Genomic DNA, 1,153,433 nt, shown 5'->3' on the forward strand with positions numbered 1-1,153,433 from the left:
CGCATTTCGGTACTTAAGTACAGTACTTAAGTAGTTCTACTTCGTTACTATACATCTCTGGGGGGGGGCAGTGTGATCCACCTGTGTAACCACCGTTCGTCCCACACTCAAAACACCAAAGATCGCCAAAAAGCAGCCTGAGAAAAGAATAATAGGGGCTCCATAATGTAAAAAAGCTTTAAGAAGTTTAATAAAGAATTAAAAATACACTTACAATCTGTAAATGAACTTGCGCTAAAATGGATATAAGCCGGCTGGCTTGCCGCTCTGCCCATCCTTTCCAGGTAGCTCAGGTGATGTCAGCGCGCCGTGACCCGATGCGTTTCGTCATATATGACGTCTTCTTATCTATGCACTTAAAGGAGCCTTTTTTTTATAATCAAACTTTATTACGATTTTGAACAAAAGAAAAGAAAAACGGAAGTACAAAATAACAATTACAAAGAACAGGTGTTGTACAAAATACCACCTAAGTTCAAAAGTGTACGAAGTCCAAGTGTAGATGAACAAGGAATAGGCTGGACCCAGCATGTACATTAAAGCATATGTCAAACAGAACAATGCAAAGGTTCAGTAAAGCAAGCAAAATTGTGAATGGATCAATTGGACAACCATTGTATAGAGAAAATCAAGGTAGGTCATTTACACTACAATTCACAATCCTATGAAAAATTTAAAGAGAAGAAAAAGGGAAAAAAACTTGCGTCTGGGGAGACAGGTTCATGAGCATATCAGAAATGCCAATCCAGGTAAGTGCAACAAATAGGGCTGCTACTTGTTATATAGATCATCAAGTATCTCAGTGGAATAATACATCCAACCCCTCCACACATCCCTAAATTTATCCTGTTGATTTTTAACCGTATGTACCCAGCGTTCCACCTCCATTATGGCATTTACCTCCCTTTTCCAACCAGCTAGTGAAGGGCAATCTGTTTCAAAATCCTGGGAGTTAAGGATTTTGCTGCATTCAGCAAATTGGGGTAACACCTATAAGATTTGAGAGAAGAGGGGGCACCATGAAACAGAAATTGTAGGGAAGTGCATTCCATGGGTCTAGGAGTCATTTTCTTAATCCATGGGGTAATTGCTTCCTAAAAGGCTTTAATCTTAGGGCAGAACCACCAAAGATGAAGGAACATGCCTCGCTGGTCACAGCCCCTCCACCATCGGCATCGACATTTGGAAACATCTGGGCCAGACGGAAGGGGGTTTTATACTACCGAGTAAGAAATTTATTTGACGACTCTTGAATATGAGTACAGATAGAGTATTGTAAGGGATTAGCTCGGTGGCGGGTGTGGATGACCCCTTTGGGGGTGCGTTTTCACAGAGAGATAGCCGAGCAGAGGTTGAAAACAAGACTGATTTATTCATGCAATTTACTTCACACAATTGCAAGCGTCAAAACAGCCAAAATAAAATAAAAGACAAAATAAATCCTTGCCTCTGTGGGCGGCTACCTTCTCACGCTGGAACCTACCTAAGAAGTCTTTCCAACCTACTGTTGGGCCGACACTGCTGATCCTACAGCAGACACTCAAATGTCCATTTGTTTGCTTTTCACACAGCACAAACATTGTCCATTGAACATGTCCCTTTGTTTCTTTCACATCAACACATGTTCATTTATAACAGGATCCTTTACTCTTCAGATTCTTCATATTGAACACAGTTCATTTAACAGGTCCCTTTACTCTTCACACTCTTCACATGGAACACTTTGTCTTCTCACCTTTTAGACGTCTTCACTCGTGGTTACCCTCCTTAGCTTCACATCGCTTTAGGGGGTCTTCTCCCATGCTCACCAGCTTGTCGGGAGGCACACATCCGACTGTCCCCCTCTCCCAGCCCACACGGCGACAGGCGGCAGCAGTCCTTCTCCCATGCCCACACGGCGTCGGGAGGTACACATATGTCTGTCCTCCTCTTCCCAGCTCACACAGCGACAGGAGGCAGCACTCAATAGATTTTCTCTGGACAAATTATAGAGTCCTTGATCTCCTCATTCTGAACAGCTGAATGGTTTTCAACTTCCTGCTGGCTCTCTCTGCAGCCAACACCCTATAGTATCAGTGAACTTTCAAAGCAGGTGGGAATGTGTCTCCTCTCAGTGACTACATTCCCAGATTTACCTGACTTCCTGTCACATACCCCCCCCTCTTGTTTCAACCCTAGGGTTGGGACACATATTTCCAGGCACGCATGTGTCAGGCACTGCTGACTCACTGATAAGCCTCCTATTATCCTCAAGCTTCCGGATGAAACTGTTTTGTCATCTTCATTGACAGATTTCTCATAAATGCCACACAGTTTGTCTCTAATCTCATATACACATTCTTCAACTGCATTTTTGGCATCATTTTGCTCCTTCTCGTTTCTGTCATCTTCATTGACAGCTTTCTCATAAATGTCAGACAGCTTGTCCCTCATAACCGTCTGTCCAATCCACCACGGAGGACCGTGATCCATAGGCAACTCAATTGGGCTAGTCTTGATGTTTTCAACATTCTTAAGACGCCTCTCTCTGCAATCCATAAATGTTTTCCACAAAACTTTGAGAACCTTTGCTTCACTAAGCTTTGTTCCAAGTAGGGACTCTTGACATCCCTCTGTGACTTGAGTTGCCTCTCCATACATCTGTACACAATCATTGACTTTTTGTTGTAAAAGGGAATGATCTTCCTTCTTGAGCTTTGCTTGCTCTAAGATGCTGTGCAGAGGATTTTCCAATTGAGACAACAGGCTGTCACACATTTCTTCAAAGTGACCCCTGTTCCTTTTCCCAGAGATATCAATATCATTCAAACATTTCATATTCATAGGCAGATCTGAAGCATTTGCACTCATCAACTTCTTAAACTTTTCGCCCTCCTGAGCGAGTCGCAGTAAAGGCCTACTATTTGATTTGATATTCAGTTTATATTTCTTGCCAAACTCTTCACAGAAGTAGCCAACCAGAACATCATCAACTTTCCTTACACCAACATAGGGGTCAAAGGCAACAACACAGTTGAACCCAGCGATCTGGGTGGTATCCATTATAGACCTCCTCTCTGCATCAGTGAAGAAGCATGGAACTGCAACACATTCTTTTACAGGTTTCTTCAATGCACTTTCTGCTGAACTATTTTACCGCTCAAGGTCACCTAGTTCTTTTTCTCTATCTGAATTCCACATGGAATGCATCTCAAGATCACGATCAAACTTCTGCCACCCGTCTTTCACCAGTTCCATTTTGGAAACACTCCCTGAAAGGCACTTATTCATTTGCTTCACGTTTTCACCAACAGCCTTAGTTTTCTCCACTAGGTTTTCAGCCTGAACTGAGAAATCACCACATTTCTTACTCAGCTCCTTTGTTTGCTGAAGCTCTAATGATACATTTTCCAATGCTTGAAGTTTTTGAAGGAACGGTTTATTCCAAAGGGGTGATTCAAGCCACATGTCGTCACATTTCTGAGGCTCACTCAGGACAGACCCCAAAACACTGATCCTTTTAAAAACTGCATCAGGCACACTATCCCCTCTTTGGGACAGATCCTCTGTTGCCTGGAATTCCTCTTCCAGTTCCTGCAACGGAATCTTCATCTCTTCTAGTTGCTGTTCTAAGGCTCGCTTAGACTTTTCTAGCTCCTGAACGCTTTTCACAACATCATCCTTGGAGCTGACCAATTCTTCCATTTCTGTACGCAGCTGTTTAACACTTTCTAGTTCAGCCTTACACTCTAGAGCTTCCTCCAAAGAGCGAGCCAAGAACAGGGCTTTGCTCTCGTTATCACGCACCTCCGTTTCTGCACGTGCGCGTTCTTCTGCATAATTTGCAGACACATTCTTCTCTTCACCAAGCATCTGATCAAACTTCTTTTTCACATCTTCAACACACTGTAATGAACCAACGCTTTCTTCCATGCGTTTTTTCATAACCGCTATCTGAGCTTGCAATGTTGCGACTTGCTCTGATAGGTTTTTCTTTGCTTCCGCCTCCTCTTTTAATTGTTCCAGGAAGCCATTTTTCTCATCTTCCATTTGTTTGAGCTTTGTGCTAAAACTCAGCCTTTGACACCTCTCTTCCTGTAAGAGTTCCTGCGTGTCTTGCAGCTGCGATTCCAAGATAGAAAAATCTTCCGCAATTTCTCTAGATTTGCTGTCTGCTTGAGAAAGCTGATTTGTAACATTGTCCAACTCAACCTGCAGTCGGTTTGCCTTCTCTGACAGCTTAGCACACAATCGGTCACCTTCTGACACCTTGACTTGCGATTCCAGAAGCTGTGCCTCTACTTTTTCCCTCTTATGTTCACAATCTCCTTTTCCCTGCATAAGAGCCTTCACCTCATTGGCTAGCATCTGGGAATAAGAATGTAATTCTGCCACACAGGCTTCTTTCTCCTTTAACTGCTGCTGGACACGTTGGGCTTCCCCTTTCCAACTTTCACAGTCCGCACGCCATTCATTTACCACATTGCTCAAAGTAGTGAGCTCATACACAGTACTCAGTAATTTAGCCTCTCTTTCACTTTTCTCGTTGTCGCTGAGAGACAATGTCGTTTTCAGAGCGACATTCTGTTCCTGCGACTCCTGCAGGTCTATTTTTGTAGCTCCCAAAGACTGAAGACTTTTTTCCAGCTGATTACGCAACTCCAACATATCAGCCATACTTTGCTTCTGCAAAGTCTGAATTTCACTTTCCTTTTCCATGAGGATGGTATCTTTCTCCATTATAGTCTCTCTGCGTTTTTGCAACTCGACCAAAAGAAGAGCAGTGGATTCTTCCCACTGTAACACATGAGACTTGAGTAGTTCATTCATTTCCTGCAAGTTTCTATGCTCCATTTTAAGCAATTCCAAGGCTTGTTCCTTTTCTTCCATTTTCCGTTGCAAGGCATCCAACTCAGCCCTGCACACATACTCGGTTTCCTCCAAACCGATGGCCTCCATTGGCTGCTGGCGTCTCTGTTTCCAGCCTGCCATGCTCTCTTGATGAGCCTTTTGTTGAGCTGCAAAGCTCTGCTGAAAATCCGCATTTGCCTGCTGTTGAGCTGCATTTGCTTGCTGTTGAGCTGCATTTGATATAATCAGATGTTTCAACATCTCCTCCATTTTGAGTTTACTTTTCATCTGAGCACACTGCGTCTCCATAGCAGTTTCATCAGTGTTGCTAGGGACAACAACCTTCCTCTTTAGTAGACTCTCTTTAGGCATGGATGGGGCTGGTTCAGACGGCAACATCCCCTCCATCCATAGAATCCGGTCTCTCATTTCATCTATCTTTGCATTCTTCAGGCGTTTTGAACGCCCCATCTTCAATAACTCCACAAACAAATTTTTCACAGTCCAGCAAAAATTTTTCAGACCACTGTCTCTTTAACACATGTAGTTTTTCTCTCTCTCTTGCAAGATCTCTTTTCCTGCACACACAGTTTGTGCAGTCACTTTGCACCAGACACAACAAGGTTCATCAAATAATTTTGAGACCGCTGTCTCTTTAAAACACTTTTTTTTTTTTTTTTTGTCAGGATCTTCTCTCCTGCACACATAGATTGTGCAATCTCATGCACCAGATAAAGTTCATCAAACATTTGCACTTCCTTGCAGGGATCTCTGCTTATGCCCACTGCATACCTCCACCATATGTGAGGGATTAGCTCGGTGGCGGGTGTGGATGACCCCTTTGGGGGTGCGTTTTCACAGAGAGATAGCCGAGCAGAGGTTGAAAACAAGACTGATTTATTCATGCAATTTACTTCACACAATTGCAAGCGTCAAAACAGCCAAAATAAAATAAAAGACAAAATAAATCCTTGCCTCTGTGGGCGGCTACCTTCTCACGCTGGAACCTACCTAAGAAGTCTTTCCAACCTACTGTTGGGCCGACACTGCTGATCCTACAGCAGACACTCAAATGTCCATTTGTTTGCTTTTCACACAGCACAAACATTGTCCATTGAACATGTCCCTTTGTTTCTTTCACATCAACACATGTTCATTTATAACAGGATCCTTTACTCTTCAGATTCTTCATATTGAACACAGTTCATTTAACAGGTCCCTTTACTCTTCACACTCTTCACATGGAACACTTTGTCTTCTCACCTTTTAGACGTCTTCACTCGTGGTTACCCTCCTTAGCTTCACATCGCTTTAGGGGGTCTTCTCCCATGCTCACCAGCTTGTCGGGAGGCACACATCCGACTGTCCCCCTCTCCCAGCCCACACGGCGACAGGCGGCAGCAGTCCTTCTCCCATGCCCACACGGCGTCGGGAGGTACACATATGTCTGTCCTCCTCTTCCCAGCTCACACAGCGACAGGAGGCAGCACTCAATAGATTTTCTCTGGACAAATTATAGAGTCCTTGATCTCCTCATTCTGAACAGCTGAATGGTTTTCAACTTCCTGCTGGCTCTCTCTGCAGCCAACACCCTATAGTATCAGTGAACTTTCAAAGCAGGTGGGAATGTGTCTCCTCTCAGTGACTACATTCCCAGATTTACCTGACTTCCTGTCACAGTATGTATGAGTCAATTTAATGATTCTCTGAATCTGAAAGGGGAGTAAATTCCAATCCAAGTTCCTTCTCCCGTTCTCTAATAATATGGAATGAACACACGGCGAGTACTAAGAACAAGTGTCTGTGTGAGAAAGCAGGTGTCTAGAGTCAGGAAGTTTTATACACATGGACTCAAACGGGGAGAGGGCATCCCATGGTCTCAACTTGGGTGCCAACATGCCTATAAAATCTAAAAGCTTTCGATATCTCCATTCCGCTAGCAGGAAATTCCCACATGAGGCTTGCAGTGCAGAAAATGGTAAAAGTTTACGCCAAGGACCAATTTTGCACAAGACGTGTCACTATCCACTCCCCAGGAGTGGACAAACCCAATATCCTCTCCCAGTGGGAACCAGCCAGGAAAATCCCCCTAGGGGTGATAATCGGGATGTCTTGGCCTATTGTCACATTCAGTCTACCCCAAACCAACAGCGTGTTCCAAGTCAAGGGGGACGTCCAGTCTGAGAGTCCTCTAGAAGTAGTCGGGCTCCACAGAGCCCCATCAATTTCTTTAATGGTACCCAAATTCTAGTCGAAGCATTGTTACACCAGTTCAGAATGCATACCAAAACCATAGCCTTGTAATAAAATTCTATATCCGGAAGGCCGACCCCGCTGTCCAGTTTGTCTACGCAGTATGTTGTACACCAGTCTTAGCTGCTTCCCATGCCAAACAAAAGTCAGAAAATCATGATGCAGTTGTTTGAAAAAAATCTATTCTTGGTAGGAATCATTATTTTTAGCACATTTATCCTCCCAAACCAGGACAAAGGGTTAGCTTTCCAAAGTTTTGTCAAAGTTATTTTGGCTATGTTTCTCCTATGGATCACAGGACTACAGTTTGTTCTGCACTCCTGTGACCCATTTTCAGCTGACAGCGGGCTCCACCCGGATGCCTAGGCTGGCAGCTGGCTCAGTCTGTCAGAGAACCACTAAGAGCCTGAGCCAGTCATTCCCATTCACTCCACAGCCCAGCTCTCCGATGAGCACTGGAGGGGTGTCAGGGTGCCAGGAAACCAGACGACATGGGAATACAGGTAAAATAAAGCAGTTTATTAAAGCAAACAACAATAAATGCACAGCAAGAGTGAGGAAGCGATATCGGGAACAAACCAAGGTCAAGTCCAGAAGTGGGTAGTCATCCAAGCCGGGGTCGAGTCCAGAGGCGGGTAGTCTGCCGATGTAGGGACAAGAGCCAGGAGAGTCGTCAGCTAATCCAGGTAATACACGGAGGAATGTGGAGAGCAGAAGACTACTAGCAGTGATGCACCTTGGAGCACAAACACAAGGGCAAGGACTGCAACTCATCAAGTGATAATTATAGTCCGGTGTGCAGCATCATCACTGTGCGACACCCAGGCAGCAGGCAAGTGATGATGCAATCAGAGTTTTTAAGAGGCAGTACATGTCCAAGATGGCTGCCAACAGGAGGGCAAGGTAAGACCTTGACAAGGGGCAGAGCAGAGAGCCGGTGACTGACAGTTACCAGCTCTCTGCAGGCTGAAAACCGAGAACTGAGCAATCAGCAGTCTTTCATCGCTCACTTCTTGGTCTCAATGGCAGTGGGGAATAGCTGCAGCTGCTGAGCAAATACCAGGTGACATAAAAGTTGCAACAATCGCCATTTTATTTCCTAGGGTCTTTGCTTAAAAAATGTATAGATAATGTTTGGGGGCTGTAAGTATTTTTCTAGTAAGAAATACTGATTTAAATTTGTAAACAAAAAGTGCCATAAAAAGCCTGGTTAAGTGGTTAATATGCAAATACTATACGCCTGGCTGTCATGGCTACTTCTCCTAAGCAGCTGATATCTCTGTTCATCAGACCAAATATCATTGCAAAAGTGGCTTTAACCAAACACTGATGTCCCGAAGCAGAGGTCACATGACAGATATGATCATGTAATCTGCACTGCATTAGATTGTGCTTGAATCTGTAGTATGAAAGGTAGGAAGGTGGGGGGGGGGTTGTTTTAGTAATTAGAGAAATGTTATGCATACCTTCTGTCTTTACTAAAGACATTTCAGTGTAGTTTTCTAACTTAGTTGTTCTTTCTAACTATTGATTGTTGCCCTCCTGAGGCCCATCCAAATAGCTAGGCTACAGTTAACAGATTATATTTGCCGGTTTAGAATTGATGACTTTTTTTTTTGCAAAAATTAAAAAACTGCAGGGAAAAACTCTAGATTGAAGTTAAGTATTGCTGACTGAGTGGCATTATTGCTAAAAACAAATTGCCCAGAGTTGGATTTAGGAAAATGTAATCAGCTTTAATGTGTGTTAGCCTCAGATCTAATATGGTCAATATATCCCTTAAGGCTGGGTTCACACTAATGTGAATTGGACGAGGGTTTCCCTGCATTCAATTTGCATGATAGGAGAGTGTGACTGGCTCTCAATGGAGATGGTTCACACACCTCTGGGGTGGCCGCGGCCTGCATTGGAAGAGTCCTGTACATCTTCTGGTCTATTTAAAGTTCGAATTTAGGCAAAAATTCTGACCTGATTCGCACTTGAATCAGAGAACAGGGACGCACCAGACACTCTGCTGCGAGCCGCGGCGGCAGCTAGTACGAACCCGGCCTGAGAGCTGTAGTGGAAGTTTTTCATACCGCTGGATAGGGGTTCTAAGCCTCTTCTGAAGCAGTTGAGTGCAGACAGTCAAAAGAGCATGATAGAGGTAACCCCCCAATTCCACATCTGCCCATTTGAGCCTTTCTGTAGTGAGCCCAGACCCCAATATGGATGCCTACTATTTCAAGAGGTGTGGCAATGCAGTTGGCCCATTGACAATGGTCATGACACAAGAAGTGATGGGCTCATCTAGAATAAATAGAGTAGTGTAGCGTTAGCCCCGTTCACACTGGTGTAACAGTTCCAAATTGCATGACAAGTTGCACCCCATTGCTGGCAATGGGAACTGTTCTTAGTATTGTGACTCATGTCGCAGTGATTGTGAAAAAGGATCCTGCTCTACTTTTTACCTATTTCGTTGTGACTTGCATAGACTTGTGTTGTATGAAGTCGCAAGCCGCAATGAAATTGTCAGTGTAAATCGCAGTGATGTGTGGCTTTGAAATCGCACTGAAGTAGCTTGATTTCAAAGCTGCACCACTGTGATTGGGGACAAAATGGACAGTTCTGTGAGTTCCCTATGAAACTTTCCATAAAGCAGTATGCCAAAAAAAATCAGTCTTTCCCTAGCTGTGTAAAGAGCATTTATTACTGCTAACCTGAAAATACTTTCTTTCAAGACATCAATTAAGTATATGGCTTTTTTGCACAATAACACAGAAAGAGAAGAATGACTACTATTGACCAAGACACATGAACTTTAATTATATGTTGAAAAGAAAACTCTTACATTTATGTGAAGGCAAAGTGATACCAAGCTAGTTTTTCACCCTGGAGAAGGAAACCGTAGTATTACGTAAACAAATCTTCTGTTTAATAGCTGCATATATTTCTTTTTCTGAAAATGGAAAATGAATTAACAAGACTGTGATAAGGAATATTCTGGTGCCTAGATGTCTGGGATGACCCACCAGGTCTATTGACTCCCTTTAACAAATTACTACCTCTATTTCCTCTAAATTCAAACAGTTTGAGATCTCATGGACAGCCCTATAAGATGGTATGTGTGAGGCAGAGCTTACAATAGAAAGTACCATAAAGCCTGTAAAGGATGCCTTTATATGTCACAGTAAAAATATGTTTTATTAAAGGAAACGACAAATGGTTCACTGAAGATGATACTTTTTATAGCTGTGCAATGTTTTTAGCTGAAAGCTTTCCAGACAATTTAGGCCTTTCCTCGGGCCTTGTCATATTTTGCATTCCTCCGATAGGAACAGACTGTATTTCTTTCTAAAGTATTTATTGCTTTGCTTCACAGGAATTTTACAAGACTGCTCGTCTCTATGGATATTGTTCTGCACAAGTCATTTTAGTATCTGTTCACCTGTCCTACTAGAGTTCAAGATTGTTTCTTTAATAATCCAAGACAATCGCTGCCAGGAGCCACTAGAGCAGACAGCTGATTCCGCTGACAAATGATGTAAGCGCAGGGTCACGGGTGGCATAGGTTTTATGAGCCTGTGAAGACATTTTGCTTTGTTCATGTTCCTACCGGAACTGAGCTTCACACCAACTTCGATATGTCTTTCCTACATAATAGCAAATTTGACTTGTGCATTGAACGGTGAATAACGACAGATGAATTGCTAAGTATTGTCAGACATATTACACAGGCTCCACTGCTTTGATACAAACTAAGCATTTCATAGTACATAGTTTGTTTTCTGTGTAAAATGTAAAATAATCCTCCTCCGCTACTTCCACACCCTCTCACCATCTGTATGACCCTGTGGTGTCTGCATACTTTCCTATCTTATATGTGTTGCAAGCATTAACACCTGTCATTGGATTCCTGCTTACAAAGGGTAGCACTACTGCTGCAGCTTACCCATTTTAGAGTACAGTTTGGCTGTAGGATGAACTTTCTCCTGTGCAGTTTTTCTGGCTTCTTCATTGCTAACCTTTCCTTAAATGACTCTGAGCGAACATTGCTTGCTCTTACCTTTGCTTCAATCCTCAATTTTGATTCCTGCCCTCAGTTTCTACTTTACTATTCAGTTTTTGGACTAACACTGATCACTAAAGCTGGATACACACTATCCAACTTTTGTGGTTAGATTTCCTTCAGATTTACCTTTTCTATGTAGTGCAAGGGCCTGCCAGATTGCATACAAATTGAAAGTGTTTAGGTTTGACCTCATATTATATGGTTTTGGTAAGTCTAAAGGAAAAAAGTCTTCAGAAAATCTTATAGTATGTATGGCCCATAAGGCTTGGCTATACATGGTGCAAATTTCTTTTCTGCAACCACGGTTTGCAGAACAGAAATTTGCAGGATTTCCCCATTAACACTGACAGTGTTTACAGGGGATCAGCAATTGTCTTCTCCCGGCAGGGAGACCAATGCAGAGTTATCGTATTCATTTTATTGTTATATCTACAGCTCATTGATCCCAGGAATGTATCATGAGTTGTACATTAGAAAAGTATTCCCAAAGGGTTTCTCAAGAAGAGAAACTGCTCTACGCAATTTCAATCCCTGTTAGTGATATAAATGAGAGGACTGTGGAGATTTTCTGAGTATGTATTGGAGCCATGTATTTAACTGTTTGCCTGAGATCTGCTAACCATTGAACCCTGCGAAGGAAATGTTGGCAGTTCACACAAATCCTTATGACTTTGTGTATAGAGTAGTTTTACAAAGCTTGATCTTTTTAACCACTTTACAACCGGAGGATTTTGCTGTCTTCCGTCCAGGCCACTTTTTGCGATTCGGCGCTGTGCGACTTCAACTGACAATTGCGCGGTCGTGCGACGCCGTACCCAAACGAAATTTACGTCCTTTTTTTCCCACAAACAGAGCTTTCTTTTGGTGGTATTTGATCACCTGTGCGATTTTTACTTTTTGCGCTATAAACAAAAAAAGAGCGTTTATTTTGAAAAAATAACAATATTTTTCACATTTTTTTATATGAAATTCCCCCCAAAAAAGATGTAAAAAACAATTTTTTTAAAAGTTTTTGGCCAATTTGTTTTATGCTACATATGTTTGGTAAAAAAAATCGCAATAAGCGTATTTTGATTGGTTTGCGCAAAAGTTATTGCGTTTACTAACAAAGGGAAAGATTTCTGTCATTTTTGGTGTTTTTTTTTTAACGCGTAATGGCGGCGATCTGCGATTTTTTTTTTGCGGGAGTGCGACATTGCGGCGGACAGACCGGACCCCTGACTGACATTTTTGACACTTTTGGGGGTACCAGTGACATTACTGCAGTAATCAGTGCTATATATATGCACTGTTACTGTAAAAATGACACTGGCAGGGAAGGGGTTAATTTTATTGGAGAGGGAGGGGTTAATGTATGCCTGGTGCTTACTGACGTGTAGGGGGGGAGGTGACTATGTGATTCATGGACAGATCGGATGTCCAGCTATGCTGAACAGTCCGATCTGTCACTCCCTGTCACTATGGAGATCCGTCCGCTGTGTTTACACACAGCGGGCGGATCTCCAGACTCGATCCCCGACGATCGGGTAAGAGCAGCGGCGATCGCCGCTGCTCCTCCCCTGGCCCGACTCCCGCTGTGAATGAAAACAGCGGGAGCGAGCCTCCGGCGGCGCGCAAGCGCCGCCCAGAAGGGGAGGAGTCCAGTCACGTTAATACTACGTGGCTGGACGGGAACGAGCCACTCTGCCGCAGTAGTATTACTGTGAGCGGTTGCAGAGTGGTTAAGGGCTCGCCTTAAAGCGGAGTTCCACCCTAAGAAAAAAAAAAAAAAGTTTCACCGTCCGCTAGCTTACACAAACCTGAAAAAGAATTGGATAATTCAATTTTTTTTTTCACTTACCTTGTTTTTAATGAAAATATACTTACCTTACTTCCTCTTCCTCCCTCTGCGTCCGTGGCTCACGCCATTACTTCCTCCTTGCATTGACTCCTGGGAGATGAGCGTCATCGATCCCAGGAGTCAATGCGCCTGCATCGGCCCTGCTCGTCACTTCCGATTCAGGTGCGTCATTCCCTGCTGAACAGATTCTGGGCATGCCCAGAAGCTGTGCAGGGATAACGCGCCTGCACAGGAAGTGGCGGGCAGGGAATTCTGGGACTCCGACGTCACAGAAGAGGACGCTCCGGCTTCAGCTGCCCACACCTGAGATGGCAAGACATTTTCAAGGTAAGTATTTCTTCTAAAAGGTAAGTGAAACAGGGGACAGTTCAGAGGCTATCGTTGCTTAAATGCACTAGCCCTGACTGTCCCGGGGGTATTTTTAGGTAAAATGTTTTTTTTTGCCCGGAACTCCGCTTTAAAGTGCTTTTCAACTTTTGCAGTCAAACTTGAAAAAAACCCCACCATATGCTTGGTATACTGTATGCAGGAATTCTCTGGCACTAGTGTAGAGTGTCTAATCAATGTGATTACTGGATCTCCACATTGCCCGTTGTTACTTTTGTAAGTATTAATACTTGCAGTCGCACCGGGGCAATTACAAAAAACTGACACTATGAGATTAGAGAAAGTGGAGAGGAAGTGTGGCTTGTGGTCTCTCCTCCACTAGCACCTTCTTCTGATCACTGAAAGAACACAAGAGGACAGGAGGAGGAGTCTATATCCTGGAGGTGGAATACCTGAACTAACTTTTTAAAGTGGGTAAGGGGAGGCTGACTGCACTATAAAGATTGCCGTTGCATTTTATTGCCTATGTATTTCCACCATTGTCTGTTTGTTGCCAAGTATTGTCACGATTGCTCATTAATTGCCCATTGTCACAATTGTTTATTTTTTGGCCACATATTTCAACCGCTGCCAGTTTGTTACCCACATATTGTCACAATTGGCAGTACTGTAATTGATGTTCAGTGTGTTTTGTTTTGGAGACCATATAGCTATAATTTAACACCCCCCTATAAATACTACTATTTGATGTGAACTTCATTGGCCCTGAATCTCAGGCTCATAGGGTTCTACAAATTCCCAGGTATAGGGATAAATCTCCCACCACGTCTTTGTTGTAATTAGCAGAGTTGTAGGTGTCAATAGAACATTGGGGTTGATTTACTACAAGCAAATAGGCTGTTCATTTTGCAAGATAATTTTCCATTAACTTATTGAATGTGGTGAAAATAAACTTTGCAAAATATATCCAATCTAGTGCATGTAAAAAAACTTACAAAAAAACTTTTTCTTGCCTATGATTGGATATTGGAAGTCAGCAGAGCTTCATCGCATTCACCAAACTCTGGGGAAAATTCTCTTGCAAAGTGCAACTTCCCTTAGGCTGGCCATACATTATATAATTTTCTTCTACAACTTTCCTTTAGATTTACCAAAACCATATAATTTGAGGTCACACCTAAATGCTTTCAATGTTGTAAGCAATCAGGCAGGCCCTTGTATTACATAGTTGAATGTAAATCTAAAGGAAATTGAACAAGAAAATTATATAATGTATGGCCAGATTAACAAAGTGAAAGGTCCACATTCCTTTAGTACATCAACCCCATTGGCCAATGCTGCGATCAGTGAAGTAGTCTGTCTAAAATTATATTGCCTAAAAATCCCAGCTGTCCACAATTTAATTGTACAAGTAAAGCACCTACTGGCATTTTTAATCAGTTGCATAAAACATTATGTGGAACTTCCAGCAGGGAACAGACTGACTTCCAGGAAATTGTGGCAAGTGAATTATGAAAAGCACAGTCACATTGTAACGTAATACTTCAGCACCTATATTTAAATTTTTTTTAGTCTCCCTGAAAGTCCATTTTAAAAGTGAATGAAACAAATTTAGGCAACAGTCATTAATCTTTTATTTCTTTGATGGCTTCCTCCATCCAGACATGCTTTATGCCCCGTACACACGCACCGATTGTAGGCCGTAAATATTCGGCCGATTGTAGGCTTGTTAGTATGATGCTTCCGACAGCCGACAGCGCATTTTCGGCCGAACAGAATCTGTCGTGCAAGCATTAAAATTTTTGTTGGCCAACACCAGAACAGCCGATTGTTCGCCAGTCAGTACAGATTTCGGCCGACAGACAGCAGATTTGCAAGACTGGGCTCAGAAAAGAAAAAAGACAAGGAAAGTTAACCATCACATGACATCACTTCTGCAGTCGGCTGTTGTTGGCCGACAAAATTCGTGTGCAGTCTTTTGCAGTTTTCAACAGACACGACAGCCCTGGACAAAAGACGGCCGATCGTTCGGCCGACGATCGGTACGTGTGTACGAGGCATTAGTCATGAGTGTGTTTGTGGTGGGGTGGGGTTAGTAATTTCAAAAGTTTTCACTGTTAATTGTTCATAGTTGTATAAAGTCCTGCATTCCTTCTATTGGAAAACCTTTCATTATCATAAAACTTCTGGAGAAAAGTGGCATTAGAGCATCTAAAAAAGTTGCAAATTATTAACACTAATTTTATGGTTGCAATTTAGCAATGTACCTGGCTGTGCAAAGTTTTTGTGGAGAATAAACACAGTCCTTTGGTGTGTAATGCCAGTAAGGTTCTAAGGCGTCTCTATTTGTGAAATTAAAGGAAATAATAAAAAAATGTTTTATAATAAAAATTTGACACAAACATATGTCCAAAAAAGAAAAGCAACTAAAATGATCTTTCATTAATAAATTGAAATCTAAATGATTGCTGGCTGCCTGGTTTATTGCCTGTAAAGTACACTTCAGCTTTGTATTCTGCAAACCCGGAAAGAGTGTAATTGACCAAAACCTAACTTATGTGCAGTCCGGTGCGATTCACAAACCATTCAAATGAACGGTCTGCAAAATCGCACCACCCAGGAACACGCAGGAAAAGGGACTTCGTTCCTTTGTGATTCAGATGTGAACCAGCCCTCAATTTTTCAGAACATTTGTTACCAAGACAGGAAAAGAGGGACAATGTAGCAATACAACGCTGATAGACACCTACTCTTGTCTCTGGGTCACTGTTAAAGCTAAACTCTGGGGACAAAAAAAAAAACTTTACTCTTACAGTAGCTGCTTGTTTTGCCTTGGGAGTGATAAACAAGGTAATACATGATGAAATAAGGTGTCATTGGCAGCTGCCTGTCAGAACCTGAAAGAGGCAGCCAGCTGGAGAGAACCTGGATGGTGGCGCAGAACCTGGGCTATGTCACCTGGACAGCAGATCAGAGTGGGACAACGATGGACTCACTGTGTACTGCAGGTAAATGGGTGTTATAAAGATGACCCAGTGATGGGGAAATTTCATATTTCCTTATTAACCACTTCCTGACCAGTCGCCGTAGTTATACAGCGGCAGGTCGGCTCTGTTACGCGAAACGACGTACATGTACGTCGCTTCGTGTAGCAGTTAGTGTGGGCACTGATTTGCTAGAGGGGAAGCCATTCAGAGGTCTGGTGGCCGCGATGTCCACCGGGCACCCGCGATCACTCCCTGTGGAGACAGAACAGCGGTCTGCCGTTGTAAACACCGCTGTTCTGTCAGTGATTAACACAGGTATCCAGTGTTCCTACTATTTAAGAACACAGGTCTCTGTGTTCATCCAGTGAGCCGATCCCCCACACAGAAAGCACCCCCTGGGCACACATTTAATCCTTTGATCACCCTTGGTGTTAACCCCTTCCCTGCCAGTGTCAGTACAGTAACAGTGCATATTTTTAGCACTGATTACTGTAGTAATGTCACTGCTCCCCCCAAAAGTGTCAAAAATGTCAGTGAGGGGTCCGATCTGTCCGACGCAATGTCGCAGTCCCGCAGAAAATCGCAAATCGCCACCATTACTAGTAAAAAAAAATAACCTAAATAAAAATGACATAAATCTATCCCCTAGTTTGTAGACGCAATAACTTTTTCGCAAACCAATCCATATACACTTATTGGGATTTTTTTTTTACCAAAAATATGTGGCATATTGCATATTGACCTAAAATGATGAAAAAATTTGACTTTTTAATTTGTTTTATTGGGAATGTTTTATAGCAGAAAGTAAAAAAAATATTGTTTTTTGTTTTTTTTTCAGAATTGTCAGTCTTTTTTATTTATAGTGCAAACAATAAAAATCGCAGAGGTGCTCAAATACCACCAAAAGAAAGTTCTATTTGTGGGGGAAAAGGGATATCAATTTTATTTGGGTACAGCGCCACACAACCGCGCAATTGTCAGTTAAAATAATGCAGTGCCATACCGCAAAATATGGTCTGGTCGTTAAGGGGTAAAACCTTCCGGTCCTTAAGTGGTAAAAGTTGGCTCGTTACCTTAGCTGACTTCATACCAAAGGAACATGACAAACTGACTAGGTCCTTAACCACTTGCAGACCGTCTGCTCCCAATGTACTGCGGGCGAGTGGCGGCTGTAGGTAAAGCGATGTACATGTGCCCCCCACCCAGCTTCCGCTGCGAGCTTGTCAGCAACTCTCAGCCAATGATTCATGGCTGGGACCTGCTGATCAGCTGCAATCACAGTCCAGAGCTCTGTGTTGGTAAACACCGGAGTGACCTGTCAGTTGGATGAGAAACTGAGAGATCTTTAGTAAAAAGCAGCACTTTACACACATTACATATAGTTAGGCAAACTTTTAACACCTTGATCACCCTACATGTTAACCCCTTCCCAGCCAGTACAGTGACCGTGTATTGTATTATCATTGATCACTATAATAATGTCAGTGGTGATGTCAGTGGCAGTTAGTTCCCCCCAGCGTCAGTTGGTGTCAGGTTGACGGCTGCACTATCAGAGCCCATTCACACTAGCGCGACTTGTGAGGCGACTTGTGTTGCCCCAGGTCGCTTGACATAACAAAAGCAATGTTAATCAATCAGTGCCGTCTTAATTGGCACTACTGAAGTCGCTCCGACTTCAGAAAAGGGTCCTGTACTACTTTGAGGCGACCTGTGATCCGACTTGTCCCATATACTTCAATGGGAGTCGCCTCCTTATCTTAATTGAAGCGACTTGTTATCAGACTTTCCTGGAAGAAGAAAGAGATTAGCCAGGTATTCCCCACATTGCAGCCATGCCTATTTGGTGTATATATATATATATATATATATATATATATATATATATATATATATATATATATATATATAAAATATATGTAATGGTATATGTATATATTCCATTATCTCTGCTTGGTCTGTGTGAGTGGCACTGGTGGACACAGATAAGTGGCACTGGTGGACACTGATTCATGGCACTGATACATGGCACTGGTGGACACTGATTCGTGGCACTGATACGTGGCACTGGTGGACACTGATTCGTGGCACTGATACGTGGCACTGGTGGACACTGATTCGTGGCACTGATACGTGGCACTGGTGGACACTGATTTGTGGCACTGATATGTGGCACTGATACGTGGCACTGGTGGACACTGATTTGTGGCACTGGTGGACACTGATTCGTGGTACTGATACGTTACACTTGTGGACACTGATTCGTGGCACTGATACGTGGCACTGATACGTGGCACTGGTGGACACTGATTCGTGGCACTGGTGGACACTGATACGTGGCACTGATACGTGGCACTGGTGGACACTGATTCGTGGCACTGACACGTGGCACTGGTGGACACTGATTCGTGGCACTGATACGTGGCACTGGTGGACACTGATTCGTGGCACTGGTGGGCAGTGGCACTGGTGGACACATAGGTGGCACTGGTGGGCAGTGGCACTGGTGGACACTGATACGTGGCACTGGTGGGCAATGAGGAAATAAGTAAAAAAAAACAGAAAAGGGGAATTAGGTCACAACACATCATATTCTGATCGGCCAAACACAAAGTCATCTGTCATATAAGCCGCAAGTCGCGCTGAAGTCGCGGTAAAGTCGCGGTAAAATCGCGGCAAAATCACGGTAAAGTCGCGGTAAAAATGGGGCGACTTATGGTTGCGGCAGTGTGAACCGGCTCTCACAGTCCCATTATTAATCACTATTTGTCCCCCATTTGTTGGATAAAAAAAAAAAAAATTCCAGTACATATACCATAGTTTGTAGGTGCTAGAACTTTTACCCAAACCGATCAATATACACATATTGTTTTTTTTTTTTTGTTTTTTATTATCAAAAATGTAGCAGAATTCATTTTGGCCAAAATTTTTTTTTTTAAATTGGATATGATTTATAGCAGAAAGTAAAAATATATATATTTTTTCTGTTTAAAATTTTCAGTCTTTTTAATTTTAAATCGCAAAAAAAAAAAAAAAACATATTCATGAAATACCACCAAAAGTAAGCTCTCTTTATATAAATTTCATTTGGATACAGTGTTACATGACTGCGCAATTACCAGTTAAATCCCAACCATGACGCTACCTGCATGAAGTTTGCATGTTCTCCCTGTGCCTGCGTGAGTTTCCTCCTACGCTCAAATGACATGCTGGTAGGTTAGTTGGCTCTTGTCTAAATTGGCCCTACTATGTGTATGTAATAATGTAAGTTAGGGACCTTAAATTGTAAGCTCCTTGAGTGCATATATAAGTACCTGTAACAGATAAAAATAAATAAAGTAGCACAGTGCCGAATAGCAAAAAAGGCCTGGTCATGAAGGGGGTAAAAGCTTCTGGAACTCAAGTGATCATGTTGACCGCAAGGGGGGAGCATTGGTCATTTCCTTACATACAAGTCCTGTATTTTGGAATAAAATATATAGTCTCAGAGCTGCTTTAATGCATGCGTCTGATTGCGATTATCTATGCCACGCCATATAAGATGGAGGAACCTGTGGTAGAAAAGGCATCTTTGGTTAAAAAAGTGTTAATAAACCCAGGACCGTGCATTCACTAAATCTGGTCTCCCACAGTACACAGAACATGGAAATGCAATTGTTTTAGTAAATATGAACTGCTAAATGCCCTTTCTCATCAGCAGTATATAGCAGTGTTGTGACTTCTATCAGTTCCTAGTAAAGCTTGTAGGAGGAGTTTTCATACTGCACTGAGCTATCCTATCAGGATCCAGGGCCCCTGTCCCTCTGTCTGTGCAGTGCTGATTAGCCCTGTGCTGATCACATGCACCCTCCCAAGAAGAAAAAAAAAACTATCTAGCAACACACCAAACTGAGCATGTCTTCTCCAGGAATGTTCTGGAGTCAGTGGAAGAAGAGGAGGATACGTGCATACAGGATCAAACAGCCTTTTTAACACAATGCGGAGGATTAACCCCTTAGGTTCCACAGTGAGTATCACAAGCATGATTTACTGCATATACAGACTGATTTTACTGTTGTGGGCTTAGTAACACTAGTACTTTAGTATTCCTGTTACAATTTCTAACATTATTACAGTTGTTCTCTGTATCTGTCATGACTTAATTTAATGTTATACCTAATATAAATAAATATATATTCGAACGAATATATTCCTCGCGCCTAGGAGTGCTTAATTAAACAAGTGGGACACACTAAATGTTATTGACGAATTAATAAATAAATAGAATGAATGTAAAAGCAGCTGCTATAGATAGAAAATGGTTGAGTAAAAAACCCCAAATAGGATGGGATAATATAGCACTTGCTAGCATGAACAGGAGCAGTAGGAATAAAAATACAATTAAAAAGACTAATATCATAAATATCTGAAATCTATACCCTTATAAATGATGCACGGTGGGAAAATAAATATGGATAAGTAACATTATAGGTAGTAAAGTTGTGAAATTGTGCCAAGTAAATACCCTTATAAATTATGCACAGTGAAAAAATAAATATGGATAAGTAACAATATAGGTAGTAAAGTTGTGAAATTGTGCCAAATGAAGTCCAAAATAGTTCATAGGTGACTCAGTGATATATAGTCCAAAAAGTGCCAGGGAAAAGTGCAAGTGCTTGGTGCTGGATCCTCCAATGGTCCAGGAAATCCAAATATAAAGGTGACTTCAAGGAAAGATAGATATGGTGGGTCTCAACTGCCTTATGACAAAGAGACCAATAACGCTTTGTGACCCTCCAGGTCAGGATAATGGTGACTGCTGGGCTCAGATCCCCCCTAGACCGGAATCCCCCACGCTATATGAATAGGGTCCTCAAGGTCCTCCAGATCGGATTAGGGAAGAAGAAAAGAAGGCTCCGGATGGTGCAGTACCAATAAAAATGCTTTATTTTAGTTAAAAGGCAAACAAGGATAGGACACGCTATCTCCCGCCCGCTTGTAAAGTGTCTGTAGTGTGGAGAGCGGTTTGCGTTCCAGGCTGACTTCTGGGCTGACGGCGTGCGCATGTTATACCTACATGTGTTTGTGTGACCTCTCTTTGCACATCTCAAATACAACCCCAAAAATATAAACTATCACGTAACGGTGATAAAATACCCAGTAATACCAGTGAGGGTGTAAAAAATACACAGGGGGTAATCTAAAGTGCACTTTAACATAACATAACTTTTTTTATCATTTAATTTGAATTTTTTTTTTATTTGAATAAAATGTATTACTTTAATAACTTACTGCTATCATTTTGTAAAATCTACAGTTTGGAATTTTTGAAAAGCACGAAAACGTAATAACATATAACGCATTGCTATAAGGGGTTACTTGCAACTGCTCTGCATTCCTCTCTTTGTTTTTTGTTTTTTTAGATGTTTATCTATAGGCGGGCATTATAATTGCTTACACTGACATTGTGACTGGCTCACTGGCTTACCAGGACATAAATATAGTACAGTAAAACATATTTGGCATGTCATCACTTTTTGCACACTGAGCAAAAAGCTGTTAAAAATTTACCCATTCTCACACACACTCAAATAGGTAATTTTTTGCTATTTTGTGTCGATTTGTATCATTTCTTTTTCCCTTTGCCTGCTCCTTCATAGGACAATTTTAAAAGTTATTATATTTGTCAAACTCATTCAGAGACCTTAAAATATTTGAGATTTTTTCTTTAACATTATACTGTTGCTTGAGCCCCCTGTGTTTTGGACAGCTGCCCCTGCTATTCTCCTCTAGTTACACCCCTGGGTAAAGTGATAAATTTAAAATATTACATGGTGGAGCATTAGAATTTGGAGCAAGTCAAGACTTCTACCCCTTAAAAGCATACAATGTGAAATAACTGCAATGTGTGCTTAAAATCAGCAGATGGTGTAAGATATGATGGTAAATAATGCATCCATTTTATTTGTATTTCAGCAAAAGCTCATACTCTTAGATTGTAAGCTCTAATGAGCAGGGCCCTCTGATTCCTACTGTATTAAAGTGTATTGTATTTGTACTGTCTACCCTCAAGTTGTAAAGAGCTGCGTAAACTGTTTGCACTATATAAATCCTATAAAATAATATAATAATATTATTCTAGGAAAGTAAAAGCATTCTCTTTGGCTGCTTGGACTTTACTGTACATTACTATTTACAAGTATTGCAGTCTCTAAACAGGAGAGAAAAAAGAAAAGTTTTGCAAACTGTTAGGCCCCGTTCACACAGGGGCGATCCAACTTGGGGGGGTGACCTCCGAGGTCGCGGTGCGAGCAGCACGCCGCGACCTCGGAGCAGCCGGCACGGACTTCATAACATTGAAGTCTATGACGGTCGCTCCAGGTCGCCCCAAAGAAGCTCCGGACCCTCTTTCTTAGTCGGAGCGACTTGTGTCGCTCCTATTAGAACGGGTCCGCAGCTTACCTATGGAAGGCGACCTACGGCGACCTGTGAGGTGAGCAGGTCGCCTCACAGGTCGCCTTAGTGTGAAAGGGGACTTAGCAATAAATCAGTGGTAAAGTTCTTAAAACTTATCTAAACTCAAGAACAAAATGTTTTGTTTTTTTTTTTTACCTTATTTTAACCTGGTAATCCTGCCATTAACAAATTTCCTGTTTTAGGAAATGTGTTAAGACTACATAACACTTTGCTAGGACCGCATAACACCTACAGTACCTCTCTTCTCCATATCGGGGGATATGTTTTGTAGTCCACTGAAATTTCAGGGAACATTGCTAACTGTCCAGGGCAGAAAGCACAGGAAGTCTCACAAAATTTATGTCTGGATAAACAGCTTTTTTTTTGCACTTGTCAAACAGGTATAATAAAATGCTTTCAATTGCATATTTAACAGATAAAAAGGGAGCAAATAGAGTCAGAGTTTACATACACTTTAACAACCTAGTAAATTTTATCTAATGCAAGCACATATAAGCTCCTATGGGCAATACTTATATGCTTTAGAAAATAGTAACATAGTTGATTTGGTTGACAACATCCCAGAATTCCCAGTTTTTTCACCTAAACAGGCTGTCTATCAGATGTCTGTGCGGGGATGTGTTTATGCTGGTGCTTCTCACAAAGAGATGTGGGGGGAGAGATGCTTTGCACTCCTTTCAAATATTTTTATTCCTTTGAGCAAGTGTGAGCGAATCATTTACAATCGCTTTGAAGATTCATTTGGCTCCGCATCAAGAACGTATGGACAACTTCTCCCAGACTATATATTTTATAGGCAGCAGGAAACCTACCTGCATTGTAGCACAAGAAGTCCAAATATTTTTATGGATTCAAGGTTCATTGTAGGGTTTTATCATGTTTATACCTTCTTGTCAGATATGTGGTTACACTTTGCTATAAAAGAAAATATTTTACTTGGGGGTTTTTTGTTAATGGATCCTATATACTTGTAAAAGAATGTTTTTAATTTATTTATTTTTTTTAAGTATGAATGAATAGTATTCATTTCATAGAAGTGTCACAAATATTTGTTCTTTTGCCTACCTTTGCCTGTATCTTGAATGGGTTTTTTCCCTGCACTTATGGCGCTTTTCCACTGCATGGAACCGAACGGTTCGACTCGCTTTTGTGCTTTTCCACTGCTGGTACCGCATGGTACAGTGTAGGAACGGTTGGTACGGTAGCGGTACGGCCGCGCTTTTCCACTGCATGGAACCGAACGGTTCGACTCGCTTTTGTGCTTTTCCACTGCTGGTACCGCATGGTACAGTGTAGGAACGGTTGGTACGGTAGCGGTACAGGGGCGCTTTTCCACTGCATGGAACCGAACGGTAGGGCTCTCTAAAACAGTACCACCTCGATTGTGGTTCCAAGAGGTACCATATCCCATAATCCTTTGCATGCAGTCACTAGTAGCCACTGACTGGTCAGAGAATCGTTGTTATCCCACCCACTTAACTTTAGTACTACTTTAGTGGAAAAGCAAACCATACCAACCTGTACCGAACCGTTCCAACACCGTACCATGCGGTACCAGCAGTGGAAAAGCAAACCAGGCCAAGCAGGGCCGAGTAGAGCCGAGCCGGTACTTGCAGTGGAAAAGTGCCATTAGTGAGTAATAGCTCTGTACAATAGCTCTGTTACTTGGCGTTCTACCCTGCAACCATTCACATTTTTGTAGCAATAAATAGGCAGATCTAGTAGTATTCTTGACAAATTGCTGAGCCCCAGAATATTCATTTCTGATTGTTCAAATCTTTTTTTTTTTTTTAATGTTGTGCACAGAAAAACATGTGGCAGAGATTATCCACAATGTTAGAAATGATCTGTGACTAGGATTACTCTAGGTATCTGGTTTTGTACACCATCCAAATGCTACTAGAAATGCTGCAATAATTCACAGGAATAAAGAAAGAATGATGTGAGTGGTCAACCTTAGTCCCCTATGGGGTAACTACTGCAATGGCGCTTGCAATATAATTTTTCTTATACAGCGACAAAGAAATAAACAATTTTTTTCTAAATTGCCCATAACTGGAAATTTTTACCTCTCCTTTGATATTCAAAATATACACTATATTACCAAAAGTATTGAGACGCCTGCATTTACACGCACATGCTTCAACTCTTCTGGGAAGGCTGTCCACAAGGTTTAGGAGTGTGTCTATGGGAATGTTTGACCATTCTTCCAGAAACGCATTTGGCACTGATGTTGGAAAGAAGGCCTGGCTCACAGTCTCTGCTCTAATTCATCCCAGATATGTTTTAATGGGTTGTGCAGGCCAGTCAAGTTCCTCTACCCCAGTGGCCGGCCTGGGAGGTGTGTGTCCCCTGCAGGCAATGCTTCTTGCGTGTCACTGGAGCCATCTCTTCTGCCTTCTGTCTGCACCTGGTGCTGGCTTTGGGCATGGCCGCATAGTGGGAGGTGTGGTCTGGGTTAGCCTTGTCCGGACCACAGTTGCCCCTTACATCCTGCTGTGTGGCCCAGTCATCAACAGGCCACTCTTGTTAGGACATGTGACCCCGGCCCACAGGCAAATGCCCAGTGTGCTCTATGGCCACTCCGGGCATGGAAGTACCAGATATTTTTTTTATTCCAGTGGCTGAACAGAATTTTAAGGGAACAAAGAAAAGGTAATTATATGTACTGTAAACTGATAACCAACATGCCCACATTAACCTCTTGCCGATCAGCCGCCGTACTGGTCGGCTCTGACCACTGATGGGCGCGTGCGTGCACCGCTTGGCCACAGGGGGAGCCAATCAGCGGGTCCAGCGGCCGCGATTTCTGTCGGGCACCTGCAATCGCTCTCCGTGCAGACAGAATGGCAGTCTGTAAACACGGCAGACCGCTGTTCTGTCAGTAATGAACACAGGGATCCTGCGTTCCTCTTATTTAGGAACACACGTCTCTGTGTTCATTCACCACCTAGGGACACATTTAACCCTTTGATCGCCCCTGGTGTTAATCCCTTCCCTGTCAGTGTCATTAGTACAGTGATAGTGCATATTTTTAGCACTGATTACTGTAGTAATGTCACTGGTCCCCCCTAAAGTGTCACTGATCGCCGCCATTACTGGTAATAAAAATTAAATAAACAAAATTGACATAAATCTTTCACCTAGTGTGTAGACGCAATAACTTTTGCGCAAATCAATAAATATACACCTATTGGGATAATATGCCAGTTCATCGTGGGGGAGAATGGGCAAAGCAGTCCCTGGTGCAATGAAACTTGGGACACTTTATTGCGAGTGGTCCAAGTATTTGTGCAGGAGTGGGGGAGGCAAAAAAGAAAATGAGGCCATCAACATGAATTACAAGGGCTTCAGCAAATTTAAATGTAACTTACTACTTGTTTCTCTTCTGGAGATATTAGAAATACCCATTTCCTATGTAAAATCAGAGGTTTTGCACTCTACAGGAAGGCTAAAGTCAATGCTCAGCTTGTGAACCAGTGCAAAAAAAACACTAACTACTAACAGGGTCTGTAATACATAAGCTGAAATAACTTTTTGATGTACAAATCTTTGTGGGTTTTTTACTGGCCATCACCGTATACAATATATTGGAGATGCATGATGTAAACATTTAAGAATATTTCATTTTGTTTATCACTGAAAATGTGCTAAATAGTGTTGAACAGACAGTGAAGGGCATTTTGTCAGTCTGTCTTTATTAATGACCATTCCTCCCCGTATATATATTGTAGAAGACTCCCTTTTTCTTATCAGAATATGAAAACAAATGTGAAATTCTAAAGCAGTAGGGAAATTTATTTTATTTTACAGAACCCAATCTAACATTCAGGTGTGTATAGAGCACTGACTGAATTTACTTCTACAGATTGAATGAGCAATATGTCATGCCCCAGAAATAGGAATTATAATGCGCAGGAATAAAATATTTAAACATCAGAGTTCTGAATAACATGAAACAGTTTTTTATGGTAGTGTTATAATTTTCCCAACCATATATAGCATATTGCAGAAGGGGGTGGATTAGAAATAAGACTAAACAGACAAAGCTAGCCATAGACAAACATCACTCCTCATGTTAGCTAGGTCCCGGTGTTAGATTAACAACAATGGGCAATGTAATAGAGCCTGTTTGGTTTATGTACTGTCCCTTCATCACCCCGTCAGAATCCTGTTGTGCCAGGGACTACATAAGGCCTCCTGCACCATACCAACCATCAACATTGTGCTGCATAGCTGCCTACATCCTGGCAACTGTCCTTGTCCTAGAAACCAAGAACACTGTATGCTATAAGTATCCTAGCAAACAAGGACCTTGTGCACTTGCAGTGTCCTACCAAATATGGATTCTGTCCACCCCATTTAATATTAGACCAAGGTGAGCTACCAGCCTGGTGCCATAATCCAAATATATATAGAAAAGGAGAAATGTTTGCTGGAAACCAACCAAACATAAAAAACGCTGGACTTTCAGAGGCACATCATAAGATAGACTCAGTATGCATAATTGTTAAAAGAAAATATTTTTTATTACAAACATTTTATACAGCCTCCACACTTAGTAGAAAGAGTTTTTATATCATATCATAAAAAAGAACAAAGCGAGAAAAAGCCACATATCATAATATTGTAGGAATATGGAGGTATGTAGTTGTTCAGAAATTGATCTGATTGATAGTCAACCAATACTTGACTTTGTGAAGTCTGTTTGATTAACGGTCAACGCGTTTCGTGGCAAGCTTCATCAGGACCGACAACAATCAAGACAATTCTTAGGGTAAAAAGACAACAGGAATTAGTGACTAGCCAACTGGAGGGATGATGCACGCGCACCGGTGCAGGCGCATTCTGGGAGAAGAGGGCACGGAAGAGGACGCAGAAGAGGACGTGCTGGCTTCAGCTGCCCACAACCGAGATGGCAGTGCTGGAGAAGAAATTTTCAAGGTAAGTATTTCTTCTAAAAGGTAAGTGCGAACTGGGACAGATCAGAGGCTATCCATTGTGGAATGTACTAGCCCTGACTGTACCGGGGGTATTTGCATTGAAAATTTTTTTTTGTGGCCGGAACTCCGCTTTAATATCAAGGGCCAATATAATATTAATATCAGGGACCAAAAAATGAGAAGAAATGTCTTCTGCCTTTAGCACAGCATACAGTATGCTCTCCCTGGAATACTGTTATACCAGTCCCAAATTATTGTAGTAGTATTTTGCATCATTTATAAGAAGAAAAGCTTCAGGGTTTTGATGGATGATGGAGGTAGAAATGTACATTATACTCAGGGCCCCAGATCTTACCATAAATCTTCAACTTATCCATAGCCTAGATTTTATAGTATTTTTCACTAAGTTATGTGTCTTTGCAATGGCTTTGGATACTGTATAAGTAGTCCTTAAATACCAGCTCTTCCAATTCCCCCATACCTTTTGTTGACAGTGGGTCACTGAGATGCTGATTAAAGTTAAGTTAAGAACTAGTGTTCCACTGGAAAATGTTCCCTCTATTCATGCTCTGGGGACAACCCAAAATTCGGTATTTTCACTATATTCACTTTTGGTGATAACGGTAAACAGGACAAATTGAGAGAGTGAATCTCCCTAATGGGGGGCACAGACAGCAAAAAAACCTGAAAAATACCAACAAAAATTTCCACACTCCAACAAATATAATGATGCTTCTTTATTAAACCAACGGACAGTAAATACAGGATACAAAAAGGTAGACTCGTTTCACACATAAAGTCTTTACGTGTAAAACACGTCTACCTTTTTGTATCCTGTATTGACTGTCTGTTGATTTAATAAAGAAGCATCATCATATCTGTTGGAGTGTGGCCATTTTCGTTGGTATTTTCAAGTTTGGCAGTGGTGAGCCGAGGTGAGCACCCATAGTTATTTGGAGCCTTCCTCGTCGGCATGAGCGGTGTGTGCACCTGTAGCAAAAAACACCTGACAGTTGATCTAATCTTTCACTGCTCTATCCAAAACAAACAAAACAAAAAAAGTTATACTTTAACTGGTACACTTCTTTTATAAGTGACAAATGATACATTTTTTAGGCAACCTAATATGACATGATATACTGTAATTTTCCTTTTGTATAATTGCAATTTAGGTATGTTAAATTTATACTTATTTGTCATATGGTGTTCCATTATGTTGCCTGCTCTCTACATTGTTCAAACAATGAGAGTAAAATGGCTTTCAGAATTGGATCGTCTAGTAATAAAAGCTGAAATTGACCTACCTTGTCCTTGGTTATAACATAGGACCACAGTAGGAGCTTCTCATTTATTGTCCCATATTTTTGGGGAATTCTTGAAACCTGAGTGTGATCATGTTTTTAAACCCATTGAAATGCCTGAATTAAATAAATATTTCTGTTTCTAATCTCGACATTAAAATTTTTTTAAACATTTTATTTCCTACTCTTCTAATTTAGCTTGCTCAACACAACTTTGTCTCATTCTAAAATATTGTCCTATATGAAAATATAGTAATATACCTGGGTACTATTGTGTCAAAATAATTACATCATTATATAGTTGTAGTGAAAAAATACCTATAATATACAGTGGTAAAGTATAAAACTTCCTCTTTAATTTAGTTTTAAAATAATTAGTTATTTAATATTTGAGCTACAAGCAGATATAAAAGGCATAAATTACTAAAAATCTGCTTTCATTATATTATCATTCAATACATTATTATGGGTATTCTTTAAAGCGGTTGTATACTGCCGGAAAAAAAAAAAAAACAAACCCTACAAGACAAAGGGGCATAATGAGCTAGTATGCATCGCATACTAGCTCATTATGAAATACTTACCTTAAAACGAAGCCCTGACACGGACGCCCAGGCACCACTGTGGGAGCTATCATGCTCCCTCTGCGTCTCTTCCGGGTTCGGCGGCTTCGGCGCTGTGAGTGGCCGGAGCCGCGTTGACATCACTCCTGCGCATATGCGCGGGAGTCACTTTCTGGCAAGTAGCCAGCAAGGAACTCTAAAGGTCTGCCGGACCTTCAGAGCGCATGCGCCGCTAGCGTCAGCAGCTGCATGCAGGGCAAATATCTCCTAAACCGTGCAGGTTTAGGAGATATTAATTGTACCTACAGTTAAGCCTTATTATAGGCTTACCTGTAGGTAAAATTAAAAAAATTTAGTATACTACCGCTTTAATAGATTTTTTTAATTCAAACAGTGTATATACCTTATAACGAAAGTCAAAACTTAGTGGGGAGGATTAGAACACTTGTTAGATGTTTATTGCTCCCTGTGCCTATTTGTTCTGTTTACCATTATCACCAAAACTAAAAGTGAGAGACAATCCCAAATTTCAGGTTGTCACCAGAACAATAGATGGGAAATCCTCTAATGGGGACTAGTTCTGGTGGCCCTAGTGACAACCAGGAAGTCCTTCAATTCAGAGAGATTTCCTCTCACTTCCTATTTGTCTTATGGGACAGAAAGTTAAGGGAAATCTTCCCAATGGGATATAGAAAACCAATATGGTATAGGTATTTTGTCTGTGTATTTAGCTGTTTGCCTGGGGATCAGGTTTGAATTGAGAAACCTTGTTGGTTCTCTCATACTGTGTTAGTTTTAGAAGAGCAGGAATGCGAGACTGAACTGGTAAGGGTTCAGTGAGGACTTTACCAGTTTTTATGAATGCCAATCACCTAGATCTATGTCAAATTTCAGTTTGGGCACATCGATTTGTTCTTTTGAGAGAAAAATGAATAAAGGTAACATGCAGTTAGGCCTGCCTTTTAGATGTGTAGTGCACATAGTCACCTGAAAGCAGTGAGCATTGTAGTTTGTCAGTGTTACTTATATTCAAAAGTAAAGTACTACCCACAATCCACTGGATCTGCTATGTATTCGCCAGTAAACAGCAGTCTGCTCATTTATAAACCCTGAGGTTCATTTATTAAACAGGTTATTAATGTGTGCGCCAGACAACAGCTGCTTTTATGTGACAGCGGCATCTCCTAACATTAATGCATCTAATTTTATGAGTATTATAAAGTTTACTTGTTTTAAAGAATAGAGGGGTAAAAAAGTGCATTTACACTGTCTGGACTTGTATATATTACTGAAATAAGTCAAGATAATAATTAAAATAAACCTGTCATTGGAGAAGTACTGTACCTGCACTGCCATTACAGACAAACTTAAAACATGCTAGATGACTGGTTTTTATGCTTAACAAATGTCTGCAATAATTTCTGATTTACTAGCCAAAAACAAGAAAGTAGGCCTGGAAAGTCAGGAATCCTAATCTATATCATTGCTTTGGGCCAGTGACTTAAAGCAGAAATAAACTCAGAACCAAAAATGCATTATATTGCAGGTAAGCTGCAATATATTGTTTGCTTTTTGGTTTAATGCTGTTTTAATAAAAGAAAGTCAGCATGAAAGGAGTTTATTCAAAACAGAGACCAGTCGCTCGTGGTGTACCAGTGTCACAAGAGCCAGTGCAGCAATCAACAATGTCGCTGATTGCCAGCACACCAGTACAGTGTCACTGGAGTCACTGCAGCCTGCAACAATGTTCCTGATCACAGCCACACTAGTGCAGTGTTGCCTCTGCCTGCTGCCTGTACTGTCTCTGTACTGTTTATTTACCATGTTTCTGCCCACTGCCTGGACCGATCATTTGCCTCTTTGCTGACCATGTCTCTTCCTGCCGCTTGAACTGACCCACCTGCATGTCCCACTGATTACATTCATGTCAGACATTGGTCCCAGCCATCCTCTGTGGACAACTGCACTGTTAGAACCACAGAAACTCATTTGTTTGCCCTTTGTACAGCCTCCTGTACTTCCTCGCCAGGGAACATGGCACTCCTGGGGGTAGCCACATCTCAGTAGGCTAATCTTTCTTGGCCTTTAAGCTGCTACAGGTTATGCCTCGCTAAACTATAATCTCTGACCACTCAAATCGAGCCTAGCATTGCTGTTTTTGATATAATGTTGGTTGATTTTTGAGATACATAAGATGCAATGTCCAGTAGATAATTAGTCCAAACACTGAAAAAGTCTCACATATGTGGTATTCCCATACTATGGGCCTAATTCATTATAGCACCTAGTTAGCAAATGGGTGAACGAATGGTCACTCACAAGCAACTAAAATCCATAGAAAACGACTAAATCTAGTCAGAAAAGGTATTCACTATAGGTGAATATATAGTCACAAAATCAAATTTACTATAGGTCACATAAATCAGTGTCTGTTTAAATCAGTAGTAGTGTTAAAAGCTAGTGAATTGCACATGAAAAAAATGTTTAGAGTTTAATCTTATAGATTTAATGGTTCCTAAGATGATCTGCTTTAAACTTTCTTGAAATATTGCTGTGAAAGCAGAGATATGCTTCAAAGTCTGAGAAGAGATAAGTTCACCCTGTTTTTAAAACTCTGACACAGCTGAGCATGCCCAGACTAGAAAACTAGTCACAAACCTACTCTCATTTAGTTTAAGTCCTGTGCTATAGTGAATTCCGAAATGTGTGAATGCCAAACAAGTGTGAATTTGTGAGAGCTAGCAAACTATATACTATTTATATATACATGCAAGTGTCAACCATTAATTCTCATTGTATAACTGTTATTTCCACAAAAACATACATTTTAATTTAGGGATGAGCTTTTTAATTCCTAAAATAAATTGTCTTTCCTGGGTTTTTATGTTTCTTCTTATTCCTTTTTTTTTTTTTTTTTTAAACAAGTAATGTGTTCTCTCTCTCTCTCCCTCTCTCTCCCTCTCTCTCCCTCTCTCTCTCCTTTTCGGAAAGGGTCAGGACCTTTTTTTAAATGCAAAATGGTGCTTTTTTTGGTTCAATAAACTTCAATGGAGAAGCATTTTCCTTGGAGAATATAGTAATATGGCACCTTCTCAAACTCTATCTGCTAATCTTTGTGATATGGCTACAGCACCTTCTGTTTCTTCCTTTCAGACACCTACCTTATCTAAGGTAAGGCAATTTAGCACTATCACTATAAGTGGAGATATATGAATTACACCCATTTTTTACCACCGGCAACATTGGACCCCAAAAAGGTTTCCAATATGGAGACACTGGAGTCAAAAATACCTCTAAGTCAGATACACTCAAAGTATGTGACTATCTTTCTTCACATATCTTGACAAAAGAGCAAATACAGGTACTGTCTTTGGGATTGACCTTCTGCATTTTTTTTGCTCGTAAAGGTCATATACATTAACGATCAAGAATTGCAAAAATGATGTCCTTCAAATGAGCTATGGCAGGATTTCACACTGGAGAATATGAAATCCCTTAATGACTTGATGGAACTGTGGGAAGAGGGCAACTCTCCAGATTGACCGCTCCAACGAGGGGAGGATGACGAGCCTTCGTTCCCCTTGTTGTGTGGTTCATCCGGTGATTTGTTTTCCCCTCCCCCACAGCTCTATAAACCAAAATCACGTGCGTTTCACCTCCTTCAAGCTAACCCATACATTTGGGCCATCATACAACAAGTAATTAAGGAGATTAAAAATATGAAATGGAATGACTTATCAAAGTCCAACCTAAGTTCCGCTCAAAAATTGGCAATTGCAAGTTTGACAGATAAACTGCAATTAGTCATCAAGCCTTCCAATAAGGGCGGAAATATAGTAGTCATGGATTCTGCTCAGTATCAACGAATGGTTTTGGACATACTGAGCAACCATTAATGGTATAGAAAGATTTTATAAATATTCCTTGAAAGGATGATAAACAAATATAGACATCTCATCACTGAAGCACATTTGAAAGGAATTATTGGTAGGAAAACCCTCGAGTTTCTTAATGTCAAAACTCCAAGAACTCCTACTATGTACGCATTGCCAAAAATACACAAAAGTCTGGTACAACCACTAGGGAGACCCATAGTGTCTGGGAAAGGCTGCTTGACTGAATCCGCTAGTCAGTTAATTGACGATTATCACGTTAAGGCCCTAACTTCATATACCCAGGACACTAGAGATTTGATTCAAGCCCTGGATGGTATCAACATCCCTGAGGGAGCTTGGCGGGTGGCAATTGATGTGGAGGCCCTCTACAACTCCATGTGCAGGGCTTCATATCAGAATATAGTATTACAACCTGTTCATTTTAAACTTGTTACGGTTTATTCTGACTAACAATGTATTCATGTGTAAACGCTCCCACTACCTCCAGGTGCAGGGAGTTGCAATGGGAACTCGTTGTACCCCATTGTATGCAAGAATGAGGAATATTTGGCGCAGGCAAAATGCCAGTGTTACTGGAGCAGTCTATGCTGGGCTGGGAAGTGGAGGGGGAGGGGGGTTTTAACAGTTCCAGTATGAGTCCACAAACGTTCTGGTCCACTTAGATGGCTGCTGGCAGTTGAAGAGAGAAGCAACTCTGTGTGAAATACAAGGGGAGAGAGAAATCCAAAGCGCCGCTCCCCTGCACCAGGACTAGCTCCGCAAGGACTTAAAGGGACCCCATGGATGTGAGACGCCCAGGACCTCCACATCTAGCTTGATGCCCGTTACCACTTTACTCTTGTGAGTAATATTGTTTTTATCGCACATTAAAGGCTTTTTACTGCTACACTCAGATCGGCGCTTTGGATTTCTCTCTCCCCACTGTATGCAAACCTGTACCTGGGCGGGTGGGAGCCGGATCTCTTTTCTAGGAATGATCTGTGGGATCATCTACGTAAAAATTCCAATATGGAAAAGATTCATTGATGATATTTTCCTAATTTGGATGGGCTCCCTGGATGAAATGACAGTCTTCCTGGAGGCATTAAAAATGAACAATTACAATCTAAAATTTACAATGACATATCATCAACAAGTCATCAATTTCTTAGACAGTCAGATTTATATAAACGATGATGAAAGCCTGGGATCCATTCTTTACAGAAAACCATCATCGGGTAATACTATTCTTACTGCCAATAGCTCACATCCAGCACCTCCTGTGTCAAGTATACCATATATGTAAAAAAGAATGTCCTAAAATTACTGGCACTGCTCCGTGTAGAAATTGTAACTTCTGCCAATATATATGGAAAGCACAGAAAATCATGTTGTCCAACGGTAGAACGTATAGATCGAATTTCTTTGAGAATTGTCAGTCTATTGGGATTGTATATTACATGGAGTGTGAGTGTGGCGTGTTCTATGTAGGCAAAACAACAAGCCCATTTTTTCACAGAATTAGGGACAAGGTAAAACCGGTCTCTAAAAAGAAATTTGAAAGTCCAATAAGTTGTCGTATGGGTTTATACAATCAATTTGATGCCACCAAGATTAAATTATTTTCCTTGGAGTACGTCCCCAAAAATGAAAGGGGGTGTGATGTAGGTAAGTTACTCTTACAAAGAAAAATCAAATGGATATGTAATCTGTCAGCTACAAAGTACCCAGGATTGAATAAAGCTCTCAGCTTCAAAAAATTTCTCTAAAATTCCCCATATAACAATATTGATCAATATACTGTAACTTCTTATAGAGTTACCCAGAAGCTAGCTTAACCACTTTACGTCCGCTCACTGTGCCTCTACTGCGGCACAGTGGCTCGTTATCCTCCCCCTGTAGGCGGCGCTCACGCACCGCCGGGGGCACGCTCCCGCTGTTTTCATTCACAGCGGGAGTCGGGCCAGGGGAGGAGCGGCGGCGATCGTCGGGGAATCTAGTTTGGAGATCCGCCCGCCTGTGTAAACAGAGCGGGCAGATCTCCTAAGTGACAGGGACAGGGAGTGACAGGGAGTGACAGATCGGAGTGTTCAGCATAGCTGAACATCCGATCTGTCCCTGACTCACTCAGTGACCTCCCCCCCCCCCCCCCACACGTCAGTAAGCACCAGGCATACATTAACCCCTCCCTCTCCAATAAAATTAACCCCTTCCCTGCCAGTGTCATTTTTACAGTAACAGTGCATATATATAGCACTGATTACTGCAGTAATGTCACTGGTACCCCCAAAGTGTCAAAAATGTCATTCAAGGGTCCGATCTGTCCGCCGCAATGTCGCAGTCCCGCAAAAAAAATCGCAGATCGCCGCCATTACTCGTTAAAAAAAAAACACCAAAAATGACAGAAATCTTTCCCTTAGTTAGTAAACGCAATAACTTTTGCGCAAACCAATCAAAATACGCTTATTGTGATTTTTTTTACCAAACATAGGTAGCAGAAAACAAATTGGCCAAACATTTTAAAAAAATTAGATTTTTACATATTTTTTGGGAGGAATTTCATATAAAAATTTTTTAAAAATATTGTTATTTTTTCAAAATAAACGCTCTTTTTTTGTTTATAGCGCAAAAAGTAAAAATCGTACAGGTGATCAAATACCACCAAAAGAAAGCTCTGTTTGTGGGAAAAGAAGGACGTAAATTTAATTTGGGTACGGCGTTGCACGACCGCGCAATTGTCAGTTAAAGTCGCACAGTGCCGAATCGCAAAAAGTGGCCTGGACGTAAGACAGCAAAATCCTCTGGTGGTAAAGTGGTTAATCCAAGGTTTGGGAATAGTGGTATTTTCTGTCCCATTGAAAGTGCGATAATTAAATTTTTAACAACACAGAATTGTAATGCTCAAATACATTACTTGCAATCTTTTTTTAAAAACGTTTTCTGATTGTAAAGGTCGTCTGATGATTTGGTTCCACTGGAGGTGTTTTGATGAGGTTGCAAAAGGGCTGTTGTGTATTTTGACATGGGTGGATTTGATTTCTTGTGGGGTGGGTGGACTGGTCATATAAATTCCTGGGGCGTCACACTGATCCAGAAATTTGAGAAATATGGTTTTTGCTCACTCTGGGCTAGAGGACGCCAATTATCCCTGGGCCCTCCCGCAGTTGGTCTCCTGTAGTGCCAATATGTAGCCTTGGTTCGGGGTTATTAGTAGTAGATAAGGATGGAGTAGTTTTGCTGTGCGTGACTTATGCACTTTATTGCTGGTCAGGACTGTGGGGATAACTTGCTCTTTTGAGTACTGGCTATCCGTTTTCTGCTGACCACTAGGTGTTTTGATATGCACAGAATGTTGTTTCTATAGAGAAATGGGCAACTCATTGTATTGGTACCGAACAGGGACTTTTAAAAATGGGCGTGGCTGTTTCCACACATGTGTGTGTCACTACTGACGTCACATACTAGGTCACATGTGCGTGGCAACCAATTGCGCTGCTGGTTAAAATCAGTTGAAGTGGTGATGGCAGGGAATGGACATCTGCATCTCAGCAGTGATGTCAGACGCTGCCGGGATGGAGGGAGTATTTAGGGACCCTCAGTGCGGCGGTCTGTTTGCTACAGCCGCTCGCCCTGGTGGATACTTGCAACAAATGAGATGTGAGATCTGAACAGGTAACTTATACAACCGCTCTTTCAATGGCTGCAAGTGGAGACTTACCCAGATGCATTTCATTATATGGTGGCATGGCTGCAAGTGGGGATACAATTTAGTTGCATTCCAACATATTGCGGTATTTTCTTTTACCTAGGGGATGGCTTTAATTTAAAAGCATCGCAGACACATGGGGCTTGATTTACCTGCCTGAATGATATAGGTCATTCCAAATGTGGATTGGCAATTTTTTTTTTTTTTTTTTTAACTTTGGCTGTTGGGGGACATTCTTATTGAGGTAAGAGGGTTATGTAAAGTGCTTGAATGGATTCATGTTGTGCACTTTTGTTGGTTTGGCTGAGTTCCCATGGTGATTGTTGGTTGTATATCTCCACATAGGCTACTTCTATTAATGAAATCACTGCCTTTGAAACCTTGATGTACAAAACAGTAGAAAGTTGATTATAGGATCTTACCTTCGGGACCAACCCCTTGGATACGGTGGGTAATAAGCTTCTGTATTTTAAAAGAAAAATTTGGGGAGTTTATAATACAATATATAATTAAGTAAATCTAATCAACCTTAGACCCCTAGTTAGGATTGATCTCACATCTTTGCAGGTTCCACCAGGGGGCATAATCCCTTTATGGCACACTGATAGTCTGCGGATTTGTTCACTCATGGTTTTACTCTCAAACTTTTGAAACCTTACATACATCTGGGGTGAGAACCATTTATTAGATATCTTGTAGATATAAGAATGTCATAAGTGTTTGTACTATATTGCAATTTATGTATAATTGTGTCTTACATGGATCTTTGTGGACCTTTAGGGTCTTTACTTGTGTAATAAACTTACAATGTTTCTTATTTATTTGTAGTGTTATCATGTACAAGGCTCTATAAGTCTCCGGAGAAAGCCACAGTCATTGTGAAACATGCTGAGCGGAAACCTCTGTACAAAGACTGTATGAATTTGTCATGTTGGTTTTTTAATACCTGCTTTTTAACTTTGAATACTTGGAATAAAAAGCATTGTATAGCTATAATGTCTAATTCTTTGTTGATGAGCACCTAAAAATTGCCATCATGTATTCTCCGAGGAAAATGTTTTTTTAAACTTGGGATGTGGTGTATCTAAGGTCAACCTCATATCTCTAGCAAAATGATCTAAAAATTCAATAGAGAAGCTGCAGAAAAGCATGTAGTGTTTTTGTACCGCGACTTTGACGCAATTTAAGTTTTGCATTTATAAATCTGCCCAACAGCAAATTTTCCCCCAAAAAAGCATAAAAAAATGCAAAACGCTTATGCTATATTTTGGATGTTAAGGCTGTAGGATGTCGGTAGGGGGTGGACTGGGTCCTCTGGGGGAATGGGGAAGGAAATTGCCTTTTTTTTTCTTGCTTTGTTGTATTTGTTGTTGGTTTTGTGTCTTTATGTAATTGTTTAAAATTAATAAAGAGAACCTTAAAAAAATAATAAAATCTGCCCAACAGAAAATATTCCCCCAAAAAAAGCTTAAAAAACACAAAACACAAATTGCGGTAAAATCACGGGAAAAAAAGTGAAAAGCAGTAAAAAGCACTACAGAGATGCTCAAAAGCATATGCATAGGTGTGAATCGAGCCTTAGGCTGGCCATACACTATACAATTTTCTTATTCAATTTTCTTTAGATTTACCTTAAACTATGTAGTGCAAGGGCCTGTCTGATTGCATACAAATTGAAAGTGTTTAGGTTTGACCCTATATTACATGGTTTTGGTAAATCTAAAGGAAAGTTGAAGAAGAAAATTGTATAGTGTATGGCCAGCCTTAGGCTTGGTTTACACTAGTGTGTCATGCGACTCGCAACACATAAAGTTGCATGACAAGTCAAAACCCATTTATTTCAATGGCACCCCTTCCAATCTATGTGACAAAACTTGCAGTGTCTTTAAAAAGGTGACTGCAGTACTTTGATGCAACTTTCTTGCGACTTGAGTGCCATAGAGTGTTTTAAGTCACATGAAAGTCACACTGAAAATTGCATGACTTTGGAGTCGCACTAGTGTGAACTGAGCCTTACTTTGAAAAATCATTACTTCGTTATGTAAAAAGTTGTTGGAAAAATAAGCAGATATACAGATGCTGATTATACATTTCCTATACGTTTAGAAATGTATTGTTTGCTTCTGTATTTATTTAAAGAAGGCGCCTAAACTTCTTTAGGCAATCTTAATCGTGTACAATTCAGCACATATGTTCTCAGTACACAGCCCTCCTTACCAGTAAAAAAAGACCCACCCTAATCTGTGTATAATTATAGACAGAGGTCTTTAGTTGCATACAATTAAAAGAAAAAACATGTGAAATTTGCTCACCATGTCAAGGCTCTACTAAGCATTCCTAACAGGGGGGACATCTGAAAGTTCAACCAAGGTGGATTTTATTTATTTTAAATTAATACAAATTCACACAAAAAAAAATAATATGGAAAAAAATATAACACTACGATTTTAAATTAATTAATTTTGGTTTTAAGTTTAGGAATCTTTGCACTGAATGAAAAAAAAAAAGCCTACATCTGTGATAGCTTATTTCTAGCACCAATTAAATCAGTGATAATTTTTGCCAGTATTTCTGCCAAACATGTCAGATGTTCATGGTATGGGTTACCAGATGGACACATGGACTCATTTTAAATAGAGGCAAGCAGATATGCGGATAGACATATATAGAACCGGAGAATCCTGCTGCCAAGTGAACTTAAAATACATAGTACAAAAATAAGTAAGAACATCTAAGCAACTTAGTGCAGTAAGCTACGCGAGTAACTTCTGCTGTCTCTATTCACAAGCACTTTGCTATCCTAAGTGATGGACTGAGGAAGTATCAAGTCTTATAATATTATTATTATCATTGTTATTAATATTTCATCATTAACATTGTGGGAAAATACTTCAAGAGGCTATCTAGTTTGAATAGAAATGTCCTAACTGCTTTTGGTCCTTCCCTTAAAGCGATACTAAACCCACAACAGTAAAATCAGTCTGTATATGCAATATAGCATGCTTGGTATACTCACTGTGGAACCTAAGGGGTTACTCCTCTGCATTGTGTAAAAAGGCTGTTTGATCCTGTCTTCTCTGATCCTCTTCTTTTTCCAGAGAAAGGTGAAAAACTCCAACAAAGCATGATCCAATTTTCTACAGCAGGGGAAAAAATTCCCTCCTGATCCCCCGAGACGCAATGGGATATTCCCTGGATCAACTTTACCTATAAATATTAGTACCCAGTTATATTATGTACACCTAGGAAAGAATCCGGCCCTTTTTTAAAGCAATCTAGTGAGCTGGCCAGAAACCCCTCTGGAGGGAGTCTGTTCCACATTCTCACAGCTCTTACGGTGAAGAAACCTTTCCGTATTTGGAGACGAAATCTCTTTTCCTCTAGAAATAAAGAGTGCCCCCTTGTCCTTTGTGATGACCTTGAAGTGAATAACTCAACACCAAGTTCACTATATGAACCCCTTATGTATTTATACATGTTGATCATATCCCCCCTTAATCTCCTCTTCTCAAGAGAGAATAAATTCAGTTCCTCTAATCTTTCCTCATAGCTGAGTCTCTTATCGGTTTGGTTGCCCTTCTCTTCACTTTCTCCCGTTCCCTGATATCCTTTTGAGACCTGGTGCCCAAAACAACTGCATATTCCAGATTAAGTCTTACTAATGATTTGTACAGGGGAAAAACGATATCTCTCTCTCTCTGGAGTGCATGCCTCTCTTAATACAAGAAAGGACTTTGCTTGCTTTAGAAACTGCAGCTTGGCATTGCATGCTATTATTAAGCTTAGGATCTACCAGAACAACCAGATCCTTCTCCGCTATGGATTCCCCCAGTTCTACTCCCCCTAGTATGTATGATGCATGCATATTCTTGGCCCCTGTCCCCAATCCATATCTGATAGAACAGAGCCTTGAAGGCACTCTGCACATGTTCTGTTTGTTGTATATTGCTAGAGAGGTTTTCTTTTTATTTGGGAGAGTGCATGTGATCAGCACAGGGCCAATCAGCAGTGTCCAGACAGAAAGTCAGCCTCATACGACAGTCAGAGGAGAATGAAAACTCCTCCTACAAGCTTTAACCAGTGCTTGGCCAAGCACTGACAGGAGTCACAAGACTGCTATATACTGCTGATGAGAAAAGGTATTTAGCTGTTTATATTTACTAAAATAATTGCATTTTCATGTTCTGTGTACTGTAGGAGACCAGATACAGTGACTGTAGGCTTCTGGGTTTAGTAACACTATAAGTGAGACTTTCATGTGATTGTTTGTTTAGATTGGTTAGTAGAGAGACATTTGGGAATTTAGATGCATTGGTCTAGTTTTGAACAATTATACCTGAGTAGTGGGTCTGGAAAACCAGATTTCTTTAAGCAGGGGGCACAAGTTAATTGTAATAATTTGTCTCTTATTCCCATTAAAACGGGGAGCTTTAAGAAGCACAAATCTCTGTGTTGCTACTCCAAGCAGCCAGAAGAAGTCGAGAGGTATTCATTCGATGCTCTTTTTTTCCCAAAACAACACAAGTTGCTGGAGCAACTGCCGAACCAGCTTTTTGTACCACCATTCCCATGTCTTATAGAAATTCCCTCCTACCAATTCTCCATGTTGCTCTGATTTTCTTCCACTATCCCTTACATGAAAAGCAGTAAAAAAAAAAAAAAAAAGGCAAAAACAAACATTTAGTATATTGCAGTTTACCAATTCTTAGATGTTATGCATCCATTGGTTTTCATTTTTACACTTTCTTCTATTTTTACCTGATGATCCAGCCAGTAAGTCTGTTGCTTTTCAAAAGAACAAGCTGTCTTGCAGATGTTTACAGGGATGAGACAAACCGTATAACACTGGCAAGGGTGCTTACAATGATCAGGTTTTATTTATTCATGTAAAGCCTTCATCCCAAAAGGAAAAAACTGTAACCTTTTATAAACTGATTATAACGTGTGAGCTGGAGGTTGGCTTCAATATGTTGGTGTATTTAAACCTGCTAGTCCATCTAACACTCCCCTCCTCCCTGACTGACAATGCTGCTGTCCAAAGGTGCCCGCTTGTGGGTGGGGCCTACTTCTCCCTGCACACGGGTGTACCTCTCGCAGAGAACAAGCTCATAAATGCCCGGGACCAGGTGGAGAATGTGAAGAATCCAACATTAGGACAGTTCCCTGACGAGCCCCCCGATGAGCCTTCGCTGTGTGCAGTAAAATGCAGAGTTCCTCTGAAAAGTGTCTTGTCCTATATCACTACACACTGTACTTGTATGTTGCATTAGGAGGGACGAGCTGACCCTGTGCCCACTCCCCCAGACCATAGATCTCCGTAATGTGACTTCAGATCCGGTTGCTATTGGATACCGACCGCTAAGGAGGAAGTCAGATTATGACCCCCCTCGCTAAATGTCACCTTACTAGGTACCACGCCTAATGACTTAGGGTTCTGTCTTGAATTGTACTTGGTTACTCTTAGCAATAGCACTCCTACTCTGTTTTCCTTGTCTTGCCCAGTTAACCTTCTGTACTGGTGTTACTTCAGACCCCTTTTGTTCTTTACAGACCCTGGTTCTTTAGATACGCCAGAACCCATATTCACAGCTTTGAATAATTTCAGACCAGGCTCAGAACGATTAATGTAACTTTACTGAACAAGTTGCAGTATAACAGTTCAATATGAACTAAGTCCTTTTCATAATCCTATCTAGTGTGGTGTGGCTACCCAGGCCTTCCCTTCATGAGATGAGAGTCCATCTTGGTATACTCCACAGCTTGGCTGTCTCTGAAATTCCTGGTGTCCTCAATAACAGCAACCCTGATACCACAAGCAGAACAGAACCAACCAATTTGGCTAAGAAGGCGGCTCTGCACCTCAGCATTCCCGGTTTTTATAGCAGTTGGGCTGGTTGGAATCAAAAGCCCAGGAACTGAGCTTAAAACAATTAACTCTTTCCCAGGCCTGAGCCAGCTACTAACTCGCTATATTCAAATACGTTTCAACCGGCCTACAGGCTATGCTCATTCATCCAGAGTGGGGGCACTCTAATACAGGAAGTGTGTAGCTGGCCAGATTACCAGGTAAAAACAGAGGGGAAAAAAGCCTAAAAAAAAGAGAAAAAATGCAATTACCACTACCAATGACTTGTAGGCTGCAATATATTACATTTTTTGTTTTGGGTTTAATACTGTTCAAATCCTTTGAAAGCCCAGCAAGACGTTAAAGTAAATCTATCTAGAAAAAAATAAGGGCTTTCATAGAAAACCTTTGGAAAATGCTAATTGCTTAACTGTTTCTGGCTTCAATGCTTTCTGAGTCGCTACCTATAACAAATATGGAGATTAGGGCTATTGACTTTTATAATCCATTCTCAATCCACATACTTTTTTTAGGGTCGCTAACTATTAGCAAAGCTTGTGGGTCAACATAACAGCCAGTCAACTTTTTTTTCTTCTGAAAGACGTGAGCAAGGAAGCTCTTTTATTTCTCTGAGCACAAGTTTACTTCAACCATCTAACAGCCTCAGTAATATTGGCAGGCATCTAACTAGCAATCTTCTTTTTCTCAGTTTTCTGGAAAGGAAACCTGGGAAACTGGAGTCAATGGGGTTTATTTGGCAAATAGGCTGTTCACTGTGCAAGGGAAGTTGCACTTTGCATGGTAATTTTCTGAAGTGTAAATTCTGTGAACATTCACATTGCAAAGAATACCCAATCATGTGCAAGGGGGAAAAACAGCATTTTGCTTGCACATGATTAATGGAAAACAATGCAGGAGGACTTTGGAGGTGAAGCTCTGCTGACTTCCATGATCCAATTATGTGCAAGGAAAAAAAACAGCATTTTGCTTGCACATTATTAATGGAAAAAAAATGCAGGAGGATTTTAAAGGTGAAGCTCTGCTGACTTTCATGATCCAATTATGTGCAAGGAAAAAAAACAGCATTTTGCTTGCACATGATTGGATCATGGAAGTCAGCAGAGCATCACCTCCAATGTCCTCCTGCATTGTTTTCCATTATTGTTCCTGTATTGTTTGGTAAACACATCTTCAGCTGCCAAGGGAAGTCTCATGTGTCGCTTGTACCTTTTGGGGTACTTAGAATGTGTGACCCAGTCAACAAGAAATGTTTTATATGAGGCGGGGTTAATCAAGTCTCTGTATAAATGCACCTGCCCTGTGATAGTCTCAGAGGTCCGTTTAAAGCGCAGAAAGCATCATGAAGAACAAGGAACACACCAGGCAGGTCCGAGGTACTGTTGTGGAGAAGTTTAAAGCCGGATTTAGATACAAAAAGATTTCCCAAGCTTTAAACATCCCAAGGCGCACTGTGCAAGCAATAATATTGAAATGGAAGGAGTATCAGACCACTGCAAATCTACGAAGACCTGGCCGTCCCTCTAAACTTTCAGCTCATACAAGGAGAAGACTGATCAGCGATGCAGCTAAGAGGCCCATGATCACTCTGGATGAACTGCAGAGATCTACAGCTGAGGTGGGAGACTCTGTCCATAGGACAACAATCAGTCGTATACTGCACAAATCTGGCCTTTATGGAAGAGTGGCAAGAAGAAAGCCATTTCTTAAAGATATCCATAAAAAGTGTCGTTTAAAGTTTGCCACAAGCCACCTGGGAGACACACCAAACATGTGGAAGAAGGTGCTCTGGTCAGATGAAACCAAAATCAAACTTTTTGGCAACAATGCAAAACACAGCTCATCAGCCTGAACACGCCATCCCCATGTCAACATGGTGGTGGCAGCATCATGGTTTGGGCCTGCTTTTCTTCAGCAGGGACAGGGAAGATGGTTAAAATTGATGGGAAGATGGATGGAGCCAAATACAGGACCATTCTGGAAGAAAACCTGATGGAGTCTGCAAAAGACCTGAGACTGGGACGGAGATTTGTCTTCCAACAAGACCTGATCCAAAACATAAAGCAAAATCTACAATGGAATGGTTCACAAATAAACATATCCAGGTGTTAGAATGGCCAAGTCAAAGTCCAGACCTGAATCCAATCGAGAATCTGTGGAAAGAACTGAAAACTGCTGTGCACAAACGCTCTCCATCCAACCTCACTGAGCTCAACCTGTTTTGCAAGGAGGAATGGGCAAAAATTTCAGTCTCTAGATGTGCAAAACTGATAGAGACATACCCCAAGCGACTTACAGCTGTAATCGCAGCAAAAGGTGGCGCTAGAAAGTATTAACTTAAGGGAGCTGAATAATTTTGCACGCCCAATTTTTCAGTTTTTTATTTGTTAAAAAAGTATGAAATATCCAATAAATTTCGTTCCACTCCATGATTGTGTCCCACTTGTTGATTCTTCAAAAAAATTACAGTTTTATATCTCTATGTTTGAAGCCTGAAATGTGGCAAAAGGTCGAAAAGCTCAAGGGGGCCGAATCCTTTCGCAATGCACTATATATATATATATATATATATATATATATATATATATTGTACAGGACGCCAAGGTTGGGTCCTGGACAATCGCTATATATCTCCTGTGTTTGGGTTGTGGTCTCTTTAAGGGAAGTTGGGAAATGTTCAGGGGGTCACCCAAGACGGGTGAGAAATTCCTGGAAATAGCTAAAATCAGGAGGACTGAATCGCAGTGCTCTCTGTGTTGAATAGAGCGATATTTGGGACCCGGAATTTGGGGGGCTCTGTAGTGATATTCGGGTGGGAAAGAGCCCCCACCCCTGACCATAAGGGATTCCAGCACATACAGGGTTAAGACCCATGAGAAGCAGTCCTTAAGAGACAGGAAGCAGCAATAGGTGAGTGTGGGGGAGGAGTAGTTTGGTGGTTGCACCTGTCTGAAGGAGCTGCAAGTTTGCTGGAAGCTGCTGAGAGGTCTATTAAGGACTGTTTCAAACCTTGGGGTGAAGACCCATCCACAAAACCGTATGTGCCTTTTTTCTTGCTTTATTCCTTTGTGCTGAAGAAAAGCGGACTTTATTTTGTGTTTGATTTATGCACTGCTGGAAGCCTGTTTAAGTTTGCTGAAATAAAGCCTTTTTGTTTATGTTTTAAACGGTTGTGCACTCAATCCGGTGGAGCTAGAACCCCCAAACTTTACAACTGGTGTCTCGGATGCGGGCAGAGTGCATTTTGCAGCCGCAAAAGCCGTTTAAAACCAAAAACTGACATTTAAAGAGACAGTATACCTATGGCATGTCTTGGGTGAAAACAGCTCAGACACTACAAACAGCAGGCATGGAGGAAGTTATTAAAGCACTGGTGCAAGCCACTGTGACCCAGCAGCAAGCCTCAGTAGAGGCAAACCGTCGCCATGAGGAAGCAATGGCTCAGCAGCAGCAAGCCCTGGCACAGGCTGTAAAGGCACAACAGGAAAGCACACGGTTGCTAGCTGCTCAGTTTACTGCCCAGCAGGAGTCCACTCAAGCACAGGTGGCTGCCTTGCAGGAGGCAGTACAGCGTTTGGCTCAGGGACGAGAGCAAGCAGTCATTGCCGATGGCAGCCCAGTATCTGTGAGAGCCAGTCATTACTTGCAAAAACTGACCCCCAGTGATGATGTGGAGGCTTTTCTCACAACTTTTGAGAGGATAGCGGAGAGAGAGGGGTGGCCCCGTGACCAATGGGCTGGCATTATCTCCCCTTTCCTTACTGGTGACCCGCAAAAAGCCTACTTTGACCTTCCAACTGAGCACATCAGCGACTATGAGCGTCTGAAGGCAGAGATCTTGGCCCGCCTGGGGGTGACCACAGCTGTCCGGGCTCAGAGGGTGCACCGCTGGAGGTACAAACCTAATCGGCCACCCAGGTCCCAGATGCACGAACTGGTACAGCTGGTGAAAAAATGGCTGCAACCAGAGAAGCTGACAGGCCCGCAAATGGTGGAACGGGTAGTGATGGACTGGTACCTGCGGTCCCTACCAGATGACCTACAGCGCTGGGTAAGCCATGGTGACCCTGCAACCGCTGACCAGCTGGTAGAGTTGGTCGAAAGATACACTGTGGTGGAAGACCTGCTCGGGCCTGCCAAGCATCGGGAACCCACACATAGGGCAACCAGGCCAGCCACAGCACCTAGGAGAGAAGCTCCGCCAGACGTTGTCACCCACAAACCGGTATCTTCTTCAGCAGAACCACGGAGGTTGGTTCCTGTCCCAAGGATGGGAGACATACAGTGCTGGCGATGTCGGTCCTGGGGGCATACCCGGGCACAATGCCCACTTCAGGAGGAGCCTATGGAGTGTGGGACTGTTCGGAGAAGCTCTTTTTATGTGCAAAGAGCATGTGTCACCCATCTTGATATAGCGACCGGACAGTTTGAATGTGAACTATGGGTGAACCACCTTCCTGCCAAGGCTCTGCTGGACTCTGGTAGCATGGTAACGCTGGTACATACCAGGGTGATCGGAAGACTCGGCCCAGTAAGTAAGACTCTACGGGTAGTATGTATCCATGGGGACACCAGAGAGTACCCCCTGGTGCCAGTGACTGTTGCCTATGGTGGTACCTCTGTGACACAAGAAGTCGGGGTGGTAAGAAATTTGATACATGATGTCATAGTGGGGCGGGACTGCCCACTGTTTTTTGAACTATGGAACCAGGTACAGTGTGAACAGCCTGGACAACCAAGGGGACTGGGGACCCTCGGCCTCGAAGGAACAGAGTCTGAGGGGTCCGGGCCTGAAATCCCCACAACACAACCCCCTGATGGGGAGGTACCTGTCACTAACAATGACATTGCAGAAAATGTTAAAGTGGACGATATTGTTTCTGTTTCAGGTCGCAAGACCGAGCAGACCTCTGAGGGGGGGGAAGTCTCCCCGTTACAGGTTATGCTGGGAGAGGATGATGAGGAACTCTCCCCACCACAGTCCCAGGTTGAGGAGAGTGAAGGGGAAACCTCCTCAAGGCCAGTGCATCCAGACCTGGACGTATCCAGGGGTGCGTTTGGCACCGCTCAATTGCAGGATCTTACCTTGGTCAATGCTAGAGAGCAGGTTTCTGTTATTGATGGGATCCCACAAATACCAGGTGCAGACCAGAGGTTTCCTCATTTTGCATTGAAAGATAACTTGGTTTATCGAGTGGCTGAAAGCCGAGGGGAAACTGTCGAGCAGTTGCTGGTTCCCCAGCCTTATAGGCGGATGCTTCTCGATCTAGCCCACAATGATGCACTGGGAGGACACCTGGGGGCAGAAAAAACAGAGGCCAGGGTAACTGACCGGTTTTACTGGCCAGGGGTAAAGGCCGAGGTTAAAAGGTATTGTGCGTCCTGTCCGACTTGCCAGTTAACTGCCCCGGTGTCCCATTACAGAAACCCCCTGGTACCCTTGCCAATTATCGAGGTACCATTTGAACGAATTGCAATGGATCTCGTAGGACCCCTGGTGAAGTCAGCAAGGGGGTACCAATATATACTAGTCATCCTAGACTATGCCACTAGATATCCAGAAGCAGTCCCTTTAAGGAAAACTTCCTCTAAGGCCATTGCCAGGGAACTGTTTCAAATGTTTTCCCGAACGGGGTTCCCCAAAGAAATATTGACGGACCAGGGCACCCCTTTTATGTCCAAAGTGATGGCGGACTTGTGCAAACTGTTCCAGATTAAACAGTTGCGGACGTCCGTCTATCACCTGCAGACTGATGGCCTAGTCGAGAGGTTCAATAAAACTTTAAAATGCATGTTAAAAAGAGTGGTCCAGAAAGATGGGAAGGATTGGGATATGTTACTCCCTGCCCTGTTGTTTGCCATCCGGGAGGTTCCACAAGCATCAACGGGTTTCTCACCGTTTGAGTTAGTGTATGGGCGAAGGCCCCGGGGGTTGCTAGATCTAGTAAAGGAGACATGGGAAAGTGAGTCTTCCCCACACAAAACTGTGGTAGAGCATATCTCCCAAATGCGAGAGAGAGTGGCTAAGGTAATGCCGTTGGTGAGGGAGCATCTGCAGAAGGCTCAAGATGCCCAAAGAAGGGTGTACAACCGGTCGGCTAAAATCAGACAATTTCAAATAGGAGACCGGGTGGCCGTCCTAATACCAACGGTGGAGAGCAAGTTCTTGGCCAAGTGGCAAGGTCCGTTTGAGATAGTGGAAAAAATGGGGGAAGTGAACTACAAGGTACACCAGCCTGGGAGAAGAAAGCCATACCAGATCTACCACATAAATTTGTTGAAACCCTGGAGAGATAGAGAACAGGTGTCTGCAGTGATAGGTGTCCAGTCAGGGGACCCTGCAGGGATTGACCTAGTGCAGGTTGCTGCTACCCTGTCTAGGCCCCAGACCCAACAGGCAAAAGAATTTCTGCAAAGAAATAGGGACATGTTTTCAGGGTTACCTGGTCTCACCAATGTCATCGAGCATGACATTGTAACCGAGCCCAATGAAAAAATCCGGTTAAAGCCGTATCGTATCCCAGAAGCTCATAGGGTGGCAGTGTCTGAGGAGGTAAAAAGAATGCTTGAGCTTGATGTCATTGAAGAGTCGCAGAGCGAGTGGTCGAGTCCAATTGTGTTGGTGCCTAAACCCAACGGCACTCTTCGCTTCTGCAATGACTTCAGAAAGCTTAATGAAATCTCCAAGTTCGATGCATATCCTATGCCCCGGATAGACGAGTTAATTGAGAGGTTGGGTCCAGCCAGGTTTATCACCACGCTTGACCTCACAAAAGGGTACTGGCAGATTCCCCTAACCAAGGAGGCCAGGGAGAAAACAGCCTTCTCCACCCCGGAAGGCCACTTCCAGTACAAAAGGATGCCATTTGGTCTGCACTCTGCCCCTGCCACATTCCAACGGGCCATGGATAAAACTTTACGTCCACATCAAAGATATGCTTCCGTCTACCTGGATGACATAGTCGTCTTCAGCACTGATTGGGAGTCCCATCTTCCCCGGGTTCAGGCAGTCGTAGACTCCTTGAGAAGAGCAGGGTTCACCATCAATCCAGAGAAATGTGCAATCGGGATGGAGGAAGCCAAGTACCTAGGGTACATTGTGGGTAGAGGGCTGGTTAAACCCCAAATGAATAAGGTAGAAGCCATACAGGGCTGGCCCCGTCCCCTAACCAAAAAGCAGGTCAGAGCATTTTTGGGCATAGTTGGCTACTACCGGAGGTTTGTCCCCAACTTTGCCACCATTGCTGCACCATTGACTGACTTGACCAAAGGTAGAAAGTCAGTGATGATAAAGTGGAGCGCGAATGCCGAAGAAGCTTTTCAGAAGCTTAAGGCGGCATTATGCCAACATCCGGTGCTCGTAGCTCCCGATTTCTCCAAGGATTTTGTAGTGCAGACAGATGCTTCAAGTGAAGGATTAGGAGCGGTCCTCTCTCAAGTGGTCAATGGGGAAGAACACCCCGTGGTTTTTCTGAGTAGGAAGCTAACGACAGCAGAGAGAAACTACGCTGTGGTGGAGCTGGAGTGTCTTGCCATCAAGTGGGCTTTGGACTCCCTACGGTATTTTCTCCTAGGTAGGAGGTTTCGCCTGGTGTCAGACCATGCCCCATTGACCTGGATGAGACAGAACAAGTACACCAATGCCAGGGTGACAAGGTGGTTCCTTTCTCTCCAGGAGTTCAATTTTGTGGTAGAACACAGACCCGGGAGACAGCATCAGAATGCCGATGCCCTCTCCCGAGTCCACTGTATGCTGTCGTGTGGTGCCTCCAACACCTCCGCGTTGAGGCAGAGGGGGGGGATATGTACAGGACGCCATGGTTGGGTCCTGGACAATCGCTATATATCTCCTGTGTTTGGGTTGTGGTCTCTTTAAGGGAAGTTGGGAAATGTTCAGGGGGTCACCCAAGACGGGTGAGAAATTCCTGGAAATAGCTAAAATCAGGAGGACTGAATCGCAGTGCTCTCTGTGTTGAATAGAGCGATATTTGGGACCCGGAATTTGGGGGGCTCTGTAGTGATATTCGGGTGGGAAAGAGCCCCCACCCCTGACCATAAGGGATTCCAGCACATACAGGGTTAAGACCCATGAGAAGCAGTCCTTAAGAGACAGGAAGCAGCAATAGGTGAGTGTGGGGGAGGAGTAGTTTGGTGGTTGCACCTGTCTGAAGGAGCTGCAAGTTTGCTGGAAGCTGCTGAGAGGTCTATTAAGGACTGTTTCAAACCTTGGGGTGAAGACCCATCCACAAAACCGTATGTGCCTTTTTTCTTGCTTTATTCCTTTGTGCTGAAGAAAAGCGGACTTTATTTTGTGTTTGATTTATGCACTGCTGGAAGCCTGTTTAAGTTTGCTGAAATAAAGCCTTTTTGTTTATGTTTTAAACGGTTGTGCACTCAATCCGGTGGAGCTAGAACCCCCAAACTTTACAATATATATATATATATATATTACATTGTGCCAATTATTGGGACACCTGGCTTTCAACGCATCCACGCATCAACACACATTAACTTATGAACTTTAATGGCATCCCAGTCTTATCTTAGTCCGTAGGTATAGTCCGTATATTGAGTTGACCCAACCTTTGCAGCTATACCAGCTTCAACTCTTCTGGGAAGGCTGTACACAAGGTTCAACTCAATATTGAACCCTATGGAATAAGACTGGGATGCCATTAAAGTTCATGTGCGTGTAAAGGCAGGAGTCCCAATACATTTGGTAATACAGTGTATATCTGATGCTGGGCACAGCTTTTTTTTGTTGCTTTCCACTCCAATATAATGTGTGTGCGTGTGTGCATATATATATATATATATATATATATATATATATATATATATATATATATATATATATATATATATATATCCTGTGTATATATATATATATATATATATATATATATATATATATATATATATATATATATATATATATATATATATATATATATATATATATATATATATATATATAAATAAACCCACCAAGAAAATACATTTGCTACTGATATTAGGTGAGCATATCCTAAATACAGCCTATATCGTTTTACTGGCAGTTTTTCTTTGGAGATAAGTTTTCCTTTAATACTCTTCACTATCTCATACAGTGTAGATTAATTAAACTTTAATTATTTCAGTGGTACTCATCTTATGCTGCTTATTTTACCAAGAGTTATTCAATTTCTGAATGATACTCCTAAATGATAATGATCCTTAAAATGATCTTGACATTATAACATTAAACTGCTGATGCTGTTTTTGTAACAATTAGCAACTTAAACATCTGCATGTTGGAGGAACCAGAAAAAAAGGAGAACAAATGTCATCCAGCTTCCATCACAAGCACCTCACACTCTTGTGTCATTGCTCTGTGGTGTAGAGTAAATGGCAATCTGGTTATCTCTTTATTCTGTAGCTTATGCCTGAGCATTTAGGTAATCTGTTACCACAATGATAAAATGTTATACAAGAGCAATTTTAAAAAGAACAATAATTATCAGAGGTGTAACTAGAGAATTTGGCCAAGATATATGATATTGTGCTCATTTTAACTGCACATTTTTTTTAAATCACAACGGGCACCTGTAAAAAAGTGTCTTTTCATTCAGGAGTGGCAGCATGGTATCCCCCTATCATCTTGTCTGTCCTAGTGACAATTGTCTGCGGAAAAGGAAAGAGATGAGTGGAATTTCCCAACTTGGGATACAAATTAGGGATTTCCCCAAATTTTGGGAAAACTTTCTCTTACTTTTTGTTTGGTCTTTGAGGCACAAACAGCAATACACCCCTAACAGAGGTATCTCTGCTGACGCCTGATCTGCTAAAAAGAAATTACTTGTACAGCCCATTCAGTAACCCACAGCATCCATATCAGAACTTTACCTTTACTGATTTAATTTCAGTAATTTTAAATTACTAGTTGCTCTGGGATACTTAGGTATGGAATGGCTAAAGTGGTTCTAAAGGCTGAAGGTTTTTCCACTCCAATGCATTCTCTGCATTATGGTAACAAAATCCTTTTGAGTGCAGCTCCCCCTAGGCTCCTATTATATTTACCTGAGCCTGATCTCGATCCAATGATGCGCATGAGAGCAGCAGTTTCCTCCTTGCTCTTTCACCCAGTTTGGAGTGATGTCCTGATCCAGGGAGGGTCTGTGTTGTACTAAGTACTGTACTGCACTTCTTAATAATAGATTTCACTGTGCTTCTAGGCATGGATAAAGCCTTTGAAATGTTTTTGTATTTATCTTCTGACTTCTGCCCGTCCACAATTTATCCCGGAGTTCTTTTGACAGTGCCTTGCCACCAATAGTTGATTGTTTGTTTCAGTTGCACTATCAGGGACTGACATGCTCCAGGAAAGCTATTTTCATGCTGAGTTAATCAAAATGGCCATAGCTGATCACAGTTGAAACGTAAATGGTTTTGTGTGCCACTGAGAAGGTGATTAGCTACACCCGATTGAGTTTACAAGTCATTTTTAGGAGGGGAGTGATCCTTTTTCCAAATTAGTGATTCTGTTTTTTATTTTTTATTTTTTTTTCTGACATGTTGGTTATATTATTTACTTGGATTTTATAAGTAAATACAGCTTGATAAAACAAAAAAAATATCTGGCTTCATTCCAGGCTGGAAAGCAACAAAATGTGATTATTTTAAAGGGGGTGATTCTTTTCTATTCCCACTGTAAGTATAACATGTTTGTTATTTAAAACAAAATCAAGGGTTTATACACATTTGTGTAAATTTGAAAATATTTATCTTTGCTTCCTGTTGAGAAACAACAGGATATAACTGAAAAATATCCGAAAAACTAGGGCAAACCCCACTTAGTTACCATAAGATCAGGTGCCCCCATTCAAGATTTCTTCTCCCATCCCATTCATGTGATATATCTAAAGTTTTGGATTTCCCTCACTTTCCATCCCAGAAACAAAAGGCATGCCCAGAGCTTGAAGGAAATGATAAGCAAAGGACATACAAGACAGGGTGGAAGGAAAACCAGGCAGAAGGGGGTTAAATTAGTTGTTGATAAGAGAGGTCAGGACTCTTACCTTATTGGCAGAGCAGACAAGGTCATGGGGAGGAGCAGGAGAGAGTAGTTGGAGGGGAGGAGTGAAGGAGCTTCACTTGCAGACTGGAGATCATAGGAGAAACGTGGGACCCATCTCAGGTATGGGGTCCTATGGTTGGTCTGGTTCAGTCTAGACCTACCGGGTAGTGTAAGGTGGTAAGGGTCTGTGGTCAGTTAGGATAGTCCTCTAGGCGGTGTTTTGACGGCTGGGGACAGAACCTATCAATAAACCAGTTTTAGCAATATTACGCTATGTATATCCCCCTTCTTTTTTGATCCACCATCCATCAGTTGAGAGTGGAGATTCTGAGTGATAACATCCTTCAAAGACCCACCCATCATCTTCCATGGTCGGTGAATTCTGCTGGGATACATCTTTACCCGCTTTAAGCCTGTTTGACCCCCTTGCTGTACAGTATTGGGGTCCCATCCATCTGGTGAGCGCAATTCACATATATCTTCACTGGTGTTGGGAATAGCTGCACAACCTGTTTATACCCTTATTTGGAGCACCTATATTATCATATTTTTTCTATGTTACTTTTACATGGGACTTTTTTGCAATATTAGTTGGACTCTGATTTAATTATAGCGCTGCACATTTGTTTCTTTCAGGACTCTTACCTTATTGGCAGAGCAGACAAGGTCATGGGGAGGAGCAGGAGAGAGTAGTTGGAGGGGAGGAGTGAAGGAGCTTCACTTGCAGACTGGAGATCATAGGAGAAACGTGGGATCCATCTCAGGTATGGGGTTCTATGGTTGGTCTGGTTCAGTCTAGACCTACCGGGTAGTGTAAGGTGGTAAGGGTCTGTGGTCAGTTAGGAAAGTCCTCTAGGCGGTGTTTTGGCGGCTGGGGACAGAATCTAACTTAATGGTACCCCAGACTCCAAAGTTGTGGGAGATGGTATCGTCAAGGATCTGCAACCATTCTTTGATCTGGATTGGTGTGACTAATTTATGTTTTCTGTTATTTATTGTTTAAATAAAAGGCCGAACCGGTCATTTAATCCCAATGCTGAGTTAGTGTTGTCATTTAAAGGTAAAGGGGGTGGTGTTGGGTACTGATCCAGGTAATATGGTTAAACAGGTGGGCTCTGAACTACCCTAGTCAAGTCACAGGCACAAACAGTGAGGGTAAGCAAGAAAAGCCTAACAGCAGTTTTAACACTTCTCAATCTTTCAAACCCATAAAGAAAGTTCCAGCTTTACTTTCACTTTTAATCATTTTGATATCTGAAAGGATTAAAACCTAAAAACTGTGTGCCAGCCAAATCTCTTTTGAAATATTGGCCATTTAAATTCCAGCAGATTTTTAGTGTGAAGAAAAAAGTCCTAAGTATTCCACTTGTAATACATTTGTTCTGTGAAGAGGAGTCTGGTTTACTGAAAAAGATATGATTACACTCTTCTCACTGCTTAGAATTAAAAAAATATCTATGCAATGTCAGTTGACAATGATAATAATTATCCTGTTTATGGGCACACGACTGTGACTAATTACTTCCCAGCTTCCTAAAAAAAATGGTATGAGACGGCTCACGGCATTTTTTAAGTTCAATCACTTAACACCAGTTTTGCTTCTGTTTGCCGTACAATATTTGCAAAACACACACTTGCAGCTGTTTGGAGTCAATCCACATTCTTTGCATTGTTGGATTGCAAAAATATATAAAAGACTTTCTTGATACTTTTCAGATCATTACCAGCATGATTACATGAAGAGCAGCCTAAGACAAGGTCTTCACACAGGAGAACATTAGGAAGTTAGCATTCTTTTTTTTAAAAAGAAAGATGATATCCTTTTCATGCCACACACACACATTTTATTTCTTAGCAAGTTGATTAATGCAAGGGTTTTAATGGTATTTAAAGGATTTTAAAAAATTGTGAAAATGCCTCAAAATATGCAGTAGTTGATGGTACCACTCAAACCCACAAGCAACAATATTTATTCTATACCCTCCCACCCATCTGGAATAGAAATATTCAAAAAGCTGAACCTAGTCAAACAGATACCCATAATATTTTGAAAACCAGCCAGGTAATATATATATTTGGATTCTTTTAATACTATTTGGGTATGTGTGTGCTTATAGAAGTTCACATTTGTGAAAAAGTTATGACATTGGCTTTTGGTAAGTTTCCATTTTAAGAAGAGAGCATCCAATGGAGCAGTGGCTTGCAGAAGCAGTATTTGGCTCCAGTTAGTTTCAGGGTGTATACATTTGCAACTGCTACAACCTTAGTGGCTATTCTTTTGCAAATTAGTAGTAAGGGAGTGGAAATGCAAATCTTTAAGATTTAAAGAAAATAAAGTCTTTAACCCTTTGGACCCTAAGCCTTTTTCTGACATATGTTGGTTACAAGTTATAATCAGTATTTTCTGCTAGAAAATTACTTGGATCCTCCAAACATTATATTTATTTATTTAGCAGAGACCCTAGAGAATAAAATGGCAATCATTGCAATATAAACGTTTTTTGTGCAGCGGTCTTTCAAATGCAATTTTTTGGGAAGAAATGCATTTTCACGAATTAGAAAAATAAAAAAAACAGCCCAATTTTTTGTATAATGTGAAAGATGTTGTTAGGCCAAGTAAATAGATACCTAACATGTCATGCTTTAAAATTGTGCACACTTGTGGAATGGCAACAAACTTACAAATCTCCATAGGCGACGCTTTAAAAAAAGCCAGCTTTGTTCAGGTCTTTGGCTAGCTGGCTAGTTACTTGGGTCTCCCAGTGGGACGGGAGACCCGGGTGAGCTGCAGATGGCGGCGGAATGGGGGGGATGTCCCCTCCCGCTCCTTGTAATGGCAGCCAAGCGGCTGCTGAGCTACATCGGTTGTCATTACAAGAAAGCCCCAGGCAGGCATCACCCTAGTACAACTCCCTAAAGCTGAGGTCGCATATTTGCGGCGGCGTGAAGGGGTTAACTATTCACCGACCGCCACATAGCAGGTTTACTGCTACAGAGCAGCCGCGCTGCGCAGGATCTTGTGTATATATACGTGATATACAGTATATATACACTGGTTGCTCGCTCCCGCTGTGATTTTACACAGCGGGAGCTGATCAGCGGGTGCCGTGGACCCGATGTCCGCAGGCACCCACTGATCATTCGGTACACTGACAGAAAGGCAGTCTGTCTATGTAAACAGATTGCTCTTCTGTAAGTACAGAAGGCATGGGTCCTCTGTAAAGCAGAAACACTGATCCATGCCTTCCACTAGTAAAAGCACTTCCCCACTACACTGAAACATTAGCTAGGCACACAGTTAAACCTTTGATTGCCCCTGATGTTAACCCCTTCCCTGCCAGTGTCATTGGTACAGTGACAGTGCAGATTTTTAGTGCTGATCACTGTAATAATGTCCCTGGTCCCCAAAAAAGTGTCAAAAGTGTCAGTTAGGTGTCTGATTTGTCCGCCGCAATATCGTAGTCCCGCTATGAGTGGCTGATCGCCGCCTTTACTAGAAAATAAATAAATAATTATATCCCACGGTTTGTAGAAGTTATAACTTTTGTACAAACTAATCAATATACATTTATTAGGATTTTGTTTACCAAAAATACATAGCAGAATACATATTGGCCTAAATTGATGAAGAAATTAGATGTTTTACATTTTTTTATTAATTGTGTTTTAGAGCAGAAAATAAAAAATATTGTTTTTTTTTTCTTTTTTCAAAATTGTAGGTAGTTTCTTGTTTATAGCACAAAAAATAAAAAACGCAGAGGTGATCAAATACCACCAAAAGAAAGCTCTATTTATGAGGAAAAAAAGACATACATTTTATTTGGGTACATTGTCACACGACCGCGCAATTGTCAATTAAAATAACGCAGTGCTGTATCGCAAAAAATGGCCTGGTCAGGAAGAGGGGTAAACCTTCTGGAGGTAAAGTAGTTAAGAAAAATCACACCTGCACTGAAACATTTATATGGTGACAAAAATGCTGTAGTACAAATATCTTGTGGTGACTATGAGTACCTAGGTTAGTCAAACCTTGCATCTTTATTGAGCCTATTGGAAGCTAGACCCAGGCTTTACCTGGGACCTTAAAGCTGATGTCCTGATTTAGTATCCCTTTAAATAGTTTGTTTGGGCAAAGCTGTCCAAAATGATCTATTAACTGCGCTAACAGGTGTACTTGCTGGATGCGCTGTATTAACTGTGTAAAGCATCAGCTACTTACAGCAGAAAACGCTGTGTTCTGGCAGTGAAACTGATATTTCCCATTTTACTCCCCAGAATGAATACAAAGCTTCCTCTGATTGGCAGAGGCAGAGATCATGATGGGATCTGCCTGTCTTTTCGCTTCAGACTATCAGAGGAAATGTTGTATTCATTCATAGAACAAAAAACGTCTTGTGAATGAATGAAAAACTTTTTTTTCTGGGAGTGAGACAGGAAGTTTCATTCCGCTACCAGAACACAGTGCTGTATACTATTGTAGCTGAGGCTACATACAGTTAATACAGTACAGCACGCCCAGCAGGCCCAGTAGGCACACCTCTTAGTACAGTAAATAGTTTGTTAGGTCCAGGTTTTCCCAAACAATCTACTTATAAAAACATTAAACATGAGGTTCAGCTTTAAAGAGGTTGTAAACCTCCATTTTTTTTTTTATAAAACGAACACCTGAAAGAAAAACACATAATGAGCTAGCATGCATCGCATACTAGCTCATTATGAAATACTTACCTAAGAACGAAGCCCCGCAGTGCCGACCGCTTATCTGTCTATGGGCGACATGTTCTGTCGCCCTTCTTCCGGGTTTGCGGCATCCGGCCATCTGATTGGCTGGAGCCGCAATTACGTCCCTCCTGCGCATGCGCGCGGGAGCCGACAGTAATGGCACAGGGCTCTGAAGGAACGGCACGAGCGGCCGTTCCTTCAGAGCGCATGCACCAGTGATGTCACTGGCTGCATTAAAGGTAAATATCTCCTAAACGGTGCATGTTTACAGTACCTATAGGTAAGCCTTAATATAGGCTTACCTATAGGTACAAGTTGTAGAAGAGGGTTTACTTCCTCTTTAAGTTCTACCCAAGTTGAGATCAAGCCCAGACCACAATTGGTGCTAAGAACTATCCCTGTGATTCAGACTTTAAATGCGAAAAACTTTGGTAAGCACTAGAAGCCCTGGCATATGACAGTTGGATGACCGGAGCAGGAATTAGGACAAGGGAGCTTAATCTACAGATAAAGACCTCAAGTACAGTTTGGGCCTTGGATCGAAGGGGATCCACAGGGACAAGGAAATCTATTTAAAAACTAACACTGGTACTGGAACTTTAGTGTTGTTGTTTCACTAGAAACATTTTAGCTTCACCATATGCAGTCCAGGATATATAGTATATGGCTTCAAGTGCACTAGGCCAACTGGGTTGGATCATGTGGCTTTCAGCACTGGAAACCCTAAAGTAATGAAAGCTACACCGTCATCACAATGCTGAAGAAAGCAAGTGGACACATACCTTTCCTGCTGCCCACACCACCAAAACTTGTTGTATTCCCTTTGCACTTCAGCCGTGAATTTCTTGAAAATATAGTGGTTGTGTACCATTGGGAACCAGTGATGTGAGCTCCCCCAGGGTAAGGGCCAGTCGGTGGTCAGAAAGGTTTGGATTTAGCTACGTAGTGACTCCAGTTTGGAACCTGTTCTAATAAATGGAGAATAACATGCAATACCAGTAGCAAATAATAGCAGGGGTATTCTAATGGCAGTAATGGAGACAGGAACCATGCTGTGAAGAGGAACTGGAGACTGTGCAGCACGCTGGGGCAGATTGAGACATGCACAACCGCTGTTTTTTTTCTGTGTGCAAAGGAGCACACAGAAATGAACAACGGTTATCACCTGGCCGCAAGACGGCAGACCCTAGTACAGGAGCATTAAAATTCAACAGAACACCGGATTAAACTGCAGGATGCAGACCTCACTGGAACAAACTGAATGCAAAGGTGACAAAGAAGAACTAGAATATAGAATTGGGATGGGGAAGGCAACAGACAAGTGAAATCAAGAGAGAGCTAAGATTGGTGAATAAAAGTTTGTCAGGTACTGCACAGGATCTGTGTCAGGGGCTGTGCATGTGTCCCTGTGTACATGCCAGATTTTTCTGTGCAGGTGAGCCTGTACAGCCGATAAGCATCAGTTCACTTACATAGGCTGTCTGCACACACCTCAGTGCTAATACAAAAAGATAAATAAACAGCTCTTCACACTGTATGGAGCTCTGCAACCATGTAAATGAGCCCAGACATTATGACTGTGGTACAAAGCATTGAAAGGTTCTTTAATAAAAAAAAAATAAAAGTGTGTTTTATTTAAATTTAATGTATTTGTTTATAATACAACACAAAACATTTTTAACATACAAAATTATTAAGTCCCGGTTCACACTGGGGCAACTTGTCAGGCGACTTAGCCACCTGACAAGTCGCGCTCCATTCAGTGCAATTGAAACATTCTAATTGGAGCAACTCAAGTCGCTCTGACTTAGACAAAGGTCGTTTGTCTAAGTCAGAGCGAGAAGTCGTTTGCAAGCCCCGCTGAAGTCGCGCTGCACAGGGCGGCTTCAGAGTCGGGCGACTTTGAAGCCGCCCCAGTGTGAACCCAGCGTAACAAAAAAGAATAAATATCACTCGTTTAGAGACAAATACAAATTTAAAAAAACACCTAAAAAATATTTAAAATGGGGGAAAAAAGGGAGAATAAGTTAATCATGGTTGATTACATTTTACTGAGGTGAAATTTTTGTTTACTTATATGATTGTTCTAACTGTCATTATATGCAGATTGCTACTTTGTATTTATCAATTCAGGTTCAGTGGCAGACTGCTGTGCCATGTTAGCCATCAACAAGAGTAGAAGTTTGTATTAACCATTTTCCCATGTACCATTTATTTTCCAATTAAATGGATTGTAGTGCAAGCTTTGGAAGCACACAGGTCTCCTCTTCAGGCAACGTTAAACATGCATTAAAAAACATACATTTTATACATTAGGCAACAAAGAGATGCCAATGTTATTAACCTGGCATATATGAGTGACAAATTGATAACATCTGCATCTCTTACATAGTTGGTAAGGTTAAGAACAGACATAGGTCCACCCCTTTCAACCTATATTTTCAAGTAACTGAACTTTCCAGTTGATACCTGTGACTATAGAAGGGAGTTCAACACATTACACCTGACTGTAAGGAACCCCTTACACAGTTCAAAATTAAATAGCTTTTTGTCCAACTTCATGTAGTGGGCACATGTCTTCTTTAGAGTCCATCGTTTGACCATTTTTTCCCAAAACTGCAGTCACCATTGATAAGATTGTATAATTGCATATTTTCTTTTAAGAGTCTCTTTTCCAAGAAGATTAAGTTTAATTTCTGTAAACTTTCCTCATAATTTTGGTCCTACATCCCCCTAACTAATTTTGTTGCCCTCTTCTAAACTCTTCCTAATTCCAGGACATGTTTTCTAAGTACTGGTGCCAAAAACTGAATGGCATACTCAAGGTGAGGCCAAACCAGTGATTTGAAAAATGCATCCTGGCATTGAATGCTATTGTTTAGTCTAGGTCTACAAGGACCCAAGATGGTTTTCCATCACTGATTCGCCCAAATTGGCACCATCTAAATAATAGCTTGCATACATATTTTTATCTCCCAAGTGCATAAATGTATTTAATATTGAACCTCATCCAAAGTGTAGCCACCCACCCCTCACTTCATCAAGGTATTCTTGTAGAGATTCTATATCCTATTGTGAAGTATTGCCCTTATAACTTGGTGCCATCAAACACTGAGATTGATATATTTATTCCCACCTCTATTTAATTGATAAACAAGATAAACAAAACTAGTCCCAGGACTGAACCCTAGGGTACTTGTCTCATGAACCATTTATCACAACCCTCTAGACACATACTGTAACCAATTTCTTAACCATGTACATACAATTTCTTCAATGCAAAATTACCTTAATTTGTAAATGAACTATTTGTAGGGAACTATATCAAATGATTTAGCAAAATCCAGAGAAACATCTCTGGCCTCCCTCTATCCAAATTACTACTCACTTTCTCATGAGAATTTTTCTGACACAGATGGTTCTTCATAAATCCATGCTGGTTGTTACTTATGATACCATTTTTGCAGGCAAATTCTTGAACATAGTCTCTTACCATTTCTTCCCATACCTAGCATTCTATTGACGTAAGGCTTACTGGTCTGTAGTTTTGTAGATCCTGTTTTGAATATTGGTACCACATTTGGTTTTTGCCAATCAGTAATATTCCAGTCAGTATGTAAATTAGGAACAATGGCCTAGCTAATACTTTGAGGACAAGTGTAAGCCTTCTGGTCATAAGGATTTCTTTACATTAAGTTTTTTAAGTCTTTTTTGAACCTTGATTTCTGTCAACCACAGAGGTACCTTAGGTCCCCTGCAGTTAATGTTACTGTTTGTTGCTAAAAGAGGAGCTCCAAGCTCCCCCAAAACAATTAAAAGTCAGCAGCTACAAATACTGTAGACCAAAACAGTAGCACTTTTGGCTCTGAAGAAGAGGGTTCCCCCACGAAAGGTATCAGCCAGGCCATTGCGGATGCCAGCACATCATCCAGCAGCATAGGAGTATCCTGGAGGTGATTGGTCCCCATTTCTTACATGTGTGTATATATCTTACGTTTGTGAGTACAATGTATGCTACCTTTTTGGGTTTTGATAAGTTTTTTTTAATGCTAATGCTTGAGATTGGTGCGCCCTTCTCTTGTTGTTGTTTTTCACAAATACTGTAGCTGCTGACTTTTAGTACAGGAACACTAGTGATGTCCTCACCCAAGCCAATTCTTCAATCAGCTTCAGATGCAGGCGTTGGCATCCGAAGTAAGGGAAAAAGGAAGTGAAGCCTTGTGGCTTTACAGCTGGTATCCTACTGTGCATGCGTGAGTTGCGCTGCACATTGTGAATAGTTCTATAGTCTTCTGGGACCTGTAATGTGTGCTAGAAGACTGCGCGGGAAGGAGGGGGGGGGGGGGGACAACCCCTATGAAACTGTGGGGAATTTTGTACTGGGGGAAGGGGGAGGGGGGGCAGGGGTTGAGCCTGATGGGTATTCACAGACCAGAGTTCTCCATCAAGTCCACTCCCCCTGTGATTGACTGCAGGCAGTGAGCAGATTCTCAGTCAATAGACAGCCTGCAATTGCCTAAAGAATCTTCCCACTGCCTGTTGTCAATTACAACGTGAGAGTGGACAAACTAGTGTCCCAGGTTCATTATCAGGTTCCGCCCACTGCATCACCATTGGTTGCTGGTAGGCTGTGAAGATAACAGCATATTTACCAACCAGTAATGGGGAGAGAGGGTAGTAGTGCAAATATGTCACTCTGCTACACTACTACAGGATCAAGCACCCTGCCTATCTCTGTACGCCAAGTTGTTATCTAAGAACTGGTAGTAATTATTTTTAAATTTGGTGCAAAAGTGGGGCTATTAGGAACTACCTGAATCTGCTGCATGTGTCGGTACAGTTACCAAAATGAGCAGTAGGGATTTTTTTAATCTGGCATAGGCCGTTTTATAGGCCATAGTGCCAGAAAACTGTTGCTAGTGTGTTATTGAATTTGCCCGACTGACTTTTCAGTTTAAGGGAATTAGCCTTTCCAATAAATAAATACAACATTGTGAAAAGGAATACTATTTTATGAGATATGTATTAAAGGAGAAGTATAGCCAAAGCTATTTTGGCTGCACTTCTCCTGTAGGTCACAGGAATACACTTAGTTCTGCACTCCTGTGACCTGTTTTCAGCTGACAGCCGGCTTTAGCAGGCTCTACAAAGATCCTGACCATGTGGTTGAGATCCACCCAGATGCTGGAAATAGCAGCTGGCTCAGCCTCTCAGAGATCCGCCTGAGCCAGCAGCTCCTGCTCCTCCACAGCCCAGTGTTTCAGTGAACACTGGAGGGGCAGAGCAGAGAGCTGTTGACTGACAGTCTCAGCTCTCTGCTATGAGTGGAGGGGAGAATTGAGCGTTTAGTGGTGTTTGATCGCTCAGTTCTCACTGCAGAGCCAGCAAGGGACAGATGCTGCATCGGATCAATGTTACATCCACCTAGGTTAAGTATAAATGTTATAAAAGTATAGTATAAATGTTATAAAAAAAAATGTATAAGTATAAAAGTCCATACTTCTCTTTTAAAGAGAAATGCATTTAAATCCCTTCTAGATAATTATAGATAAGATATCATTGCAGAATGCATGCAAAAAAAGGAAACAGGCTGAATTAAAAAAAAAAAAATGAAATGATAAAACCATAAATACTGACCACGCAGATTATAATAATATAGATGACACCATGAATCAATGTAGGAACTAAGGCAGATTTATTACTACTAACTGCAGCTCTCTCTTGTTATCATCTATAAGGTAACAATCGGCAGAACGTTGCGTGACTGTCTGATGGGAGTTTTGCATGGTTACCTCCTTCGTATACGTTATATCAAAGGAATAGTTCTTTATTTCTATTTTAGTGTACATTTTGGAATCTTGAATAATATTACAAATGTGTCATATATGGACAGTAAGTTAAAAGTATGCAATGTATCCATGTGAAAATGTTCTGCCCCAAGCTCAGTAATGAAAATAAATTGTAACATTTCACTAGAGAACATTGTTCTATAAATGAAGGCACACTAAAACTAGGTTCACATTATTGCGAGTGCAGAAATGCATGCAAATTACTTGCATTCCCACACTCAAAGGCAAAATGCGCTGCTCTTTAGCAGACACAGGAGTGGAATTAATTCTTAATGGCCTGACTCCACACATCTGAAAAGGCAGCATGTTTTCAAGTGTGTGAAGCCGCATGGTGTCCCAGCACAATGCAGTTCTGTGTGTGCATTTTGGAAAAAGGTTCAGGGACCTTTGCCTTGCATTTCCCACAGGTACAGCAGCCTATTCAAACGAATAGACTGTTCCATTCGCGCAAACATGGCTAGCAGGACCCGCATAGGTGTGAACCTAGACTAATTTCAAAATATTTCTGTGTGGCTTCATTAACAGAGCAATCTTCCTTTGGTGCAGTGTTATTCTGTGAAAAAAAAAATTGCAATAAAACATTATATAAATAACACTAGATTTAAGGCCCCATGCACACGGGACGTTTTTAACGCCGCTGTAAGCAGCGTCAGGCGTTTTCTTTTTGCAGCCTAAAAACGCCCCTCCATGTTATTCTATGGCCTCATGCACACTCAGACGTTTTTGAGCTGTAAGTGGCTTAGACGTTTTTAGGCTGCAACAAGAACCCACCACCTGCGCGTTCTGAGGACCAGCGTTACAGCGTTAAAAACGCCTGACGCTGCTAAAAGCTGAATAACTTTGCTATAACGTTGCTTAACGTGCGTTAAGCCACGTTATACGTTTTTTTTTCTTCCATTCAAAATCAATGGTTCCCTATGGGATCCTATTGATTTGAATGGAGGTCGCACCGCAACACCGCAAGTCGGATCCGACTTGCGGGGTGACTTGCGCTGTGGGAATCTTGAGGGGGAACGCCACGCCAAAATGGGAAAAAAACGGCGTGGGGTCCCCCCCAGGGTTCCAAACCAGGCCCTTCGGGTCTGTTATGGAATTTGAGGGTAGCCCCATGCCGAAAAAACGGCATGGGGTCCCCCCCAAAATCCATACCAAACCCTTATCCGAGCATGCAGCCCGGCAGGCCAGGAAAGGGGAGGGGACGAGCGAGCGGCCCCACCCCCCCTGGACCACACCAGGCCACATGCCCTCAACATGGGGGGGTGTTGGTGCTTTGGGGCAGGGGGAGCTCTGCACCCCCCACCTCAAAGCACCTTGCCCCCATGTTGATGAGGACAAGGGCCTCATCCCCACAACCCTGGCCGGTGGTTGTGGGGGTCTGCGGGCAGGGGGCTCATCGGAATCTGGAAGCCCCCTTTAACAAGGGGGCACCCCAGATCCCGGACCCCCTCCCTATGTGAATGGGTATGGGGTACACTGTACCCCTACCCATTCACCCCATAAAAGGCAGTGTATGGAAATAACGACAAGAGACGTTTTGGAAAGTTTATTAAAAATCTTCATCCGACTCTTCTTGTCTTCTCCTCTCCGGGGTCTTCTCTGGGGTCTTCTGCTCTTTTGCTGTCCGCCCTTCTTGTCTTCTCCTCTCCGGGGTCTTCTGCTCTTTTGCTGTCCCCCTCTTCTTGTGTTCTTCTCTCCGGGGTCTTCTGCTGTCTTCTCTTCTGCTGTCCTCTCTTCTTTTCTTCTCCTCTCCGGTCAGTTCTGCTCTTTTGCTGTCGGCTGTCGGCTGTCTTCTTCCTCCGGTCCTCCTCCGACGACGTCTCCGCTGATTATGCCTATCTCCGGTCTCTTCAGCTTATTATATAGCCATTAGGGACGTGGCCCCGATGACGTCATCTGGAGGCCCCGCCCCCTTGTGTCACATATGACGGCATCTGTGACATGAGGGGGCGGGGTCTCCAGATGACGTCATCGGGGCCACGCCCCTAATGGCTATATAATAAGCTGAAGAGACCGGAGATAGGCATAATCAGCGGAGACGTCGTCGGAGGAGGACCGGAGGAAGAAGACAGCCGACAGCCGACAGCAGAAGAGCAGAAGACCGGAGAGGAGAAGAAAAGAAGAGAAGACAGCAGAAGACCCCGGAGAGAAGAACACAAGAAGAGGGGGACAGCAAAAGAGCAGAAGACCCCGGAGAGGAGAAGACAAGAAGGGCGGACAGCAAAAGAGCAGAAGACCCCAGAGAAGACCCCGGAGAGGAGAAGACAAGAAGAGTCGGATGAAGATTTTTAATAAACTTTCCAAAACGTCTCTTGTCGTTATTTCCATACACTGCCTTTTATGGGGTGAATGGGTAGGGGTACAGTGTACCCCATACCCATTCACATAGGGAGGGGGTCCGGGATCTGGGGTGCCCCCTTGTTAAAGGGGGCTTCCAGATTCCGATGAGCCCCCTGCCCGCAGACCCCCACAACCACCGGCCAGGGTTGTGGGGATGAGGCCCTTGTCCTCATCAACATGGGGGCAAGGTGCTTTGAGGTGGGGGGTGCAGAGCTCCCCCTGCCCCAAAGCACCAACACCCCCCCATGTTGAGGGCATGTGGCCTGGTGTGGTCCAGGGGGGGTGGGGCCGCTCGCTCGTCCCCTCCCCTTTCCTGGCCTGCCGGGCTGCATGCTCGGATAAGGGTTTGGTATGGATTTTGGGGGGGACCCCATGCCGTTTTTTCGGCATGGGGCTACCCTCAAATTCCATAACAGACCCGAAGGGCCTGGTTTGGAACCCTGGGGGGGACCCCCACGCCGTTTTTTTCCCATTTTGGCGTGGAGTTCCCCCTCAAGATTCTCACAGCGCAAGTCGCCCCGCAAGTCGGATCCGACTTGCGGTGTTGCGGTGCGACCTCCATTCAAATCAATAGGATCCCATAGGGAACCATTGATTTTGAATGGAAGAAAAAAAAACGCTGCTAAAAGCAACGTGGCAAAACGTGCAATAACGCCAATGGAAAAAGCTACTGAAAGCACGTTTTTACAGCTGCTTTTTCCGGCGTCAGAACTAACTTTGACGTACGTTTTTTCTAACGCCCCGTGTGCATGGGGCCTAAGTGCTAAATATATACAAAACATAAATATTTTTTGCATTTGTTTTTTTTTTTTCCAATAATTTAACATATGTGAAATAATGCATGTTTTTAGTGAATTGACTACTTTTGAGATAAATACTAAGTATTTTTTTTCAAAGCAAAAATTCATGTGGTATTTATTTTGTAGTGAATTGGCCCCAGTGGGTAAGAGGGACAAGAAGTGATTGGCAATCATTCTAATGGAAACAGACTCCAATAATATGTTTTCTAGTACAGTGGGTAAAAATGTAAAAACATTTTAAGGGCTACATTGCTTCTTGTGTCTTCCTGTCCCAAGAAAAAAAATGACTCCAGATCTCCTCATTTTCCACCATGGCATTACCCAGGATAAAAAAAAAACAAGAGGAAATCTTCCCTGTGCCCCTAATGATGTCAATTGTGACTAAAGGTACGTATGAGGGGCTGGAGACCGTGATGTCACCATGCATGCGCGGACGCCATCAGGATTCTGGAAATTGTAGTAGTATCATGGAGTTTTTCCCCCTAGGAGATTGTAAGTGTTTTTACCATTTTTAATAAACATAACAGATTCACACTGTGAAAGCTTGTTGCTCCCTTTTTAATGTTTTCCTGAGCAATTAGTTAACTGTGAAGATACCTGGGGAGCGCTGAGTATCCATTCATCTAAAGTCTAAGATCAAACAGTTTGCTAACAGAGCATGTTTTGACTTCTGAAGGCATTGAGATTCATATACATTCTGGTAAGCACATAGATGTGCTTTGGTGGATAGAGCACTGACTATCTCACATATGAGATTTGAAGAGCCCTATCCTTTGTTAATGAGGACCTCACACTGGTGGATATGGATCTCTTACCTTTGCAAAGATATTTATTTAATGTTGGAATTATTTATTTAGCACTACTTACTCTATGCTTATTTTGCACCTGTTTATATTAACGCAGCATATGTTTATAATTTTTGGTGGAATTATAGACAACAATGAAAACCTGATTGAGGTTCTAACCCTTCCCCACTCTATCGAAAAGGAATAAAACCACTTTGCTTGTGGTTGGACTTAAAGATCCTACTGTTTGCTGCTTATTTGCTTAAAGGAAAACTATGAAGGTTTTGGGTCAGATTTATTTATTTATTTTCAGACTTTTTAAAATAAGGTAGCTAAGTAGAGAAAGACACATGAAAAGAAGTTTAAATTCCACCTGTAGCACTGAAGAGAAGACTATGTAGTACACTGCTCAAAAAATTGAAGGAACACTTTTTAATCAGAGAATAGCATCAAGTCAATTAAACTCCTGGGATATTGATCTGGTCAGTTAAGTAGCAGAGCGGGTTGTTAATCAGTTTCAGCTGCTTTGGTGTTAATGAAATTAGCAACAGGTGCATTAGATGGGCAACAATGAGACTACCTCCAAAACAGGAATGGTTTTACAGGTTGAGGCCACTGACATTGTTTTCCCTACTCATATTTTCACTAGTTTTGCATTTGGCTAGGGTCAGTGTCACTACTGGTAACATGAGGGGATACCTGGACCCTATAGATGTTGCACAGGCAGTCCAACTCCTCCAGGATGGCACATCAATACATGCCATTGCCAGAAGGTTTGCTGTGTCTCCCAGCACAGTCTCAAAAACATGGAGGAGATTCCAGGAGACAGGCAATTACTCTGGGAGAGCTGTGTCCTGCATTCCTCCTGGTGCACGACAATGCCTGGCCCCATGTGGTGAGAGTATGCAGGCAGTTCCTGGAGGATGACCCCCGTGCTTGCCTGACCTAAATCCAATAGAACACGTTTGGGACATTTTTTTTCGGTCCATCCGACGCTGCCAGGTTGCACCTCAGCCTGTTCAGGAGCTCAGTGATGCCCTGGTCGAGATTTGGGAGGAAATACCCCCGGACACCATCCGTCATCTCATTAGAAGCATTCCCCGACGTTTTCAGGCATGCATACAGCACTAGGGGGTCATACAAACTACTGAGTACCATTTTGAGTTGCTGCAATGAAATTTCAGCAAAATGGTCTAGCCTGTTGCATTGTTTTTCACTTTAATTTAGGAGCTGTCTTTGAGTTCAGCCCTCTGTAGGTTGATCATTTTCATTTCTGTGATGTTTGTGCGGGATCACTGTGACCCCTTGCCCTTTTTCTCCTGATGCATGATGGGGAGAAGGGGCTGTACAAGAAAGTCAGACACAGTGTGTGTCAGACTGGAAGCAGCCACATGAGACTGAGAAGGGATTACATCTGGTAGTACCAGAAGCCTGTTGTATTAAGACTCCTCCATGTAAGAATGCCATCATGTTTCTGAGTGAGTAATAAACCTTTCCCTGGTTAAGAAGTACATCCGGCCTGTGTGTAACTTGTTGAGCGGATACTGGCAGCATTGCTAGCAACACCCCGAGAGACCTTGCATCGAAAGGACATAACAGTGGCGACGAGGATTGTGGATTTTAGCACACATGGACTTCATAGGGTTTATTCAACCATTCGATCCTGCTGCTGAGTCATGGAGCTCCTGGGTGGAAAGGCTGGAGCAGTGTGGCTGTAGAAAAGAGGTTTTCCTCACAGCTGCATACAACAGGTCAAGCTGCATATGGTACTCTCAGAGACCTCATTTCTCCAGACAAGCCGGCCTCTAAGCCCTTGCCTGAGTTAATTCAGAAGCTACTTGCGCACTACATCCCAAAGCCACTAGAAATTGCAGAGCGGTTTAAATGCTACAGTAGGAGGCAGGAGGCTGGGGAGGACATAAAGACATATCATTGCTTTACGTAAACTAGCTGCCACATGTCAGTTTGGAGACTACCTGCAGACGGCTCTCCGCGACATGTTTGTCATGGGACTCTGCGACCCAGCCATACAGAAACGTTTACTCACAGAACCCGACTTGACTCTGCTCCCGCTGCACCAAACACTACCACAAAAGGTAGACGTAAACAGACATTTTGTGCGGATACGGATAATAATGGCTTCAGCTCTGATGAGGAGACCTGTGTCCAGCATGTTGGACTGTTTCGAGAAGCTGGGAGTACTCCTGCGATAAAAGTGCATGTCACACTCAATGGCTGTCCTGTCTCCATGGATGTTGATACAGGGGTGGCTGTGTCTGTCATTTCATGGACTGATTTAAAGGCATCAGGTCTGTCCCTACCGCTCCAACCTACAAATCTCACACTACAAATATACAGTAAGGAACTACTACAGCCCTTGGGTTATGTGAAACCCCTTGTTACATTAAGCAACTGCAGTCATACTCTACGCCTTTATGTTGTAAGTAACGGAGGTCCTCCGTTGTACAGTAGGGACTGGATAAAAGCCCTGGGCATGCCTCCTTTTGCCATTGCCCAATGTACATTGCTTTCTGAAGTAGACCATTGGGTGGAATCCCTGAAGTCACTCTTTAAGGAGGTTTGTGAGGGCTCTTTGGGCACCGTAAAAGGAAAGATGGCCCACCCCCTCTTGAAGCCTGGTGCTACACCTTGTTTTTGTAATGAAAAGATCAGTACCTTTTGCCTTGCAGAAGAAAGTGGTAGCAGAGCTGGACCACCTATTAGTTCGTCCACAGGACAGTCACCAACACCTTCTCCACCAGGCCGTCCTGGATTCTGTGCCAGTGATCTTGTATGGTTTCGGAATTGCAGAGTTTTGCCTCCTTGGCTTCCTGGCATTATTGTTGGACCTCTTGGAAGAAGAATGTATCTTTTTCGCCTGGAGAATGGTGTTCATGTTCGACAACACCTTTCGCAACTGAGAAAGTGCATTTGCCAGCCACTAGAGACAAACCCGACCCCTCTTTCTAACTAATCATCAGAGTCTACTCTGAGCTCTGCTGGTGACATATGGCATGGTATCTGGCATGATCCCACAAGTTTACAACCAACCCCTGAAACGGTTGGTGACCATATTCCTGAGGAGCCCAGACATGTGCCTGGAGTTACAGAGACGGATTTGTACATGGGACGTTGTTAAAAGTCCCTTTGAATGCTGGAATTTTTAGGACGTTTGAAACGTCCATTCGGTCACGTTTGTACCCGCGTTTAGCGGGCGTTTGCGTTTAGAACCGTTCCTAGAGGTCAAAAAAATTATTCCCTTTTAAAATGGAAAAACATGAACGCTAAACGCGGGTCGTCGCGTTCGGTCACGTTCGGTCGCGTTTTTGCGTTTGAAACGCCGGGAAACACACGTTCAAACGCAAATAATTGCGTTCTAAAAAAAGTCCCTGAACGCAACTGCCTGCAAATGACTGTAAACGACCAGGTGTACATGGACAGATAAGATAAAATGTAGATGGGTTCAGGGGCTTCTGAAAAAAACGCCCAAGTGCTCCTAAACGGCCATTTCCAGCGTCCCGTTTACATGGAGCCTTAGACACCCACTGACATCTCCAGAACCTTTAACCGACTCTATCCCTCCCAGTGCTGTGCCACTTCGTAAGTGTACCCACCAAAGACATCAAACTCCTCATTGGTAAAGTGCTGAAATCTTACGGGACACATTGGAGGTCAAGAAACAGAGACAAAGGGCTCATGAAGTGCTGCGGAAATCACAGAACTGAGTTGGAGATACTACTTGCTGAACTGATCCTGCTTGCCTTGTTATGCTATGTGTTGAACATTTTGTTCTCTTGTTATGTTTTTTTGGGGGTTTTTTGGGGAAAGAGAGGAGGTTTGATGTTTGTGCGGGATCACTTTGACCCTTGCCCTTTTTCTCCTGATGCATGATGGAGGGGGAGGGGCTGTACCAGGAAGTCAGAAGTGTGTGTGTGTGTGTGTGTGTGTGTGTGACTGCAAGCAGCCACATGAGACTGAGAAGGGATTACATCTGGTAGTACCAGAAGCCTGTTGCATTAGTACTCCTCCATGTAATAATGCCATCATGTTTCTGAGTGAGTAATAAACCTTTCCCTGGTTAAGAAGTACATCCGGCCTGTGTGTAACTTGTTGAGCGGATACTGGCAGCATTGCTAGCAACACCCCGAGAGACCTCGCGTCAAAGGGACATAACAATTTCCATCAAACGATGTGGCACCCGTTCCATACTAATGCCCCGTACACACGTGCAGATTATCTGCAGACTTTTGTCTGCAGACTTACCTTTTTTACAGTGGGTACGGAAAGTATTCAGACCCCCTTAAATTTTTCACTCTTTGTTATATTTCAGCCATTTGCTAAAATCATTTAGGTTCATTCTTCTTCCTCATGAATGTACACATAGCACCCCATACTGACAGAAAAACACAGAATTGTTGACATTGTTGCAGATTTATTAATAAAGAAAAACTGAAATATCACATGGTCCTAAGTATTCAGACCCTTTGCTGTGACACTCATATATTTAACTCAGGTGCTTTCCATTTCTTCTGATCATCCTTGAGATGGTTCTACACCTTCATTTGAGTCCAGCTGTGTTTGATTATACTGATTGGACTTGATTAGGAAAGCCACACACCTGTCTATATAAGACCTTCCAGATCACAATGCATATCAGAGCAAATGAGAATCATGAGGTCAAAGGAACTGCCTGAAGAGCTCAGAGACAGAATTGTGGCAAGGCACAGATCTGGCCAAGGTTACAAAAAGATTTCTGCTGCACTTAAGGTTCCTAAGAGCACAGTGGCCTCCATAATCCTCAAATGGAAGACGTTTGGGACGACCAGAACCCTTCCTAGAGCTGGCCGTCCGGCAAAACTGAGCTATCGGGGGAGAAGAGTCTTGGTGAGAGAGGTAAAGAAGAACCCAAAGATCACTGTGGCTGAGCTCCAGAGATGCAGTCAGGAGATGGGAGAAAGTTGTAGAAAGTCAACCATCACTGCAGCCCTCCACCAGTCGGGGCTTTATGGCAGAGTGGCCCGATGGAAGCCTCTCCTCAGTGTAAGACACATGAAAGCCCGCATGGAGTTTGCTAAAAAACACCTGAAGGACTCCAAGATGGTGAGAAATAAGATTCTCTGGTCTGATGAGACCAAAATAGAACTTTTTGGCCTTAATTCTAAGCGGTATGTGTGGAGAAAACCAGGCACTGCTCATCACCTGTCCAATACAGTCCCAACAGTGAAGCGTGGTGGTGGCAGCATCATGCTGTGGGGGTGTTTTTCAGCTGCAGGGACAGGACGACTGGTTGCAATCGAGGGAAAGATGAATGCGGCAAAGTACAGGGATATCCTGGACAAAAACCTTCTCCAGAGTGCTCTGGACCTCAGATTGGGCCAAAGGTTTACCTTCCAACAAGACAATGACCCTAAGCACACAGCTAAAATAACGAAGGAGTGGCTTCACAACAACTCCGTGACTGTTCTTTAATGGCCCAGCCAGAGCCCTGACTTAAACCCAATTGAGCATCTCTGCAGAGACCTAAAAATGGCTGTCCACCAACATTTACCATCCAACCTGACAGAACTGGAGAGGATCTGCAAGGAGGAATGGCAGAGGATCCCCAAATCCAGGTGTGAAAGACTTGTTGCATCTTTCACAAAAAGACTCCTGGCTGTATTAGATCAAAAGGGGGCTTCTACTTAATACTGAGCAAAGGGTCTGAATACTTAGGACCATGTGATATTTCAGTTTTTCTTTTTCAATAAATCTGCAACAATGTCAACAATTCTGTGTTTTTCTGTCAGTATGGGGTGCTATGTGTACATTCATGAGGAAGAAGAATGAACCTAAATGATTTTAGCAAATGGCTGCAATATAACAAAGAGTGAAAAATTTAAGGGGGTCTGAATACTTTCCGTACCCACTGTATGTAGTGCAAGGGCCTGCCGGATTGCATACAAATTGAAAGTGTTTAGGTTTGACCTCATATTATATGGTTTTGGTAAGTCTGCAGACAAAAGTCTGCAGATAATCTGCACGTGTGTATGGGGCATTACACATTACCCAGTCCATATCAGTATAGGTATCCAGCATGATATTTTCCCCATTGAGATCTGATGTGTTTTAAAAGCATTCCTTTTAATTTTTTGAACAGTGTATTTATATACAATATTTCATATTTACCCAACCTATAGGGGAGATTTATTAAAACTGGTGCATACAGAATCTGGTGCAATTGTGCAATTGTGCATAGTAACCAATCAGATCCAAGGTTTTATTGTCAAAGCTTAATTGAACAAGCTGAAAATAGAAGCTGATTGGTTATTATGCACAGTTGCACCAGATTGCAATTTCTCGGCTTGCGGTTGCGGCACGATTGTTGGCAAAAATTTGATAGAAACAGAAAGTGGGGAGACATCGCTTCCTTATAGCCTTTGGAGAAGGATCGAATGCACATTGCATATACAGTATAAATATTTCTACATTCAATTTTTTTACAAAGTGCAAATGTGTGCTGTGTGTAGCCCCAATCTACCCCCCCCCCCCCCCCATAGACATGAATGGATGAAGATAACTGTATGCAGCTATGCACCACTTCTTGCATAAAGTGGTGCATGTGCACAGATGTCCTGTACGTACACCGCCTGCGCTTTGTGCACATGTGCCAACGCACATGTACAGCTGCCTTCACTCATTCATGTTTATATGCAGCTGTAAGAAGCACCAGGAATTCCCAGGCACCAAAATATACCAGTGCATTTGTGCTGAAGGAGTGAATGAGCCCATGTGCATGAACTCTAATCACAGTAGCCAACCTAAAGTCAGATTTCCTCAGTTTACCTGCACTAAAATGCTGCAAGCTAATGTCTTACTGATTGCCTTAGTTTACGGCACAGAACTGCTGTTTGCTCTTATTTAAGAAGCCTGTTTTAAGCATAATTGGTTTGGCTCTGTATTTTATTGCCACATGCAATCCATTCATAGAACTTTATCCTCCCTAGAACAAAAATGACACATGTTGTGGCTGTGTAAATTAATATCTGGTGTTTCTGCATAACATTCAATGGCTACCACATTATTCCCATGTGCTGCTGATGTACAAGGTTCAATGAACAGAACACATCAAAGATTTTTTTTAATTTTGGCATCTCTTAATTTCCTTTAGAAAATAATTGCAAACAATAGTATGTTATAAATTACCAGTATTAAAACAATAAGATCTCCATCTTTTCTTTTTACAGAATTATAGCAGCTGGATAACCTCTGTTCTGAGCATCTTTAAAAAACAAAAAAAAACATTGTGTTACTGTCAATGGTAGAATTCCTTAGTTAAACTGTACTTACTTTCAATTATCCTTTAAGTGACTATATCCTTCTCCAAGGTCCACGATCCTGACAGATCAATTCTGTGTGGCACATGGGGAAACTGCACAGTCGCTTTAGGAGACACTTTGAAGTCTTCTGCTCATGTGCAGGCAGTCCTTGGCCCTCTGCCTGTCTTTTTTTGGGCACAGCTTCCTGAGTTCAGTTCCACTTTAAGTTTCCTCTGCAAACAGATGGGAATCAATTATTATTAGCAAACTGCATAAAGACATCTTGCACATGATAGGTATCCTTACCACCAATGTCAACCTAAATAGTTTTCTTCAATGTCTGAATGTATGTTTCATTTCAAGTAAACCTGACTGTAGAGTCTATTTTTACATTTCAGTTAAACAGTTCCTTTTGATTTGAATTGAGAACACTTTTCCCAATTTTGCAACAATAACCTTGTCCACGTTGCTGCCTGGAAGTTCCAATTCACTGTCCATCGGTGGGCTTCTCATAGGGTCCTTCAGGGTCCTTCAGAGGCAGTATGATGATTTCAAGACAAGACAAGACCAGTTGGCAGGAGGTCTGAACCGCATTGGTGGATCACCATTCTTCATTCCTGGAACAGACTAGGTAGGGAAGAATGTTAAAATGGGCTTTGGAAGGTTTTTTAAATTTTTTTTATTGTGTTGGGTTATAACAATATCCCCGGAGATGGGTATGACAATATTGGTGTTGGGTATCTTTGCTTGGTCACATTTGCTTCAGTTCAAGGCTATCAACCATTGAGAAAGACAAATCATAGGCAGCCAATCATGGGCCGATTAAAGTGACTGTAAACCCATGATTTAAATGTTTTTCTAAAAATCAAATATGTCATAATTACCTGCTCTGTGCTATGGTTTTTCAAAAAGCAGCCCTAATCCTCGTAATCCAGGGTCCACTGCTGGCGCACCTGGTCCCTCTTCCTCACTGAGTGCCCACCAAAGCAAGCCACTTGCTATGAGGGCACTTGTGCGGGGTCGCTCCTGAGCCGTATCTGTGTGTCCATAGACACACAGAGCACGGCTTGCCCTACCCCCCGGTTCCCTCCTCACTAGCTGTGATTGCCAATGGCTCCTGCTGCTGTCTCTGAGCCTATGAGGAGGGAGAGAGCTGAGAGAGATACTGCTCTTGTGCACTTTGCTGGATCGAGATCACTCTTGGGTAAGTATAAGGGTGAGCTTCACTCAGTAGGTTCTTTTATCTTAATGCAGAGAATGCATTAAAGTGGTTCTAGAGGTTCAAGGTTTTTTTTACAGTCATGCATTCTACGCATAAAGGTAAAAAAACCTTCTGTGTGCAGCAGCTCCCTCTAAAACTTACCTGAGCCCCATTTTGATACAGTAATGTGCATGAGAGCCTCGGTTCTCCAGAGACTCTCGCTCCTTATTGGCTGACGCAGCAGCAGGAGCCATTGGCTCCCATTGCTGTCAATCACAGGCAATGAGTCAAATAGGAGAGGGAGGGATCGGAGCCAAACGGTGGCTTGTAAAAACCTTTCAGCCTTTAGAACTACTTTAATGAAAGTCTGTCATGAAAGAAATATGGCAACAGCCATTCCCGGCTTAACACTTTGCTGGCTGTTATATCGACCCCCTGGCTTTAGTACTTTCGGACTTAGTGACATGAAACAGGTGTGCAGACTCCTATCTGCATATTTGCTCAAGTATATATTGAAGTTTTGAAGCATGGCAGCCAAGCAACTGGCATTTCCAACTTCAGCCATCAAAAATTGCAGCCTTCCTGTTTCTCTTGAAAAGTTTACTTTAATTCACTGCAATAGTTGAGAGGTTCCTGCCCCTAAATCTTATCACATCAACATAGATGCAACTGTGAGGTTTCCATTTGTTGCCAATATTACAATTGCATCTATGGAAATTAGAAAGGTTAAAGCACATCTGGGCACAGAAATGCTCTCATCAGTAACACAGGAATCTGGTTGATTGTTAAAATCTGACAAAAACAAAGGCTATAAATACTTTTGTCCAATTATTTAGACCTGCCTCAAATATCACCAAAACACTGCATGGGTGTGTGGAGGCTCTAATTATTTATTTTTTTTGCTACAAAAAGACTGATTCAAATTCATTGCTTGTTCACCAAGCTTTGCAGTGGAATACCTTCTGTACAGGAGGTCTCCAACTTACAAGCTGACCTCAATGAACTGTTTCATTGGGCAACTATGTGGCAAATGAGGTTTAATGTTGATAAATGTAAAGTTATGCACTTGGGGGCTCAGAATATGCATGCATCATACATACTAGAGGGAGTAGAACTGGGGGAATCCATAGCGGAGAAGGATCTGGGTGTTCTGATAGATCATAAGCTTAACAATAGCATGCGATGCCAAGCTGCGGTTTCCAAAGCAAGCAAAGTCCTTTCTTGTATTAACAGAAGCATGGACTCCAGAAAAAGAGAGATATAATTTTGCACATTTTCAAATCATTAGTAAGACCTCACCTGGAATATGCAGTTCAGTTTGGGTACCAGTTCTCAAAAAGGATATCAGGGAACTGGAGAAAGTGCAGAGAAGAGCAACCAAACTGATAAGAGACATGGGGGAGCTCAGCTATGAGAGAAGATTAGAGGAATTTAGTTTATTTTCTCTTGAGAAGAGGAGATTAAGGGGGGATATGATCAACATGTATAAATACATAAGTGGTCCATAAAGTGAATTTGTATTTTCTAAATGGATGTATCAAAGTTCTGACACAGAGAGAGCTTAACCCCTTCATGCATACCGCCTCCTGGCCCTTTAAGTGTTCTAGGCAGATGCGGGCAGTCAGGTCATGTGACCACTGTAATTGGCTGTCTCATGATCAGAAAACTCCCGATCGCAAGTATGCATCCGGAGCTTACTGATCCCCACCAATCCCCCGCCGACTACTACAGGCAGTGCATTCTCAGCATGGTAAATGGTTTACACGGGGGTTGAATATATGTGGCCGCTCGGCAATAAGGCACACCTCCCCAGAGGCCACATATATGTGTACGGCCAGCTTGAAGAGGTTAACCAGGCAGAACCAGAGTGAATGATAGAGAGAGAGAGAAAAATAAGGAGAGAAAGAGAGTAAAGGAAAGTGATAACACAGTTGAATAAGGCCCCATTCACACCTGAGCAATTTGTAGCTTGAGCCTCGGTTCACATTTATACGATGCGGGAAGGCTGCGAATCCACAGCCTGTTCCCGCATCGCACACGCACCCCCGGCAGTTCACACTGCCATATGCGATACGCTGGGGGTGTCAATGTAATCTTAACGACACCCCCAGTTTGATCGCATATCGCAGTGCGATCGTGCAGTTCGCACAGGATCGGATCGCACAAGTGTGAACCGCTGTGCGATCCGATCCTGATGCGGCTTCCAAAAAGGGTCCCTGTGCGTGTTTGGTGCGGCTACGGTGCGAATTTAGCCATACAAACTGTATGGCTAAACTCGCACCGCACAGCCGATCGCATGTAATGTCGGAGCAGTGCGCTCCGACATTACATGCGAACCCCGCACACGCACAAGTGTGAACCGGGGCTTAAGGTCCAAGATAATCAATTAGCAAAATCCCATTCATTTCAATTGCCCCTATTCACATCTCAAGGTTTTGTAGCCTGTAGCAAAACACCTGTCACTCAAAAGTACATGAGATTCTTTTCAGGCAGATTGGGGTGTTTTTGGCCCCATAGACTTCAATAGGAACGCTTGAAAACATGCGACATGAGTGTTTTACAAGATCTGTGTTGTGCGTTTTCTGGCTAAACAACAGTTCTCCCTAATCTCCTCTCTCTACTGCTTTCTATTAGATAAAACAAAAACACCTGAAGCCTAACCTCTTCCCATTGGCTGCACGCATACATGTGGCCTCTCAGGGTAAGGGCTTTAACACAGAGAGGCTACATATATAAACCACTTACCATGCTAAGAGCGTGCTCCCTACACGCTCCCAGTACAGTCAGCGGCAGGGACTGGAAAGCTCCCAATGCATACTTGCGATCTGGAGCTATCAGATCATGTGACTGCTGTGACAGCCAATCACAGCAGTCACATGACCTAAATGCCTGCCTCCGCTTCCTGGCATCTAGTTCTTAAAGAGCTGGAAGGTGGCAGCGGGAAGGGGTTAAAAAAACGTTTAAAATGCTTGTAATACACTTCTAAGGCCCATTCACATCTAGCGATATCTGCCCATGATACCAAAGTGCACTGCAATGCTGGCAAAATGAGGCACGCTTGTTCGAGTGCCATTCATGTGTAATGGCACCTAAACGTGGTGAGGTTTTGCTGCAATTGTTGCACGATAAATTACACTGCAATTGCGGCAAACTGCATCGCTTGAAGCCCTAGAAGCAGGAGCTTCTTTTGGGTGACAAGCTTCACGTGATGCAATTTGGTGCTATGGCAACGTGTCTTATTGCGTGACAATTGTGGCAAAACTGTACTGCATTTAGATGGCATTAAAAATACTATAGTCCAGGGATTCCCAAACTACGGCCCTGCAGCTGTTGCAGAACTACACATCAACTGCAGGGCCGTAGTTTGGGAATCTCTGCTATAGTCTATGATTATGATGTTTGGTAGGTAAAGGCCCATACACAGGGTGAGAATATTAGAGGGGGAAAAAAAAATGCATTCAGAGCGAATGCAAAAATATCCAAAGGGACAAACATGAAAAGTTTCTCGTACAGTAACAGAACCAACGATTTTCGTTTAATTTGTATAGTATTTATAAAAAAGATTGTGTGACCACAACCATGCATGCTCAAAATGAAAGAATACATTACATTACAATACAATATATTACATCACTTCCGAAGTTGTATTCTGTCTTACAAGGATTTTTGTAACATTAGTAACCTCTTAATTTTCGATATGAGACTAGCATGCAAAAAAAAATGGACGACCACTTGTCCTATATTTCCATCGCGTGTACCAGACTTTAGAAGTGATTTTTGGGGGATACTGGTCAGACTCATGCTACAGCATTATATTTGTGCTTGCTGTTCCAAATTGCTCTCCTTCATTCATTTGTAGGCAAGGCATAGAGGTGAATGCAGAGTAATTGCCGGTGGTGAGCTGGGTCCTGACATGAAACATTGCACAAACTCAATTGCTTAGTGACTTGGCTACAAATTTCTGTAAAATGAACAAGTAAATGAATACATAGAATGTAAGCATGATTTCCTAAGTGAGAAATCATATGGGGAAGGAAAACGTGCTACTATCAAAGGAAGGAAGGAAGGAAGGAAAGAAAGAAAGAAAGAAAGAAAGAAAGAAAGAAAGAAAGAAAGAAAGAAAGAAAGAAAGAAAGAAAGAAAGAAAGAAAGAAAGAAAGAAAGGGAAGGTGAATAAAAGAATAAGAAAGAGAGAAAGAGAGAGAAAGAAAGAGAGAGAGAAAGAGAAAGAAAGAAAGAAAGAAAGAAAGAAAGAAAGAAAGAAAGAAAGAAAGAAAGAAAGAAAGAATAGGGAAACGAGTAAAAGAATATGTGAGAGAAAGAAACAGAGAAAGAAAAAGAAAGAAAGAGAGAGAGAGAGAAAGAAAAAGAAAGAGAGAGAAAGAAAGAAAGAAAAAAAAAGAAATAAAGAAAGAAAAAGAGGGAAAAAGAGGGAAAAAGAAAGAAAGAAAGAAAGAGAGAAAGAAAGAAAGAAAGAAAGAAAGAAAGAAAGAAAGAATCAAGTAAAATAATATGTGAGAGAAAGAAACAGAGAAAGAAAAAGATGGAAAAAAAAGAGGGAAAGAGAGAGAAGGAAGGAAAGAAAGAAAGAAAGAAAGAAAGAAAGAAAGAAAGAAAGAAAGAAAGAAAGAAAGAATAGGGAAACGAGTAAAATAATATGTGAGAGAAAGAAACAGAGAAAGAAAAAGATGGAAAAAAAAGAGGGAAAGAGATAGAAAGAAAGAAAGAAAGAAAGAAAGAAAGAAAGAAAGAAAGAATAAATTGGGGAAATTAGTAAAAGAATAAGTGAGAGAAAAAAACAGAGGAAGAAAAAGATGGAAAAAAAGAGGGAAAGTGAATAAAAGAATATAAGAAAGAAAGAATAAATAGGGAAACTAGTAAAAGAATATGTGAGAGAAAGAAGCAGAGAAAGAAAAAGATGGAAAAAAAGAGGGAAGGTGAGAGAAAGAGAGAGAGAGAAAGAAAGAAAGAAATAAAGAAAGAAAGAAAAAGAGGGAAAGTGAATAAAAGAATAAGAAAGAAAGAAAGAAAGGAAAGAAAGAAAAGAAAGAAAGAAAGAAAAGAAAGAAAGAAAAGAAAGAAAAGAAAGAAAGAAAAGAAAGAAAGAAAAGAAAGAAAAGAAAGAAAGAAAGAAAGAAAGAAAGAAAGAAAGAAAGAAAGAAAGAAAGAAAGAAAGAAAGAAAGAAAGAAAAAGAGGGAAAAAGAGGGAAAGTGAATAAAAGAATAAGAAAGAAAGAAAGAAAGAAAGAAAGAATACATTGGGAAAATTAGTAAAAGAATAAGTGAGAGAAAAAAACAGAGGAAGAAAAAGATGGAAAAAAAGAGGGAAAGTGAATAAAAGAATATAAGAAAGAAATAAAGAAAAAATATGTGAGAGAAAGAATGAGAAGGAAAGACAGAATGAGTGAAAAATCAGAGATAGAGAATGAGAAGGAAAGACCGAATTAGAGATAGAGAATGAGAGTTGATAAGTAAAAGATGATATATGTGTGTGTGTGTGAGAGGGAGAGGAAGAATGAGAGAGAGTAAATGAGAAACAAATAGAAAAGTGAGGAGAGAGAGAATGAGAGAAAAGAGAAGTGACAGTAATAAGAGATAGAATGAGGGAATGTGTTTGTAGTGGAGGAGAAGGCGTCCCATGTGGTAAAGCCCATACATAGACGGTGTGAGGTGAGTGTGAGGCAGAGAGGGGTCGGTGTGTGAGGTGAGGAGCTCCAGGTAGAGAGGTGGGGAGAGTGAAGGTGGTGAGGGGTGTGTTCAGTATACAGACTCCTCCCCTCCTCCTTACTCTGTATCAGGGTTGGGAGAGAGGGAGAGAGGGAGGGAGGGAAGGAGCGGAGTGGCAGAGCGCTCCCAGCAGGGAGAAGGACACACGCACACTCACACACATAGACGTGCCTCTGCTGTCCGGGGACTCCGGGACTCGTCACCTGTTGGCGGTGTTGTGAGGAGCTCCTCTCACCTCACCCTTATCGGAGACTTGCTGTGACTAAGTGTTCCTGGCTCACCATGGATTTAGTGTTCAGGTTAATGTTCGCCTGTGCTCTCTACATGAAGGCTGCTGGGGACTATGACGGGAGGTAAGCCCAGCACTTGTCATCTTTATTCTGTATGTCACCTGCTGTGGAGGTGTGGGACTTGTCCCCTGTCCTTGGTGGGACGTGTACTTCTCCTGTGTGTGCCTTCCAGAAAGTTTCTAGCAGTGCAGCCCAGGAGTTTACCATGACAGGCATTGCTCCCATCTCTGAGGAGAGGTTAGGGGTGACATCTCTTCTATGGAAGTCCCAGGGAAAGAAGCCAGGACCTCTGAGCCTGGGACATTGGGCTTTCTATTCCATAGAAGTCATTCTCAGCCAGCCTTCCATGAAAGCCCAGGGTTCCTGCAGAGGCTGATTGGGCTTCCTTACTGGCTGACTGACCTCCAATCTGGTGCTATCTGAATAATTCCAGGACCAGCACTGCTTGGCAGAACCAGCACAATTACATCAATGATCTTTTTGGCTGTTTGTAAGTCTTCCCACTGACTCCAATGTAAGGGGCATTCTTCCTACTGACCACCAATGTAAGGGGCATTCTTCCTACTGACCACCAATGTAAGGGGCATTCTTCCTACTGACCGCCAATGTAAGGAGCATTCCTCCCAATGATCACTAATGTAAGGAGCATTCTTCATACTGACCACCAATGTAAGGGTTCTATTCTTCATACTGACCACCAATGTAAGGGTTCTATTCTTCATACTGACCACCAATGTAAGGGTTCTATTCTTCATACTGACCACCAATGTAAGGGTTCTATTCTTCATACTGACCACCAATGTAAGGGGCATTCTTCATACTGACCACTAATGTAAGGGTTCCATTCTTCATACTGACCGCCAATGTAAGGGTTCCATTCTTCCTACTGACCGCCAATGTAAGGCTTCTATTATTCCTACTGACCACCAATGTAAGGGTTCCATTCTTCCCACTGACCACCAATGTAAGGGTTCCATTCTTCCCACTGACTCAAGTGTAAGGGCTCTATTCTTCCCACTGACCACCAATGTAGGGGGTTCCATTCTTCTCAATGATTACCGATGTAAGGGTTCCTATCTTTCCACTGACCACCAATATAAGGGTTCCATTCTTCCCACTGACTACCAATGTAAGGGTTCCATTCTTCTCACTGACCACCATTGTAGGGGTTCCATTCTTTCCATTGACTCCCAATGTAAGGATTCCATTCCTCCCACTTTTTTACCAGTGTAAGGGTTCCATTCTTCCCACTGACCCCCAATGTAAGGGGCATTATTCTTACTGATCATCAATGTAATGGTTCCATTCTTCCCACTGACCATCAATTTAAGGGGCATTATTCCTACTGATCTTCAATGTAAGGGGCATTCTTCCCACTGACCATCAATGTAAGGAGCAATCTTCCCACTGACCCACTAAATAATTTTAGTAGGAGGACCTCTAAAACCTGAAAATAATTTCAAGCGTTTCACTGTGGTAAAGAGTTTGAGAATGGTTGATCTACAGCATGTGTATATGCCTGGTATCTTGTAAACCATTCAGAATGTTCATTTTACTGTTTAAACTGAACTACAGGTAGATAGAAAAGACTGAAATAATGCATTTCTGTATTCATTAATACATCATTATGGGCATGTTTATATCAGTCAGTGTGCTAGAATGGGTTCATGCTGGTGTACAATGTGCTCTCTACTTTTTAACACAAAATCACACTTTTTGCAACTCAATGTGGTGACTAGCTGCATTCCTATGGCGTGCACCACAACACACCTGTTTGGTGTGGACAGGGCACATAGAAATAAAGTTGTCTGTTTATGTGCCCCTGTGTTAAGGCTGCATTGATCTATGCATTGATCCATGTAGTTCAGCGCAGCTAAATGAACATGTGTGCACGAGCCCTAAATGTTTCTTTTTATATCACATAGAGGAAGTATCTGAACAAGACCAGGAATCAAACTCTTGCAGTCTCTGTACAGCAGAGCACATACAGGGGGAGGGGAAACAGCAAAAAGAACAATTCGTTGTAATGAAGTGCAAAGAACCTGCTAAAAGGAGGAGAAATCAGAGTGACAGAGAGATGAGTTTATCAGTCTGCTGCTTCATCTATTCTTTATGTAGTACAGCCATTTTTAACCAGTGGTCCACTGAACCCTACGATCCCTCCAGTGGTTTCCAGGCGTTGTGGCTGATTGACCTCCCATCTGATGGTGCCTGCATACTTCCAAGCCAGTGTCATGTGGCAGAGCCAGCAGCATGACACAGGTGATCTCTTTAACTGCCTGTAAGATTAGAATTCTGACCACCAATGATGTAAGAGTTGCATTGTTCATACTGACCCCCAATGTAAAAGTTGCATTGTTCATACTGACCACCAATGTAAGAGTTGCATTCTTTACACTGACCACCAATGTAAGAGTTGCATTCTTTATACTGACCTGTGGACTACACTGTAGTCCCCCTAGTTGTTGTATAACAGGCCCTGGTAAGGAGGAATGCTGGGCTCTGTAGTGCCCCTAGTTGTAGTACAGTAGGCCCTGGTAAGGAGGAATGCTGGGCTCTGTAGTCCCCCTAGTTGTAGTATAGCAGGCTCTGGTAAGGAGGAATGCTGGGCTCTGTATTCCCCCTAGTAGTATAACAGGCCCTGGTAAGGAGGAATGCTGGGCTCTGTAGCTCTGTACAGAGCCCAGCATTCCTCCTTACCAGAGCCTGTTATACTACAACTAGGGGGACTACAGAGCCCAGCATTCCTCCTTACCAGAGCCTACTATACTACAACCAGGGGGACTACAGAGCCCAGCATTCCTCCTTACCAGGGCCTACGGTACTACAACTAGCATCAGGTAACTCTTCTAACCTGATGTGGCCTGCTCTAAAGGGGATCTATGAGGGGACCTGCTCTACTAAAGGGGGATCTATGGGGGGACCTGCTCTGCTAAAGGGGGATCTCTGGGGATGCTGGCCTGCTCTAAAGGGGATCTATGGCGACTCTGCACTAAAGGGTATCTATTCCATAGATCCCCCTTTAGAGCAGGGTCCCCATAGATCCCCCTTTAGAGCTCAGTTCCCCTGGATCCCCTTTAGGGCAGGCCCAGGCTACCCAAAGATCTCCTTTAGAGCAGGGTCCCCATAGATCCCCCTTTAGAGAAGGGTCCCCATAGATCCGCCTTTAAAGCAGGGTCACCATAGATCCCCCTTTAGAGAAGGGTCCCCATAGATCCGCCTTTAGAGCAGGGTCACCATAGATCCCCCTTTAGAAAAGGGTCCCCATAGTAATCGTGATGCATCGTATTGAATCGCGACCCTAATAATCGTAATCGCATCGAATCGTGAGGTAAGTGAAGATGCGCAGCCCTAGTAACTATCATAGAAAAATAAGGTCCCCAGCCTGGCCAGATGGAGCTGTGTAAATCTCAGGACTAGATGGACAGAAATACAGATCATTTAGGAGGTAAACCAGCTCCATTATACAATGTGTATTTAGCTATGATGGAACTCAGCTATAAACCATGGACGGTGATTTGAATTTTCAGAATGCTGGTGCAGTTACACTCCGCTGCACAGGAGTATCTGATCCTCCCTGGGTTAGTTTAGAGAAGTTGCATCTTGCCAAGAGTCAGAAAGGTAATGCCTAGCAATCAGGAGTCAAGACAATGGCAGCCATTTGTATCATTCATCCCCCTAGGGGCACAGCACCATCCTTATCACCTGCCAATGACAGATGACTCTGTAGCAGCAGCAGCTCTCATTAGAAGACACTGGCAAGCTGCAGCTTGGCAGCGGCTGACTTTGAATTGTTACTGTGGAAAAGATCACACCTCTCCCAGCTGCCCGGCATGTAGTGGAGGATAGATAAGGCTGCGGAGTGAAAGGTGTCTGAGTCATTGAGCCTGGCAGATGTGCGTGTGGAATGAGGCATACACATGTGCTGACAGATAGGAGGTTGTAGGGATTGCTGCCACAAGGGAGCAACATACTACTTAACAAGGATTCACTATATATTTCTTGTTCTATTCAGATTTGGGCATATATGAAGAATGCATACATGTACAGTATTTATCTGTCCCTCAGCAATACTATAGGCCAGCTCCCCGGGCATCTTGTTTGATATGCTTAAATGTCATTTTTCATAGAATTTTCTTAGTCATTTTTTTTTTATAACAAGGTAGGTTGCCAGGTCTTTCTTTTTCATCCCACCCCCAAAATTTCTGGGGATAGGGACTGACATGTACAATGTGATAGCACATGTGCATAGGGACATTGTACACACATACTAGGGCAAATTTAAAGATGAGTCGACTAAGGCTGGCCATACATTGTTCAATCTTAATTTAGATTTACCAAAACCGTATACAGGCGGTCCCTGGGTTACAAACATCCGACTTACAAATGACTCCTACTTACAAACAGAGGGAGACAACAGGAAGTGAGGAGAAATCTACCTCTATGAAAGGAAATTCCCTCCTGTAAGAGTTCTCATGGGAATAAGGTGTCTCCTCCACTGAAGCTTTATCACTAATCCTGGTTTCCACAACAACCCAAAATTTTCAAAATCCAGTTGTCATAGGGACAGAAAGTGGAGTGACATCTTCTGAACAGGGGTACAGACAGCAAAACAAATGGTGCAGGAGTGTTAACCCTTCCCTATGCTATCCAAAAAACCTAAATATTATTTTGGTTGGAGCTACACTTAAAAAATGTACCTGTCCTGACTTACAAACAAATTTGACTTAAGAACAAACCTGCAGTCCCTATCTTGTTTGTAACCCAGGAACCACCTATAATATGAGGTCAAACCTAAACACTTTCATTTTATATGCAATCAGTCAGGCCTTTGCATTACATAGTTGAAGGTAAATCTAAAGGAAATTGAATAAGGAAATTGTATAATGTATGGCCAGCTAAGGCCCCTTTCACACAGAGCAGATTCAGTTCTAATTAGCAGGGAATCAGCCCATAGATCCTCTGTTGATCAGAGTAGAGAGGAGGGGGATAACCCATCCGTGCCTACTCAGTTTCTGCAGATTGGACACAGAGCAAACCCTGCTCTATAGGCAGCTAGGAGTAAACTGACTCTGGTATCTGTTTACTCAGGACTACCTCCGATCCATTCCACCTATGGCACTTTTCCACTGCAAGTACCGGCTCAGCTCCACTCGGCCCTGCTTGGATCGGTTTGGTTTTCCCCTGCATGGTACCGCATGGTACGGGGTTGGAACGGTTTGGTACAGTTTGCTTTTCCACTAATAGTAAGTGGGTGGGATAACAACGATTCTCTGACCAATCAGTGGCTACTAGTGACAAACAGTCAAGGCTGCATGCAAAGGATTGTGGGATATGGTACCGGTACGGCCCTCTTGGAACCACAACTGAGGTGGTACTGTTTAAGCGAGCCATACCGTTCGGTTCCATGCAGTGGAAAAGCGTACCGTACCGTACCGAACCGTAAAAAACACCGTACCATGCGGTACCATGCAGTGGAAAAGCGCAAAAGCGAGCCGAACCGTTCGGTTCCATGCAGTGGAAAAGCTCCACTAGTGAACCCAATCAGACCCGGAGATAGGTGGATGTAAACGAACACATGTCCATTTACACCCCCCTGTCCATAGGGATAAATGGACCATCCAATCCAGTCTGCCTAAAAAACGGACAGGCAGATCTGATCAGAAACCCTTATGTGAAAGGGCCTAATCTATCAGCATCTGGGAGGAAACCCGCACAAACACATGGAGAACATGCACATGCAGATAGTGTTCCAGCTGAAATTTGAACCAAGGACCCCAGGGCTTCAAGGTCTAAATGCTAACCGCTAACCACTGCCAATATGAAGAAAACAGATTTGCTAACCTAATACAGATGCAAGTGGACCAATAAAGTAATGGATTTGTTTTGTAGTCCCCATATACTGTATAGATATACAAAGTACTTGCATAGTTGTTGGTACGTCTTAATTGAAATCACTGTTTGTTTTTCCCAAGCATTAATGATGATATTATTCTGTTTTCAATAATTTGCTCATTAAAATGTTCAAGAGGCATTTCTAGCTTGAAGGGACAGAGTAATAAAGTGTTATTTAGGATGTAATTGCTTGTATTGCTAAGGGCAGCCTCAAAGCAAGAAACAGTCCTTAATTATTTGAGCTAATGTAGATCTTCACTTTCTGTGTAATTTCTATTCCACTGAGCTAAAAGTGTAAGCGGAGTTCAGATAGAGCACTCTTTGGGGGTAATGGATCCCTTGAGGTGGTACAACTAGTTGGCTTGACATTCTTGAATAAAAGATAACACAACTGAGATAGTCATTTAAAGCAATATTTTTTTTTTTTTTACAAGTGTAGATCTTATGTTTATTTGAACTGGAAACAGCAGATACTGCTACAAAATAACTGTATAAGGTGTTGATCGGGTCTTGGCAAGTAACCCACAGGATGCCCAGCTTCCATGGACACCGCTTTTTACAGGCCAAGCTTGGTCCTTCTCCAGTGTCTTCTCTTGGAGTTATACCTGATCTTATTGCCAGTTTTCATTCTGATCCACTGTGGGATTGGTCTATTCTGTTTCTGCTTCTTGGCGAGAAACCTCTTAATTCTAAAGGTCTTGTGGGACGACATACTGAGCCAGGTAAACCCTGTCACCACAATGGCGGATGAGAAAGAGCATTTAAAGCAATATTTAGATGTTTTAAGCCTTGGCTATATTTACCAAATAGATGATTTTTACTACTGAGCTGACTAACAGATTCCTCCATCCACACAAACATGGTGGGTAGAGGAATCTCCCCTTGTCGAGACATTGTATTCTGACAGCAGCACCCGCCGCTCTCTGAAAACACTGATCAGCAGCTGCAGCTTCTGATTGATGGAGAGTTTTTTAATATGGCCCTTCACCAAAATTTGAATAAAGAAATGTCTGCTGAGACCAAACTCCTGCTGGACCAGAGAGATTTTGATCAGTGTATGGCAAACTTTTGGCTCAGTTCACACTGATGTGGTGCTGGAACCGCAGCGATTTCTGTGCAGTTCCCCCCACCAGTGTCACCCATTAGAATTGCAGACAGTTCAGCCTCTGCTCTGCAAATCGCTGCGGGTGTCAATATAAATTAATGACATCCCCAAATTGGTTAGCAGAATGCAGAATCCTATGGAGTCGGATCGCATGGGTCTGAACACCCGTGCCATTTGATTCCAGTGCAGACAAAAAAAAAAAAAAAGGGTCCAGCACGTTTTTGGTGTGGATCCAGTGCAAATTGAGCCATACAAAATTTATGGCTGGGTATGCCAGCATGACAAACATGGCCATGCCAACAAAGGAGTGGCTCAAGAAGAAGCAGATTAAGGTCCTGGAGTGGCCTAGCCAGTGCATTTTAACTGTGGGCAGCTGAAGCTGCTGCCTGTTCTTTTCTTCTTTTCCTGGATTTACACAGACACACACATATATATATATATATATATATATATATATATATATATATATATATACATATACAGTATCTCAGAAAAGTGAGTACACCCCTTACATTTTTGTAAATATTTTATTCTATCTTTTCATATGACAACACTGAAGAAATGACACTTTGCTACAATGTAAATAGTGAGTGTATAGCTTGAATAACAGTGTAAATTTGCTGTCCCCTCAAAATAACTCAACACACAGGCATTAATGTCTAAACTGATGGCAAAAAAAGTGAGTACACCCCTAAATGACAATGTCCAAATTGGGCCCAATTAGCCATTTTCCCACCCGGTGTCATGTGTCCCATTAGTGTTACAAGGTCTCAGGTGTGAATGGGGAGCAGGAGAGTTAAATTTGCCGTTATCACTCTCACTCTCTCATACTGGTCACTGGAAGATCAGTATGGCAAATCATGGCAAAGAACTCTCTGAGGATCCCAAAAAAGAATTGTTGCTCTACATAAAGATGGCCTAGGCTATAAGAAGATTGCCAAGACCCTGAAACTGAGCTGCAGCACGGTGGCCAAGACCATACAGCGGTTTAACAGGACAGGTTCCACTCAGAATAGGCCTTGCCATGGTCGACCAAAGAAGTTGAGTGCACGTACTTAGTGTCATATCCAGAAGTTGTCTTTTTGAAATAGACCTATGAGTGCTGCCAGCATTGTTGCAGAGGTTGAAGGGGTGGGGGGTCAGCCTGTCAGTGCTCAGACCATACTCCGCTCACTGCATCCAATTGGTCTGCATGGCTGTCATCCCAGAAGGAAGATTCTTCTAAAGATGATGCACAAGAAAGCCCGCAAACAGTTTGCTGAAGACAAGCAGACTAAGGACATGGATTACTGTAACCATGTCCTGTGGTCTTATGAGACTAAGATAAACTTATTTGGTTCAGATGGTGTCAAGCGTGTGTGGCAGCAACCAGGTAAGGAGTACACAGACAAGTGTTTCTTGCCTACAGTCAAGCATGGTGGTGGGAGTGTCATGGTCTGAGGCTGCATGAGTGCTGCCGCCACTGGGGTGCTACAGTTCATTGAGGGAACCATGAATGCCAACATGTACTGTGACATACTAAAGCAGAGCATGATCCCCTCCCTTTGGAGACTGGGCCGCAGGGCAATATTAAAACATGACAACAACCCCAAACACACCTCCAAGATGACCACTGCCTTGCTAAAGAAGCTGAGGGTAAAGGTGATGGACTGGCCAAGCATGTCTCCAGACCTAAACCCTTTTGAGCATCTGTTGGGTGCCCTTAAATGGAAGGTGGAGGAGTGCAAGGTCTCTAACATCCACCAGCTTCGTGATGTCATCATAGAGGAGTGGAAGAGGACTCCAGTGGCAACCTGTGAAGCTCTGGTGAACTCCATGCCCAAGAGGATTAAGGCAGTGCTGGAAAATAATGGTGGCCACACAAAATATTTACACTTTGAGCCAATTTGGACATTTTCACTTACGGGTGTACTCACTTTTCTTGCCAGCAGTTTAGACTGTTGAGTTAGGTGTTGAGTTATTTTGAGGGGACAGCAAATTTACACTGTTATACAAGCTGTACACTCACTACTTTACATTGTAGCAGTGTCATTTATTCAGTGTTGTCACATGAAAATATATAATAAAATATTTACAAAAATGTGAGGGGTGTACTCACGTTTGTGAAATACTGTGTATATAATATATGTTATGTCACATGTGTTAAGCTTCTCAGGTATCTGGAATGAATCCTCCTGAAGAGCAAATCACACTAGCAGCGCTGATTAGCATCCTTCTATTCCCCAGAGAGAATTCTCAGTCTCTTGAAAACCAAACTTAATATTATTAAAGTGCACAGTCTCTAAAATAGCAAAGATTCTTATTTCTTTCCACGGATGTGTTTAGTATATCCAAAGCATGCGCCTTCACCACACCTCATGTGCCGCTCCCTAGGAAATGCTCACTCACCGACTAGACTTGTATAATGCACCTTTATAATATTCCAATCGCTGGTTCCATTGTGTCCCACACTTCCAGGAATCAGAATGTCACCACTCCCACTTACTCAGTGTGTCCAACGAGTGAGATACAGTACTCGAGCATTGATATATAACCTATTGATCCTGCCAGAGTTAAAAGGAAGGAATCAACAATTGATTTTGACCTTACACAGAGCGAGAGCAGGAGGCGGGACAATCCTGAACCGAAGGCAGAGGAACAGTAGCACTGCATGGAGAGAGGCAGCGCTGCTAGAGTGATTTGCTCTTCAGGAGGATTCATTCCAGATACCTGAGAAGCTTAACACATGTGACATATCAGTTAGTTATCTATTTATAGCAGCAGCTGTACCTGGGACAAGGTTTTATTGATTGTATTGTTTCATTTGAGCTATATATAAAACAGTTAAGAGCGCTGGGTGAGTGAGTAACAGTAGTGACAGATCTTATTGTACTACACTCTTGGTTTAGAATATATATATATATATATATATATATATATATACACACCCACATATAGAGACATACATGCTTACACACCTGCTTTCCTGCACATTTCTCCTCTTTTGATGAATAGACAAGGATCTCTGCAGTCTCCTGTTATCTCCGCCCTCATCCAGGCCCCTCCAGCTCTGCAGCTCTCATTGGCTTTCCTATGACTCATCCCTTCAAGATGAGACAAGAAAGAGGAAGTGGGCTATATAAGGTATTTACTGGCAGAAAAAAAAAATAAAAAAATGCTTTACTATCCAAAGTTAAAACAACAAGGGCAGAAGATTTATTCGATGGAAAGATGAAAAAATGACTGAAGAACCGCTTGTAATTACACAGGTTCTGTGGCTGATTGAGGTGGTAATTAAACTCGCTTGTTTTTTTATCTGCAATTAAATTAGCCTCAAAACCTGTGTAATTAATATGTGTTCAGTTTTGAAGAGATGAGGTGGCAATCCTAAGGGTGAGGCTGGGAGTGCCATGACCGCATTCAGGTGGCAGCGGTGGGATCTGAGACTACGCCATTACACCATGTATAAAATATAGTAATCAACATGTGGTCCCCTGCAGTGAGTAGAAAAAAATATGCAAGTTGGTTCATGTGAGGAGGATGTCTGTATCATTTGTAAAAAAAAAATTGTTACTGTTTAATTTTGCGAGTTTGTGGTTGCCATGTGTATGCTAGATTATTGACTGCTAGTGATCTGTGCCAAGTGTTCTGTACTGTGCTCCTTTTTATTGTGTGATCTCTTGTGTTTGAACTTTCTAAAGTTGGCTCATACATTTTTCAGAAGAAATCAGCTTTAAGCAGGTGACACTGATAAGCTGCAAAGTCAAGGAATTAAATGCAGGAATAAACCATTCGTTAAGAAGCCTTAGGCCCCTTTCACACATACAGTCCGTTCAGTTCATCAGTTCAGTCACGTCAAATGTATCAGTTTTTCATCAGTTTTTCATCAGTTTTTCGTCAGTTGTCATCAGTTTTTCATCCGTTTTTCGTCAGTTGTTATCCGTTTTTCATCCGTTTTTCATCAGTTGTTATCCGTTTTTCATCCGTTTTTCATCCGTTGTCGTCCGTTTTTCATCCGTTGTCATCAGTTGACATCAGTTTTTCATCCGTTGTCATCCGTTGACATCCGTTTTTCATCTGTTGTCATCCGTTTTTCGTCCGATCCGTTTTTTTGACGGATGAAAAATAGGGCATTCATCCGTTCAAAAAAACGGACATTGACGGAAGTGGATGAAAACGGATGTTAACTGATGATCATCAGTTGTCATCCGTTTTTACATAGAGATGCATTGATGTCCGTTTTTCATCTGTCAACGGATGGATGAAAAACGGACAAACGGACAGCATGTGTGAAAGGGGCCTTAGAGCAGTTTCTGTCTGGAAGAGTAGCACTGTCTGTGCCATAAGCTTCTCAGCTTGCTTCAGCTCAGTATATAGTTACAGTTTTCATCTGTAACAAGGATGGTATATTGTCTGCTGTCAGTGAGGTGGAAACTCCCCAAAAATCGGAAATTAGTAAAATATAAAGGAACAGCAAAGAAGATGAAATAGTAAATAATGTTTGCCTCTGTGGCAGAATTTGTTGCACGAAGAGTGAGTGATTCCTGGTTAACCTAATGTTCTTTTTTTTTTTTTTTTGGAATCAGATAATTTTTATTGAAAAAGAAAAAAATTTCCCGACATAAAAAACAAACAGTCACTAAGACACAAAGATGTCAGTGGGTGTATCAAGAAGGCATTATGACAATTGCAATTTTACAGCATGTAATAAAGTAACACATATGGAACAAAATAAAATGTTGTAAAACAATCTTGACAAGCCGTCCTGAGCAAATTTACAACATACATTGTGTCCTACGCTTAGCCCTTACTTTATCTCTGTTCCTCAAAACCAGAGAGGTTAAGGGAGGCTTCCACCCCTGGAAATGGGGTGCGATTCACAATAGACAAACATGTACCTGAACCAGGTGAATAAGAATACAAAAAATAAAAACAAGAACAGAACAATTGACCTCTGCAAGTCAATTTACCTCTATGCTATATGCAGTGCTTTTAGTGCAGTTGGAAAGAGAACACCAGTATTTACCTACCCATGCTACCTACAGTCCATTCTCAGTGAAAAGTACCACAATTAGGCAGATGAGGTCTTACTACCAAGAATTGTATTGTGGACTAATTGTAATGGAGCTAGCCCTGGGACATCTAGCCAGGCATTCCAGATATGTTTGAATTTTTGTCGGGCTGCCCCTATGTTTGTAAGTTAGTTCCTCCCTTAGGAGAGCCTTGTTATGCAGAGAGCCACTTTCGTGATATGAGTTTTCTAGCAATAAACAGAACTCTGAGAATGGTGACATATGTTTGTGAGGTATATAGTTCTTCGTCTAACCAGCCCAATAAGCAGAGTTTAGGGTCTAATTTAAGAGTGAGATTCCAAATTCTATTAATAGAACCTATCACTTTAGTCCAATATTTTATCAACTTTGGGCACTTCCATAGCATGTGGATGAGCGTACCATTGTCTATTTCATACGTAGGACATAATGGGCAGTCTCTTTTATGTCATGTTGACATATGGAGTACGGAGTACGATATGTGCCATGTATGATAAAAAGTTGAGTTTCGTTTAATTTCATTTCTGGGCTGATGAGAGGCACACTTTGAGTATGTTATTCAGTATACTGTACCATTCCTTGTCAGAAATAGGACCTATGTCCTCCAACCACCCGACCTGCAATTGTACCTAATGCTTAATCAGTAGATAAACCTGACCCACACAACTCCCAGTTGTCCTATTTAAGGAAGACAGACCCTATTTTAGAAACAAATTCCCCTTCCTTCCCTTTTTTTTTTTTTACACAACCACCTCTCTTTCCACTTTGGTGTAGAGGTGTACTAAATACATGTACTATTTTGTACCAAGAAGCATTTTTCTTGCATATCTAAATCAGGGATAGGCAATGTAAGGCATGATTGCCAGGGCAGGCGTGCAATAACATTTTCAGTGGAAGCCAGAATAACATCATGGGGCATGTGTGCAGGCTTGAATTGGCCCATCAAACCACCAGAGGATCCTCTGCGGCAGTAGATTACCTTCTGTAAAGAAGCCCACTAGCCTTCTCTTAGTGTAGCCAACAGCTGTAGCAGATATGAATGTAACACCCTTGTGTCTTGGAAGATGTATGAATTGGTGCTGATCTGAGGTGTGAAGGTGCAGAAATTGGGGCTGACCTGAGGAACGAGGTGCAGGAATTGGGGTTGATCTGAGGTGTGAAGGTACATGAGTTGTGACTGATGTGAGTTGTGAAGGTGCAGGAATTGGGGCTGACCTGAGGTGTGAAGGTACATGAATTGGCACTGATTTGAGGTGTGAAGGTGTAGGGATTAGGGCTAATTTGAGGTGTGAAGTTGCAGGGATTTGGGCAGATCTGAGGTGTGAAGGTGCAAGGATTTGGGCAGATCTGAGGTGTGAAGGTGCAAGGATTTGGGCTGACCTGAGGTGTGAAGGTACATGAATTGGCACTGATTTGAGGTGTGAAGTTGCAGGGATTTGGGCAGATCTGAGGTATGAAGGTGCAGGGATAGGGGCTGATCTGAGGTGTGAAGGTGCAGGGATTGGGGCCGATCTGAAGTCTGATGTTGAACAAACTGGGCTAATCTGAGGTCTGAAGGTGCAGAAACTGGCCTGATCTGAGGCCTGAAGGTGCTAAAATTTGAGTTGATATGAGGTGTGAAGGTGAAGGGATTGGGGCTGAGCTGAGGTCTGAAGCTTACATAGATAGATGAGGCTACAAAAAGGACGCAGGTTCATCTAGTTCAATATGTGTGTGTGTTTGTGAGTGTGAATTAGCTGAGTATTGAAGTTATTACAATTTCCCATATTTCCCTGTATATTATTTTCACTAAGGAAGGCATCTAAGATTTCTTTTCTTGTTTTTAAATTTGTCCACATTCTCGCTTAGCTGATACAGCTACCTGGGGAAGGGAGTTCAACACTTTCAATGCTCTTCTAATGAAGTTTTTTTTTATTAATCTTGGGACCGCTGTCAGGTTTCTATTGCTATATTTGTGTTTCCTGGGCAGAATTTCCCTTATTTTACTTTGACACCCAATGTTCAACTATGTGAGCAAGGGGTGCTGACCCCAGGTTTCCCTTTTTTCTAGTTTTATTGGTTATCCTCACATAAACGGATAAAAGGTTAAGAAAAGGTTTGCTGTGGTAACTTGTTAAAGGTAAACAGAACAAATGGGGGGGGGGGGTAAGTCTCCCTAACGGGGGCACAGACAGCAATAAAAACTGACTGGGGGTCTAATCCCTCTCCACTCCATCCAAAACTAAAAAAAAAATTGACTTTAGTTATACTTTACGTTTTAAAGTAGAACGATCATCAAATAAGGACCAGCCCAATAAGTCCTTGATAACAATCCTTTATTCTTCTGAAACTTTGTTCTACATCTATGTGAGCAAGAAGTGCTGACCCTAGGTTTCTCTTTATTCTAGTTTTATGGGTTATCCTCACATAAATGGATAAAAGGTTAAGGCTACATTCACACCTGAGCGTAGCATTTTTGTTCCTTTTTTACCGCGATTTTTACTGCGATTTACAGGCGTTTTTAGATTGAATAGAGACCAATGGAAATGCCTGTAATCTGCCCAAAAAGTACTTTTTGAGCGTTGGGCGTTTTGCTCACAGCGTCAAAACGCTCAGATGTGAACAGGGGCCATTTAAATGAATAGGATTTGTCTTGTTGGTCGTTTTGAGAGCTGATCCTAGAGCAGAAAAACTCCCCAAAAACTCCCCAAAATGCCTACATGTGAACGGAGCCTAAGAAAAGGTTGGTTTTGGTAACTTGTTAAAGTTGTACTCAACCAAAACTCAAAATAATTGCTCATGCACACAAGTGCCAAAATGGAGTACTGTGTGTGTTCCTAATCCATTATGCTGGCACCCGTTCTACAAAAAGTATTTTGAACTAAGTTCTCTTTGTGTCTTGGTAGATGCACTACATTGAATATTTGGTTCATATTGGATGCACTGTTTCTCCTGAGCTGATCAACTGCTTGAAGGAAAATGCACACCAGGACAGTAGATATTGACACATCAAACCCATGGCCCATTGTGCACTTGACTAGTACATAGAGCAAGATAATTAAATAAGGATAAACAATTGTAAGTTGAGCAAATCTGTATTTATTATAGTGACTATAATATGGCTCTATCTGTTCATTGTCAGTTTGGGGCACACATTTTCAAATTTTATTTCAGATATTCTGTTCACTGTCTGTTGCCTTGGTGAAACTTATTGAAAACTACTGAATATTAATAGGGCATGTTAGGTGAAAAAGATCTTCCAAGATGGGAAGACCTCATATGAGTTAGACAGTAGACCAGTCCTACTAACCTTTTTACTACAGGGAACTCTTGAAAAAAAAAATAAAAAATTCTCAGGAAACCTTTGCTAAAAGCACTTTATTGGGGGATCAGGAGCAAAAATGACCCTTACCTTCGTGGTCAGAATGCCACTGTTACAGACAGCTAAAAAAACATTGATGTCAAGCAGCTGGCTCTGCCAAGTGGCATTGGAACTACTCAGCCACCATCAAGTCAATCAGCTGCAGCTCAAGGAACCCCAAGCTCTGAAGAAATCCTAGGGTTTCACAGAAGTCTGGTTTGAGAATAGCTGCAGGGGACGGTGGCAGGAATTATCATTTACTTTGATAAACAATACTGGGCATCTACACATGTGAAATTACAGGAGATCGATAATGCTTTTCGGATAAAATACATTACTTCTGATGATGGAGATAGTGATCTAAGCCATGGCGCTTTGTAATGTTCTAACATGTGCAGTTACGTATTGCTGACACCTTACTTTAATATTAATGAATACTGTGAATCATAAAAGTTCAATCTGAGGACACCAAGTTCAGAAGCCATATGACAGGACCCGGCATACACCAAACTGCACACCCATTAGGCTTCCTTCCTGCCCCTGATGTACATTTTCCTCATTGTGTCAACCTATGGCTCTGGTTGAATGAATTCATTGGCTTTATAGGCAGGTACAATTTTGTCAAAGTTCACAGGTTATTTTTACACATCACATGGACTGCTTCCCTCCGCCAGTTGTTTGAATTGGCTGATTAATTTTGGGTTAAGCCAAAAAAAAGAGGAAATTTAGTGGGAAAAGTCTGGCAGCACAACAAAAAGTACTGGTTACAATAGAAGAAAAATATTACTGATATAACAATAAACAGAGATAACGGTAAATATAACTAACTAGGTATGAAACTGCTGTGGTGTGATTGTACAGAAGAGTAATGAGAGAGGGTCTTTGTGCTACACCTTCAACTCTACTGTTGGCTTGTAAAGAAATTTATAATTCGCCATTGTTGAAGTCTGTATGACAATTCTAGTTGTCTGGTTTTCAGGTGGATCCAATGACTGTTATATTTTCCAAGCAACTGCTCTGGAATTAGCATTAAGCACATATTCAGAACTCAGATCTGTGTATTTGTCCCTAGTAAAAAGCATTGTTCAGAGAAAGTGGTTGTTGGGCGCTTCTGACCAGGCAAGAGGGAAGGAGTCCACCGCTGTAGAAGGGGCGCAGGGGATGCTCCAAATTCTTGTTGGGGACTGTCCTGAATGGCAAAGTACGAGGCAGCACTGACTAGGAAACTCCGAGGAATCCGCTGGCACAAGTAGAAAAAAGAAAACAGGCGCCACTGTAGTTAGCCAGAAAGTTTATTGCACAAAATACATACTGACTTACATAAAAGTAAGCTCCAATCCGTATCGCAGCGTCTCCAGCGCACGATCCGGCCGTCCACCGGTCCGGAGGTGATGTCACAGGAAGCTGGTCGGAGTCACCTGTACCCTGCATGCAGTGATCCATATGATTCTCTGGCTTCTAAGTTCTGGATGGTGAGTTGAAAAATCAGTCTCATGTTCACTTATCTCCTTGTGGCAGCAAAGGTCTTGAATATTCTTACATTCATTCTTATTGTGTAGCTGGATGCTCCTGGAGAAGGGGATCAAGGACTCCCCCAGCACCAAGGGGAACCCACCATCGAGGGAGATTTACAGCCCATAAGAGGGGGTCTTCTTACCCTAGGAGAGAGGCTGAACCTGGGAAGGCCACAAGGAAGGATAACATATTTTTTTTTTCAAGGTGTCCGGAGCGAGGACGAAAAAAAGACTCTTTTTTTCGTCCTCGCTCCGGACACCTTGAAAAAAAAATATGTTATCCTTCCTTGTGGCCTTCCCAGGTTCAGCCTCTCTCCTAGGGTAAGAAGACCCCCTCTTATGGGCTGTAAATCTCCCTCGATGGTGGGTTCCCCTTGGTGCTGGGGGAGTCCTTGATCCCCTTCTCCAGGAGCATCCAGCTACACAATAAGAATGAATGTAAGAATATTCAAGACCTTTGCTGCCACAAGGAGATAAGTGAACATGAGACTGATTTTTCAACTCACCATCCAGAACTTAGAAGCCAGAGAATCATATGGATCACTGCATGCAGGGTACAGGTGACTCCGACCAGCTTCCTGTGACATCACCTCCGGACCGGTGGACGGCCGGATCGTGCGCTGGAGACGCTGCGATACGGATTGGAGCTTACTTTTATGTAAGTCAGTATGTATTTTGTGCAATAAACTTTCTGGCTAACTACAGTGGCGCCTGTTTTCTTTTTTCTACTAGTAAAAAGCATTGGTTGAGCTCAATAGCTTTTTTTTTTTTTCATTTTGGTTAGAGTAAGGGAGGAATATAACCCCTGTAAGTTTTATTTTTGCCCTCTTTGTGCCAATAGGGATATATATGCCTTCACTTCCTGTCCCATAGCCAAACAGGAAGTGAGAGGTAATCCCTGCAAATTAAGGGAATATCTTGGGGACCCCCAGGTCACAAGAACTATAGTATCCCCATTGGAAGATTTCCCTTCTATTACTTTTCTGGGGAGAACCCAAAATGTGGGATTTTCTTTTACTGTCAATGATAACAGTAAATAGAACAAATAGGGAGGGTGAGTCTCCCTAACTGGGGCACAGATAGCAATAAAAACTGACAAGGGGGTCTAATCTCTCTCCACTCCATCCAAAACTAAAATACTTTCAGTTTTAAAGTAGAACAATCATCAAATAAGGACCAGCCCAATAAGGCCCCGTTCACACAGGGGCGATCCGACTTCCAGGGGCGACCTCCGAGATCGCGGTGCGAGCAGCACGCCGCGACCTCGGAGCGGCCGGCACGGACTTCATAACATTGAAGTCTATGACGGTCGCTCCGGGTCGCCCCAAAGAAGCTCCGGACCCTTTTTCTAAGTCGGAGCGACTTGTGTCGCTCCTATTAGAAAGGGTCCGCAGCTTCCCTATGGAAGGCGACCTACGGCGACCTGTGAGGCGACCAGGTCGCCTCACAGGTCGCCCCAGTGTGAACGGGGACTAAGTCCTTGATAACAATTCCTTCATTTTTATGAAACTTTGTTCTGCATCTTTGATATGACATTTATAGCGTATTCTATTTGTACAATTTGCTGTAAGAACATAATCGTGTATCCTGGTGTACTGTTGAAGCGAGATATTTTATGTGATATTTGCATTGTTACCTCAAAACTGTTTAATTAAAAGGATATCAGAATTTGTGCAAGAGTTCATGATAGAAATTGATGCTTTTGGATCCCTATGCTGCTGGCTAGTTTAAAAAATAAAAAAACTTCTGCCTTTACAATCCCTTAAACTCCAAAGCTTCTCTTGCAGAAAATATCATTAAACCAAATGCCTAGACTTGTATGAAAGTAGGGTGGACAAGTCATGGGGGTTCTGATTTGTCTATAGTTTTGCTTTGGGAAACATGTAGACTATCTTCCATGATCTCTCCTGAAAACTCTGGTTGTGTTGTATACCACTAGAGAGAGCTGAAGTGTAGAGTTATGATGTTGTGCTGTTCAGCATTCATTTTTTGGGTTTAAAGCAAAAGGTACAGTTCTAACCTTAAAGTGATACTAAACACACACTGTTTAATTGCCATTGCCCCTTCTTTTTCTGTATATAGATGATGACACTGTAATTATTATAATAAAAAAAAACGAATAAAACCCATCCCAAGTACCTTTTTTTCTAATCGATTTACAGCTGTCACTTGACCCAAGTGTTTCCCAGCCTGTATGTAGGGAAACAGTGGTAGAAGGGTCTTCATGTCCTCTGCTGCTTGTCACATGGGATACAGACTAAGAATATATAAAATCAATAAACTGTATTCAATTGTCATAAAATATATAAAAGTCAGCAGCTACAAAAACTGACTTTTAAAAAACAGCCACTCGCCTGTCCCATGGTCCAGCCATCTTTTTCCTCCGTCCTCCCTTGGCGGCGCCGGCATCTTCACTATGGGCACCCGGCTGTGACAGCTTGCGGCTTCGCAGCCGGGCATCCACTGCGCATACGCGAGTCGCGGGGTGCATCCTGTATTTGTGGATGCAGTCTTCTGGTACCTGCGCCCCCCCCCCCACTCCTCAAAAGTGCCAATTTTGCAAGAGAGGAGCGGGTAACGAGTTCTTAAAGCGGAACCTCCCCTTTTGGGTGGAGTTCCCCTTTAAATGTTTTTTGCCAATAACATGGTGTGGGTGGATTTCTGCCTATCACAGCCTGTGTCTTAGAATAAGAGGGAGGGGAAGCCTCCATCAATCAATCTACATGTAATATCCGGCCCCCATAGTGTTTAGCTGGTTAGTGGGCATGGAGGAGGAGGGAGGGAATGGGCTGTCATGTACCACTGTGTCTACACCCACATGTGTGACTCTGTAGTCACATGGGTTGCTCAGATGTGACACACTGATATCTGAGCATGTGCACTAGCTGCCAATGACTGCTCTGCAAAATCCCCAACTGCAGTGGGGACATGGACAGAAGGGAGGGATAGAGAACAGCAGGATCAACCATGTTTTATGCAGAATACAGAAAACAAATCTCATAGTGATAGAGTGAGTATAAAAAGCATGTAATACAGCATTTATTCATAGTTTTCAACAATGAGGGTTTATTGTCAATTTAAAAATATAGGTGTCATTGTAGGGTTACGTTTTAAAAACACAGCTAGGCCCTTTTTTGCACTCAACTCATTTGCAAAGGCCTGATAAAATCTGTCAAGAACTTGGTTAATAGGTGCCATTCTTACAACATGGAGACCTTCTATACAGATTTCTAGTGGTGAGAACCAGTAGAGGGAACTCTAGTGGTACACACCAAGTTGCAAGGCTGCCTTGATGATGCTTTATTGTCAAAAGATCACCAATTCCAACTTTCGTTTGACTTCCATTTTTTGAATGCTTGTCCTTGGTCTGTAAAGTAGTGAAATTGGACACAGCTGGAGAACTAGCATTTTCAGGAGGCAATGTGCATGTTTTCCTCATTACTGGTGCACTTTATGTCAATTAAGCAGGGATGCCCAGAGACCTAGTCAGTTTTGGTTTGCATCAGAATAAAGGTTTTTTGAGTGGTTGTTATGGTCTATCCACATTTTTCACACTGGTCTTTGTTTTCAATAAAATGGACAGTAGATGACTTGGAGTAGGTCTAACATACCCTACTTAGTAGCAGCCAGTAGAATGAGTCCTATACAATGTGTAATCCACATAGGCCTAACATGATACAAAAACAGTGCTATGTATTCACACTTGGCTAGCAATCAATAAATCACCCTCCTTTCAACTAACTGCAGGAAGCTGCTAAATGATCTTGGATTGATTTGTGTTGGTTACATTACATTAGAACTCCATTATATCCATACTCTTGAAGCTTTAGCACTCCTTCTCTGTTTGCACATTACTAAAACCCTTTATTATTGAAACACACCTGACAGTGTTTTTTGGCACCTACTGTATATTTAAATGATTGGTATTATTAAGTTAATTGATGTATTCAACCCAGCATGAACTTTGTTACCAAGTTTACAATGTACCACTAATATTTACCAAGGCTGCAATGACAGCAGAAATAATTCTTCTGTATAAAGGGCAATTGTTCGAATAAACTAAACATATCATGTGAACAGGTACAAAACCTAATGATGATTTCATTATTCAAAGAGGAATTCCAGGCAAGCAGGTAAATACACAGATTAAATATTTATATGGGAGCTGTTTTACCTGCCAAATATTTTATAGTGTGTCTATCCAGTCCTGACATTTACACAGCTCAGCTCTGTCTGCGAAGGCAGGGTATCCATTTTTTTTCTCTACTGCAGTTAAAGTGATTGTAAAGACTCATTTAAAAAAAAACAAACAAAACAAATATGTTATACTTACCTGCTCTGTGTAGTGGTTTTGTACAGGTCAGCCTGTATCCTCCTCTTCTTGGGTAATTTTTCGCTTCTCCTAGCCCCTCCCTCCTGTCCAGTGCCCCCACAGCAAGTAGCTTGCTATGGGGGCACCCGAGCAGAGCTGCAGTTCCCTGTGTCCATTCAGACAGGGAGCTGCATTTCAGGCCCCACCCCCTCCTCCTGATTGGCTAACTGACTTTGATTGACAGCCACAGGAGCCAATGGGGCTGCGGCTGTGTCTCAGCCAACCAGGAGGCAGAGTCCTGGACTGCTGAGGGACTCGTGGACATCGCTGGACAGAGACAGGCTCAGGTAAGTATTACTGGGGCTGAGGGGGGCTGTTACACACAGAGGGCTTTTTGTCTTAACGCATAGAATGCATTAAGATTAAAAAAAACTTCTGCCTTTACAACTCCTTTAAAGTTTAAGTCCACCCTAACACTAAAATCCCTGCATCTACAGACATCCACGATCTAACACTAATCTATCTAACCCTGTAAAGAGGAAATCAGTATACTTACCTTTTTTGAAGCCGATCCGGTCTGCAGCGGCGGAAGCTCTGCAATTTACAAATTTCACAACAGCTGTGAAATGAATGGGGAGCGACGTCACCCATAGAGTTACTTTGGGGCTTCCACTGTTGGTTGTGTCCTCTGCACCCGACCCCACAGCTGAGTCTCGGCTGACAGCTCAGTTTGGCATTGGGTCGGATCGGCTTCAAAAAAGGTATGTATACTATCTAGTTTGAAGATTGTGTTAGATAATGCGTTTAAATGTGATACCTACATCCCAAATTGATTAGAAATCATTGTGAAACCAACTACCCAAAAGGGAGATTGGTGGTTGAGGGCTAGATGGGGACTTTATTGGTATCGTACTCTCAATATATACCATATTTTTGTTTAAAATTATTACAAATTCTTTATTCATTGTTTACATATAAAGATTGTAAAAAATATTTTTTACACACATATAACATACATATTTTAAAAGAAAAAAATGGCAATGACAAAAATGACAACAGTTAGAACTTCTTATAAGTACATTGTACTAGGTGGGCCATTTGGGGCGAACACCTAGATCCATGCCCGACATGTTTCGCTAAATGCTTCTTCAGGGGCAGATTATAGTAGAGAAAGTCCTTTATCATCAAAATATTGCCATTAATGGCCTATGTAATGAGTTGAGTGGGGGACCGGACCATAAGAGGCATTGGTCATATAATTGTAATAGTGGTCTCTCAGATGGTTCACATAGTATGCTTGCACTCTAGATGCCCATAGTAAGGTCCTGGTGGTGTATGTATATATATATATATATATATATATATATATATATATATATATATATATGTATATCTATATCTATATATCTATATATATATATATATATATATATATATATATATGTATCGTATTTATATTGTGTCCCACTGAGGGCAGCTGCTCATACTCCTGAATATAGGGAGGATCTTCTATTGCATCCAACTATATAAAGATGTCCCGAGAGTCATAGTGTGACTCTTATCGTCCTGCCGCCTCTTGTGTCCCCGCTGTTCGCAGCTGCTGGAAATAGGTAAAATAGCATATATGCATTTGTTGAGCGGCTTCAGGGACAAGTACAAATGTATGGCTTATAGAGTAAATGTTGTTTAACTAAAGACCAAACTTTCCTTTAGTTTTGGATAAAGCGGGGAAAGGTTAGAACCTCTGTCAGTTTTTATTGCTTTCTGGGATTTGTTAGAGAGATTTCCCCTCGCTTTCTATTTTGCGGACAAAGTTTTATGGCACATTTAGACTTCTGCGCTGTGGTAACTCACCTGTGATGCACATTACATTGTTACTTCAAGGACAGTTTTGTTTTTTTGCAAAGGTACCATAACGCACTGCATTGCCATTTTGAACATTTAAAATACTTCCTTTAAAAAAATAATTTAGCAGAGAGCATTAGGAGCTTAGTTGTTGTGTGACGCTCATAAGAAAATGCATTGAGTACAGTACAAGTAATGAATGTATGTGAAGACAAGAGTCATTGAGATCTAAGTGACTGTGTAAGATAAGAACTGCAGGTCATGTTAAGACAAGTAGCACAAAAAGTACTAGAAGTGGCGGAAGGATGGAATGCAGGTCCGGCTGTGAAATATTTTGCTGCATGACTCATAAGGGCAGCACTGAAGATTGCTGGGTGCTGATAAAATTCTGAACCTGAAAAAACTAGATGCAGTAACAATTATAAGACATGTGGGATTGTTTAATGAAGCAAAATCAATGTGTTTAGAATGATACATTTTAACAAGCAATTGCCAATAATCCTTCATTGTTCTGCTTAAAGCCCCTTTCACACAGACGGACCCGATGAGACCATCTATTGCACTCTATTGAGTGGCGGTTGTTAACAGACTATCCGCTAAAAACAAACGGTTGGGGGATCAATTCCCCATCTGTCTGGCAGATTGGATGACAGATGTAAACGAACAGGCAGTCTGTGTAAATCCAACTGCCCATAGTGGAAAGGGGGCTGTGTCTGTGTCCGCTCTGCATAAGTGAAATGGACACGGACCTGTCATCCGCCTGCTCAGTGGACAGATTCCCTACTGAGCAGGCGGATCAACTGGCAGAGTCCACCCATATGAAGGAGCCCTAAGAAGCTGCTAAAAAAGGAACTGCTGTGAGTTACTGCCTCTTTTACCAACATTATTTTCCCAATAGTGTTAGTGCCGGTTTGCATATGGCGCAATCAATTTTTAGTCTAATTATTTGATTGGGCCGAAGTCACACTGGATACCACCAAACATAGCAAATGCACTACTTTTAAAAATGCACTGCAACTGATCACTTGGTACTGCGGTGCAGGCAAACACACTGCATTTAAAATCTATGTTTGGGGTGTTGTTAGGAATCCGTTAACATCCGCAGCAAAACGCATGTTCCTTAAGTCCGTTTAGCGATAGCTACATTATTTTTCTGTTTTGGATGGAGTGGTGGAAAGGCAGATGTTAGTGTTATCTGAGGCTTATGTAGAGGGATTTCCCCTTCACAATCTGGGAACAAACCTTTAGGCCATATGCACACTGAACGTTTAGCCCCGGTGCATAAGGTTCTGGCATTTATGTGCAGCTGGAAGGTACAGGCACACCAACCAGCCCTGCTGCTGGCAGCCACTAAATGTCTAAGAGAGGATGTCAACTGCAGCGCCTGCACAAGGAGCCAATCAGGACTATATATTGCAGTGTGCACCCAGGGATGAAGGCCCAGAACACAGACTGCTTGCATACCAGGCCTTATCAGACAGGAAAATAGGGCTACTGTATGGTACTATTCCCTTGAAGAATGGCTAGTCCTTTTATCTTTACTGGAGTCTTCTACTTTGGCCAACTTGTCAAAGATACTGACAGATATGCTGCCACTGTTGAAGGTATCAGTTCCAGAGAAGGCATTAGACAACTTTGGAAAGAGATAAAGGAAACATTATTGTACCATAGTTAAAAACCAGGCCAGGGAAGTGTTTTATTTTTTGAATTGTATTCTTCCATAAACATTCACCAGAAGATGAAAAAAATAGTTTTGAACGAAGTTCTCTGGTAAATGTTAAGGATTATGGTAATATTAATACTAAACACTGCAATGTGAACTATTATCGCTTATTAGAGCAGATATAAATATTCAGAGGTCAGTTTGTCTCTCATTGATGTTTGTGAATACTGGGACAGCTTAGGCTTTAGTTTGTTTAGCTAGAAGTGCATAGTTTCTTAATAGATTTCCAATATTAGCCTTCAACTTGGATCTCAGCCTAATTGGTTTCCAGAGAAACCTATGAAATGCTAAATAAAGTCTGTGGGATTAAGGCCGCCAAGTTTAGATGTCTCTGCCGACTTTTGCTGAGTTTCATTTTTAATGGACTTTAATTTTTATTTTTTTTGTGAAAACCTTACTTCGTAGAGTACATACTTTACATTTTCCAAATTTTGCATGGCTTGCTATTTTGGCAGTCAATGTTGTGCAATAGACTTTTCCGGGTAAATCCCATGCCAAATTTCACATAAGGCTAAGTTCTCTACTACCGTCAAGCAAACAATCTGTAGGAATGACAGCTAGATGCTGATAAGTAACAAAAAACTTTTTATGTAGCACCGCGTTCATACATCAGCAAGGGCTATAGGAACAGGGGTGACAGCTGAGGTCCAACACACTGAAGATGAAGCCAGGATATTGACTTGTCCCCATTAGAAGCAATGTTTCGAAGCCAGCAAGGACCTCTTCCTCAGGCAACAGTGACAAGAAAGGGGTCCTTAGTGGCCTCAAACATCAATTTTTTATGGGAGATAAATAAATGTGTTTTCTTTTTTGGTTATGGTGTATTGGTAATATCAAATTATTTGGACTTTTGATATCACAGCTCCATCCATCATTTCACTTTAGCATCTGCTGATTATACGGTTTATTGCTTTATGGAGTACACTGGATTCTTTGTATTAATGCCCTACCCTAGAGAAGCCCAAGCTTCCAGTTGTCACCCTTAGATTTAGTACAGAGTGCCCTGAACAGAGAAGGAAAACAAATAGGGAATGTTGCTTCGCTCTGTGCCTGCCCAGTGTAGCGTCTCTGTGCAGCTCTTCTCTGGAGTATAGTACGAGTACCTCTCACCATGCTCTATGTTAAAAGCAGGTGTAGCAGAGCATGAGTTAGAAGGGTGGGGGCAGCAAGGCGGCTTTGAGGCGCAAAATTCTAATGGGCCCTAGGCATCATTAGCTACACCAGTAAATATCCTTCACCATATATTTTAAGAGCAACACTTGCCCCAGTTGTAAATTGATGAAGCAGAGATTAAAGCCTATTAAATCATATCACATACATCTGTGGATCAGACTTATGCAAAAAAATGGGATTATTCTTAGGGCACCCAGATGTGTTTAGATCCTTTGCATACAGAAGAAAATGGAATTATGCTAAGATGCCAGATTCAGTTTTCTTGGTAAAACCTTACACATATCAAAATATTCCAACTATATGCTTTATTTCATATGTTTAGGTAGCTTAGAAGTTAACACTTTACAGAGGTCCTAAGCACTAGTATTTGTCTTGATGTCAACCTCCTATAACACCATCACAGTGGGACAGTGCTAGGAGTTGGTCAGACTTCACTACAGTTTATATTTTCTGACAGAGATCACGCTGATAGGAGGAGACAGTGTGGACAGTATTCAACTGCTTGCCTGGATATTAGTTTTTTATATGCCAGTATGTTTTTGTTGGGATAAAATCACAGGTTGCAGAAAACAAATTTGCACAATTTCCCCAGGAACACAGACAGTGCAGACAGGAGAATCCCTCCTGTGGAGCAATTGTCTTCTTCCAACGTGGTAGAAGCCATCCACACTGGGAGAACACAGGGATTATTGCTACTGGCTATAGAAGCTGCTAGCAATGATCGCAAGAGAATTTAGCAGGCTGGTTGTACCCAAAATCAACTTGGTACATTCAGCCTGCCCAATAACGGTTCGAATCTCAGCTGGTTCCTGCTGAACCGGCTGAGATTCGAAAAGTGTATGGCTGGCCTTAGCCACCTTTTAGAATGTACTTTAACCTCCCTGGCGGTCTGATTATGTCAGATTATGTCTGATTATGAATTTTTGATCTAAAAGTGGTACATTGTTTTGCATTGAAATCTGTTGTTTTACATATATGGGGCCTGTAATTCTTAGGAATAACTCACAAAGCTATCCAAACAAGAGTCTAGTAGACATCCCGGGTATGATAAAGTTTGAAACACGAAATAAAAAATTATAATATAATAAAAATGCATTTTATTCAATAATCCAATCAAACCAAAAACACTGAAATGTGTACAAACAAGGGATGCGATATTACTAGTCACTGTAATATTGGTTCAGTAAACATCTTGGGTATGAAAGATTTTGAAACATGGGACTGCACAAAGTCCGACGTCACAATCAGGACAATAGAATCTGGTTTCCTTTCTTATTTTCCTTCCAGTGTCATCTCTCTTCGAGCAACAAACCACACACATCCTTGTAGGTGCTGACTTTTTTTCAGTTGGTGGGATGTAGTTCATGAAGTGACGACCAGTCAGGCGTTCTGGGTTGACAACGGCAACAGCACAACATCCAGATCTATTCCCAGCCATTGATGGTGTTTGGTGATTCAGAAAGATACGTTCGGCAACTTTCCAAATGAAGTCCGAATTAATCACAGGCTTGTCACTCTTTTTTTGGAGCAGAATGTAGGCATTCCACAAGCATTGCTCAAGAAGATGTCTGAAGATTTTTTAATAGTACTTCTTCTGCTGTTTCCTCATTGCTGGGTAGAATGTCATTGCTTGGTCGGCTCTGTCAACACCTCCAATGGTGTTATTGTAGTCTATCACTACTTGTGGCTTCATGAATTCTTTCCCACTTTATGTGCATACCATAACATTGGAGGTATTATGAACTCTACTATTAGGCAGACATCTTTCTTGTCCCGCCATCGCAGTGCCATCATTTTGCAACCATTTCTCCTGTCTTGAGCTTATTTTTGCCAAACATTGGTGGCATGTCTCTCTGGTTAGCCCTTACGGTACCAAAGGCATCAGTTTTGTTTTGCAGTAGAACCTCATAAAGTTCAGGAGATGTATAAAAGTTGTCAGTTGTTACACAATAGCCCTGATTTAGCAATGGCTCAATTAGTGAAAGAACAGAAGATGTTGCCATTCCATAATTGCTGTATTTTTGATCGAATTTTGTTCCTTTTCCAGTGTATATCACTGAATTCCAAATGTAGCCATTTGACGATTCGCATAGCATGTAGGATTCTACGCCAAATCGTGCCCTCTTTGATGAAATGTATTGAACCCAGCTGAGCCTTCCCTTGTAGGCCATTAGACTTTCATATATGGTGATGTCTCTTTCTGGCACATAGCTCCGTTGGAAATTCTGAAGAATCATTTGATATACTTCCCAAATTTTCTTCAGTTTTGGTGCAGGATGAGTAGTTTCGTCAAATTCTTCATTGTTTTTGAAGTGGAGATATTTAATTATGAGGGAGAATATGTACTCTGACATGACCGTGCCAAAGAATGGAGTGGCAAGTAATGTATTGGTTGTCCAATACCACTTCTGCATGGGGTTTCCCCACCATTCCCTGAAGAATTATTAGGCCCAGAAATTTCCAAATGTCATCTTTGGTCACTGGCTCCCACTTTCTGCATCTTGAAAACTTCTGATGCGTAGCTAATTGTTGCTCTTTGTACCAGGATGTCTCTGTAACTATTTTTTCAATAACCTCATCGGTCAGAAATAATTGTAGGTATGCCAAGGGGTTGTCATGGTCAACATCAACTTTCACACCAGGTGCTCCAGTAAATGGGAATCTTGGGGGCGCTGCCTGATCCCTACTGCAGTCAATAGAGCACCATTGAGTCACATTGCTAAGCTCAGTCGCAGTCGTCATTTTCAGTACCTAATGATGAATTGTCCCACTAATCACTATCGCTCAGTTCTTCAAACAATTCTGATTCATTGTCGCTGTTTTCCAGTTCGTCTAAAAGTGCTTTTGCGCTAAAAGAATGCTTTTTGGACGCCATGGGCATTCTCAATTTTCCAGGCACAAAGTACAGGCAGGGTGCTGGAAAAGACACTAGGTGAAAACCTGTGGTAAAATGGCATGATTCAAAGTTGTAATCCTAACATTACACTGTATCATGTAATTTGTTTCTATTAATTTTTTTAATTTCCCGCCAGTTCCACCCCCCTGCGTCGCGGCGCTCGCAGGGAAGGGAACGGAAGAAGGTGCCCGCGTCGGCCGGATCACACAGCGGGAGGAAATCGGGACGAAGGCTGGGGGACGGCGGGGGATCGCAGTGGAAGGCATGTTTGATTGTGGGATAATCCCAAGTGTGGCTTGGGGTTACCGCTTTTGTCACTGTGTATTAACCCTGAGCCACACTCAGAAATACTGCAAGGAAGGTTAATCACTTAGGGACCAAGCCTATTTCTGACACATGTTGTTTACAAGTTAAAATCAATATTTTTTGCTAGAAAATTACTTAGAACCCCCAAACATTATATATATTTTTTAGCGAAGACTCTGGAGAAAAAAATGGTGGTCGTTGAAGTATTTTTTGTCATGCAGTATTTGCGCAGCAGTCTTTCGAACACAATTTTTTTTGAAAAAATACACTTCACTGAATTAAAAAAAAAACTAAACAGTAAAATTAGCCCAATTTTTTGTATATTGCGAAAGATGATGTCACGCCTAGTAAATAGATACCTATCATGTTACGGTTTAAAATTGCAAAAAAAACAACTGTACTTAAAAATCTCCATAGGTGACACTCTAAAATGTTTGAAAAGTTACCGGTGGGGATCTACAGAGGGGGTCTTTTGCTAGAATTATTGCTCTTGCTTTGACAATCGTGGCGATACATCACATGTTTAATTTGAACACCGTTTACATTTGTGGGCACGACTTACGTATGCGTTTATTTTGGTACGTGAGCTCATGGGGGATGGGAACGCTTTAAAATGTATTTATTTTTCTATTTTTTTTAATTTTTAACACTGTTCCTTAAAAAAAATTCACAGATATGACGAAGGCATGAAGGGAATTGTAGTTCCTGAACAACTGGAGGGCCATAGTTTGGAGACCCTTGTATAAGATGATTAGAGGAACTGAATTTTTTGTCTCTTGAGAAGAAGACATAAAGGGGGGGGGGGGAGGATATGATCAACATGTATAAAAATATAAATGGTCCATATAGTGAACTTGGTGATGAGTTATTCATTTTAAGGTCATCAACGAGGACAAGGGGGCACTCTTTACATCTGGAGGAAAGGAGATTTCATCTTCAAATACGGAAAGGTTTCTTCACAGTAAGAGCTGTGGAAATATGGAATAGACTCCCTCCAAATTTGGTTCTGGTCAGCACAGTAGATTGCTTTAAAAAAGACCTGGATTCTTTCCTAAATGTACATACTAAAACTGGGTACTAATATTTATAGGTAAATATTGGGGGATCAGGAATGATTTTTTTCCTCTGCTGGAGTAAATTGGATCATGCTTTGCTGTTGTTTTTTTTTTTTTTTTTTTTTTTTTTGCCCTCCTCTGGATCAATTGTGGGTATAGGATTGTGTGATTGTGTATATAGGATTGTATAGATTTTTGCTCCTTTTATTTGTTGAACAGGATATATTTGTGTCTTTTTTCAACCAAACTAGCTACGTAACTATTACAAAATGAGTAACTTTTGGCTGTTTTAAAGAAAAAGTGTTGACTTGTAGCAACAGTAATGATTTTTGACTTTGTTTTGCAATTGCTGATAAGCCATACACTGCCAAGTGACACAAGTAACCCTCAAACCTTCCAATTACTCCCCTACTTAGTGTCAGCAGGAGTTCAAGAAAAGTTGAATGCTTGCCAGGCAATCATGATTTAAGGCACAGAACTTGCTCCGATGGGTGCCAGTAGATTCGTAATTATCCCTCATGAGTGTAGAATTTTTGCCACTTAAAGTGGAATTTCACTTCATCTAAGCACCTCAAACCATAAATGCTATTTATTATTCTTTAGTATTCAAAGCAAACTCACCCATCCATCCATATCTCCATGCTTTATTTTGTGGAGAAAACATTTGAAAAACACCCCTCTAGCATTTCTAGCCATAGCCATCTTAAGTAAGGGCAGATGATTAATGTAGAAATCACTTCCTGGAATTAATCTGCCTTTAGCTCAGGCATGCAAGCAGGAGAGAGGCAGAAGAGGGTGTGCTTAGTGGAGAAAGCCCTTCTCCTACTACTGAAGTCTCCTGGGATGTATGACATCATTTGCCTCGCCTTGGAATCCAAAAAGAAACTGAAGAAATGTGAAAAAAAAAATGAAAACAAACAAATATGATATACCTTCCCATTCATGTTACTAATGCTAGCAACTATTAATGAACCAAAATTTTGCCTACTGAAAATAATCGGCTGAAAATAGGGTTATCAGCACCGAACGTGCACATGATTTTTTTCGTGATTGTACCGTGCTTATGATGTATTTTTTATAGGTCACGTCACTCAAAAATCACATAAAAAAAAAAACACAACTGGGCTGTGTTATTGATGCGTTGTTGATGCGTTTTAATGCATTTTAAGGGGGAGGTGCATTTTTGGTGGCAGCTTTTTTAACTGACCAAAAATGCAGCAAGCAGGATTTTTAACAACACAATGGAAGCACAATGGACCAGTGTGAGGACATACATAGAATTTAAAGGGATGCATTTTTCTTGAGCTTTTCTTGGCCAACAATAAATTCATATTATTTAAATTTATGATAATAATTAAAAAGTTCAATATAATACAATTATATATAAAAATAAATATACTTTTTTAAAACTCGGCCAAGTGCATCCTGAATTTTCAGTTTCGGCACCAACATTTTATTTTAGGTGCACTACTACTAGCAGCATAAGGATTAAAAATAGTCAATGTTGATTGAGAGAGTTTTGATTTAACAGTTGTACAATGAACATCTATGTATGATTCTGTGTGATAATTACAAGCATTACTTATACATATAGGGATTTTGTTCAGCACTGATTCAGAATACGTACAGGACCAGAAAGTGGAGGAGGCTTTTATTTAAATAATACAGGTTATAATATAGCACTAAGTGTGGCTGAGCCACATTTTTACTGCCCCCAAACTGCTCCCTCTTATGGAAAGGCAGTGAAGGGGGTAGTACACATGCAGCTTTGCATGGCAGTGTGGTAAAAAAATGATCCTCACTGTCACATTCAGTGGGCAGTACTGCCTGTTTGGAGCAATCCAAATTGGTGTATGCTCTTTAGAGAGCAATTCTAGTGTAAACTATCCCTAAGTTGTTACAGAGCAGGCATTTCAAAGTTTCCCTTCACCTCCTGTTCCAGAGGTAATTGTAACATTTTTATTTTTCTGTCAATATGACTAGTCACCAGAACAACTAGAGAGCAAGAGTCCTAGAGAACACATAATAATAAAAGCCTGAGAGAGGTTGTAACCCTTCATTGCTTATCCAAACAAACATTTCAGGCTATAGATGCTCATTAAGCCAACAATCAAGTAATTTCTGATATAAATCAATATAAGTGCCTCAGGGAATCCCCCTGAGGAAGACACATGACCCTGCATTGACAGGCATTGGGGAGGGGCGAGGATAGTGACTGACCCTAGGAGGAGGTGGTAGCCCGTGGTGATACCGTGTTTCCCCGAAAATAAGCAAGGGTCTTATATTAATTTTGGCACCAAAAGACAGAGTAGGGCTTATTTTCGGGTAGGTCTTATCGTGTAATGTGCTGTCTTCTCTCTCTCCCTGCCTGTCAGGGATCCCGTGTGTGAACCTAGTAAAAGTGTTTGTAAAATCCACTCTATTACTGTGTTTATAATGTCCAGTGTGTTTCTGTATTATATTTGTGTGAAATACCTTTGTTACAGCGCCGCTGATCTCCCGCTGCTATCCTTCTCTTCTCCCCCGCTGACAGCTGGGGGTCACGGAAGCGCCGAGCGGCGCTGTAACAAATGTATTTCACACAATTATAATATAATACTCGGCGCTTTCGTGACCCGCTCTGAACACTGCAGAGGGGAGGAGCTGAGATCCCCCGCTGACAGCTGGGAGAAGAGAAGGAAAGCAGCGGGAGATCAGCTGAGCTCCGAGCGGTGCTGTACCGAAGGTATTTCACACAATTATAATATAATACTCGGCGCTTCCGTGACCCGCCCTGAACACTGCAGAGGGGAGGGGCTGAGATTCCCCGCTGACAGCTGGGAGAAGAGAAGGAGAGCAGGGGGAGATCAGCTGAGCTCCGAGCAGCACTGTAACGAATGTATTTGACACACTTATAATATAATACTCGGCGCTTTCGTGACCCGCTCTGAACACTGCAGAGGGTAGGGGCTGAGATCACCCGCTAACAGCTGGGAGAAGAGAAGGAGAGCAGAGTGGGAGATCAGCTGAGCGCCGAGCGGCGCTGTACCGGAGGTATTTCACACAATTATAATATAATACTTGGCGCTTCCATGACCCGCTTTGAACACTGCAGAGGGGAGGGGCTGAGATCACCCGCTGACAGCTGGGAGAAGAGAAGGAAAGCAGAGTGGGAGATCAGCTGAGCGGTGCTGTTCCAAAGGTATTTCACACAATTATATTACAGAAACACACACTGGACATTATATAATACAGTAATAAAGTGGATTCTAGGATTTTACAAAAACTAAACTAGTGCTTATTTTCGGGGTAGGGTTTATATTGCAGCCATCCCCGAAAATAACAGTAGGACTTATTTTCAGGGTAGGTCTTATTTTCAGGGAAACACGGTAGTACGGCTTATGTGACCTGGGGGAACACCAGATTTTTACTTTTCCTATCATAGCCTCGTGCGCTGGAAGCACCAGAAAAGTGTGAGTATTGACTCTGCATATGTTTTTAATAAAGTCAGTGGTTTTAAAGGTATAAGCACTATTGGAGTCTTTTTCCAACTATTTGCATCCTGAAGATAATATTGGGGGAAGAGGAGATCAGTCCATGGAAGAGACGGGAGATCTAGATTTGCACACACTAGCCCAGGAGGGGCGTATATATGCTGTTTGACCAAACTTTATTGAGAGGTCACATATACTGAGGTGAGAGCACACCCGAAGGGGGGGGGGGGGCACAAGTGTGGTGGCACATCGCAGTTTGATTTTGAAGCACCTTAAGGAAATAAAGTTTATATGTGGCTGGTGATTGGCTGGTGGGGTCACACCACACAAGAATCACTTGTACTGTATATAGGAGGACTTCATACAAGCTCTATTCATTGCAGGTTCATATATTTATTTTAATTTATATTATTTTTGATTTTTAGTACTGAGGACTGTTTGAACATTGCACTAGTTAGTACATATTGCACATAATAGGTATTTTTATTGATAAGCTTAGCTCAGCGCGGCTCTTATATTGATTTATATTGTTTTATGCACACCTATATGGGATTATGAATGGTGCCAGCAGCATTTTTTAGCCCACTGTGAACATACATAGTAGCTGGCAAGGCTCTCTTTTATCAAGTAACTGCTGATCTTTCATACACTGCAATAAAAGCTGGACAGTGAGGAACGGAGAAGGTAGCGGATGGGAACAGCAGAAAGTGAAGTCTTTTTTTCCCCCTATTGCTTTTACTGACCCTGTATGGACCCTCTCTGTCCCTGTGTCCTCCTACAGCTACCATGTGGGTTGCTAGGGTAGTAGTGCAGTCCTTGCCTGTTCGCTAATTGTTTAATTTTAAATAAATTCTAATGGTAGCATTCCGAGTGCTTGACTTTAATGTTTTTATAGATTTTTTTTACTTTTTTATATGTAAATATGTGTCAATTCTTATTGAGTTGTCCCAGTGCTGTGGTGTACATCATAATGTCATGATGTTATCTGAACACGTTCCTTGTGCCGTCTGCATGCAGACAAGCTAAAAATCCCCAGGCTGTGCCGGAGAAACCCACAATTAAGTATTAGAATTCCTTTTGGTGAAGTTAACTGTATCCTTTGAGTATCCGTCACGTTGCTAAAGGTTAAATACTCTCTGCCATTGTTCAACTGGCAGTGCGTAGACTCGATTAGACTTCCAAAGTACAATGCCTAACACAACATAATCTCTATCTCTGTATCTATTTTCATTTAAAACCACTATTTGGCAAAGAAATAGGTAAATTCCAGCCATTAAGATTATTACATATTTCAAGTATAAAAAAATACTAATACCACAATGCCAAGTGCAATTATGTCTTTCTTCAAACAGCTTAATGGTCCTTCTAAAGAAATCTGATTCCCTTTACTTTGCTGACATTCCTAAACATATTTGTATGACAGCAACGGAATCAACTCAACGGATGAACGTAAAGAGTAATATATACTTTGTAGTAGTATAGTAAAGCCATGGACTTTGCTTGTAGTAACCAGCTAGTTGTTTAGTTGTAGTAAACAGTAAATAAAGCTCATTGCTTTCCATCACATTCCTTCTGAGTGGCGATGAACCTGTAGAGACATTGAGCCAGGGCAATGAGTTGACCTGCTGTTATTTTATCAGGGATGGCCTTGGGGATATTTCCATTAAGATTTTACAAATGGAGCAATATATTTATAGATGGAATGGCAGCATAGATATGTGATCTAGTAATTGGCAACACTGAAACACAAAAAGTTAGAAGCTAAGTAAACAAAAGCGCAATTCCTAGGCATTTCAATTATCTAAAATTGCAATTAGAAATATGATCACATTTTTGGGATGTTCACTTTAAACATTAGCGAGAATGATGCCATGATCACTAAATATAAACATATTGGAAAATGTGTATTAATTGGGCACAGAAAAATGCCAATGTTGTTAAGACACTAAAAATTCACTTAACTTAATGCATATAAACAATATAAAAATTGATTATACATTTAGAAAGTGCTAGCAGAAGCTCATGATTAATGTCTCAAACTTTTCTGTAAGACGAATAAGAACACTTGATATTGATTAGCTTCAAAACAATATATATCACTTCTTAAAACATGTATTTTTTATTTTGGTATTTATGGTTATTTTTTAGGCCTCATGTACGCTGGACGTTTGGAAACCTCTTTTGTACGCTGTAACTTGACAGCTAGTGAATGAGCTTAAAAAATTTCCGTTTGACCACTTTTACATTCCACGTTTACCAGAGTTTTCGTTTTGAAATGTTTTGGCAGATAACAGTTTTTACTGATCCCCACCTCTCTCCCGCTCTCTCTCTCTCTCTCTCTCTCCCTCCCTCTCTCTCCTTCTCTCTTTCCCTATTACAAATGGTCAGCAATGTTTTCCTATTACAATTGCCTATAAACCAAAATGCCTATTAATATTTTCTGCGTTTAGACACGTTTGCAAGCTGTTAGAAGCATTTGGCATTTCAAATGCCTATAAACTTCCGTCCTAAACACATCTTATTGCTTTCAGGATAATGCCTCTAAACCACCTGCCTCTAAACGACTATAAAAAACTCAGTGTACATAGACAGATAAGCAAAAAACACCCAACTGCTCTTAAACGTCCGTTTATCAGCAGCAGTGTACATGAGGCCTTAAGAACTGGAGCAAATGAAGTATGTAGTGAATGGGTTTATGTTAGGCATTGGAAGACATATCAGAATGGATAGGCCAGCCCATGAACCAAGCTCAGAATGGGGTCACTGGAAGTGTCTGGACTCGAAGAACTAATACTGTATACATATTAGTGCTGTTTTACTAAGAAGTCATAAATCCAAGGTTGATCCATAACTTCTACTGACAGTCACCTCAAAAACACACCTGACATTCCCATTTAGATAGGGTTGAGCCTAGTACACACCATGAGTCCTTTTTTTCATTCAGCTGACAGCTTTGGTCAGAACTGCTGCACTAACAATCTGATGTTAGTACAGCAATCTCTCCTGCTTATCTGTTGTGTTCTGGGTGCCCACCTGCCAGAGCGCTCCGGTCAGCGCTCTCAGCCATTGGCTGGCTTCTGTCAGACTGGCCGCCATACACAGGAGCCGAACGTCACCCAACATTCGGCCTGTATGTACTGGGCTTTAATGAACAAATAAGATATCCACTACTGATAATGTTAGTAGTAAGTTTGGGTGGTGGTAGAGCTTTTGTTTACTGCATTGTTTTTGCTAGTCACTCTTCTACATCATGTCTGTCTTTCTATCTAGAAGCTCTGTAGTTCAGTTCTTTTTTTTTTTTTTTGCACATCATCCTGCACATATTTATATCTGTTATCTTGTGTACAACCATGTATTTGATGCATTTTGTATTTAGCAAATCCTTCTAGAACATAGGTATAACAGATTAAATATCTGTGAGTAAGGGAATTTCAGCTTACACCTAACTAGCCTTAAAAAAGAAAAGCATTGGTTTAACAAAAAAAAGTGTATCTTTCCCCTGCCAGCTCTAAGACCAAGAACTGAGCAATCAGACACCTCTGATCGCTCAGCCTTCGGTCTTCTGGCTGCAGAGGTCTAGTGACTGTCAGTGCTGCAGCGCTAGGCTGTGAAGGAGTGGGAGTGGGTGGCACAGGCTCTCAGCAGCTCGCTGAGAAGCTGAGCCGGCTGCCAGTTCAGGCATCGGGGGATCCCGGGCATATGGTTGGGATCTTTCCTGAGCCTAGACTGGTTCTGTGACATCAGCCGACAGGCAGTCACACAAATGCAAAAGAGAGTGCACTCCTGTGACCCATAGGAAAAGTACAGCAAAAAAAGCTTTGGCATTACTTCTCTTTTTAAAATATTCCTTCCCCCCTACCTATACTGACTAACTTGTGTAAGAAAGATATATACACATCCAGTAAGTAAATAGGAAAAACTATTGTATTTACTAGTTTTAAACTTTTTTTTTTTTTTTTTTTTTTTTTTTTTTTACATTTCTTAATGCATTCACTTTATCTGGTCTCCCACCATACACAGAACATAGAAATGCAATTATTTTAGTAAATATAAACTGCTAAATATCTTTTCATATCAGCAGTATATAACAGTCTTGTGACTTCTATCAGACTTCTATCATTCGAGCACCGGTTAAAGCTTGTAGGTCTTCATTCTCCTCTAACTGTCCTATGAGGTTGCAGGACCCCTGACCCTCTGTCTGGACAGTGCTGATTGGCATTGTGCTGATCACATGCACCCTCCCAAAAAAAAAAAAAAAACTTTATAGCAATACACACCAAACTAAGCATTTGCAGAGTGCCACCAAGGCTCTGTACTATCAACAGATGGATTGGGAACAGTAAAAGAAGGGGAAGATTAGAAAAGATAGGATCAAACAGCCTTTTTACACAATGCACAGGATTACCCCCTTAGGTTCCACAGTGAGTATAACAAGCTGGCTTTACTGCATATACAGAATGATTTTACTGTTGTGGGTTTAGTAATACTTTAAGTTCTGCTTTAGGGTAGGAAAAGTTTGGAGAGAACTTTTTAAATGACATTACCTGTTAATGATTGATTGGGTTTATAACAAAATAATAATACTTTTGACGCAGAGCTAGAAAATGGAAGAGATGTGTTACAAATACTCTATGTGATACCTAATATATCTGAACGTTTAGTTGCCTGAACATGGTTTCGGAGAGGTAAGCTATATGGTTATTCTTTGAACGCCTTTCACATGGCCATTCTGTCAATCTGTTTTTGACCTTGGATTGGGTGGATCAACAGACTGCTATGTATTCACATAGGCAGGGCGAAATAAATACATGTGCATATATTTACATCACGGTCTGTTCAGGTATGTGAGACGGATACACATACAACTACATCCAGCCATCCAGTTACGTGGGTTTGTTTTTCCTCCATTACAAGTTGGAGGGAACACAAATGGCAAGGAATTGGAATAGATGCGTTTTGCATCTGACTCAGCAGGGTATCTGTCAATGCATAGAAGCTCCCTTGTGAAAGGGGCCTTGGGATGGTAATATATAAAGTATAAATTACCCTAGCTTGTGGGTATAATGTTTTGCCTCCATAGAAGACAACTAGTAACCATGTCCTATCTGTTGCACAGGTGGCCCACGCAGGTTGCATCTTCTACAGGACTTTGCCGGTACGGTAACAGGATTGACTGCTGTTGGGGGTGGGCTCGGCAATCTTGGGGACATTGTACACGTAAGTATTATCGCTTGGGCTTTATGCCATATAAGAGGGGCTTTTTCAAATATCTAATAAAAGCTTCCATACATTATAGCAAGGCTTATTTAACTTGGGCTTTTGCACGTGCAGATGTTTTAAGATGACTCTCATCGACCAATATTGGTTTTGGAAAGATGCTTTAGCAGTCCAGCTCTGAAGTATAATGGTTGTGCAGCCATAAATACTGAGAAGGTTTATTTTACAAGACAATTCCCAACACAGAAGCTTCCCATAATAATATAGCTTCATGTGTATGGAAATGCTTTATGAAGTAGCCTTGCTAAGTACTTATGCGCAAGTTTTTGTGATGGAACTTTGAGGGAACCATGCCCATTCTAAAGGATCACTAAACCTGTAATATAAGGTGCCTGGCATACAAAGGTGCAGGCAGCATTCACAATTGTACATTTAAATTTGCATTCCTCAACAACTATTTCAAGTATTTGACATTGTGTTTACATGTATTATCCAGCTTAGTGAGGGTTATTGTTTGATGGGACCTTTTTTTGGAGAGAAAAACTGAGCTGTCAGGAAGTCTTTAGTATGTACAAAAGAGTATACCCTGAAACACTCAAAGTATTTTATCCATATAACCTTTACACATACATGTATGAATGCTGTCTGCAGCTTGTTTATATTGTGGCATCTTACATTCTAGGTTTAATGGTCCTTTAACACCTCTGTTGCTGAAGGGTATGTGGAGTCAGCCATTTAATCCTTTGTGACATCCAGATTGCTCTACAGTTCAGTGAATTGTGGTTAAAAGGCATTTACTTATCCCTTTTGTTGAATTTAAGGTTGAGGGATATAGACAGGTTAGCATTTGACAGGTTCTAATATTTTAAGATAATACAATCCTAATATGAGGTATTTGACAGATTTGACAATGTTTTTTTTATTACTTTTTTATATGTATGATGTTCTCTGTAGTGCTGACATATTAGCCAATTATTGCACAGGGTTTTCTGGTATGTTGGTTTTTATTGCCGCATTCTCAGCACAATGCATTAAATGCCATAAGTAAAAAAGTTCCCCCCTAAACTACTTAACTGCTTGTGGAAACCAGACTCCTGGATACTCCTCACCCCTAAAGGCTGAAAAAATCATTGCCTAACACATGCCTAGCCCTGAACCTAACGCAAAATCCTAATCCTTAACCCGTCTGTAACACCCATCCTAATCCTAACCCTTAAAGTTAGCCTTTATCACAGACTGAACCCTAAGTGCCAGTTCACTCTGGTGCAATGTGGAAACCCTGCCAATCCACTACGGATTCCCGCATCGCACCTGACTCACACTTCCATATGCAAACTGCTGGGAGTGTCAATACAAAGTTAATGACACCCCCAGATTAGTTTGCGTATCGCAGTGAAAACTGTCAATTCAGACAGGAATCAAATCACATAGCCGTGAACACCCATGTGATCCGATTGTGGTGCGGACCAAAAAAGGGTCCTGTGCGACTTTGGTCCGAATGCGATGCAAATTCAGCCATACAATCTGTATGGCTGAATTTGCATCACACAGACATCGCATGTAATTAGCAGAGCAGTGTGGTGCGAATCACATGCGATGTCTGACATCGCTATAGTGTGAACCGGCACTAAAACGTATACTCTTAACCTAACCTTCAAACCTAGCCTACACATAATGCTTGACACTAAATTAACCCCTTCAAAATCATACTTACCTTGGTTTTAGTTGAAATATTGAGCCACCATTTGCAAGATTGGTGCTCAAAATTCCCAGTCTCTGCACCAAAAACATACAGAGCTAAGGTGCTAGCGGCAAAACCAACTGATTCAGATTTTCCTGGTGTATGATGTAGCATAGACTTTATGAACTAAATATCATGCTATATTGTTTTAATTTCTTTCCATATATAAATAAAACAGTGTTATAAATCCATACCACTTCACAGTTATACTAACCATTATGCACTTCGATCACTGTGAAATGCTTGTTTTAATGCACAGCATGTGAAAAGCTATATTTTATAATACCAATTAGTTGGATATGTTTTGTTATGCAGCTTTGTGTTAGATTTCCAGTGTTGCTCTCACTAATGTTCATACCTTATCTTGAAAGTTAAATGACTACCAATGCAATAAAGTAAAGCATACCAATGCCCATGTTGTAAAAAAAAGCACAATATTTTAAATAAAAAAAAAAAATGATCAAGGTTTTAAAAGTTATGAAACTTGCTAAATATTACATTTGGTTAAAACAGACCATAAGCACACACAAGAGATTTTTAAAAAGCTAAAGATCCATCAAAATGCTTAAAATATCTTTGGAAACAGCTCAATTCTATTTAGAAGCAACTTAAAGTATTTTTAAAGGCAGAAGATTTTTTTTTTATCTATCCTAATTCATTCTATGCTTTAAGTTATAAACCTTCTGTGTGCGACAGCCCCCCTAATACTTACCTGAGCCCCATTTTGATCCAACAATGTTGCACATGAGAGCCTCGGCTGCCGCTGTTGTCAATCAAAGTCAGTGAGCCAATGAGGAGAGAGAGTGTGCGTGGCTGAGCCTGTTCTGTATCTGAATAAACACACAGAGCAGCAGCTCGGCTTGGGTGCCCCCATAGCAAGCTGCATGGCGTGGGGCAATTTGGCAGGAGGGGGGTGCCAGAGCACCAGCGGGGGACCTGAGAAGAGGAGGATCTGGGCTGCTCTATGCAAAACCACTTCACAGAGCAGGTAAGTATGACATGTTTGTTATTTTTAAACAAAAAAAAAAAACGAGACTTTAATATCACTTTAAATTGAAGCCCAACTCCACGCTTCCTCTTCCTCAACCACTTCACCAGCTGATGGCCCTCACTGGCTATATCTTTTTTTTTTCCTATAATAAGTTTTTATTCAAAGAAAATAAAATTGCCCTATTTTTGGCCAATAATTTTTGGCGGCTAATATATGTGAGCATCCATAGATACAATACCATGCAGAACCGTACACAGATTAGTGTTAATGTATGATCACAAGAATGTCTGTGGTGTCAAAACCCCAAGGAGTGTAAGAAGCTACGACCATTTGCAGAATTTGTAGACATAAATTAAATGAACTGCTTGCCGACCATATACTGTATATATACGGCGGCAAGGCGCCTCTCCTGAGCAGGATCACGTACCTGTATGTGATCCTGCACCTCTGGGTCTGGGGCGCTCACGCATGCTGCCGCCCACTGACTCCCGCTGTGATTGGACACAGTGGGAGTCAATCAGCAGGTCTGGCGGACGCGATGTCCACTGGGACCCGCTGATTGTTTGGTACACAGACAGGACGGCAGTCTGCCAATGTAAACCAGGCAGATTGCCGTTCTTTGAGAAGGGAAGGTTGTGATCCTGTGTTCCCACAAAGCAGGAACACATATCTCTGCCTTACCATAGTACAAGCACCTCACACAGTGTACACAAGAACACAGTTACATCAAATCAATATATGTGTCACACTGTCTACCTATCCAAAAATATAAAATAAATACGCGCTAACAAATCGAATGTCAACTCCTAAAACAACAATGTAATATCACAGTGATAAACAAAAGAATATGCAGTGCATAGTGCTTAAATAAAGTACTCTAATGTGCAGTTCATACAGTATATTTCCCATGTGGTGTGAACAATACAACAAATCACATGCCATGAAAGACTCCTTGATCCGATTCCTCCTTTTAAAGGTGCTCCATAGATAAAGCGATGTGCCACCTTACGAGTGCACCCCCCTTTATAAATGTATCCTCGCCTCAGGGTGTGTGATTCCACACTTATGTTAGGGCAATTAGCGCTTGTGAGCCTCTCCAAGGCTCTAACAGATAGTTCTAAATGTCCTGGCTTTTATGCTCTTCCATATAGCGATCTCCCCTTTAAGGTAAAATGGATAAAATAAGCTCCAATAGTGCTTATACCATTTAAATATGAACTTTATTAAAACATAATCAAAATTGAGTACTCACATACTCCCTGTGCTTCCAGCGCACCAGGCTACATCAGGCAATTGCGCATTAAAATTCCCCCAAAGCCACATAACCACTGTCTTCCCGTTGACTACTTTTTCCTCATAAGGTTTTGGGTGCCTCCACTGTCCTTGCCCCTCCACTACACGTGTCGACACAGGGTCACATGTCTTCCTCAGGGGGATATCTTTTGGACTGAAAGGCTTGCATCTATTTATATGTGATCAGCTCCTCGCAATTTTCTTGTAGTCCGGATCGGCGCCATTTTATTGTAGTCCTAATGTGTTAGCACATATTTATTTTTTAATTTTGGATAGGTAGACACAGCACAGCACATATATTGATTTGATGCGTTTTTTGCACATACATATGGGTATGTGATTAGTGTCAGCAGATAGCTTCTAATTAAATTTATAATTTTTTATTTTTCATGAACATACACAGTAGCTCACAAGGCTCCTTTTCAAAGCACACAGTTACCCCATGATCGACCCTGATGTTAACCCCTTCCCAGCCAATGTCATTAGTACAGTGACAGTTCATATTTTTTATTTATTTATTTATTTTTTTATTGTATTAGTGTCACTGGTCCCCAAAAAGAGTCACTGATCGCCGGCATTACTAGTAAAAAAAATAAATAAAATCTATCCCATAGTTTGTAGATGTGATAACTTTTGTTCAAACCAATCAACACATGCTCATTGAGTTTTTTTTAATCAAAAATATGTAGCAGAATACATATTGGTCTAAATTAATGAAGATACTTGATTTTTTCCATTTTTTTTTTTTTGGATGTGTTTTATAGCAGAAAGTTTTTTTCAAAATTGTGGGTCTTTTTTTGTTTTTAGCACAAAAAATAAAAACTGCAATGGGGATCAAATACCACCAAAAGAAACATTTATTTGTGGGGGAAAAAAAAGACATTTTATTTGGGTACAGTGGTGCACAGTTGTCAGTTAAATGAACGCAGCGCAGTATCGCAAAAAATTACCTGGTCATGAGGGGGGGGGGGTAAACCTTCCGAAGCTGAAGTGGTTAAAGACAAAATAAAATAAACACCAAGCAGGGGCCCAGGAAAGTACACCATACATCAATGGTAGGGCAGTTAGGGTTAGCTGTCAAACGTACCAAGCCCGAACCTGCCAAGTAACCCCAACTAACTGTTAATAGTCTACATAGGAAGATGCCAGGCCAACCCTTCCCTGCCTCAAACACCCAGCTGCTGACAGTTTCTCACCGGCTATATCTTATGCTATTTTTTATTTTTACACTTTTTGCACTTTCTGAAATATTCAGACTGGTAATGTTGAGCCTCAGGGTTCTTTTCATCTTTGCCTCTTCCCCGGTTGGAAGGAAACTCCTGTTGCAGAAAGTCATGTGATGAAGTCAGCGGTATTCTCTGCTTCTGTAGAGGGTATGGCCAAGACAACCTGCATTCACAGTCTTCATGATTGAGGGATGCTGAGCATTATTCAACCTAGAAGACTAAGGACATCTTGTAGCCAAGAGAGCTGAGGACATCTTATGGCCAATAAAAGGTATGTGGGGGGACAGCCCTGGATTAAAGATGAGTCTTACACTCACAGCTCTTTTTTGGTTTCAGCACCTGGGGGAATTTTTTAACCACTTCCCGACCACTCGCCGCCTTTTTACTGCGCCAGGGTGGCTCTCCTGCGCGAACCGACGTAGACCTAAGTCAGTCGCGTGGGAGCCGATGCATGGGTCAGGTGGCTCCGATTGCCGACTTACACCCTCGATCGCTCCCCGCTGAGAGAGAAGGATGGGCAGCTGTTGTAAAAACAGCTGCCCGTTCTACTCCCTGAAATGATCATAGAGCCCATGTGATCCTTCTATATAGGATCACATATCTCTATGGTCATTTCAGAAGCCACGCCCCCCACAGTTAGAATAACTCCCCTAGGATCACATTTAACCCCTTGACCCCTTGCATGTTATATGCAGCAAAAGGTGTAAGGTTTAATATGTAGAGCACCAGACAGTGCATATGGTGAGATCCTTGCTTTCTGTGTGCTTGGGTAGTAAAGAGGGGAATTACTGTCAGAAGTAGTGGAGCAATTCAAAATTCTTATTAGCAATCGCAAATTCATACACAAAGAAAAATGAATGACCTCCTAATATAGAGCTATATTCACAAATCAATCACACCAAGGTAAAACCTGAACTGTACATTCCTAAACGTTGATGAATCTCTTTTCACTATAAAAGTCATATCGCAATTCATTGACTTCTATTTATGCCCAACAAAGTTCAGAATTAGATTAGCTCTCTCTAAATGAATGGTGTGAAATCCTTCTCAGCAAGAGGCATTACATTTAGAGGTCAGCTCTCTGTAAACTTATAAACAAACCCGTATAAAATAACCATTTTGACGCAATAAAGCTTAAAATTTCACTTGCAGATTTATTTAAAACTGAAATGTAATGCTGGAAAACATGCAGGTATTAAAGTCAAAGCAGGAAATAAATTCCCCTAAATATACATACGAATAAACTGGAAGATTTAACTGCTTAACCTAAGCATTAACCACACATAAGATAGGGGAAAGAGATGCATTTGAAGTTATCCAGTTTAACTTCAGGCAAACGGCTAAATAAACAATTGAAATACATACAGTATATTGAATATTGGTTTACCTGTCAAAGAATTTTTATCTCGGTACATCCAGTGCTGTTTGGCAGGGCAGAAGACATGATTTTTCTCTGCTGCAGTTAAGTACTATTTAGGCCTCTTCCACACATCGCTTAGTGGGAATGCGGGTTCCTGATAGTGAATTAAAAAGTGCGATTCGCATGTGGAATCATGTGTCACGTATAGGGCAGCCTATTCACTTGAATGCTCCCCAGTGCTCGTTTTGTTGCGCCAAAGAAGCTTAGGGACCACATTTTGGACCCTGGTTCAGGTTCAATTTTACACACACATTTTCCAGTGATTCGAATAGCAAGCACAATCCCGGATTCTGGCCACGATTCCAATTCGCCTATATTTGAATGGAGCCCTACGGGTTTTGTCCCTTCCCAAACCTGTGATTGGACAGAAATGAGAAACCGCACACTGGTGTGCTCATCTCTCTGTCTCTGCTCTCTTCTATTATCAGCCATGAGCACTGCACTACAACTCATAGGCTCCCTTTATTACTTCTAAATTTTAAAATGTTACATAATTTATGTAAAAAAAAATATCTGTTCCCTCCCTAATCCTCAGGTTCTACCACATATGTTGGATGCTCTAGATTAGGTTTACTTTCAGAGAAAGGTTAAATAAAAATAATACTTATGAGATAATAACCTGTTAGTTACTAACCTAGAATAAGTATGCAGATCTAGAAAGTTTCCGAAAGGACGGAAGTCTTCATCCTTGTTCAGGGTCAGTAACTGACCAGAGGGTCTTCATGACAGCCAGACAACTAGCATTTTAGGCTCCATGTACACGGGACGCTGGAAATGGCCGTTTAGGAGAAGTTGGGCGTTTTTTTCAGAAGCCCCTGAACCCATCTACATTTTATCTTATCTGTCCATGTACACCAGGTCGTTTACAGTCATTTGCAGGCAGTTGCGTTCAGGGACTGTTTTTAGAACGCAATTATTTGCGTTCGAACGCGTGTTTCCCGGCGTTACAAACGCGTCCAAACGCGTCTGAACGCGATGACCCGCGTATAGCGTTCGCGTTTTTCCATTTTAAAGGGGAATCATTTTTTTGACCTCTAGGAAGGGTTCTAAACGCAAACGCCGCTAAACGCCCGCTAAACGCGGGTACAAACGCGACCGAACGGACATTTCAAACGTCCTAAAAATTCCAGCATTCAAAGGGACTTTTAACAACGTCCCGTGTACATGGAGCCTAAAAAGGAGTCAGCAAAGGAAGCCTCCATACTACTCTTTTAAAAGGTTTCCTTAAAACAGCTTACACACCTGGAGCCATTGTTGGCATTGTGCTTACTTCATGTCTTGACATGCGTGTTACACTTGTAAGCTGTAAATTTACTTTGCATCACATTTAATAAAATACATATTTACCTAGCAACCCAATTTGATAAGACTGCCTGCCTGGTGCTTCAGGAGTTCGAAACTTTTCCTACATGTGCAGGAAAATATTATTCTAACTTGTTACCTTTAGCACACCCCTGGAATACGTACCTTCATACGATACAGTTTCATTGCACAAAGATGAACTGAAGATTAAATACATTATTTGAAATTTTTTTTGGCCCAAAATAGCTTGTTGAAGTGGAAGCCAGCTGACACGATACATGACACAGCACGCATAACAGAGGAGAGCCGTGTGCTGTAGACCGCTCTTGGCTGTGTATAATCTGCAGATAACTAACCTTTTATTGCTAATCATAAATAATAGACATTTGAGAACACTTCTTAAGCCAAACTTTGTAGAACTTACCTTACCAATTGCGTTTTACGATCTACCGATCTCAGACAAGAGAAATGGGAACAGTTGAATATTAAAACTCCTAATGGGAGCATGCTCCAATAACTATGTATGGTAAACAAACACGTGTAATTGGGTTAATTGTGCATGAATTATTTTTGCACACTCACGTTATCCTTTGCAGTACTGATGACATTGACTGCTGCTCTGATGTGTATATTTTAGGCATGTACAGCACTGAATATGTACAGTATATGTCAGACACAAAGGAGGCTTTCAGGAAAAGAAAGGGTGGGGACAAGGACATGATGTCCTAGGTCCCCTACTTTTCTTGGAAAGCTTGAACCAAAAAAGCCTTTACTGCAGATGCCAAAATCATATTTCCCTACCGGGCCACTGAACCAAAAGTCCAATTTTGGATTGCCTTGTGTGATAGTTTAGTGTTCTGATTTATTCAAGCGTCAGTTTGGTTTAATTAAATGTATTGGTCATTGTAATCACATATAAGACAAGTACATGTGGCTGTGATATCTAACCATGCTCTGTGCTTATCAAGGGCACAGCTATGTCTGGGACATGTCACACAGTTTGAGCCAGAGCATTATAATAACCCCTAAGCACAGAAGGTGTGTGGGCACTGCTAGAGGGGCTTTGCTTGCTGCATGTGGCTGCTGGCTTATCACAATTGCTTTTGTTGCATACTTTTATTAAAATGCTTGTGCTGCTTTAAAGTGCAAATGAGTTACTGTGCACATTTCATTCTGTCGCCTTTCACTTTAAATTCTACATTATTAAAATGAATGGCATAGCACTGCTTGCACTGAGTTGTATTACAGAATAAATATTTGTGAAAATTCGATTGTTTTAAAGGTATGTGCGATATTGTGATATAAATGTTAACAACTCTGTACAATACAGGTGGTAAGTGTGTGAAAAATTTTTAATGCACAATGGTTTTGTAATATGTCAGATTCTTACTAAAGTTGAGCTGCCAATGTCTTCTCCAAAACTGAATCCACCATATATTGTCTTCGTGAAGAATCCACTAAAGGGCGAGTAATGTGGAAATACTGTGTCACTTGTCTACTACCAGATTCCCTATTGGAGGATCAAAACATTCAGGGGTATGGGAGATGATTACAGCCGCACACACCTACACAGGTTGAACTGGATGGACTATTGTCTTTATTCGACCTCACCTACTATGTAAATTATATGGAGAATTTTGTTTAGAATGTGATAGTGAACACTGAGTCCCGGTTCACACTGATGCTGTGTGGGATTCGCAGCGATTCCTGTGCATTTCCCACACCGCATCACAGTCGCACTCCATTCATGAGAACCGTTGTGAGTGTCAGTGTTAAGTTAACGACATCCCAAAAACGGTTCGCAAAACGCAGTGCAATTGGCTGAATCGGATTGCATGGGCATGTTCTTCCAATGTGGCCCAAGAAGGTCAAAAGGATGGGCACCCCAGCAATACATGAAATACTGTATACTAGATGGACTGGAGTTTTTATTCAACCTTACTAACTATGAAACTATACTTTGGAGCTCAAAGTATCAACTGGCAATTGTCATGCAAAACAACAGACCTTGAATGTCATATTCAAAAATGATTTGATCTGAAGGACATTATTGGGGGACTGTTGATCGTTTGGTGTCAGTTTGGTATGTTATCATTTGGTGTTATCAGAATATGCTCTGTCATAAAAAAGTACATTTTTATTAAAAGTTTTTCCTCCCAACAGTATATGTTACTTGCATTCAGCTAGTCTGTTTGTTCGATATTCAGCATCTCCTCCCTTGACTGCCTTTCAAGTGAAGAAAATGCAGTTGTGTTTATCTGCTTGTTGGCCTCTCACGTCAGATTTTTTGACCCAAGATTCATACAACTTTCACTAATGTTTCACACATTTATTTATAGAGGATTCAACAAGAAAAATATGTGGATCTTGGATAAATTGACCCATAACAATCCTTTGTAAAAATAGCCTGGAATATAATATAATATTGACATATTTAGGAAGTTTTCAGTCTTTAAAGCATATCTAAACCTAAGAACAAACATGTGATATATTGCAGGTTACCAGTCCTTAGATGTAGTAACTGCATTTGCTTTCTTTTCCAATGCTTTATATATATTTTTTTTTCTTCTTGGGATTCTACCTGTAACATTGTTCCAGTCCTGGGGTCACAATGCTTACTCAGCGCCATGTAACTACTTGGGAGAAGTGTTGTTACTAGAGATCGACTGATTATCAGCAAAGCCGATATATCGAGTGCCGATATGGACTTTCCCCCATATATCGGAATCGGCTTTTTATTTACCGATATTGCCGATATTTCAGGGAAAGTGCTTGTACCGGGGTGATGCCTGCAGCTAGAGGCATCACCCCAGTACCGGTGTCTTGTAATGACAACCGATGCGGCTGAGAAGGCGCTCGGCTGTCATTACCCTCCTGTGGCTCGCCCAGGTCTCCTGTCCCACCGGGAGACCCGGACATCCTACCTTCACCACCGCCGTCTGACCCGGCGCTGCTGCGTACCCGGAAGTGATGTAATGACATGACACCACTTCCGGGTACTGGCGGCGCCGAATTAAAAAAACTTACAGCATTCAAAACATCCAAAATTGGCGTTTTGAATGCTTAAGTGCAGAGGAGGGGTTTGGGGTCTTTTAGACCCCCAGATCCCTCCACCACAGTTCCTGTAGACATTAAAAAAAAAAAAAAAAATCCGAAAGTCCGAAAATATCGGCTGATACCGATACCCGATGACCAAAATATCGGTATCGGTGGTAAAAAAACGATTTCGGTCAATCACTAGTTGTTACCCTGGGCTGCTCTTCTGATTTGCACTACAAAAACCCCTGAAGAGGGGAGGTGTTTTGTAGTTCGCACATGGTAGGTTGGAAATAAATGCAGCTACTACATCAAAGCGCCAGTAAGCTGCAATATATTACATTTTTGTGAAAAAATTTAGATACACGATAACAGCGCTTTGTCATTTCAGCAAGGAAATCTAATATTTTCAATGTTAGTACTGTAGATTAGATTCATAGATGAAATTAACCGATAATGTTACTGATGGTGAACCCAAACTATATATAGATTACGTCTACCTACATTTTATAACTATATCTTTATGGAAAAGTCTGTCTGAGGTGATGAATGCAATAAATTATGGAGCCGTTAAAATATTTTGTGTCTGTACATGAGGAATTGTAATTTACATATGTTATCACTGATGGCTTTAGTCATCTCTAAGAGCTGAACAACTGCCCCAATAAAAACATAGCAGCAATATCTAGATTTATTTACAGTCATGATCTAATGCCACTATCCTCCAAAGAGTGTATATATAAAATTAGTTGGGGATTTTGTTGATTGATTGATGAACTGTCTTTTTATGCTGCTGTCTAAAGTTTACTGATAGGATGCTATTGTTCATTTTTCTATTACAACTGTTATTGGCATACCTGCATACACTCAGAAATATTTGAACATAATGGTGAACATGACCTTTTCAGTGCCCTAATAAACACATACAATTCTATATAATCATATACCCTTTCTTGGTGGTATGCAAAGGAAATACCTGTGGCTTCACATATGGATTTAATGGTAGAATAGAGTACTGTGTATATGTGCTAGTCATGCCTTATCCCGAGGGCCTAAATGTGAACCAGTTATTTATCTCTGAACAGTTTGGAATCCAACTGCTATAATGTTCTCAGAAGCGGAACAGTGCAAACATAGGAGCAACAATTCAGGAGTTTTCATTTAAATAACACAATTTTAACTGAATGTCACATACCAGCACAAAGGTAAGGTGAGTTTTTTTTTAAGGTGGAAATGTTTTTAGTTAAAGAATATTTATTTTCTGGATTTCACTATCTGTTACATGTATAGTTACATAGTTGGTAAAGGTTGAATAAAGACTCTAGTCCATCCAGTTCAACCTGTGTGGGTGTGTTCATGTCAATAATCATTTCCCATATCATTGTATATTGTGTTCACTAAGATCCACGTCCAATATTCCTTTAAAACTATCAATACTTCCCACTGACACCACCAATTGTGGAAGAACTTTCCACATCCTTGCTGCCCTGACAGTGAAAAACCCCCTACATAGCTCAATGTTAAACCGCTTTTCCTCCAATTTCATTGAGTGACCCTGTGTCTTTCTACACTCCCTGAGACTGAATAGATTTCTACCTATGCTGGGATCACCATTGAGGTATTTGTTTATCACTGTTTTATCTCCTCTAAAAAGTCTCTTCTCTGGGGAGAATAGGTTTAGTGCTTGTAGTCGTTCCTTATAACTAAGGTCCTCTAGTTCCCTTATTCATTTTGTTGCCCATCTCTGGACTCTCTCTAGTTCCAGCACAACCTTTCTGAGGATTGGTGACCAGAACTGGACAGAATACCCCAGATGTAGCTGAGTTTTAAGAGTTTTAGTCTGTGTCCCTGCATTGGAAATTCAAAATATCTCCATGATAGAGGCATTCTCTCTATCTGTTATGGTAACGATTGCCTCTGGAACTGAAAGCTATGGAAGATCCAAAAATGTAGAGTTGTCACTGGATCAGGAAAAAAGACAGCCATAGAGAGATTGAAATTTGGGCGGTTCAGCAGGAACCGGTCTAATTTTAAACACTCTATTAATTAACTTCAGTACAACCAGCCTGTCAATTTTTTTCATTTGACCACTGCCAGCGGCTATAGCTGGTGACAGCAATTGTTGTATTCTGACTGCTAGGAAACCTCCCGCTGTCAGAATACAATAGGGCAGTGGAAGGGATTTCCCCATCAACACTAGCTGTGTTGATGGAGGAATGGAGCGATTTTCTTTGAAGGACAGAAAATTGCATAATATATGGCCTGCCTAAGGCTCCTTTCATATGGGCTTTCCAATCAGGTCCACCTGTAAGTTTTTTCAGGCGGACCTGATCGGATGCTCCATGCACCTTTAGGGAGCTACGGATGTCAGCGGTGACATCTCGGCTGACACCCACTGCTTTCCGATTCGATGTGGTCCTTGAAATCCAGACGGATGGAAACCCTATTTTCCATCCGTCTGGAGGATCGGATATGATCGGATGAAAACTGACCGCCTGATCTCCAGTAGAGGAGAGCGGGGATGTGACAGCTCAGTCTCTGCAAAGTAAGTGGAGACGGACCTGTCATCATCCGCCTGCTCAGTGGGGATCGGCGGATTGATCCCTATTGAGCAATACGGAGTCCACCGAGTGGAAAGCCCGTGTGAAAGGACCCTAAGGGAAATTGATCCAATGCAGACACCTGTTCCAGTGATATCTGTCTAACCAGGGATTATCTTCACTTCCTGTTGTATCTCCAGGATAGAAAATAAAGGGAGATAACAGACAGGGATTAATGCACACAGGTTTTAACCAATCCCTACTACGGTATATACAAAATGAAAAAGTTAAATTGTTTTAGCCTATTATATTATTAAATTCTGGCCAGAAAAGCTATACATTTGTATGCCTACCCAGATATTACCCTGTTAAAGTAGCAGTGACATCATCACTGTGTTGCACATAATCTGTGTAGAGAGATGAGCCGTAAGAGAGACCTACCAAGTCCACCTACTGCAGACTGCCTGCAGAATAATACAGGAGGGGCAGAGACCAGAACAGTCACCCAGCACCAGAAGAGAGAGCAACAGTGATTGGTCTTTATTAAGCCCCGTACACACGTACCGATCGTCGGCGAACGATCGGCCGTCTTTTGTCCCCGGGCTGTCGGTGTCTGTTGAAAAGTGCAAAGACAGCACAAGAATTTTGTCCGCCGACTACAGCCGACTGCAGAAGTGATGTCATGTAATGGTTAACTTTCCCTGTGTTTTTTCTTTTCTGAGCATGCCCAGTCTTGCAAATCTGCGGTCTGTCAGCCGAATTCTGTACTGACTGGCGAACAATCGGCCGCTCTGGTGTCGGCATACAAAAATTTTAATGCTTGCATGACAGATTCTTGTCGGCAGAATGTGCGCTGACGGCTGTCGGAGGCATCATACTAAAAAGCCTACAATCGGCAGATCGGTCGTCGGCCGAAGCTTTTCGGCCGACGATCGGTATGTGTGTACGGGCCTTTACAGGAAGCTGCTGCACAGAGGCAAAGTTCCACACTAGTTTCCTGCACAGATCTGGAAGAAATACATAAAACACACCAATATTCAAGTAAGATATGTTTGCTTATACCAGAGTTTAGCTTTAAAGTCATAAGTTCTTTTGTGAATAATGGAAAGTCTGTAAATGGACCTAAATGGCTATGGTGCGGAAGCTCTCCATAAAACAGGGGTCTTCCTAATGGTAGAGGTCACCAGATTTGATTAATCTATGCGCATTCGAATCGGATCTCACATTAGTCCAAGTTTGTATTTTTTAAATCCACAAATGGCAAACATTTACAGAGCACTTTGCCAGAGACTGCAAGGCTAGAGTTAAGTGTTCAGAATGTGAAAGCAAGAAGGGCCACCAGCCTCACATTAGTCAAGGGAGCGGCAAGAAGCCAACGCATTTTGAGGGCCATACAATCTGCGGTTTTTAACGGGCAATGGCTGGCGTTAGTACTTTAATCATCACGGCACCATGGTTGATATGTGTGAAGCGCATTATTTCTATTACTGTATTGTAATATAAATTAAATTGTTCAACTCACCATAATGCAAAATCAGTGGGAGCCCTGATTGTGTTACTTGCCACGTCGCCTGCATTCAGATGCAGCTTGTCACTTGCCACCAGATGCAGCTTGTCACTTGCCACGTCACCTTCCTTCAGAAGCAGTATGTCACTTACCATGTGGCCTGCCCCCAGATGCAGCTTGCCACTTGCCACATTGCCTGTCACCAGATGCAGCTTGTCACTTGCCACGTCACCTGCCTTTAGATGCAGTATGTCACTTGCCATGTCGCCTGCCACCAGATGCAGCTTGTCACTTGCCACATCACCTGCCTTCAGATGCATTATGTCACTTGCCATGTTGCCTACCACCAGATGCAGCTTGTCACTTGCCATGTCACCTGCCTTCAGATGCAGTATGTCACTTGCCATGTCGCCAGCCAACAGATGCAGCTTGTCACTTGCCACGTCACCTGCCTTCAGATGCAGTATGTCACTTGCCATGTTACCTGCCACCAGATGCAGCCTTGTCACGTCCCCTGCCTTCAGATGCGGATTGTCACTTGCCATGTCACCTGCCTTCAGATGCAGCTTGTCACTTGCCACGCTGCCTGCCACCAGATGGGGATTGTCACTGCATTGGTGGCAGCACTGGTCTATTGAGCACAGAGGCAGGCAGGTGGTGGGTTCAGAGTGAGGGTGGAACAGCGGTGATGCAGGGTAGGGCGGTGAGAGATGATGTCATCTCTCTGCTCGCCCACCACACCTCCGACATTGTAGCGGCCTGGCTGTAAGGGTGGAACAGCGGTGATGCGGGGCAGGTGCTGAGAGATAATGTCATCTCTTTGCTCACCCACCGCACCTCCGACATTGTAGCAGCCCGGCTGTAAGGGGGGGAACATCGGTGATGACAGATAATGTCATCTCTCTGCTCATCCGCCACATAATCGACAATGTAGCGGCTCGGCTGTAAGGGAGGAAAAATGGAGATGCGGGGCGAGCGGTGAGCAATGTCATCTCTCTGCTTGCACATGACTGCCTCACCTCTGACAATGCAGCCTTCGGGGTTTGTGGCCTGGGGGTTCAGGACTCCCATTTTAGAGGCAACAGTAGTAGAGGTTTGATACTTTTTTTCTATATGTGGACCCTCCTTATTTCTCAGGATATATATTTGCTGTGTTTTAGCAGGCTTTAAGACAAATGTGGCCCCTTACTGTCCATGCTAAAACTGACAGTTTTATCCCTGAAATGTTTCCATTTTCTCAGAGGGGGCTTTTGCTGGGTCTAACTGACTGCTGCTTCACTATCACTTACAGGCACTGGTTGATTAGGTAACAAATCATTGCCTCTGCTACACACAAAACCCGACTGAAGGGCGATCTACCACTTTTGACATTTTGACCATTTAGGCCAAAATGAAAATTTATTTTAAAAGGCCAACCTCCACGTAATGATATTTGCCTTCTCTGTGCTTTTCTGCCACCCTGCTAACGTGATGGAGTTTATTCCCTGGGTTAGCTCTGCCAATCAATAAAGAAGCATGAAGAGGTTAATCAACGTATGAAAATTCTCTTACGACAGAATACAACTTTGGAAGTGATGTAATGTTTTGAATTTGTTTGTAATGTATTCTCTTACTCTTCACTTACAAAAAAACTTTCATAGCACCTTCAGGTTTTGTTATCCGAAAAGTCAGAATTGGCCGTCGAAAGCACTATACTAACGATCAGATACTCGGACTAAATTTTACTTTATTTTCGTATCGTGTGTACGGGCTTTTAACAGGTTTAATGAACTATTCCCCTCCTTCATGTGGCAGTGTTTGGACCTGGTCACTAATGGCCCGTACACACGATCCGAAAATCGGACGAAAATTAACGCTTGTGAAAGGATCGGACGATAATCGGATCGTTAGTACACAGCTTACGAGAGGCGATCACGACAGTTCACCCGATATTATCCTGTCGTGCAAGCATAAAAATTTTGATCGTATTATAACACATCGTACGATAATCGTATTATCAGTATGTTGTTCGTCCGAAAAAAATGGTGAGCAGTAGACAGCGCATGAGCAGTAGACATCATTTTCCCCTCACACGCTACAGCGTGGTTACGCATACCGGAAGCTAAGAATTATCGTCCGAGAAAATTCGTATCGTGAGTAACCTCTCCCGTTAAGCGAATATTATTGAGAGCTGCTAGAATACGAAAAATAACGGATGGAACGTTGCCCGATTTTCGGATCGTGTGTACTGGGCATTAGGCTTAAGCCCCATACACACGATCAGAAAATTATACAAAAAATACTGCGTTTGAAGCGATTGTATGATAATCTGATCGTTAGTACAGAGCTTTCATCCAAAATTATTTGAAGAGATAAACACGAAAATGTTTCTCGTACAATACCAGATTGTACAATTTTAGTTTAGGCAGTACAGTTTTCATCCGAAAATACTATACAAATACAATACAATACATTAGAACACTTCCAAATTTTTATTCTGTTGTATGAACATTTTCGTACTTTAGTAACCTCTTCGTTTTTGATATGAAGACTAGCATGCAAAAAAACAAAACGGACGATCATTTGTCCGATAATCTCATTGTGTGTACTAGGCTTTACACACCCCAGAGAAGGCCAGGTGCTCCCTGCTACCCAGACATACCAGGTATTTCTGAGGAATCCCACAAAGAGACCAACTAGGGAGTGTTGTGAAGGTGAATATAAGGGTCCTTTCACACGGCCGCTCCGTGTGAAAGGTCCGCTGCGGGACTTTTTTTTTTTTCCACGGAGCGAATGACATTTCTGTCATCCGCTCCGTGTGCCCGCATATCATCCTATCCGTTTGCGGATAATATGCGGACATAATGTAAGTATATGGCACTGCGGATGTCAGCGGATGACACCGCTGACATCCGATTTTCCTTCCTTTCCGTTTTTTACACGGAAGAAAAAATGGGGTTCTGTTCCATTCGTAAAAACGGAACAGAACTGAAAGGAGGAAAATCGGATGTCAGCGGATGGTATTCCGCTGACATCCGCAGTGCCATTCACTTACATTATGTCTGCAAATCATCCGCAAACGGATGGGATGATTTGCGGACACACGGAGTGGCCGTGTGTTGGTGGGGGTGGGGGTCAAGTCAAATCAAGTTTTACTTTTACTTTAGATCCACTTCAAACTGGAGCTATTTATAAAGAGTGGAGTGGTTTTTATGGCTCTGTTTTTTATGTATCTTAGGTAAAACGAGCTGGAGTTTTGCTTTTGTAGTATACTTAGACAAACTTTTATTTTCTTTATGTGAGTCTCATTTTGTACTGTCATTTTTTTGCTTTCAAAAATGTGAAAATTATATTTATATTGTGTAAATTTAAATAATAGGTCACAGCACAGAGCCATTTCTATAAACACTGAAGAAGACTGGATTGAAGTCTTGCAATTAGGAACCAATCAGATTTTGTCAGTCTTTTTTTTTTTTTTTTTACTGTGGGTTAAAAAATTAAGATTAAACATCTGACTTGTTGCTGTAGGTCTCATCTCAGGTACAGCACCATACCTGTTCCCCAGTGTGGTGTTAAAATGTATTTAACCTTGAGCTCAATCTTACCACCTTGGTCTTCATTATATTTTATTAGCTTTTTCGGAAAAACCTTTCCACTTCAGTGCCCTTGTGACTTTTAAAGCTTGCAATACAAAACACCATGTGAGATGATTATGTTTGCAACAAATGTATTTAAGGGCATTGATTTTTTATGAGAAATTTGTGCATGCATGTATAATGTCTAGAAATAAATGGTCTGAAACATAACATGTGAAGTAGGGGGCCATTTGAAATCTCTCTGAATAGAACTACATTTTAAGTAAACATACACTTAACCCAGTTTTAAGTTAACATTTAACAGTCTTGCCGGGATGGATAAGTAAAGAATAGCAGAGGGCTGAAATACTTACCTTTCCCAGAATGAAGAAACCGTTGCTTTGAGTTGAGTTACATTCAGCATTAATCATGTGATTTATGTTTAAAGAAGGATCCAGGATCAGAGTTCAGCTTGGCAGAATATATAGGCCGCTGTTTACATATATAGCTATCACAGAGTGGCATTTTCTCCAAGAATACTTTACCTTTTGTTTTTACAATTTTAGTGCTGGTTCACATTTCTGCGATGCGGGAACGCTGCGAATATACAGCGTGTTCCCGCATCGCATCCGCACCCCTGGCAGTTCATGCCATATGCGATACGCTGGGGGTGTCAATTAAAAGTTAACGACACCCCCAGATCAGATCGCATATCGCAGTGCGATTTGAAAGTTGGCACAGAATTGGATCGCACTAGTGTGAACCACCATGCGATCCGATTCTGCTGCGGACCAAAAAAAAGGGTCCTGTGCGAGTTAGGTGCGATTGCGGTGCGAATTCAGCCATACAAATTGTATGGCTGATTTTGCACCGCACAGAGATCGCATGTAATTTTAGGAGCAGTGCGCTCCGAATTACATGCGATCTCTTTGATCGCAGAAATGTGAACCGGCACTTAACATTTGGGTGTAGGTCCAGTTTAAAATGAGTGTTTGAAGATTATCAGATAACTTGATCTCCTTATTAGTTTGTGGGCATATACCCCATGCTTTGCCTACAGTTGAATTTATGCTATGCAGCATTGATTTTTTAATCCATATTTTTTTATTTCCTCAATATGCTATTGTATGATTTTGATTTTACTGTTCATTTACACATTTTGTATAAACCTATTTTAAATGCTTGCAGCTAGTAAACAGATAATCAAACAGTTTACTGTCTGATTAGTGTCACTTGTCAGAAAACAATGTTCTGTTTCTCTTGTAAACAAGTAGTCATCATGTATTATGTGTTGGATAAGAGCATGGATCAGTGCCAGCAAGTACCAGACACCACATTCATGTGTTTAGTATGTCCTACATTCCAGTGTAGAATTCTTAAACATTTTCGTTCACTTCTTTTTGCAGGCTTTTTCTGTATAGCTGAGTCTGCAGTTCAATTCACTTGGGAGTGGGGCAAGTTACAGATTTGTGTTAGACCAAAAAGGATGATAGATAGACAGATAGATAGATAGATAGATAGATAGATAGATAGATAGATAGATAGATAGATAGATAGATAGATAGATAGATAGATAGATAGATAGATAGATAGATAGATAGATAGATAGATAGATAGATAGATAGATAGATAGATAGATAGATAGATAGATAGATAGATAGATAGATACAGTATGTCACAAAAGTGAGTACACCCCTCACATTTTTGTAAATATTTTATTATATCTTTTCATGTGACAACACTGAAGAAATTACACTTTGCTACAATGTAAAGTAGTGGGTGTACAGCTTGTATAACAGTGTAAATTTGCTGTCCCCTTAAAATAACTCAACACAAAGCCATTAATGTCTAAACCGCTGGCAACAAAAGTGAGTTCACCCCTAAGTGAAAGTGTCCAAATTGGGCCCAGAGTGTCAATATTTTGTGTAGCCACCATTATTTTCCAGCACTGCCTTAACCCTCTTGGGCATGAAGTTCACCAGAACTTCACAGGTTGCCACTTGAGTCCTCTTCCACTCCTCCATGATGACATCACAGAGCTTTCGTGCGCATCATCTTTAGAGGAGGCTTTCTTCTGGGATGACAGCCATGCAGACCAATTTGATGCAGTGTGCGGTGTATGGTCTGAGCACTAACAGGCTGACCCCCCACCCCTTCAACCTCTGCAGCAATGCTGGCAGCCTCATACATCTATTTCCCAAAGACAACATCTGTATATGACACTGAGCACATGCATTCAACATCTTTTGTCAACCATGGCGAGGCCTGTTCTAAGTTGGACCTGTCCTGTAAACTGCTGTATGGTCTTGGCCACCGTGCTGCAGCTCAGTTTCAGGGTCTTGGCAATATTCTTATAGCATAGGCCATCTTTATGTAGAGCTCTTTGAAGGGTCTTTTTTTTTCAGATCCTCAGAGAATTCTTTGCCATGAGGTGCCATGTTGCACTTCCAGTGACCAGTATGAGAGAGTGAGAGTGATAACACCAAATTTAGCACACCTTTTCCCCATTCACACCTTAAGCCGTGTAACACTAACGAGTCACATGACACCGGGGAGGCAAAATTGCTAATTGGGCCCAAATTGGACATTTTCACTTAGGGGTGTACTCACTTTTGTTGCCAGCGGTTTAGACATTAATGACTGTGTGTTGAGTTATTTGTGTGTTGAGTTATTTTGAGGGGACAGCAAATTTACAAGCTGTACACTCACTACTTTACATTGTAGCAAAGTGTCATTTCTTCAGTGTTGTCTCATGAAAAGATATAATAAAACATTTACAAAAATGTGAGGGGTGTACTCACTTTTGTGAGATACGATAGATAGATAGATAGATAGATAGATAGATAGATAGATAGATAGATAGATAGATAGATAGATAGATAGATAGATAGATAGATAGATAGATATACATAGTATCAGCACACCATTCCAAATGCCTTTCTGCTACACACAAGAGGGTATTAAGCTAGGTACACACTATCAGTTTTTCTTTTTTGTTCAACCCAGCAGCTGAATAAAAAAAAACTGAGGAGCTGCTGTTGTAACAATCGGATGTTACAACAGTGATCTCCCAGATGAGCTATTGTGTTCTGACAGGGGACTGCCCCCCTGCCAGAACACACCGGTCAGCACTTGCAGTCATTGGCTGAACGCACTGATAGGGTGCCGATCAGCAGATGTTTTGCAGGCATGCCCCTTCGACAGAAGCCGGACGTTCGGCCAGCTTCTATTGGGTAGGCTGCCATACACACGGGCCTAATGTCGGGCGGTTTCTGTTGAAGCCCAATACACATGGGTGGAATATCAGCCGGTTCGACAGAAACCAGCTGAACGCCCGGCCTCTGTCGAAGAGGCATGCCAGAAAAGCATCTGCCGATCGGTATCCAATCAGCGTTCTCAGCCAATGGCTCAAAGCGCTGACCAGTGTGTTCTGACGGGGGGGGGGGTGTAGTCCTCCGCAGTGACCTTGTCAGAACAAAATAGCTCAGGGGGGAGATAGCTGTACTAAGATCGAATAGTCAGTACAGCGAGCGCCTCCTTTTTTTCACTGGGTTGAACAAAAAAAACTGATAGCATGTACCTAGCTATAGAGTTAGTAGACATTCAAAGGACTCCTATAGATGAATGAAGAGGACAATATAGTTGCTTTGCTAAACCAACATGAAAGCGAGTCACAGCCTGGCAAGGAAAGTGGCCATACCCAAATGGCAAATACACACAATGGATTTTACTGCTGCGATGCAAACACAGATTCATTGGTAAGTACTGTATGCTGAAGAACAGTTTCAGCCAACCGTAGACTTCATCAGGTTCATGGAGACTTCTGAAACTGTTGTTTAGTGTCCCTTGTGAACCTCATGAAGTGGGGGGGATACCTGAAATGGCAGAAGAAAATAAATGAATTGTATAGATTTGCCATATGGTTGTGCAGCATCCTTTCTTTGGATGCTGTTTATTTATTTTTGGACACTGGTCAGGTATTACTTTCCCAGCTAAGTTTGCCTCCTATTGTGAATTAGAAACTTTTTTTTTGTAGTATCCCAAGAAGTATTAGGATTTCTGTTTTGTAGCATGTGCCACCACAGATTTATTAAGGCTGCAATAAAAGCATTGTTTATTTTGGTCTTCTGACTTCCAGTATATACATTTAAAATGGGCAGAAAAATAATTTATTCTCACTATTGAAATTTACCGCTGAAGCGACGCACCTAGCTACTGCTTCTGGATGCGCTGGCCGTGGGGGGGGGGGGTTCTGCCTCTTCTCCGCTAGACACCCCTAACAGCGTTGAAAACGTCCAGTGTTCATGACGCTAATGCCATAATCTATAAATAACATTTAGAAAACTATGTTAATCTGTTAGGCCATAGAATAATCACCTCAGTCTACAGTAATAGCAGACCATGTAATTGCGATAAAAACGAATCATCAGAAACTCACTGGTAAGGTTAATAGTGTACCAGCACATTAGGAGTACTGACTCACCTAATATGAGGGGTGGGGCTCCTCCCCATTTTACATGAACATGTCATCAGCAGCAGGAGTAAATGTATAGGGAAAGCCTAGAAGTAGTTCAAAATTGTAAAAAGGGAATAGGGCAACCAGCAGTCTCTCCTTGAAAAACTTTATTAATAAGAAAATTTAGAAAAGTATACACAGTTGTTAGGCAATAGATAATAGTTAAAAGACTGACAACCTTGTCATACATAGAACGCATGCCCGGGTATATATAACCACATCTAGGTCAACACACTGTAATACCACATAAATCAAAGGCCACGATTTTACCAGCTCAATGGTAAAGGACAGAGTATATGGGGTCTGAAGGAGTCCCAAGTAACCGTTGTGGTATCAGCACTTAGCGGCTGTACAGCTCAAAGTGGAAGCCTTGGCTTCTTATTTCCCCAAGTGGACCAAATGAGCTGAACAAATAATAGTAGGTCAACTCATGAACTAAGGTTACTACAGATGTCAGATGGCATGCTTGGAATGCGTGAACCGCAGTTGGGAGGGACCGGATATGTAGGTTCTTCACTTAGATGAGTAATCTGATCACGTTCACATTGGAGATCAATGTAACCGTCAGTTCACGTTAATCTGACGCGTGGACAGGTAGCGCTGTTCCCTGCTGGGGATAACTCATGGATCCTGGATCAGCCGCAGAGGGATACTGGTACACAGTCCACACTGTCCACTCTGTACAAAATCATCCTTCCTTTATTGCTGCCTCGGGTCAGGGTAGTAGCCTCAGGAGTGGGAGCTCTGAGTCAGGGTGGTAGCCTCAGTAATGAGAGTCTCGAGTCCATGTGGTGGCCTTGATATCCAGATCACAGGGTGGTGGTGCTGAGCGGCAGGATGTCATCAGCCGCAGAGTGTGGTCATGTCCATGGCCTTGTGGGGATGTTGAGACCTAGGAGTTTAACCCAGTGGTGACCTGTGGGGTTGATCAGACCTACGCGTTTTACCCAGTAGTCATCTGAAGAAGCCCAGGTGACCACTGGGTGAAATGACCTAACTCTGTGGCTGATGACATCCTGCCACTCAGCAGCACCATTTTGTGATCTGGATCTTAAGGCTACCACATCGACTCGAGGCTCCCATTGCCGAACCTACCACCCAGACTTGAGGCTTCCACTCCCAAGAGGCTACTACCTTTACACGAGGCTCCCACTTCCGCATCTCCTGATGCTGGGAAACATCAACGCAGGAAGGACAGAGTAGAGAGTGCGGCCTGTGTACACGTGTCCCTCTGCAGCTGATCCAGGAACCGTGAGTTATTGCCAGCGGGGAACAAGGCCTGTCCACATGTCAGATTAACATGAACTGACGGTTACATACATCGCCAGTGTGAACTTGATCAGATTACTCAACGCACCTGACACTGCACAGATTTCTCTTATTCAACCAGGAATTGCATGTATCTATATACACAACACAGACTGTCATAAGTTTAACTGAAACCATCACATGCAACAGAATTGCAGATACTTGCACTAGTGAATTGCTCTAAGTAAAGAACCTACAGATCTGGTCCATCCTAGCTGCAGCTCACGCATTCCAAGCATGCCATCTGACATCTGTAGGAACCTTAGTTCATGTGCTGACCTACCATTTTGTGTTCAGCTCATTTGGTCCACTTGGGGAAATAAGAAGATCAGGTGTCCACTGTGAGCTGTACAGCCGCTAAGTGCTGACACCACGATGGTTACCTGGGACTCCTTCAGACTCCATATACTCTGCCCTTTACCATTGAGCTATTATAATCGTGACTTTTGATTTATGTGGTATTACAGTGTGTTGACCGAGATGTGGTTAAATATACCCAGGCATGCGTTTTATGTATGACAACTTTGTCAGTCTTTTAGCTATTGTCTAATGCCTATCAACTGTGTATAGTTTTCTAATTTTTCTGATTATTAAAGTTTTTCAAGGAGAGCGCTGGTTGCCCTATTAATACCCTTTTCACAATTTTGAACAACTTTTAGGCTTTTCCTATACATTTTCTCCTACTAGCAGACCATGTCTGGCTATTTATTACTGCAGGAAAAGCTTTGTTCTTGGCACTTGCTTTCCCTATCTAGGACTGCCCCAATGAAGATGTCCTTTTGACCAGTATGACTTCCTATTTCATGGCTAAGTGCTAGAACTTGGGTCTGTTCTGCCATCTTATGACTATGGCTGGGTTCACACTGGATTGCAAGGCGGCTGTGAGCAGGAGGTCCGGTGCATCCCATTCACCGTTCCGAATTTGGTCTGAATTTTCAGCTGAATTCAGACCTGAAATGGATCAGAAGACGCACACGAATTTCCTGGAAACCGCTCCGCAGTTGTCCTGGAGCTGTGTAAACTGGCTCCATTGAGATTCGGGCATAGTCTCCTGACATGGGAATTGGATGCGGGGAAACCTGAATCAGGCCCTAATATCAGCACTGCAAACACAGCTTGACCAGCATTTGTAACTTTCTTGTTTCATTAGTTCTTAAAAAGTACACAGCTAATTGATTTTTTTTTTTTTTACTAGCACTGTATTGACCATGTGTAGACAAAATTCAACGTTTCTTCATCCAATTGAATGATGTAGCAAAGAGTATATGTTTTATATCAGACAAGCAATTATGTGTTGATTTTAAAGTCACAGCCAAGAGAAATGGAACCTAAAAAACAAAACCAGGCATTTGCCTCTCCGAAGTTTAATGATTGACGGAAACAGTGGTTTAATATGGTTGAATATACAGGAAAATGTATCCATAACTCACCTTGCTGAACATGTATAATTTTTTTGGGATTATCAGAAGTGTACGTGTGAAGTCATTCGGCATCAGTAAATGTGGAACAATTTAATGTTATATCAATTCCAGCCAAGAGAGTTTGGAAATGACCTCTGCTAATGTTTGTTTTACCATTCTCGTGTGTTTAGATGACATAGAGAAGCAGTGCTATGCCATATATAACTAACCTGTTTTCTTTTGCAGCATGCTTTCTGCATTTCAGTAACAACTTTATGCTGTGCTTGTTTTGTGCTTTTTATTTTCAATTAAATCCTGTCCAAGATTTGTTTTCTTGTTGCAGACTTTCTGTGAAAGTTGAATGTCTTTAAGGCTGTCGGAATGTAGCATGTTGATTAAAACCCAAGTCCAGCCTTTCCAAAAGGAACTAAAAAAAAAAAATAATAAAGATCTTCAATTCCTTTTTTGGACATTTGTTTTGCAGCTTTCTACTACGTCTTAAGGCAGAGAATAGCCAGCGTAAGGTGCCTTACACAAGGTTAGCTAAACATATTTCTTACAAATCATTTTGGCAGAGTAAAAATGTGTCTGGGGAGAGCAGTCTTCAGTCACAAATGATAAAAAAGAAACTATATTAAAGTACCAATAAATCAAAAACTAGCTTTAATTACTTCAAATGTTTTTATACAAGTCATATGTTCTAACACACAGTATGTTTTCTTTCAAATATTTCCTCTTAAAGGGCCCTTTCACACCTATCAGTTGTGATGCACAGTGGTCATGCACCATGCATACATTTTGGTGCAGTTAATTTTCAATATAACGCTCTTGAAACGCATACACATAACAGCACACTGCAAAGCACAGTAGCACACTACCATGCATTGTGGTGCATTGTATCAGAAAAAAAAAAGATGTGTGTCTTATTTTTGGCCCCTTTTGGTCCATTGAAAGCCCATTCAAATCCACACTGCAAGGGCCCAGAGCAGTGTGAATGAGCCAAGTAACTGCAGTTTCCCTTTACTAGAAAAAAATTATATACATACACAAATGCTAAATGTGAAGCATGCAAATATATGTCAATATATATAAACCTGGAATGATATTAAAGGGATGCTCATTGCTTATACTTGCCTGAAAAGCAGATCCACTAATGGCGGCTACCATTTTGTGACTCCCTGGAGTTAGAGTGGTTACTGTCAATGGAGGTTTCATTGGCTTCTCACACTGGTATCTGCAGTCATGAGAAATTTCATTTAATATCATATTTGTGTAAGCCTGCTTATATTTAGTCATATTGAACCTTTGATTTGCTCTGTTTTCATGGACTTAAATTAAAGTAAACCTGAGTAAATGGTTCAGGTTTCTCATTGCTGGACTCCATCTTAATGTAGTTTCTTAGCAGTTTTTGGCATTAACCATTACCGAGTTTTTGACCTGAAACAAGCATTGAAATACAAGTCCGGGTCTGTGCCTCACAAAGTATTGAAGCCACTGGATCAGCATGACAGCATCTCAGCAGTGGCAATCTACATATTTATAATGGGTTTCTTTGAATTATATCATTGCACAATGATGACTAGACCATCAGCACTTTTAATATTAAACAGAAAATGTATAGACCATACAATTTCAGGCTTATACAATAAAAAATTGCTTGAAATACTTTGCTTGAAAAATGTGTTACTGCATGTTCAGTGTTTTGTATGACTTAATCCTTGCCCCATCCCTGTTTTAAGGTAAATTAGCATGTTTTACCTGTGCACGTATACAGGTGTTGTTTCAATTTCCTATACCTCGCAGCATGTATATTTTACTGTGCCCCAAGGACGTTGTAATTTACTATGCTACAGAATAGCTGACATTCCTCAGTGTGTCAGCTGGAGCCTCACGTCATGTTTCAGTCAGCCTGATGAATGCAAGTGAGAGTTCCATTCTAAAGGTCACTTGTGTAGGTTTAGGTGTAAACTTTACTTTTTAACAATCACGTTTACTAGAAAGTTTCATTTTCATACACAAAGGTCATGTAAACTGTAGTTTATACTGGAGGTGCTACGATTGTTTCACTGAAGGACCAAGCTCAATAGAAGCGAAGATGTGCTGGCCATAGAAACCAGTCCAAGTCTAATTTTCAAAAGAAAACAAAGGATTCTGACATACTTGACGGACGTACTTGCTTTAAATTATCAATAGACTATTGAGAAAGTTGAGGAAAGTTGAGGAAGGAAAGTAGAGTTTTGGTTGTAGCAGTTGATCATTTTATTTTTGACCTTTGCTAGAAATCTAATAGGTGAAACTAATTTTCTTTTCCTTTGCCTTCACTTTTACAAACCATAATCATTTTACTTGCTAATTTAATCACATCAGTTTCCACGAAGACAGATATTAGAATAAACAACTGTCCATCTATGGATAACGTGCTAACGTTTGTCTTTTGTTTGTAATTTTCTATTTTCAGCATTATTAGTCCTAGTTATTCATTGTAATATGCTGTAAGATACATCGGTAATCATCCTAGAGATTTTCTTTAGTCTTGGGTGAGGTCTAGGGGTTTGAATTAACCAGAAGCATACACTTCAAGAGTCTCGCATACAAGAGTCTCACTCTTTCCATTCTCAAATCAAATAGGGAAAATAGGATCTTGTTGGCATAAGGAAAGGCTCTAAACTCAACTGCAGATCTTTTGCCAGCAGAGGCCCTAAAAATATACATAAACATCAAGCTAACCAACCAAATAGCGTCATTCCAAAACATTATCAGTTATGTTCAGGACTACACCCTTAAAAAGTACCAGGTAATGATGCCACACCTGTAAAAATATTTGTGTTTGTTGAGGACTGATGTCACACCCATAATATGTAAATATCTAGAAAATAGTAAGGTTAGATGACTTAGGTCTCATACACAAGTGTGCCAGATAAGGGTGTCAAGTGCAGCTTACCTATTCTGATGAGGATCCCCTAAAGGCTAGGTCTAAAAGTGTCTATTAGCTGATTGGTCAATGCAAATGTAAATTATGTACAATATTTGCATCGATTTTCTCTTTAAACACAGCAACCTTTGCTTCAAGCCCATTTATTTCCCTTTGTGTTTGTAGTAGTTCCCCACCAAGAGAGAATTTGACAATTGTTGGCTGGACCGTTTTTGGAGAGTGTTTTCTAAAACATTTCATAAAAGTAAAAAAAGTAAATGAAATAAATGGTTACAGAAAGGTATGCACAGAGGCAACTTAAATTGTCATTATACAATATATGTACATGCACAGAAGAAGGTGCCTGGCCCAGGGGACTTTGAGGTAGCTGGCAAGAGCAAAGATAGGTGAGTATAATCCTTTAGGTGGGTTTTGGGGAGGAGGAAGATCACTAAAGGATAATTGTACAAAAATGTCAGTTATCCTTTGCCTAGTACACACGGGTCGAAGGTCGGCCTGTTCAATAGAAACCGACTGACATTCGGCCTGTGTGTATGACAGCCAGTCCGACAGAAGCTGGCCATTCGGCCAGCTTCTGTCAAAGGCCCATGACCGAAAAAGGTCACTGGCTGAGAGCGCTGACCAGAGTGTTCTGGCAGGGGGCCGCCTCCCTGTCAGAACATGGTAGCTCAGCAAGGGAGATCACTGTACTAACATCAGATTGTTAGTACAGCGGCTTGTTAGCTAGTGGTGTGTTTGAGGCTTTAAGGGATAGGCTTAAATAAATAGTTAGTGGTTATGTTCAGCATAATGATATGTTAGTTGTTATTTTGTGTGTAATACTTTGTATTTTTGGATGTGATCAAATCATTTTTTTAGGTTATTACCACTTGATTTTTCAGGTGTGGCATTTTTTGGGGATTTCTTTTCTAAAACAAACAGAGGAAGCAGATACTTTTTTATGTTTCTATATAATCATTCCACAGTACACATTTGAACAAACTGTCTACTGCAAAGGACTGTTATTTTTACCCTTAGGGGATGCACAGGGAAAGATGTAACTTATTTGGACTAATAAAGCGCAGTTGTTTTATTCATGTCCATCAACCACTTTTATGATATTCATAATCCACTTTATCAAGTCACATTTACATCAGTGAGAAAACATCTGTTCCTATATAAAAATAGTCTTCTAAATTCCTCTTTGTTTTGTGTTCTTTGTAGTATTGCCAGCACAAAAGGCCTGTGAACAGCTGACTGTAACTTTTTTTTGCAATGTATCACAATTGGCCATTGAGTGACATGGTGCTTTCTGTCCCAAGTTACCTAAAAACTCATACTATATACTACAAATTGTTTGATACCTGTCATTATTATCAAAGGAAGCTTTGCCTTATTACTGTTTTCTTTCATTCTTTTTAAATATAAAAATAAACTTTAAATTTAAAAAGGCTGCTTTCCTTCAACATACAGTGCATTGATAAAGTATTCAGTCCCCCTTTACTTTTTTCAATTTTGTTATGTTGCACCCTATACTACAGTTGTTTAAATTCATTTTTCTCTCATTAATCTAAACTCAGTACCCCATAATGACAAAGTGAAAACAGAATTTCTCTTTCGTTCATTGACGGACACCGCTTCATATCTTCTTTGACAGATGGGTTATGCTGCTCTTCCTAGGAGTAGGACACTAGGCAGAAAAAGGTAAACAAAGCTTGACTACGTCTAGGCAGGCCCAGGTGGTATACTCCCACTTCCTGCTGTAGGATCTCAGTTTTTTTTTCTGCCTAGTCAGGAGTAAGGACCTAGCTCCTTGCTGGGATCTCTGGTCCTGGTATTTTTTCCTTTTTAAACGTAACTTTTTTCCTTTTGTTGTTTTTTCTTCTACAATCGAGTCTGTTCCTGTGAGAACTACAATCAACTTCCAGACTGGGTGACACACTGGATATTCTAGATCCTTCCAGTCTCCCCAGTCTGGCCAGCAAGAGCGTGCAGACCAAAGCTCTGCACTAGGTTGGCTGTGACATAGCCCCACTGGACAGGGGCTGGGCCACGAGTAAAACACCTTGCGAGGACGCACGCGACCTGGTCAGGGCCTCAGTCGCAGCGTACCTCTGGCCCAAAGCACCCCCCTTCCAAGGTTGGGAGGTGATCTGTCCAGAGTGGTGCCCGCCCGGTCCCAAAGGTGTGGTAAGTAATGCCCCCCTCTTCCTCTGGAAATTTGGGGTGGACGCGGGTCCCTCCCAGGGTTGGTAGGCCCCCTATAGGTCCTTCCTACCCAGTTGCACCCCCCCCCCCCACTAGCAGGTTACACCTTCCCTAGCACCCCCACCCCCCTGTGATCCCGTCTAGGGATAGAGAGAGAAATGTTATTTTTTATACTATTGAAATTGAAATATTTTAATGGGGTCTATTTACTCTCTGTATTATATGTAACAAACAAAAGTTTCCAAACTGCACCGCCACTAAATTAATTTTTTTTGAAACTTTTAAAGAATGTTTAACCACTTGCCGACCAGCCGCCGTAGTTTTACTGCGGCAGGTCGGCTCTGTTACTCAAAACGACGTACATGTACGTCACTTTGTGTAGCAGTTAAGTGTGGGTGCGCATACACGCCGATTGGCTAGAGCGGGAGCTAATCAGCAGTGTCCGGCGATCACTCCCCATGGAGACAGAACGACAGTCTGCCGCGTTTTACGGTCTGCCGATGTAAACATGGTAGACCGCTGTTCTGTCAGTGATGAACACTGAGAGATCCTGTGTTCCTCCTATTTAGGAACACAGGTCTCTGTGTTCATCCAGGGAGTCCACCCCCCCCCCCCATAGTTAGAAAGCTGCCCGTGTCAGTATAGTAACAGTGCATACTTTTAGCACTGATTACTGTATTAATGTATAAAAGCATAGCCGTGCTCTTGAGCGCCTATGGCGTAAGACTAGGTCTCAGAAGGATTTCAACCAATATAAATCTGCCCTCCAAAAATACAATTCCAGTCTCCACACTGCCAAACAGACCTATTTTATCACTCTCATTAACAGCCTGTCATCGCGCCCCCGGCAACTCTTCGCTACCTTTAATTCTCTACTCCGTCCTCCACTACCCCCTCCCACCGACTCACTCACTGCCCAGGAGATTGCCTACCACTTCAAACAGAAGATTGATACAATTCGTAAGGAGATCATTGCTGTTCAGATACCTTCCATGCCTTATGCTTCATGCCCACAGGTGCGATCATTACTTCCCTCATTCAACCCCGCCACTATAGATGAGGTTGCTAAACTACTTGCTAGCGTCCACTTAACGACCTGCCCTCTGGATCCTGTTCCCTCACAAATGCTACGTTCACCTTCTGGCCCTATTCTACGCTCTCTAACCCACATCTTTAATCTCTCTCTCTCTTATGGCATCTTCCCCAACTCTCTAAAACATGCACTAGTCAGCCCCATACTTAAAAAGCCCTTACTGGACCCAACCAATCTGAACAAACTACACCCTATTTCCTTGCTCCCCTTTTCATCCAAACTCCTGGAACGTCTAGTCTACAACCGTGCAAAATAAAGGGTGTGCTGATAAATTTCGTAAAGCCGCTACCAAGAAATGTGCTTAAGTGTATTGTGAAAAATATTTGGTGCGCTAAACTTGTGTCCTAAATCAATAAACATATGACAATATACCACAATAGTGCAAATTGTAAATAAATCTTATGTGAAAAAAGTCCAAAAGTATAGTCCATCACTATGCAAATAACAACGTGCAAAGATGTTCTGTTAAACTTCTGTGATGATGTATGGTGCTGCAACTCAATTCAATAAATGTGACATCCACGTGAGACGATCCCCACCACCAACCGGCTAATCTTCTTACCAGATAAATATATATAAGAAGCATGAGTGGTCCACATGAAACAAAACCAACTTGTATTCCCATGCACCTTCACCCGGCATGTGAGCACACTTAAAAGCCGCTTACCAGATGTAAGATATATTAGGCGTTGGGAATAAAGCTCTTCTCACTCCAGAATGTAGCCTATAGCTAGCTAGCGATCATATGGTCCACGGATAGGTGGTGTTCTTTCTCCATCTCATATCTCTCTTTGTATAGACATTTTTTTTGTAAATAGACAGCAATTTAGAATCTGGAGATCCAGCCAGTAACAGCACTTTGACAACGCTAAGCCACTGTCTAACAATTAGCAGCATTAGTCTAAGTCTACAACCGACTGTGCGACCACCTTGCCAAGAATAGCCTCCTTGATCCCCTTCAGTCTGGATTTCGGCCTCAACACTCCACTGAAACTGCTCTCCTAAAACTGACAAACGATCTACTAACAGCCAAACCAATGGACGCTATTCTGTACTCCTACTTCTGGACCTTTCTGCTGCATTTGATTCGGTTGACCATCCCCTCCTCCTCAAAAAACTCCATGCCTTTGGTCTCCGTGACTGTACTCTTCACTGGTTATCTTCCTACTTATCCAACCGCACCTTTAGCGTTATGTACAATTCTATTTCCTCCTCTCCTCTTCCCTTCTCTGTTAGGGTCCCCTAAGGCTCTGTTCTTGGACCCCTCCTATTTTCAATCTACCCTCCTCTCTGGGTCAGTTGATAGCCTCCCACGGCTTCCAATACCATCTCTACGCTGACGATACCCAAATCTATTTATCCACCCCTCAGCTCTCTCCTTCAGTCTCCTCACGTATAACACTAATTTACTATCAGATATATCGGTCTGGATGTCTCACCACTTCCTCAAACTCAATCCATCCAAAACCGAGCTTATAATTTTTCCTCCACCACGTGCCCCTTTCCCTGATTTCTCTATCAATATCAATGGCATTACTATCAGCCCATCCCCGCATGCCAAGGTCTTAGGTGTTGTCCTGGACTCTGAACTCTCCTTCAAACCCCACATCCAATCGGTGTCCAAATCTTGCCGCCTCAGCCTCCGCAACATCTCCAAAATACGCCCCTTTCTAACCAAAGACACAACAAAGCTCTTAGTTCACTCCCTGGTCATTTCGCTCCTCGACTACTGCAATTTCCTTCTCATTGACATACCTCTACACAGGCTATCCCCCCTTCAATCCATCATGAATGCTGCCGCCAGACTCATCCACCTTACCAATCGCTCAGTATCTGCTGCTCCTCTCTGTCAAGCCCTCCACTGGCTTCCGCTCACCCAACGAATTAAATTCAAAATACTTACAACATCTTACAAAGCAATCCACAGCTTAGCCCCTAGCTACATCACTAGCCTAGTCTCAAAATACCAACCTAATCGCTCTCTTCGTTCCTCTCAAAACCTCCTGCTCTCTAGCTCCCTCGTCACCTCCTCCCATGCTCGCCTCCAGGACTTTTCCAGAGCCTCTCCAATCCTATGGAACTCCTTGGCCTTATCTGTCCGATTATCTCCTACTCTATTAGCTTTTAGGCGATCTCTGAAAACCCTCCTTTTCAGAGAAGCCTATCCTACCCACACTTAACAAATATACCTCCATTTTCTCCATCAGCCCATCCCCCACGGTTATTGTCTTTTGTTTCACTTGACCCTCCCTTCTAGATTGTAAGCTCTAACGAACAGGGCCCTCTAGTTCCTCCTGTTTTGAATTGTATTGTAGCTGTATTGTCTTCCCTCACATTGTAAAGCGCTGCGCAAACTGTTGGCGCTATATAAATCCTGTATAATAGTAATAAAAAAATAATGTCACTGGTCCCCCCAAAAGTGTCAAAAATGTCAGTTAGGTGTCCAATCTGTCCGCCGCAATGTCGCAGTCACGCTAAAAATCGCTGATCGCTGCCATTACTAATAAAAATAAATAAATAAATAAAAATACCGCAAAAATTGGCCTGGTCATAAAGGGGGTAAAAACTTCCAGTCCTTAAGTGGATAAGCATTACACAGACCCCCAAGCCAAGCTCCTTCTTTGATGTTTTTCATCCCACCAGGGGCTTAGTAAAGTTAAGTGATTTAAGGCCCTGATAGGGAGAAATTCATAGAGGGGACCTGGCTCCTGTAATGTTCTGCGAACAATAAAGTTCTTTAGAAATCATGAAAAAAATGTTTCAGCAGAAGTACCGTATGGATTTTTGTTTAATACAAATCTTTGCAATAAATGCATATTTTTTCCATGTTTTATCTGCTTCAATACTGGGCACTTTCACCCCCTTCCTGCCCAGGCCAATTTTCAGCTTTCATCGCTGTCACACTTTGAATGACAATTGTGCGGTCATGCAATGCTGTACCCAAATTACATTTGTTTATCATTTTTTTCACACAATAAGAGCTTTCTTTTAGTGGTATTTAATTACAGCTGGGTTTTTAATTTTTTTGTTAAAACAACTAAAAAAGACCAAAAATTAATTTTAAAAAAAGTTTTTCTTAGTTTCTGTCAAATTTTTTTCTAAATAAGTAATTTTTCTCCTTCATTGATGTGCGCTGATGAAGCAGCACTGATGGGCACTGATGAGGTGGCACTTATGGGCACTGATGAGACAGTACTGAAGGGCACTGAAGAGGTGGCACTGATGAGGAAGCAGTAATATTCCGCTCTGATGGGAATTGATAGGCCGCACTTATGGGCAATGATAGGCAGCACTGATGGGCACCACTAATGATCAGGCACTGATGGACACTGAAAGGCAGCACTGATGGGCACAGATTGGCATCACACATACTCACTGCTGGGCACTGCTAGGACTGCACTAATAATCAGGGCACTGATGATCAGTGCCCTGATTACCTGTACAGGTTTTCCCTGTGAGGAGATGCCGCTAATCGGCTCTCCTCTCCTCACACTCTGTCAGTGCTAGGCAAGGAAAGCTGGTAAATGGCACTTCCATGTTTATATCACCTGTGATCGCCACGCTACACGCCCCCCCGGGTGCGTAAGAGTGGTGACACTGGGGCAACATCATATGATGTGGTCCCAGAACAAGAGAGGATCCCGCCCGCCGTCATTTTACTATAGGGTGGGCGGGAGGTGGTTAAAGAGCTTGCAACTGCAGGAAAATGCTCAATGATCTGACAAAAATGCATTAGCTCCTAAGTTCTGCTTGTGGAATAGCACAAGATGGCTTTTGAGAACTGAAATTGTAAGACTTTTTATTAGCCCTGCCCAGTTGTCTGTTGTGAAACTCAGGGCTGGGACAAGGGGTGAGCTTGAGGAGCAGCTGCCCTGGGCACAATAGTTTATTGCAGGGATGGGGACACCCTGACTCTAACGCTAATGGAAGGGGGGTGCAGTTTGGCAAGCACCCCTGTCAGTGATAAATGGTTTGTCCCATCCCTGTAACTGCTACATCTGCAGCAGGATAGCTTGTTCATTTGAAAACTACAGACTTACTGGCCAGATCACCAGGTGACAATAAAGGATAGAAAGTATAAAAAAAAAAGAAAACAAATGCACCCATTACATCTAAGAATGGGTGAGCTGCAATATAATAAATGTTTGCTTTTGGGCTCAATACGTCTTTAAGATAACACAGGTAGTATGCACAGGACATGATCTTTAGGTATTTTGTTTGCACTTAATAGACAAATATAACAAAATTCTTTCAGTTGTATATTTATCAGGCTATAATAGGTCAAAAAGAAAAATTCATTATTCGTGCTTACATATATTTTGAGCCCTTCCCGATGTAAAGGGAACTTGCTTCCAAGCAAAGACAATATCTTTCGCAATACATTTTACACTGAAAAGCTGCATTATAGCACAAACATCAGGCTGAAACAAAATGTTTCTTACTTATTACATGTTAGTTTGATTAAAATAAAAGTAATAATAAGATACCATATCTTAAAAAATAAACTGATGAAAAACTTCTTGTAGCCTTCTGTGCCCGGAGATGTTCATTTTGGCTCCAAATCAAGGAGACATTCAGTGATTTATATATAGCACCACACAAAGTTGCATAATGCTGAAATCATTATATGAGCCTTTGTATCCCACATCATTGCTTCAGTTCTACCTCCTATCTTTTCTCTTTTTGGTCTAGGTTTACCATCACAGAAGCACTCTGTTCTCCAAACCAGACCAGCTTCCTGTATGCACCAGTTTTAGTAAATCTCCCCCACTGTGTTTTGTACATAAGTATTAAAAATGTTGCTCTGCGTTTTTTTTAGCCCTGCGCAATTGATTTCTGCTTTTCCAAAGGGGCCATTTTAATGCCATCAAACATGGAAACTACTCTGCAATAGAATGCATAAAAACATGTGTAGCACTGCCCCCTAGAGAGCTGCTGAGAATTACACTTTCTTGGGTCCCCTGGTTTACCATATGCAACTGGCAGTAGATAATCAGCAGTAACAGTTCTTGGCTCAGACAATAATCAGTCCAGGGGATTTGGTTTTTGTGTTTTTTTAGAACTGGGATGGGAGAAGGAATGAGTGGGATACTCCAACTATGAACTATGCACAAACTTGAGGACAACGATCTGTAGTGTGCAGCAAGGCCGCTGCTTCACCTTGCCACAGAAGTGAAGATAAATAGACTGTTCCTGTTTGTATATTCTCTTCAGGGTTAACAACTTGGCACCCCCTTTACTATCACTGCCTGTGTGCTGACACCTGTTCGCTGACTCTAGCCACTGGAGTGGTCCCCTTCCTGGGCAGACCCTTTGGCAAGCTTCCCTGTACTCTGAGACACTGTTTTTTCAGAGTTGCTCTGCCTTCACCTCCACGGTCAGTTTCACTGGACCTCCGGGTTCAGCCACACCACTGGTTCACTAGGCCGACTGCCTGTGACCACCTTCCTTAGCAAACAGGAGGAGAGACAGCTGTCACCCTCCTCCTGGGACCTGGCTTCCCGCCCAAAGACCCCTGTCACATGTGCCCGTGGCTTTTATAACATATCCCAGAATGCACCACTCTTTGTGCCAACCCACTGGGACAGTTACAAAGCCTATGTGTCACTAGCTGGGTTTCCTCCACTGTCCAACAGGCTCCCCTATTGGACACAGTGGGGACACTTCCTCAGATCAGATGAATCACATATAGACACATGCAACAGGCCTGACTAGAAATCCTGCTCCCCTGTTAGGCAGATAGAGCAACTAGGTTTTACCTACCTGATAAGCAGGCAGAGCAAACTATACTCCCTATCTAGCACCTATCTAGGAGGGTGCTACACATGTCACTGAAGTCATGTTTAAAATGATGTATGTGTGGCAGTTCATCATCTTCTGAAAGTAAATGTTCTACTTAAACTTTAAAAGAGAAGTTGGGGAATTTGAAAAACAAAATAATTATGCTCGCCTATACCAATCATACCCACCCTGCCACCTCTAAGACCGAGAACTGAGCGATCAAACACTGCTGATCACTCAGCTCTGGGTCCTCAGAAGGTAGAGAGCTGGTGCTCTGCTCTACCTCGCCAGTGCTCACTGGATCACCGGGCTGTGAAGTGGACAGGAGTGGCTGGCTCAGGCTCTCAGTGCCTCACTGAGAGCCTGAGCCAGCTGTCAGTCCATTCTTCTGGGCGGATCCTGACCATTTGGTCGGGATCTTTTCGGAACCTGGAACAGCACTGTGACATCAGCCAACAGCAGTCTTTAGCCCACTGTTGGCTGAAAATGGGTCACAGGAGTGCAGAACTAACTGCACTCCTGTAACCCACAGGAGAAGCGTGGCTAAAAAATCTTTGGCCATACTTTTCCTTTAACAATTTTCCATCCAGGGCAATTTGACATTTTCACAAACATGATAAGATTAGCATTTTTTTTTGCTGGAAGATTGCTTAGAACCCCCTAATTATAAAGTTTCTGAAAGTAGACATCCTGGAGGATAAAATAGTGGTTGTTCAATTTCTTTTATGTCACACGATATTTGCACAGCAGTTGATCAAAACAGCCCAACTTTCATTAAAAAACACACTTGAATGCATTTTAGTGCACTCAACCACAATATAATACCCCCTTTTGGGAAAAGTATAAAAAATGTTGTTGCATAGAGTAAATAGATGCCAAATATGTCAAGATTTAACATTTTGCGTACCTGTGAAATGGCTATGGTACCTAAATTTGTCCATATGTGATGCATTAGAAGCATTTTACTAGTTACCATATTAGAGCTCTGGCACTAGAATTATTGCTCTCACTCCGACCTTCGCGGTGATACCTCACATGTGTGGTGAAATTACCGTTTACATATGCATGCAGGGTTGCTTTAATTTTTTTATTTATTAGATTTTTTATTTTTTTACACTTTTTTATTCAACTTTATTGCTATCACAAGGGATGTCCAACTCGTATTCTATATCAGCTTGATCAGCAGCTTCTCCAGTACTGTCCAGGGAAACACAGCTCTGAAACCGAAGTGACAAAATACTTTTTTGCTTCTGGCTTCAATCTTCACAAAGAGGAGGAAGGAATAGATGTCTCTCTTCCTTTCCCTCTGTGGCAATAATGGATAATAATGGATATATTGAATGCTGGAAACTAAAGCCGGCCATAGATGGATTAAATCATGATGCATCCCTGGGCAGGCTGATTGTACCCAAGTTGATCCAACCTGTCAGATTTTTTAGCATGCGATTACTGCCTGTGGCTATAGCCGCTAGCAGTAATCATAGTGTTCAGCTAGCCAGGAATGACCCCCCCCCCCCCCTGCCAGTTGAACACAATAGTAGTGAGTACGGGAGGACACAACTGACTGTGTTGATGGTGGAATCAATTTTCTTTCCTTAGACTCATGTCTACTACACTACAAAACAGTACAACCTTACATTGAGACCTTTGTTATATTTATAAACCTGTGTTTTCTACTCATGGTCTATACCTTGTCTTGTATATTGTTTTTTGGTTTTCATAATAAATATATATGATATAAAAAAAAAAAACATTGTGTTTCATTGCCATTCTGTAAAGCTATCAGACTTGATACTGGTGCCCTCTGTATACAGTATATACTGCTGCTACTAAGCTTATGCAGTTAAAATGCACTACTTAATCTTTGTTAAATGTTAAAATGATCAAAAAAACCCTACAATAATGAAATATATTTGCACACACCTTCCTTGTTAATTGGAATTGTGTCGGTGTAAAACCTTTTCCCAATACTCCCAAAGTACAAAAAACTGTCAGGAGGCAACATCAAAAGCTGGCATATCAGGCTCAGCAGACTTCATGTCTGTTATATTACTGCATTTTCACTAGTTTATATTTTCATCATTGTGGATGCTTATCTCCCAGTATTACATTATGAACTGCAGAGTGTTTTTTCAAGCTGAATTATTATTCAGTTATCTACCAAAGATATATTACACAAAGATGTGAAAGGAATTGCTAGTGTTAAAGTTGAACTTCAGCCAGGTGTATACATATAAAAAAAAAAGACACATTGACCCTAATGTACTAAAGGAGATTAGAGCTTGTTCACTTTCAAAGTCACTTGTCCTAGTCAATGAGGTCAAAATGAGTGATGTGCAAAGAAAATCTTAAAAAAAATAGATTTTTGCTTGCACATATTTGGAAGATGCTTGAAAAGAGAAAATTAAATTAAGCTGGCCATAGATGGATCAAAATGTGGCTGCTTCAGTGGGGACCTGCCACATTTCGATCCTCAACCTACTTCTGTCAAACAAGCTGGTTGGAAATATTTTCCGTATCAGTGGCTGCAGCCACTGGTCAGTATTTTCTGACAGTGGAGAGCCCCACAGTCAGAATACAATGGGGTTGATTTACTAAAACTAGAGAGTGCAATATCTGGTGTAGCTATACATGGTAGCCAATCAACTTCTAACTTCAGCTTGTTCAGTTAAGCTTTGACAAAAACAACAATTGGAATCTGATTGGTTTCTATGCAGAGCTACAGCAGATTTTGCATTTTCCAGGTTTAGTAAACCATCCCTAATGTCTCAGCAGGTAGATTGTTGTGTGAATGGAGGAATTTGCCCTTTTTGTCGGCCCACTGGCCCTCTGTGGCCAGCTTTAGTTTAGTAAATGAGGTGAAATCCAATCATGTGGCAGCACAAATGTGTTTTATTTGCTTCTAAATATAAGGAACATAAAAAAAGAAAGAAAAAATTAAACTTATATATACAAACTCGTGCTGTTTGCACTTTTTCACACTAAAATATAATCCTTTAGGGTGCATTAGCTCCGCAGCATGTATGTGCTATTCTGGAAGATTACTTTCTGTATAGCATATGCACCAGTATAGAAGCAGAATACTCTTCTGCAAAGTCAGGAGAGTTGAAATTGAGTTCTGTTAATAGAACAAATAATGTTTACTTTGAGCTATAATAATAGCTTACATGGGAATACAGTAGAGAACCACCCTAGTCTTGCATGTTGATGTGGACATGGTTTTAAAAGAAAATATATCCTTCAAAAAGTTTTTTAAAACAGTTTTGATTAGGAAACAATACTTTAAAAACACCTTATAGAAAATCCAGAGTTGTTTGGGTAATTCCCGAAGATTTTTGAGACATTTTTCAGAAGGATTTTCATTAATTTCATGTGATTTTGACACATTTATACATAAATATATGTATTTGGCACAAACAATTTCATAAGTCATAATAGACTGTTACAACACATTCATGGCAGAATCAGTCTTGTACTGGAAGAGAGTGTAGATCACCAGCACTTCATGTGTTTCTTTTTTTTAAAAAAATGTATCGTCACATAAATACTGCAGCATTTTAACTCCTTCCTTTAGACAACAGTGACAATGGCAACCTTACTGTTGCTTGATAAAGTGGCTACAATAATGCGTTTGTTACCCTAAAAAAATGATTCTGCTCCTTCAAAGCATGTTATACAGCACAGTGCTTGTGCTGTGTAATTTGGTCCCCTGTATCACCTACAAAACCTGGCTGATTGTGCCAGTTTCTGCCCTCCCCTCTGTACACTGACTACGGTGAATCACTGCTGCTGAGCCCCGACACCGTGGTCAGTGTAGGTGCCTCCGCAGCCTTGCTCTCTGCTTTCCACTGTCTTCCTCCCCTCCCTGCCTGTCAGCTCTTACCAATCCCGCCCCCCCCCCTCCTACTGCTGAAATACCTTTAGACCTCACACACAATTTCCTCTGTTATAAAGCCTCCTATGCTGCAGTGTATGTCCTTTGTAAAAAAAAGATGCCTACCTGATTTCACAGCGCAAATCAGCGGCCACGTGACTCCTTGAGGCTCCCTTTCTCCCCGGCTGATGTCTGCGCTCTCTCCTCCCCTCCTCCCAAATGACGTGAGCGGGGGAATCTTGGCCCCTCCAGCTCTTGCTGTTAGATCGGGAGAGGGAGCATTGAGGGGTCTCGTGACCGCCAATCTGCGCTTTGAAGTCAGGTAGAAATAGGCATCTTTTTTACTAAGGACATACACTGCAGCATAGGAGGCTTTATAATAGAGGAGAGTGTGTGTAGTTTATAAAGTGGCTTAACAACCACTTTATAAACTCTGAAATGTTGCTGCAGTAATTATGACTAATAAAGAAGCTTAAAGGGGTGCATGATGTTCTAGCTATCTACACTCTCCTCCATTACCTTGCAGTGATGCCATCAAGGCCTAGACTGGCCATAGGTCACACTGGGCCGCATGTCCTAACAAGAGCTGGCTAATGCAGGGGTCCTTTTTTGTCCCAGTCCAGGCCTGGCGCCATCCATCACAGATCACTCCAGTACTCAAAAATTCAGGTTCTTATACCATTGGAATGCACAACCTTCTATTCATGTTGATCTGTACTGGTATGATTTAGGTGAGAATCAGATTGGTGAAAATGGCCACATTTAAGAATAATATCTTAATAAATTACATGAGCCAAGTGAGGAAGCAATTACCAAGGTAGACATCTCCCCATTTATCATTCTTAAGGCGATATCTGCGATGACCAATTTTATGTGATAAAATCTTTCTACTGTATTTCCATTAAAATGTTAAGTTTATCTCAAAGTACTGTGTTCTAATAGGCCATGTTACATAATGCAGTCATTATTTCCATGGTATTTAAGGTAAACATTGCTTCTGCTTAATTTTGCATGGTAGATCCTGTAGGAAAGCACATACGGGTAGCTGAATGATCAAATAAGGTACAATAAACATACCCATGCCCTAGTTATTACTGTGGAAATATCCAGGGGATATCTTCTGTATTATCGCTGAAAACGACGAGAAAGAACTTATTTTAGGTTTTTAACATCTAAGGCAGTAGTATGGATTTAACAATACTTTATGTCTGGCTTGAAGTATAGCTTCTGCATAGTAAAGAAGTTAAAAAGAACACAAAGTAGGAATAATTTTTGATACAACAGCAACACTAACTTTTTACGATCTACTTGTTTAAGCATGAATAATAAAGGAAGTCCTGGCAAAAGGGAAATGTAGGTATAAATGCTCTCTTATTTAAAATAATATTCAGAACTAAAATTCAAATCATCCAAAAGAAAAATAAATTGTACACATAACCCTTTAACAAATATCAATGAGATGAAAAATATTTATTTTTAATTTTTCACAGCATACTGCAAAAATATGCACACAACCCTTATCTCGTGTTGCGGTGCAATGAGGGGCAAAAGCAATTGTTTGGTATGGGAATGTATATTGAGGTGCCAATGGAAATTAATGTCAGTGCACTGCAACATATGCTGCACATTGTATCATTAACATACCATTAACATACGTGAAATAGTGTGAAAACGGCCATTACTATCACTCCAATTTTTTAGCAGTTTCGATTTTATTTGTGTTATGTGTTCCAGGCATTTTGGAGAGCAATTTGTGTCTAATTTTTGTCAACCTTAAAATTTAAGCTATGAGATTATTAACAAGTAACACCTAAATATTTCAAGAAAATCAAAACATTTCACTTATTATATCCTTAACAATTAAAAAGTAGTTTTACATTAATGGGCTTTGGTTATTGCTGAAAAGCTCTGAAGAAAACAAATCCAGTGCTAGGCAAAAGCAAGTCTGGATTCTAAAATCATTTTTATCTTTGTATTGTTTTAGCTAACAATGTAGAATATATTTTTTGTCAAGTATTTTTCTCTGATTTAATTTGTATATATCTTCTTTCTGTAGCGGTTTGTCAGCCACCATGTAAACATGGAGACTGTGTAGGTCCCAATAAATGCAAATGTCACCCTGGTTACACGGGAAAGACCTGCAATCAAGGTACTGTATGCATTTTGATTGACTCTTTGCATTGTGATTTTAAAAAGATATAAATGTGCCTTTTACATTTTGATGTGTTCTTAAAGGAACATAGTTGATGCAGTAACTGATTGTGAGCCAAACATTCTGAAATCAAAGCAATAAACAGAATTTTTATAAATATATAAAATTATAAAGCTGATACTTAAAGAAAAAGCATCATTCTTATGTGGAAGGATGATAGTACTTACTCACAACTGTGTAAGGTCCAATAGATGGGATAGAAAGGAATAAACAGAACATTTTTAAAATTTACAATTGTAAAGATGATACCTAAAGAAAAAGAATAATTCTTATCTGGAATGGCAATCGTACAAACTCACAACTGTTTAAAGTCCAGTAGATGGGACAGACAGCTTTTCTGTTCATAAATAGGTATACCCATAGTTAGTGATACAACCCAAACAATTTCTTTTACAGTTTGACAGTGCATGTATAGAGAATGATGGTATCAGATAGGGCTGGAAAATTTTGGAAATTACCTGTTTTAGACTGATTATACAGAGATAAGCCAGAATTGCATATTTAGCTTAAGGGCAGCCTTTCATAACCAGGGTTGCGTGGAACCCTAGAGTCCCCTCAGAGGTTTATAGGGGTTCCCTGATGAGAGCAGTGCCAGACTGATCTCCTTCTTACACTGGCCACCAGTGTAAGGGTCACTTATACCCTGATCCCCACTGTAAAGGTCACTTCTACACTGACTTCCAATGTAAGTAGTCACTGTCTATGTTTCTTTTCTGGCCATTATCATTTGAACTGTGAACTTTTATTTAAAACTGGAAACTATCTTAAGAGTAGATGTGGTAGATATATATGTGGAATGACTTGAAAAAGCCATCACCTGATGATCTGGGTATTTGTGATGGAACAATTTAAAATACTGGTATAAACTGGCTACCGTAATTGCAGACAAAAACAAGGGAATCAGACAGTGTTGTGTAAATGTTCCTTTATCTTAAATTCTGAACAATTAACACACTTCATTAATAAGTTAAGCCAGGTACATCGATCTGTTTTTCAGAATACTTGTGATCACAAGAATCATCTAGTCATTTCCAGGTCACTGTATAAAGTACAAATTAATAAACTTAAATTGATCGTGAATGATCAAAGATCATACTCAGATAGTAAGTGAAACTGGCCAAAAATCGTTCAATTAGATTATGAAATTAACCTCAACGTGCACAGGTATTATATAACTGTTGGCACTATATAAATGCTGTATAATAATAGTAGTGGTATTTTTAACGAAGACGCCTAAAAACAATTTACACACATCTAGAACCATGTGCCTTTTGGTGCATTAGCTTTTTGCAGATCACCACTGAAAACCAGATAGAATGTGTTCAGAAAGGAGTGCAAACATGTACAGTATCTCACAAAAGTGAGTACACCCCTCACATTTTTGTAAATATTTTATTATATCTTTTCATGTGACAACACCGAAGACATGACACTTTGCTACAGTAGTGAGTGTACAGCTGGTATAACTGTAAATTTGCTGTCCCCTCAAAATAAATCAACACACAGCCAATAATGTCTGAGTCCCTGGCAACAAAAGTAAGTACACCCCTAAGTGAAAATGTCCAAATTGGGCCTAAATAGCCATCCCCCCCCCCCGGTGTCATATGACTCATTTGTGTTATAAGATCTCAGGTGTGAATGGGGAGCAGGTGTGTTAAATTTGGTGTTATCACTCTTACTCTCTCATACTGGTCACTGGAGGTTCGACATGGCACCTCATGGCAAAGAACTCTCTGAGAATCTGAAAAAAAGAAATGTTGCTCTACATGAAGATGGCCTAGGCTATAAGAAGACCGCCAAGACCTTTAAACTGAGATGCAGCACGGTGGCCAAGACCATACAGCGGTTTAACAGGACAGGTTTCACTCAGAACATGCCTCGCCATGGTAGACCGAAGAAGCTGAGTGCACATGCTCAGTGTCATATCCAGAGGTTGCCTTTGGGAAATAGACTTATGAGTGCTGCCAGCATTGCTGCAGAGGTTGAAGGGGCAGGGGGTTAGCCTGTTAGTGCTCAGACAATACACTGCACACTGCATCAAATTGGTCTACATGGCTGTCGTCCCAGAAGGAAGCCTCTTCTAGGGATGATCCACAAAAAAGACCACAAACTGTTTGCTGAAGACAAGCAGACTAAGGACATGGATTGCTGGAACCATCTTCTGTGGTCTGATGAGACCAAGATAAACTTTTTTGGTTCAGATGGTGTCAAGTGTGTTTGGTGGCAACCAGGTGAGGAGTATAAAGACAAGTGTGTCTTGCCTACAGTCAAGCATGGTGGTGGGAGTGTCATGGTCTGGGGCTGCATGAGTGCTGCACTGGGGAGGTACAGTTCATTTAGGGAACCATGAATGCCGACATGTACTGTGACATACTGAAGCAGAGCATGATCCCCTCCATTTCGGAGACTGGGCCCCAGGGCAGTATTCCGACTTGATAACACACCTCCAAGACAACCACTGCCTTGCTAAATAAGCTGAGGGTAAAGGTGATGGACGGGCCAAGCATGTCTCTAGACCTAAACTCTATTGAGCATCTGTGGGGCATCCTCAAACGGAAGGTGGAGGAGTGCAAGGTCTCTAACATCCACCAGCTCCTTGATGTCGTCATGGAGGAGTAGAAGAGGACTCCAGTGGCAACCTGTTAAGCTCTGGTGAACTCCATGCCCAAGAGGGTTAAGGCAGTGCTGGAAAATAATGGCGGCCACAAAAAAATTTGGACACTTTGGGCCCAATTTGGCCATTTTTAATTACAAGTGTACTCACTTTGGTTGCCAGCGTTTTAGACATTAATGGCTGTGTGTTGAATTCTTTTGAGGGTACAGCTAATTTACACTGTTATACAAGCTGTACATTCACTACTTTAAATTGCAGCAAAATTTAATTTCTTTAGCGTTTTCACATGAAAAGGTATGACAAAAATGTAAGGGGTGTACTCACTTTTGTGAGATATTGTATATGCTGTGACATTCACATGATACTTATTTAGTATGTAGGGGCCTAACTTATTCCCAAAAAAACACTGAAATGTACCTGTGCCTTCTGGTTTAAATAGCAAATAGGATTCAATGTTTGGATATTTGCATAAACAAATTTGTTTAAGTGGCCATTTAATGTATATATGTAGCTAAGAGCATTCATATAGGTGTTGATGGAAAGCAATGTACTGCAGAGCTTCTTTTTCAACTTACAGTTAATAATTGCTTTGCATTAGCATATAAAGTTGAACTCTAGGCTAGTAGCTAAGTACATTGCCTACAAATCATATGTGTGAGCTGTTTTGCTTGATAACCTTTTGTGATTTTGTTCAGACAATCTTATGAATCTTGTACACCTGCTGCATTGTATAACCAGAAAGACTGCAGTATTAACTCAATCAGCGTTTCTTTTTTCTGTGCCACACGCCAATTTATTGGACAATTAATCATTTATGTGATAGAACTGATTTGTTGTCCAAGGAGTAGACCGTAGGTGGTCAGTTGACATTGAAGCTTCAAACCAAAAAAAAAGGTTGTCCCCTGCCTGGCTGTGATTGTGAATCATAAGACAGGCTGAACAAAATGACAAATAATTTGCCAAATAAACTACTACCATTAACGTGTAAAATATTTAGACATACTACATGGAGCACTTTGTAATATACAGTGCCTTGCGAAAGTATTCGGCCCCCTTGAACTTTGCGACCTTTTGCCACATTTCAGGCTTCAAACATAAAGATATAAAACTGTAATTTTTTGTGAAGAATCAACAACAAGTGGGACACAATCATGAAGTGGAACAAAATTTATTGGATATTTTAAACGTTAACAAATAAAAAAACTGAAAAATTGGGCGTGCAAAATTATTCAGCCCCCTTAAGTTAATACTTTGTAGCGCCACCTTTTGCTGCGATTACAGCTGTAAGTCGCTTGGGGTATGTCTCTATCAGTTTTGTACATCGAGAGACTGAAACTTTTGCCCATTCCTCCTTGCAAAACAGCTCAAGCTCAGTGAGGTTGGATGGAGAGCATTTGGGAACAGCAGTTTTCAGTTCTTTCCACAGATTCTCAAATGGATTCAGGTCTGGACTTTGACTTGGCCATTCTAACACCTGGATATGTTTATTTGTGAACCATTCCATTGCTTTTCCATTTCCATTCCATTTGATTTTGCTTTATGTTTTGGATCATTGTCTTGTTGGAAGACAAATCTCCGTCCCAGTCTCAGGTCTTTTGCAGACTCCATCAGGTTTTCTTCCAGAATGGTCCTGTATTTGGCTCCATCCATCTTCCCATCAATTTTAACCATCTTCCCTGTCCCTGCTGAAGAAAAGCAGGCCCAAACCATGATGCTGCCACCACCACATAACGTTTTGCATTGTTGCCAAAAAGTTTGATTTTGACATCTGACCAGAGCACCTTCTTCCACATGTTTGGTGTGTATCCTAGGTGGCTTGTGGCAAACTTTAAAGGACACTTTTTATGGATTTCTTTAACCGGTTGCCGACTGCGCACAGTATATTTACTGTGGCAGTCAGCCCCGGCCAGGCAGAGTGACGTAGATCTACGTCGCTCGCCTGTCACTGGGATTAGAGCCAATAGCGGGCGAGCGCGCGCCTGCCTCAGCTCGTTCAGGGAGGAGTGCGGGCGTGTGACCGCCGGTCACTCGCCGATCGTCGGTACAGCGGTAGAAAGGCAGAGCGGCTTATGTAAACAAGCCGCCTGTCATTCTCCCCTGTGTAAAAATGGAGATCAGACGGTTCTACTATGTAGAACCGCTGATCTTTGTTTTTACACCAATAGCCATGTCCCACTACAGTTAGAATCACGCCCCTAGGACACACTTAACCCCTCCCTGTCCAATACAGTTAACCCCTTCCGTGCCAGTGTCATTTTTGCAGTAACAGTGCATATATATAGCACTGATTACTGCAGTAATGTCACTGGTACCCCCAAAAGTGTCAAAAATGTCATTAAAGGGTCCGATCTGTCCGCCGCAATGTCGCAGTACCGCAAAAATAATCGCAGATCGCCGCCATTACTCGTTAAAAAAAAACACCAAAAATGACAAAAATCTTTCCCTATGTTAGTAAACGCGATAACTTTTGCGCAAACCAATCAAAATACGCTTTTTGCTATTTTTTTTACCAAACATATGTAGCATAAAACAATTTGGCCGAAAATGTTAAAAAAGTTTGATTTTTACATTTTTTTTGGGGGGGAATTTCATATAAAAAAAAGTGAAAAATATTGTTATTTTTGCAAAAATTACGCTCTTTTTTTGTTTATAGCACATGATCAAAAAATCGCACAGGTGATCAAATATATAAATCAAGTAGTGCAGCGCTATGAACAACAAAATAAATTGTGCTTAAAAAGGGATAAACAAATGCAATATGGTGACATAATATGCATCAAAAACGTGAGTCCATTCAGCACATGGAGATATAAAGAGTCCACTTAAAGAATAAATATCCCAAGATGTGGAAAACAGGATGGAAAACAGGCACCCGTGCAGATACACAAGGTGGCAGCTTACCACAATGCGTGGGCCTCCAAATTAATGGAAAGGCCACTGAGAGCATAAGATGTTAGCTCTTATGGGCTGGACTCTCTCCTCTGCACGAACAGACCAGGTTTGCACTTCAATAATCCTCCGCCTATTCATAGGTCCAGGAATGACTCCGGAGTATATGGCAATATGTGGAGGAATGAAGATAACATAGTGTACTCCCGTATGGTAAAAAACACAGCTTTATTTTAGATTCTACTTACAAGAGGATGGATATGTACAAGCGACTAAGTAAAAAGCGGTGTCCCGCTGTAGTAAGCATGCAGCCGGCGTCCTGGGGGCGTGACAAACGCGATGTCCGGAACCTCCCGACCGGTTTCGTCAGAGTGACGTCATCAGGGGCGTGGTTACCGGACATCGCGGGCACGCCTCACATATACCCCATACAGTAATTACATCCGGGACCTCGTCCAATCACGGACGAGGAAGGGCGGAAGTGACGCACCCGATGTCTGGCCATTGAGGGCGGAAGTGTCCGGGGACACAACAGCGATCAAAGAGGACACGAAACTCAGATCAAAAGAGTAATCCGCCGTCCTCAATATACTAAAAATATAAAAACAAAGGCTACTACCACTTGCGCGGTAATCGGAATTATAAGGAAATAAAGATATACAAATAAAAAACGGGGACTTAATAAAAATACCACCGATATAAGGAAAACGCCATCTGGTGGCCAAACAAAATATTGTCACAGGTGATCAAATACCACCAAAAGAAAGCTCTGTTTGTGGGAAAAAAAGGACGTGAAATTCGTTAAGGTACAGTGTCGCACGACCGCGCAATTGTCCGTTAAAGTCACGCAGTAAATAATCGCAAAAAAACCCCTAGTCAGGAAGGGGGTAAAATCTTCCGGGGCTTAAGTGGTTAAGAAATGGCTTTCTTCTTGCCACTCTTCCATAAAGGTCAGATTTGTGCACTATACGACTGATTGTTGTCCTAAGGACAGAGTCTCCCACCTCAGCTGTAGATCTCTGCAGTTCATCCAGAGTGATCATGGGCCTCTTGGCTGCATCTCTGATCAGTCTTCTCCTTGTATGAGCTGAAAGTTTAGAGGGACGGCCAGGTCTTCGTAGATTTGCAGTGGTCTGATACTCCTTCCATTTCAATATTATCGCTTGCACAGTGCTCCTTGGGATGTTTAAAGCTTGGGAAATCTTTTTGTATCCAAATCCGGCTTTAAACTTCTCCACAACAGTATCTCGGACCTGCCTAGTGTGTTCCTTGTTCTTCATGATGCTCTCTGCGCTTTAAACGGACCTCTGAGACTATCACAGTGCAGGTGCATTTATACGGAGACTTGATTACACACGGGTGGATTCTATTTATCATCATTAGTCATTTAGGTCAACATTGGATCATTCAGAGATCCTCACTGAACTTCTGGAGAGAGTTTGCTGCACTGAAAGTAAAGGGGCTGAATAATTTTGCACGCCCAATTTTTCAGTTTTTTATTTGTTAACAAAGTTTGAAATATCCAATAAATTTCGTTCCACTTCATGATTGCATCCCACTTGTTGTTGATTCTTCACAAAAAATTACAGTTTTATATCTTTATGTTTGTTTGAAGCCTGAAATGTGGCAAAAGGTCGCAAAGTTCAAGGGGGCCGAATACTTTCGCAAGGTACTGTATGTATCTAAGATGGAGGAATCAGTGATTAAACCACGCTGTTCTTTCTGTATCAGCCATTCTGTTAGTAGCTATCCAGTTTGTAATACATTTCTTGTATTTTGCAAATGTTTTCAAAGATCTTTTCAATGATATTTTGTTGATGAGTTGATAAATTGAAAACTTTGTTCTTGGCAAGATAGGAAGTCAATTCTCAAATATAAAAGAACAGATGTTGTGTTTGGTAGTTTTTCTATGTTTGGTGTTTTTTTATTTCTAAAGCAAAATTTCAAGTTACAAAGTATAGTTTTCCTGCTGTTATTTTAATCCAATGTGCCACTTACTCTCATTCTTCCAGAGCAGCTGTGATGTAAAGGGGCTGTTGCCCTTTAATTGATTTGTAATTTATATGTAAGTGATTTCTTTGGCTGGGGTATCTAATGGCATTATCCACATTGTCAAGTGTTACATTTGCAGAAGGCGTTTTTATTCCATAAACCAGTAAACAGCAACTAAGTATAACCCAACTTGGTTTATGTCCACCCAGGGCATGTTGACAGGATAAAATAACATCCCTTGAGGGTCTAATGCTTACCCACCCTATCCAAAACTATTTTTACTTATATTTTAAGTGGTATGATTCAGTGGTTCCCTAATCGATAATGCTTTCCAGTTCTCTGCTCACAATTAGAGGTGTAATAATCAATGTGTTTCTTTGAAAATGTTAGTAATTAAGATGGTCAGTATGTGGTCAGTACAAAAAGTTAAAAAGTTTTTAGTCCCTTAATACTGTGCAAGAGGCAAATAGATAGGCAAAGAGCCTATCTTGAAGGACAAGCAATTATGTCACCAGTGTTGAAAGAAAAGTTTCACCGTAATGATAGTCATTGTTTTGAATGTTGATAGTTGACATGAACCTGTCATGTTCAACAAAGCATATGAACAAATATTACTGATATATGCACAGTGAATCCAAAAGATGTATACAGCAAGCAGTGTAAACATCACACAGTTCGCCTCAATTCTACCAAATGTGTATTACATTGTAGAAATAACGTGTACATGCACTTGCATTTAGATTAGTTACTTTTTGCCTTGAGAGGACCCTGGATTCTTGGCTTTGACTCTTCTTTGACACACACCCCTCCTGCTGTTTTGTCCTACCTCTGTGTTTCTTATATCACATATGAGAATCTCTACTGGCACCAAAAGCTTTTTTTTTTAAATTTTGACAGTTGAATGACAGGAGGTTTTAGGCTGCCCTTATACTAGTATAATTTGATTACACTTTGATTTGAACTTTTTATTTTAAGAATGTTTGTTTGATTTTCTAATTAGTAGCGGGGTCAAATTGACGTTCGTTTTGGACTGCAGTGCTGAAAATTTAAAAGAGCAAGATGGAAATGTTTAATTGTACATAAAGATTTTTAACAGTGAATGTGGTTTTTGTTTGGGAAATTACATTCCTTCCAATGTTATAAACATTTTTGAAGTACTTTTGAATGGCATTCGTTAAGTCATAAAATGTACTGAACATATTTCATATAAATGTTTGTAACAATATTCATTCAAAAACCTCCTAGTGTATGGCCAGCTTTAGACAAGAAATGATGCTGCTTTCTCTTGACTAGAAGAAAAATGCAGGTATTGGCAGGGAAAAAAAAGTTCCTGCACTTTGTTTAAGGTTAAACACCTTAAAGTAGGGTTGCACCAATACTAAGCATTAGCACGAGTATCGGTACTTTTGCAAATGCTCTGATACCTAAAACTGATACTTGCAGGCTCAAGGCTTTCGGCTCTTTGCGGGATTCCCTCACTGATAGCTAAAACGTAAAAAAAAAATCAGGGAATTATCGGTTGTCATGTCCTTAACATCCGATGAATCATTCAGCTGTCAGTGGGGTTCCCCTCTTGACAGCTGAAGTGTAAATGAAGTCCCTGAAATTGGAGCTGTCAAAAATGCAGCTGGACCTAAAACAGAAAGATAAAAAGAAACTTTGTTTCTTTTTGTTTCTTTCTGTATATTAATCTACAGATCAAAGGGATGAACTTCGATCTGCAGATGAAGTCAATTTAAAGTCAGGTTTGTTTTTTTATTAAATGTTCCTGTTTAATCCCTTATTATCCCCTAATTTACGCTAATCAGCCCTAATTAACTTCTTATTCTCCTTCTCCATTTAATTATTATTTTCCTGCTGATTTTTTTTTGTTCACTTATATTTTATAAACTATTATTATTAAAACCTTTTTTTTTTTTGCTTTTTTCGTTAATATTTTTACACTTTTAACATCTATTTACATGAAAAAACATTTTTAGAAAATACATTTATTTCATTTGTAAAAACCTTTCCAATGCTTTTCAATCGCTGACAGCTGAAGTGTAAACAAAACAATTGCAGTAAGTATCAGTATTTGGTATTGGCGAGTACTAAAAAAAAAAATTATCAGTGCTCTTACTTGTGAAAAAAATGGTATCGGTGCATCCCTACTTTAAAGGATAAGTTCAGCTTTCATAATATGAAACCTCTCCCCCTGATCCCCTGTTGGGACAGGAGGTTGGGGATCTTCACTTGCTATCATTCGGTAACAGGGAGAACTCCAACTACCATCAAAGATTGAGGCTGACGACTGGTAGTTCTCAGTGAACTTCCAGGGCGCCGATAAGTGCTCTAGGTAATTAATTGATGCTTCCTGTCATTCAGTAACTGCCTGCCCTATACGAGGTATGGGCAGGCAGCTATACTGACAGTCTTCAGGGGCCTTAAATTGCACTTGTGATCTGTTGATTGTGGGATGTAATGCTTTACAGGCTCCTAATAAAAAAAAATAATAATAAATGCACATTTTTTTTTTTTACCTTAAAAAGACGTGCATTTATTATTTTTATTTAAAAATGGTGAACTTATCCTTTAAATAACAATTTTACAATAATTAAAGAAGAATAGGGTAAAACACCATATGGTAAAGGAGAATAAGCCAATTTAATTGGATGCCTTTCTGGATTTAGATTATACTTTGGAATGATGGTGTTGCTTTTTGTTTTTTTGGTGCAAGGACCAGGTGGATTTGGTCACTAATCCTAGTGTGGGATGACATTATACTACATTGATGAAAAGGTAAGTATGGATTTGAATTGGTTAGGGTTAGAGGTTAGGTGAACGTTAGGGCAAGGTTCTTTTACTTCCTGTAGTGGACAGGATGTAAAGGGAAATCTACCCAACAAACACAGGCAACAACAGGGATTTAAACTTTTTTCTTCTCTATCCAAAACTTAAAAAAAAAGTATTTTCGCTTTACATACAAATGTATCAAAAGTCAAAATATTTGTATTTTTGGATAGAATGATGAGTGGTTAGAAGCTCTGTCAGCTCTCTCTTGTTTTCTGATTCACATTTAATGTTATATTTAATAAAGCACAAATTAGTGAAAATTCATGCTCACGTGCTTCACAGTAGCTTGTTTTTCATTTGTTAGGTCAACTGTATTGGTATACATTGGAACTTTGGTATTTCATTTGTGTCCCTACCTGAAAGTCTGGTAAAAGCTGGTACCTAACCTGTTAGTAGTTATCAAATAACCCTATGGGCGATTCCATCTTTGTTCTCTGTGCCAATTCTCATAATAATGTCCAAAGGATGTAGTGTATTGGTATTCTCTGCACACTCAAAAGTCTGTATGTAATAATGACTGACCATGTCTTCTTCTTGTACATGAAGATGAGCGTCTACTGACCATCCAGCCTGAATGGTACCATGATGTGCCTGTTTTCTACCCTGTGGATGTTCCTGTGACAGGGTATCCTCCTGAGGGTGAGATTGTCTCCTTTCTCCTACGCCAGTGCTCTTCTTGTCAGCGCATGGCTGTAGAAGACTGAAAAACCTTTTCCATACTGTGCTGCTCCCTGATAGGGGTGATCTATTGGCTTTGATATGAAAACCATGCTCTTTAAGCCTAAGGCATGCAAATGAAAATGCAATGGCAGGAACTATCTTTTTCTGAGAATGACATATTTTACTTTACTTCTCTTCTTTATGAGCACACTTTCTTTTTCACATTTTCTGGGACAAGGTTTTTGTATAGAGATGAAGAAATTAAAAAACAAGTTTTAGTTTTTTTTACAACAATAATATCTAAGGTATCTACTGTAGACATAAGACACGCTTCCTTTGCAATTTACCTATTGAAGCTGAGGCATAGATATTTAGTAGTGAGCAACGGATAAGATCAATAACATAAATGTGTCTGCTCATACTTGACATTTATATTAACTTAGTTTGGAATAATATTCAAAGAGTCATCATTAGGTCTCAATGCTCCTAATACCTATATTTGACTATATGGCCACCTTCCAAAACCATGGTCAATAATATGGAGTTGGTACACCCTTTGTGGTTATACCAACCTGCACTCTTCAAGGTAGGTTTTCCACAAGCCTGTGGGAATTCTTCCAATTAATGCTAAAGAGCATCTATGAGGCCAGGTATTAATGTTAGTTGGGAAGACCACAATTGGCATTCAAATCCATCCTAAAGATGTTCAGTTGGGTGTAAGGCAGTTTCTTTGCAGATGACTCAAGCTCCTTCACCACAAATTTAATAAACCAAATCTTTTTCAACCTGGCTTTGTGAACAGGTGTGCAGTCATACTGGAAAAAAGAAATAAGATTCCCCAGAATGTTTCCACAAGGTTTGGAGTTCATACTTGTCTATATTTGTTATTGTATGTAGTAGAATTAAGGTCTAAGTGCAGCCAAAAACACAAACAGAAAAATCTGCCCAAGGGACATAACTTACAGTCACTGGGATGTGTCCCTTGTGATGATCCTCTTCCATACTGCCTGCCTGCCACCATAATCTTCTGGTGTGGGGGTTAATGCAACTAAGAGGCTGCCACAAGCTCTCATCAAGAGAGCCTGACTATGGCCACCCTTTCCGCTTAGCTGCTCCATTCATAGAAGCTGTACCGCATCTTCTATGAATGGAACACTATCTAAAAGGGGAGGGAGTTAACCTTTTAATCATCCACCCATCTTCCATTCTCAGATCTTGTTCTATTCAAGATTTTCACTAACAGAAAAGATATTAGCACAGGGGTTACACCCTATTTACCACTTGCCGACTGCTGTCAGTAGATTTACTGCGGCAGTCAGCCCCTCACAGGCAAAGTGACGTAAATCAACGTCACTAGCCTGTGAGGCTCTCGGGAGCGAGCGCGCACCGCTGGCGGTGTGCTCCCGCGCGATCATGGACCCCCCCGCGCGTGTGACCGGCGGACCCGATGTCCGCTTGTCACTCGGCGATCGGCGGGGGGGAGAAAGGCAGGCAGCTTGTGTAAACAAGCTGCCTGTCAGTTCTCCCTGTGTAGAAACACTGATCATACGGTTCTACTATGTAGAACCGTTGATCAGTGTAACTACAGCTCAACAGACAGCCAATCACAGTTAGAATCACGCCCCTAGGGACACACACCACCCCTCCCTCTCATATAAAGTTAACCCCTTCACTACCAGTGTATTTTTACAGTAACAGTGCATATATATATATAGCACTGATTACTGTAGAAATGTCACTGGTAACCCCAAAAGTGTCAAAAATGTCAGTCAAGGGTCTGATCTGTCCGCCCCAATGTCGCAGTACCGCAAAAAAAATCGCAGATCGCCGCCATTACGCGTTAAAATAAAAAACAACAAAAATGACAAAAATCTTTCCCTTTGTTAGTAAACGCAATAACTTTTGCGCAAACCAATCAAAATGCGCTTTTTGCGATTTTTTTTACCAAACATATGTAGCAGAAAACAAATTGGCTGAAAATGTTAAAAAATTTTGATTTTTACTTTTTTTTTTGGGGAATTTCATATAAAAAAATGTGAAAAATATTGTTATTTTTGCAAAATTGTCGCTCTTTTTTTGTTTATAGCGCGTGATCAAAAAATCGCACAGGTGATCAAATACCACCAAAAGAAAGCTCTGTTTGTGGGAAAAAAAGGACGTCAAATTCGTTTAGGTACAGTGTCGCAAGACCGCGCAATTGTCCGTTAAATTCACGCAGTGCCGAATCGCAAAATACCCCCTGGTCTTTTAGCAGCCAAATCCTCCGGGGCTTAAGTGGTTAACTGTAACTTATGACCCTTGTACTGAATTTTCTGTTTGTGATTTTGACTGCACTTAGGCTTTAACAGTTCTTCTTACTAGAAACTTTGGTACTCAATAATTTGGAGTGGTGTCCATATACTTTTGACCATATAGGTAGATGTGATGGCCATATAGTGTATATGGTTTTTATAAAATAGATTTAAATACAATTAATTAATAAGTGTGTAAAGGTTCTGAAGATTATTTAAGTAGAAACTATTTAAAATCAAGAGACATTTTTCCCCATTAAAGAAAACCACCAACTGCACTTTTTTTGCTTCACCCCGCCCCTAAGTGGCAATTTTAATGTAATAGGAAATCATGCAGTTTAGAAAATTATTCCAAATAAAAATAAAATATTCTACTTTCTAGAGAGGTGCAAGTACCGGTACTTTTCTATGCATTATTATAAATGACCTAAGAAGCTCAAAATTCTTGAAATTTAAAAACTAGTGGTTGACAATATTAATCCTGTGTTTAAGCTGCACAGGAAGTCTTTTTCCTTTAGAGAGTATCACACCCTGTGACCCCCTACTCAATCAATTTTAAATATACGAAATTCCTGTGTGGTGCTTAAACATTTTTTGATTTTTTTCTCATAAATGCTTTTATAGAAAATAATCTTTATTCTTTCTTTCTTTTTTTAAATATTGACTGGATGATTATTAGCCTATTTACATCACAAACCTGGTCAATACAAAATGAGCATATTATAAAAAATGATAAAAAAAACTATGCAAAAAGAGGTTATCTTTCCTCAGAAACTATATTCTAAAAAGTTCATATATCCAGAAATATGGACAGGTGAATTTATACATGTAAAGCTTGACTTTTCCTATAAAAAATCAGCTTGGCCCACCTGTTCCTACCTCCAAAGCCTCCCTAGTGGTCATTTGCTGGGTGATATCATTAAACAAAAGGGGGCAATAATGGACAGAACTAAATGTGACTTTGCAGTGTGCAGGAAAAGTTGAGATTTACAAATAACTTCTGCTGCCTGTATTATTTCAATTGAATATAGCTTCAGCATGTTTTTCCATATGCCCGGTTTGTGACTTAACTAAGATGCCATGTCCAGTTTTGGAAATATTCCCAGTAATATCTTTTCTCTAAGATGAAACGCACACTTTAATTAAGAATATTGAATGCAGACTCTACATTACATACAAGGTCAAACCTATAATTCTCTTAGAAAATGTAGGATACCTAACCATTGTCCCTTCATATTCTCTTCTGCTGCTCCTCATTATGAACAATGTTCTTATTGTATGTGCCTGTGCTTTTTATCTACCTTCACTTAAAGCACCCTGCTCAGACATCCAGGCTGCACTTTGAATTTTGGAAGCAATACATTTCTCAGCACGAATTTCTGTGTGCCTAATGAACAGCATGTTAACCTGTCCAAATGGAAAATGCTAAATATTTCAACATAACTGACATTTCCTAATCATTGGTTCTGGGTGGATCTTTGTGTTATTGAATTAGACAGTTTATCAAATGTCAGAATTTCTGCTACCTGGCTTATAAAGACACGCTCTTGGGAAATCAAAAAGGCAAGCCTTAGCAGGGTCAAAAAAGTTCACTGGAATATACTGTTGTATTCTCTTCCTGTTATAGACTATTATCATTATGGAAAAATTCAATTCAATATACTTTTTTGAAACCTACCTATCACATAGGTCAAGTTAGAATAAATTACATTAATATAAGAACAAAAAAAAACAGTTATTTTTGTAATAGCAGCTGTGTTGAAAGTGATGTTACATTCCCACTGGGTAAACTCAATTGTCTGAGATTGGCTAAGCAGTTAACAACCAGGATAATGTCCATTTTGACAAATAATGTGTTCTTGAGTTGACAATCGCTGTTATTTTAAGGGGATCCTGAGCTGTTTTACACAAGCTTACAAAAACCCAAATATTACAAAGGGGTGTATTTATAAAAACTTTCCAAAGCTAATCTAACTGTAAACTGCACATTAATTCAATTATTTTTCTACAGATCGGATGTTATTTCTTCATAGGAATAGCATAAATCAGGAAAATACCTCATTATGACCACTGGATAGAGTTGATGGTCATAGTAATTAAGTATGTATTGCCTATGATAATCTTAGTGCTTATTGACAGCTGCAGGCTTGTGAATCAGCAGTAACAATTCTGATAGCAATGCCCTCTGCAGCATTTTGTCATCCAACTGTAGTGCAAGCAGGCACAGGGGGATTTAAAAAATGTGCAGATCAACAGGTATTTGCAGGGGGATTTAAAAAATGTGCAGATGTATAAACTTGTTGGAAAAAAAAAAATGTGCAGATGTACTTAGAATTTTTCTAATGGGTGCCATGGTTCTGCATTAACATATGACGGTTTTTTAAAGAGCCGTTGGTTATCTAAAGAGACATCACAGTAGTAGCAGCCTTGATTTGGCTTTGTCTGATTGAATCTTTGGACTGAGCTGCCATAAGGAATATCACTACTGAAGAATCATCCTTTTTTGTGTGTATATTTGAGCTTGTACTATTGTGATCAGTAAACGGAGGCTTTTCACAAAAAAAAAGAGCTTAAAAACCTGAAAAAAAGCCTAAAGCTCAATCTTCTGGCTCAAAAAGAAAATACAACATATTAATTTGCAACATTTCACATTTTACCTGCAATTTTCCTTACTTTACTTACAAAAAATGTTTATTTGTTTTAGTCCTTATTATCATACCTAATAAATACATAAGAAAATATACAAATAAATGCACAAATCATTTTCAGCTCCCTTTATGATAATAGTTTGTGGCCATATTTTCTTTAACATTTTATTTTATTTTACCATATTTACTGCTTTAATCAAACAAGGTTTATGAGTCTTAATCTGATTTGTAAAGCTGGCAGGCGTGTATTTTTAAGGCCTCATGCACACGGGGCGTTTTTACAGCCGCTGTAAGTAGCGTCAGGCGTTTTTTTTTTTTTTGCAGCTTAAAAACGCCCCTCCATGTTATTCTATGGCCTCATGCACACACAGACGTTTTTGAGCTGTAAGTGGCCTAGGTGTTTTTAAGCTGCAAGAAGAACCCACGGCCTGCGCATTCTGAGGACCAGCGTTACAGCTGTAAAAATGTCTGACGCTGCTAAAGGCTGAATAATGTTGCTATAACGTGGCTTAACGTGCGTTAAGCCACGTTATACGTTTTTTCTTCCATTCAAATTCAATGGTTCCCTATGGGAGCCTATTGATTTGAATGAAAGGCGCACCGCAGGTCGAATCAGGTGCGCCTTCCCAAAATGGGAAAAAACGGCGTGGGGGTCCCCCCCAGGTTCCAAACCAGGCCCTTCGGGTCGGGTATGGAATTTGAGTGTAGCCCCACACCGAAAAAACGGCATGGGGTCCCCCCAAAATCCATACCAGACCCTTATCCGAGCATGCAGCCCAGCAAGCCAGGAAAGGGGAGGGGGCGAGCGAGCGGCCCCACCCCCCCTGGACCACACCAGGCCACATGCCCTCAACATGGAGGGGTGTTAGTGTTTTGGGGCAGGGGGGCTCTGCACCCCCCCCACCCCAAAGCACCTTGCCCCCATGTTGATGAGGACAAGGGCCTCATCCCCACAACCCTGGCCAGTGGTTGTGGGGGTCTGCGTGCAGGGGGCTTCTCAGTATCTGGAAGCCCCCTTTAACAAGGGGCCCCCCAGATCCCGGACCCCCTCCCTATGTGAATGGGTATAGGGTACACTGTACCCCTACCCATTCACCCCATAAAAGGCAGTGTATGCAAATAATGACAGGAGACGTTTTGGAAAGTTTATTAAAAATCTTCATCCGGTCTTCTCCCCCCTCCGCTCTTCTCCCCCTACGCTCTTCTGCTCTTTTGCTGTCCGCTCTTCTGCTCTTTTGCCCTTAGCTCTTCTTCTTTCTCCGGTCCTCCTCAGACAATGTCTCTGGTGATTATGCCAGTCTCCGGTCTCTGCATCTTGTTATATAGCCATTAGGGGCGTGGCCGCCCGATGACGTCCTCGATAGACCCCGTCCCCTTATGTCACAGTGACATAAGGGGGCAGGGTGGGGCCGCTCGCTCGTCCCCTCCCCTTTCCTGGCCTGCCGGGCTGCATGCTCGGATAAGGGTCTGGTATGGATTTTGGGGGGAACCCTCAAATTCCATACCAGACCCGAAGGGCCTGTTTGGAACCTGGGGGGGGGACCCCCACGCCGTTTTTTCCCATTTTGGTGTGGAGTTCCCCCTCAAGATTCTCACAGCCCAAGTCGCGCCCCAAGTCGGATCATCCTGATCCGACTTGCGGTGCGCCTTCCATTCAAATCAATAGGCTCCCGTAGGGAACCATTGATTTTGAATGGAGGCAGAAAAATCGCAGCTGAAAGCGACGTGGCAAAACGTGCAATAACGCAAATGGAAAAAGCTACTAAAAGCACGTTTTTACAGCTGCTTTTTCCCGGCGTCAGAACTAGCTTTGCAGCATGTTTTTTTCTAACGCCCCGTGTGCATGAGGCCTTATGGTCTTCTAAGGTAGTTTGGTTTAACTGCAATTGTTTTTCCTACAGTTACCTTTATATATGAATGTAATAATGAAGGGTAACATCTACATAATTATTTTGACAACATATTGTTAATAATATTTAATTGTATTTGTGCATATTGTAACGCAACCAGATTTTAATTTTTTTTATTGGCTAACTCACAGGCTTTGTAGTAGGCACCGATAATAATAATAGCGACCAGGACACTATCTGCATGGAGTTTTTATTTTCTCCCTTTGCTTGTTTGGGTTTCTTTTAAGTACCTACACACCCTGTAGTTCTTCCTACACACCCTGACATTCTGGTAGGTTAACTCAACTGAGAGATGTCCTTCCTTCTAAGCACTATGAGGGAGAAAATTACTATAGGAACACAAAACTAAATTTTTGTAAACTAAACTAAACTAAACTTTTACTAAAGTAAACTAAACTAAAAAATAAAGTGAGCTACCTGAGTTTAAGGTTAATTTTACTGCACAACTAAGATCAGCCTTAAAATCCAATGCAAATATAGACTCACTAAAGGTTGCTAAAGGTCAGTACTTGCAAAGGTCATAAGCATTTGAGAGAACTAAGGCCTGATGATAGGCCAGGCGCATTTGTGGAGCAGATTGAAGTGTCATATGTAGAGACAGCTTACCAATTCACTTTTGCAGTTGCCCCACACAAAAACAAAAAGTCATGGTTCCTGCTTTTAAGGCTGCTGGGGTTTATCTAGTGTAAATCCCTACTCCTTCATTAAAAAGAAGTACCTTGGTATATTGATTCCCCTCTGATACAGCCCTGTCCTAATAAGGAAATATTCTACTGTATATTTAAGTTTCTAATGTCATAAGGGGCAGAGATTCTTCCCAACATCGGAACTCCAGTAAAAATAAAGCCCCCTTGTAGTTGGGCTGTGCTTGCACTGCAATGATTAAATACTTGCTTCTGTCTAAGGGACTTGGAAAAGTACTTTTACTTAACCTATCCCCTGCTTCAGTCGGCGCTTTTGTGCTGGTAGACCAGTCCTGGCAGCTTCTTCTCTCCACTCCAGTGGTCTAAGGTCCTCTGACTTCATCAAGACTGATGCAAGGCCCATAGCTTGGATGTGAGGAGGCTGAGAAACAGTCCACCACTGGAGCATGGGGGAGCATCATCTGCGAGGGGAGTGGAGGATTGGGTAAGCAAAAGTACTTTTCTGTCTCCAAGAGCACAGCCCCTCTGCAAGGAAGAACTATTTTCCAGAGTTGGGCTTTAAATTTGAGATTCCTTTTGGAACTACTGAGTAACTGTTGAGATGAGCCCATTGCTACTCTACTCTATAGGTAACTGCTACAGAGCAGATAGAAGGGAGATTTGGCATATTTTCCACTATTCGCTTATTTCTAAGCACTTAATCAAACCACAGATGATGCAATTTTCTGTAATGCAACCACAGGTTTCAGGAAAGAAAATAGCTTAATTTCCCTATTAACACAGACAGTGTTGATGGGGGAATCCCTCCTGCAGTGTTATTGTGTTCTGCCAGCGGGGAAACTTCCCTATGGATGGTTTTACACATGTTTATTATGCCTATCCTTTGCATGAGATAACAGAGCAGCTTTGAGCAAGCTTAGTTTCAAACATATGAGGAATAATCTTTTGTCTATTATTTTTCTACAGACAAATGTTTCTTCCAACTTAAATAGCTTTTCATTGGTATTTAACTCCTCCTGTATTACCCAAGAATATGTTCCTGTGATCAGAACCAAGACTTTTGGTATGAGGTGACTCTCTACCCATTTTAAAGCTCCAATAATATTTAAATGTGGTTTAGAGGCTGGAACACTAAGACTTAATTACTTCAGAATTCTCCACAATAGGGATGTGCCCCTGGCCCCTAAAATGTATGTTTTGTGTTTATTTTAAAACACCTAATATGTTAGCAACAATATTTTACAGTTTCATTGTGCTTGCCATTCTCAAAATTACGGTTTGTAATTAAGTTATGGGGGACTCTCAAAAACAAAGATCAGTGAGTATTTTTTTACAACTTAGGAAATATACATTGATGAATGTTTTTATTACACCTGAAATCTGTGAATGCTAACAGTTACTTTGAGGGACATGAACACAATGTATATACTGTATTTTCCTGTAGGTTTTTCATGCAGCAGCCTCAAATTCCTGCATACTGGAGGTCATTGTAAATGCCTAAACCTTTAATCATTCACAAAAACATAATAAATCATTAAGATAATTACAAATAGACGTTTGCATACTCATCTCTTTTTTCATCCCAATGCTTCTTAGATCTAAATGAATGTGGACTGAAGCCTCGACCCTGCAAATACCGCTGCATGAATACTTATGGAAGCTACAAGTGTTATTGTCTGAATGGATACATGCTCATGCCTGATGGATCATGTTCAAGTATGTCCACTCTGTCCAGCATTACTGTCTTGCATTATTATTTCATCATTACTGGCTGATGATAGAAAAGAAACACATGACTGCCTGCACAGACCTAACCATGTCTTGTTTCTATTTTCTAAATAGAACAAGTCTGTTCTAATTTGTGTACTGGTCATATTAAGTACCATAAAATACCATGATTTATAATAATAGATTAGGATTATTAAAGAGAAATAAAAAAGATTGGTATAATGATATTCAGTTAACATAGCACTATAGATATCTGAAAGTAGGGGTGCTTGACCAGTTGAGTAACTGAGAACTCTCCAGTGCTTTTAAATACAGAGCACAGATGTACGTTTCAGAGAATCTATTTTAATTATGAGCATAGGCGCATAGCATGTACGTGTCTCTCATTACTGAATGCATTTTTGAATTGCATACAAGAAGCATTCATCCACAATATGCTTTTGGTAGCCTTGAACAAACGACAGACACTCCAGCATGTGAAACTCACAAAGCACTTGTGAACTGTTCTTAATTACTGAAAGAGTAATGCTGGCCATACACGCACAGAATTTCGGCCGTTTGCAGACTGAGCGATTATTCATCGGTCGAAAGAGAGTTGGCCACTAACTTATAGAATAAACTCTTTTACATAATCGTTTTCATGATCATAATGATCATTCAATAACATGCACAATATGTGTCAGAATATTATTTTCGTTTCAATTTTACCATACACATAAAAACTTTTGTAGAAACGATAAAAGTTTTTGCTATGGATCCATCGACATTAGCCAGGCACATGATCAAAATCGTCGGTAAACTTGTGTTCACTAACGGCCCGATTTTCAAACGATCTTTCCTAAAACAACCATTTATGGCCGAAATTCTGTGCATGTATGGCCAGCATAAGTCCACATTTGTTGAGGAAAAAGCAATCCCTGCAAATTTTGTTTCAGAGTTCTACCTTCTATTCTTAGCTAAAAGCTGTATTTTCAACTATGTCCTTGGAAGGCTAATTCCTGAATGGGAGTGTCTGAGTTTAATTAGAAGTAATATTAGAAGTTTTTAGATGTAATTTTATTTTAGTGAGTAACTCAGCAAATTATAATCCATATTGCAGTGGATGCATACAATTTTATCAGTATCTTAGTGCCGACATCTGGGAAAATCAGTAAGCCAATCACACAAGCAGGAAATTACAATTCTGGGGAAGTTCTGTACACCAACTGTGTACACGAACACCCCCAGATTGCGACATTGCATTGAATTTTACAGAAAATTACAAAGACTGCAGATAGGAAAGGAAAGTTCATTTCAAGGGATACAGCACTCCATAAATCATAATCACTAGGTTATATTGCTTCCTCCAGGAGTAGGACTAGGCAGAACAAAAAACACCTGGCTACGCTAATGGGCCGTCCTCAGCTTGGTATATAACCCCCCTCTCTGCTCTAGGTAATCAGTTTTAATCTGTCTAGTCTGGAGTAAGGACCTACGCTCCCAGCTGGGATCTCTGGTCCTAGCAATTTTTTCTCCTTCCTTACATACTTTTTGTTTTTTCTCTCGGGAGATCAACAATCAACTGCCGGGCTGGGCGACGGGTTGGATAAACTAGATCCAGTGGTCCCCCCAGGCCAGCCAGCTAACACGTGCAGACCACAGCTAGGCGCTAGGTCGGACGCGACATAGCCTCACGGACAGAGGCTGGCCCGCAGGTTAAACATCTCACAGGGTCGCACACAACCGGCTTGGGTCATACCTGCAGTGCTCCCTTAACCAACAGCTCCCTAACTTCAGTGGTGAGGATTCTGTCTGGAGCGTTACCCACACCATGGTAAGTACAGGCCTCCCTTTTCCAATTTGGCATTTTTTTTGGGGGTGGACACGGGTAACCTCCAGGGACGGACAGACCTGCCTGCAGGTTCCATCCTCCCATCCTTAAATCCCTCAGTGAGCTGGGCTTCCCCCACTCCCTTTCACCCCTGTCTGAACCTGGAGTCTGGTGGGGGTCCCAGGGCAGAGCATGCAGTGGAGACCCCTGGGGTCTCCCCCATTATTCCAACTTTGTAAGGGTCCTGGGATATTGTGTGTCCTGCCCTGGTAGTCTGGAGCGGTCCCAATGTAAGAGACCCCTAGGTGCATGCCCTACTGTTTGCAGTGTAGGCATAGTGGGGGGGGTCCCAGTGCAGAGACTGGTGCAGAGTGCGCAGTAGAGTCTCCCCTAACGTGTGTCCTACCTTTGGGGGGGTCACCTTGCAGAGGATGCATCATTGCAGAGGACGCAGGGAAGATCCTGGCAGCATGCTTTAGCGTTTGTAGCTGATGGTGGTCATTTTCCCTGGTCTCTGGTTTGCGGCCATGTTTGTGTAGCCCGATGATGCCACGAGGGCCATTTTCCCTTAGTCCAGGAGATGCTGGAGCTAACCGAAGCCTCTTGGGGATGCTGAAGCTCCTCCTCTTTCTTTTCCCCTTCAGTTTCCTCTTCCTGTACCTGGGACGTATAAACAGGGATGGCGTCCATAATGATGCTGGGTTCGAATTCTTGGCACTCCTCCTTTGGGCTTCCTGTTATCTCTCTCTTTGCTGATAGGTACCCTGAGCCTTGAAGAGAACCTTTAGTGGTGCCAAAAGATTGTTTTGTACTGCAAGGTCTTCCTTTCCTTATGGGGCCTCAGGGTCACATCTTCCCCACTGACCCCCTCATGGAGGTGGCAGGTCCCTCGGAATCCCAGCTTCCCATGGTTGCACTGACGGCAGTCCAGCAGTCCTTAGCGTCCCGGCTGGAAGTGGCGTGTGGGCAAAGACTCAGGAGGAAGCGTCCCCCATCTTCCCCCTGCTCAGTCTGTCTTATCTGATTCTGAGCCTGATGATGCCGTGAATGTGGCCCGTCCAGGGGGACTTAATATCAAACCCCCTCATCCGTCCGATAGTGAGGATGATTCCTCCATGGTCGCAGCAGCAAAAAAAAAAACGCTGGTAGACGCACTTATCATTGCAGTACGTGAAACTTTAAAAATAGAGGATGCGGCTGATGTAGCCATGGATGTGGCTGTGTCGTTTGGTACACATAAGTCACATAGTACTCCAAAGGTGTTTCCTTATGTGCCTTATTTTGACAGGTTTTCCTGTAAGGAATGGGAACAACAAAAATTACCCTTTGTGGTCCGCATATGTTTTGCTGTACGTTACCCTTTTGAGGAGTCACTTTTAAAAAAGTGGACTAGTTCACCAGTGGTGGACCTTCCTGTTTTCAGGTTGAATAAAGCAACCATGATTCTATTAGAGGAATCCCTGTCTTTTAATGACCCGGCTGACAGAAAAGCGGGGGCTGTAACACGCAGCATGTTTACTATGGCTGGTTCGGCATTGCGGCCAGTCTTTGCCTCAGCCCCGATGTCTCAGACCCTAACTGAATGGGCCAAACTTTTGCGCCAGGGCCTGGGGGGCGAGAAGGTCCCCGCTTCGTATATGTTGCTTTAGTGGACCAGTTGGTCCATGGGCTGCAGTTTATTTGTTATGCAACTTTGGATACAGATCCTGTGCTGTCCAAAATTTCTGTTTCAGCGGTGGTGATTAGGCGTGTGCTGTGGCTTAAGAATTGGTCCGCAGACCAAGCCTCCAAGAAATCTCTCATTGATCTGCCCTTTTAAGGCACTCGCCTGTTTGGGGCTACCCTGGATGACATCATTAAGGGTATCACGGGGGGGGAGAGTACCTTCCTGCCACAATCCAGAAAAGGGAAAGAGCCTTGTCTCAGATTCAGCCCATAGAAAATTATTTTGTGCTTCTGGGACTGAGAATAAGGGAAATAGATCTTTCAAATCTTCCCTGGGAGGTTCCAAGCATCCTTGGTCTGGTAACCCTAGAGCTAGCTTCTCCGGGCCCCTTCAGCATGAAGGTCTGCTGTCACCCATTATTGGGGTGAGGAGACATCTTCGCTGGTTTCTGGCCCAGACTTCTTTTGTCAAGTAAACCTGCAAAATGTTTCTTTTGCGGGTATCCAGAAAGGGGAGCAAAATCTGTCCTTTTCAGGTTTTTTAAGTCCTGAGTCTACTTGTACGGAATTAATTCCTGCAAAGGTTCAGGTAATGTCCGAATTACCTAAGGTCCCCCTATCCCTGTCTAGGGAATTTATTTACCTAGGTCTGATTTTAATTCTGACCAGGGTGGTCCTTCCTCTGGACAAATTTCAGGAACCACAGGCCGTGATTCACCGGCTGCTGTCACACAGATAGTTCTCTCTCCCGATTTGCATACAGGTTCTGAGTCTTGTGGTATCTGTTCTCACAATCCTACATGCAGCTCCTTTAGCAGGTTCGGCTCCACAGGAGGATACCGAAGTTCGTGGCGAGATAACGGGTTCCTCTGGCAGATGCCGCAGATGTCCAAGGGCCACGGTAAGGCCAGTATCATTCTCACCCCAGGCTTCTTCCGCAGTTCCTGTGAGGAATCAAGAGCGAGGATCTGCCTATCCTGGTGGCCATAAACATCCCTTGGGGGCTTCCTCTCAGAGAAGACCAGTTGCACCAAGGGTTAATCTACCATCCTGCTTTACAGTCGCTGAGTTTAATGGCTTAGCTATTGAAAGCCAGGTACTGAGGTATAAAGGTTTGTCTGGATCAGTGATCCCTACTATGGTGAAGGCGAGGAAGTCGTCTTCCAGCAAGTTATACCATTGTATGTGGAAAGCGTACATTTCTTGGTGTGAGTGGGTTGGCGCTCATCCTCGATCCTTTTCTGTGGCTCAGATCTTAACCTTTCTTCAACGGGGCATTGTTTAGAGGGTGGCCTTGAGTATCATCAAGGGCCAGGTGTCTGCCTTGGCAATCTTCTTTCAGCGAGCCCAAGCCACGCACTCTTTAGTTCGTGCCTTCATTCAGGGGGTTCAAAATGTGGTTCCACCTGTACGGTCTCTTTTGCCACCATGGGATTTAGATTTAGTGTTTTTGGTTCTCCAGAAACCTCCATTTGAGAATATTCAGGAGATTCCCTTGTCTACGTTATCCCAAAAGGTGACATTCTTGGTGGCTATAACCTCGGCCTGCAGGGTATCGGAAGTGGTGGCATTATCCTGCTGCAGTCCCTATTTGGTGGTCCATAGGGATAAAGTGTTTTTTCGTTCCTGTCCGTCAATTCTGCCCAAAGTTGTCACTGACTTCTATTTGAATGAGGACATTGTGTTGCCTTCCTTTGGTCCCAAGTCGGCTCATCCTAAGGAATTTGCTTTGCATACCTTGGATGTGGTTCATGCGATTTGGGTGTATCTGCCAGCTTCTGAGTCCTTTCAGAGGTTAGTTTCACTTTTTGTGGTCACGGACAGACCAAGAAAAGGGCTGGCCGCTTCTTCAGCTACCATCTCAAGATGGATCAGACAGATGGTGTCTCAGGCCTGTTCCCTTAAAGGTTAGGTTCCACCTTTCCCTGTCACAGCGCATTCTACTCGGGTACTGAGTGCTTCTTGGGCCTTCCGTCATCAGGCATTAAATTTAACAAGTTTGCAAGCGGCCATTAGGTCTTCGGTGTATACCTTCACAAAATTCCATAAGGTAGATACTTTGGCAATTGTGGATGCTTCTTTTGGCTGCAAAGGTTTGCATGTTGCTGTTTAAGAGGGGCTGTTCCCTCTTGAGGGGTGTTTTTCTTTAAACTTTTATTTTTTCAGACGGCGCACCTGTGACCCGGTTAAGGCTCCTGTGTCCTGGGTAAGGGCATTTATGTTTAGCCTTGGGTTATTTTCCTCACCCCTCATTTTCTTTTGGCACTGCTTTTGGATGTCCCACTAGTTATGATTTATGGAGCGCTGTGTCCGTCAATGAATGAAAGAGAAAATGGGATTTATGTACTTACTGTAAAATAAATTTTTCTGAGTTCATCGATGGACACAGCACCCACCCCTCTATGGAGTTCTGATACTTCTAATACTGCTTGCTACTAAACTGATTACCTAGAGCAGAGAGGGGGGTTATATACCAAGTTGAGGACAGCCCATGGGTGTAGCCAGGTGTTTTTTGTTCTGCTAGTCCTATTCCTGGAGGAGGCTTTATTTATGGAGCGCTTATGGAGCGCTGTGTACGTCGATGAACTCAATAAATTACAGTATGGTTGGGGTAGTAATTGTATATGCTATAGATTTTATTTTTATCTGCTATATTTTCTTTTAGAGCTACCCTCTTAAGCTCTCACACCTTTACATCCGTAGAGGACAAGAGCAATTTTTACATTTCTGTTATGGTCCTATTGATTTGGAAATATCTATGTTATTACTCTAGTTAGCAATGTAGTTCATATACCTTTTAAGGACAAACAAGGCTTTCTTTCTGTAATATACGTTTGTACTTTTTTACAACAAAACTTAAAATAAAAAAATATACTTTTTAAATTGATCAGTGTAAGTTCAAAAAATAAAAGTGTCAATGTATATAAAAAGTATACATTTTGTTCTATCCTTTGCCCCATTTCCAATTTTATGCTTTTTTTAAAAAAACGTGCCACAAAAAAATTAACATACAAAACAACTAAAACTGAAAAAGTTTAAATATTAATGGTTTGTAAAATAGACATACCAATATCATATGCATGTCGAAGCTCACCCCTTTGAGAAAAATGAAACAGATTAGATGCAAAAGCAACAGTGTTACTTTGTATCGCTCTCATGTCTGAACATTGTTTAGTGTCCTATGGTCTGTTTTTTTACATTGTTTTGTTGACATTTTATATTTACACGACAACTCTATCCTATCTTTCTAAAGTTGGAAATTGCTCGCAAGTGTCGGGGTGAGCAGAAGCAGAAGGACAGGGTGTATTACATGTGCTCATTAATTATGTTTTGTTGTGTGGTATTCCAATGTCCACAACTAGGTAAAGAACTTTTGCAAAGTTTAACTGTTAGTTGAGAAGACCATGAGCAAAGCAGTCTAGTCTAGTCTAGTTATGTAGTGGGTCATGCTGAAAGGCATATTAAAAGCTGCTCAGATGACCTCACATCCTGGTAGAAAAAAGTATGTAATAATGAGTCTCTAGAAAAGGTGACTTCTGCGTGGTGAATAGTTGCTACCAGCAAAGCCACCGCTTTTCAGACACTTTGGATACATGATGCCAAGTACAGTATGTTGTAGCTACTGCCGAAATTTTTCAGAAGGGTTAAGTTAAACTTTGCTTTGTACTTCCAATAGTGTGGATATAAAGTATGAAAGGAATTATAAAGGCCATTGAGTGTAGAGCCTACGAAGTGTTTAGGATGCTGTCAAATAGTGTATATGCCAGGCCTGAGCTCCTGCGTTCATCTGAGAATGAGAGACGAATAACCAAGCAGAATTCTCTAGGTTGATTCAAGAACAAGTGTTTTTTTATTGCGGGGAGACCTTGAAAAGTGCCCACGCCTTCTCTTATGGATATGTGTACAACTTACAACTTCGAAAAAAGGGTTGCTCATGTTAAACTATATGCAGGTTACTCTACCCATCAGATGCCTGGCTAACATTCAATGATTTTATACTGTAGTCCATTTTTCACCCATGACTTATGAAGCAGATCTATTCGTGTTTATCAGGTATAGGTTTCAGAAACTCGCAACTTTATTTTTAAGTGTCCTAATTTTTAATTGCTATATGTTGACTGGATAAAAAAAAAGACATTTTATTTACTGAATGATATGTATATTGTAATAATAAATAAAAATTGCAAACTTGCTTGCTTCTCTTCACCTCAGATGCACATACTTGCGCTATGGCAAATTGCCAGTATGGTTGTGATGTAGTAAAAGGAGAGGTTCGCTGTCGCTGTCCATCTCCAGGATTGCAGCTAGGAACAGATGGGAGAACATGTGTAGGTAAGTGATGTACAAATACATAAAATATATGGAAATAGGAAAAAAGCACACATAACCTAAAGCAAAATTCCAGGTAGGGCTATTTTTGCATAGTTACATGGGTCCAGCTTGGGTCATTGGTCACATTGGTCCAGTTTGGGTCATGTGCCAAGCAGTTGCCCTGCTTCTTAGTGAACACATGAAGTTGCTTGGCACAGGTCCCATGCAAAGAACACTACTTTTTCTCAATAATGCAAACCGTTCTCTGATTGGAGAAGGAGCAGTGATCGGACAGGTATGGCACAGAATGTTACATGGATCCAAGCTCGACCAATGTAGCTATGAAAACATAGCCATAACTTGAATTCAGCTTTAACAACTAAATAAACCAGATTCATAACTCAGTGGTAGGATCCTTACTGTTGGGCTGCTTTTTATCATGGTCTACAATGGGTAGACCATTTATCTATACCAGGGAATGATCAGAACAAATGATGATCCACATTGCCCTCAATCTGCTTGTCAGGTTCAAACATCTTTATTAAAGCATATACCACTTGCTCGTTTAGGAACTATTTCTATACAATTGTACTAACATAGTAAAATTACTCAAAATGCTGGATTTTTTCCAACCCAGGCACTAACCAGCTAACAAATTCGATGCTTAAATCCCTGTACTCTCAGTGTATGAGTACCTTTACTTAATGGTTTTCTTTGCTTCATGTTGCATTACATCATAAATGTGGCAAATAATCTGCTTGCGCAGCACATTTACTATGTACACTGTTAATGATAGTATTGGACTGGTTGGCTAAACGTATATTTTCAGACTTTCCATCTAGCACAAAACAGAGTTGTTTGATGGCTCAAAGGGACCAGGGAAGCACATTTTTTGTATTCTGCAAGGAATCAGTATCTTAATAGACATGGTAAAAAAAAATGTTTCATACCTTTGTGAATGCAGTCAATTCCAGACTAAATATTCATGTCTGTTTCTTAGATGTTGATGAGTGTGCAACAGGGAAAGCCGTGTGTCCTCGGTTTAGAAAATGTGTCAATACGTTTGGCAGCTATATCTGCAAGTGTTATCCTGGATATGACTTAATCCATGCCCATGGGAAATACCAGTGCTTCGGTAAGAAAAATGAAGGATTAGGCACTTTATTTAGCAAATTTTTGATTTTCGTTTAACATTGTTTATCAGTGTAATTGTTTATAGGGAACATGCATGGTCAAATATCTTTTGACCCTCTGTACAGAAAATAATAACATATTTCATGTATCCTTATCTGTAATGATATTGTACTTTGCTGTTTGGCTTATTATTTGGTGTTATCTGCCATATAGGCTAACAGAGGTTTACAAGCTGCTACTATTCATCCACTGAATACCTAAACAGGAAGTCTGTCATACTCTACTAACTTTATCTCAAATATGATAGCTTCTGATAAGCCTGTGAAGCTTTCAGATCTTTATTTTTAATTTACTAACTTGTAATGTTTGTTTTCTTGCATTTCCATTGTATAAACTTTTATAATTTAAATAGTCATTAAGATGATTTTGTGGTAGTTATTTAAATTATGTTTCACTTTATTTTGACAGATATTGATGAATGCTATACCGGGCAGTATCAGTGCAATAACTATGCAAGATGCTACAACACACCAGGATCATATAAGTGCAAATGTAATGAAGGCTACCGTGGCAATGGAGCAGACTGTACACGTAGGTGTCATGTGTGTGCTAAACATTTTATATACAAACAGCATAGGGACTGTACCAGGTTAATTCCAAGTCACATTTTGCTACTTACTTTGTATTTAAATAAAAAAATATATACTTTTAATGATAATATTATTGAATATACAGCTGCGTTAATGTGTGTCTTTTATATCTGCAGTTCAGATTTAACGCGTATTACTCTCATTCAGTCAGGTTGGCTAAAATGTAAGCTATTTTTTTTATTTTTATAATGTATTATTTTTGTAGCTCTGTATCAAGCAGCCCTTTGACAGCAGCACAGCAGAACCCTGGAGATTGGAACCACTGCTTTCACACAGAACTCAGGAGTTCCGATCTCCAGTACTCTGAGACTCCTCCTGCACAGTGTTCCAATGAACAATACTCATTATCCCTGAGCAGCATTTTTGACAAAAGCATGGTGCTGGAGGCATGTCAGAACTCTATAGATGAAGACTGCTTTGCTCTGTGTGAGAGTTGCGGCCCCAATTTCCAGGGTGATGTTTCATATAGGGCTGCAACGATAGCACATCATAATAAAAATAATAAGACAAATAATTGAAATTAATATACATTCAATGAACACTGTGTGTGTGTATATATATATATATATATATATATATATACACATACACACAGTATCTCACAAAAGTGAGTACACCCCTCACATTTAAATATTTTTTAACATTTGAAAATATTTTATTATATTTTTTCATTTGACAGCACTGAAGAAATTACACTTTGCTACAATGTAAAGTAGTGAGTGTACAGCTTGTATAACAGTGTAAATTTGCTGTCCCCGCAAAATAACTAAACAGACAGCCATTAATGTCTAAAAGTGAGTACACTCCTAAGTAAAAATGTGCAAATTGGGCTCAATTAGCCATTTTCCCTCCCCAGTGTTATGTGACTCGTTAGTGTACAAGGTCTCGGATGTAAATGGGGGGCAGGTGTGTTAAATTTGGTGTTATCGCTCTCACTCTCTCATACTGGTCACTGGAAGTTCAACATGGCACCTCATGGCAAAGAACTCTCTGGGGATCTGAAAAAAAGAATTGTTGCTCTACATAAAGATGGCCTAGGCTATAAGATTCCCAAGACCCTGAAACTGAGCTGGAGCACGGTGGTTAAGGCCATACAGCAGTTTGATAGGACAGGTTCATCTCAGAACAGGGTTCACCATGGTCGACTAAAGAAGTCATATCCAGAGGTTGTCTTTGGGAAACAGATGTATGAGTGCTGCCAGCATTGCTGCAGAGGTTGAAGGGGTGGGGGGTCAGCCCGTCATAGCTCAGACCATATGACGCACACTGCATCAAATTGGTCTGCATGGCTGTCATCCCAGATGGAATCCTCTTCTAAAGACGATGCACAAGAAAGCCCACAAACAGTTTGCTGAAGACAAGCAGACTAAGGACATAGATTACTGGAACCATGTCCTGTGGTCTGATGAGACCAAGATAAACATATTTGGTTCAGATGGTATCAAGCATGCGTGGTGGCAACCGGGTGAGGAGTACAAAGACAAGTGTTTCTTGCCTACAGTCAAGCATGGTGGTGGGAGTGTCATGGTCTGGGGCTGCATGAGTGCTGCTGGCATTGGGGAGCTACATTTCATTGAGGGAACCATGAATGCCAATATGTATTGTGACATACTGAAGCAGAGCATGATCCCCTCACCGTAGACTGGGCCGCATGACAGTATTCCATTATAACGACCCCAAACACACCTCCAAGATGACCACTGCCTTGCTAAAGAAGCTGAGGATAAAGGTGATTGACTGGCCAAGCATGTCTCCAGACCTAAAACCTATTGAGCATCTGTGGGGCATCCTCAAACAGAAGGTGGAGGAGTGCAAGGTCTCTAACATCCACCAGCCAATGGCAACCTGTGAATCTCAGGTGAACTCCATGCCCAAGAGGGTTAAGGCAGTGCTGGAAAATAAAGGTGTCCACACAAAATATTGACACTATGGGCCCAATTTGGACATTTTGACTTAGTGGTGTACTCACTTTTGTTGGCAGCAGTTTAGACATTAATGGCTGTCTGCTGAGTTATTTTGAGGGGACAGCAAATTTACACTGTTATACAAGCTGTGCACTGTCTACTTTACATTGTAGCAAAGTGTAATTTCTTTAGTCTTGTCACATGAAAAGATATAATAAAATATTTACAAAAATGTGAGGGGGTGTACTCACTTTTATGAGGTACTATAAATACAGTATATACTATATTACCAAAATTATTGGAATGCCTGCCTTTACACGCACATGAACTTTAATGGCATCCCAGTCTTAGTCAATAGGGTTAAATATTGAGTTGGCCCACCTTTTGCAGCTATAACAGCTTCAACTCTCCTGGGAAGGCTGTCCACAAGGTTTAGGAGTGTGTCTATGGGAATGTTTGACCATTCTTTCAGAAGCGCAATTGTGAGGTCAGACACTGATGTGTACAAGAAGGCCTGGCTTGCAGTCTCCGCTCTAATTCATCCCCAAGGTGTTCTATCGAGTTTAGGTCAGGACTTTGTGTTGGCCAATCAAGTTCCTCCACCCCTATGGACTAAGACTGGGATGCTGTTAAAAATGGTATAGTAGCATATGGCAAAAATAGCACAAGATTAAATACGCAGCTTAAAAATCAGTGTTAAAAACATTAATATGCTATAAGTGTTTTTTCTTTTTTTTTTAAGTAAGTAAACTGACACAATGCCATTCACAATATAAAAAAAACCTACAGATGTCTATTTGTATTAGTGGTGAGTTGGGTGCATTCTCTGTGATTTAGCACCCTGAGCGGTCACTAAACCATGCATTTTGAATACCGGCTTTTAGTTGTCTCATCTTGAATTGTTAAGAAAATGAACTCACACAATACCTAATTTTCAAATATCTTTTCAATTCCAGCTATCCCCAGAGTTGTGATCGATCCACTGGGGCCTCATAATTTCCTACCAGGTAAAGATAATGTCGGAAACATTTTTAGAGGTAATGGAAGCTCACTGAGTGGTAGTGAAGGAAGCAGTAACAGGATTCCAGACTATGGTGGCAGACATCCTAAGTGGCCTCCTTCACCCTCTATTACAGCCAAGCCTCATTCAAAGACAACAGCTAAAACTACAACCAGATCACCACCAGTGACTAGGCCAGTGCCTAATACAAGACAGCCTCAAAAGCCAGTGACAAGGCCTCCACAGCCAGCGACAAGGCCTCCACAGCCAGCCACGAGGCCTCCACAGCCAGCGACGAGGCCTCCGCAGCCAGTGACAAGGCCTCCGCAGCCAGTGACAAGGCCTCCGCAGCCACCTACAAGGCCTCCACAGCCGCCAACAAGGCCTCCCCAGGTTGTGACAAGACCACCTCAGCCAGTGACCAGACCACCACAACCAGTAACAAGACCTCCACCTAAACCAACAACCACTACAGTCATCTATACAACAACAACTACAAAACCCTCAACTAGACCACCAGATGATAACCGAATCGAGGACCAAGGCAAACAACGGGGTGATGTGTTTAGTAAGTATTCTCAGTGACACATTGTGAGTGTCTCAATTTACTGAAGCATTTATTAGTCCTAATGACTAAACATATGATAATATCATACTTCATATGTGAAGAGCTGGAGATATTGTTTTGTTTAAAATAAATCTTTCAGTCAGATGGGATAGAGCAGATGTTTAGTGAGTTGAGTCGTTTTTTAAATAACCCATTAATAAACATTTCTCTGGTGTATTGCCAGTTTCCTTTGGTACATACCCGGCATGCCATTCTCATTCAGCCTTGAGCTAGTTTGATTCACTAGCTATTCTACTCGTTTTACCAATTAGCACTGCTGGCAGCAGTAAAGAGAGTCCTATTGAAAAGCATAACATTGAGGAGTAAAATCTTCATGGATGATAAACAGCAGTTAATAAATATAACATTCCAGGTTAACATAATACATAAACTTCAGTATATATTGGCCAACTGTTGTTATTTTAAAGGGTTGTGGAACTCACCATAGGTCATCCACTGGGTTTTTATATCTTGCAGAGATTTTGGTGGAGGAGCAGGAGTGAGATTTAATGGAAAGAGGCAATGCCAGAAGTCCGAGCAATAAAGTGATGTTAAATGCATTTTATTAAAATGAGAAGCATACAGCTGGACTTACTTGCACTTACTATTCTTTTAAAAAAACATTCCCTTTTCTTCTTGCTATGCTATCTGTGCTATCTGAGCCAATTTCAGGTATGTGGGTGCCCCTCTGTGCCCTATGACCTATAGAATCCTGCCGGAATCTCCAGTTTGTGCATGCTCCGATTATTCAGGATGGGGTGATGCCATCTTTGAGAGTTTTTCAGACAGGCTTTAGGAGGTACACAAATAGCCTACACCTACATCAGGGCATTATTCAGCTTCAATCAAAGGTGCACACTTGGTTTTAATTCACAGGTGCCAATTAGAGCTGGCCATAGACTGATTCAATTTGGTCAGTTCATCAGGGAGTGGCCACATTTTGATCAGTGTGTGGCTGTCCTCTTGGGAGAAGTCAAGTGTTATCTACACCAAGTTATCTACACCAAGAACAAAATTCTAGGTAGCACATTCATTTTGACAATATTGTTTCAACCCATCCATTTGAACAAAACTTTGTTCCAGTTTTCCAGATTTTTTAATAAACAGAAAGAAAGCAGCGCCAGCTTAGTGAAGCATAAGGTTTATTGATACAAAAAACACGTAGTGACTTACTGTAGGTGATTGGGATCATCCATCTTCTTGTCCTGGATACCGTTGCAGAAAGGAGGGGTGCGGGGTGCCGGTGGTGCGTGGAGGCTGTTGTCTGGCAGCCTGTCTGATGGTGCTGTGGTGGTGGAGGACTCTCAGTGGGGCTCCACTTCCTACTTCTGGTCAGGCCGACATCACTTCCTGTGAGGTGGAGGGAAAGATGGGCGTTGCTAGCTTTCGGAGCATCCGTGCTCCTTCATTAGGCGGTGGGATGCCACCCACCAACATCAGAAAGCGCCATGTAATCATTGACTTCAGATTTTTTAATAGTCTACAACAGGTGAACATGGTTCATAGAATAAAGCAGATGATTAGAGTTTGCAAGCTGGATACCTAGATATTTCAGAGATTGCTGTTGGCACATAAAAGTATAGGATTGAAGGGAATCAGCTTATTCATGTGGTAGCTTCATAGGAAGTATTATGGTAAATTTAAAAATTTGATAGAGCCCCCAAAATGTTGTAGCTCTAACACAAGGCTAGGCAGGGAGGTGATCAGTTCAGTGATATAAAATAAAATATGATTTTATTAGCAGAAAGTTTGTGTTCCCTAGAACCTTTACAGACTCCTTTAGTACTCTGGTTAAGCTTATTTTTTTGTAGCAGGGCTTCTGTTGCAAGGGAGAACAATAGGGGTGATATCGAACAACCCTGCCTGGAGAAAGGACTCCATTGACTTTGATCCGGCCAAGCGGTCTTTATAAAATTCCTGTTATCCAACTCAGGATGTTAGGGCCTACTCCTAAGTTTTTAAAGGGTAAGTTCACCTTTCGTAACATGTTATATGTTACACCCTTATTCAGGGAGTAACATGTTAGGAACGGACCAGCCCCCGCACCTCCCCGATCCCCGCTGTGACAGCTATCAGGGTTCTTCTCCCTCCCTGCTAGCTGTCACAAATTTAAAAGAACATGGCTGAGTGGGGCTCTGCCCACCCAGCCGTGTCACTGATTGACAGGGCTTTGTGCATGGAAAACTACAAGGTCCAAGAGCCTTTGCAGCTGCCTGCTTGTAGTTTTCAATGAACTACAATGTAGTTATGGAGCACTGAGGTAGTCCATTCATGCTTCCTGTCAAATTGTATCTGCTTACCCATATGGGATATTTGAGAAAGCCAATACACTGGCAGATCTGCTGGAGACCTGCATGGCACCTGCCAGTACAATGCTTTACAATGCCTTAAAAAAAAAAAAAAAGCAAGTTTTTTTCTTTCAGAGTTTCCTCCTTGAACAACCAATCCACTCTATCAAAGGCCCTTTCTACATCAGAGGAGGGAGACAAGAACTGGAATGTAGCTGAGATTTTACCCATTGGGCTATAAGTACAGCACTGAGGAAGTTATTTCTAGCTTATCTACCTTCAAATCCAGAGTGGTCAGGGTAGATTATGTCTTAAGAATTTCCTAAGGCCAGCCACAGACAGTTCATATCTCTCGTGTGTGGGCAGGCTGAATGTACTAAGTTGATTGATCGATAAACTTAGGTACAACTAGCCTGCCAGATTTACTTGCTTTTATCACTATCGGCTGCTATAGCCGCTAGCAATAATCACGGTCTTCTCCCAGTGGAGAAGACTTCCCCCACCCACCGGAGGCAGACAATTGCTCAGCAAAAGGGATTCCCCTGTCATCACTGTCTGTGCTGCTGGGGGAAACATGCAAATTTCTTTGGTTGCAGGAAAGAAATTTGCATCCTCTGTGGCCTGCCTAAGTTGGATCGCCAGGACCTTAGAGAGGATACCTGTACTTAACAGGGAAACCAAATGGTAATTTGTGCACTGAGCCTGATATTTTTCTTTTTTGAGGGTATTACGGGTATGTGTACTAGGGAGGCTTTAGTTGGGTCTCATTATACCACACTTTTTTCCCTGTTCAAAAAATTTGTGGGACAAGTACAATGTCTACTGTATACATTTACTGAGCATGGCTATCTAAGATGTTGGTAGTTTAAAGAAGAAGGCATTCTTATTTTGTTTGTTTTCCAGAATAAGCTGAAATATGTGTGCTCTCCTCACTTTTGAGGACATCCTGGGAGATAAGCTGCCCACATGTTACTCCCTTATATACTTCTCACATGGAACTCACAGACACTCCCACTTAGATGATGTTGTTAGACTAGTTTTTTTATGGCAGTTCCTATAGAGGCGCTAACTGAGATGTCATCTAAAAGATCGACTTAAGCTTGCTATTTGAAATGCCTGCTAAAACATTTTTTCAGGTAATATTAAACCTAATGTCTAGATATCTCTGCGCAGTATAACAGTTTTATTTTATTTACAAATGTGCTGTTTTTTTCTGTTATTTTTAATTAATGGCAATGTGCATTGTCGAATTGTAATTTATTCCAATTGTTTTCTATTTAAAAAGAAAAAAAGATTTCTTTATTTCTGGGAGACAGATAGGAAATACAAACGAAATAGTAGTATTTTGACTGCAGGTGGGTACTGGTGAACATAAGTTGAGCAGAAAAGTAATTATTAGACAGCGTTTTGGAATCTCTCTCTAAATGTTGTTATGGCTATGTGTATGTATTTGTGCACTAAAACATCTTAGCCCTCTTAGTAGTGTAGTCAATACCAGTGTGGTTCACCTGTATAATATACTTCAAGTATAAATATATAAAGTGTGAAGAGGGTAAGGTAGCAGATTCTAGGTAAGCATTGTGTTTGATGAATGGTGTGACAGATTGCAGTTTGGTCATTATGTTTCTACTAAAATAAGTTACCGTTTTGAGGTCATTGTATGAGTGACATTTTCTGTTTCCAGTGTGCTGAATTTATGCTGACTTTTTCTATCGTTTATTATAGTCTTTTAGACCATTCTGATGTGACACACCTGGAAATGGGCTTGTTAAGGAATGCAAAACAAACTAGAATGCTATTCTAGCATAAGGTTTCTCAGGCTCCAGGCAGAGGAGTGTTGATGTGGGGATCAGCTGTTGTCCATGGTGGCTTAAAGTAAACAGGCAGTTAAAAAAATGATCAGTGATCATTCTGGAGGTATTACAGGTACATTAACTTCAAATATGTTCCTTGTTTTACTGTGCCTAAAGCAGAGTAATGTGCAAAAGGCAACAGATAACACTGCATCTATGCAGTTAAATGTGGTGTTTGAGACTCTGTCCCCTCCTAGCTGTTTTTGGCCAGGCTTGCAAATGCATTTTGCCATACATCCAGAGATATCACATACATAGCAAGACTCTAATACATTTATCTATACGTAGACACTTCCATAGACTAATAATATCAGTCAAGTTTTCCCATCTTCCTGTGTAAGTGCTACTGGACCTACTCTGCATTCAGCTATTGTTTCTTCTTGATTCCTGCATTACTCAGTTACTGCCAATATTACTTGAATTTGTTCTATCACTAGTGAAAATATAGATTATAACCATCCAGAGCCTTTATAGAAAACAGGCAAAGCCCTAGAGCACAAGGCATTTTCATATTAGGACACCATAAAATAAAATTTCCAACAGTTTATAGCAATGCAGAATACTGGCCTGCCCCTTCCCACCTTTCGCACCTTTCTTTTGGCCTGTCACTGTCATGGGTGGCCTCACTAGCCAACAAGAATGTAGGAAGTGGAAAGAGGGCAAGCTCTTAAAATTGCCAGGAAGGGGTAGAATTTGCATTTTAGTGCACCCCAGCTTTCAGCTAAGATTTTAATCTTATTGGCAGTTTAGCAGCTAATACCAAATGACAGATGTACTTTCATTTAGCGCTGATTTTACCGCATTTCAGGAAGGATCAGTAAACTGTGTCCGTTAAATATTTTCTTAATTATCTTGGGATAATCCTCTTTGAATAAGATTTCTTCTAAAACGATAAATTGGACACCTCCAACGGCAGTACAGATAAGTTTCCTCTTCCTGGCTGGGCTATGATATTATTACATTTCACCTGTAGGACATTCAGTTTTAGCTCTTCGTACTTATTTTGAAGTACTACTTTGAAATTTATTTGCAAAAAGGCAAATGTCTCTGACTTTGACTCTACTGCACTACAGAGAAAACTCTGAACTTTGTGTTTAGAAGACAGATCCAGCTCTAAAATTAGAATGCGTTAAGAATACAAATGAAATCATTTTTGGAAGCAGATTTTGCCCACACATGGTTAGCACTTTGTCTTCCCAAGTCTCTCAGCCAGCTTTTCAAGCAGCCATAACAAGTCTTGGGATTTTTGTCTGTATTCCACTGGCACATTATAATCTATCTGTGTCATGAAAGTTTACATAAAGAACACTCTACGGACACTAGTATTTTAAATAATAATTCTAAAAAGTGATGGTGCTTTATTTCAATGAAACAAAGCAGAGCAGAGAAATTAGTCGTATTGTTTTGTTTGGGTCTACATACCTTTATAGAAGTAGTAATAATAAACTGGTAAAAAAAAATCCTCAGTCACCCTTGCACCCCCATTGTATCAATCACCCCATAGCACCACTTTGTAAAAAAAACAACCAGCTTCTATACACAACCTGTAGGTTTTAAACTAAAACATGTGGACAATTTGTTGGAATAAAAATAGATAAATACCTTTCTTACAGGACTTTCTATTGGTTCACTAGCTCACCCCATTTTACCTATAGTCCCATCATGATAACAGACTGCCTCAATGAGCAAAAGAAATGTGCAGGAGGAAGGAAGGATTGGACAGCCTTTCAAACAATGAGAAAGAGCTGAGGCTTTTCCTGTCAGAAGGGCCTTTTTGAAGCTGCTGCAGGTATGTGCAGGTGCCTCTAGGTTATACCCACCCCCAAAACGTAATCATGTTGTTTACGTTACAATATCATTCAGATATATTAGAGGCTTAAAGTCTTATTAAACCCCCTTGAAAAAAATAAATGAAGCTGCATACCTTTAGTAACCATTGCCTACTGTCCCCAATTTTGTGATATCTTTACAGCGATTCCAGCCGAAGAAAGTTTTCTCTGTGGACTTTCTGCTTATAAGGTGCTTCCTTTATCTCTAGGGTCTCCCTAGTGCCACCCTGATGCGCACAATTCCACCACCTGGTGCCTTGTTCATGGGATGCATGCACAGTAGGCGCTACTTATTTTGTGAAGGGCTGGCCCATACCCAGTAGTTGGGGGCTCTAGTGCTATGCTCATCTGGCACGTGCGCAGCCTATTGGGGCGATGTTCGTTCAACATATGCGCAGCACTGCCAGGGGCCCTACTGCTTTGCACAGAGTGGGCTTGCAAAGAAAAAAAAAAAAACATAATAAAGTATGGGGCATAATAAAAATCACAATATTTGGGTGGAGCCTAATGTAAAGGGCAGATTACCTTTTAGGATTAATACCTCTTTAACTTTAGAAATATCAGCACTAAAGATTACAAATCTTTCTAAGTCCAGAAAGCATCCCAGGAAGATGTGATTGCAATACAGAAATACAGAGGCCTGTATTCACATGGAACATTTTTTTTTTCTGCCAAATGGCATATGCAGAAAAGGAAACACATACAAACAGGTAGATAATTATGTATGAAACAAGACATGAATAGATATCAGTATAATCACAGAAAAAAAAAAGGTTTTACTAATTCTTACAGCTTTTGCAGCATAAAGTACAGTGAACCATCTGACAATCCACATTTACATTCAAGGCCATAGTTACTCTCTTAGTTAAACTGTTGTAGATTCAAGGCTGATTTAAATCAATTTGTTTGGAATCTGGATGCCAGTATGGGAAAATTGATTTATTTGTTAGCAAGGCAATTTTTTATGTCAGCAGATTAGCGAAAGTAAAATCTTTCTTTGTTCACATGTCCCAAAACATCATGTCATTTCCACACCATTGATACATTGATAGTGTGAAACAGGGTAATGAGAAAATAAACTCTGTAAATAAGTCTTCATTATTTATCTTGTTCTGTGTTTATAGGCTGATGGGCAGTGTTCACATATTGCTGGTTGCCTTTCTGTCTGTATGCATCAGTCTTTGCCTATTTAAAGTTGGCAATTAAATGTACCTATGCCCTTTTCTCTAATGCCCATAGTGGACCACTGCAGACATGGAACTTGATAAACTCTGAAGATTTTCTATAGGCAATATTGATGGAGAAAGTAAAAAGAAAATGTAAGCAAACAGAACAAAATTTTAAAAACCTGATTCACTTAGTTGTATAAGGAATTTAGAGTAAGGAACATTAAGAGCCGGGTTCACACTAATCCGACTCTCATAATAGAAGTCAATGCAAGTCACTCTGACTTCGCCAAAAAATAGTGCAGGAACCTTTTTCTAAGTCGGAACGGCTTGAGTCGCTCTGATTAGAAGGGTTCCATTGCACAGCATTGGGAGCTACTTGTCAGGCGACCAAGTCGCCTGACAAGTCGGAGTAGTGTGAACCGGCTCTTAAAGTAAATGCATAATGGGACATGAGTTGTATCAAAACCTAATTTTAGGAAGAAAATTGGGGAAAAAAAATCAGCACAAAGGACATTTCCTACATTTAATCCGAAGTGTCCCTTGTTAGAGTGGCTGAAATATTGGAAATTTGCAGCTGTATTCTTCAGTTGCTGCGGGGGTTAATATAAAACATTTGAATACAACCTCAAAATCCCATATATACATAACAACATTTTGGAAATACACAGTATGGAGGAGTCACTGGTGTTGAACCCCCAAATACAAAAAATATGCATAAAAGAACCTTGCTTAAATTCAAAATGACACCTCTGATGCAGCTGATTTTAGAGGCAAACCAGTCAGGCATTTACTCTCCATGCTGAACATCCTCTCCATGTCTGCATTGTGAAGTAGACTGCATATGGATTAATAAATATATTTTCACATTTTGAATTTATATGATCTGGTCATGCTTTTTTTGCTTGCCCTAATTGATTGACTACAGATTGCGCACCATCTATTATTATCCTCAATTCTGCCAATTGATTGTCTGAAGGATCAATTTATGCCACCAAAGTGATGGTCAATGTGTCAGTGTACAAGCTACACGTTTTGCTATGGTGCTTGGTTGTGCACCAAAGTGAAATATGAGGCTTCTTGCTGCTGGCTGTTGAGATGAAAGATGTGATCAAGCCACAATATCTGTCCACCTCCAGTGTGCCACAAATCCATAGCGTGTATATCTTGGCACCCTGCTAGCCTTGAAAAAGGCCTAATGTCAGCCAGGTGCAGCAGCATGGCTCAGTGAAGACCTAATGCCAGCCAGGTGCAGCAACACTACATACAGTGGGGACTTTGTGCTATGTAGTATCATGGCCCTTTGGGAAGCTCAGTGAAGGCCCAATGAAAGCAAGGTGCAGTTTGTGGCCCTTTAGGGGCTCAGTGAAGGCCCTAAGAATAATTCATATTGGAAATTAATGTAGCAAGTTTTTCTGCAGGGGTTTTGTGATTTACATACAAAGAACTATATATATATTCAATGCAAGATAAAACATTTATTATACCACTGCTACTAACGGGAAGTATTGCATATATTTTGGTCCAATTTTTGGTACTATCATCCATTTATTACAATATATTGTGAACATAACTTTTAAAAAGGCCCCGCAAGAACTTTGTTTGTAAGCCTAAGGCCCCTTTCACACTGTCCATCCGTCGGACGGACTCCGTTTATCTCAGCGGGGAATCGATCAGCCGATCCCCGGCTGAGCAGGAGGATGACAGCTGTTCTCCGCGCTGTGTGCAGAGACACTGCTGTTAGTTTACCATACACCTCTATGGGGGCATTGGATGGGAACGGACCGTCGGTCCGTTGTCATCCGATCCGCTGGACGGATGGAAAATAGGGTTTCCATCCATCCAGATTTGATGGATCGGATCAGATGTCAGCGGACATGTCTCCGCTGACATCCGATGCCCCATAGGGATGTATGGGGGGACCGTTCAGATCTGCCAAAATCTGAAAGGTCTGCCTGTGTGAAAGAGCCCTAAGGCTAATATTTATTGCTTCTCGAAGTATGGACATAGATAATTGATGGATGAGGGTCTCGGTCTGCATTGTGTTTTTAATATGTTATTGGCCAATTATCTTATTTGAATCCAGTTTTTGTTTATATGATATATATGTCAATAAAGTGTTTGGATATCATTCTCTTAGTGGGTTTACACTTGGCAGGTAGAACATTTTTTTTAAAGAAAAGTTTTTTGACCTTTTGATTTTTGGATTTATTGATGGTAGTGTTTCTCCTTTTTTACTTTATAATTGGATGTAAGGGGGATTTTGAGTCTAAGCCAGGTTCTTTTATGCATTTATTTCTTTACATTTCGGGGTTAATACCAACACTGCACCTGCAACAGGCACTCATTAAGAGTGTCGACAATGCCCACCCTTTTCACTCTACTCCTCCATTCATAGAAGCTGTGCTATAGCTTCCATCAATGCAAAATCCCCCTACGAATGGACGATGGGCAGATGATGAAAGATCCACCTCCTCCATTCATAGATTACTTTTTATTTATGGTACAGCTTCTTTGAATGGATGGGAAGGCTGGGCATTGCCTGCACTTCTGATAAGTGCCTGTCACAGGTCCAGCACTTGCAAAAACTGCCTTAAAAAAAATTCTAAAACTGTGGGTTTAATGTGACTCCATCATGAGGGAAGTACAGGGGTCAGAATTCCTTCTCTCTATACCTTTTTCCAACATCGTTGTAGCTAAAGCATTAATATGATGACCAGTGAACTAGAATTCTCAAAAGGAGAGTTAAACAATGGTAGTTTCCAGTATTCCCTAAAGACAGAAACCCCTAAAACTCCCTAATGCAATAAAATGTTAAAGTGGTAGTAAACTCTATTTTTATTTTTACCTATAGGTAAGCTTTTGTTAAAGCTTACCTGTGGGTTAAATTAATATCTGCTAAACATGCACCTTTTAGGAGATATTCTATTGAGCAGCAGCCGGTGACATAAGTGGCGCATGCGCTTCCGAAGCAATGCCATTGCTTCAGAGCACTGTGCCATGGTTGTGACTCCTGCACACATCCGTCTGAGTGACATCATCGCAGCTCGGCTATTAAAGGGGCTGAAGCCCACAAAACCGGAGAGAAGACCGAGTAAAGATGGAAGCCTCTGCAATGGTGACAGGGCGCCACTGGAGGTCTTCATTTCAAGGTACAGTAAGTCTTTTATAATGTGGTAGTATGCAGTGCATATTAGCACATTATGTCTTTGCCTTGCAGGGAGATTTTATTTTTCTTTTCAACATTTACTACCGCTTTAAGAGAAATATGTATTTTATATACTGTACATATTTATTAGTCATTCTTGCTAGGTCTCTTACCACATAATGCATACCTGAGCAGAGTTCGTGTGTCTGCTTCTGAACTCTGCACTCTGACACTTAGTCCCAAGGGTGACAAACCTTGCAGCCAATGGAAAGGAGAAGGCAGGCAGGTGATGACTGCAATGTTCAAGCTGTATTGGAGCTGTATTGGAGGCTCCCATTGCAGTGTGACATTTATGTGTCATGTGAAAACTATATGCTACAGTGAAAACTGTTCAAACGTGTTTGAAAATAATTCTCACATCGGAGATGGTGGCAACAGCACAGATTTTTGGAGGATGTGGGGGAAGTACTAAACCAAATATATTTATAAATAAAATAATATGTGAGGTCACATACTCATCCATACCCAGAAACAACAGGTAATTAGCAGTTGCTTCTACAGAGAACAGAATGGTTAGATAGCACAGGAGAAGTGAGTTAGAGTGTGGGAAATGTTGTCACCTTTCCCTGAATAGGCAGTGGCAGAGGCTCTTTTAGGCTGGCTTCACACTAATGCGGCCACAGGTTACAGCAGGGGGTCCAGTCCGTCCCTGATTCAGGTGCGAATCTAGTCCAAATTTTTTCCTGAATTTGCACCTGAAAAAGAGCCAAAGACACACAGGATTCTTTTCCATTGTGGACCGTGGCTGCCCCCGAAGCTGTGTGAACCGGTTCCATTGAGAGCCAGTCGAACTCTCCAGTCATGTGAATTGGATGCTGGGAAACCCAATTTACATCAGTGGAAACCCAGTCTAAAGGTGGCTAAAAACTAGTTAGACCTTTTTTGGAGTAATTAATAAAAATGTAAGGTCCTGCTCAAAGACTCCATTCAGTTTATATCCATTAAGGCAGGCTCTCTTACTACATTTTTAATGGTAAAGTTTGCTGATGTAACAGATTAGATCTAAGGAGAATCTACCTAGTGTTTGGCCTGGTTTAGACTGCAGCAACAGAAACCTGGATGTTACACACATCCTTTTGTCAAAGGCGCCATCAATGATCCTTTGATTCTACTGTGGGAATTCTCTTAGATTTGTTTAAGAAAACCTATCACCTTATCACCTGCAGGTACGCACAGGAGGTGCAAAGTACCATGACATTCTTAAATGCATTATGTAACAGGCTACATTCCCTTGGTAAGATTAATTGCAGCTTTTCCATAGAAAACTATGTGATAGGGATTTGTGTGAAGACTTATTGTGGGAATCCCGCATGTTTAAGTCTTGAAAGTTTGTCAGTTGGTGCACCTGCAAGCTGAAATATACAGTATGGTGTTCACCCACAGACCTCCCAGATTAAATGGAGCACGTCTAGAATGTCCGACTTTGACATTCTTTCTTAAGCACCCAGTGTCAGTGGAATGAAGAGTCTTCTCATGCTGGATTAGTTCTATGGAAGGAGGAGAAAGAGGGCCTAGATTAGGTAGCATGGATTTATTGTCACAGACCACAGTAGAAATTGTTTAGATAGTTTACCGACTTATAGGACTGTGGCAACAACTGTAAATAACTATCTCAGGTTCCATGCTGTTGTTTCATAACTATTGTCATCCAAACTTCTCTACAGTGAGAAAATCTCTGCTATTACTTAAAGTATATTATTGATACTACGGAGCATGACTGCTTTCCTGACCTGTCTTGGAAAACTCCCTGTTTTTATTCGAATTCAAAAGAAGTAGTGTAGAGCAAGTAAATGAGATCTGGTGGAAGCAGTTTAGTTTACAGCTGCATAAAGAGAACACATTTTCTGAATAGGGGTTATCTTTTCATTTTTATCGTTCAGCATGTTATACATTTCTTTTAGAGTGCATTTACATAACTGTCCATGTCTCTATACCCAAATGCTGCTCATAGCATCATATATTTGTGGTCTTTGCCAAGCATTATCACAGAAAATAAATAACAATTATTATAAATAATAATTAATATCCAAATACATTAGACATTAAACATAGTGGATACTTAATACCTGGACCTTAAGGTACCTTTGAACATTCAGGAACATTGACCCCCTCCAGCCAATGCAGGGAACTTTTGTGTATCTGTAGGATCTACTTAACACATGATGGATAAGCCTGTTAAGAGGAAGGATTGATTAGCCAGGATACCTTTTCCTGGTCATGTTTACCTGTCACAGACAAGCTTTTGCAGTGCTCCTTTGTACTTGCCATAAACAGAAACGTACAATACGGGTGGTTCCACCTAGCAGCTCTAGGGTCATGGGTACGAAGCCTAACCATGGCACTACTTGCATGGAGTTTGCATGTTCTCCCTGTGCCTGCGTGGGTTTCCTGTTTTTCTTCCACACTCCAAAAGCATGCTGGGAGGTTAATTGGTTCCTGTCTAAATTTGGCCTGGTATTTGTATGTATGAATGAGAGTTAGGGACCCTATGATTATAAGTTGCTTAAGGACAGGGACTGCGGTAAATGTACAATATATACAGTATATGTAAATTGACGGTGCTGTGTAAGTGTATGTAATAATAATAATAACTTGCATGTTTGTATGACAACCTCATCATATATCCCTTCTAGTGTTCATAGGCAAACATAATGAATGGCCTAAACTCTACAAGTTATAAAAATAATAGTTTAACTAGGGTAACATACTGAACAAAGAGTAACATTTCTTTTTTCATTTAAATATGAACTGATATTTTGGCTTTATATTAATTAATTTTTTAATTAATTAAATTATTAATTTTATATTTCAACTTTTGCTGTCTACAATCTTACAAAATGTCAGTACTATAATTTACATAGTCACTTAGGTTGAAAAATGACACAAGTTCAACCAACAGAAAAAAAAATTGAATAAATAGAAGAGCCTCCAGACTGAAGGTTTTTTACCTTAATGCAGAGAATGCATACAACTACTTTAAATTGAACATTCTAATGCAATGGTATTCAAAGCTATAAATATTGGTGTCCTATAGCAACTTTTTTACTCCCCATAAATAAGGTTTTAATCCAGAACAAGAATCTGGGAGACCCACAAAAGCTTTACTCTGTCTAACTGTACTATGTAAAATAAAAATTAAAAATAAATTGCGGATGTGTGGAATATAATCACATTTCACTGAAAGCCATATCCTTTTTACTCTGCATGTTTACAGTTCCACATCATGAAAACAACATATTCTACAGTTTTGATGTTGAAAGAGGGCTGAGCGCAGATGAGAATGAAGAAAACGATGATCCAGGTAAAAATGTTTTTATATAAAAATTGTGTAACCGCGCTAGGAACTAAGAAAGAGCAGCAGCTATAAGTGAGACTACAACAAACAACAATAAATAGATAAGAAAGCTGCGCTAATATGAACCAGTAGGTAATGTGCAAAAAACATACTAAATAGGTTATAGTGATTGACAAAAATATTGTACCTATATAACAAATAGCATCAAACACTCAGTGAGACACCAAAATTAACTAATGTATAACATAAATAATCTAAGTGAGCAATAGAAATCACAAAGAAATATATAAACAGTATTGTGAAAATAGTCCATAAATAATTATGGCATAAATAATAATATCATATAAAGTCCCAAAGTTGAATCCAAAAGGAAAAGTAAAGTGATAAAGATGTGAAGCTTAATCTGCAGTCACCCCAGTGATCCAACGACAGTGACACACTTATCTCCTTACCAGAACACTGGTAAAAAACAGCCTGTATGAACCTCCTCACAGCGCCACTTAGATAAGGAATCCTTCCTCCAGCAAGTAACCATGGATATGGCCAGGAGGGAGTGAACTAATCCTGATGTTAATTGAAGTGAACTCCAATGGTGCCATACAAAAAAAAGGGGCTCGATAGTGTAATAACGTCAAGTATTTATTAAAATAAATATATAAAATAAAACTCACATATATACACAGGAAATTCGCTCTGGATAAAAAAAGCCGGCCGGCTCTCATGTAGCCCTTCCTCTGGGCAGCGCGGTGACGTCAGCACGCCGTGCCCTATGCGCTCGTCTCAACAGACTTCTGAAGTCTGTTGAGACGAGCACGTAGGGCACGGCGTGCTGACGTCACCGCCCTGCCCAGAGGACGGGCTACATGAGAGCCGGCCGGCTTTTTTTATCCAGAGCGAATTTCCTGTGTATATATGTGAGTTTTATTTTATATATTTTATATATAAATATATATATTTTTTAATATATATACTTATATATTTATTTTAGTAAATGCTTGACGTTATTACACTATCGAGCCCCTTTTTCCTGTATGGCACCATTGGAGTTCACTTCGATTAACATCAGGATTAGTTCACTCTCTTCTGGCCATATCCATGGTTACTTGCTGGAGGAAGGATTCCTTATCTAAATGGTGCTGTGAGGAGGTTCATACAGGCTGTTTTTTACCAGTGTTCTGGTAAGGAGATAAGTGTGTCACTGTCGTTGGATCACTGGGGTGACTGCAGATTAAGCTTCACATCTTTATCACTTCACTTTTCCTTTTGGATTCAACTTTGGGACTTTATATGATATGATTATTTATGCCATGATTATTTATGGACTATTTTTACAATACTGTATATATATTTCTTTGTGATTTCTAGTGGTCACTTAGATTATTTATGTTATACATTAGTTAATTTTGGTGTCTCACTGAGTGTTTGATGCTATTTGTTATATAGGTACAATATTTTTGTCAATCACTATAACCTATTTAGTATGGTTTTTGCACATTACCTACTGGTTCATATTAGCGCAGCTTTCTTATCTATGAAATAAGAAGAAATTAACTAAGAAATTAACTAAGAAGAAATTAACTTAGAAATTATATTCATGGAAATTGTTTTACTAATAACGATGAGTGCAACTCACTACACCTATAATTTTGCTGCTTTAGATTGCAGCCTGTATGGTTCTAAGATGATACTCTTTACAGTACTAAATTTTCTTGCATTTACAGAAAAACTGAATAATACTTACTAATCTAATACCTTTAGTATCTAATAGCTCAAAAAGCCAGGTTAGCCCTATTGGCCAATTAACACCTCCTCCTAGAACAGAGAATTGGCATTGCATACTTGTCACTGAATGATTGGCTACACACAAGGCAATGGAGGCAACTTTTTAAATGACCCCTACTCTCCATTCTATTTTCTATTATACTATGTTTAGTTTCAGTTTTTACCCAATTTATTTTTAATCAGTAATATTTTTATTAGAAGCTATCTGGCAAATGTTAGCTAGGAGCCTGGCTTATTGCTTCACATGCAAGACAAATTTCCACATGTAATGTTGTGATGTTATGCAAGCCATTTAAGTAATTATGATGTGCTAGCTAGAACCTATTGCAAAAGTTACTTCTAACATGATATAGCCCTGCATATGTCATACTAAACAAAGCCTTTCCTATTACAATTTAAGTGGAACTCACTTTGTTTAATACATACAGTATATGTTTACTATTTGTATTGATAAATTATTTTTGATTTGTAATTTACATGCCTCAGATTTCTCACCTTTGTCCAGTTAGCAGGGAGATGATAAAGGAAGCAGTAGTGCTGCACCTGGAAGTAGTACAGTGATGTTACTAGCTGTGCAATATGGCAAATCTTTGTAAATCACAAGAGTGATGCTATGAACTACTGCACTTTCACTGTCAAAGTTTCTCTTTAGCCCCTGTTCTCATTTGTACGATTTGACAGGTCAAATCACAGCCTATTGCCGGCAATAGCACCGTCCCAATTGGTGTAAAACCAACTTTGCGGAGCCACACCGATTTCCAAAAGTAGTTCCTGCACTACTTTTGGGGACTTTGGGGGCGACTTCAATAGACATCTGTGTATGAACTTGCATAGATGTCTTTCAAGCCGCCCCTGAAGTCGTACCTAATTGCAGCTTTGAAATCGTGCGAGTTCTGATGAAGTGTGAATGAGGGGTTACACTGCTTTAATTAACACCCCTTAGGAGTTTTGGTATCCTAAAGAGCCATTTAGGCAATGTTGCCTTTTAGCTTTAGCCATATACAGGCGGTCTCCGGGTTACAAACATCCGACTTACAAACGACTCCTACTTACAAACGGAGGGAGACAACAGGAAGTGAGGAGAAATCTACCTCTAGGAAGGAAAATTCATTCCTGTAAGAATTCTCATGGAAAAAGGTGTCTCCACTGAAACTTTATCACCAATCCTTGTTTCCACAACAACCCAAAATGTTTAAAATCCAGGTGTCATAGGGACAGAAAGCGGGGTGACATCTTCTGAACAGGGGCACAGACAAAACAAATGTTACAGGGGTGTTAACCCTTCCCTATGCTATCCATAAAATGTAAAAATTATTTTTCTGGCTGGAGCTACGCTTAAAAAATGTACCTGTTCCGACTTACAAACAAATTCAACTTAAGAACAAACCTACAGACCCTATCTTGTTTGTAACCCAGGAACTGCCCGTACATGGGATGGTGTTTTTAGATCTGATTGCCATGCAGTGTTTGTTTGCATGGGTCATGGTATAAACATTCATGCTCATGTACTATGCAGATAGCTGTGATGCCAACCTTATATCAGGGGAACAGTATGCATTCTACCTTCAAAAACTGATTGCCCAAAGATACACTGTATTGTCAAAAGTATTGGGACACCTGCCTTCACAAGCACATGAACTTTAATGGCATCCCAGTCCTAGTCCATAGGGTTCAATATTAAGTTGGCCCACCCTTTGCAGCCTTTAATAGCTTCAAGTCTTCTGGGAAGTCTGTCCACAAGGTTTAAGAGTGTGTCTATGGGAATGTTTGACAATTCTTCCAGAAACGCATTTGTGAGGTCAGGCACTGATGTTGGACGAGAAGGCCTGGCTTGCAGTCTCTGCTCTAATTCATCTCAAAGGTGTTCTGTCGGGTTACATCCTGGGTGTGCATCTGGCTGATGAGGCATAAAGGAATGATTTGCCTGTCTTCGCCAACTGTCCTGAAATGAGCAATAATCCTCTCATTTTTGTAATATGTGTTGGAACAAGACATGTGAATACTTTCTGTTTTAAGAAGGCTGTACTGTGCTATACCTGTTTCAAAACAGAAGGGATAGGATATTGTTTGCTTATCTTTTTAATATTTTCACTGATCAATAAATCTTTAGCAAGCCCCAAGCTTCTCATTGCTAGACTTTGTCTAAATTATTTTTGTGACAAAAACTCAATTACTATTTTACTGGGTTTCCTATTACATATTATGCTTACTTAGCAGCATTCTTTGTGTGCGTGCCTTGCATTTGTCTTCTGTAGGAATATTGATCCACAGCTGCAATTTTGACAACGGACTGTGTGGCTGGATTAGAGATAAAGAAAATGAATTACACTGGGAACTGGTCAAAGATACTTCAGGTAAGGCCCCAACCTTGTTCTGCAAAGTGCAAGCATGTAATTAATTTCCAGGGTTTCACATTTCCTAAACAGCTATGCCATAAATCATTCACATTAAGGCCTCATGCACACTGGACCTTACAAATACGGCAGTAGCTTTAGCTGTACAATGCTGCGTTAAAAACGCAAGCTTTGCCGCTTTTGTGCATTAGCGGTTTATAGCATTTTTGTAGCAAAACTAAATTCCTGCAAAAGTTTGTGGCTCAGAAACGCTCATAAACGCCAAATAGCATGTTCTTCTGAGCGTTTTTACAGCTAAAGAAATCTTCTTCAAACCCATTAGTTCTGGGGTTTTTTCTAGCAAGAAAATGCCCCTTCCAAAAAAACATAATAAAAGCCTACGTGTGCATGAACACATAGGATAATATCCTGGGGAGTTTACTTACTGCAGAGAAAAACGCCTGAAGCCAAAAACAGCATCTGTAAAAATGTCCAGTATGCATGAGGACTAAAAAGGAAATTATTTAGATCAGAGGTGTCCAACCTGAGGCCCTCCAGATGTTGCAGGACTACATCTCCCATACTACTCTGTCAGCTAAGAGGCTGGCAAGGGAGTATGGGAGATGTAGTCCTCCAACATCTGGAGGGCCTGCAGGTTGGACAACCCTGATTTAGATCATAAATATTCATACGTATGCTGAAATTGGAAGAGAGGTTACCCAAAATAACATTGTTGACAGTTACATTTGATAGATTAATGTGTACATATACACAGTCAACATTGTACAGAAAAAGCAGCAGTAAAAACTTTTGGAAAAATTGTGGAAGAGTCACCTCTCTACTTTAATAGATAAGAGTATGGATCAGAAGACCAGTTTGTGAGTAATAAAGTGGAAACCTATCAAATCAAGTTATGCAGAGAAATATAGTAAAATGATTTAGATCAGCAAGATGGACATAAAAGCTGCAAAGTTAAAGATATGTTAAATTAAAAAAGAAAAGGGGAGAAGAGGAGGAGGGGTGGCTCAAGTCTTGAACTAGATTACATTGATGCTGGTGGCCATTAGGAGACTGGTGCTAGCTTAAACCCATACTAGGTGACATTGGTGCTGGTGTGTGAGGACCAGGATCCTCCTTCTGATCTCCAAAACTCTTACTTGCAGAGAGCATATGAAGTTATCAACTCATAAAATTTCTGGCAAAATCAACAAGCATTTTTTGCACTTATCAAACAGATATAACAAACACTTTCAATGGTATATTTAGCACACAAGCAGGGAGCAAAAAAGAGTGGTTCGTTGTTAGACTGTACATACATTTTAAAACATGTTTTATAAAATCATGGTACAAAAGCCGCTATAGTTTTGATTACTGTAAATCATGTGATTTCTAAGAAATGAAAGTGTATTATCAGCTAGTTTCATGTGTGCAAACTGTCAACCTGTAATTGGCTACTGCCTAAAGCCACCGCCTATGCTTCCTATGCTTAGTGTATACAAATACCTAACGCAGCAAATAAACTTTTGATATTGAGTTGATTCATCACACTGTGGTGTCTGTTGATTCTCATTATCCGGAGCTCATGGGGGATCTGATCCAGCAGAAGCGAAACACAAGTCAGCGGCAGAATTAACCCCTGGGGTGTTATCAGAGTAACCCAACAATGTTTCTCCTTTCATATTCTGTTTTGAAATACTCATGTTTAATGACTGCTTAATAAAAAATATTGGTGCATAATTGCTTTGATTTACTAAAATGATGATAAAACTCACCCTTCTGATTACCTAAAATTCAATCTTATTCTCAAATATGTTTTAGGAGGACAGTATCTAACTATCATGCAACCAAAGGGGAAATCTGGAAAAGTAGCTCGCTTAGTTCTTCCTCTTGGACATCAATCACACCCTGAAGATCTTTGCCTGTCATTTAGACATTTTATGTCAGGTGAAAATTCTGGTAAACTACAAGTCTTTATAAGAAGGTCTAGGGCACATGGGCCTCCTGTATGGGGCAGGAATGGAAGTCATGGTTGGGGAGAAACGCATATAACCCTGCCTGGGTCTGGAATCAAAAGTGTAAGTACAATAGATCATTTTCAGGGATTGTTTTGGAACTGTAATTTTATAAAGCACACACTTGTCCTTCCTTGTCATCATCACCACTTATATCTCTCTAATGTTAACCTTGACTTGCTTGTCTTCACTATCTTGATAGATCCTTTTTTTTTTTTCTAAATAAATAGTCCATTACAACTGTCTGTACTAAAAGAAATGCTTAACCTTTCCTTGATTTTTTTTTTCTGCTATTAATGTTTTCTGCTTAAGTATGTTTTTAGAGAGGAGCCGTGACACCAGTTCAGGGCCTTAGATGTCCCTGAACACCACCATTTACTTCATTTAAGTCTCATTGCCCTCAATTGTATATTTTGATTTACGCACAGTTTCATAACTCCTACTGTATAAATGTTGAAGTGTTAACTATAGCGTGATATTGGTTCCATTTACATATATACTGTGTGTCTGGAATATGTTATTGTTGTTCAGTGAAAACCTAAACTTCTCTATGTCATCCTTATGTGTCGTCTTTTTAATATTCTTAAAATGTAAAAAGTTTATTTCTAAAGTCACAGTAAAAAAAAATGTAAAAATTAAGCACAAGAAGTTGGAGATTGGTATCCTGATAAAAGCATATGGTTACACAGAATTACAGTGTGTATATATAAATATTTTTATATAAATTTATGGGCAATTTTATTTTAGCACAAACTCACTGTTATACACAAGCCAGTGAATGTGTACCTCTCACAGGAGAGTTGTTCAGGTGCTTCTGTGCACATGCTGGTATGGCAACATATAGATGTGAAGTTAAATGAAATACCTTTGAAATGTAGATTTGATCTACTGTAGTTTTCTTTCAACCATATTTACTTTGTTTTGCAGATAATTTTCAAAGCAGAAAGAGGCAGAGATCGAAAGGGACAACTTGGCCTTGACGATGTCAGCTTAAAAAGAGGCCCATGCACTAAAGCATAACAGTCAACACATCTGCAGCTAGTTTGAATGACATCCCAGTGCAGAGAGGGGCAGGAAAATGGACATCAATCACCAAAGCCGTTGTGAAACAAGAGACAAAAATGTCACAACAAACGAGGTCTAAAAACCCAGCAATTGCTCCTCTGACAACGGGCACAAGAACTTGAAGATGGTTTGTTTCCAGAGAATATTTCAATGTGCTATGGTTCTTAATACTGTACACACCCTACAAGAGACAATTTCCCGAGGAAGAGAACCCAGTCAGGAGGAACTTGTCTGATCTGGCGTGAAGATGATGCTTGAAATATATGTGCTCGAGCTTCTGAAAGTACAAACACCACTGATATGACGATGATTTTTCCACTTCTAGTGGAGGGAAAAGCTTTGTAAATGCATAATGTATACCTAAGTATTTATCAACAGGGATGAACTTGACTTTTTTATGGGAATAGCATGTTAATAAATTATGGTGAATAACTGTCAAGGTCAAACATCCTCTCAGTCCTAATGGTGCTTTACAGTATTTTTTGTTGGCTACAATGTTGTATATTCATTCTGTATAAAAGCTAAATCCATATTGGTGGCCTATTTAGTCTGGAACATGCCTACAGGAAAGGATTTCAAATTTGAATTTTCTTCCCCTATGTAAATCGTAATGATGACACATCAGGCCTTTCTCAAATGGTTGCTGGCTGTCCTTTTCCTTTTTCTTTCAGCCTACAATATATACTTATACATACGTATATGTATAGCCACACAACAATACACAGTGTAATGCTCCTGGTATATAACAGGCAACTAAGAACTCTAAGAACTCTAAAAATTGGCAACAACAGTGGTTTGGAAATGTTATTAAAACACAAATAAAGGTTTATGGACATTGGTTGGGGAGACATTTTACAGTGGATGCAGAAAAGGTAAAAATGGGAACTTCAGTAGACCTCACTAAACCTGGTCTGTGTGGGAAACCTAGTCAGTGCAAAAAAACTGAACAGATAAAGCAAGAAAGAAGGCTTCAAACTAGACAGATACTATACCAAGCAGAATAGTTGGATTTAATTGCTACATTACAAATTAGTATGCTTTCCATCTTTTGGAAACCTAGCCTGGACAAAAAAACTATCATCCCAGAGACAACCCCGATCATGGATCTGTGTTTTTAGCTGTACATTTAGGAAAGGAAGATATACGTATCACCTTAAACAAAACTTCTATGACATAACTATATGAAAAGTTGGCAACAACTGAACTGAAAATGTATTCCAGCAATAGAGAAACTGTTAGTTTTAGGTTTCAGTCTCTTTAATAGATATATTCCTAAATTAATAAATGCATTTAATGTAAGTTATAATTACCATATGGATACATGTTAGAGTCAGGTCATTACTGTTTTAAACCTAAACTGAAGATAGTAAAAGAGAAAAAGAATAATTTGAGATTGTCAGAAACTTCACAGCAGAGTATTTTGCCTAAGCAAAATTCTGGGTGTACAGATAGAAAGAGAGGAGCAATTTTAAAGGGGGCAGGGCTATACCTGCAGACTAATAACAGATTTGCTCAAGCCTTTTGCCAAATTGGTTTATATACATCTACAGTAGGTCATTTTCAACACAATCTAAGATGTATATTACAGTAGTGCTGTTTTAGGAGGAACATGTTTGGTTAAAGTACCTATAAACTTAAAGACTTTGTCACCAAATTTAACTTAAGTGTAGGCAGTGTGATACTTAAAGATTTTACCATGGTTGATAAAATATATAGCTGAGATATGATACGATATATGTGCTCCGAGCTATTTGTCTTGGCACAATTTTTATACCTGATGTTTGGAGGCAACTCGGGAAGTGCCCCTTTCAATATCTATATACTGTAGGCCTTTAAAATAGCAGAGAGCAGTGCAGGAACACTGACATATATGCAATTATACTTACACATCTGCAGTGCATATGGAAGCGTGAGCTATATGACCTAAATCAGCTAACTCACACAGAATGTGCTGCATTAGCCAGGACACCATATGGGTGACCTAAGGATCCAAAGTCCGTTGCACCTCTATGATCATGATCAGTAAAAAAATGTTATAGAGTTTCCATTTGTATGTTATAGAGTTTGTTATAGAGTTACCAACTGACAGCAGGGCAATCCCATCTGTTGTCACACCACACAGATAGATCATTGAGGGAACTAATGTTTTCATATAAAGTATGTGGAACACCACTGCAGGTTATAACTTTCTCAACTTTCTCCAAAACAATGTGATTCATTTATTAAAGAAGTAAAGGCTGTGCACTTAGCAAAGTGACTTTTCACTTTGCAGAGGAATTTTCACATTCGTTTAGTAAATGAGGCAAGTTTGTGCTGACTTCAATCATCCAATCATGTGCAAGCTAAAATACTGTTGTTTTGTTTTTTAACAACTTGTCGACTCCCGCACGACTATATACTGCGGCAGTCAGCCCCCTACAGGCAAAGTGATGTAGGGGGATCGTTCCCTGCCATCCCCGTGCGTGTGACCAGCGGCTCCGATGTCCGCCGGCCACTCGCAATCTCCCTCAGGAGAGGGAGAAAGACAGACGGCTGATGTAAACACAGCCGTCTGTCATTCTCCCTTAGATCATCACAGAGGCTATGCGATCCTGCTATGTAGGATCGTATGTCTCTGTGATGATCTAACATGCCACGCCCCCTGACAGAATCACGCCCCTAGGGACACACTTAACCCCTTGATCACCAATAAAGTTAACCCCTTCCCTGCCAGTGTCATTTTGACAGTAACAGTGCATATTTATAGCACTGATTACTGTAGTGTCACTGGTACTCCCAAAAGTGTCAAAAATGTCAGTCAGGGGTCCGATCTGTCCGCTGCAATGTGGCAGTCCTGCAAAAAAATCGCAGATCGCCTCCATTACTAGTTAAAAAAAAAAAAACAATAAAAATGACATAAATCTTTCCTGTAGTTAGTAAACGCAATAACTTTTGCGCAAACCAATCAAAATACGCTTGTTGCGATTTTTTTTACCAAAAATATGTATCAGAAAACAAATTGGCCTAAAATGTTAAAAAATTTAGATTTTTACATTTTTTTTTCAGAATTTCATATAAAAAAATTTGAAAAATATTGTTATTTTTTCAAAATTGTCGCTCTTTTTTTGTTTATAGCGCAAAAAATAAAAATTGCACAGGTGATCAAATACCACCAAAAGAAAGCTCTGTTTGTGAGAAAAAAAGGACGTCAATTTCATTGTGGTACAGCAGCGCACGACCGCGCAATTGTCCGTTAAAGTCACGCAGTGCCGAATCGCAAAATAGGGCCTGGTCTTTGAGCAGCCAAATCCTCAAGGGCTTAAGTGGTTAAATTTCCTTAAAAAGTATATTATCACTAAGCTAAGTGCTAATTCCATTACAAAGTGAAAATTGTCTTTGTAAAGTGAACATGCTATATTTGTTTATTAAATCAACCCAGTGTGTAACTATATCCTTAACAAAATTTACTAAAATTATATTATGTAAAAAAATTGTAAAAAATAAATGCTTTTCATTCATCTGTATATAGCTTCAGATATACAATTATATTAAATCCCTTAAGCATCTAATAAGTCTCCAAGCAAACAATGCAAAATTGTGTGCTATTATCTTTAAAAAATAAATGCGTTGGAGCTTATTCAATAAGGCAAAGAGCAGTTTGCTAGCTATAGGAATCTTTGACAACCAGTCAGCATTCATCCTTCACAGGCATTGCTACAGTGAACTGAAAGAATAGTCTGGCTGGCAGCATATTGCACATAACTGCTTTGACTTATTAAATATTCCTGAGACCTGTTGCATAAAGAAATTGAGGTGTTGATAATATGGTTTGGTTAGATTACAGCTCACAAGAAGATCTGCACATTCTTTGAAGAACAGGAATCTCTGCTTATTCCTACCTACCAATAGCTGTGCAGAAACAGTGAATGAAAGAAAAATACAATGGGGGATGCAATTTTTTTTCAGGATTGAGAAATTATAAACCAATCTGATATTTGATTCAATGTTCTATATGGAAACAGTTGTATTTGCATATTATTTATTATCATTATGAAAGGCAGTAGACAACAGTCACTCCCAGCTTTACTTTTATCTACAGATACTGTATATTACTATCCTAAAGTCATCTGACATTCCAGCTCACAGGTATAGTGTTCACCACAGGGATTTATCAATATTATAAACAAATATAATATTTGTGTAGCTCGATTTTATGTATTTAATAAATGGAATTGTTTTCACAACAGCGGGTGTATTGATCATAATATTTTGCATGTATGTTTTTATTCACAGTCTTCATCAATACTGGAACATTTGTGAGAAGAGCCCAAAACAGTAAATGTACAGTAATACTGGAAAAAGCCTGATTTGGTAACAGCATAATTTTTTATGATAATAATTGGCTCTTTCATAGTCCAAGTCTTTTTCTGCTTAGAGTAACATTTTCGCCTCTGTAACAGTTTATAAAGGCTAAGATCATCCAAAACTCATATGGGGTGAGGAGTGAATCACACTAAGTGTGTTCTTATATCTTTAGGAAACTGTGGCAGAATCTCTCCTGTATGGTTAAGATTAAGCCATGTGGCCTCTTGTTGTATCATAATTTTCTCTTAAAAAAAAATCAACACAGCTAGCCCATTGTACACCACAGTTTCGATTTATTTAAGTGAAAAGCTTGTATGGAAATGCTAATGGGCCTTTCTTTTAAAGGAACTAAGACTGAGTTATGTATTCTTGGTGGTGTTTGGAGATGGTGCGGACATTTGGACACTTCCTTTTTTGTCTTCCTTGAATGTTAAAATGAGTGGGCCAAGGTACATCAACCAGACATGGGCTTCTACCTTCCCTTCCTCAAGGAGGGCAATGTTAGCATCTGGAAGCAACATCTGTCAGCCCTGTGTGTTAACACTTTAAAGCTTGGGAACCCATAACTTAGCCACACTCTTGACTAGGAAAGCATCCAATATTATTTGTTGTCAGAAACATTCTCCAGCAATGAATATTCATTTTTTGGCAGATTGAGATTTTATAGCTAGCCTGAGGGATGTAGCAGTTAGCAGAAATGTTTTCTTTATCCTATTCATTTTTGTAGCTACTGCCAAATTAAAGGACTGGCATAATTTGTCACATTTTTATCAAATCATGTGATTCTTTCCTATCACATAATCATGTAAAATGCTTTATGTCTGTGCTGTACAAGTAAACCATAAGTAATGTATAATCAAGAAAACAACATCGAATTCAGTTGAAGCACTGGCACACTGGACAGACCTACAAAGAGGACTTTTTATTATTATAAATAATGCAACTGCTTTGAACATTGCTTATAATAATGAAGCATAATACATGGCTTATAATAACAAGCACTCAAAAGATCAGAAGTGCTTGTTATCACTCATATTTTCATCTGTGTTCAATGAATGATGGTTCCCCTTCCAATCTGGAAAATTGCTATTAAATACAAATATACCTAATTAAAATGTCTCCTGAGCTAAAGGAAATATGAAGAGTTGAGGATGAAACAATTGTGGAAAAAATAGACCTGAAAATGAGCAATAAAAAATACTACTACTATGCAAACTAATAGGTGTGGGTCTTGCATCTAGACACAAACACTCAAATTCAGTGAGATGTCTGGAACAATTTGTTTTATATAGATTTGTATATGGAAAATGTACACATTCAAAATAGATCTAAAGGATTTCATTTCAGGACTTTGCAATGATTTGATGTTAACACACTTGTCTGCTGGTTGCTGGCTGGAAGGGACGTACAAACAGATTTTGAACCACCTTAAGATTGGCTTAAACCATATTGGATGAAAATCTGTAAGGCACTACCCCTGGCTTCCTACTCATAGGACTTCAGATGGTCATATATCTGTGGGCAAACACCTGACCTTGCCCTTAGTGGTTCCATAAATCTGATTAGATCATAACCAAATCGTCATATACATCGCCAGGTAGATCCAGACCAACCAGATGTTTTTACCCTTTTACAAGCATGTAAAGTCCAGATATGATTAAAGCGGTTGTAAACCCTATTTAAAAAAAAAAAAAAAACCTGCAAGACAAAGGCATAATGAGCTAGTATGCATCGCATACTAGCCCATTATGTTTAACTTACCTTAAAACGAAGCCCCGACACGGACCCCCGGACATCGATACGGGCGCTGCCATGATCCCTCGTCGTCTCTTCCGGGTTCGGCGGCTCCGGCGCGCTGATTGGCCGAAAGAGACGGCTCCAGCGCGCTGATTGGCCGGAGCCGCGATGACGTCACTCCCGCGCATGCACGCGGGATTGATTTTTCCGGCAAGCTCGCGGCAAGTTAATTGAAGGTCCCCCCGGACCTTCAGAGCGCATGCGCCGCTCGCGCGAGCGGCTGCATGCACTGTAAATATCTCCTAAACCGTGTCGGTTTAGGAGATATTATTTGTACCTACAGGTAAGCCTTATTATAGGCTTACCTGTAGGTAAAAGTGTCAAAAAGCGGGATACAACCGCTTTAACTCTAGTACCGCTATGAACTACCCCTGAAGAAGGAGAAAGTATATATCTTCGAACCATGTCGGGTTGCTAGGTTCTAGCGTTTGAGTTCTTCTCCTATCTGTCCTATGCTTGCATATTGCTTTTATCTCTATTTGTTCTCAATTTTTGTACTAAATAAAGTTATTGTTGATTACACACCAGTTTTCAAATCGATATGTGCCTGAAAAGTCCCAATTAGGGGAACCTCCTCTTTTTGTGATTTGATGTTAAGAACAGTTTTCCTGTGAGCAAAAGATTAAGGCTGGCATTGAGATTGATGTGTATTTGTGTATTTCCACCACTTTTTGCAGTCAAATTTGATAAAAGCCCGCTATACTTCTATTATGTTTTTTATATCACACAGCATACCTAAACATATATGTATATATATATATATATATATATATATATATATATATATATATACACACACAGTGCCTTGCGGAAGTATTCGCCCCCCTTGAACTTTGCGAACTTTTGCCACATTGCAGGCTTCAAATATAAAGATATAAAACTGTAATTTTTTGTGAAGAATCAACAACAAGTGGGACACAATCATGAAGTGCAACGAAATTTATTGGATATTTCAAACTTTGTTAACAAATAAAAAACTGAAAAATTGGGCGTGCAAAATTATTTAGCCCCTTTACTTTCAGTGCAGCAAACTCTCTCCAGAAGTTCAGTGAGGATCTCTGAGACCCTGTTAACACTGGGGCGACGCTACTTGCCGGGGCGACCTCACAGGTCACGGTGCGCAGCTCGCACCGCGACCTTGGAGCGGCCGGCACGGAATTCATATCATTGAAGTCAATGCAGGTAGCTCCGGGCCGCCCCAAAGAAGCTCCGGACCCTTTTTCTAAGTCGGAGCTACTTGTGTCGCTCCTATTAGAACGGGTCTACAGCTTCTCTATGGCAGGCGACCTACGGCGACCTGTCAGGCGACCAGGTCGCCTGACAGGTCGCCCCAGTGTGAACGGGGTCTCAATGATCCAATGTTGACCTAAATGACTAATGATTATAAATAGAACCCACCTGTGTGTAATCAAGTCTCCGTATAAATGCACCTGCACTGTGATAGTCTTAGAGGTCCGTTTAAAGCGCAGAGAGCATCATGAAGAACAAGGAACACATCAGGCAGGTCCGAGATACTGTTATGGAGAAGTTTAAAGCCGGATTTGGATACAAAAAGATTTTCCAAGCTTTAAACATCCCAAGGAGCACTGTGCAAGCGATAATATTGAATTGGAAGGAGTATCAGACCACTGCAAATCTACGAAGACCTGGCCGTCCCTCTAAACTTTCAGCTCATACAAGGAGAAGACTGATCAGAGATGCAGCCAAGAGGCCCATGATCACTCTGGATGAACTGCAGAGATCTACAGCTGAGGTTGGAGCTCTCTCCATAGGACAACAATCAGTCGTATACTGTACAAATCTGGCCTTTATGGAAGAGTGGCAAGAAGAAAGCCATTTCTTAAAGATATCCATAAAAAGTGTTGTTTAAAGTTTGCCACAAGCCACCTGGGAGACACACCAAACATCCCCTCTTCAGTCCATCATGAATGCTGCTGCCAGGCTTATCCACCTTACCAACCGCTCAGTGTCTGCCTCCCCTCTCTGCCAATCCCTACACTGGCTCCCGATTGCCCAGCGAATTAAATTCAAAATACTAACCATAACATACAAAGCCATTCACAACTCTGCCCCGAGCTATATCACCAATCTTGTCTCCAAATATCACCCAAACCGTCCTCTCCAGACCTCCTACTCTCAAGCTCCCTTGTCTCCTCCTCTCATGCTTGTCTCCAGGACTTCTCCAGGGCCTCTCCCATCCTCTGGAACGCTCTACCTTAACCTGTACGGCTATCTCCTATTTTAGCTGCTTTCAGGCGATCCCTGAAAACTCATCTCTTCAGGGAAGCCTATCACACCTCCAACTAATCTTCCATCAGCTCATTCCCTACTGTTACAACCTCTTGTACCACCTACCCCACCCTTTTAGATTGTAAGCTTTTCTGAGCAGGGCCCTCTTAATCCTCTTGTATTTTATTGTATTGTAACTGTATTGTCTCCCTCTAACATTGTAAAGCGCTGCGTAAACTGCTGGTGCTATCGAAATCCTGAATAATAATAATGTGGAAGAAGGTGCTCTGGTCAGATGAAACCAAAATCAAACTTTTTGGCAACAATGTAAAACGTTATGTTTGGCGTAAAAGCAACACAGCTCATCACCCTGAACACACCATCCCCACTGTCAAACATGGTGGTGGCAGCATCGTGGTTTGGGCCTGCTTTTCTTCAGCAGGGACAGGGAACATGGTTAAAATTGATGGGAAGATGGATGGAGCCAAATACAGGTCCATTCTAGAAGAAAACCTGATGGAGTCTGCAAAAGACCTGAGACTGGGATGGAGATTTGTCTTCCAACAAGACAATGATCCAAAACATAAAGCAAAATCTACAATGGAATGGTTCACAAATAAACATATCCAGGTGTTAGAATGGCCAAGTCAAAGTCCAGACCTGAATCCAATCGAGAATCTGTGGAAAGAACTGAAAACTGCTGCTCATAAACGCTCTCCATCCAACCTGACTGAGCTCGAGCTGTTTTGCAAGGAGGAATGGGCAAAAATTTCAGTCTCTCGATGTGCAAAACTGATAGAGACATACCCCAAGCGACTTACAGCTGTAATCGCAGCAAAAGGTGGGGCTACAAAGTATTAATTTAAGGGGGCTGAATAATTTTGCACGCCCAATTTTTCAGTTTTTTATTTGTTTAAAAAAGTTTGAAATATCCAATAAATTTCATTCCACTTCATGATTGTGTCCCACTTGTTGTTGATTCTTCACAAAAAATTACAGTTTTATATCTTTATGTTTGAAGCCTGAAATGTGGCAAAAGGTCGCAAAGTTCAAGGGGGCCGAATACTTTCGCAATGCAATGTATATATAGATATATATTTATATACAGTAGATATATATCTATCTATATATATATATATATATAGTATCTCACAAAAGTGAGTACACCCCTCACATTTTTGTAAACATTTTAATATATCTTTTCATGTGACAACACTGAAGAGATTACACTTTGCTACAGTGTAAAGTAGTGTATAGCTTGTATAACAGTGTACATTTGCTGTCTCCTCAAAATAACTCAACACACAGCCATTAATGTCTAAACCGCTGGCAACAAAAGTGAGTACACCCCTAAGTAAAAATTTTAAAATTGGGCCCAAAGTGTCAACATTTTGTATGGCCACCATTATTTTCCAGTACTGCCTTAATCCGCTTGGAGTCTACCAGAGCTTCACTGGTTGCCACTGGAGTCCTCTTCCATTCCTCCAAGACGACATCATAGAGTTGGTGGATGTTAGAGATCTTGCGCTCCTCCACCTTCTGCTTGAGGATGCCCTACAGATGGTCAATAGGGTTTAGATCTGGGGACATGTTTGGTTAGTCCATCACCCTTACCCTTAGCTTCTTTAGCAAGGCAGTGGTCGTCTTGGAGGTGTGTTTGGGGTCGTTATGATGTTGGAATATTGCCCTGCGGCCCAGTCTTCGAAGTGAAGGGATCATGCTATGCTTCAGTATGTCACAGTACATGTTGGCATTCATGGTTCCCTCAAGGAACTGTAGCTCCCCAGTACCGGCAGCACTCATGCAGCCCCAGACCATGACACTCCCGCCACTATGCTCGACTGTAGGCAAGACACACTTGTCTTTGTACTCCTTACCTGGTTGCCGCCACACATGCTTGACACCATCTGAACCAAATTAGTTTATCTTGGTCTCATCAGACACCAGGACATAGTTCCAGTAATCCATGTCCTCAGTCTGCTTGTCTTCAGCAAACTGCTTGCAGGCTTTCTGGTGCATCATCTTTAGGAGAGCCTTCCTTCTGGGACGACAGCCATGCAGACCAATTTGATGCAGTGTGCGGTGTATGGTCTGAGCACTGACAGGCTGATCCCCTACCCCTTCAACCTCTACAGCAATGCTGGCAGCACTCATACGTCTATTTCCCAAAGACAACCTCTGGATACGACCCTGAGCACATGCACTTAACTTCTTTGGTCGACCATGGCAAGGCCTGTTCTGAGTGGAACCTGTCCTGTTAAACTCCTGTATGGTCTTGGCCACCATGCTGCAGATCAGTTTTAGGGTCTTGGCAATCTTCTTATAGCCTAGGCCATCGTTATGTAGAGCAACAATTCTTTTTTCAGATCCTAAGAGAATTCTTTGCCATGAGGTGCCATGTTGAACTTCCAGTGACCAGTATGAGAGAGTGAGAGTGATAACACCAAATTTACCACACCTGCTCTCCATTCACACCTGAGACCTTGTAACACTAACGAGTCACATGACACCGGAGAGGGAAAATGGTTAATTGGGCCCAATTTGGACATTTTAAATTAGGGGTGTATTCACTTTTGTTGCCATCAGTTTAGACATTAATGGCTGTGTGTTGAGTTATTTTGAGGGAACAACAAATTTACACTGTTATACAAGCTGTACAATTGCTACTTTACATTGTAGCAAAGTGTCATTTCTTCTGTGTTGTCATATGAAAAGATATAATAAAATATTTACAAAAATTTGAGGGGTGTACTCACTTTTGTGTAAATATATATATATATATATATATATATATATATATGTATACCATATTTCCTGGAACATGTTCACATGCAGGAAGCCTAATGTGCCTAGAAATCGGAAGTGACGTGTGTGTGTGTGTGTGTGTGCACAACCAGGAAGTGAATGTGTGGTGAGGATCAATAAAATACATTCTCCCCCCCCCCCCATCAGCTAACACCCCCCCCAGCCCACATTACAACAAGACCCCTCCCACACTGACTTTGCATATCATCACCAGCTCTTCACGTAAAAAGAGGGAGCAAGCCATTGTTCTCCAAATCGCACCGAGCAGCAGTATAAGTCCGGGAGCGTGTGCACCCAATTTCGTGGCAATTTCTGGTTCCGGGTGGCGAATGCATATGTGCTATTTCTTGAGTACGCAAGTACGCCATTGTGAACCTTTGATCTCTATTCTTTTTTAAAAATGGTGTTCAGATACAAAAAAGATTTAGTTGATATCTTTCATGTTTTACCTAGGCCAGTGATGGCGAACCTTGGCACCATAGATGTTTTGGCACTACATTTCCCAAGATGCTCATGCACTCTGCAGTGTAGTTGAGCATCAGGGGAAATGTCATTCAAAAACATCTGTGTTTGTTAAGGTTCATCATCACTGGCTTAGGCCAACTAAAAAGGTGAGTGAGCCACGCATGAATACAGCACTGTAGCAGTGGTTTTTTTTTTTTTTGGAAAATGTTTTTGAAAATCTTTGCAATTATTCCCCACCCCCATATTACATTGTGGCTACTTGATTAGAATTACTTGCACATGTGACAAAGAAAATTAGTAGGTATACAATTAGATTGGAGAACACTTTGAAGAGGTGCATATAGTTTCCACTTATCAAACATTTATTTCTAGTCAGCAGCAACAGTAAAACATAATGCAATAAAACAACAATTTATTAGAATAGTAATGAACATTTGGTACATTAATGTGCTTGGCCTAAAAAAAACAAACAAAAAGGCAATTATGAAACAGCATTTTACAAATAAAAACCCAATCCCTAACAAATGCAAGCAAAAATTATGGCCTCTTCCTCACAGGCAAACCAGCCCACACTAGTACATGTCTTTTTATGACATAGTAACAACAAACAAACACAAGGGCGCACCGGCCTAGTGCATTATCATTTTGATGGTTTATTTAAAAAATAGGATTAAAAATACTCACAAACGAGTTCTTGTTAAAAGCATGTCACAGAAGGAACGCAGTCCTCAGTAAAGGTATCCGAGGATGAGTAGTTCCTTAGATTCTTGAAGGCTAACGCGTTTTGAGGCCTAGCCTCTTCCTCAGAGCCTAAAAGCGCATGTCCAGGCCCTTACTTACATACTAGACAATGATAGTTGTAACGAGACACAGATTGGGGCAAGGCCCTCCTCCTGGGGGCGTATACATGGGGTGCCCTCCCACAGCATCAGTGGACAGTAGTAAAGTCAAATACATTGTGAAGGGTGCCTCCCCCTAAGAATATTCAGGTCAGAGGGTACAACACAGTACAATGAAACCGTGTAATGATGTTTTGAGTGATGGTATAACAACGTGCAGTAGTATAACATATATATGCAACACAAATATATATGGAGAAAATTGTGGGATGCATGGCCATAAACTGTAAGCTATAGATGCAAATGAATGCAATCATCAAACCTATGCATCCATGTAAAGAATTGTGAAGAGTATGGCCATAAACTGTAAACTGTAAATGCAAATTAATGCAATCATCAGATCATTAAACATATGTATCCATGTAGGTATATAGTCATAGATTTTGGATGTATATATATGCAGTCAGACGGTGTGTGGCAAGAGAAAAATTCCAATCCGGGATGATGCTGTGTAATGCAGAATGTGTACCTGAGAGGAAAGACAGAAGGTTTTTCTGTCATACAGCTAATGTGAAGGGGAATGTACAATGAGTGCCATGTAGGGGGAGAGGGAGGGGGGGGGTTTTCAAGGTCCATAGATCAGAGTTGCCAAACATGGACATCAGACCTGGGTGGCTGTCTAGTGCATAGTGCCCCTTGCAGAGCCTGATCTCAGATCATGGGGGCTGTGTGTGGGGAGACTATCCAGTGTTTGTTAAAGAAGACAGTTCATTACCTTGTCCCATGTCCCAGGCCGTCTACAAAAACCTTCTGTCTTTCCTCTCAGGTACACATTCTGCATTGCACAGCATCATCCCGGATTGGAATTTTTCTCTTGCCACACACCGTCTGACTGCATATATATACATCCAAAATCTATGACTATATACCTACATGGATACATATGTTTAATGATCTGATGATTGCATTAATTTGCATTTACAGTTTACAGTTTATGGCCATACTCTTCACAATTCTTTACATGGATGCATAGGTTTGATGATTGCATCAATTTGCATCTATAGCTTACAGTTTATGGCCATGCATCCCACAATTTTCTCTATATATATTTGTGTTGCATATATATGTTATACTACTGCACGTTGTTATACCATCACTCAAAACATCATTACACGGTTTCATTGTACTGTGTTGTACCCTCTGACCTGAATATTCTTAGGGGGAGGCACCCTTCACAATGTATTTGACTTTACTACTGCCCACTGATGCTGTGGGAGGGCACCCCATGTATACGCCCCCAGGAGGAGGGCCTTGCCCCAATCTGTGTCTCGTTACAACTATCATTGTCTAGTATGTAAGTAAGGGCCTGGACATGCGCTTTTAGGCTCTGAGGAAGAGGCTAGGCCTCGAAACGCGTTAGCCTTCAAGAATCTAAGGAACTACTCATCCTCGGATACCTTTACTGAGGACTGCGTTCCTTTTGTGACATGCTTTTAACAAGAACTTGTTTGTGAGTATTTTTAATCCTATTTTTTAAATAAACCATCTAAATGATAATGCACTAGGCCGGTGCGCCCTTGTGTTTGTTTGCTGTTACAGTGTTTCTAGACTTCCCTGGTCGTGTAAGGGGCAGCAAGGCCGTAGCATTTTTCCTGGGTTGACGTGACCACAGCTACAGAAGTACTCTTAATACCTTAATAAGGTGGACTAAAGTTCACACCACTCCGAGCGCAGGTCACGGGTGCTTTGCACCAAAAAACTGTATGTACTCTTTTTATGACATAGGGTTGGATTGCCAGCACCACACCCAGTAAAGGAAACGCCCACTAGTGTAATTCATTTGGTCTCTTCATGGCTTAAGAACTCACACCTGTGGATCAGAAACACACACTCTTGGCAAATGAAAGAATGCATCAGCATATGTATTTGTGCAGTGTAAACAGAAAAAAAGACACATTTCCTAAGCTTGAAGAATATAGAAAATCCCCTATGGGTGGGACTTTATTGGCCATTAAAGTCCCACCCACAGGGGATTTTCTATATTCTTCATATTTTAGGGACACAGCACTATTTTGGGGTTTCACGCTGACTACATTCCATTTATTCCTATTCTGGTAGCAAATACCACTCCCTGCATGGTCAGTGCAACCTCTGTCATAATTACCAACAATACTCTTTACTAAATTCACAATATTCATTCGTTATTTTGCTTGTCTTGTGTCTTTCCCTCTCCCCCCCTCTTTTTTTCTCTCTTCCTCTCTAATATGCCTACCTATACAGGCCAAAATTGGGATCTTATGTCTGGATTCTTCAAAGATTTTGGAAAGAATGAAGTAGTCAAATCCGAATTGTCTTCCTTATTCTTTAGATTATCAAAAACTCTAGAAAATAAATCACAATTTTTCTGGCACATTAAGTCTTTTGAGGATTGCATTAAGGCAGATATGAACCCCCTGGGACTACGAGTCCAAATTCCCCACTTAAGAAGGATTGGACGATAATTTCAAAAGGGAATGGGAACAGGTTCTACATACCTGCACCCTTAACATGATGCAGTTGTTGACCAAAGAATATCAAGATGCTCAGAATCTCTTGATGGAGAGATTAATACTATCTGTGAAAAAAATGGTATCATACAAAACACATAAAATGTTCAAGGAAAAAGAAAATAAGTTAAAAGAACATCTTAAGCGCTTTAATAAAGATATTCTTGACAACAAAGAAAATAAATTCATGCGAGATAAAACCACTTTTATTGATAAGAAGGCGTACAGATAGTACAGGAATCAATCTTTTGATAATAAGTTTTCTAATAAAAAACATTATTCTATGCTCTCCAATTCTTCCTCAAGTCTTTCTTCTGTTACTTCTCAGCCATCATACAAATGGAAAGGTATGCAACGCACAAAATGCCAGCATCATGGTGATGCCACAAATCAACAGACGGCCAACAAAAACCTAGTCTGGATGCATCCTCCTGCTCATCCACTGCACCTGGGTGTTCTTCCTCCTTACCTCGGGTACAAGGTAATGTACCACTTTCAATGATGGGTACCTCTAACACACATCTAGCCCCTAATTCAGGGAGCTCAACTACTGAACAATGCTCTGTCAGCACACCATCCACTAATGTCACCAATTCTGACACTTCTTTTTTAGAGACTCTGCTCTCTCACCCCATGTCACTATAGGGCAATCATCATTTGAATCCTTCAATTGTACATCAACTGTTGACTTTGGTAATACACATACTCACACTGATTTCAATATTATCAATCTTTATTCACACACACTGAAGATGAAATTTGTATCCTTGGAAAAGGTTTGAGTTTCTGTCCCAACAGGAACCTCAAAAAGTTGAACAAAGGACTTGCAGCTATTCGCGAGGAAACTAACTCTCAAGGCTATGTACCAGAAACAGGGTAATAATACTGAGGGAAGCTCTTGACCATTTGATCTCTTTATTAGAGAAGAATGATCCGATCTCATTGATTGTGTGGATCTCTCACAACTTTTAGCTCTTGCGGACAACTTTTATGATTCAGCAATCCAAAGTAGCTCTAAACTTACGAATAAATCGGACAAATTTCCCGCCCTCAGTATTAATCCCAATGTAGTTTCTTTCCTTAAACTAGTAGACAAGGAGGTTGAGGCATTGAAAACACACCCTCTTATGAACTCCAACACTAGTGAGGCCGAATTGGCGGCTTTGCAACATTTTTCAGATAATCACTCTATCACAATTAAACCTGCTGACAAGGGAGGCAATATTGTTTTGTTAGAGAATACCAAATACATCTCCATGTGTAATAAAATACTTAAAAATCATGCATGGTATAGACGCATAACATCTGACATAGTGGCTAAATTCAATAAAGTTTTTTTATGAGCTGGTAGACCTTGCTTACCTCAATGGGATTATTCCCAAAAAGACTTGGGACTATATCAGAACCAAATTCCCTATTGTACCACCCTTCTATGCATTACCCAAAATCCATAAACATCCCTCCAATCCCCCAGGTATGCCCAATATTTCCTGTAGAGGGGCGCTAACGGAAAACCCTGTGGGTTTGTGTGATACTCTTTCTAGCCTTGGTTTTATTAGTAAGTATTGTGTGCCAACATACCTTGTTTATAATTTCAAACTTTTTTTGGTTCCTCAAACCAGGCAAAAAAAATTGACTTTTTAGGCAATTTTATACATTTTATAAATGCGATTTTATACATAAAATGTATAAAATTGCCTTAAAAAGTCAAATTTTTTTGCCTGGTTTGAGGAACCAAAAAATTGAGGAACCAAAAAAGTTTGAAACTAACGGAAAACCCTAGCAGACTTGTTGATGAACGTCTAAAACCACATGTCATGTCTCTATCTTCTTACGTACGTGACACAATACATTTCTTACAGATCATTGACCAGTTATCCATCCCAGAAGGGGCCCTCTTGGTCACTGTAAATGTTGAAACACTATACAGCTCCATCCCTCACAACAAAGGTCTTGCAGCCATCAGGCATATTATATTACAATGCAAGGGACAAGATTGGACTTAAAACGAGATCATTCTGTCTCTCCTTGAATTCTTCCTCTCCCACAATGTTTTTACTTTCAACGGATCCCACTACCCCCAGGTGCAGGGGGTTGCGATGAGGACTTGAGCCCCATCGTAGGCCAACTTGTACCTGGGGGAGTGGGAGCACATGTTCCTGTTGGATGAGGCCTTGTCGCTGTTCACGGACCAGATCCTTTCCTGGTGCAGATACATTGATGATATCTTCATCATCTGGAACAGATCCTTGGATCTACTGTTGCAGTGTGTGGAGAGCATGAAGAGGAATGACTTTAATCTATCTTTTACTATGTCTTAAAGCTCCACTAAAGTGACCTTTCTGGATGTGGGGTGTGGACAACACCCTCTGCAGTAGTCTCTACAGGAAAGACACGGCAGGTAATAATATACTACATGCCACCAGCTTTCATCCAAAACCACTAATCAATTCAATTCCATACAGTCAATATCTTAGAATCAGACGCAATTGCTCTGATGAATCCTTTAAGCTAGAAGCTAACAAACTTAAAACTAGACTACTGCAGAGGGAATACCCACTAGGGATGAGCTTATGTTCAACTCGAACATCGGGTTTTCGTGTATTCGCTAAACACACAAACAAATTGGGCTGCACCCGAAAAATAGAAAAGAAAAAAAAATGCTCCCGCCACTTCAGACGCTTCAGGCGTAATGAGCTGCTGGAACTGACACAGCTCTTTTATAGGGAAGGGACACCTCCCGGTGGCACTGCCCCTTCTAACGTGACATCAGTAATTTATTCACTGCACCTGAGCAGTGCATTATGGGGCGCTCGTGATGTCAGATTCCTATAAAAGAGCTGTCACAGCTCAAACAGCTCATTACGTGGAAAGCGTCTGAAGAGGCAAGAGCTTCTTTTTTTTTTTCTATTTTTTGGGTGCGGCGGCAGGCAACGTGATTGACGATTGATTTACATCGGGGGACACTATTGTTTTTATTTTTTTAATAAAGTACTTGTCAAAAACTGGCTTTCTGGGTGTGGTTTAAGCATGGCCGCGTGAAGACGTTTCCTGTTGGAGCTACCGGTCAGCGGCTTCCTCTCAGCCTACTAAAATAACATTTCCAGTCCTACCTGCCGCCGACACCGGCCCCAGGATTTCCCCGACATTCCGAGTCACACAGCGGGGGGTGTTTCATGCCATGGATCGCTTCCTGTGACCACTTCAGCCGGCGGCCTCCACTCCAGACGCGGCCAAGATGGCGCCGGCGCCCTGCTTCCTCATCACAGCCACAGCGCGATGCAGCGGCGGACCGGCGGGACATGCAGGAGGACGACCATCAATTGCCCCCCTTTTCTCCACCGAGTGACCTGTCTCCCTGGGCTTGGATGAGGAAGAGAACTTGAGGGGGGTGGATCTTTCAGGCTCACCAGCTGCCTTCTCCTCTGCAGGGCACACACAGGCCTCTCTCCCTGCCTGCATGATCCAGATGCCTGCTTCACACTACGCAGTGAGTACACTTGTGACTGCCTGTCAGCCCAGCGTGCCCCTCTCAACCCCACAGTCAGACCAAGCCATATGGATGTTTCTGCAGCAACTCCCCACAAGAGCAGACTTTGAATCCCTGGCTAATAGGGTCGAGACAGCTTTGAGGGGGGAGGTGATGAGCCTCAAACAAGAGGTCACAGATCTGGATGCCAAGGTCACTGCTGTGACACAGGAATGTGGGACCACATTCCAAGCTGTCCAGGCTTTACAATCCTCCCATACCGATCTGACTGACCAGGTTACCAATTTACAGCTGCTTCTGGATGACTTGGAGAATCGCAGACAGCGACAGAACATCAGACTTAGTGGGATCCCGGAGACGTTTGACCAGGGTGCGCTTCGCTCCAAGTTGACTTCCATCTTTAACACGTACCTGGATCGACCCCCTGAGATGGACATTGTCATTGACAGAGTTCACAGGACCCTGGGTGCTCAATTCGCAGCTTCTGATAGACCCAGAGATGTGCAATGCTGTCTACATTCCTATAACCTTAAGGAGGAAGTCCTCCAGCGGGCATCGCAGGTGGGCATTTTGGAGTTTGATGGGGCCGCGGTCAACCTGCTGCTGGATGTCTCCCGCAAAATGCTGCAAATGCGCAGAACCCTTAAACCCTTGCTTGAGCAGCTTGGGGAACAGGGACTCACTTACAAATGGGGTCACCCCTGTCATAGAGAAAAATGGCAATAGATCCTTCTACCTACGTCACCCTTCTGGCCTTCCTGACCTATTCCAGTTTGCTGAAATGGAACCCATGCAGGTGCCTAATTGGCTTACAGCGGCGGGCGCCATAGAGCCTTGTCCCAGTACATCCAGAGGCGGCCCTCGTGAGGACTGATACAACCGCCATGGAGGGGCAGACGCCGGGACTCCAGAAGGCCCACACCATACAAAGATTGTCTTTGGCTGCTCATGTTGGGGCTACACGTCCTGGATCGCTCTGTTTTTTTTTTTTGAGTGAATCTCCTGGGGCCTTTGGAAGGGGGATGTTCATACCCACCACTGCTGGATGTTAAACTTGACTGGTTTCTCCACCCGCTATAAAAGGGGGCCCCCCCCTTTTTTTGGGCCATTTTTACCATACGCCGGCTCTTTGCTCGGGTGCGGCTCCTCTTATATGATGTACTATGTCCATTGCTTTGGAAGATTTATTTATTTATTTTTTTCTCAGTATTATTAATGGGTGGAGATATGGTTCGGCTCGGCCGGTTCTGGGGATGAGCCCTTCCGTGGATCACGTTCCATACATTGGCACCGTTATTCCCCCATGAGACGGAGGCTCTGCTTTAGGGTGGAACACAGGAGGGTCCCCTGTCACCGCCGTTGGTGTGGGTGATCGGAGGTTGGTGGGTCCCTGGCACTGGCCGAGCTGCTCTGGTTGGGATTATGATGTGGGTTGGGTGCTTAGTTCCCTTCTTCAAGACTGCAGATTTATGTTGGTCTTATGGTTCTCTTGCTCACTTGTTGCCTTATTGATTTGCCTTTTTTCTACTCTTTTGCACATGATCTGGTATTTCCCGTGTATGTTGGGTGCCACGTCATTTGGTCACAACTCCCTTTTTTATTTTTGTTCATTTATTTTCTTTTTGTGGCCCCTGGGCTAAGCATTTTCTCCCGGGGAAGCCGAATGGCCGGGGCTTTGAGCCTAACTGTGCTTTGCCACTTCCTCCATTAGGCCGTCTTTGCCCTGGTGGCAGACGAATATCTCTATAGAGATTTCTTGGTAGTCTAAATCTCTCCATTTCTATTTCGTATCTTCTTTTTTTTTTTTCTTCTCTTTTTCTTTTCTCGCTCTCTTGCACTCTTTCTTCGTCTATCTTCTCCTCCTGACTTTTCCTCTCCTCCCCTCCCCTCCTCTTTGGGTTTTTTTATCTTCCCTTTCCTATCTCCCCCCCCCCCCCGCGCCATTTTGGACTGGTTCTTGTCCTCGGTTGTGTTGGGGATCATGGACTTGAAGGTTCTTTCTTGGAACGTAAAGGGCTTGAACTCAACAGGTGATCAAATACCACCAAAAGAAAGCTCTGTTTGTAGGGAAAAAAGGACGTCAATTTAATTTGGGTAAAGCTCTGCACGACCGCGCAATTGTCTGTTAAAGTCACGCAGTGCCGAATCGCAAAAAAGGCCCTGGTCTTTGAGCAGGAAAATCCTCCGGGGCTTAAGTGGTTAAGGGGACTCCCCAGTCATGAGATTTAATTTTTCCTTTTTATTGTTTCACTTTAAGCATCATTAAAATCACTGCTGCTGTAAAAACTATTGTTTTTTAAAAAAAGTTTTTGCATTGGTACATGTCCCCCAGGGCAGTACCCAGACCCCCATACACTTTTTTTTGGGCAATAAGTTGCCTTTAAGCCTTTACAATGAGGACTTTTGATTTTATATGTTCGAGTCCCATAGACTTTATTGTTCTAACAAACTTTTCTCCTGTTCGTGGTGTTCTGGTGCGAACCGAACAACGGGGGTTGTTCGGCTCATCACTAATACTCACACACCTATTTAAAAAAAGCTTTCAACCGAGCTAAGATTATTATATTTCCCCAAACCAAAAAATTATGAAACATCTCTGAGGATCATCACTAGATTTTCCAATCAGCATCTGCAAGTCAAAAAAATCATTAACAAATATTGGCCTGTTCTAACCATGGACCCAAATGTTGGACATCTAGTCCCCCAGGCACCACAATTCACATTTAGGAAATCCATTTCCTTAGGCGACAAACTTGTCAAAAGTGAGTATAAAGGGGAAACACAGGGTCAACGTGGCAAATACAAAGAACTTTCATCTGTGAATCCTGTAACTATTGCATTAATACATGCTCATAGATAAAAGACCTACTCTGCGAAATGATTACAGATTTACACCCAAGCTTTTTTCCTATTGTAGAACCCCAGGAGTCCTATATATGTTTGCCATTAAGGTCCCACCCATAGGGGATTTTCTATATTCTTCATATTTTAGGGACACGGCACTATTTTGTGGTTTCACACTGACTACATTCCAATCATTTCCTAGGCTCTGGCCATGATCATTGATAACAAAAACAAAACTATTCAGCCTCATGCACACTGGACATTATCAAAATGTCAGTAGAAAGCTGTAGATGTAGAAGGCGTTTTTCAGCTTTTTTGCAGCAGCAGTTTTCAGCGTTTTTTTTTTCAGCTGTAGCATTTTTTTTAGAACTATACTCCCACAAAAGCTTATGGCTCAAAAACGTTGATACACACCGAATAGCTGTATTTTTCAGCGTTTTTCAGCTTTTACCAGAGTTAGAGCATTTTTACAGCTGAAAAACGCCTCCTAAAACCCACTAGTTCTAGGATTTTTTTTACAGCCAGAAAATGCCCCTGCCAAAAACTGCTGATATCACCCTGTGTGTGCATGGACACATAGGATAACATGCTTGGGAGTTTACTGGTTGCAAAAAAAAAAAAAAACAGCAGCTTTAAAAACATCCAGTGTGCATGAGGCCTTCAAGTTGCAAGTTGTTAGGCATGCGGAGGGTACAAAGCAGAAAATGACAAGTCTGTGAGGGCTGCTTACCTCAAATTGTTGACCAAACACATTTTTCATTCATCATCAGCATACAACATTCAAATAGGAGTGCAGGATCACACATATCTGCCCACAAACACAGAGTTGTAGATTGGATGCAAAAGCACAGCGGCTTTCTTTAGAATGTCATTTCTTGGTTTTCCATTATATGAAACCCGTCAGAAATATAATACCTTGTGAAAATGAAACAACAAATAAACTTCTAGCTAGGTAGTGGAAGGTTTGGTAATTCGAACCAATGACCCCAGTGCTGCAAGGCAGGATCGCTAACCATTTAGCCACTGTGCTACCACAAACATGGAGTCTCCATCTCTGTGGTGTTAAACAGCCCTAAGTCCCTGGGGTGCCTAAAGTTAATCAATGCAGATGTACCCCGGAAGTCCTGAGTGCCATTGAGCAACCTGTTTCTGTGATATGCCATCTGGGTCCAAGGCTGGGCATGTCTTTTTTATTGGTAAGAGGATGCAATTGGTGCTGGTGTGGAAATCACAAGCCTGCTTCTTGTCCTTGCCCGTGGAACACATATGGCAAAACTTGCAATGGTGGTGGAACCCTCCTACAAGCAAAAATTTAATTTCTTGGGGCATTTACCTATAGGTGGTGTAATTCCATCAGTCAGGAATTCTGTTTCTTGATTTACTCTGTGATGTTTTTTGAATATTGTTTTGTGAGCGTAGAATAGTGATGTTACCCGCTGAATGTTGGTAATTACATTTTGAATTGTATGAATGATGTTGGTACACATATTTCATTTTTATGGTGAAAAAGCTTATCATTTGTAAATACTAAACAACACACCAAATTGTTATTGATTTTAAATTTGCATGAGCAATGGTATTGTGTGGTTTGCGAAGACAGCTGTGAGAGTTTGGGGTTAAGATGTATGTGAGATGGAGAGCAAGGAGTGCATTATCTATCATTTAATTTCAGATGTCAAATAGCAAAGTATTTGAGCATGCTCAGTGTAACAAGACGTATATTCCAAATGACAAAAGTCCCTGGGCATACAAAATGTACCTAGCAGAGAGAGAGAATGAGAATAACATCTGTTGCAAAAACACATGAAATCATTCCAGCTTCCTAACATTGTTTAACATAAAAAGGAATAAGAAACAAAATAAAAAGCCAGCAAACACAATTGTCTTTTATAATTAAACAATTTATACCACAATTAAAATATATGCTTTTGTGTAAATAACATAGTTGCACAATTTGAATCAATGAATGACACTTGCTTTTCTATACACCTACGCCTATTTTTTGCGGCCGCGTACTGGTAATCGCATAGGCGAATTTGCTGCAAGCAAGTACCTGTTCCACAGAGGGTTTAGTGTACATGCTTGAATGTCTCTGTGGAAAACAAAATTTTTGTTGCACCTCTAGGCAACTTTCAGTAAGAATTAGAGAGCATGTAGCCAATAATAAAAGAGGGGAAAAAAATCACAATGTGTCTAAACACTTCAGATTGTGTCATAACAGAGATCCCAGCAAACGTACAGTGCCTTGCGAAAGTATTTGGCCCCCTTGAACTTTTCGACCTTTTGTCCCATTTCAGGCTTCAAACAAAGATATAAAACTGTAATTTGTTGTGAAGAATCAACAACAAGTGGGACACAATCATGAAATGGAACAAAATTTATTGGATATTTCAAACCTTTTTAACAAATAAAAAACTGAAAAATTGGGCGTGCAAAATTATTCAGTCCCCTTAAGTTAATACTTTGTAGCGCCACCTTTTGCTGCGATTACAGCTGTAAGTCACTTGGGGTATGTCTCTATCAGTTTTGCACATTGAGAGACTGAAATTTTTGCCCATTCCTCCTTGCAAAACAGCTCAAGCTCAGTGAGGTTGGATGGAGAGCGTTTGTGAACAGCAGTTTTCAGCTCTTTCCACAGATTCTCAATTGGGTTCAGGTCTGGACTTTGACTTGGCCATTCTAACACCTGGATATGTTTATTTGTGAACCATTCCATTGTAGATTTTGCTTTATGTTTTGGATCATTGTCTTGTTGGAAGACAAATCTCCGTCCCAGTCTCAGGTCTTTTGCAGACTCCATTAGGTTTTCTTCCAGAACGGTCCTGTATTTGGCTCCATCCATCTTCCCATCAATTTTAACCATCTTCCCTGTCCCTGCTGGAGAAAAGCAGGCCCAAACCATGATGCTGCCACCACCATGTTTGACAGTGGGGATGGTGTGTTCAGGGTGATGAGCTGTGTTGCTTTTACGCCAAACATAACGTTTTGCATTGTTGCCAAAAAGTCTGACCAGAGCACCTTCTTCCACATGTTTGGTGTGTCTCCCAGGTGGCTTGTGGCAAACTTTAAACAACACTTTTTATGGATATCTTTAAGAAATGGCTTTCTTCTTGCCACTCTTCCGTAAAGGCCAGATTTGTGCAGTATACGACTGACTGTTGTCCTATGGACAGAGTCTCCCATCTCAGCTGTAGATCTCTGCAGTTCATCCAGAGTGATCATGGGCCTCTTGGCTGCATCTCTGATCAGTCTTCTCCTTGTATGAGCTGAAAGTTTAGAGGGACGACCAGGTCTTCGTAGATTTGCAGTGGTCTGATACTCCTTCCATTTCAATATTATTGCTTGCACAGTGCTCCTTGGGATGTTTAAAGTTTGGGAAATCTTTTTGTATCCAAATCCGGCTTTAAACTTCTCCACAACAGTATCTCGGACCTGTTCCTTGTTCTTCATGATGCTCTCTGCGCTTTAAACGGACCTCTGAGACTATCACAGTGCAGGTGCATTTATACGGAGACTTGATTACACACAGATGGATTCTATTTATCATCATTAGTCATTTAGGTCAACATTGGATCATTCTGGAGAGAGTTTACTGCACTGAAAGTAAAGGGACTGAATAACTTTGCACGCCCAATTTTTCAGTTTTTTATTTGTTAACAAAGTTTAAAATATCCAATAAATTTCGTTCCACTTCATGATTGTATCCCACTTGTTGATTCTTCACAAAAAATTACAGTTTTATATCTTTACTTCTCCTTGTATGAGCTGAAAGTTTAGAGGGACGACCAGGTCTTCGTAGATTTGCAGTGGTCTGATACTCCTTCCATTTCAATATTATTGCTTGCACAGTGCTCCTTGGGATGTTTAAAGTTTGGGAAATCTTTTTGTATCCAAATCCGGCTTTAAACTTCTCCACAACAGTATCTCGGACCTGTTCCTTGTTCTTCATGATGCTCTCTGCGCTTTAAACGGACCTCTGAGACTATCACAGTGCAGGTGCATTTATACGGAGACTTGATTACACACAGATGGATTCTATTTATCATCATTAGTCATTTAGGTCAACATTGGATCATTCTGGAGAGAGTTTACTGCACTGAAAGTAAAGGGACTGAATAACTTTGCACGCCCAATTTTTCAGTTTTTTATTTGTTAACAAAGTTTAAAATATCCAATAAATTTCGTTCCACTTCATGATTGTATCCCACTTGTTGATTCTTCACAAAAAATTACAGTTTTATATCTTTATGTTTGAAGCCTGAAATGTGGCAAAGGTCGCAAAGTTCAAGGGGGCCGAATACTTTTGCAAGGCACTGTAACCACTTCTGGACCGGAAGATTTTACCCCTTAATGACCAGGCCATTTTTTGCAATTTGGCACTGCGATATTTTAACTGACAATTGTGCGGTCATGGGACACTGTACCCAAACAAAATGAATGCCTTTTTTTTCAAAAATAGAGCTTTCTTTTGGTGGTATTTGATCACCTCTGCGATTTCTATTTTTTGCGCTATAAACAAAAAAAGAGCAAAAATTCTGAAAAAAAAAAACCCCAGTATTTTTCACTTTCTGCTATATAACATTCCCAATAGAAAAAAATAAAAATCGAATTTTTCATAATTTTAGGCCAATTTGTATTCTGCTACATATTTTTGGTAAAAAAAATTCCCAATAAGCATATTTTGATTGGTTTGCGCAACAGTTATCGCGTCTACAAACTAGGGGAAAGATTTATGTCATTTTAATTGTTTTACTAGTAATGGCGGCGATCAGACACCTAACTGACCCTTTTGGGGGTACCAGTGACATTACTACAGTAATCAGTGCCGAAAATATGCACTGTTACTGTGCTAATGACACTGGCAGGGAAGGGGCCAACCCAGGGGCGATCAAAGGGTTAAATATGAGCCTAGGGGGTGTTTTCCAACTGTGGGGGATGGGCTTATGGAATCAACACAGAGACCTGTGTTCCTAAATAGGAGGAACACAGGAGCTCTGTGTTGATTGCTGAGAGAACAATGGTCTGCTGTTTTTACAAAAGCAGACCACCATTCTCTCTCCACTGGAGCGATCAAGGGTGCCCAGGAGCAATCGCGGCCACCGGCCCTGCGGGTAAGCTTTTCCGTTGGGGAATGTACACGCACACCCCTAGGATCATTCCCGCAAACCGCCGTACAGGTACGGCGATTCGCGGGAACCTGCCGAAATGCCACTGTATATCTGCGGTGGCTGGTGGGCAAGTGGTTAAAAGAGAAGTATGGGATTTGTTTTTTTTTTTTTTTTAATTCTTTAATACTTACCTAGCTGGATGCAGCATCGATCCAATGCTGCATCTGTCCCCCGCCGACGCTAACACTTAAAACTGATCGATCAAACACCGTAGATCGCTCAGTTCTCACAGCTCCATGAGCAGAGAGCTGGTGACTTTCAGTCACTGACTCTCTGCTCTGCAGCCCCATGATCATTGGAGCGCTGGGCTGTGGAGGGGGCAGGAGCAGCCAGTTAAGCTCTTAGCAGCTAGATGAGAAGCTCTGTGACATCAGCTAACAGCGGGCTTCAGCCTGCTGTCTGCTGAAAACGGGTCACAGGAGTGCAGAACAAAGATCAACAGGAGAAGTACAGCCAAACGAGCTTTGACTTTGCTTCTCCTTTAAGTTTTTGGGGCTTAGAGAAGGTGTTCAAAGATTGAAGGTGTGGGAATTGTATCCAGCAGTCGGAGGGAATCCTACTGGATAAATAAAACAAAAACATTAGCACCATTAGCTCTTAATATAGACTTTGACATTGTTATATCAGTGATTTGTAAATCCATCTATTTTTTTTTAGGTTTTAAGGCATCTCATGAAAATGATATGGGAGTTAGGATGTCCATCTTTGTACATGTCCTCCAGGGTTTTATAATTTTTCCAATGAAACGTATTTATATGGGTTTCATTTTATTTGATTTTATTTTGTAATTTTAGTATTTTAAATATAGTTTATTACTAATTGTTCACTGTGTGCCAAAATCCAGTGTGCAATAAAAGTGAGATCATCTTGCTGAGCATCACCAAAGCATGCAAACACCACGTGCAAAAATGGCCACTGACTAATAGGTCATTTCATATATATAGCGTATGTGGAAGGTTCCATGTATGGGTTTTGAATAATGGCTGTACATTTGCTTGATATTGCAAGGCTGTATGCTGGAGCCTGGCGGTGTCTCTAGAGCAGGATGTATGTGTTTGTTCTCATCCTATCCCGGGGGATTGTCAGCCACCTTATTTAAGGCGTCACTTCCGGTCCTGGCAGAGCATTAGTATGGGGTTTCCAGGGAATGGGTGGAACTAGAGTCAGTTACTATGGTGATGAATGTGTCACTTCTGGTCCAAGCTTCATACCATCTCTTAAAATTGCCATAATAGTAGAGACTTAATTTCTGGTTTTGACAGAATATGATTGTATTCATACAAAAAGGAAGGAATAATGGTCATGGGACTTTATATGAGGTAGATCTCTTGCTTAAATGATCAGATAAGGTGAAGTCCCAAAATGTTGATTTATTACATGATTCATAATGGATACAAACCTATAACAAATGAGAAATCACATGATCAAGATAAAAATACAGACTTATATAAAAGGAGAATTGACAAAAAAAAAGGTCATCTTGCCATGCATATATACAATTCATATTAAAATAATAAATCTTATATAATAAATATCATAAAAAACTGATATATATATATATATATATATATATATATATATATATATATATATATATATCCTGAATCATACATGGCCAATATCCAGATAAATATGTCATTCACGTCTCTATGCGTTTCGTGGAACTTTTATCCACTCATCAGGAGCTTGATTAAAATATCTGTAAATATAAACTAATTTTAGAATAGAAACATCTCATATAGATGAAAAGGATACGCCAAATTACTCCCTTGAAAAAATCTTATACATAATATCCTACTACTTACATGTACAAACTGAAGTAGACCCAGGGACCATAGGGGAATGAGAGCACAGTGAAGGAAAAGGTCTACCCCGGGGCTGAGGCGGGTATAAGCCAACCAGGCCTAAAAATTTGGGGACCCTGCAGAAGAGGCAGACACAGACACCCATAGTTCCAACGGGTGTAAACACACATGGTGACCAATTTTTCGAAGAAAAAAGTAAGTATAAAAATGAATTGGGTGTATAGGTATATAAATGTATAATAAAATATTTTTGAAAATAATATATTGGTAATGTGTGCTACAAAACAGAGGTGCATAAGGTATGATGAAAGAAAAGAATATAAAAATGATTATGATAAAAAAAAAAGTAAAAACAAGAATCACCAAGGTGCAAAAGTGGACATGAAGTGAACAAAAAAAAAACAATAAAACAAGAGAAAAATAAAAAAGAAGGCACCCAGTGGAAAAAGGAAGTGAACGGTGAAACCAAATACCTGAATAAAAAATTGAAGAGTGAATAAGATGTAAGAAGTTAGCCAAATTGCAATCTTACCGATGTTAGAGTGATATAAGAGAAGTGGTAAGAGGATAAACTAAATAAGAGTCAGATGGTGAGCAAGGTGAATCCGTACTCTGCCTCAGCTAAATACCATCTCGTGTCGCTGGGGGTGGTTTAATGTGACTGACACCTGGCACAACTACCGGATGCGGAGGTCATCTTCCTTCGCCCTCTCCATTGGTGTTCTCATGGCGCTGGTGGGGTTCTGCCCCGGCCTGTGGGGGTATTTAGCTGAAGCAGAGTATGGATTCATCTATCTATACCTAGGCGTAACACGTATAGGAATAGAGAGCTGCGCGCATTATGTCAGCCCTTTTGGGGTGGTAAGGTTTCCAAACCTATGGTTTTCATGCACTGTTTACATTTTATTTATGTGAGTGTTTTTATGCTCCTTTTTTTCATTAATATTGAAAATATACAGAGAGAACTATTTATCCTTCATTTTATGCTTTACATATACCATCAATGGGTTATGAGGAAAGAGCCAAGCGATACCTGAGGATAGCAGTTTATGTACCATGGGCCATTGGAGGTTCTTAACTTCAGCATGAAATATTTCAAAGTGCTATTAGACCTCAGTCTAGCAGTGAGGTAATATAAGGAGTCGAGTGGCCATTTTTGCACATGGTGTTTGCATGCTTTGGTGTTACTCAAGAAGATGATCTCACTTTTATTGCACACTGGATTTTGGAGCACAGTGAATAGGACATGTATATGGACATTCATTGAACTTTTATATGTTGCGCTGCACTATTGTTAATATCAATGTAAAGACACCAGAACTGCAGTTACTGATGAGAAATTGTAGATCACTGACGATCTAAAGTTGATTTTACTCAGTATTAGACAGCAACATAGGTTGCCTTGTGTGTAATCCAGCCCTGAATGTAGGGGCTGCTTATATAATTTTTGGGGAAGGAAGGGGTTGTGGTTTTATGATTGGTATTATTAAGGTAATTCTGCAGAGGCAGTTGTTCTTTTATCATCTTTCTTTGTATGCTTGAGACACCCAGGCCTACAATGCAGTTCAAACCTCCCAACAGTGGCTCAGCAGCTTTAAACCATTTAATCTCTACTTTAAACATAGAGCAGGTGATGTGGGAGAGGGAGCAGAGACGGAAAGACATCAATGCCTGTGCTGTAAAATTTGAGAATGAATTGCTCCACAGTGCCCGCAGCTACAGGGGTAAGTAAGGGCTTGTTTCTAAAAGCATTTATTGCTTGTTAAACACATATTTGAATGTCTTGGGCACAGATGTGCTTTAAACCCAAATTGAATTACCCCTTTTTTAATGTTTTATTCTATTTTTGTGGAATAGGCGCTATTATAAATGTGTTCTAGGCCATTAGCATTCAACTAGCGATACATATAAAATGGGGGATCGTTTCTAATAAGTACTTTTTAAAATGTATTGGTTTAGCAAATAACAAATCATATAGAACATAGAGATAAGTAATGTTTTTTATTTATTTTTGAATTATTCAGAAAACATTTGCCCGGTACTTTTAATAATTGCAACCACACAATGGGGTAATTGAGATAAGGTGACTCTTACACAAACCCATGTGAAAGAAATGATCTAACCTTGTTGTGGCTGATTAGTCAAATGATATTTATCTTTGTTTCTGAATTTGCTTGTAAGGATCATTTTCAGTTACTTTGACTAAATTAGAGCAGTTTCCCAAATTCTCTCTGGTATCTACAATCAAAGTAGGTATTCTGTACAGAAATCTGGCAAATGGAATATACTTTGTTGCCATGACTTCATGTTTCTGCCTGTTAAGATAGCCTCAAAATGAAGAGTGACCCTGTTCTGCTTTTTAGCTTCCATGTGATTACACATGGCACTTAGTCGTAACGGAAACCCATGTTATTAAATAATACGCTTGGCCATTGGGTACATACTGCTTGGCTCTTACAAATCCCTCTTGTGTCTTAGCATAGCAGAAAAATTAATTAATTTATATTCACACTTTACCGCTGAAATTATATAATTAGTCCCTATGAAAGCAACAGTGCAACATTCTCGTTAACCCTTGTCTAGCCGGTAGGTGGTTGCATGATACTGTGATCTTCATGTCAGTTAGATAGTGCAGTGTCCTGGGGTCTCATAAGTAACATTCCCAGTTTGATTTGCTGCCTTTAATTAAACGCAAAATAAGTCAGTTGACATTTGCTTAACTTTGACGTGAGCGCTGAATGTTTAGAGGAGCGGTAAGATGCGAGGCCGCCAAGCCAGCACAGGCTCACACAGGCAAATGACACAGCTAAATAGCTCAATTACATGCAAAGCCACAGCTCTTGTTTAAATGCAAATTTCTCTACTCCCAGACATCGTTATGGTCTAATTAAAAGCCTCATTAAACAGCTCGAGATTCATTCACACACGTTCATCAGCGGTGAATTATAGGAAATTGGATGTGGCTTAGCACCAAAACAGATGACCATTTGGAAAATTAAAAATGTAATGTTCTAATCACACATGGTGTGCATGAAAAATGTAGCAATGCTTGGATAGTGTGGAGAGATTAATCATTATTAAAAGGAGTTAAGTACTGCGGTAATGAGAATCGCGTAAGCTGATTGGATGATTATATGGGGCATTATTCTTCCCCAAATAGGCATTATTGCTCACATGCTCCACATTAGAGCACAGAGAGTGAGAGAAGAACGAAAGGACATTACAACTGGGTGCCTTTCACTCTGCATACAGGGACCCAATATGGAAGGATAAAATGTTCCTTATAAGACTACAGGATATTTATTTGCCAATTAAAATTCACTGTTGGAGCCAGGAGATCCTTGTAAAGGTCATCTCAAGTCCCCAAGTTATGATGCAAGGCTTTTGTTTCATAATTTGGGAGAAAATTCATAAATCATAAACATTTAAATGAGAAACTGTACAGTACTATAGGCTGAGCACACTGGCCACATTGTCTAGCAATTATGTAGGCAAATGTTCACTGTTTAGCTGGCCGGCCGGCTTCATTCCACTGCAGCACTGTTGTCTTCTGACCGGGTATCAGGTCCATAAACTAGATAGGGCATTAAAGCCAACATGAATTTTTAGCCAGCATGTTTTCATGTATATTTTTAATGTTTAACCAAAAAGCTTTTTTGTTAAAATGTAACTCTCACATGCACAATGTTTTAATTACTGTATTACCTGTACAAATTTAGATTCATCCTGCAGTGGCTGTCTTTATTCTAATACAATGGCTCCCTATAACCTCAGCCACACAACAAGTGCATTTATTTCAGCAGTTAGGCAGGTGCAGGCATTCCTCCAACCTGTAGGTGACACTGTGCCATTGTTACAGATAGAGAGGAGTTTGTTAAAGTCATATTAAATCGAAAACCAAAAATCTAATATATTGCAGTTTACCAATCATTAGATATGATGACAACATTCATTTTTAAGACTTTTTTTCCCCCTCTGTTTTCACCTGGTGATCTAGCCAGTAACATCCCTTTAGTAATTTTGGGGCCCCTTACGCAGCTTTAGGACTGCCCCCCCCCCCAGGCCTGACCACCAAAATTTCCAAGGTTTCTCCCACTTGCCGTCCCACTGAATTTCCCTACTGGCCAGGGTTGTACAGAACATTTGCAGTTTGGGGAGGTCCAACCCATAGTTGATCCCTGTTTTTACCACACCCCCAACCACACCCCCTTTAACTGCAGTGCCAGGGGTGTATGCATGTCGCAGCCGCAGCAGGTATTATACACCCTGTCACACTTAATAGGTGTAGCGCCTACCAAGTGTGACCTATTCAAGTGAATGGGTCTGCTTTGCAAACTCCCTGCAACTGTGTGCAATGCATGCAGATGCGGCATGCTAGAGTGGGATCCAAGGGGTTAAAGCAGGTGGCAATGAGGTGATAAAAAGCCTCTTCAATGCCTGCTTTAACCCATTGATTGCTGTACTGCACAAGGTTGCAGGGCGCTTGCAGAGCAGTCCCATTCACTTGAATGGGTCACTCTTGGCAGGCACTACACCTGTTAAGTGTGACAGGGTGTATAATTCCTGCTGTGGCTGCAACATGTGTACACCCCTGGCCACTGCAGGTAAAGGAGATGTGGTTCGGGTGGTAAAAACAGGGCTAGACTATGGGGTTTTACCACCCCCAAACTGGTAATATAAGAAAGTCCTTGCTGTCCTGAGCCCCTTATCATAGTTGCTTTTTAGGGGACCCCTGGGATGAGGACAGTAGGGGACCCCTGGGATAAGGACAGAGAGGGACCCCCGGGATAAGGACAGAGAGGGATCCCCGGGATAAGGGCAGAGAGGGATGCAGTTGGAGGAGAACAGAGAGGGACGCCGTGGGAGGAGGACAGAGATGGACGCAGTGGGAGGAGGACAGAGAGGGACACCATGGGAGGAGGACAGAGATGGACGCCGTGGGAGAAGGACAGAGATGGACACCATGGGAGTAGGACAGGGAGGGACACCATGGGAGGAGGAAAGAGATGGACACCGTGGGAACAGGACAGAGATGGGCACCGTGGGAGGAGGACAGAGAGGGATGCCATGGGAGGAGGACAGAGAGAGACGTCGTGGGAAGAAGACAGAGAGGAAAGCCGTGGGAGGAGGACAGAGATGGACGCAGTGGGAGGAGGAAAGAGAGGGACACCATGGGAGGAGGACAGAGAGGGATGCCGTGAGAGGAGGACAGAGAAGGACGCCATGGGAGGAGGACAGAGAGGGACACCATGGGAGGAGGACAGAGATGGACGCGTGGGAGGAGGACAGAGATGGACGCGTGGGAGGAGGACAGAGATGGACACCGTGGGAGGAGGACAGGGAGGGACACCATGGGAGGAGGAAAGAGATGGACACCGTGGGAACAGGACAGAGCTGGACGCCTTAGGAGAAGGACAGAGAGGGATACCGTGGGAGGAGGACAGGAAGGGACGCCGTGGGAGGTGGACAGAGATGGATGCTAAGCTGAAACACAGATCTCTCTTTTCCTCTAGTGTACCCACTCCCCCCACAGTTAGAAAGCACTCCCTAGGAGCACACTTAATCCCTTGATCGCCCCTAGTGTTAACCCCTTCCCTGAAATGTCAATTATACAGTAACAGCGCATTTTGTTTTAGCACTGGTCACTGTATTGGTGTCACTGGCCCCCAAAAAGTGTCACTTCGTGTCCAGTTTGCCTGCCGCAATGTCGCAGTCCCACTATAGATCGCTGATCACCGCCATTACAAGTAAAAACAATAAAAAACAATAAAAAGTCCATAAATGTATCCCATAGTTTGTAGACGCTATAACTTTTGTGCTACCCAATCAATATACACCTAATAAGATTTTTAATTTTTACCAAAAATATGTAGCAGAATACATATTGGCCTAAATTGATGAAAAAATTAGATTGTTTACATGTTTTTATTGGATTTGTTTTATACTAGAAAGTAAAAAATATTTTTTTTTCGAAATTGTGGTTCTTTTTTTGTTTATAGCGCAAAAAACAAAAACAGCAGAGGTGATCAAATACCACCAAAGAAAGCTCTATTTGTGGGAAAAAAATACATCAATTTTATTTGGGTACAGCGTTGCACGATTGCACAATTGTCAGTTAAAGCAACGCAGTGCTGTATCGCAAAAAAATGGCCTGGTCAGGAAAGGGGTAAAACCTTTCCGGAGCTGAAATGGTTAAAGTACTACTAAATTCTTTTCTTTTTTTTTTTTTTTTACAAAAAAACCCCATAATCCCTCTCCCCAACATCATCTAACCTAGAACTTATGTCCTTGGTAGATAATTATCTCTCATGATGGTTGTGTTTATACCATTCCAAGGGCAGAAATATCTTTCAGCATGGGTCATGTCTGCACATTTATTCCCCATAGATGTGAATGAAGCTGTACTCCTAGTGTTTCTGCTGCACAAGTATTGCTCCATTTAGGTCTATAGGGAAACAAGGCCTGGCTCACACTGGTGCGCAATGTCTTTCGACTTTGAGAGCATAAGTTGCAAGACAAGTCACGGCCAATTAAGTGCAATGGAACTGTTGTCATAGGAGTCACTTGAGTCACTCCTACTTAGAAAAAGGTTCCTGCGCTACTTTTGGTGCGACTTGCATTGACTTCTGTTAAGGAAGTTGTATGCAAGTCGTGCTGAAGTTGAGCTAGGATGTCGACTTTAAGGCTGAGTTCGCACTTGATTCACATGTGGCTCACAGCAGGGGTCCGGTTGGTCCCTGTTCTTTCAGGGACAAACCAAGCCCAAATTTTTGCCTGAATGTGGACCTTTAACTGAGCCAAAGGCGCACAGGACCCCTGTGCAATCTGATTTGGAGCCGCCACAGAGATGTGTGAACCGGCTCCATTGAGAGCCTGTCCTAATCTCCTGTCATGCAAACTGGATGTGGGGAAAACCGCATCTAATTCGCATAAGTATGAATCCAGCCTAAAGTCGTTGCAGTGTGAACTGGGCCTTACTGTGCAGGTGTGCCTAGCACCAGTGGAGATTTCTGCAACCGTGTTGTAAACAACACAGGAGGCAGAGGTAAGTTTGCACCCAACAAAATATGCTTTAATTCTTTTAGTGGACTGCATCCTAGTATTGACCGAATGAATGAGTTCCTGTTTCTGAGTACAGAAATGGGCAGCAAGATTTAAGTGTGGCACAGCAAGTTTATCCTGGGGTCGACAGGAGTCCAGAATTTACCTCAAAAGGATTTATTTAATGTTCATCTTAGTATCACACAGGCCACAAAAGAAGATCCCACAGACCACTAGTACGACAGCCTTGCTCTTAAAAAAATAAAACTTAGCTTTGCCCCACTTTCATGGGGAAAAAAATAGCAAGTAAAGAAAAAACAACATAGCGTATACAATTGCAACATAATTTTCTCAAAATGCAATGCTATATGGCTAATTGGAGCTGTTCTGTATACAGAATGTGTTCTGACCACACCCCAGAAGCATAATTTCCTGTTTGTGTGATTGGCTCACTGATTTTCCCAGAAGTCTGCCTAAGATACAAGTCAGATTTCTGGCATCCCCTGCAACAAAAATGTCATTTTTGGTGAGATGCTCCCAATAGGAACACATCTAAAGGGATACAGGCCCAGCAGATTTCCTCATTAGAGCCCTGCAGCTGCCACAGCTGATAGATAATTATGAAACCACTCCCATTAGTCCCACTCAGCACAGGAGAACAGAGGAACAAACAATGGATTTCTTCAGAATAACAAAAGGTAGGAATCTGCAACAAAGTTTGTTAAAATCATTGTAATGTACATAGATCACCCAGAGGGGGATGTTTTTTTCTCAACAAGTGGAGCTACGCTTTAAGTATTCTCTCTATCAGAGGTATACTTTTCGCTGTGCATTTATATACTTGTTGAGATGTGGAATCACTGTTTATGGTGTACAAGGTGGCTGATCATATGTATGTGTGCACAAGCTGAATATACAGTATTGTCTAGCCCTGTACTCTTTCTATTGATACTTTGTTTTTGTTTTTTTTTGGCTTGCTGGTTCACACTGTTCCGACTTGTCAGGCGACTTGGTCGCCTGACTAGTCGTGCTCCATTCTGTGCAATTGGAACCGTTCTAATAGGAGCGACTCAAGTCGCTCCGACTTAGAAAAAGGTTCCTGCACTACTTTTGGGCGAAGTCGGAGCGACTTGCATTGACTTCCATTATGTGAAGTCGGTGCAAGCCGTGCCGAAGTCGCGGTGCACGGTGACTTCATTAAGTTGCCCCGAAGTCGTGTCGCCATAGTGTGAACCGACACTAAGGCCTGCTTGTATTGAACAGTCATAATTTAAATCAATAAAAAATATCTGATTAAAAAACAGTGCCCAACTATGCCACTCTTTCTGCCCAGCTCCTCCATCCATATTTTAGGAAAAGCAGGAGCCAGTGGCACAAGGGATATATTAGTGCAATAGTAACTAACGTCCCATGTACTGATTTTTTTTTTTTTTTTTTTACTAAATGTGGGCTTTACAGCTTTTATTTTAGATTGTGGGGATAACAGAAGGGGTATTAAATGTTTGCTAGTGTCTAATTCTATACATACCTCCCAACCTTTTATGATGGGAACAAGGAACACTTATTACCAAAAGTATGTAGGCATATGACACACCACCTGATACACCACCTTAAAGAAGAATAAAAAAAAAATAAAAAATGAATATTTAAACCCACAAGTACTTTTTTTTTTTATTACCACAATATTTCCTTTATACTGGCTTTTAAAATGTACAAATATAGCAATTTAGAAACTGGATGAAAGGTTTAGCACTAGGAAACACTTTTTGAAAGATAAAAAGTGCATTTTATATACCACTATATAGATCTGACCAAAATTAGGGACAAATGAGAAGGAAAGAGGGACTTTGTTTCAAATCAGGGACAAAATAAAGGGACAGTTGAGACAAGTGATCCATATCGTTCTATATTCAATACTTTCTCATATGTCAAGGCATGTACATTTTTTTATTTTCTGTGGAAAGATATTTTTGATATTCTTTCCTACCAGCCTGAATATATGTAATCTTTTTACATCTCATCAAGAAAGCTAAAAAAAACTATAAATGATTTGCCATGTAACCAATGATTTTTCTTACCTATTTATCACATTCACATGCAGATCTTTAAAAGTCAGCCTTTTAACCACTTGGACACTTAAACCCCCTTCCTAACTATACGAATTTTCAGCTTTCAGTGCTCTCACATTTTGAATGACAATTACACAGTCATGCAATGCTGTACCCAAATGAAATGTCCTTTTTTCACACAAATAGAGCTTTCTTTTAATGGTATTTAATCATCACTGGGTTTTATATTGTTTGCGCTATATCAGAAAAAATACCGAAAATTTTGTAAAAAAAATGAATTTTTCTTCAATTGGGTTTTAAAATTTTGCAAATTTAGTGATTTTTCTTCATAAATTTTGGCCAAAAGTTGTACTGCTACATATCTTTGGTAAAAATAACCCAAATAAGTATATATTATTTGGTCTTTGTGAAGGTTATAGAGTCTACAAGCTATGGTGCCAATCATTGAAAATGTATCACACCTGATGTACTGATGCCCTATCTCATTTCTTGAGACACTAACAAGCCAGGAAAGTACAAATACCCCCCAAATGACCCCTTTTTGAAAAGTAGACATGCCAAGGTATTTAGTAGGAGTCATAGTGAGTTTTTTGAAGTTGTAATTTTTTCCCACAATTCTTTTCAAAATGAAGATTTTTTTTCACAAAATTATCATATTACCAAGGTATTTCTTACACACTGTATAGGCATGCTTGCAACTACACCCTAAAATACATTCTGCTACTCCTTCTGAGTATGGCGATTCCACATGTGTGATACTTTTACACAGCCTGGCCACATAGAGAGTCCCAACATCCAAGTAGCACCTCCGGGCATTCTAGGAGCATAAACTATACACCTAATTTCCTGATAACCTATCACACTTTTGAAGGCCTTGAAACACCAGGACAATGGGCCCCATTTTGGAAAGAAAAAACCTCAACACATAATCTAGGAGGCATTATGAGTCCTTTAAACATGTCTTTTTTTTTCCACAAGTTTTTGGAAAGTGTGGAAAGAAAATGAAAACGCATTTTTTTATTTTTACAAAAAGTTTTCAATTTATAAGATATTTCTAACACATAGCATGCACATAGCAAAATTAAGCCGCAAAATAAATTCTGCTACTCCTCCTGAGTATGGCAATACCACATGTGTGAGACTTTTACACAGCCTGGCCACATACAGAGGCCCAACATTTAAGGAGCACCTGACTACCCATTACACTTTTGTAAAGGCACTGTAGGGCACTAATAAGCACTGTAGTGGCACTGATGAGCACTGATGTGGTATGGATGTGGCACAGATGAGCACTGATGTGGCACAGATGAGCACTGATATGGCATGGATGTGGCACAGATAAGCACGGATGTGGTGTGGATGTGGCACGGATGAGTACGGATTTGGCACAGATGAGCACTGATGTGGCTTGGATGAGCTACGGATGAGAACTAATGTGGCAAAGATGAGCACTAACGTGGCATGGATGTGGCACAGATGATCACTGTCATGACATGGATGTGGCACGAATGAGCACTGATGTAGAATGGATGTGGCATGGATGAGCCACTGATGAGCACTAATGTGGCACGGATGGGCATTAATGTGGCATAGATGTGGCATGGATGAGCAATGATGTGGCATGGATGTGGCACAGATGAGCACTGATGTGGCACAGATGAGCACTGATGTGGCATGGATGAGCACTGATGTGGCATGGATGTGGCACAGATGAGCACTGATGTGGTATGGATGAGCCACAGATGAGCACTGATGTGGCATGGATGTAGCATGGATGAGCACTGATGTGGCTTGGATGTGCCATGGATGAGCACTAACATGGCATGGATATGGCATGGATAAGCATGGATGTGGCACAGATGAGCACAGATGAGGCATGGATGTGGCACAGATGGGCATGATTGAGGCAAAGATTGGCATGACTGAGGCACGGATGGGCATGACTGAGGTATGATTGAGGCATGGTTGAGGCATGGATGGGCATGATTGAGGTATGATCGAGGCATGAATGAGGCATAAAGGAGGCAGGGGTGAGCGGTGCTGCAGTCTCCCTCCTCTCCTCACACAATGTACCGATTGTTGTGTACAACATGCGAGGAGAGAACTGAGCCGTACATGCACCGGTTTGTTGACAAGTGATTGCTCCGTAATTGGATGGAGCGATCACATGGTAAGGGGCCACTGTCATTGGCCCTTTACCATGATCCGCGATACATCGGGTCCTCTGGACCCGGCGAGCATGGTTGGCAAGTGGTAAAATAGCATTTGAGATTATTTTCATAATATCTTAATTACAAGTTCATGACCCTTTTTATTGAACACAGGAATAAACTTTGGATTCATCTTTACATTCTTTCAGTGAGGGAATGCTGCCGACAGCTTGGCAGGGAAATTATAACCTAATTACTACTGACACTCTTCACTAAGCAGGTAAGTGGTGTAAATCTGAAGAATAACTCGAGCCAGCATGCCTTCATGTAGGTCGGGCATCACTAAATGGCGGCCCGCGGGCCGTCTCCGGCCCGCGCTGCTGCTCCATCAGGACCGCCGCCATCAGCTGCTGGACTTCTTCCCTGTCTCTGCTGCTGTCATTAGCAGAGCAGGGCGGATGGCCGGAGGTGGGACTGAGACTGGGGGCAGGACCGGCATTGAATGGAGGGAAGCAGCTGCCTGAATTAGCATTTCAGGCTAGAGGTGATTGGCTGCTGGGAGGCGGAAGGTGATTGGCTGCTGGGAGGCGGGAGGTGATTGGCTGCTGGGAGGCGGGAGGTGATTGGCTGCTGGGAGGCGGAAGGTGATTGGCTGCTGGGAGGCGGGAGGTGATTGGCTGGTAGGCACACAGTCGGCTGCCTCTATGCATGCAGCGCTGCTGTTCCTCTGTCTTCTTCGAGATTGTCCCGCCTCCTGCTCTTCACTCTGTGTAAGGTAAGGAGAGTGAAGGGAGGGCAGGGCTGTGAAGTTGTGAAGGATGATTGGGGAGCAGAGATCATGTAGAGGGGGGGTAGTGTGGGGATTCATGTAAAGGGGAGCAATGCTGTGGGGGTGATATGTTAAGAGGGTAGTGGTGTGTGTTGATGTAAAGGGGGGCAGTGCTATGGGGGTGTGTGTTAACAGGGCAGTGCTGTGTATGTGTGTGAGGGTGATGCAAAGGGGCAGTTCTCTGGGGGTGATATAAGGGGGCAGTGGTGTGTGTGTGTGTGTGTGTGTGTGTGTGTGTGTGTGTGGGGGGGGCTATGTAAAGAGAGACAGTGCTGTGAGGGGGATGTGAAAGGGACAGTGCTGATGGGGGGATATATGAAGGGGGCAGTGCTGTGGGGGGGATATGTGAGGGGGGCAGTGCTGTGTGGGGAGGTGAAGGGGGCAGTGCTGTGGGGGGGGGGGTAATAGGGGGGGAGGTAAAGGGGGCAGTGCTGTGGGGGGGATATGAATGGGGCAGTGCTGCAGGAGTGATATGTGAAGGGAGGCAGTGCTGTGGGTTGGGAGTTATGAAAGGGGCAGCGCTTTGGGGGGTGATATGTGAAGGGGACAGTGGTGTGTGTGGGCGGTGGTGATATGAAGGGGACAGTGGTGTGTGTGTGTGTGTGGGGGGACGGTGGTGATGTGAAGGGGGACAGTGCTGTGAGTGGTGATGTGAAGGGGTATAAGCAGCTGCACAGAAAACGTGCAGGGGTACAATTGACTCTTAAATGCAATGAAATACAAGGTGCGGTTTCTCACACATGGAAATTGCATGGTACATATGCACCATGCAGTTTCCATGCCACAGCATTCTTAAAAAGGTGCCAGGGCGTTTTCCCAGCAGAAAACGCAGACACAACAGCCCATTCAAATGAATGGGCTGTCGTGCCTGTACACCAGGGCTGTGATGTAAAGAATCCGAGTCATCATGCAAAAATGCAATCTGGACCTCTGCTGGAAGAAAATTTTACTAATCGGACCTCCATGAATTTTAATTCAATACCCCTGATGTAGGTATTACGATGTTCATTTATCAATCTCTTATTCAAAAAATACTTTGTGGTATTATTTTGTACAGTGCAGACACCTCCCATGCACTGCTGAAAGACTGAAAGCGTTTCTGAACCCTAAAATAAAATTTTAATATATTGCAGCTTTTATTTTTTTAATAGGTGATTAAGCCAGTAACACACTTTCCTTCTCCCATGCTCACGTGTATGTGGTGTGTGAGGAGCTGTGCTCAGCCTGCTGGAGATATTGCACCTTGGAGTGGGTTAAAAAAAAAAAAAATGTAATTATGGCACACAGCTTAAATCCTGGAATAGGTGCAAGTTGTTTCCCTTCTCTATATGTGATACATCTTGTGAGGAGTGGACGTGATTAGTGAGGGAGCGGGTGCAGGATTTGCCAGTGGAGTCTGATTTATGCTGATCTTGATCTCTGTTATGGGGATCAAACAATTGTGGTAAGAGGCTAATCTTTACCTTTGGTGGTGGTTCTTCATACACGGGAACATCGGTGTTTGGAGTGTCTTTGGGAGCACCTACTATTATCTTTCCAGGAAGATTTATATATATATATATATATATATATATATATATATATATATATATATATATATATATATATATATACCAATTGTCTATATATATGGACTGGTTTTATCAAAGGACTGTGTAGTTCTTTTTTATAATCTATTTTAAGCGCTACACCTATATTGTTTTAAAAGGTAACAAATGTTGCACAGAATGTGCGTGCAGAGAGTGCTGATGAACATACATACGCAAAAATAGACTATAAGTGAATGATGGTGAACAGATAGTCAATATGAGCAACCACCAGTATAAAAAGAGGTGAAAAATAAGAAGCCAAGACTGGTAAGAAAGAAAATTAGTAATAGAGAGGAGTGAAAAGGATGTAATATAGGAGGACTGCATAGTTAGGCAGGCCACTGACATGAAAAAGTGAAATGGAGAAGAAATAAGAAAGGTGCATAAAGGGGAGTAAAGTAACCAAGAGCCATGGAATGATTACCCAGTTTGAGTCAAAGACTCTGAGTGCCAGATCTAAACACCAGTAATACCCAAGAGAGGAAGAAATAGCAATTACCTCACTCAGGAGGCAAGCGAGTGTCACCTCAAGCGCGCACAAGGAGAGCTCCCAGCATCATATCCAGGATGGACGGGACGGGCGTGGCGCCGATGCGCCACGGCCAGACCCACCCCCACCTCCACATCACATGGATGAAGGAGGAAGGGGAGGGCGGCAGGAGCACATGGCAGCTCCTGGGGTGGGAGAGGAGGAAGGAAACCAACCAAAAGGACAGGTTACAAAGGGGTAACATGAATAACAATAAATATTGCTCGCAACAACAATTCTGGCATGGCATGGAAACGTGAATGAAAAATTAAATATAAAGAGTAATGCAGACCCAAAAAGTAATAGGGACAGCCCCCTGGATGTCAAAAGACATCAAAACATTTAAACAGGGTATGGTCATAGATGGTCGCACGCCTCCATCCCTATATCTGTTTAGAGAAAAAGAAAGGTCGGGACTTTGAGTGAGGTTACAAGAAATTTTGTACCTCCATCCCTAATATAATGGGAACAAGGAGAGGGTTGGGACTTTAAATAAGGCGTGTGGTCCCCCAGACCATAAACTAAAATGTGCATTTTATTAAAACAATAGACATGAGATGTCCTCAAAATGTAGATTGATTTAATTATATGCAAAAATTGTAACATAATACAAGCAATAAATATCATACATGTAATCCCGATAACCAGAGCATGTTGGGAGCTATACAAACGAGTATAACAAAAGTATTAAAATGGTTGTAGAGACAAAAACATTGTGTAACATAATAAATACATAATCCATAGAGATTGCATCATATATGCTCTACGCGTTTCGTGTTAATACACTTCTTCAGGAGCTGGTGCAATCGATTATCTATAAAAAAGATGCAAATAGAAGAACAACAATGTATGAAAAAGTATAAATGCCCATGTTGAGCAAAGTCTACCACAATGCATTAAAAGCTTACAAATTGGTTCAAGCTGTTGCCTTATGAGACCTTTAATGGAGGGTCCTCCCAAACCGTCCAACTCGGGAGCTGTACCAGGTACGCATAGCTGTACCAGGGGCAAATGGCAGAAATGCAGCAAGGGAATCCTAATAACCTGAGTGATAACCACCTCCTTAATTGCCCATCCACTGAGGTTTCTACAAAAAGGATTGGATTCGTAAGTAGTAACAAAGTATAAAAAAAAAAGTGAAAATACTAATATAGTAGCTCAGTAACAGGTTAGAGAGGCTGATAGAATCCCAAAGCCAAAAGAGAAACAAAGGTAACAAATGTCGCACAGAATGTGCGTGCAAACACCACGATCTTAGGAGGTACAGGAAGTGGATTAGGCTCATTTCCTCCCCTGGGTGAAATAGCCAGCCGATACCCATCATATTTGTATTCATTCAAATGGTAATTTCATGCTGGAAAAAATGGATTTTTGTAAAATCTTACCGTAAAATCCTTTTCTCTTAGCTCATTGACAGACGTAGTCCTCGGTGATACAGCACCTTCGGGTTATGTTGCCTCCACAGGAGTAGGACTAGACAGGAAATGAAAAATGCTCTGGCCACACCCCAGGGGCAGTCCCCGAGGGTATATCCTCTCTCTCTCCGCCACAGCAAATCAGTTATGTCACAAAAGCAGTGCTTAGAGAATTTAACCCAACCCAACTCAAAAAACAGAGGGGCGGGTACTACGTCTGTCAATGAGCTAAGAGAAAAGGATTTTACGGTAAGATTTTACAAAAATCCATTTTTCTCTATCGCTCATTGACAGACGTAGTCCTCGGTGATACAGCACCTTCGGGAAGTCCCAGAGCAGTATCACAAATGAGGGGTGGGAAAATGGAAATCAAATCCAAATCTAGAAGGCCCAACCGGTGCCAACTAGAAGTTTACAATGCTCATCCTGAATGATGAGACTCAACAAAAAAAATTTCAAACAGAAAAAAAACCCTCGAGGTAGACCACCGGTCTCCTCAAATTGCGGCCTGCAAAACCTTGCGGCCAAATGAGGCATCTGCCGATGCCATCACATCAATTTTATAAAATTTTGTAAAGGTATGTACCGACGACCCGGTGGCCGCTTTACATACCTGGACCACTGACGCCTGATGGCGAAAGGCCCAGGAAGTACTGAGCGCTCGAGTGAAGTGCGCCCTAACAGGGAACGGAGGATTCCGACCCTTAATAGAATAAGCCTGTACCACCGTCTGACTGATCCATGTAGATATGGTCGTGGCAGACACAGGCAACCCCCTTCAAGGGCTATCCGTGATCACAAAAAGTGAGTCCGTCTTACGAAAACCACTTTAGGAAGGAAGGATGGATTCGGAAGAAGAACCACCTTATCCCTATGAACCACCAGATCTGGGGAACGACAGGATAATGCGGCCAGTTCTGACACCCTGCGTAGAGAAGTAATGGCCACCAAGAAGGCCACCTTCTGGGAATGTAAGCAAGGGAATCTCCCTAATATCTTCAAAGAGAAGTTTCTGAAGAACCGACCACACTAAATTAAGATACCAGGCGGTAAGGGTGCGCGCACTGGCGGAGCCAGATGTCGCACCCCCTGGATGAAATTCCGCACCAAGGAATGATTAGCCAAAGGTTTCTTGAAAGAAGATTGCTAACGCTGAAAACCTGACCCTTGATCGTGCTCAAGGATAGTTTCTGCTCAACCCCTTGTTGCAGACAGACCAAAATTCGGGTCACCGAATAGGTCTGTGGGGGAAATCCAATAGATTCACACCATGCAATATAAGACTTCCATGAGCTGGAAGTCGCTTTCCTTGCTTTAACTGGAGGTAGGAATAACTGAAGCTGACACTCCCTTGTCCTTCAGTACCTGGGTCTCAATGGCCAGGCCATTAAGCCAGCGACTGTAAAGCAAGATGGAAGATCGGTCCCTGAGACCGCAAATCCTCCCTGAGAGGAAGTCTCCAAGGAGCGTCCGCGACTAGCCTCGCCAAGTCGGCGTACCAGGCTTGACGAGGTCAATCCGGAATTTCCAGAATAACTGGAATTCCCTCCCTAAGTTCCCGCAGCAACTTGAGAGGATGGAAGGCATGCCGTAGCTGATACTGCCCCCACGGGGCGATCAGCGTTTCTGCTGCGTCCGCTAGAGGATCGTGGCGCGAGCTACAAACCTCCGCACCTTCCTGTTAGGCCAAGGTGCCAACAGATCCACATCCGGGATGTCCCAATGAAGGGACAGCTAGGGAAAAACCTCTGGATGAAGAGGCCATATGCGATTGGATCCGAATCGGGCTGCTCTAGAGCTGCTCGATCCAGTAAATCAGACAAAATCTGATCGCTCTCAGTTCCGATACCCTTATTGGTAATCTGGATACTATCGGAAGAAATGACTTCCCCTGGTTGAGCATCGGAGACTTCCTGGTCCGCTCGCTCAACCGGATCCGATTGTCCAGGGAATCAGAATTCTGATTCCATTAAAAAAGAATCTCCTTCAGGAGAATTCGGGTATGAGACTGGGTATACGGTACTGCCTCTAAGAAGGCCACCATCAGTCCCAGCCAATTGACGGACAGCAACATCCGAATCGTTGACTGAACCTTCTGGAGTTTCCCAGCAAGGAGAAACTCTCTTGCCCAGGATGTATCCAACCTTAGGCCCAGATAGTTCAGTCTCCTGGTGGGAACCAGGGATGATCTTTGGGAAAGCGAAAAAACGCTGATGTCCTGCGATGATGGGGATATAAAGATAGGCATCCTATATGTCTATGGACGCCAGGAAATCTCTTTGATGCAGGGAGGCCACCACTGTACGGATGGACTCTATTTCTTCCCAAGTCCAGATTTGGACGCACCTTGCCCTCTTTCCTGGGCATTGTGAATAGGTTCGAATAGAACCCCTGAAACCGTTCAATGTTAGAAGGGCAGAATCGCACCGGTGGAAGTGATCGAAACTCGATCCTGTGTCCTCCAGAAACCGGTGAAGACATCCCCCCCCCACCCCAGAGATGGGTAGGGGCGCATCAGGCTATATTCTTCAGGCTTGGCTGAGCCGGACTCTTTGTTTACCCGACCAGCGCCCTTTGAAACCCCTCTAAAGGGGCTTTGGAGGGTTTCGCCTTATCGCCCGCCCTCGCGGAACGAACAACTGTATATGAGCAGAAAAGGAAGGTCCTCGTTAGTTACGAGGTCTTTTTATCCTAACAGTCTGTGGCAAGACAGCAGGTGGTACCGTCTATTCTATAAAGAGGAATTCCTCAAACGGATAGCACCTAGCCATGCGTTAGGAAATAACAGGGGTTCGTTTCAAAACGACCCCATTTGGGTAAAGAAAAATCCTTCGCCCTTTTGGTAGGCTAACAAGTACCAAAAAGGAATCTCAGTCTCAGCTACCTCTGCCGGTGTAACCTCAAGACTAAAGGTTTCCCGGACGGACACAACTAGTGCATCCACCACTCTTGTGCTATGGCGGAGGCAGAAACGTTCTCCTCACTGCTGAGGAGATATTACCTGAGACAACAGCCCCCTAAGAGGGACCTGCAACTGCATTGACCAGTTCCGAATCCGTATCTGAAGTATCTGATAAACAATAGGGGTAGGCGGGGGTCGCTACTTGACCCCCGTCCCTGACAGGCCACCTCCACCCGGGATACCAAAGACTCCAAAACTGCCGATAATGCATTAAAAAACAAGTGGGGTACTGGAGGGTCCTGCGGCCACCTTGAGGGGATCAGGTGGGGATACCTATGCGGCAGGGTCAATGATTATACAAGATACTTGCCAGTGACAAAAAATGACAAAGTAAAAAGAAAAAACTTTTTTTTTTTTTGTGTCCCCCAGTCGCAACAGCGCCCCTCAGAGTTACCTGCCTTTTTGGACCCCACAGAGAGAGAGACAGACCCCAAGGCTCATCCCTGATGCACAGAAGTTTTCATCAGCTTGCTCAGTGCTTGTCTTGTTACAGACAGGAAGTCTTTGGCCCTATTTCCTGGGTAAAAGAGGCGGCTCCGCCCCTTAACACGCCTGCCGGCTCCTCCCCCTGGCTCCATGAGGTGTTTGAGTCACCTCAAACATGGCCGCCCCCATGCTGGAGACACGAGGCTACACCAAAATGGCGGCCTCGTGCGATCTACCAGACAATGGCGGCGGCCTGCACAGAATAGCGGCATGTCTGCAGAAGGATCTCGGCCACACAACCCTTCACCCTCATGGTGGTCAGCGTGGTCGGAGGTACCGGACCCTAGCGGGCCGTATGCGGTCCGCTGCTTAGCTGGAGGAATGATCTCGAATGCAGTATACATGTATAGACATCGCCCTGTGGCTACTGACAGGTAGGATACCTTATACTATCACAGTAAAGTTCTAGTACTGCCACTGACTACAATCATTTACACATTTTTACAATTAGATTGTCAGCTCCCAAACCAAGCCTCCTGGCTTCTTGTACACAAAAATCACACTCAATTAGGGGGATCTGTGACATGTTGTAGGATAGAGGGAACTCATCCTTACCATTACAGAGAGGGGCCCGCGTTCACCACAAGACCCGTCAGGGGGAAAGGGGGAACATACTACTCACCATACCGGAACCAGGCGGGTGCCAACTCCTGACAGTACCCCTCTCCACCGAGGTAGGAGGGCTGTCGACCAATACAGGCGCCGTGACTCATGGTCTTTGGCGTTTCAGCGAGACGTTTAACTCGCAGGGTCAGTCCCCGTCCAGTGGGACTATGTCGCGGCCGACCCAGCGCGGAGCTATGGCCTGCACGCGCTCGTAGGCTGAACTGGGGTGACCACTGGATCTCAACATCCAGCCCGTCGCCCAGTTCAGCTTTCTTGCTTGAAGATCTCACAGGAACACTGGAGAAAAAAAGCTGTCTTAAAAAATTATTTTCTAAGAAAAAAATCCTGCCAGGACCGAAGATCCCAGCAAGGTATCTAGGTCCTTACTCCTGACTAGACAGAAAAAAACTGATTTGCTGTGGCGGAGAGAGAGAGGATATACCCTCGGGGACTGCCCCTGGGGTGTGGCCAGAGCATTTTTCATTTCCTGTCTAGTCCTACTCCTGTGGAGGCAACATAACCCGAAGGTGCTGTATCACCGAGGACTACGTCTGTCAATGAGCGATAGAGAAAGGTATATACACGGTACCGGACGGTAACCTATTTGTATTTAAAGGATAAGTTCATCTTTGAGAACATGTTACATGTTCCACCCCATTTTAGGGTGGAATATGTAACATGTTCCTAGTGCTTCAGCCACCGCCTGCTGCCCCCTCCCCGTGTGGCAACAGTAAGTGGTTAAGTATGTTTTATTAAATCATAAAATAACCTTTTATTGCTCTCAGCCTCCTCCAATAATCCAAAATTCCTTTCTTTTTTTTGCTGATGTGATCTGACTTTCTGTTACAGGGTTCGTTCTCCATGGACCTGTATGTAGGATTGTAACCACCCTCTCTTGCTCACTCCTGAAATGGATTTTGCATAGATCCACTCTAATTCATCCCATGGGTGTTCTGTCAGGTTGAGATCAGGACTCTGTGCAGGTCAGTCAAGTTCCTCCACCCCAACTCGCTCATCCATGTCTTTATGGACCTTGCTTTGTGCGCTGGTCCAAATCATTTGGTGGAGGGGGGATTATGGTGTGGGGTTGTTTTTCAGGTGTTGGGCTCCTTAGTTCCAGTGAAGGGAACTCTTAAGGCGTCAAAATTCCAAGACATTTTGGACAATTTCATGTTCCTAACATTGTGTGAACAGTTTGGGGAGGGCCCCTTTCTGTTCCAACATGACCGAGAAACAGTGCACAAAGCAACGTCCAGAAAGACATTGATGAGTGAGTTTGGGGTGGAGGAACTTGACTGGCATGCACAGAGCCTTGACCTCAACCTGATAGAACACCTTTGGGATGAATTAGAGTGGAGAATGCGAGCCAGGCCTTCTAGTCCACATCAGTGCCTGATCTCACAAATGCGCTTCTGGAAGAATGGTCAAACATTGCCATATACACACTCCTTAACCTTGTGGACAGCCTTCCAAGAAGAGTTAAAGCTGTTATAGTTGCAAAGGGTGGGCCAACTCAATATTGAACCCTACGGACTAAAACTGGGATGCCATTAAAGTTCATGTGCGTGTAAAGGCAGGCGTCCCAATACTTTTGACAATATAGTGTATGTAGAGATCAGTGACACATGACACAGGAAGGGTTGAAGTGCCTGGCCCTGGTCTCACCTTCTCTATGCGACAGTAGGGGTAAGACGGCAAAACTCAATGGTGGAATACCTGGATACTAATCATGCACTGCTGAGCTGTTTATAAGCTTAATAGTTTTATTTGGCAGCGGTTTCTGTAAACATTGGCAATGTAAGGGGTTACTTTAAGGAAATAGCCGATCGCATGTACATTTCTTGAAACAACATTGTGAGATAATCTTGTGTAGCCACAGGAACCTACTAATGATAAGAGTGCTTAGCGGCAGACAGACAAAAGGTAGTCTGTATGACTTAAAAAAATAATCTGCCTTTAGTACTAGAGTTGTACAGTGATGATTATGCTGAAACATGACAAATGAATCAGTACATTGTATGTCTCGATAACATTTCCTAGATACTACAATAACAGGACTTAAGCCTTTCCTTGCTGTAGGACTTCAGCTACTCTTAGATTTCTTCACTGGCTTAAGGTATAAATCAGAACCCAGTGCAATAGTTAAATATGAAATATAATTGTCAGGTTTTGGGAACTGTTACCGCACTGTAATTGCATAAATTAAAGAAACAACAACAAAGCGTAGAATGGAAAGTTGCTATAAAGCAGTGGAGGAAGATTTAAGGAATAATACTAGCTTTGTTCTATGGCGCCTGAAATCTGACCAATCCCCAGTAGTCAGCAGTAAGATAAAACACTCAGTAGGATGTATCCCTCCCGGTTCCTGAGATTCGGAGGGTTCTTTGATAAGCCACACACAAAGAAAGACTTGCTTCACTTTTCTACATTTTAGATTATAGAGAGAATATGAAAGGAGTATTCCCTGTACAGGACAATGAACTTCCCATCCATCACTGAGCAGTCATAGATGAGCAGGGTTCTCCACTACACTGCATGGAAAGAAAACTAGATCATACTTTGTTCATAAACTGCTTTTTTAACTAGATCATTGAAAAGACTGGCATTTTTGGGTTTTAACCATTAGGAATTTTAATTTAGATTTTACAATGCAAATAATTAAAATGAATTTGCATAGCCTTGCTTTAATAATTAAGTCAAACAACTAAATTATTCCTATTACAAACCCTGCATTTGTTTTGTTTTAGAAATTGAAAACTACCCATTGCAAACCTTGTTACTTGCTACTTTAAGCAAAGTCTAAATGACATTTCTCCACCTAAGGCTGGCCATACATTCAGCAATTTTCTTTCCTTCAACCATTCAGTGTTGATGGAGGGATTCCTCCTGCAGCGCTATTGTATTCTGATAGCAGGAGGTTTCCCTGCCATTAGAATAAAATGATTACTGCTGCCAGCTATAGCCGGCGGCAGTAGTCGCACGAAGCGGCCAAATTTCAATCCCTCTATTGCTGGCTTAAAGTGGTAGTAAACTGAGTTTTACCACTTTTACCTACAGGTAATTATCTCCTAAACTTACATTGTTGACGGTGATGTCACGGGCGCATGCGCTCTGAAGGTCCAGCTTTCTGTGCCAGGCCTTCAAAGCCCTTGCCGTAAACTCATGTAGCCAGGTAGCCAAAAGGATGACCGTGTGAAGATGGAAGACCTCTCAGCAATGACAGCGTGGTGCTGCAGAGCTTTATTTGAATGTAGGTTTCTCATAATGTGCTAGTATGCAATGCATACTAGCACATTATGACATTGCCTTGCAGGGGAATTTTTTTTTTTTACTGCAGTTTACTACTGCTTTAGGAAACCATCATGAACATATAAGCTATCAAATGTTTTAAAGGCGATGATGTAATGACCCTTTCTTTAAACCCCCCATTTATGGTAGATGGAAAAAGTCAAATACCTGTGTTCACTTTCACCGGGTCTCAAGGAAAAAGTGAACCTGTTCCAAAATTATGCACACTAATAGATTTACATATTCTGAACAATTAGCAAAAGCACTTTTAAACAAGCCTTCAATCCTCTCTGTATCTATAAGCATTGTGAAGAAATGTGTTTTTTCATTTCTCAATGCAGGCACAGATTTATTATATATATATTTTTTAAATGAAAATAGATCATGGCAGGATGCCAAGCCTCTACATTTAAACAAACAGCAGGTGTTATTGAACGGTTAACCAACTGAAATCTCACTCAAAAATCTTTGTTGTGATCTCTGAAGACCCTTAAAAGGATTAACTGCACGCACACATATACAGTGGTGATCGAAAGTTTGGGAACCCCAGGTAAAAATTTGTATTAATGTGCATAAAGAAGCCAAGAAAAGATAGAAAAATCTCCAAAAGGCATCAAATTACAGATTAGACATTCTTATATGTCAACAAAAGTTAGATTTTTTTCCATCATTGACACTTTCAAAATTACAGAAAACAAAAAAATTGTGTCTGCAAAAGTTTGGGCACCCTGCAGAATTTATAGCATGCACTGCCCCCTTTGCAAGGCTGAGACCTGCCAGTGTCATGGATTGTTCTCAATCATCGTCTGGGAAGACCAGGTGATGTCAATCTCAAAAGTTTTAAATGCCCAGACTCATCTGACCTTGCCCCAACAATCAGCACCATGGGATCTTCTAAGCAGTTGTCTAGAAAACTGAGACTGAAAATAGTTGACGCTCACAAAGCTGGAGAAGGCTATAAGAAGATAGCAAAGCATTTTCAGATGTCAATATCCTCTGTTCGGAATGTAATTAGGAAATGGCAGTCATCAGGAATAGTGGAAGTTAAAGCAAGATCTGGAAGACCAAGAAAAATATCAGACAGAATAGCTCGCAGGATTGTGAGAAAAACAATTCAAAACCCACGTTTGACTGCACGATCCCTCCAGAAAGATCTGGCAGACACTGGAGTTGTGGTACACTATTCCACTATATACTTGTACAAATATGGTCTTCATGGAAGAGTCATCAGAAGATCTGTGATTAGCTGAGTTTAATGGACTGATCACAGAGTGGGCGCACGTGCTCCGCAGGGAGCGCGCAGAGCTCATGCATGGGAGAACGTACATGGACTCCCTCCCAGCAATTAAGTTCCATGCTGTAGCTGTCTTTCGGCTACAGCGCGGACGGGAAGAAGTTAATTGAGTTCACGGCTTGGGTCCAAACTTTTACATGTTTGGGAGTTCTTGAATCTATTTTACCGCAATTTAGCCCCAATTTGCGTTTTTTAATCTACCCAATAACAAATTGGGCAAAAAAAAAGCATAAAAAACTCAAAACTCAAATTGCTGTAAAATCGCGTGTTCAAAATGCACAGCAAAATGCGCTATAACATGCACCAATCACAATCTGCATAGATGTGAACCAAGCCTAACAGAGAGGAAAGGTTAGAACGATTATTAGTCAGGTATCTATCAGTCAGGTTTAAAGAAAAACTTGACAGAGACTCTGATCCTTCACCATTCTACGTTTAGGCTGGGTTCACATTTTTGCAAATTTAAATGCGGGTTTCCCCGCATCCAATTCGCGTGACAGGAGAGTGTGACTGGCTCTCAATGGAGCCGGTCCAAACATCTCCGGGGCGGCCGCAGAGCGCAATGCAGAAGGGTCCTGTATGTCTTTGGCTCAGTTTCAGGTCCGAATTTAGGGTAAAATGTCAGACCTGATTCGTCCAGAAACAGTAAACAGGGATGCCCCGGACCCCATGCTGCGAGTCGCTCCGTAAATAGTGTGAACCCAGCATTAGTCTGGGTCCTTGTGTAGAGATGTTACTGGCTTCTTGTCCCTGTGATCACACAGAAAGAGAGAATATTCCTTGCCCAGCTCTCTAAACTCTTAAAAAAATGTTTTGCCTACGTTAGTCTTTATTTAAGCATTTAAATAGTGGATTTTACCCAAAAGGTCATTTATAGATAATTACATAAAGTATATTATTATTAGTAGTACCTAAAAATGTATAGTAAACAATATATACTATTTACAAGTTGCAGCTAGCAGGTGGAGCCCTAAGCAAGCCTTACACGCTACACGCTACTGTGCGCACACGCTACTATGCGTATGCTACTATGCTATGCGTACACGCTACTATGCGTATGCTACTATGCTATGCGTACACGCTACTGTGGGCATGGTGTGGCAAAGTTAATACAACAGGTTGCGTTTGGTAATCAGTTCTGCTGTGCTGTGCCACAACCGTGTGTAAGGCACATCATACTGCACGCATTCAATGGGTAACACAGGCAGTGAGAAGGCAACACATCATCTTCAAGCTGCCTCTCCAATGTCTCTAAAAAAAGAGATTCACTGTTGGCCACTTTTCAGGGGTGGCAAACGTGATCATGCATGTAAATGAATGCTTGGACTGTCGAAGAAAGGAAGAAGAGGCAGCATCATGCATGTTCTTTTTTAGTAACCAGCTTCTGTTACAGGTCCCAATCTGTACCCGCCAGTGCTGTTAATCAGTGCCACCTATCAGTGCCCACTAGTGCCATCGTTCAGTGCAACCATTCGGTGGCCATCAGTGCCTCATCGGTGTCACCTATCAGTGCCACCTATCAGTGCAGCCTAACTAGTCTCCAGACCTTAATCCTATTAAAAAATATATAGAGGGAGCTGAAACTTTGAGTGACAGCCAAGAAACCTTGAGGATTTAGAGAAGACCTGTAAAGAAGATTGGACCAAAATCCCTCCTGAGATGTGTGCAAACCTGATTACCAACTACAATAAACGTCTTACCTCTGTGCTTGCCAACAAGGGTTTCTCCACCAAGTACTAAGTCATGTTTTGCTTGGGGATCAAATACTTATTTTCATCACTGAACTGCCACTTCATTTATACCATTTGTTTTATGCGTTTGTTGTTTTAAATACACATTTATGTTTTTGGTTGTAACATGACAAAATGTGGAAAATTTCAAGGAGTATGAATACTTTTAAAGGCACTGTATTCTTCTGTAATGTGTAGTTTTCTGTACTTTGACAAACATTAACAGAACTTACCTTCAAAAAAAATGTTCCAGGCTCTTGGCAACAGGTTACCTCCAACTCTCTCCACAGAAACTAAATACCTACTTATTTCAGGAGATCTTGTGCATGCCTGCATTACTGTAACTTATCTAATGAGAGGATGTATTATGCTTTGTATCAACATAAGACCGTTTTATCCTTGGAAATAATGCACACAGAAAAACACTTCTACTGACATATATAGCATATTTATTAAAGAATATCATATTTCAGTAATCTCTGTAGACAATCACATTATTTTATAAGAGGTTGTTCATTCTGATTATGAACATGCTTGCTGTACAATATGCTGATGTGCTCTGAGCAAACTGACCATCGAACAGAAAGTTGAAAAAATGATTGGGTTTAAAGCTGATATTAAAAACACAATCCAATATAGCTGTTTATGTATTGTAAGTGGACCTGAGCTCAAAAAGTGAAGAGTGCCTAAGCAGTACCCTACAGCCTCAGTAGATCTACTGTTTGACACCCTGCTGCTCTGACTGCTCTTCTCATTAAATTTGGAGTGGGATTTGGTGAGGTCACTACTGTTCTGCTCACTATTCTCCTTCCCAAAGGCTCTGACATGAAGAGGAAAACCCTGGCTCTGTCAAGATGTGTACGTCCACACAGTGCATAACAAGGCATGATAAGACCGTAATGGAGGTACGATTGGCAGCAGAGGTACCAAAGTCGATGATGACTAGTCTTTTGCTCTCTGCCTGACATACAATAATTTGGCCACAGCTTCCAAATTTCCAGTTAAATACTGTTTTCTATAACTGAAATAAATACATAAATCTGTGGCAGGGGCAGTATATATCCAACAATAAATGTGCTGACAGGAGGAAAAACCAGAATGATAAAATATCAGTGTTTGGCTGCCCCCTCACGGTTCAATCAGCAGTACTCCTAGCCAGGCCATACATGGTGCACATTTTTATCCTGCAACCTGATTCTCCCCATCAACACAGTGCTGACAGGGGAATCCCTCCTGCAGAGCCATTGTCCTATCCCAGCAACGGGGTCGGGGATGGCATCCCCGCCAAGAGAAAACAGTGATTATTGCTAGCAGCTATACCAACTGCTAGCGATAACTGCAAGTAAAATCTGGCTGGTTGTACCCAAGTTGATCGAACTTGGTACATTCAGACTGCCCATATATGGTTCAAATCTCAGCCGATTCCTGCTGAACTGGCAAAGATTCAAACTGTCTATGGCCTGCATGACTCCAGCTCTACTTTCAATTTGAATAGCTTGTTTTAGGCCAAAATTGACTATTACCTTTACTATTTGATGTTGTTGCAGTCAGTGCTGTATAAACTGTAGGTAGTACCAGCTGCATACAGTATGCAGCACTGTGTTCCGGTTGCAGTACAGGAACTTCCCTTGGCTGGTTTGTGTTATAGTGCAGATACATAACTGGGTCCCATATAGCAGCTTTTAGTGAATGAAATGAGAGAAAAAAGGTAAACATTGGATCCATTATTTTATAATGTTTCTGTATGCGGCTCTCATCCCCACAGCATCAGAAGTATAGCACTGCCTGTACACTCCTACATAAGTGAGACTAGGAATATAAAGCAAAACATAACTTGGATTACCACAATTAGAGGTAACTTGTTTATTTACAGCACCAAACAAATTTCCCTGGAGTTCCACTTTAAATAAACCCTATAGCAGAGAATTTAAAATTAGGGTTGCTAATGGTTTTATAAAATACAGGCTTCAAGTGTGACATATTGATCCTGGCTGCACTAGCTACTAAGCATGCTTGTTCCAGGTCAATTATTTAGCAGGAGGGAAAGCAAAGACCAGGACAACACCTAAATAGCAGATCAGAAGTGGTAACTTCCATATTTCCATCCTAACAGGTTCGCTTCAAATGCCACATGTAGCATTAAATATCATTTTAATGATTTAAATTTAATATAGCAACTCATAAAATGCTCACAGCAGTGTAAATGTACATATATGGTTTTATCCTAAAGAGAGAATAAGAGCCATTCTTCAAGATACACACTCTGCAACATTACAAATACATTTCCAAAGTAATGACTGCTAACTATATATTTATAATGTCTGTAACACAGCACTGTACATGGAATGGTAAATCTGTACAAACATGATTAGTTTACTTTAAACATATAAAAAAACTAAAGCGATAGTAAAGGTTATTTACCTGCTCTGTTAAAAAATATTGCACAGAGCAATCCCTTATCTCCTCTTCTGCAGTCCTCCGCCAGGTGAGGTCTGCTCCTCTTCTCTCGTGGTGCCCCCAGCAAAATTGGGTGCTACAGGGGCACTGGGGCAGGCATGCTCCTGAGCTGGGCTGTGTGCATTCACAAACAGTAAGCCATGTCCACACCCCTCCTCATAAAAGCCTTTGGCCCCCGCTGATCTTAGTGTCTGCTGTGAGACCAGGAAGAGAGGAAAGCAGTGTTGCAGCCAGGACAGAGCTGGAAATGTGACTTAGTCAGGAAAGTATTTATGGATGGGGGGTAAGATTAGGCTGTGGGTCATTTTCTACCTTAATGCAGAAACGCAATTGTTTCATGGTTACCTGCCTGCCTTTCGTATGCCATAGAGCAAAGCAAAGAAAGTGTGAAAAAGATAAATTATTGGCAGTTTTACAAATAGATTTCTAAAATATCCTCGACAAATATGTTGGTACTCCTTGAAAACATTACAAATAATTTGATCATAATGATATTTTAAACTAACAGTTTTTTGTAATTTAGTATTAGTCGTCTTCAATCTAGTAATCATTCAGTATATTTAAACTAGGGAAATAAAGCTTTTAGAGGGAACAACAGCATACTGAAACATACTGTATAGTGTGTCAAAAAGCTCTGTCTCAGGTCATGGGTCCTCCAACATCAGAAAAAAAACACAGCCAAAAGCACCCATGAACAGCGAAGAACAAATACTGGACTATTTTCAAGTGGCCTTCTATGAGCCATGATCTGAATCCTATCAAACACCTCCTTAGAGAGCTGAAATGGCAGTCTGGGAAAGGCATTTTTTCAAATGTGAGACAGCTGGAGCAGTTTGCTAGAAGAGTGGGCCAAACTACCTGTTGGCAGGTACCGAAAACTGACTAAGAGCTACAGAAATCTCTTGTTTGTAGTGCCTCTGAAGGTTGTACAACAAAATATTAGATTAAAGCTGAGTTCCAAAGATAGGGAAAATGCTCCTTTGCTGATCCCACCCTGCAAGGGGTAAATGCTTGTTTAAGTCTATGGGCCAGAAAAACAATTTTTACTTACCTGATCCTCTTCTTCTGCAGCCTTCATCAAGGCTGTAAAGTCAGGTTCTCGAAGCCTCCTCTCCCCTTTGCTCTGCTGGTCACAGGTCCCCTGACGTCATCAAGCCCAATACAGTGCCCATAGCTCAGCATTGGGGGTTAAAATGCCATGGGACAGTCCACTGCCGTAGTAAAGAAGAGGGCCAGCTATTGGGGGAGCAGAGGACTAAGTGAAAATGCTTTGTGTAGACCCCTAGACTTAAACGAGCATCTAACTTTTGCAGCGTGGAGGCAGTCCCACTGCAAGGAAAAGAAAATTCCTTTCCCTGGATTTTGTCCATGCAATTTTCAAATGCAAAGTCTGATTTTTATGTTTTATTATTAAATATGGAATAAACAATAAGGAATGCCAATTACTTTTGTAATTTTCAGGCTTTTTCTAAAAAAAAAATTGTGGGTTATTCTTTTTTTGTGGAAGGATACCAACCGGATATCGCCGTATGTTCACCTTTCAAGCCTCGTGAGTGCCACCTTATCTTTTGGATTGCATATACTTCATGATTTGCTGAGCACCAGGGCCAATTTTCTCTCAGATATGTGTGCAGTGGCAACTACTGGAAATATATATATATATATATATATATATATATATATATATATATATATATATATATACACACATACACACACACAGTATACATTGTATTACTTGCACCTATGCATTAAAATATGCTATGATGATTTTTTACCATTACAAGGTGGGACAAGCAGCTAAATCTCTATTAATGTGTTTTATGAAGAAGAGGCTTTTTTTTTTTATGTAAATCTTTTTTAGCATTTAGAAACCTTTTTTTCAGCTCCCCACAAAGACCCATAATATACCAATTAATCATCATTAAAAATCCACCAATTTATACAAAAACTGCAAAAATATCCCTGAAAAGAGTTTCCTTTACATGATATTTCCCTTTTAGGGTACTAAGTGTAACTAAACAAATTCATCACAAAGCAGTTAAACAGGAGGATACTATAAAAGTGTAGCATAATATTTGGAATAATGCAGACCTTCAATCCATGAACAAATATGAAAAGGAAGCCATGCTGTTGGGACAATGAAATGATAAAATAATTGTGCTGCCCCTTTCGTGCAGCTTATTGCCAAACTGAAGGGAGTTAGCCATTGTTCACTTTGAAGCCAGGCAATGAATCCCTTTTATGTTTGTCTCCATCTTGCTTGGATATCAGCCCCTTCAATTTGATTTAATTCACTATTAGACAGTATGAAAGTAAGCATATCGTGCTTCATATGTTACTTGCATACCATTATGGCTACACAATGCATGTGGCAGAAATGGTCACACCTAAAATATGATGTTTATGAAGATTCTGTCCATAATTTTCTACTAAACAATTACCATCTATATTGAACTGATGACTTTTGTTCTTAAACCAGCAGCACCAATTAACACAATCTCATATCAGGTTATTTGCAACATACAAAGTGTATCTCCATTGTTTAAATACAAAGAAAACATTGCAAGTCAGTGCTTTTAGATTGACTTTGGAAAAAGTCTATTTCCTATCTTTATCCTCCATTCCTAAACAATGAATTGGCTAATGGTGCTTGTTTGACAATCATGTTGTGATTGAACAGTGTAGACATAGCTGTCTACAGATATATACAGTTTTTTTAAAAAGGCCCACATAACCACAATATTCCATGATTCAATGATCCAACTATAACATTTTCCCTGGGTCTCTATAGGCACAGAGAGTTACGGTATTGCATGAGAAATGCAATTTTATTTCTACCATCTTGTGGTTTGTAGATCATTTCACCTTGGTATAGAGACACTTTAACAGTACTTCTGAATAGATTTTCCAAAGCCATGAAATATAGGCGGGCAGAGCTCCATATACATCCTTTGTGGGTATGCATTAATGTACAGAAGTATTGGCTTGTGTTTCTTAGATCTGTGGAGAGGGGACAGTCAGCAGGCCAGTTGGCTTCATCTTGTTAATTCCACCATCCAGAATACAAACTCGAGGATATCCCAATTTCACAAGATGTGCTGCAAACTGGAAGAAAAACAATATGAAAAAGCAGTTATAATTGTGAAATGTACAACCTGCATTACAATGGGAATATTGGAATATATTTCAGCGTTTACCTTCCACTGTTAAAACACAATATACCATTTCAGCTTAGACCCCAAATGACTAGGTAATTAAGATTTGGTGCCAAGTACAAATTCCAAGTCATCTTGCTTATAATATAAAAGAAGCTTTCAGGCTAACTTTGTTCAGCTAGAGAGCTCTGTAGAATGTCAGTGGCAGCAAACTAACAGACTGCCGTAACAACCTGTTCAGCTGTCAAGTAACTAAATATGAGGAGCACTACAACAGGCATCAGTTAACAAATTACGTACATCAATAATTTAATAGTGTAATGGTGAATTCAGAATTGTCTGTCCCTGTGATATCAGTCACAGCAATAAAAGGTTCTAACCTCACTCCAAAGTGTTCAAAACTAAACAAAATGGATGGAGTTTAATTTTAATAGGCTAAAACAATGACAATGGAATCAACTGATGTCATTTAAAAGTGACTGATGCCGCAACGGTAGTGTACTGAAAAAGACCATCTTGTAATGCTAAAATGTTTTAGACAGTAAGCTGAAAAGTAGAAATGGAAAGTTAAATGAATGGCGGAGAAACGTGTTTTTTTTAACTAGCTCATACAATTCTAAAAGAACATACTGCACAAAGTATAGGCATTAAGCTTGAAGGGATAGAAAATGAAGGCAATCACTAACAGGTCAAAAGTACGCAGTGGAATGTAAACGCAAGTAACTGCTTTATAAGTGCCAATATAGAAACTGGCTACAGTTTAGCTCATAAATATCTACTGAAGGTGCAAACAGTTTTGCCATGTAGAACAGTGACATAGGATCTAAGTGAATGGAGCTTAAGCAGCTGTTGGGCTTCTAGCCTTTTGCCCTTTGTTAAGTAACAAAATAATCACACCCTATGAGTATGTTATGTTTTTATAATCTGTTCTTTACTGTAATGCATTAGGGTGAAATTTAATCTTCCACCAACTTTGCTAAACCAATTTTGTGAGATGTCAAAAATGTCTGTATGGTCATAGTAAAATAACTGCAGTTCTCTTTCTTTTAAAGCTGTAAAATGACCAATTATAGGCTTCAGAAAATAGAGTACAAAATAGAAAGCAGGAAAACAGTGACTTGAGCCAAGTCAGTAATAAACCCTGGCAGACTTTGGGAAGAAGGAAGAAACATAGAAATATATGAGTTAACACAACTTACAACCCTCCTAACACTGGACTTGGTCAGAACAAACATTAAAGGATACAATTGCCTTTAAGAGAATGTTACATTTTACACCCATATCTAGGGTGTAAAAAGCTCCTATTTACCCACTTTCAGTCACCAGAGTGCCTCTCGCTGTGGCAGCAGGCGGAGATTCCTCTCCCCACACCCGTTGTGACATCTTGAAAATGTCTGAGCTACAGTAATCATTCACAGCAGTCTGTGAATGAATAAACTACAGGTCCCGCCTGCAAATCACAACATGTCGGCAACAAGGTGAATATAAAAGCTTCTTCTTTCTTAATTTGCGAAGAGTAAAGTGTTCCATAGAGCAACCAACACGAATTTTCCGTCAAAAGATGACCTTACTCATAGCTGGTTACCAGCTATGAGTAAGGTCATCTTTTAAAAGAAGTGCATTAGTATTGGTTACTCCAAGAAACATTTTACTCCTTGGATTTAATAATGAAGAAGCTTTGATACACTTTGTTGCCGACATGTTGTGATTTGGATGTCTATACACAAGCAGATAGAGACTGCTGGTCTGGTACAAATAAGTTTAAGCCTTAGCATGAGAATTGTTTATCAGGTTGCAGTACCTTAATCCTCCTTTAAACAAGTACCACCTGTCGTGTGTGCTGGTGAGAACCTTCGTAGTCTATTCACACTGCTTATAGCTGTGAAACTGAAAACTCATACAGAGGTACGGGCAACAGAGCAGTGGGCCGTTTGTGCAGGGCCTGACATTGCACCTGCAATCCACTGAATGCAGGTGCAATGCTCTGCAGGCTCCTGTGAAAAAAAAATACACATTTTTTTTCCTACAAAAATATGTGCATTTATTATTTTTTTTTCACAGAGGTAAACCTAATTTTTAATCAAACTGGACAGAGATAGCAGTATGCCCTAAAATGATATTTAAATTTTATGGACAGGTAATAGTTCCAAACAAGCATTGTACTAGATGAAGAATGCCTCAGATTTGTCTGATGTCATTTTTAACCGTAAAAATAAAGCTTAAATATGGCAAAAAGGCTCTCTTGCTGAGCTAATCCTTTCCCTTTACATAGTTAGTCAGGTTGAAAAAAGACACAAGTCCACCCGGTTCAACCAAAAAAAAAAAACAGTATTGAAAACCCAACCATACAATCCAATATACACAATCCTATACCCGCTGTTGATCCAGAGGAATTAAAAAAAAACCCCCAGCAAAGCATAATCCAATTTGCTACAGCAGGGGAAAAAAATCCTTCCTGATCCCCCAAGAGGCAATCGGATATTCCCTTAATCAACTTTACCGAAAAAAAATGTTAGTACCCATTTATATTATGTACACCTAGGAAAGAATCCAGGCCTTTTTTTAAAGCAATTTAGTGAGCTGGCCATAAGCACCTCTGGAGGGAGTCTATTCCACATTTTCACAGCTCTTACGGTGAAGAAACCTTTCCGTATTTGGAGACAAAATCTGTTTTCCTCTACATGTAAAGAGTGCCCCCTTGTCCTCTGTGTTGACCTTAAAGTGAACAACTCAACACCAAGTTCACTATATGGATACATGTTGATCATATTCCCCCTTAATCCCCTCTTCTCAAGAGAGAATAAATTCAGTTCCTCTAATCTTTTCTCATAGCTGAGCTCCTCCATGCCTCTTATCAGTTTGGTTGCCCTTCTCTGCACTTTCTCCAGTTCCCGATATCATTTTTAAGAACTGGTGCCCAAAACTGAACTGGATATTCCAGGTGAGGTCTTACTAATGATTTGTACATGGGCAAAATGATATCATTTTTTTTTTTGGAGTCCATGCCTCTGTTAATACAAGAAAGGACTTTGCTTGCTTTGGAAACCGCAGCTTGGCATTGCATGCTATTATTAAGCTTATGATCTACCAGAACACCCAGATCCTTCTCCGCTATGGATTCTCCCAGTTCTACTCCACCTAGTATGTATGATGCATGCATATTCTTAGCCCCCAAGTGCAAAACTTTACATTTATCAACATTAAACCTCATTTGTCACATAGTTGCCTAATGAAACAGTGCATTGAGGTCAGCTTGTAAGTTGGAGACATCCTGTAAAGAAGTTATTCCACTGCAAAGCTTGGTGTCATCTGAAAAGACTGAAATGCTACATTTAATCCCAGACCCTATATAATTTATAAAGATATTAAAAAGTACGGGTCCCAACACTGAACCTTGGGGTACACCACTGATAACTTTAGACCATTCAGAGTAAGAATCATTAACCACTACTCTCTGAATTCTATCTTTTAGCCAATTTTCTAGCCAATTACAAACCGATCTTTCCAAGCCTGTAGACTTTACCTTACACATTAGCCGTGTGTGGGGAACTGTGTCAAACGCTTTTGCAAAATCCAAGTATACTACGTCCACAGCCACCCCTCTGTCCAAGGTTTTACCTACCTCCTCATAAAAAGAAAACAGGTTTGTTTGACAACTTCTGTCTTTATGAATCCATGCTGTCCGTTGCTTAAAATCTTTTTTTCAGCAAGAACTCATCTATGTGGTCTTTTATTAAACTCTCCAATATCTTCCCGACTATAGAAGTTAAACTAACAGGTCTATAGTTACTTGGCAAAGACTTTGATCCCTTTTTAAATATAGGCACCACATTGGCCCTACGCAAATCAAGTGGTACTATTCCAGTCCTTAACGAGTCCCTAAAAATTAGAAACAAAGGCTTAGAAATTACAGCGCTCAATTATTTTAGGATGCGTGGGTGGATGCCATCTGGTCCAGGCACTTTATCCACCCTTATTCTGTCTAAATATTTATGGACCATATCACTTTTGAGACATTGTGGATCATTTGGGGCTGTGTCAATACCGTCCTCATTATGGTCATGAGCTCCCACATGCTCCTTTGTATATACAGAGCTGAAAAAAGTATTTCATAAATTTGCCTTTTCTTTGTCCCCAGTCACCCTCTCCTGATTATTTTGTAAAGGGCCTACATGCTCAGACCTAACCTTTTTACTGTTAATATATTTGAAGAATTTTTTGGGGTTTGTCCTACTATCTTTTGCAATCTGTCGTTCATTTTTAATTTCTGCATCCCTGATTTCCTTTTTACATATTCTGTTATATTCCTTGTAACAATTAAACAATGATAGTGTTCCCTCATTTTCATATTTTTTAAAAACTATTTTCTTTTTATCCATAGCTTTTTTAACTTTTGTTGTCTGAGCCACATAGGTTTTGTTTTTAGCCTTTTAAACTTATTACTCATGGGAATATACTTTACAGTGAGTTTGCATAAAGTCTTTTTGAAAAATTCCCATTTCTGTTCTGTGCTCATCTATGCCAATATTCCCTCCCAGTCTAAATCCTGGAGAGCAGCCCTCATTCTTGGAAAATTTGCTCTCTTAAAGTTAAGTGTTTTTGTATTTCCTGTATGCATGTTTTTGCTTACAGCTAACATTAAATGAAATCATGTTATGGTCACTGCTACCCAGATGTTCTTTTATATGAACATTGCTAATAAGCTCTGCATGGTTTGAGATTACCAGGTCCAACAGAGCATCATTTCTAGTGGGGGCCTCAATAAACTGCACCATAAAATTGTCTTGTAATAGGTTTATAAATTTTTGCCCTTTAATTGTTCCAGCAGTGCCATTACTCCAGTCAATGTCTAGGTAGTTAAAATCCTCCATTATTAACACTGTCCCAGCCCTTGCAGCCCTTTCTATCTGTGCCAGGAGCTGAGTCTCCACATCCTCATTAATACTGGGATGTCTATAACAAACTCCAATGATAATCTTTGTTTTACGCACACCCATTTACATTTCAACCCATACTGCTTCAGACTCAGCACACTCTCCATCAACTAGAGACAAACACCACCACCCCTCCGTTTTACCCTGTCTTTCCGAAAGAGAGCATACCCAGCAAATTTTATAGCCCAGTCATGTGAAGAATGAAGCCAAGATTCAGCAATACCAATTAAGTCATAGTTCTCCTCGTGCACCAGAGTTTCCAACTAACTTATTTTGCTTGGCAGACTTCTGGCATTGGTGAACAAACACTTTAAATCATTGTCCCATTTTGCACACTTATTTAAAAATGAAGGTAGTAGATAAGATTGTGTTCAAATGGCCCATATGGCTTTGAGAAAGGTGGAAGTTTTAAAAAAACGGGATTTTTTACTTACCCTAAAATCCTTTTCTCTAAAGTTCATTGAGAGACACAGCTTCATATCTTCTTGACCATTGGGTTATGCTCCTCCCTTCAGGAATAGGACACTAGGCAGGAAAAAGCTTTCACCACACCTATGCGGCTGTCCCTGCAGGCATAACCCCCACACTCCGCTACAGCCCTCAGTTTAGTTGCAAGCAGTATTTAGAAGACAACACCCCCATTCCACTCATAATTAGAGGGGCGGGTGCTGCATCTGTCAATGAACTTCAGAGAAAAGGATTTAACGGTAAATTAAAAATCCAGTTTTCTCTATCGTTCATTGACAGACGCAGCTTCATATGTTCTTGACCATTGGGACATCCCAAAGCAGTATTAGCATGAGGGGTAGGGAGAACAACGCAAAAAAAGAACATCATTTCCCAAGGCTAAACATAGCCAACCAGGTAACATCAAGCTCAACCAGAAACAACTGGAGCTCACCCAGAAAAAAAACATACACCCTCAAAGAGAAACAAGATCTCTTTTAAAACAGCAGCCTGCAAAACCTTGCGGCCAAAAGAGGCATCCGAAGATGCCAACTCATCTACCTTGTAGAATTTTGTGAACGTGTGCACAGACGACCAAGTTGCCACCTTGCAAACTTACATTAATATATTTGAAGTGTACAGATTTTTTAATGCTCTTAGTGCCGTAGAATGCACCTTCACAGGGAAAGGAGGAACCAGACCCTTCAGTGAATAAGCCTGAACCCCCATCTGCCTGATCCATCTGGATATGGTTGCAGCAGACGCAGCCAATCCTTTTCAAGGTCCTTTGGTAAGGACAAAGAAAGAGTCTGATTTCCTGAAAGATTCAATAGCCGCCAGGTAAACTCTAATTGCCCGAACCACATCCAAGGAATGCAAAGCAATTTCCTTGGGATGCTTGGGCTTAGGACAGAGGGAAGGCAACACAATGTCTTCATTCAAATGGAAATCAGAAACCCCCTTAGGAAAAAACGACTGATTAGGTTGAAGTACCACTTTATCTCTGTGGACCACCAGATAAGGTGAACGGCAAGACCATGCCGCCAATTCAGACCCCCTGCGGGCAGAAGTGATAGCCACCAAAAAGGCAACCTTCTGAGATAATGTAAGCAGGGGAATCTCCCTAATGTACTCAAAATGAGGTTTTTGAAGAACCAATAACACCAAATTCAAATCCCACAGAGGTAACGGGGATCGCCTCGTTGGCGCCATATGACGCACCCCCTGAATAAAAGAACCCCCTGAATAAAAGTGCGAATAAGGGCATGCGTAGCTAAAGGACATTGGAAAAACACAGCCAAAGCTGACACTTGGCCTTTAATAGTGCCCAAAGCCAAACGATGTTCAACCCCTTTTTGAAGAAAAGTCAAAACCCTAGCTAACGAAAACAAGCGAGGGTGCATTTTCAACGATTCACACCATGAAATGTACGATTTCCACGTACGATGATAGATCTTCCTGGAAGTAGACTTCCGGGCCTTCAATAGTGTAGGAATCACAGAGTCAGAATGAACTCTATCCTTCAATACCTGACTTTCAACAGCCACGCCGTTAAAGCCAGTGACTGTAAAGCAGGATGGAAGAGAAGCCCTTGAGACAGCAGATCTTCCCTGAGCGGAATTCTCTAAGGAGCATCGGGGACCAACCTTACCAGGTCTGCGTACCATGAACAGCGAGACCAGTCTGGGGCCACCAGAATCCCTTCCACCTCTATTCTGCGCGGTAGCTTCGGCAGATGTTTCAGCGGAGGGAACACATAGATCAGCCAACACTGACCCCAAGGAGCCACCAGTGCGTCTGTGGCGTCGGCCAGAGGATCCCTTGACCTGGCCACAAAACTCTGAACCTTCTTGTTAAGTCGAGAAGCGAACAGGTCAACATTGGGTGTCCCCACCTGGACCACTACCGCGCGAATAAACTCAATTCAAAACCTCTGAGGTCCACGATTGGACGCACTTTGCCTTCCTTCCTGGGTACAGTAAACAGGTTTGAATAAAACCCTTGAAAACGTTCCTAAGAGGGAACCGGGACAATCACCTTTTGCGACAACAGATTTTGTACCGCCTCTCAGAGATCCCTTAAACGGTCTGGAGATAGGCGTAGGTTGGACGAGAAGAACCTGTTCGACAGTCAAGACCAGAATTCGATCTTGTACCTTGATCGGATCAGTTTGTGAACCCATTTGTCCTGAAACAAGGAAGTCCATGGTTCCGGAAAGAAGCAAAGATGTCCCCCCACCCCAGAATCGGTTGGGGACGCCCCTTCATGCAGACAAGGACTTGTCTGCATATCCGGATTGGCCTGCCTTCGGTTTAATTGAACCATGTCTTCTTGGAACAGCCAGAAACCGGAATGGCTTTCCTTTTTCTTGCTACCCTGAGGTACGAAAAAGCAGCCTATGAGCAGTAAAAGAAGGCCGCTGTCTAGCACATGGTGCCCTGCCCTTAGAGGATTGAGGGAGAAGAGTACTCTTTCTACCTGTAAGGCCTTTGATCAACTCATCCAGGGAGGATCCAAACAACCTGTCAGAAAGAGCCTTTTTGGATGCCTGGTCCATAGACCAGCTTTTTAGCCACACCATGCGTCTAATAGCAATCCCTACTGCGGACACCCTGGCTACCAGTGGAGCTCAATCAGCCCCGGGGAGAGCTGTTCTGTTTCCAAGACACCTTTTAGTAACTTCACCCATTTAGTGACGGTCTGTGACACCAGGGTGGTCACAAAAATTGGTTTCAATATTGAGCCAGCTAATACATGTATATGGCGGGACAGAGACTCAATCCGTCCATCAACGGGGTACATAAAGGCTGGGGATTCCTCCACTGGGACCACAGAAGACTTATTTAGTCTGGAAACTAGATGATCCACCTTTGGTGGCACGGTCCACCGAGTGGAAACCTTATCTGCGAAGGGATAATGGCATTTAAAGTGCTTGGACACCACTAATGTGCTTGATGCACCCCCACTGTTCCATGACAATATTGTCAACAAGTTCCGGACACGGGAACACTTTGCCCGATTTCTGGGATTTGCGGGTGCCAAAAGACACCTGTGTTCCTGACACTAGAGACTCATCCGCCATTTTTAAAGTTTCTTGTACTGAAACTATAAGTGCTTCCACCGCGCGCTTTCCCGCACAGCGGCTGACGAGGATATGTCCTCTTCACCATCAGAATGCGATGACACAGAGCCACCAGGGTGGGGTGCATCTGCGGTGGCCTCATCTAACTCTGAAGCTACAACAGTGGGAGGTGAAGGCAAAGGGCGCTTACGGCTAGTATTACTTTTTAACACTAAATCCACTTTTGACACCAGGCATCCAAAACTGCTGTAAAAGTTGACAGGGGCTGTGACCCAGAAGGTTCCACAGTCGCACTGAGGGGGTCTGTAGGGGTAATTTTGTCCGGGGACTCCATTTACATAAAATTTAAAAAGATGTAATGTCACTTTAAAAAAGTTGCAATAATGCGATCGCACTGCTGCACTGGCGGTACAGCAAGTTCAAAGGCCTCGGATGGTCCCCAAGAGGGGACCCCACCAGAAGATGCCCCCCCCCTGCAGAACCGCCGCAGGGGCCGCAATATATCCACCCCCCAAAGGTAGGAACCTGTTATGGGAGGGGAGGGAACAGCTGAGGGGGGGCCTGGTATACCCGAGAGGCAAGGAGAACCGAGGGATACCCGAGGGTCCAACTATTCCATAGAAGGGGCCCACGTCTCCCCCGAGACCGCCAGAGAACTGGGGGGACACTTACTCACCATACCACGGAATCAGGTGGGTGCCACTCCGAACAGACTACCTCCCACCCGGGATGGGGATGCTGCCAGCCAAGGGGTACGCTGCGATTTAGGATGTTCCAAGTGGTTCACGTCCCAGCGAGACGGTCCACTCGCGGACTCGTCCCCGTCCAGTGGGGCTCTGTCGTGCTGGACTATAACCTGCTCAAGCTCGCTGGCCAGACTGGGAGACCTTAAGGATCTAGAATATCCAGTCCGAAACCAAGCCGGCTGTTGCTTGTAGCTCTCCAGGAACTCTACTGAAAGAATAATTACAAAAAAAGGTTCCCAAAAAAATAACAGCTAAGACCGAAGTCCCAGCTGGGAACTAGGGCCTACTCCAAAACTAGAGAAGTCAATTGTTATGTCCAACAATTTCAACATCTAAATGAATGTATTGCAACACTGAAATTTGGCAGCCCACATATGAGTTGCTTGGTGGCAGATGAGGTCTAATTAATCTCTGTCTACAGATAATTTGCAAATGTAACCATAGCTTTTTCCCCTTATTTATCCTGCTTTAACACACTGTCACACAAATGGGAGCGCAAAGCAAAAGGGAATATGTAACAGAATTCCACCAGTAGCATAAGTTAAGAATGTCTGCATTGGGATTTCCTCTGTTTTACTATTGCACAGTTCAATTAACAATTTGACGCCTACCATACAGATTTGGCTATTCTTCTCAGGATAAAATGCACTTGGTATTCCTGTGTGTATATCTGCTCCAGGCCTAGGCATTTGTCAGGATGAGCACCTAGAAATTACTCTGCCTAATGTCTTAATTGTTTCCAGACAAGAAAATTGATTGATCAAAGAAGCACTGACTATTATAGGTGACAGCTCATAAGAAGACCATTTCATGACAAAAGCAGGCAAAGGTGTGATGAGTGATTCCTTGTTGCCGTCTATTTGTGAAGGTTGAGTTTAATTTGAAGCCTTGGCCATGACAGCACAACACTGACAATATAAAGCAAAGGAAGGAGTACTGTATCTTCATCATCAGACTAATTTCAATTTTACAAAATGTATTTTATATTTAACTTTTATTCTTTCTGTTCTATTTTTCTTTGTCACTGTTAGACTGTAATTTCTGCCGGTAGCAGTACAAGAAAAGGCATAAATAAAACAAATAACCTGTAAATAGAAAGCTGGCTACTTGTGGCCTGTAGAAGAACATGAATTTTTAAAGACTTATCAAGGCAGTCAAAGGTGCACACACAAACCAGTCACCCTCAAAACCCAGGTATTGGCAGTACCATCCTAACTACAAATATTTGGCTCGACTAAGCATCTATGTTTATTTTTTTAATCCGATTTTATTTTTAAAAGATTTTTTATAGACACATAAAACATACACAAAAAGACAAAAAAGAAAATCATATCTCAAACAATCATCACAAGTCAAAAAAACAACCACCAGATAAAAAAACAAAAACCCGCTGTACAAATCCACAAACATGAAACAATAAAGATGGGACCTATTTTTGACAATACAACTAAGTCTACAAAGGCCTATAACCTAGCTCGAGACTTCGCTCATACCGGCTAGCCACAGTGACCAAATTGAGTCAAAACTCTTAGATTGACTTCTAAGAAAAACAAATATGTCTCTCATAGTAAATGCACTTATTAAGATCAAATATCCAGTCGGATATGGTAGGGGGATGTGGGGGAAGTCCACTTAAGGGCAATTTGTCCGCGAGTCACAAACAGCACATTTGTGACAGTAGTCCGCCTTGGTGGCTTCAGCAATGAACTATCAACATAGCCCAACAAACATATAAGAAGATCCACTGGAAGATTCACATCTAAGATCCCATTAGGTATGCTGTCGGCAGCACCCTACGAGGTGTATAAGAGACCCCAAATTGCCGCATCTGGAGCAAGCTGAATCAGCTCTTAAGCCAATCTTCTAGATTGTAAGCTCTAACGAGCAGGGACCTCTAATTCCTCCTGTATTGAACTATATTGTAACTGTATTGTCTTCCCTCACATTGTAAAGCGATCCGCAAACTGTTGGTGCTATATACAGTGGGTACGGAAAGTATTCAGACCCCCTTAAATTTTTCACTCTTTGTTATATTGCAGCCATTTGCTAAAATCATTTAGGTTCATTCTTCTTCCTCATGAATGTACACATAGCACCCCATACTGACAGAAAAACACAGAATTGTTGACATTGTTGCAGATTTATTAAAAAAGAAAAACTGAAATATCACATGGTCCTAAGTATTCAGACCCTTTGCTGTGACACTCATATATTTAACTCAGGTGCTTTCCATTTCTTCTGATCATCCTTGAGATGGTTCTACACCTTCATTTGAGTCCAGCTGTGTTTGATTATACTGATTGGACTTGATTAGGAAAGCCACACACCTGTCTATATAAGATCTTCCAGATCACAATGCATGTCAGAGCAAATGAGAATCATGAGGTCAAAGGAACTGCCTGAAGAACTCAGAGACAGAATTGTGGCAAGCCACAGATCTGGCCAAGGTTACAAAAAGATTTCTGCTGCACTTAAGGTTCCTAAGAGCACAGTGGCCTCCATAATCCTCAAATGGAAGACGTTTGGGACGACCAGAACCCTTCCTAGAGCTGGCCGTCCGGCCAAACTAAGCTATCGGGGGAGAAGAGCCTTGGTGAGAGAGGTAAAGAAGAACCCAAAGATCACTGTGGCTGAGCTCCAGAGATGCAGTCAGGAGATGGGAGAAAGTTGTAGAAAGTCAACCATCACTGCAGCCCTCTACCAGTCGGGGCTTTATGGCAGAGTGGCCCGACGGAAGCCTCTCCTCAGTGTAAGACACATGTAGTTTGCTAAGAAAACACCTGAAGGACTCCAAGATGGTGAGAAATAAGATTCTCTGGTCTGATGAGACCAAAATAGAACTTTTTGGCCTTAATTCTAAGCGGTATGTGTGGAGAAAACCAGGCACTGCTCATCACCTGTCCAATACAGTCCCAACAGTGAAGCATGGTGGTGGCAGCATCATGCTGTGGGGGTGTTTTTCAGCTGCAGGGACAGGACTGGTTGCAATCGACGAGGGAAAGATGAATGCGGCCAAGTACAGGGATATCCTGGACAAAAACCTTCTCCAGAGTGCTCTGGACCTCAGACTGGGCCGAAGGTTTACCTTCCAACAAGACAATGACCCTAAGCACACAGCTAAAATAACGAAGGAGTGGCTTCACAACAACTCCGTGACTGTTCTTGAATGGCCCAGCCAGAGCCCTGACTTTAACCCAATTGAGCATCTCTGGAGAGACCTAAAAATGGCTGTCCACCAACGTTTACCATCCAACCTGACAGAACTGGAGAGGATCTGCAAGGAGGAATGGCAGAGGATCCCCAAATCCAGGTGTGAAAGACTTGTTGCATCTTTCCCAAAAAGACTCCTGGCTGTATTAGATCAAAAGGGGGCTTCTACTAAATACTGAGCAAAGGGTCTGAATACTTAGGACCATGTGATATTTCAGTTTTTCTTTTTTAATAAATCTGCAACAATGTCAACAATTCTGTGTTTTTCTGTCAGTATGGGGTGCTATGTGTACATTCATGAGGAAGAAGAAAGAACCTAAATGATTTTAGCAAATGGCTGCAATATAACAAAGAGTGAAAAATTTAAGGGGGTCTGAATACTTTCTGTACCCACTGTAAATCCTGTATAATAATAATAATAATAATAATAATAGCAGCGACAGAAATTCTGGGGTCCTATACACCCTATGCAATATGAAAATTTGGGTTAACCTATGCAAGAGTGGATGAGACACAAAGGGAAGGACTTGAAGAATCTCTTCCCAGGCATCATTAGAAATGGGCCTGACATCCTCTTCCTACTTTACTTCAGAGAGCAGATAGAATTTACGGAATGTGCTCTCTAATAGAGACAAGTGGGTATCACAAATAAGGCCTTTGGTAGGGGTTGCTTGAGATATTCTATCCAACACTGGAACTGAAGGAAACAATACAGGGGTAGAAGAAAATTTGGCTTGTAAAGCATGGTGTAGATGCAAAAATTTATAAAACCACCTCTGGTTCAGGGGGAATTCCCTTACCAGCTGCTCAAAGGATTTAAGTGAACCCTTCTCATATAGCTGTGAAAGAGTAAGAACCCCTGTCCGTTTATGTTTATTCAATAGAGAGGGAAGAGATGATGAGGGGAGAAGAGCAGTGCTACTGTGCCTTGTCAAAGAGAAACAATAACACTTGGGACAGGTTTCCCAAAGCATAGTCGAACAGCAGTTACCCAGGAGCTCATTGACATAAGATTAACCGGTATGACTGAAAATGACCTATTCTCACCTGTTGGTGCCTGAGTAGTGTGGGTAATGAAGATGTGTAGACATGATTCACAAATATTGCACACTGTGGGGAAGATTTACTAAAACTGGTGTACACAGAATCTGGTGCAGCTGTGCATAATAAACAATCAGCTTCCAAAGTTTTAGGCCCCTTTCACACACGCTGTCCGTTTGTCCGTTTTTCATCCATCCGTTGACGGATGAAAAACGGACATCAATGCATCTCTATGTAAAAACGGATGGCAACGGATCAAAGACGGATAACAACTGACGAAAAACGGATAACAACTGACGAAAAACGGATAACAACTGACGTTGTGTGAAAGGGGCCTTAATGTCAAAACTTAATTGAAGAAACTGAAGTTAGAAGCTTCAGAAGCTTGGTTATTATGCACAGCTTCACCAGATTCTGTGTGCACCAGTTTTAGTCTCCTCTTATGTTGCACCTTTTTATTCAATACTCTGTAAAAATCATTGATACTACAGTTACAGGTCAAACATGCAGGCAACTTGGTGTTGCGGAGTCTGTTTGAAAATAGTTAGAAAGCCAGGCATTTTTCTAAGACTTTTGTCCTAATAGAACGATTATGTAACCATTTTTATATATGTAATTAAGTAGATAGGGTGTTAATGCTGTGTGCAGTACAAGCCAATGTGCAGTCTTTATGAGTGGCAGCACATTATTGTTCTCCTTCCCTAGCCTCTTTGCCTATTTAGCCATTTCACAGACGTATGTGCTCTGACAGGTCTGTAACACATATATATAATATAAACATAGTTATGATACCCTGGCTCTAATAATTTGTTACTAGCTCGCATTAAACCTACAACGTTGCAGATGTGCCCATACATATATAGTATAATATTTTTTTTATCATACAGGCTTCTTTAACAATGAGATGGAATAATGAACTGCACTCAAATGAAGACATTTAAAGAAGCCTTGAGAATTATATTAAAGGATAATTCCAGGCATGGCTCTAATATTCATACTGTAGTTACATTGGTCCAGCTTGAACCAATGTAACTATATATACCAACCCTGTCTGATGCCCTGGAAGCTGGAAAACACTAAAGAAAACACCACTGCTTCAGTGATCTTCACTTGCTTCTGCGTCCAGTGCTGAGTGGCTGTCCTAATGAATTGTGAACACAGGAGGTTGGCCGCTTGGCATGAATACCATTTAGAGAATGCATGGCATTTTCTGAAGTCCTGTAAGGATCTGCTACTAATGGCTTGGTGCCAGATACCACAGCATGCCTTCAGAGGTCTAGTGGCATCCATGCTTCCACAGGCCTGGTCTGTTTTGGCAGCAAAAAGGAATCTACTCAATAATAGGTGCATAGTCATAGTTACGGCTGATCAGTATATACATACTATACTATGCATAATATAGCCATGCCTGGAATTTTTCTTTAACTGGACCTGGATCCCAGGCTTGTAGTTGCCTCCCCAAAGACCACTTGACCTTGTAGGATAAACATCTTTGCCACCTTTCATTTTCTTTTGCATCCATACAGAAATTAAAGTATACGCATTTTGTTTATCTTACATTGAAGGCTGTAAACTTTTAACAAGCTCTTTCCAAATAATTATCTTTCTGGCTTTGTCTAACTTCATACCTGGTGATCCTGCAACTAATATAAGCAACTTTCTGCCGATAGATAACAATGCTACAGGATAACTATAAAATAATCAATAATCTACATCAATGTCACACAACACCTTTGTTATGCTTGCAAACTACTCTATATAGTGGAACAGCCTCTTCCTTCAGTGGCTCAGCATTGTCACTGAGGAAAAGGCTGGCCATTTCCATACCCAGCAGTGACATTGATACCCTTGCGCTACGGTCTGCTAAATATCACTGTATACAGGAGAGGATGGTGTGTGTAGGAGATACTGGAAACAGATCTGCTTATCCTCACCCTCAGCCATGAGCACAAATGGGTACAGTGATGCAGTAACCATTTGTAAACCCTGTGTTAAGGGCCTGTGGTAATAGATTTTTGTTTGTGTCAAACAGGTTTGGAATTCACATATACATGCAACTGTATTTGAATGAAGCATCTCATGTTGATATTAAACTCAAACCCAAATTCCTTCCACACAAGCCTTTTATATGTACGTTTGGGTCAGTTTCTAAAGAAATAATTGCTAATATGGAAGGTGCTGCTCCTGTCCTACCTACACACTTTTATGTACAGTGGCAATAATGGTGCTCTAAGAGCAACGTTTATCGTAGAATTGGCGGCCACTTTCTAACACTTTCCAATACCTCCGAGAAAATGGTGATCATCATACCATTAGCCCTTGGTCCTAGAAAAGAGTCTAGATATAATATAGGTTTGCATTCCAATAGTTTAAACTTACAGATTATGGCAATAACATTATAGACAAGAATTTCTTGTTATTCTAGAAAACAGAGATGCTTGAATAATTGGTGGGACCAATGAATGTATCTTATTATTAGAAAACAGGTCAAGTTTTATCAGGATAACAGAACATTTGTTGATGGAATCTAGGTCATGGTGCTGAAGTAGTGTAAATATTAGAATGTGTTTTTTTTTGTTAATTCATAATACAGGTTATCTTATCTAGAACAAATGGTATTTTCTATTCATAAAGCATTACAGACATTTATACAGCCCTGTGGTAAAGATCCAGTTTCATGGAATAATGGTGGCCCAGAGCAAATGCCCTTTTGTTTTGTTATTAAAATTGCTATTCTAGTAAATACAAAGGCAGTGATTTAAAATAAATTCTGAATCAAAGCATAAAGTGAAATAAGAGAGAAATACAACACCACCTTTAAAACCTCTGTGTCCATAGTGTGAAGCTGCAATAGAAGCTGTGAGTGCAATTCAAAAAGAAAGAACAAATGGAGCTTTAACTTGTATTTCTGTGGCTTTAGTATGCTCTTTGAAATGGAAAATTCAAGCTAATTGGAATGGGGTTGTGGTTTTAATCACACATTATTTACATTCTCCTAGCAGCTTTTAACTTTTCTTATACCAGTCTGCTAACGCATGTTTGGCACAGTGGTGGCAAAGCCATAACAAAGACTTTCATCAATGCCAGCACAGAAATAGAGCAGCAGCGGAACTATTTTTTTGATGTACACATTCCCTACTCCTTACTAATTCCCTCAGCATCTCACTTCAAATAAACTCTGGGGTGTCACTATTAGTGTTAGGACTGACTACAGTCAAGGTTGAACTTTGAAAACTGCTCCAAATTCTTACCTAGTGGGGAACTCTGAGCAAGCAAACTGTGTGATGGCTTTAAAAAGATTTAACGCTCTAAATGTACACAGCAGTCTTTTAAAGTCATTGCACTGCAATAATCCAGGCCACATGAATCTGACATTCTGGAAGTGGTTCAAAATCTTTTCTGCTTTATTACTCTTTAAATGCCCTTTAAATCGTTATCAGTTTAAGTAAAGCCAAAATGTTTAGTGTTAATTTAGAGGAGGTGGCCTAAAGGTGATTTTCTTTGTCTTGCTATAGGTTTCTGTGAGTTTCTAGCTCTGCTTTTTAAGTTAGAGTAGAAAGATAACATCTGCAATCAAAGAATACCAATGCATGTTATATACCCATCATCTGATAACCAAAACTTCAAAAACTGGACCCGGTAAAGATTACCAGGGAGTTGTACAAAAAGAAAAAGCATTACAGGTGCAGATGCAATACAGTAAGAAAAGCTTCATTACTGGGAGTAACTAAGACAGATAGAAGAAATCTCTTTTGGAACAATATAAGTCAAATCATATGGCAAGTTGTGCAAGAGTTGGTTTAACATCATAATGTAATAATAAAATCCCTGTAGATACTGGCAGATTTACCAACTCTCAGCAGCATTCAGGCACCTAGGGGTTCAAAGGTCTGACGTCATGCAGCTTACATCAGCTTATAGGCTGCATGTCCTACTAACAAGTAAATCAAACCTAAAGTTCAACCGCAGCCTAACACATGAGAAAAGCATTTAAAAGCTGCAATGAATGATTTCCATGAACATTTGTTTTTTCAGGGATTGGAAGTGTAAATACAGTAATGTGGAGGCTTAGAGGTCTATAACAATGGCTGATAGCTATGGTTACAATGGCTGATGGACCTATACATACCCAATGTTCTGATTTTAATGACTCTGTCACTGAATTCCTATAGAGGGCAAACAGGGAGATGCAGTAAGCAGGAAATCTTTGTAGCCAACAGAGGCCATGCCTAGATATTCTTGCAACATTATCTGCAATTTACATTGCATTGTATTGTATTTTTCCATCTGTGCAAGTACAGTTGACTCTGACTCCAACTCAGAAATCTTGCTACAAGCTTTAATACTGAACTGCTAGGACAAAAATCTGATGTTGTAGCGCTTCCATCAATCTAAGGGGCAATAACGCCAAGAGCAACTATAGCAACCCATAATTATTTAACACCTTTAATCCTTCTACAAAAATCTAAAAAAAAGCTCTTACAGGTGCAGAAGACAATGATTGCAGCTGTCCATTCTACAAAGGAACACAATGATTTTCAGGAGGACTCATTTATCAAGTGTATGGTCATACTAAAAATGCTTTACCCCTCCATTTTTGCTCCTCTCTAATTAACAATGGTTATAATGTAGCAGAAAAAGCTGGTTAATAGGACTGTAGATAAATTGAATCATCCTAAGACATGACATATCTAGACAGTCTTAAGATCTGCAAGGTCATAATAAATAATGGTTCTTTCATTTCTCCTACCTTGCATACCTCTGCTTGTGGCCGTTAACTTTATACTTGAAGCTGACCTTTATAGATATCATCAATATATCATCACATGCTGCATTGATCTATATCCAGGATCAAATAATTTAACAACCCTTCTTTTACTGATAAAGCTACTTTGATCTCTTATGGTACAGGTACTTTATACCTGCAATGTATTTGTGATGCTTTCTCAAATCAAGTAAACTTATTGCATAGGTTAGTGTTTTTTATGAACAATATTTTGAAAGCATATAGATTTGATACATCGAAAAATGCAAGACTAATCAAAGTATGTAAATTCAATTTGTTTTGTATATCACTGGAACTTACAATTATTATGTAGGATGTAATAGATTATTACTAAATTACCATCCAACGCACACAGATTCTAATATTGGCAACTCACTTGTTTTCATCCAATAAACATTTGGGTCTTCTAGAACTGTGCCAAAATAGCAAAACTGATGCCAAGCTGAAAAGGGAGAGGATGTGCACAGATGAGGCAATCTGCCTGGAGTCCTATAAGTTAAGTTATACCACTGAGCTGCAGTGATGTAGAGTAAACAAAGCAGGAAATGCTGCATTTTTGCACAGCGCAGCTAGCTGTGAAGCACTATACTGCATCACATTGTGCTGCTATGCATAAAAGTTAATGGAATGTCATTTAGTGACATTTCAATAAAGTTGGAGAAAAAAGAAACAAAACACTATGAGGCTTCATTATATTGCAACTATACTGCTCCCTTCACATTGCACACTATTAGCTGAGGTATGAACAAGCCCTTCCAGCTGTCTTGAAATTTTAAATGCTTCCAAACATGCTGCCCATTGTTTTGGAGAGGCTCCAAACGTTTGTAATGGTGTAAATCGAAAACCAATATAAAAAAAGGATTACATTCAGAAATTGTTATATTCAATAACCTATCCCAACGGAAACTGTGGACCTGCAAAGTAGAATAAATAATCTATTTACCTTTTATGTAAATAACAACTGATTCTAGACAGGATGTTGTGATTTTTTTTTTTTGCAAATAAAACAGAAAAACTCATCAAAAAATGGCCCAGTCACTCTTGATACTGTACATGTTTCTAAGTCTATAGGGCCTATTTATCATATTTTTTGCAGGAAATAATAGCAAATGAAAAAAAAAAGTTTAGTATGCTAGCGCACATGCACTCACCACACCGCAATTTTGCACCAAACGCTAAACAGCATGCCCACAGCCATGTTATGTTTTATATATAGGACTGGAATAGTTTACGTTTCCTTTGGACGAACTATGACAGTTTGCTTACTGAAAGTTGCTATTATTTACTTCACAATACTTGAAAAGTGATTTTAAACCCATTTTTTTGTTAGTTCAGGAAGTCTAGACATACGTATAATGTATAGTCTGATTCTAAAAAAAAATAAAAAATAAAATAAAAATAACAATTGTTTCTGGCTGCCAGCTGGTACCTGAACCACTATCCACTGCCATCTTGTTTACTGGTGTCTCCTTGGCCCAGCCAACTGCAAGGGAGACACCCACATTTATGCACTCCCCACCGGGGCTGTGTGCGCCCCAATTGAAACACACAGCTCTCGGCAAGCCCTGCTCCAGCTTTCTCCTTTCAGCTCCTGACAGACATCTACAGGGTCTAATTGCTCTCCTAGCTTTACCTCCTCTCTGCAATCAGGAAGTTTGAAGGAACAGTGTAGATAATGGAGGATCCAGCGGCAGGTGTGAGGACAGCAGACAAGTGTTTGGGGACTAGGGCAATAATACAAGCATTGGGTCATTTTTTCTCCAAATGCTGTAAATACATTAAGGATAAAAATTGCTGAGCCTTTATTACTAGTTTACATGTTAGCTGAATACTTCTAGTTCCTATAACTCTAGACTTTGTATGCACTTTTTCAATAAAAATATTTTTTTGTGGATTGTGTTTACATTTTACTGGATAAAAATATTTTGACTGCTGCATGTCTTAAACTGAACTATTTCTTTGGAAAATTTGTCATATTTCGCAATCAGAAAGCTTGCATATGTTTTTGTTAGATTTTTGAAGGTATGTTTCTTTGTTGGAGATTGGGGGTGGGTCTTTGTGAATAGACACATATTTTTGCTGCAAGAATTTAGGTTCATCTACCCTGTCTTGCAATTTCTTATTGAAAAATATAATCTGATTCTACAAATTGGTAGACTTTCATGTATGGATGTTGTATTGTACTTCCAGAGCACTGTTTAATGTTAAAATGTAAATCCAGGCAAAACTTTTTTCATTTTGGACAGAGTAAGGGAGGATCTGTGTCCCATAGGAGAAATTTCTCTTCAATTCCTGTGCCATAGCCAAAACAGGAAGTGAGAGGAAATCCCGACAAAGTTGGGGAATCCTGGAATGTCACCAGGATCCCCACGATTGTCATGCCCATTGGAAGGTTTCTCCTATATTACTTTTCTGATGTCAACCCAAATTTGGGGATTTTCTTTCACTTTCAATGAAAATAAAAGAACGTGACTGGTCTACAACCGACTGTGCGACCATCTGACTATGAACAAACTTCTTGATCCCCTTCAGTCTGGATTTCGCCCTCAACACTCCAAATAAACAGCTCTCCTTAAACTCAAAAACGAACTACTGACAGCTAAAATCAACGGACACAATTCTGTACTACTTCTTCTGGACCTCTCTGCTGCCTTTGACACAGTGAACCACCTCCTCTTCATCAAAAAACTCCACTCCTTTGGTCTCTGTGACTGTACTCATCCTACCTATCCCACCGCACCTTCAGTGTCACTTATAACTCTACTTCCTCCTCTCCTCTTCCTTTCCCTGTCATGGTCACCCAAGGTTCTGTTCTTTAAACCTCTCCTTTTCTCAATCTACACCTCCTCCCTAGGTCAGTTGATTGCCTCCCATGCCTTTTTAATATCATCTCTACACTGACGACACCCAAATCTATCTCTCCACCCACCAGCTTACTCCATCTGTTTCGCAATACTAACTTACTAACAGACATATCTGTCTGGATGTCACATCACTTCTTCAAATTCAACCCTTTCCAAAACCGAGCTCATGATATTTAATCCCCGACGTGCATCTTCCCCTGATTTCTCTGTCAAAATCAACGGCTCAACTATTAACCTGTTCCTACACATCAAGGTTCTAGGTGTAATCCTGGACTCTGAACTATTCTTTAAAGCCCACATCCAATTGCCGCCTCAACCTCTGCAACATCTCTAAGATATGCCCCTTCCTAACTACTGTCCCCACAAATCTTCTAATCCACTTCACGGTCATCTCGACTGGCCTCAACTACTACAACTCCCCCCTCATTGGCTTACCTTTAAATAGGCTTTCCCCCCTTCAGTCCTGCCAGGCTCATCCACCTTACAAACCGCTCGGCATCTGCTACCCCTCTTTGTCAATCTCTTCATTGATTGCTACTCAACTAACTAATTAAATTCAAGATACTAGCAATAATTTACAAAGCCATCCACAACCTTGCTCCCAGCTACATCACTAACCTAATCTCAAAATACAAACCAAATCTTTCTCTTTACTCCTCCCAAGACCTCCTGCTCTCTAGCTCCCTTGTGACTTCTCCCGAGCCTCTCCCATCCTCTGGAATGCTATATCCCAATCTGTCTGACTATCTCCTACTTTTTCAGCTTTCAGACGATCCCTGAAAACTCATCTCTTCAGAGAAGCCTATCTGACCCTCACCTAACAACTGTACATTTATTTCTCCATCAGCACACCCCCACAGTTATTACCTCTTGTATTTATTGACCTTCCCTCTTAGATTGTAAGCTCTAAAGAGCGGGGCACTCTAAATCCCACTGTATTAAAGTGTATTGTATTTTTACTGTCTACCCTCAAGTTGTAAAGCGCTGCGTAAACTGTTGGTGCAATATAAATCCTGTATAATAATAATATAATAATAATAATGATAACAGTATACAGAACAAATAGAGAGGATGAATCTTTCCAATGGGAGCACAGACCACAATAAAAACTGACAGGTGCCCTAATCCCTCTCCACTCTGTCCGAAGTAAAAAAAAAAAAAAAAAAAAAATATATATATATATATATATATATATATATATATATATATATATATACTTTTAAGAGGAACTACAGTCTGCTCACATAATTTGTAATAAAAATATCTTTGCCATTCTGAAATTTCACTTTGCATATTATTTTATATGTACTGTGATTCTGTACTTGCCAAATATGCTGCAGGAATCTCTCTCCACTAAGTCTGGCTGCAGAAATTTTAACTGTGGGCAGCTGAAGCTGATGACTGCTCACTTCCTGGAATTACACAGACACTGACACACAGAGGCACAGAGACACATATATATATATATATATAGATATATATATATAGATATATATATATATAGATATATACAGACACACTCACACCACTGCTTGCCTTTATATTTCTCCTCTCTTGATGAATACTCATGGATCTCTGCAGTCTCCTGTTATCTCCACCCTCATCCAGCACCCTCCAGCTCTGAATGGCTTTCCTATGACTCATCCCTCCCTCCCTAGCATACTCTCACAAGAGTGAGAGAGTTGTCCATTATGTCATTAGCCTAGGCTAAAGAGGAAGTGGGCTGTATAAGGTATTTATTGGCAGAAAAAAATATTTTACTATCCAAAGTTTAAACAACAAGGGCAGATGATTTAAGAGATGGAAAGATGAAAAAATGACTCAAGAGTGGCTTTAAATAACATACAGGAATTGTATTTGTCCCATTTTTTTTTTTTTCATATTTTTGTGCAAGTAAGTTACATGTGTTGTACAGTGAGCATTTGTATTTCTTTTTTTTTTTTTAGGTTTAAAACACTGGAAAGGCTAGGTACACTATTCTGCTCCCAGTGGTTTTCTAGCAATTTGTTTGGGACAACTTTCTTCTTAACTTCTCACTGTTTTCATAAACAAAATTCTTACACAATGTTTGTAAGCATGCAATTCAGTTTTTGGTACCAGTTCTCAAAAAGGAAGCTGGAAACTGAATAAAGTAAGGCAACAAAATTAATAAGAGGCCTGGAGAAAAAGATTACCTGAACTGAATTTAGTTTTTCTTAAGAACAGGCATTTATTCACTTCAGCTCCTGAAGATGTTACCCCCTTCATGACCAGGCCATTTTTTTGCGTTTTATCACTGAGCTACTTTGAATGGAAATTGCTCAGTCATGTAACACTGTACCCAAATAAAATTTATATATTTTCACACAAATAGAGCTTTTTTTGGTGTTTTTGATGCAATATAAATGAAAGAAGACCGAATATTTTGAAAAAAAAAAAAAAATCCCAGTAAGTATATATTGATTGGCTTGTGTGAAAGTTATAGCATCTACAAACTTTGGTATATATATATATATATTGGAATTTTTTTGTATACTATGAATGGCGGTGATCAGCGACTTATAATGGGATTGCAGCGGGCAATGTGACACTTACGCTGGGGGTAACTGACTAACTGCCACTGACATCACGAGTGATACAAATACTGTAATTAGTGATAATACTATACACTGTCACCATACTAATGACACTGGCTGGAAAGGGATTAACATCTATGGCGATTAAGGGGTTAAATGTGTGCCTAACAATGTGTAATGTGTGTAGTGTATGCTATTTTTACTAAACAATGTGGCAGTTTATACTTTCTGCTTTGTAAAACGACACAGGGCTCCCTTTTGTCATTCACTCAGCCGATCGGCAGGTTCTGGCCATAAATCATTGGCTGGGACCCGCTGATCAACTTGTGCTGTAGCGAACGGCAGCACAAGTGGGGCGGCAGGCATGCGTCCCCTACCCAGAAATACAAAATCAAATACATGTACATAATTGAGCACAATGGGGCTGAAGTGGTTAAGGGATTGTGATTATCTTGTAAACATACATAAATGGTCCCTACAGTAAACTTGGTACAAAGTTGTTCCCGATATGGTCACTGCAAGGGTATTTTTTGTGTATGGAGGAAAGAAGGTTTAACCTCCTTGTACAGAAAAACGCATTTACAGTAAGAGCTGTACAATGTGAAATAAACTTCTAAAGGGGCTAGTTGTAGACCGTTTGTTAAAAAAAAGAAAAGCTGGATATGCTTTTAAATACATAGAATACAACCGGCTATTAAAACTAGGGATCGACCGATTATCGGCAAAGCCGATATATCGAGGGCCGATCTGCACTTTCCCCGATATATCGGAAACGGCCCCTGAGGTTACCAATATTGCCGATATTTCGGGAAAGTGCTTGTACTGGAGTGATGCCTGCAGCTAGAGGCATCACCCTGGTATCGGAGTGTATAGCCGACCGTCTGAGAAGCCGCTCGGCTGTCATTACAAGGAGCGGAATGGGACGTCCCCCCCTCCCGCGGCTCGCCCGGGTCTCCCTTCCCACCAGGAGACCCAGGCATCCTACCTGCACGGCCACCGAAGACCCGATCAAAGCCACATTTGGCTCTCATCATGTCTCCGTGTAAAAACCCGGAAGTGATGTCATGACATCATTTCCAGGTACTCGGTGCTAAATTAAAAAAAAATTTACAGCATTCAAAACACCAAAATTGGCATTTTGAATGCTTTTAAGTGCAGAGGAGGGGTCTGGAGGTCTTTTAAACCCCCAGTTCCCTCCACAAGAGTACCTGGAAAGAAAAATGAAAATTAAATACATTTTAAAATGAAATACATTTTCAAACTGAGGGTAGAACAGTGGCTAAGTGGTTAGCACTTCCCCCTAGCAGCACTTCCTCCTAGCAGCACGTCCTCCTAGCAGCACTTCCTCCTAGCAGCACTAGGGTCACTGATTTGAATCCCAACCACGACACTACCTGCACAGCGTTTGTATGTTCTCCTTTTGCCTGCGTGGGCATCCTCCCACACTCCAAACACATGCTGGTAGGTTAATTGGCTCCTGTCTAAATTGTCCTAGTATTTGTATGTATGACTGAGTTAGGGACCCTAGATTGCAAGCTCCTTGAGGGCAGAGCCTAACATGAATGTATAATATATCAATTTCAACAATCAACTATCAATTGATGGTGCTGTATAAGTACCTGTAATAAATAAATAAACATAATTAACTAGAACTATGTGTAGCCAAAGGGACACGTATTGCATGTGTCATTTGATTTTATTAAGCCTTTCATTTGGTAGTTGAGGTTGTGCAAAACTTCACTTAAAAAGTAAGAAGAGTTTTCCACTTTTTTTTTTTTTTTTTTAGAAGCTTGGCCCTTCGGAGGAGTCAGGGTAGACCTGCTAGAAATTTTGAGGGCAACATTCAAATTCTGAGCCAAAAGAAGAGTCCATTTTTCACCCCATCATCATGAATTCACACAGGACAAAGCCCTGCCTCTGTAAACAAGGCAGAGACCTGTCCTGTTAGCAGGGAAGTAAAAGATTTAACCCTGACATATTTAACCCTTTGATTGCCCTAGATGTTTAACCCGTTCCCAGCCAGTGTCATTAGTACAGTGACAGTGCATATGTTTAGCACTGATCACTGTATTAGTATCACAGGATCCCAAAAAGTGTCAAAAGTGTCCAAATGTCTGTCGCAATATTGCAGTCCCACTAGAAGTCGCTGATCCCCTCCATTACTGGTAAAAAGTTTGTAGACGCTTTAAGTTTTGCGCAAACCAATTAATATATGCTTAATGGGATTTATTTTTACCAAAAACAAGTAGCAGAATATAAATTGACCTAAATTTAGGAAGAAATTTGATTTTGTACATTTTTTATTGGATATGTTTTACAGCAGAAAGTAAAAAATATTGTTTTTTTTTTCAACATTGTCGGTATTTTTTTGTGGTGCAGTGGTGATCAAATGCCACTAAAAAAGCTCTATTTGTGGGAAAAAAAGACATCAATTTTGTTTGGATACATTGTCACGCGACTGTGCAATTGTCAGTTAAAATACCGCAGTGCCGTATCTATAAAAATGACCTGGTCATGAAGGGGGTAAATATTCCAGAGGTCAAAGTGATTAAACCAAAAATTCTAAAAAAAACTAAATGTCATATTACAAACAGTGAGGTAAGACTAAGAACAAGAACCTTTTAGAACAGTGAAACATTTCTAAAGGATAATCGGTGGTTTATGTGCATTCATTGTGCAACATTAACTTTCAGATTGCAATCATTAATTAGCGGAGCTATAAAACTGACCAAAGAAGCATGTAACACACAAAGTTAAATATCCATACTGAGTACAAGAGTTATCTTTGCAAATGCTTGCCCACAACTAATCAGAATATAATTAGATTTTTCAATAAATGCATTTTACAATAATCGCAAAGACCAACAACCAATATATTTAATGCCAAAGCTCGGTGCTGCAGCTGTGACACACATCTGAAGCGGCGTCACTGAAACGATACGTATTTTCCATGAAAACATGCACATTGCATAGCCTTTTAGGAAGAAGTCAGCCAGTCATTGACCGAGAAGTCACTGCTGCATGGAATAAGCACAGCTAGGCTTTCTCTTGGCAAACTTTATATATACGTTTTTACAGACATGGTCTCAGCATTATTCTTATTAGGCACTCATTTTCCAGCCACAGAACGTTCATATAACCTGACAGTAAAAGAAACTTTACCATTTGATAAAGAAGAGTTTAAATATAGCATTAATTCCCTCCCAGGAACTTGCTTAGTTCAAATCAACATGTTCCCGAAGACTAATCAGAAATTTGAGTGCCTTTTGTCCAGATTTTGCAACAGTACTCCTAAATGCAAAAAATAAATACATCAGAAATTCAGGCCACGTTCCATTTTGTATTCAATTTCCTATTTCCACACATATTCTTCAATGCAAGCTTTTCTTAGGAAGTGCAAATGTCAAAGGCACTTTAAAATACTTTTACAAGTTCCCCAATGTCCTGCTGCGCCCCCTGCGATCTCTGTGCGCTACACAGCTGTCCTTGGGTATTTGTAAATGAGTGATGCCTTTATTAAATACCTATGAAACTAACTACATCATCCTATCAAACTAACTCTAAGCTCTATTCACTGAAAAATACAAGAGCAGGTATCTCAAAATATCACAACATGTTTCAAGAAGAGATGGCCAGGCTTGTTCATTTTGCATCATTCTGTAATAGAAAGATAACACATCAATAAAGTAGGACATATACTTTTTCAAGACACTGTACTTTTCCAGTAAGAATGAACTGTATAAAAATGATTTAAAGTGGTTCTAAAGGCAGAAGGTTTTTACCCTTACAAAAATCTTCCAAGTGCTGTCATGTCCCCATGTCAATCCTGTGCTGTGTATGAGCGCAGCGGCTCTCCCGCTCCCCCAGGTGTCTCTTTCCTCACTGGTTCACACAGCAGCAGTAGCCATTGGCTCCTGTTGCTGTCAATCAGAAAGCAAAAAAAAAAAACAGGACCAGCTAGTGGGTAAAGTAGGCAACGGATAAGACCAACATCCCTTGACAGGAAACACAAAAGGAGAGAACCCCCCCTATGGGACTTTAGCGGTCTTTATCCTATTAGTGGATAATAACCGGAGTACGGGTTAAATGCAAACCATACAAAAATATAAAATCAATATTGTATTTATTAATTAAAGAAAAAACACAGTAAAAAAGTGCAACATGCGTGTAGACATACATATACGGGTGGCTAGCCCTAAAAAGACATCATCATCATCTACTGTAACTTTCAATATGATCGATTTGCATGGAAGCAGATTTTTGACCATGAAGAGATATAGCTTTACATTATTATTATTATTATTATACAGGATTTATATAGCGCCAACAGTTTGCGCAGCGCTTAACAAAATGAAGGCAGACATTACAGTTACACTACAATTTGGAACAAAAGGAATCAGAGGGCCCTGCTCGTTAGAGCTTACAATCTAAAACGTGTTTCTGGATACTGTTTCCAACGTGTTTCTGGATACTGAGTCCTTCTTCAGGGGTGTCTGAATAATGTTATAAACAGAAAGAAACTATATAAATCAGAGAGCAGGGGGCGGGGCTGAGCGACGCTGTGTGTGTGTGAATGGACCATTCACAAGAGCACAGCTCAGGAGTGAGTCTGCTCAAGTGTCCTTACAGCAAGAGGCTTGCTATTGGGGGCACTTGGCAGGGAGAAGGAGCGAGAGGGGAGGGGACCTAAAAATAAGAGGATTGGGGCTGCTCTGTGCAAAGCCATTGTACAGAGCAGGCAAGTATAACAAGAAGAATACAATGTTTAGAAACTATTTTATGGTGGGCATGCCAGTATGTTTTGGATAAATATGCCCCTCCCCCTTTTTGTCCTCAATTCTTTTTTCACAATGACTGCTGCCATCAAGCTGGGTTGTTTTATTCCCATTCTTAGTGCTCTATTTATATAGCAGTGGTAGAGCAGTCACTGTCATACAGCTGCTTAAAGCAGCAGGGCTGTGAGGTTAACAAATGTGCACATCCCTCCTCACTTGCTTTCGGACTGTGAAGTAGGCAGCATATTATCCAAATAAATGAAAGAATAAATACAGGAGGGGAGACCAGTCACATTACCTGTTACAGTCATGTGACTGACATCTCTAATTACAGTGTTCTCTTTGCAGTGATAAGCAGAGAGAGTTCTATAGTCTCCAGTTTATGAATGTGGTATGGAGAACCACTATGATGTCCTGAGAATATTGGTATCTGTTCTCTGGGGTTCGAGATATTTTTGAGAAGAACCACTGGTCTCTTGGCTGCTTCTCTGACTAATTTCCTCTTTACTAGTCATTTTGGACTCTCCATTTTAAATAATGGATTCAGTGGTGCTCCGAGGGATGTTTGAGGATTGTTTTTTTTTTTTTAATTTCAACTCTGGTTGCTTTATTCCAGATCTGTTTAAGTAACTTATTTGTATTAGTAATGTTATTTGCTTCAATATATCCTCTTATAAAGACCAGGGCCTTCAAAACTAGGCAGCAGCACAACAACAGCCATAGCAGTCATTCATTACCAAAACAGTGTTGCGTTAAATGAAATCACAAATAATAAACAGTGAGTCTGGATTCAAATGGGGTCCCTTCACCTTGTGAAAGCAACACCACTACATACAAAATATACGCTTACCAGAGAGCATAGACCTCTTATTACGGGAGGTCACTATAAGCTACTGTGTCTCATTCACTCCTATTTCATCCTGGAGTGCAACGCGGGCCGTTCCAAACCTTACAAGGATGTGGTAACATTCCTCTTATCTCAAGCAGTCACATCCTGTAGTATGCACCCCAATAAATATAAACGCCAACTGTGTAGAACCTCTTACAAGTTACTTTTATTATAAAATATTGCACTTACATAGTTCCAAATTCAATCAGGCATAAACAAATTCAGGTACAAAAACAGCGATCGCTAGCACTTCCGGATCTGCGTTTTTTGTATCTGCATTTGTTTATGCCTGTTTGAATTTGGAACCATGTAAGTGCAATATTTTTTAATAAAAGTATAATAAAAAAAAAAATGCGACTGCTTGAGGCCAGTGGAGGGTAACCACGTCCTTGGATGGTTTGGAAAACAGCTTGTTCAGCTGGCCAAGCAGTGCACACATATTGCTCTCACTTAAATTAACTCAGTATACCTAATCAGTTCTTCCTCTGATTCCCAGTGTCTCTCCTTAGCTAATAACTGATTTTGTTTTAAGTCAACTCTTTCTAGTTTTATTCCTTATTCTGACTACTAGACAGCCTCTTTCAGAACTTGCTGAAAATCCAGGAAACTGGAAAATAAAGTATAGTTTTCTACACTGTTATCACCTCTTCCTTGATAACTTATATTGCCTCCACATCGGATGCTAATATGTACTAACTATGATGACAACAATCCTGTGACCTATCCTGATCCTGTTTTAGGCATGCTATAGAGTAGTTGAGTCCCCATGATCTGCAGTTATTCCCTTGAAAACAAGTGTACTTGTTTTAATATCATGTGACTTAATGTCCCATGTGCCCTAATAGATAGGAGAGGGTGAGTTTTGCTCTAAAAAACATGTACTGAAATTTTGACTTAAAGCAGAACTAAACTTGACATTTTAAAAAATCTTGGGCAGGCTTGTTTACTCTGTGGTATTGTGGTATCTATTGTCAAATATTTCTCCCTGCCAGTCTCCAGTAATGTACACTGTGCAGCACATGAGCAGCTCAGAGTACATATATAGCACTGCTCTGTTCCGTGATGAAGTGACTTCCGTGTGCACGTGGGGGAGTGATGTCATTGTTACCTGCCCATTTAAATGGCCAAACAGATCAAACCCGGAAGGAAGACAGGAAGAAGATGGCAATGCCCGGGACCAGCTGCAGCACTGAAACTGCAGTGCTTCTATTTACAGGTAGGTCTGCATATAAGTGCTAATATGCAGTGCATACTAGCACAGTACGGCACGAGGACCCATTTAAAAAATTTGCAGAGTTTAATTCTGCTTTAACAGGTTTATAGAATTTTTGATGCATATCTCTTATTCTTTCGAAATCCATGTCAGTCAGAATGTTGCGACAGAAAAATGCCCCATGTGATACACTCGTGATACACTCAAGTAGTACTTGCTACTAAAATGTAAAATGCCCCATGTGATGTCCCATGTGATACACTCAAGTAGTACTTGCTAGCAAATCCCATTGTAGCTACAAAGAAATGGTTCAAATAATAAAATCTACTAGAAAGGAAAAGCACAACTGATACCGGCTCCTGGACTGATAGGGCACATTTTAATAAAGTGTGAAGTTAGGTTCAGAAGTTAAGGGAACCTAAACAACCAATCATGTGCAAAGGATTAAACAAACCAAGCTCTTCTTTCCTTTAATTGAATGATTGATGTGAACTGTGCTTCACCTCCTTAATAAACACACACATTGGTTGATCAGGCTCACAGAATTTAAAAAAATGCAGCCTCCACCACGTAGGGCTGAATATAGATCTACAGAAAAATGTCATAGCTGCGAGTTTCTAGATCCATCAAAAGTAGTAATCCAACCCCACTTTCAGTCACTTTTTATAAAAGAATAGAACAGAACATTAAGTGGCGCTTACAGAAAATAAGTCACCAAACTGATATAAATAGTCTTTGAGCTAGCACAAAGATGCCCAAGAATCCCCAATCCACAAGTCATCTTCAGAACCACCAATTAGTGAACATACCCTCCACTAAACAGTATAAAGAGCAGCTTACCAAAAGTTAAGATCTCTAGATCATAGAAATTGCTTGTTAATGGTTATAGCCAACTGGTCCACTAATTCCAGACTCCTAATCACATACAGTGCCTTGCGAAAGTATTCGGCCCCCTTGAACTTTTCGACCTTTTGCCACATTTCAGGCTTCAAACATAAAGATATAAAACTGTAATTTTGTGTGAAGAATCAACAAGTGGGACAATCATGAAGTGGAATGAAATTTATTGGATATTTCAAACTTTTTTAACAAATAAAAAACTGAAAAATTGGGTGTGCAAAATTATTCAGCCCCCTTAGGTTAATACTTTGTAGCGCCACCTTTTGCTGCGATTACAGCTGTAAGTCGCTTAGGGTATGTCTCTGTCAGTTTTGCACATCGAGAGACTGAAATTTTTGCCCATTCCTCCTTGCTCAAACCGCTCAAGCTCAGTGAGGTTGGATGGAGAGCGTTTGTGAACAGCAGTTTTAAAGTTCTTTCCACAGATTCTCGATTGGATTCAGGTCTGGACTTTGACTTGGCCATTCTAACACCTGGATGTGTTTATTTGTGAATCATTCTATTGTAGATTTTGCTTTATGTTTTGGATCATTGTCTTGTTGGAAGACAAATCTCTGTCCCAGTCTCAGGTCTTTTGCAGACTCCATCAGGTTTTCTTCCAGAATGGTCCTGTATTTGGCTCCATCCATCTTCCCATCAATTTTAACCATCTTCCCTGTCCCTGCTGAAGAAAAGCAGGCCCAAACCATGATGCTGCCACCACCATGTTTGACAGTGGGGATGGTGTGTTCAGGGTGATGAGCTGTGTTGCTTTTACGCTAAACATAACGTTTTGCATTGTTGCCAAAAAACAGAATTTTTGTAAAATCTTACCTGTAAAATTCCTCCGACAGTCGCCGCCTCTCCATATTCGCCACTATGGGGGTTATTGACCTTTGCTCCGTAGGAGTAGCTAGGCAACAGAATATGTCAATATTAAAGCTTTTAGCATATCCCACCCCCAGGGGGTGGTCCCCTCAGTCAATACCCTCCTGCTTCCTGTATTCATATCTCAGTTTCAGTAGAATAGCAGTAGAGTACATAAACAAACCCCAAAAGAGGGGCGGGGGCGGCGACTGTCGGAGGACTCAGAGAAAGGAATTTTACAGGTAAGATTTTACAAAAATTCAGTTTTCTCTTACGTCCTCCGACAGTCGCCGCCTCTCCATATTCGTCACTATGGGGACGTCCCAAAGCAGTGCATACATGAGGGGTGGGAAACGCAGCCGCGCCTAAGGCAACGCAGTACCCACAGCAGAAAAAAAGGAACCTTACCAAAGGAAGAAAACCAGCTGGGCAGCATGAAAAAAACTTTGCTCAACAGGAGCAACAACTCAGGAAAAACAAATAACCCAGGGATAAAAACATCCCAAACAGCCAAGGGCCCAAAAATAAGGGACTCTAAGGCACTGCCACACTAAGAACCTTGCGGCCAAAAGAAGCATCTGCCGATGCCTGAACATCCACTTTGTAGAACTTTGAGAAGGTGTGAACGGACGACCAAGTCGCCGCCTTACACACCTGGGCCACAGAAGCCCGATGATGACAGGCCCAAGACGTACTCAGAGATCTGGTAGAGTGCGCCTTCACAGGCATAGGGGGAACTTTTCCCTTCAAAACATATGCCTGTTCAATAGTCTGTCTGATCCATTTGGCGATGGTAGAAGCCGACGCCGCCAAGCCCTTCCGAGGTCCCTCTGGAAGGACAAATAGAGAATCCGTCTTGCGAAAGGATTTAGTCAATTACAGGTAAACCCTGATCGCCCGAACAACATCCAAGGAGTGTAAATCCACCTCCTTCGGATGTCTAGGCTTCGTGCAAAGTGAAGGCAAGACAATGTCCTCATTGAGATGAAATTCCGAGACCCTCTTCGGGAGAAAAGAAGGGTTAGGTCGCAAGACCACCTTATCCAAGTGAATCACCAAATACGGAGACCTGCAGGACAAGGCTGCCAGCTCCGACACTGCGAGCCGAAGTGATCGCCACCAAAAAAGCGACCTTCTTAGACAACAGAAGCAATGAGATCTCCCTGATCTTTTCAAAGGGAGCATGTTGCAACACGGACAGAACGAGGTTCAAGTCCCATGGAGGCAAAGGCTCCCTCCGAGTAGGGACCAGGTGTCGCACCCCTTGAACAAAGGTGCCAACCAGAGAATTAGACGCCACAGGGCGTTGAAAAAGAATGGCCAGCGCAGAAATCTGACCCTTAATCGTGGCCAACGCTAAACGCTGGTCCACACCCGTTTGAAGGAAAGACAACACCCTAGACACCGAGTATGAGCGAGGGGAAAACCCCCTGGACTCACACCAGGCAAAATAGGCCTTCCAAGTACGGTAGTAAATCTTCCCCGAAGAGGCCTTTCTAGCGTTGATCAAAGTATGAATGACCTCCGAGGAGAGAGACCCCTATCCTTCAGGACCTCGGTTTCAACAGCCAGGCCGTCAAAGCCATGATAGCTAGACAATGAAACTGAGGTATGGATACAGGAAGCAGGAGGGTATTGACTGAGGGGACCACCCCCTGGGGGTGGGATATGCTAAAAGCTTTAATATTGACATATTCTGTTGCCTAGCTACTCCTACGGAGCAAAGGTCAATAACCCCCATAGTGACGAATATGGAGAGGCGGCGACTGTCGAGGGCGTAAGAGAAAGTTTGATTTTGGTTTCATCTGACCAGAGCACCTTCTTCCACATGTTTGGTGTGTCTCCTAGGTGGCTTGTGGCAAACTTTAAACAACACTTTTTATGGATATCTTTAAGAAATGGCTTTCTTCTTGCCACTCTCCATAAAGGCCAGATTTGTGCAGTATACGACTGATTGTTTTCCTATGGACAGAGTCTCCCACCTCAGCTGTAGATCTCTGCAGTTCATCCAGAGTGATCATGGGCCTCTTGGCTGCATCACTGATCAGTCTTCTCCTTGTATGAGCTGAAAGTTTAGAGGGACGGCCAGGTCTTCGTAGATTTGCAGTGGTCAGATACTTGTTCCATTTCTTTTTTTTTTACTTTGTTTTTATTTGCATATAAAATTTCAATATACAACAGTATTCCACCAATTTTGATTTAGATTCACAAATTACATAATAAAGTTATGAGAAAAAAAAAAGAAATACAGTAATTCATATATTAAGTATCATACATATTTCCCTTTTCCACCCTCCCCCCCCTCCCAGGATTCCTCCCCTTCTTGCCAGCAGTTTCCATTCTACAGTGCCTCCCCATGGTAGATATGCTTAACTATTTAATTCAATATATTTAGTTGATTTTTTAAATTCTATCCATTTCCCCCATGTTCTTTTCATATTTCTTGGGATCTCCTCTTGTGTATTACATACATATTCCATATTAAAGTTGTTATTTATCTTTTTACACCATTCCTTTATTTTCGGACTCTCCTTTTCTCTCCACTTTTTTGGTATGGTTCCTTTTGCTATATTCAGCATGGTTGGGACCAGAGTCATATTATATTTTTTTAAAGGTATTGTTGTTTTATGAAATAGGCAGGCCCATGGATCGTCCGGCACTTTTATTTCGGTGATTTCTTCAATCAGTTGTCTAACCTCTAACCAGAAATCTTTTATCTTGGGACAATCCCAAAATAAATGATATATTGTACCTATGTTGCCACAATCCCACCAGCATTTGTCTGTCTTGCCTGGTTGGTATTTATTTATCACTTCTGGAGTGATATACCACCTAAATAGACATTTATAGTTTAATTCTGTAGTACTTACGTCTATGGCTGTGGATCCAACCATCCCTAGTACAGTCCCAAGTTCCTGTCCTTGCAAATGTGTCCCTATTTCTTTCTCCCATTTTGCTATATATGGAGGTTTTTCCAGACTGTGCCATTCCGTCAGCATTTTGTAAATCTGAGAAACTCCGTGCCTTTGCATGGGAGAGTAGCTCAGTTTCTCGATGTTATTAAGATTTTTTTCAGACCTAATCGGCTGTGGTAATGAGCTGACAAAATGTTTCAGCTGGAGATATCTCCAATCGTCTATTTTTATATTATTATTTTCTTGTTTTAATTTCTGAAGTGTTTTTATGTGACCTTTGTGTAAGATATCTTTTAATTGAGTGTTCCCTATCCAATTTCCACCCTGTTCTTCTTCCCCGGGTGGGAAGTATTTAGTGCCATTTAATGCTATCATTGGTGAATTGTATTCCCATTTCAGTTGTTTGTTTATCCCATCCCATATTTTATAAACTACCTTTGTCAGTTCATGTACTCCCTGTGTTTCCCTATATTTTGGTGGGATCCATATTGTTTTGTGTAGGTGATTATTATTTTGTGCACATTCTATCTCTACCCATCTTTTTTCCCTCCTTTCTGTTTTTGTCCAATCCACCATTCGTGTAATAATTACCGCCTTATAATACCTTTCTATATCTGGAGTTGCTAATCCTCCTTGTGTTTTGCTTCTTGTAAGGATCTTGTACTGTACTCTGGGTTTTTTCCACTGCCATATATACTTTGTCAGTAAGGTTCTAATTACCCTAAAAAAAGTTGCGGGGATGTTTATTGGCAACAGAGAGAAGGTGTATAAGATTTTTGGCAAGATAAACATCTTAACAACATTGTTTCTTCCGATCCATGAGATTTGACCGTTTGATTTCTTTCTTATTTCTGTTTTTATTTCGTTCAATAACGGTATATAGTTAGCTTGGTATAATTTTTCAGTTTGAGGTGTTAAATATATCCCTAAGTATTTTAATTTTTCTTTTGTCCACGTATATGGGAAGTATGTTTTTATTATTTGTTCTTCCTGAGTATTTAACCCTATATTCAAAATCTCTGATTTTATTGGATTTATTTTAAAGTTTGACAACTTTCCATAATCTTTTAACTCCTTTTGAATGTTTGGGAGAGTAATCCTTGGATTTGTGACGATGAATAATAAGTCGTCAGCGTATGCTGCGACTTTGTGTTCATCTTGGTTTACCGTCACTCCTTTTATGTCTACATTTTGTCTAATTTTTGCCAATAATGGTTCCAGGGTTAATACGAACAATAGGGGTGACAGGGGACATCCCTGTCTCGTCCCATTACTCATTCCAGATTTCTCTGATAGACTTCCGTTTATTTTGATTTTTGCCGTGGGGTTGTTATATAATGCCTCTATCCATTGCCTCATTCTTAACCCAATCCCTAAATTTTTTATGGTTTCTTTCATGAAGTCCCAGTCCACCCTATCAAAAGCCTTTTCGGCATCAATTGATAATAGGATGGAGGGGACCTCATGTTTTTTTGTTTTTTGTAGAAGAAGCAGGGTGCGTATCACATTATCCTTCCCTTCTCTACCTGGGACGAATCCGGTCTGGTCCGGATGGATCCACGTTTTTAGTAAATCTTTTAATCTCGTTGCCAAGATTTTCGCAAATAATTTTGTGTCTGCGTTTAACAACGCAATTGGCCTATAACTAGAACAAAGGGTTTGATCTTTCCCTTCTTTCGGTATGACCGTTATATATGCCATTAGAGATTCTTCTCTTAGATCTTCCTTCCCTATTTTATTCAGGTATTCTTGCATTTTTGGTATTAATATTTCTTTAAATCTTTTATAGTACTTTATTGTGTATCCATCCGGACCCGGACTCTTTCCATTTTGAGTGGTTTTTAATGCTTCTCTTATTTCATTTTCAGTAATTGGAGCTTCAAGAAGTTCCAATTTATCTTCTGGGATTTTGGGCAGGTTTGCTTCCTTAATATATTTTTGGATATTTATTATTCTTTCCTGTCTTATTTTTGAGGTTTCTTCCTTCCGGACGTTGTATAAAGCACTATAAAAGGCATGAAACGCTTTAGCTATTCCTGTGGTTGGATTAACTGTTTCGTTTTTACTGTTTTTAATTTTTTCTATGTAATTTTTTGATTTTTTCTTCATCAGTAATCTTGCTAGGGATTTTCCTGGTTTATTTCCAAATTTGTATCTGTATCTAGCTATCTTATTGAAATGATTTCTAGATTCTTCTTCCAATAGATCTTTTAATTCATCTCTTTTAATTATAAGGTTTTTCTCTATTTCTTTTTTAAATTCTTTTTTATGTTTTTGTTCTAGATCGTATATTTCTCTTATGAGTGTATTGATTTGATTGGACCTCTCTTTCTTTTTTCTTGATGCACTGGATATTAATATTCCTCAGATATACGCTTTATGTGCTTCCCAGAGTGTAGCGGATGATATTTCTGGTGTGTCATTCTTTTGAAAATATAACTCTAGTTCTTTTTCTAGTCTATTTCCTATTTCTTCCTCTAGAATTAGTTCTTCGTTTAACCTCCATGTTCCCATACTTTTGTGGTGGATCGGTGTCTTAATTGTTAAGGTTAGGGGAGCGTGGTCTGACAATGTGGTTGTACCTATTTCTGTAGTTTCTATAAATTCCAATAGGCGATGGTCAATAAAAAAATAGTCCAGTCTTGAGTACATCGAGTGTATTGAGGAATAGTAAGTATAATCTCTTTTTTTTTGATGTTGAACCCTCCATGCATCTACTAATTGATTCTGGTGTAACTTTTCCCTTATTTTCCTTAGTTTTTGTTCTCCCAGCATCCTTACACTCGATGTACTGTCGACGCTTGGGTCTATACAAAAATTTATGTCCCCTGCCATTATCAGATACCCTTTTTTAAAGCTCTCTAGGTCATACAGGATTCTCCCCAGATATTCACTTGGTTTTTTGTTTGGGTTATAGATATTGGCTAATGTCAGCTCCATCCCCCTTATTTGTCCCTTAAGAAATATGTATCGGCCATTCGGATCTGTTTTCATTTCTTCTAGGGAGAATTCTGTATTTCCAGCTATTCCTATTGCTACTCCTCTTGCACGCTCTATTGGTGAGTCCGCGTAATACCATTTAGGAAAGTGTTTAGAAAAAAGTTTTATATTCGAGTGGAGAGAAATGTGCGTTTCCTGCAGAAAAGCTATATTTGCTGCTTCTCTCCTCAACTCTTCCAATATTTTATACCTTTTTATATGGGAATTTAATCCTCTTACATTGTATGTTATTATTTTTAGTTGTTCATCTTTCATTTTTATCTTTTCTGCTCGACTTGTTCCATTTCAATATTATCGCTTGTACAGTGCTCCTTGGGATGTTTAAAGCTTGGCAAATCTTTTTGTATCCAAATCCGGCTTTAAACTTCTCCACAACAGTATCTCAGACCTGCCTGGTGTGTTCCTTGTTCTTTATGATGCTCTCTGCGCTTTAAACAGACCTCTGAGACTATCACAGTGCAGGTGCATTTATACAGAGACTTGATTACACACAGATGGATTCTATTTATCATCATTAGTCATTTAGATCAACATTGGATCATTCAGAGATCCTCACTGAACTTCTGGAGAGAGTTTGCTGCACTGAAAGTAAAGGGGCTGAATAATTTTGCACGCCCAATTTTTCAGTTTTTTATTTGTTAGCAAAGTTTGAAATATCCAATAAATTTAGTTCCACTTCATGATTGACTCCATCAGGTTTTCTTCCAGAATGGTCCTGTATTTGGCTCCATCCATCTTCCCATCAATTTTAACCATCTTCCCTGTCCCTGCTGAAGAAAAGCAGGCCCAAACCATGATGCTGCCACCACCATGTTTGACAGTGGGGATGGTGTGTTCAGGGTGATGAGCTGTGTTGCTTTTACGCTAAACATAACGTTTTGCATTGTTGCCAAAAAACAGAATTTTTGTAAAATCTTACCTGTAAAATTCCTTTCTCTGAGTCCTCCGACAGTCGCCGCCTCTCCATATTCGTCACTATGGGGGTTATTGACCTTTGCTCCGTAGGAGTAGCTAGGCAACAGAATATGTCAATATTAAAGCTTTTAGCATATCCCACCCTCAGGGGGTGGTCCCCTCAGTCAATACCCTCCTGCTTCCTGTATCCATATCTCAGTTTCAGTAGAATAGCAGTAGAGTACATAAACAAACCCCAAAAGAGGGGCGGGGGCGGCGACTGTCGGAGGACTCAGAGAAAGGAATTTTACAGGTAAGATTTTACAAAAATTCAGTTTTCTCTTACATCCTCCGACAGTCGCCGCCTCTCCATATTCGTCACTATGGGGACGTCCCAAAGCAGTGCATACATGAGGGGTGGGAAACGCAGCCGCGCCTAAGGCAACGCAGTACCCACAGCAGAAAAAAAGGAACCTTACCAAAGGAAGGAAACCAGCTGGGCAGCATGAAAAAAACTTTGCTCAACAGGAGCAACAACTCAGGAAAAACAAATAACCCAGGGATAAAAACATCCCAAACAGCCAAGGGCCCAAAAATAAGGGACTCTAAGGCACTGCCACACTAAGAACCTTGCGGCCAAAAGAAGCATCTGCCGATGCCTGAACATCCACTTTGTAGAACTTTGAGAAGGTGTGAACGGACGACCAAGTCGCCGCCTTACACACCTTGGCCACAGAAGCCCGATGATGACAGGCCCAAGACGTACTCAGAGATCTGGTAGAGTGCGCCTTCACAGGCATAGGGGGAACTTTTCCCTTCAAAACATATGCCTGTTCAATAGTCTGTCTGATCCATTTGGCGATGGTAGAAGCCGACGCCGCCAAGCCCTTCCGAGGTCCCTCTGGAAGGACAAATAGAGAATCCGTCTTGCGAAAGGATTTAGTCAATTACAGGTAAACCCTGATCGCCCGAACAACATCCAAGGAGTGTAAATCCACCTCCTTCGGATGTCTAGGCTTCGTGCAAAGTGAAGGCAAGACAATGTCCTCATTGAGATGAAATTCCGAGACCCTCTTCGGGAGAAAAGAAGGGTTAGGTCGCAAGACCACCTTATCCAAGTGAATCACCAAATACGGAGACCTGCAGGACAAGGCTGCCAGCTCCGACACTGCGAGCCGAAGTGATCGCCACCAAAAAAGCGACCTTCTTAGACAACAGAAGCAATGAGATCTCCCTGATCTTTTCAAAGGGAGCATGTTGCAACACGGACAGAACGAGGTTCAAGTCCCATGGAGGCAAAGGCTCCCTCCGAGTAGGGACCAGGTGTCGCACCCCTTGAACAAAGGTGCCAACCAGAGAATTAGACGCCACAGGGCGTTGAAAAAGAACGGCCAGCGCAGAAATCTGACCCTTAATCGTGGCCAACGCTAAACGCTGGTCCACACCCGTTTGAAGGAAAGACAACACCCTAGACACCGAGTATGAGCGAGGGGAAAACCCCCTGGACTCACACCAGGCAAAATAGGCCTTCCAAGTACGGTAGTAAATCTTCCCCGAAGAGGCCTTTCTAGCGTTGATCAAAGTATGAATGACCTCCGGGGAGAGACCCCTATCCTTCAGGACCTCGGTTTCAACAGCCAGGCCGTCAAAGCCATGATAGCTAGACAATGAAACTGAGGTATGGATACAGGAAGCAGGAGGGTATTGACTGAGGGGACCACCCCCTGGGGGTGGGATATGCTAAAAGCTTTAATATTGACATAATCTGTTGCCTAGCTACTCCTACGGAGCAAAGGTCAATAACCCCCATAGTGACGAATATGGAGAGGCGGCGACTGTCGAGGGCGTAAGAGAAAGTTTGATTTTGGTTTCATCTGACCAGAGCACCTTCTTCCACATGTTTGGTGTGTCTCCTAGGTGGCTTGTGGCAAACTTTAAACAACACTTTTTATGGATATCTTTAAGAAATGGCTTTCTTCTTGCCACTCTCCATAAAGGCCAGATTTGTGCAGTATACGACTGATTGTTTTCCTATGGACAGAGTCTCCCACCTCAGCTGTAGATCTCTGCAGTTCATCCAGAGTGATCATGGGCCTCTTGGCTGCATCACTGATCAGTCTTCTCCTTGTATGAGCTGAAAGTTTAGAGGGACGGCCAGGTCTTCGTAGATTTGCAGTGGTCAGATACTTGTTCCATTTCAATATTATCGCTTGTACAGTGCTCCTTGGGATGTTTAAAGCTTGGCAAATCTTTTTGTATCCAAATCCGGCTTTAAACTTCTCCACAACAGTATCTCAGACCTGCCTGGTGTGTTCCTTGTTCTTCATGATGCTCTCTGCGCTTTAAACGGACCTCTGAGACTATCACAGTGCAGGTGCATTTATACAGAGACTTGATTACACACAGATGGATTCTATTTATCATCATTAGTCATTTAGATCAACATTGGATCATTCAGAGATCCTCACTGAACTTCTGGAGAGAGTTTGCTGCACTGAAAGTAAAGGGGCTGAATAATTTTGCACGCCCAATTTTTCAGTTTTTTATTTGTTAGCAAAGTTTGAAATATCCAATAAATTTAGTTCCACTTCATGATTGTGTCCCACTTGTTGTTGATTCTTCACAAAAAATTACAGTTTTATATCTTTATGTTTGAAGCCTGAAATGTGGCAAAAGGTCGCAAAGTTCAAGGGGGCCGAATACTTTAGCAAGGCACTGTACTCTCTATATTCAGGAATAAACAATCCCTTTTCTCCACCTGTAACTCCTCCTCAGCAAATGGTAATACAATTACAATGGGGATATGAGAAAACAGAGAAAAACATCCCATAGTGTAAAATATTTATTAAAAAATGTATTTTTGAAACCAGAGGTACCCAATCACAAAGAAGTGGAAATAGCAATAGTCGCACAGACACTGTCCCGAACTATTCAATCACCTGGTGACAAACTATGAGCGAAATGAGGGTCATAAGGACATAATTGCACATAATTAGTCAGGCTGAAAAAAGACACAAATCTATCTAGCTCAACCAATAAAGACAAAAAAGAAAACACAACCATACAACCCCATATACATAAATCTATACCCACAGTTGATCCAAAGGAAGGCGAAAAACCCCAGCAAAGCATGATCCAATTTGCTACAGCAGTGGAAAAAATTCTTCCTGATCCCCGAGAGGCAATCGGATATTCCCTGGATCAACTTTACCTGTATTCAGTTATATTATATACACCTAGGAAAGAATCCAGGCCTTTAACGTAATCTACTGAGCTGGCCAGAACCACCTCTTCAGGGAGTCTATTCCACATTTTCACAGCTCTTACTGTGAAAAAATAAGTTTGCATTTGGAGACAAAAATCTCTTTTCTTCTAAACGTAAAGAGTGCCCCCTTGTCCTCTGTGATGACCTTAAAGTGAATAACTCAACACCAAGTTCACTATATGGACTCCTTATGTATTTATACATGTTGATCATATCCCCCCTTAATATCCTCTTCTCAAGAGAGAATAAATTCAGTTTATCTAATCTTTTCTCATAACTGAGCTCCTCCATGCCTCCTATCAGTTTGGCTGCTCTGCTCTGCACTTTCTCAATATCCTTTTTGAGAACTGGTGCCCAAAACGGAACTGCATATTCCAGATGAGGTCTTACTAATGGTTTGTACAGGGGAAAATTATATCTCTCTCTCTCGAGTCCATACCTCTCTTAATACAAGAAAGGACTTTCCTTGCTTTGAAAACTGCAGCTTGGCATTGCATGCTATTATTAGGCTTATGATCTACCAGATCCTTTGGATTTTGCCAGTTGTACTCCCCCTAGCATGTATGATGCATGCATATCTTAGTCCCCAAGTGCATAACTTTGCATTTATCAACGTTAAACCTAACTTGTCACATAGTTGCCCAATTAAATAGTGCATTGAGGTTGGCTTGTAAGTTGACACAGGAAAAGTTCCCCTGGGTTCGGGATTTTTTAGGCACACAAATATAAATGCAGAGATTTATGCAAAAATAATAAAGTTTATTAACGTGTAGAACATATAAGTGTAAAAAAGCATAAAAACATTACAGGCATTTGAATATCATCAAGAACATAACCATAACCATAAGATGACAGGAACCAAATACCCAATATATTTCGGAAAATCAAGTTTCCTTCTTCAGGGGAGGTTCAGACAATAGGAAGTGTTCTAACAATGGAAAATAACAAAAATAAAATTATATCTTTGTACAGTGTATAGATATACATACATACATACTACAACATAAGGTCATTAGTAAGTACTACATAGGTATATTGTTACTATCTGTTTGTAAAGAGATTTTTTGTATATCTATTTTGAGATGAACAACAAAGTAGAACACTTACATGGTTGGTCTTGTGATAGATATAAAGCCTGTAGGGTGGCTAAAAACACAGCTGCTTCACCTCAGATGTGGGTTCACTATCATAAACAGATATATCCCAATGGTTCAACCAAATCACTATAGTTGAATGGAACGCAGGATGATTCCGTATGCAGGCCCCCTATCTCCAAACACAATGTGGCCACCTGAAGTCCCAAAAAGAGGCCGTGGTGCCAGGAGGCTGACCGTATGGACCAACTAGAGAAAGGAGATATATGATATGGGAGGAATATGTTATTTGTGAGGTAGGTTTGTTATAAATGACTCCAAGGTCAGACAATTGGACTATCGAAGGGATAAAATCCAATATGTCTCAGGGAAAGATATAAGGAGGTAGTACTACCTGTATGATGATGGGATGATGAATGCCACACCTGGGGATCAACCAGCGCAAAGCAAAACAGCAGAGAAATAGTGAGTGTAATGAATAGATTTATATAGTACCTTCCAATGGGTCCAATTGTCATCAGCTGGCATAGGGCCTGTGGGGCTTCCCGGACCGCGGACGCCAGGACCGCCCCGCCGTGTGTGATGCGCATGACCGAAGTGTCATAGCGCCGGCGGAACCGGAAATGGCGTTTGCGCTCCACCGGCACGGGTCGCGAAACCGGAAGTGGATGTCCACATCCGGTTTACGCTTGGTCAGCCCAGCTCCAGTCCGCAGCATGGTGCAGTGGGCAGGGCCGGCCAACAACAGCGAGCGCCGATAGGCGCCCTGTCTCCCCGTGCCGGGGGGGTCACAGAGGGAGAAGGAGAAGGGAGAGAAACACACTAGAATCATCCAGCATTTTTAAGATTTTGATGATGAATTAATAAATATATAGGTGTATAAATGGTCCCAAAATCATCTGGAACTACCAATGAGTCATTGAATCATGTAAAAACAGGGGACTGCAGATAAATTAGCGGTGAGCACACATATGTAGGGAGAAACAGCTGGGGATTAACCACTCCTTTAACAAATATATAAATAGAGTAGAACTACATATATGCAATAGACACCTGACATTGCGAAAATAATATATATACCAAATATAGGGAAATAATGGATGAGAAATTATGACAAAAAATATACGTTGAGATGAAATGAAATTACATCTCCATTCCCCCTGAGGCAAATCCCTCCAGAAATGGCTTGAAGGACATTGCTCCATTCAAACCAGGAGGTTCAGTGGCTTTTAAGGAGTGTATCCATCTCAGCTCCAGCTGGAGGAGACTTTTGTTCCAGTCTCCTCCTCTGGAGCTGGGATGGACACGGTCCAAAATGAGAAATTTAATTTTGGGGAATTGTCCCCCATGGACACAAGCGACGTGACGTCCTAATGGGAGCTCAGGGTCTGGTTTGCGCATACTGAGAATATGACGGTATGCGCGTCGCCAGAACTCCTGTTTTGTTTTTCCTATGTAGAAGCATCCGCATGTACATAGGAGTAAGTAAACAACACCGATCGTGCGACAGTTCGCAAAGTGTCGTGCCTTGAAAGTTTGGCCATTAGGTAGATTGGGATATTTCTTAGTCAGCATATAGCCACAATAGTGGCATGAGCCGCATATGTAGGTACCCTTGTATTTACAACACATTAAGTCCCTGCTGTTGTATTCACTCTGGACAAGTTTGTCCCGGAGTGCTGGGGCTCTTTTGTAGGTAAACCCTGGTGTATTGGGTAGATATTGTCCTAAAATAGGATCTGAGGTTAATAAGTGCCAATATTTGGTCACTAGGTTTTTTATTTTTTTGTGTTGATACATATATGGGGTAATTATCCTAATGTAGTTGCTGTCCTTGTTGTTATTCTGTTTGGAAGGATTAAGAAGTTCCCGTCTATCACTAAGAAGAGCCCTTTTATATGCCTTTTTAAGAGACATTTTGGAGTAACCTCTTTGTGATAGTCTATCACGCAGATCATTTGCAGCGACTTGAAATGATTGCAAGTCGCTGCAGTTGCGTCTTAGGCGCAAGTATTGGCTAGTAGGAATCGATCGGATTAATGGTTCAGGATGAAAACTTGAACCATGGAGGATGGTATTCCCTGCAGTAGGCTTGCGATACAGGCTACTGTGTAGGGTACCATCCTCACCTCTAAAGATCTCGACATCTAGGAACGTAACACGATTAGCATCCCAATTCATAGTGAAAAGTAGGTTGAAATCGTTCCTGTTCATTCTTTCCAGGCATGTGTATAGTAGTTCAAGAGGGCCCTCCCAGATGAGGAACACGTCATCTATGTAACGCGTCCACATAAGAATGTGGTCCGTGTACAGGGATAAGGTCTCATCATCTAGGAAGGATGCTTCCCACTCCCCCAGGTACAGATTGGCGTAGGATGGGGCACAACATGTGCCCATTGCCACGCCCTGTACCTGGAGGTAGTGGGAGCCATTGAACATAAAAATATTATGCATAAGAATAAAACGTAAGAGGCTGATTATAAATTCACTATAGGCATTAATAGATCCTTTTTGTGAAATAATATGTTGGATTGCAGCTATACCTTTTTCGTGGGGTATAGAGCTGTATAAAGCTTCTACGTCAATTGTCACAAGTACTGCCATGGAAGAAATCGGAACGCCTTCAACCTTATTTAAAAAATGTATTGTGTCCTTAGTAAAGGAGGGTAACTCCTGTACAAGGGGTTGCAAAAAATTGTCAACCAGACGGCTGGCATTTTCTGATATAGACCCTCTTCCTGATATGATGGGTCTACCAGGGGGGTTGGTGGGATTCTTGTGGACTTTTGGAAGTCCATAAAAAGTTGGAATTTTGGGGAATTTTGTTCGAATGAATTCCCACGTTTGCTTGGTTATAACGTTGTTAAGATATGCTTGGTCAGTTAAGTGGTAAAACTCCTGATCGAATTTAGCCACGATGGTGGGGGTGATGCGTCTATACCAGTTGATGTTGTTAAGGATCTGAGTACACATCTGGACGTATTGTGTGTCATTCATTATAACGATGTTACCCCCTTTGTCCGCTTGCTTAATAACTATTTTTTTGTTTTTAGACAATTTGTTTATAGCTTCTCGATGCTGAGCCGAGATATTTGCATATGGGGTGGAATCTATTTTCATCTTCTCAATTTCCTTTGTGACAATCCTAAGGAATGTGTTAATATTTTGGTTTTGAATGGGGGGATACATATCAGATTTCTTTTTAAGTGTTGTAATATTTTTGTTGTCCTCGGTTTTGTCCGATGTTACACCCGCTAGTAAGGCATCAATATCAATGCGGTCAATTAAATTTTCATTTTCTTCTAAAAGAGATAGTAGGATATCCAGGGCAGGATCTTTTTTCATACTTTTTGTGTTGTCTTTGTGAAACAATAATTTTAGGTTTAATTTTCGTGCAAACAAATGTAGGTCTTTTATGACCTCAAATTTGTTTGTATTAGATGTAGGGCAGAAACTGAGGCCCATTTTGAGGATCTCATTTTCTGCTTGTGAAAGAGAATAGTTAGAAAGATTGATGATAGAACAATCCTGCACCACAGAAGGGGTGTGATTTATGGTAGTGGTGTTGGGTCTAGAGGTGGGGGTATCGTGTTTGTCGTGGGAGTAAGTTGAAATGCTCGTTGATATATTAGGTCTAAAAAAGTGGAATCCTGTAATTCTAGATTAGTTGAAGTGATGATTGGAGGGGGTGGTGGAATAGTTGAATCATGATTTGATTGTGGTGGTGGAAGTGAAGGTGTCTCTCGTGAATAAGTGTGTGCAGGAAATAAAGAAATGTTATCTTTTTTGGGGGGAGGTAAGTTGGATTTTTTAATTGTTTGTTGGGGTGCTAGATCCTCCTGATACGGGCGTTTCATACGCTCATTAATTTTGGTTGCTTTGCCCTTAGACATGTCCTTAGACATGGGGGCAGGTGGATTGTCCTTTTTAAACAAATTATTTGGGTTCTTATTTTGTACCCATTGGTACGCTTTGCCCTGTTGGGTGATATTTCTACTTCTATTAAGAATTTTTTGTTTTTTCATTAAGATGTTTTTGTTGAACGCATCTAAGTGATCCTTAAGTTTTTTCTCACGCTCAGTATAAGTTTTGTGGGACTTGAATTTTTTGATTTTTTCACATGTCAGAGCAATGTCCTTATCTAGTTGTTTAGCTCTCAAAGAGTATTCCTCAATAAGAAGCCTCATGAGAGAGCTTGAACACGCCTGGAGGGCATTTTCCCATCCGGCCCTAAAGGCAGGTGTTATGTCCTCAATGGAGGGGAACACCTGTATCCTTAGGCCGAACGGGCTGATGCCCTCCAGGATATGATCCTGAAAGGATTTACAGTGCCAGAATAGCGTTGACTTTTTTTCAAGTAGCTTTGAAAGATGAAACAACAAGGAGGCCAGTTCAGTTTCAATGAACTCCTTGTGTTCATATTCAACCAAATAGTTGGACATAAGAGTGTTCCAATCATCCCCAACAAATTCAGACATTCCACAGGTTGTAATAATAACAAGAAAATATCAAATGTCTATGTCACACAGCAGAACAAATAAGATATATAAACGTAGTTTAAATAAAGAGACTGTACACCATATAAAAAATATATTGGTGGACAGTGAAGTTTGCAAGGATGACGTGTCACGAGCTTCGGGGAGAGGTATTTTCTACCTAGTTATGCAAGAAGAGGTTTGCTCGTGGCAGGTGATCCAAATTTGTGCCACATCCCTAATAAAGTTAACACAGGAAAAGTTCCCCTGGGTTCGGGATTTTTTAGGCACACAAATATAAATGCAGAGATTTATGCAAAAATAATAAAGTTTATTAACGTGTAGAACATATAAGTGTAAAAAAGCATAAAAACATTACAGGCATTTGAATATCATCAAGAACATAACCATAACCATAAGATGACAGGAACCAAATACCCAATATATTTCGGAAAATCAAGTTTCCTTCTTCAGGGGAGGTTCAGACAATAGGAAGTGTTCTAACAATGGAAAATAACAAAAATAAAATTATATCTTTGTACAGTGTATAGATATACATACATACATACTACAACATAAGGTCATTAGTAAGTACTACATAGGTATATTGTTACTATCTGTTTGTAAAGAGATTTTTTGTATATCTATTTTGAGATGAACAACAAAGTAGAACACTTACATGGTTGGTCTTGTGATAGATATAAAGCCTGTAGGGTGGCTAAAAACACAGCTGCTTCACCTCAGATGTGGGTTCACTATCATAAACAGATATATCCCAATGGTTCAACCAAATCACTATAGTTGAATGGAACGCAGGATGATTCCGTATGCAGGCCCCCAATCTCCAAACACAATGTGGCCACCTGAAGTCCCAAAAAGAGGCCGTGGTGCCAGGAGGCTGACCGTATGGACCAACTAGAGAAAGGAGATATATGATATGGGAGGAATATGTTATTTGTGAGGTAGGTTTGTTATAAATGACTCCAAGGTCAGACAATTGGACTATCGAAGGGATAAAATCCAATATGTCTCAGGGAAAGATATAAGGAGGTAGTACTACCTGTATGATGATGGGATGATGAATGCCACACCTGGGGATCAACCAGCGCAAAGCAAAACAGCAGAGAAATAGTGAGTGTAATGAATAGATTTATATAGTACCTCCAGCTGGAGCTGAGATGGATACACTCCTTAAAAGCCACTGAACCTCCTGGTTTGAATGGAGCAATGTCCTTCAAGCCATTTCTGGAGGGATTTGCCTCAGGGGGAATGGAGATGTAATTTCATTTCATCTCAACGTATATTTTTTGTCATAATTTCTCATCCATTATTTCCCTATATTTGGTATATATATTATTTTCGCAATGTCAGGTATCTATTGCATATATGTAGTTCTACTCTATTTATATATTTGTTAAAGGAGTGGTTAATCCCCAGCTGTTTCTCCCTACATATGTGTGCTCACCGCTAATTTATCTGCAGTCCCCTGTTTTTACATGATTCAATGACTCATTGGTAGTTCCAGATGATTTTGGGACCATTTATACACCTATATATTTATTAATTCATCATCAAAATCTTAAAAATGCTGGATGATTCTAGTGTGTTTCTCTCCCTTCTCCTTCTCCCTCTGTGACCCCCCCGGCACGGGGAGACAGGGCGCCTATCGGCGCTCGCTGTTGTTGGCCGGCCCTGCCCACTGCACCATGCTGCGGACTGGAGCTGGGCTGACCAAGCGTGAACCGGATGTGGACATCCACTTCCGGTTTCGCGACCCGTGCCGGTGGAGCGCAAACGCCATTTCCGGTTCCGCCGGCGCTATGACACTTCGGTCATGCGCATCACACACGGCGGGGCGGTCCTGGCGTCCGCGGTCCGGGAAGCCCCACAGGCCCTATGCCAGCTGATGACAATTGGACCCATTGGAAGGTACTATATAAATCTATTCATTACACTCACTATTTCTCTGCTGTTTTGCTTTGCGCTGGTTGATCCCCAGGTGTGGCATTCATCATCCCATCATCATACAGGTAGTACTACCTCCTTATATCTTTCCCTGAGACATATTGGATTTTATCCCTTCGATAGTCCAATTGTCTGACCTTGGAGTCATTTATAACAAACCTACCTCACAAATAACATATTCCTCCCATATCATATATCTCCTTTCTCTAGTTGGTCCATACGGTCAGCCTCCTGGCACCACGGCCTCTTTTTGGGACTTCAGGTGGCCACATTGTGTTTGGAGATAGGGGGCCTGCATACGGAATCATCCTGCGTTCCATTCAACTATAGTGATTTGGTTGAACCATTGGGATATATCTGTTTATGATAGTGAACCCACATCTGAGGTGAAGCAGCTGTGTTTTTAGCCACCCTACAGGCTTTATATCTATCACAAGACCAACCATGTAAGTGTTCTACTTTGTTGTTCATCTCAAAATAGATATACAAAAAATCTCTTTACAAACAGATAGTAACAATATACCTATATAGTACTTACTAATGACCTTATGTTGTAGTATGTATGTATGTATATCTATACACTGTACAAAGATATAATTTTATTTTTGTTATTTTCCATTGTTAGAACACTTCCTATTGTCTGAACCTCCCCTGAAGAAGGAAACTTGATTTTCCGAAATATATTGGGTATTTGGTTCCTGTCATCTTATGGTTATGGTTATGTTCTTGATGATATTCAAATGCCTGTAATGTTTTTATGCTTTTTTACACTTATATGTTCTACACGTTAATAAACTTTATTATTTTTGCATAAATCTCTGCATTTATATTTGTGTGCCTAAAAAATCCCGAACCCAGGGGAACTTTTCCTGTGTTAACTTTATTAGGGATGTGGCACAAATTTGGATCACCTGCCACGAGCAAACCTCTTCTTGCATAACTAGGTAGAAAATACCTCTCCCCGAAGCTCGTGACACGTCATCCTTGCAAACTTCACTGTCCACCAATATATTTTTTATATGGTGTACAGTCTCTTTATTTAAACTACGTTTATATATCTTATTTGTTCTGCTGTGTGACATAGACATTTGATATTTTCTTGTTATTATTACAACCTGTGGAATGTCTGAATTTGTTGGGGATGATTGGAACACTCTTATGTCCAACTATTTGGTTGAATATGAACACAAGGAGTTCATTGAAACTGAACTGGCCTCCTTGTTGTTTCATCTTTCAAAGCTACTTGAAAAAAAGTCAACGCTATTCTGGCACTGTAAATCCTTTCAGGATCATATCCTGGAGGGCATCAGCCCGTTCGGCCTAAGGATACAGGTGTTCCCCTCCATTGAGGACATAACACCTGCCTTTAGGGCCGGATGGGAAAATGCCCTCCAGGCGTGTTCAAGCTCTCTCATGAGGCTTCTTATTGAGGAATACTCTTTGAGAGCTAAACAACTAGATAAGGACATTGCTCTGACATGTGAAAAAATCAAAAAATTCAAGTCCCACAAAACTTATACTGAGCGTGAGAAAAAACTTAAGGATCACTTAGATGCGTTCAACAAAAACATCTTAATGAAAAAACAAAAAATTCTTAATAGAAGTAGAAATATCACCCAACAGGGCAAAGCGTACCAATGGGTACAAAATAAGAACCCAAATAATTTGTTTAAAAAGGACAATCCACCTGCCCCCATGTCTAAGGACATGTCTAAGGGCAAAGCAACCAAAATTAATGAGCGTATGAAACGCCCGTATCAGGAGGATCTAGCACCCCAACAAACAATTAAAAAATCCAACTTACCTCCCCCCAAAAAAGATAACATTTCTTTATTTCCTGCACACACTTATTCACGAGAGACACCTTCACTTCCACCACCACAATCAAATCATGATTCAACTATTCCACCACCCCCTCCAATCATCACTTCAACTAATCTAGAATTACAGGATTCCACTTTTTTAGACCTAATATATCAACGAGCATTTCAACTTACTCCCACGACAAACACGATACCCCCACCTCTAGACCCAACACCACTACCATAAATCACACCCCTTCTGTGGTGCAGGATTGTTCTATCATCAATCTTTCTAACTATTCTCTTTCACAAGCAGAAAATGAGATCCTCAAAATGGGCCTCAGTTTCTGCCCTACATCTAATACAAACAAATTTGAGGTCATAAAAGACCTACATTTGTTTGCACGAAAATTAAACCTAAAATTATTGTTTCACAAAGACAACACAAAAAGTATGAAAAAAGATCCTGCCCTGGATATCCTACTATCTCTTTTAGAAGAAAATGAAAATTTAATTGACCGCATTGATATTGATGCCTTACTAGCGGGTGTAACATCGGACAAAACCGAGGACAACAAAAATATTACAACACTTAAAAAGAAATCTGATATGTATCCCCCCATTCAAAACCAAAATATTAACACATTCCTTAGGATTGTCACAAAGGAAATTGAGAAGATGAAAATAGATTCCACCCCATATGCAAATATCTCGGCTCAGCATCGAGAAGCTATAAACAAATTGTCTAAAAACAAAAAAATAGTTATTAAGCAAGCGGACAAAGGGGGTAACATCGTTATAATGAATGACACACAATACGTCCAGATGTGTACTCAGATCCTTAACAACATCAACTGGTATAGACGCATCACCCCCACCATCGTGGCTAAATTCGATCAGGAGTTTTACCACTTAACTGACCAAGCATATCTTAACAACGTTATAACCAAGCAAACGTGGGAATTCATTCGAACAAAATTCCCCAAAATTCCAACTTTTTATGGACTTCCAAAAGTCCACAAGAATCCCACCAACCCCCCTGGTAGACCCATCATATCAGGAAGAGGGTCTATATCAGAAAATGCCAGCCGTCTGGTTGACAATTTTTTGCAACCCCTTGTACAGGAGTTACCCTCCTTTACTAAGGACACAATACATTTTTTAAATAAGGTTGAAGGCGTTCCGATTTCTTCCATGGCAGTACTTGTGACAATTGACGTAGAAGCTTTATACAGCTCTATACCCCACGAAAAAGGTATAGCTGCAATCCAACATATTATTTCACAAAAAGGATCTATTAATGCCTATAGTGAATTTATAATCAGCCTCTTACGTTTTATTCTTATGCATAATATTTTTATGTTCAATGGCTCCCACTACCTCCAGGTACAGGGCGTGGCAATGGGCACATGTTGTGCCCCATCCTACGCCAATCTGTACCTGGGGGAGTGGGAAGCATCCTTCCTAGATGATGAGACCTTATCCCTGTACACTGACCACATTCTTATGTGGACGCGTTACATAGATGACGTGTTCCTCATCTGGGAGGGCCCTCTTGAACTACTATACACATGCCTGGAAAGAATGAACAGGAACGATTTCAACCTACTTTTCACTATGAATTGGGATGCTAATCGTGTTACGTTCCTAGATGTCGAGATCTTTAGAGGTGAGGATGGTACCCTACACAGTAGCCTGTATCGCAAGCCTACTGCAGGGAATACCATCCTCCATGGTTCAAGTTTTCATCCTGAACCATTAATCCGATCGATTCCTACTAGCCAATACTTGCGCCTAAGACGCAACTGCAGCGACTTGCAATCATTTCAAGTCGCTGCAAATGATCTGCGTGATAGACTATCACAAAGAGGTTACTCCAAAATGTCTCTTAAAAAGGCATATAAAAGGGCTCTTCTTAGTGATAGACGGGAACTTCTTAATCCTTCCAAACAGAATAACAACAAGGACAGCAACTACATTAGGATAATTACCCCATATATGTATCAACACAAAAAAATAAAAAACCTAGTGACCAAATATTGGCACTTATTAACCTCAGATCCTATTTTAGGACAATATCTACCCAATACACCAGGGTTTACCTACAAAAGAGCCCCAGCACTCCGGGACAAACTTGTCCAGAGTGAATACAACAGCAGGGACTTAATGTGTTGTAAATACAAGGGTACCTACATATGCGGCTCATGCCACTATTGTGGCTATATGCTGACTAAGAAATATCCCAATCTACCTAATGGCCAAACTTTCAAGGCACGACACTTTGCGAACTGTCGCACGATCGGTGTTGTTTACTTACTCCTATGTACATGCGGATGCTTCTACATAGGAAAAACAAAACAGGAGTTCTGGCGACGCGCATACCGTCATATTCTCAGTATGCGCAAACCAGACCCTGAGCTCCCATTAGGACGTCACGTCGCTTGTGTCCATGGGGGACAATTCCCCAAAATTAAATTTCTCATTTTGGACCGTGTCCATCCCAGCTCCAGAGGAGGAGACTGGAACAAAAGTCTCCTCCAGCTGGAGCTGAGATGGATACACTCCTTAAAAGCCACTGAACCTCCTGGTTTGAATGGAGCAATGTCCTTCAAGCCATTTCTGGAGGGATTTGCCTCAGGGGGAATGGAGATGTAATTTCATTTCATCTCAACGTATATTTTTTGTCATAATTTCTCATCCATTATTTCCCTATATTTGGTATATATATTATTTTCGCAATGTCAGGTGTCTATTGCATATATGTAGTTCTACTCTATTTATATATTTGTTAAAGGAGTGGTTAATCCCCAGCTGTTTCTCCCTACATATGTGTGCTCACCGCTAATTTATCTGCAGTCCCCTGTTTTTACATGATTCAATGACTCATTGGTAGTTCCAGATGATTTTGGGACCATTTATACACCTATATATTTATTAATTCATCATCAAAATCTTAAAAATGCTGGATGATTCTAGTGTGTTTCTCTCCCTTCTCCTTCTCCCTCTGTGACCCCCCCGGCACGGGGAGACAGGGCGCCTATCGGCGCTCGCTGTTGTTGGCCGGCCCTGCCCACTGCACCATGCTGCGGACTGGAGCTGGGCTGACCAAGCGTGAACCGGATGTGGACATCCACTTCCGGTTTCGCGACCCGTGCCGGTGGAGCGCAAACGCCATTTCCGGTTCCGCCGGCGCTATGACACTTCGGTCATGCGCATCACACACGGCGGGGCGGTCCTGGCGTCCGCGGTCCGGGAAGCCCCACAGGCCCTATGCCAGCTGATGACAATTGGACCCATTGGAAGGTACTATATAAATCTATTCATTACACTCACTATTTCTCTGCTGTTTTGCTTTGCGCTGGTTGATCCCCAGGTGTGGCATTCATCATCCCATCATCATACAGGTAGTACTACCTCCTTATATCTTTCCCTGAGACATATTGGATTTTATCCCTTCGATAGTCCAATTGTCTGACCTTGGAGTCATTTATAACAAACCTACCTCACAAATAACATATTCCTCCCATATCATATATCTCCTTTCTCTAGTTGGTCCATACGGTCAGCCTCCTGGCACCACGGCCTCTTTTTGGGACTTCAGGTGGCCACATTGTGTTTGGAGATAGGGGGCCTGCATACGGAATCATCCTGCGTTCCATTCAACTATAGTGATTTGGTTGAACCATTGGGATATATCTGTTTATGATAGTGAACCCACATCTGAGGTGAAGCAGCTGTGTTTTTAGCCACCCTACAGGCTTTATATCTATCACAAGACCAACCATGTAAGTGTTCTACTTTGTTGTTCATCTCAAAATAGATATACAAAAAATCTCTTTACAAACAGATAGTAACAATATACCTATGTAGTACTTACTAATGACCTTATGTTGTAGTATGTATGTATGTATATCTATACACTGTACAAAGATATAATTTTATTTTTGTTATTTTCCATTGTTAGAACACTTCCTATTGTCTGAACCTCCCCTGAAGAAGGAAACTTGATTTTCCGAAATATATTGGGTATTTGGTTCCTGTCATCTTATGGTTATGGTTATGTTCTTGATGATATTCAAATGCCTGTAATGTTTTTATGCTTTTTTACACTTATATGTTCTACACGTTAATAAACTTTATTATTTTTGCATAAATCTCTGCATTTATATTTGTGTGCCTAAAAAATCCCGAACCCAGGGGAACTTTTCCTGTGTTAACTTTATTAGGGATGTGGCACAAATTTGGATCACCTGCCACGAGCAAACCTCGGCTTGTAAGTTGGAGACATCCTGTAAGGAAGTTATTCTATTGCATAGCCTTCTAGATTTATGGCCCATTGGAAGTGAGTTTGCATACAGTTTTTTTTGAAGAAGTCCCATTTCAGTTCTGTGTCCATCTATGTCAATATTTCCTCCCAGTCTAAGTCTGTGAGAGCAGCCCTCATCCATGGAAAGTTTGCTCTCTTAATGTTAAGTGTTTTTATATTTCCTGTATGCGTTTGTTGCTTACAGCTAACATTAAATGAAATCATATTATGGTCACTGCTACCCAGATGTTCTTTCATATGAACATTGGTAATAAGCACTGCATGGTTGAGATTACCAGGTCCAGAAGAGCATAATTTCTAGTCGGGGCCTCAATAAACTGCACCATAAAATTTTCTTGTAATAGGTTTTAACTTTTTGTCCTTTAACCGCTTCCATACAGAGCAGTTAGACCCCCTTCCTGCCCAGACCAATTTTCAGCTTTCAGCACTCTCACACTTTGAATGACAATTTCTCAGTCATGCTACACTGTAACCAAACAAAATTTTTATAATTTTTTTCACACAAATAGAGTTTTCTTTTGGCGGTATTTGATCACAACTGGGGTTTTTTTTTGTGATATAAGCAAAAAAAGAGCAAAAATTTTGCAAAAAAAAACACTTTTTTTTAGTTTCTATTATAAAATTTTGCAAAAAATTAATTTTTCTTCATACATTTGGGCCAAAATTTATACTGCTACATATCTCTGGTAAAATTAACCCAAATTAGTGTATATTATTTAGTCTGTGTGAAAGTTATTGAGTCTAGAAGCTATGGTACCAATTACTGAAAATTGATCACACCAGATGTACTGATGGCCTATCTCCTTTCTTGAGGCTCTGAAATGTCAGGACAGTACAAATAACCCCCAAATGACCCCTTTTTGTAAAGTAGACAGTCCAAGGTATTTAGTAAGAGGCATGGTGAGTTTTTTGAAGTTATAATTTTTTCCCACAATTCTTGGGAAAATGAAGAAAAAATTTTTTTTTCTTTTTTTTTCCCAAAACGTTGTCAATTTATAAGCTATTTCTAACACATAGCATGTACACAGCAAAAATGACACCCCAAAATTCATTCTGCTACTCCTTCTGAGTATGGTGATACCACATGTGTGAGACTTTTACACAGCCTGGCCACAAAAAGAGACTCCACGTCCAAGTAGCACCATAAGGCGTTTTAGGAGCATAAATACACATAAAACTTTCTTACTACCTATCACACTTTTCAAGGCCCTAGAGCACCAATACAATGGAAAAGTCCACAAAATGACCCCATTTTGGAAAGCAAACACTCCAACGTATATTCTATGAGGCATTATGGGTCCTTTGAACATGTCATTTTTTTTTTACACAAAGTTGTCAATTTTTAGGATATTCCTAACACATAGCATGTACATAGCAAAAATGACACCCCAAAATACATTCTGCCACTCCTCCTGAGTATGGCAATACCACATGTGTGAGACTTTTTCACAGCCTAGCCATATAGAGGGGCCCAACATCCAAGGAGCATCATCATGCATCCTAGCCACTTGCCTAGGCCTATTTTTGACATTTGGTGTTTACAAGCTAAAATCAGTTGTTTTTGCTAGAAAACTACTTAGAACCCCAAAACATTATATATTTTTTTTTTTAGCAGAGACCCTAGAGAATAAAATGGAGATTATTGCAATATTTTTTATCACACCGTATTTGCGCAGCGGTCTTCCAAACGCAATTTTTTGGGAAAAAATTCACTTTTTTGAATGAAAAAATAAGAAACCAGTAAAGTTAGCCCAATTGTTTTCCATAATGTGAAAGATAATGTTACGCCGAGTAAATAGATACCCAACATGTCATGCTTCAAAATTGCGCACGCTCACAGAATGGTGACAAACTTTGGTACTTAAAAATCCCCATAGGCGACACTTTAAAAATTTCTACAGGTTGCTATCTTCGAGTTACAGAGGAGGTCTAGGGCTCAAATTATTGCTCTTGCTCTAACAATCGCGACGATACCTCACATGTGTAGTTTGAACACTGTTTACATATGTGGGAGGGGTTTCCGTATGCGTTCGCTTCTGTGCGCGAGCTCGCGGGGACAGGGTGCTTTAATATTTTTTTTACTATTTATTTTATTTATTATTTTTTATTTTTACACTGTTTTTTTTTTTAAAAAAAAAATGATCATTTTTATTTCTATTACAAGAAATGTAAACATTACTTGTAATAGAAAAAGGCACGACAGGACCTCTTTTTTGTGAGATCTGGGGTCAAAAAGTCCTCAGATCTCACAAGTACACTAAAAGATAGAAAAAATAAAAAAAAAATAAAAAAAAAATTAAATAATATGAAAAAAAAAAGGGACCTTTAAACTGGTTGCTAGGCAACGACGTTTGCCGTAGCTCCGGTCCTCCAAGACCATAGAGTCGAGTGAGGGCAAGCTTGCCCTCACTCGACATCCTGTCTGTGAGGATCTGGGACCGGATCGTTTTCCCCGCTGCCGGCGGGTCCGGTAAGCGGGGAAAAGGACCAGAATGCGGCGGGAGGGGGGGGGCACCTCTTCCGCCACCCCGGAAGGGTGATCCCGCGGCGAATCAGCTGCTGGGACCACCCTTATCGGAAAGCCAACCGTTCACCGTTTAAAAAAATACCAGGGTTATGGCAGCTATCTGCTGCCATAACACCAGTATTTAGGTTTAAACGGAGGACGTATATAAACCTTTTTGGACTTAGACATGGTGGCTGTATGAAGGGTGACAGGTACTCGGGTACTTTGCTGGGCAGGTGACAGGTACTCTGGTACTGATGAGCAAGTGGCAGGTACTCGAGTACTCCGATAGGCAGGTGACAGGTACTTGGGTACTCTTATGGGCAGGTGACAGGCAGGTGATAGGTACTGATGAGTAGTACTGATACTGATAGGTGATACTGATACTGTACTGATGGGTACGGATGATCAGTACTGATACTGATAGGTGATAGGTACTGATGGGTACTGACGAGTACTGATGAGTAGTGATGGGTACTGATGAGCAGGTGGCAAGTACTCGGGTACTTCAGGTGTCAGGTACTCTGATGAGCAGGTGGAAGGTACTCGGGTACTCTGATGGGTAGGTGACAGGTACTCGGGTACTCTGATGGGTAGGTGACAGGTACTCGGGTACTCCGATGACGGGTACTCCGGTGACGGGTACTCAAAGTACCAGAGTACCTGTCATCAGAGTACCCGAGTACCTGTCATCAGAGTACCCGAGTACCCGTCATCAGAGTACCTGTCATCAGAGTACCCGAGTACCTGTCATCAGAGTACCCGAGTACCTGTCATCAGAGTACCCGAGTACCTGTCATCAGAGTACCCGAGTACCCGTCATCAGAGTACCCGAGTACCTGTCACCAGCCCATCAGAGTACCTGTCATCAGCCCATCAGAGTACCCGAGTACCTGTCATCAAAGTACCTGATGGGCTGGTGACAGGTACTCGGGTACTTTGATGGGCTAGTGACAGGTGCTTTTTATTGGGGGGGGGGCAATCAGTGTGGTTGGGGTGCACTGTACTTGGTAACTAGCTGTTACCACAATCTCCTCCTCACACAGGATCAGTGTGTGAGGAGGAGAACACGGTGACAGCTAGTTACCGTGTTCTCTGATGACATTTGTGACCGGCTGTGATTGGACACAGCCGGTCACGTGGTAAAGAGCCAATTTCATTGGCTCTTTACCTAGATCGGGGATGGGCTCTGTCCGAGGGACGAGCCTCGTCCCCGATCGCCGCGCTGCGCGCCCCCGGGGGGTGCGCATTAAGAAAGGAATGAGTGGCTCGCGCTGGAGCCGCTCATGTGATTGGCTGTGATTGACACAGCCGATCACGTGGTAAACAGCCAATTTTATTGGCTGTTTACCTTGATCGGGGTTGGGCTCAGTCCGAGGGACGAGCCTCACCCCCGATCGCCGCGCTGCCCCCCAGGGGGGCGCGCAGTAGCGGGGAGATCCGGGCGCCGTCATATGACGGCGGCCCGGATCGCTAAAGCTATGTTGCCGACGTCATTTTACAATGACTCGGTATTGAAGTGGTTAACTGTTCCAGCAGTGCCATTACCCCAGTCAATGTCTGGGTAGTTAAAATCCCCCATTATTATCACTGTCCCAGCCCTTGCAGCCATTTCTATCTGTGCAAGGAGCCGAGTCTTCACCTCCTCATTAAGACTGGGTGGTCTATAACAAACTCCAATGATAATCTTTGTATTACACACACCCAAGTACATTTCCCCCCAAACTGCTTCAGACTCATCACACTCTCCACATAATTAGGTGACAACCAACATGACCCTAACAACAACAAATTGGTGAACAGTCAAATGCCCAACTAGATGGCAACTGCTTACCTATTCTCGGGTGTAATAACCATCATTGGTTATTACATGTATAGGGAGAAGGACAATAATCAATACTATATCAAGTAAAAAAAAAAAAATAAAAGTCCATCCAGAGAAAAGTAGCGATATTGACTAAAATACAAAATCCACCCACCTCTATGCTAACATACAGGTAAAACACAGAATTATACTGTAGGGTAAAAACCCTTTAAAAAAAAAAAAAAAAATTAATGCTTTCTGGATAATGTCATTAAAGCCACAGAAACTGCAGTAAACGGATCGAAACGGATGCAAAAACGGATAAGAAGGGATGTAAACGTGTAAATTAACGAATGTTAACGGAATGGAAGATGGATATAAATGGAGAATAAATGAAACTAAGTTGGATGAAGACGCATGAAGCAACGGATGATAACTGATACGTTTTCAACGTGGCTAAACTGATGGTGCCCGTGTGAAAGGGGCCTCAAAAGTCAGAATTGCTAAAACAGATACCGTAACAGAGCATTTTTTCAGCAAACCACATGATGGCAGCTATTGTTTGTTGGGGGCAAGGGATTTATTGTGGAGCTGACCAACCCTAGTAAAGATCACGCTCAGTATATTGGCACTTAGATTGTTGTCCTGCAAGCTCAAAAAAATCTCTGTGCAGGGTGAAGCTGAAAATGTCATCATCAAATCCACGTATGCATAGTTTACTTTTGGTAGAAATTGTCTAAATTGTGTATCTTTAAAGGCTAACTGAAACCAAGAACAAAAAATAATATATGCCAGCTAACCAGTTCTTAGATTTCATGGCGGCATTAGTTTTCCGTTTTTCATGCTAAAAGCATTTTCAGCAAGTACACAAAATAGAAGTTGATTTTGCCAAAATGCAGTGTCCATTCCACTTCCTGTGCAATTAAAGCATAAAACAATAATCCTTTTGTAAACTAAATTTTCCCTACCTCCCATGTAAAGAAAATTAATAAAGGAAGACATGTTTAAAGTCTAGCCTACATCTCCCTCCATAAATACACTAGAGAAATGAGTGTAGTCTATGGAAAAAAAAAAAAAATGGACAAATGAATGCAGCCACCTCATCTAAGGACTATTAAGTTGTCATATATTACATTTTTGTTTTGGGGTTTAGAAACTTTAAAGAATAAAAAGAGGTATTGGTAACAAAAAAAAAAAAAAAAAGCTTAAAAATTACATTTATCTGTGGAAGAAAATGTTGGTTATTGCTACTTTAGGAATAAAATTGAACATGGCTTTGCCTAACACACTTTAGCTGTTTCAGTTATCAGTTTAGTCATGTTTACAGAACATTTTTTCCTGATATGCATAACCTTCTGGCTCCAGCTTTTTACACTTTTGGAGGGGGCTAAGAGGAATTCTGTCACTAGAATGACAAACAAAGGGAGCTGTGATTACGCAGTGCAGATCACACCTCCAAAATTATCTTAAACTCTGAGGAAGGAGAACAACATATAAAAGGGAAATTTTAAGAACCCAGTGTCTCAGAGATGAAGCCTAGAAGCTAACAACTTCTGTCTGGAGGTGTTTTCTTGAGAAGATTACAAAGAATATTGGCTATGTGGAAAACACAGGTGTGATGATAGTGAGGTCTGGCGAACCCCAAACAAGTACACTGTGCCACCCTCATTTTCCCCAGAATTCACTAGTCGGTAACAAAAATATTTGAATCTCATATCTGTGTTTAAGCAGCGAGACATAATAAATAGTTTGTATTTGACCTTGACTCATCAAATATAACGTCCTGACATCCTCCTGTAACCCAGGAGGACGTCATAAATAGACTGACGAAACAGCGTTGGATGGTGTTTGAGATATGTTATTTCCGATCAGCTGGAACGCAGGTGGAGCGCAAACCGGCAATCCTATACAATACATGTTGATCCCTGTCTTCTTAGAAAAAAGTGCAATACAACCTTCTTTTTAAGATAAATTATTTGAAATACTGCACTGAGAGTGCTTCTTCCTCTCCCTCTCTATATGGCAACACTGGAGCTTTGAATACGCTATTTATATACATATTGAATGGATGACAGTAGTGGTTTGAATTCATTCCTGTGACCTCATGTATGACATCTTAGATTTTCCCATATGCACAATTTGACTCCCTGTAATAGGGGTCAATTAAGTCTGGTGAGTGTATAGTGAGTCTGCATGCTGATGGAGAGGAACCTTTCCTATACTCACTGAGGACATTATTCATGTGTGTTATTATATCTGGCCTTCACAATTTTTTGTATTTTCTATCGTTTAAATGAAGATGTATTTATTTGTCTATTCATTATTGTTTATTCACTATGGTGATATGTATTTTATGATGCAAGAACATGGTTCCGTTGTTTCTTTTCTAAATTCCATTAGTGTCTGGGAGTGGCAACAAATAATACTTCTTTTTTTTAAAGAGTCAGACTTGGAACAGCAGACACTGTGAATTGTGCATGTTTCTATTGTATGTGTGTAAAGGGTTAATTACTTAGTTAACCTGCCTCTTAGAATTTTGTCCATGAACTGGGGAATCTCTGTGCAGGGTGAGGCTGAGAGTGTGATCGTCATAACAGGTACACATTTACTAAGCAAAATGCCAGAACATTCTAACAGCCGATACATGATCTTCCATTAGGCATATCACAAACATGATGTTGTCACTGTACTCAGATGGCGTTTGACTGCTGTCATTTTAAAGTGGTATCCGTTGCTAAATCATGCACAGAGCTAACCAGTTCACTTTTCACTTATGTAGACAATTTACACCTAGTTCCAATCTCACATGACAGTGACTACCGCATAGTCCGGGAACTAGCACCAACTCTTATTCCTGAAGTGGAAACTGTTGCTCTGCCTGCCTTACTAAATGAGCTTATTCTAGAATAACTTCATTTCAACCATGCTTATCATCTACATTTTACTTGAAATATCACATGGATTACATTTGTTGTCTGATAAGTTGACCTACACCCTGGCTGGTATAGTGTTTACAAGCTACTACTCTGCCCTACTACGCTGCTGTAAGATTCTGGTACCTTCGGTACCCTTCCAGCCCAATTCTTCCGCATATAGCTACCTGTCCCTTTAAATCTCGTGACGTCATCACTGGGCGCCGCTCAGAGCGGCTATTTCAATCGCCGGTTTTCACTCACAAGGTGTTCGTACAAACCGCTTGTTACACAGCCTTGTCTGACGCTTCCGAAGCCTCCAGCTATTTCCTGTATCTCGCTACGGATCCTGTATCTTGCTACCGATCCTTCTCCTCATTACCGGACCCCTCATCTCTCTAAAACCAACTAGTGATAAGTACCCCGCAGGGGATTCCTTCCTATCAACTTGCACTATCTACTCTTGTATACTAAAGACTGTTGCTATCTATGCATTACTATTTCTATCATCTGCACTGTTACATAGATTGTTAGCTCTTGAGTCTACTACCATCTATATCCTTGCACTGAGTTAGCAATTCCTGTACACTTCATCTGTTGTCCCCTACCACCTGTTAATTGTACATGATTGCTAACCTATCTGCATACTATCTATCACCATCTGCTAACACTCCTGAACATTACTATTGAGTGCCTATCATCGCTATCACTACTTACGCCTGTCCTTTCAGCACATCACCTCTATACTATCGTATACAACCTATCACTCCAGGAACATCTTAACTGAGTGCCTGTATATTTGCATGCTGAGGCAGGCTGGGCCACAATGATGAGTCTGGAGAGTTGGATATGGTGATTCAACACATCTCTGCACGACTACTGAGTGGAAATTCTGCAGCTGCATATCCATTTCACTAAACAAACGCCGGAGCGTTACAGCTGCCCTGGTAATGCCACTGGAATTAGGGAATAAGCATAATAGTTTGCATGACTAATGCAAGTCAGTAAGAATGGGAGCTTACCACAAGTAGTGGCACACATACATTGTGATGTGATGGAAGTAGTAGCAGAGCTATTTAGGTTTAAATGAAGGAAAGATTGATGATTTTGTTAATCAAGGTGGCCTGCATTTTGTTAGGCTTGTTTCATTTTAGATTAAGAAGTCAAATTAAAAGAGAAGTATGGGAATCCTTTATTTTTCAAAATCATACTTACCTAGGTCGATAGAGCATCGGTCCGATGCTGCATCTGTCCCCTGCTGGCTCTAAGATTGAGAACCGAGCAGTCAAACACTGCTAATCTCTCAGTTCTCACAGCTCCTTGACTCCACTGTTAGCCACCGACTCTCTGCTCGGCCTCCCCGAGCCCACAGGAGCGCTGGGCTGTGAAGGGGGTGGGAGCGGCTGGCTCAGGCTCTCAGCCACTTGCTGAGAGGCTGAGCCAGGTTTCCGGTCCAGGCATGTGGGCAGATCATGATAATATGGATCTTTCCCGAGCCTGGACCGGCTCTGTGAGCTTCAGACTGCTGTCTGCTGAAAACAGATCACAGGAATGCAGAATGAACTGAGAAGAACCCCCTTAACAACTGTAAAGCAAGGTGACATAGGCAGCTCTCAGTCATCAAGTCAAATAAACATTCTGCATTATGTCATTCTGCATTATGTCAAAGTGTGCTTAATGTGAACATGGGACCATCTGTCCACACAGTAAAGTTATACAGGAAAAGAGTCTTTCAACGCAATGCTGATCCAAAGTACATAAGCAAATCAACCAAGGAAAGTGTCAAAAAGAAGAAATAGAGGGTTATGGACTACCCTCTACCTCAATTTGATTACCATTGAAATTAGGTGGATTTTAAATCAGGCAATTTATGCAAGAAAACCTGCAAACATTTTGCAAACTGAAGAAATTGTGCATGGAGAAGTGGCTAACATTTCACTGAGTCCATGTAATAGACTGGAGGGCACTTATACAAAATGCCTGCAAGAAATAATTTAAGATTTCAGATTATCAGAACAACAACTCCTAATTGGGTAGGTAGCCATGATATGCTACTGTGTGATACATAGCCACATGACAATTCCAACAAGTTTACTCCATATTTTTTGACACAACGTGCAATCTATTGCAGGCACCAAAGCTCAGTTTAATTATTTTCTCCCAGAGTCACTTTAATGTAAAAGACAAAGCATCATCAATCATAAAATAGGTAATATCTATATATAAATGTAACAAATGTAATAATTTCCAAAAGTTTCCATTACTTATTGAATTGTTGGAAAGAAATAATACATTTTATGACTAGTCTTGTTTGTCTCAAGTGTATATGATATACTAAAACTCTTTCTATATCTGAAGGGTCTAGTCGGAATTCCTTCAAGCTGACATCACAAACATTTAGAGTGCATTACACTTTTGTAAGCTTTACATGGCATAATACGTTCAGAAGGTTGCTAAGCTTTCCTGGGTCTGCCGGATGTGGTCCTTTTCTCTGTTTTCTCCCTAGCTTCCAACTAAATGACCTGTGGTATAATTATCCTGTCATAATACAGGAAGGTTATGAGGTTATATTTTGGTGAGAATACTGACACTGGGTAATTGCAGATTACAGCTGCAAAACTGACTGGCAGCTCTATGGGATCATTGATAAAAATGTAAGCCACTGTTTTTTTGTTTTGTTTTTTTGCATTTCTAATTGGAAGGTGATGGTGGTCTCCCACAGTCTGCATGTAATACGATTTTGAACATAGCATATCTGAACTACAGAGAGCATTTCAATGTAGATATCAAAATATTATAAGAAATGGATTAAGACCATAAATATCACTAATCCTTTTGCTCATGTACAGTATATTTAAAAGCAGACTCATTTTTATATTTAAACATTTCAATATGATTGTGTTTTCTGTGAATACTTTTGACAAGTCCTATGAAAACATTATGGCGTTATTTTACTAGCTATAACAATGCTCCTCCTATAGACAAATTAAAGCGGTAGTATCCCGCTTTTTGACATTTTTACCTACAGGTAAGCCTATAATAAGGCTTACCTGTAGGTACAAATAATATCTCCTAAACCGGCATGGTTTAGGAGATATTTACAGTGCATGCAGCCGCTCTCGCGAGCGGCGCATGCGCTCTGAAGGTCCGGGGGGACCTTCAATTAAGTTGCCGGGAGCTTGCCGGAAAAATCACTCCCGCGCGCATGCGCGGGAGTGACGTCATCGCGGCTCCGGCCAATCACCGCGCCGGAGCCGTCTCTTCCGGCCAATCATCGCGCCGGAGCCGCTGAACCCGGAAGAGACGGCGAGGGATCATGGCAGCGCCCGCAGCGATGTCCGGGGGTCCGTGTCGGGGCTTCGTTCTAAGGTAAGTTACACATAATGGGCTAGTATGCGATGCATACTAGCCCATTATGCCTTTGTCTTGCAGGTTTTTTTTTTTTGTTCTAAGGGTTTACAACCGCTTTAAAACATATCCCATGGTAAAATAGGAGGCCTTTACATTTTATATAACAGAAGAATAACCTTTATAGGTCACGTTTTAAGGATATTTTTTTTGTTAGAGACATTTGGTTTGCACACCTCTTACATGACACAAAAAAAAAAAAAATGAAAGTAAGCAAACAGAAATAAAAAAGGAAATCAGAAATATTCCAACAGCCGTCTAGGGTCAGTGATCTTACACTCTTGCCTATACAGTGGGTTAGTCTATACTATTAATATATTTGTTCCATATTTTACCATGTGTTTCATAGTTAATGCCTTGTTCTTTTTCTTCCTTTTTACACCCATATGTAGCACCACGATATCCCTTTACGAACAACTATTTATTAATATTTTGTTCACTATAATTCTTTATTCTTTTACCTTGTACACAGATCCTATCTTGTTGCTACACCTTTTGGTTCATACATCACTTCTCTTCAACCCACACTCATCATTGGTTGTGCAACGTATCCTGCCTAGCCCGCCTACCCGTGTGTGCCCTCAGCTCCCGGGGGGGTTTCACGAGGGGGCCTTTGACACTTCATAATACCATACATCATCTGGCTGCTATGTAAGTTGGCATCAAGTTTTTTGGTGAGTTTGGGTTTTTCCCTCCCCTTCCCCATTTTTTCATCTTTTTTAAATTTCGATTTATTATTTTTATTATTACTCCAATTTTTCATTCAATCTGTAGATCATTATCATGCATCCACTCCTGACGAAGTGGCGTTTGGGTCCACGAAACATGTTGAGTCTATGATGCTGTGATATTATCAATTATCTTCCTACTACACGACTATTGGATCTACCCCTACCATGATTACAATTTATTACTCTATTAATTTTTTGGTATTATATCTTGTTGGTCTTGTGAATGTTGAATTGGGGACCCCCTTGCTAGCTTTTGCTTTTGATGATGTATTTATTTATGCTCTATTATTATGTATTTGATGTACCATTTACCACGATGTTATTCCATATTTTTATATGTAACTGTGTACAATAATCTGTATTAAATAATTTTTTACATCATGTGAGACCCGCCTCTATTGTCTTGCTAAACCACCAATCATCTTCACACACCTTATTCAAAGTCCCATTTTTCCCCCTTTTTACCTATGTCTATATCTACAATTTACAACTGGCTATAGTGATATTACATTTGGATCTGTATGACCGTACCTATATATTATATTTGCCAGTTGCTAATATCTATTTTTTCCCTTTTCTATTCCCCTTCCCCCCTTTTCTTCATATTCATAGGGATGGAAGCAATTTTTTTCCTAGATGGACAAATGCTTCATTTAAAGTCCCAATAGATTCCTATTGATTGGGTTATCAATCATTTTTTATACAGAGAGCATTTCAATGTAGATATCAAATTAATATAAGAAATGGATTAAGACCATAAATATCACTAATCCTTTTGCTCATGTACAATGTATTAAAAAGCAGACTCATTTTTATATTTAAACATTTCAATATGATTGTGTTTTCTGTGAATACTTTTGACAAGTCCTATGAAAACATTATAGCGTTATTTTACTAGCTATAACAATGCTCCTCCTATAGACAAATTAAAACATATCCCATGGTAAAATAGGAGGCCTTTACATTTTATATAACAGAAGAATAACCTTTATAGGTCACGTTTTAAGGATTTTTTTTTTTGTTAGAGACATTTGGTTTGCACACCTCTTACATGACACAAAAAAAAAAAAATGAAAGTAAGCAAACAGAAATAAAAAAGGAAATCAGAAATATTCCAACAGCCGTCTAGGGTCAGTGATCTTACACTCTTGCCTATACAGTGGGTTAGTCCATACTATTAATATATTTGTTCCATGTTTTCCATGTGTTTCATAGTTAATGCCTTGTTCTGTTCCCTTAAAAATCTCTTGGGTACTCACGTATGTATACAGTATTTTATTGACAGTAAATAACTTTTTACAATATACAGTATCTCACAAAAGTGATTACGACCCTCACATTTTTATAAATATTTTGTGATATCTTTTCACGTGATAACACTGAAGAAATTACACTTTACTAAGCACACCAGCATATAATTTGTGCTTCATGCATACGGTATTTCACAAAAGTGAGTACACCCCTCACATTTTTGTAAATATTTTATTATACCTTTTCATGTGACAACACTGAAGAAATTATACTTTGCTACTATGTAAATTAGTGAGTGTACAGCTTGAATAACAGTGTAAATTTGTGGTTCCCTCAAAATAACTCAACACACAGCCATTAATGTCTAAACCACTGGCAACAAAAGTGAGTACACCCCTAAGTGAAAATGTCCAAATCGGGCCCAATTAGCCATTTTCCCTCCCCGGTGTCATGTGACTCGTTAGTGTTACAAGGTCTCAGGTGTGAATAGGGAGTAGCTGTGTTAAATTTGGTGTTATCGCTCACTCTCTTATTCTGGTCACTGGAAGTTCAACTTGGTACCTCATGGAAAAGAACTCTCTAAGGATCAGAAAAAATAATTGTTTCTCTACATAAGGATGGCCTAAGCTATAAGAAGATTGCCAAGACCCACAGGTAACCCTTGTGACCATGTCCATTGGGACGAAACATGTCAGGGTGACTATGTGGCACTGATATCCCCGCTGCTGTGTGGTTCACACTGTTTTTATGGTTGCTTTTAATAAACATACTACACTATGATTGCACCCTCTGGCTCTGGCTGAGCTGCTTCATTCCTAGTTGGATATACGTGTGGTGATTCAGCAGAGGTCCCTCTTCCATCCGATATCCAGAACGACCCTGGAGTGTGTACGTTTAAGGCATTACAGCTACTATAATGTTAGCCATATTATCTGGTGAGTGTCCAATCTATCTGGTGATGGCGGTGATTCATGAATGATGTTTAATACTGCACCTTCAAGTGATAGTCATCGCATTTAAGATCTAAGCTTTGGACACCTAATTGTTTGCAATTTATTTATATTCATTTTTTTGACTTAGTGTGCTAAACTGTTCCTATTTTTTATCAGTTTATGTTGGTTGGGTACACCATTTTAGTGTTAGCTGCCTAATTTAAAGCACAGCGCAGACATTTAATTTTTATATCTAGTTATGTACTGCGACATACAGAAGCAGAGCATGATCCCCTCCCTTTGGAGACTGGGTGGCAGGGCAGTATTCCAACATGATAACGACCCCAAACACACCTCCAAAACAACCACTGCCATGCTAAAGAAGCTGAGGGTAAAGTTGATGGACTGGCCAAGCATGTCTCCAGACCTAAACCCTGTTGAGCATCTGTGGGGCATCCTCAAATGGAAGGTGGAGGAGTGCAATGTCTCTAACATCCACCAGCTCTGTGATGTCATCATGGAGGAGGACTCCAGTGGTAAACTGTGAAGCTCTGGTGAACTCCATGCCCAAGAGGGATAAGGCAGTGGTGGAAAATAATGGTGGCCACACAAAATATTGACACTTTGAGCCCATATTGGACATTTTAACTTAGGGGTGTACCCACTTTTGTTTCCAGCGGTTTAGACATTAATGGCTGTGTGTTGAGTTATTTTGAGGGGACAGCAAAATTTACACTGTTATTCAAGATGTACACTCACTACTTTACATTATAGCAAAGTGTAATTTCTTCAGTGTTTGTCACATGGAAAGGTATAATAAAATATTTACAAAAAATGTGAGGGGTGTACTCACTTTTCTGAGATACCGTATGCCTGAAGCACAAATCATGTGCTTATGTGCTAAATATCAAGTTTTAGGAATTGCCTGGGCCCACACAAAATCTATACACAAACAAAGCAAATAGCAGCATTGAAACAGATATTGCCAATTGAACTACTGGGAACAGAGAGCAGGACTGCAAGAAAACCATTTTTTTCTGTTTAGGGTAAAATGTGGAAGGGTCAGAAGTTCTAAAATATTTTTATTGCTGTCTGTGTCTCCACTGAAAATATTTACCCTCCCCGGTTTCTGTAAGTGATCACCAAGACAATAAAGGGTAGGCGCTCAAGCAGGGCCAAGCAAAGCAATATGAAACATAAGTTATTCAGTGGAGTATAGAAGGGTTAGATTGGGTTAAAACCTCTTTGAGGTATTTATTGCTTTCTGCATCCACAGTTAGGGAATTTCTCACTGTTTTTTTTTTATCAGGGCTAGTAGCACAAATGTTCTAAACCATTCCCACTCTTTCCAAAACAAAGAGTTGGCTGGATTTAAATTTAAATGTAGTTCATAATAAATATCATATGTGTGAGCCCAAAAGGAAGCAAAATACTGAGACAAAGACAGCAATAAAAACCCAACAAACTCTTCCCTTCTCTAGCCAAAGCTAAAAAACAAAAAAAAAAAACAAATTTGGCTCTATAGTTCCATTCTGACCACAATTTCTACAACTTTTAATAAACCAATTGTGTATTTACCACATATCTAAGGACTGTTGTATGATACAAGAGTGGGTAAATATATATTATAGTCAGACTGTAAAGCCCCATAGAGACTGATACTATAATATAATGCAACCTTCGCTCTCATGGCTAGGCCTATGTGATATACGTTGTATTCACTCCCTGCTAGAGCAGTAAGCCTGTAGTCAGACTGTAAAGCCCCGTAGAGGCTGATAATATAATATAATGCAACCTTTGCTCTCACGGCTAGGCCTATGTGATATACTTGTATTCACTCCCTGCTAGAGCAGTAAGCCTGTAGTCAGACTGTAAAGCCCCGTAGAGGCTGATACTATAAGCTAATGCAACCTTCGCTCTCATGGCTAGGCCTATGTGATATACGTTGTATTCACTCCCTGCTAGAGCAGTAAGCCTGTAGTCACTGTAAAGCACCGTAGAGGCTGATACTATAATATAATGCAACCTTTGCTGTCACGGCTAGGCCTATGTGATATACGTTGTATTCACTCCCTGCTAGAGCAGTAAGCCTGTAGTCAGACTGTAAAGCCCCGTAGAGGCTGATACTATAATATAATGCAACCTTTGCTGTCACGGCTAGGCCTATGTGATATACGTTGAATTCACTCCCTGCTAGAGTAGTAAGCCTATAGTCAGACTGTAAAGCACCGTAGAGGCTGATACTATAATCCAGTGCAACCTTCGCTCTCACGGCTAGGCCTATGTGATATACGTTGTATTCACTCCCTGCTAGAGCAGTAAGCCTGTAGTCACTGAAAAGCCCCGTAGAGGCTGATCTGCTTGCTGCATGTACTCAGTGCTGATAACTGGCAATCTTCCTGAGCTGCTAGAAGGATAAAACTATCAGTTATCAAAACCTTTAGTTTACTTTCATGTTATCCTGACAGGATCTTTATTGTACGGAAATATTTTGTGTCTGGAGTTTGGGTAGGAGACAGGACACCCTGACACTTCTACTCTAACAGGGGGTAATAATAGTAAATAATAAAATACAAGTAATCCCTGAGAAGTAAGGCAGGGCTATTATGTTTGTTAAGTGTTAGTATTTGGATTCTTACAAATGCTCACTGGTGACTGGTAGTCTGAGATCACAAGCTATATATTATTTCCTAAGGGTTCGAATCTTCATGGCAATTTAAACAAGAAGAGACTGTGCAACTGAAATAAGTATATTTGAGCTGACAGGTTTGATCAAACTTTGTAAATAAATAATCCCTGTAAAAATATATACAGTAACATATTTGACAATATGATACCAAATGCATGATACAGTGCATATTAATAGCTAACAGAAGTGCTAGTAAATTCAGTTTAAAATGCACAGAGATTTCTGATACTGTTAATTATCGTTTAGCAACTCACAACTTCTACTATGAATGTCTTACGGACTCACTGAGAAGTTCTACAGGTGGAACATACTGTATTAAATTTGGTTACACCTACACCAAGTTGCTAAGTTAGACATTAGCTGTGTTACGGGAATTTAAGGCTGGTCACAAGCGCAGAGTGTTTACTGCATGGTAGAGATTATTTTGAAGAACAATGCAACCATGCAACAATCTCAATGTGTGGGATTTACAGGGGAGAAAAGCTTGTCATACTATGTAAGTAATATGTTGGATTCAATCTAATTTCTATGGGGGATTCACAGATATGCACACAAAAGATATTCACATGTCAGAAATAGTGATTTCCTTTAAAGCGGTGGTAACCCACTGGGCTTTTTTTTTTTTTTTTTTGTGCCCTAAAAGGTAAAGCTATATTGTGCTAGTATGCATCGCATACTAGCACATTATGTTAAACTTAGCTTAACATGAAGCCCTTCCAGTACCAAGCTGTCACCGCTGCAGGTGATTCCACCCACACCTGATCTTCCTTCCGGATTCACCGACTCCGGCTGTGTGACTGGCCCTAGCCGCGATTAAATCACTATAGGCTTACCTAAAGGTAAAAGTTAGAGATAGGAGTTTTCTCCCACTCTAATGTTTAAAAACAAATTTCCTGTAACACATTTTAATTTGGTGAAATTTAGTCTTTTAAAGCATGGTACAAACACACTGCCTATGTGTTCCTTTTTTTAAGGTATGCCTTCAAACATTAGAATATTCAATATTTACAAGGCTAAGGCTATCTTTCCCATTACTGCTATGTCCTTGGTTTCCACCACATATAATGTATTGCAATTTCACACAAATATCTATAAATACCAAATACATTCTCTTTTTAGCATGTTACCTCAGCTGCATTTGATGAAACATGTCCAACTGACACAATGACTTTGCCTTTGAAACTTAGAAGAGCGGCGCTAGCTGGACCTGGTACTAATTCTCCATCGGCTGTGAATGCAGAACCATAGGGCATATTGATGCTCCCAGGTATATGGCCACGATTAAAGCTGAGGACAACAGTTAAGGGTACTTGTACACAGACACTGGAAGAAAAACAGGTAAAAACTCCAGTCACATTTTTATACACTGTTTAATAGTGTTATATTCAGAAACTTTGACCAATCAGAGAACTGTCGGCAGGGCCTGAAATCTTAATGACACAGTGGTGTCAGTGGCTTGAACTGGTGATCCAAAACTGACTGAAGACACTACAGCAAGTATCTTTAGTGCCTGTGCCATTTAGGCTTGTGTTGATGGAATCAGTTTGATATAAGTTTAAGCACTTGCCTACTGGGCACTTTCACCCCCTTCCTGCCCAGGCCAATTTTCAGCTTTCAGTGTTCTCACATTTCGAATGACAACTGCGCAGTCATGCAACACTGTACCCATATGAAATTGTTATCATTTTTTTCCACACAAATATAGCTTTCTTTTGGTGGTATTTAATCACTGCTGGGTTTTTTTTTTTTTTTTTTTTGCGAAATAAACAAAAAAATAAGTTTTTCATATTTTGTTACAACATTTTGCAAACAGCTAATTTTTCTCCTTCACTGATAAGGCAGCACTGATGGGCACTGATAGGCTGCACTGATGGGCACCGATTGGTGGCACTGATGAGGCGGCACTGGTGGGCACTGATTAAGAGGCACTGGTGAGGCTGGGGGGAAAAAAGCCGATAACCCGCTTCTGTTTACTTCCGTAATCAGCTGTCATTGGTTAAAGGGCCCCCTGTGATTGGCCCTTTACCCGATCTGTGATCAGCTGAGTCCCAAGGACTCGGCGATCACAGAGCGCGTCGCAGCGCATGAACAGGAGGACGTTTAATTATGCCCTCCGAGCATTTTTAGCCTGTGCTGTAGCCCTCTTTCGGCTATAGCGTGGGCACCAAGTAGTTACAATATTTCAGATATTATTCAGAATTCATTGGTACATCTGAACTGTAGCTTTCCTCCTGGTCTGGATTTGACCTACTTCAAGCGGGTTTTGTACTCCCATAGACTTATAGGGGAATTAAAACTCGATACAGGCACTTAGATTTAATATTTAGTTTTGCAGATCTCAGTGTTATTTTGCAAAAACAGAGGCTCATTTTCATATCACCTTTATAAAGATTACTTCAAACCATACTAGGAAACCATCACATAGCTGTGGGTACCCCTGATCCCTTCAGAAAAGCCCCTCTCTAACCCATATCTAGGTCTAAAAATATGTTAATGTCAGGAATGTCATTCTTCTCTATGTTCTACCTTCTTCATAACCCTAACCATGCATGCTCACCAGTCCCTGGTGATAGAAATCTTTAGTCAAAAAATGGCTGATCAACATTCAGGTCATATATGCACAACTGGCCACAACCTGATGTCTGAATGTTACATGATTGCATTATGTTCTAGGTGAGAACATACAACTGATAATGAGAATTTACTGTAACTTTTCATACTGTGTTATAGTGCACACAAGATTAAGGAATTTTTTTTTTTTTTTAAAGATATGCAGTATTTTGTATCTTTATATTTCTAAGCACATACCTAGTGGAGAACATTACTCTCTATTATGTACGTGTTCATATTTAGTTAACATCAGACATTGATTTTGTTGCTGCCTTAAATTAGCAGTTTACTAGTCTCTGTTAACTTTCTGATAGAATACCAGATGAAATCTTTTGCTGCCGTTGTAACAGGCACTGATTTTATACACATCCCACAACACTTGTACTTTTGCAGCCCCTAGGCCATATTATTTAGTTTGTTTTATAGGCTCCTCAGGAAACTGATAAATGGTATATATCTCTGACAAGTCTGGGCTGGCCAACAATTTTCAAGATGTACTGTGAGCGTGTTTCTTCAATTCTCCACAAAATTACAGAGGTGTCCTATAAAATGTCTCTAATGCAGCTTGCAAGCTGAGACCTGTATTTCCAGGAAAGGTGCAGATCAATCTTGAATTTTCAGTTTTTATCCTCAGGTGTGGTGGGACTATAAAGTGTGTGTGCTCTTCATTTCACCTGATTTATTTGAAAAGTCAAATTTGGAACACTTCTATAAAAAAATATGAAATTCTCAATCTTCTACCTTAACGGAATTAGTTAACAAGGCCATTCAAAGTGTAGTGACTATGCGCAAAATGCACTAACTAATCAGATCTTAGCTCATTGCAGTCAGCTCAGAGAAGGAGTTTTGGTTAGCTGTTTTGGGCTACTGCACTTAACAGTGGATTATTAAAGGGTGGGTTCAACCAAACATGATCCTATAAATATAGAAGTAGTGCTGATTATGCCAGCCGCTTGCTTCTTACAGGTGTAAGACAAAACAATAGTCAGATCACCACGCCAAATTTCGACTTTGTTCCTGTCCATCTTGGAGTTTGGGGTGTTCCAGATCCTCTTGATGAATTCTCAGCAATAACAAATACATGTAAATAATAGGCAGAAATATGCCAATCCTCTTATAATGGTCACTGCTGGTGTGCAGATGCAAGAACGTTGACCTCCCCCTTTGGAGAATCAGAGCTATACAGGTTAGTTGTTCTTGGGTCTTGAGGTTTCCCTGACTACATTCTAAGTTTTTCCGGCCTCACCCACTGTAAACTTTTCAGAAAAAACAGAACTTGAGCTTTCAGATCTGTCTTGCAGCTTGATGCCCAATCATTTCAACATAATTGTACACTATGAAAAGATTTGTAGACTCATGAGTTCCATAACCAATATTAATGAACACAGCAGAGCAAGCTATTAGTTTTTAAAGTGCCACATTGTATCACATCATGTTATTTTCATTTTTGCATATCAAACAAAATGGGAATTTTGTACTTACCGTAAAATCTATTTCTCTGAGTTCATCGACGGACACAGCGCTCCATATATCATAACTACTGGGTTATATTGCCTTCTCCCGGAGTAGGACTAGGCAGATCAAAAAACATCTGGCTACGTCCATGGGTCATCCTCAGCTGGTATATAACCCCCCTCTCTCTGATCTAGGTAATCAGTTTAGTAGCAAGCAGTATTAGAAGTATCAAAATTCCTTAGAAGGGTGGTTGTTGTGTCCATCGATGAATGCAGAGAAATGGATTTCATGATAAATACAAAAATTCAATTTTCTCTTTTGTTTATCGACGGACACAGCGCTCCATTGATCATAACTACTGGGAGCGTCCAAAAGCAGTGTCAAAAAGGAAATTGAAGGGTGGGGAAAATAACCCAAGACTAAACATAAGAGTCCTAACCAGGACACAAGAGCCTTAACTGGGTCACCGGAGCCCCACCTAAAAAAGAAAAAAAAAGAAAACACCCCTTTAAGAGGGAAAAGCCCCTCTTAAACAGCAGCCTGCAAAACTTTGGGGCCAAAAGTATCTACTTTGTGGAATTTTGTAAACATATGCACTGACGACCAAGTGGCCGCCTTGCAAACTTGGGATATTGATGCTTATTGATGGAAGGCCTAAGAAGTACCCAGCACCTGACTAGAATGCGCCGTGACAGGGAAAGGAGGAGCCTGACCTTTAATAGAATAGGCCTGAGTTACCGTCTGTCCGATCTATTTGGAGATGGTAGCTGAAGAAGTGGCCAGCCCTTTTCTTGGTCCTTTTGTAACCACAAAGTGCGAGTCTGATCTCCGAAAAGGACTTTGTAGGTGCCAGATACACCCGAATCGCATGAACCACATCCAAGGTATGCAATTAATCCATGCACATCTTAGTGGCCCTGCAATCTATTTTTTATTAAATCGTTTCTTACTTTGTTTTTCTGCATCTTTGTAACATCCTCTGTGAGCTCCTTCCCCTCCCTCCCCTGACTTCTGATTGTTTGAAATGACATTGCATGTTCATTGTTCAATACACATTACAAATTCCCTAGGCCACAATCCGTAGTACATCTTGGGAGCAACATAGGGTGGCTAAGTTCCTACATACAGTGGGACTATGGAGAACAAACATAGCCACCCTCTAACAAGAAGGTGAATCAAAGCAGCAAAAATTGGATTTTTGACTTACCGTAAAATCCATTTCTCTGATGTTCATTGACGGACACAGCTCCAGATCTTCTTAACCATTGGGTTATACTGCCCCCTACAGGAGTAGGACACTAGGCAGAAAAAAAGTCTGGCTATGCCTATGGGTAGTCCCAGGGGGTATACTCCCTTTCTCTGCTATAGGTACAAGCAATGTCAGAAGAATTACAACTCCACAGAGGGGTGGGTGCTGAATCCATCAATGAACATCAGAGAAATGGATTTTACAGTAAGTCAAAAATCCCATTTTATCGTTCGTTCATTGACGGACACAGCTCCTGATCTTCTTTACCATTGGGAAACTTTATAGAACTTTGTGAAAGTGTGCACCGACGCCCAGGAGGCCGCCTTGCAAACCTGCATCACTGACACCTGATGACGGAAAGCCCAGGACGCACTGAGCGCCCGAGTAGAATGCGTTTTGACAGGGAAAGGAGGAACCTGACCCTGGATGGAATAGACACGAACCACCATCTGCCTGATGCATCTGGAAATGGTCGCAAAGGAAATGGACAACCCTTTCCGAGGCTCATCGGTGAGCACAAATAGTTAGTCTGACTTCCTAAAAGACTTCACATAGCTACCAGGTACACCCTAATTGCCCGGTTCACATCCAAGGTATGCAAAGCAAATTCCTTGGGATGAGCCGGCTTGGGACACAAAGAAGGCAACACAATGTCCTCATTCAAATAGAAATCAGACAACTTTAGGCAGGAATGATGGACAGGTACAAAGAACCACTTTATTCCTATGGACCACCAAATAGGGACTGCGACAGGATAATGCCGCCAATTCCGATACCTGCGGGCGGAGGTAATAGCCAACAAGAACACCACCTTCTGAGACAATGTAGACAAGGGAATCTCCCAAATATTATTAAATGGAGGTTTCTGGAGAACAGAAAGCATGAAGTTCAAATTCCATGATGGCAAAGAGACCGTACAGGTGGAGCCACATGTCGAACCCCCTGAATGAAGGTACGAACTAAAGAGTGCGTGACTAGGGGTCGCTGAAAGAAGATTGCCAAGGCAGACACCTGGCCCTTGATGGTACTTAAGGCTAACTTCTGCTCAACGCCCCGTTGAAAAAAGGTTAAGATCCGAGCCTCAAAAAAAAGTTTGAGGACGAGCGCCAATCATCTCACAACAAAGAAATGTACATTTTCCACGTACGATGGTATATCTTGCTGGAATAAAAATATCACATCAACTCTGCTTTCATTTCTGCACAACCCATCCTTCCCCCCAGCCTGGGAAGCCCCATCTACATTCCATAATTGGGCGACAGCTGGCCTTCTTAGAGCACATTCCTTGATCACATTCAACTCCTTTAAGCCTTTTCCAACACTTTGTGAATCTTATAACATACCGAGCTCGGAAATCTTTCGCTATCTACAAATTAAGCACTTTCTGGCCAAATGTATCCGCACGGACTCTTCCTTGCCCAACATGACTTCTTTTGAACACACTTGCCTCCATGACCCACATACCTGGGGCCTCATTTCCTTTCTATACTCCAGACTCACCGACTCCCCTGACCGTACTCCTCCCGCATATACTACTAAGTGGGAACAAGATCTAGGGTCCTCCATAGATGTTGTAGATTGGTCCAAAATCTGGCAAACAACGAAAGCGGCCTCACAAAATATAGTAGCCTCGGAAACAAAGTACTACAAAGTGCTAATGCGATGGTATTTAGTACTTGCACGCATTGCAAAATATTCGCCCTCCTACTCTGCAACATGCTTTCAGGGTTGCCTGGATGCAGGCACACACATGCACATCTAGTGGACCTGTCCAATGGTGCAAAAGTTTTGGCAGGCCATCTTCCATATTCTATCCACCCTGATGGACGAGCCAATCTTGCCTGACCCCTCCTGGCTCTCTTGAATGTAAAGCCAGATAACGTTTCCAAATTCCGACACAAACTGTTCCTACAGGTCACAATGGCGGCTAAACAAACCATTGCGAAAGCGTGGAAATTCCCACACCTACCTTTGCCTGAAGTGAAACACTGAATCACCAATGCTATGATTCACGCCAAAATCTATGTTATCCTGACAGATTAAGTCGAGAAATTCAACAGACTCTGGCAACCTTGGGTTGACAATTTTCTTCCCCCCAATTTTGATAACTCCCTATTAATGCCCTAAACCATATCTGAGGTTTCAATACCTCCACTCCTTATGTACTGGCCCCCCCGGCGGTCCTTCCCCTTCCCCCCTCCATCCATCCCTCTCCCCCTTTCTCCTTGTCCCCTCTTGTTACCCCCTTCTCCCTGCCCTACTTCCTCCCTTCTGCATACATATGTTGTAGCACCTACAATGTCTCAGTTTGGCTCTGCCTTGTGACTTTAACTACAGCTTAATGGTTACCGTGTTCAACCTACTCCCTTATTCTGGCTGACTGTAACCCATGTTTCTCCTGTTTGGTTGGATACCCGTGAGGTTCACCCCCCTGCCCCTTCCCACATGGTACTGTAAACTTGGGTACTATTCCCTTTCAGTGCAACAGTTGATTGGATGCGCCTCCCTGCCTAGGCACAGCGAGCTCCCTTTACGGGTGCTTGTGGGTTGGCAGCGCCAGTCACCACTCTCTCATGAACACCCATCTTACCGCCCCTTATCTAACAACCGTCACGATTTATCTGTAGTTACAGTTGTTTATTATACAATGTTACCAATCTTTGATTGCACTTTTTCTCATTATTCTGTATGTCAAACATTGTTACTCACTTGCATTTTTCAATAAAATACTCGAAACAGAAAAAAAAAATATCACATCAAGTGTAGCGCAATCTAATGTGCATACTCCCAATAAAATTATAAAAATCCCCCGTCGTGCAATATTCAAGTGTGTTAAACAGTCCTATAATCCAGTAACTTCAGTGACCTCCACCTATGGCTAAAATGCCCGCTTACCTCCAAGCAGTGGCACCAACACAGAGCCTCAAATGCCTGTAATTATGTCCCTCTGAATCTCACTGGGATGGTCTTCCTGTGGATGTACTTGGAGAGAAAATACTGCTCTCTATTTCAAACAAGTTATTGTATTAAAACCGGGGATAAAAATACTTGCATACAAATGTGAAAAAAAAATACATCATCAGCTCTTCCTGCTGACTAAATAACATGGAAAATCCTGAACAGAGGCCCCCTTCACCTGTACGCGTTATGCTTCCAAATAAGCTTCTGAAGTCTGCTCTGGTTCTGTCCATAATATGGACTATCTGGGTCTGACTCTGGACTCGGCCTTAGCCAGAGTGCTCCTTCCACTAAACAAACCCCAGGAACTACAGGCTGCAATTTGTCTTCTGCTGTCCAGCAGATGGTCACCCCTGCAGACTTGCATGCGTGTGCATGGCCTGATGGTGTCTATTTTCAAGGCGGTTCCGTTTTGCACAGTTCTATACGAGGTAGCTGCAGGGAGATTCTGGTCAAATGGGACAAGAATCTGCAGTCTCTGGACAATCAAACCTGGCTGAGCCGGGTAAAGAAAGAGTCCCTGAAATGGTGGCTTCGTTCTTTGGCGCTTCGGCTGGGCAAATCCTTCCTCTCCTTGTATTGGACAGTGGTCACTACGGATGCCAGCTTGTCCGGTTGGGGAGGCATCCTCTGAATTTTCTGCTCAGTGAATCTGGACATTGGAAGAGTCCAGACTACTGATCAATGTCTTGGAACCCCGAGCGATCAGACTGTACCTGGAACACTGGACAGATCGTCTTCAGGGATGTCCAGTGCGTATTCAATCGGACAAGCCATGGCCGTGGCTTATGTCAGTCACCAGGGGGGCACAAGAAGTGCCCTGGCGGTTCTGGAGGTAGCCGGCATTCTAAGGTGGGCAGAATGGTTTGTTCCAGCCTCTTCCATCGTACATATTCCTGGGATGGAAAACTGGCAGGCAGGTTACCTCAGTTGGCAGGCGTTGAACAAAGGGGAGTGGTTCCTTCATCCAGAGGGGTTTCATCAGTTGTGTCTCCGGTGGGGCATCCCCGAGGTGGTTCTGTTGGCTTCCTGGCTCAACAGAAAGGTGCAGAGGTTTGTGGCTTGCTCACGGGATCCTCTGGCAGACGCCACAGATGCACTGGTGGCCTTGTGGGGTCAGTATTGTCTGATTTAAGCCTTCCCTCCTCTCAAGCTACCGGACTGGCCTCGCTGGGTTTGGTATGCCGATCTGGTGTGGCTGGTCACCGACGTTCCTGGGAAGCTTCCTTTCAGGGAGAATCTGCTGTCCCAAAGACCAATCTTCCATCCTACTTTACAGTCGTGAGTCTGTGTTTCCAATGCTGTTAAAAGCTAGGAAACCTACTTCTAGGAAGACCTATCGCCGTACGTAGAAGACGTACATTGCGTGGTGTGAGTCTCTTGAGGTTCATCCTTGCTCTTGTTCAGTGGCTCTTGACCTTCCTTTAACAGGGGGTTGAGCAGAAACTTGCCTTGAGTACTATCAAGGATCAAGTGTCGGCCTTAGTGGTCTTCTTTCAACGGCCCTTGGCCACATACTCCCTGGTGCGTACTTTTCTTTAGGGAGTTAGACACTTGACACCTCCAGTGCGGTCTCTGTTGCCGCCTTGGGACCTCGATTTGGTGCTCTCAGTCCTCCGGCAGCCTCTTTTTAACCACTTAAGCCTCGGAAGATTTTACCCCCTTCCTGACCAGGGGGTATTTCGCGATTCGGCACTGCGTGACTTTAACGGACAATTGCACGGTCGTGCGACGCTGTACCCAAATTAATTTGACGTCCTTTTTTTCCCACAAACAGAGCTTTCTTTTGGTGGTATTTGATCACCTGTGCGATTTTCTGATCATGCGCTATAAACAAAAATAGAGCGTCAATTTTGCAAAAATAACAATATTTTTCAAAATTTTTTATATGAAATTCCCCCCCAAAAAAATGTAAAAATCAAAATTTTTTAAAATTTTTGGCCAATTTGTTTTCTGCTACCTATGTTTGGTAAAAAAAAAAATAAGTGTATTTTAATTGGTTTGCGCAAAAGTTATTGCGTTTACTAAGGGAAAGATTTTTGTCATTTTTGTTGTTTTTTTTTAACGCGTAATGGCGGCGATCTGCGATTTTTTTTGCGGTACTGCGACATTGCGGTGGACAGATCGGACCCTTGACTGACATTTTTGACACTTTTGGGGGTACCAGTGACATTACTACAGTAATCAGTGCTATACATATGCACTGTTACTGTAAAAATGACACTGGGAGGGAAGGGGTTAACTTTATTGGAGAGGGAGGGGATAAGTGTGTCTCTGGGGGCATGTTTCTAACTGTCATTGGATGTTGCTGTGTGTGTGTAACAGCACAGATCAACGGTCCTACATAGCAGGACCGAGTGATCTGTGCTTTTACACAGGGGAGAATGACAGGCGGCTTTGTTTACATTAGCTGCCTGCCTTTCTCCCTCTCTACCCGACGATCGCGAGTGACCGGCGGACATCGGGTCCGCCGGTCTCATGCGCCGGCTTCATCGGGTACGAGCGGAGGCGCGCCTCCGGCGGCGTGCGCTCACCCCCTATTTACTCCCAGGCTAGTGACGTACCGGTACGTCACTTTCCCTGGGAGGGGCTGACCGCCGCCGTATATAGTCGGGTGGCGGTCGGCAAGTGGTTAAGAATCTTTGGAAGATTTCCCTTTTTAAGCCGTCCCAGGTGGCCTTTGTGGTGGCTTTCACCTCTGCATGCAGGGTGTCGAAATTGGTAGCATTATCCTATCGCTCATCTTACTGGTGGTTCACAGTGATTAGGTGGTTCTTCACCCCTGTCCGTTGTTCCTTCCTCAGGTTGTCTCTGATTTTTATTTTGAATTAAGACCTTGTGTTGCCTTTCCTGTGTCCCAGGCCAACACATCCAAGGGAAATTGCTTTGCATGCCTTGAATGTCAACCGGGCAATTAGGGTGTACCTGGCAGCTACAGAGTCTTTTAGGAAGTCAGGCTCACTATTTGTGCTCATGGATGGGCCTCGGAAAGGGTTGTCCGTTACCTCTGCGATCATTTCCAGAGGGATCAGACAGATGGTGGTTCGGGCCTTATCCATCCAGGGTCAGGTTCCTCCTTTCCCTATCAAGGCGCATTCTACTCAGGCGTTCAGTGCCTCCTGGGCTTTCTGTCATCAGGCGTCCGTGACACAGGTTTGCAAGTCGGTCATCGGTGCACACTTCCACAAAGCTCTATAAAGTGGATGTGTTGGCATCTGCGGATGCTTCCTTTAGCCACAAGGTTTTTGAAGGCTGCTGTTTAGAGGATCTGGTCCTCTTTGAGGGTGTATTGTTTTTTTTATATGAGCTTCAGTTGTTTTGGTTGAGCTGCTGTTTACCTGGTTGGCTACAGTTAGCCTAGGGAATTTATTTTTCGCTGTTCCCACCCCTCATGTTTAACACTGCTTTGGGATGTCCCAATGGTTAAGAAGATCAGGAGCTGTGTCCGTCAATGAACGAAAGAGAAAATGGGATTTTTGACTTACCGTAAAATCCATTTCTCTGATATTCATTAACGGACACAGCGCCCACCCCTCTGTGGAGTTGTAATTCTTCTGACACTGCTTGTAACAAAACTGAGTACCTATAATAACAGAGAGAGGGAGTATACCCCCTGGGACTAACGATAGGCGTAGCCAGACTTTTTTTTGCCTAGTGTCCTACTCCTGTAGGGGGCAGTATAACCCAATGGTTAAGAAGATCAGGTACTGTGACCGTCAATGAACATCAGAGAAAAGGATTTTACGGTAATTTAAAAAAAACAATTTTTGCTGCTTTAACCCATGCTCTTGTTAGAGGGGGGCTATGTTTGTTCTCCATGGTCCCACAGTATGTAGGAACTTAGCCACCATATGCTGCTTGCTCCCAAGATGTACTACAGATTGTGGCCTAGGGGATTTGTAATGTGTATTGAACAATGCACATGACCGCAATGAACATGCAATGTCATTTCAAACAATTAGAAGTGGGGGGGAGGGGTTTTGAGAGGAGGAGGAGCTCACAGAGGATGTTACAAAGATGCAGAAAAACAAAGTAAGAACCTATTTAATGAAAAATAGATTACAGGGGCATTAAGATATGCATGGATTCATTTTAAAGAATACGCATATTGTTTTTGTGTCCCTTTAAGTGTTTGCCTTCTCTTAGTGTGGCTCATTTGCTTCAAATAATTCATGAATCATACGAAAATAGGCAGGCATACCGAGTATTGAGGAGATTGTTGATAAAAGGGCAAAGTATACATCGGAAAACAGCCCAAAGTTAAAAAAAAATGGTTAAATACAGGCCTTCCCACTAATAGTGGGAGTACAATTGCCAGCAGTACAAGGGTCTCAGCATTGCCCCATACTAGTCTGATGAGGTCACACCCTCAACCATGTCTAATTCATTGAATCAATGGTTCTGCTCCAGCAGTAATATAGGCACACATTTTATTTCATTTGTTCTAAATGTAATCACTGGAGAATTAACTACAGCCTTTGTGATTAAATGTTCCTTTGATTTACACCAAATTCTTTGCGTTTCCTCCAGAAATAATAAAGGAAAGATTGTTTTTTTCTTTTTTAAATACAAGCAACAAGCTCCTTCACACAGACACGTCTTTGTTTGACTGTTTCCTCGATGTATGTATTCTAACAACCTAACAATCATCTAGGTTGCATCCAATTGAAAAAAAAAATCTGATTAGCTCTTTAGAAGTTGTTAAAGGAGATTTCTCATGCAATAAAAGTACAAAACACATTTTAAGGCTTTCTAGGGATTTAACTAAATGGTTATATTGCCTTGTATGGATGTTGCAAGGCACTATCAAATCTCTTAGTTGTATAATAGACTATATTATACCGATGAGTAATATGGAATTAACACAGCCAGTGAGTTCATAGCAGATAATAGGACTCATGCACTCCAAGTAGAAAAAAAAAAAATCACTGGTTGTTTAAAATATGTATAAAAATAGTGCAAAGATATAGTAATAATTGTGGCACTGCCAGCATTATTATAAACCCCACTTAGCCATGGTACCTACAGCACAGGTTTAGCCCAATATCCTGTTTAGGGAGGGCAACTTCTCATACCCCCCCCCCCCCAAAAAAAAAAAGAGGGCTACACCTCTATACCTGTATATACTATATGCTGGTAAGGAATGCAGGTGATATGTTACATATCTGCTGGGAGATGATCTGGACAATTAGGTGAGTCTTGCCTGTCCATCTCAAACTGTGAAAGTGGGGGGTGTCATGGCGCTCTTCTAATATCCCAAGGTGGTACAAGGAATGTGGGTGGATGGGAGGGGGGGGGGTTATGGGGCTGCGTGGGGGGTAACAAAGTTTGGTACTGTAGGGAAGCTATAGTCCGCGGCAGCCGGCTGAAGCGTGGAGAAGCCCTGAGAGATGCAAGAAAGGAGAGAGCGGCGCCAGCTTAGTATAGTACAAGTTTATTTAACACTGTTAAAATTGGTGACTCACTGTCCGAGGTTGGGTGAGACCGGTACACAAAGACTGTTAGGGTCATCCATCTTCCTCTTCCAGGATAGTGGTCATAGGAGAAGGTGGTGAGGTTCCAGAGGTATAGCCGAGCCGCTGTGGGGCTGCTAGTTGTCACTGGCCGCGGCGGAGCATGCACAACAGGGCTCCGGCTGCCGACTTCTGATCCCTGATGACATCACTTCCTGGCAGGAGAAAAATAGGGGTTGCACGCGTTCAGAGCATCCGTGCTCCTTCGTCAGGCGATGGGAGTGTCTCAGGTGGGGCAGGGAATTTATACCCTGTTGCCGGACTAATTGCAAAGACATCTGTCTGTGGGGGGGCGGAGCCAAAAGACTCTAAGAAAGTCATCTCAGTAAAAACACAATTGGGGATACATGTCTCTAGGAAATCCATAAAAGTACATAAAAATACATAAAAATACATGATGGTATTACATAAAAGAGGACTTATAAGAATAAATCCCATAAAAACAATACTGACATGGCCATGGGGAAAATAGATCGGTAATGTGTGTATACATCTACATGAAAAGACGGTATTGGAGGGAAAAAATGTAAAGATAAAAAAAAAAAAAAAAAAATAAAATAAAATAAAATAAACATAAAAATAAAAATATATAAATAAAAATAAAAATAAACATGAAAATAAAAGTAAAAATAAAATAAAAATAAATATAAAACTAAAACTGAAAATAAATATAAAAATAAAAATAAAAATGAAAATGAGAATAGAATACACACATACATATATATATACACATACACACATAAAAAAATATATATATATATATACATATATATATATATATATATATATATATATATATATATAAAAATATATATTGATGGAAAAAAAAAAAATATATATATATATATGTCACTGATAGGGAATGATGTGTGAATGTATGAGGTGTCACAAGTATATGTGCAATATTTTAGAGTGTGATATTGATTTCTAATCCCTCGTTTAGGCCTCCTGGCGCTAGAGTGTCCAGGGTATAAATCCAGTAGTTTTCTCTGGTACACAGTCGCTTGAACCGTTCAGCAGGGGGAAAGTGTGCAGGGATGGCTTCCAATACCCACACTTTGAGTCCATCGGAGCACTTGGGATGATACTCAGTAAAGTGTCGGGGGACGCTATGTTTATCGGAACCTGTTTCAACAAGGTTCCGATGCTCTCCAAAGCGTTTGCGTAAGGTCCGTATTGTACGGCCTACATAAAGTAGGTTGCAGGGGCACACGAGGCAATAGATGACATATTCCGTCGAACAAGTGTAGAAGTCAGTGAGGTGATGGGTTTTTCCATTGTTTTTGAATTCCTTTAGACCGTGTCTCACATGTTTGCATGTTAAGCACCTGGTCTTACAACATTTGTACATTCCCTTGATTTGGAGAAAGGAGGTGAGTGATGAGTTAGTTTTTGGTCTAATGGAGCGGACCTGGCTTGGTGCTATTAGAGTTTTGAGGTTTTTTGCGCGCCTGTATGAAAAACGGGGGCGCTCGGTGAGGTCTGCACGTAGGTAAGTGTCTTCCTTTAGGATTGCCCAATGTTTATGGAAAATGCGTTCCATGTGCTTGAATTTACTGTGAAACTGGGTAGTGAATCGTGCAGAGGTGGGATGATTGTTTATTTTCCTTGTATACTCCGCTCTACTTTTCTGAAGTCAGTCACCTCACTGACTTCTACACTTGTTCGACGGAATATGTCATCTATTGCCTCGTGTGCCCCTGCAACCTACTTTATGTAGGCCGTACAATACGGACCTTACGCAAACGCTTTGGAGAGCATCGGAACCTTGTTGAAACAGGTTCCGATAAACATAGCGTCCCCCGACACTTTACTGAGTATCATCCCAAGTGCTCCGATGGACTCAAAGTGTGGGTATTGGAAGCCATCCCTGCACACTTTCCCCCTGCTGAACGGTTCAAGCGACTGTGTACCAGAGAAAACTACTGGATTTATACCCTGGACACTCTAGCGCCAGGAGGCCTAAACGAGGGATTAGAAATCAATATCACACTCTAAAATATTGCACATATACTTGTGACACCTCATACATTCACACATCATTCCCTATCAGTGACATATATATATATATTTTTTTTTTTTTCCATCAATATATATTTTTATATATATATATATATATGTATATATATATATATTTTTTTTTATGTGTGTATGTGTATATATATATATGTATGTGTGTATTCTATTCTCATTTTCATTTTTATTTTTATTTTTATATTTATTTTTAGTTTTAGTTTTATATTTATTTTTATTTTATTTTTACTTTTATTTTCATGTTTATTTTTATTTTTATTTATATATTTTTATTTTTATGTTTATTTTATTTTATTTTATTTTTTTTTTTTTTTTTTTTATCTTTACATTTTTTCCCTCCAATACCGTCTTTTCATGTAGATGTATACACACATTACCGATCTATTTTCCCCATGGCCATGTCAGTATTGTTTTTATGGGATTTATTCTTATAAGTCCTCTTTTATGTAATACCATCATGTATTTTTATGTACTTTTATGGATTTCCTAGAGACATGTATCCCCAATTGTGTTTTTACTGAGATGACTTTCTTAGAGTCTTTTGGCTCCGCCCCCCCACAGACAGATGTCTTTGCAATTAGTCCGGCAACAGGGTATAAATTCCCTGCCCCACCTGAGACACTCCCATCGCCTGACGAAGGAGCACGGATGCTCTGAACGCGTGCAACCCCTATTTTTCTCCTGCCAGGAAGTGATGTCATCAGGGATCAGAAGTCGGCAGCCGGAGCCCTGTTGTGCATGCTCCGCCGCGGCCAGTGACAACTAGCAGCCCCACAGCGGCTCGGCTATACCTCTGGAACCTCACCACCTTCTCCTATGACCACTATCCTGGAAGAGGAAGATGGATGACCCTAACAGTCTTTGTGTACCGGTCTCACCCAACCTCGGACAGTGAGTCACCAATTTTAACAGTGTTAAATAAACTTGTACTATACTAAGCTGGCGCCGCTCTCTCCTTTCTTGCATCTCTCAGGGCTTCTCCACGCTTCAGCCGGCTGCCGCGGACTATAGCTTCCCTACAGTACCAAACTTTGTTACCCCCCACGCAGCCCCATAACCCCCCCCTCCCATCCACCCACATTCCTTGTACCACCTTGGGATATTAGAAGAGCGCCATGACACCCCCCACTTTCATGTCTGTGCTTCCAGGAGAACTTTCATGAGCTGCCTCTAATCCTATTGGTACACCTGTATACCAGTGATCTCCCACCCCCTCCCTTTCCCTCTCCCACCCCATTTCTCTTGAACTATTGGATGTTTCATCTTTTTATGACATTTTATAATATTGGCACATGAAAACTTCATGCCGTGATTTCTTTCATAAAAACAATTTGTTTTTCTTCAAGTGACAGTTTTTAAACAAAGCTTACAGCAACGGAGTATATTCATCTCAGTCCCCTTTTTGCATTATTGCTCAGTCTCTTTTGCAATATCATTTATATATATTCATGCATTATCCCACATGGTATTGCTTTTATTTCCTTACCTTTCACCATATGTATATATGTGTGTATATTTATATGTTGTATGCTTTATGTATGAGATATATCTTGTTTTTATGTAAGGTACTATCAGAGATCACTTCCAGTATCTCACCATCTCTTACATAGTAAAATTTATACCAGTCTTCACTACCCTTTCCTTCTCCTCCCCTGAGTTCGTGTGTCCCTTCCTTCCTTCCCTCCCCCCCCCCCTTTTTTTTTTTTTTTTTTTTTTGTGGTGTGTGGTTTTTTTTTTTTTTTTTTTTTTTTTCTTCCCAACATGGATATCATTGAACACATAGAGTCCGCCAAGTACACTATACTTGACGAACTATACATGCTTTTCCCATCGACTTTTTTTCAAAATCAGGCCTCCATCCCCAGACCCCAATATCGCCTATTATGTGCAAAATTTCGCAAAATAGAAGACCTTATTCATAAGGCCAATATGCAATGGTGGGATAGGTTCTTCCTTCAAGAATATCTCAATAACCACATCACCCCTAGAGGCCTTAGGGTCCTAAAAAATTGTCCATTCTTGAGTGAAGAATTGGATCGAGAATGGTTCCACATATCAGAATTCTGCACACGTAAATGGATGTCCATTATTATCACACAGAGAGAAGCCCAATACCATTCCTTCATCTCCAAAACTCAAACGCTAATTTCTTCCCTCCAAAAAGACTTTTCTCCATTTCCATCTTCTTGGCTCAGAAAACTTAAATTAAACACAAAATTTCTAGAAGATTCCCTCCTTCGAAACAAATTGCAGAAAATACGAAGGGATGTAGATGACTATGCTCAGAAAAAAGTTTTCAATTGGAAATCCACACAGTCCCCCCCTCTCACTACCGCCACAGGCCCAGTTCCTCTCATGGACTGTCGCCCTGTCAGCTGGCAATCCACACAATCTTCCCTCCCATCCACCACCGCTATAGGCCCAGTCCCCCTCATGGACTGTCGCCCTGTTCCCACACCCTCGCTACTTAAGAGGGTACGTGCATCATCCAAACAGACCAATTGTTCTTCCAGCAACCTACCACCACATGGAAAGGACCCCCCTAAACCCCTTATTCCGTCCCAACCTTGTTCTACACCATGCAGTCGTCAAGCAGAAGTCCCTCGCCAAAGGAGCAAAAAGGCTACCAGATCAAAAATAGATTCCAGCACACCCCATCCACTTGACAATACTGGGCAACAGCATATCATGCCCACAGCTCAACAACACCATACATCTGAACCCGGCCCACCCAACCAAACCAGCTCAGGAACAGAGGACACGCAATACCATGTATTAACCACTGACCCTCCTACCACAGGAGTGAACTCGGTTCCCCAATCACAGGAGCCCCCTAATGCTACACCTAACACACCCCCTATAAGCTTACCAGCTCCCTCTTCCCCCCAGTCTTTTTTAGTACAAACCCCCCTACCCTGCTCAAAAAGAAAATTCATCGCAGAGGTAGAAGAGGGGGAAAACGTAGACACGGACAGACCAGAAAAGTCACGCAGACTATGAAAATCTTCAACCTCTCCAACCACCCCCTCTCCACATCTGAAGAATCCCTCTTAGCCCGAGGACTCACTATTGCGCCTACAGCTGCTCCCAATCCATTCACCCTTTTCCTAGATCTGAACAGATTCATACGGAACCTTACGGTGCAACGCTTCTTCCATATTCAAGCTAACAAAAACAAAAACAGTATAAAGGAATCACCAATACCCAATATAGATGATATTGACAGTTCTCCCACCACTGAACAGAACTATCATTTCAATACACAAGAACTACAGGCTCTAGAGAATTTAGAAGATCTATACACTTGCGATACTGATGATTACGTCTCCATTCTTTCCCAAAACCTACCTGGTTCCCCAGCCATACAGCATACTACGTTTCGGCCCAAATCAGTTTTTTACCCCACATTTGCTAAAGGTCCGTACATCCAAAGCTTCTACCAAGTGGTCCACGCTGATATACGCCGCATGTGCCAATCATCCCATGACCAAACACACCCTGCCTCCAATCTAACACCTATGGAAAAATCGGCTTTAAAGGAACTCATGAAAAACCCAAATATCATCATAAAATCAGCGGATAAAGGTGGTAGCCTGGTCGTTCAAAATAAAGCTGACTACATTAAAGAATCCATCAGGCTTCTGTCCGATAGCTCCACCTACTTAAAACTCACCAGTGACCCCCTTGCCCGAATTCAAAGTGGAAGCTCATTCCCTTATTGAAAAAGCGGCAAAGGACAATGTCATCACCTCCACAGAAGTGTCATTTCTCAAACATGACTTTTACCATAGGCCATATTTTTATCATCTCCCCAAGATCCATAAAGATCCCCTTCATCCCCCGGGCAGACCCATCATTGCAGCCATGGAGAGTGTCTCCAGTTATTTTTCCATCTATATCGACCATTTCCTTCAACCGATAGTCCAACAACTTCCGTCATATGTCAAGGATGGCATCAATCTACTGGACCTATTATCCTCTTACCCATGGCAACCATCATATCTCTGGCTATCTTTGGACGTAGTCTCTCTCTATACATCTATACCACATCACATTGGACTTCAGGCCGTACGTTTCTTCTTGAATGATGAATCTGCACTCAATCCCCGGCAAACACACTTTCTCCTGGATCTCATAGAATATTGTCTCACCCACAATTACTTCGAGTTTAATGGCGAGTTCTACACCCAAATCAAAGGCACGGCCATGGGGGCCAATTTTGCCCCCAGTTACGCCAACTTAACTATGGGCTACTGGGAGCAGCAATACATTTGGCACAACAATCCCTTTGCTTCTCATCTCATCTTCTTTGGTCGATATATCGACGATATAGTTATCATCTGGGATGGCCCTGCCTCCCTCATACCACCATTTCTCGAACACTGCAATAACAACCAGATGGGGCTATCCTTCACATCAGTCTCAGATGCCGAAACACTCACTTTCTTGGACCTCGAGTTATACCATCATGATAATACAATCAGTGCTCAGAATTACGTCAAACCCACCGCTGGAAATTCATACCTGCACTACAATAGCTGTCACCACCCCAGATGGATTCAGAACATACCAAAGAGCCAATATTGCCGCCTTAAACACAATTGCACTCAGTCCCAAACATATCTCCACCATGGAACACTACTCAAACAGAAATTTCTTGAAAAGGGTTATCCTGAAGAACTCATAACAAAAGCCTCTGACCACTACCTGCATGAAGATTTAAAGAAAAGTAGAGCGGAGTATACAAGGAAAATAAACAATCATCCCACCTCTGCACGATTCACTACCCAGTTTCACAGTAAATTCAAGCACATGGAACGCATTTTCCATAAACATTGGGCAATCCTAAAGGAAGACACTTACCTACGTGCAGACCTCACCGAGCGCCCCCGTTTTTCATACAGGCGCGCAAAAAACCTCAAAACTCTAATAGCACCAAGCCAGGTCCGCTCCATTAGACCAAAAACTAACTCATCACTCACCTCCTTTCTCCAAATCAAGGGAATGTACAAATGTTGTAAGACCAGGTGCTTAACATGCAAACATGTGAGACACGGTCTAAAGGAATTCAAAAACAATGGAAAAACCCATCACCTCACTGACTTCTACACTTGTTCGACGGAATATGTCATCTATTGCCTCGTGTGCCCCTGCAACCTACTTTATGTAGGCCGTACAATACGGACCTTACGCAAACGCTTTGGAGAGCATCGGAACCTTGTTGAAACAGGTTCCGATAAACATAGCGTCCCCCGACACTTTACTGAGTATCATCCCAAGTGCTCCGATGGACTCAAAGTGTGGGTATTGGAAGCCATCCCTGCACACTTTCCCCCTGCTGAACGGTTCAAGCGACTGTGTACCAGAGAAAACTACTGGATTTATACCCTGGACACTCTAGCGCCAGGAGGCCTAAACGAGGGATTAGAAATCAATATCACACTCTAAAATATTGCACATATACTTGTGACACCTCATACATTCACACATCATTCCCTATCAGTGACATATATATATATATATATATTTTTTTTTTTCCATCAATATATATTTTTATATATATATATATATATGTATATATATATATTTTTTTTTTATGTGTGTATGTGTATATATATATGTATGTGTGTATTCTATTCTCATTTTCATTTTTATTTTTATTTTTATATTTATTTTTAGTTTTAGTTTTATATTTATTTTTATTTTTATTTTATTTTTACTTTTATTTTCATGTTTATTTTTATTTTTATTTTTATTTATATATTTTTATTTTTATGTTTATTTTATTTTATTTTATTTTTTTTTTTTTTTTTTATCTTTACATTTTTTCCCTCCAATACCGTCTTTTCATGTAGATGTATACACACATTACCGATCTATTTTCCCCATGGCCATGTCAGTATTGTTTTTATGGGATTTATTCTTATAAGTCCTCTTTTATGTAATACCATCATGTATTTTTATGTATTTTTATGTACTTTTATGGATTTCCTAGAGACATGTATCCCCAATTGTGTTTTTACTGAGATGACTTTCTTAGAGTCTTTTGGCTCCGCCCCCCCACAGACAGATGTCTTTGCAATTAGTCCGGCAACAGGGTATAAATTCCCTGCCCCACCTGAGACACTCCCATCGCCTGACGAAGGAGCACGGATGCTCTGAACGCGTGCAACCCCTATTTTTCTCCTGCCAGGAAGTGATGTCATCAGGGATCAGAAGTCGGCAGCCGGAGCCCTGTTGTGCATGCTCCGCCGCGGCCAGTGACAACTAGCAGCCCCACAGCGGCTCGGCTATACCTCTGGAACCTCACCACCTTCTCCTATGACCACTATCCTGGAAGAGGAAGATGGATGACCCTAACAGTCTTTGTGTACCGGTCTCACCCAACCTCGGACAGTGAGTCACCAATTTTAACAGTGTTAAATAAACTTGTACTATACTAAGCTGGCGCCGCTCTCTCCTTTCTTGCATCTCAAACTGTGGCCTACTAAAGAGGTATCCATAGTGTGCATTGAGTCTGTACAATATTTCTGGATTTTTTTTCAGTTAAATAATATAGTGTATACAGTATATATACAGCATTTTTCTAGGACTTTGAGTCCCCAGGTTGCATTGCCATCCCTAAATTTAAAGTAAAAAAAAGTAACAATACCATCCAGTCTTTGTCCGCTAAATAGCTCATGAAGACTTACTGACCATACACTTATTTTTGCTGCTGCCTGCCCTGTCCCTATACCCCCCCCCCCTTCTGTTCATGCTGCATGCCCTTCTCCCTGCACTGTGTAAGTGTGGACCTTTCTTATTTTTTCTACACTCCTCAATGTCAGCACCATTCCTTCAAATGGAGGAAATTGGTTCATTAGCAGTACTCAAAAGAAAATGGTTGCTATGTACCCTTAAGGAGAAGGGAGAGGAAAAGGGCACATTATCAACATTCTAAAAAAAAATACGGAACACGCTACTGGGATGGAAGTAGGTTTCAGGGAATGTGGGGTTGTGGTTTTTAGTTTTTTTTTTTTTGCACTTTGTTTTGACAGTTTCTTAAATTAGACAATGAAGTGTGGGAGTGTGAAAAAGAAGCTCACAAACTATGACATGAAACTATTTTCCACTGGTCAATTGGAATTAAGTTTAAGGCTTTAGGTTTATTTTTTTCTTAAGAGTAAACTTACCGTATATACTCGAGTATAAGCCGACCCGAGTATAAGCCGAGACCCCTACTTTTACCACAAAAAGATGGGAAAAATCATTGACTCGAGTATAAGCCTAGGGTGAGAATGCAGGGCGGCGGGCATGGTACAGGAGAATGCAGGGTGACTGGCATGGTGCAGGAGAATGCAGGGTGACTGGCAAGGTGCAGGAGAATGCAGGGTGACTGGCATGGTGCAGGAGAATGCAGGATGACTGGCATGGTGCAGGAGAATGCAGGGTGACTGGCAGGGTGCAGGAGAATGCAGGGTGACTGGCATGGTGCAGGAGAATGCAGGGTGACTGGCATGGTGCAGGAGAATGCAGGGTACTGGCATGGTACAAGAGGATCCGGGGTTGTGGGCATACTACAGGAGATGCAGTGCTGTGGGCATGGTACATGTGGACCATGCCCGCAGCACTGCATCCCTTGTAGTGTGCCCGCAGCCCTGCATAATGGCAGGTAGTGAAGCTGTTTCACTTACCTGTTCCAGAGGCGCCTTCATTTTAAAAATGGCGCCGCCCGGCGCCGACGCGTCATTGCGCACGCGCCGCCGCCGCTCGTATACTTTCGGCTATTCCCGGCCTCTCCCGAGCGGCGTCGGGAATAGCCGAAATTACACGAGCGGCGGCGGCGCGTGCGTGGTGACATGTATGCGACGGGCGGCGCCATTTTTAAACCTTAAACCCGTCGGAGCGGACAGGAAATTTTTTTTTTTTTTCCTTGACTCGAGTATAACCCGAGGGGGACGTTTTCAGCACAAAAAAATGTGCTGAAAAACTCGGCTTATACTCGAGTATATACGGTACCTATAGCTTTAAGGATTGTTGTGCCACCTATTTCCACCATTCAAATTCAGGCCTAATTTAGCTGGATAGAAAAAAATCAAAACCGTTGCCAAAACTACAAAAAGCCTTTTTGTTTCAGATTGTAATAAATCAGATTGGTGAGCTGTTGTTTTTGTATTTAGACCAATGTAAAAGTAAACAAATCAAATATACGTACAAAACATGTGATGCCAGAGTACAGTGTCCCTGATGCTGTCTGTGAAAATTATACTGTTCTGTAACACCACATGCAGCTTAAGGGCATCTCCCAAACATGTAACAGAAAGGATTACAATTTTCCCACGTTATCCTCAAAATCACATGTACAGGTAGACCCTCTCCCCACTGTCAGGCTTTTTTTTTGTTTTGTTTTTTTTGCATTGGATACATATTCTCCATGCCTAGCTCCTAATGCTCTGTGTTTGAAAATCCTTTTAGCTTTGAAAATGGGCAGAATAGAATTTTAATGCAGTTAGGATTCACAATTTTCAACTCAACAGGAAACAGTCTGCAAAAGGAATGCAGGCCAGTTCGTTCATCCCTACTCACACATTGGGACCACATATTAGGAGATGCAGATAAAATGTAAATTAAATAATGACAAATTTTAAGCTGATGCAACTTTTTTGACTACACTGAACACAGTAGTAAAACCAACACTTATTTTTCCCTTTACTGCCCAGAAGTTACATACATAATTACATAGTTAGTCAGGTTGAAAAAGACACAAGTCCATCTGGCTCAACCAATAAAAAAAAAAAACAAAAAAAAAAACAGTAATGAAAACCCAACCATACAACCATATACACAATCCCATACCCGCATTAAATCCAGAGTAAGGCAAAAACACCCCCAGCAAAGCATGATTCAATTTACAGCAGGGGAAAAAAATTCCTTCCTGATCCCCCGAGAGGCAATCTGCTATTCCCCGGATCAACTTTACCTATAAATATTAGTACCCACTTATATTAAGTCCACCCAGGAAAGAATCCAGGCCTTTTTTAAAGCAATCTAGTGAGCTAGCCAGAACCACCTCTGGAGGGTAAAAAGGTATCCAGTACTTGTAGGTTGAATATCTGGCCAAAACCACCACGTTATATATGAAAGGATACTCTTCACTGTTACGGATGTCCACAACAAGAAGCTTCGGTTTACTGGGCTTTGTCTTCTTGATATTCATTTTTCCATGACTGGGCACAGTCAGCTCACACAAGTCGATGAGATCCTCTGCAGAAATTCGAGGAGATACCTCAGACTTTAGCTCACTTAGCTGGATGAGTTCTCTTCCCTGAAAAGAAAAACATATCAGGTATATCCGACCTTCAGGCAGTTCGACTGATGTGATTCTTGCCATGGACCCAGTAAAAATTCAGTCCACCCAAAAGGTATATTTCAGTTATAGGAGTCTGAAAAAACTGAAAGATTTACATGATGTAGATGTTATTTCTGACTACATTTTGGGTTCATGTTCTCAGGCTGTTTTACTAGAAAGAAATCAACAAAACGTTGAACATACGCTTCCTTGCAATACCTAAAGTGCTCAAGCTCAGGGATCTCACCACCCGAGGCCCCCAGGAGTTATAGGAAACTATAAAGTAGATGAACTATCTATTATCCACCAAAATTAGAATTTTTTTTGTTTTCGGTGGACTGACCTTTTAATGTATCAGTACAACTCAATCTACCTCTAAATACTTTATATAAATAGAATGGTGGATTTCTTAGATCAACATAAGAAGCATCTTGTTTTAAAGAAACAAGGGGGCTTAGTCTGGCATTTTCTATGTTGTCAGGATGTATTCAGACCATACAAAAAAGCAGGTGATCCTGAGGTGTGAGTGAGCAAGCAAGGCCACACACACAGATGTAAGACTGCACTTTGTCACCCACCCTTGTGTAAAGATTAGTAGAAAGAGCAGTTAAAGAATATTGGAATTCTTGGGCCAATTAACTTTAAAAAGTAGGAGCTAGGAGACTGTGGTATGTAAGTCTTTCATTCTTTACATTTCTGGAAAACTAGATAAACGTGCTGCTTGACTCATTTTATTTGCTTGCTCGCTAAGCAACTAGATATTAGCAGCAACATCATAGGAAAAAATGTGTTAAATCTGCGAGGACACAACAGATATTTCTTACAACATATTAAAGCTTATTAAAACAGGTACAGTATGTAAAAACATGCAAATGGAATATGAAACATCTTTAATGAATAAGTAAATACAATAGGAAATAGATGTTCTGTATATTTCAGTTGAGTATATAGTGACATTATAAAGAGAAGGAAATACAATGATCCAAAAATAGATCCTTTTTTTATAATGGATACCTTCAATTCAGAATCCTACTGTGAATATTGTATGATTATCTGCATTCCATAGCATTATAGAGAATGCGAGCTATATATGTGCACTACAGCGTTTATTTAAATTATGTTTTGTGAGTGCTGCCAGTTGTGATAGCCATGATCCTAAAGGCCTATGCACACGATAGGAAGATTGGAAGAAAAATTTTCCACGTTGCACAATCGGCTGTTTTTCTGATCGTTAGTATATTGCTTTGGAGAGCCAATTCCGACTTTTCAGATGACAAAAACTGAAGGTGCAGACTAAAATTTTTTTGATATTGTAAGTTAACACAATGTCCGGTTTTGTGTACAGTAATCGTACAGAATAAAATGCTCAGAAGCATAGAATGTTGTAAAGTGCTGTGCAAACTCTTGGTGCTATATAAATCCTCTATAATATTAACTAGAGATGTCCCGAACTATTCGCCGGCGAACAGTTCCCGGCGAACATTGCTTGTTCGCGTTCTCCTCGGCGGGCGAACATATGCGATGTTCGGTCCGCCCCCTATATATCATCATTGAGCAAACTTTGACCCTGTACCTCACAGTCAGCAGGCACATTCCAGCCAATCAGCATACCCTCCCTCCTAGACCCTCCCACCTCCTATAAAAAAGCAAGGACAGCATCCATCTTAGATTCATTCTGAAGCTGCAGAGTTAGTTAGAGCAGGGAGAGAGCTGCTGCTGAATTAATAGGGAAATCATTAGGTAGGCCAGTGTTCTGTGTCCACTCCTGCTGTAAGGACAGCATCCTGACCATTTTAGGGCTGGTATATCAGTCTGCTTTTATTTATTTTTTCTATATATATATACAGACTGCACTGTGTGCAAACCACTCATATCGGGTGGCACAGTACCTTGCAGATAAAAAGTCATTTAATTTTTACCCTTTAATATAATTGCAGTTGCCTGCCAGTGTGTGTCAGGCCCACTGACTGAACTGTGCCCACTGCCAGTGCCCACCACTCATATAGGGTGGCACAGCACCTTGCAGATAAAAAATTCATTTAATTTTTCCTCTGTAATGTAATTGCAGTTGCCTGCCAATGAGTGTCAGGTCCACAGACTGTACTGTGCCCACTGCCCACCACTCATATAGGGTGGCACAGAACCTTGCAGATAAAACAATCATTTAATTTTTCCTCTGTAATATAACTGCAGTTGCCTGCCAGTGAATGTCAGGTCCACAGACTGTACTGTGCCCACTGCCCACCACTCATATAGGGTGGCACAGCACCTTGCAGATAAAAAATTAATTTAATTTTTCCTATAATAAAAAATAAAATTCATCCAGAAAAAAACAGGAACTGGCTTTTTCATTTGAATTTCAGTAGCGCAGGGATGGTGATAACCTCTTACCAAATAAATAGGATGATAACATATACCAAAATACATGAATCAGATGTGATAAAAATAAGCATAAAATCATAAATACATAAAAGCATGAAATCACATCAATAGGAGTCCATAAAGTCCATAGGTATAAAGTGCATAGAGCAATGAAAGTGCAAACGTGAAGGATCACAGGTGCGACTTATGGGGACCACCCTTGCTTGCCACCACCACACAGTGCCGGGAGAAGTATCTGAAATTCAGACTCACTATAAATTTACCAGGAAATCTTCCAGAGGAGTCTTTCCAGCACAAATCAGAGATCTGGAGGAAATCAGATTTTACTATATGCTGTTGTTGGCTAGTCCATGAGAGTGGTTAGGCATAGGCGTCTGGTGAGTCTGAATTTCAGATATTTCTCCCAGCACTGTGTGGTGGTGGCAAGCAAGGGTGGTCCCCATAAGTTGCACCTGTGATCCTTCATGTTTGCACTTTCATTGCTCTATGCACTTTATACCTATGGACTTTATGGACTCCTATTGATGTGATTTCATGCTTTTATGTATTTATGATTTTATGCTTATATTTATCACATCTGATTCATATATTTTGGTATATGTTATCATCCTATTTATTTGGTAAGAGGTTATCACCATCCCTGCGCTACTGAAATTCGAATGAAAAAGCCAGTTCCTGTTTTTTCTGGATGAATTTTATGTTTTATTATATTTACTCATTTAAGTAGCAGCAATTTGTGTTATTTGTGTTATTCTGTCAGGTTTGTGTTACCTGTATTTCCTAAAGCCCAGTGGATTACAACATCGTCTATTAATTTAGTACAAGTAGTGATATTTATATATTTAATTTTTCCTCTGTAATATAATTGCAGTTGCCTGCCAGTGAGTGTCAGGTCCACAGACCGTACTGTGCCCACTGCCCACCACTCATATAGGGTGGCACAGCACCTTGCAGATAAAAAAGTAATTTAATTTTTTCTCTGTAATATAATTGCAGTTGCCTGCCAGTGAGTGTCAGGTCCACAGACCGTACTCTGCCCACTGCCCACCACTCATATAGGGTGGCACAGCACCTTGCAGATAAAAAAGTAATTTAATTTTTCCTCTGTAATATAATTGCAGTTGCCTGCCAGTGAGTGTCAGGCCCACAGACTGTACTGTGCCCACTGCAAATGGACTGTTTGCGGTGCGTTGAACGGGGAGTTTGGTCTGTCACTGTGAAGCGGGCGTAACCCTTAAACTACCTGATCGATACAACATCATACCTGATCGTATTCACACACTGGATGATTTAAAGCACATTATTCCAAACAATTTAGGAATGTTAGGTGATTTATGCCCTTTATGGATTAAAACCCGACTGCGTCAACTACGTAATTTTCCATGGGAGTTTTGCCATGGATCCCCCTCCGGCATGCCACAGTCCAGGTGTTAGTCCCCTTGAAACAACTTTTCCATCACTATTGTGGCCAGAAAAAGTCCCTGTGGGTTTTAAAATTCGCCTGCCTATTGAAGTCTATGGCGGTTCGCCCGTTCGTGAACATTTGCGGAAGTTCGCGAACATAAAATTTTATGTTCGTGACATCTCTAATAATAACAACCCTACACTTCCTCTTCTACTATTCTAGTAGGTAGCTACATTTGCCTTTGTTGGCTTTTTGTTCAATTCTATAACCATCCCAACTACAGTAAATCATGATGTACACATGGAAAATTGAACGATCGGTCATCCGACTTTCTCATCAAGTGTACAAAACTTTATAGTCACCTCAGGCCTAATGCGGTAGTTAGTGCATGTATGACGACACAAATGCTACAGTGCTAGTTTTGGGCTTGTTTACACCAACCCGCATGCTATAACACATGTATACCGGTGTGTGCTGTGCAACAGCGGTGCAATACACAGTTATGACATATTACACTTTTTATCATTTTTCTTATTTTTTAACTTTATTGAAGTGTCACAAAATCACACTTCATTCAACTCTATGAACAGCACAGCTTTGCCATAAGGTGAGATGCACTGCACGGTGTAAAAATGAAGACATGCTGCGCTTTTTTTTCAGTGCACTGCAATGCACCTGTATAGCATTAACAGGACTGTTTTCTATATGTCTTGTGTTGAGCCTGTGTTGATCTATGCAGATCAATGCAGCTCAACGGACATGGTGTGATCGAGCCCTCAAGAGCGCTTGTGCTGTCAAATTAATTGACACAGAAATCTGGGAAAATACACAAGTGCTACCACTGTGACAGGATAATTAGTTCTCCAAATACTTTTAAATACTCATAATCCAGCAGCTTGGATCAGGGACAAAACCTGGGCTTAATTTGAGAAATACATAATATGCGGGCAAGGTTTATATTGCAATGGTATATTATAAAGTTGTTGCAGTACCTGTCCTTAACCTGTTATACTAAACAATAATATGTCCTAAGGAGTTTCTGTGTACAGTAGTTATGACAGAAATGTGGTAATTGCTTCTTTAAATGGTTAACTAGATGCCATACCACATCCCCCGCCGATCAGTAGCTGCCTCAATGTATTTATTTAGGCAACTGCAAAAGAGAAGCTTGCCATGAAAGGGCATGCACAAAAAGCACCTTTCCCACACAGCTTTAAAGGGGTTGGAACACAAAAAAAAAAAAAAAAGATCCTGTTTCTTTAAAGCAGGTTACACAATATAGTGCGTATGCTGTCTAATCTGTCCTTTTCCATGCTGTAAAAAACCTAGTTGATCCTTCCTGTGTCCAGTGGTGTATTTAGGTTTTGTGCTGCCCTAGGCCGGACTAAACTCGTGCACCCCCTAATTTACCTACAACCCACCCCTTCCTGTCAAGACCACACCCCTTCCTGTTTCAGACCCGCCATATCACCTGTAAACTACACCCCTTCCTCTTTAGGCTCCACCTCTTCCTTTCTGTACATTAAAAGTGGGTACAAAGTGCCTACTTGTATATTTCGTTGTTTTGTATGGGTATGTTGGCTCGTGGGAGCACTCCTGGGGGCCCCCACTAGGCAGTGGGGATGCCAATCCACGGGGCCAGCGGCCGCAATTGCCGCCAGGCACCCGCGATCACTCCCCGCTGAGAGAGAACGACGGGCAGCTGTTGTAAATACAGCTGACCGTTGTTCTCCCTGAAATGATCACAGAGCGCCTGTGATCCTTCTATATAGGGACACAGGTCTCTATGGTCATTTTACAAGCCCCTCCCCCATACAGTTAGAAAACACCACCTAGGCTCACACTTAACCCTTTGATCACCCCCGGGTTAACCCCTTCCCTCCCAGTGTCATTATTACAGTAACAGGGCATATTTGTAGCACTGATTACTGTAGTAATGTCACTGGTCCCCTCAAAAGTGTCAAAAATGTCAGTTAGGGGTCCGATCTGTCTGCCGCAATCCGCTAAAAATTGCAGATTGACGCTATTACTAGTAAAAAAAAATAAAATAAAAAAAAAATCTCTACCCTAGTTTGTAGACACAACATTTGCACAAACCAATCAATATACACTTATTGGGATTTTTGTTTTACCAAAAATATGTAGCAGAATACAAATTGGCCTAAAAGGATTATAGACAAATATGTATACAGCGCTATATAAAATCAAATAAAGTGACAATGTGCATCATATAAATCAATAAACTCGCTTACAGTGCAATATATATTCCTCTTAGGTGCAATATATAATGTCCATAAAGTGCAAGTGACACCACCACCGTTTAGCCACCAGATGGCCTCTCACCTCACTGAAGCATTAACCCAGCATTGAATCCTCAATAAAAAAGTAGGGGGACCCCCTACTGAGGAAGTCGTGATGCGAAAGCCCATTGTGCTGATTCATGTGAGTGCAATTCTACTTTGAATGTGAATCAATTAAAGGATAATAGCAGTGTACACTTAGATGCCTCATTATCTTTATTCACATATCATGTCCATGGGATGGTGAGAGATCGATCCAGGAAGTGGCATTTTTTATTGAGGATTCAATGCTGGTTTAATGCTTCAGTGAGGTGAGAGGCCATCTGGTGGCTAAACGGTGGTGGTGTCACTTGCACTTTTATATGGAAACATCTATCAAGCACTTTATTGAATTTTAAACCACGGTTATATTTATATTTTAGTGGACTCTTATGCACTTTACTTTGAATGCACTTTATGGACATTATATATTGCACCTAAGAGGAATATATATTGCACTGTAAGCGAGTTTATTGATTTATATGATGCACATTGTCACTTTATTTGATTTTATATAGCACTGTATACATATTTGTCTATAGTTCATTTCTCCCGTTAGTGAAGGAGGTTCTATATAGCTGCTGTATTTTCTTTATGTGTCTCAAATTATTGGGTCTTAACACTATACCACTTTATATTTAATTGCGCTGATTTACCTTTTTGCACAATTTTTGGCCTAAAAGGATGACAAAATTTGATTTTTACATTTTTATGGGGGAATGTTATATAGCAGAATGTGAAAAACAATATTTTTTTTTCCGAATTGTTGCTTTTTTTTGTTTATAACGTAATAAATAAAAATCGCAGAGGTGATCAAATACCACCAAAAGAAAGTTCTATTTGTGGGAAAGAAAGGTCATTCATTTTTTTAGGGTACAGTTTTGCACAACCGCGCAATTGTCCTTTAAAGTAATGCAGTCCTGAATCGCAAAAAATGGCCTGGTCATTAAGGGGGAAAATCTTCCAGGGCTTCGGGCATAGTGCAGGGGCTGCAGACATAGAGATGCGGGCATGGTACAGGAGATGCAGGGCTGTGGGCAGCATGGTACAGGAGATGCAGGGCTGTGGGCACTGGGCAGCATGGTACAGGAGATGCAGGGCTGTAGGCACTGGGCAGCATAATACAGAAGATGCAAGGCTGTGGGCACTGGGCAGCATGGTACAGGAGATGCAGGGCTGTGGGCACTGGGCAGCATAATACAGAAGATGCAGGGCTGTGGGCACTGGGCAGCATGGTACAGGAGATGCAGGGCTGGGGGCAGCATGGTACAGGAGATGCAGGGCTCTGGGCACTGGGCAGCATAATACAGAAGATGCAGTGCTTTGGGAACTGGGCAGCATGGTACAGGAGATGCAGGGCTGTGGGCACTGGGCAGCATGGTACAGGAGATGCAGGGCTATGGGCACTGAGCAGCATTAAACAGAAGATGCAGGGCTGTGAGCAGCATAGTACAGCCGATGCAGGTGCTGCGGACATGGTACAGGAGAATCTCCTGTACCATGCCCGCAGCACCGGCATCTGCTGCGGAGGAGTCTGAGTCTCACTTACCTTGAGGCGCCCTCCATTTGAAAATGGCGCCACCAGGCGCCATTACGTCACCATGCACGCACCGCCTGCCCGGGAATAGCCGATCATGTTCGGGTTTTCCCGAGCGGCGGCGGCACATGCGCAGTGTGCATGTCGGGCCGGCCGGGGGCATTTTTTATTTCTTTCAGGATTTAGCAGCGGATTGGGGGGTTTTTCATGCAGGGGGGCGGCTTTTTTCCGCCCCCCCCACAAAGTGCCGCCCTAGGCCTAGATACAGCAGTGCCTGTGTCCCCCTAGGTCAGTGGTTCTCAATTCCGATCCTCGGGACCCACTAACTGGCCAGGTTTGCAAGATTACTAAATTACATCACAGGTGATCTAATTTGCTGCTCAGTGATTGCAGTATTCTAGTCTGCATCTCTCTCCCCAAGGTAATACTTAAAATCTGACCTGTTAGTGGGTCCAGAGGACCGGAGTTGAGAACCACTGCCCTAGGTGAACTGACCACGGTAATAATGGCTGCTGATCCATGATACTGAGGCCAGTTACGTGCCTCTGTCATCCCTCTTTGTTAGAGTCTCTAATATCTTCCCCCTCTCTCCCTGCCTGAAAATAATGAAGAATTTGATGAAACTACTCATTCTGTACCAAAACTATTAAAAATTTGGGAAGTATATCGAATGATTCTTCAGAATTTCCAACGGATCTATGTGCCAGAAAGAGACATCAGAATCTTTCCGTACATGATGACGAATTTTCCCACAAATCGCTATCGCTCAGTTCTTCAAGTAACTTCGTTTCACTGTCGCTGTTTTCCAGTTCGTCTAAAAGCGCTTTTGCGCAAAAAGAATGTTTTTTGGACGCCATGGTCGTTCTCAATTTTCCAAGCACAAAGAACTGGAAAAGCACAGGCAGTGCACTGGAAAAGCCACCAGGTGAAATCCTGTGGTGAAATGGCATGATACAGTGTAATCCGTTAGGATAACAACTTTGTATCATGTCATTTGGTATATTTACATTTTAGAAATTGTCGCCGGTTCCACCCCCCTGCGTCACGACGCTTGCAGGGAAGCGAACTGGAAGACAGGTGCCGGCATCAGCCGAGCACACAGTGGGAGGACAGTGGGAGGATGGCTGGAGGACAGTGGGGGGTCACAGGGGAAGGCAAATTTTATTGTGGGGTAATCCTGAGTGTGGCTCAGGGGTTACCGCTTTTGGTACTGTATATAAACTCCAAGCCACACTCGCGAATACCACTAGGGAGGTTATTATAATTTATAATTTCATGTTTCAAACTTTATCATACCGGGGATGTCTACTAGACTCTTGTTAGGACAGATTTAAGTGGGTTATTCCTAAGAATTACAGGACTAAAATATAAAACAACATATTTCCATGCAAAACAATGTACCGCTTTTAGCACAAAAATTCTGACATAAGTAGACCAACAGGGAGGTTAAACATGAGGGGTGGGAACAGCAAAAAAAAATTCCCCAAGGCTAAACCATAGCCAACCAGGTAACATGGAGCTCAACCAAGAACAACTTGAGCACACATGAAAAAAAAACAAAAAACAATACACCCTGAAAGAGGACCAGGTCCTCTAAACAGCAGCCTGCAAAACCTTGCAGCCAAAGGAAGCATCACCAGATGCCAACTCATCCACTTTATAACATTTTGCAAAGGTGTGCACAGATGACCAGGTAGCCGCCTTGCAAACCTGCATCACTGACGCCTGATGACAGAAGGCCCAGGAGGCACTAAGCGCCCTTGTAGAGTGCGCCGTGACAGGCAAAGGAGGAACCTGACCCTTAATAGGCTTGAAGAACCGTCTGTCTGATGCATCTGGAAATGGTCGCAGCAGAAGCGGACAAACCCTTCTGAGGGCCGTCCGTGAGCACAAATAGTGAGTTTGACTTCCAAAAAGACTCCGTAGCTGCCAGGTACACCCTTATTACCCGAACCACATCCAAGGAATGCAAGGCAATTTCCTTAGGATGTTTTGGCCTGGGACACATGGAAGGCAACACAATGTCTTCATTCAAATGAAAATCAGAAACAACCTTTGGAAGGAACGACGGCAGCATAGAACCACCTTATCACTGTGAACCACCAAGTAAGGTGAACGACAACGCCGCCAGCTCCTACACCCTGCACGCAGAGTGAAAGTGATTGCTACCGAAAAAGCCACCTTCTGGGATAACGTAAGCAGGGGAACCGCCCTAAGATTTTCAAAAGGAGGTTTCTGGAGGACTGAAAGCACCAAATTGAGGTCCCAAGGCGGCAATGGAGACCGCACCGGAGGAGGCAAGTGTCGAACTCCCTGGATAAAAGTACGCACCAAGGAGTGAGGCTCCAAGAAGACCGCCAAGGCCGAGACCTGGCCCTTAATAGTACTCAAGGCAAGGCGCTGCTCAACCCCCCCCCATTGGAGGAATGTCAAGATCCGAGCCACCGAAAAGGAGCGAGGATGAACCCCAAGAGACTCACACCACACAATGTATGACTTCCATGTACGATGGTAGATCTTCCTCGACAGCCAAGCCGTTAAAGCCAGCGACTGTAAAGCAGGATGGAGGATTGGCCCTTGGGACAGCAGATCTTCCCTGAGAGGAAGTCTCCAAGGAACACTGCCGACCAGCTGTACCAGATCGGCGTACCAAGACCGGCGATTCCAGTCTGGAGCCACTAAGACAGGGATCCTCAAACTAAAACCCTCCTGCTGTTGTGGAACTACACATCCCATAAGGCATTGTAAAATGGTGACATTCACAGACATGACTAGGCATGATGGGAATTGTAGTTCCTGAACAACTGGAGGGCCATAGTTTGAAGACCACTGTACTAAGATGACCGGAATCCCTTCTGCCTCGATCCTACGCAGAAGTCTTGGCAGAAGCTTGAGAGGGGGGAAAGGTGTAAATCATAGGATACTGACCCCACAGGACCACCAGCGCGTCTGTGGCATCCGCCAGAGGGTCCTGAGACTGTGCCACAAACTCTGCACCTTCTTGTTGAGACTAGGGGCCAACAGGTCCACCTCGGGAGTACCCCACCGGAGGCACAACTGATGAAACACCTCCGGATGAAGTGACTATTCCCACTGGTCCAACGCCTGCTGACTGAGGTAATCCGCCTGCCAATTTTCCACACCCCAGAATGTGTATGGCAGAGATGGCTGGAACGAAATGTTCTACCCACTTTTCCCGAGCCGCCAGAACACTTCTTGTGCCCCCTTGGTGATTGACATAGGCCACAGCCATGGCATTGTCCTACTGAATTTGCACCGGACACCCCTGAAGACAATCCGTCCAATGATCCAAAGTCTGATCGGAGCTCCAGTACGTTGTTCGGCAGTCTGGACTCTTGGAGTGTCCAGACCCCCTGAGCAGAATCTTTTCCAAGGATGACTCCCCACCATCCGTGGTGACCACCGTCCAGTACAGGGGGAGAAAGGATGTGCCCTAGCGAAGTGCCGGAGAACCAAGCCACAAGATCAGGGATCCTCTTGTACCTTGGCTCAGCCGGATCAGATTGTCTATAGACTGTGGATTCCTGTCCCATTTGACCAGAATCTTCTCTTTGCAGAGATCTCGTTTGGAACTGTGCAAACGGAACCGCCTTGAAGGCAGACACAATCAGGCCCAGCCTGATTTTTTTAATTTATTTTTTCAGGCCCAGCACCCGCATGCAAGTCCGAAGAGATGACTGTCTGCAGGACAACAGAAGTTGAATTGCTTCCTGCAGTTTCTGGAGTTTTTCCAGAGGAAGGAACACTCTGGCTAAGGCAGAGTCCAGAGTCACACCCAGTTAGTCCAGATTTGTGGACGGAACCAGAGCAGACTTCTGAAGCTTCCAATCCAACCAAACTCCCTCAGGGTTTGCAGAGTAATCTCCAAGTTGTCCAGCAGAGCAGTCGGAGACTCGGCTCGCAGCAGAAGATCGTCCAGGTGCCCCAATACCACGATCCCCCGCTGACACAACAATGCCAGCACCGGGGCCAACACTTTTGTGAAGACCCGAGGAGCAGAGGCGAGACCAAAGGGTAACCGCACAAACTGATAATGCTGCTCTCCCACGGCAAAGCGGAGGAAGCGCTGGTGACCAACACATTTTGGAATGTGAAGGTAAGTGTCCTGGATGTCGATAGAAGCAAGAAAATCCCCCTAATGCAGGGTTGTTATTACTGTGCATACGGTTTCTATTCTGAACTTCTGCACCCACACAAAGCAGTTTAGCACCTTCAGGTCCAGAATTGGACGCACCTTGCCCTCCTTCCTGGGGATTGTAAACAGGTTTGAATAAAACCCCTGAAAACTTTCCGAAGTTGGAACGAGGACAATTACCCCTTGGCTCAGCAAGTCTTGAGGGCGCCCCTTCATGCTGAGGGAGCCTTCTCCGCAGGTTTGGGGAAGCCCGCTCTCGGCTTGCCAGACCAGGTTCGTTTGGATCCTCCAGAGGATGCCCTAAAGGGTTTTGATCCCTCGTCTTGAGATCCTGAGGGACAAAAAAACTTCTTATAAGCCAAGAAGGATGGATCACGTCTACGATGGGGCTCCTTGTCTTTACTAAGCTGCGGAAGAAAGGTACTCTTCCCCCCTGTGAGACCCTTAGTGATGTCATCCAGGGAAGCTCCAAACAAGCGATCCCCTAGGAAGGGGAGATCAGATAAGGCCTTCATAGAAGTTGGGTCTGCAGACCGGCATTTAAGCCAAATAACACACCTAAAGACCACTGCTGAGACAGACAGCCTCACAATCAGAGGAGCCACATCCAAAGAGGTATCACAGACAAACTGCAGCCCCTGGATCAACTGGTCCACCAGCTCAGCAAAGGCAGGGGGAAGCTGCTCCCCCTCTAGGTCCAGGCGTAAAAGCTTGACTCACTCGGTCAGAGTTTGTGACACCAGGGCAATAGTAAAAAGTGGCCTAAGTGTGGAACCAGCCACAGTGTACAAATTGCGGGCCACAGCCTCTGCTTTTCTGTCAGCCAGGTCTTTAAAGGCCAGGGACTCCTCAATCAGAAAACCGGACAGTCCACTTTTTAGGCAGGGAGTCCACATAAGAGTACCGCATAGAAAAACACTTAGGAACCACAAGGTGGTGTTTTAGACAACCCCACTGTTTAGGGACAATTTTGTCAAAGTAAGTGGGTGGAGGGCTTGTGGGTGCTAAAAGGAACCAACGCCACCATTTTAAATGTCTCACGCACAGATACAATCAGTGCATCCACCAGTGCCTTTTCATGCACGGCTACAGGAGCAGAGAAATCATCCTCACTATCTGAGAAATCAGGGTGTGTGGACACAGACCCAACAGGGTGACCCGCGTCCACGGCAGCTGAATCAGATTCAGGATCTGATGAGACAGATGAGGCACGTGAAGGCGGGGAAGGGACGCTTTTTGCTAGCCTGTGTCCTTTGGACCAAATCCACCTTGGACACCAAAGACTCCAGGATCGCAGTCAGTGCAGTAAGGGATTGTTGGGACCCAGAGGGCCTGGCAGCCTCTGAGAGGGGATCAGGTGGTGAAATGTGCTCCAGGGACTTGAGCGAAAAAGGGAGACCCACAAAAAAAGGTGTAAAAACACTGGTAGGGACACCCCCACCGTGCTGACTGCACCACAGATCGCCAGGCACAGAGCACCAACCAATCATATAGCAGAGAGTGAGAGGACCCCACCAGACTCACCACCCACCAATCAGGCACCGCAGCACCAGGCTATCTGCACACACATGCGGCCATCAGGAAGAGAAAGATCCAGGAGTCAGCACCAAGGGATAAGGAGGGGCCCCCACCACTGAAATCACCGCCCATATATGCTTCACAGTCATGGCCGCCGCTATTAGCAATGAGAAACCACTAGATATTGGTCACGAGGCTACACAAACATGGCCGCTGAATCTACAGCACACAAGCAACAAGAAAATGGCAGCCCCGCGTGGCACCACGTGGCGCCTGGTGGCCCAGGAGGGGTCCCAAGAGCCCCGAAAATGAAACCAGCTGGAAGGGGGGCCCTGGCCCCCACCAGGTACAGCCCTCTCCCAAAAGCCAATTGTCTGGTCACCGGCGGTGCGCCTCTCCACCCCCATTGCAAGCTCAGCACCCCAGACCGACCTGAAAAGGTGGTATGGCCACCCCATGGGGAAGGGGGGATTGGCAGATGAAGTGCAAAGTGTCTGCAGGGACCACCTAGAGAGGGGGGATGCTGCATGGGAAGAAGGAGAACCCGGGGATCCAACCATCCTAGGGAGGGGCCCACGTCCTCCCCAAAACCCTCCAGGGTTAGAGGGGGGACAGCTACTTACCATACCAGGAACAGGGTGGGCACCACTCCAGACAGAACCTCCTCTCCATCTAAATGGGGGGCTGTTGGTCAGGAGGAACGCTGCCACTCAGGCCGAGGCCAGGTCATATGCGACCTCACGAGACATTTAACTCGCAAGCCAGCCCCCGTCCAGTGGGGCTATGTCGCAGCTGACCTAGCGTGGAGCTGAGGCCTGCGCATGCTTGCTGGCCAGATTGGGGTGACCACTGGATTTTAAAAAATATCCAGCCCGACGCCCAGTCCAGTAGCTGATTGTAGATTCTCACAGGAAAAATAGAAAAATCCATTAAAAGGGAAAAATTGCCAGGAACAAAGATCCCAGCAAGGAACTAGGTCCTTACTCCTGACTTGGCAGAAAAAAAGTGCCTATAACTGAGAGTGGGAGTATACCCCCTTGGACTGCCCATAGGCGTAGTCAAGCTTTTTTTTCTGCCTAGTGTCCTATTCCTGTAGGGGGCAGTATACCCCAATGGTTAAGAAGATCAGAAGGTGTGTCTGTCAATGAACGATAGAGAAATGGTAGCTAAAAATGTGCAGCTAGGAGTCTTAAAAGCCCTACGCCACTAGTCTAAAAAGAACTTTTGGTATGGAGATTGAAATATGGCTGTCAAATTTAAATGGGTGACAGTTATAAGAGTGCAAGTCCCCATTAACCTATTTTCTTTGGACCACTTGTGTGCACAGCACTGTGATATGTCTTGTAGTATGTAGTGTATACTAAAGAGCCATCAAGGCATGTAAGTTAGGAACTGGTATGTATAAGGATACAGGGAAACCCTGTTTTACCTTGTCCATGTTGCTGGTTCCTTCAGGCTTTGCCTGTCACGGTGGGTGTACCTACCCTTAAAGGGGTATTCCGGGTCTGGGTGCCATCAGAACGCAACCATGGCCCCGGACCTGTATAGAACCCAGCGGTTGACCATACCCGATGCACCATGTGCCAAGTGCAGGAGCCAGTATCCGAAGCAAGCATTACGGGTCCGAAAACTGCTAATGAATTATAAAGGCAGTGAGCAGTCAGATATTATTAGAGGTGTCAGTGAAAGAGGTAAATAAATTTAGAATCTGGTGAAAAAATAGTAGTGAAATTCCTCTCCAACAGAAGGTATCTATCATATGTACACCAGCAAAAAAACAGGAGTCTGTGTACTGTACTGTATATTTTTATTCAGGATTTATATAGCGCCAGCAGTTTACGCAGCGCTTCACAATATTAAAGGGAGACAATACAGTTACAATACAATAAAATACAAGAGGATTAAGGGGGTCCTGCTCAGAAGAGTTTACAATCTAATGGAGTGGGGCAGGTGTTACAAGAGGTTGTAACAGTAGGGAATGAGCTGATGGAAGATTAGTTGGCGGTGTGATAGGCTTCCCCGAAGAGATGAGTTTTCAGGGATCGCCTGAAAGCAGCTAGAGTAGGAGATAGCCGTACAGGAGTAGCGTTCCAGAGGATGGGAGAGGCCCTGGAGAAATCCTGGAGACGAGCATGGGAGGAGGAGACAAGTGAGCTTGAGAGTAGGAGGTCTTGAGAGGAGCAGAGAGGATGGTTTGGGCGATATTTGGAGACAAGATTGGTAATGTAGCTTGGGGCAGAGTTGTGAAGCAGCATTCATGATAGACTGAAGAGGGGATAGCCTATGGAGTGGTAAGCCTATGAGAAGGGAGTTGCAATAGTCGAGGCGAGAAATAACAAAAGAGTGAATGTGTAGCTTGGTGGTTTCAGTTGTTAAAAAGGGGCAAATTTTAGAGATGCTGCGGAGGTGAAGTCTACAAGCTTTTGACAATGATTGGATTTGGGATAAAGCTAAAATGTTTTGGCTGAAGTTCTACATTATCCTGTTAACTCAAAAGCAGCGCATGCGCAACTACAGTCAGGTCTGCCTATCATTTCAGTTATTAATTATTTTTTTTGTTTTTATTATTTGCATCTTAACAATCTTCTGTCAAAGCTCTTCACTCAACATAGGTGCAAAGTTGTTTAACTTGCCTATAAAAATGTAACGTAAAATATTACCTTTGGATAGCCTTTGCTAATCAATCCAGAAGAACACACATAGTGCATATCTCATCATTAACATATGTGTCTGTTATGCTGGACAGCTGTGCTCAGATGCGCTGCCAATACCATGTCACCTACAGCGAGCCATGAAAATGATAAACATCAACTATGATGCTATGTCAAGCTAATATGAAGAGTTTCCTTGTTTACCAAAATTCATGAAAAATGTTTGTCCATGAGCTGAAATGGTCTCAGATTTCCACACTTCCTCTTTCCCAAGAAGTAACTATTTAGAGAATTAAGTGTGTCCATAAACCAACACATTCCTGTCAGTTGGTCATAGAATATGTTTAAGTTTTCAGTCAGGAGCAACATTTTTTTAGTAAAAAAAAAAAACATAAGCCCAAAAGAATATAAAACAGGTGGGCTACCTTCTCTGCAATTCTCAAATGTATGGTTGTGCAGGGATATCTTTCCAACAATAATACCCACTCGGCTTCCAAAGCACATGCTGTTGTGGGGTTTTGAGGCAGGTTTTTATAATGTGCTGTAGTGAGTATTTACAATATTGAGCTTTGAAAGCATTCTCTTTTTAGTTTCTACTAGTCAAAAAATGGCAGAACTGGCTTTCTGTTTCAATAATTTTTATTAATTTCTATAAAGAGAGTTTTATAGACTTGTGGTGTAGTTTTTGTAGGAACACACCATCAGGCAAATAGCAAAACTGAAAACATTTACAGCAAAATTGTATAAGAGATGTGTAAGAGTAGACCTCATTGTGATGCATGCAAATCCAGGGCCCAATCGACAACTGTTAATCAAAAAGCATATTAGGGAGATCAAAGGGCTACATGCATGTCCTGAAGCTTACTCCAAGTAAAATCATAGTCAATGGCACATAAGTATTTGCTTCAAGTTAGTATTGTACAAAAGGGAAAAACTCAGCTTTTACTTTTTTCCTGAAAAGAAATGGCTACTGAGAAAGAAAAGGTAAGAGTCCCCCATTTTTACTTCCTCCTGGAACTCAACTAGAGTACTGTATAGTTTATATCCACAGGTTACAGAACCTCTGGAATCAAGTAGTTAGATGATTAGAATTCTAGTCACAGCAAAATCCACAACAGACTATGGTATGCCAACATTTTCTATGCCAAAAACATATAGAAGATAAGTGTCTGCAAATATCCAAGGCGCACAACCTGTGGCACATCAGTTGTTGCGGAACTACAAGTCCCATCATGCATGAGCCTTTGGGAGTCATGCTTGTAACTGTCAGCATTGCAATGCCTCATGGGACTTGTAGTTCCGTAACAGCTGGAGGGCCATGGGTTGAGCACCTATAATCTAGGGTTATCTGCCACTGGTTCGCTGGCTTTCATGTAGGATTTTCACCATTCCAAGGTTTACTGGGAAGAGGAAATTACTGGTGAAGCACGTCTACCTTAAGACACATCCAAGCTAATTATAGACAGGACGACGGGACTGGTTTTACAGTGTTACAGTGAGGTCTGCCCAGATAAACCAATTATGTATACTTTTGTTATATGTATTAAGTGCTTTGCACACTTTTTTTGCATTTTAGCATGGTATTGTATTGTTGAATATGTGGTTATATCATACATATTTATTCTCTATATAGATGCACTAGAAAGCTACTAAAGAAGCAAACTCTTTTGCGAAACATGTAGAGCGTATACAGTGCATCTGGAAAGTTCTCAAAGCGTTTCACTTTTTCCACATTTTGTTATGTTACAGCCTTTTCCCAAAATTGATTAAATTCATTATTTTCCTCAAAATTCTACAAACAATACCCCATAATGACAACGCAAAACAAGTTTGTTTGAAGCCTTTGAAAATTGATTAAAAAAAATAAAAAAATCACATGTACATAAGTATTCACAGCCTTTGCCATGACACTCAAAATTGAGCTTAGGTGTATCCTGTTTCCACTGATCATCCTTGAGGTGTTTCTACAACTTGATAGGAGTCCACCTGTGGTAAATTCAGTTGATTGGACATGATTTGAAAAAACACACACCTGTCTATATAAGGTTCCAGAGTTAACCATGCATGTCAGAGCACAAACCAAGCCATGAAGTCCAAAGAATTGTCTGTAGACCTCTGAGACTGATTGTATTGAAACACAGATCTGGGGAAGGGTACAGAAACATTTCTGCAGCATTGGAGGTCCCAATGAGCACAGTGGCCCCCACCATCCGTAAATTGAAGAAGTTTGAAACCACCAGAACTCTTCCTAGAGCGAGTTACTCTGACAGAGCTCCAGCGATTCTCTGTGGAGAGAGGAGAAACTTCCAGGAAAAAAAAACATTTCTGAAGCACTCCACCAATCAGGCCTGCATAGAAGAGTGGCCAGACAGAAGACACTCCACAGTAAAAGGCACATGACAGCCTGGCTGGAATTTGCCAAAATGCACCTGAAGGACTCTCAGACCATGAGAAACAAAATTCTCTGGTCTGAGGAAATGGAGATTGAACTCTTTGGCCTGAATGGCAAGCGTCATGTCTAGAGGAAACCAGGCACTGCTTATCATCTTGCCAATAATATCCCTACAGTGAAGTATAGTGGTGGCAGCATCATGCTGTAGAGATGTTATTCAGTGGCAGGAACTGGGAGACTAGTCAGGATTGAGGGGAAAAATGAATGCAGCAATGTACAGAGACATCCTTAATGAAAACCTGCTTCAGAGCGCTCTGGACCTCTGACTAGGGAAGAAGGTTTATCTTCCAACAAGACAATGACCCTAAGCACACAGCCAAAATAACAAAGGAGTGGCTACAGGACAACTCTGTGAATGTCCTTGAGTGGCCCAGACAGAACCCAGACTTGAACCCGATTGAACATCTCTGATGCTCCCCATCCAACTTGATGAAGCCTGAGAGGTCCTGCAAAGAAGAATGGGAGAAACTGCCCAAAAATAGATGTGCTAAGCTTCATACTCAAAAAGACTTGAGGCTGTAATTGGTGCCAAAGGTGCTTTAACAAAGTATTGAGCAAAGGCTGTGAATACTTACGTACATGTGATATTTTTTGTTTTTTATGTTAATTTGCGTGGTCATGCGACGCTGCACCCAAATAAAATTGATGTCCTTTTTTCCGACAAATAGAGCTTTCCTAGCTGCAGGCGCGCGACCGACGTAGGTCTAGGTCGGTTTGCAGGAGGGCCACCCTGCCGCAGTAAAAAGGCGGCGGGGCGGGTTCCGAAGAGGTTAATAGAGGGTACTCATAGATAAAAAAAAAAGTTAATGTTGTAAGTCACATGGAAAGAGGTCTACACCATGACAGGAAACAGTAGAAGGATTCAAGAGAGAGGCAAGTGGGAGGAGTATACAAAAGTACGGTGAGAGAAAGAGCTCAGCTTAGACAGGAGGGAACAGCTTAAAGAAAAACACAGAGCAATGATAACTAAGTTATGGACATGGTTGAATTGTTGGTGTAAAGTGCAATCTGCCATCATTAGTAGCAAGTTAATCTCTGCAATGGTTGAATGTGATCAACTCAGGTAAAACGATTTAATCTTGTAAGAGCACAAGTAGCCTCTCTTTGCTTTGTGTATGTATGCCAACTCCAGTCACATGTGATGGGCACCGGGACCCCCAAAAATCTAGGATAAAAATACCAATCAGCCTTGCAAGGTCCTTGGCTCTGGCCTCACCCTCCCACCTTTATGTGCATCACTACTAGGGATGGACTCAAGCGTGTTAGGATCTTACCCACCAGGAAGCCGTCACTGCACACCAACAATCATAGGCAGTGAGGCATTTCCCGGCCAGCAGCTGCACATACACACACTGCCTATGATTGGCGGTGTACAGTGATGGCTTCCTGACGAGTATGATCAGAACACGCCTGAGCCCATCATTAATTACTACTATAAGCCTATCAATATAATTTGTGGCCTCACTAATGGTGAGGTGCAGGTGGTAGGAAGTGGCAGTGTAGAACCACTAACCACAGAAGCTGGTCTGTGCTTGGGTTGCTATGCACCCCATGTTTTGGATTCTAGATGCAGTATGTAGACACCTGGAGATGCCTGCTTTATAGAGCAAGGTAAATTGTTCCTCTAAAAGATAGGACTGATTTTAATAAATGAATGCATTAAAGTATTTGGATACACAGTTACTATGGGCTGTGCTGTATAACTGTATACCCCACATTCTATTTTATTTTAAATGTTATTTGTTCATACCACAATCATTCAAAGTGAAATTCCCTCATTCATTGATTCTTTACATTCTTTACATAGCTGCCTTATATTCCATTATACATCACACATAATGAGCCATGGTTGTTACTATCTGTTACTCTTCACCTTTACCAGACTAAATTTACAAAGGCAAATAAGCCTCTTATTTTAATATTAGTAATCAAAGCCACCTAGGTATTCTGAAATTAAAAGCTAAGCTCTCACAAGATTAAAGAGTTTCCAGCATCATTGGGCAGCAAGCACACACAATTAGATACAGCCATTTCATTTTCCCTCATTTTTTAATCTCTTGCTGGCATTTCATTGGCGCTTTACGTAATGTCAAATATTTCTCAGCATGTCTTTTATGTATTGTGGCCCTTGACTTTTATAGTAAAAGTCAATGTACACGAAGGATAATGAAAGAAAACAATTTTTACGCAGTAGTGACATTTGACATAGCATTTTCACTCATTTTCCCAAGGCAAGGATTTAGAGAAGTGCAGTTATCTGGTACACAGCCAGTATATGTTGTATTTTCAGTGGGTACACATTCGGAGCCGTTATTGCAATATTTACCTGCCATTTAATTTTTATGTCCTTCTCACATTTTTTGTTGCTCAGCATTTTCATGAATGCCTTGCATAAACGATTTGTGCATTCTTTTTCTGGTTGCTATGTGTATGTCAGACAAGTGCCATTAACAATAAATGTTAGGCATAAAATACCCATTGTCTTAAATCAGCCTTGGCAAATTGACAGAAACGATAAGCACAATCAATGTATAGCATTATTACGCAGGAACATTAGCACAAGTTTATAAGTGTAAATTAAATAAGACAGTCAGTGATTCTTTATTATTTTATTTGCACAATTCAGCAATCAAGACAATCATAAGTTTTAGGATTCCCTAAAACCTTGATTTGCTAGCATAGATTCTGCCCCCATTCACATCGGCGCAATTTGACATGCGACTTGACAGGTCAAATCGCATGTCAAATTGCAGCCTATTGCCGGCAATAGGAAAGTCCCAATCGGTGCGGCGCCGCACACATTTCCAAAAGTAGTTCCTGCACTACTTTTGGCAACTTTGGGGGCGATTTCAATAGACATTTGTGCATTAAGCTGCACAGATATCTTTGAAGTCGCCCCTGAAGTTGGACTGAAATGCGGCTTTGAAATTGTTTATCTTTTCAAAGCCGCGTTCAGTGTGAACGAGGGTCTAGGCAAATAAAAGATAAAATAACAAAAAGCAGCTGTTGCTGCAAAATTCACCATCAATCCATCCAATTTTCACACAGAGCACCTTAATCACACAGATCATGCTATGAGAGCGCTTCTTCAGTTTTACCGATAACTCTGTATCCTTCTCTCCACTTTTTTTTTGTAGGGATCCCCCAAGGTCCTGTTCTTGGACCCCTTCTGTTCTCTATTTACACCGCCTCTCTCGGGCCCTTGATAACCTCTCGCGGCTTCCATTACCATCTCTACGTCAATGACACCCAAATCTATCTCTCTACTCCTCACGTCACTCCTTCAGTCACCTCTTGCATTACTAACCTACTAATTGACATACAGTATCTCACAAAAGTGAGTGCACCCCTCACATTTTTGTAAATAGTTTATTATATTATTATATTTTTTGTATCCTGTTAAACTGCTTTATGGTTTTAGCCACCATGCTGCAGCTCAGTTTCAGGGTTTTGACAATCTTCTTATAGCCTAGGCCATATTTATGTAGAGCAACAATTCTTTTTTTCAGATCCTTAGAGAGTTCTTTGCCATGAGGTGCCATGTTGAACTTCCAGTGACCCGTATAAGAAAGTGAGAGCGATCACAGCAAATTTAACACACTTACTCCCCATTCACACCTTGTAATACTAATGAGTCACATGACACCGGAGGGAGAATTGGGCCCAATTTGGGGTGTACTCACTTTTGTTGCCAGTGGTTTAGACCTTAATGGCTGTGTGTTGAGTAAGGCAGGCCATAGATGATTCGAATTTCGTTCGAAAATCGTAAATGGCAGTGTTATCGAACGATTTTCGTATCGTTAGTGTGGTATGTAAAACGTTCGATTTTCGTACGACAGCAAAAATTCACATATCCAACATGTTGGGTTTTTTTGTGAAAATCGGCCGAATTTCGTATCATTAGTGGGGGAGTTGTATGATTTCGCCTAACAAAACACAGAACAGTAGGGAGTGTGTCCGGTAGAGATGTGGTTAAAAGGCACAAAAAATAGTGTTTTGTCGTACGATTTTCGGCTCACATTGATGGTACACTCGATGATGTGCACGAGTGCCGCTTTCGTTTATCGAACGATAAATCGTTCGTAATTCGAATCGTCTATGGCCTGCCTTATTTTGAGGGGACAGCAAATTTACACTGTTATACAAGCTGTAAACTCACTACTTTACATTGTAGCAACGTTTCATTTCTTCAGAGTTGTAACATGAAAAGATAAATAAAATATTTACAAAAATGTGAGGGGTGTATTCACTTTTGTGAGATACTGTATCAATATGGATGTTACAACACTTCCTCAAACTAAATCTTTTTATAACCAAGGTTGTAATATTTCCCCCTGCCTATGCCCTCCTCCCCGACTTTTCCTTAAGGATCAATAATACAACTATCAGTTCTTCCCCTCACTCCAGGGTACTAGGTGTAATCCCAGACTCTGACTTGTCCTTTCAGACCCAAATCAAATCACTGTCAAATGCTTGTAGACTTCATTTCCATAACATCTCTAAATTTCGCCCCTTTTTAACTAATGAATGACCAAGCTACTCATTTACTCCTTTGTTATCTCTCGCCTTGACTATTGCAACTCCCTTCTCTTAGGGCTACATTTTTGCAGTCTATCCTCCTCCAGTCTACCGTGAATGCTGCTGCCAGACTTATCTACCTTACCAACCACTCAGTGTCTGCCACTTCTCTCTGCCAATCTCTTCACTGGCTTCTGATTGCCCAGCAAATTAAATTCAAAATAATACCAACAACATACAAAGACATTCACAACTCTGCCCTGATGTACAATACCAATCTTAGCTCAAAATACCACCCAAAACCATCCTCTCATCTCCCCCTGCTGCCTAGCTCCCTAGTTTTCTCCTCCCATGCTCATTTCCATGACTTCTCCAGAGCCTCTCCTATTCTCTGTAACTCTCCACCTCAATCCGTCTGGCTATCTTCTACTATGGCCAAAATTAGGCGGTCCCTGAAAACTCATCTCTTCAGGGAAGCCTATCCCACTGCCACCTAATAACTAAATTTGTTATTCTTCCATCAGCTCATCTCTCCAAGCTATTACCTTTTGTACCACTTGCCCCACTCTATTAGATTGTAGGCTCTTATGAGCAGGGCCCTCCTACCCACTTGTATTTTATTGTATTGTAATTACACTGTCTCCATTTATATTGTTAAGTGTAGCGCAAACTGTTGGCACTATCCAATCCTGTAGAATTATAATTTTTTTTAATAGATGTGTTTCAATGTTATATATACAGGGGATATAAAAAGTCTACACACCCCTGTAAAAATTTCAGGTTTCTGTGATGTAAAAAAATAAGACAAAGATAAATCATTCCAGAACTTTTTCTACCTTTAATGTGACCTATAAACTTTGCATATCAGTTGAACAACAAACTGAAATCTTTTAGGTAGAGGGAAGTAAAAGAAAAAAATAAAATATTATGGATGCATAAGTGTGCACACTCTTAAACTAATACTTTGTTAAAGAACATTTTAATTTTATTACAGCAGTCTTTTTGGGTATGAGTCTATCAGCATGGCACATCTTACTTGTTAATATTTGCCCATTCTTCTTTGCAAAAACACTTCAAATCTTTTAGATTGCAAGGCCATTTCCTGTGCAAAGCTCTCTTAAGATCACCCCACAGATTTTCAATTGGATTCAGGTCTGGGCTCTGGCTGGGCCATTCCAAAACGTTATTCTGCTTCTGGTGAAGCCATTCCTTTGCTGATTTGGATGTATGCTTTGGGTTATTATGCTGAAAGATGAAGTTCCTCTTCGTGTTCAGATTTGTAGCAGAAGCCTGTTAAAAATCTTAACTGGTATTTGGAACTGTTCATAATTCCCTCTACCTTGACTAGGGCTCCTGTTCCAGCTGAAGAAAAAGAGCCCCAAAGCATGATGCTGCCACAACCATGCTTCACTGTGGGTATGGTGTTATTTTGGTGATGTGTAGTGTTGTTTTTGCGCCAAACATATCTTTTGGAATTATGACCAAAAAGTTCAACCTTGGTTTAATCAGAAACACATTTTCCCACATGCTTTTAGGAGACTACAGATGTATTTTTTGCAAAATTTAGCCGGGCTTGGATGTTTTTCTTTGTAAGAAAAGGCTTCCATCTTTCCACTCTACCCCAGAGCCCAGACATATGAAGAATAAGGGATATTGTTGTCGCATGTACCACACAGCCAGTACTTGCCAGATATTCCTGCAGCACCCTCTCGTCTTTTCATCAATTTTGGAAGGACATCCAGTTCTTGGTAATGTCACTGTTGTGCCATATTTTCTCCACTTGATGATTCACTGTGTTCCTTGGAATATCTAATGCCTTGGAAATTATTTTGTACTCTTCTCCTGACTGATGCCTTTAAACAATGAGATCCCTCTGATGCTTTGGAAGCTCTCTGTGGCTGTAGGATGCAACTAAAAAAACATCAGGAAAGACCTACTAGAACAGCTTTATTTTATTTGGGGTTAATAGGAGGCACTTTAAAGCGGTTGTATACTCATTTTGATCACTTTTCTCTAAATTAATAAAAGCAGGCTGTTATTTATTGTAAATTTTTATTCTCCTCTTACCGGCTTCCTTTCTTAGTAATCGTTTTTTTTCTTTTAAATGACGTCACCCGTGCATGCGCCGTTAGCCCTAATTTTCCATGAAGCTTCTGCTGCCGGAAAAATGCTGAGTCTATGCTGGGGCTGCGTCATTTCCTACTGTCGTCATCAGCCCCGAGATCCCGCGAGACTCTGGAGTAAGTCAGCAACAGGATTGGCTCCTATTCGCTGCATAAGGTTTCCTTATTAACCGGGAACTAAAACGAGGCTTGGATTTGGCAAATATTGCACATGCACAGGATTATGGCTAGGGAAACATACTGAGGGTGGAAATAAGGTACTGCACAAACGGTGAAGACCTCAGTTGTGATGGCTGTGGCTAGGAACAAGCAGGAGGGATTCACAATCTCTTTATTTGTAAAAGTAAGAACGATTTTGATGCATACTATTAGTGGCTTTTTAATTGAAAACAAGTAGTTTCATTGATACAATGCTTAATTGTGGTATCAATGTCAGAGTTTACTACCGCTTTAAATTAAGGCTGTACTGACTCCTATTTAACATGAGTTTGAATGCAATCGTTCCCCGCTGAGAAGGACGGGCAGCTGTTGAATCCACTTCCAATGGTAGCCCACCTGCGGGCTCAATCCAAAGCCCTGCTGCATGTGTCTATTGACACAGCATGGCTCGGCCCGTCCCTCTGCTCCCTCATCACAAAATTTGCTTGAAAGCAGCAGGAGCTAATGGATCCAACTGTTGCCTCTTCCTTGTGAGGAGGAAGAAAGCAGAAACAGGAGCTGCTCTCGGGCACATTGTTGGATCGAGATCAGGCTTAGGAAAGCATAAGGGGGGCTGGAGGGGCAGCTGCACACAGGTTTTTTTACCTTAACGCATACAATGCATTAGGGTGAAAAACCTTCTACTTTTGCAACCACTTTAACCGGTTCCCGACCGCCCGCCACAGTTTTACTGTGGCAGAGCCGGCTCTCCTGTGTGAACCGACGTAGCTCTACGTTGGTCGCGCGCAAGGTGCTGGGGGGTCACTAGGCAGCGGGGATGCCAATCCAATTGCCGCCGGGCACCTGCGATCACTACCCGCTGAGAGAGAAGGACGGTCAGCTATTGTAAACACAGCCGACCGTTCTTCTCTCACAGAGTGCCTGTGATCCTTCTATATAGGAACACATGTCTCTGGGATCATTTCATAAGCCCAACCCCCATACAGTTAGAAACATGCCCCTAGGTACACATTTAACCCTTTGATCACCCACAGTGTTAACCCCTTCCCTGCCAGTGTCATTATTACAGTAACAGTGCATATTTTTAGCACTGATTACTGTAGTAATGTCACTGGTCCCCCCAAAAGTGTCAAAAATGTCAGTTAGGGGTCCGATCTGTCCTCTGCAATGTCACAGTCCCACTAAAAATTGTAGATCGTCGCAATTAATAGTAAAAAAAAACAATAAAAATTACATAAATCTTTCCTGTAGTTAGTAGCTAGTAGTCAGTAGATAACATTTGCACAAATCAATCAAAATATGCTTATTGCGATTTTTTTTACCAAAAATATGTAGCAGAAAACAAATTTGCCTCAAATGTTTAATAATTTAGATTTTAAATTTTTTTTGGGGAATGTTATATAGCAGAAAGTGAAAAATATTGTTTTTTTTCCGAATTGTTGCTCTTTTTTTGTTTATAGCGCAAAAAATATAAATTGCAGAGGTGATCATATATCACCAAAAGAAAGCTCTATTTGTGGGGAAAAAAGGACATCAATTTTTTTTGGGTACAGCGTCGCACAACCACGTAATTGTCCGTTAAAGTAACGCAGTGCCGAATCGCAAAATATGGCCTGGTCATTAAGGGGGAAAGTCTTCCGGTCCAGAAGTGGTTAAAGGTGGAAAAAGATCTGAAATGATTTATCTTTGTCTCATTTTTTTTTACATCACAGAACCCTGACATTTTAATAGGGGTGTTTAGACTTTTTATATCAACTGTATATATATGAATATATATATTGTACAGGACACCGGGAATGTGTCCTGGATGGCAAGTACATTTTCCTGATATTTGAGTTGTGGTCCCTTTAATGGGGTCAGTTGCAGAGCTTTTGTGATACTCAGGGGTTAAGTCCCAGGTGAGGGAGGCTTGAAAGGCAGCAGAGGGAAATCAGCACCTGAGTCAAGGAAGTGAGTGGGAGAGAGAGACATTCACAAGCTGTGTAGTGAGTGGAAGCTCTCAGACATACTGAGAAATGGGCTGCTAACCTCCCCCCTGTGTGACCTGCCTGGCACCGTGACTTTGGAGGAGCCTGACCCCTGTATGGGACCAAAGACTAGTGGTGAGCCTGCTGCTTTATTACCAATATCAGGATTTGGACAGTTTATTTACTTTGGCTGAAGTAAGCTGTCTTTTGTTTTGCTGTGATTCAAATAAATGAATTGTTTTGCTTTTACCAAAATGGCTGGTGGTCATTTCAGAGCTACCCCAGGTTACATTTGGTGGAGGATGCGGGCAGAGTGTGGCTGCAAAAGCCATTTGGAAGCATTTAAACAGCCAGTACCAGGACTGACAGTTGCATTTCCTGGGTCAGTAGAGCACAAGCTCTGAAAACCTCACAGGGTGACATGAAGGAGATGATAAAAGCTCTGGCTCAGAGCATGATAGCCCAGCATCAGGCTGCGGCAGAGGCCAACCGTCACCATGAGGAGGCAAAGGCTGCATTAACAGAAACTGTGCGGCATCTCACACAGGGTTGGGAACACATGGTTGTTGCCCCTAGCAACCAGTTAGCTGTAAGGGCCAGTCACTACCTACAAAAGTTGATGCCTAGTGATGATGTGGAGGCATTTATGGCTACATTTGAGAGAACAGCAGAAAGAGAGGGATGGCCCCCAGACCAGTAGGCTGGTATTAGTGCCCCATTCCTCACTAGAGATCCCCAGAAGGCCTATTTCAAACTGTCATCTGCTGATGCCAAGGTTTACAAAAGACTGAAGGCAGAAATCCTGGCCCACCTTGCGGTGTCTACTCCTATGCTGGCCCAAAGGGTACATCGTTGAAGGTACCGCCTTGACTGTTAGCCAAGGGCTCAGATGCATGACCTGAGTCAGGTGCTCAATAAATGGCTGCAGCCCGAGGTGTTAACGGGTCCCCAGATGGTGGAGCGGGTTGTGTTAGCCCGATATCTGAGGTCGCTGCCATATGACCTTCAGTGCTGGGTGAGTCATGGGGAACCCAAGACAGCAGATGAGCTAGTGTAAATGGTTGAGAGACATGCTGTGGTGGAGGATCTACTGGGACCTGTCAAGCCTAGAGGACCCTTGCCAGTGAGAAGAGCCAAGCCATCCATAAACCAGGGAGTCAGCACCCAGGGGAGTCAAGGAGCGACTACCCCAGCATCCCAGAGCTCTGCTCCGGCATGCAGGAATGGGGGTGTGCTGTGCTGGCGGTGTCACTCCCGGGGTCATATCCAGACCCACTGTCCCCTGCAGGAGGAACCCATGGAGTGTGGCGCTCTACAAAGGATGTCGTTTTTATGCCCAGATGGTCTGTGCTGGCCACCTGGACCTAACTAAGGGACAGTTTGAATGTGACCTTTGGGTGAACCAGCTTCATGCCCGAGCGCTGTTGGACTCCGGAAGTATGGTAACACTAGTGGGTAATGGGGTAGCTGGGGAGGTGAGTCTGGGAGCAAGAACCCTGAAGGTGGCATGCATACATGGGGGACACCAAAGAATACCCACTGATGTCAGTGACAATCACCACAGACTGTGGCACAATTGTCCAGAAGGTTGGGGAGGTACATAGGGAGGGACTGCCCATTATTTGTTGAACTTTGGGACTACGTGAGCCAAGGACTACTGGGGGGGAACCCAATCTTATGCAGGTCATGGCTGGGGAGAACATAGAGGAAGCCTCCCTTCTGCCATTTATGTCATAGGAGGATAAGGGAGAAAGCTCCTCTAGTCTTGCCCATCCTGATCACGAGAGGTCACGGGGTGCATTTTCTTCGGCCCAAAAGAGGGATCCCACACTGAAAAATGCCTGGGAACAGGTTACCGTAGTTAATTGGGTGTACCAAGTACCTGAGGCCGAAAAAAGGTTTCCCAGCTTTGTGTTCATTGGTGAGCTGCTATACTGGGTTACCAGGGTTAGGGGAGAAGTGGACGATCAGTTACTGGTTCCCCAGCCTTTCAGACGCACGGTGCTTGACCTAGCTCACAAAGACACGTTGGGGGGGGTCGTTATAAACGGTCTCCCCTCCGGGAATCAATCGTGGTGGTGTGGTCAGAAGACGCCGCTCCAATCGCTCAGCAGCCGACAGCCTCACTGAATGTTCACAGTGTAGATAAAGACCTGATTTTTATAACGGCCATAGATTGGTGCACTCAAGAACCTATTTAATGTGAGTGCAACTTATTCCCTTAATAAATCTATCATTTTCTAAAAGCATGTCAGCACTATCTTGCGTTTTCTTTTTTATATGGTACACATTTGATGATTATTGCAAGAGCTGCTATATGGGAAAGGATCCTTACCTGGGAGTACCAAGCAGACCCTACTAATGCGCAATTTGACTATAGCTTAATCGCATAGTCGCATATCTTGAGGTGAGCGCCCACTCACAAGGGGGGTGCAAGGTTTGCTGTGATACTTTGGCACTTTGTCACCTTGGAAGCACTGCTCGATGTATGTGGCTTTTTCATCAGCACTACCTAGCACAAGTGGCACTTTTTGGAAGAGGTTATTTCTATCCAAGTTTTCAACAGGATGATTTTGAACAATATGGACTTCATATCTGTTTTTTATTAAGAGACTCTTATTTTTGCTCCTTATGAACTTTGCACATGTATATTATTTACCATATTTATGTAGCACTTTTTGCACTTTATAGAAGTCCACTACCATACCGGCATCTGCTTGGTTGGATTCACATGATTGGATATTTTTACACATTTTTCACATTGGGCACTTAGTATTTACGCATATTGAGATTTTTTTGATGGACCTGCTATATTTATATTAGGATATTTTTTATATTTATATATATATATATATATATATATATATATATATATATATATATATATATATATATATTTTTTTTTTATGTGTTGGAGGTAATTTATATACATATTGTTTAAGATCATATATTCGGTTTACTGTATATATTTTTTTGCAGCATTTTTTGTATATATTATTTGCACTGTGTGAGATAGTGGTGTGCTGCAGCAAATATATCACTTGGTTGCTTGTGGGATTTTTTTAATTTAATGCAATCAAAATGCCCCTAGCTAACCATATATTTTAGAATCCAACCATAAAATTATTTCTGTAAAATCAACTTTAGGTCTACTAAAACTATGTGATATGATGAACTATCCAATCAATTTACACTCAATCATGTAGGTCTTTGCACTACAAACGTCTTGGTAGATCTAAAGGAGATTGTACAATCAGATTGCAACTTGTGTGGTGAACTTAAAGCAGAACTAAACTGTATCTGAGCACCACAAACTGAAAGAGCTATTGAATTATTTTTTAATATAATATAGTATAAATTAATAGCAAACTCACCCATTCACCTGTGTCTCTGTGTTTTATTTTATTGAGACATCTCTTTTAAAAACACCCCCTAACATTTCTAGCCCTGGCCATCATGAGTAAAGGCAGATTATTCTTGCAGCATTTACGTCCTGGAATCCACCTGCCCTTAGCTCAACCATGGAGGCAGGAGGGTGCTCTTAGTTGAAAGCCCCTCCACCATGTGAAAGAAAAAGAAATGCACATGAAGTCTCCTGGGATGTATGACATCATTTTGGCTTGGGCTAGAAACCAGGAAGCAACTGAAGAAATATATTAAAAATAAATAAATAAAACAAGTAAACATACCTTCCTATCTATTTAATAATGCTAGCAGCATAAAGATTAAAAATAGTTACTATTGATTGAGAAGGTTTATTTCTACTTTAAGGCTGGGAAGCATTTATAGCCTCCTGGAATATGACAACTGCACATGCATGGGTGCAAGTGACAGAGATTTTTGCCCTGCCCAATTCCTTGTGTAGCGATGGCATACATGCAAGCCATTAAGACAGCATTCACACTGAAGCGGTACGACTCTGTACTACTTCGGGGGCGACTTGTGAAGTCCCGTGCACCGCGACTTCGGCGCGACTTGCACGGACTTCATATAATGAATGTCTATGCAAGTCGCTCCGAGGTCGCCCCGAAGTAGTACAGGACCCTTTTTCTAAGTCGGAGCGACTTGTGTCGCTCCTATTAGAACAGGTCCTGTAGCAGTCAATGGACCGCGACTTGTCAGGCTGCCAAAGTCGCCTGATAAGTCGCGGCAGTGTGAATGGAGCCTTACAGTGCATCCAGAAAGTTTTCACAGCACTTCACTTTTTCAGCATTTTATTTTGTTACAGCCTTATTGCAAAATGGATTCATGTCATTATTTTCCTCAAAATTCTACAAACAATACCCCATAATGACAACATGAAAAGTTTGAAATCCTTGCAAATTTAATAAAAAAAAAAATCACATGTACATAAGTATTCAAAGCCTTTGCCATGACAATCAAATCTGAGCTCAGGTGCATCCTGTTTCCACTGATCAATCTTGAGATGTTTCTACAACTTGATTGGAGTCCACCTGTGGTAAACTTAGTTGATTGCACATACCGGTCTATATAAGGTCCCACAGTTAACAGTGCATGTCAAAACACAAACCAAGCCATGAAGTCCAAGGAATTGTCTGTAGACCTCCGACACAGGATTGTTTCGAGGCACAGATCTGGGGAAGGGTACAGAAAACTTTTGGAAGCATTGAAGGTCTCAATGAGCACAGTGGCCTCCACAATCTGTAAATGGAAGAAGTCTGGAACCACCAGGACTCTTCCTACAGTAGGATGCCTAAACAAAATGAGCAATTGGGGGAGAAGGGCGTTAGTCAGGGAGGTGACCAAGAACCCGATGGTCACTCTGACAGAGATCCAGCGTTTCTCTGCGGGGAGAAGAGAACCTTCCAGAAAAACAACCAATTCTGCAGCTCTCCACCAATCAGGTCTGTATGGTAGAGTGGCCAGACAGAAGCAACTCATCAGTAAAAAAGCACACGACAGTCTGCCTGGAGTTTGCCAAAAGGCACCTGAAGGACTCAGACCACGAGAAACAAAATTCTCTGGTCTAATGAAACAAAGGTTGAACTCTTTGGCTTGAATGGCAAGCGTAATTTCTGGAGGAAATCAGGCACCGGTCCTCACCTGACCAATACCATCACTACAGTGAAGCATAGTGGTGGCAGCATCATGCCGTTGGGATGTTTTTCAGTGGCAAGAACTGGGAGACTAGTCAGGATAAAGGGAAAGATGAATGCAGCAATATACAGAGACATATCTGATGAAAATCGAGAGTGCTCTGGACCTCAGACTGGGGCGAAGGTTCATCTTCCAACAGGACAACGACCCTAAGCACCCTGCCAAGATAACAAGGGACAACTCTGTGAATGTCCTTGAATGGCCCAGCCAGAGCCCAGACTTGAACCCGATTGAACATCTCTGAAGAGATCTGGAAATGGCTGTGCACCGATGCTCCCCATCCAACCTGATAAAGCTTTAGAGATCCTGCAAAGAAGATTGGGAAAAACAGGCAAAAATAGGTGTGCCAAGCTTGTAGCATCATATTCAAAAAGACTTGAGGCTGCAATTGGTGCCAAAGGTGCTTTAAAAGAGTATTGAGCAAAGGCTGTGAATACTTATGTACATGTGATTTTATTTTTTTTAATAATTTGCAAAAATTTCAAACAAACTTCTTTCTTGTTGTCATTATGTGGTATTGTTTGTAGAATTTCTAAAGAAAATAATGAATGTATTCCATTTTAGAATAAGGCTGTAACATAATAAAATGTGGAAGAAGTGAAGCACTGTGAATACTTTCCGGATGCACTGAATCTCTAGGATTGGTCTCTGGGTATAAACTGTACAGCAGTGTGTGGAAAGGGGTGATTTTTGGGCATTTAGATGAAGTAAACTTATCCTTTTAAAATACATTTCTCTTTTTAAAGTATATCCACCCTAACAAGCATATGTGAATAACAGTAGTCAATATTTAACTTGGTCTAGAAAGACCCTTTGACTTCCTTAGCAGAAACACCATTGATTTATGTACCCGCTATGGTAAAGTCCATTAGAAAAAGTCATCAAAGTGGAACACTCCAAATTTATTTCATGTACGAACACTTCTCTCTTAATGGCCAGGAAATATAATCCTGTACATCAGTTAGGGAACTGTGCTTAATAATGTGCATGTTATGACACATGGAAACTATATCATCCGAGTCATTTTCAATTATCTGCACCCTTTTTTTGGGAGATGTAATTACTACTGTATCATTGCAAAGATGATACGGGATTGTTCCTGCCAATGGCAAACTTTCAATGAATTTATAGTATACAGTTGTGCTCATAAGTTTACATACCCTGGCAGAATGTATGATTTCTTGGCCATTTTTCAGAGAATATGAATAACACAAAAACTTTTCTTTCACTCATGGTTAGTGTTTGGCTGAAGCCATTTATTATCAATCAACTGTGTTTACTCTTTTTATATCATAATGACAAATAAAACTACCCAAATTACCCTGATCAAAAGTTTACATACCCTGGTGATTTTGGTCTAAAAACATGCACACAAGTTGACACAAAGGGGTTTGAATGGCTAATAAAGGTAACCATCCTCACCTGTGATCTGTTTGCTTGTAATTAGTGTGTGTGTACAAAAAGTCAATGAGTTTCTTGACTCCTGACAGACCCTTGCATCTTTCATCCAGTGCTGCACTGACGTTTCTGGATTCTGAGTCACGGGGAAAGCAAAAGAATTGTCAAAAGATCTGCGGGAAAAGGTAGTTGAACTGTATAAAACAGGAAAGGGATATAAAAAGATAACCAATGAATTGAGAATGCCAATCAACAGTATTCAAACTCTAATCAAGAAGTGGAAAATGAGGGGTTCTGTTGAAACCAAACCACGGTCAGGTAGACCAACTAAAATTTCAGCCACAACTGTCAGGAAAATTGTTCGGGATGCAAATAAAAAACCCACAAATAACTTCAGGTGAATCACAGGACTCTCTGAAAACATGTGGTGTGGCTGTTTCAAGATGCACAATAAGGAGATACTTGAAGAAAGATGGGCTGCATGGTCGAGTCGCCAGAAGAAAGCCATTACTATGCAAATGCCAAGAAGTATCCCGCTTAAATTACGCCAAACAGCAGAGAGACAAGCCTCAAACCTTCTGGCATAAAGTCATTTGGAGTGATGAGACCAAAATTGAGCTTTTTTGGCCACAACCATAAATGCTACTTTTGTAGAGGAGTCATCAAGGCCTATGATGATAGGTACACCATTCCTACTGTGAAACACGGAGGTGGATCGCTGATGTGTTGGGGATGTGTGAGCTACAAAGACACAGGAAATTTGGTCAGAATTGATGGCAAGATGAATGCGATATGTTATCAAAAAATACTGGAGGAAAGTTTACATTCATCAGCCCAGAAGCTGCACATGGGACGTACTTGGACATTCCAACATGACAATGATCCTAAACACAAGGCCAAGTCGACCTGTCATTGGCTACAGCAGAATAAAGTGAAGGTTCTGGAGTGGCCATCTCAGTCTCCTGACCTCAATATTATTGACTCACTCTGGGGAGATCTCAAAAATGCAGTTCATGCAAGACAGCCCAAGAATTTACAGGAGTTGGAGGCTTTTTGCCAGGAAGAATGGGCAGCTTTACCACCTGAGAAGATAAAAATCCTCATCCACAAATAACACAAAAAACTTCAAGCTGTCATTGATGTTAAAGGGGGCAATACACAGTATTAGGAATTGGGGTATGTAAACTTTTGATCAGGGTCATTTGGGTAGTTTCTGTTGTCATTATGATTTAAAAAGAGTAAATACAGTTGATTGATAATAAATGGCTTCAGCCAAACACTAACCATGAGTGAAAGAAAAGTGTTTGTGTTATCATTCATATTCTCTGAAAAATGGCAAAGAAATCATAAATTCTGCCAGGGTATGTAAACTTATGAGCACAACTGTGTATATATATATATATATATATATATGCTATTTTGCTAATTTAATAATGCAGTGCAAAGCAAAATGGTGATTTAAAGGGCCGTAACCCAGATTTTGGTTTATGTAATGAAAAAAGTGAACGTTATGTCTGATTGTTTTGCACTGAACCTTAGTCAATAATAATAAGTACCTAACATTAAATAGTCCAAAAGATTAACATATAACATACATGCCTTTCTTACAGAAAATATAAACTAATAAGTGCCAAATACACAGTGAGATCTTTTGCAGTCTCTTCAGTGTGTCACATTCCACATGCAGTGTACTAGCTTAAGTTGAATGCATAAATAATTTAGCTAGGATTTGCATATCCTGTTAATGAGCGTAGTCATAAATAGCTATGGTAGACCTCTATAAAACCAGAGAATCTTAATAAAGCCCTGTCGTAAAATTGCAATACACATCTACGAGTCTGGTGTTTGACTTGAGATCGAACGACCATCGAATGACCAGGAAAAACTTTATACATAATTCACAATTCCTGCTATGATAAAGCTACATTCGTAAAGTGGATACAAGAATATTAACTGATGACGCCCCCCCCCAACTAACCTTTCACTTTCCATCTAAATTATATTTCCACCTTCCTACAAATGCTAGATAACAGACCAAGCGTCCTCCATTCAACACTTTTTTAATCACACTTATTCTTGTCTTGTTACAACTTTTATGGGTAAAATGTGATGGTCACCTTCATTGTCCACTGCATTCTCATAAAAAAAATAAATAAATAAAAAAAGCGGTTACAAAAATACACACAAAAATAATGATGAATTAGACACCATATATGCCTATGCTACAATATCCAGCAGACAAATGAAACACATTAGATCTTCTAAGCAAAGTGTGCACAGAATTCATATCATATTTGACCTTTCACATTATCACATTATAGAGTCATTCTGTGCAAAAATGTACAATGTTGGTTGTCAGACTAAAAAAAACCTAGTCAGATGTAAAAATAGATGTATTATAAAAAATCTGGACTTAAAGGTATGTCTACTGAACATGGGAAAACACGTCAACCCCCTTCAGCACATTCCTCACGACTCTTGGACTGTATTGGCACAGAAAAATATGGAATCCTAGGATTAACTATCCTAATTCTGTAAGCATGTTCTTCAGGGACCAGAAAAGATGGCTTCTTTTGCAACTTAGCAGCTCCTGATACCATCAAAATATTGATGGAATGATAAGAGTCATTCAAGAGAGCCAATTACTTTAAAACATCAGACTGGACTTAAGCTGGCCATAGATGTTTTATCAGCATGCTGATAAACAAAAGAAAAAGGAACAAATTCCCCCATCCACACATTCGAGGTGGATGGAGGAAACCTGTATGCTGTGCTATTGCGTTCTAACAGAGGAGACTCCTACACGGTCAGAAAACACTGATCAGCGCTGCAGCCAATTTTCGACATATCAGTTTAGAAGTCAATCGTTAGATCCACTTGGAAATGGCCATAGATGGATTGAAATTCAGTTGGTCCCTGCTGAACAAACATTGTTAAGAACTTTTCACTTTTAATCCCATTTGCTTTACTGTTTCTTATCGTCTATTTTGTAATGTCTTTCTGGTAACTTTTTTCCTGCAATGATTTTTATTAGATTGATATTTTAAAATCATTGAACTGATTCTCTATATGCTCTAATCAGAAATTAATGAACTTAATGCCTTTTTGAAGAAGGCTAGCATATTTAAAACTCTTGTTTTTCTTTTGTCTGTCTGGGAACGGCAGTGAGTATCACAGACATTTCTTAAAGGTCATAAAGGGTTAAGAAAAAGGGTGATATGATATAAAGGAGTCTAAGCTGCTTCAGACCATCAGTGGCAGTGCCTATGGCAATCAGACAGCTCGCGTTGGCAGACAGCATTACAAAGCTGCCTGAGGAAAACACTTGCACTGCAGCTCCCCAGTGCTGCCGGATAATAGCACAGCAGCTTTGCATGTGGACACACAAGAAATAGGTGGCACCTGCTGGGCTGAGTCACACATTGTACACTGTTAGCAAATAAGTAGAGAAGCGAAAGACATGTGAAGGTGGATGTGTTGATGCATTCACACAGGGGAAAAAGTTTTGACTGTCAGAATACACTGATCAGTGGCTGCAGCTGAAAAAGAAAAATTCCAACTGGTCTGTTTAACAGTGGTCGATCAAGCGATCGACTTCTGTCAAGCAGGGTTGGCCACACACTGATTGAAAATCATCAGGCTCCTGGTGAACTGGCTAAATTTCTATCAGTGAATGGCCAGCTTTAGAATGGTGTCCCACAAGCTGCAAAATCTCTGTGCAGAGCTCCAAACTGATGGCTGTTCCTTTAAGGTGATATTTGGGGAATCTCAGATCACAAATGAGATTACTTTGGAAGAGTTAAAGATACCTATAAGCACCTATATATACACACACACATGTATACACACACACACACACATATATATATATATATATATATATATATATATATATATATATATATATATATATTACAGTAAAACTACAGGCAAGGGCACGGGGGGGGGGCAAACTAAGGTCAATTTATTTTATTTAGTAATGTAATCCAATAGGATTACAATATATCAGTATTTGTGTGTTTTACTTTTTTAATTTGCTGCTGGTTCAACCCCCCTGCGACGCAACGCTCGCAGGCAACGGAAGCCGGGGCACATAGCATCAGGCGGAAGATCCGGCCGCCGTACACTGCCAGAATACATCGCGGGATCCTGGGGACAAGGTAAGTAACCTCTTCCAGGATCCAGCGATCCTCCCTGGTGGTACCCCGAGTGTGGCTCGGGGTTACCGCTAATTGCACTGAAATTCCACCTTGAGCCGCACTCGGGAATACCGCCAGGGAGGTTAAAGTTGTTCTAAAGGCAGGTTTTTTTTTATTTTACCTAATGCATTCTATGCATCATGTCAAAAACCTTCTGGGTGCAGTTCCCTCCCCAGTCCCCCCTCCTCCCTATACTTACCTGAGCGGCATCTCAATCTAGAGATGTAGATGAAAGCTACACAGCAGGCGGGTCGAGCAGCGCTCCATGTGTGAATGAAAAATGTGCATTCAAAGGTGCGTGGCTCGAGAGAGGCTTGCTATTGGGAGGAAATAAACTGGGGGGGGGGGGGGGAAGAGCCAGGACCGCTGGCAGGGGATCCAAAAAGAAGAGGATCAGAGCTGCTCTGTGCAAAACTAGAGCAGGTAAGTATATCATGTTTGTTATTTAAAAAAACAAAACCTATAGAATCACATTAATATGAAAAATATTATACCGGGAAAGGTTCACTTTTAATTCAATTTTGACATTTATATACTGCTATAATATTCTGCAGCCCTTTGCAGAGAAAAAACAAGCACATAGGAAGTTGAAAATACAGCATTTTTGAAACATTGAAAATGTTAGACTGTAACATCTAGCAAGGATCCCGCTTGCTAGATGTTACAGTCTAACATTTTACATTTTCATTTTTGGAATTAGGATTAGGAAAATACTACCAAAAGCAGAGTCATCGAATACTTTTTTTTTGATTAAGGGTTAGAATTTCACTGCTGGAACTCCCACAATTAAATGGCAGACGCATAGTATATAGCATGCATATAGTAAATCATGGCAACATGAAAAATAGCTGTAATAAAAAACTGTGACTTACAATGTACATATGTTGCATATACTGAAAATATAATAGCAATAATGTTGTTACCACCTGTTTGCAGAAACAAACTTTACTATAACCACAACCACTATATCACAGACATACGCGATGTGGATTCTCATGGTTTCACATTTCTATTCAGAACAACAACTATACCCAAATGCACTAACCTATGACCTGAATATTGAATATGTTCTAAAAAAACTCATAACACCCATGACAAATTGCCCTCCTTTTTGTACCTCTTCAACTCCTCAGAGATTTACGATTGGTGTCTGCCACAGATTAAAGCATGTTAGAACCATGCATAAGTGTTGTATGCTATGTCATAGCTATACAGAGTCTGTAAAAAAACATGTAAATGGATTACTTAGCGTGGCTTATGTAATGTAATACAGGGCTTTATAGCCTCTTTAGACCATATTATCTACCTAATGACTAGTCTCCGTTCTCATACTAAATGTAACCATGCAACTACAGAGGTTGTTGTTGAAAAAAAGAAAACACTACAAAATGTAACCTTGAAAATGATTAAATAAAGGGAAGCATATATATTTGAAAATGAATGGCCTTGTGGGAAAACCTACATTGTCTTCTCTATAAACTCTAGTACTACTATAGCCTAGTAATTCGCATACATTGGTGACTTATCCACCTCCGCTGTGTTTTACATCAGCAGAAGACATAACTAATCTAACATTACCACACTATTATTGCTATTAATGAGATGTTCCATCCCTATTAGGCCTCGTTCACACGGGCTAACTACAGCATTCGCCCGTGCAAGAGCTTTGCATCTCTGTGCAGGCAGCCCCATTCATGTCAACGGGGACACAGCAGATGCACAGACACACAGACATCCGTGCAGGTGCATGGCCCCAAATGCAGACAGTGTGCATTCAGGGCAAATTGGGACTAGAGGCCATATCAGTGCAGCCGCTGCATCCCAACTAACATTATTGGAACACCTTTGAAACCCCCTGCTTGCTGTGGTACACCTTTGTAAACAAGGCCTAAAGGAAGTCTGTATTGAAAAAAATATTGGAGTTTCCACTTATGACATTCCTAAAAATATTAGTTCCCTGGTTATTGCTGGCTTGGGACAAGCATGCAGGTAAGCATGACAGAGTGGAATCAGAGAGGATCAGCATGCAAGTTCCAGTTAAGTGCCTCAGAAAGTATTAAAGCCTAGATCACCAGATACACAAAGCATACTTAGGCACTACTGATCTGCATAACATCCATGTCACTAGCATTTTCAAATCAAGAGGTCTCCAGTTAATGGATCTAGAGTCTTAGTACAGCTTTCCTGTAAAGCTTCACATACTGTACATGGCTGTCCAGGGCCTTACACAGCCCATGCACTTCTGGTGGAATATGGTTTATGCCATCAGCGGCAGCAGCTCAGTCTACACAAATCAATGATGGGCTGATAGACTATGCAGCTGTTCGCATATAATCACGCATGAAGTGACTACCTGTGGTTGGAGACAAGGGAGCAAACCTGGATACAAACTCTCTGCGTTCTGAGATGTTCATCTGTTGGTAACCTCATGTTTTTGCTTCTTGTGTGTCTACATATGAAAAGCCATCAGGGTGTCATTGATTTAAACAGGCTTCCTGTCCGAGGCTGCGAATGGAGCCTAACATGTTTTTTTTTTTTTTAAAGAAAGTGTTAACAGGTAGGCTTTTATTACAAACTCCTTTTCTGTCTGCCAGCAATTTTCTTCCTGTTGTACCCTAAGCCACGCAAGGGCAGCTTTGTGTACACTTTTGGCATGCCATGGGTGCTGGGACAAAGTACCTACTGTACGCATGTGTGTATCCACTTTTTTTTTTTTTAACATACTAAGCAGCAAAAAAAAGGATGTGAGCTGCACATCATTTTATAGGGTTTCTGCATGAAATCTAGGGTAAGGGTCTGTTATAGATTTTGAAGAGGCCACAAACTTTTTTTTTTTTTGTATGTGGTACCACTTGCCAGTCCCTTATTCAGGATACTTTCTGGGTGGCCAGGAAATGAGGGTCAGGAAGCATCTGCCATACCAGGCCACATGCCCTTAATATTTGGAGGGAGCCCCTGGCAAGGCATCTTGTCCCTATGTTGATCAGACAACGACCTCCCCTTAACATGCCTGGTCCAGTGAATGTGGGAGTCTGTGGTTGAGACTTATCTGAATCGGAAAGCCACCTTTTAAATGGGGGGCCCCCATATATTTGCTAATCGCTCTACGTGAATGAGCATAGTACCCCTTGTTAGTCATTCACTAAAAAATTTTAATGTATTGTGAATAACAAACTCACAGTGGAAAAAAATAATTTATTAAAAGAGCAAGTTCACCTTTTCATTAAACAATGAAATGGTGAATTTATTACAAATATCCTGGCCATCCCTCTGGACCACGCTGCACTTCGCGGCCAGTGTAGCAGTCCATAAACTATACACCGCAATACAAAGACCTGGAGTGAGTATCTATCATAATGTTCACAATAGGAAGTGCTGATTGGTCAGCACAGTCATGTTACAGCACTGACCAATGAGTGCTTCCCTTTGCAGGCATTATGATGTATACTTATTCCGAGGCTGTGTATTGCAGTTTTCGAACCCCTACACCAGGAGCAATGGTCATTATGCTCGCTCAAGGTTATCAGCTGGGGTGCCCACTGACTTATTTAAATTTTTAAACAAGCCATCAGTCAGTCAGAAACTTTCAGTTAAAGCCAGAGATTTAGGAGAGATAGTGAACTGGCTAAACCAGGCCATTCAGTTGGCCCGTTTGGTCAGCTGTGAACAATTTGTGATCACATAGAACTCATGGTTAAACCCAAACCCAAAGCTCATTAATAGTTTTAAACAGAACACCAAAATACTTTGAGGGGGTGGTGGGTATTTTCTGTAATGTCTAAAAATTATTTGAATGAAGGCTGGATACCACAACAAAAAGAAGAAGAAAAAAGAAAAAGAAGAAACTGTCACACTACAAATTGCACAGCCTGTTACACAGTAAGGTAATTATTGTCGACCCTGACTAATATCAAGTAGGTTAATTATCAATAAGTACTAATTAAAGGAATTCATTCTTTAAATTTCAACAGTTGCAAGACAAGACGATAACACTCATTTTTCCTCAAGCTAATTGACACAATTGTTAAAGTAGGTCATTTTACAGAATCTTGGGGACACACTGATTGAGGCAGTAATGAGATTAGCACAGATTTACTTTTGTATCAGTTAAAATTAGTCCATGATTATTAACAAATGAGTGAACTGGTATGTGCCAGAGAGTGGAAAGAGTAGGTGGTCTACATGCCCAGGATAATAATTATGTAAAGATGTTAGCACAATATTATCGTAAACGTGGTAACATTTTAGATATACAATATTAATAAGATGATAGTGGACCTGCAAAAAACAGATTTTACGTTTATGTTTATAACAACTCTATAGTTACTAAAGGGAAGCAATTTGCTAGCATTTTTAATGTAAAAATTACAATTATGCTGCTACTGGTCATACAATCCACACTGAAATCTGAAATTCTGAACTCTACAATGTCACCATGTTTAGGATAGAAACATTTACAACAGACACTGGCACTGTACCAATTTAAACAAAATTTGTATGCGCCTCGGCTCTTGTGTACATCGCTGCATCTAGATTGGGTTCAGGTGAGTCCGGGGGGGCTTCATGCACAAAATGCATGAAGGTAAACAAAACCTCCTGCCTTTACAACCACTTTAAGCAACTGACAAATGTCTGTTTATGGATCCAATCAAAAAATATTTTGGATGTTGTATGTTCAGCAATAAATCAGTTGTGTAAATCAGTTGGTAGGAATCCCAATTAGAGCCCATTCAGACAGGGGCGACACAACTTGCTGGGCGACCTGTGAAGTCGCGGTGCACAGCGTGCACCGCGACCTCGGCGCGACTTGCACGGACTTCATATAATTGAAGTCAATGCAAGTCGCCTCCAGGTCGCCCCAAAGTAGTACAGGACCCTTTTTCTAAGATGGAGCGACTTATGTCGCTCCTATTAGAACGGGTCCTGTGCTAATCAATGGCAGGCGACCGACCGCGACTTGTCAGGCGACCAAGTCGCCTGACAAGTCGTGCTAGTGTGAATGGACCCTTAAACATATGTTTATTTTAGATTGCAACAATATAAAATATGAAACTCAAAAGTAGTGAAAACTGATGCAAGCCACTCTTTGCTGACATTTATGAATTGTCATCTGAATGTTTAAATGTGTTCCATACAGTACAAGTCAAAATGTTATATGCCAACGTTCTCTTATACAGGTAGTCCCCGAGTTACAAACAGCCGACTTACAAATGACTCCTACTTACACACGGAGGGAGACAACAAGTGGGTAGAAATCTAGCCCTAGGAAAAGAAAATCACTCCTGTAAGAGTTCTCATGGGAAAAAGGTGTCTCCACTGAAGCTTTATCACCAATCCTTGTTTCCACAACAACCCAAGATTTTCAAAGTCCAGTTGTCATAGGGACAAAAAGTGAGGTGAAATCTTCTGAACAGGGGCACAGACAGCAAAAGAAATGGTACAGGGGTGTTAACCCTTCCCAATGTGATCCAAAAAATTATTTTGGCTGAAGCTAAACCTAAAAAATGTACCTGTTCCGACTTACAAACAAATTTGACTCAAGAACAAACCTGCAGTCCCTATCTTGTTTGGGACCCAGGGGCCGCCTGTATCTAGGACATTGTGGGTCATATCTGTATAAGCCTTCTCCATCACAAAAGTATTTGTGTAAAAAAATTTAAACATACCACAAACTGGGGGTCAATAAATTTAGAATAAGCTAAAAAACTGCATAAACAGAAGTTTCCTTAAGTGAAAACTGATAGGAATGATTATCAGTTGATCCAGAAACAATAGGAAACAGAAATTACATTTGAATAATGATACATTAGTGATGGGAAGTTCAAGATTTTATTTTTACAAAAAAAGCCAATATTGCCCAGATGTGTGGATGCGTATATGTACTGTTTGTGTGATCCTATTGATGTGTTTATTACTGAAAAACAAAAAAACAGAATGTGCATTTTTATGTAATTTGAATTGCATAAAGCTGGATACTACTCACTAGAATGATATGTAAAACAGAATTATTTTTTTCATATAAATCTACATAAATACAGATATACAATTATATCTAATTCCTTAAATGGTAATTAGGTCTTCAAACACACACTACCTAAAACGTGCCATTATCTTAGAAATATAAATGATGCTTCTGTGGTGAACTCTACACATAATACCCCACACTTACTACTTGGCGAAGTACAGTAACCTGTGAAAACCAATGAATCGATGCCTTAGAGAAATCGGATGAATATAGGATAGTAGCTGGTTGGCTGCCATACTGCCTTTTGCACACTGATTTGACTTGTTAAAGTGGCACTAAACCCAAAAATAAAATAAATAATAACAAAATATATATATTTTAGTTGACCAAGATTTAAATGTGGTTGCTACTTTAGATATCTTTGTTAAGGCTTGTTTTCATTTTTTATCTGGTTATTCAGCCTGTAACACAGTTTCTGTCTTCTTGTTTATCCACCCTAGAGGAGGAGAAACCGAGATACCTTTTTACAGCAGCATCGTCCATGTAGGGAGAGGGTAGTGTAAAGCTGGCCATACATTAATCAAAATTCGCCTGGTTCAGCAGGGACTGGCTGAATTTTGATCCATGTATGGGCACTCTTGTTGTACAGAAGTCGATCTACCAATTGACTTCTATACAACCAGCCTGCTGGGTTTTTCCAAAACTTGACTGGACTAACAAATTAAAGCTGAACTCCATCTAACACTTTTCAAGCAGTTACAGCAAGCATTTATTTTCCTGTTGGGATAAAGGTTTTACATAAATGATTATAAGCCTCAACCCTTTAACAGCCACTACTGAAAAATAAAAGAAAAAAAAAGACCAAAAAAGAAAATAAATGCAGCCAGCACATCTAAGATTTGGTAAGTTGCAATAAATTACATTTTTGCTTTTGGGTTAAAGAGTAACTTTACTTTTGTTGAGAAAAAACATTCCCCTTGAGGTGATATATGTGTTTTGTTATAGGGATGGAGACGCCGGGCAACACCAGCTTGGGTCTCATATAAAGTCCCACCTAGTCCAATATGTTTAAGCAACCAGGGATGGAGACGCCTTGCTTACAGCTTGGTGCCTCATATAAAGTCCCACCGTGTGATTTTCGTGCGTTTTTGGTGGATGCAGTTTTGATTTGATTTTAGTGTTTTCCGTATACAGGGATGGAGACCAATAGCATGACCTGCTTGTCTCATATAAAGTCCCAAAAGGAAATTAGGGATTTCAAAGGCAGTGAGCTTTACAGGCCATTCCCCATACATAAAATCCCTTCCTATTTAATTGCTGCATCCACCAAGGGGATGGAGGTGTAATGCTTTTCAGCTGGTCTTTTCCAGTTTGCACCATGGTTATAAACCTAATTATTTGAGTCTTTGAGACAACAGCCAGTCGTGGATGAGGATGGATTGGGGGAGGTTGGGCTGTCTCCCTCTCACCTGTTCCCCCATCCACCCATTAGCGGCCATGTGCCTCCAGTGTGAGGACACTAAATTAAGAGTGTAGGACTGCAGATATAACAGGGTGCCGTGAAGTGGCTCTGCAGCTTTCACATGCGTTTGCAAATGTGTGTCAACTAAACCCCTGTTCTTTGTACCAAGAGACAGGTTTTATTTGGTTGGTGACAGACTGGAGGGGGAGTACATCAGACTGGGGGCTGGCTGACTTTCATGCACCTCTTACAATTCTTAAACCTCTTTTTGTGTTTTGTTATAGGGATGGAGATGCCGGGCAACACCAGCTTGGGTCTCATATAAAGTCCCACCTAGTCCAATATGTTTGAGGTGATATATGTACTTTACAAGGATTTTAACAAACGTTGTTGCAGATTCCTACTTTTTTTAATATGAAGAAATCCCTATGTGTTTGTCTTTGTCCATGCTGAAAGCTAATGTAATAGGAGCGGTTTCTTAATTATCAAGCAGCTGCTTCACCTGCAGGGCACTAATGAGGAAAAATGCAGGGTCTTCATCCCTTGAGGGCCAGTTTACACCATAGCAGTTCGGTTGCTTTTCTGCATGCACGTTTTTGATGCAGTCCAGTGCATTTTTCCTCCCTCTCTTTTCTTAACACTAAATAAGGACGTGTGTTTTCCAGTGTGTTATCGGTGCGTTTAGGTGCATTCCAGTGCATTTTTTATGCATTTTACAGCGTTCTAGTACAGCCCAGTGCAGGAAACATGCAGCATGTTTTACTTTTTTTTCTGGAACTGGAACGCACTGGAACTGCAAGCACTGGTGTAACTATTCCATTTGAAACCATATCACCTACTTTCCATGCATTTCTAAAGCAGAAAATAAAGCACTGGACTGCATGTGGTGTTAACTGGCCCTTAGATGTGATTTCCTATTGGGAGTATCTGAAATCTGACTTGTATCTTAGTGCAGACTTCTGGGAAAATCAGTGAGCCAATCACACAAGCAGGAAATTATGTTTCTGGGGGGTGTTCTTTACACATTCTGTGTACAGAACATCTCCAGGTAGCCATATTACATTGCATTTTACAGAAAATTACAGAGCTGCAGATTGAAAAAGAGAGGTAATCTCTTAATAACATTCAATTACAATATGACTTGAGTCACAATTGTTTATACTATAATTTTTTTTATTTGCTATTTGTTTCCCCCAGAAAAGTGGCGTTACCCTTTAAGTTCTGCTGTAAAGCTTTACTGCTTTTAAGTACTGCTAAACCAACAAATGAAAAAAGTAGAAGGGCTTTTAAAAAATACCCACAATCTTGCATTATGTGAGTTTATATAAGTGGGATTATAGAAACTAAGGTTAAAGGTGGAGTTTTAAATAACTTTTTTCCCCTTTGAGACAGGTTCTCCCCTTTCACTTCATTTGCTGAAAACCAGCAATTAGTGCACAGAAAAAGGAGTCAGGAACAAACAACTTTTTTTGTGTGACGCTTCGCCTGCACAAACCCTATATTTTCTAATGATTACCGACAAAATAAGACAATCCATGGCCAAAAGACCAGGCTGAGTCAGAATAATTAACCTGGGAAAATGCACAGGAAAAAAGTTCAATAGGGCCAGCACATTAAAACGCTCCATATTCAATTAGGTTTGAGATGAAGGGTGTGCAATTACGGCAAGCACGGCTTAATTACAGAACAATTAAAATGATGACATGGACTAAAACTTCAAAAACTACTGTGTGTTTTGCATGGTTACATCTCTTCCATATAAGGATTTAAGTGGTCTGCTTTCATTCTGCGTAAACACTTAGCTAAAAGGGAAAGCTTCGAAATATAACTCTGTCTCCTTTGTGCTGCTACTTACATCTTACATGACATCTAACATAAACACAGCTCAAATGAGGAGATTATTTTAGGCATTGTAAAAACTGCGTTCCTTGAAAAGGGCACCTGCCCTCCTGGCTGATCTTGGGAGTCCTATTCTGGTTACTGAAGCAGATTGCATTTGCCACTACAAAACTATTCAAATGTTAAGATAACAAAAGTCTTAAGAAAAACAAAAATGTTCCAAAAGCCTATTGAAAGAAGGTTTTATATTTTATATTAGTTTGTCAAGAATAAATTCATTCTCAAAAAAGACATACATATAAATACAACACAGGACTATAAATTCAGCTCTGAAGTTTAGAGCTCTGGCCTTCCCTTGGCCAATTTATATTAGTGAGGCTGCTCACTAAAGTGATAGGCCAACAGGAGGAGGTTTTGACTTCGGGTTGGTGGATATGTGCACTGCTGAGTGTCCTGGGGTTTGAGGCTCTCAGGGTCTTATGAAAACTATGGAATGTAAAAGGTATGTATAGGCCCCTCTGGTTGTCTGATTTTCAGTCTTACTGTTACTCTCTCTGTTCTGGACTATGTAGTTGTTAACCTTAAAGAGTAAGGCTGGCCACATTTGAAATTCGAATCTGTGTAACCGGCCGAGATTCGATCCGTTAAAGGGCAGGTTGAATGTACCAAGTTAATCGATCGATCAACTTGGGTACAACCATCCTTCAAGATTCTCTTGGGATTATTGCTAGTGGCTACTATTGTATATAATCAAAATGGCCCGGCAGGAGAGATTTCACAGACAGTGTTGATGGGGGAAATCGAGCAAAATGGGATTTTTCTGCTTACTGTAAAATCCATTTCTCTGAGTTCATTGACAGACACAGCGCTCCATAAATCATAACTACTAGGTTATACTGCCTCCTCCAGGACAGGACTAGGCAGAACAAAAAACACTTGGCTACGCCCATGGGCCATCCTCAGCTTGGTATAACGACCCCTCTCTGCTCTAGGTAATCAGTTTAGTAGCAAGCAGTATTAGAAGTATAAGAACTCCATAGAGGGGTGTTTTGCGCAAAAGCACTCTTAGACGAACTGGAAAACAGCGACAGCGAAACTGAGTTACTTAAAGAACTGAGCGATAGCGATTCGTGGGAAAATTTGTCATCAGGTACAGAAAGTGACGACAGCGACGATTCTGATGTCTCTGGCACATAGCTTGTGGAATTTGGGAAGTATATCAAATGATTCTTCAGAATTTCCAACGGAGCTATGTGCCAGAAAGAGACATCAGAATCGTTGCTGTCGTCACTTTCCGTACCTGATGACGAATTTTCCCATGGCATGATACAGTGTAATCCATTAGGATCACAAATTTGAATCATGTCATTTAGTGTACTTACATTTTTTAAAATGCCGCCGGTTCCACCACGCTGTGTCACAATGCTCGCAGGGAAGGGAAGCGGAAGACAGGTGTCGGCATCGGCCGAGCACACATCGGGAGGATGGAGGGGGAGGACAGCAGGGGAGGATGGCGGGGGAGGACAGCAGGGGAGGAAGGCGGGGGAGGACAAGCAGGGGTAGGTAAGTTTTAAAATGTAAAACAACAGATTTCCATGCAAAAGAATGTACCACTTTTAGCACAGAAATCTACATAACCAGACCGCCAGGGAGGTTAATAGAATAGGCCTGAGTGACTGTCTGTCTGATCCATCTGGAGATGGTAGCCGAGGAAGCGGCCAGCCCTTTTCTTGGTCTGTCTGTAACCACAAAAAGAGAGTCTGACCTACAAAAGTAATCAGATGCCAGATATACCAGAATCGCACGAACACATCCAAAGTATACAAAGCAAATTCCTTGGGATGAACCAGCTTGGGGCAAAAGGAAGGCAACATAATGTCCTCAATCAAATGGAAGTCAGAGACAACTTTGGGTAGGCATGATGGACAGGAACGAAGAACCACTTTATCTCTATGGACCACCAAATAGGGACTGCGACAGGATAATGCCGCCAATTCTAAAAAGGTAAGAGCCACTAAGAATGTCACCTTCTGGGATAACGTAGACGAGGGAATCTCCCGAATATTCTCAAATGGAGGTTTCTGGAGAACAGAAAGTACTAAATTTAAATCCCATGGCGGCAAGAGATACCGTACATGTTGAACCCCCTGAATGAAGGTACAAACTAAAGAGTGTGTGGCTGGGAGTCGCTAAAAAAAGATTGCCAATGCAGACACCTGGCCCTTGATGGTACTCAAGGCCAACTTCTGATCAATGCCCCGTTGATGAGAGGTTAAGATCCGAGCCACAGAAAAGGATGGAGGATGAGCGCCACTCGACTCACACCAAGAAATGTACCCTTTCCACGTACGATGGAATAGCTTAGTGGGAGATGACTTCCTCGCCTTCACCATAGTAGGGATCACTGATTCAGACAAACCTCTATCCCATTGACTGTAAAGCAGGATGGTAGATTAGCCCCTGGGACAACTGGTCCTCTTTCAGAGGAAGCCTTCAAGGAACGTTTACGGCCACCGGGATTATTGGAAGATCCTCACAGGAACTGCTGAAGAAGCCTGAGCCGAGGATGATACTGGTCTTACCGTGACCCTTGGACGCCTGAAGCGTCTGTCAGAGGACCCCCATGACCTCGTCATGAAATTCGGCATCCTCCTGTGGAACAGAATCTGCTAAAGAAGCTGCATGTAGGACTGTTCATACAGAACTGTCTTGAAGATGGATTCCACCAGACTCAGAACCTGTATGCAAATCAGGAAAGAGAACTGTCAGTGTGACAGCAGCCGGTGATTTACGGCCTATGGTTCCTAAAATTTGTCCAGAGGAAAGACCACCTAGGTCAGAATTAAAATCAGACCTAGGTAAATCAATTCCCTGGACAGGGATAGGGGGGACCTTAGGTAGTTCCGACATCAAATGAACCTTTGCAGGAATTAAATCTGCACAAAGAGACTCTGAACTTAAAAAACCTGGAAAAAACAAACTTTGCCCCCCTTTCTGGGTACCCCCAAAGAAATATTTCGCGGATCTCCTTGACGCTGACAAAAGAAGTCCACAGGGCCAGAAATCAGTGAAGCTGTCCCCCTATCCCAGTAATGGAAGAGGGCAGACCTTCATGCTGAAGGGGTCTTGTGTGCTGGTCCTGGAGAAGCTAGCTCTAGGCTTACGAGACCAAGGTTGCTTGGAACCTCCCAGGTAAGATTTAAAAGATCTATTTCCCTTGATCTCTTTCCCAAAAGCACAAAATCATTTTTTATGGGCTCAGAAGGAGGACCCCTGTCTGCGATGAGGCTCCTTCCTTTTCTTGACTGTGGCAGGAAGGTACTCTTCTCCCCCCATGATACCCTTAATGATGTCATCCAGGGTAGCCCCAAACAAGCGATCGCCTTGAAAGGACACAATGAGAGCTTCTTTAGAGGCTTGGTCAGTGGACCAATTCTTAAGCCACAGCACGTGCCTAATCCCCACCGCTGAAGCAGAAATTTTGGACAGCACAGGAGCTGTATTTAATCCTGCATCACAAATAAACTGCAGCCCACGGACCAACTGGTCTGCTAAATCAACATTAGTAGCGGGGACCTGCTCACTCCCCAGGCCCTGGCACAAAAGCTTGGCCCATTCAGTTAGGGTCTGAGACACCAGGGCTAAGGCAAAGACTGGCCGCAATGCTGAACCAGCCATAATAAACATGCTGCGTGCCACAGCCTCCGCTTTCCTGTCAGCCGGGTCCTTAAAGGACGGGGATTCCTCTACTGGGATCATGGTTGCTTTATTCAACCTGAAAACAGGAGGGTCCACCACTGGTGAACTAGTCCACTTTTTTAAAAGTGACTTCTAAAAAGTGTAATGTACAGCAAAACGTTTAGGAACCACAAAGGGTAATTTTGGTTGTTCCCATTCCTTACAGGAAAACCAAAATAAGGCACCTAAGGAAACACCTTTGGAGTGAGAGCTGGCTTATGCATACCAAACGACACAGCCATGTCCGTGGCTACATCAGCTGCATCCCCCATTTTTAAAGTCTCACGCACTGCAGTGATAAGTGCATCTACCTTTTTCATTCGCTGCTGCGACCATGTGACCATGGAGCGCCGAGAATTCGAACCCAGCATCATCTTGGACACCATCCCTGTTCATATGTCCTGGACACAGTAAGAGGAAACTGAGGAGGAAGAGGAGGAGCTTCGGTATCCCCATGAGGCTTCGGACGTCTCCAGCATCTCTCGGACTAAGGGAAAATGGCCCCAGTGAAATCATCGGGCTATACAAACTTGGCCGCCAACTAGAGACCAGCCAGACTAAGGGAAAATGGCCACCATGAGCTACGAAAGCTGAAGCCTGCTGCCAGGATCTTCCCTGCAACCTCTGCAACGTTGCACCCTCTGCAAGGGGACTCCCCCCCGAAGGTAGGACACATGTTAGGGGAGACTCTGCTGCGCACTCTGCACTGGTCTCTGCACTGGTAACCCCCTGCACTATACACACACTGCAAACAGTAGCACATGCACCTAGGCGTTTCCTACACTGGGACCCCTCCAGTCTACCAGGGCAGGACACACACTATCCCAGGACCCCAGGGGTCTCCGTAGCATTCTCTGCCCTGGGACCTCCACCAGACTCCAGGTCCAGACAGGGGGGAAAGGGAGTGGGGGAAGCCCAGCTCACTGAGGTTACCCGTGTCCACCTCAAAAAACCATCAAAAGGGGAGAGGGGGAACTGTACTTCCCCTTCCATGGAGCGGGTAACGCTCCAGACAGAATCCTTGCCACTGAAGTAGAGGAGCTGTCAGCCAAAGGACCGCTGCGACTCAGACCCAAGCCCTGTCGTATGCGACCCTGCAAGACATTTACCCTCGTGGGCCAGCCTCTGTCCATGAGGCTATGTCGCGACCGACCTAGCGCATAGCTGCAGTCTGCACGTGCTCGCTGGCTGGGCTGGGGGGACCGCTGGATCTAGATTACCCAGCCCAGCAGTTGATTGTAGATCTTCAGAGAGAAAAAACAAAAAAGATTTAAAGAAGGAGAAAAAATTGCTAGGACCAGAGATCCAAGCCGGGAGCCTAGGATCTTACTCCTGACTAGACAGATTGAAACTAGTCAGGGGGGGTTATATACCAAGTTGAGGATGGCCCATGGGCGTAGCCAGGTGTTTTTCATTCTGCCTAGTCCTACTCCTGGAGGAGGCAATATAACGCAGTAGTTAGGATTTATGGAATGCTGTGTCCATCGATGAACGAAAGAGAAATTTTCTTTTTTCGCAGGAAAGAAATTCACTCCATGCATGGCTGGCCTAACTCCACTTTTGCTGAGAAAAAAAAGATCTCCTTTGGGTGATCAATGTACAATGCAAGGATTTTAAAAACGTATTTGTAGCAGATTCTTATTTTTTGTTGCTTTGTGTTTTTACGATGTTCTTTGGATACAGATTCTGAATGGGAGGGTATGGTTCATTATAAGCAGCTGGTGTACGCTCAGGTGCTTCCCATTAGAGATATTTAACCCTTGGAGAGTATCTCAGCAAAGCTGAAATACCTATTGTAAAGGGTGCCTAAAATTTGTCTTGTATATTAGTGTAGACTCTGAAAATCAGAAAGCCAATCAAACAAGCAGAAAATGTCACTTCTGGAGATGCTCTGTACACTGTGTACAGAACGCTTCCAGGTTACCATGGAGCCAAAATAACAGACAGTGCTGGTAAAGAAAGATTTCTCATAAAAAATCACTGGCCCATCAGCAGGACAGAGCAGAGGGGAGTAAAGATTTTCGGATCGTTAGTATAGTGCTTTCGACAGCCGATTACGAATTTTCGGACGAAAAAAATAGAATTTTTGTAAGAACTTACTGTAAAATTCTTTTCTCTTACGTCCTCTGACAGTCGCCACCCACTCATACAATCTGCACGTCTGGGTATTGGTCTTATCCACAGGAGTAAGCTAGGCAGAAGATTTTGTTAGAAAACATTCACAAAACCTTTCTATAGACACATCTACAGGGGGCCGTCCCTCTGGTCCAATACCCCCATCAAGCTGCATTCCCAAATCTGTTTGGTAGCAAGCAGTATAGAGATCAATGAACCCCAAAAGAGGGGTGGGGGGCCGCGACTGTCAGAGGACTCAGAGAAAAGAATTTTATGGTAAGTTCTTACAAAAATTCTATTTTCTCTTACGTCCTCTGACAGTCGCCGCCCACTCATACAATCTGCACGTCTGGGACGTCCTAAAGCAGTGTAGATGTGAGGGGTGGGAAACATAACCGTCAAAAAGGCAACGCAGCACCCAGGTCAGAGAAAAGAACCTCTTCTGAACCAGAAAGGTAAAACACTGGGTAAAAAGAAAGCTCAACAGGAGCGAACAAACCCAGGAAAGCAAAATAAACAAGGGGAAAAAAAAAAACCCCAACAGGAGGAGACAGGCTAAAGCCACCATGTCTCCCCTAAGGCACTCAGAACTTTGCGGCCAAAAGAGGCATCCACTGATGCCAAGACATCAAATTTGTAAAATTTTTTAAGGGTATGCACGGATGACCAGGTCGCCGCTTTGCACACCTGAGTCACCGACGCCCAATGGCGGAAGGCCCAAGACGCTCTAATCGCTCTGGTAGGGTGCGCTGTGACAGTGAAAGGTGGAACCTGATCCCTAATTGAATAGGCCTGCACAATCGTCTGCCTGATCCATTTTGAAATGGTTGCCGCAGACGCAGCCGTACCCTTCCGAGGTCCCTCAGGAAGGACAAAAAGAGAATCCGACTTTCTGAAGGATTCAGTAGACGACAGGTAAACCCTGATCGCCCTTACCACATCCAAGGAATACAAGGCAAACTCCTTAGGATGCTTAGGCTTTGCGCACAGTGAAGGTAGATGTCCTCGTTGAGGTGGAAATCCGAAACCACTTTCGGAAGAAAGGACTGATGATGTCGTAAGACCACTTTGTCCCTATGAACAACCAGATAGGGGGAGCAGCAAGACAGGGCCGCCAACTCCGACACTCTGCGAGCAGATGTGACCGCCACCAGAAAGGCAACTTTCCATGACAGCATCGGCAGAGGAATCTCCCGGATGTTCTCAAAGGGAGGACATTGCAAAATGGACAAAACCAAATTCAGGTCCCAAGGAGGCAAGGGTGCCCTCCTAGAGGGAGCCAGATGACGCACCCCTTGAATGAAAGTGCGGATCAAGGAATTCAACGCCAAAGGGCGCTGAAAAAGAATGGCCAGTGCAGATAACTGGCCCTTAATAGTGGTCAGCGCCAGACACTGCTCCACACCAGTTTGCAGGAAAGCCACCGAAAAGGAGCGGGTATGAAACCCCTGCGATTCACACCAGGCAAAATAAGCCCTCCAGGTACGATAATAAATCCTAACAGATGAGGCTTTCCTGGCCTTGAGTAAGGTAGGAATGAACGCCGACGAGAGACCTCTGTCTCTCAAGACCTGGCTTTCAACAGCCACACCGTCAAAGCCAGCAACTGTAAAGCAGGATGGAAAATCGGCCCCTGAGACAGAAGATCGTCTCGCAGTGGGAGCCGCCAAGGAGGCTCGACGACCAGTTGCATGATGTCCACGTACGAAGACCGGCGTGACCAGTCTGGTGCCACTAGAATCACCAACCTCGGTTTCCGAGACCAACCTGCGAAGGAACCTGGATAACAACTGAATCGGGGAAAATGCGTAAATCAGGCGATACCGGTGCCAGGGCACCACCAACGTGTCTGACGTGTCTGCCAGAGGGTCGCGCGTGCGAGCCACGAATCTTTCCACCTTGTTGTTGAGCCGAGACGCGAACAGATCCACATCCGGGGATCCCCACCGCGCACACAGCATTTGAAACACCTCCGGGTGTAGGGACCATTCCCCCTGGTCCAGGGTCTGGCGACTCAGTTAGTCCGCCTGCCAGTTCTCCACACCTGGAAGGTGTTTTCTACTATCAGCCATCTGGTGACGGTGTGCACTCCTCTGGGTGATGAAATAGCATTCAACAGTATTACGCTATGGACAGTCTATTTTTCTTTACATATGACCACCACCTGTGGATGTGAGGACTTCTGATCATATTGACTGAAGGCTGAGTGTTTAGATCCGACTTGAGTTTTTGGGCGAACTCCATTCTGCTTTCTGGTAAGGAGATTTGAACGTTGGTTTAACCATCCACCACTGGAATCATTCATTTTGGACTGTGCCTTTTCATTTTGGATACGGACTTGTCATTATTGTGGACTATCATTAGTGTGCTTTATCTGACATTTATCTGTGGATTTAGTACCCGTTAGCGCAACTTAGCCCTTACACTTACTTATTTTTGCTTGTCACAATTTAAGTTGCTGCTGTGTTTCTTAGTAGTTAGCGCAGTTATACTTCCCTTTACACCTGGAATGTGAACTGCTGAAATCGCCGGGACCTGCGTCTCGGCCCAGGACAGAATCTTGGTCACTTCCTTGGCCGCCCGGGCACTCCTGGTGCCCCCTTGGTGATTGATGTAAGCCACCGCAGTGGCGTTGTCCGTCTGCACCCGCAGTGGGCAGCCCCGCAGACGATCCGATCAACGGAGCAAACATAGCCTGATTTCTCGCAGTTCCAAGACATTTATCGGCAGGGAGGATTCTCCCGCCGACCAGGCACCCTGGGCAGACAAATTGCCCAGAACCCCACCCCAGCCCAACAGGCTGGCGTCAGTGGTGACCACTGTCCATAGCAACGGTCGAAAGGACTTGCCTGCCGTCAGAGCCGGAGACTGGAGCCACCACAGGAGATCCGATCTCACTAGGGGGCTCAAAGAAATCCTTCTTTCCAAAGAGTGAGGATGTCTGTCCCACCTGGCGAGAATCTCCGCTTGAAGAGACCTCGTGTGAAACTGTGCAAATGGGATCGCCTCGAAAGCCGACACCATTAAGCCCAGAGACCGCATGCAGGTCTGAAGCGAGGAGGACTCGTCGTCCCTGAGGGACCTGACCTAGGCCTGCAGGATCCGGAGTTTGTCCTCCGGAAGAAAGACCTTCGCCTGGGCGGAGTCCAGAATCATCCCCAGGTAAGGGAGACGAACAGAAGGGGACAAGGTCGACTTCTGAAAATTGATGGTCCACCCGAACTCCTGGAGCATCTGAACCGTGATCGACAGATCGCGCAACAGAGTGGCACTGGAGCTCGACCTTAACAGGAGATCGTCCAGGTAACCGAGGACGGCAATCCCTCGTACCCGCAACAAGGCTAGAACAGGAGCCAAAACCTTGGTAAACACCCTTGGAGCCGAAGCGAGGCCGAAAGGCAGCACCACGAACTGATAGTGCTCCTCCGCTATTGCGAATCGGAGGTACCTCTGATGACCCTCGTATATAGGGATGTGTAGATACGCATCCTTGAGGTCGATGGAAGCCAGGAAATCTCCTGGACTCAGGGATGCCACCACCGACCGGAGGGACTCCATTCGGAACTTCTGGACCCGCACAAAGCGGTTTAGAAACTTTAAGTCCAGAATCGGATGCACCTTGCCCTCCTTTCTGGGCACTGCATACAGATTCAAGTAAAAACCCCAAAACCTGTCCCGGTGTGGAACCGGGACAACCACCCCTTGGGCGAGGAGATCCTGAACCGTCCGATGGAGATCTCGGAAACGATCTGGGGTCAAATGAAGATTTGAGGGAAAGAATCTGTCTGCTGGGCGCGATCGAAACTCAATCTTGTACCCTGACCAAATGAGTTCTTGAACCCACCTGTCCTGAATCTTGGCCAGCCAAAGTTTGGAAAACAGCGCAGACGTCCCCCCACCCCTGAAACGGGTGAGGGTGCCCCTTAAGGTCGCGGTGGACTGAGCCGCCGTGCCAGTGTGGGAGGCTTTTGACTTGCCCGCCCAAGGCTTCTTCTGGCCACCAGAGGCCTTGAAGGACTTACCTTTGTCTTGTGCCTTGAAGGCACAAAAGGACCCCTGGTTAAGTTTAAAGGAAGGGCCCCGCTTACCACGGAAGGACTTGTCCCGGGACACCTGAGGCAGCAGAGTGCTCTTGCCCCCCATGATCCCCTTCACCAGTTCATCCAGAGAGTCCCCAAAAAGACGATTCCCTGCATAAGGGATGTCAGACACCGTCTTCTTCTTTTTAACCAAACGATCCAACGAATCCTAACTGCGACTGCAGACAGTCGTGCGACTAAAGGGGCCTCATCTAAGGTATAAAACAGCCTGACCAATTTGATCCACCATCTCCAGAGTAGCAGGAGGGGCGGAGTCAGAAATTAGAGTGTGCTTAAGCGCCTTGGCCCACTCCACAACAGCCTGAGAGACCATTACGGAAGCAAACACGGGTTTCAGCAAGGAACCCGCTACCATGAAGATGTGGCGGGTAAGAGTTTCCACTCGCCTATCCGCCGGGTCTTTAAACACCGGAGAATCCTCAGCGGGCATTAAAGTGGCTTTATTCAACCTGGACACAGTGTGGTCCACCCTAGGAGCCGCAGTCCAGCGAGAATCGGATCCGCAAAGGGATAACGGTACTGAAATCTCTTGGGCACCAAGAATTACGTTTTAAATTGCGCCATTGGTCATTCACGGTATTGTGAAACTCCGCGGGACAGGGAAAAACCTGACCCGACTTCTGGGCTTTGCGGGTCCCAAAGTTAGACCGCTTAACTGACAGGTGGGGCTCATCATCCAAATTTAAAGTGTCTTTCACAGAGCTAATAAGCGCAGACATTGCAGCGCGTTCTCTTGCTGATCCGGAGGGGGAATCCTCCTCCACATCCGATTGAGAGGACTGAGACCCCTCAGGGGGTACGCTGTCCGTGGCAACCAAATCTGGCTCTGAGTCAGACGACTGAGAGGGCATAGGCCTTTTCTTAGAAGCCCGGTCAGACATCAACAAATCCACTTTTGACGCTAAAGTCGCAAGTGCAGCAGTAAGTATGCAATGAGGAACACGACCTGTGCTACAGGAAACTGCAGGAAAATTAATGCTAGCAGGAATGCAGGCCAGGAAACACCATAAAATCCCCCCAAAGTGTGCCTATACTTGCCACACGCTGCCAAATCGATCTGCATGTGAGAAGAAAGGAAGTGACCTCACGCCTCTAGAGGCAGAACACAGCCCTGAGCCACAAAAAAATGGTTGCTAATACCAGTCTATGGAGAAAGCTCCGGGAAAATGGCCGATGACCACATAAAGACACAGTGCCCACAACAAAGACGGCGCCCAATTGGCGCCAACAGTATTGCAGAAAATGGCTGCTGCCCTCACAATGAGGCCAAAACAGCCTGCCCACACCTAAAATAGTGGCCGCGTGGTTTTTCGCCGATTGCGGCCCCCACACACCATGTCTGTACTCCCAAATAGATGCCGAAGTACCCCAAGGACATCAGGGACCCCTGCAACCCCCCATACAGCGGTAGAACCGCCACAGCGCCCCCGCAGGGAACAGGAAAGGGACACACAGGGACCGCACTGACAGACATGAGGGGGACATTACAGATCCATACCGAACTGCCATCCCCATAAACAGAGGGCCCACATACACACCCCAACAGACAATGCCATAGACAGAGGAGTAGCTTGATACTCACCGGTCCAGCGAAAACGTGGGTACCGCTCTGTGACAGGAAGCCTCCCACTCTGGGTGGTGGTGCCGTCAGCCGAAAGGGACGCTAGCAACGCGCGGCATACCGCAGTTGAGACATCCCAGCGAAGTAGCCACTCCGCAGGCTCGTCCCTGAGGACAGGGACATGGTCGTTTGCGAGGCCTGGGCATACACATAGCCTGCTAACGCTCGATGGCAGGCCGGGATTCCATAAGGCTCTAGGATAAACAGTGCGAATCCCAGCTCCGCAAACGCTGTAGTCTTCCGAAGTCCGACTAACTAAGCGCAGGAACAAATAAAAAGCTATCATTGTAAGAAAAAACACTTTCTTAGAGAAAAAAATAAGAAGAAAAAAGGCTGAGACTGCAGTCCCAGCCAGGGAAAAGCCAGCCTACTCCTATGCTAGGCAGAGACAAACTGAATTGGGAATGCAGCTAGATTGGGGTATTGGACCAGAGGGACGGCCCCCTGTAGGTGTGTCTATACAAAGGTTTTGTGAATGTTTTCTAACAAAATATCTTCCGCCTGGCTTACTCCTGTGGATAAGACCAATACCAAGACGTGCAGATTGTATGAGTGGGCGGCCACTGTCTGAGGACGTAAGAGGAAACTTGATGTGCAGGCTATAAAATTTTTATCGTTCGTGAACACAACATTTGATTTTCATTTAACTAGTACAGTTTTCGTCTGAAAAAAATCATAAGAGCAAGATTAGGCATGCTCAGAAATTAAAGAATACATACAGAACAATTCAACACATGACATCACTTCTGAAGTTGAATTCTGTTGTACGAAAATTTTCGTATGAAAGTAACCTCTGATTGTCTGTACGAGGCATAAAAGAGTGTCCGCCATACACTGCTAAGAATGGCTGTTGTTTTAGTCTGCATGGGTAAAGCATGGGTTCACTGGACTAGAAGCAGTTCAGTCATAAACTTAGTAAGGGGTTATTTACTGTTAGAGGGGTAAGGATGTGGACCCCCTCCGACCTTAGTTGTGTCAACAAGAAAGTACATTCAAAAAACTTTTAGATTTGTTTCTTAGTGAACACAATGTACAGGGACATGGAAAATGGTAGTGGTATAAACAAACACACTCAGGCTGAATTGGATAGACAAGTGTCTTTATTCAACCTTCTCAACTATGCAACTTTAAAGATTTGTTACCAAAAAAAAAAAACGCCACAAAAAACCACAACAGCAACCAGACACACTTTAAAATAAAGCAGTTAAAGCAGATATAGTTAAATAGCAAGTGAGCTTCCATCAGTTACTGCAGAAGACTTTGTGCTAAAGCCCCAAAGATATAGTTTTTGCTTATCTCTGAAACAGTTTATTTCAAATATTAATAAAAAACAAGGTTAAACCTTTTTTTCTTTTCAATCACAGATTTCTGTGAGATGGACAGTAGTTCACAAGCTGCCTAATGCCAATAAAGATCCCAGTGCAGTTTCTACATGACTGCATTGTAGTATCATTAGTATCAATTAATAAAGAATTATAAAAAAAAGAAAAAATAAAAAAACACAAAACTGCGGGTAAATAATAATATTCTATAGATAATATAATGAAAGAAAATGATTTTCACATTTCCTAGATAGCTTAGAAAAATCAGGTATATTATGATGTGCACCCATCTAATGTGTTGGAGGTGGCATATGTGAGGCACCTAGCATCTTACATTTACAAACTACATCTCCAGGCAGTGACCATATGCAGATTCTTATAGCTACATGCACAGACAAGAATAAATTGGCTACAAGAATAGAAAAGTGTGGTTTGCTCTTGAAAAGCTAAATTAAGTTCATGTTTAATAAATACAAGATACTTTATTCCCTGATTAGGAAAACCCAAGACACATAAAAAAATTAGACGATGGTTTAAGGAAGAAATGGGGCGTACAAGTTGCTAGAAGGGCACATTTCCCTAGGCACATTGTTAGCAGGAATATTAATACTGGCTCTAAGCTCCTCTATTAGGATGTAAATACTGTATCTTGAAATGCATATTAACGTACTACAATAGTATTATTCCAATAAGAAAGCATAACTATTTCTGCACTGATGAACTACACATTTACTGGTATTTCTAGGTATATGTGCTGTAAACTACAAGGCACATTTACTATTTAGGGCTGGGGTCACACTTATCCCCACATCCAATTCACATGACAGGAGAGTGTGACCGGCTCTCAATATAGTCACAAACCTCCGGGGCGGCCAAGGTCCGAACTGGAATAAGGGTTCTGTGCATCTTCTGGTCCGTTTCAGGTCCGAATTTAGACAAAAATTTTGACCTGATTCGCACCTGAAACGGAGAACAGGGATGCACCAGACCCCCTGCTGAGAGTCACGGCTGCAGCTAGTGTGAACCCAGTCTAAAAGAATATTTACCCATCTACAGTTAGGTCCATATACATTTGGACACAGGCACAATTTTGTTTTTTTTTTTAGTTATTTACCAAAACATATTCAAGCCATAGTTATGTAATGCAATAGATAATACAACGTCATCTGTAAAACAAGGTGTGATGGTATGGGCATGCATGGCTTCCAGTGGCAATGGGTCATTGTTAATTTTATTTTTGGTGATGTGACAGAAGCAGCCTGATGAATTCTGCAGTGTTTAGAGATATACTGTCAGCCCAGATTCAGCCAAATGCAGCAAGTTTATTGGACAGCGTTTCACAGTACATATGGACAATGATCCAAAACACACTGCAAAAGCAACCTAGGAGCTTTTGAAGGAAAAGAAGTCGAATATTCTGCAATGGCCGAGTCAATCAACTTATCTCCACCCAATTAGGCATGCATTTCACTTGCTAAAGGCAAAACTAAAGGCAGAAAGACCCACAAACAAAAACAACTGAAGACCGCTGCAAGTAGAGCCTGGCAAAGCATCAGAAAGGAGGAAGCACCATCTTTGGTCATTTCCATGAGTTCCAAACTTCAGACAGTCATTGCCCTTAAAGGATTCTTAACAAAATATTCAAAATGAACATTTTATTTATGATAATATTAATTTGTCCAATTAAATTTGAGCCCCTGATAATGGGGGGACTGTGTATTAAAATAGTTGCAGTTTCTAAAATTTGTACTTGATATTTATGTTCAATACCTTGAATTAAAGCTAAAAGTCTGCACTTCAAATTCATTTGGATTGTTTTGTTTCAAATTTATTGGATATTTCAAACTTTGTTAACAAATAAAAAACTGAAAAATTTGGCGTGCAAAATTATTCAGCCCCTTTACTTTCAGTGCAGCAAACTCTCTCCAGAAGTTCAGTGAGGATCTCTGAATGATCCAATGTTGACCTAAATGACTAATGAGATAAATAGAATCCACCTGTGTGTAATCAAGTCTCCGTATAAATGCCCCTGCACTGTGATAGTCTCAGAGGTCCGTTTAAAGCGCAGAGAGCATCATGAAGAACAAGGAACACACCAGACAGGTCCGAGATACTGTTGTGGAGAAGTTTAAAGCCAGATTTGAATACAAAAAGATTTCCCAAGCTTTAAACATCCTAAGGAGCACTGTGCAAGGGATAATATTGAAATGGAAGGAGTATCAGACCACTGCAAATCTATGAAGACCTGGCCGTCCCTCTAAACTTTCAGCTCATACAAGGAGAAGACTGATCAGAGATGCAGCCAAGAGGCCCATGATCACTCTGGATGAACTGCAGAGATCTACAGCTGAGGTGGGAGACTCTGTCCATAGGACAACAATCAGTTGTATACTGCACAAATCTGGCCTTTATGGAAGAGTGGCAAGAAGAAAGCCATTTCTTAAAGATATCCATTAAAAGTGTTGTTTAAAGTTTGCCACAAGCCACCTGGGAGACACACCAAACACGTGAAAGAAGGTGCTCTGGTCAGATGAAACCAAAATCGAACTTTTTGGCAACAATGCAAAACGTTATGTTTGGCGTAAAAGCAACACAGCTCATCACCCTGAACACACCATCCCCACTGTCAAACATTGTGGTGGCAGCATCATGGTTTGGGCCTGCTTTTCTTCAGCAGGGACAGGGAAGATGGTTAAAATTGATGGGAAGATGGATGGAGCCAAATACAGGACCATTCTGGAAGAAAACCTGATGGAGTCTGCAAAAGACCTGAGACTGGGGAGGAGATTTGTCTTCCAACAAGACAATGATCCAAAACAAAAATCAAAATCTACAATGGAATGGTTCACAAATAAACATATCCAGGTGTTAGAATGGCCAAGTCAAAGTCCAGACCTGAATCCAATCAAGAATCTGTGGAAAGAACTGAAAACTGCTGCTCACAAACGCTCTCCATCCAACCTCACTGAGCTTGAGCTGTTTTGCAAGGAGGAATGGGCAAAAATTTCAGTCTCTCGATGTGCAAACTGATAGAGACATACCTCAAGCAACTTACAGCTGTAATCGCAGCAAAAGTTGGCGCTACAAAGTATCAACTTAAGGGGGCTGAATAATTTTGCATGCCCAATTTTTCCGTTTTTTATTTGTTAAAAAAGTTTGAAATATCCAATAAATTTCGTTTCACTTCATGATTGTGTCCTACTTGTTGATTCTTCACAAAAAATTACAGTTTTATATCTTTATGTTTGAAGCCTGAAATGTGGCAAAAGGTCGCAAAGTTCAAGGGGGCCGAATACTTTCGCAAGGCACTGTATATGGACCTAACTTATGAGCAGATATATGTGGACATTTTTTAATACATTTTCCTGTCATTCACCAACAAGGACGGCAGTGTAACTGTAGTAATGGCAGAGGGTGAGGTGAGTTCAAATCAGATTTTCAAGAGAAACAGAGTGTGAGCTGATCACATATCCAGGAGAGTCAAATGGAGAGAAGACAGAAAGAGTAGATGATCATGGAGAAGGGTAAGATAGTTATAGTGCCCCTTGGCAGGTCAGGACAGGCTCACTTGAGGCACAGAATTTAAGCGACCCGTTTTCTTTGGAGCAATTAGCCCCCATGATCACTCCACTAAGGAGGGGGGCTGGTTATACTTCTGTGAGGAGGGAGTGGGAGCGTGCCTGGCACTAGAGCGCACTGTACAGGTGCCCTTTTAGCAACTGGCTTGCTGAGGAAGCTCCTGGAGAAAGGAGAAGCAGACAGCACCGGTGGAGGACAGAAAAAGGGGGGTAAAAGACTACTCTATGCAATATCATTGCACAGAGCACGGAAATATGATGCCTTTTTTTATTTTATTAAAAAAATTAACCTGTAATATCACTTTATATACCATTCTGGTCAGAGGACATGCTCAGCATCAATACAGGGAACTCTGGCAGGGATGAGGACATGCTCAGCATCAATACAGGGAACTCTGGCAGGGATACTATGAGTACTGGAGGTCCTCTCAGGAATCAAGAAAAGACCCAGCAGTACACAAACACACACACACACACACACGCCAGCTGACATGACACACTCCAGAATGCAAGCACAAGTCAGGGTGCACATTCTGATAGGCACTGAAAAACTTTAGCTCCCAAGAGCCAACTAGATACATGAAATATGTTCCATGGCTCTTGGGAATAATCTTGCTGTAAATTTAAATGGGACTGCGAGCAATCTATGGTGTTGTAAATTTTAGGATGCCGCTAGCACTGATCACCGCCTTGATGTGAGTGTGTTGTGAATAAAAATAATATTAATATGTGCTGCGCAAACCTGTGTAGCTTGTATTAATAATAAATTAATTTAAACAAATAATGAATTTGTAGTGAAAAATTTGTATCACTCTGTGTATAAAAAAAAAACATATGTGTATATATCAACAGTTGTGCACTGATTAAATCCAATTTAAACACAATTATTAATTCTCTATATGCAATATAACCATACAATGAAAATTCAAACACATATAAATCATGCAAAGTGACGTAGTGAATAAGTGTCCAATTCCTTATGCCTTGTATCCAAACTATAAGTGTCCAAGCAAAGTATGCTTCTCTGTATGGAGATTAAATCCCAATCACCAGTGCTCAAATATGGCCGTGAGCAAACTTGATTTCACCTCCAATCTCTGTGCCCCCCCCCCCCTTCAGATGGGTGCCTCACCTTTATGCCTCACACTTAAGCTTGGTCAGTAATGGTATTGTGCTCAATCCAATAGATATGGATGCGGGGTTGCTTTTTCCTAAATGCTGTCAGGATGCTCCTATCCCTCACGGATAGCTCACATGGATAGGAAGAAAGATATGCATGATGCAAGTAACGTCTTGTAAACAGACTTTATTTAAAATAAACGTATGGCACTTACATTTAATTGGTGCTTGCAGAGCATCACACTATAATGGCTTTTTTGCAAATAGTGGCCCCTCCCCCACACGTATCGACACAATCATTTCCCCCTGATGAGGACACGCAAGAGCCCTGTGTCGATACACGTGGGGGAGGGGCCATACATCGGAGTGTGAGTACGGCTGAGAGCATTTTCACAGCTCACTGAGCAGTTGGAGACCCCCGCCTGAGCTTCTGGGCCACTATTTGCAAAATAGCCATTATAGTGTGGTGCACTGCAAGCACCAATTAAATGTAAGTGGAATATGTTTATTTTTAATAAAGTCTGTTTACAAGACGTTACTTGCACCATGTATATCTTTTTTCCTATTCATGTGAGCCATCCGTGAGGCATAGGAGCACCCTGACAGCATTTAAAGCGGTAGTATCCCGCTTTTTGACACTTTTACCTACAGGTAAGCCTATAATAAGGCTTACCTGTAGGTACAATTAATATCTCCTAAACCGGCACGGTACGGTCCCCGGCACGGTCCCCCCGGAACTGAAGGTCCGGGGGGACCTTCAGTTTTCCTTGCCAGGAGCTTGCCGGAAAATCACTCCCGCGCGCATGCTCCGCTGTGATTGGCCGCAGCCGCCGAACCCGGAAGAGACGCCGAGGGATCATGTCAGCGCCCGCAGCGATGTCCAGGGGTCAGTGTCGGGGCTTCGTTCTAAGGTAAGTAACACATAATGAGCTAGTATGCGATGCATACTAGCTCATTATGCCTTTGTCTTGCAGGTTTTTTTTTTTTTAATTTTCGGGTTTACAACCGCTTTAAGAAAAAGCAACCCCGCATCCATATCTATTGGATTGAGCACAAGGCCCTTACTAACCAAGCTTAAGTGCGAGGTCACAGGCATAAAGGTGAAGCACCCACCTGAAGGGGACAGAGATTGGAGTTGAAATCAAGTTTGCTCACGACCATATTTGAGCACTGGTGATTGGGATTTAATCTCCATACAGAGAAGCATGTTTCTCCTGTCTATTTTGTGCCGCTGCAATCAATTCTTCCAATCTCCTGTTATCTTCTATCCTTCGTATCCACTCGGACACTAAGGGAGGTTGTGTTTTTTTCCAGGCCCCTGGAATGCATGCCTTTGCTGCGTTTATCAAGTGAGGAATTATGGATCTTTCATATTTTTTTGCTGGTATATCCGATAGGTTTAATAGAAAAAAAGACGGATTCTCCTCTATTTCATGTTCTACAAATTTCTGAACTATATCCTTCACCCCTGTCCAGTAAGTTTTTATTTTAGAGCAGGACCAGAAGATATGGTACAAAGTACCCACTTCCGTCCCGCATCTCCAACATAGATTAGATTAATTTGGGAACCATGCCATACAGAGAAGCATACTTTGTTTGGACACCTATAATTTGGATACCAGGCATAAGGAATTGGACACTAATTCACTACCTCACTTTGCATGATTTATATGTGTTTGAATATTCATTGTATGGTTATATTGCATATAGAGAATTATTAATTGTGTTTAAATTGGATTTAATCAGTGCACAACTGTTGATATATACACATATTTATTTTTCTACACAGAGTGATACAAATTCATTATTTGTTTAAATTAATTTATTATTAATACAAGCTCGCGCAACACATTTATATTATTTCAATATTTTGCTGTGCTGTTGGAGGTGTAGTGATGAACCAAATGTTTCTGGGTTCAATTTGGGGTGGTTCACATACAGCAGCAACCCAAAATAACTGACTTCCCTTCTGAAAAAGATCTTTTTTAGGTTGTTTTTGCAAGGGCAATTTATTTTTTTTGTATTGCAGTGGTAGGCCACGATTGAGCGGTGGAAGTAGCAGAGAAAATATAGCGAACATGTATTGGAAAGTATATTGTGCACAAGAATTAAAGCTAAAGCCATCAACATCATACAAATTGCAAAACACAATCAAAATGGTTAATTATCTTCTTTTCAGTATCAGACCCGGTTCACACTAACGCGTCTTGTCAGGCGACTTGGTCGCCTGACAAGTCGCAGTGGGTCGCCTGCCATAGATTAGCACAGGACCCGTTCTAATAGGAGCGACACAAGTCGCTCCAACTTAGAAAAAGGGTCCTGTACTACTTTGGGGCGACCTGGAAGCGACCTGCATTGACTTCAATGATATGAAGTCCGTGCATGTTGCGCCGAGCAGCCCTCATCCATGAAAAATTTGCTCTCTTAAAGTTAAAGCGGAGTTCCGGGCACAGATCTCATTTTTTGCTGAACATACCCCCGGGACAGTCAGGGCTAGCACATTCCACAATGGCTAGCCTCTGATCTGTCCCGGTTCGCACTTACCTGCAAGAAGAAATACTTACTTTGAAAATTTCTTCCACAGCGTTTCCATCTCTCTTGTGGGCAGCTGAAGCCGGCGCGGTCCTCTTCGGTGTCTTCTTCCGCATCTTCTTCTCCCAGAATGCGCCGCACCGGCCCCTCTCGTCACTTCCGGTGCGGCGCCGCATTCCTAAACAGCTTCTGGGCATGCCCAGAAGCTGTTTAGCAGGGGAATGCGGCGTCGCCCGGAAGTGACGTGCGGGGCCGGTGCCGTCGCATTGATTCCTGGGAGCGATGACGTTCAGCTCCCAGGAATCATCGCGAGGCAGGAAGTGACGGGGTGAGCCGCGGCGCTGGAGGAGGAAGTACCCTGAGGTGAGTATTTACGATCTTCGATTACAAGGTGAGTGTACAAAAAAAAAAAAATAACTATCCAATTCCTTTTCAGGTTATGTGTAGCTAGCGGAGGGGCACAAAAAAAAAATACAGATTTTGTGCCCGGAACTCCGCTTTAAGTGTTTTTATCTTTACCATATGTGTTTGCTGCTTACAGCTAGCATTAAATGAGATCATATCATGGTCACTGCTACTCAGATGTTTGAGATTACCAGGTCCAACAGAGCATCATTCCTAGTTAGGGCTTCTATAAACTGTACCATAAAATTGACTTGTAATAGGTTTATAATTTTTTGCCTTTTAACTGTTCCTGCAGTGCCATTACTCCGGTCAATATCATGGCAGTTAAAATCCCCCATTACTATCACAGTCCCAGCCCTTTCTATCTGTGCAAGGAGCTGAAGCTCCACCTCATTAACACTGGGTGGCCAATAACAAACTCCAATAATTAACTTTGAACCACACACATCATAATGCTTAAGCTTCATCACACTCTCCATCAACTAGGTCCCCTTTCACACTCGCTTTGAGATCACGTCTCACATAAAGACAGACACCACCACCTTTCCTTTTTACTTAGTCTCTCCAAAAGAGTGCATAACTAGGAATATTAATAGCCCAATCATATGAAAATGAAGCCAAGATTCAGCAATTCCAATTAAATCATACTTCTCTTCGTGTACCAAAGTTTCCAACCCACCTATTTTTCTGGGATTGATGAACAAACAATGCACTATTACATTTTTCTTTTGCATATCTTTTTTAGTAGTACAAATAGCACTACAATTTCCAATGGTTGTTTATAACGTGGGAACCTTCTTGTCACCTGTTATAACCCTCCATCCATCAAAACCTATTCCACCCCCCATTATTATCTGAACACTAACTGAACTGTATGCCCGATTGAATTATAGTTCAACCCCCCCCCCCCCCCTCAATCCTAATTCAAATTAGGGATAGACCGATATGTTTTTTTTCAGGGCCGATACCGATATTTTGGTCACAACGTATCGGTATCGGCCGATATTTTTTTATTTATTTTTTTTTTTTATTTAATATCTTTTTATTGAAAGAGAAATTACAATACAAAACATAAGCAATAAACAAGGCTTAAAAAACATATTGAGGAACAGTCAGTCTTAGAAGAATACCGCTATTGCAACACCATTTGGCATGAAAAAGCTATTGGTAAACTGAAATAAATCATCCGATCATGTGAACAATACCAATATAGAGCAACGAGGTATTCCTCATATGGAAATCATAAGAGAGTAAAGAGAGGAGTAAAGACAGAAAGAGCTAGAGAGGGAAATGAGAAAAAGAGAAACATAGCGGGCAAGGAGAGGAAGGAGTAGGATAAAGAAAAAAGAGAACGAGTAAGTAAAAATAGAAAGTGTGCAGGCCACGGGTGTTAAAAAATATATATATAACATAGCAGGCATTAAGAAGAGGAGCAAGAGATCTCTAAAAGAAAATAGAGAACATCACTCATGTAACATGGGGCAGGTAGTAATAGTATTCCAGCAGGAAACAATGTAGGCACTAAACATTATATATATATATAAAATGGCACAATCGGTAAGTGCTACCTTAGATTAACACTCATCTGATTGGGGGGACCCGGAGGGGTTTGAGGAGCAGATAGATAAGTATGTAGGGACAGGGACCAAATTGGCCAAAAATAATCCAGCTTGTCACGAGATATATGAGAAAGCTCTTCAAAATAACAAACTTCATAAATTTTCCGTAGCCATTGATCAACAGGAGGGATAGACGAGCTACCCCAGAAAACCGGGATGAGAGCCTTGGCTGAGTTCATAGGTGTGGCATGAGTGAACGTTTATAGCGAGATATCGGTTTGGTGGTACAATGTAGTAAAACGGTCCAAGGATCCGAAGAAAGAGCCTCCCCTGTGATAGCTTGTATACTGCGAAGTACTTCCGCCCAAAATTACTTGATTAAAGGGCAGTACCACCATATGTGAGCATGAGATGCAGTGTCTCCACAACCCCTCCAACATAACGTCGGGGCTAGAGGGAGATATAGCATTCAACCTCAACGGGGTGTAATACCAACTAGACAGTAACTTATAGTTGGATTCCGCCACTTTGGTAGAAATAGATGAGAGATGTGCCAGGGCAAGAATTTTATCTTTTTGGGCATCTGAGATTTGGGAACCAAGATCCAATTCCCATTTGTAGAGGACGTCTGGATATGATTGGTTTTGTAGATCGATGAGGATTTTATAAAATTGGGAAATAGTGTGTAGAAGAGGTTGTTGAGGTTTAAACAAGAGCTCAACGGGGTTTAAATCCGAAAGATCTCTCAAAGGGTGAGGAAGAGTATGAAGGAAAGCGAGTAGTTGAAGATATCTCCAGCGATCCATAGCAACAGGGGGTTTAGCACCAAGGATCAAGTTCAGGGGTTTTGGTGCATTCGATCGAACAACTTGGTGCAAAAGGAGAGGACCTTTAAGTGACCATGCACGGAACCCAGCGTCCATGGAGCCCGGGGCAAAATAATTGTGGCGCAAAAGGGGCATGAGGGGGGAATTAAACTCCCAAGAGTGTTTCTTGTGAAGCGAGTCCCAGATCGCCAAGGTGGAAGTAGTCAAGGGTGAGGAAAGTGTAGAAAGGGCTCTAGTCTTATGAGGGATCCAGGGGACCACTGCAAGATCAACATTACTCAAATCATTTTCAAGTTGTACCCACAATTTAGTTTTGAGTGAGCATTTCCAGTCGATCACCCGAGACAGGGAGATTGCGTGAAAATACTCCCTCACATTAGGGAGTGCATGCCCCCAAGAACGTTTAGAGCGGTAAAGGGTCGCTGGGTTGATATTTTGTACATTTAAAGTTTTTAAAAATAAAGACAATTTTTGACACAAATCTGGCACTGAACATGTTAATTGTTGTTTAATGCTTAATGGCTGGCTTGCTGGCACCCTGTAGTGGGTGGCTGGCTGGCACAGAAGCTGTGTGTGTGTGGCTGGCTGATACAGGGCCTGTGGGTGGGTGGCTGGCTGGTACAGGGCCTGTGGGGTGCTGGCTATCTGTCACCCTGTCTGTGGGTGGCTGGCTGTCTGGCACCCTGTGGTGGGTGGATGGCTGTCTGGCACCCTGTAGTGGGTGGCTGGCTGCTTGTGGTGGGTGGGTGGTTGGCACAGGGGCTGTGGGTGGCTGGCTGGTACAGGGCCTGTTAGTGGCTCGCTGGTACAGTGCCTGTGGCTGGCTGGTACAGGGCCTGTGGATGTGGGTGGCTGGCTGGCACCGGGCTGCTGTGGGTGGGTGGGTGTATGGCTGTGATACACCCCCGCAAGACTTGTCCCGACTCCAGACGAGGCTGTCCACGGCAAGAAGGCAGAATGACGTCACAAAAATATCGGCAATATCGGCCAGTTCCGGGGCCGATACCGATATATTGGGGAAAGTGCATATCGGCCCTTGATATATCGGCCTTGCTGATAATCAGTCTATTCCTAGTTTAAATACTCCTTCAGCACAACAGACCCCCTTCCATTTCGGTGCAAACTGAAGCACTGAAATGGAAGGGGGTCTGTTGTACTGAAGGAGTACTGTATTTAAACTAGGACTAGGATAGCATATAGGTTGTACCCCAATAAAAATGTGCTCTAGCATATTTGACCTGTCTTTATTTAGGGGAAACCCAGGCTAGAAAAGGTTAAAAAAAAAAAAAAAAAAACTTTGAAAAGATAAAGATAAACTCCAGGAAAACAACAAAATACAATACTAAATATAAATAAAAATATGAGTCCATAGGGATAAGTAAGAAGAAAGCAATTATAGTGAGAAAAGGCAATAAGACACTATGAATGTCTAATGGCCAAGAAATCCTAGCAGTGTATCCTGGCTGGACGCTCACATCTATATTATATGACAACGCTTGCTGAAATGGTTTACCCTGAATTACATTCACTCCCCGGGAATCCAATGACACAGTTCACTATCATGAATTAAAAAAGGATGCTCCACGTCCACAGGGAATCATGGCTCCATTAATTCTATTATCGTTTCCGTCTCATTTCAATAAATCTTACTTTCCAAGCAACACTGCGGGAACAGCAATAAGCCCATCAAATAGCTGAACGCATGGAAAAAGGCAGGAATACATTACACATAATCCATAAATGATAGCTCCATTATTATTTATGGATAAAATGAAGCTGAACCCCGTCCTGAGAATAGAAAAATGAGGGCTTTTTGAAGGCATAGTTTATAGTTAGACAGTGAATATGAATGTCTCAACGCTGTTATCAAAAATTAACTGTTTCAGGAATTTTGACCATCCCCTACACAATAATTTGTTATAGGTATATAAAGCCTTGAAAACCCCTGTGTTATGTTAACATTTTCTATCTCAGGTAACAGACCACGGTAAAATAACCATACATAAAAGAAAGAAGGTTGACGCGAATTACAAAAAACAAAACAAAAAAAAACAGACTATATATATATATATATATATATATATACACACACACACACACACACACACACACACACACCATATATATTATTCTTCAGCACACAAATGGGAGGGTATAACACCCAAAAATGGTGCTAATTAGAGAACATACACACTTTATGTAAATTGTATAACTGCATTACTTTTCGAAGACAAAACTGCATGTTTGCTAATCTACTTCATCTCATAAGTCAATTTTAAAACTATTTATACCAAATGATCTATAGTGAGAGCTAACAGTAGGATAAATAATGCTGAATTTTTACTCTTATCAAAGGAAGGTAATGAAGCAAATTCTATATACCCAATAGAGCATGTGTGAAATCACTTTGGGAAGGACTCCCCCACCAGAAGTTTAATAAACCTCTGCTTTGTTAGTTGGCAGGTACAGTTGTTCAAGGAAGCCTTTGATGTTTCAAAAATTAAATAAATTAAATAAAAATAGTCCTCTAACTAGAAGGCAGAAGTATGATAGAAAGAGGTTGGCTCAAGATTAAAAGAAATTTTATCTATCGAGGAATGTAGATCCAAAACCTCTTTCCCAGTGAAAGACGCTATGCTAGCAATAGCATATTTTAAATGTATTAGTTATTCAGGTAGCTGGTGTCAAGACAGTCCATCGTGAATAGCGGTCTTAAGTAGCCCAAATATTAATCTTTTTTTTTTTTTTTTTTTTATTCAACCAACGGATTGAAAAAAAAAAAATGACTAGATTCTCGATGTGGATGGGGCTATCACTCCCACTGAGCTATTGTGTACTGACAGTGCGGAGACTTCCCTATCAAAATACACTGATCAGTGATGCTGGCTGTAGTGGACTGTAGCAAACACCTTGGAGAAAACCCAAGGGGTTGTGGTCATGTCAAGGGTAAAAGCAATGAAAAGGTATTGCTAATCACCCCAAGAAAATGCAGATAGCACTGGTAAGGAGAAAGACGGGAATGTGCAAGTAAACATCCTGGATGTCTACTAATGCCAGAAAATTCCCCTGAAGGAGGGAGGCATTAACTGACCTGGCCAATTCCATATGGAACATCTGAACCCACAGGAACAAAGTGAGAGTCTTCAAATCCAAAATTGGCCAAACTCGTCATTTCACTTGGGAATTGTGAACGGGTTTAAGTAAAAATCCTGAAACTGTTCCTCATTCAGAATTAGGATTATGACCCCATGCAAAAGGAGTTGCTGAACAACAGCAAGAAGATCTGTCTGTCTTTGGGGGGAGGGGCACATTTTAGCGCATGAAGCTAGGAGGAGGAAGAATCCAAAACTCTAGTTGGTAGTCTCTTTAACCGGTTGCCGACCGCCGCACGACTATATACTGCGGCGGTCAGGCCCGGCCAGGCAGAGTGACGTATCGATACGTCACTCGCCTGTCACTGACTTGCGAGCCTATTGCGGGCGGGCGCGCGCCCGCCGAGGCGCGCGCCCGCCGCGGCTCGTTCACAGACAAGTCAGTGCGTGTGACCGGCGGACTCGATGTCCGCCAGTCACCCTACGATCGCTCCTGTGAAGGGAGAAAGACAGAGCGGCTTGTGTAAACAAGCTGCCTGTCAGTTCTCCCTGTGTAAAAGTGAAGATCTGACCGTTCTACTATGTAGAACTGTTGATCTTTGCTTTTACACCAATAGCAATGTCCCTGCACAGTTAGAATCACGCCCCTAGGACACACTTAACCCCTCCCTGTCCAATAAAGTTAACCCCTTCCCTGCCAGTGTCATTTTTGCAGTAACAGTGCATATGTATAGCACTGATTACTGCAGTAATGTCACTGGTACCCCCAAAAGTGTCAAAAATGTCAGTCAAGGGTCCGATCTGTCCGCCGCAATGTCGCAGTACCGAAAAAAAAATCGCAGATCGCCGCCATTACGCGTTAAAAAAAAAAAACACCAAAAATGACAAAAATCTTTCCCTTTGTTAGTAAACGCGATAACTTTTGCGCAAACCAATCAAAATACGCTTTTTGCGATTTTTTTTTACCAAACATAGGTAGCATAAAACAAATTGGCCGAAAAATGTTAAAAAATTTTGATTTTTACATTTTTTTGGGGAATTTCTTATAAAAAAATGTGAAAAATATTGTTATTTTTGCAAAATTTACGCTCTTTTTTTGTTTATAGCGCGTGATCAAAAAATCGCACAGGTGATCAAATACCACCAAAAGAAAGCTCTGTTTGTGGGAAAAAAAGAACGTCAAATTCGTTTAGGTACAGCGTCGCACGACCGCGCAATTGTCCGTTAAAGTCACGCAGTAAAAAATCGCAAAAAAAAACCCTGGTCCTTTAGCAGCCAAATCCTCCGGGGCTTAAGTGGTTAAAGGACACTCTGGACCCAGACATGAGATTTTGTGGGACCAGACGACTGAAACGACACACAGACACCCCCCTGACAAACAAACAAGGGCACACCATCACTAGGAAGAGGGCTTGGGACCAGACTTGGCTGGCTTGGAGGACCACACCTTCAAACAAAAGTTCCAGACTTAGGCCTGAGACGGAATAAAGGAACTTTTCCTAGATTCAGGATAAGAAAACCTACTTGTGAAAACAGAAGCTTTCAATTTTGGGGGTAGGGGGTTGGGGCGGGAGTGGGGGAGAGTACTTCTATGCCTTGTGATCTCCCCATCTACTTGATCCAAGGAGGAAGAAATCTGCGATCTCCCTCATAGGGCAGATTCTCAAGATGTTTCTTGCTTTGGAGTTCTGCTGACCAGCATATTTTCCAAAGATTAGTCTGCATATGAGTGGAAAGAAGGCACATACTGAAGATATGGCAAAGCATATCCAGAAAGCCATTCATGCAGTAGTGTAAGAAAATCAGATAAAATCTCCAGTTGGTGGGGATCAGCAGGATCCATTAACATGGATCAATGTTCTCAGGTCATGTACTTAGTTCAGGCAGCAAGGGTCTCGCAAACTCAGGGATGGATGTGCGTGCTCCTCAGCCGGTCATTCTTGGTTTCAACCCTGTGGCTATCACATAGCCATTAGATTGTATTTACTTGTGATTTTTGTAATAGGCATTGAAGGCCAGTCATAGATGGGGCAGGTTGGGGGAGGCTGGGGCTAGCTCCATGCCCACCTGTCCCTCATCTATCCATTATCTAGCATGTGCTCCCACTGTGGAGACACTTATAAATTAGTAGTGTTAGGACTGCAAGTAATACAGGGTGCCGTGAAGGGGCCTTGCAGCTTACACATGCGTTTGCAAATGTGTGTTAACTAAACCCCTGTTTTTAACCTATATTGTTAGACAGGTTGATTCGGTTTGTTAGCAGACTGGTCGGTAAGTATGGTTTACTTAGGGCCGATTGTTCGCACGCACCTCATCTAAAGTCCCAATCTTTTTTCCTTAATTTCCATCACAGGGATGGAGACACTGAATTTTATCTGGCTTGTGTCTCATTCAAAGTCCCAAAACTGCCCATACTTAATATACAATCAGGGATGGAGGTGCGTGCTCCTCAGTCAGTCATTATTGGTTTCAACCCTGTGGCTATCACATAGCCATTGGATTGTATTTACTTGTGATTTTTGTAATATACATTGAAGGCCAGTCATAGATGGGGGCAGGTTGGGGGAGGCTGGGGCTACCTCCATGCCCACCTGTCCCTCACCCATTCATTAGCTAGCATGTGCTCCCACTGTGTAATACAGGGTGCCGTGAAGGGGCCTTGCAGCTTACACATGCGTTTGCCTTGTGTTACCATGTTGCCGTGAGTTGCAATGCACGGCGGCCATGTTTGTGTAGTCTAGCGACCAGTTTGCGGTGGTTTGTCATAGACCAGAGTCGTTTGGTTTTTCTGTGCCTCGAGGCATGTGCTGTGGCTGAGGGGGAAGGAGCGCCATCTTGGGCCTCCAGGGCCGCCTGGATCGCTGCGTCTTTTTCACCCCTGCGAGTCATCATCGGCTCCTGGGGAAGCAGAGGATTCCTCCAGGTATTGCTAGGAGGCAGCAGTGGTAGTCGGTAAGGAGCAGGAGAAGCAGTGAGGGAAGGATCATGAGAGGATACATGGCGGGAGCTCTGTGATGTGCGTCCGCTCACATGCCATTGCAGGCCAAGCCCCCAAAAGTCAATTTTCATGTTCCTGATCTTTTTGGAATGTGGTGTCCTCATTTTTAATACCGGATCCACCCAGTATTTTTTATAAAATACATGTAAAATCTTAACAGGACTATGAATGATTAATGTTATAAACTTTTAGGAATTACAAGTAAATTTACAAAAGTCAATTTATCTGAAAGGAGTTCAAAAATAGTTGCATTCTAGATGTTGTAAAAATTGCTGTATTCAAACAAGGTGTTATTAAAAGTGTTGTTACAGAGTTCACAGCAAAATTTCACATGATTAATTGATCTGATATGATATGATTTTGTAGCAAAGTTAAAAGTTATAAAGGCATACTAATTTAATCTACAATCATAAAAATATGCAAGCAGTATAAGCATATTTAATGGACCTATACTGTATACAGGTACATAGGCACATCTGCTTTTGAAAAAAATGTTACTTAAAAGAATAGGCAATTATTTTCCAACTGAATAAGAGGTATTTACTACCCAGACATACCAAGTCAGTTTTGGAGGAGTCCTGGTAGTCCACAGCAAAGCTGCTTGGGGATTTGTTCATGCCATTGCACTCACTGGCTGGCTTTGGTGACTGTGCATGCTGTCTATAAGTGGCACTCTTTGGTGTCCAGCAGAAAAGGTTAATTGACTCTCTGACACATCGCTCAATGTCGATTTCTGTGGGCAGATGAAGTAATATGTTATTAATAACAGTGCTTAAAATATTTTCAAAAATCAACAATCATATCAACATAGTATTTTAGATTAATTAAAATGTTATAAATTACCAAAACTTGTATATTTTGTGATGCAGAGTGTTCTGAACAGAATTAGAAACCATGCAATGCTTTTTAAAACTTAGTAAAAAAAAAAATTATATGAATGCATGCACAGAATCAAAAATTTAAATTATATTACATTTCTTTTATTTAACCAATCACAAAGTGCTTTAAAAAACACTATGTGGGTAAATTTTCAAATTGCATGTGGAAGTTCTGCTGTCTTCAACCACCCAACCATTTGCAAGCAAAAATTCATCTTTTTTAAATTCTCCTTGTATATAAGTGGGTATTCTTTGCAAAGTTCACCTTCTCCACATCCTTTAAGAAAAGTGAATATTCCAATGAAAAGTGTAAATTCACTTTGCAAAATGAATATACTGTTCTCTGTAATTTGTATTTATTGATCAACAACCTAGATTATATAGACTCTACATGGTTATCCTAATCCTTAAAAGGAAGATTTAGACTGTGGCAGAATGTTGGGCAAGATCAGTGAAGCAATCCAAGATGGTCAGTCTCCAGGGTCCGTTCTCAACCTCCAACTAACTTTTATAAAACCACTGTACAGTAAATATGAAGCCAAAACTGGATTTGCACCAGATAAATCCACAATCCATAAGAGTCCAAATGGTAATCAAGGTAAATACTACCTGTGACAACTACATCTTGGAGTTTTCAAAACAAAAATGCTAAACATTTTGAAATTGATTAAACTGTTATATAAAACCCTTATCCTCTTCATTGTTCAAACTATATAGAATATCGATATAGGGATATTCCCTATCAAGTATTAGAAAAAGCAAGGTGAAACTTCCAGATGTTCATAATGCCTAAATCCTTTTCTTTGGGATAAGTAGAGAGAAAATCTTACATGTGACAAAATCCCTTGCAAAGCATCTTTTTAGCATTTGATAGCTGTGTCATAGTACCTTGATGAATCTTGGAGAATACTGTTTCATAATTTTGTTAACAAGTTGTTTATCTTTTACAAATTTAGCTGAATGGTGGTCATCGAAAATGAAGTAAAACATTTAGTGCTCTTTCACAATGGCAGCCAGACGGGAGGGGGGGCTCAAAAACAGTCTAAGTTCAATGGGTTCATTGAGTTCAATGGGTCAGTACCGCAAAAGCAAGCCAAACACTTGAATCACAGTGCCGGCAGTCCGGCAATGCAAAGTTGTCATTCAGCAAAAAGAAACAAAAGTAAACAGGCATCAGAAGGCAAGGAGTAGCAACTCTGGAATGCCTGCCAGCTGCAGCTATACCACTCTATGAAATGCAATCCACCCAGACCCACTTTTCAGAGTTCGGTAGACTTACTGCTCGTCTAAAAGAGCCCTTATTTTAACTGCACTATACTGTGATTGAGGAACTTCTGTGCAGTGTGACAGTCTCACAGACACATTTCTTCTTCAAATGGACAGCTGGACAGAACAACTACAGACTAGGCTTTTCTGTCAAATGCCCATGCAGAGAAAGAATTGTTTCATGATCTTAATTGAATAATTCTGAAAAACGATTTCAATGGATCCAAGCTTTTCAAAAGCAAACATTTTTTAAGACGGTTCCAAGAAACTTTTGTTGTATAGGAGTTTTTTTTTTTTTTACTTTCCCTTTAATTTTTTAGGCTACTATAATAATAAAAATAGAAAACAGAGTTTGTGCTCTTATGCAGCAGTAGTAGAAGCAGTGCTTTTATTGTTTACTCAAGCTTATTCAGATTTCTTTGAACCAATCAGCTATGCCAAAAGAGTACAAGGGGTTAATTTTGAGATATACTGCAAAAGGTTAAAGTGTTTCTAAACTCAAAAGGTTTTTTTTTACTTTAATGCAATAATCATCTGCCTACTGGGTACTTTCTCCCTCTTCCTGCCCAGGTCAATTTTCAGCTTTCAGAAGCTGTCACACTTTGAATGCCGATTAATCGGTCATGCAACCACTTACCCAAACTAAATGTTTTATAATTTTTTTGAGACACAAATAGCTTTCTTTTGGTGGTATTTAATCACCACTGTGTTTTTTTTTTTTGTAAACCAACCTAAAAAGACAGAAATTTGGAAAAAAAAAAAAGTTTTTCTTAGTTTCTGTTATAAAATAGTGCAAATAAGTAATTTTTCTCCTTCACTGATGTGCGCTGTTGAGGCGGCACTGATAGGCATCTCTGGCGGGCACTGACAGGAATCACTGGTGGGCATTGACAGGCAGCACTGATGAGCACTGATAGGCATTACTGATGTGCACTGATTGGCATTACTGATGTGCACTGATTGGCAGCATTTGTGGGCACTGTTGTGGCTGCACTGATAATCAGGACATTGATGATCATTGCCCTGATTATAAGTATAGATATCCCCTGTGTGGATTTGCCGGTTATCAGCTCTCCTCTCCTCAAGAACCGGCAAATCCTGTTTACACTGTTATTGGACACATAGTGATTGTCTCTTAACCTCAATCTGTGATCAGCTGCGTCCTATAGACATAGAGACCACAGATCCCTGCTGATGCGCCCCACAGGGGGCCACGGGCAGTGCAATCACGAGAGGACATTCATAGATGGCCTCCCAGCATTGTGAGCCCACACTGTAGCCGCCTTCCGGCTATAGCGCGGGCGGGAACAGGTTAAGGCAGTGGTTCTCAACTCCGGTCCTCAGGGCACACTAACAGGCCAGGTTTGCAAGAAAACTGAAATAATCACAGGTGATATAATTTGCTGCTCAGTGATTGCAGTATTCTAGTCTCTATCTCCCCAAGGTGATACTTAAAATCTGGCCTGTTAGTGTGCCCCGAGGACCGGAGTTGAGAAACACTCGGTTAAGGTAAAAAAACCTTGCACTACCTGCCCCTTATCACTTATCAGAGTCCTCTCACGCTCCAGCTCTGTTCCCGGCTGCAGCACCGCTGCTCTCTGTTCCTAGTCTCACAGAAGACATTGAGAAAAGTGGGAGCCACAGGCTCCTGCTGCTGTCGATCAAGTCCTGTAAGAAGGGAACGGGGGACATGAGCCGGCATAGGTGCCCCCATAACATACGGCTTGCTAAGAAAACAGCCGGTAGAAGAAAGAGCAGACAGCACCGGTGGGGGACTCCAGAAGAAGAGTTAAGGGGCTGCTCTTGGTAATATTGTTGCCCAGAGGTGGTAAGCATAAAAACGTGTTTATTTTAGCAAAAAAAAAATAAAAATGGGATTTTTGTACTTACCGCAAAATCCACTTCTCTGAGTTCATCAACGGACACAGCGCTCCATAAATCATAACTACTGAATTATATTGCCTCCTTCAGGAGTAGGACTAGGCAGAACAAAAAACACCTGGCTATGCCCATGGGCTGTCCTCAGCTTGGTAAATAAATTCCCCTCTCTGCTCTAGGTAATCAGTTTAGTAGCAAGCAGTATTAGAAGTATCAAAACTTCTTAGAGGGGTGGGTGCTGTGTCCATCGATGAACTCAGAGAAATGGATTTTACGGTAAGTACAAAAATCCCATTTTCTCTTTCGTTCATCGACAGACACAGCGCTCCTTGAATCATAACTACTGGGACATCCAAAAGCCATGCCAAAAGGAAAATGAGGGGTGGGGAAAATAACCCAAGGCTAAACATAAGAGCCCTAACCAGGACACAGGTGCCTTAACCGGGTCACAGGAGCCCCATTTGAAAAATACAAATTTAAAGACAAAACACCCCTTTAAGAGGGAACAGCCCCTCAAACAGCAGCCTGAAAAACGTTGCGGACAAAAGAAGCATCTGCAAATGCCAAAGCATCTACATTTTAGACTTCTGTGAAGGTATGCACCGACGACCAAGTGTCTGCCTTGCAAACTTGCTATTCTGATGCCGGATGATGGAAGGCACAAGAAGCCCTCGGTGCCCGAGTAGAATGCGTTGTCAGGGAAAGGTGGAACCTGACCTTTAATGGAATAGGCCTGAGTCGACATCTGTCTGATCCATCTGGAGATGGTAGCCGAAGAAGCGGCCAGTCCTTTTCATGGTCCGTCCGTAACCACAAACAGCGAGTCTGACCACCGAAAGGATTCAGTAGCTGCCAGATACACCCGAATTGCACGAACCACATCCAAGGTATGCAAAGCAAATTCCTTTGGATGAGCCGGCTTGGGACACAAGGAAGGCAACATAATGTCCTCATTCAAATGGAAGTCAGAGACAACTTTGGGCTGGAATGATGGACAGGGACGAAGAACCACTTTATCCCTATGGATCTCAAAATAGAGACTGCGACTGAAGGAAAAATGCTGCCAATTCCGATACCCTGCGGGCCAAGGTAATAGCCACCAATAATGTCCCTTTCTGGGATAACGCAGACAAGGGAATCTTCAGAATATTCTACAAAAAATTCTGGAGAACCAAAAGCACTAAATTTAAATCCCATGGCGGCAAAATAGACCATACAGGTGGAGTCACATGTCGAACCCCCTGAATGAAGGTAACTATAGAGTGCGTGGCTAGGGGTCGCTTAGCCCTTGATGGTATTCAAGGCCAACTTCTGATTAACGCCCCGTTGAAGAAAGGTTAAGATCTGAGCCATAGAAAAAGATAGAGTATAAGAGCCTATCGACTCACACCAAGAAATGTATGCTTTCCACGTACAGTGCCTTGCGATAGTATTCCGTCCCCTTGAACATTTCGACCTTTTGCCACATTTCAGGCTTCGAACATAAATATATAAAACTGTATTTTTTTGTGAAGAATCAACAACAAGTGGGACACAATCATGAAGTGGAATGAAATTTATTGGATATTTCAAACTTTTTTAACAAATAAAAAACTGAAAAATTGGGTGTGCAAAATTATTCAGCCCCCTTAACCACTTTACTACCAGTCACGTAACCTCTACGTGATCAGACTTTGCGGGGTTATACCGGGATGATGCCTCTAGCTAGAGGCATCATCCCGGTACCGTTGTTTGAAGCCGACGGTCGGCTTTCCGTCGGTAACGATCGATGCGGCTCGGGAGCCGCTCGATCGTTACCCGGGGGGGCGGGAGGGGACGTCCCCCCCCTCCCGCCGCCTTCCGCGGCTTTGCTCGGGGCTACCGTCCCACCGGGAGCCCCGAGCACCCAGCCGGCACGTCCGCCGGCTGGATGGAGTCCCGATGAATGCCGGAAACGGCATCGATCGGGTCTCCGATGACGTAACCCGGAGGCGGCGTCCATGACGTCACGTCCGGGTTACTGTGCTGCAAAAGGCGGCAGATTTGAAAAACGGCTGTATGCAAAAATGCCGTTTTCGGCGTTTTGCATACAGGGAAGTGTAGTGGAGGGGTCCAGGGTCTTTTAGACCCTCGATCCCTCCATAAAGAGTACCTGTCACGACATATTGCTGTCACCAGGGATGTTTACATTGCTTGTGACAGCAATAAAAGTGATCAGATTTTTTTTTTTTTTAAAAACCTGTAATAATGTTTAAAAAAAAAGAAAAAATAAATAGGAAAAAAAAAAAAAAAAAAAATTTAGCCGTCCCCGTCACCGTTAGCTCGCGCACAAAAAAAACGTATACGCAAGTCGAGCCGCAAATGAAATCGCTGTTCAAACCACACATGTGAGGTATCGCCGCGATCGCCAGAGCGTGGGCAATAATTAAAAAAAAAGAGCTACACTCTAACTCTAAACTGGTAACCGTTAAATAAATTTAAAGCGTCGCAGATTGAGATCTCTATTGACCGTAGTTTGTCGCCATCCCACGGGGGGGCGCAATTTTAAACCGTAACATGTTTGGTATCTATTTACTCTGCGTGACATCATCTTTCACAATATACAAAAAAAATGGGCTAACTTTACTGTTTAGTATTTTTTAAATGCAGTGAAATGTGATTTTTCAAATTTTTTCCAAAAAAATGGCGTTTTAAAGACCGCTGCGCAAATACTGCGTGACAAAAAATTTTGCAATGACCGACATTTTATTCTCCAGAGTCTTTGCTAAAAAAATATATATAATGTTTGGGGGTTCTAAGTAGTTTTCTAGGAAAAAATACTGGTTTTAACTTGTGAACAAAAAGTGTCCGAAATAGGGCTGGGGCTAAAGTGGTTAAGTTAATACTTTGTAGCGCCACCTTTTGCTGCGATCACAGCTGTAAGTCGCTTGGGCTATGTCTCTATCAGTTTTGCACATCGAGAGACTGAAATTTTTGCCCATTCCTCCTTGCAAAACAGCTCAAGCTCAGTGAGGTTGGATGGAGAGCGTTTGTGAACAGCAGTTTTCAGTTCTTTCCACAGATTCTCGATTGGATTCAGGTCTGGACTTTGACTTGGCCATTCTAACACCTGGATATGTTTATTTGTGAACCATTCCATTGTAGATTTTGCTTTATGTTTTGGATCATTGTCTTGTTGGAAGACAAATCTCCGTCCCAGTCTCAGGTCTTTTGCAGACTCCATCAGGATTTCTTCCAGAATGGTCCTGTATTTGGCTCCATCCATCTTCCCATCAATTTTAACCATCTTCCCTGTCCCTGCTGAAGAAAAGCAGGCCCAAACCATGATGCTGCCACCACCATGTTTGACAGTGGGGATGGTGTGTTTAGGATGATAAGCTGTGTTGCTTTTACGCCAAATAACGTTTTGCATTGTTGCCAAAAAGTTAGATTTTGGTTTCATCTAACCAGAGCACCTTCTTCCACATGTTTGGTGTGTCTCCCAGGTGGCTTGTGGCAAACTTTAAACTACACTTTTTATGGATATCTTTAAGAAATGGCTTTCTTCTTGCCACTCTTCCATGAAGGCCAGATTTGTGCAGTATACGACTGATTGTTGTCCTATGGACAGAGTCTCCCACTTTAGCTGTAGATCTCTGCAGTTCATCCAGAGTGATCATGGGCCTCTTGGCTGCATCTCTGATCAGTCTTCTCCTTGTATGAGCTAAAAGTTTAGAGGGACGGCCAGGTCTTCGTAGATTTGCAGTGGTCTGATACTCCTTCCATTTCAATATTATCGCTTGCACAGTGCTCCTTGGGATGTTTAAAGCTTGGGAAATCTTTTTGTATCCAAATCCGGCTTTAAACTTCTCCACAACAGTATCTCGGACCTGCCTGGTGTGTTCGTTGGTCTTCATGATGCGCTTTAAACGGACCTCTGAGACTATCACAGTGCAGGTGCATTTATACGGAGACTTGATTACACACAGGTGGATTCTATTTATCATCATTAGTCATTTAGGTCAACATTGGATCATTAAGAGATCCTCACTGAACTTTTGGAGAGAGTTTGCTGCACTGAAAGTAAAGGGGCTGAATAATTTTGCACGCCCAATTTTTCAGTTTTTTATTTGTTAACAAAGTTTGAAATATCCAATAAATTTCGTTCCACTTCATGATTATGTCCCACTTGTTGATTCTTCACAAAAAAATTACAGTTTTATATCTTTATGTTTGAAGCCTGAAATGTGGCAAAGGGTCACAAAGTTCAAGGGGGCCGACTACTTTCGCAAGGCACTGTACAATGGTATATCTTGCTGAAGACGACTTCCTCGCCTTCACCATAGTAGGGATCACTGATCCAGACAAACCTCTATCCCCCAGTACCTGGCTTTTAATAGCTAAGCCATTAAAAACCAGCGACTGTAAAGCAGGATGGTAGATCAGCCCTTGGGACAACTGGTCTTCTCTAAGAGGAAGCCCCCAAGGGACGTTTACGGCCACCAGGATGATTAGAAGATCTTCGCTCTTGATTCCCTGCAGAAACTGAGGAAGAAGCCAGAGCCAAGGATGATACTGGCCTTACCATGGTCCTTGGACACCTGCAGCATCTGCCAGAGGAACCTGCGATCTCACCATGAACATTGGTATCCCCCTGTGGAGTCGAACCTGCTAAAGGAACTGCACATGGGACTGTGCAAACAGGCTCAGAACCTGTATGCAAATCAGGAGAGAGAACTATCTGTGTGACAGCAGCCGGTGAATCACGGCCTGTGGTTCCTGAAAATTGTCCAGAGGAAGGGCCACCTTGGTCACAATAAAAATCAGAACTAGGTAATTAAATTCCCTGGACAGGGATAAGGGGGACCTTAGGTAGATCGGACATTACCTGAACCTTTGCAGGAATTAAATCCGCACAAGGAGACTCAGGACGTACAAAATCTGAATAGAACAAACTTTGCCCCCCTTTCTGGGTACCCCCAAAAAAACATTTCGCAGATCTCCTTGACGCTCACAAAAGAAGTGCACTGGGCCGGAAACCAGCGAAGATGTCCCCCTACCCTAATAATGGGTGAGGGTAGACCTTCATGCTGAAGGGGGTCTTGTCTGCGGATCCGGAGAAGCTAGATCTAGGCTTACCAGACCAAGGTTGCGTAGAACCTCCCAGGGAAGATTTGAAAGATCTATTTCCCTTATTCTTTGTCCCAGGAGCACAAGAGAATTTTCTATGGGCTGAGAAGGAAGGTCCCAGTCTGCATCGAGGCTCCTTCTCTTTCCTTGACTGTGGCCGGAAGGTACTCCCCCCCCCCCCCGAGACACTTAACTAGGTCCTTACCTCTTATTAGGCAGAAAAAAACTGAGTAGCTATAGCAGAGAGAGGGAGTATACCCCCTGGGACTGCCCATAGGCGTAGCCAGACTTTTTTTCTGCCTAGTCTCCTACTCCTGTAGGGAGCAGTATAACCCAATGGTTAAGAAGGTCAGGAGCTGTGTCCGTCAATGAATGAAAGAGAAACATGGCCGCAAACCAGAGACCAGCCACTGGTAATGGCCACAGCCACCAGTCTGCAACAAGGCTCCTTCCCTTTCCTTAACTGTGGCAGGAAAGTACTCTCCCCCTGTGAGACCCTTAATGATGTCATCCAGTGTAGCCCCAAACAGGCAATCGCCTTGAAAGGGCAGATCAATGACAGCTTTCTTGGAGGCTTAGTCTTCAGACCAATTCTTAAGCCACAGCACGTGCCTAATCACCACTGCAGAAACAGAAAGTTTGGGTAGCAAAGGAGCTGTATCTAATGCTGCATCACAAATAAACTGCAGCCCATGGACCAACTGGTCCGGTAAATCAACATTAGCAGCAGGGACCTGCTCACCCCCCAGGCCCTGGTGCAAAAGCTTGTCCCATTCAGTTAGGGTCTGAGACACCAGGGCAAAAGCTGGTTACAATGCCGAACCAGCCATAGTAAACATGCTGTGTGCCACAGCCTCCGCTTTCCTGTCAGCCGGGTCCCGAAATGGAAGGAATTCCTCTACTGGGATCATGGTTACTTTATTCAAATTGGAAAGAGGAGGATCCACCACTGGTGGACTAGTCCACTTTTTTAAAAGTGACTCCTCAAAAGGGTAGCGTACAGCAAAATATGTGGGGACCACAAACGTTAATTTTTGTTGTTCCCATTTCTTATAGGAAAACCTGTCAATATATGGCACATAAGGAAACACCTTTGGAGTGCCAGGTGACTTATGCATATCAAATTACCCAGCCACATCCGTCACTACATCAACCGCATCCTCCATTTTTAAAGTCTGACGCACTGCAGTGATAAGTGAGTCTACCAGCGCTTTTTCATTCGCTGCTGCGACCATGCAAGAATCATCCTCACTATCGGATGGATCTGGGGGTGATATTTCGCCCCCCCCCTGGACAAACCGTGTCCACAGCACACAGCAGTATCAGGCTCAGAATCAGATGATACAGACTGAGCAGGGGAAGGCGGGGAATGCTTCCTTCTGAGCCTTTGCCCACGTGCTACTTCCACCCGGGGCACTAAGGACTGCAGGACCGCCGTCAGTGCAACCATGGGAAGCTGGGGTTTCGAGGGACCTGCCACCTCCATGAGGGAACAGTGGGAGAGAAGTGACCCTTAGACTCCATAAGGAAAGGAAGAACCTTGCAGTACAAACACGATCTTTTGGCACCACTAAAGGATCCCCTCTAGGCTCAGGGTACCTATCAGCACAGAGAGAGAGATAACAGGGACCCCCCAAGGACTCACCCTACTGACCAGAGGAGCGCCAAAAATTCTAACCCGACATCATCATGGATGTCATCCCTGTTCATATGTCCCGGACACAGGAAGAGGAAACTGAGGAGGAAGAGGAGGAGCTTCCGTATCCCCACGAGGCTTCGGTCGTCTCCATCGTCTCTCGGTCTAAGGGGAAATGGCCCCCGTGACATCATTGGGATACACAAACATGGCTGCCAACCAGAGACCAGCTAGACTAAGGGAAAATCGTCCCCGTGACATCATCGAGCTACACAAACATGGCCGCCAACCAGACTAAGGAAAAATGGCCACCATCAGCTATAGACGCTGAAGCATGCCGCCAGGATCTTCCCTGCGCCCTCTGCAACGCTGCACCCTCTGCAAGGGGATCTCCCCAAGGTAGGAAACACATTTAGGGGAGACTCTGCTGCGCACTCTGCACTAGGACCCCCCTGCACTATGCCCACACTGCAAACAGTAGTGCATGCACCTAGGGGTCTCATACACTGGGACCCCTCTGGACTACCAGGGCAGGACGCACACTATCCAAAGACCCTTAAAGAGTGGGGCTAGCGGGGTAGACCCTAGGGGTCTCCGTTTCATCCTCTGCCCTGGGACCCCCACCAGACTCCAGGGCAAGACAGGGGGGGGGGGAGGGGGTGGGGGGAATCCCAGCTCACAAAGGCATTTAAGGATGGGAGGAGGGAGCAGGTCCGACCGTCCCTGGAGGTTACCCGCGTCCACCCCAAAAAAACACCAAAAGGGGAGAAGGGGGACTGTACATACCCTTTCATGGTGCGGGTATCACTCCAGACTGAATTCTCGCCACCGAAGTAGGGGAGCTGTCGGCAAATAAACCGCTGTGACTATGACCCAAGCCCGGTCGTATGCGACTCTGCAACCTCTGTCCGTGAGGCTATGCCGTGGCCGACCAAGTGCGTAGCTGCGGTCTGCATGTGCTCCCTGACTGGGCTGGGGGGGCTGCTGGATCTAGATTATCCAGCCCGTCGCCCAGCCTGGCTGTTGATTGTCGATCTCCCGAGAGAAAAAAACAAAAAAGATGTAAGGAAGGAGAAAACAAATTGCTAGGACCATAGATCCCAGATGGGAGCCTAGGTCCATACTCCTGACTAGACAGATTAAAACTGATTACCCAGAGCAGAGAGGGGGGGGTTACATACCAAGCTATGGACAGCCCATGGGCGTAGCCAGGTGTTTTTTGTTCTGCCCAGTCCTACTCCTGAAGGAGGCAATATAACCCAGTAGTTATGATTTATGGAGTGCTGTGTCCATCGATGATTGAAAGAGAAATAACTTTTAATATCACTTTAACTTGTAGTTGTGATCAGTATCACTTGCATTTAATCAAAACCAGGAATGCTAAGGTACTCCAAGTACAACACTAAAAGACATTAAAATTAGCCAATGTTTTGTCAGCATGTACCATGGAAACAAAGTATACAGAACAGTTAAAAGAATAAAAAATTATTATTGTAACAAAATTTTAAGAGACCTTAATAAAACACAAGTAACTGTGCCTCCTTCAATTCTATTAATGCCATACATGGCTGACCCTATGACTTCTGGAAAAGTAAGGCTATCCATAGGCATTAGATGGTGGTTGGGTGTCTATGCATGATGTGACTTTCAGGGAACAGGATCAGTCAGACTGTTTTGCTGGAAAAATAGTGGCAGGGCAGCCAGCAGAGATGAAAATAAAAAAAAAAAAGTCCTGAAAATCCGGTGACTGTCATATCCGAAGGGCTTTTTTTTTGTTTTATCCAGATGTCCTCATGTTTGCTTTACAAAGACACCCTGCGGTGATGTCATCAACCTTCACATCCACAGTAGATCAGATTTTTTTTCTTACACTTCTTCAACATTATTGAAAAACTGTGCCCCATTCATGCCAAGCTCCAGTCAACAACAGGTCTGCAAGCTGTGTAGTTTATGTTGGAGACACCTGTTGATATACTCTAGTGATTGGAAACCAATCAGCTTGATTAACGATCATCATACCACGAGAGGCAATTATGATGATTACATAGGATATTTTTACAAAACAAATGGCTTCAGCTGTCACATAGGCTTGTAAAAAGTTAAAAAAAAAAAAGGTAACCATATAAAAGCTAAAAAAGCATGTGTCAGCTCAAAACACTCTTGAGCAGGGTATTCGTCAAATAGTGTAGCAGAAAAAGTCCGTAAAAACAATATAAAACATTATATAGGTAGGCAAAATTAATCACTGAGTTATTGTCAAGTTAACCCCTTAATGACCAGGCCATTTTTTGCGATACGGCACTGCGCTATTTTAACTGACAACTGCGAGGTCGTTCGACGCTGTACCCAAAAAAAATTGATGTCCTTTTCTCCCACAAATAGAGCTATCTTTTGGTGGTATTAGATCACCTCTGCGATTTTTATTTTTGCGCTATAAAACAAAAAAAGTGTGATGATTCTGAAAAAAACAAAACAATATTTTTTACTTTCTGCTACAAAACATTCCCAATAAATTAAAAAAAAAAAATTAGATTTTTGTCTTCCAGTAAAATCTTTTTCCCTGATGTTTATTAACGGACACAGCTCCAGAATCTTCTTGACTATTGGGTTATGCTGCCCCCTACAGGAAAACACACAGGACACTAGGCAGGAAAAAGCTTTACCACGCCTATGGGGCAGTCCCAGGGGGTATACTCCCACTTCCTGCTATAGGAATTCAGTTTTGTTGCAAGCAGTGTCAGAAGAAAAATAACCCAATTCAATAGAGGGGTGGTTGCTGTGTCCGTCAATGAACATCAGAGAAAAGGGTTTTATGGTAAGACAAAAATCCAATTTTCTCTTTCATTCATTGACAGACACAGCTCCAGAATCTTCTTGACCATTGGGACATCCCAAATCAGTGTCAAACATGAGGGGAGGGAAAAACAGCAGAAAAAAAAATCCCAAAGGCTAAACCTAACCAACCAGGTAACATGGAGCTCAACCAGGAACAACTGGAGCTCACCTGAAAACAATGCACCCTCAAAGTCCTCTCAAACAGCGGCCTGCAAAACTTTGCGGCCAAAAGCAGCATCTGCAGATACCAACACATCTACTTTGTAAAATTTCGTGAAAGGGTGCACAGACGACCAGGTGGCCGCCTTGTAAACCTGCATCACTGACGCCTGATGGCGGAAAGCCCAGGAGGCACTAAGCGCACATGTAGAATGCACCTTAACAGGGAAAGGAGGAACCTGACCCTTGATTGAATAGGCCTGCACCTACTGTCCATCTGATCGATCTAGAAATGGTCACAGCAGACGCGGCCAACAAGTTGCGAGGTCCATCCGTAAGGACAAAAAGTGAGTGTGATTTCCTAAACCACTCGGTTGCCGCCAAATACACCCTGATCGCCCGAACCACATCCAGAGAATGCAAGGCAATCTCCTTAGGATGCTTAGGCTTAGGACACAGGGAAGGCAACACAATGATTTCATTCAGATAGAAACCAGAGACAACCTTAGGAAGGAACGTCTGACAAGGGCAAAGCACCACTTTATCTCTGTGAACCACCAAATAAGGTGAATGACAAGACACCCTGCGTGCGGAAGTAATTGCCACCAAGAAGGCTACCCTCTGGAACAATGTAAGAAGAGGAATCTCGCAAATATTTTCAAAAGGTGGTTTCTGAAGAACAGACAGTTCCAAATTGAGATCCCACGGAGGCAACGGAGGCCGCACAGGTAGAGCCAAGTGGCGAACCCCCTGAACAAAGGTGTGAACCAAGGAATGCGTAGCCAAAGGACATTGAAAGAAAATTGCCAAGGCCAAAACATGGCCCTTGGAGATACCCAAGGACAGACACTATTCCGGACCTCTTTGGAGGAACACCAAAATTCGAGCCACTGAAAAGGAATGGGGAGAATCCCCCAGAGACTCACACCACGCAATATACGACTTCCAGACACAATGGTAAATCTTTCTAGAGGTAGATTTTCTAGCCTTCAACAGCGTGTGAACCACAGAGTCAGACAACTCCCTATCCTTCATCACCTGGCTTTCAACAGCCAAGCCGTTAAAGCCAGCAACTGTAAAGCAGGATGGAAGATCGGCCCTTGGGCCAACAGGTCTTTCCTGAGAGGGATTCGCCAAGGGACATTGGCGACCAGCCATACCAGATCTGCATACCAAGACCGGCAAGGCCAGTCTGGGGCCACAAGGATGACTGGAATACCTTGGGCCTTGATCCTCGATCCTCCGCAGAAGTATCGGCAAAAGTTTGAGAGGGGGAAAGGCGTATATCAGACAGTACTGGCCTCAAGGAGCCACCAGTGTGTCTGTGGCATCGCTAGAGAATCCCGACACCTTGCCACAAATCTCTGTTGAGACGAGAGGCCAACAGGTCCACCTCGGGAGTTCCCCACCGAAGACACAGATGATGAAACACCTCCGGATGAAGTGACCATTTTCCTTGGTCCAAGGCCCGTAGACTGAGGTAATCAGCCTGCCAATTTTCCACCCCTGGAATATGCACAGCAGAGAGCTGGAACCAAATGTTCCCCCCACCCTAGAAATGCCGGCTTCTTCCAGAGCCACTAGCACACTTTTTGTGCCCCTTGGGGATTGACATATGCCACAGCCGTGGCATTGTCTGATTTAATCCATACCAGACACCCCTGAAGAGGAACTGTCCAAGGGGCCAGACAAAGTCTGATCAACCGAAGTTACAGTACATTGATGGGTAGCCTGGACTTCTCCAGAGTCCAAACCCCCTGAGCACAGTCCGTGGCCAAAACAACCCCCACCTGAACAGGCTGGCATCTGTGTTGATAACCGTCCAGTACAGGGAAAGGAAGGATTTTCCCTATCGAAGAAACAGAGAGCGAAGCCACCAAATCTGGGACCCTCTCATACCCCGGCTCAACAGGATCAGATTGTCTAGAGACTGTGGATTCTGGTCCCACTTGGCAAGAATCTCTCTCTGCAGAGGTCTCATGTGGAACTGTGCCAAGGGAACCGCAACAGGGCCAACACTTTTATGAACATCCGAGGAGGCGAGACCAAAGGGTAATGCCACGAATTGATAATGCTCCTCGCCCATGGCAAAATGGAGAAAGCGCTTATGACTGACACATAATCGGGATATGGAGGTGAGCATTCTTGATATCGATAGAGGCTAGAAGATCCCCTTGATGAAGGAATGCCACTACTGAACAGATGTACTCCATCTGGAACTTCTGTACCCGCACAAAGCCATTCAGGGATTTGAGATCCAGGATTGCACGAACTTTGCCTTCCTTCCTGGGAACTGTAAACAGGTTTGAATAAAAACCATGAAAACATTCTGAGTTTGGAACAGGTACAATCACCCCTTGCAGTAGCAAATCTTGAACCGCTCTGAAGAGACCATGCAAGCGGTCTGGGGACAAACGCAAGTTGGAAGGAAAAAAAACTCTCTGGAGGATAAGACCAAACTTCGATCTTGTAGCTGGACCGAATCAGCTCACGAACCCACCTGTCTTGAATCAGAGAGGTCCACTAGTCCGGAAAAAAATGAAGACGCCTCCCCCACCCCAGATACGAGTGAGGCGCTCCTTCAGGTAGAAGAGGGCTTGTCTGCAGGTCTGGAAGGACCTGCTCTTGGCTTACCAGGCCAGGGATTCTTGGACCTTCCAGAGACGTTCTGAACAGATTTGGATTATTTTTCTTGAGACCCTGAGGGACGAAAAAAATGCTTATGAGACGAGAAAGAAGGACCACCTCTGCGACAAGACTCCTTGCACCTAGAAGCCTGTGGGAGGAGAGTACTCTTCCCTCATGTGACTGTCAAGGTCTTACCTTGCCCTCCTGCTGGCAGCCATCTTGGACACGTGCAGACTGCTGCCTCTTATAGACTCTGATTGCATCATCACTTTCTGCTGCCTGGGCATCACACATTGATGATGTCACACAGCTGACTATATCTATCAGCTGCTGGGTTTCTATCATTGCCCTTGTGTTTTTGCTCCAAGGTGCATCTCTGCTAGCACTCTTTTGTTCTCTGTGTTCCTCCGTACCTGGCTTGGCTGACGACTCTCCTGGCTCTCGATCCAGCATTGGCTGATGCCCGGGCTTTGGCAGATGACCCGGCTTTGGCAGACTACCCACTTCTGGATACGACCCCGGCTTGGATTATCACCCGCTCCTGGACTTGACCCTGGCTTTTTCCTGCTCTCATTTCCTCACTGTTGCTGTGCGTTTATTATTGTTTCCTCCAATAAACTGCTTCATTTTACCTGCATTCCCGTGTGGTCTGGTTTCCTGGCACTCTGACAGTGACTTCCTTAATGATTTTATCCAGGGAAGACCCAAACGGACAAAGGGGAGATCTGCTAAGGCCTTCCTGGAAGCTTGGTCTGCAAACCAGCATTTCAGCCATATCATGACCCTCAAGGACCACTGCTGTCACAGACAGCCTAAAAACTAGGGAAGCCGCATCCAGAGAAGTGTCGAAGAGAAACTGCAACCCCTGGACCAACTGGTCCGCCAGCTCCACAAAAGGCAGGGGGAAGTTGTTCCCCCTCCAGATCATGGCCCAAAAGCTTAGCCCACTCTGTCAAGGTCTGGGACACCAAGGCAATGGTGAACACCGACCTAAGGACTGAACCGGCCAAAGTACACATGTGCCGGACCAGGGTCTCTGCCTTCCTAACAAAAGGGTCTTTATAAGCAAGAGACTCCTCTACTGGAGTCAGGGTGGATTTGTTCAGCCTTGAAACCGGGGAATCCACCACAGTTGGGACCATCCGCTATTTTAACAGGGACTCTTCAAAGGGCTACCTTCTAGCGAAATGCTTAGGAACCACCACATTGCGTTTAGGGTATCCCCACTGATTTGCGACAATTTTGTCAAAATAGGCGGGAAAAGGAAAAACTTTGGTACCAGAAAATCCTCAAAAGGGGCAAAAGTCTCAGACGCAGGCACATCCTCCATTTTTAAACCTTACGGCACAACCAGTGCCTCCACCATGGGTGCCTCTTTCATGGGTGCCTGTAGTGGAAGAGGAAACATTCTCACTATCAGAGCACTCAAGGTGCGTGGACGCAGACGCGGGCAGATCTGACTCCGAAACAGAGGTGAACAGCAGAGGCAGGTGAGGGCGGTGAACACTTTTGGTTCTTTTTTGCAGGACCAAATCAACCTTGGACACTAATGACTCCATGACTACCACTGCAGACAGGGTAAACTGGGACCCAGAAAGGCCCACCACCTCAGAGATGGGATCAGGGGCTGAAATTTGCTCAAGGGACTTTGTGTTAACCGGGGAACCACACAGGCAATCTAAAAAAAAACTGCTAAGTGACCCCCCCCCCCCCCCGCCGCCACGCTAGCGGCACTACAATTTCCAGCAGAGCTGAATTGCTGCTATAGCAGAGAGAGGGAGATTCCGCTTAGGGCACCCCCAATAACTCCCTACCCAAGGTAAGCACAGAGCAGAGCGGCGATCAGATGCAGCGATCAGAGAGAAAGAGGAAGTCTAAGAGTCAGCAATAGAGGTCCACTGCCACAGTCACCACCCCCAAGGCTCCAAAAACATGGCCACCATTCTATTCAATGGGAAACCACAAGAAAATGGCTGCCGGACTACCAAAGATGGGCACAGAACATACAGCTAGCCATCCCCCACAAAATGGCAGGCCCTCGCGGCTCCCGGGACCCACAGGGGACACCAAGGGATGTCTGTACAGTTAAGGGGGGCCCTGGCAGGAGCCCCCACCAGGACACCCCCCCAACAGACTGCACATTCGGCTGCCAGAGGTGCGCCCCCCAGCCCCCATCGCCCGTTTGACACCCCCAAACCACACCTGGACAGGTATGGTCGTCTTCTGGGGGGGGAACAGGAGAAGGGAGCTAGGTGTGGGTAGATCGGGGGTGGTCCACAGGGGACCCCGACATATGGGGGGGGTGCTGTGTGGGAAGGAGGGGAACCCGAGGGTCTGACCGTCCCTGGGAGGGATCGATCCGGAAAGGCCACTGTGATGGTATTCACCTTCACTGGAAGTGAAAAACAGATAATTAATGGTTTAAATAGCTTCAGATGGCACAATCATATTTGCAAGTAATATCTTCATATAAAAATATGAAGATTTGTTCCCATTGCCATGAAATCTGTAATTCCTAAATAATGTGTGTATTACATATCCCTCAATGTCAGACAGGTTTTTCCTATGGTTTGTGCATTGAGATAATATGTATTCCAGCTTCAATCTGAGAGAGACACACAGACTGTCATTAGCAGGAGGGAATGTGGATTGTGCCGTCCCATTGTCTAATGCTAATGACCTCACATTGTTCTGCCCAGATGGCCAGATAATTAGTTTATGTATAATTTTCTTCCTGTATACACTTTCATCTGCATAAGATAATGTATTCAGCCAGAGGGGAGGGATTGTGTACACTGTATAGGAATAAGTGTAAAACTCTGTTCCTATTGGATTGTGAATGTCATGTCCTGTCCCCAACAAGGTCCACCTGGGCGGTAACCTTGTGGGGAAAACTGTATAAAAGTCTGTTTCTTGTTCAAAAAAGAGTTATAGTTCACCTTCAATCTAAAGTCCTGTCTCTTATTGGAGGAATCAGCTATGTAGCGGCCAACCTAGCGCGGAGCTGAGGTCTGCACACGCTCGCTGCCCGGACTGGGGAAACCATAAGAATCTAGAATATTCAGTCCGTCACCCAGTCCAGCAGTTGATTGTAGTTCTCACAGGAACAGAAAATAATAAAAGAGAAAAAAATCAGTTTAAAAAAGAAAAAAATGCTAGGACCAGAGATCTCAGCAAGGAAGGTCCTTACTCCTGACTAGACAGAAAAAAACAGAATGCCTATAACAGGAAGTGGGTATATACCCCCTGGGACTGTCCCATAGGTGTGGTAAACTTTTTTTACTGCCTAGTGTCCTACTCCTGTAGGGGGCAGCATAACCCAATGGTCAAGAAGATTCTGGAGCTGTCTGTCAATGAACGAAAGAGAAATCAATTTTTTTTTATCATTTTAGGCCAATATGTATTCTGCTACATATTTTTTGGTAAAAAAATTCCAATAAGTGTATATTGATTGGTTTGACCCGGAAGGGACTGGGCTGGCGTGGAGTTAGCCCAGTACACTGGACGAGATAGGCTTCCTCTCTGACCGGAGATATGATATTCAATGCCTACCCATATGCTTTTACATGTGAGTGCAAAATTTTTATGTTTTAATAAAGCAAATGTTTTGATGGTACTTCACTATTTGGAGCCCTTCTCTTTTTCCATAATACCATTACATTGAGGAAAGTGTGTGAAGGATACTTTTATGCGGCAGTGGTGAAGAGACTCTGGTCTTCCATGCGTGTATTCCCTACATCTGTATGGTATCCCTGCTCAGTTTGCTCTGGTGTGAGAACACTTGAGCATCGTTTTCTGGTGAGTTGCCATTTCTGCTATCTATCGGTGTGACACCTGGTGGTGGATGGTGATCCATTTATATACTTCACGCACTCCTGGATTTATGGACTTTTAAGGACATTGCTCTTCTCTACATGTTTTTGAGTGTTTATCAAGCAGTATCTTTGACAAGCATGCTTTTTACACTTTAAGTCATCTAATAGTGATTTTATGCGCTACTTCTTTTCCATTTTTATATTGATTGGTTTGCTCAAAAGTTATCGCGTCTACAAACTAGGGGAAAGTTTAAACCATTTTGGTTTTTTTTATTAGTAATGGCGGCGATCAGCGATTTTAGGTGGGACAATGACATTGCAGGGGACAGATCAGACACCTGACATTTTTGACACTTTTGGGGGGGACCAGTGAAACGAATACAGTAATCATTGCTAAAAATATGCACTGTTACTGTACTAATGACACTGGCAGGGAAGTTCAAAGGGTTAAATATATGCCTAACATGTGTCTACATCGCCAGACCGCCGTTCTGTCTCCATGGGGAGCGATCGCACGTGGCAAGTGGACATGACGGCCGTTGGACCCGCTGATTGGCTCCTCCTCTAGCCAACCGGCACGTGCGCACGCCCGCACTAACCACTACACGAAGTGACGTAGATGTACGTTGTTTCGCGTAAAAGAGCCGACCTGCCGCCGTATAACTATGACGGCTGGTCGGCAGGTGGGTAAACCGATGCATACGGACGCTGCCAAGTTTGATTTGCCCATCTAGATTTTAATGACTTCTGCCCAATAAAAGGTTTTGTGAAACTGTAAATCCGAAACATAAAGCCATGCTAGTTCCATAATTTTTCTACTATTTCTAAGGCAAACTTAAAGTGTGCTGCTCCCCCCACAGCACTCACCTGAGCCCCCTCTAAATCCAGAGATGTGCACGAGAGCCTTGGCTGTTCTGGATCTCTCTCTCCTTATTGGCTAAGACAGCAGCGGAAGCCTTTGGCTCCCACTGCTGTCAATCACAGCCAGTGAGTCAATGAGGAGAAAGCGGGGGTGGGGCTTAGCTGCGGCTCTATGTGTCTTATGGATGCATGGAGCGGGGCTTGGGAGGAAGCAGCTTGCTATTGGGAGGCACTGGTCAAGAGTGAGGAGCCAGGAGCGCCAGCGGGGGACTCAAGAAGAAGTGGATTGGGCTGCTCTGTGCAAAAATATTACATAGAGCAGGTAAGCATGACATGTTTGTTATAAAAAAATAAAATAAATTAACCTTTAATATCACTTCAATGGTTTATTAAAATATTTCCACCACATGGGATAACAAACGTATGCCTACCGTATGGACCTGGGTCAACTTTCCAATAAAAGGTCCACAGATTTACTTTTATCGAGATTTTTTATGATAATAATTTTGGACTCTGTCAACCCCCTAGCTTTCCTTATGTCAACAAGACTGCCCATCATAGTAATCACTTGGCGCCCGTGATATAGCTGAAAGACGGCCTAAAATGTTGGGAGGGTGCCCATTGAAGTCCTCCCATTCTTGCGCTTCCCGTTTTTCCTTGGGACTCAGCTGTTGTTGGGGTAAAGGGTCAATCACAGTGGCCCTTCTGTCCCCATCAGTGCCCACTAGTGCTGCTAATTTGTGCCTATCAGTTCTGCTAACCTGTTCCCACCAGTGCTGCTAACCAGTGCTGCTAATCAGTGCCATCTATCGGTGCCCATCAGTACTGCTAATCAGTGCCCATCAGTGCAGCCAATCAGTGCCCATCAAACCCCCATCATCAGTGTCACATCAGTGCTGCCTATTAGTACCACCTATCAGTGCCACCCATTAGTGCCTCCTGATCAGTGCCGCCTCAACAGTGCCACCTATCAGTGCCCATCAGTGCAGCCTATCAACGCACATCAGTGAATGAGAAAAATTACCTGTTTCCGAAATTTTATAACAAACTATAAAAAACATTTTGTTTTATTCTGTAAAGAGTTTGGTGCCTCAAACCAAAATTAGTGGGACTTTATGGGCTGGTCAAGTAGTAGTAGAGTGTGTAAAAAATATCACAATTTATTACAATATTCATAATACATATGATAAATGAAAATTGGGTGCCAATGGGTTATAGACCCATGTGTATGGTGAAAAATAAGATAGAAAGAGTGACAATGTGAATGGTGAACATAGATATAATTCTCTGTCTGTTCAGGCTCATGTGTGAGACTCTGAACGTGTTGAGAGAGAGTATATATCTCTAATTTCCAACGCGTTTCGGCATTCTAAGATATGTTGCCTTTATCAAGGAAATGAGTCGGTCACCATATCTGGAAAATATATGGTAAGAATAAGTTGTTTGCATAGTATGTAAATATTTCCATAAAAATGGGAAAATGAAATATATTTATTATATTTATTATATCCCAAAGCCACATTTTGTTTTATTTTCAAAATTTTTGGCCTTTTTATGTTTGTTTAGAAAAACAATAAAAGACTCAGTGGTGAATAAATACCACCAAAAAAAAGCTCAATTTGTGTAAAAAAATCAATTTGTGTAAAAAAAAAAATGATAAAAATGTAATTTTGGTACAGTACTGCATGACTGCGCAATTGTCATACAAAGTGTGACAGCATTGAATATTGGCATGGGCAGGATGGGGGTATATGTGCCCGGTAAGCAAGTGGTTAAAGGACCATTAGAAAGCTTGAAAAAGGGCAGGGTCAAGCTCAACATTTCACCCTAAAATTAGGATTTGCATATGTCAACTATCTATATATATATATTTTTTTTTTATCATGCATCTTCTGATTATTTTGTTATATGGTTATACTCTGCCTTTTTTTTTTTCACAGGTTCAGAAGAAATTACGTTTTCGACAGGTTTACTTTAAAGTAATTGATCCAAGCCATATTGTTTTGATCTAGCTGGGTGCACACTAAGCTCTCGCATTAAACGTATGTAAAGCCAGCATTTCATATTCCTGATATATGCTTGCTGTACCATGTACTTGTATGAAAAGGTATCCTGTTCTCTTTATATTGCTTCTCTTGTGTGAAATCCCTGATGTTTCTGTCAGTCCCTCTGCTTTCCTATTAAAAACTAACCGCACTATGCAGTAGAGCACACCATGGTCAGTTCTCCAGCTATGCTGGGAACTCAGTTTGCTCTCCTCCATAGATCAGACTTGTCTTGACAAACCCCTCATGCACAGCCATTTACTGGAAGATTAGTGTGCTGCTGTTTGTACTCCCACTTCCTATGCAGCTGATACAAGAAATTAGGTAATTGTTTTAAAAAAAAAAAAAAAGGTATTTATAAAGTTTTATATATCTGTAGCAAGGTTTCCAGGCCTGTGGCCTGATGTGGGCATGCCATTAGTACCGGTACTCTCTCCAGCCCATGTGAGCTGCGACCCTGGGTGTGATAACTGAAGCAGCGACAACTCCGGCATCTTTGTTTGTGGTTTTTAATTGATTTAAAGGGGATGGGAGAAGGGAATGAGTGGGATACTCCTTGAGGCTTGAACTAATTACACATGGGACTTTACTCCTGAAAAATGCCCGTTGGCGCTTCCTCGACGCCAGCCGGGTCCAGCCAACGTTCACTAATGCTGTGAATATCCTGTAGAACAAAGAAGTGCTGAATCCTCAACCATTAGTCTAGAAGATCCAGGACTGAGAACTGTAGAACTCCTGACACTGTTGTGCTGTAGAAGTCACTGAATACTGTCCCCCGCTATGACCAGCTTGAAGTAGTATAAAACAGACATCTGTATAACTGCGCTTGCCACTGACACGCTCTGTACAGTTCAGGACCCAACTGCAGGTGCCCCCTTTAACTGGAACTCTTCAGGGTCCACTGACTATGTACCCCCTCTGTAGCTTCAAGGTCCTCAACCTAGGTATCCCCTTTACAACTAGCTGGCACTGGATCCCAGAACCTCTTCCGGAGTGGTCCGCTCTAACTTCAGGCAGACCCCCAGGGGCAATCATCAGTACTCACGACCTGTGTAGGCTTTCCTGGGACTGGACCCCTCTCTCTCTCTGCAGGCTCTCGGCACACACCGGATCCCCTCAGCTCACTCAGTACGCTCTGGACACTCAGGTGACACCCTGAGACATCCACCTTCCTCAGACAGGAGGAGAGACAGCCACACTCTCCCTCCTGGGACTCTGCTCCCGCCAAAGACCTTGTGTCATGTGCCACCCCCAAACTTATACCCACTCCCTGAATCCTTTGCAGCACAATCTGCCTCCTGGGGTAGTTACAAGCCTGGATGTGTCCCCTGATTGGGTTTCCTCCACCGCCCTATGAGAAGCCTCTAACAGGAGCCAGTGGGGAGACTCCCCCTTCATCAGGCACACCTGGAAACCATGACACCCTGACTATTAAATCACAGCCCTGCTAATAGGCAGACAAGGCCCACTATATCTTTACCTAGCATCTATCTGTAGGGTGATACATATCTATACACAAATGTTTTCCCTTTCATTTCTATTTAAGGCCCCTTTTACACAAGTGGACCAATCGGGTCGGCCTGTCCGTTTTTCAGGCAGACCCATTTGGGCCACCATTTGTGCTCTATGGGAAGGCGGATGTCAGCAGACATGTGTCTGCCAACACCCGATCCGATAAAATCTGCTAAAAACAGGCATATGGCGATACATTCGCCATCCGCCCAGCGGGTTGGATGGGATAGGATCAGATGAAAACTGACAGCCTGTCGATTTTCATCTGATCTCCCATAGAGGAGAGCGGGACTCTGACAGGTCTGTCTCTGCACAGTGAGCGGAGACGGAGCTGTCACCCGCCTGCTCAGCGAGGATTAACGGAGCGATCCCTGCTGAGCAAGCAGAGTCCTTCAAAACGGATCCGCCCTGGGACCCATTACTTACAGTGTATGCTGAGAGTTGTACTTCCATGTGAAAGGGGCATTAAACTGAATGGATTGTTTTACAAGGTGAAGGTTTACAATTACTTTAATTAATTAGTATATAAATCCAATCAAGTGTTAAGAGTCTGTGGAAACAGCTCCAAAATAAAAATAAAAATGTGAATATTAGATTTCTGTTAACAGTTATTGTTACAAAGGAAGAGCTTTTTTTTTGGTTTAGTTGGAAAAGGATGTGCATGCATACACACCCTGGGAAGATTTATTATTGCAGCTGAAGCCTGTTCCTTTAATATGTCCCTAAGTCACCTTTTGCCATCCACAAATCAGTTATTGTCTGTGGTCAGGGTGGTAAAGGGCTGACAGCGAGAACAAATGACCTGCTTCACAGCATTTCCCAAGCTACTCTCACAATCATTTAATAATTTGCGTCATTCGATCACAAAGCATGCACGACAAAGATCACCGTGGTAACCACCTGGAATGCTGTCAGACAAAGCCGAACACCGTTTTCTGTTTCCTTGCCAGTGCAGTCGCTTTTTTGTTTCTTTTATTCAAGTTATATTCATGAATTTACACCAGAATGGGAGAACTCAGGCTCAGTCAATCATCAATTCTATTTAAATTTTTTGGCACTGCCAACAGTGGCTTTAGAGTACTGTAAATATATTACACAGCAAGGGAATCAGGGACTTTACTAGTTAAATAATACACATTACTTAACTAAAAATATCCATTGTACTCTCAGCAAACAGGTAACTTACCAGCAAAGTGCATTACACATACTTTTCAGCTGAGCAGGAAGTAAAGTGAAAATTCTAAAGGTGAACTCTGGAATAGGCAAACATTATCTAAATACCAGAGGTTTGTTCTTGGTGTACTTTGTGTATTTCTTTAAGATTTGTGCAGTAATCCAGTGTGATACATTACCTCTGTGTAGGAACTTCCTGTAATTAAGACTAGTCACTGCTGCTCTCTCAACTTGAACAGGATGACTGGTCTTGTATCCGCCCCTCCTGTAGCTGTAGTTTGTTGGAGGTGTTCTGCCGAAAACTCCAACTTGCAGAAAACTCCAACTTTGTTATTCCTGGTGAGTGTACACCAGGAATAATTGGAGATTTCGACCACTTGGTGTTTTCACAGAACACCGGCAGCCTTTACACTCTGGTAGATGCTATAATTAGTGCGGATTGTTAGTCAGCCTGCTAGTAACCAAAAACATGGCCGCCTCCAAGGCCGCAGCAACTAGCGGGCTGACTAACAATCTCCACTAATTATAGCATCTACCAAAGTCTAAAGGCTGCCGCTGTTCTGTGAAAACATCAAGCGGTGGAAATCTCCAATTATTCCTGGTGTACACTCACCGGAAATAACGTCTTTGGAATTCTTGGCAAGTTGGAGTTTTCGGGCAGAACAGAGGCAGTCTGTAGTGGGTGGACCTGATGGGTCTTGCTCACAGCTCTGCTTTCTGCACAGGCTGTGTACAGCACAGTGGTAAAGTCACTGCTACATTTACAGAGTAATAACTGGATTTTTAAAGGTATTTGGTGCACAGAAGCTGGGTTTATATCCTATGGGCACTTAGCAATATATTTGAGAGAATTTTTTTAGTTCAGCTTTAAAGTTCACTATATTACCAAAAGTATTAGGATGCCTGCCTTTACACGCACATGCACTTTAATGGCATGCCAGTCTTAGTCCATAGAGTTCAATATTGAGCTGGCCCATCATTTGCAGCTAGAACAGCTTCAACTCCTATGGAAAGGCTGTCCACAAGGTTTACGAGTGTGTCTATGGCAATGTGGGATTATGGTGTGGGGTTGTTTTTCAGGGGGTTGAGCTTGGCCCCTTAGTTACAGTGAAGGGAACTGTTAGGGCGTCAGCATACAAAGACATTTTGAACAACTTCCTGCTCGCAACTTTGTGGGAACATTTCGGGGATGGCTCCTTCCTGTTCCAACATGACTGTGCACCAGTGCACAAAGCAAGGTCCATAAAGACATGGATAAGCAAGTTTGCGGTGAAGGAACTTGACTGGCCTGCACAGAGTCCTGACCTCAATCCGACAGAACACCTTTGGGAGGCATTAGAGCAGGGACTGCGAGCCAGACCTTCTCTCCAACATCAGTGCCTGACCTCACAAATGCGCTTCCGGAAGAATGGTCAAACATTCCCATAGACACACATTCAACCCCAGAAGAGTTGAAGCTGTTAAAGCTGCAAAGGGTAGGCCAACTCAATATTGACTCCTACAGACTAAGACTGGGATCCCATTAAAGTTCATGTGCGTGTAAAGGTAGGCGTCACAATACTTTTAGTAATATAGCGTATATCCAACTTTTTTCAGTTTTGGAAGTTTCTGCCTAGGGCCATTATAGGGTACTCTCTTAAACTATTTATGTGGGAAGGCACATACTATACTCAATAAACACTGATACACTCATTATGCATATTACCTACCTACCGTATATGACCTACACCTATTTATTTAGGGATTAACCTCAATCTATAATGGTCATTATTCTTTTACAGAACTAGTATCAAATTCGTAGGCTGTGAATAACCTCTAACAATAAATATAGTAGAGTCCTTGCACTTGAGAAGTTAAAATCTTTTTGGACCGCTTTAAAACACTAAGATACCAGTAGAATACCATGTAGAATATATAAAAGCTTTCTTAAAAACAAACTAATTCCCTTCTTTATATAATACCATTATAATGTACAATGATCTGCCATACCTTTATGACCACAAGTTAAGTAAACAACATTGATTATCTTGTTACAATGGCATCTGAAAGTCTATGGGATGTTAGGCAGTAAGTAAACATTTTTTCCCTGAAGTTGATGTGTGGAAAGCAGAAAAATTGGGCATCACAGTTTGTATCTTTGGGGCTGTGCCCACTGCCAAAAGCGCCTACACTGGGCATGTGAGCATCAGAACTGGACAATGGAGAAATGGAAGAAAGTGCCCTGATCTGGTGAATCACACATTCTTTTCCATGGCTGGGTGCGTGTACATATCATACAGGGGGAAGAAATGGCACCAAGATGCAGTATAAGAAGGCAATGCTGCTTTGGGCAGTGCTGAGAAATCATGGTCCTGCCATTCATGTGGATGTTACTTTGACACATATCACCTACCTAAACATTGTTGCTGACCAAGTACACGCCTTCATTGAAACATGATTTCCTGTTGGCAGTGGCATCTTTCAGTAGGATGATGTGCCCTGCCAGGATGATGTGCCCCTGTCAAATAGTTTGAGGAATGCAACAACAAGTTTGAGGTTTCGACTTGGCTTCCAAATTCTCCTGATATCAATCCAATCGAGCATCTGTGGGATGTGCTAGAAAAACAAGTCCAATCGATGGAGGCCCCACCTTGCAACTTACAGGACCTAAAGGATCTGCTTCTGCCAAGCTTAGTGCCAGACACCACATCATTGTGGTGTCCATGCCTCAAAAGGTCTGGGCTGTTTTGGCAACAAAAGGGGGACCTAATCAATATTAGGTGGGTGGTCATAAAGTTACAGCTTATCGGTGTATGTACATTCATACGTACTAATACAGCAGCAATACAGCATGTTTTTGTTTCTAGTAAAGAATTAAAATGAATATACTTCAACGTTATCTGTAAGGACATAAAGATGAGAAAAATAACCTGTTTTGTTGTTAACTTGTTGTGCTTATTGGGAAGTGACACATCCATTGCATCTTAAGTTTTTATAAAAGCGGGTTTCAAGACATTATTTCTACAATTTACACTTGTAATGGCTGTATCTTTGTTAAAGCACAGAAAGCTTCCCCCAAAAAGAGAAATAAAGTGCATGTAAACCATAATAATGAACTCTTATTGTTCCCCTTTGGTCTGTTAAATATACCATTAAAATATTTTGAAAAAAGAAAAACATTGCGCTAAGTGCTAATAATTAACTGTGTCTAGAGCTGCACCTATCATTCACCAGAATATCAGATGATATAAATTATATACACAAGAAATAAATGCACATACAGTCACAAACATTACTAGAAATGTAAAAGTCCAGTGATTCCCAAATGTTGTGATAAAAATAAATATGGAAAAGTGAGTCTCTATACAGACAGTGGTAGTAAGAGATTCCAAACTTCTACCAGCAGGACGTATGATTCTCTAAACGTACGTGTGCCCTTCATCACATGAATAAGCCTCTTACCAGATTGCGTTGATCCCCAATTGCAGAGATCAAAAAAGCATATAAACACTAGGATGATTCCAGGCTTTCAACAGCAGATCATCAGCATAAACCACCATTCATGGAGTCCCCAGACACTTACGGTATTGAACAAAGGCCAAAAGGACAAACACAAGCGACCTTGCTGAAAATATTTATAGTCTCAGGCATTCCTGAATTATTGTGTAAATAAATAAAAATAGGTTGAATTGTGTGTTTTTTTTACTTTCAATCATTTTTTATTGATATTTCATAGAAAAGAAAAATTACAGGGATGTAGAAAACTCGTGTCAGTAGCCTATTACGCAACAAAACACATAACAGAGGGTTGAACAAATGTTTGCATGTACATAACAGAGGTCATATTTCAATTTAACTATAAGCATAGCAATTGAGTTAATCAATCATAAACAATATTGTTCCCCAACCCAGACACTCCATCCGGGAGCAAGCTGTGTCATAGGGTGGGGGGGGGGGCAACACTGCCTCTGTCGTTTCCCAGCGCTCAATATTGTTTTAAAAAGAGAAACGGAAGAAGAGAGAAAAGCAGTGTTTGCCAAGTACATTAAACAGAACATAGAGAATTGCAGATAAATTGGTTGTCAACATCTGGTGAAAAGGGTTGCCATACATCTTATACATATGGTGTAGTCGCGAGGAGGTTTAAAAAGGATTTGATTATTCAGTTTATACCAGTTTGACCACATTTCCCACTGGCAGCGAACATGTATTCATATGTGTGTGTGTACCAGACGGATTAGCTTGTAGATAGAAATATGGTTAAGGGATTTCCAATTTCTGCCGATTAACCATCTGGTCACTAATAGAATATGTATTGGTATGCATCTCATGGGCGTAGGGATGTTGTCAATACCTATGCTGAGTAGCGCTAGTTCAGGTGAGGGTTGTATGTAATTTCCATTTACGTTGGTGATGAGCTGGAAAACATTGTTCCAGAAGGGAGAAATAGCGCTGCATACCCAACGCAAGTGGTTTAAATCAGCTATTTTTCCACATTTCCTCCAACATAGAGGTGATGAGGTTGGGTCAAATGTGTGCATCTGTGAGGGAGTGATATATCATCTGAGATTCAGATTGTAAGTAAGGTCCCATAGATTAGAGGAGCGTGTCATGTAGAGGTTAGCACAAATGGCATATTTCTATTGGGAATCACTGAAAGCAGTACCTATGTCTCTTTCCCATTTAGTCATTGGGGCAATTTGTTAAACGAGGATTTGTCGTGCAGTAAGCTGTAGAAAAGGATAATACCTTTAGTAGTTAAAGTGTCGGATTCAAGATACATCCATACTTTCTTATGAACGTATCTGTGGAGGTGGGGATTACGGATTAAACAATACGTTACTTGGATGTACTCTTTGTCCGATAGTGAGAAGGACTTTTGCAAGGAGGAGAATGGGATAACAAGGTTATTTAAGTAAAGGTCAGAGAGGGATAAGGTACCCTTTTCCTCCCAAGATTTCATAGTCATTTCTAGTGATAGTAATTTCGTAGTGATTGTACAGAAATTGAGAGTGGGATCTTGCAAGGACTGCCCCCTAATGTAGGGTTTGCGGTGAAGTATTTAAACGCTCTTATAGTGGCTAGGATTGTGGGTGAGAGATTCCTTTTTGTCAGTTTCCTTAAGGGAGTGATAATTAGCCAGTTTTTCGGGCTATTCTTTGGGACATATAGGGTTTCGATGTCACACCATAGACAGGATGAATTAGGTTCAAACCATGCTTTTACTTGCGCTAATTTAGAGGCTACATAGTAGTCTCTAAAGCAGATATATCCTGTTGCACCCATAGATCTATGTTTGATGAGACAAGTTTGAGCTATTCTATTTTTATTCTTCTTCCACACCATGCTCCCCAGTAGAGACTGAAGGGAGTTAAAAAATCGTAGTGGGATTGGGATGGGTAGGGATCTAAATAAATACAGCAGTTGTGGAAGATGAATCATTTTAAATGCTGATAACCTGCTGGACCAAGATAGTGTGAGGTTGGTGATTTTCTCTAGGTCCTTAGAAAGGGGACAAAGTTGGCCCTGTAGAGTAAGGACACCTTCTTAGTAAGTTTGATTCCTAAGTAGAAAAGGGATTCTGTATCCCATGCATAGGGGTATATGTTTTCGAGAGTGGTATGTGTGTCAATTGGTAAACTTAGTGGTAAAATGTGAGACTTAGATGCATTCACCTTATAATTGGAAACAATACTGAATTTGTTTAAGGATTGTTGTACCAAAGCCAGGGAAGTTGTAGGGTTGGTTAACATGAGGATTACATCGTCCGCAGATAGGTTAATTTTATGCACGGTAGATCCAATTTTGAAGCCAGATAGATCTGGTTGGGTTCTAATTTTTTGGGCCCAGGGTTTCATAATCAAGTTAAAAATGAGGGGAGAGGGGGGACATTCTTGTCTCATGCCGTTTGATATGAGAAAAGGCTTTGATAGCAAAGCGGAGCAATAAACTTGAGCTCGAGTCTCTATAGGGTGTCCCAGAGAGCCCTTTTGTTTGGTGGATGTGGGCTATTTTTCCTATTCCTCTTTTGCCTATACAGGACATTTTTTGTCCACACTTGGCCTCTAGTGTTTGGTCTCCACCTAGCGCCATTTTGGAATAGGTCAATTCAACCTATTGGCTGTAACGTCACTTGTATTTGTTCCTGTATCATCTGACGACGCGTATTGATGTGAAACGCATTGGAAGGGACTCCGCTTGTGATGTCATTACTTCCGCCGAGTATCTGTTAGCGTTGCAGTTTATCATTTCATGCTGTTTTATACCTGCTAAATCGTGGGTACCTGTCTGTACTCTTTTTTTTTTTTTTTAAATAATAAACGTGTAATACGGAATTACAGTATGAATGGTCTTTGTTCCTTTGCATAACATTCTGCACATGGTCTGTATATGGCCAAGCTAATCAATACTGGAAGTGTCTGGCACTCAATGAATGATGGTTTATGCTGAGGATCTGCTGTTGAAAGCCTGGAAGTATCCTAGTGATCAACACAATCTGGTAAGATGCTCTTTCATGTGGTGAAGAGCACGTGTACAATCAATAATTTTGTTGTATCTGTTCAGAAGGCGCAAATATCCCAACTGTTTGAGTCAGAAATTCAGAACTGTCCTTTGTTACAAGACAATCAGTCCCTATACTGTGAAGATTCTGTAGTCATCTATATAGGCATACACGTAAAAAACAAAACAAAACAAAAAAACCTGAATGTTGTGTTCTTGATTTATTTTTGTACTCATAAGGCATAACTGTGTATGTTACAAATGTCCAGGGTGGAGATGAAGATGACAATGCAACAGAGATCTTGATAAACCACTTGACCTGACAATGTACTATGGAGCCAAAGCAGTTTTCTTCTGTTGTTGGTAGGCCAAATTTGTTCCCTTATGCACAAAAGTTGAACACAGCAGCAAGTTGCTACTAAGAAGACATTTATTTGAAAAATCACAAATGTTATAACGTAACTTATCCTCTGAGATACATGTTTTTGAGGAGGTGATGATTGAACCATGAGTGAAACAGTTGGCATTTTCATTTGGTTTTAAAATTGGAACTGGTAATGGTGGTGGTGCTGACAATGTCATGCCACTTCAATGTCTGCCTAGAGATTGACCATGAGGTCATGCAGTCTACAAAATAGCAATAACCATAGCACTGATTGTTTTACCAAAAGACCAGCGGGTGGCACAGTGGTGTAGTGGTTAGCACTTTCACCTAGCAGCAAGAGGGTCGCTGGTTCGAATCCCAACCACGACACTACCTGCCTGGAGTTTGCATGTTCTCCCTGTGCCTGTGTGGGTTTGCTCTGGGTACTCCGGTTTCCTCCCACACTCCAAAGACATGCTGGTAGGTTAATTGGATCCTGTATAAAAAATTGGCCCTACTATGTATGTATAAATGAATGTGAGTTAGGGACCTTAGTTTGTAAGCTCCTTGAGGGCAGGGACTGATGTGAATGTGCAATGTATATGTAAAGCGCTGCGTAAATTGACAGCGCTATATAAGAACCTTAAATAAAATAAATAAATAAACACTAGGGTATACAGTAAACATACATATCTATACATACTTAAAAAATGCAAATGTAAATCGCCTGTTGGGCTGGCAAAATGCCATTCAGTGTTTTGTCTGCTTTAAATAATTTCTAAAATCGGTTAATGGTTACTCGTAAAGGGCAACATATATTTTATATGTTTTTGATTACATAATTGGTTTGCACATTTACCTGGTTAAAAATGTATCAATATCCAACTAGACCTGTCCAGTAAGCTTGCAAAAAACTCATCACTTGGTTTCTCAACAGCAACTGTCTGGTAGATGCCATACTTACTAGTATGGCTTCGAATGAATTCATTGAGAAAGACTTAGAAATGCCTCAGTGAAATTCAGCACCGAACAAACATTATCTAGTCTTCTGAAAAATAATAATGAAGGCAATTTGTAATTTCACACCAGGTCAGTGCCGCCAGGCATTTCTAGCAAAAGGAAAAACCACTAGCAAAGTAGAAACCAAACTCAGTGACACCTCAGAAACGTACAGAAAAATGCCTAATTAAAATAAAACCACAGATAAAATCAGTGCAGCAGCCAGTACAAAAACACTTTACCAAGGAGTTTCGCAGTTCTACTTCAGTTCAAGGTCACACATAATAAGATTATTGCTCTGAACAGTGTTGGTGGACAAACTTTGGAAAGATCCAATTCACAGAATTTTAGATAAGAACATTCTAAATTCAAAAAAAAGTTGTATAACCAAATTGACACTAAAATAGTGTTTCTCTGCTCCTGTACACAAAGGCTAATGGCATTTCATGATTTTGAATCCACCAGAAGTATTGTATTTTAAACGTCAATAGTGTACAAAAAAAACGCACTTTTTTTATATGCAATTCTAAGAAAAAAGTACCAGAAAATATAGGTAGTCAGTGGACCCTGAGAATCGAAATTGGAAAATACAGCAGTAACACATACCATCATATAATCATGCATTGTGAAATATCTTTTGTATCCATACAGACCCCATGAACAATTTTCTACAGTTTAGACAGGGTCAGGTTTCTTTTTGTGTCTGATAACTGTGCTTTTCAGTATTTGTCTGGAAAATGCTAAGTGAGAGTCTTGGGTTTTGTTAGGTGTATCTTTAAACTTTGGATGGGTGTGGGCTGCATTTTGTTGAGACCAACTATACAGCATATAGTTTTAGGGATTGCTGTTTAAAATAATTTTACTACTAATCAACAGTCAGTATTAATATTGTTCCCATGATTGGGTTTGATCAAAGCAGCCCTTTGGATATATAAATCATCAGACCAGAAATATAGGTGATGTTATATCACCTAAAAAAGGTGAGGATTACCCTAGTCTGAATACTAAATAAACTATTTCCATAGCAAGAATGCAAGAGCGTTATATGTGCTAGTAGATTTGTACCTACAGGTAAGCCTATAATAAGGCTTACCTATAGTTACTGTGAATATTTCCTAAACATGCACAGTTTAGAAGATATTCAGAGTGCATGCAGCCAATGACGTGATTTGCGTATGCACTCTGAAGGTGCGGCTTACCATGCTGGACCTTCCGAGCCCGTGCCGTAAACGGCGGCTCCTGCGCGCATACGCAGAAGTGACGTTATCGCCGCACCAGCCACTCACAGTGCCGGAGCCCGCGAACCCGGAAGAAACACCAGGGGAGATGTCAGCCGTCTCAGCGATGAGCGGGCGCTGCTAGAAGGGCTTTGTTCTAAGGTAAGTATTTCATAATAAGCTAGTATGCAATGCATAGTAGCTTATTATGCCATTATCTTACAGGTGTTTTTTTTTTTTTCTAGGTTTATAGCCTCTTTAAATTGAAGCCAAACGCCAGCTAATGCTTTATAAGCAGATAAAGCTTACTTCCTCCCACTGACACCAACGATGTCAATCAGAGGCGGCTCTTTAATTAGGCAAATTAGGCGGTCGCCTAAGGCCTCGCACTTCCAGAGGCCTCGCAGCTGCCAAATTTGCCTAGTTAAGGAGCCGCCTCTGAGCCTGGCAGCAAGGATCTCCCTGCCATCTGCACAGTGCGGAGTCCCGACTGGTCTGTTAGTTGTACAATCTGCTTTGATTGAGGGCTGTGATCAGGACCAATTTACCGGGGGACGGGAGCTTACTGACAGCTCTGGATCACAGCAAGATAGAGGCGCTCAGCAGAGCCAGCGCTGACCATTCCTTCTGCTCCCCCACTCCCTTCCTGTGCTTGCCCACTCACACTCCCCGGTAGTGTTCTGCCTCAGAGAAGGGATGTGTAAGCGGGAAGTTTGAAGCCCAGCAGCCAGAAGAGGAAAGATTGAGCCTGGTCCATTCATCCATCCAGTCCCTCCCTTGTCTGTCCTGCCTCCCAGTGAGTACTCTGATGTGAGGGATGCCCTTCCTTCCTTCCTCCATCCCTTTTCTCACCCCTTTCTTTCTTTTTCTCCCTCCATCTCTCTTTCTTTCTTTCTTTCCTTTTTTCTTTGTCCATCCCTTTCTTTCTTTGTCCATCCCTTTTCTTTATTTCTTTCTTTCTTTGCAGACTCTGATGTCAGGGGGGCTCTGTGCAGACTCTGATGTAAGGGGGCCTCTGTGCGGACTCTGATGTAAGGGGGCCTCTGTGCGGACTCTGATCTAAGGGGGCCTCTGTGCGGACTCTGATCTAAGGGGGCCTCTGTGCGGACTCTGATCTAAGGGGGCCTCTGTGCGGACTCTGATCTAAGGGGGCCTCTGTGCGGACTCTGATCTAAGGGGGCCTCTGTGCAAACTCTGATCTAAGGGGGCCTCTGTGCGGACTCTGATCTAAGGGGGCCTCTGTGCGGACTCTGATCTAAGGGGGGCTCTGTGCGGACTCTGGTCTAAGGGGGGCTATGTGTGGACTCTGATCTAAGGGGGGGCTCTGTGCAGACTATGATGTAAGGGGGGCTGTGCGGACTCGGATGTAAGGGAGTAGGGGGCGGGAGGAGCTGGAGATCTGCACAGTAACCAGAGATTAAAAGGGGGGACATGATTGCAAGGGGCACTGTAGTGGGGGGCTATGATTGCTAGGGCAGTCCCCTTTATATCCAAGTGCCCCCTGTACATTAAAGTGTGGAGGAAAAAACTCTAAATATCCTGTCACCAGCCTCCGCGAATGCCTAATACCCCCCAGTCCATGGAAAAACTGGCTGCTCAGTCTAAAATGTCTGGGCCTCATTTTTTTTTTTTTTGGTCCCAGACCAGGCCTGGCTGTAAGCCAAACAATGTGCATCATTAAAAATAAACTATCCCTGCGATGAAGCTGTCAACAACATGGAGGGATGTTTCTCTATAGCAGGTCCTTCAAAGCTTGTGAGGGCAGAGGGTGGAATGAATACAGCAAAATACAGGGATATCCTTAAAGAAAACGTGATGCATTTAGAAAAGATTTATTTTCCAGCGAGACAATGACCCATGCATAAAGCCACAGCCACATGGGAATGGTATAAAACAAGTGTTAATATCCTAGAATAGTCAAGTAGTCAGAGTCCAGATCTCGATGCAACAGAGAATTTCTGACAGCTCACAAAAAAAGTTGTTTACTAACAACCCTAATTGCAACCCGACAGAGTCTGGGCAGTTTTACAAAGAGGAAAATCCATGTAGATTCAATGCTGTGATTGCTGACAAATGTGTATCTATTAATACTAACTTGAAGGGGGTGTATACACAGTCAGGTATTTTGTGTTTTTTTCATTACAATTAATTCTAATCACCTTGAGGTAATTTTTATGTTCCGTGATAGTAAAACATTTATATTTCCAAGGAGCTGAATATGTTTTATAGGCACAGTACAATTGTGGGACTCCTTATTTCTGTGTTAAAGAACAAAAACGTTTCAAATATTTGATGAATTCTCCAGAGGACCAGTGAACACAGCACTTTGTCCTGTTCAGATCTGTGCAGCAGTTTGGAAATAAAACTGGATTTTTGTAAGAACTTGTGGTAAAATCCTTTTCTCTGAAGTTCATCGACAGAAGCAGCTCCATCTAGTCAGACTATAGGGTTATTGCTCCTCCTATCAGGAATAGGCACTAGGCAGGAAAAAAACTTAACCACACCTATGGAGGCATTCCCTGCAGGCATAACCCCACACACCCTGCTATCATCAAACTGCTTAGTTGCAAGCAGTGTTTAGAATAGAAAAACCCCATAAGTAGAGGGGCAGGTGCTGCATCTTTCGATGAACTTCAGAGAAAAGGATTTTACGATAAGTTCTTAATAAAATCCATTTTTTTCTATTATTCATCGACAGACGCAGCTCCATCTAGTCAGAGACTATAGGGATGTCCCAAAGAAGTATATCCATCAGGGGTGGGAAGACAACGCAAACGGAAACGTAACTCCCTAAAAGCTAAACTTAGCCAACCAGGTAACATAGAGCTCAGCCAGGAACAACTGTAGTTTACCTTAAAAACAATACACCCTCAAAGAGAAATAAAAAAACAGTTCTCTTTAAACAGCAGCCTGCAAAACCTTGCGGCCAAAGGAAGCATCCAAGGATGCCAACACATCTATTTGGTAGAATTTTGTAAGCAAATGCACAGACGACCAAGTTGCCGCCTTGCAGACTTGCAGCCCCGACGCCTGATGGCAAAAAGCCCAAGAGGCACTCAGCGCTCTCATAGAATGCGCCTTCACCGGGAAAGGAGGAACCTGACCCTTCAGTGAATAAGCCTGAACTACCGTTTGCCTGATCCATCTTCATATGGTCACCGCAGACGCAGCAGATTCCTCACGAGATCCTTCGGTAAGGATAAATAGAGCGTCTGATTTTCAAAAAGACCCAGATAGACACTGATCCTCCGAACCACATCCAAAGAGTGCAGCGCAAATTCAACCTTAGGAAGAAATGACTGATTGGGTCGGAGTACCACTTTATCCCTGTGTATCACCAGATAAGGTGAGGGGCAGGCCAACGCCGTCAGTTCAGATAATCTGTGAGCGGAAGTGATAGCCACCAAGAAGGCAACCTTCTGGGACAACGAAAGCAGAGAAATCTCCCAAATGTTCTCAAAATGAGGCTTTTGAAGAACAGATAATACCAGACTGAGGTCCCATGGAGGTAGCGGGGACCTTCTCGGTGGAGTCATATGGCGCACTCCCTGTATAAAGGTACGAATCACAGCATGCTTAGCTAACGGCATTGGAAATATATAGCCAAAGCCGACACTTGGCCTCTGATAGTTCCCAAAGCCAACCGCTGTTCAACTCCTTTCTACAGAAAGTCCAAGACCCTTGCTATCGAAAACAAGCGAGGGTGCACCTTCAGTGATTCACGTCATGAACTATACGATTTGCACGTACGATAATATATCTTCCTAGAAGTCTACTTCCTAGCCTTCAACAGCGTAGGAATCACAGAGTCATAAAGACCTCTATCTCTCAACCTCTGGCTTTCAACAGTCATGCCATTAAAGCCAGCGACTGTAAATCAGGACGGAAAATTGGACCTTGAGACAACAGATCTTCCCTGAGAGGAAGTCTCCAAGGAGCATCGGCGACCAACCTTACTAGGTCTGCGTACCAAGATCGGCGAGGCCAGTCCGGAACCACCAGAACGGTTGGAATCCCTTCCACCTCTATCCTGCGCAGAAGCCTTGGCAGGAGTTTAAAGGGAGGAAAGGCATTAATTAGCCGATACTGACCCCAAGGAGCCACCAGAGCATCTGTGGCGTTGGCCAGAGAATCGCGAGATTTGGCCACGAATCCCTGAACCTTCTTGTTGAGGCGAGAAGAAAACAGATCAATCTTGGGTGTCCCCCACCAAACACACAGGAGATGAAACACCACCGGGTGCAGGGACCACTCCCCTTGATCAAACACCGGCCGACTCAGGTTATCTGCTTGCCAGTTCTTCACACCTGGAATGTGTACAGCAGAGAGGACTGTAATACATTTTTCCGCCCAGGCCAGAATCTCTGCCACCTCTTTGGCTGCCAAGACACTCTTGGTGCCCCCCTGGTGATTGATGTAAGCCACAGCCATGGCGTTGTCCGATTGAATCCGAACCGGACAATCATGCAGACAAATCATCCAATGGCTCAGAAAAAGCTTTATTGCTCTGAGCTCCAAAACATTTATCGGTAGTTTCAACTTCTTCATCGTCCAGGTACCCTGGGCACAAAGCTTCCCCAGCACCCCGCCCCAGCCCCATAGGCTGGCGCCCGCGGTCACCACCGTCCAAAACAACGGAAGTACTTGCCCTGGCATAGTGCTGGATACTGAATCCACCACAACAGAGCAGACTTTGTGTTGTGGCTCAACCGAATCAAAGAGCCCAAGGACTTTGGATCCTTGTTCCATTTGACAAGAATCTCCCTTTGCAAAGGTCTGGTATGGAACTGAGCAAACGGAACCGCCTCGAAAGTTGATACCATCAGACCCAAGGCCCGCATGCAAACTCAAAGAGAAGACAGATTGTTCACCAACAACAACCGAATCGCCTCCTGCAATTTTTGCAGCTTGTCCAGGGTAAGAAACACCTTGGCCAAGGCTGAATCCAGAGTCACGCCCAGATAATCCAGTCTCAAGTCAGGTGTCAGAACGGATTTCTTGAAATTGATGTTCCAACCAAAATCCTGCAGAGTTCCTAGTGACCGTCAGATCCTCCAACAAGACTGAAGGAGAGTCCGCTCTCAACAGGAGATCGTCTAGATCAGTGGTCCTCAACTCCGGTCCTCAGGGCCCACTAACAGGCCAGATTTTAAGTATTACCTTGGGGAGATACAGACTAGAGTACTGCAATCACTGAGCAGCAAATTATATCACCTGGGAGGTATTTCAGTTATCTTGCAAACCTGGCCTGTTAGTGGGCCCTGAGGACCAGGGTTGAGGACCACTGGTCTAGATAACCCACTACCACAATCCCCCGCTGGCACAGCAATGCCAATACCGGTGCTAAGACCATGGTAAACACTCTGGAAGCAAAGACCAAAGGGTAATGCCACAAGTTAATAATGCTCCTCTGCGACCGCAAAGTGAAGAAACCGCTGGTGTCCAGCATAGATAGGGATGTATAGATATGTGTCCTTGATATCTATGGAGGTTAAGAAGTCTCCCTGGTGCAGCGATGCCACCATGGTGCGGATCTATTCCATCCGAAACTTTTGTACCCACACAAAGCGATTCAGGGACTTGAGATCCAGGATGGGACGCACCTTGCCTTCCTTCCTGGGCATGGTGAAGAGGTTTGAATAAAACCCTTGAAAACGTACAATCACTCCTTGCGACAGCAAATCGTGTACTGCCCCTCGCAAGTCACTTAACTCGACTGGGGATAGTCAGAGATTGGACAGGAAGAACCTGTCCGACGGGCGAGACCAGAATTCGATGTTGTACACAGATTGGATCAGTTCGTGAACCCATTTGTCCTGAATCAAGGAGGTCCAGGGTTCCAGAAAGAAACTAAGACGTCGCCCCATCCCAGAATTGGGTGAGGGCATCCTTCATGCATACGAGGATTTGTCTGCAGGTCCAGATCTTTGCTTTCCCCAACCATGGCTTCTTGGAACTCCCAGAAGACCTGAATGATTTACCTTTTTCTTGGGACCCGGAGGCACGAAAAAGATGTTTAGGAGCATTAAAGGAAGGCCCTCACCTAGGACGTGGCACCTTGTCCTTAGAGGATTGGGGAGGATGAGTGCTCTTACCTCCCGAGATACCTTTGATCAACTCGTCCAGAGAGGATCCAAACAGCCTATCCCCTAAGAAGGGAAGATCAGTCAAGGCCTTTTTAGAAGCTATTCAGCCACACCATGCGCCTAATAGCAATCCCCACTGCCGATGCCCTGGCCACAAACGGGGCTGAATCCAGGGACGTATCCCACATGAACACCAGGACTTGAGCCAACTGGTCCAGTAGTTTCAACACCGCAGGGGGGAGCCGTTCAGCTTCCAAGTTACTTTTAGGAACTTCACCCATTCTGTAGCAGTCTGCGCTACCAAAACATTCACAAAGGTAGTCTTTAATATGTGACCTGCTACCACGTGTAAATGGCAGGACAAGGATTCCACCCGTCTATCCACGAGGTCTGCAAAAGCTGGAGACTTTTCCACTAGTACCAGAGTCGCTTTATTCAACCTGGACACCGGTGGATTCACTTTTTGGTGGTACAGTCCACCTAGTGGACACTGCCTCTGCAAAGGGGTAATGCCGTGCAAAACGCTATAGCACCATTAACGTGCTTAATTTGCCACCCTTGTTCATCCACAATAGTATGAAACAATTCTGGGCAAGGGAACACCTTGCCTGATTTATGGGATTTGCGGGAGCCAAAAGACATCCGCGTAACCGGAGTTGTGGGTTCATCAGCCAATTTTAAAGTTTCCAGCACTGAAACAGAGCTTCCACCAAAGTGCATTCCCGCTTGGCGGCTGATGAGGACAGGTCCTCTTCACCGTCAGAATAAAATGACACCGACCCCTCAGGGTGGTCTGCGTCTGCCATGTCTATCTTAGAGTCCAAAGACCCTGCAAATGGAGGTAAGGGCGGAGGGCGTTTGTGGCTGGCAGCACTAGCAATGACAAAATATACCTTAGACATCAAATTTGAAAAAAAGCTGCAATATCTGGTTGAGACTGAGAACCAGAAGGTCCCACAATCGCTCCCAGGGGTCTGTAGGTGAAATATTATCCTGGGACTCCATGTTACACTTTTTAAAATAATTGGGAAGTTTCTCTTTAAGACGGCCAAAAACGCGGTCCCACCGCTATAAGTTTGACAATCCCTGGTTATCTATATTAATAAAACGCAACTGTCCCTGCGTCCGCTTTCCCCTGTGTCCGTGGAAATGAGCTACTGCGCATGTGCTGAACGAACAGCCGTTGGGATGCAGAGAAGACCGCCGCGGGAAAATTGCTGTCACGGGCAAACCAAAGGTGCTGGAGACCCCAAAATTGTACGGCAGGTGGCCAAGACACTCCCCTACAATTGGGAAAAATTTTGGGGTTCGGGGATTAAAGGACGCGGAACAGTGACCCCGAGAATCGGGCCTCCCCCGCCATAGACTCCAATGTTAAACCTGGTCACCTCGCGTTTAGGTCACAGCCCGGTTCTCGGGGTCACTGCTCCGCGCCCTTTCATCCCCGAACCCCGAAATTTTTCTCAGCTGTAGGGGAGTGTCTTGGCCACCTGCGGTACAATTTTGGGGTCTCCAGCACCTTTGGTTCGCCCATGACAGCAATTTACCCAGGAGGGGAGGTGGTGGTGTATTTGGGTGTCTTTTCCTATTGAATGATCCACTGTTCTGTGTGTGTGTGAGGAGCTGCCCTCCTCTCTGATTTCCTGCCCTCACATCTCCCCTCCTCCACACCAATCTCCAACCCGACATTTATCGTTCAATCCCCCCCCCATACACTACAATCCCCTACACTCCATACACTAAAATCCCCTCCCTCCCCCATACACTACAATCCCCTCCCTCCCCCCATACACTACAATCCCCTCTACCCCCCCCACACACTACAATCCCCTCCCTCCCCATACACTACAATCCCCTCCCTCCCCCATACACTACAATCCCCTCCCCCTATACACTACAATCCCCTCTACCCCCTTCCACACTACAATCCCCTCCCTCCCCCATACACTACAATCCCCTCCCTCCCCCATACACTACAATCCCCTCCCCTCCATACAATACAATCCCCTCCCTCACCCATACACTACAATCCCCTCCCCCATACACTACAATCCCCTCTACCCCCCCACACTACAATCCCCTCCCTCCCCCATACACTACAATCCCCTCCACTCCATATACTACAATCCCCTCCCTCCCCCATACACTACAATCCCCTCCCTCCCCCATACACTACAATCCCCTCCCCCCATACACTACAATCCCCTCTACCCCCCCCCCCCACACACTACAATCCCCTCCCCATACACTACAATCCCCTCCCTCCCCCATACACTACAATCCCCTCCCCCCATACACTACAATCCCCTCTACCCCCCCCACACTACAATCCCCTCCCTCCCCCATACACTACAATCCCATCCCTCCCCCATACACTACAATCCCCTCCCTCCCCCATACACTACAATCCCCCCTTCCCCATACACTACAATCCCCTCCCCCGCAACACACTACAATCCCCTCCCCCCCAATATATATTGAATGATCCACTGTTCTGTGTGTGTGTGAGGAGCTGCCCTCCTCTCTGATTTCCTGCCCTCACATCTCCCCTCCTCCACACCAATCTCCAACCCGACATTTATCGTTCAATCCCCCCCCCCCATACACTACAATCCCCCTCCACTCCATACACTAAAATCCCCTCCCTCCCCCCATACACTACAATCCCCTCTACCCCCCCCACACACTACAATCCCCTCCCTCCCCATACACTACAATCCCCTCCCTCCCCCATACACTACAATCCCCTCCCCCTATACACTACAATCCCCTCTACCCCCCCCACACTACAATCCCCTCCCTCCCCCATACACTACAATCCCCTCCCTCCCCCATACACTACAATCCCATCCCCTCCCCTCCATACAATACAATCCCCTCCCTCACCCATACACTACAATCCCCTCCCCCATACACTACAATCCCCTCTACCCCCCCACACTACAATCCCCTCCCTCCCCCATACACTACAATCCCCTCCACTCCATATACTACAATCCCCTCCCTCCCCCATACACTACAATCCCCTCCCCCCATACACTACAATCCCCTCTACCCCCCCCCACACACTACAATCCCCTCCCCATACACTACAATCCCCTCCCTCCCCCATACACTACAATCCCCTCCCCCCCATACACTACAATCCCCTCTACCCCCCCCACACTACAATCCCCTCCCTCCCCCATACACTACAATCCCATCCCTCCCCCATACACTACAATCCCCTCCCTCCCCCATACACTACAATCCCCCCTTCCCCATACACTACAATCCCCTCCCCCGCAACACACTACAATCCCCTCCCCCCCCCAATATATATAGCTCCTTCTGTTCTAAGTATACTAAATTTAAAAAATATATATATATATATATAGCTCCTTCTGTTCTAAGTATACTAAATAATCTATACATATAAAGTACAAGTGTCTCTGTATCCAGTCCCTGTGTGCGTGGGATTGCGCTACTGCGCATGTGCCCCACGGACAGCCGTTGGGACTTGGAGCGCAGAGACTTCTGGCAGCCAGGCAAAACTGTTGGAAGCGGTTGGTGTGCGCGGGCGCGCGGCGGGTGCGCGCTCGCGTGGACTTACTGCTAAGTCTGTTTTTACAAATGTTTGACCACATATGTTCTAGCGCCCATTAGTTTAACGGGCTTAATGTCTAGTTATAAGATAATAGCGGAGTGAATGAAGAAAAACCCAAAGGGAACCCCAGGAAAAAGTTACCAGACCACAGAGGAGACTTCCAGCATTATCTTTGCAAAAACTAAACTGACACTGACTGTACAGAAAAAGGAAGAGAAAACTCAGCCTCTAAATTTAAAAAACCATGCCGCATGCCTGTCCACCCTATGGACCTCAGGAAAATGGCTACTCATGCATTCTCAATGGGGAAATATAGAAAATGGCTGCCCATATAAATGAATGGGGATATAAAAATCCTGATCCAGAGCAAAATGACGGCCCCCATGGCGCCATGCAGTCTCCAGGACCCCCAAAAGGGGGCCCAGAACAATAGGCATCGGAACGTCCCTGACCAGGGGCCCACACAGGACAAGTCACCCCCTCAAATAAGCGCCACAAAGGCCGCATTATTACCGCCCCCCAAGGTAAAAACCTGCTAGGGGTAGGGAAATGCCGAGGGGTACACAGGACTAGTCCTCCGAGGTGCCAGGGAAACCAAGGAAGCGCCTAAGGTCCAACTATTCCAGGGAAGGAGACCGCCAGGGGTTTTTGGGGGGACAATTTACTCACCATACCACGGTACCAGGTGGGCGCCATTCCGAAACAGATCACCTCTCACCCGGGATGGGGGTGCTGTCAGCCAAGGGGAAGCTGCGACTCAGGGTGTTTCAGGTCATGTGCGCCTCAGCGGCTTACTCACAGGCTCGTCCCTATCCATCGGGGCACTGTCGTGGCGAGGCCTAGTTCTGGACTATATGCTCAATGCTCATGCTCGCTGGCCAGGCTAGGAGACCTTAAGGATCTAGATTATCCAGTTTGAAACCTCAGCCGGCTGTTGCTTGTAGTTCCTCTGGATCTTGATCCTCAGGAACTAACTAGTGAAAATAAAAAATCACAAACTAACAAACTTGCCTATAATAGCTAAGACCGAAGTACAAGCAGGAAGCTAGGTCCTACTCCTTAAACTAGGCAGAAACAAACTGTTTGATGATAGCAGGGTGTGTGGGGTTATGCCTGCAGGGACAGCCCTCCTAGGTGTGGTTAAGCTTTTTTCCTGCCTAGTGCCCATTCCTGATGGAGCTGCGTCTGTTGATGAACGATAGAGAAAAGGACATTTATTTTGCCTGTAGCTCCACTCCAGGTTAAAGCCCAAATTATGAAGAAGAGCACAGCACTGAGGTCAATGTCACCAGACCTGCCCACTTTCCAGGGACAGACACTAGCGTACCAGCTAGATGGCGTTTTGGGGCTTGTGTTGTTGTTGTTAATGACAGTGCTCATCTCTAATGTGCTGTGATTCACAACACACGTGGACAGCTAGTACCCTTGTCCTTCACCATATTTCCTTTAAAATAACTTGGAGTTCAATGATTAAACTTCTGGTGACACTTAAGTTTGAATTAAAAGTTGTGATTATCATAGCAGACTCTGTGGTATTATCATTAGCATTAGACTGCATTCCCACCCATTAGGAAATCATATATATCCAGAGAAGTCCATTTAATAGCGTTTAAGCATCTGTCAGATTGGTACTGGTGATTAAACAATGTTTGACAGTGGCCATAGCTTTTCACAGCTTCTTAAAGTTTCTTCTTTTTTAATCTAAAAGGTCCAACCCAGGGTTGCCAACTGCCCAAACATTTACAGCCAGTTTATAATTTTAGGCCTATTTACAATCTGTCCGTAAATGTCTGTTACAAACAGCGGCTGCCAGTAAAAAATTAGAATTTTGGCCAACTAGGCGTTGCTGCATCAAATCAGGTCCATGCAGAGGGCATTTCACGTGATGCCATGGCGCATGGTGTGCAAAAAATTGCACACCATTTCCTGTCAGCCACCATTTGCATCGAAGCACTTCCGGTGGAAGAAGGTACCCAGCCACTCTGCTACGCATCTTGCCTGCTATACTTGCTCAGTGACCACCAGCCTGCTCTTCTCTTGGTGCCTGCCCTTTGCCCTGGCCTCCTAAGTTCTGCTGCTCACACCCAGGCAAGCCCAGGCCCAGCCACCACCACAGCCACATTAGTGACCAGACCACTTGTGCTCAGTCTCCACCACCAGTGCAGTACCCACACAAGTCGGTATGTATTATCGCGATTTGCAAATTAAGATATTGTATGCAAGTGCAAAATTGAAAATGGCAATAGACATGGAGTCTCTGCTGGTCTGGACATGAGTTGGGCACTTGGGGAAATGAAGATGGAATGGATTAGTTGTGGGCATTATTGGCAAATGGCAATTGAATTTGGCATGCATACAAAAATAGAGCAGCAGTACTGCAGTGGGGCATTAAGGAATAAATGCATGTAATGCTGATAATGTGCTGGAGCAATCTGGCCTGGCTTTGGGGATAAATACATAACGCTGGCAGTCACTGGTGCAGTTTACTAGTACTAGGGCACCAGGGACAGTAATGAATAAATGCAGTGGTCAATGGATGGAGCAGTGAGTAAACTACTGGGCAAATATTATAAATACATTACATGCAATGGAGCAGCAGTACTACTGGGGCAATAATGAATGGATGCAATGATCGATGAATGGATGAAGCAGTCTACTCCCTCTGGGGCAGTTATGAAAACATGCAATGAATAGAGCAGTCTACTTGGGTTGAATAATTAATGAATGCAATGTTTTGGAGCAGTCCATAGGAGCAAGTAATGACTGCAGTGGTGACACCAACAGCTATACTGTCATGTTTGATTTTTCTGCCTCCCTCCCTCCTTGTGCTGTTAGCTTGGATCTCCCTGGACTTCCAATCACACCTACTTTGACTGGCCTATGCCACCACTGCCACCAACACCTTGCCTACCTGCTGCACCCCTCCTGTTGGATCAAGTGAACTGCAACTGCACCAAACACAAGGTCAGCTGTTTGCCTAAAAGCAGAAGTACTGCCACCAGATTAGACAACCTGATCATCTAACAGTAAGAGGTTATCTTTCACACTAACACGCCACACACATTTTGTCTTTGCAGCCTACTGTATAAGGCAAGTGGGCAACTTAGACAAACAACATTATTTTTTCTTTTCTTCTTTTTTTTTTTTTAGACACTTTCCAGGACTCCAAACCAATCTGCACACGTGATGCATCTCTAATGACAGCTAATATGTTTTCATAACATAAAGTTACAAAAGATCAGTTTTCGTTAACAACTATAGCTTTCCTGACTTTTGTCAGATATACAGACATCCACAGCACACAAAGCAGTAGTAGGCTAGGTTATAGAGTTACTGAAGTTTAAGGGGGCTCAGTCTGGGCTGGTTTGGCCATAGTTTTCCCACAGAATTGTGACAAGATTTGAAAAGGCTTTTTGATTTAAATGTAATGTTTGATACATTTAACAGCTGCTGTTGGCAACAAAACAGTTCAGGGTGTGTGTTTTAGGCTACACTGTGTGCAGTGCAGTTGCACTTTATAAGTGGAACATATGGAAGGGGCAACTCCTGAGCCTCCTGGCAAAAATATAAGAAATTAAAACATTACTCTTTCTCAGGTCCATGGCTAACAGATCTGATGTTCAAAAAACTGGTTATCAGCTGATGGTGATTCAAAACAAAATACAAAGTGCCTGTGGTGCAATAAATTGTTCAGCATAGTACATGGTGGTGTTCGTGATGTCCGCAGTCATGCTACCAGTCACAAATACAAGTCTATTGCTGCAGCTAGGCAAGCCAACTCTGGAATTGTTACGTTTGCTAAACAAAGCACTGAATCAGAAGTGTTGGCTCATGAAGGAAAAACGAGTTTAATTGAGAATAATACATTTTTTTGCCAAGACAAATGCGCCACTACATTTGTTAGATGAACTTACTAATAGGATGGCTTACTGATTTCCAGGCTTCAAATGAGCAAGTTCCCAGTTTTGTAAGTGTACCCAAAGGGTCAATGCTAATTATAAATGTCACTGGCAAGTACCATAAAGAGATGTTGTGTCAAAAAACTGCCTGTTGTTTTAAACAGATTAACCACATAACGACCGCCCACCGCAGATATACTGCGGCAGGCAGCCACTGCTGGGCAACGTGTCGTAGGGGTACGTCACTCACTCAGCCGCTTGTGGGGAACAAGCGCGCACCACCGGAGGCGCGCCCCCCCCCCCCCGCCCGTTCACTGAGATCCCCACGTGAGTGACTGGTGGCTCCGATGTCCGCCGGTCACTTGCGATCTCCCGCAGGAGAGGGAGAAAGGCAGACGGCTGATGTAAACACAGTCGTCTGTCATTCTCCCTGATGTAGGTGCAGAGACTATACGGTCCTGCTATGTAGGATCGTATGTCTCTGTGGTAACATCACAAGCCATACTAAATTTATTGAATACCAAGTGACAGATTTCACTGATGTTGCTCAGACACATACTGTATGATTCTTCTTGGCACATGGTAGGACAAAGCTGTATCACAGCCCTTCAGGACAATCTGAAAGTACCTAAATCCCCACATTGGTTAAATTTGCAAAAACTATGCTTTCCCTTGCACATGGTACAGCTGAGGTAGAACATATGTTTTCCTCTAGCTGTGGAGAAACCATGATCAAATCCAGAGCAGAAAATGGAGGGGACATCTATTCTAATTACCCTGGTGGCTACCTAGGATTTCCCCTCACTTTCTGTGGTGGCTGAATGGAACTGAAATTGAAGGGACAGCTCTCCAGTTGGAGGCAGGTGACAAAGCTGCTGGGTTAGGTTAACCTGACCTTCATGTAAATGGAGAAATATTATTTTTTGCCTTTTGGTATACATTAAACAAATTGCTAATAGCACCTGGTACATTTTTGCAGGTTAAATATTGATATTTTCACACTTTTCCACTAAAATGATCATTTTATGTACTTTGTCAGTAAACAATTTGGCGTTGTCAGTAAATTTTATGGTGCTGTCAGTAAATTTTTGGTGTCCAATCAGTACATTTCACTTCATGAAGTTGGAATCCCTGGTCCAACCTTGAAGGTGACAGTGTGCCCACAGAGGTGGTGGAGATCACACAGTAGATTTATTTATATGGGCAATATTGTATAAAATTGTTTGCAATTGTGGATATATTATCAGTATAGATTGCTTTGCAGATACAAGTGGTGTTTGTATTCATTAGGTTGATAGGCGATATTGCTATCTACAGTGCTGCCACTTTGAGCACATTTTTATTTACTTATTTATTTTAGTTGGGTTTGCGCAAAGTTTTTATTTAGTAATGTCATCTAAAGTATATTTGCTTTTACAAATCCCTTTGTTTGTAATATACAATATTAATATAAGTTACTTGCTCTGTCTGATAAGACATATTTTAATTTCCTTTCCAAGCAGGAAAGAGAAATTAAGTTGGGGCCTTCAGGATCCACAGTCACAGGAATGTGCTCGGGGTGAAATAGCAGTACCCATCTACAGCTGAGTATTAGCTCTTAGAAGTGCTTGCTTTATCTCCTGGAGGCAATGTACTTTTCACTGAGCAATTGCAACAAAACAGATGTGTGAATGTATATATAATATATCTCTTTCCTTCACCCTTCTTCTCCATCCCACAGCTTATACATATCACTTTCACTTCTGTCCTCTCGTTATTACTGCACTCATCAACTCTTGCTAATTCTAAACTCAGATACTAATAAACCCCCCAGAATGCTGGGGCATTCCCCTTTATATAAATCGCACTCCCGTATTACATTTCTCACCCTTCTGCTTCTTCTAATTTCTGGAGGTATATTCCCTCTAGGCCTCCATCATATAACTTTGGCCAACGCACCAATCACCCCACGCCCTACAGTAGCACTTAATTTTGTTTCTTTTACTCTTCTTTCCAAAACCAGCCTACCCTTCTGATGAGTCCCTCGGAATGCCTGTTTGTAACAAACTCACCTCTGCCCATGACCTTTTTATCACCAACTCATTTAATCTACTTGCTGTTACTGAAATCAGCTTCAAGAAATTGACTCTGGTTCACATGCTTCCCTCTCCCATGGAGTTGGGATCCTTCTATTCCCAGAAATAATTTTCCAGGCTCTTGACTTACCTCCCTCTCTGTCCCTCCCCTCATTTAAGGCATACTGTATTTGTCTATTTTTCCAGTTTCTTTGGGAATTGTTGTGATCTACCTGGACCAGTATCAACCATCCTTGATGAGTTCTCTGCCTGAACTACCCTATTTTCTCTCTTCTTAAATTCCCACAATCATTCTCTGTGGCTCCTGCTACTTCTAGCTAACTTCTCAGCTTAACCTCTTCTTTTGACCTGAAGCAATAGACACATGCATCTACCCACTATGATGGCAACACCCTCCCCAACCAACAATCCTTTACCTCTCTTTGATCACTACCTTATTAGTTTTGATCTCTCACTGTCTTCCACATCCTCTCCATCCAACCGCCTAACAGTTACCCATTGAAACTTTTGCCACTTTAACCCTTCTGTTCTCTATTCTGCTACTTACCACCTCTATGACAAAATTGCATCCCTGGCCTGCTCCAATCTAGCCATTTCATACATAACAGTTCCACGGTCATCCTCCCTGGACATGCTTGCCCCCCTCACTACACAAAGAATCAGGCCCTCGTCGGTTACAACCTTGGCAGACAGAGGATGCCAGAAGTCTCAAAAGGCACAGCAGCACTCTTATGCATTGTGTAAGAATTCAACCAATATAAAAAAAAATAGCTTTAGATAAACTTTAAGCTTATCTCTCCTTCTTTAGGCAGATATTCTTTGCACACAAATGCATTTAAATGTCTCACAAGTCATGTTGATGCTTATTGTAATGTTAAACGTTAACCTTACATAGTTAAAAAAAAAAATTAAATTTAGTAATATATTACTGGAATACAGACTGTCTTTAAAGACTTACCTGGTAAATCCGAGAAGAGCAGGATACATTCATTAAATCCATTTGCAAGAAGTCTAACTCTTAGCTGTTGTAAAATAGCCACCCCAATGCAAAACGGAAATGAGGCATTCCCTAGTAGCAATGTGTCCCACAAATGAAAGATTTTGTGCAAAGGAAAAACATCTGTAAAACATAAAAGAATAAAGGGGTGATTTGGGTTATTAAAGGGTTAAGCAAAAATGCTAATATTTTTTTTTCCATCAGCTATTGTAATATTGATATTTTTTTTTTTTATTCACTTACATTGTAACGTCTAATTAGATGGGGGCTTTATGGCACCAAAAACAGGTAAGAAATAGAACTGCAAGTGGTCTATTTTTCTTTTCTAATGTGGGGCATATTTATAAAGTGACATTTACCACATTTTCACTGCAGGTGTATCTTCCCGATGCATCCATTTTAAATCACTGGGAATGATTACCTGTGTATGTCAGGTGAATGTTACAAGTACTGCTTTAAAGATATGTCCCTACGTATTTTACATTGTTATGTCACATGCTGGCATAGTTTGTGGTAAATACAAACATGAGAAATAGCTAAGAAGCTGAATTAACTAAATTCATACATAGTTACATAGTAGGTGAGGTTGAATAAAGACAATAGTCCATCCAGTTCAACCTGTGTAGGTGTGTGTGGCTGTACTCATCTCACATACCCCTGAATGTTCTGATCCTTGAGATGTAAGTCTAAGAGTCTTTTGAAAGCCACCATACTACCCGCAGAAACCACCTCTTGTGGTAGAGAATTCCACAATCTTGTAGCCCTAACAGTAAAGAACCCCCCACGTTGCCTGTGGTTAAAACGCTTCTCCTCTAATCGCATTGTATGCCCTCGAGTCCTCATGCAATCCCTTCGAATGAACAGCTTTTTTTCTAAGCTGGGATCCCCATTAAGATATTTATAAATTGCTATCATGTCCCCCCTCAGACGTCTCTTCTCCAGGGAGAATAAATCGAGCGATTGTAGACGCTCTTCATAGTCAAGGTCCTCCAATCCCCTAATTAGTTTAGTTGCCCTTCTCTGGACTCTCTCCAGCTCCAACACATCCCTCCTGAGGACTGGCGACCAGAACTGGACAGAATACTCCAGATGCGGTCGGACCAGAGTTTTATAAAGTGGAAGGATTATAGTCTTATCTCTGGAATACATCCCTTTCTTTATGCATGCTAATATTCTGCTGGCTTTGGCAGCTGCCACTTGACATTGCATGCTGTTGCCTAATCTATCATCAACCAAGACTCCCAGATCCTTCTCCATTTTTGATTCCCCCAAGGGTTCCCCTCCTAACGTGTATTGTGTTTTTATGTTTTTAGTCCCCAAGTGCAAAACCTTACACTTCTCCACGTTAAACCTCATTTGCCATGTCGTTGCCCACTCTGTAATTTTGTCCAGGTCATTCTGTAGGATATCTGCTTCATGCTGTGCAGTTATTGCCCTGGCCAATTTTGTGTCATCTGCAAAAACTGATAACGCACTACTGATCCCGTCCTCAATGCTGTTTATGAATAAATTGAACAAGGTTGGTCCCAGGACTGAGCCCTGGGGCACCCCGCTTACAACCTCAGACCAGTCTGAGTATGCGCTGTTTATTACCACCCTTTGGACACGCCCTTTAAGCCAATTCCGTATCCAAGAGCAAACTCTGCTGTCGATACCTGCAGACCTTATTTTATAAATTAAGCGCTTGTGGGGAACTGTATCAAACGCCTTAGCGAAATCCAAGTACACCACATCCACTGGTCTCCCCCTATCTAGCTCACAGCTTACCTCCTCGTAGAATGCTAAGAGATTGGTTTGACAAGAACGCCCATTTGTAAACCCGTGCTGATTACTGCTGATGATGTTGTTGTCTTTAGCAAACTCTACGATATAGTCCCTTATCATCCCCTCCAGAAGTTTACATACTATTGATGTCAAACTGACAGGCCTATAATTTCCCGGGATATGCCTCTGGCCCTTTTTGAATATCGGAATCACGTTAGCTTTCTTCCAATCCCCTGGTACATCTGTCCTAATACTGTCAGCAAAGATCAGGAACAGTGGTCTGGATATAACCTTACTGAGTTCCTTGAGTACTCTCGGATGTACGCCATCCGGGCCTGGTGATTTGTTTGTGTTAAGTTTATCCAGCCTTTCCCTGATTTCACCCTCTGTTAGCCATAGTGGCAAGTCCTGTGTATTACTACTAACCATACAGTCATGGTCAGTGTACCCCTTCGTTTCCTGTCTAAAGACTGACGAGAAAAAAGCATTCAGCACGGTTGCTTTTTCAGTGTCCTCTGTAACCATCCCCCCATCATCGCTAATTATGTGTGCAATATGCTCTGCCCTAGTTTTTTTGCTGTTGATATATTTAAAGAATTTCTTTGGGTTTTTTTTACTATCCTCCGCTATTTGTCTCTCAAAGTTGATTTTAGCCATTTTGATTTCGTGTTTACTTTTCTTATTTGCCTCCTTGTATTGCTCGAAAGCCAATACAGTGCCCTCTGATTTATATTTCTTGAAGGCCAATTTTTTTCCCCTAAGTTTTTTTAACGCTACGGTTTAGCCAGCCAGGTTTGGCTTTGTCTCTTCTAAATTTATTTCCCATAGGAATGCACTGCAAGATGCCTTTGCCTAATATGTTCCTAAAGCATTCCCATTTTTCCTCTGTGGTCAGGGATCCCAGGGTTTGGTCCCAGTTTACCCTTTCCATCAATGAGTACAATTTTGGAAAGTTTGCCCTTCTGAAGTTTAGGGTTCTTATGTTCCCCACTTGCCTTGTTATATTGTTATTTATACTAAATGTGATCATCCTGTGAGCGCTAGAGCCCAGGTTGTCCTGAACTACTACCTCCGAGATTATGTCTGGGTCATTAGTGATCAATAGATCCAGGACTGCATTTTCTCTAGTCGGAGAATCCACCAACTGTGACATGTAATTATCCAGTAAGGTTTCTGTGAATAGGCGGGCCTTCTGTGAGTGTGCAGTCCCCTCATCCCAGTCAATGTCAGGATAATTGAAGTCCCCCAATATGATGACTGATCCCAATTTTGCCACTTTACTCATTAGTGCTAAGGATTCCAGCTCTACCTCCTCCCCTTGGTTAGGTGGCCTATAGCAAACCCCCACAATTACTTTCCCCTTTTCTCCTTCCCTATGGAGTTCAACCCACACAGATTCTAACTCCATACTCATCCCTTCTGTAATGTCACTCCTTTCTATCACCTTTATATTGTTCTTGACATAGAGACATACCCCTCCCCCTCTTTTTCCTACCCTGTCCTTCCGGTACACCGAATACCCTTGGATATCGGCCAGCCAGTCATATGAGGGGTCGAACCAAGTCTCTGTTATTCCCACAAGGTCTATGTCCTTCTCATGTACTAATATTTCCAACTCATCCATTTTATTAGCTAGGCTCCTGGCATTAGCATATACCCCTCTTAGTTTTACGGAAGTTGAGCGCAATTGGTGGTTATGTTTATTCCTGTTTGGTCTGAGGTTTTCCCGCACAGACCTACCGATTGGCGTTGTGGACCTACTGTCGCTGCTGACCCTACAACTGCCTTCAGTCCTCTGCTCCCTCCTGACTGATTCTACTTCTGAGCCCTCCCCCCCGTCTCCTAGTTTAAAAGCCCCTCCAACTTGGTGGCCATCTTTCTCCCCAAAAGAGCTGTACCGTCCCCATTAAGGTGCAGCCCATCCTTACTAAAGAGCCGGTAGCCGACTGAGAAGTCAGCCCAGTTCTCCAGGAACCCAAACCCCTCCTTCCTACACCAATTCCTCAGCCACTTGTTAAGTTCCCTAATCTCCTTCTGCCTCTCCTGTGTGGCTCGAGGTACAGGCAGTATTTCAGAGAAAACCACCTTGGAGGTCCTTTACCTCAATCTATTACCTAAGTCCCTGAAATTGTTCTTAAGGATCCTCCACCTACCTTTAACTTTGTCATTAGTGCCCACATGCACCATGACCGCTGGGTCATCCCCAGCCCCCCACATCAATCTGTCTGCCAGATCTGCGATGTGCCGAACTCGGGCGCCCGGTAAACAACATACTGTTCGGTTCACGAGATCCTTTTTACAGATTGCCCTCTCTATCCTCTTGATAATTGAGTCCCCAACTACCACAACCTTTCTAACCTTTCCTGAGTTACAGCCCCCCTTCTTCCTGGAGCCGTCCCTCCCCTGGCAGCTGGGGGAGGGTGCATGCTCCAGCTCTGCCACACCTGATTTGATATCCCCCTCAACCTGCAACTCGGCAAATTTGTTAGGGTCTATCAACTCAGGATTGGCCTCCCTGGCACTCCTCCCTCTACCCTTCCTAACAGTCACCCAGCTGCGTACCTCGACTCAAAACTAACAGTAAAAAAAAATGATGTTCAATATGAAGCACTGGAAGCTGCAGGGCTGGTATTGTTGGAAAAATTTCCTCAATGGAGTATTGGAAAGGTGAACACTTCTCTGGTGGCCCTATGGCCCACTGTTTTTTTTTTTTTTTCAAATTCTGTCTTTATTAAGTCAAGCATAATACAAATAAATGTCACACTCATTAGAACTTAAAAAAGATGTATCAACAGAAACATACCTTTTTTATACATCAAAGAGATAAAGTAGGGTAAAAACAAGAGATGCATTCAACACGATAATTGCGATAGTGTAGTGTGCAATATCAACATGAGTCCGTAATCAAATAACACTGCCAACAGGCCATACCTTATAACTATGTTTTGTAAAATTCACATAGCCGGCAGCATGGGAAAGATAATGCGTAAATACACTAGAGTGTGAGGGTGATACTCAGAAGGAACATTGCTCACCAATGAAGTAAGCATAATAATAAACTGTGCAAAATATAGGACTTCCCAAAGCGGGTAAGAGGATAAAGTGACAGGGATATGAAGGGGAGTGGGTAGGGGGAAAAGCTGAGTGTCAGAAGGAAAAGAAGGGAGGGTAGAGAACGGGGGGGTAGAAAAGAGATAGATCAGGACCGCCTCCGCAGCCCTCTAGGAAAAGAAGGTCACAGAGAGGATCCGGGGAGGGGAGCGGAAAGACGGGGAGGGGTGGGATGGGATGGACCCCGCGCGGGCACCCAGCCCCGGAACCTGGTCATGTCAAGTAATACTGTGCAATGCACGGCCTTCATCCGAGAAAACAAACATGTTCCAGCAGCTCCATGTCTTAGTATATTGTTCCCTCCTGCCCTGTGAAGTCAGCACCATGTCCTCAAAGTCATTGATAAGTTTAACCCTGGATAGCCAGAGTGGGATCGAAGGAGGGGTGGTAAATTTCCAGCAAAGGCCGATACAGATTTTGGCCGCATTTAAGAGGTGGCGTAGGATAGATTTCTTGTATCGAGCAGGGGGGATAGTCGTATTGTGTAAGAGAAAGAATGCGGGGTCGTCCGGGAGAGCATAGTCTGTCATTTTCTGAGAGATTCTCCTCACTTCTTGCCAGAAGTTGGCCCACTGTTTTTATGTTTGATTTTGAGGGGTGTTTTTTTTAGGTTTCCATTTGTGTGGGGGGCAAATGAGTTCACTGCTTCATTGTAAATGTATTAAAATACTTTTTAAAAAAATCTTTATTTTTAAATACTGAAGATCCAAAAATCCAAGTACCCCCCAACACCAAAGACAACATCAAAGTGTATCGAATAAAACCTGCTCTATATCCTAGGTAGCCACAGTATATCATTTCCTAAACAGCCATTAAATCAATATAGTGCAAAATACATCCAAGATTATTTCTGCAACCCTTAATTTTATCTTTGTTTATATAGATATATTCTTGATGAAGTGCATTGGCACTGTGATGATGTACCTAGGGATCATGTGACTACTAACAGGTAGCATTGAGGAGAACGGTCAAATCCCTGCACCAGCATACCTCGTTTTTTATGCAGATTGGACCTGTGAATATCCTTGCTATTATTCAATGTATGGAGACATGAGGAATGGGGTTCACTCAATTGAAATCAGGGAAGAAATATGCATGGAGGAATAAACCAGTATCTTGAAAGACCCAATAGTAGTTAGTCACAGTTAAATGGATGCGTTCTGTCATGTTGTTTCAAATTGAATATGTCAAACTACTGCTCAATATACCATGACCTGGATAAATGAGAACCTTCACAGACAAACAAGACCATTCTTTGGAATGAATTTTTGGGACTGTGATGTCTTATGGCAGCTGAGTTTATTAACCCTTGTGTTCTGTGAGAATTAGGTAGTTCTGATATGTTACATGAGTCATTTGGAAGACTCGCATATACAGGTCCCTCTCAAAAAATTAGCATATTGTGTCTTACCTTCTTGCTTGAGGGTGTCAATGATGGCCTTCTGGACAGCAGTCAGGACGGCAGTCTTACCCATGATTGCGGTTTTGAATAATGAACCAGGCTGGGAGTTTTTAAAAGCCTCAGGAATCTTTTGCAGGTGTTTAGAGTTAATTAGTTGATTCAGATGATTAGGTTAATAGCTCGTTTAGAGAACCTTTTCATGATATGCTAATTTTTTGAGATAGGAATTTTGGTTTTTCATGAGCTGTATGCCAGAATTATCAATATTAAAACAATAAAAGGCTTGCACTACTTCAGTTGTGTGTAATGAATCTAAAATATACGAAAGTCTAATGTTTATCAGTACATTACTGAAAATAATGAACTTTATCACAATATGCTAATTTTTTGAGAGGGACCTGTATAACAAGGTGTAGGGTCCCAGCATGCCATATGGAGTTTAATCTCTATTATATGGGACCTATGATGTCCAATTAAAGTAAAAAAAACTGATGTGAATACATGCTTTGCTATTGCAGTGTCCTGAAACTATAACATGGTATTAGGTCACAGATCTTTTCAGAATCTAAAATTGTCTTAAGGTCCTAGGCAGTGGCGGCTGGTGCTCAAAATTTTGGGGGGGGGGGGGGGCGCAAAAAGAAAAATGTAATAGGTATTGCTTCGCGGCAAAAAACGCGGTAAAAAAATTGCATGACTTTAAGGTCATGGTACAGGCATGGCACAGGTGATGGTATAGGCATGGCACATGTAATGGTATAGGCATGGCACAGGTGATGGCATAGACATGGCACATGTGATGGCATAGGCATGGCACAGGTGATGGCATAGGCATGGCACAGGTGATGGCACAGGTGATGGCATAGGCATGGCACAGGTGATGGCACAGGTGATGGCATGGGCATGGCACAGGTGATGGCACAGGCATGGCACAGGTGAGGGCACAGGTCGGCTTCAATCACTTACCTTCCGACGGCGGCGGGATTCCGGGAACCGAGATGAGCAGCGCCGTGGACGTCCTCCTCTTCAGTCTTCTGTCTTCCGGTCCGGGCAGCGGGAAGGAGATCAGGCGGTGATTGACGCACGCACCGGCACCGCCCCCATTGCGAGTCAGCGATGTCCTGGATGATGATTGGTCCAGGCTGGAGACTGGACCAATCACAGCCAGGATATCACGAAGGTGGGGGTGGCTCAGCGCTTTTTCCTGCGCCCAGGTTACGCCCCCAGAAGGCAGCCAATCGGCGCCTCTTCTGGGACGTAAACCCCACCCCCCCCATAGCCACCAGGCCCAGCGCATAGGCCTGCTAACACAATTTTTTTTTTCAAAACTTTATTTGTTCTTTTTGTCATTTTTTTTGTTTTTTCTATTTTTCCTGGTCCTAGGGTTAGTTTGGACACTGTGCTGATTTCACTCTTAAAAAATGGATTTTTGTAAAATCTTACCGTAAAATCCTTTTCTCTTAGCTCATTGACAGACGTAGTCCTCGGTGATACAGCACCTTCGGGTTATGTTGCCTCCACAGGAGCAGGACTAGACAGGAAATAAAAATGCTCTGGCCACACCCCAGGGGCAGTCCCCGCCACAGCAAATCAGTTATGTCACAAAAGCAGTGCTTAGAGAATTTAACCCAACCCAACTCAAAAACAGAGGGGCGGGGACTACGTCTGTCAATGAGCTAAGAGAAAAGGATTTTACGGTAAGATTTTACAAAAATCCATTTTTCTCTATCGCTCATTGACAGACGTAGTCCTCGGTGATACAGCACCTTCGGGAAGTCCCAGAGCAGTATCACAAATGAGGGGTGGGAAAATGGAAATCAAATCCCAATCTAGAAGGCCCAACCGGTGCCAACTAGAAGTTTACAATGCTCATCCTTAATGATGAGACTCAACAAAAATAAATTTTTCAAACAGAAAAAAACCCTCGAGGTAGACCACCGGTCTCCTCAAATTGCGGCCTGCAAAACCTTGCGGCCAAATGAGGCATCCGCCGATGCCATCACATCAATTTTATAGAATTTTGTAAAGGTATGTACCGACGACCAGGTGGCCGCCTTACATACCTGGACCACTGACGCCTGATGGCGAAAGGCCCAGGAAGTACTGAGCGCTCGAGTGGAGTGCGCCCTAACAGGGAACGGAGGACTCTGACCCTTAATAGAATAAGCCTGTACCACCGTCTGTCTAATCCATTTGGCAATGGTCGCGGCAGATGCAGGCAACCCCTTTCTGGGGCCATCCGTGATCACAAAAAGTGAATCCGTCTTACGGAATGATTCCGTAGCTTTCAGGTATACCCTGATTGCCCGAACCACATCCAAGGAATGCAACGCATGTTCCCGATGATGATTGGGCTGAGGACACAAGGAAGGTAGTACAATATCTTCATTCAGATGAAAATCTGAAACCACCTTAGGAAGAAAGGATGGCTTAGGATGAAGTACTACCTTATCCCTATGAATCACTAGGTATGGGGACTGGCATGATAATGCAGCCAGTTCTGACACCCTGCGAGCAGAAGTGATAGCCAGCAAGAAGGCCACCTTCTGGGATAAAGTAAGCAAGGGACTCTCCCTGATGTTTTCAAAGGGAGGTTTCTGTAGAACCGACAAAACTAAATTAAGATCCCAGGGCGGTAAGGGCGCACGGACTGGTGGAGCCAGGTGCCGCACCCCCTGGATGAAATTCCGCACCAAGGACTTGGTAGCTAAAGGTTTCTGAAAGAAGATTGCTAATGCTGAAACTTGACCCTTGATGGTGCTCAAGGCTAGTTTCTGCTCAACCCCTTTTTGCAAAAAAAACAATATTCGAGTCACCGAATAGGTACGTGGAGGAAATCCTAAAGATTCGCACCACGCAATATAAGTCTTCCATGTGTGATAATAGACCTTGCTGGAAGTCGCTTTCCTTGCTTTAATAAGGGTAGGAATGACTGAAGCTGACAACCCTCTGTCCTTCAGTACTTGGGTCTCAATGGCCAGGCCATTAAAACCAGCGACTGTAAAGCACGATGGTAAATTGGTCCTTGAGACCACAGACATTCCCTGAGACTAAGTTCCCACGGAACGTCTGCGACTAGCATGTCCAAGTCGGCCAGGCCGGCTTGACGAGGCCAGCCTAGAATTTCTAGGACCACTGGCGCTGACTGGATCTGAACCAGGCGTCCCTAGAGCTATCTGACCCCGACCATCCGAGAAAGTCTGGTCGTTTTCTGTTCCCACACATTTATCAGATACCTGATTCCTATCAGGAAGGGTGATCTTTACTGGTTGATCCTCAGGGACCGAAGTCACCCGGCTAGAGGCTTCTTGGTCTGTCTGGTCAACCAGATCCGATTCCTGTGGGGAATAGAGACTAATCTTAGGAAAAGGTAAAGGAAAAGATCTATTCAGGGAACGGTGACTACCGCTCCCTGTAGTACTTAAATGTTGGAAGGGAAGAATCGCACCGGTAGTAGTAGTCGATGCTCGATCTAATGTCCTGAATACCGGTGAAAACGTCCCCCCACCCTCAACCCGGGTGGGGGCGCACCTTCAGGCTGTGTAATCCTTTGCTTCGGGTTTGGCTGAGTCGGTCCTCTGTTTGTCCGACCAGCCTTTCTTGAACCCTCCTGGAGGAGTCTTGCCTTTCCCGCTTGTTCCAGCCGGGCGTACGAACCCTTTATGGGCGGTAAAGAAAGGTCCTCGCTTGTTGCGAGGTCCCTTAGCTTTAGCAGCCTGCGGCGTCTAGCAATACGCTTGGAAATCGTAAAGGTACGCTTAGAATGCTCCCATTCTCCTTTAATTTTATTACCAAAACACTTGGGTACAGGAAAAACCTTCACCGTTTAAATGGGCTTGTTAGTACCAAAGGGAATCTCTGTTTCAGTTGCCTCTGCCGGTAAAACCTCAAGTCTTAAGGTTTCCCGCACTGCCACAACTAGTGCGTCCACCAATGCTTCTTCCTGAATTATAGCGGGAGAAGGAACGTCCTCCTCACTGTCTGAGGGAGCTTTACCTGAGGTAACAGCCCTTGCAGAGGGACCTGCAGCTGCAGTGACCATCTCTGAATCTGAGTCAGAGGTGTCAGATAATATAGGGGTAGGCGGGGGTCGCTTCCTTGACCCCCGTCCCTGACAGGCTGCCTCCACCCGAGCCACCAAAGACTCCAAAACTGCTGTAAATGCATCCATACTCTGTGCACCGGCGGGTCCCGTGGCCCCCTCGAGGGAAACAGGTGGGGGAATTTGTGTGGCAGGGTCCATGATTATTCCAGTAACTTCCCGGATAATACAATTCAATTAAATAAAAAAAACTTTTTTTTTTTTTTTTTTCAGACCCCCAGCGCCACAAAAGCCCCTTAGTGTTACCTGCTAGGGATCCCTATCGATCGAGAGAGAGAGAGATAGACCCCCAGGCTCACCACTTGATGCTCAGAGTTTAACTGCAACAGGTTACAGCGCTGTCTTGACAAACAGGAAGTCTTTTGGCTGGCTGCCCAGGAAGAAAGGAGGCGGCTCCGCCCCTCTGCACGCCTTCCGGCGCCTCCCCTAGCTCCACGAGGTGTTTGGATCACCTCAAACATGGCTGCCCCCATGCTGGAGACACGAGGCTACGCCAAAATGGCGGCTCGTGCGATCCAGCAAAAAAAATGGCGGCGGCCTGTACCGAATAGCGGTGTGCTGCAGAGCACACAACACCTTCTCTGCATGGGGATTTGGCGTGGTTGGCGGTACCGGCCCTGGCGGACCGCATGGCCGTTCGGAAGGCCTGCTATAGCTGGAGATTTGACTAGGAAGGCAGTCTACATGTGCGTGGCTTCTGACTGGTAGGTACTTTATTATTATCACAGTAAGATTCCCAGACTGCCACTGATTACAATCTTTTTAACATGTATACAATTAGATTGTTAGCTCCCAAAACAAGCCTCCTGGCTTTTTGCACATAAAATCACACTCAAAGTAGGGGGATCTGTGCCATGTTATAGGATAGAGGGGGACTCTATCTTACCATACAGAGAGGGGCCCGCGTTCACCACAAGACCCGTCAGGGGAAAAGGGGGAACATACTACTCACCATACTGGAACCAGGCGGGCACCAACTCCTGACAGTACCCCTCTCCACCGGGGCGGGAGGGCTGTCGACCAATACGGACGCCGTGACTCATGGTCCTTGGCGTTTCAGCGAGACGTTTAACTCGCGGGGTCAGTCCCCCAGTGGGACTATGTCGCGGCCGACCCAGCGCGGAGCTATGGCCTGCACGCGCTCGTAGGCTGAACTGGGGTGACCACCGGATCTCAACATCCAGCCCGTCGCCCAGTTCAGCTTTCTTGCTTGAAGATCTCACAGGAACACTGGAGAAAAAAGCTGTCTAAAAAATCTTTTTAAGAAAAAAATCTTGCCAGGACCGAAGATCCCAGCAAGGTATCTAGGTCCTTACTCCTGACTAGACAGAAAAAAACTGATTTGCTGTGGCGGAGAGAGAGAGGATATACCCTCGGGGACTGCCCCTGGGGTGTGGCCAGAGCATTTTTATTTCCTGTCTAGTCCTGCTCCTGTGGAGGCAACATAACCCGAAGGTGCTGTATCACCGAGGACTACGTCTGTCAATGAGCGATAGAGAAAAGACTGTTAATCACTTGTAACTGCCCAGCATACTATTTAGGATAGAGATGCTGTTTGTTTGTTTAATGATATTTAATAAATGTAAAAGGACTGATCAGTGAATTGATACATGACTGTTCCAATATCATATAGTTCAAATGAGATACTGTACATGGCGACTGATCCACTTGTAATGATACTTTGGGATTTCATGTTTTGCATTTTTACAATAACAAAGATAATTCCTTCCTATTATAAGTGGCATTAAACAGTACACAGTGACTGATCTTCTTTTCATGATTGAAGTGCTGAGGGATGTTATGCTTTGTATCAGTGCTATAAGAAAGGTGGACTTCCTATGTTATGAGTAATATCAACGATTTTACGACCGGTTGAAAAACTGTAAATTTCTAGACGGAGCATGTTTCATAAACAAAGACAAAAAGCACACCCAAGTTCAACTGCTTATACAGTACCTTGAATATAGAGGCTGAAGACCAGTGTCCAATTGCCCATATAATCTATCCACAAAAGAAAAAAAGCCAGCCATCCGGTGTATTCCTCTTGTCAGTATTTATTGGCTACAAAACGTAAATACAGTACAGCGAATGCTAACACATTTGGGCTAATACAGCCTTCCTCATAGCATGTTTAATAAACCTTTAAAACATATCTATGGTCAAACATTAAAGTCATATTTTTGCTTCCACATTGAATTTCAATTACTTCTAGCCTACTCCTATTATTATAAACAATCTTGAAGTTAGAAAACGCTATTTTGTGGATAATCCCCAGACATTTACTTTAGTGAATTCTATGTAAGTATTCACTATGCCATGTGAGTAGACACTGCTGTGTAACACATTTCACAGAGCCTGCCTGAACTACAGAACTACTGAGAGGCTGAGTTTTAGTAGGGATATTTAGAACAGGAATCACTCCTTGCAAAAGTAAACCAAAGGAATAAGCAGAGTAGAAGCCACAAAGCATATAGGGAACCCAGGTAACTGTGGAAAGAGATGACCAGCAGACAGGCAGCACTCAGAAGATGAAAGTTTTTTTGCATGTATGTATTGGATAGTAATAAATAACTATTGGTTGCATTAGTATTACAATGCTGAGGTTATAAAATGAAAGTGTGTGCTGTCACTTTAGATCTCCAATTATTATCAATGGAAGCACAAAAAAAGCCCTTTTGGGTTATCTTTAGTATTACCTGGTTAGGGTCAGACTATGCCTATATAAAGATGCCTATATAAAGAAATTTACAATTATGTGTTGAAAAAACAATATTGGAAGTATTTTGCACTCTCATAATGTCTGTTTATTAAATTATATACCAAGCACATTTTTGAGCATATAGATGATGTGGGGGTTCCTAAAGTGGTAAATTGCTCAGTATTCATAAAAATAAAGAATCGTTGTTTTGTATGTTTTTTTATGCATTCATTTTTTTTTTTTTTTTTTGGGTAGAAAGAAGTACTCATTCCCAAACTGAGGTGAGTCTGCATCTGACAAAAGGAACCTGAAACTTTTGTAGAAGGGCTTACTTTTTTTTTTACTTTTTTGCTTATAAAAATGTCTACAGCTTATTCACAGACAACTTTACTGTGAAATGTGCTGATGATGAAATGTACAAGTGTAAAAGGAAAAACTGTGACATGCTGGGGTTTCCATTCCTCGCTCCTGCGCATTTTCAACTCTTTATCAACTGCTGCAGCTTGGACGTTAACAGCAGACCATCACATGCAGACCAAAGGACTAAAATCTATTTACAGTAATGAATTACATGTTTAGTGAAGCATGTCTGTTGATGAGACAACTGTGGAATACTTTGGATAAAGGGCAATCAGTTAACCATACAACCCTAGAGAAGACAATTTTTTTTCCGAACTGCAGTTCAACAAAAGCAATTTGACAGGCCTGCCTGGTTAAAAAAGAAAAGATTTTAGACATAGATTGCATTCTGCACACACCATTCAATGCTCAAACCTGTAACATAATTATGAAATTTTATATTTTACAGCCATCATTTGCAGTCTTCCAACCCCAAGAGCAATCAGCACATATTCCTTACATATGCTTCTGCATCCTGCTAGACCTAAAGGCCAGGACATCTTTCATCTGCTCTTTTAAATGCTGCTCATTGCCCCCATGCATCACTCCTTGCGCCAATGAACACAGGTCAAAGTTCACCTCTAGTGTGCAACACATCTGTCCTCCCAGCATCAAAAATTATTTTCTCTAGCTGAGTGTGGAAATGGTAAGTAGGAGAGAGTTCAATCATTAGGCTTGTGTTTAATCATTAATGCCTAGGATTCCTTGAAGGAAATTCTGCTTTCCTGTCCGTTTCCACATCTTTAAAATACCAATATGCCTAGAGAGATGAACTGAAACATGAAAACTTCTCCATACTGTAGGTGTTCTGTATTCTGAATCCCCACTTCTTCAATAATGAATGAGAAAAATACCTTATGATCTGCCTACAATAAAGATAGATGTAGAGAGAGATGTGAAAAAAAAATTCATGTTACAAGGCTGCCATGTGGCATTGTGCCAGTTTAACAATTCTGACTCCCTATTAGTCCTACAGCAGAGTTTTTAAACTCTGCTACGCGTACCCCGAATTACTTCTCAAAGGTTCACCCTGCCTGTGAAATTAACCCATGAATGAGTTTGGTGTTGTAGCAGATGATAACATCACATAACACAAACTGGAGTAGCTACTTTCAGGGTCGGTACACCCAAAACATATTTTGGTGCTGGGTAATGGTGGGTCAAAATTCTTCTTGTCTTATATTTCTTTAGAACTTTTTGCAGTGAGATCTGTTCATATGAGATGTTAAGACAGCTTCTTACTACACCATAGAGTTTAATGTTTCCTATTGGATTTTCATGTTGCAAAACAGTTTTCGTAAAAACTACTAAATTTCAAAAGAGAAATGAAGCAAAGTTAACAGCTTATTAGTATTTTGGCTATAAGGTCACCCCATCACATTTGGATCTCTGCACCTTGCTTTAACCACTTGCCGATCAGCTGCCGTAGTTTTACTGCAGCAGGGCGGCTCTATAATATGAAACAACGTACCTGCATGTCGCTTCATGTAATAGATAAGTGGGGGCACACATGCGTCGCCGGGGGGGAGGGGGGGAAAGAGTGACGCCGGAGGCTTGCAAATGCGCTGATTGGCCAGAGGGGGAGCTAATTAGCTCGTCCTGTGGACGTGATGTCCGGTGGCCACCTGCGATTGTTCCCTATGGAGACAGAACGGCGGTCTGCCTATGTAAGCAAGGCAGACTGCTGTTCTGTCAGAGATGAACACAGGGATCCTGTGTTCCTCCTATTTAGGGAACACAGGTCTGTGTGTTTGTCCAGTGGGTTGATCCCCCATACAGTTAGAAAGCACTCCCTAGGAGCACACTTAACCCTTTGCTCACCCCTGGTGTTAGCCCCTTCCGTGCCAGTGTCATTAGTACAGTAACAGTGCATATCTTTTAGCACTGATTACTGTAGTAATGCCACTGGTCTCCTCAAAAGTTTCAAAAGTGTCAGTTAGGTTTCCAATCTGTCCACCGCAATGTTGCAGTCCCGCTAAAAATCGCTGATCGATGCCAAAAAAATAAAAATAAAATAAGTAAAAATTACATTAATCTTTCCCCTAGTTTACACACGAGATACCTTTTGGACAAACCAATCAATACACACTTATTGGGATTTTTTTTTTTACCAAAAATATGTGGCAGAATATAAATTGGCCAAAATTGATGAAAACATTTGATTTTGATTTTTTTTTTTTATTAGGAATGTTTTATAGCATAAAGTAAAAAATATTGTTTTTTATTCAGAATTGTTTTTTTTTCATAGCCCAAAAAAACAAACAAACAAACAAATGCAGAGGGGATCAAATACCACCAAAGGAAAGCTCTGTTTGTGTGGATAAAAGGACATCAATTTCAAGTTAAAGTGACGCAGTGCTGTATCGAAAAAAATGGCCTGGTCATTAAGGGGGTAAAACCTTCCGGTCCTTAAGTGGTTAAGTAGTCATGCACTTTTAACATAAATTTTCTATTAAAATACATCTAGACTTTCTTTATGTGCTTATAACAGGGTCCAACATTCAGATTCTTAAAGAGGCAGTCTGCTCACATAATTTGTATAATAAAAACCTTTTAGTCATTCTGAAGATTCCCTCCAACCACTTTGCATATTATTTTATATATACTGTGATTCTGTACTAGCCAAATATGCTGCAAAAATCTCCCTCCACTAAGTCTGGTTGCAGCCATTTTAACTGTGGGCAGCTAGAGCTGCTGGCTTTTCACTTGCTGGATTTACACAGCCACACATAGGCACACAGACACACGCACACATATACAGAGAGACACACACCACTGCTAGCCTGCACATTTCTCCTCTCTTGATGAATACTCATGGATCTTCAGCCCCTCCAGCTCTGCAGCTTTCCTTTCTTATGACTTATCCCTCCCCCTCCCTTGTTGGCAAACTCTCATGAGAGTTAGAGAGAGAGCTGTGCATGATGTCATTAGCCTAGGCTAATGACCAGACAATAAATAATAAGTGGGCTGTATAAGGTATTTACTGGCAAGAAAAACATTGATTTTTGTAAGAACTTACCGTAAAATCCTTTTCTCTGAAGTCCATTGACAGACGCAGCAGCAATGCTTCTTTACCCTCAGGTTATGCGCCATCTACAGGAGTAGACTAGGCAGTGAAAAAAAATCACTGGCACGCCTATAGGGGCTGTCCTTCTCGGCATAACCCCCCACACACTGTGCTCTCAAATCAGTTTCATAGCAAGCAGTGAAAAGAAGACACAAACCATCCCCATAATAGAGGGGGGTGCTGCATCTGTCAATGGACTTCAGAGAAAAGGATTTTACGGTAAGTACTTACAAAAATCCAGTTTTCTCTATCGTCCATTGACAGACGAGCAGCACTGCTTCTTTAACCTTGGGACGTCCCAAAGCAGTACAGGCATGAGGGGTGGGAAGAAAGCAACCAAAAAACAGTTAACATATTTCCAAGGCTAAAAACGTAGCCAACTAGGTAAGAAAAAAGCTCAACCAGTAACAACAGGAGCTTACCCACAAACAAGTTTGACCCCTTAAAGAGAAAAAAACAAGTCTATTTACACAGCAGCCTGCAAAACCGTGTGGCCAAAAGAGGCATCCGAAGATGCTAATCAATCAATCTTGTAAAATTTTGTAAAAGTATGCACGGACGACCAAGTCGGTGCCTTACACACTTAAGCAACCGATGCCTGATGACGAAAAGCCCAAGAGGCACTCAGCGCTCTAGTAGAATGCGCTCTCACAGGGAAAAGAGGAACCGGACCTTTCAATCAATAAGCCTGAACCACCGTCTGCCTAATCCATCTGGATATGGTCGCAGCAGACGCAGCCAAACTCTTACGAGATCCCTCAGTAAGGACAAAAAGAGAATCTGATGTCCTAAAAGGCTCCGTGGCCGACAGGTAAACCCTGATCGCCCAAACCACATCCAGAGAATGCAAGGCAATTTCCTTGGGATGAAGGTATGTATAGTGAACCGGCGCTAGTGTGGGAATTTGTCCCATTATTTATATCCTACCAATATCTACTTCCCTTCTTTCTTGTACCCAATTAGCAGTGCATAGGCTTTCTACCTTTTTTCAGTAATTTCCTTGGGATGCTTAGGACAGAGTGAAGGCAAAACAATGTCTTCATTTAAATGAAAATCAGACACCACCTTAGGAAGAAAGGATTGATTAGCTTGGAGAACCACTTTATCTCTATGAATGACCAAGTAAGGTGAACGACAGGAAAACGCCGCCAATTCAGACACTCTGCGGGCAGAAGTAATAGCCACCAGAAAGGCAACCTTCTGAGACAACACAGGCAGAGATATGTCCCTAATATTCTCAAAAGGAGGCTTTTGAAGAACAGATAAAACCAAATTCAGATCCCACGGAGGCAAAGGGGATCTTCTCGGAGGAGCCAGATGACGCACCCCTTGAAAAAAGGTGCGGATCAAAGGAATTAGTTGCCAACGGGCATTGGAAGTAAATAGCTAAGGCCGACACTTGGCCCTTGATCGTGCCCATGGCCAACCGTTGCTCTACTCCTTTCTGTAAGAAAGCCAAGACCCTCGCAACCGAAAACAAGCGAGGGTAAAAGTTTTGCGATTCACACCAGGAAATATACATCTTTCAAGTACAATGATACATTTTTCTGGAAGTCGCTTTCCTAGCCCTCAGCAGGGTAGGGATCACAGACTCAGAGAGACCACTGTCTCTCAGCACCTAGCCTTTAACAGCCATGCCGTTAAAGCCAGTAAACGTAAAAGCAGGTTGGAAAATTGGTCCCTGAGAAAGCAGGTCCTCCCTCAGAGGCAGCCGCCAGTGAGGCTCAATGACCATCTTTACCAAGTCTGTGTACCAAGACCGGCGAGGCCAGTCTGGCGCCACCAGAATTTCTGGCACCTTTTTACACTGCCAATCTGCGGAGGAACGGCAACAACAGCTGTATCGGAGGAAAGACATAAAGCAGCCGACACTGTCTCCAAGGAGCCACCAATGCGTCTGTGGCATCGGCCAGAGGGTCTAGAGCCCTGGCTTTGTACCTTCTTGTTCAGACGAGATGCAAACAGGTTGACCTTCGGGGTGCCCCACTGGATACATAGGAGATTAAATATCTCTGGATGCAGGGACCATTCCCCTTGGTCCAGAACTTGACGGTAATCCGCCTGCCAGTTCTCCACTCCTGGAATGTGAACTGCTGAAAGAGCCGGAACATGTTCCTTGGCCACCTCCTGGGCCGCCCGGCACTCCTTGTGCCCCCTTGATGATTGATGTAGGCCATAGCCGTGGCATTGTTGGATTAAGTCAGAATCGGGGAACCTTGCAGCCCATTCGACCAGTGGAGCAGGCAAAGCTTGATTGCTCTGAGTTCCAGGACATTTATCAGTAAAGAGGACTCCTCTGTCGACCAGACTCCCTGGGCACAGAGATTGTCCAGCACTCCACCCCAACCCAACAGGCTGGCATCCATGGTAACCACCGTCCACAACAGCGGTAGAAAGGGCTTGCCCTGGCTCAGGGCAGGCGACAGAAGCCACCACGAGAGCATTGACCTCGTGAGTAGGCTCAAACATATCATTCTGTCAAAGGACTGGGGATCTTAGTTCCACTTGACAAGAATCTCCTTTTGCAAAGGCCTGGAATGAAATTAAGCAAATGGGACCTCCTCGAAGGTCGACACATTCAGCCCCAAGGTTCTCATGCAAGTCCGCAGAGATGAGAGATCCTTCTCTATCAGCAACCTGATCTCTCCCTGCAACGTCTGAAGTTTGTCCCCCGGAAGAAAGACCCTCGCAAGAGAGGAGTCTAAAGTCAGACCCAGGTAATTCAGTCGCACGGACAGGGTCAGCACAGATTTTTTGAAGTTGATGGTCCACCCGAACTCCTGAAGAGTCTGGAGTGAGAATTTGCTCTCAACAGGAGATCGTTCAGATATCCGAGGATCGCAATCCCTCTTTTGCGGAGCAAAGCCAACACCGGAGCCAAAACCTCAGTGAAGACTCTGGGAGCGGAGGCTAGACAAAACGGGTAATGCCAGAAATTGAAAATGCACCTCGGCCACTGCAAAATGGAGATACCTCAGTTTCCTTACCTTTTGAGAATTGGGGGAGAATAGTACTTTTACTCCCCGTTAAACCTTTAATCAACTCATCCAAGGAGTCTCCAAACAGACGTTCAAAAAGGGGCGATCTGTTAAAGCCTTCTAAGAAGCCTGGTCCGCCGACCAGCACTTCAGCCACACCATGTGGCGTATGGCAATCCCTACCGCTGACACTCTGGCAACCAGAGGGGCTGTGTCCAGGGTCGCATCACACAGGAACACCAGGGCCTGGCCCATCTGGTCCGAGAGCTCAATCAGAGTTGGGGAAAATATCTCAGTGGTCAAGTTACCCTTAAGCACTTTAACCCATTCTGTTACCGTCTGAGAAACCAGAACTGATGCAAAGACAGGTTTTAGAATTAAGCCTGCCAAAAGATGCAGGTGGCAGGAAAGGGGTTCCCCCTGTCTTCCCACCGGGTCCATAAACGCCGGGGAGTCTTTCACTGGCACCACAGTAGATTTGTTTAACCTGGAAACAGCATGATCCACCCTAGGTGACACAGTCCAGCGGTTCGAGACCGAGTCAGCAAAGGGATAACGAGGTTTAAAGCGCTTTAGCACCACTAGCACGTGCTTAATGCGCCGCCATTGCTCATTCACAATATTGTGAATGTCCTCGGGACAAGGGAACACCTGACCTGACTTCTGGCCTTTGCGGGAGCCAAAAACGACCCGCTTTCCTAACTGTGTGGGCTCATCATCCAATTTCAATGTTTCCCTTATTGAACGAATCAGTGCTTCCACCATAGCACGTTCCCGCGCTGCAGCCGAGGAGGACATATCCTCCTCACCATCCGACTGTGAGGACAGGGATTTCTCAGGAAGGGGGCTGTCCGAGGCGACCATATCAGGCTCTGAATCAGAGGACAGAGAAGACAGTGGCCATTTTTGGCTAGTTACATGTTTCATTACAAAAACCACCTTTGACGCCAGATTTTCCAGTGCTGCAGAAAAAGACATAAGAGGAGAAAACACTGCTTGGGACTCAATTTTGCAAGTTGTATAAAAAAAGGTGTATTGCCCCTTTAAATCGCGATCCGCACTGCTATATCGTAACAGGAGTCACCCTTAAATAGTGGCAGGAGCAGAGTGTGCCTGAGCAATGCCCAAAAGAAGACCCCTATACTGTATGACCTCACAGTGAAATCAGTGAAATCAGCAACTCTGCAGCATGGAGATTCCGCATGAAATGTCTCACAGGAAGTGACATAGAATCACAAGAGGCCGAAGACTGGCTATGTAGCTTAAGGCTACAACAAAATGGTGGCAATGAAAAAACACAGGAAGCTCAGGGAAAATGGCTGCTGTACCTTATACATAGAGAACCGATGCCCACACTCAAGATGGCGGCTGAAAACGCTGACATGCATTCAGGACCCAGACATGAGGCCGCCACAGGAATCTACCTAAAAAGACCCCACAGGACAAGGTAACAGTGTACACCCCCCCCCCCCCACGAATACAGCACACCCCATGCGGGGGCAGGGAGGGTAGGGTCTGGTCCTGATAGGCCTAGGGGATCTTTCAGGAAAAAGTCCTGTTATCCCCACATCACCCCCCCAGAGGCCGCTAGGGACATGAGGGGTTTAGTATTATTTACCATACCACAGACCGGGTGGGCTCAGCTCTGGGCAGACCACCTCCCACCCTGAGTGTGGGTGCTGCCAGCCAAGGGGTACGCTGCAACTCGTACCCCGGCATTCCAGGTCGATGTGTCCCGTTGAGACTTCCGCTCGCAGGCTTGTCCCCACCCACAGGGGCACCGTCGTGGTGAGGCCTAGTCGGACCATAACCTGCTTACGCTCATTGAATATCCAGTGCAAAACCACAGCCGGCTGACGCTTGTAGTTAACTAGGAGGATCCTCCTGACACTAGCTAGCGATAGTAAGTAAAGATAAATAAATATAAACATTCATAAAAAACTGAGACATAAGTCCCAGCAGGAAACCTAGGTCCTACTCCTTCACTAGGCAGCAAAAAATTTATTTGAGAGCACAGTGTGTGGGGGGTTATGCTGAGAAGGACAGCCTCTATAGGCGTGTCAGTGAATTTTTTCCACTGCCTAGTCTACTCCTGTAGATGGCACATAACCCAAGGGTAAAGTAGCATTGCTGCTGCCTCTGTCAATGGACGATAGAGAAAAATGTTTTACTATTCAAAGTTAAAACAACAAAGACAGAAGAGTTAATAGATGGAAAGATAAAAAAAAAAAAAGACTGAAGAGCCGCTTTAAATATTAACTGGTTTTCTAAGAGTATTATACAGCGAATTAAGCTAATTCAGGTACTAGAGAGCATGCGGCTTCCACCTTCCTGCCAACTGATAGGAACTATCATTTGAAGGCAGGGCAAGGGTCCTATATTATGTTAATATAAAACTTCAACCAGAAAGGCTCAAAACTTACACAGGCTAGTTTTCCTTCGGGTGAGGGAGGGGGGCATAGGGTGGCAAGAGAGCTATTCTTTCAGACTTTAAATTTGGGCCACAGCGAGGAAAGGAATGACAGCCAGCACTGATTCCGAGTCTGCAGCCATGCTTTAGCTACCTCAGATTTAGAAAAAGACATGAAAGCAAGTTAAAAAGCTGCAGTCCAGTGAGGGAACTCTGTCACTGCAACGTGCAACCAGATATCCTGGAACTGCAGCCAATCAGAAAGATCTGATACTGTCATGTGGCAGTGTCAGACCTTTATTGATCAGTTACACATTACAGTGTACACTCACTGAACTGTGGGACCACCACTGTTTAATTCACTTTGGCTGTCATTTTTCACACCACTGTACAGTGCAAGAGGCACATGGAAGTATGGAGGTGCAGATGTGTTTGAGTCTTTCCTCTCCCTATCACAGTATTCCTTAGGGCCTGCACAGCCACTATTTCAAGGCTGGTGTGAGCTAATATGTTTCTCTGGCTTTAGAAAGAGGACTACAAGGTAGGCTAACAGAGCACGGGCTCTAACTACATTTTATTATTTTCCCCACTATCAGGCTTTACCAGGGAACAGCCAGCGATCCACACAGGATGGTCTTATAGTACAGAGGCAAAAAAGGGCCATAGTATAGCCTTGCATGGCATTTTTAAAGCTTTGGATCGGTTTGTGAAGGTAGAAGGATGGAAACCTGGGGTGTGGTCAGGGTGGCTGTCATAATGTTAATGAAAACCTGTTTTTTCGTTTTATGTGCTCATTATAAATAATTCACAATGGTTTAAAGAGACAGTGTCATAACACATTAATGTAGCTGCTGTTACTGAACTCTCCTTTATGAATGATAGCTCCTTTGCTATCATTCTGATACTTTTAATTATTGCTGTCTCAGTAATTGATCTAGGACAAATATAGAGATAAGTAGTTCTGATACTTTTCTGACACCCATTTACAGAATACTCAGTGATTGAAATATACTAAATCAGACATAGCCAAACATCTAGCATTTCCAGAAGGAAGCCTACAATGGCAGTTTCTATACTTCTCTCATGACAGCCATGTCAGCTGAGTCCTAGCCCTATTTAGTTTCTCATAGACAAAAGAAGGCAATCACAGAGACAGAGACAGTGGCTGTCATTTTCACATCTTGCAGGCCAGCACTATCTGTCTCATCTCAGGAGTGGGATGCACTTTGGCAACTTCACTTTGGGTGCTAGAGAGCCAAGACTGCAGGACAAACATTGCAGTCAGGGATACGAGCACTAAGAAGGGGAAGCAAGGTGATATTTGATGTGGACCCTGAGTTGGCTGATCTGGTTGGAGCTACCTCTCTACTAGACCTAATGCAGCCTTAAGGGGACCGAGCTCTGGTGAGTGTGGGACCAGCAGGGGAGCACGGCTTGTGGAGCACTACCATTGTCACGGATAATCTTGAAGCACTTAGACGAGCACCTTGTCACTTTACTAGTGGAAGATTTTTTCACGGACCAGTTATTGTTCACATGTGCACATGAACTTTTTATAAACTTGTTCAGCATAGTGTAGAGCACCACCATCGACACCATTTTGAGCACTTTTGTATAGCACTAGTCACTTTATTTGTAATAGATTGTCTATGGCTCAAATATTGTTTACATTTTGAGTATACATAGATTTTTGTAGCCTTGTTTAGCATTTTAAAGGTACATATATCATCTTTACACAGGTTCATTTGGGTATAGATATTGGTTAGTACTGTATTCATCTATAGTAACTTGTATTAGTATTTAGCACCTTTCAGCACCAACAGCACTTTATATATATTTGCACTAGTGGTACAGCACTCTATTATCAGCATTTTATGAACTTTCAGCCATCAGTAATAGTATATCCAAAACATACTTAAAGGAACCACTTTTCTTTGAGGGATTTCCATTAACTCTAGCAGCGCCAAACCCAATAATTATTTTCATGTCCAAGTACTTTCCTTTTTAGGGATAGTAATTTGGTAGGCAGCAGCAGTAACATTCTTTCATTTCATTCCTATACATTGCACAGGATTGTTTATATTTCCTTTCCTTATATCACATTCATTACCTTTGGTGGGCATGTTAAATGCTGAGAAAATAAAAAATTTGATCTGCTTATTACAAGGACATAACAATTATCCTTGAAATTTTATAAGGCAGGAGAAGGGGAAAATATAGGGAGGTAAGTGTGGAAGTTTATCATCAAAAAGGTGCTATTTGTGCTCACCTAAAGTTTTGTTGCCCAACACACGGCCCGCTACCTCTCTTTGGGTGGCCTGCCACATCCTGAGCTGGGTTCACCACCTGTTGAGCACCCGTGGGAACTCTCCAGAGCTGCAGTGGGGTGCCAATTGCTAAAACTCTTTCTGCATTTTAGCACTCGGCATTAGACAAAAGACAGTACCTTAGGGCAGAGTGGTCTCCAACCAACAGTACAAGTATAATTCCAGTCTCATAGATGAGAGAGAGCGCACTAGTGATAACCACTGAGCACCAATGCTGGAAGGGATTATTGCAGTCACTGACACCAATCCTGAAGGTTTGACTGTGTCCACTGATACCAATGCAGGGGGTTCTTATTGTGATCACTGACACCAATACAGAGGTTTTTAGTTTTGTGTCCACTGACACAAATGATGGGAGTTATTATTATGTCCACTGACACCAATTCTGGGAATTTTTATTGCATTCACTGACATCAGTGCTATGTTGGGTACTGATTCCACTGACACCAGTGCTGGAGGGTATTATTGTGGTCACTGACACAAAATACTATGGGGGTATTTTATTGTGTCCCCTGACACCAATGCTGGCCGCTGTTTTTATTTTGGGGACACCAACAATGACATGTTTTTTAGTGTGCATTGTAGTACACTGCAAAAAAAGCAGTAGGACCTCTTTCTCAATCAAATATCAAAGCCCCCACTATACCTGATGCTCTTGTATTTGCCTGTTAAAAGCAGAGGACAGAGGTAAATGTCAGATTGTGGTGTTATTGGGGCAGAAGTCAACAGCTGTGTCATGGGAAAAACGGCTGTTTTAGTAGAAAAGAATAACCGAATGCCAAGCTGAGAAAATTTCTATTGAATGTAAAAGAATAATCACATGGTAATTACATTAATGCCTTTCAAAACAGATTACTCAGGTAACTAAGCCCTGATCGTTAAAGAAAATAGATTTCGATCAATACCAGCTAAATCATTAAGACAAATTATATATGTCAAAGATAGGGTTTAATCTATCAGAGTCAATGAGGAGTATAATTAGAGCTTACTGTATTACACAAATTCAGTGCCAAAACTTCTAGATGTTGCTATTTAGAATGAAAAAAGGACAGCCACATTACTAATCTGTGAATGATAGGTGAAATAATACATTTTACTAAACACTTCTAGGTAGCAGGGATAGCAGGTTGTCTAGTAACTATAAATAAGTGTACGTACTGCAACTTGAAGACATTAAACCATGAAATGCAATATCTAAAAAACACCACCCTCCACCCAAAACCATTCACTTAATTGGGATGGAAGGTAATGCGCAACCATGGATGGGCACATTTCCTGTGTGACTATGATGGGACTGCTAAGTGTCATGTACTTTAGTACTTTTTGTGGCTGCTCATCTTTTCGCTTATATTTGCATAGCCATACTTATTTAGTAAAGTCTGTAAGGATTTTTCACAATTGATTCTAAAACTGGTTAAAAAAGTTAAAAAAATTGTACAAAACAAGTCCAGATTAACCTAATGCATCACAACAATGTAAAGGTCAAACTGAAAGATCTCCTAGCAGTCTTTATCGCTCACTATGCACATGCTACTGCCCAGAGATAAGCCTTAAGCCTCGTACACACGCAACGATTGTTGGCTGACTGATCAGCCGTCTTTTGTCCAGTGTTGTTGTGTTGGTTGAAATGTGCTCTAGACTGCACACGAATTTTGTCGCCCAACAACAACCAACTTCAGAAGTGATGTCATGTGCTGGTTTACTTTCCGTGTGTTTTTTTCTTCTCTGAGCATGCCCAGTCTTGCTCATTTGATTTTTGTCTGCCGAAATCTGTACTGACTGATGGAAAATCGGCCATTCTGTTGACGGCCAACAAAAATTTTATAGCCTGCACACCAGATTTTGTTCGGCCGAAAAGTCGCAGTCGGTTGTCGGAAGCATCATACCAACAAGCCGACAATCGGCCGATCGGACGTTGGCCGAAAATTCACGGCCAACAATCGTTGCGTGTGTACGAGGCATTAGGCCTGGGTACTGGGGAAACATAACCATTATCTCCTATTATATGTTCTGGGTCCTTAAAACTTTACTGGTGGTGTATTACTTATTTAACCCAAATATTGCACGCAATATGGAAAATGTCAATTTCCTACAGGTTTATGCGGTACTTACTACAAAAATAAGAAACACTTGGTAAATATAACCTAAACCAAAGTTAATTCACTAAAAAAATGTATACAATAACATTTGTTAAATAAGTTGTGTTCTAGCCACATGCAATTTAACAAATACTAGCTGGTATTTAAGGAGCCGGTACACAGGCCTGGTATTGATTGGGGGAGAGGGTGCATGCCATTTTAAAAAAAACATTTTTTACAGTTGGCTTTGTAGTTTACATTCGGTTGTCAGTGAAAAAGTCACTGGTTGTTAGGACGCTGGTGGGAACTTTGGTAGGAATGCCATTGCTAAAATGTTTCAGTTCCCACTGCAACCAGTCTGCAGTCTGCAGTAAAAAAAAAACATGAAAAAAATCACAATAAATATAGCAAAAAAAGAACATTAACTTGTGCAGTATTTGAGATGCATTTTTTTTTGTGAATTACACATTCCTGATTTAGAAGAGCATGAGTTAACTCAAGTTTAACTCAAGTAATCATGTGATATTTAACCCTAAGGGAATTAACTCCATGTTCCCAGATTTCAGCCCAGAACCATCCATTGCTTTACAGAGCTGCAAGTAGCACTGGTCATGTGAAATTGTGGGCTGGCCCTTGGCAGTTAAAAAAACACTGACTTTTCTCAAGTGGGAAAGGGGTGGGTAGGTAGCTGCTAGCTTATATGGGAATGCAAAAGTATACCCTAAATAAGAGCCTGTAACAGTGCTGATCATAGTGGATAACCTGCAAGCAAAACTGACATTCTGTGCTACTTGTACCTGTGACAAGTAGAAGGGACATAGAGTGCATGGATTAGTCCTGTGAGCAGCACAGTCTATACACATATGGGAACCACAGAAAGCGCAGCAGGAGATTGTGACAATATTTTTGCTTACAGGGCATCTGGCTTGCAGTTGCGGTGCAGCCCTACTGTTCTCAATGGGCAAGTTTGATAGGCAGCGCCGCCTATCAAACTCTGCAGCTCGAGTTAAAATAGCTGCAGCAGCATCAAGAGTGCAGCCCTATCGGGCTGCATTATAACTATTCAGGTGGGTGTCAAAACTGCAGCCAAGCAGGCTGTATTTACCGCCCCCGGCTGACTGTGTGAATGAGCCATAAGTGCAAAAAAATACCTGCTGCCCCTACCAGAAATCCAGTGGAGTTGCATGTTCCTGGAATGCTGCAGTTATCTCAAGCAATTTTAGAAGCCTTGCCCAGTTAACCTCTATGAACTACACTACAGAACACCTCCCCCCTATGTTATGTATATAAAGCAAATTGGTGTTATGTTGCCCTAACTCATTTTCTGTACTAGAGTGATTACTTTGCCCCTCCATAGATACAGTGCAGAGAGTTATTATTGTCACCGTCCAACAGGAAGAGACGGTGCAGGAACGAACCCAAGCAGGATGATTAGGTAAATGATTAGAAAAAAAAAACAAAAACCCTGATAAAAAGAAAACGAATGCAGCCAGCACATCTAGGGCCTAGTAAGTAGTAACATATTACATTTTGTTCCAGGCTTTAGATACACTTTAAAACATGCTAATCAGTAATAACGAACGGCATATATTTTTACAGTACTTCCTGATGAGTGGACTTGAGGAAATGTCACTGCCCTCTGTCTTTCACAACCCATTCTGCATATTAAAACAGTTTATTGTAAGCCTCAACACAGCAATGCGGGCCTCTCCAAGACATTTTCACTTTCAAAGATGTGATAATTGCAGCTGGGAAGCATTGGCCTTGATTTTTTTACTTAACCTATTAAGAAGGGGCTTTTCATTTCAAGTGTAATTCAGAGAAGTGCAAATTGCTTCCTAAAGTGAGTTTTAGCTAATGCTAAAGAAGAAGATTCTCTCTTGTTCTGGCTCCGCCAAATGCAGCGTGATTTACTTGGAGATTCTGCTCGTTCTAGGATGATGCAAGCAATTCCCGGATCTAGCCATTAATTGTTTAATCAAACCTGACAAGAGTTCTTCACGCGACCTGCTCTCTGCATGAGAAACTGGTAGAGTTATAAGACAGGAAACCTTTTACGAGAAACAGCCAGATCAGCAGGCGTGAATTCGGCCTTGTAGGATTTAATCTTCCACCTTGATTGAACTCCTATTACTCCAAAGTCCTCTCATTCCACTGAGACTCCGCTTATTCCTTTTCCAGTACAATCTACCTCTCAGTTTCAATTACACCTCCACTTATATCTGTCTGCAGCCTTTAACCCCTTTGTATGCATCTGGCATGTGCTTCAGCTGACAGACTCTAGATGTCTGCTGACATTTAATATCTGTGATCAGTAAATATGAAATACCTAGCGATGAAGGAATGCAATTGTTAAAAATGCCTGTAGACAGAAATAAAAAATTGACATAAAGCAATACCACAGAACATCAGAACAAAACGACAAAGCTGTGACTTACGTGTGAACATTGTCAGAAACCACGGAATTGCGTATAGCTGGAAAAGAACAAAGACACAATCAGTCTGAACAATGATATCTGAAAACAACAGTTATAACCAGTATGCCACACTAAACGTTATAGTTATAATGCATGTGAGGTATGGGACAAACAGTGTCACTCAATCAGGACTTAAGCTGACCTGTCATGAACTGCCCTGCTGTGTAGTAGGCATTCTCCTATGTTGTAACTCAATCTTTGTATCTACCCGTTACTTTTATCTGTGCTTCTGCCCCAAACCAGCATTCTGGGTAAAATTTCAAAAACCTTTATTCTTCCTCACAGTAAGGCATGCACCCGTTCTGTTCATGACCCACAATGATTGGGTCTTGAAACTGGTCACTGAAGCACAAAATAGTGGAGGCAATAGATAAGGCACAGGAGAACACCTCTTACAGGACGAGGTAGGTGTTCTAACTGATGTGTTTTATATTTACTGAAGGAATCAATGAAAGAGGAGTTTACATAATGGTCAGACTGCTGCAAGATTATTTCTCCACCCAACATTATCCATTGTTGAGTGCCTGTTAGGCATTCTGCCATAACCAGCCAATGGTGGCTGCCATTAGAACAGAAAAAGAAGGGAAATTTCCATTGGGTACAGCAACTGTCTAAATGGGGATTTCCTCACATTAGAAATATATCCTTTCACTTTCTGTTGAGTCCACAGGAAAACCTCAATGAGACAGATGGCAAAAGAGCTGACAGTGGTTTTAACCCTTTCCACTTCTATTCAAAGTGAAAAATTAGGAATTCTGACTTAACTGCAAATTCCATATCTTGGAGTACAGTAAAGGAAACAGGCAAAGCATTCATAGACTTAGAATTATAGGCATGTACCCTAAGGTGACTAGACAATGGCTAAGATGTAAAAAGACATTCTTCCTGGGTACCTCCTCTATAACCCTACCCCACTCCACTCCATGAGTCCTTAGTTTTGTAGTAAGCAATGCAGAGTAACCAAAGAATTGAAGGGAGGGAATGCCTGTGTCCTGTCCTTCAAGGCATGGAATTTACAGGTAAGTGAAAACTTCTCTTATTCTAATCACACAGTGCAGGACAAAGGCAAAGTTTTAATATGCCCTCAGGCATCCCCAAGCAATGAATAATAAGGGTGTGCAAAAACTGTGCCAACAGGCCTGACAACAAACATTACTGGAACCTTAGAAATCCACAGGGTAGAAACTTGAGAAGGTATGAACACAGCTGGGCTACTGCTATGGATACTTCTGATTAAGACACCGGAAATAAAAAAGAACCCTGCATATGCAGAAACAGATTCACAGGCAACAATCACTGTGTTTAGAGATAAGAAAGGGGGTGGTTTTAGATGGTATTAAAAAATAGCAAAAAGAATAAGGTCACATTTTATATGTCATCAATTATTCCCATGCTTAACAATTGAGAAACTAAAAACTTGATGTGACCCACCTCCTTCTGAGCTGACTGACTCTTGGTGCCCCCCAGATGTTTGATATAGGCCACAGCCGTGGCACTGTCAGATTGTACCCTGACGGGGCAACCCCGAAGTCTGGGAGTCCAGTACCTTAATGCCCGACAAACCGCTCGGATTTCCAGGATACTAATGGGGAAGCCCCTTTCTAACCAAGACCATTTCCCTTGGACAGTGGCTTCCTCCAGAACTGCTCCCCAGCCGGAGAGACTGGCATCTGGGTGAGAGGATGGCCACAAAGTTAGAGGGGCTTTTAAACTAGGCGATGGGGGGGAGGGTACAGATGTAGAATTAGCCAGTGGAAAGCAAGATTCAGAGGGCAGAAATGGGGGCATTAACGGTAGGGTGTTCGGAGCTCCTAAACCCAGGGTGGGTATGGGGAAAAAAAATCACAAGAGCAGCCTAAAAACATTAAATGAGGATATATGTAACCGGTCAAAATTACGAGGCTTGTATACCAATGCCAGAAGCCTGGCTAACAAGATGGGAGAGCTGGAGCTACTGATGTTTGAGGAGGACTTAGATTTTGTGGGGATAACAGAGACTTGGTTTGACAGCTCTCATGACTGGATGGCGACCATTCAGGGGTATTCCCTTTATCGCAGAGATAGAGAAGGTAAAAAAGGGGGAGGGGTATGTCTGTATATTAAGAACAGTGTACAGGTAAATATGAGGGATGATATTAACAATGGAGCTATGGACGAGGCAGAATCCCTATGGGTAGAACTTCAAAAGGGAAGGCACTGTGGGGAAGGTAATATTGGGCGTATATGCTATAGGCCCCCCAAACCAAAGGGAGGAGGGGAGGCGGACCTCCTTTTACAGATAGGATTGGCAGAAAGGATGGGAAATGTCATTATAACGGGGGACTTTAATTATCCAGATATAGACTGGGCAGAAGGAACCGCGCATTCAGCCAAGGCTCGGCAGTTCCTAAATGTTTTGCAGGACAATTTCATGGGTCAGATGGTGAACGCACTGACAAGAAACAATGCGGTACTTGACCTACTGATTACCAACAATACAGACCTGCTCACGGATATAGAAATACGGGACAACTTAGGAAACAGTGACCATAAGTCAATTAGTTTCAGTATTAATTATAGTAATAGGAAACACAAGGGCAATATAAGAACACTGAATTTCAAAAGAGCCAATTTCCCAAAACTGCGCTCTCTGCTAGAAAATATCAAATGGGATAGAACCCTGGGAACAAAGAACATGGAGGAAAAATGGGAGTGGTTCAAGAGCATACTTAACAAAGGGATTGACCAGTGCATTCCAAAGGGAAATAAATTTAAAAGAGCAAAACTAAACCCTGGGTGGCTAAACTCCAACATAAAAATGCATATTAATGCTAAAGGAAAGGCCTTCAAAAATACAAGGCTGAGGGGGTCATTGGCAGCATTCAAGCATTACAAAGAGTGTAATAAGAAATGTAAAGATGAAATCAGGGCGGCTAAAATAGAACACGAGAGACATATAGCGGAAGAGAGTAAAAAGAACCCCAAAAAATTCTTTAAGTATATAAACAGTAAGAAAGAGAGGCCAGAACACATTGGCCCCATAAAAGACGATAAGGGAGTTTTGGCCACAGAGGACAGGGAAAAGGCAGTAGTGTTAAATAATTTCTTCTCTTCAGTCTTCACAAAAGAATTAGGGGGCTACACGAACCCAGCTTGTAAGGCCAAACTAAACAACACACCTCAGGAAATACCGCCATAGCTAGCAGAAGATAGACTTAGAACTAAACTAGAGAAACTTAACATAAATAAATCACCGGGACCGGATGGCTTGCACCCAAGGGTTCTCAAGGAGCTCAGCCAGGTGATTGCCAGACCATTATTCTTGATCTTTAAGGATAGTTTACAGACGGTATGGTGCCAGCTGATTGGAAAAAAGCCAATGTGGTACCAATATTTAAAAAGGGGCCGAGATATATCCCGGGTAACTATAGGCCGGTCAGCCTAACATCAGTAGTCTGCAAGATTTTTGAGGGGATGTTAAGGGACCACATACAAAAATTTAGTAATGAAAACTGTATTATTAGTAGTAATCAGCATGGATTCATGAAAAATCGTTCTTGCCAGACCAATCTATTAACCTTCTATGATGAAGTGAGCTGCCACCTAGATAAAGGTAAGCCTGTGGATGTGGTGTATCTGGACTTTGCAAAGGCCTTTGACACCGTTCCCCACAAACGCTTACTGTTTAAACTAAGGAAGGTAGGTATGGACCATAAGGTGAGTACCTGGATAGAGAACTGGCTCCAGGGGAGGTTGCAAAGGGCGGTGATTAATGGGGAGTACTCGGATTGGGTGGGTGTGGAAAGCAGGGTCCCACTGGGTTCTGTCCTGGGGCCAATCCTGTTTAATTTATTCATAAATGATCTAGAGGAGGGGATATCGAGTAAAATCTCGGTATTTGCAGGTGATACTAAACTAAGCATGCCAATATCTTCTGGGCAGGATGTGGAAACCTTACAAGCGGACCTGAACAAAATAATGGGGTGGGCAACTACAGGGCAGATGAGGTTTAATGTTCAAAAAAAATGTAAAGTAATGCACTTGGGTGCCAGAAACCAGAAAGCAAGCTACTCATTATGGGGGGGACCTCTGGGTGAGTCTAGGATGGAAAAGGACCTGGGGGTACTGGTAGACAACAGGCTTGGCAGTGGCATGCAATGCCAAGCCGCTGCAAGCAAAGCCAACAGAATACTGGGATGTATAAAAAAGGGGATTCACTCCAGAAATAAAGAGATTATTCTCCCACTCTACAAGACTCTGGTCCGGCCACATCTGGAGTATGCTGTCCAGTTCTGGGCACCGGTCCTCATGAAGGATGTGCTGGAACTGGAGAAAGTCCAGAGAAGGGCAACAAAAATAATTAGGGGAATGGAGGACAGCAGCTATGAGGAAAGACTACAAGCACTGAACCTATTCTCTCTGGAGAAGAGACGATTGAGGGGGGATATGATATCAATGTACAAATACTGTACTGGCAACCCTAGCATATAGAAAAACCTATTCAGAGAAAGGGAATACAATAAGACACGTGGCCACTCACTAAAACTAGAGGAAAGGCGGTTTAACCTTAAAATACGCTCTTACTTCACTGCTCTTACTTCACTGTAAGTGCAGTAAGGATGTGGAATTCTCTTCCGCAGCAGTCGTATCAGTCCTATCAGCAGGGAGCATTGATAGTTTTAAAAAACTATTAGATGGGCACCTTAAAGACCACAACATACAGGGGTATACAATGCACGGTTAACAGAAAACACACACACACACATCATAGGTTGAACTGGATGGACTGATGTCTTTTTTCAACCTCAATAACTATGTAACTATATAATCTGCAGTCACCACCTTCCAGACTACTGGAAAAAAAGGATTTCCCGCTCTCTAAATTCCTGGCCATCAACCTAGACGCTGACGTACCTTCGGTACTAGAGACATGCGGCAATCGAGGATCTTTTTGCTCCAGGTTGACAGAATGTTGTTTTGTAAAGGTCTGGCATGGAATTGGGCATAAGGAACTGCTTCGAATGAGGACACCATCTTCCCTGGCAAACACATACAAAGACGTACAGAAGGATTATTTTTCCCTGTTACGATCCAAACTAGATGCTTCAGGGCTATGACCTTTCTTGGTGGCAAAAACACCTTTGCCTGTACTGTGTCCACAAGGAAACCCAGAAACTCTAGACTCTGAACCAGCTGCAACACTGACTTTGCCAAATTCAGAATCCAACCCAGACGTTCTAAGAACTGAACTGCCTAGAACACATTCTGGCTTACAGTAGAAGCTGACAGGTTTTTAAGTAATAGATAGTCCAGGTATCCTACCACTGCTATCCCTTGAGACCTTAGAATAGCCGATACTGGAAATAGGACTTTTGTGAGCACCCGTGGAGCCAAGGCTAGCCCAAAGGGCAAGTCCACGAACTGAAAATGACGTTCTTCCACCACAAAGCGCAAAAACCTTTGATGGGCCTGAAAAATTGGATCGTGAAGGTATGCATCCTTAATGTCTAGGGATGCTAGAAATTCTCCTCCTTGCAGAGAGGCCATGACTGAGTGAAATGACATTCGGAATGTGCGAATATTTAAGAATTGGTTCAGAGCTTTGAGATCCAGAATAGGTCACACATCTCCATTTGGCTTGGGGACTACAAAAAAGTTTGAATAAAAACCCCTGAATTTCTAGTCGTCTGTAACTTCTGTAATCACTGCTTGAGACCTCAGATGGTCCAGAACCAGAAAGAAGGATCTTCTTTTTAGAGAATCTGCAGGAATGTTTGACCTTACAAACCGAGAATGAGGAAACTCTAGTTTGTACCCCTGTGAGACTGTGGAAATAACTCAGTTGTCCTGAATCATTTCCACCCATACCTCCGAGAACTGTACCAGCTTTCCCCCCACCTGAGTGGGGGCGTTCCTTCACAAGGTAGATATAGAGCTAGGCTTGGTAGGCCTCTGGGCCCAGGGTTTCTTCTGCCCTTGACCTGAAGGCTTGGCTCTAGATCCAGACGGCTGAGGCCGTCGAAACTGCCTGGGATTAGAAGTACTGGGAACCTGAGTGATCAACACCTTAAAAGGAGGACGTTTATTTCTCCTCTTAACTGGTAGAAGAGCACTCCCCCCCCCCCCCCGAAATCTTTTGGATATATTTGTCCAGATGGTCACCAAATAGGTGCTCCCCATGAAACGGAAAGCCAGCTAGCAATTTTTTACACGGTAATTCCGAAGACCAACCTTCTAGCCAGAGGATTCTGTGCAAATAAACTGACAGAAGAGCAAACCATGATATTTGCTGTATGGAGTCCTTAATAGGGATGATTGAATGGTTCGGGTTAACCATCGGTTCGACCCGAACATTGGCTGTTCGAGGTTCGGCCGAATTTAGAACTTTTTGCTGAAAAGGTTCGGAATTCGGCAACCAGAACCGACCAAAATGCAATGGTTCAGGAAATGGGCTTTAAAAGCCCTTGATTGGACCAGAACCATCAGTAAAAGCCAATTGAGGGGGCAGGAGAATGCTAGGAATGTGACTGGAGTGACTAGGGGGTCCATAGGCCAATCATTAGTGAATACGCCCCCCAGTATATAAGATAGCCCCCGCCAAATTCCTAGCATTGTTATACAGGGACATGGAAGAGAGTGGAAGCAGTTCTGTGACTTCTGTTACAAAGTGTCATTTAGCCATTTTTAGTGTGAGGAAAGGGATATCTAGTGTAGTTCGGGTGCTATTTTCCACTATAGTTAGCTTTAATTATTCAGTTTCTGTAGGGAAAGTGTTAAGTGTAAGGGGACCGTAGTGTAGTGTAGGGTTAACTGACTGTGACTGCTATGGAAGGGTGACAAAACCCTTCCATATCAGGGTTACCGCTATAGAGAAAAGATTGTTTCTCTTGTGTCACATTCAGTGCACTAATATGGCTTCGCTCCTGTCAGCATTCTTTTTGCTGCAGGCGTTGATAGTGCTTTTTTGAGGACATGTTTGGAGTCAGGCATGACATCTGAACATGTGTATAGGGGTATATATACACACACATATCTGTATATATACACCTGCACATATATAGGTGTGAAAGGAGCAGAACTCTATACTTTTGCTAATGAAATAATTTGCACTAATATGGCTCCGCTCCTAACACACCTATATATGTGTAAGTGTAAAATACATATAAGTGTGTGTGTATATATATACCCCTATACAGAAGTTCAGATGTTTTGCTTGCCTCTAAAGAACCCAAAAAAATGCCCAAAAAAATGCCAGCGCCAAAAAAAAATGCCCAGGTTTGTTCTTGCAGGCGTTTTTTTGGGCATTTTTTTTGGGTTCTTTGGAGGAAGGCAAAACATCTGAACTTCTGTATAGGGGTATATATATACACACACACTTATATGTATTTTACACTTACACATATATAGGTGTGTTAGGAGCGGAGCCATATTAGTGCAAATTATTTCATTAGCAAAAGTATAGTGTTCTGCTACTTTCACACCTATATATGTGTATGGGTATATATACATATAGGTATGTGTGTGTATATATACCCCTACACAGAAGTTCTGATGTTTTGCCTGCCTCCAATAACCCCCAAAAAATGCCCAAAAAAATGCTTGATACTAAACCGGCAAGGTGTGGAAAGAGCGGAGCCATATCCCTGTTCTATAAGTGACAAAGTGCAAACAATCTTTTTTTTTTATGGTTCTGGACATGCTACAGAGCTGAAACTTCACAGGTACACCTTTTAGACCCCCCAGACACTAAATCCAAAGTCAAAATCAAAAAATCTAATTTTTTTTTAATTTTTCTCAATAATTGGCTCTCTATCAAAAATGACAATTTTTAGGAACTTTTTTTTTGTGTGATTCATAGTCCCTGGGGCATGACCCAGAACCCTAGGAACTTTTTAGGGGCATTTATTGGGTTTTAGGGCTTAAAATTGTGTTTTTTGATTACCGAAGTTCGGGTCCCATTGACTTCAATGGGGTTCTGAAATCCGGGCCGAACTTTCGGGAAGTTCGGATGTTCTAGCCGAACCGAACTTTTGAAAAGTTCGATCATCCCTAGTCCTTAAGAGCATTTACTGCAAAACACGAAGCCCTAGGAAAATCTGCTAAATCTTAGCAGACTCTCCCTGAGAAGGAACACACCTGGACACCCGTTTAATACGATCTTTTAAAAATTGACAAACTCCTCTAACCGCCACTGCCGTTTGTATTGCAGACCCTGCAATAGCAAAGGAAGCTTTTAGTAAAGATTCCAATTTCTTATCAGCTGGATCTTTAAAAGCCTAGGCATTATCTACAGGACAGGTACATTTCTGTTTACAGAAGAAATAGCAGCATCCACTGTAGGCATACTGCATTTTCTTGTGCATTTTTCCTCCATAGGATACAACAAAAAAAACCTTTTAGGAGGAAAAAAAAAACCTATCAGGATGATCCCAATCAGCATATACTATCTGCCCTAAAAGCAGATGTAAGGGAAAAGCCTGAGAATTTTGAGGAGGGCATAACGAGCCTAGGAAAAAGAGACTTCAGAAATCTCTAAGGGAGGTAATTTAAATCCATCCCGGACCATTTCAGTGAGAGACTGAATTAACAATCTCTGGGATTGAGAAGCCGAGAATGGCTCCTCAGACCCTGACTCCCCAGAAGTGGAATCCTCTGCTTTGCCTTCTTCTAAGCCATTTACAGCTACTTCTTCCACATCCTCTGCCCAATCCTGAACTCAAACAGGAGGGGGGCTCTGGTGAGGGGGATCTATCATGTTTCCTCCCTCCTTGTGACACTAAAGCAATCATGCCAGCAATTTTCCCCTCAAGGCCAGCTAAAGCTGATGCTAAATCGTCCTTAGTGACATAGGCTGAGAAAGAAGCACTAGATGTTGCTACTATGCCTGACAACAGTAATGGCTCAGATTTGCCAGTAGCCCCTGGCCCCTCAGGGGAGGTTAACACAGAGGATGCAGGGCTAGGTTCTTCCAATCCTGATGGTGGCACACTTGTGCCCATTCACGCTGTGCCCCCCCCACTCCTTTTCCGGGAGGACATTGCTCGAGACAAACTTATCACACACAGCACAGTTACCCCAAAGTCACAGAACCTGTCAGTGCCTGTAAACATCCACCCATAGTGACTCACGCACCCAGCTGCAGCTGCTCTGTGTCCCATCCAGCTTCTGGCAGAAGCTTACCTGCTGGGAACACTCCTCAAATGCTGTGCCATCTCTGCCCATTACTGCGCAAGTGCGGCATGCTACATGCATGTCCACATGCCACGTGCATGCCAATGTGTCACAGACATGCCCCCTCCTGGCTCCACATTCACGCTCGTTCATGTAAATAGGCTGAACTTGGAGGGCGTGGCCGGGATGTGAGACTGAGAGGACGTGCGGCGCTGGAGCTCCGATCCTGATCTCATCCTTTTGCCTCATTGAGCTACCTGTTTATCCTCGGCACCCCCTTTCACCACCCTGGGTCCCCCCAAGAAGACGAGCGGCAAGCAGCGGGCACCTCCGCTATCGCCTGGGCGGCTTAGATCCTCGGTTACGCCCGCTTCTTCTCCCTGTCCCCCGGGACGCTCGGCGGCCATCTTGGTCACGAGGCCTTCTCCCTCCAACATGTCGGCCAGTACTCAGACGGAGGCAGGCCCAAGCCAGCAGCGGGATCCCTCTCCATCGGATATCCTGGAGGCGATACAGGCCTGCAAGGACACCCTTACGGTCAAAATAGACTACCTGGCCACGGATATTAGCCTGACCAGGCACGATCTGGACAAATTCCGCTCGCGGGTGTCTGAAGCGGAGGACCGCATCTCCCGCCTGGAGGACAACACCAGGGAGGACTCCAGGGACCTCCATGCCCTGCAAATACAGGTTAAGGCTCTCCAGGACAGGGCGATTGACACCGAAAACCGCCTGCGAAGAAACAACATCCGCATCTTGGGGCTGCCGGAGCGTGCGGAGGGCCCCAGGCCTGCGGAATTTGCTGAGACCTTTCTGCCGCAGCTGCTGGACCTCCCCGCTATGCCACCGACCTTTGTGGTGGAAAGGGCCCACAGGGTCCCCGCGGTTCCTCCGATGCCCGGAGCACCCCCAAGGCCTTTCCTGCTGCGCCTTCTCAACTACCGGGACCGAGACCGTCTCTTGGCAGCAGCACGAACCAAGAAGGAACTCCGCTATGAGGGCGCCCGCATTATGCTGTTCCCGGATTATTCCCCTGAGGTGCAACAGAAACACCGCCAGTTCACTGACATCCGCAAGCGTCTCCGCGATCTGGGTATCAAGTACAGTCTCCTCTACCCCAGCAGACTCCGAGTGATCGACGGGGATCGCACCAGATTTTTTGATACTCCTGACCTGGCGGCCTCCTGGCTGGACGTTCGCTGACCTGGATCCCCCCCGCACCTAAGCTGCGCAAGTATACCCCCTTTCTACTGTTGACCCCCCCCCCCCCTACTTCATATGACTTTTATGATTTGGATTGCCCTCTTTTGGTCCTGCTCCCTATCATCCTGCCGTTATTCTCTCCCCCCCCCTTCTTATTTTTCTCTCCTGGACCCCCCTCCTCCCTGTATGTGCCTTATGAACTGCCGCTGCTCATCTCTGACTGTTCACTGTAGCTCACTGTATGGAGCTGAACCAGCTGCCGAGCTGCACACTGCAATATAAAATCCCCCGCTGGTCTATTCGTTTTGCTGTGGTGGGATTTTCCTTTTTCGCCTTTGCTGGACGTTTCTTCTATGCTGCCCACCCCGGCTCCCCCCTGTTTGGTGGAGCCGGTGTGCCCCCCCTACTGCTGAGGCTGATGCTTTTAGCCTAACAGCGGTTCTGGACTCGGTGTTGTTTTTTTTTTGGGTACAAGCTTTCCCTGGCTCCCCCCGGGGGGACTAGTTGGTCCGCCCTGTTTTTTTTGGGGGGAATGCTGGGGCTTAGCAGGATAGGCACTCCGTGCCTGGGTGTTTTTGTTCTGTTTACATGTGTAACTGTGTTCCCTGTTCTGCAGTTGTGTTTACGGTGCTTGGGTTCGCCTGCTCTTGCTGCTCCTCAGATGCTGATAATGGTTCCCACGGGGTCCTCTCCCATTTCCTTCCAGTATAGTTGTCATGGCCTCACGTGACCTGCAAACCTTCTCCGTCCTCTCCTGGAATGTTCGGGGCCTAAATTCAAAATTTAAACGTGCTCTCATGTTTCAATACTTAAATTCCCACAAACCGTCGATTGTAATTTTACAGGAAACGCATCTGATGGGCAGCAAGCTGTTGTCCCTCAAGAAACCTTGGGTGCACAAGTCGTTCCATGCTTCCTACTCCAGTTACGCAAGGGGGGTCTCGATTTTAATTCGAAAGTCCCTTCCCTGTGAGGTGGAGGCGGTCCATACGGACCCTCTGGGCCGTTATGTTGTGCTAGTTCTCACTATGTGGCACCGTAGGTATGTGATAGTGGGCCTGTATGTACCCCCGCCCTTTAAGCCTGATGTGTTGTATTCTATCTTGGACAGGGTTTCCCCGTACTGCCCTGCCAGGTTGCTTTGGATGGGGGATTTCAACGCCATTCTCTCCCCGTCCCTGGACAGGCCGTCCGCCCCTAAATCCTTTTCGGAGGATCTATTGCGCTGGTCGGAGGCCGCAGGGTTGACGGAGGTCTGGCGTTGGAAACACCCCGATCAGAGGGGTTACTCCTGCTTTTCGGCTTCTTACAAGACTTCCTCCAGAATTGACCTGGCTTTCGCCAATACGGCGGTGTTATCTGATGTGGTGTCGGCACGGTATTTGCCGGCAGGGCTGTCTGATCACTGCCCCTTGGAGCTTACCTTGCGTTCTACTGCGGCCCGGTGTGGCTCTATGTGGCGCTTGGGCTCCCAATGGGTGGACCACCCGGACGTCTCCTCTCAGATCCCACCGCTTCTGCAGGAGTATTGGAAGAATAACGCAGAGACGTCCACGCCGGAGTGGTTTGGGACGCCTTCAAGGCTTACACCAGGGGCCACTATATGTCTACCATTAAGGCGGTCAAGGTCCAGCATTCAGCTACGCTGACCCGTCTGGAGGAGGAGGTGGAGGGCGCCAGTGCCACGTATGGCCTGGACCCTTCGACCGCCAACTTCGAGACGTTGCAGGCGAAGAAAAGGGACTTGCATCTAAATATGTCGGAGATTACGAGGTTGGCGATGTACCACTCCCGACAGTCCTTTTTCGAACAGGGGGACAGGAATGGTAGGTTTCTGGCGTTGATTTCTCAACATGACTCACCCCAGACGGTGGTTCCGGAGCTCACCTCTCCCACAGGGGAGGCCCTTACCTCTCCCGAGGACATACTGGAAGCCTTTAGATCTTACTATAGCACACTCTACACTACCACCCTTCCCCCAGACTTTAGCCCGACTGACTTACACTCCCTCCTGGACCCAGTGGCCCTAGGCTGGCTCTCGGATCGGGAGAGAGATTGGCTGGTGCGCCCAGTCACGACTGACGAGGTTTTGGCCATAATTTCGTCCACACCAGGTGGCAAGGCCCCGGGCCCGGACGGTCTGCCCATAGAATTTTATAAGACACACTCGGGACTTCTAGCCCCGCTGCTGGCCGTGACCTTTACCAGGTGCCTCGAGGAGGGGTCCTTGCCCCCCTCGATGGCGGAAGCACATATCATCCTCATTTACAAGCCCCCTAAGGACCCCAAGCTTTGCGCCTCTTACAGGCCTATCGCGCTACTCAACAATGACTTGAAAATTCTGACCAAGCTGCTAGCTACTAGACTCCAGCCCTTACTCCCCTCGATAGTGGATCAGGACCAAACAGGCTTTATGGCTCATAGGTCCACGGATGTTAACCTTCGCAGACTGTATACCAACCTACAAGCACAACATCTTAACGTAGGGACTAGAGTAGTGGCCTTAACTTGACATAGAAAAGGCATTCGACTCAGTGGAGTGGCCTTTCCTGTGGGAGACTCTCCGGAGAATGGGGTTCCCCCTAATCTTCATCCGTTGGTTGCAAACCATTTACAGGGCACCGGTGGCGGCTGTTCGCTTGGGTGGACAGTTGTCCTCTAGGTTCAATCTATCTAGTGGCACGCGACAGGGCTGCCCCCTCTCTCCGGCCTTGTTTGCCATGGAGCCGGTGGCGGAGGCCCTCCGCATTTCCCCGCAAGTCAGGGGCCTGCGGATTGCCGGGTTGGAGGAGAGGGTAGCCCTGTATGCAGACGACCTCCTACTGTTCTTGAATGATGCTGACTCTTCCCTCCGGGGGGCGCTGCACGTTCTGGACACCTTCTCCAGAGTGACCGGGTTGAGGGTCAACTGGTCTAAGTCGCAACTGTTGGCGATTGACCAGGGGGCCAGGCACTTGGCACCGCCGGATGTTCAGTTGCAATGGGTGGAGGACATGGTGTACCTGGGAGTACGGGTGTCTCGGGATGTTGACGCCTTTATTTCACTTAATCTGGACCCGGTGGTCAACGCAGTTAGGGCAAGATTGAAGGCATGGGAGAACCTACCCCTTCCCCTTTTAGGTCGCATTAATCTAGTGAAGATGAAGGTATTGCCTAAATTTACGTACCTCTTTCGCCACTCCCCGCAGTGGATACCCAAGTCCTTTTTCACGGCACTAAATAGACTTTTTTCCTCTTTCTTGTGGGGGTCGCGCCCGCCTAGGTACAAATTTTCCACACTTATGCGCCCCCTTTCCCAGGGGGGACTGGCGTTTCCGGATTGCCACAAATACTTCCTAGCATCTCAACTGGTCACGGCCGTTTGGTGGCTAAATCCTGATCTATACAACTCGGCGGTTGCGGTGGAGGCGGCGGTGCTCGGATCTGTGGAGGCACTCACTCACTTGCTGTTTAGGGGCCCCAAGGCCCCGCACGGGCTCACTGCCTCCATGTCCACGGTGCTGCGAGCCTGGAAACTCGGGCTGCGGCTCGAGGGTTATCCGGGCACGGCGGTCTCCCCCAACGCGCCTTTGTGGCACAATCCTGATTTGCCGCATCTCTATTCCCTTCCTGACCCGGTGGTGTGGACTAAATTCAACATCAAGAAACTCTCGGATGTGTCGCATGATCTCACCTTCCCTCTATTGTCCCATTTTGTCGATACGTTTAATGTCCCGCCATCCCTAGTGTTCAGATACCTGCAGTTCTCTCATGCCTTCAAAGCCCAGTTCCCGCCCGGTGGTGCTCAGGTGGTGCAATCGGACCTGGAACGGGTTCTGCGACATGACTGCTCGGAGCGAGCGGTGTCGGCTCTGTATGCCCACCTTCTCCGAGTCCACTCTCCGGAGCTCTCTGGCCTCCATGATCGTTGGGCCCGGGATGTTCCGGACTTGGACTCGGAGGATTGGATTAATGTGTGGGAGGTCCCCTTTAAGATGCTGGTCTCTCTCAGGGACAGACTCATCCAATTTAAGATAGTCCATAGAGCCTATCTCACCCCATATCGTCTCCACAAGATGCATGCATCTCACTCCCCGGAGTGCTGGCGGTGTGGCCAGTCTCCGGGAGATTTCTTCCACGTATTCTGGACCTGCCCCCATCTCTCTGACTTTTGGTCCGGGGTGCTTCAATTGATTGAAAAAGTTTCTCAGGTTAAACTTGATCCCAGCCCCAGAGTCTGCATTCTGGGTTTGCTTGATGACCTAGTGCCCCGGGTGGCTGATCGGACGTTGCTGGGTCTTTTGCTTTATTATGCTAGGAAATCTATTGTTTTGCATTGGCGACGGCGATCGCCACCCACGGTACTGCAATGGAAGATACTGGTGAACTCGGTACTTCCTCTTTACAAGGACACGTATACACATAGAGGCTGCCCGAAGAAGCATGACAGGAAGAAGTGGCTCGCCGATCCCTCTACGGCTGCGAGCGGCTGATGCGGGCCTCGTCCCGTCGCCCTAGGGCGGCCGGGGGTGCCCGCGTCGGTCTTATTTGAGGTATTGCCCTCTTGTGCCTATGTCACATGCCTTGTCACGAGATGGCCCCCTGGGCGGAAGTCGGGTTTCATGGGAGGGAAGTGTTTGCCTTTTATGATGTCTTTGCTGCTAATGTTTTTCCATTTGGACCCCTGCGTGGGTACCGTGCCTTAATGCCTGTACTGCCTAGTTGTTCGGGTCAGTGTGGACCCTGGCACCGTAGTTTGTTTTTGTTGTTTTGTTTTATTTTCTCTGTTGAAAACTCAATAAAAAAGATTTTTAAAAAAAAAAAATAGGCTGAACTTGCGTGCACGATCTCCCACCGCAGGGATTGACACCAAAGGTGCTCCCTGAACTTGAGCCACAGGGGGTAAGCAGATGCGCGGGCGGTATGTACAAAATCCCGCTGCTCGCCAAGCATCAGGGGGGTTGAGAGCAGAAAAGGCATCCAAGGTATGCAGGTCACAGCTGACTATACCTACTGCCTCTAGTTGAGACATAAAACATGGCACCTGGTATCTGTTAAATTAGAAGGTAATAGTGCATGATAATTAAAGTTAAACCATTCCCACCGCAGGATTCTGCCTATAACTAGAATCCTAACTTCACCCATCACGGCGGGTTCTGTCACTTGTCGACCTTCAAGGACTGGGCCACTCCCTTGGACCTGTAGGGCACCCTGCCGGAATGCCTTTGGAGTTAGTCTTACCAAGAGTCTGGATCCCAGGGTCCAGCACCCAAGAGGGTCATATTACAGGCAATACCTTGTTCCCTTTACCGAGGCTCAGATACCATCCTTTTAGTCTTCCACTTTCAGATGGATCTGATTGCCAATCCCCTTGGATCCAGAGATCCTAACAGGGATTGTAGCATAATCTTTTTTCTTCTTCTTTAAAAATATTAAGAGTTTCTTCAACCATGACCATCACCTCTAAGACACGGGTGAAAAAACTGGGGTACTTCCTGTATGGGTGGAGTTATATAGAGGGGGACTTTCTGTCCTTTTGGTTGCCAGTGTGCATTCACCTATAAGTGGCGTATAACCCAGATAGTAATTATTATGGCTGCTCTGTGTCCCGTGATGTACGCTAAAGAAAAAAGGAAAAATCCTGAGGACTCACAAGATTGGGGTTAGTGTGGAGTGAAATGGAGTAGGGTTATAGAGGAGGCAAACAAGAAAACTGCTAATAGTGACCTTTTTTACATTTGCACTACTCTTTGCAATGGTTTCATGGGTAAGCAAAACTATATACAGTATGTGAAAATTACATATACAGTATTACACATGAACAAAACAGAGATTCTATTATAAAAGAGGAATAACTTTTTTTAACGCGCCTTGCAGTAGCTTGGTAGGACTGAAGAGAATTTTGAAGGAAAGGAGGCCTGCTTACTAGAGTATACTGTGCAGAAAAAACATGGAGAAATGATCAATGTGATGTAGGTGCTTCAAGCATCTTGTGGCTCTGGACAAGGGCCTTGGAGAGCCCTTGTCATTTAACAGGAGCAGGAAGTTTTTTCTTTCGGATGGTGCTAAATTTAAAAGCAAAAGCCTCACTTACCCACTGTTATTGCAAGGGATTCAGTGAGTTCAAGAGGAAAGAAAGCCATTATGCACGAAGAAAATGAGGGATGGGTAATTAAATTATTTTTTGTGTGTGTTTTTTTAGGCAGGAGTTCAGCAAGTAAAGTCAACATAAATATGGTCAAGTTCATATGGCAAAATTTGCCTCACAATACTGTGTGCTATCTGTCTAAATATTTTAAAGAATAGAGGTGAGAACCCAGTCAGCACTGCTTAACAGCACATATACATGTGTGAGAGTCAGCTGGAAAAGAAGGCAATACGTCTTCTGCCCGACAAGGCACAAAGGTCAGCATATAAAATATTTTTCATAATTTCAGCATTTTCCTTTCCATAAACAATATTTTATTCACTTGCAAGATGTGTTTGAATTTGCTAGCACATTTGACTTCTTCAGGAATAAACAATTACCTAGCAAAGCCCACTAACTCCTTGCACATCATTACCTTCTCCACTTCTAGGAGTATTTCATTTCAACCTGTGCTAGCCTAGCCACTCTGCCTCTCCCATTCATTACATACATTTTTATGTAGATTCTGTGGGAGAAGCAAAGAGGAATACCTGACCTAAACAACCTGACAATTTTTTTTTCTTTTGGGACATTGTTAGATCTGTGCACTTGAGTTCCTGGGTCATTCAGCATTCAGAACCTCAATAGGGCAAATAAATGATGCCGTACTCTTATGCAACCTAACTCCTTTGAAAGTAAAGTAAGCAAACATGTCAAAAACATAGGCAATTCAGGCTGAGCATAAAGTTAAAGTGAGCTTAAAGGTAATTTTATTTTACATTTGGATGGACTGCTGAGGGGTTAGAACCCCAGTGAGGCATTTATTGCTCAAACACAAGAACAAATTGGGCACTGGATTCAGATATTTCAAAGGTCACTGGCACTGGTTCCAGGTCGGACCATCTGATTAAGCCACATGATTGGCGTAACGCGTAAGGGGTGGAGTCGGTGACATGACAACATGAAGGACATAAGCTAGATTCTTTGCTAGAAGCCTAGCTGCACAAACATAGATCTTAAGGAGCCAGTGCATGTTTGTCTGTAGTGTACCAGTTAAGTGCATAAAACCATATGAGTGCAGTTGTTTGATTTTAATAAAGGTGGCAAGTAGTTTTAAACATAAAATGCTATAAGGATGCACTGTATTTCTTCTTTCTTTGAGCTTGCCTTTTGCAAAACTAAAAGGTTGTGCAATATACTTTTTTATACAATCTGGGAGTAAGAAGGAAGATCATAAAGTCAGAGGACATAAAGGAAAGGAGTGTGATCTCCCATGGGGAGAGAGAATCGAGTACATGTATGGCCCCTAATATAAAGGGGAAGGCACAGTATTATAACCTATAGGTCAAATTAAGAATGTGAGACTGTCACAGAATATATGTAAAGTACCGAAACTGGCACAGATTATATGTATGGCACAGAAAGTGTGTGTTAAAACATATGAAAATGCCACACATACAAATGTTGATTCATGTGATTTTGAGTTATATTGCATAGATTTTATTTTTGTTTGGTGTTTTGAAGTGTATATAGCAGATATTTTCCAGCATGCAGGGCTGTCAGTTGGTGTAATATATATAGGGAGCAGAACTGCACTTATTTGTGAAATAGCACTGAAGGATGATATGTGGAGTACTGGTTGTGTAAGTAAGTTACACCTCAACTGAATAAAGGAGAGTCTACTGATTAATATAATTGCAGTTCGATGCCTACAGCTTGAATTGTACATAAGCTAGATCTGAGGGAAATGTAAGGTGCTTTTGCCTGTATATATTTCAATAGTAGTACCTAAAAAATGTCTGCTTTCCATCGGCTAAAACAAAAGTGTCTGAATACACAAGAAAAAATGTGCAAAACGTACACAAAATGAAGCCCCAAAATCATCTGTAAAAGCTCACACAAGGTGTGAATGCAGCCTTAACACATCTTCAATCACCTCTGTGCCAATGGGCATTGTGAAGAAATTTACAATAGATGCACAGAAATTACATCTTCCTTTCCTACCTATAGAGTCTTTGTCGCAAACTTCAAGGACATTTAAAAACAAACTAAATGGCACAGAAACAATGTTTAAAAGTGTATGTAAAGCAAAACACTTTTAATGACAACTATGATAGGCTATACCATTCACTTTAGAGAGATCCTCTCTTCCTGACTTTTCTTTGGCACAGTAAATGATAGAAAATCTCCCTGACAGGGCACACACAGCAAAGAAACAAAAACAGAAAAAAAAAAATACAGAATTTTATCTAAAATATGTTCTAACCACTTTAGCCCAGGAGGATTTGGCTGCTCAAAGACCAGGCCCTATTTTGCGATTCGGCACTGCGTGACTTTAACGGACAATTGCGTGGTCATGCGACGCTGTACCCAAACTAAATTGACGTCCTTTTTTTCCACAAACAGAGCTTTCTTTTGGTGGTATTTGATCACCTTTAATTTTTTGTGCGATAAACAAAGAAAGAGCGACCGGCGGACCTTCAGAGCTCTTTGCCTTAAAGTAACTCCCACGGGCATCCTCGGGAGTGACGTAATCGCGGCTCCGGCCACTCACAGCGCCGGAGCCGCCCAACCATGAAGAGACGCAGAGGGAACATGGAACTTTTTTGTTCCATTTAACTTTAACAAGCCCCCTATGTGAAAGCATGGACACGTGACAGGTACTCTTTATGGAGACATTAGGGGTTTACTAGACTCCTAATGTCTGCTCTGCCCTTCACTGCAGTTATTCAAAACACAGGTGTTGGATTAGCTGCTTCCCCGGCTACAGAAGCTGGGGAAATGACAGACTGAAACCAGAAAGGGCGAAATGCACAGCACTTCTGCTTTCACTCATCACACTGGGTGTTCCCAAAGCCCCTCCCGCTCTCCATCCTGAAGAGTTATCACAGTCCCAGTATGAGCACTGGAAAACCACCGCATTAGCTTTTTAAGTTTTAGCCACTTGAAGCCGTTTATATATGACATACAGATGCTAATTGGTTAAAGCAGAGCTCCATACAAATATATATACACACACATACATACACAGTACTGTGCAAAAGTTTTAGGCAGATGTGAAGAAATGCTGTAAAGTAAGAATGCTTCCAAAAATATGTATTTTAATTGTTAATTTTAATCAATTTGCAAATTGCAAAGTGAGTGAACAGCAGAAAAACACAAATCCAATGGATTTTTAGTGTGACTACCCTTTTGGCATCAATTCTTGCACTTGCACACTTAGTACACTTGCAAAAAGGCTGGGATTTTGTATGATTATATACCAAGCAGGTATAAGTGCCAATGGTCATCAATTTCAAATGTAGGTTAAAACGCAGACATTAACGGAAACAGCTGTGCAGCAACCTTAAATCTAGGTGAGGAACAGCCAAACTCTGCTACTAAGGTGAGGTTGTGAAAGACAGTTTCAGGTCACAGGTCATATATCATGGCAAGACTGAGCACAGCAACAAGACACAAGGTAGTTATATTGCATCAGCAAGGTTTCTCCTAGGCAAAGATTTCAAAGCAGATTGGGGTTTCAAGATGGCTGTTCACGCTATTTTGAAGAAGCACAAAGTAACGGGAGAATTGTAGACACCGTGGCTTGCCAAGAAAACTTAATGCAACAGATGGAAGACGTAATGCTTACTTGTCCAGCAGTGCCATTAGCACAGAACTGGTGGAAACCAGTGGGACTCATGTACACCCATCTACTGTCTGGAGAAGTCTGGCCAGAAGTGGTCTTCACAGAAGAATTGCGGCCCAAAAGCCATACCTCTGACATTGAAACAAGGCTAAGTGGAAGCCGTTTGTTTGCCAAAGGGCTGAAGAACAGTACAATATTGAGTGACTACATGCAACAGTGAAGCATTGTGGAGGTTCCTTGCAAGTTTTGAGCAAAATTACTGCAAAGTTGGAGAAATGATCGGGATTATTGGTGTCCTCAATGCTGAGAAATACTTATCCCATCACGCCAGACCATCGGGGAGGCGTGAGATTGGCCCCAAAAGTATTCTGCAGCAGGACAATGACCCCAAACATACAGCCAATGTCATTAAGAACGATCTTCAGCATAAAGAAACAGGAAGTCCTGGAAGTGATGGTTTGGCCCCCACAAAGCCCTGATCTCAACATCATTGAGTCTATCTGGTACATGAAGAGACAGAAGAATTTAAAGAGGTTGTACACCTCCAAAAAATAAAAACCTGAAAGACAAAGGCATAATGAGCTAGAATTCATCACATACTAGCTCATTATGAAATACTTACCTTAGAACAAAGCCCCCACAGCGGCGCCCGCACACTGCTGGCACGACCGACACGTTAACCCATCTTCCTTCCAGGTTGGCCGTAGCTGCGATGATGTCACTCCCTGCATGCACACGGGAGCCGCCGTTCACAGCACAGGGCTGCGAAGGAATGGCACGGGCGGCCGTTCCTTCAAAGCGCATGTGCCAGTGATGTCACTGGCTGCATGCAAAGTAAAATATCTCCTAAACGATGCATGTTTAGGAGATATTTCCAGTACCTATAGGTAAGCCTCATCATAGGTTTACCTATAGGTACAAGTTACAGAGGAAGCTTTACTTCCCCTTTAAGGAAGCCTCCATCCACAGAAGATCTGTGATTAGTTCTCCAAGCTGTTTGAAACAACCTTCCTGCCGAGTTCCATCAAAAACTGTGTGCAAGTATACCTTGAAGGATTGATGCTGTTTTGAAGGCAAAGAGTGGTCATACAAATTTTGATTTGATTTGGATTTCTCTTCTGTTCATTTACTTTCCATTTTGTTGATTGATGAAAACTAAAATATTTGCACTTCTATTTCTGAAAGCATTCTTAAATTATAGCATTTTTTCACACCTACCTGAAACTCTTGCACAGCAGTGTGTGTGTATATATATATATATACATACAGGTCCCTCTCAAAAAATTAGCATATTGTGATAAAGTTCATTATTTTCTGTAATGTTCTGATAAACATTAGACTTTCATATATTTTAAATTCATTACACACAACTGAAGCAAGCCTTTTATTGTTTTAATATTGATGATTTTGACATACAGCTCATGAAAACCCAAAATTCCTATCTCAAAAAATTAGCATATCATGAAAAGGTTCTCTAAACGAGCTATTAACCTAATCATCTGAATTAACTAATTAACTCTAAACACCTGCAAAAGATTCCTGAGGCTTTTAAAAACTCCCAGCCTGGTTCATTACTCAAAACCGCAATCATGGGTAAGACTGTCGACCTGACTGCTGTCCAGAAGGCCATCATTGACACCCTCAAGCAAGAGGGTAAGACACAGAAATACATTTCTGAACGAATAGGCTGTTCCCAGAGTGCTGTATCAAGGCACCTCAGTGGGAAGTCTGTGGGAAGGAAAAAGTGTGGCAGAAAACGCTGCACAACGAGAAGAGGTGACCGGACCCTGAGGAAAACTGGGGAGAGGGAAATGCCAAAATGCCTGAAGTCCAGTGTCAAGTACCCACAGTCAGTGATGATCTGGGGTGCCATGTCAGCTGCTGGTGTTGGTCCACTGTGTTTTATCAAGGGCAGGGTCAATGCAGCTAGCTATCAGGAGATTTTGGAGCACTTCATGCTTCCATCTGCTGAAAAGCTTTATGGAGATGAAGATTTCATTTTTCAGCACGACCTGGCACCTGCTCACAGTGCCAAAACCACTGGTAAATGATTTACTGACCATGGTATTACTGTGCTCAATTGGCCTGCCAACTCTCCTGACCTGAACCCCATAGAGAATCTGTGGGATGTTGTGAAGAGAAAGTTCAGAGACGCAAGACCCAACACTCTGGATGAGCTCAAGGCCGCTATCGAAGCATCCTGGGCCTCCATAACACCTCAGCAGCGCCACAGGCTGATTGCCTCCATGCCACGCCGCATTGAAGCAGTCATTTCTGCAAAAGGATTCCCGACCAAGTATTGAGTGCATAACTGAACATAATTATTTGAAGGTTGACTTTTTTTTGTATTAAAAGCACTTTTCTTTTATTGGTTGGATGAAATATGCAATTTTTTTGAGATAGGAATTTTGGGTTTTCATGAGCTGTATGCCAAAATCATCAATATTAAAACAATAAAAGGCTTGCACTACTTCAGTTGTGTGTAATGAATCTAAAATATATGAAAGTCTATTGTTTATCAGTACATTACAGAAAATAATGAACTTTATCACAATATGCTAATTTTTTGAGAGGGACCTGTATATATATATATATATATATATATATATATATATATATATATATATATATATACACATACACTGTATATGAGCGTTTTTCCCTGCCAAATGATTTATATTTCTGTCTATCCACTTCTGAGAATGATACATCCTTGGCAAACAGTACAGCCCTGTCCCAGTGGACAGGAGACCTCATTTTTTTTGGCTGCAGTTTAATAACAGTTCCAGTTCTCCTATCCCCTAGTCTGTGACTAGACAGTGAAATAAGAAGGTGACTTTTGAGTGCCTCTTTTTGTCACTCTGCTTTCCCCTTCTATCAGCATGTTTGTATCAGCATGCTCTTCAGTAGTTGATACAGTAAAGTATAAAATATTTATGATTATTTTTCTTATTTACTTACTGTTGTGTGGTTGCTGTATTTTAAAATTAAAAGTTTTATCATGTTGTTTTCTGAGCTACTATGTTAGGTACTGGGTTAACATTTTTTCAAAAATAAATCTATGATTTACTATTAAATAGCCTTTGCTGTATTTTAAAATACATTTATAAGGACAAAAGAGTGAGCGGAAATATGATGGTGGTCTGGTACACTTTAAAATTATTTTTCTTTTATTTCTCACAATAAACATATTAATGTTAGAAGCTTTTTTAGTACCACAGTGCCCTCTAGCAGTAAAGCACAGTAAAACAATGCATCTTAAGAAATATTGCAGGAAAAGCTTCAATTATATTTTCTCCCATATGCAAAAAGTATTATAAACAAAATTAAAAAAAAAAAAAAAAAAAAAGCTTAACTATGTTCAGACATACTGGACTAAACACTTCACAAAAGACAATTGGTTTCTTTACACAAAAAACACGTATGGTCTTATCACGTTACTATCACATGCATTTATAAAAGAGGGACACCGTCTGAAGCCTTTTTACCCCTGGAATGCTATCTTTGCTATTTTAACAGCTACTTTACAAAGAAAGCTTCTATGATAAGTGATACGATCCAAAAATTTTATAGGAGAACTAACGAAAAAAGTAAAACCCTATGTTCATTTTGACATTGTATTTTAATTATTCCTAGCCTAAACTTATTACTATGAACAATAATGAAATGTCTAAACTTCTTTTATGAAGATCCCCACACATTTAATTATTTGAATTCTGTAACACGTATCTACTATGCTCTGTGGGTAGGCACTGCTGTTTCACACAATTCACAGAGCCTGCCTTCAGAACTACAGAGGTGACATGAGGAGGAGTTTCAGGAGGTGGAGTCAGTACAGGAATCACAGCTTACAGTCAGCAAGGTACCATGGGATATGTAGTACTGAGAATATTAAAGCAAGCAGCAGAAAAAACTACAAAGCATGCAGGGAACCCAGGGAGATAAATCCAAGAGATAGCCAGGTGACAGGCAGCACTCACAACAGGAAGGAAAATTTTAGGGAAGTTATATTGATTGTCAAAAATACCGATTGTTGCTATTACAATGCTGATGTTGAATAATTAAGCGTATCCTGTGACCATAAAAATTATTATTTATTTTTTTTTTTTTACAAATAGATTTTTCTTTTATTAAACATATAAATAGAACAAGTAATTACAGCTACATTACATTACTCTGCACAAAAACAAAACAAAACAGAACAACAACAAAAAAAAAAAAAAAAAAAAAAAAATTTTTGGGAGAGGAAGGGGAATACCAACAAAACAGTTTAAGGGCTGGAGGAAGAAAAAAAAAAAAAAAAAAAATTTTAATAAGTTCCTACTTCTGTCATTATGGAACAGGTGACATTGGCACGCCTACAGCATCAATCCAAGCTGACCACACTTTATCAAATTTTTTTGGGCAATTCCTACTACCGTATGTAAAACGGTAGAATGGAAGTGTCTTAGTAACGGCAGCTATCCAAGTTGATCGGGTGGGAGGTTCGGGTAGCTTCCATCGCAAAAGGATTTCTCTCCTAGCGTAAAACAAGGTATACATAATGCACATTTTATCGTATCTATCCCCTCCCACTTCTGTAAGGTTACTCAATAGAGTTACCTTTGGGTCCAAAGGAATCGTAATGTGAAAAATTTCCCCAATAGTATCCGTCACGGCCTTCCAAAAGGTTGCCAGCTCCGGACATGACCAAACTACATGTATAAAGGTACCAATTCCATGCCCACATCTGGCACACGAGGGATCTTTCATAGGATATATCCTAGCAAGACGTTGCGGCGTATAGTATGCTCTGTGTAAGAATTTAAGTTGTATAAATCTATCCCTAGCCGCTATCATTGAGGGGATATAATTATTAACCGAGTCCTCCCAATCTTCAACCGTCAGGTCAGGGATATCGTCCTTCCATTTATTATAGATTTTCTCAAGAGACCGACCATGATCTGTTGAAAGTATAAAGTATATAGCAGAGAGAGTTTTCCCTATTACCTTGAACGTTAACATTTTCTCCAAAGGGTCTGATTCCAAGATAACAGGGCCTTGAAACTGAGCCCGCATAGCATGACTAAGCTGGTGGTAACGAAAAACCATAGTGGGAGGCAATGAGTAGGTATACTGGAGTGCGTCAAACCCTAGAAGTCTTCCATCTTTAATAACATGTTTCATGGTGACAATCCCTCTGGCAGCCCATACCTGGGGTTCAGGAAGTTGGTACAAATGTAATAGATTAGGATTACCCCACAACGGAGTGTGGGGGGATATATGTAGAGGTGCATTATATATCACCCGCGCCCGAATCCATATCCGCAGCACCGTCTTCATCAGACTGGTTATTTGAGGATGTGCCCGTTCACCTCGGAAAACCAGATTACTAAAGGCCGCATAGGAACCCAGCAATGCTGCTTCTAGTGTAACTGCGGAGTTAGTTTTGGGTTGGGAAAACCACCACCGGACCGTCACCAGTACAGCCGCCCAAAAGTACAGCTTAAAGTTAGGAAGCGCTAAACCCCCTCTTGCAAGTGGGAGATATAACGTACGCTTTGCGACTCGTGGAATACGCCCGGCCCATACAAAGGTTGTTACCAAACTGTCTAATCTCGAAAAAAAGTTTTTAGTCATATCGATAGGGGAATTACGAAAAAAATACAAAAATTTTGGAAGATAACTCATTTTTAATAAATTGATTCTACCAACCGGGGATAGGGGAAGCATGCGCCATGACGCACACCTTTTATTTAATTGTAAAACTAAAGGGTCGATGTTATTTTGCTGGTACACATCCAATGTTGGACCCACTTTGATACCCAGATACACCATATCCTGTACCCATTTCAACGGTGTCTGAGTATCAATTAAAGGTACCGATGGATGGAGTGGAAAGAGGACAGACTTAGACCAATTAATACGTATACCTGAAAAACGACCAAAAATGTCGAATAATTGTAAGGCCCTATGTAATGAAGTGGAAGCATCAGCCAAATAAATCAGGGTATCGTCTGCATACAAGGACAACTTCTCTTCAATGACACCCACTTTAATGCCTCGGACTTGTGGGTCCGCCCGCAACATAATCGCGAGTGGCTCCAGAGCCAAGGCAAACAAAGCCGGAGATAACGGACATCCCTGCCGGGTACCCCTCAATAGAGGGAATTTACCCGACAGCGATGAGTTAGTGCGGACCCTAGCCGTGGGGTTCCCAAAAAGAAGCTTAATCCATGACACAAAGTTAGGGCCAAACCCGAAGCTGGCTAGGATCTTCCAAAGAAATGGCCACTCAACAGAATCAAATGCTTTCTCGGCGTCGAGGGAGGCGACCACACCTGCTCCCTCCCCCGACGCCAAGGCCATATGTGTAAACAATCTCCGGATATTGATATCCGTGCCCCGTTCAGGTATGAATCCGGTTTGGTCCGGATGAATCAAGTCTATAATAACACTATTAAGTCGAGTAGCCAAAATCTTTGAAAGGATCTTCCCATCTACATTTAATAAAGAAATAGGTCTATATGATGAACATAATGATGGATCCTTCCCTAATTTAGGGATGACGACAATAACTGCTTCGCTCATTGTTTTAGGGAGTTCCCCCTCGTTTAGAGATCCTACAAGAGTGGCTAATAGATGAGGGCCCAGAAGGTCCATATGGGCCTTATAGAATTCGACAGGAATTCCATCCGGTCCTGGTGTTTTGTCCGGTTGTAAGGAAGCCACCACTTCCTGGATCTCCAAAAGAGTAATAGGGGCATCTAATTTGGCCCTATATTTATCGGTTAAGACCGGGAAGTCCACTACCTGCAAATAGTGATCTAATTCATCTCCTGAATAGTTAACCCTAGTATTATATAGGGCCTGATAATAATTAGTAAAATTGTGATTGATAGTTTCTTGATTAGAATGAAGAATGCCTGATTGATCCTGAATGTGTGCTATACTATACCCAGTTGTCTGTTCCCTAGAAATTTGCGCAAGCATTTTACCATTATACTCTCCTTGTACGAAAATACGTTGGGATTGAGAAAGGAGTTTTTTCTGTGTGATGACTGTACGTATTCCCATTACCTCCCTAATCAAAGTTTGAAATTGTGTATAATGAGTGGGGTCTCTAGTTTGAATATACAAATTTTCCATATCTCTAGCCTCTTTTTCTTTTTGCAGTAAATTTATTCGCCTGTATCGTTGGATCTTCCCAATAGCTGTCTGGTAATACCCCCGGGTGCAAACTTTAAAGGCATCCCAGACCATAGCCACTGATGCCGTGCCCGGGTTTATCTCCCAAAAGGCGGCTATTTGAGGCGCCACTAGAGGGTTTATATCAGGATCAGAGATCCAATATCTGGATAATCGCCATAATCTATCAGAGGGGTTGCCAGATAGTTCCATATTTAGTAGAAGTGGAGCATGGTCAGAGATCCCACGAGGAAGAACCCGAATCTCCCGCACCCGAGATAAGAGTGGACCTCCTGCAAACATTAAATCAATTCGAGAGAAGGATTTATAAGTTGCGGAATGGCAGGTGTATTCCCTAGAGTAGGGATGGTGCCAACGCCACAGATCCGTCAGCCCATAAGTCTCTGCCCATTCGGCAAGATCCGTTCTGGTAGAAGAATCTCCAGTCATTCTATCCATTTTCGGGTTTGGAACCATATTAAAATCACCCACAATAAGTATTTTATCATTCTCGTATTTTGCAATTTCTTTCAAAATTTTATGCAGGAGCCTAACTGAAGCCGGCGGGGGTATATATAACCCTACCAGCAATAAACTAAAAGATGATATCTGCAGATTGAGCAAAACAAATCGTCCATCCGGGTCTAGGGAAACATCCAGTAATCTAAACGGAAAAGACTTATGGATAAGAATACTAACTCCACGAGCGTACGTAGAGAACGTAGAGTGGTAATGATGCCCAACCCAGGATTTCTTGAGAGCTAGCGTTCGAGTACCCAGCAAGTGGGTCTCCTGAAGGACACATATATGGGGATTAAAAGATTTTAAATATTGGAACACTAAGGATCTTTTCTGCGGGGAATTCAAACCCCTAGTGTTCCAAGAAATCACCCTTAAAGAGTCCATATCCACTCATGAAACGGTGTATTAAAGGATAATGAATAAGTAATAAGTATTACAGTATTCCCCAGAGCCCGGGTAGAAGCTGCTCCATTTGGTATTCATCTGCATTCTTAATAGAAATTTTGGTATATATAGATTTGTGTGCCAATACAAAAAACAAAAAAAAAAAAAAAGGGAAGGAAAAAGTTAACTAATAATACAATAACAGAGTAATGTTCAAACATCCCCAACCCCCCCACCCCACTCATCTCCCCAAAATTGGAGAGGGTTTGTATCCCACCCACCGCGGACCTCATAGTCCACCATCTTGAACCCGCAATTTAGCCGGGAACAAAGTACTATATTTCAACCCCTTTTCTCTTAACTTAAAACGGGCTTGATCAAACGATTTCCTCTGACGTTGTGTTTCGACAGAATAATCTGGAAAAATAAAAAGTTTACCACCCTCGTATTTCACTTCACCCTGAGAGCGGGCCGCTCGTAAGACAGTGTCCCGGTCTCCGTAATGTAGGAACCTGAGAATAAATGTGCGAGGAGGGGAGCCAGGAGGGCCTCGTTTCACTGGTATCCGATGCGCACGTACCACTGAGAAAAAAGCAGAGAACTTAGCTTCTGGAAGGATGGACGGGAGTAAGTGCTCAATAAAGGTCACCGGGTTTACACCCTCTGACCCCTCCGGGAGACCAATAATCCGTAGATTGTTCCTGCGATTGCGGTTCTCTGCATCCTCTGCTCGTATCTCCAGCTGCTTAACCCTAGCTTCAAGCCGCTGAACATCTGAGTTGTAACCTTTCTGTACGTCCTCTACCCCTGAGACCCGCGTTTCCATCTCGGTAACTCTGTCTCGAAAAGTATCCATATCTTTACGGATGAGTCCAATCTCTGATTGTACACTATCAATTTTAGAGGTCAAGGCTGTCTTACAGTCTACTATGGCATGCATAAGTGTCTCTAAACTTGCAGGCGGCTCTGCGACCCTGATCGCTGTTGTCTGGTCTGTCTGAGATGCCATAGTTATTGTAGATTTGGACGGTGGGGTCACCGCTACAACTGCACGGCGTGTCTGTACACCCCCCTTATTTTTTGGCATTCCTCCCCCCAAAAAAAAAAAAAAAGGGGGGGGGGGGAGGAGAAGACAACACTCAATTCCTTTTCTTTTCCTTTCCTTTTCCCCCGCCTCTCCCCTTCCCTAGAGTAATATGGCTAGGAGATTGGGAGGTTTAAGTCCATCCAGTCTTGATATCAATCTGCTATGTTAGTTTTATTGCATAAGTTGTGAATGAGTATAATTTAACTTTATAAAATTAGCGGTTCACTGTGTAAACATATGCTGTGTATAAAGAGTAAAAGATAATTGGAGTGACAAACTGACAAGCTAGCAGTATGCGGTGGAATGTGCTTAGATGCTAGCAGTGTGCGGTGGAATGTGCTTAGATGCCGGGGGGAAGCAGAGAAAAAAGGCATTTAAAAGGCATTTAAGTGAGTAGAAAGGAGGATATATCCAGCTTGACCATTACTCGCTGCTTTACTTCAACCAATCCTTTACTCATAGGATCCCATCTTGTCAGTGTCCACAGAAGGGCATGGGATAACTGTCCAGTGCAAGCAGTCCAGTCACTACTGGGCAAGTCTACTCGGCTTGCTTCCTTAATGCTGTGCCCGAGGGTCCTAGCAACAGGATTTAAAAAAAAAAAAAAAAAAAGGAGGGGAATATACCCAGCGGGTCCACAGGGGTCTACAGGGAAGCCGTGCAGCCTACCTGCCGTCCAGTCTGCACACAGCCCGTGCACCGCGGCTCACACCACTCACACTGCTCCAGCCGGTTCAGTCGCTCCTATCACACAAGCCCCAGGCAACACTGTGGCATCCGGCTCCACATTGCGGTCACGAAGGAGGATGAAGGAGCAGACAAACCGCACAGCACAGGCAGTCAGTACACAGCCGCACGCTGTCCACAACAGCTAATGCAGCCAACGCTGGATGTTCCTCCGTCCCCCGCCTTCAGCCTTCCGCTACCCCCCCGCTCTGGAGACCAGCATCAAGGATCCGTGCGACCGAGCATCAGAGGAGTCGGCCTGGGTGAGTCATGAGGATACACGCCGGAGTCGGGAGTCGGGAGCTCAGTTAGAACACGTCTGCTCCCGGCGCCATCTTAGACTCCACCCCCCCATAAAAATTATTTAACATAAATAAATAATAAAAAAAGATTTACAGCTCATCTGAACCTACTAGCCCCACTTACCAAGTATGCAGATAGGTATCACTGCCATGCTAAGAGCCAATATGTTCTTCAGTATTGGGAGGTTTTTTTGAAACAAACGGAGCCACCACCACCCCAAAACGCTGGTGCACTGCACTTCTAAGAAGCAGGTATGTAGAAATGTTTATGGCTACTATTATTATTATTACATAGGGAGCCTCAGGGCAGACCGTTACTAAGGTGCTGTCTCTGTAGAAAACTCACACAGTTCTCTGGGAACACGTTTTTTTTTTCAAAATATAGGAACTTTAAAATTACCCAAAACCATTTTAGTATTCCTTTAAGCACTGTTTGTGCCTGGCAATACACTTGTCTAGGGCACAACTTTCATACTATAGCTTGGCCAATGGAAAATTAGTAATCCCTTTTTAGCATCCTCTTTATGCCGGTATACACACACGCAAAAATGAAATCTACAACATAACCAAATGTTTTTTTTTTTCAGTACAGGGCAATGTTTTGGTCTTGTACCTTTGTCAATTAGGATTGATAAAAGTCCTCAAACATCAAAAAACTGGATAAACTCACTTTACTGCAACGTTTGTGCTATTGCTTAATTTTCTATGCTCAACTCCATGAAAATTCTTTATTCATTATGTTCAACTGTGACCATTTAAAGTGGTTCTAAAGGCTCATCCTATACACGAAGGTAAAAAAAAACCTTCTCTGTGTAGCAGCCCCCCCTAATACTTACCTGAGCCTGATATTCCTCCAGCGATATGCACGAGAGCCTCAGCTCCCCAGGGACTCCTCCTCGCCGCTGGCTGAGAAAGTAGCAGGAGCCATTGGCTGTCAATCACAGCTAGTGAGCCAATGAGGAGGGGGGGGGCAGGGCTGAGCTGTGTGTGTGAAAGAAAATGCAGAGCAGGGGCTCAAGAACAAGCATTCTTGGGTGCCCCATGGCAAGCTGCTTGGCAGCAAGGTAGGGGCCAGGACCACCGGTGGGGGACCCCAAAAGAGAAGGTTCGGGCTGCTCTGGACAAAACCACTGCATAGAACAAGTAAGTATAACAGGTATGTTATTGTAATGTAAAAAAAATCCAAAGCTTTAATACCACTTTAAAGTGTCTGGGAAATCTAAAATCACTTTATAGTAAGACATAGGTCCCCTCTATACAGTACTTTAGAAATATGATACCAATAGGTCATGTGACAATGCCAAATTTACACCGGGGGAGCGACACTGTAAGTAGACTTGGTAATTTCCAATTCCTAAGCTGAACAAATATGATTGAGAAGGTATAGTGCTGAATGGAGATTTATAGCTTTTTTTTTGTAATCTGAACAAGCAATACATTTTGCTCATTCCTGTAAGGATTAGACACTGAATGGATTTGTTTTCAATAAAGATACATATTTGAATCAAATTTCTAAATAATGTCACTATATCATCTGGAGAAAGTTTCTGATAACATTCTGATAAAAAATAAAATGGTTTGGAAAATGGTTACCAAATAAAAAAAAAAAAATCCTAAAAAACAGCACTGGTTGAATCATGATCTTCCTAGCTTAGGGTTGTGGGTTCACCACTGGTGCTGAGCACTCAACTTTGCTATGCTCTGTTTCCATGCCAGCTGACCTACAACAGGGGGTAAAATGGATAAATCCAAAGGCACTGGTGCCAGAAATAAAAGCATGCAGTAATTACGTTACATCAATTCAAGTTTTGGTGCATTTTCCTCTAACTCTAAGTTTAATCTATTCTGTTACAAGTAACATGTTACGGATGATCGTAACATCTCCTTTTGATGGTGGGGAAGCACAGGCAGGGAGTGAAAATAATATAAGACTGTCGTCAATGTAGTACACAAACTTTAAAACTTAATTTAAGTTATAAAAGTGTATTTATTTTGGCAGTGCAAAGAGATTATGTAAAAATTGAAAGAAATTGAAGAAACACATAACATCCAGATTTCACATATATTTTGACATATAGTCAAATATATTAGCCCCATTTGGCTTAATATAAAACCTTTTACTAATACATGCCCCTTCCATTGTATAATGGTTCAGCGCAGTAATGGCTAATATATCCAGAGCTTTAGTTAGAGAATATCTTGCACCATGTGCACATAAATGATGATAGCCAATTATATGGGCTTCAACGCAACTTTGGATTGTATATTATTCTACAGGCACTGCTGATTTTATTTTTACATTCAGTTATCACGGTCTCTTGTTATGTTTGTGGTTACCGGATTTGCCGGAATTGGGAAAAGAATGGTAGAATCATATGGCCAAGATAATGTTGTACTGTCTATCTTAGAAATATAGGCATGGAATATCTTTCCTCATGAAGCCATTAACCATCTTTAAAGTAAAGCTGTCGTAAAACTTTTATTCAAGTAAAGCTGTCAAAAAGCTTTTATTTAAGTGAAGCTGTCACAAGCCAGGACCATTTCAAAACGGAGCCAACTATGTACAAATACATAAACAGAAGTTTCCTTCAGAAAACAATATGTCAAAATATTCAGCAGACCCAAAGATAGGAGCAAAATACATTAAAGTATAACTAAACTTTAAACGTTTTTAGTTTTGGATAGAATGGAGAAGGGTTGCAAAAGTTACCTGCAGATCCCACAATGAACTTTTATAGAGACTTCTTTTAGCATCAAATTATCAGTTTTGGGCTGAATTCACTAGGAAGTTAGTCCTGGACAAATTAGCAGTCATTTGAAATCAATGCCTATTGTAGGTTATTTTCCTTACAGTTGAATCAATTTCAAATGATTTATCAATCTTTTTAAATCCCTTCATTAACCCTTTCACTGCCAGGTCAGTATGGTGTAGGGACCTACAGAACTGCTTGCAGCTGGCCAGGTAAATACGCCGTTCAGACCTCACATTCTTCTTCATGTTATAAGCTCATGGTTACTTCAATGACCATAAGCTTATATCAGAACTGTTCAGCAGATTGTGCTGAACAAAACCATAGTTCTGATCAGTAAATCACATTCTGCTGATCAGAGCTATTCCCCCGAATATGCCCTAACCCCCCCCGCCACAATGACATGTGCCCTGGTCTACCCCAAAGTACACCCCTTCCCCACCTAACTAATTTCTACAGCACCTCTATCAATCTCTCTACACTAACCCCCCACACCAATCCTGACAACCCCCCCCCCCCCCTCCCCTACATGTGTTTACCAGCACCTTTCCTTTCCTAGGTGAACATAGAAAGCGATCTGTACCAATCACTCCTACGTTCAGCTGTCACAGTGGCATAGTAAACAGTAGCAGTGGCATAGTAAACAGTAGTAAGTTACTATGCCCCAGGGTATGAATGAATGGGAGCTATGCAGAAGCTTCCACCCATTCATAAGTATTGCAGCTGAGCCTGCAGAGAAAGGGACTGATCTCTTCAGTCCCTTTCTCTGTCTAAAAAAAGGAAAAAAAAAAAAAGACATTAGAGATCTGCTTAGACCCAAAGCCCCCCCCCCCCCTCAAAAAAAAAAAAAAAAAAAGAATTAACCACTTTAAGATCAGAAGGATTTGCCCTCTTAATGACCAAGCCCTATTTTGCGATTTGGCACTGCGTTACTTTAACGGACAATTGTGCAGTCGTGCGACGCTGTACCCAAACGAAACTTACGTTTTTTTTCCCCCACAAATAGAGCTTTCTTTTGGTGGTATTTGATCACCTGTGTAATTTTTTTTTTTTTTGCGCTATAAACAAAAAAAGAGCGACAATTTTGGAAAAAAAAAAAAAACAATATTTTTCACATTCTGCTAGATGACATTCTCAAAAAAAAAAAAAAAAATTAAAAATCTAAATTTTTTAACATTTTAGGCCAATTTGTTTTCTGCTACATATTTTTGGTAAAAAAAAAAATCGCAATAAACGTATTTTGATTGGTTTACGCAAAAGTTATCGCATCTACTAACTACAGGAAAGATTTGCCATTTTTAGTTGTTTTTTTTTACTAGCAATGGCGGCGATCTGCGATTTTTTGCGGGACTGCAACATTGCGGCGGACAGATCGGACCCCTAACTGACATTTTTGACATTTTGGGGGTACCAGTGACATTACTACAGTAATCAGTGCTAAAAATATGCACCGTTACTGTAATAATGCCATTGGCAGGGAAGGGGTTAACCATGTGGGTGATCAAGGGGTTAAATGTAAGCCTAGGTGAGTGATTCTAACTGTGGGGGGCGTGGCTTCTATATAGCAGGAGCACATGAGCTCTGTGATCATCCCAGGGAGAAGGATGGTCGGCTGTATTTACAACAGCTGACCGTCCTATCTCAGCGGGGAACAGTCGCGGGTATCAGGCGGCAATCAGAGCCGCCTGACACCCACATCGCCCCCTGGCTGCCCCCAGGCAAGCGATGTAGACCTACGTCATTTTGCCTGTATGAGCCAGCCTGCCGCAGTAAATATATATCGTAAGCGGTCCGGAAGTGGTTAATTAAAAAACGTAAAAAAAAATAAAAAAATCATAGTAAGGCCCCTTTCACATTGGCACCTCTGTGGGACAGAATCTGTTTGTTCAGCGGGAGTTCACTCTGCTCGCGGAGCAGGCGGATGACAGGTTTATTTCCTATTCCTATTACTGTGCAGAGCAGAGACGGACACAGTCTCGCTCTCATCTATAGGGAGATCGGGTAAAAACGGACTGCCTGTCTGTTTTTATCCGATCATATCCGATCCAATAGACAGATGCAGTATTGGCTGGTGCTAAACTTTTTTTTGGGGGGGGGAGCAAACAAACCACTTTGCACCCTGAGCTCAACCTTTTTCAAGCAAATTAGAGTCTCAGGCTCTAATCATGTGCCTTGAAAAAAAAAAAAAAAAACTCATACAAGCGAGTGGAGTCTGGTGCCCTGCATGCAAACTAAGTGAGTGGCGCCCCTACACCACTAATAAACCAGCTCCTCCTGGATAGATGGAAGATAGGACCACCACGTCTGTTCTTTGCAGGCAGAATCAGATTGGATAGTGGCGGATGTCAGCGGACATGTTACCTCTGACATCTACCACTCTGTAGGGGTGAATGGAGGGTCCCATAAGGGCTGCCTGAAAAAACTGACAGATGGACCTGATTGAACAGCCTGTGTGAAAGGGCCCTAAGGGTAGATTTAGACGTGTCTAAATCACCCTTGCCTCTGAAGCCCAAGGCTACACTCCAAATGCTACTGACAGGCGATGAGGAAGAGATGCAATGCCTCCTCACCACCTGTTTTAACCCCGATTTTGCCAATAAATGCTTCCCTAATCATTTGAATGTGTAGAGTTCAACAAGTGGCATCGTTACAAGTCAGGTCAACTTTGCCACGGTCGCAAAGCATCACAGCTCAGGCATGTAAACACCCCCATCTGCTGCCTATTGTAGCTTGAGGGATGTGGTTGGTGGGTGGCAGAAATGCAGCTCAAACGTGCATTTTTGCCGCCCCCGCCCAACCCGAAAGTCTAAACAAAGCCCAAGGCCTTTTTTACGCTGGGCATACTACTACAGGGCCGTGTTTGGCTGCAGAGGGATGCACAGGTGTTCTGTGCATACCCATGCAGGCAGTCCCATTGATGTCAGTTGGGACACAGCAGCTGCACAGGAATGCACAGGTGCTCCGTGCATTCCTGTGCAGGCAGGCCCATTCATGGAAATTGAGATGCAGCAGCTGCAAGGACACAGCCACTGCTCCCAACTTGACATCTGGGTGGGTACATATCCCTGTACTCACAATGTCTGTGTTTGGGTCCATGCACCTACATCCGCATGGATGTCAGATCATTCCTTGCAGCTGCTGCATCCCAACTGACATGAATAGGACTGCCTGCACAGGGATGCAAAGAATACCTGTGCATCCCGTGCAGGTAAACATGGCCCTCCATGAGCATATGCTTTAGCACACCCCAATGAACGAGGCCTTAGTAGGAATTTAGCAGGAATTACGTATTATGTTTATGTGTGCAAATAACGATTTTAGTGGGTTTTTTTTCATGAAAATAGTGATTTGATAAACATTTGCGACAAAATCACAGGGCCTTAAAAATCATTAGCACCTTCGTTTTATTCTACTGGTCATGTGCTTTTAGAAAATATATGGTTTGGGGGGTCTTTTACAAACTCTGAAAGCTGTAAGTGAAAAATGAAAACCTCCAGATTTTTAGCGAAATTTTTGGGTAAGTTTGATTTTCACCATTTTGCAAAAAAGGTGCAATTTCAAATTTACAAATATTTTTTATTTATTACCTCAACACAGGGTAAGCTTTTATATTTAGTAGAAATTTAGCAGGAAGTTAGTAAAATTTGCTGTGTTTTTATCTTCTAAAAATGGTTTTAGTGTATTTTTAGCAAAAACATAGTTTGATAAACATTTATCGAAAATAACAGAGCCTTAATAATAGGTAGCACCTTCTTGTTCTACAGGTCAGGTGCTTTCAGAAAAGATATGGTTTGGGGGGTCTTTCACAAACTCTGAAAGCTGTAAGGGAAAAATGAGAACATTCAGGTTTGTAGAGAAATTTGGATATTTACACTTTTGTGTCTGTTCGATTTTCACCATTTTGCAAAAAGGTGCAATTTTAAAAGTTACAAATATTTATTTATTAGCTCAATACAGGTTAAGCTTTCATATTTAGTAGGAATTTGTAAAATGTGCTGTGCTTTTATCTGATAATAATTATTTTAGTGTATTTTTAGCAAAAATATTGGTTTGATAAACATTTGCGCAAATATCGTGTATACTTAAAAATCAGTAGCACCTTCTTTTTGTTCTACTGGTCCTGTGCTTTAAGAAAATATATGGTTTTGGGGGCCTTTCACAAACTCTGAAAGCTATAAGTAAAAAATAACAAAGGAAACGAAAAATTGCAAAAAATAGTCTGGACAGCTGAGTTTAAAAGTGGAGTGCAAGGCTTGGCAGTGAAAAGGTTAATACAAATGAATAAAGCATGCTAAAACCTTCATGAAGGTTTTTTGAAGAGGGTTATCCTTGGTGACTGTAACTGGAGCCACGAATCACTGGGGGCTTCTTTTAGAGCTGGTTCACACCAGCATGGCGATTTTGCAGCCTATTCATTTAAATGGGCTGAAATTGCACTAAAGCGGGAAGAAAGTAGTGCAATAAACTACTTTTAAAAAATGAGCCACACCAAATAACAAGGTGCTGCTTTAACGTGATTTTGTACCCGCAATCGCACTTTGGTTGCAATTTGCGCTTAGGTGGGGGGGTTTGATATTACTTTGGCAACCACAGCAGATCGTAAACGAAAAGAGTTTTGAGCTTGGTGCAGGAACGTGCCTTTCCCGCACTGCATTCTGATGTAAACTGGCCCTTAGTGTTCTGTATGATCAATCTGACTGCATGGTGGTGCATTTGATTTCTTGTGGTATGGTTTGCTACACAAGGAAGAGGTAGAGTCTTCTATGTCAGTATAGAAACAGTAGTGGAATCCCCTAAAGTCCATTCAACCAGCTAACAGTGCTGACCACTTGGAGTGAGAGCAAGGTGTGGAGAGGGGAAGAAACCTGGACAAACGATGCTGGGGAAAACCAAAATGAGGCTTGGATAGCAAACCTGATTGAGTCTGCCAATGTGTGTACAAGCTGGATTGTAGTGTGGTTATTACGGCTGGAGGACCAGAGATTACAGAAGTGTGAGATAACAATGTAAATGCTTTTGTTAATCCCCTGTCAGACTTCAAGGATCCTCACTCAAATCTCTTTCTGAAGGCCTTAGAGGGATCTTCTGATCTTGGCATGGGGACATCAGACTTTGCAATATTTACCCACTCTTTTCAGAACTGCTCAAGTTCAGTAAAATTTGATAGTGACCATTTGTGGACTGCAGTCTTTAAGACATTCCACAGATTTTCAGTGGGGTTTAAGTCTGGACTCTGACTAGGCTATGCAAGGACATTCACCTTTTTCTCCCTCAACCACTATGTGGTCATTTTTGCTGTGTGCTTTGGGTCATTGTCATGTTGGAAGGTAAATCTTCTTCCCATTGACAACTGTCTGGCAGAGGGCAGCAGATTTTCCTCAAGAATGTGATGGTATTTTGCCCCATCTATTTTTCCTTCTATCCTGGCAACACCCCCATACCAGGATATTACCACCTCCATGCTTTACTGTAGGAATTGTGTTATTCGGATGGATAGCTAGCTATATTGGATTTCCAGAGGCATATCCTTTGGTATTGAGGCCAAATAATTACATTTTAGTCTCATCTGACCATACCACCTTTTTCCATGTGACCTCAGAATCTTCAAGGTGCGTTTTGGCAAAGCTCAGTCTTAACTGGATATGGCCTTTTTTGAGAAGTGGCTTTTTTCTTGCAACCCTCCCATACAAGTCACATTTGTGGAGAATTTGTAATATTGTTGTCACATGCACACAATGACAATTTGCTATAAATCCCTTGCAATTGGTTCAGAGTTGCTGTAGGCCCCTTGGTAGCCTCTCTGAGCAGTTTCTTCCTGGCTTTTTCATCCAGTTTGGAACGACGTCCTGATCCAGGGAGGGTGTTGTACCAAATACCTTCCATGTCCTAATAATAGACTGCACTATGCTTCTAGGCATTGATAAAGCCTTGGAAATGTTTTTGTTCCTATCTCCTGACTTGGGCCTGTTAATAACTTTATCCCGGAGATTCTGCTGACAGTGCCTTGCCACCCATAGTTGATTGTTTGCTTTAATTGCACTATCAGGGACTGAATGCTCCAGGAAAGCTCTTTTCATGATGAACTAATCAAAATTACCACAGCTGATTACAGCTGAAAGTCAAATGGCTTTGTGTGCCATTGAGAAGGTGATTAGCTATACCTGATTGAGTTTACAAGTCATTATTAGGAGGGGATGATCCTTTTTCCAACTATGTGATTCTGTTTTTGATTTTTTTTTATTTCCTGACATGTTGGTGTTGTATTTTTCACTTCGATTTTATAAGTTGCAATAAAGCTGCAGTAAGTACAGCTGCATAAAACAAAAAAGGTCCTCACTTGAGGCTGCAAAGAAACAAAATGTGATTATTTTAAAAGGGAAGTGATTATTTTCTTTACCCACACTGTATATAATTTTTTTACACAAATAGAGCTTTCTTTTGGTTGTAGTTGATCACTGCTAGTTTTTTTTGCTATACAAACGTAAAAAGACTGCAAATTTAAAAATAAAATCCCAATATTTTCTACTTTCCGTTACAAAAAATAACCATTAAAATCAAATTTCTTCATAATTTAGAATAAAAGTATTCTGCTACATTTCTTTGGTAAAATAAAATCCCCAAAAGTGTATACTAATTGGTCTATGTGAAAGTTATAGCGTCTACAAACTATGATATACATTTGAAAATCAATCAATCATGATGTACTGGTGATCTATCCTATTTTTTGAGACCCTTAAAATGCCAGGACAGTACAAATACCCCGCAAATTATGTTTTTTTGGAAAGTGGACAGTCTGAGGTATTTACCAAGAGTTATGGCAAGTTTTCTGAAGTTGTGATTTTTTTTGTCACTTTTTTTGGAAAAAAAAAAAATAATAATTTTTACATACTGTCTCCAGTGCAGTACAGCGTCATCATATAACTGGTGTGGCAATAATTAAATCGTTTTTATTTAATTTTTAATCTTTTTTATTTTTTAACATTTTTCATTACATATGTTCTTTAGAGTAGTTTGGTGTCACCATAGTCTATGCACACACACAGTCCAGCTCGGGAGCAAGCCCACACGTGTGCCCCTATAGCAGGCAGGGGATATCAGAAGTGGAGGTTCAGGGCTGCTCTGTGCTAGATCATTGCACAGAGCAGGCAACTATAACATGTTTATCATTTAAAAAAAAAAAAAAAAAGAGAGACTTTTGATGATGATCTTATGATGACTTATGATGATATCTTAATATGCGAGCTGCAATACGTAACATCTTGTAATACACTTAATAATAATGAATAACAAAAAAAAATCCTTGAGGTTAGGCAAATTAATCTGTGTATAAACCAATGTGAATAAATCCAATTACCGGCTGTTGCTCTAATAAGGTACTATACCTTTTTATATGTACATAATAGATGTTATTAATGTCATACACAGCTGATTAGCAGAGCAGACGATTTTGGGGTGTACCAAGATGGAGGGCATAGGAATGTACAGTATAATAAATGAGACCAAATACACTCATTGTCGGCCGCAGGAAGAATTGGAATTACATCATAGGAGCAGGAAGCTTTAAATAGGAAGAAAAAATTGGGTATAGTAGGAGGAGTTTTAGAGTACATAAACAAGCACATCCTACCACTCAGCATAACCTTCGATAATGCCCTGTGGGAGGGGCAAAACTCATCAGGTGACCGCGAGTGGCAATGTAATTTCCAGCAGCACGTCTAAGTGAACTTCCAGTTCAGTTTTCTGTCTGTATTTTCTTATGCAAAAGTGAGTGCATTGGTTTTAAACTTGTTAAATATTTTAAAAATTGGGATCACACAGTTCAGATCTCTCTTGCCACCTTCTCTTAGGTTCACCTATGAGGAAAAACGCAACGCTATGGCCTACTAATGTGGATCATTACCAGCGAGGAGGACTACAAGTTCAAGCACATCAAGGATTTTTTTAAGCGCTTATGACTCTTATACCATACTGGTCTGAACTAGTCGGTGAGTGGGGACACATAAGGGGAGCACGATTTGCACTTTATTTAAAGAAGAAGCACTTGGCACTTTGAAAAAATTACACGATTGATTAACACATCTTCCATGTATAAAGACATAAGGATATGGACTCCTATATAAATGACACAAGTTTTACTTATTTATTATTTTTTATGCAATCACATTGTTTTATATTGATTTTTCACAGTCCATTTGAATTTTTTGACAAAGTATGTTTTATTAGGAATATATAAGTGGGAATTTACATTTAAAATCAGCCAAAGTCTGTATTCAACATATAAAAAAGGACATTCAAAATAAAACAAAATCACACAAAACCATGGCTGTTAATTTTACATTATTTTTTTAATAAAATAGTAGAGTGGAGAGTCAGACAAAAATAAATTAGGTTCTGTTTAGCCTCAGTGGTCTGTGTTTTTGCCCAGCAGCGTGCAGCCCTGGTGATATACAGTAAATGAGAGCATACCCCAAAGGGATAAATGGCTGTTCCCCTCATTGATGACTCATAGCAAGGCTACGGCCTGAACCTAGAGGATTATAGGGTAACGTACATTCATAATCATGTACATTGCCAGGCATGGTTCTGCCTTTTTCTAAATTTAGGTATAAAACTCCTCTCATTGTACTGATTTTTTTTTCTTTGCCTAACTTTGCAATAAAATTGCAAGTTTCCTTTTATTGTCATATTTCTGATCTAGTCAGTTTGCATTTCTCCTACTACAGCTATATAATGTATATAAAGAAGAATTGTGATTACCGGTAACTAAAATGTGTCTCCTCCTCTACCAAAGCTAACCACACATGGCTCTGCAAAATGTTATTTTCCATTAAAACTGTATTCAATTTTCAACTATGCTACAACTAAAAAGAACATCACAAATAGGAGGCAATATGAAGAAGAAAGAGAGAAAAAAAGCAAAGTTTTGTATCATGAATGAAACTGTTCAAATAGTGTAGACAAACAGCCACTGCAAAAAAGTTTGGCCATTTAACTACTGTATACTTTTTTTTTTTCATCAACTAATGCATGTCAGCAATTAGTGGTCAGGTCAAGAGATGAGTTTGGGCATCCTTATTATGAGTACTCTATGAACTAAGGTTCTGGACTTAAACCTGAGCACTGACAAACAATAGATCATTGGCTTAAAATATCAAACCTGTTCATATAAATTGTTTCAGGAAAGCGCCACAAAAAATGAGAATTATACTTTATATTTGTTTTATTAAGTTTTTAACTCTAGGCAAAACATTTGTTTTGAGCAGAAACAACGGCTCCCCTCATTTCTAATTCTGCTGTCAAGGGGCCGGAACTGAGGTGAAACCTCAACAGGGTCACGTACAGCAATAACATTTGACAGATGTATTGAGCTTTAATACATCTGTAGTCTTTCTGCTGGCAAACCAAATAATCATTTTGCAAATTAGAAAATAGAAGATTTTGCATTTTTAAAAAATTTTTTTACAATTATACAACACTACTACATTCTGCAGATGTTTACAGCAAACTCTGAACCGTTCATATCAGCCCTTGCTAGGCTGCAGAGCTAATCACTAGGTTGTACAAGCAAAGTATTAGTTATTATACCCTTCCTGTTAACTGCAGTTATAGCTTTGAAGGGACTAAAAGAACACTTTTCTTGCTCTTAAATGTCCTCGTTTCTTTCCCTGGGTCCCTACTAAAAGGTTGACACTGCCTTTTCAGCCTACACATTTGATTGCTATAACGCTAGATGTGTTACCCTTTTCATAATTGCCAACCATTCAAAGCTGGACAAACTTCTGCTCTTGTAGACATTAGACGGCTGTTACAGCCAATGAGTTATCACATTGCCCTTATCTTGACCTACCTCCAAGTGTCTAAAGGCAGAAGCAGCATCAAAATCATGAATGAGAAGTAGAGGGAGCTCAAAAGGCACTTAGTGCCTGTTAGGCGTGGTAAAGAGTGATAAAGAGACCTGAGACAATAAAATGATGCTCCCTCGGAGTTCCAAAATGAAGAACAGACTAATCCGAAGGAGCTGACACTGACTTATTGGTGCCATATGTAAGGGTATTGTGTATTGGGCAGACAAAAAGCTGTGTGTGGAGGCCATGTTGTTCAGGAATCATAGGTCAGCCATGACATTTTTGTAGAATAGGGGCACACTGCAGCAGCAAATTCCTAGGCGTGCACCTACATAGCCTTTTAACTTCAGTCACATTTCTACAGGGGTCTGACATTTTAAAGAATCTGTTATCTCAACTTAGGGACAACAGAAACCAGTTTGCCACCCATTACTTCGCAGATAACTAATAAAAAGGCATTAACCAGAGTATCTAACTGAGGTTCTGGCAGGTAGTGTGGCAGTGTCTGCTAATAAACATCTACAGATTACCACTTTCCTCTGAAGAAATTAGAATTCACACATCATAAAATGGTCACAAAAGCTTTCAGTTCTGTTATGCATGGTCTGCAGGGTAATTAAACCCATTAGGAGTACATGGCATGCCGTACAATGGCTTACCAGGGCTAAGTGATATTGTAAAAGTAAACATATATGGACCCTGGTCTCAAACACCAAAAAGTCCAAACACCCCTATATTAGACGGTATGGGAAGCCAATGGGCAACAGTACCTCTCCTAGGTAAAGTAAACATTTGACCATCCATATCTATATTCATTCAAAAGTCAAATTCAGGCTGACAATAAAATGCAAGTCAGAGGACTGTAACCTGTATGTATCCAAATACATTAATACCTATAGAAAACTGTATGTGTGACATGGTCATAAACATAGTGACATCTCAAAGGCCAAACCTTAGGCCTGGTAATTGGTAAAGTCATTTCTGTCAACACTCCCCTTGAGGTACAGAAAAGAGGGGCTGCATACACATCTGACATAAAACCAAGGAACGCCTGTCAAGTCTTATAAGAGCCACTATACTATCTTGCATGAAGATTGGACTCTGCTAAAACAGAACTTGATAAGTATTTTCCATTCTTCAACCCTTTTGTTTTACTGTTGCATTGTTGTGTTTGTTTCCATTGTATTACCTTTTTTTTCTATGTAAATATTTATTTTGCCTAATTTTGAAAAGTGTTAGAAAATTGTCTCTAATGATCTAATACAAAAACTTAAAGAATCCCTGTCTCTTGAAGAGTGCTACTACCTGATAAATCTCTGGCTGTACCTGTCTGTGGTGACAATGTGTGGTACAGATGTTGATTCTTAAGTCATAATTGCTATTGCTAATTTTGTGAATTTTTTATATATTTCAATAGTAATATCTGGTGGCAGCTAAAGAGTTAATAGTTAGTTAACTAAACACAGTGACATTCGCTCTCAGTCTATTGGCACTTGGATTTTGGTCCCGCAAGGTGGAAAGTTTTTGCGCAGGGTGAGGTTGAGAGTGTCACTGTCGTGCATCAGTGACAGCGCGCGGTGAGGTCAACTAGTTATTTGTCACAGGTTGGTAAAGCCAGAGTGGTCCGACACCGCAATTGTCACGCCGCTTTGAAGGTAAAAATGGCAACATCCAACACCTGCAATTTAAACAGGGTGTCGAACGGCTAGAAATGACAGCAGATCACCTGGAGGCAAAAAAACTGGGGCATACATCTATTGGTCTTTTGTGATTTGAGCCATTTGTTCTCTAATTGCATTGTAAAATCCAACTTGAATAAAAGGCAAAAGAAATTATAGATGTCATACAGACAGATTTAGCAACCACACAGAAAGCCTTGGAATCAGTATTATTTCAGAGAACAAAAGTGACTAGACAGGAAAATAAATGTAAAACGTAGACAGTAAAACCACCCCCTACATCAGATTAGTCAGCCAGGTGTGGTGGTTACATACTGCCCAAAGATAAGCAAACTTTTCCAAATTCAACAAAAAAGGTCAGGTTAGGCCACAGTAATTTATCATCCATTTATAGTTTAGGGACTCTGTATGCTTGCATTAGTGACATGTGCCTTATACCTGCCATTGCAACATTTTGAAAAACTTGGTTAAAAGACCAGATTTACACTCGACCACCAAAAAATAATTATATAGAAAGTGTTTATGACAATACTCACGGAACTGTAATGAATTGATATATACTTTCATGAATCAAAAATGTATCACAAAAAAGTGGATATGGGCAAATTATATAATACATTCAAAATGGTACCAAGACTCACATCATACACACCTAAAAACATACATCCACCTCTCTCACTCAATATAATTTGCACATATCCACTTTTTTGTGATACATTTTTGATTCATTAAAGTATATCTCAATTCATTGTAGTCCAGTGAGTTTTTTCATATATACCTTCTACATAATTATTTTTTGGTGGTCAAGTTTAAATCAAGTCTTTTAACCCAGTTTTTCCAGTTGTCTATTTACCGATATACTCCCACCGTTTATAGTCACTTTATCCCATTAGAACTTTTGTAGGTGAGATCAAGGGTTCATCTTGGAGTGCCTACTTTAATGTTTATCCTTGCAACATTTACCACTGTTCCAAGAAAGTGGGGCTGCAGGACCTTGTGAGCAAAGATTTGTATGAGGGGCTGATAAATCATGCTCAATCAACTACGCATTTTTTTTTTTTAGGAAACTTATAGTGGGACTTTACCCATAACAACCTGATAAAGAATATTGTTCTTTAGCAAGCAACATACATTCCACATTAATAAATATGCTACCAAAATTAGTGTGTGCTGTAAATTGCCTCCAGCACTTCTCCTATTTCTTCTCGCTTTCATTTTGCTGAAGCCCAATGCTCCTGAGCAGAAGTAAATCATAAAGCAGAACTAAACCCATCAGTTTATTGGTTTCAAAAAACAGTTACATTCCTGGAATTCCTGAATTGCTAACGGTCACATTTGCTTGTTTCTGCAACAAAACTGTCAAACCATCAAATGGCTAGTGTTTCATAACTGATTACATCTCAAATGGGGTAAGGGGATAAGAGAGACCTCTGACTCCCCAGTTGAAGAGGTACTCAATGGGGTAAGGGGAAAGGAGGGGGAAGGTTTACTGGATTTTTTGGATACCGGTATCTATTGATTGTAAATCAACATCACATATAGATAAAATAGTTTTTATTTCATAAAAAAGGTAATTACATACACGGTGAAGGGGACACAAAGACAAAGTCAATATACAATCAAAATTGACTGAAATACATTTGACACAATTTGGACTGTGGAGTCTAGTTGGAGTGTCTCCACGATTGGTTCTCTACATGTTTCGCGGGCTGAGCCGCTTCTTCAGGAGAAACAGTAATGAGTTAAAAAACGATTCTATGAAGTAGAACAAAATTGAATGAGTGACAGTGAGATCAAATACGCATGTTCACTTAGACATTGGGGCTATAAAGGCCCATGATAAGGTGGGGAGTATCTACTTTACCTGCAGTCACCATAGGGCGGGTTTGGCCAATGGGGGCGGCAGGATCACCACATAGTCTCACCGGCGGGTATGGGAGACCTTAACATAGTTATAAGAGATATACTATTTGAAATTTGAAACTACCTTTTACACCTTATGGCATTGAGTCCTCGCACACTCTCCGCATGGTAATATCTAGGTGATATTTCTGAAAGGTGATTATTATCATTTTTTAACATGAGTGGTCAATGTATATTCTGCTCCCTGTTTTCCTACTCTATACCCAGCCCCAATTGTCATCTCCTCCTCCCTTCCCTCCTCATTACCTTGCCCTACCTTCTTTCTTTTTCCTCCTCTTTCTCTCCCCTTCCCTTCTTTCCCCATGCTGTCCTTCCTTTTTACATTGATACCACCACATATTGAACTCATGAATTCATAAACTTTCGTATATCTCTTATAACTATGTTAAGGTCTCCCATACCCGCCGGTGAGACTATGTGGTGATCCTGCCACCTCCATTGCCAAACCCGCCCTATGGTGACTGCAGGTAAAGTAGATACTCCCCACCTTATCATGGGCCTTTATAGCCCCAATGTCTAAGTGAACATGCGTATTTGATCTCACTGTCACTCATTCAATTTTGTTCTACTTCATAGAATCGTTTTTTAACTCATTACTGTTTCTCCTGAAGAAGCGGCTCAGCCCGCGAAACATGTAGAGAACCAATCGTGGAGACACTCCAACTAGATTCCACAGTCCAAATTGTGTCAAATGTATTTCAGTCAATTTTGATTGTATATTGACTTTGTCTTTGTGTCCCCTTCACCGTGTATGTCTGAGTAATTACCTTTTTTATAAAATAAAAACTATTTTATCTATATGTGATGTTGATTTACAATCAATAGATACCGGTATCCAAAAATCCAGTAAATCTTCCCCCTCCTTTCCCCTTACCCCATTGAGTACCTCTTTAACTGGGGAGTCAGAGGTCTCTCTTATCCCCTTACCCCATTTGAGATATAGTCTAGCATCTGGAAGCTGATACCTTTTATCGTTTGACTATTTATAGGCTCTCTTTAATCATAACTGATTACATATTCAGCACCATGGAAGTTGCTTTAAGGCTGTCAGCAGATCGGCCTCTACAAATTCAGCAGTGCCTAAAAACAGAGAGCAACTGAGCATGTTCAGAGCAGGGAGAGACAGTGTAAGACTGGATACTTAACCAGTTCTGGACTGGAAGGATTTGCCCCCTTAATGACCAGGCCATTTTTAGAGATTCGGCACTGTGTTAATTTAACAGAAAATTGCGCGGCCGTGAGACACTGTACCGAAATAAAATTGATATCCTTTTTTTCCCCACAAATAGAGCTTTCTTTTGGTGGTATTTGATCACCTGTATGATTTTTATTTTTTGTGCTATAAAGAAAAAAAAAGTGGCAATTCTGAAAATAAAAAAACAATATTTTTCACATTCTGCTATATAAGATTCCCGAAAAAAGAAAAAGAAAAAAAAAGAAAAATTTTTCATCCTTTTAGGATAATTTGTATTCTTCTACAGGTTTTTGGTAAAAAAAAAAAAAAAATCGCAATAAATGTATTTTGATTGGTTTGCACAAAAGTAACTAGGGGACAGATTTATGTCATTTTTTAATTCATTTTTTACTAGTAATGGTGGCGATCAGTGATTTTTAGCGGGACTGCGACATTGCGGTGGACAGATCGGACCCCTAACTGACATTTTTGACACTTTTGGGGGGACCAGTGACATTACTACAGTAATCAGTACTAAAAATATGCACTGTTACTGTAATAATGACACTGGCAGGGAAGGGGTTAACCTACTGGGTGATCAAAGGGTTAATTGTGAGCCTAGGGGAGTGTTTTCTAACTGGGGGGGGGACTTGCCAAATGATCATAGAGACATCAGAACAACAGCTGACCGTCCTTCTCTCTCAGCAGGGAGCAATCGAGGGTGCCTGGCGGCAATCGAGGCCGCCAGTCCCGTGGAACGGCATCCGCGCTGCCTAGTGGCAGCACCACTCCCGCGACCGACGTACCCCTACGACGTTTCGCGCAGCCAAGCCAGCCTGCCACAGTAAATCTGTCGGTAAGTGGTTAAACAGTATAGACACTTCTTTTAATGTTTTACATAGCTATACCTGCAAAAGAGGCCAGCCTGAAGTGATCTAGCAGGAATTCATTTTCTTACTAAAGTTCCACTTTAAAGCAAAGTCTTTACTAAGCATCCATGTGTAGTAAGCTATTTGACTAAAAGAAGTTCAAATTCTGAGTGTGAAAGGTCTTATGTGATTGGAACAGTTTATGAAATAATAGTTTAAATGATGGCAGCATGACAGCAACCGCTGTCTGCCCATAGTGATTTCTGCAGAAATGCAAATGTTTTTCTTTTGTAATGTATTATATCTAAGCCTGGTATAAATGGCACCTGATGTGAAAACTGCAATACCAGTCCAATAAAAGCTCTTGCAGATTAATTTTTGCTGGCGTGTTTAATCATTATCTGTTTTCATCCAGGTAACAGTTCTGTAAGGAAAACAATTCAGGGTATAAACTACCCAAGGATCAGCCTGCTTATGCGAGGGGATTAATATAAGTAGGTGAGATTTGTGTCATCTATTACTCAGTCCAAATGAATGCTGCTACATGACAATTTTTTCATTACTGAAATATAAGTAAAAAGAAAAAAATGCTTTGAGAACAGCATTTGTAATGTATACCATAAAATGTAACATGATGTAACCCATAGCAACCAATAAGAAACCAACTTTCACGGCTCTGACTGCTTTAAATGAAACTGGGTAAGTTGCTGCAGATCATCAGTCACCGGGAGCCGCCGTTTACGGCACAGGGCTCTGAAGGAATGGCACGGGTGGCTGTTCATTTAGAGCGCATGCGCCGATGATGTCATTGGCTTCATTAAAGGTAAATATCTCCTAAACGGTGCAAGTTTAGGAGATATTTACAGTACCTATAGGGAAGCCTTATTAAAGGCTTCCCTATAGGTACAAGTTATAAGAGTGGGTTTACAACCTCGTTAAAGACATGCTATTGCCAGTCAAATAATTTTTATAATATATTTTCCCATAAGATATTTGCAATAAATGTACTTTATACATTACAAATATTATGTATTGATGTGAAGAGAGGAATGGAGTAAGTGGCCAGCACAGGGAATATTTATACGCCTTCAAAAAAGGAGGGCTACTGCTTGTTGGGAGAGAGGGAGTTTTGCTAGAGAACTGACACTTCCTAGAACTTCCGAACAAGTCCAAAGACACATTGTAAGGGAATAATAGAAAAAAAAATTATAGAGAAGGAAAAACACTCCAGGTAAGCATTTTAAATACTTGATTTTATTATGTTTTTATCTGCAAATTTGTAAAGCTGGTGATAAGGGCTCTCTTTAGCGGACTACACTGCAATTGAAGTTTTGCATGGTTGAAGGCACTTTGAATAGAATGCTAATCTCTTGTAGCTTTCTGGACATCGTAGAGTTAAATGACAGGGTAAGAATTCCTACTGTGAATAATCAATTATTCAGAAAAAAAATATGCATAAAAGCATTTGTTACCCCCACATTTGATATTCCTGATATGTGCCTGCTGTACCATGCACTTGTATGAGAAAGTCTCCTGTGCTCTTTGTATTGGTTCCTTTATGTGAAATTCCTGGAGTTCCAGCCAGTTCCTCTGCTTTCCTATAAAAAAAAAAAAAAAAAAAAACTGACTACACTAAGCAGAAGAGCACATCATGGTCAGTTCTCTAGCTATGCTGAGAACTCAGTGTGCTCTCTTCCAATGATCAGACTTGTCCTGACACACCCCTGCTGCACAGCCATTCACTGGGAAGCTGATGCTGCTTCCCCCCCCCGCCTCTTGTGCAGCTGAGAACAAAGGGAATGTGATCACTTATAAAAATGGGGGAAAAAAAGGAATTATTGTTTTTTTTTATATCTATACTAAAATGTTTTGCCTTTCCTATCTATATTAAACTGAGTAAGTTGTTTTACACGGCAATTGTTTACAATCACTTTAAATACTTCTCAAAATCTTGCTATGGTAGACTCTGAAGAATATACCAGGTGTTGATTCGTCCATTAATATCCATACAAAAACTAAATCACTTTTTGCCAGACGTGGCCTTTGAAGAGTGCCTACTTTTAAAGAGGCTGTAAATTCAGGAGGCTGTTTATCTAATGCATTCTATGCATTAGGATAAAAAAACCTTCTGTGTGCAGCAACCCCCCCCCCAGCCCCCCTAATGCAATGATGATGCCCCCTCTCGATCCAGCAATGTCCAGGACTGTCTCAACCCTCTGGGACTCCACACTCCTTATTGACTTAAGCCCCGTACACACGTACCGATTGTCGGCCGTAAATATTCGGCCGACGACCGATCGGCCGATTGTAGGCTTGTTAGTATGATGCTTCCGACAACTGACAGCGCATTTTCGGCCGAACAGAATCTGTCGTGCTGGCATTAAAATTTTTGTTGGCCAACACCAGAACGGCTGATTGTTCGCCAGTCAGTACAGATTTCGGCCGACAGACAGCAGATTAGCAAGACTGGGCATGCTCAGAAAAGAAAAAAGACAAGGAAAGTTAACCATCACATGACATCACTTCTGCAGTCGGCTGTTGTTGGCCGACAAAATTCATGTGCAGTCTTTTGCAGTTTTCAACAGACACGACAGCCCTGGACAAAAGACGGCCGACGATCAGTACGTGTGTACGGGGCTTAAGACACAGCGGGGGAGCCATTGGCTCCCGCTGCTGTCAATCAAAGAGAGAGAGGGGTGGGGCCAAACCACAGCTCCATGTCTGAATGGATACACGGATCTGTGCCTCGGCTCAGGTGCCCCCCATAGCAAGCTGCTTCCTGTGGGGGGACTCAAAGGTATAAAGGGGAGAGGGACCCATAAAGAGGAGGATCTGGGCTGCTATGTGCCAAACCAACTGCGCAGAGCTTGTAAGTATAACATGTTTGTTTTTTTTATTGAAAAAAAAAACGAGACTTTAAGTCTGAACAATTAGAAGAAGAGGTTGAGGTTTTTTTTTTTTTTGCTTTGCTTCATATAGCAGGGAATGCATTTGAGGTACACCTTGACATATTCAGTACCTAAACATTAAAAATTAAGCTTATTCCTTACATCAAAGGCATTTCATGGGAATTTCGAACACATGACAGTGTAAGCATCTAAAAATAAAAGGAGTATGCACAAGGGAGAAACACCGCAGCCAGACACTGCCTTTCAAGCAGATCTATAGGTCAGCCTACAGCATTCAGGGTGTTGGTGGCTTAAGAAACATTCAGCATTCTGAGAGCTTTTTACTGACCCTGAGCGAGTGGAAGGTTGCCAGGAAACGCAATCCTTCCTGCAGCGAGACACTGCGTTCGGGTGATGAAAGATTAATCAGGTTTTACTGATACTGGATTACTGCTCAAGCACGAAAATCAGGTTCAGGCCCTATTATCAGCTTGCTGATATGTTGCCATGACCGGACACAGGCCATCTTGTTTGAGCAGAAAACAATCTCTTTTATATTAGGGCATTTTCTGCAGCAGCAGGTTGCACACAATCCAAGACAAGCAGAATTGCAATAACATATGTGAGATCACATTACTATGAGACTGTGATGATGTCCCTTACCTTCATGGTAGATATATACAGTAAAGTAGAGAATTATCTTTCACATCACACCAGTATCCAAATTAACAAAAGCTTTGTGGCATGTGTTCTGGCCTGAATTCTAAGGATTTTTGACAAAAAGGAACTAAAAAAGTGCTGTAGCTTTTAAGGGGCCACCAAAACTAAAATAAAAACCTCTCCCAAAGCAAATTAGGACTGATCCCTCTGACTTAAAAAGCACCTTTTGAGGCTTCAGGGATGTCATTTTAATTCCAGCTTCAATAACTAGTACATTACTAACCAGGAACAAATAAACAGAGCTCAGGATTAAGCCCCCGTTCACATAGGGGCGACGCTACTTCGCACCGCGACCTCCGAGGTCGCGGTGCGAGCAGCGCGCCGCTACCTCGGAGCGGCCGCCACGGACTTCATAACATTGAAGTCTATGGCGGTCGCCTCCGGGTCGCCCCAAAGAAGATCCGGACCCTTTTTCTAGGTCGGAGCGATTTGTGTCGCTCCTATTAGAACGGGTTCGCAGCTTCCCTATGGGAGGCGACCTGCGACGACCTGTGAGGCGACCAGGTCGCCTCACAGGTCGCCCTAGTGTGAACCGGCACTCAGGCTATCATGCTTGTTTCCATTTAAATATTTACTGTATAGTTAAGTTCAAATGGCTGTATACCTATGAAATTAAAAATTACCAAAGCAATTTTTAGGGTATACTAGTCTCAATCCAGAACACTTACAGTGAACACACCTGCTCTCTTGTCTCTCTGCATGAGAATTTGCAGACACCAGACAATCCCGGGAGATTGCCCTGCCGCCCTTTAGCACACTGAAGAGGATTGACAGTGTCAGTTGTGAATGTTTACCTATGAGACTTTGCAGGAGGGTGTGTCCTTTGCCTTCTTTTTGGTCTCAGATTACACTCTGCTTCTTGCTCTGTGCTTTGCAGTGTGTGACATCAGACCCATGCCCCCTGCCTGCTGGAGCTCAGAAATAATGTGTAAACATGTGCTTTAGGAGGCTGTAGAGAAGAAAGGGCTTCAGATATATGGGTACAATGTGTGTAGGAGGAATTGCTTCATCTCTGTGTATCAGCTGAGGCTAGTTACTTCAGTGGGTATATATAAGGGTTTACAATCACTTTAAAAGAGAAGTATAGGGTTATGAAAAAAATAAACCTTCATACGAACGTCCACATCAGCTTTAAAAATAACTATCTGCTGATCGCTCATTTCTCACTCTGCTCCCCCAGCGCTCACTGGAGTACCAGGACTGCTCCTTTAAAAACAAGCCTAATATTTTCATAAACCTCTATAAAATTTCTTTTCACTTGCTATATATAAAATATACTTTGGGAAACATTACAACTTCTAATAATTAAAGCAGTATTAAGCCCAGAAGCAAAAATGTAATATATTGCAGTTTACCAACTCTTAGATGTGGTGCCTGCATTAGTGTTTTTTTAGGCTTTTTTTTCCACCAAGTGATACATCGGGATGCCACTGTCTCTCCCAGTCCAAGCGACTCACACGGTCTTCTAATTGTGTCGATGGACATTTTTCACGAATATATATTTAGTTTGTGAAATGTCAGGACTGTTCTACTGATTTCTGTCACCTGTAATGGTGTTGAATGAGTTGCATGTTGGACGTCTTTATTTGATATACACGTTTACTGAAGTAGCAGCATTTATAATACTGTAGGTATATTTATTTATTTTATTCTATTCTATTTGAGCGCGGGGGATTTATTGTGTATTATTTAGCCATAATCACTGTCTTCTCCCGGTGGGGATGGCTGTCCCCGCCCTTGCCCTGGGAGAGGACAATGGCCCATCAGGAGGGATTCCACATGAACACGGTCTGTGCTGATGGTGAAATTATGCAAATTTTTTTTTGCAACCCGCGGTTGTAGGAAAGAAATCTGCTTCGTGTATAGCCAGCCTTAGGCAGCTATACTACAAAAAATAATTAGACCACTATAGACGTTATTACAAAGTAAAATACATTTACAACCTCAACAAATTTTCGTTACATATCTGCTTGAGAGACGTGACCCTAAAACATCTATTGTTCCATTAATTTCACTGTGACTCGGAGGCCCTTCAGCTTGCAGGTCTTGGTAGACTCTGAACACCACTCTTGTGTGTCTTTGTCCATTCAATAAAGCTTCGGGCCTGTGATTTCATTCCCCTCCCCTTACCCCCCTCTCCCACCCCCCATCACACCTGTTGCTTTTTTTGAAATGTTATAGTATTGATACAGTTTGAGTAACGTAACGTAGAGACAATGTTTTTTAGTTTCATGCTTCAGGGGTATTGCGGCGTCATGCATGATGTGATGGCACGGGGTATCCTTACTCCGCACAACACATCAGGCATCATACCGCAGAATGAATGTATGTGATTGAATGTATTTATTAGTATGACCGGAAATGTATTGTAATGTAGTGTATTTATGCGCTGCGTCGCAGTACAGGGGAGAATGTACCCCGACAAAAGTATTGTTTTTTGTATATCTTTTATGCAAATAAAGATTACATTTTCAACCAAAAAAAGGTGTATGCAACAAAACTACTGATGTGCATAGTGCTACAGAAGAACTAATGTGAAATTAAAGTATAACTAAAAGCAAAACTTTTTTTTAAATTTTGGATAGAGTGAAGAGAGATTAGAACACCTGTCATTTCTTTTTTTTCATTGCTGTCTGTGCCCCCGTTAGGAATATTCACCCTCTCTATGTGTCCTGTTTACCATTATCATTGAAAGTTAAAGTAAAAGAAAATCCCAAATTTTGGGTTGTCTCCAGAAAAGTAATAAAGGGGGAAATCTTCCAATGGGGACACTAGTTCTGGTGACCTAGGGTCCCAAAGGAATTCCCTTAATTTGTAGGGATTTTCTCCCACTTCCTAAGGGACATCTCTGCAATGGGACACAAATAGTGAAAAAAAATCTGATAGGGGTTATAACCCTCCCTTACTCTATCCAAAATGAAAAAACAAAGTTTTGCGCATAGTTCTACTTTAATTCACCTTAAAGAGGTATTAAATACATTTTTTAAAAAAAATTGCTGACAGGTACGTTTTTTTTTTTGTTTTTTTTAATGACAGAAGAGACCCTATCGGTCTCTTGTGGTGCATATTAGGACATTGTGGCATAACCCACCTTGGGGCCCATGTAACTATAAAAATTCCGGTGTAAAAAAGCTTTAAGGGTTCTTTCAGACAGGCAGCAGTGTTTACCACTCTCTGAAAAGCGAACTGCGGTGGTATTTGAAACCTCCGATAAGTACATTTGAATTAAGTGCAGATTTTTATATGTTCTATATTTTATATGTTCTATGAGTGAAGAATATGTATGCATATGTTATGTGCATTAATGTGTGTGTCTAAAATTATTTTCCATTCTTTATTATTTTTTTGTGTACTTTCTTATGTACTTTCTTCCCATGGGATCCTTTTAGAGAGCTCTATTGCTTTTGAGGGTGCAAAGCAGTTTGCAAAGCAGCTGTCATACACAGTAAAATGAAACACGAGATCTAAATAGATGGCTGATGCTCTGCTGAAGGAAGCAGAGATCAAAGCCTCTGTCCGCTCTCCCAGTTGCTGAATGTCACTAGTTGAGTTCTTTTTTCACAGCATTACGGGTAGCCAGTCAACTGCGGGAACACAAACACTACTAGCAGGGATGTGTTTAAATGGGTGGAAGTCTGAACATAAGCACATGGTCATGCACCAACACTTAACTTAATCACTTTTCCCCCAGGGCATATTTCTTTAGTTTTTCACACACGTGTTATAATTTGCACTTTTTGCTAAGAAAATAACTTTAAACTCTGAAACAATTGTAGATTTCTGAAAGTAGAGGCCCTATAGAATAAAATGGTAGTGGTTGCAATTTTTAAATGCCACACAATATTAGTGTAACAGTTTATCAAATGCATATTTTTAGTAAAAAATACACTAAAATACATTTTGGTACATACCAACACAATATAATACCCACTTTTTTCAGTGGGTACCCACTTCAAGTCTTAACCACTTGAGCGCCCCTGACCTTCTCTGGCACTTTTTTTTTTACATGTAAAAATCTGTATTTTTTGCTAGAAAATTACTAAGAACCACCAAGCATTATATATATTTTGAAAGCATTTTAAAGCAGAAGCTCTAGAGAGACTGAAGTCTGCTGACATCACAGAGCCAGTCCAGACTCGGGACCTGCTCAAATGCCTGGCCTGGAACCTGGTTCAGCCTCTCATTGAGCTAAAGAGAGCTTAATCTAGCCGCTCCTGTCACTGCCCAATGCTCCAGTGAGCACGGGGGGCAGAGCAGAGAGCTGGTGACTGATGCTCACGAAGCTGTGAGGCTATAAGTGTTAGAGCAGGTGGGGGAGCAATGCTGCATCCAGCTAGGTAGGCAAGTATGAATTTATGAAAAAACAAAAAAACAATACTTCTTTTTTAAACATGGCTGTTTACATCCGGGGAGACCGAAAGTGATGTATGCTCATCGCTTCCCATTTCCTAAATCACAGAGGTGAACAAAGCCATTTCTATTTACTTCTACGATCAGCCTGTGGAAATGCTGGTTAGTTGATCAAGTGTCCTTGTGGGACACCCCAAAAAAGCCACGGAAAGCAGTGGGAGGGCTAGTTACCTAATAGTATTGCTTTTACAAGAGAGCCGGCCTCTAAAAAGGACAATACTGAGAAGATGCCTGCAGCTGTAGGCATCATCCTGGTAAAACCACTTGAAGTCCAGCAATGTGCCGGTACGTCGCCAGTTGCCAAGTAGTTAAAATTGCGCACATCTGTGAAATAGCAAAAAACGATGGTACCCAAAATTGGTTATAAGGGATGCTTTGAAAGCCTCTCATTGTTAATTCCAAGCTGATAATCTGTAATTAGGGCCCTAGAATTATTGCTCACACTCCAAAGTTTGCATTTATACCTTATGTGTAACACAGCTGCTTTTTATATACATATGCGCACACTTGCACTTGCGTATACGTGCAGGATAATGAAGATGATTTTATTTTTTTTTTATTATTGATTTTATTACTAATTTTTAAATATTTTTTTATTTTATTTTAACTATATTTCTATTACAAGGGGGCTAACAACCTTGCCAAATAGGTATCCATAGCTGATCCTGTAATGTGGCCAGATTTAAATGAAGACTAAATGTGTAAGTGCTTCTAGAACACAGGATGTCCATCAGTAATGACACCAATATTCCCCGATGTACTTATCATACCAAAAACTCTTAGGCTCGGTTTCCACTATTGCGACTTGCTGTGCGACTTGACACATGTCAAGTCGCACAGCAAGTCAAAAGCCATTCATTTCTATTTGGCCCGTTTTCACTGCCGCGACTTGAGTTGCCGCGACTTGAAAAGTAGTTCGTGCACTACTTTTGGGCCGACTTCAGTGCGACTTCCCTCTATAAATGAGGGACAAGTCTCACTGAAAGCCGCGAACAAGTGAACACTACAGAGTCGCGCTAGAAGTAGCGCGACTCTGTAGCCGCAGCAGTGGAAACCGAGCCTTATACAATTATTAAAACATAGACTACAGGCCTGTAGATGGTAATGAGTTATGATTCTATGATAACTCTACACATGCCATCAAAAAAGTCTATTTTATAGTGTAAAACATGCCTCCTAGTAAACACTGAAGAAAGAATGGAAAGATTGTACAAAGCATAAAGTTTACCAGAATTTTACTCTCTGGAATATCCTGAATTAGCATCTAGTGCTACTTGTCACTCAGACAGAAAGCAAGGGGAAATCTCTGTAACAATGACACAAACAGCAATAGAGACACTTTCCTTGCACAGTGTGGGAGGATTAGAACTGCTGTCAGGTTTTATTTGTTATGTATGTTCTGAAGCTGAAGAGATTTTCCCTTTCTTGATGTCCCTATCACAACTGTCCGTGGGATGACATGAGGTATATCTCCCCAATAGAGACAGACAACAACAAAAAACTAGAAAAGGTCTACAAATTCATTCATTCTGGACCACCTACCTCATAATAACTGCGGCAGGGCAGCCCAGCTGCGAAAAATCACGTATAGGTAAGTAATTTTATGCAGAGATTTTTGGGGGGGCATGTGCGTGCCCCGGGAGCGCCGCTCCCACTGTGATTAGACACAGCCGGAGCCAATCAACAGCCACCCGTGATCATGCAGGAGAATCACAGAATGGCCTTCTGCCTATGTAAACAAAGCAGACAGCTGTTCTGTCACAGGAAGAATGAGATCTTGTGTTTCAGCTAAGTTGAAACACATATCTCTCTTTTCCTTTAGCACTTCCATCCCCCACACAGTTAGAAAGAATTCCCTAGGAGCACACTTAACCCCTTGATCACCCCTTCCCTGCCAGTGTAATTTATACAGTAACAGTGCATTGTTTTTTAGCACTGATCAATGTATTGGTGTCAATGGTCCCCAAAAAGGTTCCCTTAGTATCAGATTTGTCTGCCCCAATGTCGCAGTCCTACTAAAAATCACTGATCGCCGCCATTACTAAGAAAAACAATAACAAAAAATAAAAATGCCATAAATTTATCTCATAGTTTGTAGACACTTTAACTTTTGCACAAACCAATCAAAATAAATTTACCGTATATACTCGAGTATAAGCCGACCCGAATATAAGCCGAGACCCCTACTTTTGCCACAAAAAAGTGGGAAAACTTATTGACTCGAGTATAAGCCTAGGGTGGGAAATGCTGCAGCTACTGGACCCAACTGGACCACCACGAGACACAAAATAGTGGCTGCGGGCATGGTACAGGAGATGGCGCAGGTCATAGTACAGGCATTGCACAGGTCATGGTAAGGGCATGGCACAGGTCAGGGCACAGGTGATGGTACAGGCATGGCACAGGTGAAGGTATAGGCATGGCACAGGTCATGGTACATGCATGTTACAGGTCATGGTACAGGCATGGCACAGGTCACAGTACAGGCATGGCACAGGTCACGGTACAGGCATGGCACAGGTCACGGTACAGGCATGGCACAGGTCACGGTACAGGCATGGCACAGGTCATGGTACAGGCATGGCACAGGTGATGGTATAGGCATAGTACAGGTGATGGTATAGGCATGGCACAGTAAGTACAGGCATGGCACAGTATGTACAGGCATGGCACAGTATGTATAGGCATGGCACAGTAGGTATAGGCATGGCACAGTAATTACAGGCATGGCACAGTATGTACAGGCATGGCACAGTATGTATAGGCATGGCACAGTAGGTATAGGCATGGCACAGTAATTACAGGCATGGCACAGTATGTACAGGCATGGCACAGTATGTATAGGCATGGCACAGTAGGTATAGGCATGGCACAGTAGGTATAGGCATGGCACAGTAATTACAGGCATGGCACAGTATGTATAGGCATGGCACAGTAGGTATAGGCATGGCACAGTAGGTATAGGCATGGCACAGTAGGTATAGGCATGGCACAGTAATTACAGGCATGGCACAGGAGATGCAGTGCTCCGGGCATGGTACAGGAGAATGTCCTGTACCATGCCCGCAGCACTGCATGAGGAAATACAGGGGCTGCGGAGGCATCTCACTTACCTGTCGGTGAGGCGCCGTCTTCGATTTAAAAATCGCGCCACCCGGCGCCGCCATACGTCACCGCAAATGCGCCACCGATGCTCGGGAAAAGCCGAACACGTTCGGCTATTTCCGGGCATGCGGCACATGCGCAGTGACACGTCGGCGCCGAGCGGCGCCATTTTTAAAAAGACACTCCAGTCAGTGACTCGAGTATAAGCCGAGGGGTGCATTTTCAGCATGAAAAAACATGCTGAAAAACTCGGCTTATACTCGAGTATATACGGTATTAGGATTCTTACCAAAAATATGTAGCAGAATACATATTGGCCTAAATTGATGAAAAAAATTAGATTTTTTAAATCTTTTTATTGGGAATTTTTTATAGCAGAAAGTAAAAAATCTTGTTTTTTTTTTTTTTCAAAATTGTCGGTATTTTTTTGTTTATGGTGCAAAATCTAAAAACCGCAGAGGTGATGAAATACCACCAAAAGAAAGCTCTATTTGTGGGGAAAAAAAGACATAAATTTTATTTGGGTACAGCGTCGCATGACCACGTAATTGTCAGTTAAAGCAACACAGTGCCATATCGCAAAAATGGCCTGGTCATTAAGGGGGTAAAACCTTCTGGTGCTGAAGTGGTAAAAGACATGCGACTCACAAACTGCCCCAAAATGCTTAGCGGGGGTGTTTTTTGAGGAGCTTTTAAAGCGGTTCCTATTCATTTCAATGGAGCGTTTTTGTGTGTTTTTTTTTAGCTCCCCAACATGCTCCAAGGATGCAAGCAGGATTTTTATCACCACAACGAAAGCACACCATTCCAGTGTGAAAACATTAATTGATTTTAAAGGAAAGCATTCTTCTTGAGCTTTTCAGGCGCTTTTTTTTTTTTTTTTTAACACAAAGAGCCCTTTCACACTGAGGAGTTTTTCAAGCGCTTTTGTGTTAAAAAAAAGCTGCCCATCTTGCCCTCTGTTTAATCTACAACTGCCACGATGCCGAACATGTGATCAGTTATGACACCACCCATTGGATGGTTTGACAGTTTGGTTAAGAGCACAACCAATGGGAGTGTGTTACATTTTTGGCAACTGTTTTTTTTAACTGTTAAGTGGATGGGTTTACTTCTGCTTTAAACCTCAAGCCACCTTCCTGTACTTCCAAGCAATTTAAATTGGTCTCTTTTATCATTACAGCAGCTACAGGGTCCCTTCTATTACTCAGGTTAAACAGAAATATCATGTTATCTCTTTGATGAGAAATTAGTTGCTATTCTGCAAGACAAGGTTAAAAAGTTTCAGAAAATCTGTGACTCCTGGATTTCTAATTACCTTGGGGGAAATCATAATAACTTGGTATGGTCACTTACTGCAAAATCAAAGAGAAATTTCCCTGCGCTTAGTGTGCAAATAGATTATGTGACAACAGCAACACTGAAAAATCAGAATACTAGATATCTCCTTCCTTGGCAAAGGCCGTGTAGTGGAAACCCATTGGGCGAAGTCTGGGGTTGTGACATTATTTGATGCCAAAAGAAGTTGCGGCGGTGCCATCTTGGTTTCTGTATACTGCGCGTTTTCCATTTATCTCATGTGAGTGGATTACTGTAATAGATTTTTATGATTTTAAGATATGCTGCACTAGGAGTTTGTCCTTTTTTTGATTTTTACCTTATATGCTAGGGATGCATCAATACCAATACCCCTGAAAAGGCTCCTGATACCAAAACTGATATTTTGCAGTGTGATTTGCGTCAATACGAAATTAATGGGTGAAAATCACACTGCAAAGAATCGCATTTGATTTGAATAGGAATGCGGTGCGATTTCTATTGGAATCACTACTCCTGTGTTTGTGTATAGAAAGGGAAGTGCTATCTATTGGGCAGTTTTTTTTTTTTTTTTTTAATGTTATAATTCACATTAAGTACATATCTGGTTAAATGCAAAAGCTGCATAGTGTCCCTGTCCCACCGATGATAGAAAATCACAGCCACTTGAGGAGCTCACAGGGCTGGAGGAGATGTAGAGGGCGACCGCCCCCAAGCAGACATCACTTTCACCCTTTACCCACAAGAGTCCCTGGATTTCTCCTCCAGCTCATGAGCACCTCCAAGGGCTGTGATTTTCTATCATCGGCGGGCCTGAGACACTAAGCTGATTTTGAATTTGACCAATTATGCATTTCATGAGAGTTATACCATTTATAATAAAACTGCCCACTAGGTGGCGCTTCCCTTTCTATATACAAGTGCGGTGGTGGAAATCACATGCGATTCGAACAGGAATCCCACCGCATTCCTGTTCAAATTGCATGCAATTCTTAGCAGTGTGATTTGCGCCTATTTATTTTGTATTGACTCAAAATGCACTGCAAAGTATAGGTTTTGGCATCGGCGACTATTTGACCGAAAGTATCTGTACTCGTACTTGTCGATACAAAACCATTATCGGTGCAACACTATTATAAGTCATATGAATAGAGCTATATCAGATCTGTCACCTGAATTATTGGAGCGGTTGTGGTTGGGTTACCACGAGGTGCATTTGAAATATGTTGTGTTTTTTTTTTTTTCATCTGTTTGGAGCCATATTAAACTTGAATTGCCATTGGGGATATTGTGGCTGCATCACAGCAAAACACAAATGATATCTGTTATTTGAGATCTCTACATCTGGTATGTAATGTGTGAGAACTGGTGCACTTTTCATTCAGATTGATTCACAGTTTGATTTTGTCAACTTTGGGACTTTTTGCACTTTATTTCACATATATGGATCATTAACTGATCTTTGATTTTTTTTTTTTTATTCTTCATATTTTTACTTCAAATTTATTAACAATACATTTTTGTATTTACAATAGTACTAATAGCACCCTAAAGTGACAGTACACCTATTAAGTGAAAAGCACTTTAACTGCAGCATACTGTATGTGTGAAATGGTTTGTTTGTTTTTTACTTTCTTTACTCTGCTGACACACTGTCAGTAGTATTTGTATAGGCAATCCTCTTTTTTGGGTGCTTTTTAGATGTTCAGCATGTTCGATCTCTAGCAAAACCTTATCCCTTGAGTTCTGACTACTTCTAGGGAATGGTTTCTTGTATATGTGGAAAGGCTTTTTTGTATATACCTTTCTTGTTTCCATTTCCTTTTACAGAGATACGGATTTGGTACATGTGTCGAAGCTACATTTGGAAAGACCATCCTTAGGCATCTCTTGTCATTGCATTGGTATGTTTGCCTATACCATGTAATTTTGTGGTAAGTGCACCCTTTTGGAAAACTATTGCAAAGTTTACTAGTGAATTGTATTTTGTGCAACTTCCTCAATAAACAGTTATTGGAACCGAAAAGGCATCCTGCACCATTGAAAAAAAAAAAAAAATGGATACAGTCAGGGGACAGCCAGGGACCACCCAGTATAATTTAATTTATACTCAGAGAGCCGAGACACCAGGCCACAAGTGAGGAACAAATCGAAATATCAAGGAAAGCACTTCACGTATATGTCTGACCAGACATAGGCAAGTTATGATAGACATCAGAAATCAGTTGGTGAAATGCAGAGAGATGTATAGTATCTTGAAAGGAGTATTTACTGGTATACTCAATATTCAGTAAGTTCTATGCAAATGGTAATTTTGTTTTTTTGTTTCAAAGTTTTTATTAGTGATTTTCAGAACATTGAACATTTACAAACATTCAGATAAGATATATTCCGTGTCAGATTATTGACATAGTAGGAACATATATATATACATATATGGCTAAACACAGACAATGCGATCTAGAGGAACAAATTGAGCGGATTAGTAAGTATGATAAAGAGTAAAGAGAGTTTTATAATATACTGCTGGAGATGGAGATGCCGGCTGTGCCCCCAGAACACCCCTCTTGGGAGCGAACTGTGATCGAGTGGGGACCCAGCCGGTCCTCCCCCTCTTCTCCATCTTTTCTTTTCCCCTATTAGTTTGAACATTAGAGTTTACCCACTTGCCGACCGCCCCACGCAGATTTACTGCGCATAATCACAAAGATGTACGTGCTCCTCTAGTAATTCTTTCCATGTTTGTATTAGATCATTGAGTGTTTGCATGGCTAGTGATTGTTTGTGTAACTTTTCGAGAGAACGGATGCGTAACGAGAGCTCTTTAATGCGGGCTTGTTGAGCTTTGCTCTGTTTGAGGCAATAGAAATGAATTCCCCTTTGATAACACATTTGTGTGCAGCCCAGTAAGTCGATGGGGCGATCTCCGTGGATTCATTCTCACGAGAATATTGTAATAGGCGAGTGTTATTGCCTTCAGGGTGTCGGGATTGGTTAGGAGAGAATTGTCAAGTCGCCAAATTTTTGATCTAGTGACCACATTTCGGAACATTTGGGTCTTGGAGATGTGGTTGTGGTCTGAGAGGAACAGTGGGTCAGCTGAGTTGTATTTTTATCGCTCATAGAGTTCTATGTGGTAAGGAGAATGAGCTTGAGGAAGTGTCTTGAGAGGGGGTAGGAGCCAGGTTGAAGTCCCCTCCAAAGATCAGAATTCCGGCTTGGAAGGAAGTGAGGAGCTGAAGCGTGTTGCAAAAGTAAGGAACTTGGTGCTTACTAGGTGCATACAGGTTGGCAAGGGTGATGGGTTTGCCATAGACTTGCCCTTTTAGGAATAGATAATGACCTTGATTATCTTTCAGAGTGTCTTGGATTTCGAGAGGACAATTTTTGGATATTAATATGAATACTCCCTTGGATTTAGAGTCATCATTGGTGTCATCAAAACTGTGGAATATTAACTATTTTGGAGTTTTGGAATGTTATCTGATCTGAAGTGAGTTTCCTGAAGGAATACCAGATCTGCTTTATTTATCTGTAAGGATAGGAGGAGTTTAGAGTGTTTTTTGGGTGTGTTTAGCCCTCGCACATTAAGTGAATAAAGCTTGACCTGAGGAGAAGAGTTCTCTGGGTTGCGGTTCGCCATGGTAAATTTGTGCTAATTGTTCATTATCGTAGGGGAGGGGGAGGAAGGGGGGGAATAGCCTATTTCCTTACCTTTTTCTGCTTCCCCCTCACCAATTCAGGTAGCAAAGACCAATCCTGATTTCCAACAAAGGGGTGGTGCGAGGATGTCCTTCTGTGCAAATCACTCATTTAGCAGGGGATATTTTCCTCATCAACTATGTTACCGAGCCCTCCTGCTAAGGTGCAGGCAGACTCACCAACACCCTTCACAAGACAGCTATTGCAAGTAACCTATTTTAAGCCAGCGAGTTTGTGAAACACATATTATTACACGAGTACGATGACGGGGTTGCCGAACATTAAGATCCCCCTAGTAAAGTACTGGCATGTCTGCAAGGGTTCTGATTGGGGTATGAATAGACAGATAAAAGTGGTCTTCAATAAGACCCCAGTGGGAGGCTCACTAAATACTGAGCTCTGTTGGGAGCCTCGGAAGACATCTCATCAAATTATTCATATACCCTCACAAAACAAAACAAAAAACAAAAAAAAACCACCACAAAGGACTTTCAATTAAGTCTCTGGGAATCAAACCTTCAGTTCAACCAGCCCCTTAGGTTATTGAGAGCATCTGATGTCCAAACACTATGGGCCCCTCAAGCTATAGGGTCGGATACCTGCGTGTTGAAAAGTCATATGTAGCGCGAGGAGCGACATACATTGCGGGCTGTTACATCCACCTTGCCCATAAGATGGGACAAACAATTAGGGGGATGGTTTTCCTCGGGAGGCCTGGGAGAAGGAAGGGTCCTAAGCATGTGCTTGGGGTAAAAATTAGTCTGGTAGCTAGGTAATGATCTCAATGGAAGGATGAATGATCATTCATAACGGAAGTAAGCAGTCGAGCTGATGGAGGAAGACAAAAACCGTGTAGAAAAGTGCAAGTATACAGTAATGAGATCCAAAGGAGCCGATAAGTCTCTTTAGCATCTCTCATGAAAGGACAGTGTATTTTTCCTGGTGAATAGGTTTGCATAAGCCAGCTGTAATAACTTTGTATGCGTAGTTACCTAGGAAAAACAGAACACTTATACTTAACCGGCATAAGAGGGTCATAGCGCAACAGTGGAAGCAGGGATTGAGCTGAATCTTCAGTTGTCTCTCTGGGCCCTCTGAGACTGCGGTAATTTCTGGAGGCTTGCTCCATGTTGGGAGCCTTGGTGGAAGGTATGGGATCTGGCTCCAGAGGGGGAGCTTTGGCGGCAGAACTGCAGATGTTGAGCAACCATGGGTCCTTTTCTTGTTGAGGGATGACGGAAATCCGCAAACCAGATGGGCACATCTACCAATGGTATACCCAAGGTGCCACAGAATAGTTGGAGATCCTCTGGTACTTGTAGCCGTGCCATCCGGCCCTGTGTGGTGGCGGAAAGGCAGAAGGTGAACTTCCATCGATAGTATATGCCCTGAGAGCGTAGGGTGTAGAGCAGGAAACAGAGGTCTTTGCGATGTTGGAGCGCGACGCCAAATAGGTCTTGGTATATATGGATGTCTGCTTCCTCATATGTGAGTGGAATTCTGTTTCTAGCTTTCCGAAGTATCTCCTCTTTCAGCTTGTAATCAACCAGGCAGCAAATTATATCCTGGGGGGAGGGGGGGGGGGTTAATTTCGGCCTTTAGGCCTAAGGGCATGATGCACTAGTTCTATGTCAATGGGTGTTTGGTGAGGCTGATCGAGGAGGTTGTTGAATAGGCCCACTACTGTTGGTAAGAGTTGATCTGCATCCACCGTCTCAGGTAGACCACGGATCCACAGATTATGGCTTCTCCCTCTATTAACAAGATTCTCCACGTGGCGTTGGAAGTCCCTTAGCTGCAATGTGTGGGCATCTACCTTGTGACTCACATGACGGATTGCTGTGTCGTGTTAAGAGGCTACCTTCTCCACATCATGGACTCGACCTGCCAGAGCGTGGATGTCTAGGCGTAGGACTTAAGATGGCTGCTGACAGTGTGTCCTTGATATCGGCAGCTATGGTGCCTAGGTAGTTAAGGCTGAGATGTTGCTGTGAGGGCATGTTGTCTTCCCCTGTGACTGTTGCTGCCTGAGCGGGTGACGATCCAGCCAGCGGTGGACTTGCGGCCTGTGTCTGTCCTTGGCGGGATGCTGCCATATTGCTTCTCTGGGTACGGAAGAGCTCCAGGATGCTTAGTTTCCCGCCAGACTCACGAGGAGAGCGGGATCCTATGGCAGAGGAGCTGCGGGAGGCTGTCTCCATGTTTCTAAGCAGATTTGAGGGTGTGAAACCTTTGATGGAGAGTGGTGAAAACCTGTGGCGGCGGAAGCTCTGGCTTTAAGCAGCCATCTTCTTGCAAGGTCAAACCACGCACCAATGAGCAGAACAATTTTAAGACACATTGCCTACCTAGCTCTTAGTCCATTCTATTATAGGCATGGTGTTCTAAGCTAGTAAATCGTGTCCCTGTAAAGTCCAAAGCATTCCATATAATAACAGCCACACCCGTAAATCAGTAAAACTAACTAGACTTCTGATTACATCAGAACAATTGATTACACGCAATAATTTTTTTAAGATTTGTGCCAGGATCAGGATCAGGAAAAAGGTTTAAATACAAGTGACAAAATTGCAGCTATTTTTTTTGCAATCAGTGAATATGGAGTGCAAGCCCACAGCTCCAACAACATATAATTCCCTCCTGATGAACAAGGCCTGGTGAAAGCAGATCTGATTGAAAAGTGCACATCTAATTTAAGAACGGATGCTATGTGAAAAAAACATTTGAGTTAACAAGTATAAAATAGGCCACCAGTCTTAATCTTCTAGATTAATCTCTTAAATAACATTAAAATAAATCTATATATAGCTAACTCAATTTAGAATAATGGAACATATCTCATGCAAGACATCCTTAAAAACATTTATATGTGTATGTATTAATATATATAATTTTTAAATTTCTTTGAAGTAAGGATGCTGTTAGAATTATTATTTAGCCCAGGTAACGTACAGTTGAAGGACTTTTGGTACTTACATCTGGTATAAAGCCAATCTCATTGAGATGATTGCTCAGCTCTGGGTCATGAAATGCTATCATTTGGGAGAACACCGTCAGGTACTCTAAAATAAAAACAAAGTTACAGGCATTTAAAGAGCAAACAATCTTAAATACAATAGATACATTTTTCAGTCTAGTAATATGTTAAAGGTACATTTTTACACACATTTAAAAAAGGTTTAAATATTTGGAAAGAGATCTAAAAATTGAATTGCTTTATATTTGCTTATGAGCTAAACTACCTCACAATAAAGCCAAACAGGTTTCCGGTTGCATTATATGAATTTTCACCAAGATAATCAAACTGCTGCCAAGTAAATCATGTACCATCATTTTGAATGGTATAGTTTCCATCCAAGTGTTTTTGTAACTTGATGTTCTGCAAAATTTTGTCTGCAGCTAATTTCACTTATATGGGACAAATCCATTATTTACTGAATCAATCACTAAGTGTAGAAACAAAAAATATTTTCCATACATCACTTTTTTCAGGGTTCTGGTCGCATGGCAAGGAAGCAAGGAGGTATACAAACATGTAAAAAAAAAGCATGCAGTAACAACAATTCAAAAGCTAGCACCCTAGTAGTGACCGTCTGTTACAGATACTAATAGACAAAGCACCAACCTAATATGGAAATAAATAAAACTTGATTTGTAGCCTGTAGCAGTCAAAGCCAATGTGTTTTTTTCTACTAAAAATGTACACATTAAAGCTCTTTTCATTAGCTGGTAACGGTAAGCAAAAAAACCCATTTCCACAGTTTTATTAATCACTCCACAACACCTACGTTCAGGATACACCTTCATCTCTACAAATTCTTAACAGAAATGTGCTCAAACCTGGAAGTCTGTAAAACATGACCTATTAGCATTAACATAACTAAATATTATATGGGAGTCCTTGAATATGGTCACTGGATGATTGAAAGTTGACATGTTGAAAAGGAAGGGGTTGGAGAGGACCCTGGAAAGAACCCTTAGTGACATTTTTTTCACATTTGTATGTTGCATGTAGGCAGTGTTCTGAAGATGAGCCATACATCAAATTTTAGCTAGACCCAGTTTAGAACTCTCACTCCAGGGTGACCATATTTCCTGGAGTTTTGAAGGACTGTTTGCCTTTAGAGATGGTATTATATAAAATGGTAAAGTAGAGTTAATTAATTCAATCCATCCTTTTGTGGGTGAAGTTGGTTGGCTCCATTTAAACAAGTCACTACATCATAAAACAGAAGTGTAATAAAAATGTTCTACCAATAATAAATAGGTATTCAAAGATATCAAGCTATATAATACAGTTCAGCATGTCTCAGCTGTAATTATTAAAAGCACATTTTATTATGTAGGACAAATTGGTTCTTCAGTGCACTGAAGGTTGGTGACCCTTCATTAGGAGTTATATTTTACAACTGCTTTATACTCTTGGAACCTCAAAACTGGGGGTCAGGAGAAAAAAGAAGGTACACTATATTACCAAAAGTATTGTGACGCCTGCCTTTATAACCACATGAACTTTAAAGACATCCCAGTCTTAGTCCGTATGGTTCAATATTGAGTCGGCCCATCCTTTGCAGCTATAACAGCTTCAACTCTTCTGGAAAGGCTGTCAACAAGGTTTAGGAGTGTGTCTATGGGAATGTTTGACCATTCTTACAAAAGTGTATTTGTGAGGTCAGGCACTGATGTGGATGAGAAAGAGGCAATATAACTGCGCTCAGAACAAATGGTAAAAACTAAAAGCAAAGGCAGCCAGCACAAAAAGGCAAGATTACACAGCAATACTACATATAATAAAAGGAGGGCAGCGCCAATGCAAGTGTGTAAATACATAAATCAAGATAATTAGAAATGATCATAGTCCAATTAGAAGTCCACAATAAAAATAGAGATGAAACTTCTCCAGCCACCTGTGGAAAGGATGAAGATATAACATTAGACACACCACGTGAGAGTAAGGTGGGCTCATACCACACAGTATTGACCCTCAATGAAAGAGAGGTCAATACCAGCGAAAATCCTATAAATGGATAGGTTCCGGAACTAACTAGGCTGGATCCAGTTCATTCAGATGAAAAGCAATGGCTCAAACTCACTTGTATCCAGAAACCCAAGTTGGTGAACCACCTCATGATAAAACAAACTAAAATAGTGTAGAATGTCCAACCAGCAATAATTTATTGAAAGTATTGCACTTACATGAAGATAAATTGAAACAGCATGTAAACATCCAAGAAATAGAAAACCGCGGTTAATAAGCGTGCTTACGTCATACGTTCCGTCCTGTCTTACGCGTTTCGTCATTGACGTCATCAGAGGCGTGGCGGACAGACACAAGCACGCTATATACACATCCAAAACCGGATATAATGCATCGTGAAGTACTTCACATCATACGTTCCAAAGGCAGGAACCGACGTGCAAAACCAGAATCTATGTGGATGAGAAGGCCTGGCTCGCAGTCTCTGCTCTAATTCATTCCAAAGGTAATCTATCAGGTTGAGGTCAGGACTTGTGCAGGCCAGTCTACTTCCTCCACCCCAAACTCGCTCATCCATGTCTTTATGGACCATGCTTTGCGCACTGGTCCAAATCATTTGGTGGAGGGGGGATTATGGTGAGGATTTGTTTTCCAGGGGTTGGGCTTGGCCCCTTAGTTTCAGTGAAGCGAGCTCTTAAGACGTCAGCATACCAAGACATTTTGGACAATTTCATGCCCCCAACTTTGTGAGAACAGTTTGGGGATGGCCCCTTCCTGTTTCAACATGACTGCACACCAGTGCACAAGCTAGGTCCATAAAGACATGGATGAGCTAGTTTGGGGTGGAGGAACTTAACTGGTCTGCAAATAGTCCTGACCTCAACCCAATAGAACACCTTTGGGATGAATTAGAGTAGAGACTGCGAGCCAGGCCTTCTCGCCCACATCAGTGCCTGACCTCACAAATGTACTTCTGGAAGAATGGTCAAACATTCCAATAGAAACACTCCTAAACCTTGTGGACAGCCTTCTCAGAAGAGTTGAAGTTATAGCTACAAAGGTGGGCCAACTCAATATTTAACCCTATTGACTAAGACTGGGATGCCATTAAAGTTAATGTGCATGTAAAGGCAGGCGTCACAATACTTTTAGTAATATAGTGTATGTATGTCCAAGACTGCCCCATAAAAGGGTATTTAGAGACCACCGCCCAGGCTGAACAAAGCACTTTTTCATCAAATGTCATTCGTGATCTATTTCTAAAAATTGAATTAAGGAACTTACTAAAGGGAAAGTTTAGTAAGGGTTGAATATGAGCCCAAGATGTCTGTTCCTAAATTGACTTAGGGATTATACACTGCTCAAAAAAACTTAAAGGAACACTTTTTAATCAGAGTATAGCATCAAGCCAATTAAACTCCTGGGATATTGATCTGGTCAGTTAAATAGCAGAGGGGGTTGTTAATCAGTTTCAGCTGCTTTGGTGTTAATGAAATTAACAATATGTGCAGTAGGTGGGCAACAATGAGACAACCTTCAAAACAGGAATGGTTTTACAGGTGGGGGCCACTGACATTTTTTTTTCCTACTCTTTTCTTACTGTTTTTCACTAGTTTTGCATTTGGCTAATGTCAGTGTCACTACTGGTAACATGAGTTGATACCTGGACCCTTTAGAGGTTGAACAGGCAGTCATACTCCTCCAGGATGGCACATCAATACATGCCATTGCCAGAAGGTTTGCTGTGACTCCCAGCACAGTTTCAAGAGCATGAAGGAGATTCCAGGAGACATGCAGTTACTCTAGGAGAGCTGGACAGGGCCGTAGAAGGTCCTTAACCCATCAGCATACAAGAGCAATAGAGTTCCCCTTGGGGCGGGACTTTTAAGGCACTATGTAATATCAAGATAAACAATTTATTTGAAAATTTTATTGAAAAAAGTAAATATATACAAAACAAGAAAAATATGTTAAAATGCTGGCAAGTTATACAGACATAATGTACAACAGTGAAATGCACCACAAATGAACCGCGGGTATTGACCCGACGCGTTTCGGAGAGGAACCCCGAACTCCTTCTTCAGGGGTGCCCGCAGGAAGTGGTCTAAAAATAATTAGTATGTAAGTCATGTGTCACTTAGACAAAATTAAATACAATATAGTATTTTGACAAAATTTTCCAAAGCACTTACATGTTCACTGTAAAGAATGAAGAAAACTTGCCCGCCTGTAAAGGCTAAAACCAAGAGATCAGACTGCCGCAAGGTGCCAAACTGGGATGCCGTATAGAAATGTTCGATGTTGGACCCAAAAGAAACCTTCTCTGTGTGTCGCAGGTGGTTGAAAAACTGCTTGCAACCCCAATTCCCCGAAAGGGAAAGAGGGGGTAGGAATAGCTGGAACCCACAGAAGACAATCCTGCTGAGCAAAAGCCAAATGATTAGAAAAAATCCCCAATTTAGCTAAAAAACGCAATAGTGATAGTAATTGCTTTTTTGGAAAAAATCCCAAAAACCAAAAATTAATAAAAATCAAAAAATATTAAATAAAAATTATTATTTTGGTTTCTTTCGTTTGAGGGGAAAAGGCCATCGTCTGTTACTTAGATAGTAAGTGACAACACAGATTAATTGTGAATGGAAAAATTGCACTTCGGGGTTTTGTAAGTCCCAAAAACTATGGTTAAAAATACCAGAGGAAAGACATAGTGAATATCCTCTTATAAAGAATATGAATTCAACAAGAAAGAGAAAAAGAACAAAACTTGCCATCAGCATTGAAGTACATCGGCAGGCTATTTAGCAAAATTTCTCAGAAAATAAATACCTTAGAGTCACTTGTAACGGGCAGACAAATCCAGCTTGGCAAAATAGATGTTATCTCATGCTCGGCAGTGGAACAAATGAGTCCAATGTCGGGCATGTGAGATATATGAGGAGCTTTGTCAATCAGCTGAGACTAGTCTCAGCCGAGAGACAATTGCAAACAGCTGGTTGTCAATAGGGTTCCCCGGGTCACATACCCCGGGCCTGCCCCCTGCCGGAAACATCCGGCGGAAGCTGGGCCGGCCTGTGCGTCCCACCGACACGGTAAAGGACTTCCGCCTGCGTGAAACGCAAGGCGGAGTCCACTGGGCATGCGTCTAATAGCTCAAACAGAGCTAGATGGAATTGGGCTGTTGCCGCTGTTGCGGGCGCCATCTAGTGGCGTCCGCTTACCGTGCCGGGCTATTCCAGAGCCGAGATGGGAATAAGTGTCTCCCCATCGTGCAGCTTCCATCCATCGAGACATCAGAGAAGGTTTGGGTCCTGTAAAAGAATAAAATAAAGCAATAAATACCAAGAGCCTAAATGCAAATGGTTATCAACAATGCAATATCCGAATATAATTTTAAGAAAGGATATTTTTCAAAATTAACAGTTGGCACCCTAGTCGGTCAGGCTGACCTACCTGTATACAAAGATTTAATTCGTGCATATGCTAAATTACAAGATGTTATAGAATCACTCAATATTCACCATTGCATGAAATAGAATTACAAAGCATCTAAACAACCCTCGTATTAAATTCATGTCAATAATTGGAAACATTGGGTAACAATGAAGGTTATAAGAAAAAGAAAAGAATTGCAGAAAAAGGAAGAGAACTGCGACATATCCAGAAACCGGAGTCATTAGATTTCCATACCACCGGATGTGAAGCCTTCGAGGAAGGGTTTGTATGAGACCATCTCATTAAGTCCTGGTGGCTCTGTTGCTCTAAGGCGATAGATCCACCTCAGCTCGAGTTGGAGGAGGGTCTTGTTCCAATCCCCCCCTCTCGAGCTGGGGTGGACTCTATCCAGGATCAGAAACTTGATTTTGGGAAACCTCCCTGCATGTACCATTTCCATTTGAGTGCCACATCCCAAATAGAGATACAAGAGCAATAGAGTTCCCCTTGGGGCGGGACTTTTAAGGCACTATGTAATATCAAGATAAACAATTTATTTGAAAATTTTATTGAAAAAAGTAAATATATACAAAACAAGAAAAATATGTTAAAATGCTGGCAAGTTATACAGACATAATGTACAACAGTGAAATGCACCACAAATGAACCGCAGGTATTGACCCGACACGTTTCGGAGAGGAACCCCGAACTCCTTCTTCAGGGGTGCCCGCAGGAAGTGGTCTAAAAATAATTAGTATGTAAGTCATGTGTCACTTAGACAAAATTAAATACAATATAGTATTTTGACAAAATTTTCCAAAGCACTTACATGTTCACTGTAAAGAATGAAGAAAACTTGCCCGCCTGTAAAGGCTAAAACCAAGAGATCAGACTGCCGCAAGGTGCCAAACTGGGATGCCGTATAGAAATGTTCGATGTTGGACCCAAAAGAAACCTTCTCTGTGTGTCGCAGGTGGTTGAAAAACTGCTTGCAACCCCAATTCCCCGAAAGGGAAAGAGGGGGTAGGAATAGCTGGAACCCCCAGAAGACAATCCTGCTGAGCAAAAGCCAAATGATTAGAAAAAATCCCCAATTTAGCTAAAAAACGCAATAGTGATAGTAATTGCTTTTTTGGAAAAAATCCCAAAAACCAAAAATTAATAAAAATCAAAAAATATTAAATAAAAATTATTATTTTGGTTTCTTTCGTTTGAGGGGAAAAGGCCATCGTCTGTTACTTAGATAGTAAGTGACAACACAGATTAATTGTGAATGGAAAAATTGCACTTCGGGGTTTTGTAAGTCCCAAAAACTATGGTTAAAAATACCAGAGGAAAGACATAGTGAATATCCTCTTATAAAGAATATGAATTCAACAAGAAAGAGAAAAAGAACAAAACTTGCCATCAGCATTGAAGTACATCGGCAGGCTATTTAGCAAAATTTCTCAGAAAACCTACATGTGTGGGGCATGCAAGTATTGCAAGTTCATGCATACTACTAAGAATCCCATTCTTCCGAATGGACAAATTTTCAGGCCCATGCATTTTGCCAACTGCCGCACCCACGGAGTAGTATATTTACTTCTCTGTGGGTGCGGCTGTTTTTATGTTGGCAAAACCAAACTGGATTTCACTAAACGTGCCTGCCGGCACATAAAAAGTATGAGAACTTGCGACCCTGAGCTTCCTCTCGGTCGCCATACCAGTTTGGTACATGCAGGGAGGTTTCCCAAAATCAAGTTTCTGATCCTGGATAGAGTCCACCCCAGCTCGAGAGGGGGGGATTGGAACAAGACCCTCCTCCAACTCGAGCTGAGGTGGATCTATCGCCTTAGAGCAACAGAGCCACCAGGACTTAATGAGATGGTCTCATACAAACCCTTCCTCGAAGGCTTCACATCCGGTGGTATGGAAATCTAATGACTCCGGTTTCTGGATATGTCGCAGTTCTCTTCCTTTTTCTGCAATTCTTTTCTTTTTCTTATAACCTTCATTGTTTCCCAATGTTTCCAATTATTGACATGAATTTAATACGAGGGTTGTTTAGATGCTTTGTAATTCTATTTCATGCAATGGTGAATATTGAGTGATTCTATAACATCTTGTAATTTAGCATATGCACGAATTAAATCTTTGTATACAGGTAGGTCAGCCTGACCGACTAGGGTGCCAACTGTTAATTTTGAAAAATATCCTTTCTTAAAATTATATTCGGATATTGCATTGTTGATAACCATTTGCATTTAGGCTCTTGGTATTTATTGCTTTATTTTATTCTTTTACAGGACCCAAACCTTCTCTGATGTCTCGATGGATGGAAGCTGCACGATGGGGAGACACTTATTCCCATCTCGGCTCTGGAATAGCCCGGCACGGTAAGCGGACGCCACTAGATGGCGCCCGCAACAGCGGCAACAGCCCAATTCCATCTAGCTCTGTTTGAGCTATTAGGCGCATGCCCAGTGGACTCCGCCTTGCGTTTCACGCAGGCGGAAGTCCTTTACCGTGTCGGTGGGACGCACAGGCCGGCCCAGCTTCCGCCGGATGTTTCCGGCAGGGGGCAGGCCCGGCGTATGTGACCCGGGGAACCCTATTGACAACCAGCTGTTTGCAATTGTCTCTCGGCTGAGACTAGTCTCAGCTGATTGACAAAGCTCCTCATATATCTCACATGCCCGACATTGGACTCATTTGTTCCACTGCCGAGCATGAGATAACATCTATTTTGCCAAGCTGGATTTGTCTGCCCGTTACAAGTGACTCTAAGGTATTTATTTTCTGAGAAATTTTGCTAAATAGCCTGCCGATGTACTTCAATGCTGATGGCAAGTTTTGTTCTTTTTCTCTTTCTTGTTGAATTCATATTCTTTATAAGAGGATATTCACTATGTCTTTCCTCTGGTATTTTTAACCATAGTTTTTGGGACTTACAAAACCCCGAAGTGCAATTTTTCCATTCACAATTAATCTGTGTTGTCACTTACTATCTAAGTAACAGACGATGGCCTTTTCCCCTCAAACGAAAGAAACCAAAATAATAATTTTTATTTAATATTTTTTGATTTTTATTAATTTTTGGTTTTTGGGATTTTTTCCAAAAAAGCAATTACTATCACTATTGCGTTTTTTAGCTAAATTGGGGATTTTTTCTAATCATTTGGCTTTTGCTCAGCAGGATTGTCTTCTGGGGGTTCCAGCTATTCCTACCCCCTCTTTCCCTTTCGGGGAATTGGGGTTGCAAGCAGTTTTTCAACCACCTGCGACACACAGAGAAGGTTTCTTTTGGGTCCAACATCGAACATTTCTATACGGCATCCCAGTTTGGCACCTTGCGGCAGTCTGATCTCTTGGTTTTAGCCTTTACAGGCGGGCAAGTTTTCTTCATTCTTTACAGTGAACATGTAAGTGCTTTGGAAAATTTTGTCAAAATACTATATTGTATTTAATTTTGTCTAAGTGACACATGACTTACATACTAATTATTTTTAGACCACTTCCTGCGGGCACCCCTAAAGAAGGAGTTCGGGGTTCCTCTCCGAAACGCGTCGGGTCAATACCCGCGGTTCATTTGTGGTGCATTTCACTGTTGTACATTATGTCTGTATAACTTGCCAGCATTTTAACATATTTTTCTTGTTTTGTATATATTTACTTTTTTCAATAAAATTTTCAAATAAATTGTTTATCTTGATATTACATAGTGCCTTAAAAGTCCCGCCCCAAGGGGAACTCTATTGCTCTTGTATCTCTATTTGGGATGTGGCACTCAAGGGACCACCCCACATGAATCAAAGTTTCTTTGACTTAACCCATCAGCAGGACCGGTATCTGCTCCTTTGTGCAAGGAGGAACAGGATGAGCACTACAAAATGACCTCCAGTAGGCCACTGGTGTGAATGTCTCTGACCAAACAATCAGAAACAGACTTCATGAGGGTGGCCTGAATATATCTAGTGGGCCCTGTGCTCACCGCCTGGCACTGTGGAGTTCGATTGGCATTTGCCATTGAACACCAGAATTGGCAGGTCTGCCACTGGGGCCCTGTGCTTTTCACAGATGAGAGGAGGTTCACTCTGAGCACATGTGACAATTGTGAAAGGGTCCGGAGAAGCCATGGAAAATGTTATGCTGCCTGTAACATCGTTCAGCAGAACTGGTTTGGTAGTGGGTCAGTGATGGTCTGGGGTGGCAAATTCATGGAGTGATGCACAGACCTCTACAGGCTAGACAATGGCACCCGATTGCCATTAGGTATCGTGATTAATTCCTTGGACCCATTGTCAGACCATACGCTGGTACAGTGGGTCCTAGGTAGGGCTGCAACTAAAGATTATTTTCATAATCGATTTGTTGGCTGATTACTGTTTTGGATAATAACCTTTAAAAAAAAGTGTGGTGTATAATTTAGTTAATATTTAAAGTTTAAAATAAAAGTCAATTTATTCTTAAATAACTATATGCAGTGGTAAATATAAATAACCAACAATATGGTTAGGGAGAAAAATCTCTAATCCATCTAGAGAATAACAGACAGTCGACATATGCTGTACATATTATTAGAGGTTGAGTGTGGTAAATATCATCAGACTCAGAGATCAAATTTTTTATTTAAAGAAAAAAAAAATGTAAAGATTGCCCATTTTCAGACAGAACTGTAATATATTAAGTATGACAAACTCCCTTGTCAAAATAGTGGCTTGATAAAAGCTCCCTGCGCCTGCCATCACTTATGCTGGCCATACAAAAACAATGTCTTCCTTCAAAAAAATGTTAATTTTAAGAACGTTTGCTCGATTTTCTAATTGTTAGTTGGGTTAAAATCTACGTTCGTTTTCTACCGCAGTGACGGCAAAATTTGAAGGAGTAGAATAGAAAACTTATCGGTCAAAGGAATTTTCGTTCAGAAATTACATGCATTTTAAAAAAATGTTAAAAGCAAGTGAAGTTTTCAAACGACATTCTTTCAATCAGCGAATGTGCAAAGATTTTTTGTATGAATATTCTCGTCCGAAAATCTATACGTGTATGGCCAGCAAAAGGCTCAGTTCACGCCTATGTAATTTGCTTCTGATTCGTCTCTGCAGTGCTTTTTGCTGTGCGTTTTGTGTTTTTGCACATGCGATTTTGCTACGATGTACGTTTTGCGTTTGTTATGCTTTTTTTGGCCAATTTGTTGTTGGGCAGATTAAAAAACGTAAACCACGGCAAAAACGCACTACATGCTTTTCTGCAACTTCTCCATTGAAGTCTACTGAACCAAAAAAAGCAAAAAAAGCATTATTTTGCCTTGAAAAATTCCTTGACCCTTTCCAAATATGCAGCGGCTAAAAAAAGCATAGATGTGAACGTGTTCCATAGGAAACCATGTTAAATGAACTGTAATACGTTTCTGCAAAAAGCAACAAAAAACACATAGGTGTGAACCAGGCATAAGAAGTTTAGTAGCAGCAGCATTCTTTTTTTGTATCACCTGTAATAATGGGGTTTAAAAAAATAAAACCAGCCCTTTATAGTATAAAAAAAGAGCAGATAGACGCTACTATAAGGCCCCGTTCACACTGGGGCGATCCGACTTCCCGGGGCGACCTCGGTGCGGGCCGTCACGGACTTCATAACATTGAAGTCTATGACGGCCGCTCCGGGTCGCCCCAAAGAAGCTCCGGACCCTTTTTCTAAGTCGGAGCGACTTGTGTCGCTCCTATTAGAACGGGTCCGCAGCTTCTCTATGGAAGGCGACTTACGGTGACCTGTGAGGCGACCAGGTCGCCTCACAGGTCGCCCCAGTGTGAACGGGGACTAAGGGTTCATTTATAGTGGGAAACAGAGAAAGTAATAATATATATTACTTATATCATATACAGTATATAATAATAAATACACCAAGAAGTACAACATATGGGCATTTTAACTAGGAGTCCGACATGGAGCTATATGAAGGGTGGAAGGGAGATATAAATCTTTTATATTAAAGCAGTACTAAAAGCTGAGATTTTATTATTTTTATGGATATGATCATTTTAACCACTTTAACACTGCTCACTGTGCTGCTACTGCGGCACAGTGGCTCGTTATCGTCTGGCGACGTAGACCTACGTCACCAGACATTCCCCTATCTCGGCAGCGCGCGCGCGCCGCCGGAGGCTCGCTCCCGCTGTATTCAGACACAGCGGGAGTCGGGCTGCTCTTCCCCGATCGTCGGGGATCGAGTGTGGTTATCCGCCCACTTGTGTAAACAAAGCAGGCAGATCTTCTAAGTGACAGGCAGGGTCAGATTGCAGGATTCAGCATAGCTGAACCTGCGATCTGTGGCTGTGTCACATAGTCACCTCCCCTCACACACGTTAGTAAGCACCAGGTATACATTAACCCCTTGATCACCAATAAAAATTAACCCCTTTCCTGCCAGTGTCATTTTTACAGTAACAGTGCATATTTATAGCACTGATTACTGTAGTAATGTCACTGGTACCCCCAAAAGTGTCAAAAATGTCAGTCAAGGGTCCGATCTGTCCGCCGCAATGACGCAGTCCCGCAAAAAAAAAAAACGCAGATTGCCGCCATTACTAGTTTAAAAAAAAAAACAATAAAAATGACATAAATTTCCCGCAGTTAGTAGCTGCGATAACTTTTGCGCAAACTAATCAAAATACGCTTATTGCGATTTTTTTTACCAAACATATGTAGCAGAAAACAAATTGGCCTAAAATGTTAAACAATTTTGATTTTTACATTTTTTTTGGGGGGGGGGGGGGGATTCCATGTGAAAAATATTGTTATTTTTTCAAAATTGTCGCTCTTTTTTTGCTTATAGCGCAAAAAGTAAAAATCGCACAGGTGATCAAATACCACCAAAAGAAAGCTCCATTTGTGGGTAAAGGAGAAAGTCAATTTAATTTGGGTACAGCGTTGCACAACCGCGCAATTGTCCATTAAAGTAACGCAGTGCCGAATCGCAAAATATGGCCTGGTCAGGAATGGGGTAAAATCTTCCGGTCTTAAAGCGGTTAAAAATACGCTCATTGAGAATTTTTTCGTCAAAGACATGTAGCTAAATACATTTTGGCCTAAATATATGAAAAAATTGAATATATTGGATATTTTTTAAGTGTCAAAGTAGAAAAATATTGTTATTTTTTCAAAATTGTCGCATTTTTTTATTAACCACTTAAGCCCTGGAAGATTTTACCCCCATTCCGACCAGGGGGCTTTTTGCGATTCGGCACTGCGTGACTTTAACGGACAATTGCGCGGTCGTGCGATGCTGTACCTAAACAAATTTGACGTCCTTTTTTCCCACAAACAGAGCTTTCTTTTGGTGGTATTTGATCACCAGTGCGATTTTTTGATCATGCGCTATAAACAAAAAAAGAGCGTAAATTTTGCAAAAATAACAATATTTTTCACATTTTTTTATATGAAATTCCCCCCAAAAAAATGTAAAAATCAAAATTTTTTAACATCTTCGGCCAATTTGTTTTATGCTATATATGTTTGGTAAGAAAAAAAAAAAAAAATCGCAAAAAGCATATTTTGATAGGTTTGCGCAAAAGTTATCGCGTTTACTAACAAAGGGAAAGATTTTTGTCATTTTTGTTGTTTTTTTTAACGCGTAATGGTGGCGATCTGCGATTTTTTTTGCGGTACTGCGACATTGCGGCGGACAGATCGGACCCTTGACTGACATTTTTGACACTTTTGGGGTTACCAGTGACATTTCTACAGTAATCAGTGCTATACATATGCACTGTTACTGTAAAATTACACTGGCAGTGAAGGGGTTAACTTTTTTTAGGGAGGGGTTATGTGTGTTCCTAGGGGCGTGATTCTAACTGTGATTGGCTGTGGCTTGAGGTGTAGGAACAGTGATCAATGGTCCTACATAGTAGAACCGTATGATCACTATTTCTACACAGGGGAGAATGACAGGCGGCTTGTTTACATCAGCCGCCTTCCTTTCTCCCTCTGCATCGATGATCGCCTCCGGCGGCACGCGCTCCCTCCATAGACCTTCAGTACTACGTCACTCTGCCTGTGAGGGGCTGACCGCCGCAGTAAATAGTCGTGCGGCGGTCGGCAAGTGGTTAATATCACAAAAAATAAAAATCGCAGAGATGATCAAATACCACCAAAAGAAAGCTCTGTTTGTGGGAAAAAAAGGACGTAAATTTAGTTTGGGTACGGCGTTGCAATTGTCAGTTAAATTTGCACAGTGCCGAATCGCAAAAAGTGGCCCAGACATAAGACAGCAAAATCCTTCGGTGGTAAAATGGTTAAATATAACGCCCAATACTGGTAAAAGTTTACTTTAAATGTAATTGTATTTCCTTATATTATCTCCAAACTATCAGCCTCCACCTTCTCTGGGTTCAGATGCTGATATTCCCAGCACAGAGTCTTTAAAGTGATTTTTTTTTAAACAACAAACATGTTATACTTACCTGCTCTGTGTAATGGTTTTGCACATAGCTGCCCTGATTCTCCTTTTCTGGGGTCCCCCGTTGACGCTTCTGGCTCCTTCTGCCTTCAGAGTGCCCCAATAACAAGCAGCCAAGTATAGTTTAGAGTGCCCCTATAGCAAGGTAAAAAAAAAACTTCTGCCTTTAGAACCACTCACTTCCTGCCCAGGACTACATGTCCCATGAGGCATTGCTCCTTACACATTCACAAGTTCTCAGGCACTTACTTACATGTATGGAAGGTGTACTGAGCTGTAGGTGTGCTGCATTGTGTATACTGACATGTATGGACAGTGTATTGAGCTGTATGTGTGCTGCACTGTATTTCCTGATATGTAAATATATAATGCATTCTGTATGCAGGCCAACCAACTAATCGATTATGAAAATAATTGTCAATTAATCGATTAGTTGTTTTGGCTCTAGTCTTGGAATCCTCCTGGTGCACGACAATGCCTGGCCTCATGTGGGGCGAGTATGCAGCGAGTTCCTGGAAGATGAAGGAATTGATACCACTGGCAGGCCCATAGGGGGTCATACAAACTACTGAGAGTACCATTTTGAGTTGCTGCAATGAAATTTCAACAAAATGGATTTGCCTGCTGCATAATCTTTTTCACTTAGATTTTCAGGGTGTCTTTTAATTCAGACCTCTGTAGGTTGAATCTTTTCATTAAAGGATGTGGCCTCCTTTCGTTCCGAACAACTTACCAAGTCCATATCAGTATAGATATCTAGCATGATATTTTTCCCCATTGAGATCTGATGTGTTTTCAAAGTGCAGACATCTCAAGTCTCCCGCAAGTCGCGGGAGACTCCCGCTTTCCGCCCTGAGCTCACGGACACCCGCGAGCTCAGGGCAATATCCCGGCTGTGTGTGTGAGTCAAGTGAGTCAGATGACTCATCGATGCAGGCAGAAGAGTCAGTGTGTCAGCTGTCAGCAAGCTGAGCCTGCACAGAGAAATCACGTCGGAGCCGAAATAGATCCGGCTCACAGGCGGAGTGATATGAGTCATGCACTCCGCCTGTGGGAGGAGATGCAGAGAGCAAGCAGAGGCTTTGCTCTCTACTACAGCCACATCTTATACTCCAGGAGGCATTTTGGCGCGGGACCAATCATCGTGACACCCCACTCTGTGACAGACACAGTGACTGTGACTGAGAGCAGCACCAGAGAGCCAGCACCTGAGACCAGTACCAGCAAATGACCAGCACCAGTGACCAGCACCAGTGACCAGCACCAGTGGCCAGCACCAGTGGCCAGCACCAGTGACCAGCACCAGTGGCCAGCACCAGTGACCAGGCCAGTACCAGCACCAGTGACCAGGTCAGTACCAGCACCAGTGACCAGGTCAGTACCAGCACCAGTGACCAGGCCAGTACCAGCACCAGTGACCAGGCCAGTACCAGCACCAGTGACCAGGCCAGTACCAGCACCAGTGACCAGTACCAGCACCAGTGACCAGTGCCAGCACCAGTGACCAGGCCAGCACCAGTGACCAGGCCAGCACCAGTGACCAGTACCAGCACCAGTGACCAGACCAGTACCAGTGACCAGCACCAGTGGCCAGTACCAGCACCAGTGACCAGTACCAGTACCAGCACCAGCACCAGTGACCAGTACCAGTGACCAGGTCAGTACCAGCACCAGTGACCAGTACCAGCACCAGTGACCAGGCCAGCACCAGTGACCAGTACCAGTGGCCAGCACCAGTGGCCAGCACCAGTGACCAGGCCAGTACCAGCACCAGTGACCAGGTCAGTACCAGCACCAGTGACCAGGCCAGTACCAGCACCAGTGACCAGGCCAGTACCAGCACCAGTGACCAGGCCAGTACCAGCACCAGTGACCAGTACCAGCACCAGTGACCAGTGCCAGCACCAGTGACCAGGCCAGCACCAGTGACCAGGCCAGCACCAGTGACCAGTACCAGCACCAGTGACCAGACCAGTACCAGTGACCAGCACCAGTGGCCAGTACCAGCACCAGTGACCAGTACCAGTACCAGCACCAGTGACCAGTACCAGTGACCAGGTCAGTACCAGCACCAGTGACCAGTACCAGCACCAGTGACCAGGCCAGCACCAGTGACCAGTACCAGCATCAGTGACCAGTACCAGCACCAGTGAACAGCACCAGTACCAGCACCAGTGACCAGCACCAGTACCAGTGACCAGGCCAGTACCAGCACCAGTGACCAGTACCAGTACCAGTGACCAGCACCAGTGACCAGCACCAGTACCAGTACCAGCACCAGTGACCAGCACCAGTACCAGTACCAGTACCAGTGACCAGCACCAGTGACCAGGCCAGTACCAGCACCAGTGACCAGCACCAGCACCAGTGACCAGGCCAGTACCAGCACCAGTGACCAGTACCAGCACCAGTGACCAGGCCAGCACCAGTGACCAGGCCAGCACCAGTGACCAGGCCAGTACCAGCACCAGTGACCAGCACCAGTACCAGCACCAGTACCAGCACCAGTGACCAGTACCAGTGACCAGGCCAGTACCAGCACCAGTGACCAGGCCAGTACCAGCACCAGTGTCCAGGCCAGTACCAGTACGAGCACCAGTGACCAGTACGAGCACCAGTGACCAGGCCAGTACCAGCACCAGTGACCAGGCCAGTACCAGCACTAGTGACCAGGCCAGTACCAGCACCAGTGACCAGTACCAGCACCAGTGACCAGGCCAGTACCAGCACCAGTGCCCAGTACCAGCACCAGTGACCAGCACCAGTGACCAGTACCAGCACCAGTGACCAGTACCAGCACCAGTGACCAGCACCAGTACCAGCACCAGCACCAGTACCAGCACCAGTGACCAGGCCAGTACCAGTGACCAGTACCAGTGACCAGCACCAGTGGCCAGTACCAGCACCAGTGACCAGGCCAGTACCAGCACCAGTGACCAGTACCAGCACCAGTGACCAGGCCAGTGACCAGTACCAGCACCAGTGATCAGTACCAGCACCAGTGACAAGTACCAGCACCAGTGACCAGGCCAGTACCAGCACCAGTGACCAGTACCAGCACCAGTGACCAGGCCAGTGACCAGTACCAGCACCAGTGACCAGGCCAGTACCAGCACCAGTGACCAGCACCAGTACCAGGGACCAGCACCAGTACCAGCACCAGTGACCAGTACCAGCACCAGTGACCAGCACCAGTGACCAGCACCAGTGACCAGCACCAGTGGCCAGCACCAGTGACCAGGCCAGTACCAGCACCAGTACCAGCACCAGTACCAGCACCAGTGAGCAGTACCAGCACCAGTGACCAGGCCAGTACCAGCACCAGTGACCAGTACCAGCACCAGTGACCAGGCCAGCACCAGTGACCAGTACCAGCACCAGTGACCAGTACCAGCACCAGTGACCAGTACCAGCACCAGTGACCAGGCCAGTACCAGCACCAGTGACCATCACCAGTACCAGCACCAGTGACCAGTACCAGCACCAGTGACCAGCACCAGTACCAGTGACCAGGCCAGTACCAGCGACCAGTACCAGTGACCAGCACCAGTGACCAGTACCAGCACCAGTGACCAGGCCAGTACCAGCACCAGTGTCCAGGCCAGTACCAGCACCAGTGACCAGTACCAGCACCAGTGACCAGGCCAGTACCAGCACCAGTGTCCAGGCCAGTACCAGTACGAGCACCAGTGACCAGTACCAGCACCAGTGAACAGGCCAGTACCAGCACCAGTGACCAGGCCAGTACAAGCACCAGTGACCAGTACCAGCACCAGTGTCCAGTACCAGCATCAGTGTCCAGCACCAGTGACCAGGTATACTGATTACATTTCATTTTATTATTCTCTGGTAGTGTTAAATTGGAAAGGGCGGGGGGTGCGGCGCAGGCGTGCGTGGGGGGGGCTCACCTCCCTGAAATGACTTTGCCACCTCCCTGAAATGAGTTTTTGCAGTTTGGGATGTCTGAAAGTGTTTCTTTGTTTTTAAGCAGCGTTTATGCATCTTGTATAGATACCAATATTTTAGTAACCCACATAGCAACCCTGTAATACAATTGTAAATTTGCAAAAGCCTGTCCAATCCTATCTACTGCCAACTACAGATTTCTCAGCAACTATCTAGATAGAGGATTTGTTTAGCCACAAAAATGGAAGAAGTATCTTAAGTATTTCTACTTCATGATTTATTTTTGTTGCTAACAATTACACCCCTACAAACCAAATAAACTTTTGATCAAATGTAGAACTAACATTCTTTCTCCATTCGGCATGGACTAGCTAGAAATATTCTAATTTGGTTTACTTTGCATCAACAGAAGCGTAGACCATGACTGACACTTGCCTTTAAGGGTGTTTAACTACTGGACTTATATTAGGGATGACAAATTGATCTAGATCTTTAGAAATGGCAAATATTTAAACTGCCCAACTGAAGGGAAGAATGACAACATAAATGATTTAGTAATTAATAAAGGTCCTGAAACTTGCCCTGCAGCCCAAATGACTCTTCAATTTAAAATTAATTAATCTGCAATGCCTACAGCTACATAGGTGGAAAGGGCTTGTTATTAAAGTGCTTGCTTTTGCTGCTTGTTCAGAATATTAAATACTTTAGAGTGCATATTCTGAGCACAGGTTCATTTTAACTACTACACCTAAGTTTAAGTGCTGGCTCAGTATGACGATATTTGGCAATGTCTCTAGGTACCCTAGGTTGGTGCATTCACATAGTAAACATGGAAGTGATCAAGTGCTAAGGGAGATAAACCATGAAAACATATGAGTTATTAAAAGGGTACATCACTGGTCGCCATAGCCTCAATTAATAAGTCTGCCCAGCCATTCTTTTTTCTTTAGAAGGAAGTCCAGGAATCAATAAACCACCAATTAGCTCTGTGATGGCTTATCAAAGACAGGAAATTATATTGGCAGTGACACTCTAGTGTTGATCTAGGTATAAGGCCTGGTTCCCACGTGTGCGTTTTTTGGTGCTTTTTGCAGAAACGCACTACAGTTCATTTAACATAGTTTTCTGTGGGACATGTTCACATCTATGCTTTATTTCATCCACTGCATTTCTGGAAAGGGTCAGGGACTTTTTTTAATGCAAAATTGTGCTTTTTTTTTAATTTTTTGGTTCTATTGACTTTAATAAAGAAGCTGCAGAAAAGCATGTAGTGTGTTTTTGCCACGATTTTGCAGCAATTTGTGTTTTTTAGTCTGTCCAACAACAAATTAGTAAAAAAAAAAAAAGCATTAAAAAAAACGCAAAATGCGGGGGGGGGGGGTGTCGTGGTTTGGAGCCAGAAGCGTAGCCTTCCCTTTCAAACAGCTGACCACCATGGGGAAATCCTCAGCACATACCTCCCCCGCGGGATACGGGAGCGCAGATGAGCCGCAGCATACCGGACCTCTTCCGGTCCCAGTCACGTGAGCCCCCGGCTTCATCTCGGGCCTCAACTGACGCCACACGCACTGCATGCTCCAGCCCCACAGGAAGACACAGAGAACCGTCTATGCAGCTGACTGAAGCTCCTTCACTCCCATCAGGCAGGCATCCCCTCAGCCTACAGGACCTGCAGCTCGTGGCTGATGATATAAAATCCACGTTAGCCTCAGCCATTACAGACCTCAGAAGAGAAACCATACATCAGCTGCATAGAGCTTCCAGCTCCCAAAACACACACCTGAGGGATTTGCAACGATATATGGAAGATCTTGACAACTGGGGTCGCCGCCATAACCTAAGGGTAAGGGGACCTGAAACTGTTGAACCGAACCACATCACCCAGGCTACTACTGCCATATTTAATGATGACCTAGGAAGACCCCCTGAATCTCACATTGAGTTTGAAAGATTGCACAGAGCACTGAGACCTAGAGGCAGAGACAATGAACCCCTCCCCCCCAGAGACATTGTTTGTTCTCTAGTAAATTTCAAACTGAAGGAAGAGATATTAAGGAAAGCCCGAGACTGCCGCAACTTGCTGTATCAAGGCACGGAAGTTAAAATCTTCCAGGATCTCTCCCCCATAACACTCCAGCAGGGACGAGATATGCGTCCCCTCCTAGAACTGCTAAGTTCCAGAGAAATCAAGTACCGCTGGAAATTTCATTTCTGTCTCTCAGCTACCTGCCAAGGGCGCAAAGCATACTTGCGTGTACCAGAAGATCTACCCGCCTTCTGCACGGCACTGAATATACTAAGAATCGATGTCCCTGACTGGTACAGAAACTTCTGTACCCCACAGATGAGAAGAGCCACGTCTATGGACACCATCCCAGAAAGGGAGGACTTCCACATCAGAGGCAGATCATCATCTCCAAGAAACACCAGGCCTCTAGGACCAGAGACCCACAGGGGAAAAAGTCAGCCCAACTGCTTTGCCGGTCCACAGGAGACCCCGCCAAGAGAGGCTTGACTAGGTGCCTGAGCTGCAGCATACTTGGGCCATGTGCCCACTTCTGGAAGCTACTCCTAATCCCTGACCTGTGACTGACTATCCCCTTCCTGCCCCAAGCACTCCTTGTCTACCTACAAGGACCCCAAAGGAACCAGTTCTGCATCACTGAGATCCCCAAAGTTTTCCACATGCCTGAGCTGTTCCCTCTTCACCTTCCCTGAGAACGAATTGCTGTTCTCCACTTGCAAACTGCTCGTCTCCTGTCGGGGATTGGTAATGTATGGGACTCACATAACGCATTTTGTGTTTACCCTATTGCCGGTTCCTGTAGACCTACGCAACTCCCACATGTCCAACCATTTTAAGCTCAATTGCCCTCAGCTTGCACTGTTGCTTTCCTTCTTTCTAACCTATGTTTCTTCCCTACACATACGTTTGGGACTTCACGAGGAGAGCTCAATCTCACGGGTCATCACAATCTTTCACTGGCAGAAGTGCCAATGCACTCCCCCTATCTCAAGTCCCTTCCCTCAACACTTCTTGACCTATGTGTCTTCATAGGGTCTTTAAGTGGTTAACTTACTACTTCATCCTAGAGAAGCTGTCATTTTTCTTTTTTACCCATGAGATTGGGCTCTGCTGCGGCCTTTATGTTATGTTTATGTTTTATGCTAGGTTACCAATTGATGCTCTGCTGCGGCCTTTAAATGGCCATGATACATTGAAAAGTGTGACAAGTGAGGCCTATGTTAGTTTGTATTTGCCTCTGTTCTCTCCCTCCTGGGAGAGGGAGGCCAAGTGCAAACTGCAGCGGTAGAGGTAAATACCAGTTTTCAGTTCCTCATCTACTGGCGTTAATATTTATACCACTCTGTTAATGGTGAACTGAACCCCTACCCTGTTTGCTCAGATGTTGCTCTGACACACTGTTCTTATACTGTTTCTGCTTGATGTTTTTAGATCTTATGAAAACCTATATGCTACCCTCTTGTTCACTTAACCCATGGTAGCTGTTACTGATGATGTGCCTTGAAAGCTCTTCTATGTTTTAGCTCTCTAACCTCCTCCTGCAAGTCGGACACGTTATTTTGTTGCCTTCTCTCCGACGACATTCATTCCCCCACAAGACGGGAACCACACCCCCCTCTTTTGGTTCCTGTCACACCACACCAATCCATAAAATAACATCTAGGGAGACATCACTGATCCTTCCCTAGATTCTGTGTTTCTTGCACCCTCCGTTTGATTTCCCCACCACATTTCCACCCTCCCCGTGACCTTCCTCTTTCCTTCCGGTCATCACCCCTCCCCCTCTTTTTTTTTTGATTGTGTGCTCTCCTCCTGGTCTACTCACAGAAAAGCGTAATCCTGCTTAGCTAACGAGTAAGCCCTTGACATACTATCCCCCCCCTTTTTAAACACTGATTGAGTTAACCACCATGTCACCTAAAAACTCCAGAACAATACCCTCCACTCTTAAAATAGTCTCCCTTAATGTGAAAGGCTTAAACTTGCCCGAGAAATGCAGCCAGGTTCTCACAATGATGCAAAAACTCAAAGCCGACATTACAGGGAGTGCAGAATTATTAGGCAAATTAGTATTTTGACCACATCATCCTCTTTATGCATGTTGTCTTACTCCAAGCTGTATAGGCTCGAAAGCCTACTACAAATTAAGCATATTAGGTGATGTGCATCTCTGTAATGAGAAGGGGTGTGGTCTAATGACATCAACACCCTATATCAGGTGTGCATAATTATTAGGAAACTTCCTTTCCTTGGGCAAAATGGGTCAAAAGAAGGACTTGACAGGCTCAGAAAAGTCAAAAATAGTGAGATATCTTGCAGAGGGATGCAGCACTCTTAAAATTGCAAAGCTTCTGAAGCGTGATCATCGAACAATCAAGCATTTCATTCAAAATAGTCAACAGGGTCGCAAGAAGCGTGTGGAAAAACCAAGGCACAAAATAACAGCCCATGAACTGAGAAAAGTCAAGCGTGCAGCTGCCAAGATGCCACTTGCCACCAGTTTGGCCATATTTCAGAGCTGCAACATCACTGGAGTGCCCAAAAGCACAAGGTGTGCAATACTCAGAGACATGGCCAGGGTAAGAAAGGCTGAAAGGCGACCACCACTGAATAAGACACACAAGCTGAAACGTCAAGACTGGGCCAAGAAATATCTCAAGACTGATTTTTCAAAGGTTTTATGGACTGATGAAATGAGAGTGAGTCTTGATGGGCCAGATGGATGGGCCCGTGGCTGGATTGGTAAAGGGCAGAGAGCTCCAGTCCGACTCAGACGCCAGCAAGGTAGAGGTGGAGTACTGGTTTGGGCTGGTATCATCAAAGATGAGCTTGTGGGGCCTTTTCGGGTTGAGGATGGAGTCAAGCTCAACTCCCAGTCCTACTGCCAGTTTCTGGAAGACACCTTCTTCAAGCAGTGGTACAGGAAGAAGTCTGCATCCTTCAAGAAAAACATGATTTTCATGCAGGACAATGCTCCATCACACGCGTCCAAGTACTCCACATCGTGGCTGGCAAGAAAGGGTATAAAAGAAGAAAAGCTAATGACATGGCCTCCTTGTTCACCTGATCTGAACCCCATTGAGAACCTGTGGTCCATCATCAAATGTGAGATTTACAAGGAGGGAAAACAGTACACCTCTCTGAACAGTGTCTGGGAGGCTGTGGTTGCTGCTGCACGCAATGTTGATGGTGAACAGATCAAAACACTGACAGAATCCATGGATGGCAGGCTTTTGAGTGTCCTTGCAAAGAAAGGTGGCTATATTGGTCACTGATTTGTTTTTGTTTTGTTTTTGAATGTCAGAAATGTATATTTGTGAATGTTGAGATGTTATATTGGTTTCACTGGTAAAAATAAATAATGGAAATGGGTATACTGTATCTTTGATTTTTGTTAAGTTGCCTAATAATTATGCACAGTAATAGTCACCTGCACACACAGATATCCCGCTAAAATAGCTAAAACTAAAAACAAACTAAAAACTACTTCCAAAAATAGTCAGCTTTGATATTAATGAGTTTTTTGGGTTCATTGAGAACATGGTTGTTGTTCAATAATAAAATTAATCCTCAAAAATACTCATTTGCCTAATAATTCTGCACTCCCTGTATATACCTACAAGAAAAACACTTTTGTTTGCGAGATACCCCCAAACAAGCAAACCACTTGTTCCCCACATTCTACCATGCGACTAATCCCTTAGCAAAGATGAAGGGCGTTTCAATTCTGATTTCCAAAAGCATAAGTTGGCAACCACTAGATTCATTGATAGATCCTGAAGGCAGATACATCTTTCTAACGGGGAAAATTAAGGAGAGACCAGTGACTCTGGCGAACATCTATAGTCCCAACACAACACAAGTAACCTTCTTTAGACAAATTGCCCAGCTGCTCGCAGGCTTTCAAACAGGTATGACAATACTGGGTGGCGACTTCAGCGTTGCCCTATGCCCACTCCTTGACACTTCCTCAGGTTCTTCTTCCCTGCCATACAGAGCCCTGCGCCAGATCAAACTGCAAATCCAGGACCTACTCTTACATGACACGCACTCTGTTCCCCACCACTAAAGATTACACTTTCTTCTCCTCTCCCCATCAACGCCATTCCAGGATTGACTACATTTTTCTATCCCTTAAAGACCTACCCCTCTTATCACAAGCTACGATCGAACCGATGATTCTGTCGGATCACAATCCAATTTCCATGACCCTGTCCCTCCCTGACCTGTCACCTACACCAAATCTTGGCGTTTAGACTCGTCCCCCTTGACTACAACACATGACATCGCACACATTCACAAGGAAATACTACACTTTTTCGCCAATAACGATACACAAGACACTAACCCTATTACATTATGGGAAACACATAAATGTGTACTAAGAGGCAAGCTTATCTCTTTGAAAGCCTTAAAAAGAAAGACACAGCAAGCTAGGATCCAGGAACTCACCCAGAAAATTGAAACACTAGAGCATACACACAAACAAACACAAGCTCAACAGACCTATCTAGAGCTCACACACTACCGGACAATCCTCCTGGGGGAACTCAATAAGCACACGAGACGTAAATTTGTCTTACAACAAAAATTGTACTATGAGTTCGGCAACAAAAGTAGAAAATACTTGGCTAGAGCGGTCCAAGCAAAAAAAGCTGCCTCGACCATACACACCATTAAAGATGCCAAGGCAGGCCCAAAGTAACTTCCCCGGATATAGCGTCCCAATTGCAAACATACTACTGTGACTTATACAACCTTGCCCGTCACTCAATGGCTACAGAGTTAATTCTGGACAGAACTACACTTATCTGAACCTTCTTGGATAAGCACAGCCCTACGCCCATCTCAGAAGACGACGCATGCCTTCTCGAGAACCCGATCACATCGACCGAACTCGCATTAGCCATCAAACCAGGGAAAAGCCCTGGTCCAGACGTGTTCACAGCCGTATATTATAAAACATTTTCCGAAACTCTATCTAAATACCTGGTGAAAACTTTCAACTCCCTGTCCTCCCCCACACCCCCCTTCCATAGAATGTTGAAAGCGCATATCACAGTCATCCCAAAGGATGGCAAAGATCCCACGGCTCTAAGTAAATATAGGTCAATATCTCTACTCAATGTAGACATCAAACTCTTCGCCAAAATCCTGGCAAATTGTCTACTGCCATTTATACCAAACTTAATACAAGTAGGGTTTGTACCTGGACGAGAAGCCATTAACATCCCCCATTGGATGACTACTAATAGCTATAGAGGATTTATGCTGTCACTGGATGCTGACAAGGCGTTCGACTTCCACTATGTCCACTATGTCAGACTTCAACACAGGATGCTCATACTAGCCGTCTACTCAACTCCGACGGCCAGCGTTCGAGTGAACGGCCACCTGTCGAGTGCCTTCTCCATAAGCAATGGAACAAGACAGGGCTGCCCACTATCGCCTATCCTATTTATCTTGACTTTGGAACCATTCCTATGCTGCATCAAAACCAATGATGGCATAAGGGGTGTCTCTGTTGCAGACCGTGCTTTTAAAGTGGTGGCCTTCGTGGACGATATCCTACTGTTTTTACAAGACCCCCTTGTTTCTATACCTAATTTACTACGGGAATTTAAAATCTTCCAACGTCAGTCTAACTTTAAGATAAATTTCTCTAAGTCACATGCGCTTAATATTTCTCTCCCCTAATCCTTGGTACTGCAATGCATGCGCAATTTTCAGTTTAAATGGCAAGCTGAATCCATTAAATATCTAGGAATACACCTGCCATCTAAACTTTCCGATCTTTATGCCAAAAACGATCTGCCTATCCTGAAAACCATCGCCGAAGATCTCAAAACATGGAACAAAACTCATATTTCCTGGTTCGGCAGAGTGGCGTTACTAAAAATGAATATTCTCCAGTGCATCCTTTAGATCCTACAAACAATACCCATTCAACTCCCTACCTCCTTTTTTTCAAATTGTACAAACAAATCTGTACAGGCTTACTATGGAACCAAGCACGCCCTAGGCTAACGTACGACCTACTGCTTAGGCCAAAACGCAAAGGAGGTATTGGCCTTCCAGACCTTAAAAAGCATTACCGGGTCTCCCATCTCACCAGAATAGTAGACTGGGCCTTACATGGGCAAAACAAAGACTGGATTAACCTGGAAAATGCTATTTCTACCTTAGGTACACGAAAAGACAGCGCTTGCAAAAAAATGTGAAATTACAATAAAAGTGTAATAAATTATAATATATTGTTATGATGCAATAATGACCATGAAGTGCAATCTTGCTACATCTAAACTCTAATGATTAATCACAAAGGTGCAATAATAACCATAAAGTGCAATCGTGCTACATCCAAACTATATTGATTAATCACAGAAGTGCAATAATAATATTCAAACAGAACAGTGCAATAAATATAAGGTGCAATGATGCTAAGTGCAACAATGCTTAAAGCAAAAAAAATATAAATACAAATGTCACTGGTGTGTCAATCCAATTAGCTGCCCAAATAATATAGAATATAATATGTCCAATATTAAGTGCAAAGTGCTCTAAGGTGTTGCTGCAAAAAGGTGCAATAGGTGCTCCACACGGTTCAAAGGTGCCACGAATCCCCTTAGGGAATCCACTCACCGGAGCCGATGGACATTAAAAAAAGGTCAAAAGAGCCTTATAACTAAGTGAACTAGAAACCTCCAAGCAGAAACACAGTGGATCCCCTTCTTCATTATCACTCAAAAGAAAGGATGGACCAACATAGTGAAGCCCGCATATATAAGTTTATTTATCATTATATAAAAAAATACTCACAAAGGATAAAAAAAGTAAACGCATATAGAAGATGCAGATGTCCGCATGTAAGGAACGATCACACAGTCCTTCCGAGAACGCAGCCGGCGTGCGTTCCACGGACTCCAGGAAGTGACGTTGTGTGGTTGTCGTTTACCGGAAGTGCATCACTGTGACATGTGTAGCTGTTGCCTTACTTTTTTTTCTAGCAGTATTGCACTGATTGCAGTAGTTGCAGTGAGTGGCATACTGCAGAGGTAGTCCTCCACTGACTCCAGTCCAATCCACTGTGACATGTGATTGTGTGTAGCTGTTGCCTTGCTCTTTTTCTAGCAGTATTGCACTGACTGCAGTAGTTGCAGTGAGTGCCATAATCAGGTAGTCCTCCACTGACTCCAGTCCAATCCACTGTGACATGTGTAGCTATTGCCTTGTTTTTTTTTCTAGCAGTATTGCACTGACTGCAGTAGTTGCAGTGAGTGCCATGCTGCAGAGGTACTCCTCCACTGACTCCAGTCCAATCCACTGTGCCATGTGTAGCTGTTGCCTTGCTCTTTTTCTAGCAGTTTTGCACTGACTGCACACTGCAGTAGTTGCAGTGAGTGCCTTACTGCAGAGGTACTCCTCCACTGACTCCAGTTTAATCCACAGTGTATGTGTATTTATTGTGTAGCTGTTGTTGTTGTTGCCTAGCTTTTTTTTCTAGCAGTTTTGCACTGACTGCACTGCAGTAGTGAATTAAAAATATTGCAGTGAGTCCACTACTGCAGCACTTTATTATGCATTAATGCACAATTAGATGATGTGAAATGCAAATGTACCTTGCAATTGCAGTTTTTCTATCAGTTTTCATGCAGTTAAGTTGTGAAGAATGTTAAAAATGTTAATAAATAAAGAATAACATGTTTATTAAGAGATTTGTTTTATTGATGTTTCTATAAGACAGGGTTGCATTTCCCCTCCATGTCTTATTTGTTTTAATCTTATATACATATGTATATCTGATTATTGAGTACTGTTCACACGTGTATTACATTTGTTCTACTGTATGCCTTCATGTTACCATAAAAAAAAATTTGTGTTTTTTTTGCAAACTTTTACATGTGTGAAAATATCGGCCAATACCAATATGCGATCGGCAAAATTTTGGTATCGGCAATGAAAAACCGATATCGGTTGATCACTAGTACATATTCTGGTCCTGCTCACTGCTCCAACCATACTGGTCTCAACTACACAACGTGATCACAGAGATATTGGGTTGCCCTGTAGACTATAAACCCGCACAAATGCTGTTCCATCTCTCCGCACTCCCAACTAATCAGTATCGCAAAAGGCTTCTACCATAGTTGATTAATGCAGCAAAAATGTGCATTCCCCGACACTGGAAATCACCCCCCCCCCCTCCGACGATCTGGGAATGGGGCCAAACGGTCAACAAGATCATTGAAATGGAAGAACTGATCTCCATATCCTGAAACACCACAGATAAACATGCCCAGATCTGGGCAGACTGGATGCAATTTTGCGACACGACGAAATCTGCCACACTTATGAGTCAAGCGCACCCTCATTCTTCACAATAGACTCACACTATGCCATACCTTGGAGACAACCCCCCACTTCACACACCCCCTCAACATAACACCTTCCATTGGGTCCTCTCACCCCTGAAAAAAGGATGAGTGTGAGAGGCCACATGGGACACCTTTACTCGACACTATTATACATCCATAACTGAAGTCCTACTAGCTCACATTCTAATACATCCTACCGCCAGCTCTTGTCTCATGGTTTATCTCTCGCTCTTTTTTTTTTTTTATTAAGATTGGGCGGAGGCTATGGAGGAGAGCACATAACCCTTCTTACCCTTCCCCGTACCTGTTGCCCCCCTCCCCCCCGGACCCCATCCTTCTTTTCCCATTCCCCATTTGACTATCCCACCAAATTAGAAAGTAGTTAAGCTTCCTGGTGGTGGGGATCGTGGGGCGGCTGGTCTTCGTGCCTGGGGGCCTTACGCCCCCCGTCACCTCTGATTACACAGCTCTACTCACAATTTGTTCATTATCGGTTATAACAACTTACTCTCTTGAACTCCCTCCAATTAAGTTTCTAAGGGATTCTACTGGTTCCTGCAGGGAAAGAATTCCTAACATCAGCAATCATTTACCTAGATTTACGTGGTTCTTCCTCAATCTGCCCACAATGTGTATCACAACTTCTGTATAAGGCTGTCCATCATAGTTACACTTCATATGTTTACCTCTGCCGGTATGACTACGCACCCACTGAAATATTTTGCTGTATTCTTGAGTAAGGATTTATATTTACGATATAGTTTGTACATGACTCATGCTGTGTATTTTTTGTTTCTTTTTACTCAATAAAATTTTTTTGGATAAAAAAAAAAAAAAAAACACAAAATGCAAAACCCAAATCGTGGCAAGATCACAGCAAAATCGCATGTGCAAAACTCACAGCAAAAAGCACTGCAGAAACGGATCAAAAGCAAACTGCATAGGTGTGAACCGAGCCTTAGGGAGGAATAATACGTGCAAGAGTCTTTGATGAATGTAGGTATTTCTTGCCAATGGGTGGGATAATTCCAGTTATAATGTGGTAATGCACAAAGTAACTGAGACATTTTTGCAATGTAAAGGAAACATGGAGGAGAAAAATGTTGCGCAAAATGTAACTACATGGATGACAGAGTACTACTGAATCCTCAATTATACACCTGCTCTTTATGCTATGCGTACAAAACACCAATTATTACAGGCAATATGAAAAGTAATTTTATGGTCTCTCTTTTAAACCATAAATGCATGTTCTTAAAATTATCCTACAACTTAAAAATAATAAAAAAAGATGTACAGTAGCCAAAAATCTCAGTGATGGCAGCATGCCCAATATTTATCATACTACAGAACCAGCCTAGGATTTTAGATATCTAGAAAAAAATACTGCAAACACCAGTGGTCAGGATCAAAGTAAACGATACCAGCAAATTCGATTTCACCTTTAATTCGCTTCTAGTACTAGAAACCACGAAAGAGGAGTTTTTATGCTTTTTTTTAATGGATACTTAAATTTTGCACATTGTTCTGCTTAAAAAAAGGAGACTGCATGCTGTTACGCAAAACTATAATAACCTGTATGTCACAATTCGACATAGATATGTGACATCTCATGAGCCTTCTGTTTAGCCAGTAAGAAATATTACAACATGTGCAAATCTATGTTTTTGCTCTGTGCCAATTTTAAACAAAAAACAGATCAGTTCATTTAAATCTACAATAATTGGTCTGTCTCAGTCATCTTTATCAGAGAAGTATTAATAACATATACTTAGGTCATGCCATGCTTCTTTGGAAATGCAATGATAACTGTCTGCGCATTCATTTACAGTCAGTCAACAGTGAAAAGTTATTCTGGAACTCAGTTTAATGACTCCAAGTTTAGTTGCCCAATGCCTGACTAAAAATGAGTGTAAAATGGCAGATTGAAAGTTAAGATAGTGAATAAGTATTCTCAGTTATTTCAGCCTCATTAAAAGCTGAAATGTGGGCAAACAGCTGAACACAATTAAACACGTGTTTGTGAAAAAGTATCACCAAATGTTTTTTGCAATTCTGTTCGGCTAGTATTCTGATCCATGCATTCCTGGCAGATAACACAGATAGTTCCCTAATCTCCACGCCTGCATTGGTTCGGCTTGATAAAGAGCTTGCACCCAGTCAGCTGACACAACTGTCAAAGCCAATTTGAAACCCTTTGCCTATTTTTCTTTATAGTCCTGTACTGCTGTAACATTTTTAACTTATTTTTACCTGCAATTGCTCTTAAGAGGTCACCAAAACCTTTGTGATCAGATCAAAATTTTGAAGTTTGGGTATGCACCACGTTATCAAACAATACATGTTAACTGCTTTGCATACCAGTATGATTTGATACAATTTTTGTTACTACATATGGGGCCCTTAACCACTTCTGGACCTGAAGGTTTTACCCCCTTAATGACCAGGCCATTTTTTGCAATATGGCTCTGCGGTACTTTAACTGGCAATTGCGCAGTCATGCAATGCTGTACCCAAATATAATGTATGTTCTTCTTTCCCCACAAATAGAGCTTTCTTTTGGTGGTATTAGATCACCCCTGCAGTTTTTTTTTTTTTTGCACTACAAACAAAAAAAGAGCGACATTTCTGAAAAAAAAAAATATATACATATATATATATATATATATATATATATATTACTTTCTGCTATAAACACAGCCAATAATAAAAACATTTAAAAATCAATTTTTTTTCATAATTTTAGGGCAAAATGTATTCTGCCACGTTTTTGGTAATACAAATCCCAATAAGTGTATATTGATTGGTTAGCACAAAAAAGTTATCACGTTTAAAAACTAGAAGATAGCTTTATGGCATTTTTATTTATTTATTTATTTTTTTACTAGTAATGGTGGCAATCAGTGATTTTTAGCAGGACTGGCACTTTTGAGGGTACCAGTGACATTACTGCAGTAATCATTGCTAAAAATATGCACTGTTACTGTAGTAATGACATTGGCAGGGAAGGGGTTAACACCAGGGGTCAATAAAAGGGTTACACTAGATGAACATAGAGGTCTGCATTCCTGAATAGCAGGAACACAGGACCCCTGTGTTTATCTGTGACAGAACGGCGGTCTGCCTTATTTACATAGGTGGATCGCCCATTCTGTCTCTATGGGGAGCAATCGCGGGTGGCTGGCGAACATCGCATCTGTGTGCACGCCCCCACTGGCTATTATATGGAATGACGTACAGGTACATCGTTTCGCGTAATAGAGCCGACCTGCCAGAGTTTATGTGCGGCATATGTGCGGTCATTTTCTAAGAACACTCTTCATAATATTTTCTGATAAGCAAAGAAATAACGAAAACATGAAAAGAAATGCAATGAATGATGATCACTTGATCGGTAACCGCTCCTCACAGTGGTTACTGATCACACTGATAAGTTCCTCAGCAGCACTATGCAGAAAGCACCTAGGGATCAAAGTAAACTCTTGAGAGTGCTACAAATATGAAAAAAAGTGCTTTAAAGAATGCTGTTCAAACAAAAGAAACTTGTCAGCAGGATGTTACCTTACATGGGGAGAGAAAGGATTAAAGTGTATGCAAAGCCAACATTATGGTTGTTGAGATTCATTTTTTTTAATGTTGCCTGTGTCTGCGTGAAACAGAGTGATGGGAAATCCAATATTTTTAGGTTATCACCGAAAAAAAGGGGCGAGGGTTAATCGTTGAATGGGGAAACTTTATTGACAACTAAGGTCTCATGCACATGGACAATAAGAGGCTAAAAAATGCACTAGCGTAAAAAGCCGGAGTTTTCCCCTCCTCCAGGAGCTGAAGGAGGCTCATATAGCCATCAATAGAAGTGAATCGCTGTACACAATTGTACTTGCATAAACGCCAATGCTATTTAGCTGGCATTTTATGCTACTGCATTTTTTCAGTCTCTCGCTGTTTGTGGAGTCTAAAAGAGGATACCCCACATATTAGGAAAAGTCATAGGCATTCTCACCGACACTTGTAATGCTACTGAAGAAAGGGAATGTGCTTGCCCAAGTCTGTTACATTACAGATTGCCCTGGGCAGTGTGGTCCTTCCCCGGTGCCTGCAATAATATTTACAGATACACTGCGCAACTGCTGTTACAGGAAAGCAGAGAAAAGACTATGAAAATAATTGTTTACAATGGGGTTTTTAGTACAACTAAATATATATTTCTGTGAATTCAGTTGAATTTTAACAAGTAACAGCACATTGGTGAGTTCATCTCTCTTGAAAAGTAGAACAACGGGCAAACAGATTACAAAATGTCTGAAATACACAGTACATACTGGTGTGGATTTACTAAAAGCAAACAGACTGTGCACTTTGCAGGTGCAGTTGCACTAATTTTCCCCAGAGCTTAGTAAATGTGGTGAAGCTCTGCTGATTTCCATCATACAATTATGTGAAAGCTAAAATGCTTTTTTTTCTCTGATTGGGTATTAGTTACAAAGTAACTTAACACATTATATTTACTAAGAAAAAGGAGTGCAATTGCACTGTCTATTTATCAACCTCACTATATACTTACAGTTTAATCAGCTAAGGAATTTGTATTCTTGTCTTATCTCTGCCAAACTGCACAGCTATGCAGGTGATACTCCTGTTCTTTGGTTCAGCTTTGCAGCTCCCCGTTTCCTGGTACTTCCATTCTGTTCCCCAGGCAATCAATAAGCATCATCACCTTTGTCCAACATGTAGTGGGCTGGTGTGCTACAGTAAAGCAGAATCAAGAAGGAAATGTGATCCTCCTCACTGTGAAAAATGGCAGAAGGATGCGGGTCAGTGCCATCTTCAAGCCCAAAGCAGCTGCCCCTTAAGCTCCTTTGTCATGGTCCGGTGGCGGCGGGAATGGGGCAGAAATGGCCTCAGATTCACCAGAGCTAAATCTGGTGCAGACAGCGGCGCCCTCAGGGTGTGGGAAGGATGATAGCGCCTTGCTTGGTGTATCATCTCCACACAGTGAGCGAGAGGCCACAGGGAAAGAGAGCAGCGAGGGTGGATAGGACCGAAAGCCCAGGAGGGAGAAGACCTCCACCGCTTCTCTGACCCCTGAAGAGACGTGCAGCAGGTGCAGCATTCCTGGTGCCTCCCAGAGCCTGCACTCCAATCTACTCTCTACTCCCAGCTCTGACATCAACAGCAATGGTGGCCCGGAGCAGGGGCATACCTAGAGTATTTGGCACCCGGGGCAGATCCTATATCTGGCAGCTCCTCCCTCCCCCCCCCCCAAGGGCGTGCAGGCGACGAACCGCACATTGACGCGTCACGTGTAGCGCCTCTACGCACTGCAGCCCGGAACCCAAAATAATCCTCCCCCCAGCGACCAGGCCCCTCCTCCTCCGCAAAAACAGCACAGACTGACCTGAGGCGCCAGACAGAAATGCATGTAACTGGCAGTGGCACACTTACTGTGTGCTACTGCCAGTGGTGTCACCTGGTGCAGTAAACCATGGTGTCACTCCCCCGCCCCCCCCCCCAAAAAAAAAAAACGGATTTTTGTAAAATCTTACCGTAAAATTCCTTTCTCTGAGTCCTCCGACAGTCGCCGCCCCTTCCCAAGTCTTCACCAATGGGTATTGACCTTTGCTCCGTAGGAGTAGCTAGGCAACAAGAATTGTTAATACAAAAGCTTTTAGCATAGACACACCCCTAGGGGCTGTCCCCTCAGTCAATACCTCCCTGCACCAGCATTCCCAACTCAGTTTGGTAGCATAGCAGTAAGAGTACACAAAAACCCCAAAAGAGGGGCGGGGGGCGGCGACTGTCGGAGGACTCAGAGAAAGGAATTTTACGGTAAGATTTTACAAAAATTTTGTTTTCTCTTACGTCCTCCGACAGTCGCCGCCCCTTCTCAAGTCTTCACCAATGGGACGTCCCAAATCAGTGTAGACATGAGGGGTGGGAGACGCAACCGTGGAAAAGGCAACGCAGTACCCACATCAGAGAAAGGAACCTTACCACAGTAAGAGAACCAACTGGGCAACAGGAACACGTGCTCAACAGGAGCAATAACCCAGGAAAGACAGGTAACCCAGGGGTAAAACACCCCAATAACCAAGGGCCCAGAAAAACAAGGGTCCCTAAGAAACTGCCGCACTGAGAACTTTACGGACAAAGGAGGCATCGGCCGATGCCTGAACATCCACCTTATAGAATTTTGAGAAGGTGTGAACGGACGACCAAGTCGCCGCCTTACACACCTGGGCCACAGAAGCCTGATGACGGTAAGCCCAAGACGTACTCAAGGATCTGGTAGAGTGCGCTTTCACAGGGAAAGGTGGAACCTTCCCCTTCAAAGCATAGGCTTGCTCAATGTTCTGTCTGATCCATTTGGCGATGGTCGCAGCCGACGCCGCCATGCCCTTCCGAGGTCCCTCAGGAAGGACAAAGAGGGAATCCGACTTGCAAAAAGATTTAGTGGACGACAGGTAAACCCTGATCGCCCGGACAACATCCAAGGAATGTAAGGCAACCTTCTTCGGATGCTTAGGCTTCGCGCAGAGCGAAGGCAAGACAATGTCTTCATTAAGGTGAAACTCCGAGATCCTTTTCCTTGTGAATCACCAGGTAGGGAGAGCTGCAGGACAAAGCCGCCAGCTCCGACACCCTGCGAGCCGAAGTGATCGCCACCAAAAAGGCAACCTTTTTGGACAACAGAGACAACGAGATCTCCCTGATCTTTTCAAAGGGAGCCTGTTGTAACACGGACAGAACCAAGTTCAAGTCCCATGGAGGCAAAGGTTCCCTCCTAGGAGGGGCCAAATGTCGCACCCCCTGAACAAAGGTGCTAACCAATGAATTAGACGCCACAGGGCGTTGAAAGAGAACGGCCAGCGCAGAAATCTGACCCTTAATTGTGGCCAACGCCAAACGCTGGTCCACTCAAGTTTGGAGGAAAGCGAATACTCTCGACACCGAGTATGAGCGAGGGGAATACCCCCTGGACTCACACCAGGCAAAGTACGCTTTCCAAGTACGGTACTAAATTTTTCCCGAAGAGGCTTTCCTAGCCTTGATCAAAGTGGGAATGACCTCAGGGGAGAGACCCCTATCCTTCAGGACCTGGCTCTCAACAGCCAGGCCGTTAAAGCCAGCGACTGTAAAGCAGGATGGAATATCGGCCCTTGAGACAGAAGGTCTTCCCGAAGCGGCAGGCGCCACGGAGCGTCGACTGCCAGATTTACGAGGTCTGCGTACCAAGACCGGCGAGGCCAGTCCGGTGCCACCAGAATCACCGTGTGCGGTTCCGAGGCCAATCTGCGAAGCAGCCTGGACAGTAGTTGAATTGGTGGAAAAGCATACATCAGACGATACTGATGCCATGGCGCCACTAACGCGTCTGAGGCGTCTGCCTGAGGATCGCGCGTCCTTGCCACGAACCTTTCCACCTTGTTGTTTAGACGAGACGCGAACAGGTCCACATCCGGAGAACCCCACTTCGCGCACAACATCTGGAAGACATCCGGGTGAAGGGACCATTCCCCCTGGTCCAGGGTCTGGCGACTCAGATAGTCCGCCTGCCAGTTCTCAACCCCCGGTATGTGAACTGCCGTTATCGCCGAGACGTGCGTCTCGGCCAAAGACAGAATGTCGGCCACTTCCCGAGCCGCCCAGGCACTCCTGGTGCCCCCTTGATGGTTCATATAGGCCACCGCGGTGGCATTGTCCGTCTGAACCCGAACCGGACGGCCCCGAAGCCGGTCCGTCCATCGCAAAAGGCAAAGCTTTATCGCCCTCAATTCCAGAATGTTGATCGGAAGGGAGGACTCCTCCTCCGACCAAGTTCCCTGGGCGGACAAAACGCCCAGAACACCACCCCAGCCCGACAGGCTGGCATCCGTGGTGATCACTGTCCACAACAATGGACGAAAAGACTTGCCCCCCAACACCGCCGGGGACTGGAGCCACCACAGAAGATCCCTTCTAGTGCTGTGGCTCAACGAGATCCGCAGATCCAGGGATTGCGGTCGCCCGTCCCACTTGGCAAGAATCTCCGCTTGGAGACCCCGCGTGTGAAACTGGGCAAAAGGGATCGCCTCGAAAGCCGAGACCATTAAACCCAGACATCTCATGCATGTCCGGAGAGACGAGTGCCGGCTGTCCCTGAGGGACCTGACCTCGTCCTGAAGAGTCCAAAGCTGGTCTTCCGGCAGGAAGACCTTCGCTTGGACAGAGTCCAGAATCATTCCCAGGTAGGGAAGACGAACCGAAGGACACAGAGTCGACTTCGGAATGTTTATAGTCCAACCGAACTCCTGCAGTGTCCGCATCGTGGTGGACAGGTCGGTCACCAGGCTCTGACTGGCGTTTGACCGTATCAGGATATCGTCCAGATACCCCAAGACAGCAATGCCCTGTGCTCGCAACAGGGCCAGAACCGGCGCCAGCACCTTGGTAAAAACCCACGGAGCCGAAGCGAGACCGAAAGGTAACGCCACGAATTGGTAGTGATCCTCCGCAATGGCGAATCGAAAGGTACCTCTGGTGACCCTCGAAAATGGGGATGTGTAGGTACACATCCTTCAGATCGATGGAGGCCATGAATTCCCCAGGACTCAGGGCAGCCACCACTGAGCGCAGGGATTCCATGCGGAACTTGCGAACCCGCACAAAGCAGTTCAGAGCTTTCAAGTCCAGAATCGGACGCACTTTGCCCTCCTTTCTGGGCACGGTGAACAGATTGGAGTAAAACCCCCGAAATCTGTCTCGATGAGGCACCGGAACAACCACCCCTTGGGCCCGCAGGTCCCGCACCGCCCGGTGCAGATCCTGCAAGCGCTCCAGAGACAGCTAAAGATTTGAGGGAAAAAATCTGCCCGCCGGCCGAGAGAGAAATTCGATCTTGTAACCAGATCGAACGATTTCCTGAACCCATCTGTCCCGAATGCGGGTCAGCCAAGGTTGTGGGAAACCGCGCAGACGTCCCCCCACCCCAGAAACGGGTGAGGGCGCCCCTTCAGGCGGAAGTGGTATGGGAAGTCGAACCGGACTGGCCCGACTTCTGCTTCCCTGCCCACGGCTTCTTATGGGAGCCTTAGCCTTTGAAGGGCTTGCCCTTGGATTGTGACCTAAAGGCACGAAAGGACCCCTGAGAGGGCCTAGACGAGGAATTCCGTTTACCACAGAAGGACTTATGCTTGTGAGACTGGGGTAGGAGAGTACTCTTGCCCCCCGTAACCCCTTTTATCAGAGTATCCAAAGCCTCGGCAAAAAGGCGAGATCCCGCGTAGGGAAAATCCGCCAGCGTCTTGCGAGAAGATTGGTCGACCGACCAATTTTTCAGCCAAATCAGACGACGGTTCAGTATCGCCACGCTGGACAGGCGCGCAGCCAAGGGAGCTAAGTTCAAGTCCGCATCACACAAGTACATGACACCCTGATGGATCTGGTCCACCATAGGCGAAGCTGAATCAGCCACCAAGGTGCGTCTAAGCATCTTTGTCCAATCTGCAACAGCCTGTGCCGCCATAATGGAAGCAAAAATAGGCTTCAGCATAGAACCAGCAACCATATAGGCATGACGGGCAAGAGACTCCATTCTCCTGTCCGTAGGGTCCCGGAAAACCGGGGTATCCTCAGAAGGCACCGCAGTAGCCTTGTTCAAAATGGCCACCGCGTGATCCACCTGAGGCGCCACACACACCAACGCTCGTCGGTGGAGGGCGCAAACGGATAAAGCAGTTTAAACTTATTTGGCACAGTAAAGGGCTTCTTTAAATTGCGCCACTGTTCATTAACAGTATGGTGAAATTCAGCAGGACAGGGAAAAACCTGCGCTGATTTTCGAGTCCTCTGCGTTCCAAAAGAGGAAGATCCAGAAGGTCCAAAGATGAGCGGGACACCGAGAAGGGTACACCAGCCACAGCAGCCACATCGCCCTCTGAATCAGAGGAAATGGATACCCTGGCCCTTTTTGCGGATCGTTCAGCCATCAGCATCTGCACCTGAGACACTAAGGAAGCCACTACAGTGGTCAGATCGGCCCCCTCGGGGGGTGCAGCAGCCCCCTGGTCCCCCACCAGGGCGGGGGGAAACTTGCTATCCTGAGAATCCATGCCCCAGTAATGAAAAGCAGAAAAAGGTACTGGCCCTTTAACACCACGGTGAGCGCAGCCCACCGCACACTACTGTATGCACCGACCCCGCAGGGAAAGATAACACTGAGCAAGGAATGACAGGACAAAGAAGGTAAAAACCTGGAGAGAGCACAACAGGCTGCTGCCACCGATCGCTGTTCCCAGAGAAAGAGGAAGTGATGCAATAGCTGGCTGACTGATATAGCCTATGAGGCTCCGCAAACATGGCCGCCCGGCTGAGGGATGAGGCTACAGGAACATGGCGCCGACATGTGCTCGGACGAGCACGGCCCACCAAAATGGCGGCGAATGGCGCCAAAACACGGCGCTGTACAGGGACAGGGCCGGTCACAGCATTCAAGCAAAGAAAATGGCGGATCTCCATTGGTGAAGACTTGGGAAGGGGCGGCGACTGTCGGAGGACGTAAGAGAAAAATTATTTTCCTGTTTTCTGAAAGCGCGCCAAAGATGCAGCATGCGGGACTTTTGGTGCACTTTCAGAAAATGCAGGGAAAAAAAACCGCACAACCTAAAAAATCTATAGGACTGCAGTAATAACTGCGAGTAAACTGTAGGAAGGCCCCCTTTACATTACACAGCCCCCGTACCCCTGGACCCCTTCACATTACACAGCCCCCATACCCCTAGACCCCTTTACATTACACAGCCCCAGTACCCCTAGACCCCTTTACATTACACAGCCCCCATCCCCCCATGGAACCCTTTCCATTACACAGCCCCCATCCCCCCATGGAACCCTTTAAATTACGCAGCTCCCACCCCCCATGGAACCCTTTACATTACGCAGCTCCCATCCCCCCATGGAACCCTTTACGTTACGTAGCCCCCACCCCTTGGGAAGGGGCGGCGACTGTCGGAGGACGTAAGAGAAAAATTATTTTCCTGTTTTCTGAAAGCGCGCCAAAGATGCAGCATGCGGGACTTTTGGTGCACTTTCAGAAAATGCAGGGAAAAAAAACCGCACAACCTAAAAAATCTATAGGACTGCAGTAATAACTGCGAGTAAACTGTAGGAAGGCCCCCTTTACATTACACAGCCCCCGTACCCCTGGACCCCTTCACATTACACAGCCCCCATACCCCTAGACCCCTTTACATTACACAGCCCCAGTACCCCTAGACCCCTTTACATTACACAGCCCCCATCCCCCCATGGAACCCTTTCCATTACACAGCCCCCATCCCCCCATGGAACCCTTTAAATTACGCAGCTCCCACCCCCCATGGAACCCTTTACATTACGCAGCTCCCATCCCCCCATGGAACCCTTTACGTTACGTAGCCCCCACCCCTTGGGAAGGGGCGGCGACTGTCGGAGGACGTAAGAGAAAAATTATTTTCCTGTTTTCTGAAAGCGCGCCAAAGATGCAGCATGCGGGACTTTTGGTGCACTTTCAGAAAATGCAGGGAAAAAAAACCGCACAACCTAAAAAATCTATAGGACTGCAGTAATAACTGCGAGTAAACTGTAGGAAGGCCCCCTTTACATTACACAGCCCCCGTACCCCTGGACCCCTTCACATTACACAGCCCCCATACCCCTAGACCCCTTTACATTACACAGCCCCAGTACCCCTAGACCCCTTTACATTACACAGCCCCCATCCCCCCATGGAACCCTTTCCATTACACAGCCCCCATCCCCCCATGGAACCCTTTAAATTACGCAGCTCCCACCCCCCATGGAACCCTTTACATTACGCAGCTCCCATCCCCCCATGGAACCCTTTACGTTACGTAGCCCCCACCCCCCCATGGAACCCTTTATGTTACACAGCCCCCGCCCCCCCATAGAACCTTTTACATTATACAGCCCCCGTCCCCCATAGAACCTTCACATTACTTATTTGACGCAGTAGTGGGCTTGAGCACGATATGGCCATATGGTGGGACCAAACCCCCATTTTTATTTATGGACTCTCTTCAGATTTGGTAGTAATTTCTTTTGCATTTGCGCGCTATTCTTTTTTAATATACATGTCTTTTGGTTCATAGCTGCAGCAGCTTTGGAAATACATGGGTATGCTCCCCCAAATTTTTTGCCTGTTTATTATGTATTCGGTCTGACCAGACTATCGAGGTTGAGCAGCCCTCCCCACCCCCCACATACACCTGTACTCAATCAGTGTCCACCATCAAATGGATATAGGAGGAGTCCCCTGTAGTGCATTTGCACATTTTTCCCAGCAAGGAGTGTTGTCTCCAAGGGTTAGAAGGGCTGGATTCATCTCTTTTTCATGGATAGTGTAGGACCCACTGATAATGGGGTACTTTGACGCAGTAGTGGGCTTGAGCACGATATGGCCATATGGTGGGACCAAACCCCCATTTTTATTTATGGACTCTCTTCAGATTTGGTAGTAATTTCTTTTGCATTTGCGCGCTATTCTTTTTTAATATACATGTCTTTTGGTTCATAGCTGCAGCAGCTTTGGAAATACATGGGTATGCTCCCCCAAATTTTTTGCCTGTTTATTATGTATTTGGTCTGACCAGACTATCGAGGTTGAGCAGCCCTCCCCACCCCCCACATACACCTGTACTCAATCAGTGTCCACCATCAAATGGATATAGGAGGAGTCCCCTGTAGTGCATTTGCACATTTTTCCCAGCAAGGAGTGTTGTCTCCAAGGGTTAGAAGGGCTGGATTCATCTCTTTTTCATGGATAGTGTAGGACCCACTGATAATGGGGTACTTTGACGCAGTAGTGGGCTTGAGCACGATATGGCCATATGGTGGGACCAAACCCCCATTTTTATTTATGGACTCTCTTCAGATTTGGTAGTAATTTCTTTTGCATTTGCGCGCTATTCTTTTTTAATAAACTGTAGGAAGGCCCCCTTTACATTACACAGCCCCCGTACCCCTGGACCCCTTCACATTACACAGCCCCCATACCCCTAGACCCCTTTACATTACACAGCCCCAGTACCCCTAGACCCCTTTACATTACACAGCCCCCATCCCCCCATGGAACCCTTTCCATTACACAGCCCCCATCCCCCCATGGAACCCTTTAAATTACGCAGCTCCCACCCCCCATGGAACCCTTTAAATTACGCAGCTCCCATCCCCCCATGGAACCCTTTACGTTACGTAGCCCCCACCCCCCCATGGAACCCTTTATGTTACACAGCCCCCGCCCCCCCATAGAACCTTTTACATTATACAGCCCCCGTCCCCCATAGAACCTTCACATTACTTATTTGACGCAGTAGTGGGCTTGAGCACGATATGGCCATATGGTGGGACCAAACCCCCATTTTTATTTATGGACTCTCTTCAGATTTGGTAGTAATTTCTTTTGCATTTGCGCGCTATTCTTTTTTAATATACATGTCTTTTGGTTCATAGCTGCAGCAGCTTTGGAAATACATGGGTATGCTCCCCCAAATTTTTTGCCTGTTTATTATGTATTCGGTCTGACCAGACTATCGAGGTTGAGCAGCCCTCCCCACCCCCCACATACACCTGTACTCAATCAGTGTCCACCATCAAATGGATATAGGAGGAGTCCCCTGTAGTGCATTTGCACATTTTTCCCAGCAAGGAGTGTTGTCTCCAAGGGTTAGAAGGGCTGGATTCATCTCTTTTTCATGGATAGTGTAGGACCCACTGATAATGGGGTACTTTGACGCAGTAGTGGGCTTGAGCACGATATGGCCATATGGTGGGACCAAACCCCCATTTTTATTTATGGACTCTCTTCAGATTTGGTAGTAATTTCTTTTGCATTTGCGCGCTATTCTTTTTTAATATACATGTCTTTTGGTTCATAGCTGCAGCAGCTTTGGAAATACATGGGTATGCTCCCCCAAATTTTTTGCCTGTTTATTATGTATTTGGTCTGACCAGACTATCGAGGTTGAGCAGCCCTCCCCACCCCCCACATACACCTGTACTCAATCAGTGTCCACCATCAAATGGATATAGGAGGAGTCCCCTGTAGTGCATTTGCACATTTTTCCCAGCAAGGAGTGTTGTCTCCAAGGGTTAGAAGGGCTGGATTCATCTCTTTTTCATGGATAGTGTAGGACCCACTGATAATGGGGTACTTTGACGCAGTAGTGGGCTTGAGCACGATATGGCCATATGGTGGGACCAAACCCCCATTTTTATTTATGGACTCTCTTCAGATTTGGTAGTAATTTCTTTTGCATTTGCGCGCTATTCTTTTTTAATAAACTGTAGGAAGGCCCCCTTTACATTACACAGCCCCCGTACCCCTGGACCCCTTCACATTACACAGCCCCCATACCCCTAGACCCCTTTACATTACACAGCCCCAGTACCCCTAGACCCCTTTACATTACACAGCCCCCATCCCCCCATGGAACCCTTTCCATTACACAGCCCCCATCCCCCCATGGAACCCTTTAAATTACGCAGCTCCCACCCCCCATGGAACCCTTTAAATTACGCAGCTCCCATCCCCCCATGGAACCCTTTACGTTACGTAGCCCCCACCCCCCCATGGAACCCTTTATGTTACACAGCCCCCGCCCCCCCATAGAACCTTTTACATTATACAGCCCCCGTCCCCCATAGAACCTTCACATTACTTATTTGACGCAGTAGTGGGCTTGAGCACGATATGGCCATATGGTGGGACCAAACCCCCATTTTTATTTATGGACTCTCTTCAGATTTGGTAGTAATTTCTTTTGCATTTGCGCGCTATTCTTTTTTAATATACATGTCTTTTGGTTCATAGCTGCAGCAGCTTTGGAAATACATGGGTATGCTCCCCCAAATTTTTTGCCTGTTTATTATGTATTCGGTCTGACCAGACTATCGAGGTTGAGCAGCCCTCCCCACCCCCCACATACACCTGTACTCAATCAGTGTCCACCATCAAATGGATATAGGAGGAGTCCCCTGTAGTGCATTTGCACATTTTTCCCAGCAAGGAGTGTTGTCTCCAAGGGTTAGAAGGGCTGGATTCATCTCTTTTTCATGGATAGTGTAGGACCCACTGATAATGGGGTACTTTGACGCAGTAGTGGGCTTGAGCACGATATGGCCATATGGTGGGACCAAACCCCCATTTTTATTTATGGACTCTCTTCAGATTTGGTAGTAATTTCTTTTGCATTTGCGCGCTATTCTTTTTTAATATACATGTCTTTTGGTTCATAGCTGCAGCAGCTTTGGAAATACATGGGTATGCTCCCCCAAATTTTTTGCCTGTTTATTATGTATTTGGTCTGACCAGACTATCGAGGTTGAGCAGCCCTCCCCACCCCCCACATACACCTGTACTCAATCAGTGTCCACCATCAAATGGATATAGGAGGAGTCCCCTGTAGTGCATTTGCACATTTTTCCCAGCAAGGAGTGTTGTCTCCAAGGGTTAGAAGGGCTGGATTCATCTCTTTTTCATGGATAGTGTAGGACCCACTGATAATGGGGTACTTTGACGCAGTAGTGGGCTTGAGCACGATATGGCCATATGGTGGGACCAAACCCCCATTTTTATTTATGGACTCTCTTCAGATTTGGTAGTAATTTCTTTTGCATTTGCGCGCTATTCTTTTTTAATAAACTGTAGGAAGGCCCCCTTTACATTACACAGCCCCCGTACCCCTGGACCCCTTCACATTACACAGCCCCCATACCCCTAGACCCCTTTACATTACACAGCCCCAGTACCCCTAGACCCCTTTACATTACACAGCCCCCATCCCCCCATGGAACCCTTTCCATTACACAGCCCCCATCCCCCCATGGAACCCTTTAAATTACGCAGCTCCCACCCCCCATGGAACCCTTTACATTACGCAGCTCCCATCCCCCCATGGAACCCTTTACGTTACGTAGCCCCCACCCCCCCATGGAACCCTTTATGTTACACAGCCCCCGCCCCCCCATAGAACCTTTTACATTATACAGCCCCCGTCCCCCATAGAACCTTCACATTACACAGCCCCTGCCCCCCAATAGAACCCCTTACAATACACAGCCCCCCCATAGAACCCTTTACATTATACAGCCCCCCCATAGAACCCCTTTACATTACACAGCCCCCCAATAGAACCCCTTTACAATACAAAGACCCCGCCAATAGAACCCCTTTACAATACCACCCCAATAGAACCCCTTTACAATACAAACCCCCCCAATAGAACCCCTTTACAATGCAGACCCCCACAATAGAATCCCTTTATAATACAAAGCCCCCGCCAATAGAACCCCTTTACAATACAAAGGCTCCGCCAAAAGAACCATTTTACAATACAACCCCCCCAATAGAACCCGTTTACAATACAAACCCCCCCTCATAAAACCCCTTTACAATGCAGACCCCCCCAATAGAACCCCTTTACATAACAAAGCCCCTGCCAATAGAACCCCTTTACAATAAACTCTCCCCCCAATAGAACCCCTTTACAATACAAAGCCCCCCCATAGAACCTCTTCACAATACAACCCCCCCCCCCGAATAGAACCCCTTTACAATACAAAGCCCCCCCCCCCATACAACCCCTTTACTATAAACCCTCTTCCCAATAGAACCCCTTTACAATACAAAGCCCCCCCATAGAACCCCTTTACAATACAACCCCCCACCCCAATAGAACCCCTTTACAATACAAAGCCCCCCCCCCAATAGAACCCTTTTACAATGCAGATCCCCCAATAGAACCCCTTTACAATACAAAGCCCCCGCCAATAAAACCCCTTTACTATAAACCCTCCCCCAATAAAACCCCTTTACAATACAAAGCCCCCCATTGAACCCCTTTACAATGCAGACCCCCCCCAACAGAACCTCTTTACAATACAACCCCCCCCAATAGAACCCCTTTACAATACACCCCCCCCCAATAGAACCCCCTTACAATGCAAGCGCCCCTCCCCCTCCTACCTTAGAGCAGAGGAGGAGGAACTGTTTAAAGCAGAGAACAGGAGAGAGAGACTCACTGTCACACTCACGTGCCCTGAATACACAGCGGTCAGCGGGAACTGTCGAAGTTAACTGTTTTACTTAATGAGCAGGTGATTGGTTGCTAGGCGCTCCTAACAACCAATCGCCTTCTCATTACTAGCACAGTTAACTCCGGCAGCGATCGCTGTGTATTCAGGGCTCGTGAGTGTGACAGTGAGTCTCTCTCTCCTGTTCTCTGCTTTAAACAGTTCCTCCTCCTCCTCCGAGTTCCTGTGTCAGTGAGCAGCAGAGGCAGTCCGGCGGCCGGCCCCAGGTGTCACTCTGGTGCTCCCTGACACCCCCTAATGTGTGGCACCCGGGGCGGACCGCCCCCTGCCCCCCCTGTTGGTACGCCACTGGCCCAAAGGATAGGGACTGCAGACAGGGCTAGGGGTCTTTATCTCTCTCAATCCCCCCCACCCCCCTCTCTCTCTCTCTTGTCCTCCCCCTCTCAACCAAGAATGCAATTAATATTAAAGACAACCCTAATGTAGGTAACAAGACTGGCTGAAAAGAATTGCAAATTCATGAGCAGGTAAAAATATATACTGTATTTCAACTATATATTTAGTTGCTTACTTTCCACTTTAGAGATATTGTTAAGAAAGGTATGCAGTGTAGTTTCAGGAGAACTGTAATAAAAGCACTACCACTCCAACAGATGCTTACCTTGTCAGATGTGAAGAGTGAATCAGCAGAAGGTAAGCACTCAAACTTCTCTACTCTTGGACTATACTGCCTTGAATTTAGTAGGAAAACATCGAATACAGAAAGGCAACAGAGGAAAGGCAAGGCTTGTCGAAGAATCTTTACTACAGCAGTCTACACAAAGTGCTGAAAAGGTCCAAAATGGTCCTAAAGGAGTTGTAAAGGCATAAGGTTTTTTATCTTAATGCATTCTATGCATTAGGATAAAAAGGCTTCTGTGTGTAGCAGATGCCCCAGCACCCCCTAATACATACCTGAGCCCCATCTCTATCTAGCAATTCCACAAGTCCCTCGGTCGCCTGGGACTCTCCCTCCTTATTGTCTGAGACACGATTGGCTCCTGCTGCTGTTAATCAAAGCAAATCAGCCAATCAGGAGAGAGAGGGGGCAGGGCTGAATGGCAGCTCCGTGTCTGAATGGACATACGGAGCTGCAGCTTAGCTCGGGTGCCCCATAGCAAGCTGCTTGTTGTGAGGGCACTCGACAGGAGGGAGGAGCCTGGAGCAGCGGCGAGGAACCCGAGAAGAGGAGGATCCAGGCTGCCCTGTGCAAAACCAACTGCACAGAGGAGGTGTGTATGAAATGTTTAATTAAAAAAAAAAAAAAAAACATGAAACTTTACAATTACTTTGAGGCCTCATGCACACTGGACATTTACTAAGTCTCCTAGACTCCTTTCCTCCGGGTACCATAGTTTTGTAAGGAAAAAACGTTTGACGCTTGTAAACTCATGTAACATGTTTAGACTTGTCAAACACTTGGACATTTATTCATTTAATTGGCCAGGATAATAATTTATTCAGGCCATTATAATGAATTGGCTCTAAACGCGCCTAGAGATTAGGTGCATTTACATTACGTTTAGGCGCGTCAAGCATTTTCTTCTACCAAAACTGTGCTGCTCAAGACGCACTGGGTGTGGGGTTTTTTTTTCCTGCTTTTAAACTCCTCTAAGCGCCTATGTGTGCATGGACAAATAGGCCAACATGCAGGTGGCAGGGGCAGGGGAAAAGAAGGCCAAACGCCCCAAGGAGCAGCAATAAAAACATCTAAAAGAAAAAAGAAAAAAATCTGCGCTGCGGATAAACTAAACTGGCTGCAGCCTACCATCAATATATAGCCCCTAATGGAGTTATATAGAATAGATGGGGGGGAGGTATGTGGCGCTGCCTGAAATAGGTGTGTGCAAATTACCCAATATAGGTTACAGATAAATAAATAAACAAAAAGCAATAAGTGAGTGCGGTCTTTACTTTACGGGGAGCACCTTTGTATCCTCACCTGCACGGGTCACCTTTTGGATTATTTCAAGATCTGCAAGATTTTGGGACTCCAGTCAATCGATTTTTTCACTGTTGTTATGGACAATTGTTCTGAGTGCACTTGGTCACTTTTGCACTAAGTCACCTCTTATATATTTGTCCACGAGTATTGTTAGAAGTGCACCTGATCACTTTTGCACTACAGTCACCTTTTAACATTCATACATGTGACAATTCACTTAGTCACCTTATTTACATTTGTTTTTTATTGCATATTCGGGATATATTGCATTTATTGAGCATTGTTTTACTGCTCACTGTTTATCATTCACCTTTTGCACATTGCAACGTTTTTTGGTTAACTTAATATTTTTTCATCGAACCAATATGCACTTTTTGCACACCATGTCACTTTAATATGTCATGTTATATAATTTACTGTGTATGATTTGTATCAAGATATTATACATTTATTGCTTTTTATTTATTTATCTGTAACCTATATTGGGTAATTTACACACACCTGTTTCAGGCAGCGCCACATACCTTTTCCTCACCCCCCCCCCCCCAATAAAAACGTCTAGTGTACATGAGACCTAAGAGTTTCCTCTATCTTTATATAATTTCTCCACTGTAACCTTGTACATACATAAACAGGTGTTGTGTAATCAAAGTGGTTAGGAGAAGATCATACCAAACATTATACCCATTAATGCAAAGCAAAAAAAAAAAAAAAAATAATAAAGAATAACAAGATTAAGACATAATGGAATATAAACCGCTACTGATTTCTATAACTTCAAGAAATGCATAAAATTGAAATATATTTATCTTTAAATATAACATTCACAGAGACTATATTCAAAATGATATATGCTTACCTTGAATAACATGTGAATTGTCTTTCAGGAAGAAATTATACAGGTATTTTGGTATGAAAGCACACATGCAGGCATACGCCAAGGCTAAAAGAAAACAAAATAAAAGCATATATATTCTTATTGCCTCAATAACATGAAGTGCAGGGCAATATATTTAAAAGACTTAAGCTGAAGATTAGGTATGACAATCTTTACATAGTTACATTGGTTCAACTTGGACCAGGGTAAGTATGTATGTATGTATGTGCCATACCTGTGGGATACTCCTGGAAGCCGGAAATTACTTTAGAATCCAATGCTACTCCAGGGATCTCCACTAGCTTTTTAGTTGTCTGCAAAACAGAAATAGAGGGAGAGTGTTCCAATGGGGGTATACCAAGTTTCTCTCATTTCCTGATGTGTCTACCAGTCAAGAAATGAAGGAAAGTCCCCCTGGGACTCAGATGGCAAAAAAAAGAGAACTCAAACTGGCTTTTAATCGTTTCATACTTTTTCCAAAATCATTTTAAAAAAAGGTTTCACATTAGATAAACTTCAAGCAGCATCTGCAGCTACACTGGCTAAAGTCTTAGGTTACCTCCTAGGATTCCTTTAGTACTAACTTTTAAACAAAGGACAAGTTGACTTTGAGGGGGGTGGGTGGGGTGGACTGTGGCCACTGGGAGTAGAAAAGGTCCAATGGTTGATGTCATTCGGCCCGATTGTTAGTGTCATTTGGAGCAATTTTGCCCCATTGCTGGTGTCCTTGGGGGGGAATTGTGCTCAATCATTGGTGTCATTTGGCCAAATTTTTGGTGTCATTGGGAGGAGTTGTGCTTCATCATTGGTGTCATTCAGCCCAGGTGTTAGTGTCATTGGGAGAAACTGTGCCCCATCGTTGGTGTCATTGGGGGTGAATTATGCTATGATGTTGGTATCAGCGGATAAAATAGGGCCCTAAGGGTTAAATAAAAGCAAGTAAAGGGCCGCATCTGGCCCCGGCCGCAGTTTGGAGACCACTGCTTTAACAGAAAAATGTATATTTTCTAAAATATATTTTATATCATTATGGGTCAAAAACAATCTATTGATATTATTTATATGATGCATTTTTTAAAGAATTCCACTCCCAGAGCACTGCTCCTTAACCAGTTCTGAACAGGAAGGATTTGCCCCCTTAATGACCAGGCCATTTTTTACGATTTGGCACTGTGTTATTTTAACAGAAAAATCCACGGTCATGCGACACTGTACCAAAATAAAATTTATGTCCTTTTTTTTCCCACAAATAGAGCTTTCTTTTGGTGGTATTTGATCACCTGCGATTTTAATTTTTTGGGCTATAAACAAAAAAAGAGCGACAATTCTGAAAAAAAAAACAATATTTTTCACATTCTGCTATATAACATTCCCAAAAAAAATTAAAAATCCAAAATTTTCATCCTTTTAGCCCAATTTGTATTCTGCCACATATTTTTGGTTAAAAAAAAACAAAAAAAACGCAACAAGCGCAAAAGTTATTGCGTCTACAAACTAGGGGAAAGATTTATGTAATTTTTATTGATTTTTTATTTTTTTTTACTAGTGATGGCAGCGACCTGCGATTTTTAACGGGACTGCGACATTGCGGGAGACAGATCGGACCTCTAAATGACTTTTTTGACACTTTTAGGGGGACCAGTGACATTAGTACAGCAATCAGTTCTAAAAATATGCACTGTTACTGTAAGAATGACATTGGCAGGGAAGGGGTTAACCTAGGGGTGGTTAAAGGGTTAAGTGTGAGCCTAGGGGAGTGTTTTGCAACTGTGTGTGTGTGTGTGTGGGGGTGGGCTTGTGAGTTGACCATAGAGACCTGTGATCCGTTATTGAAGGATCACAGGCGCTCTGTGATCATTTCAGAGAGAAGAACGGTTGGCTGTATTTACATCAGCTGACCGTCCTCCTCTCTCAGTGGGGAGCGATCGCGGGTGCCCGGCAGGCAATCACGGCCACCAGCCCCGTGCATCGGCATCCCAGCTGCCTAGTGGAGCACCACCAACACCACGCGCGCCATCATCGTAGTACTACGTCGTTTCGCGCAGCCGAGCCAGCCTGTCGCAGTAAAACTGCGGTGGGCGGGCGGCAAGTGGTTAATCATCCAGAATTTGTTGACAGCCTCATAGAGGTCTGTGGTGAATTTCTCTACAGGCTGTATGTGGTGCACTGGGAGTCAAGGCCTGTTAGCATAAAAGCGAGTGTAGTGCACATCATTGCACTTACCTGACCCCAATCTAGTGATTTGTTTTCTATGAAGTTTGTTTTTATTAATGGTGAATCTAAAAAGAAACTCATAGGCTGCCACTGTTGATCTCTAATTCTGAAAACGGGGATTGCATGCCAATCCAATGGCTTTCCCACTTTGAGTCACTGATATAAAATGCAAATGCAGATCAGGAGTTCTGACTTCAGCTGCTGCATGTCTGTTCCAGGTAAACGTTTCCTTTAAAGCTTAACATGACATTTCTGACAAAAATATTACTGTGAGGTAAGGCATTCATCCTTATAAGAATTTTGTCTCTTTTGTTTATGTTTTTAGAGATTCTTGAGAATCGCTGGCAATCTGGGTGATAATGTGAACGGAGCCTTACTAAAACTGAAACGTGCAAAATCTGGTGAAGCTCTGCATAGACACCAATCAGCTTCCAGTTTTTTTTGTCAAAGCTTTATTGAACAAGCTGAACTTAGAAGCTGATTGGCTACCATGGATAGCTGCATCAGATTTTGTACTCTCCAGTTTTAGTAAATCAACCATAAAAAAATAATCAGATTTCTGAACCGATTCAGTCGCCGCCAGGTACGCCCGATTAGCCCTGACTACATCCAAGGAATGTAGAGCAATTTCTTTAGAATGTTTTGGCTTAGGACATAAGGACGGCAACACAATGTCTTCATAAATGAAACCCAGACACAACCTCAGGAAGGAACGCCTGACAGGGTCGTAATACTACTTTGTCCCTGTGAACCACCAGGTAAGGTGACCGACAGGAAAACGCAGCCAACTCCAACACCCTACGCGCAGAAGTAATAGCAACCAAAAAGGCCACCTTCTGCGACAGAGAGAGCAAAGGAAGTTCACAAATGTTTTCAAAAGGAGGCTTTTGAAGTACCGACAGTACCAAATTGAGATCCAAAGGAGGTACCATGGATCGCACTGGAGGAGTCAGATGGCGAACTCCCTGAACAAAAGTGTGAACCAAGGACTTTGCCGCCAAAGGCCTTTGGAAAAATATGGCCAAAGCAGAAATCTGGCCCTTGATGGTGCCCAGAGCAAAACATTGATCTACACCTAGTTGTAGAAACTCCAACAGCCAAGACACAGAGAAGGAACGGGGAGAAACCCCCTGAGACTCACACCAAGTAATGTACGCCTTTCCAAACTCGATGATAAACCTTCCTGGTAGTATATTTCCTAGCTTTTAACAGAGTAGGAATCACCAACTTCGACAGCCCTCTGTCCTTCAGCACCTGGCCTTTAATAGCCAAGCTGTTAAAGCCAGCGACTGTAAAGCAGGATGGAAGATTGGTCCCTGAGTCAGAAGATCATCCCTAAGAGGAAGTTTACAAAGGACATCTGCTACCAGCCTTACCAGGCCTGCGTACCAAGAGCGGCAAGGCCAGTCTGGTGCCAACAGTCTGGAGCCACCAGAAAGACTGGAATCCCTTCTCCCTCAACTATGCATAGCAGTCTCGACAGAAGTTGTATTGGAGGAAAAGCGTAAATCAGACAATATTGACCCCAAGGGTCCACCAGAGCGTCTGCCGTTTCGGCCAGAGGATCCCGAGACCTTGACACAAACCTCTTCACCTTCCTGTTGAGACAAGAGGCCAACAGGTCCACATTGGTGTCCACACCAGAGACACTTGCCACTTCTCTACCCCTGGAATGTGTACAGCAGAGAGGGCCGGAACATATAGTTCCGCCCACCTCAGAATGCCGGCTACTTCCCGGGCCGCCAGGGCACTCCTTGTGCCCCCTTGATGACTGATATATGCCACCGCCTTAGCATTGTCTGATTGTATCCTCACTGGGCATCCCTGCAGACGACCCGTCCACTGAGACAGACAAAGCCTGATCCCCCGAATCCCCAGTATGTTGATCGGCAGACTGGACTCTTCTTGAGTCCAAACACCTTGAGCCGAGTATACTCCCAAGACACCTCTCCATCCGGACAGACTGGCATCTGTGGAAATCACTGTCCAATACAGGGGAAGAAAGGATTTTCCCAGGCAAAGTGCCAGGGAGCAGAGCCACTATATTAGAGACCCCCCTCATACCCCGACTCAACATGATCAGATTGTCCAACGACAACGGATCCTTGTTCCATTTGGCCAGAAACTCTCTTTGCAGAGGTCTGGTATGAAACTGAGCAAATGGAACCGCCTCGCCGGTGGAGACCATCAGACCCAGCACTTGCATGCAAGTCCTAAGCGACAACAACAGGAGCCGAATTGCATGCTGTAACTTTAAAAGTTTCACCTGTGGAAGAAACACCTGGGCCGACGCAGACTCCACCGTCAGACCCAAGTAGTCCAGCTTGGTGGACAGAGTCAAAGCCGATTTTTGAAAATTCAGTGTCGATCCGAACTCCTGCAGAGTTCGCACAGTAATGTCCAAGTCAACTTCTAGAGCTGAAGAAGACTCTGCGCACAAAAGAAGATCGTCCAGGTAACCTAGAACCGCGATCCCTATCTGCCGAAGCAAGGCCAACACCGGGCCAAATCCTTTACGTACACCTGAGGAGCTAAAGCGAGACCAAACACCACAAATTGATAATGCTCCTTGCCCACGGCAAAACGAAGAAATCGCTGGTGCCCGACATATATTGGAATATGAAGGTAAGTGTCCTTGATATTGATAGAAGCCAGAAAATCCCCTTGATGAAGGAAAGCCACAACCGTGCGGATGGACTCCCATCTGAAATTTCTGAACCAGCACAAAGTGGTTCAGAGCCTTGAAGTCCAAGATCGGGCGAACCTTGCCTTCTTTCCTGGGAACGGTAAACAGGTTTGAATGAATACCTTGAAAACGTTCCGACTCTAGAACCAGCACAATGACTCCTTGTGCTAACAGGTCCTGCACTGCCCCATAGAGGCCCTGCAGCTGATCGTGAGACAAGGTCTCTTGGAGCCTCCCGGGAAGTTACAGGTGGATCTCGAATGCTTTTTCTGTGATCCAGACAGACGAAAGGGCTGCTTATGAGCCAAGAAAGTACTCTTATCTCCTGTAAGGCCCTTAATGATCTCTTTCATACAGGCACCGAACAAACGGTCACCTACAAAAGGTAGATCAGTCAGCACCTTTTTAGAAGCCTGGTCAGCCGACTAGTACTTCAACAAAATCATTAAGGGGGTCATTAAGGGGGTAAAAGCTGAAGTGGTTAAAGGATGGAGAATCCTCCACCGGCAAAAGTGTGACCTTATTTAGACTGGAAACCTGAGAATCCACCGACGGTGGAACTGTTAGTTTCTTCAAAGGTATTCCAACAATGCGTTTTGGGAAACCCCACTGACTATTGAAAATCTCGTCAAAAAGAAAGTGGAACACCTTGAAAGATCTGCAGGTGCCAAAACTGCACCTGCGTCGCCGACTCAGCATCAGTACTTCAACTTTAAAGTTTCCCGCACTGACACAATCAAAGCCTCCACCAGCGCTTTTTATGCGCGGCTGCAGAGGAGGATTCATCTTCACTGTTAAAGCACTCAGGGTGCGTGGACCAGACCAAGTGGGCTGACCCACAGCCGCTGCGGCCAAATCCACCTCAGACTCTGAGGAGGCAGAGGATACAGGTGAAGGCGGGGGGCACTTCTTGCTAGGCCGCCTTTGCAGGGAAATATAAACCTTTGACACCAGTGACTACAGGGCAGACTAAGACCAAGAGGGTCCCGCAGCATCAAGGAGTGGATCAGGTGGTAATACAGGTTCCAGGGGCTCTATGGTTAAATTGGAGCCGCACTGTGCACAAAAGAAAAAAACGCTTGGAGCACCACAAGTATCAGCGCACCCGTGGCGCTGTATATAGCAGAGGAAGGATCGTATACCCACAGAGACTCACTACCCCAGAGGTGGAGATTGCCAAACAGCCTGCCACACTGCGATCAACGAGGAAGAGGAAGTGCCGAAACTGACACTAGAGGCCCCCGCTGCACGTCACCGCACTACAAGAAAATGGCCACCACCATAAAATACAAAGTGAAACCCAAAATATGGCTGCCGGACTACACAAACATGGCTGCCGAAGCTAGGAAAAATCATCCAGGGCAAAATGACCTCACCACGGGGGACAGGGGGCAGGTGAGGATGACCAATGCAGGGGAAACCCCCGCTAGGGAGAGGGGGAAAACGTGAGGGGAGGAAGAACACAGGGGAAGGCCTACCATTCCCACGGAGGGCCCGCGACACCCCAGCAATTCCCAGAAAAAAGAGGGGGGACACTACTCAGCATACCTTGGCATTAGTTGGAAACCACTCCTTGCAGTCCACCACACCATCTTGGAATGGGGGTGCTACGGCCCGAGGTGACAAGGGCTATGCGACCTCGCGAGGTGTTTCACTCGCCAGCCAGCCCTCGTCCAGTGGGGCTATGGCCTGGCCAACCTAGCATGGAGCTAATAGTTTGATAGAGCTCGCAGGCCAGACTGGGAAGACCATAAGGATCTAGGATATCCAGTGCATCGCCCAGTTCAGCTGTTAATTGTAGTTCACACAGGAACAAAAAATAACAAAGTGAAAAGAAAAAATTCCATTTAAAAAGGAAAAAAAGCCAGGACCACAGATCCCAGCAGTGAGCCAAATCCTTACTTTTGACTAGGCAGAAAAAACTGAAGTCCTATAGCAAGAAGTGATGGTATACCCCCTGAGACTTCCTCAGGGGCGTAGCCAAAATTGTTTTCTCCTCGTCCTACTCCTGAAGAGAAAGCAGCATAAGCCCCCAAGGGTCTAAGAAGACATAGAGCTGTGTCCGTCAGTGAACAAAAGAGAAATATTATTATTATTATACAGGATTTATATAGCACCAACAATTTACACAGTGGACAATTTCCTGAATATTCAAATTGTACAATTTATAACTGTAATTAAACAAGCTATATGAGCATATTCTGCTTTATGCAACGCAGACAGTATTATTATTACAACTGTGATTTTGAGAGTAGCAGATATCATTAAAACAAGCTAAGCTACCATTTGTGTTGATTACCATGCTCAATTTAACCACTTAAGGTTCTAACCGCTACAGGGCAGCACCTCTGCGCAGGGTCATGTATATACAGTAAATATACGAAATCCGGCTCTTCTGGGTAGTGGGCGCACACGTGTGATTATACACAGCGGGAGCTGAGCGGCGGGTTCCACAGACTCGATGTCTGCCGGCACCCGCCAATTGTTCGGTAGAGAGGAAGAACGGCGATCTGCCTAGGTAAACATGGCAGATCGCCGTTCTGTCAGAAAAGAAGGCAAGTAAAAAATCTTTTTTTTTTTTTTAAATTGTCAGTCTTTTTTTAAAGTGAAAAAAAAATAAAAAACGCAGTGGTGATCAAATACCACCAAAAGCAAGCTATATTTGTGGGGAAAAAAATACATCAATTTTATTTGGGTACAGGGTTCCACAACCCCGCAATTGTCAGTTAAATTATCGCAGTGCCGTATCGAAAAAAATGGCCTGGTTATGAAGGGGGGTAAATCTCTCGGAGGTGGTTAAAGATTCTACAAAGGTCTGCATAGTACAATTTTCCAGCAATCTGCAAAATTGTTTGGACTACTCTCTACCATTTTGATCAAACATCAGTGATTTTGTTTGACTTAAAATACTGCAGTGCTGTTCATGTTTTTTAAATATTTGTGGAATATTCAATACATCTTTATTAAAATCTCTCCCTGGCTGGCACTGAAATCCAGAGCACAACCAATAAAGATGATGTAAACATTATTAAATCTGTAAAGCCATTACAGGGGGTTTAAATGTAGACTTTTTCCTTATCTTTTATACTAACAAACCTTGGGCCATTAACATGTCATAAAACATGTGACTTCAACCATCACATGACATTCATAGCAGTTGGATTTTGTTTGAACAGATACATTGGTGATGGAGGTGTGTTTTTCTAAGATGGGCTAGAGATGCATAACGTGTGGAAAACCCTGCTTGGGTGGGCAGACAGCAATGTTGATTGAGTGCACAAATTACAGGTAATAGACAACTATTGGTGCTATATAAACACAATTTACCATAGCTATTATCTGAGCAATAATCATTACTTTTTCATTTAAAATAAGTAGACCCTTACCTTCATTGTTAAAGTTCAAGTAGAGGAATGGTGCACATAAAGAATCCAGGCCTGATAATACAAAAAGCACTACATTAAAGAGTATTTTCTCTATAGGCTTGCTTTATCTGGAAATCAAAACCCCAAGTCAGCCAACACTAAAGGAAATGCAGGGTAAAGCCCAACTTCAGACATCTTTTTATAGGATTTTGAAAAAAGCAGGAAAGTGTTAGACCTGTCAAGCCTGTGTCATTAGTAAGATTTCCCTTCACTTTCTATCCCAGTGACCTCATGACAGGAAGTTAAGGGAAATCTACCTAGTGAAAAGAAGAAGAAAGAGATGTTTCAGCCCTTTTGGCACAGAACTTAAAAAAAATATATATTGTGTCTCTGTTTAGAAGACTTCCCTTTCTATAAGGCTCCATGTACACGGGACGTTGTTAAAAGTCCCTTTGAATGCTGGAATTTTTAGGACATTTGAAACGTCCGTTCGGTCGCGTTTGTACCCGCGTTTAGCGGGCGTTTAGCGGTGTTTGCGGGCGTTTGCGTTTAGAACCGTTCCTAGAGGTCAAAAAAATTATTCCTCTTTAAAATGGAAAAACGCGAACGCTAAACGCGGGTCATCGCGTTCAGACGCGTTCGGACGCGTTTGTGCGTTTGAAACGCCGGGAAACACACGTTCGAACGCAAATAATTGCGTTCTAAAAAAAGTCCCTGAATGCAACTGCCTGCAAATGACTGTAAACGACCCTGTGTACATGGACAGATAAGATAAAATGTAGATGGGTTCAGGGGCTTCTGAAAAAAACACCCAACTGCTCCTAAACGGCCATTTCCAGCGTCCCGTGTACATGGACCCTTAGGTGTGATTGGAAGGGAGCAGAAATCCCACAACCTCAGTCCTCTCAAAAAAACAAAAAATACGTTAACGTGGACCTGATTTCAAAAAGGAATTAAACTTTGCATTGTTAATAGTGAACATCTTTTTTGTGCAAAGATTCAACAGTTTAGGTGGACTTTGGGAAAATGTGAGAATACACACTAATGAAAGATGAAGTACAGTATTTAAAGTGTTACTAAACCCAGGACCCTGCATTCATTATATCTGGTCTCACACAGTAAACAGAACATGGAAATGCTATAGTTTTAGCAAAAATAAACTGCTAAATTCCTTTTTTCATCAGCCGTTAGAGCAGTCTTAGTGAACAAATGGGGATGTAGCGCTCGACAGAAATATATAAAATAAATACAAACATGTGAACCATATAAACCATATAGGATGATTCGTGCAATAAAGTCTCTGGTGTCCAAAGCAACTTTCCGGGTCTGAGGTCTGAGGAGCGCAGCGTGGAGCGGTGTCTCCCATCCCCAGCAAACGATTTTATTGAAGGCTTTTATCTGCTTTTTGTCTAGTAAGTGCAATTTGTCTTAAATAAATGCTTGATTGATAAGAGATACTGCACCATGAGACTATTTTTTCATCCCTGCATATGGCTTGGCTTTCTGATTATGGCACTGACTCTGGCTGTGATGACCTCTACTTATGGGAGCAAGATGCATTAGAGTTCCTTACTGGAGTACACAGCGCATTTGACCCCCTATAATCAAGGGGTCCATTAAATCTGGTAAGCGGCTCATATAGTTATTCCACTGGGTGATCGTGTGAAGGTGAAGGCTTTGCTAAGGAAACCACCCTATCAAGTCTGTCTCTCCCATATTGGCTGTCAATTATCTAATTGCTTTGGACACCAGAGACTTTATTGCACGAATCATCCTATATGGTTTATATGGTTCACATGTTTGTATTTATTTTATATATTTCTGTCGAGCGCTACATCCCCATTCACTATTCACTATTTATCACGATTCCACGTTTGTGTAGCAGCTGACAGCGTGGGAGAAATCCCACTTTATATTCAAATTTATATATACATTTATTTATATTAATTAATTTTTTCACACCATTTGCACAGTCTTTTTACCCCTTTTCTCACGTTAGAGCAGTCTTATGACTTCTTTTAGTGTCTGGTTAAAGCTTGTAGGAGGAGTTTTCATTTTGCTCCGACTGTCCTATAAGGCTGCAGGACCCCTGACCCTCTATCTAGACAGTGCTGATTAGCCCTGTGCTGATCAAATGCACTCTCCCAAGAAAAAAGAAAAAGCTCTCTAGCAATACACACCAACCTGAGCATGTGCAGCCTCACTCCTAATGCTCGGTTCTATCAGGAGATGGTTTGGGGACAGTAAAAGAAGACAGGATCAAACAATTTTTTTTTACACAAGGCAGAGGATTAACCCCTTGGGTTCCACAGTGAGTATAGCAAGCATGATTTACTGCATATACAGACTGATTTTACTGTTGTAGGTTTAGTAACACTTTAACTTTTAGGCCTTTTTCCCACTTGTGCGACCTAAAAGTCACACGATGTTGACTGGACTTGAAGCAATGAACCTCAGAACGCATCAAAGTCGGACCCAAGAAGTGCAGGGACTACTTTGAAGTCGCACAGATATGAACAGTATTAATTGGAAACATGGAGTACGACTTGTCATGCGACTTTGCAGTCCCAAGTCACAGGACAAGTTGCAAAAGTGTGAAAGGGGGACTTAGAAAGGTTTCCTTTGTAACTTTTGAGTATGTCATTTTGTTGCCTGTGTCACTGCTAGAGAGATTCACCCCTCTGTTTTAGTGACTACTGTCAAGACAACCAAGACAAAAAGTGATGGGAAATCAAAAATGTTAATTTGGCAACAGGGAAAGAGGTAAAGGCAAATCCTTCAATGCAGACAAATGTTCCTGTGACAATTCAGCTCATTTATACTTGCTTTAAATGTGGCATTGGACACACTTTTTAAAAGCACTCTGAATGTCAATCAAAGCACCTGTCACTGAATAAAATGGTTACCGTATAGTCCTGTTCACACATTGTATTTGCTTTGCATAAAAAAATATACCCCATGTCGCTTTCTTGGTGCTTTAAAGTGTCTCTAAAGCCTCCATAGAAGTCTATGATTATGCTTGCTTACAGCAGTGTTAGCTTCTCTTTGTTTTGGAGGTGTTGCAGGTAAGAGATATCCCAGAATGCACTGATAAACCAACAAGCCAACAAGAAGGACAGCATTCAGCAGTCACTTCCAGTTGATATATAAATATTCCGAAAGTGTCTAATGCAGATGTCACATCTGTGGTGCAGCGTAAAGCGGGGTCCGGAAGGTGAGCGGGGTCCGGACTGGAGCGGAGAAACTAGCAGACAGCACAAGTAGTGTGCAAAATGGGAATGCTATAGCAGAAGGTGAGGGGGTAACGGAGAGAGAGAGGACTGAGCGGCAGAGGATCAGCAGAGCTGGGGTAATGGAGCAGAAGAAACTAGAACATGTCACACGTAGTGTAAAGCATGGGAGCAATATAGCGGGAGGGGAGTGGGGACTGGAGAGAGAGGAGGATCAGAAAACCAGAGGATCACCAGAGCTGGGGTTACTACTGAGCGGGGATTCAACAGAGCTGGGAGTTACTACTGAGCGGGGGATCAGCAGAGATGAGGGTACTACTCAGTGGGGCATATGCAGAGCTGGGGGTACAACTGAGAAGGGGATCTGCTGAACAGGTGTACTAATAGGCTGGGATCAGCTGAGTGGGAGTACTACTCAGCTGGGGTTCTACTAGGCCTCCATAAAACAAATAGAAAATCAACACGCACAGAGCATTTGCCAAGCTTTATTAAAGCATCTTCGAAGCATCACAGAAGCATCAAAAACATATCAAAAAAAGCATTTAAAGCTGTAGGCACTTTAATGTGTGTTAAGTCAAAGCAAGTGCAAAAAGGAAGTCATTCTGTTCATTTTAAATAGATCTTCTTCTCTCTTCCTTTTAGGTCAGATATCTTGCAATCTTCTCTTTGCTTTACATACATTTGTTACTACAAGGGTACTGGGTAAAATCAGCTTGTGTGATGCTTCAGAGAATGTCACCCCCCTATGTGAATTATAGAATCCGTTCTGTATTTTTAACATAAGCATGTCTATTAAATTATAATGTGTAGTTGTTCAGGCATCACAATGTAAAGCATTTTGTCATTTCTCTATAAGCAGCTGGTCTGCATAGATCACGATGGTCTCATGACTTGTGCTAATCCCTCAGTCTTGTTCAATACTCTTGTGGGAATTTACTTTTTCCCATAACCAAAGTAGTCTAAAGACTATGCATGTGGGTTTGCTATTGTTAAGGATTCACACTGTACAATTTATAAATCAGGAAATGTTAGGAAGATTTGTGGCAATATAAGAAAACAGTATCAAACAGATTTCTGCTCCCAAACCACATAAAAGTAATAGCAGTGAAACGCATGATGCCAATATACTAGGTTTAGATGTAAGAAACACACAATACCAATAACAGGAAAATTATAGTATTAGTGCAACTTACCCCATCAGTATACTGGATAGAAGGCACACAATACAAGTAACAGCAATATAATGATCAGAGTAAATCATCCCACCAGGATATGGAGTCTGAATGTAAGGCACACAATACTATAATAGCAATATGAAGAGTAGAGTAACTCACCTTGCCAGTATACTAGGTTTGGATGTGACACCACCCAAGCTTTTAGCACTCTCCGAAACTTTGCATGCCCTTCTGGTGAGGATAGCAGCTCATCATACTGATGACATCGTGGGATATCAACTTCAATCTAAAAAACAATAATAGCAATACAACTCAGCTAGCCAATACTGCACTGTGCTAAATGTATGGGCATCTAAAACAGGATGCCTATATGACACAGGGTCATAAATTATTCTGAGGTTGTTACTGAGTAATACTGTTGCCTACAGGAGAATTTGGCACTAGCAAACAAAAGAGCTGTTATTCAACAAGGTGTAATCCCTCCAACTCCCATCATACTTCATTCTCGTGCAAAAGCAGTAGTAGGTGTGAGCATAAGGCAGAGGGGTGGGACCAGCGTCCCCTAATGAACTCAAGGATATTGAAGTAAAAAACATCCTGCTTTCTTAATTGTTCAATAAATAACATGGGGTAAGTAGTAATTCTGAGACAACCTAGACATTAAAAGCAGTCCAATTGAAAGGTGGGCATTACAGCAAAAAAAGAGCTATAAAGCTCACAAGACAGTAGGGTAAAACCGAGGACTACTCAGGCATAGCTGATGCCTGAACATCCACATGGTAAAACTTAGAAAACATCTAAACAGAAGAACAGGTGGTGGCCTTGCAAATTTGGGAACATATACCCAGGGCCGGCGCCACCTGTAAGGCGACCCAGGCAGTCGCCTAGGGCGCCACTCAGCAGGGGGGCGCCAGCATCCTACTTGTTGCGCTGTCTGTCCGCAATGACTACTGTATGCCGGCCGTGCGGTGCGGCGCCCCTCTAGCTGCTGTGCTGCTAACAACTGTACCATCGGCTCGGCCTCGGCGGGCGGCGGCGCCCTCGGCTCAATAATCATGTCTCTCTCTCTCTGTGTCACATACAGACTTGTGTGTGTGACAGGCAGCGCGTGACGTAGGTCTCCTGGATGGCTCCAGCCTTCAGCGTCTGAAGGCTTTGCATCAGTGGAGGTTCCCCCTGCCCTGCCGATGACGTCGGGCGGGCGGGGGGAGAAGACCGGGCGGGCGGGAAGAGGAGACCGGGCGGGCGGGAAGAGGAGACCGGGTGGGCGGGAAGAGGAGACTGGGCGGGCGGGAAGAGGAGACCGGGCGGGCGGGGGGAGGAGACCGGGTGGGCGGGAAGAGGAGACCGGGCGGGCGGGGGGAGGAGACCGGGCAGGCTCATCGCATCCAGGAGCGGGAAGGAACACATTTTGAATCAGAGCAGATAGTGCAAGAAGGACCAGTCCCCGGCCAGACCCCCAGATCCAGGAAGAAGGAAGAAGATCCAGGAGAAGAGGACCTGTCCGACCTGGTGCTGCCGTGCTGGTGCCATTTTGAACACACACATAAAAACGTGAGTGAAAATGGGCATTTTAAATGGGTATATTCAGTGAGGGAGGGGTAACATTACATTTATCCTTGGGATGGAGTATAATTGTTTTATTGTGGCTGTTTTAAAAAAATCTTCTCTACTTCTCTTGTCTTGTGCTCGGCTCCCTATTTGTATTCTGCCTAAGGTCCGGGTCACACTTGTGCGATGTGGGAAGGCTGCGAATATATAGCGTGTTCCCACATCGCAAACGCACCCCTGGCAGTTCACACTGCCATATGCGATACGCTGGGGGTGTCAATGAAATGTTAACGACACCCCCAGTTTGATCGCATATCGCAGTGCGATCTTTAGTGCCGGTTCACATTATTGCGGCTGCGGCAATCGCATGTAATGTCGGAGCGCACTGCTCCTTCATTACATGCGATCGGCTGTGCGGTGCGAGTTCAGCCATACACTTTGTATGGCTAAATTCGCACCGCACCAAAGACGCACAGGACTCTTTTTTTCAGCCGCATCAGGTTCGGATCGCACAGTGGTTCACACTTGTGCGATCCGATCCTGTGCGAACTGTCAGATCGCACTGCGATATGCGATCAAACTGGGGTGTCGTTAACATTTCATTGACACCCCCTGCGTATTTTGCGAAGCGGGAACAGGCTGCAAATTCACAGTCTTCCCGCATCGCATAAGTGTGACCCGGACCTTACAGTTCCCACAGGATCGGATCGCACAAGTGTGAACCACTGTGCGATCCGATCCTGATGCAGCTGAAAAAAAGGGTCATGTGTGTCTTTGCTGCGGGTGCAGTGCGAATTTAGCCATACAAAGTGTATGGCTGAATTCGCACCGCACACCCGATCGCATGTAATGAAGGAGCAGTGTGCTCCGACATTACATGCGATCGCCGCAGCCGCAATAATGTGAACCGGCACTTAGGGCCGGTTCACATTTGTGCGATCACAGAGATCGCATGTAATTCGGAGCGCACTGCTCCTTAACCGCTTCCATACAGAGCAGTTAGACCCCCTTCCTGCCCAGACCAATTTTCAGCTTTCAGCACTCTCACACTTTGAATGACAATTGCTCAGTCATGCTACACTGTAACCAAACAAAATTTTTATCATTTTTTTCACACAAATAGAGCTTTCTTTTGGTGGTATTTGATCACAACTGGGGGTTTTTTTTTTTCGTGATATAAGCAAAAAAAGAGCAAAAATTTTGCAAAAAAACCACTTTTTTTTAGTTTCTATTATAAAATTTTGCAAAAAATTAATTTTTCTTCATACATTTGGGCCAAAATTTATACTGCTACATATCTCTGGTAAAATTAACCCAAATTAGTGTATATTATTTAGTCTGTGTGAAAGTTATTGAGTCTAGAAGCTATGGTACCAATTACTGAAAATTGATCACACCAGATGTACTGATGGCCTATCTCCTTTCTTGAGGCCCTGAAATGTCAGGACAGTACAAATACCCCCCAAATGACCCCTTTTTGTAAAGTAGACAGTCCAAGGTATTTAGTAAGAGGCATGGTGAGTTTTTTGAAGTTATAATTTTTTCCCACAATTCTTGGGAAAATGAAGAAAACATTTTTTTTTCTTTTTTTTTCCCAAAACGTTGTCAATTTATAAGCTATTTCTAACACATAGCATGTACACAGCAAAAATGACACCCCAAAATTCATTCTGCTACTCCTTCTGAGTATGGTGATACCACATGTGTGAGACTTTTACACAGCCTGGCCACAAAAAGAGACTCCACGTCCAAGTAGCACCATAAGGCGTTTTAGGAGCATAAATACACATAAAACTTTCTTACTACCTATCACACTTTTCAAGGCCCTAGAGCAACAATACAATGGAAAAGTCCACAAAATTACATTTTGGAAAGCAAACACTCCAACGTATATTCTATGAGGCATTATGGGTCCTTTGAACATGTCATTTTTTTCCACAAGTTTTTGGAAAATGTGGGAAAAAAATAAAAACTTTTTTTTTTACACAAAGTTGTCAATTTATAGGATATTCCTAACACATAGCATGTACATCGCAAAAATGACACCCCAAAATACATTCTGCCACTCCTCCTGAGTATGGCAATACCACATGTGTGAGACTTTTTCACAGCCTAGCCATATAGAGGGGCCTAAACATCCAAGGAGCATCATCATGCATCCTAGCCACTTGCCTAGGCCTATTTTTGACATTTGGTGTTTACAAGCTAAAATCAGTTGTTTTTGCTAGAAAACTACTTAGAACCCCAAAACATTATATATTTTTTTTAGCAGAGACCCTAGAGAATAAAATGGAGATTATTGCAATATTTTTTATCACACCGTATTTGCGCAGCGGTCTTCCAAACGCAATTTTTTGGGAAAAAAATCACTTTTTTTAATTAAAAAATAAGAAACCAGTAAAGTTAGCCCAATTGTTTTCCATAATGTGAAAGATAATGTTACGCCGAGTAAATAGATACCCAACATGTCATGCTTCAAAATTGCGCACGCTCACAGAATGGTGACAAATTTTGGTACTTAAAAATCCCCATAGGCGACATTTTAAAAATTTCTACAGGTTGCTATCTTACAGAGCAGGTCTATGGCTCAAATTATTGCTCTTGCTCTAACGATCGCGACGATACCTCACATGTGTAGTTTGAACACTGTTTACATATGTGGGCGGGGTTTCCGTATGCGTTCGCTTCTGCGCGCGAGCTCGCGGGGACACGGCGCTTTAATTTTTTTTTTTTTTTTTTTTACTATTTATTTTATTTATTATTTTTTATTTTTACACTGTTTTTTTTAAAAAAAAAAAATTGATCATTTTTATTTCTATTGCAAGAAATGTAAACATTACTTGTAATAGAAAAAGGCACGACAGGACCTCTTTTTTCTGAGATCTGGGGTCAAAAAGTCCTCAGATCTCACAAGTACACTAAAAGATAGAAAAAATTAAAAAAAAAAAAATTAAAAAAAAATTAAATAAAATGAAAAAAAAAAAAAGGGACCTTTAAACTGGTTGCTAGGCAACGACGTTTGCCGTAGCTCCGGTCCTCCAAGACCATAGAGTCGAGTGAGGGCAAGCTTGCCCTCACTCGACATCCTGTCTGTGAGGATCTGGGACCGGATCGTTTTCCCCGCTGCCGGCGGGTCCGGTAAGCGGGGAAAAGGACCAGAATGCAGCGGGAGGGGGGGGGCACCTCTTCCGCCACCCCGGAAGGGTGATCCCGCGGCGAATCTGCCGCTGGGACCACCCTTATCGGAAAGCCAACCGTCCACCGTTTAAAAAAATCCCAGGGTTATGGCAGCTATCTGCTGCCATAACACCGGTATTTAGGTTTAAACGGACGACGTATGTTAACCTTTTTGGACTTAGACATGGTGGCTGTATGAAGGGTGACAGGTACTCGGGTACTTTGCTGGGCAGGTGACAGGTACTCTGGTACTGATGAGCAAGTGGCAGGTACTCGAGTACTCCGATAGGCAGGTGACAGGTACTCGGGTACTCTTATGGGCAGGTGACAGGCAGGTGATAGGTACTGATGAGTAGTACTGATACTGATAGGTGATACTGATACTGTACTGATGATGGGTACGGATGATCAGTACTGATACTAATAGGTGATAGGTACTGATGGGTACTGATGAGTACTGATGAGTAGTGATGGGTAATGATGAGCAGGTGGCAAGTACTCGGGTACTTCAGGTGTCAGGTACTCTGATGAGCAGGTGGAAGGTACTCGGGTACTCTGTTGGGTAGGTGACAGGTACTCGGGTACTCCGATGACGGGTACTCAAAGTACCCGAGTACCTGTCATCAGAGTACCCGAGTACCTGTCATCAGAGTACCCGAGTACCTGTCATCAGAGTACCCGAGTACCTGTCATCAGAGTACCCGAGTACCCGTCATCAGAGTACCCGAGTACCTGTCATCAGAGTACCCGAGTACCTGTCACCAGCCCATCAGAGTACCTGTCACCAGAGTACCCGAGTACCTGTCATCAGAGTACCCAAGTACCCATCATCAGAGTACCCGAGTACCTGTCATCAGAGTACCCGAGTACCTGTCACCAGCCCATCAGAGTACCTGTCATCAGAGTACCCGAGTACCTGTCATCAGAGTACCCGAGTACCCATCATCAGAGTACCCGAGTACCTGTCACCAGCCCATCAGAGTACCTGTCATCAGCCCATCAGAGTACCCGAGTACCTGTCATCTGAGTACCTGATGGGCTGGTGACAGGTACTCGGGTACTTTGATGGGCTAGTGACAGGTGCTCTTTATTGGGGGGGGGGCAATCAGTGTGGTTGGGGTGCACTATGATTGGTAACTAGCTGTTACCACAATCTCCTCCTCACACAGGATCAGTGTGTGAGGAGGAGAACACGGTGACAGCTAGTTACCTTGTTCTCTGATGACATTTGTGACCGGCTGTGATTGGACACAGCCGGTCACGTGGTAAAGAGCCAATTTCATTGGCTCTTTACCTAGATCGGGGATGGGCTCTGTCCGAGGGAGGCGCGCATTAAGGAAGGAACGAGCGGCTCGCGCTGGAGCCGCTCATGTGATCGGCTGTGATTGACACAGCCGATCACGTGGTAAACAGCCAATTTCATTGGCTGTTTACCTTGATCGGGGTTGGGCTCAGTCCGAGGGACGAGCCTCACCCCCGATCGCCGCGCTGCGCGCCCCCGGGGGCGCGCAGTAGCGGGGAGATCCGGGCGCCGTCATATGACGTCGGCCCGGATCGAGAAAGGATTTGTGCCGACGTCATTTTACATGACGCGGTACGGAAGGGGTTAATTACATGCAATCTCTGTGCGGTGCAAAATCAGCCATGCAGTTTGCACTGCGAGATGCGATCTGATCTGGGGGTGTCATTAACTTTTAATTGACACCCCCAGCGTATCGCATATGGCAGTGTGAACTGCCAGGGGTGCGGATGCGATGCGGGATCACACTGTATATTCGCAGAATTCCCGCATCGAACAAATGTGAACCCGGACTACAGGCGCTCACAGCTGCAGGGGAGCGACCGTCGTAGGTCTACGCCGGTTTGCGCTTGAGGGCCAGCCTGTCACAGACGCGCAGTAAATATGTGGTGGGCAGTCCGGAACCGGTTAATAAGGCAGTGTGAAAGTTAAGGATAAGGTGAATTGAAGGCCCTGTTTACATCTACTTGGTGTCGTTTTTCCATGTTGCATCGATCTGCATGTTTTACACACATTTTTAGGTGCGCTGCCATTAAACTCTATTAGAATGACCCTTTCATTAAAGTGCGTCATTGCCCTGCATGCTGCATGTTTGATGCACTTTCATAAAACATGTGTTCTAATACAGTTTATTTTTCTCTTAACAACTATATGTTGTATTGCACTTTCAGAATGTTTTGTATTAAAATTTGCACTTTATTTTACATAATGGCTTTTTGTGCTTTTGGGGGGGGGGGGGGGGGGCGGCAATTTTTATTTTGCCTAGGGCGCCAAAAAATCCTTGCACCGGCCCTGCATATACCCAAGAAGCACTTACTGATCTATTTACTGGTGTGCTCCTTGGCAGGAGAAGGTAAATCATCATCTACAAACCTATAGGCTTGAATAAGGAGCTGCTTGAGCCACCCAGAAATGGTGGAACAAGAGACAGGTTCTACCGTATGGAGACCTTCAGAAAAGAAAGTCAGTTTGTTTGAAAGAAAATGTAGACAATATAGATTTGAACAGGTTGCACCACACCCAAACAATGGAGGGAGATCCTCTTATGATGTACCAGAGCTAGACAGAGATAAAAATACAATTTGCTGCTTAAGATGAAATGCAGAAACCCCCATAGGGAGAATAAAGGTTATAACTCTGAAGGTAACATTGTCTCTGCGTAAAACAAGAAAGGGTTCTCTATAAGAGAGATCCACTAACTCACTTTGCAGATGTGAGGGTAATAAGGGAGGAAACCTCATGAGTGAGTGTGGACACAAGAATATCTCTGAGAGGTTTAAAGAGCAGTTTTTGAAGAGCCAGCAGCACCAGGTTCAGATCCAATGGAGTTCCTGTGAGCAAAATTTTGTACAGTGGCTCTGCCAAGCTCACAGAGTATGCGCCAGGAGTCTAATGAGGTACCACATCTGTCTGGGCAAGATCGGTGCGATGAGTATCACTGAAATGCACTCCATTCTCAATTCCTCAATAAGAAAAGGAGCTTCAGAGGAGGAAAGGTGTTGATCAGGTTACATCCACTGCCATTACTAGAGGATCTCTGGGCCTGGAGACAAACTTGCTCAGTTTGTTGAATCTGGAAGCCAGAAGGTCCAGGTCTGGTGTTCCCCATCTGTGACAGAGATTTGAAACACGTTTGGGAAAGAGACCATTCTCCTAAATCCAGACATTGTCATATGAGGAAGTTCACCTTCCATTATTCCACACCTGGAATGTGCATACAGAGCTTGAACATGAAGTTCTGCCCAATACAGAATCTGGTTGGTTTCTCTTTGAGCAGAAAGACTTTTGGCTCCTACCTGATGACTAATGTTTGCCACTGATTGTCAGATTGAATCTGGAGCACATGACGTTGAGAGGTCTAGCGAAGAAGCCTTAACCAAATAGTTTATAGCTCCAAGAACATTGGTCAGGAGATGAGTTTTCTGCAAAGGCCAAGTCCCCTGCACTGACAGGGTGTCCAGTACTCCTCCACAGCCTGTCAGGCTGGCATCCATCAAGAGAATCTTCCAGACCAAATCGAAAAAAGAATTTTCCCAACTCTAGGGCTGGGTTTGTGAGCCACCTGGCCAAAGTCAACATGGTCCTGTGTATCAAGATAATTTGTCAATCCAGGTAGAGACCGAGAGGCTGAGTCAGGTAATACACAACCAGGAAACATTGTCCCATTGGCACTAGCATAAAACAGAAATTACCTTTTGTGTACATAGAAAAAGTCTTAGACCTTTGAGATTAGCTCATGAAAAATGGGGGCAAAGACAAAAGTGTTGCATTTATAATTTTGTTCAGTGTATTATGACCAATGTATTATAGACAATGTATAGATTAATTATATTGTATTGTGAATGCAGCATGGACACTGGCATGTATGCCTACTTCTTTTCTTTTTTTCAGACTGAGTCCTGCAGACACTGGTTTTTAATTTTGTGGTTACACTGATAGTTATGTGAAGTATGCTATATGCACAGGGTTTATTGTTGACATGTAATTTTGGAGAAGTGGTATAGGTGTAGCTTTATCTTTTTACACTATATGTTTTAGGTAATTTATTACTACTTTTTATATATATACATCGTTTTTTGGGGAGTAGGGCATAGACCTTTTCCTTACATATTGTAGAGATTGAAATTCCAGCTTTTAACCCCTGGACACTATGTCCTTTACTTATTTATCTGAGATGCTTTTGGTCCAATTGCTTGCAAAACAGACTACCAGAGGTCCCCCCACTTTAAGAAACATGGGCATCCCCTCTTTGTGAGGAGGACTGTGTCACAGGTTTGGAAGATATGGGAGTCCTTGGTTTACAATGTAACTGGTATTGCTGTGCAAAATGTTTAGGAAGGGAAAATAGCTGGTCAGGAGTAGACCAGTCACCTTGCAATAAAGATTTACACCTTGCAACACACTTTAAAGGTGTAGAACAATGCTTGCAGCTCCTGCATTCTGATACATCAGTTGCTAAAGCAGGTTAACAGGTCAACTCTATGGTCAGTCGTAACAGTGGCACTGTTAGGCAGCAGCAAGGAGAACGGTCTCTGGGATCCTTGCTGAGGAGCGCTGTGGTGGTGATCACCTCACATGTAGGATAAGTATGCGTGCAGGACATACATGCAGCAAACAAACCCAGCAGCAAAATACTGGAGAGTGCCAACACAGGACCCAGTGAAACATGTCACATTCCAGACAGTCTTCACAATTCAGGTGGGCATACTTCCCAGAGTCTTGATTACCAACAAGTGTATCACAGCCCTGGATCTGTAAATCACTCTGCGGATAACACAGTTTATAAGTTTTGGAGAGTGCCGAATGTCACATTACATGCAATCTTTGCACCTTCGTTGTGGTGGGGTCTGAGTATGTCCTCCAGGTTGATGCTGAGAAACAGGGAATTTGAAAAGCTGCAATAGGAGCCCTGACAGCACTGCAGCTAACAAAGAATCATGGCTGAAGACAAAAATACCTTGATAAAAATGAAAATATGTCAAGTTAAATGGGTTAGCTTTTCTCTAAGAAGAAAATATGTCCATACTCCCTGGACATTAGCAAGAAACTAAAGAACGGGAGCGGGATGGATTATACCTGGCTAACTAAAAGCTTTCTTGTTTGCAAGTGTCCAATTCTCCTGTAGGCAGCAGTATACCGCTATTAACTCAGAATTACTTATGCCACCCTTACAGAATGATTAAGAACATATTTCCCAAATAGTTTTGGTGGTCAACACAGATTTCTAGTTTGCACAATCCAGTTCTAAATACCGGGGCCCATTTAGCACCCTTTGAAACTTCCTATGTTGTTCAGGTAAGGCAAGTAGCTCATTATATTGATCATAATGTGGGATATCAACTTCAACCTAGAAACAGTTCCCACAATTCTATTGTAAATAAGAGGTTCCCTCCAGATCAACTTTTAAACAAATTTAAAGTGATTGATTCTGCTGTTGCTATATTACCTAATCAGTCTTAGTGTTGTAATAAGAAATGTTACACTTCCTTTCTCCCCCTTAAAATTGTAGGGCTCTTCTCAAGTATCAAAAAAAAGATGAGATTTCCAGTGTAGTAAACCTAAGAAAATAACGAATGATGAACTATTCCATGTAGCAATCTGTCTCTGTTTGACCTCAGTCTCTTTGGACTTGTACGAGATGCATTTAGGCTAATTTCAGGAACTGTTGAATGCTTTGGGGGAGTGGAGTCTTCTGGGAAATTCTCTTCACATGCTGAATAATGTTACTAGGAAAATGAAATGTAATTTTCCCGGGACTCCCTATGGCCACAGTAATGGCAGTTGACAGGGCATACTTAGTCCTATCACTGGTTTCCTAGTCCACAGAGATACTTCTTAGCTATTTGGGCCAAGTAATTGGATATGATAATAGCAAAAAGTAAAACAAATTGAGGAGAAGCCCACAGAAGGGTTTATCTGGCTAACCTTACTTTAACAAACAAGTCTATTGTGGTGCTTGCCCTTTTATTCTTAAATGCTTAACCACTTGCCGACCGCCGCACGACTATCTACGTCGGCGGTCAGCCCCTCACAGGCAAACTAACGTAGGGCTACGTTGCTTGCTTGTGAGGGTCTAGGGAGCGAGCGCGCGCCCCCCGGGGCGCGCTCCCGCTCCCGCGTGGTCACGGACCCCCCCGCGCGTGTGACCAGCGGACCCGATGTCCGCCGGTCACTCGGCGATCGGCGGGGGAGAGGGAGAATGTCAGGCAGCTTGTGTAAACAAACTGCCTGTCATTCTCTTCGCTGCAAAGACACTGATAAAACGGATCTGGTATGTAGATCCGTTGATCAGTGTCTTTACAGCTAGAGCCACAGCCAATCACAGTAGAAACCACGCCCCTAGGGACACACACAGCCCCTCCCTTCCAAATAAAGTTAACCCCTTCACTACCAGTGTATTTTTACAGTAACAGTGCATATATATAGCACTGATTACTGTAGAAATGTCACTGGTAACCCCAAAAGTGTCAAAAATGTCAGTCAAGGGTCCGATCTGTCCGCCGCAATGTCGCAGTACCGCAAAAAAAATCGCAGATCGCCGCCATTACGCGTTAAAAAAAAAAACAACAAAAATGACAAAAATCTTTCCCTTTGTTAGTAAACGCGATAACTTTTGCGCAAACCAATCAAAATACGCTTTTTGCGATTTTTTTTACCAAACATAGGTAGCATAAAATAAATTGGCCGAAAATTTTTAAAAATTTTGATTTTTACATTTTTTTTGGGGGGAATTTCATATAAAAAAATGTGAAAAATATTGCTATTTTTGCAAAATTGACGCTCTTTTTTTTGTTTATAGCGCGTGATCAAAAAATCGCACAGGTGATCAAATACCACCAAAAGAAAGCTCTGTTTGTGGGAAAAAAAGGACGTCAAATTCGTTTAGGTACAGCGTCGCACGACCGCGCAATTGTGCGTTAAATTCACGCAGTGCCGAATCGCAAAATACCCCCTGGTCGGAATGGGGGTAAAATCTTCCGGGGCTTAAGTGGTTAAAATGGCAGACAGGTTTACTTGAACGGATGTATAGAAGTTTTGGCACCTTAATAAACAGCATATACAGTGTAGATTCTAGGAATCACCAGAAATGATTATCCTGTAGTCTATAATAATACCAAAAACATGGCTTGTATATCAGTAGATGCATACATGTTAAGATATATATGGATTTTCTTATTGCCATTTGATAGGAAGTGTTAGGAGGCTTAGGTTCAAGCTATGAAACGTTACCTGCCGATCTGTAGGTATTGAGGTGTCTTTATCTGTGGCATCATATTTTTCCTGAATAGCACCCTTCAAAAGATACATTTGAAGAAATTATTAAAATATCCCTTTTTTTGGACAGCTGATACATACAGTATATTATAGCGTATGAAATATATCTTTTCATAACTTTTAACATGTAAAAGACTCTTGTTACAAGGGAGTGTTACTAAGGACGCAGTAAAGCATCTTCAATCTAGAGGTGTAAACCAGTGTAGCGCTTAATAAAAAATATATTAAATTACTTTTACCTTGTGTGTGTACACTTATTTCAAAATATTTTGCAATACATCAGTCCAATTACATATTATACCATATACCGTATTGTGTCAAAATGGGAGACCACAATCCCAGTTCTGCCAACAGAATACACCTTATAATAAATATATATATTCATCAGTTTTAATACAAATAGTCCACTTAAACACATTTCTGTCAGAGGAGTTGAAATCAAACTCCCAGTGCTGTGAGGAATAACCAATGCAATTGTCCACATAAATCCAGCTGCATACTTCATTCCAAAATGATGTGCTCCACCAGTGTCACTGCAAATCCACACTAGTGATCGACCGATATCGTTTTTCTAATGCCGATACCGATATTTTGGTCATCGGATATCGGCCGATATTTTCAGACATGTAAAAATATACTATATTTTTTTTTCTAAAGGTACTGTTGTGGAGGGATCTGGGGGTCTAAAAGACCTCAAACCCCTCCTCGGCACTAAAAAGCATTCAAAACGCCAAGTTTGGCTGTTTTGAATGCTGTCAGTTTTTGGATTCGGCGCCGAGAGGTTTTTTTACATGGAGACCGGCACATGCGCACTTGCGGCAGGGATACCGGCTACCACGAGGACACATCTTCATGCTACACCGGGGCTTCTCAGCCGCATCGGTTGTCATTACAAGTCAGCCGACCGTTGGCTATGGACACCGGTACCGGGGTGATGCCTCTAGCTGCAGGCATCACCCAAGAACATGCACTTTCCCTAAATATCGGCAATATCGGTAACCTCAGGGGCCGATTCCGATATATCCAGGAAAGTGCATATCGGCCGCCGATATATCGGTTTTGCCAATAATCGGTTGATCTCTAAGCCACCTCATGAATAAGTGTGGTTCCATAATGTGTAGATTCACCACTCAGCTTCTCACTAGACCTATATTCTCATACAAGTCCAATTGCATTTTATATTATCCACCCAGGTCACTTTATTATCAGGTATCAAACGATCTCTGTAGACTTTCCTATGTAGTGGATCAATACATTGAAGGGTATTTGTGGACAGTTGCACTTTTTATTCCTTACAGCACTGGGAGTTTGGTTTCAACTCCTCTCACAGAAATAGTTTAAGTGGACTATTTGTATTGTGCAGCCGTGAAGCAAGGCATCATGGCCACTATAAGTATACACCCCCACCCATTACCTCTGCAACTAAAGAGGGTAGCGGTTGTGGGTGGGGGTGGTTATAGCACAGGACAACCACAGAGTTTTACAGCCCCTCAATTGCTAGCCTGAGCAAGCCCAAAGAGTCAAAAGCTATATATACCAGTTTCATAATATAAAGATTCTCACCTCTACCCCAAGCAGGGCTGCCCAAGTTAAACCTCTTAAAAGCGGAGGAATGTCAACCCTGGCTTCCTTCCAAACCAGATTTTTCTTATATGGATATGCCTTAAAAAAAAAAAAAGAAAAGAGAAACATTTTGGGGCAAAAAGTGAAACAGTGTGAAATAATAAATTAGAAATGTAACTTTAGATTTGGTAACATGTAATAAATAAAAAATGGATTTACACTTCCCTACACTAGACAAAACAGAAAAAAAAAAGTTAGGTTTTGGCTGTACATGAACTTAGTCCTTAAGTCTAGAAAAATAAAGAAAATAACCTTTTTTGCAGTGGGGCTGTGCCCGCACAACAGTAAAATTAGTTGGTATAGGCTGTAAAGCATCGTGACTGCCGATGGATCTACACCGTGGGAATATTTTTAGATTTTTAGATTTTTTAATAAAGGACTTGTCAAAAACTTGTGTTGTGTTTTTATTTACTCTTAATTAATTAAAATTAATTGCCAGTATTATTTTGTTTACATTTCAGCTGTTAGTGGGGAAGCCCGCTGACAGCTGATGAATCATTGGTTGTTAAAGTGTTACTAAACCCAGGAGCCTGCATTGATAATGTGCAAGTATGCAATGTTTAGGCTTTACTACCACACTAAATGTTAAAAATGGCCCCGTTCGTTCATTTTCAAGTTTTTGACATTGGTTCTTTACCATAATGGACAGTCAGGTGGTGGTATTTGATGCGTTTTTTTTGTTTTTTGCAATATTAACAAAAAAAGAGCACCAAATTAAAATAATCTTTTTAACTTTCTGCTATAAAACATATCCAAAAAAAAAAAAAATCTAATTTCTTCAGCAATTTAGGCCAATATGTATTCTGCTGCATGTTTTTGGTACAAAAAATCCCAATAAGTGTATATTGATTGGCCTCTACAAACTATGGGTGACCGCTGAGTGTGATGTCATTGCGGCTTGCCTATTCACATGGCTGGAGTCTGCGACTGGATGAAGATGGAAGCCCTGTCAGTAGTGACAGCATGCCTCCAACGGGCTTTGACTTAGAGTTAAGTCTTTCATAATGTGCAAGTATGCAATGCATACTAGCATTAACTTGCAGGACGGGAGCTTTTTATTTTCTTAGGTTTTACTACCGCACTAAATGTTAAAAATGGCCCTGTTCCTTTATCTCCAAGATTTTGACGTTGGTTCTTTACTGTAATGGGCAGTCAGGAGGAGTTGGGAGAGGTGGAGCCAAACTCAACATTTGTATAAGGCTTTAGATGCTTACACCTCAATCTACTGATTGTTTTGACAAGCCTATACAATTTTTTCATCATCTCCTCAGTTTGAAGTGCTCTGCTTTGTGACAGGTTAGTACACAGCTGTACGCAGAAAAATGCAAAAATGAATATAATACTGGGAAGTGCTTACCTTAAGAAGCCTGTCAAATAAGACGATCCTGTTGAGCTGATACTCTGTATCCCTCTCCCTAATGATGAGTGGAAGCGTGGAGGTAGAGAGCTCAGTATTACTACCAGAGTGAGGGATGTTTGATTGGCTGCAAAGTGATTAGAGAGACAAGAACAAATTACAAGCTAGTTACATAAGTACGTATCCCATCTGGCACTGACATGCTGTGCCTCGCTGCAGCGTAATGCCAATAACGGTCCTAACCTATCCTTGTCTGAATCATCTCACTCTCCAGGGCGCCGTTTATAAATAAAGATGATCAGTGTGACATTAACATGTCACTGCACTTTTTTTTTTTTTTACTCAGCAGTTCATTCATATTCACTACTTTCAGGTCACTCAAAATGAGCACCATATGTATCAAGTGGCATAAACGTATTAGTAATTTGATGTGTTCTCTCCCTGTGGGACTGATGCAAAGGTAAAAAAACATTGAAATGAGCATATGTTCATGGTGAACTCCTGTCACTGCTATTTTTACACACCTGATTTAAAAGGGCTCTAACAGTTACCGCATTAAAGAAAAAATAAAACAATGTCATACTCACTCTTCTCCCAGTAAGGGATAAAACGCTTCCCCAGGCACATCTTTTAATCTCTGAAGGATTGAAAAAAAAAAAAATACAGATCGCTAAAGCACAAACATCTGCATTTTAGAAAACAACACATAAAGGAACCACATGTGCCAGTTTCCACATTCATAAGATGTGTGGATAACATATGACAGCAACCTAGTATTATTTGTACGGGTAACAAAGATCAAAGAACCAACAGAGGCTATACTGAAAGAAATGCAAACGTGGGCATCATTTTTTTTTATTAACCACATTAATACTGGGTACTTTCACCCTCTTCCTGCCCAGGACAATTTTCAGCTTTCAGTGCTCTCACACTTTAAATGACAATTGCACAACACTGTACCCAAATTAAATTGTTATTTTTTCACACAAAGAGCTCCTTTTTGTGGTATTTATTCACCACTGACTTTTTAATTTTTTTACTAAATTATCGAAAAAATACTGTAACACTTTAAAAAAAAAACCTGCATTTTTCTTTGCTTCTGTCATAAAATTTTGCAAATAAATAATCTTTCTTCAAAATGTAAGCCAAACTGTATTCTGCTACATTTCTTTGGTGAAAATAGCCCAAATGAGTGTATATTATTTAGTCTGTAGGAAGCATACAGTAGTGTAGTTCCACAATTTATGATATATACATCTGATCTATGCCTATCTAATTTCTTGAGGCACGAAAATGCCAGAACAGTACATATATCCCCCAAATGACCCCTTTTTGGAAAGTAAACTGTATTTAGTAATGGCGAGTTTTTTTTTTGAAGTTGTAACTTTTTGTCAAAAACCTTTCGAAAAGAAGAAAATTAAAGAAAAAAAAATTTTTTTGTCTTAACCACTTGACCTCCGGAACATTCATCCCCCTTCCTGACCAGGTAATTTTTTGCAAAACAGCACTGCGTTACTTTAACTGACAGTTGGCGGTCATGCAATGCTGTACCCAAACAAATTTTGTGTTCTTTTTTCCCCCTAAATAGAGCTTTCTGTTGGTGGTATTTTTTTTTTGTATTCTCTATTTGGATTTTCATAAACAAAAATTCATGTTTAATCATCCTTGTACAAAAAAAATCCCCAAACTCCCTCTCTCCCCACCCCCCTCCCTCCTCTTCAATCCTAGAATGTACTCAATTCTTTTAAACCAATCCCTCAGCGTAGGACTCTCAGGGTCTAACCATTTTTTTGGGATTGTCCCTTTTGTTGTATTTATCAAATATGGTACTATTGTATTCTTATGTTGTTTTATTGAGCCATTTGTGTTGCGGATTAGACAAAGAAAGACACGGGTAATCAGCCATATCCGTTTCCGCAATCTCCCCTATATATTGCCATACCTTCTGCCAATAATCTCTTATTTTTGGACATTCCAACCAAATATGTGTCATAGTACCCTTACACACCTCCAACATAGTATAGACTGCTCCGGATGATGTTTCTGAACTTTAACTGGGGTTATATACCACCTGGCCAGATATTTGTAGTTAATTTCTATTGTATTTTTATCTCTGGCCAGGCCGTATACGGCTTTCAGGACTTTGTCCAATTGTTGCTCTTTCAGGCATTTTTCCAGTTCCTCTTCCCATCTTAGAATGAATGGCGGTATTCCCAGCTCCGCACTCTCCGTAAGAATTTTTTAACCTCCCTGGCGGTATGATTCTTTTGGATTTTAGGTGCTGAAAGCGGTACCATTATTTTGCATGTAATTCTTGTGAATGAGCAGCCCAAACCAACTGTATACATTTATTATATATATATATATATATATATACTGTATATATAGAATATATTTATACACATATTATATATATATATATATATATATACACATAAAAAGTACAGTAAAACTGCAGGAAAGGGCACTGGGGGGACAAACTAATATGATTTTTTATTATTTTGCATTGTATCAGTGTGTTTGGTGTGTTTTTACATTTGAATTTGCCGCCGGTTCCACCCCCCTGCGAACGTTACGTCGCAGGAGACAGAAGCCGGGGCACGGAGACGATCGGGAGGAAGATCCGCCGTGAGACACCGCCGGGACACATCGCTGGATCCCGGTGACAAGGTAAGTAACCCTGCTTTCAGGATCCAGCGATGCTTCTGGCGGTACCCCGAGTGTGGCTCGGGGTTACCGCTTTTGGCTCTGAAATTTAACCCCGAGCCACGCTTGGGAATACCGCTAAGAAGGTTAAATCAGAGAGATATTATGTTTCGCCAACGTCTGGGAATTACACAGTCGTTCAAAAGGAGAATAATCCTCCTCCGACCTAATACGTTGGGGTAGTGACGTCACAAAATGTCTTAGCTGCAAATGCAGTATTTCATTCAATATCATTAGGTCCCTCTTGTGTCTTAGTTCCTGAAATGGACATATTTTCCCTTTTTTCACTAGAACTTTTATCTGTGCATTTTTATCCTTAATCCATTCCCCGAATTATGTCTCATTACCAGGTAAAAAAAAATGTTGTCCCTGTGAGTGCAATTAACGGTGAATTATATTCACATTTTGTTTGTTCATAATTTGCATCCCAAACCCTAAACACGAAAGGGGTTTGCTCGTGACAGGTGATCCAAAAGCATGTGCCACATCCCTAAATATAGATACAAGAGAGAATTCCCCTATGTATGGGATTTTTTGGGCACATAAATAGACTGATTCAAAGATCTATGCAAAAAATTATATAGTTTATTAAAGTGACAAACATAAGAGCATGAATGGTAAAAACATAACATGCAATATGTATGCGTCAAGAATATAACCGTAACCGTGAGATGGTAAGAACTACAGCCCAATATATTTCGGAAAGTCAATTTCCTTCTTCAGGGACGGTTCAAACTGGAAATGTTCTAATAACAGAAACAACAATACAATTAGGCCTATTATATAAAATTGAAAGTGTTCATCATATGAAGTATGACTATTATATTCTGGGCCTAGTATCATACAAATACATATATTGTTATATGTTTTCTTCAAAAAGTTGGAGAGAAAACAACACTTACATGGTTAATCTTGTCATACATGTAGAGCCTGTAGGGTAGCTAAAAATAGAGCTGATTCACCGCATATGTGGATCCACTGCCACTGATATCCAAATGTCCCATAACTTAGGGGAGACCAATATATCTGATTGTATTGTGGGGTGATTAACCACTTGCCTACTGTGCACTTAAACACCCTTCCCATCCAGGCCAATTTTCAGCTTTCAGCGCAGTCATACTTTGAATGACAATTGCGCGGTCATGCTACACTGTACCCATATGAAATTTTTATCATTTTTTTTCACACAAACAGAGCTTTCTTTTGGTGGTATGTAATCACCTCTGGGTTTTTTATTTTTTACAAAAAAAAAGAAAAAAAGACAGAAAATTTTGAAAAAAAAAAAGTTTTTCTTATTTTCTGCGAGTAAATTTTGAAAATAAATTTTTCTCCCTCACTGATGTGAGCTGATGAGGCTGCACTGATGGGCACTGATAGGCTGCACTGATGAGGTGGCACTTATGGGCACTGATGAGGTGGCACTTATGGGCACTGATGAGGAGGTACTAATATGCCGCACTGATGAGCACTGATAGGCGGCACTGATAGGCGGCACTGATAGGCGGCACTGCTGGGCACTGATAGGCGGCACTGCTGGGCACTGAGAGGTGGCACTGCTGGGCACTGAGAGGCGGCACTGACGGGCGGCACTGATGGGCACTGATAGGCGGCACTGATGGGCACTGGCGGATGGCACTGATGGACACTGACGGGTGGCACTGATGAGCACTGATGGGCGGCACCATCAGTGCCCATAGTGCTGCCAGTCAGTGCTCATCAGTGCCTAGATGAGCAGGCACTGATGGGCACTGACTGGCAGCACTATGGGCACTGATTGTGGGCACTGATGGCGGGCACTGTGGGCACTGATGGGGGGGCAATGTGTGTGGTTTTTTTACATTTTGTAATCAGGGCACTGGTGATCAGTGCCCTGATTACATTTGTCTGTGTCCCCAGCGGCTGTCGGCTCCCCCTCTTTCCTCACACTGCAGTGTCTGTGTGAGAAAGGAGCGCCGGCGATGAGAGATGATCTCATATGTTTACATATGAGATCATCTCTCATTGGACGGCTTGATCACGTGGTGAATGGCCGCTGTGATTGGCCATTCACCACGATCTGTGACACAGATTCTCCCCGATGCGCGCTCGCGGGAGCGCGCGGGGGGGCGTGTCACTGGAGGCCTCCCGAAAATTCAAGTCCGCGCTGCAGCCGTATATAGGCTGTAGCGTGGATGGGAGGGGGTTAAACTGGAAACCCCCCCGTTTCCAAAATCCCTGTGGTCACCTGAAGTCCCAAGGGGTGGCTGCAGCACCAAGGACCTGACAATGGAGGCCAGCTATAAGGAAAAAAGTCATAAAAACAAAGTGTCTTAATTCGTTTCTTGGGCTTAGTATAAGACTCCAAAGGTACCAAAATAGACACCTGGATCATTAAGATATTTTCCAGAGTGTCATGCATAAGGGTATTAGAATTCCAGTTACCTGTATATTATGAGACCCACAGAATCCACATATGGGGATCGACCAGCGCGATTTCACAAGTGTGGACATTTACAGGGGATGTGGGGGTTTTTAATGTTACCTTAATTGGCACAATTGCCATCAGCTGGTGCCCAGCCTGCGGGGCTTCCTGGATCACGAACGCCAGGACAGCCTCGCCATAGTGCGCATGACAGAACGTCCTGACGCTAGGCGGAACCGGAAGTGGCGCTCGCGTTCCACCGGCACGGGTCACGTAACCGGAAGCGGAGAGCCGCATCCGGTTCACGATCGGCCAGACCCGCCCATGTCTGCAGAGGACTGCAATGGGCAGGGCCGGCCAGAGACAGCACACGCCGAACGGCGATCTGTCTCCCCGTGCCGGGGTGGCCATAAAGGGAAAAAGAAAATGCATGGGGGGGCCATAATGATTAATACCCTGGTATCGGTCGCCCAAATTTTGGGTAAATTGAAAGTTTTAATGTATATATTCTATTCCCAAATCTAGATTAACCATGTAAGTGTTGTTTTCTCTCCAACTTTTTGAAGAAAACATATAACAATATATGTATTTGTATGATACTAGGCCCAGAATAGAATAGTCATACTTCGTATGATGAACACTTTCAATTTTATATAATAGGCCTAATTGTATTGTTGTTTCTGTTATTAGAACATTTCCAGTTTTAACCGTCCCTGAAGAAAGAAATTGGCTTTCCGAAATATATTGGGCTGTAGTTCTTACCATCTCACGGTTACGGTTATATTCTTGACGCATACATATTGCCTGTTATGTTTTTACCATTCATGCTCTTATGTTTGTCACTTTAATAAACAATATAATTTTTTGCATAGATCTTTGAATCAGTCTATTTATGTGCCCAAAAAATCCCATACATAGGGGAATTCTCTCTTGTATTTAAACCCTAAACACATTCTTAGTCAATTCATGTGTATTTACATCTAACATTCTATATTGTCGTGGAACCCTGTTTTACCTAGTGTATTTTCTAGTGTTACCTGTCTTTTATAACATTTTTTCTTTGTTCACTCAACCATCCGTGCCAATACAGCAGCTTTATATTACCTTTTCGAACCTGGTGCAGCTAATCCCCCACATGCTTTATACCTAGTCAATACTGAGAGCCATATTCTTGGTTTATTATTCTGCCATATAAACCTTGATATTATTGTTTCCAATATCTTAAAATAACTTTGGTTTACAAATACTGTTAACATTTTGAATTTATAAAGATTTTTTGGCAAGATCACCATTTTAATCATATTTATCCGTCCTACCCAGGAGATTGGCCTTGGTGTCATCTTTCTAATTTCCATTTTCATCTAGTTGAGTAGTGGGACATAGTTTACTTGGTATAAGTTCTTTAAATGATGGTGATAATTTTATCCCGCGATAGTTTAAATAGGTTTTCCCCCAGGTAAATCGAAATTCTTTTTGTAGGCTTGTTTGTCCTTTTTATTCATGTTTATTTTCTGGATTTCAGACTTTACAGCGTTAATTGTAAAGTATGAGAGTTCTCCATATCTTTTTATTTCCTTTATTAGATTTGGCAGTGTTATTCTGCGGTCCGATATATAAAACAGAACGTCATCGGTGTATGCTGCTATTTTGTGTTCCTCTCTTCCGATCCTCACCCCCTTATTTCTTTGTTGTTTCATAAAGTTGCCAGTAATGGCTCTAAAGACAGCACAAATGGGAGGGGTGAGAGCGGACATCCCTGTCTTGTTGCAATGTACATTTCGAACCATGGAGACAGACTCCCATTTACTTTTACTGCGGCCGTTGGGTGTTTATATAGGGTTTTATTCCATTCCATTCCATTCCCATTGCCTCTATCGTGCTCATCATAAATCGCCAGTCTATCCTGTCAAATGCCTTTTTGGTGTCTGGGGACTTTTCTTTTTCAGATTTTTTTACGTTAGAAGCAGTGTTCTTATCCCTTTATCTTTACCTTCTCTCCCCGGGAGAAAACTGGATTGATCTGCATGGACCCATTCAGGCATCAACTCTTTTAGTCTTGTAGCCAAGACCTTCGCGTATAATTTAGTGTCTGTATTTACCATTGCTATAGGTCTGTAACTCGAGCACAAGGTGGTGTCTTTCCCCTCTTTAGGTTTAACAGTGACATGGGCCTGCAGTGATTCCCTCGTCATCTCTCTTCCTTCCCCCAGCCCGATTATATATTTACTTTTTGGTATTTTACTTTTTGTTTGGGTACTAACTGCTCTTTAAATTTATAGTAAGAGATCGTAAACCCACCTGGTCCTGGACTCTCCCCCTACTGCTGTAATTTTTAGTTCTAATATCATTTCTTCTTGAGTTATTGGTTCCGCCAAAGCTTGCAGTTTATCTGCAGAAATTTTGGGGAGATTTCCCTCCTTGAGGTAATCTTGAATATTTACCATTCTTTTTAATTTAGCCTCTTGTGACCCTTTCAGCCATACCGAATACAAGAAGCTGTAATAACTATGAAAAACTTTCTGGAGTCTAGTATACCATCTCCCCTTTATGATTTTTAATTTTTCCTATAAAATTTACCACTTTCCTTTTTTTTTTTTACTATTCTTGCTAAATGTTTCCCGGGTTTATTCCCCCATAGGTATCTGTCTTTGGCTACTATATTATAAACTTGTCTTGTTTCCTGATCCATTAGCTCTTTTAATTTATCCCTTTTTAATAATATTCCACTGTGTATTTCTGAGTCTGCTGTTCTCTTATATTGTTGTTCTAGCTCATATATCGCCATTATTATTGCCCTCATATGGTTTGTCCTTTCCTTCTTTTTTTTTTTAATTCCAATAGAGATCAAAATGCCTCTAATATAGGCCTTATGTGCTTCCCAGATGGTAGCTTCCGACATTCCTGCGGTATCATTTAACAGAAACTATTGCAGTTCATTTTTTATTTTGCCTTCCACTGCTTTATCTTGTAACAGTTCCTCATTTAACTTCCAGTTGCATATTTTATTCTGGGTTTCGGCTATCCTCATCTTCATTATTACTGGGGCATGATCTAATAAAGTTATTTCTATAGATGTCTGTACCCAGCCACCTATAGTCTACCATTATGTAATCCAGTTTAGTGTATGTCCCATGCACTGGGGAATAAAATGTGTAATCTTTCTTTGGGTGCTGAATCCTCCATATAGCGACTAGCTGACACAGGTACAGTTTCTTCTCTATAAATCTAAGCTGTCGGCTTTCATTCCCTAGTGCATGTGACTTATTGTCCACTTACTGTTCACCCTTGGTTCCATACAGAATCTCAAATCTCCTGCCAAGATTAATTTGCCTTTTTTTAAATCCTCCAACTTCCACAGAACCCTCTTCAGGAACGCCATCGGATTTTTATTTGGGCTATAGATGTTAACTAAAATACACTCTGTTCCCTGCAGCATTCCCTTCAAAAATATAAACCCTCCCTGGGGATCTACCATCCTTTCTTATAGGGAGAACTTTACATCTATCGCAAACCCCTTTAGATCTCTTAGTTGTAGAATCTCTGTATCATGTCTGGTGATGTTTTAAATACAATTACATTTTCATATTGTGCGATATATGTGTCTCCTGTAGGAAAACTACCCCTGCGGAATATTGTTTGATTTATTTTAGAACCTTATGTCTCTTTACTGGAGTTTAGCCCTCGTACATTATAGGTTAAAAAGTTTATTGTTGTCATATTTTCTTTCTTTCTTTCCATAGCGGGCCCAGAGATTGGGATAAATCCATAACTTAAAGAAAATTAGGTTAGACTGGATAGAAAGAGAAGTGACCAGATTTAGGGAGATTTCTAAACTTTGGGGTCTATTCTTCCCCTTACCCTCCTTCCCTCCCACACATGTCCTCTCCTGTTTTATTTATTTTAGTAAAGGCAGCGAACAGTGACTTATAGCAGGACTACGATATAGCGGCAGACATTCTGACAAAAATTGACACTTTTTGGGGACCAGTGCCACTAATACAGTGATCAGTGCTAAAAAAATATGCACTATCACTGTACTAATGACACTAGTTGGGAAGGGGTTAACATCAGGGGCGATCAAACGGTTAACTGTGTGCCTAGCTTGTGTTTTTGCACAGTGCGGGAGGTGCTTTTACTAGGGGAAGGCATAGATCCATGTCCCTGCTTTGCAGAGACACAGGATCCAAGTCTTCCCTCCTGTCAGAACGGCAATCTTCCTTGTTTACATTTTGTGTGTCTGCAGGATGATTGGTGGGTTTCCGGGGGACATAGAGTCCACAGAACTCAAGTTGACAGGCACACCTACTACCCGGAAGAGCCGGATCAAACTGCTATAGGTCGGATAGCAAGTGGTTAACATACTGTCACCAGTGCAGTACAGCAAAATCATATAACTGGTGTGGCAGTGATCGAGGACACTGATCTGTCATTTTTTTTTTCTTTTTCATTACATTTTCTTTTTTTTACGTTTTTTTTTTTTTTTTTTATACACTGTGACCAGAGCAATACAATGTCATTATACATAGTAATATTGTACAACTGGGTACTTTGGGAAAGTGATCAGGAAATGTCTTTTTTTTACACATTATGATTGTTTATACCAGTGAATTTAATCGTTATAAGCAAATTAATTTTTACTGACTGATACGGATTCATTCAGTGTGAATTGTTGTGATTAGCTGTATTTGGCCACAGCTAATCACATGGTTCAGATGGGCTGTGATTGGCCCTGTCAGTACCATGTGATCACTGTAACTACTCACAGCTAGCAACACAATTGTACACAATGAATGGCATGAATCAAAGCCATTCAGTGTTTACAATTGACAAGTGATCCACTGTAATTGTTCACAGCGATCACATGGTACCAGCAGTCGTCCGGAACTTTGATCTGTCATCGACTGTGTCCAGTGAACACAGCCGGAGACAGATTGTGCAGCAGCGGTACCCGTGGGGCGCACGCAATGCGCGGTCCGGGGAGGATGCCAAGTGACATCCACCTGGAATGATGAATGTCCCACGTGGCCGTCATTTGACTAAAGGTCATTAAAATTTTACATGTGGGTGGAGTAAGTCTTCCTCTACAGTAACTCCCCCCTCTTCTTTTTTTAATTGCAGGTAAATAATGGATTCCTAGCCGAAACGTACCATTGTTAAGTTCTTGACGAAGGACAGATGCAGGCTGTTCGACACCTAGAGAAGGCTCTGTAGAATCTTTACAGGGGCAACACCATTAACAAGAGCAACGTCTGGTCATTAGTGACTTTTGTCAATAGTGTAATCTCCATAAACATTTTGTAGCCTTCTGCATATGCTGGACAGCCTGCTTCCCTCCTTCATCAAAAACTCAATGACAGCACGTTGTTTTTGCTTGGAATCCAGTTATTTACTTACAGTGAAAAAGAAGCGTTATATAGAGGAAGTGTTACTCCATTAACATGTAAAATTTGAACAATCTATGTAATTTAATAAAAAAGTTATCTCACTTTTGCATTATTTTCAGTACAACCCTTGTATTTCCTTTCCTGCTAAATCCCTAACTCTGCTGGGAGCCTTTCATTTATATGAATACTTGCTTTCCAGTGTTTAATATTAAAGTGGAACTAAAGGCCTTTATTTAATGGTTTCCTACAACAGTTACATTCAAAGCACGCTGTGAAGAATAACCGTCTTAGTTGCCTGTGCTCTCAACGGAGTGTCAAGCCATCAAATGGTTGCTGTCACAACTGATGAGATGTGTAGCACCATGGCAACTGCAGATCAAACAGAGGCTAAGATGGCAGCTTCCTTGGCTATAAAGGATAGAATAGGATAGTTCTGCTTTAAGAAAATAGAGCATGGAGAGAGTGAAAATTCAGCAATACAAGACAACTATAGTCTAGCAGACATATCTTGCAAGTTTCACTATAAAAAGAGCTAGCAGTACAAGCTTAGACAGTAGTACAACAATATAAGGGGAGGCAGTGATGTTAGCACTGTCAGATGACAGTCCCATGAAAAAGCAGAGGTGCTGGCCTGAAAACAGAATACAAATAACATTATAACGCAGCTCTAAATCACTTCTACAACATACAGAAAAATGTGATACGTCCATTTAAAAAACTGCTAATAGGTTTTTGCAATCAGCCTACGAAGCATTAAAATGGCCAACCAAAGAAGTGTATCTAAACCCTAGAAGAAAATAGTAATGCATTAACGCTTCTCAGTCTCTATATGTAGTGGCTAAGTTGGTTTCCTTTTTTCAAGCGTATTTTTCCTTTATATTCACCTGAAGATCCAACCAGCAACACAATTCCTGTCTTGGTGTGACAATGCTTACTCACTGTACTGTATCAATGGAGAAGAGCACTGTCACCTTAGGCCAGGACTATAGAATAACTAACCCTCTCCTCTTCTCCACATTATAGAACAGAGGTATTCTGTAATTCACAGAGGTAAACTAGGAAAGGCAGTTAAGGCAGCTTAAGGATTCAATGTAGCAAACACAGAGTGCACAGCTAGTAATAAGCTCAGTCGATTTTTGCCAGGATCAACAGGTTTTTCTTTTTGCACGTATATAACAGATATAACAAAATGTTTTCAGTGGAATTTTTAACTGAACAAAGAAAGTAAAAAAATAGATATTTTTTAGTGTGTACATTTACATGAACTATTCTTTGATTAGACATGTGGAGAGATGTCAAAGTCTAATGCTTATTTTAGAAAACAATAGGCTTCTGTTCTTACGTTTCGTAGTTGGCACAATGATAAAGTAACAGTTGTGTCATCTAGCAGGGAACTTCTGTCTCTACCTTGACCAAAACTTTCTCCATCTTCTAATAGGAGGCTAGAATAAAAATAAAGAAGAAAATAATTAAGAAAAATAAAACAATGTCTACAGCCAAATAGTATGCACGCAGGGTTCAGCACTAACATTCTGAAGACCAGAAGGTTGTGGGAAATTTTTTTAGCAAAAAATACCCCTAGAATAGTCAGGGCTAGTGCATTTAAACAACGATATCCTCTAAACTGTTCCCTGTTTAGTTTAAATGTAGCATGAATTACTTACCTTGTGAAGTTCTTGTCCAGCGCTGCCATCTGCGGTGTGGGCAGCTGAAGCCGCAGTGTTCCTCTTCCTGGATTTTGTGAGTCCCAGAATGCTATACCTCATCACTTCTGGGGCAGGCGCGTCATCCCACAGCTGGTTCCGCGTCATTGCGCATGCCCAGAAGCTGTTCTCCATACATCAGCAGAGAATGACGCGCCTGCACTGGAAGTGACGAGGGACACAAGTGCAGGCGCATTGACTCCTGGGATTGATGACACTCATCTCCCAGGAGTCAATGCAAAGCAGGAAATGACGTCGGCGGCCGCGGCCGCATAAGTAGGAAGTGCAGTGATTGTTCATTAAAAATAAGGTAAGTGAACCAAAAAAAAATTATCCAATTCGTTTTTAAACTGTAATAATGTTATGAATGGTGTGAAGTTTAAAATGTGGCCGGAACTCCACTTTAAAGTGTTACTAAACCCAGGACTCTGCACTCACTAAATCTTGTCTCCTACAGTACATAGAACATGGAAATCCAATTATTTTAGTAAATATAAACTGCTAAATACCTTTGCTCATCAGCAGTATATAGCAGTCTTGTGACTTGTATTGGTGTCTGGTTAAAGCTTGTAGGAGGAATTTTAATTTTCCTCTGACTGTCCTATGAGGCTGCTAGATCCCTGATACTCTGTCTGGACAGTGCTGATTGGCACTGTGCTGATCACTTGCAGCCTTCCAAGAAAAAAAAAACTCTCTAGCAAAACACACCAAACTGAGAATGTGCAGAGTGCCCCCCAAGGCTCAGTACTCCTGAGAGATGGATTAGGGACAGTGGAAGAAGGGGAAGATCAAAGAAGACAGGATCAAACAGCCTTTTTACACAATGCGGAGAATTAACCCCTTAAGTTATACAGTGAGTATAACCAGCATGCTTTACTTAATATGATTTTACTGTTGTGGGTTTAGGAACACTTTAAACCTGGTTCTGGAACCATCCATATGGGTAATGTTTTTTTTTCCATTAACAGGAATGAATTTAAAGGACAGGTATTGAAAAAATATTGTAATCTTATATGAAGGAAAACATGCTTTAAACATTCCATTATAACACAGCTAGACAAGCTTAATTTTTCCCAGGACTATATCCGTAGAATAACACATTGGCACAAAGGCTTTTTCTTCTGTGTATCTCTCTTGCAACAAAAGCATCTTTTCTGCCTTCTAGCAATGTTTCTTCTGAATGTACATGCTCAGTGATAATTCTTAGCATGCCCTTGTGCCAAGATGAGTCCCATGAATGATGTCCCGTGCACACATGTGGGAATGATTTCATCTCGGGCCAGCTAATCAAGATGCCCAAAGATGTCAAATCCTGAAGAAAACCAGACTGAAGTATCAGTGTATGAGCCCCTGCTAGCGTTATAGTTTTTCTCAACCCCTGTTACTGTCAGTTTTGATAGACTACGTGGTCTGCAGATAATAAGGGAAATAAATACACACACAAAAAAGCTTGTGAAATATGAAAAATGACATCTCATATAATGAACGCCATCATTACAAGTACTAACCCAATACAGTTAGAATCAGGGCCAGGACAAAAGGGGTGGGCAGGAGGGATGACTGCCCTGGGCGCAATGGTTTATTGCAGGGATAGGGGCACCCTGACCCTAAGGGAAGGGAGGGGGGCGCAGTTTGGCATTTTTGCCTGGGCGCTGGGTGACCTTGTCACGCCACTGTTTAGAATATCATTTTTTTTGTGTGTGAAGGGCCTTTACAGTGTACCTGACGTCTAGTACAGAACAATATGCTAATTTTTTTGGCAAAGGTGATGTTAACTTGCATGAATTTTAGTCTCCTGCATAAGTTAAGCCTCACCAATTTAGAAAAGCCTCACCCAGGGTGTATATGGCTACTTACAGGGACATTCTGAATTGCTCAATTACTGCGGTGCATGCAGCACTACTTTTCCAAGCTAATCTGCTAGTTCTACCATGGCAAGAGGAAAATAACACGGTAGCAAACAGGATTAGCAAATTTTAAATGGTCTAGAACATGGGTGTCCAACCTGCGGCCCAAGATAGAAAATCGTAAACTTACTTCAAAATATTGATCTTTTTGAGGATTTTTTTTGTAAAATTGCATTTACACTTTTTTTGAAAGTGTCTCTTTACTGGACTTTTATAAGTTGTATCTTCCCAAAGGAAAATACTCTACTTTTCATTATAACGCCTTATTCGTGTCATCAGTTTTCAGCAGCACCTATATTTGTGAGCAACTATTTTTAAGGATGAAGCACACAAAGGGCAAAATTGGAACCAAAATATCTGATGAGCACCTTGAGAATTTATTGAAAATTGCTACTCCATCCATTGAATCAGATATTGATCTGTTAGTTTATCCAAAACCGTGTTAAATATCGCACTTGTTTTATGTTGTACTCTTTTACTTTATAATAAAAAATATTACAAAAACGTAACGTTTTATTACTCTGATAGGTACATTATCTATATCAGTGATCGTTAACTTGTAATCTGCCCAGATTTTTCTGCTCATCGGCTATCCTTATTGTTAGTGTATTTTATGTGTGGCCCAACACAATTACTCTTCTTCCAATGTCACCCACGAAGGTCAAAAGGTTGGACACCCTTGCTTTAGAACTTCCATTACTGGAATCATCACAAGTAATGCATGCATCTCTTTTGCCAGTTACAATGCAGGTGCTTTTTTCCAATGTGTAAATTGGATCATGCTGCCACCTTGTGGCCCAATTGTATACACACGAGTACACTGTGAATTGTAATTTTCTGATATCCAAAACGGATATTTAGATGATAGTTACCTATACATCTGATAAGTCATATGGAACTGTGTATGTAAACATTAATTTTTGTGACACTAAACTTTTGTAGCAGTGATGTCACTCTATACTGAAAGAGTACTCCTAGTCAAACTTTTGAACTTTTTGAATACATTTGGAATAGGTCACAACAACCTTTGTCAGTTTTTTACTGCTATGGCCCACTGGGGAGATTAATCCTTTCTATTTTGTCCTGTGTTTAACTCATACTGAAAGTGATGGGATATCCTAAATTTACAGTTGTCACTGGAACAGGAAGAAGGAGGAAATCCAGAAATGGCGACACGCCTGGTTCTAACCACACCTCTATCCAAAAGTATTAAAAAAGTTTTGTCTAGAGATACTTGGGTTATGCACACTGGACAGTTTAAACGCTGCTGTTAGGAGCATCTGGCATTTTCTTTTCTGCCTCTAAACACCCTGCATGTTAGCCTATGTGTCCATGCACACATAGGTGTTTAGAGGCATTTCGAGTCACAAAAAAGCACTTCCAGTTTGTCCGGTAGCAGCAGCGTTTTGGCAGAAAAAAAAATGCAATGTAATGCCTCGTACACACGCAACGATTATCGGCCGACTGATCGTCCGTCTTTTGTCCAAGTTGTGTTTTGTTGGTTGGAATGTGCCTAGACTGCACACGAATTTTCTCGGCCAACAAAAATCTACTTCAGAAGTGATGTCATGTGCTGGTTTACTTTCCGTGTGTTTTTTCTTCTCTGAGCATGCCCAGTCTTGCTCATCAGATTTTTGTCTGCCGAAATCTGTACTGACTGACCGAAAATCGGCCGTAGTGTTGACGGCCAACAAAAATTTTATAGCCTGCACACCAGATTTTTTTCGGCCGAAAAGTCGGAGTCGGTTGTCGAAAGCATCATACTAACAAGCCGAAAATCGGCCGATCGGACGTTGGCCGAAAATTCACGGCCAATAATCGATGCGTGTGTACGAGGCATAAATGTGTGTTAACACTAGGCATGTCAAGAGCTTGGGCGTTAACTAATTTCAATGGCCAGAATATTTAAATTAACATTTCTTAAATGCGCACCACGCAAAAAAAAAAAAAAAAAAATTGCAAAAATATTTATTTTCCAAGATCATATTTTGTATATAACTTTTGTTGTACGGCCTGATGCAACTTTGGGGGTCCTAGCCACGGTAATCTACAAACACAAACACACATGAGCGATCTCTCAACTGCCCTTTCCTGACCAGATTTATAAAAGATGACAGCAGCTACAAAATGATTAACGTATTCACAATCAAGACATGATACCCAACATTTTATTGCCATAAAAAACACAAATAAAACATTTATCAAATACAACATTCAAAACAAAGCATTTGCCAACACCTGAATTAGACAGAGAAAAAACAATGCAATCTGTTGTGTGTGTCTAGTAACAATTCTGTTCAAGAATGAAAAATATACATCTACATTAAAAAGAAAAACAAAACAATGATTAAAGTACATTCTGGCTTACATTTTCTAGACAGCATTTCAGATGTTTTAAATTTTTTGGCAACACAATAAAACAAAACATCATAAAGTCAGCTTTAGAAAAACAGATCCTGTGTTACTAATGTGTAAAATACATGCTATAAATTGGATTAGGTATAATGATAGAAAAACTAAAACGGGTTATGCGATGTTTCTGAGAGGCATTACACTGTATCTGACTTGAATAATGGAAGCTGTCATTGTAGTCCCTGTTTTTCAGCCCTGGTTCACAATCAGGCGATTTGTAATGCAAGCTGAATCAAACTAAATCGCATGACAAGTGAAATAACATCAGTTTCCTTGGAGCCGTTCACATACATGCAGTGCGACTGTGATCCATCTTTGAAAGAGTTTGGTGCAATGCAGTGCGATTTTGTGGTCTAAAGACTTCAATGGACATGCATGAAAAAATGTTTTACGGATCTAAATGCAGGCTTTTGTTTCTTAACCGGTTGCCGACCGCCGCAAGTACATATACTGCGGCGGTCAGCCCTGGCCAGGCAAAGTGACGTACCGGTACGTCACTAGCCTGGGAGCCAAAAGCGGGCGAGCGCACAGCGCCGGAGGTGCGCTCCCACCTCGGCTCGTTCACGGACCCCTCCGTGCGTGTGACCGGCGGACCCGATGTCCGCCGGTCACTCGCGATTGTCCGCTGTGAAGGGAGAAAGGCAGGCGGCTAATGTAAACAAAGCCGCCTGTCATTCTTCCCTGTTTAAAAGCACTGATCTAACGGTACTGCTATGTAGGACCGTTGATCTGTGCTGTTACACACACAGCCACATCCCTGCACTGTTAGAAGCACGCCCCTAGGGACACACTTAACCCCTCCCTCTCCAATAAAGTTAACCCCTTCCCTGCCAGTGTCATTTTTACAGTAACAGTGCATATGTATAGCACTGATTACTGTAGTAATGTCACTGGTACCCCCAAAAGTGTCAAAAATGTCAGTCAAGGGTCCGATCTGTCCGCTGCAATGTCGCAGTCCCGCAAAAAAAAAACGCAGATCGCGCCATTACTCGTTAAAAAAAATAACCAACAAAAATGACAAAAATCTTACCCTTAGTTAGTAAACGCAATAACTTTTGCGCAAACCAATCAAAATACGCTTATTGTGATTTTTTTTTTACCAAACATAGGTAGCAGAAAACAAATTGGCCAAAAATTTAAAAAAAAATTTCGATTTTTACATTTTTTTGGGGGGGAATTTCATATAAAAAAAATTTAAAAATATTGTTATTTTTGCAAAATTGTCGCTCTTTTTTTGATTATAGCGCATGATCAAAAAATTGCACAGGTGATCAAATACCACCAAAAGAAAGCTCTATTTGTGGGGAAAAAAAGGACGTCAAATTCGTTTAGGTACAGCGTCGCACGACCGCGCAATTGTCCGCTAAAGTCACGCAGTGCCGAATCGCAAAATACCCCCTGGTCAGGAAGGGGGTAAAATCTTCCGGGGCTTAAGTGGTTAATGTGTCTGTACACACAGACTAGTAAACATATGCTGTGTGTATTGATCAGTAAAAATAAAATACAGGAATCTGAGTTGCTGGTCAGTATTTTTGCATGTATACTCTCAAACATGCACAAATACGAGCATATGACACACTTTTCCATTAAAATAATGCTAGAAGAGTTTCTATGTTTGTGTGTGCACACTCACTAATAAATTGAAGGTACCAATAATTTTGTTCAGTCCATTTTTGGAGGTTTGCGTGGAATATGTCAGATTTGTTTTTTGTCTCTGTAGCACTACTCCCTTGGGAGCTGCTGATTACGGGTTCCCCTGGGTTACCATTAGCAACAACATGGCAGATTGACATTTTCCCAAGTGTGTTAGCTCAGTCAGGAAACAGTCCAGTAGCTTTGGTTTTTGTGTTTTTATTTGGAACTTGGATAGGAGAAGGGAATGAGTGGGATACTCCAACTTTATACATTATGCACTATAGGCTGGGACGACTTGAAAATGCTGAGTAACGCTAGTCACAGCTAGGCCGCTGCTTCAGTCTATCACAAGCTGCGACGCAGGACTGAACTTTCTGAGGTAAACTGCACCCTGAGGTAATCTGTACTGCAGAACAACTTCAGGGCCCTTCTTGGCACCCCCTTTGTTCCTAATCTTCAGGGTCAACTACATGGCACCCCCTTTCACTGATACACTCCGTGAGTGAGCTGGCTCCTTGATCCCCTGACTTCTCTGGAGTGGTCCCCTCTCCTAGGCAGACCCTTAGGCAAAACTCCTGATACTCACGATACTGTTTTTCCCAAGATGATTCTACCAGCAGCTTGAAAGTGTCAGCACTATGGATCATCTGCAGCTCAGCTCCACACCTGGTTCAAGAGACCGACTGCCTGAGCCACCTTCCTTACACCTGCAGGAGAGACCAGCCGTCTGCCTCCTCCTGGGACTCTGCTTCCCAAAGATGCCCTCTCACATGCTCCCTCCGGATTTATAGCCAATCCCAGGATGCATTGCAGCAATGCCCACACACTGAGACAGCCATAAACCCTGGTGTGCTACTGGTTAGGTTTCCTCCACTGTCCAACAAGCTCCCTTATTGAATACAGTGGGGACACTCCCTTAGACCTAATAAATCACACCTGGAAACATGTGACAGACTAAACTAAAAGATCAGGCTCTCCTGATAAGCAGAACAGAGCAACCAAATGCATTTTCCTAGCACCTACCTAGGGGGGGGGGGGGGGGGGTACGGGGTGCTACATGTCATACCAATACAAACAAAAGAAATAAACATCAGAACGCCTAAACATTTGTAATTGCAACAATTTCCGGGGCGAAGTGGTGTATTATCTGACCAAAATGCAGGGGTGAAAATATTTTTGTCTCTCGCTCTCTCTCTTTCTATATATATATATTAAATTGTACAATGCTGTAACTCTCCCGATACCCACTGATTTTGTGCAGAGACATAATTTCTATACGTCAGCTCTCCAATGTAACTTGTATGTTTTTCATGTTGTACTGTACATAGCTGTAAATTGATGGAAAAATAGCAATTGGATTAATGGACACAAATTCTCTGTTTCTTCCCTATGTACTGTTTTTATTCAATTGCATTGAAAATGATTTAATGTTCAATAAAAAGAGATTATACAAAAAAAAATTGCTACTATTATTTTATCACTTACTTTGGTAATGTGCAGATAGGTGGCTTGGATCTAATAATTCCCTTGCCGACCAGTTCTTTTTCCAAATCTCCTCCAGCTAAACACCAGAGGTAATACACCTCTTCAATGGACCTTTCTGCCAAAAAGTCACTGTCTTCATCTATAGGAAGGAAAACAAACTCTAAATATAATCCTTTATTACTGTGTACATTCATAGCTGATAAACCTTCACACCTAATAATCACTGTACCTTTACATAGGAGACTGATGTCTTCAGGCAAATCAAGGTCAGCACATCTTAATGCTGAGGAAAACAGACTAGCCAGTTGTCGGAAAGGTATGTAACCAGAAGACACAGCACTGAAAACACTGCTGGTGAGCAACTCTGCAGCTGAGGGTCTACAAGTAATGTATATGTTAGAAAAGGGTGATGACCCAGGAAAGAAACAAATTTAAAAGTATTTAATCCTGGTAACACTCAATCAGGAACAGCAACAAGCAATGATATCCTGAAAAGTGCAGTAAACACACTTTTGGCAAACCAACAGTTAGAATCTAAAGTATGGACTGCTGCACTCGTTGCTGCTGATCATTGAATACTTTACAGATTAAGAGCTTGTTTATCAACTATCCCTATACCAACTTATAGGTTTTCTTAAAAAACATTTATGGTGGAACAACAACTAAGGAAACAAACAGATCTTAGAGCTCATATACCTTGGATATATCCCTAATAAGGCCATAGATGGTTTGAATTTTGGCTGGTTTGGCAGGGACCAGATGAGATTTGAACCATGTATGAGCAGGCTGATTGTACCCAAGTCAATCCATCAATCCGCCTGGATACAACCAGTATGCTGTATTTTTACATGCAATTATTGCCAAACCCACCCCCCTTGCCGGGAGAACACTACAGCAGCATGGGAGGGATTCCCCCATCAACACAATAAGGGCTCTTTCACACGGGTGTTCCGATCAGATCCGCCTCTCAGTTTTTTAGGCGGATCTGATCGGATGCCAATTCATCCCTATGGAGCAGCGGATGTCAGCGGTGACATGTCCGCTGACACCTGTTGCCATCCGCATCCGATCCTGTCCGTGAAATCCGGACGGATGGAAACCCTATTTTCCATCCGTCCAGGGGATCGGATCAGATGAGAGCGGACGGGCGGTCCGCTCTCATCCAATCCCCCATAGAGAGCAGCAGGGGCTGTGACACCTCCCTCTCCGCACTGCAAGCGGAGACGGAGCTGTCATCCGCCGGCTCAGCAGGGGTCGGCGGATCGATCCCCGCTGAGCAGCACGGATCCGCCTACGGAGGTGGACCGTGTGAAAGAGCCCTTAGTGTTGATGGAGAAAACAACATCTATGGCCGGCCTAAGGCCCCTTTCACACATGCTGTCCGTTTGTCCGTTTTTCATCCATCCGTTGACGGATGAAAAACAGACATTAATGTATCTCTATGTAAAAACGGATGATCATCCGTTAACATCCGTTTTCATCCGCTTCCGTCAATGTCTGTTTTTTCGAACGAATGCCCTATTTTTCATCAGTCAAAAAAACGGATCGGACGAAAAACGGATGACAACGGATGAAAAACGGATGACAACGGATGAAAAATGGATAACAACTGACGAAAAACGGATGAAAAACGGATGACAACTGATGAAAAAAGGATGAAAAACGGATGAAAAATGGATGGAAAACTGATACATTTTGACATGACTGAACTGAAGAACTGAACGGACCGTATGTGTGAAAGGGGCCTTACACCTATAATGTTTCATTTTTTGCACAGTAAATGCAGATCAGCAGACATGTATGATGTTTGTGCATAAATGCTTTTCTGTTAAGCTGTCTGATGTGCTTTCAGCCTCACTACAAGATGTCTTGAGCTGAGTTGGCAGTGCAAATAAGGTCTGCTGACACAGCAGAGAGCATGCCTATCATTGAACAGTCTGGATATTGTCCTGAATGCAATGCTTCAGTAAAAGATCTTACTGGATGCTAAATGCAACAAATACACTTTTTATAGAATAGACCTGGTAATACACGAGGCCATTCGAAAGAGACTGAATGGAAGACATAAAGAATGTGATCTACATTCAGCTGCCACTAGGGATATGCTTTCAATAAGTGAGTTCCGTAAACTGTTCATTGTACTCAATATTCTACATCAGGTCTATTCTAATGGCAGAAGATATACAACAGGCAGGGAAATATCTCACAGTGTCTGTAACCTAATGGCTGGCAAGGGAACACTTTCAAAAGTAAACACAAAGGGGGCATTTTTAGGTAAAAACAGCAACTAGATGTAAGTTATATTATCATATGCAAAAAACAGACTTTAATGTCACTTTAACCATTAATAGTAATTATTAGTAATAGTAATTAACCATTAATAAGTAATTGGATAGTAATTAATATTACTACCCAGTACTCACCTTTTAGATGGGTAGTATGTGAGACACTTTCTCAGTAAGGCTAAGACATTTTCTGGCAGATTCTGAGAAAAATAAATTCCAAAAATATCACCATGAAGTTGAGTATCAAAGTAACATACGATATATTTTCTATATATTACACATACACACACATATACTGTATGTATATATATATATATATTTTTTTTTTTTTTTCCAGTTTAGCACTCTGGACACAACACAATCTGTGCATTTATTAAGCATTGTTCTATAGTAAAGGTGGTCATATTTTGTTGAGGAGTTACAGGTCATCTAAGCCTCACACAATTGTAAAAATTAGATTTTTCCTACAGCTTACCTGTAAAATCCTTTTCTTGGAGTACATCACGGGACACAGAGCAGCCATAATAATTACTATTTGGGTTATACGCCACCTATAGATGAATGGGCCCTGGCAAACAAAAAAAACGGAAGTCCCCCTCTATATAACCTCTCCCATACAGGAAGTACCTCAGTTTTATAGCAAGCAATAAACATCCCAGACAAGAGGGGAGGGACCTCTGTGTCCTGAGATGTACGCAAAGAAAAGGACTTTACAGGTAAGCTGTAGGAAAAATCCAATTTTCTTTATCTTACATTACTGGACACAGAGCAGCCATATTAATTACTATCTGGGACGTCCCAAAGCAATGCCCTTGAGGGGGGGGCACACTAAATGTGAAAAAAACTGCCATCAGACCGAAAAGATCTACATAGCTGTCTGCAGAACACTGCGGCCAAATGCAGAATCCTCCCGAGTCCTAACATCCAGGGCCGATGCAAGGATTTTTGACACCCTAGGCGAAACCGAATTTTGCCGCCCATTGGCTCCTCCCCCTGGGCACCGCCCCCAATTGGCTCCACCCCCTTTGCCCTGCACATGTATACCCCACCTTTTTAATGACAGCTACCATTTTGAATACAACGCTTTGCTAGACCAGCTAATTTTAAAATAGTTTATTTTAATTGTAAACATTTTCTCATATGCACAATATGCTATGCTGGGCTCTGTGCTATGCCCGGGCTCTGTGCTATGCCGGGTTCTGTGGTACGCTGGGCTCTGTGGTATGCTGTGGATATCCCAGCAGGGCTGAGGGCGGCAGTGTCAAAGCTCAGCTGTCAAGACTGTGAGAATGGAGCCCCTATTTCCTCCTTAATACCGACTCACAGGCGGAGTGATATCAAGTACACTCTGCCTGTGAGAGGAGGAATCATACAGGGGAAGCACACGGCTGCAGTAGAGAGCAGAGCCATGTGCTTTCTCTGTATGGCTCTTCCTCCCACAGGCGGAGTGCACTTGATATCACTCTGCCTGTGAGCGGAACCTAAATAGTGGCTCCGTTCTCAGTCCTGACAGCTGAGCTCACCTCTGACACTGCTGTCCTCAGCCCTGCCGGGATATCACCCTGCGCTCGTGGGTGTCCGTGAGTGCAGGGTGAAATGCGGGAGACTCCCACAACTTGCAGGAGACTTGAGATGTCTGCAATACCTGGGAACACAGTAAATTTGCGTATATCATATTCATTCATTTGTTACTTTATTTGTGATCTGGCGCAGGGTGGAGATCGCTTGTGATTGTCACAAGTGTGTTTCCCTTGGTTTTGGAAATGTTCACTAATTAAACCTAAAGCTGGCCTTGCACTGATTGAAATCCCCTGAGTGGGTGCTGAGTGAATAAAAAATAATTTCGATTTTTTTTTTTTATTCAGTGCTGGTTCACCCTATTGCGATGACAGACATCACATGTGATTCGGAGCGCACTGCTCCTAAAACCACATGCGATGTCTGTGCGGTGCAAATTCAGCCATACAGATTGTATAGCTGAATTTGCATCTGAATCGCATTGAACTCACACAGGACCCTTTTTTTGGTGCGCAGCAGAATTGGATTGCACGGTGGTTCACACCAGTGCGATCCGATTCATGTGCGAACTTTCAGATCGCACTGCGATATGCGATCTGACCTGGGGGTGTCGTTAACTTTGAATTGACACCCCCAGCGTATCGCATATGCCAGTGTGAACTGCCTGTGCTGTGAATGTGATGCGTTCCCGCATCGCAATAGTGTTAACCGGCACTAAGTCTGCAGACTGCAGGCTGAACAAAAAAAATCTTCAAGTACTATATGGCCAGCTTTACTGAAATTAGATGTCTAACTTAATAGCAATCAGAAATAAACACCTTAACACCCTCCCCTCCCGGCCCGCGGATAGCTTCTAATTCTAAACCAGGATCTTTTAGGATAGCTTCTTAAACCAGGATATTGTATGTAGGATATTGTAAGGCTCCAGCACGCACCTTCCAATCGTTTCTTGCTTTCGTTTCTCCTCCACGGTTCAATCGCTGGCTTGCTGCACTGACTCCTCCATCCACAGAATAGACTCCACACTCCACGCTTCCTCTCTGCCTGTTCTCCCCCACGCTGGCTGCACTGACACGCCCAGTCCCTCTCATATGTGATATCACTCCGGAGCTTAACACAGAAGAAGAAGACGGACCTACGGGAGCCGAGGCTGACTGACTGATCAATTTACATCTGGAGGGAGGAGGGGGAGGAGGGGGGAGAGAGAGGTAGTAACAGTGACTGACATCAGACTGAAAAAAGTCAGCGGCGGACCCGACTGCTCACATGGTGACGGACACTTGCCGAGTTGCCAATCACGGTCTGTCAGTGATAGATAGATAGTACAGAGACCAGAGGGGCTGGCTGCTGCACAGCACAGGGGAGAGACTGAGAAGGGGAATTGAAACCAGCGGCCGGGCGCCCTAGGCGGCAGTGCGCTCTAGGCGGCTGCCTAACTTGCCTAGTGGTAGCGCCGACCCTGCTAACATCCACCTGATAGAATCTAGTGAACGTGTGTACTGAAGACCAAGTGGCAGTCCTGCAAATCTGAGCCATAGAAGCATAATGGCGAACTGCCCAAGAAGCACCTACTCTTCTGGCACAGTGTGCTTTTACAGGAAAAGGTGGAATCTTCCCCTTTAAACCATACGCCTGGATAATGATCTGGCGAATCCACCTAGAAATTGTAGACCTAGGTGCTGCCTGCTCTTTCCTGGGCCCTTCTGGCAGCACGAACAAAAGGTCAGACTTCCGAATCTGAGCTGACATCCTCAAATATTTAAATTCACATACTACATCGAAAGAATGTAACAACTTTTCCTCTGCTGTTTGAAGATTTGGAAAGAAGGAAGACAGTATAATGTCCTGTTTCAAATAAAAAGCAGACACCACCTTGTGCAAAAACCCTGGGTGTGGACGTAGAATCACCCTATCTTGATGGAAGTTTAAAAATTTCTCCTTACAAGAAAGAACCGCTAACTCGGATACTCTTCTAGCTGAAGTTACTGCAACCAAAAAGACTAACTTTCTGGTCAAAAGAACCAGAGGAATTTGCCGAATGGGCTCAAAAGGCTGTTTCTGTAGAACCGCCCAGACCAAATTTAAATCCCAAGGACACAACGGTGGCCTAATTGGCGGAAGCATATGTAGCACCCCTTGTATAAAGGCTCGGACCAAGGAATGCGAAGCAATAGGTCTTTGAAAAAAGACTGACAAGGCTGAAATTTGACCTTTAATAGTGCCTGAGGCTAGCTTCATATCTACCCCTACTTGCAAGAAGGCTAGAATTCTCCTGATTAAATATTTACGGGGTTGCCACTTCCTTGCCTCACACCAAGAAATGTAAGACGTATAGACTCTGTAATAAATGCCCCTAGAGACTGGATTCCTAGCCTTTATCACAGTAGAGACTGCAGGACCAGATATACCCCACCCTCTCAAAATCCAGGCTTCAATAGCCAAACCATCAAATTTAGAATTAGTAAAGCAGGGTGGAATATCAGACCCTGAGAGAGCAGGTTCAGACGCAGTGGGAGAACCCATGGCCTTCCCACAGAAAACCTTAGAATTTGCGTGTACCAAATCCCCCTGGGCCAAGCTGGAGCCACCAGGATTACTGGTTTCCATTCTTCCTGAATCCTGCACAGTTGTGGCAGCAGCTGAACTGGGGGAAAGGCATAGATTAGGGAAAACTACTCCCAGGGAGTCACCAAGGCATCCACACTGACTGCGAGTGGATCCCTGGTCCTGGACACAAATTTGTCAAACTTGTTGTTGAACCTGGATGCTGACAGATCTACATCCACTGTTGGATTTTATTTGCAAAGATCTCAGGATATAAGGACCAGTCCCCTGGAAACATATGCTGGCGACTCAGAAAGTCTGGAACGAAAACCGTTGACAGGTATGGAACAAATTTCTCTGCCCAGGAGAGGATGTGACCCACCTCCTTCTGGGCTGACTGACTCTTGATGCCCCCTGATGGTTGATATAGGCCACAGCCATGGCATTGTCGGATTGTACCCTGATGGGACAACCCCGAAGTCTGGCAGTCCAATACCTTAATGCCAGACTCCTTTCTAACCAGGACCATTTCCCTTCGGACAGTGGTTTCCTCCAGAACTGCTCCCCAGCCAGGGAGACTGGCATCTGTTGTCCCCACCTTCCAGACTACTGGAAGAAAGGATTTCCCGTTCTCCAAATTCCTGGCTACCAACCACCAACCTAGACTCTAGAGACATGCGACAATCTAGGGCCTGGATCTTTTTGCTCCAGGCTGACAGAATGTTGTTCTGTAAAGGTCTGGCATTGAATTGGGCATAAGGAACTGCTTCCAATGAGGACACAGTCTTCCTTAGCAACCTCCTACAAGGACGTACAAAAGGATAATTTTTCCCTCTTGCGATCCAAACTAGATTCTTCAGGGCTACGACCTTTCTTGGCGGCAAAAACACCTTTGCCTGTACTGTGTACACAAGGAAACCCAGATACTCTAAACTCTGAACCAGATGCAACGCTGATTTTGCAAAGTTCAGGATTCAACCCAGACGTTCTAAGATCTGAACTGCCTGAAACACATTCTGGCTTAGATTAGAAGCCGACTGGTCTATAAGTAATAGATCATCCCTGTATCCTACCACTGCTATCCCTTGAGACCTTAGAATAGCCAATATTGGAGCTAGGGTTTTTGTGAACACTCATGGAGCTGTGGCTAGGCTGAAGGGCAAGGTCACAAACTGCAAAGAGCAAAAACCCTTGAAGGACCTGAAAAAATTGGCATGCGAAGGTAAGCATCCTTAATGTCTATGGATTCTAGAAATTCTCCTCCTTGAAGAGAGGCCATGACTGAGCAAATTGACTCCCTCTGGAATGTACGAATGTTTAAGAACTGGTTCAGGGCTTTGAGATCCAGAATAGGTATCACATCTCCGTTTGGCTTGAGGACTACGAAAAGTGAGTAAAAACCCCCTGAATTTCTCATCATCCGGAACTTCTGTAATCACTGCTTGAGACCTCAGGTGGTCCAGAGCCAGAAAGAAGGATCTTCTTTTTAGAGGCTCTGCAGGTATGTTTGACCTTACAAACCGAGGAGGAGGAAACACCCGAAATTCTAGTTTGTACCCCTGTGAGATGGTAGAAATAACCCAGTTGTCCTGAATCATTTCCACCCAGGCCTCTGAGAACTGTAGAAGCCTTCCCCCACCTGAGTGGGGCGTTCCTTCACAGGGTAGATTTAGAGCTAGGTTTGGTAGGCCTGTGGGCCCAGGGTTTATACTGCCATTGACCTGAAGGCTTGGCTCTAGATTCAGATGGCTGAGGCTGTCGAAACTGCCTGGGATTAGAAGTACTGGGAATCTGAGTGTTAGACACCTTAAAAGAAGGACGTTTACTTCTCCCCCTTGAAATCATTTGGATATATTTGTCCAGATTGTCACCAAATAGGCGGTAATTCCGCAGACCAACTTCTTAGCCACAGGATTCTGTGCATATGAACTGACAGAAGAGCAAATTTGCTGTATGGAGTCAAGAGCATCTACTGCAAAACACAAAGCCCATGGTAAATCTGCTAAATCTTAGGTGACTCTCCCTGAGGAGGAACACTCCTGGAAACCCGTTTAATACGGTCTTTCAAAGACTGACAAACGCCTATAGCTGCCACTGGCAGTTGTATTGCAGACCCTGCAATAACAAAGGAAGCTTTTAGTAATTATTCCAATTTCTTATCAGCTGGATCATTAAAAACCTAGGCATTATCTACAGGACAGGTTAAATTTCTGTTTACAGAAGAAATATCAGCATCTACTGTAGGCACACTCCATTTTCTTGTGAATTTTTTCTCCATAGGATACAAAAAAAAAAAACCTTTTGGGAGGAATAAAAATCCTTTCAGGATGATCCCAATCAGCATATACTATCTGCTCTAAAAGCGGATTTAAAGGAAAAGCCTGAGAATTTTAAGGTGGGCGTAACTAGCCTAATGAGGAAAAAGAGACTTAAAAAATTTCTAAGGGAGGTAATTTAAATGCATACCATTTCAGTGAGAGACTGAATTAACAATCTCTGGGATTGAGAGGCCGAGAATGGCTCCTCAGACCATGACTCCCCAAAATTGGAATCCTCTGATTTGTCTGCTTCTAAGCCATTTACAGCTACTTTGTCCACATCCTCTGCCCAGTCCTGAACTAAAACAGGGGGGGGGGGGGTCTCAGGTGAGGGCGATCTATCCATCCTTGTGACACTGAAGTAATCATGCCAGCAATTTTTCACTCAAGGCCCGCTAAAGCTGATGCCACATCCTCCTCAGTGATGTATGCTGAGACAGAAGCACTAGATGTGGCTACTATGCCTGACAACCATAATGCCTCATATTGGCCAGTCGCCTCTGGCCTCACAGGGGGGGGGGGGTTAACACAGAGTATGCACGGCTAGGATCTGCCAATCCTGAAGGCGGCACACTTGTGCCCCTCCCCCCCACTCCTTTTCTGGGAGGACATTGCTCCAGACAAGAAAACTTGTGGTACTTATTTTAGTGTACTGAAAGCTTGTGCCAAGCTGTAACAGCTTATCACGCACAGCAGTTATCCCAAAGTAACAGAACCTGTCAGTGCCTGTAAACATCCACTCAGTGACTCACGCACCCAGCTGCAGCTGCTCTGTGTCCCATCCAGCTTCTGACAGAAGCTTACGTCGTCGGGAACACTGCTCAAATGCAGCGCCATCTCCTCCCATTACTGCGCATGTGCGGCGTGCACGTCTGCATGCCACATGCACGCTAACGGGTCACAGACACGCCCCCTCCCACCTCCACGTGCACGCTCATGCATGTAAGTAGACTGAACTTGCGCATGTGATCTCCCGCCGCAGGGATGGCCACCGAAGGTGCTCACTGAGCCTGAGTCACAGAGGGTAAGCGGATGCGCAGGTGGGATGCACAAAGTCCTGCTGCCCACCAAGCATCAGGGGGGTTGAGAGCAGAAAAATGTAAGGCATCCAAGGTATGCAAGGCACAGCTGAATACACATACTGCCTCTAGTGGAGACATAAAACATTGCACCCGGTATCTGTTAAATTAGAAGGTAACAGTGCATCATAATTAAAGTGAACTTACCATTCTTGCTGCAGGATTCTGCCTACACCTAGAACCCAATCTTCACTCATCACAGCGGGTTCTGGGACTTGTCGACCTGCAGGGACCGGATTCCCCTAATTTTTGGGCCACTCCCTTGGACCTGTAGGGCACCCTGCCGAAACGCCTTTGGAGTTAGTCTTACCAAGGGTCCAGGTTCTAGGGTCCAGCACCCAAGAGGGTCGCATTACAGGCAATACCTTGTTTCCCTTTACCGAGGCTCAGATACCATCCTTTTGGTCTTCCACTTTAGGATGGATCTGGATGCCAATCCCCTTGGATCCAGAAATCCTAACTGGGATTGTAGCATAATCTTTTTCTTCTTCTTTTAAACTATGGAGAGCTTCACCTCTAAGACACTGGCAAAAAAACTGGAGGTACTTCCTGTATGGGAGGGGTTATATAGACGGGTACTTTTTGATTGCCTGTGTCATTTCACCTATAGGTGGCGTATAACCCAGATAGTAATTATTATGGCTGTTCTGTGTCCTGTGATGTACGATAAAGAAAGCCATTTGCAGGCAGCTACTTCAGCCACAGAAAACAGATACATTCAACTTCATTCTTGTTATAGCTGTCATGAGATGCTACCTGCTAAGATTCATCAAATGGGAATCACATGTTCTCTACAGCACCACCTAAAGGGAATACTTCAAACATTCTGCTTTTAAAATGCATGACATTAGCTCTACCAGCAATTTCCTGGGAATAGCAAACCGATTCACAGACCTTTATCACTTCCACACATCCATGTTCTTCAGCAAGCACAGTCACAATGTCATCAACACAGCCTGAGGGAGCAAAATAACAAGAACATGAGGGCCAAGACATTCACATAAAAACTTGGAGCTGTGTAAAAACAGAAAGCTTGGAATTTCATGGTAGCATGAAAAGACAACCCCTCTTAAATTGAAATCTAAAGAAGATTTTATGATTCTGAGTGGATCCTAATTTTCTCACTGACAGGCAGGTGTTGAAACTTCTTAAAATGACCCGGCTGCACATATACTAGAGGCTGCAAACTAAGAAAAGTAAAGTAATGTGGTCTCTGCAGAAACTGTCCAGGAAACGCAGTGTAGCATATAATAGACATACCTAGCTGTGCAGAGGTACTGATATATAAGAAGTACTGTGCAACACTTTATTCATGTCCATTCCATCCATTTGTGTCAAAAGGAGAAACACTTTGTACATGACCAATTTTACACAATCATCTTTTACATTTGAATGTTTACCTTGAAGAGGTACATAGGAATTTAGTATACATAATGCAGACCAAGTACAGGGACAGGATTCTTGTTTTGGGTCACTGAAGGACTTTTGTATGAAGGACTGGTCAAGAACTTCACTAAGTCAATGTCAGGGCTTGATTGGCAGTTATGCCAAAGGCCTGCAAGAAGTCATTTCTGCCAAAGAAATTCCAGTTTCTGAAACCAAGAGAGTACCGTATTTTTTGCTCCATAAGACGCACTTCCCCCCCCCCCAAAAAAAATGGGGGGCAAATGTCTGTGCGTCCTATGGAGCGAATACGGAGTCTCCCCGCGGTGTCTCCTGAGTCTCGGCTCAGTTGTCACTTACTTGCACAGAGCCGCTACTTCCTGTATAGGTCCGGCTCACAGGCTGAGTGATATCAGATGCACTCCGCCTGTGAATGGAGAAGCCATACACAGGAAGCAGCGGCTTTGCTCTGTACTGCAGCTGCATGCTTCCTCCCGGGCTCATCAGCCACAGACAGAGTGCCTACAAGCAAATCCCTGCAAGTACCCTTATTGCTCTTACTGTATACGGTGTGTGTGTGTTTTCTCTTAAGTTCATTGACAGATGCAGTTCTCTCTGATCCATATTAGTAGGGTAATACTGCCCCCTACAGTAGTAGCACACTAGGCAGAAAAAAGTTCTGGCTACGCCTATGGGCAGTACCGGAGGGTACACCCTCTCTCTCCCTGCATAGGATGTCAGTTTTGTATGAAAGCAGTGTCAGAAAAGTAACACCAACACAACTCAAAATAGAGGGGCGGGTACTGCGTCCGTCAATGAAGTTAAGAGAAAAGGATTTTACGGTAAGTCAAAAATCCAGTTTTCTCCATCGTTCCTGACATACGCAGTTCTCTCTGATCCATATCAGTCGGGACATCCCAAAGCAGTGCCATAAAATGAGGGGTGGGAACAGCAGAAAAGAACAAGTCCCCAAGGCCAAACATAGCCGACCAGGCAACATAGGACTCATCAGAACAAAAGATGAGGCCCACCTGAAACAAACAGTAAACACCCTCAAGGAAGGTCAAAAGCCCTCCAAACAGCAGCCAGCAAAAATCCTTGTGGCCGAAAAGAGGCATCTGCAGATGCCAGCACATCCACCTTATAAAACATGGGAAAGGTGTGAACAGACTACCAGGTAGCCGTCTTGCAACCTGGAGCACAGATGCCTACAAGGCGAAAAGCCCAGGAAGCACTAGGCGCCCGAGTAGAACGCGCCAAAACAGGGAAAGGTAGGACCCAACCCGTAATTGAATAAACCTGCACCACCGTCTGTCCAATCCATCCGGGAATAGATGCAGCAGACGCAGGCAGTCCCATTCACGGGCCATTCGTAAGTACAGAGAGCGAGCCGGACTTACGAAAAGACACAGTAGCCCACACTCTAAACAGAGTAAGCAATGCACATTCCTTAGGATGCGAGTGCTAAGGACACAGGATGGGAATACAATTGATCAAGTGAACACCAGAAACCATATTTGAAGGAAAGGACGGATCCAGACGAAGTACCACTTGGCCCCATGATCAACATATATAGAGAAAAACAGGACAATGTCGCCAGCGCCGACACCTGCGCGCAGAGTGACAGCAACCAAAAAGGCCACCTTCTGTAATAAGGTAGGAGGGGATACCCTCGAATACTCACAAACAAAGGGTCTAAAGGAACCGACTGCACCAAATCAAGGTCCTCAATGGGTGACGGAGGTCGCACCGGAAGTACCAAGTATCGCAGCCCCCGGACAAAGTCACGCACCAGGGCACAGGCGGCCAACGGCCTTTGGAAGAAATTTGCCAAAGCCGAAACCTGACCCTTGACAGTACTCAAGGCCAACTTGTGATCAACTTCCCGTTGAAGGAAGCCAAGATCCGGGCCACCGAGTAAGAGCAAGGGGGAGCCCACGCAATATATGACTGTCTCGTATGATGAACAAAAATCACCCTAGAAGTCGCTTCCCACGCTTCAAGCAGGGTGGGAATCACTGAAGCAGCCAAACCCCGACCTTCAGCACCTGGCATTCAACAGCTAAGTGGGCAACATCAGCGACCGTAAAGTCGGACGGGAGATAGGCCCTGGAGACATTAACTTCTCCCTGAGAGGAATTCTCCAAGGAGTGTCTGCGGTTAGCCTGACCAGGCCGGTGTACCAAGCTCGGCGAGGCCCGTCCGGAGCCACGAGAATGACTGGAATTCCTTCCGCCTCCATCCTGTGAAAAATTCTCGGCAGCAACTTGGGAGGAGGAAAGGCAGACCACAGCTGTGCGCAGGTGACTAAGCTAAACTCCACAACATCATTCAAGTTGAACTTAGCGAATGTTCTTGCCCATGACAGAACCCATGGAGCCACCATTGCACCCACCAGATGGTCCCGGGAGCGGGCCACAAATCGCAGCACTATCCTGTAGATGCGACGCCAACAGGTCCATGTCTGGAGTGCCCCCAACGAAGGCACAACTGCTGAAACACCTCCGGATGAAGGGACCATTCCCCTGCATCTAAGGCCTGTCGACTGAGGAAAATCCCCTGCCAAGGTTTCCACACCTGGAAAGGGAAAAGTGGAAGAGCTGGAACAAGGCGCACTGCCCAACAAAGAATTGACACTTCCAAGGCCGATAGGACACTCTTGGTGCCCCCTTGGCAAATGACATAGGTCGTGGCGTAGTCGATTGAACATGCACCGGGCAGCTGCAGGTGCCCGATCCAGTGAACCAGGCAAGGCGGATTGCTCTCAGCCCCAGAATATTGATCGGTAACCTGGATCCTCCTAGGACCATACTCCCGAAGCAGAGAACCTGCCGAGGACTCTTCCCCACCCGGACAGGCTTGCATCCGCGGTGATAATTGTTCAGGAAAAAGGCGAGGAAGGATTGCAGCTCAATACTCCCTGGTCAGCCAGCTCAGCTGAATCCGAAAGTCCAGAGAGTTTGGATTCTAGTCCCATTCGAGAAGGATCGCCTTCTGGGGGGCCTTCTTCACGAGAGGGATTGAGCGAAAGGGACTGTCTCGAAAGACGGCACCATCAGTCCCAGAACTCGCAGACAGCTCCGAAGGGACGCCCATGTGGGGGACAGGAATAGTTGAAACGCAGTCTGAAGCTCCAAGAGTTTTTTCCCCAGAGGGAGAAAACACCCTGCCTGAGGGCGAGTTCAAAGTCAGGCCCAGATAGTCCAGTCTCATGGAAGGGACTAGGGATGACTTCTGAAGGTTCAGAACCCACCTGAACTCCTCCAGAGTTCTTGTGGTGACTTCCAAATTCGTTTGTCAGCACCGTAGGGGACTCCACACAGAGAAGCAGATCAGCCAGGAACCCCGAACTGATACGCCCTGCTGCCGCAACAGCCACAGGACCGGAGCCAACACCTTTGTGAAGACCCTAGTAACATAAGCGAGACCAAAGGGTAACGCCACAAACCGATAGAGGTCCTTCCCCACGGCAAAAAACTGAGAATCGTAGGTGTCCCGAACATAACAGGATGTGAAGGTAGGCAGCTTGATGTCTATGGAGGCCAGGAATCCCCCTGATGCAGGGAAGCCACCACCGTGCGAACCGATACCAACTTGAATTTTTGATCTGCACGGAACCATCAAAGGACCAGTTGGTCCAGCTTGTTAAACCAGAGCCTGAACTGCCCCACAGAGTGCCTGAAAGTGATCCAAGGACAGCCGTACATTGGAAGGGAAAAATAAACGGATCGAAACTCGATCTTGCAACTATCCGCATGACCTCCTGAGCCCAGTGAGCCTTGGATCCAGGCCAGCCGCAGGTCCTCAACCGGCAAGGACCGCCCCCCACCCCCAGACGGGTGAGGGAGCACCTTCAGGCTGAGTAGGCCTTGTCCGCAGGTCTGGAAAAAAAACAATCTCATGTTCTCCAGACCAGGGTCGTTTGGAACCACCCGCGGAAGTCTGGAAGGACTTCGCCACATCGACCGTCCCCGAGGGACAAAGAACCTGTTTGAGAGCCGAAAGGGAAGAACCCCGACTGCTACGAAGGCACTTACCCTTGTTAGCCCGTGAAAGAAACCCCCCCCCCCCCCCCGTGAGACCCTTATATAATGTCATCCAGGGCATCGCCAAACAGGCGATCCAACGAAAAGGGAGATCCATTAGGACCGTCTTACAAGTTTGATCCAGGCACAGACCAACACTCCGATCAAGTAGACGCTGGAAAACCCCGGCCGCAAAAGACAAGGTGACCCAAGTTCTTAACCTCCTTGGCGGTAATCCCGAGCGTGACTCGGGGTGGATTTTTCATTGCAGGAGCGGTAACCCCGAGTCACGCTCGGGGTGGATGTGCAGAGAGCGCAGCGGTGTTCTCTTACCTTCTCCTGGCGATCCAGCGATGATCTCTCATTGCTGAGATCGCCAGCCGAGAGTCCCGCCGCTCCTCCGTCCACCGTTGGTGTGATCACTTCCTAGTTCCGTTCCCTGCAGCAGCAATGCTGCATGGGAGCGGAACTAGGGAGGGAAATTAAAAAAAAAAAAACGTTGCACAAAACACATAACACATGTATATATATATATATATATATAAAATTATATTATTGATTCAATTATAATTCATGCGTTATATATTACATATATATATTATATACACACACACACACACACACACACACACACACACACACACACATATATATATATATAATATATAATGCATGAATTATAATCTAATCAATAATATAATTTTATTATATATATTATATATTAAATAATAAAATTATATTATTGATTAGATTATAATTCATGCGTTTGTGTTTCAAATTTATCACATCTGGGATGTCTACTAGACTCTTGTTTTGGTCAGGTTTAAGTCAGTAATTACTAAGAATTGTAGGCCTATAATACATAACGCCAAATTTCCATGAAAAGAATTGTACCGCTTTTGGTATGTAATTCCTGACAGAATCATACCGCCAAGGAGGTTAAGGACGGGGATTCCTCAACCGGAACAATGGTAGTCCCATTCAGCTACAGACCGTACGTCCACCAAAGGCAGAACAGCATTCTGCACCAGAGACTCTCCAACATGGCAACGTCTAACGGCCGCTTAGACACCATCTCAGACGGTCCCCTCTTACATGAGCAGCCAGCAAAAAGAACAGCTCCAGGTGGCATGTGAGTGCCAGATGCCACCTGGGCCCCAGGCGCAGCTGCCCATGTGACCCCAAAATTGCAGGGTGTCACGCACCGAAAACAGCCACTGCATCCACCAGCGCCTGTCACGGCAGGGGAGGTAGAAATTGCATCCTCATCATCTGAGGAGACAGACACGGCAGGGAGGCCCCATGTCTGTGGCGGCTGAGCCAGACTCAGACTCGGAGACATCAGATGAGGCAGGGGAAGGCAGAGAAACATTAAAGCGCACCTACCACCGTGACCCGGGCCCAAATGCTTTCCGAACTGCCGAAAAGGCATAGACGGACCGGGGAGATCCGGAAGGCCCTGCGACCTCCATGAGGGGGGTCAGGTGGGAACAAATGGCCTGCAGGGTCCATACTAAACCTGAGGAACCCGCCAGCAATTAAAAAAATTACATTTTTTTGTAAAGCGGCCCCACAGCGTCCCCCGGAGGTCAGGCGCTTGCTAACAGACCCCCACAGAGAGGGAGAGACCACCCTCATGACTCATTGTCTTTCAGAAACTCCCACTGGCCTCCACAGCAAAAAAATCTACTGCAAAATGGGCAAAAATGGGTGTACCAAGATGGCCACCGCCATACAAGCAAACAGAGGCTACAACAGAATGGTGGCCCCGTGCGGGAATCGGGACCCCCCAAACGCCCATTCACACCATCCACTGCAGAAAACCCCACCAAGGCTCCCCCCCCCCCGCACGATCGGTCGAGCGCCGGGGACAGCACACTCCCCCGGCCCCCCATGCGGCCTGCACACTAGGCCCCAGCCTCAGGTAGGCCCAAACCATCCCCCATGTGGGAGGGGGTAGGGGTGGTGGTGGAGAGGAGGGGGGGGTCACAACAAGACAGAGGGAAACACAGGAGTGTGAGGGTCCGACCATACCAGGGACAGGGCCTGCGTCCACCCCATAATGCGCCAGGGAAGGGAGGGATGTTTACTCACCATACCGGTAACATAGACGGCGCCATCTCCTGACAGGACCCCACGCCACTGTAGTAGGGGGGCTGTCGGCCAAATAGGAACGCTGCAAAATAAGCCTAGACCCTGTTGTGTGGGTCATGGCGAGACGTTTAACTTGCGACGCCAGTCCCCGTCCAGTGGGACTATGTTGCGACTGATCCCAGCGTGGAGCTAAGGCCTGCACGCGTTAAGATGGCCAGACTGGGGTGACCACTGGATAGTGGGGTCCAGTCTGTCGCCCAGTCCGGCATTATTGCTTGAAGATCGCAAAGGAAAAAGTTCCGGAGAAAAAAAGGCTAGCTAAAAAAAAATCTACATAAAAAAATAATTTATATGCCAGGACCAGAGATCCCAGAAAGGAACTAGGTACTTACTCCTGACTAGGCGGATTAAAACTGACATCCTATGCAGGAAGAGAGAGGGTGTACCCTCCGGGACTGCCCATAGGCATAGCCAGAACTTTTTTCTGCCTAGTTTCCAACTCCTGTAGGGGGCAGTATTACCCTACTGATATGGATCAGAGAGAACTGCGTCCGTCAATGAACGATAGAGACATTTTTTTTCTTGTTTTCCCCCTCTAAAACCTAGGTCTTATGGTCAGGTGCGTCTTATGGAGCGAAAAATACGGTACTTTTTCTATTGTACACTATTACATCTCTTGATATTTTTGCTGAATAAATGATTGAAAAGTCATAGTGTATATTCAAGTATAACATCCTTATCTATAGGCACTGTTTCAATAAAGAGCTAATGTTCACCTCTTCAAATAGGTTAATAAAATTATCAATTTCCAGGGTTGAACTTAATTTTTCACATGTACAGTAAATAAATGTATTTCACTGTGCAGCAACTAAAAACTATTATTAGGCGCTTTGCTCACACCCTTCACTTGCAAAATAAATATAGAAACCAAAAAATGTGTGCACCACTCCCCCCAATTATTTCTCATAATGAGCGCTGCACATTTACTTTTTCACATGCCTGTAGCTGTTTGCAAGGTTTTTAGATTTCAATTTTTTAACACAACTGAATGCGAATGTATTTGCTTTTATCACATACCCAGTGTAAGTATAAGTTTTAGCTTCTCAGCTATATCAAGGCTTTGAAATAATTTCCTTCCCTGAAAAAAGAGAAATACATTTATTAGATAGGACCACTCATAAATAGTTTGTAAAATGTAAGTCTATATATTATAAGAAAAATGTACTTGGAAAAAAAAAAATACATATGTTCGACCCCTGCTACAACTATATTCTAAGAATATTACCATTTTACGTACTGCCCACAGCAAGCACAAGGTGAATCCAGGATCCAGAAGAATCCATGAATACAACTTCTAGCATAATGCATTAGCTATAAATGAACATATACAGTAGAATAGTCACACCAACAGCTCATTTTAAATGTTACTCTACAAATAAGTAGAATGGCTTATTCTTTTCCTTGAAGTCTCCAGGAGCTGCAAATTTTATTCCATCTATTGTATATCTGCTGCAGTGCACTTCTGTGGGGAAATCAGACCCCTTTTGGTAACAGGTAGGAATGGGAATGGAACACATGGGAACTTGAGCAATAGATATCCGAAGCTTGGTGGGCAATACTCTGGCATCTATTTCAGTTTTGGTTGGACTGATCTTCTTTTCAATGTACTCAAATCATTCATGAATCTCTCCAGTGTTGCTCAACTAACAGAGGTTTTAGATAAAAAAAACCCATTCCCAAAACAAAAAAAATTGTTCACAAACCTGAATCTGAAGACTTAAGAAAAAATAACGACCAAAGCCAATGCTTTGTGGACCTACTCGTGCCAATGCTTCGATACCGAAACTGATAACTTCAGGTCCGCAGACTGTAACCGCCGCCTTTAAAAAGGGTTCACATATGTGCGGGGCCAGTTTCAGTGCCATTTGTAAAGAGTCCAGTTCAGATGAGAATTTTTACAGTGTATGACACTAGAAATCGCATTTGACTCTTTTTAAACTTGCACTGCGGCCGGCCCGCACATTTTTGAACCAGCTCCATAGAAAGCCGAATTGGTTCACATGTCATGCAAATTGGATGCGGTTCATGATGTAATATGTAAGAAAATAATAATTTAATACTTTAAATAATTTTTGAGTGTTGGCAGATATTAAGTGCAATTGGTACCTAGCTCATTCACGAAGCAGGCTTGATTAGCATTTTCAGCTTTCTAGGCAGATTTATCTATAGAGGCAGATATTTTATCAGACTAGGCATATGAGAATTTGTCAATCCATTTGCTAGCCAGCTACCTAGTTTTGGGAGCAGTGCACAACACAGATAGCTGCTCCTGTGGAAAGTTATGCTATTAGAGAGGATTATCCAGGATCTTTTTGGGTCAGAGAGACATAGTACAATGCTTCCAGTTTAACTTACTAGGTAGGCTTGATTAGCAAGAGGAGCTAGCTCAACTAGTGTTTTGAAGCAACCCAGACCCCATTAGACCATTGTACTGTTGAGACAGGCTTCATAGGTGATCCTGTGAGAGAGGCTTGCGAGTACCATCCCCAAATGACCCACGCAGTACTCGCATGGTACTGTGTGGGTCATTCGGGCTTAAACCTAGGAGGAGTATATCTTGGCCTCTTTAATTCGGGTTGGGATTGAGGGTTGATTTAAAGGGACGCCACACACGTCATCATTTTGATTGGTGGTTCCCTCCCCATCCCTTTTCATTTTTCTTTTAATGCCTTGAATAATATACCATTGTGTGCAACAATTATCATTAACACTACTGGCCAACCAATAAACTAACCCTCCCTCTTTGTACACCTATAAAGTCCAGAAAATGTTTTATAGAATTCAAATAAAAGATATATTTTACTACCAATGGCCTATGGTGCGTAGGGAACGCACCCTTCGTTCAGTAAGAATCGAATAATTTAATAATAAAGTAAACAGGACCACATAAAATGTATTTGGTATTAGATTAATATATTAGCTCATTTAATAATGTGTCACATGACACTAAAAATAGGTATCAATAATTGGTATCGGCGAGTACTTGAGAAAAAGTATCGGACCTCATACTCAGTATTAAAAAAATGGTATTGATGCATCCCTACATATCACCATCATTCTGGGCTGTCCACTTAACACATCAAGAATTGCTAACTGAGAGTAAGCTGCCCAAAACCCAGAACTCAAAATCTAATGTGTTGGCCCCCCTTAGGTGGGATTTTATGGGGAATAAATAGAAAGTCACTTTGAAATTGGTAAATTTTATTGCATAACAAAATATAAATTACAATATACAGTATAAATTGTAATTTCAAAGTGTCCACTTAACACAGACCTATGAGAATCACTACTATCAGTTATTGGTATTCATTTTTACAGACACTAAGCAGACAATTGCCAAGGCATGAAGATCTCCAGTCCAGGCTGTCCGTGAGTTGAAGAATAGTATTTAAAAGAGACCACAATTCTTTAAAATATTATGGCAAAATGGTTAGAACAGCCACCTTTTAAAAAGATCTGGGCCTTTTGGATTAAATACTTCCTCTTACAAATATAAGCTGTAATTTTTTTTTTTTTTTTAGAGTTTTGGTACCCCAAGTCAGTAGTGGGTAGCCTTCCTCCTCGTCTTCCCTACCCCATGTGCTCTGGACTCCTACTCCTCCCTTCTAGCATCTTTATTTCTCTTTTATTTTTAGTTCTTTTCTCTGCTTAGTCTTGTCAACGACCAGATAAACTTGAGGACAGTTCATCAAGATTAGCTATGAGATGAAGTTCTTTACCTTATATCTCCTTATAGTTTGCACACCTGTTATCAGGTAGGCAGTGCTGAGGTCTGCTCTTTTATTGTCCCCAACCTTGTACCATTGTGAGAACCCAATAAAAAATCTATTTAAAAGTAGAGGCCAGGGTGCCCTATTGACAGAAACTCAATAAACACAGCAATGTGTAATTTGTGAGGCCATTAAACTTGGCATATTATTACCATTATATACCAAAATTCAGTAAACATAACCAAGGCAGATTTGTAGGAAAAATGCCTTTGCCCAAGCAGTCAGAAATGTTTAAAGTGTTATCAGTCTGCTAGGTTTAACAGATGTCTAAGAACATACACTTGACACTTCTAAATATTGTTTATTTCTAAAGTTGGGCATTATAAATTAAAGTGCCTGAAATAATACAAAAAAAAATCTCAGATTTTGACCTGCTCACAGTAACCAGTTAGGTTATGGGTACTATGCTTCTCCCATGTCTGTGATTTAAAAATATTGCATCTAAAAACAATCAGGTAACTAGCATTTTCACCACCTATATACTAAAAACTGAATTTTTGTAAAATCTTACCTGTAAAATTCCTTTCTCTGAGTCCTCCGACAGTCGCCGCCCCTCCATATTCGTCACTATGGGGTTATTGACCTTTGCTCCGTAGGAGTAGCTAGGCAACAGAATATGTCAATATTAAAGCTTTTAGCATATCCCACCCCCAGGGGGTGGTCCCCTCAGTCAATACCCTCCTGCTTCCTGTATCCATACCTCAGTTTCAGTAGAATAGCAGTAGAGTACATAAACAAACCCCAAAAGAGGGGCGGGGGCGGCGACTGTCGGAGGACTCAGAGAAAGGAATTTTACAGGTAAGATTTTACAAAAATTCCGTTTTCTCTTACGTCCTCCGACAGTCGCCGCCCCTCCATATTCGTCACTATGGGGACGTCCCAAAGAAGTGCAAACATAAGGGTTGGGAAACGCAGCCGCGCCCAAGGCAACGCAGGACCCATACCAGAGAAAGGAACCTTACCAAAGGAAGGAAACCAGCTGGGAAGCATGAAAAAAACCTTGCTCAACAGGAGCAACAACCCAGGAAAAACAAATAACTCAGGGATAAAAACATCCCAAACAGCCAAGGACCCAAAAATAAGGGACCCTAAGGTACTGCCGCACTAAGAACCTTGCGGCCAAAGGAAGCATCTGCCGATGCCTGAACATCCACTTTGTAGAACTTTGAGAAGGTGTGAACGGACGACCAAGTCGCCGCCTTACACACCTGGGCCACAGAAGCCCGATGATGACAGGCCCAAGACGTACTCAGAGATCTGGTAGAGTGCGCCTTCACAGGCATAGGGGGAACCTTTCCCTTCAAAGCATATGCCTGCTCAATAGTCTGTCTGATCCATTTGGCGATGGTAGAAGCGGACCCTGCCAAGCCCTTCCGAGGTCCCTCAGGAAGGACAAAGAGGGAATCCGTCTTGCGAAAAGATTTAGTCGCTGACAGGTAAACCCTGATCGCCCGAACAACATCCAAGGAATGTAAAGCCACCTCCTTCGGATGCTTAGGCTTCGCGCAAAGTGAGGGCAAGACAATGTCCTCATTGGGGTGAAATTCCGAAATCCTTTTCGGAAGAAAAGAAGGATTAAGTCGCAAGACCACTTTATCCAAGTGGAGCACCAGATACGGAGACCTGCTGGACAAAGCTGCCAGCTCCGATACTCTGCGAGCCGAAGTGATCGCCACCAAAAAGGCGACCTTCTTGGACAACAGAGGCAACGAGATCTCCCTGATTTTTTCAAAAGGAGCATGTTGTAACACGGACAGAACGAGGTTCAAGTCCCACGGAGGCAAAGGCTCCCTCCGAGGAGGGACCAGGTGTCGCACCCCTTGAACAAAGGTGCCAACAAGAGAATTAGACGCCACAGGGCGTTGAAAAAGAACGGCCAGCGCAGAAATCTGACCCTTAATCGTGGCCAACGCCAAACGCTGGTCCACACCCGTTTGAAGGAAAGACAACACCCTAGACACCGAGTATGAGCGAGGGGAAAACCCCCTGGACTCACACCAGGCAAAATAGGCCTTCCAAGTACGGTAGTATATCTTCCCCGAAGAGGCCTTTCTAGCATTGATCAAAGTATGAATGACCTCCGGGGAAAGACCCCTATCCTTCAGGACCTCGGTTTCAACAGCCAGGCCGTCAAAGCCAGCGACTGTAAAGCAGGATGGAATATCGGTCCTTGAGACAGAAGATCTTCTCGAAGAGGCAGACGCCATGGAGCGTCGACCGCCAGATTCACGAGGTCTGCGTACCAAGACCGGCGAGGCCAGTCTGGCGCCACCAGAATCACCGTGAGCGGTTCCGAGGACAACCTGCGAAGGAACCTGGATAGTAACTGAATCGGTGGGAATGCATACATCAGTCGATACTGATGCCACGGAGCCACTAACGCGTCCGACGCGTCTGCCCGAGGATCGCGCGAACCTTCCCACCTTGTTGTTCAGACGAGACGCGAACAGGTCCACATCTGGAAGACCCCACTTCGCGCACAACATCTGGAAGACATCCGGGTGGAGTGACCATTCCCCCTGGTCCAGGGTCTGGCGACTCAGATAATCCGCCTGCCAGTTCTCCACCCCCGGAATGTAAACTGCCGTGATCGCCGGGACGTGCGTCTCGGCCCAAGACAGAATGTCGGCCACCTCCCGAGCCGCTCGGGCACTCCTGGTGCCCCCTTGGTGGTTGGTGTAGGCCACCGCTGTGGCATTGTCCGTCTGCACCTGAACCGGACGGCCCTGAAGCCTGTCCGTCCAACGTCGAAGGCAGAGATTTATCGCCCGCAATTCCAGAATGTGGATCGGAAGGGAGGATTCCCCCTCCGACCAAGTACCCTGGGCGGACAGAACGCCCAGAACACCACCCCAGCCCGACAGGCTGGCATCCGTGGTGATCACCGTCCATGAAAGCGGACGGAAAGACTTGCCCCCCGACACCGCCGGGGACTGCAGCCACCACAGAAGATCCCTTCTGGTGCGAGGACTCAACGAGATCTGAAGATCCAGAGATTGTGGTCGCCCGTCCCACCTGGACAGGATTTCCGCCTGGAGACCCCTCGTGTGAAACTGGGCAAAGGGAATCGCCTCGAAAGCCGAGACCATCAAACCTAGACACCGCATGCCCATCCGGAGGGATGAGCACGGAACATCCCGAAGGGACCTGACTTCGTCCTGAAGTGTCTTGAGCTTGTCTTCCGGTAGGAAAACTTTCGCCTGAACAGAGTCCAGGATAATTCCCAGATAGGGAAGACGAACCGACGGGCACAGCGTCGATTTTGGGAAGTTTATCGTCCAACCAAACTCCTGCAGAGTCTGCATCGTGACGGAAAAGTCCTTCACCAGACCCTGACTGGTCGCAGACCGAACCAGAATGTCGTCCAGATACCCCAGGATTGAGATACCCTGGGCTCTCAATAAGGCCAGAACCGGTGCAAGCACCTTGGTGAACACCCGCGGAGCCGAAGCGAGACTGAAGGGTAACGCCATGAATTGGTAATGATCCTCCGCAATGGCGAATCGAAGGTACCTTTGGTGACCCTCGAAAATGGGGATGTGAAGGTACACATCCTTCAAGTCGATGGATGCCATGAATTCTCCCGGAACCAGAGCAGCCACCACCGAGCGCAGGGATTCCATGCGGAACTTGCGAACCCGCACAATGCGGTTCAGAGCTTTTAAGTCCAGAATCGGACGTACCTTGCCCTCCTTCCTGGGCACAGTGAACAGATTTGAATAAAACCCCCGAAATCTGTCCCGATGAGGCACCGGAACCACCACTCCCTGAGCCCGCAGGTCCCGCACCGCCAGGTGCAGATCCCGCAAACGCTCCGGAGACAGTTGAAGGTTTGAGGGAAAAAACCTGTTCGCCGGCCGAGATAGGAACTCGATCTTGTACCCGGACCGAACGATCTCCTGAACCCACCTGTCCCGCACGCGGGCCAGCCAGGGTTGAAGAAAACCGAGCAAACGTCCCCCCACCCCAGAACTGGGTGAGGGCGCCCCTTCAGGCCGCGTTGTTATGGGCAGCGGACCCGGACTGGCCGGACTTCTGCTTACCTGTCCACGGCTTCTTTTGGGAGCCTTGACCTTTGAAGGGCTTGCCCTTATAGTGCGACCGAAAGGCACGAAAGGACCCCTGAGAGGGCCTAAACGAAGCATGCTTCTTACCTTGAGCACCCTTAGCCTTGTGAGATTGGGGCAAGAGCGTGCTCTTACCCCCAGAGATCCCCTTTATCAGCGAATCCAGTGAGTCGCCAAAAAGGCGAGATCCCGTATAGGGCAAATTTGATAAAGTTTTGCGAGAAGATTGGTCCACAGACCAACATTTCAGCCAAATCAAACAGCGTGTCAACACCGCCACGCTGTGCACACGTGCAGCCAAAGGAATTACATCTAATTCCGCATCACACAAATACATGACACCCTGATGAATCTGATCCACCATAGCCAACGTTGTCGGCGGGGCAGAATCAGCCACCAGGACGCGCCTGAGCACCTGCGTCCAATCCGCGACAGCCTGAGCTGCCATAAGGGAAGCAAAAATAGCTTCTAGCATGGAACCGGTAACCGAGTAAGTATGGCAGGCAAGAGACTCCAGTCTCCTGTCCGTGGGGTCCCGGAACACCGGGGTATCTTACGCCGGAATCGCAGTAGATTTATTCAAAACCGCCACCGCGTGATCCACCGGAGGTGGCACACACCAACGTTCATCAGTGGCGGGCGTGAAAGGATAACGCAGCTTGAACCGACTGGGCACAGCAAAAGGCTGTTTTAGATTGCGCCATTGTTCACTAACAGCGCGCTGAAAATCCTCAGTGCAAGGGAAAACCTGCAACGTTTTGCGTCTCCGCTACGTCCCATAAGAGGCCAGGACGGCAGGAGGACATGGTTCATCCTGCAAAGGCAGCGTTTGTTTGATAGAAGCAACCAATTCATCCATGATTGCAAGCTCTTCAGACGAGCCAGGGGGGGAATCATCAACCCCTTCAACCTCTGCCTCCCCTTCCGACCCTGCAAAGTCCAGGGACGAACGGGACCCCAATAAGGGGACCCCAGCCATAGCAGCCCCATCACCTTCGCCCTCTGAATCAGAGGAGATTGAAACTCTGGGCCGTTTTGTAGATTGAGCAGCCACAAGCATCTGCACCTGAGCAGCCAGGTTAGCCACAATGGTGGCCAAATCGCCCCCCTCAGGGGAAACAGCAGCAGCCCCTTGGCCTCCCAGCAAAGTGGGAGGAAATTTGCTTTCCTGAGAATCCATGCCCCCAAAAGTTTGCAGGAGAAAAAAAAGGGTAACTGCCCCTTTAACAGCGCGGCGAGCGCAGCCCACCGCACACACACACCAGCACAAGCCGACCCCCACAGGGAAAAGTACAAACTCAGGCAAGGAATACAGGATTAAAGAGGGTAAAAACCTGGAGAGATCACTGCTGCTGCTGTATCGATCGGTGTGCCCAGGGAAAAGGAAGTGATGCAATAAAGGCCGCTCCTATAAAGCCTATGGAAGGCTACAAAAAAATGGCCGCCGGGGGAGGAAGTAAAGGCAGAGATCCTGCAGTGCTAACATGAGGCCGGAGTGATCGCCGCCAAAATGGCGGCGCTTGGCGCCAAAAACGCCGCTCCCCCACATAGTAAAACACCATCACACGCCTGCAGTATAATAAAAAAAATGGCGGACCGCAGCAGCGGCCGCCGCATGTATGCACAAACACGATCAAATCATGCCCCGCAGCATACAGCCTGTCACACAGTAATAAAAGCACACAGTCTGAACACAGAAACAGTGCAGCATGGCCCCCCTCCTTGCAGCCCACAGAATGCAGCCAAAACAGATAGGGAGCCCAATAGTGTGTACAGAAGCAGGGTTACACAGTCCCAGACTGACACCCACTAAACAGACAGGTCCCCACACAGAGTACACTTACCTTCTGAATGGCGTGGGGAACCCGCACAAGCGATCAAGCCACTGCACATGGGACAGGGAGAGTCGCAGCCAGGACGCAGTAGAACTGCGGTGCGAAACCGCATGGCGTCCAGTGAGGTAGCCACCTCACCACAGCATCCCTGCAGCGAACAGGGATGGGTCGCTCACATATGCCAGGAAAAATACCTGACTGAACGCTCGATGGCAGGCTGGGAAGCCACTGGCCCACAACCTGCGACCAGGGGGGCCAGCCCGAGACCCAGCCCGCACGATCCTCTTCATCAGAAGAACTAACTAATGCTGACAAAAGTAACAGCTAAGTAAAGAGAGAGAAAAAAACTCAAATAAAATCAAAAAGAAGATAAAGGCTGAGACAAAATGCCCCAGCACAGAAACAGCCAGCTAACTCCTGAAAGCTAGACAATGAAACGGAGGTATGGATACAGGAAGCAGGAGGGTATTGACTGAAAAGACCACCCCCTGGGGGTGGGATATGCTAAAAGCTTTAATATTGACGTATTCTGTTGCCTAGCTACTCCTACGGAGCAAAGGTCAATAATCCCATAGTGACGAATAAGGAGGGGCGGCGACTGTCGGAGGACGTAAGAGAAATATTGATTTTAGGCAGATGTAAAACCTTAAAAAAAGTGGTTCTGTTTCATTTAAACCATACATATTTTAACATTAAGCACACATATCTAAAGATGTTATTCTATTATATTTACTGCTGTGCCTAATATTGTAATGCGATTGCAATATACAGTATAGATAGAAACAGCTGTGTTTTCTTAGTGGGAGGAAGGAGACCGTCTGTCTGACAATCTTTTCATATCACTCATATCATATGACATTATAATATATCACTAAAACACACAACAGCCCCATTGCTTTTACAACACTTGGGTGAGAGGCTACTTACTGCAGATAAATGACACTCTACTGGAAAGCCCCATTCAACCACTGACCACAAAATATACCAGCTGGTCTCAATACTTCCCCCATATCCACCCAACTAAAAGCAGCAATCAAAGCAGAGAATCAGAAAAATTTGACATACCACACATAGCTCAAATAAAATAACACCTAGAGACCACACGTCTGACTTTGGTCCAGAGGGTCGAGGCTTTTCATGCAGAGTGGGATCTTTGTGTTTTACAATCCCTTGGGCAACGACTTCCGGGGCTAAGTATGATGGATATCTAGAAAAGAGCAGTACGAAAAGCAACACAATAAAGATTTATACAGAGATATATAAAAAAAACATATATATATATATATATTGCAGCCTACCGATCTCTAAATGTGGTGGCTGCTTTAAATTTTCCTTCCTTTTAGCCAAGTGGTCAGTAACACACTTCCAGTTTTAGGGTGTCTATCTATGGAGGAGCAAGGGAGACACCCTTGAGAGCGGTTTGGAGAGCAAGACATATTTAGAACTGCTAAAAACGAAATCATGGCATACCTTGAAACTTTCACCTTTACCTTAAAGTGGTTGTAAAGGCTGAAGGTTTTGTATCTTACTGCATTCTTTGCAGCAAGGTAAAAAAATCTTCTGAATGCAGCTTCCCCCACAGCCCCACCTAAATACATACCTGAGCCTTATCTCTATCCAGCAATGTGCATGAGAACCAAGGCTCCCTTGGCTCTATTTCTCCTTATTGGCCATTGGCATTGAGCCCCACTCTGTGTGTCTTATGGACACACAGAGCGGGGCTCGAGAGCAAGCATGCACGATTGCCCCCCCTAGCAAACCTCTGAAGACGTCAACGGAATGACGAAATGCGCGTAAGGTGGAACGCACGCTGTGACGTCACGGGAGCCGAGTGGAACGCAATACGGTAATCACCGCTTTCCACTCCAGGGCTCCGTCTGTGACGCTTTTTATTGTTTTTATCGTGCTTGCACTGTGTTCATTTGTATCGTGGAAGAAAATAAAAAACTTTAACGGTATTACACCATCTGGAGCTCTCTTTCTTATCCCCTAATCGGTCGGATGTATGGATGGAGAGGAGTGAGGGCTGCTATTATTGAAAGCTGAGGAATTACACCCTAAAGCATCCTGGCCCTGGTGGCCAAACAAGTGTTGTCCGGTCTTAACGCCATAAGGTATATAAGACCCATTCCCTCTGGTGAGTGAGTTTTTCTATTATCCTTCACAGTGGAAATCGATTGTCATCACAAGGCTAGTCTGGAAGCAGGGCACAGAGCACCTGCACTTTAAAATCCTCATATTGCACTTAGGATATTTTGAACTGTCTACACAAAAGTCACTTTATGAACTTGTTATTACGAACTTTTTTGAGCACTAATGGGACAGTAGCACCCGACACGTCCCTCACACTTTAAATTGCATTGGATCATATTCATTTTGTAAACTATTTGTTCATACTGTATTTATTTGTAATACTGATGCACTGTTTTGCACTTTAGTGTTATGTTTATATTCTTAATTTTGTAATTATTGAAAGCATTAATATATTATGAAGCAAGTGCTATAAGTAGCCCCTATACTTGTGGCTATACACAATCACTTTTCACCCTTTTACTATAGCAGCTGCACATTCACATACTACCCAGATCCAATTTGTGGTCCATTTGGCACGAGGGATATACTGCTAGTATATTAAATCTCAGACTGAGGTGATCCGATTGCCAATTTTCCACCCCAGGAATGTGTACGGTGGAGAGGACTGGAAGAACCATTTTGCCCACCTTAGAATACTGGCTACCTCCAGTGACACTTCTTGTGCCCCCTTGATGATTAACGTAAGCCATGGCCGTGGCATTGTTTGATTGAATGTGCACTGGACAACCCTAAAGACTATCCGTCCAATGATCCAGACACAGTCTGATTGCTCGGAGTTCCAAGACATTGATCGGTAGTCTGGAATCCAGCGTCCAGATCCCCTGAGCAGAATGCTTGCTGAGGACGCCTCCCCAGCCGGACAGGCTGGCATCCATGGTAACCACTGTCCAATACAAGGGGAGGAAGGATTTTCCAAGCCGAAGCGCCGGAGAGTGAAGACACCATATCAGGGACTGCTTCATTCCCCGATTCAACTATGATTGTCCAGAGACTGTGGAGTCTTGTCCCATTTGGTCAGAATCTCCCTTTGCAGGGACCTCGTATGGAACCATGCAAACAGGACCGCCTCCAAGGTAGACACCATCAGGTCCTGCACCCGCATGCAAGTCTGGAGGGAAGACCATCTGTTGGACAGCAGGAGGCGAATTGCAGCCTGCAATTTCTTGAGTTTGTCCAGAGAAAGAAGCACTCTGGCTAAGGCCGAGTCCAGAGTCAGGCCCAGATAGTCCAGCTTCATGGACGAAGCCAGAGCAAACTTCTGAAAATTCAGAATCCAGGCAAACTCCTGCAGAGATCATATTGTGATCTCCAGGTTTTTCACCAGAGCAGAGGGAGACTCTGCTCACAGAAGGAGATCGCCCGGGTAGCCCAGTACCACGATCGCCAATTGGCGTAGCAAAGCTAGCAGCAGGGCTAACACTTTTGTGAAGACCCGAGGAACAGAGGCGAAACCAAAGGGTAACGCCACAAACTGATAATACTCCTCTCCCACATCAAAGAGGAGAAAACGCTGGTGACTGGCACATAATAGAATGTGAAGGTAGGCATCCTTGATATTGATAGAGGTGAGGAAATCTCCTCTCCATCTCACTCACAGATACAATCAGTGCATCCACCAGTGCCTTTTCGTACGCGGTTGCAGACGTGGAGGAATCATCCTCACTATGAGAAGATTCCAGGTGTGTGGTTGCAGACCCTGCAAGGGGACTCACGTCCACTGCGGCCGAATCAGATTCAGGATCTGATGAGACAGATGAGGCGGAGGGCGCTTTTTGCTAGCCCATCACCCGCAAGGGCCCTGCAGCCTCTGAGAGGAAATCAGGTGGGGAAATGTACTCCAAAGACTCCATGAGTCACCAAGGGGACCCCACAAAAGGTGTAAAACACTGCTAAGGGACAACCCCCACCACAATGACAGCACCGCCTGGTCGCCAGGCACAAGCACCAAGCAATCCTCAGTAGAGAGGGAGAGGATCCCACCAGAATCACAACCCGCAGAAACAAGCGCCTGCAGCCACCAGGATAATGCACTACACATGCAGCGATCAGGAAGAAAAATCATCCAGGAGTCAGCACCAGGGGATGAGGAGGGGCTCCCACCGCCGAAATTGCCGCCCACAGGGCACTACTGTCATGGCCACAGCTATTTTCAATGGCAAACCACAGCAAAATAGCCGCTGTACTACACAAACATGGCCGCTGTGTATAGGAATACACAGGCTACAACAAAATGGCAGCCCCATGAGGCATACAGGGACCCAAGAGGGAGACCAGGCCTCAGGGACATATCCGTGCAGGATGGGGGGCCCTGGCGGGAGCCCCACCCCCAGGTACAACCCCTCCGCACAGTCGATTATCCGGTCACCGGTGGCGCACCCCCCAAGGCACCCATCACTAGTAAGCACCCTGCCCCCACCCCAGGAACAGTGGCCAGACAACCCAAACAGCCCCAGAGTATGTGGAGGGAAGGGAGGGGCAGGTGAGGGACTTGGCAAGGGGGGGTGCCTGCAGGAAGGAGGGGAATCCGGGGGTCCGACCATCCCAAGGAGGGGTCCACGTCAACCCCAAAAGCCTCCGGGGGGGCAGCTACTCACCATACCAGAAACCAGGCGGGCACCGATCCAGACAGAACCCCTCTCCATCTAAATGGGGGGCTGTCGACCAGGAGGAATGCTGTGACTTTGGCTGAGACCTGGTGGTATGCGACCTCGCGAGGCGTTTAACTTGCAGGCCAGCCCCTGTCTAACAAGGCTATGTTGCGGCCGACCTAGCGCGAAGCTGAGGTCTGCGCGCGCTTGCTGGCCAGACTGGGGTGACTGCTGGATCTAGATTATCCAGCCCGTTGCCCAGTCCAGCAGATTGTAGATCTCACAGGAAAAATACAGGAGAAAAAATGTCTTATCTAAAAAGAAAAAAATTTGCCAGGATCAAAGATCCCAGCAAGGAACTAGGTCCTTACTCCTGACTAGGCAGAAAAAAATCTGAGTGGCTATAGCAGAGAGAGGAAGTATACCCCCTGGGACTGCCCATGGGTGTAGCCAGAATTATTTTCTGCCTAGTGTCCTACTCCTGTAGGGGGCAGTATACCCCATGGTTATGATCACCAGGAGCTGTGTCCGTCAATTAATGAAAGAGAAATTAATCTAAAACCAAAAACAAAAAAAGCTGTTTTAGTAACTGCTTAAAACATGTTGGCTGTATTAAGGCTTTGTTAGTCAATTATGTTTTTAAAGTCTGTCTATCTAGCACACACCCTCTCCAGACAGTACTACTGTCCAAGAGTGTCTCCGTTGCTCCTCCATAGATAGTGCATCTTCTCTAAAACAGTAAGTGTGTTACTGGCCAGATTACCAGGTGAAAATACAATTAAAAAATAAAATAAAAGCAGAAACAAGAAACAAATGCAGCCATAGCATCTAAGGCTTGGTAGGTTGCAATAAAATACCTATTTATTCCCAAGGTTTTACTGAGGTTGCGCCAATCCAGACGCATTGCCTCGATTGCTTTTTTAGAAGACAGTGAAGACTTGATTAAAAATTTGACCAAAGAATCTGAAGCCAAAATAATAAATTAGATAAGCTAAAAGTGATTTATTTGTAAGGGAGAAAAGGTTCTTTTGCTAGCAAAAAACTGAGAACTTAGAGAGTGGGGTAGGGTTATAGAGGAGACACCAATGGGGGCATGTCCTCAAAGGCTTGGCAGTGTCCAATCACCTAAAGGTAAAAGCCTAACCTAGGTCCTATACTGTACGATTAAAATAAGAACATTAATGCAGACACCACCCTTAAAAAGTAACTCCACTTTTACTGGAAAAAAAACAAAACAATATCCTCTGGGTGACCACTGTACATTGCAAGGATTTTAACAAACTTTGTTGCATCTTTCTACCGGTTTCTCCTCTAAGGCTTGGTTCATACTGCTGAGACTTCAAAGTTGTGCAACTTGCTTGCGAGTTCCCCGATACTGCCTTGCCACTTTTGTAATTTAACATTGCAATCTATGGTACTCAAATCACTAAAGTTGCAGGAAAGTAGTACAGGAACATTTTTTTTTTATTGTCACTACAACTTGAGTTGCACCCATTGAAATTAATGTGTTTTGACTTGTCATGAGATCGACCTTATGTGTCGCAAGTCGCATGATAAATTTCAGCAGGGTGAACCGGGGCTTAAGAAATAGCTGTTAGTTTGACCATGTCCTGTGCAGACTGTTTCTGAATGGGGGGGTCTAGTTTATTATAATCACTTGGTGCAGTGTTCTGATGAGAAATGTCATGGTGTCGGCATCCCTTTAGAAGTAATTCACCCTTAAGACTCATTTACACTTGCATTTAGGTGGAAAAAAAAAAAGGCAGCTGAGCCACATTTTTACGGTCTCCCAAGCTCCAAAGGCAGCCAGAAGAGGTGTACAAATGATGCAGCAAAAATATGCTACCCTTTCACATTTGAAGAGCAGAACCACTGCTGAACGCTACTCATTTAACCACTTAAGCCCCGGAAGATTTTACGCCCATTCCGACCAGGGGTTTTTTTGTGATTCGGCACTGCGTTCGTTTAATGGACAATTGCGCGGTCGTGCAACGGTGTACCTAAACGAATTTGACTTACTTTTTTTCCCACAAACAGAGCTTTCTTTTGGTGGTATTTGATCACCTGTGCGATTTTTTGATCAAGCGCTATAAACAAAAAAAGAGCGTCAATTTTGCAAAAATAACAATATTTTTCACATTTTTTTATATGAAATTCCCCAAAAAAAAAATGTAAAAATCTAAATTTTTTAACATTTTAGGCCAATTTGTTTTATGCTACATATGTTTGGTAAAAAAAAAAAAAAAAATCGCAAAAAGCGTATTTTGATTGGTTTGCGCAAAAGTTATCGCATTTACTAACAAAGGAAAAGATTTTTGTAATTTTTGTTGTTTTTTTTTTTAACGTGTAATGGCGGCGATCTGCAATTTTTTTTGCGGTACTGCGACATTGCGGCGGACAGATCGGACCCTTGACTGACATTTTTGACACTATTGGGGTTACCAGTGACATTTCTACAGTAATCAGTGCTATACATATGAAATGTTACTGTAAAATTACACTGGCAGTGAAGGGGTTAACTTTTTTTTAGAGGGAGGGGTGGTGTGTGTCCCTAGGGGCGTGATTCTAACTGTGATTGGCTGTGGCTTGAGCTATAGGAACAGTGATCAACGGTCCTACATAGTAGAACCGTATGATCACTGTTTCTACACAGTGGAGAATGACAGGCGGCTTGTTTACATCAGCCGCCTGCCTTTCTCCCTCTGCACCGACGATCGCCGAGTGACCGGCGGACATCGGGTCCGCCGGTCACATGCTCGGGGGCGGGGGCGCGCGCTCGCTCCCTACACCCTCACAGGCTAGCGACGTAGTACTACGTCGCTCTGCCTGTGAGGGGCTGACCGCCGCAGTAAACAGTCATGCGGTGGTCGGCAAGCGGTTAAGGGAATGGCGCCTGCAACCTGCAACCACTGTGCAACTGTGTGTATGGGTTGGCATTTAGAAGGATAAAGCAGAGAAGAAGCAGCAAGCTCTGCCATTAGTGTAAACCCAGCCTTAGTGGGTATCTCACCAAAACTGACATTTCTGTTGCAAGGAATGCCTAAAATATACTTGTATCTTAGTGCAGACTTCTGGGAAAAAAAAACAGTGAGCTAATCACTCAAGCAGGAAATGGCATTTCTTGGTGGCTACCAATTTGCAATACTGCATTGAATTTTAGAAAAAAATGACAGTGCTGTAGCATGAAAAAGAAGGATCATTTTTAATAATATTCAACTAAAATATGGCTTGTGCAGCATTTGTAAATTCTATATTTGTTTTATAATTGTTATATTTTCTTATGGAAGTGGAATACCCTTTCACGATTGGTAAGCTGATATATATGACATTTTTTGCTTTTAGTTTTGGATACACTTTAACAGACAAACAGCTGAAGGGGTTGGATGTAGAGGAAGAATCCAATTATCCAGGCATCTTAGTCTTTCACCAGAATTATAAACAAAAATGTTTGCCTGAGGCTTATGGTGCAGGGAGGCTAAAATGCCCAGCAGACACCTCTGGGGTTAATGTATCAGAGAGGAAAGCATAGAGGTCTAGCAAGGATTTCTAGCCTGTCTCACTGCTATTACACCCAAGAAGCCCAGGCAGAAGTTTACGCCTTATTTACAGAAGTGGCTGGCTCAGAAGCCTGTCTCATGTCTCTATTGGCACATTTTAGGCACCACTCCTTTTGCCCACCTCTTTCGAGATATTTATGGATATAGTTGTGCTCATAAGTTTACATAGCCCGGGCCTGGCAGAATTTATGATTTCTTGGCCATTTGTCCAAGAATATGAATGATAACACAAAATCAACTGTGTTTACTCTTTTTAAATCATAATGACAACAGAAACTACCCAAATGACCCTGATCAAAAGTTTACATACCCTGGTGATTTTGGCCTGATAACATGCACAGAAGTTGACACAAAGGGGTTTGAATGGCTAATAAAGGTGTGATCTGTTTGCTTGTAAATAGTGTGTGTATAAAAGGTCAAAGAGTTTCTGGACTCCTGACAGACCCTTGCATCTTTCATCCAGTGCTGCACTGACGTTTCTGGATTCTGAGTCATGGGGAAAGCAAAAGAATTGTCAAAGGATGTGCGGGAAAAGGTAGTTGAACTGTATAAAACAGGAAAAGGGATATAAAAAGATATCCAAGGAATTGAGAATGTCAATCAGCAGTGTTCAAACTCTAATTAAGAGGAAAATGAGGGGTTCTGTTGAAGCCAAACCACAGTCAGGTAGACCAAATAAAACTTCAGCCACAACTGCCAGGAAAATTGTTCGGGATGCAAAGAAAAACCCACAAATAACTTTAGGTGAAATACAGGACTCTCTGAAAACATGTGGTGTGGCTGTTTCAAGATGCACAATAAGGAGGCACCTGAAGAAAGATGGGATACATGGTCGAGTCGCCAGAAAAAAGCCATTACTATGCAAATGCTGCAAAGTATCCCGCTTACAATATGCCAAACAGCACAGAAACAAGCAGACACCACCCTTCTGGCACAAAGTCATTTGGAATGATGAGACCAATATTGAGCTTTTTGGCCACAATAATAAACGCTACATTTGGTAAGGAGTCAACAAGGCCTATGATGAAAGGTACACCATTCCTACTGTGAAACACGGAGGTGGGTCGCTGATGTTTTGGGGATGTGTAAGCTACAAAGGCACAGGAAATTTGGTCAGAATTGATGGCAAGATGAATGCAGTATGTTATAAAAAAAATACTGGAGTAAAATTTGCATTCATCAGCCTGGAAGCTGCCAATGTGAAGGTTCTGGAGTGGCCATCTCAGTCTCCTGACCAGTGGCGACACTCCATTGGGGCGCAGCCCCCCCATATCTATGCAGCCAGCCCCCTAATCTACATGCAAGGCGCCGGTGGCAATGGATTTCTATAGGGGTTCAGCACCTGAATAGAGCCAAAGGCTCTAATAGGCTTCAAAAAAGGGTGGGTTCGGGGGCCCAGAGCACTGCGCCCTGAGCCCACCCAGTTGTATGACAAAAGTGAATGAATATTATCACACTGATTCTCCTCCCAGCCAATCAGGAAGGGGGACGTGAGACCCCCTTTTCTGACTGGCTGAAAATAGAAGCGATTTTACTGGCTATTGGCCAGAAGGGAGGAGACGCATAGCCGGAGGAGGTAAGAATGCTGGCTGTCCGGCCATCCATCCGTCCCGCTGGGTGGGGGGGTGGTGTATTTGCCGTCCATCCCTCTGTCCATCACGCTGGTGGTGGTGTATTTGCCTGCTGGCTGGCCGTCCTGCTGGGGGGGGGGGGGGGTGGATTTGCCCCCCCCCAAATTATCATGCACCAGCTGCCACTGCTCCTGACTTCAAAATCATTGAGCCAATCTGGGGAGATCTCAAACGTGCAGTTCGTGCAAGACAGCCCAAGAATTTACAGGAGCTGGAGGCTATTTGCCAGGAAGAATGGGTAGCTTTACCATATGAGAAGATAAGGAGCCTCATCCACAAATACCACAAAAGACTTCAAGCTGTCATTGATGTTAAAGGGGACAATACACAGTGTTAAGAGGGGGTAAGAAATTGAGCCAGGTCAAAAAAAAGTTACATAAGGCGCAGCTGGTGGATGCCTGGAGGATAAAACACCCCGGAGAACGGGATTATACCTATTACTTCTCGGTGCATGGGACGTACTAAAGATTGGATAATGTGTTGGTGAATCATAGAATTATAGAAAACATAGAGAAATCGACAATAGGAATAACAACTTTGTCAGATCATGCCAAGTAATTGTAAAACTGAGACAAGAAGAGATGCAGGAGAAGATGAATAACTGGTGGTTGAATGAGGATTTGATATTAGACAAGGAAATATAAAATAAGGGAGGAGATACAACAATACTTTTAGTCTAAACGAAACATCGGAAGTAACAAAAGCTACAGTGTGGGAAGCACACAAAGCTTACATCAGAGGAATATTAATATCCTTGGGGGCTAAAAAAAGAGGGAGAGGGCCAGTAAAAAAAATAGGATTATAAAAGAAATATACGAGTTGGAGCAGGCTTATAAAAGAACGGGGGAGGGAGAAATACAACAGTCCATGGTGGGTAAGCGTGAAGAATTAAAGGAATTAATAGAACAGGAAACAAGAATAGCCTTTAACAGAGTAGCTGCAGATAGATACAGGTGGGGTAATAAACCCGGGAAACATCTTGCACAAATAGTTCAAAGTAAAAAAGCAAGGAATTATATAGGTAAAATGAAAGATAAGAAGGGTGAGAAAGTATATTCGACTAGGGAGATTGCGAAGGTATTCCGGGAATATTACAGCGCCTTGTACACAGTGAAAAAAAAAAGGATTGCAGGAAATGGAACAAAAGAGAACAATGGAAATACAGGAATACATTCAAAATGCACAATTACCAATATTAGAAGAAGAAAAACTAAAAAGATTAGAAGACCCTATTTCGGAAAAAGAAATTGAAATAGCCTTAAAAAATACATCCACAGGTAAAAGCCCAGGGATGAGTCGCTATTCGACCCTCTATTATAAAAAATGTAAAGAACAGTTGATTCCCAAATGATGCGCTGACTTTAACAGTACAGGAGAAGGGAATGGGTTTAGGAAGGAGTCCCTGTTGGCCCACATTACATTAATCCCAAAAGAAGGGAAGGATGTAACCTTGGGTGCAAGTTACAGACCGATCACCTTTTTAAATGAGGATTTAAAATTTTATGCAAAAGTTCTAGCAACTAGATTGAAGGAGTTGATGCCCGAGTGGATACATGTGGACCAAATGGGTTTTGTCCCAGGGAGAGAGGGGAAGGACAACCGGATCAGGATGTTATTAATTATGCAGAAAATGAGGAGATGCGGACACCCGGGTCTTCTTTTGTCAATTAACGCCAAAAAGCATTTGACAGGGTAGACTGGGGCCTTATGATGGCCACAATGGAAGCGATCGGAATAGGACCAAAAATGATAATGACAACTGCAGCAATCAAAGTAAATGGAAAACTGTCACTCCCTTTTGCTATGGAAAATGGAACGAGACAAGGATGCCCATTATCCCCTATTCTTTTTGTGTTATTACTAGAACCACTTTTGTCGAGGATTAGGAAAAATGTAGATATAGGGGGAGTAAAAATTGGGGAGGTTGATCATAAAGTGGCCGCATATGCAGATGATATATTATTCTATGTAGCCAATCCAAGAATAACATTACCAAACCTGATGAAAGAAATTAAGAAATATGGAGCTTTGTCAAATCTAAAAAAAAAACCTAATAAAATCTGAAATATTAAATGTGAGTATAAGTAAAAAGAAGAGTTAAACTTAAAATCAGAATTTCCATTTATATGGGGGAAAAAAGTACTTAAATACCTGGGAATAAATTTAACAGCAAATGTGTAGTTGCAATGCCATATATTGAGAATTATATATTGATATAATTGAGTTTACAGTTCTGTTTAACAACTTATTTCATTTTAGGTGTAACTCCAGCAAAAATCTTTTTTTTTTTTTGCTGTGGATGGAGTGTGTAAGTGTTAGAATGCCTGTTGTCAGGTTTTAACTGTCATCTGTGCCCCCGACAGGGAGATTTTTAAGCACTTCCTGTCCCTAGTGACACAAAAGAAAAATAAAAAATGAAGTGAAACACTATCCATGACCATTGTCAACAGTTGTCAGAAAATGTACCCTTTACTACTGCTGTACAGCTGTAAAATGTTGCATTGTCCCTCACTTTTTACCAGGGCAAACTGAGATTGTGGTCCTCTTCAATGTAACAGACAGACAGACAGCAATAAAACCCCAAGAGATGTTCTAACCCATAGGGCTCTTTCACACGGTCCGCCTCCGTAGGCGGATCCGTGCTGCTCAGCGGGGATCGATCCGCCAATCCCCGCTGAGCCGGCGGATGACAGCTCAGTCTCCGCTTGCAGTGCGGAGAGGGAGGTGTCACAGCTCCCGCTGCTCTCTATGGGGGATCGGATGAGAGCGGACCGTCTGTCTGCTCTCATCCGATCCGATCCCTGAACGGATGGAAAAACAGGTTTTCCATCCGTCCAGATTTCACGGACAGGATCGGATACGGAGGGCAGCGGGTATCAGCGGAGGTGTCTGTGACATCCGCTGCCCCATAGAGCTGCATGGAGGATCCAATCAGATCCGCCTAAAAAACTGACAGGCAGATCTGATCGGATCGCCCGTGTGAAAGAGCCCTTACCAAGTTTATTCAAAACAAGAAAAACAAGTTCTGTTTGGAGCTGCTCTTAAAAGAGAGATCTGCTCTGCAAAAAAAAATATTGTAATTTAATATAAAAGTGGCAAAAAAGATTTTTTGTACAGGTAATTGCTCCCATCACCTAAACTGTACTAGGAAACAAAATACACATGGAATCCAAATTATTGTTCTGGGCAGCATTTCGATTCCCTATGGCTCTCTTATGATGTTGGTCAAGCTCCATTCCCATGCCTGGCTGGACTGCAGAAATGCTGCTATGAAATAAAATGGTGGGAGCATTTGCAGATGCTTTTAAAACCGATACAACCTCCAGATGGTCACATTGTACTACATCTAATTGTAGAAGTGGTGATGTCAGAAGTTAAACTGAAGTTGTCTAGACATTAATGGTGTTCTTTTTTAGTAATAGAACTAGAAAATACATTTTAAAAAGGCTTCAGTGAACTTTCTTTTAACAGTGCATACTATACACTGGCATACTTCTGCCATCTACTGGACATTTTTTATTAAAGCATATAAACAGCATTTTACCTACCCTATCGGGAAATCTACATCTGCTCCGTGATCCGTTATATAATAAAGACCATACTTAGCAATTTTTATGTGCCCCTGAAAAAGAAATTTATATTATTCTGTATACAATATATCAACAATAATATTAATACAATAATAATAATAATGTAACCACATGCAAAAAGTAGCAATGATACCAATTTGTATGTATACTGCAGTGTAGTTTTACTGCAAATTTAATTCCCTAAAGATAATAAAATATAAGACTACATTAACACGGCCATAACAATTTTACTGACGTTTTTGGAGGTTCCTACTTGCCTTTAGATCGTTTTTTAAACGAGTAAAACTGTCCTGTTTTTTTTTTTTCTTTAATGCCAGAATGCATTTGCACCTGGTATATGTGTATACACGTCCTCAGATGCAGATTTTTGGACTTTGTGATACAGATCTGAATGCATCATATGTTTACGCACCAATGTGAACATTTCCATTAAAAACAGTGCAGCTTCACATGCGTAAACGAAAAACGCTTGTATATGCATTTTTTTCTAACTGACATGTGAATGTAGCCTAAATAAATATAAATAAATAAATATAGATATATATATATACACATACATACATACATACATACACACACACACACAGTATCTCATATATATATACATACATATACACACACACACACACACAGTATCTCACAAAAGTTAGTACATCCCTCACATTTTTTAAAATATTTTATTATACCTTTTCATGTGACAACACTGAAGAAATGACACTTTTCTACAATGTAAAGTAGTGAGTGTACAGCTTGTATAACAGTGTAAATCTTCTGCCCCCTCAACAAAAAAAATCAATACACAGCCATTAATGTCTAAACCGCTGCCAATAAAAGTGAGTACACGCCTAAGTGAAAATGTCCAAATTGGGCCCAAAGTGTCAATATTTTGTGTGGCCACCATTATTTTCTAGCACTGCCTTAACCCTCTTGGGCATGGAGTTCACCAGAGCTTCACAGGTTGCCACTGGAGTCCTCTTCCACTCCTCCATGATGACATCACGGACCTGATGGATGTTGGAGACCTTGCTTACCCTCAGCTTCTTTTGTAAGGCAGTGGTCATCTTGGAGCTGTGTTTCAGGTCGTTATAATTTTGGAATACTGCCCTGCAGTCCAGTCTCCAAAGGGGGGGATCATGCTCTGCTTCAGTATGTAACAGTACATGCTGGCAGAAGGCCTGTATCACAGTCTCCACTCTAATTCATCCCAAAGATGTTCTATTGGGTTGAGGTCAGGCCTCTGTGCAGGCCAGTCAAATTCCTCCACCCTAAACTCTCTCATTCATGTCTTTATGGACCTTGCTTTGTGCACTGGTACACAATCATGTTGAAACAGGAAGGGCCAACCCCAAACTGTACCCACAGCGTTGGGAGCAGGAAATTGTCCAAAATGTCTAGGTATGCTGACGCCTTAAGAGTTCCCTTCACAAGAACTAAGGAGCCAGGCCCAAGCCCTGAAAAAGAATGTTGCCAGTATAGTAGATTACAGCGGTCCACGGAACCCAGGCAGGTATGCAGAGAAATGGAAGGAGGCTATATAGTTTAGTAGGCTTAATACTTTCATTTATTGCGAAATCAGTAACTTACATTTCCAGACCAGCAAAGCGGAATACAGCGAGCAAGGACCGGAACGCACTTCCGCGTTCCACCTGCATTCCACTGACCGGAAATTATGTAGCGGCATACCCTAGACTCGACGCGTTTAGTCAGCAAACATCTGATGTCATCAGAAGTCACATGATCTCCTACGTCAGTTCCTTATTTATATATGCATTGACAGACCGGCTCATCCAATCCTGTCCAGCCATACCACAGGGCCAATTTTTGAGAATTCGGCGAAATTGTAAACAGAAGATAGACTATTTCGAGCAGTCCAATATGCTAGTGAATAGGTTCTCTGAAAAAGGGTATAACCAGAATAGTTTGCTATCAATTCAACACAAGATTGGAGAAATGTCGAGGAAAGATATGTTGGGAATCAAACCAAAACAGGTAAATCTATCCGATGAACTCGCCATTTTAACTAATTTTAACCAAGATTATAAACAATTTGAGTCCATTATCCGGAAACATTGGTCTATTTTAACATAGGACAAAACCCTTAATGATATTTTACCCGCTAAGCCATCTTTTATTTATCAGAAAGCAACTAGCCTAAGACACTCCTTGGCTCCAAACGTACCTGACCCACTTAGTCAAGTTTTTTTTATCAAACAGGGTTTTTCCATTGTAGAAGGTGCAAGGCCTGTAAAACAATTAAAAACAAACCTAGGAAAACTGACACCTTTCAATCCATAAGTACAGCTAAAATCTATGAAATAAAAAAATGTATTACGTGTCAGTCTACTCAAGTGACATATCTTATCACATGCCCTTGTGGGTTACAGTATATCTGAAGAACTACAAGGAAATTAAGTATCAGAATAAATGAACATATTAACAATACTAAAAATGGCTTTCCAAAGCACAGCTTGTTGATTCATTTTCGGACATGTCACAAAAGAGACCCTACTGGTTTGGTCTTTTGTGGTATAGATAAGGATAAACCACAATGGAGAGGGGGGTAACATGACCCAGAGGGTGTCTAAGAACGAGGCCAAATGGATTTATATAATGAACACTCTACACCCATTGGGCATGAATGTTGATATATACCTTAACTGTTTTATTTGTAATTATTATTTTTTACTGCATCAGTTTTTAAAATTAAATTAAAATAATTAATATCATAAAATTCAAATGTTATTACATTTTAAAAATAGAATTAAAAATAGATTTAAGCAAATTCATGGTATTTACATTTAATAAGATTATAAATAAAATTTAAGTATTTTAACAAATTTTTATTCAAATTGCACGTTTAATATTAAATACATTTTTAAATTCAATACAAAATTAAACAATTTAAATATATATTCTTATGATAAAGTATTAATTGTATTGCTTTTATTAATTGTTTATTATTTTTATGGAATTGTTTGTGAATTAATATTTAACAAATATATTGCATATATTGGTTATTTGCATTATTTATTTTTTGCCATGTGGTGACACTACAAATTAGCAGCTTTTTTTCTCCTTTAATATTTTTTCCCCTTTAATATATTTTCTGAATAATTTTGATTATTCTTCACCATCACCTTCATTTACTTCACTGGAAGTGCATAGGCCCTTTATTTCTAGTTCAATCCCATCTGTGACAATTAAAAGAATGGCCACTAGATGGTTATAGCGTTTGCACAACCATTTAATATTCTTAGCCAATAGAATATATACTAAGGACATCAAATTCGATTTATTAGAACGCCTCTTTGATCAAAGCACACTGGACAGGATTGGATGAGCCGGTTGTCAATGCATATATAAATAAGGAACCGATGTAGGCGATCATGTGACTCCTGATGACGTCAGATGTTTGCTAACGAAACACGTCAAGTCTAGGGTACGCCGCCACATCATTTCCGGTCGGTGGATCGCAGGTGGAACACAGAAGTGCATTCCGGTCCTTGCTCGATGTATTTTGCTGGTCTGAAACTATGGAAATGTAAGTTACTGATTTGTCAATAAATGAAAGTATTAAGCCTACTACACTGTCAGGGTTATTGGGTGATTAAATAATAGAAAAAAAATGGATTTAAAAAGCCATGTATATTCCATCTTATGCATATAAGATTTTGAACAGTGCAGCTTCCATCTTGTTTGGAGGTGAATGAAAGTTCATATATGTTCTTTTGCAAAATGTCTGTTACAAAAGAGTCTAGAATTTCAACAGAGATCTGTGTATCTATATAGTCATAAATAAGTGATACATGGACATCTCATCAGATAAGACATAATGGTAGGGCCAGTCTGTCTGTAAGTATTGCAACAATGGACAATAGCCCAGTGTATTCCATTAGGGTCATTTAAACTATATTTTTTTTAAGATACATTATTATGTGTGAGAAGATATTAGCAATAATTATGTCATTATATTCTGTAAGGCATATATATATTTAGAAATTATCTGTATACCATATGTTGGGTTTATATTCTTACAGTAGTAATCTTACTTAGACAAAGAGTGAATACGAATTACCTTATTTTAGAAACATACAGTATGTGTAAGGACTTATGTATTTTAAAATGAATTACTGCATTTTAAGGCATGTGGTAGGAGTGTTTATATAAGAATTGCTTTAGACTGGACTAAGTGATATAAATCTTACAAGCCAGACACTATGTCTGTCAGTAATGGCAGAATTCAAATAATTAATGGACTTTCACTAGCAAGAGGTCAATAAGGTCATCAGATAAGAATATGTTCTAATTATTTTATATGCAGAATCTAATGAACGGTACAATACTGCCTCCTTTGGACATACTACCAAATGCAGTCTTGGGATAATTTAGTATTTTCCAATATAAAAATATTATATTGTATTAATAATTATCTTTATAAATGGTTTACCGGATCCAATAATTACCAAGGGTATATGATGGAGACATAGATGGACATTTATGTATGTACTGAGAGTAGGGACAAGTTTATATGTTGCTTTTATGGTTAATCTTAAATATAAAGAAATCATCATTTAACTTTATTATCCGAAGTATTGGGTTAATTAATATGGAGGCGTGACTATGACCTCCCCAGTTAATGGGTAGAATATCCCAACCAATGGGGATAATGTTTCATCACTCTGGGTTTAACTTATGTTAATTTTAATAGTCCTTTGTTCAATACAATATAAAAAGGAGAACCCAGATGTGAGGGGGGAGACATTACATACTGACAACACCCCTTACACTTACAACATACACAATACTACATCCCTCGATATACTCATCTAGACATACTCCATCTTACTCCATCATTTATCTGAAACTTTGAGGGAAGCCAAACGAAACTCCTCCCTCATTGGGAAGGCAGCCATCTTAAGAACTCTGGTAATGACCATTTGAAGCTAGCAGCCATCGTAAGTGTTGTAAATATACCTTGCTGTGTTATTTGATAATATTAACAATTGTTTATTTCTTTCCTTATATGTTTTATATTGCATATTTAAGGGTAATAAGATTACAATCCCAGCCGTATAAACCATAGTAGATTTTTCTCTATAAAGCGGATTTTTGTTTTTATACATTTTTATTAATATCAGATTCAGTGCATTATTTGCAATTTTAGTATCCCGTTTTGTATAGCTTATTCTCGCTCCATCTGCAGTGGAGTGACTGGCGGCTGTGCGATTCGCAGACAATTGTGGTCTGTTTATATAGAACACTTACCTATGGTTTATGCTATACCTGGAGAAAAGGTAATCTTGCTTTCATTTTGTTTTATTTTCACTTTCATTATTGAGCTAAACATCACATTGCATTTATTGTTTGAAGTTTGTATTTTATGTAGAGTTATCTTTTTGTGTAATTTCCAGTTTGATCATTTATTGTGAATAAATGTCTTGTGAATAAATATTTTTATATATTCCATACTGTAGACTGTTTTCACTAAGATTGGTATATGCTTTTAAAAAGAAATTAATCAATTAAAAAGAATTCGCTACATATTGATTTGTGGAAATAAGTTGAGATTTTCCTACCTCACAGATCTTTGCTTATTGACATAAATAGACACTGTTATATTCAGAGCAGTATAAATATTCTGACAACACTATAAAGCCTTCTTCCTTTTCTATGCATACCTGTCTGGGTTCCGTGTTTGGTATTAAGTGGACCTCTGTGATCTACTATACTGGCAACATTAAAGGGGCATCTGTTTTTGGTACAGAGTGGATCATTGTGGTGGTCTAATATTACTACACTGCAAATATTCAAGAAACACCTGGTAAGTGGGCTGTGCATGTGGTGTCGGTGGAGGAGTGCACAAACCCACAATTGAATTAGTGGCCTTGAGATAAGTGAACTCACCATACTCACTCTGAGGAGTTTTTGGCACATTATTTGTGGACACAAAATTCACCTAATATCCACAACTTTATATATTTTGTTGGACTTATTGTTTGAGCGCGGTCTCTCCACCTTTGTACACATCAATTCAGCCTTGTTGCTTTTGGACGGGCCTCACGTTTGTTCTTTCCACACAGATTGAAAAGAGAATAAAAGTGCGTGAGGCTGGTACAGGCGCTACCTATAAATATGACTCGTAGGTCAACACGTGGAGTGATATGTAGTGCCAATGATAAATAGTGCAAAAAAAGTGGTTAAATCTCACAGTGCTGCCCCACTAAATATATACTGGTGTGATATTGTGGATCAAATAAAGGTGCAATGATCAATAAATAGAAAGTGCTTGGAAATTATTTTATTAAAAAGTGCAGGTTAAAGACAATAAAGAAAAGTGCATATATTGTTAACAAAACCCAGAACAAATCCTAATGGGATAGTGAATATATCCTCCAAAAATGATGTGTAAAAACCACTTAGTGGTGATGAATAACTCAAATAAGTGTCAAAGAGATGTCTCAACAAAGACCAAATCCTTGGTTTTGTTTTTAAATAAACAAGTGTAAAGTGAAAACAAAGGAGAAAAAGTAAACGTGTGCACATCCGTGTGTAACACCAGATGGCGCACTTGTAATACGACCTGTGTGTGGGCCGATGGGCTGTTAGCAGCTCTGGGGTTAGTGTTGGGCTAGAAACTCATGTTCTTGATGATCTGTATGCTTAGACATAAATATACCCCATAGTTTGTAAAAAGTTCAAGACGGTGGTGTAGGAAAACAGTGTTGACTCACTCGTTGAGCTGATCTGGATCAGTATAGCGTGCGCCGGGATGCTTCTGCGTTCCACGGCCCTCGACTCCGTAACCGGAAGTGACGTGTGACGTTCAAACCCTGCCCTACGCCTTTCCTTCTGACGAAACGCGTAGGGCAGAGTCTGAACGTCACTTGTTAACATAGGTCATATTACAAGTGCGCCATCTGGTGTTACACACGGATGTGCACACGTTTCCTTTTTCTCCTTTGTTTTCACTTTACACTTTATTTAAATACAAAACCAAGGATTTGGTCTTTGTTGAGACACCTCTTTGACACTTATTTGAGTTATTCATCACCACTAAGTTGTTTTTACACATTATTTTTGGAGGAAATATTCACTATCCCATTAGGATTTGTTCTGAGTTTTGTAAACAATATATGCACTTTTCTTTATTGTCTTTAACCCGCACTTTTTAATAAAATAATTTCCATGCACTTTGTATTTATTGATCATTGCACCTTTATTACGAGTCATATTTATAGGTAGCGCCTGAACCAGCCTCACAAACTTTTATTCTCTTCTCACCCTTGCACCCCAGAGGTTGGTTGGTGGCAGCTTACACCTATTTTTTTGGTATTTAATATCCTCTATATATTTACCCTAACTTCATAGCGCTGGTCACCTTCTCTTTTTTTCCACACAGATATCTATATTTCTTTATTTATTTATTGATATTATATATATATATATATATATATATATATATATATATATATATTTTTTTTTTTTTTTTTTTTTTTTTTTTCGCACGGATATTCTATTTTTTCTATTATTTAAATTTTATTCAATCACATATTCACACCTGTGTGCAATTGCATTGTTGTTTTATACACCACTTCTTTTATATCAGTTTTTACTTTAAAATGAAAGGGAAAAAAATTAATCCATCGTGATATGATTTTCTGTAACAAAAAAAACAATGAAAACCTACAAGGGGGTAAATAATTTTTATAGGCACTAAATAAATTGTGAGCGATAATCTGCAAATCTAAATCCAAATTTTCCACTTTATTATTCATGCACTGTTTAAGGAATTAAAAAATGTATGCTAAGGCCTGTTCATTGAGCACATCTGTTTTTACACAGAGTTAACTTCATTTTTCCAGGTTTTTATCTTTACATAAAAAATTCCCCCCTCCATTGATACTAGTAATGCAGGTTGGTATCTCTCTTGTAACAGGGCAGTGCGTGGGTATTAGGAAAGACAAAATAGATATTTTGGCACTAGGGATGGGCCAAACAACCCCTGTTCAGTTTGCAGCAGAACTCCTAAACAGGGGAAACGTTCTAACACGAACTATGAACCCCATTGAAGTCTATAGGAGCCGAAGAGGAAAAATCAAAAGTGCCCATTATAATGCTTAGATGCAAGTAGCTGGCCATAAAAGGGGTATTCGGGTCTGGGTACTGCCCTGGGGGACATGTATCAATAAAAAAAATATTTAAAAAAACCTGGATTTTTGACTTACTGTAAAAACCTTTTCTCTGATGTTCATTGACGGACACAGTGACATATCTTCATTAGTCGAATGGGTTATGTTGTGCTTCCTAGGAGTAGGACACTAGGTGGAAAAGGGTAACAAAGTTAACAGAACTTTTAACTATACCTATGGGGCAGTCCCAGGTGGTATACTCCCACTTCCTGCTCTAGGATTCAGTTTTGTAACAAGCAGGGTCAGAAGAATACATAACCCAACTCAGCAGAGTGGTGGGTGCTGTGTCCGTCAATGAACATCAGAGAAAAGGATTTTACAGTAAGACAAAAATCCAGTTTTCTCTTTTGTTCATTGACAGTGACATATCTTCATTAGTCGAATGGGACGTCCCAAAGCAGTAACAGCATGAGAGGTGGGAAACAAACACAGCAAGAACAATTCCCTCCCAACAGGCTAAACATAGCCAACCAGGTAACCAAGGAGCACAACCAGGAACAACTGGAGCTCACAAACCAGAAAAGAAATACCATCAAGAGGCAGAGGTCTCTGCCACCGCGGCCTGGAGAACCTTGTGGCCAAAAGCATCATCCGCAGATGCAAAAATATCCACCTTGTAGAACTTGGAGAATGTGTGTACAGACACCCAAGGTGGCCGCTTGGCAAACCTGAAGCCTGATGACGGAAGGCCCAGGAGGCACTGAGCGTCCACGTAGAATCCGCCTTAACAGGGAAAGGAGGAACCTGACCCTTAATGGAATAGGCCTGCACCACCGTCTACCTGATCCATTTGGAAATGTTCGCAGCAGACGCAGCCTGTCCCTTATGAGGACCCTCCGTCAGAACAAACAAGGAATTCGACTTCCGAATTGACTCAGTCGCCATCAAGTACACCCTGATGGCCTGAACCACGTCTAGCGAATGCAAAGCAACTTCCTTGGGATGCTTAGGCTCAGGACATAACGAAGGCAACACAATGTCCTCATTCAAGTGAAACCCTGACACGATCTTAGGAAGGAATGACTGACAGGGGCGAAACACCACCTTGTCACGATGAACCACCAGATAAGGCGACCGACAGGACAACGCAGCCAACCCTGAGACCCTGCGTGCAGAAGTAACTGCCACCAAGAAGGCCACTTTCTGCAACAAGGTAAGTAAAGGAATTACACAAATATTCTCAAACGGCGGTCTTTGGAGGACCGATAGTACTAAGTTGAGGTCCCACAGAGGCACTAAAGACCGCACCGGGGGAGCCAAATGACGAACTCTCTACACGAATGTGCGAACCAAGGAATTCATTGCCAACGGTATTTGGAAGAAAATTGCCAAGGCCGAAATCCGACCCTTAATGGTCCCCAAGGACAAACGTTGCTCAACACCTTTTTGTAAAAACTCCAGAAAACGTGATACCAAGGAGGATCGGGGAGAAATTCCCGAGACCCACACCAAGAAATATATACTTTCCAAACTCAATGGTAAATTTTTCAAGAGGTAGACTTCCTAGCTCTTAAATAGTTAGGAATCACAGATTCCGACAAACCCCTATCCTTTAGAAACTGGTTCTCAATAGCCAGGCCGTAAAAGCCAGTGATCGTAAAGCAGGATGGAAAATCGGTCCTTGAGACAGAAGATCTTCTAAGAGGAAGCCGGCAAGGGCCATCAGCTGCCCACCTTACTAGGTCGGCGTACCAGGACCGACGAGGCCAGTCTGGTGCCACCAGAATCACCAGAATCCCTCCAACCTCTGAGCAGAAGTTGTATTGGAGAAATAGCATAAATCAGACGATACTGCCCCAAGGAGCTACCAGAGCATCCGCCAGAGGATCCCGAGACCTCGCAACGAACCTCGGAACCTTCCGGTTGAGACGAGGGGCCAACAGGTCCACATCTGGTATCCCCCACCAAAGGCACAGCTGATGAAAAACTGAGTGAAGAGACCATTCTCCTGGACACAGATCCTGATGACTGAGGTAGTCCGCCTGCCAATTTTCCACCTGTGGAATGTGCACTGCCGATAGCGCCGGTACAAGACGCTCCGCCCATTACAGAATACCAGCCACTTCTTTTGCCGCTAGGGCACTTCTGGCATTGTGTAGTGGCATTGTCCGACTGGATCCTCACCGGACACCCCCACAGACGATCTGTCCACTGGAGTAGGCAAAGTCTGATGGCTTGAATTTCCAGGATGTTGATAGGCAGACTGGACTCCTCTGAAACCCCCCCCCCATCCAGACAGACTGGTGTCCATAGTCACCATTGTCCAGAACAATGGGAGGAATGATTTTCCTTGATGAAGTGCCGGGGAGCAGAGACCCTCTTGCCACCTGACTCAACAGGATCAATTTGTCCAGATACTGTGGGTGCTTGTTCCATTTGGTTAGAATCTCATTTTGCAGAAGCCTGGTATGAAAGTGGGTCTGTTGGTGAGACATGTTCAGCCGGCTCCATCGTGGTGCTGCAATGGGAACACAGTGAAAAGTTTCAACAGAGCTGTATTAAAAATAAAACTCCAGCAATATTGATGCCTGTGGGACTACAGGTCCCAGAACACTGCAAATAGCCTGACCAGGCAGGGAGATACAGCCCCAGGACTCACCACCAGCATCTCCGCTGTACAAGGAGCGAGGAGAAGAGGTGCCAATTCTCTTGCAGCCCGTCGATCTGACCGGGGAGCGTCCGTGCAGCCACCAGCGGCCACCCGCCGTCTGTAACGAAATGCAGCTACTAGAAAATGGCCAACGCGCATGCACATTAGCTCCGGCCACACCGGGCTCCAGGAAAAAAGGCCCCAAGGATGTGCAGTAGCCCCAGCCACCACTGGTCTAGAAGAAAATGCCCGTACATACCAGACAATGGCAGCGCCCGCGGGCAGGAGAAACGCCTGCCCAGACACCTCAAAAGGCTCACCCAGGACCCCCCAGTACATTATGCACTCCTGGCCCCACAAAAAAAAACAACGGGGACAAGCTGTAGACCACCCAACGCACCACATCAAAGAAAAGAACACCCCTGGACGCCCCCCTTGGGGGGGGGGGAATGAGGGAATGCAAGGGGGGACAAGGTGGGGGTGAGAGGGGGGGAAGGGAAGGGAAAAAACCCTCATTGAGGGTAGATCAACTAGGGGAGGGCAGCTCACCTTTAAGACCACTGCCCCCGGGAGGACCCGCAACAGCCGCTAACTTCCTGAGGGAGAAAAGGGGAGTTACTCACTATACCATTGGAGACTCGGCGGGATTCACTCCATGCAGGTCACCTCCCATCTTTGAACAAAGGGTGCTGCTGGCTCGAGGAACGCTGCGACTCCTGTCGTGACCAGGTCGTGTGCATCCGTGCGAGGTGTCCAACTCGCAAGCCAGTCCCTCCTGTGGGGGCATGTCGCGGCTGACCTAGCACAGAGCTGAGGTTTGCACACGCTCACTGGTCAGACTGGGGTGACCATCAGGATCTAGAATATGCCGTGCGTCGCCCAGTCCAACAGTTTATTTTGTAGTTTTCACAGGAACAATTAAAAACTAGAAAATAACAAAAGAGAAAAAAATCTAATTTAAAAATGACAAAAAATGCCAGGCCTGGGAGATCCCAGCAGGGAGCTAGGTCCTTACTCCTGACTAGGCAGAAAAAAACGGAATCCTAGAGCAGGAAGCGGGAGTATACCAAAAAACACAAAAAGGGCGCATTTTTTTTTTTTGTGTTTTTTGTTTGCAATACTGTTGGACTGCCCCAGTCCTTTATGGCAGCAAGACAATAGCCATCTGAGACGCCTTTTGCAAAGCTTGTGGGAAGAGCAGTCGGGGAGCGTCGTCTTCTGAGCGCAGGAGAAAGGTGTGTCTTTCACCTTATTTTGTTTGGATCGGGAGTATACCACCTGGGACTGCCCCATGGGCATAGTTAAAAGTTCCGTTAATTTGTTAACCCTTTTCCACCTAGTGTCCTACTCCTAAGAAGCGCAGCATAACCCATTCAACTAATGTCGCTGTGTCCGTCAATGAACGAAAGTGAAAGATGTTTTTTTTTTTTCCAGGAGCAGGGATTTCAATTATGCTTAGTGTAACAATAAAAATAAAAAAAAATATAATGCCCCCCACCACTTGTTGATGGGGACAAGAGCCTCTTCCCCCCATCCCTAGGCTGTGGTTGTTGGGTTCTGCGGGCAGGGGACTTATTGGAATCTGGAAGCCCCCCCCCCCCCCTCCAATGTAAACCCATCGTCAATCACAACGCGCCTGCCGGCCCAAAAAATAGAAAAAAAGAAAAACCGCTCTTGCCTCCCGGGAGGCCTCCCACCGTATACCCACTCCGCACTTTGACATTTCTTATATAGGCATGGGGTGGGGCCACCTAGTTATGTCACCCTTTCAACATCACATAAAGGGGGGTATGAACTGGAGGGGCATCCAGTTTTTTTTTTTATTTTTTTACTGGCACTTTTCTTTTTTAAGCTGTCACCAGGGAAACACATTGACAGCTAATGACTCATCGGTTGTTAAGGACGCTGCTCCTTAGCAACCAGCTTACATTGCACACTGATTGGGCAAAGGCTTTCCCCATTAGGGCGCAGAAAGCACTGGGCAGCGCTCAGTGTATTGCAGGGTGTTCACTGGGGCGAACACCCTGTAAATTTGGGTGTACAGGGAACGGCCGAATAGGCAAATGTTCGGCCCGATTTCATGCTTAGGCCGAACTATTCACCCATCCCTATTTGGCACACTCTCGGAAATGTGAGTTTTGATGTCAGCAGCAGCTTAACTGATCAAGATTAATCCTCCACTAATCTTACAAATAAAACAATTAAAATTTATCGGTCAGCGCTCAGCTTGGTTATATGTATCTCATTTTTTAAATTCACTAATAGCAAAAAATACAAAACAAAAAGGCTCTACTAACTGGTAAGGTCTCGTGCACACTGTGAATCAAGGAGGTTTGAGAGGTTTGTTTCTGCCTCTAAACGCTCCTCCACGATAGCCTATGTGTACATGCACACATAGGAATTTACAGGCAGGAGCATTTAAAGATAAGAAATAAAATGCAGTGCTATGAATTAGTATAGTATTATATATATATTATATATAGTATTAGCTATAGGAGCATTTAAAGGCAGAAAAGAAAAACCATCACTTGCGTGTGCAGAAGAGGAGTGTTTCGGCTGGAAAAATGCCCAACGTGCATACGCGCATTTATCTCTTGAGCGGTCCCTAAATTCACTGGCCAGAATAAAACTAAATATTCTAGCTTATAGAATGAAGGAACGTCCAAGTGCTTGACCCGCCTAAACACTTTTTCAAAACGTGGCTTCAGGCACATTTTTTACTCCTGCCAGGAGAAAAGACGTTCAGAAGAGCTGGGCAAATACCCAGTGTTAATGAACACTGGAAAAATTCCACTCTGTGAATTGATAAATTAGCATAGTAAACTGTGTTTACTATGCTTCAGTTTATGAATTACCAGGAGCCTCTGTCTCCTGTTAATTCTCAGTGCAGCTGAGGCTGCACAGAAAGGAATTGAAGAATCTGTGTCCCCAAATCCTTTCTCTGTCTCAAAGTTGAGATGCTGGGGTCAGACCCCTGATATTTCATCCAAGTCACCCCTCCCCCCCCTCAAATTTAGAATTGTAACTTTTTTAATTAAGGGGGGGGGGGGTGGTCTGTCAGGTAGGCCCTTACGAGGTCACATGATTTCTAACAGCAGCCCTGGCTGTATGCCTGGCCATGCAGTCTTGCAAAACCTTTGGCTGGTAGATAAGTTCTCATGTACATATCTCAAATGTGGATAAGCAGTCTGATTGGTTGATGAAGGTAACACCTTCATATAATTTTACTGAGTCTGAATAAACCAACCACAGCTTCCCAATAGAAAATACCACCCAATGAACAATAAAAGTTGATAAAAGGTATACACTGCTGACAGTGCTATTTACAACGTTGTCACCTTTTAATGTTCATTGGGGGGGGGGGGTTATTTTTAATAGAGAAACTGTAGTCAGTTTATTGACATTCAATAAAATTATTTTGTACATGAGTTTTCCGTTAAACCATTTTCTAGCCCTTTTTTTTGTGTATTTTGTATTTAGGATTGGAATCAGCTCTCACTATGGATGGATAAACCACATCTCATTAACATCAAGCTGTGCTAGTAGTCCACACTCCAGCTCGTTGTGTCACACATGAAAAAGGACATTTTTAATTTATAAATTATTTTTTTAGCACTGTTGTTTTGAATAAGCGCATTTACTTTCTATACATGTTATTTTTTTTTATTGTTATATGCAATATATTTAAGTGCTGCTATCCCCCAATTTATTTGAATTTACATATATGTATATATTTTTTTGGAAGATTGACACCTTGATATTTCACGTATTATCGAAAATACTAGAGCAAATATTACACTTTTTTATAAAGTACATTATGTAAGGCTCAAGTCACATGGCTTTAACATAAGGAAAGGGATTTTTATTTTGCCATGTTACTGTTAGCTGCGAACTGAACCTATAGTATCCCACATTACCTCCATTATTGTAATAATTCAGAATTCAACACAATGTAAATATGTTGGTCTAATATGATTTCATGACATCATATGTTTACATTTCTATTGTGAAAATTAGTAATATAGCCACTATAACTATATATTTTAAAACCTGCTGATTGGTAGATTCTAACATGATTATAGTGGGGTACATACTATATGAAAATCGGGCGAACAATCATCCGATTTTCCTCATTGTTTCACAGCAAATCAGAACCGATGAAAGAAAATTTGTACGAAAATTCTCGTACGACAAAGACTTTTTTTGTTGTTTATTGTTTCTGATCATGCACAGTCTTTCGTTTTCTGATTTTTTTTTTTGTACGAAAAGATACACAATAAGCAAAAATTGTTTGTTTTGTGCCCATACAAGAATAATTTTGGAGCTTGTCCCTTTGGAAATTTTTCTTTCGGAAGGTCGGAATCGGCTGTAGAAAGTTGTGTACACACTATACGAAAATCGTACGAAAGGTCTTTGGATGAAAATATGTCGCCCGATTTTCTTATAGTGTGTATGAGCCTTATGACATAAAAAATTATTAGCCTTTATTTTTTAAAAGGGTGTTCTTGGTATGTGCACATTGCTGCTTATGAAATGATTAGACTCACCTGAGCACAGAAGAATTGCTCTGTTCATCTGCTTTTCATGCAGATAAATCACCCTTTGTGCCTTTCATTCATCAATGCCACTTAAGGAGATATACCTGTGGTTATTATTGCACCATTCAGAGCGTAGAGATCTTTTCATTCTCTACACTGATCACATCACTTCTTACCTCTCCATCCAGTAAGATATTATGAGGAGAGAGTGCCCGGTGGACCATGTGGTGACGGTTCATGTACTCTAATCCCTGAAGGGCTTCAAATGCCAGTTGTAAAATCTTCAAAGAGCTGGTAAAGAAAAGAAGAGACAGGGTTTGTATGTGTATATAATTCATATATTATTTGTATGTTGCTAGATTCCCCAGGAGCTTTCAAAGGCAAGATATTAAACAATCAAAGTCCTACTATGAACTGCAAATGAGCTTCAGTCAAAAATTCAACTCCATTTACCTTATTCAATATAGTGGTATGTCATAGATTGCAGCCAGATTCCAGGGAGTGCCTCACATACGGTATCTCACAAAAGTGAGTACACTCCTTACATTTTTGTAAATATTTTATTATATCTTTTCATGTGACAACACTGAAGAAATTACACTTTGCTGCAATGTAAAGTATTGAGTGTCAGCTTGTATAACAGTGTAAATTTGCTGTCCCCTCAAAATAACTCAACACACAGCCATTAATGTCTAAACCACTGGCAACAAAAGTATAATCCCAGCTATTAACAGCCTAATATATGTATGTATATCTATCTATCTATGTAGAGAGAGAGAGAGAGAGAGAATATCTGTCCCAAAAACTATATATATATATATATATAAAAATATATATACACACACACTGCTCAAAAAAATTAAAGGAACACTTTTTAATCAGAGTACAGAATTGAGTAAATTAAACCCCAGGGATATTAACCACTTAAGCCCCAGCCCTATTTCGGACACTTTTTGTTTACAAGTTAAAATCAGTATTTTTTCCTAGAAAACTACTTCGAACCCCCAAACATTATATATTTTTTTTTAGCAAAGACTCTGGAGAATAAAATGTCGGTCATTGTAATATTTCTTGTCACGCGGTATTTGAGCAACGATCTTTAAAACGTCATTTTTTTGGAAAAATTTTGAAAAAATCACATTTCACTGCATTTAAAAAATACTAAACAGTAAAGTTAGCCCATTTTTTTGTATATTGTGAAAGATGATGTCACCCCGAGTAAATAGATACCCAACATGTTACGGTTTAAAATTGCGCACACCCGTGGGATGGCGACAAACTACGGTCAATAGAGATCTCAATAGGCGGCGCTTTAAATTTTTTTAACGGTTACCAGTTTAGAGTTAGAGTGTAGCTCTATTTTTTTAATTATTGCTCATGCTCTGGTGATCGCGGTGATACCTCACATGTGTGGTTTGAACAGCGATTTCATTGGCGGCTCGACTTCCGTATATGTTTTTTTTTCGTGCACGAGCTAACGGTGACGGGGGCGGCTAAAATATATATATATTTTTTCCTATTTATTTTATTTATTTTTTTTAACTTTATTACAGGTTTTAAAAAAAAAAAAAATCTGATTACATTGCTTGTGACAGCAATAAAAGTAAACATCCCTTGTGACACCAATATGCAGTGACAGGTACTCTTTATGGAGGGATCGAGGGTCTAAAAGACCTTAGACCCCTCCACTACACTTTCATGTATGCAAAACGCCGAAAACGGCGTTTTTGCATACAGCCGTTTTTAAAATCTGCTGCCTTTTGCAGCAGAGTAACCCGGGAAGTGACGTCATGGACGCCGCCTCCGGGTTACGTCATCGGAGACCCGATCAAAGCCATTTCCGACTTTGATCGGGGCTCCATCCAGCCAGCGGACGCGCCGGCTGGGTGCTCGGGTCTCCCGGTGGCATGGGAGGCCCGTTCAAAGTCACGGAAGGCGGCGGGAGGGGACGTCCCCTCCCGCTCACCCGGGTAACGATCGAGCGGCTCCCGAGCCAACTCCTCCAGCATGGCACATCAATACATGCCATTGCCAGAAGGTTTGCCGTATCTCCCAGCACAGTCTCAAGAGCATGGAGGAGAGTAGATAGTTAGGGTAGTTACTCTAGAAGAGCTGGACAGGGCAGTAGAAGGTCTTTAACCCATCAGCAGGACCGGCATCTGCTCCTTTGTGCACAGAGGAACAGGATAAGCATTGCCAGAGCCCTACAAAATGACCTCCAGCAGGCCACTGGTGTGAATGTCTCTGACCAAACAATCAGAAAAAGACTTAATGAGGGTGGCCTAAGGCTACGTTCACATCTTGGCGTTGCTATTACAGGCGTTTTTATGGGCGTTTTTCGTGCAGGCGTTTTTAGATTGACTAGAGACCAATGGAAAACGCCTGTAATCTGCCCAAAAAGAAGCTCATACACTTTTTTGAGCGTTGGGCTTTTTGCTCACGGCGTCAAAAAGCTCAGATGTGAACAGGGGCCATTGCAATGAATAGGATTTGTCTTGTTGGGCGTTTTGAGAGCTGATCCTAGAGCAGAAAAACGCCCCCAAAACGCCTACATGTGAACGGAGCCTTAGGGCCTGACGTCCTCTAGTGGGCCCTGTGCTCACTGCCTGGTACCATGGAGCTCGACTGGCATTTGCCATTGAACACCAGAACTGGCAGGTCCGCCACTGGCACCCTGTGCCTTTCACAGATGAGACCAGGTTTGTCCTGAGCATGTGAGACAGACATGAAAGGGTCTGGTGAAGTCGTGGAAAGCGTGTAACATCGTTCAGCATGACCGGTTTGGTTGTGGGTCTGTGGAGGCATATCCATGGAGGGACGCACAGACCTCTACAGGCTAGACAATGGCACCCTGACTGCCATTAGGAATCGGGATGCAATCCTTGGACCCATTGTCAAACCCTACGCTGGTGCAGTGGGTCCTGGGTTCCTCCTGGTGCACAACAATGCCCAGCCTTATGTGGCAAGAGCATGTAGCCAGCTCTTGGAGGATGAAGGAATTGATACCATTGAACGGCCCCCATGCTCACCTAAATCCAAAATAACACCCTCTGGGACATTATGTTTCGGTCCTTCTGATGCCGCCGGGTTGCACCTCAGTCTGTTCAGGAGCTCAGTGATCCTCTGGTCCAGATCTGGGAGGAAATAACCCAGGACACCATCCATCATCTCATTAGGAGCATGCCCCGACATTGTCAGGCATGCACACAAGCACGTGGGGGCCATACAAAAAGTACCATTTTGAGTTGCTGCAATGAAAGACTAGCCTGCTGAATAATTTTTTCACTTTGATTTTGGGGGTGTCTTTGAATTCAGCACTCTTTAGGTTCATTTCCATCAAATGATGTTCAATCCTTTCGTTCCTAACACATTACCCAGCCCATATCAATATAGATATCCAGCATGATATTTTTCCATATGGAGATCTGATGTGTTTTCAAAGTGTTCCTTTAATTTTTTTGAGCAGTGTATATATGTGTGTGTATATATTGTGACAGGAAGTCAGGTAAATCTGTGGATGTAGTCACAGACAGGAGATACATTTCCACCTGGGATAGAAAATTCACCAATTACTATAGGGTGTCGGCTGAAAAGGTAGCCAGGGCGGCTTAAGGAAGTTGAAAGGCCTTCAGCTGTTCGGAATGAGGAAGTTAAGGCCTCTATAATTTGTCCAAAGGAAGTCTATTGATTGCTGCCTCCTGACGCTGTGTGAGCTGGGGAGAGGAGGACAGTCAGATGTGTGCCTCCCGACGCTGTGTGAAGCCTGGGAGAAGGATCGCTGCCTCCTGACGCTGTGTGAAGCTGGGGAGAGGAGGACAGTCAGATGTGTACCTCCTGACGCTGTGTGAGCATGGGAGAAGACCTCCTGGAGCGATGTGCGCTGAGGAGGGTAAAAAGTGTGAAGACTTCTCAAGGTGAGAAAATGAACTATTTATATGTGGAAGAAATAAATGAACTGTTTGCTATGTGAAGAGACAAGCAAAGGGACATGTTCAATGTGAAGAGACAAACAAAGGAATGTGTTCTATGTGAAGAGAAAACCAAAGGGACATGTTCAATGTGAAGAGGAAAAGGGACATGTTCAATGGACATTTGTTGTGTGAAGAAAAACATGGACTATTGAGTGTCTGCTGTAGGATCAGCAAAGTTTGCCCAACAGTAGGTTGGAGACAGACTCTGTAGGTAGGTTCCTGTATGTGAGAAGGTAGCCGCCCACAGTGGCAAGGATTTATTTTGTGTTTTATTTTTATTTTGATGTTTTTGAGGCTTGCACTTGTGTGAAGTAAATTTCAAGAATAAACCAAACTGTTGTTTGCAACCACTTCTCGGCTATCTCCCTGTGTAAACGCACCCCCCCCAAGGGGTCATCCATACCCGCCACCGAGCAAATCAATCCCACATATGGTGGAGGTATGCATTGGGCAGAAGCAGAGATCCCTGCAAAGAAGTGCATATGTTCTATGAACTTTGTCTGGTGCATGAGATTGCACAATCTGTGTGTGCAGGAGAGAAGATCCTGAAAGAGAAAAAAACTACTTGTTTTAGAGACAGTGGTCTCAAAATTTTTTATGAACTTTGTCTGGTGCATGAGACTGCACAAACTGTGTGTGCAGGAAAGGAGATCCTGCAAGAGAGAGAAAAACTACTTGTTTTAAAGAGACAGAGTCTCAAAATTTTTTGCTGGACTGTGAAAAATTTATTGTGGAGTAATTGAAGATAGGGCGATCAAAATGCCTGAAAGATGCAAAGATAGCTGAAATGAGAGACCGAATTCTATGGATGGAGAGGATGTTACCATCTGAACGAGCCCCATCCATGCCTGAACAGAATCTGCTCAAGAGAAAGGTTGTTGTCCCTAGCAACACTGAGGCAAATGCGGATTTTCAGCGGAGCTTTGCAGCTCAACAAAAGACTCACCAAGAGAGCATGGCAGGCTGGAAACAGAGACGCCAGCAGCCAATGGAGGCAATCGGTTTGGAGGAAACCGAGTATGTGTGCAGGGCTGAGCTGGATACCTTGCAACGGAAAATGGAAGAAAAGGAACGAGCCCTGGAGTTGCTTAGGATGGAGCATAGAAACTTGCAGGCTCAGGTGTTACAGTGGGAAGAATCCACTGCTCTTCTTTTTTCCGAGTTACAAAAACGTGGAGAGACTATAATGGAGAAAGATACCATCCTTATGGAAAAGGAAATTGAAGTTAAGATTTTGCAGGAGCAAAGTATGTGTGATATGTTGGAGTTGCGTAATCAACTGGCAAAAAGTCTTCAGTCTTTGGAAGCTACCAAAATAGACCTGCAGGATGTGCAGGAACAGAATGTCTCTCTGAAAACGACATTGTCTCTCAGCGACAAGGAGAAAAATGAGAGAGAGGCTAAATTACTGAGTACTGTGTATGAGCTCACCACTTTGAGCAATGTGGTAGATGAATTACGTACGGACTGTGAAAGTTGGAAAGAGGAAGCCCAACGAGTCCAGCAGCAGCTAAAGAAGAAAGAAGCCTGTGTGGCAGAATTACATTCTCATTCCCAGAAGCTAGCCAGTGAGGTGAAGGCTCTTATGCAGGGAAAAGGAGATTCTGAAAACAAGAGGAAAAAAGTAGAGGCACAGCTGCAGGAATCGCAAGTCAAGGTGTCAGAAGGTGACCGATTGTGTGCTAAGCTGTCAGAGAAGGCAAACCGACTGCAGGTTGAGTTGGCCAATGTCACAAATCAGCTTTCTCAAGCAGACAGCAAATCTAGAGAAATTGCCAAAGATTTTTCTATCTTGGAATCGCAGCTGCAAGACACGCAGGAACTCTTACAGGAAGAGAGGTGTCAAAGGCTGAGTTTTAGCACAAAACTCAAACAAATGGAAGATGAGAAAAATGGCTTCCTGGAACAATTAAAAGAGGAGGAGGAAGCAAAGAAAAACCTATCAGAGCAGGTCGCAACACTGCAAGCTCAGATAGCGGATATGAAAAAACGCATGGAAGAAAGCGTTGGTGCATTAGAAAATGTTGAAAATGTGAAAAAGAAGTTGGATCAGATGCTTGGTGAGGAGAAGACTGTGTCTGCAAAATAAGCAATAGAACTCAACCGTGCAGAAGCGGAGGTGCGTGATAAAGAGAGCAAAGCCCTGTTCTTGGCTCGCTCCTTGGAGGAAGCTCTAGAGTGTAAGGTTGAACTAGAAAGAGTTAACAAACAGCTGTGTACAGAGATGGAAGATTTGGTCAGCTCCAAGGATGATGTTGTGAAAAGCGTTCAGGAGCTAGAAAAGTCTAAGCGAGCCTTAGAACAGCAAGTAGAAGAGATGAAGATTCCGTTGCAGGAACTGGAAGAGGAATAACAGGCAACAGAGGATCTGTTCCAAAGAGGGGATAGTGTGCCTGATGCAGTTTTTAAAAGGATCGGTGTTTTGGGGTCTGTCCTGAGTGAGCATCAGAAATTTGATGACATGTTGTTTGAATCACCCCTCTGGATTAAACGCCACCTAGTGGAGAAAACTAAGGCTGTTGGTGAAAACGTGAAGCAAATGAATAAGTGCCTTTCCGGGAATATTTCCAAAATGGAACTGGTGAAAGACAGGTGGCAGAAGTTTGATCGTTATCTTGAGATACATTCCATGTGGAGTTTAGATAAAGAAAAGGAGCTACAAGGGAAAAGTAATGCAATAGCAGAAAGTGCATTGAAGAAACCTGTAATAGACTGTGTTGCAGTTCCATGCTTCTTCACTGATGCAGAGAGGAGGTCGGTAATGGATACCACCCAGATCACTGGTTTCAACTGTCTACGGCTAATTAATGAAGCTACTGTCTTTGACCCATATGTTGATGGAAGGAAAGTTGATGTTGTCGCTGGAAAAATGAACAGGGGTCACTTTGAAGAAATGTGTGACAGCCTGTTGTTTCGCAAATGGAAGGTCCTCTGCACATCATCTTAGAGCAAGCCAAGCTCAAGAAGGCATTTCTTGGAAGAAAGCCAAGTGAAGCAGAGGTTCTCAAAGTTTTGTGGAAATCATTTATTGATTGCAGAGAGAGGCGATTTAAGAAGGTTGAAGACTTTAAAACTAGCACAATTGAGTTGCCTATGGATCACGGTCCTCCATGGCAGATAGAACAGACGGTTATGCATGACAAACTTGAGAAGGAGGGAAATGATGCTAAAAATGCAGTTGAGGAATGTGTATATGAGATGAGGGACAAACTGTGTGACATTTATGAGAAATCTGTCAATGAAGATGACAGAAACAGTTTCACCCTGAAGCTTGAAGATACTAGGAGGCTTATCAGTGGGAGTCAAAAGAAGTGCCTGACACATGCGTGCCTGGAAAACTGTGTCCCAACCCTAGGGTTGAAACAAGAGGGGGGGGGGTATGTGACAGGAAGTCAGGTAAATCTGTGGATGTAGTCACAGACAGGAGATACATTTCCACCTGGGTTAGAAAATTCACCAATTACTATAGGGGGTCGGCTGAAAAGGTAGCCAGGACGGCTTAAGGAAGTTGAAAGGCCTTCAGCTGTTCGGAATGAGGAAGTTAAGGCCTCTATAATTTGTCCAAAGGAAGTCTATTGATTGCTGCCTCCTAACGCTGTGTGAGCTGGGGAGAGGAGGACAGTCAGATGTGTGCCTCCCGATGCTGTGTGAAGCCTGGGAGAAGGATTGCTGCCTCCTGACGCTGTGTGAAGCTGGGAAGAGGAGGACATTCAGATGTGTACCTCCCAACGCTGTGTGAGCATGGGAGAAAACCTCCTAGAGCGATGTGCGCTGAGAAGGGTAAAAAGTGTGAAGACTTCTCAAGGTGAGAAAATGAACTATTTCTATGTGGAAGAAATAAATGAACTGTTTGCTATATGAAGAGACAAGCAAAGGGACATGTTCAATGTGAAGAGACAAACAAAGGAATGTGTTCTATGTGAAGAGAAAAGCAAAGGGACATGTTCAATGTGAAGAGGAAAAGGGACATGTTCAATGGACATTTGTTGTGTGAAGAAAAACATGGACTATTGAGTGTCTGCTGTAGGATCAGCAAAGTTTGCCCAACAGTAGGTTGGAGACAGACTCCATAGGTAGGTTCCTGTATGTGAGAAGGTAGCCGCCCACAGTGGCAAGGATTTATTTTGTGTTTTATTTTTATTTTGATGTTTTTGAGGCTTGCACTTGTGTGAAGTAAATTGCAAGAATAAACCAAACTGTTGTTTGCAACCACTTCTCGGCTATCTCCCTGTGTAAACGCACCCCCCCAAGGGGTCATCCATATCCGCCACCGAGCTAATCCCCACAATATATATATATATATATATATTTTTTTTTTTGGGAAGTGCATTTACTATTTTCTCCCAAAGTCATTCCGTTAAGAAGTTACAGATCAGTACAGGGTAGAGGCCAAACATTTAAAGTGTTATTAAACCCAGGGCCCTGCATTCTCCATATCTGGTCTCCTGCAGTACATAGAACATGGAAATGCAATAGTTTTATAAATATAAACTGTCAAATACCTTTTCTCATCAGCAGTATATAGTAGTCTTGTGACGTCTATCTGTGTCTGGCTAAGAACTGGTTAAAGCTTGCAGAAGGTGTCATTCTACTCTGACTGTCCTATGAGGCTGCATGACCCTTGACTTTCTGTTTGGACAGTGCTGATTGGCCCTGTGCTGATCGCATGCACCCTCCCAAAAAAAAACCTCTCTAGCAATACATATTAAACTGACAGAGTGCCCCCAAGGCTCTGTTCTATCAGGACATGGATTGGGGACAGTGGAAGAAGGGGAAGATCAGAGAAGACAGGACCAAACAACCTTTTTACACAATGTAGAGGATTCACCCCTTATGTTCCAGTGAGTATACCAAGCATGCTTTAATGCATATACAGACCGATTTTAATGTTGTGGGTTTAGTAACACTTTAAAGAGATTATAAATGCATTTTTTTAAAACAACAAACAGGTTTATACTTGGAATTGCACAGAGTAGCCCCACACCTCCTCTTCTCGTGTGCCGCTTAGCAGCACTCCTGGCTCCTCCTCTCCGAGGAGTGCCCTCATTGGAAGCTGCTTCCTATGGGGGCACTCATGGAGGCTTGCTTCTGAGCCCTGCTGCCTGCATCTATAGACAGGGGGGTTCGGCCTTTGCCCCCTGATCCCTCATCACAGGCTATGATTGACAGCAGTGGGAGCCATTGAATGAGGGTTCAGGTAAGTATAATGGGGGGTGACGGGGCAATACTGATGGCTAAACATTTTTTAATTTAATGCAAACAAGGATAAAATGGACCTGCAATGCCATTTCATATTAGAGTACACCTCCATCCCAATTGAAGACATATAAAAGGAGAAGATTTCCCAGCAGGACTTTATATGAGGTGGACCCAATAGTCATTATACTCAAGTTGAAATGTATCTGGTTTATTGTGTAGAACCAATATACAAAAGTAATACAACATGAATATTTGACATACACAAAACAACATAGTCATACAAATATATTAAAATATCTCGTAACAGTATGCACATCAATACAAATATCTTGAAACTGGATGCACGTTTCTTGGGTCGCATTGCCCACTCTTCAGGAGTGTAAGTGTGCAGGCAAGTCTGAAAAGAAATTATTATTATTGTATTGTAGACATGCAGGATTGATGGCTATTGGAGTATGAATACTCAAAAATAGAACCCATGTGGGGAGACAACATACTCACAAATATAGCCGCGTCATTGTGCTTAAAACCAGTGCTTCCATACGGCGGCGGCCAAATAGTCCGATATGAGAGCTGAGGGGGCAGTCTCTAAATAAAAAAGTATAGATGTGGGTAAGTGAGCAGCTACTTCCTGTAGGATAGCAGCCAACAAATTTCTTTATGGTAAGCACACAGCCACCTTGCTATATTTGTTCATAGCACTTTTCATTCACTCTCCACCTCTTTTTCTCCACTTTTCTTTCTCTTCTCATGTCTTTATTTCATCACTTCACATATGCACTCTATGGTGATTTTATTTTTATTGGTTTTACTCAGTCTTACAATCGTTTCATCATTATCCACTTGGTTTACTTTTATCTACCTGGGCACTTTCCTCACCCTTTGGTTATTTCTTTTCATTCCCTGGTCCATATTCAGGTCTCTCATACATTTAATATATATGACCATTATCATTTGTTGGCTGCTATCCTACAGGAAGTAGCTGCTCACTTACCCACATGTATACTTTTTCATTTAGAGACTGGCCAGGTGTTTGATTGATATACTTACAGCACATTCTCATTGCTCTCCTTGAGTCGAACACAATGCCTCTGGATCCTGCCCCCTCAGCTCCCATGTCGGACTATTTGGCCGCCGCCGTATGGAAGCACTGGTTTTAAGCACAATGACGCGGCTATATTTGTGAGTATGTTGTCTCCCCACATGGGTTCTATTTTTGAGTATTCATACTCCAATAGCCATCAATCCTGCATGTCTACAATACAATAATAATAATTTCTTTTCAGACTTGCCTGCACACTTACACTCCTGAAGAGTGGGCAATGCGACCCAAGAAACGTGCATCCAGTTTCAAGATATTTGTATTGATGTGCATACTGTTACGAGATATTTTAATATATTTGTAGGACTATGTTGTTTTGTGTATGTCAAATATTCATGTTGTATTACTTTTGTATATTGGTTCTACACAATAAACCAGATACATTTCAACTTGAGTATTATGACTATTGGGTCCACCTCATATAAAGTCCTGCTGGGAAATCTTCTCCTTTTATATGTCTTCAATTGGGATGGAGGTGTACTCTAATATGAAATGGCATTGCAGGTCCATTTTATCCTTGTTTGCATTAAATTAAAAAATGTTTAGCCATCAGTATTGCCCCGTCACCCCCCATTATACTTACCTGAACCCTCATTCAATGGCTCCCACTGCTGTCAATCATAGCCTGTGATGAGGGATCAGGGGGCAAAGGCCGAACCCCCCTGTCTATAGATGCAGGCAGCAGGGCTCAGAAGCAAGCCTCCATGAGTGCCCCCATAGGAAGCAGCTTCCAATGAGGGCACTCCTCGGAGAGGAGGAGCCAGGAGTGCTGCTAAGCGGCACACGAGAAGAGGAGGTGTGGGGCTACTCTGTGCAATTCCAAGTATAAACCTGTTTGTTGTTTTAAAAAAATGCATTTATAATCTCTTTAAAGTGTTACTAAACCCACAACATTAAAATCGGTCTGTATATGCATTAAAGCATGCTTGGTATACTCACTGGAACATAAGGGGTGAATCCTCTACATTGTGTAAAAAGGTTGTTTGGTCCTGTCTTCTCTGATCTTCCCCTTCTTCCACTGTCCCCAATCCATGTCCTGATAGAACAGAGCCTTGGGGGCACTCTGTCAGTTTAATGCAATCTTCTCCTTTTAATTTAATGCAAGGAATGCATTAAAGCGGAGTTCCGGCCACAAAATTGACATAATCGATTTTGTGGCCATCTGCTTGCTTTTCTTCACCTGAAAAGGAAATGGATAGTTAGGATTTTTTTTTTTTACTTACCTTGTTATTGTAGAAAGAAATACTCACCTTTCTTCCACTTCCCCCCTCGGCGGCCGCGGCCTGCGCCGTCACTTCCGGTTTGCAATGATTCCTGGGAGCTGAACGTCATCGCTCCCAAGAATCAATGCGACGGCAGCGGCCCCGCTCGTCACTTCCGGTGCGACGCCGCATTGCCTGCTAAAAAGCTTCTGGGCATGCCCAGAAGCTGTGGAGGAATGCGGCGCCGCACCGGAAGTGACAAGAGGGGCCCGGTGCAGGCGCATTCTGGGAGAAGAAGACACGGAAGAGGACGCAGAAGAGGATCGCGCTGGCTTCAGCTGCCCACAACAGAGATGGCAACGCTGGAGAAGAAATTTTAAAAGTGAGTATTTCTTCTTGCAGGTAAGTGCGAACCGGGACAGATCAGAGGCTAGCCATTGTGGAATGTACTAGCCCTGACTGTCCCGGGGGTATGTTCATTGAATTTTTTTTTTTGTGGCTGGAACTCCGCTTTCAGGTAAAACATGTTTAGTCTGTTTAACCACTTTAACCTCCCTGGCGGTATTCCCAAGTGTTGCTCAGGGTTAATATACAGTGCCAAAAGCGGTAACCCCGAGCCACACTCGGGGTTACTCCACAATCAAACTTACCTTCCACTGCGATCCCCCGATGTCCTCCCCAGCCGTCCGTCAGCCATCCTCCAGCTGTGTGATCCGGCCGATGCCGGCACTTGTCTTCCGGTTCCCTTCCCTGCTGGCGCCGCCACGCAGGGGGGTGGAATCGGCAGGAAATTAAAGAAATAAATAGAAACAAATGACATAATGTAATCTGTTAGGATTACAACTTTGTATCAAGCCATTTCACCAAAGCTTTTCACCTAGTGTCTTTTCCAGTGCCCTGCCTGTACTTTTGCGGTTCTTTGTCTTTGAAAAATTGAGAACGTCCATGGCATCCAAAAAGCGTTTTTAGCTAAAAAGCGCTTTTAGATGAACTGGAAAACAGCAACAATGTATCGGAATTGTTTGAAGAACTGCGTGATAGTGATTTGTGGGAAAGTTCGTCATCCGGTACTAAAAGTGACGTCAGCGACGATTCTGCTACTGAGCTCAGCGATGTGAGAACTTGGTGCTCTATTGACTGCAGTACGGATCAGGCAACGCCCCCAAGATTCCATTTACTGGAGCACCTGGTATGAAAGTTGACGTTGACCATGACAACCCTTGGCATACCTACAATTATTTATGACTGATGAGGTGATTGAAAAAATAGTTACCGAGAAAAACCGGTACAAAAAGCAACAATTGGCTATGCATCAGAGGTTTTCAAGAGGAGGAAAGTGGGAACCAGTGACCAAAGATGACATTTTGAAATTTCTGGGCCTAATAATTCTTCAGGGAATGGTGGGGAAACCCCTGCAGAAGTGGTATTGGACAACCAATACATTAATTGCCACTCCATTCTTTGGCACGGTCATGTCAGAGTACATATTCTCCTTCATAATGAAATATCTCCACTTCGAAAATAATGAAGAATTTGATGAAACTACTCATCCTGCACCAAAACTAAAGAAAATTTGGGAAGTATATCAAATGATTCTACAGAATTTCCAATGGAGCTATGTGCCAGAAAGAGACATCAGCATAGATGAAAGTCTAATGACTTACAAGGGAAGGCTCAGCTGTGTGCAATACATTGCATCAAAGACCGCGCGATTTGGTGTGAAATCCTACATGCTATGTGAATTGTCAACTGGCTACATTTGGAATTCAGTGGTATATACTGGAAAAGGAACAAAATTTGATCAAAAATACAGCAATTATGGAGTAGCAATATCTTCCGTTCTTTCACTCATTGAGCCATTGATAAATCAGGGCTATTGTGTAACTGACAACTTTTATACATCTGCTGAACTTTATGAGGTTCTACTGCAAAACAAAACAGATGCCTATGGAACCGTTGGGGCTAACTGGCACGACATGCCGCCAACATTTGGCAAAAAGAAGCTCAGGACAGGAGAAATGGCTGCCTGGCAGAAAGGCAAAATGATGGCACTGCAATGGTGGGACAAGAAAGATGTGTGCCTAATGAGTACAGTGCATAATACCTCCACTGTTATGGTACGCATGAAAGGTGGGAAAGAAGTCATGAAGCCACAAGTAGTGATAGACTACAACACCATGGGAGGTGTCGACAAAGCAATGACATTCTACCCAGCAATGAGGAAACCGCAAAAGAAGTACTACAAGAAGATCTTCAGACATCTTCTTGAGCAATGCTTGTGGAAAGCCTACATTCTGCTCAAAAAAAAGAGTGACAAGCCTGTGATTCATTCAGAAAGTTGCCGAACGTATCTTTCTGAATCACCAAACACCATCAATGGCTGGGAATAGATTTAGATGTCGTGCTCGTGCTGTTAGCATTCTCAACCCAGAACGCCTGACTGGTCATCACTTCATGGACTACATCCCACCAACTGAAAAAAAGTCAGCACCTACAAGGATGTGAGCGGTTTGTTGAGATGAAAGTGGAAGGAAAATAAAAAAGGAAACCAGATTCTATTGTCCCGATTGTGACGTCGGACTTTGTGCAGTCCAAAGTTTCAAAATCTTTCATACTCGAGATGTTTACTAAACCAATATTACAGTGACTAATAATATCACATCCCTTGTTTGCACATATTTCAGTGCTTTTGGTTTGATTACATTATTGAAAAAATGTATTCTTATTATATTATAATTTATGATTTTGTTTATCAAACTTAATCATACCCGCGATTTCTACTAGACTCTTGTTTGGACAGATTTAATTGAGTTATTCCTAAGTGCCGGTTCACACTAGGGCGACCTGTGAGGCGACCTGGTCGCCTCACAGGTCGCCGCAGGTCGCCTCCCATGGGGAAGCTGCGGACCCGTTCTAATAGGAGCGACACAAGTCGCTCCGACCTAGAAAAAGGGTCCGGAGCTTCTTTGGGGCGACCCGGAGGCGACCGCCATAGACTTCAATGTTATGAAGTCCGTGGCGGCCGCTCCGAGGTCGCGGCGCGCTGCTCGCACCGCGACCTTCCGAGGTAGCGTCGCTGCAGTGTGAACCGGCGCTTAGAATTACAGGCCTAAAATATAAAAACAACAGATTTCCATGAAAAACAATGTACCGCTTTTAGCACAAAAATTCTGACATTATCAGACCGCCAGGGAGGATAAATGCAAAGGGGCTCATTCATTAATAAATTCTCTGCAGTCAAGATATTTGTTTTAATTTTAAAATAAAAGTGACAGCTGAAAACTGACTAAACGTTATGTGTAACAGAGAGCCTTATCTACTCCAGTTCCTAATATGGCTTTACAAAACTGGAGCTAGGGAAATTTGATCAGAAGTTGCGTTTTTGACTTCGTAACCGATTAGATAACTTGTATTGTTTCCTCAGGACAACTTGATTGATTGCTGATACCATAAACCCCATTTTTGTTCCAATAGCTTTCACACAAGAATTTACAAATGAGTCCTAATGTGTTTCATATGCATTTATATAGCAAGTAAATGACCAGCCTCGTGGTGGCAGCAGATCACTTTAAACTTCATACAGTACACACTTTTCAGAAAAAAAAGCCTGCTAGAAATTCATTGAAAGTCAATGGAATCCTGATTTGGAAATACTTATCAAGCATTATACTTTTACCCCCTAAAGTGTTTCCTGTTTCTCTAACTTCTAAATCGTTGGCATGTCATTTTTTTCAGTTATGTCAATGCTTCTTCCTTCCAACAAAGAAAGTTGTAGCTATATATAGACACATTTCTCCGAAGGCATTTACTCTCAAACATAACACGCGAAGGTGACACTGTGCATCTGTCAGCTTTGTGTTGTGTCTGCATGACAACATTAGATATGAGGAACTCTTTACCCATCTGATAATATGCAGACAGACAACACAATAGTGTCTTTAAAATAACCACGGGCAAGCCTCTTTTGACACCTGTAGGATCCTAAAGTTAGCAATGCTGGCAGATGTCACTCTTAGCACACACACACTATATTACTAAAAGTATTGGGACGCCTGCCTTTACACACACATGAACTTTAATGGCATCCCAGTCTTAGTCCGTAGGTTTCAATATTGAGTTGGCCCACCCTTTGCAGCTATACCAGCTTCAACTCTTCTGGGAAGGCTGTCCACAAGGTTTAGGAGTGTGTCTATGGGAATGTATGACCAATTTTCAATTATTTATAGAAAGGAAAAAAGCTACAAGTAATCATTTAAAATACTTGTTTTCCTGTCACTTTACCTGAAATTTTGTTTGGTGACAAACGTTGATGACAGAGTCTCTTTAAATACTTACTACCCCAAAAATAGGCCCACCCACAGTTGGTACAGAGCATACATTGTGTGTCCTATTCAAAGTTAACAACATTCTATTGCCAACGCGCACATTTCTGCAGAGTAGCTGTAAGGGTCCTTTTACACGGGCGTTCTGCCCGACGGACTCCGCTTTGCTCAGAGGGGGATCGATCCACTCATCCCTGCTGAGCAGGCGGATGACAGGTCCATTTCAGCTCACTGTGCTTAGACGGACCTGTCAGAGCCCCGCTCTCCTCTTCGGGGAGATCGTATGAAAACGGACCGCCTGTCCGTTATCATCCAATCCCATCCAATCCTCCAGACAGATGAAAAATAGGGTTACCATCCATCTGGATTTCACAGACAGGATCAGATACTAGTGGGTGTCAGCGGAGATGTCACCACTGACATCCACTGCCCCATAGGGGTGCATGGAGCATCCAATCAGGTCCACCTGAAAAACTGACAGGTTTTTCAGGTGGACCTGATTGGGGCCTAAGAGTTAATGGGTGCTGCAGCAACCACTGGCTGGAACCAAAAGGTAATCAGAGCGAGAGAATGCCACCAGCATACTACGAATCTCCAGAATGGGTCCAAAGCTCTATTTACTCAGCGATCACAACATTATAATAGAAGCAACGTTTCGGAGCCTTGCAGGATCCCTTCATCAGGCATGTGACCTATTCAAAGTTAATCACGTATGATTTGTGTGCAATAACTGCTGCAACAACATAAATATTAATATCCAGTTAAATTGCCAAGTTAGAAACCTATGGGCAATGTTCTTCCTATACTTTTTCACAGAGGTCAAGGCACAAAATACATTAACACATCGTCATTTTCTCACAGTTAGAAACTGGAAGCAGCAGTTCTTTCCATTCCCAGAACTCAAACAAAGGACTAATAATATAAATGTTTATAAACAGGGCTGCTAGTAGATTTAGTCATGCTAGGTGGTAGCTAGCCTGGTTGATTTGTAGTCTTTGTGGTCATTGGATTTCCCTTATAATCCTGGTTTGGCTGTATTTCTCCCTTCTGTCAGTAGGTGGCACTGTTACCTTTGGCATTAGTGTGATGAATTACAGTGAGTCAGGTTATGAATACATATGTTTCTCTCAGCCAATCAGACTGATAGCCGAGCATGCTATTTATTTGAAGGAAATCAGGTGACCTTGGTCCTTACCACGGGTGGGTGTGTGAGGAACAGCTGCCGCTGGGTAGGCTTGAAGCCTAACTATGTGCTCAGAGCTCTGTAAGGGAGAGCCTGCACACTGCCTCAAAGCATGAAGGAAAGAATGGAGACCTGAGATGAAGTACCAGAGGTGACTCTGCCATGAACTGGGGAACCATGGAGAGCCTGGGAAAGCGCAAGATGGAATCATCCACAGAGTTCCTGCACCTTCTGTGAGTTGCATATTGCTGCCGTAGGAGACTGGACCTAGGGGAGAGGTGTTGCCTCCCAAGTCAGTCCACAGCTTATGCTACAAAGTACAGATTGCTATAGGAGACTGGACCCAGGGGAGAGGTGTTGCCTCCCAAGTCAGTCCACAGCTTATGCTACAAAGTACAGATTGCTATAGGAGACTGGACCCTGGGGAGAGGAGTTGCCTCCCAGGTCAGTCCACATCTTAAAAGCTCTTTTTCTGTACCGCTGCCTGCCTATTCTACATTTTTGTTTAAGGAGTCTGCCAATCTGCTGTTTTTGACTTTGACTGAGGGTGTCTTGTGCCCTACCCCTCTCTCCCATTTTGCTTCTGTTGTGAGAAATAAACTTCTTTTTGTTTAAGCATAAAAGTGACTGGCGCCCAACACGACCCACCATGCCTAGTAACCTGCACCATGGAGGAAGAATGTCGGCCCTCCCTGTCTCTGGGGGGTAACCATCAGGCCTCTGGAGGTTGGGGGGGGGGGGGAAGAGCTACAAATGGTCAAAAAATGTTTGTCTAGTTTGCTAGAGGACAAACATAGGACATTTTTGACAAATCTGGGAACTCTGGATACAGCTTCATCACCTGGGGATGTATAGGCTAGCCTTTGATGACTTGTAGTCATTACATTCCTTGTTTATTTCTCGCTGGCCATCCCAAATATTTCATCAACTGGCTATGTCCTCATAGACGTGAAGTTCCGTATAATCAAGATGCAGTTGCCAAGCATATGTCTTCCTTAGAGGTTATCTAACCTTAATACTTAGAAACTGCGTTATTGTCAGCTATAACCTCTAAATGTGACTTTTTTTTTATTCCCTGAAGACTGCTATGTATTTTATGCTGGTCTACACTTCTGGAATTTAACTAGAACTATACTAAGAATGTCGACTGAGAATATATTGTAAAATTTATAATAGTTTAATCAAGTCAATTTATTGTTGTACTTTGTAATTAGAAAGTTCAATAAATACCTTGAAACAATAATGTTTTCCCAGAAAAAGCCTCCTAGAGGTCATCAAATTATCAGACAAATTAAGGATTTAGGCCCTATTTACACTTGCTCAAAATACTGATGCTGAACAATTGCACCTATAGCATTAAAGCGGAGTTCCGACCTATTTTGCAACTTTGGTGATTCCTTGAGTGCTCGCTATGCTGATCAACAATTGGGCATTTTCAATTTTTTTCGGGGGACCCTTACCTTATTTTCAGGGCATTTTTGATTGTACTTCCTCCTTCTCCCCCCCTCTGTGGCCATGGCCACCGACATCACTTCTGCCTTTGCATTGCATCCTGGGAGCTGTTTGTCATCACTCCCAGGAGGCTGGAATCAGGAAGAACTCCCAGAACACTCCCTGGAATCAGGAAGACGGACACAACAGATTACACTGTGGCTTCAGATGCCCACGTCTAGGATGGCCGTGCCCAGACAGCGTTTTTAAAAGTACGTTTTTTGACTAAAATCCAATACTGTACACCTTGTAAGTATGAGAATAGCGGTTCTGTAAAGGGCTATGGATTAGTATTATAGGGGTATTTTTAGTTAAAAAAAGGTATTTGAGGCCGGAACTCCGCTTTAATGTGCATTGCTTGTCACAATTGACGTGCGTTAAAAACACTCCCAAAACACCCTATGCGCAATTTTTGGGGTTTTCTTTTGCCTGTTGTGAAAAAGACCTAACGCTTCACAAATGTGTACCGGCATGCCTTTGGCAAGCTATTGACTTGAATAAGACTTGAATTGAAGGCGTTGAGATGCTTCAATGGAAGGAATTGAGATGCTTCATCTCCTTCCAAACTTGACATGCAGCTGTATTTTTTAATCGCAGCAACGTGACACAAACGCTTAATGTTTTGATAATGTGAACAGCTTTTTTCGCTGTCCACATTATCAATAGCAGATTGCTTCATGAGACATTTGAAGACCGTTAAAAATGCGCCTCAAACTCCTGCTCTTAATGCTGGGGTGACTAGGGCCTTATAGTACCACAGGTCCTCCGCCATGGTCTGTAGTTCCTCCACTATGTCCTGTTTTGTCTTATGAGCCGGCAGGAAGAACAACAAGTTGCAGTTGCTGAGCAGGTTATTTGACAAATCCAAAAGTGATGGATACCTGAGCAGCCAAAGATCATCAATACAGCAGAGCTTTTAGACATTGGCCTTTAGGAAAGTAAGCATGTGTCATATTGTTATGCATCACCAAAGATAAAAAGCCCACTGCAGTTAATCTCTTTTTGTATGCATAAGTATATTCTACCTATTCTCAAATACTGCAAATAATTTTTATTAAAAACCACAGAATACTACTGTACCTTTGTTTTTCTTGAGTCATCTACTGTGTCAACTTGATTTGGACAGATTTACTCTATAGTAGTAGTATTACCAATTGAATGTCTTATGTGAATGATCTTTTCAAACCCCCCACAGGTCAGCCAAAACACTTGACATATAAATACAGTGACTCAGCAAAATGCAAAATAGTTTTAAAGCTTATCAAAGCAAAAGTAAAAAGTCTGCCACTGACTGCCATCAACCCCAATTCTTGAATGCCCTAAAATTAGTAAAAAGTGCTTAAAGCTCGTTATAAGCTTACTATGTGTTATGGTGTAAATGGCTCAACTGATGTTCTTGAAGCCAGTGCCATCTTTTGTGTGCCACTGTACTCTGTTCTAGGGATTATCGGCAAAGTCGATATGCACTTTGCCTGATATATATCAGAATCGGCCTTTTGATTTACCAATATTGCAGATATTTCGGGAAAGTGCATGTAGTGGGGTAATGCCTGCAGCTAGAGGCATCACCCCAGTACCGGTGTCCATAGCCAGCGGTTGGCTGTCTTGTAATGACAACCGATGCGGCTGAGAAGCCGCTCGGCTGTCACTCCAAGGAGCGGGAGGGGACGTCCCCCTCCTCCCGCCGCCTTCCGCTGCTGGCCCGGGGCTCCTGTCCCACCGGGAGACCCGGGCATCCTACCTTCACTGCCGCACCGCCGCCGTCTGACCGAGTCTCCATTTCTTTGAATTCGGCGCCGCCGAGTACCCGGAAGTGATGTCATGATATGACATCACTTCAGGGTACTGGTGGCACCAAATTCAAAAACTTACAGCATACAAAACAGCCAAACTTCGCTTTTTGAATGCTTTAAGTGCAGAGGAGGGGTTGGGGGTCTTTTAGAACCCCAGATCCCTCCAACACAGTACCTGTAGACATTAAAAAAAAAAAAAAAAGAAATTTCAGAAAATATCAGCAGATATCGGCCTATATCCGATGACCAAAATATCGGTATCGGCGGTAAAAAAAACGATATCGGTCGATCACTACTCCGTTCCCTTATTCCTTTCTTTTACCCTCAAAAGATGTCTTTCCGAAAACACAGGCGTTGATGGACAGTACAGAGCGAAGCTTTGCTCTGAACTCCGACTAGGCTTTCTTCAAGATGCATTTACTTCAGTGCCAAAAAAATGTAGAGGGGCCTTTAACAGAATTTCCCAACCCCCCATGGCATGTATAGACACACAGGGGAAGATTTAATAAAACTGGAGCACTCAGAATCTGGTGCAGCTGTGCATGCTAGCCAATCGGCTTCTAACTTCAGCTTGTTCAATTAAGCTTTGACAATAAAACCTGGAAGCTGATTGGTTTCTATGCAGAGCTGCACCAGAATTTGCACGCTCAAGTTTTAGTAAATCTCCCCAACAGAGTTTCAAGAAGTAAATAGATGCACAAGAGCAAGCAAAGTTGGAGATAACTGACAGGCACTTATCATATGACACAGCCAGGGTGCCGTGACAATACAATAAAGTGTGCATGCATTGGTGAAGTCATTAGGATCAATAGAAAAATCTGGGAAAGAGAAAGCCTTCAGGATACCAAGAACAAGAAGTATGTATTTGATGCTTTTGAATGACAAGTTGCATTTTTGACTTCACTTTTGCTTTAAGAGAACAGATTACATAATAAAAAGCAAAATATAAAGGGGAGCATAAGAAAAAAATAGCAAAATAACTTAACTTTCCTGGCTTACTATATATTACATTCACAGTCAGCATCAGCTGGAATGTCATGATAAAATGGTATAATAATGGACTGTTTCAGCATAATCATTTTCAAATTATTTCAGATATGTACGCTCCATTTTATATCCAGGGTCAGTACTGAAAACTAAGTCTGTTGGTGGCCTATGGACCACCAAGTGCAAGAAAGATCAAGTCCTAAAACAAAACGTAAAACATCCAGGTGATGCTGGTAGGAAGCCAATCACAACCCTGTCATGTTTCCAGTATGATAATTTTCACAGGTGGCCTCCAAGACTGATCTATCGCTAATGCATTCTGTATAATTCCACATTTTTATAGAGGCAATTTTAAACACATGTGCACTGCATGTGTGGGGATTACTATAAATTTCATATGTTGACAGTAATAGAAATGACTATTTTGTATGTTAAAGAGTTTCATAAAAGTACTGAGGAATAATACAGACACAAAGTATTTTAAGGAATATTTGACAGATAGCTATACATGTCAGAGGTAAGGTGATTTATACGTTTTTCCTTCCTTCTGTTGTAAAAAATGAAATGACCTTTATTATATAAAAAAGATATCTTCTCCAAAAGGAAATATCAGACGGGTGCTTTTTTGCATCTGACATAATTGAAAGTGCAGCCCTTCAAATGTAACTAAATGGAACAGCTGCTGTTATCTTTGACTTTGTCTGTCTTCTGATCCAACTTTGCCCTGCAACTTCAGTCTGACTTTGATTCGACTTAAAGTGGAACTTCGCTCTCCCGATCAACATTTATTATTTTTAATCCTCATGCTGCTGGCATTAGTAAATAGATAGGAAAGTATAGTAACTTGCTTTAAACTTGTTTTTTTTTACATTTCTTCTGTTACTTCCAGGTTTCCTGCCTAGACAAATGATGTCATGCATCCCAGGAGTCTTCAGGAGGGGAAGTAAGGTTTTCTCAGCTAAGCACACTCTCCTGCATGCATACTTGAGCTAAGGGCAGGAAATAAATGCTGCATGAATCATTTGCCCTTACTTAACCACTTAAGCCCCGGAAGACCAGGGGGTATTTTGCGATTCGGCACTGCGTGACTTTAACGGACAATTGCGCGGTCGTGCGACGCTGTACCTAAACGAATTTGACGTCCTTTTTTTCCCACAAACAGAGCTTTCTTTTGGTGGTTTTTGATCACGCGCTATAAACAAAAAAAAAGCGTCAATTTTGCAAAAATAACAATATTTTTCACATTTTTTTATATGAAATTCCCCCCCCAAAAAAAGTAAAAATCTAAATTTTTTAAAATTTTCGGCCAATTTGTTTTATGCTACATATGTTTGGTAAAAAAAAAAAAAAATCGCAAAAAGCGTATTTTGATTGGTTTGCGCAAAAGTTATCGCGTTTACTAACAAAGGGAAAGATTTTTGTAATTTTTGTTGTTTTCTTTTTTAACGCGTAATGGCGGCGATCTGCGATTTTTTTTGCGGTACTGCGACATTGGGGCGGACAGATCGGACCCTTGACTGACATTTGTGACACTTTTGGGGTTACCAGTGACATTTCTACAGTAATCAGTGCTATACATATGCACTGTTACTGTAAAAATACACTGGTTGTGAAGGGGTTAACTTTATTTGGGAGGGAGGGGCTGTGTGTATCCCTAGGGGCGTGCTTTCTACTGTGATTGGCTGTGGCTTGAGCTGTAAGGACACTGATCAACGGATCTACATACTAGATCCGTTTGATCGGTGTCTTTACAGCGAGGAGAATGACAGGTGGCTTGTTTACACAAGCTGCCTGACATTCTCCCTCTCCCCCGCTGATCGCCGAGTGCCCGGCGGACATCGGGTCCGCTGGTCACACGCGCGGGGGGGCCCGTGACCACGCGGGAGCGCGCCTCCGGGGACGCGCGCTCGCTCCCTAGACCCTCACAAGCTAGTGACGTAGCCCTACGTCACTTTGCCTGTGAGGGGCTGACTGCCGACGTAGATAGGCGTTAGGCAGTCGGCAAGTGGTTAAGATAGCCACTGCCATAAGTGCTAGGGGGTGTTTTTCAAAGTGATTTATCACCAAGATAAAGCACAGAGACAAGTGGTTGTAAACCTCAGACATTAAATATGAACAAAACACATCCTTCCATAGTGTATACTTGTATCAATTAGGAGCACTAAGTGACGTTTCTGTCTGCTGCTTGAATCACTTCTGACAATTTTTCCTGACACCAGGAGAAAAATAGTGACAGGGGAGGGAGCTTTAGCTGATTGAAAGCCTTTGCTCTGTTCCTGTGTGCTGTGGAAAGAGAGGTGTGTCCCTTACCTCCAATCAGACCTCTCCTCACTGAGCCCTGCAGAGTGTAAATAAAGGTTTCTGCCCCTTTTTTCTGAACTCTTAGACAAGCCTATATAATCAGCACTTTGAATGGATGTAGAGATGAGACTGCAGATAAACAGCTACAACTTATGTAGGAGAATTTGTTTCATCTCTCTGTATCCCCTGAGGATAGTTCTTTCACTTATATGTAAGGGGTTTAAATTGTTAATAAACCAACAACAGTAAAATCAGTCCGTATACGCAGTAAAGCATGCTTGCTTTACTCAATGTGGAACCTAAGGTATTAATCCTCTGCAGTGTGTATAAAATCAGTTTGATCCCATTTGCTCTGATCCACCCCTTCTTTCACAGTCCCCAATCCTTTTTTTTTTTCTTGGGAGGGTGCATGTGATAAGCACAGGGCCAAATAGCACTGTCCAGACAGAGGGTTAGGGGTCCTACAGCCTCATAGGACAGTAAGAGTAGAATGAAAACTCCTCCTTTAATCTTTAACCAGACATTGATAGAAGTCACAAGTAGGGATGCACCGAAATGAAAATGTGGGGCCGAAACCGAAACCGAAAATGCAGGATGCCCTTGGCCGAAAACCGAAACCGAAAATTACCTTTTCCCCCCAAATAATTTTAAATTAGATAGAACAGGGGCATACACCAAAAACAGGCAGCAACGTACGCCTGTCGCTGCCACCCTGTTACAGTATATGTACTGTGACAGGTTGGCAAGAGGTTCATTTAATTACCAATGGTATTTGTATTATGCAGAATGAGGGGGTTAATGTATTGCCACTGCTGGTCACTGCTGCATTAGTGACCAACCAGTGGCAGTTAATTAAGCCCTTTGTGCTGCATTAGTGCAACCAGTATCAGTGTTAATTAACACTGGTTGCACTGATACTGGTTGCACTAATGCAGCACAAAGGGGTTAATTAACTGCCACTGGTTGGTCACTAATGCAGCAGTGACAATACATTAACCCCCTCATGCTGCATAATACTAATACCAATGGTAAGCTGCCTCAGCTATCACCCCCCCCCCGCATCAGCCTCAGCATCCCTCTCCTACTCACTCAGCTCCTCCGGTGTCCATTATTCAAAAGACGCGCCTCTGGCCGGCCGCCCCCCTCCTGGTGATGTCACTACTACGATCTGTCCATGAATGAAGTGACACACCGGGCGGGAGGGCGGGCGAGCGGCCGCTAATAGATATAACTATGTGAGCCTTCACTTCACTTAATTTCCCTGCCAGCGGCACGATGTCCATGAATGAACTGACACTCCGGGCGGGAGGGCGGGGGGAGCGGCCGCTAATAACTATGTGAGCCTTCACTTCCCTGTCATGCATATATCTCCTCTGACAGGGAAGTGAAGGCTCACATAGTTATAGTTATTAGCGGCCGCTCCCCCCGCCCGGAGTGTCAGTTCATTCATGGACATTGTGCCGCTGACAGGGAAGTGAAGTGAAGGCTCGCATAGTTACAGATATTAGCGGCCGCTCCCCCCGCCCTCCCGCTCGGTCTGTTCATTAATGCAGAGATCGTAGTAGTAGGGACATCAATGAGAGGCGGGCGACGGCCGGCCAGAGGCGCGTCTTTTCAAACCTGCGCTGCGCCCTCCTCCTTCCTCAAGCGGCCATTAATTTCGGCATTTTTAACCCATTTTCGGCCAAAATTTCCGGTGCATCCCTAGTCACAAGACTTCTATATACTGCTGATGAGAAAAGGTAGCCGTTTATATTTACTAAACTAATTGCATTTCCATGTTCTGTGTACTTTGGGAGACCAGATATTGTGAACGCAGGGTCCTAGGTTTAGTAACACTTTAATAGTACTTGTGCTTAATTCCAAAGAGAAAGATGCAGCCCATATACTTAAGTGAGGACTGTGGCAATGCACTGCATTTTTTTTTTTTTAAAGCCCGTGGTGTATGAAACACACACAAGCTACACCCGGTGCATAAAAAAGTGCACACACGCAAACGTGAGAAACACAAAAAGTGCACAGGGCGTACACATGGCCCTCCTCCGAAAAGGAAAGGCCCTGACCCTGATCCCCCGGGGCGCAAGACTCCTGAAAGGGACTGAGGTACTCACATGGTCCCGCCTGGCGGAAACCAGGCTGACCCCGTTATCTGGGAGGACTGCCGAAACAGCCCACCCCAAGTACTAGGTGGGGCTCCCCCGAAGGGAGACCCCATGAGAGAGGGTGAACTAAGCCAGAAGGCCATATCCACCCCCTCCCAAGACTTTCAGGGCAGGACTGAGAACCTACACCCTTCTAACCGTGCCGTGATAAAGTATACCGCCACATAAATAAAAACAAAACGTGAACACACAACACAAAGAAGTGGGGAAAGGGAAGTGGAGAAAGTGCTTAGTGTCATAATATAAAACCATGGCAGGCCTTCCGGCAAGGAATAAAAAATTCCTCTGGTCCCGGCCAAAAGGCCCGTCCTAAGAGGCAGGTGCGAAAAAAGTGCAATGCACTGCATGCTCTACTCAAACACCCATGTACACCAAAACACATAGTTTCAAGTGGTTCAGTAAAAAATCTGAACAGAGGTGCCAAAGAACCATTCAATTTATGGTGAAGGATTTCAAATAAGTGCCCCCAGTTTTGATTCTTAGCTGTCTGAGGCATGCAACCTGGTAAATGAAACATGTTCCCAAACCCACCCTTATACATGCACATATAGCTTCTAGGGATTTGAAGGACATAACATATGTATGGTATAATGCAGGGAGACATGTGGAGCCCTACTGGTTATATAATTTAGTGTGAGTTTACTGTTCCCATGTTCAGTGATATTATAGCTATATTTATCTTTGGCCTTCCTCGCACTTCTCTTATAAAGAATATGCCAGGAGTTTCTCTGCCTTGGACAATAACAATAATAATTTTCCTCTTGAGCGTTAAATTCTCAACATTATCTTCATTCCAGTTATGAATTATACTATATGTTCTATTTTCCCATCTAAGTTCTTCCTGAATTGTGCAGAATGTAGTGCTTTAGGACAACTCTACATTTGATTTTAATTATATGAAACACCATTTGCGCCAACTGTAAAATATTTTATTATTAATATTTAATACAAAACAGATTTTTCAGTGTATGCATCTTAGGTACAATAAAGAATGGCTAGTAACATTACCCTCCATGCCTGTAGAATCTCATACTAAAGGGCAACTTTTATTTATCATTTTAAGTTACTGTCGAGAAATCGTAGTTTACTGCAAAATATCAAGTATGAACCACTGCAAATAAAGGGTACTAAATGTTTTGTATTTAGCAATATTTCTCAATAAATTAAAAAACACTCATTATACATTGTTTTTATTACACTTGTAGCAGATATGCTTTACTACAGACAAGTAAAAAAAACATATTCTGATAAAGTCCAAAACTTGTAATTATTATTTTGGAGAATTCCAACGTTGTGTCTTACAGATAGGTCCTTTTTTATTTTAAGGCTGTAAAAGCATTCATATTTTTGTTTACTACAAGTACTATAATGTTTAAGACCCACTTTTACTATAAGTATATGTAAACCATAGGTATACAAAGTGTTGCGCTATCAAAAAATTTCCAAGTAAAAATGAATTCAAATACAAATATAGATGAAAATTTTCAAACGTGAATAAATGTATAAATAAAAGTACCAAAGAGATGATGGTTGGGGTATATTGCAGTCAGAAATCAAAGATGAGTCACATCACACTCCCTTCCACTACAAAGGCCGACCACCGACACATAGACAAGATGTGCTCTTATGCCAGGCCCCAGAAGAAGTCCATTGGTGACGAAACTTGTAGGACGGAGCGGCTTGTCTACGTCATCACATTGCCCAGAAGTTAATGCGGACGCCATTTTTACCTGCCGGATGTTTGTGGAGACATGCGCATGTACACTTTGCTTATGTGAGTGACACTCTTTAATAAACCAATGTTTTGAAGGTTTTACACTATATAGTAATTTTTATTTATATACATTACGTGTCTGCGAGTTTGGGATTTTCATTGTGGGGTACAATCTGAGGCGGTATATTCAATCCTCTCTTAACCTCTGCCAGAGTGTGGTACTAAAGGGGAAGTCCCCAAAGCGTGCCTGATCTGCCTGTTACCAGGGGGTCGTGGCGTTTTGGTAAGAGCACATCTTGTCTATGTGTCAGTGGTCAGCCTTTGTGATGGAGGGAGTGTGATGTGACTCTTTGATTTCTGGGAGACTAGTCAGGATTGAGGGAAAGATGAATGCAGCAATGTACAGAGACATCCTTGATGAAAACTTGCTCAAGAGTGCTCTGGACCTCAGACTGGGGCGCAGGTTCTTCTTCCAAAAGGACAATGACCCTAAGCACACAGCCAAGATAACAAAGGAATTGCTATGGGACAACTCTGTCAATGTCCTTAAGTGGCCCAGCCAAAGCCCAGACCTAAACCCGATTGAACAACTCTGCAAAGATCTGAAAATGGCTGTGCACTGACGCCCCCCATCCAGCCAAATAAAGCTTGAGAGGTCCTGCAAAGAGGAATGGGAGAAAGTGCCCAAAATAGGTGAACCAAGCTTGTAGCATCATACTCAAAAAGACTCGAGGCTGTACTGGTTGTGAGTGGTAGCAGCTGGAGCCATGTCTCTGAACCAACAAGGAGGGAGAGAGCTGAGAAAGCCGTTTCTCTCGTGCACATTGCTGGATCGAGATCAGGCTCAGGTAATTATAAAGGAGGGCTTGGGGAGCTCCATTTTTTGTTCCTGCAAAGCAGGGACTACAATCCATTACTTTCCCTAGTAAAATTAGCCCACATAGTAAACACAAACACTGGCACACAGTTAACCCCTTCCCCGCCAGTGTCATTAGAGCAGTGACAATGAATATTTTTAGCACTGATCACTGTATTGGTGTCACTGGTTCCCGCAAAGTTTAAGTTAGTGTCAGAATGTCTGCCGCAATATCGCAGTCGCGCTAGGAGTTGCTGATCGCCACCAATACTAGTATAAAAAAAAATTCCATAAATACATGCCATAGTTTGCAGATGTTATATAATTTTCGTAAACCAATCAATATATGCTTATTGGGAATTTTTTCCCAGAAAAATTGTAGCACAATATGTATTGACCTAAATATATGAAGAATGTGTTAGGTTTTGTTTTTTTTTATTGGATGTGTTTTATTGCAATAAATATTGGAAATTTGTAAAATTGTCGGTCTTTTGTTAATTATAGCGCAAAAAATAAAAAAGCGCAATGGTGATCAAATACCACCAAAAGAAAGCTCTATTTGTAGGGAAAAGAATGTCAAATTTTATTTGGGAACAGTGTCGCATGACACTGCAATTTTTATGTAAAGTAACGCAGTGCCGTAACACAAAAAAATGGCCTGGTCAGGAAGGAGGGTAAATCTTACGGAGGTCAAGTGGTTAAACATCTGACACACTTAAATAATTCTAGATTAAAATCCGAAATTTACCTTTTTTCTCTTTGCTGTTTTTTTACTCTGTGTTCATTTTTCACATAGTGACACTGGAGCAAAAGAAGCAAAACCTCAAAAAGCATGTGATTCATCAAAGCAGAGGAAAACTAGCCAGTTAGCATGGGTGGTCTCATATCATCAGGGCGTGAATCACAGACATTAATACTTTTTCTGCAAATATGAACAGATGTAAACAATTACAGAATAAGTTCCTAGACCTCAGCTGTTGCTGCAGCAACCATTTTATATTGTGCTTATCTTGGGTATCCCTGTATTTGCACCTTTACAGTATATCATGCTACTTTTTTCACTATATGTACAGTGAAAATTGAACATGATAAAAACAATAAGGGAGACCCACTGGGCCCCCTTAAATGAGATGTCAAGAGTCACCCACCCTTCCTTACATCACAATACACTCCCTTACCTTGTGCTGCTGCCAGGAAGAAGATGCAGGCGGATCTGGGAAGAAGAAAGTAGAGGGTCTGGGGGAGGATTACAGGAGGGCTGAAGTCAGCTTCCAGGGTCTGCTGAATCCGGAGACTAGGGGAGGCAGAGACAAGGTGTTGTTGCGGCTGCACAGAGAGGTGCAGGATCTGTAGGAGTTCTGTCCTCTATGCTGCGACTACTGAGAAGGCGGGGGGGGTGGGCAACGAAGAGCCTTTCTGCAAGTGCACAGAGAAGCACTAGATCTGACAAAGGAGTTATGTCCTCTCTGCTGCCGACTACTAAGACAAGGTGGTGGTAGAGACAAGGAGGATGCTGCAGCTGCATGAGAGGGCCACATGAAATGGCCTGGGGGGGGGGGGGGGCGCATTCGGCCCGCGGGCCTTGTGTTTGACACCTGTGCTCTAGTCAGACAGTGTCTCTGATGCTCCTTCATCAATTAGTGTAGACACTCTATTACAGAAGTCATATTACTAGGCAGATCACCAAGTAAAAACAAAGAGGAAAAAAGTTGAAACAAAAAAAGAAAATGAATGCAGTCACTACATTCAATGATTGGTAAGCTGCAATATATTACAACTTTGGTTTGGGGTTTAATTCTGCTTTAGGACTGACACAGGAAAATAAAGCAACAAGAAAAGAGATTAATAAAAAGAAGGAACAGTTGTAATGTAGTAAATAAACCTTAAAAACCAAATAGTTTACCCCCAATATCCAAACTCCTATAAAGTGTAAAGCAAACCTGGACATATACCAGTAGTGTGGTTGTCAGAGTGACTAAAAACAACAGCTGACACTTTTTTTTAGCCTTTCTATAGGTGTTCAAGGAATCACAAGTTACTATTGTGACTTTTTGGCTGGGAATCAATGCTATGCTCAACAGGCTAGTTTGAGACATATATATATATTACACACACACACGTAAATTAAAATCCTGGTATATTGATCTGGTCAGTTAAGTAGCAGAGGGGTCTGTCAATCAGTTTCAGATGTTTTGGTGTTAATGAAATTAACAACAGGTGCACTAGATGGGCAACAATGAAACAACCTCAGGATTTTAGTTTTACAGGTGGAGGTCACTGACATTTTTCCCTACTCATCTTTTCTGACTGTTTTTCACTAGTTTTGCATTTGGCTAGGATCAGTGTCACTACTGGTAGCATGAGGCGATACCTGGACCCTATAGAGGTTCTACAGGCAGTTCAACAACTCCAGGATGGCACATCAATACGTGCCATTGCCAGAAGGTTTGCTGTGTCTCCCAGCACAGTCTCAAGAGCATGGAGGAGATTCCAGGAGACAAGCAGTTACTCTAGAAGAGCTGGACAGTGCTGTAGAAGGTCCTTAACCCATCAGCAGAACCGGTATCTGCTCCATTGTGCAAGAAGGAACAGGATGAGCACTGCCAGAGCCCTACACAAAATGACCTCCCGCAGGCCACTGGTGTGAATGTCTCTGACAAAATATTTAGAAAAGACTTCATGGAGGGTGGCCTGAGGGCCCAACATCCTCTAGTGGGCCCTGTGCTCACTGCCTGGCACCATGGATCTCGATTGGAATTTGCCATTGCACACCAGAATTGTCAGGTCTGCCACTGGTGTCCTGTGCTTTTCACAGATAAGAGCAAGTTCACCCTGAGCACATGTGACAGATGTGAATGGGTCTGGAAAACCCATGGAGAATGTTATGCTGCCTGTAACATCGTTCAGCATGACAAGTTTGGTGGTGGGTCAGTGATGGTCGGGGGAGGCATATCTATGGAGAGATGCAGAGACTTCTGCAGGCTAGACAATGGCACTCTGACTGCCATTAGGTAATGAGATGAAATCCTTGGACCCATTGTCAGACCCTATGGTGGTGCAGTGGGTCCTGGGTTCCTCCTGGTGCACGACAATGCCTTGCCTCAAGTGGTGAGAGTATGCAGCCAGTTCCTGGAGGATGAAGGAATTGATATAATTTAATGGCCCCCCACACTCGCCTGACCTAAATCCAATGGAGCACATCTGGGACATTATGTTTTGGTCCATCTGACGCTGCCACCAGGTTGAACCTCAGTCTGTTCAGGAGCTCAGTGATGCCCTGGTCCAGATCTGGGAGGAAATGTCTCATTAGGAGCAAGCCCCTACATTGTCAGGCATGCATACAAACACATGGGGGGCCATACAAACAACCATTCTGAGTTTCTGCAATCAAGTTTTAGCAAAATGGATTAGCCTGCTGCATCATTTTTTCACTTTGATTTTCGGGGGTGTCTTATTTCAGCCCTCTGTAGGTTAATAATTTTAATTTCCATCAAAAGATGTGGCATCCTTTCATCCCTAATACATTACCAGTCCAAATCAGTATAGATATCCAGCATGTAATTTTTCCCCATTGAGATCTGATGCGTTTTCCTTCATTTTTTTTGAGCAGTGTATATACACTCACTGGCCACTTTATTAGGTACAACTGTTCAATTGCTTGGTAACCCAAATTGCTAATAAGCCAATCACATGGCAGCAACTCAATGCATTTAGGCATCTAAACGTGGTGAAGATGACTTGCCCAAAGCATCAGAATGGAGAAGAAATGGGATTTAGGTGACTTTGAACGTGACATGGTTGTTGGTGCCAGACGGGTTGGTCTGAGTATTTCAAAAACTGCTGATCTACTGGGATTTTCACACACAATCATCTCTTGGGTTTACAGAGAATAGTCTGAAAAAAAGAAAAAAGTATGCCGAAGAGACAAAAATGGGACAATGGGCAGACTGGAGATGTTAGAAAGGCAACAGTAACTCAAATAACCACATGTTACAACCAAGGTATGCAGAATACCATCTCTGAATGCACAACACATCGAACCTTAAAACAGATGGGCTACAGCAGCAGAAGACCACACCAGGTGCCACCCTTGTCAGCAAAGAACAGGAAACTGTGGCCACAATTTGCACAGGCTCACCAAACTTTAAAAATTGAAGATTGGAAAAACATTGTCTGGTCTGATGAGTCTGAATTTCAGCTGTGACATTCAGATGATAGGGTCAGAAATTAGTAGGGATGCACCGAAATTTCGGTCACCAAAATTTTCGGCCGAAAATGGGCCTATCCCATTTCGGCCGAAAATGGGTTAAAAATGCCGAAATTAACGATCTGTGCATTAATGAACTAACAGACCGGGCAGGAGGGAGGGCGGGCAGGCGGCCGCTAATAGCTGTCACTATGTGAGCCTTAACTTCTCTTCAATTCCCTGTCAGCGGCACGATGTACATGAATTAACTGACACTCCGGGCGGGGGGAGCGGCCGCTAATAACTATAACTATGTGAGCCTTCACTTCCCTGTCAGAGGAGATACATGCCTGACAGGGAAGTGAAGGCTCACATAGTTATAGTTATTAGCGGCCGCTCCCACCGCCCTCCCGCCCGGTGTCAGGTCAGTTCATTCACACACAGTCCCGCTGACAGGGAAGCGAAGGATCACATAGTTATATCTATTAGCGGCCGCTCCCCCCGCCCGGAGTGTCAGTTAATTCATGTACATCGTGCCGCTGACAGGGAATTGAAGAGAAGTTAAGTGACAGCTATTAGCGGCCGCTCGCCCGCCCGGTGTGTCAGTTCATTCATGTACAGATCGTAGTAGTGACATCACCGGGAGGCGGGCGGCCGGCCAGAGGCGGGACTTTTGAACAATGGACACCGGAGGAGCTGAGTGAGCAGGAGAGGGACGCTGAGGCGGGGGGGGCTGGGGAGCTTAGGCGAGCTTACCATTGGTATTAGTAATATGCAGCATGAGGGGGTTAATGTATTGTCACTGCTGCATTAGTGACCAACCAGTGGCAGTTAATTAACCCCTTTGTGCTGCATTAGTGCAACCAGTATCAGTGCAACCAGTGTTAATTAACACTGATACTGGTTGCACTAATGCAGCACAAACGGGTTAATTAACTGCCACTGGTCGGTCACTAATGCATCAGTGACCAGCAGTGACAATACATGCTGCATAATACAAATACCATTGGTAATTAAATGAACCTCTTGCCAACCCGTCACAGTACATATACTGTGACAGGGTGGCAGCGACAGGTGTACGTCGCTGCCTGTTTTTGGTGTATGCCCCGTTCCATCTATTTTACAATTATTTGGGGGAAAAAGTCATTTTTGGTTTCGGTTTTCGGCCAAGGGCATCTTGCATTTTTGGTTTCGGCCCAAAATTTTCATTTCGGTGCATCCCTAGAAATTAGCATAAGCAACATGATTGCATGGATCCATCCTGCTTTGTATCAAAGATTCAGGCTGGTGATGTAATGGTGTGGGGGATATTTTGGGCCCTTTAGTACCAATTGAGCATCATTTAAATGCCACAACCAACCTGATTATTGTTGCTGATCATGTCCATCCCTGTATGACTACAGTGTACCTATCTTCTGATGGCTCCTTCCAGCAGGATAATGCACCATGTCACAAAGCTCAAATCATCTCAGCACTGGTTTATTGAACATGACAATGAGTTCCCTGTACTCCAGTGGCTTCCACAGTCACCAGATCTCATCCAATAGAGCACGTTTGGGATGTGGTGGAGCAGGAAATTTGCATCATGGATGTGCAGCAACTGCATAATGCAATCAAGTCAATACCGACCAAAATCTCTGAGGAATGTTTCCAACACCTTTTTCGAATCTATGCCACGAAGAATGAAGGCAGTTCTGAAGGCAAAGGAGGCCCAACTTGGTACTCACAAGGTGTACCTAATAAAGTGGCCTGTGAGTGTGTTACAACTTCTCTGTGCATACTGTGAAAGCCTTTGGATTCAAAATATGTTCCAAAACTAAAAGAAAAGGAAAATAGTGAGTAAAAGACCAAATAATGACCCTGGCCCATTTAATTCATTATCCTCTAATTTCAATATAAAAATCAATGTGCCTTCTGTGGCTTTTCCAGTACATCGGGTTTTAATCTATTACACCTGCTCTTCGCTGGAGTCATAATGGTGGAACACATATTGCATATACATTCAACTGATGGCTGCTTCAAATGTCCTGGAGGCCATTTTCTGATTATACCAAGCTTCCAGGAAGTGTAATAAAAATATATTGTGGGAAGAAAACAGTTACATTTAAGCTGTTTATAAGGATGCATGAAAATATGCTACAGATCAATGGCAATCTAGAATTCTTAAGGGAATAAAACCACAATATATAAAACCTGCTCAGCTATCCCATTCAGCTTCTTTAAAAGCAATTTCTGGGTGGGAAAATTTGTTTCATATCTAATAAAACTCCATATGAGACTCTAAGCTGTAAAATAAAAATAATGCTGTAAAGTTAGAAGGTATAATGATAACAAACAGGAAAGCCAGATGAAATAAATGAAGCCCCCATAGAACACATGCAAAGTATATTGAAGAGATGGCATATGTGTTTTAAAAGTGTTAAAGCTAGTGACACGGGGATGAGTAAATTCTAGAACCAGCGACTGTACGTCATTATAACGGTAACGGAAAATCAATCACAAGTAGTATGCGTATAATATAAAGCTTGGAATATGATGTTTCAAACAAAATGTCAGTTCCCATGCAAATGTTTAGGCTGGCCAGGGGTACTACACAGGGAATGACAGGTTTGGGGGTGGACAGCACTGCTGATGTATGGACCTTGCTTTGTGCACTGGTCCAAATCATTTGGTGAAGGGGGGATTATGGTGTGGGGTTGTTTTTCAGGGCTTGGCCCCTTAGTTCCAGTGAAGGGAACTCTTAAGGTATCAGCATACCAAGACATTTTGGACAATTTTATGCTCCCAACTTTGTGGGCACAGTTTGGGGATGGCCCCTTCCTGTTCCAACATGACTGCACACCAGTGCACAAAGCAAGGTCCATAAAGACATGGATGAGCGAGTTTGGGGTGGAGGAACTTGACTTGCCTGGACAGTGTCCTGACCTCAACTGATGCAACACCTTTGGGATGAATTAGAGTGGAGACTGCGAGCCAGGCCTTCTCATCCAACATCAGTTCCTGATCTCACAAATGCGCTTCTGGAAGAATGGTCAAACATTCCCATAGACACACTCCTAAACCTTTGGGCAGCCTTCCCAGAAAAGTTGAAGCTGTTATAGCTGCAAAGGGTGGGCCAACTCAATATTGAACCCTACAGACTAAGACTGGGATGCCATTAAAGTTCATCTGCGTGTAAAGGCAGATGTCCCAATACTTTTGGTATTAGTGCATGTTGCCTTTAGAACCACTTGTCTAAGTAAAAATCACTAGTAACCTTATATATTTATATTCGTTCAGTTATAATATTTAGCAAAATCTGTCTTGGTATCAGACTGCTGTAACCCACTTTAGAGAAGCACTCTAAGCCTTTAATGATTCAATAGTTTTTAAAAGTGCTTATCATCCTTACACTTAACTGATTTTCAAGAGCAGAAACACAAGCAAACCTTGCAACTGTGCTAGAGTCAGAAAGTGCACAAAATGTATCCGCTTAGGCTGGGTTCACACTGATGCACCCGCGGGTCCCGTGAGTCCCTGTTCACTGATTCAGATGCGAATCCGGTTGGAATTTCTATGTGTATATAAATCAAGGCAACCACTATATAAAACAATAAAATATTCTTCTAAACAGTATTATGTGCTTAAACACTAAAACAAAAAAGAAAATTGTGACTGCTGCTAATACTTTTTAGAATGTGTCCACCCACCTCATAGAACAATACTAAAATACAACATGTAAGTGCCGTGCTGTCAATTAATGGCAAGACATATAAAGAACACAATCCAACTAGTGTTAAATCATATATGTGATAACAAAACAACATATGTGTCAAAGTCCCATTCATAGAATTCCACGGTAGTGCAAATGTAGTGACATTAATCGCCTATATCCAATGTGTTCGGTGCCCACCACCTTCTGGCAAAATTCCTGCTCACCTCCTATGTAAAGCCTCGTACACACGCAACGATTATCGGCTGATGAGTCTTGCTCATCAGATTTTTGTCTGCCGAAATCTGTACTGACTGACGGAAAATCGGCTGTTGTGTTGACGGCCCAAAAAAATTTTATAGCCTGCACACCAGATTTTTTTCGCCGGAAAAGTTGGAGTCGGTTGTCGAAAGCATCATACTAACAAGCCGAAAATCGGCCGATCGGACGTTGGCCGAGAATTCACGGCCAACTATCGATGCGTGTGTACGGGGCATAAGACCCCCACCACAGAGTCAAATCACCTTAGTGTTCACCACTTAAGGTACTGGATGATACTGGAACCTTCTTTCTGGTGGCACCCCTGAATCATTAATCCTCTACCTCTTAATCTCAATATTCATTGGTTATACCATAAAAACAAAATGGAGAAACCATAGTGCTCTCTGCTCCAAATATATTTATCATTAAAAACTGGGATACAAAACACTCACAAAAAGCTACAAATAAAATGCGGAGATCATCAGCTCACCACACTGATACAAATTTGGTAAAATGGTATCAAAAACAACGACTACTCCCACCCGCACGCGTTACGCTCACTTCATGATCTTCTTCAGCAGGTAGGAGCCGTTGACAAACAAACCCTTATAAAATAGCCAATGTAATGAATCTTAACTCTTACTTATCCAAATTTCGGCCTGAATTTGCACCTGAAATCAGAGCCAAATACGCACAGGACCCTTCTCCAAATGCGGACCGTGAACGACGACTACTCCCACCCGTATGCGTTACGCTCACTTCATGGTCTTCTTCAGCAGGTAGGGAGCCATTGACAAACAAACCCTTATATAATAGCCAATGTAATGAACCTTAACTCTTACTTATCCAAATTTCTGCCTGATTTTGCAGCTGAAATCAGAGCCAAAGACGTACAGGACCCTTCTCCAAATGTGGACCGGGGCCGCCCTGAAGCCGTGTGAACCGGCTCCATTGAAAGCCAGTCACACTCTCCTGTCATGCGAATTGCATGCGTGGAAACCCGCAACCAATTCGCATCAGTGTGAACCCAGCCTAAAGCTGAACTACAGACACACAGCTAAATACATAGATGTAAACAAATATGGGCGCTATTTTACCTGCCAAAGCATTTGCATTTCTGTTCCTCCAGCCCTGACATTTACACAGCTTTGCCATATAGCCCAGTCCTGTCTGGCAGGGCAAGAGACTTGGCTTTTGGCTGCTGCAACTCAGGTACCAATGTGGTTTGCTTTTAAATACACTTGCTGAAGTATTATTGAATATAAAGCTGCAATAATGTGTGCATTTTATATATGCCTGGAGTTGAGCATTAATGTGGATTTTGACTTGCTGCATTTCACACATTTCAGCGAGCGCTTCACATGTGTAGTAAGGTCTGCTTTCTAAAATCTTTTCTGTTCTAATTCTGCACTCTTTGCCTCTTGCAACTTATAAGATTTAAACAACAAATGTATGTTTGAATCTGATTGTTTGCGGTGATAAACCTCTTAAAACGGACAGTGATAAATCAGTGATGCACGGATTTAATCCCATCAAAGAGGGAAAAGTAAAAATCTTCCCTTGCAGTCGGGCTGTCCCCCATAAGTGCAAAGGTCAAATGCTTGTTTGTATCTAGGGTGCCACAAAAACACTTTCACTTAACGGATTCTGCTCCTGCAGACCCTCTCAGGCTGTAAATTTGGTCACCACAGCCTCCTCTCCAGTATGCACGGGTGGTCACGACCTCTGACATCCATCAAGAGCAATGCAGGGCCCATAACCCTACACTGGATGTGAGAATGCTGAGTGACAGTCCACTGGAATATAGGGAAGTAGAGGAGAGCGCTGGTTCGGATAAGTAAAGCAACTTTTTGCAGGCCCTTAGACATCATTTAACCCTTGCAGTGAAAGGCTGTTGGAGAAGACTCTTGAAAGTCCCTTGGATGGCAAGAAGATCAAACCAGTCAATCCTGAAGGGAATCAATGCTGAATATTCACTGGAAGAACAGATCCTAAAGCGGAAACTCAAATACTTTGGCCACTTAATGTGAAGAGAGCACTCATTGGAAAATACCCTGATGCTGGGAAACATGGAAGGAAAAAGAAGAAGGGCGACAGAAAGCAAGATAGATAGCTTCATCGAAACAATAAACATGCAGTTAAGCAAGCTCCGGGAGGCAGTGGAGGACAGAAAACCCTGGCGTGCTATGGTCCATTAGGTCACGAAGAGTCGGACACGACTAAACAACAACAAAATAAGGTCAGATATAACATGCATAACATATCACGGAGGTGGTAGTCGCATAGCAATTCAAAAACTGTAAAAAATAAGAGACTCGGGGTGTACCTGAGAAGGCAGGAGGGAGACAAGGAAGGAGGGAGAGGAGAGGGCGAGCAGAAAGCACAACCCCAGACTCAGCACACAACCATCGAACCCAGCCAGACAGAATAGTGCAAAAAAGCCACATTACCCAGAGGTCCGGGGGAACCAAACCTTGTCTCATTTCCAGGGGGATCTTCGATTAATGTATGTTAATATGTACATAGGTAGGACTGCATCTACCATAGCCTCCCAGGAGGCCACCCCAGGAAGAACAGAGGATGTCCACTTCATCAAGACTTATTTTTTAGCGTAATAGAGGAGATAAGAATTCAAAAACTTCTGAAGGTGGGAACATTGTTCATCTTTACGATTACAAAAAAGGCTAGGGATGGCGAGGGTGTTAACGTAATTTGTAGCCTAAGGTTAATTTCCTCAAAGACCTCAGCTCAATATCTCCCAATATGAGGGCAATTCCAGAACATGGGTAAGTAGATATGACAACTCTTATTGGAGAACAAAAAACATTAACTCAGAAGTTCAGCTTTTCATCTGACAATTTAGGTGACAGAACATATCCACTTGCCTACCGGCACTTTCACCCCCTTCCTATCCAGGCCAATTTTCAGCTTTCAGCGCTCTCACGCTTTGAATGATAATTGCGCGGTCATGCTACACTGTACCCATATGAAATTTTTATCATTTTTTTTCACACAAATAGAGCTTTCTTTTGGTGGTATTTAATCATCTCTGGGTTTTTTCTTACAAAAAAAAAAGAAGAAACAGAAAATTTTGAAAAAAAAAAAAGAACGAGATTTTCTAACCAAGGAGGAAAACAGCCTATATACCGACCATATCACACTATGGCAACGATATATAGACGATATTTTGATTGTATGGGACGGACCAGAAGAGCTAATTGAGGGATGCCTAAAGGCAATGAATACAAATAACTATAATATGTTCCTCACACTCAACTACAGCAACCATAAAGTCCCTTTCCTGGATACCTGGATCATAAAGGACGAAGAAGGTGCGATACGAACAACTTTATACAGAAAAGAGACAGCAGGAAATACGATTTTACATGCTACCAGTTTTCACCCGACCCCCCTTAAGAAAGCCATCCCGTACAGCCAATATCTACGACTGAAACGAAATTGTAACCTAGACAAAGACTTCCAAGATGAAGCAAGACTCCTGACAAACAGACTACTCCAAAGAGGCTACACAAAAACCACACTCAAAAAAGCTTACAACAAAGCGAACCAACAAGAAAGACAACATATCTTATTCCCAACCAAACAACCAGGGGGAAAAAAACATAAAGACAAAGAAAAAGAACAAAAAGACAACACACGGATTATACTAAGATATACCAACGAACACCCCTCCATAAAAAACATTCTTCAAAAGCACTGGCCTATTCTAAAAGAGGACCCAAAAATAAAACATCTGGTTTCCGACAATCCATCTATAACATACCGCAAAGCAGGTTCCTTACAACAAAACCTCATACACAGTGAATTCAAAGAAAACATCAGAAAAGACCCCTGCAAAACCAAAGGAACATACCCTTGTGGATCCTGTGCTCAATGCAATGTCATTAAAAAATGTGTGGAAACTACACTACCAAATGGGGAAAAATTCATACCAAAACATTTTGCAAACTGCAAGACCAAGGGAGTAATTTACCTGATGAGATGCGAATGCGGAGCATACTACGTTGGGAAAACCAAACAAGAAATGGGAAAAAGAATTGGAAAACATGTAAATAACATGGAACTATGCAATCCTGACCTCCCACTAGGAAGACATGTAGCGTACCAACATGGCTACAAAATGCCCAAAATAAACTTTATAGCTCTAGACAGAATCCATATCCCACGTAGAGGGGGAGATTGGAACAAACGCCTCCTCCAAATAGAACTACGGTGGATACGTCGTCTAAAAGCCACCATACCCCCAGGCCTAAACGAGATAGCAAGCTATCGCCCCTTTTTAGAAGGCTTTGTATCAGGAAAAACTGACTAAAACAAAAAACCACCCCCCCCCCCCAAAAATATAAATTAGACACAAATCTACCCATGTAAAAAATCTATTTTAAAAATCTGACAAAATACACACCCCACCCCCTAATCCCTCTCCTTTCCCCCCCCCCTTCCCCCCTTTCCCCCCCCCCCCCTTCCCTTTCCATATGACCTCCAAACCCCCTGCTTTTTGTTCTCCAGGGTACAATGAGTCCCCCCCCCCCCTTTTTTCCTTTCTTTTTCCTTCTGCTGTTAAAACTAAAGATTATATGATCATATAAATAAACTTATACTTTGTATTATTTACTGTATATTTTATATCTTCATAATATATTTTCGATATAATTGATTGACCTCTGATGACTTTTCTCAACTATGAAGAACGCACCCGGCACGGAAAGCCCCTGGGCAAGCCAGGGGTTAAACTAGGCACCTTGGAATATACCATCTTCCAAAAGACTCCCCTCTCCCGGGATCTTGGTTCCTTCCTCCCGTGTCGGCGGCCAATAATGTGCGATCAGTCTCCCGATGCGCACGCACCTCGCTGGCGCGTGCGCACAACAGGGCTATGACGTCACTCGCACAAGAAGCCTGGTACGTGCGGCGCACAATGCGCACGCGCAACTGGCTTTAAAAAGGCCGGGGAATCAGCGTCTCCTCACATCACCCTCACACCGAGGGAATGAGGAGACAGAGCGGACGCAACCTGCAGCAAAAGCAAAAACAACTGTAAGTGTTTACCCTTCATTGCTTAACCCATCACTTCCCAATAAAAGCACTACATTCGGCTTTACTTGCCTGTGTTTTTTTCGGAACTTTAACAAAAACTAGCCACATGTATTCCAGCATTTAGATACCACACAGTACCCAAACACAAGCGGACTTTGAGGACAGTTGCACCCGTGCAAAAATACCTTTTAAATTACCTTGAGCTGTCCAGAAACCGTGAGCTTACAATATACCCTGTAAGTAATGCAAATTATTTCCTTTCACATACACCTTCAAACTTTTGGGATACCAATACCTTGTATATATATTATACACCTACAGATTGGTCACTATATAAGGACGTCCAGAGAGAAATATATATTTCTATATATATATGTATTGTTTGCCGACAATCTCATCTGCCAATCCAGATACAAACAGACCAACCAATATCTAGTAAGTCGATGCCACCACCGATAATGTTAGATTTTTCTTAAAATCCTTTCATTTTAATATCTCCTGACATTTACCACTCACCACACCTGCAGGTTGCTCACCTTTGATTCTCGCTGCGGATCTTCTAAGCTCTGAACAAATATCACCAAAACAGGTCAAATGTATGTACTTTAAAAATGTTTTCTTTCATTACTAATTCCATACATAACATACATTGATGATAATTAAACTCGTCACTATCTCTACAGACTTGGTGACAAAAAAACCCTTGACAAAGGCTACTCTGTTAGCCGAAACGCGTCGGGTCAACCTTTTTGATGAACTCTCTGTGAAGCATCCAAGCAACCCAGCCTGGAGAAACAGAGTCTCTTTCATCAAAATAAAGTCACATATATTGCACCATTGTCACGGAAACTCTTTTTCCAACTTAGCATTTCTTCTATGCACTTTGGGTCTGTAACCCAAACACCTTACATCACCACAAATGTCTTTAAAATTTTCTTTATTGAATATACAATTGTATCTGCAATAAATTGCAACCATTTATTTTACAAACAACTGTGTATCCTTCACTTGCCCGTAAAAGTCCCACCCTCTTGGCCTGAGAAACCAACCAACACCCCACATTCTTATTTTCTGTCAGTAAATTTGGAAATAAATACATTTTTCTCCTTCACTGATGTGCGCTGATGAGGCGGCACTGATGGGCACTGATAGGCTGCACTGATGGGCACTGATGAGGTGGCACTTATGGGCACTGATGAGGAGGTACTAATATGCCGCACTGATGAGCACTGATAGGCGGCACTGATGAGCACTGATAGGTGGCACTGCTGGGCACTGAGAGGCGGCACTGCTGGACACTGATGGGTGGCACTGATGATGAGCACTGATGGGCAGCACCATCAGTGCCCACACTCAGTGCTCATAGTGCTGCCAGTCAGTGCTCATCAGTGCCTAGATGAGCAGGCACTGATGGGCACTGACTGGCAGCACTATGGGCACTGATTGTGGGCACTGATGGGGGGGGCACTGATGGAGGGCACTGTGGGCACTGATGGTGGGCACATTGTATTTTATTTACCTCTGTTGTAATCAGGGCACTGGTGATCAGTGCCCTGATTACATTTGTCTGTGTCCCTGAACGGCTGATCGGCTCTGCTCCTTCCTCACACTGCAGTCTCTGTGTGAGGAAGGAGAGATGGCGATGAGAGATGATCTCATATGTTTACATATGAGATCATCTATCACTGCATGGGCCGATCACGTGGTAAATGGCCGCTGCGATTGGCCATTTACCACGATCTGTGATTGGCTGTGTCCAAGGGACACGGCCGACACAGATTTTTCCCGATGCGCGCTCGCGGGAGCCTGTTTCTGGGAGGCCGTTTAAAGACGGCCTCCCGGAAATTCGAGTCCGCGCTGTACCTGTCTTTCGGCTATAGCGCGGATCTGAAGAAGATATACATTTATTTTGAAACCCTACTTTATGTTTAAACCAGTAAATATAGCATATATTCAAGGAAAAAAAAAAAAAACACAAAAGCGAACAATTTGTCAGTCTGTACAAGCAACATTAAGCTAGACTTAGGAAGACGTCCCCTGCTGGGTTTGAACGGATGAAGGCTACAGGTGCAGAAGGTCGTTTTGTTCTCATTTTTGCTTTTGGCGGTTGCTGGATGAATTAATCTCAGAAGCAGACGAGCCTCTGCTTTATGATCTTCTAAATGGAATAAACATTTTGCAATTGAAAAAGCATGCCCCTCAAAATGCTGTTGCCAACTCACAGTGCTGTAAATCGCTCAGCAGATCAGAAGAAAAGATAATCATTGTGCAAGATTTTGTGAAGCATTTAATGTATCTTCACACTGCAACTTTAAAAAGGTGCTATAAGGCAAACATATACAGAATATTCAAATGAAAGTCATGTCAAAGATAAGCAAAGCTTATTAAAGTGGTTCTAAAGCCTAAACTTTTTTTCTACCTTAATGCATTCCCTGCATTAAGTTAAAAAATGTTTAGGTAATAATATCGCCCCCTCACCCCCCCCTATGCATTACTGAGTCTTCACTCGAGTCAGAGCTGTGCCTGTCTGCAGCAGCTCTCCGGACTCTCACAGGCTTTTCTAAGGAGCTATTGGCTCCCACTGTTGTCAGTCAAATCCTGTGATAAGGGGGATGGGGCAGAGTTGCGCTGTTTGTGTATGGATGCAGGCAGCATGACTTGGGATCGAGCCCACAGGTGTGCCACAATAGGAAGCGGCTTCCTTTGGTGACACACCGAGAAGAGGAGGTGTGAGGAGCTCCGTCAGGGGACCAGAGAAGAGGAGTTTCGGGGCCGCTCTGCATAATTCCATTGCACAGAGCAAGTAAGTACATCATGTTTATTTACTTTTATTAATTGACTTACCAATTTACTTTAATTTTATTAGGCTCGGTTCACACTACGTCGCTCCGACTTAGGGGGTCGACCTGTGAAGTCGCATGCAACGCGACTTCGGCGCGACTTGCATGGACTTCATAAAATTAATGTCTATGCAAGTCGCCTCCAGGTCGCCCCGATGTAGTACAGGACCCTTTTTCTAAGTCGGAGCGAATGCGTCGCTCCTATTAGAACCAGTCCTGTACTACACTATGGGACGTGACGGTGCGTGACTTGTCAGGCTGACCAAGTAGCCTGACAAGTCGGACTACTGTGAATGGACACTAAAGGTGCACTCAAGTCAACATTTAAAATTAATTTTGAATGGGTTAGCAGTGCACCTTTAAAGCATAAATAAATAAGATGTGACCCTCTTTTTTAACACAATTTATTACAATACACACACTACTTCACAAATGCTTTACAACAAGGGCGGCTACTGTGCTTTTTGCAGTAATTTGAGTTTTATTACATAGAATCCTGCCAGGATGGATCTGCGTGGTAATATGATTGGGCAATGGAAATGGGTGATACCACAAGTTTTCTTTAACTCCGTTTACAAGTTTCATATGGCTGTTGAAAATGACTTATTGGGATCTTGGACAGAACACATATTGAAAGATTTCTATCGTATTATTGTATAACTTATTTTACACTAGTGGCAAACCTTTAATACTAAATGGAACGTGTTAATTCTCCTGACCTTAATCATTTTTAATTTTATTTACCAAGTCGAAAAAGTATGAGGTATATATATTGTTACAGCATGTATACAGTGCCTTGCGAAAGTATTCGGCCCCCTTAAACTTTGCGACCTTTTGCCACATTTCAGGCTTCAAACATAAAGATATAAATCTGTAATTTTTTGTGAAGAATCAACAACAAGTGGGACACAATCATGAAGTGGAACAAAATTTATTGGATATTTCAAACTTTAACAAATAAAAAGCTGAAAAATTGGGCGTGCAAAATTATTCAGCCCCCTTAAGTTAATACTTTGTAGCGCCACCTTGGGGCATGTCTCTATCAGTTTTGCACATCGAGAGACTGAATTTTTTGCCCATTCCTCCTTGCAAAACAGCTCGAGCGCAGTGAGGTTGGATGGAGAGAGTTTGTGAACAGCAGTTTTCAGTTCTTTCCACAGATTCTCGATTGGATTCAAGTCTGGACTTTGACTTGGCCATTCTAACACCAGGATATGTTTATTTGTGAACCATTCCATTGTAGATTTTGCTTTATGTTTTGGATCATTGTCTTGTTGGAAGACAAATCTCCGTCCCAGTCTTAGGTCTTTTGCAAACTCCATCAGGTTTTCTTCTAGAATGGTCCTGTATTAGGCTCAATCCATCTTCCCATCAATTTTAACCATCTTCCCTGTCCCTGCTGAAGAAAAGCAGGCCCAAACAATGATGCTGCCACCACCATGTTTGACAGTGGGGATGGTGTGTTCAGGGTGATGAGCGGTGTTGCTTTTACGCCAAACATAACATTTTGCATTGTTGCTAAAAAGTTTGATTTTGGTTTCATCTGACCAGAGCACCTTCTTCCACATGTTTGGTGTGTCTCCCAGGTGGCTTGCGGCAAACTTTAAAGACACTTTTTTGGATATCTTTAAGAAATGGATTTCTTCTTGCCACTCTTCCATAAAGGCCAGATTTGTGCAGTATACGACTGATTGCTGTCCTATGGACAGAGTCTCCCACCTCAGCTGTAGATCTCTGCAGTTCATCCAGAGTGATCATGGGCCTCTTGGCTGCATCTCTGATCAGTCTTCTCCTTGTATGAGCTGAAAGTTTAGAGCATGGGTGTCCAACCTTTTGACTTCCCTGGGCCACATTGAGTGTAGATAAATTTTCTCGGGCCGCATACAAAATAAATACTATAGTTAAGGTATATAAGTAATAAAACGCCACTGCGCCCTTCCCACGCTGCCGCCCCCCCCCCAGCACTAATTTAACACAACTAGAGGATGATCCCTTCCGAGGCAGCCTCTGCCTACATTTACGTAGTTGGAAGCCGATGTGGCTGTGCCCCCGACCCGATTTCCTTCTTCCCCATCAAAAAAAAAAAAGAAATTGTCAGGGGGCAGTGGGCCGCATTGCCTGCGGCTCTGGGCCGCAGGTTGGACATGCCTGGTTTAGAGGGACAGCCAGGTCTTCGTAGATTTGCAGTGGTCTAATACTCCTTCCATTTCAATATTATCGCTTGCACAGTGCTCCTTGGGATGTTTAAAGCTTGGGAAATCTTTTTGTATCTAAATCCGGCTTTAAACTTCTCCACAACAGTATCTCGGACCTGCCTGGTGTGTGCCTTGTTCTTCATGATGCTCTCTGCGCTTTAAACGGACCTCTGAGACTATCACGGTGCAGGTACATTTATACGGAGACTTGATTACACACAGGTGGATTCTATTTATCATCATTAGTCATTTAGGTCAACATTGGATCATTCAGAGATCCTCACTGAACTTCTGGAGAGAGTTTGCTGCACTGAAAGTAAAGGGGCTGAATAATTTTGCACGCCCAATTTTTCAGTTTTTTATTTGTTAAAGTTTGAAATATCCAATAAATTTCGTTCCACTTCATGATTGTGTCACACTTGTTGTTGATTCTTTACAAAAAATTACAGTTTTATATCTTTATGTTTGAAGCCTGAAATGTGGCAAAAGGTCGCAAAGTTCAAGGGGGCCGAATACTTTCGTTTTTTAACTAGTGTAAATTGACCAAGGACTTTTACAGTTGTTATTCTGGAGCCAGACATAGATTTTCTTTCCCACAAAAAGTAGAACATCGATAGTAGACCTTCTGTTTTGTCTACCTTTCAGTCAGTACTGTTAAAATGAATAAAATTAGTTTGAAATTAAATGAACTTGCCATTTCAGCCCTGCTAACTAAAGTATTAAATGTTTAAATAGAGAATACCTGTTGTAATTTCAGCCTCTTTTGGGATATGGATAATATTAGGTCATACTACTCAAATGTGAGATTCCATGAATAAAGTGCAGTTTAAAAACCACTGGCTGCTGACATTTCTTAAAGACTCCAGTAGTTAAACTCTCTGTCATAGTCTTTGGCTCTGTTCTTGTCTTTGAAATTTCGAACGCTTCGGTCTACCTCTATGTGTTCTTACACCTCTTTTTTTTTTTTTTTCACCACAATATAAAACTAACAAAAAAAAAAAAAACCTAACAAAAGATGTCAATCCTGTTTACAAGTGGCATTGAGAATCCTAATGAAAACTGCTGTCTGGACACTGAGTGGGGAAGAGCAGCCACAGATCAGTGATGCAGATTTGCCATGGAATAACAGTGGTTATAATAGGAGTAGAAACAGTTTAGCGTATAGGTTTGCAGTATATAAAAATTGCGCAAGGTATATACAATTACCAGAACAGGAGAGGGACTGGACTGGATTTAGGATAAACATGGTCTTGGTCAGATTAGAAATGTGGGGTCCCCTACATAGGCCTAAATCTACAAAATACATCAAATTCTCAATTTCAATTTACTACCTATAAATGTATATTTTGTTCTAAGGTTAGTCATACATTGTTTGATATTTGCACGAAGTATGGCCTGCCTTATATACACTAAGTGGTGGCCATAAATTAGAGAGAGGGAGCCTGAGACAAAACTGTAAAACTAACAGCAGCAGGTTTTGCCAGAACATACAGTACCTGTTGCTGCTAAGTTTCTAAACACAATGCTACGCGGTATCACACGGACAAGCTATGCAAACAAGGATTTTCTTACAGCCACCATGCTACCCTGATCATAGCATGGCAAGTCATGCTAATAGGTTGTATAGGTTACGTGGCAGTGACAGTTTTAGTCATGGTAACTGGGCCCAACCACACCTACCAGGTCCTACCAGTTGGGTATTTGGTCTCTGGCTAGATGGGTTATAGTCAGGGGGCTGTCAGCTTGGGTATAATTGCATGTCACTGAAGTAATACAGGTATGTGATTGTTAATACAGGCAATTAGCTCTCAGCCAACAGGGGGGTTGCAGAAAATGTGTGAGTGTGGGGGGTGATTGGTTTCCTGTGAATGTGGTTGGACTATCACTTGAATTATGTATTCATCATCACAATTTATATGAAGATGGAAAAGCTGAAATAGAGAAATATTTTTTTTTATTTTTTTAACAAGACTAAAAATACTTTAGGAAAATCAAAATTGACACACTATCAGATATAAAATGATTACCTGACTTTTAGCCTATTGAAGTATTCTGAATAATTTATTGAACATATTGATTTTAATCTGGGTAGTGATTCACTATCTCAAGGCAAGAATTAAATGTACTCATATGACCTACTGCTACAAGGCTTATGAAAGCTTAGTAAATTTAGCTGGTACATACAGGTGCATCTTAAAAAATTAGACTATCATAAAAAAGTTTATTTATTTCATGAATTCAATTCAAAAAGTGATTAGATGTTATTAGATGTATTACACACAGAGTGATATATTTCAAGCATTTCTTTCTTTTAATTTTTATGATTGTGGTTTACAGCTAGTGAAAACCCAAAATTCAGTATCAAAGAAAATTAAAATATTACATAAGACCAATAAAAAAAAAAAGGATTTTTAATACAGAAATGTTGGCTTACTGAAAAGTATCTCCATATACAGTATAGTATGCACTAAACACTTGGTCGGGGCTCCTGTTGCATGGATTACTGCATCAATGCAGTGTGGCATGGAGGTGATTAGCCTGTGGCACTGCTAAGGTGTTATGGAAGCCCAGGTCGCTTTGATATTGGCCTTCAGCTCGTCTGCATTGTTGGGTCTAGTGTCTCTCATCTTCCTCATAAAAGCGGAAGTGAAAGAGTGTATCAATGTGCCTTAATGAAATATTAATATTTCATTATACCAGAGAAATACATTTCAGCTAGTGCCCACCTTACAATGGAATATGGTCTCTTGCAATTACATTAACAAGTCATACATTGAGAATTACAGACATATTAACACATCTCATTCATACCTTCTGGACACTTACCAGTTAGACTATATAGGATTACAGACGACACCTGAACAAATTGATAAGTACAGACATATAAACACATCAGACAGCTCAGCATAGACGGGACGGCCCTTCCACAAAAGATACTCCAAACACAAGACGTCTCACATTTACATCAATGTGTTAGGGACAACAAAAACTTTTTCATGTATTTTCTTAGTAGATATATTCTATTGTTAAACTGACCCATGGATTGTACACCAGTATAACTGTTTTTTCCCGCTCAAATGGCCCATAAATATGTGCGCTGAAATTAAATAAATCAGATGTATTTCCATTAAAGCTTGAGTGCTGTATGCCTGTACATCTCCTGGCCAGAGAAGGAAAATTCACTACGCGAGGGAGTTAGAATTGAAGGGTCATAGATCTGGGACCTAAACGAAAATCATCTTGCACCTGCCTCTTGACGTGAACGAGTTAACAGGAAGTAAACCCATCGATTTAATAGTTTTAAAAAACAGTTACATTCCCTGCATGTCGGAAATGCTGTCACATTGGTTGTGCTCTCAACCAAACTGGTTCATAACTGATCACATGTGCAGCATCATGGCAGTTGAAGAGCCCAAAATGGAGGCTTCCTTGGCTGAAAAGCACCACCTTATCCCTGTGAACCACCAAGTAAGGTCAACAACAAGATATCACCACAAATTCCGACACCGTGCGCGTAGAGGTGATCGTCACCAAAAATACCTCCTTCTGGGATAGCAGGGGAATCTACCAAAGATTTTCAAAGGGAGGCTTCTGGAGAACTGAGAGCACTAAGCTGGGATCCCATGGTGGTAATGCAGACCGTACTGTAGGAGCCAAGTACTGAACCCCCTGAAGAAAAGTACACATCAGAGAGTGCATGGCCAAAGGTCATTAAAAAAAGACAGCCAAGGCCATCACCTGTCCCTTAATGGTACTCAAAGCAAATTTCCGCTTAACCCCCTGTTGAAGGAAGGTCAAGACCAGAGCCACCGAGAAAGAGCGAGGGTGAACCTGAAGAGACTCACACCACGAAAATGGACGTTTTCCATGTACGATGGTAGATCTTCCTCGGGGTAGACTTCCTGGCTTTCAACAGCATTGGAAGCTCCTGGCTTTCAACAGCCAAGCCGTCAAAGCCAGCGACAGTAAAGCAGGATGGAAGATCGGTCCTTGGGACAGAAGATTCTCCCTGAGAGATTCTCCAAGGTCGGCATACCAAGACCAGCCAGGCCAGTCCGGAGCCACTAGAATGACTGGAATCCCTTTTGCCTCGATTCTGCGCAAGAGTCTCGGCAGAAGCTTGATAGGTGGGAAGGCGTAAATCAGACAATACTGGTCCCACAGGGCCACCAGCGCGCCTGTGGCCTCCGCCAGAGGATCCCTTGACAGTGCCACAAACCTCTGCACCTTTCTGTTGAGACGAGACACCAACAGATCCACCTCGGGGATGCCCCACTGGAGACACAACTGAAGAAACTGCTCCGGATGAAGGGACCACTCCCCTTCATCCAATGCCTGCCGACTGAGATAATCCGCCTGCCAGTTTTCCACCCCCCAGAATGTGTATGGCGGAAAGGGCTGGAACGAAACGTTTTGCTCACCTTAGAATGCCGGCTACCTCCAGAGCCACCAAGACACTTCTTGTGCCCCCCTGATGAATGAGATAAGCCAAGGCTGTGGCGTTGTCCAATTGAATTTGCACTGCACACCCCCCAAGAAGATCTGTCAAATGATCCAGGCACAGTCTGATCGCTTAGAGATCCAGGACATTGATCAGTAGACATTGATCTTCCAGAGTCCAGACCCCCTGAGCAGAGTTTTGGCCTACGACGCCTCCCCACCCTGACAGGCTGGCATCCGTGGTGACCACTGTCCAGTACAAGGGTAGAAAGGATTTGCCCTGTTGAAGCACCAGAGAACGAAACCACCAGATCAGGGACCCTCTTGTTCCCTGGCTCAGCCGAATCTGATTTTCCAGAGACTGCGGACAAATTTGAATAAAACTATGTGCGCTACCAGATAGCGGTATACTGAACGCATATAAAACAATACTATGTGCCACATCCTAATTGGAACTGTGCTAATTGTTGACGGAAAACATGGACTTTAGCACAAGGTACGATAAAACATATATATATTTTATTGTTTTGCATTTAAAAATAACACACATTGCCTGAAAAGCAACAGCATGCCAAAAATATATAAACAATAATAAATGTGATCTATAAACAAGCAAGTAAAGGCTAATGAGATAATTGAATAGTTATTTGAGGTGTGTTTCACATCAAAGGGATCCGCTGAAGAAGACAGGTAGGAATAGCTGTCCCTCGAAGGGATCTGTCGGTTTGGTAATCACAGATACACATATAAGTTAATTGAGCTAGAACACTCAACATGTTTCGCATACGTGCTTCGTCTGGAGCTTAAAGTTCATTGCTCTGTACTCTACTTGCAAACAATATATAAAAAAGGAGGAGAAGAAGCGGCAAGGAAGGTGGAATCACATAGGATGAATGGGAATCATGGGTAATGATTCCTGTCAATATAACATTGACAGTTATTACGTACTGCTCATCATACGGGTACTCACTTCTAATAGATACCCGAGGACGACCATGGCCAAAATGTATATAACCCATTTCAAGGTGAAGGGAGTGGATAGTAAAGCATTATCACTAGCCTTAGGTTAAATACTAAGGTAGGAGAGGGTAGCACTAAGAAGGTGTATACTCCTTAGTATGCTCCTGAAAAATATCCACCTTCCTGGTTGGTGGTTCCCCATCCCCAGGAAGGTGGATATTTGTTTAGGGTCCGGGAACCAGCAAACACATCCCCCACCCCAGATACGGGTGGGGGGGTCAACCTTCATGCTAAAGGAGCCTTGTCTGCGGGTCTGGAGAAGCCCGCTCTTAACTTGCCAGGAAAAGGTTGCTTGGATCCTCCCGAGGAGGCCTTGAAATGCTTAGATGCCTTGTCATTCGACCCTAAAAGGATGAAAAAACACTTCTTGTGAGCCACGTCTACGACGAGGATCCTTACCCTTACTAGCCTGTGGAAGAAAGGTTCTCTTCTCCCCTACGAGACCCTCAATGATGTCATCCAGGGAAGCTACAAACAGGTGATCTCCTTGAAAAGGAAGATCAGTTACGGCCTTTTTAGAAGTCTGGTCCATAGACCAACATTTGAGCCAAAAAACACACCTAAAGGACTACTGCCGAAACAGAGAGCCTAACAAGTAGGGGAGTCGCATCCAAAGAGGCATCACAGGTAAACTGTAGCCCCTGGACCAATAGTTCCGCTATCTCAGCAAAGGCAGAAAGAAGCTGCTCCCCCTCCAAGTCACGGCATAAAAACCAGCCTGAGTGCCGAACCAGCCACAGTGTACATATTGCGGAACACAGCCTCCACCTTCCTGTTACCCAGATCCTTAAAGGCCAGAGACTCCGTAACCGGAATCATGGCTGCCTTGTTCAATTTGGAAAATGGAGGGTCCACCACCCGTGTAACAGTTCACTTTTTAAGAAGGGACTCCTCATAGTGGTACTGCATAGCAAATCGCTTAGGGGCCACAAGGGAACGTTTCGGCCGTACCCACTCTTTAGCGACAAGCCTGTCAAAATAGGAGGGGAAAGGAAACCCCTTTGCCACTCTGGATGGCTTGTGAGTGCCAAAGGGAACCTGCTTCAGCTGCATCCTTCATCTTTAAAATCTTACGCTTAGACACAATCAGTGCGTCCACCAGCGCCTTTTTGTGTGCAGCTATGGGTGTAGGGGAATCATCCTCTATCTGAGAATTCAGGGCACGTGGTCACAGACCCAGCAGGGTGAGCCACGTCCGTGGCAGCCAAATCGGATTCAGGATATGAGGAGACAGATGAGGCAAGGGAAGGCTGGGGGTGCTTTTTGCTAGCCCGACGCTCAAAAACCACCCCATCCGGGATACAAAGGACTCCAGAACCGCGGACAGTGCATCAATGGATGGTTGGGATCCGGAGGGCCCTGCAGCCTCAGAGGGGGTCAGGTGGGGAAACATGCTCCGAAGACTCCATAAGTCAATAGGGGGACCCCCAAAAAAAAAGTGCATACACTGCTAAGGGACACCCCCACTGCTCTGGCAGCACCACCCGGTCGCCAGTGACAGAGCACCAATCGACCGTGCAGCAGAGAGGTAAAGGACCCCACCAGTCTCACCACCCCACAGAACAAGCACTGGCAGCACCAGGATAATCTGCACTCCAAGTGCGGCATCCAGGGAATGAAAAGACCCAGGAGTCAGTGCCAAGGGATAAGGAGGGGCTCCCACAGCCGAAATTGCCACCCAGAAAGGCTCAACTGTCATGGCCGCCACTATCCAACTGAACTCCCTCAGAGTTTGCAGAGTAATCTCCAAGATGTTCAACAGAGCATTCAGAGACTCTGCTCACAACAGCAGATCATCCAGGTATCCTAGTAACGCGATCCCCCACTGACGCAACAATGCTAGCATCAACACACTTTTGTGAAGACCCGAGGAGCGGAGTCTAGACCAAATGGTAACGCCACAAACTGATAATGCTCCTCGCCTACGGCAAAGTGGAGGAAGCGCTGGTGGCTGGCACATATTGGGATGTGAAGGTAGACCCTTGGTGTAGGAACGCCACTACTGTGCAAATGGACTCCATTTGGAACTTCTGTATCCGCAAAAAGCAGTTTAGCACCTTGAGGTCCAGAATTGGACGTACCTTGCCTTCCTTCCTGGGAACTGTAAACAATTTTGAGTAAAAACTTTGAAAACTTTACGATGTCGGAACCGGAACAATCACCCATTGAAGTAACAAGTCGTGCACTGCCCCAAAAAGATCACTTAAGCGATCTGGGGAAAAGCGCAGGTTGGAAGGAAAGAACCTTTCTGGAGGATAAGATCGAAACTCAATTTTGTGTGTGCGAATGACTTAGTGGACCCACATGTCCCTGTATCAGGGAGGTTCACAGATCAGGAAACCAACGAAGACGTCCCCCGACCCCAGGCATGGGTCAGGGCACCCTTCATGCAGAGGAAGCCTTGTCTGCAAGTCTGGCAGAACCCGCTCGTGGCTTGCCAGACCAGGTCCTCCTAGAACCCCCGGCCGGGGCCCTGAAGGGCTTAGAAACCTTGTCTTAAGACCCTGAGGGACGAAAAGGCCTCTTGTGAGCTGAAAAGAAAGCCCCCCCCGTCGTCCTTACCCTTGGAAGCCCTGTAGAAGAAGAGTACTCTTTCCGCCTGTGAGGCCTTTGATCATATGATCCAAGGAAGCTCCAAACAGGTGATCCTCCACAAATGAAAGATCAGATAAGGCCTTCTTAGAAGCCTGGTCCGCAGACCTGCATTTCAGCCAGATAATACGCCGCAGGACCACTGCTGAGACAGACAGTCTAGAAATCAAAGGAGCAGCATCGAAAGGTGTCACAGACAAACTGTAGCCCTTGGACCAACTGATCTGCCAGCTCCGCAAAAGCAGGGTGGAGCTGTTCCCCTTTCAGGTCCCAGCATGGACGTTTTGCCCACTTGGTCATAGCTTGCGACACCAGGCCAATAGTAAATACCGGCCTAAGTGCCAAACCAGCCACAGTGAACATATGGCGGGTCAAGGTCTCCGACCTCCTATCAGCTGGATCTATAAAGACCAGGGACTATTACCCCAGAAATACGGTGGCTTTATTCAACCTGGAAATCGGGAAGTCCACTACAGGAGGAACCGTCCATTTTTTAAGGAGGGAATCCTCATAAGAGTACCACATTGCAAAACGCTTAAGAACTGCAAGAGTGCGTTTTGGGCACCCCCGAAGTGGGAAAGGGGAACACCTTCGCTGCCTTGGAGGACCTGTGGGTGCCAAAGGTGACCCGCGCCTCCGATGCTGCATCTTAAAGGTTTCCCGCACTGATACAATCAGCGCATCCACTAGCGCCTTTTCAATCATGGCTAGAGGAGCAGAGGAATTAAACTCACTATCTGAGCACGCAGGGTGCATGGACGCAGACCAAGAAGAATAACTCGCGTCCGCAGCGGCCCAATCAGAATCAGGATCTGATGAGACAGATGAAGCAGGTGATGGCAGGGGACGCTTTTTGCGAGCCCGTTTTCCCAGGACCAAATCAACCTTGGACACCAAGTACACCAAGACCGCCGTCAGTGCAGTCAGTTGTTGGGACCCGGAGGGCCTGGCAGCCTCTGAGAGGGGATCAGGTTGTAAAATATGCTCCTGGGACTCCATTAATGGAACCCACACAAAAAAAGTATCACACTGCAAGGGAAACCCCACCGCACTGGTGGCACCACAAGGCCCAGCACAAAGCACTACCTCTGCTACAGCCTACCCCACAAAAAAACTCATCACCACCGATCAGGCACTTACAGCAACAAACTAACTGCACACCATGCGGCAATCAGGAAGAGAAAAGTCCAGGGATCGGCATTAGAGGCCGAATCCCCGCCCATCCAGGTTCAAAAACATGGCCGCCACTTTTTCAATGGGAAACCACAAGAAAATGCCTGCCAAGGCTACACAAACATGGCCGCTGATCTATAGCACAAAAAGCTACAAGAAAATGGCGGCCCTGGGGGGAACCCCAGGAGCTTGAAAATGATCCAAACAGGAAGGGGGGCCCTGGCAGGCACTCCCACCAGGCCCAGCCCCAAAGTCTGATCGTTCGGTCGCCACGGAGCGCTCCCCACCCACCCCCATCGCCAGCTCAACACCCAGACAGACCTAAAAAGGTATGTCAACCCCATTGGGGGGGGGGGGGCAGATGGGGGTGACAAAGGCCTGTAGAAGACCATCGAGAAGGGGGGGTGCTGTCTGGGAAGCAGGAGAGCCCAGAAGTAATGGGGGGACAGCTACTTACCACACCAGGAACAGGGTGGGCAAAGCCCCGGACAGACCACCGCTCCATCGTAATGTGGGTGCTGTCAGCCAGGAGGAATGCTGTGACTCGGGCAAAGCCAGATCGTATGCCCCCTCGCAAGATTTTTAACTCGCAGGCCAGCCCCCGTCCAGTGGGGCTATGTCGCGGCCACCTGCCGCGGAGCTGTGGTCTGAACGCCCTTGCTGGCCTGGCAATTGATTGTAGATTCTCAACAGGAACAAAATATTAAAGAGAAAAAAAACCCCAGGACCAGAGATCCCAGCAAGGAACTAGGTCCTTAATACTGACTAGGCAGAAGAAAACTGAGTACCTATTGCAGAAAGTGGGAGTATACCTCCTGGGACTGCCCTATAGGCGTAGTCAAGTCATTTCCTGCCTATTGTCCTACTCCTCTAGGGGGGGAGCATAACCCATGTAGTCAAGAAGATGAGGAAATGTGTCCGTCAATGAATAAAAGAGAAAAAAAACGGAGTACCTATAGCAGAGAGGGGGAGTATACCCTCTGGGACTGACCATAAGCGTAGTTAGGTCTTTTTTTCTGCCTAGTGTCTGCTCCTGTAGGGGGCAGTATAACCCAATGGATAAAAAGATCAGGAGCTGTGTCTGTCAATGAACAAAAGAGAAATTATCTTTTTGATAATAGTCTAATTTTTTGAGATGCACCTGTATATTCAAAACCTCGTGACAGATAGCACTGCTGAAAAGATGATAGTACATATGGACGGATGGAACAGTGCTGGTTTCCAATAAAATTTAAACTTTCTTTGGAACAGCAGATCGATTTGCAGCAACCATGATCTATTATAGATTCTAATCTAGATGGGCAATCAATTTTTTTGTGACTGAGCAATTTAACTACACACTTGTGATTTTAAAAAAATGCAAAACGCTCAGCAACAAGAAATTTGATTTACCATTAAAGTTTAGCTATAAGGCCTGGTTCACACCTATGCATTTTTAGTGCTTTTGTGAAACGCACTACAGTCCATTTAACATGGTTTCATATGGGACACATGCTTTTTTTTCGGTTGCTAAGTTTTTGGAAAGGGTCAGGGACTTTTTTAAACACAAAACAGTGCATTTTTGAGTCCATAGACTCTGATGGAGAAGCTGCAGAAAATCATGTAGTGCAGTTTTTGCCATGATTTGAGTTTACTAATTTGCCCAACAACAAATTGGCCAAAATAAAAATATGTGTGCAAGAACGCAAAACGCACCGCAAAAATCACTGCAGAAGTGGATCAAAAGCAAACTGCATAAGTGTGAACCAGGCCTGTGGACAAGACACCAGATACATTTTTTCAGATAAGTGCATGTACTTTCTCTCCAAAGGGCTAATGCGATTTTTGTTTCGTCCTCTTTTAGGGTAAGAATCTTCTTCCTGGACTGAGATGCTGGCACATTTAAAACCTGGTTTCCTGTGCAGATCTTGCCTGGATTCACAAATGTCACAGGCCAGCTCCTGCTGTAGCTTCTTCGATTGAGATTGGCTACAAAGTTATAGATGCAGTCTGATCACTGGGGAAGAAAAGACTGAGGAAATGCATTCCCCTGCCTGTAGCAGACTGATGACATCATCTCAGCCTAAGCAAAGTCACTGGAGCAGAGGTCGGGGGCTGCTATAGAAGGATAAAAGGTGAAGCCTTCATAAAAAATATATACTCTTGCTTGAAAAAGTGACATGTAAAGGATTTATTCATGAGGACTAGAATATTACTGAAAGGTCCACTTTAAGTACCCACATACAAAAAATGACAGTTAGTTCCCTACATACGAACCTTTGAGTTGCGAACCTGCAAAGATAAAGATATACATTTGTCCAATCGTGTGAGTTAGTTCACATTTCTGGAGGTTGTGGCTCTGTGTTCTTTGCTGTATACAGTACTGTTTCTATATTTTAACCTTTTTTCCCCATGTATTATTTGTGTAAAACATGTTATAAACCTAATACAGTAATTTATTGGACTGATTGTGTTAGCTGGGTACCAGGCTAGCTGTGTTGGACTTACAAACAAACTGGACTTACGAACGTGCTCTCGGAACAGAATTCATTCGTATGTAGGGGACTTACTGTACAATAACACTTAAAGAGATTGTAAAGTCCCATGTTTTTTTTTTTTTTTTTTATTAACATTGCAGCTTGCTATGGGTGCACCCGAGCAGAGCTGCAGCTGTGTCCATTCGCTCTCCTGATTGGCTAACTGACTTTGATTGACAGCAGTAGGAACCAATGGCGCCACTGCTGTATCTCAGCCAATCAGGAGGGAGAGTCCCGGATGGCTGAGGAAGTTGTGGACATCGCTGGATAGAGATGGGCTCAGGTAAGTATTAAGGGGTGCTGGGGCAAATGCTACACACAGAAGGTTTATCTTAATGCACAGTATGCCCACAGGTTTTGTTAGAAAATCATAAAAAAAAAAAAAAAAAGTGTGCCTTATGGGGGGTAGACATTACCTCACAGGCTTCCTGCTCTGTAGCAAATCTTCAAGACTTTTTTCATAATGCTCAGCTACCACCACCAATCTCTCTGTGTAGAAATAGAATATATAGAATATAATAAATACATACAAATAGAATAAATAAAATAGAATTCACATCCATGAATTGTGTTACTATGCTGAACAAAGTTTCAAAATATAGTATTACACCTTATTCATGCACCCCTAGACTTCATCAGCATTTAACCCTTGCATCGTGGGGAAGAGTGGAGCCCACGGCAAGGGTTCCTTTATTTTTTTTATACCAAATTTGATGTGGCGCTCTGCTTAAACTAAAATAAAACTTTTAATTATATCCATATGTGTATTGTACCAAATTGTCTAATCTTGTGTGATATATTGCATTCAATAAAGATGAAATATTGTTGTGTCCTTGATATATCACTGTGTCACATTCACCTAATACTTGCGTGAGATAAAAATAGATGTGCAAAAACCATAAAAAAAAAAAAAAAACCAACGTTAATACATTTATTTTCCTCTGTGGGTAATACTACCAAATCCTGGGTGCAACAAATTAGTTGGCAAAGTGTGCAAAATAAGTAATTGCATAAATAAATAAAAAAACATGAATTCATTAATAACCCTACTGGGTGCTTTATCCAAAGCAGCAGTGCTACAGAGATTTGTGCAAATACTTCAACACATAATGTAAATTAAACAAAATCATAGAACAAAATCATAGAACAATCTTTAAAAAAAAAGTCTCCATAAGTAAGTGAACTAAAATCCAGTGTTGCTAAAAATGCATATAAATGAAACTTCTTGTGTGATGTGATCACACTCCTATACACCATCTAGCAGCTCACCTCATATTTGGAGAATATAGGGAGCGTTTAACAAGCAAATGATTCCTTTTTTTCTTAATTTTTTTGTTGCGCACGGAGTTGGACTTTAAAGGGGGATGGGTTATGGGGAACCTAGAATTTTGCTTTAAATGTCCAAGCATGCTTAGCTTGAAAGGGAAGATTGTAACAGACTGAGTGAAGATAGATGGACAGACAGTAGACAAAAAAGTGAAGCACTTGTTCCTATGAAGCACTCATAAAGTTATAAAGCCAGCAATGAATTTAAAACAGAACGAAGAAAAATGTTATTAATGGATCAAAAATTTCTACATAAAAACTAAGGTCAAATTTCCAATTTGCTGATGCTTCATATGGTTATGTGAAAAAAGATGCACGCCCCCTGTATATTGTTGACTACCACATTTGAACAGGCAAACATTGGATCTTTATTTGAAATTCTTGGAGACTTAAGTCTTTTAGCATCAATGGGTAACTGATTGATTTGCTTATCTGGCCAATCCTCAACAAATAAGCAGTCATTTAAAGTTGAGTTCAACCCAAAAGTGGAACTTCTGCTTATTTGTTTGCTCCCCCCTCCGGTGCTACATTTGGCACCTTTAAGAGGGGGGGGGGGGCGGGTACCTGTTTTTGATAGGTACCCATCTCTACTTCGGGTGGACTAGGCCGCGGCAAAATATGTCACAAGCCAGGCACCCTCCTCCTTCAGCGGCCACCGCACCATTCAGAATGCGCAGCGAGCTTTGCGCATGCCCACTAGGGAACCAGCTGTGAAGCCGCTAGGCTTCACTGGCAGGTTCTCATCCCGGCAATGGCGGCGGGCAGCACCCGACAGCCAATGAAAAGACCGGCTGGGGTGCCGACATCACTGGATTACAGGACAGAAATTTTAAAAGTCAGCAGCTACAATATGTGTAGCTGCTGACTTTAATTTTATATTTTTTTTTTCTGGGGGCAGAACTCTACTTTAAAGTCTACGCTACTTTATAGGCTAGTTTCCATACAGTGAAATTATTGATTTTAAATAATTTGGCAATCTGTTTATAGCCTTTGCCAGACTTAAACATTCCCAATTTTCTTCCTGAGGGTCTTAGAAAGCTCCTTTGATCTTGGTATGATGACACCACACACATCTATAGCAAAGAGAACACCAGACCCTAAAATATCAGAGGTTAAGGGCCAATTCACACTATATGTAGAGTGCTTTACTGCTGCGACAGCTCTCTGTTGCATCATCCTTTTTTTGTTTTGTAAGAGCTTTATTTGAAGTGTGCAAAACATACACTTTGTCCAATGTCAGACACTGAATGTCTGCATTTTAGTGCAGCGCTAGGCTGCATTGCAGTGTGAATGGAACACAAAAGGAAACAATTGTCTCCTGTATTTCCCTGCTGTGACAGGCGTTTTACCATGCGATAAAATGTCTGTCACCGCACACCGCACCTGCGACTCCCTGAGGAGGTTCTAATCATTGCCACCTAATCTGAAACACCCGATTCTATTTTCATGGATTTGAAGGGGTGGTAAACATTGCAGAGTACTTATTTTTTACTTTTTCTATATTACAAAACTGCAGTTTTGATCATTTAGATGATGAAAATTAATCAAGTCAATTTTATGCGATTTGTTTAAGCTTTGCATGTGGGCACTATTTAAATCAAGATCTAATGTTTGTCTAATTATATATGTCACATGACTGTAGAGGTGGTCATACCTTTGTTTCCACTTTAGATCTATAGGCCAAATCACAAGCAGCTTGTTGGTGATGTACATATATTTCATGGTTCTATTATGTCATGTCCCAAATGCTATACAAGCATAATATCTAGTACAGTGAAAAATTCAGCCTGATCCTTCAGAAAAAAAAAAGTGTATGCTAGTCATGTAGCGTTCGTTGGATTTGGAAAATATATGCTCCAATTAAACATTTTACTGGATGCATTCGACCGGATTTGTCTCCCAGAGAGGAGGAATTCACATCAGCTTTGGCCAATGTGTTCCGTCTACAGCCTGACAACTGTATGTAATGGCTGAGACACAGCAATGTTTAAAAGGTCCCTCTTGCCCTAGAAAACATTGAGAATTTCTCAGCACATAGTTTTACGAGTGTAAAGAAAAAGCAGTTTTTATACCCTGTCTATATCCATGTGTTACTTCTGACGTGTTATGAAGTCTACAAGAGACATTGTCATGTCAAAGCTCATTTTAAAAAAAGAGCATATCTTTCTGCAGAAAGCTGACATTTATATTGGAACATGGCACACAGATTTCACAAGCGAAAGTGGCAGATTATATGCCAGGCCAGATTTCCATTTACTTGGTTCAAGTCTCTGGAATAGGAATAGGTAGGGTTGGTTATAGCATTTCATAAAAGGGGAAAAAAAAAACAACCTAATTGTTCCATCTCAGAATTGCCCAGTGTACACTGAATAAAGCCAAGCAAGGTTTTCACATTGTAATTCTGTTTCTAATGGTGCTTTATGCTGGGGACATACCGCCAGTGACGTAATGGAGAAAAATGGCCACTTTCTGCCTTGACAAAATCCAAACTCCAAAACTCACCAAGAAGAAAAATAGAGATTAAAGGCCCATACACACGATAAGAAAATTGGAAGTAAAATTTCATCCAGCAAACGATCTGCAGATTTTCAGATCGTTAGTACAGTGCTTCCGACAACCGATTATGAATTTTCGAACAAAAACTGAATGTGTCGGTGTCCTGCCGAAAACTCCAACCTGCCGAAGTCTCCAACCCACAACACAACACCGCCAGCCTATACACCGGAGTACATGGTATAATTAGTGCAGATTCTTACACTGCCCGCTAGTAAGCAAAAACATGGCCGCCTCCAAGGCGGAGACAACTACCAGGCGGAGTAAGAATCTGCACTAATTATACCATGTTCTCAGGTGTATAGGCTGCCGGTGTTGTGTGAAAACACCAAGTGCTTAAAATCTCCAATTATTCCCAGAGTAGAAATAACGTGGTTGGAGATTTCGGCAGGTTGGAGTTTTCGGCAGTACACCGGCTATAAAATTTTTATCGGAAGTGAAAACAGATTAAACACTTGCCGACCACCCGCCGCAGTTTTACTGTGACAGGCTGGCTCAACTGCACAAATTGAAATAGGGGTACATCAGTTCGTGGGAATGGTGCTGGGGGACGAGCGAGCGGACACCCGTGATCACTCCCCGCTGAGAGCGAAGGACGGCCAGTTGTTGTAAACACAGCGGACCGTTGCTCTCTCTGAAATGATCACAGAACGCCTGTGATCCTTCTAAACAGGATCACAGGTCTCTATAATCAATTCACAAGTCCCTCCCCACAGTTAGAAAACACTCCCCTTGGCTCGCAATTAACCCTTTGATCACACCTAGGTTAACCCCTTCCTTGCCAGTGTCATTATTACAGTAACAGTGCATATTTTATACACTGATTACTGTCACTGGTCCGCCCAAAAGTGTCAAAAATGTCAGTTATGGGTCCGATCTGTCCCCCACAATGTCCCAGTCCTGCTAAAAATCGCAGATCGCCACCATTACTAGTAAAAAAAATAAATAAATAAATAAATAAAAATGACAAATCTTTCCCCTAGTTTGTAGACGTGATAAAAAAAAAAAAATTTTTTACCACAAATATGTAGTAGAATACAAATTGCCATAAAAAGGATGAAAAATTTAGTTTTTTTCATTTTTTGGGGGGGAATGTTATATAGCAGAATGTGGAAAATATTGTTTTTTTTTTTTTTCAGAATTGTTGCTCTTTTTTTGTTTATAGCGCAAAAATAAAAACCGCACAGGTGATCAAATACCACCAAAAGAAAGCTCTACTTGTGGAAAAAAGGACATCCATTTTATTTCGGTACAGTGTCGCACGACTGCGAAATTTTCCATTAAAGTAACGTAGTGGCGATTCGCAAAAATGGCCTGGTCATTAAGGGGGCAAATCCTTCCTGTCCAGAACTGGTTAATTAGTACAGTTTTCGTCTGAAAAAAATTGTAAAAAAAGACTACGCATGCTTGGACAAAAAAAATGGACCAAAATTCGACCGATAGTCTGATCGTGTGTACGAGGCTTTAGGATGGGCAGAGAAGCTCCTTGTTCAGTTTGCAGCAGAACCCCATTGAAGTCTATAGGAGTCGAACAGCAAAAATCAAAAAGTTCCCATTTTGAAGGCTTATATGCAGGCAATTGGCAATAAAAGGGGTATGGGGGCCTGGGTACTGCCCTAAGGGACATGTATCAATATTTTTTTTTTCTACAAACGATCGTTTTTGCGGGAGTAGTGATCTTAATTATGCTTAAAGTGCAACAAGAAAAATGAAAAATTCCTTTAAATATAGTGGCCGGGGGTCCACCTAATGTGCTTGTAAAGTCGCACATTTGTAGGATGCATAAAACAAGCTGCAGCAAAAATGACATTTCTAAAAAAAAAAAAAATCAAATTCCACTTAAAATGACTCACAGTTACAATTGCCGAGACCTGGTTATTGAAAAAATAAAGAAAAAAAAATGGGCAAAAAAAAGGGGGGGCATGAGGTCCCCCCAAAATTCATACCAGACTCTTATTCGGACATGCAGCCTGGCAGGTTAGGAAAGGGGGAGGAAGAGAGCACCCCCTCCTGAACCATACCAAGCCACATGCCCTCAACATTGGGGGTGGGTGCTTTGGGACAGGTGCCCCGCCCACCCCCAAAGCACCTTGTCCCAATGTTGATAGGGACAAGGGCCTCTTCCCGACAACCCCAGGCTGTGGTTGTCGGGGTGTGCGGATGGGAAGCTTATCGGAATCTGGAAGCTCCCTTTAACAAGGGGGCCCCCCCAAGATCCATGCCACCCCCCCCCCCCCCCCAATGTGAATGGGCATTGGGTACATATTAACCCTAGCCATTCACCAGAAAAGTGGCAAAAATAAACACAAGACAGTTTTTGACACTTCCTTTATTTAAAAATAAATAAATAAAAAATAGTGTCCCCCGATGTAAATCCACTGCCAATCACGCCGCCAGCCAGACTCAGATAGAAAAAATTAAAAACGTTCCACCTCCTGGAAGGCGTCCCCTAAATCCCGCCTTTTCACTTTGACATTTCTTATATAGCTAAGGGGTGGGGCCACCTAGCTAAGTGACCCGGTGGCACCTCCTCCTTCCGACATCAGAGACTGGTTTATGCTGGGCACGTGAAGGCATGTGGGATGCGTTTGGAGGGACACTATTTTTTTAGTTTTTAATAAGGGATTTGTCAAAAACGGGCTCTTCTGTTTATTACTTTTTGCCACTTTTTTTTTGGTGAATGGCTAGGGGTACTATGTACCAGATACCCATTCACATAAGTGAGGGCCAGGACCTGGGAGCCCCCTTGGTAAAAGGGGGCTTCCAGATTCCCATAAGCCCCCAGCCCGCAGACCCCGACAACCACAGCCTAGGGTTATCGAGAAGAGGCATTTGTTTCCACCAAAATGGGGACAAGGTGCTTTGGGGGGGGGGGGGCAGAGCCCCGTCTCCCACAAAGCACCCACCCTATGTTGAGAGGATGTGGACTGGTATGGTTCAGGATTGGGGGGCCCTCGCTCATGCCCCCCCCCTTCTTTCTGACCTGCCAGGCTGCATGCCCAGATAAGAGCCAGGCCCAGCTCCTTAACAACCAGAAAGCTTTGCCCAATCAGGGCACAGAATGCACTATGCAGCACTCAGTGCATTGCAGAGTGTTCATCGGGTGAACACCCTAAAAATTTGGGTGTACGGTGAACGACCGAACAGGCAAATGTTCAGCCTGAACTGATGCTTGGGCGGAACCGTTCGCCCATCCCTATTAGAGACTAATGTAGTTTTATTCAGCTCAGCCATTAAAATAACGCTCTGTGGTTTCCTGCAGGTCAAAAGACTGATCTTATCCCTGCCTGCCAACATCCTGAAGAGAAAACTAAAACTAAATAAGCACACCACTAGCAGACCACTGCAAAAAAGAAAAAAAAAAAAAATATATATATATATATATATATATATATACACTATAGTTTTAAAAGTATTGGGGCGCCTGCCTTTACACGCACATGAACTTTAATGGCATTCCAGTCTTAGTCCGTAGGGTTCAATATTGAGTTGGCCCACTCTTTGCAGCTATAACAGCTTCAAATTTTCTGGGAAGGCTGTCCACAAGGTTTAGGAGTGTGTCTGTGGGAATGTTTGACCATTCTTCCAGAAGTGCATTTGTGAGGTCAGGCAATGATGATGGACGAGAAGGCCTGGCTCGCATTCTCCACTCTAATGCATCCCAAAGGTGTTCTATCAGGACAGGTCAGGACTCTGTGCAGGCCAGTCAAGTTCCTCCACCCCAAACTCGCTCATCCATGTCTTTATGGACCTTTTGTGCACTGGTGCGCAGTCATGTTAGAACAGGAAGGGGCAATCCCCAAACTGTCCCCACAAAGTTGGGAGAATTAAATTGTCCAATATGTCTTGGTATGCTGACGCCTTCAGAGTTCCCTTTACTGGAACTAAGGGGCCAAGCCCAATCCCTGAAAAACAACCCAAACGAGTTGGACCAGTGCCCAAAGTAAGCTCCATAAAGACATGGGTGAGTGAGTCAGGGGTGGAGGAAATTGACAGACCTGCACAGAGTCCTGACCTCAACCCGACAGTACACCTTTGGAATAATTTAGAGCGGAGACTGCGAGCTAAGCCTTCTCGTCCCACATAAGTGCCTGACCTCACAAATGCGCTTCTGGAATTATGGTCAAACATTCCCATAGACACACTCCTAACCCTTGTGGACAGCCTTCCCAGAAGAGTTGAAGCTGTTATAGTTGCAAACGTTGGGCCAACTCAATATTGAACCCTACAGACTAAGACTCGGATGTAAAGGTAGGGGTCCCAATAATTTTGACAATATATGCCTCGTTTCCACTGAGCGGATCGGTTCGGGTCGGTTCGGTACGCTATTTTGAGTGTTTCCATTATGAAAGTGGCCCATACAACCGAACCAAACCGCACCATTCCTGGTCCTGCTTCAGATGTAGGGCCATAGGAAATGGTACAGTACGGTTAGGGCGGAGCTACTGGCGTCACACGATAGATTCCACCGATTGGCGGACAGGAAAACTTCAATGCTCACGTCAAATGAAAGAGCAAAACAAACACCTCATTTGGTGTAAACCCTGCATGGTCCCTGGTGGTCCGACTTGCAGTGGAAACGCTCACCTGAATAGACCGGACCGTTCTAATCCTTCCACACTGTACCAACCTGAACCATTCCGCTCAGTGGAAACGAGGCATTCGCGTATTTTGGATTTGCTGATAAGACATGTTTTCTTCACTAACCAAAGCTCCCATTCAAATATAGTTATCCAAGTAACAGGACAACCTTAAAGTGAGTGTAAAGTCTAGCTTTTTTTTCCCCCTATAAAAATAACAAACATGTTATACAGTTGGTTTTGCACAGAGCATACCAGATCTTCCTTTTCTTGCCCCCCACCCCCTCCTGTTCAGTGCCCCCACAGCAAGCAGCTTGCTATGGGGGCACCCGTGCCGAGTCACAGCTCCCTGTGTCCATTCAGACACGGAGCCCCTCCCCCATCTCCCCTAATTGGCTAGATGACTTTGATTGACAGTAGCAGGAGACAATGAGGCCGCTGCTGTGTCTCAGCCAATCAGAAGAGAGAATCTCAGATGGCTGAGACACTCGTGGACATCGCTGGACAGAGAGGGACCTCAGGTAAGTGATAGGGGGGCTGCTGCACACAGAAGGCTGTTTACCTTAATGCATATAATGCATAAGGATAAAAAACCTTCTGCCTTTACAACTCCTTTAGAAAAAAAGCACCTAGGGGTACCTTCACCTAGTTTTACCTTCCACAGCTCTTTGACCTTCCCCAAACACACAGTGCTTTGTATGCATATGCAGCCTTTAGCTCAGAAGACCAAGTTCTGTCACATCCTTTCTACCTCACGGAAAGCACTGGTAGGGATGTGGCACTGTGTATGGTCTGAGCACTGACAAGCTGACCCCCCATCCCATTCAACCTCTGCAGCAATGCTGGTAGCACTCTTATGTCTATTTCCCAAAGAAAACCTCTGGATATGACGCTGAGCACGTGCACTCAACTTCCTAGGTCGACCATGGCGAGGCCTGTTCTGACTGGAACCTGTCCTGTTAAACTGCTCTATGGTCTTGACCACTGTGCTGCAGCTCAGTTTTAGGGTCTTGGCAAAGTTCTTATAGCCTAGGCCATCTTTATGTAGAGCAACAATTTTTTTTTTCAGATCTTTCGAGAGTTTTTTGCCATGAGGTGCCATGTTGAACTTCCAGTGACCAGTATGAGAGAGTGAGAGCGATAACACCAAATTTAACACACCTGCTCCCCATTCCCACCTGAGACCTTGTAACACTAATGAATCACATGACACCGGAGAGGGAAAATGTCTAATTGGGCCCAATTTGGACATTTTAATTTATGGGTATACTCACTTTTGTTGCCAGCGGTTTAGACATTAATGGCTGCGTTTATTTTTTTTGAGAGGACAGCAAATTTACACTGTTATACAAGATGTACACTCACTACTTTACATTGTAGCAAAGTGTAATTTCTTCAGTGTTGTCACATGAAAAGATATAATAAAATATTTACAAAAATGTGAGGGGTGTACTCACTTTTGTGAGATACTGTAGATACAGTATAGTGAGTGTTGTCATACTACGACTAGAAGTATGTTACTTACAACATCCCAGGTAAAAATAGGGGGGAAAAGCTTGGAAAAATGCAGCCACCACTTCTGAAAATTAACAATTTTTGTTCTTGGGTTTAGATGCGATTTAAAGTTGGCTGTGCCACATCCCTGTATGAAGATGCATGCTCCTGATTTGCACTATAGCATGCCTTCCACTCTCCTCATCTTTCTAACATATTGGGGGCGCATGATCTGTAGTTTGCAGAAGAGAACTTGCATGGGAGGATAACATTACTTAGGGTTTCAGTGCATTAGAGCAAGAGTGAAGTTACAAGCATATTGGATTTCTGGCAGCATTTTTTTTTTCATCTGCACCAATCAAACAGATATAAAACAAAATGTTTTTAGTGGTATATTTTACAGCTCAAAAAAAAGGAGTTTGTTGTTGGGGCTTACATACACTTTAAGGCTCCTTTCACACTGTCCGTCCGTTGGACAGATTCCATTTTTCTCAGCAGGGGATCGAGCCGCCGATCCCCCGCTGAGCAGGAGGATGACAGCTGTGTCTCCGCGCTGTGTGCGGAGACACAGCTGTCAGTTCCCCATGCATCTCTATGGGGGAAATCGGATGGGAACGGACCGTCGGTCCGTTCTCATCCAATCCGATCCGCTGGACGGATGGAAAATAGGGTTTCCATCCGTCGAGATTTGACGGGACGGATCAGGTGTCAGCGGACATGTCTCTGCTGACATCCGATGCCCCATAGGAATGCATGGGGGGACCGTTCAGATCCGACAAAGAAACGGACAAGCGGATCTGAACGGTCCGCCTGTGTAAAAGGGGCCTAAAGCTGGTAAGCTGCTATTTACATACAAACTACCCTTGATTTGGTCAAAAAAAAAAAAAAAAAAGTTAAGCAGAGCTACTTTATTTAAATAACATGTATTAAAGACCGCAACTATTTGTTCTCATTGGTAAATTCAATAAGGAAAATCAGTCACGGTCAGCTAAAAACTATAAGAAAGCTGTTTAGTATGATCAACAGGACTACTGCAGATTCTTTGCCATTAAACTCCATGTTTGCAAATGGCAATATATTATTATAACTGTTCACTGTTTCAGCCATGCCGACCAGATCAAAGAATTAATATACTGTAGTGTTAAAATATTAAAATCATCAATATAACACCAATATCTAAATTAGGACATGCAAAGAAGGCAGATTAATTATTATTATGAAGTAAAACTTCACTTCACAAAGGCAACTGCGGTTATTTAAACATTTACAAACTTTGGTATACAAGTTTGGCTTCCCCATTTATAGAACAAAAACCTACAAAACCATATTGCACGCCTAAATTCTGCTTAAAGCAGCTTTTCTAGTGTCTGAAATTCCAGTAAATACGCTCTAATATCACAATAATATCTAAAAGCCATGTTCAACCTGAGAAACGTGCAACGGACATGTTTTCACATATTAATAGTCTAGTTGCTATGTTACATGCGTTACGCTCTCTTTTGGCTCTTCTAGCTAGTATGTCAGAAAGTAAGATTTAAATCAGAGCAAGGCAATTTTTGAGACCTGCAAACATTGTACATCTGTACTAAATAGTATTTATGACTGGGATAAAGGAACAATCCGCTGTCCCTATTATTATCTTTAAACAGTTCATAACTTTAAGCTCTTGAAAGGCAGGAACACAGCACATGCACTACGAGTGCAAAGGCGGAATGCTGCAGACTGTGATCACATTGTAGAATAGGTGACATAATGGTAGGCTGGAAACAATGACTGCAGAAATATAAGAAATGTATTCATAGAAGAGAAATAGAAGTGGCAAAATCACCAGCCACTCTCAGCTAGGGTTCTGTGGAAGTCCAGAGGTTGCCAAGAAGTCCTTGAGCTGTGGCTGATTGACAATTCACTTGATGGTGCCTTCATATTTCTGGGTCCAATGCCACTTGGCCAAAGACAGCAGCATGACATCAATGATCTTTTAGCAGTCTTTAAGGGTGGCAGCAAATAATTCAAAAATGAGTGTAAAGTAGTGAGTGTACAGCTTGTATAACAGTGTAAATTTGAATTCCCCTCAAAATAACTCAACGCACAGCCATTAATGTATAAAAGTGAGTACACCCCTAAGTGAAAATGTCCAAATTGGGCCAAATTAGCCATTTTCCCTCCCCTGTGTCATGTGACTCGTTAGTGTTACAAGGTCTCAGGTGTGAATGGGAAGCAGGTGTGTAAATTTGGTGTTATCGCTCTCACTCTCTCATACTGGTCACTGAAAGTTCAACATGGCACCTAACAGCAAAGAACTCTCTGAGGATCTGAAAAAAAGAATTGTTGCTCTACATAAAGATGGACTAGGCTATAACAAGATTGCCAAGTCCCTGAAACTGAACTGCAGCATGTTGGCCAAGACCATACAGCGATTTAACAGGACAGGTTCCTCTCAGAACAGGCCTCACCACGGTCCACAAAAGAAGTTGAGTGCACGTGCTCAGTGTCATATCCAGAGGTTGTCTTTGGAAAATAGACGTACGAGTGCTGCCAGCATTGCTTCAGAGGTTGAAGGGGTGGGGGGGGGGGGGGGGGTAGGGGTGAGCCTGTCAGTGCTCAGAGCATACGCCACACACTGCATCAAATTGATCTGCATGGCTGTCTTCCCAGAAAGAAGCCTCTTCTAAAGATAGTGCACAAGAAAGCCCTCAAACAGTTTGCTGAAAACATGCAAACTAAGGACATGGATTACTGGAACCATGTCCTGTGGTCTGATGAGACCAAGATAAACTTATTTGGTTCAGATGGTGTCAAACGTGTGTGGTGGCAATCAGGTGAGGAGTACAAAGACAAATGTGTATTGCCTGCACTCAAGCATGGTGGTGGGTGTGCCATGGTCTGGGGCTGCATGAGTGCTGCTGGCACTGGGGAGCTACAGTTCATTTTGGGACCCATGAATGCCAACATGTACAGTGAAGACTATATGCAACAGGTTTCATTAATAAAATTCTTGCCGTGAAGATGGAGCGCGGCTGCCCTCCCCCAGGCAGCAAGCACGCTCGAAAACACGTCGCATGCAGATGACATCATCCAGGTTCGACTATCCACCAAGCCTCGCTGTCAAGCAACTACACTGAGCCTACTTCCTGGTTCTAACCTTGCCGTACAAGCCCGCCACGGCGAAAGGATTTCGGCTCCAGCAGGACGGATGTCCATGACCGGATGATGTACACTTCTCCACACTGGAACCTTGTTTTATGGGCATGAATATATGCTTACTAACGTGAGTGCATAATTTTATTCGTTAAACCTGTTGCATATAGTCTACACTTAGAGGCGCCTCTGTTTGTCTTTGTTTTAGCCCTGTGGAACCCCTGGCTTTGGTTTCTGGATGGCTGCCCTACATGGTGGACTTCTCCCTCTGTGCCATTAATGACTTTTGACTCTATGGACTTTTGGTTCGATATGTGATCAAGCGCCTGTTAACATTGTGTAACATGTACAGTGACATACTGAAGCAGAGCATGATCCCCTCCTTTCGGAGACTGTGCTGCAGGGCAGTATTCGAACAAGATAACATCCCCAAATACACCTCCAAGGCGATCACTGCCTTGCTAAAGAAGCTGAGGTTAAAGGTGATGGACTGGCCAAGCATGTCTCCAGACCAAAACCCTATTGAGCATCTGTGGGACATCTTCAAACGGAAGGTGGAACACCGCAAGGTCTCTAACATCCACCAGCTCAGTGATGTCGTCATGGAGCAGTGGAAGAGGACTCCAGTGGCAACCTGTAAAGCTCTGGTGATCTCCATGCCCAAGAGGGTTAAGGCAGTGCTGGAAAATAATGGTGGCCACACAAAATATTGACACTTTGGGCCCAATTTGGACATTGTCACTTAGAGGTGTATTCACTTTTGTTGCCAGCGGTTTAGACATTAATGGCTGTGTGTTGAGTTATTTTGAGGGGAAACAAATTTACACTGTTATACAAGCTGTACACTCACTACTTTACATTGTAGCAAAGTGTAATTTCCTCAGTGTTGTCACATGAAAAGATATAATAAAATATTTACAAAAATGTGAGGGGTGTACTCACTTTTGTGAGATACAGTATATTAAATTCTATAGTAAATTCTATATAAATCATTTTATTTTGAAGGAGATCACCAGCACTTTTTCCAGATTTTGCACAATTATTTTGGGACTGTTGCAATGGACTAGTTGTTTGGTACTTATGAATTTTGAATTTGAATGACACTTTTTATTTGTGTATCACTTATATGCACGGTCTAGTGTATTAATATTTATATTTTTATGATTATAGAATTTTTTCCACATACATAGAATTTAAAGTGGTGCTGCACTGTTATTGATGATCTAACCTTAGCTCAATACTTATCAACTAAAATGTTGTTCTTTTTTCCATTAATTACTGTAGTTACTACATTAAGTGAAAGTACTGTTCAATTGCCATTAGAGAAACGCTGTGTTATTAAAAAAAAAAAAAAAAATCCTTTTTATGTAGGCCATATATCTACATCAGAGTGAAAGGCAGAACAGGGAGTCAGAGCAAAAAGAAATCCATGTTGTTCCTTTTCCTCAGCTCAACTAATCCATAGTGAGGTTTCCGATTCATGGAGAGTATGGAAATGAACATAAAATAAAGTGGAACAATGAATGACTGAGCCTGTAATAAAGACAATTGTCAGTGAACATAACATGTTCTCAGCATTGTAGAGGTGATGAAAGGCTGTGTATCTGGAAAAGCAATTAGAAAGGTTTTTCTGCTATAACAGATTCCCATTCCTTGGTTACAAGCATACATTACTCTCCAAGGTAATGAAGTGGAAAAGTTTTGTTTCTGTGGCTTGAAAATATCCCTCACTACAACGAAAAACAAAAGGACAACAAAATGTATACCTATACCAGACCAGCAGCACTTTGAGAATGACAGCAATGACGCTTATAGCCTTCCATCCATCTACGGATGAAAAATCTTGATGCTACGCAGGACACGCCACAGTCATAGAATTAATCCCATGGTCTGGACTGCATACTATGCACATTTTATAGGCAAATTCTGACTTAGATCTTCTAAGCTTTTGATGCACATTAATCCAACATAAAAAGGGACAAACACATAAATGTACCCAATATAAGAAAGCAAAGAGATTTTTTTTCCAAGTAGATTGGGAACTCCTGTAAGTATGTAGCTGCTGGATTACTCGGCTGACTACATGTGGCAAGCAGAGAAGGGTCAGAAGTCAGAAATGTAATCAAATATCAATGCTTCAGGAACTACTAACTGTGCCCACTAACTGTAGTTTGACAGAAAGCTACAGGAGGGTACTCAGGGGCAGGTAGGGGAAGCCTGATTATCACTAGCTGCTGATATCTTCAGCCATAATTCTAGTAAACCACTTGCAAACCACAGCGTATACACACACATATTACGGTCGCCAAGTGGTTAGAGTAACTCTTCTTTTGTTGAGAAGAAAGAAAAAAAAAAAAAACATTCCCCACTGGGTGATCTAGGATACATTTCAGGGATTTTAACAAACATCGCTGCAAATGCCTACCTTTTGCTATTCTGCAGAAATAGCTGTTTTTTGTGTCCCTGTGAGTGAATATGTATGGAGGTGATTTTAAAATTATCAATCAGCTGCTGCACCTGAAGGGCTCTGACGAGGAAAGTGGCAGGGTCTGCTTCCCTTTAGATGTGATTTCACTTGAGGAATATCTCACCAAAATGGCATTTTTGTTGCAGGGGATGCCCAAAATCTGACTTATATCTTAGTGTGGACTTCTGGGAAAATCAGTTTAGCCAATCACACAAGCAGGAAATTACATTTCTGGAGGGGGGGGGCATACTCAGGATATTCATATTCAGGTCATATTGCACTGCATTTTAAAGAAAATTACAGTGCTGCAGATTAAAAAGGAAAGGCAATTTTTTAATAACATTCAATTAAAAACTGACTTGTGTCATAATTGTATACGCTATATTAGTTGTATTTGCTCTTTTTTTTTTTCCACAAAAGTAGAGTTACCCTTTAATTCTGTGCCCAAATATTAAAACAATGTAAAGCTTTTTTTGTTATACAGTTGCCATAATGTTATTACTTGTTATACATTGAAATGAAACCCTTCAGTGCCTAGTCATTTCTATAGAGAGGCTGTGTATACATCAATTTTAAACCCATGAATCGTCATTCATTCCTATTGAGAGACTACTCTGCTTCCCAACAGTGGACAAGCAATCCATAGGAATGAATAGAGATGGGGCAGTGATGTCATCTACCCGGGTAAGCGCCACTACTGTCCAACACCAAAGCTAACTCTGGTTGCAGCTGTGAGGGACCACGGATCTATGGTATACCTTGTGGGTGGGTAGAGAGCAAGGACCATTGATCTGCCCTAAATAAGAAGGTGGTTGTGCCTATTTAAAGCTGAATTCCAGGAAAATATATTCATAAATTATTTAATTCATTCATGGATTGATTAAAAGTCCAGTGAAAATATTTTATATACCACCAACATTTTAACCTGTATTTTACACTAGCCTCCTGTAATGTTCAGAATGTAAGTAGCCACAGTGGGAGATTGGTCTACCTGCATATTTAGCATGGAAGGAGGAATCGGTTTGAGAGCAATGTGAAAGTTAGGATAGCAGGCAGCATGTACATGAGAGAAGTACAGAGGCTATGACAGCAGGCAATATGTAAATGAGGGAGGAAAAGAGGATATGACAGTGGGCAGTATGTACATGAGAGAAGTACAGAGGGTATGACAGCGGGCAGTATGTACATAAGAGAAGGGCAGAGGGTATGACAGCGGGCAGTATGTACAGGAGAGAAGGACAGAGGGTATGACAGCGGGCAGTATGTACATGAGAGAAGTACGAAGACTATGACAGCGGACATTAGGTAAATGAGAGAAGTACAAAGACTATGACAGCGGGCAGTATGTAAATGAGAGAAGTACAGAGGGTATGACAGCAGGAAATATTTAAATGAGAGAAGGACAGAGGGTATGACAGTGGGCAGGATGTACATGAGAGAAGTACAAAGACTATGACAGCCGGCAGTTTGTAAATGAGAGAAGTACAAAGACTATGACAGCGGGCAGTATGTACATGAGAGAAGTACAGAAGGTAGGACAGCGGACAGTATATACATAAGAGACGTACAGAGGGTATGACAGCTGGCAGTATGTACATGAGAGAAGTACAGAGGGCATGATAGCAGGCAGTATGTATATGAGAGAAGTACAGAGAGTATGAAAGAGGCCAGGATGTACATGAAGGAAGTACAGAAAGTATGACAGGGGGCAGTATGTACATGAGAGAAGTACAGAGGGTATGACAGCGGGCAGTATGTACATGAGAAAAGTACAAAGAGTATGACAGTGGGCAGTATGTACATGACAGAAGTACAAAGGGTATGACAGTGGGCAGTATGTACATGACAGAAGAAAAGAGGGTATGACAGCAGGCAGTATGAATATGAGAAGTACAGAGGGTATGACAGCAGGCAGTATAAAAATAAGAGAATAGAGGCTATGACAGCGGGCAGTATGTACATGAGAGAAGTAAAGAGGGTATGACAGTGGGCAGTATGTACATGAGAGAAGTACAGAGGGTATGACAGCGGGCAGTATGTACATGAGAGAAATACAGAGGTTATGACAGCGGGCAGTATGTACATGAGAGAAGTACAGAGGGTATGACAACGGGCAGTATGTACATGAAAGAACTATAAAGGGTTTGAAGTTGGGCAGTATGTACATGAGAGAAGTACAGAGGGTATGAAAGCAGGCAATATGTAAATGAGAGAAGTAAAGAGGGTATGGCAGCAGGCAGTATGTAAATGAGAGAAGAATAGAGGCTACGACAGCGGGCAGTATGTACATGAGAGAAGTACAGAGGGTATGACAACGGGCAGTATGTATATGAGAGAAGTACAATGACTATAACAGCGGGCAGTATGTAAATGAGAGAAGTACAGAGGCTATGACAGCAGGCAGTATGTCAATGAGAGAAGTACAGAGGGTATGACAGTGGGCATTATGTACATGAGAGAAGAACAAAGACTATGACAGCCGACAGTATGTAAATGAGAGAAGTACAAACACTATGACAGCGGGCAATATGAAAATGAGAGAAGTACAACGGCTATGACAGCGAACAGCATGTACATGAGTGTATGACAGTGGGCAGTATGTACATGAGAGAATTACAGAGGGTATGTCAGCAGGCAGTATGTACATGAGAGAAAGACAAAAGGTATGTTAGTGGGCAGTATGTACATGAGAGAAGTACAGAGGGCATGATAGCAGGCAGTATGTATATGAGAGAAGTACAGAGAGTATGACAGAGGCCAGTATGTATATGAAGGAAGTACATAAAGTATGACAGGGGGCAGTATGTACATGAAAGAAATAAAGAAGGTATGACAGCGAGCAGTATGCACATGAGAGAAGTACAGAGGGTATGAAAACGGGCAGTATGTACATGAGAGAAGTACAGAGGGTATGAAAGCAGGCCATATGTAAATGAGAGAAGTAAAGAGGGTATGGCAGCAGGCATTATAAAAATGAGAGAAGAATAGAGGCTATGACAGGAGGCAGTATGTACATGAGAGAAGTACAGAGGGTATGACAACGAGCAGTATGTACATGAGAGAAGTACAGAGGGTATGACAACGAGCAGTATGTACATGAGAGAAGTACAGAGGGTATGACAGCGGGCAGTATGTATATGAGAGAAATACAGAGGGTATGACAGTGCACAGTTAGTACATGAGAGAAGTACAGAGGGTATGACAGTGCACAGTATGTACATGAGAGAAGTACAGAGGGTATGACAGCGGGCAGTATGTAAATGAGAGAAGAATAGAGGCTATGACAGGAGGCAGTACGTACATGAGAGAAGTACAGAGGGTATGACAGCAGGCAGTATGTACATGAGAGAAGTACAAAGGCAATGACAGCAGGCAGTAAGAAAATGAGAGAAGTATAGAGGGTATGACAGCGGGCAGTATGTAAATGAGAGAAGAATAGAGGCTATGATAGTGGGCAGTATGTACATGAGAGAAGTACAGAGGGTATGACAGCAGGCAGTATGTACATGAGAGAAGTACAGAGGGTATGGCAGCAGGCAGTATGTAAATGAGAGAAGAATAGAGGCTATGACAGCGGGCAGTATGTGCATGAGAGAAGTACAAAGGCAATGACAGCGGGCAGTATGAAAATGAGAGAAGTAAAGAGGGTATGACAGCGGGCAGTATGTAAATGAGAGAAGAATAGAGGCTATGATAGTGGGCAGTATGTACATGAGAGAAGTACAGAGGGTATGACAGCAGGCAGTATGTACATGAGAGAAGTACAGAGGGTATGGCAGCAGGCAGTATGTAAATGAGAGAAGAATAGAGGCTATGACAGCGGGCAGTATGTGCATGAGAGAAGTACAAAGGCAATGACAGCGGGCAGTATGAAAATGAGAGAAGTAAAGAGGGTATGACAGCGGGCAGTATGTACATGAGAGAAGTACAAAGGCAATGACAGCGGGCAGTATGAAAATGAGAGAAGTAAAGAGGGTATGACAGCGGGCAGTATGTACATGAGAGAAGTACAGAGGCTATGACAGTGGGCAGTAAGTACGAGAGAAGTACAGTGTGTATGACAGTGGACAGCATGTACATTAGAGTATGACAGTGGGCAGTATGTACATGAGAGAGTTACAGAGGGTATGTCAGCGGGCAGTATGTACATAAGAAAAGTACAGAGGGTATGACAGCAGGCAGTATGTACATATGAAAAGAACAAAGCGTATGACAGCAGGCAGTATGTACATGAGAGAAGAACAGAGGGTATGACAGCGGATAGTATGTACAAGAGTGAAGTACAAAGGGTATGATGGTTGGCAGTATTACAGATGACGAATCGTCTGCATCTTACCATGTTTGCCACGGGAAATATCCACATACTGGCAGAGCCTAGGATGAACAATGGTCTTGAAGATCTGAAAGCGCCCAAGGATTTTGATGGAATTTGGAGTGAGTGGCAGGCCATTGCTTCCACAAACATCATGAGGCAGCGCAGAAGCAAAAAAGGTGAAGGCTCCTAGTTTGGCATCTTTCAGTGGAGGCATTGTGGAAGGTCAACCGGGATGAAAAAAAAAACCTAAAATAAAACAATATGTATTAATATGAATGTGGAACAAAACAAGCATTGGCAACATTTACAGTTTTCAAAGGTTTATTGCACCCCAAAAACAGTATTTCATTCCTGCTGGCAGCTAGGTTCTCCACTTGTTACAGCTGATAGAACATAATCTCACTCTCTCTATTGTATTTTTCACATATTTTACATTTTGAAGAAAGCAACATTGTGACACTCAATGGCAGAGGGAGGCAGAGCTGGGAACTCCAGTGATATATCTCTATATGATATAAGATGACAGTGGATGATTCAGCTCCCAGCCACTTGTAACTGATATATCAGTTTAAATGGAGACCTTAAGTTATTTTCTTTGGCTTCTTTCCCTCAGTGTTCACCTGGTGATCTGGTCAGTAACATAACTCCTGTAATACAGTTGTCCCACTCTGGATGAAGGAGCACAGGTGGCACACCTTTGGACAGCAGCATTGTCAGTCGGAGGGAGGGGAGCGTTAGATGAACTGGCATTTTAACTGGTGAATTGAACCCAAACTCCAGCTAATACTTTATAATCTCTGTTACAGCAAACTTTTTTTTTTTTTTTTAAGATAAAAGTTTTACATAAATAGAAAAAAAAGCTGATCATTTTAAGCACCTCTATCAGTGTTGAATGGTTTGTTTCATCCTTTGAAAATTATACATCTGGAACAGAGCTCATTCTCTTGAAAAATAACAGACTTACTGGTTGGATCACCAGACAGAAATAAAACAAAGAAAGCCTGAAAAGAAAATGAATGCTGCCATCAAATCTTGGAATTGGTAAGCTGTAATATAATCAATGTTTGATTTTGGCTTTAATACTGCTTTAAACTATTGGTCAGGACTCAAACTGGGTCGTGGATATGTTTGTGAACATGGGGACAAAGTGCTTCGGGGGGAGGGGCTTCGGTTGTTAAGGATGCGGCGGCCCGCCTAGCAACCAGCTACTCTTCACACAGAATTTGGATCTGTGGATAAATTTTGCGACCAATTCGAATTCCAATTGTTCTAAAGATTTGGAATTCATTAAAAAGCTAACAAAGGAAACTAAACCAAAATTAATTGCACATGTCAAAAAGTTGCATACAAGTCGCATGTATATCATATAGCTGCGACTATCATGCGCCTTTTGAAGGTTTACATTGAAGTCTATGCCCCTCAATTTGCATGAAAGTCTGACCAAAGAAAAGCAGGAACAACTTTAAGTCGCACAGATATGAACATTACTCATTGGTAAACATGGGGTGCAACTTGTCATGTGACTCTGCGGTACAAAGTCACATGACGAGTCGAACAAGTGTAAATTGGGCCTAAAGTGGTTGTAAACCTTTATATATATATATACGCAGTGAAGTCATTTGCCTCAGATGATATACAGTGATTAAACAAATTCTCCAACATAAGTTGTACCTGTTTATCTGCAGTCGTTTATTTTCTACATCTGTTCAAAGTACAAGCTTTTCTGCGCTGTTAGAAAGATAAAAAGGGAGGGCGGAGAGCTGAAGTTACACTCTGCAGAACTCAGTGAGGACAGCTCAAAGAACTGATTGGAGGGAAGGAACACATCCCTCTTCACACAGGAACAGAGCTGAGGCTGTCAACCACAGGATGTGTGCTGCAGCTCCCTCCCCGGTCACCTTTTTTCTCTTGCTTTCAGGAAAACTAGTCTAAAGCGATTCATGCTGATAGCAGAGGAACGAGGCAGCAGACAGAAATGACACAGTGCCCTGGTTTCAGATAAGTACACATTATAGAGAGATATGCCTTGTTCATTTTTCATGTATGAGGTTTACAAACACTTTAAAAATAAAGTTTGCTTGTACAAGGATTGTGTGCTGAGACTGTAACATGCACAGTGACCCTAAGAGCCGGTTCACACTATTACGACTTGCCAGGCGACTTATCAGCCTGGCAAGTCGCGCACCGTCGGGTCCATTGAGTAGTACAGGACTGGTTCTAATAGGAGCGACACAAGTCGCTCCGACTTAGAAAAAGAGTCCTGTACTACTTCGGGGCAACCTGGAGGCAACTTGCATAGACATTCATTATATGAAGTCCGTGCAAGTCGCGCCGAAGTCGCGGTGCACGCGACTTCACAGGTCGCCCCCGAAGTCGGAGCGACCTAATGTGAACGGGGTCTAAAGCTTCATTTACACAGGCGTTTACATGTGCTGCGAATTCCTGCACCAAGAATCAGCGTGCAGACTCCTGTGGCTGGGATTAACAGATATACAGTATGCGCTGTTGCCAAGCCCATACAATGCAATGTCCAGCTTTTAGGAGTTGCAGCTATTCATGTATTGATCATGGCCTGGAAGCATAGACAGCATGTCTGTCCACGATCACCATAAATCGTTCGCTGTGCAAACAGTCACAATAGCTGTGAGTAAGCTGTGTCACCGCAGGTAATTGCTGGCTGCGTGAACAGTCATGAATAGGTCAGCCTGTTATTGCAGTGTTATTGCAGTGTATGGACTATCTGTACACAGCTGTCAGTCCCAGTGGCAGGAAGTGCAGATTTTTGCATGGAGCCTAATACAGCTCTCATCTGAACCACCCCTGCACAATGCTCATAGACACAGCAGCTAAGACAAAAAGGATCCTTGGGGATTGTTGCTTAGACCTTGGCATGCACTGCCTTTTGCCTCCCTCTAGTAACAGAATCGTATTTATTACTGCACTGGAAATGACTTTTTTTTTTTCTAACTAGAGATGAGAGCTGTGTAGCAGGGGCTTCAATGCTGTCCTGTTTTCTGTACATGCATAGCTCCATGCTCGTATATAAGCACTTCCAGCCTTTTCCCTCTGTGACAGAAGCCCTGAGCACAATGTGCAGCAGCTGGAGCCCTGACCTGTACACCCTGCATGCAGCCTCCTCCAGGTAATAGCCTCTCTGTCTCTTCTCACAGGCTCGCCATCACTCCCTGGACCATACACACTTCTCCATTGACAGGATTGTCACATGACAGTGACATCACTGCCCGGCGACATCCCGGAAGTGAGCCCAGGAACACGTGGGCGTGGGTTGATGAGGTGTGTGTGTGCGCGTCCCCGTCTGTGACCTGTAGTAACATTAGCCATGTGCAGTGTTTTCTTCCTGGGAGAAGGTGTAGGTCACCTGACCTGTCAGCACCAGCCAATCCTGACAGAGATAACGGTGCTGCTTTTGTTGACATCCTGAGCTGTAGACTCTCACTGAACAGGCACGAGGAGGAAGAATGTGATCCGTATACTGGAATGTCCTAAAGGCAGAGTAGCAGGCTGACAAGCCAGGCAGCTAACATTGTCATGGCAGCTTCAGTAGTTCTCTCGTAAAAGGTCTTTTTTTTTCTTCTATTATTCTTATACAGGATTTATATAGCGCCAGCAGTTTGCGCCGGAACTTTAACCACTTTACCACCAGAGGATTTTGCTGTCTTACGTCCAGGCCACTTTTTGTGATTCGGCACGGTGCGAATTTAATGGACAATTGCGCGGTCGTGCGACGCTGTACCCAAATGAAATTTATGTCCTTTTTTTCCCACAAACAGAGCTTTCTTTTGGTGGTATTTGATCACCTGTGCGATTTTTACTTTTTGCGCTATAAACAAAAAAAGAGCGTAAATTTTGAAAAAATAACAATATTTTTCACATTTTTTTATATGAAATTCCCCCCCAAAAAAAAAGTAAAAATCAGAATTTTTTAAAATTTTTGGCCAATTTGTTTTCTGCTACCTATGTTTGGTAAAAAAAATCACAGTAAGTGTATTTTTATTGGTTTGCGCAAAAGTTATTGTGTTTACTAACTAAGGGAAAGATTACTGTCATTTTTGGTGTTTTTTTTTTTTTAACGCGTAATGGCGGCGATCTGCGATTTTTTTTCGCGGGACTGCGACATTGCGGCGGACAGATCGGACCCTTGACTGACATTTTTGACACTTTTGGGGGTACCAGTGACATTACTACAGTAATCAGTGCTATAAATATGCACTGTTACTGTAAAAATGACACTGGCAGGGAAGGGGTTAATTTTATTGGAGAGGGAGGGGTTAATGTATGCCTGGTGCTTACTAACGTGTGTGGGGGGAGGTGACTGAGTGACACAGGGACAGATCGCAGGTTCAGCTAAGCTGAACCCTGCAATCTGTCACTGTCTGTCACTTAGGAGATCCGCCCGCTCTGTTTACACAAGCGGGCGGATCTCCAAACTCGATTCACCGACAATCGGGGAAGAGCCACTCCTCCCCTGGCACGACTCCCGCTGTGACTGAATACAGCGGGAGCGAGCCTCCGGCGGCGCACGTGCGCCGCCCACAAAAGGAGGAGTCAGCGACGTAGGTCTACGTCGCTGGATGGGAACTAACCACTTTGCCGCAGTAGAGCTCGAGTGAGCGGGTCGGCAAGTGGTTAAGTCCAGACAATACAGTTAAAATCAGTTACAATACAATTAAGTACAAGAGGAATCAGAGGGCCCTGCTTGTTAGAGCTTACAATCTTATCTAAGAGAAAGTCCCCATGCACACAAGGAGTCAGAAAAAACGAGCTGCAGAGCCACTTCTAACGCCAGGAAAAAGCCGCTGTAAAAACATGCTTTTAGTAGCTTTTTCCATTGGCGTTATTGCACGTTTGGCCACGTTGCTTTTAGTAGCGTTTTTTCTGCCTCCATTCAAAACAATGGTTTCCTATGGGAGCCTATTGATTTGAATGGAAGGCGCATCGCAAGTTGGATCAGGGTGATCTGACTTGTGATGCTGCTTGCACTCTGAGAATCTTGAGGGGGGAACTCCATGCCAAAATGGGAAAAAAGGGCGTGGAGGTCCCCCCCAGGTTCCAAACCAGGCCCTTCGGGTCTGGTATGGATTTTGAGGGCAGCCCCACACTGAAAAAATGGGGTGGAGTTCCCCCCAAAATCCATATCAGACCCTTAAGCCCCGTAGATACGCAACGATTATCGGCCGACCGGTCATCCGTCTTTTGTCCAGAGTTGTGTTTTGTTGATTGGAATGTGCCTAGACTGCACACAAATTTTGTCGCCCAACAAAATTCTACTTCAGAAGTGATGTCATGTGTTGGTTTGCTTTCTTTGTGTTCTTTCTTCTCTGAGCATGCCCAGTCTTGCTCTTTAAATTTTTCCCTGTTGAAATCTGTACTGACTGCACGAAAATCGGCCGTGTTTTAATGGTAGACAAAAATTTTATAGTCTGCACACCAGATTTTTTTCGGCCGAAAAGTCGGAGTCGGTTGTCGGAAGCACCATACTAACAAGCCGAAAATCGTCAGATCGGTCGTTGGACGAAAATTCCCTGCCAATTTTCGACGCGTGTGTACGAGGCTTTATCCGACCATGCAGGCCAGGAAACAGGAGGGGACGAGCGAAAGGGTCTAGTAATACAAAAGGTAATACCTGTGGGGGATGAGCCGATGGATAAAATAAAAACACAGTGTATTGAATAGAAGCAGGATAGGTTTCTTTAACCACTTGACCTCCGGAGGGTTTATACCCAATTAAAGGAGTTGCAAAGTCAGAAGGATTTTTATCTTTATGCATTAAGATAAGCCTTCTGGGTGTAGCAGCCTCCCCAGCACCCCCTAATACTTACCTAAATCCCCTCTCTATTCAGCGATGTCCACGGGTCCCTCGCTTATCCAGGACTTTCTCCCCTAGGGGCACTCGATAGGAGGGAGGGGCCAAGAGCAGGAACAAGGGACCTGAGCTGTCCTGTGCAAAACCAGCTGCACAGAGCAGGTAAGTATAACATATTTGTTATAAAAAATAAAAATAAAAGATTGTACCCAAATAATATTTATTTCATTTTTTTCCTCACAAAGAGAGCTTTCTTTTGGTGGTATTTGAACACCGTGTTTTTAATTTCTCTTATGTTGATTGATGGACACAGCTCCAGATCTTCTTTACCATTGGGTTACATAGTTACAGTATCTCACAAAAGTGAGCAAGACCTTGCGCTCCACCTTCCATTTGGGGATGTCCCTCAGATGCTCAATAGGGTTTAGGTCTGGAGACATGCTTGGCCAGTCCATCACCTTTACCCTCCGCTTCTTTAGCAAGGCAGTGGTTGTATTGGAGGTGTGTTTGTGGTCGTTATGTTGTAATACTGCCCAGTCTCCGAAGGGAGCGGATCATGCTCTGCTTCAGTATGTCACAGTACATGTTTGCATTCATGGTTCCCTCAATGAACTGTAGCTCCCCAGTGCCAGCAACACTCATGCAGCCCCAGAACAGGACACTCCCACCACCATGCTTGACTGTAGGCAAGACACACTTGTCTTTGTACTCCTCACCTGGTTGCCACCACACACGCTTGACACCATCTGAACCAAATAAGTTTATCTTGGTCTCATCAGACCATAGGACATGGTTCCAGTAATCCATGTCCTTAGTCTGCTTGTCTTCAGCAAACTGTTTGTGGGCTTTCTTGTGCATCAATCCTTAGAAGAGGCTTCCTTCTGGCACGACAGCCATGTAGACTAATTTGATGCAGTGTGCGGCGTATGGTCTAAGCACTGACAGGCTGACCCCCCACCCCTTAAGCCTCTGCAGCAATGCTGGTAGCACTCATACAGCTATTTCCCAAAGGTAACCTCTGGATAGGACGTTGAGCACGTGAACTCAACTTCTTTGGTCGACCATGGTCAGGCCTGTTCTGAGTGGAACCTGTCCTCTTAAATTGCTAAAAGGTCTTGACCACTGTGCTGCAGCTCAGTTTCAGGGTCTTTGCAATCGTTTTATAACCTAGGCCATCTTTATGTAGAATAGAAAATGAAATATTGCGCTCAAACACTCAGGACACAAGAAAGGTGCTTGTGTGCATATACATAAATAAATAAATAATTAATTAATGAATTACACTAATCTAAGTAAAATAGTCCTTGGGTGAATATAAACAGTGATAATAGTCCTTAAAGTGCCCAGTGCAAACGGATCTCTCAGCAGGAACTGAATGTACTTAAACTTGATGTGAGGGACCTCCACCATAGAAACTCCACCCAGTGCTCAGATTATGTACTCCTTACCGGAAGTGGTGGACCCCTTAATTATAGGGGGTCTCAATCAGCATAAATCTCCACATATACTTCCAAGCTGTCCTTAGTATATCCTCTTATAGAGTGGATCAGGCTCAGCTAACATAGGGAACTCCGGGATAGATATTCCAAATAGAGAAAAATAGAGAGGAGACTCCAATAGCGTAATACGTTTTTGGTACTCGGGGTTTAATAATAAAATTGCACTTACTCAATTACAATGTTCAAAATGCCTTCATTCCAAATAAACAGCATAGGTCTGGTGTACGGGACGCTCAGCCCGCTCCTGCGTACCACCAAAACCGGAACTCAACGGTCTCACGTTCCCGACGCACGTTTCGTCAGGCGTGCTGACGTCATCTGGGGATCCCCTTGAACATTGTAATTGAATAAGTGCAATTTTATTATTAAACCCCGAGTACCAAAAACGTATTACGCTATTGGAGTCTCCTCTCTATTTTTCTCTATTTGGAATATCTATCCCGGAGTTCCCTATGTTAGCTGAGCCTGATCCACTCTATAAGAGGATATACTAAGGACAGCTTGGAAGTATATGTGGAGATTTATGCTGATTGAGACCCCCTATAATTAAGGGGTCCACCACTTCCGGTAAGGAGTACATAATCTGAGCACTGGGTGGAGTTTCTATGGTGGAGGTCCCTCACATCAAGTTTAAGTACATTCAGTTCCTGCTGAGAGATCCGTTTGCACTGGGCACTTTAAGGACTATTATCACTGTTTATATTCACCCAAGGACTATTTTACTTAGATTAGTGTCATTCATTAATTATTTATTTATTTATGTATATGCACACAAGCACCTTTCTTGTGTCCTGAGTGTTTGAGCGCAATATTTCATTTTCTATTCACATATATGCGTTTCACACGTTTTTATTGTAGCTTGCACTGTGGAAGCAATTCCCATAATTTGGTTTGAATTTATTTTGCATATATTTATATACATAATTTTTGCACATTTTTGATTGTGTTTTTTGTCAGATATCACTGTTTGCGTAGTTTCTTTTGGGTTACCAAAATTTCTTTACATCTTTATGTAGAGCAATAATTCTTTTTCTCTTACGTCCTCCCACAGTCGCCGCCCCTTCATAATCTTCACCAATGGGTATTGCAAGGAGGAGAGGAGAGATTGGCGCAATCAGATGGTCAGAACTGCGTGCAGTATCTATGCATAGAGCAAAATATGGCAAGGTGGGCTTCGGTACACAAAGTCCGGTGTGGCTTGCTATACACTTCGATGGCTGCCTCCAGTGAAGGGTGAAGTAACCCTGTATGATCCAAGACAAGAAGAGAGAAGACCGGGCGCCGATCTAAGTGTAGCAATAAAACATTTATTAACAATAAAAGGAGTACTACTCACAGGAGTACGGTAAAAACAGGCATCTCAATAGAGTGACGGCCTGAAGAAGGAGCGCATGCTCCGCAACGCGTCGCCGTTCGAGCACACAGAGTCGACCAGGAAGTGACATCACGGCCCTCCATCCTACGGACTCACGCTGCCGGACCACCATAGAGCGATCAGCGCGTCCCGCACCAGGAGACCGCAGCTTATCCCCCGCAGCACCAGCTCCGACAGGACCTCGGGAGGACCCCCTGGACGAACTCTGCATACCCACCACTCTATTGAGATGCTTGTTTTTACCGTACACTTGTGAGTAGTACTCCTTTTATTGTTAATAAATGTTTTATTGCTACACTTAGATCGGCGCCCGGTCTTCTCTCTTCTTACCAATGGGTATTGACCTTTGCTCCGCAGGAGTAGCTAGGCAACAAGATTTGTTAATATAAAAGCTTTTAGCATATCACACCCCTAGGGGGCGGTCCCCTCAGTCAATACCTCCCTGCTTCCAGCATCCTCAACTCAGTTTTTCAATTGCCTAGCTTAGGAGTAGCTGTCTGATCCTGTGCTGGGGCTTTCAGTCTCAGCCTTCTTTCCTCTTTTTGATTTTATTTCAAGTATTTTTCTCTTTCTTTTACTTAGCTGTTGTTTTCTCAGCATTAGTTTAGTTTTCTTCGGATGAAGATGATCGTGCGGAGCTGGGTCTCGGACTGGCCACCCTGGATCCCAGGGCTGAGAGCCAGGGGTTTCCCCAGCCTGCCATCGAGCGTTCAGCTCAGGTTTCCCTGGCATATTGAACGACCCATCCCTGTTCGCTGCAGGGATGCTGCCTGTGAGGTGGCTACCTCACCGGACGCCATTTGCGGTTTCGCAGCGCAGTCCACTGCGTCCTGGCTGCGACACTCCCTGTCCTCAGTACAGCGGTTTGGTCGCTAGAGAAGGCTCCCCACGCCATCCGGAATGGTAAGTGTTTTTCTATGTGGGGACCTGTCTGTTTGGGTGTCAGTCTGTGGCTGTGTGACCCGCATGTCTGTGTAAGTGCTGAGCTCCCTGTCAGATTCCTGTGATAGCTGCCTTTCTGTGGGCTGCGGGGGGGGGGGCTCTCCCGCTCTGCTGTGTGAGATGTATGGGGCAGACTAGGCTCAGACATGCTGTGCGGCGACCGCTGATGCGGCCCGCCATTTTTTTCGGGCAAACTATGGTGACCGGCCCTGTGTGGTACAGCGCGGTGTTTTGGCACCAAACGCCGCCATTTTGTCGGCGATCGATCATACAGACACATGTCGGCGCCATTTTTCTTATTGCCTGCAATCCCTCAGCCGAGCGGCCATGTTTGTGAAGCCTTCATAGGCTATATAGGGCGGTCAGTCATTGCATCACTTCCTTTTGCTCTGGAACAGCGATCGGTGGCAGCAGCCTGTGTGGTCTCTCCAGGTTTTTACCTTGCTTATCCTGTATTTCCTTGCTCAGTGCTCCTTCTCCCTGTGGGGGTCGGTACATCCAGTAGTGTGCGGTGGGCTGCGCTCGCCACGGTCTTAAAGGGGCAGTCCTTTATTTCAGTTAATACTGGGGCATGGATTCTCAGGATTGCAAGTTTCCTCCCACCTTGGTGGGGGGCCAAGGGGCTGCTGCATCCCCCGAGGGGGCTGATCTGGCTGCTATTGTGGCGAACTTGGCTTCTCAGGTGCAGATGCTAATGGCTGATCGATCCGCAAAACGGCCCAGATTGTCTATTTCCTCTGATTCGGAGGGCGATGGGGCTGCTATGGCTGGAGTGCCCTTCTCAGGGTCTCGCTCATCTCTGGACCTTGTGGGGTCTGAGGGGGAGGCTGAGGTAGAAGGAGATGATAATTCTCCCCCTGGCTCGCCTGAAGAGCTTGCACTCATGGATGAGTTGGTTGCTTCTATCAAGGAAACACTGCGTTTGCAGGATGAACCATGTCCTCCTGCTTTGATGTCCTCTTATGGGACGCAAAGGAAACGCAAAACAGCGCAGGTTTTTCCCTGCCCTGCGGAATTTCAGCGCGCTGTTAATGAGCAATGGCGCAATTTAAAGAAGCCCTTTACTGTGCCAAGTAAGTTCAAGCTGCGTTATCCATTTACACCCACCACTGTTGAGCGTTGGTGTGTGCCGCCTCAGGTGAATAAATCTACTGCGATTCCTGCTGAGGATACCCCGGTGTTCCGGGACCCTACGGACAGGAGATTGGAGTCTCTGGCCCGTCATGCTTATACGGTTGCTGGTTCTATGCTAAAACCTATTTTTGCTTCCATTATGGCAGCCCAGGCTATTGCGGATTGGACGCAGGTGCTCAGGCGCATCCTGGTGGCTGACTCTGCTCCGCCGACAACATTGGCTATGGTGGATCAAATTCATCAGGGTGTCATGTATTTGTGTGATGCGGACTTGGATTTAGTCCCTTTGGCTGCACGCCTCTCAAGTGTAGCGGTGTTAAACCGTCACCTGATATGGCTGAAACAATCATCTCGCAAGACTCTAGCTAATTTACCCTACGCGGGATCTCGTCTTTTTGGCGAGTCTTTGGATACTCTGATAAAGGGAATTTCCGGGGGTAAGAGCACTCTCTTACCCCACACTCAAAAGAATAAGTCTGTTCGCGGTAAGAAGAATAACTCGTTTAGGCCCTCTCAGGGGTCCTTTCGTGCCTTTCGTTCGCAATACAAGGGCAAGCCCTTCAAGGGCCAAGGCTCCCAGAAGAAGCCGTGGGCGGGTAAGCAGAAGTCCGGCCAGTCCGGGTCCGCTGCCCATGCCAATTCGGCCTGAAGGGGCGCCCTCACCCGGTTCTGGGGTGGGTGGACGTTTGCTTGGTTTTCCTCAACCCTGGCTGACCCGCATTCGGGACAGGTGGGTTCAGGAAATCGTTCACACTGGATACAAGATCGAGTTTCTCTCTCGGCTGGCGAGCAGATTTTTCCCCTCAAATCTTCAGCTGTCTCCCGAGCGTTTGCAGGATCTGCACCTGGCGGTGCGGGACCTGCGGGCCCAGGGAGTGGTGGTTCCGGTGCCTCATCGGGACAGATTTCGGGGGTTCTACTCCATTCTGTTCACTGTGCCCAGAAAGGAGGGCAAGGTACGTCCGATTCTGGACTTAAAAGCTCTGAACCGCTTTGTGCGGGTTCGCAAGTTCCGCATGGAATCCCTGCGCTCGGTGGTGGCTGCCCTGGTTCCGGGGGAATTCATGGCCTCCATCGACTTGAAGGATGCTTACCTTCACATCCCCGTTTTCGAGGGTCACCAGAGGTACCTTCAATTCGCCATTGCGGAGGATCATTACCAATTTGTGGCGTTACCCTTCGGTCTCGCTTCGGCTCCGCGGGTTTTCACCAAGGTGCTTGCGCCGGTCCTGGCTTTATTGAGAGCCCAGGGCATCTCTGTCTTGGGGTATCTGGACGATATCTTGCTTCGGTCTGCGACCAGTCAGGGCCTGGTGAACGACCTGTCCACCACGATGCAGACTCTGCAGGAGTTCGGTTGGACGATAAATTTTCCAAAATCAACGCTGTGTCCGTCGGTTCGTCTTCCCTACCTGCGGATGATCCTGGACTCGGTTCAAGCGAAGGTCTTCCTGCCGGAAGACAAGCTCCGGACACTTCAGGATGAGGTCAGGTCCCTCAGGGACACTTAGTGCTCGTCCCTCCGGACATGTATGAGGTGTCTGGGATTGATGGTCTCGGCTTTCGAGGCGATTCCCTTCGCCCAGTTTCACACGCGGGGTCTTCAGGCAGAGATCCTGGCCAAGTGGGACGGGCGTCCGCAATCTCTGGATCTGCGGTTTTCGTTGAGCCGCCTCACCCGAAGGGGTCTTTTGTGGTGGCTCCAGTCCCCGGCGGTGTCGGGGGGCAAGTCTTTTAGTCCGTTGTCGTGGACGGTGATCACCACGGATGCCAGCCTTTCGGGCTGGGGTGGTGTTCTGGGCGTTCTGTCCGCCCAGGGAACTTGGTCGGAGGAGGAATCCTCCCTTCCGATCAACATTCTGGAATTGCGAGCGATAAAACTTTGCCTTCTGCATTGGTCGGAACGGCTTCAGGGCCGTCCGGTTCGAGTTCAGACGGACAATGCCACAGCGGTGGCCTACATCAACCACCAATGGGGCACCAGGAGTGCCCGAGCGGCTCGGGAAGTAGCCGACATTCTGTCTTGGGCCGAGACGCACGTCCCGGCGATAACGGCAGTTCACATTCCGGGGGTGGAGAACTGGCAGGCGGATTATCTGAGTCGCCAGACCCTGGACCAGGGAGAATGGTCCCTTCACCCGGATGTCTTCCAGATGTTGTGCGCGAAGTGGGGTTCCCCGGATGTGGACCTGTTTGCGTCTCGTCTAAACAACAAGGTGGAAAGGTTCGTAGCAAGGACGCGCGATCCTCAGGCGGACGCCTCAGACGCGTTGGTGGCGCCCTGGCATCAGTATCGTCTGATGTATGCCTTTCCACCGATTCAGCTGCTGTCCAGGCTCCTTCGCAGGTTGGCCTCGGAACCGCACACGGTGATTCTGGTGGCGCCGGACTGGCCTCGCCGGTCTTGGTACGCAGACCTCGTGAATCTGGCGGTCGACGCTCCGTGGCGTCTGCCACTTCGAGAAGATCTCCTGTCTCAAGGACCGATATTCCATCCTGCTTTACAGTCGCTGGCTTTAACGGCCTGGCTGTTGAAAGCCAGGTCCTGAAGGATAGGGGTCTCTCCCCTGAGGTCATTCCCACTTTGATCAAGGCTAGAAAAGCCTCTTCGGGGAAGATTTACTACCGTACTTGGAAAGCGTATTTTGCCTGGTGTGAGTCCAGGGGGTATTCCCCTCGCTCATACTCTGTGTCGAGAGTGTTGGCTTTCCTTCAAACGGGCGTGGACCGGCGTTTGGCGTTGGCCACGATTAAGGGTCAGATTTCTGCGCTGGCCGTTCTCTTTCAACGCCCTGTGGCGTCTAATTCCTTGGTTAGCACCTTTGTTCAGGGGGTGCGACACTTGGCCCCTCCTAGGAGGGACCCTTTACCTCCATGGGACTTGAACCTTGTTCTGTCCGTGTTGCAACATGCTCCCTTTGAAAAGATCAGGGAGATCTCGTTGTCTCTGTTGTCCAAGAAGGTTGCCTTTTCGGTGGCAATCACTTTGACTCGCAGGGTGTCGGAGCTGGCGGCCTTGTCCTGCAGCTCTCCCTACTTGGTGATTCACTTTGATAAGGTGGTCTTACGACCTAACCCTTCTTTTCTTCCGAAGCGGATCTCGGAATTTCACCTCAATGAGGACATTGTCCTGCCTTCGCTTTGCGCAAAGCCAAAGCATCCAAAGGAGGTGGCCTTGCATTCCTTGGATGTTGTTCGGGCGATCAGGGTTTACCTGTCATCGACTAAATCCTTTCGCAAGTCGGATTCTCTATTTGTCCTTCCAGAGGGTCCTCGGAAGGGCATGGCGGCGTCGGCTGCGACCATCGCCAAATGGATCAGACAAACCATTATGCAAGCCTATGCTTTGAAGGGGAAGGTTCCTCCTTTCCCTGTGAAGGCGCACTCTACCAGTTCTCTGAGTACGTCTTGGGCCTATCGTCATCAGGCTTCTGTGGCCCAGGTGTGTAAGGCGGCGACTTGGTCGTCCGTTCACACCTTCTCAAAATTTTACAAAGTGGATGTTCAGGCATCGGCAGATGCTTCCTTTGGCCGTAAAGTTCTTAGTGCGGCAGTGCCTTAGGGTCCCTTGTTTGGGCCCTTGGCTGTTGGGGTGTTTTTGCCCCTGGGTTACTTGTTCTTCCTGGGTTGTTGCTCCTATTGAGCACGTTTTCCTGTTGCCCAGTCGGTTCTCTTACTTTGGTAAGGTTCCTTTCTCTGATGTGGGTACTGCATTGCTTTAGGCAGGGCTGCGTTTTTTCCCACCCCTCATGTCTACACTGCTCTGGGACGTCCCATTGGTGAAGATTATGAAGGGGCGGCGACTGTCGGAGGACGTAAGAGAAAACGGAATTTTTGTAAAATCTTACCGTAAAATTCCTTTCTCTGAGTCCTCCGACAGTCGCCGCCCCCGCCCCTCTTTTTGGGGTTTGTTTATGTACTCTACTGCTATGCTACCAAACTGAGTTGAGGATGCTGGAAGCAGGGAGGTATTGACTGAGGGGACCGCCCCCTAGGGGTGTGATATGCTAAAAACTTTTATATTAACAAATCTTGTTGCCTAGCTACTCCTGCGGAGCAAAGGTCAATACCCATTGGTGAAGATTATGAAGAGGCGGCGACTGTCGGACTCAGAGAAAGGAATTTTACAGTAAGATTTTACAAAAATTCCGTTTTTTTAGATCTTCAGAGAGTTCTTTGCCATGAGGTGCCATGTTGAACTTCCAGTGACCAGTATGAGGGAGTGAGAGCGATCACATCAAATTTAACACACCTGCTCCCCATTCACACCTGAGACCTTGTAACAAAAATGAATCACATGACATCGGGGAGGAAAAATGGCTAATTGGGCCCAATTTGGAGATTTTCACTTAGGGGTGTACTCACTTTTGTTGGGGGCGAGTGGGTGCGCCGCCGAAGACCAGGCCATCGACTGTGGGCGAGCACGTGTCGTGAGTTCCCAGATAGGATGATTCCTCTACTCCTGTAGCCACGCACAAGAAGGGGCTGGTGGATGCACTGATTGTGTCTGTGCGTGAGCCCTTGTTCCACCAGTGGTGGACCCTCCAATCTCCAGATTGAACAAGGCAACTATGATTCCTGTTGAAGAGTCCCTGGGTTTTAAGGATCCGGCTGACAGGAAGGCGGAGGCTGTGGCCTGCAATATGTAAACTGTGGCTGGTTCGGCACTGAGGCCAGTATTTACCATTGCACTGGTGTCACAAACTCTGACTGAGTGGGCTAAGCTTTTATGCCATGACCAGGAGGGGCAGCAGCTCCCCCCTGCCTTTGCTGAGCTGGCAGACCAATTAGTCCAGGGGCTGCAGTTTATTTGTGATGCCTCTTTGGACGCGGCTCCCCTAGTGGCTAGGCTCTCTGTTTCAGCAGTAGTTCTTTAGCGTATTTTTTGGTTCAAATGCTGGTCTGCTGACCAAAACTTCTAAAAAGGCCTTGACTGATCTTCCTTTTCAAGCAGATAGCTTGTTTGTAGCTACCCTGGATGACATCAATAAGGGTCTCACAGGGGGAAGAGTACCTTACTTCCGCAGGCTAGTAAGGGCAAGGACCCTCGTCGTAGACGTGAGACACCCGTCTTGGCTCATAAGAAGTTTTTTTGTTCCTTTAGGGGCGACTGACAAGGGATCAAAGCCTTTCAGGGCCTCCTCTGGTGGATCCAATTGAACTTGATCTGGCAAGTTGAGAGCAGGCTTCTCCTAACCCGCAAACAAGGCTCCTTCAGCATGAAGGTATGCCCTCACCCGTTTTAGGGGTGGGGGGACGTCTTCGCTGGTTTCTGGACCCGTGGACTTCCCTGGTACAAGATAAGTGGGTCCACAAATGAATACTGTCCAGCTACAAGATCGAGTTTCGCTCTTACCCCCCTTCAAAGTTCTTTCCTTCCAACTTGCGCCTGTCCCCGGACCGCTTTTAGGGTCTTTTTGGGGCAGTGCAAGACCTGTTACTTCAAGGGGTTATTGTACCGGTTTCCGATATCGGAATGTTTTCACTCAAACCTGTTTACAGTCCCCAGGAAGGAAGGCAAGGTGCGTCCAATCCTGGACCTTAGGGCACTGAACTGCTTTGTGTGGGTGAAGAAGTTCAGAATGGAGTCCATCCGCATGGTGGTGGCATCCCTGCATAAGGAGGATTTTCTTGCCTCTATCGACATCTAGGATGCTTACCTTCACATTCCAATATGTTCCGGTCACCAGCACTTCCTCTGCTTTGCTGTGGGAGAGGAGCATTATCAGTTTGTGGCGTTACCTTTTGGTCTCGCCTCTGCTCCTCGGGTCTTCACAAAAGTGTTAGCCCCGGTGCTTCTGCCAGGATTGAGGCAGAAAGGATTCCGGTCATCCTAGTGGCCCCGGACTGGCCTCGCCAGGCTTGGTACGCCAATCTGGTGTGGCTGGTCACCGATTTTCCTTGAAAGCTTTCTCTCAGGGAGGATCTGCTGTCTTAAGGACCAATCTTCCATCCTGCTTTACAGTGACTGGCTTTGACAGCTTGGCTGTTGAACACCAGGTGCTGATGGATAGAAGTTTTTCTGAGTCGGTGATTCCAATGCTGTTAAAAGCTAGAAAATCTACTTCTAGGAAGATTTACCATCATACGTGGAAGACGTACATTGTGTGGTGTGAGTCTCTTGGGGTTCATCTTCGCTCTTTTTCGATGGCTCAGGTCTTGACCTTCCTTCAATGGGAGGTTGAGCAGAAGCTGTCCCAGAGTTCTAGCAAGGGCCAAGTGTTGGCATTAGTGGTCTTTTTTCAACAGCCCTTGGCCACACACTCCCTGGTGCGTACTTTTCTTCAGGGAGTTAGGCACTTGGCCCCTCCAGTGCAGGCTCCATTGCCGCCTTGTGACCTCAATTTGATGCTCTCAGTCCTCCAAAAGCCTCCTTTAGAGAATCTTCGGGAGATTCCCCTGCTTGCGCTGTCCCTGAAGGTGGCCTTTTTGGTGGCTATCACCTCTGCGTGCAGGGTGTTGGAATTGGCAGCGTTATCTTGTCGTTCACCTTACTTGGTGGTTCACAGAGATAAGGCGGTTCTTCGCCCCTGTCCTTCATTCCTTCCAAATGTTGTCTCTGATTTTCATTTGAATGAAGACATTGTGTTGTTTTCCCCTGTGTTCCAAGCCAAAGCATCCGAAGGAAATTGCCTTGCATGCTTTGGATGGGGTCTGGGCAATTAGGGTGTACCTGACAGCTATGGAGTCTTTTAGGAAGTCAGGCTCACTATTTGTGCTCAAGGATGGACCTTGTAAAGGGTTGTCCGCCTCCTCTGCAAACATTTCCAGATTGATCAGACAGACAGTGATTTAGGTCTATTCCCTCAAGGGTCAGGTTCCTCCTTTCCCTGTCAAGGCGCATTCTACTCGGGCACTCAGTGCCTCCTGGGCCTTCCATCATCAGGCGTCAGTGCCGCAGGTTTGAAAGGCAGGCACCTGGTCGTCAGTGCACACTTTCTCAAAGTTATATAAAGTAGATGTATTGGCATCTGCAGATGCTTCCTTTGGCCGCAAGGTTTTGCAGGCTGCTGTTTAGAGGACCTGGTCCTCTGTGTATTCTTCTTTCCAGGTGGGGTCCAGTTGTTTTGGTTGAGCTTCTGTTTACCTGGTTGGCTATAGTTTAGCCTTGCAAATTTCTTTTTCGCTGTTCCCACCCCTCATGTTTAACACTGCTTTGGGACGTCCCAATGGTTAAGAAGAACAGGAGCTGTGTCCATCAATGAACTTACCGTAAAATCCATTTCTCTGATGTTCACAGCACCCACTCCTCTGTGGAGTTGTAATTCTGACACTGCTTGTAACAAAACTGAGTACCTATAGCAGAAAGAGGGAGTATATCCCTTGGGACTGCCCATAGGCATAGCTAGACTTTTTTTCTGCCTAGTGTCCTACACCTGTAGGGGGCTGTATAACCCAATGGTTAAGAAGATCAAGAGCTGTGTCCGTCAATGAACATAAAAGAAAAGGATTTTAGGGTTACTCAAAAATATAATTTTTTTTTGTGCTACAATCAGAAAAAGACCGACAATCTTGAAAATAAAACAAAATACAATATTTTTTACTGAATGCTTTAAAACATATCCAATAAAAAAAATGGAAACAAATCTAATTTCTTCATCAGTTTAGGCCAATATGTATTCTGCTACATATTTGTGGTAAAAAATCCAAATAGGTTTATATTGATTGTAGATGCTATAACTTTTGCACAAACCAAGCTATGGGATATATTTATGGAATTATTATTATTTTTTTTTGTTTAACTAGTAATGGCAGTGATCAGCGACTTATAGCGGGACTGCGATATTGCAGTGGACAAATCGTACACTGACACTTTTTGGGGACCAGTGACACTAATACAGTGATCAGTGTTAAAAAAATATGCGCTGTCACTGTACTAATGACACCTCCTGGGAAGGGGTTAGCATCAGGGGGGATCAAAGGGTTAACTGTGTACCTAGCCAGTGCTTATGTACTGTGTGGGTGGTGCTTTTACTAGGGGAATGCATTCATCCATGTTCCTGATTTGCAGGAACACAGAATCCATTCCTTCACTACTGACAGGCAATCTGCTTTGTTTATATAGGCAGATCGCCATTCTGGCTCTCTGCCTAATGATTGGCGGGTGCCGGCGGACTTCGAGTCCACGGTACCCGCAGATCAGCTCCAGTTGTGTATAATCAAAAAGTCCTGGAGGGGAGCATGGGAGGAGGTGACAACGGAGCTAGAAAGCAGGATGTCTTAGGTGGACCAAAGAAAGCGGTTTGGTTGATTTTTTGAGACTAGGTTACGTAGCTGGGGGCAGAGTTGTGGATGGCTTTGTAAGCTGTTAGTACTTTGGATTTTTTTCGTCAGGTGAGCGGAAGCCAGTGGAAGGATTGGCAGAGAGTGGTGGCAGATAATGAGCAGTTGGTAAGGTGGAGGAGTCTGGCAGCAGCATTCATGATGGACTAAAGGGCGGATAGCCTATGTAAAGGTAATCCAATGAGGTGGGAGTAGCAGTTGTCAAGGTGAGAGATGACCAGGGAGTGAATTAGAAGCTTTGTGGTGTCATTGGTTAAAAAGGGGTGCATTCTGGAGATGTTGAGGAGGTTAAGGCGGCATGATTTGGACAGGGATTGGATGTGGGCATGAAAGGACAGTTCAGAGTCCATGGCTAACCCAGTGCCCTTGCATGTGGGAACGATTCACTCTGCTGTTATTTACTTACTGTATGCCCCGTTCACACCTAGTGATTTGTAATGCACGTTTTTTTCACACTTGTTTGCGCATTTTTCTCCTGATATGTATAGGGCAGCCCATTCATTTCAACAGTCCACCCTATATGTGGCAGAGAAGAGCATTTTTACATGTTCCATTTTTTGGCATTTTTTTTTAACCACACCTTTTGACGCATTTGTCACCCATTTTTGCTTCCCACGTTTAACGTTTAGGGTGCCATTAGCAAGCATGACGTGCGTTTCGGATGAGTGCAGCCGGGCTTTTGTGGGCGTTTTCAGAACGTGCATGTGTGAGCAGTGCCTTTGAGAGCTATTCATGAAATGGGATTCATTCACAAGAGTTCACCACTGTTGGAAGATTACGAGATTTTTCTTTCAGGTATTCATGGACATTTAAAAAAGACATTTCTTTTCTTTTCTTTTCTTTTCATGAAGACGGTTTAAAATCTGTGATGACGTTTGTTTCACTGCATATGTATGCACTTTATTTGTTGCAGCTCCAAACACTAAACACGTTGATGTTATTTGCGTTTAGTTATTTAGTGGTTGATAATGCACATTATTTTTTTCTATTTCTTCAGAATATCAGAAGGTAAAAATCTGCAACAAAGTTTGTTAAAATCCCTGCAATGTACATAGATAACCCAGAGGGGAATGTTTTTTTCTCTACAAAAGTGGAGTTATGCTTTAAGATGGAGCCCCACCCAAACGGGCAAGCTCTGCTTGTTTGATTCCTCCCTCCCCTCCGCTGCCACATTTGGCATCTAATAGAAGGGAGGAGGGAGAGGATACCTGTTTTTGACAGGTACCTTCCCCCACTTCTAGATGATCTCGCCACTGAGGTCCCCCGGAAGTTGAGTCCCCCTCCTCTGTCCCCTGCCGTTGAGCCATTCACAAAGCACAGCATGCCTCGCGCATGCACAGTAGAGAATCGGCTGTGAAGCCACAAGGCTTCACTGACGGTTTCCCTTACAAGGAATGGCGGTGGCAGCACCCGAGAGCTGATTGAAAAATCAGCTGGGGTGCCGACATTGCGGGATCCTGGACAGGTAAGTGTCCTAATATTGAAAGTCAGCAGCTACAGTATTTGTAGCTGCTGACTTTTAATTTTTTGGTGGGGGCTAGAGCTACACTTTAAAGCAAAACTAAACCTGTCCTTTTCAGCCAAGGAAGCTGCCATCTTAAGCCGGATAAAGACGGTTCGAGTCCCTGCTGAACCGGCTTAGATAAGAACCATGTTATGGGCAGGCTGATTGTACCCAAGTTCATCTATGGATGGACTTGGGTACAACCAGCATGTCGGATTTCTAGCATGCGGTTATTGTCAGCACCTATAGCTCCTAGCAATAATTACTGTGTTATCCCAACAGGAGAACACAATGGCTCCACTGGAGGGATTCCCCCATCAACCCTGGTTGTGCTGATAAGGGAATCAAGCGATTTTCTTTCCTGCAGCCAAAGGTTGCATCATCTATGACATGCCTCTGTTTGATTTGCAACTGCCATGGTGCTGCACATGTGATCAGTTATGACAACAGACATTTGATGGTTTGACAGTTTGGGTGAAAGCACAAGCAAATATGACCATTACATTCCTGGCACATGCTGGGAATGTAACTGTTTTTTGGAACTGTTAAAACGATGGGTTTAGTTCCACTTTAAGCTTTAAAAACAATCACCTTGTAAAACAACCCATTCAGTTATAAATAGAAATAAAAGGTAAAACATTTTTTATAGATATAAAAAATACATTATAAATACCTTTTTTTCATTTTTTTTTTATAAGTGATTACATTCCCTCTGTTCTCGGCTGCAAAAGAACTGGGAAGAGGAGAAGCAGCAGTACACTGTGCTTCCCAGTGAATGGCTGTGCAGCAGGGGCGTGTCAGGACAAGTCTGTTCATTGGAGGAGAGCACACTGAATTCCAAGCATAGCTAGAGAACTGACCACGCTGTGCTCTCCTGCTTAGTGTGGTCAATTTTAAATAGCAAAACAAAGTGACTAGCAGAAACACCAGGCATTTCACATGAAAAAAGCAATACAAAAAGAACAGGATATTTTCTCATGCAGGTTCATGGTACAGCAGGCAAATATCAAGAATATGAAGTGTTGGGGTAACAAACGCTTTAATTGTTTGTTTTTGTCTAGGGAATTGGAGAGCAGAGATATATAGTAACCTAATCTTTCAATCCTTTCCACACAACGCCGGTCCCTGTGGCTCCTGTTCCCCCCGCAGTCTAGCAGTCTTATGTAGTGGACTGTTCTTAATGTCCTCATGCCTAAGACCTGCTCTAGACATGAGGACATCAGGAACAGTCCTGGATCGTGCGGAATGCTGTTTGCCAGTGGAACAGAGGATGGGGTGAGTATAGGCTTTCTACTCTCCCCTGGACAAAACAAGCAATTAACCCTTGCAGTGCGGGCACAGCCCAGCTGCAAGGGAAAACTTTATTTTTTTGCCCGGGCTGGGCTTTAAAACAGGAGTTTTCAACTTTTCAGTACAAAGGTCGTATCTTTTACAAATATTTGCAGGCGAAAAACAAATTTACACAAGATGGCATGCACATTTTTGGATTACCCCTACTAAACCAGCAGATTTTAGAATGTGGATCAATTCCTGGCATTTGGGATTAAGTTATGGCATTAGGTCGTCCTGTTTATTTGTTCTGTATACCATTATCATCAAAAGTAAATTTAGAAGAAAATCCCAAATTTTGGGTTGACATTAGAAAACCAAGGCTAAAGGCCCGTACACACGTACCGATCGTCGGCATACAAACGTCGGCGGACGAAAGATCTGCCGATTGTACGCTTGTTAGTATGGTGCCTCCGACAGCCGTCAGCGCACATTCTGCCGACAAGAGTCTGTCTTGCAAGCATTAAAATTTTTGTATGCTGACACCAGAACTGCCGATTGTTCGCCAGTCAGTACAGAATTCGGACGACAGACCGCAGATTTGCAAGACTGGGCATGCTCAGAAAAGAAAAAACACAGGGAAAGTTAACCATTACATGACATCACTTCTGCAGTCGGCTGTAGTTGGCGGACAAAATTCTTGTGCTGTCTTTGCACTTTTCAACAGACACCGACAGCCCAGGGACAAAAGACGGCCGATCGTTCGCTGACGATCGGTACGTGTGTACGGGGCTTTAGTCCCCACATGTCCTGTGCGAATTTCCCCTCAGTTTTGCCCTGCAAATTTCCAAAGCAGCTGTTCAGTGGTTCAGCTGCGATTTAGACGTGGTTCAGCTGCAAATTTTTCCATCACAACGCCCGCCGACCCGAAAAGAAAAGGTCCATCCGCGCTGAAAACTCTTGCCATCTCCCAGGTCCACTGTCTGACAGTTGTTAACCACTTTAGCCCTGGAGGATTTGGCTGCTCAATGACCAGGCCCTATTTTGCGATTCGGCACTGCGTGACTTTAACGGACAATTGCGCGGTCGTGCGACGCTGTACCCAAATGAAATTGGCGTCCTTTTTTCCCCACAAACAGAGCTTTCTTTTGGTGGTATTTGATCACCTGTGCAATTTTTATTTTTTGCACTATAAACAAAAGAAAAGTGACAATTTTGAAAAAATTACAATATTTTTCACATTTTTGCGTTTACTAACTACGGGAAAGATTTATGTCATTTTTATTGTTTTTTTTAACTAGTAATGGTGGCAATCTGTGATTCTTTTTGCGGGACTGCTACATTGCGGTGGACAGATCGGACCCCTAACTGACATTTTAGACATTTTTGGGGGTACCAGTGACATTACTACAGTAATCAGTGCTAAAAATATGCACTGTTACTGTTATAATGACATTGGCAGGTAAGGGGTTAACATTACTGGTGATCAGTGGGTTAAATGTATCCCTAGGGGCGTGATTCTAACTGTGGAAGGGCGTGGCTTGTGAAGTAATCACAGAGACATGCTATCCTATACAGCAGGATCACATAGCCTCTGTGATCACTTCAGGGAGAATGACAGACGGTTGTGTTTACATCAGCCGCCTGTCCTCTCTCTGCTGCGGGAGATCTCGAGTGGCCGGCGGCCATTGGAGCCACCGGTCACACGCGCTGGCTCCCCAGGTAACGCTCGGATACGGGTCAGGTATGGATTTTGGAGGGGATTTTTTTTTACATTATGGTGTGGAGGTTTTCCCTTAAAATCCATACCAAGCCTGAGGGTTTGGTATGGATTTGGGATTAGACCCAAAGCCTTTTTTTTTTACATGGTATGGCTTGGAGAGGGGAGGGAGGAACACCCCAACGCTGGTTTTTTTTCTGATTGAATTTGAGTTCAAAATTGTTGAGATATGCAATGCAGATGAATTCCTTTAGAAGGCAATTAGCCTAGAATTTGCATCTGAATAGCACCGCAGTGCTCAGGAATTGCACAGGACTCATTTTAAATCTGCAGCAAATTCTCGCTGTCTCTGCACCGCATATATGTGATCCGGCTCCACAGAAAGCCTGTTTTGTTCATGTCATGCGAATCGGATGTGGTTCAAAACGCATCCAATTCAAATATATGTGAACAAAGCCTAATACAGGCAGTTCCCAAGTTACAAATAAGATAGGTTTTGTACTGTTAGTTTGTTCTTAAGTTGAATTTGTATGCAAGTTGGAACAGGTAAATATTTTTAATTGTAATTCCAGCCAAAACGTTTTTTTTTTATGTTTTTCATAGCATAGGGAACAGTTAACACCCCTGTAACGTTTGTTTTGCTGTCTGTTCCCCTGTTCAGAAGATTTAATCCCCTTTCTGTTCCTGTGACAATTGGATTTTGAAAACTTTGGGTTGTTGTTGAAACAAGGATTAGTGATAAATCTTCATTGAAGACACCTTTTTCCCATGATAACTCTTACAGGAGTGAATTTCCCTTCCTAGGGGTAGATTTCCTCTCACTTCCTGTTGTCTCCCTCTGTTTGTAAGTATGAGTCTTATGTAAGTTGTATGTATGTAACTCAGGGACAGCCTGTAAAGGAGAAATCTTCCTATGGGGACACTAGTTCTGGTGACAACCAGGGATTCCTTCACTTTGGAGGGATTTCCTCTTTACTTTTTGTTTTGGCTATGGGACAGGAAATAAAAGGATATCTCCCCAACGGGACAGAAACAGAAAAAAACTGATTGGGGTTATACTCTTCCCTTACTCCATCCAAAAGAAAAAAGTTTTGCCATTAGTTAGACTTTAAAACCAAATGTCACCCAAAAGGGGATGTTTCGCTTTTTTCCCCCCTCCTCTATCACATTTGGATGATCTTAGTGGAAATTGCCTCCCTCCCTGTCCGCAGCCTTCTGGGATACATCTCAAGTCCCAGAACACTGCGGGACCATTCACAATGCACATGCCCAGAAAGCAGCCGGCTGTGAAGCCACAGGGAGTCCCAACCGACTGCCCACAGTTAATATGCCGGCATGGAAGACCGGTGAAGAAACCAGCTTGGGTGACCACAACATTGGGTCCCTGGGCAGGTGAGTGTCTGTCAGTTTTTGTAGCCGCTGACTTTTCATTTTCAAATACCTGACTGAAATTACTCTTTTAGCTTTCATCACTGAGTCACAGGACCCGCGTCTGATGGTCAAGTGGACAAGGTGGTTTGTGTATTATACCCCTCTTTTCCTAGTGTTGCCTATATAGCCTTGCCCAGCAGGGCATACTTAGAGATGACAAGCTTATTTCCAAGGCTTCCAGCATTACTCACATATGAGGACTTTGTCCAGGCCCCAAGACCTTACGCACCATGCTAGAGGACCTGCAGAAGATGTCCAGGGGAGACAAGGTGACAACAGCTTTCCTCACCACGTCTGGGAGTTTAGCCCTGCAAGGTCCTTTTAGCTCAGCACAGTGTAGGTCTATATCTTGGCAGCTCAGGGGTTTACTGTTCCCATACCCCAGTCTCTCTGGACCCCACCCACAACTGACATTTAAATGGGCCCTAACTCCACCCATTACATCCCTAGAGAAGGGATTTCTCTAAAAGGGGAGCTAACACCTGATTTTATCTTTTCCCTTATCATGGCCAGTGGCAACAGAGCCATCTAGTAGTAGGCAAGCTAACTGCACCTGCCAACATGTATGTAGTGGTAGGGCAGTCAGTGAAAATTATGTAGTGGAAGGATAGGGCAATATGTAGTAACAGAGCATAGTTGCTACAGTCATGAATTGCCCAGAAAAATTCATGAAAATCAGACCAATGTTCTACTCTGAGCATATCCCAGACAGAACCCGGAAAATTAGGCTCTGTTACAGGCAGTGGGACACAGTTCTCACAGCCAGTAGCATTGCTATGGGGGTGTAGACTGGACCCGGTTGACACCAGTGGCGTAGCTGCAGGGGTCCTGTGCGGATCCCCTGTGACACTGACTCACGCCCACAATGTGGCTGCTTTCAGTCTCCAGTCTGGTCACGGCTCAGCTTGTGATTGGTGGGATTGGCCGAGGAGAGGCTGGGTGTCTGCTGTGCCTCATGAAGCCACTGCATTCCTTGTGGCTTATCTCTGGGTTATTGAAGATAAGGGCGGCACAGTGGTGAGCAGGGAGAGACACCCAAGGCAGACACCAATGCCTGCCGTCAGAAAAGCCACAGCCTTGGAGAGTTCTCCTATAGAAAGCTTTCTGCTGACTGTCCTGTGCTGAGCTCCTTAATGTCACTGTCATGTACTCAGCAACTTCTGTGTGCCTAACCCCCCCCCCCTCTCAGCAGCCTTTGCTTCAACCCCCAATACACATGTCCTGACTACCCGGAATAGCCCAGCTCTGATCATACCCCCCCCATTCACCATTCCTATTTAACCCCCCTCTTCTCCATCTCAACGGTGCTTACCCCCCTCTTCTCCATACCCTCCCCCAACTCTGCTCACCCCTCTCTTCTCCGTCCTCCCCAACTCTGCTCACACCCCACCCTTCTTCATCCCCCCCAACTCCGTTCACACACTCTTCTCCACCCCCACAACTCTGCTCACCCCCCTTCTCTATCCCCCCATCTTTTTTCACCCCCCTCTTCTCTAACCTCCTAACTCTGTTCACCCCCCTTTTCTCCTTCCCCCTCAAATCTGTTATCCCCCTTTCTCCAACGCACATGCTATGCGCACCACATTTTTTCACTCCTACACGCCTACGCCTACAAATAAATGCCCCACTCTTATTTAAATAATACTCTGCCTACAGAAAAAAAAAATTTGAGCATGTTGGCAAGCATGGCAGAGCAGCAAGAAGTATGTAAGCAGTATGTAGTGGCGGGATTGTTAGAAAGCAGTATGTAGTGGGGGGACAGTTAGTGAGCAGTATATAGTGGTTGGACGGTTAGGAAGCAGTATGTAGTGGCGGGGCAGTCAGTGAGCAGTATGTAGTGGCGGGCAGTCAGTGACCAGTATGTAGTGGTGAGGCACTCAGTGAGCAGTATGTAGTGCCAAGGTAGCCTGTGAGCAATATGTAGTGGTGGGGCAATCACTGAGCAGTATGTAGTGGTGGTCGCAGTAAGCGAGCAGTATGTGGTGGCGGGGCAGTCAGCAAGCAGTATGTAGTGGTGGAGCAGCCAGCGACCAGTATGTAGTGGCAGGGCAGTCAGCGAGCAGTATGTTGTGGTTTTGCAGTCAGTGAGCAGTATGTAGTGACAGGGTAGCCAGTGAGCAGTATGTAGTGACAGGGCAGTCAGTGAGAAGTATGTAGTGGCAGAGCAGTCAGTGAGTAATTTGTAGTGGTGGGGCAGTTAGCGAGCAGTATGTACTGGTGGGGCAGTTAGCGAACAGTATGTAGTCATGGGGCAGTTAGCGAACAGTATGTAGTGGTGGGACAGTTAGCGAGCAGTATGCAGCGGTGGGGCAGTCAGTGAGCAGTTTGTAGTGGCGGGGCAGTCAGTGAGTCGTATGTAGTGGTGGGGCAGCTAGTGAGCAGTAGGTATTAGCGGGACATTCAGTTATCAGTATGTAGTTGTGGAGCGGTCAGTGAGCAGTATGTAGTGGTAGAGCAGTCAGTGAGCAGTATGTAGTGGTAGAGTAGTCAGTGAGCAGTATGTAGTGGTAGAGTATTCAGTGAGCAGTATGTAGTGGTAGAGTAGTCAGTGAGCAGTATGTAGTGGTAGAGTAGTCAGTGAGCAGTATGTAGTGGTAGAGTAGTCAGTGAGCATATGTAGTGGTAGAGTAGTCAGTGAGCAGTATGTAGTGGTAGAGTAGTCAGTGAGCAGTATGTAGTGGCGGGGCAGTCAGTGAGCAGTATGTAGTTGTGGAGCAGTCAGTGAGCAGTATGTAGTGGCGGGGCAATCAGCGAGCAGTATGTAGTGGCAGGGCAGTCAGTGAGCAGTTTGTAGTGGCGGGGCAGTCAGTGAGCAGTATGTAGTGGCGGGGCAGTCAGTGAGCAGTATGTAGTGGCAGGGCAGTCAGTGAGCAGTATGTAGTTGCGGAGCAGTCAGTGAGCAGTATGTAGTGGCGGGGCAATCAGCGAGCAGTATGTAGTGGTGGGGCAGTCAGTGAGCAGTATGTAGTGGCGGGGCAGTCAGTGAGCAGTATGTAATGGCGGGGCAGTCAGTGAGCAGTATGTAGTGGTGGGGGAGTCAGTGAGCAGTATGTAGTGGCGGGGCAGTCAGTGAGCAGTATGTAGTGGCGGGGCAGTCAGTGAGCAGTATGTAGTGGCAGGGCAGTCAGTGAGCAGTATGTAGTGGCGGGGCAATCAGCGAGCAGTATGTAGTGGCGGTACAGTCAGCGAGCAGTATGTAGTGGCGGGGCAGTCAGTGAGCAGTATGTAGTGGCGGGGCAGTCAGTGAGCAGTATGTAGTGGTCGGGGGAGTCAGTGAGCAGTATGTAGTGGTCGGGGGAGTCAGTGAGCAGTATGTAGTGGCGGGGCAGTCAGTGAGCAGTATGTAGTGGCAGGGCAGTCAGTGAGCAGTATGTAGTGGCGGGGCAATCACTGAGCAGTATGTAGTGGTGGTCGCAGTAAGCGAGCAGTATGTGGTGGCGGGGCAGTCAGCAAGCAGTATGTAGTGGTGGAGCAGCCAGCGACCAGTATGTAGTGGCAGGGCAGTCAGCGAGCAGTATGTTGTGGTTTTGCAGTCAGTGAGCAGTATGTAGTGACAGGGTAGCCAGTGAGCAGTATGTAGTGACAGGGCAGTCAGTGAGAAGTATGTAGTGGCAGAGCAGTCAGTGAGTAATTTGTAGTGGTGGGGCAGTTAGCGAGCAGTATGTACTGGTGGGGCAGTTAGCGAACAGTATGTAGTCATGGGGCAGTTAGCGAACAGTATGTAGTGGTGGGACAGTTAGCGAGCAGTATGCAGCGGTGGGGCAGTCAGTGAGCAGTTTGTAGTGGCGGGGCAGTCAGTGAGTCGTATGTAGTGGTGGGGCAGCTAGTGAGCAGTAGGTAGTAGCGGGACATTCAGTTATCAGTATGTAGTTGTGGAGCGGTCAGTGAGCAGTATGTAGTGGTAGAGCAGTCAGTGAGCAGTATGTAGTGGTAGAGTAGTCAGTGAGCAGTATGTAGTGGTAGAGTATTCAGTGAGCAGTATGTAGTGGTAGAGTAGTCAGTGAGCAGTATGTAGTGGTAGAGTAGTCAGTGAGCAGTATGTAGTGGTAGAGTAGTCAGTGAGCATATGTAGTGGTAGAGTAGTCAGTGAGCAGTATGTAGTGGTAGAGTAGTCAGTGAGCAGTATGTAGTGGCGGGGCAGTCAGTGAGCAGTATGTAGTTGTGGAGCAGTCAGTGAGCAGTATGTAGTGGCGGGGCAATCAGCGAGCAGTATGTAGTGGCAGGGCAGTCAGTGAGCAGTTTGTAGTGGCGGGGCAGTCAGTGAGCAGTATGTAGTGGCGGGGCAGTCAGTGAGCAGTATGTAGTGGCAGGGCAGTCAGTGAGCAGTATGTAGTTGCGGAGCAGTCAGTGAGCAGTATGTAGTGGCGGGGCAATCAGCGAGCAGTATGTAGTGGTGGGGCAGTCAGTGAGCAGTATGTAGTGGCGGGGCAGTCAGTGAGCAGTATGTAATGGCGGGGCAGTCAGTGAGCAGTATGTAGTGGTGGGGGAGTCAGTGAGCAGTATGTAGTGGCGGGGCAGTCAGTGAGCAGTATGTAGTGGCGGGGCAGTCAGTGAGCAGTATGTAGTGGCAGGGCAGTCAGTGAGCAGTATGTAGTGGCGGGGCAATCAGCGAGCAGTATGTAGTGGCGGTACAGTCAGCGAGCAGTATGTAGTGGCGGGGCAGTCAGTGAGCAGTATGTAGTGGCGGGGCAGTCAGTGAGCAGTATGTAGTGGTCGGGGGAGTCAGTGAGCAGTATGTAGTGGCGGGGTAGTCAGTGAGCAGTATGTAGTGGCGGGGCAGTCAGTGAGCAGTATGTAGTGGCGGGGCAATCAGCGAGCAGTATGTTGTGGCGGGACAGTCAGCGAGCAGTATGTAGTGGCGGGGCAGTCAGCGAGCAGTATGTAGTGGCGGGGCAGTCAATGAGCAGTATGTAGTGGCGGGGCAGTCAGTGAGCAGTTTGTAGTGGCGGGGCAGTCAGCGAGCAGTATGTAGTGGCGGGGCAGTCAGTGAGCAGTATGTAGTGGCGGGGCAGTCAGTGAGCAGTTTGTAGTGGCGGGGCAGTCAGTGAGCAGTATGTAGTGGTGGAGCAGTCAGTGAGCAGTATGTAGTGGCGGGGCAGTCAGTGAGCAGTATGTAGTGGCGGGGCAGTCAGTGAGCAGTATGTAGTGGCGGGGCCGTGAGTGAGCAGTATGTAGTGGCGGGGCAGTCAGTGAGCAGTATGTAGTGGTGGGGCAGTCAGTGAGCAGTATGTAGTGGCGTGGCAGTCAGCGAGCAGTATGTAGTGGCGGGGCAGTCAGTGAGCAGTATGTAGTGGCGGGGCAGTCAGTGAGCAGTTTGTAGTGGCGGGGCAGTCAGTGAGCAGTATGTAATGGCGGGGCAGTCAGTGAGCAGTATGTAGTGGCGGGGGAGTCAGTGAGCAGTATGTAGTGGCGGGGCAGTCAGTGAGCAGTATGTAGTGGCGGGGCAGTCAGTGAGCAGTATGTAGTGGCGGGGCAGTCAGTGAGCAGTATGTAGTGGCGGGGCAATCAGCGAGCAGTATGTAGTGGCGGGACAGTCAGCGAGCAGTATGTAGTGGCGGGGCAGTCAGTGAGCAGTATGTAGTGGCGGGGCAGTCAGTGAGCAGTATGTAGTGGTGGGGGAGTCAGTGAGCAGTATGTAGTGGCGGGGCAGTCAGTGAGCAGTATGTAGTGGCGGGGCAGTCAGTGAGCAGTATGTAGTGGCGGGGCAGTCAGTGAGCAGTATGTAGTGGCGGGGCAATCAGCGAGCAGTGTGTAGTGGCGGGACAGTCAGCGAGCTGTATGTAGTGGCGGGGCAGTCAGTGAGCAGTATGTAGTGGCGGGGCAGTCAGTGAGCAGTATGTAGTGGCGGGACAGTCAGCGAGCAGTATGTAGTGGCGGGGCAGTCAGTGAGCAGTATGTAGTGGTGGGGGAGTCAGTGAGCAGTATGTAGTGGCGGGGCAGTCAGTGAGCAGTATGTAGTGGCGGGGCAGTCAGTGAGCAGTATGTAGTGGCGGGGCAGTCAGTGAGCAGTATGTAGTGGCGGGGCAATCAGCGAGCAGTATGTTGTGGCGGGGCAGTCAGCGAGCAGTATGTTGTGGCGGGACAGTCAGCGAGCAGTATGTAGTGGCGTGGCAGTCAGCGAGCAGTATGTAGTGGCGGGGCAGTCAGTGAGCAGTATGTAGTGGCGGGGCAGTCAGTGAGCAGTTTGTAGTGGCGGGGCAGTCAGTGAGCAGTATGTAATGGCGGGGCAGTCAGTGAGCAGTATGTAGTGGTGGGGGAGTCAGTGAGCAGTATGTAGTGGCGGGGCAGTCGGTGAGCAGTATGTAGTGGCAGGGCAGTCAGTGAGCAGTATGTAGTGGCAGGGCAATCAGCGAGCAGTATGTAGTGGCGGGACAGTCAGCGAGCAGTATGTATTGGCGGGGCAGTCAGTGAGCAGTATGTAGTGGCGGGGCAGTCAGTGAGCAGTATGTAGTGGTGGGGGAGTCAGTGAGCAGTATGTAGTGGCGGGGCAGTCAGTGATCAGTATGTAGTGGCGGGGCAGTCAGTGAGCAGTATGTAGTGGCAGGGCAGTCAGTGAGCAGTATGTAGTGGCTGGGAGCATCAGCGAGCAGTATGTTGTGGCGGGACAGTCAGCGAGCAGTATGTAGTGGCGGGGCAGTCAGCGAGCAGTATGTAGTGGCGGGGCAGTCAGTGAGCAGTATGTAGTGGCGGGGCAGTCAGTGAGCAGTTTGTAGTGGCGGGGCAGTCAGTGAGCAGTATGTAGTGGCGGGGCAGTCAGTGAGCAGTTTGTAGTGGCGGGGCAGTCAGTGAGCAGTATGTAATGGCGGGGCAGTCAGTGAGCAGTATGTAGTGGTGGGGGAGTCAGTGAGCAGTATGTAGTGACGGGGCAGTCAGTGAGCAGTATGTAGTGGTGGGGGAGTCAGTGAGCAGTATGTAGTGGCGGGGCAGTCAGTGAGCAGTATGTAGTGGCGGGGCAGTCAGTGAGCAGTATGTAGTGGCAGGGCAGTCAGTGAGCAGTATGTAGTGGCGGGGCAATCAGCGAGCAGTATGTAGTGGCGGTACAGTCAGCGAGCAGTATGTAGTGGCGGGGCAGTCAGTGAGCAGTATGTAGTGGCGGGGCAGTCAGTGAGCAGTATGTAGTGGCGGGGGAGTCAGTGAGCAGTATGTAGTGGCGGGGCAGTCAGTGAGCAGTATGTAGTGGCGGGGCAGTCAGTGAGCAGTATGTAGTGGCGGGGCAATCAGCGAGCAGTATGTTGTGGCGGGACAGTCAGCGAGCAGTATGTAGTGGCGGGGCAGTCAGCGAGCAGTATGTAGTGGCGGGGCAGTCAGCGAGCAGTATGTAGTGGCGGGGCAGTCAATGAGCAGTATGTAGTGGCGGGGCAGTCAGTGAGCAGTTTGTAGTGGCGGGGCAGTCAGCGAGCAGTATGTAGTGGCGGGGCAGTCAGTGAGCAGTATGTAGTGGCGGGGCAGTCAGTGAGCAGTTTGTAGTGGCGGGGCAGTCAGTGAGCAGTATGTAGTGGTGGAGCAGTCAGTGAGCAGTATGTAGTGGCGGGGCAGTCAGTGAGCAGTATGTAGTGGCGGGGCAGTCAGTGAGCAGTATGTAGTGGCGGGGCAGTCAGTGAGCAGTATGTAGTGGTGGGGCAGTCAGTGAGCAGTATGTAGTGGCGTGGCAGTCAGCGAGCAGTATGTAGTGGCGGGGCAGTCAGTGAGCAGTATGTAGTGGCGGGGCAGTCAGTGAGCAGTTTGTAGTGGCGGGGCAGTCAGTGAGCAGTATGTAATGGCGGGGCAGTCAGTGAGCAGTATGTAGTGGTGGGGGAGTCAGTGAGCAGTATGTAGTGGCGGGGCAGTCAGTGAGCAGTATGTAGTGGCGGGGCAGTCAGTGAGCAGTATGTAGTGGCAGGGCAGTCAGCGAGCAGTATGTAGTGGCGGGGCAATCAGCGAGCAGTATGTAGTGGCGGGACAGTCAGCGAGCAGTATGTAGTGGCGGGGCAGTCAGTGAGCAGTATGTAGTGGCGGGGCAGTCAGTGAGCAGTATGTAGTGGGGGGGAGTCAGTGAGCAGTATGTAGTGGCGGGGCAGTCAGTGAGCAGTATGTAGTGGCGGGGCAGTCAGTGAGCAGTATGTAGTGGCAGGGCAGTCAGTGAGCAGTATGTAGTGGCAGGGCAGTCAGTGAGCAGTATGTAATGGCGGGGCAATCAGCGAGCAGTGTGTAGTGGCGGGACAGTCAGCGAGCTGTATGTAGTGGCGGGGCAGTCAGTGAGCAGTATGTAGTGGCGGGGCAGTCAGTGAGCAGTATGTAGTGGTGGGGGAGTCAGTGAGCAGTATGTAATGGCGGGGCAGTCAGTGAGCAGTATGTAGTGGCGGGGCAGTCAGAGAGCAGTATGTAGTGGCGGGGCAGTCAGTGAGCAGTATGTAGTGGCAGGGCAGTCAGTGAGCAGTATGTAGTGGCGGGGCAATCAGCGAGCAGTATGTTGTGGCGGGACAGTCAGCGAGCAGTATGTAGTGGCGTGGCAGTCAGCGAGCAGTATGTAGTGGCGGGGCAATCAGCGAGCAGTATGTAGTGGCGGGACAGTCAGCGAGCAGTATGTAGTGGCGGGGCAGTCAGTGAGCAGTATGTAGTGGCGGGGCAGTCAGCGAGCAGTATGTAGTGGCGGGGCAATCAGCGAGCAGTATGTTGTGGCGGGACAGTCAGCGAGCAGTATGTAGTGGCGTGGCAGTCAGCGAGCAGTATGTAGTGGCGGGGCAGTCAGTGAGCAGTATGTAGTGGCGGGGCAGTCAGTGAGCAGTTTGTAGTGGCGGGGCAGTCAGTGAGCAGTATGTAATGGCGGGGCAGTCAGTGAGCAGTATGTAGTGGTGGGGGAGTCAGTGAGCAGTATGTAGTGGCGGGGCAGTCAGTGAGCAGTATGTAGTGGCGGGGCAGTCAGTGAGCAGTATGTAGTGGCGGGGCAGTCAGTGAGCAGTATGTAGTGGCAGGGCAATCAGCGAGCAGTATGTAGTGGCGGGACAGTCAGCGAGCAGTATGTATTGGCGGGGGAGTCAGTGAGCAGTATGTAGTGGCGGGGCAGTCAGTGAGCAGTATGTAGTGGTTGGGGAGTCAGTGAGCAGTATGTAGTGGTGGGGCAGTCAGTGAGCAGTATGTAGTGGCAGGGCAATCAGCGAGCAGTATGTAGTGGCGGGACAGTCAGCGAGCAGTATGTATTGGCGGGGCAGTCAGTGAGCAGTATGTAGTGGCGGGGCAGTCAGTGAGCAGTATGTAGTGGTTGGGGAGTCAGTGAGCAGTATGTAGTGGCGGGGCAGTCAGCGAGCAGTATGTAGTGGCGGGACAGTCAGCGAGCAGTATGTATTGGCGGGGCAGTCAGTGAGCAGTATGTAGTGGCGGGGCAGTCAGTGAGCAGTATGTAGTGGTTGGGGAGTCAGTGAGCAGTATGTAGTGGCGGGGCAGTCAGTGAGCAGTATGTAGTGGCGGGGCAGTCAGTGAGCAGTATGTAGTGGCGGGGCAGTTAGCGAGCAGTATGTAGTGGCGGGGCAATCAGCGAGCAGTATGTTGTGGCGGGACAGTCAGCGAGCAGTATGTAGTGGCGGGGCAGTCAGCGAGCAGTATGTAGTGGCGGGGCAGTCAGCGAGCAGTATGTAGTGGCGGGGCAGTCAGTGAGCAGTTTGTAGTGGCGGGGCAGTCAGCGAGCAGTATGTAGTGGCGGGGCAGTCAGTGAGCAGTATGTAGTGGCGGGGCAGTCAGTGAGCAGTATGTAGTGGCGGGGCAATCAGCAAGCAGTATGTAGTGGCGGGACAGTCAGCGAGCAGTATGTAGTGGCGGGGCAGTCAGTGAGCAGTATGTAGTGGCGGGGCAGTCAGTGAGCAGTATGTAGTGGCGGGGCAGTCAGTGAGCAGTATGTAGTGGCGGGGCAGTCAGTGAGCAGTATGTAGTGGCGTGGCAGTCAGTGAGCAGTATGTAATGGCGGGGCAGTCAGTGAGCAGTATGTAGTGGCGTGGCAGTCAGCGAGCAGTATGTAGTGGCGGGGCAGTCAGTGAGCAGTATGTAGTGGCGTGGCAGTCAGTGAGCAGTATGTAGTGGCGGGGCAGTCAGTGAGCAGTATGTAGTGGCGGGGCAGTCAGTGAGCAGTATGTAATGGCGGGGCAGTCAGTGAGCAGTATGTAGTGGCGGGGCAGTCAGTGAGCAGTATGTAGTGGCGTGGCAGTCAGCGAGCAGTATGTAGTGGCGGGGCAGTCAGTGAGCAGTATGTAGTGGCGGGGCAGTCAGTGAGCAGTATGTAGTGGCGGGGCAATCAGCAAGCAGTATGTAGTGGCGGGACAGTCAGCGAGCAGTATGTAGTGGCGGGGCAGTCAGTGAGCAGTATGTAGTGGCGGGGCAGTCAGTGAGCAGTATGTAGTGGCGGGGCAGTCAGTGAGCAGTATGTAGTGGCGGGGCAGTCAGTGAGCAGTATGTAGTGGCGGGGCAGTCAGTGAGCAGTATGTAATGGCGGGGCAGTCAGTGAGCAGTATGTAGTGGCGTGGCAGTCAGCGAGCAGTATGTAGTGGCGGGGCAGTCAGTGAGCAGTATGTAGTGGCGTGGCAGTCAGTGAGCAGTATGTAGTGGCGGGGCAGTCAGTGAGCAGTATGTAGTGGCGGGGCAGTCAGTGAGCAGTATGTAATGGCGGGGCAGTCAGTGAGCAGTATGTAGTGGCGGGGCAGTCAGTGAGCAGTATGTAGTGGCGTGGCAGTCAGCGAGCAGTATGTAGTGGCGGGACAGTCAGTGAGCAGTATGTAGTGGCGTGGCAGTCAGCGAGCAGTATGTAGTGGCGGGGCAGTCAGTGAGCAGTATGTAGTGGCGTGGCAGTCAGTGAGCAGTATGTAGTGGCGGGGCAGTCAGTGAGCAGTATGTAGTGGCGGGGCAGTCAGTGAGCAGTATGTAATGGCGGGGCAGTCAGTGAGCAGTATGTAGTGGCGGGGCAGTCAGTGAGCAGTATGTAGTGGCGTGGCAGTCAGCGAGCAGTATGTAGTGGCGGGGCAGTCAGCGAGCAGTATGTAGTGGCGTGGCAGTCAGCGAGCAGTATGTAGTGGCGGGGCAATCAGCGAGCAGTATGTAGTGGCGTGGCAGTCAGCGAGCAGTATGTAGTGGCGGGGCAATCAGCGAGCAGTATGTAGTGGCGGGGCAGTCAGTGAGCAGTATGTAGTGGCGTGGCAGTCAGCGAGCAGTATGTAGTGGCGGGGCAATCAGCGAGCAGTATGTAGTGGCGTGGCAGTCAGCGAGCAGTATGTAGTGGCGGGGCAGTCAGTGAGCAGTATGTAGTGGCGTGGCAGTCAGCGAGCAGTATGTAGTGGCGGGGCAATCAGCGAGCAGTATGTAGTGGCGTGGCAGTCAGCGAGCAGTATGTAGTGGCGGGGCAATCAGCGAGCAGTATGTAGTGGCGGGGCAGTCAGTGAGCAGTATGTAGTGGCGTGGCAGTCAGCGAGCAGTATGTAGTGGCGGGGCAATCAGCGAGCAGTATGTAGTGGCGTGGCAGTCAGCGAGCAGTATGTAGTGGCGGGGCAGTCAGTGAGCAGTATGTAGTGGCGTGGCAGTCAGCGAGCAGTATGTAGTGGCGGGGCAGTCAGTGAGCAGTATATAGCATTAGAGCAATGCCCCCCCCCCCCCCCCATGTATCCCAGGCTCAACATGCCCATCTGCTGGACCGGCATGGCGGGTGCTGCTGGAAAGCAGGTAGGGAGCCCAGCAGACATGCATCTGCTCTCCTCCTTCTTGCTGACTCAGAAGTGACATGTATGATGTGACTGTGTATACTAGCAGATCATGAAAGACTTTCCTTGAAATGAAGCCCTCCAGCGGCACATTGTCACTGCTGCAGAGGCTTCCATCTTCACCCGGTCTTCCTTCTGGGTTCCCAGGCTGCAGCCACTTGAATGGCCGAGCTGCAATGACGTCACTCCCACACATTACACATGCATGTGGAAGTTACAGCTGTGGCACTGCCACAGAGCATACCCGTGCCGTTCTTTCAGATGCATGCGCCAGTGATGTCACCAGCTGCTGCTCATGTTTAGGAGATATTCATTTAACTCACAGGTAAGCTTTATATTAAGCATACCTGGAGGATAAAATAGAAATACAGACTTTTTCTAGCACTTTTGTGCTGTGCTGCTAATCCTCAGCTTTGTAGACACTTCATTGGTACAGTCACCTCTCTTCTATGACAGAACTTTCTATCCAGTACAGTGTTCATATGTATTTCAGTGTGCCCACTACATTGACATGGCTGAGTTAGGACATAGAGCGGGGGGGGGGGGTCAGGCTGCAAAGCTGCCACCGCCCCACGCCGTGTGACGTCATCATTGAGAGACAGTCTTGCTGGGAAGGCCCGGAAAGAGGTGAGACGAGGAAGCATGACATTCAATGAGATAAAATGAGCGGTGTGTGCCGGTTGTGCGATGAGGATATGTTCCTAGTGAGAGCCTGTAGGGTGCACAGAGGGCTCAGCCACGTGTACTGGGAGCATTGGGGTGTTGCATGGTAGTGGACTGGGCAGGGTTAATACCGCCGAGTATCATAGACACTATCAGCCTGGGGATGTGATCGGCTCTTCTCAAATGATTTAACCCCTTGGTTCCCAACTGTCTGATGTGGAACTGCTGTCATTGCTCACAGAAGTTCAGTCCACTGCACCCAGAATACGTTGGCTGCCACTGATCACCCCCTTGTGGAATAGCCAGCTGATTGAAACTTTCCGGCTGGAATGCTTTCTGAGTTACAGATCCATGATGAGTATATGCAGCTTGTTTTACATCAGTCACTCAGAAAATGCTGAAGTCAGAGAGTCAACATGAGGCTGGTATGATCACAGGCAGATTGGTGACTCCACTTTTATTTGCTGCAGATCATTTAAAGTGAGTGTAAAACATTCCATTCAGTTTAAAGTGGAAATGAAAGGCAAAACATTTTTGTATAGATATAAAAACATTAGAAATACTATTTTTCCCTTTTAAAAAAGTGATCACACTCCCTCTGTTCTCAGCTGCATAAGAGCTGGGGGGAGGAGAAGCCGCAGTACACTGATCTTCCCAGTGAATGGCTGTGCAACGGGAGGCGGGTATCAGGACAGTTTTATAATTGGAGGAGAGCATACAAATTCCCCAGCATAGCTAAAGAACTGACAACGGTGTGCTCTCTTGCTTATGCCTCGTAGACACGCAACGATTATCGGCCGACCGATCGTCCGACTTTTGTCCAGAGTTGTGTTTTGTTGGTTGGAATGTGCCTAGACTGCACACAAATTTTCTAGCCCAACAAAAATCGACTTCAGAAGTGATGTCATGTGTTGGTTTACTTTCCGTGTGTTTTTTCTTTGAGCATGCCCAGACTTGCTCATCAGATTTTTGTCTGCCGAAATCTGTACTGACTGACGGAAAATCGCCCGTTGTGTTGACGGCCAACAAAAATTTTATAGCTTGCACACCAGATTTTATTCGGCCGAAAAGTCAGAGTCGTTTGTCGAAAGCATCATACTAACAAGCCGAAAATCGGCCGATCGGACGTTGCCCGAAAATTCACGGCCAATTATAGTTGCGTGTGTACGAGGCATTAGTGTGGCCAGTTTAATAGGAAAGCAGCGGGACTGACAGGAACTCCAGGAATTTCCCATAAAGGAAGCAATACATAAAGAACAGGATACTTTGTTATTATAACTACATGATACAGCAGGCACGTATCAGGAATATATGAAATGCTGGAGTAACAAACACCTAAAGTTGTGAAGTCAGAAGTTTTTTTTTTATCTTAATGCATAGTGTGTACAGCAGCCCCCCCAACACTTTCCAGAGGTCTCTCTCTGTCCAGCGATGTCCATGAGTGTCTTAGCCATTAGAGACTTTCCTGATTGGCTGCTGCTGCTGTCAGTCAAATTCAGCTAGCCATTCAGGAGAGAGAGGGGCGGGACTCCCATCTGAATGGACATAGGGAGCTTTGACAAGCTGCTTGCTGTGGGGGCACTGAACAGGAGGGAGGAGCCAGGATCACAGAAGAGGAGGATCCCGGCCACTCTGTGCAAAACCAACTGCAACAGAGCGGGTAAGTATAACATGTTAGTTTATTTTTATAGGAAAAAAGCAAGACTTCACAATCACTTTAAAATTAGGGAAGGTTTACACTAGGTTTCCTTTTTCTTTGTAGGCAGTGATCGCAGCACCCACCGAAGGGGATGATGTTTTTTTTTCACAACACAGGGCACTATTTCCTTTTTTTTCTTTAGTGGAATGTCACAAAGTGACATTCCATTCATTTCTGTGCTGACAGCAGCAAGGAAATGTGAAAGGGACACCAAAAATCATATGCAGAAAAACGTAGCTCTCAACTAAAGTGTGAGCCAGCTCTAAAGCTGGCCATATACAGTTCATTTGTTTTTGTTCAGCCCAAGGATTCTGCCATCTACACGAATGAGGTGGGTGGAGGAATTCCCGGGCAGGAAAATTCGGAAGCCATTGATGGCAGAATTCACTGATCAGCAGCTGTAGCGGCTGATCAGTAAAAGCTTTCCAGCATGTCTCTTCAACAGATGGGGAACAAACAACTCCCAATGCACACGTTCCTGTAGAAATGGCTGTGCATATAAGAGGGTGCTGGAGCGACCACCAGCTGGAACCGTGTTAAGTCAGAGCAAGAAAATGTTACCAGCACACCAAGGATCTCCAGAGTGGGTGCAAAGCTTAAATCAGCGATCACATCCTTACAGCAGATTGCAAGGTTTCGTCACTTCCCTGATGAAGGGGTCCTGCGTGGCTCTGAAACATTGCAATCTGCTGTCATGATGTGGTCGCTGATTAAAGGCCCGTACACATGATAAGAAAATCTAAAGGGAAATTTCGTCTGACGACCGATCTGCCGATTTTCAGATTTTTAGTATGGTGTTTTCGACAGCTGACTCCGACTTTTCGGCTGACAAAATCCTGATGTGCAGGCTATAAAATTTTTGTTGTCCGTAATACAACGTCCGATTTACGTCTCATTAGTACAGATTTCGACGGAAAAAAATCTTAAGAGCAAGACTAGGCATGCTCAGAGACAAAAGAACACATACAAAGCAATCCAACACATGACATCACTTCTGAAGTAGAATTCTGTCGTACGGGAAAATTAGTATGAAAATAACCTCTTCACTTTCCACATCAGTCTAGCATGCCACAAAAAACGGACGACAGATCGTTCGATAATCTGATCGTGTGTATGGGTCTTAAAGCTTTGAACCCATTCTGGAGATCCATGGTGTGCTGGTGACATTTTCTTGCTTCAACAGACGGCGATCTGGGATGGCCACACACTGATCAAAATTCAGTTGGTTTCTGCTAAGCTTGTTGAATTTTTATCACTGTACACCCAGTTTTGGGCTTTTTTAGACAGGCGCTGGGGGCTCGTACTCTGTGCTGAGCTGTCTTTTGCTTCATGCTCATCCACCTCACATCTGCATGTGTGCAGCCCATAGAAGTGCATGCAGACGCTTGGCTGGCATATCGGATCTGTGTGCGCACCCCTGCTCATGTGTCAAATGTTGACATGCGACTGTGACTGTGCAGCCGCTGCAAAAAAAGCAGCTCAGCACAGAGGACAGGCCTCAGTACCCATCTAAATGAGCCCTTAGCTTCCCATCCCAAGCCTGTAATAGGACAGTGCAATGATGAGGTCATCTGTCTATTTTCTGCTGTCAGAATCCCTGATTGACTGCTAGTGATGCCACTTCCTCTCGCTCGCAGTCTATGCTCTGCTGTGCAGGAGGTGGACACAAAGAGGAACTATGGTTATTTTACAAGTGTTCTGTTGCAGCAGAGAGATTCCAACTTAATTCCTGATATGGCTACAGAACAAAAAGTGAAGGAAAATCCTCAAAAATAAATAATATAAAAAGAAACCGCAGTTTTAACCATTCCCAGCTCTATCCATGTTTCTTTAAAGTGGAACTAAACCTAAAATGTAAAAATAAGACACACTTGCCTTCTAATGAATGTTCAATGAGCTGCACATGCACAGCTCAGCATGGATTCCGGACACACTCCAGCTGTGCCAGAAATATTTACTGCACGTGTGTGGGGTGACGACATTCTCCTGATTAAGAGGCTAAAAACCTGGCACCCAGAAGTAGCCCAGGGAGGAGATCATGGTCAGTGAAGGATATAACTGTTGCATTGCTGGAGTGCAGAGCTGAGTATTTTTTGGAGTTTAGTTCCTTTCCAAAGCTAAAGTATGGCTAATTATGTTCGGTCATTTGCACAGTAAAAATAAATCACGTGCTCTAAGGCAATGTTTCTCTACTCCAGTCCTCAAGTACCACCAACAGGTCATGTTTTCAGGATTTCCCTCAGATAAAACAGATGTGGTAATTACTAAGGCTGTGAAACTGATCAAATCACCTGTGCAAAATAATGAAAAGCCTGAAAACAGGACCTGTTGGGGGTACTTGAGGACTGGAGTTGAGAAAAATTGCTCTAAGGGCATATGCACATGGAGTGCATTCAAACCCAGTGTTTTCTTGTGCCCAGGTAGCACAAGTGCAGCGTACAGCCCTGCAGCCTGTCATAGTCTATAATAGGCTGAAATATACTGAGGTTGGACGCTGTACTCATGTTAAGGGCCATATGCTTGAAACGCAAGTAAGGCCCCTTTCAAACTTGTGCGACTTGTCCTGAGATTTGGGACTGCAGTTACATGACAAGTCGTACTTCATGATTTCCAATGAGTACCGTTCATATCTGTGCGACTTCAAGTTGCAACAACTTCAAAGTAGTCCCTGCAGTAATTTGGTCTAACTTTGATGCGTTTGAGGTCTATAGACATAGGCATTGCTTCAAGTCCAGTCAAAATCGGGCGACTTCTAGTTCGCACAAGTGTGAAAGGGGCCTAATGAATTTTTAAAATCTTAGTTTATTGTTACCTACTGGGACTTCTTTACAGCATATCACATCATACTCCAGGATGGTCACATGACAGCTAGGCTCCTCCTTCTACAGGAAACACAAGCACCGAGAGAAGTTAAAGCAGTATTTGGCCTCGTGCACACTGGAAGTCTTAGGAGCCTTTCCTTGTGGCAATAGCGTTTTGGCAGAAAAAGAGCCTGACACTTACAAAACTCTGTAATGTCTCATACACGCAATGAGAATATCGGACGAATGATCAGTGTTTTTTTTTCATGCTATTCTCATATCCGAAATGAAGAAGGTACTAAAGTTACAAAATTTCATGTACGACAGAATACAACTTCGGAAGTGAAGTAATCTATTCTTTAATTTCCGAGCATGCGTGGTCTTGGTCTTCTAATTCTATTTTGGATGAATACTGTATTAACTAAACAAAAATTGTTAGTTCTGGTATCGTAGGAGAAAAACATTTATGTTTACCTCTTGGGATAATTTTGCATTAACTGTCGTGATTGGCTCTCGAAAGCGGTGCACTAACGATCAGAATATTGTACGATCGCTTCAAAAGCGGTATTTTTCATCCGATTTTCTGATTGTGTGTACTAGGCATAACGCATTAAGGCGCCTTTACAGGTGTTATTAGCTTGGGTGTTAATTAATTTCATTGATAAGAATAATTTTTTTGGTCATTGAAATAAATTAACGCTCAAGCACTAAACGTGCCTAGCATTTACAAACATCAGGCTTTTTTTCTGTCAAAACCCCTCTGCTCCTGGAAGCACTGGCATACAGCGTTAAGCCACGTCAGGCGGTTTTTTTTCTTTTGACATGTGAAAATCAAAGTTTCCCTATGAGAGCCCATTGATTTTAATGGAAGTTGCATCCAAGTCGGATCATGATGATCCGACTTGTGGTGCAACATGTGCTTGAAGGGGAACTCAACGCCAAAATGGAAAATAAAATGCCATGGGGTCCTCCAAGTTCTATACCAGGCTATTTTTAGTCTGTTATGGATCTTAAAAGGGAACCCCTACGCCAACCCCCCCCCCCCCCAAAAAAAAATCCGTACCAGACCCTTCCCGGTCATGCAGGCAGGTCAGGAAAGGGGAGGAGATAAGCAAGCGCCCACCTCCCTCCTGGACCATACAAGGCCACACGCCCTCAGCATGGGGGAGGGGGCTCTGCACCTCCCCTCCCCAAAGCACCTTGTCCTAATGTTGATGACATAATGTTAAGGGCAAGGGCCTCTTCCCAACAACCCTGGGCAGTGGTTTTGGGGGTCTGCGGGCAGGGGGTTTATTGGAATCTGGAAGCCCCCTTTAAGAAGGTGGCCCCCAGATCCCAGCCCCCCCCCATGTAAATGAGTATGGGGTACATTGTACCAATACCCATTCACCCCAGAAAAGGCAGTTTAGTGTAAATAATTACAAGAGACGGTTTTGAGAAGTCCTTTATTAAAAATCTTCCTCTGTTCTTCTGCCTCAGGTCTTCTGCTTCAGGTATTCTTCCACCGGTCTTCTCCCTCTGGTCTTCTGTGCCTCCGGTGTTCTCCGCTTTCAACCCGGTCCTCCTCCGATGCTGTCTCCTGTGATTATGCCAGCTCCGCTCTTTGCGGCTTCTTATATAGCCATGGGGTGTGGCAATCCAGGGACGTCACCAGGAGACCCCACATGACAACGAGTGATGACACATAGGGCAGGGTCTCTGAGTGATGTCACCGGGTGGCCACGCCCCATGGCTATATAAGAGGCCACAAAGAGCGGAGCTGGCATAATCAGGGGAGACCGCAGCGGAGAACACCGGAGGCACAGAAGACTCTAGGAAGAACACCGGAGGGAGAAGACCCGATGCAGAAGCCCGGCAGGTCAGGAAAGGGGAGGGGACAAGCGAGTGCTCCCCCTACAATCCTGGACCATACCCACGCCACACACCCTCAACATGGGGTGGGTGCTTTGGGGCGGGGGGGGGTTCTTAACCCCCCACCCCAAAGCACCCTGTCCCCATGTTGATGGGGACAAGGGCCTCTTCCCAACAACCCTGGGTAGTGGTTGTGGAGGTCCCCAGTTTCTGACCCCCCCCCTATGTGAATGACTATGGGGTACCCCTACGCATTCACCCCAAAAAAGGCAGTGTAATGTAAATTAATATAATAATGTAAATTAATGTAATAATGTAAATTACAAGAGACGATTTTGAGAAGTCCTTTAATAAAAATCTTCCTCGGGTCTTCTCCCTCCCGTGTTCTTCCTCCAGTCTTCTGTACCTCCGATCTTCTCCGCTGCCAACCTGGTCCTCCAACGATGCTGTCTCCCGTGATTGTGCCAGCTCCGCTCTTTGTGGCTTCTTATATAGTCATGGGGCGTGCCCACCTGGTGATGTCACTCGGAGACCCCACATTATGTGTCATCATTAATTGTCATATGATGACAAAAGGGGCGGGGTCTCCAGGGGACGTCACCGGTTGGCCATGCCCAATGGCTATATAAGAAGCTGCAAAGAGCGGAGCTGGCATAATCTGTGGAGACAGCGTCAGGGGGGGACCGGGTTGGCAGCGGAAAAGACCAGAGGCACAGAAGACCTGCGGCAGAAGATCAGAGGAAGATTTTTTAACCAAGGACTTCTCAAAACCTTTTTTTGTAATTTACACTACACTGTCTTTTTTGGGGTGAATGCGAAGGGGTACTATGTACCCCATACTGATTCACATGGGGGGGGGGTCGGACACTGGAGACCCCCCAACCACCGCCCAGGGTTGTTGGGAAGAGGCCCTTGTCCCCATCCACATGGGGACAGGGTGCTTTGGGGTGGGGGCACAGAGCCCCTGCTCCAAAGCACCCACCCCATGTTGAGGGCGTGTGGCCTAGTATGGTCCAGGTGGGTGGGGGGGCATCGCTTGTTCCCTCCCCTTTCCTGACCTGCGGGGCTGCATGCTCGGATAAGGGTCTGGTATGGATTTTGGGGGGGACCCCACGCTGTTTTTTTTTTTTTTTTTTTTTTTGCGTGGGGTTTCCCCTCAAAATTCATATCAGACCATTTTTGGTGTGGAGTTCCACTTCAAGCTCCTCAGACCACAAGACGCACCACAGGTTGGATCATTATGATCCCACTTGGATGCGACTTCTATTCAAATCAATGGGCTGAAAGTCGGTTTAAAGGCGGCTCTCATAGGCAGCCATTGATTTTGAATAGAGGCAGAGAAACGCGGCTAAACACTCATTAATGCCAATGGAAAAAGCTACTAAAAGCACGTTTCTCTTACGTCCTCCGACAGTCGCCGCCCACTCACAAGTCTTCACCAATGGGTATTGACCTTTGCTCCGCAGGAGTAGCTAGGCACAAGATTTGTTAATAACAAAAGCTTTTAGCATAGACACACCCCTAGGGGTTGTCCCATTAGTCAATACCTCCCTGCACCAGCATTCCCAACTCAGTTTGATCTTGCCTAGCTTAGGAGTAGCAGGCTTTCCTGTGCTGGGGCTTCAGTCTCAGCCTTCTACCCTTTTTTGATTTTATTTCAAGTATTTTTCTCTTTACTTTACTAGCTGTTTTTTTGTCAGCTCTTAGATAGGGATCTTCTGATGAAGATGTGTCATGCGGAGCTGGGTCTCGGACTGGCCGCCCTGGATCCCAGGGCTGAGGGCCAGATGGATCCCCAGCCTGCCATCAAGCGTTCAGCTACGGTTCGCCCTGGCGCCATGAACGACCCATCCCTGCTCGCTGCAGGGATGCTGCCTGTGAGGTGGCTACCTCACTGGACGCCATTCTGCGGTCTCGTGCTGCGGTCCACTGCGTCCTGGCTGCGGCACTCCCTGTCATTATGGATAGCGGTTTGTCGCCTGGAGACGGCTCCCCACGCCATCCGGTACGGTAAGCACCTTCTGTGTGGGGACCCTCTGTCTGGGGTGTCACTCTGTGGCTGTGTGTCCCCTCCCATGTCTGTTGTGTGCGGGCTCCCTGCTGCGATCCCTATGGGGGTTACATGCCTTTATTTGTGCTGTGGGGGGGGGGGCCTCTCTCGCTCCGCTGTGAGAATAACTTTGGAAGATGTAAGTGCAGACATGTGTGGCGGCGACCGCTGCGGCTGAGCGCCGCGCGGTCCGCCATTTTCACTGTGTGTGATATGCTGGTTTCACCCTGGGCCTCGCACAGGGTTGCAGTGCGGTGCTTTTGGCGCCGATCGCCGCCATTTTTTTGTGGGTGGCGGGCCGCTCGATCAGAGCACATGTGGGCGGCCATTTTCTAGAAGCCCCCATTGGTTTCTATGGGCAGCCATTTTCCCTGAGCCTGCTGCAGGTATAGTTCAGCCTTAGTGACCTCGCTTCCTCTTTCTATGGAGCAGCGATCAGTAGCAACGCTCTGCGAGCTCTGCAGGTGATCTCTCCATTCCTTACTGGGCTATTCTTCCTAATTCATATTTGAGCTTTGCGGTGGGCTGCGCTCCCCGCGGCGCTTAAAGGGCCAGTACCTTTTGTTCAAATATCAGGATAGCTGGTTCCCCCCAGCCTGGTGGGGGACCCTGGGTCTGCTGAACCCCCCGCTGTGCCTAATTGGCCGCTGTAGTGACATTTTTGATGTAATGGATGGAGGTGCGGATGGCTGAACGTTCTGCATAGTAGCGGGCAAGGTTATCTATCTCCTCTGTTTCGGATGGTGATGTGGCTGCTGTGCCTGGCTTGCCCCTTTCCGAGTCTCGCTCTTCTCTAGACCTTTTGGGGTCTACAGGGGAGGCAGAGGTTGAAGGGGTTGATACGTCTCCTCCAGACTCGCCTGAAGAGCTTGCGCTCATAGATGAGCTGCTCCCTCCCATAAGAGATCATCCTTTGGGATACATAGAACCCGCTAGTTGGCGCAGGTTTTTTCCCCTGCCCTACTGCATTTCATCACACTGTGATTGAACAATGGCGTTTTTTAAAAAAAAAAAAGGAGGAATAAAAGCCCTTTACGGTGCCTGGTCCGTTTACACTGCTTTTACCCCGTTGCGCCCTCCACGGAGGAGCGCTAGTGCGTGGCACCCCAGGTGGATCGCGCTGGGGCCGTGTTGACCAAGGTTACCCTGGTTTCCACTGAGGATACCCCGGTTTTCCGGGATCCTAGGGACGGGAAGTTGAGATACTCTGGTGAATGGAGTCACTGGGGGCTAGAGCACTCTGTTGTTCTAGAATCCGAAGAACGGTCCTTTCATGGCGAGCAGGGCCCCGCATTTCGACCCTCTCAGGGGTCCTTTCGTGCCTCTAAGTCGCAGTCCAAGGCAGACCCTTCGAAAGGCCAAGGTGGCCAGAAGAAGCCCTGGGCGGGTAGCGATGGTCCGGCTACGCCGGCTCTGCGCCCTATTCCGCTTCTGCCTGAAGGGACGCCCTCACCCGCTTCTGGGGTGGGGGGACGTTTTTGTGCGTTTTTTCCTCCAGCCTTGGCTGTTCTGCTTCGGGACAGGTGGGTTTAGGAACTCGTTCGAACGAGATACAATTCTTCGGCTGTCTCCTGGGCGCATGCAGGATCTCCTGGCCCAGGGGGTGGTGGTCCCGGTGCTTCACCGGGACAGGTTTTCTGAGTTTTTTTACTCCGATTTGCTCACTGTGCCCAGTGGGGTGGGCGAAGTGCGTCCGATCCTGGACTTGTATGCTCTGAACCGCTTCGTGCGTGTTCGGGAGTTTTGCATGGCATCCCTGCACTCAGTGGGGTTGCCCTGAGCCCGGGAGGATTCCTGGCCTCTGTCGACCTGAAGGATGCGTGCTTTCGCATCCCCATTTTCGTAGGTCACCAGAGGTTCCTTCGGTTCGCCATTACGGTGGACCGTTGCCAGTCCGTGGCGTTACCTTTCGGTCTCGTTTCGGCCCCACGGGTTCTTACCAAAGTGCTGGCACCTGTTCTGGGCCTGTTGAGAGCCCAGGGCGTTGCGGTCTTGGGATATCTGGATGATCTCCTGTTAAGCTCGAGGGTCAGTCAGGACCTGCTGAATGCCCTGTCCACCACGGTACGGGTGCTTCAGGAGTTCGGTTGGTCCATCAACGTTCCGAAGTCGACGCTGTCTCCTTCGTTAGCCTTCCCTATCGGGGAATGGTTCTGGACTCTGCTCATGCTAGAGTATTCCTGCCGGAGGAAGAGCTCCGGACTCTTCAGGAAGGGGTCAGGCCCCTCAGGGACACCCGTTCCTACTCTCTCAGGACCTGTATGCGGTGCCTGGGGTTAGTGGTCTCGACCTTCGAGGCGATTCTTTTTACTCAGTTTTCCCAGGCGGTCTCTCCACGTGGAGATTCTGGCCACGTGGGAAGAAGCATCCTCAGTCTTGGCTCTGAGGGTTTCCTTGAGCGCCAAACCAGAAGGGATCTTCTGTGGTGGCTCCAGTCCCCGGCTGTGTCGGGGGGTAGGTCTTTTCGTCCGATTGCTATGGTCGGTGATCACTACGGCTGCCAGTCCGTCGGGGCTGGGGTGGTGTTCTGGGCGTCCTGTTTGCCCAGGGAACTTGGTCGGGAGTGGGATCCCCCCTTCCGATCGACATTCTGGAATGGTGAGCGATACAGCTTTGCCTTCTCCAGTGGTCGGAACGACTTCGGGTCCGTCTGGTTCGGGTACAGACGGTTCGGACAATGTCACCGTGGTGGCTGACATCAACCTCCAAGAGGGCTCCGGGTGTGCCCGAGCGGCCCGGGAAGTGACCGACGTTCTGTCTTGGGCCGCGACTCACGTCCCGGCGTTCACGGCAGTTCACATTCCGTGGGTGGGGAACTGGCAGGTCGATTATCTGAAGCGCCAGACCCTGGACCAGGGGGAATGGTCCCTATGCCCGGAATTCTTCCTGACGCTGTGTGCGAGGTGGGGATCCCCTAATGTGGATCTGTTTTGCGTCTCGGCTGGACAACCTTGTGGAAAGGGTCGTGACGAGCACGCGCGATCCTCGGGCGGCCGCCTCGGACGCGTTAGTGGCACTTTGGCATCAGCTTCGTCTGCGGTATGCCGTTCCTTCACTTCAGTTGCGGTCAAGGTTCCTTCACAGGTTGGCCTAAAACCGCACGCGTTATTTCCGGTGGCTCCAGACTGGCCTCACCGGTCCTGGCACATGGACATCGTTCATATGGCAGTCGTGCCTCTGTGGCACCTGGCACTGCGGGAAGCCCTTCTGTCTCGAAGGCCGATCTTCCTTCCTGCTTTACAGTCGCTGACTGTAACGTCCTGGCTGTTGGAAGCCGGGTCCTGTGGACTGGGGTCTCTCCCCTGAGGTCATTCCTACTCTACTCACGGCTGGAAAAGCCTCGTCCGGTAATATTTGTTACCGTGCTTGGAAAGCATACTTTACCTGGTGTGTGTCCAGGGGGTTCTCCCCTCGCTCATGCTCGGTGTCAAGAGTGTTGGCTTTCTTTCAGACTGGTGTGGACCAGCGTTTGGCGATGGCCACGATACCAGGCCAGGTTTCGGCACTGGCTGTTCTTTTTTCGGCGCCCTATGGCGTCTCATTCCTCATTCGCACCCTTGTTCGAGGTGTGCGTCTTTTGGCCCCCCCTCGGGGGGCGCCCTTGCCTCCATGGGACTTGAACTTGGTTCTGTCCGTGTTGCAGCGTGTCCCCTTTGGCTACGTCAAGGAGATGTCGTTGCCTCTGCTGTCGGGTCAGATTGCCCTTCTTTTGTGGCGATCATTTTGGCTCGCTGGGTGTCAGTATTGGCGGCATTGTCCTGCCGCTCTCCCTACCCGGTGGTTCACAAGGGTAGGGTGGTCTTGCGACCTCACCCGTCCTTCCTCCCTAAGGTTGTCTCGGACTTTCACCTTGTTGAGGACGTTGTCGTGCTTTTTGCTCTGTGCGAAGCCTGAGCATCCTGAGGGGGTTGCTTTGCATTCCTGGAATGTTGTCTGGGTGATCAGGGTTCACCTGTCGTCCGCTGTTTTCTTTCGCGAGCCGGATTACCTCTTTGTCCTTCCTGAGGGACCTCGGAAAGGCATGGCGGAGTCTGCGCGGGCACGTACGAACCCGAACACGCCCTAGCTCATCTCTACTGTTAATGTTGCCCCCCACAAAAGAGCGACTGACATGATTAACCACTTGCCGACTGCCTAACGACTATTTACGTCGGCAGTCAGCCCCTCACAGGCAAAGCGACGTAGGTCTACGTCGCTAGCCTGTGAGGGTCTAGGGAGCGCGCTCCCGCTTGGTCACAGACCCCCCCCCCCCCCCCCCGCGAGTGACCGGCGGACCCGATGTCACTCGCGATCGCCGGTTATAGCGGGAGAAAGGCAGGCGGAAAGGCAGGCGGCTAATGTAAACAAAGCCGCCTGTCATTCTCCCCTGTGTAACAGCACAGATCATTCGGTCCTGCTATGTAGGACTGTTGATCTGTGCTGTTACACAGCCACATCCAATCACAGTAAGAATCACGCCCCTAGGGACACACTTAACCCCTCCCTCTCAAATAAAGTTAACCCCTTCACTGCCAGTGTCATTTTTACAGTAACAGTGCATATGTATAGCACTGATTACTGTAGTAATGTCACTGGTAACCCCAAAAGTGTCAAAAATGTCAGTCAAGGGTCCGATCTGTCCGCCGCAATGTCACAGTCCCGCAAAAAAAATCGCAGATCACCGCCATTACTCGTTAAAAAAAAAAAAAAAAAACAATAAAAATGACAAAAATCTTTCCCTTAGTTAGTAAACGCAATAACTTTTGCGCAAACCAATCAAAATACACTTATTGTGATTTTTTTTTTTTACCAAACATATGTAGCAGAAAACAAATTGGCCTAAAATGTTAAAAATGTTGATTTTTAAATTTTTTGGGGGGGGAATTTCATATAAAAAAATTTGAAAAATATTATTTTTGCAAAATTGTCGCTATTTTTTTGTTTATAGCGCATGATCAAAAACTTGCAAAGGTGATCAAATACCACCAAAAGAAAGCTCTGTTTGTGGGGGAAAAAAAGGACGTCAAATTCGTTTGGGTACAGCATCGCATGACCGCGCAATTGTCCATTAAAATCACGCAGTGCCGAATCGCAAAATTGGCCCTGGTCAGGAAGGGGGTAAAATCTTTCGGGGCTTAAGTGGTTAAGTAGCTGCTTGAACATGTAGTCTAGGTAACTGCAGTTACATTACCTACTGTAGGAAAGGGGAGAAGGAGAAAAAAGATGGGGCTTTGAACTAGGCAGACTTTTAGGGTACCCAAGAATTACAAATTTGTTGAATAAAATACAAAGATTTTTATTGCTCACAATATCATAATAAAGATAATTTATAAAATGTACTGGCACATAGAGAGCATTACTCCTAGTCCTCTGAAAAACAGTTTGTAGTACATAAATTTACACTGACAGGTTTGTCAACAGGATCTCAATTCCTGAATGCATTTCTGGGAAAAGTTCTGCTTTCCTAGCAAGGTGGGAGGAGGCTGATGGTGAATAAAATAGAAATTTCAGAGACATAACAAGCTGAAACTGTGATACACTCCCACTGATCAGAATTTTTTAAAATTTTGAAACAGCTGCGCTGCGTTAAATGTCCAAAAGTCTGATTACAACTACCGATACCAGTTTTTAAAGACCGAGTACAAGTACTGATACTTTCCTCAAGTACTTGCTGATACCAATTTCCGATCCCTATTTTCAGCCCTGGTTCACATATATGCAAATCGGTTCTGTTTTTAACTGCATCCGATTCGCATTACATGTGAAACAAAAGGCTTGAAGCCAGTTCACATCTGTGTGGGCCGGCCTCAGTTTGATTTCCTTACTTTTTGGGAGGAATGGTGAAAGCTGTTTTGAAGTCTGGGACATTATCTGAATTCTTGAGTTGGTTTTATAGATTCTTCATGGAGTGACAGGTGTGTTTTAAGTAAATTTGCAGTAAGGCACCTTTCACACTGACGACTGATCAGGTCCACCTGTCAGGCTTTCAAGCATACTCAATTGGACCAACCACTGATGGACAGGCGGTCTATTTAGATCCCATAGTGAACAGCAAGATGTGTCCATGTCTGCTTTGCATCAGCGGAGCGAATACGGACCTGTCATTCACCTGCTCAGTGGGGATAAGCGGACTCCACCAGTGTGAAATGGGCCTAATATTGCAGGTTCAGACTTGTATATACTGTTGCCAGTTGTTCATCATCACATTCAGTTTTCAATAATTCTTTCTTGTTGATCGTCTTTGTTTGTGACAGGTTTACATTCACCATAGTTTTTGTAAATGTTATGTACACTATAGTTGTACAGTTGTTCATTATGTTGTGTCATCAGCTTTTTGTACTGTACTGTGTGTGGGCCATTCATGCTGGTCGAGGAATCGAGGAAAGAGGAATTGCATTTGTTTTTCTTTTCGGAAGGAGGGTTGGGGAATTCTTTATTTGATGGATGCTGTTTCACTAATAAAGCCAGGGCTTTACTTTCTTACTGTACGTTAGACAGGAGACAGTGGAGAGCCTCATGTGGTACATGATCTAATGGTTGGGGGCCAGTGAAATAGTGTCATAAATCTGGTATTGGGAATATGCTAATTATAATAAAACATTGATTTTCCTAGTAAGCCGATGTAAAAAGTATGTAGGAAAATTGGTTTTAAGTAGAATTTGGGTGAACGAGACATCATTCATGGCACACAAACTGATATTTGAGATTATGAGAACCCAATCAAATCTATGTTTGATTTATTTAAAATACCAATAATTGAGGCCTCCAAACATATTTTAGTGATAAATATTTTATACCTAATAACGTCTTGTGTCAAATGTATGATCTCTGTATAGTTTGCAAAATTGAATATATATTTAGTTTTGTTTTTTCACGGTTTAAGTATATATTTTGGTACAAAATGCCAAAATCTTTTGAAAACTTCACTGGGGTTATTCTATAAATAGAATTCATACCAGTCATATGAGAACCTTTTCACAAGGAATTTTCTTTGAATATTGGCATCTAATCGCCATGCATACTTGTTTCAACATCTGTCTCCCGACTCATAATGTAATTGGAGCTTGGCTCGTTTGGCTCCCCCAAATAACCAAAGAATTTTGTTGGCTGTAGTGCTAATATTTGTAGAGGTTAGTGACATTAAAAGTATAACTGTTACGGTCTCTGCTTTTAGATTTCTGCCTTCTGTGGGAAAAATCAATTTGCAGACAAGTTACGATTGATACATGTAAGTTCTGATCATGGCTTCAAATTAACTTGTGCATCTATCTCTTCATTCAAAGTTAACTTTCTCCAGTGATTTCACCCAAGGGGTAAATTTTTTTTTTTTCTTTTCATTACATTTTGTTTTTTTAATGTAAAAGTTGAAACAAATAGTGGTAACAGTCTGCAAAATTGTCTGTCAATTCAGTAGATCAGGGGTGCCCAACCTGTGGCCCAAAACAAAATCATAAAATTATAAAAAAAATATTTTTTTGTGAGAATGCGTATTCCCAAGCGTGGCTCGGGGTTACATTTCAGAGCCAAAAGCGGTAACCCTGAGCCACACTCGGGGTACCACCAGAAGCATCGCTGGATCCTGTAAGAGAGGTTACTTACCTTGTCACCGGGATTCAGCTATATGTCCCGGCGGTGTCTCGCGGCGGATCTTCCTCCCGATCGTCTCCTGTGACGTGAGGTATGGCAAAATCAAATGTAAAAACACACCAAACACACTGATACAGTTCAAAATAAAAAAATCATATTAGTTTGCCCCCCCCAGTGCCCTTTCCTGCAGTTTTACTGTACTTTTTATGTATAATATATATATATATATATATATATATTATGTGAGGGATTAGCTCAGTGGCGGGTGTGGATGACCCCCTTTGGGGTTCGTTACACAGGGATATAGCCGAGAAGTGGTTGCAAACAACAGTGTATGGTTTTATTCTTGCAATTTTTCTTCACACAAGTGCAAGCATCAAAACATCAAAAATAAAATAAAACACAAAATAAATCCTTGCCACTGTGGGCGGCTACCTTCTCACACACAGGAACCTACCTACGGAGTCTGTCCCCAACCTACTGTTGGGCAGACTTTGCTGATCCTACAGCAAACAATCAATAGTCCATTTATTTTTTCTCTTCACATAGAAATAGTTCATTGTTTCTTCCCATAGAAAATGATCATTGTTTTTCTCTCCACATAGAAAACAATCCAAGACCTCACCTTGAGAAGTCTTCAGTCTTTTTATCCTTCACAGCGCACATCGCTTCAGGATGCATTCATCTGACTGCTCTCCTATCCCCAGCTCACACAGCTTCAGGAGGCAGCCATCAATAGACTTTCTTTGGACAAATTATAGAGGCCTTCACTTCCTCATTCTGAACAGCTGAAGTCTGTTCAACGTCTTTAGACATTTCTGCTGGCTTCTGCAGCCGACACCCTATAGTAATTGGTGAATTGTCTAAACCAAGCAGAAGTGTATCTCCCATCTGTGACAACACTCACAGATTTACCTGACTTTCTGTCAATATATATATATATATATATATATATATACGTAATTCTTGTGAATGAGCAGCCCAAACCAACTGTATACATTTATTATATATATATATAATAAATGTATACAGTTGGTTTGGGCTGCTCATTCACAAGAATTACATGCAAAATAATGGTACCGCTTTTAGCACCCGAAAATCCGAAAGAATCATACCGCCAGGGAGGTTAAAGAACACATGCGGCCAGAGAAAAAATTGACATTGTCTCTTTTCTGGACTTTTATAAATATTGTCTTCCCAAAGAAAAATTTCCCACTCTTCACAATCGCGCCTTATTCATGTCATCATTTTTTAGCAGCATCTATATTTGTAAGCAACTATTTTCAAAGATGAAGCACACAAAGGGCAAAACTAGAACCAAACTATCTGATAAATACCTTGAGAATTCATTGAAAATTGCTACTCCATCCATTGAGCCAGATATTGTGGCGTTAGTTTATCAAACACAGCATCAAATATCACACTAGTTTTATTTTGCCTTCTTATTTTACTTTTTATATAAAAAAATTTACAAAAAAAATTAAGTTTTATTTCTCAGGCACTTTGTCTATATCAGTGATTGCTAACCTGTGATCAACCGGACCTTTTCTGCTCATCAGCTAGCCTTAGGCTACGTTCACATCTTGGCGTTGCTATTTACAGGCGTTTTTTAGGCTTTTTTTTAGGTGTTTTTACAGGTGTTTTTGTGCAGGCGTTTTTAGGTTGACAAGTGACCAATGGAAAAAAATAAAAACACCTGTAATCTGCCCAAAAAGAAGCTCATGTACTTTTTTGAGCTTTGGCCTTTTTGCTTAAAACATCAAAGCGCTCAGATGTGAACAGGGGCCATTGAAATTAAAAGGATTTGCCTTGGGCGTTTTTTGAGCTGATCCTAGAGCAGAAAAACGCCCCAAAACGCCTACATGTGAACTTAGCCTTATTGTTAGTGTATTTTTCCTCTTCCAATGTGGCCCAGGAAGGTCAAAAGGTTGGATATCCCTGCCATAGATGCAAAATTTGTGAAAAGTGTGATCACGTGAAACAGATAGCAATGTTTATCAAACATGTCTGAATTTTGTAAAGGAGTTGTTTTTTTTTTTTAATTAATTTATAAGATAAAGTTTAATTTAAAGATAATTTGTATTTAGATTGCTTGTATTTTATAGTTGATGAGATGAAATGGAGTTGAAGGGAAAAAAAAAAAAGGTGGGGGGTGGGCAGGAGTGGAAAAGGAAGAGTCGGAGAAGAAACGTGGGTGAAGATTTCGTTGGGGAACAAAGAAGCTCCAGAGATGGTTATCAAGACTGATTTGAAGTATGAGGTCGGTAGTGTTATACCCATTGGGTCTATGGGGCAATTCATTAACGTTAAACACATGCGATAACACAGTCACGTGACTCATATGCATAAATGATAGCATTCGGTAAATTAAGTCCAATTCATACAAAAAAAGAACTTACGATTATGCGGTATTTATGCAAAATGAAAAATGCATACCAGGCCCTTATCCAAGCATGCAGTTTGTGAGGAGGCATTCGGTTGCCATCTGTCCTCGCGAGTGGAGCTCTTTTTTTTTTTTCCCCTGGGTTCTGGCTTTTTGCAAGCGTCGGGACTGACAGTAGATTTACATCAGGGACACTTTATTTAAAAAAAAAAAAAAAAAAAAAAAAAAAAAAAGGGAATTGTCAAAAACTTTGTGTTTATTACTTTTTGCCACTTTTTTGGTAAATGGGTAGGTGTTCATTCACATGGGGGAGGGGGGCGGGATCTGATAAGCCCCCAGCCAGCAGACCCCCACAACCCTGGCCCCATTACCATGGGGGAGCTTGCTATGGTCTCCCCCCCTTTTCTGTCCTGCCGGGCTGCATGCTCGGATAAGGGTCTGGAATTACAGCAGAAGCATGACTCTGGTGGCACGCTCGCGCCGCTAGCACCTCGAGCACGTAATCACGTAGATCTAAGTGATTATGCGCAGGTGAGCCGCACTGCCCCTGTAAATCTGCGTGGGCGGTCAGTAAGTGGTTAATACTGCTTTTGGACGTCCCAATGGTTATGAATACCAGGAGCGTCAATGAAAGAGAGACCTTCAGAGCGCATGCGCCGCTGGTCTCAGCGGCTGCATGCAGGGCGAATATCTCCTAATTTGTGCAGGTTTAGGAGATATTAATTTTACCTACAGGTAAGCCTTATTATAGGCTTACCTGTAGGTAAAAGTTTAATGGCGGAGTATACTTCCGCTTTAAGTCTGAAAACGTTTTGTTGTATGTGGCTGTAAAAGCTATCTTGCCCTGGTTAAAGTAGCGATAAACTCTTACATAAACCATTGGAAGTTACAAGCCTCAGGTAAAAAACAATGATATAGTAAGTCCTCCCACAATCTGTAGGTCCAGATCCCTCTAAATTCTCCAGAGCAGATGGTATTTCTCAGCTTCTGATATCACGCACTGGACAGCACAGAGCAGAGGTTTGAGTGCAATCTAACACCTTAGTGGAGGAAATGGACACACACCCCTCTATACAGTCTCATTGAGAAAAATGCACATCTCAGGCTGGCGGTCACCTGCTATGTGCTGGGAAGAGGGTGGGTATCACAGTGGATTGCCTAAAGTTGGTAAAGTCATAGATGCAGAGAACAGAGGAAGGAGCGAACAGCCAGGGTCTACACTAGGTGCTATGGATTGAGATATGTACACTTTATATAAGAATATGCTTTGTTATTTTGCTTTAACAGGGATTGGGGAAGCATTGGTCTTAGTCTTATGATATCAGGTAGGATCAGTTTTGAAGATCCATATGAATTCCACTGCAAACAAAGTCAACAGAATACTGGGATGTATAAAAAAGGGGATTCACTCCAGAAATAAAGAGATTATTCCCCCACTCTACAAGACTCTGGTCCAGCCACATCTGGAGTATGCTGTCCAGTTCTGGGCACCGGTCCTCAGGAAGGATGTGCTGGAACTGGAGAAAGTCCAGTGAAGAGCAACACAAATAATTAGGGGAATGGAGGACATCAGCTATGAGGAAAGACTACAAGCACTGAACTTGTTCTCTTTGTAGAAGAGACGATTGAGGGGGGATATGATATCAATGTATAAATACTGTACTGGCGACCCTAGCATAAGGAACAAACTTTTCAGAGAAAGGGAATACAATAAGACACGTGGCCACTCACTAAAACTAGAGGAAAAACGGTTTAACCTTCAAATACGTAAGGGGTTCTTCACTGTAAGAGCAGTAAGGATGTGGAATTCTCTTCCACAAGCAGTTGTATCAGCAGGGAGCATAGATAGTTTCAAAAAACTATTAGATGGGCACCTTAAAGACCACAATGTAACAGCAAACACACACACACATCATAGGTTGAACTGGGTGGACTGATGTCTTTTTTCAACCTCACAAACTATGTAACTATGTTATGTTATTACTTATTTGCAAACTTTTAAAACAGAAACTTAAAAGATTTTTCGTTTTTTTTTTTTTTCCGAAGTTTTCATTTGTGTAGCAAAAAAAAAAAAAAAACAGTGGTGATTAAATACTACCAAAAAAAAAAAAAAAAGCTCTATCTATCCCAAAAAAATGTCATATGGGTACAGTGTTGCAATTGTCATTCAAAGTGTGACAGTGCTGAAAGCTGAAAATTGGTCTGGGCAGGAAGAGGGTGAGGGTGCCCAGTATTGACGTGGTTGAAAAAGTTGAAAGTTTAGGAAAAAAGCCTAAAAACACAAATTAATGCAACCACCACATCTAAGAAGAATTGGTAATCTGAAATATGTTACTGTTTTGTTTTAGGTTGAATATGGCTATAGACAAAGACTGTAAAAATCTCCCATACATTTTTCTGAGTAGAAAAAGAAACCAAATGAATCGGTGTGTCACATGTTTTTAATATACAAGTAGTATTGCTATTAGCCATGTTTGTGCTGAATGTTAAACATGTTTAGCCCATAGTCAGTGGATGAATTGTAGCCCACCCAATTCCAAGGCATTCATCCATGACTATCCAAAGTCTTGGGCTATTTAGAATTTCACCATGTAGTGTTGTGTTTATATGAGCTGTGAAACTTGACTTAAACACATGCCTTTCAAAAGTCAGAGACCCATTTTTGTCATGAAATATGATGTTACAGTCATTTGTGTTCAGAGACAGACTGGCTTCTGTTAGTTTCCTATCAGCCCACATCTATTTTCTGTAGGAATCTTGGATGTTGATCAGTCGGTAACAATAGTAATGCAAGGACAGCGTACAAAATAATGATCTGCTGACTACATGTGACTAATGTTTAACTTGGGGCTCATAAACGTGTCAGATGCTCCATGTTACAAACTTCTAAAAGGAATGCCAACATTAAAGGGTTACACTTTGATGAAAGTCATAAGGGAAAATCATAACTGGTAGGGTTAACATGGAAGATAGTTTTGATGGAACATTTTCCATAATGAGCAAATCCAGATGTTCTATCCTTTTTTAAAAGACATTAATAATCAATTTCTGGCTGAAGAGGCGTCCTGCCTGGAGCTATACATTAAAGCCTCGTACACACACGTCGGAAATCGGCAGGGAATTTTCGTCCGATGACCGATCTGCCGATTTTCGGCTTGTTAGTATGATGCTTCCGACAACCAACTCCAACTTTTCGGCCGAAAATAATCTGGTGTGCAGACTATAAAATTTTTGTTGGCCGTCAACACAATGGCCGATTTTCGTGCAGTCAGTACAGATTTCGACAAGGAAAAATCTGATGAGCAACTCTGGGCATGCTCAGTGAAGAAAGAACACAAAGAAAGCAACCCAACAAATGACATCACTTCTGAAGAAGAATTTTGTTGGGCAAGAAAATTTGTGTGCAGTCTAGGCACATTCCAACCAACAAAACACAACTCTGGACAAAAGACGGATGATCGGTCGGCCGATTATCGTTGCGTGTGTACGGGGCTTAAGAGCCGGTTCCCACTACTCCAACTTGGGACGTGACTTGTGTGCCCTCAAGTCGCCCCAAGTCTCTTGTCATTACAAATTCAATTTAAATGAATGAGAGCCGTCTTAATATGCACTACTGAAGTCGCTCCGACTTCTGAAAAGGTTCCTGTACTACTTCAAGGCGACCTCTATTCGACTTGTGCACATAGACTTCAATGGGGGTCCCCTCTAAGTCAGATCATTATCTATTTTCAAGCGATTGTAATCAGACTTTCCAGGAAGAAGAAAAAGATTAGCCAGGCATTCCCCACAGACAAAGTCGCCTATCATTTAAGTCTCTTTCAAGTCTCTTGCAAGTCTCTTCAAAGTCGAGCTAAAAAGTCGCTCCTTCATGGGGCGACTTTCTGGTCGTGGTAGTTGGTAGTGTGAACCGGCTCTAACATTATCTGATGATTATTAGCAAGGTGTGAAAATAGTACTCCAATGGTAGCGACAGTACTGTGACCTCCTTATCCACTACTACAATATCTTGTGCCTGTTCCCCTTGCCTACGTTTGACAGACCCAGCTTGAAACCACATTTCCTTCAGTTCTTGACAACTATCAAGTTCAGCTGTGCTAAGAGGGTATTTGTGGTTAGCGGCTGATCAGTCAACAACAGTGTTAATTGTTATGCATCACCTTTGCTTGTCCTGAGAGAGTATATATGGTTAGTGATTGACCACTACGAGGAAGTAGGGGAAATCATGTTTCAAAACTTGTCCAATAGCTGCTATTGGGAAATTTAGCAGAGCTCATGCTAACCTCTGATTGGAGAGGATGTGTCAGACTTCTGTAGACAGACCACTGCTTCCTCACCAAAAGCAAGGGTCCTTCTTCACATCATGCCGGCAGTGGGCAGGCTTTTCTACTCAGGCTGTGGTAGCTAGAGTAAAACGAACCATGTGACTTTTTACACATATTTGTTTTATTGTACCTTAACTTCTTCAATACAGGGCACTTTCACCCCCTTCCTGCCCAGGTCAATTTTCAGCTTTTAGCGCTGTTGCCTTTTAAATGACAATTGCGCGGTCATGCAACACTGTACCTAAACCTATTTTATGTCCTTTTTTACCCACAAATAGAGCTTTCTTTTGGTGATATTTGATCACCACAAGGTTTTTTTCTTTTTGCTACACAAATAAAAAAAGACCAAAAAGTTAAAAAAAAAAAAAATGTTTTTATTGTTTGTTATAAAATTTTGTAAATAGATACGTTTTTTCCTGCACTGATGAGCCATGATGAGGCCGCACTGACAGGCACTGATGAGGAGGCACTGATGGGGTGGCACTAATATGAAGCACTGATAGGTGGCACTGATATGCAGCATTGGTGGGCACTGATAGGTGGCACAGATGAGCACTGGTGGGCAATAATGGGCACTGGTGGGTAACACTGATAGATTGCAATGATGGGCACTGGTGGGTAGCACTGATAGATGGCAATCATGGGCAGCTCTGATGGGAAGGGCACTGAAAGTGTCCCTGAGCTCTGATTGCCATCCCTGGTGGCCATGGGTGGGCAATCCCTGATGGCTCTAGTGGCACCCCCCAAGGGTCTGCACTGGTAATCAATGCTCTGTTTACCAGCACAGATCCCCCCTGTCAGGAGAGCCGCAGATTGGCTCTCCTCTACTCGTGCCTGTCATATGACGGCCAGTCAGTATAGTACAACCACTTTGCCGCCATCAATCTGTTATAGGGCGGGCGGCAAGTGGTTAAAATGATAAGCAACAGCCAGCATGGACTCATAAAAGACAGAAGTTGTCAAACAAACTTGATTTCTTTTTTTGGGAAGGTAAGTAAAACCTTGGACAGAGGGGTGGCTGTGGACGTACTGTATTTCGATTTTGCAAAAGCATTTGACACAGTTCCCCACACACGGCTTATATGTATGGTAAAGTCTGGAGACTTGCAAAGATCAGTTTGTGGTAGTTCATTGAAAACTACAAGCCGACAGCTGCAGAAGATAACTGGACTTGTAGTTCATTCACACACAGAACTCTGTGAATGAGTGGTGCTGTTTTCAAAAAGTGACAGCTAGTATGGGGAACTCCCCCCCCCCCCCCCTACTGCTGTCACAGGGAGAGAAGGCAGCAGGGAGTGGCTGCAGCAGTGGGATCGCATACTAGCACATTATGTTAAACTTACCTGAAAACATAGCGTTTTAGCAAAACAATGCCATCGCTGGAGGCAGCATCCATCTATACCCAGTCTTCCTTCCAGGTTGGTGGCTCTGGCTCTGACTGGTCAGAGCCGCGATGATGTCACTCCTGTGCATGCGCGCGGGAGCCGCCAGTCACGGCACACTGCTCTGAAGAAACGGCACGGACGGCCGTTCCTCCAGAGTGAATGCGCCAGTGACATAACTGGCTGCTAGGTCAGTAAATATCCCCTAAACGGTACATGTTTAGGAGATATTTACACTACCTATAGGTAAGCGTTAATATAGGCTTACCTATAGGAAAAACTTAATGATGGAAGTTTACTTCCTCTTTAAGGAAAGAGAGCCTAAAAGGACAAGGAATGCAGCCACCACATCTAGGAATTGGTAAGCAGCAATATAAGAAATATTTGCTTTTGGGTTTAATACTGCTTCAGTTTTGTTCAATCTATATGCACATCAGCAGGGATATGGTAACGTGGGTAACATCTCCACTGTTGCATCTTTTTTATACAAAGTTTATGAATTGATCCCCTTGTTACTATATGAAATGAACTAGTATGCTGTATGAAGAGGTGTGCTAGACACATCAATGACAAGTTAATACTAAATTTAGTCCAAGTGTAAAGCAGACAGCTAGATGTTTCATGGGATTCTTTGCCACTTCTCTGTGAAGTTGCCAACCTGAGGTTTCTTGTTGTTTCTAGAATGTTGGCCACTTTCCTGATGCTCTGTTAACTTTTCTAGAACTTTGTGGTTTATGATGGAAACACCTGGGTTTGTTTACTTTGATTAGCACTAAAATTGGCTACATGTTATAAGTTGCTTATCAAGTTTGGGCGAATGCTGATTGAAAAGCCACAGATATTTCCTGGAAAAGGAAGTTTCATTGGGATTTCATAATGAATTAGCATGCTATACACTAGATGACTTACCTATAAAGAGTACAATAAAAGACATTTACTTCTTCAGTTCCCAGTTCTGAGCTGCATTCATTGGGTTCCACTTGAATAACCTTTGAACCTCTCAGATGTGTCCCCGGCACATTTTGTACTTTTATTTAGGTAGAACACCATTAGCAGAAACGGTACAGTTAGGGAAGAAAATGTGGCATACTTAAAGCGGTATTAAACTCAAAACCAAAAATGTTATATATTGCAGCATACCGATCAGTTTTCTTTTTTTTCAGGCTTTTCCCCCTCAGTTTTCAGCTGGTGATGGCCAGTAACACATCTCCTCCTGTATTACTCTGGTTGAAGGAGGTCTAATATCTCCATAAAGAGAACCTCTTCCTTCCAGTATACTATCATATGGAGTAATGGGATCAGGCAGAGGGATGGTGGTGCAGAGATGGGATCAGGCAGAGGGATGGTGGTGAAAGGATGGGATCAGGCAGAGGGATGGTGGTGGAGAGATGGGGTCAGACAGAGGGATGGTGGTGGATGGATGGGATCAGGCACAGGGCTGATGATGGTGGATGGATTGGATCATGCAGAGGGATGGTGGTGGAGAGATAGGATCAGACAGAGGGATGGTGGTGGAGGAATGGAATCAGGCAGAGGGATGGTGCTGAAGGAATGGGATCAGGCAGAGGGGTGGTGGTGGAGAGATGGGATCAGGCAGAGGGGTGGTGGTGGTGGAGAGATGGGATCAGGCAGAGGGATGGTGGCGAAGGAATAGGATCAGGCAGGGGATGTTGGTGGGAGAGATGAGTTTAGGCAGAGGGATGTTGGTGGAAGAATGGGATCAGGCAGAGGAATGTTGGTGGAAGAATGGGCTCGGGCAGAGGAATGTTGGTGGAATAATGGGATCAGGCAAAGGGATGTTGGTGGAAGAATGGGATCAGACAGAGGGATGGTGGTGGAGGAATGGGATCAGGCAGAGGGATGGTGGTGGAGGAATGGGATCAGGCAGAGGGATGGTGGTGGAGGAATGGGATCAGGCAGAGGGATGGTGGTGGGAGAGATGGAATCAGGCAGAGGGATGGTGATGGGAGAGATGGAATCAGGCAGAGGGATATTGGTGGGAGAGATGAGATCAGGCAGAAAGATGGCGGTGGAGGAATGGGATCAGGCAGAGGGATGGTGGTGGAGAAATGGGATCAGGCAGAAGGATGGTGGTGGAGGAATGGGATCAGGCAGAGGGATGGTGGTGGAGAGATGGGATCATGCAGAGGGATGGTGGTGGAGAGATGGGATCAGACAGAGGGATGGTGGTGGAGGAATGGAATCAGGCAGAGGGATGGTGCTGAAGGAATGGGATCAGGCAGAGGGGTGGTGGTGGAGAGATGGGATCAGGCAGAGGGGTGGTGGTGGGAGAGATGAGTTTAGGCAGAGGGATGTTGGTGGAAGAATGGGATCGGGCAGAGGAATGTTGGTGGAAGAATGGGATCGGGCAGAGGAATGTTGGTGGAAGAATGGGATCGGGCAGAGGAATGTTGGTGGAAGAATGGGATCGGGCAGAGGAATGTTGGTGGAAGAATGGGATCAGGCAGAGGGATGTTGGTGGAAGAATGGGATCAGACAGAGGGATGGTGGTGGAAGAATGGGATCAGGCAGAGGGATGGTGGTGGAGGAATGGGATCAGGCAGATGAATGGTGGTGGAGGAATGGGATCAGGCAGAGGGATGGTGATGGGAGAGATGCAATCAGGCAGAGGGATGTTGGTGGGAGAGATGAGATCAGGCAGAGGGACGGTGTTGGATAGATGGGATCAGTTAAAGTGATGGTGGTGGATGGATGGGATCAGGCAGAAGGATGGTGGTGGAGTAATGGGATAAGGCAGAGGGATGGTGGTGGGAGAGATGGGATCAGGCAGAGGGATGGTGGTGGGAGAGATGGGATCAGGCAGAGGGATGGTGGTGGAAGAGATGGGATCAGGCAGAGGGATGGTGGTGGGAGAGATGAGATCAGGCAGAGGAATGGTGGTGGAGGAATGGGATCAGGCAGAGGATGGTGGTGGGGGAATGGAATCAGGACGAGGGGTGGTGGTAAAGAGATGGGATCAGGCAGAGAAATTATGGTGGAGAGATGGGATCAGGTGGAGGGATGGGATCAGTGACACTGGCACTCGCTTGCTTACTTTCAGTGTCAGTCGATTCCCCCTGCTCCATTATTAGTGTGTCTCTGCCTCTTTTCTGATGCCTGCAGTGATGCTTCTGCTGACGTGGGGTCTTCTCGAGCTCCTCTCCCCTTCACTCTACTGGCTGTCAGCTCATCAGCTGACTTTCTGCTCCAGTGTCCATCTGGAAGGTGAAGGGGCTTTAGTCACCAGGCAGGCTGTGCCTCTGTGCTTCTCCAGGAGAGGCATAGCAACGCACAGAGTGATGGATGATGTCATCGATGATCGATTCGGCCGACTCTCAGCCTCGAAGCAGAATCGCCAACGACTGAATCGCATTGCATTGATGCTGCGATTATTTTCAACACCCGTACTTGTAATAGTAGTAAAGGTAAAATGTACATATTGAAAGATCTTTTTATTCTATAGGTTCTCCACTGTCAGGAAATGCATAGTTTGGGAGTGTTTACGTTTTAGGCCAATAAAGTGCATGCAAACAGGTGGGGGAGTCCCCAAAAATCGGTCTGGGAATAAGAGTTAATATACACTATATTAACAAAAGTATTGGGATGCCTTCCATTACACGCACATTAACGTTTAAGTGTCTGATTAAACGATTGTCGTTCGTGGGGCTATCGTACAACAGAAGTTTTCGTGTTTGTCCCTTCGGATTTTGTTGGATGAACTGTCGTGATCGGCTGTCGAAAGCTGTGTGCTAACGATCAGATTATCGTGCGATCAAGTTGAAACCGATTATTTTCGTCCGATTATCTTAACGTGTGTGCGAGGCATTAGGGACCTTTAGATAATAAGCTCCTTGAGGGCAGGGACTGATGTGAGTGTAATATATATATATATATATATATATATATACAGTATATATATATATATATGTATTATTTCAGGTACTTATATAACGCTGTCAATTTACGCATATATATATATATAATATATACACAGTATCTCACAAAAGAGAGTACACCCCTCACATTTTTGTAAATATTCTATTACATCCTTTCATGTGAAAACACTGTAGAAATGACATTTTGCTACAATGTAAAGTAGTGAGTGTACAGCTTGTATAACAGTGTATTTGCTGTCCCCTCAAAATAACTCAACACACAGCCATTAATGTCTAAACTGCTGGCAACAAAAGTGAGTACACCCCTAAGTCAAAATGTCCAAACTGGGCCCAAAAGTGTCAATATTTTGTGTGGCCACCATTATTTTCCAGCACTGCCTTAACCTTCTTGGGCATGGAGTTTTTCCAGAGCTTCACATGTTGCCACTGAAGTCCTCTTCCACTCCTCCATGACAAGCTGGTGGATGTTAGAGACCTTGCGCTCCTCCACCTTCCATTTGAGTATGCCCCACAGATGCTTAATAGGATTTAGGTCTGGAGACATGCTTGGGCAGTCCATCACCTTTACCCTCGGCTTTTTTAGCAAGGCAGTGTTAGACTTGGAGGTGTGTTTGGGGTCATAATCATGTTGGAATACTGCCCTGCGCCCAGTCTCTGAAGGGAGGGGATTATGCTCTGCCTCAGTATGTCACAGTACATGTTGGCATTCATGGTTCCCTCAATGAACTCTACCTCCCTAATGCCAACAGCACTCATGCAGCCCCAGACCATGACGCTTCCACCACCATGCTTGACTGTAGGCAAGACAAACTTGTCTTTGTACTCCTCACCTGGTTGCCGCCACACACGCTTGACACATCTGAACCCTTTAAGTTTATCTTGGTCTCATCAGACCACAGGACATGATTTCGGTAATTCATGTCCTTAGTCTATTTGTCTTCAGCAAATTGTTTGCAGGCTTTCTTGTGCATCATCTTTAGAAGAGGCTTCCTTCTGGGATGACAGCCATGCAGACCAATTTGATGCAGTGTGTGGCGTATGGTCTGAGCACTGACAGGCTGACCCCCCCCCCCCCACCCCTTCAATCTCTACAGCAATGCTGGCAGCACTCATACGTCTATTTCCCAAAGACAATTTCTGGATATGACACTGAACACGTGCACTCAACTGCTTTGGTCGATCATGGCGAGGCCTGTTCTTAGTGGATCCTATCCTGTTAAACCACTGTATGGTCTTGGCCTCCGTGCTACAGCTCAGTTTCAGGGTCTTGGCAGTCTTCTTATAGCCTAGGCCATATTTATGTAGAGCAACAATTCTTTTTTTCAGATCCTCAGAGAGTTCTTTGCCATGAGGTGCCATGTTGAACTTCCAGTGACCAGTATGAAAGAGTGAGAGAAATAACACCAAATTTAACACACCCGCTCCCCATTCACATCTAAGACCTTGGAATACTAACAAGTCACATGACATTGGGGAAGGAAAATGGCTAAATGGGCCCAATTTGGACATTTTCAATTAGGGTTGTACTCACTTTTGTTGAGGTATAGACAATAATGGCTGTGTTAAGTTATCTTGAGGGGACAGCAAATTTACACTGTTATACAAGCTGTACACGCACTACTTTACATTGTAGCAAAGTGTCATTTCTTCAGTGTTGTCACATAAAAAGATATAATAAAATATTTACAAAAACGTGAGGGGTGTACTCACTTTTGTGAGATACTGTATTTGTGTGTGTATAATGCATGTGTGTGTGTGTATATGTGTATATATATATATATATATATATATATATATATATATATATACAGTACAGACCAAAAGTTTGGACACACCTCACTCAAAGAGTTTTCTTTATTTGAAAATTGTAAAGTCACACTTCAAGAGTTAGTCACCTGAAATGGTCTTCCAACAGTCTTGAAGGAGTTCCCAGAGATGATAAGCACTTGTTGGCCCTTTTGTCTTCACTCTGCGGTCCAGCTCACTCCAAACCATCTCGATTGGGTTCAGTTCCGGTGACAGTGGAGGCCAGGTCATTTGGCGCAGCACCCCATCACTCTCCTTCTTGGTCAAATAGCCCTTACACAGCCTGGAGGTGTGTTTGGGGTCATTGTCCTGTTGAAAAATAAATGATGGTCCAACTAAACGCAAACCGGATGGAATAGCATGCCGCTGCAAGATGCTGTGGTAGCCATGCTGGTTCAGTATGCCTTCAATTTTGAATAAATCCCCAACAGTGTCACCAGCAAAGCACCCCCACACCATCACACCTCCTCCATGCTTCACGGTGGGAACCAGGCATGTAGAGTCCATCCGTTCACCTTTTCTGCATCGCACAAAGACACAGTGGTTGGAACCAAAGATCTCAAATTTGCACTCATCAGACCAAAGCACAGATTTCCACTGGTCTAATGTCCATTCCTTGTGTGCTTTAGCCCAAACAAGTCTCTTCTGCTTGTTGCCTTTCTTTAGCAGTGGTTTCCTAGCAGATATTCTACCATGAAGGCCTGATTCACACAGTCTCCTCTTAACAGTTGTTCTAGAGATGTGTCAGCTGCTAGAACTCTGTGTGCCATTGACCTGGTCTCTAATCTGAGCTGCTGTTAACCTGCGATTTCTGAGGCTGGTGACTCGGATGAACTTATCCTCCGCAGCAGAGGTGACTCTTGGTCTTCCTTTCCTGGGGCGGTCCGCATGTCAGCCAGTTTCTTTGTAGCGCTTGATGGTTTTTGTGACTGCACTTGGGGACACTTTCAAAGTTTTCCCAATTTTTCGGACTGACTGACCTTCATTTCTTAAAGTAATGATGGCCACTCGTTTTCCTGTACTTAGCTGCTTTTTTCTTGCCATAATACAAATTCTAACAGTCTATTCAGTAGGACTATCAGCTGTGTATTCACCTGACTTCTGCACAACACAACTGATGGTCCCAACCCCATTTATAATGCAAGAAATCACACTTATTAAACCTGACAGGGCACACCTGTGAAGTGAAACCCATTTCAGGTGACTACCTCTTGAAGTGTGACTCTACAATTTTCATAGTCATGAAAATAAAGAAAACTCTTTGAATGAGGTGTGTCCAAACTTTTGGTCTGTACTATAAATATATATATATATATATATATATATATATATATGTATATATCGCCGTGTGAATTGACATTGACAGAGCTATATATGCAGCTGTAACAAATAAATACATATGAACAGGCCCCATGGTAAACAATGTGATTTCCATAATCATGCGCAACTCAAGTTGCATCTGAACCTACACCAGTCACTAGTGTCAATGGAGCCTTAAAACTAGTATAGAGTTGGCAAGCTCTGCTTCCTAAAGCTAACCAAATGGCAGATTATAGTACATAGTTTATTTTTGTTGGAAAAATTGTCAAAAAAGTAGGATGTTTTTTTGGGTGTGTATGTTCCTGTAACTGTGGAAAAGAAATAATTTATTCAGTTTGAAGGCATTTCAATTTGGGAAAATGCTCTGTTTTGTAGATTAGCCCTAAGTTACGGTTTTAATTCAGATTCCTTCTATGCCGGTCTCTCCTGGGTGTTTCCAAGCTGTTCATGGACCTAGAACTCTGATTGACTTTCCAGGCTGGCATTACAGTTTGAGGATGCCGTTTTTAGAAGCCATACGGTGTCTTCAAGTTGAATTCCTTCTATATTAAATGTTCTGAGATGGAATGTAATTATGTTTCAGTTCCACCAGTCACAAGACGTTGTGGAAAGCTATCAGACAGTGTCAACGCACATCTCAGAAAATTTACAATAGTGATAAAATTGACCCTGAGGATCACAAGATTTCTATACAGTGTGTTATATATATATATATATATATATATATATATATATATATATATGTGTGTTATAATCGTCCAAGCAGTTATAGGTTATTGTGCTGATAAACTGCTCCAAGTATTATCTTCTGTTGCCAAGCTGATACATTTGGAACAATTGCATGGTCATTTGATGGTCCAGAAATTTGTCCTTGTCCTTGGCATTACCTACAGGACCACAAATTACTATATACAGGGGTGTACATTGGCGCACAGGCCCCACAACTGCTGGGAGGCCACTCCAGGGCCACTGCACCACCTGCTATTTTGCTACAAAGATTCACTGCTGTGCAATGTTGTTCTGCCACGACAGGTAACTGTGTATTCACAGTGGTCAACAAGGGAGGATCTGCCATGCAGTAAACAGCAGGATCAAGTGCTATAAGGTATAGGCACTTCCTTTTGCCTGTTGTTGGTCTCGGGCAGTACCATGTCTGACCTTACAGCTAGCCTTAGACAGTATCTAGGAAGATGTGACAAAGTATTACATGTGCTTTGCCCCCTAGGGAACAGAAAACCTTAATCAATATTGAATCAAGACTTCTGTTTTAAAGCCCCATTCACGTTTGTAAATGAGGCTGTTTGCGATTATATGCTGGAGATCCAGCTGGGATTGCCTTTCATTAGCTGTGGGTGGGAAGTCCCAAGGAAAATAATGGGCCGCTGAAAGCTCCTGCAGCTAATTGCACCGCTTGCATGTAATCACTCATGGAGCATTTACAGTAGAAAGAAAATGTCTACACACCTCACGAAAAATGTGAGGTTTTTGAAACGTAAAAAATTCAGACCAAGATTAAGTCACTTTATTTTTTACCTTTTTTACCTTTTAGGCTTCTTTCACACGGCCGCTCGCTGCTTTAGTCCGCTGCGGGACTTTTTTTTTTTTTCACGGAGCGGATGACATTTGTATCATCCGCTCCGTGTGCCCGCATATCATCCCATCCATTTGCGGATGATATGCGGACATAATGTAAGTATATGGCATTGCGGATGTCAGCGAATGACACCGCTGACATACGATTTTCCTTCCTTTCCGTTTTTTACACGGATGAAAAAATAGGGTTCTGTTCCATTCCAAAAAACGGAACAGAACTGAAAGGAGGAAAATCGGATGTCAGCGGATGGTATTCCGCTGACATCCGCAGTGCCATTCACTTACATTATGTCCGCAAATCATCCGCAAAAAAATAGGATGATTTGCGGACACACGGAGCGGCCGTGTGAAAGGACCCATACTCTGTGCACTTCAATTAAAAACAACCTGAAATTGTTGTTTATTTGCAAAAAAAAAAATTAAATAAAATGCTGTGGTTGCATAGGTGTAATTATAAGAGGGTATCTCTTATAATTTGGGATGTGGCTGAGTTCAGAATTAATGTGATATTAAAGTCTTGTTCTTTGTTTTTTTTTTTTACCTTTAAATAACAAGCATGGTATACTTACCTGCTCTGTGCAATGGTTTTGCACAGAGCAGCCCGGATCCTTCTCTTCTCGGGTCCCTCACCGGCCCTCCTCGCTCCTCCCTCCTTGCTTGCTCTGGGGGCACCCAAACAGACACGCTCCCGACTCCATTCACACACGGAGCTGTGGCCCCGGTCCCCCCCTTCCGTCTTCTGATTGGCGTGTTTTTGATTGGAGTGTTAGTCCCCGGAGAGGCAAACTTTCGTGGACATGGCTGGATCGAGGGGGGACTCAGGTAAGTATTGGGAGGGGGGGCTGCTGCACACAGAAAGTTTTTTGCTTTCATGCATTGAATGTATGAATGTAAAAACCCTGTGCCTTTACAGACACTTTAACTAATCGCAATCAAAGTGGACAGGGAGTGTGGGGCGGTTCATTGGAACAGCCTCTGTTCTAATCACACCCTCAGAAAAGGTGAAAACAGTTTAATTTTCTTTTTCAATAAAATTAATTTTTAATTATTTTTCATCATCTCCCTGCCATGCCACAGCCAAAGGTCCCTTTCACGCGGGCTGTCTGATCAGGTCCGTCTATCAGTTTTTCAGGCGGACCTGATCGGACCCTTCAGTCTTCTATATTGAGCAGTGGATGTCCGCTGACATCCATCACCATCCAATCTTGTCTGGCAAAAACAGACAGATGGTGATCCTTTTTTCCATCCGTCCGGTGGATCGATTTAGATGGAAATGGGCAGGCCTATTGTCCCATAGACGAGAGCGGGACTGTGTCAGTGTTCGCTCTGCATAGCGGAGAAGACAGGACCTCTCATCCTCCTGCTCAGCTGGAATTAGCGGAGTAGTCCTCACTGAGCAAGCAGATTCCGCTTAGTGAAGGGGCCCTTTTAAAAGGGGCCTAAGGTGACACAAGTTACTACTGGATCACCTATCGCCCCCACTGTCCTTTCCTAGTGAGCCACTGCCCATCACACCATCAAGCCAAGTACACATGGACCGAATGCTGGCCAACATCAGCCGGTTCATTAAAAACTGGCCGCCATTCGGCCCGTGTGTATGGCAGCCGGTCTGACAGAAGCTGGCCATTCAGCATGCGTGAAAAAAACTGTCTCCTAACTTTTTTAGCTGGCTCCTAGATTCCAAGCAAATTTGTCAAGCCCTGGTCTACCCAAATATTGTATGACATAAAAATGTACAACAGCCAACATTTTATTCTCCAAAGCCTCTGCTTTAAAAAATATATATAATGTTTGGGGGTAATTTTCTAGCAAAAAAAAAATGCTGATTTTAACATGTATGTAAGAAATGTCAAAGTTGGCCTGGACAGCGAGTGGTTAACCATGCGTTCATTCCTTTTAGTTTCCTCACTCAGCTCTGGAAAGTGTCTCATCGCTTGCCAAACAGGTCAGGAAAGCATTACACTCTGATTGCACTGCAGTTGTTTAAATTTCTTACTTCAGTGCAGGTTAAAAATAGTTAAATAAAATAAAAGATAGAATTTATAAACCTATAAAATGTAGGGCACATATTTGAAACTGTTTTTTGTTGCACATGGTGACTTTAGTCTATAACAGCTGCAGATGTTAGAAGGATTTTCTTCCAAGAAATCAGGTTGCTCTAAAAATTTATTGTTCACAGAATTGAGTTAAATTTGTTTCTTTGTGGCCCAGCTTTGATCTTAAAAAAAATTATATCTCTACGGTACATTTTGTAATTTTTTTTTTTATCTATCATCAAACTACATTTTGTAATTTTGATAAAAAACATCTTTTTTTGGGTTATTAGTGTGATTTAAACCATGTTTGTGTTTTTTTGTTCAAATTGAGCATTTCCTTTAGCTAAAAGAAAGAAGAGTTGTCCAAAATGTTTTATGTAGTTGAGTAAAAACGAAAATGTACTGTGCAACTTCCTCTAATGCATATTACTTTAAAAGAAATTCTGAATCTGCTTACTGTGCTGTACCATACATATTATGTTAAACATTATCCAATTCCCAAGGAAGAGATGCGACTCTTAAGAAATCTAAACATTCAATAGTGTTAAGTGGTTACACTAGTAGAAAATCTGCAGAAAATTCCTGTCCGAGGTAAAATCGTACGATTTTTGGCTAGTGTATACACAACTTTCAGCAGCCGATGCCGACATTTTCAACGAAAAAAAACTGAGGGACAAACACCAAAATTTTTATCGTCCGTCCCCAGACGACCAAATTTTGTTTAATGTGTATGCAGTACGTCCTCAAAAAATCGGATATGAAAGACCGCGCATGATCTGAAGTTGCTGACGACCTGGAAGTCTAGAAACAAATGTCCCAAAAAAAAAAAAAAATCGGCCGAGAAATTTTGTGAACATTATGCACTGTCAACTAAAAACGGTTATGACCGCTGAGCATGAGAGAAAAATCGGAGGATATTTCGTCCGATTTTCGTCAAGTGTGTACGAGCCTTAAGGCTTGGTCGTACATTATATTCCCTTTCTGTTGGGGTCCCCCAAGGCTCTGTTCTTGGACCCCTTCTCTATCCACACATCCTCCCTTGGTCACTTGATAACTGTCCATGGCTTCCAATACCATCTATATGCCGATGACACCCAAATCTATCTGTCTACTCCTCACATCACTCCTTCGGTCTCCTCTCGCATTACTAGCTTACTAACCGACATATCAGCATGGATGTTGCACCACTTCCTTAAACTAAATCCTAAACCGAGCTGATAATATCCCCCCCATGCCCCCATCCATTACTTTTCCATCAAAAACAATAATGCAACAATCAATCCCTGCCCTCAGGCTAGGGTACTAGGTGTAATCCTAGACTCTGACCTGTCCTTTCACTACCAAATCCAATCGTTGTCAAAAGCTTGTAGACTTCACCTCCATAACATCTCTAAAATGAAACCACCAAGCTACTCATTCACTCCTTTATCTCTCGCCTTGACTAATGCAACTCTCTTCTCATAGGCCTACCCCTTCATAGGCTGTCCCCTCTTCCTTCTCTAATGAATGCTGCTGCCAGACTTATCAACCTTGCAAACCACTCAGTGTCTGCCACCTCTCTCCGCCAATCCCTACATTGGCTCCCGATCGCCCAGAAAATTAAATTTAAAATACTAACCACAACATACAAAGCCATTCACAACTCTCCCCCGAACTACATCATCAATCTTCTCTCCAAATATCACTCAAACTGTCCTCTCCACTCCTCTTAAGACCTTCTGTTCTCAAGCTCCCTTGTCTCCTCCACCCATTCTTGTCTTCAGGATTTTTCCAGCACCTCTGGATCCCCTGGAACTCTCTACCTCAATCTGTCCGGCTATCTCCTATCTGTCTCTAGCTGCCTTCAGGCGATCCCTGAAAACCGGTCTCTTCAGGGAAGCCTATCACACCTCCAACTAATCGTAGAGCTGCCCCCTTGAGGGCTGGTGGATTTCTCACCTTTTCAGGTCCCTCTGGATTACCGGTAGCAACTGCGTGCAGAATGTTAACACTTAATGTTTCGGTTCAGTCAATAAACAGTCTAGGGGTTGTTGTTTGGTTGTTTTTATTTTATATGGGGATGGGAGAAGGGAAGAGTGGAATACTCCAGAACTTGAACTATTCACAATGCTGAGGACTTCTATCTGAAGGTGCGGCAAGGCCGCAGTTTCATCTTGCCCCCAGATGAATCTGAGGTGAAGTCTCTGAATAAACTCTTGCTTATCAATTATCTTCAGGGTACTCGCCTAGCACCCCCTTTCTCTCTACCAGCTGACACCGTCCTCTGACTACTCTACTCTGGGGTGGCCCCCTTCCTGGTCAGGCACTTAGACACGATCCCCTGTACTCACTATACTGTCTTCCAGGTTCTCCAGTGTCTCAACCCCTCCAGTCAGTTCTGGACCTCTGGGTTCAGCTCCTTCCTTCTGGCTCACCAGGCCCGACTGCCTGAGACCATACACCAACTGCTGCAGAAGAGGAGGCAGCCGCCACCCTCCTTCCGGGACTCTGCTCACCAGCATGAGACCCCAAGCACATGTGCTCCTGGCTTTTATACTACACCGAGACATACAGCCAACTATCTTTAGCGTAAAGAAGAACAAGGAGTCCTGGAAGTGATGGTTTGGCCCCCTGGTGTCAACATCATCAGGTCTGTCTGAGATTACATAAAGTGACAGAAGGATTTGAAAGAGCCCACATCCACAGAAGATCTGTGGTTCGTTCTCCAGGATGTTTAGAATAACCTACCTGGCAAGTTCTTTCAAAAACTGTGTGCAAGTGTACCTAGAAAAATTGAAGAATAGATGCTGCTTTAAGCGCAAAGGGTGGTCACACCGAATAATGATTTGATTTGGATCTACTTTCCATTATGTTAATCAATTTAAAAAAAAACTTAACACTTCTAAAAGCATTCCTAACTTATAGCATTTTTTCAGACCTGCCTAAAACGTTTGTACAGTAGTGCGTGTCCCAGTTCTGATGAACTGTTTAAGGAAGCAGGTTGACATCTGTCTCCTACAGTGAGAGCATTGGTTGGACTTGGTAGACATTGGAACTTCATTATAATTTTAAACCAAGACCAAGCCAGCCCCACTTTATGGCAAAACATTGCAGGAGAAAAGGAAAGACACCTGTCAATGCAAACAATTCAGAAATGTAGGATAAGAGAAACATGTGAAGCTTGGTCCAAAAATCACAGTGCATGAGTGGATATAATGTATTATACAGGTGTCTCCGAAATCTACAACCTAGCAGGATTTATGAACTATCCAGGCAGAAGAAAATATATTGCTTTCCAGAGAAAGGACTTCAAAAAAGTTAGTGGCAGCAGTTATTTCATAACCTTTTTTTTTTCTTATTGGAATGTGCCCACTCCAAACATATCATTTTGTGTGCTGGATTTTTCATCCGTTTTTCTTGTCAGTTTTGAGAACTGGCCACCTTTAGTTTTTTATGTTGCAGGGTGCAAAGCCAAAAGCCCAGTTTTACAGTGGAAGCAGCCATTTGCTGAGCCAGAATGCTCTGTTACCCTATAACTTTGTGCTGGTGAAATGTTTCAGATCAGGGATGTTTGGTTTGGTCTGTAATTAGGTTCAAATTGCCAAATCACTCCTCTTAATTCAGCACTAATTCAGCAGCCACAGGGGCAGGGATGCCTATGACATATTTGGCATAATATTGGCCACATATGGTCATTTGGCCTTATTAGGTAAGTGATGTCACAATCGTCCCCTCCCGTTTTGTTACGATTGGCTGAGGGTTGCAGAATGCCTTGGCCATGGCTATTTGGGCATTGATTTGGCAGGAATGAGAGCTTACATCCAGGTTCACTGCAAACCTAGGTCTGGACTAAAACCATGCTCATACCTGCTGCTAAGTAATGGTTTTTGTTTCTTGTTTATTGAGAAATCAGAAACTGTTGGGTTATACCTCTAGAAGAATTTGGACACTGGCAAATAAATAACAATGACCAGCCTGACATTACCCCTCCCACCCCCAGTATGCCTTGTTTTTGCTAGTGTCCTAGGAGGACAGATGCCCTTTCTGAACTGAGACATGGTTAACCATTTTTCTCTGTCGCTCATTGACAGACGCAGTCCTCTTGATTAATAACACATTGGGTTATACTGCCCTCTACAGGAGTAGGACACTAGACGGAAGGAAAACGTTCTGGCCACACCTTAGGGGCAGTCCCAGAGGGTATATCCTCTCTCTCTCTGCTACAGGAAGTCAGTTTTTTCTGTCTAGTTAGGAGTAAGGACCTAAGTTCCTTGCTGGGATCTTGGTCCTGGCAAGATTTTTTAGAAAACTTTTTTATTAGGCAGCTTTTTTTCTCCAGTGTTCCTGTGAGATCTTCAAGCAAGTACGCTGAAACTGGGCGACGGGCTTGATGTTGAAGGTTCTGCAGGCCGCAATTTGAGGAGACCGGTGGTCTACCTCGAGGGTTTTTTTCCGTTGGATTTTCAGTTGAGTCTCATCCTTTAGTTTAATGAGCCTTTAAGACTTCTAGTCGGCACCGGTTGGGCCTTCTAGATTTAAGTTTTTCTGTTATCCCACCCCTCATTTGTGGCACTGCTTTGGGACGTCCCAATGTGTTATTAATCAAGAGGACTGCGTCTGTCAATGAGCGACAGAGAAAAATGGATTTTTGTAAAATCTTACCGTAAAATCCTTTTCTCTTAAGCTCATTGACAGATGCAGTACCCGCCCCTCGGTTTTTTGAGTTGGGTTGGGTTAAATTCTCTGACACTGCTTTGTGACATAACTGACTTCCTGTAGCAGAGAGAGAGAGGATATACCCTCTGGGACTGCCCCTAAGGTGTGGCCAGAACATTTTCCTTCCGTCTAGTGTCCTACTCCTGTAGAGGGCAGTATAACCCAATGTGTTATTAATCAAGAGGACTGCGTCTGTCAATGAGCTTAAGAGAAAATGATTTTACGGTAAGATTTTACAAAAATCCATTTTTTCTTGTTTTCAAGATAAATTTGTTTTCTTTAATCAAGCAAATTCCTACATGCTGCTTGAACTGATCTTTAAACCGCTATCCTTATCAGTGTATCGGCAGTAGTTTTTAAAGGCTGTACCTGGACCTCACTGGACTAGATAATTGTGGGACTTGCAAAGGAATAGAGCATGGCGCCAGGTTAGTGTGAGATAAAAAGCAACACTTTATTTAAGGCTCATTTACATCTGAGAATCCTTTATTCTGCTCATTTGGCTGGTACAGATGTGCAAATAACCGCTCTCAACAATCTGGACTGGATGGACCTGATGACAGCTGCAAGGCACAGGCAGTGACCTGCTGTGACATGGAGTTCCGGTTGCGTCTTAAGCCCTCATTCACGCCACAGACAGGAACATGCATCTGAGTTCCTGCCCCTTTTTTTCAAGCTGACCCACCCCAGAAGAGGAAGGATGTTTGTCAGCCTGGCTGGCAAGAGCCAATAAGTGAGAGTGGGCAGAGCCGGGCATAAGATTGTTAATATTGCTGACCGCAAAAGATCAAGGCAACAGAAATTATATAAAAACGTCTATGGGAGGCACAAATGTTTAATGAGGGGGGAAAGAAAGAAGGGGTAGATGGCCGTGCAGCTAGTAGATCCAATTTACCAGATGAACATAGAAAGCATTATTAAAAGTGAAAATGAAATGTATCATTATATCGTAAAAACTGTGCAGCAGATGAAGAAATAAAACAAAAATGTGATTTAAAAAATGTATATCTATAAAAAAAAAGAAAGCGTGTGTGTGTGTGTGTGTGTGTGTGTGTGTGTGTGTGTGTGTGTGTGTGTATGTGTGTGTATATATATATATATATATATATATATACAGTGGGTACGGAAAGTATTCAGACCCCCTTAAATTTTTCACTCTTTGTTATATTGCAGCCATTTGCTAAAATCATTTAAGTTCATTCTTCTTCCTCATGAATGTACACATAGCACCCCATACTGACAGAAAAACACAGAATTGTTGACATTGTTGCAGATTTATTAAAAAAGAAAAACTGAAATATCACATGGTCCTAAGTATTCAGACCCTTTGCTCAGTATTTAGTAGAAGCCCCCTTTTGATCTAATACAGCCAGGAGTCTTTTTGGGAAAGATGTAACAAGTCTTTCACACCTGGATTTGGGGATCCTCTGCCATTCCACCTTGCAGATCCTCTCCAGTTCTGTCAGGTTGGATGGTAAACGTTGGTGGACAGCCATTTTTAGGTCTCTCCAGAGATGCTCAATTGGGTTTAAGTCAGGGCTCTGGCTGGGCCATTCAAGAACAGTCACGGAGTTGTTGTGAAGCCACTCCTTCGTTATTTTAGCTGTGTGCTTAGGGTCATTGTCTTGTTGGAAGGTAAACCTTCGGCCCAGTCTGAGGTCCAGAGCACTCTGGAGAAGGTTTTTGTCCAGGATATCCCTGTACTTGGCCGCATTCATCTTTCCCTCGATTGCAACCAGTCGTCCTGTCCCTGCAGCTGAAAAACACCCCCACAGCATGATGCTGCCACCACCATGCTTCACTGTTGGGACTGTATTGGACAGGTGATGAGCAGTGCCTGGTTTTCTCCACACATACCGCTTAGAATTAAGGCCAAAAAGTTCTATTTTGGTCTCATCAGACCAGAGAATCTTATTTCTCACCATCTTGGAGTCCTTCAGGTGTTTTTTTTAGCAAACTCCATGCAGGCTTTCATGTGTCTTACACTGAGGAGAGGCCATAAAGCCCCGACTGGTGGAGGGCTGCAGTGATGGTTGACTTTCTACAACTTTCTCCCATCTCCTGACTGCATCTCTGGAGCTCAGCCACAGTGATCTTTGGGTTCTTCTTTACCTCTCTCACCAAGGCTCTTCTCCCCCGATAGCTCAGTTTGGCCGGACGGCCAGCTCTAGGAAGGGTTCTGGTCGTCCCAAACGTCTTCCATTTGAGGATTATGGAGGCCACTGTGCTCTTAGGAACCTTAAGTGCAGCAGAAATCTTTTTGTAACCTTGGCCAGATCTGTGCCTTGCCACAATTCTGTCTCTGAGCTCTTCAGGCAGTTCCTTTTGACCTCATGATTCTCATTTGCTCTGACATGCATTGTGATCTGGAAGGTCTTATATAGACAGGTGTGTGGCTTTCCTAATCAAGTCCAATCAGTATAATCAAACACAGCTGGACTCAAATGAAGGTGTAGAACCATCTCAAGGATGATCAGAAGAAATGGAAAGCACCTGAGTTAAATATATGAGTGTCACAGCAAAGGGTCTGAATACTTAGGACCATGTGATATTTCAGTTTTTCTTTTTTAATAAATCTGCAACAATGTCAACAATTCTGTGTTTTTCTGTCAGTATGGGGTGCTATGTGTACATTCACGAGGAAGAAGAATGAACCTAAATGATTTTAGAAAATGGCTGCAATATAACAAAGGGTGAAAAATTTAAGGGGGTCTGAATACTTTCCGTACCCACTGTATATATATATATTTTTTTTTTAAGCATAAGTAGTTTTTTTTTTTTTTTTTAACTAAAGTCTGCTGCACATATCTTTGTAATAATACAATGATACAACATCCTTTTTATAACTCTTAGGGCTCTTTCACACGGGCGTTCCTTTTTTTTTTGCCCGATCAGGTCCTTTTTTTTTTTTGTAACGGACACGGATGACACTTGTGTCATCCGGTCCGTATGTCCGTTTTTCATCCCATCCATTTGCGGATGAAAAACTGACATAATGCATGTCTATGTAAAAATGGATGTCTGCGGATGACACCACTGACATCCGTTTTTGCTTCAGTTCCGTTTTTTGAAAGGAAGAAAAAATAGGGTTCTCCTCCGTTCAAAAAAACTGAACTGAACTGAACTGACAAAAAACGGATGTCAGAGGATGATCATCCTTTGACATCCGTATTTACATAGAGATACATTATATCCGTTTTTCATCTGCAAACGGATAGGATGAAAAACGTTTATACGGAACGCCCGTGTGAAAGAGCCCTTACTTTCATTTTTGCCCTTTCTTCTTTGGGTTCGACATCTTTGTCATCTTAATTAGCCAGACTGGCATGATAAAACACCCATCAATGCAGATGAGCTTTAATTCATCCTAGTTTAAAAGGCATGCCAAGTATTTACACTAAGCTGCAATGTGGATGGTTGAGAGCCGGTTCACACTTCTGCGTGTGCCGGGTTCGCATGTCATGTCGGAGCGCACTGCTCCGACATGACATGCGATCAGCTGTGCGGTGCGAGTTTAGCCATACAGTTTGTATGGCTAAATTCGCACCGCACCCGCAGCAAAGACGCACAGGAGGCATTTTTGCTGCCGCATCAGGATCGGATCGCACAGCGGTTCACACTTGTGCGATCCGATCCTGTGCGAACTGCACGATCGCACTGCGATATGCGATCAAACTGGGGGTGTCGTTAAGATTACATTGACACCCCCAGCGGATCGCATATGGCAGTGTGAACTGCCGGGGGTGCGTGTGCGATGCGGGAACAGGCTGCGAATTCGCAGCCTTCCCGCATCGCAATAGTGTGAACCGAGCCTCAATGTTCATTCTGAAAAAGCAGGCAGGCAGGTAAGAAACATTTATTGCAGAAGAGGCATACAGAGTCTCTTCTACAATAAGGCCCCAATCACACTTGCCCAATTTGAAAACATTGGCAGAATCTCAGGTTTCTGCCAGCTTATTCAGAATTTTGTAAAACAGACCCTATATGATGCATTTGTCATGCTTGCCTCCACACCACCTTTGGTGTGTTTGTTGTGCACAGAGCAGCCCATTCAAGTGAATGAACTACCCTATGTGTGACCTGCAGAAAAGCATGAAATGCGCGCAAAAAAAAAAGCAAGTGTAAACGCACAATCTCGCTGCCTCAAAACCCACCTGTTAGCAATTTATTTAGTACTATAGTTACCTTTTTAAGCAGACGCAGTTCATAAAGCTGCTTTATAAATGGATCCCAAAGTAATTCCAAATTGTATAAAAGCTGAGTTATGTAGTAAAAAAAAAAGAACAGATTAAAAGCTTGTGTAAAAATAAATTTGTGAAACAATCCTATTTTTCTCTGAAGATCTGATCCAATCCATTACAATGCTGTCACTGCTGATAATGGTAGGTTAGCTGTTTATATTGTAAATGTTAGAAAGCCCGTACTTGAATACTTTGCTTTAACACTTTGAGTAGCCATGTAGTTCTGATCTCAGTTGAACATATCGCATCATTCAAGCTTGAGTAGCTGTAGGGGTTACAGAAATACTTCCTTCGCTTGCTAACTTATCAGACATGTTTCACACCTTCTCTAGTTACTAGTTCAAATAACGGAGTTGATGATTAGTAGCAGTTCTATTTTGGGGCAATGATACGGTAGACCTGGCTTGTCATCAAATAAAATGACCATAGAAGTTTTATTGCTTAGCTACCTTGCAGACTTTGTTGCAGCTTTGTGATGAACAGCCGGTTCAGACAGCATTCCTTAAGCAAAGGTGTAACTAGAACCTTCAGGGCCCCGGTGCAAGAAACAGTGAAGGGCCCCCCTGACCCACTGGTCATGAGGATCTTCCTTCTGAGCGGGGTCTCTTTTTACTTTTGTCGTGGGGCCCTTTATTTCGACCCCGCATTGGGCGCTTTCACATGTTCCGCAATGGACACCCTTCCTGCCGTCTTGAAACCCCCCACAGTGGTAGAATGCCAGGGTCTGGTCACAAGTGCAACCTTTGCGACCCTGGTAGTTCTGCCCCTTGGTGAAATACTCTGCAGTGTTGTGGGATTGTTTGAATACTCTGCAGTGTCGCAACCTTTGCGACCCTGGTAGTTCTGCCCCTTGGTGAATTACTCTGCAGTGTTGTGGGATTGTTTGAATACTCTGCAGTGTCATGGGATGGGGTGGAATGCTCTGCAGTAACATGGGATGTGTGGAATGCTCTGCAGTAACATGGGATGGATAGAATGCCGTGCAGTGTTTCATGGGATGGGTGGAATACTCTGCAGTGTGTCATGGGATGGGGTGGAATGCTCTGCAGTAACATGGGATGTGTGGAATGCTCTGCAGTAACATGGGATGGATAGAATGCCGTGCAGTGTTTCATGGGATGGGTGGAATACTCTGCAGTGTGTCATGGGATGGGGTGGAATGCTCTGCAGTAACATGGGATGGATAGAATGCCGTGCAGTGTTTCATGGGATGGGTAGAATACTCTGCAGTGTGTTATATGATAAATGTAATGCTCTGCAGTGTGTCATGGGATGGGTGGAATGCTCTGCAGTGTGTTATGGGATGGGTGGAATACTCTGTAGTGTGTCATGGGATGGGTGGAATACTCTGCAGTGTGTCATGGGATAGGTGGAATCATCTGCAGTGTGTCATTGGATGGAATGAACACATATATACAAACGAGTATAAACTCACACATACAATCTGCCGGTGCTCCCAGTGCCAGTGCTCGATGGGGAATTTGGTCTGAACGCCTCTATCTACCAGCCGCACAGGCCCTCTGCAGCAGGGGCGGGCCGCAATTTCCACATCTGTAGCTACACCACTGCACTCTAGCAAAAATTGTAAAAGCCTTGAGATGCTAACTGGAGGTATAGCCTATGTGCTCAGTAAGGCTTATGTCAGACGGGTGATCCTGCCGCTGGCGATTTGTAGGATTGCTATCAGGCTGCCTGTTGTACGTACAGAATCGCTCCCTGTGGCAGCAAGTTGTCATTCCCAACGCTAATGATCAGGATTTAGCAGCATTATGGCTAGCGACAGAGTCACATTCCACTGCGTCTGGCTACAGAGTAAGTGGCTTTATAGGAACAGATAGGCAGCCTCTTTATCCTGCTGCTAGCGATTTATCTCTAGTGGCAAAGTCAACCTTCTGACTTAAGCTCAAAGCAGAACTACACTTCTTCTGAGTACCACAAACGAAAAAACTAATTAATTTTTAATATCCAAGCAAACTAATCAATCCATCTACGTTTCCAAGTTTTATTTTGCTAAGAAATTTCTTTGAAAAACACCTAGCATTTCTGGTCCTGGCCATCTTGAGTAAAAGCAGATTATTAATGTACCATTTACTTCCTGGAATCCACTTGCCCTTAGCTCAGGCATGCAGACAGAAGAGTGTGCTTAGCTGAGAAAACCTTTCCTCCTGAAGTCTCCTGGCATGTATTTTCATTATTTGCCTAGGCCTGGAAACCAGGAAGTAACTTAAGAAATGTAAAAAAATGTTTAACCACTTGCCTACTGGGCACTTTTCCCCCTTCATGTACACTGCTGATCACATGGTAAAATGCTGCTGTGATTGACCCTTTTCCCTGGATTTGCGCCAGCGGGCGCGATCATGGGAGAACGCCATATGTTGCCCTCCAAGAACTGGACGACAGCGCTGTAGCCATCATTCGGCTAGTTTGGCTGTACTTCTATGGATCATAGGAGTGCAATTCATTTTGCACTCCTGTGACCTGTTTTCAGCAGAGAGCGGGCTGAAGTCGGGATTCACCAGATGGCTGGTGCTTGTCCTTGCCCCTCCACAGCCTAGCGCTCCAGTGAGTGGGGAGGGAGAAGAGAGCGGGCTGAAGTCTGCATTCACCAGGTGCCTGGTGCTGCTCCCTGCCCTTCCACAGCCCAGCACTTGAGTGAGTGGGGAGGGAGCAGAGAGCTGCAGACTGACAGTCAGCCTCTCTCTGCTTGGGGATCTGTCATAACCGGGCGATCGGCGCAGTTCAATCACTTGGTTCTCAGTGCAGAGTCGCCTGGGGGGGGGGGCAGATGCAGCATCGAACCAATGCTGCATCCACCTAGGTAAGTATATTACTGGAAGAAAAAAAACAAAGCCATAGATCTCTCTTAAAAAAGTAAATGTTGAGTGATGTTCTGTTTTACATCTGATTTTCATCCAGGCGATGTAGTGCGTAGTAAACTCACTCGTTCAGAAGATCAGAGTCAGAAAAACAGTGCGCGCCGGGATGCTTCCGCGTTCCACGGCCGACAACCGGAAGTGACGTTTGACGTCGGAGACTCCGCCCTACGCGTTTCGTCACAATGACGTCAACTGGAGCGGAAGCATCCCGGCGCGCACTGTTTTTCTGACTCTGATCTTCTGAACGAGTGAGTTTACTACGCCGTTTGTGTATGACTGTATGACTCATCTATTCATCATGGGGCCTTCTTCTTTCCATGTGAGCACTTAGGGCATCCGCCGCTGACCCATGATTGCTCGCCCACTACGGAGAGGAATCCCCCCATATACCAGCATACAGGTTGTACAACCATTAACGCCACCCAGTGGCCACTCGTGGACTTTACCTATCCACATTTCTTCACCATTTTAAAACACAGTGTATGTGGCACAAATATCAGTTTATTTGTAACCTGTTCACACACTTGTGGTTGTGGGTTAATTTTTTCACGGTATTAGTTTTTTATTTTCTGTGTTTATTGTTTTATGTGAATAAATACCTGGTCCCACATCTATATATTTTGAATTCTTCACTCCTTTATTTTATGACACTGCACTATCTGTGGGTCACCCAACCCATATATCCCCCTTCACGTCACTAGGGGCACTATATATGTTTTTATTTATTTGTTTCAAAGGTAGCACCATCATCAATCTTCACATTCCTTTTATCACTTTTTACCTTTACACCTAAGGTTTGATTGGGGCAGCTTACACCTTTATTTGTGTTTTCGTCCTCCCAACATATATTTAAGTCCATAGCGCTGGCCATATTCTCTTTACTATTAGGGAAATGTAAGTGCATAGGCTCCAATACCCAAACTGATATCTTTGGGCTCAAATCACACTGCAAAGTATCGCATGTGAACAGGAATGCAGTGCGATTCCTGTCTGAATTGCATGCGGTTTTCTGCACCACTTCTGTGTTAACCCAGGCTTGTCCTAATGATTTCAGCCTGGTTTCACACAGGAGCAGTGCGGGAAACCACTTGCGATACAGACAGAAATTACATCGCATTCCTGTTCAAATTGCATGCGATTCTTTGCAGTTTATTTTGACTGAAAGTATCATTGTGAGGTAAATGATCTTGAGGAAAGATCAAATACTATTTATTTTATTTTTTGAGCACTAAAGTCACTATTTGCTCTGGACTATTTATTTATTTTATTATTGCATTTTATTCCACCATTGTTTTAGGCTCAGTTCACACTGGGCACGACTCCTTACTACTTCGGGGGTGACTTGTGCATTCCCATGCACCACGACTTCGGAGCGACTTGCAGGGACTTCACATAATGGAAGTCTATGCAAGTCGCTCCGAGATCGCCCCAAAATAGTAGAGGACCCTTTTTCTAAGTCGGACCGACTTGTGTCCCTCCTATTAGAACTGGTCCTGTAGCAGTCAATGGACCGCGAGGGAGCGCGACTCGTCAGGCTGACAAGTCGCGCTAGTGTGGATCGACTCTTATTGTGCTTGGTTTTAGAAGTTTTTTAGTCACTATTCACATTTGCACCATATTTGCACCTATTGTATTACCTACTGGGAGTTTCTTTATTATTTATATGTATATCATCTACATTTAATTGATTCACTCGATATAAATGTTTGATACCGTACACTCATCATAGAGACGGATACGTATACCAATATCCACCAGTTATCATAGCAAGCGCTGTATTTGATCTTTCCTCAAGATCATTTACCTCACAGTATACGTTTATTGTACAGCAGCTGCATCCCTATTTATTTAATTTATTTAGCAACAATTAATTTTAGGCACAGAGGCATCAGCACCTTACCCCATTTTAGTCCCTTGGCGCGAGGAATATACTTTGTATATTTTTCTATATATGAAAGTATCATTACTAAACCCTACTGCTTAGTTTTACTGTGGAAGTCAGATCTTTACCTGGATACTTGCTTGGAATTGTTCACATTGTTTAAAAGGAATATATAGTGTTTTCCTATACAGCTTCTTTATTATTTTTAGGACTAGAAAACATTTAAATTTTTTCCCAGTATAGTATATTTAAATTATTACTTGGGTGTATCTTTTTACTAGTTGCAACCAGCAGGCGGGGCACTTGAAGCAGCTTGCCTCTTCTGTATTTTATAATGAATTATGGGAATAAAAAAACAAACATTCATACTGACCTCAATAGGGCTCTTTCACACGGGCGGTCCGATCAGATCCGCCTGTCAGTTTTTTTTAGGCGGATCTGATCGGATGCCCCATTCAGTCCTATGGAGCAGCGGATGTCAGTGGTGACATGTCCGCTGCCATCCGCATCCGATCCTGTCCGTGAAATCCAGACGGATGGAAACCCTATTTTCCATCCGTCCTGGGGATCGGATCGGATGAGAGCGGACAGGCGGTCCTCTCTCCTCCGATTCCCCATAGAGAGCAGCGGGAGCTGTGACACCTCCCTCTCCGCACTGCAAGCGGAGACGGAGCTGTCATCCGCCGGATCGCGGATCGATCCCCGCTGAGCAGCACGGATCCGCCTACGGAGGCGGACCGTGTGAAAGAGCCCTTAGTGTGAAACTGCAGCTGTCCCACCTAGCTCTAAGCCAGAGAACTGAGCGATTACATGAGTGCTGATCACTGAGATCTCAGTGTTTTCAGAGTAGAGAGCAGTGGCTGTCGGTCTCTTTGCTCTGCCCTGTCAGTGCTCAATGGGAGCACCAGGCTGGAGAGCGGGCAGGCAGCTGGCTTTGGCTTTCAGCTGTGCACCAGCTGTCAATCAGATAGCTAGGTGCATCCCAACAACATGGCTGGCATCCCTCCGAGCCTGAGGCGGTGTACTCCTTTGACCCAGAAGCTTTGGCCATACTCTTCTCCATACTTTTAATGCTGTACTGTGAATAGCTTCCCCCCAGCTTTTATAGTTTGGCAGAGGCAGTCATAAAGTGAGTAGGCTTTGTTGGGCTCTTATTAGAGCAGGTAAAGTGTATAAACCGTCATTGATCATAGAGATTTTCCCGGCAGCACAGTAGCAGCAAAAGGGTTGCTGGTTGGAATCCGAACCACGACACTACCTGCCTGGAGTTTGCATGTTCTCCCTGTGCCTGCATGGGTTTCCTCCGGGTACTCCGGTTTTCTCCTGCACTCCAAAGACATGCTGGTAGGTTAATTGGCTCCTGTATAAATTGTCCCTATTATGTGTATGTTAGGGACCTTAGATTGTAAGCTCCTTGAGGTTAGGGACTGATGTTGAATGTATATGTAAAGTGCTGCGTAAATTGACGGCGCTATATAAATACCTGAAATAAATACTTTTTCCCCTATTTTTTTAAGAGCTATGACAAGAACTTTCATTGCTTAAATGGATCATTATTGCTTATTCATTAATTCTTACACTGCCCATTAATCGCATGTACATTTTGAGTGTAAATGCATTCTACTGGCTAGAATATTATTTTATTCTGGCCGCTGGAATACAGTTACGAGCATACATGCACGTGTAATGGTTTTGCACAGAGCAGCCCTGATGTTCCCTTTTCTAAGGTTCCTCGCCGGTGCTCCTGGCCCCTTGCTCCTGCCGAGAGCCCTCACAGCATGCAGCTTGCTATGGGGGCACCCGAGCAGGCTCACTCCCAAGCCGCTGCTCTGTGTGTCCATTCAGACACAGAGCCATGGTTCTGCCCTGCCCCCTTTCTCTCTCTCTCTCCTCATTGTCTCACTGACTTTGACAGCAGCAGGAGCCAATGGTGCAAACTGCCATCTCAGCCAATCAGGAGGGAGAATCCCCAGAGAGCCGAGGCTCTCGTGCACATCACTGGATCGAGATGGGGCACAGGTAAGTATTAGCGGGGGGCTGCTGCACACAGAAGGTTTTTTATCTTAATGCATAGACCTCATTAAGGTAAAAAAATCTTCTACCTTTGAGAACCACTTTAATATTCAACGCAAACTCATCCATCCATGTCTCCATGCTTTTTTTAAGTGAAGAAATCAAGTAATCACTTTGAAAAACTTCCTCCTAGCTATGGGCATCTTGAGTAAGGGCAGATGATTAATGTAGCAGTGATGTCCTGAAATCCCTCCTTTAGCTCAGGCATGCAGACAGAAGGGTGTACTTAGCTGAGGAAACTGATCCTCCCTTCCTCCCTATTAAAAAAAAAAATGAAGACTCCTGAGATGTATGACATCATTTTGGCCTAGTCCAGAAACCAGGAAGCAACTGAAGAAATGTAAAAAAAAAAAAAGGTTAAAAGATGTAAATATAATATACTTTGTGATTTACTAATAGCAGCGGCATAGGGAATAAAAACAGTCAATGTTGACTAATTTAGGGCCTGTTCACACTAGATGCTGTGCGAATTCATAGCCAATTCACTGCATATCAGCACCGCATCAAAATCGTAACCTGTTCATGCAAACTGATTGCAGAGTGTATGTTGACGACACCCTGCAATCGGTTTGCAAAACGCAGCATGATTTGCAGAATTGGATCATGTGGGTTTGAACACCCATGCGATCTGATTCTGGTGTGGCCAAAAAAGAGTCTGAATGCGATGCAAATTCAGCCATACAGTTTGTATGGCTGAATTTGCATCGCACAGACATTCATGTGATCTTTAGAGGAATCGGGTGCGAATCACATGCGATGTCTGGCTTCGCACTAGTGTGAATTGGTCTTTTACCAAAATCTCCAACCTCGTCACTTCGGGTGTATTTACAGCATCAATAATTGGAGATTTCGAAGAGTTGCCATTTTCACAGACCACTGGCAGCCAATGCACTATGGTACACGCTACAATGAGTGGATATTGTTAGTCCGCCCACTATTAACCAAACGAGTTGTATAAAGTACTCAAAACCCATACTTGAGTAGAAGTGGAAGTGCTCAATCAAAAAGTGACTTGAGTAGAAGTGGAAGTGCTCGATCAACAAGTGACTTGAGTAGAAGTACTAAAGTATTCAACATTTGTTGTACTTAAGTATTGCAAGTAGTTTTTTTTTAAATTTTGCTACTCAAGTACTGAAAGTAAAAGTACCAGTAGTTTTGAAAAAAAAATTGCTACTCAAGTACTGAAAGTAAAAGTACAAGTACTGTGTTATGTAGTTATTAAAGAAAGAAGTCAAAAGTTTGAACATCATATTGTTTTTTTATTATTTCAAATGCAGCTTTTATTTATACATACAGTAGCATTTATTTTCGTATGCGCTGATAATGCACATGTTTTGAGCTTCATGAAACCTACCATCTACTGTTCTGGCAGTGGTAATTTTTATAATTGTAACGAGTAACTATGCAGCACAAAAAAAAAAAATTGGAGTAGAAGTACTGAAATCATTGAAAAAATGTAGTGAAGTAAAAGTGGAAGTAGGAGAAAAAATTCTACTCTAGGAAAGTACAGATACCGCCTTTCGGTACTTAAGTACAGTAGTGAAGTAGTTCTACTTAGTTACTATACATCTCTGTTAACCAACAATATGGCCACCTCCAAGAGTGGCCACAACTTTTTTCCTCCTTACCCGATGTTCTGTGAAAAGAGGCAACTGGTCCTGTACCATATAGTGTATCGGCTGCCGGTGGACTGTGAAAACAAAAAATCTTCTAAATCTCAAATTATTGCTGCTGTAGAGTCACTGGAAGTGTCCTGGTTGGAGATTTTGGCGAGTTGGGAGTTGTCGGCCGAACACCGGCCCTGAATTTAGTTCCATTTTAAAACAATCTAACTTTGTCTTTCACTTTGTTTCTTGGGATGGTCAAAGTTACGACAGCTGTGAAATGTACTGCATGTGAGCACAACTTGTGTTGTCTTCTATTTTTCTAGTGGGGTTTGGGATGTCACTGACATGAGCAGATTAGGTCCAGCTAGGCACAAGTGCTGTCTGTTCTCAGATGACTGAGAGATCAGAGCAGGCTAAAGAATGTCACCCCTTGAGTGACAGGAACCAGTTGCTGCAAGCTTCAGAAGAACTCAGTCCCATTCCAAATAGTCTTCCTTCCCCCTCCGTCAGAAACTCTGCTCTGCGGTTCAAGGTAACGCATATCTTTTGTTTTGTGGATAGTCTGTTGTCTTTAACACAAGGATGAAAAAATTGTCTGAAATACTGGCACGATCTGGTTCATAGAAATTTGTATTTTATTGTTGTACACAAAAGCTACAGGCTTCTATTCTGCATCTGCGGCAGTTTCTGGACAGTTATCATTGCACATTATGGAAGAGATTCTAAAGTCTTCTCAGATTTCTGGTTGTTAATGTTTGCTGCTGAAGAGCCTCTAATACATGTTCAGGTTCTATACAGTTGCTAGTTTTACAGCTTCTTCATTAATAACATTTGGCTTCCTCTTTGCTGCATGATTGATCACTAAACCATGTGCTGCTTGTGGGACCTTTACTCCTATCCTCTCAAACACACAGTAAAATACTTAGCAAAATGTTGCTAATAATCATGGTATCATGATTTATTAAGTACTATTGCTGTCATTTTTAGGTATACTATTACCGACTGTGTAATATAGCACTTTGGCTTTGTTAAATGTAATTTGGTCTTCTATCTGCTGTCTATTTCCAAACATGTGCTTCTTGTCCTTAACCACCTTCATCCCTCTCAGAGATGGCAAATACAGTTCCTGTTAACATTTTATACCATTGTTAAAATGTTACATTCCATATGCTTGTACTTGTAAATGTTTTAAATAACAAAAAAAAGGAAACCCTGTTTAGCAGTATTGTTTTTCTAACACTATATTTATTAACCACTTAAGCCCCGGAAGATTTTACCCCCTTCCTGACCAGGGCCTATTTTGCAATTCGGCACTGGGTGATTTTAACGGACAATTGCGTGGTCGTGCGACACTGTACCTAAACGAATTTGACGTCCTTTTTTTCCCACAAACAGAGCTTTCTTTTGGTGGTATTTGATCACCTGTGCGATTTTTTTGATCATGCGCTATAAACAAAAAAAAAAGCGTCAATTTTGCAAAAGTAACAATATTTTTCACATTTTTTTTATAAGAAATTCCCCCAAAAAAATGTAAAAATCAATTTTTTAACATTTTAGCCCAATTTTTTTTACCATATGTTTGGTAAAAAAAAATCGCAAAAAGAGTATTATGATTGGTTTGCGCAAAAGTTATTGCGTTTACTAACTAAGGGAAAGATTTTTGTCATTTTTGTTTTTTTTTTTTAACGCGTAATGGCGGCGATCTGCGATTTTTTTTTTTTTTTTTTCGCGGGACTGCGACATTGCGGCGGACAGATCGGACCCTTGACTGACATTTTTGACACTTTTGGGGTTACCAGTGACATTACTGCAGTAATCAGTGCTATACATATGCACTGTTACTGTAAAAATGACACTGGCAGTGAAGGAGTTAACTTTATTGGAGAGGGAGGGGTTAAGTGTGTCCCTAGGGGCTTGTTTCTAACTGTGATTGGCTGTGGCTACTAGTGTAAGAACAGAGATCAACAGTCCTACATAGTAGAACCGTGTGATCTCCATTCTTACACAGGGAAGACTGACAGGCGGCTTTGTTTACATGACCGCGCGGGAGCGCGCCTCCGGCTGCACGCGCGCTCCCTAGAGCCTCACAGGCTAGCGACGTAGCCCTACGTCACTTTGCCTGTGAGGGGCTGACTGCCGACGTAAATCGTTGTGCGGCGGTCGGCAAGCAGTTAATTATCTGAAAGATTAACATCAAAATTAGCTATCTGCTTGCTGACCACCTAACATAGATATGCAGTGGCAAAGTGGCCTCCCTGCGCTAGATCACGTACCTAGTGTGATTAGTTACAGCACAAGCCGGTCAGAGGGTCTCGGCCAATGATTGCCTGCCAGCACCCGCTGATCAGCTCATTGATTCACAGAACAGAGCTCTGTGATTTGTAAACAATACAGAGCTTTGTTCACTGACAGGGGATCTTGCTGTTTTTTTTTTTTTTTTATTCCCTGCTAAGCATGGGGAAAAAACCAACAAGATCCTTAGGCTGGCCATACACTATACAATTTTCTTATTCAATTTCCTTTAGATTTACCTTAAACTATGTAGTGCAAGGGCCTGCCTGACTGCATACAAATTGAAAGTGTTTAGGTTTGACCCTATATTACATGGTTTTGGTAAATCTAAAGGAAAGTTGAACAAGAAAATTGTATAGTGTATGGCCAGCCTTAGTAAAAGCAGCATATATCACACACATTACACATAGTTAGGCACACATTTAACCCTTTTATCACCCTTGATGTTAACCCCTTCCTACCCAGTGTCATTAGTACAGTGATAGTGCTTATTACTACTGATCACTGTGGTAATGTCACTGGTGAGGTCAGTGGAAGTTTGTCAGTTAGTGTCAGATTGTCTTCTGCACTATCGCAGTCCCGTTTATAAGCCGCTGATCGCCGTCATTAATAATGTAAACAACAAAATTAGAAAAAAAAAAAGCATTTATACAATAGTTTGTTGTATATGCTATAACTGTCACACAAATCAATCAATATACACTTATTGGGATTTTTTTTATCAAAGAGCAGAATACATTTTGGCCAAAATTTATATCAGTGTATACCTATTAGTGCCACCTCATCAGTCCCTATCAATGCCTACTCATCACTGCCCATCACTGCAGATTCACCAGCGCACATCAGTGAAGGAGAAAAATTACCTATTTGCTAAATTTTAAAACAAGTTATGAAAAACTTTTTTTTTAATTGTTGGTCTTTTTTTGTTTATTTAATAAAAACCCAGTGGTGATCAAATACCAGTAAGCCCCCGTTCACACTGGGGCGACCTGTGAGGCGACCTAGTCGCCTCACAGGTCGCCGTAGGTCGCCTGCCATACAGAAGCTATGGACCCGTTCTAATAGGAGCGACACAAGTCCCTCCGACTTAGAAAAAGGGTCCGGAGCTTCTTTGGGGCGACCCGGAGCGACCTGCATAGACTTCAATGTTATGAAGTCCGTACCGTCCGCTCCGAGGTCGCGGGGCGCGCAGCGCGCCGCGACCTGTGAGGTCGCCCGGCAAAGTCCGGTCGCTGCAATGTGAACGGGGCCTAAAAGAAAAATCTATTTGTGTGAAAAAAATTATATACATTTTGTTTAAGTACAGTGTTTCCTGACTGCGCAATTGTCGGTTAAAGTAGCGCAGTGCTGAATAGCAAAAAAAAAAATGGCCTGGTCATGAAGGTGGTAAAATCTTCTGGAGAGCAAGTGGCTATACGTTTTTTTCATCTATCTTGTGTGATTTGTATTATTTCTATTTTTACCAGTTTGTTTTCTGTCATACTAAGTCCCCGTTTACACTAAGGCGACCTGTGAGGCGACCAGGTCGCCGTAGGTCGCCTTCCATAGGGAAGCTGTGGACCCGTTCTAATAGGAGCGACAGAAGTCGCTCCGACTTAGAAAAAGGGTCCAGAGCTTCTTTGGGGCGACCCGGAGGCGACCGCCATAGACTTCAATGTTATGAAGTCCGTGGCGGCCGCTCCGAGGTCACGGCGCGCTGCTCGCACCGCGACCTCGGAGGTCGCCCTCCCGAGTCGGATCGCCCCTATGTGAACGGGGCCTGATTGTTATGTTTTTGTAGAACAGTTGTGTGTAGTTGTAAGACAATTTTAAACTGATATTTTTAGGTATCTTGGAAAAAGGTTTTAACCACTTAAGCCCCGGAAGATTTTACCCCCTTCCTGACCAGGGGTTTTTTTGCAATTTTTTACTGCGTGACTTTAACGGACAATTGCGCGGTCGTGCGACGCTGTACCTAAACGAATTTCACGTCCTTTTTTTCCCACAAACAGAGCTTTCTTTTGGTGATATTTGATCACCTGTGCGATTTTTTTGATCACGCGCTATAAGCAAAAAAAGAGCGTAATTTTTGCAAAAATAACCATATTTTTCACTTTTTTTTATATGAAATTCCCCCCCAAAAAAATGTAAAAATCTAAATTTTTTAACATTTTCGGCCATTTTGTTTTTACGCTACCTATGTTTGGTAAAATAAAATCGCAAAAAGCGTATTTTGATTGGTTTGCGCAAAAGTTATCGCGTTTACTAACGAAGGGAAAGATTTTTGTCATTTTTGGTGTTTTTTTTTTAACAAGTAATGGCGGCGATCTGCGATTTTTTTTTTTTGCGGTACTGCGACATTGCGGCGGACAGATTGGACCCTTGACTGACATTTTTGACACTTTTGGGGGTACCAGTGACATTACTGCAGTAATCAGTGCTATATATATGCACTGTTACTGCAAAAATGACACTGGCAGGGAAGGGGTTAACAGTATTGGACAGGGAGGGGTTAAGTGTGTCCTAGGGGCGTGCTTCTAACTGTGTAGGGACATTGCTATTGGTGTAAAAACAAAGATCAACGGTTCTACATAGTAGAACCGTCTGATCTTCATTTTTACACAGGGAGAACTGACAGGCAGCTTGTTTACATAAGCCGCTCGGTCTTTCTCCTGCTGTACCGGCGATCGTAGTGTGACCGGCGGACATCGGGTCCGCCAGTCACACTCCCGCACTCCTCCGTGAACGAGCCGAGGCGGGCGCGCGCCTCGGCGGGCGCGCTCGCCCGCTATTGGCTCTAGAAGGAGTGACAGGCGAGCGACATAGACCTACGTCACTCTGCCTGGCCGGGGCTGACTGCCGCAGTAAATATACTGTGAGCAGTCGGCAAGCGGTTAAAGCCTCCACCTTTTGTAGATGAAGGTTGAAATCTGCTAAAGCCCACAATACTGATGTGTGTTTTGTATCTCAAAAAGTGCATAGACTAATTCTTGGCACACTATACTTTCTTAGATCTGCTGCACAAATCCATCTTGTGCATGAATTATAACCCCATACAAACTGGGCATTTAGCCCCAATGCTTGAGGCTCCAAAGTTTAGATGCCAGGTGGGGCAAGGTGGGAGCACAGGTGCGCCATTCAGTACTGCCAGCAGCCTGTCAAACTCTGAGAGGCTGACAGCTGTTGCAGCTGGACGAATGCCCAGAATGCAAGGAATCTGTGTTCCAGGCATTCATCCTTGGGTGCATGTATGGGCACACTATTTGTTAGTACTGCCAGGTTCACCGTCCAGCTGCAGCAGCTGGCAGGCTCTCATAGAGTTTGAAAGGCTGCTGGCAGTGGGGCTAGATGGTGCATCTTTGTCCTCCAACCAAACCTAAACCTCTTTTTTTTTTTGGGCCTAAAGGGGAGTGAGGGCTATTATGCACATCATAGTTGGTGAGGTTGAAAAACGACATCAGTCTATTCACTTCAACGTGTGTGTGCGTGCGTGCATGCATTTACTTTTAACCCTACATTGTATACCCATGTATGTTGTGGTCTTTAAGGTGCCCATCTAATTGTTTTTGAAACTGTCGATGCTCCCTGCTGATACCACTGCTTGTGGAAGAGAATTCCACATCCTTACCACTCTGACAGTAAAGAACCCCTTACGTAGTTTAAGGTTAAACCGCTTTTCTTCTTCTTAGTTTTAGTGAGTGGCCCTGTGTCTTGTTGTATTCCCTTTCTCTGAAAAGTTTGTTCCTTATGCTATGATCACCAGTACAGTATTTGTACATTGATATCATATCCCCTCTCAAGCGTCTCTTCTCCAGAGAGAATAAGTTCAATGCTTGCAGTCTTTCCTCATAGCTGATGTCCTCCATTCCCCTAATTATCTTTGTTGCCCTTCTCTGAGACTTTCTCCAGTTCTAGCACATCCCTTCTGAGTACCGGTGCCCAGAACTGCACGGCATATTCAAGATATGTGGCCGGACCAGAGTCTTGTAAAGTGGGAGAATAATCTCTTTATTTTTGGAGTGAATCCCCTTTTTTATACATGCCAGTATTCTGTTGACTTTGCTTGCAGCGGCTTGGCATTGCATGCCACTGCCAAGGCCTGTTGTCCACTAGGACCCCCAGGTCCTTTTCCATCTTAGTCACCCAGAGTTTCCCCCCCTAGCGAGTAACTTGCGCTCATATTTCTGACACTCAAGTGCATTACCTTACATTTTTCAACATTAAACCTCATTTGCCATGTAGTTGCCCACCCCATTATTTTGTTCAGGTCTGCTTGTAAGGTTACAACATGATGATATTGGCTTGCTTAGCTTTGTATCATCTGCAAATACCGAGATTTGTGCTGGATACCCCATCCTCTAGGTCGTCTATGAATACATCAAGCAGGATTGGTCCCAGGACAGATCCTTGGGGGACCCCACTTTCCACACCTGCCCAATCTGAGTACTCCCCATTTATCACCACCCTCTGGACCTGCCCCTGGAGCCAGTTCTCAATCCAGGTACTCACCCTATGGTCCATACCCACGTACCTTAGTTTGTACAGTAAGCGTTTGTGGGGAACTGTGTCAAAATGCCTTTGCAAAGTCCAGATACACCACATCCACAGGCCTTCCTTTATCTAGATGGCAGCTTACTTCTTCATAGAAGGTTAATAGATTGGTCTGGCAAGAATGATTTTTCATGAATCCATGCTGATTACTACTAATAATACAGTTTTCATTACTAAAGTCTTGTATATAATCCCTTATCATCCCCTCCAAAATTTTGCAGACTACTGATGTTAGGCTAACCGGCCTGTAGTTCCCTGGGATATATTGTATCTTGGCCCTTTTTTAAATATTGGTACCACGTTGGCTTTTTTCCAATCAGCTGGCTCCATACCCATCTGTAGACTATCCATAAAGATCAAGAACAATGGTCTGGCTAGCTTCCTCGTTGATTTATTTATGTTAAGTTTTTCAAGTTTAGTTCTAAATCTATCTTCTGTGAACCATGAGGGTGCTTCCTGAGGTGTATTATTTAATTTAACCTTGAAAGCTGGGTTTGTGTAGTGTTCTTTTGTGAGGACTGAAGAGAAGAATTTATTTAGCACTTTTGCCTTCTCACTGTCCTCTGTGGCCAGATTCCCTTTGTTGTCTTTTATGGGGCCAATGTGTTCTGGTCTTGCTTTCTTACTATTTATATACATAAAGAATTTCTTGGGGTTTTTTTTACTCTCTTCCGCTATATGTCGTTCGTGTTCTATTTTAGCCGCCTTGATTTCGCCTTTACATTTCTTATTGCACTCTTTGTAATGTTGGAATGCTGCCAATGACCCCTCAGCCTTGTATTTTTTGAAGGCCTTTTCTTTAGCATTTTCATGTTGGAGTTTAGCTACCCAGGGTTTCTTTTTGCTCTTTTAAACTTTATTCCCCTTTGGAATGTACTGGCCAATCCCTCTTTTTAGTATGTTCTTAAAGCACTCCCATTTTTCCTCCATGTTCTTTGTTCCTAGGGTTCTATCCCATTTGATATTGTTTTGCAAAGAGCGCAGTTTAGGGAAGTTGGCTCTTTTGAAATTTAGTGTCCTTACATTACACTTGTGTTTCCTATTTCTATGATTTATACTGAAACTAATTGACCTATAGTCACTGTATCCTAAGTTGCCCTGTATTTCTGTATTTGTGATCAGGTCTATATTGTTAGTAATCAGTGGGTCTAGTACCATCAGGGCTTTAACCACTTCAACTCTGGAAGGTTTTACCTTCTCCATGACCAGGTCATTTCTCTTTCGTTCATTGATGGACACAGCTCCCGATCTCCATGATTATTGGGTTATACTTCCCCCTACAGGAGTAGGACACTAGGCAGAAAAAGAATCTGGCTACGCCTATGGGCAGTCCCAGGGGGTAAACTCCTCTCTGCTATAGTTACTCAGTTTTTTTTCTGCATAGTCAGGAGTAAGGACCTAGTTCCTTGCTGAAATTCTTCTCCTGTTTTTTTCCTGTGAGATCTGCAATCAACTGCCGGACTGGGCGACAGGCTGGATGATCTAGATCCTGTGGTCCTGTGATCACCCCAGTCTGGCCAACGAGTATGCACAGACCTCAGTTCCACGCTAGGTTGGCTGCGACATAGCCCCGCTGGACAGGGGCTGGCCTGCAAACTAAACGCCTCGCGAGGTCGCATATGGCCGGGGTCTTGGCCCGAGTCGCAGCATTCCTCCTGGCCGACAGCCCCCCTATTTCGATGAGGTGGTTCTGTCTGGAGCAGTGCCCACCTGGTTCCTGGTATGGCGAGTAGCTGTCCCCCCTCTCCCCCTGAAGGGCTTTGGGGTTGATGTGGGCCCCTCCTTGGGATGGTCGGACCCCCTCCTTCCCGTCAGGCACCCTCCATCTGGCCCCCTATCCTACCCCCCTCCACTTATGCTGGGGCTGTGTGGGTGGTCTGGTCCACATCCTGGGGTGGGCGCAGGGCGCTATGCTGGCGATGGGGACTGGGGGGGGGTGCGCCCCCAGCGACCAGACGATCAGCTGTGCAGGGGGGGGGGTACCTGCCTGGGCCTGTCCTTGAGGCCTAGGGATCCCTCCTGGGTCCCTGGGAGCATCATGGTGCCATCATTTTGCTGTAGCCTGTGTGCTTCTGGCCATTTTGTGGTGGTTTGCCATTGGGAGCCCCTCCTTATCCCCTGGCACTGACTCCTGGATCTTTTCACTTCCTAAATGCCGCATGTGGAGTGCAGATTATCCTGGTGGCTGCAGGATTCTGTTTCTGCTGGGTGGTGAGTCGGGTGGGGTATTCTCCCTCTCTGCTGAAGATCACTTGGTGCTTTGTGCCTGGCACCCGGTGGGGCTGCCAGTGCGGTGGGGATTGTCCCTTTGCAACGTTTTACACTTTTTGTAGGGTCCCCCTGGTGACTCATGGAGTCTTGGAGCACATCTCCCCACCCAATCCCCTCTCTAGGGTTGCAGGGCCCTCTGGGTCCCAACCATCCACCGACGGCGGTCCTGGAGTCCTTTGTGTCTGGGGTGGAGGTGGCTTTCGGACGACAGGCTAGCAAAAAGCACCCCCACCTTCCCCTGCCTCATCGGTCTTATCAGATCCTTAATCTGATTCGGCTGCCGCAGACGTGGGTCACCCTGCTGGGTCTGCGACCACGTGCCTAGAGTACTCAGATACTGAGGATGATTACTCCACATCTGCAACCGCGCACGAAAAGGCGCTGGTGGAAGCACTGATTGTATCTGTGCGTGAGACCTTGAAGATGGAAGATACAGCTTCGACGGAGGCGCAGGTCCTCTTTGGCACTCACAAGCCATCCAGAGCAGAAAAAGTGTTCCTCTCCCTGCCTATTTTGACAGAATTGTTGCTAAAGAGTGGGGATGACCAAAGCGTTCCCTTGGGGTCCCTAAGCGATTTACTAGGCATTATCCCTATGAGGAGTCCCTATATAGCAATGGACTGTTCCACCGGTGGTGGACCCTACGGTTTCCAGATTGAACAAGGCAACCATAGTTTCCGGTTGAAGTCCCTGGCCTTTAAGAATCAGGTTGACAGGAAGTCGGAGGCTATGGCCCGCAATATGTACTCTCTGGCTGGTTCGGCACGGAGGCCGGTATTCACGATCACCCTGGTGTCGCAAACTCTGACAGAGTGGGCTAAGCTTTTACGCCGTGACCTGGAGGGAGAAGACTTTGCTGAGCTGGCAGACCAGCTGGTCCAGGGGCTTAAGTTTATCTGTGATGCCTCTTTGGATGCAGCTCCCCTAGTGGCTCAGCTCGCTGTTTTTTCGGCAGTGGTCCTTCAAGGTGTCTTTTGGCTTAAACGCTGGTCTGCGGACCAGACTTCTAAAAAGCCCTTGACTGATCTCTCCTTTCAGGGGGATCGCCTGTTTGGGGCTACCGTGGATGACATCATTAAAGGTCTCACGGGGGGAAAGAGTTATTTTCTTCTGCAGGCTACTAAGGGCAAGGAACCTCATCGTAGATGTGGGTTTTCCTTCTCGGCTCATAAGAAGTTCTTTTGTCCCTCAGGGTCGACTGACAAGGGCTCGACAAGGGCTTTCAGGGCCTCCTGGAGGATCCAATTGAACCTGGTCTAGCACACCGAGAGCACGCTTCTTCAGACCCGTGGACAAGGCTCTTTCAGCATGAAGGTGCGCCCACTCTCGTATCAGGGTGCGGGGATATCTTCGCTGGTTTCTGGACCCATAGACTTCCCTGGTACAAGACAAGTGGGTCCACAAAGTCATTCGGTCCGGCTACAAGACCTGTTACTTCAAGGGGTAATTGTTCCGGTTCCAACTTCGGAGCGTTTTCAAGGGTTTTTACTCAAACTTGTTTACAGTTCCCAGGAAGAAAGGCAAGGCGTGTCCAATCCTGGACCTCAAGGCGCTGAATTGCTTTGTGCGGGTGCAGAAGTTCAGGATGGAGTCCATTCGCACGGTGGTGGCATCCCTGCATCAGTGGGATTTTCTTGCCTCCTATTGACTTCAAGGATCGCTACCTTCATATTCCAATATGTGCTGGTCACCAGCGCTTCCTCCGCTTTGTCGTGGGAGAGGTGCATTATCAGTTTGTGGCGTTACCCTTTGGTCTTGCCTCTGCTCCTCAGGTCTTCACAAAAGTGTTAGCCCCAGTGTTAGCATTGTTATGCCAATGGGGGAAAGCGGTACTGGGCTACTTGGACAACCTCCTTCTGCAATCGGAGTCTCCTACTGCTCTGGTGGAAAACCTGGAAATCGCCATACAATTTCTGAGAGAGTACAGCTGGATTCTAAATTTTCAGAAGTCTGCTCTGATTCTGTCCACAAATCTGGACTATCTGGGTCTGATTCTGGACTCGGCCTTAGCCAGAGTACTCCTTCCTCTGGACAAACTCCAGGAATTGCATGCTGCAAGCCGTCTCCTGCTGTCCAGCAGATGGTCATCCCTCCGGACTTGCATGCGGGTGCTGGGCCTGATGGTGTCTACCTTTTGAGGTGGTTCTGTTTGCACAGTTCTGTATGAGTTCCCTGCAAAGGGAGATTCTGGCTGAATGGGACAAGACTACACAGTCTCTGGACAATCAGATCCGGCTGAGCCAGGGAACAAAGGAGTGCCTGATATGGTGGCTTCGCTCTCATGCACTTTGGCTGGGCAAATCCTTCCTCCCCTTGTATGGGACAGTAGTCACCACAGATGCCAGCCTGTCTGGCTGGGGAGGCGTCCTCGGGGAAAAATTCTGCTCAGGGAATCTGCACACTGGAAGAGTCCAGACTACCGATCAATGTCTTGGAACTCAGAGTGATGTGACTGTGCCTGGACCAGTGGACGGATCGTCTTCAAGGATGTCCAGTGCGTATTCAATCGGACAATGCCACAGCCGTGGCTTATGTCAGTAACCAAGGGGACACAAAAAGTCCTGGTGGCTCTGGAGGTAGCCGGTGGGCAGAGCGGTTCGTTTCAGCTCTCTCTGCCGTACACATTCCCTGAGTGGAAAACTGGCAGGCGGATTACCTCAGTCGGCAGGCGTTGGACCAAGGGGAGTAGTCCCTTCATCCAGGAGTGTTTCATCAGCTGTGTGTCTGGTGGGGAACCTCCGAGGTGGATCTGTCTCAGCTCAACAGAAAGATGCAAGGGTTTGTAGCTCAATCAAGGGAGCCTCTGGCAGACACCACAGACATGCTGGTGGCCAAGTGGGTTCAGTTTCGGCTGATTTACGCCTTCCCTCCTCTCAAGCTTCTGCCCAGACTTCTACGCATGATCGAGGCAGAAGGGATTCCGGTCGTCTTAGTGGCTCCGGACTGGCCTCGCCAGGCTTGGTACGCCGGTCTGGTGCGGCTGGTCGCCGACGTTCCTTGGAAGCTTCCTCTCAGAGAGGATCTGCTGTCCCAAGGATCAATCTTCCATCCTGTTTACAGTCGCTGGCTTTGACAGCTTGGCTGTTGAACAGCAGGTGCTGATGGATAGAGGTTTATCTGAGTCGGTGATTTCAATGCTGTTAAAAGCTAGGAAATCTACTTCTAGGAAGATCTACCATCGTACGTGAAAGACGTACTTTGCGTGGTGTGACTCTCTTGAGGTTCATCCTCGCTCATTCTCCTTCTCGGTGCCTCAGGTCTTTACCTTCCTTCTATGGGAGGTTGAATAGATATTGGCCTTGAGTCCCATCAAGGACCAGGTGTCGGCTTTGGCGTTCTTCTTCCAACGACCCTTGGCCACACATTCCCTGGTGCGTACCTTTCTTCAGGGGTCCCACAGTGCGGTCTCCGTTGCTGCCTTGGAACCTCAATTTGGTGCTTTCGGTCCTCCAGAAGCCTCCCTTCGGGAGATTCCCTTGCTTATGCTGCCTCAGAAGGTGGGTTTTTTGGTGGCTATCTGCGCACAGGGTGTCTTAATTGGCAGCGTTATCCTATCGTTCACCTTACTTGGTGATTCACAGAGATAAGGTAGTTCTTCGCCCCTGTCCGTCGTTCTTCCCAAAGGTTTTCTCTGATTTTTCATTTGAATGAAGACCTTGTGTTGCTTTCCCTGTGTCCCAGGCCAAAACATCTGAAGAAAATTGCCTTGCATGCCTTGGATGTGGTCTGGAAATTTAGGGTGTACCTGGCAGCTAGGGAGTCTTTTAGGAAATCATACTCACTATTTGTGCTCAGAGAGCGGCCTCGGAAAGGGTTGTCCGCTTCCTCTGCGACCATTTCCAGGTGGATCAGACAGAGAGTTATTCAGGCCTATTCCATCAGGGGTCAGGTTCCCCCTTTCCCTGTCAAGGTACACTGTACTCGGCACTTAGTGCCTCCTGGGCCTTCCGTCTTCCGGCATCAGTGACGCAGGTTTACAAGGCGGCCACCTGGTCGTCTGTGCATACTTTCACAAAGTTCTATAAAATGGATGTGTGAGCATCTGCGGATGCTTCTTTTGGCCGCAAGATTTTGCAGGCTGCGGTTTAGGGGACCTAATGCTCTTTTGAGGGTGTATTTTTTTTTTTTCAGGTGGACTCCAGTTGTTTTTGCTTGAGCTCCTGTTGCCTGGTTGGCTAATGTTTAGCCTTGGGAATTTTTTTGCTGTTCCCACCCCTCATGTTTAACACTGCTTTGTGACGTCCCAGTGGTCATGAAGATCAGGAGCTGTGTCCGTCAATGTACGAAAGAGAAAATGTGATCTTTGACTTACTGTAAAATCCATTTCTCTGATGTTCTTTGACTGGCACAGCACCCACTCCTCTGTGGAGTTGCAATTCTTCTGACACTGCTTGTAACAAAACAGAGTACCTAAAGCAGAGAGAGGGAGTATACCTCCTGGAACTGCCCATAGGCATAGCCAGACTTTTTTTTTTCTGCATAGTGTCCTACTCCTGTAGGTGACAGTATAATCCAATAGTCATGAAGGTCAGGAGCTGTGTCCGTCAATGAACATCACAGAAATGGATTTTATGGTAAGTCAAAAATCTAATTTTTCTACTATTTAGCACTGCGCTACTTTAACTGGTAATGGCGCAGTCCTGCAACACTGTACCCATATTTTTTATTATATAAACAAAAAAAAGACCAAAAATTTTGAAAAATATAAATATTTTTTACTTTCTGCTATTAAACATATCCAATAAAAAAATGTAATTTCTTCATAAATTTAGGCCAAAATGTATTCTGCTGCATGTCTTTGGAAAAAAAAAAATCACAATGATTGTATATTGATTGGTTTGTGTGAAAGTTATAGCATCTACAAACTATGGTCTTTTTATACTGGAATTTGTATTTATTAATTTTTTTATACTAGTAATGGCGGTGATCAACGACTTATGGTGGGACTGTGATAGTGCGGTGGGCAATCTGACACTAACTGACAATGGATGGGAGATTGACTAACTGACATCACCAGTGACACTAATAGAGTGATCAGTGATATTGTCACTGTACTAATGACACTGGCTGGCAAGGGGTCAACCTCTTGGGATAATCAAGGGGTTAAGTGTGTGCCAAACAAGTGTTAATAGTGTTAATGTATGTATTATGTGCTGCTTTTTACTAAAAATCTGTTTGATTCAAAGCAGGGAGAAGTAACAAATAGAGTGTTCCTTCTGTACAAAGCCCTGTGTTGTCCGTCTACACAGGGCTCAGGACTGTAAATGGACACGGCCAATCAGCAGGTCCCGGACATAAATCCGTGTCTATAACGTATGTTCACAGTTCAGCTCTTTGGATGTACTTTGTATGGCCAAAGAGAGAACTGCTAATCACAAGCTGATGCCTTCAGTTGCACCCCTTAGCTTGTGATCCAATTGTTCAGCAGGCTGAGGGCTTGAAAGTAGAGTGATGTGCTTTCACGCAGCGGTCGGCGAGGTCCCCCATGCCTCACTTTCACATGTAAACAATGAAACTGGAAGTGATGAGGATTTCATCACTTCCGGTTTCAGATCCACCATTTCCGGACCAGTACAGCTAGTGGACACATCTAACCAAGCAGATCAGTACTTGGTTAGATGTAGTAAAGGGCTGGGGACATATTGGGGTCTATTAGACCCCTAATGTTTTAAAAAAAGAGTACCAGTCACCTGCCCAATGCTATCACATTGGGGGTTTATTAATTCTTGTAATAGCAATCAAGTAAAAAATAAAAAAAGACCTAAAAGAAGAAAGGTAAAAAAAAATAAAATGACAATAAAATGTATTAAAAAAAAATAAAAAGATCACGGTAACCCAAGTTGTCCCGCATACACGTGCACAAATGTTAATGCACGCCCAGGGTGCCCGTGTATGTGTACACTGCGGCCTCACCACACATGTGATATGTCGCTGCGAACGTCTAAGAACAATAATTCTAGCATAAGGGCTCCTGTTTAACTCTAAACTGATGAGCTATAAAAGCATCACCTATGGAGATTTTTGGGTATTGTAGATTTTTACCATATCATGGGTGGTACACACAATGTTTAAGACACTCAGCATGTTTGGTATTGGAAACTTTTATATCTTACCCAAAAAAAAAAAAGGGGATAGTATATTGTGTGTGCTTTCACTAAAATTCATTTCCTATACTTTTTCCTGAAAATGTGCTTTTAATGAACAGTTGCGTAAATATCATGTGACAAAAAATTTGCAGCTATCATCTTTTTATTCTACAGAGCCTCTGCTTTCAGAAAAAATAAAATGTTCTGGGGATTTGAGTAATTTTATTGCCAAAGATGAAGATTTTTACACGTGTGCACAAAAATGCAAAAAATTTGCTCTAGAGCAGAATTGGTTAAAGAGTTCTTTGGAATATGTTTGCATATGTTACCCCCCAATCGCTTTCTCTACCTAACTTTTTTTTTTTCTCAGGTTTATTGTGCGGTTTCTGGGGAAGATGGCTGCCAATAACCCATCATTGCACAGACTAGAGCAGAGGGCCTCAGAAGCTGACCATGTCATTGAGTATTTGAAACAGCAAGTTGCGCTTCTTAAAGAGAAAGCAAGTAAGAAATATGGCTTGGCTAACTAGAGTCTTCCTTTCTAACAGGTCTTCCTTTGATACATTCTGTCCTCTTTAGGGCTCTTTCACACGGTCCGCCTCCGTAGGCGGATCCGTGCTGCTCAGCGGGGATCGATCCGCCGATGAGTAGTGCAGAGAGGGAGGTGTCACAGCTCCCGCTGCTCTCTATGGGGGATCGGATGAGAGCGGACCGCCTGTCCGCTCTCATCCGATCTGATCCGATCCCTGAATGGATTGAAAAATAGGGTTTCCATCCGTCCGGATTTCACGGACAGGATCGGATACGGATGGCAGCGGGTGTCAGCGGAGGTGTCTCCGCTGACACCCGCTGCCCCATAGAGCTGCATGGAGGATCCGATCAGATCCACCTAAAAAACTGACAGGCGGATCTGATCGGACCACCCGTGTGAAAGAGCCCTTATTGTAGACACATTACTTGCATTTATTTTTATTTTTTTTTAAAGATCTGGTTATTAAGTTTTATCATTGCTTGCATTTTATTGTACAGTGCATCCGGAAAGTATTCACATCGCTTCACTTTTTCCACATTTTGTTATTTTACAGCCTTATTCCAAAATGGATTAAATTCATTATTTTCCTCAAAATTCTACAAACAATACCCCATAATGACAACATAAAAGAAGTTTGTTTGATATCTTTGCAAATTTATTAAAAATAAAAAACTAGAAAGATTCACAGCCTTTGCCATGACACTCAAAATTGAGCTCAGGTGTATCCTGTTTCCACTGATCATTATTGAGATGTTTCTACAACTTGAAGTCCACCTGTGGTAAATTCAGTTGATTGGACATGATTTGGAAAGGCACACCCCTGTCTATATAAGGTCCCACAGTTAACAGTGCATGTCAGAGCACAATCCAAGCCATCAAGTCCAAGGAATTGTCTGTAGACCACTGAGACAGGATTGTATGGAGGCACAGATTGGACCATAAATTATAATGGTCAAATGAGCTTGAGCAGGCAGGTGGATAAGGATGATCATCACAGGTGGAAGAGTTGACAACAGGTATTGGATCGCATATGGACTCGAGAGTAAAATAAAAAAAAGCTCCCATAGTGAAGTCTATCAAATTCAATATGTTTATTGTAAAAAGTAGATGGCTACAATTACCTTTTGAAGGTCAAAATAAGGCATGTACAAAGTATCGTTCCAGCAAGCTGTCGGCTAACAAACACCACTCGTTCGTTCGCGGATCTGCATGCGTAATGACATCACCTCAAAGCCACTCCTTGCTTTCTCTCATGTTTTATTTTATTTTGTTTTTTTTTGTATCATTGGTAGTTTACTTCCACTGTATCCTACTTTTTCTGTAGTGTGGAAGTGACTTTAATTGGAAATCATTATTCTACCCCCAGTTGTCAGGATTTATTGGCAGCTTCCTCGCTGGGTTCACTGTACTCTTTACACATATATTCGGAAACTAATAGTGAAAAGGTAGTCATAAAGTACTTAAAATATTCACAGATTTTTGTGTATACAACACTGTTTTTCCCATATCACTTTCATGTTTTATTTCATTTTAGTAAAATAGATTACAGATATCAAATGTGAGGGGTTTGCGCTTAGGATCACTAGGTGTCAATATATATGATATAAACAAAATAATAATAAGAAGCTGCTGCAGGCATAAAAGGTAATACCTTTCAAACAATGAAACAACTATGTACCTGCGCTGCTTGTGCCTGAACACCTAATAAATATGTGTCAATGATAAAGTGCTAGTGCAAAGCTGTGCTGAGTGCAACCATGAATCCTGTGCATACAGATCAAGTAAATATCAAAAATGAATATCAATTATAAATAATATATAAATAAAACATTCCATGTGTAAAACAAAAAAATGTGAAAATTATCATATGCATCAAAAAAAAAAAAAAAAAAAATATATATATATATATATATATATATATATATATATATATATATAAAAATTCATAAATTTCTATAATCTTCATCCAATATTCTTAAAGTGAAAAGTCTCTGTGCTCATTCAAGTGCTCTGTGCTTCATAAATAAATGAATAATAAAGTGCCAGTGCTCAGTCCAGGGGAGGTAGTGCTCCCCTCTCGGTTCCCCACTCACCAGAAGCTGGATATAAAAACGCCTTAACAATGGTCTTATGAAGTAGACCCCTCAATAGATCGTCAGCAGGAGCAGGGTGCCGAACCAATCTCTCTCACTCTATATCCAGGCAATACTCTCCCAGTTCATGAAAAGAAAAGGGCCATCATCGTGCAATATGTTTAACAGTTTATTAGCACGCAAAATAAAATTACACTTACACTGTGCAGGGAAACAAACAGCCTTGTGCAAACCCGCGGGACGCCAAGCAAATGGCCGTGCGTTCCACCCGCGTAACCGGAAGCCGGAAGTGGTTGCAGCCGGAAGTGACGTATTACGTATTCGGACGGCTTGACGCGTTTCGCTCCGCCAATCAGAGCGTTATCAAAAGCCTTTTGATAACGCTCTGATTGGCGGAGCGAAACGCGTCAAGCCGTCCGAATACGTAATACGTCACTTCCGGCTGCAACCACTTCCGGCTTCCGGTTACGCGGGTGGAACGCACGGCCATTTGCTTGGCGTCCCTCGGGTTTGCACAAGGCTGTTTGTTTCCCTGCACAGTGTAAGTGTAATTTTATTTTGCGTGCTAATAAACTGTTAAACATATTGCACGATGATGGCCCTTTTCTTTTCATGAACTGGGAGAGTATTGCCTGGATATAGAGTGAGAGGCATTGGTTCGGCACCCTGCTCCTGCTGACGATCTATTGAGGGGTCTACTTCATAAGACCATTGTTAAGGCGTTTTTATATCCAGCTTCTGGTGAGTGGGGAACCGAGAGGGGAGCACTACCTCACCTGGACTGAGCACTGGCACTGGCACTTTATTATTCATTTATTTATGAAGCACAGAGCACTTGAATGAGCACAGAGACTTTTCACTTTAAGAATATTGGATGAAGATTATAGAAATTTATGAATTTTTATATTTTTTATATATATATATATATTTTATATATATTTTTTGATGCATATGATAATTTTCACATTTTTTTCTTTTACACATGGAATGTTTTATTTATATATTATTTATAATTGATATTCATTTTTGATATTTACTTGATCTGTATGCACAGGATTCATGGTTGCACTCAGCACAGCTTTGCACTAGCACTTTATCATTGACACATATTTATTAGGTGTTCAGGCACAAGCAGCGCAGGTACATAGTGGTTTCATTTTCAGATTACAGATATATCTTCCATTTTACCGGTTATGCACAATTTCATTGTCCTGACTGAATGAAAATTGTAAAGTAAAGGTTAATTTACACATACAAAAGAATTTTCACCATGGTGGATGAAAAACAAATTTTGCTACTACCTCATATCACTTAGCTTTAATTTAATAGATTTTCCTTTTTTCCAACATGCTACCTATGCAGTATATCTGCCCATCCTTAGGCAGAATTTAACCCCCTTTTCACCATTCCACCCTGCAGTTTTTTTCCCATTCGCTTGTAAAGTAAAATACAGTACTTAAGTCCACCAGTTTAGGTCCTTCACCAGTGCTGTTTCCGGGTGTGGGGTGGTGCTAATCCAGCACTGCACATGTCCGCACTGGCTAGTACTTGACGGTCACCTGAGATTCCTCTTCTGGATTCTGAGAGGACTCCATTGGTGAACATCAAATAGGAAGTGTCCGCTTTGCCTCCTGTAAACTGAAGAAGAGAAAAGACTAAGGAATAGAGGATTACATGGGGATAAGGATACGGGAAGCTCAGAGGTTTAAAACAGAGGATAATCTGGAGTGAATATAGCTTTAGCTCAAAAGGATGTAAAATCTTTACCCACTTGCCTACAGGGCACTTTTTTACCCCCTTCCTTCCCAGGCCAATTTTCAGCTTTCAGCACTGTCGCACTTTGAAGGACAATTGCACAGTCATGCAACACTGTACCCAAAATTTTTTTATCATTTCTTTAAGACAGATAGAGCTTTTCTTTGGTGGTATTTAATTCCCACTGGGTTTATTTTTTACTAAACAAAAGCTCAAAAATTTGGGGAAAAAAAAATTAATTCTTTGCTTCTGTTATAAAATTTTGCAAATAAGTAATTTTTCTCCTTCGCTGATGAGGCTTCACTGATGTGCGCTGATGAGGCTGCACTGATGGGCACTGATGAGGCAGCTACGATAGGCAGCACTGATGGGCACTGATTGGCAGCACTTTTGGGGCTGCACTGATCATCAGGGCACTAATCATCAGGGCACTGATTATCAGTGTAGATGTCCTGTGTGTGGAGTTGCCGGTTATTGGCTCTCCTCTCGCGCTTCCAGCGTGAGGAGAAGAATGCCGATAACCAACAAATCCTGTTTTCACTGTGCTCAGTTGTGGATTGGACACAGCTGATCACGTGGTAAAGAGCCAGTGTGATTGGCTCTTTACTACGATCTGTGATCAGCTGTATCCTAAGAACACAGCGATTGCATATGCACACCTGAAGCATGATCACTGCAGGACGTCATATGCCTCCCTCCAATGTGCGACTGCGCTGTAGCTGTTATTTGGCTATAGCGCGGTCATGAAGAGGTTAAAGTGGTTCCCTGCATTAAGGTAAAAAACTTTTTCTAGCCTACTGTCCTACCTCCCTAAATACTTACCTAAATCCTCAATTGATCCATTGCTGTGCACAGCTGGATCCCTTTGCTCTCCTCTTCCTCTTCAAACAGGGACTTGGGCAACAGGAGCCATTAGTGCCTGCTGCTGTCAGTCAAATGCTGTGAGGAGGAAGGGGGCAAAGTGGTGCTATGTGTGTGTCTACGGAGCGCAACTTCATAGAGGCACACAGCTCTGAAGCAAGCATGCACATGTGCCTCCATACCAAGTGGCTTACTATGGGGGCACACAGAGGAGGAGCCAAGGTTGCAAGCAGGGGACCCCAGAAAAGGAGGTCAGAACTGCTCTGTGCAATACCACAGAGCAGGTGAGCTTAACAACATGTTTATTATTTTAATTAAAAAACAATTGCCTTTAGTAACACTTTAAGTTGAAGCATGTAATTACCAGAGTCGACCGGACCTTAATTTCTGTATGTTGGCTTTAGTTTTGCAGGCATCTTTACGGGAAGAAAAGAAACTCCGTGTAGAAAATGCAAAGCTGAAGAAGGAAATTGATGTCCTAAAAGAGCAACTTGTGCAAACGGAGAAAAAAAATGGAGGTACATTTAAATCACTATTAAACCTAAAATTCACATTAGTTCCTACCCCCAAGGATCTTATAATCTAAGGTCCCTAATTCACATGCTACATACTGTACATGCACACATACTAGAGCCAATTTAGACAGGAACCAACCACCATGTCTTTAAAATGTAGAAAGAGTGTTTTCAAAAAACACAATGTTTGTTTTGCCACACGTTTGGAAAATGCACTGCAAACACAGATTGCGATATTAGATCCCAGATGTTTCCTCTGCTCTTGAAAATTCAGATCAATTTCGGATCGCTTCAATCCGAAGCATTACTAAGCCGGCAGTGGCTTGAAAGCAACAGACAAAAAACTGAAGTGATAAAATCCTCGTTGCTTCTGGTTTCTGACTTAACACAGTGGGAGGACACATTCTTACTGAGCTCCCTGATCACAAGGGAGAGCCCAGTAAGTACGATGAAGGGTGGGCCCCAAAGAGTGATATCTCGGCCATTGCTGACCGATATATCACCCTTCCTATTCAGTGATGTACCGGTACGTTGCTGGACAGGAAGTGGTTAGGGAAGTAACTCTAGTTAAGGTAATTCTACTCCACAGAAAAAAAGCCTACGTCTCCTACAGCTTCTTCTGTTCTGTTCTTTGTTACATATAAGGCCTTCTTTGCCTGGTGCAAGGACAGAATGATTAACCCTAGAGAATTACACTGTCAATTGGATTTTCGCCCAATTTGACCTCCTGTGTCACCCTGGAATCTCAACCTGGTGTCATCTGCTCTTCAGAGATCCCTCTTTGAACCAATTAAAGACATTTCCCTGGAAGACTTCACATTTGCAGTTGCCTTCCTGGTTGATCTCAAATTGTTTAGTGGTGTTTGAGTTAGCAGCTCTATCTTTTAAAGGGATGTTTCTTGTTTTACACAAGGACAAGGTGGTTTTGAGACCAAAGCCTTCCTTTCTACCAAGGTGGTTTCCTCTTTCCACCAATGGGGACATTGTCCTCCCTTCCTTATTTTCTGCCCCAAAACATGGCAAAGAAATTGCCCTACATTATTTAGATGTGGTTAAGGATGTCAGGGTCTACTTGACAGCCATTGGTCCCACTAGACCGAGTCCCTTTTTATTTTACCTGGGGGTTCTTATAGAGGACACTCTGCTTCCCGTTCCACTATTTTTCCACAGACAACCCATCTCCAGGGCCTACACCCCTAAGGAAAACTTTTCTCTCTTTCCCCACAGAGCCCACTCCACCAGGGCGGTTGGCTTTTCAGCATCAAGCTTCTTTATCCCAGATTTGCAAGGCAACTTCCTGGTCGTATGTCCACACATTTTCCAAGTTCTACAAATTAAATGTTCAGGCCTCAGGTTATACCAGCTTTGGTCGCAAGATGCTTCAAGCTGTTATCTAAGCATTTTGTTCAGGTTCTTTAAACCTTTGTGTATCTTGTGAGCCTCTTGGCAGTTTTAGATTGCTATGTTGTTGTCCACCTCTCTTTTTTATTATTTAAATTACCTGTAAATTACTTATTTTGGAGTACCGTACAGGTCCCTCCCTTCCGTGTGCTTTTTTAAAAAACTGAAGCCTCACAGAGTTATTTGGGTACATTTTGGGGGGCAGCTCTAACAAAAGATTTTGCCAGTGTTTAATCACCTGAAGGTGACAGCATATAACCTTTAGTCTATGAATACCAGTCCTGTACTGTACTCCAAGATAAGGCAAGTCAAGATTCCTATTTTTCAAATATCAATAGGTGCATTTTTTAAAGGTATACTATGACTTTAATGTGCAAAAAACATACAGTATTTCAGTGTGTACAAACTCACACTGGTCCTCCATAGACTGTCAGTGTGCAGTGATTAGCTGGTCTGCATAGGGAGGAGGAATGTTTACTTTTAGTGTGAAGGTCCACAATAAGATTATAAGGCCATCATATTTTAAGCGGCTTTGTAGATTTGCATGTTTGGTTTATTGCTAAAAAGCAATCTAATAATAATCGGATCCCTTCAAATGTTGGTTAAATCACTGCTATACTTGGCCCTCCTTAATTCATGAGTATTGGTATTCTCGTCATCTGGTAGAAATGAGCATGTGTAATTATTTGTTATAACTCATGAAATGGCTATTTTAGGCAAACATATTTCAAATGTTCATTGACAACATTGCTTATACAGTAAAACCTTGGATTGCGAGCATAATTCGTTCCGGAAACATGCTTGTAATCCAAAGCACTCTTATATCAAAGCGAATTTTCCCATAAGAAATAATGGAAACTCAGATGATCCGTTCCACAACTATTTATTCATAAGTCTTTCCGTTTATAGTCTATATACAAAGATTATTAAGCAATGTGATAGGTTGTGTCATCATAAAATGTCCATCCACAAATGGCAGCCTCCACAAGGGGATTAGAAGCAAATTCCAGCAGGAGCTACAGAGTATAAAAGAGAAGAGAGGTGCCTCTAAGTGTAGCATTATGGGGACATTTAATGAAGGTACAACATTTAGCAACTCACATGGTTGATGATTAAAGAGGCACATCTAAGTATGCAGGCATCCGGTGTAAAGCTGTCCACATAGACCATCTTCTGAACCACTGGCTCTCACCGATGTCAGTCTGCATTTGTGATTGGGAAGACTACCCTGCAGTAGAGTAATCTGAAAGCGAGACTTTGGAGCGCAGCGTGGAAGGGTGTGATGAAGATTACAGTGCGGAGGATGGTCTATGTGGAAAGCTTTACCCCGGATGCCTGCATACTTAGATGTGCCTGTTTTAATCGTCAACCATGTGAGCTGCTAAATATTGAACCTTCATTAAATGTAACAATATTGCTACACTTAGAGGCGCCTCTCTTCTCTTTTATACCCAGTTGTGACATGACGCTACTTGTATATCAAGACATCGCTTGTATATCAAGTCAAAATTTTTTTTAAAAATGTGAAAATGTGCTCGTCTTGCAAAGCGCTCTCAAACCAAGTTACTCTCAAACCAAGGTTTTACTGTATATACTTTCAATGTATAATAAAGAAAAGGGAACATTATTACAGTTAAAATTGCCATATACAGCTTATGGTTGTATTAACAAATTCATTTATTTTGGTAAAACTTTTTTCAGGTGAAGCCATTATTTTTGGATTAGAGTTATAGGTATGAAATAAACCGATGTCCGTTGCCTTTCTTTATCGGTGTTACTGACACATTTTGCTGACCGCTTCAAACGGTCTGATTTTATACTCAAAATGGTGATTGTTCCATTTATATTTTTATAAATAGTCCAGAACCAGAGAAAAGATAACTTTAAAGTTGTCCCTCAGTTTACAAGGCAGATTTGTTCTGTTATTTACATCTGATTGTTTCTCTCTCTCTTTCTGGAACCTCAGTGAAACAGATTGGTATTCCTAGTAGTACCACTGCTGTGTCTACACCTGCTACCTCACAACCTGTTGCTGAACCAGCTCATGTGAAACGGTCCCCGCCAGCACCAAAAGCAGGGGGTGAAGATAAGAAAAAAAAGGAGAAGCCAGAAAAGAAAGGTATGAACCACCTGGAAAACATTTCCTTAGACTCTTATGATGAATTTTTTTATTATTTAAAACTAAGATATTGTCTGTTTATTCTACTTTGCAATAATCAATTTCCCAATTTTGTGCATGTGGTACAACTATTGTATGAATTGATCACATTGGCAACATCTGTGTTTCCATGCAATTTCTGGCATTTCTTGTATCCCAAGTTTCTGTGCCTTTGCAGTCAAATATAACCACAGTTATTCTAAAGAGGGATAGAAAAAATGTGGCGCTATACAAGAGCACTGCTCTCACAGAATGTCCATAATCACAGAGGGAAACCACAGTCCATATGTGTTCAATTCAAACCAAGGTGAAGAACCGTAAGACCAGAGAACCACCACCATAGACTAGTTCACACTGTCTCTTACCAGATTTATATGACCCTCGCTACAAAGGTCTTATACAGCATTCAGATCAAGGTAAGGTAAGGTCCTCCTCTCCTCCCCAATGGAATGACAAACGATCACATCTCCACCAAATGTAGGCTCAAAAGACATAAGACAAAACACTCCTCATAGTGCAAACTGTTTCATCGATTTATTCAGCGCAAGAAGTTAAAATACACTTACAAACTTGCAGATGAAATGGAGCGTTGTGTGTATCCTCTCATGGTAGTCTGCTACTGCCTGTTACTGCCATAACCCACCGACAAGATGGCCGCCGTGTCTCCTCCACGTGTGGCGTGCGTCGCCGTAAGCTCCACCAGACGCGTTTCGTCATAGACTGACGTCGTCAAGGGGTGTGGTCTCACGGCGGCGACGCTATATATAGCAGCTGGAGATGGGCGGAAACAATGCAAACCGGTACCCGGAAGCCACCACAGTGCGTTCCAGGATCCAGAAACGGTCTAGGAGGATATAGATATCACATCCTCTACGAGCCTAGCAATCTCCACAGCAATGACGATATGGAAAGTACAACAATCTCGTAAAAATAGTCTCTATTGGACCATAAGGTAATAAAAGATGGGTGAGAAAAGTAACAAAACTTTATATTAAACACCATAGATAAATGGCCAACACGCTCGGAAAGCGGCTCCATCTAGTGGTCACAAAACAGACCACACAGGGAGAACATCACACAACTCCACACCTCGCCTATACATTTTAAAATGAACCAATACAATAAATACATATAAAAATACATATTTAAAACCATAATTATTTAAAAAGAGACAAAAACCTATAAATATCTATGCAAAAATAGAACTCAATCCGCAAAAGCAGGGTATCACCTAACCCACCAACTATATGTATATCAATATTTGTATAGAGCTCTTATGAGTTGTTAATGAATGCGTTCAAATCCCATTCAATGTTTAACCCTAGAGGGGTATAGGATTTTAATTTATAAATCCAGCTAGCCTCTAGTCTGGATACCCCTCGGGTCAAATTACTTCCCCTCCAGTTGCCAGAAAATGTATCTATTCCCAAAAATAGGTACATTGACAACATCCTCCTCCTATGGGATGGCAGCTCTGACTCTCTTATGAACTTTATGCTTGCCCTTAATAACACGAGAGAGGTATTAGTTTGCAATATGAATTCAGCAGCACTAAAATTCATTTTTTGGATCTGAACATCAAGGTGGAGGGAGGTCAGATTATGACCTCTACCTTCAAGACGACTGACAGGAACAGATTCATTGATAAGACTAGCTGTCATCATGCTGCGTGGCTTAGGTCCGTTTCTGTCAGTTAATTTCTTGCGATTAAAACGCAATTTTTCGCTTAGAGGTGACTTTCTACAGGAGGCCTCGATACTGAAAGGCAAGTTCCTTGAGAAAGGGTATAGCGAACAGATATTGAATGAAGCAATTATGCGTGCTGATTCACGTAATAGAGAGGATTTATTGCAACCGAAAAATTAAAGAAAAGAATGAGTCTTTTGGTTGTGCCTTTTTTTCATCTTATTCGACGCAGCATTTTTCAGTTAAAAAAAATCTTGCGCCGCCATTGCCACATTTTGAAAAATGATGGAGTTTTGGGCTCCCTTATCCCAGAACGGCCCCAGGTGATATACAGGGGGGTACCGCCATTAAAATTACAGGTGGCCCTAATGTTAGGGATCCCCTTAAGAAAATATTGTTTTTCCAGGAACTGGGTGGTTTTTATCCATGCAGAAAATGTGCCATTTGTAAGATTAACCTCGAGAGAAACAGGAGAGTTGGTTAAGTTAAGTCAGGCTCTACAGGGAAGGAGTTTAATATCAGGCCCTTTATTTCCTGCACTACTCGGTTTGTGGTATATTTGATTAGGTGCCCTTGTGGCCTTGACTATGTTGGCCACACAATCCGAGAGCTGCATGTCAGGCTTAAGGAACATGTGACCAACATAATCAAAGGATTCCCAAAACATAGTGTATCATGGCACTATGATCAGTGCCACCAGAGGAATCCTAAGGATAGACTATTTTTGGGAATAGATACATTTTCTGGCAACTGGAGGGGAAATAATTTGACCCGAGGGGTATCCAGACTAAAGACTAGCTGGATTTATAAATTAAAATCCTATACCCCTCTAGGGTTAAACATTGAATGGGATTTGAACGCATTCATTAACAATTCATAAGAGCTCTATACAAATATTGATATACATATAGTTGGTGGGTTAGGTGATACCCTGCTTTTGCGGATGGAGTTCTATTTTTGCATTGATATTTATAGGTTTTTGTCTCTCTTTAAATAATTATGGTTTTTAATATGTATTTTTATATGTATTTATTGTATTGATTCATTTTAAAATGTGTAGGTAAGGGGTGGAGTTGTGTGATGTTCTTCCTGTGTGGTCTGTTCTGTGACCACTAGATGGAGCCGCTTTCCGAGCGTGTTGGCCATTTATCTATGGTGTTTAATAAAAAGTGTTGTTACTTTTCTCACCCATCTTTTATTACCTTATGGTTCAATAGAGACTATTTTTACGAGATTGTTGTACTTTCCATATCGTCATCGCTGTGGAGATTGCTAGGCTCGTAGAGGATGTGATATCTATATCCTCCTAGACCGTTTCCGGCTCCTGGAACGCACTGTGCTGGCTTCCGGGTACCGGTTTGCATTGTTTCCGCCCATCTCCAGCCGCTATATATATAGCGTCGCCGCCGTGAGACCACACCCCTTGACGACGTCAGTCTATGACGAAACGCGTCGGATGGAGCTTACGGGGACGCACGCCACACGTGGAGGAGACACGGCGGCCATCTTGTCGGTGGGTTCCGGCGGTAACAGGCAGTAGCAGACTACCATGAGAGGATACACACAACGCTCCATTTCATCTGCAAGTTTGTAAGTGTATTTTAACTTCTTGCACTGAATAAATCAATGAAACAGTTTGCACTATGAGGAGTGTTTTGTCTTATGTCTTTTGAGCCTACATTTGGTGGAGATGTGATCGTTTGTCATTCCATTGGGGAGGAGAGGAGGACCTTACCTTACCTTGATCTGAATGCTGTATATGACCTTTGTAGCGAGGGTCATATAAATCTGGTAAGAGACAGTGTGAACTAGTCTATGGTGGTGGTTCTCTGGTCTTACGGTTCTTCACCTTGGTTTGAATTGAACACATATGGACTGTGGTTTCCCTCTGTGATTATGGACATTCTGTGAGAGCAGTGCTCTTGAATAGTGCCACATTTTTTCTATTGTTCTATTGATCCACTATTATTCAGGATTTCTGTTGGCTGCTTTTTGTTTTTATGTTCACTAATGAATTTATGTCGGTAGCGCAGCAATACTGTGATAGATTCTCAAGAGGGGTTTGTAACTGGCATGGATTCCCGTTTCTTTCCTGCAGCCTGGGTTATGGGGGCTATTGGGTATGTAGAAAATGATGGGAATTGTGAGTGATAGACCTAAGAATAAATAATACAGTTTAAGTAAACCCTAAGAATTAGTTTATCTTATTTACTTCTTTGTGATCTGTCTCATATACCATTAGGAACATTTTGTTATATCTGTTTGATAAGTGCCCAAAAACTAGTGTTGTTGTCAGAAATATAGGACTGCCCTGTGTACTTGTCACACTTCTGGTTTTATCCCTCCTTTAATAAGGCCCATTCACACAACTGTGCGTTTTTAACCGCATGTTTACATGCATTTGACGGGCGTTTGCATGCATTTTGCATGCGTTTTGCAATGCATATGTGTTTTCAGTGCATTTAACTAATACATTTCTGGGCTTGGCTTTCTTGGCTTAAAGGGGTGCAGTGCAGGTTCAATGTGTTTGGGGTTTTAGTGGGAGTGGTTGAAAAGTTAAGTAAAAAATACTAGGCAGGGCTGACAACAGTTAGTTTACAAAATACCTGTGTGTTGTCAGATCACAACAGGGCTTAACCTCCCTGGCAGTAATCCCGAGTGTGGCTTGGGGTAATTTTCAGTACCAAAAGCGGTAAACCCCCAGCCACGCTCGGGATTACCCTGTAGTGATACTTACCTTGTCCCTGCAATCCCCTCATGTCCTCCCTCTGTGTTCTCCGGCTGATGCTGGCATCCGTCTTCCGTGTTCCCTTCCCTGTGAGCACCGTGACGAAGAGGGGGGAAACTCGGAGGGAATTTAAAAAAATAAACAAAACATGACACGTACACATTGTAATAAATTGTAATCTGTCAGGATTACATTACTGTGTGAAACCATTTCACCTCAGTTTTGTTCCTAGTGATTTGTCCAGTGCCCTGCCTGGCATTTTTACTGTTCTTTCTGCCTGGAAACTTGAGAACGTCCATGGCATCCAAAAAGCGTTCCTTTAGGTCAAAAGCGGTTTTAGACCAGCTAGAAAAAGCGATAGTGAATTGGAATTACTTAAAGAATTGAGCGATAGTGATTCGTGGGGAAATTCGTCTTCAGACACTGAAAGTGACGACAGCGACGATTCTGCAACTGAGCTCAGTGATGTGAGAACTTGGTGCTCTATTGACTGCAGTACGGATCAGGCAGCACTCCCAAGATTCCCATTTACTGGAGCACCTGGTATAAAAGTAGACGTTGAACATGACAACCCCTTGGCATACCTACAATTATTTCTGACTGATGGGGTTATTGAAGATATAGTTACTGAGACAAACCAGTACAAAGAGCAACAATTAGCTACTCTGCATCGGAAGTTTTCAAGAAGCAGGAAGTGGGAACCAGTGACCAAAGAGGACATTTGGAAATTTCTGGGCCTAATAATAATAATTCTTCAGGGAGTGGTAAGAAAACGCCTGCAGAAATGGTATTGGACATTTTTAGATTACTTGCCACTCCATTCTTTGGCACGGTCATGTAGATTTTCCCTGATCATTAAATATTTACACTTCGAAAACAACAAAGAAATCTCAATTGATTCTAAAGAATTTCCAACGGAGCTATGTGCCAGAAAGTGATATCAGCATAGATGAAAGTCTAATAGCCTACAAGGGAAGGCTCAGCTGCGTGCAATACATTGCATCAAAGAGGGCACCATTTGGCGTAAAATCCTACATGCTATACGAATCGTCAATTGGCTACATTTGGAATTCAGTGATATACACTGTAAAAGGAACAAAATTCAATCCAAAATACAGCAACTATGGAATGGCAACATCTTCTGTTCTTTCACTCATTCAGTCATTGCTAAATCAGGGCTATTGCGTAACAACCGACAACTTTTAAACATCTCCTGAACTTGGAGCTTCTTCTGCAAAACAAAACAGATGCCTATGGAACCGTTAGGGCTATCCGGCGTAACATGCCGCCAACGTTTGGCAATAAGAAGCTGAAGACTTGAGAACTGGTTGTCTGGCAGAAAGGCAAAATGATGGCACTGTGATGGCATGACAAGAAAGATGTGTACCTAATGAGTACAGTGCATAATGCCTCCACGCACGAAAGGTAGGAAAGAAATTGTGAAGCCACAAGTAGTGATAGACTACAATAACACCATGGGAGGTGTCGACAGAGCCGACCAAGCAATGACATTCTACCCAGTGATGAGGAAACGGCAAAATAAGTACTACAAGAAGATCTTCAGACATCTTCTTGAGCAATGCTTGTGGAATGCCTACATTCTGCTCAAAAAAAAAAAAGTGACAAGCCTGTTATTCATTCTGACTTAATTTGGAAAGATGCCGAACGTATCTTTGTGAACCACCAAACGCCATCAATGGCTGGGAACAGATCTGGACGTTGTGCTGTTGGCATTGTCAACCCAAAACGCCTGACTGATTGTCACTTCATGGACTACATCCCACCAACCGAGAAAAAATCAGCACCTATAAGGATGTCCGTGGTTTGTTCCTCGAAGCGAGATGACAGTGGAAGAAAATCGGAATCAAAACCAGGTTCTATTGTCCCCATTGTGATGTCAGACTTTCTGCAGTCCCATGTTTCAAAATTTTTCATACCAGGGATTTTTACTAAACCAGTATGTACTGTCTAGTATTACAGTGAGAAGTATTATTGCACCCTTGTTTGGACAAATGTCAGTGTTTTTGGTTTGATTGCATTATTGAATAAAATGTTATATTACAATTTATGATTTCGTGTTTCAAACTATCGTACCCGGGATGTCTACTAGACTCTTGTTTGGACAGATTAAAGTGAGTTATTCCTAAGAATTACAGGCCTACAATATACAGATTTCCATGCACAACAATGTACCGCTTTGACATTCAAAAATACTGACATAATCTGACTGCCAGGCAGCGTAAATTGATACTAAAGTCTCGTTTTTTTTTTTAATTAAAAAATTCTCCTCTCCTCTGTGCTTCTGGTTCTTCCCTCCTGTTGAATGCCCCCACATCAAGCAGCTTGCTATGGGGGCAACCAAGCTGAGCCAGGGCTCTGTGTATCCATTTAGACATGGAGCCGCGGCCCGGCCCCCTTTCTCTCCTCTCAGGCTGGCTGACTGACTTTGAGAGCAGCAGGAGCTAATGGGTCCATGCTGCTGTCTCAGTCAATAAGGAGGAGAGTCCCGAGCAGCCAAAACACTTCTTCAATATCACTGGATCTAGATGGACCTCAGGAAAGTATTAGGGGGGCCGGGGTGGCTGCTGTACACAGAAGGCTTTTTATCCTAATGCATAGAATGCATTGGGATAAAAAAAACCTTCTGCCTTTACAACTCCTTTAAAGGAGAAATAAAGTCCTAGGTTAAAAAAAAAAAAAACTGTTGCAGAAGAGACATGCAATGTATCTGACCAGTGAAGACGTTTGCAACCTGGTGACCCGGCAGTGTCACATATAACTGATCTTAAGCAAATGTAACAGAAAACTTATATTTTCTGATGCAGTTAGCGTTATCCTTTTATTATCTATGGTCCTTAATCACTTGCCACTAAATCGCGTACCTGTATGTCATTTGCCTTCGAGTGGTTGTACCGGAGTGATTCCATAACGCTGCAGGCATCATCCCGGTGCCGTTTTTTAGAGCCGCTTTAGATCGTCTCTCTTGTAATAACAACGGAAGCAGCTAAGCATCCCCTCGGCTGTTATTACAAGTAACAGGAGGGGACATCCTCCTGCCACCTTCCGCCACTCGCCCGGGCTCTCCCGTCCCACCGGGAGACCTGAGCGACCAGCCGGCATGTCCACTGGCTGGCCAGAGACCTGAAGAAAGCCAGGATCGGCTTTGATCGGGTCTCGGATATGATAACCCAGAAGCGATGTCATGACATCACTTCCAGTTTACTGGCATCCTGAAGGCACCAGTTTTAAAAAAAATCTAAAGTATTCAAAAACGCCAATCTTGACGTTTTGAATGCTAAGTGCAAAGGAGGGATTTGGGGTCTTATAGACCCTAGATCCCTCCTGTGACATGCCTATTGCTGTCACAAGGATGTTTACATTCCTTGTGACAGTAATAAATGTGATGATAAAAAATGTAAAGCAACAGCGTAAAAATAAAAAAAATATAAATTAATAATAAAAAATTTAAAGTGCCCCGATTCCCCCTTGTTAGCGCGTGCGTCGGTCCTGAACGCACTCAAACTGCGATTGTCCCACACATGTGATGTATCACCGTGAACGTCAGATCATGGGCAGTAATTCTAGCACTAGACCTCCTCTGTACATCTAAAGTGGTAGGTAAACTGTAAAAGGTTTTAAAGTGTAGCCTATGGATAGTAAAATTTACGTCATTTGTTGTTTTGCGTGTGCAATTTTAAAGCGTGACGTGTTTGGTATCTATTTACTGGGCGTGACATCATCTTTTAGATTTTACAAAAAAATTGGGTTATGTATTGCTTTTTTTGCATTAAAATTTAAAAAATCATATTTTTGTCCCAATAACTGCATTTGAAAAACCTCTGTGCAAATACCATGACAAATACAATTCAAATCCCACCAATGTATTCTCTAGGGCCTCTGCTTTAAAAAAATATATATAATGTTTGGAGGTTCTAACTGATTTTCTAGCAAAAAAGAAAAACAAACTAATTTTCACATATAAACAAAAAGTGCCAGAAAATGCCTGATCTCTTTAAGGGGTTGAAGAGAAGCTCCTCAAAAAAATTAAAAGTCAACAGCTACAAATACTTGTAGCAGCTGATTTTTAATATATAGACACTTACCTGTCCAGAAATCCAGTGATGTCCTCACCCAAACCGATTCTTCATTCGGCTTTGAGTGCAGGCAGTGGCATAGCAGGTAAGGGAAACAAGTGAAGCCTTACAGCTTAACGGTCAGTTTCCTAGTGCACATGCACGAGCAGCGATGCTCCTTGTGAATGGTTCTGCAGTCTTCTGGGGCCTGTGATGTGTTCCAGAAGACTACGGGGGAAGGAGGGGGGTGCGAAATTCCGGCTCAGATCGCTGCGGCATTCTGAGTCAGAAGTGGAAGTGGATACCTGTCAAGACCAGGTACCCGCCCCCCCCCCCCCCCCATAAAGTGCCAAAGGTGACAGTGGGGGGGGGGGGGGGTGGAGGGTGCAAACAAGCAAAACTGACCTTTTGGGTGGAACTCCACTTTAAGCATATTTTTTATTGTCCTTTGGATCCTTAAATAAAGTTGCATGAATACATTTGCACAATATGACTTGCATATTGAAGTGAGACAAGTTTACTTTCTCTCACTTTGGATATTTCCATGTACTGTAGTAGCCCTGGAACGCTTGTTAGGAAGTGATACAGGATATTCAGCTACTGCCAAATCTTCTGAGTAAATTAAGGTAATGCAGTCCATGAAGAATGAACATTACAATCTGCTAACTGTTAAGTAAAACTTGTTAAAGATTTTGATTAATTGCAATTTCCGCTCCTTTTTATCTGGAGAGTGATCAGGCCTAGAATTTGCTTCCAAAGGGAGGGTTGGTTTTCATTTCTAAATCAAATTTCAGATAACGTTTGACAATGTGTCTTGAGGGCAAGTATTCTTCTGTAATCATACCTCAGTGCTGCTCTACCGAGAGATTTTCATTTGAAGTTTTTTTTCATTTCAGCACATAAGGCCTGTTCTTTGAAATGTTAAATTGTTTCCTGAATGATAACATATATTACTGTATAGCTATTTAACTTGTGGTTGCTTCTTAAATGCTACTTGAGAGCTTTTTGCTTATGTGATGATTAGGGGCCCGTGCCACCACTGTATGTGCATTGTATATGTATGTACGCTAATGGCATATTTTAATGCGCGTTTTGGGTTGCTCTCTAAACTATTTTTTTTTTTCATGCATGGTGCAAAGTGAAGGAGAAAATTTTAGAAAAGAGGATTTTTATGGTGAAGGTGCGCACAACTCATGCATAATTTATGCATATTTCTGTGTTTTAAATTCATTTCAATAGGCCTGTCTAAGGTGTAAAAAAAAACAAAAATTCTACATTTCCAATTTTTTAAAAATGTGTTAACCTATAGCTCTTAGGATTTAAACATGTTTTTTTACTGTAGTGCATGTTAACGTACGTTACACAAAATGGAGTGCTATTTATTACCCTAACACTTTCAGGCCACCAGCTCCCACACGTGTTGTAGCGCACCACAACACACAGTAACACAGTGCATTGTGGTGTGCTGCATCAGAAAAAATGCTGCATGGCAGTTTGGGGTCTGTTTGTGTGCACTTGGCAGGCAATTCAAAGTGAATGTGCTGCCTTAACTTAAAGCGGAACAAAACTTCATCTGAGCACCACAAACCTAAAAACTATTTAATTTAATTGTATTATTCAAAGCAAACTCTTCCATCCATCTTTGTTGTCTCTATGCTTTATTTTGCTGAGAAATCACCCTAAAAAGCACCCACTAGCATTTTTAGCTGCAGCCATCTTAAGTAAGAGCAGATGACTAATGTAACATTTATTTCCTGGAATGTATGCACTTAGCCCAGGCATTCAAGCCAGGAGGATAAGCTTAGATGAGAAAAGCCCTCCTCCTCTCCTGAAGGCTCCTGGGATGTATGACATAGTTTGCCTAGGCAAGAAACCTGGAAGTAACAGGAGAAATATAAAACAAAAAGGTTCAGAACAAGTAAATATGATATACTTTCCTATCTATTTACTAATGCTGGCAGCATAAGGTTTAAAAATAGGCAATGTTGATTGAGAGAGTGAAGTTCCACTTTAAGGCATGTTACCACAAAGTACAGGAAGAGCAAAGTGTAAATGGGATCTCTCAGGGTCTGTGTGAACAGGCGTTTGATTGCTGCAAGCATCCCCGAATCAAGCAAGGAAAATCCCACATTTTGAGTTGCCCTAGGACAGGAATAGAGGGAAATCTTTCAAAAGGGACACTTCTTCCAGTGGTAACTGTCCTTCTCTCATTTGCTGGTGTTTCTCCAGGTAATTGAAGGGAAATCCAATGAGAAGAGACCTTGATTAAAGTGGTTGTAAAGGCAGAAGGTTTTTTTTTATCTTAATGCAAATAAATAAAAAGCCTTCTGTGTGCAGCAGCCCCCCTAATGCTTACCTGAGGTCCATCTAGATCTAGCGATGTTGCAGGAGTGCCGCGGCTCCTTGTCTGAATGGACACAAGGAGCTGTGGTTTGGCTTGGGTGCCCCTATAGCACGCTGCTTGCTGTAAGGGCACTCAATAGGTGGGGGGGGAGGAGGGGGCAGGAGTGCCGGAGAGGGACCTGAAAAGAGGAGGATTGGGCTGCTCTGTGCAAAATCACTGCACAGAGCAGGTAAGTAATACATGTTTATTATTTTTTTACTAAAAAAAAAAAAAAAAAAAAAAAAAAAAGAGAGAGAGACTTTAGGATCACATTAATGCAGAAAGTTTGGCCTTTTAAGTGATATAATTTTTTGGCTGGGTAACATAATTTATTAAAGATGCAAGCTTTTGGGATGCCTTAGATAACTTCTTCAGGGTTTATGCTATTCTGAAAATGAATCTGAATCTTGCATCTTTCTTTTTCTTTTGTTTTCTTGTCTAAACATAACATCATAGGATAGGGTAGTGTTCACTCACTTAGTAAAGTAATGTAAGAATATACAGGTCACACTGTGTAGAGCAGGTTATCCAAAAGAGGAGTGCTCACATGTTCAAAACAAAATTAAACTGCAACAGGTCCTTGATGGATAATTCAAACCATCAAATCACGTCAGCAATATGAAGCAAGTCATGCAAACAAGGGTTTTTTTGTATTGTCAGAATTTGTTAATACATTTTCTCATTTTTTTAAACTCATCGTTATGTCCTCTGATGGTACCAAGTAAAATCCTTTTGCCCTCACCCCTTTTGCTTATTCAATTAATGAAACCGTCACACACACAATGCCTTCTACGCTTAAAGAGGAAGTAAACCCTCCTCTGCAAGTTGTACCTATAGGTAAGCCTATGATAAGACTTACCTATAGGTTCTGTAAATATCTCCTAAACATGCACCGTTTTGGAGATATTTACCTTAAATGCAGCCAGTGACCTCACTGGCGCATGCGCTCTGAAGGAACGGCCGCTGGTGCCGTTTCTTCAGAGCCCCGTGCCGTGACCGTCGGCTCCCGCGCGCATGCACGGGAATGACGTAATCGCGGGTCCAGCCAATCAGATGGCCAGATGCCGCGAACCTGGAAGAAGGGTGACAGAACATGTCACCCATGGGAGAGGTGAGCGGTCGGCGCTTCGTAAGTAGATCATAATGAGCTAGTATGCGATGCATACTAGCTCTTCATGTGTTTGTCTTTCAGGTGTACTTAAAAAAAAAAATTCTGAGGTTTACAACCTCTTTAAGAAAATATGTCCCCTCCAGATGGATATGCTTAGATCTTCATTAAGCTTGAAAATGGGTAACCACAGTCTTGCTGCCCTCAAATACTTGGGGAAATCTAATTCTGCAACTATACAAAACACACAGAGGGCGCACCGACCTAGTGCATTAACCCTAGACAAATTTTTTATTGTATAAAAATACGGTAAGTATTATACTCACAAAAGCAACAGTAAGAAGCACATCACAGATCTCAGCAAGTTCCATCCAATGCATCAACATGTATAGATACAACAGACACGGAAGACCCCCATGGGCTGACACGTTTTGAGGAATTCCTCTTCTTCAGAGCCACCATTCTTATGCTGCTGCTTATTCAATTAATATTGGGAGATTGTTAGCTCAATGGTAGAAGCATTTTTAATCCATGAGTCTATGCCAGTCCAAACTTGGGCATAGGGCCTTTTTTGAAACAATGGAAAGTTCAACAAAAGAGTTGCCCATGCAGGGGGTTTTCACCATCAAAAACAGCTAATAAAAATGCTGAGCCACCTGGCTCTTCAGCAGTACAGCTGTTCAGGCCCCAAACCTTGGCCTTTGGCTGGTCCTTCACATGGTCTCACTCAGTACAGTTGTGTTTGTGCATCTCTCTCTCAGCTGTTTCAGTTGAAGCAACCTGCTGCATGAATCCACTCCTTGGCCTCCACTTTCCCTCAGTCCCCTGGACTCACTTAATTACCTTGGCTCTCCTAGTTCTCCAGACTCGCTTAGCCGCCTTGACTCTCTCAGCCTTCTGGATAAGGAATCTTTCCTCTCCAGCATGGAGTACTGTCTCTTCAGTGAAGCACACCTGTCTTCTAACAGGAGCTCTGAGCTATGGTCTGGGCCTTTATTAAAAGGGGGCTGTGAACACCTGCACTCTCAGCCTGCCGGTCTCCTGCAAGACATGGACAATAGGGTAGAGACTTCTTTCCATCCAAAACTCTTCGAAGTCTCCAAACTTAATCTGAGAATACCATAACCCGGAGAAAGCTTTAAAAACTGTTTTCTCATAATTTGCTCATAATCGATACTCCAGAGCCCTGTACTCTGTGAACCTTGTGTAATTTCTATTTCCATTTTCACAGTGGCACGGCCTCACACTGTCACAATATATAACCGTGTTATTTTGTGTTTTTAAATATGCACGGAGTGCAGTTTCCTAAAGGCTTTTTTCACTGTGTAAATCTTTACATGAAGTTTGTGTTGAAAGAAAACCTGACATGAGATTCATGGAGGCTGCCATTGTTGAGCTCTCCTGAAAATGCTGTCTTACTGACAACTTTTGCAGTTCGAAAAGCCAGTTTAATCCTTCTTTTCGCTGCAAATGCACCACAAAGCGCATGTTATATTTTCTGCTACCGATTACATTTGTTTTTGCTGATGACGGAAGACCACAAGTACAGAGTGGGTCGGAGTTCTGTTACAATGTATAAGATAGGTGAGGTCGGAGTGTTATCTGTGACAAGATTTTTAGAAAAAAAAAAAAAAAATAGACTAATGGCTGTAAAAAAAAGTTAGCGTGTTATCTGCTCAGTCCACAAACCTTTTTTTTTTTTTTTTTATACAGTCAAGGGTGATGAGTATTTCAATTTCATCAAGTTCATTCACACAAGGCCTGATTTCCTCTGGAAAGAAAAATAAAATACCATCTGGAATACATATGTCATAATTTTAAAGTTGCACTCATTGATTGTAATCCAATAAGCCAATTATGAAGTTGAGATTGTTTGCAACGCCAACAAGGTTTGCAGTGGCCTGTTAGGTTAATTTTTCCAAAAAAGGAGCGCAGAGTTCCACAATATACCCTCTGTATTCCCATTGGGAGAGGGGGGGGGGCACTTTATACTTTCTAATTCAATAAAAATGGCATAAAAAAGTTTGGCTGCTGTACAGGAGCAAGATAGATTTCCTTATTCAGAAGCAAATGGAAAATGAAAGCCTTTTACATACTGAAAAGTGTAAATCCTCATTTAGAAGCACTAGGGACCTTTATAATATTAATAGTGCTAGTGTCTGTTAAATAAGCTTTTCAGTTTTAGGAATCCAGGATTACCTGGATATGCATAGTATGTTTTTTTTTTTTTTTTTTTTACAAGTTCTCTTTATAGTTAAAGGCAGAGGTAACATCATAAAATATTAAGATTCAAGTAAAGTGAGGTGCTGTTATATAAATATATTAAAATGTCCTATTCCATCATCCCCCATTAAAAATCCACGTGATTAGTGAAGAAAATTAATATATATATATATATATATATATATATATATATAATGTGCTACACACAACCTAATATAGTGTGCTAAGCTTTGGACAACCATTTGATGTCATTTCTGGGAGAGGTGGAAAGTACGCCAGCCAGGGAGCTGCTGCTAACCGCAAGGGAGAGTGAGTTCCTGGTTTACATGGCTATAGTGGCCTACGGGCATTGTACGTGTCTATTGAGCTGGTACCCCTCGAGGCACTTTTTAATGTAAGCGCAACTACTGCAGAGTTTGTTTTTTCTTTTTAACTATTTTGGTTTTAATAAATGGTGTTGCACGATCACCTTGTTATTTGTTTTCTATACCTATTGCCATCGATTATCTGAGGGGAGAAAGCTCCTTGGATTGCCTAGAATTTTCAGAAGAGTTCAGTAATCTTGCTTTAAGTTGCATTTGCCAAAAGACGCGTTATGATCCCTGTGACCTTGGGGTTCTGGTGAGTGCGTCGTATATCTGCACATAGTGGAGCACTTGACTTTTTGGAGAAGAGCAGTTTTATTACACTAAGCACAGCTTTACGGTCGCACTAACCATTACCATCGTTATTTATTGGACTGTCCTATTCTACAGTGGATTGTCATTCATATTTTTTGGGGGACTTTTTTCTTTTTGTTGTAATAATTTTTTATATATGGTTATTTTGCATGTATACACAGCAATTGTGTTAGTGACCTCATCATAGAGGCCACAATCACCAGAACTTATGTTTGCTAGTAATTGTGTTTTTGATTATGCATTTGGGATTCGTTTATGTCTTTAGCACATTATACAAGGTTGTGTGTAGCACATATAATATATGCATTAATTTTCTTTACTAATCATTTGGATTAATATGGGATGATGGAATAGGGCATTTTATTATATTTATGTAACAGCCCCTCACTTTACTTGAATCCTAATTGTTTGTGATGTTGATCACATATAAAGGGGGTGCGGTTATTGATTGGTCGCACTTTATATCACAATTGGCGCCGTCCTAAGGTGTTTAACATCATAAAATACTTTATACTTGCTGCTCCCCTTGCTAACAAAGAAAAAAACTTTCATCCATGAAATACATACCAATTCGTCAGTGGGAAGAAGCTTCCTCATAGTTAACTTCTCCCTGGTTCTCCGACACCTCCATTTTTTCAGTGTAAGGGCAGAATTAGTGTGAGACATTGGAACTGATTGACTGCCTTTTCCTTACACAGAACCCAGAACTCAAAGAAAGAGCCAGCACTGATTTCAGGGTTTTAAATGTCACTTAACAACTTCCTCTCTCATATGTGTTCACCCCCTGTGAAGCAGACCAATTTTTTACAATTTCGTTAGTCACCAATAACTTTGCCATTACTTACCTAAAAAGGGAAGTCCCGCTTGTCCTCCTTTACCCCCCCCCCCCTATCCTTATTTTATACTTTTTTGGGGGGGGGGGGGGTTTTGATAGGTACCCACTTCCGTTGAGATTGCCTCGGTCACATGTGTCAAACACTTGGCCCACAGGCCAAATCCGGCCCTCCAGGCCATTTCATGTGGCCCTCGCATCTCTCCTGTAGCTGCGGAGCCCCCTTCATCTTAGCACCCACCTTGTCTCAGCAGTTAGCAGCAAAGAAGAGAGAACTCCTCCACCAGATCCTGCGGTTTTCTGTGCAGCCATAGAGAGAGTCCTCTTTGCCCCTGTCCCAGCAGTTGGCAACAGAAAGGAGGACAGAATTCCTCTTACAGATCCTGCGTCTCTCTGTGCAGTCACAGCACCGCCTCATCTCCACCTCCCCTGATCTCAGAATTCAGGCAGACTCAAGCAGCTAACTCTTGCCCTCCTCTGGTTTTCCTCCAGACCCTGAACTTCCTACCTCAACTTCTTGCAGGTAAGTAGGGTGCTCTTTGATGTAAGGGGGGTTGGGGACTCGACTTCTGATAGTGGGGGCTTTTGACATGTCATGTAAGGGGGGTGGGGTGCTCTGGACATCTAGTCTTTCAGATGCAACTGGCCCTTTGAGGACAACCATAATGCTGATGTGGCTCGTGATGAATTTGTCTGGACGGAAGTTAGCCCGTTGCAAGTGCATAAACAGAACAGATACAAAAGTAGCTATGTTTCTTTGTATCTTGTCTGAGGCCCCGTTCACACTGAAGCGACGCTACTTCCCGGGGCGACCTCACAGGTCGCGGCGCGCTGCTCGCACCGTGACCTTGGAGCGGCCGGCACGGATTTCATAACATTGAAGTCTATGCAGGTCGCTCCGGGTCGCCCCCAAAGAAGCTCCGGACCCTTTTTCTAAGTCGGAGCGACTTGTGTCGCTCCTATTAGAACGGGTCCACAGCTTCTCTATGCCAGGCGACCAGGTCGCCTGACGGGTCGCCCCAGTGTGAACGGGGGCTGAACAGTTTTGTTGATAAATACTGAGTCAGAATGCTATTTTTTTTACAGCAGCAGCTAAGAGAGCTGCTCTGTGTACAGAGCAGCTCCAGCTTTGATTGATCAGAGCCAAGATTTGCTGTGTAAAGGAATGGGGGGTCTCAGAAAGAGGACGGAAGGACTGGACATGCTACATACGTCCTGTGTACTATGATGTACATTTTTTTGGGCATGTGTAGTATGTCCAATGTCTGGAACTAGTTAATCAGTGCATCAGCAAGGGAAATTTAGGCCTAAAGGCAAAGAGTCTTGTAGGTGGCTTTGTAAGGGGGTTAAATTTTTTATGGTTTACCTGTATTATACTTTTCTTGGAGTATATCACAGGACACAGAGATCCCTCCCCTCTCAGTTGTGTTTTTCATTGCCTGCTACTAAACTGAAGCTTAGCTGTGAGCTGGAGGGTTATCCCAAGGTGGGGACCTTTTTTTTTTTTTTTTCTGGGTAGTGTCCCATTTGCTTAAAGGTGGCAGCATAACCATTGTAGCAATGACTATTCTGTGTCCTTTTTGATGTACTCCCAAAAAGTATTTTATAGATAAACCAAAAATCCTAATGTTAAAATATTGCAAATTATTGTTATGTATAATCAGTCAGCAGGTGGATCCCTAATCTCTGTGGAGGCCATTTGCATATATGCAGTGCAAATCTGATGCGATTTAGTGCGAGTGTAGTGCGATGTGTTGTTAACTCTAGCTCCATAGATGAATGGAAACTGCATGCAGATCGCTTATCTGTCCTAAGGTAACATGATTCCAGTATATTTTTTGCTAGTGTTTGCATCTCTTATCCCCAGAACATGCCCTAGTAGAGAGGGAGAGACCAGGATAGAAATTTCAGCTCTATCCAAAGTGCATCAAAAACGCATTTGGAAGCCCATCTGAACTGCATCAACTCGCACTGGAGCTGCTCCTTCAAATCGCCCTGCAAAACAGATTTAACTCGCACCACACTAGTGTGAACCTAGGCCAGCGCTTTTAAAGTAGCTACATTAACTGCTTTTTGCTTTTGGAATAAATGTTTTAGATAAATGAATAAAAGCTGACTATTACAGGCACCCCTGTCGGTGTTAACTTTTATTTAACAGTCTGGCCTGTTAAAGTAGGTTGAAAAAGACAACTTACTCTCCAGACCAATAGGTGAAGATAAAGGAGAAAAAAGTTTATAAAATGCAGTCACCACATCTATGATCTATTATGTTAAGCTGCATCTGTTTTTAGGTTTAATACAGCTTTAGACCTCTTGCAAATGGGACTGATGTTTGAGCTACTGCTTTTTGGATGTAAATTTAGGGGTTTGTTTTTGTGCATATTTGCGCACACATTACCTTCCTAGGGAAAAGTAATTCATATTTATGCTCATATGCGCTTATTTGCGTGCATTGTAAATAATGGGCTACATGAAGGAAACACAATATTTACAGAACTCAAGTTGTAGTAGGGAGTAGTGACTAATACCTTACAGCTGAAAGCCTAGGCCTAGGTTTTCATTTGCCATGTATTAAATCTTTGCATATGACACAGATTTTCATTAGTGAAAAACAAATAAAATAACAATCTAAAAATGTCATCACTACTTGTTTCTATTACTATATATATATTTTTTTTTTTTTTACCAAACCCAAGTCTGTTGCATCTCCTTTTTAACTGTAAAGTGTGTAATCAGAAAAACACACATCTCTAAAGGAAAAAAAACAAATGTATACAAAAACAAAAAAGTGTATGAGAACCATCCTTATGTAAGTAGCAAAAAAGCAAGTTAAAAATCTCAAAATTATACATAAAATTTAAATAAACTTAGAGAAGTAAAAGCCTGTACTTTTACAATCAAATCAAAATTAACTAATTTTTACTAAACCCACAACAGTAAAATCTGTCTGTAGATGCAAAATAGCATGCTTGTTATACTCACTGTGTAACTTAAGTGATTAATCCTCCGCATTGTGTAAAAAGGCTGTGTGATCCTGTATGCACAGAGTCTTCCCCCTCCTGCACGTTCACTCTGGACAAGTCCAGATAAGCCACAGAAAGTGTAGTTTAGCTGCGCATGCTCAGTTTGGTCTCTGTTGCTGGATAGGACACTTCCTGGTTTTAGCTGAGCTATTCAGGTCACATAGTAATAACATCACACATTTGGGCGTTTAAACAGATTCTAAATGACAGCCCATTCCCTCCTTCCCTCCTTTTCCATGCCCAGTAACTAAAAAATAACACAGTGGGTGGGATGTCACATCTTGATTGATGGATGCTCCGCCTCCCATAAAAGCACGAGGACACAGGCTATAGAAGATTTCAAGAGGCAGTGATTCCATAAACGAGATAACACCATTGCACTATACATGTTTTTGCAGTGTTCTTTTTTAACTTCTCAACAGCATCAGTTGCAGCCTGCAGACGTGCATATTGAGGTCATAGATGTTTCTAAACTTTTAAAATATTTTTTTTTCCCAATTTCTAAAATCATAAATAATACAGATCAGGCCAAAATCGTGTTATGTTTTCTTCTTTTATATTTGTGATCCATCTTTCTCTCTTTCTGTGCCTTTCCTTTTTTTCTCTCTCTTTCTTCTCTGGCATCTGTCATCTCATCCCACCTGGCAACTAACACCCCACCCCCTGTGATCCTCCTCCTCCTCATCTTCATCACACCTGGCAACCCACTGCAACCTTGCTAACACCCCACCCCCTGTCATCCTCTTTTTCATCACACCTGGCATACCACTGCAACCTTGCTAATACCCCACCCCCTGTCATCCTCATCACACCTGGAACCCCACTGCAACCTTGCTAAAATCCCAACCACTGTCATCCTCATGTTCATCACACCTGGCATCCCACTGCAACCTTGCTAACACCCCACCCTCTGTCATCCTCATAACACCTGGCAACCCACTGATGCCTCACTAACACCCCATCGCCTGCCATCCTCCTCCTCATCTTCATCACACCTGGCAACCTTACTAACACCCCACCCCCTGTCATCCTCATCCTCCTCATCACACCTGGCAACCCACTGCAACCTTGCTATCACCCCACCCCCTGTCATCCTCTTCATACCTGGCATCCCACTGCAACCTTGCTAACACCATACCCCCCTGTCATCCTCATCCTCCTCACACCCCACTGCAACCTTGCTAACACCCCACCCCCTGTCATCCTTCTCACACCTGGCACCCCACTGCAACCTTACTAACAGCCCACCTCCTGTCATCCTCCTCTTCATCACACCTGGCAACCCACTGATACCTTCCTAATACACTGCCCCTGTCATCCTCACCCCCCCCTATAACCCACTGCCTGCTTCCTAACGCCTGCATTGAGAAAGCAGCTTTTTGCAATGTTGAGAGGACAATGTCTCTTCCCCACAAATGTGTTGTGGCCGGTAATGTGGTCTGTGGATGGGGGCACATTGAAATTTTGAACACTATGTTAACAATAAAGATGCCACCCCAGGTGAATGATTAAGTGTTACTAAACCCACAACAGTAAAGTCAGTTTGTATATGCAGTAAAGCATGCTTGTTATACCCCTTAGTGTGGATCCTAAAGGGGTAATCCTCTGCATTGTGTAAACAGGCTGTTTGATCCTGTCTTCTCTGATCATCTCATTCCACAAAAAATAACATAATATTTATAGTCTATGGAGTCAGGCTGCCCAGTTTTGTGTGTATTGCTAGATAGTTTTTTTTTTTCTTGGGAGGGTGCATGTGATCAGCACAGGGCCAATCGGCATTGTCCAGACATGTTCAGACAGAGAATCAATGGTCTTGAAGCCTGATAGGACAATCGTGGGAGCAATTAAAACTCCTCCTACAATCTATCAGCACTCACTTACACAAGTCACAAGATTGCTCTAATTGCTATATACAGCTGATGAAAAAATATAAATTTATGTGTTAAACCAAGATTAAATACAAATTACCGTGATCAGCTGGCCATCATCCCAAAACATATTGCAAAAAGTCATATGAAAGGAAAAGTGTAACTTTAAATGGGCCAAGTATAGAAGGGACCTCTAGACTGCATTTTCTATTATTATTATTATACAGGATTTATATAGCGCCAACAGTTTGCGCAGCGCTTAACAAATGAAGGCAGACACTGCAGTTAAAATACAATTTGGAGCAAAAGGAATCCGAGGGCCCTGCTCATTAGAGCTTACAATCTAAAAGGGAGGGTCAATTGATACAAAAGGCAATAGCTGTGGGGGATGGAGCAAGTGAAACAGTGTTATTAGTTAGTAGCCGGGTAGGCTTCTTTAAAGAGAAGGGTTTTCAGGGATCGTCAAAAGATGGATAGATTAGGGGACAGTCGGACAGATTGGGGTAGAGAGTCCCAAAGAATGGGAGAAGCTCTGGAGAAATCCTGTAGGCGGGCATGGGAAGAGGTGACAAGGGAGCTAGAGAGCAGGAGGTCTTGGGAAGACCAAAGAGAGCTTGGTTGATATTTTGAGATCAGGTTAGTGATGTAGCTGGGGGCAGAGTTGTGGATGGCTTTGTAAACTATTGTTAGCACTTTGAATTTTATTCGTTGGGTGAGTGGAAGCCAGTGAAGGGATTGGCAGAGAGGGGTGGAGGACACTGAACGGTTGGTAAGGTGGATAAGTCTTGCAGCAGCATTCATTATGGATTGAAGGGGGGATAATCTATGTAAGGGTAATCAAATGAGGAGGGAGTTGCAATAGTCGAGGCGAGAGACAACCAGGGCGTGAATTAAAAGCTTGGTGGTGTCATTGGTTAAAAAGAGCTGTATTCTAGCTATGTTGCAGAGGTTAAGGCGGCATGATTTGGCCAGGGATTGGATGTGAGCCTGAAAGGACAGTGCAGAGTCCAGGGTTACCCCTAGCACCCTGGCATGTGTGGAAGGACTGATAGTTGTTCCATTGATCTTGACAGAGAATTCCCGGGGAAGGGGCACGTGGAGGAGGAAATATAATGAGCTCGGTTTTAGATAAATTCAGTTTGAGGAAGTGGTGAGACATCCAGGCTGATATGTCTGTTAGTAGATCAGTGATGAGGGAGGAGACTAATGGGGAGAGCTGAGGGGTAGAGAGGTAGATTTGGGTGTCATCAGCATAGAAATGGTAGTGGAAGCCATGGGAGGCTATTAGATGACCCAGGGAGGAGGTATAGATTGAGAATAGTAGCAGTCCAAGGACAGAACCTTGGGGGACCCCAACAGTAAGAGGAGTTGCAGGGGAGTAAGTGGAATTGTAAGTGACACTGAAGGTGCGGTGAGATAGGTAAGATTCGAACCAATGGAGAGCACAGCTACGGAGACCGAGCAAACTGAGTTTTTTGAGAAGGAGGGGGTGATCAACAGTATCAAAGGCAGCAGAGAGGTCCAAGAGTATTGAGTAGTGACCATTGGTTTTAGCTGTTAGTAAGTCATTTGTAAGTTTTAGGAGAGAAGTTTCTGTGGAGTGTTGCCAGCTAAATCCAGACTGAAGGGGATCAAGGAGGTTCTTCTCAATGAGGTGCTTGCTCAGGTGGTTGTAGACTAAACGTTCAAGAAGTTTGGAAGCAAAAGGAAGTAAGGAGATAGGTCTTAAGTTATTAAGATTGGTGGGGTCTAGTGAGGCTTTCTTTGGTATGGGAGGTACTAGCGCATGTTTTAGAGAGTTGGGGAAGATGCCAGTGGAGAGGGAGAGGTTGAAGATATGAGTTAGAGTGTAGGATAGAGTCAGAGGGTGACTGTAGTATTTGAGAAGGAACAGAGTCCAGGGGGCAGGAAGTTAGGTGGGCATTAGAAAAAAATTTAGTGACTTCCTCTACAGTAGTTGGGTTAAACAAGGGAAGTATTGATTGTGCAGGAGGACAAGGTGTGTAAGGTGAGGGAGATATCTGTAGTGTAAAGATCTCTTCACAAATTGTATTAATTTTATTTTTGAAGTGATTGGCAATCTCTTGGGCAGTGAGTAAGTTAGTGGGTGGAAGTAACGGAGGACGAAGTAGAGCGTTGAAGGTAGAAAAGAGTTGACGGGGACTGTGTGAGAGGGTGTTAATGAGAGTGATAAAGTAGGTCTGTTTGGCAGTGTGGAGGCAGGAACTGTATTTTTGGCGGGCAGATTTATATTTGCTGTGTCTTAGTCTTACGCCACAGACGCTCAAGAGCGCGACTACGTTTTTTGAGGCTTCTGGTATTGTCTGTCTGCCAGGGTTGTAGCGGTCGGGGCCTTATTCTGTGTGTAGTGAGGGCGGCCAAAGCATCCAGGGTAGATGACAGTGAACTGTTGTAGACAGAATTGGCCATGTTGGGGCAGGAAAGGGATGAGATTGTGTTGAAGAGACAATCTGTAGCAGAAAAAAGAAGTGAAGGGTTAAGATGCGAAGGTTTCTACGGGTAATTGTTCGGTAGTTGGACGGTAAGGAGGAGGACAAGGAGAGACTGAAACTAATGAGGTGGTGATCAAAGAGAGGGAATGGAATGTTGGAGAGGTTGCGAGGAGTGCATAGGTAGGAGAACATGAGGTCAAGGCTGTTGCCATTAGAGTGTGTAGAAGCATGTGTCCATTGTTTTAGGTCAAAAGAGGAGGTTAAGCTCAAAGGTTTAGAAGTAGCAGGAGTGTTAAGATTAATAGGGATGTTGAAGTCTCCAAGAATGATAGTGGGAATTTCAGAAGAGAGAAAGTAGGGTAGCCAGGCGGAGAAGTCATCAAAGAAGCTTGATACCGGTCCAGGAGGCCGATAGATCACAGCAAATCTCAACGAAACTGGAGAAAATAGACGAATACAGTGAGCTTCAAATGAGGAGAGAGACAGAGAAGGGGGTGGATGAAGAACCTGAAAAGTGCTTTGAGGGGAAAGCAAAATTCCAACCCCACCTCCTTTCCATCCACTAGGCCTGGGAGAGGGAGTCCACCATGGGAGAGGGCAGCAGGAGAAGGAGAGTTAGATTCTTGAAACCAGGTCTCGGTAATTGCAAGCTGTTCGAAGGAGTTTGTGATAAATAGGTCATGGACAGAGGTGAGTTTGTTGCAAACAGAGCGGGCATTCCAGAGGGCGCAGGAGAAGGGGAGGTTGGCTCTAGGCAGAAGAGGAATAGAAACCAGATTGTGTTGATTTTGGCTGGTGTCAGAGGATAGGGGGTGACGGGTATGTTTGCCAAAGGTAAATTATGGGGATCCAGGATTTGGGGAAATATCTTCAGAGGTTAGGAGAAGCAGAAGGGTGAGGAAGGTGATATGGGAGTATGATTTATGAGGGGGGACACATCTCAGTGTCCTGTAGGTTTTATTGGTGTGTGGGTTCAGAATCAGCAGGAGTTGATGAGTGCAGTATAAAGGTGAGGATAGGAGTGAGGGTGATTATATACAAGCTTTGGGGCGGAGAAGAGGGGTAAAGGAGAGAAAGTTTTATTATGCCCATTATCACCAATGTGGTACTCTGTATGATTACTCGCAATTGAAGTTCCTGATCAAGTTTTATTATGTATCTATTTTAATTATGATTAAATAAATACGTCTTTTTTATGAAACATTGTGTGCTTTATTTGTAGACATCCCTTCTACAGTATACTTGGCCCATTTAATGTCCCACTTTTCCTTTCACGTGACTTTTTGTGTTATACCAAGATTGTGCAGACCATCAACGCTAGCTAAAAAAAAGTCCTGGGACCCCCCACTCCCAGTCATTTCTTACACTGTCTAAAAAAAATGTTGACCAGAATAAAACGCTGTATGTCACCATATGATTTTAAACCTCAGAGATTGAACTTAAATCAGTTTAATTCACATTTGCTTTTACCAGTAATTTCTTATTGTAAAAGTTTGTGTGTATTGTGGCATTCAATATATATTTCCAGTCACCAAACCCTTTAGCATGGACAGTCTAATTGAGGACTGGGGTTGTTGGGGCTTCTTTTTGTCTTCTAGAGTTGATGGTCTTTATATTTTTTTTTTTTTATGTACAGCTATATAATTTGGTAATCTACATATACAGTATATATTACCTATTACACAAGAAAATAATGTAGTGCTCTTAAGCAGATTTTATGATCAGCTTTAATTAATTTTGCCTTGTGAATAAAGCAGTATTAAATCCAAAAGCAAACATGTATTATACCACAGCTAACCAATTCTTAGATGTGATGGCTGCATTGGTTTTCCTTTTTAGGCCTTCTTTCTTTTATTTTTACCCGGTGGTTTGGTCAGCAAATCTGTTGCTTTTCAACAGAACAAGCTGTCCTGCAGTTTTAGCAGTTAGAGGGTTGAGACAAACCACTTAACACTAATAGGGGTGTTTGCAATGGCCAGCTTTTAGTTATTTATGTAAAACCTTTATTTTAAAAGAAAAACTTTTGCTCCAAATGCTTAAAATGTGTTCGCTGGAGCTTGGCTTCAGTTTGTCAGTGCTTCCAAATCTGCTAGTGCATTGAACGCTCTACTCCCGTTAGATAACATTACTTCCGTCCAAAGGTGTCTCTGTTGCTGCTTTATTCATAGTGTAGGCACTCTAATGCTGGATGATTGTTACTGGCCAGATCACCAGGTGAATCCAGAGGGTGGAAAAAGCCTAAAAAAGAAAACTAATGTAGCCACCACATCTAATAATTAGTAAACTGCAATATAATAATACATTTTTGGTTTTGAGTTTAATTTTTTAAATAATTGTAAAAGTACAACCTTTTCCTTCTCTAGGTTAATTTAAGTTTATATAACATTTTGATGTTTTTTTGGTTGTAGTAACAAAAGGAGTATTCTGTAAACATATTTTTTCTATGAAGTCACCCATATACTTTTTGGGTTGATATGAATCCATTACTACACACACATACACACGCACATTGAGGTTTGCTGAAAGTGAGTTTTTTTATCAATTCAATATTTCAACATGAGCTTGCAATCACTTTGCCCATTTCTTTCTTTCCTTGCATTCAAATAACAGTATCAGGTGGAAGTTACAATCGCCATATGTTAAAATATGGTTTTAATAATTTTGTGTGATTCTCTTTCTGATTTCTCCAAAATTGAATGTGACCTAGCTGTGCATTCTATATGATTGCTACAGGTAGTATTTCAATAGAAGAAAGAAACCCACCCACAGAGCCTTCCTCCCTCCACTATGAAAAAAAAAAGCATACATACCTTTCAGTGTATTGAATTACTGTTTTTCCTGCTTGCTCTTTGAGAAACATTAGTACATGGCTTTTCCACTGCACAGACAACGGCTAGCTCTAAGCTTACCCGGTAATGCCTCCTGGCCCTTTAATAGCCCTCTATGACTGGTTAAGGCCCAATGTTTTTCCCTTGAAAGTTAGGTGGAATTTTAATGGTTATGTCTGGCAACCATAATAGCTGAGCATACCACTAAGCATAAAGCCTCACTAAATCCTTGTATAAGCCAGAAAGCCTTGAAGGTTTTTAAGTTTGTGGGTCTTATCTCTTGTAATAAGATCTCCTTATGTTGTAAACTATTGACGCTCTCGTTTTTTGGCTTGATTTTGTTTGTTTTTTTTTTTAACTGTCTTGCTAAGGAGAACCTTATCTCTGAAAGTTTCACCTACTTTGCCAGGACTCAATCTACCCAACAGTTCAAAGTATGGACTTCACTGAGTCTCAGTTTAGCCTCAACAAAAATAATTTAGCTTTGTCCAAATTTCCAGGTAATAGTTCAGAAATGTTTTATCGGCAGACTCAATTTTTTTTTATATTCTAGAGGCAGCTAGTTTCCTTAGCCCAAGCACATGAGAGGCTTTCCTCAAGGGTATAATGTTTCATTTCCAGATATTGGATGGGGACCAGCTAGGCTTTGTTCTTTTATCAATATGCTTTAGCCCCCTCGAAATACATGTGATGCTTGGATGCTAGCACAGCACATGCTGAAAGAGATCCACAGCTAGAACTTTCCAAAGCAACTGCTTCTTGATCATCTAAACATTGGATTGGGTTTAACGAATGCAGTACATGCTGAACCTTCCCAGTAGTCTGCTTTAAAGGAAAATTTACCCGGTAGACTGACTTGGCTGATGTTTGAAAAAACTTTACAAAACATTTTAATATAATTTCATATTTCCTGCTCTGTATACCCTCATTTTTGTACATGTTTCCAGGTATTCCAATTCATGGCTGGCATACTTTTTCACAAAGAAAGAAAAAACAATTTGGCACGGGCTACAGTGGAACTTTGCTTATAACACATTTGCTGATAGTCTGTTTTAATAGTTTTAATGAGTTTTTGTTTTAAATATGTTCTATTCAGTAAGCATTGTATATTATCTATTGTTTCTAAAAATGTTCATAACTGAGACGCTACCTAGTATTTTTTTATATATACTGTTCATTATTTCACCATGTACCTCATTTTTTCTTATATACGCCAATGATATTGGCTTACTGTTGGTTTCCTTTACTTCACCCGGATTTCCTGCTGTATTGATGAAAAACCTAACCACTTCTCCTTAGGCGGATATCATATGATGTCCTGGAGTTGGATTGGAGATATCTGAATGAAGCCTGCAGCTACAGGTATCATCCAGATATCCTTTTTTTCAGCCAGCGATTTGCTCACATGTAAAAGCCAACATAGCGGTTGTTTAGCCAACCCCCCGCCCTCTGGTGCTTCTCCAGTCTCTCCCGTGCGATCGGGGCTGGAGAATGAATCTGCGCTGGCAGCTGTTTAGCGTAGAACTAGCCATGGACCAGATGGCCCCCAGCCATTTCTATGACTCTGAGGCCGGAAGCGACATCATTATGTTACTCCTGGCACTGGTAGATGTAACCACTGCCACTTTTTTTTTTTTTTTTTTGCTGGAAAGCCTGAGATCATTTTTTTTTTTTTTTTTTTCTATCTCAGGCTTTCCAGCATAGGGGAGAGATGTTTACATTCCTTGTAATAGGAAAAAATGTGATCAAAAAATAAAAAATTAAAGTGAAAGTGTAATATATGTAAACTGCTTCCAAACGACACGTGAGGTATCGCTGCAAATGTTAGAATGAGAGCAATAAATGTAGCACAAGACCTCCTCTCTAAATTTAAACTGGTAAACTGTAAATATTTTTAAAGCGTCGTCTATGGAGATTTTTATGTACCGAAGTATGGTGCGCAGTTTTAAAGTGGGACATGTTGGGTATCTATTTACTTGGGGTAACATCATCTTTCACATTATACAAAAGAATTGGGGTAAATATTGTGTTTTTTTTTTTTTTCATTCATGAAAATGTTTTTTTTCCCCAAAAAATCACGTTTAAAAAAATTTGCTGCGCAAATACCTTGTGACATAAAAAATTGCAACGCCATTTTATTCCCTAGGGTCTCTGCTAAAAAATATATATGATGTTTGGGGGTTCTGAGTAATTTTCTAGCAAATAAATTATGATTTTTACATGTAGGAGAGCAAACCCAGAATTGGAATACGAATCGGTTAAGTCTGAGGAAAAAGAAAATTACCCTCAGAAAACCAAGCGGTTATTTAGGCAGACACAAGACTTGCTGGTAATAATTACATATATTGATTCATTATCAAGAATAGTAAAATTGTATTCAATAAAGTGTGCCACATGCACTCAAACAGGTGTCCCCTTCCCACCCATAAAATACATGTCCCTGTTGAAGGTCCGGACCCAATGTATAGCTATGTATACTGCAAGACTGTACAATTGCTGATAATTAGCCTGAGCGCTGATAAGACTACAGTGTCGCCGAATACATAGGCTGCGGGGCTCAAAGAAAAATTGATCTGTCATCTAACACTGTAGGCTTGAGTACTCAAAAATATAATTCTAATCAGAGTGTATGGAGGTAGTATGTCCCTTTGCAAATTTTGGTAAAAGAGTAGACAAGAACTCCCAGATGGTAGCAAAAAAGTCACTCCATACAGGTATAGGATTATAGAAGCCAGCTAGTTTACCCCTCCCAGTGTATCTACCTTTATTCACGCTGTTAACTTACTGTTGAGTCAGCTAAATAGGATCTTCGAGGTCTCTTCCTGCTCTAGCGTCCATCCGAAAACTTGTAGGCGACCACTTTCGCAGTGGATCAATAGTCCTTTGCCTGTCAGAAGACTGCAAGTACTGTCCCTTGGTTTCTCTCTCCGGAGAGTTTCCCCGTCTACCGCGGGTATTCCGTGTTACACTCCAGAAGTCATGCTATGCGTGTTCTCCTTCCAGGTACCATTCAGACAGCTCTCCAAAGGGTTGGTTGATGCAGCTGGTCACTGGGTAAAAAGGGGGTAGTGGTGATCCATACTTTTAATACCCCTGCTTCCTTTTCTACCTGGAAGCCATCACAAGAATGAACATTTTCTTGGTGTGAACATGTGTTCACTTTAGTCCACAGCCACTAATGGCAGAACTGCAATTTAAATTCTTTGCTGAAGATGTCTACTTCATGGTAAGGTAACCAGATTTTTTAAATAAAATCCAGGGACATATTTTGTTTTTTATTGGCAAATGGTACAGGGCTGCATATTACACAAAGCGCTGGGCACAGGACTGCATAATGCACAGAGCACTGGGTACAGGACTGCATAATACACAGAGCGCTGGGCACAGGACTACATAATACACAGAGCACTGGGCACTGGAGTACATAATACACAGGATTAGGCATTTAGACGTTTGCTATGCACAGAGGACACTTCTGCCCTCACATCCATAGCTCACTTCTGCACCCTTCTGTCACAGATTATCTCTGCAGCCACCTCTTAGCTCTTCCCCCACAACAGCTAAACTCTCCATCTCTCCATGCAGCTGCATCAGCTCTGACCCCTGCTCCCCCACTGTCCTCACCTGTGTACAAATGGCCCTCCCCCCCCACCCCCATCCATCTGCTCACCTCCCAACCTCAGCCCACCACACTGTAAATTTTTGGCTCTGTCTTTCCTCCACTGAACAGCAGCAGGAGAGGCAGTAATATCCTCAAGCAGGGGGCGTCGGCATCCGAGCTACCAGGCTGTTTGTCAACCAGCATGGGATGCCCTGTCTACGTTAATCCAACCCTGAATCTGGGGACAAAATCGGGGACAGACTTGGTCCGGGGACAGTGTCCTCAGTCCGGGGACTTTTGGTCACCCTACACCATGTTCCTCTTTCTTGAGTGATTATCGGGCACTGATTATGCATTATTGAGGGTAGATGTACATGGCATGGGACATTTAAAGGTTTAGACAGGGTCTGCAGAGATTCAAACGGCAACATGCTCTGCTTTTGGCTAAACCCGCTACTCTGTTAGCATATATTACAGTATGGTAAGTATGCTATGTAGTTTAAATAAACTATTACAGTTGGCTCAAGTCTTTGCAAAGGGTATAACATCAATGTATGGTATTTGCTAGGAAAGGTTATGTTTCAGTTCTTCTAAGAACCATGCATGTCTGTTTAGTAAATCCTTTAATAAAGTGTATCTAAACCCAAAGATGTAATATATTGCAGTTTTTCAGCCCTTAGATGTGTTGGCTGTTTCCATTCTTTTGGCAGGCTTTTTTTAATCCTACCAGTAACACCCTTCTTGTCCTAGGGCCACAACGCTCACTCATGGTTCTGTATTTATAAAGGAGCATTGTTGCCACCCTAGCACAAGAATTGTGTTAGAATTACAGAACACCTCCCTCTCTCCTCTTCTATAGAACATGGAGAGTAGATGTTCTGTAGTTCAGAGGTTACATAATTAGTCTGGTTGGAAAAAGAGACAAGTCCATCTAGTTCCACCAACAAAATAAACAGAACACATAAATTGAAAACTTCAAAACAGAACCCCATACCATCAGTTGATCAGAGGAAGGCAAAAGAAAAACCTTCTATAAAGTAAGAACCAATTTGCTCCAGCAGGGGGAAAATAAGTTCCTTCCTGATCCCCCCGAGGGCAATCCGATATTCCCTGGATCAACAATCCTGGTATTATTACCTATAAATTGTTATGAACCAGTTACATTGTGTATATTTAGGGAATGCATCCAGCCTTAATTTCAAAAAATCTACTGAGCTGGTCAGAACTAATGCTTGAGGGAGCCTATTTCACATTTTCACAGCTATTACTGTGAAGAAGTCTTTCTGTACGTGGGGGGTTAAATCTCTTTTCTCTATCGTTCGACAGACGCAGATCCAAATCTTCTTAGACCATTGGGTTATGCTTCTCCAATCAGGAATAGGACACTAGGCAGGAAAAAGCTTTACCACACCTATGGGGGCCGTCCCTGCAGGCATAACCCCACACACTCTGCTACAGCAGCCAGTTTTTCTGCCTAGTTTAGGAATAGGACCTAGTTCCCTGCTGGGACGTCAGTCTTGGCTATTAAAGGGAAATTTGATATTTTGTGATTTTTTATTTTCACTAGTTCGAGTTCCTGGAGAACTACAAGCAACAACCGGCTGTGGTTTTGGATTGGATATTCTAGATCCTTATGGTCTCCCAGCCTGGCCAGCAAGTGTGAGCAGGTTATAGTCCAGAACTAGTCCCAGGGTACTATTTCACCTACAGACCCACTGGGAGTGGCTGTGGAACCTTCTGGGTCGCAGCCCCTGTCTGCGGTTACGGCAGTCTTGAAAAGCCTTGTGTCTAAGGTAGATTTTGTATGTAAAAACGTTGCTAGCCACAAACACCCTCTGCCTTCGCCTCCCTCGGTAGTTCCCTCAGATTCTGAGGCAGACTTGGTCGCCGCAGACACACCCCACCCTGAGGGTTCGGTGTCTTCGCATTCTGATGGTGAAGAGGACCTGTCCTCATCTGCCGCCGCGCGGGAACACGCATTGGTGGAAGCACTTATAGTTTCAGTGCAGGAAACGTTAAAATTGCATGATGAATCTACAGCGTCGGGTTCCCAGTTGTCTTTTGGCTCCCGCAAATCCCGCAAATCGGGCAAGGTGTTCCCTTGTCCGGAACTTTGTGACAATATTGTCAATGAACAATGGCGGTGCATCAAGCACATGCTAGTGGTGCCTAAGCGCTTTAAACGCCGTTATCCTTTTGCAGATGCAGTGTCCACTAGGTGGACCATGCCACCTAAGGTTGATCACCCGGTTTCCAGGGTGAATAAGTCTACTGTGGTTCCAGTGCAAGAATCCCTGGCCTTCGCGGACCCTGTGGATAGGTGAGTGGAGTCTCTATCCCGCCATCTACACGTGCTTGCGGGTTCCATTTTGAAACCAATATTTGTGAATGTCATGGTGTCACAGACGGTTACTGAATGGGTGAAGTTATTAAGAGGTAACTTGGAAGCTGAGCCGCTCCCCCCAGCGGTGCTGGATCTAATGGACCAGATGGCTCAAGCTCTGGAGTTTGTGTGATGCGTCCCTGGATACAGTTCCCCTAGTGGCCAGAGTGTTGGTAGTGGGGATTGCGATTAGACGCATGGTGTGGTTGAAAAGCTGGTCTGCGGACCAGGCTTCCAAATAGGCTTTGACAGATCTTCCCTATTTGGGGGAGAAGTTGTTTGGATCCTCTCTGGACGAGTTGATCAAAGGCCTAACGTGGGGGGGGGGGGTACTCTTCTTCCTCAACCCTATAAGTACGAGGCACCACGTCATAGAGACGGGGGCCTTCCTTCACTGCTCATAAGCTGTTTTTTCGCAAGAAAAAGGAAAGCTGTTAAGGTCTTCTGGGGATTCCAAGAAGCCATGGTCAGGTAAATTAAAGACCGGCCAGTCCGGATCTGTGGACAAATCCTTGTCTGCATGAAAGGGTGCACTTACCCGCTTCTGGGGTGGGGGGGACGTCTTTGCTTCTTTCCGGAACCTTGGACTTCCTTGATTCAGGACAAATGGGTTCACAAACTGATCCGATCAGTGTACAAGATCGAATTCCGGTCTCGCCGTCGGACATATTCTTCCCGTCCAACCTGCGCCTCTCTCCAGACCAGATAAGGGATCTACGGGAGGTGGTTCAAGATCTGCTGTGGCAAGGGGTGATTATACCAGTTCCCTCTTAGGAATGCTTTCAAGGGTTTTATTCAAACCTGTTTACTGTGCACAGAAAAGAGGGCAAAGTGCGTCCAATTCAGGATCTCAAAGCTCTGAACCACTTCGTGCGGGTACAGAGATTTCACATGGATTCCATTTGAATGGTAGTGGTGTCACTACACAGGGAGACTTTTTGGCCTCCATAGATATCAAGGACGTATATATCTACACATCCCTATCTACGCTGGACGCCAGCATTTTCCACGCTTTGCCGTAGCAGAAGAACATTATCAATTTGTGGTGTTACCCTTTGGTCTCACCTCCACTCCCAGGGTGTTTATTAAAGTAGTGGCCCTGGTGTTGACATTGTTGCGCCAACGGAGGATTGCAGTACTGGGGTATCTGGACGATCTCCTATTGAGAGCAGTCTCTCAATCAGCCCTGATGGGCTACCTGACGATCTCTGTCAGCTCCCTGCAGTTTGGGTGGACCATCAATTTCAAGAAATCTGCCCTGATACCTTCCTTGAGACTGGATTAAGCCTTAACCCTCTTGGGCATGGAGTTCACCAGACCTTCACAGGTTGCCACTGGAGTCCTCTTTCACTCCTCCATGACGACATCACAGAGCTGGTGGATGTTAGAGACCTTGCGCTCCTCCACCTCCTGTTTGAGGATGCCCTACAGATCCTCAATAGGGTTTAGGTTTGGAGACATGCTTGGCCTGTCCATCACCTTTACCCTCAGCTTCTTTAGCAAGGCAGTGGTCGTCTTGGAGGTGTGTTTGGGGTCGTTATCATGTTGAAATATGGCCCCGCGGCCCAGTCTCCGAAGGGAGGGGATCATGTTCTTCTTCAGTATGTCACAGTACATGTTGGCATTCATGGTTCCCTCAATGAACTTTAGCTGCTCAGTGCAGGCAGCATTCATGCAGACCATGACACTCCCACCACCATGCTTGACTGTAGGCAAGACACACTTGTCTTCGTACTCCTTACCTGATTGCCGCTTGGCACCATTTGAACCAAATATGTTTATCTTGGTCTCATCAGACCACAGGACATGGTTCTTCCTTAATCTGCTTGTCTTCAGCAAACTGTTTGCGGGCTTTCTTTTGCATCATCTTTAGAAGAGGCTTCCTTCTGGGACGACAGCCATGCAGACCAATTTTATGCACTGTGCAGCGTATGGTCTGAGCACTGACAGGCTGACCCACCACCCCTTCAACCTCTGGAACAATGCTGGCAGCACATATACGTCTATTTCCCAAAGACAACCTCTGGATAGGACACCAAGCACATGCGCTCAACCCCTTTGGTCGACCATGGCGAGGGCTGTTCTGAGTGGAACCTGTCCTGTTAAACCGCTGTATGGTCTTGGCCACCATGCTGCAGCTCAGTTTCAGAGTCTTTGCAACCTTCTTTTAGCCTAGGCCAGTGATGGTGAACCTTGGCACTCCAGATGTTTTGGAACCACATTTCCCATTATGTTCAACTACACTGTAGAGTACATTAGCATCATGGGAAATTTAGTTCCAAAACATCTGGGGTGCGAAGGTTTGCCATCACTGGCCTAGGCCATCTTTATGTAGAGCAACAATTCTTTTTTTCAGATCCTCAGAGAGTTCTTTGCCATGAGGTGCCATGTTGATCTTCCAGTGACCAGTATGAGAGAGTGAGAGCGATAACACCAAATTTAACACACCTGCTCCCAATTCACACCTGGGGCCTTGTAACACTAATAAATCACATGACCCCGGGGAGGGAAAACGGCTAATTGGGCCCAATTTGGACATACCTACCTACTTTTTTTTCCAGAAGTTTAGACATTAAGAACTGTGTGTTGAATTATTTTGAGGGGACAGCAAATTTACACTGTTATTCGAGCTGTACACTCACTACTTTACATTGTAGCAAAATGTCATTTCTTCAGTGTTGTCAGGTGAAAACATATAATAAAATATTTACAAAAATGTGAGGGGTGTACTCACTTTTGTGAGATACTGTGTATATATATTTTAGAGATGGGCTCGGGCATGTTCGGGATCCCACCTGCCCCTTCCCGCCAGGAAGTTGGCACTGCACACGGCTAATCACAGGCAGTGATACATTTCCCTATCTCTGCAGCTGCGTACCAGGAAATGTCTCACTGCTTGTGATTAGCCAAATGTAGTGTGGGATTTTTTTTTTTATTTTTTAAACCTAATTTAGCCTTTAAACTTGTATATGTAAAACCATGTATTGACTACATTCCATGCTGTATGAAACTCTAGTGAAAATTGGAGACTAACAATGTTTGCTTGTGCGCAGGAGATAAAAAAGAAAAGAAGCCAGCTGTGGCTGATGATGAAGCTAAGCCTGTCGATGTATCTCGCCTGGACTTGCGTGTTGGCTGCATCATTTCTGCCAAGAAGCACCCAGATGCAGACTCTCTGTATGTAGAGGAAGTAGATGTAGGAGAAGCCTCCCCAAGGACTGTTGTCAGTGGCCTTGTAAAGCATATTCCACTTGAACAGGTATGCAATGGTTTCATTTGGCGGTTTCTTTTTAAGGGCTCCTGAACAGTAGAGCATAAATATATCTTGTCACTATGTGAAGATCAGTTCTGTATACAAGCATGAGGAATTGGGGTTTAAAGCCCCATACACACGCACAGATTGTTGGCCGTAAATTGTTGGCCAATGTCCGATCTGCCGATTGTAGGCTTGTTAGTATGATGCTTCCGACAACCAACTGCGAATTTTCGGCCGAAAAAAATCTGGTGTACATGCTATAAAATTTTTTTGGCCAACAAAGAACGGCCGATTGTTCCTCAGTCAGTACAGATTTCGGCAGACAAAAATCAGATGAGCAAGACTGGGCATGCTCAGAGAAGAAAAAACACACTGAAAGTCAACCAGAACATGACATCACTTCTGAAGTTGGTTTTTGTTGGCCAACAAAAGTCCAGTGCAAGTCTAGAGCACATTTCAACCAACAAACAACACTGGACAAAAGTTGGCCGATCAGTTGGCCAACAATCTGTGAGTGTGTACGGGGCTTTAGTATGCCCACAGACAGTCCTTTAGGACATTACATATACTGAATGTTGTTTGCGGCTTTTGCTGATGCCAGGGACCACAGTTGAGGCTCCCTATACCTCGTATTTTGAGAACCACTGCTTCTAAGACCTATCATGATTTCAAACTAGAATTGGGGAGCCTGTACTGTCACCAATTTCCATGCATAGCAGAGAAAATCGCAAATCCTAAAATAAAACCTTGTAGAACAAAACACAACATTCAGACATATTCATTTAGCTCTAAAGGTGGAGTAATATATTCCTTTCCCTCATCATTTGAAATGGCAACTATTCTAAAATGAATATTGTAAAATGAAACACAGTTTCCTTCAATCAAAGCAATGATTTCCAGCAATATTATTTTTGTGAGTGCTTCATCCCTGTTTTATGAAGCCCAGAATGAGGAAAAATAGCATCTAATTTGAAGGCTATTTTCCCTGTTTCATTTTTTCCCACTGGGACTGGTCTTTTATAACTGCGTCCTTGGTGCCAAAATGAATGCTAACCATGGGAAGCATTACAAATGGTTGATCAATAATTCCTTGGAGTACAGCGAGGAGGATCTGTACTCTGCCAAGTTATTTGGCTAATTAGATAATTGTCTGTGATGTTTGTTTGAGATTTAAAATAAATACATGCATAAATAATAAGGAGCACCTGGGAAATGAGGAAAAAAGTGCACTTGATATGATTCATGGTGCTTTACGTACATACATAAAACAACGATAGAAAAATAAAACATCTGGTCAATTACGTTTTATAGTCGTACATCTTCATCATTTCTAAAAATACTCCAAGTAAGGTATCTATCAAGGAAAATAATTTTCCAGCCACACAGAAAATGGAGCATTTTATTGCCTCTATGTGCAATCCAAGTGCAGGGCTTAAAGCAGTATATTTCCCATTTTTAATATTAACATCACCAGAGTAAAAATGCTCTACGCACTTGCAGGACGTTAAAGCTACAAGAACAAAATGGTATCCAAAGGCAAGTGCCATATAAAATACACTGAATAATGCAAAACATTTATGCAGACTCTCAGTTGGTATTGCAAAACTACAAATGCCTTATGACGACCATTTTTTTTTGTCATAAGGAATGCTTAGAGACAATAATTTTGCATTCTTGGCTGGAGCAAGGAGCTCAGTGTAACCATATTTTAAAGAAGAACTCTACCCTAAACTAAACCTTTAGTTTTAGACAGATTACTATTTTTTTTCTTCTTAAGTCATGGTGATCATATTGATGTTTTTTGGGTTTAAGGCATACTGAAAAATGAAAAGCTTCCCCATAGCAGCCAATCAGGAATGAACCTGATTGATTGTGATGTCACAGCTCCACATTTTGTTATAGTTTTTTCCTCCCAGTTTACAGAAATCGACTAATTAACTATGTAGATGTTTGTGTAAAATAGTGTTTGGTGAATAATCCTTTGAAGTTTTTGCACCTTATTTAGTCTAAGGGTCCTTTCACACGGGCGTTCCGTGTGTCCGTTTTTCATCCCATCCGTTTGCGGATGAAAAACTGACATAATGCATGTCTATGTAAATACAGATGTCAGCGGATGACAATCCGCTGACATCCGTTTTGCATCCGTTCCGTTCGGTTCCGTTTTTTTGAACGGAAGAGAACCCTATTTTTTTCTTCCGTTTCAAAAACGGAACGGACGCAAAAACGGATGTCAGTGGTGTCATCCGCTGACATCCGTATTTACATAGACATACATTATGTCCGTTTATCATCCGCAAACAGATGGGATGATAAACGGACATACGGAACGGACACTCCAATGTGTCATCCGTGTCCGCCAAAAAAAAAAAAAAGTCATTGATAGGAGGAAAAAAAATGAACGCCCGTGTGAAAGGACCCTAATAAGAGTATATTCAGCATTTTACATTATATTATAAGCATTTATTGTTCGAATCCCAACCACGACACTACCTGCCTGGAGTTTGCATGTTCTCCCTGTGCCTGCGTGGGTTTCCTCCGGGTACTCCGGTTTCCTCCCACACTCCAAAAACATGCTGGTAGGTTAATTGGATCCTGTATAAAAAAAATTGGCCCTACTGTGTATGTATGTGAGTTAGGGACCTTAGATTGTAAGCTCCTTGAGGGCAGGGACTGATGTGAATGTACAATGTATATGTAAAGAGCTGCGTAAATTGACAGCGCTATATAAGTACCTGAAATGAATGAATTTATCTGCCAAGGTTTATTATCTCATAGATTAGTGAAAGATAAGATTTTCTGATGTGAGTTACTGTACTTTAACTTGTTGAGCATCTCTGAATGAATATTAACAGTACAGTCTAGAATATTGCTGTTGTTCCTGCAAAAAAAAAAATACTTTTTTTTTTCTTACTTTAATAAGCTGCCTTGTATGGTTACAGACCATATACTGTTGGACAATGGTTTCATATGTTATAAAGATTAACATAGCTCCAGATGTGTCACTAAGTGCCAGTTGGCCAAAGTTCTTAAAGTGATTATTAAATACCCTATTTCTATTGCAGTACAAGTATTGCTAGTTATGTGCCAGTTAATGACTAATATTTCAAATTTCTATTGGATCACATCTCTGTTGCGTTTAGTCCACATCATGATAACCTAAAGGGATTGTAAAGTCAGAAGGTTTTTTTTTTTATCTTGATGCATCCTATGCATTAAGTTAAAAAGCCTTCTGTGTGTAGCAGTCCCCCGTCCCTCCCCCCTTCAGCCTCCCTAATACTTACCTGGGCCCATCTCTATCCTGCTCTGTCCACAATTGCCTCAGCCGTCTCGGGACCCTCCCTCCTGATTGGCTGAGACACAGCAGCAGTGCCATTGTCTCCCGCTGCTGTCAATCAGTCAGTCAGCCAATGAGGTGGGAAAGGGACGGGGCCACAGCACTTTGTCTGAATGGACACAGGGAGCTGTGACTCGGCTTGGGTGCCCCCATAGCAAGCTGCTTGATGTGGGGGCACTCACCAGTAGGGAGGGGCCAGGAGCACAGAAGATGGACCTGAGAAGAGGAGAATCTGGGCTACTCTATGCAAAACCTACTGCACAGAGCAGGTAAGTATACCATGTTTGACATTTATTTATATATATATATAAAAAAGAGACTTTACAATCACTTTAAATATTAGTATATATAATATGCACTCCAACCTCTTTTCACAGGATTCGTTACCAGCCTACATTTTTAAAGCTTCAAGTTTCACTTTCCCCCCACCCTTCTCTAACTGATCGCTAGCATTAGTAAAAATAAATAAATATTAAAAAAAGATAAATGCCCTTTTTTCCCCTGAATCATCTTCTAGAACAGCTACTTAGAAGAGATGATTGACTTCATCTTTTAGGGAAACCACAAAGCAAAGAGTGGTTAAAAGTCCTCTAACTCGCCTCGTCCTCTGTTTTTTCTGCGTTTCTGACTGTTCAGGAACATACACCTTAACATTTGTTTTTTGTTTCTTTGGTATAGTTATTGTGGTTAGTCGTGTAGTCAGGTCTTGGTCTCTATACTGTTTCCTCCCTTCCTATCTGAGGACTCACTTTGTATTGGGTGGCATACTGCCTCCAAGTGAAGTGTTGGGTGGTGACTCTGGTGGCCCTGCTGGCTGTACTGTGCGCATTCCTTCCCGACTTGGGAGCATTTGCAGGGGGAACAAAATGGTTTGTTTTTTTCCCCACTTTTGATGCAGTTGTCTTCCCTCCTGGTAAGAAAATTGTGACTGGGGTGGGGAAATGGCGTCCTGTGGCAGAAGATAATGCACTACTATGATGCAATTCTCATGAGGCGCTATGTACAGTGAGTTGTTCCCCCGCTCTTCCTGCCAGTCTGCCAAGTGTGAGTAGTGGGGGTCATAACTGCTAGAGGCCTGGAGCTTTCCTTCTGCCTTGTGCTTGGTCAGATTACGAAGTAGAGTTGGCCTTCCCTGCGTCTCACTTATGATTATGAACGAAAAGGGGAAAAATGCAAAAGTTAAGAGGCCATTCCACAAGCAAGATCTGGCATCTGCTGCTAGATCATGGCTTTCTGAGGTAAGCCTATGTTTTTATGTGCATATTGCGTTTTTCCTTTGGGGGTGGCAGGGTAGCTGTTTAGTTAAAACAGAATTTCCTTCTTTATTTTTTAACTAATTGTGAATAAGGCCGAATAAACCAAGAAAAAAATTTGGAAATTGAAGTCAAGTTCTTAATCTCCTATAATAAGCTTTTGTCTGAAAAATGTGTTATGCTAACCCTTGGTGGGTTCTAAGACCACTTCTATAATGAAAGACTTTAAGAAAGAGATGGTCCCATCTTTTTGCTCCTTCAGATTTGTTATTTCAGACCCAAGGTTCCCTATACAAAAATACCTACAACATTGCCAATTTAGGGTGTTTCCCTTTGGTCTCTCTGAAGCTCTGCAAATTTTCACGAAAATATTGGTGGAGTTGGCAACTTTTTTTTTGTCTACAGAAAGTATCAATTCTTCCTTATCTCATGGATGTTTTGGTCTTCTCCAAGGAAAGGGAAAAGTTATGCTTGGACCTCTACTTTGTACTTCAGACCTTCCAGAAATTGTGTGGGATGGTCAGTCTAAAAAATCTGAACCCATCTTAGTCCCAGAAATTAATCAGAGCGATCACAGTCAAATGGGAGTCCCCAATATAGAGAGGTCTTTGCCTCCAGTAGAAATAGGAGGACAGAGAATAATTTCTCCCTAGAGAAAGAACCCTTATCTCTGGAGTTTGACGCCTTAACTTACTGATGGGACTTCAGGCCAGGGTATAGCTTTCCCCTTTTATGCTGTGTTGAGTGTACAGAAAGATTCTTCAGGACAGGGCACATATGATTCTAATGACTCTGTGGTGAACGGATCCCCATCCATCTGTGTTTAGCAGACAGGATCGGATGTTGGCAGGTGTCAATAGACACTTGTTCGTTTACACCCACCACTTCATAGAGGAAACTGGAGGGTCAGATCGGGTCCACCTGAAAAACTGACAGGTGGGCCCATTCGGTCTGCCTGTGTGAAAGGGCCCAAAGATTACCAGGGATAATGGGTAAGGAATGCCCTCACTAAAGAACCTGTCAAGCCTATCTGTGGCTGTTCTTCAAAGTATATAATGTTTAAATGATTGTCCTACTTACCATAATTCTGCTAGGATGACTGGAAACTTGCAGGCCCTCTCCTGGAAACCTATATTTGACCATCTTACAAGAAAGGGAAGTTCTTGGGCCCCACCCTATGAATATTCCCAAAGTTTCTTTTGGCCTTTTCGTAGCTCACAAGTAATGCTGCCAACTTTTTGCAATGTCCAAAAAAAATCAGAAGACCAGTTCAGTTTTCTGCATACGAGAATGTCTCGTGAGATATTTGGCCAATTGAGGACATGGTCGAGGGAGGGGGTTTTTAACTTGTGTTTCCTGTTCAAGGTGGAGCCAATCCTCTCTCTCAGGTAGCTGCTCTGAAAGATTCTTGAAATACAATTACTGGTAAGTCTTACTTTTTTTTTTTTTTTTACTCAAAATAATGTTAACTTTTTAGTTTAACACCGTAAAATAAACATTTTTCACTAAAATATTTGTTAAAATGATTACACCAGCACCTAAAATTTACATATTTAAATGCTGCTAGGCTCCTCTGTGTTGCTTCCCTGAACTTCTGGTTCGGACAGGAAAGGGCTAACAGTGGACAGTGCAGTCTCCAGTCAGTCTTTTATCTTTGAGGGGGCAGAGGGAAAAGCAGGGGAGTGCCCTTCCTTCCTAGCCTAAGGCTCTGTCTTTCTTTTGATGCATACACTGTAGGAAGACACAAGTCCTTGTATGCATGGGTGCCTCCTCTCATGGAAACCTGGTGCAGCAGTCATGGCACCAGCCTAAACTGAAACATATGCAAATCCCACAAAAACCATACAATATAATATGTGCTAAAACAGCACTTGCAAAATTAACCATCGCTTGGTAATGCTGTGATAAATAAGGCCCTTCTTGTCTCTCTTTATAATCGATTGGTTGATTTGCCATTGGAACCATTGATCGCACCATCACGAGGAAAGGATAACAAACAACAGCCGGCAGATATCCTCTGGTCCCTAGGTAACCAGGAGGTGAGATTGCCCTTTTTTGTTCTATAATAAATGGGTCAACACCATCTGGTAAATGCAGACCTTCATTTGAAGGGCCATATTTATCACAGCATTACTAACAGTGATTCATTTTGCTAGAGCTTTTTTAGCACATATTATATTGCGTGTCATTTGTGGTTTATATATATTGGTTTGGGACAGTTACTGCACGCAGAAATATATTGGCGAGAGTGCTTTTATAATATCAGTTTTAAACTGAAACATAGGCAAAGACTAAAAGATAAAGAAGCAGCCTACTCAGTAAGTGGATAAATCAGCTGCTGAAAGTGCTTAAAAAGCTGAGGGTTTCAATTCACTTTAAAGCTGCAGTCGCGTGACAGTCTAGTCACGAGGCTTCTCTCCTCTTCTGTTTACAGAAGGTGGGGACCTTCTTTGGATGTCCGCATCACTATGTGTGTGACGTGGACACTTCTTTGGATGGTCCAGCAGTGGGTCCTCCCAGGATCCAGAAGAGGTGTGATGTCAGCACAAAGACACTGTTGGGTACCAGCCTGTGCTGGCATATCTTCAGTGCTGGATTAGCGGTTCCCTGCACCCAGAAATTTGGACGGCAGACTTCAATGAGTATATCTTGCTGCACAAGGTAAGGGAAAAAATATATATTTGCCAAGAAATGGGCTTTAAATATGTGTCTTAAAACGCAGCTGAGAAATGCATACTCACATCAGAATCCTTGCCTCACTCTGACAGTCCGAACCTAGCAAGTGTGTCAAATGACCCTGGCTGTTATTTAACACAGAAAACTAGTGACATCTAGTGGCAGAAAGGAATTACTGTGGGGGATAGCTCCAAATTTAAGGTGAGTATTGGCTGCTTTTTTCTTTTAAAGGACTATTTTTTTTATGTTTTAGCTGAAATTCTACTTAAAGTACCAGTTTAACTTCAGAAATACCCATTTGTTAGAGATGGCTTATTGCACATTAAACTGGTCAGAGCTCCTACATCAGCTTCTTTGGTGAGGCTGAGCGTAGGTTCTGTGTGACACAAGAAAAAAACAGGAGTGCCTCTAAATGTTTCGGATCTAAATTGGTTTTAAAGTGGAGTTCCACCCTAAAATTATACTTACCTCCATCTTCTCGCTCCGGGTCACCTGAAAAACAAATGGATAATCGCAATTTTTTTTTTTTGTTTTACTTACCTCGTTTAGAAGAAAATATACTCACCTTACTTCCTTCTTCCTCCCCTCGGCGGCCATGGCTATTCGTCACTTCCTGGCTTTGCAATGATTCCTGGGAGCTGAACGTCATCGCTCCCAGGAATCAATGCGCCTGCACCGGCCCCGACGTCAGTTCCGGTGCAGGCGCCGTCATACCTTGCAAAACAGCTTCTGGGCATGCCCAGAAGCTGTGCAGGGATGACGCTGCGGACCCGGAAGTGACGGCGGGGCTGGTGCAGTGCATCGTGGTACCGAAGAAGACGGAAGAGGACGCAGAAGAGGATCGCGCTGGCTTCAAGCTGCCCACACCTGAGATGGCAGCACTGGACAATACTTTTTCAAGGTAAGTATTTCTTCTAAAAGGTAAGTGCAACCCGGGACAGATCAGAGGCTAGCCATTGTGGAATGTACTAGCCCTGACTGTCCCGGGGGTATTTTTATTAAAAAAAGTATTCCCAGGGTGGAACTCCGCTTTAGGGTAAACACTATAGTGTTTGCTCTCCTCGTTGTGTGGCTGGGGTCACACATATAGTTCAACATGGTAATCTGGCTTTATGAGAGCAATGATCCCCGGAAAAAATTATTAACTAAAATAGGATAAAGAGAAGAGAAAAAAAAAAACTTCTCTATGCGTATCTTAAAAAAATAAAAATAAAATCGTGTATATATATATATATATATATATATATATACAAAAGACAAAACAAAAAAGAAAAACAGGCAGACTCGATGGACTACTTTGTTTTTTTTCCGCCATCTCTTTTTTATGTTTCTATGTATCCGGTGCAAACAGATTAAACAACCTACAAGGAAAGGCTCACCTTAGGATAATGCCTCTGTGACGCTTTGGGTGCTGATTGGCTGCCCAGAACTCACTTTAGGCCATGGAAAAGAATCAAAAGTGTTGGAGAAACTGCAGCCAGTCAGACATGAAGGAAACCCTTTGAAAGCGAGAGTGAATCTTCCCAACATGGATAGACTGCAGAAAAAAACTGACAAAGGTTCTAACACTCCAACCACTCTAACTGGTGTGAAGCCGTACAGTATTTTGTGAGGGGAAAAAAGGAGATCCATGCTGTGAATTAGTTTTCCTGCTGAAAATAACTTCAAGAGAAATATTTCTGCTGTGAGCCATCATAAACTGAGGATTGAATTTCACGTAAAGGAAGAGCTCATTTTCATTCAGATGTTTTGGAAGTTTTGTTTTAGCCCTAATAATAAAACCCAGCTATATCTTATTTCTGGCAGAAAAAACACGAATGTGCAAGGAATGGCTGGATCAATACTAACCAAACCTGTTTTGTGTATATTTTGGCATTTTGTGCCTTTCTTAAGACGTGCTGAAAAATGTAGCATTGTTATAGTGATTAGACTTGGGCACATGCAAAATTTTGTGTTTTTTAAGATTTGTTAATGCATGTAAGATGGATTATGTGTTTACCCCTATCCTTTTAATACTAAAACTGTATCCTGCTTACTAGTGTCTAGAAAATGACATTTAGGAACCACAACAATGAAAAGTTAAAATGTTTTATGTCTGCTGTATATAGAGGTGCATCTCATTGTACACAATATGTGTTGTGAATGTATCCTTTGGTGAACTTTAGAAGCATTATCTGGTCTTCGCGCTAAGCTGCGAATATGCTGTTCTCAATAGTTGGGCTCTTTCAGACATAGGGGTGGTGCGGGGCTGGTTGGACATTTTTCCGAGACTATGAATGATAACACAAAAACGTTTCTTTCACTCGTGGTTAGTGTTTGGCTGAAGCCATTTATTATCAATCAACTGTGTTTACTCTTTTTAAATCATAATGACAACAGAAACTACCCAAATGACCCTGATCAAAAGTTTACATACCCTGGTAATTTTGGCCTGATAACATGCACACAAGTTGACTCAAAGTGGTTTGAATGGCTATTAAAGGTAACCATCCTCACCTGTGATCTGTTTGCTTGTAATTACTGTTTACTTGTAATTAGTGTGTGTTAATAAAAGGTCAATGAGTTTCTGGACTCCTGACCGACCCTTGCATCTTTCATCCAGTGGTGCACTGACGTTTTTGGATTCTGAATCCTGGGGAAAGCAAAAGAATTGTCAAAGGAACTGCGGGAAAAGATAGTTGAACTGCATAAAACAGGAAAGGGATATAAAAAGATATCCAAGGAATTGAGAATGCCAATCAGCAGTGTTCAAACTCTATTCAAAAAGTGGAAAATGAGGGGTTCTGTTGAAATCAAACCACGGTCAGGTAGACCAACTAAAATTTCAGCCACAACTGCCAGGAATATTGTTTGGGATGCAAAGAAAAACCCACAAATAACTTCAGGTGAAATACAGGACTCCCTGAAAACATGTGGTGTGGCTGCTTGAAGATGCACAAGAAGGTGGCACTTGAAGAAAGATGGGCTGCATAGTCGAGTCTCCAGAAGAAAGCCATTACTACGCAAATGCCACAAAGTATCCCGCTTACAATACGCCAAACCGTACAGAGACAAGCCTCAAACCTTCTGGCACAAAGTCATTTGGTGTGATAAGACCAAAACTGAGCTTTTTGGTTACAACCATAAACGCTACATTTGGTGAGGAGTCAACAAGGCCTATGATGAAAGCTACACCATTCCTTCTGTGAAACACGGAGGTGGATCGCTGATGTTTTGGGGATGTGTGAGCTACAAAGGCACAGGAACTTTGATCAGAATTGATGGCAAGATGAATGCAGTATATTATCAAAAATGCTGGAGTAAAATTTGCTTTCATCAGCCCGGAAGCTGCGCATGGGATGTACTTGGACATTCCAACATGACAATGATCCTAAACACAAGGCCAAGTCGACCTGTCACTGGCTACAGCAGAATAAAGTGAAGGTTCATGAGTGGCCATCTCAGTCTCCTGACCTCAATATCATTGAGCCAGTCTGGGGAGATCTCAAACGTGCAGTTCATGCAAGACAGCCCAAGAATTTACAGGAATTGGTGGCTTTTTGCCAGGAAGAAGGAGCAACTTTACCATCTGAGAAGATAAAGAGCCTCATCCACAAATACCACTAAGGACTTCAAGCTGTCATTGATGTTAAAGTGGACAATACACGGTGTTAAGAACTGGGGTATGTAAACTTTTGATCAGGATCATTTGGGTAGTTTCTGTTGTCATTATGATTTAAAAAGAGTAAATACAGTTGATTGATAATAAATGGCTTCAGCCAAACACTAACCATGAGTGAAAGCAAAGTTTTTGTGTTATCATTTATAGTCTCTCAAAAATGGCCAAGAAATCATAAATTCTGCCAGGATATGTAAACTTATGAGCACAACTGTGTGTGTGTGTGTGTGTGTGTGTGTGTGTGTGTGTTTTTACCTTTTTTCTATAAGTGATCATATTCCCTCTGTTCTCAGCTGCAATAAAGCTAGGGGGGAGAATCAGCAGAACTCTGGTCTTCCCAATGGAAGGCTGTTCAGGGGGGTTGTGTCAAGACAAGTCTGGTCATTGGAGGAGAGTAGGCTGAGTTCCGAGCATAGCAGTAATAATAGAACAAACAGTCCTAGATAAACCGCGTAGTTAAAGTATTGACAGCTAAATTACTGAAGACTGTCACAGCTGTGTCAACCTCTCACCAGAAACAGAGACATCTGTTAGTGAACCGATGCAGTCCACGTGAATGAAACAACAAAAGGAAAGAAGGACTACTGTCCACCAAGAAAGTCACATTTGTGGAACACTTCAGTTGAAGTAAAAAACAACTTTATTGAAAAATTGCACATTACAAAAAAAGGGCAGCAGTAAGTTAGCCTCCACCACACCTAGATTAAAATAAAGACAATGTTGTCTGTTGGGATTGGCAGCTGTGCACGCACCCATTCATACACACAGTCACTCTCTAAAGAGTTGGGGACTCAAGCAGAAATATTCCTACAATAAGAGTAGCACCATTCCTCAGCTGAGATATCTAGTCTATAAAGGTCATCTAAGTCAAAAAGGTCATGTATTGTACTGGTCCAGAGCTCTGAAATAACAGTGTTTTAGATATGACTGTGTGTCGTTTGGAATAGCAGGTAAGTATGGGAATTGCCATCGCTGGACATGAAATCACTGAGCTTCCGATTAAAAAGTATGCTAACAAGCAATTCCCTTGAAGTCTTCCACTAGCAGAATGGAGCAAAGGCTCCTATAGGTGTAGTGGAAACACAGTGGTCAAGGTGCTGTTAGGTGTAGTCAGAGTGGGTAAAGTTCTGAATGCCGTTCAGCCGGACAAGAATAGACTTTAGGGAGAATAAAAGTGGGGGAATTGCTCGCCACCTCGTGCATTAGAACATCTCCCTTACTGTGACTTGCCCCTTTGCTCACATCCACTCCGGCACTGGCATCTGACCATCCACTAGTCTATGCTGCGTTCGGCTTCTACCTCACCCCCTATGCATGCTTACAGCTGCTGTCACTTGAAGGACGCCATGTGCATGATGAGGACACGCTGACGCGATTTGTTAGCCAATCCAGGCTAACTTCTTCAGAGCGAGGAAGGGTTTGCAGACTGCGGCTTAAATATCCTTGAGTTAGTGTAATAATAACCACTCGCCACTAGATGTCATGCATTCTCACACTAACTCTTCATTCATGCGCAGGGGGTGAGGTGGAAGCTGAACGCAGCATGGACTAGTGGATTGTCGGATGCCGGAGCTGAGTGGATGTGAGTGAAGGGGCATGTCACGGAACGGGAGATATTCTAATTCAACCGATGAGTTCCGAGCATAGCTAGAGAACTGACCGTCCTGTGCTCTCATGCCTAGTGTGTTCAGTTTTTAAGAGGAAAGCAGAGGGACTGACAAACACCAGGGATTTCACACAAAGGAAGCAATACAAAGAACAGGTACATTTTTATACAAGTACATGGTACAGCAGGAACATATCAGGAATATGAAATGTTGGGTTTACATATTCTTTAAGGAGTAAGTTTATCATTGCAATTTAATCTAAGGCACACCTAGACTGCAACTGAGGTTGGTCCGTCATTTTTTTTTCCGTGCGATTACTGCCGACAGCTTTAGCCGCAAGCAGTGATCATTGTATTCTGATGGCTGGGAAAGCTCCCACTGTCGGAATACAATGGCTCGGATGGAGGGATTTCCCCATCGACACTAAAGGTGTTGATGGTGGAATTAAGCAATTTTTTTCCTTCAACCCATGGTTGAAGGAAAGACAATTGGTTATTGTTTGGCGTGGCTTACATTCTTATTTGTTGTTTTCTGAAGTAGTTGAAGGAAATTTAAGCAAATGCTTCTTTAGGTCATAAACCTGTGTGATCATCTTTTTTTAGATGCAGAATCGGATGGCCGTGCTACTGTGTAACTTGAAACCTGCCAAAATGAGAGGGATCCTTTCTCAAGCCATGGTTATGTGTGCAAGCTCTCCGGAGAAGGTGGAAATACTAGACCCTCCCAGTGGAGCAGTTCCTGGAGATAGAATTACATTTGAGGGATTCCCAGGTAACACAACTACTGTAGTAATGGGTCAGGAGGGGCAGGATTATTTACTTCTGTTCTTATTTATAAAAAACCTTCTGAACTTCATTCATATCTGCAGGAGGGAATTCTCGGGTGTCATGCTTGTTTTAAAATAAAAATACAGTCTGTACCACCACAGGGATGTTTACAAATGCTTTACTGTGGTAATTATTCTTTTCCTGTGTAAATTAAATATAATTACTGTTTCTTAGTCATTCATAAAAGGACACATGGTCATTAGGGTTTACTGCTGCCTTCAGGAGAAATTCGACAATGGCAAGCTAGAAAAGGCAGTTGGCCAGACAAGTATAACCCCTTCCAGTCCCATGATGCTTCCGTTTTTTTTTTTACTTTGTCCTAGTAGGCGGTATGTCTTTTCTCATTACAGATGATACCTGTTTGTTCTTGACCGTTTTACTTTTATCAGTTAGGATTCCCTATTATGCTGCTAAGCTGTGACTTCTTTTGGATCCTTCCAGATTACCTGATTCTTGGCACCAGTTTGAAGGTTGTAACTGGGACCTGCTGAACTGAAAGTTGCAGGGCTAGTCTGTATTGTGACCTTCAGGTACAAGGCTCTGCCTTTGGTGCTTCCCAGACACACTTTGTACTGGTTTGTTAGCCACAGAGTGCTTTACAGGTCTGGGGCCGTGACACTGTCTCTGTTGTGATTCTGATCCCTGAAGACTTCCTAAGGAGTATGCCTTTGATAGGGGTGATGATTGCTTGGAATGTGACATGTTCCCTGGGCTCTGCATCTGGGGCTCTCCAGTACCTTGGGCCTCTCCAACTCACAACCCTTTAAGCAGTTTTAGGCTGGCCTGCAGTGTTCCTCTAAGACAGTGGTTCTCAACTCCGGTCCTCAGGACACACTAACAGGCCAGGTTTGCAAGATAACTGAAATACATCACAGGTGATATAATTTGCTGCTCATTGATTGCAGTACTCTAGTCTGCATCTCCCCAAGGTAATACTTAAAATCTGGCCTGTTAGTGGGTCCTGAGGACTGGAGTTGAGAACCACTGCTCTAAGAGGACCTGAAACTACTACAACTACAACTTGGATCGTTGACCCCTGCTTAAATCCACACACTACTCGTAGTCTTTTCTACCTCCCTAAGGTGTAGCTCCTTCATCGGCCCTGTCCAGGAAGGAGTTTTATTTTGCTATGCAAGATTTCACAATCAAACTGATGCTAGTGCCATAAGCATACTTCTACGTCCTCTCCTCTAATCTATCCCTGACATTCTGGCAGCTGCTGCAGCCCCAGCACAGTCAACTACGGATGAGGAGGAGCTTTACTATTCTCTTTTCAATGAATTTGTGCTTGAGGAGACTCAGTCTGCTGACATAACTGCTAGGCTTCAGGATACCATTTTGGTTCTTGTTGAAGCAGGGTGCGTACATGTTTAAAACTGCAGCAACCTGCCTGTGTCTGAAACCACTCCTGTTACCAGTTTGGGCTCCCGTACAGGTCCCAAGACTGTCTAAGCCTTTCCAGTGCATTCGTTACTAAAAACTTATTTCTCTATTGTTCATCAACAGACACAGCTCCATAACTTCATTACCATTGGGTTATGCTCCTCCAATCAGGAATAGGCACTAGGCAGGAAAAAAACTTTACCACACCCATGGGGGCTGTCCCTGCAGGCATAACCCCACACACTCTGCTTCAGATCACAGTTTGTTTCTGCCTAGGTTTAGGAATAGGACCTAGCTCCCTGCTGGGACTTTGGTCTTAGCTGTAAATGGGGAATTTTTATTATTTTGTGATTTTTTTTTTTCACTAGTTAGTTCCCGGAGAGCTAAAAGCAACAGCCTGCTGTGGTTTCAGACTGGATAATCTAGGTCCTTAAGGTCTCCCAGCTGGCCAGCAAGCGTGAGCAGGTTATAGTCAAGAACTAAGCCTCGCCACGACAGTGCCCCGTCGGATGGGGACGAGCCTGTGAGTGAACCATCTCATGGGGACGCGATCTACCTGGAATGCCCTGAGTCACAGCATACCCCCTGGCTGACAGCACACCCATCCTGGGTGGGAGGTGATCTGTTTTGGAGTGTCGCCCACCTGGTATCATGGTATGGTGAGTAATTGTCCACCAAAACCTCTAGTGGTCTCGGGGCAGACGTGGGCCCTATCCTTGGAATGGTCGGACCCTCGGGGCTCCCTCGGTTCCCCTTGCCTCTCGGGAGGACTAGGCCCAAACCCCTCCGTTTTTTTCCCCTACCCTGTGCAGGTTCCTACTGTGGGGGGGTTGAAATATTGCGGCCGCTATGGCACCTTTTTGTTGGAACTGGCTGGTCCTGGTGGGGTCCCTTTCTAGGGACCCTCCGATGCCTGATGTTCAGGGACCCCTTTTGGGGGTCCTGGAGACCGAATGGCGCACCGTTGGGGCCATCATTTTGCTGTGGATCAATGTGTTCTTTTTCCAATTGTTTTACATGGGCAGCCATTTTCTGTTAGTTCCCCATAGGAATGCTTGGGTGGCCATTTTCCTGCAGTCCACAATCGCTGGACAGGTGAGCAGCATGGCACTTTAATTCTAGCAAAGACACAGGCTGTTCTTTCCTTTTTTCTGTGCAGATTAGTTTCACTTTCGTTTTTTCACAGAGCAAGTTGGCAGCTCCTGAGGTAATGTTTTTCTGGGGTTCCCTTTGGGTTTTCCGTGTACACTCTGCTAGATTGTACTAGCCTGGGGTTTGGTAGCCCGTTGCAATAGCAGTGAGATCGCGATTTAGCATCTCTTAAAGGGACAGTGCACTTTTTTTCTTACCAGTGTAAAATTAAGTCCCAGGATAAAATTTCTCCTACAGACCCCTTAGGTGCTGCTGCGAACCCTTCTGGGTCACAGTCTCAGCCTGATATCACAGCATTTTTACTAAGCCTGATGTCAAAAGTAGATTTTGTAATTACAAGTGATGACAGCCGCAAACGCCCTCTGCCTTCGCCTCCATCGGCAGTGTCTTCAGACTCTGAGGCAGATATGGCAGCCACAGATGCAACCCACCCTGCAGGGTCGGTGTCTTCGCATTCTGTCAGTGAAGAGGACCTGTCCTTATCAGCAACATCGCGGGAACGCGCCTTGGTGGAAGCCCTTATAGTTTCAGTGGGGGAAACTTTAAAATTGGTGTGATGAATCTACAGCGTCGGGTACGCAGATGTCTTTTGGCTCCCGCAAATCCCAGAAATCAGGCAGGGTGTTCCCTTGTCCTGATGTTTCATGCCATTGTGGATGAACAATGGCAGCATATCAAGCACATGCTGGTGGTGCCTAAGCGTTTTAAATGCCGTTACCCTTTTGCAGATGTAGTATCCTCTAGCTGGACCGTACCACCGAAGATGAGTCACCCAGTTTCCAGGCTAAACAAGTCTACTGTGGTTCCGGTGGAGGACTCACAACTTTTGGGGACCCCGTGAATAGACGAGTGGAGTCCCTATCCCGCCATTTATACATGATAGCGGGTTCCATTTTAAAAACGACTTTTGTGAACATTCTGGTGTCACAGACGGTTACTGAATAGGTGAAGCTACTAAAAGCAAACTTGGATGCTGAATGTTTCCCCCCGGTGGTGCTTGAAATAATGGACCAGTTGCCTCAAGCCCTGGTGTTCATGTGTGATACCTCCCTGGATGCGGCTCCACTAGTGGCCAGGTTGTCCGCAGTGGGGATTGTTATTAGACGCATGGAGTGGCTAAAAAGCTGGTCTGCTGACCAGGCTTCCAAAAAGGCCTTGACTGATCTCCCCTTTACAGGGGAAAGGTTGTTTGGATCCTCTCTGGATGAGTTGATCAAAGGTCTCACTGGGGGGAAAGAGTATGCTTCTTCCTCAATCCTCTAAGGGTAAGGTGCCCCATTCTAGGCAGGGGCTCTCCTTCTCTGCTCATAAGGAGCTTTTTCGTATCTCCGGGTCGCAAGAAAAAGGTAAACCGTTCAAGTCTTCTGGGGGTTCCAAGGAGCCATGGTCGGGAAAAAAAATCAAAGGTCGTTCTGTCCGGATCTGCAGACAAATCTTCATCTGCATGAAGGGGCGCCCTCACCCGTTTCTGAGGTGGGGGGACGTTTTCACTTTTCGCGGAACCATGGACCTCTTTAATTCAGGACAAATGGGTTTACAAACTGATCCGCTCGGGGTACAAGATCGCATTCCACTCTCAACCGTCAAGGTTTTTCTCGTACAATCTTCCCCTATCTCCAGACCAGTTAAGGGACTTGCGAGGGGCGGTAAACGATTTGTTGTCGCAAAGAGTGATTGTGCCGGTTCCCTCTCAGAAACCCTTTCATGGGTTTTATTCAAACCTGCTCACCGTGCCCAGAAAGGATGGCAAGGTGCATGCCATCCTGGACCTCAAGGCTCTGAACCACTTTGTGTGGGTACAGAAGTTTCGGATGGAGTCCATCTGCTCAGTCGGTAGTGGCATCACTACACCAGTGAGATTTTTTGGCCTCAATAGATATTAAGGACGCTTGCAGTAGCAGAAGAGCATTTTCAATTTGTGGCGTTACCCTTTGGTTTCGCCTCCGCCCCCAGGGTTTTTACCAAGGTACTGGCCCCAGTGTTGGCATTGCTGCACCAACAGGGATTGCAGTACTGGGGTACTTAGACGATCTCCTATTGAGAGCGGACTCTCTTTTAGCCCTGATGGGCGACCTAACGAACACTGTCCAAACCCTGCAGGAGTTTAGGTGGACCATCAATTTAAAGAAATCTGCCATGATACCTGCCTCGAGACTGGATTATCTGGGCCTGACTGTGGATTCTGGCTTGGCGAGGGTCTTTCTTCCCCCAGACAGGCTGAAAAAATTGCAGGAGGCGATTCGGTTGCTGTTGGGAACCGATTTACCCTTTCTGAGAACCTGCATGCGGGTATTTTGTCTGATGGTATCAACCTTCGAGGCGGTTCCGTTTGCTCAGTTCCATACAAGACCTTTTGTGAAAGGAGACTCTTGTCAATTGGAACAAGGATCCAAAGTCCTTGGACACTGTGATTCGGTTGAGCCACAACACACAGTCTGCTCTGTTGTGGGGGATTCAGTCACCAGCTCTATGCCAGGGCAAGTCCTTCCTCCCGTTGTTTTGGACGATGGTAACCACGGACGCCAGCCTGTCAAGCTGTGGCGGGGTGCTGGGGAAGCTCTGTGCCCAGGGAACCTGGACAGCAGAGGAGTCCAAACTGTCGATAAATGTTTTGGAGTTCAGACTGATAAAGCTTTGCCTGCAACCATGGACAACTCGTCTGCAAGATTGTCCGGTTCGGATTTAATCGGACAGTGCCACAACTGTGGCTTACATCAATCACCAGGGGGGCACCAAGAGTGTCTTGGCGGCCAAGGAGGTGGCCGAGATTCTGGACTGGGTGGAAGTTTGTTCTAGCTCTTTCTGCGGTGCACATCCCAGGTGTGGAAAACTGGCAAGCAGATTACCTGAGTCATCAGGTGTTGGACCAGGGGGAGTGGTCCCTACATCCGGAGGTGTTTCATCTCCTGTGTGTTCGGTGGGGGACACCCGAGGTCGATCTGTTTGCTTCTCGTCTCAACAAGAAGGTGCAGAGGTTTGTACTCTGGTCTCGAGACCCTCTGGCCTGACGCCACAGATGCACTGGTGGCTCCTTGGGGTCAGTATCGGCTGACTTATGCCTTCCCTGTTAAAACTTCTGCCAAGGCTTCTACGCAGGGTAGATGTGGAAAGAATTCCGGTCATTCTGGTGGCCCCTTGAAGACTTCCTCTCAGGGAAGATCTGCTGTCTCAAGGCCCGATCTTCCATCCTGCTTTACAGTCGCTGGCTTTAATGGCATGGCTGTTGAAAGCCAGGTGTTGAGAGATAGAGGTTTTTTCCGACTATGTGATTCCTACCCTAATGAAGGCTAGGAAGTCGACTTCCAGGAAGATATATCATCGCACGTGGAAATCGTACATTTTATGATGTGAATCGCTGAAAGTGCACCCTCGCTTGTTTTCCATTGCTAGGGTTTTGGCCTTTCTACAGAAGGCCACGCATACCTCGATTCAAACTTTTCTTCAGGGAGTGCACCATGTGGCTCCTCTAAAACAGTCCCCGCTACCTCAGTGGGATCTCAGTTTGGTATTATCTGTTCTTCAAAAGCCTCCTTTTGAGAACATTAGGGAGATTTCTCTGTTTTCGTTGTCTCAGAAGGTTGCCTGTTTGGTGGCTATCACTTCTCCTTGCAGAATATATGAAATAGCGGCGTTATTCACCTTATCTGATGGTCCACAGAAACAAGTAGTACTTCGACCTAATCAGTCTTTTCTTCCTAAGGTGGTTTCTGATTTTCATTTGAATGAAGACATTGTGTTGCCTTCACTCTGTCCCAAGCCTAAGCATTCAAAGGACATTGCTTTGCATTTTATGTGAGTTTGAAAGGCAGGAACTTGGTTGTCCGTGCATACTTTTACATGGATCTACAATGTAGATGTGTTGGCATCTTTGGCTGCCTCTTTTTGGCCCAAAGGTTTTGTAGGCTGCTTGATTAATAAGAACCTTTTTTGTTCTCTTTGAGGGTATATGTTTTTTCTGGGTGAGCTCCGGTTTTTCCTGGTTGAGCTCCTTTTTACCTGGTTGGCTAAGTTTAGCCTTTGGGGAATTACGTTCTTCTTTGCGTTGTTCTCCCACCCCTCATGACAATACTGCTTTGGACATCCCAATGGTAATGAAGTTATGGAGCTGCGTCTGTCGAACGATAGAGAAGACTGGATTTTTTAAAGAACTTACCGTAAAATCCTTTTCTCTGAAGTACGACAGATGCAGCACTTTTGAGTGTATGGGTTTTTTTTGTCTTCTAAACTTGCAACGAAACTGCAATCTGAAGCAGTGTGTGTGGGGTTATGCCTGCAGGGACAGCCCCCATGGGCGTGGTAATATTTTTTTCCTGCCTAGTGCCCATTTCTGATTGGAGGAGCATAACCCAATGGTAATGAAGTTATGGAGCTGCGTCTGTCGATGAACTTCAGAGAAAAGGATTTTACGGTAAGTTCTTACAAAAATCCAGTTTTTGTACAGAGATTCAATTACCCCTGACAAATTATCTGTTATTCTAAAATGATTTGCTGAGCTATATCCCATGCAGAAGTTGTTTAGTAAGAAGTGAGCCGTTCCTGTTACTGACCCAGACATTTTTTGTTTTAAAATAACTCTCTGACTGTCCCTGTTGAGCACATTGTGGTGGTTAAAGACCAAGTTAACAAGCATCTGAAAACTACGTCTAAGTCCTTGTTTTTCTTAGTAGGCCCTGCACTGCAGCCTGCTATTGGTGTTCTGGAAATCGGCAGACCCTAAGGGTGTGATCCAAGAAAGTATCTAAAGAAACCAATACCACCCTTACTGATCATTCAGTTATAAAATGTTTTCAGCTTTTACCTGCTGCATTTCGCTATTGTTGTTGTGTTGATTGTGTTGGTGGACATTTGTCTCATTGCTTTGAATATATAGGTCTAGTCTTGTACACTGGATGAGTCGTCCGACTCTATATCTGTATGGGAGCCCTGAGGCTGATGGTAGCTTTCTTTTTGATGCAGTCCCGTATGCCCAGTTTTACAACATATCCCTGTGACAAAGTATTCTATTGTCATGAGACAAGCTGGCATGAAGATCAGGTTGTCCTCAGTTTGATGGATTTGGAATCTGGTTCTGGAGTCAGAAAAATAATTTCTCCCTGTTTTCTGAAAGATCCTCATGATGCATACCAGCCTGTGAGTCTGAGGAGGAGTCCTGGGCACCCTAGCGCTGCCGGGTGCTTGGACATCAGAAGCATCTTGTCTCCCAAACAACATTCTGGTGTTTTGGCCAATTTGGTTGTCCCTGTAATGTCAGAACTTTTCGATGGAGGGTCATCTGATACAGGTTAAGTTGGATAATGCTATGGCAGTGGCATACATCAACCATTAGAGAGGAACCAGAAATCTTGCAGGGCCTAGAGAGGTAGACTGCATCCTGTCCTGGGCACTTTATGTTCCAGGCTTATAGACTTCCTCAGCAGGGAAAGCCTGGATCTAGGGCACTGGTCCCTACATATGGAAGTGTTGAGGACCTGTGTCAAAGGTAGGGGATGCTGAATGTAGACTTCCCTGCCTCTAAATTCCAAACCAAACTGGAGAGGTTTGTCTCCAGGTACAGTGACCCTCTAGCAAAAGTAGTGGATATATGAACAAACTGTCTCTCTAAATTATAAACTCAAAAATGTGCAGCAACCTTTCTACAGTATATATAACATAATCCCCTCCCATTACCTTGATCAACAATGTGAATCACAGTGCTCTATATACATAAGTGATAAGATAAAACAATGTCCAAAAGTATGTAAAAAAGATTGCACTTCAAAAAGGTGTAACTCCATGTATTTAATCCATCCAGTACTTCTCCATCTGTACACCAAACTGCTTACTAGATGATTAATAGACTCCACAGTTACAGAGGTCTAATATATCTTAGTGGTTTTCATTCCTGCTGAATGGCTGGATCAGACGTTCCCCCCATTAATACAACATTTACTGGTCTCCAAAGATCAAAAGTACTAAGCATAGAAGAGACATAAAACAGAACTCCATAGTGCAGTAATTCGTATACCAGTTTATTAACCAGTTTTGGACCGGAAGATTTTCCCCCTTAATGACCAGGCCCTATTTTGCGATTCGGCACTGTGTTACTTTAACGGAAAATTGTGCGGTCGTGCGACGCTGTACCCAAATAAAATTGATGTCCTTTTTTCCCCACAAATAGAGCTTTCTTTTGGTGGTATTTGATCACCTGTGCGATTTTTATTTTTTGCGCTATAAACAAAAAAAGTGACAATTTTGAAGAAAAAAAATATATATATTTTTTCACTTTATGCTGTATAACCACATTCCCCAAAAAATTAAAAATCAAAAATTTTTAACATTTTAGGCCAATTTGTTTTCTGCTACATATTTTTGGTAAAAAAAAAATCGCAATAAGCGTATTTGATTGGTTTGTGCAAAAGTTATTGCGTCAACTAACTACGGGAAAGATTTATGTAATTTTTATTGTTTTGTTTTTTTACTAGTAATGGCGGCAATTTGCATTTTTTTTTTTTTTTTTTTGCAGGAATTCGACATTGCAGCGGACAGATCGGACCCCTAACTGACATCACTTTTGGGGGTACCAGTGACATTACTACAGTAATCAGTGCTAAAAATATGCACTGTTACAGTAATAATGCCATTGGCAGGGAAGAGGTTAACCCTGTTGTTGATCAAGGGGTTAAATGTAAGCCTAGGGGAGCGATTCTAACTGTGGGGGGGTTGGGCTTGTGAAATGATCACAGAGACATGCGATCCTATATAGCAGGATCATTGCAGGGGGAAGGACAGTCATCTGTGTTTACATCTAGCCGACCGTCCTCTCTCAGCGGGGAGAGATTGCGGGTGTCAGGCGGCAATCTGAGCCGCCTGACGCACACGCCGGCTTCCCCACTGACGATCAGGGGCAGGAGCGCGCCGCCGGCAACACGCGCCCGCCCCCTAGCTCCTCCCAGGCAAATGACATACTCCTTCGTGGTTTTGCCTGGGAGAGCCACTCTGCTGCCGTATATACACAGTATGCGGTCAGCAAGTGGTTAAAGAATGGTGGTATTCTCCCTGTTACAAATTCTTGCATTGTTACAGGTAGGTAGGGGCCAGCATTTGGCCCAAAGCACCATTAATGGTCAGTGTTTGGCTTTTGTGATCTGGAACCATTATGTAGAGTATAATTTATTCAGTACCAATGTTGCATCTTTGTTTTTTTTTTGTTTTTTTTTTTGTTTTTTTTACTGTATGACTATTTTTGTATTCAATAACTAAATAGAGAATGTCTTTAATCTGTGTATTTTTCATTACTTTTTCAGGAGAGCCTGACAAGGAGCTGAATCCGAAGAAGAAGACCTGGGAGCAGATCCAACCAGATCTTCTGACCAATGATGGATGTGTAGCAACTTACAAGGGAGTACCATTTGAAGTGAAGGGAAAAGGGGTGGTCAAAGCTCAGACCATGTCTCGAAGCGGTATTAAATAAAGAGTGTTGGGTTTATGTAAAGAGCACGTTTGTGGTGTGCTTGTGAGCTTTTAAAAACAACTACAATAAAGGCTGACAAATTGTTCATTAAAACTTGTATGTTTTCTTGTCTCACATTCAATTTGATGGAATTACAGTGCCTTGCGAAAGTATTCAGCCCCCTTGAACTTTTCGACCTTTTGCCACATTTCAGGCTTCAAACATAAAAATATAAAACTGTAATTTTTTGTGAAGAATCCACAACAAGTGGGACACAATCATGAAGTGGAACAAAATTTATTGGATATTTCAAACTTTAACAAATAAAAACTGAAAAATTGGGCGTGCAAAATTATTCAGCTACTTTCAGTGCAGCAAACTCTCTCCAGAAGTTCAGAGAGGATCTCTGAATGATCCAATGTTGACCTAAATGACTAATGATGATAAGTAGAATCCACCTGTGTGTAATCAAGTCTCCGTATAAATGCACCTGCACTGTGATAGTCTCAGAGGTCTGTTTAAAGCGCAGAGAGCATCATAAAGAACAAGGAACACACCAGGCAGGTCCGAGATACTGTTGTGGAGAAGTTTAAAGCCGGATTTGGATACAAAAAGAGAGATCCCTCTAAACTTTCAGCTCATACAAAGAGAAGACTGATCAGAGATGCAGCCGAGAGGCCCATGATCACTCTGGATGAACTGCAGAGATCTACAGCTGAGGTGGGAGACTCTGTCCATAGGACAACAATCAGTCGTATACTGCACAAATCTGGCCTTTATGGAAGAGTGGCAAGAAGAAAGCCATTTCTTAAAGATATCCATAAAAAGTGTTGTTTAAAGTTTGCCACAAGCCACCTGGGAGACACACCAAACATGTGGAAGAAGGTGCTCTGGTCAGATGAAACCAAAATCGAAATTTTTGGCAACAATGCAAAACGTTATGTTTGGCGTAAAAGCAACACAGCTCATTAACCTGAACACACCATCCCCACTGTCAAACATGGTGGTGGCAGCATCATGGTTTGGGCCTGCTTTTCTTCAGCAGGGACAGGGAAGATGGTTAAAATTGATGGGAAGATGGATGGAGCCAAATACAGGACCATTCTGGAAGAAAACCTGATGGAGTCTGCAAAAGACCTGAGACTTGGACGGAGATTTGTCTTCCATCAAGACAATGATCCAAAACATAAAGCAAAATCTACAATGGAATGGTTCACAAATAAACATATCCAGGTGTTAGAATGGCCAAGTCAAAGTCCAGACCTGAATCCAATCGAGAATCTGTGGAAAGAACTGAAAACTGCTGTTCACAAACGCTCTCCATCCAACCTCACTGAGCTCGAGCTGTTTTGCAAGGAGGAATGGGCAAAAATTTCAGTCTCTCGATGTGCAAAACTGCTAGATACATACCCCAAGCGACTTACAGCTGTAATCGCAGCAAAAGGTGGCGCTACAAAGTATTAACTTAAGGGGGCTGAATAATTTTGCACGCCCAATTTTTCAGTTTTTTATTTGTTAAAAAAGTTTGAAATATCCAATAAATTTCGTTCCACTTCATGATTGTGTCCCACTTGTTTTTGATTCTTCACAAAAAATTACAGTTTTATATCTTTATGTTTGAAGCCTGAAATGTGGCTGCGTTACATGAGTGACCAAGCCCAGATGCCCTCGAGTTTAGATCAGGCGTTGTTGGAATTGGCAGACTCATCCCTTAGTCGGCGAAGACGGGTGGATGCCCCTCCCGTTTGGACATGCCCTTCCATCCCCTCCACTTCTTGCTGCATGTTCCATGCATGCTGATTAGTCGCTACCGGCGGAGTATACTGCCTAATCTCCTAAACGCAGCCAGCAGACTGATCCCTATATATTGGAAGTGACCACAAATACTGAGCAGAGTGGAGTGGATGGGCAAGGTGAATGAGATTAGGGAGGCTGAGGACTGGATCGCCATCTGTAGGGGTACCAGGGAGCGCAGTGATGTGTTGTGGCAACCATGGCTGCGTTACATGGGTGACCCAGCCCAGATGCCCTCGAGCTTAGATCAGGCATTGTTGGAATTGGCAGACCCATCCCTTAGTTGACTAAGACGGGTGGATGCCCCTCCTGTTTCCTAAAGTGCGGTGGTGAGAGACTCACATTCAACTCCTATGGAACGATGCAAACTGCAATGGAAGGCGGCGGCTCGTCACGGCAGCCAGCGAACTTTGTGCGACACCAGGTTTGATCCTGCTTCTCTTTATCCTCCTCTTTCCCTTTTTTTTCCTCCCACTATCTCTCTTCTTCTTCTATATCTGATTCTTTTGTTCTTTTATAGAAGTTGTACTACTGCAAACTTGTTTGGTTCAATGCTTGACTTGCATCCAGCATCGATATATGCTTTGAGAGGTCGCTCAGTGGGTGGGAAAAGCCCTCCCCTTATGGGGGTTGCTGCTGCTGGGCTCCCTCCTGCTGCCTAACCTGGGGAGTGGGGGTGTGTTTGGGGGGGCTCCTCGTGGGGTGTGGTGTGCCGGGGGAGGTCTGATGGAGGTAGTTTCTGCCCCCCTCCTATGGTGCGTGGCCTGGCGTGGAGCCTCCCGGGGCCGGTACAGCCCATTCATATTATGCATGCAGTTCTACCTGTCACACCTGAGTGATCAATGCCATCGGCACGCATTTTCTTATATGGTTGTAATGCAGATGCACTTATAAGGCAGAGGGTTTCCGTAAATGGACTTTCATGTTGTTGTATTTCAAAGTTTTCTGCCATACCTGACCTTTTAATTTTTTCTTTGTTGTAAGGTATGACTCTGTACTAACTAAAATAAAGATTACTGTATATAAAAAAAAATAAAATAAATAGAAAAAAAAAAAATTTGAACGCGCCCCAGAGGCCGTGAGCTTGCGCACAAAAGAAAACGCATACGTAAGTTGTGCCCACAAATTGAAATAGTGTTCCAACCACACATGTGAGGTATCACCATGATCGTCAGAGCAAGAGCAATAATTCTAGAAAAAGACCTGCTCTGCAACCCTAAACTGGTAACCGTTAAAAAATGTTTGAAGCGTCGCCTATGGAGATTTTTAAGTACCGTAGTTTGTTGCCATTCCACGAGTGTGTGCAGTTTTAAACCGCAACATGTTAGGTACCTTTTTACTCAGCGTGACATCTTTCACAATATACAAAAAAACTGGGCTAACTTTACTGTTTTGTTTTTGCTAAAAAAAATATATATAATGTTTGGGGGTTCATGTGTCAGTAATAGGCTTGGTCCTTAAAGCGGTGTTCCCGCCCCCTCTCCAAAAAATAAGTCAGCAGCTACACATACTGTAGCTGCTGACTTTTAATATTAGGACAATTACCTGTCCTGGAGTCCAGCGATGTCACATCGGCTGTCGGGTGCTGCCACCGCCACCATTGTGGCTTCACAGGCGGGTCCCTACTGTGCATGCACGAAGCGTGCTGCACATTTGGATTGGCTCAGCGGCGGGGGAAGGAGGAGGGGGCCAAATTTCCAAGGGACAGCGCCGCGGCACCGTCTCCCGGAAGTGGGGAAGGGTACCTGTCAAAAACAGGTACCCCCTCCCCCCCTGAAAGGTGCGAAATGTGGCAACGGAGGGGGGAGGAAGCAAATGTGCAGAAGTTCCACTTTTGGGTGAAACTCCGCTTTAAGTGGTTATATAGGAGTCAGTACACTCCTGCCATCATTTAAAGTGCCTCTAGTTAACCCCAAATAAAATTCATCTGCTAGTAGATCTTTTCTGACATTTACTTAGTCGCATTCTACAGCAAAAGCAATGGTTCGCAGAGAGCTTCCAAAGCATCAGAGGGATCTTATTACAGTATTAAATGGTATCAGTCAGGAGCAGGGTACAAAAGAATTTCCAAGGCATTAGATATACCATGGAACACAGTCATCATCAAGTGGAGAAAATATGGCACAGCAGTGACATTACCAAGAACTGGACGTTCCTCCAAAATTGATGAAAAGACGAGAAGAAAACTGGTCAGGGAGGCTGCCAAGAGGCCTACACCAACATTAAGTAGAAGTCTACCCTAACACTAAAATCTCTGCATCTACAGACATCTTTGATCTAACACTAACCTATCTAGTCCTGTAAAGAAGAAATCAGTATGCGATTCGACCCGATCCCACGCTGAACTGTCAGCCGCAGCTTCGCTCTGGAGGCGGGTGCAGAGGACACAACCGACAACGGAAGCCCCATAGTAAGTCTATGGGTGACGTGAGTCCCCATTCCCAGCCATTGTTGGCTGTGTCCTCTGCAGAACTTCTGCCGCTGGAGATCAAATCAGCTTCAAAAAAAGGTATGTATACCGATTTCTTCTTTACAGGGCTAGATAGGTTAGTGTTAGATCCTGGATGTCTGTAGATCCAGGGATTTTAGTGTTAAGGTGGACTTACACTTTAAAGGAGCTGCAGGAATATCTGGCAAGTACTGGCTGTATGGTACATGTGACAACAATCTCCTGTATTCTTCATATGTCTTATATATCGTATGGCGAAACAGAAGCCTTTTCTTACAAAAAAAAACATCTAAGCCCGGCTAAATTTTGCAAAAACACATCTGAAGTCTCCCAAAAGCATGTGGTAAAATGTGTTCTGGTCTGGCGCAAAAACAAAACTGCACATCACCAAAAGAAAACCATACCCACAGTGAAGCATGGTGGTGGCAGCATCATGCTTTGGGGCTGTTTTTCTTTAGCTGGAACAGGGGCCTTAGTCATGGTAGAGGAAATTATTAACAGTTCCAAATACCATTCAATATTGGCACAAAACCTTCATTTTTCAGCATGACAACGACCCAAATCATACATTCAAATCAACAAAGGAATGGCTTTACCAGAAGAAGAATAAAGTTTTGGAATGGCCCAGCTAGAGCCCAGATGTGAATCCGATTGAAAATCTGTGGGGGTGATCTGAAGAGGGCTGTGCACAGGAGATGCCCTTGCAATCTGACAGATTTGGATTGTTTTTGCAAAGAAGAGTGCGAAAATATTGCCAAGACAAGCAGTGCCATGCTGATAGACTCGTACCCAAAAAGACTGATTGCTGTAATAAAATCAAAAGGTGCATCAACAAAGTATTAGTTTAAGGGTGTGCACACTTATGCAACTATATTATGCTACTTTTTTTTTATTTTACTTTCCTCTACCTAGAAGATTTCAGTTTGTTGTTCAACTGAGTTGTACAGTTTATAGGTCACATTAAAGGTGGAAAAAGTTCTGAAATTATTTATCTTTGTCTCGTTTTTTTAGATCACAGAAACCTGACATTTTAACAGGGGTGTGTAGACTTTTTTTGTCCACTGTAGACTGCATTTCATGTTCCCAGTGTAACAAAATGACTTTCAATTTGTAAAACTACTTCACACATTTCTATTTTTTATGGGAAAAAACGTATTTCCCATGGCATCAAAATTTACAGAAAGTGGGTTGGGTGGTCGCTTCCTTAATTGAATCAAACTGCTTTACTCAGCTCCAAGGGTGTTCATATAGATCAATGCGTCAATCTCAAATTTTTCTTCCACTGTACAGAGGAATTCAGCAGGGGTGCCCCCTGTCACTACTCCTTTTTGCCTTGGCCATAGAACCCTTTACGGTTGCAAATTGTCAATCAGACTCCATAGCTGGATTTCAAAGGGTTGATAGAATATCATTGTATGCTGATGATGCTTTGCTCTTTCTGGGTGATACCGATCAGTCTCTCATTTCACCTATGTCCCTATCCTTCCTCCTAGCGCCTGCCAAATTTGGGTGGTCACCACTTTTAAATATCTGGGGATTTGGGTTCATCCTAGGGTTGAAGACTACCTGCAATTTAATTTAACTTCACTTTTGAATAACTTTAAGGCTAAAAGTAAAGCATGGGAAAAACTATATTGGGGCATGCAAATCCTATAAATATAACTTGGGCTAACTTTTTTACATACTACACAATTCACTTATTTGGATCCTGCATGTACAGTAACTCACAAAAGTGAGTACACCCTTCACATTTTTGTAAATATTTTATTATCTTGTATGACAACACTGAAGAAATGACACTTTGCGACAATGTAAAGTAGAGAGTGTACAGCTTGTATAACAGTGTAAATTTGCCGTCTTCTTAAAATAACTCAACACACAGCCATTAATGTCTAAACCGCTGGCAACAAAAGCGAGTACACCCCTAAGTTTCAAATGTCTAAATTGGGCCCAACTAGCCATTTTCCCTCACCGGTGCCATGTGACTCGTTAAGTGTTACAAGGTGGAATAGTGGAAGAGGACTCCAGTGGCAACCTGTAAAGCGCTGGTGAACATCATGCCCAAGAGGGTTAAAGCAGTGCTGGAAAATAATGGGGGCCACACAAAATATTGACACTTTGAGCCCAATTTGATCATTTTCACGTAGGGGTGTACTCACTTTTGTTGCCAGTGGTTTAGACATTAATGGCTGTGTGTTGAGTTATTTTTTAGGGAACAGCACATTTACACTGTTATACAAGCTGTACACTCACTACTTTACATTGTAGCAAAGTGTCATTTCTTCAGTGTTGTCACATGAAAAGATATAAAATGTTTACATAAATGCGAGGGATGTACTCACTTTTGTGAGATACTTGTATGGTTTTGAAAAATTAATTTTATTTATCGTACCTTAATTTGGAAAAGCAGGAGTCCCAGAATTAAATGACCTATTTTACTGCCTCCCAAAATGGAAGGTGGGTTTGCAGTTCCCCATTTTAACATTTATAGCCTCTCAGCTGCAACATTTTGCTGGGTGGGACAATGTAAACCTAACTAGCCCTATTCAAGCCCTTTTATTAGCATGTTCCTTCATGTACAGTCTACTGTCGCAACTGGAGTCTGACGCCTTTTCTTATACTGCATCGGGCCCTACATTTATTTTAGGCTACCGCTGGAAAACGGGGCTTTATTTCATCCTTATGTAAACAAATGCTGAAAAAGTACCTGGCTAGACTGGTCCCTCCTGGACAAAACAGGTGGGAGCAGGATCTGGGCGAGATATCAGATGACTTCTGGTTTACTATGCTAGAACAAGTGATCCAGATACCCCTATCTCCAACGCAGAGACTCACCCAATTATTTATCATCCATAGGTTATTGCGTACTCCCCTTAAATTATTTAAATGGGCTGTAGACCTACCCTGGACTTCCCAAGATGTCAGGGGAATCCAGCCAATTTTTTTCCATATGCTTTGGAGGATCCCCAAGCTTGTTCAGTACTGGCGAGTGATTGTAGACACAATTAATACTGTATATCACATACAACTGGAACTTTCGCCAGCAATCTGCTTGCTGGGTGATATAGACGAGGAACAATTTCCACCTAAGGCTAGAGAACCACTGTTACGGTTACTATTTACAGTTCGTAAAACTATTGCCATGAGATGGTTGACTCTTAACTCCTCTACGTTTAAAGACTGGTGGCAACAAGTTAATATTAACCTAACAGAATAGCAAATATATAAACGGGGAGGTAATCCAAATCGGTTCTCCAAGCTCTGGAACCCTTGGGTAGCAGTGTGGGCTTAGCCCCTTTTTCCCTCGTTTCCTTAAGACTACTACAGTGTTAGTCCTTTATTAGGCCCTGTTCACACTGGTGTGACATGGGATCTGACTTGTGAGAGCACAAATTGCATGACATGTCAAATTCAATGTTTCCCTATCAGAGCCATTTTAACTGATCCGACACAAGTCACTCTGACTTTAGAAAAGGTTCCTGCACTACTTTAGCTTGACTTTGATACAACTTTAATGCCATAGAGTGTAAAAAGTCACATTAAGTTGAATCAAAGTCAGACTGAAGTTGTAGGGCAAAGTCGGATCTGAAGTTGCGCGACTTTCATGTCAAGAGTAGTGTGAACCTGGGCTTAAAGGCAGTCTTCCTGGGGATTCAGATAGTATCCAAGTATTTAATTTGCCTTCTCAGTATCATGGCATGAGGATCTCAATGACCAATGATTAGTGCAATATCCACATTGGTTATCTGGTTATGCAAATGAGGTGCAACATGGTTATGTTGCTTTATTTATTTTTTATGTGTTGCAATACTGACACTATATGGATATACCTATTAGATATGGGTTGGACCTGTTTAAAGTGGAGTTCCGGGGCACAAAATCAATGTTTTTTTTTTTTGTGCCCGTCCGCTAGTTCTGGATAACCTGAAAAGGAATTGGATAGTTAGGTTTTTTTTAAAAAAAACTCACCTTGTAATTGTAGATCGTAAATACTCACCTCAGGGTACTTCCTCCCTCGGAGCCGCGGCTCACCCCGTCACTTCCTGCCTCGCGATGATTCCTGGGAGCTGAACGTCATAGCTCCCAGGAATCAATGCGACGGCACCGGCCCCGCACGTCATTTCCGGGCGACGCCGCATTCCCCTGCTAAACAGCTTCTAGGAATGCGGCGCCGCACCGGAAGTGACGAGAGGGGCCGGTGCGGCGCATTCTGGGAGAAGAAGACGCGGAAGAAGACTCAGAAGAGGACCACGCCGGCTTCAGCTGCCCACAAGAGAGATGGAAACGCTGTGGAAGAAATTTTATAAGTAAGTATTTCTTCTAAAAGGTAAGTGCGAACCGGGACAGATCAGAGGCTAACCATTGTGGAATGTGCTAGCCCTGACTGTCCCGGGGGTATGCTTATTGAAAAATGACATCTGTGCCCGGAACTCCGCTTTAACTGTTTTCTTTTTCGCTTTTTTTTTTTTCTTGTACGAACAACCTGCTGTTGCTGTTTTGAGATGTCCCTGTTCCCACTGACTTGTCTTTCATATATTTGGGTGATTTATAAGCCAACTGATTGGTGGTTGTCCATATCCACCAGCAACTATGTTGTATCCATCTTGTTTCTTTCTTTCCTATTTTTTTTCTTTTGTTCCTGTTTTAGTATTCGTTAAAAAAATAAATAAATAAATCCAGAAATTTTACATCTCTAGATCCTACCATTTGGTAGCTCCTGTAAGATTTTCAGAGAATTTTTAGTTTCTTGGGGGATGTTTTGGAAGACATCACACAACAGCTTTCCAGGTTGGGCACCATGCCCATATGAGGAGGATCATATCGTTCAAAAGCTGGTCCCCGGGACATCTCTGTATAAAGCAAAATTAAACTTTGCCCTTTGAGGGTGAACCTAGTTTGGACCATCCTTGGTTGCCTTCATTCAGAAGGGGGCTGTGGGTAAAAGCACTTGGGACTCCGAAGAAAGAAATTGTCAGGTCAGAAACCAGTGCCTTTTTGTAAGAAAAACTGACCCCTGGGGGGGGAGACAAGCTCTCTTTACAGTGAAGGGGTACCCCCCAACTCGTGTAGATAGGGGATCTCTATCAGCCTTCTTGATCATGTGGACTCAGGAAGTCTCAGACGTCTATGTCTGCTGAGTTATGTCCAGCGGTTACAAGTTGGTGTTTCAGTGCTTTCCCTTTCCATACTTTATATGCTCAATGATTTCTTCTGAGACACAAAAAAAAAGAAGTTTTATTGGCAGCCCTGCAAATGCTGCTGTCTCAGGGGGGCATTACACTTGTGCCAGAAGATAAGAGGTCCCATAGCTTCTATTCCAACCTGCTCACGGTATACAAGTCAAATGGATATGTCTGGCCAATTTTGGACCTCAAGGGTGTCAACAAATTCCTGAAGGTCCAAAAGTTTAGAATAGAGTCTACCCAGTCAATGATTGCTTCACTTCATCAGGAGTATGTCTGCCATAAGTGGATATCAAGGACGCCTACCTGCACATATTTTTTTGACAGTCTCGCCAACAGTTTCTGTGATTCTCAGTGAAGGGACCTCGCTACCAATTTTTGGCATTGCCATTCGTTCTACTATGCCTCCCAAAGTGTTTACCAAGGTTTTGACTTTAGTTCTGGGTTTGGGGTATCTGTATGACCTACTTCTCAGGGAGCAATTAACCCTGACCATGACATCATAGGTCCTTCAGATGGTGCAGATAGAGAAAAGTTTGGTTTGATGCTGAACCTTCAGAAGTTGTCTCTGGCTCCAACACAATGTCTGGAATTTTTAGGCTTACTCTTAGACATGGCACAGACAAACCTGCCAGTCGCTTTGATCCCAGGTAGAATTTTTGAGTCACTGGAAAAGGTCATTTAATCAGGAGTGCCAGTGCTTCTTGGCAATTCAGCACAAGCTGTTGTTCAAATTTGTAACACTGCTACCTGTTTTTTTCTTCACAAGTTTATTCAGGTGGATGTTCATGCCTCTGTGGATTCCATCTTTGGGCAAAAGGTCTTGCAGTCAGCTTTGTAGTGTGTTTTTTTTTTTTTATTCTGTTTTGGCTGTGTTGTACTTGTTACTTTGTTACCCACCCCTTATATTCAATACTTTGAGATATTTGTGTCCTGTGATGTAGGATTAAGAAACTGGGCTTTTTGTTTACCTGTAAAATCCTTTTCTTGGGGTACATCGCAGGACACAGGGATCCATCTCCTATTTTGCCTGTTCATCCTTGCTTGCCTACAAAACTGGGGCTTAGCTGAGCCTGGGAGGGCTTTTGCCTGGGCGGGGAATCCGGCCTTTTTTTGGCCAGTGTCCATTCACCTGAAGGTGGCAGCATAACTCAAGTAGTCATAAAAATGATTACTCCCTATGTCCTGTGATGTACTCCAAGAAAAAGATTTTAAAGGTAAATTAAAAAAAAAATCCTAATTACCTGTATGAAATTTGTACTGTAGGCAACACCTTAGGAGTGAAGCATGTGTGGAATGTTAAATTCGCTACATCCCCTGAAGTAGCTTCTGTCCACAGAGTGTTTAAGTAAATTCCTTTGTCCAGAACTGTGTGCTCTTCCAATGGTTGGAATCATTTATTCAAGAATGAATTGCTGAAAGATGTTTGTGGTGTTTCTGTTCAATGTTAGAGTTACAATGTTACTAAACATGTCTTAAATGTTTGAAAGCTTTGTTCTTTACTTTTTATTGTGATACTCTCCTTTACAACAAATATTTTCATGGTCCTACACAATTCTTTTGGGCTCATTAGCAAAATAGTCTGTCCGTTTTGACAGTCTACTTGAGTTTTAAATAGATTTTATATGCAGTAAATGGCACCAACTCACTTACTCAAACCTCTGTTGGAAAATTGCAATAAAGTTTGAATCCGGTTGGCTTCTGTTTGCAATGCAGACAAAATGATGTGAAACACTCTGATAAAGGCTGGGTTAAGATTAAGCTGCAGACTTGTTACTTACTAGCATATTCACAAAGCATGCAGGAAAAGTCTGCCTTAATAGGAAATATTTGCTTTGCGTGTGTTACTCCATAACAGTGTCTTTTGTTGTAGATAATCCTAAAGTATAAAAACTCAGCATAGTTTGCAGTAAGGAATAATTAGAGCAACACCTTTTTTTTTTTTATGGAACATTTTGTAAAAGTTTACTTTTACTATGTGCTGTATTTCATTTTCACTCCACATCCTGTTTCATTAAGTTTGTGGTGAGCATTACTTGTGGACTGCTATAGATGTTACTAAACATATATTAAAGCCAAATGAGGCTTATAACTGAGTATTAACAGGCATCACAATGTGTTAAAGTGATATTAAAGGGGTTGTGAACCCTCCTTTTTTTCTAAATAAAAATAACCAACATGCCTATACTTACCTGCTCTGTGCAATTGTTTTGCACAGAGCAGCCCCGATCCTCTTCTTCAGGGGTGCCCCGGTGGCGGTCCAGGCTCCTCCCTCCTGCTCCTATAGAAAGCAGCTTGCTATCAGGGCACCCGAGAAGGCACGCTTCCGAGCCACTGCTCTGTGTGTCCATTCACACACAAAGCATTACTCGGTTCTGCCCCCGCTCCCTCCTCACTGGCTGTGTTTGACAGTAGCGGGAGCCGGCTGTCTCAGCCAATCAGGAGGAAGAGACCCGGTAGAGCCGCTGCTCTCGTGCGCATTGCTGGATTGAGATGGGGCTGCTGCACACAGAAGTTTTTTACCTTAATGCATAGAATACATGAAGGTAAACAACCTTAAGCCTTTACAAAAACTTTAATTCCAAACTTGCTTGTTGGACCTAAAAGTGATGCATGCTCTTTCTGTTCTGTCAGATTATCCTAAATGTTTCGATATGTTAACTTGAACAGAAAGCTATCAACTCTCCTCTATCCTTCAAAGCTTTAGGAAGAGAATCATATGTCTTTATGAACAAGGGAGCGCTCCCCTAAATTGGTCTTATCTACTTATACTAACATGTTTTCTCTAGAACAAACCTATCGTGTAGAGGTAAAAAGATATCCCATGTGTAATGTTTTACAAGTATAAACTCTGATGCTGTCTTGCCTCTGGTCATTTACAGCTAATTGGTAGTCTAGTGCCCTGTGGAATCCACACCAATTTCCAATCCTGGTTTTCAGAAGCAGTAAAATTGCTCTTTTCAGTATAAAGGCAAATCATTTGTTAATGTAAATATGTTTTAATGTCCTCTGCAAGTTACAGACCCATTTCAAAAACCTATTTAAAGTTTTAACTATTTACCCAATGATAATTAATTTGTATCAGCAGGAAGTAAAAATTCAAACTCACAAAACCTTGTAATATTGTAAATTATGCTTAAGGCTCGGTTCACACTTATGCGATGCGGGAAGGCTGCGAATCCGCAGCCTGTTCCCGCATCGCACACGCACCCCCGGCAGTTCACACTGCCATATGCGATACGCTGGGGGTGTCAATGTATTCTTAACGACACCCCCAGTTTGATTGCAGATCGCAGTGCGATCTTGCAGTTCGCACAGGATCGGATCGCACAAGTGTGAACCGCTGTGCGATCCGATCCTGATGTGGCTGCAAAAAAGGGTCCTGTGTGTCTTTGCTGCGGGTGCGGTGCGAACTTAGCCATACAAAGTGTATGGCTAAACTCGCACCGCACAGCCGATCGCATGTAATGAAGGAGCAGTGCTCTCCGACATTACATGCGATCGGCGCAGCCGCATCAGTGTGAAACGGCACTAAAGTGGAATTCCAACTTTACTGACCATGTTAAATTATCTCCAGGGATTGTTTTTTTCATATTTTATTGCAAATCTTAAAGAAGTTCTATGGCTACAACATACACTTTCATTTAATAACATCAGCATTGCAATAGTATACAAACAATTTTTGACAATACAATATAAGTTTAGTTGAAAGATTCTTTCATGTTGTGTATTCTGCCAGTCAGCTGACCATCTCTTTCCATGACTTCTTGGATTCCCAGCATGCTTTTCAGCTTCTTTGAATTTCTAAGGACTGCATAGCCTTGCCACCAGTGATTCCTGCACTGACACCTAAAACTCCTTTGTAGTTCATAAGGCGGGCTCTGTGAATTCTACGATGCAACAGTGGCCACCCATTGGTCATAGTGAATATGTATCACTGAATTCAAGTAAATAAATGTGTGGGGATCATCACAATGTAAGTTTACAAAATTCTAGAGATTGTTCAGACTAATAGGAGTAGGTTAGAAATATGTGAAATCCAATGTAGACATGAATATATGGCTTTACATTTGGACCATATGTACGTTTTAATCAAGAAAATATGAAGTACTGAACAAGAGTGATAGGGCACTAAACATTTCACCTATTGTCCATCTGTACTGGAGAAAGAGGAACTTTGTCATAGAAAAAATTAAGTCAACAGCTACAAATACTGTAGCTGCAGACTCTTATTAAACATGCACCTCTGGTCCAGGGATCCAGCGCTGTCCTCACCTGGGCTGGTTTTTCCCCAGTCTTCGGGACCCTGGTGCTACCATCTTGGATTTGGGAAGCCGGCTGTGACTTCCTAGTGCTTCACAGCTGGCCTTCCACTGCCCATGTGTGAGTGGTGCTGCGCTTTCTCAATGGGTCCACAGAACCCTGGGACCTGTGACATGTCCCTGAAGGTTGCGGAGGGGGGGCAAACTTCAGGTCAGATTGCCTAAGTTGAGTGGGTACCTGTCAGAAATAGGTTCCCGCTCCAAGAAAAAAAAAAAACATTCAAGAGGAGGGGGAAAGGTGGGAAAGCAGAACTTTCATTTTTAGACATTTATAGCAAGCATTAATAGACCCTTTAACAGCCAGCAGCAATAGACTCCTCCCTCAACAGTTAATCCCTCTCAGCAACAATTTACCCTCCAGCAACATAAGACCCCTCAGCAACAATAGACCCCTCCCTCAAGAATAGATCCCCCAGGCAACAATAGAACCTCCAGGGGCCAGCATCAATGGACCCTCCAGCACCCCCCACCACCAATTGTCATTAGATACATTCAGTGCTTGAGGTGCTGGAACTGCGTTCCCACTGAAAAAAGCCCTGCAAGAGACACAAACAGTAGCTTTAGCCAAAAGCTGGACACACATTATGCAACTTTTGTTGTTAGATTTCCTTTAAATTTACCTTCAACTATGTAGTGCAAGGGCCTGCCTGATTGCATACAAATTGAAAATGTTTAAGGTTTGATCTCCTATTATATGGTTTTGGTAAATCTAAAGAAGATTGTATACTGTGTCCAGCTAAAGACTCTTGCCACTGTCAGTCAAAACCCTGTGAGAAAAGGACGGGGCTTACTGATGCTGTGTGTGTCTATGTCTTACACCCACACCGCTGACCCCTAATGCCCCATACACACGTGCAGATTATCTGCAGACTTTTGTCTGCAGACTTACCAAAACCATATAATATGAGGTCAAACCTAAACACTTTCAATTTGTATGCAATCCGGCAGGCCCTTGCACTACATAGAAAAGGTAAGTCTGCAGACAAAAGTCTGCAGATAATCTGCACGTGTGTATGGGGCATTAGAACACAGCTTGCTGAGGGGACATTCGGAGGAAGGAGGAGCACCGGCGGGGGCTCCAGAAGAGATGAAGGGAATGCTCTGTATAGTATCATTGCATAGGGCAGGTAAGTATAACATCTTTTTTTTATTTTCAAGCAAACAAAATTTAGCATTTAATATCACTTTAAACATAATGCAGGGTTGGTCATGTCCAAACTTATTGGATGGTTGTGAAAATTTGCAAAATAATCAGATCTAAGCTCCTTTGAGTAAATAAATATTTTTAAAAGAAACACACTTTTTATTGTCTCTCCTTACATCTAACTGTGAAAAACAATGTAGAGACCCTGGAATACTTTATTATTATAAATTAAGGCATAGCTCTTAAAAACTGCTATTCATAGAAAAGGATTTTAGTCATTTTCTAGATAATTAAATTGCAGAAGCAATTTATGTCAAATATATGTTTATCTAGAAATACACTTTAAAGGCGAAGTTTACCTTTTCAGAAAATAGCCTGTGCAGTCAAGGTGCCCTAGAAGATATATGCTGCTTTGTAAAATGATCAATCATTTTATTGTTTTATCTGTGGTCATTTGGGCAGATTTCAGAAATCTGCTTAAAAATAACTCCTAGTTAGCAACCCTCATGTCCTGACACTCCCAGTATTGCATCCTAGCAACAAGGGTAGATTTGGAGGTTGCCACCTAGAAGTTTTTTTAACCAGGCTTCTGAAATGGCCCACAGGTAAAACCATATAATCAATAATTTTACAAAGCTGAACACATTTTTAATATCCACTGGGGCCCCTGACTGTAAAGGCTATTTTAAGGAAGTGGTGAACTTAGTCTTAAACCACATCCTGACCACGCTATAGCCAATCGACAGCCACAGCGCAGCTGGCTAGTTCTGGGACGAGGACACTGCTAATCACAGATTGAGGTAACGAGCCATTCAGCGGCGCTTTACCATGTGATCAGCTGTGTCCAATCACAGCTGATCACGGATGTAAACAGAAGCCGGTTATTGGCACTCCTTTCCTCACGCTGACAGCTCAACAGTGCCCACCAGTGCTGCCAATAATTGCCCATCAGTGCCTCCTCATCAGTGTCACCTATCCGTACAGCTTACCAATGCCCACCAGTGCCTCCCCATAAATGCCCACCAGTGCCGCCTCATTAGTGCTCATCAGTGCAGCCTATCATTGCCCATCAGCGCACATCAGTGAAGGAGAAAATTTACCCGTTTGCAAAATTCTATAACAAACTATGCAAAAGTTTTTGTTTTTTTTTTTCAAAATGTTTGGCCTTTGTTTATTCAGCAAAAAATGAAATACCCAGTAGTGATTGAATACCATCAAAAGAAAGCTCTATTTGTGTGAAAAAAATGATAACAATTTCCTTTGGGTACAGTGTTGCATGACCGCGCAATCATCGTAAGTCAAAGTGCGACCCAGCTGAAAGCTGAAAATTGTCCTGGGCAGGAAGGGGGTAAAAGTGCCCAGTAGGCAAGTGATTAAAGACCAATTAGTCTTTGAGCCCAACTCTGGCAATAGTAGAAGTCTTTCTTTGCAGTGGGGCTGGGCCCACATTGCAAGGGTAAATGCTCATTTAATATAGTGGACGATAAAAGCAGTTTTGCTTAGTTCATCTCCACTCTCTTGGCAAACAACACTCCCTTATGCTTTGGCACTGTACTATTCCTTTGCATCCAAACATCCAGTGCAGGGCTTTGTTCCCTGCATAGGTCTTAATGATGTTGGGGCATCCAACTGCTGGAACATGGCAAAGAAGAGGGTGCGGAGACAGGTCTAACAGTTTAGAAGAGCTTGCAGGAGCAGAGGGTCGAGTAAGTAAACCTGCTTTACCTGGTCCCCCTAGACCAGTGATGGCAAACCTTGGCAACCCAGATGTTTTGGAACTACATTTTCAATGATGCTCAACTACACTGCAGGGTGCATGAGCATCATGGAAAATGTAGTTCTAAAACATCTGGGGTGCCAAGGTTTGCCATCACTGCCCTAGACATAAATGAGAAATTAGCCCTTGCTGTGCGGGTGCAGCCCCACTGCAAGGGAGAACTTTCACTTTTCCAGGTGTTAGGCTTCTTATTAGCTTCATTTTAGCTAAATACATTCCATAGCTTGGGCTTTAGCCCTAGAACATAGTGATGATTCATCATTGTTGATGGTACATGGTAATGCAGCAAACCTATTTGTGATGTAGTGGTTAGCACTTTTCCCTAGCAGCAAAAGGGTTGCTGGTTCAAATCCCAACCACGACACTACCTGCCTGGAGCTGGCATGTTCTCCCTGTGCCTGTGTGGGTTTCCTCTGGGTACTCCAGTTTACTCTCACACTCCAAAGACATGCTGGTAGGTTAATTAGATGTGGTCTAAATTGGCCCTAGTATGTGTATTAATGAATGTGAGTTCGGTACCTTAGATTGTAAGCTCTTTGAGGTTAGGGACTGATGTGAATGTACTATGTAAAGCGCTGCATAAATTGACAGCACTATATAAGTACCTGAAATAAATAAATTATTGGAACAACAGTAAAATGTTTTGAAGTACAGTGTGAAAAGATAATACAATTCAATGCAGTACATGTAGAATTTTGTCTTTTGAGATGGCATGCCTATATGTCTTTCTAGGTACAAAAAATATAAGCAGTGTCAACCTGGTTTATCAATTCTAGCATGTAATTCCAAACCCAATCTCCTTGTGTGCAATAAACTTTTATCTACTTTTAAAAATTGAAATTTACTTTTAAACATTAAAAAAAAATGTTTTCTTTCTAAAATGTTGCAATTTATTTGCTAGAATTTTTTGGATGTATACACACATGTTTATATTTCACAGGAAGTATGTTTACATCCCCAGGTTAGTCATTGTCACAACTGGATAGTGGTATTCCATTCAATACTGATATGTCCATCCCTGTTACCTTAATGCCCCATACACACCTGCAGATTATCTGCAGACTTTTGTCTGCAGACTTACCTTTTTTATGTAGTGCAAGGGCCTGCCGGATTGCATACAAATTGAAAATGTTTAGGTTTGACCTCATATTATATGGTTTTGGTAAGTCTGCAGACAAAAGTCTGCAGATAATCTGCACGTGTGTATGGGGCATAAGGAATGTATCATGAGCTGGTCAATGCTTGGTAAACTGCACAGTCTGGTAGCTGTTTTGCCTCACGAAATGTAAGATTTGATTGGCAAATACTGCTTGCTCCTCATGCAGAGTTTTGTCGGTGGGGTCTCTAAAAAAATATCGGCCGTGTACATTCTCCAGAAGAGTTGACAGCGTTGGAGGAGCAGACTGGAGGAATTCGTCTTCTGTCATTCTAACCTCTTGTAAAATATCTCCATGAGTTAAAACCACCGCCGTGAAATGTTTCCATTCCGGGCCCAGAAGATTCTGCACAAAATGAATATATTACAAACATAGTTACATGTATGTAACTCTCATGTATCATGCATGTTTCGTTCATGTCACCATATGATATATATTAAATCTTTTTATGCTAAGTTATTGTACCAATGTATCATGCCTACCGACTCCACACACCTCACACAAAGTCCCATTTCCCCCCCCCCCCTTCCCGTTTTACCATACTAGAAATACTGGGTGATCGGCTTCTTTAAGAGTAATAATGATATTCTCAATATGTTATGAATATACCCATGTTTACCTATTATTATACCCAATATGCCGAATCCATTATTCCCTTTCAGCCACCCATTTCTATTCCCCTCCCCTCCAATATACTTGATTAGGGATGGAGGCATCGAGCCCAAGATGGATTTTGCCTCATTTAAAGTCCCAACTGTCTTGTTGATATGTTTGTTTTTGTTGTCTTTTGTCTTTTGTTTTGCATTTGATAGTTACATCGTAGTTTAGGTTGAATAAAGACAATAGTCCATCCAGTTCAACCTGTGTAGGTGTGTGTGGACGCAATCACCTCTGATACCTCTGAATGTTATGATCCATTGGATGTACGTCCAAGAGTCTTTTAAAAATAGCCATACTCCCCGCAGTTACTACCATTTGTGGTAGAGAATTCAACAATCTTGTAGCCCTAAAGCCCCGTACACACGTACCGATCGTCGGCATACAAACGTTCGTCTTTTCTCCCCGGGATGTCGGTGTCTGTTGAAAAGTGCAAAGACTGCCCAAGAATTTTGTCCGCCGACTACAGCCGACTGCAGAAGTGATGTCATGTAATGGTTAACTTTCCCTGTGTTTTTTCTTTTCTGAGCATGCCCAGTCTTGCAAATCTGCGGTCTGTCGGCAGAATTCTGTACTGACTGGCGAACAATCGTCCGCTCTGGTGTCGGCATACAAAAATTTTCATGTTTGCAAGAAAGACTCTTGTCCGCAGAATGTGCGCAGACAGCTGTCGGAGGCACCATACTAACAAGCGTACAATCAGCAGATCTTTCGTCCGCCGACGTTTGTATGACGACGATCGATATATATAAAAAACAATGAGCACTCAATGAAATTAAAGCCTTGCTTTAAGGGATTCTTACCTCTTACCTGAAAATGTTTAATTTAGAACTCCAGCCAAACAGCTAATTACACATTTTTATACATGTGCGAGTTAACACACAAGAGCATTTCAAATTCTGTACAACCATACTCATTAGGTTGCTGACTACACTTTTTGCTGCAGTTAAGCTATTCAGGGTGGTCTTCAACCCAGCCCCAGCCTCCTGACTGCACTTGGAAGAAGAAGCAGCATGTAATGAAGTCATAACCCTGTTATCTCCTCCTGTAAGAAAGCTTCCAGTGTTAGACTAATAGCAGTGCAGAAGAGTTTTTCATAGTTCACGCTGCTTCCCCTTCTTCCCAGGGTGCAGCTAAATATTGAAAACTAATATAATGATGGATATGAGTACTTATAAGCTGTATTTAAAAATGCATATAAAAGAGGATTAAAGCGGAGTTCCAGCCTGGGAGGAAAAAAAATTAAAGTCAGCAGCTACAAATTCTGTAGCTGCTAACTTTTAATTTAAGGACACTTACCTGTCCAGGGAGCCCATGATGTCGGCACCCGAAGCCAACCCGTTCAAAGGCTCAGGGTGCAGGCGCCGACATCCTTACTAAGGGAAATAAGAAGTTTTCTTACTGTGCATGAGCGAGTTACCCTGCGCTTTCAGATTGGACCCACTGTCTTCTGGGACCTGTGTGTGTCTCCCAGAAGGCAGAGGGGGGGGGAAGGAGGAGGGGCCACAAATGACATAGGTCGGTGTGGCGCCCTTGCACAGGAGTGGCAGCGGGTACCTGTTTTTTACAGACATCCGTCCCCCCCCCCCCCTGGAAAAGTGCCAAATGTGGCTCCAGAGGGGGGAGAAGGCAGTAAAGCGGAGTTTCCCCATTTGGGTGGAACGCCACTTTAAATGGCATTTATTTATTTATTTTTTTAATATAAACATCTGGAGTTAAGCTTAACCACTTAAGCCCCGGAAGATTTTACCCCCATTCCGACCAGGGGGTATTTTGCGATTCGGCGCTGCGTGACTTTAATGGACAATTGCGCGGTCGTGCGACGCTGTACCTAAACTAATTTGGCGTCCTTTTTTTCCCACAAACAGAGCTTTCTTTTGGTGGTATTTGATCACCTGTGCGATTTTTTGATCACGCGCTATAAACAAAAAAAGAGCGTCAATTTTGCAAAAATAGCAATATTTTTCACATTTTTTTATATGAAATTCCCCCCAAAAAAATGTAAAAATCAAAATTTTTTAACATTTTCGGCCAATTTGTTTTATGCTACCTATGTTTGGTAAAAAAAATCGCAAAAAGCGTATTTTGATTGGTTTGCGCAAAAGTTATCGCGTTTACTAGCAAAGGGAAAGATTTTTGTCATTTTTGTTGTTTTTTTTTTTAACGCGTAATGGCGGCGATCTGCGATTTTTTTTTGCGGTACTGCGACATTGCAGCGGACAGATCGGACCCTTGACTGACATTTTTGACACTTTTGGGGTTACCAGTGACATTTCTACAGTAATCAGTGCTATATATATATGCACTGTTACTGTAAAAATACACTGGTAGTGAAGGGGTTAACTTTATTTGGGAGGGAGGGGCTGTGTGTGTCCCTAGGGGCGTGCTTTCTACTGTGATTGGCTGTGGCTTGAGCTGTAAGGACACTGATCAACGGATCTACATAGTAGATCCATGTGATCAGTGTCTTTACAGCGAGGAGAATGACAGGCGGCTTGTTTACACAAGCTGCCTGACATTCTCCCCCGCCGATCGCCGAGTGGCCGGCGGACATCGGGTCCGCTGGTCACACGCACGGGGGGGTCCGTGACCACGCGGGAGCGCACCTCCGGGGGCGCTCGCTCCCTAGACCCTCACAAGCAAGTGACGTAGCCCTACGTTAGTTTGCCTGTGAGGGGCTGACCGCCGACGTAGATAGTCGTGCGGCGGTCGGCAAGTGGTTAACTAAAGTATAACTAAAGTTAAAACTTTTTTTTTTTTTTTTGTTTTGGATCGAGTGCGGAGGGATCAGAACTCCTGTCAGTCTTTATTGCTGTCTACCCCCATTAGGGGAGATTCAACTTCTCTATTTGTCCCCAGAAAATTAATAGAGGGAAATCTTCGAATGGGGACACTAGTTCTGGAGACCTGGGGGTCCCCAAGAAATTCCCTTTATTGGAGGGATTTCCTCTTACTTCCTTGGCAAAAAAAAAATATGACAGTGATTATAACCCTCCCTTCTATCTTTTTATTCTCTCTATCCAAAATGAAACCAAAAAAAAAGTTTTGCCTATAGTTCTACTTTAAACAACTGTAACTATCCAGTGTCTTTGAAAATGTAATGCTTGTATTGTCTTCTAATAGCTGAATGCTTTGAAAGTTTGCAACAGATCCTAGTGGTGCTTTGTTTTGGTTTTACTCATTATTATAACTATTATATACTCAGTATTAAAATTATCATAACTACATAATCACCCTAAAAGACACGCTGATAAGCGAATTGACTCCTGTCCAAATTGGCTCTAGTATGTGTATGTATGATTTAGGGACTTTAGATTGTAAGAGAGCAGGGACTGATGTGATTGTATAATAAATATGTAAAGTGCTGATTAAATTCACGGCACTATAAACAGTACATTTTTAGTTAACAACATAGACTTTAAATAGACATGTGCATGCAAAATGGTTTATCATGCAAAACAATTTTCGATTTTGGATAAACATAAGATTATTTTTTGTTGTATTTTTATTGATTTATGAGTGTACTGTAAATCATTGTATTCCATAATGGTTTAAACAAATGAACAGCATTACTTAAACAGGTCACAGTACAGCACTTATCAGACAACAAAGGGACTTCCAGCGCTAACTGTGATATCTCTCACTCTCAGGAATGAATAAAGTCAAATTACCATGTGGTGCTGCTGCTAATTAATGCTGATTCAGCATAAGTCAGTGAATGGGGGGGGAGGGGCAGCAGTGCTATCCCATGGTACATAGTCTACAATGTAACTCAGGCAGGCTTGATGGAAAACCTTGAAAAGTTTATTTATAAAAAATATATATAGTGATGAATAAAACATAATAGAATGTGTTCCAAACCAGATCTGTGGCGTTGCTGGGGGTCACAGGATGACCGAGCCGCTGGGTGAGCCGGAACTGTGTAAATGATGACAACAGGGAACCAGGCAGGAGGGAGAATGATCTTATGTGCCAAAAGCAGACCGGACCAGCCGGTAAGGTGGCGTGGCTTCCTCCCACCTGATAGTGTGGCTGCTCGCACCGAAGCAGTGTAGACGTGCCGCGGAGCCGCCAACCAGAGGTATCCACAGCGGAGGCCGCTACTCGGAAGCGACGACATGTTTCGCACTGCTGTGCTTTGTCAAAGTCATGGGGGGAACAGCAACCTGAACATTTAAGGTGGAGGAGGGGGCGGGCACCCAGTTTCTCAATATCATCATTAACCCCTCAACATCCACTCTTATGAGAATTAATAAAAGGAACATAGATAAAAGCAATTGCTACTGCATAAACAGTTGGTAATGATAGTGGAGATATGCATTCAGTACTGGTACAAACATAAAACTGCAAATATGAGAAGGAATAATGAAAAACGCATAATAAAAACGCATAAATAAATAAATAAATGCAAATACAAATAGAAATGACCGGATGCAAGGATAATCCTGTGACCCCCCAGCAACGCCACAGATCTGGTTTGGAACACATTCTATTATGTTTTAATCATCACTATATATATATATATTTTTTATAAATAAACTTTTCATGGTTTTCCATCAAGCCCATCAATTTTTAGCGCAGCTTAATATATATATATATATATATATTCCCATCAAGCCTGCCTGAGTTACATTGTAGACTATGTACCGTGGGATAGCGCTGCTGCCCCTCCCCCCTCAGCACTTATCAGATGCTTCTGCTTTTGTTATGTCAAACGTTTATGGTTACTAACGCTGAGTAGTTGCACACTGGCATCTTCTGCTGATAGGCCCTGTTCACATCTGAGCGTTTTTCAGCTCATAAAACGCTCATCTCTGAAGTCTCAAAACACCTAACAAGCAAAATCCCATTAATTTCAATGGCCCCTGTTCACATATGTGTTTTGTCGCCTGAAGCAAAACGCCTGAAGCTCAGAAAAGTACTTAAGCTTCTTTTCTGGCAGATTACAAGCGTTTTTGTTAGATGTCAATGCCTGCCTCCAAACACCTGCAAAAAACGCCTGAAAATGATACGCTCAGGTGTGAATGGAGCCTTACAGATATTAATGTATAAAAAGCGTTGTTTAGCAGTTTCAGTTTCAGATGCAATGATTCTTTGAAGTATAAGTAAATCCAATTACTAAAATCACACTTTAGCTTGTTACCGTTTTAGTTTTAAAAGTCATTTTTAAAATGTTAAATCTTTTACTTTCATTAAAATAAAAAATGTTATTCAGTTAGGGATTACAGGTGATTTGAAGCCCGATAGAACCCTACGATTTTGTACTTATTATGCTGTCAGGCTTTGTGAACTGCTGGACTGTAAATACAATGGCTCTTCGGTGTGGTGATGACACATGCAGCTTTTACATTTCAAAATACATACCTCAGTAAAAATCATTTTGAAAAAGTACTGTAGTTTTTACTGGAAGAAAAAGAGTATCTTTCCAATGTGAGTGAAATTCCCCCTTTCAGGTTTCTTTCACAAGGGGCGGACTCTGCCAGCGGTTCTCTTGCTCAGCGGGGGATCTGTCCACTGATCCCCCGCTGAGCAGGCGGATGACAGGTCTGTATCCGCTCCACTTATGCAGAGCAGATACGGACACAGCCCGCTCTCCTCTATGGGCAGTCTGATGTAAACAGTCCAGCTGTACGTTTACACCGGAATCCCTCCGATCCGATTCACCCAGATGGAGAGAAACAGATCCTTCTTCCGCTTGTTCTTGGCGGATCGGAAGGGATTAGAGGTAGGTGGCTGTGAATGGACACATGTCCGTTTACACCTGCCACCAAATAGAGGAGAAAAGGGTTCCGATCCGGTGTGCCTGCAAAAAGGGACAGGTGGACCCAATCAAAACGTTCATGTGAAAGTGGCCTGACAGCTGTCATGGAAACAAGAATCCCTGATGGGAGTTTTCCTCTCTATTCCTGTTTTCTGTAGTTGCTTTCCCTTTATTTTTACCTGGTAATCTGGCTAGTCACTTTTCCCGTCCTAAGACAACTGTGTTTTTTTTTAAAAAAAGCAAAATAACTCATTGCACACGCCATTTACCCTCGTTGAAGATCTAAAGCTGGCCATACATGGATTTTCATTCCCTGCTGAACTGGCCGAATTTCAATCCATGTATGGGCTAGCTGGTTATACAGAAGTCTATCTATCAATAGATCAGTGCCGCTGGCTATAACCAGTAACACTAATCATTGCATTCTGACAGTGGGGAAGACTCTTCACTGTCAGAATACAATACAACAGCAGGAAGGATTCCCTCATCCATCTTAAATGTGTGGACAGGAGAATTGGAAAAAAATGCAGGTTGAATTAAAAATAAAAAAAGAATAGTGTGTGGCCAGCCTAGGTTTAGATTTTTGGCATCCAGTAAATTTAAGAGTGTGTCAGATACCTGATGCCCGACTGTGCACTATGGTTCATTTTGCTGTCCCCTACATCACTGTGGGGCACATTTGGGTATGACATGTAACACTCCCAGAACGGCCAAATTCCAAACATTCTTCTGCTTAGGTAATACTTCATATTTAGTCTTTAGGCACCACTATATTATTAACACCGTAGAGGATTATACAAGAATATGAGGAATGTCTGCATAACTAATATAAAATGTATATGCTTGTTGCTTTTCTGTCTCAGCTGGGTGGTGCACTGTCTCACCCCATCTTTTAAAGTGGTACTAAAGGCAAAATCAAAAATAACATATATGATGTGGTCTGCCACTAGCATTAAGGCAGTTTTTTCGGAGTCCCACCTGTAACTCCTCCTGTAACTGTTTTACCTGTTGGTCCTCCTGTTAGTTTTTAACTTCAGTTTACAGATCAAGCTGTCTAACAAAAGTGGCAGTTGGAGAGTTGAGACAAACCATTTAACATTGACAGGGGTGTTTAAAAGGGAAAAAAAAGCTTTTTCTGGAACTTTAGTAAGAAAATGAAGTCCTGCTGAGTTACTTTAGGCTGGCCCATTTTGCAGTTAAAGCTATGTTAACCACTTGCCGACTGCCTAACGCCGATCTACGTCGGCAGTCAGCCCCTCACAGGCAAAGTGACGTAGGGCTACGTCACTAGCTTGTGAGGGTCTAGGGAGCGAGCGCGCGCCCCCGGACCCCCCCGCGCGTGTGACCGGCGGACCCGATGTCCGCCGGTCACTCGGCGATCGGCGGGGGAGAGGGAGAATGTCAGGCAGCTTGTGTAAACAAGCTGCCTGTCATTCTCCTTGCTGTTAGGATACTGATCACTCGGATCTAGTATGTAGATCCGTTGATCAGTGTCCCTACAGCTCAAGCCCCAGCCAATCACAGTAGAAAGCACGCCCCTAGGGATACACACAGCCCCTCCCTCCCAAATAAAGTTAACCCCTTCACTACCAGTGTATTTTTACAGTAACAGTGCATATATATAGCACTGATTACTGTAGAAATGTCACTGGTACCCCAAAAGTGTCAAAAATGTCAGTCAAGGGTCCGATCTGTCCGCCCCAATGTCGCAGTACCGCAAAAAAAATCGCAGATCGCCGCCATTACACGTTAAAAAAAAAAACAACAAAAATGACAAAAATCCTTCCCTTTGTTAGTAAACGCGATAACTTTTGCGCAAACCAATCAAAATACGCTTTTTGCAATTTTTTTTACTAAACCTAGGTAGCATAAAACAAATTGGCCGAAAAGTAAAAAAATTTTGATTTTTAAATTTTTTTTTTTGGGGAATTTCATATAAAAAAATGTGAAAAATATTGCTATTTTTGCAAAATTGACGCTCTTTTTTTGTTTATAGTGCGTGATCAAAAAATCGCACAGGTGATCAAATACCACCAAAAAAAGCTCTGTTTGTGGGAAAAAAAGGACGCCAAATTCGTTTAGGTACAGCGTCGCACGACCGCGCAATTGTCCGTTAAATTCACGCAGTGCCGAATCGCAAAATACCCCCTGGTCGGAATGGGGGTAAAATCTTCCGGGGCTTAAGTGGTTAAACATTAAAAATAGGTGCCTATACTGTTTAAAATCCAGTAATACACGGTCTTATATATATACATCCTGCTCTGCACATGCTCAGTTGCTCTCAGTTTTAGACACTGCCATATGCTGACAGCCTTAAAGCAGAATTAAACCCTCCTATCCTTTACAGCAAAGAAGTTGCTTCTGTTTGACCTGCAGCTGCCATGGTGCTGCACATGTGATCAGTTCTGACACCAGACATTTGATGGCCTGACAGTTTAGTTGAGGACACAAACAAATGTGACAGTTAAGAACTATTTTTTTAAACCGTTAAATCAATGGGTTTAGTTCCGCTTTATGATTTACTGCTGTTCAGGGGCTCTGGGCTTCAGTAAAATGACAGCCTTCAGCAAGAAGAAACAGGAGCAATGCTGGAGGCAATTTACAGCACACACTAGTTTTGGTAGCATAATTATTAATGTGGAATGTATGTTCCTTGATAAAGAACATTATTTTTTATTAAGTTGTTATGGGTAAAGTTCCACTATAAATACAGGAAAATACACCATGCTCAGTATTAAATTGTGATCAGTAATCAAATTGGTCAAAATAATGCATCACAGTTCATTCAATGGACTGTGATGCACTATTTTGACCACTTTGACTATTTTTCACAATTTTAATACTGAGCGTAGTGTACTTTTTTGTCTTTATCCATCTATATTAGCCTACATTCACACTACAGCTAGTACTATTCACCTAATATCTTGACACAATTTGTTTTTTCTTTGGTGCAAAGTTTATTGTTTCAGTTTGTAACTGCTTAAAACCACTTGTTGACCGCAATACATATATATACATTGCAGTTTGCAAGTGGTTTACCGGGAATACGGTCGAAGATATCAGACATAACCCTAGTACTGCTTTTTGCAGCCAGCCACCAATTTTCTCATGCAACCGTTCCAAGCAGCTCATGAGCCACTGGAACGGTTTCCGAAGCAGAAGAAGGGGACTCCCCGCCCCCCCCCCCCCCTTCCTCCTGACAGTGTTTCTCAAGCTTACTGCTTTGCCCGAGAAACGATCCAAAGGTGCGGGTGCTGCTCCCACAGGTTATCAAAGAGTACATACTCTTTGATCTTCTCTATGGTCTTGGAAGACCTAAGCAACGTCGTGAGGTCCAGGCTGGAAGTAAATAATTTTTTTTTAAAGCAAAACATCAATTTTTTTTTTTGATCTCTTGTTTATAAAGGTAAAGAGATTTGGGGTCTTTTTGACCCAAAATCTCTCCAAAAAGAGGACCTGTCATCCTTATCTCTATTACAAGGGATGTTTACATTCCTTGTAATGGGAATAAAAGTGATATAAAAAATAAAAAAATAAAGTAACAGTGTAAAAATAAAAACTGAAATAAATAAGAAATAAAAAATTAAAGCGCCTCCATCCCTCCGTGCTGGCGTGCAGAAGTGAATGCATATGTAAGTCGAGCACAATTCGCACCACACATAAGGAATCACTGTTAAAGTTAGAGCGAGACCAATAATTCTAGTACTAGACCTCCTCTGTAACTCTAAACATGTAACCTGTAATTTATTGTTAAAGCATCCCCTATGAAGATTTTTAGGTAACATAGTTTGTCGCCATAACACGAGTGTGTGCAATTTTAAAGCGCGACATGTTAGGCATCTATTTACTTGGCATATATCATATTTCACATTATACAAAAAAATTGGGGTAAATATTGTGTTTTTTTTTTTAATTCATTAAAGTGTATTTTTTCCCAAAAAATAGCATTTGCAAAACCGCTGCACAAATACAGTGTGACCTAAAAAATTGCAACGATTGCCATTTTATTCCCTAGGGTCTCTGCTAAAAAATTTTATAATGCTTGGGGATTATAAGTAATCTTCTAGCAAAAAATACTGATTTAAACGCAAACAAAAAGTGCCAGAATTAGGCTTTATAGTGCAGCTGGAATTAAAGCGGAATTCCGGGCACAAAAACATTTTTTCAATGAACATACCCCCGGGACAGTCAGGGCTAGTACATTCCACAATGGCTAGCCTCTGATCTGTCCCGGTTCGCACTTACCTGCAAGAAGAAATACTCACTTATAAAATTTCTTCCACAGCGTTGCCATCTCTGTTGTGGACAGCTGAAGCCAGCGCGATCCTCTTCTACGTCCTCTTCCGCGTCTTCTTCTCCCAGAATGCGCCTTCACCGGCCCCTCTCGTCACTTCCGGCGCGGCGCCGCATTCCTACACAGCTTCTGGGCATGCCCAGAAGCTGTTTAGCAGGGAATGCGGCGTCGCAGCGGAAGTGACGAGCGGGGCCGGTGCCGTCGCATTGATTCCTGGGAGCGATGACGTTCAGCTCCCAGGAATCATTGCAAACCGGAAGAGACGGCGCGGGCCGAGGCCACAGAGGGAGGAAGTGACAAAAGGTGAGTATTTCTTTCTACAATTACAAGGTAAGTAAAAAAAAAAAAAAAAAATAATCCTAACTATCCAATTCCTTTTCAGGTGAAGCAAAGCATGCGGATGGGCACAAAATCGATTAGGTCGATTTTGTGCCCGGAACTCCGCTTTAAGCTTTAATTTGTTAGTCACTTATGCAAAGTCCCTCAGATGCTAGGTTCACACTGAATGTGGGTTGTTTAGCTGAACTCGCACAATTTCAAACCGGCATTTCAGTCTGACTTCGGGGGCAATTTGGGAGAAATCTGTGCGGATTCATGCACAGATGTCTATTAACCACTTGCCGACTGCCTAACGATGATTTACGTCGGCAGTCAGCCCCTCACAGGCAAAGCGACGTAGGTCTATGTCGCTAGCCTGTGAGGGTCTGGGGAGAGAGCGCGCCGCTGGAGGCGCGCTCCCGCTCCCGCTTGCTCACAGCCTCTCATTCTTCCCTGTGTAACAGCACAGATCATACGGTCCTGCTATGTAGGACCGTTGATCTGTGCTGTTACACACACAGCCACATCCACAGTAAGAATCACGCCCCTAGGGACACACTTAACCCCTCCCTCTCAAATAAAGTTAACCCCTTCCCTGCCAGTGTCATTTTTACAGTAACAGTGCATATGTATAGCACTGATTACTGTAGTAATGTCACTGGTAACCCCAAAAGTGTCAAAAATGTCAGTCAAGGGTCCGATCTGTCCGCCGGAATGTCAAAGTCCCGCAAAAAAAATCGCAGATCGCCGCCATTACTCGTTAAAAAAAAAAACAATAAAAATTACAAAAATCTTTCCCTTAGTTAGTAAACGCAATAACTTTTGCGCAAACCAATCAAAATACGCTTTTCGCGATTTTTTTTTACCAAACATATGTAGCATAAAACAAATTGGCCTAAAATGTTAAAAAATTTAGATTTTTACATTTTTTTGGGGGAATTTCATATAAAAAAAACATGTGAAAAACATGTTATTTTTGCAAAATTGTCGCTCTTTTTTTGTTTATAGCGCATGATCAAAAAATCGCACAGGTGATCAAATACCACCAAAAGAAAGCTCTGTTTGTGGGAAAAAAAGGACGTCAATTTAATTTGGATACAGCGTCGCACGGCCGCGCAATTGTCCGTTAAACTCACACAGTGCCGAATCGCAAAATAGGCCCTGGTCAGGAAGGGGGTAAAATCTTCCGGGGCTTAAGTGGTTAAAATTGCCCCTGAAGTTTCCAAAAGTAGTACAGGAACTACTTTTGGGAATCGGTGTGGCACTGCAAAGTCAGCATTGCACCAATTTGGATGGTGCCGTTGCAGGCAATAGGCGGTAATTTGACATGCGATTTGACATGTCAAACGACATGTCAAATCTCCCAGATGTGAACGGGGGCTAAATCTACTAGTCCATCTAACACTATCCTATCTTGTTGCTCCCCAAGAGTATCCCCATTGCATTGTAACAGAAATATATTTTTCCTTTTGGGATAAAGGATTTCACTATACAGTGGGTACGGAAAGTATTCAGACCCCCTTAAATCTTTCACTCTTTGTTATATTGCAGCCATTTGCTAAAATCATTTAGGTTCATTCTTCTTCCTCATGAATGTACACATAGCACCCCATACTGACAGAAAAACACAGAATTGTTGACATTGTTGCAGATTTATTAAAAAAGAAAAACTGAAATATCACATGGTCCTAAGTATTCAGACCCTTTGCTGTGACACTCATATATTTAACTGCTTTCCATTTCTTCCGATCATCCTTGAGATGGTTCTACACCTTCATTTGAGTCCAGCTGTGTTTGATTATACTGATGGACTTGATTAGGAAAGCCACACACCTTTCTATATAAGACCTTCCAGATCACAATGCATGTCAGAGCAAATGAGAATCATGAGGTCACAGGAACTGCCTGAAGAGCTCAGAGACAGAATTGTGGCAAGGCACAGATCTGGCCCAGGTTACAAAAAGATTTCTGCTGCACTTAAGGTTCCTAAGAGCACAGTGGCCTCCATAATCCTCAAATGGAAGACGTTTGGGACGACCAGAACCCTTCCCAGAGCTGGCCATCCGGCCAAACTGAGCTATCGGGGGAGAAGAGCCTTGGTGAGAGAGGTAAAGAAGAACCCAAAGATCACTGTGGCTGAGCTCCAGAGATGCAGTCAGGAGATGGGAGAAAGTTGTAGAAAGTCAACCATCACTGCAGCCCTCCACCAGTCGGGGCTTTATGGCAGAGTGGCCCGACGGAAGCCTCTCCTTAGTGTAAGACACATGAAAGCCCGCATGGAGTTTGCTAAAAAACACCTGAAGGACTCCAAGATGGTGAGAAATAAGATTCTCTGGTCTGATGAGACCAAAATAGAACTTTTTGGCCTTAATTCCAAGCGGTATGTGTGGAGAAAACCAGGCACTGCTCATCACCTGTCCAATACAGTCCCAACAGTGAAGCATGGTGGTGGCAGCATCATGCTGTGGGGGTGTTTTTCAGCTGCAGGGACAGGATGACTGGTTGCAATCGAGGGAAAGATGAATGCGGCCAAGTACAGGGATATCCTGGACAAAAACCTTCTCCAGAGTGCTCTGGACCTCAGACTGAGCCGAAGGTTTACCTTCCAACAAGACAATGACCCTGAGCACACAGCTAAAATAACGAAGGAGTGGCTTCACAACAACTCCGTGACTGTTCTTGAATGGCCCAGCCAGAGCCCTGACTTAAACCCAATTGAGCATCTCTGGAGAGACCTAAAAATGGCTATTCACCAACGTTTACCATCCAACCTGACAGAACTGGAGAGGATCTGCAAGGAGGAATGGCAGAGGATCCCCAAATCCAGGTGTGAAAGACTTGTTGCATCTTTCCCAAAAAGACTCCTGGCTGTATTAGATCAAAAGGGGGCTTCTACTAAATACTGAGCAAAGGGTCTGAATACTTAGGACCATGTGATATTTCAGTTTTTCTTTTTTTATAAATCTGCAACAATGTCAACAATTCTGTGTTTTTCTGTCAGTATGGGGTGCTATGTGTACATTCATGAGGAAGAAGAATGAACCTAAATGATTTTAGCAAATGGCTGCAATATAACAAAGAGTGAAAAATTTAAGGGGGTCTGAATACTTTCCGTACCCACTGTATGAATAAACAGGGCTTTTTTCAGCTGGAACTTGGTGGAACTCAGTTCCACCACCTATGGCTCAGGCCCTCTGCTCCCTGCTTACCACTATCACTTGTAAACACAGAAGTCCAACTTCTGTGATTGACAAGAAATAGCTTGTCTCCCAGTGGCTCCCACTGAGTGCAGGATGGGGACAAGGGAGATGCGGGTGCCTAGCGTGCATTGCAGATGCTGACACCCCCACTAGATGATCTCACTGAAATGAGAGAGGCAGAGCCACCTACAGTGTGCGGGGAGGTACTAGAGCCAGCTGAGTGCTTTAGCTTAATACAGCAACACAAGTTAAACATGTGGAAGACGGTGGAGCTTTTAAGGGGGAGAAGGGGCCGAGATGGGGCAGTGGAGGGGGTTTGCATGCAGAGATCAGAGCTAAAGAGGGGTGAAAGTGAGATGTGGATGGAGGATTCAGAGGTAAGCAGCTGTGGATGAAGGCTGAACCCTGCACTCTGTGTGTACTGCACCCCCTAACTCTGCACTCTACACGTAATGCATTTCTGGTATTTAATGCCCATTTAAGACCTTCCCACTGTTTGTGAAATTTGGCCACACCCACTATTTAATGCGGTTCGGAGGGTGTGTGGGGGGGGGGAAGACGGGTTTGGGGGGGGGGGGGTCGTGGTTACGTTCCTGCACCTATTTTCTGAAAAGAAAAGCCCTGTGAATAAACCATTGTAAGCTCCTCTGTCAGTGTTAAATGGTTTGTCACAACCATGTAACTGCCACTTTTGCTGCACAGCTTGGACTTGTAAAAAAAAAAAAAAAAAAAAGCTGAAAATAACAGTAGGACCAGTAGGTAAAAAAAAAGAAAAAAAAAAGAAAAAAAAAACCTAAAGGAGCTTAGAAAAGAAAAACAAAGAGTACTTTGTAAATGCCAGCGACAGACAGCATTATATATGTCATATTTGATTTTGCCTTTGGTATCAAAATGAATATGTAAAATGACAAAACATATACATTCACTTCTGCTAAACAAGCCAAAAAATAGTTTTGAGGTTATTACTATAATGTAAGCAGTGCAATATGGGTAACCTTAGTGTTCTCTAGAGCACACTAGACGGGTCTTATGCTTTTTCTCAAAGCGCTCTATACAATATTTAAAAATCATATTTCATTTGGGGGTGCACGTTGTGAAGCTTGCAAGTACTCATATGAAATAATACATAGAAGTTGACATAACAGGATGTGATCACGTGTCTCGACTACTTTTACCATGTGATTTAATGATTGTATCCAGAAAGATGAAAGCATGGCTCGCATTTCATGATCTTTAAAATGTTTTCATTTTTAAACAAATTGTGGAAATTATGAAAGCCAATACAGTCTGGTTCTGGCACAGAATTGTACAGACACTGCAATATGAACATATGTAAAACTAGAAAGTACACAAACTTTAGAAAAGTTATGATTTTTTTACTACATGAAACCTCATATTTTGGACATAAGTATAAAGACATCTTTGTAAATATCCCACGCTACGCGTTTGAAGTTTTCAAACAGATCATTTAAGCCCTTTATAACACCATTCATTTTGAATTAGTCTCTGCAAAAAGATTTTAGTTTTCAACATTGGGGAAAATAAAAGCATTTTAGCCAAAGTAGCATGTAGTCTACTGCTCTTGCCCTATACACATAAACAAATCTCCCGTGAAGACCAAAGATTCAAAGCTTTAGTATACTGGTTAATTTTTACCATTATCTATACATACGCAAGTTGAAGTTTTTGCATGTTGCCTAATTATATTACTATGTACTGGTCCCAGGAGAAGGCAAGACCATTCACGGGGCGCAGCGCGTCTTACAGTGGGCAGCTGGCTATGAAGCTACTATGGGTTCCCAAAGTTAAGATGCCCGACCCCTGGACCTGAAGACCAACAAAGAGCCGGGTAGTGGCAAGTAGGGATGATCGAACGGTTCGGGTCGACCATCGGTTCGACCCAAACATTGACTGTTCGAGGTTCGACCGAATTTAGAACTTTTTGCTGAAAAAGTTCGGAATTCGGCAACCAGAACCGACCAAAATGCAATGGGCCAGGAAATGGGCTTTAAAAGCCTGTGATTGGACCAGAACCATCAGTAAAAACCAATTGAGGGGGCAGGAGAATGCTAGGAATGTGATTGGAGTGACTAGGGGGTCCAGAGGCCAATCATTAGTGAATACGCCCCCCCAGTATATAAGATAGCCCCCGCCAAATTTCTACCATTTTAATACAGGGACATGGAAGAGAGTGGAAGCAGTTCTGTTACTTCTGCTTCAAAGTGTTATTTAGCAATTATTAGTGTGAGGAAAGGGATATCTAGTGTAGAGTACTATTTTCCACTTTAGTTAGCTTCAAAAATCAAGTTTCTGTAGGGAAGTGCCAGGGTGACCGTAGTGTAGTGTAGGGTGAACTGACACTGACTGCTATGGCAGGGTGACCAAACCCTTCCATTTCAGGGTGACCGCTATAAAGAAAAGATCGTTTTCTCTTATGTGACTTTCAGAGCAGCGATATGGCTTCTCTCCGGTCAGCCTGCTTTTTGCTGCAGGCGTTTATAGGGCTTTTTTGAGGACAAGTTTGGAGTCAGGCATGACATCTGAACTTGTGTATAGGGGTATATATACACACACATGTATGTATATATACACCTACACATATATAGATGTGAAAATAGCAGAACCCTATGCTTGCGCTAATGAAATAATTAACAGGCATATGGCTCCGCTCCTATCACACCTATATATGTGTATAATACATATAAGTGTGTGTGTATATATACCCCTATGCAGAAGTTCAGATGTTTTGCCTCCCTCCAAAGACCCCAAAAAAATGCCCAAGAAAAACACCTGCGCCAAAAAAAACGCCCAGGTGTTTTATTGCAGGCTTTTTTTTGGGCATTTTTATGGGGTCTTTGGAGTCAGGCAAAACATCTGAACTTGTGTATAGGGGTATATATATATATATATATATATATATATATACACACACATGTATGTATATATACACATACGCATATATAGGTGTTAAAGGAGCGGAGCCATATGCCTGTTAATTATTTCATTAGCGCAAGCATAGTGTTCTGCTATTTTCACACCTATATATGTGTAGGTGTATATATACATACATGTGTGTATATATATATATACCCCTATACACAAGTTCAGATGTTTTGCCTGACTCCAAAGATCCCCAAAAAATGCCCAAAAAAATGCCTGCGCCAAAAAGAACCGCCCAGGTGTGTTATTGCAGGCTTTTTTTTTTGGGCATTTTTTTGTGGTCTTTGGAGTCAGGCATGACATCTGAACTGTATAGGGGTATATATACACACACATGTATGTCTATATACACATATATATATAGGTGTGAAAATAGCAGAACACTATGCTTGCGCTAATAAAATAATTAACACCAATATGGCTCCGCTCCTTTCACACCTATATGTGTGTAGGTGTATATATACATACATGTGTGTCTATATATACCCCTATACACAAGTTCAGATGTTTTGCCTGACTCCAAAGACCCCAAAAAAATGCCCAAAAAAAAGCCTGCAATAACACACCTGGGCGTTTTTTTTTTGGCGCAGGCGTTTTTTTGGGCATTTTTTGTGGGTCTTTGGAGTCAGGCAAAACATCTGAACTTGTGTATAGGGGTATATATAGACACACATATAGGTGTGAAAGGAGCGGAGCCCATATTGGTGTTAATTATTTTATTAGCGCAAGTATAGTGTTCTGCTACTTTCACACCTATATATGTGTATATATAATGTATATATATACATAAGTGTGTGTATATATACCCCTACACAGAAGTTCTGATGTTATGCCTGCCTCCAATAACCCACAAAAAATGCCCAAAAAAAAGCTTGCTACAAAACCGGCAAGGTGTGAAAATAGCGGAGCCATATCCCTGTTCTATAAGTGACCTAATAGAAACAATGTTTTTTTTTTTTTCTGGTTCTGGACATGCTACAGAGCTGAAACTTCACATGTACACTTTTTAGACCCCCCAGACACTAAATCCAAAGTCAAAATAAAAAAATCTAATTTCTTTTTTCAATAATTTTTTCAATAATTGGCTCTCTATCAAAAATGAAAATTTTTAAGAACTTTTTTTGTGTGATTAATAGTCTCTGGGGCATGACCCAGAACCCTAGGCACTTTTTAGGGGCATTTATTGGGTTTTAGGGCTTCAAAATGGGTTTTTTTGATTACCGAAGTTCGGGTCCCATTGATTTCAATGGGGTTCTGAAATCCGGGCCGAACTTTCTGAAAGTTCTGGTTTTCTGGTCGAACCGAACTTTTGAAAAGTTCGATCATCCCTAGTGGCAAGGTCATTGCTGGATCCTTGGACACGTAAATGTCTGTGTTTTTTTTAAAATCAGCAGCCACAATATTTGAAGCTGCTAAGAATACATTTTTATTTACTGGATAAAGATCCTCTTTAAAGAAAACTTGTGCTTCTACTATGCAGGATTCCCCCTCCCCATTCTGCAAAAACCTACTTTTCCTTTGCTCCTGCACAGCTCTATTCAGCCATGGGGAGTGAAGAGAAATAAATGCATCAACGTACACTGATATCAATCACATGTAATTCCCTGCACAGAAGCACTTAAAGTGATTCTAAATGCATTTTTTTAAAGTAGCATAAAACAGTAATAGAAAGCGCGCTTGCAGGTAAATAAACAAGCAAAAAAGTAGTCAGACAAGCTATATAACAGTAAGGCCCCTTTCACACATGTGGTCCGTTTGTCCATTTTTCATCCATCCGTTGACGGATGAAAAATGGACATCAATGCATCTCTATGTAAAAACGGATGACAGCGGATGATCATCTGTTAACATCATTTTTTGGAACGGATGAATGCCCTATTTTTCATCCGTCAAAAAAACGTATCGGACGTAAAACGGATGTAAACGGACAAACGGTTTAAAAAAAACGGATGAAAAAACGTATAAAAGAGGATGAAAAACGGATGAAAAACTGATACATTTTGATGTGACTGAACTGATGAACTGAACAGACCTTATGAGTAAAGGTGACTCAATTAAAATGAAATATAACCCATAGAATATAGAGCAAACACATGGGCATATATAAGTTAAAAAATGTCCAGATTAGGTCTTCCAAAACACTGCAGTGACACTTTGCAGAAAGGGAGTGTTCAATGCACTTTGACAATCACTACGTAAGCCTTCCCCAACAAGCAAAGGACTCTTACCAGACAATGAGGACTCCACTACAGAGTCAAATCAGCATAAATATGACAATCCCATCAAGCAGAGATCCGGCTCATATTGTTTGGCTGGAGTTCAGCAGTATATCTCATGAATCCAATCAATGGTGACCATAATTGCATAATATTCCACATAAAATCAAAATGGAAGAACCCACATAGTGTAAAACTGTCTATAAGGTTTTATTGCACTTCAAAGTATGAATACTACTCACGTAATTAAAAACAATATGTGCTTTATATGCATAATAATCCCAAGATGCATGATAGAGGTTCCAAACAATTCTTGTGAAGCATTGTTTGGAACCTCTATCATGCATCTCGGGATGCATGATAGATAAGTAGATTGAACACTCCCTTTCTGCAAAGTGTCACTGCGGTGTTTTAGAAGACCTAATCTGGACCTTTTTTCACTTATATATGCACATGTGTTTGTTTTATACGTTATATTTCATTGTAATTTAGTCACCTTATACATTATCAAATTTTAGCGTGGCAATCTATACAATTTTTTTAAAATAACAAACATGGGATACTTACCTACTCTGTGCAACGGTTTTGCAGAATGCAGCTCCAATCCTCCCCTTCTGGGGTCCCCCTGCCGACACCCCTGGCTCCTGCCCCCTGACTGAATGCCCCCAGAGCAAGCAATTCATGCTTGCTTGCTTCTGAGCCAGCTTTGTGTGTCCATTGATACACAGAGCACGGCTTTGCCCCACCCCCATTCTCTCCACACTGGCTGTGATTGACAGCAGCAGGAGCCAATGGCTTCTCCTCCTGCCTCTCTGTCCAATGAGGAAAAAGAGAGCCGCTGCTCTAGTGTACAGTGCAGGTTCGGGATTGGGCCCAGGTAAGTATTTGGGGGGGAGCTGTATGCAGAAGTTTTTTTTACCTTAATGCATAGAATGCTTTAAGGTTAAAAACCTTGTAGCTTTAGAATAACTTTCACCTGAGAGAGGCAAGGCCAGCAATCTTAGCTTTGCAATGCTAACATTTACTTGCAGGAAACGAAAGATAACCTCATAGATCCGCTGCTTCTCCTGTATGGTCCAATCACAGGCTAGGGGAACATTGGTGAGCCAACTGTATTGCTAAACTGTAGTATACAAAAAATGAGGTCACAAACCTGACTGCAGAGTATTGTAGTGATATTGCGGTATGTATATATGTTTCAGCTGCATGCTCCTTGCCTGGAATTCATCTTTACCACTCCAGTCATGGGTGAGAATAAAAATGGGTTAAAGCTTAGCTGTACTGAAGTATGTAACCTGTAATGACGTATGCCCCAAGTTATGCAGGCAGTTTGATTCTATAAAAAATTTCTGAGCAGTGAATGCAAGAAAGGTCCTCTTCCTGTTTCTGAACTTCTGGTGCTGGACTGGTCCAAGCCATCTGTGCATCTGTATTAACAAGGCCCAGACAGGGAGCTGCCTCCCTCTTCTCTCCTCCTCCTGAGAAATGTTTTTTGATTGATTACATTGCAAGTAACAGGATCTGTCAATGGGGGCCGGGGGAGGGGGGGGGAATCATGCGATTGGTCTCTCTCTTATTCATAGATAATGTTACATGCAGTTTAAAGTGGAACTACTCTTCATCTGAGCACCACAAACCAAAAATGTTATTTCATTCACTTTTAATATTCAAAACTACAGTAACTCCCCCGTCCATCCATGTCTTCCTGCTTTAATTTGTTGAGAAATCACATTGAAAAACACCCCCTAGCATTTCTAGCTACGACCATCTTGAGTAAGGGCAGATAATTTATGTAGCAATTACTTCCTGGAATCCACCTGCTCTTAGCTCAGCCATGTAAGCAGAAGAGGGTGTGCTTAGCTGAGAAAGCACTCGTCCCCTACTGAAGACTCCTGGAATGTATGACATAATTTGCCTAGGCAAGAAACCAGTAAGTAACTGAAGAAATGTAAAAAAAAAAGTTTTAAACAAGTAAATATGATATACTTTCCTATCTATTACTAATGCTAGCAGCAAAAGGATTAAAAATAGTCAATGTTGACTGATAGAGTGAATTTTTGCTTTAATCAAAACAACTAAACAACTTATCACAATAGAGGAGGGGGCTACCTTCCTCTTGGGGGCTTGATAAAGCAACTTCTCAGAAGACTTACATTTATGAACCTTCGCAAAGTAAGGAAGAGGACCTGACAAGAAAAAAAAGCAGCGTCATCTAAGTGTTGCAATATAGGAGCTTTAATGACCGCAGTAACTCACAGAATTGTGGTGGGTAATGCTTGTCAAAGTGGATCAAAGTCCTTGCTGCAGGTACCTGGGATTCCTCCTCAAAGGGAAACCGTATGGGCCCTTGGCAGTGTAGGTGAACAGCAACACTTCCTGGAAGGCTGGTCTGGGGATCCTGGGTGGGCAGAGGTCGAGCTGGTGTAATGGAAAACAGTGGAGGTGGGCATGGCACTCATTTGGGGCATGCATGCTCCTTCTTCAGGCCATGAGGGAGCCATGTTTGTAGTTGGTATTTATGGGCAACCGAGTCACAAGCCGGGTTGCAGCCACAGCATGATGCATAAGGTGGCGCTCAGCACAAAGATGGAAGGAGGCCGGAAGAGGACTAGTTCTATCTATCTATATATATATATATATATATATATACACACACATATATATATATATATATATATATATATATATATATATATATATATATATACACACACATACACACACACACATATATATATATATATATACACACACATATATATATATATATATATATATATATATATATATATATACACACATATATATACACACACACATATATATATATATATATATATATATATATATGTATAATATATATATATATATATATATATGCACTGTATATTTTATAGCCCGACTTTAACCTGAAAGCAGAACAAAAAAAACAGGAAATTATAATGTCAAGTAAAACAAAGTAATCTAATCCAAAAGAGGTTTTTTCTGTTACATCATATATCTGAACCACCATTGCACAAATGAGAAAGAAAAATCTATGATTCATTCTTGCTAATTATGAACTATATTTTATTATCCAGAAGTCCGCAAATAGGCAGATAAAACCTCTCACACTCACAAGTCTTTATTTGGAAGACACGCTATTCCAAAAAGTGAATGTTCAACACAACACGCAGTTCTCTAGCAGAGAGACTCAAGGTTTTCTATCCCAGTGGAGGATACAGATGGCTCATTTTATTCTCTCAGTCCAACTGAAAAGCTGAGAGGATGATTCAGACAGTAAAAAAGCTCTTTTTAAGAAGTCATTCGACAGAGGTGTTGATCCATACATAGTGCTTCTCCATTTACTGTGTGTACCTACTAATGAGGTGTGCGTAAAAAAGTACAGTACCTAAACCAGTATATATTTTAGCTAAAACCTAAAATTGTTGAAAACGCTCACAAAACATGTTTGAAACTAGAGAAGAATTAAAACGGTATTAAACCCAAAAGCAAGCATTTAATGTATCGCAGCCTACCAATTTTGAAATGTGATGGACTGCATTTCATTTATTTTTATACTTTCTTTCTTCTGTTTTCATCTGGTGATCCAGCTAGTAAGTCTGATGTTTTTCAAAATAACAAGCTATCTTGCAGATGTATCACTTACAGAGATGAGACAAACCATTCAACGATGACAGGGGTGCTTACAATGGTCAGTTTTTTTTTTATGGAAAACCTTTATTCCAAAAGGAAAAAAAACTGTTGCTGTAACTGCTCACTAATGCTGGCTATACATGATACGAAAAATTGTTTGAACTCATTTTTGAAAAATAAACACTCGCTGTGAGAGCAAACAATAGTGCCATCATGTAATGACCGATAAATTGTTCAATGGACATAAATTAATCAATTTTCTGTTTGTTTTGTCACATCTATTAAAAAAGAATAGCGCGCAAATGCAAAAGAAATTACTACCAAATCTGAAGACAATCCATAAATAAAAATGGGGATTTGGTCCCACCATATGGCCATATCGTGCTCAAGCCTACTACTGCGTCAAAGTACCCCATTATCAGTGGGTCCTACACTATCCATGAAAAAGAGATGAATCCAGCCTTTCTAACCCTTGGAGATAATGCTCCTTGCTGGGGAAGATGTGCAAATGCACTACAGGGGACTCCTCCTATATCCACTTGATGGCTCCCCCAAAATTTTTTGCCTGTTTATTATGTATTCGGTCTGACCAGACCACCGAGGTTGAGCAACCCTCCCCACCCCCCACACACACCTGTACTCAATCAGTGTCCACCATCAAGTGGATATAGGAGGAGTCCCCTGTAGTGCATTTGCACATCTTCCCCAGCAAGGAGCATTATCTCCAAGGGTTAGTGTGACGAGACCCTTGCTAGCCCTGTCCGCTCTCCCGACACTCCTCTGTTTCTAGTCAGTCAGCTTGCAGATCGCATCATCTGATGGTTCGGTCAACCAAGGATCCAGGATCCGAACTACAGCTATGTGCCGTTCGGAATCCATTAGAACAAAACACCAGGCAAGCTGTATGTAAGTTCAAACGGGAAGACCATTTATTGGAAGAACACAGCACACTTTATACAGAAAGTGGAATATCCATGCAAATGAGGGCTTGAAATGAGTCAACAGGGATTGGTCAGATAGCTTTGACCAATGCAAGGAGACAGAAGCCCCAGGGGGCAATCAATGTACACAATAGTCAGACACAGAACAATGGTTGTCTAACGAGCCCTGAATACACATTACTCTGTGTCAATACCTCCCTTAGCAGACAACAGGTGCGGTCATTAGCATTAGCCCACCTGACAATAGTTGAATGGGGAGCCACCCCAGACAGTCCGGCTCCTCAGAACTTCCTGGGATGACCATATTAGGATTGGGCTTCCTGCTCATAAACCTCATGGCAAAGGGAACAATTGACCTTGCTGACAAAAATGAAGCAATTCAACCCCTCACCCATCTGTCCTTAAATTCCAGTGATGGTGAACACCATCACAGTTAGAAAGGCTGGATTCATCTCTTTTTCATGGATAGTGTAGGACCCACTGATAATGGGGTACTTTGACGCAGTAGTGGGCTTGAGCACAATATGGCCATATGGTGGGACCAAATCCCCATTTTTATTTATGGATTGTCTTCAGATTTGGTAGTAATTTCTTTTGCATTTGCGCGCTATTCTTTTTTAATATACATGTCTTTTGGTTCATAGCTGCAGCAGCTTTAGAAATACATGGGTATGCTCCCCCAAAATTTTTTGCCTGTTTATTATGTATTCGGTCTGACCAGACCACCGAGGTTGAGCAACCCTCCCCACCCCCCACACACACCTGTACTCAATCAGTGTCCACCATCAAGTGGATATAGGAGGAGTCCCCTGGAGTGCATTTGCACGTCTTCCCCAGCAAGGAGCTTTATCTCCAAGGGTTAGAAAGGCTGGATTCATCTCTTTTTCATGGATAGTGTAGGACCCACTGATAATGGGGTACTTTGACGCAGTAGTGGGCTTGAGCACGATATGGCCATATGGTGGGACCAAATCCCCATTTTTATTTATGGATTGTCTTCAGATTTGGTAGTAATTTCTTTTGCATTTGCGCGATATTCTTTTTTAATATACATGTCTTTTGGTTCATAGCTGCAGCAGCTTTAGAAATGCATGGGTATGCTCCCCCAAAATTTTTTGCCTGTTTATTATGTATTCGGTCTGACCAGACCACCGGGGTTGAGCAACCCCACCCCACCCCCCACACACACCTGTACTCAATCAGTGTCCACCATCAAGTGGATATAGGAGGAGTCCCCTGGAGTGCATATGCACGTCTTCCCCAGCAAGGAGTATTATCTCCAAGGGTTAGAAAGGCTGGATTCATCTCTTTTTCATGGATAGTGTAGGACCCACTGATAATGGGGTACTTTGACGCAGTAGTGGGCTTGAGCACGATATGGCCATATGGTGGGACCAAATCCCCATTTTTATTTATGGATTGTCTTCAGATTTGGTAGTAATTTCTTTTGCATTTGCGCGCTATTCTTTTTTAATATACATGTCTTTTGGTTCATAGCTGCAGCAGCTTTAGAAATACATGGGTAAGCTCCCCCAAAATTTTTTGCCTGTTTATTATGTATTCGGTCTGACCAGACCACCGAGGTTGAGCAACCCCCCCTACCCCCCACACACACCTGTACTCAATCAGTGTCCACCATCAAGTGGATATAGGAGGAGTCCCCTGTAGTGCATTTGCACATCTTCCCCAGCAAGGAGTATTATCTCCAAGGGTTAGAAAGGCTGGATTCATCTCTTTTTCATGGATAGTGTAGGACCCACTGATAATGGGGTACTTTGACGCAGTAGTGGGCTTGAGCACGATATGGCCATATGGTGGGACCAAATACCCATTTTTATTTATGGATTGTCTTCAGATTTGGTAGTAATTTCTTTTGCATTTGCGCGCTATTCTTTTTTAATATACATGTCTTTTGGTTCATAGCTGCAGCAGCTTTAGAAATACATGGGTAAGCTCCCCCAAAATTTTTTGCCTGTTTATTATGTATTCGGTCTGACCAGACTATTGAGGTTGAGCAACCCTCCCCACCCCCCCACACACACACACCTGTACTCAATCAGTGTCCACCATCAAGTGGATATAGGAGGAGTCCCCTTGTAGTGCATTTGCACATCTCTCCCAGCAAGGAGTATTATCTCCAAGGGTTAGAAAGGCTGGATTCATCTCTTTTTCATGGATAGTGTAGGACCCACTGATAATGGGGTACTTTGACGCAGTAGTGGGTTTGAGCACGATATGGCCATATGGTGGGACCAAATCCCCATTTTTATTTATGGATTGTCTTCAGATTTGGTAGTAATTTCTTTTGCATTTGCGCGCTATTCTTTTTTAATATACATGTCTTTTGGTTCATAGCTGCAGCAGCTTTAGAAATACATGGGTATGCTCCCCCAAAATTTTTTGCCTGTTTATTATGTATTCGGTCTGACCAGACCACCGAGGTTGAGCAACCCCACCCCACACACACCTGTACTCAATCAGTGTCCACCATCAAGTGGATATAGGAGGAGTCCCCTGTAGTGCATTTGCACATCTTCCCCAGCAAGGAGCATTATTAGAAAGGCTGGATTCATCTCTTTTTCATGGATAGTGTAGGACCCACTGATAATGGGGTACTTTGACGCAGTAGTGGGCTTGAGCACGATATGGCCATATGGTGGGACCAAATCCCCATTTTTATTTATGGATTGTCTTCAGATTTGGTAGTAATTTCTTTTGCATTTGCGCGCTATTCTTTTTTAATATACATGTCTTTTGGTTCATAGCTGCAGCAGCTTTAGAAATACATGGGTATGCTCCCCCAAAATTTTTTGCCTGTTTATTTTGTCACATATACCTAGTGCAAACAGTTTGGACGGGAAACACATTAACCTTTCAATTTATCGTTAATTCAGCAGAAAATTGCAAAATTTGTCCTTTATTTTTTTGGGCTCAAAAACGGCACAACTGGTTAACGATTTGTGCCCATTAACTGGCCAAAAAACAAACAAACTGTCCAAATGACTGAATTTCGGCCAATTTTTCGTATAGTGTATGGTCACCATCAGTGTTAGCTGGATTTCAGTTTCAATTTGTTAGTGTATTTAAATCTACTACTAGTTTATCTAACACTCCCCTACCCCAGACTGACTGAGGGCTCAGAAGAAGAGGCAGGACCTCGAAATGCGTCAGCAAGTTTCTGTGGTCGTTTTTATCCATGATGTGATATGCCAGTATCAAGCACTTGTTTGTTTAATATAACTAAAAATCTTTTTACTAAGGATAATGCACCAGGCCGATGCACCCACTGTCTATTTTTTGTTCAAAGGTGCGCCTGTGCTCATTCATCCAGAGTAGGGGCACTCTAATACAGGAGGTGTTTTACTGGCCAGATCACCAGGGGAAGAAAAAGGGAAAAAAGCCTAAAAACAGAAATAATGCAGCTACTGCATCTAATGTTTGGTAAGCTGCAATATATATTTTGGGTTTTGGGAATACCGCTTTAAAGACAAATACACAGTCATAATGAAAAAAAAAAATGATGATGACATTACAACCAGGAGACAAAGTAAGAATGGATGGCACTTTAAACTGTTTATAAAGGCAAAAAGGTTTTTACCTTAATGCATTCTCTGTTTTAAAGTAAAAAAAGAAAACTTTCAAATTTTCTCTCCACAGTCCACCCTTAAACACTTACATGAGTGTAATCTTGATCCGTCCCTATTTTTCTCTCCTTTTAGGAGACTCAGCGACAGCGAGAGCAATTGGCCCCTGCTGCTGTCAATCAAATCCAATGAAACTGGAGTAAAGGGGCGGGCCAAGCCATGCTATGTGTGTCTATAGGTGCACGCAGCCTGGATCGGAATCAAAACTACTGCACTTAGAGGCGCCTTGTCTTTTTATCTTTATCACCTTGCAACCTTGTGTGTAGTTGTACTAATTTTCCCCGAGAGCTTTGTAAATGCAGTGAAGCTGTGCTGATTTCCATCATCCAGTCATGTGCAAGCAAAATGTAGTTTTTTTTTTTTTTTCCTTTGCACCTGTTTGGGTATTCCATACTGCATTTACTAAGCTTAACCACATTCACTAAATTCTGGGGAAAAAGTGCAACTGCACTTGCAAAGTGCATTGTTTGTTATCTTTAGTAAATCAACCGAATTGTGTCCTCGCTCCACACAACACCCTATCAACATAGCCTGCTGACTGCTTCCTGCTCTTTTAGAGTTTTCTCGCAGGTGGGTTAATCCTGAGGATTTAAAACTGCTTCTGTTTTTGTCCCCCTTAAAGAGACCACAACCCAAACAATGGTGACTACCATTCAGGAGCAATCCCCAGTGTCCTGTACAAACTGTACTAACATATACTGTATATATATATATTAGAAAATGCAATGGAATCTCCTAAAGAGAAACCCACAAACCTTTTAGCTCCTGAGATGGCCCTCCACATTATCTTGGTGGAGAAAAACTAAAGAGACTAACAAAACTTCATGACTATGTTTTGGCTTGATTATGATGTTGGAAGTGACAGATAGAGATGTACCAAACGGTTCGCCGGCGAACGGTTCCCGGCGAACTTCGAACGTTCGCGTTCGCCGCTGCGGGCGAACATATGCGATGTTCGGTCCGCCTCCTATACATCATCATTGAGGCAAACTTTGACCTTGAACATCACAGTCAGCAGACACATTCCAGGCCAATCAGCATACCTCCCTTCCACACCCTCCCACCTCCTATAAATAAGCAAGGGCAGCATCCATTTTAGATCATTTCTGTGTTACTGAGAGCAGGGAAAGTGCTGCTGTTATAGCTAGGGTCAGTTAGTCAGTGTTCCCGGTCTTGTTAGCCAGTGTTCTTGGTACACTCCTGCTGTAAGGACAGCACCCCAAAAAGCCCTTCCTAGGGCTGGTATTTGAGGGTTTTTTTGGATATATATATATATATATCTATTGTCCCCAAAAAGCCCTTTTGAGGGCTGGTATTTCTGTAATTTTTTTTGTTCTGTGATATATATATATATATATATATATATATATATATATATATATATATATCTATTGTCCCCAAAAGCCCTTTGAGGGCTGGTATTTGTGTAATTTTTTTTGTTCTGTGATATATATATATATATATATATATATATATATATATATATATATATTGTCCCCAAAAGCCCTTTTGAGGGCTGGTATTTGTGTAATTTTTTTGTTCTGTGATATATATATATATATATATATATATATATATCTATTGTCCCCAAAAGCCCTTTTTAGGGCTGGTATTTGTGTAATTTTTTTTGTTCTGTGATATATATCTATTGTCCCCAAAAGCCCTTTTGAGGGCTGGTATTTGTGTAATTTTTTTGTTCTGTGATATATATATATATATATATATATATATATATATATATATTGTCCCCAAAGCCCCTTTGAGGGCTGGTATTTGAGTATTTTTTTAATATATATATATATATATATATATATATATATATATATATATATATATATATATATATATATGTAGCATGTCCAGAACCAGAAAAAAAAGATCATATAGGTGTAAAAGGGGTTCCCACCATCCCTGCTCTACTGAAAAATTATCTTTTTTTTCTGGTTCTGGACATGCTACAGAGCTGAAACTTCACAGGTTCACTTTTTAGACCCCCTAGACACTAAATCACACAAAAAAAAGTTCTTAAAAATTGTCATTTTTGATAGAGAGTCAATTGTTGGAAAAAAAAAAAAAACTTAACAAAAAAAAATTTCTTTGGATTTATTGTCTGGGGGGTCTAAAAAGTGTACCTGTGAAGTTTCAGCTCTGCAGCATGTCAAGAACCAGGGAAAAAAGATCATATAGGTGTAAAAGGGGTTCCCACCATCCCTGCTCTACTGAAAAAATATCTTTTTTTCTGGTTCTGGACATGCTACAGAGCTGAAAAAAAGTTCTTAAAAATTGTCATTTTTGATAGAGAGCCAATTGTTGGAAAAAAAAAAACTTAACAAAAAAAAATTTCTTTGGATTTATTGTCTGGGGGGTCTAAAAAGTGTACCTGTGAAGTTTCAGCTCTGCAGCATGTCCAGAACCAGGAAAAAAAGATCATATAGGTGTAAAAGGGGTTCCCACCATCCCTGCTCTACTGAAAAATTATCTTTTTTTCTGGTTCTGGACATGCTACAGAGCTGAAACTTCACAGGTTCACTTTTTAGACCCCCTAGACACTAAATCACACAAAAAAAGTTCTTAAAAATTGTCATTTTTGATAGAGAGCCAATTATTGAAAAAAAAAAAAACTTAACAAAAAAAACATTTCTTTGGATTTATTGTCTGGGGGGGGGGGGGTGTCTAAAAAGTGTACCTGTGAAGTTTCAGCTCTGTAGCATGTCCAGAACCAGAAAAAAAATAGAATCAGGGTTAGGGCTAGGGTTAGGGTTAGGGTTAGGGCTAGGGTTAGGGTCAGGGCTAAGGTTAGGGTTATTTTTAGTGCTTAGGGTTAGAGTTAGAGGGGTAGGGGTAGGGCTACTAACTCTAACCCTAAGTATCTCACCGTAACCCTATCCCTAGCCCTAGCCCCTAACACTAAACCTAACCCTAACCCTCTAACCATAACCCTAACCCTCTAACCTTAACCCTAACCCTCTAAGCCTAGCCATAAAAATAACCCTAACCCTAACCCTAGCCCTAACCCTAGCCCTAACCCTAACCCTAGCCCTAACCCTAGCCCTAACCCTAGCCCTAACCCTAATTCGTATTTTTTTCTGGTTCCGGACATGCTACAGAGCTGAAACTTCACAGGTACACTTTTTAGACCCCCCAGATGCTAAATCCAAAGAAATTTTTTATTTTTATTTTTTTTTAATTTTTCCAATAATTGGCTCTCTATCAAAAAATTAAAATTTTTAAGAACTTTTTTTTGTGTGATATCTCTCCGGCCTGCCACAGTCCAGGTGTTTGTCCCCTTGAAACAACTTTTCCATTACTATTGTGGCCAGAAAGAGTCCCTGTGGGTTTTAAAATTCGCCTGCCTATTAAAGTCTATGGCGGTTCGCAATGTTCGCCGGTTCGCGAACATCCGCCGATGTTCGCGTTCGCCGTTCGCGAACAGCGAATTTTATGTTCGCGACATCACTAGTGACAGGTACTAGTTGTGGTAATGTACAGTATGGTGAAAAGGATGAGTTTATTGAATTGTGCTTCTACAATTGTAGGTATTGTAGGACTAGGTCACAACATCTATATTTTCAGCATTGTTGTGTGCGGTTGGAGTCTGCTAGAGTGTTTTTATCTTATGTGTTATTAGTAGTTTGTCCCCTTTCAGCAAAGAAAAGTTCCAATGTGTCCTCTTCCATGGATGACCAGAATTCATATCATTCAGATAATCTGTACAGGCTATAGTAATGCGCAAAATATTGAGACAATATGGAGCCTTATAATTAATCAGGTGGGGCATTGTAATATATATTACAAAGTTTCACAGCATGTCCTATGAGTCTTGAGTTCCTCAATCGCATCCTCTGCCTTTATACTGTTTGCAGCTTAAGGACTCCCAGCATCTGCAATTATAGTGAAAAACAGCAGCTAAAAGGCCAACTATTACATCATGTAGGGAGTATAATTAAGTAAAAGAAAGGAAATTCCAAATTGCAGATTACTGTAGATCCTTGATGAGTTTCTTTCCTGTTCTGCTGACCATATCTTTACCTTGTAAATACTTCCATGAAAGCATGTCTTTTCCAATAACTTTGTTGGAAATTGGAAGCAAAGTCCGCCATCATCCATCACTGCACTGCCGTCTGTAAACCCGAATGAGCTGAAAGCACCTTATTCCCCTCTCTAGAACTATGGTCAGTATTATAACACAGTAACATAAAGTAAATTATGTTCTACCAGTTGGAAATAAACATAATTATAAATGGCAGCTGTTAATATTTCGTACATCTATTATTCTCTTGTATCTTCCACTATTCAGGCTAAAAACATTCCTATAGCCTTGACATAGACAGGATGTTCTACTGAAATGTGTGCACTGAAAGAGTATTGCTATCACCATAGCAAAGCAGTTGCTTTGCCATATAAGATTTCAGAGTTCAGTTTACTTACCAAATTTGAAGGAAAGATCTTTTTTGGTCCCCAACCTCTTTGGCACCAGGGACCGTTTTCATGGCAGCCACTTTTTCCAGGGGCTGGGAGTGAGGGGGGGGGGGGTTGAATGAGTTTGCAGATGGGATAATGTTGGAGTCTGTCCTCAGCCCCCCTTCACACCACAAACCCCCTTTACAGCACAGTCTCCACTTTATATCAGTTTCCACAGCCCGCCTTTACATCATAGTTCCCCCTTTAAAACAGTCCCACAGTGCCCTCCATCCCTCTTCACATCACAGCCCTCCTTTACAGTGTCCCTTAAGGGCTCATGTACACTACAGCTTTTAAACTTGAGTTTAGGAGCTTTTGGCGTTTTTTTTGCCAAAGCTTCTAAACTCAACTCCATAAAATGTGTCCATTACAGTGCAGTCCCGTTTACATCACAGTGCCCCTTTACAGTTTAGTCCACTTTACAATAACTGTTCTGTAAAGGGGGCACTGTGAAATAACAGGGGTTGCACTTGTAAAGGGGGCACTGTGATATAAATGGGGACTGTTCTGTAAAGGGGGCACTGTGATATAAAGGAGACTGCACTGTAAAAGGGAACTGTAATGATTACAGTGCCCCTTTACAGTGCTGCCCCTTTATATCACAGAATCCATATGCATTACACTCAGTAGCCCTAGCAATCACAGCCTCCTCCATCACAGTGCCCCTGCAGTCTGCCCTCCTCCCTCTTCCTCTCTAACATCACTGCCCAATTCCAATCTGTGCCTCCCCTGCACAGGACTCCTACCTTTGGCAGGGCAATTTGTAATAGCCTTGCTTACCTCTTGATGTGTGGCCCGATCGTCAACAGGCTGTGGACTGGACCCGGTCCACAGCCCGGGGGATGGGGGACCCCTGCTGTAACATCTTTCCTTTACATTTGGGAAGTGAACCATTTTTCATTAGCTCTGGGATCTTATCCAGTATTATGTAGTGACTTACCTGATAGTCATCTGAAGTTCTGAGCTGTCAGATCACAATATACTATTGGTAGTGTTGAACAAGTAATTTATCTCTGACCTGTTAATAGCTTAAGCTTTGTTGTTCCAAAATATGGTTATAAAAGGCCAAGACAAAAGTGGGATCACTAAACCAAGAACGGCAATGCTACCTATTTTTATTTGAGTGGATCCAACCCTTGCAATTAAGCCCACAGGCTTTGTGGACCATTATGACATTTAACGTCCATTCACACGAGCCAGCGTTTTTTAACGCAGTGGCTGTTGTGCGCAGTGTCTCTGTGCTGCATCATTCCTTTTTTTAACAAACTTTATTGAAATGTCACACAGACATTTAATAAAGTTCAACTGGCTGCCATGCGGTACAAGGCAGTGCATCGCGCTGCGGTGAGTTAAAATAAGTAGTGCAGCGCACCGTGCCCACACACCACTGCAATGCAGTGGTGGGAATTAGGCACACAGGAGACAGGACATTTTGCCTTCTCATGCAGTGGGCTTGTGCTGGAATAACCTTTCAGCGCAGTCTCACCACATCTGGTGTGAATGGAGCCTTAGCTTTACTGATTATCATGTATCAATGTGCCAACACTAAGAACTTTATATTGTTCACAGCAGTGGCAGCCCGTCCATTGGGGGCACAGGGGCACCGCCCCCCATCCATGCGTCCGGCCCCCCAATCTACATGCAGGGCACCGGACGCATGGATTCCAATAGGGTTTTTTTTTTTGAAGCACGTGATTAGAGCCAGAGGCTCTAATAGGCTTCAAAAAAGGGTGGGCTCGGGGCGCAGAGCACTGCGCCCTGAGCCCACCCAGTTGTGTGACAATAGCGAATGAATTTTCGCTATTGCCACACTGATTCTCCTCCTGGCCAATCCGGAAGTAGGTCCTGAGACCCATTTCCCGATTGGCCGAAAGGAGAGGCCATGCTATTGGCCGAGGAGAAGGAGGGAGGAGACACAGGGGAAGCCCACGGAGGAGACTGAGGGGGAAGCCGCCGCCGCTGCCTGCCCACGGTAAGTGACCAGACAACAGGGGGGGGTAGGTGTGCGGGCTAGAACTGGTGCGGTCCGCCTGCCCCCTCCCCCGGCCCATGGAGCACCAGCCGTCACTGGTTCACAGCCACCATTCAGACTAAAACCTGCCCTAAAACTTGAAAGTTGGAATCTGAACACTTCATTCAGATTGGTGGTTTGATAGTAAAACCAGACATTCTTATTTTAAAGTTGGTGTCCTCAAAATGTCTATCTGATGTCTTCTCTAACACTATAAATTACAGACATGTGCTTACATTGCCTTTGCATCCCTAGACCCCAGCAGACTCCGAATCTAAAATGTGTGTACAGATAAATGATTATGAATTCCCTATTATTACTAGTATTATAAATCCAAAGGTACAACTTTCTATCTTTCTACTACATGCCTCATAAATATGATGTATCGGTATGAGGTCTACGGAATTAGTGACACTGTGTGGGCAATTCTTCTTTACTATATGATGTATCGGTATGAGGTCTATGGAATTAGTGACACTGTGTGGGCAATTCTTCTTTACTAAGGGCTCTCTCTTAAAAGTGATTGTAGTGACACTCATAGGATTAACATGACAGCTTTCATCTTTTTAACATCATGGAAATGTTCATAGCAGCACACGCTCCTACTGCATGTGGTTAGAGACATTCCAATCTGATGAAATGGCCCCAGAGATAAGTAAGGAATAGGGAGCTGTGGGAATCTGTGGCCAGGAAAAATATGAGTGATATAAGAATACGTGTGCATTTACATTATAATATTGAAATTCTCATTTAACACTAATGTTGTTTTAAGGTATAATATAATTTTCCAGTCATCTTGTGAACATCACCCTCTATGTTTTTGGAAAACCATTTAGGAATAACACCGTTACAACGTAAAAGGTCACGAATTTGATTTTCAAACACATCTAGCATTTTCCGTCTCTGTTTTAGCACCCTAATACCGTTTGACAGGGTGTATGTGAATAGTGTAACCTGGCCTGGCCTTACTGGGAATAAGTAAGGTAGAGCTCATATTAGCTGTTTCATCTGGCAGCAATTAATTTCATACAAGATTTTGAAACACGGACAAGGCAGATCTCTCGATAAGGGATTAAAGATAAAACTGCAAATCTGCAGGGCCTGGAAGTGGAATGTACAACAGCTACACATTTCCATGTCTCTATTCTTCAGTTTCTCAAAAGAATTGATAAAGACGTGCACACAAAACAGACAGGAGAGAGGATTGCTCACCCTTAGAAAGTGATAGAAATTACTCATCTCATTACAAGAATTACCTCGGCTAATTTGACAGTGTGCTGGTTATCTTCTTCGCAGAGTGGAATGTCTGCCCTTAGGACAAGTAGGGCCATATGTAACCCCTGCGAAAAGTACTGTGAGAGGGCTTTTCTCACTCTCCTCTTCACCTCGTCCTGGCTCAGGCTGCTGTGAGGGATACCAGGTGTGTCTAGCACCTGCAATTTAAGGCCCAGCTCCCTCCCCATCCGACGAACAAAATTGGGCATCCGTATTCTGCACAGTCGGCAGTCTTTGGTCACAGAGTGTGGGAAAAACTTGCTCTCAAATTCATAACTTCCCAGCAGGCTGTTTCCGAGAGAACTTTTACCACATTTCGTCTTTCCCAGTAGAAGCAGATTAATGGTGATCTCATTATTACCCTCCATTCCTTCTCTGTCAAAATAGAGTAATCACAGGACAGATGTTAATATCAGCAACTTCGGGATTTATGGCTTGCAGGTTATATCCAAAGAACACCTATAAACAACCAGATTCATGCCAAGCTGTTAGATGTAAGACTCTAGGTCATAACAACGCTGCATCCTGAGGACATGTGAAGACTATTTTATGATGCTCTTCAAAAACAATGTAAAATATATATAGGTCCCCATGCTGCCCCACATTTTACAGCCCAATTCCCACTGTGATTAGAGAGCATACATTGCCTATGATGAAAAGTGGATATACTATGCTGTGCAGTGTGAGCAAAAGAATAACAGAATATGAAATTGTAATCTTATTACATTTTACCATATCCTAGTATGTGGACATACTTGAATGTTATGTGTATTATATAGTGGTGTTTTTACCAAGACATTATGCTTAATAAAAGCAGAATTAGTTCTAGCATATACCAAACAAACACTAACAAAGTGCCTCACTTGCATATTGTAAAATATGTTAGCAAAATTAAAGCATTAAATAAAAAAAATATATATACTGTATATATACTGTATATTGCAGCATATCAATTTTAGATGTGGTGGTTGCATTTGTTTTCTTTTTTTCATCTTTTATTCATTTTCTATTTATTTTATCCCAAAAGGAAAAACAATATGTTGCTGTAACTACTTATAAAGTGTTAGCAGAAGTTCAGCTTTAATTTGCCAGTCAAGTCAATATAAATCTAAAGTCCATCTAAATCTGCTAGTGCATCTGACACCACCTTCTCCCCAGGATGACAATGGTACTCTCCAAGGGTGTCTCCATTGCTCCTCAATCCAGAGTGGAGACACCCTAGACAAGAAGTGTGTTACTGACTGGATCGCCAGGTAAAAAAAAAAAAAAAAAAAGGCTTAAACAGAAAACGAATGCAGCGGAAGGTAAGCTTCAAATATATATTCTGTATATATATATATATATATATATATATATACTCACACATATACACACACACACACATATATATATATATATATATATATATATATATACACACACAAATACACACACACATATATATATATATATATATATATATATATATATATATATATATATATATATACATACACTGTATACTGTGTATATATATATATATATATATATATATATATATATATATATTTTTTTTTTTTTTTTTTTATTTAGACCTTTGTATCCTCCTGATTGAATTAGGGGTTTCACTTTCATCCCACCCCTCCTCCTTTTTTCCCTACCCCTTCCTCCCCCATCCCCCCTCTTTTCTTTCTTTTCATTCCCCTATTGTACAGTATGTTATTTCAACATCCATTGTGTTATCTTATGATATGTTATGTTTATTATAACACTGTTTTGTTTCATTTCCCTGCCAATACTGTGAACCTTTAATTTTTTCTGTTATTTATTTATTCATCTTACTGTTCTTGTTGAACATGCTTTTATATGTTTTCCTTGCATTGTAAACTTTAAAATTCAAAATTTTAAAATTAAAGAATGTATAAAAAAAAAAGAATGAAAAGGAAGGCCCAAACATATGGGCATGCGGTTATCCTCCCTCATTAAAAGAAAAAAAAAAAAAAAGAAAATTCCTCAGGAATCAAGGTACTATTCGTTTAAATATTTAAAATAGGGCCTAGGCGGGAAAAACAAGGTTTAGATGGGAGGAAAAAGTATCACGAGCCCTTTGGAATATTCGGGAAGGTCACATAAAACTAAGGAAAGTTCTGTAAAAGTGGGGCTCATTATATAAAGGAGCCTCCCCTGTGAGTCTGCTGCCAGTGTGTCTGTGTCGGTGAGGCAAGCTTCCCAACTCCCCTCCCTTGTCGCACGCCACATTATGTGGTTTGTCACCCTTTTTATTAAAAGGGGGGACTAGTAGTTATGATTTATGCTATTGGTGCTCGAGTCCTTTATCACTCAGCAAATTTGGATTTGCAGTTAATAAAAGTTGTACCTTTAATTATTAATAATTGATCATCAGTATGATGTCGGTATTTATTGATATTTATTTACACCAATAAACGTGCCGAGGCCAAAACGTTGTCATCAATTGTGTCTGTGTTTATATTTATTTAGAATTTAGGCTAGTATTCAGGAAAGAGAGTAGGTGCGGCCTGCATTACCATTAATTCACCAAGAGCCTGTTTTGGTGGGCTTTGGATGTTTCAAAAACCATAAAGTTCCGGCGCTAAACCATACCAGTACATATCCTATAGGAGTAGCCCTGTAGGAATAACACCAGTGATGTTAAACAGTACTTAGCTTGGATAGAACATGCACACATGTGGTTATTGTGTATTTTTAATCATGGATTTACATAAAGAATGATTGTGCAATTTTACAAGAAACTGTCTTATGGGTTTACAAACACATTGTGATACTGTGGTATACGTTTGGAACTTATATATCAAGTTCAGCGACATTACCCTTTATAAAGCCCAAAAACTTGTTTGGAAATTTGGATCAAGATTTGGTTTGTTTCAAACCAATTTTCCATTCCTATACAAGTCTATGCGAACAAACCCACTTGCATCAGGACAGATGCTGGTTAGATAGAGGTCAATTCAAAGTCAAATGCACCTGTCAGTGCTGCCAGTGCTGAGTTCAAGGTTCTTGCCACTAACAGAAACATAGGCAGGGGGTCATTTTTGTTTAATGAAAGTATAAGAAATATTAATTTTAAAGGAACTGACTTGATTCACATCATACTGCTCATTAAATTCATGCATCAGTCTGCAGCCCATATCTGTTTGATAAAGCACACCAATAGTGGGCTTATCTAAAGTGGAAGTGAAACTTACAGTGATTCATAGTAACCAGCCAAAATCATCTTCATAACTAGATTAACTTGGAAGGCAAGGGTTATTACACGTTGTACTTCCATTTTAAATAAGCCCACAATATACCATAAGTAATATCTGAATAAAGGAGCTACTTTATTAAAAGGTTAGTTCCCCCTTACCAAAAAACTGCCTTCAGATAAGGGGCATCTGTAGATTAAAACACACTGTGTAGCTCTGACTAACTTTGAAGTATGTGGTTGCTAAAGGTGTAGGACAATTATGTACTTCATGAAGCCTGACTGAATACTTCCAAGACTTTACCAGGAAGTTGCGAAGTGAGGCCAAGTTGTTACTGCTCTTCTTTACCACAAGAATGAGCTCTCAATCTGCATCAGGATAGAGAAAGAGCATGTGAGGGAGTCTGAATCAGAGAAAGAGCTTACTCATGTGATGGTGGAGGTGAGCAGTAAAGACTAGGCCTCACTTAGCATTGTTCTAGCAATGCCCTGGGAGTATTCCAGTTAGGCTTTGGGAGGTATGTCAATTGTCTAAACCTATAGCAAGGCCATTATTTTACTGTAGTCAGAGCTGCACAATTTGTTTTTCTCTACAGGTACCCCTTACCGGCATAGGCAGTTTTTTTTGTAAAGGTGAACTAACACTGTAATGTTTACTATTAGATGTCAATGCATACAGGGGTCCAAGGCAGTAAAAAAAAAAAAAATGTTCCTAATCAGTATTAGCCCAAAAATCAGTACACAAATGCATTAAGCAGCTGTCTGCAAAAAAAAAAAAAAAAAAAATACAATCTAATATCTATTATGTTATGGTTCGGGTTGGAGTATTCTAATACTTAAATTATAAACTTAAAAACTAGGCTATTAGCAGCTGCTTCCACCCATACTAGAAATCATATTTGCATATACATACACTCAGCTAGAAAGGCAAAATACATTTCTTTTTTTTTTTTTCCAAAAAATACATTTCTAATAATTAGTGCATGTGATGTATTTAGGATCTACTGTACATAAAATTTAAAAAAAAGGTTTAGTTCTGTCTGCTTACCGTGTGCCTTGAACAGTGTGAGATGTAGAGAGTGAACTTTAGCACAAGGATGATGCTATCCCTGGTACCATACTCAGGGGAGTACAGAATCTTTGTATTGGTTAATGTGTTACAAAGGGATCAAAGTTTAATGAAGATAAGTATGCATATGTACAGCAGACACTGAATTTCTCAACCCACTCCTCACGACTGTCAATAGACAATTCAATATAATTTTCCTTCACACAGCTAATATTATACCATAATTTACTTAACATGATATCTATTCCGTAAATGTTATAGTGATTGGCTTTATCAAACACCCATGTCTTTTTGCCAAGTAAGCTCCATAAACTCTTTTACTATTGTTTACTAAATGCTTAAATCATTTTTATTGTTGATTAGTTTATTTTTTTAAGTTATTCTTTATATTCGTTTTGATTTTTGTTGCTATTTTGGACTTGTTGGTAATTTGGCATCAAAACTGAATCATTTTGTGTCTGGATTTTGGTTTCAAAGACAACTCACAAGAGTCTCTGCTGCTTAAATAAAAACCAGTAATTTTCTCTTTTTCCTCTTTCTCACAAACAATGTTTAGGCCATGGGAAGATGAGCCTCTGCAATAATAATTATGTTCAGTGGGTGGGTTTAAAGAGACATTGTTAGCCACATATGCCTTGGGCAATAGAATCTAAATGCAGCCTTGAAGGTTATTGATAATCCTTTACGTCTGCTTTTCCTTTTACTTTTTCATGGTTCATTTCATTTGGAACATCATATGTGAAAATTCTCTGTAAAACATAATAAAAGCCTTGGTCATTTTTTTATTTCTAAAAGTAAAACCATATAAAGTTTAAAACAGATAAGCATATGTTTTCAATAGACATACAATATACAGTATCTCTCAAAAGTGTGTACACCCCTGACATTTTTGTAAATATTTTATTACATTTTTTCATGTGGCAAAACTGAAGAAATTACACTTTGCTACAATGTAAAGTAGCGAGTGTACCGCTTGTATAACAGTGTAAATTTGCTGTTCCCTCAAAATAACTCAACACACAGCCATTAATGGCTAAACCACTGGCAAAAAAGTGAGTACCCCCCTAAATGAAAATGCCCAAATTGGGCCCAATTAGTAATTTTCCTTCCCCGGTGTCATGTGACTCACTAGTGTTACAATGTCTCAGGTGTGAATGGGGAGCAGGTGCGTTAAATTTGGTGTTATCGCTCTCACTCTCTCATACTGGTCACTGGAAGTTCAACATGGCACCTCATGGCAAAGAACTCTCTGAGAATCCGAAAAAACGAATTTTTGCTCTACATAAAGATTGCCTACGCTATAAGAAGATTGCCAAGACCCTGAAACTGAGCTGCAACACAGAGACCATACAGCAGTTTAACAGAACAGGTTCCACTCAGAACAGGCCTCGCCATGGTCAACCAAAGAAGTTGAGTGCATGTGCTCAGCATCATATCCAGAGGTTGTCTTTGGGAAATAGATGTACCAGTGCTGCCAGCATTGCTGCAGAGGCTGAAGGGGTTGGGGGTCAGCCTGTCAGTGCTCAGACCATACACCACACACTGCATCAAATTGGTCTGCATGGCTATCATCCCAGAAGGAAGCCTCTTCTAAAGATGATGCATAAGAAAGCCCACAAACTGTTTTCTGAAGACAAGCAGACTAAGGACAAGGATTACTGGAACCATGTCCTGTGGTCTTATGAGACCAAGAAAAACGTATTTGGTTCAGATGGTGTCAAGCGTGTGTGGCGGCAGCCAGGTAAAGAGTACAAAGACAAATGTGTCTTGCCTACAGTCTGGCATGGTGGTGGGAGTGTCATGGTCCGGGGCTGCATGAGTCCTGCCTTCACTGGGGAGCTACAGTTCATTGTGGGAACCATGAATGCCAACATGTACTGTGACATACTGAAGCAGAGCATGATCCCCTCCCTTCAGAGACTGGGCCACAGGGCAGTATTCCAACATGATAATGACCCCAAACACACCTTTCAAGATGACCACTGCCTTGCTAAAGAAGATGAGGGTAAAGGTGATGGACTGGCCAAGCATGTCTCCAGATCTAAACCCTATTGATCATCTGTGGGACATCCTCAAACAGAAGGTGGAGGAGCGTAAGGTCTCTAACATCCACCAGCTCTGTGATGTCATCATGGAGAAGTGGAAGAGGTAGAAACCTGTGAACTCCATGCCCAAGAGGGCTAAGGCAGTGCTGGAAAATAATGGTGGCCACACAAAATATTGACTCTTTGGGCCCAATTTGGACATTTTCACTTAGGGGTGTACTCACTTTTGTTGCCAGCGGTTTAGAGAATAATAGCTGTGTGTTGAGTTATTTTGAGGGGACAGCAAATTGACACTGTTATACAAGCTGTACACTCACTACTTTACATTGTATCAAAGTGTTATTTCTTCAGTGTTGTCACATGAAAAGATATAATAAAATATTTACAAAAATGTGAGGGGTGTAATCACTTTGTGAGATACTGTACATATATGTGTGTACATATATGTGTGTAGGTTCGTTCTGTGAAAGTTGATTTTGGTTTGCAATCAGCAGACAAAAAAAAGGCAATGTGTTCTATGTTTGTGAGTGTTAGTTTTTAATAATGGCGCTACTATAGATAAAAAGTATAACTTTTATTTTATTATTCATTCCATTTAAAATTATGCTAAAATTATCATGCTTGTGCAAAGCATGGCAAAGTTATTTAATTATTTACAAATAAAAAAAGGCTTTTTTCTAATTTTGCATTGTGTTACACTGAACAAGTGAGCAAAAAAATTAATAAAAGTTTAACTATTAATGGTTAGAAAAATAGAAAAAAAAATCAGTAGAAACAATAGTTTAAAGGAGGGAAGAGAAGGAAGGCGTTGATTCAAGGGCCGATTAGGGTTAATTAAAGTTAAATAGGGACACATTTTCTAAAAAAAAAAAAACTTCTTGTGTTTGTGTCAGGTTGCTTCAATTGACATCAAATGTAGATCAGAGCTTTGATTTGCAGATAAATAAAACCAATCAGGTACAAAAGTAATACTGCTATTTTGTATTTCTCTATCTTGCACCCGAACAGTGTTTATAAGTGTTCCATCAGATAGTCTTTTAGTTGACAGCAGCAGCTAATACAGCTGCAGTATTTACACAGCAACTCCAGACTGTCATTTTGACAGTCGGGTAAAGCCAGCAAGTGCAAGGAGAAAAGTGGCGGAGGAGCAGAAGGACAGAATGTTCTACACCCGTGCTGTGTACATTTTTTTTTTTTGTGCAGGTGTAGGACATTAGTTGTCCACAACTGAATATTTAATCAATTTGAAAAAAAAATATTCCTTCCCTATATTTATACCCAGTTTCAAATAATTGTGCTGCATGCTCTGGATGAAATGTACTGCATGAGTGTCAAACACTCACATAAGTGGGTAAAATGACATATAAAACATTAGCAGTTGCAATCCTATGAAAATATCCTTATCCTGATAATTTATATCTTTTCAAACCTAACTTGACCTTGTCCTATTGTTATGCTAACAATTTATGCAAACATTTGCATGGCAATGTAATGTCGAAGAGGGAAAGGCACTCTCTTATATTAAAACACAAAGCTTTCACTTTGAGCTTTACCATTCTACTGCACTTATATGATATACGTTTTGTCAATTATATTTTGGGGAATCTGGGGATGTGCAAATTATGTACTGGTTGTGCTGGGAAAACTTAAAAGGAAATGCATATTTCCCCTATTTCTTCATTGTTTCTAACTAAAACCTAGGATAGGATATTTACATCCAAACCTACTACCAAGTTAAAGCCCTATGTGCCCCCACCAAAAAAAGATGTATAATATGTTAGTGCAAACGCGGAAATGGGCAGGATGTGAAATTCGTCTCGGCCTCTCCTCCTTGGGTTCCACCATTATGGTTCCCACGCAGATGTACTGGTGGGCTCTGCCTAGCCTTCGGGTCCTGGCAGGGCACATGGAGTAGGTGATTTGCGCTGCACATTTAAAGACAGAGACGTTTTCAAACTTTCCAGGTTGCAGTCTTTGAGTGGTAAACTCAGCTTGTGCTCTTTCAGTATCTGAGCCCAGCAGAACATCTGCGCATACACAGGGGGCATGAAGACATTTCTGTCTAGGAATTCAATTCTGGATGTGCTGCTTTGCAGCATAAATAAAGCTTTTTAGAAAAAATATATTCCATTTGTGAGAGAGGGAAGGAGGAGACAACAGGGGAGCCCAACATTCTGTAAAGGGTGAAGATCTCCTATAGGATGGGTTAAAATGTATATAACAAAGAACTTCTCCTATTTGGTCTGTTAAATAAAATATATCATTAAATATGTTTTGTTATATCAAATATTTGGTGGGAGGTATTGTCACCTTATAATCATTAATCAAAAAAAAAGTACCCACATGCCCCCACTAAGAGATGACTGATGGAAATGGGGATTTTAAAGTGCACAAATCACAACACAAAAATAGAAAAAATAAACATAAACTCATATTTTTATTTACCAGAATAAAAAGTACATCGTCTTATAAAATTGTATACAATTGAATGAGCAGGAAAATTAAGAGCAGGTGGATTGACGTGTTTCACTCAGCAAGAGCTTCTACAGGATCCACTTCATTTGTCAATCTTTATGATAACATAGCTGATAAATATTTTATCCTTTTACCTGTTTATCAGCTATGCAGCTGCCACATGTAAAGGACTGCTAAGCTGTAATATATTTCAATTTTTGTTCTTAGATTTACTTACACTTTAAACATGAATTCTATGTCAAAAGCCATGTGACAAATGCATCACATGGCTTTTGACATAGACAGTTTGTTACTGCTGACTTCCTTTTCAATGAAAGAATGTTATTAGTGTAATTGCCATTTGTATGCATTTTTGGTAGCTGTCCAATGAGCTCCATTTAAAAAAAATATTCAACTTTCTAACATTTTTTGAAATAGATTTATATTTTTAGCTTCAAGAAAAACGTCTAATAATTTGCTACACAGAAAGATTGTGATATATAATTCTTGAAACTTTGGAGTTTCATCTTTCTATATGAACATTATCACTTGCACAGGTTATAATTGTGCAAAATGTTGTTCTGGTAGAAAGAAAAGCAGAATGATCAGGAAAAGCTTTTCCTTATTGATCCAAGATATGATATCACTTTATAATCCACGCACTGACATATGTGTAATACAAATTCTACCATGTGGATATTTAAGCAAACATTTAGCAGATGCTAAGGCTCAATAGACAAACATTCTGGATAAAGCATACTTAATTTTTTTTGTTTTTTTTGTAATATTCAATTTTATCACTGTTTTTTTTATGTTTACTGTACTCTATTTACTTGTAGAAAACTGGTCACACCTGGGCTTTTGAAACAATAAGGATTTACAAAAACTGGAGCATGCAAAATTTGGTGTAGCTCTGCAAAAAACTCAATTAGCTTCCAGGTTTTATTGTCAACATTTAGTTGAACAAGCTGAAGTTAGAAGACTACCATGGACAGCTGCACCAGATTTTGGGTGCTTCAGTTTCAGTAAATCTCCCCCAATATCAACAATCAGCGCTGAAGTGTTTTTAAAAGCCACAACCTTTTTTTTTTGGATAGAGTAGGGAGATGTTAGAACCTCTGAGAGTTTTTTTTGTGTCCCATTGGGAAGATTTTTCTTTACTTTCTCTCCTCTATAAACATCAGGAAGTGAGAGAAAACATTTACAAAGCAAAGGAATCCCTCTTTAGACAGTTGTCCTAGTAACAAGTGCCACTATTGACAGAATGCCCCTCTTTTCCTTTTTCTGGTAAAAACTTACAAATAAAGGGGAAAATCACCCCAGTGGGGACACAGACAGCAATAAAAATCTCATGGGGTATTAACCATTTTTTACTCCAAAGTTAAAAAACAGTTTTGGCTCTACATAAACTTTAAATTACAGTAATATGATTGGGCAATGATATTATATATTTACATTTTAACACATATTTTCCTCTGTTTTTACTTTACTAAATTTGAGTCTATAAATTTAGTTTGAGTATCAGGAGGTCATTTGAGGAAAGTTGCGCCTTCTCAACTGCTTGACCCCGCATACTGCCTTCAAAGACCTGATAGCGCATAGCAATACTATATAAGACTACCCTGTAGGTATTTAAATCCTTCTTTCTAACTATTGGGTTATACCCCAATTAGCCCTGACCGGTCACAACGCTACAAAACCTCTGAAGGTATGCTGTAACATCTGGCACCAAGCCGCCAGTAGCAGATCCTTTAAGTCCTGTTATTTGTGAGGTGTGAGGCCCCATGGACCAGACTTGTTTTTCAAGAACATCCCACAGATGCTAAATGGATTGGAATCTGGAGAATTTTGAGGTCAAGACAGCACCTTGAACTCAATGTTGTGTTCCTCAAACCATTAACCACCAGCCCCAGAAGATTTGGCTGCTCAAAGACCAGGCCCTATTTTGCGATTCGGCACTGCATGATTTTAACGGACAATTGCGCGGTCGTGCGACACTGTACCCAAATGAAATTGACGTCTTTTTTTCCCACAAACAGAGCTTTCTTTTGGTGGTATTTTATCACCTGCGCCATTTTTATTTTTTGCGCTACAAACAAAAAAAAGAGCGACAATTATGAAAAAATAATAATATTTTTCACATTTTCAAAAAAAAAAAAATGTAAAAATATAAATTTTTTAACATTTTAGGCCAATTTGTTTTCTGCTACATATTTTTTGGTATAAAAAAACCCCGCAAGAAGTGCATTTTGATTGGTTGCGCAAAAGTTATTGCGTTTATTAACTACGGGAAAGATTTATGTAATTTTTATTGTTTTTTTTAACTAGTAACAGCGGCGATCTGCGATTTTTTTTTGCGGGACTGCGACATTGCATCAGACCCCTGACTGACATTTTCGACACTTTTGGGGGTACCAGTGACATTACTACAGTAATCAGTGCTATAAATATGCACTGTTACTGTAAAAATGACACTGGCAGGGAAGGGGTTAAATTTATTGGTGATCAAGGGGTTAAGTGTTTCCCTAGGGGCGTGATTCTAACTGTTAGGGGGCGTGGCTAATTAAGTAACCACAGAGACATGCGATCCTATATAGCAGGATCGCATAGCCTCTGTGCCTACTTCAGGGAGAATGACAGACGGCTGTGTTTACATCAGCCGTCTGTCTTTCTCCCTCTCCTGCGGGAGATCGCGAGTGGCCGGCGGCCATTGGAGCCGCCGGTCACATGCGCTGGCTAGGCAGGGAACGAATGGGGGCGGAAGCGCGCCGGCGGCGGCGCGCGCTCACCCCCACCAGGCTCTTTGGCAAGCGATGTAGTACTACGTCACTTTGCCTGTAAGCGGCTGCATGCCGCCGTAAATATACAGGAGGCAGTTGGCAAGTGGTTAATGAACGGTTTTTGCAGGGAGCATTATCCTGCTGATCGAGGCCACGGACATCAGAGAACACCGGTCTACTTGAAGTGGTGTACTTGGTCAGCAACAGTTTTTTAGGTAGGTGGTTTACATGAAGGTAACATCTACATGAATGGCAGGACTAAGGTTTCCCAGCAGAATATTGTACAAAGCATCACACTGCCTCTGTTGACTTGCCTTCTTACCATACTGCATCCTGGTGCCATCTCTTCTCCCGGTACACACACATTCGGCCATCCAATTAATGTAAAAAAAAACACGATTAATCAGACCAGGCCACCTTCTTCTATTGCTCCATGATCTAGTTCTGATTCTTTCGTGCCCATTGTAAGTGCTTTTGACTGTAGACATGAGTCAGCATGTGCATCCTGACTGGTCAGTGGCTACACAGCCCCATACACAACACACTGTAATACTAATTTTTCTCTGCTTTCAACACATCGACTTCATAGACAACATGTTTATTTGCTGCCTAATATATCCCACCGACTTTCAGATGATTGTAACAAGATAATCAATGTTAATCACTTTACCTGTTAGTGAGTTTAATGTTATGACTGATTATGGCTGTTTGGTGTCTATTTGCCCTTTGAAACTCCCTTTCAGACAACATTATTAAAACTCTACAAGGGGGCAATTTCATAGTTAAACCTGTAAAGTTATAAACGTCTGACTTAATATTCAGAAGTTTGCAGCCCATTTGCAACTGGTTCTCTTTAAGGTGTTTTAAGATGACAGTGGAATTGTGCTTTTGGACAAATGGTTTAACATTCCCATTGACACATTCCTAAACCTTATTGACATCCTTCCAGAAGAGCTGCAGCTGTTATAGCTGCAAAGGGGGGGGGGGGGGGGGGTCAACTCGATATTGAACCCTACGGACTAAGGACTAGGATGGCATTAAAGTTCATGTGCATGTAAAGGCAGGTGTCCCAATACTTTTGACAGTTTAGTGTATATGACTTGAAGAGCTTGTATATATATATATATATATATATATATATATATATATATATATTCAGCATTCTTGTATACAGTATACTTTATGTTTTAGTATAACAGATGAACAGTCTGTGTTAGACTAACAGTACAATAGCCGATTTTTGCTAAATGGCACAAAAAATGCTGAGCATTGTCATTGATAAATATATATTGCAAATTACATTACCCTCAGGGTAAATCAGAAATCTATAAATTACCTTTTACAGGAGATTACCCCGACTGATACTGTAGCCTCTTCCTCTAGTTAGGCTGTTAGGCTGAAGTTAGTTTTTGGCTTTACTGCAATCGGTGGAGCAGTAATCTACTGTTTTTGTCTGGCTAAGGCATCTTAAACTGGGTGTTTGATTCCTTCCACTTGCTTCTGGAAGAAGCTTCCAGAATATAGGGCAGGGAAAGTCAAATGACCAGTATGAATATTTATCATGCCTCAGTAATTTCCTGGAAGGGGGTATCCAGAAGGTAGCTGGGGTGGTGCTAAATGTTTGTGAGGTCTTTCCAGATTTTTCTTTCCTCTCCAGTTAGGGTTCCAGGTCTCGTGGGGCTGCTGCCCCTGGGAGATAGCTAGTGAGACAAGGACTTGCAGTACGGGTCTCAGCAGGAGTTGAGATGAGAGCCTGGAGAAGATTGTTTATGAAGATTTTTTTGTGCTACAGTCTGGAGAAGACTGGTACAGGATTAGTGCTGGAGGGACTGTAAAAAGTAATGGTCTGAAGAAGGATCTTTTGTCTCCCTCACTGAAAATCTCCCAGTGGAAGCTAGATGGTAGTCAGCTCCTGGGACAGTGTGAGTAGGACATGATTTGGGGCTTTCATGTGTGACTGCAGTTATAAGGGTTTATTGTGAAGATTGTCCTCCCATTAATTTCTATTATCATGTTGGAGTATTAAACATTCCTTAGTCTAAACCTGTATTGTCAGTGTCCATGGAACTGTGATTATGACTGGCAGCCTCTGTACAATGTGGGAGACCTGGGCATATTCTCAGTGACCTCTCAGAGGAAAAGTGCTACAGTATCAAGCTTCCTAAGTATACATTATTTTTGAATATTTACCTTTCTGCAAGTATAACTATATAATATAACTTCTCAAATTTTTTTAAAAACTATTTTCTGTAAGTATTTTAGAACTGCATGTCTCTTTTGAAATACACATTTTAAAATCAGCATGCTGGTTGCCATTAAAAACGGGTGGCTACAAACAACATGATTTTTTTCTCAATATTATTATTATATAGGATTTATATAGCACCAACAGTTTACGCAGTGCTTTACAACTTGAGGGTAGACAGTACAAATACAATGCACTTTAATACAGTAGGAATCAGAGAGCCCTGCTCGTTAGAGCTTACACTCTAAGAGGGAGGGTCAAGAGATACAAGATGTAATAACTGTGGGGGATGGGCTGATGGAGAAAATAAAAGTACAGTTGTTAGGTGGTTGCCAGATAGGCTTCTCTGTAGAGATGTGTTTTCAGGGATTGTCTGGAGGTGGACAAAGTAGGAGATAGTCAGACAGATTGGAGTAGAGCATTCCAAAGGATGGGAGAGGCTCGGGAGAAGTCCTGGAGGCGGGCATGGGAAGAGGTGACAAGGGAGCTAGAGAGCAGGAGGTCAAGGGAGGAGCGAAGAGAAAGATTTGGTTGGTATTTTAAGACCAGGTTAGTGATGTAGCTGAGTGCCAAAGTTATGGATGGCATTGTAAGTTAGTCAGGTAGGTTGAGTGGTAGCCAATGGAGGGATTGGCAAAGGGGGGTAGCAGACACAGAGTGGTTTGTAAGGTGGATGAGTCTGACAGCAGTGTTCATGATGGACTGAAGGGGGGATAGCCTATTTAAAGGTAAGCCAATGAGAAGGGAATTGCAGTAACCAAGATGAGAGTTGACCAGGGAGTGGAATAGAAGCTTTGTGGTGTCAATATGATAAATATTCAGTGAACTTTCATCATAATTAGTTAGTTTTCTGCATAAAAATGATAGCGAAATCACTGACAAACTGGTAGATATATAGTATGGCAAACTGATTTTGTAGCAGGGCAGAAGGTTGGTCCAAGCTGGACCAATATCATATGCAAAACAATCCATACTTGAGTTAAGCTTTAATGTCAATTTCCAGACAAAATGAATATTATAGCCATAGTTAACTGATATTATAGTTATAAACAGTTATTTTCAACATCTATATAACTACTCAATATAAAGGAATTGATTTTATAGATGATTTTCTAAATTTTTTTGATAGGACAAGTTCTTCCCTCTTAAATATATTTTAAATATTTAAACGTAATGTTCATATTCAGTAAAAAACGTTTGGTCCATGGCCTTGTATTTCTATACTAACCAAACTCCTTCTGTCATTTTTTCAACCACACTTTTGAAAAAAAAATGTAGACCTTTGTTTTTGAAGTAGAAAGTACTTTGTCAGGCTGGTATTGGTTGTCTGTCAAAGACACTACAGATCGGTTCCTAGGGATTTTATTATGATGACAATTACTATTTCATGGAACGGTCAACTCTCTCATATATTGTTCCACAAGGTGGTGCTGTGCTTCTGTACATGTCTATGTAGTTAGCATAATGAAATAAAACACGTGCTTTCAATTTTAGGATTCAGAAAACTATAAGTACTTTGGTTTTACATTTAAACTGTGTAGGTTCTGGTTTATTAAAACCGGAGTAAAGAAAATCGGAAGAAAATAGGTTTGTTGCCCAGAGTGATAAATCAGAATTCTTGTTTCATTTTTACCGTAAAAGAAATATGAATCCTGATTGATTGATTTGGAAACATCTCCAGACTTGTGCCTGTTCTATTTCTTTAGTTTTACAGACCCAAAAACTTCAAAACAATTACATCTATCCATCTATCTATCTGTCTGTCTGTCTATCTATCTTTCTATCTTTTTTTATCTATTTGTGCTGTAACCATTTGCTATCTATCCTTGAATATGAAATGACTGACGTATGTTCAAAATTGTAACATGTCATCCCTAAAATAAATCATTCCACACATTTTTTATTAGTAGAGTGGACCTGAACTCAAACAGAAATGCTAGTTGTATTTAAGCAGTGCCCTTAAAATGTACCTTTTGTCTGCAAATTCCCCAGGAAGTAGCAGTCACTTCTTCTGGGGATTTGGAATGAGATTTGATTATGTCAATACTGTGCAGCTCATTGTTTTCCTTACTGAAGGCTCTACTGCCCCTACCATGATGGCCACCTTTACACAGCAGCACAGTACAAAACAAGGCATTGCAAGTAATGGAGAAAAATGAACTGCAGGGATATCACAGGTCAGGCAGTACTGGTTAAGGGTATTTGACCTTTGACAGACTTCTTTGTCTACATGTAGTAAAACCCCTAAGGAGCCGCAAATAAACTGGATCCCCAATTCCTGCTCAGCCTGGAACACCAAATTTTCACAGGCACTCCAGAGTCAGTGAACAGTCCGTGAATTCGTTTTTTGTTATTTATTAGGGTTAATAACTTGGATAGAGATCGGAGGTTATGGGATGCCCACTTGACTTCAGCAACAAAACTTTTTGAGCTGCTATACAAGATCCATAGTGTGCTAGCGAACATATATACTTATCTGTGATATATCCAGTGTCCAGCTGGTGATCGCTACAGCACCCATAACAGATGTGCCTTTATCCAGGAACATGTGCGATGGGAATTTGAATGATTCTGTATCTACTGGCTTCTGCAGATCGCACCCCTGGTGGCCACCCTTTAAAGGTTCTTCGCTTTATCGTGCCCACCTTAGAACGGATACAACTACCAATGATCAATCCGATGTTTTTCCCCCAGATATCAATGGCATCCGAAGAAGTTGCATCTTCTCAATGTAACAAGAATCCTGGCTGTATTAATAGCCAAGAAGAGACTGACTCTATTCTGTTTCCCCCAGATGAGGACAAGGCATTTGAGACTGACACTACCATGGACATATACCGTGAAATCAAACTTCTGAAGTAAAGACGTGTTGACCTTGATCTACGTGGACAGACATTATCCGAATATTAGCGGACCAAGAAAATCCCGAGGGGCTTTCGCATCAAAAATCAACCGACAATTGGTTGCGATGAACGTGAGTCCTATGAGAAATGGTGTGAGGTTTTAACTCAAAATTCTCTTAACTAAATGCTGATCTTTATCGAAGAAGTAAAAGTGCAACTGTGCCAAGTAAACAGAGAATTGGCAACTCTTGAACTTGCCTTTCAGGACAAGGACAATCAAGCAGGGACACTTCAGAAAATTGAGAACGAAATAAAAATTTACGCGGAACAACAGAAACAAGCAAAGCATTACAAACTTAAAATTGGCAATCAGGACTACCAGGAGGGTAGAGTCTATCCCTGGCTCACAGGTCCCACCCGCGCTAGAAGGAGACTCCGTACACATCCTTTTGGTACAACTTACAAAGGCAATCAACCTTCTACATCAGACAGCGATCACCCCACTGAGAATCCCTCTAAAGGTAGTAAAGCCGGAGCCAGTGCAGGGCATTCTGGACGAAGAGGATGCAGAAGAGGACGCAGAATTGCCGCTCTTTTTTTGTTTATAGCACAAAGAATAAAAATTGCAGAGGGGATCAAATACCACTAAAAGAAAGCTCTATTTGTGGGAAAAAAAGGACATCAATTTTATTTGGGTACAGCATTGCACGACCGGGCAATTGTCAGTTAAAATAACGCAGTGCCGTATCGCAAGAAATGGCCTGGTCATTAAGGGGGTAAAACCTTCAGGTTCAGAAGTGGTTAAAGATGTAAAAATTTACCTACCTGAATGAGCCTGTATCACTTCTGGAGGCTCTTGCCTGGCTGCACTGTAAGTTTCTGGATGACCTTGACTCTCCAAGATGACAATGTTTTGCTATAAGTTCCTCCTCCGGACTTGCCTGATGGAAACAGAAACAGCATTCTGGAGGATTTTGCCTAGTAAGCTGCTTGAAGGTAGGCATTTTAGACACTTGGTACATCCACTGTAGGCTAGGTACTGTTTCTGCTGGAAAGGATGGAACCGCCACTTTGTTTGTAAGATGAAAACAGAAGCCACCTTGGGAACAAAGGTGCTCGAGAAGCATAGGCCCTCGAGGAAAAATTGTCATCATACAGGCGCTTACGACCACCCTGCCTGAGGATGGGTTTGTTGACCAAGGACTGTGCTTTAAAGTGGATTTTCGGCCTCAGAAATGTTTTTTCAATAAAAATACCCCCGAGACAGTTAGGGCTAGTACATTCCATAATGTATAGCCTCTCAACTGTCCCAGGTCGCTCTTACCTTTTAGAAGAAGTACTTACCTTGAAAATGTCTTCTCCAGCGCTGCCATCTCAGGTGTGGGCAGCTGAAGCCAGTGCGTCCTCTTCTATAAATGTTTAAGGCCCCTTTCACACATACGGACCGTTTATTTCATCAGTTCAGTCACATTTTTTTCTCATCAGTTTTTTCAATCAACATCAGTTTCACATCCGTTTTTCATCCGTTGTCATCCATTTTTCATCTGTTGTCATCCGTTTTTCATCTGTTGTCATCCGTTTTTAATAGGTTGTCATCTGTTTTTCATCCGTAGTCATCCGTTTTTCATCTGTTGTCATCTGTTTATCATCCGTTGTCATCTGTTTTTCATCCTTTGTAATCTGTTTTTCATACGTTTTTCATCCGTTGTCATCCGTTTTTCATCCATTGCCATCTATTTTTCATCTTATCGGTTTTTTAACGCATAAAAAATAGAGCTTTCAGCCGTTCAAAAAAAAACTGAGGTTAATGGAAGCAGATGAAAACGCATGTAAATGAATGATCATCCATTTGCATCCGTTTTTTCCATAGGAATGCATTGATGTCCGTTTTTCATCCGTCAACGAAAGCTGAAATAAATACAAAACACAAAAAATTATGTTTAAAATAGATTTTCATATACATTTATTTAAAATTATACACATCAAAGTTGGCATAGCTCAGATTTTTTTATGCTTTTGGATTTCTGTTCAATTCCATTGCTTCCTTCCGGTGTCATGTCTCTATGATTTCCACTCTCTCTGTTATCTCTTTATCTTCTTTCTTTTCTCTTATTTATCCACTGATACAGTGCTCCAGCTTTCAAATGAAACATATTATGGAGGATGGTATGTAGAGGTAAGCACACAATTCCTTTAGGATATTTTATGGTCTCTGTTATAGCCAGTTTTGTTATAACAGAACAGCAAATGTATCTAAAACCTGATTTATTTGTGCTTTAAGGGGGTTTCAAACTGAATTGCAGGAAATTAATGAAAACCTTCGATAAACACAAAAATCAGTTCTGTAAATTAAGTCACGACAAAAAGTAGAGTATTTTTCACTTTTTAATATATTTTTTAATTTGTGAGCAAAATAAATAAAGAAAATTTGCAACACACACTTCTGGATCTATAAATATATGTATATATATATATATATATATATATATATATATATATATATATACAGTATCTCACAAAAGTGAGTACATTACTCACATTTTTGTGAGGGGTGTACTATAACAGTATATCAGTTATATTAGTTATCACTATAACAGTGTAAATTTTCTGTCCCCTCAAAATAACTCAAAACACAACCATTAATGTCTAAACCGCTGGCAACAAAAGTGAGTACACCCCTAAGTGAAAAATGTTCAAATTAGGCCCAAAGTGTCAATATTTTGTGTGGCCATCATTATTTTCCAGCACTGCCTTAACCCTATTGGGCATGGAGTTCACCAGAGCTTCACAGGTTGCCACTAGAGTCCTCTTCCACTCCTCTATGACGACATCACAGAGCTGCTGGATGTTAGAGACCTTGCACTCCTCCACCTTCCATTTGAAGATGCTCCACAGATGCTCAATAGGGGTTTAGTTCTGGAGACTAGGGATGATTAAACGGTTCGGGTCGACCATTGGTTCCACCCGAACATTGGGTGTTCGAACTTCGGCCGAATTCCGAACATTTTGCGGTAAAAGTTCGGAATTCGGTCACCCGAACCACCCAAAATGCAATGGGACAGGAAGTGGGCTTTAAAAGCCCGTGATTGGCCCAGAAACGCCAGTAAAAGCCAATGAGGTCGCAGGAGTCTGCTAGGAACGTGATTGGAGTGACTACGGGGACCAGAGGCCAATCAGGAGTGAATACGCCCCCCAGTATATAACATAGCCCCGCCTAACCTCTAGCACTGTAATACAGAGGCTTTGGAAGAGAGTGGAAGCATTTGTGTTTCTCCTGCTGTGTTAAACAACGTTGCTGCATAGGTGATTGCTTTTAAAGCTCCATATCAGCAGAAGAGCAGTCAGCTTACAGAAAGATTGTCAGTGTAGTTAGGAATACAGCGATTTTGCTGTTTGAGTTAGAAAAAAAAAAAAAAAATTAAAGGGACAGTGTCAGTTAGAAATTATCTTCTGCTGTATGGAGCTGTTCTTTTAGTGTGAGGAAAGGGATATGCAGTGTAGTTAGGGTACTATATACCACTATAGTTAGATTCAATAATCTAGTTTTTGTAGGGATACATTTAAGTGTCAGCGTTCCATCTAGTGAGCACGTTGCACTGCTGATATATCTACAGCAGGTATACGTGCTTGCTAGTCAGCTATTGTGCAAAATACATTTCAGCGATACACACATCTGCTGTATTTAGCGACAACTTTGGGTCGCATAGCAGTGTGCGTTTTGCAGGTGAATTTCACCGCGCAGAGTTGCCAAAGCCTCAGTGACAACTTAACGGCTGTTCTTGTTGTAAGCGTTAAGTCCACTGCAAAAAGCTTTGCTACTCTGCGTCACACACATCTGCTTTATTTAGCGTCAATTTGGGTCGCATAGCAGTATGCGTTTTGCAGGTGATTTTCACATCGCACAGTTGATAAAGCCACCAATGACCCTGCATTAAAGGCACTGTGTATTGCTCTGGCACTACATAAACAAAGACTTTTGAAGGACTCTGTTCTTGCTTAGTTGGATGTTTTGGATTATTTATGCAATTTATGCACTTTATTTATTTGCACTTTATGAAAGGAGGGTAACACCATCCCTGCGCTACTGAAATTCTAAGAAAAATAATCTGTTTTTTTGTGATGAATTTTAATTTATGTATAGTTGTCACTGAGGCTTTATCAACTGTGCGATGTGAAAATCACCTGCAAGACACACACTGCTATGCGACCCAAAGTTGTCGCTAAATAAAGCAGATGTGTGTGACGCAGAGTAGCAAAGCCTTTTGCAGTGGACTTAACGCTTACAACAAGAACAGGCGTTAACTTGTCACTGAGGCTTTATCAACTGTGCGATGTGAAAATCACCTGCAAGACGCACACTGCTATGCGACCCAAAGTTGTCGCTAAATACAGCAGATGTGTGTGACGCAGAGTAGCAAAGCCTTTTGCAGTGGACTTAACGCTTACAACAAGAACAGGCGTTAACTTGTCACTGAGGCTTTATCATACACATTGGCTGTGGAGTTGATTAGGAGCAAAAGAAAGGCGCGTTTGAGCAAAAAAGTCATTTTTGAAGGTTTGGCATGCTATAATTCTGGTTCTGGACATGCTATAAAGCAAACTCATTTTTTTTAAATAATTTTTTCAATAATTGGCTGTCTATCAAAAATGACAATTTTTAAGAACTTTTTTTTGCCTGATTCATAGTCCCTGGGGCATGACCCAGAACCCTAGGCACTTTTTAGGGGCATTTATTAGGTTTTAGGGCTTCAAAATGGTGTTTTTTGATTCCCGAAGTTCGGGTTCCATTGATTTCAATGTGGTCCGGGAATCCGAACCAAACTTTCGGGAAATTCGGGTGTTCTGGTCGAACCGAACTTTTCAAAAGTTCGATCATCCCTAGTGGAGACATGCTCGGCCAGTCCATCACCTTTACCCTCAGGTTCTTTAACAAGGCATTGGTCGTCTTGGAGGTGTGTTTGGGGCCGTTATCATGTTGGAATACTGCCCTGTGGCCCAGTCTCCAAAGGGAGGGAATCATGTTCTGCTTTAGTATGTCACAGTACATGTTGGCATTCATGGTTCCCTCAATGAACTGTGCCGGCAGCACTCATGCAGCCCCAGACCATGACACTCCCACCACCATGTTTACCTGTAGGCAAGACACACTTGTCTTTGTACTCCTCACCTGGTTGCTACCACACACGCTTGACACCATCTGAACAAAATAAGTTTATCTTGGTCTCATCGGACCACAGGACATGGTTCTAGTAATCCATGTCCTTAGTCTGCTTGTCTTCAGCAAACTGTTTGAAAGGCTTCTTGTGCATCATCTTTAGAAGAGGCTTCCTTCTGGGATGACAACCATGCAGACCAATTTGATGCAGTGTGCAGCGTATGGTCTGAGCACTGACAGGTTGACCCCCCACCCCTTCAACCTCTGCAGCAATGCTGGCAGCACTCATATGTCTTTTTCCCAAAGACAACCTCTGGATATGACGCTGAGCATGTGCATTCAACTTTTTTGGTCAACCATGGTGAGGTCGGTTTTGAGTGGAACCTGTCCTGTTAAACCGCTGTATGGTCTTGACCACTGTGCTGCAGCTCAGTTTCAGGGTCTTGGCAATCTTCTTATAGCCTAAGCCATCTTTATGTAGAGCAACAATTTTTTTTTCAGATCCTCAGAGTTCTTTGCCATGAGATGCCATATTGCCATTAGGTGCCATATTAAACTTCCAGTGACCAGTATGAGAGAGTGAGAGCAATAACACCAAATTTAACACACCTGCTCCCCATTAACACCTGAGACCTTGTAACCCTAACGAGTCACATGACACCGGGGAGGGAAAATTGCTAATTGGGCCAAACATGGGCATTTGCACTTAGGGGTGTACTTACTTTTGTTGCCAGCGGTTTAGACAATAATGGCTGTGTGTTGAGCTATTTTAGGGGACAGCAAATCTACACTGTTATACAAGCTGTACACTCACTACTTTACATTGTAGCAAAGTATCATTTGTTCAGTGTTGTCACATGAAAATCAAAAGGCAACAGTAACTCAAATAACCACTCGTTACAACCAAGGTATGCATAATACCATCTCCAAACGCACAACACATCGAACCTTGAAGCAGATTGGATACAGCAGCAGAAGACCACACCTGGTGCCACAACTATCAGCTAAGAACAGGAAACTGAGGCGACCATTCGCACAGGCTCACCAAAATTGGACATTAGAAGATTGAAAAAACGTTGCCTTGTCTGATGAGTCTCAATTTCATCTGCGACATTCAGATGGTAGGGTCAGAATTTGGCGTAAACAGCATAAAAGCATGGTTCCATCCTGCCTTGTATCAACGTCCCAGGCTGCTGGTGGTGGTGTAATGGTGTGGTGATATTTTCTTTGCACACTTTGGGCCCTTTAGTACCCCATCATTAGTATCCATAAACACCACGGCCTACCTCGGTATTGTTGCTGACCATGCCCATCCCCTTTATGACTACAGTGTACCCATCTTCTGATGGCTCCTTCCAGCAGGATAATGCACCATGTCACAAAGCTCAAATCATCTCAAACTGGTTTCTTGAACATGACAATGAGGTCACTGCACTCCAATGGCTTCCACAGTCACCAAATCTCAATCCAATAGAGCACCTTTTGGATGTGGTGGAATGGGAGATTCGCATCATGGATGTGCAGCCGACAAATCTGCAGCAACTTTGTGATGCTATCATGTCAATATGGTCCAAAATCTCTGAGGAATGTTTCCAACACCTTATTGAACCTATGCCATGAAGAATTAAGGCAGTTCTGAAGGCAAAAAACAAGTTCAACCTGGTACTAGCCAAGTGTACCTAATAAAGTGGCCGGTGAGTGTATATGTGTTTCTGCACTCCCACCTAGGTGGCGCGCGCATGCACTGGATGTCAACAGAGACACAAAATGGAGCTCTGCCTACGTTAACAAGGTAGAGTTCCATTTTGACAGGGGGGAAGTGATGGATTTTGTGTCCCTGCAAAGCAGGGAATAAAATCCATCACTCCCTTTAGTATAAAGCACCTAACACAGTACACAAAAACGCTGGCTAGGCACACAGTTAACCCTTTGATCACCCTAGATGTTTAACCCCCTTTTCAGCCAGTGTCGAAAGAACAGTGACAGTGCATATTTCTTAGCACTGATCACTGTATTAGTGTCACTGGTTTACACAAAGTATCAAAAGTATCAGTTAGTGTCTGATTGTCTGCCGCAATATCGCAGTCCTGCTATAACTTGCTAATCGCTGCCATTACTAGTAAAAAAAAATTTAAATAAATAAAAATTCCAGTAATATACCATAGTTTGTAGACATTGTAACTTTCATGCAAACCAATCAATATACGCTTGGGATTATTTTTCCAAAAACATGTAGCAGAATACATATTGGCCTAAATTTATCAAAATAAAGAAATCAGATTTTTTTTCAATTTATTATTGGTTATGTTTTACAGCAGAAAGTAAAACAAAAATGTTTTTTGTTTCAAAATTGTTGGTCTTTTTTTTATATATTTCACATAGCACAAAAAAAAATTGCAGTGGTGATCAAATACCACCAAAAGAAAGCTCTATTTGTGGGAGAAAAGGACAAACATTTTATTTGGGTACAGCGTTGCATGACCGTGCAAGTGTCAGTAAAATAACACATAGTTGTATCGCAAATAATGGCCTGGTAATAAAAAGGGGGGTACATTTTCCAAAGCTCAAGTGGTTAATTAGATCCCTTGTCTATGGGACTTTGGTATAGACATTAGATAGTAAGTAAAAAAAAAAAAAATGACTGTAGTTGCAATTACCAAGGCTTCCTCAACAAACTGTCCATTTTTCAAATCAAATTTATATTTATTGTGTTTGGTATTAACCCTGAGGAAGGGTGCACAGATCCATGAGACACGGTTGCTTGTCATAACTCTTCAGTAAATGTTTCTCGTCACAAAGGCCAATTAGGATCCTTCTTGGTTACGAGTGCTAGCAATCCCATTTTCTCTTATTTAAAAAGGTCATTCAGGCACTTAAAAAAAAAAAAAAGAAAAGTCAGCAGCTACAAATTCTATATGTATTTGTATGTACAAATAACTTTAAATAATAAGACACCTACCTATCCAGGGATCCAGTGTTGTACACACCTAGGCCATTTTCTTGCTTGTCTTCAGGTCTGGGTATATCATGTTGAGTGTGGGAAGACTGGTGGAAGCATGTCCCAGAAGGTTGTGGATGGGAGGGAGGCAAATTTCAGGTGGAATCGTGCAAGCCATTCCAGTGGAAGTGGGGATTGGGAAGCGGTTGAAAAAAAAAATACCCGCTCCCCTCCTCCCAAAAAAAAAAAAAAAAGTGGAAGGGGGGGGGGGGGGTGAGGTGGGGGGGGGGGAAGAGTGGAACCTCTGATTTTCAGTAAAGTTCTGCTTTAAAGGGTAACAAAAATAAATAGCAAATAAAGAAAAAATAATATAGCGCATACGATTGCGACACAAGTCATATTGTTATTGAATGTTATTAAAAATAACATTTCCTTTTCAATCTGCAGCTGTTGTAATTTTCTGAAAATACAATGCAATATGGCTACCTGGAGGTGTTCTGTACACAGAATGTGTACTGACCACACCCCAGAAGCATAATTTCCTGCTTGTGTGATTGGCTCATCAATTTTCCCAGAAGTTTGCCTAAGATCCAAGTCAGATTTCTGGCATCTCCTGCAACAAAAAAGTCATTTTTGGTGAGATACTCCCGATAGGAATATGTCTAAATGGATACAGATTCAGCAGCTTCCCTCATTAGTGCCCTGCAGCTGCACAGCTGATTGATAATTATGAAACCACTCCCATTAGACCCACTCAACACAGGGGAACAGAGGAACAAACAGGGATTTCTTCAGAATAACAAAAGGTAGGAATCTGCAACAAAGTTTGTTATAATCCTTGCAATGTACAGAGATCACCCAGAGGGGAATGTTTTTTTCTCAACAAAAGTGTAGTAAGGGCTCTTTCACACGGTCCGCCTCCGTAGGTGGATCCGTGCTGCTCAGCGGGGATCGATCCGCGATTCCCGCTGAGCCGGCGGATGACAGCTCCGTCTCCGCTTGCAGTGCGGAGAGGGAGGTGTCACAGCCCCCGCTGCTCTCTATGGGGAATCGGACGAGAGCGGACCGCCTGTCCGCTCTCATCCGATCCAAATCCGATCCCCAGGATGGATGGAAAATAGGGTTTCCATCCGTCTGGATTTCATGGACAGAATCAGATGCGAATGGCAGCGGGTGTCAGCGGACATGTCATCCGCTGCTCCATAGGGCTGAATGGGGCATCCGATCAGATCCGCCCAGTGGTGGGATTCAGCCAGTTCGCACCGGTTCCATAGAACCGGTTGCTAACTTTCTGCAAATTCGCAGAACCGGCTGAATCCCTCTGCGCGTCTAAGGACGCGCAGGACAATTGAATGTCCCGCGCTCGGGCAGACGTGGCGGCCAGGGGGCGGAGCAGTGCGCCCGACCCGCCCATTCTGTAACAATAGCGCTATTGTCACATGATCCTCCTCCTGGCCAATCAGGGAGCCATTGGACGAGGAGGAGGCGCCGCGGGAGGACTCGGAGACGCGGGGAGCCGACTGCGAGACCGTCCGTGAGGTAAGTGCATGGGTTTCGCGGGGGGGATCGCTGGCACTCTGCAATTGGGGGCAATGCTGTGGCTGGTGCTCTGCAATTGGGGGCAATGCTGTGGCTGGCACTCTGCAATTGGGGGCAATGTTGTGGCTGGCGCTCTGCAATTGGGGGCAATGCTGTGGCTGGCGCTCTGCAATTGGGGGCAATGCTGTGGCTGGCGCTCTGCAATTGGGGGCAATGCTGTGGCTGGCACTCTGCAATCATTGGGGGCAATGCTGTGGCTGGCGCTCTGCAATTGGGGGCAATGTTGTGGCTGGCGCTCTGCAATTGGGGGCAATGCTGTGGCTGGCGCTTTGCAATTTCTGGGCAATGCTGTGGCTGGCGCTCTGCAATTGGGGGCAATGCTGTGGCTGGCACTCTGCAATTTGGGGCAATGCTTTGGCTGGCACTCTGCAATTGGGGGCAGTGCTGTGGCTGGCACTCTGCAATCATTGGGGGCAAAGTTGTGGCTGGCACTCTGCAATCATTGGGGGCAATGCTGTGGCTGGCACTCTGCAATCATTGGGGGCAATGCTGTGGCTGGCACTCTGCAATCATTAGGGGCAATGCTGTGGCTGGCACTCTGCAATCATTAGGGGCAATGCTGTGGCTGGCACTCTGCAATGATTGGGGGCAATGCTGTGGCTGGCACTCTGCAATCATTGGGGGCAATGCTGTGGTCACTGTGCATTGAAAGGGGGCACGCTGGTCTCTCTGCATTGAAAGGGGGCACGCTGGTCTCTCTGCATTGAAAGGGGGGCACGCTGGTCACTGTGCATTGAAAGGGGGGCATGCAGCGCTGGTCACTGTGCATTGAAAGGGGGCATTCTGGTCACTGTGCATTGAAAGGGGGCACGCTGGTCTCTCTGCATTGAAAGGGGGCACGCTGGTCACTGTGCATTGAAAGGGGGCACGCTGGTCTCTCTGCATTGAAAGGGGGGCACGCTGGTCACTGTGCATTGAAAGGGGGCACGCTGGTCTCTCTGCATTGAAAGGGGGGCACGCTGGTCACTGTGCATTGAAAGGGGGAACGCTGGTCACTGTGCATTGAAAGGTGGCACGCTGGTCCCCTCTGCATTGAAAGGGGGCACGCTGGTCACCTCTGCATTGAAAGGGGGCACGCTGGTCACCTCTGCATTGAAAGGGGGCACGCTGGTCACTGTGCATTGAAAGGGGGGCACGCTGGTCTCTCTGCATTGAAAGGGGGAACGCTGGTCACTGTGCATTGAAAGGGGGCACGCTGGTCACCTCTGCATTGAAAGGGGGCACGCTGGTCACCTCTGCATTGAAAGGGGGCACGCTGGTCACTGTGCATTAAAAGGGGGCACGCTGGTCATTCTGCTGGGAAAGTCGGAACTGGTTACTAAAATTTTTGAATCCCACCACTGGATCCACCTAAAAAACTGACAGGCGGATCTGATCGGACCGCCCGTGTGAAAGAGCCCTTACTCTTTAAGCAATAAGAAAACATGACAGATTTTAATCCTATTTCATTGTATCAAAAACTAAACAAAAATTCTACTGAAGTTGTAATTTTCTATTATGACATAAATTTGAGGACAAAATCACTCGGTCTACACAGACTTCATTAGGCCTCCTTCCCCTCTAGGGTCAACTCATTTATGCTGACAGATTGATGTTTCAGATTAAAAAGGCAATCAGAGTGACAGAACTGATTTTAGATTTCCTGGACAAAAGCAAGTTTGTGGACCAAATACTTGCAACCTTAATCTTTCTTCTTGCATTGTTTACAAAATGCAATGAGTAGTTAAAACATACTGTTAGCAAACTACACCATATCGCAGTTTACTGAAGTGAAATTTGTGTTGCTTCTGTGTTCCTTGGGTTTGAATTATCAATGTTTTCTTATGTCATAAAGACATCTGGAACATCTTAAAAGTACATTGATAGACACTTTTTTCCATGGTCAGATGACAGAAAAGACAGACCAGTGATTTATATGACAAATGTATTCTGCAAGATTAAATGAGACATGAGGGTCCATGAGCAACCTCCCCCAGTGACCAGAGCATCAGTCTTTTATTTATACCATGAAAGACTAGTACACACCCAATCCAACCAAAATACCAACTGCATAGGTAAGGATAAATGATGTTTTCATAAAAACACACCCAATTTCCTATTTATTATTTTCATATGTTTTTTTTTTTTAAGTAATGAGTGGGAACAGCAGAACAGGACAAGATGTGTTTATGGGAGGGGGCGGTTTCTACAAAAACTGAATATGCTGACTGCCTCTAAGCTATCACTAAAACACGCAAAGACTTAAAAATCTATACATAGTGTTAACAAAGTATCAATTGATGGCAGAAATTAATTGTTTGAGTGCATGCTGAAGTAGCTGAGAGGTTTTTGGCAGGAGGGTATGGTATCCCCCTTGTCTGGGCCCCAGGCAGCTAGCTATACTGCCTCTACAATTTTAGCTCCATTCTAGTATATGTTCATATGTATGCATTAATAAAGCCTTATATCATATAATATTTATAAAACAATGGTGCCTGTGTAATTGGATGACTCACTTTAGGTTATTTTATTTACATATTGTACCTCTGAAATAGCTTATCTGCTGCATCCCCTTCCTTCGTATGCATTTAAAGATGTTAAGAGGTAGGCTCTACCACTACTTTAATTTTCAGTATGGTGACTGTGGGAAAATTTTGTAAAAACAAACAAACAAAAAAAAACAACTACCAGAGAGAATGCAACAGGCAAAAGAATTATTAATAGGCTTCCTACACTATTAATGCATTCCTGCAAAAAATAAAAGTATGTGCTGCATTTGTTTCCTGTTAATAACTACATCTATATTGTCCTGCAAAGATGTATGGGTCAACGGCAGGGGATTAGGTAACAAAATAGCCTTGTGTTGGATACCAGCAGTGGCTGCAAGAGAGCGAAGATGGCAGTTATATATAAAGGGGGAAAGGAAAAATAAAATTGGTAAAAAAAAGGTACACCGGGCAGTGGGCTTGGTAAAAAAAAAAAATAATATGGTAGAATCATAATTTATTGTTAAACTCACAGTAAATGATTATAAATTGGTACAAACAGCCATTTGCCTAATATATCTGACAGGGGAAACAATAAAAAAAGGGGGGAAAAATGAGACTTTGTGTGAAGTGTGTGAACAAGCGGTTGGCAATGAGAATGGTAAGTCATTGATAAAAGGAAGAAACAATTTAATAATAAATATAAACTTGTATAAATTGCCTAAATTGCATGGTACATACATATATTAGTCAAATCCATGATACAGTACAGGGCATGATAAATGCAATCACATACTGCGATGATAAGATGTGCATAAGAACAAAGGTAGCTATTGGTAAACAATTATAAAATCCAAGTATATGATATGGTAAAAGATGCATCGATAGTAGGCTTGACGCGTTTCGCGGACAATTCCACTTTATCAAGAGCAAATGCATCTTACAAAGGATTCAGCAGTAGAGTCAATATTCAATAATATAAAAACATCCTGAGCATTGGTCCAGAGGGCAAAACATCCATGCCGGGAGCTGTGGGAGCCCAATCAGCAGCCAAACAGGGCACATCAGGAGGACACTCAGGGAGGGCGTGATAGAACCAAAGTGGTGAATTAGGGACGGTATCACTGATAGCAGTCTCCAAAGGTATCTATATGGGTGAATATAAAATTAAATATGTAAGCATTCACTAATGCTTGCAGTGAAGATAAAGTACCTTGAAAACCATAAACAACGTACTAGGGAGACAATGGTATATGGAATAATATGCCAGTAGAGTGATAGTGGTGAACAATACCAAAAAAGTCAAGATGAAGGTAGGTGGGAAAGCGTTAGGTAAGTAAGAAAACCTGAGATCACCCAGGGAGTCGAATTTGAGTACCATGGAAAGTGTGCCACAAACCAAGGAACCGAAGGTAAAAAGTGAAAGATGGGAGAATATTGAAGAAAGGGGGAATGTCCTAAATGAGTACCCGGACCGGCCACAGTAGTGCTCCCAACGTCACGTCTACGCTCAATGTGGGAAGAAAAATGCCGCCTCCTAGGTGAGGAGTCATCCCGTACGGCGGCAACACGAGCTTCACTGTATATTGGGCGCGAGATGGAATCACGTCCTGCACGCAATGGCGCCAAGGTGATGTCACACGTGAAGCACTGAGCATGTGGCGCCAATGCGCAATGAGGGATCTGCCCAGATCCCCGCGTCCAACCAGGGATGAGGGGGAGGAGGGAGGCCTCTGGAGCGCATCGCAGCTCCCGGCAGTAGAGGGCAGCCCACTAATTGGACTGTGCATGAAGGTAAAAACCATGTCACTGAAGCATATGATATATGGCCTACCCAATGGTTCCCTGTTCAATTAACCACTTCAGCTCCAGTAGGTTTTACCCCCTTAATCACCAGAGCACTTTTTGCAATTTGGCACTGCGCTGCTTTAACTGGTAATTGCGCAATCATGCAATACTATACCCAAACAAAATTTGTGTCCTTTTTTCCCCACAAATAAAGCTTTCTTTTGGTGGTATTTGATCACCACTAGGATTTTTAGTTTTAGCAATATAAACGAAAAAAGACCGCAATTTGTTTTACAAAAAATTATATTTTCTATTTTTGTTATGAAAAAAATCCAATAAACTCAATTTTTGTCAAACATCTAGGCCAAAACTTATTCAGCTACATGTGTGGGGTAAAAAAAATTAAAAAAGCGTATATTTTTTGGTTTGCGCAAATGTTATAGCGTCTACAAACTGTGGAACATTTTCTTGAATTTACGCAGCTTTTAGTTTATGACTGCCCATCTCATCTCAAGGTAATAAAGTGGCAGGGCATTATAACCCCCCCCCCCCCCAAGTTACACCTTTTTGGAAAGGAAGGAATTTGCTGGGAGGCATGTTGAGCCCATTAAATATTTAATTTTTTTGTCACAAGTGATTGAAAAATAACAAAAAAAAAAAAAAGAATTTACACAAAGTTGTCACTGAAATTTGTCTGGATGGAGCCCACGCCTCTTTAACCACTTTACCACCGGAGGATTTTGCTGTCTTACGTCCAGGCCACTTTTTGCGATTCGGCGCTGTGCGAATTTAACTGACAATTGTGCGGTCGTGCGATGCCGTACCCAAACGAAATTTATGTCCTTTTTTTCCCACAAACAGAGCTTTATTTTGGTGGTATTTGATCACCTGTGCGATTTTTACTTTTTGCGCTATAAACAAAAAAAGAGCGTTTATTTTGAAAAAATAACAATATTTTTAACATTTTTGTATATAAAATTCCCCCCAAAAAAATGTAAAAATCTAAATTTTTTTTAATTTTTGGCCAATTTGTTTTCTGCTACCTATGTTTGGTAAAAAAAATCACAATAAGCGTATTTTGATTGGTTTGCGCAAAAGTTATTGCGTTTACTAACTAAGGGAAAGATTTCTGTCATTTTTGGTGTTTTTTTTTTTAATGGCGGCAATCTGCGTTTTTTTTTGCGGGACTGCGACATTGCGGCGGACAGATCGGACCCTTGACTGACATTTTTGACACTTTTGGGGGTACCGGTGACATTACTGCAGTAATCAGTGCTATATATATGCACTGTTACTGTAAAAATGACACTGGCAGGGAAGGGGTTAATTTTATTGGAGAGTGAGGGGTTAACGAATGCCTGGTGCTTACTAACGTGTATGGGGGGAGGTGACTGAGTGACTCAAGGACAGATCGGATGTTCAGCTATGCTGAACACTGCGATCTGTCCCTGTCTGTCACTTAGGAGATCCGCCCGCTCTGTTTACACAGGCGGGCGGATCTCCAAACTAGATTCCCCGACGATCGGGGAAGAGCAGCGGTGATCACCGCCGCTCCTCCCCTGGCCCGACTCCCGCTGTGACTGAAAACAGCGGGAGCGAGCCTTCCGGCGGCGCGCACGCCGCCCACAAGGGGCGGAGTCCAGCGACGTAGGTCTATGTCGCTGGACGATAACGAGCCACATTGCTGCAGTAGCAGCAATGTGAGCAGTGGTAAAGCGGTTAAAGAAGTAGTAAATTCTGCTTTGTGATTTTTACCTACAGGTAAGCCTATAATAAGGCTTACTTGTAGGTAATATGAATATCTTCTAAACATGCTATCACTACGTACCTGATGCTAGAGGCCAATAGAGAGAGGGCTTCCCTTGCTACTAAGTTCCAGACCCCCCTGGGGTTGAAATAGGAGAGATCAGGCCCAAAGTAGCATGGGTCGCCTGCTGGACTGTTAGCAAGGATTTTCAGCTGATGTGCTGAAGAGGAGTCAGCAGACAGATTGCTCCTGTGAGACATGGCAGGTCTTTGGTAATGCAGAGACTGAAGAGTAATCGGTGGGAAGCCAAGGTCAGGCGCCAGGTGGGTTTCAGAGCAGACGTGTTCAGTTGGATAGCCTGGGTCAAACACAGGAGGTGGGCCAGAGACAGGTCCAGGACAAGCCGAGCCGGTAACATGAAATCACAGGAACAAAGAAATCACAGGGATAACACACTGAAAAAGCCAAAGATCAACCAGCAACTGTAGCCACTGACAGGCTTCTTTATAAAGACCGTTTGGCGCCAAACTACATTGGGGGCATGCGTTATTGTGCCCCAGTGCACTTGCATGGTCCAGCACACACTCCTTTGCCAGCATGCATGCATGTGCCAATGCGCATTCCTGTTCGCATCCGTGCATTTGTTATGCGCCAGTGCAAATTCCTGCGGCCATGCAAAATACTGGCAGGCATGCCAGGTATTCGAGCACTTCCGTTGCAGATGGTGCCCTGACACGTGCACCATTTAGGAGATATTCACAGTGGATGCAGCTGGTGATGTCACCAGCGCATGTGGTCAGAAAGGTCCAGCATACCGTGCCGGACCCTCAGAGCTTTGTGCTGGAGCCGAAGGCAGGAATGATGTCTTTGCAGCTCCGGCCACTCATACAGCCGGAGCCTGTAAACCCAGAAGGAAGACCAGGGGAAGATGGAAGCCCTGTCAGCATGCTGCTGGAGGGCTTTGTTCTAAGGTAAGCATTTCATAATCGGCTAATATCCAATGCATACTAGCACAGTATGCAATGCAAACAAGCACATTATGCAATTGCTTTACAGGGAAAAGACTTTTCTTTTTCACTGTCATGGTTTACAACCACTTTAAAGGTATTGCCCTTCCATGTGCTCCTTGCTGCAAAGGCTAGTTATAAGTTAGGGTGGTTGCCATTTTGCGCAGTTTGTGAATTAGTGTGGGCACACACGGGATTCCGTCAGCTGCCACCATTGTGTCCATGCTGAGTGTCCCATGCATCCCTATACCTTTAAGGAGGAGTGGGTTCCCTCCAGGCAATCCTACCATTAATCTATACAACTGCTATCTATACAACTGCTATATATACTGTATTTGCTCCAACATGGGAGACTCTCAAAATCACCCAACCCCCCAAGCAGCAAACAATTACTTGTAGGAACCTTCGTTACTTTAACCCCTCTCTCCTCTATTCTGCTACTGACCACCCACATGACATAATCTCCCCTATCCTGTCCTGACCTTGCCACCTCTGTTTACATCAGTTCACTTGATGCACTTGCTCCTCTAACTACATGCAGAATCAGGCCCCGACCATTGCAACCCTGGCAAACTGACAACAGTAGAAATCTCAAGAGACGCTGCCGTGCTCTTGAACGACGATGGCGTAAAACCAAATGCTTGTGGGACTTCACCCTATATAAATCTTCCCTCCAAACATACAATTCATGCCTCCATGCTGCCAAACAAGCCTTCTTTGTCTCTCTTATCACTACCCTGTCATCCAGTCCCTGCCGGCTCTTCTCAACTTTTAACTCTCTACTTCGTCCCCCACCCCCTCTACTCACTAACTCACTCACTGCCCAAGAGATTGCCAATCACTTCAAAGACAAGGTTGATGCAATATGTGAGGGCACCTCCACTGCGTGCACATCTTCCCCACTCAACATACCTTGCCTAACAGCACAGTCAACATTCTCCTCCTTTGAACTGGCTACTACTGAAGAGGTGTTTTCAGATGCCCACCTAACCACCTGTTTCCTGGATCCTGTTCCCTGTTCTGCGGCCTTTGATACTGTTGACCACCCGCTCCTTCTTAATAAACTCTGTTCCCTTGGCCTCCAAGATTCTGCTCTATCCTGGTTCTCCTTCTACCTATCACAGAACTCCTTCAGTGTTACCCACAACTCTACCTCCTCCTCCCCATTGCCCCTTTCTGTGGGGGTTCCCCAAGGCTCTGTTCTTGGACCCCTCCTCTTCTCTATCGAAACCGCCTCCCTTGGTCACGTGATAACCGCCCACGGCTTCCAATACCATCTATACGCTGATGACACTCAAATCTATCTGTCTACTCCTCACCTCACTCCTTCAGTCTCCTCTAGCCTTGCTAACTTACTTACTGACATATCAACATGGATGTCGCACCACTTCCTCAAACGAAATCTCTTTAAAACTGAGCTGGTAATATTCCCTCCCGCCCGTGACCCCCTCCATGACTTTTCTATCAAAATTAGTTATACAACCATCAATCCCTCCCCTCATGCCAGGGTAGTAGGTGTAATCCTGGACTCTGACCTGTCCTTTCAGCCCCAAATCCAATCATTGTCAAAAGCTTGTAGACTTCACCTCTGTAACATCTCTAAAATTCGCCCCTTTTTAACGACTGAAACCACCAAGCTACTCATTCACTCCCTTGTTATTTCTCGCCTCGACTATTGCACTTCATAAGCTATCCCCTCTTCACTCTATCATGAACGCTGCTGCCAGGCTTATCCACCTTACCAACCGCTCAGCGTCTGCCTCCCCTCTCTGCCAATCCCTACACTGGCTCCCGATAGCCCAGCAAATTAAATTCAAAATACTAACCACAACATACAAAGCCATTCACAACTCTGCCCTGAGCTACATCACCAATCTTTTCTCCAAAGATCACCCAAACCGTCCTGTCCGCTCCTCTCAAGACCTCCTACTCTCAAGCTCCCTTGTCTCCTCCTCTCATGCTCGTCTCCAGGATTTCTCCAGGGCCTCTCCCATCCTCTGGAACGCTCTATCTCAACCTGTACGGCTATCCCCTACTCTAGCTGCTTTCAGGCGATCCCTGAAAACTCATCTCTTCAGGGAAGCCTATCACACCACCAACTAATCTGCCATCAGCTCATTCCCTACTCTTACAACCTCTTGTAACACCTGCCCCACCCCATTAGATTGTAAGCTCTTCTAAGCAGGGCCCTCTTAATCCTCTTGTATTTTATTGTATTGTAAATGTACTGTCTCCCTCTAATATTGTAAAGCACTGCGTAAACTGCTGATGCTATAGAAATCCTTAATAATAATAATAATAATAATAATTATAGAGTGATGCAATCTGGGGTACCTTGATGTGGCCACTGCAGCTTACACATATGTTTGCAAGTGTGTGCAACTAAACCCCTTGTTTTTAACGTGAACTGTTAGACAGGGTCAATTTGGTTTTGCTGCAGGTTAGTTGGTAAGTGAGCTAGACGATGGCAGAGTGAGACCTGGCAAGTTGCAGCGGAACAGTGGGTCACAGCAGGATGACGCTGGATTCACTAGGCTAAGATTACCCTGCAAATTAGGCAAGAGGAGGTGCAAAAAAGCATAGGAAGGTGAGAAATAACCACTTAAAGAGCTTTTTCTACTATTGTTAGCAACAACCTACATTTTAGCATCTGCAGTGACTTAGAGGTTCCTAACTTAAAAAATACACAATAGTTTGGTAAGAGATTAACAAATAAAAGCTCACTTTAATGAATCACTATGCTCCCTTGGGCTTGCTTATTGTGTTTGTGAGCAAAAAAACATAATTCAGAATTCTTGCATACCTTTGGAATAGAAATGGCAAACATTAAAATATCATTACTTTGAATATGCTTGGTTTACAACATGACAAAAGTATATGCCAAATTTTGAAGCATGCTAGAAACAACCTATCCTGAAACAAATCAACAAAATGTTGACAACAGCACAAAGTATTTCAGGAAACGAGTGAGCCGATCTTGTGGGAGGCAGTCACCTGTTCACTTCATACTGGTTCCATTATGTAATTAAAGACTTGGTTTAGTAAATTAAAAATGACATGCTGTCTCTAGTAACCAATTTGTTTTTACAGTAAAACCTTGGTTTGAGAGTAACTTGGTTTAAGAGCGCTTTGCAAGACAAGCAAAATTTTCAAATAAATTTTGACTTGATATACAAGCGATGTCTTGATATACAAGTAGCCTCAAGTCACAGCTGAGTATAAAAGAGAAGAGAGGCGCCTCTAAGTGTAGCAATATGGTTAAATTTAATGAAGGTACAACATTTAGCAACTCACATGGTTGATGATTGGAACAGGCACATCTAAGTATGCAGGCATCCAGGCTAAAGCTGTCCACATAGACCATCCTCCGCACCACCATCTACGTCATCCCTTCCATGCTGCCCCTCGCTTTCAGATCCCTTTACTGCAGGGTGGTCTTCCCGGTCAGGATTACAGACTGGCAGCCGGCGGTGCGGAGGACAGTCCATGTGGACAGCTTTACCCCGGATGCCGGCATACTTAGATGTGCCTGTTTTATTCATTAACCATGTGAGTTGCTAAATGTTGTACCTTCATTAAATGGAACCATATTGCTACACTTAGAGGTGCCTCTCTTCTCTTTGATACTCTGTAGCTCCTACTGGATTTTGCTTCTAATCCCCTTGTGGAAGGGGCTATTTGTGGATGGACATTTTATGGTTATATAACCTATCGCAATGCTATAATCTTTTTATATGGACTATAAACTGAAGGACTTATGAATAAATGGTTGTGGAACGAATCATCTGAGTTTCCATTATTTCTTATGGGGAAATTTGCTTTGATATAAGAGTGCTTTGGATTACAAGCATGCTTCCGGAACGAATTATGCTCGCAATCCAAGGTTTTACTGTATTTTACTAGTGTGGTTTTAAAAACAGACATAGAATTTGATTGGCTACTATGTGCAACATTACTGGTTTTACCCTTTTCACAGTTAATGCTTACAGTGTGGTGGATAATGGAAGGAAGTCTGAAGTCTAAAGCCTCGTACACACGCACAGATTGTTGGCCGACCGATCGGCCGTCTTTTGTCCAGTGTTGTTTGTTGGTTGAAATGTGCTCTAGACTTGCACTGGACTTTTGTTGGCCAACAAAAACCAACTTCAGAAGTGATGTCATGTGATGGTTGACTTTCCGTGTGTTTTTTCTTCTCTGAGCATGCCCAGTCTTGCTCATCTGATTTTTGTCTGCCGAAATCTGTACTGACTGAGGAACAATCGGCCGTTCTGTTGTTGGCCAACACAAATTTTATAGCATGCACACCAGATTTTTTTCGGCCGAAAAGTCACAGTTGGTTGTCGAAAGCATCATACTAACAAGCCTACAATTGGCCGATCGGACGTTGGCCGACAATTTACGGCCAACAATCTGTGCGTGTGTACGGGGCTTAAGTTAGTTATTGGAAGGGGCTATGACAGGGGCTGAACTTAGACACTCAAACTACAATTAGCAGCAATTGTGAATGAAGGCAACACTGTATACACTGGCTCCACCAATCATATTGCTATTTGCACCATATAATTATTTCTTTAGGAACAAATGGATAGAAAAATGGTACAGGTGTCCTGATTTTAACTAGTCTCAATCTAGTATACAACTAAACAGAACAGTAACAGTTGCAGGCTCAAGTAGCAGGATGTATGAGAATTTTGTGACACCTATGGTTAAAATGGAAACATTAAAGAGAAGTTGTAACAGAACCTCAACCCACACTGTACTTGTGGACTTCCGTCAGTATACGGCTTCCTCCCAGTCGTGAACCTAGATACCAGATTTTCCCACCGCCCTCATACAAAGCTAGCTGACAACTTAGCTTGTATTGGAATCTCCCTTTATTGAACAGTCACACAGAATCCACATACAGCATTGACCTCCCCCTCCTAATCAGATTACCACACACAGGTCAGGGGTTGCCTGATAACATTATCATATGCAGATGAAATTGTATACTGAAATAGAATTAACCTGAACTAATTATATAGCCATCTGGACAGAAACAATATGAGGTCATTACCATTTAACAATGGAACAGACAGACTCACAATCCACATCCCACCTCAATAGACAGACAATAGGAAAAGACTGCCAGTGACAGTCTGTCTGTCTCCTACATTGAAGTACGTGGAATACATATATAAGCATTGCTTTGATTATTTAGGAGCCACAGACTTCATGGCAACATGATATACTGTAGGTCTCACAGTGTAAAGTGGGATTAAATCTTCATATTTCTTGAGAGATATTGCTGTCCATTAAGTATCTGTCTTTCACTCCCAGTGACGGTGAGCACTGTCACAGAGGTTATAATGGTTTTGGGCCATTGTCGTTATTGCTTTAGGATTTATACAATTTTAAACTGATATCTTATATCGGTTTCTTCAATTTATAAAAAATCTTTATTACACAATAAATAAAAGCATTAAATATGGCATTCATTACTGACACAGGACTAAAAGAGCATAATGGTGACCATAAGTGGAGCGCCTGGCCCCTATCCCCCCCTTAAACCGTTAAACTAAGTGGTAACCAGTGAATAATCGTGGAAACTTACTTTGCATCATATTACCTCACATCACATTACTATATGAAACCAATATTGATCAAACGGTGTCCATACCTAATACGCGATACACAATATTAAGAGTTCTTATTATGATTTTGTTGTTTGGTTTTAGTTATTAGATTTACATAACCAGACTGCCTTAATTCTATATAAGTGAAGATATAAAACCAATGTCTGATATACTGAGTAGAGCTATCCTTGATATTATTCCTCATCTAATACATGGCATTAATATTGAATGTTACCATGCTAATAGGGTGATCATTTGCCTGTGATACCTATACCAATGTGTTTCTATCGTGGGGTGATTTTCTACCCTTGATGTTGTACTGTAACCTCTGTTGTACGACTTATAGTTTAATAAGAATCAATTGAAAAGAAAGAGCATAATGGATTCTTAAGGAGAAAGCACAGCAGATGATGTTTGCCTTCAGACACCCTCTCTCTTTTTTATTTTGAAAAAAGAAATTTTGGTACAAAACAGAGCCTACTGGGGATAACCAGGCTTGATACATACACATGAAGAAAAACATATACATTCAGCAACAGCTCTAGTGCCCAATCTAACACTAAACCAGAAGCACATTCCAATTGTCCACTTAAAGCGATTGTATCCCCTGTGTAAAAAACAAAACAAAACAAAACCATTGTATAATGTGCATCACATCCTAGCACATTATGAAATACTTACCTTAGAACGAAGCCCCCACACAGTCATCTGGACACCGCTGAGGGAGCTGACATGTTCCCTCTGTGTCTCTTCCAGGTTCGGCGGCTCCGGTGCTGTGAATGACGTCACTCGCGCGCATGCACGCAGGAGTTCACTTTCTAGCAAGGAGCCGGCAAGTTGCTCACTTTCTGGCAAAATACGCCGGACCTTCAGAGCGCTTGTGCCGCTGGTGTCAGTAGCTGCATGCAGGGTGAATATCTCCTAAACAGTGTAGGTTTAGGCAATATAAATTTTACCTACAGGTAAGATTCACTCACTCTAAACTATGTACCAGAATAAGGATGAAGTTCTCCAATCTATAATTTTAAAAACCAATATGATTCACAGTGCATGCTCTAACAATATGTTTGGAAACAGGGGATTAAGTTGCGGGAGCAGAAGTAGACTTCCACTGGAGCACAATAAGTTTCCTCGCATACAATAAAAGCCATCCAACCAGGGTTCTAGGGGCTCTGCGGTGGGATAGGGGATCCACCAGACCCAGCAGACAGGCCTCCACTGACTGAGGTATCTGGATAGTGGTTACTGAGCAGATAAATGCGGTTACATCCACCCAAAACATTTGAATATGAGGAAAAAGCCAAAAAATATGGATAAAATCCACTGGGTCTGCGGAGCACCTCTAGCACACTGCTGAGATGGGGGGATATATTCTGTGTATTCGTGCAGGAGTGAGATAAATTATATGTAGAATTTTAAATTGTACAAGTCTATCCCTAGCTGAAAGACACCCTCTCTCTAGTTGAAACTTTGGACAGTGCTGTCTAGCAGGAAGGAGAACTAGTGAAAAAAACAATTGACTAAAAGACTTGTATTAGTAAATTTCAGGTTAGGATATTGAGCTCTGTTAACAACAGGACTTTTCAGCAAAGCAAGTAAAGATAGTCTGGAAAACATGAAAAATAGACTAAAGCTCAGCCTTGTGGCTTACCAACAAAATAAAATAATTGAAAATATACAGGCGGTCCCTGGGTTACAAACATTCGACTTACAAACGACCCCAACTTACAAATCGAGGGAGACAACAGGAAGTGAGGAAAAATATACCCCTAGGAAGGGAAATTCACTCCTGTAAGAGTTCTCATGGGAAAAAGGTTTATCTGACGGTTTATCACCAATCCTTGTTTCCACAGCAACACAATATCTTCAAAATCCAATAGTCATATGGACAGAAAGTGAGGTGAAAACTTCTGAACAGGGGTACAGACAGCAAAACAAATGGTACAGGGGTGTTAACCCTACCCTATGCTATCCAAAAAACTTAAAAATATATTCTTTTGGCTGGAGCTACACTTAAAAAATGTACCTTTTCCGACTTACAAACAAATTCAACTTAAGAACAAATCTACAGACCCTGTCTTGTTTGTAACCCGGGCACTGCCTGCATATGCAATATTTCATGTTTACTTGATTTAAAAAAGTAACATATTTTTATTTTTTAGTCACAATTACCATACTTAAGAAAATGTATGCTAAACCAATATAAATTCCCTTTAAATGTTTATTACATTTTGGTCGACATAGCAAAACTTTATTTTATTGATGATTTTTTTAAAGTAAGTAAATGTAATAATCATGTCCAGTGCAGTATGTAAAAGAAAAGATTATAGATCCAAAACTATTTTAAAAAAAAATGTGTGATCATCTGCCTGAAAACATGCTAGATCAAGACTTCAATACATAACTTTATTGCCTGGGGATCTATGAACAGTCCACACAGCAGTTTATAGTGTTGAGATTGAAGAAAGAGAGTGTGAGAACAGTGTGTGCCCAATTCCAGCAACAGTTGTGTAATTCTTCTTAAATGTGCTAGTGTGCATCTCCAGTTTTATTGTCCTGGTTTTCCAAGCTGCATGCCTTGCTCTTCCTTTAATGATTTTTGGCAAACGAATTCTGAGTTTCAAAAGAAGCTACAAGATAAAGATGTTAGATGTTTTTTTTTTAACTAATAACAGTTATTGGGAAACAGTAATACAATTCCCACTGCAGTTCTAAGATAGAAGAAAAAAATGTGTGGGTAGGTATGTTTTAGTTGCAGCATCGCAAAGTATAATGATTACAACATTAAGTGCATACTTTACAAAGTGCTCTCACTAATACATGTGACATCAATTTTTCAGTTTGGATCAGTTCTCGCTCAATTTATAAAAAAGGAAACACTTTGAATGTCAGCCAAGTGAGTGCCAAGTTTGGAGACGTAAAAGTAATGGCCTCTTTGCACAATTACTCGAGAATCATGATACCGGGGGATTGGATGTTTTAGATAAATGATAATGTAAAGCATGTTTCAGAATGTAGACAAGCTGCTGTGTTTACCAAATGCCTGAGCCCTGACAGTCCCTTAGTGTGTATACACAATCATGTACAAGACGGAGTATCACACAAAGCTAGCTCAAGCACAAGTAAACACTGTCACTCAACCAAAGTGCCTGCAAACCAATGTCGTAAACACAAAAATCGAATGTAAGCAGAAAGTAGTGTGAACATTTTCCAATCTTTACATTTCAAATCGAATACAAATCAAAGTTCTAATGTACTAGGGTTAACTGACACGTAGTCTATATAATCATTATACAGTGTGAAGATCTTCTGTGGACAGTAGCCATTCAACGACTGCTAATGCTTTTTTGGTAATAACTCTTGCGGCAATGTAGTTAGTATACTAAAGGCAAATAGGCTGTTCACTTTGCAGCATAATTTTGTCCAGAGCTTAGTGAATGTGGTGAAATTTCACTTTGTAAAGGATATCCAATCACATGAAAGGAAAATAAAAAAAACTGCTATTTTTCTTGCACATAAATGGATGAAGCCATCAGAACTTAGGCTCATTAAGTAAGCTCATTTTTCTTGCAAAGTGCAACTTCCCTTCAAAAGTGAACAACCTATTTGTCTTTAGCAAACCAACCCCAATGTAACTTTGAGACAATAAGCAAAAATTCAAATAAGTCATCAACACATTGCAGTCATCTACGCATTTCCAAACACATATTTGAAGGGTTTGAGTTCTCTGGCATCTTATAGACAAGGGGTCTCTAATTTGTGGTCCTTTGCTTGCCTTTATCTGGTCCTTGGGGCATCATTCCTCCTACTGACACTAATAATGGAGGCATAATTCTTGCCACTGACACCAACAATGAGGCACTATCCCTTCCAGTGAAACCAATGATGGGCACTATTCCATACACTGACACCATCGATGGTGCACTATTCTTCCCACTGACATCACCAACAGGGGCATAGATCATGCCACTGACATCAACAATGGGACACTATTCCTTTCATTGACACCAATGATGGGGCATTATTCTTCCCACTAAAGATGTAACATTGTTTACTCCCAATGACACTAAGACATTTCTACTTCAACTGGCCACAGTCCACTAAAGTCTGAAGGACAGTAAACTGGCTCCTTGTTTAGAAAGTTTGGAAGTCCCTGTTATAGACCATCTTTGTCCACCAGGCTTGGCAAAACAACAGGAATTATCTTTTCCTTCTTGTAGCAAATATAGGCAACCCAAATTGCATTTCTGAGTCAAGTCTTCATTATTATTCCCTATACAATAATTGCTCTAGTTTTGTTTAGCATGTTCTTATAGCATAAACAGTAAATACAATATCTTTGCTACCTTTGTAAAAGAATGTTGTCTACTTCTTGTATACTTCTTGAACATTGTAATAAGAAATGTATTAAGAGATGTAGTAAAACAAAGACAGATGATGTATATATAGCTGTCAAAGTCAAACTGAAATTTTAGAACACTGAATCCAGAAAGAGGGGCATCAGAGGCACTGCATCGTGTTTAATTGGCTCTCGTTTCTATTGCACTTGTTACAGCCCAGCAGAAGTGTGTACAGCCAATCCATATTTGTAGTTTTCTGTGTGCTGCCCAAAGTACATTGAGGAATGCTGCATAAAAATAATCCTGCTGTTTAAATAGTTCTTCTGTTTTTGATGACTTCCATGTGTGATAAAGGGAACTCTTTCTTCAAGGGAAGTGCCAGTTCAACTTACAGACTTTAAATACAACATGGCAAAAAAAGCTGCAAATATCCTTTATCTCGTGCTTCTCCTTGGTTATTTCATATGACAGGACAGAGCTGAGGAGTAGATTAGGAGAGCTACACTCTAAATTCTGTACAGACACACACACTGACTTCTAACAGCAGGGTATTTTGCCTTCTCCTGTCACCAACGAGGGGGGGGGTGGATTTTTCCAACCACTGATGCCAGGGTCAATTGTTGACCACTGACGCTGGGCCATTTTTTTTCTCTCCAACTGACCAAAGGCAACAGGCATTATTTTTTCACAGACTAGTGATGTCAGACATTTTTTCTCTCCCACTGACCACCACCAGCAAGGCATTTCTTTTTATATACTGACACCAGGCATTTTTCCTTCAACTGACCAATATTGCGACCATTTTATTCCAACTGGCAACCAATGACAGGGATTTTTTTTCCTTTTTTTAAGTAATATAACAGTGTATATTACATAATCCTAACCACACAATGTGTTGCATGTTACATTCTTTTGATCAAAGTGTTTATTGTCTCACAGTGATTGCAAATTACACTCACCGGCCACATTATTAGGTATGCCTGTTCAATTGCTTGGTAACACAAATTGCTAATCAGCCAATCACATGGCAGCAACTCAATGCATTTAGGCATCTAGGCGTGGTGAAGATGACTTGCTAAAGTTCAAACCGAGCATCAGAATGGGGAAGAAAGGGGATTTAAGTGTCTTTGAACGTGGCATGTTTGTTGGTGCCAGATGGGCTGGTCTGAGTATAGTAGTAGTAGTAAAAACTGCTGATCTACTGGGGTTTTAATGCTTAACCATCTCTAGGTTTTACAGACAAAGGTCTGAAAAAATATCCAGTGAGTGGCAGTTGTGTGGATGAAAATGCCTTGTTGATGTCAGAGGTCAGAGGAGAATGGGCAGACTAGTTCAAGATGATCAAAAGGCAACAGTAACTCAAATAACCATTTGTTACAACCAAGGTATGCAGAATACCATCTCTGAATGCACAACACATTGAACCTTGAAGCCGTTGAACTAAAGCAGCATAGGTGTCACTCCTGTTAGCTATTAACAGGAAACAGAGGCTACAATTCACACAGCCTCACCAAAATTGGACAGTAGAAGAGTGGAAAACGTTGCCGGGTCTGATGAGTCTTGATTTCAGCTGCGAAATTCAGATGGTAGGGTAAGAATTTGGCGTAAGCAACATGAAAGCATGGATCCATCCTGCCTTGTATCAACAGTTCAAGTTGGTGGTGGTGTAATAATGGTGTAGGGGATATTTTCTTGATACACTTTGGGCACCTTAGTACCAATTGAGCATCATTTAAACACCACGGCCTACCTGATTATTGTTGCTGACCATGTCCATCCCTTTATGAATATAGTGTACCCATCTTCTGATGGCTACTTTCAGCAGGATAATGCACGAAGCTCAAATAATTTCAAACTGGTTTCTTGAACATGACAATGGGTTCACTGTACTCCAATGGCCTCCACAGTCACTGGATCTCAATCCAATAGAGCACCTCTGGGATGTGGTAGAATGAAAGATTTGCATTATGGATGTGCAGCCAACAAATCTGCAGCGATTACGTCATTCTATCATGTAGATATGGACCAAAATCCCTGAGGAATGCTTCCAACACCTTGTTGGGTACAAGGACAGCAGCAAATGTGTGTAGTATTTGCTGCTGTGAGTAGGATCAGACTCTACTATACTGTATAAATATTTGCACTTTAGATAATATTCATACTCCTTGAAATTTTCCACATTTTGTAATGTTACAGCCAAAAACATAAATGTATTTTATTAGGATTTTATGTGATAGACCAATACAAAGTGGCACATAATTGAGAAGTGGAAGTAAAATGTTAAATGGTTTTCAAAATGTATTTTTTACAAATATATCTGAAAAGTGTGGCGTGCATTTGTATTCAGCCCCCCTTACTATGATACCCCTAACTAAAATCAAGTGGAACCAATTGTCTTCAGAAGTCACCTAATTAATAAATAAAGTCCACCTGTGTTTAATGTAATCTCAGTATAAATACAGCTGTTCTGTGAAGCCCTCAGAGGTTTGTTAGAGAACCTCAGTGAACAAACAGCATCATGAAAGCCAAGGAACACACCAGACAGGTAAGGGATAAAGTTGTGGAGAAGTTGAAAGCAGGGTTAGGTTATAAAGAAATATCTCAAGCTTTGAACATCTTAAGGAGCACTGTTCAATCCATCATCTGAAAATGGAAAGAGTATGGCACAACTACAAACCTACCAAGGCATGGCTGTCCACCTAAACTGGCAGGCCGGGCAAGGAGAGCATTAATTAGAGAAGCAGCCAAGAGGCCCATGGTAACTGCAGAGATCCACAGCTCAGGTGGGAGAATCTGTCCACAGGACAACTATTAGTTGTGCTCTCCACAAATCTGGCCTATATGGAAGAGTGGCAAGAAGAAAGCCATTGTTAAAAGAAAGTCGTAAGAAGTTTGCAGTTTGCGAGAAGCCATGTGGGGGACACAGCAAACATGTGGAAGAAGGTGCTCTGTTCAGATGAGACCAAAATTAAACTTTTTAGCAGTAAATCAAATTGCTATGTGTGGCGGAAAAGTAACATTGCACATCACCCTGAACACACCATCCCCACCGTGAAACATGGTGGTTACAGCATCATGTTGTGGGGAGGTTTTTCTTCAGCAAGGACAGGGAAGCTGGTCAGATTTGATGGGAAAATGGATGGAGCCAAATACAAGACACTGTTAGAAGAAAACCTGTTAGAGTCTACAAAAGACTTGAGACTGGGATGGAAGTTCACTCTCCAGCAGGACAATGATCCTAAACATACAGCCACAGCTACAATGGAATGGTTTAGATCAATGCATATTCGTGTGCAGTGGTGTATTTTGGTTTTGTGTTGCCCTAGGCAAGACTAAAGTGGGGCGCCCCCCCTCCAATGTAAATCTGCTCACCCCTTCCTGTCTAACAGATGTGACGCCCTCCAAAATGGGAGGACTACAAGTCCCAGCAAGAACCCCTGAGATCTAATGGGGGGGGTGAAAGGGGGTGGGAGAGAGAGCAGGGGGTGGGTGAGGGAGGGTGTGAGAGAGGGAGGATGAGAGAGAGAGAGAGAGGGGTTGAGTAAGGGACGGTGAGGGGAGATGAGAGAGAGAGAGAAAGGGGGGGGGTGGGAGGGAGAGAGAGAGAGGGGGATGAGGGAGGAAGGGTGTGAAAGTGGGATGAGAGAGCGAGAGAAGGGGGTGAGGGAGGGAGAGAGAGAGAGAGGGGGATAGAGAGAGAGAGGGGGATGAGAGAGAGGGGGAGAGAGAGGGAGGAGAGGAAGGGTGAGAGAGAGGGGGATGAGAAAGAGATAGAGAGGGGAGGGAGGATGGGGGGATGAGAGAGAGATAGGGGATAGAGAGGTGCGATGAGAGAGAAAGGCGGGGGAGAGGGAGGGAGAGAGGGGGGATAAGAGAGAGGGGTTGAGTAAGGGACAGTGAGGGAGGATGAGAGAGAGAGAAAGGGGGGTGGGAGGGAGAGAGAGGGGGATGGGGGAGGAAGGGTGTGAAAGTGGGATGAGAGAGAGAGGGGGGAAAGAGAGAGAGAGAGAGAGGGGGGATAGAGAGAGAGGGGGGATGAGAGAGAGAGAGAGGGAGGATGAGAGAGAGCGAGAGAGAGAGAGAGGAAGGGTGAGAAAGAGAGGGGGATGATAAAGAGATAGAGAGGGGAGGGGGATGGGGGAATGAGGTGGGATGAGAGAGATGGGGGATAGAGAGGTGGATGAGAGAGAAAGAGAGGTGGGGAGAGGGAGGGAGGGAGAGAGAGATAGAGGGGGTGAGAGAGAGAGAGAAGGAGGTTAGAGAGAGAGATGGGGAGAGAGAGGGGGGAGAAAGAAAGGGGGAGAGAGAGAGAGAGCGGGGTGGTAAATTCCCTAGCCCTACCTGCAGCCCCTCCTATGCACTTCTGTCTGTGGGTACGTGTGTGTGATGCACCTACCTCCCCCCGTCCTCGTCTTCTGGGCCCTCGGTCAGCCTGTCTTCCTGTTGATGTCCCATCTGGGATCGGAGAGGAGGTTTGAGAAGGAGTGCAGGCTCTGGGAGGCACCAGGGATGCTGCATGTGCTGCTGCTTAGGACAGGATGGCGCTGTGGCAGCTGAGGTCTTCTCCCTCCCGGCCTCTCAGTTCTAGCCAGCCTCCAGGACCGACTGGCTGCCCCCTCGCTGTGTGCAGACACTGCAGCTCAGCAGCAGCAGCTGCTGTCTGCGGTGGATTGGTGGATTTTGCTCTATTGCCCTGCACCCCGCTGTCAGGGACCGGCGAGACTTTTTGGCCCCACGAGCACTGAGCATGAAGAAGAAGGAAGTTAAATCCTCCTCCACTTTGAATTATGGGCAGGGAGAAGGAGTCACGGCCGTAACGTTACTGGTTGCTGGACGCCAGCCGGCTCTAGCAAACAGTGTCCAATAGAGTCTCAGGTGGAGGTGAGGGCGGCTATTTTGCCGCCCCCCCTGCAAAGTGCTGTCCTAGGCCTGGGCCTTGTCGGCCTAGGACACAATACAGCACTGTTCATGTGTTAGAATGGTCCAGTCAAAGGCCAGACCTAAATCAAATTGAGAATCTTTGGCAAGACTTGAAAACTGCTGTTCACAGTCGCTCTCCATCAAATCTGACAGAACTTGACCTATTTTGCAAAGGAGAATGGGCAGAAATTTCACTATCTAGATGTGCAAAAGTGGTAGAGACATACCCAAAAAGACTTGCAGCTGTAATTGCAGCAAAAGGTAGTTCTACAAAGTATTGACTCAGGGGGGCTGAATACAAATGCACGCCACACTTTTCACATATTTATTTGTAAAAAATGTTGAAAACCATTTATCATTTACCTTCCACCTGACAATTATGTGCCACTTTCTGTTGGTAAAGCGCATAAAATCCCAATAAAATTAATTTACGTTTTTGGTTTTAGGAAATGTGGAAAATTTCAAACTGTATGAATACTTTTTCAAGGCACTGTATATATATATATATACAGTATCTCACAAAAGTGAGTACACCCCTCACATTTTTGTAAATATTTTATTATATCTTTTCATGTGACAACACTGAAGAAATGACACTTTGCTACAATGTAAAGTAGTGAGTGCACAGCTTGTATAACAGTGTAAATTTGCTGTCCCCTCAAAATAACTCAACACACAGCCATTAATGTCTACTTCAGGATACTCTAGCTTCATAACTCCAACCCCGATTTGTCCTTGTTTTCACTTCCCTGTTGAGGCTACTGCAGTCATTGCAAGCACGTCTCCAGTGGCACAGAATCCTACCACTCATTGTCTCCAGTGGCACACAATTCAGCCACTCACATTTTCTTGTCTGTCATTTTCTCCCTTAGGTCAGTCGTATTCACGTTGTTCCATCCTCCACTAGGTTGAATGTGCTTTCTACAAAAAAAAATAAATAAATATATATATATATATATATATATATATATACACATATAAATATACATACATACACACTCCTCACATTTTTGTAAATATTTTTTTATTATATCTTTTCATTTGACAACACTGAAGAAATTACACTTTGCTACAATGTAAAGTAGTGAGTGTACAGCTTATATAAAATGTAAATTTGCTGTCCCCACAAAATAACTCAACACACAACCATTAATGTCTAAACCGCTGACAACAAAAGTGAGTACACCCCTAAGTGGAAATGTTCAAATTGGGCCCAAAGTGTCAATATTTTGTGTGGCCACCATTATTTTCCAGCACTGCCTTAACCCTCTTGGGCATGGAGTTCCCCAGAGCTTCACAAGTTGCCACTAGAGTCCTCTTCCACTCCTCCATGACGACATCACGAAGCTGGTGGATGTTAGAGACCTTGCGCTCCTCCACCTTCCATTTGAGGATGCCCCTCAGATGCTCAATAGGGTTTAGGTCTGGAGACATGCTTGGCCAGTCCATCACCTTTACCCTCAGCTTCTTGGCAGTGGTAACAATCGCAGCAAAATCGCGTCGCCCTTTGTGTGCCATTAGAAGTGATGGGAATAGCATGTGATTTGCTGTGATTCGGGATTGCGAGCAGAATCCCAGGGATTCTGCTCATGATCAAGGACACCAATATGTGAACGGAGCCATCATTTATGTGGGTACATTTCTTACATTTTTGCAAAATGTAGAATTAGTCATTAAGAGTGTTAATTGCAAGATTAAGTTGTTCTCACTTCAGTCAGAGCAACACATAAGGCTATTTTTTCCCGCCACCACATGAATGGATATCCAAAGTGATCACAACTTCATGTTGCTAAGTAAACACGTATTACTTCTGTAGTAAAGTAATTTCATTACATCAGCATGCACTTTAAATATAAAATCTACAATGGTATTCTGTTCACTTTTTAAATTCTCTCTAGTTAGTGTATGCAAACCCTGACAATTAACTTCCCTCATTTTCTCCTGGTTTATTCTGCAAAAATATACCTTTGAAAATGTTTTGTTAAATTTGTTTGATACGTGAAAAAAAAAACACCTCTTGATTTTGCCAGAAACCTTGTGAGTTGATAACTTCCTGTGCTCTTTGTCTTCTTGCACTCTTATCCATTAGCATTGTTCTTAGTTCCCTCTGGGGACTACAAAACATCTCCCCCTCTTTAATAAAGAAGAGAAGGGGTGTTCTGTAGTTCTAACACACATCCTGTCCATGGATGACAAGGCTGCTCCTACATAGATACAGTACAGTAAGTAAACAGTGTCACCCTAGAACAGGACAAGTATTACTGGCAGGATTATCAAGTGAAAATAAAGGAAAAACAGCCTGAAATACTATTAGGAAGCCACCACACCCAAGGACTAGTAAGCTGTAATAGATTGCATTTGGGGGGGGGGGGTTAAATACACATTAATCATTTAAATAATTGTTACTGCAATATTACATAATGATAAAATTTACAGTGCTATGCATAAATGAGTACACTCCAAAAGATTTGTCAGAAAAACATTACTTTCCTTTCAGAATAAACATTTTCTATAGAACACTAGACTATAAAATACTCCCACAATTATGGGCTGTAATGTATCAACCGGCACCCCGACTGGGTACCTCCGTTGATGGATGCTCCTAGTGCTTCCCGAGGGCTCCAAGCACTCCACCAGACACCTTAACTAACTCAGACCCCACGAGCTGCCACAGCTTGGTTGGGGTCTCGCCATCTCCTACCCAGCCTGGACCTACGACAAGGCTCCAGGTTCCAGTGGGTGAACCCCTCTTTCCCCAGAGAGTGAAGCAGGAACAAGCTCTTACAAGTGCTTAGTGATTATCCAAGGGAGTATGAAGCGCATAGCAATCCCATGTAGCAGATTCCCCCAATGAGAGACAGGACTCTAGATTGAGGGTGAAATAGAACTCAAACTTTAATGGTACAGCTGCTCTTTTATACAGTTTTCCCCCACATGGTTACCGCTCAGGTGGACCTTGTTGGGAACAGGCCCTGAAATTTACAATCCAATGAAACCAGAGTTTTACACTCCAATACAGTGTACACAAACCCTCCCCTCTGCCTGATTACAGTATCTTATGCAGATGAAAGTACAGCTGCTCTTTTATACAGTTTTCCCCCACATGGTTACCGCTCAGGTGGACCTTGTTGGGAACAGGCCCTGAAATTTACAATCCAATGAAACCAGAGTTTTACACTCCAATACAGTGTACACAAACCCTCCCCTCTGCCTGATTACAGTATCTTATGCAGATGAAAGTGTATACAGAAGCAGAATTAACCTAAACTAATTATCTGGCCATCTGGACAGAACAATGTGAGGTCATTATCATTTAACAATGGGACAGGCACAATCCACATTCCATTTCAATACACAAACAATAGGGAAACCTGTCTGGCATTGAGGGTCATGGAATACACACATTATTTAGGAGCCAGACTTCATGGCAATGGTCTATAACAGTCTAAGTCTCCCAGTGTAAAGTGGGATTAAATCTTCATATTTCTATATAAAGATATTGCTGACAAATATTACTGTCCCGCTTGAAGCAATTCAAACCATTAATTATCTGTCTTTCACTCCCAGTAATAGTGAACACCATCACATGAGCCATTGATTGCAACCAAGATTTGTTAATTTGCACACACAAAAAGTATTTTTCCTAACAAATCCATTCAAGAACATGCTGCAAAAATGAATACACACCAATTAAAGTCTTAGGAGCAAAGCTACATTTTAGACAGCAAAATCCTAATTAACAAGAATTCAACTACAGGTGAGTTTAATTATTAATTAAACAGGTGTCCAGCAGGCAGTTGATTATAAATGGGTGTAACAAAGAAAACCCCTTTCCATTTCATGCTGATTCTAACCATGTGGGGATAGTTTGGTCCCCTCCACAAACTTTTTGGATTTCTTTGACACTTTTATTTTGGTGGATTTATTTTTCACTTCTGACAAAGCTTATTTATTAAGCGAAACATGTAGAGTTTATAGTTTTTGAGAGCATCTTTATGATTTGGGGTTAAGCGTGGTCTGTGGGGAGGGTATTTTTGGAGGGTTGGCAGGCAATGTTAGTACTCAGGGCTTTAGCATTTTCATGAGGCAGGCCTGAATACCTTTCTAGTCTTTAGAATTCATTAGGCAGGATAATTTGTTATGTCAGTTTAGCTGCTAGTCTGGCATTTTTGGATAGTGTTAGTTTGGTAGAAGTGCTCAGGGCCTTAGCATTTTGATGAGGCTGGCCTGAGTACCTATTTCATCCTTCAGAATTTAATTGGCAGGATAATTTGTCATATCAGTTTAGTTGCTAGCCAGTCATTTCATTTGGAGAGTGCTAGTATATTAGGAGGCTTTAAGAGCAAGATTAGCCAGCCAAGTGTGTAGGGTGTGGCCATTTAGAAACAGATAGGCCACATCATTTGAGATAGACCTGACAGGAGAGTATGAAAGAGAGAGAGAGAGAGAGCTTCAATAAGGCTGGTTTTCAGTGACCAGTATAGCCTTTTGAGTCAGGTGAGATTGATTCTCACCCTGCCTAAGAATTACTTGGCCAGCAGTATCTAGTAGGCTATCAGGTGTAGAGAGGACACTTTGAATATAAGTTAGAAAGACTGTGTTTTTGGCAGCCTTTAGATCTGGTCAGAAGGAACAGTAAATTGAGACTTGCAGCTACTAAATCCCTGGATTGTATAGAAGGGGGGTTTTGTACTTTTCCTGCCCTCACTCTATTTTTCAACACGTATGTAATAATCACTAGTACATTACTGGCCAATCAATAAATACACCCTCCCTTTATGTACATATACAGTCCAGATTATGTATTAAAGACATTAATAAAAGTTATATCTTAATACCTATGGCATAAGGTATGTAAGCGAACGCACCTTCGTCAGCAATGGCACCATATGGAAGAGAAATGTCACAAGGCCTGAAAAAGAAAATAATTTCTTTACACAAGAAAGGTGAAGGCTACAAGACGATCAGCAAAGCTTTACTTATCAGTCAGAATACTGTCAAAAAAGTGCAAAAGTGATACAAAAATTTAACAATATAGAGTTGTAACCATCTTACAGAGACGTCCAGGCTGTCCATGGAAGTTAACACCTCGACAGGAGCATCTTCTGATGAGAAGGGTTGAAGAAAATCGCCAAGCTCACTGCAGTTAACTGAAGAAGTAGAAAGCAAACTGTGGTGATTGTTTTCCGTGACACAAAATGGCGTACACTGCAGAGGAATGGCATTCATGGGTGTCATCCACGAAAGAAGCCTCTCCTAAAGCCCATGAACAAAAAAGCCCGCCTAGACTATACCAGGAGGCATGCTGAAAAAGAAAAAGATTACTGGACTCTGTACTCTGGAGTGATGAAACCAAGATACATTTTTTTGGAACTCATTGCTTCAAAAACTGTAAAGCGACGCAAGGGTGAGGAGTACAAAGAAAATGCATAGTGCCTGCAAACAGTAAAAAATGGTGGTGGCAATGTCCTTCTGTGGGGCTGCATGAGTGCTGCTGGTGTCGGGGAGCTGCATTTCGTTGATGGTATCATGAATTCACATATGCACTGCTCTATATTGAATGAGAAGATGCTACCATCACTCTGTGCCTTTGGTCGTCGTGCACTTATCCAACATGACAATGATCCAAAACACACATCAAGGGGCCGCATTTCTAAAGAAGAACAAGGTGAAAGTGATTCAGTGGCCAAGTATGTCTCCTGATCTGAACCCAATCGAACACCTATGTGGAATTCTGAAGGGACAATTTGAGCATCCAGCCTCCAGGCTCTAATAGAGGTTGTTCTTGAAGAATGGAAAAAAGATACATGTTGCAATATGTCGCCAACTTGTTCTTTTCGTGCTAAGAAGACTTGGTGTTGTCCTTACACATCATGGAGGTCATACAAAATACTAGTTGTAGTAGTTTTTGTTGTGGGGTGTATTCATTTTTTGCATCAAATAAATTGAGTAAAACTGAAGATTTTGCAATCTAAGTTATATTATTAACCTTACTTTCATGTAATGAGCCAAACAAATGTTCTATAGAACTCAGTTTTGTCAAAATTTTGGAAATTGTACTTGTGTTCATTGAGATATTGACAACAGTTTATGCAAAGCTTTACAATAAAAAGGGGACGGCACAATTTACAACACAGTTGAATACAAAAGGAATAGAAGGGCCCTGCTAATGGAGCTTACAATCTAAAGAGAGCAGGTGGTCCTGGGAGGAACAGAGAGGACGATTTGGGTGATATCTGCAAAATTAGGTTGGTGATGTAGCTGGGGGTGATGTTGTGTATGTTGTGGTTAGTGTTTTGATTTTTATACGATGGGCTAGGGGAAGCCAGTGAAGAGACTGGCAGAGAGGGGAAGCAGTCACAAATTGGTTAGTAAGGTGTATTAATCTGGCAGCAGCATTCATGATAAAGGTAGGCCAGTGAGAAGGGAGTTGAAGTAGTCAAGGCTGGAAATAACCAAAGAATAAATATGTTGTTTTGTGGTGTTGTTAGGAAGGAACAAATTCTGGAGATGTTACGAAGGTTAAGGTGGCAAGATTTAGCCAGTGATTGGATGTGGGGGCTGGAGGAGAGGTCAGAGTCTAAGATTACACCCAGCACCCTAGCATGTGTGGAAGGACGAATGGTTGTACCATTGATCTCAATGGTAAAGTCGTGCGGAGGGAATCAGGGAGGAGAAAATATTACAAGCTCAGTCTTAGAAAGGTTGAGATTGCAGAAGTGGTGTGACATCTATACTGATATGTCAAGCGAGGAGATTGGGGCGGTGAGTTGAGGAGTCAAGAGATAGATCTGGGTGTCATCAGCATAAAGAAGGTAACAGAAGCCATGGGAGGTTATCAACTGGCCCAGGGAAGAGGTATAGAGAGAAAATAGGAGGGACCCTAGGACAGAGCCTTGGTGTACCCCAACAGAAAGAGGAAGGGGAACAGAGGAGATGTTGTTGTATGTGACGCTGAAAGTGCACTGAGATAGGTAGGAGGAGAACCAGGAAAGAGCAGAGTCGTGGAGGCCAAGAGAGTGGAGTTTATTGAGGAGGAGTGGTTGGTCAACTGTGTTGAAGATTAAAATCGTACTTTTCAAAATGGTGTACTCATGTATGCTGAGCACTGTATATAGAAATTAGAAAATTGATAAAATATTAAAAAACACATTTTTGTCACATCTGTGCGGGAATGCATGTAACTGTATACATTCCCTAACCCACATGCCATAACACACAAACACAGTGCTGCACAGAAAAATGCGTGGGGGCGTCATTAACTGGTAATAGTACCCTTAAGCACAGAAAAAGTGGTGCAGGTTCCTGGTTTAAAAACACCATGCAATTTCTGTGGAGCCATGGTTTTACAAAAAAGTGCAGGAAACACAGGCACAGCAGCCCATTCAAATTAATAGGCTGCCGTGTCTGCACAAATGTGGCTTATATGTGAACCCAGCCTTAAGCACACAGATGTTATAAATTAAATAAAAAAGCGAAAAAGATATATTTTTTAACCACTTCCTTACCGGGCCATTGTAAAATGAAGCCGGCAGGAACACTTCGTTGATCCGGGTGAACGTCATATGATGTCCGCCCGGATCCGCTGCCCTCCCACGCCCCGGGGGCGAGCAGCGTGGCGATCGGGGATGCGGCGTGTCCCCGATCGGTGTAAAGAGCCATTAAAAAATGGCTCTTTACCATGTGACCGGCTGTGTCCAACCACAGCCGGCCACATGCACTTCCCTTGTGCACGCCGCTCGCGCGCGCCCCCAGTGGCGCGCAGAGCGGCGATCGGGGATGGAGAGTGTCATCCTGACACAGTCCATCCCTGATCAGGGTAAAGAGCCAATGAAATTGGCTCTTTACCATGTGACCGGCTGTATCCAATCACAGCCGGTCACAGAATGTTAACAGAGATAACTGTAACTAGCTGTTACCGTGTTCTTCTCCTCACACACTGATCCTGTGTGAGGAGGAGACAGCTAGTTACCGATCATAGTGCACCCTAAAACACACTGATTTCCCCCCCAATAAAGAGTACCTGTCACTAGCCCATCAAAGTACCTGTCAGCAGCCCATCCGAGTACCTGTCACCAGCCCATCAGGCACTCTGATGACAGGTACTCGGGTACTCTGATGGGCTGGTGACAGGTACTCGGGTACTCTGATGGGCTGGTGACAGGTATTCGGGTACTCTGATGACAGGTACTCGGGTACTCTGATGACAGGTACTCGGGTACTTTGAGTACCTGTCACCAGAGTACCCGAGTACCTGTCACCAGAGTACCCAAGTACCTGTAACCAGCCCATCAGAGTACCTGAGTACCTCTCTGTATCCCATCAGAGTACCCGAGTACCTGTCTCCAGCCCAGAGTACCCGAGTACCTCTCTGCAGCCCATCATAGTACCCAAGTACCTCTCTGCAGCCCATCAGAGTACCTGAGAACATGTCATCAGTGTACCCAAGTACCTGTCACCAGCCCATCAGAGTACCCGAGTACCTGTCATCAGATTACCCTAGTACCTGTCTCCAGCCCTTCAGAGTACCTATCTGCACCCCATCAGAATACCTGAGTACCTGTCTCCAGCCCATCATGGTACCTGAGTACCTATCTGCAGCCCAATAGAGTATCTGAGTACCTGTCTTCTGCCCATCAAAGTATCCGAGTACCTGTCTCCAGCTCATCAGAGTACCTAAATACCTCTCTGCAGCCCATCATAGTACCCCAGTACCTCTCTGTAGCCCATCAGAGTACCCGAGTACCTCTCTCCAGCCCAGAGTACCCGAGTACCTGTTTCCAGCCCAGAGTGCCCGAGCACCTATCTGCAGCCCATCAGATTATCCGAGTACTTGTCTCTAGCCCATCAGAATACCCAAGTACCTCTCTGAAGCTCATCAGAGTACCCAAGTACCTTTCTGAAGCAGATCAGTGTACCTGAGTACCTGTCTGCAGCCCATCAGAGTACCTGAGTACCTATCTGCAGCCCATGCCTCCTAGATTATGTGTTGGGGTGTTTGCTTTCCAAAATTGGGTCATTTTGTGGGGGTTTCCATTGTCCTGGTGCTCAAGGGCCTTCAAAAGTGTGATAGGTTGTAATGAAATTATATGTGTAATTTATGCTCCTAGAACGCCTGACGGTTCTCCTTGCATGTTGGGCCTCTGTATATGGCTATGCTGTGACAAAGTCTCACATATGTGGTATCGCCATACTCAGAAGGAGTAGCAGAATGTATTTTGGGGTGTAATTTTTGCTATGTACATGCTATGTGTTAGAAATATCTTATAAATTGACAACTTTGTGTAAAAGAAAATGCGTTTTCATTTTCTTTCCACATTTTCCAAAAACTTGTGGAAAAACAATGACATGTTCAAAACACTCATTATGCCTTATAGAATATACGGTGGGGTGTTTGCTTTCCAAAATGGGGTCATTTTGTGGGTAATTCCATTGTCCTGGTGCTCCAGGGCCTTCAAAAGTGTGATAGGTCGTTAGGAAATTATATGTGTAATTTATGCTCCTAGAACACCTGACGGTGCTCCTTGAATGTTGGGCCTCTGCATGTGGCCAGGCTGTGTAAAAGTCTCACACATGTGCTATCATCATACTCAGGAGGAGTAGCAGAAGGTATTTTGGGGAGTAATTGCAAGTATGCATATACTGTGTGTGAGAAATAACTTGTTGTTATAACAATATTGTGTAAAAAAAAAATAAAAATGATTTCTTCATTTTCCCAAGAATAGTGGGAAAAAATTACAACTTCAAAAAAACTCACTATGCCTCTTACTAAATACTCTGTAATGTCTACTTTCCAAAAAGGGGTCATTTGGGGGGTATTTGTACTGTCCTGACATTTCAGGACTTCAAGAAATGAGATAGGCCGTCGGTACATCTGGTGTGATTAGGTGTGATCAATTTTCAATGATTGGCACCATAGCTTGTAGACTCTATAACTTTCACACAAACTAAATAATAACCACTAATTTGGGTTATGTTTACCAAAGATATGTAGTAGTATAAATTTTGGCCCAAATTTATGAAAAAAATTACTTATTTGCAAAATTTTATTATAGAAACTAAAACAAAATGTTTTTTTTTTTCAAAATTTTCACTCTTTTTTCACTTATATCGCAAAAAAAAAAAACAGTGGTGATTAAATACTACCAAAAGAAAGCTCTATTTGTGTGAAAAAAATGATAAAAAAACTTGATTGGGTACAGCGTTGCATGACAGTAATTATCATTCAAATTGTGAGCGCTCTGAAAGCTGAAAATTGGTCTGGGCAGGAAGGGGGTGTAACTGCTCTGCATGGAAGTGGTTAAAAGCATAGTTAAAAGTTATCTCAGAACCTTTATAAACAAATTACCAATTCAGTGCTAAAGTTTGCTAAAGTTAAAAACAAAAATCTATATATTTATGTATATATCTCGTAGAATCTGTTATTAATCATGTTAGATAAACATTCAGCATAATTCCAGAATTATGATGATTGGTTACCTGCCTGACAAAGTGCTAAAAATGACCTAATGTCTTTAAGAATCAGCTAATATTTCAATGATAATTTAAACTTGTAGGAATGGTATGTAATCATCCAAAATGCCTAACGCATTATCATTTTTTCCAAAATTTCAGTACCCCAACTACCTTTAAGCCCAACTCCAGGACACCCAAACAGTGGGGCTGTGCCTGCACTAAAATAGTTAACTGCCACCTTGGTTCCAGGGGGTATAGAAAAGAAGATTTACTTATCTGATACTTTTCCGATCTGTGCTACTAGACCAGTCCTTGCAGCGTCTTCTCCCCCATGTTCCAGGTTCTAAGTTAAGGTTCTGATGTCATCAAGACCAATAAAGGGCCCATAGCTCTGAACTGGAAGTGATGATGCTGAGGGCAGTCCACCACTAGAGCATGGGGAAGCACCATCTACCAGGGGAGCAGAGGATTAGGTAAGTAAAATGCTTTAAGGTCTGGTTCATACCTATGCATTATGTATTGTGTTTTCAGTTTTTCAGAAACATACTATAGTCCATTTAACATGGTTTCCTATGGATTACGTTCACATCTGTGCATTTTATGGAAAGGTCCAAGGACCAGCAGGATGTGTTTTTGGTTCCATAGACCATCCCAATTATGTTTAGTCAGAACATGCTTAGAAACATTTGATGGGTGTGAAATATCAGGAATGTTGGAGTCTAAGAGAATTTCTTACATCCAGTTTTTCAAAATATAGATAGTACAACCTATCTATCTATTGAATGCATCATTTCAGACATGAGGCTAGGGGAGATTTTTATCTTAAGTGATACCATTAAATGGGCTTCTTAGGGAAAACTGCAAAATACATAGCTAGGCTTTCACCTGCTGGCTGTTATGTCAATACAGCTTTGCAGGGACACAGTTGTAATGTAGCCGCTGTAGCACTGTCCCCGGCTTGCTGTATGATGACTTGTTGGGCCTCCTCTGATTACCAGCCCACAGTCACCTAGGTAACAGTTCACACATCCCTCCTTACACCCAATGGTTCGTCACACAATAAACAGTCCAGGGGTATTGGTTTTTAGTGTTTATATTGAAACTTGGATGGGAGAAGGGAATAGTGGGATACTCCAATTGTAACTGTTCACAATGGATAAGGACAACTCTCACTTGGCCTCACCAGGATGCTTGTGGTAGCAGCTGCAGTGCTTACTCCACACTGTCACATGTATGGAAAGGGTTAAGCCTCCTTGCCCTTTTCTCTCCAGCAATAGACTTGGTAAATTTACATTATCTTCCGGACATTCACTAGCATCCCCTTTACTGACACCCGTCCATTGACTCTTCTAGCTGCAGGGGTGGCCCCCTCAGGTTAGGCTCCTTGACACAGATCTGTACTCACTGTACTGCAGAATCAGATCCTCCAGTGTCTCCCATTTCAGTCAGCTTCACCGGACCTCTGGGTTCAATTCCTCACTAGCACTCTCCAGGCCCTCAGGTCAACTACCCGAGGCCACATGGCACCTCTACAGAGGAGGAGGCAGCTGCCCACTCCCTCTGGGACTCCACTATCCAGCCAAAAGACCCCAAGCACATGTGCTCCTGGCATTTATACTGTATCCCAGCATGCACTGAGGCACTTTTCCTCTACCAATCATCAGGGCTGTATCAAACGCCTGTGCACTCATTTGTCAGGTTTCCTCCCACTGTCCAATATGCCTCCCTATTGGACCAGTGTGAAACACTCTGCAGACAGAACGAGTTGCACCTGAGCATAATGAGCAGACCTCACTAACAGATCCTGCTCTCTGGTAGGCAGAGAACAATATAGATTTACCTGCAGTCCTTACAGCTGACAGGACTCAAAACTATACTTTCTCTCTAGCACCTACCCAGGAGGGTGCTACACTGCAAATACATGGAACCACAGTGTGCTGGGGGAAGCAGATATTTGCACACTCTTCTTTCACACACTGGCTTTCTTTTTTTTTTTCTTTTTTTTATATGTGACAGATTGACATTAATTGATATAGCTTGGTCATTGACCCACCCTTTCGATCACTGACTGAATGAATAAACATCACCACACCAATGAGGTCATCTTTCTACTCTCCCCTAATGTCAGAAGGATCTAGGTGATGGATTTGTATTTTCTGGGAGGACCTCCTTCTTTCAAAAAAAACAACAAAAAAAAAAGCAGGATGTCTAGTAGCAGTAGGAACAATAATGCAAAATAATAAAATTACAAAGAGAGAAGAATTTGAAATTTTTGCCAAGTAGTATCTTTTTTGCATTCTTCTCTAATTAGGCCCATTTCACATGGGCGTTCCGTATGTCTGTTTTTCATCCGTCTGTTGACAGATGAAAAACAGACAGCAATGCATTCCTATTGGCAAACAGATGTGTAAATGGACAGTGTCCGTTTACATCAGTTTTCTATCTGCTTCCGTTCAGGCTTTTTTTTTTTTAACCTCTTCCCACCGGCCGTATAGTAAAATGATGGCAGCGAGGTGGCACTGTCATTCTGATATGGCGTCATATGATGGCGCCCCAGAACCGCCACTTTCGCGCGACCCCTATCTCGGTAAAGAGCCAATGACACGATGATTGGACAAAGCTGATCACATGTAAATGCGGAAGTGCCGTTTATCGGCTCCCCTTTGGCTTACACTGATAGAGTGTGTGGCGAGGAGAGCTGATCAGCAGCCTATCCTCGCAGGGGAGACCTGTATAGTAGGTCAGTGTCCATTAGTGATGCCAATCAGTGCTGTCCATCAGTGCCTGCTCATCAATGTCACCCACTAGTGCCCATCAGTGCCGCCTATCTGTGCCGCCTACCTTTGCCCATAAGTGCCACCTATCAGTGCCATCTATCAGTGTCCATTAGTGCCACCTATCAGTCTTCATCAGTGCCGCATATCAATGCCACCTCTCAGTGACCATCAGTTTGGCATATTAGTGCCTACTCATCAGTGCCACCTAATCTGTGTCCTTAAGTGCCGCCTCATCAGTGCCCATCAGTGCTACCTCATCAATGCACATCAGTGAAGGAGAAAAATTACTTATTTACAAAATTTAGTGACAGAAACATTTTTTTCAACATTTTTGGGCTTTTTTCATTTTTTTTTTAGGAAAAAAAAAAAAAACAGCAGTTATTAAATATCACCAGAAGAAAGCTCTATTTGTGTGAAAAAAATTATGAAAAATTATTTTGGGTACAGTGTTGCATTACCGCGCAATTCTCATCCAAAGTGTAACAGTGCTGAAAGCTGAAAATTGGCCTGGGCAGGAACGGGGTGAAAGTGCCCAGTATTGAAGTAGTTAAACAAGTCTGCATTTTAAGTGGGTGAAAACAGATGTAAATGGAGGATCATCCGTGTTTCTTCTGTTCCTTTTTTTACAAAATGTTTTGTTTTTCATATTTTACTGTACTTTATGAATCAAAAGTTAACCTGTGACCCAGGAAGAAGTCACCTACTGTCATTCAGCATAAAAAAAACTGACAAACAACTGATGAAAAATTGATGTAAATGGAATCTGTTTTTCTTAGCAAAAAGGTGAACGTCTATGTGAAAGGGGCCTTATGGAACTTAAAGTATATCTAAATGTAATTTTTATTTTTAGTTTTGGATGGAGTGGAGACAGATTAGAACGCCTGTCAGTTTTTATTGTGGTCTGTGTCCCCGTAAGGGAGATTCACCCTCTCTATTTGTCCTGTTTATCATTATCATTGAAACTGAAAGAAAATCCCAAATTGTGGGTTGTCCCCAGAAAAGTAATCGAGGGAAAATATTCCTATGGGGAAGTTCTGGTAACCTGGGGGTCCCTAAGGAATTCTCCTTATTTGCAGGGATTTCTCCTCACTTCCTGTTTGACTATGGGACAGGATGTGAAGGGAATCTCCGTAATGGGACACAGATGGCGAAAAAAAATTCTGACAAGGGTTATAACCCTTCCTTACCCTATCAAAAATGAAAAAAAAAAGAAAAGGTTTTGCTGATGTAGCACCCTCCTAAGTAGGTGCTAGGAAGAAGCATATGGGGGTGGCCCTGTCTACATATCAGGAGGACCTGATTATTTGGTTAGGCTGTCATGTGCTTCCAAGGGTGTCTGTTGAGTCTGGGGAGTCTCCCCACTGTGTCCAATGAGGGCTCTTATTGGACAGTGGAGGAAACCTGACCAATAGCACACCAGGGCTTGTATCTATCTCAGAGGGCAGAATCTGCCGCAAAGCATCTTGGGATAGGGTATAAGTCTGAGGGGATCCCATGACGCAGCATCTTTGGCGGGAAGCAGAGTCCCAGGAGGAGGGTGACGGCTGTCTCTCCTCCTGCCAGCGTGAGTGAGAGTGTCCTGGGCGGTTGGCCTAGAGGGCGGAGGTTGAGATGAGCTGCAGAGGAGGGATCCAGAGTGCTGTGGACTGAGTGGAGCTGCTGGGGAGAAGTTTCGAGGAAAAACAGCATTGTGAGTAATTGAGACTGCCCAGGGGTCTGCAGGGAGAGGGGACCACTCCAGAAGGTCAAGGAGATCCAGGAGCCAGCTTATCTGTAGCGAAGGTTTAGAGAAAGGGGGTGCCAGTGTTTAAGCCCTGAAGATAAGTGAGAGGAAGAGGGTGCCGGTGTGGGCCCTGAAGTGTTTAGCAGCGCAGCAGAAGCACAAGTAGCTACCTCAGCAAGGAGTGCATAAAGGAGCTATAAAAGGACTTCTTTATGTGAGAAAGCAGTCCAAGGTCAGTTTGGAGTTAACAGGCAACAAGCCAGCGCTAACCAGCGTCAACCGGCATTGACCGGCATTTAGCCAGCGCCAAGAAGCGTTTTCAGTAGCCCCTAGCAAATTGTGCATAGTTGAGCCAAAGGAGTATGCCACTCATTCCCTTCTCCTATCCAAGTTCTCAATAAAAACAAAAAACCCAAAGATACTGGAGTGGTCATTGTCTCAGTGCTCACACTTGGAGGAACATGCACAGGGGTACTTTTGTTGCACCCGGTGGCCCAGGGGAATCCATATCCGGCAAAACGGCTCCTACTACACCTATAGTTCTACTTTTAGGTGACCAAGAGCAGAAGTACAGAGCAAATTTAAAACATACATTTTCACCATGGTTTAGGCTCACTCTGTGCAATAAAGAGGCTAAAATCTCATAAACAACCCACAGTTATCACTAGCATTCAGTTTGCACTATATGGACTGTATGGAGATTGGGACTATTTATTTACACAGTGTTTTGGGCATCGATACATGTCATTACAATTTGCAAGTAATTCGAGTTGAAATAGCTTTATACCATATCAGCTTTGGAAGAATTACCCCCCTTCATGACAAGTACCCTCCTCCATGACCTGTACAAAATTTAAATTTACATAATTTTTACCCACAAATAGAGCTTTCTTTTGGTGGTATTTGATCACCACTGGCTTTTTTTTTTATTTTTTGCGCTATAAATGGAAAAAAAACATAAATTTTGAAAAAAAAAAACTATATTTGTTACATCCTATTACAAAACATATCATAAAAAAAATAAATTCTTCACACATTTAGGTCAAAATGCCTACATGTCTGTGGTAAAACAAAAATCCCAATGAGTGTATATTGATTGGTTTGCGTGAAAGTTATAGCATCTACAAAATATGAGCTATGAACCGTCATTTTTATGTATTTTTTTTTTTATAATAGTAATAGCAGTGATCAGCGACTTATAGTGGGATGGCAGGAAATTTGACACTAACTGAAACTTTGTGGGAACTGGCTAACTGCCATTAATATCTCCAGTGACACTAATACAGTGATCTGTGCTAATCATATACACTGACACTGTACTAATGACACTGCTTTGCAGAGAAACAAAAACCGTCATATTGCCGCTGTCAGAAGAGAGCTCTGTGTTGCAGGACCGGCCCTACCATGGGTCCCAGGCGGCACTTAGAGAGGGGCGGCCCCCGGCCGCCTCTTCTCTTCTAAGCCTATCGCAAAAAAAAAAGGTCCGCGGCTGGCCCGACATGCACACTGCGCATGCGCCGCTGCCGCTCGGCAAAGCCCGTAAATGTTCGGCTATTTCCGGGAATAGCCGAACATGTATTAGCTTTCCCGAGCAGCGGGGTCGGCGCATGCGCAGTGTGCATGTCAGGCCGGCCGCGGACGTGTTGATGTGTGGCGCCAGGCGGCGCCATTTTTAAATTCTAAAGCGCCCTTTAGGAACAGGTAAGTGAGACTGCACACTACCTGTCATTATGCGGGGCTGCAGGCATACTACAGAAGATGCAGTGCTGCGGGCATGGTACATGCCCACAGCACTGCATCTCCTGTAGTATGCCCACAGCCCCGCATTCTCTTGTACCATATCCATCTCCTGTACCATGCCCACACAGCCCTGCATTCTCATACACCATGCCCACACAGCCCTGCATTCTCATACACCATGCCCACACAGCCCTGCATTCTCATACATCATGCCCACAGCCCTGCATTCTCATACACCATGCCCACACAGCCCTGCATTCTCATACATCATGCCCACAGCCCTGCATTCTCCTGTACCATGCCCGCAGCCCCACATTCTCCTGTACCATGCCCGCAGCCTTGCATTCTCCCGTACCATGCCCGCAGCCCCGCATTCTCCCGTACCATGCCTGCAGCCCCGCATTCTCCGTACCATGTCCGCAGCCCCGCATTCTCATGTACCATGTCCGCAGCCCCGCATTCTCCTGTACCATGTCCGCAGCCCCGCATTCTCCTGTACCATGCCCACAGCCCCGCATTCTCCTGTACCATGCCCGCAGCCCCGCATTCTCATGTACCATGTCCGCAGCCCCGCATTCTCCTGTACCATGTCCGCAGCCCCGCATTCTCCTGTACCATGCCCACAGCCCCGCATTCTCCTGTACCATGCCCGCAGCCCCGCATTCTCCTGTACCATGCCCGCAGCCCCGCATTCTCCTGTACCATGCCGCAGCCCCGCATTCTCCTGTACCATGCCCGCAGCCCCGCATTCTCCCGTACCATGCCCGCAGCCCCCCATTCTCCTGTACCATGCCCGCAGCCCCGCATTCTTCTGTACCATGCCCGCAGCACTGCATTCTCCTGTACCATGCCCGCAGCCCTGCATTCTCCTGTACCATGCCCGCAGCCCTGCATTCTCCTGTACCATGCCAGCAGCCCTGCATTCTCCTGTACCATGCCCGCAGCCCTGCATTCTCCTGTACCATGCCCGCAGCACTGCATTCTCTTGTACCATGCCTACAGCCCTGCATTCTCCTGTACCATGCCCGCAGCACTGCATTCTCCTGTACCATGCCCGCAGCCCTGCAGGGCACTGTGGCACTATAGACAGTAGAAAGCCTGGTGCGCTCATCTGCCCAGTGTCTACTGCTCTGTCCTGCTCCTGCTGTCACTCCGTACACACTCACACTCCTCTGACTGCTTTCATAGTCCTATAGAATGTGGGGGCATCTTGGAGGGCGTGAATTTTTTTTTCTTTTTGGGGGGGGCAGCATTTCATTCTCAGACCTAGGCAGCACAATGTCTTGGGCCAGCCCTGCTGTGTTATTTACATACACAAAGCTCTCTCCTGTCCTGACAATCAGTGTGTTCCAGCCAAAAATCATTGGCCGGGAACTGCTGATTGGCATGTGGTGGAGCCTGCATTTTCGTACCCGGAAATGCAGAATCACGTATATATTCGAGATTCTGCGCAGCCGGCCCGCGCTGTAGCAGTAAAACTAGAATGCGCAGTAGGCAAATGGTTAACACAAATACAAAAAATAGACTATGCAAGCAAAATGTAAGGCATGTGTATTTAGGCTCCTACATAAAACTGTAATTTTATTGCAAACAAAATTTCCTGACCTCGGTTATCCTGACTTTATTGCCACCTTTAATCTATAATTAACCCTGTATTTCCTCTGGACGATGGTCATCTGCTTTACATTATCCATAAAAAAGATCCCAACCTAGGTCCAGGTCTCCTGAGACTTCCCTGATTGAGGGACAGAAAACAATGTAAGTACATCATTGTGCTTTCCAGCCATTATATAGGAATTCTACTAGGAAGTAATCCAAGCATTATAATTATAAACACGAGCAGTAGAGACTCCTTACTGACCTTAATTCGGTAGTTTCTATTAGCATCAATCCCATGTAGGAAATGATGTTAATATTTGACAACCTGAAGTCATCTCCTTAGGTATGAGAAACAGTTACATCAGACTGCCAATAATTGCAACCATATGTTCCATAGCTAATGGTATGTTCAAATGAGTCATGGATATGTATGTTACCTGATATTTTAGGGTAGCTGATGTGCTATACAGTGAAATAAAGGACATTGAAAAATGGCTGCTTACTAGTGATGAAAATAGAATGTTGGTCTTATAGTTAGTATCTGTCAAGCTGAACTCTAGGCAAGCAGCTAAATACACAGATTAAATGCATATGCGAGGGCTGTTTTATCTGCCAAAGGATGTGTATGTTTGTTCATCCGCTCCTGTGTTTTAAACATTTCTGGCCCAAATCACAGTCATGTCTAGCAAGGGAAGGCACAGGGAAAAGAGAAGCAGCACCTTGATATGCTCATCTCTCTGTTACTCTGCTCTCTCCTCCTATCAGCATGCTCCTTGCATTGTAGCACTTGGCTGACTTCTTGTGCTGCTTGTCTCTCCCCTTCTGAACAGAAAATACAGTGGAATAGAAGAGGCTGATACCAAGTGACATTCAAGTACTTACATTGAGTGCATTGAAAGAATACATGTAATGATGTATTGAAGAGCTAAATTAATTTGTGTCTTTTATATCTGCCTGGAGGTTAGCTTTAACCTCTTTACGACCGCCCACCGCAGATGTACTGCGGCAGGCAGCCGCTCCTGCGCAAGCCACCGTAACTGTACGACGGTCGTAAGCAGAAGGCTAGGGGGTGAGTGCTGGTCAGTGGGGAAGCCGATGCAGCGGGCAGGTGGCTCTGATTGCTGCCTCACACCCGCGATCGTTCCCCGCTGAGAGAGAAGAACAGTTGGCTGTTGTAAACACAGCTGACCGTTCTTCTCCCTGGAATGATCATAGAGCCCATGTGATCCTTCTATATAAGATTACAGGTCTCTATGGTCATTCCACAAGCCATGCCCCCCCCCCCCCCCACAGTTAGAATCACTCCCCTAGGCTCACATTTAGCCCCTTAATCACACACAATGTTAACCCCTTACCTGCCAGTGTCATTATTACAGTAACAGTGCACATTTTTAGCACTGATTACTGTAGTAATGTCACTGGTCCCCCCAAAAGTGTCAAAAATGTCAGTCAGGGGTCCGATCTGTCCGCCGCAATGTTGCAGTCCCTAGTAAAATAAAAAAATAAACAATAAAAATGACATAAATCTTTCTCGTAGTTAGTAGACGCAATAACTTTTGCGCAAACCAATCAAAATACACTTATTGCAATTTGTTTTACCAAAAATATGTAGCAGAAAACAAATTGACCTAAAATGTTACAAAATTTTGATTTTTAAATTGTTTTTTTTTTTGGGAATGTTATGTAGCAGAATGTGAAAAATATTGTTTTTTTTTTAGAATTGTCGCTTTTTTTTTTATGTATAGCGCAAAAAATAAAAATCGCACAGGTAATCAAATACCACCAAAAGAAAGCTCTGTTCATGGGAAAAAAAAGGATGTCAATTTTGTTTGGGTACAGCGTCGCATGACCGCGCAATTGTCAGTTAAAATCACGCAGTGCCAAGTTAAAAAAAGTGGCTTGGTCATTAAGGGGGCAAATACTTCCAGTCTTAAAGTGGTTAAAGCATATCTAAATCCAAAAAACTAAAATGATATACTGTGTGTATATGTGTGTGTGTATGTGTGTGTGTATGTGTGTGTGTGTGTGTGTATATATATATATATATATATATATATGTATACATATTATTATATAACCTTATTTTTACCTGGTGATGTGGCCAGCAACACACTTCTGTGGAGATTTACTGAGACTAGAGTACTCAGAATCTGGTGCAGCTCTGCATGGTAGCCAATCAACTTCTAAATTCATATTAAAATATTGTGATCCTCACGCTATGTAGTGTGTGGAATGCATTTACAAGACTGCTGCAGGGATGTAAGGTGTATATTCCTCTCAGGTATTTCTATGTGTGTACCCAGCACCGTCTAATCATAATATGCTTAATATGTATCTCTTTTCATTATTTGTGCAGAAACATAATATTTAAATCACAACTTTTTAAAAAAATTAAGGTGCAATCAGTGCAACAAATGTGCATGAACAATAAGTCCTATAAAGTGCTGGTTATCTTATTCTTCCAGTGCCAGTATGTTCAAACAAGTGCCATTGTGCTCCCTCCTTATGTGCCCTTACTCACCGACTAGTGATGGGTTAAACGCCTGGGTTTCAAAAATAATCCTCCAGAGGCAAAAAATGTTTTTTTTCTTTCTTTTGTGACTCCGGAAGGTAGGTCAAAGAACCCCATATGAGTGTAGGGAGATAGAATCAGGAGAAATCCATAGTGTAATTCTATTGTTAAATTTTATTGTTAAAAAAACACATAAAAGCCAATTGCGCACTTACAAAACTCACCTCATGCATGTGAGCATGTAATGACGCCGTTCTGGAATTCAAAAGTCACGGTTTGCGTTTCAAAGAGCAGATGTGACATAACCATAAGAATCCACCTGCCTAATGCATTTCGCTCCACCCAGGAGCTTCTAAAGGATGCCTACCAGTGGGTGTGTGTGCCCACCGGCCCGTCAGTGTTCAGATTCATTCCAGAACCGATCAATCTACAGGTCCAGGGCAATGATTTATGGCCTGGACCTGCTGATAGGTTCTGATGAATCCCAGAACGTCCTGTGCTTGTGTAATGTAAACACAGGAACAGGAAATACTAGTTTCCCACAGCCACCAAGAATTCAAAGAAAGGTCCGTAGAGCCCATAGTGTCCTTCCTGAAGCGCTTGCAAATCCTGATTGGGAACCCATAACTTCTGCAGCGCCTTTACTTCCCCTCCATTCACTGGCCAACCTGGATTTTTCTCCCCTTGGTTTTTATGAGCTGTTTTCAACGGACGATCTGTACAGATCTATTGTGGACCAAAGCAATTTATATGCCGATCAATTTATCGCTGCAAACCCAAATTTGACCCTTGCCAGAGAATTTGTATGGAAACGTATCACTGTTTCCAAATTTAGAACCTTTCTGGGCCTATCCCTCATCATGGGCGTTACAAAAAAGTGTGAGTTGCGGTCAAATTGGTCCACTGACCCAATTCATCAAATGCCCCTGTTCCCTGCTGCCATGGCCAGAACTAGATATGAGCAAATCTTGTGGTTCATGCATTTCAATTACAATAAACTCGTAAATCACTTCAACCAAAAATTTGCAGCCTTGTAAACACCCCAACAAGCTGTCTGCGTTGACGAGTCCCTGAGCCGCCTTGTTTTCAAACAGTATCTCCCCAGCAAATGTGCCAGATATGAGGTCAAGATGTACAGTATCTCCCAAAAGTAAATACACCCCTCACATTTTTGTAAATATTTTATTATATCTTTTCATGTGACAACACTGAAGAAATTACACTTTGCTACAATTTAAAGTAGTGAGTGTACAGCTTGTATAACAGTGTAAATTTGCTGTCCCCTCAAAATAACTCAACATACAGCCATTAATGTCTAAACCGCTGGCAACAAAAGTAAGTACACCCCTAAGTAAAAATGTCAAAATTGGGCCCAAAGTGTCAATATTTTGTGTGGCCACCATTATTTTCCAGCACGGCCTTAACCCTTTCGGGCATAGAGTTCACCAGTTTAGATCTGGAGACATGCTCAGCCAGTCCATCACCTTTATCCACAGCTTCTTTAGCAAGGCAGTGGTCATCTTGGAGGTGTGTTTGTGTTTATCATGTTGGAATACTGCCCTGCGCCCTAGTGCCTGAAGGGAGGGGATCATGCTCTGCTTCAGTATGTCACAGTACATGTTGGCATTCATGGTTTCCTCAATTAACTGTAGCTCCCCAGTGCCGACAGCACTCATGCAACCCCAGACCATGACGCTCCCATCACCATGCTTGACTGTAGGCAAGACACACATGTCTTTGTGCTCCTCGCCTTGTTGCCACCACACATGCTTGACACCATCTGAACCAAATACGTCTATCTTGGTCTCATCAGACTGCAGGACATGGTTCCAGTAATCCATGTCCTTAGTCTGCTTGTCAGACTGTTTGCAGGCTTTCTTATGCATCATCTTTAGAAGAGGCTTCTTTCTGGGATGACAGCCATGCAGATGAATTTAATGCAGTGTGTGGCATATGGTCTGAGCACTGACAGGCTCACCCCCCCCCCCCCCACCCCTTCAACTTCTGCAGCAATGCTGGCAGCACTTATACATCTATTTCCCAAAGACAACCTCTAGATATGGTGCTGAGCACATTCACTCAACATCTTTGGTCGACCATGGCGAGGCCTGTTCTGAGTGAAAGCTGTCCTGTTAAACCACTGTATGGTCTTGGCCACCATGCTGCAGCTCAGTTTCAGGGTCTTGCCAATCTTCTTATAGCATAGGCCATCTTTATGAAGAGCAACAATTTTTTGTTCTTTGCCATGAGATGCCATGTTGAACTTCCAGTGACCAGTATGAGAGAGTGAGAGTGATAACACCAAATTTACCACACCTGCTCCTCATTGACACCTGTGACCTTGTAACACTAACAAGTCACATAACATCGGGGAGGGAAAATGTCTAATTGGGCCCAATTTGGAAATTTTACCTTAGGGGTGTACTCACTTTTGTTGCCAGCGGTTTAGACATTAACCACTTCAGCTGCGGAAGGTTTTACCTCCCTTAATGACCAGGCCATTTTTTGCGAATCGGCACTGCGTTACTTTAGCGAAAAATTGCGCGGTCATGCGACGCTGTACCCAAATACAATTGATGTCCCTTTTTCCCACAAATAGAGCCTTCTTCTGGTGGTATTTGATCACCTGTGTGATTTTTGAAGTTTGCGCTATAAACAAAAAAAGAGCGTCAATTTTGGGAAAAAAGACGCCATCGTTTTTACTTTCTGCTATAAAACATTCCCAATAAAAATTTTTAAAAATCTAATTGTTTTATCAGTTTAGGCCAATTTGTATTCTGCTACATATTTTTGGTGAAAAAAATCCCAAAAAGCGTATTTTAATTGGTTTGCGAAAAATGTATAACGTTTACAAACTACGGGATAGATTTTTGCAATTTCTATTTATTTTTTTGTTTTTATGAGTAATGCCGGTGATCAGTGTTTTTAGCTGGACTGCGACATTGCAGCAGACAGATCGGACCCCTATCTGACATTTTTGACACTTTTTGGGGATCAGTGACATTATTACAGTAATCAGTGCTAAATAATATGCACTGTTACTGTATAAATGACACTGGCAGGGATGGGGTTAACACTGGGGATGATCAAAGGGGTTAATGTACGTCTAAATGTGATTACTGACTGTGTGGGGGAATGGCTCTGTGACAGGCACATAGAGATCAGGGTTTCAGCTTAGCTGAAACGCCTGATCTCTCCCTGCCTGTGTGACAGAAGACTCGCCTGCTTTGTTTACATAAACAAGCGGGTCTTCTGTAAATTTCTCTGACGATTGCGGGAGGCCGGCAGCAAAAAATCACGTAGGTCTTTTGTGCACCCGAGCCGCCCTGCCGCACTATATCTGCGGTGTGCGGTCGGCAAGAGGTTAATGGCTGTGTGTTGGGTTATTTTGAGGGGACAGCAAATTTACACCCTTATACAAGCTGTACACTCACTACCTAATATTGTAGCAAAGTGTCATTTCTTCAGTGTTGTCACATGAAAAGATAAAATATTTACAAAAATGTGAGGGGTATACTCACTTTCGTGAGATACTTTATAAGCTCGTTGACAAGGCAACAGGCTATACATGTAGTTTCCAGATTTATGAGGGAAGAGATACCAGCATGGAGCCCTCCGACTGCCCAGACTACATAGGGAGCAGGGCAATATTATTTGGGACATGGTGTCACCCTTATTCAGAAAGGGGTACTATTTATACATGGACAAAAATATTACAAAAGCGTGCCACTTTTTGGTCACCTTTTTGATTCTGTAATTGGCGCATGTGGCACCGTGCGACCTATTCGCCGGTGCTTCCCCCAATGGCTTGTAGATTCCCGACTTAGATGGAGGGAGAGAGCCTGCTTGAAGTGTAATATATTGCAGTGAAGTGGAAGGACACACAAAATGTTTTTGTTCTGTCTTCCATTCACGCAGATATGATAGTCCAAATTACAATGGCGACTGGTGTTGTTAAGCCCCTGTTTCCACGACTACAACTTTAACATGGGAGGGGTGGACTTCACTGACCAGATGATGGCGCCATACTTAATTGCCTGTAAGGCCAGACGCTGGTACAAAAAAGTGTCTGTATGCTTATTCCAATTGGCTCTGCTAAACGGTTAGGTGCAATACAAAGCGTTAGGAAGAAGTGGATTTTTCCTAAAATTCCAGGAAGAGATCATTACAGCCCTTTTGTTTCCAGAAGGTGCTGTGGCCCAAATTCAAAATCCAGATACAGTGAGCGGGCTGCATGAGAGGCATTTCTAGCTGTCCTCCCTGGTACCTCAAACAGCACACCAAAGAATATGTAGTGTCTGTAGAAAACGTGGATATAGGCGTGAAACCCACTATTTTTGTTTCTCCAGTCCTGGCCAACCTGGTCTCTGCATCGGGGACTGTTTCCATCACTACCACACACTAGTGGATTATAGTATAGGGTACAGCATGGCATAGTCTAGGTCACACTTTCACACAGGGTCTGAAAAGATGTTAGATGGCTATCAAATTTTGAAAGATCCTAGCCTGGAATGTTTAAAGTTTTTTACAGTTACAAAAAAAGTAAAAAAAAAAAACAAAAAAACATAAAAAGAAAAAAAAAAAGCCAAAAATAGTTGTTGTTTTATTGAGTTATTTTTCTGTTCTTACTGTTTTACTGTACTTTATAATATGCTACTATAATGTAATGTTTTATTGTTACTGTGTTTTATTGTTAACCATTGTTTGCTTTCCAGGTACACCCATCAGCTGCAGCACTGATTTGTTTATCCTGACAGCAACAGCATTTGCTTTCAGAATATACGTAAATCAATGATTGCAGCTCTGTAGGAGATGATTTCACCACTGCAGTAAAAAAAAAAGTGCATATATGGGGAAGCATAGGGAATGGGGTAGACACAGAGGGCAGATCTCCCCTATGCTTCGCCATATATTTTGTTACACTTTTCTTGGCAGAGATTTCTTCATCCACATTGATCCATGTGAATGGAAGAGTCTGTTACTGGTACGTTGTTGGATTTTGCGTGGTTATACTGGGATGATGCCTGCAGGTTTAGGCACCATCTTGTTTTTTTCAGCTGGTGGTCAGCTTTCATGTAAAAGTAATCCTAGCTGCTAATTTGCTGCTATACTGCTTTTACAAGCAGTGAGGGGGGGGGGGGTGACTCCTCCCCCTCTCGCCACCTTCCGTTTTCACGGGCCTTCATGTCCCATCGGGTAACTCAAGAATGCAGCCGGTGGTTCTGCCAGCTGACCATAGAGCTGATCGAAGACCAGAATGGCTCCAATCATCTCTATGACCTAAGATACTGGAAGATACAAGCATTTTACCACTTCAGTTTCGCCGGATTTAAACAGCGCATTTTTAAATTGGGAAAGCATCTTATTACCCCGATCTTGGTGTGGTCAGATGCTTAAAGGGCAGAGAAAAGATCTAAAGTCTAATAAACCTCAATTAAAAAAAAAAAATAGTACCTGTCACTACCTATTGCTATCATAGGGATATTTACATTCCCCGTTATAACAATAAAAGTGATTAAAAAAAAAAAATGGAAGGGACGGTGTAAAAAATAAAATAAAGCACAAAATAAATAATAATAATAAAAAAAATCAAAGCACCCCTGTCCCCCCGCGTTTGTGAAAGCAAGCATCGGTTTCCTTGTCATATGTAAACCGCAATTGCACCATGCTCTGTAAATCTGAAGTGGTAACTTGGGCTTTTAAAAATGTTTGTAGTTTGTTGCCGCTAAAGGGCGTGCACAATTTAAAAGCTTGTCATGTTTGGTATCTATGTGCTTGGCATTAGATCATCTTTTATATTGTACCAAACAGTTGTGCAATATGTTGTGTTTTTGTGCTTTAAGTTTTTTTTTTCAAAAATAATTGCGTTTGGAAAATCGCTGCGCAAATACTGTGTGAATAAAAGATTGTTTTATTCTGTAGGGCCTCTGCTTTAACAAAAATATATATAATGTTTGGGGGTTCAAAGTAATTTTCTATAATTTTTCTAGAATTTTCTAATTGTCTTCAAGTAGTTAGAAGCGTGGGCGATGTGTGGCATAAGCTTCTAATATTGGGCAAATAATATATTGCTCACAAAATGCCAGGACAGTTCAAACATCCCCCAAATGACCCCCTTTTGGAAAGTAGACACCCCAAGCTATTTTCTGAGAGGCATGTTGAGTCCATGGAAAATTTAATATTTTGCCACAAGTTTCTAAAAAAATTGCAAAAATTATTATTTTTTAATTTACACAAAGTTGTCATTTAAATGATATATTGATCACACATGCCCATGAGTATATGTGGAATTACACCCCAAAATACATTATGCTGCTTCTTCTGAGTACAGGGATACCACATGTGTGGAACTTTTTGGGAGTCCAGCCGCGCATGGGTGCCGAAAATCAATCACCGCCTTCAGGATTTCAAAGGGCGTAAATTGCTCATTTCACTTCCTCACTCCCTATCACAGTTTCGGAGGCCATGAGATGCCAAAATAGCACAAGACCCCCCAAATTACCTCTTTTCGCAAAGTAGATAGATACCCCAAACTATTTGCTGAGAAGCTTCTTGAGTCCATGGAATATTTTATGTTTTGCCACAAGTTTCTGGAAAATTTTTGTTGAGAAGCATGTTGAGTATTTTTTTGTCACAAAGTTTTGAAAATGGAAAAAAGAAAATAAAAAAATAAATTTTCTTAATCTTTCTTCATTTTCCCAAAATTGTGGCAACAAATGAGATCTGCAAAATACTCACCATGCCTCTTAGCAAATAGCTTGGGGTGTATACTTTACGAAAAGCGGTCATTTGGGGGGGTTGTGCTATCTTGGCATTTCATGGCCTCTGAAACTGTGATAGGTAGTGAGGAGTGAAATCAACAATTTACGCCCTTAAAAAAACCTGAAGGGGGTGATTGATTTTCGGGGTCCTGTACGTGACTAGACTGCCAAAAAGACTCAGACATGTGGTATACAAATAGTCTAGAGAAGCAGCAGAATGTATTTTGGGGTGTCATTTATACCCCTGGCATGTGTGAGCAATATATCATTTAAGTGACAACTTTGTGTACTTTTGTAATTTTTCAAAGACAAAAAATGTAATATTCAATGGGTTTAACATGCCTCAGCAAATTCTTCGCAAAAAGGGATAATTTGGGGGGAGGTTTGTACTGCCCTGACATTTTAGCACTTCAAGAAATGAGATAGTCAGTCAGAAAGTAAAAGCTACGTAAATACCAGTATATACACCATAGTTTGTAGACGCTATAACTTTTGCGCAAACCAAGAAATATACACTTATTGCAATTTTGTTTACCAAAGACGTGCAGCTAAATACATTTTGGCCTAAATGTATGACAAAAATTGAGTTTATTGGATAATTTTAAAAGTAGAAAATCAAATTTTTTCCTCAAAATTTTTGGTCTTTTTTAGTTTATATCGCAAAAAGTAAAAATCCCAGTGGTGATATAATATCACCAAAAGTAAGCTCTATTTGTGGGGAAAAAAAATACATCAATTTTGTTTGGCTACAGCATTGCATGACCGCGCAATTACCATTTAAATTTGCAAAATGCCAAATTGCAAAAAATGATATGGTCATTAGGGTGTAAAACCTCCGGTCCTTAAAGGAGTTCTAAAGGCAAAAGGTTTTTTAATCTAATGCATTAAGATAAAAAAACTTCTGTGTGCAGCAGCTGCCCCAACACCCCCTAATACTTACCTGAATCCCATCTCTGTCTAGAGATGTGCACGAGTCCCTCGGCCATCCGGGACTCTCCCTCCTGATTGGCTGAGACGCAGCAGCCGCCCCATTGGTTCCCGCAGCTGTCAATCAAAATCGGTCAGCCAATCAGGAGAGAGAGGGGACAGGGCCGAACTGCAGCTCCGTGTCTGAATGGAAACACAGAGCTCGGCTCGGGTGCTCCCATAGCAAGCTGCTTGCTGTGGGGGCACTCGACTAAAGGGAGGGGCTAGGAGCAGCAAAGCGGGACTCAAGAAGAGGAGGATCTGCGCTGCTCTGTGCAAAACTCACTGCACAGAGGAGATACGTATAACATGTTTGTTATTTAAAAAAAAAACAAGACTTTACAATCACTTTAAATGGTTAAACTTTGACAATAAAACCTGGAAGCTGATTGGTTACAATGCACCTGGTTTTGCACCATGCAGTTTTAGTAAATAACTCCTTTTCCTGTCTTAGGGTGTTTCCATTATATGGAGAAGCAATGGAGACCATCTTGGACAGCAGCACTGTCTGGAGAGGGTACAGTTAGATGGACTAGTAGATTTACATGGACTTTACAAGTCACTAACAAATTAAAGCCTAACTCCAGCTTATATTGGCTGGGGTGCTGACATCGTGGAATCCCTGGATAGGCAAATGTCCTAATATTAAAAGTCAGCAGCTACAGTATTTTTTGGTGGGGGGGCTGGAGCTCCACTTTAAATGCTTTGCCTATAACGGCCTATAAATGCCTATAACTGCTACTTTTTTGTTGCACAGCTTGGCCTGTTAAATGAAGTTAAAGAAATAACAGTCGGATCAACACGTAAACAAATTACATAAGTTACAAGGGGAGAGCTTTGTTAATGCTAGTGACAGTCTGCATCACATATGTCATTTTTTGTTTTGCCTTTCATACCACATTAGGAGTCAGGCTGAGACTATCCAGCTCCCAGCTGGGGTAGAAAGGTACCAAGTGTGTACATTTTACTAGGTATGTGGCAGACATTCCTTAGATTTTTGTATAGATCCCTAGGATGATAATATCCTTCAATCACACAGTAGTGCATAAACACAAAACAGGTAAAATTATATAAGCAGAACCTATGAACACTTGATCAAATGAAAATGGTGAATTATCCCTAGTAACCTTTGAGGATTCATCTTACATTCCAAACCAGGGACCTAAGAAAATTAAACATGAAGGAATCCAGATCTACCATCTTGATGATACATAATAAAGTAAAAAATATTAAGATTAATGACTCCGTGCCTATGAACAAAAATAAATAAATAAAAATTAAGCCATTCTTGCAAAAAAAGTAATGAATTTGAATAAATTACCGGTGCCACTGAATTCTTCTATGTTGAAGATTTAGGCTTGCAGAACAATGTTCAGCATTCAACACTTCTGGGAGTGTCACATGCTAGTGTCCCCTATTGTGCCTTGTAGTTTCCTCTGCTGGCCCCCTAATGCCACTGTAGGATCCGCTAGTGATGTAGGGGACAGCAGAATAAACCATAGAGCACAGCATAGCATCAGACATATGAAAATATTCCAGCAAGATTAGATCTTCAATGATGGTGAATTCGGTGGTGTGAACAGTTGAATTTATTTCAACAGCTCCCTTAAGCTTCTAATTAGGTTTGTTAATGCCAATGGTTTGAAAATATATTCCTGTCAAAAAATGTTTAAATTGTTAAATTGAAACATTAAATCCAATAAGTTGCTGTGGGTAACTTTTTTAAACTTTTGTTTTCATAAATCAAAACTGTTTTAAACACGGACCTAGTCCTACAAAGTCTGACAGTCTTACAAAGATAGAATGTTTGAGGCTTGTTTTACCACTTCTGGTCCAGAAGGTTTTACCCCCTTAATGACCAGGCCATTTTTTGAGATATGGCACTACGTTACTTTAACTGACAATTGCGACACTGTACCCAAATACAAATGATGTCCTTTTTTCCCCACAAATAGAGCTTTCTTTTGAGGTATTTAATCACTCGTGAGATCTTTTTTTTTTTTTTGTGCTATAAACAAAAAAAGAGCGACAATTCAGAAAAATCTCCAAGGTATTCAGGGAGTCTACTTGGTCATTTGAGTTGTTGAACAGAAAAGGCAGCATGTGAAGGGAGATTTCCTCCAAAGGGAGGGAATATGCCATGAATTGACGTCATCTGTTCAAAATATTCTTCAAATTCCTGGAGTGTTGACCGATCAAGTCCAATTTTCCCAGTAGGAAGAGTTTCATGAAGGCCTGTTTCACCAAAGCCAGCTGAGGGGAGGGGGGGGCTGGATCCAAGCGAGCATTATAGTTCTGCATGCGGTTAAGAGACATATGTGAGCCCATTTTGGGATCGGAGTAGGAGTCAAAATCATATTTTGAAATGTGGGTATAAAGACATAGGATGACATATATTTAACATAATTTTTGCATGTTAGTTTCCTTTAAATAAATGTGAGATACAGCAATGCCTTGTTAAAACAGAAGGTATTTATACATCCTCACTTCCAGCACAAAACCCACAAACAGGGAGCTCGGTTTCTCTTCATGGGTGAGTGAGAGGACTTAAACAGAGAGGGAGCTCTTTTCGTTTTGTGCTGGAAGTTCTACTTTAAGAAGACAAAGCTGTATTTCACAGTACTCTAGAGGTGGTCTAATTGGTTCCTTTTGTACCATCTCTCCAAGACTTTAATGGTTGTACTGTCTTCCTTTAAAGAAATGTTGTAATTAGAAGGCGTGTAATTTGTCTTATGTTTAATATTGCATAAACTTGCTATTATATTTTTTATTCTTGTCTAGCTCTGTAGTGGCATCATTAAATAATGTCACTGAGGTCTAACTTTCAATTTTCCATGTACAGAATTTTTTTTTTTTTTTTTTAATTAATCTTTTTATTGAGTTTTCATCAAACAAAAGAAAAACAAACAAAGGTACAAACATTTGGGAACTACAATTCCTAATAACTTTCATGGACATATACATGTGCCGTCATAACATTCTCAGTATAACATTGAATAATACACAGAAGTACTGTCATCAAGATATTTTCAGCAGGTAAGCAGTTTAATCCTATCAGGTGAATTGCAGTAAATCCCATTTACATTCTTATCGTAAGGGCCTTGTCAGTTGGGGAATAATTCTGTTCCACCACTAAATGACTGTAATATAACAAGGTGTGGTCAAGGTAGAGGTCACTCGCAAACGAGGTGCACCCCACCTAACGCCCGGCACCTCAGAGATAGCCACCCCAAATGGGAACCACACTGTGGCCATCTCCAGCGCGCCAGGCCTCAGCGAGGCACCCCCCCCGTCCGCTCTAGGGGATGAAATCACACATCACCTCTGATTAATCCATGTAGTCCAAGGTAGCCAAAGCTTAGACATACGGGTGGTGGATCGGTGTTTCAGAGACAAGGCTCGTTCATAGGAATGATGCGTAGCCACTAGTTCAATCACCTCTTGGATTGCAGGGGGAGATTCCTGTCTCCAGGCTCTGGCTATAAGCAGCCTAGCTGCTAGTAGACCATGGTTAACTGAGTGTCTCATAGGATGGGGAATCCGATCTAGGCCAAGTGATAATAGTGCAAGTCCAGGGTCGAGTGTTATTGATGAGTTAGTCAAATCAGACAGGAGAGAGAACACCTCTTGCCAGAAGGTCTGGAGTTTTGGGCACTGCCAGAAGACGTGGAAGAGAGAACCCACTCTGCCACATCCTCTCCAGCACCCACCGTCATTTTGCTTGTCAAATTTGCTAAGTCTTTCAGGAGTAAGGTACCAGCGTAATGATAGTTTCAAGTGCAATTCCCATAGGTTGGAATTGCACGTCGTCGAGTAGACAGAGCAAATCGCACGCGTCCACTGTGTTACTGAATATTCTACACCCAAGTCTCTCTCCCATTGTATATGGGGGAGCGACTTGGAGAAGACTTCTTTCTGTTGGATTAGATTGTAGAACGTAGTAATGCCTTTGGTCTTGGAAGGTAACTTTGAGATAAGGTAATTCCACGCTGTAGTAGGGACAGTCAGCGGCCAGGTGGGTACAGAGGTCAGGAAATGGCGACATCTAAAGTGTAGAAAAAAGTCGGTCGCCGGTAATTGGAACTTAAGTTGTAATGTTGGGAATGGGGTCAGTGTAGAATTGTGATACAAGGCATTCAAAGTGGTAATGCCTTTTTTGGTCCAGGAGTGGAAATTGGTATCGGGCATGACGTAATGCAGGGCGGACAGGGGTATCTGAAGTTCTTGTGTCATGGGGCCATCGTGTGTTTGTGTCAGCAGTACTTTCCAAGCGTTGACCGAAGCTACCATGGCCGGGGGAAAGTGAGATGGGATTTTTGCCCCTAGGGACGTTGCCATCAACCATGATGGAAGATCCGACAGTGTACAAAAGGACGCCTCTAGTTCCCTCCATATATGGGGACAGTCGGGGGTAAACCATGCGCGTAATTGTGTGAGGATAGATGCTAGGTAGTAGTCATATATGTCCACATAGCCCGCCCCCCCTTGGGTGCGTGATTTGACGAGTTTCGCATGGGCGCATCTAGGTTTCTTACCTTGCCATATGTATTGCGATATGATAGATTGTAGAGAGCGGAAAAACTTTTTAGGGACCGGAATTGCAACAGTGCGAAAAATATACAGGAGCTGAGGAAGGTGCATCATCTTGAATGCTGCCAGTCTCCCCAGCCACGAAAAACCCGAGAGTTGGGGGCGTTTGAGGTCATTTTGGAGCTTAGTTCGGGCCGGAACATAATTGTGTAAAAAAAGCGTTTTCGTATTCGTCGTAAGCCTAATACCTAGGTACGAAAGATGCGTGTCCGTCCACGAGTAGGGAAACTGGGATTGTAATACGGCGCATGTTGTGGCATCTAGACCAACATTTAGAATTTGGGACTTAGTTTCGTTAACCCTATATAGGGATACTGCTCCAAACCAATTTAATATTTTTTGAATTTCGGGAAGGGACCCGGTAGGGTTAGTTATCATCAGGATGACGTCGTCCGCGAAAAGACTTATTTTATGTGACTTGCCCGCTACTTCTATACCTGATATTCTAGGGTTCGATCTAATATGTTCTGCAAGGGGCTCCATTACCATGTTGAATATGAGGGGGGAAAGAGGGCACCCTTGGCGAGTGCCATTCGATATCTCAAAGGATGAGGAAATAGCATCAGGGGTACGCACTCTCGCCGATGGATTCGAGTACAAAGCCATAATGGCTTCGTAGAGGAAGCCGCGGATACCAAATTTGTGCAGTACCGCTGAGAGAAACCCCCAGTGAACTCTATCGAACGCCTTCTCTGCATCCAACGATAGGAGCAGAGAAGGCGTTCCAGTAGTGCGAGCGCAATGTATGGCATCAATGACTCTCCTCGTCGCATCAGATGCCTGTCGGCCTTTTGTGAACCCCGATTGGTCCTTGTGTATGATCGTTGGAAGGACGTCTAGCAAACGTAATGCAATCATTTTGGCATACAACTTGGCATCCAAATTCAAAAGCGATATCGGTCTGAAGTTCTGGGGCTGGTTAGGTTCTTTCCCTGGTTTAGGTAAAGTAACAATCATAGCACTGAGAGTCTCATGTGGGAAGGAAGAGGACGTGGTAGCTGAGTTGAACATTTTGACCATGATGGGCGCCAGCAAACTAGAAAACTGTTTATAATATTCGGCTGTAAAGCCATCTGGGCCGGGTGATTTCAGGTTAGAGAGGGTGGCAATAGCTTGCAGTACCTCTGATTCAGAGAACGGTTGGTTCAGAGTAGCTAACAGGGGTGGTGAAATAGATGGCAAGTCAATGTGGCTGAGGAATGCTTCTATCTCGGACGGGCACGGTTGATGACTATGTGGGTCCGCTTTTATATTATACAAGGTTGCATAATACTCACGAAAAGCATCCGCTATCAGGTCTGGTTTAAGTAGTTTAGCTTTAGACACCGGGTGTACTAACTGCTGTATTCTAGATTTGGTCCTCTGACCTTTGATACGAAGGGCCATGGCCTTGGACGCCTTTTGTCCTGTGGAGTATGAGTTCACTTTCCACCGTTTGAGAGTGGAGCTATATTTTTCGAGAAGCAAGGTTCTCAGCTCCTGACGGAGTAGGAATATTTTTTCAGTAAGGGACTTAGATGGTTGAAGTTGATTTTGGGAATCTAGAGTATTCAACTGCTTAGTAATGTCGGTCAGCTTTTGCAACCTCCTCTTCCTTTCCCTCGAACCAATTTGAATCAGTACGCCCCTTAGGACTGCTTTATGGGCGTTCCACACCGCCTCTGGGCCCGAACCGCCTCCCACATTGTTCGTAATATAATCCTGAATATGAGATTGAATTTCTGCTACATAGGCTGGATTGTTCAGAAGGTGATTAGGAAGTCTCCATACATAGGGAGTCTGATTATGCGGGCCAAGGGAGATTTTGATCGTCAACGGGGAGTGGTCAGACCAAGTGGCGGTGTGGAACTGTACATCAGACACACATTCCAAGACAGTTCTATCAGAGATACACAAATCAATACGGGAGTAGGTACCGTGACGCGGGGAGAGAAACGAATAATCCCTCTCCGACGCGTGACAGCACCTCCAAACATCATATAGTTCCTGAGACCAGATAAATTTGGATAATGAGGAGTTATGCTTTTTAGTTGTAGCCGTCGAGTCAAGAGCACTGTCCGGCGTGAGATTAAAATCGCCACACATCAAGAGATTTCCAAAGGCTAGGTTTTTCGCTTTAGACACCACAGACTGTATAAAGGACAATTGGTGATGATTAGGAGCATATAAGTTCACAATGGTGAATTTCCGACCCATTATCAAGCATTGCAGGACAATAAATCTGCCCTTAGGGTCAGATATAACGTCGTGGAGTGAGAAGTCCAGAGTGTCACTAATTGCTACAAGTACCCCCTTCCTCTTCTTATTCCCCGAAGCAAGGAACATATGTGGGTATTTCTTGTGAGTGCATTTCGGTGTGGCCTCAAGGGCGAAGTGGGTTTCCTGGACACATATTACATCACCATGTAGAGCAGTAGCTGTGGACCAAAGGGATGAGCGCTTAGCGGGGTGGTTTAGACCCCTGGCATTGAGGGAGAGAACTGTGAACGACATCACCAAAGGGGAGCTTGTATATTGGCAAGAATTGGCAGGGGGTCCTGGTTAGACTGTGTACAGGGACGGTGATCCCTCAGTGGAGTAAAGTACCTGTGAGATTGCGTTGCTGTGCAGGCGCGTTCTGTATACGGTGGCCGAAGTCCCGGAAAGTAGTAGGAGAGCAGGAGGTGTCCCGTAACCTGGAGAGGAGGTCGCTTCCTGGAGATCACGGAGCGGATAGGGTCAGTTGCTGGTGGCTTCACCAATGGAGCGACTTGAGACAGCAATGCAGGGAACAAAGCAGAATATTATGATCGGCAAACAAAACGGTATATTGAAACTGGAACTATGACTAAGTGCGATATCCAAACTGAATAAAATCAACTGAAGAAAGTGTTCAATCAGCAATGATATTCCTGGGTCAGGATTGCTGATAACGTGGGGGGTAAAACCACCAACGGTGGATAACAAAGCGTTAAAACTGGGGTAGCGAGTTGTCGTAGGCCAGCCGGGCCCTGTGTAGCTGGAAATTGAGGTACAGCACCACATTACAAGGGAGGGCGATGCCTAGATCGGCTGCGGTGAGAGCCCTGGGAAGGCGGCGGGGTATGCCTCTGTGCGTCTGGGGGTCCTCTCGGGGGATCCGGAATAATGCCCCATGCTTGCAGGAGTTTCATGCCTCCTTCCATTGTGGATATAGAGTGAGGGATACCGTTATGGGTGACCAGCAGAGTTGCAGGATGGCGCCATTTGTAGGTTAACTTGTGATTTGCTAGGGCTTTGGTAAGGGTCTTGAGCTGTCTGCGCTGCTGCAGAGTGTGCTGAGAAAGGTCAGCGAACAGTTGGATATGTGCATATGGGGCTGGAAGAGTGCCCAGTGCTCTGGATGCCTGCAAGATCTTTTCCTTAGCAGGAAAAAAGTGCACCCTCAGCAATACATCCCTCGGTACTGAAGCTTCCAGAAATTTAGGCTTGGGTAGTCTATGAATCCTATCTATCGTAAGTTCAATAGGGGATAGTGCTGGCACCAAAGAAGAGAACAGTGTGGAGGCATATTGGTGCAGATCTGCGGGGGGGGGTACATCCTCAGGGATGCCCCTGATTTTAACATTGTTGCGGCGGGATCGATCCTCCAAATCCGCTATTTTATTTTTTATCCACACCGTATCCTCCTTTTGTTCTGTATAAGCATCCACCAATTCATTAACTGTATTGGTGCATTCCTCCATTCTCTGCTCCATGTAATGAACCCTGTGCCCCATATGCTTCATCTCAGAAGCGAATCTGTCCATGATCGTGGATAAGTTGGACATAAGTGAGGATTGAAATGTCATAAGCATGTTCTTCAGGGTCGTATCAATTACTGGTTGCCCTGTGGTGGGGAATGCTGCTATGGACGTTTGTAGGGAAGAGACGGAGTGTATGTTGCTACTCACTGTGGGGCCCGGCCGGTCAAAGTCATCCATCCTCATCCGTGTCTTGGCGGGGCTACCCGGTACCGGAGATGTTGTAGTCGGGCTCTGAGGAGAATGCAGCGGAGGGCCATCCGGCAATGGAGAGGGATCCGCATCAGGTAAGTCAGTGAAAGCCTCCGGAGCATTGCGGCCTTGTCTCGAGGCGGCGCCATCTTGGCCGCGGTCCGAGAGCGCGGGCGGCCTGGTGAAGAAGGCTGTCAGCTTAGTGGGGCCCCGCTCGTCCTTCCTTTTCCTGGACGACATCTCCTCGGGTGTGAGGGCTTGTCGACGGAGCGGTAAGTGGAGATGGATCGTGCTGTACGTCCTCGGTGTCGTCGATTTTCCCGGCTGGGTCCTGAGAGCTCACGGCTCAAGCGGCCATTCAGTATGCGCGCAAGCCACGCCCCCCTTCCATGTACAGAATTTGACTCCTATCCACAAGAATGCACTAGGATAACAAAACCAGAACAAGACTCAAGTTGTTTAACCATTTTGACAGAAATTTTCAATCTGAAAAAAGTAATTCTATAGCACAAACATCCCTTTCAAACAATTGGACTCAACTTGTTTGAAACTTAAATGCAGATCTGCCCTTTTTAACAATATTACCAGTGTGTGTAATTTGTGAAAATAATACACATAGCAGCATCCGGCTCTCCCCACAGGTGTGTGCTGAGCCATTTGCCATCGCCTCTCAGGTGATAATTCTTGTTCCTTCTTATATTTGATCTTTTTTCACTAAGTGAATTCTTTCATTTGTCTATATAATACAGGCTAGACGTGTATCTGAACTTTAATTTGTTGTTTTTAATTTATTTTGTTGGGTCTAATTACTGAGTGTATTTTGCTACTGATGATTTTGGGTTGTTACTATTTTTATACATTTTTGTCTATCATGTATTATTATACCTTAGATTGTAAGCTCCTTGAGGGCAGGGACTGATGTGAATGTACAATGTATATGTAAAGCACTGCGTAAATTGACAGCGCTATATAAGTACCCGAAATAAATAATAAATAAATAAATACATTATATAATATATATATATAATAATATATATAAGTACTGTAGGGCTAAAAATTCTGTCTTTTTATGTCAATTTAAACACATATTCATTTCGAAAAGCAGTTCATTTGTATTTAATATGAATTATATCCATGTGTTGGACAAAAATATGGAAACACTAGATGATTTGCAGGTGTGAAAATGATGACATATTTCGCGTTGAAATCGGAAGTGATGTAACATGGGACAGTAGGCTGCATAAACTCCAAACATACAAAGTACACTAGACACACCAAATTGAATTAATAATGGCCTTGGCTTTGTTTATTGGTTTTCACAAATTTAAACAATTCACCATCACTGTTAATAAATAAATATAAATAAATATCCCTCTGGCAACTGGCAAAGACCCTCCTCAGACTCTTACTTAAATAGGGGACCTGGGAATTTCTGGAATATTCTGGGGGGTCAGGTGACCTTAAATGAGGGCCCCTCAGAACATTCCCAATCAGCTGACCTTTTTTGACGTATCACAAAACTTGAAACTCCTACCATCACCATCCAATGAGGGAAAGGGAGGCCTTAACCGGTTGCCGATTGCTCACAGTATATTTACTGCGGCAGTCAGCCCCGGCCAGACAGAGTGACGTAGGTCTACGTCGCTCGCCTGTCACTCCTTTTAGAGCCAATAGCGGGCGGGCGCGCGCCCGCCTCGGCTCGTTCACAAAGGAGTGTGGGCGTGTGACCGCCAGTCATTCTCCCCTGTGTAAAAATGAAGATCAGACGGTTCTACTATGTAGAACCGTTGATCTTTGTTTTTACACTAGGAGACCTGTCCCCCTACAGTTAGAAACACGCCCCTAGGACACACTTAACCCCTCCCTGTCCAATACAGTTAACCCCTTCCCTGCCAGTGTCATTTTTGCAGTAACAGTGCATATATATAGAACTGATTACTGCAGTAATGTCACTGGTACCCCCAAAAGTGTCAAAAATGTCAGTCAAGGGTCCGATCTTTCCGCCGCAATGTCGCAGTACCGCAAAAAAAAATCACAGATCGCCGCCATTACTCGTTAAAAAAAAAAACACCAAAAATGACAAAAATCTTTCCCTTTGTTAGTAAACGCGATAACTTTTGCGCAAACCAATCAAAATACGCTTTTTGCGATTTTTTTTACCAAACATATGTAGCGTAAAACAATTTGGCCGAAAATGTTAAAAAAATTTGATTTTTACATTTTTTTGGGGGGAATTTCATATAAAAAAAAGTGAAAAATATTGTTATTTTTGCAAAAATTACGCTCTTTTTTTGTTTATAGCGCATGATCAAAAAATCCCACAGATGATCAAATACCACCAAAAGAAAGCTCTGTTTGTGGGAAAAAAAGGACGTGAAATTCGTTTAGGTACAGCATCGCACGCCCGCGCAATTGTCTGTCAAAGTTACGCAGTAAAAAATCGCAAAAAAACCCCTGGTCGGAATGGGGGTAAAATCTTCCGGGGCTTAAGTGGTTAAAAAAGGCTATCTCCCCTTTTCTCACATTTTTTTGCTTCCATTATGAGCCCGTTCCACAAAAACTGTTGTGGGGGGAACTCCATAAACAAAACTTTCACGGGCGAGCTGCAATTGCCAAAGCACCGGTGACCGATATTAAAGCTCAGAAGAGGAGAGAGTGGTGCAATACCCATAAATCATTGACTGTAGATGAATGGAAGATTGTAATATGGTCTGATGAATCAAGCTTCACACTGTTCCCAACCACCAGATGTGTTTAGGTGTGGCAAACACAGTCCAAAGCTTACGACCAAGACTGTCTTGTGCCAACGGTTAAGCATGGTAGAGGAGCAATCATGGTTTGGGCAGCCATATCTTGGTATTCTTCAGGACTCATCACCACCTTGAAAGGTAGAGTGGTTGCCAGCAACTATGTACAAATGTTTTCGACCAGGTGCACCCCATGATGCAGACATTGTTTCCCAAAAACATTGCCATTTACCAAGACAATAATGCTCTGATTCACACAGTTGGTGTTGTCAAATTGTGGTTTGATGAGATAGCAGACGACCTGTCTGGCACCTTCCCTGGGTGCCACAGTCGCCAGACCTCAAAATCATAGAGCCACTATGGTCAATTTTGGAGAAAATGGTTCAGGCACGTTTTCCGCCTCCAGCCCCTCTTGGAGAACTGGAATAATTTTTTCATGAAGAGAGGTTTCATATTCCATTATCCACCATCCAATACTTATTTGTCTTGCCCAGGAGAATTCAGACCATCTTGGATGCCAAAGGCATTCCAATGCCATATTAGGTAACAATTTCGTTCTTTTACCTGGTGTTTCCATATTTTTGTCCAACCCCTGTATATTGTATTAGAGAATCATGGTTTGAGACTTTTTGGGTGTTATTTTGTATAATGCATGAATGAATACCATTATACATACGTTAATATGTATTTTCACATTCATTATTGCTTGTTTGTCATAGATTTTAAATAGTTCTGAGTCTACTTGTCATGGCAATCTGCCAGGATTACATACTGAAATGTTTTTATTGCACACCCATTACATTGGTGAAGAGATATCTATGATAATGGCAGGTGGTTGGGGTTACATGATTTTTTGGGTTAGGGTTTTAATATATATGCAACTAAATGTTTTTTATTTGTTATTTTCAGCAGTGCGCCATCTTCTCTATATGAGCTCTCTTGTTAATGTCAGCTTTTAGTTCTTTCGAAAGAATACTGCCTATGCAGGAAAGGGACAGAGTAGTATCTCTGAGGTTCACCCTGTGACCTTGCAGTGGAGGAGTCCTGGGTTTCATTGTCATAAGGATACTCTCTGCATGTTTGAAAGTTCTCAACTACCCTAGATGGTTTGATGGATTTTCTATATTTCCTCCCATGACCCAAAAAACATGCTGGTTGGTTTATAATAAAAGTGCCTTGTGTGACTGTGGTAAACGTTTGCAGGGAACCAAAGGATATGGGTAGTCCTTTTTGTCAATCTCTTCACTAGATATCTTAAAACCTGCCTATCCATTTTGCTCAGACATTAAACATGTCTTTGATTTTGTCTGGAGAGCCCATTACTTAATAAAATATTCCTATCTTTCTGGAAGGCACTGTGTATAATGTAGCACATAAATACAAAAGTTTATATCAGAAATACATAAATAATACATTGCTTACCTTCATACCCCCTACTTGCTGTTATGGTGCTTTAAAGTTCAGTTCATGGGATTTTTCAGTCTTATCAGCCTGAAATTAATTTCCCAGACTTACTGAAATGTTTGGGGTAATCTCTTACATCCATGAAGATGGAGGATCAGGCCACAGATCCCTGGAGTTAAATGGACTGTTATGTTAAAAGAGTAGAGGGTTGGGCGGATGGGTCACAAATCCAAGAGATCACTTGAACTGCTAAGTTGAAACAGTAGATCAGAGAGTTTGGGACATAGAGCTAAGCATTACTAACAGTTATATTTCCCTACATCACTGATCCAATGTTGATGAATTTAGGCATTACAATTAAAAGCCTATCAATATTTCTAATTAAACCTCAATATACAGTATTTGGCTAGTGAATGACAATCTGTCTATTATGTTTTATTAAATTAGCTTTTTTACGGAAGCTTTGATCTAAAATAAAGGTTTAAAAGAGGTGAAGAAGAGAGTTATTTGTATTACAGGGTAAATATATGACCCCCAGAAGGCTCTTGGGATTATGATCCTTTGAATAAGAGTTTATTCATCTTTTTTTAATTAAACATTTTTTTTTAAGTTTAAGCTTATCTAAACTGAACTTGTGTTAGAACACACATTTAAGTTTCTAAAAGGCCATTACCTAAGGAAGAGATTGGTTTAAATCATTATTATGTTCTAATAAAATGTTTGGTTAGTATACTTTAAATGCAGAAAATTGTTAAAGCGGACACTTTATAATCTATCCATATACAGTGAACGATGGAGATCAGTGTCATCTGAATATAATTGATCCATGTAACAATCTCTTAGTTATTCAACTGTGCATCTAAATAAACACTGTGCACATTTTAGAACACATCTGGAGATTGACACTAGCACATTTCACATTTTGACCTTCAAGTCTTAGGTTTTTCCTTCCAAATGATAAAGGCTGTAAATTTAGAAAAAAACCTTTATTAGTTAAATGTGCTCTAGAATAGTGCAAAGTGGTTTCTGGTTACAAAGAAAGGGAGCTGTATAAATGGAATCATATAACTCTTTGCATTTGACAATATCCTTTTTAAATTTTTGCTTGTCAGATGTATAGCTCCTGGGACCTCAAGCATGAAATGGGGTTACTGTCTTACCAGTACCGTCACATAGCATCTATCCTCGTATAACCCCTCTGTCCTTCCCACTTCAGTCAAAACCCCCATAACTGTTCTACAACCCTACAACTACAATAAATACCATTTGCTCACATTTTGTACATTTCTTCTTCTCTTCCCATAGCTTATAGATGTATGTCCTATTGCATTTACACAATGCTCCTTATCTCCTACATCTAGTATTCTTTATGTATTCTCTGGCTTGCAAAACAGTAAAGTCCAGACTGCTAGAATCCTACAGTTTAAAGTTGAATTGGATCTCTTTTTGTGATCTGAATGTGATTCTTAAATAACTGAGAGAACAGCCAGTTGTTCATTTGAGAGACATTCATAAAGCATCTAAATTTTAGTTTTTGTCTGTGCCAAGGAAGCCTTGTGAGAGAGGTTAAGAATAAAATCAGCTCTGTTACCTTTGGATTGATTAAATGTTTTAATGACCTAGAGTGCTTTTTCAGAGTTGATTGTAGGCAAACTGGCACTCTACATACAGGCCAAGATTGGGACTTATCATATCTATGCAGTTGAAATGACATTTGCTGTTAAGATTGGAGGTCAGTATTCTCTGTTCTGCTTAAAATGTATCTAAACCAAAAACCAAAGATGTAATATATTGAAGCTTATTGGTCCTTGGTGTGATGTCTACATTTGTTATCTTTTATATGCTTCTTTTGCTTTATATTTACCTGGTAATCCTGCAAACAACACACTTCCTGTCCTTTGGGTATCTGTATCACTTTTCCATTGTATCTATAGAGGGAGCCATGGATGTCACCGTAGGCTGCTCTTCTGATTTGGAATCCAGACATGTATGAATCTCTTTATTTCATGGGGGCAGGGCATTTCGTAGTTTACAGAAGATAGCTAGGAAAGAAAATATTCATTGGTGCAGCTTAAAGTAAGTGACAAGGACACTGCATTCCTGGCAAGATCAAGAGCAAATTTCTGTATTTACTATGCTGAAAATGTTCTTGGCTTGAAAAAAAAAAGAAAATTAATGTAACCACCACATTTTTCAAGACTGTAAGGTGTAATATGCTTTATTTTATTCTTTGGTTTAGTTATCCTTTAACACTTGTTCTACTAAGTAAAAAAGCTAATGGTATCACCTTAGGTTTTTCATTTCTAAAGCTCAAAAGCTGCCCATATTTGGATCAAAATTGGGCCTGTTAAGTGGGAACGAGACTAATTTCAATCCCTGTGTGGCCATTCCTGCTTGACAGAAGTCGATCTAAAGATCAACCTTTGTTGAAGGAGGTGTTGGAAAATTTTTATTTGATCAGTGGGCTACAGCCAATGGGTAACGTATTCTGGCAGCGGAGGATTCCCCACTGTCAGAATACAATAGAACAGCAGGGAGCATTTCTTTGTCTACCTCAGTTTTATAGATAGGGGAACCTGTTAATTTATTTTTTTTCAATCAGCCGTCTGACAGATAAAAAAAAAACATCTATGGCCAGCTTAAAGGATGAGTTCACTTAAAAAAAAAATAAATGCACATTTTTTTCATGTAAAAAAATTAGCATTGCACCCACATTCAGCAGATGCCAGGTGTAATGTCAGGCTCCTGCACACATTCAGTACAGATGTTTGCCTGCACCTCTCATACAGGCAGACAGTTACTGAAGAGCAGGAAGATCAATATACTATGAGGGCGCTCACCATAGTGGAAGATGGGACTTGTAGTTCATTCATTTACAGAATATGTGAATGCATTGTGGGTGGAGCTGTTTTTAAATTTGGGATCTCCGACCCACTGTCACAGTGCGGGATCAGTAGGAGTGGGGGCCGCTGCTTTAGTAACACGTTGAACTTAGTTTCTAAAGTCTAATTGTGTTTTATCTTAATGCATTCGCTGCATTAAGGTAAAAACGTCTCACTACACACAAACACTTACCTAACTTCTGTACCCATTTACTGCTGTCCTTTCTGTAACACTTCTGCTCCCTCTTTCTCAATCTCACAGGAGACTCCGAGAGCAGCACGTACCATAGGCTCCATAGTCATAGCCTGCTGCTGTCTATAGACGCACACAAAAGATATTCCAAAACAGTGGCTCTCCTGCGCTCAAGTGGTATGCGAGATGGTAAGTGGTCTTGTGTGGTCTTTGATGATAATTGCATGCATATAAGGACATTCGAACCAATCGCCTCTAGAACTACCAGGGTATGCCTATGGTCTCAAAGAACTACTAATTCTTTTGGCTCTGAATAAGAGGGTTCTCCCTCGAAATGCGTCAGCCAGGTATATGCGGATACCAGCACATCATCCAGCACCATGGGAGTATGCTGGTAGTCCTGAAGGTTGATTTGATACCAAGATCCTTTTATGCGTGCAATCATTGTGCGTTTGTAAGTACAATGTATGCTACCTTTTTTGTTTTTTAATAAACTTTTGCAGTGGTAATGCACAAGGTTGGTGCGCGTTTCTCTTGTTGTTGTTTTTCTATGGACATACACAACGTGGCTCAGGAGCGTACCCACATTGGTGCCCCCTCAGCAAGTGGCTTTCTGAGGTTGCACAAGCAAGAAGGAGGAGTGGAGAGCACTAGTGGAATTGTCAAAGGGGAGGTAAGCCACTGATCTGTGCTATTATTGCACAAAGCTGGTAAGTATGTCCTCTTTTTTTATTTTAAAAGATAACTTTACCTTTCTAAAAAAAAAAAAAAATACATGCACATTTTCGTCCTGCAGACTGTCAGTGTATCTGTCTGCTCGTACCTCATTCAGGCAAGCAGGTACACAATAAGAAGACTTAATGAACTACCTAGAGCGCTCACCAATACTCTGGTAGCTCAATACAGGCCGCCAGCCACAAAGGCTGTTGGTACTTGAATTTCATTCATTCACAGATCTCTGTGAATAAAAGACGTAGCCGTGCGGGCCCAGGCCACAGTCATAATGAGGGGGGGATCAATAAGAGGCTGCAGAAGTGGGAACATGTTATATGTTTCACCCTAAAAAAGGTGACCTTTAATTTTAAAAAATAACCTATAATATCACTTTAAGTCTCTTGGAGTAAAATTGATGGTTAGTACGATGTTACGTTAAAAGGGTCACAAATCTACAGCCAGTTTTATAAATATATATATATATATATATATATTTTTTTTTAAGTTAAAGTGGTAGTAAACCCAAAAGAAAACATTTATTATATTGCAGCTTACAAATCCTAAGATGTAATGGCTGCATTTATTTTCTTTCCTTTCATCTGATGTAGCCAGTTAGTTTGTTGTTTTTCAATAGAACAATCTCTCTTGCAAATGTATCGGTTAAAAAACTTGAGACACACCATTTACTATTAGCAAGGGTGCTTACAACGATCAGATTTTTTTATTCATGTAAAATCTTTATCCCGAAAAAAAACAAAAAAACAAGCTGTTGCTGTAACTGCTTGTCTAACTGCAGTGTGAGCTGGAGTTTGGCTTCTTTGTTAGTGTATCTAAATTTGCTAATACATCTAACAATCCCCTCCCCCCAGATTAACAATGCTCTTTTCTGCTCTGCCCCTGTGCCCCCTCATCTAGAGTGAGGGGACTCTAATACAGGAGTTGTGTTACTTCTCACAATAGGTGCAAACAGAGGGGAAAAAAGCCTAAAAAGGAAAACGAATGCAGCCACAATATATAAGGAATGGTAAGCTACACTATATTAAATTTTTGGTTTTGGGTTTGATACCACTTTATTTCATAAAAATATGAAATTGAATGTTATGTTCAATTCGTTTTTTTTTTTTTTTTTTTTTTTTTAGAGAGTATTGTCGTTTAGAACTGAAAGATTGACTTTCAGCAGGTCCTTAGGACAGGACAGTAAAACTGTTTTCAATTTTTAGACAGGCTTTACTACTACTCTTACGGTTCATGCCTTGAATAGGATCTAGAGAAGTGTTGATGGAAAAAGATTAGTGTCTATAAAAAAAAGAATGCATGGTATTTGAACCTTCCATCAAGGATTAGCCCAATAATTAGCTAGGGTATTTGAAAAGAAAAAAGGAATGTGTTGGCCTTCTCCTATTTTGAGGGCATAAAAACTTTCCCCATATGGATTGGAGATGTTAAAAACTTTTACAGCGTGGATTAACATTTTCAAAGTTCACTTTGAGCCCAATCTGCCTCATCTAAACATGACTTTTGCCCCGCTTTGGAACGAAAAGGCATGAAAGGCACACTATTTTAAGTCAGCTTGTCCTCTCTACTACCGGCCCTGTAATGTAAAAAAGGGACAATTTGAAGAAAGAAAGAAAATAAAATGTGTCTTTGAATGTGATTACAAAGTAAACTTGAAAACTAAAGAGAAAGGCAGTCTTTTTAAATGGAATGGATCCATAAGCTCTGCTCCTGTTGTACTACATGGAAAAGTGCATTAAAGTGGTTGTAAACCTCAGACATGAAATATGAACAAAGCATATCCTTCCATACTGTGTAATTGTCTCAATTAAGAGCACCCTATGTCATTTCTGTTTGCTGCTTCGTTCCTCTGCTATCAGCATGAATCATTTCTAACAAGTTTTCCTGACACCAAGAAAAATCTGCGGAGTCTAATTTCAGCTCTCCATCCCTTTTCTTGAGAGTGCAGACAAGCTTTATAAATTCTGGACTTTGAACGGATGTGGAGAAGAGAAGACTGCAGATAAACAGGCATACCTTATGTAGAGGGATTTCTTTAATCTCTGTGTATCACCTGAAACCAGTCACATCACTATGTAAGGGTTTAAAACCACTTTATAGTGCAGTAGAGCAGAGTTGGGAGACTTATGTAGATGTACCAATCCTGAGGCTCAAGTAGATGCAGTAGGAAGGATTTAGCATGGTGGTTTTATAAGAAGTGCATTTGACATCTTGAGGTTTTCTTACCTGCCCCGGACATCCATGAGCTTCCTAAGTTGCTGAAGAAGAAAATGATGCTCTGAACCATCGGTGATGTACTAAAGGACACATGTCAATGAACTTTATATTATTTGACAAATACATAGCCAACTACTTTAAAGCTGAATTCCATGTATAGCATATTTTTACATAGTTTCATTGGTCCAGCTTGGAGCAATGCAACTATGTATATACAAGGGGTCCTCAAAAGGTTTCTGCACTTTTACATTTTCTTTGGAAATGGTGAGGATGACAGGAGTAGTAGTGTCTTAGAGTGTCATGGGAATAGTCTGCCTGGCAAGCCGGCTGAGTTGCTGTGGTGAAGATGGCTGCAAAACGTATAAACCGCACCAAAAAGGAACAGCGTTTGGGCATATGCTTTTTTGGGCAGAAGGTGTGCGGGAGCACAAATTCATCTCCGCATGTGTGCTCAGTTTTGCACTGTCCCTGTAGGGCTTGAGTGTGATAACTTCTTGGGCCTCCTCTGATTACCTGCAGACAGTTCACACATTCATCCTTACTTCCAATGGCTCCTTACTTAATAAACAGTCCAGGGGTTTTGGTTTTTGGTATTTATTGTGGAACGTGAATGGAATAAGGGAATAATGGGACACTCTAACTGGAACTCTTTACAATTGATAAGGACAACTCTCACTTGGCCTCACCAGGGTACTTGTGGAAGCAGTCACACTGCTTTTTGGCCATACTGCCACATGTATGGAAAGGGTTAAGTCTCCATGGTCTTTCTCCAGCAATAGACTTGATGAACTACTTTATCTTCAGGGTACTCTGTAGCATCCCCTTTACTGACACCGGTCCACTGACTCTTCTAAATGCAGAGATGGCCCCCCTCAGGTACAGATCTGTACCCACTGTATGCAGAATCAGATCCTCCCAGTGTCTCCCTTCCAGTCAGCTTTGCAGGACCTCCGGGTTCAGTTCCTCTCTAGCTCTTAGGCCTTCAGGTCGACCACCTGAGGCCTCATGGCAACTTCTTCAGAGAAGGAGGCAGCCGCCCCCTCCCTCCGGGACTCTGCTCTCCTGCTGAATGCCTGTGCACTCATTTGTCAGGTTTCCTCCCACTGTCCAATATGCCTCCCAATTGGACCAGTGTAAAACACTTCAGACAAACTGAGCTGCACCTAGCACAATGAGCAGACCTCACTAGCAGATCCTGCTCTCTGGTAGGCAGAGAACAATATAGATTTACCTGCAATCCAATTAGTTACAGTGCTAATGTTATAAAAATAAAGTTTTTTTTTCTGTAACCATGGAACCCCTTTGGAAAATGGGATTGGGAAAACTCTGACTTTCCACCTACAGGGTGGGTTGTACAGTGAAGTAAGAATTTACCCCTGCCAAAATGCTGCTCATAGTTCTCTTTGCTGGAGGCTCTGACGTGAGAAATGAAAGCCCTGCTTCTTTACCAAAATAACTGCTTCCACACATAGAAACAATGCCAAACAAGGCATGGTAAGTTAGTAAATAAGAAAAGATTATGTGCAGGGAGAGCAAAGGCAGTAAACATTTAGTGCTGCCTGACCAATCTCTTTCCACAATTTCCTGGATTCCCTGCATGCTTTGCAGCATCTCCTCCTGGAGAGAGAGAAAGAGAACCCATGCTGAGCAGCTGACCATCTGTGTTCAGAATGCATCAGGTCAGTCACTCGGTACG

The 1,153,433-nt window shown here is 42.7% G+C and overlaps 5 protein-coding genes across 11 annotated transcripts; 2 read left to right on the forward strand and 3 right to left on the reverse strand.

The window, feature by feature from the left end:
• Nucleotides 1-82,907: 82,907 nt before the first annotated feature.
• Nucleotides 82,908-220,335, forward strand: NPNT (nephronectin). 5 transcript variants are annotated; one of them, XM_082256943.1, is made up of 15 exons: nucleotides 82,908-83,117; nucleotides 121,838-121,938; nucleotides 148,257-148,310; nucleotides 165,696-165,788; nucleotides 176,725-176,817; nucleotides 185,928-186,047; nucleotides 193,747-193,866; nucleotides 194,846-194,980; nucleotides 195,448-195,570; nucleotides 198,490-198,540; nucleotides 198,670-199,101; nucleotides 212,699-212,785; nucleotides 216,817-216,915; nucleotides 218,713-218,969; nucleotides 219,834-220,335. In XM_082256943.1, the coding sequence occupies exons 1-15, from the start codon at nucleotides 83,047-83,049 to the stop codon at nucleotides 219,924-219,926; spliced, it is 1,929 nt and encodes a 642-aa protein (XP_082113069.1). In that variant the 5' UTR covers nucleotides 82,908-83,046; the 3' UTR covers nucleotides 219,927-220,335. The 5 variants fall into 5 exon arrangements, with proteins under 5 accessions (XP_082113069.1, XP_082113066.1, XP_082113067.1 ...); XM_082256940.1 differs by having other exon boundaries at nucleotides 82,909-83,117; nucleotides 198,490-199,101; XM_082256941.1 differs by lacking the exon at nucleotides 148,257-148,310 and having other exon boundaries at nucleotides 82,909-83,117; nucleotides 198,490-199,101.
• LOC309555167 (large ribosomal subunit protein eL39) lies at nucleotides 89,384-89,703 on the reverse strand. The gene has a single exon (XM_082257010.1). The coding sequence runs from the start codon at nucleotides 89,659-89,661 to the stop codon at nucleotides 89,506-89,508; it is 156 nt and encodes a 51-aa protein (XP_082113136.1). The 5' UTR covers nucleotides 89,662-89,703; the 3' UTR covers nucleotides 89,384-89,505.
• Nucleotides 220,336-279,551: 59,216 nt separating the features above from the next.
• Nucleotides 279,552-833,963, reverse strand: TBCK (TBC1 domain containing kinase). Its single transcript, XM_082256928.1, has 26 exons — nucleotides 833,836-833,963; nucleotides 830,744-830,968; nucleotides 811,266-811,338; nucleotides 752,771-752,885; nucleotides 737,236-737,309; nucleotides 724,883-725,024; nucleotides 715,163-715,223; nucleotides 707,478-707,539; nucleotides 699,263-699,324; nucleotides 697,069-697,217; nucleotides 696,840-696,978; nucleotides 689,040-689,139; nucleotides 677,794-677,843; nucleotides 677,207-677,333; nucleotides 675,790-675,888; nucleotides 674,182-674,244; nucleotides 662,364-662,490; nucleotides 657,821-657,871; nucleotides 649,517-649,600; nucleotides 601,426-601,511; nucleotides 533,754-533,790; nucleotides 504,944-505,105; nucleotides 454,063-454,238; nucleotides 377,112-377,287; nucleotides 353,292-353,451; nucleotides 279,552-279,856 (listed from the first exon to the last, which is right to left on the reverse strand). The coding sequence occupies exons 2-26, from the start codon at nucleotides 830,934-830,936 to the stop codon at nucleotides 279,746-279,748; spliced, it is 2,679 nt and encodes an 892-aa protein (XP_082113054.1). The 5' UTR covers nucleotides 830,937-830,968; nucleotides 833,836-833,963; the 3' UTR covers nucleotides 279,552-279,745.
• A 33,989-nt stretch (nucleotides 833,964-867,952) lies between these two features.
• Nucleotides 867,953-1,003,211, forward strand: AIMP1 (aminoacyl tRNA synthetase complex interacting multifunctional protein 1). Of its 3 annotated transcripts, XM_082256984.1 has the most exons (8): nucleotides 867,972-868,044; nucleotides 883,635-883,688; nucleotides 935,709-935,842; nucleotides 940,984-941,097; nucleotides 944,462-944,614; nucleotides 979,576-979,781; nucleotides 992,909-993,077; nucleotides 1,002,952-1,003,211. In XM_082256984.1, coding segments are annotated over exons 2-8 (945 nt in total). In that variant the 5' UTR covers nucleotides 867,972-868,044; nucleotides 883,635-883,686; the 3' UTR covers nucleotides 1,003,119-1,003,211. The 3 variants fall into 3 exon arrangements, with proteins under 3 accessions (XP_082113112.1, XP_082113110.1, XP_082113111.1); XM_082256986.1 differs by lacking the exon at nucleotides 883,635-883,688 and having other exon boundaries at nucleotides 867,953-868,044; XM_082256985.1 differs by lacking the exons at nucleotides 867,972-868,044; nucleotides 883,635-883,688 and adding an exon at nucleotides 920,547-920,691.
• A 17,790-nt stretch (nucleotides 1,003,212-1,021,001) lies between these two features.
• GIMD1 (GIMAP family P-loop NTPase domain containing 1) lies at nucleotides 1,021,002-1,056,645 on the reverse strand (the record flags this gene model as incomplete). The annotated part of the gene is made up of 2 exons (XM_082243828.1): nucleotides 1,021,002-1,021,268; nucleotides 1,056,259-1,056,645. The coding sequence occupies 2 exons, from the start codon at nucleotides 1,056,643-1,056,645 to the stop codon at nucleotides 1,021,002-1,021,004; spliced, it is 654 nt and encodes a 217-aa protein (XP_082099954.1).
• Nucleotides 1,056,646-1,153,433: the final 96,788 nt, after the last annotated feature.

This window comes from Pelophylax lessonae, assembly GCF_965119305.1.
Source record: "Pelophylax lessonae genome assembly, chromosome: 1".
In the NCBI taxonomy this organism is placed as follows: Eukaryota; Metazoa; Chordata; class Amphibia; order Anura; family Ranidae; genus Pelophylax; species Pelophylax lessonae.

Bases quoted from the DNA above. Each gene is read 5' to 3' on its own strand.
- AIMP1 (XM_082256984.1), top strand. The intron at 941,098-944,461 runs GTACATTTAAAT...CTGGAACCTCAG, and splicing joins AACGGAGAAAAAAAATGGAG to TGAAACAGATTGGTATTCCT. The intron at 979,782-992,908 runs GTATGCAATGGT...ATCTTTTTTTAG, and splicing joins AGCATATTCCACTTGAACAG to ATGCAGAATCGGATGGCCGT.
- TBCK (XM_082256928.1), bottom strand. From the start codon at position 830,936: ATGCCTCCACTGAAAGATGCCAAACTAGGAGCCTTCACCTTTTTTGCT. The intron at 699,325-707,477 runs GTCTGTGAATCG...TATTTTTCTCAG, and splicing joins GATGTGTGGAAGTGATAAAG to AATCTGCCAGAAAATGTCTT. The intron at 677,844-689,039 runs GTAAGAACAGAA...TCAATCCTTCAG, and splicing joins CATTGTGCCAACTACGAAAC to AGATTAAAAGATGTGCCTGG.
- LOC309555167 (XM_082257010.1), bottom strand. From the start codon at position 89,661: ATGTCGTCCCACAAGACCTTTAGAATTAAGAGGTTTCTCGCCAAGAAG.
- NPNT (XM_082256940.1), top strand. From the start codon at position 83,047: ATGGATTTAGTGTTCAGGTTAATGTTCGCCTGTGCTCTCTACATGAAG. The intron at 212,786-216,816 runs GTAAAAATGTTT...TGTCTTCTGTAG, and splicing joins TGAAGAAAACGATGATCCAG to GAATATTGATCCACAGCTGC. The intron at 216,916-218,712 runs GTAAGGCCCCAA...AATATGTTTTAG, and splicing joins ACTGGTCAAAGATACTTCAG to GAGGACAGTATCTAACTATC.